The following is a 1,124,464-nucleotide window of genomic DNA, read 5'->3' as shown; positions in this document are numbered from 1 at the left end:
AAATAATTATTTGTTTTTTCTCAGGAAATGCATATCAATATCTTGTTTAAAGAATGATCTCCCCTTCTCCCACCCCACGTTGAATTACAAATGGCCTTTGCTAAATGTCTAATTTAGTTAGAAACATATTTCTTGTGAAATGGCTCAGTGGGAATAGTTGTCTTAATGTATTACTCAATTCCTCACCTGTAGCAGTGTAATGCTAAAGATTACATTAAGATGAAAATGATCAGCAGACCAACTGAACCATAGGCACAATAAGAGCTTTCTCAAGGCCAAAGAAGGCATTACAATCCATTTTTTAATCTTCACTAATCCATTGCTGGACTGATGATACAACAGAAACTATTTTTAACTTATGAAGCATCCTTCTATACTCAGTATTAAGAAAGTTGAAATTAGTCAGTACAACAATGACTATCAATGCTATGTGTTTGGGGGGAAGCGAAAAACATATGGGATTTAGCCTTTCAAGGAAGAACAAAAATTTCCAAACAGTGTCCAACATGGCCAGCCTTGAAGCTGTTTATTCAGTTTGTGCTTCAGGCATGAATAGTACCAGTTGTCAGGGCGAAAAGAGCAGCAGCCAGAGGGGAATCTTATTGGGTCTTGGCAATCCTTTATTGGATGGTTGCTCTTGACACTCAAATTAGGGAAACAAAGGACCAGCTTGATGAACTGGTGCAAGCAGATTATCTGTGTTTCTCCAGGGCTACTTTTGAGATGCTACTAGACATAGCTTCTGCATTTTTCAGAATGATTCCCCTTCCATCTAGTATGTTGCCCAGTGACCAATAAAACACTTCTAATATATTTTGCCATGCCAAACAGAGCCATCATATTTATGATTTAAGCTCATGGCAGCACATTGGACATCTGTTACACAGTATGTCTGACCAAATTCATTAAGCTTGTGCTTTTTTTTCCCCCTCTCCTGGGATAGCAGTTAGCAAGTAGCTCGATCTACTTATGAGATGACCAGGATAAATCTGAAAGATGTAATTCTGAAGTTGATTTGAATAATTTCACTGTCTCTGGCTTTCAAATATTTGATTAGATTGACGCAAAGGTTTTAGGCACTGTGATCCAAGAAACAAATGGACAAGGGGCCTTGGGGAGGGCAGATAAAACAAGTGACAAAAGTGAAAATCCTTGTGCTGTTCAGTGTAATGATCATTTAATGATCATCTCCTATCTGGTGGTTTTATATTAGGAAATTCAGAGAGGAATAAGACAGAGATCCTGTCGTCTAAGAGCTCACAGCCTAGGGGGTGTGTGTGTGTGTATGTGACAAGTTTGCAAGCTGGTAATGAAAGATTGAATTAAACATATATTTGTCAAGTGCCCACCATATTAAGCATCTCCTCTGAGTACCTATTACATGCCAGGCATGGGGATACCTGGATAAATAGATGACATGCTGCCCTGAAGCAACTCACAGCCTATTATCCCCAAATAACTGTCATGAATCTTTATATTACAAAGAATTAGAAAACAATCAAAATGCTTGGCTTGTTTTTCAACTTCTGAGTGCTAGCTTATTATTACCCGAGGGGCTCACTATCTTAAGGGTATCCACCTCTGTTGATGTAACTTTTTGCACACTTTTAAGTTAGTACTTTGAAGAGCCAGAAACAGCAGAAAATAGGCAGCATTCACAGACACTTGATTGACTTGGAGACAAGTAGACAAGTCAATAAAGTTTTTTAGTTCATCTAACTTGTCTTGTTCAATACAAAGTGAGTCGAGGAATCACAATTTGCTTCTCAAAATCCAGCTGAGATGGATTTCTCACCATTTAAAATTTTGCCACAGTTCTGCCTCTGGTGCCATCACATCCAATCAGACAGATTCTTACATTTGAAAGAAAATGAAAGGAAAGACAAAGAAATCGCGTGTTCCACTATGTAGATTATGAGGCAAACTGAAGGTAAGGGTTTATGAAATAAAGCATGTCATAGTTGAGAAGGTGGGATCTAGAGGTTGAAGGGAACGCCTGCCTGTACACAGGGCCACAGAGGCACCAGAAAGCTACCAGGGAGAAGGAAAGACAGATTGCTGGAAACTAGTGAGCCCTGCCCATGACTGCTAAATGACCTCTCAAATCAGAAACAAAGGTTTCAAACATTCCAAAGATGTATGAAAAGCAGAAAGCAACATAGTGTAAACTGCATTAAGGCGTAACTGATTTCTACTTCATGACCTTAAGAAAAAAATGCTCTGATAAATGCTACAAGAGCATAAAGTCTCATAATGGCAGAAAGTCCTAGAACAAAGTGATACTTGTTCCTCAGTTTCCTTAACTCCTTTTACTTCACGTGCATGTGAGCTCAGTTGCTTGGTGTCTGACTCTGGACTGTAGCCTGCCAGGCTTCTGTCTGTGGGACTTCCCCAGCATGAGTGGGTTGCCATTTCCTCCTCCAGGGGATCTTCCCAACCCATAACCTGTGCCTAATGGGCTGCGTGGTTGGGAACAAGTCCATGGAGTTTGGCTGTCAGGACCCAGATTCTGACTTTACACTTCCCAGTGCTGTGACCTTGGGTAAGTTATTTAGCTGTACCTTGATTTATCTGTAAAGTAGCAACTACAAAAGCACCTGCCTCAAAACATTGTTGTGAAAGTTAATTGAGATACTACAAATGAAGTGTCAAGAGGAACACTCAGACCATTGGTTTAGTCTCTAAGTCAAACACGATTCTTTGCAACCCTATGCACTGTAGCCCACCAGGCTCCTCTGTCCATGGGATTCTCCAGGCAAGAATAATGGAGAGAGTTGCCATTTTCTTCTCCAAGGGGTCTTCCCGATTCAGGGATCGAATGTAGGTCTTCTGCTTTTCGGGGAGTCTCCTGCATTGCAGGTGGATTCTTTACTAACCGAGCCACCAGGGAAGCCTAACAGATTGTAAGCTGTTACTAATAATACTTTGATGAATAAATTGATACTTTGATTACCAATACTATGATTAATAGACTGAATTTGAAGAGGAAAAAACAGGGTTTGACCTGTGTGACCAAGACCTGCACGACTGTGACCAAAGAACTTAAAAATATTAAGCAAACTGTAAACTGACCTGTAAAATGAATGTAACTAAGCCCTGCCCCCAAATTGTTGGAGGGGTTATGATGATGTTGTATAACTGACTGCTTTGTAAACTATGAAGCTCTGCATGAGCTAAGATAATAGAAACTCTTCATTCATCCAAGAAATATCAGTTGAGCATCTACTATGTGCCAGGGACATAGTAATGTGACAGACACAACTAGGCCCATGAACCTTATATTTGAGCTGGGGCAATGAACTAATATACTAGAATGTCAAGAACTAGGAACAAATAGCTGGGTAAAGCAGGCTAGAGGTTCGGATGGGATGTAGTACTGTTTTAGTGGGATAGTGATGTTTGAGGAGAGATTTTAATAAAGTGAGTGAGGGAGCCACGAAGCTATCTGGAGGAGGAGCATTTCAGGCAAAGGAAACAACCTATGAAAAGACCACGAAGTAAGAGCTTGGTTGGCATGCTGAAGAGCCAGCAAGGAGGTCGTATAGCTGGAGTTGGAGGGAATGAGAGGAAGAGTTGTGGAGGGGAGCACAGAGCCATAGTTCAGGGCTAGATTGTCTAGCACCTCATAGACCGTGAAAGCACAGAGGAAAGGAAACCCACTGGCGGGTTTGGAGCAGAGGAAGGCCAGAAAGATCACCTGGCTGATGTGCAGAAAAGAGCTTTTAGGGGAGCAAGAAGGAGGGAGACTGCTTAGGAAGCTCTTGCAGTGGTCTAGGTGGAAGAAGGTGGTGGTGCTTTCAGAAGTGACTGGTTTAGGGATTTGCTGGTACTGGGTATGAGACATGAGAAAAAGAAAGTGGGCAAGCAAATGCAAGACTTTAGACCTGGGAAGCTTGGGGAAAGATGTGCGAATTCCAAGATGATGAATGCTCTGGAAAAGCAGGTTTGAGGGGCTGAGAATGGAAATTTGCATGTAGATGTTCTCAATATATGAAATGTCACAGGCGATTGGAATTCAGGCATAATGTTGGGATTAGAGACATGAACAGGGCATCACGGTTCATGAAAGAATGAAATCACCTAGGAATAAGCCAGGACATAGATGAGAGGAGGTCACTAGTCTGAGCCCTGGGAGCTCCAAATTTCAGATGCCGAGAATAGGAGGCATTATTACAGCAATGATGATACTGGAGAAAACAATAAATGACTCTCTAAACTTGATTTGATTTAGGTGGCTGATTATTTTCATTTTGAATGGATTTTCCATTCCAAGATAGTTAGTCATTTATGCCCTCAAAGCACTTTTCAAATTCTGTTTTTGTACCAAACATATTCATTTATGTATTTATTGTTCATCCTTGCTTCTAGATCATAAATTTTCTAGAAAAGGAACTGTGTCCTATTACTGTTTATACCCTGCAAGCCCAGCACATTAAGCGAGGGTAAAAAATATTAAGCACTAACATTTATTCAGCTCCTTACTATGTGCCAGCACTAATCTGAGAGTTTTTTGTATATTCACTCCTTCATTCCTCACAACAACCCCACGAGGTAGGTACTATTATTTTCCCCATTTCACAAGTGAGTGGACTGAGACACTGAAAGTCATTTGTGCAAAGTCAGTCTGACTTTGGTGACTTTGGTGAGTGGTGAGCATTAGGGTTGGTTAGATAGTATCACTGACTCAATGGACATGAAATTGAGTAAATTCTGGAAGATAGTGAAGGACAGGGAAGCCTGGTACGCTGCAGTCCATGGGGTAACAAAAAGTTGGACATGACTTAGCAACTGAACAACAACAGCATTAGGCCAAATAAATATTTGTTAAAACAAACAAATATTAGTTTAAGAATGAATGGTTAGAGGCTTTGTAAGAGTTCCCAGAACCAAGTTCCTCTACTAAACACCAAACTAGTCTGATTTATAAGAATATAATTTACACCAAATATTAAGATAATATGACCCAGAACAGTTCCTTGTTTTGTGATATATTGTTTTGCTACTTTTGTTTTTTCAAGGTATATTTTACAGACAGTAAAATACATAAAACTAGGTGTACAATTTGATGAGTTCTGAAAAAATTACGCATTTGTTGCCACCACTGCTATCAAGTTATAGTTCATTTCCATCATCCCAGAGAATCCCCTCATGCTTCCTTCCAGTTAGACTAACCCTCACCCAGTAAGCAAAGAGGCAAACATGGTCCCGATTTTCATCTAAATTAGCCTTGTAGAACATAATATAGATGAAAACATACAGCATATGCCCTTTAGTCTGACTTCTTTCATATAACTTGCTACTTTGAGGTTTCTCCATGTTGTTGGGTATTTTAAGAGTTTGTTCCTTTTTATTGCTGAGTACTCATATTGTTTGAAAATAACACAACTGTTTTTATCTAATCCCCAGTTAATGAACATTTGGGTTGGTTCCAGTTTGAGCTTTTAGGAATAAAGTTACTAAGTGCATTCTTGCCACTTGGTAGATGCATAACTTCATTTTTCTTGCATAAATGCCTAGGAATGGAATGGTTGGATCGTGTGACAAGTGACTGGTTAACTTTAGAAGAAATTGTTAAACTGTTTTCCAAAGTGGTTGGACCATTTTTTTTTCTCACCAGCAACAAATGAGAGTTTCCATTGTTCCCCATCCTGTCAGCATATGCTGTTGGCAGTCTTTTAAAGGTCTCTTTGCTTTTGCACGGTTTTCCAGATAAAGCTAGAAATCCTTTCTCAGTATCCCAGGTCCTTCCTAACTATGGATCCACCATTCCCTTTGAATCTCATCTTCTGACTCTCTACCTAGGGATGCTTTGAATTAGCCATAAAAACTGTTCTTTGAATTTACAGTATTTGTGGGCCGTCACCTGGGTCTTTCAACAAGTCCCTTTCTGTCCTACTTCACATCTCAGCCTGTACAGCATCCACCAGTATCCCCTCCTTTGTAAACCTGCAGGTGGACAGTGAGGCCCCTCCTTAATTCCACCCCAGCTCATTTAAAAGCATAGGCTTGGCGTCATAGAGACCAGGTTTTGCCCAACCTTTGACACTAACTCTAATGTGACTGAGAACAAGCCATTGACTGCCCTTCTTAGTGTCCTCATTTGTAACAGGCAGACAGTAAAACCTTTCAAGCCCAGTAGCTGTGTAGACAAAACATGCTAACATATGGATAGAGTTCATCACCATACTGACTATACAGATGGATCAAATAAAAGATATGTTTTCTTAAGGAGTTGCCTATTTGGTAAAAAGAGAGAAGAATTCATCCTCAAATATTTACTCAACTTAAAATAATAGTTCATAGGTGTTGTGTGCGTGCTGTCAGGCATTGTGCTAATTGTAGGCTTTTAAAATAGGATATGATGTCATCTCTGCTTTACCAACAAGGAAACTGAAACATTGAGATGTGAGGCCATTTGCTCAAGGTCACATGGCTAGAAAGGGACAGAACCAAGACCTGCCCAGGTCTGTCTGTCTGCAGAGCCTTCCTTCACAAGCTCCACACTCCATACTCCACTCTTTTCTAAATTCTCTGACTCAAGGCCAAGTCCTCCACTAGATGCTGGAGGTGCAAAGAGGAGAAAGACACAGTCTTCTAAAGACAAATCCATGATCAGGTAATATTGCCCCAAAGGGCTTCCCTGGTGGTTCAGATGGTAAAGAATCTGCCTGCATTGTGGGAGACCCAGGTTCAATCATTGGGTTGGAAAGATCCCCTGGAGAAGGTAATGGTTACCCACTCCAGTATTCTTGCCTGAAGGATTCCATGGACAGAGGAGCCTGGTGGGCTATAGTTCATGGTGTTGCAAAGAGTTGGATACAACTGAGCAATTAACTCTTTTTTTTTCAGGCTAACTGTAAAAGTTGAGTTATACACGAAGGATAAAGAGGTCCCAGAAAACGGACATATGGCTGTGTGAGAGTGCTTCAGATATGATTTCTGGCAAAAGAGGAATGTTTAGTTGGTATTAAAGGATCACGAGAAATAGATCAAGAGAAGGCCTGTGTCCCTTGGCAGAAAAGACAACATAACAAAGCAAAGCCCATGGTAGGTGCTGAAAACAGAGAAACCGTGTGGGTAAGAAGTTAGCAGGTTCTGTACATTTGTGCAGGGTGTGTGGTGTGTAAGGATTCACATCTAAGTGGTTGTTGCAGTCATTGATGCTGCAGATTTGTATATTTTCTTTTCATCAATTTCCTTGAAAATGACCAGAAAGCATCTTACTCTACACATAGAATAATATAACAATTTTTGATTAGATGGAAGTAAAGTGTTGTACGTATGAGAAGCTTTTTAGAAAAAAGTATTTATTTATTTGGCTGCCCTGGGTCTTTGTTGCAGCCTGAAGGACCTTTAGTTAGGGTTGTGCGAACTCCTAGTTGTGACATGTGGGATCTAGGGATTGAACTTCAGCCTCCTGCATTGGGAGCATGGAGATGTAGCCATGGGACCACCAGGGAAGTCCTCCGAAGCTTTAAACATTTGCACAGTAGTACCATTTGGACTGGGAATGGTGGGGTCAGAATTATTTTCTGCTGCTGCTGCTACTGCTAAGTCACTTCAGTTGTGTCCAACTCTGTGCGACCCTGTGGACAGGAGCCCACCAGGCTCCTCTGTCCATAGGATTCTCTGGGTAAGAATACTGGAGTGGGTTGCCATTTCCTTCTCCAGAATTACTTTTTAGGTGGGGTCTTTGGAGACAGTGAGAGGGATGGCTTTATAGGGGGAAAGACGGGAGCTAGAGAGAACACCCAGGACACTGTTATGGAAATCCAGGTGAGAGATAAAGTCTTCAGTCAGGGCAATGGTGGTTGGGATAGGATTCAAGAAATTCTTAAGCAGGTATTATGTTATAATGGTTACAGTTAATCAAATCCTAACTATGCAGAAGAGGATTTATAAATATGAAGCAGTGCTTTTTCCGTGCAAAATAGTGCATATAATTCTGGCCACATTTCAAAATGATAAACAATAATAACAGAAAAATTGGCTTACATGATATCTTGGTTTGGGTTCTCACAAGTATACTCTGGGATAAAGATATATGTGCAAACATCTCTTTGGCAGGTGAGAAAACTTTGAGGGGAGTAGGGAAGTGAAATAGGGAGAGAAGACAGCCAATACATAATGCGTTATCAAGCAAGTTACTACTGTAGACAACGGGGGCTCAGTCCTGCTGGAGAGATTCTGGCAGCAATGCAGACGCCAGGCACGGTTATTCCACTGGGGGCTGAGGGAGAGGTGGTCTTTGGGCTGCTCTGAGCGTGGGGCAATGGGTGCTGGCTCTTTGGCTCCTGCTGCCTGCCTCTCGGTGGCAAAGGAGGTGGGCTCCAGGGGCTAGAAAAGTCCCTCTGGCAGAGGCTGGCAGGCACTGGAAGTTTAAGTCCCTGGTTGCACTGAAGTGGCAGAAGCAGGGGATATGGGCAGAGGACCCACAACACCAGCCACATGTGGAAATCGCTCTTTAGAGTTTTTAAAAGATTCAACTCTTTAAGTTGTTTGAACCTCCCAACAACTTTGTGAGTTAGAAAGATGTGTGGTTTCCAGCTGAGGCTGGGAGGCTCCTATTCACAGCCAGTTCCTCCTGCCTCCATAGCTGTGATTCCAAACAAAGACATCTCTTGTCAAGGTCTTTCCCCTTTTCCTCACTACTGACCTGTTTAGATATCTGTCTCCTGATGTAGACTGTGAACTGTTGAATCTAGAAATTTTGTATACCTCACCATTGTTTTATCATAGCCTGGTAAACAGGAGGTGCTTAGTAAATGAGTGGCTGGATGAATGATTATAATCATCGCCTTTTTCACTTTGTTAAAATTGGACTGACAGAGCTAAAGCAACTTAAAGTCACAAAACTAGTGAGACTACAGGACTTGAACCCAACTCCTCCACCTTCCTCTTGAGAAATCTTACTGCCACGACACAGATCCGTGAGGGTGGGCATGGCAACTCTGTTGAGAATTCGTAAATCCCAGAGCCCTGTAACATTTGGAGTATTAATATTTGAAGGCAGGCCAACGCTAGAAAGAAAGACCAGGAAACTTTGGATTAGGGGAGTTTTTCACATTAGGAATTGACTTTTGTCTTGTTGTTATAATATCTCAAAGTAGAATGGGGAAAGACAAAAAGGGACAAACACTGTGACCCTCCATATGTGAAAAAACTCTCTCTCTCCATGTGTGAAAGACAAAGCACCCTCCCTGTAGGACCCAGTGCAAAACCTGAAAGCTGAGTGAGCATGTGTTATACAACTCGCTGTGCCCCTCTGTCACCTGGGAAGTCAAGGGTGATGCGGGGTCTACATCCAGGAAGACCAGCCTTTTTGTTCTTTTTGTGCAGCATTCAACATAAGGGGTAGCAGCTGCAAGAGGGGAAGCCAGCTAAAGAGTTTTCAAAATGAATTTAAAAGTGCATTCTTGAGTGTCCTTGCAATAAATTTCTGCTAATGTAAAAAGCATGATTGATCTATAAGCATCTTTCTGCTTCTCTTCCCATTCTAATTTATATCATTCTTGTGTCTTCCTCCTTTTGTTAGGAAATATTGCATATGCCATTTTAAACAGCTGATTCTATTTAAGTAGCATTGAAACATTACACTTTTTTAAAAAAGTATTTAATTTTAACTGAGAGATAATTGCTTTACAATATTGTGTTGGTTTCTGCCATACAGAAATGTTACACTTTTAACCTGTCAACTTTTTTTTTTTTTTAAGTCAGTGTGGACCTTGCCTTCTCATGAAAAGACCTAAATTTGTGACTTTTGAATTTCTTTTTATCTGTGGAAACTGTACTTCACTTCTGTATTAAGGGCACAGGCTCCACTGTCAACCACATCATGTTGGAATTTCATTTCTACTCTTTATAGACTGTGACCTTGAGCAAGATACCAAATCTCTCTATGCCCCACTTGTCTCATCCATGCAAGGATGATGGTAATAATGCCCTCCTCAGTGGGGCTATTTAAAGGCTTAAAGGAGATAATGATGATAATTTCCAATAGGTCTATAGAATTTTTATGTATTTAATCCTCACAACAACCTTCTCGGTTAGCTACTGTCATAGTGTCCTTTTACAGATAAGGAAATCGAGGCATAAATAGGCAAAATGTCTTGATCAAGCTCACAGAGTTACTGCGTGGTAGTTCACTTTCCTGCACTGGAGAAGGAAATGGCACCCCACTCCAGTGTTCTTGCCTGGAGAATCCCAGGGACGGGGGAGCCTGGAGGGCTGCCGTCTATGGGGTTGCACAAAGTTGGACAAGACTGAAGCGACCTAGCAGCAGCAGCAGCAGTATCAATATTTGAACCCTCACACATAATGAAGTTTATAAAAAAGCACTGTCAGTTATTATTGTTGCCTAAATAAAATCTTTCCTGGAGGTTTGTTTTGTGAGTTAAAATTAGAGCTTTCCCAGTAGCTCAGCTGGTATAGAATCCGCCTGCAATGTGGAAAACCTTGGGAAGATCCCCTGAAGAAGGAAATGGCTACCCACTCCAGTATTCTGGCCTGGAGAATTCCATGGACTATATAGTCTATGGGGTCGCAAAGAGTTGACACGACTGAGCAACTTACGCTTTCACTTTCACTTTGGTTTGAGATAGGAGTGGGAAGTCCAGATTTCTTCCTGCTGCCCAAAGTGGCTGTCACTTGGTTGGAAACCACTGGCCATCCTATTGCTGATAGAGAAAAATCAACATGAATTAAAAACAAAAACAACTGATGGATCCTTACACACGTTCTGTTTGGAATGCCTTCTACGTCCCATTGGATACTTCAGAGGTAACTACCTATCCTGTTGCTCCTCAAATAAGCAGCTGCATCTCCTAAGCTGACAGACAAGGCCAGAGCCATGACAATGGGTTTTGGGGGGCCTGTTTTGTGAAATCCAAATGAGGGTGGGTGAGTGGTGCCACCAGATAATTTTGCATTAAACTTTGTAGTTAACAGCTTAAATTGTTTGAAAAGTATTCACTCATTAATTCATTCAGCAAATAAAGTTATAGAGTACAAAGTATGTATCTGACACAGTTCCAGTATTTGGGGTTTGTTGGATTCAAGATACAGAAGTAGAAACCCAACTATATATGCTTACACCTCCTCCCCCTGAGTCATCTCACTTGGCACCTGCTGGTGCCCCTGCCTGCCCATTCCCCACTGGGTGTGGTCTGGATGACCACTTTCTTATTGTACCATCTCAAACCAGACACTAATTTTTTCCCCATGTGTTCTTACATATTCTGTAATATTTCTATCATCATTTCCATAGAGACTTGCATTGTTTTGTTTTCTATGTTCAGAACCTTCCTTCCATGCTCTGCCAACCAAGGAAAACTTCTCATGTGAATTTATTTACCTTTTCAAGTCAAAAGGCTGGGGTTTTCTTCAGCATGATATCTCTGAAGGGACAGAGCTGCACAGCACCTAACTTGCAAGATGCTCATGAGGCTTGATCTCTGTCATATGGTAGGCCCTCAGTTACATATGGTCTCCTCTCTTCTTTAATAACATGGTAGCCTAAGTTACATACTGTGAGATCATTTACAATATATGCATTGTTATAGATTAAGGGCTTAAAATATGGAGGTTATTTCTTCCTTTTCTAACATCATCAAATAGAATTTGGGCTTCCCTGTAGCTCAGCTGGTAAAGATTGTGCCTCCAATGCAGGAGACCCTGGTTCAACTTCTGGGTCAGGAAGATCCGTTGGAGAAGGAATAGGCTACCCACTTCAGTATTCTTGGGCTTCCCTAGTGGCTCTTCTGGGAAAGAATCTGCATTGTTATACATCAAGGGATTAAAATATGGAGGTCATTTCTTCCTTTTCTAAGTTATCATCAAATAGAATTTATGAACCCTCAGATTCATGGGCTTACAATGAATGTTATAAAATTGAGGCACTAAAGCTCCATTCCATACTTTGGCTCAGAACTTCTTTCACACACATTTTTGGACATAATAATAATATTTTGCAGTTGTAAAACTTCCTTTCAGCTTGGACATTTGTATAATTGTTGGCATTGTTTCATGCTTATGTCAAGCAGTCTTATGTACCAATGAGCTGAGTTTTAGCTTTCCATGTATAAATTTGGTGCTTGCATTTGTATGTGTCAGAAGTGGGAAGGCTAATTGAAAAGTGATGAGATTTGAATTTAAGTGACTTGACATGCAGGAGCTTCTAGGACTAAGTATTAATTAATTGCTTCACCTATCTAACATTTATTGAGAACTTACATGGTGATGTGCAGCATACTAGGTGCTGTTAATATGGAGATGAAAGAGTTTCTCAGGAAGCTCATAGGCGATCAGTAGAGACAGTTCTGTAAAGGCTTGCTGCATGGTGTGCGGAATGTGCAGCCATAGTTGTGTGGTATGGTGGTAACAAAAAAGCAAGAACAATCAATTCACCAATTTTTTCAGTATGCTACGATGAGGCCAACAGATTGTGAGATGATTTCCATTGAAAAATAGTTTATACTCGGTTATATTCAGAGATTCCAAGAGAAGGGGCATGCTGTACCACTTGAGAAAGATCCAGGGTTGGTCAGGATGTAGGGGGAGGATGGGATGTGGGCAGGAGGCTTTCCTGTGGTGAAGCAAGGTAGGGTAAGCAAGTTTAGGACTGGCTTGTTGAATGATTTCAGTGGACTCTGGGGCATAGAGGTTGGCCCTGGTTGCCTGGTATATGGTCCTGGGCAACTAAGGCAGGTGGATGAGACCTGTAAAGAAGGCAGTTGAGGGTGTGGGGTCTGGATCGCTTGGTTTGTATGTAAAGGGCATGCTCCTGGGCTAGTTGTTCATTGTCTTTCTCTAAGAATTAGCTAACCCCTGGAGAAGCAGTCCCTCCAGAAACAGCAAGTCCCCAGATATCAAGGCATCAAAATATACGAAATGGAGAATATGGTTAATCCTCCCATCTGGCCCAGGGCAACCCAGGACTAAATCAAGAGAAAAGAGCTTTCTGAGCAGAGGGTTCCATTTATGCAAATGCCAAGGGCCCTGGAAGAATCTGTTTGTATTTTAATATGCTTGGAGTCCAGAGTTAGTACATGTGAGTAGTAGGGCTGAGGGTGGGGGTGTGGCAGGGTGTACATTTCTGCCTGGTAAAGGAATTTGGACTTCATTTGAAAAGTAGTGAGGGATAACTGAAGGGTTTTACAGAGGAGGGTGACAGTGATTTCAGTTTCCTTCTGTTTGGTGAAAATCTATGCTGTTAAATCTGTGCTACTTAAAAATTAATGAGGTTTCACATTTCATCTTTGCAAGATAAACAACATGATATGTTTAGTACTTTGAATAGTTATGTAAAGCATATTTACTCTTTGTCTCCTACAGATTGTAAATCCTTGATGTTCTCTTTCCAGCATTCCCCAAGCAGGCAGGTAGTACAGCAGAGAGTACAGGGTGATAAGGCAGTGGTTAGAGAACCAAGCCTGCTTATTCCTTTGGTTGAGTCACCTAACTTCTCCAAGGAGAGGCTCAATGGATAAGACCATTCACTGAAGCTGAAGCTGGTCAGTTGGTGTGGATCCTGTCTCTGTCACTTTCATCTGTTTCTTCATATATGAAATGGAAATAAAAAGAACACCTATATCATAGAATTGATAAAAGGATTTGGATTTGGTTTCCCCATCCATCATGCTTCTGCCAGGACCATCTCTTTGCAAACCAATGCCTTACAATGCAGAATTATGAGAGTCTATGTAACATTGGACCAAAGAATATACATCATGGCAGAATAAAAGGCAATGTGATGATACTTATGGAAGTCGCTGGTACTATCACATTCCTCAGTCCCCAGGAGCAGCTAGTCTTCTAAAGTGTAAGAATAGAATATTGAACACTGCTGTTCTTGGCTAAAGCCAGCATCCTGTAAAGTTAGTGTGATATCTTTTAGGTTGCTATAAATCAAGAGATCAGTGTCTGGCATGGTCCTTTTCCTCCTGTTATCTATGACCAAAATACAGACATTGGGGAACCAAAAGCTGAGTGGAGTAGTGCCTTTTGTGATTACATCTAGTGTCTCCTAGCAACTTTGTGCTTCCTGTCCTTATGCCTCTGGGTTCTATTTCTACTTGGAGATACAATAGTTGTTCTCGTGAACTGAAATCAATCAGTGCTACCTTGTGCTTTGAAATTCTTCATGTCCCTAGGATGCTGCCACCAAAGAGACTGTATTTCATCTGGGCTTGATGATTGTGAGTAGCAAAATAGCGCTGAGGCTACATGAATGGTGAGAATAGGGAGAAGTAAGGATGGAAACAGTACATGCTTCACAGAATTTTAATGAAAGACTGTCACAACTCCACATAGGCAGGTCCAGCAAGGACTCAGATTCCTCAAGAATGAAAGTCTGGTCAATGAGCTGGGCAAAGAACTCCAACAAATGAGCTGATAAAGCACAGAGACACGGAATGTGTAGCCTTGAGTTGTCTTTCCTTCCTTGCTCTTCTATAGAGGTGGTGACAGATAGACGATAGGTAGATACTAGTAGCTAGATAGACAGGTAGCTAGCTAGCCAGATAAAAATTTGGCTGGGAGGCTGGATGGCTGGATGGGTGGATGGATGGACACATACATACATATGTGGTGTTTCCATAGTGTAGTGGTTATCACATTCGCCTCACTCATATACATACATACATAGTAAAACCTCACCATAACATAAAAATTGGACCCCAAACTTTTAAACATTCTTATTTTAATAAGGTTCCTGAAAAGTGGTATTTAGAGTTGATCTTTCAGTCACCTTGTAAAAGAAAAGGGAATTTTTCAATTATTTAGTTATGCAGAAAATAGATTAACTTACACACAGAATATATCCTATAAACAAAACTAGGAAAGTCCCAAATGATTATAAGGCAGTCACTTTCTACTTACCCTTTCTCTTAACCCCTTTCAAGAAGATAAGAACTTAAACCAGGCTCAACTTTTTAAAAAAATGTATTTATTTTAATTGGGGGATAATTACTTTATAATATTATGATGGTTTTTGCCATACATCAACATGAATAGGCAACGTGAATAGGTTTAAATGTATCCCCGCCATCCTGAGCTCCCCTCCACCTCCCTTCCCACCCTATCCCTCTGGATCTCAGAGCGCTGGCTTTGGGTGTCCTGTTTCATGCACTGAACTTGCACTGGTCATCTGTTTTACATATGGTAATGCACATGTTTCAATTCTATTTTCTCAAGTCATCCCACCCTTGTCTTCTCCCACTGGGTCCAAAAGTCTGTTCTTCACATCTGTGTCTCCTTTGCTGCCATGCATGTAGGATTGTCGGCACCATCTTTCTAAATTCCATATACGCGTGTTAATATGCAGTATTTGTCTTTCTCTTTCTGACTTACTTCACTCTGTATAATAGACTCCAGGCTTATCTACCTCATTAGAACTGATGCAAACATGCTCCTTTTTATAGCTGAGTAATATTCCATTGTTCAAGCTGCATTTAGAAAAGGCAGAGGAACCAGAGATCAAATTGCCAGCATCCACTGGATCATAGAAAAAGCAAGAGAATTCCAGAAAAACATCTACTTCTGCTTCATTGACTGTGCCAAAGCCTTTGACTGTGTGGATCACAGCAAACTATGGAAAATTCTTAAAGGGATGGGAATACCAAACCACCTTACCTGTCTCTTGAGAAATCTGTATGCAGGTCAAGAAGCAACAGTTAGAACCGACATGGAACAATGGACTTGTTCCAAATTGGGAAAGGAGTACATCAAGTCTGTATATTGTCACCCTGCTTATTTAACTTATATGCAGAGTACATCATGAGAAATGCCAGAGTGGATGAAGCTCAAGATGGAATCAAGATTGCCAGGAGAAATATCAATAACCTCAAATATGCAGATGACACCACCCTGATGGCAGAAAGCAAAGAGGAACTAAACAGCCTCTTGATGAAAGTGAAAGAGGAGAGTGAAAAAGCTGGCTTAAAACTCAACATTCAAAAAACAAAGATCATGGCATCTGGTCCCATCACTTCATGGCAAATATATGGGGAAATGATGGAAACAGTGACAGACTTTATTTTCTTGGGTTCCAAAATCACTGCAGATGGTGACTGCAGGTTTGAAATTGAAAGATACTTGCTCCTTGGAAGAAAAGCTATGAAAAACCTAGACAGCATATTAAAAAGCAGAGACATTGCTTTACCAACAAATGTCTGTATAGTCAAAACTATGGTTTTCCCACTAGTCATGTAGAGTTGGACCATAAAGAAAGCTGAGCACTGAAGAAGACACTTTTGAACTGTGGTTCTGGAGAAGACTCTTGAGAGTCCCTTGGACAGCAAGGAGATCAAACCAGTCAATCCTAAAGGAAATCAGTCTTGAATATTCATTGGAAGGACTGATGTTGTAGTTGAAGCTCCAATACTTTGGTCACCTGATGCAAAGAACTGACTCATTAGAAAAGACCCTGATGCTGGGAAAGATTGAAGGCAGGAGGAGATGGGGATGACAGAGGATTAGATGGTTGGATGGCATCACTGACTCAATGGACATGAGTTTGAGCAAGCTCTGGAAATTGGTGATGGACAGGGAGGCCTGGAGTTCTACAGCCCATGGGATCACAAATAGCCAGACACAACTGAGTAACTGAAATGAACCAAGATTCCATTGTGTATATGCACCACAACTTCCTTATCCATTCATCTGCCCATGGACATCTAGTTTGCTTCCATATTCTGGCTCTTGTAAATAGTCCAGCTCAGCTTTGAATAGGACCTGGGTGAAGGGCAAGAGTCAGTCAAATCACATTACATTGCATTGGCATGGCTTTCCTTTTGTGAGAAAGAGTGTAGGTATGTTTTTGCTTTGGTATGGTTTCCTTCTTTTATTTGATAAATGCATTGCTTGAATTAACTTCTAAAGATTATAGGGGTCAGTTTATTAGTTTTCCTGTCTCCCAGAATCCAGTCTTCCCTGCTTTCTTTTGAGAAATCTCCTTTCCCCAATTTGTGTCATTTAGATGGAACTCTCCATTAAGGGGCCCTGCCTTTGTCTAACTAATGAGTGAATTCATGACTTGGTACACATGTCCTTGGCTAATAGGAATTTATCTCCCAGAAGATGAGAGCTTGAGCAGACTGATACAAAGAAGGAAATGAAATCTGGTTGAAGTGGATGAATCCTCATGGTGGTAGCACCATGTCTGGCTCCTTCCACCAGAATCTCTGGAGCTATCTTGATTCTTGTTCCTCTGAGCCCTATTCCTCTAATATTCTTTCCATCTTGTGAACCATCCTACATCCATCAAACAAATTCATTTTGTCTAATATTAATTGGAGACTAAATTGGATTCCAAGCTTAGATTGGAATCCAATAACCCTAACTAGGTCAGAATAGAAAGCTCTTAAAGCAGGCAGAAAGGGAAAAGATAAATATTCCTGGCATAAGGAAGTCATGAGCCAAATGATGATGGTCTTAAACAGCATGGTGAGTCTGGATAACCTCAAGTAGCTCAGAAAAAAGGGTCAATACAAAATTAATCTTTAAGTGTTTCTTATCCTTGCCTGGTGATTCCCAATATGTTGGCTATGTGTCTCTACAGTTGAAATAAAGTCTTTAAGAACTTCATCTATAAATTGAAGGAAAATCTATGGAATTGTTGTCATGTGGTATGTGGAAAATGTTTAAAACATAAGAAGCTTTACTGCTGAAATGGCAGGGAACAACTGGTCTAAGTCAGCAGTAGTTCTCAGTTGTAAAGTACTTAACACATTTTGTCTATTATGGTGCAATTTGGTACTAAAATTAGTTGAAATGCCAAGGGTTATAGGTGATTGTTTCTTTTATAAATTAGATCAGATTTAAGGCTGTTTTTTTCTGTAAATTCATCTTGTCTACTTGCATTCTGATTTGTTTTCTTGAGTGGGAGAGAACAGAGTGGAATTTTAACTGCTACTCCAAGAATTGTACACAAGTCATTTTCTATTCTATCTCCATCACAGAGAGCATGGTGAGCCTCTGGTGCTGGGCTCTGATGATTATAGAGTTAAGACATTGTCTTAGTGTTTGTGAATTGTAGTTCCATTGTTACTTTCTTTTTATATTTCACTTGACCTATGGGTACACCTATTATTTATGTAGAAAATATCCAAACTTATGCAAAAGTTAACAAAGTAGTGTTAAAAAATTCCTATATTCCTTTTGCTCAGATTTCCTAATTGTCAACATATTACTGCATTTACTGTAGGTCTTCTAATCTCTCACATGTATATATCAGAAAGATAAGAGTAGACAGCATATCTATCTATCTATATCAAGCAAAGACTGAATTCCTGAGTCTAGTCGTGAGGAAACTTGGTGGACCCTAGCTGTGCATTTAGTTGTCCTGTCTCTGTAGCCTCCTTCAGTCTGGAAGAGTTTTTCAATCTTTCTGGTTTTTTTTTTTTTTTTTGCATCTGTGATAGTTTTAAACAGTACAGGGCTTTCATGCATTGTTCAATATATGCAGTAAGTATATACTTTAAAATTTTCTAGTGGAAAAGAGAAATGGAAGTTTTTTCTAGCATTAGGAAAAGGAAGGATGAATTCATTAATAAGATGATCCATTAGTAGGAATTAATAAGAATAATACACTTATTTATGGAGAAGGAAATGGCAACCCTCTCCATATTCTTGCCAGGAGAACCCCACGGACAGTGGAGCCTGACGGACTACCGTCGATGTGGTCACAGAGAATCGGACATGACTTAGCGACTGGACAACAACAACATATACTTATTTAACCCATTGTTTTCAAAATGATATCATTTTTAAAATGTAATCAGTACAAAACTTGTCTATTAATGTTATTTTTTTCATAAATTTGTTGAAACCCAATGTAAATATAGCACATTGCAGTTAAGGCTGGTCTCATCCCAAGCTCCTGAGAGCCGCGTGCAGCCAGAGCCAGCACAATGGGCAGGGCGCCGGCACTGCGAGTCATGCTTCGGGCCTAGCTGCTGCTTCCTCAGGGCCAGACTCGGGCAGGCATGCTTGGCAGAAGCGGAGCTGTGCCCTTTGTGGTTTGTCATATCAGGAGGCACAAGGTGTTGACATCTCTGCCAATGTTAACCTTGGTAGGATAGAATTTAGAAACCAAGATTTTGCTGTGATGCACTGGGTCAGTGGACAGAGCTAAGATGCATACATATACATATATACATACTTTGCTGTACCCCTGGGACCAACATGACAATATAAATCAACCATTTCAATAAAAATTCTTTTAAAAACAACAACAACAAAAACCTAAAACTACATATAAAAATATGTATGAATCTCACAAGGATCATGTATAAAAGAGATCAGACACAAAGATAATATGTTTATTATTCCATTTCAATGAAGTCCAAAAATAGATAAAACTAATCTATGCTGTAAAAGAAAGTCATGATAATGATTATCTATGGTGGGAGTGAATGACAAAAGGAAGATGAGGGAATTTTGGAATAGTTGGTCTTGTTATGTTTTTAGATCTGAGTACTGTTGGTGCCAGTGGTAAAGAACCCACCTGCCAAAGTAGCAGATGTAAGAGACGTGTGTTTGATCCCTGGGCTGGGAAGATCCCCTGGAAGAGGAATCGCAACTCACTCCAGTATTCTTGCTTGGAAAATGCCATAGACAGAGGAGGCTGGTGGGCTATAGTCCATAGGGTTGCAAAGAGTTGGACATGACTGAAGTGGCTTAGCATGCACTATTTACACAAATGTGTTCCATCCATAGAACTCCATATGTTGTATATTTAGGATATGTAAGTATAGTCTTCTGAATGTATATTATACTTTAATAATAAGTTTGAATATAAAAGTAATTCTAGCTTAAGAAACAATGAGCAGTGCCTCCACATTTATTCATTCATTCAAGAAATATATTTATGCACTGTTCTTATAGTTACCAGGAATATAGCAGTAAACTGGAAAGGTCTTTCCCTTAGAGACCTTATAGTCTCCTAATAGAGAGAGAAAATAAGTTAAGAAGTGAATAAGTACACTATAAAAATCTCAGGGAATGATAAATTTAGTGAGGAAGAAATGAAGACAATGCAATGCAGAGTGTAAGGAAATAGATAACATTGACTGGGGTCCATCACAGGAGACCTTCCTAAGGAGGTAGCAACAGAGCAGAAGCTGAAAGAAGGGAGCACCAGCCACATGAACAGGTGAGAGGATGCTAAGGCCCTGAGGTAGGAATAACCTTAGAGTTCTGGGGGAAAAAGTTGAAATTCCTCTTACAGTAAAGATTATATTTGGCTATTTTTTTCCTCACAAAATAAGATATCTTGTTGGGAACATGTACATAAGGCTCCCTTGACAAATATTTGTGATGGTATCTGCTTGAGCCATTGAGAGCCAATAACCTTGGCCCTGAGCAGCCACTGAGGGAAATAAAGTCAGGGAGTGACGTGGTGAGGCACGGGTTTCAGGAGGATTATTCCAGCGATGATAGAAAGGATCCAGAGGGAAGAGACAGGGAAAGAACATGTGACAGACAGAATACAGGATGGAGAACCGTTTTAGAACTGACTGCACAGAGTCAACAAACTAAAAATTGTGAAAATACACTGTGAACATAGCTTATTTCGGATTCTAGTGGCACATGTGATGCCTGTGGAAGGGTTTTGTTGTGAGAGGTGTCTCCCTCAGGCTGAGAGCTGCTAATGAGAGATTGTGCTGATCACACTAGGCTCCCAACTTAGTTTTCATTTAGTGGAGTGTGTTTTCACTTAACTCACATAAATACTGATGGAGGGATTGTTGGTTTGTTGTTTTTTAAACTTGTGTTTGAATCACTCTTGGGACCAAACCAATTTAGCAATTCATTTCCAAATTCTTACAAATATTGAATTAAATGCTGGTTGGCATCTTTTTAACTACATCCTCTACATCAAGCAAGAAAATACATTGCTGAATTATTTCAGATAATCCACTAAGAAAACAGATCCATCCTAACAGACATTGTATCTCTTCTTTATTCTAGGACAATCTGTGTCCAGGCAAGAACGAGTTGCCCTCGCTTTTCTTTTTTCATTGTGTCTTTCCCCAGCACACTCACACAGAGGGAAAGAGACTATTAACCCCACATCCCCATCACCTCCACCACCAGGGACTTTCTCCCCACCCCCATTTCATTGGCATATATTTGATTTAAAATGTGGTATTAATTTCAGGTGTACAACAAAGTAATTCAGTTATATATATATATATATCTATATATATATATATATATACATTAATTCTTTTTCAATTCTTTCCTAATATCAGTTATCACAGAGTATTGAATAGAGTTCCCTGTTCTATATAGTATGTTCTTGTTGATTAACTGTCTTATATATAGTAGTGTGTATATGTTCATCCCAAGATGCTAATTTATCTCTCCCCCTCACATTTCCCCTTTGGTAATAAGAAGTTTGTTTTTAATACCTATAAGGCTATCTCAATTTTGTAAATTAGTTCATTTGTATCATTTAAAACATAGATTCCACATATGAGTGATATCATATGGTAATTTGTCTTTCTCTGTTTGATCTACCCTCACTTAGTATGATAATCTCTAGGTCCATTCATGTTACTGCAAATGGCATTATTTCATTCTTTTTTATGGCTGAGTAATCTGCTGGATCATCGAAAAAGCAAGAGAGTTCCAGAAAAACATTTATTTCTGCTTCATTGACTATGCCAAAGCCTTTGACTGTGAGGATCATAAGAAACTGTGGAAAATTCTGAAAGAGATGGGAATACCAGACCACCTAACCTGCCTCTTGAGAAATCTGTATGCTGGTCAGGAAGCAACGGTTAGAACTGGACATGGAACAACAGACTGGTTCCAAATAGGAAAAGGAGTACATCAAGGCTGTATATTGTCACCCTGCTTATGTAACTTATATGCAGAGTACATCATGAGAAATGCTGGGCTGGAAGAAGCACAAGCTGGAATCAAGATTGCCAGGATAAATATCAATAACCTCAGATATGCAGATGACACCACCCTTATGGCAGAAAGTGAAGAGGAACTAACAAGCCTCTTGATGAAAGTGAAAGAGGAGAGTGGCAAAGTTGGCTTAAAGCTCAGCATTCAGAAAACGAAGATCCTGGCATCTGGTCTCATCACTTTATGGGAAATAGATGGGGAAACAGTGAAAACAGTGTCAGACTTTATATTTTGGGGCTCCAAAATCACTACAGATGTTGACTGCAGCCATGAAATTAGAAGACGCTTACTCCTTGGAAGAAAAGTTATGACCAACCTAGATAGTATATTCAAAAGCAGAGACATTACTTTGCCAACAAAGGTCCGTCTAGTCAAGGCTATGGTTTTTCAGTCATGTATAGATGCAAGAGTTGGACTGTGAAGAAAGCTGAGCACCAAAGAATTGATGCTTTTGAACTGTAGTGTTGGAGAAGACTCTTGAGAGTCCCTTGGACTGCAAGGAGATCCAACCAGTCCATTCTGAAGGAGATCAGCCCTGGGATTTCTTTGGAAGGAATGATGCTAAAGCTGAAACTCCAATACTTTGGCCACCTCATGAGAAGAGTTGACTCATTGGAAAAGACTCTGATTCTGGGAGAGATTAGGGGCAGGAGGAGAAGGGGACAACAGAGGATGAGATAGCTGGATGGCATCACTGACTCTATGGATGTGAGTTTGAGTGAACTCTGGGAGATAGTGATGGACAGGGAGGCCTGGCATGCTGCGATTCATGGGGTTGCAAAGAGTCAGACACGACTGAGTGACTGAACTGAACTGAACTGAATATTCCATTGCATTCCTGTCCCCTGTAATGAAAAGCACATCTTTTTCGGGTGTTAGTTCTAAAAGGTCTTGTAGGTCTTCATAGAACCGCTCGACTTCAGCTTCTTCAGCACTACTGGTTGGGGCATAGACTTGGATTACTGTGATATTGAATGGTTTGCTTTGAAAATGAACAGATCATTTTGTCATTTTTGAGACTGCATCCAAGTACTGCATTTTGGACTCTTTTGTTGACCATGATGGAAGGCTACTCCATTTCTTCTAAGGGATTCCTGCCCGCAGTAATAGATACAATGGTCATCTGAGTTAAATTCACCCATTCCAGTTCATTTTAGTTCACTAATGCCTAGAATGTCGATGTTTACTCTTGTTATCTCTTGTTTGACCACTTCCAATTTGCCTTGATTCATGGACCTAACATTCCAGGTTCCTATGCAATATTGCTCTTTACAGCATTGGACCTTGCTTCTATCACCAGTCACATCCACAACTGGGTATTGTTTTTGCTTTGGCTCCATCCCTTCATTCTTTCTGGAGTTATTTCTCCACTGATCTCCAGTAGAATATTTGGCACCCATTGACCTGGGGAGTTACTCTTTCAGTATCCTATTATTTTCCCTTTTCATACTGTTCGTGGGGTTCTCAAGGCAAGAATACTGAAGTGGTTTGCCATTCCCTTCTCCAGTGGACCACGTTCTGTCAGACCTCTCCACCATGACCCGCCTGTCTTGGGTGGCCCCACAGGGCATGGCTTAGTTTCATTGAGTTAAACAAGGTTGTGGTCTTAGTGTGATTAGACTGACTAGTTTTCTGTGAGTATGGTTTCAGTGTGTCTGCCCTCTGATGCCCTCTTGCAACACCTACCATCTTACTTGGGTTTCTCTTACCTTGGACGTGGGGTATCTCTTTACGTCTGCTCCAGCAAAATGCAGCCACTGCTCCTTACCTTGGATGAGGGGTATCTCCTCACCGCCACCCCTACTGACCTTGAACATGGAGTAGCTCCTCTAGGCCCTCTGCAGCCACTGCTCCTTGGAAGAAAAGTTATGACCAACTTAGATATCATATCGAAAAGCAGAGACATTACTTTGCCAACAAAGGTCCGTCTAGTCAAGGATATGGTTTATTCCAGTGGTCATATATGGATGCGAGAGTTGGACTGTGAAGAAAGCTGAGTGCCGAAGAATTGATGCTTTTGAACTGTGATGTTGGAGAAGACTCTTGACAGTCCTTTGGACTGCAAGGAGATCCAACCAGTCCATTCTAAAGGAGATCGGTCCTGGGTGTTCTTTGGAAGGAATGATGGTAAAGCTGAAATTCCAGTACTTTGGCCACCTCATGCGAAGAGTTGACTCATTGGAAAAGACTCTGATGCTGGGAGGGATTGGGGGCAGGAGGAGAAGGGGACGACAGAGTATGAGATGGCTGGATGGCATCACTGACTCGATGGACGTGAGTTTGAGTGAACTCCGGGAGTTGGTGATGGACAGGGAGGCCTGGCGTGCAGCAATTCGTGGGGTCACAAAGAGTCGGACACGACTGAGCGACTGAACTGAATTGAACTGCATGTTCCATTGTATATATGTACCGCATCTTTATCTATTCTTCTGTCTGTGGACATTTAGGTTGCTTCCATGTCCTGGCAATTGTAAATAATGCTGTAATGAACACTGGGCTGTATGTATCTTTTCAGATTATGGCTTTCTAGAGAACCATGCTCAGGAATGGGATCTCAGCGGCTTTTCATCTATAGTAATGTGGTAACATAGAAGTTTCTACTGCTCGTCAACATAAGGGATGTTGATTTCTCTCCACTGAGTAACTGCAGTTGGCCAGGTACACAAGAGATTTTCATTTCTGTGGGGGCATCAACTCTGGGCCTCGCTCTGGACCTATTACAGACACTCAACAGGTGCTGTTGTAGTCACTCTGCATAAATAAAGGGAAAGCACTTCTTCATCTCACCAGGTTAAATTAGAAACTTTGTTGAAGACCCACACATACACTAGTTGGACATTTTAAGAAACTGACTCATACAGATTACCTTTGATAAGTGGATTTATTGCAAGGATGCACAAGACAGTGAATGATCATATTTTCAGTCTGTGAAAAAGACAGCTATCTCTTTTCCAGTATTGTATCTCCCCTTTCTGTACTCATATAGCCGCTATGCAACCCCACCAGACTTTATCAGGACATACAACTAGAGGCAATGCACCCCAAGGCAACATCTCCCAGCTCCCCTTGCAGCTGAGTGTGGCCATATGAACAAGTTCTCCCAAAGATGATGAGCAGAAGGGAAGTATGCAACTTCCATGCCACTTAGAGACATTTGCTTGAATTCCATATGCTCACTTTCTGCTTTCCCATGGGCTGAAAATGGATCCTGTGCTGCTGAGATAGCTTTGATTATATAACTAGGACCACTTCCCGGGAGATGACAAAGCCTCTATAGTTCAGAAGGAAGGATTTTGACATGTGTGGTTTCACACAAAGTTGATTTAACTTGCTTCCACACTCTAGAACATGACACATTGTACCCATGGATTATAAATCATTTCCAGGCTTCCAAAGAAATTTTTCTTGCAGTACATTGAAAAGTAAGCTTCCCAGGTGGCTCTGTAAAGAATCTACCTGTCAATGCAGGAGACACAGGAGACACAGGTTCAATCCCTGGGTTGGGAATATCCTTTCCATAGAAAATGGCAACCCCCCCCCCACCCCAGCCCCCAGTATTCTTGCCTGGAAAATCCCATGGACAGAAGAGCCTGGCAGGCTATAGTCCATGGAATTGCAAGAGTCAGACATAACTTAGCGACTAAACCATTACCACCACTCCAGTATTCTTGCCTGGAAAACGCTGTGGACAAAGGAACCTGGTGGGTTACAGTCCATGGGGTCCCAAAGAGTCAGACATGACTGAGCACAGCACACACACATATGCACGTATACATTGACAAGCATCTCCTTCTGAAGGCTCCATTCACCTTGACTTTCCACTTCTTCCTTTCAGAGAGTGAGCCAGTTCCAAACCACTCAGGGCTGTCCTAACACACAGCTGGGAATGGTGGTGGCCGTGAGAGGGTTCATTGCTGAAAAAATATTTCTTTATCTGCTGTTAGTGTCTGGCAATTCTTCATTAGAAATTCACCCTCCTAGTTTAAGGAAATGTTTTCTGATCCAAAAAGAAAATATCCCTGTAATGTCAAGAACTATGAGGAGTCTCAGATTTTATTTACTCGAAAGCTAACAAGCTAGCCTGCCACAATTTCACACAAGCTAGTAGGAGACAGGTGTCTTCTGTGTCAGAGACAAATGACTCTGATGCTGATGGCTTTGCAGGCCGCATGAGCTTCATGCTCACGTTGGTTCCCCTTGTGCCCAAGTCTCACTGGGGACCTAGGTGAAGTTGTGAATCACAGTTGAGGAAATCCCTATTTTTGAAAGTGTTATTCTAGTAAACTTGCCCAACCTTGGGATAATCTTTGGAAGCAGACATCTTCATTACCCTGGATCATGAAGTTAAAGCGCTTTCTGTCCTGGAGGGAGATATTATCTCTGTCTTCCAAGGCTGTCTGTTACACAGGCAACCTTGAAAAAACAGTGTGGAACAAAAGCTGATATAAGAAAAACAGAAACGCTATTGAGAATTGTCAACCAACATATGAGAGAAAGACTATTAAGCCCCTAGCGACTTTATACACATGACCAAGTGTGTAAGGACACTCTCTAGCCTGGCCATCTGAAGTGGTTTCCCAACAAAAGAACGGCAAGCACAAGAGGTAATTTCCAGAGTCCCAGTGGCCATGTACTCAACAAAGAGTGATAGAGCTAAAGTACTCAGTTGGAGACCCTGGAACAGGAATAAAGGTGTTGCCTTCACATACTTGACTTGGCTCTTTCTGCCTATAATATTAATACTATTTTTTCCCTTTGCAAAGATGTTTTTTCACTTTTTCCTGTAGAATTCTGATAAAGCATCTCCTTCTCCGCAAAACCTGCCCTAAGCACTTGCCTCCAGCTGAGATAGGTGTTGTGCATCCATGTCCCTGTAGCACTCCATGTAGCACTTTGCTTTGCCGTAGCACCTACTGTACTATATTACAACTTTCTGCATATTTGTAATTTCTCTTAATCAATAGGAACTTTCTTGAGGGCAAAAACTGTCTATCTCTCAGTCTCCCAGGCTGCAGTAAATGTCTGAGCAACTGAACTGAACTGGGGAGAATGTCATTACCTAGATTTGGCCTTGCATCTTCACTGGTCTTTCAATTCAGTGTAAGTCTATTGTTGTTGTTCGGTCATGTCCTACCCTTAGCAACCCCATGGACTTCAGGGATCCAAGCTCCTCTGTCCTCCACTATCTCCTGGAGTTTGCTCTTTTCATGTCCACTGCGCTGACGATGCCATCCAACCACCTCATCCTCTATCACCCCCTTCTGCCCCCAATCTTTCCCAGCATCAGGGTCTTTTCCAGTGAGTTAGCTCTTCACATCAGCTGGCCAAAATACTGGAATTTCAGCTTCAGCAACAGTTCTTCCAATGAATGTTCAGAATTGATTTTCTTTAGGATTGACTGATTTGATCTCCTTGCAGTCCAAGGAAATCTTAAGTTTTCTCTGGTGCCAGATTATAATAACTATAACAGATTATACTGGGCTTCCCTCGTGGCTCAGCAGTAAAGAATCTGCCTGCAATGCAGAGGCTACTGGAGATGTGGGTTTGATCCCTGTGTTGGGAAGATCCCTTGGAGGAGAGCATGGCAACCTACTCCAGTATTCTTGCCTGGAGAATCTCATGGACAGAGGAGGCTGGCAGGCCACAGTCCATGGGGTTGCACAGAGTTGGACACGACTGAAGTGGCTTAGCACACATGTACACATGCACCAGAATGTAATAGTTATACCAGATTGTAATAATTACACCATATTATAATTTCTTGCAGTGCTTTGACTTCTTTGATATTTCCCTAAGAGTGATACTTCATAGTAAGTGGGAAATGAATTAGATGAGATTCTTTCTTTTGGTAATTATAAAGGCTAAATGAACAAGAAGTTACTCAATGTCATGTTAGATGTCACCAGTGCTGGATAATTTTTCTGATCTCCAGGAGGCTATACATTTGAATTTTGGAAGCAATGATAAAGAGACTTTACTGTTGTGGGCTAGGGTACAAGCTAAACTGCTATAACAAAGAATCCCCCAAAACATACTAGCTTAGATAAGATAAAAGTTTATCTTTCACGTATCGGTCCAGAATTAGATGGATAGATGGACCAGGGTAAGTTCTGTTGGAAAAATAAAATTTCCCTTTTTTAGTTTGTCACTTAAAGTTGTTTTGACATCTCATATATCACTGTGGGGTCTGGAACTTAGTTTTTCTGTAACACCCTCCATTTCTAGACTCTCTATTTACTTTGCTACTGATCGAAATTGCTGTTTGTTCCCCCATGTGGTATTATTTGTCTTGTAATATTGCCAAACACAGCCAGTAACAACATACATAAAATTACATTTCCGTTTTCCTATCTCTTCATCTAAAGATGCCTGCTCAGTAGACACACAGTCTGCTTTTCATGTTATCTCGGAAGGTGGTTTTACCAAATATGATACATGGATCTCCATCTCTCTAACTTCAGAAATCAGTCTTCTTAATATCTCACTGCTGGACCAATGCCACATATGATAATTCTGGGGGATTTGTTTTTGATTTGTTATTTGGTGACAGCTCACTGCTTCTGTTCTCAATATGTGTATTAGCCAGGGTAAGGTATTATGGTAAGTTATATTAATATTATTGGTCCGAATTATTTGCTGCTCCTCTCTGTGGAGCGATTATAGTTCTCTGCTCCTTTGTAGTAAGCATGGCCATGTGACTTGGTGTGAGCAATGAAATGGGGACAGAACTATTGCGTGCCCCTTCTGAGCAGAAGCTTTAAAAGCCATCTCATGGGTCCTCCCACTTTCTTGCCTCTGCTACGAGAATAGCAGCACCCCAGCTAGGTCCGCTTCTTCACCCTAAACGCCTGAGTGAAGACACATAAAGCAGATACACAGCCGATCCACAACCACATCTAATGTGAGAATATCTAACAGTGTTCTAAGCTACTGATATTTTGTGGTTGTTTTCACAGCATACCTTCAGTTCAGTTCAGTCGCTCAGTCGTGTCCGACTCTTTGCGACCCCATGAATCGCAGCACGCCAGGCCTCCCTGTCCATCACCAACTCCCGGAGTTCACTCAGACTCATGTCCATCGAGTCAGTGATGCCATCCAGCCATCTCATCCTCTGTCGTCCCCTTCTCCTCCTGCCCCCAATCCCTCCCAGCATCAGAGTCTTTTCCAATGAGTCAACTCTTCGCATGAGGTGGCCAAAGTACTGGAGTTTCAGCTTTAGCATCATTCCTGCCAAAGAAATCCTTAGTGAAAGCTAATATTAAAGCTAGAATGTACTGCAGAAATAAACTCCTGTTTCTTAGTGGCTTAACAAGAGTTTAAAGCTCTCCTTTATGGTCGGGTGAGGGGAGCTCCACTTTCTTTAGGATACAGCCTGCTATTTGGTGTTACTAGGAAAATTGTCATGTGCTATCATTGCTTTGAACTTATCTGACCAATGTCCCTTTGTACTGTGTACAACCAAATCCACTGGGAGAAAGCCTCATGAAGGTCTGAATTTTTATTGTTATTTTCTTGTACTGCAAATCCTCTTAGTTTGTTTCTATAGTTTGTCTCTTGCCATTCTGAAATTCGTTTTGATCATGGATGTACCATGTTTTTCGTCATTAAAAAAGGATTAATTTTGTTGCTCCAAAATGAATTCTATTTTCCAAATCTAATATTCTTTTGAACTTATTCCAGAAACTGAGAAGTAGTGTCAGTCTCCTGATGTATTTGGGACTCTGCAGTCTTGGTGTGGGGAGAAATTTTAGGCTCTGTCTTCCCCTTCCTCACTTCTCAGTCTCAAACCTCACATAGAATTTCTAAATGCGCCAAAGTGACCTGCTTATTTCTCTCTTATCTAAAGACGGTGATTAAAATTAGCTCAGTGCTGAAGCTCTCAAAGCCTTTGAACAGATTTCAGCTGCTCGGTCTATCTTTGATTAGGATATGTTCATTTAGGTGTTCCAACTCCTTTAAAAACTCTTCAGTAAATTTCCAAGCCTCTTGTCTAACACCACTGACCGATTGCCTTTCCAACTCCCAGCCCTAAAGGGCTCTAAAATCATTTCTCCAGCATTCTCATCAACTAATTGGACTTTGATTGGTGTCAGCTGCTGCCAACTGTGATAAAACTGTTTTCAGTAAGCCCTGACATTCTGGAGGTGACATTAGGTCACTTTCTCATAAACAGGACAGCTTTAGAATCAAGAGGGGGAGCTGATACTATGAATCACCTTTCATTCAACAGACAAAAATTAAGATCTGACTTTGTGGGTGGTGGTAGGGAGGTTCAGGAGGGAGGGGACATATATATACCTATGGCTTATTCATGTTCATGTATGGCAGAAACTAACAGTGCTGTAAAGCAATTATCCAATTAAAAATAAATAAAATAAATAAATATAAATAAATTAAAAAGCTCTGACTTTGTGCCAGATATTGTTGGAGTGGGGTAAGAACTTACTCCCTCCTTCAAATTCTCACTGAACACAACAAAATATTGTAATTGGAAAAGATGGTGAGTTCAGACCAAGGGAAGTGCTTTCCAGCTCTGAGATTGCTGTGACGTGAGGAAAAGGCCGGGGCACATGGGGCAGATGTGTGTGTGTGTGCGTGTGAGGTGTCCATCCAATCCTCATATACCACCACGAGGTAAGTATTCAATCCTAGCAACCCCTCTGGTGTGGGAGGAAACCAGCGCCTTCAGAGCACTCACTGAGTCTGTAATTGGCTTGGATGATGAGTTAAGCTGTGTGGGCTCCCAGGGAACGTGGTTGTATCCTTTAGAGAAGGGAAGCCTGGAGCTCCAGATAACTTTCTGGCTGCCAAGTCACCTGTGGAAAATAGCCACTGCATAGGGATGAGGTTACCTGCAGGGACTGACCTGGGCTGCAGACTTCCTCCGAATGCACAGAGGGCTGTGCATGCATACTAAGTCACTTCACTCATGTCTGACTCCTTGTGACCCCCGTGGACTTTAGCCCACCGGACTCCTTTGTCCATGGGATTCTCCAGGCAAAAATGCTGGAGTGGGTTGACATACCCTCCTCCAGGGAATCTTCCCCAGGGATTGAACCTGCGTCTCCTGCACTGCTGGTGATTCTTTACTGCTGAGTCAACAGGAAGGCCCCTCCCAGACAGTAGCCATCCTTCTAATCTCACAAGTAAAACTACAGTATATCTAAATATTCTTATTTTAATATGTGTCCAATATTGTTGGAAATATTTGATCAAAGACCCGCAGTCTTTGTGGCAGAATCTGCCTGATCAATGCTGGGTAAACATAGCTGCTCCTCTTCTGAGTGGGCAAACAGAGAACACTTGCTCACTGGGCATGTGATATGAAACAGCAGCTCTAAAGACAGCAGGCATCCTCATGCCACAGGGCAGGTGTCACCCTGTCAGTCACAGGAAGAAGGAAAACTCTCAGATAACCTCTTATTTGCATTCTCAATAGGAGTAAATTGCATTTATGATGAAAAAGCAGGCAGTCTGGAAAAGGGAGGAGTCTGAAAGTTTTCATCTTTTTTTAAACATTTTATTTTATTTTGGAGTATAGTCGATTAACAATGTTGTGATAGGTTTAGGTGAACAGCAGAGAAACTGGCCTACGTGGGTGTGTGCTCAGTTGCTCAGTAGTGTTCAACTCTTTGCAACCCCATGGACTGTAGCCTGCCAGGCTCCTCTGTCTATGAGATTTTCCAGGCAAGAATACTGGAGTAGGTTGCCATGCCCTCCTTCAGGGGATCTTCCAGACACATGGATTGAAGGTGCATCTCCAGAGTCTCCTGAAATTCAGGTAGATTCTTTACTGTTGAGCCACCAGAGAAGCCCAGCCCTACATATACATGTATCCAAACTTCTCTCCCATCCAGGCTGCCACATAACCTTGAGCAGAGTTCCCTGTGCTACACAGTAGGACTTTATAGGCTATCCATTTTATATCTAGCAGTGTGTACATGTACATCCGAAACTCCCTAACTATCCCTTCACCCCATCCTTCCCCCCAGCAACCATAAGTTCATTCTCTAAGTTTGTGAGTCTATTTCTGTTGAAAGTTTTCATCTCAGAGATGAAGAACATTAACTCTGAATTCATTCAGTGGAAGAAGCAGCTAGTGATTTGAACTCAGGAGAAAATGGAATTAATGCATGAAAAGTAAGGCTGATAAACTCTCCCAAGACAGTAAGGGAAAGAATAAAGGAATAGAAACACTGAGAGCAAAGAAACATGTGACATGATCTATTAATAAGTGAGCTGATATCGCATAGCTGAAATGCTTTCCAGAGAGGACATTATAGGTGCAGGAAATAGTGAAAGAAAAATATTTTTAAGTGGAGGAAAAATTTGACTCTTACAGTTAATTAAAATGTCTAGCTACGTCAGGGCAAAGTTTCTTAATTCAATGATTTTTGAGTGCTTTAAAGCATGCAGATTCAAGGGAAATATTCATTATAATGGAAAATAATCCAACTGACATCAGAACTCTTCTTTAAAAAATAAACACTGGAAGAAAACAATGGAACACTGGCCACATAACAGTACAGATTTCCTTTTTTTTTTGAAGGAATTTTGAGGCACAAACATTGTATTCCTGAGTCTAGCCCCAGACACATTAGCCTTCACATGGGAGGGTAGAAGGAAAACAATCTTCAATGTACAAGGCTTCAAAATGCATTCTGTTAGTGTACCTTTCCTGAAAAAAAGTATTGACTAAGTGCTCCAGTGAACCAAGAAATTAATCATAATTAAGAATTTAGAAATCAAGAGGATTTATAAAAGAAAATGTAGTGAAAGATGAAACCAGTGAAATAGCATTAAATTTAGATTATTATTGCTAATGTAGTTATGGAACTTACTGCAAATGTCAAAAATAAAGGGAAAGAGAAGATACATAATGTCAAAAAAGTACTGAAAAGATTGAAATTTAAAGGCCTAGATCATTTTAACAAAAATGTCACATTCTATAGGAAGAAGTATACTGTTTCATGTTTGATGTTAATAGAAATATATGTTTCCACAAATTTTTTAAAAAGTAGCTAACTTAAAAAAATTATTTTTATTTAATTTTTTTGGCTGCACTGTGTGGCATGTGGGATCTTAGTTCCCCCACCAGGGATCAAACCTGTGCTCCCCTGCATTGGAAGCATGGAATCTTAACCCCTGGACCACCAGGGAAGTCCTTTATATGTGCTTTTTAAAAGTTTCAAAGATGAACACCAATATAGTAGCTTAACACCTTTTTGTTTTTAGTAGTTGAAATTTTCCTCTTTCCCTCTTCACACACCCACGCACCTAAATATAAAAGAGGTCATAGTGATGCCTGCTCTGGTTGAGAGAGAACAGTACACTCAAAACTGTGACCTCTGGGCTTCCCTTGGATCTACCTGAGGACTCAGAGGCCCTGGAACAAAATCTTGGAGCTCATGGAGCAAAATTTGAAAACCATTATCTTAATAGATATTGTCTAATAGATAGAATGAATAAATCTTCCATGTCATCTTCCATGTCACAGCTTTTGCCAAGGTGTTATGAATGGACTCCAGCTTCAAGATAATGATCTCCTCTGACTATGGGGTGGGTGAGCAAGCCTGGGGCTGTTGGATTCCCATAGTTTTTGACATGGAGCTACGTCCAGGGCTTCCTGACGGGTGAAGTGATCTGATGGTGCCTCTTAGCCCCCACAGGCTGGCCATGCCTTTCTACATTTGCCCTCTGCTCTTTGGGGCTGTGCCAGAGCACAGATGAGGAAGCACTTGTGCATCCTGGATCCCCCTCTTTCAGCAGCCAGTGTTCACCAGTTGTAGTGGGAGAACCACACTTAGCTTCCTGTGATGCTCGTCCAGTGTAGGGGTGTCCAGGTGGGCACAGTTCCCTGTTTTTACATACATCTGAAAACATATGCCCATTGGTGGCAGAATGCCTCTTTAGTGGCAACTTAGCCAGCTTCAGGATGCCCTCTTTGAGAGCATATGCTGTTTCTGAAAATTAGAGCATTGTCAGCATAGGAGGGTTTCCTTTCCTCCACACCCTTTCCAGCATTTAATGTTTGTAAAATTTCTGATGACCATTCTGATTGGTGTGAGGTGATACCTAATTGTAATTTTGATTAGTTACTGGAGAAGGCAATGGCACCCCACTCCAGTACTCTTGCCTGGAAAATCCCATGGACGGAGGAGCCTGGTAGGCTGCAGTCCATGGGGTCGCGAAGAGTCGGACACGACTGAGCAACTTCACTTTCACTTTTCACTTTCATGCATTGGAGAAGGAAATGGCAACCCACTCCAGTGTTCTTGCCTGGAGAATCCCAGGGACAGGGAAGCCTGATAGGCTGTCGTCTATGGGGTCGCACAGAGTCGGACACGACTGAAGCGACTTAGCAGCAGTGAGAATTAGTTGAGAATCTTTTTGTGTGCCTCTTGGCCATCTGTATGTCTGCTTTGGAGAATCTCCATTTAGGTCTTCTGCTCATTTTTTGATTGGGTATTATATATATATATTGAACTGCATGAGCTGTTTGTATGTGTTGGAGATTAACCCCTTGTTGGTTGCAAAATATTTTCTCCCATTCTGAGGGCTATCTTCATTTTGTTTATGGTTTCTTTTGCCATGCAAGAGCTTTTAAGTTTAATTAGGCTCCATTTGTTGTTGTTTTTTGTTTGTCTTTATTTTCATTAGGAAGTGGGTCAAAAAAGATTTTGCTGGGATTTATGTCAGAGAGTGTTCTGCCTATGTTTTCCTCTAAGAGCTTTATAGTATCTGGTCTTACATTTAGGTCACTAATCCATTGGGTTTATTTTTGTGTATGGTGTCAGTGTTCTAGTTTTACTCTTTTACATGTAGCTGTCCAGTTTTCCCAGCACCACTTATTGAAGAGACTGTCTTTTAACCATTGTATCTTCTTGCCTCCTTTGTCATAGATTAAGTGACGGTAGGTGTGTGGGTTTGTCTCTGCGCTTTCTATCCTAAATTTTGTATTTTAAATGTTCCTCAGTTTTACTTTTTCATTTTTAATCATAATTTCATAATACAAAGAAAAAATATTTTGCACCAAGCCTTCATATTTCCTCCAGTTTCCTGAGTGTGCAACAGAAGTATTATTTTCCATGCACATATGTCATCATGTAAAAAAGGTTGGAAAGAACTATTTAAGGGAAATGAATATGCAGAGAAAGTCTCATCAATAACAAAAATAAAGGAAGAATAAAGGAAGCCGATTTGAATATTGGTCAACATGTATTAAGTGAGAGGGCAAGTTATAAAACAATACATGTGGTTTACTTTCACCTTTGAAAAGTAACAGCTATTGCTAGTAGATTCTGTGTCTCACAGTGACGCCTCCCTTGTTACTGTCCTTCAACCCAGACCTGCAGTTACAATGGAAGCAGCCGTATTGCTGGGACACAAGCAGGCCCCTTGGATCGTGATGGGCTCTTTAAAGAGTCCTGATGCCCTTCCCTGGGAGCTTTGGGACTGTGACCAAGAATGTCCGGTCTCTGTCTGGCTGCTTGCTTGAATAGAGGAAATTGAAAAATCACAAGATGGTAGTTTGTGTCCTTTTCTGCTATAAGAGGAGGAAACAGTGAGGGATGGAGAGAAGAAACTTTTCCAGTTCCCTGCCATGCTTTAGTCTGTGTCTAAGACCTGGCTGCCTTCCTTCTTTTGAGTTCATGGAGGCATCCTACTATGCTTATTATAAATCCCCTCTTTTGCATTAATTCCTTAAATTAAGTTTCCTTAGCCCACATCCAATAAGTACATAATCTATATGTTAATTCATGGGGAAAGATGAAAGTCAGGGACATCTACATTAAAATATTAGCAGAGCTTAACTCTGGATGGTGGACTCTGGGTGAATTTTATGTTTTATTTTGCTTTTAGAAAAACTTGGGAGACATAAAAAGCACATGCATCACTCTTGTGATAAGAAAAATAATCAAATAATATATTTATTTAGGGGTAAGAAGTTGGGTAATTATGTTTAAGTCTAATTTTTTATTTTTAAACTACTAATTTTGAGCCTTATTATACATGAAATAAAACAGTGGTGGTGGTAATTTAGTCACCAAGTCTTGTCCAGCTCTTGCAAGCTAATGGACTGTAGCCTGTTAGACTCCTCTGTCCATGGGAAATAAAATGAAAGACTCAACAAACAATTCTGAAAAGACTGGTATTAATTATTATGACTAAAACTAAAAAATTTAGCAATATGCTCTTTAAATGCTTATAAAAGTAATTTTATGTTTCATTTACTTGCTAGGAGAAGAATTTACAATTTTTTAAAAAACATTTAGTATATAAATCATGCTCCATTTGAATAAATATTTTGTGAAGGGAAAGATATTTCCCTGAATTTGTTTTTAGATTAAGGCAAAGTGAGCCATAAGAAAAGTTACAGGTTCCCAATCTTGACCCTTGTAGTGGGTCCCTGCAATATCTGTACCATCAACTAAATGAGATTTCAAAGAAGCTTGGTTATTATCTCAGGCAGATGGGAGAACAATGAGGAAGCACATTTGACTTCAGAGCTGCCTAATGGTTGGTGGATTAATAGCAGATACATATTTTTTAATGAAGGACAAGAGGGAAAAAGGATGCAAGTTCTCCAACCACCAACTGCTTTCCAAATATTAGGAAAATCTGAATCGTTGAAACCCAAGATGCCAAGAAGGCATGTTAGAATTTCCTTCCAAACTGTTATTTTCTGAGAGAAAATAAAAACAGTCAACATGTTAATAATTTGACCAAATTGGTCATGTGACTAAAAGCTTAAATGTTGAAATAATTCATCCTGAGAACTGTGTGAGTTTATGCTTAGCACAGATGGGTTCACCTGTGTGAATTTTGGTTCTTGTTTAATGCCGTCGTCCTTAAGATGAGAAATGGAAGGCTGACATTTCCTGATGCATTTTCTCTGGCAAGTGAACAGAAATAATCACGGGCATGATTTGCCTGATGACACTACAGTGGGGTAAAATGAATGATGTCAGCTTGTAGCACCTGCACGGTGGGTTAGAAAAGAAAAGAGTTTGCCCTAGGGGAGAGAAGAAATATTTGATTGAAATGAAAAGCTGTTGGGTAAAAGAGTGTTCAAATGTGTGGCTAACTCCATTTTCCATTTCAGAGGTGACAGTGTATGTGTGTGTGTGTGTGTGTGTGTGTGTGTGTGTGTGTGCTCAGTGGTCTCTGACTCTGCAACCCCCTGGACTGTAGCCCATCAGGCTCCTCTGTCTTTGGGATTTCCCAGGCAAGAATACTGGAATGGGTTGCCATTCTCTTCTCCAGGGGATCTTCCTGACCCATGTCCCTGATGTCTCCTGCCTTGCAGGTGAATTCTATACCACTAGCACCACCTGGGAAACCCATTTCCCATTTTTGTACCTAACCATAAAAGTTGCTTATATCTTATTCTTGAATCCATCATAGACCTTGACCAGTCCCCAGTGTAGGATCCAGTCTTTGAATTTCGGTGTCAGTGCTTTCTGAGCCCCATCAAACATCACTTAAAGCTGACCCTGATTTTTTTCCTCAGGTTGCCTCATCAGGGTGGGTCCAGGCTTTGGATTCAGATGAGCTGTTTGAATCCTGGCTCCTAGAGGTGAGACTTTGAAAAGTACCTTCATCCCACGCAATACTGTTTTTCATAGAACTGATTAATAACACTCATGCCCCATAGTTGTGGCGAATAAACATGGTGAAAATAACTGTCACATTCCCTAACACATACTCCTGTAGAATATACTTTATATTTTATAGAGAGGCTTAATTTTAGTCCTAACCTTGTTCACCTTGAAAAATTTCCACTATACAGCCTCCTTATCTCTTATGAGAATTCTTTTTTCATAACACTCACATTCACATAATTTCAGGATCACTTAAATATTGGTCATTTAAAGCTTTTCCAGAGCATTATTCTAGAAACTTTTCTCTTTTGTTCAAAGACTAAGATGTCATTAGTTGCTAGGACCTGGGGGCCTAGCAAGTCAGTCACTTGGAAATATGATTCACCTTCTAGACTACAGAGGTATCACAAAATAAAGATCCATTGTCCTTGCCTGAGATGGTTATTGTGAGAATGAAGAGAGATAATCTATAAAACCCTTAGCATGATGCATAAAGATGGTTATATGAGTGACAATGTTGATATTGTTAAATGGTCCTGTGTGTGCCAACCAAAACAATAAACTTATAAGGAGTAATTATGTTGCAGAGTCTTTTCCAATCAAAGATTAGACTATAGCTATAGGACAGATTGCAAATAGGGACCGACTCCTCTGCCCACATGCTATCTGGAATGCTGAGTTAGGAAGGAATCTGAAGCTGCACCTTAGCTCAGTGAAAGAAAATGTCATGACTGATAAGAGGTGTCAGATCTGAGAGCAGAGGGCAAGGATTATCCAATGACATTAATTTAGCATTGCTCTTCTAGGTCAGTTTCCCCTGGTGGTGCAGTGATAAAGAATCCACCTGCTAATGCAGGAGATATGAGAGACCAGGGTTTGATCCCTGGGTCAGAAAGATCCCCTGGAGTAGGAAATGGCAACCCACTCCAGTATTCTTGTCTGGGAAATCTCATGGACAGAGGAGCCTGGAGGGCTACAGTCCAGGGGGTTGTAGAGAGTCAGACACAACTGAGAACACACAAACACACATACTTCTAGGTCACTTTTTTCCCTTTTATTTTTTGACTGCCTCCTGCTTATATGGAGCAAAAGAGTCTTTGATTCATCTGTCTTGCGGCTGCTGTACTCCTTCCCATTTCCTAGGATTAAAAAACAACTCTATGGCAGCAAAAAAAAATTGGAGGAAAACAAAATAATAAGCACTACACTCAAACTCTTTCATATTTGTTTCCAAAAAATTATAGGCTCTTCCAAAGACATTATCAACTTTAGAGCTATTAATCCATAAACATTGAATTGGTAAAGACCCTGGACCCATTGGAAAAGACCCTGATGCTGGGAAAGATTGAAGGCGAGAGGAGAAGGAGACCACAGAGGAAGAGATGGCTGGATGGCATCACCAACTTGATGGACATGAGTTTAAGCAAGCTCTGGGAGTTGGTGATGGACAGGGAGGCCTGGCATGGGGTCAGAAAGAGTCGGACACAACTGATCGATTGAACTGAACTGAAACATTGAATTAAAAATAAGGAAACTAAAGTAACAGTAATTAAAAAGCAAGCCTAGCACCTGTTGAAAACCCTGATCAATCAAGAACACACTAATAATGTTCTTTTTTGAGGGATGTTCTCCAAACACTCAATTAAGAACATTTTCAAACTCACAGCAAAACTGACATAATTTCCACCACCTTGATCCTGCCACCAATATTTTATTGAACTCTCCCATTTTATGGCCCTTTGATCAAATTTGATTACTAGAAATGACATGCTTAGTTCTCCACTGAACTGCCTTTCTGAGACACGTCATGTGGATATCTCTGGCTTTTATTAAGGGTAAAAAGACATGGTACCACAAAGAATACTCTCTTGCCTCTTTATAAAACCACTGTTCTCAACATTGCTCCTCACATAAGGGTTAACACAATGTTAGTCCCGGGACAACTGACAAACTTTCCTTTTAGCCAATTTGTTCCTATTTATTGACAGGCCCCTATGTGCTGGCCACTGTTCTAGGTGCTAAGGACACAGCTGTGAACCAAACAAGGGCTTTTCCTTTTCCTGGTGCTTGTATTATGTTGCAGAAGCCATGCAATAATGAAATAAGCAGATGAGTATGTACTATAATATTGTCAGGAGTGGTTGGTGAGCATAATTAGCATTTTCTTTGCACTGCCTTTCAGGACACTAATAATATTCTAATAACAATCTTTCTTCCTCTAAACATTGGGAGTTTTAACTATGTATATTTTCATGTAGAATAAGATTTCCAGTGTTGCCAAACCTTGAAGAGTGGTCAGACTTAATAGAATCCTGATTTTGAGACTTCCCTAAATTTTGCTTACACGTTAATTTTAGTTCAATGTGACAAAGGTTATTAATAGCCCTCAGAATCCCTGGATGGACACCAAGAATAATAATTCTTTGTTTTCATAGGGTTTGTGGAGGTAAAGTGAGATGCTGAATGTAACAGCAAGGACAAAGGCAGACACACAGTGAGAGCCCAGAAAATATTAGTTATTATAAGTTCGTGCAGTTTTAGGAATTCTAGGGAGATGCTGCTAACTCCTTAAATTCTTCTCTGTTTTCTTAAGGGAGCCCCACTGCACCACTTGAGTGACTTCTGCTCACTTGAGGCTTTGATTCATGTTTTTTAAAAAAGCCTGTTGCCTTGGGGGCTTCCCAGGTGGCGCTAGTGGTAAAGAACCTATCTGCCAATGCAGGAGATTTAAGAGACCGCAGTTCAGTCCCTCAGTTGGGAAGACCCACTCCAGTATTCTTGCCTGGAGAATCCCCATGAACAGAGCAGCCTGGCGGCCTAGAGTCCATAAGGGGACAGACATGACTGAAGCAGCTTAGCACGCACATTGCCTTGGACAGACTGATACTTTATTTTCTTATATATTTAGCATATTTGTAAATGTCTTTAATGAGCTAGACACCATGCAATATCCTGTGTGGGAGAGGAGGTCGCTAACATGAATGTTACTGTCCCTGACTCTAAGGAACCATCAGTCTTCCTGGGATGTGTGTGGCAGCCTGAATAATTAATCTTATAACTTCTATGATCTGGCCCAATCTGCATTTCCAAATGAATGTTCTATCACAGTGTCTTATGCTATGTCTACAGTGAACTACCGTATTTCTTAAGCAATACTTATGCTTTCCAAACTCTGTATCTTATCACATTTTATTTCTTCTAACTTTGAATGATTCCCATCCTCACTTTTAGAATAGGTCAACTGTAACCTTCCTTGTGAAATTTTTCTTTATTGTCATAGCCTGCAAGTGGGACTCCTTTGTGTAACTGTAGCAATGTGTATTTTTGGTGAATGAATCACTATGGGAATTATAAATGTTTGTATCTTACTACAGTCATGGGGCACAGGTAAGGCATGCCTTAGTCATGCTGGGTACATATGCAGAAGCTGGTTGCAAGATATTTGGAAGGCAAACATCAGAGATTTGCACTTAATACATACAGAAAACCAGCCTTATTGTATACTGGGTTATTCAAGGGCACCTCCTCTGGCGTCAGATCCCAGCTCTACCACTCCATGTTACAGCCTCAAGAAAGTACTCAGTTTTCTCAACTGTTAAGTGAAGATAACATAGGTACCAACATCACAGGGTAGTGAAGATTAGATGGGATAATAGCTATTAAGCTATTGACATAATAAGATCCCTGCATATGGTAGGAATTTAACAAATATTAATTATTACCATTTGCCATCTTGTGAGCTTCTTATTCTCCATGTACCTGTAAGACTTGACTCAGTGCTCATCTTGAATCCAGCTCTTTAGATCCATCTTTCTTGACAGATAAACATTTTATTTTCTTATGCAAATATAAAATTGGGGACCAGTAGGAGACTACTTGGAGTATCAAGAAATGTGGTTTGTGGAACTTTTTATCTGTCTCAGATAAGCCAGTTCCTCAATTGGAGTGGTTCCTACTCTATTCTCTTTCAGTTAATGTCTAACCACACTTGGTGGTCATCTCCTCTTGTTAGCTGGCAATAGTTGAAACCAATTAAAATGCAATTAATAAATGATAACGCTGGCATAAGATGATGTTGAATTGTGGCAGAAGTGTTCAGAAACGGAGCTGCCCAGGAGGCCTGTCAGGTTGGCAGAGTAAGCCAGAAACCCATTTAAATGTTCTTTGAAAACAGCTGAAATGCCTTCCTCTGAGCATCACCAGGAAAACACAAAAGCATCCCGAAAAGCATCTTGATGCTGTGCTGTTTACAGCAGATTTCCCTGATCAAGGACAAATAGATCATTTATGTTGTATTTTGTGTGTGTGTATATGTGTTAAATAATGCATGTCATCCATTGTACAGGAAATTTGGATAATGTAATTTGGAACGTAAAGTACAGGTGAGAAGATTAGAGCCTTATCTGCAACACTACAAAGGATGTGAAACACAGCATTTGAGGTCAATCAGAGTTTCTTTGAAATCATTTTTCATCAGGTACTTAAACTACACCTCATTTGCGGTTTCACGGTTTACAAGTGGACTGTGTAGGCTGGCTGCTGGTTGGGTGAATCCCTTGCAAAATAGAACTGAGAAACATTTGAATTAGGCATGAGACATGACAGGAAGAAACATCATGGCGAGAGCATCTAGAGAAAGAAAGGGCACTTGTAAAAGTGGCGTAGCTGAAGTGGTTAGATGCCCTGGGTTTTTCAGGAGAGTTGCAGTTTAGACCTCTGCCTAGACATCTAATTTATTTAGCACCCCTTTTCACTGTCAATGTCCCAGTTTATGCTGTAGATTAAATATCCAGCGGAGTTTAAACCGAATGCTCAATTTCACTTTTGTAAACCAGAAAAGAGTAACATGGACCAAAATCTGCCACTGGCTGCTGAAAGTCCAATTCGTCTAATAGGAATTTAGAAGGAAAGGCGAGAGACTGCATGCTGAAAATCCTCAGCACATTCACTTTGTTACTTAGGTAATAAAGATGACACATCTGGGGCTGGCAAGATAATCAAGTGTATTAGTGCCTAATGCAAATTTGGTCCTCTGGAGGATTGATAATGTGTTTGCCTGGGATCTCCTACTGCTCACCTTGTGGCACAAGTGATGCCTCACTTTTTCAAAGTAGTTGAAAACAGAAAAATGTCATGGCTTCTTAGGAGACTTTATTCAAGGAGGTGGGCTAAAGGGAGAGGTGGTTAAAGGTATGATTCTGGTCTAAAGGCTCAAACTTGTTCTGAAAACAGCCTCTTCCTCCTCAGAAAGCAGAGCTCACCTGTGGAGTCATCTCAGGTCCTTGCATGTGCACCCAGGAGGGGCCGACTGCCACCTGAGGCCACAGAGCTCTGTCTCACTTTGGCAGCACCTATACCAACCCTGGAATGAGTTCAGAAATATTAGCATGACTCCCGTGCAAGAAGTTATTGATTTATTTTAATTTTGGAAGACATGTGTTATGACTTTTACTCAGTCATATTGAGTCAAAACCTCCATTATTGGAGGTTTTGGCCACTGGAGTAAGGCAAGAAAATGAAATAAAAGTTGCCATGAGTGGAAAGAAATAAGCAAAACTGAGTATTCAGAGATGACATGAAAATTGTTCAAGTAGAAGGACTACTGTGTTTACATGTACACACACACACACACACAACACATTAGGATAGTTTAGGAAAACTGCTAGATGTAAGATTATTAAAAGCCAATTGCATAGTAATACAATAGCAACCAATAGTTATAAAGGGTTAATTTGTATAAAGTGTTTTAAAATAGCAACAACAATTTATACTGAGGAATAAATTTAACAAAAGATGTCTGTCTTTTGCGTAGAAAGAAGACCTAAATAAATGGAGACATGACATGTTGCTAGGTATGATGATCAGGTCTCCCATAACTGATCTGTTAACATAGCAATTGAGTTGTTGGTAAATCTCAGTTTAGTTCAGTTCAGTGGCTCAGTCATGTCTGACTCTTTGCGACCCCATGAATCGCAGCATGCCAGGCCTCCCTGTCCATCACCAACTCCCAGAGTTCACTCAGACTCACGTCCATCGAGTCGGTGATGCCATTCAGCCATCTCAACCTCTGTCGTCCCCTTCTCCTCCTGCCCCCAATCCTTCCCAGCATCGGAGTCTTTTCCAATGAGTCAACTCTTCTCTCAGTAGATAGCATCTAAAGTGTAAAGGAAAGGGAAAAAGGCAAGTAAACAGCCAAGAACAGCTTGAAAATAAAAATGTGGGGAAACTTGACCTAGAACTGTAAAGACTTATTTTAATGCTTTGTATTAGTTTGATGTGGACTTTCCTGGTGGCTCAGCTGGTAAAGAATCCACTTGCAATGCAGGAAACCTGGATTTGATCCCTGGGTTGGGAAGATCCCTTGGAGAAGGGAACAGCTACCCACTCCAATATTCTGGCTTAGAGAATTCCATGGACTATCCATGGGGTTGCAAAGAGTCGGACACAACTGAGTGACTTTCACTTTCATTAGCTTGGTGTATGGATACATAAAGAGATCACTGAAACAGGAGAGTCAGAAACAGACCCACTCAAACATAGAAACCTGACTTATACAGAGCTCACATTGCAGACCAAGCAGGAAAATGGGCTGTGCTGTTGATTATGTTGGGACTATTGACTCTCTCTGTTCAAATAAGTACAATTGGGCCTAGGCCTTGTATTCCAAAAAAACTCTAGTTCAGGTGACTTAAAACTTTAATAGTGAAAAGAAATCTTTAAACCTTCTGAAATAGAATATAGGATAAAATCTTTACCTCAAGGGGCGAAGTAGCATTTTTTAAACAGTTCACACAAAATAGAAACCACAAAGGAAAAGGGAATGAATTTGATGACATTAGCATAAAATTTTATGTTTATCAGAAGGCAGATAAATAAAAATAAAACTCAAAAGAAAATGAGCAAAAGACATGAAAAAGTCATTCCACAGAACAAAAAACCACAGATATTAAACATATATGAAGAAAGTATTAGACCTAATTAGCAACCAGAGAAATCCAAATTAAAACCACAATGAATTAATGTCTTATATGCATCAGACTAGCAAGGCTGGACAATGCTAGCTGTGATGAGAATGTGAGACCTTGTTAGAGTATAACACTTTGGAAAACTATTTGTCATGATTTTTTAAACTTGAATAAAACATATCCCATTCCTTGGTCATTTCTTTCTTAGGTATATACTGTAAAGAAATTCATGTGTGCAGTGTGCAAAAATATTCTTACTGTGTCTACACAAATGTCTATCCAAATGTCCATTGCCAGGAGAATGGATCAATAATTTGCATAGTATAGCGGTGAAGATGATTGAATACAACTGTATGCTTCAACATGGATGAGAATCAAAGCACAATGCAGAGGAAAGAAAGCAAATCACAGAAGGACACACTGAGTTCACCTGATAAATTTCAAATGTACAAAAATAAGTGGCATATATTTCTAGTTTACGTGCGTATATAATAAATTGTTTTACAGAGACATAATCCTTGGTGGGGAGGAAGGGAAATAAGAAAAACTATTGGGAAAAGGGGCTTTGCCAGAATTAGTCACTTTCTGTTTCTTAAGCTGGCTTGGGCACATGGAGGGTCAGTCAATCATTCTTTATACTTTAGCTATTACCTAGACATAATTTTTTGAATCTATGAAATAGTTCATGAAAAATAAAATTTTAAAAAGGTTTCAGCTGGCCACAGATTTTCATCAACCGATGCAGACAGTCCAATTATTTCCTTATTTACGGCTGGATTTATACTTTTAACTTTGGCTCATCCCTGAACAAATTTGCTGAACATGGTCTAGTGATCAGATTAGCGGCTCTCTATAACATTTTAGCCAATCCCAACCTCAGCATATGCATAATACAGTTTTAATGACCCAGAACAACATATTTAGTCATCTAGTGTAGGCAGTTTCCCCATTAGCAATTGCTTTGGAAATCCCCTAGTATGTAATTTCTATTAGTGACTTTATTATGAAATTCCATTGCTGCATGCTGGGGGCTGTATGAGAAACCAGATTTGGTGATTCCAACAAATGTTACTTTCTCCATGAAGCCTTTCCCAATGCCTGAAGGCAGGCTTTGTTATTTCCTTCTGCTCATCCCAATAGCATTTCTTTTTTGCAAAATGGGGAGTAGTGACTTAGATCTTATAGGCTGCCATGAGGAATAAACAAGATAATGCATTTAGAGTGACAGTAGGCATCAGCAAATATTAGTCATTCTTTTATTTATATTTATATTCTTGTTTTTGTTATTATTAATATTCCTCAGGCTTTATCAGGATACATGGCACAGTGTGACAAACATCAGCTAATTGTGTCTAGCTCTGTCTCTCTCCTTAGTTTGTAAACCTTTTGAGAAGTGTCTTCTCATTTCTTTGTGTCCCTGGTGCCTAATATTGCTCCTGCTGTGTAGTAAGCACTCAGTACCTATTTATTGAATTTAGTTAAAATAGAATTGGTTTATGGCCTAAAATTCTTCTTCTACAGTTTAAGATTTGCAGATCTAGTCCAGGTTCAAGTCCCCCGCTATCCCCTGATATTCTGGGCCTCAACTCTGAGCCTCAGAGATGCCAGTGGTGTTGGGTACTTGTCTCTCGCTGGCTGTAATTCAAGGTTGGTGAGATGCTGGCAGGGCTCTCATAAATACTTCTTGAGGAAAATGAGAAATGCTCCTCCTTGGGCAGTTTGCTATTCTGGTAAAATAATTTAAAAAAAATGCTATTCATTAACCACCCGGCTTGGTAAGAAAATGTAGGACCCAAGAGTGGATAAAACCTTCTTTTCCTAAGTCATACTGGTTTCTTGTAAAGATTTGTTTTGGAAAGAAGACAAAGAATTCAGCATTATTGATCATAATATTGCAATATTGCTTTCATAGGATAACATAATTTGTTGCTGAAAATAATCCAATGGACATTTAGAGTTGAAGCCCCATTCAGCTGGCTCTAGACTTGACTCTCCCATATGGATCAGTCTGAGAAATAAATGAGAGCTGATATGATGTACAGCAAGGTGAGGGCCAGAGAGTATAGACATTTAAGACATATAGTTAGTCCAAATCTCCAAAGACCTTACATTCTAATCTTGATCTGTGACTCATTCTAGTTGTATGCATAGTTACCCAGTTAAGTCTGACTCTTGAGAGGCTATGGACTCTAGCCCTGTCCCTGGGATTATCCTGGCAAGAATACTGGAGTGGGTTGCCATTTCATTCTCCAATTCTAGTTGTATAGTCATATGATAAAGTGCTTTTACGAATTTCTATTAGACAGGAAAATAGTGTGATGTGATGTGTAATATTGATCAGTCTGAAATTTTATTGGGAATTTTGTTAGCGTAATTAATAAACATATAAAATGTATTTTGTTAGAGGGTTTATAACGATATAATTATGTGGTTACATATGCTTGGACGTAATTTGTGTTATATGAAGAATAGAATACACTAAATCAATGGATTGGGGGAACAGATTTTTAGATAGTAAAGTATTTGAAGGTACTATCGAGATGGAGAGGAGGCAGCTGTGAGAATATCTGTTTTTGTGACCACAGCAATGGCGAGAGCCACGAATAGCAATCAGAACCTTATGAAGTGGGGTTCTCTTGGCTGAGAAGGGACTTTTCCAGCACTCTTGGTGGCTCAGGTACTAGTCCCTCCGCATGATAAGATACTAGGTTGAGCAAGATTGCATGCAAAGGAAGTAAGCAGTTATCAAGGCAAAGCAGAACATGGTCTTTTAAGCTGGCTTTTGAGGTGGGAGTGGAAGTGAAGGGATGGAATCGACGATATAGTATGAAAGCAAATGGGGATGGGTTTTTATCATAAGTACAGTAAGTCCCATATACACAAGTTCTGTTCCAAGACTGAGTTTGTAAGTCTAATTTGTTCATAGGTCCATCAAAGTTAGTCTCGGTTCCCAACCAACACAATTGGCTGTATAGTGCTGTATTGTTATAAGTTTATAATACTTTTCACACAAGTAGTACAAAAAAAAGAAAAAATGAAGAAACCCTTTTAAATCTTACAGTACAGTACCTTGAAATGTACAGTAATACAGCACAACAGCCGGCATATAGGGGCTGGCATTGAGTGAACAGGCCGGAAGAGTTACTGACTGAATATAGAGGAGGCAGAAGATGGGAGAGCTGAAGGGTCACCAGCAATAGGAGGCAGAGGGCAAGCTGCAGTTTCACTCAAGCCTGATATTGATGGAATGCATGTTTTGCATCTTTGAAAATTTGAAACTTGAAGGTTCATATGCAGGGACTTATTGTTAAGGAGTTGTACCATGCTTTCGTCCTCAAGAGCTAGGATGCACTGCTCTCATTAGTCATTTTATCCAGTGGTGTATCCATGATACAGATTCGTAAACCAAGGTTCATTAAGTGGCACATTAGTGGTAGGTAAGGAAAGGCTAGAAGCAGCCAGCAGAAGAGCCCACGTAATACAGTGAGTGTGACTTTGGAGTCAGGCAGTGCTTTAAGTCCAATCTCTGCCACCCACAGGGTTTGATCCCTGGGTTGGGAAGATCCCCTGAAGGAGGGAACAGCTATTCCCTCAAGTATTTTGGCCTGGAGAACTCCGTGGACTGGAAAGCCCCATGGGGTGGCAAAGAGTCAGACATGACGGTGAATTTCACTTCACTTCACTGCCACTCACAGGACCTGAGATCTTGTGTGACTTACTTAATATTTCTGAGCCTGTTTCCTATTTTTCATAAAATGGAATAGAAACAGGTTCTTAAATATACCTTTATTGGTTTTTGGTTTTTATTTTAATTAAGAACTAGAGTTCACAGCTTCCAAAAAAAGTGAAAGTGTTAGTCTCCCAGTCATGTCTGACTGTTTGCGACCCCGTGGGCTGGGGCCCACCAGGCTCCTCTGTCCATAGAATTCTCCAGGCAAGAGTACTGGAGTGGGTTGCCATTCCCTTTTCCAGGGGATTTTCCTGACCCAGGGATCAAACCCAGGTCTCCTGCATTGTGAACAAATTCTTTGCCATCTGAACCACTGGGAAAGCCCCTTGTATCTATCAAGCGCCTTCCATTGCAGGGGCTTAAAATTCTCCTTTACTAATAAACATTGAGTATAACTCCAGTCTGCCTTTGTGCTAGAATTTGGGGAAGAAAGATGAATGAGACACTGTTTTGTTTTTTTTTCAAGGAATTTACCATATCATTAAGAAAACAGGTAAACAAATGTGGTAACCATTTTATTTACAAGCAGGAGTGAAGGAAACTGCTAGCTGTCTTCTAGTACCCATCTGTTCCTCTTTCTTGCATATGAGAACCCCAAATTTTGTTGGAACATTGCAGTTCAGTTAAAACACTGTTTTGCGAACTCCATTTGACAATTAAGTAACAGCCTTGCAATTAAGTAACAGCCCATGGGAGATAGGCAGGAGCTCTGTGTGTACCATCTGGGATGTTTCCTGAAGGTTAAGGGACATTCCTTTACTGTTTGCCTTTCTCTTTCTGCTACCTGGAATGTGGTAGCTAGAGTGTGAGCTGCCATCTTATACCCAAGGAGAAGGTCCTGTAGGGAGGGAGTGGGGGCAATAGCAAAGCAAATGTCTTCTTGCCCCACCTCTCCCCAGCCTAGATCCTTGATGCTCCTGAAGCCAGTTTCCAGCCTTGGGGTTCTTACTTTCAAATTTCATGAGAGGAAAAGTAAACATATATATATTTTCAATACTTTTGAGTTCTCTGCAACTTCCAGCCTGCCTTAGCTGAATTATTATTAATGCTATGGAATACAGTGAGGGACACTAACAAGGGATGGATGACTTTATATGAGGGGACCAGACGAGGCTTCTCAGAGAAGGTGATGCTTAAGCAGACTGGAGAAGATGAACAGGGTGTCTGCTACCCAGTGAGGTGCCTAGACATTAGGAGTTTGGTATTTCTAGACACTGTTGGCCTGCCTTAGGCAAACTTACTGGAAGGAGGGTTTGAGAGGCTCTTATAAAAATTGATCTGCCATTTCCCAAAGAAGAGAGAGCTGGAGATTTTCACTGAGAGGCTTAAACAACTTAACAACTGGATTGGTTTTTTTTTTTTCAATTTACTGTGTGTGTATGAAGCTTAGAAATGTTAATAACTGTTTTCCCGTATTTCTTTTTGTATCTTGACCCTTATTCCACATTTTGATCACCTTGGCATCTGGTCCCATCGCTTCATGGGAAATAGATGGGGAAACAGTGAAAACAGTGTCAGACTTTATTTTTTGGGCTCCAAAATCACTGCAGATGTTGATTGCAGCCATGAAATTAAAAGACGCTTACTTCTTGGAGAAAAGTTATGACCAAAATAGTTAGCATATTCAAAAGCAGAGACATTACTTTGCCGACTAAGGTCCGTCTAGTCAAGGCTATGGTTTTCCCTGTGGTCATGTATGGATGTGACAGTTGGACTGTGAAGAAGGCTGAGCACTGAAGAATTGATGCTTTTGAAGTGTGGTGTTGGAGAAGACTCTTGAGAGTCCCTTGGACTGCAAGGAGGTCCAACCAGTCCATTCTTGAAGAAGATCAGCCCTGGGATTTCTTTAGAAGGAATGATGCTAAAGCTGAAACTCCAGTACTTTGGCCACCTCATGCAAAGAGTTGACTCATTGGAAAAGACTCTGATGCTGGGAGGGATTGTGGGCAGGAGGAAAAGGGGACAACAGGGGATCACATGGCTGGATGGGATCACTGACTCGATGGATGTGAGTCTGAGTGAACTCCAGGAGATGGTGATGGAAAGGAGGCCTGGCGTGCTGCGATTCATGGGGTCGCAAAGAGTCGGACACAACTGAGTGACTGAACTGAACTGAAACCAGTCTATGTTCACTGGCACAGAAGAAGCAAGCGGCGCCATAGGCAGAGAAAAGGAAATCTTTTCCTGGCTTTCGAGTTTCCAAAGCACAGATTCTGGTGAGATTTTCAGATTCTCCAACTAAGAATGGAAAAAAAGTAAGTCACTAGAGATGGAAGACAGTCAGACAAGAAGCAGGGGTGAATCCCTAAGAATGAAATTCTAAGTGCTCTGCCCTTTGGACCCAGCCTCTGGCCAAGGTGTGTGAGCCCACTGGAAAACCCAGATTTGAAAACAGAGGGTCTCTTAGCCCTCTCCTAAGTAGAGTCCTGGGTAAGTGACAAGGCTCCAGAAAAGAAGTGATTGTGTTCTGTAGGTGGAATGGATATTAAATACTGAGAATACCCCTGAATTCCAGTAGGGCCTGGGAATTGCCTAATTATGGTCCCAAAAGTGTGCCCAGGAGTGGCCCAGAAGTAGCAGAGAGAGAGAGCAAAAGTGCCACTAAACCCAGAGAAGTGTCGGGGAGGCGGGGGAGTAGCCCAGAGGGAACTAGAGGGCATGTTTCTGTGGGTGTCAACATGGACAGATGACTGGGAGGATGTGTTGCCAACTCTTCAACCCCTTAAAATTATGTAAGGTTCCCCAGATCTTAGGTATGATGGACGACCCCACCACAGAAACATGGAGCTGAATCTTATACTGCTAATCTGGTGAAGAACAGCTAAATTCAGTTATGGAAATATAGAGAAAATAATTGTTCTTGCAGAATTGAGTATAAGGATAGAGATTAAGGTCTGTTGCATATTCTCTCATTCAAGAATAATTTATTAAGTGCCTGTGAAGTGGCTAGCACAGTTTTTAGATGTTTGGGATGCTGCAGTGAACAAAATCAAATAAATTCCTGCTCTGGTACAGTTTGAATACTAATTAGGGAGATACACAATGCATAGAAAGTGCGTAGATATTGTATTATCCAGTCAGGTAGTCATGAGGATCAGGTAGAGAAATAAAGCAGGGCCAGGGATAGCTCACCTATACTGGAGGATGAATATTCGTGCATTAATGATGAGGCTGAATAGAAATTCTTGCTTGTTGCCAATTTTGCTGTGTATCATATTGATATTGTGTAGTTGACAACTTTCAAGGTGGGGGATGCCAGAAATGATGATGAAGTAGGCAAACTATCTGTTAGTACCTTCCAAAGATCAAGGCCAAAGTTAAAGCTAAAGCCATATTTTTTGGCTGAACTGCAAGGATGAAGCTGAATGTCTATGCAAGGCTCACATAGAGTCTCTTTTAACCCTTTATCCACCCCAGTGGGTAAATACCTACACTCAGTTTTCTAGGGTAACACTTGGAGAATTTATTCAGTTGGGCTAAGATTATATCAAGATTCAGGTCCAGCACTGTGAATTCAAGGCCCTCTCTCTATAGTAAATTGGGTAAAACACTCCAGCAGACTCCATGGGCTCTATTTCTGGACTCTCATAGCTTTGCAGCCAATTAGGGGGAGTTTCACACAGAAGGATAAGCCTGAGAAATCCTCTGCCATCCTAGAGAACACTCTCTTGGCCAGGTCAGTCTCAGAAAATCATAGCACTCCCATTTGGGACGGAGGGTAGAGTAGGGGAGGAGGGGGAGAAATATTTTGGAATGAGACTCAGAAGCCTAGATTATTCTGCAGCAAACCACCATGGATTACATTCAGCTGAAATCAGTCTACAGTCTGTAGCAGAGGCATTTGTTGTGGTCCTAAACCGGAGGATTAGAAAGTATGAAAGGATTTGGGGGATCATCTAGTCCTTGAATTTCCTCAATAGGATGTCTGACTTGGAGTCACTTCACCTTTCCACCCCCGCCCCCCATCTCTTGTTTTATTAAAGAGATGCTCTTACCTGACTTAGCAAAATGCCTGTGTTCAAAGAGATAATCCTGTCCTAAGGTGAGCGAAGGATGATGAGACCTTGGGGATGAGTAGCCTTGTGGTGCCTGAAAGGGACATATAAGGACAAAACTCAGGGGCCTCTGTCCATTTCCAAAATACCACTCTGTAATGGGAGAATAAGAAAATTGGAGCCAAATTTATCACGGTGGGGGCTTCCTTAATATAGATCGTAACAATTTGGCAAAGTTATTGGCCAATTGCCTCACAGAATAAGCCTTAATAAAAGAATTCAACCTGAACAGTGTGCTGTTTTATGGCTAGCACACGTTGGCTCACCTGTATGAATTTACTGTGCTTGTTTAATATCCTCTTTAAGAAGAAAAATGATGCCAGCTCAGAGTTAACAGCATCTTTTGACGCTGAGAAAGTGCTCCTGTGGATTGAATGGCAGTCGCGCCTTCCTCAGACAGAGATTGAAAACTTCATCCTGAATGTCTTGCACAGGTGAAGGCATCCTGGACAAACATCAGCGTCAGTGTGCAGGTTGATGGAACATTTCATCATCATAGGTACCCTGACTTAGCAGGCTCACTAATCAAGGGAGTCTTCTTTCAGAGAGCCTTTGTCAGCTTCCGTCAAACGAGTATAAAGGAAACTGCTAACTAACTCGTCTTTCAATTTACAGGTTAGCTCTTAGGATATTCTCCATCAGATGGCATATTTCATGTTTTTGTTATTCTCTATCTTACCGCCCCTTTGAGTCTTAAAATCCTGTCATAGGAAAAAAAAATGATAGATTTATGAAGACACTCTACATGTCAAATTATTCAAAGTTCCCTTAGAGATCCTGAAAGTGATGGAGAAAATGTTATGGAAATACTTCAGGAAACAGGAGAAATAAGATAGTTTGATATTTTTGTGGGACTCAGATCTCCTGCCTATAAACTCAGGGGGAGGCTGAAAGTATCTTTGAGACCTAATATCTTGACAATCTGTATTTTCCCCCAGCTTTTAGGAATAGAGTGTTAGTAGTTTTACTGTTCAGGTACATAACATTTTATTTCTCATTGTTTTCTCTATAATATAGTGAAAGTTAGGTATGGTGTTGGGCTGAATGTAACACCGAATTAGAACTCCATCAGGAGGCTGACTGTAGTTCTAGCCAATGAAAACTGTATGGTGCCAGGTAAATTACTTAGCTTCTCTAAATCTGGGTTCATTCGTTTATAAAATGAAAGTGCTAGATTAAACTCATATTTTTTTCATCCTAAAATATTAGGTTTTGTACACCACTGGGATTTTATAATATCTAATAAATTATAAAAACAAATGACAGAGCTTCCCTGGTAGTCTAGTGGTTAAGAATCCACCTGCCTTTGTAGGGGGCATGGGTTCAATCCCTGGCCCAGGAAGATTCCACATGCCACAGGGCAACTAGACTCATGAGCCACAACTACTGAGCCTGTGTCTTAGAGCCTGTGCTCCACGAGAAAAGAAGCCGCTGCAATGAGGAGCCCAAGCACTGGCCCTGTGTTCAGCAATGAAGACCCAATGCAGCAAAAAATGAATGATGATATATAATTGTTACTTTGACCTCTTTCCAACAAGAACAGATTCCTTTAAACAGAAAATGAGTTAACCCGTTGGGATCTTATATTGAGGGGAGTGGGGGTGAGAATGCTGGACAAACCTGTGCTTTTTACACTAGTGTTTGTGGACTCCTGGAGTCCATAAATGTATTTTCAGAGGTCTGCAAGGTCCTAAGTCTGAGAAACATTGGTATAGAGACATCAAACCAAGTAGTACCTAGAATTGGAAGTAGATATGGGATAGGTACAGGTGGGAGGGAGGTTGGGATCGGTGGGTGTATCCGGCTTGTCAGCAAATAGAAGGACATTTAAGCTGAGTCAGGAGAGTTTACTGAAGAGTATTTCTGAAGGTGCTCAGGGTCCAGGAAAACCATAAACGAAGTACAGTGTCTGGATACCATGAACACCTTAGATTAGCAAGGGTAGAGAAAGGAGTAATTGCCAGAATAGAAACAAAAGAGAGGCCGTGGCCTTCAGCTGGAGCACCCCATAGGAGGAGCTGGGAAAAAGCACAATATCACCCTCCTTCCCACCTTCATTCCTCTGCATGTTCGCTGAACTCCACCAGGCAGTCCACCATGAAGCCAGACAGACCCACCTCCAGAGGGCAGAGACCACGATCCAAAGCAGAGAGATGGGCCTGTGGAAGCAAAATGAAGATTCCAAAGAAGACATGCAAATGGCCAATAAGCACATGAAAAAATGCTCAACATTGCTCATTATTAAAGAAATGCTAATCAAACTACAACGAGGTGTCACCTCACAGCAATCAGAATGGCCATCATCAAAAAAACTACAAACTAAATGCTGGAGAGGATGTGGAGAAAAGGAAACCCTACTGCACTGTTGGTGGGAATGTAAATTGGTACAGCCTTTAAAAAGAACAGTATGGAGATTCCTTAACAAACTAGAAATAAAAATACCATATGCCCCAGCAATACCACTACTGGGCATATACCTTGAGAAAACCACAATTCAAAAATACACATGCATCCCAATGTTAATTGCAGCACTATTTACAATAGCCAGGACATTGAAGCCACCTAAATGTCCACTGACAGATGTGATAGATGAATGGATTAAAAAGTTGTACATATATACAATGGAATATTACTCAGCCATAAGAAGGAACAAATTTGTAGTTTTAGTGAGGTAGATAAGACTAGAGCCTGTTATACAGAGGAAAGTAAGTTAGAAAGAGAAAAACAAATATTGTATATTAACACATATTTATGGAATCTAGAAAAACAGTACTGGTGAACCTGTTTACAGCAAAGAAATGAAGATGCAAACATAGAGAATGGTCTGGTAGACACAGCAGGGGAAGGAGAGGGTAGGACAAATTGAGAAAGTAGCATTGACATATATACAGTATCGTGTGTAAAACAGATAACAAGTGGGAAACTGCTGTATAACACAGGGAGCCCAGTCTGGCAATCTGTGAGGATCTAGAGGTGTGGGACTTTGAGCCTAGGGAGGTTCAACAGGGAGTAGGTATATAATTATTACTGATATATGTTGATGTATGGCAGAGACCACCACAACATTGTAAAGCAATTATCCTCCAACTAAAAAAAAAATTGACATGCCTCCACTCCATTCTTCAAAAAAGAATCCAACATACTGGGTAGAAGAGAAGTACCAATCCTTTTAACAGGATGACTTAAGTATCCAGCACCATTTGCAGTGAAGACAGGTTTTGCTTAATATAAGAATCTTAATATGATTCTATAAGTAGGATTCATTAAGTACCATAAATGAACATGCCTCTGTCTCCTCTGTCCTTACAGTACATAATGCAACGTACTGCACACATGAGAAGCTCAACAAAGATGTGTTGATTTGATTAGATGGTACTTATGCTGTGTGTGCTAAGTCACTTCAGTCATGTCTGAATCTCTACGATCCAATGGACCATTGTAGCCCATCAGACTCCTCTGTCCATGGGATTCTCCCGGCAAGAATACTGGAGTGGATTGCCATTTCCTCCTCCAGGGGATCTTCCTGACCCAGGGATTGAACCTTCATGTCTTACATCTCCTACATTGATAGGAGGGTTCTTTACCACTAGTGCCGCTTGGAAAGCCCTTACTAAGGCTTTAAATTTGGAAGTAAAATTTAGAGGAACATGATGGTTTCTTAAAACTCATACTTTCCCTTACACATTGGGAGAAAGAAGAGAAATAAAAATGTTTTAGAGTTAGAGTTGGCTAGCTTCCCTGGTGGCTCAGAGGTTAAAGCATCTGCCTGGAATGCTGGAGACCCGGGTTCGATCCCTGGGTCGGGAAGATTCCCCTGGAGAAGGAAATGACAGCTCACTCCAGTACTCTTGCCTGGAGAATCCCATGGAGGGAGGAGCGTGGTAGGCTACAGTCCATGGAGTCAAAAGAGTGGGACATGACTGAGCTACTTCATTTCACTTCACTTCATGAAGTGAAATAAGCAAAAAAAAGGATGCCAGAATTTCATTTTGGTTTACCGTGCCATTTCAGAGTTGCTATCTTAATCAAGTCTTCAAAACAAACCTGTGAGTTGTTGCTGCTGTTGTTTTTACCCCTACTTTATAGATGAAGAGAATGAGGCCGGAGGAGGCTGAGCAATTTGCCCAAGATCAGGCTGCTAGTAAATAGTGCTGATTCCCATGCTGATTCTATCACACTGTTCATTACTTTAAAAAGATTAATACAAGACTCCCTGAGGGGGGATGTTAGACTACTAATTTATTCATCTTCTACCTTTTCTTTCTTGTAAGTGGAAAATATGACAATTTTATTTGCAACCTAATGGATTACTTTTTTGTGGGGGGGGGCACTGAATTTAAATGATATCATCAATCATCTAGCCAGATGATATATGGCTTCAGGAAGCAAAATTAAAAGCATTTAAGCAGTAAAACATATATTTTATTTCTCTTTTGCATTTTAACAAAATCAGAATACAGTACATATACCAACACCTGTTTGTTATTTGCAAATGACTATGTATCTTGTTATTTTCTTTAATTGAGTAAGATTTCATATCAGATTCAGAGTCTGCAGATGGATTTTTTGGAAGTAAAACGTCAAATTTCTTGTTCACATACGTAATTTCTCTTTGACCTCAGAGAATTCCCCCAATCTAATGAAACTGCTAGGTAGAGGAATGAGGAGAATCTGGCTGCTCTCAGGCAATTTTGTTCCTCTTTATGTATTTTCATGATATCTGTTTTGCAGCTACTAAATGGTGGTCACAGGGATACCCATCTGTCATGCCTAATTAGGGACTGGAAATAGGTCTTCAGCAAATATTTCATTAAAAATGAGATTTCCAAGTAGTAGAAAAATATTACACCCAAGCTATAATGGCAAGCACCTTATAGAAATATCACAGCAAAATAAGGGGAAATGAATCATATATTATATTATCCAAATTTTAATTAGACTCAGAGAAGAGAGCTCAGAGAGAAAGTGGCTGGGAGGTAGAGAGCTAAACATCCATTTAAATAAATTTTCTTCATTTAATAACCATGACATAATTAGAAAGTTGAACTAGTTATTGTCATATATATCCAAGGAAGCAGAGGCTCAGAGAGGCTTTATAATTTGCCAAATGTCACGCAGCTAGGAAATGGCATAACTAGGATTCAAACCTAAGTTTATCTGCATTGACTGCTCAAACTCATACCAGTGGATCAGTTACATTAATAAGACAAGAACCTGGGTTTTCTGACTCATAGCTAAATGCTCTTCTAACTCACTATGATGCTTCCAAGCAAGGATGAACCCAGAACCTGAGAATGAAGCTTGAGGCTTTGACTGTCCTTTTCCCCTCTTAGTAAATCTCCCATAGCCTCATAACATCACATATATGAGCATTTATTTATTATGTTTGATGTAACCCATTCAACATATATCAAGGAGGAAGAGTTAAAGAGATATCCACATCTATTCTCTCTTCTTTATTATAATCATCTTGTTTCTTATAATATTCAAAGTTTATCAAGAATTGTAGTGGCATAACATCATGCGAAGAGTTGACTCATTGGAAAAGACTCTGACGCTAGGAGGGATTGCGGGCAGGAGGAGAAGGGGACAACAGAGGATGAGATGGCTGGATGGCATCCCTGACGTGATGGATGTGAGTCTGAGTGAACTCCAGGAGTTGGTGATGGACAGGGAGGCCTGGCATGCTGCAATTCATGGGGTCGCAAAGAGTCGGACGTGACTGAGCGACTGAACTGAACTGAATATAATGGTTATATATTGTATAAAGCCATGCTTCTGCATGAGTATCATTGAATTTGGAAGGTAAAAGATTTGCTGGCGATTATATAATATTTCCTTCTATATTACTGTATGGAAGTTAAGTCCCAGAGAACTTCAGTGACTGATCCAGTCATCCATTTACCTCAAATTCTAGAATCCAGGTTTTCTGATCTCCAGACGAGTAATTTATTCCCTCACATAAGTTTGTTCTAGAAACAATAACAACAAAAGGGTATAAAAAAATAAATAATCCCAAGGCATGGAATGCTGAAGTGGCAAAACTCAAGAAAACTAAAAAAAGATCCCTATTGTAATCTAGGTAGAAAAAGCAAAAGGCACTCAGGAAGAAAAAAAATCAGACTGGCCTCAAAGTTTGGAGGTATTGGAGCAATATCTTTAGTGGTCTTAGAAGAGAGAGTAAATGAAGTCAAACTGTTCATTAATAAAAGTAGGAGGAAATAGCTTCTCAAACATTTGAGCTATAGATGATAAAGAAATCAAGGCAATCAGGAGAGTCAGATGAAGAGCTCTGGCATTAGAAAACCACAGTAAGGAAGAATATAGTCATAGACTATGGCAGTCAAGGTTGAGGACCACAATGTAAATGTTACACTTGACAAGGTAGAAGTAATAACACAACTGACAAAACCCGAGATGTGAGATGGTGAGGGCTTGGAGAGAAGTGAGAGATGAATATACTCTACTATCTTCAGCTTTCATACTGGAGTCTCACTGATTCAGTGCAGCAGTGTTAAACCAAGGAGACACACGTACATTTCGTGTAGTTACAGAAGCAATACCCAGAAGAACAAAAAGCAGAGACGAAATGAAAATTTGCAAAACAAAATGTACCCCAAATACAGACCATCTAGTCAAAGATTGAAAAAAGGCACAAAAATCCAGATGACTTTTATGACTCATTTATATAAAAATCAATGCATCTAAAAAGATTTATGTATCTTTACCTTCATACACTACATTACCTGTTCATAAAGATGCCATATGGATTGAAACGGGAAGGGAAGGGGAGAGCTATAACTATAGCATTTATTTTACAGGACATTTATATATGTTTTATAACATGGTGAATATATCTAAACAATTAAACAAATGAATGAAATATGAACCAATAGAGATTACCTTAAAATTTTACCAATGATTTGGACCAAAAATTTTGGGATATGTATACTATGTATACTCTCTCCGGTGCACCTACAATTGACTGTTAAAATGCTGTCACCTAAATGTCCCAGATAACTGTCATACACTAGGATACCAAGCCAGGCTGCCGCTGCTGCCGCCACCACAGGCTTTGGACACTTCAGAAGTCACTTGCAGTTGCCTACACCCAGGCTGGGTCAACACAGTTCTGTTAAACTGTGTGAGAATTTTAACATTCAACCTCTTAACTTCATATTCTTCCAGTTGTTTTGGTTCATCTAAATAGGAAAGTATTTTGATAAAAATAAGAATTTTTATTATCCCACAAATGGTGCAAGCAGAACTTGACAGTTCTTTCTCTTTTCAGAAAGCAGAGTATGAGAGCAAGTTAGAAAAAGAATTTAACAAAGAGTAAGTAAATTCCTCACATTTTAGAAAGGAGGCTATTATGCAGGACATCTGATCTCACCAAGATCATGTTTCAAACTCCTTTCCAATTTTCTCTTTGGAGCATGACCTTGCAACCAATATCACATGTATTTTAACAAAATTTATTTATGTTTCTGTCCTTTTAAAATATGAAAAGATACAGTTTTTACAGTATGAATCACATTTTCAACTTTACTTTTGAGCTGCATTTGAACATCCATGAGAATTTTAAGCAGGAAGACTGAATAACAAGTGACTTACTGTGTAGGTGTGTGAAAAATTCTAATTCTCTACCAAATGCTATTTTTCTGTAAGATAATTTACTGAGAATAGAAGTTTAATAACTGCTGTGTGATAATGATTTGTGATGTTATTGATGGTTTTGAAAATTACTAATATGCAATCTGGGTATCTATAATAAGGTGCAGACAAAAATGTGTGTTTTGTTGTGTCTGTTTGAGCTAAGGGATGTGTGCTTGCAGTCATAACAACTGGGGGATGACAAATCGTAGCAGGAATGATCCTCTTACTCCCACCATTTGTGTCTTCCTCAGGCTACTGAAACCTGTGTTAAAGCCAAGAGGGCCAGAATTTATTATGCATGAGGATACAGACCCCAGAGTGACTTCCATGGTGGCTCAGTGGTAAAGACTCAGCCTGCCTATGCAGGAGACACAGATTTGATCCCTGGGTCAGGAAAATGCTGTGCAGAAGGGATGTAACCCACTCCAGTATTCTTGCCTGGGAAATCTCACAAAGAGAGAACCCTGGCAGGCTACAGTCCGTGAGGTCTCAAAGAGTCGAACAGGACTTAGCAATTAAATAGCAACAACAACACAACTCAGAAGTAGTTCTGTCATGAACTTGCCCAGTTGGCATCCCTCGGATCTAGTCACTTATTCACAAGTATTTATTAAGAATCTAATGCGTCGAAGAGTTGACTCATTGGAAAAGACGCTGATGCTGGGAGGGATTGGGGGCAGGAAGAGAAGGGGACAACAGAGGATGGCTGGATGGCATCACGGACTCGATGGACATGAATCTGAGTGAACTCCGGGAGTTGGTGATGGACAGGGAGACCTGGCGTGCTGCGATTCATGGGGTTGCAAAGAGTTGGATAGGACTGAGCGACTGAACTGAGCTGAACTGAATGTGTCAAGCAGAGCTAGCACTGGGGATAGAGCAGAAAACAAAGTTCTGATTTCAGTGTTTTAGGTAATGTTTACAGGTGGTTTTTAAGGGAGCAGACTCTAAACTGGAGGTTTATTAGATTATATGCATGGATTCAACACATGGGGAAGGGAAAGCAGGAAGAAGGATTGGATGGAGGGACTACAAGCTGCACTATAATCTTAGCAGATTATAAACATTTGGGGCCCACTACCCTGTCCCTCTTCTCCAGAACTCCTTGTTCCTGGGATTCCCATATTGCGCCTTTCAGAGCCTAAGCTAACCAGCCAACCAAGTCACTTGCCACTGCCCATGGCCACATCTTACCTTGGGCCACGTCTCTTTGCACACGTATTGGATGACCCAGTAAACTGCCCAAAACTCTGCCCGTGGATAGGATTTCCTCTCATTGTCCATCAAGGACACCTCTGAGTAAGGTGGAGTTGCTGTGACTGTTGGTGTGTAGCTTTCATTCCTATACCAAATTAACCTCCCCATGACCATGCTTGGGGGTTATTTTCCATTAATGGATCGTGAGAGATCTCCCAGGAGGCTTATGTTGAAGTGCAGGGAGAACTGCTGTTGGGAAACAGTGGTGGCTGACAAGTGGGTCTATCCTAACGCTTCTTGGAGCTTGTCTGTGTGCTCTAGAATCACTCATGCTCAACCCTGGCTGTGTCACTTCCAATTTAAGATGACTTGCTGCTGGCCTCATCCAATTTTATGACTTGATGGGTCTGATGAAACTTAGGTCATGATGGACAGTTCTAGCTGTATGGCCATTTGATGCCCTGTGATCTGTCTTTTTCTCAAAGCCCTGGGGCAAGACTGCAAACATACATGGCTGTCTGTTCAAGTGAGTGCAGCTATTTCTGATCCTCTTATCTGATAGAGATGGAGAATAATTCATCTGCCAGATCAATAGCTTCATAGCATATATCTGAGATTGTGTTAATCCGCTCTGGCATATAATAATTCTAACATAGCAGCTGCAACTGGGGCTCCTACTTTTTGAGTCTGCAATAGAATAGCTGTCATCTTCCAGAATCCATCTGTTTCCGTACAGGGGCCAGACTTATTAAGTAAATGTTGTTATGATGGGAATAATCAACCCTACATCTTTCAGGTGTAATAGTAGCACTAATTTCTGCTATTCTCTCTGAGATGTGACATTATTTTTGATCTCCCATCTTAGCTTGGAGTGTGGAGCAATCTTAGAGTTTTCTTCTTGGCTTTTCTCACTGTGATATCACTTGCCACACAGGCCAAGCCCGATCTGTGTCAGTAGTGTCGACTGCTATATTTTGGGACTTGAGAAGTGAATGCTGATGGGTCCATGGACTCAGCGGACCCACTGTGACCTGAACCTGGTCCAGGGCTCACTTATTTCCTAGCCTTTCTATATGTTCATACTAATGTGGGACCATGATGCCACTTTTGGGTGTCAATGGCAGCTCATACTCTGTGTCCAAGAGCCCTCTCAATGGGTAAACTTCTTTCTGTAATTTTCAGCTAATCAAGTAAATGGCTATAGGTCTTTTTGGGAGAATCACTATTATGTTACTTGCATGGTCTCAGAAGACCCTTCTCCCTGGGGCACACCGTCTCTATCAGTTAAAGGATTCTGTGTCTGAAACCTGGCTCAGGCCTGCAAACAGGGTGAGAAATTGTGGTCTTAATTCTGGGTGACTGCCTTCTTCCTTGGTTTTAATCTTTGTAAAGTATCAGTTCATCTATCCTTAATATCTTTTGATTATGTATATTGACTAGTACCCTTACTGGCTTCTCATTTATTCTTTACCTCCCCATTGAGGGATGCCAAATATAGTTAACCGTCTTCATAGTCCTCTGTGGGCTTCCTAGGTGGCTCAGTGGTAAAGAATCTGCCTGCCAATGCAGGAGATGCAGGTTTAATCCCTGGCTTGGGCGGAGGAAATGGCAAACCACTCCATTATTCTTGCCTGGAGAATCGCATGAACAGAGAAGCATGGTAGGCTACAGTCCATAGGGTGGCAGAGTTGAACACAGCTCAGCAACTGAGCATGCACGTGTAATCCTCTGTAGGTAAGGGCCCTTGCTTGCATTTCTGACTTTGTCACTCACCATAACTGCATCCATTAGGCCTCTGGCATCTGGCCCTATGTTTCAGAGTCTTACCATCCACTTGCTATTTGTGAATCTAGTACTATAATGGAATCTCCAGATCACTCTGGCCTGTAGAAGAGAGGCACCACTGAACTTCTTAGTGATCTTGGCACCCATCTCACATCACTGAACTTCTTAGTGATCTTGGCACCCATCTCACATCACTGAACTTCTTAGTGATCTTGGTACCCATCTCACCAGTACATTCTTTATAACTTTGGTGTTGGTGTATCATTTGGGCTCTCTGGTGGGACATAGTCCTTTAGTTGGCTTTTCAGCCCTGCATTGAATATCCTATAGAACTATGTAGTAAAGCAATGCTCAAAATTCTCCTGCCAGGCTTCAACAATACATGAACAGTGAATTTCCAGATGTTCAAACTGGTTTTAGAAAAGGCAGAGGAACCAGAGATCAAATTGCAAACATCTGCTGGATCATTGGAAAAGCAAGAGAGTTCCAGATAAACATCTATTTCTACTTTATCGACTATGCCAAACCCTTTCACTATGTGGATCACAACAAACTGTGGAAAATTCTGAAAGAGATGGGAAATACCAGACCACCTGACCTGCCTCTTAAGAAATCTGTATGCAGGTCAGGAGGCAACAGTTAGAACTGGACATGAAACAACAGACTGGTTCCAAATAGGAAAAGGAGTACATCAGGGCTGTATATTGTCACCCTGTTTGTTTAACTTATATGCAGAGTACATCATGAGAAACTCTGGGCTGGATGAAGCACAAGCTGGACTCAAGACTGCCGGGAGAAACATAAATAACCTCAGATATGCAGATGACACCATCCTTATGGCAGAAAGTGAAGAAGAACTAAAGAACCTCTTGATGAAAGTGAAAGAGGAGAATGAAAAAGTTGGCTTAAAGCCCAACGTTCAGAAAACTAAGATCATGGCATCCAGTCCCATCACTTCATGGCAAATAGATGGGGAAACAGTGGCTGACTTTGTTTTGGGGGGCTCCAAAATCACTGCAGATGGTGACTGTAGCCATGAAATTAAAAGACGCTTACTCCTTGGAAAGAAAGTTATGACCAACCTAGACAGCATATTAAAAAGCAGAGATATTACATTACCAACAAAGATCCGTCTAGTTAAGGCTATGGTTTTTCCAGTAGTCATGTATCAATGTGAGAGTTAGACTATAAAGAAACCCGAGTGCCGAAGAATTGATGCTTTTGAACTGTGGTGTTGGAGAAGACTCTTGAGAGTTCCTTGGACTGCAAGGAGATCCAACCAGTCCATCCTATAGGAGATCAGACCTGAGTGTTCATTGGAAGAACTGATGTTGAAGCTGAAACTCCAACACTTTGGCCACCTGATTGACCAAGAGCTGACTCATTGGAAAAGACCCTGATGCTGGGAAAGATTGAAGGCAGGAGGAGAAGGGGACGAAAGAGAATGATGTGGTTGGATGGCATCACTGACCCAATGGATATGGGTTTGGGTAAACCCCGGGAGTTGGTGATGGATATGGAGGCCTTGTGTTTTGCAGTGTGTGGGGTCGCATAGAGTCAGACACAACTGAGCGACTGAATTGAACTGAACTGATAGTATATCCACTGTATTATGACTCCCTTCTCTGAGTCTTTTATTCCCCCTCCTTTTTAAAATATCTGTTGTGCATGGATCATCATTTTTACCATGCTTCTGGATATTATTCAGGTAGCATATTCACATTATCTTCCAAAGTCCTTGTCAGGTGTTAAATCTTGTATCCTGGTAGAGTGCTTCCAATTTGACAAGCTTTTCCTTATCAGACATGTTCAAGCCCCTTAATCAAGCACCATCCGAGTCCAATCCTGTGTATATCCTCCTAGCCCCAGCTATCACATTAGGACCTCTTTTGGAGAACTCTATCTGGTTTCCTGTGCTCTTAAATCCCTATTTCCAGCCCGCATTGGTGCCCGAAGCCTCACATGCATCCTCAAAAACTTAAAACTGATACTTAAACTTCAAAACATACAAAGCAGAATTCCTTCTCTTCCTCCTCCATCCCCACAAAATTCTGGCATTTCTTCTGTATTTTCTAACTTTGTCATTGGCACCACCAGCTTTCAGTTGCCCAAATTAGAAAACGTGAACTCAGCTATCACTTCTTATACCCCTAGAATGTGTCTGGCCCCATGCTGATGAAGAGGACATATAAGGTCTTTCTCCTCATTGAGTTTATGATGTAATGAGAGAGGCAAAAACTAGTAAACAAATAGGTAAAACAATGTTTGCTTGAGATTGCTGTTATGAAGAACATTAGCAGGATGATGGGATAGACAGAACCTGGGGAAGGACTTTATTTTTGTTAACGCAGTCAGAGACTGCTTTGAAGAAATGACGTTTTAACTGAGACTTGCGAAAGAGAAAAGACGAAAGTGCAGATGTTTCAAATCTGATGAGTCATTTGTGATGCTTCACTCTCCTGTCTCCCATGCAAGCCAGGTTGGCTTTTATTTCCCAAGCAGTTTGTAAGTCAGCCTGCTTCTTTCCCCTGCCTGCAGGACATTGTATTCAGGAACTTCATGCTTTCTTGCCCCACTTACATCCTAGCCATTGCCGTGTCATTGTCCTGGTCTCATTCCATTCCAGTTTCTGTAAAACAGATACATGGGGGTAAGAGGATGGGAGGAATTGGGAGATTCGGATTGATAAATATACACTAGTGATAACATGTATAAAATAGACAACTAAACCGACCTTACTATAGAGCTCAAGGAATTCTACTGAATGCACCCTGGTCACCTGGATGGGAAGGAAATCCAAAATGGAGGGGATGTATATGGAGATATATATATATCCATATATATATGTGTGTGTATGGCTGATTCATTTTGCTGTACAGTAGAAACTAACACAACCAAAATTGAAAGAGACACATGTACTCTAACGTTCATCGCAGCACTGTTTACAGTAGCCAGGACAGGGAAGCAACCTAGTTGTCCATCAGCAGATGAATGGATAAGAAAGCCATGGTACATATACACAATGGAGTATTACTCAGCCATTGAAAAGAATGCATTTGAATCAGTTCTAATGAAGTGGATGAAACTGGAGCCTATTATACAGAGTGAAGTAAGTCAGAAAGAAAAACACCAATACAGTATACTAACACATGTATATGGAATTTAGAAAGATGGTAACAATGACCCAGTATGCAAGACAGCAAAAGAGACACAGATGGAGAAATGTCTATTTAGTTCTTTGGCCCATTTTTTGATTGGGTCGTGTATTTTTCTGGAATTGAGCTGCATAAGTTGCTTGTATATTTTTGAGATTAGTTGTTTGTCAGTTGCTTCATTTGCTATTATTTTCTCCCATTCAGAAGGCTGTCTTTTCACCTTGCTTATAGTTTCCTTTGTTGTGCAGAAGCTTTTAATTTTAATTAGATCCCATTTGTTTATTTTTGCTTTTATTTCCAGAATTCTGGGAGGTGGATCATAGAGGATCCTGCTGTGATTTATGTCTGAGAGTGTTTTGCCTATGTTCTCCTCTAGGAGTTTTATAGTTTCTGATCTTACATTTAGATCTTTAATCCATTTTGAGTTTATTTTTGTGTATGGTGTTAGAAAGTGATCTAGTTTCATTCTTTTACAAGTGGTTGACCAGTTTTCCCAGCACCACTTGTTAAAGAGATTGTCTTTACTCCATTGTATATTCTTGCCTCCTTTGTCAAAGATAAGGTGTCCATATGTGTGTGGATTTATCTCTGGGCTTTCTATTTTGTTCCATTGATCTATGTGTCTGTCTTTGTGCCAGTACCATACTGTCTTGATGACTGTGGCTTTGTAGTAGAGCCTGAAGTCAGGCAAGTTGATTCCTCCAGTTCCATTCTTCTTTCTCAAGATTGCTTTGGCTATTCGAAGTTTTTTGTATTTCCATACAAATCTTGAAATTATTTGTTCTAGTTCTGTGAAAAATGTGGCTGGTAGCTTGACAGGGATTGCATTGAATTTGTAAATTGCTTTGGGTAGTATATTCATTTTCACTATATTGATTCTTCCGATCCCTGAACATGGCATATTTCTCCATCTATTAGTGTTCTCTTTGATTTCTTTCATCAGTGTTTTATAGTTTTCTATATATAGGTCTTTAGTTTCTTTAGGTAGATATATTCCTAAGTATTTTATGTATACTATCATGTAAGAATTGAATCGCCAGTCCATGTCTGACGTAGGGTGCGGCATGCTTGGGGCTGGTGCATGGGGATGACCCAGAGAGATGTTGTGGGGAGGGAGGTGGGAGGGGGGGTCATGTTTGGGAACGCATGTAAGAATTAAAGATTTTAAAATTAAAAAATAAATAAATAAATAAATTTAAAAAAAAAAGAAAAGAGACATAGATGTAAAGAACAGACTTTTGGACTCTGTGGGAGAAGGAGAGGATGGGATGATTTGAGAGAATAGCATTGAAACATGTATATTACCGTATGTGAAACAGATCGCCAGTCCAGGTTCAATGCATGAGACAGGGTGCTCAGGGTGGGTGCACTGGGATGACCCTGAGGGATAGGATGCGGAGGGAGGTTGGAGGGGGATTCAGGATGGGGAACACATGTACACCCATGGCTGATTCATGTCAATGTATGGCAAAAACCACTACTATACTATAAAGCAATTAGCCTCCAACTAAAATAAATTAATTAATTAAAAAAATGCAATGTGGATCCCCAAGTCTTATCTTCTACCTAGAATTTTAAACCCTCCAAAGGAAAAAATCTAGGGGTTTTGATTGCATCATTGGCTTTGAGGATCTTCTTATGTTCAATGTTTATTCATTCATTCAGATATCATGTGTTGAACACCTTAGTGATTCTGAGTGTAGCTATGAAGTCAAAACATACATTGGCAGATTCATGTTGATGTATGGCAAAACCAATACAATATTTTAAAGTAAAAAAAATAATAAATTTTAAAAAAAGTACATTGGTCCTGTCTTCTTATACCATTAATCTACTCTTGGGCGAGTATTTTAAACTTATTGAATGCCAATGGGAATAAAAAGCATTTTTTCATGACACAGTGGTAGTAATAAAAATGACATTATTCCATTTACTGATTTGTGTTACTCTAAAAGGTGATGTCTTCACTGGTCCTTTTGCAACTGCAAGAGAATTTATCTCCTCACTTTATACACGTACCCATTCTTTGGTATTAGTGGGAATGCTGTTTCTAAATTTTCACTCCAGAGGGAATCTCATATACTTATTATAGCCCTGGTGGTATTATTCCCCCATCTCACTTTTTTTGGAGGGAATGACTTCAGTTCAGTTCAGTTCAGTTCAGTCACTCAGTCATGTTTGACTCTTTGCAACCCCATGGACTGCAGCACACCAGGCCTCCCTGTCCATTGCCAACTCCCAGAGTTTACCCAAACTCATGTCCATTGAGTCAGTGATGACATCCAACCATCTCATCCTCTGTCGTCCCCTTTTCCTCCTGCCTTCACTCTTTCCCAGCATCAGGGTCTTTTCCAATGAGTCAGCTCTTTGCATCAGGTGGCAAAAATATTGGAGTTTCAACTTCAACATCAGTCCTCTCAATGAAAACCCAGGACTGATCTCCTTTAGGATGGACTGGTTGGCTCTCCTTGCAGTCCAAGGGACGCTCAAGAGTCTTCTCCAACACCACAGTTCAAAAGCAATTCTTCAGTGCTAAGCTCTCTTTACAGACCCATCCATACATGACAACTGGAAAAATCATAGCCTTGACTAGACAGATCTTTGTTGGCAATGTAATATCTCTGCTTTTTAAGATGCTATCTAGGTTGGTCATAACTTTCCTTCCAAGGAATAAGCGTCTTTTAATTTCATGGCTGCAATCACCATCTGCAGTGATTTTGGAGCCCCCCCAAAATAAAGTCAGCCACTGCTTCCAGTGTTTCCCCATCTATTTGCCGTGAAGTGATGGGACCGGATACCATGATCTTAGTTTTCTGAATGTTGAGCTTTAAGCCAACTTTTTCACTCTCTTCTTTCACTTTCGTCAAGATGTTCTTTAGTTCTTCTTCACTTTCTACCATAAGGGTGGTGTCATCTGCATATCTGAGGTTATTTATGTTTCTCCTGGCAATCTTGATTCCAGCTTGTGCTTTATCCAGCCCAGCATTTCTCATGATGTACTCTGTGTATAAGTTAAATAAGCAGGGTGACAATATACAGCCTTGACGTACTCCTTTTCCTATTTGGAACCAGTCTGTTGTTCCATGTCCAGTTCCGACTGTTGCTTCCTGACCTACATATAGGTTTCTCAAGAGGCAGGTTAGGTGGTCTGGTATTCCCATCTCTTTCAGAATTTTCCACAGTTTCTTGTGATCCACACAGTCAAAGGCTTTGGCATAGTCAATAAAGCAGAAGTAGATGTTTTTCTGGAACTCTGTTGCTTTTTCCATGATCCAGTGGATGTTGGCAATTTGATCTCTGGTTCCTCTGTCTTTTCTAAAACCAGCTTGAACATCTGGAAGTTCACAGTTCATGTATTGCTTAATCCTGGCTTGGAGAATTTTGAGCATGTGAGATGAGTGCAATTGTGCAGTAGTTTGAGCATTCTTTGGCATTGCCTTTCTTTGGGATTGGAATGAAAACTAACCTTTTCCGGTCCTGTGGCCACTGCTGAATTTTCCAAATTTGCTGGCATATTGAGTGCAGCACTTTCACAGCATCATCTTCCAGGATTTGAAATAGCTCTACTGGAATTCCATCACCTCCACTAGCTTTGTTCACAGTGATGCTTTCTAAGGCCCACTTGACCTCACATTCCAGGATGTCTGGCTTTAGGTGAGTGATCACACCATTGTGATTATCTGGGTCATGAAGATCTTTTTTGTACTGTTCTTCTGTGTATTCTTGCCACCTCTTCTTAATATCTTCTGCTTCTGTTAGGTCCATACCATTTCTGTCCTTTACTGACCCCATCTTTGCATGAAATGTTCCCTTGGTGTCTCTAATTTTCTTGAAGAGATCTCCAGTCTTTTCCATCCTGTTATTTTCCTCTATTTGTTTGCATTGATCGCTGAGGAAGGTTTTCTTATCTCTCCTTGCTATTCTTTGGAACTCTGGATTCACATGCTTATATCTTTTCTTTTCTCCTTTATTTTTGGCTTCTCTTCTTTTCACAGCTATTTATAAGCCCTCCTCAGACAGTCATTTTGCTTTTTTGCATTTCTTTTCCATGGGGATGGTCTTGATCCCTGACTCCTGTACAATGTCATGAACCTCCGCCCATAGTTCATCAGGCACTCTATCAGATCTAGGCCCTTAAACCTATTTCTCACTTCCACCGTATAATCATAAGGGATTTGATTTAGGTCATACCTGAATGGTCTAGTAGTTTCCCCTACTTTCTTCAATTTAAGTCTGAATTTGGCAATAAGGAGTTCATGATCTGAGCCACAGTCAGCTCCCGGTCTTGTTTTTGCTGACTGTATAGAGCTTCTCCATCTTTGGCTGCAAAGAATATAATCAATCTGATTTTGGTGTTGACCATCTGGTGATGTCCATGTGTAGAGTCTTCTCTTGTGTTGTTGGAAGAGGGTGTTTGCTATGACCAGTGTGTTCTCTTGGCAAAAGTCTATAAACCTTTGGCCTGCTTCATTCTGTACTCCAAGGCCAAATTTGCCTGTTACTCCAGGTGTTTCTTGACTTCCTGCTTTTGCATTCCAGTCCCCTATAATGAAAAGGACATCTGTTTTGGGTGTTAGTTCTAAAATATCTTGTAAGCCTTCTTAGAAGACTTCAGCTTCTTCAGCGTTTCTGGTTAGGGCATAGGCTTGGATTACTGCAATATTGAGTGATTTGCCTTGGAAACAAATAGAGATCATTCTGTTGTTTTTGAGATTGCATCTAAGTACTCCATTTTGGACTCTTTCATTGACCGTGTTGGCTACTCCATTTCTTCTGAGGGATTCCTGCCCACAGTAGTGGATATAATGGTCATCTGAGTTAAATACACCCATTCCAGTGCATTTTAGTCAATGATTCCTGGAATGTCAATGTTCTCTCTTGCCATCTCCTGTTTGACCACTTCCAATTTGCCCTGATTCATGGACCTAACATTCCAGATTCCTATGCAATATTGCTGGAGAAGGCAGTGGCACCCCACTCCAGTACTCTTGCCTGGAGAATCCCAGGGACGGGGGACCCTGGTAGGCTGCCCTCTATGGGATCGCACAGAGTCAGACATGACTGAAGCGACAGCAGCAGCAGCATGCAATATTGCTCTTTACAGCATCGGACCTTGCTTCTATCACCAGTCGCATCCACAACTGGGTATTGTTTTTGCTTTGGCTCCATCCCTTCATTCTTTCTGGAGCTATTTCTCCACTGATCTCCAGTAGAATATTGGGCACCTACCCACCTGGGGAGTTCCTCTTTCAGTATCCTATCATTTTGCCTTTTCATACTGTTCATGGGGTTCTCAAGGCAAGAATACTGAAGTGGACTAGTAAAGATTTTAAAATATTGGACTAGTAAAGATTTTTAAAATTGCTAATACTTAAAAGTCATGAAAATATGGTCAAGTGAACTCATGCTTCCTTGATGGCTCAGAGGGTAAAACGTCTGTCTACAATGCGGAGATCTCGGTTCGATCCTTGGGTCGGGAAGAACCCCCTGGATAAGAAAATGGCCATCCACTCCAGCACTAACACCTGGAATATCCTATGGATGGAGGAGCCTGGTAGACTACAGTCCACAGGGTCCCAGAGTTGGACATGACTAAGCGACTTCATTTTTGGAGTTTCCTGGTGGCTCAGACAGTAAAGCGTCTGTCTAGAATGCAGGAGAACTGAGTTAAGTCCCTGGGTCGGGAAGATCCCCTTGAGAAGGAAATGGCAATCCACTCCAGTACTATTGCCTGGAAAATCCCATGGACAGAGGAGCCTGGTAGGCTACAGTTCATGGGGTCGCAAAGAGTCGGACATGACTGAGCGACCTCACTTTCACTTAAAAGTCATGAAAATATGGTCAAATGAACTCATGCTGGCAGTGGAAAGGAATTTGGAAATATTATTGGAAACCTTTTCTTCATATTTTTTAATGTAAAAGTCGCCGCTCTAGAATGTAGTCTGAGATAATGACATATACGTAGAAAAATTTAGTGACACTAATGACATATACATAGGAAAATTTAGTGACATGAATATTTATTATAATGCCATATGATAAAAGAAGAAAGAAGATATCTTCAGTTAAGCCAAGGTTAAGTAAAATATGTACATCTTTATAATGAAATAAATATGTTGACTCTTAAAATTATGTTTTTGAAGAATTTTTAATGACATGGTAAGATTATAGTATAATATCTTATAAAAAGAATATAAAATTATATATTTAGATATTAACAGCTACATGAAAATAGTCATATAAAATACTGGAAGTGAATGTGTCTCATCAAAAATTAACAGAAGTTATTTCTGGATAACACCTTTACTGGCTAATTTTTTATTAATATCTTGCTATTTCTTACATTAACCTTTCTATCAAATCCTCAATAGCAAAATAGTAAAGGTTATAAATGTTATTTTTTTAAAGCAATATACCAGAGCATTATTCATACTATTTATCACCACTTACAAGTTGTTTTGGTTATGTGGAATATATTGAAAAAAAAAACAAAAACAAAAAAAACTCCTGATTTTGTTTCCTTCCTGTCCTCATTTGAAATGAGGACCAGCAGTAGTTGGTGATCAGTAAGCTGTGACATTTATAGCCTTAAGAGTTCCTGCTCCTCTTGCTCTTGAAATGGTCCCTGAGTCCCAGCCTGCTTTCATGATTGCCCTCAGGACTAGGGTCCCCTTGAGATTCTGAGGAACTATGCACCTTCCCTTCTGCTAAGTAGAAGGAGCAGACATGCAGGCTACCAGCTCTCAGCTACAAATCAAAGTAATTGTCTGGAGTTGGTCAGAAATACAGGGAGGGCACATTCCTCAGAGATAAGAAAATGATGAGTAGGTTTCCTTTGTACTCATCTTCCTACCCCTTTGTTCTTGCCTCTAACCTTACATCCTTGATGACTTATGAGTTTCTAAGATAGGGAGAGTTGAATAAAGTCTTAGTTTTATCTGGTTCAGATCAGCACACTATATTTATTATAGAAATATTCAAGAGACATTAATAATCAAGATGAATTGTATTTTTAGTGGTTGCTATCACAAGACATCTAAGCAAAATACTAAATTACTGAGACTGCCAAGCAAACCAAAATGCAAGGATGCTGACAGTGTGACTCTGTGCAAGCAGGGTGTGCTAGAGATTTTTCTTCATCATTTGGTATCTCATATTGATGGTGAGCAGCAATACTGCCCTTTGTTTATTCTCTCAGCCTAGATGATAATGATAAAAACACCCAGCCCTCACTAATATTTTTTGCAAAATGCTCTTACCTTCACTGTCTTGGTTAAAAGAAGAAGTCAGAATGATGAAATGGAAAGAATTCCAGCTTTTTTGATTTAGACAGGCCTGGACTTAGTCCTGCCTCTGCTGCTTACTGTTTGTGGAATATGTCTGTAAATTGAGAGTTTTCTTACTTTGCAGTTTTGATATAAAAATTATTAATTACATATGCAATGTTCTTTTTTGTTCATTCTTTTATTCACGGTTCAAAAGGCACTGTGCTTCTGTTGGTGGGAATGTAAATTGATACAGCCACTAAGGGGAATAGTATGGAGATTCCTTAACAAACTAGGACTAAGACTACTGTATGATCCAGCAATCCCACCATTGGGCATATACTCTGAGAAAACCGTAATTCAAAAAGATACATGTGCCCCAATGTTCATTGCAGCACTATTTACAATAGCTAGGACATGAAAGTAACCTAGATGTCCATTGACATGCCAATGGAAAAAGATGTAGTACACATATATATACAATGAAATATTACTCAGCCTTAAAAGGAGCAAATTTGAGTCAGTTAAACTGAGGTGGGCAAACCTAGAGCCAGTTATACAGAGTGAAGTAAGTCAGAAAGAGAGAAAACAAATATCATATATTAACATATACATACAGAGTTTAGAAAAATGGTACTGATGAGCCTGTTTGCAGGGCAGGAAGAGAGACACAGATGTAGAGAACACACTTGTGGACACAAAGGCAAAGGAGAGGGTGGGACAAACAGAGAGTAGCACTGAAATATGTGCAGAAAACTAAGATCATGGCATCTGGTCCCATCACTTCATGGCAAATAGATGAGGAAACTATGGAAACAGTGAGAGACTTTATTTTCTTGGGCTCCAAAATCATTGCAGATGGTGACTGCAGCCATGAAATTAAAAGACACCTGCTCCTTGGAAGAAAAGGTATGACCAACCTAGATAGCGTACTAAAAACTAGAGACATTGCCAACAAAGGTCCATTTAGTCAAAGCTATGATTTTTCCAGCAGTCATGTATGGATGTGAGAGATGGAATATAAAGAAAGCTGAGCACCAAAGAATTGATGCTTTTGAACTGTGGTGTTGGAGAAGACTCTTGAGAGTCCCTTGGACTGCAAGAAGATCCAACCAGTCCATCCTAAAGGGAATCAGTCCTGAACATTCATTGGAAGGACTGATGCTGAAGCTAAAACTCCAATACTTTGGCCACCTGATGTGAAGAGGTGATTCATTGGAAAAGACCCTGATGCTGGGAAAGATTGAAGGCGGGAGAAGGCGACGACAGAGGATGAGATGGCTGGATGTCATCACCGATTCGATGGACATGAGTTTGAGCAAGCTCCAGGAGTTGGTGATGGACAGGGAAGCCCTGCAGTCCACGGGGTCACAAAAAGTCGGGCACGACTGAGTGACTGAACTGAACTGATGTACATTACCATGTGTAAAACAGATAGCTAGTGGGAAGTTGCTCTGTTATACAGGGAGCTCAGCCTGGTGCTCTGTGACAACCTAGAGGGGTGGGAGGGAGGCTCAAGAGGGAGAGGATATATGTATACTTATGACTGATTCAAGTTGTAAAGCAGAAACCACACTGTAATGCAATAATCCTCTAATTAATAATAATGTTTTTAAAAAGGCACTGTACTTGCTCAACTTCAGCAAAAAGAAATACAAATTAAAACAATATGTAATATATATATTATCAAATAAGACATTGTTCCTTTTTACTTAGAACTGACAGTCTAGTGTGTTTAGATAAGCATAAATCACACAAAACAAATACACTGAAACTTGCCACTGTGATAAATGCTATCCATGATAGCTATCCGTAATAAACTATTAAGGGTAGTTTCATGATCCTACTCAAGTAGAAAGTTGTGCTTAAGCCAAGGTCTAAAGGATGTGTAAACTCTCCCTCTCCCAAGGCAGAGAAGGGAAAAAGGAGCATCTAGGCGAGGAATGAGCATGTGCAGTGGCTGGGAGTGTGGTCAGTGAGACAAAGAACAAGAGTCAAGGGACAGGTATCCCAGAAGAAGTGGGAAAGGGCCAGACTCTGCAGGCCTGTGGGATGATTTAATCATTTTGTCTAAATCTACAATATTCCATGTTGAAAACTGGCAAAATTGTAAAAACTGGGTTAGAGGGGAACCATAGAATATGCAACTAGATCATTTAAGAGGTTAATTTAGTAGTTGAGAAGAGAGATCATGACAGGGTCAACTAGAGGGTGACCGTGGAAATACAGAAAAGTGGATAAAATTCAGAGACACTTAGGAGGCATAATATAACCTGGTTATGCAATGAGTGTATATACTGAGGGGAAAATCTAAATTTCTGGACTATATAACCCAAAGCCATAAGACCAAGGTAGAAAGACAAATATTTTGATAAGGACATTTTGCGTGTTGGGTATATTTGAGATCTCCAAAAGGAGAGTTAAGTGGGCACTTGGTATACAGTCAACCTTTAATAAAATGGTGTGTATTATTCATCATATTATATAAACATTGTATATTCACAAAAGTGTAAGAAACTGTCTATACACTGTCTCATGGGTTACTAGTACTTGTGATACTGATTAGCGTCCTTAGTTGTAAACAACTGAATCCACTCAAACTGCTTGCTGCAAGAGAGTATTTGTTAAAGAAAACCAGTTAACTAAAAAAATCTATCAGCTGGCCAGAAAATTAGCTTTTGATACTGCGTAGCCAGCCAGGAACAACATAGCCAGGACAAAAGACTCAGACCAAATACCCAACCACACCCCTGGCTGTTAGTACCTCTGACTGAACAAGCAGAACAGATATGCTTGCCAGAAAAGCTCATGTCTCTACAAGTGTTGACGTACCACTACATATGATTTGAGTCTGCATCCCAAATTTGGGAGGCTTTTTACGATGGGTGTAAGCTAGAAAATATGGAGCATTCTAGCTGCAAAGGAGCCTAGGAATCTAGTTTAGGAAAGCAAGTTAAAAGAAAGCTGAATGGGTTTTGAGTGAGCCACCTTCCAGTATCTTCCAGGCCTCCTTTTGTGCCCTTTTATATTCAAATTGATCCAATTAATCAAACTAGTCAATCCTAAAGGAAATCATTCCTCAATATTCATTGGAAGGACTGGTGCTGAAACTGAAACTCCAGTACTTTGGCCACCTGATACAAAGATCTGACTCATTGGAAAAGACCCTGATGCTGGGAAAGATTGAAGGCAGGAGGAGAAGGGGATGACAGAGAATGAGATGGTTGGATGGCATCACTGACTCAATGGATATGAGTTTGAGCAAGCTCTGGGAGCTGGTGATGGACAGGGAGGCCTGGCGTGCTGCAGCCATGGGGTTGCAAAGAGTCAGACCGAACTGAGCGACTGAACTGGACATTCAAGCACAGTTGTCATCCCATCATTAAAGATAAACACAGCTTGACTTTTGCCTAATCTAGTATAGCCACCTCTCATACAAATAGATCATGGTCATCCTCCCTTCAAGAGATAGAGAGAGGTGGATAGAGGCAGAGACAGTTTCAGTTCAGTTCAGTTCAGTTCACTCGCTCAGTCGTGTCCAACTCTTTGCCACCCCATGAATCGCAGCACGCCAGGCCTTCCTGTCCATCACCAACTCCCGGAGTTCACTCAGACTCACATCCATCGAGTCGGTGATGCCATCCAGCCATCTCATCCTCTGTCGTCCCCTTTTCCTCCTGCCCCCAATCCCTCCCAGCATCAGAGTCTTTTCCAATGAGTTAACTCTTCGCATCAGGTGGCCAAAGTATTGTAGTTTCAGCTTCAGCATCAGTCCTTCCAAAGAACACCCAGGGCTGATCTCCTTTAGAATGGACTGGTTGGATCTCCTTGCAGTCCAAGGGACTCTCAAGAGTCTTCTCCAACACCGCAGTTCAAAAGCATCAATTCTTCGGTGCTTAGCTTTCTTCACAGTCCAACTCTCACATCCATACATGACCACTGGAAAAACCATAGCCTTGACTAGATGGACCTTTGTTGGCAAAGTAATGTCTCTGCTTTTCAATATGCTATCTAGGTTGGTCATAACTTTCCTTTCTATTGCCTATCAAATACCCATTTCTCTGTTTTTCTAAGGATGGTTTTGTCTAGGCTGACAGCAGACCCTGCTTTATTATTATTTTTTTTAATCAGCATTTCTCAGCTCTCTTGCCAATATATTGGCCATATGACACAGCTGTAAAAGTGAAATATGAGTAACACTATACTTTTTGGGTGGATTCTGGGAAAGTCTTTTAAAAGGGGATGAGGACAGATGCTTGAGTGCATGTCCCACTTTTGCCCTAGAGCTTTTTTCCCCCTTCCTCTCTGAAAGGTGGATATTTGAGTGGCCATCTTATGACCACGCCATGACATAAAAGCCCATATAATCATAGACACCTCTGCCCCAGCCCTAGTTTGCTCTTCCTTTTACAAAGAAGGAGATTCAGATCTAGCCTATAAGCCATTGTTCTCTAGGGATTTCTATTATAAGCAACCAACCAAAAGGTCTTTTAATTGGGCTGTCATATTCCTTCTTGTCCCTTCAATTCTGTATACCAAAGACAAGGGACATTTTAAAATGAAAATGGTTATATAATATCCTTATTCAAAACCCTTCAAATAATTTCTCATTATCTGTAGAAGTAATTCTACAGTCTTTTGCATGATCTGATTTCTGCTTACTTCTCCAACCTTATCTCCAAGAACTTAACAACCACCTTTGCCAGGCTCTGAACATACCAATTTCACTGTCAAAACACATCCTCAAAGGCCTCCTCTTAGAAGGAAATGTCCACTCTCCTCACTTCCTATACACCCATTAGATTTTGGCTTTAAATATTCCTTCACCATGTAGATCTATTCTGACCCCATAATTCAAAGCAACTCTTTCCTTTTAGTCTATCTTGCTATACCATGTTATTTTTCTTCCATAACTTTTACCTCAAATTGTATTTATATACAAGCTTAGTTTTTTTTTCTTTTTTTAAAACTACATTTCCCTTATTAGATCATAAAGTCCATGAAGGTAAACCCTTTGAACTGCATGGTTAGTATTTACATTGAGAAGAGATCCTTGTATGCAGTAAGTGTTTAACAAATATTGGTTGAATGTCAAATGAATTGCATAATCTATCAGACTCTGCTGATAACAGACATGTTTGAGCAATTAGATCTTATGCATATTATACTCATAAACACAGAGTCAAATAGAGTAACAAGATTTTATTGTGATAAAGGACCTTGGTGATCAATAGCCAAAGACAAAGCTGGAGAAGTTCAGAGATATTGGAGTTTTTCAAAGGTCAGAGCAGCCTCTTGCCCCAAATCTTAAAAAGTTCTAACATTAGATAACTCACTTGTTAAGCACCTTTTATTCACTCAGTCATTTAACAAATATTCATTGAGCCTTTGCTACATGCCAAGCAATATACTAGGAGGAAGATGTTAGAGATAAAAGACATATCCTGCCTTGAAAGACAGTGCACACATTGGTAGATTGGAGACAAGTGTTTCTGCAGACGTAAGTGCAATGTCCTCTGGAACTGTAAAACCAGGGCACTTAACCCAATTGAGGAATGTAAAAGAAGCATCAAGGACAAGATGATGTGTATGTGAAGTCCTGAAGATAAATAGGAATTCTACAGGCTGATGGATGTGGAGGGGGGCATTTCAGTTGGAAAGAACAGCATATACAAAGGCACGGACATTGAAACCAAAAGGCCAGAGCTAAGTGGAGCATTTATGAAAGGTGCAATGAGCTCTTGACATTCTCTTAGAACTCAGCTCAGTCATCTCCAAGCTGGGGAACTAACTGAATCTGGTTTGCCAGGTCTCCCTATCTTAGAAGGTACCATGCTGTATTAAGATCACTCATTCACATGCCTGTGTCCCATATCAGACTGCTTGTAGTGGTATGTAATGAATACATGCTAAATAGATATTTGAATATGGGCAGGGAGCAAATCATGAAAAGCATGAGCAGCTCAGTGATGTGACATGCTGATAGATTTTAACTTTGACAGATTACCATAGTCTTGGGAATTGGAGGGAGGGCTGAGTCAGAGGGGCTGGAAATAAAGGCAGGGTGAGCAATAGAAAGGTGTTGAAATAGATAAAGTATTTTGCAGATCACTTAATTTGTTGTTGTTCAGTCGCTAAGTTGTGTCTGACTTTGTGACCCCATGGACTGCAACATGCCAGGCTTCCCTGTCCTTCGTTGTCTCCCAGAGTTTGCTCAAACTTATGTCCATTGAGGAAAATTCTGAAGGACATGGGAATACCAGACCACCTGACCTGTCTCTTGAGAAATCTGTATGCAGGTCAGGAAGCAACAGTTAGAACTGGACATGGAACAACAGACTGGTTCCAAATAGGAAAAAGGAGTACATCAAGGCTGTATATTGTCACCCTGCTTATTTAACTTATATGCAGAGTACATCATGAGAAACGCTAGGCTGGAAGAAGCCCAAGCTGGAATCAAGATTGCCGGGAGAAATATCAATAACCTCAGATATGCAGATGACACCATCCTTTGGCAGAACGTGAAGAGGAGCTAAAGAGCCTCTTGATGAAAGTGAAAGTGGAGAGTGAAAAAGTTGGCTTAAAGCTCAACATTCAGAAAACGAAGATCATGGCATCTGGTCCCATCACTTCATGGGAAATAAAAGGGAAAACAATGGAAACAGTGTCAGACTTTATTTTTTGGGGCTCCAAAATCACTGCAGATGGTGATTGCAGCCATGAAATTAAAAGATGCTTACTCCTTGGAAGGAAAGTTATGACCAACCTAGATTGCATATTGAAAAGAAGAGATATTACTTTGCCAACAAATGTCCATCTAGTCAAGGCTAAGGTTTTTCTAGTGGTCATGTATGGATGTGAGAGTTGGACTGTGAAGAAAGCTGAGCACCGAAGAATTGATAGTTTTGAACTGTGGTGTTGGAGAAGACTCTTGAGAGTCCCTTGGACTGCAAGGAGATCCAACCAGTCCATTCTAAAGGAGATCAGCCCTGGGTGTTCTTTGGAAGGACTGATGCTGAAGCTGTAACTCCAATACTTAGGCCACCTCATGGGAAGAGTTGACTCACTGAAAAAGACTCTGATGCTGGGAGGGATTAGGGGCAGGAGGAGAAGGGGATGACAGAGGATGAAATGGCTGAATGGCATCACCGACTCATTGGATATGAGTTTGATTGAACTCCGGGAGTTGGTGATGGACAGGGAGGCCTGGCTTGCTGTGATTCATGGGTTTGCAGAAATGGACACGACTGAGCGACTGAACTGAACTGAACTGATGTCCATTGAGTTGATGCTGTCTAACCATCTTATCTTCTGCCTCCCACTTCTCTTACCTTCAATCTTTCCCAGCATCAGGGTCTTTTCCGATGAGTCAGTTCTTCACATCAAGTGGCCAAGGTATTGGAGCTTCAGCTTCAGCATCAATCTTTTCAGTGAATATACAGGGTTGATATCCTTTAGGATTGACTGGTTTGATCTGCTCACAGTTAAAGGGATGGACTCTCAAGAGTCTTCTCCAGCACTGCAATTTGAAAGTGTCTGCTCTTCTGTGCTCAGCCAGATCACTTTATACTTAAAGTAAAATCTCTTCTGGCAAATACCTTAAAAATAATTATCATTAAAAAAAAACTTCAGGTAGGCAAATATGATCCAGCTTTATCCCATGCATCTTTTATATTGTCAACCCAAAGCCTTGTAGGTATTTTTAAAAATATATTATAGTAAATATAGGGAATATAGTAAATACAGGGAATATAGTAAATATAGAGAAGCACTGTATTTATATAGTAAGTATAGGGAATATTATAATAATATTATATCATCATAATAATATGATATTATAATAAATAATATCACCCTCTCCTATGGTTTCTCTATGATTCCTAATCCATCTCTCCTCTCCATCGGCAAGCTTGAGAAAAAGAGTCATCTGCTTCCTAAACTCAAGCATTTCTTAAACAATGGCGAAATGTGCTTTCACTTCTTTCCTAAAAATTCTCACATTTTCTGAATGGTTCATTATGTTGATAGCTCTTAGGCTTCTAAAATATGTTTTTTCTTTTCCCACCCTCAGCCTGATCCCCATCTTAGTTTATCCCCACTCAACAATTGATCTACTATTCTGAACTGCCTTTTAAATGTTAAAATTCCCTTCCTCTTTCTTCACAGTCTACATAGAAAGATGTCATTGTCATTCACCTCCGAAGTTTCAGGCATGACTAATGCATCTGACTTTCAAATCTGTGTTCCCTAGCCTCCATTTCTTTCACATGAATGTATCAGAGATACCTCAAACTCAATATATCTACCTGTGAATGCATCCTTTCCCCTACCTAGAAAGACTTTCCTTCTCTTGCATCCTTATCTCCGTCAGTGGAATCATCATATACTCAGTTAACTAAGGTGTAAATGAAAGAGTAATTCTGAACTCCTTTTTCCTGGTCTTACACACTCCTCCAAATCAAATCAATCACCAAGTTTGATATATTCTCTCCATAAAATAACTTTTCATTGTGTTTTATATATAATTGCATTTATTTGTTGACTCTGCTGTGTCTTCGTTGCTTCAAGGGCTCTACTCTAGTTGCAACGAGCAGGGCCTACTCTCTAGTTGCGGTGAAAGAGCTTCTCGTTGCAGGGGCTTCCCTTGTTGCTGAGCATGGGCTTCAGTGGTCACAGCTCTCAGGCTCTAGAGCACAGGCTCCATAGTTGCGGTGCGCAAGCTTAGTTTCTCTGTGGCTAGTGGAATTTTCCTGGATCAGGGACTGAACCAGTATCTTCTGCACTGGCTGGCAGAATCTTTACCACTGAGCCTCCAGGGAAGCCTTATTGTGTTTTGATGAGCAGAATTGTCCAAAGGTGATGCTGGACGCTCGCTCTCATTATTTGAACAGTGAACTAGCTGGAACTAAGGATTTTCTTCTCCCAGATGGAGGAACTGCACCCGAGCTCCACTTTCCATGGGCCAAGAGGTGTGCTCCTTTCAGTAGGGTCAACCTCATCATTTAACGGGTCCAAACTTTCAGGTTTTGAAGACCAGAACTCCAGGTCCATTCTCAGACTGCTAGTACCTCAAATTCTGATAGCTTTATACTAGGCAGCCTATGTATTCCTGAAATGGCTAAGCTGATTTTTCAAGCTTGTCTTATGAAGAGACAGACCTATAGCTAATAGGGGACATCTTTCTCCTGGAACGTAGACCCAAGATGTATGTCCAGCAGGTTTAGACCCCAGCATGCCCTCTGTGAAATAATGCTAAGATCTGGAGAATCTCACCTTCTTCTGGCTCCTTGATCCAGGTTGTTCAGTTCAGTTCAGTGGCTCAGTCATGTCTAACTCTTTGTGACCCCATGGACTGTAGCACGCCAGGCTTCCCTGTCCATCACCAACTCCCGGAGCTTTCTCAAACTCATGTCCATCGAGTTGGTGATGCCATCCAACCATCTTATCCTCTGTCATCCCCTTCTCCTCCTGCCTTCAATTTTCCCCAGCATCAGGGTCTTTTCCATTTAGTCAGTTCTTTGCATCAGGAGGCCCAAGTATTGGAGTTTCAGCTTCAGCATCAGTCCTTCAAATGAATGTTCAGGACTGATTTCCTTTAGGATAGACTGGTTTGATCTCTTTGCAGTCCAAGGGACTCTCAAGAGTCTTCTCCAACACTGCAGTTCAAAAGCATCAATTTTTTGGCACTCAGCTTTCTTTATATTCCAACTCTCATATCCATACATAACCACTGGAAAAACCATAGCCTTGACTAGACAGACATTTGTTGGCAAAGTAATGTCTCTGCTTTTTAATATGCTGTCTAGGTTGGCCATAGCTTTACTTCCAAGGAGCAAGCATCTTTTAATTTCATGGCTGCAGTCACCATCTGCAGTGATTTGGGAACCCAAGAAAATCAAGTCTGTCACTGTTTCCATTGTTTCTCCATCTATTGTAAGTTATCCTTTTTCAGGATCCAGATTGTAAGTTATCCTTTTCCCCCCGAAATGTATATTTTTAAGTCCTTGCCTTGTGACATTGTCAAATATACCCCAAACCATTGTACATAACAGGAGATGAGCCACAAGGGACCCACTTGGCATGCCACAGTTTCTCCTAAAACAACATACTTTGTTAACATTCTCATTACCTCTCAGGTAGACCACTGCTTCCTGACTGAACTGCCTTGGCTCTTGCTCCTTCTCATTCTAATCTTCACACCCCTTCTGAGGGCAGATTCAAAATGAAAATCCGATCACCTATTCACTCTTTTAAATCTTTCTGCAGCTACATGGAGCCTATAACAGTGCTTTTTTTTCCCCCTTGAAGAAAAACTGTTCTTTCAGATTCCTAGTGTTGACTTAAATTGTTTAGTATGATATTAGCTAAATCTATGGACACATAAGACTAGATGTAACAGCTGCTTTTTCTCAGATTATGTTCAAATTTAAATCTCAAAATAAATATACAATTAAATATAAACAAAACTATAAAACCAATATAATTCATAGTAACAACACTAATTAATAATGAAAGATTGATAGTAAAAAGATAAAACTAAATCTTTCTCTATTTTCATGTTCTATCTTTAATCTGTTTCTGTATCTTAAACTTAAAAATACTAAGGAGGACAATATTTTTATTTAAGAATGTTATTGATAGTGGTATTAAGTAACATCACAGGTTTATTTACTACTTTAAGATAGCCAGACCACCTACTTATCCTAATTCTGCCCAGCTTATTCTGTGGAATAATCATCAAATGCCAGTGTTAATGAGCTGTCTCTTGATCCCTAAGAGGCTATCTTGGTAACTTGAAGATAAGGTTGTTATTATGGCATGCTTAAATTTGCATTAAAAGATTACCTAATCCAATTATTACTGGACTCGTGAATAGGAAAATAACATTTGAAGTCATTTTTTGTTTCCTATATTTTTTGAAGAAATTCTCATGGCTGCAACACAGAGCTAGTGAAAAAATGTCAGTAAATAATGGTCTAATTCATTCAGACCATTTTGAAATGATTTGACCATAAATCAAGTTTCCTATCATTGTTTCCATTTTGTCTGAAGTTTGGAAAAAAGTCTATTCAAACTAAAACAAAACCTTCTTTGTATGATGTCCCATGATGTTATTGGGCCTTTATTTGGCATAAACAAAGCATTTACTTAATAAATCTGTCTCTGATCATTTGTCATCAGCCAGAAACACTTGAAGGGGCCACCATTCCACTTGCAATGCTCGTCTTCATGGTCTCACATCAGAGTCTCAATTTATTGTCTAATTTAACAAAAATCATATTCTAGTAAAATGTGTTTTATTTCAATTGTCAATGAGAAATAAACATTTTTTTCATAATAACTGATGAAATAATTCAACATAAATACAATGAATTCAGTGCAGGACAGTTGTCACTTTGCCATTAATATGTGTTGATATAGCCCCATGCAATCAAATACACTTACTAACACATTAAAAGTTGAAAACTGCTACTTTAGGTCAGGGTTGCAAACTGGAAGTACCATGTTTTGTTTGAATGCCACAGTTTTTTTTAAACATCATATTTGAATACTTTTTAAAATGAGGCATGTAATCTATAATATACCATGGACCCTTCAACTCTTGATTGTTGATAGCCAGCATGATCATTTATTTGCAAAATGGAATCTATTAAGTATTCAGCTCCCACAGTGGATCCAGGTGACAGTGTAACCATGGACAACAAGCACACTAGCAATCAAAATGATCCAGAATATATCTGTATTCATTTTAGAGCTTTTGTTTGTCTGCTTTTGTTTTGCTTGGCTCCTTATCAAAATGGGGGAAAAGAAAGCTTTTGCATCTCAAGAGTGTCCACCCCAATTATCCATGTACTCCAGTTTAAGAAATATTGGCCTATAGTTCAGTTCAATTCAGTCACTCAGTTGTGTCCAACTGTGACATCATGGACTACAGCACGCCAGGCTTCCCTGTCCATTACCAACTCCCAGAGCTTGCTCAAACTCATGTCCGTTGAGTCAGTGATGCCATCCAACCATCTCCTCCTCTGTCATTCCCTTCTCCTCCTGCCTTCAATCTTCCTCAGCATCAGGGTCTTTTCCAATGAGGCAGATCTTCGCATCAGGTAGCCAAAGTACTGGAGTTTCAGCTTTAGCATCAGTCCCTCCAATGAATATTCAGGACTGATTTCCTTTAGGATTGACTGGCTGGATCTCCTTGCAGTCTAAGGGACTCTCAAGAGTCTTCTCCAACACCACAGTTCAAAAGCATCAATTCTTCAGCACTCAGCTTTCTTTATGGTCCAAATTTCACATCCACACATAACTACCAGAAAAACCATAGATGACAGCTGGTCTATAGGATGAGACCAAGTTCATTAAGTGGGTGTTCATTCCATTTTAGTGGACTTCTCTGGTGGCTCAGTGTTAAAGAATCTACCTGCCAATGCAGGAGACACAAGTTTGATCCCTGGATCGGGAAGATCCTCTGGAGAAATGAATGGCTACCCACTCCAGTATTTTTGCTTGGGAAATCCCATGGACAGAGGAGCCTGGTGGGCTGCAGTTCATGGAGTCACAAGAGTTGGATACAGCTTAGGTACTAAACAACAAGCAAACAGTTGTTCAGCAGACCTTTCCTCCTCTCCTATCATATACTGTATCTTTCAGCCATATCAATTGTTTCTCTTTTAAACTTTCTATGAATAATCATGTCTTGATGCAAGTACATATTTTCTTCCTTCTGCCTCTAGTGGCCATTCCACCTTGAAAGTGAACGTGAAAGTCACTCAGTCGTGTCTGACTCTTTTCGACCCCATGGGCTCTCCATGGAATTCTCTAGGGCAGAATACTGGAGTGGGTAACCTTTCACTTCTCCAGGGGATCTTCCTAACCCAGAAATCAAACCAGGGTCTCCTACATTGCAGGTGGATTCTTTACCAACTGAGTTATCAGGGAAGCCCTTATTAGATGGCGAACTCCCATGCATCCCTCAAGGCTCTTTGTGATCCAGCTGAAGTGTCATCTCCTTCATGAAGGCTTTTCAAACTCCCCCTGACTGAGTTAGCTGTTTCTTGCACTATGCTCCCCACAGCACTGTTTTAAAAACACATTGCTCCAGCACTGATTATTTGACATTGTGAATGAGCTCTTTTTGAGTCACTCACTTTTTTACTGCATAAAAGATGGAGAACTATATCATCACCACTTTTCTAAGGACCAGATATACTACAGAAGTTTTCCAGAACAAATACAGATGATAAGAGTAAATGAAGGAAAAGGGTAAATATCAAACAATAAAGAAGGCTGGGATGAAGAGTTCCATGACTCTTCCAAACACAAGGAAAGAGCATACAGTTTAAGGTTATGAGTCCCAAATTTAATTCCTCATTTTTGGAAAATTATCTGCCATTGACTTCTCAAATATTGCTCCCTTACTATGCTCTCTCTCCTCTCTTTCTGAAAATCTGGTTTACATGTGTGTTAGACATTCTCACAGTATCTTCTATGTACTTTATTTTCTCTTTTATATTCTTTATTTTTGTGTGTGTGCTATATTCTGTACAATATCTTCTGATCTGTCTTCCAGCTCACCAGTTCTCTCTTTATCTGGATTTAATATAATTTAAATACAACCACTCAGTTTCTAATCTGTTATTGTAATTTGAGTTTTAGAGTTTACTTATTTTTATTTTATTTTTTATTTTTTATTTATTACTTCTTATAGTTTCATAATACTGAAATCAGATTGATATTATTTGCAGCCAAAGATGGACAAGCTCTATACAGTCAGCAAAAAAAAGACTGGGAGCTGACTGTGGCTCAGATAGTGGACTCCTTATTGCAAAATTCAGACTTAAATTGAAGAAAGTAGGGAAAATCAGTAGACCATTCAGGTATGACCTAAATCAAATCCCTTATGATTATACAGTGGAAGTAACAGATAGATTCAAGGGATTAGATATGATTCACAGACTGTCTGAAGAACTATGAATGGAGGTTATTAACACTGTAAAGGAGGCCATGATCAAGATCATCTCCAAGAAAAAGAAATGCAAAAATTCAAAATGGTTTTCTGAGGAGGCCTTACAAACAGCTGAGGAAAGAAGAGAAGTGAAAGACAAAAGAAAAGAGAAAAGATATACCCATTTGAATGCAGAGTTCCAAAGAACGGCAAGGAGAGATAAAACCTTCCTCAGTGATCAGTGCAAACAAATAGAGGAAAACAACAGAATGGGAAAGACTAGAGATCTCTTCAAGAAAATTAGAGATGCCAAGGGAACATTTCATGCAAAGGTGAGCACAATAAAAGGCAGATTGGTATGGACCTAATAGAAGCAGAAGATATTAAGAAGATGTGGCAAGAATACACAAAAGAACTGTACAAGAAAGATTTTCATAACCCAGGTAACCATGATGGTGTGATCCCTCACCTAGAGCCAGACATCCTGAAATGTGAAGTCAAGTGGGCCTTAGGAAGCATCACTATGAACAAAGCTAGTGGAGATGATGGAATTCCAGCTGAGCTGTTTCAAATCCTATAATTCTGTGAAAGTGCTGCACTCAATATTTCAGCACATTTGGAAAACTCAGCAGTGGCCTCAAGACTTGAAAAGACAAGTTTTCATTCCAATCCCAAGAAAGGCACTGCCAAAGAAATGTTCAAACTACTGCACAATTGCACTCATCTCACATACTAGCAAAGTAATGTTCAAAATCCTCCAAGCCAGTCTTCAACAGTACGTGAACCATGAACTTCCAGATGTTCAACCTGGATTCAGAAAAGCAGAGGAACCAGAGATCAAATTCTCAACATCCTCTGGATCATCAAAAAATCCAGAGTTCCAGAAAAACACCTACTTTTGCTTTATTGATTATGCCAAAGCCTTTGACTGTGTGGATCACAACAAACTATGGAAAATTCTTCAAGAGATGGGAATATCAGACCACCTGACCTGCCTGCTGAGAAATCTGTATGCAGGTCAAGAAGCAATAGTTAGAACTGGACATGGAACAACAGACAGGTTCCAAATTGGGAAAGGAGTACATCAAGGCTGTATATTGTCATCTTGCTTATTTAACTTTTATGCAGAGCACATCATGTCAAATGCCAGGCTGGATGAAGCACACACTGGAATCAAGATTTCCAGGAGAAATATCAATAACCTCAAATAGGCACATGACACCACCCTTATGTCAGAAAGTTAAGAACTAAAGAGCCTCTTGATGAAAGTGAAAGAGAAGAGTGAAAAAGTTGGCTTAAAACTCAACATTCAGAAAACTAAGATCACAGCATCTGGTTCCATCACTTTCTGGCAAATAGATGGGGAAACAATGGAAACAGTGAGAGATTTTATTTTTGGGGGTTCCAAAATCACTGCAGATGGTGATTGCAGCCATGAAATTAAAAGATGCTTACTCCTTGGAAGAAAAGCTATGACCAAGCTAGACAACATATTAAAAATCAGAGACATTACTTTTCCAACAAATGTCTGCCTAGTCAAAGCTATGGTTTTTCCTGTAGTCATGTATAGATATGAGAGTTGGAATATAAAGAATACTGAGCACTGAAGAATTGATGCTTTTGAACTGTGGTGTTGGAGAAGACTCTTGAGAGTCCCTTTGTCAGCAAGGAGATCCAACCAGTCCATCCTAGAGGAAATCAGTCCTGAATATTCATTGGAAGGACTGATGCTGAAGCTGAAGCTCCAATACTTTGGCCCCGTGATGTGAAGAACTGACTCATTGGAAAAGACCCTGATGCTGGGAAAGATTGGAGGCAGGAGGACAAGGGGACAACAGAGGATGATATAATTGGATGGCATCTCTGATGCAATGGATATGAGTTTGAGTAGTCTCTGGGAGTTGGTGATAGACAGGGAAGCCTGGTGTGCTGAAGTCCATGGGGTCGCAGAGTCAGACATGACTGAGCAACTGAACTGAGTTTATACCATGCTTTTTATTCCTTTAAATATAGCAAGTAAAGTATTGCTTTATTATTTATATCTATTTCAAGCATAACAATTCTTTATGTATAGAGAAGATACTCTTGTTGACTTATGTCTCCTACTTGTCTAATTATATTTCTGTACTTGACATTATAATTCAAAAAACTGGAGCCTAGGATAATGACACTTTTCTCCAAGAGGATTTTTCCTCTCCTAGGGACTTGAGAAATACTAATCTCAGAAAATGTTAATGTAAGTTCAAGAGTGTGGTTCCTTAGATCTACTAGTTGCCATAAACCTGAGATGCAAGAGTCTGTTTATTTCTGATTTACTCTTGAGTCTGTAGCCCTTTGGGGTCCCACCTTAATGTAGGAGGGTTGTCAGATTCTCCAGATGGGCAGGTCCTGGGGGTTGTTTTCCCACCTCTTTTCAAGGCCATCAGAAGTACGTCTTAGTTTGCCTGCTTTTCCTTCCCACTAGGTAACTGTGCTCAGCACAAAACAACTTTGGATGCTGGACTTGCTTCTCTGGATCCTCAGCAACACCTAGACTGTGGCCCCATTATTCTTGGGGTTGTGTTAGTTCTTATGTGCTTTTAAGAGATACTTTTTACATTTATCTCTCTTTTTTGTTGTGTTCAGTTTGAGGGTTAATTAAAATTACGTAGTTGCCATATAGAAGATGGGAATGGCAGTGGATGAAATAGTTGAATGGCATCACCAACTCAATGGACATGAGTCTGAGCAAACTCTGGGAGATGGTGAAGGACAGGGAAGTTTGGAGTGCTGCAGTCCATGGGGCTGCAAAGAGTCGGACATGGCTGAATGACTAAACAACATCATTAGAAGAAATTTCTAGGCAGTGCCCTTAATATTAAAGGTCTAGGGGCCATACCTTTGATCATCTCCAGCACCTAGAACAGCACAGGTCTCATAGTTTAGTGCTCAACAAGCATTTGCTATTGAACCTGTAAAACAAGCATAGCAACATGTAACATACAAAGCTGAATTAAGGACAAACATGAGATAACACATATAAAAGCACAAATTCAAGGTGCAGCTGGGGAGGTTTAGAGAGGTTTAGTGATCTGTCTATGGTCCCAAAGCCAAGTGTGAGAAGAGACAGAAGTAGAAACCAGAATTCCTCATTCCAAGGTTCTATGAAAAATGATGCTCTAATGAATGGCCGCCTTGTGGTTTTAGAAAAGTAAATCTTTCTGGGAGTGATGAGCTTGTTGTTAATAGCCTCCTGTCAGGACAAAACTGTTTCAGTGCAACATGAGTGCTTCCCCAGATCTCTCTGGTTGCATATAAATTGATCATCTCAACTCACAGTCTGGTGCTACTGGATTGCATGCACAATTCAGTGAAGCAACAAACCAGATAAATGAAACATACATAGCACTGTTACCAAAGGAGAGGAAAAAAAAAAAAAGAGAATCTGGGAGAAAGGCAGTCTCTCTCTGGTCACAGGCTCTGTCTTTAAGTTGAGCCTAGATCTGTGTCGAATCTGTTTGGAACAACACTATGGAATGTGACAATAGGTTTGTTGCTATAGGTTGAAAATAGTTTCTTCATCTTGCACTTCACTCACTAAGCATGGCTTAGTTAAACTCCACTCAGTTCCATTTGCCTCAGAAAGTCTTTATGGGAGACATGCCATGTGTACTGTGCTAGAGGACCAAGGGCTCAGAAAATAAGTAAGGCACACACAACCTTCCTTCAGAGAGACTGGAGTGAGTGTAGACAGACATAAGATCTCAATTATAGTTCAAAGCATTTTCTTATTGGCATCCCTACAAATTTACCTGTTTGGGGTCTGACTGTGTGGGCATTGCTGTGGGTGGGTTTCTCTAGTCGTTTTGGTCATAGATCTGAAAGCTACCACTAGGGTAAACAGTGATCTCTGTATTCAGAGTACATGGCACTCAAACATGCATTGCTGACTGCAGATTCACTTAAGATTTCTAAGAGCATATGTGTTTCCTCCAGCTGTGTGTCTCTCAATTGTGAGTCCACTCTTCTTCCCTGGACCTGAATTTCTTCAACTGCCAGAAGGAAAGAATGTTCTTTGGAAAATTCAGCCCTAAAGAGAAGTTGAAGGCTATGAAAATCTCAGGGATCTGTTTCTCACCAAATTATTCATTCACTTTTACACATTCAAAAGCCAATATGTTTCACGGAAAAAAGGGAAGAAATCTGATAAGATAAGCTTCCATGCTTCCTAGCTTTTGGGCACTAATTCACTCTGGACTGATCCAGCTTTCACCATCTCATATTTCCACACATTTCTAAAGGGTATAAAAGAGTAGACAGTTTCTTGATTTACTGGTCAGGTAATGATTGGGAACGTGTGTGTGAGAGTGTGTATGTCTGTGTTGTGAGGGTTGTGAGAAAGACAGTAAGAATAAAACCTACCTTGAACAAAAATAATGCATATCCAAAGTGGATCTGGCATTTGACACTGAGCAGGAAGAATTTTCTGCACAGTGTTTGATAGAAATGGGAAAAGGGAGGGAGGGGAATGGTGCTGTGTCAGCACATGGATTGCAAATGCAGTAAAAACAGTATCTGAAATGGAGAAGGGAAAATGGGAAACAGTTTAAAACACTCTGCACAGAAAAAGAGAAAGCAAGGACAGTTGTTTAAGTGAACAAAAATAACTGTGAATCAGAAAAGGAAGGAAGGAGAGGGGGACGGAAAGAAAGAGACAGAAGCGGGAGTGGGGGAGGAATTGAGAAAGCACAGAAGCTAGCTTTCAAAGGCCTTGGACCGTTCCTTAAAGCGCTGCAAAAAATATGAAGATGATGTCTATTGAGGGTCCTCCTCTCTGCCTTCTTAAAAGCTTTATCTTCTGTGTCCACACCCTTCATTTTCTTTGTCTCCCAATCTCTTCCAAGATATTTAGTTTTCCTCCTAAGAAGGAAAGTTTTCATATACTCTAGCTGAAGTGTAAATACAGTTTTCTGTTTTATGAAGAACATGGTGAAATAAAGCGCTAATGATAAAAAACATGGATCCCTAGTAGGGACATGTTTCGGAATGTGTGTCTTCCTGGAAAACTTTAGACATATCTCCTAGGTAATCAGCAAGGATCTCACCCCAAGGACAGTTCCAAAAATGACAGGAAAAACCAAGGTTTCAAAGAGCTGAAGAGATATACTAACAGAGAAGCTATGAGAGGTATAAGTAACAGAATATATTCATTCATGGAGGTATGTTTTCAGAAAGTCAAGAGAGTAATCTTCAGCTAGCATTATAATTAGCAGAAGAGTCAAGAGAGGAAATTAGTACTGATTACACACTAGGGGGCGAGTATATTGCCATTTGTTTTTACATGGTCTGTCTCAGTTCTAAAAATAGCTGTATGAGGTACCTCCTACTACACCTATTTTACAGATGAGAAAATTCAGGCCTGGAAAAACTGAGAAAGTTGCTTAAAGTAAAACTGACAACTAATGGCTACCAAGATGAATAAAAACAGCTATCACTTATTGAGAGGTTACTATGTGCCAGGCACTGGGCTAAACACTTTGCAAATATTAGCTAATTTAATCTTTATCATGACATTTTAAAACAAAGATTAATTTCCCCAATTATAGGAGAATGAGAGAACACATAACTAGTTAAGTGGTGAGGATTGGTTTTAACCCAGGTCTGTCTGACTGGGAACCTTACATGTCACTGACCTGGAGGACCCCACACTGAAGTTCTCGCTGAATGCTCCCCTTGCAGGGTGTTTTCTTTATGGTTTCTAATTCTCAGACCCAGCTCTGAACACTGTTCTCTGGCCTCCATTTGTTTGTTTGTTTAATTTATTTTATTTATTTGGCTGCCTCAGGACTTAATTGTGGCACGTGGAATCTTTGTGGTATCATACAGAACCTTCTGTTGGGATGCACAGGCTCAGCAGTTGTGGCTCATGGGCAAGTGGGACCTTAGTCCCTTGAACAGGGATTGAACTAGAGTCCCTTGCATTCTTAAACTCTGGACCACCACAGAAGTCCCTCTTCTGTCCTCCTTTAATTCTCTATCTGATGCTTCTATACTCTGATCTTGATCCCCCTTCTCCCAGGAAAAGACTCACTTTGCTGAAGGCACTGTTCTTTTCTTACAGAATCTTGAAACCAGCTCTGCAAAGCAAATGTTATTATCTCTGTTTACAAATGAGGAAACTGAGGCTTGTGCAGTTCAGCTAACTTGCCCAAGGTCAAACAGGTGTTGGAGTTAGAATTCTAAATTAAATCTCACTGACTCTGAAGTCTGTGTCCTTCCATTTCCCTGCAGGACCCTTCGAACGTGTTCTGGGGAGTAATCCTGTGCTCACAGTGGGGCAGAGGGTTAGAATTCTGAACAAAGTGCTTTCTAATCATTTTACTGTCAGAGGGCCTCCACTTTACTTAGTAGCAAACTCCAATTTTTGTAGTGTGAAAGGAAGCCTTTGCCAAATAGAAAAAGTGCTTTCATTCCAGAGAGAACCCTAGGAATAAAAAAAAAAAAAGAAAAAAAAAAGGAATCGCAAAGAAAAGCAGTGGGGAACACAGCTAATACCACTATTTTCATTCTCATAAAGGTAAAAGAGACATTCAAGAAAAGATCTATTATGTGAACTTGAAAACAAGAAGTAGGGTCAGAAGTGCTATGGTGGCAGGCCTGTGGAGGAAGTAGCCACTGGAATAATAGCCTTGATTGCGAGCCAGTGTTAATTAGGCTTGTGGGCCCTGAGGAGCAGAGAAGATTGAGCTTTCGGCATCAGTTCCCACATGAAGGCTTTGTAATATGAAAAAAATAGTTAATTTTCCTTTCATGTTGTCCTTTTGAAATCTCACATTAATAAAATTATTTTCAGTGGAAATATCAGCTAAACATATAAAATACTAACAGCAAATACTTAAAAAAAAAAAAAAAAAGAAGAAGCTCACAGAAAGGAGCTGGGAAATTGACACTTGATTGCCAGCACAGTTTACAGTCTTGCTCTTTACCGTGGACCGGAGATGATTTTTCTTCTGGAGAATTTACAAGATTCCATACGCATCATGCTGAAGATAGCCAGGATCCAGTGCAAGGCAAGTGGCTGCTCCGTGCTCAGCAAAGAAGACACACAAGCACAGGGCGGGAGTCGGAGAGAGGAGGAGGAACAGAACACTCAGGGAGAGAAAACAGGAAAGGATCACTTCCCCTGGGTTACCCTCAGCAGACCCTGCATTTCCAGTTCAGTATTCTTTTACGTTATTTGCTTAATGTCTGTTTCTCCTTTTCAGTCTGATAAATTGAAAAGCTCCATGGGGGTTTCTCAATCTCTGTGTAAGGCGTAGTGAGTGCTGTTGTTGTTGTTTAATTGCTAAGTCATGTCTGCCTCTTTTGCGACCCCGTGGACTCTAACCCGCTGGGCTCCTCTGCCCGTGGGAATTCCCAGGCAAGAATACTGGCATGGATTGCCATTTCCTTCTCCAGGGGATCTTACCAACCTGGAAATCGAACCTGCGTCTCCTGTATTGACAGGCGGGTTTTCTACCACTGAGCACCATGGAGTTAAGAATTTGGCTTTGGAGCTGGGATTACTGTGTTCACTTTCCAGATTCACTACTGTTAGTTTTGTAACCTTGGGAAAGTCCAGTTTCCTGAGCCGTACAGCAAGGTGACAGTAATACCTACTTCACAGGGCTGTTAGAAAAACTGCATGATTTAATGATTGTTGTAATGGTGCCTGGTGCTTACATAAACCAGACAAAACTATGCTGCTATAATTATTCCTCACAGCCACATCCCCACTACCTAGCTAGTACAGCACTCACATAGAATACTATTTTTTAGAGGAATGAATGGATAAGTACCGCACTTTTTTCCTTTTCCTTTTAGAAGGAAATGATTCTTTTTTTTTTCCTTAAGAGAATGAGAAGTCCAAATTGGCCAAACTACATTTATTTTATTTCAAATATTGGACTAAAGTCAAAATCAGGATAAATGCCCAAACTAGTGCACTGATATTTTTTATGTATTCATACTCCTAAGGATTCTAATAATACACATAACTTCTGTTTCATGATTATTATATTAACAAAGCAATCACGTCTATGAAAAAGGCAATTCACATCCACCCTTGAATTTATTTCAGTTTTTAGTGATCATGGTTTAGCTTTACCTCGAAATGGAATCAACATGGACCCACTGGGAATTTTGTAGAACAAAGAGCTTTCCTGTTTAGAACTTCCTTTGAAGCTAATTTATTATTCTTATTGTGAATTTTAATGTCTGTATCCTTTTTCTCTTTCCTGCTTTCTTTAAAGTTATATTCCAAAACACCTGTTAGGGAGGATATTATCTGACCAACAAATGAATAATTCTTCTCTAATGGTAGTTAGGACAGAAGGCTGATTTGAGACCATCATTTGGCAATTCGTAGCATTTGAGAAGGCAATGGCACCCCACTCCAGTACTCTTGCCTGGAAAATCCTATGGATGGAGGAGCCTGGTGGGCTGCAGTCCATGGGGTCGCTACGAGTTGGATACGACTGAGCGACTTCACTTTCAGTTTTCATTTTCATGCATTGGAGAAGGAAATGGCAACCCACTCCAGTGTTCTTGCCTGGAGAATCCCAGGGACGGGGGAGCCTGGTGGGCTGCCGTCTATGGGGTCGCACAGAGTCGGACACGACTGAAGTGACTTAGCAGCAGCAGCAGCATTTGAGATGAGGCTAAAGAATGTGGAGCACTCTAGTATTTCTTGGTTCTTTTGGATGGGCTCTACCAGCCTCCCATGGCCTCAATAATCTGCTAGGTGATTTTTTATTCAATGGACATTCTTTTAAAGATTTCTCTTCCCCTAACTGAGACATCCTGAAGAGATGAAACAACAACATCTAGAGGTACAACATGATGTTTTTAATCTCTCTGAGTTCTAAACAACATAAATATTTTTTAGCTACCAGTGGTATCAATGTCATCTCCATTGTGTGTATACTGGAACTGTGACTTCTGGCATTTTTCGAAGAGTGGTGTCCAAGAGCCTATGAGAGAAAATCTTTGAAGAGTAAGGCTTGCTAAAATTAAGATAATAATTATGAAAAGACAGGAATAGCATATTCCTGTGATGGCTTGGGTATACCCTCATGTCACTTATGTTAGAGAATAAGGTTCATTTCAATGTTTCAATGATTATCAATTTAGTATTTGATTCCTTTATTATTTAGCTTAAATGATTGAGGTTAAACTTCAAATATCCTCTTTATTTTTTCATTTTTTTAAATTTTTATTTTTACTTTATTTTACTTTACAATACTGTATTGGTTTTGCCATACGTTGACATGAATCCACCATGGGTGTACATGCGATCCCAAACATGAACCCCTTTCCCACCTCCCTCCCCACAACATCCCTCTGGATCATCCCCGTGCACCAGCCCCAAGCATGCTGTATCCTGCATCAGACATAGACTGGTGATTCGATTCTTACATGATAGTATACATGTTTCAATGCCATTCTCCCAAATCATCCCACCCTCTCCCTCTCCCTCTGAGTCCAAAAGTCCGCTATACACATCTGCGTCTTTTTTGCTGTCTTGCACACAGGGTCATCATTGCCATCTTTCTAAATTCCATATATATGTGTTAGTATACTGTATTGGTGTTTTTCTTTCTGGCTTACTTCACTCTGTATAATCAGCTCCAGTTTCATCCATCTCAACAGAACTGATTCAAATGTATTCTTTTTAATGGCTGAGTAATACTCCATTGTGTATATGTACCACGGCTTTCTTATCCATTCATCTGCTGATGGACAAATATCCTCTTTACTTTTTAATTTATTTTGAAAAATAGTTTTCAACTTGTTTTTGGTTGCACTGGGTCTTTGTTGCTACACAGGCTTTGCTGTAGTTGCAGAGAGTGGGGACTACTCTCTAGTCATTACGTGGGGTGGCTCCTCTTGCTGCGGAGCATGGGCTCTAGAGAATGCCGGCTTCAGTAGTCACCAGCAATTGTGGCATGTGGGCTCAGTAATTGCAGCTCCCGGGCTCTAGAGCATGGGCTCAGTAGTTGTGGCTCAGGGGCATGGTTGCCCAACATGTGGGATCTTCCCAGATCAGAGATCAAACCTGCATCTCCCGCACTGGCAGCTGGATTCTTCACCACCGAGCCACTATGGAAGCTCTCTTTATTTTTTAAATGAAAATTTTGCTTTGAAATGATTGTAGGCTGATATGCACTTATAAATTAGAACAAAGAGACCCTGTGTAAATTTTATCCAGTTTCCCCCAAAGAGTTCTTTTTATAACTATGGCACAACATCATTACCGGACCATTAATATTGACACAGTCAAGACAGAGGTCTGACAAGAATTCCAAACTTTCTTGTCAGAGCCACACCCTCTTCCTCCACTCTCCTCTATCTCTCAGTCAGTTCAGTTCAGTTGCTCAGTCGTGTCTGACTCTTTGCGACCCCATGAATCGCAGTACACCAGGCCTCCCTGTCTATCACCAACTCCCGGAGTTTACCCAAACTCATGTCAATCGAGTCAGTGATGCCATCCAGCCAGCTCATCCTCTGTTGTCCCCTTCTCCTCCTGCCCCCAATCCCTCCCAGCATCAGAGTCTTTTCCAGTGAGTCAACTAGTCACATGAGGTGGCCAAAGTATTGGAGTTTCAGCCTCAGCATCAGTCCTTCCAATGAACATCCAGGACTAGCCTCACTTAGGATGGACTGGTTGGAACCCCTTGCAGTTCAAGGGACTTGCAAGAGTCTTCTACAACACCACAGTTCAAAAGCATCAATTATTCGGCGCTCAGCTTTCTTCACAGTCCAACTCTCACATCCACACATGACCACTGGAAAAACCATAGCCTTGACTAGACGGACCTTGGTTGGCAAAGTAATATCTCTGCTTTTGAATATGCTGTGTAGTTTGGTCATAACTTTCCTTCCACGGAGTAAGCGTCTTTTAATTTCATGGCTTCAATCACCATCTGCAGTGATTTTGGAGCTGAAAAAAAAAAGTCTGACACTGTTTCCACTGTTTCCCCATCTATTTCCCATGAAGTGATGGGACCGGATGCCATGATCTTCGTTTTCTGAATGTTGAGCTCTAAGCCAACTTTTTCACTCTCCTCTTTCACTTTCATCAAAAGGCTTTTTAGCTCCTCTTCACTTTCTGCCATAAGGGTGGTGTCATCTGCATATCTGAGGTTATTGATATTTCTCCTGGCAATCTTGATTCCAGCTTGTGCTTCTTCCAGCCCAGCATTTCTCATGATGTACTCTGCATATAAGTTGAATAAGCAGGGTGACAATATACAGCCTCTGCATTCAAACACTGAAATCATAATCACAGAAAACTAGCCTGATCACATGGACCACACCCTTGTCTAACTCAATGAAACTAAGCCATGTCATGTGCATATTCCCATTTGAATGCAGAGTTACAAAGAATAGCGAGCAGAGATAAGAAAGCCGTCCTGAGCAATCAATGCAAAGAAACAGAGGAAAACAACAGAATGGGAAAGACTAGCTATCTCTTCAAGAAAATTAGAGATACCAAGGGAGCATTTCATGCAAAGATGGGCTCGATAAAGTACAGAAATAGTATGGACCTAACAGAAGCAGAAGATATTAAGAAGAGGTGGCAAGATTGCTTTGGCTATTCGAGGTTTTTGTATTTCCATACAAATCTTGAAATTATTTGTTCTAGTTCTGTGAAAAATGTGGCTGGTAGCTTGATAGGGATTGCATTGAATTTGTAAATTGCTTTGGGTAGTATACTCATTTTCACTATATTGATTCTTCCAATCCATGAACATGGTATATTTCTCCATCTATTAGTGTCCTCTTTGATTTCTTTCATCAGTGTTTTATAGTTTTCTATATATAGGTCTTTAGTTTCTTTAGGTAGATATATTCCTAAGTATTTTATTCTTTTTGTTGCAATGGTGAATGGAATTGGAGGAATCAACTTGCCTGACTTCAGGCTCTACTACAAAGCCACAGTCATCAAGACAGTATGGTACTGGCACAAAGACAGACATATAGATCAATGGAACAAAATAGAAAGCCCAGAGATAAATCCACACACATATGGACACCTTATCTTTGACAAAGGAGGCAAGAATATACAATGGAGTAAAGACAATCTCTTTAACAAGTGGTGCTGGGAAAACTGGTCAACCACTTATAAAAGAATGAAACTAGATCACTTTCTAACACCGCACACAAAAATAAACTCAAAATGGATTAAAGATCTAAATGTAAGATCAGAAACTATAAAACTCCTAGAGGAGAACATAGGCAAAACACTCTCAGACATAAATCACAGCAGGATCCTCTATGATCCACCTCCCAGAATCCTGGAAATAAAAGCAAAAATAAACAAATGGGATCTAATTAAAATTAAAAGCTTCTGCACAACAAAGGAAAATATAAGCAAGGTGAAAAGACAGCCTTCTGAATGGGAGAAAATAATAGCTAATGAAGCAACTGACAAACAACTAATCTCAAAAATATACAAGCAACTTCTGCAGCTCAACTCCACAAAAAAAAACGACCCTATCAAAAAATGGGCCAAAGAACTAAATAGACATTTCTCCAAAGAAGACACACGGATGGCTAACAAACACATGAAAAGATGCTCAACATCACTCATTATTAGAGAAATGCAAATCAAAACCACAATGAGGTACCACTTCACACCAGTCAGAATGGCTGCGATCCAAAAATCTGCAAGCAATAAATGCTGGAGAGGGTGTGGAGAAAAGGGAACCCTCCTACACTGTTGGTGGGAATGCAAACTAGTACAGCCACTATGGAGAACAGTGTGGAGATTCCTTAAAAAATTGCAAATAGAACTACCTTATGACCCAGCAATCCCACTTCTGGGCATACACACCGAGGAAACCAGAATTGAAAGAGACACATGTACCCCAATGTTCATCACAGCACTGTTTATAATAGCCAGGACATGGAAACAACCTAGATGTCCATCAGCAGATGAATGGATAAGAAAGCTGTGGTACATATACACAATGGAGTATTACTCAGCCGTTAAAAAGAATTCATTTGAATCAGTTCTGATGAGATGGATGAAACTGGAGCCGATTATACAGAGTGAAGTAAGCCAGAAAGAAAAACACCAATACAGTATACTAACACATATATATGGAATTTAGGAAGATGGCAATGACGACCCTGTATGCAAGACAGGGAAAGAGACACAGATGTGTATAATGGACTTTTGGACTCAGAGGGAGAGGGAGAGGGTGGGATGATTTGGGAGAATGACATTCTAACATGTATACTATCATGTGAATTGAATCGCCAGTCTATGTCTGACGCAGGATGCAGCATGCTTGGGGCTGGTGCATGGGGATGACCCAGAAAGATGTTATGGGGAGGGAGGTGGGAGGGGGGTTCATGTTTGGGAATGCATGTAAGAATTAAAGATTTTAAAATGTAAAAAATAAAAAACTAAAAAAAAAAAAAAAGAAGAGGTGGCAAGAATACACAGAAGAACTGTACAAAAAAGATCTTCACAACCCAGATAATCATGATTGTGTGATCACTCACCTAGAGCCAGACATCCTGGAATGTGAAGTCAAGTGGGCCTTAGAAAGCATCACTATGAACAAAGCTAGTGGAGGTGATGAAATTCCGGTAGAGCTATTTCAAATCCTGAAAGATGATGCTGTGAAAGTGCTGCAATCAATATGCCAGCAAATTTGGAAAACTCAGCAGTGGCCACAGGACTGAAAAAGGTTAGTTTTCATTCCAATCCCAAAGAAAGGCAATGCCAAAGAATGCTCAAACTACCGCACAATTGTACTCATCTCACACGCTAGTAAAGTAATGCTCAAAATTCTCCAAGCCAGGCTTCAGCAATACATGAACCGTGAACTTCCAGATATTCAAGCCAGTTTTAGGAAAGGCAGAGGAACCAGAGATCAAATTGCCAACATCCGCTGGATCATCAAAAAAGCATGAGAGTTCCAGAAAAACATCTATTTCTGCTTTATTGACTATGCCAAAGCCTTTGACTGTGTGGATCACAAGAAACTGCGGAAAATTCTGAAAGAGATGGGAATACCAGACCACCTGACCTGCCTTTTGAGAAACCTATATGCAGGTCAAGAAGCAACAGTTAGAACTGGACATGGAACAACAGACTGGTTCCAAATAGGAAAAGGATTACATCAAGGCTGTATATTGTCACCCTTTATCTCTAACCCCTGGCAATCACTAATCTACTCCCCATTTCTGTAAGTTTGCTATTTAAAAAACATCATGTAACTAGAATCATCAGCATATCCTTTGTTTTTGTCTTTAGGGGAAAGAATGTTGTAGCTGAAGATAGAGAAAAGTTATAAATTAAGATCTGTGGCTGGTCCTCTACTCACTAGTGCTGCGACCTCAGGAAGTCATCTAATCTCATCTGTAAAGTGAGTTGGGCCTGCTGACTTCAAAGTTAGCTTCCAATTCAAAATTGTTGTAATTCCAGGTCTCCAGTGTTATCACATTGGAACTGAAACAACAGGAGCGCAGAACTGGGTCTGTGGGAACAAGGAAGGTCACTGTCCAGGCTTTTCTCTGAGGATGTTTTCAGCAACATTTGCATCTTTTCTGTAGGGGGTCACTACTGGATACTCTCTTGCTGTGTAAAAATCTCCCTTCATTTGCAGTTGCAGGAAGTAGTAGAATACTCAAATTTTTCTTCCTACCCCTTTATTAAGTATGGTTATAGAGGCTTCTTTGAAATGCACCTCTGTAGGAAAGTATAAAATTATTATTTGAAACTCTACCTCCTCTTATGCTTCCAGAGTCCTATAGGAAGGACACTGGGGTGAGCATTATACACAGACACCTCCTTGTAATGGGAAGTCTGCAGGCTAGGCAGACTTCAGGGCTGAAGCTAATGGGAGGGTAGGCTGTTTGACAGCTCTTGCTCCAAATGCAAGTTCTCACGGTGTCAGGGTCAGTTTCATGGCATCTGACCTGTGCAGTCACACAGAGGCCCCTGCCCACAAGGGGTGTGCCTTTTCACTCTTGTAGAGTTCTTAAACATTTTATCCTTTAACTTATATTTTATAGTCCAAAGGGATAATGGAGTAGGTATATGAGTAGTGCAGATACAAGCAATGGGCCTGCTCAATCGCTCAGTCATGTCTGACTCCCTGCGACCCCATGAACTGTACCCACCAGGCTCCTCCGTCCTTGGGATTTGCTAGGCAAGAGCACTGGAGTGGGCTGCCATTTCCTTCTCCAGCAATATGCATGCCCACTACTGTTCTTTGTCACTTCAGTTGCATATAGCCTTTCCAGCGCCCCAAGGGCACAGAATCTGGTGGATTCACAATGTGGAAATTCACTGACTCTACGGAAGGTAGTATCCTGTCATTTTGCCTTTTCATACTGTTCGTGGAGTTCTCAAGGCAAGAATACTGAAGTGGTCTGCCATTCCCTTCTCCAGTGGACCACATTCTGTCAGACCTCTCCATCATGACCTGCCCATCTTGGGTTGTCCGGCGGGCACGGCTTAGTTTCATTGAGTGAGACAAGGCTGTGGTCTTAGTGTGATTAGACTGACTAGTTTTCTGTGAGTATGGTTTCAGTGTGTCTGCCCTCTGATGCCCTCTTGCAACACCTACCATCTTACTTGGGTTTCTCTTACCTTGGGCATGGGGTATTTCTTCACGTCTGCTCCAGCAAAGCACAGCTGCTGCTCCTTACCTTGGATGAGGGGTATCTCCTCACCACCACCGTTCCTGAAGTTCAATGTGGGATAGCTCCTCTAGGCCCTCCTGCACCTGCGCAGCCATGCTCCTTGGGCTTGATAAAGGACAGAAATGGTATGGACCTAACAGAAGCAGAAGATATTAAGAAGAGGTGGCAAGAATACACAGAAGAACTGTACAAAAAAGATCTTCACGACCCGGATAATCACGATGGTGTGATCATTCATCTAGAGCCAGACATCCTGGAATGTGAAGTCAAGTGGGCCTTAGAAAGCATCACTATGTACAAAGCTAGTGGAGGTGATGGAATTTGAGTTGAGCTATTTCAAATCCTGAAAGATGATGCTGTGAAAGTGCTGCATTCAATATGCCAGCACATTTGGAAAACTCAGCAGTGGCCACAGGACTGAAAAAGGTTAGTTTTCATTCCAATCCCAAAGAAAGGCAATGCGAAAGAATGCTCAAACTACCACACAATTGCACTCATCTCACATGCTAGTAAAGTAATGTTCAAAATTCTCCAAGCCAGGCTTCAGCAATATGTGAACCATGAACTGCCTGATGTTCAAGCTGGTTTTAGGAAAGGCAGAGGAACCAGAGATCAAATTGCCAACATCCACTGGATCATGGAAAAAGCAAGAGAGTTCCAGAAAAACATCTATTTCTGCTTTATTGACTATGCCAAAGCCTTTAACTGTGTGGATCACAAGAAACTGCGGAAAATTCTGAAAGAGATGTGAATACCAGACCACCTAACCTGCCTCTTGAGAAATCTGTATGCAGGTCAAGAAGCAACAGTTAGAACTGGACATGGAATAACTGACTGGTTCCAGATAGGAAAAGGAGTATATGTCAAGGCTGTATATTGTCACCCTGCTTATTTAACTTCTATGTAGAATACATCATGAGAAACGCTGGGCTGGAAGAAGCACAAGCTGGAATCAAGATTGCTGGGAGAAATATCAATAACCTCAGATATGCAGATGACACCACCCTTATGGCAGAAAGTGAAGAGGAACTAAAAACCTCTTGATAAAAGTAAAAGAGGAGAGTGATAAAGTTGGCTTAAAGCTCAACATTCAGAAAACGAAGATCATGGCATCTGGTCCCATCACTTCATGGGAAATAGATGGGGAAACAGTGGAAACAGTGTCAGATTTTATTTTTGGGGGGGCTCCAAAATCACTGCAGATGGTGATTGCAGCCATGAAAGTAAAAGACGCTTACTCCTTGGAAGAAAAGTTATGATCAACCTAGATAGCATAATCAAAACCAGAGACATTACTTTGCCGACTAAGGTCCATCTAGTCAAGGCTATGGTTTTTCTAGTAGTCATGTATGGATGTGAGAGTTGGACTGTGAAGAAGGCTGAGCACTGAAGAATTGATGCTTGTGAACTGTGGTGTTGGAGAAGACTCTTGAGAGTCCCATGGACTGCAAGGAGATCCAACAGTCCATTCTGAAGGAGATCAGCCCTGGGATTTCTTTGGAAGGAATGATGCTAAAGCTGAAACTCCAGTACTTTGGCGACCTCATGCAAAGAGTTGACTCACTGGAAAAGACTCTGATGCTGGGAGGGATTGTGGGCAGGAGAAGGGGACGACCGAGGATGAGATGGCTGGATGGCATCACTGACTCGATGGACGTGAGTCTGAGTGAACTCTGGGAGTTGGTGATGGACAGGGAGGCCTGGCGTGCTGTGATTCATGGGGTCACAAAGAGTCGGACATGACTGAGTGACTGAACTGAACTGAATGAAGGTAGTGTCAGGTGGTACCTGTTTAACTCAGTGCTGACAGCCTCCAGGGGGCCATGCTTACCATACTAACCAGAACTTGCTTTGCATACAGGAAGAAGGCAGTGATTTCTAAAAAACATGAAGCACCAAGGAAGATTATCAGATCCTTTCTCCCTTGTGTTGCTTCCTTGAGACATATGTTGAAAATCATTAATAAAAGGACACTCAACCGTAAGTCAAAGGTGGAATGTGTATGTACCAAAAAGTGGCATAAAACCAGTTGGGTTAGTTTTGTACAGTGTTTTCATTCTCCTAGAACAACAAAACACATATGTATGAGCTACAAAATATGAACTGTGTAATTCTGGTGATTTTGTCTATCAGTTAAATGCTTTGTTATTTGCATTTGAAACAAACATTGCACAATGTAAATATAAACAGTAAAATTCATGATAATTTAAAATTTTAATTTCTTTTTTACTTCAGTTCAGTCGCTCAGTTGTATCCGACTGTTTGTGACCCCATGGACTGACTAGACGGACCTTTGTTGGCAAAGTAATGTCTCTGCTTTTTAATATGCTGTCTAGGTTGGTCATAACTTTCCTTCTAGGAGCAAGCGTCTTTTAATTTCATGGCTGCGGTCACAATCTGCAGTGATTTTGGAGCCCCCCAAAATAAAATCTGTCACTGTTTCCATTGTTTCCATATATTGGCCATAAAGTGATGGGACTGGATGCCATGATCTTAGTTTTCTGAATGCTGAGTTTTAAGCCAACTTTTTCCTTCTCCTCTTTCAATTTCATTAAGAGGCTCTTTAGTTCTTATTGATATTTCTCCCGGCAATCTTGATTCCAGCTTGTGCTTCAACAGACCCAACGTTTCTCATGATGTACTCTGCATATAAGTTAAATAAGCAGGGTGACAATATACAGCCTTGATGTACTCCTTTTCCTATTTGGAACCAGTTTGTCATTCCATGTCCAGTTCTAACTGTTGCTTCCTGACCTGCATACATATTTCTCAAGAGAAGGGTCAGGTCATCTGGTATTCCCATCTCTTTCAGAAATTTCCACAGTTTATTGTGATCCACACAGTCAAAGGCTTTGGCATAGTCAATAAAGCAGAAATAGATGTTTTTCTGGAACTCTCTTGCTTTTTCGATGATCCAGCAGATGTTGGCAATTTGATCTCTGATTCCTCTGCCTTTTCTAAAACCAGCTTGAACATCTGAAAGCTCACTTAGAACAACATTAAATTAAAAAAAAAAAAACAAACCTCCATGATGAGTTGACAGACCACAGAAGAAAGGGAAAGCTTATATTTTAATACCTTTAATGACACCTTTCCCTGTTTTGGATAAGAAGCCCCACAATTTCATTTTGTATGGGGCGCACAAGTGATATAGCCAGCCCTGGGTGGTATGATAGTCATGAGTTGCTAAGCACAGGCAAATTGGGAAAAACCTTAGATGCACTGGTTGCTACTTTGGTTTAAAGAAAGCAAAACCAACTTTGCTAACTTAATAAAATCACTTTGTTTTCCTTTGTTTTGTTTGGAAAGGATGCAGGATACTCACAAAACTGTAAGAACAGCTGACAAATTATGTTCAGAACAGGAAGAAATCAGAACTTTCCAGGGGTCTGGGTTCAGGAAACAAGGACAGTCTTGAGGGCATTGCAGCTGGGGTGAATCTGTTGCAGCTGGCTGGCTGCTCCTGCGCTACTGTACTTGGATGTCTCGGTCTGGAGGGGGAGCTGGGCTGGTCCACCTTGACTTGCTGCATGGCTAGAGAAGAACAGGTCTCCTCGACTGACAGTTTTCCAAGAGTGCACACAGTGGGAAGGAGCCATTCCTCCATTTAAAAATTGGGGTGCTGTACCTCAGGATGTTCCCTTGGTATCTCTTTTTTCTTAAAGAGATATGTAGTCTTTCCCATTCTGTTGTTTTCCTCTATTTCTTTGGATTGATCACTGAGGAAGGCTTTCTTATCTCTTCTTGCTATTCTTTGGGACTCTGCATTCGGATGCTTATATCTTTTCTTTTCTCCTTTGCTTTTTGCTTCTCTTCTTTTCACAGCTATTTGTAAGGCCTCCTCAGACAATCATTTTGCTTTTTTGCATTTCTTTTCCATGGGGATGGTATTGATCCCTGTCTCCTGTACAATGTCACGAACCTCCATCCATAGTTCATCAGGCACTCTATCAGATCTAGTCCCTTATATCTATTTCTCACTTCCACTGTATAATCATAAACTGTGGAAAATTCTGAAAGAGATGGGAATACCAGGCCACCTGACCTGCCTCTTGAGAAACCTATATGCAGGTCAGGAAGCAACAGTTAGAACTGGACATGGAACAACAGACTGGTTCCAAATAGGAAAAGGAGTACATCAAGGCTGTATATTGTCACCCTGCTAACTTAACTTATACTCAGAGTACATCATGAGAAACGCTGGGCTGAAAGAAGCACAAGCTGGAATCAAGATTGCCAGGAGAAATATCAATAACATCAGATATGCAGATGACACCACCCTTATGGCAGAAAGTGAAGAGGAACTAAAAAGCCTCTTGATGAAAGTGAAAAAGGAGAGTGGAAAGGTTGGCTTAAAGCTCAACATTCAGAAAACGAAGATCATGGCATCTGGTCCCATCACTTCATGGGAAATAGATGGGGAAATAGTGGAAACAGTGTCAGATTTTATTTTGGGGGGCTCCAAAATTACTGCAGATGGTGATTGCAGCCATGAAATTAAAAGACGCTTACTCCTTGGAAGGAAAGTTATGACCAACCTAGATAGCATATTGAGAAGCAGAGACGTTACTTTGCCAACAAAGGTCCGTGTAGTCAAGGCTATGGTTTTTCCAGTAGTCATGTGTGGATGTGAGAATTGGACTGTGAAGAAAGCTGAGTGCTGAAGAACTGATACTTTTGAACTGTGGTGTTGGAAAAGACTCTTGAGAGTCCCATGGACTGCAAGGAGATCCAACCAGTCCATTCTGAAGGACATCAGCCCTGGGTTTTCTTTGGAAGGAATGATGCTAAAGTTGAAACTCCCGTACTTTGGCCACCTCATGCAAAGAGTTGACTCATTGGAAAAGACTCTGATGCTGGGAGGGATGGGGGCAGGAGGAGAAGGGGACGACAGAGGATGAGATGGCTGGATGGCATCACTGACCTGATGGAGGTGAGTCTGAGTGAACTCCGGGAGTTGGTGATGGACAGGTAGGCCTGGCGTGCTGCAATTCATGGGGGTTACAAAGAGTCGGACATGACTGAGTGACTGAACTGAATTGAACCTCTGGATGACAGAATTCAAGATAAGTGCAAAACCAACAATTGCCTATTACATAGGAGAGACATTCTAAAAAGGGAGTATCTGTATCATCAAAGTATGTGAATAATTCTTTATACTGATTTCAATGATTGTGGAGCTCCCACCAGTCCACATATCTATGTATAAAATACCTTGAAGAGATTATTTTTATTTATTTCTTCATTGTTCAGGCAAATATATATATATCGGGAGACTACTAAAATCTCTGTGTTAAATATTGGTGACACAGTCATTCAAAAGACAAACATGATCCCCTCCTCCGTGGAGCCTTATAACCTGGGAAGATTATGATAACAGCTGAAGGATTATTTGAGATCATGGAATATTACTCAGCCATTAAAAAGAATTCATTTGAATCAGTTCTGATGAGATGGATGAAACTGGAGCCGATTATACAGAGTGAAGTAAGCCAGAAAGAAAAACACCAATACAGTATACTAACACATATATATGGAATTTAGAAAGATGGCAATGACGACCCTGTATGCAAGACAGCAAAAAAGACACAGATGTGTATAATGGACTTTTGGACTCAGAGGGAGAGGGAGAGGGTGGGATGATTTGGGAGAATGGCATTCTAACATGTATACTATCATGTAAGAATTGAATGGCCAGTCTATGTCTGATGCAGGATACAGCATGCTTGGGGCTGGTGCATGGGGATGACCCACAGAGATGTTATGGGGAGGGAGGTGGGAGGGGTGTTCATGTTTGGGAACGCATGTAAGAATTAAAGACTTTAAAATTAAAACAAACAAACAAACAAACAAACATGTATTTTACATTCTACCAACATCTGCAAATATACACACAAATGATGCACAATTAGGTTCTGATACTGCTGCCCCAATTCTTCCCTCTGAGTAGCTGATGGAAAGCTATAGCCAGTGTCTACAAAAGCAAAGTCCTTCTGATTTGTCAAACATTTCTTTATTAGGCTCCATCTGTCTAGGATGGGAAACTCTTCTTTCAGGTTCTATGAAGGAGGAACCTTTTCTATATCCTACATCCTGGTTGAGAGAGTGGACTCTGTGCCCATTCTCTATATCCAAAGTTGTCTCCTTGCCTCATAGCTATGTAAGCTTGAGCATATTTTGTAATCTTCCTGTTCCTTTTGTGAAGTGGGAATAATTCCAATACCCACCTCAGTAGATACTTAATACATGCTATTACCGTGACCACCACCCACTACCTGAGTCCACTTTGTGATGTCACCTTTACTGGTCACACTCACTAAACTCTAAGAGCTCCAACCCCTCCTCCTCTCTCTCCATTGTCTAGATTTCCAGCTGCCTATTTTTGCAATAGTGGAAATGTCTGTGTTTGCACTGTCCAAAGAGTATCCCTTAGTTATACTAAAGTGGCTCTTGATCCTTCAAAATGTGTCTAGTATAACTGAGAAACCAAATCTTTAATTTTATGTCATCCTAGAGGATCCAGAGATCAAATTGCCAACATCCGCTGGATCGTTGAAAAAGCAAGAGAGTTACAGAAAAGCATCTATTTCTGCTTTGTTGACTATGCCAAAGCCTTTAACTGTGTGGATCACAATAAACTGTGGAAAATTCTGAAAGAGATGGGAATACCAGACTACCTGACCTGCCTCTTGAGAAACCTATATGCAGGTCAGGAAGCAACATTTAGAACTGAACATGGAACAACAGACTGGTTCCAAATAGGAAAATGAGTACATCAAGGCTGTATAGTGTCACCCTGATTATTTAATTTATATGCAGAGTACATCATGAGAAATGCTGGGCTGGAAGAAGCAAAAGCTGGAATCAAGATTACCAGGAGAAATATCAATAACCTCAGATATGCAGATGACACCACCCTTATGGCAGAAAGTGAAGAGGAGCTTGAAAATGAAAGAGGAGAGTGAAAAAGTTGGCTTAAAGCTCAACATTCAGAAAATGAAGATCATGGCATCTGGTTCCATCACTTCATGGGAAATAGATAGGAAAACAGTGGAAATAGTGTCAGACTTTATTTCTTTCGGCTCCAAAATCATTGCAGATGGTGACTGCAGCCATGAAATTAAAAGACGCTTACTCCTTGGAAGAAAAGTTATGACCAACCTAGACAGCATATTGAGAAGCAGAGACATTACTATGCCGACTAATGTCCATCTAGTCAAGGCTATGGTTTTCCCAGTGGTCATGTATGGATGTGAGAGTTGGACTGTGAAGAAGGCTGAGCACCGAAGAATTGATGCTTTTGAACTGTGGTGTTGGAAAAGACTCTTGAGAGTCCCTTGGACTGCAAGGAGATCCAACCAGTCCATTCTGAAGAAGTTCAGCCCTGGGATTTCTTTGGAAGGAATGATGCTAATGTTGAAACTCCAGTACTTTGGCCGCCTCATATGAAAAGTTGACTCATTGGAAAAGACTCTGATGCTGGGAGGGATTGTGGGCAGGAGGAGAAGGGGACGACCGAGGATGAGATGGCTGGATGGCATCATTGACTCGATGGACGTGAGTCTGAGTGAACTCCGGGAGTTGGTGATGGACAGGGAGGCCTGGCGTGCTGCGATTCATGGGGTTGCAAAGAGTCGGACATGACTGAGTGACTGAACTGAACTGAATTAGCTAAAATTTAAATATTCACGTGTGACTACCATATTTGGACAGTACAAATCTTGAGAAAGGATAAATGACAACACAGAATCTTTGAGTTACATGCAATGGGATTTCTCTGATAGGAATGTAACTGAATTGGAGGAGAGGAAAGGATAGGGTTAAAGAGTTGTCTTCTCCCATTTTTTCTTGCTTCTCTTCTTCTACTTTACATTCTTCCTTCTATCTCATATAGCATTGACCTCAGGGAACCCCTGAGTTATTAACCTCATCATCATATGAAAAGTCAAAGGTGGGCTCCAAGGGGAAGGTGGGAGGGCAGTCTTTCTGTAGCCCTGATTTTAGCCTTAAAGGTTAAAGCATTCTTGCAAGTCTCACAAATGCCAGCCCAGTTCACCAGGGGAAGACCTGAAAGAAAAGTGGAGCAAAAGCCTAGCTAGTGACGAGTTTACATTTCCTGGGGCCTTTATTGGGCCTCTACCCATTAGAAGCTTAGCTGGGGGTCAGAATCCAGGCACTTCAATTCTTTGCTATAAAACTTGAGAAAGAACTATCAGCTTTTAAATTCCCTATTTAGAACCCTGCTTTTAGCTGGTGTTAGATACAAATTTAGAAATAATATTATCAAGTTTTCTTCCTCCAAAAGACGGCAAAGTGCTGGCCACCTGATTCTTGTTAAGATGATACATGAAAATAATGGCAAGAAATGTGCACTTTTGTCCTCCACACTTCCTTGAAGATGATTGATGTGTTCCTTAGCCTTTTGGAGGCACCCACTCTGCCTTGAAAAGAATGAGAATTGTTGCCACAGAAATGTAAAGAAGAAAAAAGTCAAGTGGAGGTTTTCTGACTTTCATTATAGGCTATTGGAGGCCACAGTAGAAATAAGTTTTGAAAGGTGAAACTTTTAAGTTAGAAGAGGTTCATTATGAAAGGAGAGGCTTTGAAAATCACAAAGGTAGCCCTCAAGCATGCAGGACCTAAAGACTGTGCCAGAATATCACACTGGAAAGGGAAACAAAAAGATCCAGACAAATTGCTTCCAGGGCCTCAAAATGATGCAAATGCTAAGCTAATACATGCAAAGCTTTCAGCATTTGAGACCTGAAAGGAAGTAGGTGGTAGGATGGGGCATGGATTTGGAGAAGGAGCAAGGGTGGGGCCCCTGTCTAAGGGAACCACAGAGAAGGATTCAAAGTCAACAACAGAAGGTTACTGAGCCATGGGAGGGTGGGGCTTGTGCAAGCCAGACCAAACCTGCAGGCCATCCACCAGCATGATGAGGGGCACTACCCACATCTGAGCTAAGAATCCACGCAAACTCTTCATGGCGTCCCTGATGCCTGGTGGAGTGATTTTAGTAATGGCTTTCAGCACACCTGTTAGTGGGTTGTGCACCAGAAGTGAGGCTTTGTAGTTCCATCTACTGCCCAAGTGGACATTCCTCCACTTTTCAACCCCTCTGGGACACTCATGCTGTTGCTGTTTAGTTGCTTCAGTTGTGTCTGGCTCTTTGTGACCCTTTGGTCTATAGCCTGCCAGGCTTCTCTTGTCTGTGGGATTTCCCAGGCAAGAATACTGGAGTGGGTTGCCATTTCCTTCTCCAAGGGATCTTCCTGACCCAGGGATCGAACCCGAGTCTCCTGCATTGGCAGGTAGATTCTTTACCACTGAATCACCTGGGAAGCCTGGGACATTCTTAAGCTCCTTTAGTTAAATGATGAAAATGTTTGATGCTGATAGAGTGTTTGCATTGGGTAAGGGAATGTGGGTGGGTTTCACTGTAGAGAAACCACACTAGCTCTGTGAAGAGTGCTTCACTCTCTTACTTAGCTTAGAGCCAAAGCTCTGTCTTTATAAACTGGATGCTTTAGTCCCTCTTTCTATGCTTTGTCTTTCTGATTATGCTACACTGTAGGAGACCTTGTCTTGAACTTTTTTTGGTAGAAAAGCAGCTTTCTGATTTTCTCCCTTGGCAGAACCGCTGGTTGAATGTGTTGGTATTAGCCTTTCACCTCTGGCTGCACTAACCAAGAGGATATTTCCAACTTGATCAGTCAGAATCAATACTAATAATCTTGAGCACACTCAATACAGTTGAATTAATTTCTCAAGCCTGTTTCAAGAGCCAGCTCTAAATTAGGCACCAGGCTGATTACCAGTGAGACAAAGTTGAATAAGACATGGCTTCTGAGTTCTGCCTACCTCCTTAAAGGTGATGCTGTTCATCTAATATCTGTCTGTTGCCCATGTGGGGCAACTGGTAGACATGGAAACATTCCAATAAATGAGTCTGAATTCTTTTCCTTTACTTTTTGGCTGCAGACTATTCCTGACTCATCTGATAGTGACTCGTGTAGCCCTTAAAGAGCTTAAAGAAGATATTTGGTGGCTCTTTTCTTGCCTCTGTCACTCAAACTTCTCAGCCCTGGAACCCTTTCCTACTCCCAAGCCCACCCCAGTGTCCCTCCTCCTGGAACTGGGATAGGCTCCTCCATGCTCCCAGTGCTGAATTCCTATTGGCTTGGTTGTTTCCATTTAGCTGTTAGAGACAGCTGCTTGAGGGTGGCTGAGTGGGTAGCTGGAGGCTGTCCAGCTCCATTTGGCTTGTGATAATAATTTAGAAGGTTTTGTTTCTTTCATTTGTTTCCCATTATGGTTTCCAAAAAATGGAAATTTGTCTGCTGAGTGGGATGGAAAGGTAGCAGGTGGGCGAGGCTGGGAAAGCGGGACTGGGTGCCTCATGCCTGCCACCTGTTAGGCTGAGAAATTCATTCCTTTCTCTTTTGCGCTTTGTCCCCACCATCTGCCAAGCTGTGTTAGTCAGGTCTCTTTGGTTAGAAGTAGCAGGAACTAACAACCTCACTTAAATAAAACGGACGTTTATTTTAGATCTGTGTACAGGGATCTTGCACAGAAGCCAAGGACAAGTGACCTCAGGAAGGATCTGGAATAAATCTTCGGCTGTCTTCCTTTTTTATCCCTTTCCTCTGTGTCTCATGATTCACTGGCTTTCTCCCTGCCCATCTCCCTGTCTCTGTCTCCCTCTCTGTGTCTTTCTCTGTAGACCCTCTTCTCAGGATTCTGGTCCATCAGGTGGAATGCGGCCACCCCACAGCACCCAAATTCGCATGTTACTATTTTGTTCAGCTTCAGAGACTGACCACTGCCATCCAGGCCTAGTTCAACACCCCATCTAAATGGTGGGCTTTAGTCCAGTGCTTACCCCTGGTCTAATCAACCATAATGAGAGGGGTGGGGACATGTAATGTCAACTTGATGGCAAGATGCGCTTCTGTGGACCAAGAGACAATTCTCAAATAAGGGGAAACAGTCTGGAATATGGGCAGACTTACTAGGTATTTGTATCCTGAGACAAGCTGTATCTTACACATTTTTCCTTCTTGATCCTTTCAGCTCATTATTTATATGCTTTTGCCATAAGGAAGAGATAATCACTGTAATTCTTCAAGGCTATCCACCTACATCCAGGCCAGATTCATATACTGGCAGGCCATGGATCTCACATGTTAACAACTTGGTCTCCAAATCCATTAAAGATGCTGAGGCCCGTTAACATCTGAGTGTCTCTGCCCCCATAGCTGCTGAGCATCCTAAGACAACAGTAAATGAAATGGCTGTTTGAATTTCTGGGGTGTTCAATTCTCCTTCTACTTACCAAGAATAGGTATCCCTTTCTTTGAATTAAAGCCCTGACTTTGCTGAGCATCCACTGATACAGTTATAACCTCAGGTTCCTCCTCTGCACTTCAATTTACTCATCTTCAAGTAGCATAATAATATGCCTCATTAACTAATTCAGGGATTTACTGAATGCCTACTACACACCAAGCATTGTGCTAGGCTTGTGTGTGTGTTCCAAAGTAATTTGAAGACCTACATTAAGAAGAAGAAAAGTATTTCAATTGTCTTGGTATGCATATTTAATGATTATCACAAAGTAGACATCAGAAGAATTACAAAGAATAATAGAACAGTTGTGCATTCATGGTCAATTTAAGGAATAAAATATTCCCTCAGCAGTTGACTTCTCTGTTAACCTCTTCCTGAATACACATTCTGCCTTTTTCCCTCAGGTAACCACTTTTCTTTATTTAGCATTTATCATTACCATGCATTTTTTACATATTTAGGTTATGGGTTACATATGTTCCCCCACCACCAAATATGTTTAAGTTCTAACCCCCAGTTTCTTTGGATGTACCTGTATCTGGAAGTAGACTTTTTGTAAATTATCAAGTTAAGGAGACATATGTATACTTGTGGCTGATCCATGTTGATTTATGTCAGAAACCAACACAATACTGTAAAGCAATTATCCTCCAATAAAATAAAATAAAATAAAATAAAAAAGAAGGGAAGATTAGGGTGTGATCCAATTTGATTGAGTCCTTGTTGTTATTGTTGTTTAGTCACTAAGTCATGTCTGACTCTTTGTAACCCCATGGCCTGTAGCCCATCAGTTTCCCCTGTCCATGGGATTTCCCAGGCAAGAACAATGGAGTGGGTTACCATTTCCTTCTCTGGAGGATCTTCTTGACCCAGCGAGCAAACACACGTCTCCTGCATTGTGGACAGATTATTTACCAGTGAACCACCAGGGAAGCTCCTTGGGTCCTTGTAAAAAGGGCAAATTTAAACACAGAAACAAACACACACACAGCAAGAATGCCATGTGAAGATGAAGGCAGAGATGAGAAGGATTCATCTACAAGCCAAGAACACTGGCTTGGAGGAATAACTGACCATCTGACGAATGCCAGTAAATCGCCAGAGCTGGGCGGAAAGTAGAGAATGGATCTTCTTTCAAAGCCCTCGCAAGCAACCAGCTTTTTCCCAGAGACTCAAGAAATTACAATTCAGTAGAATCTCCTATTCTTCTAAATCCCATCTGCTGCTGCTGCTAAATTGCTTCAGTCATGTTTGACTCTGTGCGACCCCATAGACAGCAGCCCACCAGGCTCCTCTGTCCCTGGGATTCTCCAGGCAAGAACATTGGAGTGGGTTGCCATTTCCTTCTCCAATGCATGAAAGTGAAAAGTGAAAGTGAAGTTGCTCAGTCATGTCCGACTCTTAGTGACCCCATGGACTGCAGCCTACCAGGCTCCTCCGTCCATGGGACTTACCAGCCTAGAAGCTTATATATATATGGTTTTTAAAAATTCCAGTGACATGCTGCACCCCAGCTTAGTTAAAATCTCTGGGGAGGGAGAGTCCAGTAATTAACAGTTTTAAAATTTTCTGAGGTTATACCAACGTTCAACCAAGGTCAAGAACATTGGGTTAGAGGATACCATTCTGAAAGGCATTGCAGGACACACCTTATATTAGTCTCAATGACAATAAAGGGCATTTGAATAGAAAATCACCGTCTCAGGGCTTCTCTACTATTAGAATGATTTATGAGTGGAAACAGCAAATGGGCAGCATTGAGGTGGGAAAGAGAGCAACACTGTTGCAAATTAAATGCTTTGAGTTTTTCTCTTTGCTTGTGAAAACTTTGCAAAATATTATAAGCTTTGCCAAAACAGGGTTGTATTCCCACTCTGTAGCAATCTATCTCTTGTAGCAATTCTAATTCTAGCATCAAAAGGCCCTCCCACAGCACCCTCTGGTTCACAGATCCCAATGAGGTTGCATATTCCATCTCAGAAATTCATTCTTCCTTGAACTTATAACATGTTTGCACTCTGAGGGCATTTAGAAGGAATTGCTTAGAAAAAGGCCTGCAGGGAGCCTGTTGTAACATGCGGTTTTAAAGAACTTCCCAGACCACTTGTGGGGAATCACTAACCACCCACTGTGTTTCGTTTTCTTTCCTGATCTCCAAGCTTTCTGCAGTCCTTCCATTTGGTTTCCAAGGAAGAATTTACAGTGTATTGCTAACTGAAGAACAACTGCATTTTATCCAAAAGTCTTGTTGGGTTTCCATTTCTCACCAGGAGAACCAAGTCATATTTTCCCGCAGTTTTCTCCAATATGTTCACTTTTATTTTGTTCCATGTCCTCCCTTAAGATAGAATGAATGGGGGAGGCTGGTAAACATGTATGCCCTTGGCGAGCAGGCTGCAAATACAGATCTGATCCTAAATGGGGAAGCAGAGATTCCAGCTGTGTGTGTGTGTGTGCATGTGTGTGTATACTTGAGTCTTTGGGGATGTGGAAATAGGGAAGACAATAGATCTTCTTCTACAGCTTCAAATAATGACCAAATAGGAGCTCAGGCTTCTCTCCCTGAACCCACTTGATTGGGTTTCATGATACTAGTGTCGTGTGAGTGTGTCAATCTCTGATCTTCCTGTTCAGCTAATCATTCACCTGACAACCAATTGTTTCATATGGATAAAGGCCCATGTTTGGGATTCAGAGGCCATAACTGAAAGTCCTGGAAGTTTGCTTTTGAAGCCACATTTTTAACCAGAGGATGCCAACTGCCTTTTTATTACCAGATCACATCTCCTTTTATGTCAATTCAGTCGAGTAGGTTTTCTTTAAAAAGTAGACTCCATGTTCTTCCCCATCTGTTTCAAATGTTTATTCAGTATTTGTTTCTCGTCAAAATTCGAGTGTCACTTCCCGCATCTTCACATATCAGAGGCTAGTTTGCTTTCCAATGAAATGCCCCTTGTTGGCTGTCCTCCTCTTCTGTGCATTACAATTGTTCATGTCTCCCCTTTCTAAACCAGGGTGAAAAAGACACCACAGGTGTTGTCATCTTTAGCATATTTTTCTTTCAGCTCCGAATAAAGACAGTGGCTCTGCAGTGTCTGATATGAGTCTATGGGCTAAATCGATAATGAGCCTATTGAGACGAATAGGCCAGCAATTGTTCTAGCCAGGCCAAAGGAGGCAAGCAAAATGCCAGTTGCAGACCCACACTGGTGAGCCAGTTGTGGACAGCAGAGGCAGTACTGGATTAATGAAATCGCAAGGGCTCAGCTTGCACTGGGAACTAAAGCGGCTTTGGGAAAGGCATATGGCAAAAATAAGCCAAAGTTAATCACAAAGTCAGGTGTCCAATAAAGCAGCATCTGCTTGTAAAAGAAGGTACATCAGTTCCTGCCTCGTGACTTTTCTTCTGCTCCTGTCTAGCAGGAGGATGTGCAGGGTGGGATTAGCAGAACAACTAACCACAGCGCTGCAGGGAGGTCAGGGAGCTTGGCCCTCGCGTGCCTGGGGCCCCAGGCCCACTGAACTCCTGCTCCAGGAAGCTGGCTGTGGATCTGATTATGGTCAGAGGAGAGGGCAGTTCTGGCACTAGTCCCCACTGCCTCCCTTTTCCTCCTTGCTCAGAAAACAGTCACTACCTTGCTCTCTAGTTTTTGAAAACAGTCACTACCTTGCTCTCTAGTTTCCTCCCAGCTCTTCCTGTACTGCCGATTATCAGCAATCGCCTGTGCACTCAAGTGCACGGCCTCATTCACAGAACTTTGGCAGAATGTCAGTGTCATGTTTTCCCCTCCACCTTTAATAGTGGCATCCCATTTGGCCACCTGATTCTGAGTCTGTCATAACTGCCACAAAAAGCTTCTATGTCCAGGAGTTTGTAACATTCCCACGCTCCTGCCTAAGAGACAAGAAGAGGCCAGAGGGTTATTGACTGCCCAAGGCTTGCTGCCTTCCCTGGAATTTGTTTCTGTAGTTGTTATAGGTGATGACCCTGGTTTTTGCCTTGGGTGGTTCTGCCTGTAATCCAACTGCGTTTTCTGGGGGATATTAGTGGGACGTATATGAATGTCATTTAAGAAAACAGCTTCCCAAGTCATCAAAACACTGGGTATTACAAAGATTTCTTATTGTACAATTCTTGTTTATTGTACAGAGACACAACACATTTATTTATTTATTTTGGCTTGCTGGGTCTTCATTGCCGCGTGGGTTTTTCTCTGGTTGCTACGAGTGGGATCTACCCTCTAGTTGCGGGGCTTGGGCTTCTCTCGTTGTGAAGCAGGCGTTATAACACAGGTTCAGTAATTGTGGTGCTTGGGCTTCATTGCTCCATGGCAGGTGGGATCTTCCCAGACCAGGGATCGAACTCGTGTCTCCTGCATTGGCAGGCGGATTCTTTATCACTGAACCAGCAGGGAAGCCCATGGCTCAGTATTTTTAAGAGGTTGACATGCCTTGTGATTGTAAACAGTTGATAGAGTCAACAAAATTTCCCAGTTATTTTAGCCTCAGAACCCTACTTGAGGAGAATATTTATGGGTTGAAATGTGTTTACCTAAATTCATATATTGAGGGACTGTTTTAGTTTGGTCTGTGAAAACAAAAATACCATAGATTTGGCGGCATAGCCAAGATTTGTGTCTCGCAGTTCTGCCGTCTGGAGAGTTCAAGATCAAGGTACTGGCAGATTCCGTGTCTGGTGAAGGTGAACTTCCTAGTTTTAGATGGCTATCTTCTCACACTGCTCACATGGTGGAAGAGGCAAAGCAGTTCCCTGGGGGCTCTTTTATAAAATGTCACTAACACTAGCCCACTTCTCAATAGTCTACCCTCATGATCTAATCACCTCCTGAAGCCCCCACCTCCTAAGACCATCATTTTGGGGAAGAGGTTTTGACCTTTGAATTTTGGGGACACAACATTCAGCCTGGAAGCCCTAATTCCAGCACCGTGGAATGTGACTTTATTTGAAAATAGAGTCATTGAAGATGCAATTAGTTTAACATGAGGTTGTACTGGAGTAGGCTGGGCCCCTAATCCAATATGACTACAGTCATTACAAAAGGGGGGAATTTGGACATATCAACAGAGACACACGCATACAGGAAGAACGCCATGTGAATATTGGAGATATACTGCTGCAAGCCAAAAAACTACCAGAAGCTAGGAGAAAGGCCTGCAAGAAATCTTCCTCCAGGCTTCTTCCAGGCCTGAAACTAGTTTTATAATTTGAGCATTTGGTGCTATCAAAGCGCAGTGTACCCCTGAGACGAGTTTTCTTCTTCCAGGCCTGAAGAAATCCCAGCCTTCAGAGGGACTGTAGCCCTGGTGACGCCTCCATCTCACATTTCTAGCCTCGAGAACTATGAGAGAACAAATACTTGTTGCTTAAACCACTCAGCTTGTGGTACTTTGTTATGGCAGCCCCAGGAAAATAATACGGTATTCAAGGGAATCCTGCTTTGAAGAACTTACCTTGAGAAATGCTGCTAAACAAGCTTAACAGAATAACAATTATATCAGTCTAAGAGATTGAGTGCCAAAGAATTGATACTTTCAAATCATGGTGCTGGAGAAGACCCTTGAGAGTTTCTTGGACTGCAAGATCAAACCAGTCAAGCCCAAAGGAAATCAACCCTGAATATTCATTGGAAGGACGGATGCTGAAATGGAAACTCCAATTCTTTGGCCGCCTGATGCAAAGAGCATCATTGGAAAAGACCCTGATGCTGGGAAAGACTGAAGGCAAAAGGAAGAGAGGGCAGCAGAAAATGAGATGGTTGCATAGTACCACTGACTCAGTGGACATGAATTTGAGCAAACTCCGGGAGATGGTGGAGGACAGAGAACCCTGGAGTTCTGTAGTTCATGGGGTTACAGAGGCAGATGTGACTTCATGACTAACAACAGCAACAAAAAACATATTTTTGGAAGTTTAAGATTTTCATAAGTTTAAGGCTCAATTTAAAAATTTCTGTCTATTTGTGAGTAAAGTTAATTTTAGCTACATTGAAGTTATTTCACATTTAAAAGAAAATCTTAGGTCAACCATACCAGATATTTTGTAAAGCAAATGGGCACACTGCCCTCTGATATCCCCAACTGCTCAAATTATAAAACTAGTTTCATTAACTTAAGCTGATGATAATCTTTTGCCTTGCTTCAATAACTGCAGCAGACTTTAATTAGATGGGTTGGCAAAAGGGTCCCAAGAGTTTTGGTAGCTGTCTTTATTGTATTGCTATTTCCCACTGGCTTGAATTAAAATGGAACAGCCTACAGTTTGTGGCTGCACAGGAACTGGTGATGTAGCTATTTTATTGAGGAATTCCTGAGATTGAATAGTGATACCCAAATTTGGAGGTTTCACAGACCAGTAAATTTTTTAAAATTAAAGACTGACATAGATTTATAAATGTTTTCTTTTGTCAAATAAACATCTTAAAACAGCAACAAATGACAAAATGTAAAGGAACAGTCATTGTGGGCTAGCAGCATCATTTAAACTTTTTTTTTTCCAAGTAAGAATATTAAAACAATAACCAAGTACCAAACCAAAATACCCCAAACCAACATCTCTAACAAAGGTGCGCTAGTGATACTGTTTACAAAAGTATGTTTCCCAAACCAAACAGGTAGAAAGGACAAAATATCATGATGATATTGGTGGGTTATGTGTTTTGAGTGCTATGTGCCAGACATATTCTAAATGCTTTATGTGTGTGCACTGAATTAATCCACACAAAAAACTGTAAGGTTGAAAATACTACCTCCATTTTAAAAGGGAATCTGAGGAACCAGATTTAAAAGTTGCCTAGAATCACCCTCTGGAAGGTAGTGAGGCTGGGAGTTGAATTTTTAAGTCTAGCTCCAGAGTATATGATGTGATTTTGAATACGGTGTGATATTATTCCTAACAAAACAGTTCTTCCTGAAAAACCCCCCCCACAAATTGAGTGTGTGTGGATGTTTTTATTCTATTCTCCCCATTATCCTGCATACCTGTGATAACATCATCACAGAACAGTCTGGACTGGCAGTTCGGAAGCCCCAGGCAGCTGCTCTGAAGGCGATATGACAGCAAGGAACCCAGAACTGAAACGCACCGTGCTATTTACAGAGGGAATTCCTAAGGCAGACAGATGAAATGGCTCATTTTTCTTTGATTAGGCATCTCTATTTTGTGGTAGGGCTTGAGCAACCTTAAAAAAGGTGAGCACAACCAATCGTTTCAGCTGACATTTTGAAAATACTTCAGGGTGGCAGCAAGTTAATGTATCAAATATCATTAAAGGTGTAGAACAATAAACCAAGTCTAATATACTTTAAACTTAACCTCACAATCCAGGTTGTGGTTCAGTGCTGAGCTTGGGTGTACATGTGTGTGCATGTAGGTATGTGTGTATGTATGTGTGTGCGTGCCTGTGTGTGTACTTGTGTGTGATTTGAATTCTATAGGCAAGGTGCGTATGAAAACAGCCCACATAAGTCATTCAAAAGGAACAACATTAAGTATATAGATGGCCTTTTGTAACCAGAAATGACCATACTGAGGAAGTGTTTTGCAAGTACAAACTTTTACCGCGTACTGTGATTTAGTGAAAGGAGAACATGCTTCGGGAGCAGATAAACATGAGTTCAAATTCCAGCTCTTTTTCTTCCTTGCTGTGTGATCTTGGGGAGTCATTTACCTTCCTAACTCTATTTCTTCTGTAAAATGGGAACAATGAAACCTGTCTTACAGTCTTTGAAGGACTGGCCTAATTCGTCTTCAATGGTTAACATGATTACTGACCAAAAGATAATTTTATTATTAAAAAAATATTTCTATCGTGTTTATATGGCTATACCCAATCCTAAATGATTTATGAATATTCATAATAATGCTGTGAGGGTAGCTATTATGATTTCCAATGAACAGGGCATAGTAAGGATGAGAAACTTGCCCAAAGTCACGGAGCTGGTGTCAGAGGAGGGGTTCAAACCCAGTCAGTCTGGTGTCAGAGACAATGGTCTTGGCCAGTATTATATAACATCCTGATGATTGACACTGAAATCCTTTCTGTTTTAAGTATTTATCAGTCAACCATACTTGAAAGATGTGTTTTACCATAACTTTAGAAACAAAGGAAATAGTTGGATATGAACAGATTGTGTGCGTGGATTTAACTAGCTGAAAACAAGCACTGCTAAGTGAGGTTGTACAGTGTGGATTTTTCCTGAACTGCCTCTTTCTTTGCACTAGGGGTTGGCACTAGTGTATAGCCATCAGATTCCCAGATGTCTCCTAGTCTGCCTTCACCTCCTCCCTTTTACCCCCTGGGGTCCTTTCTGGCCAGACTGCCCCCTCCAACCCCCAAGGTTCTGCCATGGCCCTCCTTGGATGCGGGGGTTCTCACATCCTCTCGTGGGCTTCCTGCCTCCATCAGTGTCCTCAGTGTGCCCAGTCACTCTCCCAACCCCCTCTCTGATTGCAGGCCTCTTCTTTCACATATCTCCTTTACCCGTCCTGCCCAGGCTCCCACTTGTGCCCAGCTGTCTCAGTGTCAGCAGAGGACTTGACCTTCTCATTCTCAGGAGGAACAGAGGCCAGTGCACGCCAGCTCCCAAGCTCCCCTCACCCCACTGTGTGTGCACAGCAGTGTACGGGCAGAGGTTCTTCCTTGCTCTCCAAAGCTACCCTGCGCTTGTGCTTCTGATCCCATCCCTTATCTACATGGCCTTTTTTTCTTCATGATTTCCCCCTCTTTCTCTCTTGCATCTTCCTTTTCATCAAGTTTTCCCCACATTGCACCAACTCCTGTCTCAAACCTATAACGCCATCAGGTTCCTGCCCTTTCTTCTTTGCTTCATTGACACATATCTTGAAAGAGAGCTGATTCTGCCTGTCACTCCTTTCTCTCATGCAACCAGCATTTCAACTCCTGCCTCTATTTGGCTTCTTTCCACGGCACTTGACTGAATTGCTCTCCTAATGGTCATCAATGGCCCCTTAATCGTTGAATCCAATAGAATCTTCTCAGTCATCGGGCTTGACCTCTCAGCGAGACTCCACATGGTCTGGCCCAAGGCCAGCTCTTTCACCTCATTCCCACTACATCCCCCTTACTCACCCCTCTGCAGCAATATCGGTCCACCTACTGGTCTGCAAACAAGCCAGCACTGCCGTTTCATGGCCTTTGCACGTGCCAATGCCTTTGCCTCCGGAACATTACTCTCCCAGATATTTGCATGGCTCTCTCCTTCTCTTCATTTGCATCTCTATGTAAATGTCGTTTTTCAAAGACAGAGTAGCATCAACATATACACCCTACCATGTGTAAGACAGACAGCTAGTGGGAAGCTGCAGTATAGCACAGAGAGCTCAGTTAGGTCTCTGTGATGACCTAGAGGGATGGGATGGGGGCAGGGGTTAGGAGGGAGGTTCAAGAGGGAGAGGATATATTTATACATATAGCTGATTCATGCTGATGTATGGCAGAAACTAACATGACACTGAAAAGCAATTATATTCCAATAAAAAATAAAATCAATAAAGAGGCCCTCCTGCACACTGGTATCTCCAACAGCACCCTCTTCCCTCATCACTTCCAATTCCCTAACCTGCTTTATATTGTTTCAGGTATGTATCACTGTCTACATGTTCCTGATCTGTTTCTGAATCTGAATATAATTTTTTGAGGGCAGGGACAATGCTGTTTTTGCAGGTGTATTTTTAGTACATACAGTAGCACCTGCCACATAGTAGATGTTCTATAAATGTTGGGTTAAATTAACAACATTGAATGTCCTTCATTGCTTAGCTCCTGTGATGCCACACTCTTTGGCTTTCCTGTGGCCTCCCTGACCCAACCTTCCTTCACTTGCACTTGACCTTCTTCATTTACCTTGGATGTTAGAGTTTTGTTCTTGGGCCTCTTTCTCCCCTGCTCTGTATCTTGCTTTCAGCAACCTCATCTATTTTAGTGATTTTAGCCCTCACTTACATGGTGATGACCCCAGGTCTTTATTTCCTGGAGCTAGAGATGGATCCATATTTCCAAGAGCGTACTACACACCTTCACCTGGAGATAACACCAACATAGCAAGTTGGGCTCATTGTCTTCCCTCAAGTTTCTCTATTTCTGTCTCAACTTATGGTGCCACTATCCGCTCAGTTGTCTAAGCTAAAAACTTCTTATCCCTCCCTTCCACATCAACATTTCAGTATGTCTATTTCAGAAGAAATCCATTTCTTCTGCCATGCTTGGGGCCAGCCCCACATCATCTCTTTCCTGGACTGTTTTAACAATGTCCTATATGGTCTTTCTGCCTCCAACCTTTCCTGCCTCCAATCCAATATAGCTACATAAACTGCTGCCAGAAATCTCTTTCCAGAAAGAAAACTTAATCTCTTGTTTTTCCTTCAAGAATCTCAGAAGATACCCACGGCTTTGGGATTAAAATCCTAACCCCCTGGTATGTCTCATATGATTGGTCAGTTGTGTCTGACTCTTTTACAGCTCCATGGACAGTTGCCCACCAGGCTCCTTTGTCCATGGGAATTTTCAGGCAAGTATACTGGAGTGGGTTGTCATTTCCTTCTCCAGAGGATTTTCCCAACCCAAGGATCAAACTCACATGTTCTGCATTACAGGAGGATTCTTTACCACTGAGCCACCAGGAAAGCCCATGTGATTGGCAGTAAATGTGTCATACCACAACCAAACTCATGTGAGGCAGTAACAGCCAAGGGTTTCTCAGTGTAAGGTGGGGTAGTTAACCTACAGGGTTTTCCTGGTAGCTCAGCTAGTAAAGAATCTACCTGCAATGCTGGAGACCCCAGTTCGATTCCTGGGTTGGGAAGATCTGCTGGAAAAGAGATAGGTCACCCACTCCAGGGCTTCCCAGGTGACGCTAGTGGTAGAGTACCCACCTGCTGATATCGGAGGCATCAGAGACAAGGCTATAAGACAAGCCAACACTGTACCAATTAGCAAAATATCCTCTCATCCAAAGATGTGGACTTTTTCATGAGAAAGCTTAATGAATACCTCTTCAATTGTGCTTGCTTCATTGGTATTAATGGTATTTACCACTTGCTATATAACAGCACTATTTTAATCCCAGGCTTCCCAGGCAGCTCTAATTGTAAAGAACCCACCTGCTAATACAGGAGATGCAGATGACATGGGTTTGATCCCTGAGTGGGGAAGATCCCCTGGAGGAGGGCATGGCAAACCATTCCAGTATTCTTGCCTGGAGAATCCCATGGACAGAAAAGCCTGGCAGGGTACAGTCCATGGGGTCACAGAGTCAGACATAACTGAAGCATCTTAGCACCTGTACACATTCTAAATACTTCATATGTATTAATTAATTTAATCAGGAGACAGCATCAGGTAGATATTACGATTCTTACCATTTTATAGAGTGATTAAGTAAATCTTCAAAAGTCTTGCAGATGGAGTTTGAACTAGGATCCAAATCTGGGTAACATGACTTCAGCATTAGTAAGGAAGTCAGGGGAAACACAGGTCTTATTGAGAAGGAAATGAAATTGCAATTGAGGAAACTATAGTCCTCCTTTCTTTATTTGGGGCCTTCAATGACTGGGCTGAAGAGAATGCCATGAGCAACTGAGGCAGGAATATGCAGAAAGAAATTTGATAGGAAGATTTTAGGTTTCTTGAGCAATACAATTTGGGTGTTTTAACAGAGATATGAAAGAGTGGTATGGAGAAGAAAGGACAGGCAAGAGATAGCGAGAGAGAGTGAGAGATGAGAGAGAGGAAATGGGAGAATCAGAGTTGAATGAGAGTGCTCTCTGACTTCCTTCCCTATAAAGCACTGAGTATGGAAAATCCTTGTTTGGCCAAGGACATGAATCAAGTGATTAAAATGTGGCCTTAGATTACTCTCTTCCTGGCTTCTGTTATCTCTCCAGTAAGACTTAAGCCACTGCATCTTTCAGAGAACCTAATCAGGTGGAAGAAGACAGACAGAGTAGCCAGGAAAGGATTTCACTCCCCTGTGCCTTTTGATGGAGAAGGGGTTGAAGGAGTATTGACCGTTGGATGAATTAAACTTGGATGCAGGAGAGACCAGTGATCAAGGAGGCACCTTAGATGACCCCAGGCTTTAGAGGCAATAGTAGTAAATCTACTATTGTCCCAGGTTGATGGCCCAGGGCCAAGCACGAGCCTGCTACAACCAGATTCACATGCTTCAGCCACATTCAACGACCCATCACGGACTCGTCCTTTGGGATCTCTCCCATGACATGTCCGTCAGTGTGCTGCTCTGGCCTTCTAGTCCCCTCTCATGCCTCTTACCCTTGTCACTCCCTTCAGTTCATCCCTCGTTTAATGGAAGTCTTACAGGTCTCAAGGGACATGGGGTGTATTTCCATTACAAAACACATTAAGTATGTGTGTTAAACTGTGAGCTTCCTTAAGAGCACACACTGAATTCTTTCCTTGGTATTCCCACCAAGAAGTGCAGGGCACATGATAGGTGCTTAATAAATGTTTGATGAATACATGAATGAATGAATACTGGAAAACATTTAACGGTGCTGCCTCTGTTGCTGCTGTCACTCCTCATGCATCTCAGTGGATTTCGTGTTTCTTTTTTTGCATTGGCACACTGCTCCCACTGAGAAGTAAACAACCCCCTTTCCCCTTGGGAGATTCCAAGGGTGTCATTTATTACATGGCACTCCTTATGGCATGCAAATAATCATTTATCCATTGTTATTTCTGCTTCCTTTTTTAAACAACAAGAAAAAAAATCTGATTTGTATTAAAGTCTCCTCTAATGGTGACTCTACACTGACAAGGCTTTCTATTTTAATGACTAATGAAAATTTCATCGAAAGATTTATTTTATCCTGACTACTGGGCAGGACACTTTCAACACATTTTCTTTTTATTAATAATCCTTACTGTAAGGATTATTAATGAAAAAAAGCATTATTTTCATTTTAAAATGAAGATATTGAGGCTTAGAGAGGTTGAGTGACTTGTCTAATCTACCTTACTAATAAGTGAAGAAGTCGGAATTCAAAAGTGTAATAATTGGAATCCAAAAATCCATGCAAGGAGGAGCCATGATGAGATCTGAGTTTCAAAAGGCCTTTGACTGGTGGGTGGAGGACGACTCTGAGGGAGACAGGTCCAGGGTAGGAGAGCAAGCAGGAGCACACGGCCATGTTCCTGTGAAAGCTGACAGGGCCTTCACCTGGGGTGATGGTGATGAGGACTGACAGAAACAGGCAGACTGAAAGCATATTTGGGGCATAACATTTGAGAAATATTATAATTCAATAGATATTGGAGGATAGGTTGGGGAAGATGTTTTGTGAGGTTCTAGCTCCTGATTGGTTGTCCAGGCATATAACAGCTTTATTTGCTGAGGAGGAAATGAAGACTGATGAGATGTTAATATAATTCAGTTGTTGTTGGTGAGGTGTTGAGGGTTATGTATTTGGGAACATTTGTGTCTATGAAATTTAGAGGGAATTCCTTGAATCTTCTAAATAGTCATTTGTGCTGTGTAATCATTTAATTTGCACTTCTTTTTAGTTAGGAAAAGTTTTTTCACTTAAAGGTCAGAGGAATTCAGGGAAGCATCTGTTAGTGAATTAGAGCTTTGCAGGTGGTGCTAGTGGTAGAGAACCTGCCTGCCAACGCAGAAGACATAAGAGATTTGCATTTGATCCTTGGATCAGGAAGATCCCCTGGAGGAGGGCTTGGCAACCCATTCCAGTAGTCTGCATGAAGAATCCCATGGACAGAGGAGCCTGGTGGACTACGGCCCATGGGGTCAAAAAAGTCGGATATGACTGAAGTGGCTTAAGATGCATGCACTGGAAAATCTTTTCCATATTATCCTGTTAAATACTTAAGTGAGATTTTACCTTTATTGTACCTGAAATCATTCTGCAGCCTTAAATGTATTGTAATGAATATTACTCATTATCAGGAAACAAAGAACTGATGGTGTTACTTCTGCTTCTACAGTCTCAAACTTTGCTTGGTTGTCAGATGAACCTTCTACCTCTATGAGTCATTTCCAACTGTCTCTGTGAAAACACGAGTTATAATAGTATCTATTTTTCTTCCACACCATCACTTGATTTAAAATAATTATCATAGTCCCCTTTAATTAAGCATTTGGCCCTTCAATATAACCTTGTTTATAATCCTGAACATAGATGAAAATACCACGATTGAATAAAGCCTAAGAGTCCCAGCTCTGACTGTCTCACCAAGGAGACTGCAAAATGCTCCAAGATAAAAGGGAAGGCAGAATGGTAGCAAGTGATAAAAAGCATTATCTCATTGTAAAAAGGAAGAAGGACATGAAAGCTAAAATGGCCTGCCTACAGATCTCCTCCCCTTAAACTGGGTGTCCAGTATAGCTTGCTTGATGTAGTGGATATTGCAATGCACTTTCATATGTTTACGGACCACTTCCTCCCACATCAGATGATAAGAGCTGGATCCTACCTGAGAAGCTGAAAACATGATTATTCTCCCAGACCCTTGAAATTACGGTGTAGGTACATGACCCAGTCAGTAAGAGATAGGCTTGCAGCTGGAGGCTGGCAGGATGAAGAAGCCAGAATTGCGTGGGCTCTGCTCTCATGAGAGTTTCAGCAGTGTCATGCAGTTTTCTGAGATGACAGAATGCAATTGTGGTTCGATGCCTGTGTCGTGGAATCTGCGCCCAGCTCTTGTGGCAAAGGTGTCTTCATCAAACCTGCTCTGTGATATGTGATTTCGCCATCACATATCTGATATGTGATATACTGCTCTTGCCAGCCAAGCCTCCTTACCTGCCTCTCTTAGAGATTTTGTAAGCTACCCAATGCACCTTTATTCAATTCACTTTGTGTTCATATTAATGGGAGTGTTGTCTGTTGCTTGCAGCTGATTGATGGCTTTGAAATTCCTAGCTCTATACTAAATTTTAAGAATTTGTAATACTCTGTCCTCCTACAGTTTCTTTCTTGGAAGCCTTTTAGAATGAATTTCACTTTGCCTTGTATTATAGTAGTATGTTTTGTTTTTTAATTAATTATTTTTGACTACACAAACCCACATGTTGTATCTTAGTTCCCCAATCAGGGTACAAATCAGCACCCCCTGCTTTGGACTTTGGAGAGCCTTCACCACTGGTCCACCAGGGAAGTCCCTTGCATGATTTTTTAAAATCATGTTTTTGAGAGCAGAGACTATATCTTATTCATCTTTGTATCCTTCTGCTATTGCTGCATCCCAAATGTCTTGCACATTGTGAAGATTATTTATAAAACTGACTTTAGAAGGTTGTAAATAGATTGTACATTCATCGCTGCAAGAAAATAACATGGGATAAGCCCACCTGTAAGAGTAGCCTGTGGAGCCCTGAGAAACACTGGGAGGCAGGAAGAGTTAAAGAATGACTTCCAGGGGTCAAAACTCAGTGAGAAGCTTCCTGTGAGGCTTGGCCTGTTAACAAGTCCAGCCCACTGATCAGTAATAGCTAGGATGATGATAGTAATCCCTCTTCTCAGTATCTCCCATCAGAGTCAATTCACTGAGCAATAACAGTCTGTGTCTCACTGGGTCTTCTAGTGAGTTATGGACCTAATGCTATTCTCCTTTACAGCAGAGTGGAGAGAGGCTTCTTTTCCTGTTAAAGAAAGAAAAGTAGCCCCTAGAGTCAGCAGCATGTGCTCTAAAGAATAGTCTTTATTTCTCAGTATCTCACATTCCTTCTCTGTGTATGAAGGAAAATCATATATGAAGTTTGCATTCATTTCTTATACAGGTGCAACTGTCAGCCTAATTTTATTATGCTTATTGGATTTATGTATAATATGATACCTAAGGTCACATTTCACTGCTATTTGGCCTGAGTCTAGTGAGTAAATCTTAACAAAGTTGTGCCCATCAAACCTGAAATTGACCTAGTTAATCTTAGCATGAACATGAATTGAACTCCTTTCCCTTTTACCTCATATCTGTAAAGCTAATTATCAGAATTGTCACGCATTTGCTTTGTGGGTTTCATTGTGGTCTCGATCCCTCCCCTACACTGTGGTCTTAAAGAGGCATGTGAATTCCATGCCTATGCCTCCTCACACCTATAGGTTATTGTTTAGTCACTAAGTTGTGTCTGATTCTTTTGCGACCCCACGGACTATAGCCCACCAGGGTCCTCTGTTCATGGGATTTCTCAGGCAAGAATACTGGAGTGGGTTGCCATTTCCTTCCTCCAGGGAACTTTCGAGACCCAGGGATCAAACTACATCTCCTGCATCAGCAAGCAGATTCTATACCACTAAGCTACCAGGGGAGCCCATATGACTTGCCAAAGGGCATATGTAACATATTGCCTTATATTCTAAAGTGGATACCATTACTTTAAGTGGAGAGAGGTCCTTCAAAGGATTCTCAGAGTAGAGTAACTTCTAGACCACACTTTGATATTGCATTAACTTAAAGACTGTGAAAACCATTCTGATTCCCTCCCCCCACCCTCATAGCTGTATTGTTAAGTGCAAATTTGCCTTTACCTATCTAAAGTCGTCAATGCAAGGCATAAGAGTATAATATAGCGATTAAAAGTATAGCCTCTGATATATGACTGCTTGGGAACAATTCCCAACTTTTCCATTTAATGGTTTTGGACTATTAAAAGAGCCATACTTTGACTTCTCTTCTGTAAAGAGTATCATAACCTATATCAGTGTTGTTGAAAAGGACAAGTTAATATTTACATGTAAGAGTTAAAGCAGGGTTCTTGATAGTATTGGCTATCATTATCCAATTTTCTTTTTATATATCTTAAAATTGCAAAGACAAAGCCACTTCTTAGACGGTCTACTAAAATTACAAACATTGGAATTCAAAAAGAATTAAAACACTAACATTGGAGCGTTTACAGGTCTTAGCATACATAGTAGATTTAGAAGAAGTTAAACCATAAATTAATTTTTGAAACATGATAATCCATCAATTTTTATTAATTACCTTGTGGCCATTAAAACATTATTTCATAGATTATTAGATTTATGTCAGCCTAGGTACCAGGTTTTGCTAGATCATAAGTATATAACTTGAAATGGAATCATGGCATCTTAGACATTTTAGACTTGGAAGGAGTCTTAGATATTAGATGCTCTCATTTTCTACCTGATATGGAAACTCCATTGCTCAAGGTCTCATAATACTCAGGGCTTTCAAGCCTAATAAGACTCATATTTTAAAAAGTAGCATGACTAACTGGAAGAGAGTTTGTACTTCCTCCAACTGTTAGATTCTATTCACTTAAAAGACACATACAAGTACAAAAGTTTAGTTTACAAGAAGCAATATGTAGAAATAGACAAAGTTAGATTGTTATTCAAAGTAATTTTACAAAGTAAAATTCACATATAAGAGAATGACTAATTCCTATTACTGAATTCCATAGGTAACTAATATTTCAATCTTGTCATTCAGAAATGGTATGGACCTAACAGAAGCAGAAGATATTAAGAAGAGATGGCAAGAATACACAGAAGAACTGTACAAAAAGGATCTTCACGACCGGGTAATCACGATGGTGTGATCACTCATCTAGAGCCAAACATCCTGGAATGTGAAGTCAAGTAGGCCTTAGAAAGCATCACTACGAACAAAGCTAGTGGAGGTGATGGAATTCCAGTAGAGCTATTTCAAATCCTGAAAGATGATGCTGTGAAAGTGCTGCATTCAATATGCCAGCAAATTTGGAAAACTCAGCAGTGGCCAGGACTGGAAAAGGTCAGTTTTCATTCCAATTCCAAAGAAAGGCAATGCCAAAGAATGCTCAAACTACCGCACAATTGCACTCATCTCACAGGCTAGTAAAGTAATGCTCAAAATTCTCCAAGCCAGGCTTCAGCAATACGTGAACTGGGAACTCCCTGATGTTCAAGCTGGTTTTAGAAAAGGAAGAGGAACCAGAGATCAAATTGCCAACATCTGCTGGATCATGGAAAAAGCAAGAGAGTTCCAGAAAAACATCTATTTCTGCTTTATTGACTATGCCAAACCCTTTGACTGTGTGGATCACAATCAACTGTGGGAAATTCTGAAAGAGTTGGGAATACCAGACCACCTAACCTTCCTCTTGAGAAATGTGTATGCAGGTCAGGAAGCAACAGTTAGAACTGGTCATGGAACAACAGACTGATTCCAAATAGGAAAAGGAGTATGTCAAGGCTGTATATTGTCACCCTGCTTATTTAATTTATATGCAGAGTACATCATGAGAAACGCTGGACTGGAAGCAACACAAGCTGGAATCAAGATTGCCAGGAGAAATATCAATAACTTCAGATATGCAGATGACACCACCCTTATGGCAGAAAGTGAAGAAGAGCTAAAAAGCCTCTTGATGAAAGTGAAAGAGGAGAGTGAAAAAGTTGGCTTAAAGCTCAACACTCAGAAAACGAAGATCATGGCATCTGGTCCCATCACTCCATGGGAAATAGATGGAGAAACTGGAAACAGTGTCAGACTTTATATTTTTGGGCTCCAAAATCACTGCAGATGGTGATTGTAGCCATGAAATTAAAAGACGCTTACTCCTTGGAAGAAAAGTTATGACCAACCTAGATAGCGTATTCAAAAGCAGAGGCATTGCTTTGCTGACTAAGGTCCATCTAGTCAAGGCTATGGTTTTTCTAGTAGTCATGTATGGATGTGAGAGTTGGACTGTGAAGAAGGCTGAGCGCTGAAGAATTGCTGCTTTTGAACTGTGGTGTTGGAGAAGACTCTTGAGAGTCCCTTGGACTGCAAGGAGATCCAACCAGTCCATTCTGAAGAAGATCAGCCCTGGGATTTCTTTGGAAGGAATGATACTAAAGCTGAACTCCAGGACTTTGGCCACCTCATGCGAAGAGTTGGCTCATTGGAAAAGACTTAGATGCTAGGAGGGATTGTGGGCAGGAGGAGAAGGGGACGACCAAGGATGAGATGGCTGGATGGCATCACTGACTCGATGGACCCGAGTCTAGGTGAACTCCAGGAGTTGGTGATGGACAGAGAGGCCTGGCGTGCTGTGATTCATAGGGTCGCAAAGAGTCAGACACGAGTGAGCGACTGAACTGAACTGATTCAGGTTTCAGGTCTGTGTCACCCCTCAGAGAGGGTTCCTAACCATCCTAGCTTAAGAGCCCTTTCTCTCTCACTTATCCTTCTTTATTTTCTTCCTAGTTTATATCAAAAATTATATTACCCATTTTTTTTATTATCTCACTGTCTCACACTAGGATGTAAATTCTGTGAGGGTCTTTGATATCTTGTTAAATAATGTATGTATGTGTACTGGAACCATTGCCTAGCACACAGGTTAGCTAAAAACACATTTGCTTGATTGAATGAGTAAATGAAGGCTTTGATAAGGAAGTGTGATTTCATGTTGAGGGCATAATAAGCGCAGTCAAAGAATTTGGTGCAGCAAGGTAAAATGACCAGTTACATGATAATGAGACACTTCGGCAGCATTGTGCACTTACCATTCAGTTCAGTTCAGTTCAGTTCATTTCAGTTCAGTCGCTCAATCGTGTCCGACTCCTTGCGACCCCATGAATTGCAGCACGCCAGGCCTGCCTGTCCATCACCAACTCTTTACCATTAGCAACCAGGAAATTGCATTTACTTTTGAACTTCAGTTGAAAGTACTAGCAAATATCATTTGCAGCAAAGGCAGGCAAATTGAAGAAATGAGAGATTAGAAGAACAAGAAGAAAAAATGAAAAGGAAGAGGTGCAGGAGAAAAAAGAAAAGAAAACATAAAAAGAAAAGTTTTGTGAAAACAAAGGCCTAGGAAAAATAACTGCAGACAACCAAACCTCTCAGTGAGAGGGAGAGCTTGGTGAGGCAGTGAAGCATAAATGGACAAAAGGAATCCCCCGGCAAGAGCTTTGAATTATGAAATTTCTACTTTCAGAGATTAATTTGAGCCCTTACAATGTTATTTTCAGAACTGCTCTACTATCTTTTCACCTAAAGTTTTCATGAAATTTTGTGCTGATACATGGACTCAATGATGCAGGAAGTTGCTAGTGTCTTGGGAACTCTATTTAGCCCTTGTGGGTGGTTTATAAGCACCAGGCAAGATGCTGATGGGATGGGGGTGGAGGGCTTCTGATGCGCAATGCTGTGTATTTTAATACAATAGTGGTGGCTGCTAAGAGAAACAGGGCCTCTTAAAATGCTGGATTCAATTCGGAAATCTCATCTGGTGAAAAGAAGAGGTCACAGAAGAGGTCACATAATTAACTGTGAGTTAATGGAAGGAGAACAGTGTCATGAATCATGCCAAACAGTAGATCATCTTAAAACTGAATATAAAACGGGGCTTTGAAATGCACTGCATGACTTCTTTGGCAGAGGATTTACATCTTATTTGCTTTGCTTAAGCTAATAGTAAAATTAGTTTTTATTCCATCTGCATTGGAAAGATGTTTGGTACCAAGTGAATTGGCTGGAAGGAGAGAAAGAGAAAAGGAAAGGAAGTTCTTGGAGAAGAGAAGTGACCTGGAAGCATACTGGCTGGCTGGGAAGTTCAGGCTATGGTAAAAACTTGCCACAGGGACCGGTCTAGTGCAGAACATTTAGGGGCACAGAGAAGAACGAACCACATAAACAGTTGATGTATTAAGAACACAAGGCTTGATAAAATCAGCATGCAGTACATACTTGTTAAATAAATGAAAACTTTTCTCTGATTTTGGGGAAAGGGCTCCTTCAGTTTGGTTCAGTTCAGTTCATTCCAGTTGCTCTGTGACCCCCTGAATTGCAGCATGCCAGGCCTCCCAGTCCATCACCAGCTCCAGGAGTTCACTCAAACTCATGTCCATCGAGTCCATGATGCCATCCAGCCATCTCATTCTCTGTCGTCCCCTTCTCCTCCTGCCCCCAATCCCTCCCAGCATCAGAGTCTTTTCCAATGAGTCAACTCTTTGCATGAGGTGGCCAAAGTACTGGAGTTTCAGCTTCAACATCAGTCCTTCCAAAGAACACCCAGGACTGATCTCCTTTAGAATGGACTGGCTGGATCTCCTTGCAGTCCAAGGAACTCTCAAGAGTCTTCTCTAACACCACACTTCACAAGCATTGATTCTTTGGCTCTCAGCTTTCTTCACAGTCCAACTCTCACATCCATACATGACCACTGGAAAAACCACAGCCTTGACTAGACAGACCTTTGTTGGCAAAGTAATGTCTCTGCTTTTTAATATGCTATTACAGATAGCTTAATAGATAAGGTATTATGAGTTGGAAGAAAAGATTGAAGACTTTCCTGAAGGGTTTTCAAGAATATAAGGAACCCAAGCACATATAGACGAGAGGAGCTGAAGCACAATAAAATTAGTCTGCTGCTGCTGCTGCTGCTAAGTTGCTTCAGTCATGTCCGACTCTGTGCGACCCCACAGACGGCACTGGGCTCCCCCGTCCCTGGGATTCTCCAGGCAAGAACACTGGAGTGGGTTGCCATTTCCTTCTCCAATGCATGAAAGTGAAAAGTGAAAGTGAAGTCACTCAGTCGTGTCCGACTTTTAGCGACCCCATGGACTGCAGCCTACCAGGCTCTCCGCCCATGGGATTTTCCAGGCAAGAGTACTGGAGTGGGTTGCCATTGTCTAGGTAACGTTAAATAGCAAGAGCTTTAAAATTCTGAAATGGGTTAATAAGGTTACTTTCGCTAGGAGTTAAAAATAAGCTGGTGTCTCATCTGTGAGCAGTGTTTGAAGTGAAACACACCAAGGACAGACCGTGTGGTCAGCTTCCTTAAGTGTGCTTTTGAGCCTTATAATTTCTAAACACTTAGAATTCATTATCACTTCTACTTATTTACTTCAAAATAACAACTGACACTTTGCAATTTACAAAGTGCTTTCACACATAGCCTCTCATTTAATTCTCACAACAACCTCCTACTGTGCTGCAGCTGCTGCTGCTAAGTCGCTTCAGTCGTGTCTGACTCTGTGCGACCCCATAGACGGCAGCCCACCAGGCTCCACCGTCCCTGGAATTCTCCAGGCAAGAACACTGGAGTGGGTTGCCATTTCCTTCTCCAACCTCCTACTATATTGTGCATATTTTCAGGAGTAAATAACAAAACTGAAACTTGAACAAGTTCTTAATCTGAATGTGATGCTCTTTTCCAAACATCTCATCTACCTCCCACTTCCATGCTGTCAGCCAGAGACCTGATGAATTCACCATCTTCTGCTTCAAACCTGCTGCTTCTCCTCCATTCCTTGGTTAATGGAATCCCTTTTTACCCACTTGTCTGAGTCAGAGATGTAGGAGTCACACTAGACCCTTTCTTTCTCCTGCCTCTGATCAATCTCAAGTCTTGTTTATGTTTAGCTCCTAAATATATCTCAAAATATTGCCTTCTCTCTACCTCACCACTACCTTGTTAGTTTTAAGTCTTCACCACCATTTACCTGAATTACAAAAATAATTTTCCACCTAGATTTTATCCTTTCAGCATTACCTCCTGAAGTCTAACCTGGGACCAGAGAGAAGAGTTTAAAAGTAGGAGTGTAAAATAGGGAGATTCCCAAGGAAATCCTTGGTCTCGAGCTGTTCACACTCTTTGTCTCCTACTGCAGTTTTTCCTGGCTTTCAGCATGTTGTTGCCAGAGTCCTACACCATTGAAAGCGATATTTGGTGTACTGTTGAAAGACTACATTGATACCCATGATGTTCTGTACTGGACAGTTCAGAAGACCAACCCATGTCATGTGTTCTTCCAAACCTTCCAAAGAGTTGAGAAGGGAGTTTCAGTTATCCAAGGTCTAAAATGTTCTTGCCGGAACACCAGGCCTGGGACTTCCCTGGTGGTCCAGTGGTTAATAATCTGCCTTCCAAAGCAGGGGACTTGGCTTCAATCCCTGATTGGGGAACTAAGATCCTACATGCCACAAGGCAACTAAGTCTGCGTGCTGCATTCTGCAATGAAGAGCCCGAGTACCACAGTGAAGACCCAGAGCAGCCAGAAAAAAAAAAAAAAAAAAAAAGCACTGGGCTTGAAACTTAGGAGCCCAAGTAATATAAATGATCATCAGAGCAATAACTATTTTAGTCTATCCAAGGCAATAATATTCATGAAATCAGAAGTTTGATGGGCTAGTTATGCTTCTCCCCAATATACATAAAAAACCATATAACTATTAATGATTTTTAAAGTGTGTTTATTATCTAAAATTATCTCCAAATATCAGTAATAAACATACTACACTTTTGGAAATTTCTCAGTGTGAAATAAATGACTGTCTATGCTTAGACCTTTGTGCTCACTTTGTAGCTTCATCTGTAGGGTGATTGTAGGATGTAATATAATTTATCACACAAACCAGCATACTTTTGAGGGTAAAATAATGATCACAAGTTAACTTTCTTGGAACATTGGGTATAAAACTATACCACACAGGGGACTCTAATTCAACACTCTGTAATGGCCTATATGGGAATAGAATCTAAAGAAGAGTGGATAAATGTATTTATATAACGCTTTGGTTTACACCTGAAACTAACACAACATTGTAAATCAGTTATTGCCCCAATAAAAATTACAAAATGAACACAAACAAAACAAAAACCTTTACCATCTCAGGGAAATTTAGGCATATAGTCACCCCATTCTTCTACTCATCCCCTAATTTCTCTTTTATGCTCTCAAATATTTTCAGGTTTTTCTACTAAGCGATTTAAACCCTCTGAATTTTTATGAGTTATGTTCCTTTAGCCTAGAAATCCTTTCTTCCTTTTCTTCTGATACCTAACTCAGGCATCAGCTTCTCCAGGAAGTCTTCCCAGATTTCAGACCAGACCACAAGATTGTTCCTAGTATTTCTGAGAACATACCTTTACCTCATCTTCACATTAAGGCACTCTCTAGAAGAGGTGTCACGTCTTACTGACTTTGTTCCCTGCAGCACATACATACACCTTCAAGGCACACACAGTGACACATATATGACTCACTACTGACAACCCGTGGAGGGACCTTGCTGTCCTCCTGTGGGTAATCTGAAGTTAACCTTAGCCTGTCTGCTGATGCTGGCACTGCATCAGAGTACTGCTCTGAAAACAGGTGCTTGTCTCCCCTCTCTTTTCTATGTTTACCTTCATCTTTGGACTTAGGCCAATATCACAGTGCTTAGGCCATTGCTTACTGATTAGACAGAACTGGCTTAGAATTCTTGCTCTGTATTTACTAGCTTTGTGACTTTAGGCATTCAACTTTCCTAAAACTCAAGTTTTAAAACTCACCTCATGGGAATATTATAGTGATTAAGTGCTTTGGTGCATCTAAAAGGATGACATTACTTTGCCAACAAAGGTCCATCTAGTCAAATCTATGGTTTTTCCAGTAGTCCTGTATGGATGTGAGAGTTGGACTATAAAGAAAGCTGAGTGCTGAAGAATTGATGCTTTTGGACTGTGGTGTTGGAGAAGACTCTTGAGAATCCCTTGGACTGTAAGGAGATCTAACCAGTCAATCCTAAAGGAAATCAGTCCTGAATATTCATTGGAAGGACTGATGCTGAAGCTGAAACTCCAATCCTTTGGCCATCTGATGCGAAGAACTGACTTATTAGAAAAGACCCTAATGCTGGGAAAGATTGAAGGCGCGAGGAGAAGGGGACGACAGAGAATGAGATGGTTGGATGGCATCATGGACTCGATGGACATGAGTTTGGGTAAGCTCTGGGAGGTGGTGATGGACACGGAAGCCTGATATGCTGCAGTCCATGGGGTCGCAGAGTCGGACACGACTGAGCGACTGAACTAAACTGAACTGAACTGAAAAGGATGACTACAGTGCCTGGCATGCAGTATGTGCTGAATAAAATGTTACTAAAAAGAGCCATGGGTGGATGTGATGAGAATGTAGAGAAATTAATATCTTTCTTCTGTTGGCTCATTAAGGAACCTTGGATTTTCAAGTCCAATTGCTTGAATCAAAGTCCATATGCAAAGTACCATCCACAAGCTCTGAAGAAGTATAGAATGAACACAGGGAATTAAGACCTTACTTTAGGGAGCATATGTTTCCTAACATATAAAAATGAAGAGTTTAAAAAGATTAACTTTTTTCTCTCATAGTATAGCACCGAGATCATCAGCTGCTCGAGGTCTATTTGTAGCTCTTGGTGCCACATCTTCTGTGTACTCAAAAACAGATTACTAAGTCCCTAATGCCATCTCCTCCAGCCCATGGACAACCTGAGTAATTAGTCAATCATGCAATAACTAATTAATTGGTTAACCAGAGATCTCTTGTTTTGTTGCTAAGTCATGTCCAACTCTTTTTGACTCTCCAGACTTTAGCCTGCCAGGTTCTTCTGTCCATGGGATTTCTAGGCAAGAATACTGGCATGAGTTGCCATTTCTTTCTCCAGGGGATCTTCCAGATCCAGGGGTCAAACCCACATCTCCTGCATTGGCAGGCAGATTCCTTACCACTGAGCCACCAGGGAAGCCCTAGCCAGAGAATTGTGGTTTTTTCTAAGTCACTAAGTCATCTCCAACTCTCTGTGACCCCATAAACTACAGCATGCCAGGCTCCCCTGTCCTTTGCTATCTCCTGGAGTTTGCTCAGATTTATGTCCATTGAGTCAGAGTTACTGCATGCCTTTACATGACTCCTATGAGGGTCCTATTTTGTGTTAGGCATTATGTAATATGTAATAGGGATAAAATGATGATAATGTAGGTAAGTGGTCTTAGGAGCTCAAGTGAGTCAGACAAAGCTTTAATTATATAAACTCCCTACATGTGGCCGTTAGATTCCCGACAAAGCCGTGCCCAGGAGCTGAAGGTGTGTGGAGGAGCAGTACTTAATCTCCACAGGAGTGGGGATGGTCTATCAATAACAGCTTCTGTTCTGTTTCAGGAAGTTTTTCTTTGGTAGGGCTTACTTGCCATGGATGATCTAATCATCCAATGATGAATTGCACTGGGCAAGAGCAAAGGCCTTTTCCTCTGGGTCCTTTGACCTCCCCATTGTAATGAGGCTAAGAGGGAGTTGACAGTTCCCATGCCTGCCTTCAGGGATTCAGCAAGGCTCCCCGCACCCACTCCCCAGTCCTCAATGCTGGAAACAGAGAGAATTGGGTACAGCAGGCAGGGAGGTAGTTTAATGAGGCGATTTTTTCAATGCTAGATAAAAACACAGATAGGAACCAACGGAGTGGAAGAAATCTGAGCTTAAGAGGCAACAGGAAGGAGAGAATGACAGGTTCTGATGACACCAAGGTTTCAGCCTGGGTGACCTGATGAGGATGAATACTATTAGGAGTAAAGGAATCATAGGATGAACAGGAGAAAGCTCTAGTGGGAGTTTTATCCTATTTTTATAGGATATGATTTTTAACAAGAACTAACCTTTCTGACTATAAACGGCAATTGCCTTCTGCTCAGTATTATTGCATTTTCTTCAGATTCCAAACAAAATGAAACCTGTCACATGTGTCCTGGTACTACCTAAACAAACTCAGGACAGAGTACATTTGAACAATTAGAGACAATACAGAGACTTCCCAGTTAATGCCAGTGGTAAAGAACCTGCATGGAGTCATAAGAGACACAGGGTTTGATCCCTGGGTAGGGAAGATCTCTGGGAGGAGGGCATGGCAACCCATTCCAGTATTTTTGCCTGGAGAATCCCATGGATAGAGGAGCCTGGTGGGCTACAGTCCATAGGGTTACAAAGAGTTGGACACAACTGAAGAGAGTTAGCATGCGCACACACACACACACACACATACACACACAGTACAATTCCAGTCTGTGTGCAGCTCTGGTCAAGCTCTGTCAACTGTTAGCTAAAGATTTCCAGCAATTAATCAGCCATTTTTTATGTCTCTATAGACATGTGTTTTTAAGAACTAATAGTGATGAAGACTGGTGGCTGCTCACAAATACTTGGCTGCCATCCTGGACCAGATTGGTGGGATGCGCATCCTTGCAATGTTCCTTTAACAATCCCACTGCTGACTACTTAAAACCATCCTTGTCACACTGGCATACAGTGCAAAGATCATATCTAATTAAACTGTTCTAGTTTGGCATAATTAGTAAAATGTCTGAACTGTGGGCTCTTCTAAAACAATTATGCACATCATGATGCTTGCTCTGTGTTGTGTTAGAAATTATGCCAACTGACATGTTGCTGGACAGCTGTCCTGCCCTAACACAGAAGTAAAAAAAATATTTATGGCTATTAAGTCAAAGCTGCAGCATGAGTATTTAGCTGATCACAAGGTTAGTATGGAAATGGGTGCCTCTTTAAATGGTTAAGGGGTTTCCCTCATGGCTCAGCAGGAAAGAATCCACCTGCTAATGCAGAACACTTGGGTTCAATCCCTGGGTCTGGAAGATACCCTGGAGGAGGACATGACAACCCACTCCAGGACTCCAGGAAAATCCCATGGGTAGAGGAGCCTGGAGGGCACAGTTCACGGGGTTGCAAGAGAGTGGATATGACTGAGCCACCAAGCAACAAAAAATGGTTCAAGATTTTGTTCTATGTTGTAGTCCAAAATCCTCTTTGAAAACTCCCTTATACATTTCATTGTTCTGAAGCACACTCCTTTCATCTCTATTAGTACAAAATTAAGTTGTAGGCCATCTCTCAATTTAATTTAGGTCTAATCTAGGTCTTGAGAGACATAACCTAAACTATATGTCCCAAGTTCCTGACCTCATACAACTTTCAGTTATTTTGGTGAATGGGATGGTGAGATAGGAGATTTATTCTAACAACACATTTTTATATCACAAAGTGCTATGTGTGCATGCTAAATCACTTCAGTCGTGTCCAACTCTTTGTGACCCTATGGACTATAGCCCACCAGGCTCCTCCGTCTATGGGATTCTCCAGGCAAGAATACTGGAGTGGGTTGCCATGCTCTCCTCCAGGGGATCTCCCCGACCCACGGATTGAACCTGAGTCTCTTGTGTCTCCTGCATTGGCAGGCAGGTTCTTTATCACTAGCGCCATCTGGGAAGCCCATCGCAAAGTGCAATAAACACACTAAATAGGGAGTGAGAATAAAATATTTCTGGGGAGATGGGGGCTACTTTAGAGTATTAGGGGAGCTCTTGAAGTTTATGTTACTTGGTTTAAAATCTTCATGATGACAGAAAGACAGTAAAACTAATTTGTGGGAGGAAGAGGACAACGCAGAGGGGAGAACATGTGCAAAGACCTTCAGACAGGATGGAAAATAATGTGTTCAAGGAACAGAAAGAAGGCTGGTGTAGCTAGAATATATTAAATGGGAGAGAAGGGCGAGGAGATGAGTTCAGCAGGAGAGTAAGCCTTCCCTGATACCTTTGCCATGGAAAGACAGTAGGTGTTGTGTGCCATGGGTGTTATGCTTTCATGTAAGTGTGAGATCACTCTGGCTGCAGTGCAGAGCATTGGATTTGGGAGACAAAAAGGAAATAGGAAATCAAGAGCTAATGCATTAGTCTAAGCAAGAGCTAAGTGAAGCTTTAGAAGTTTGAGCTGGAGAGAAGTGATTAGGTTGGGATAAATGTTGACAGACAGATCTTCCCAGGTGTAGCTAGTGGTAAAGAACCCGCCTGCCAATGCAGAAGATATGAGAGACAAAGGTTTGATCCCTGGGTCAGAAAGATTCCCTGGAGGAAGGCATGGCAGCCCACTCCAATATTCTTGCCTGGGGAATTCCATGGACAGAGGAGCCTGGTGGGCTATAGTCCATAGGAACTCAAAGAGTTGGACACAACTGAGGTGATTTAGCATGTAAATGTTGATAGACAGGCCTACAATATTTGCTGAAGGACTGAATGAAGGTTATATTGAAAACAGTAAAAACATAGATGGCCATTTTAGAGTTTTAGTTTGAACAGCTTCCTGGCTGGTACTGCCATTCACTGAAATGTGAACCACTGGGAAAAGAGCAATTTTGAGAGATAAAATCAAGAGCTTAGTTTCAGTTCAGTTCAGTCGCTCAGTCGTGTCTGACTCTTTGCAACCCCATGAATCTCAGCACGCCAGACCTCCCTGTCCATCATCATCTCCTGGAGTTCACTCAGACTCACGCCCATCGAGTCCGTGATGCCATCTAGCCATCTCATCCTCGGTCGTCCCCTTCTCCTCCTGCCCACAATCCCTCCCAGCATCAGAGTCTTTTCCAATGAGTCAACTCTTCCCATGAGGTGGCCAAAGGACTGGAGCTTCAGCTTTAGCATCATTCCTTCCAAAGAAAACTCAGGACTGATCTCCTTCAGAATGGACTTGTTGGATCTCCTTGCAGTCCAAGGGACTCTTAAGAGTCTTCTCCAACACCACAGTTCAAAAGCAGCAATTCTTCAGTGCTCAGCCTTCTTCACAGTCCAACTCTCACATCCATACATGACCACAGGAAAAACCATAGCCTTGACTAGACAGACCTTAGTCAGCAAAGCAATGTCTCTGCTTTTGAATATACTATCTAGGTTGGTCATAACTTTTCTTCCAAGGAGTGAGCGTCTTTTAATTTCATGGCTGCAGTCACCATCTGCAGTGATTTTGGAGCCCCCAAAAATAAAGTCTGACACTGTTTCTGCTGTTTCTCCATCTATTTCCCATGAAGTGATGGGACCGGATGCCATGATCTTCGTTTTCTGAATGTTGAGCTTTAAGCCAACTTTTTCATTCTCCTCTTTCACATTCATCAAGAGGCTTTTTAGCACCTCTTCACTTTCTGCCATAAGGCTGGTGTCATCTGCATATCTGAGGTGATTGATATTTCTCCTGGCAATCTTGATTCCAGCTTGTGTTTCTTCTAGTCCAGCGTTTCTCATGATGTAATCTGCATATAAGTTAAATAAGCAGGGTGACAATATGCAGCCTTGACATACTCCTTTTCCTATTTGGAATCAGTCTGTTGTTCCATGTCCAGTTCTAACTGTTGCTTCCTGACCTGCATACACATTTCTCTAGAGGAAGGTTAGGTGGTCTGGTATTCCCAACTCTTTCAGAATTTCCCACAGTTGATTGTGATCCACACAGTCAAGGGCTTTGGCATAGTCAATAAAGCAGAAATAGATGTTTTTCTGGAACTCTCTTGCTTTTTCCATGATCCAGCAGATGTTGGCAATTTGATCTCTGGTTCCTCTTCCTTTTCTAAAACCAGCTTGAACATCAGGAAGTTCATGGATCACGTATTGCTGAAGCCTGGCTTGGAGAATTTTGAGCATTACTTTGCTAGCACGTGAGATGAGTGCAATTGTGCGGTAGTTTGAGCATTCTTTGGCATTGCCTTTCTTTGGGATTGGAATGAAAACTGACCTTTTCCTGTCCTGTGGCCACTGCTGAGCTTAAGACATTAAATTTAGAGCATTTTTTTTTAGACATCCAAGTAGATGTATCTCATAGGTAGTCATAAATCTAGGTCCATTATTCATGGCAGGGTCAGGATTGGAAATGTAGACTTGGAAGTCATGAGAATAGTGAGGAGATGAAGGGTCAGTAGACTGACCGCTGGATTGGGAGGAGCAGAATAAGAAAACTGGAATGGTAGAAAGAGTATTCTGAGGGCAGGATAAATTGGAAGTCTGTGTGTGTTATTGGTGGGACTGGGGGCTTCCCTGGTGGTTCAAATGGTAAAGAATCTGCCAGTAATGCAGGAGACCTGGGTTCGATCTCTGGGTCAGGAAGATTCCCTGGAGAAGGGAATGGTTAGCCACTCCAGCAGTCTTGCTTGGAAAATCCCATAGATAGAGGAGTCTGGCGGGCTGGTGGGATTGATGCCTAAATTAGGATCTCAGTAAGGAGGTATAAAAGTAGAAGGTAGTGGATAATATGTCAAGGAATAATGGCTGGTCCTCCCTATGGATGGGAAGTCACTTGCAATGACTGCAAGAACAGAGGTGGAGTTGAAGACAGAGGCTCAGATGCTATAGCTGCCATTCAGTAGAAGGTACTGTGGCGTTCATGGATGGAAACAACCAGGAAAGAGGGCAAGAATCACATTTGAAGATTTGCACTTTAAGGGCTCTTGGAGGAAGGAGAATAATAGCTTTGGGAATAGCAAATTGGAGCAAGCAGGACATACCCTATTCCTATGCCTAAGATAACAGGCCTAGGAGAGATGCAAGTGGGAAACCATCTTTGGGAAAGTTGTGAGAAAAGCAGCATCTTTAAGGGAAATCCTAGTTCCAGGTAGAACATCAGAATCCTCTTGGAGACTTGTTAAAACACAGGTTTCTGGGTGCCATCTCCAGAGCCTCGGATTCTATAAGTCTAGTGTGGGGCCTGAGAGTTTGCATTTATATTACATTTGCAGACAATGCTGATGCTGCTGGTTCACAGACTACCCCCTGAGAACCCACTGACCTAGAGCCAGAAGGTTAGGTCCAGTTTCAGAGAAGACTGGGGAGACTGTTGGTGACAGACTGAACGTCAGAGGGTAACCTAGAAGTTTTGGAAGAACAGAAGGGGTGTGATAATAAATGAAAACCATCAACTTGACTATCTGCTGTGCCTGGGGGAATCAGAGATGTGAGCTTTCCTGGGGTCAGCTCTCATTGTTTATGGAAGGAAGATAGTCAGGGAAAGCTTTATGGTACAGGTCACTGCTATTATTTAGAATGGTGTGTGGACCTGGAGGAGGGCCGGGGGCCTCCTCAGAAGCAGCTCAGCATCCATGGCAGCTCCATGAGTGGGGAGGAGGTGAAGGGGCATCTTACTAGGAATGGGAGAAAATGTGGTCTCTAGACCACTGCTCTCTCCCCTGCACAGAGGGCTTGACTCAGCAGGAGGGCAAGGCTGGTGGAAGAGCACCAGGTGGCTGAGGTCTTCGGGCTCCAGGTACTGGGTCAGTTGGAGCTAGCAGTGATTTAAAGACAAATTAGCTTCAAAGACGCTGAGCACCTGTTTTGCACAGTGAACAGTGGTGGGCATTGTTGTGGAAGGGCAAGACTTGCCCATTAGGATTTCAAAATCCTGGAGGTACAGAAAGGAGAGAAACTTATCTAGGACTCTCTCTCTTGCCAGTCCCTGGATGTGACTGTTTCTAGGCACAACTGGACCCAGGTGCTCAAGCCCTGTCATCTTGGAATCAACCTCTCTCTCTCTCTCTTAAATATTTCACCCATGTTGGCTTCCTTTGCAGAATAGCTATCTCTTTCTGGTGGCTATCAGCAGCCCAAATTTACACCTTCTCACTCAGAAAACCCAGTGGGGACTTCCCTGGTGGTCAAGTGGTTAAGAAACCACCTTGCAGTGCAGGAGACATGGGTTCAGTCCCTGGTTGGGGATCCAGGATCCCACAGGCGCTGGAGTAACTGGGCCTGTGCTCCACAACTATTATACTACTGAGCCTGGATGCCTCAAATAGCAAGGAAAGATTTGCAAGAGGCAACTAAGACCCAATGCAACCAAATAAATAAATAAAGCCATATCTTTAAATCTAGATTCTACAGCAGTGTTATCCAATAGGGATATAGCTTTAAAAATGGTGATAATAGGGATTTCTCTGAAAGCCCAGGGGTTAAGACTCTACACTTTCAATACAGGGAGCATGCGTTTGATCCCTGGGTGGAGAAGCAAGATCCCACATGCCATGTGGCACAGTCAAAAGAAAAAAAAAGAGAGAGAGAGAGAGAGAACCCAGCAGAAAGAAACTTTCTCTTCCCTAATAGTCCCTCGTAAATTGAAGTGACCTACCAATCCTTGTGCTGATCACCGTGGCCAGTGAGACAGATGCTCTGATCTGACCTTATGTCGTGTGCTCACGAATGGAAAAGGAGGGGATGAATGGGGGTTCTCTGTCACCTTCACTTTAGCCACATGCATTGAAAGGGAAGAAATTGATTGCCTAAAAGAAATTAAGATGTGTAAGGATATATATTACCATATATAAAATAGATAAACAACAAGCATTTCCTGTATAGCACAGGGAACTGTATTCAATGTCTTATAATAAACAATAATGGAAAATAATTGAAAAAAGCATATAGATGCATATATGTATGACTGTAACTGAATCACTTGCCTGTACACCTGATATGAACACAATATTGTAAATAAACTATACTGAAATTAACAAAAGGTTATGTTCATATAAAACAGATAGTAACCATGTTTAGTGAATGTTTTCTCTTTGTAAGATATGATGCTGAGAGTGCATGCTTTTATTTGATTTTCACACAGTACTGTTGTCTTCCCCATGTTACTGAAGAGCTGAGAGGTGAAGTCAGTCTGTAGCTGTCTATGGCTTGTGAGGGGTGGGGCGGAACCTGGAGCGAGGAGCAAGGACAAAGGGCAATGTGGATGTGCACGGTGTGTGTCGGGGGAGGGGCATTTCTGATAGAGGATCCCAGAGAGAGCCACGTGGAGGTGAATGAAGGAGTGGGGTCCACAGGTGAGGCAGGACAGTGATAGGTGGCCGTGGGGTGGGGGCACGTTCTCAGTGGAGGAGCGGGCAGCACAAACAGTGATGCGGCCATGCCAGAAAGCAAGGCATTCCAGGATGGGAAGAGACTGTCAAAACCAAGTGCCTTGGAGCACAGAAAACTTCAAATAAGTGACGATGGACTTAATGAGGCTTTACTGCACTAAGCTGTTGCTGTCACGATCACTTACTTCCTCTGCAAACACATTAGAGCTGAGGTGGCACAAATGTTGAAGGAGAGAGAATTGGAGTCACACGGATTATTGGTACCTCGTCGACATGTTTGTGCAAATATTCATACATTTCCCATCTGCTTTTCAATTTCACTCTGTGAATCTGGAGCATTTATTTGCAGATCCGCCCCTCTTTTCCCATAGGCAGAGTTGTGCTTAATTTTTATGAACCTGAGTAGAAAACATGTGATTATGATTCCAGCTTCAGCCATAAGAATTTTCATTTTGCTACCTCACACTAGAGTTTTAAGTAAGATTATGGGAATGAGAAATTTACTAGGCATTTTCAGCAATTGTGAAGCTCACAAAACCGCACACTGTTTCTTTTGCTGGTGTGCTGATGGAAAGCTCTTTGGTGAATCACCAGGATCACAGTGTGCCAGGTGTGATTAGGTCGACGTGATGGATTTCTAGCTGCCCTTGATAGGCACCCCTTCCCTCTTCTGTGTAGAGTTCCCTCTCTTTATTTGTCTTCAATTGATCATAACAGCTACAATAAAACCCACTTTGCCTTAATAAAAATGAATCAGAGAGGCTCATTCTATACATTCCAACCTCACTTGCCAAGTGCTGATTATTGATCTGAAAACACGCTGTGCCTTAGCCTGGTAATGTTTAGCTTTATTTCCACATTCAAGTTTCAGTAACAGCCACCACTGCGGCAGTGGAATTGCCCTAGTAGAGAGAAATGATAGCGGACAGGTCAGAAAATCTATCTTGGGTCAACAATTCTTCATAATGAAAATTGCAGACACCCAACCTTGTTCACCGAGCAGTTAACAGATAGAGCAGTGCTTTCACCTCGATATATCATATGCATAGGACTTGCTGACAATCATCGATAAACTCAGTTTTTTCAGAAGAGCTGATAATTATGGCATTAAAAAATTGATTTCGCATAACCGATAGCCACATAACCAGAGCCCATTTGGCTGTCATTGCTGCAAAAGGGAAAATGACAGTGGCTTGCTGCTGAATGCCACGGGCACCGAAGAAGGGAGGTGAAACCCGAAAGCACCTAATTCCCTCCAGCTGAGCCGTTTTGCCAGCTCCTCCTTGTGAAGTGAGAGGTAGGTGTCTTGGAAGTGACAGCCAAATGACACCAAGGCCATGGCCACCTGTACTTTCATTTTGTGATTTCCATCCTCTTCAAATCACAAAGTATACAGGTTGATGAGGTCATGTTGCCAAGGGCAGGAACCACAGAGCTGCTCCAAGATGGGAACATCCAGCCGTGTGTTCTGCCTCTTATTTTATTGTAAACAATAAACCCTGTAATATTCCAATCTATTCAGTAGAGGCTTATTGAGTGTCCACATGTCTCAAGCTCTCTGCTAGGGGCACAGTTTCATGTGATTTGTACCCGTCTTGCTTCTGTTCGTGTTTGAAAGTGCCGTGGGGGTGTTTCCTGGGATAGGCATTTCACTGTCAGCTCGATTTCTTGCTCCACTCCATGGCTGTCGTGGTGTGTGCTTGTGTCATCTACACGCTCACACAAAGCACACACTGAAAGGGACGACTTACCAGTTGAAATTCCAGGTGCAGTAACCTGCAAGCTCCATGGAGTGGCTAGCTAAGACTCAGCAGAGGGCTGGACAGACTCAGCACAAATGTTGGGAAGGAAGATCTGACCCGGTAATCCTGTGCCAATGCATGATAAGTGAAGAACACAGAAGTTATAGACATTTTACAAAGAGAGACACGAAAACTGTCCATAGTCACCTAGAAACCACCACTATTTCTAATTGTGCTACTTTTCCTTTTTGGCTGCATTGTGTCTTAGTTAGGGGCTTCCCTGGTGGTTCAGTGGTGAAGAACCTGTTTGCTAATTCAGGAGATGCAGAAGATGCAGGTTTGGTACTTGAGTTGGGAAGATCCCCTGGAGAAGGAAATGGCAACCCACACCAGTATTCTTGCCTGGAAAATCCCATGGACAGAGGAGCCTGGTGGGCTATAGAGACCGTGGGATTGCAGAGCTGAACACGACTGAGTGACTGAGCAGAGATGAATGAGTCTTAGATGCAGCAGGCACGATCTTTGTTGATTCATGCAGGATCTTTCATTGAGGCACATGAACTCTCTAGTTGTGCCTCTGGAGCTCCAGAGTTGGTGGGCTCTGTAGTTGTGGAGCATGAGTTGCTCCATGGCATGTGAAATCTTGGTTCCCTGGCCAGGAATCCCTGTATTACAAAGTAGATTCTTTACCACTCGACCACCAGGAAGACCCTATTTATGCTACTTTCTGTACATGCAACACAGAGGCACTTACACACATACTCATATTTACAAAAATGCAGGTGTGCCTATTTTAAGCTTATTTTTCCCATTGAAAATAGACTGCAAATATATATTCATTTATTAAGCATTTGTTATGTGCTAGGCACTCTTCTGGGCATGGAGATTTGTGAAGAAAAGAGGAAATTCCAGACTTCATGGAGGACTTATTCTGGTGGAGATATGAAGAGAAGAGAAAATAAAGACATAAGAAGATACAGTGACCACACAGCAGGCAGACGTGATTGATGGAGCTTGAGGGATGTTTTTGTACGCTAGGCAGAGGGGCCTCTCCTTCAGAAAATGATATTAAGCAGTGAATCAAATGACAAAAGCAACCGGGTGTGAGAAGATCTGAAGAAGAGCATAGAGAGAGCAGCTAGTGCAAGGGCTTAGAGAGAGATGGAGATTGGCAAGCTGTGGGAATAAAGAGAGGGTCCTTGCTGCTGGGGTGGGTCAGGAAGGGAAGGTGAGTAAGAGGTTGAAGTAGAGAGGGAGGCAGGGACCTGCAACTTTCTATGCAATTATTTCTCTGTGTGATCAGGGCCATTGGAGGATTTTAAGCAGTAGAGTAGACAATTGCACCCCTTTCCAGTACTCTTGCCTGGAAAAATCCCATGGACGGAGGAGCCTGGAAGGCTGCAGTCCATGGGGTTGCAAAGAGTCGGACACGACTGAGCGACTTCACTTTCACTTTTCACTTTGATGCATTGGAGAAGGAAATGGCAACCCACTCCAGGGTTCTTGCCTGGAGAACCCCAGGGACTGGGGAGCCTGGTGGGCTGCCGTCTATGAGGTCGCACAGAGTCGGACACGACTGAAGTGACTTAGCAGCAGCAGCAGCAACATGAATGGATTTGTATTAAACTCTCTCTCTCAAACACACACACCCACCCCCAACTCTCCTAGCAGCAGAGTGAGAATGGATTGCAGAGAGGGGTGATAGACTGTAACTAGGGATATGACGTAAAAGAGGTCGTTAAAGTGGTCCTGCAGAATGGTGATGATGAATTGAACCAGGGAGTTCAAGCCATTACCCTACAGGAAGCTTGTTCAGACCAACTAGTAGTATTAAGTTATTCCAAAGTAAGTAATGTGTGGGAAGAATCTCCCAGTAGGCTCTTGGGAAGAGGGAAACACATGTGAATCTTTGGATATTTTAATCAGGAACAAGAAAACTCTTTATCCTTGAGTGCCACTAGCAGGGTTGACATCAGAGAGAGAGAGAGAGATGAATAAGACAACGTGAGCAGGAAAAAAAAAGTGGGGGGGGGGGGAGAGAAAGAAAGGAAAGCACCAAGGGGAGAAATTAGAAAAATAGACATCAAGCAGTTGTGAGTGGTGAAGCCATTAGACATTTCTGCTCCCTGGCACCTGCGAGAAAAATCATCTTCCTCCTTCAACTTTGTGTCATTAGTAAAATTAGCTATTTGTTAGGAATTTGCAAAGAATAATGGAATCCAGGGGCATATTCACAGCTATAAGGGTTCTGTTGTCTGAACTCTGATGGAACCTTATTAAAAGATGAAAATAAGCAGCACAGGGTCTCAGGCAAGAGCAGACGCACAGAGTAACAAGATGTCATCTCAGGATCTCAAAATCATTTTCCTGATAATTATACATAAATGGTTTAATCTAGACTCTCATGCACTTGTGGAGTAGGAAATGTAACCCACTTGAGTATTCTTGCCTGGAAAATTCCATGGACAGAGGAACCTGATGGGCTATAGTCCACGGGATTGCAAAGAATCAGACACGACCGAGCAACTGAGCACACGGGCATACACTCACACACTTAACTCCTAATTGAAGCCAATTGTACGTAGAGAACTGACTTTCATGCTTTGTCCCACTTTGTTCACACATGCTTTCTTCTCATCAGTGCCTTTATCTCTTCTCGTGTGGTTGGTTAGTCGGGTGGAGGCAGGAGAGGAGTGGGGAGAGAGATTTAGGATCTAAATGACTTCATCTTTACTTAAATGAACGTCTTCTAGATGGGCAGTGTGTGTGGAAATCTTATTTTGCCTGAAATATCTGAGCTGCAATTGGGAACATTCTATATTCACAGAATAACTGATTAATGTGAAAACAAAAAATGACGGGAGTTACAGAAAGAGCAAGCACTTGGGTGCCTGGTGATCATGCTTGAAATCCTGGGTCTGCTCTCTCTTCTGTGACCTTGCCAGTTTGTGAAACCTCTCTTGAGCTCTTGGTTTTGTCATCTGGAAAATAGAGATGGGATTACCTGTTTTGTAGAGTTGTTGCAAAGAATAGATATGATCACGGTGAAAAGTGTCACCCACCCAATGAACAGTCCTTATCTCCTCGTCATTGTTTTCCACTGCTTGGGACACACCCAGTCCAGAACTCCTTCCTCTTAGTCTCTTTCGAGGCAGACACATCTACACATATGTAGACAAAACCCTTCTTTGCCTCTCTCTCTGTTGTCACCTGTCCTCTTGTCCACGAAACCCTACTGCTATTCTTTAACAGATGAAGCTGCAGGATTTCAAGTTGTCTGCTCATTGGACCACAGTATGGACCTGTCAGTTTGGTTATGGGCCATGTAATATGTAAATAATGACACCTCTTAAAATATTTTTAATCCTTCATCTTGATGGATGCTTGGGTGTTTCACATTTGTCCTTTGAGTAAGAAGGAAACTAATAGTTCCTCTAGGTGACAGGATAAATGCACATCAAGAGCTATGTTAGCCCCAAGACTGTGCTGAGCTGTACTGCGAAAGGACAGAATTTTTAAAAATCCCACCCCTTTTTCCAATGATGTTAAGAGAAGATAGGTACATTTTTTAAAATTTTATTTATGTTTTGGCCACACCTCGGGGCATGTGGGATCTTAGTTCCCTGAACAAGGATCAAACCCATGCCCTTCCCACCCCCCCACCCTCCGGTACTCCCTGCCACCCCCATTGGAAGCATTCAGTCTTAACCACTGGACTGCCAGGGAAATTCCAGTAGTTGCACTTTTAATTACACTTAAACGCTGAATCATCAGGGAGGTGAAAAGCTGTTTACTGACTGAGCCTGTTTCAAAAATTGCCCAGAAGTGGAAGCCAAAGAAAATGCTTTGGCCTCAGCACCAGGCTAAACAAGGCCATTTGATGGTGTCTAAGGCGATGGCACCCCACTCCAGTCCTCTTGCCTGGAAAACCCCATGGACGGAGGAGCCTGGTAGGCTGCAGTCCATGGGATCACGAAGAGTGACTGAGCGACTTCACTTTCACTTTTCACTTTATGCATTGGAGAAGGAAATGGCAACCCACTCCAGTATTCTTGCCTAGAGAATCCCAGGGACGGGGGAGCCTGGTGGGCTGCCGTCTATGGGGTCCCACAGAGTCGGACACGACTGAAGCGACTTAGCAGCAGCAGCAGCAGCAAAGATGAACATATGCCTCACGTGTCCAGAAAGTCTCACCACTAGAGTAAGAGAGCTGGTTTATAATCATGGTTCAGTTTCCTTGTTCTTAAATCAGCATTAGCTGATTGTAGTAAAACGGTCCTGAGCCTCCCACATACTTACTATGAAGTAGGGTGGCTGTAAAACACCCCACAGAAAGGACTCATCCAGGTAAATCTCATGAAGCCATGTAGTGTAATAATGTGTAATAATAAAAGGTCACGTTTATTGAGTACTTACTACATGCCAAGCACTTTACATGCGTGAATCCTCTCAACAACCTCTCAGCTTCCCCATTTCACAGATGAATAAACTGATGTACCAAATAATTAAATGACTTCTTCAAAGTTATATAGGGGATGACTTGAAACTGACCCTAAGCAGCCTAACTCTAAATCTGTGCCAGGAGCCTCAATGTTGTATTGTCTGGTATAAACGCATGCACACGGTAGAAGCCTGATAGAGTCAAGAGATCTGGGCTTACATGCTGCCACGTGCTTGCTGTGTGCTCACAGACAAATCCCATGCACTCTCGGATGTTTTGTTATAGGAATAGTAATACTGCTTTCCCAATCTCAGAGGACAAATAACTCTATGATTTATTAAGAATATACTATGTTCTCAATATTTTATATACACTTTAAATATTCCTTTAAAGCACATAAAAGGGAAGAACAATGATCTCCCATTTGTGGATTAAATTTTTAAATAACATGCCCGAGACCTGCTGCATGAAAAGCTATCTGGATACAGAGCCTACCCTCTTTCTAGGATGTGTAATTTTTATAATTTAATTTATTTATTTCTGGCTGTGCTGGGTCTTCGTTGCTGGGAGGGCTTTTCTGTAGTGGAGAGCAAGGGTTCCTCTCTAGCTGTGGCGTGCAGTCTTACTGCAGTCATTTCTCTTGCTGTGGAGCAAGGACTGTAGGGCACACAGGCGTCAATATTTGTGGCTCCTGGGCTCTAGAGCTCAGCCTCAGGTGAGGGCATGGGCTTAGCTGCTCTAGCATGTGGGATATTCCTGGACCAGGGATGGAACCCGTGTCTCCTGCATTAGCAGGCAGATTCTTTACCACTGAGTCACCAGGAAAGTTCCTAGGATTTGTCTTGATTCACAAGACTCTGAAACTGAGAGGGGCACACTAGTTTGTACACACTCAAAATATCCCTCTTGACCATCCTACCTGCTGTTCTCTGTCCCCCATCTCACGGTTGTGGCTCCTTCCCCTTGCCTCTTCATCTGTATCATTTGATGATTGCTCACTACATGCCAAGAACTGTACAAGGTGCTTTCTGTCTTTTTAATATTGAAAATAACTCTATAACGTAGGATTTCAGGGCTCTTTGTTAGGTTGTTCACTTGAGAACACACAAAGGAAGAAGGAAAGGGAAAACATGAGCAAGAAGTAACATTTTATTAAAGACTTCCTACATGCCAGGTAGTGTCTTGAGAATTTTATGTAGGTGCTACCATCCTTCTCTTTTTATGAATGAGATAACTGAGGTATAGGGAGATTAATACCAAGCCCACATCAGGCATTCTGGCTCCAGATCCTATGGTCTCAGCCATGTTTCGTTCTCAAGGTGCCTGCTCAGGATGCATAGTTTAACTCTCATTTGCCGAGGAGGAGACTGAGGCTTAGAGATGTTGATGTGTGTCGTGCATCTATGATGAGTCAGAACTGTGACTCAGACCAAGCTTCCCTGACTTTGAAAGACCATCATTTTTGTATCTCACCACGCTGCTTCCCTAACCTGTCCTTCCATCACTGAAGATGCACTGTTTCTAGAACTTCAGTTCAAAAGGCGCTCTGTGACACTTAAAGCTGCATTTAAATAAATCCTCTGAATGTGACCGTAAGACTTAAATGGTGTTTCTTTGTCTTTGGCACCACTGTCAGCTGGAGGCAAAGACAGCTGTGGGATAAAGCGACCCGGTGGGTATCAGACTGAAATTGAGCAGTGTAACGTGGGACCCCTATACCTTCGGTACAAATGGTCCCTCCAGACCTGTGGTTATGCCTTAAATGAGGCACCATCATCAGTAGGTGTTTGAGAGATACTTTCACAGAAGAGTTTTTCCTGCTGCTTAGGGAGAGTGGTCTCATCCAATGACATCTCAAACAAAATACCTTTCTGAATCAGTTATCTACCCCAAAACCTAGGGGTGTAAAACAATAGTTTATTTAGCTCAGAGTTCTGTTGGTAATTTGGACAGGACTCAGCAGTATGGTCTTCTGGTCTGGGTAGGGCTTGCCTATTTTCAGTTGGCCCCTTCAGATGTCTGGGGCCTCATCTGGGAGAGCTGGAACCACTGGAGTCCTCCTTCAAAATGTCTCTTATCCGCCAAGTGGCTGGCTCGGGCTTGTTTGCATGGAGATGGAAATGCTCCTGTCCTGAGAGCAAATCTGCAAGGCCAAGGCTGGACACTTGCACAGTGCCATTTCTGATATTTTCTGCTCATGAAAACAAGTTATAAAGTCAACTAATATTCATGGGGTGAGGAAGAAGACTCCACTTCTTGGTAGGGGCCTCAAGGGCTGTATGGCCATATTTGCAATCTATCACACTCTCCTTACTTGGTTCCTTCTGTATAGAAATTTCCCAATTCTCCTCTACTCATCAATCACCACAAATATGGTTCATTTCAGGGACTCAATCTTACTTGAAGCCTTTCCAGCTACACAGTCCATTTCTATTCCCTTCTGGCTATGGTAAATAATTTAAATCATAATTATATATTATCTTTTATAGTTCTTTATGTTGAATTATTTTGTTCGTAGTGAATATTGCTAGTTCTACTTTGTTCTCGCTGGTGTTTGCCCGATAGAGCTTTGTTCTTCTCTTTATTTTCAATGTTGCTATGTACTTTTATTTGAGGTATGTCTCTTGTAAATAACACCTACCAGAGTTTTGTTATCTCACCTAATCTCAGGATCTTTTAATGGGGATATTTGATGCATTTGAATTCATTATAATTCTTTTTATGTTTATCTAGATTGCTTTTCTTTGTTCTCTTTGCTTTTTCCCTCAGCAGTTTTAAAGTCATGTATCTTATCTCTTTCCTTATAGGGGTTCACTTTATATTTTCTTACATGCATTTAATCTCTATACCTTCTAAGTCTACCCAAGATATTTAGCATTCTTTACAACTCCCCTAGCTTCTCCCATGCCTTATGGAAAAACCTTGGGATTTAGTGCTAGAGAGCTATTTGTCCCCATTGATCTTGCCTTATCTTTGGAAACCAATAAAGTTTATCTTAAGTTTCACCATCACTTATATGCAACATTAAGGAAAACTGACAAATGAAGACAAAAAATTGTATACGTAGTTATTCTACTCAAATTTCAAATTCCTATGTTAGGCAAAGTAGTTGTTTTAATATATTTTTTCTTTCATGTTTATAACTAATTTTGTCAAGATATCGTTCACAATAAAAATCACCAATTTTAAGTACAATACATTTTAAAAAAATATTGAAGTATAGTTGATTTACAAAATTATATTCAGGTGTACAGCATAGGGATTTAGTATTTTTGCAGGCTATATTCCATTATAAGTTATTACAAGATAATGGCTATAATTTCCTGTGCTATCCAATATATCCTTGTTGCTTATTATTTTGTATCTGTTAATTCCATATTCCTAATTTGCAATGCAATAAGTTTTGACAAATATTAATAGTTGTATAACCACAACCAAAATCAAGATATAGGCATATCTACCTCAGAGATATTATGGGTTGGTTCTAGACCACCACAATAAAGTGAATGTTGCAATAAAGGAAATCACACAATTTTTTGGTTTCCCCCTAAAATTAAAAGTTATGTTTACACTATTGTTTCTGTTTCTGTCCGACTCTTTGTGACCCCATGGACTTCAGTATGCTAGGCTGCCCTGTTCTCTGCTATCTCCCAGAGTTTTCTCAGATTCATGTCCATTGAGTCAGTGATGCTATCTAATCATCTCATCCTCTGCTGCCACCCTCTTCTCCTTTTGGCTTCAATCTTTCCCAGCATCAGGGTCTTTTCCAATGAGTTGACTCTCCGTATCAGGTGGCCAAAGTATTGGAGCTTTGGCTTCAGCATCAGACCTTACAATAAATATTCAGGGTTAATTTTCTTTAGGATTGACTGGTTTGATCTCCTTGCAGTCCAAGGGACTCTCAAGAGTCTTCTTCAGCACTACAATTTGAAAACACTTATGCTATCGTCTATTAAGTACATAATAGCTATATGTCTAAAAATACAATGTACAGAAAAACAAAAAGCAACAAAAACCAAAACAATTAGTATATATTAATTTAAAAATCCTTTTTTTTTCTTTTTGCTAAAAAATGCTAACTTATCAAAGCCTTCTGTGAAATGTAATCTTTTTGAGGGTGGAGGGTCTTCTTCCATGTTGATGTTTGTTGACCGGACAGGATGGTGATTGCTGAAGGCTAGGTGGCTGTGGCAATCTCTTAAAATAAGATAACAATGAAGTTTGCTGCATTGGTTGACAATCCCTCTCATGAGTGATTTCCTTGTAGTATAAGATACTGTTTGATAGTATTTTACCCATGGTATAACCTCTTTCAAAATTGGAGTCTAGTCTCTCAAATCCTGCTGCTGCTTTATCAACTAATTTTGTAATATTCTAAATCCTTTGTTATCATTTCAGCAGTCTTCAAAGTGTCTTAACCAGGAGCAGATTTCATCCCAAGAAACTGCCTTCTTTCTTCATCCAGAAACTCCAATACTTTGGCCACCTGATGAGAAGATCTGACTTATTGGAAAAGACCTTGATGCTGGGGCAGGAAGAGAAGGGGATGACAGAGGATAAGATGGTTGGATGGCATCACTGACTCAATGGACATGAGTTTGAGTAAACTCCGGGAGTTGGTGATGGACAGAGAGGCCTGGGGCACTTCAGTCCATGGGGTCGCAAAGAGTTGGACACAACTGAGTGACTGAACTGAAGAAACATCTCCTCATCTGTTGAGATTTTGTCACGACATTGCAGAGATCCAGGTATGTCTTCTGGCTCCACTTCTAATTCCAGTTCTCTTGCTATTTTTATCTTATGTTCGATTACCTCCTCCACTTGAAGTCTTGAACCCTTTAAAGTCATCCATGAGAGTTGGAATCAACTTCTTCCAAATTCCTGTGAATGTTGGTGTTATGATTTCTTCCCATGAATTCCAGAGTAATGATGAATTCTTTCCAGAAGGTTTTCAATTTACTTTGCCTAGGTCCATCAGAGGACCATGGACCATGTCCATGGCAGCTACAGCTTTACCAAGCATGTTTCTCAAATAGCAAGACTTGAAAGTAGAAATTACTCCTTGATCCATGAGCTGTAGAATGGATATGTTAGCAGATGTGTAAATGGCTCAGATGGCAAAGAATCAGCTTGCAATGCAGGAGAACCGGGTTTGATCCCTGGGTCAGGAAGATCCCTTGGAGAAAAGAATGGCTATCCACTCCAGTATTTTTACCTGGACAAGAATTCCATAGATAGAGGAGCCTGACAGGCTACAGTCCATGGGGCCACAAAGAGTTAAGCACAATTAGGCGACTAATATGCACACTCGAACAACATTAATATGGTTGCACATCTCTACTGAAGCTCTTGGATGACCAAGTGCTTTGTCAGTGAGCAGTATTTTGAGAGAATTCTTTTTTCTGAGCAGTAGCTTTCAGCAATGGACTTAAAATATTCAGTGAACCAAGCTGAAAACTAATGTGCTGTTATCCAGGCATTGTTTTTCTATTTATAGAGTGCAGGCAGAGTACAGTTAGCATGATTCTTAAGAGACCTAAAATTTGGGGAAATGGTAAATGAGCTTTGGATTTAACTTAAAGTCACCAGCTGTGTTAGCTCCTAACAAGAGAGTCATTTTGTCAAAGGCATTTGTTAAAGGCATCTGCTTTCAAAACAAGACTGTTTTGTTAAAAAGAGTTTAAAAAATTGTTGTTTAATACAGTCAACTTTATTAATTATTTTAGCTAGATCTGGATAACTTATTTAGCTTCAATATCAGCATTTGCTGCTTCACCTTGCACATCTATATGACGAAGATGGCTTCTTAAACCTCATGAACCAAGCTCTGCAAGCTTCAAACCTTTCTTCTTTGGCTTCATCACCTCTCTCAGCCTTAATCGAATTGAAGAGGGTTGAGGCTTTGTGCTGTAATAGGCTTTGGCTTAAGGAAATGTTATGTCTGATTTCTTCTTCATCCAGACCAATAAAACTTTCTCCATATTAACAATAATGTTGTTTCACTTGCTTGCCATTTGTTTGTTCATTGGAGAAACACTTTTAATTTCCTTCAAGAACTTTTTCTTTACATTCATATCTTAACTAGCTGCTTGGTGCAAGAGGCCTAGCTTTCAGCCTATCTCAGCATTTAATATGCTTTCCTCAGTAAGCCTAATCATTTACAGTTTTTGATTTAAAATAAGATACATGTGATTATTATTTTTACTGCAACACATCGAGGCTGTTGAAAGATTCTTAATTGATCTAATTTCCATATTGTTGTGTCTCAGGGAATAGGGAAGCCCAAAGAGAGGGAGATAGATAAGGAAAGTGTCAGTGGAGCCGTCAGAACACACCCATGTATTGATTCAGTTCACTGTCTTATACAGGCACGGTCCATGGAACCCCAAAACAATTAAAATAGTAACATCAGTGATCACTGATCACAGATCACCATAACAAATATAGTAGTAATGAAAAAGTTTGAAATATTGTGAGAATTACCAAAATGTGCTACAGAGACACAAAGTGAGCAAATGCTATTAGGAAAATGGTACCAATAGATTTGCTTGGTACAAACAGGATTGCCACAAACCTTCAATTTTTTTTCTAATGCATTTAATTTAATTTTTTAAATTTTTAAAATTAAATTTTTTTAAAATTTTGTTGAAATATAGTTGATTTACAATGTTGTGTTAGTTTTGAGTTAAAAACATAATCTCTCTCCATTCATCCATCATCTCTCTATGATAGCTTTATCAGAACAAAGTGACTGGGAATTCCCTGGCAGTTCAGTGGTTAGGACTCCATGCTTCCACTGAAGGGGGCCCAAGTTCATTCCCCAGTTGGAGAACTAAGATCCTGCAACCTGGGCAGCACAACCAATCCCCTTCCCATTAAAAAACAACAACAACAACAACAACAACAAAACACAGACACATATACAAAGAAAACCACATATGCATGGGTCTAATTCAGGACATTGCATTCTGTTCCAATATTATATAATGTTGACTACTGTAGCTTTATAGTAAGTCTTGCAATCAGATGATATAAATCCTCCAACTTTGAATCTGTCTCTAAAAGTCTCTGTTTCTTTAGTTTAATAGTCAACCAGTGATTGGCTAGAGATTTTCTTGAACTCTTGGAACCAGTAAAGACAGCAGACTGTGTTGAAGTTGTGTGCCTGTCTGGATCCTCCTTCAATACTCAGCCAGTAGCTTACAAATCTAATGCAGACTTTATTTCCTGCACTCACAGAGCCTCAAGGTCCTCTGCTCTCCTGACACACAGCCCAGAGCATGCACATGGCCTTTGAGATTCCCAGGAATGTGTTGGAGTTTTTCAAAGCCCAAATAGGCATCTCATTTTCTAGGTTTTCCTTCCAAGTTTTTTCTTTAGTTTATTGTTTGTTCCAACTGTACCTTAGGCAGCAGCAACTAAAACATTAGCCTGAAAAGGCTTTCAATAAATGCCTCATGGGAAGCAGCTTTAGCATTGGACCAGGTGATAAGGACAAAGCCTTTGAGCTTATCTTTCAGGGAGCCACCAAAGTCAGAGCAAATAATTGCAAATCTCTCAAATGAGGGCCCTGTACTCCCTCTGGTATGGGGAATAAGGGCTATTATCTTCATGGCTACTGGCTAAGCTGAGAAGCAGGGGATGGAACTAGGGTAAACTAAAATGCCACAGAGTTCTCTGTTCTTGCTGAGAATCAGCTGCTTTTTTTGAGTAGGTGATATCCAGACTGTTGTAAGGCTTTTGTTAATTTTCAGAGTTCTGAAAAAGTTGATTCTGAAAGTTTTTAACAGTTTTTTTTCATTATCTTTATGGGAAAATGTAATTTGGATCTCCTGACTCCACCATGTTTGCTGATGTCTTTCCTCTAGTGGACTTTTTTCTTGCTGAAGAGTTGTATTTTCTTTAGTCTTCATATGCCTCATAATTTTTTAGTAGAGTTTAGGCACTGTGAGTTTTAGAATATTAGATGCTAGATTTCTTTAAATATTGTTTGGTTTTGTTCTGGGATGTCATTAAATTACTTGAAATAAGTTTCATTCTTTCAAGATTTATTTTTAAGTTTTGTGAAGGTGGATCCAAAGCAGTCTTTAATCAAGGGTTAATTAATTAATTACTAATTAACACTCTCCTCTACTCAATGCTTTACATATTTGGTTGGTCTTCTACCCTTCCTGGTTTGAACCCAGACCCTTCCCATCCCTGTGGGAGCTCCAGAGATTGTTCCCACAATATGTAAACATATTTTCTTTATTATTTGTGTTTGCTTTATGTATTATTTGTGTGAATAGTATTATAAACCTATTACAGTACAGTACTATAGAGCTGATTGTGTTAGTTGGGTATCTAGGCTAACTTTGCTGTACTTAACGAACAAATTGGACTCATGAATATACTCTGGGAATGGAATTCATTCATATGCAGGCGACTTACTGTAGTCCCTTCCAATGCTTCTCTAGATGTGCAGATTTTTTTTTTCTCATGCATGTGCCGATTAAACTAAGATGTAAGGGGATCTCTCTGCAGATCTCTATAGAGTTGTGTCTTAGGGCTGCTCCCTCACCCCAGGTGTTCTGCCCTTTGACATCACTGGTCATTTGCCATCTCGGTAATATGACATAGCTCAGCTCTGCAACTGCTGAGATATCCGGCTTCTCCTTCTCTGCACAGAGGCTTGGAAAATCATCCCAAGCAGTAAACTAAGAAAGTGGCAGGACCAAACTTGTTGCCATTATTCAATGAATGAAAACCAAGGTGTCATCATCTCTTTTGACTGATTTTCCAGTATTTTCAAATAGGACTTCTCATCCAGTCTCTGATACTCTGTCATGACCAGAAAAAGCAGCAGTCATTAACACCTAATTAACGCAGATGTAAATAGTTCTTTGTCTTATTGGTCCTTTTATCACCATTTTCTGCTTACATCCCAAGCTTTGCTCCTGTTTGGATTTTCTTTTGTGCTGCAGAAGTATATTCTGGCAGAAGGAATTATTGTGTGGTGTGCCTTCTGAACCTTTGTGTGTCTAAAACTCTATTCTTTCATTTGTTGGCTTGGCGAATAGATCTATGTTCAAAATTGATATAGCTTAAAGACATTTCTCTATAATTTTCCACAGTCTAGTGTTTTATATGCAGAGAAGGCAATGGCACCCCACTCCAGTACTCTTGCTGGCAAATAGCATGGTCGGAGGAGCCTGGTGGGCTGCAGTCCATGGGGTCACTAGGAGTCGGACACGACTGAGCGACTTCCCTTTCACTTCCCACTTTCATGCACTGGAGAAATGGCAACCCACTCCAGTACTCTTGCCTGGCAAATACCATGGTCGGAGGAGCCTGGTGGGCTGCAGTCCATGGGGTCACTAGGAGTCGGACACGACTGGGCGACTTCCCTTTCACTTTTCACTTTCATGCATTGGAGAAATGGCAACCCACTCCAGTGTCCTTGCCTGGAGAATCCCAAGGATGGGGGAGCCTTGTGGGCTGCCATCTCCGGGGTCTCACAGAGTCGGACATGACTGAAGTGACTTAGCAGCAACAACAGTGTTTTATATGAGGTTTCGAATACTAATTTGTTGATTGTTCTTTTTTCTCTGTAGAAGCATTTCAAATTTGTTGTTTTTCTTAGAATTCAGAATTGTCTGTGTTCCACGATACCTGAGAGGGGAAGATCCCCTGGAGGAGGGCATGGCAACTCACTTCAGTATTCTTGCCTGGAGGATCCCATGGACAGAGGAACCTGGTGGGCTACAATCCATAGGGTTGCAAAGAGTCAGCGCAACTAAATTGACTTAGCACTATGAACAAAAAGCTCAATTGTTTTGATGGTAGGGGGATGTAAAAGGATATTTTAAAAACTCTGGCAAATGGAGAAAAACTGTGAATAAATGAAGCTTTCCCCTACAGATTTTTATGAGCTCCTAGTCACCTATGCACTCTCTCTGATGTGTTAGGCCTGCCTTTTATTCCTGTCTTCCTTATTTCTTTGAACTTCCTCATCCAGTCTGCCAATGACTCTTGCCTGCTTTTGTAGGATATTCTGGGTCCTATAAACAAGGATGTGCTCGTTTAGTTACCAGTCATATGCTTTATATAGAAACATAGTCTGAAAGGTTTTTTTCTCCATATAAAGAATAAAAGCACAGAGAATCATCTGCTAAAACTTAGAGATTTTTACAGTTCAGTATGCAAATGTTCCGAAATTAGATATATCAACTTTGTGGCTAAGGTCCAAAAGAAAAATGTTTCAGGTAAAAACTCAAGTTCCAATATCAGAGTGACACATACTTTCTGGTAAATGTTATAGCCTGTGAAAATTAATTTCAAGTTTAAATGTGCACAAAAGAAAGATATTAGAGGTGATAATGTGTTAAAGGGAGCATTGCAATGCTCATTTTCATTTCATGAATTGTTATTAAATTATGTAATGTTACTAAATTGAAGCCAGCCTATGGAAGACCATGGCTGCTGATTAAAAGCAGGAGGAATAGTTTTGCTTTTGTGTGTGTGTTTTTAACCTAATGCATCTGCTTCACAGGATTTAAAAAAAAAAAAAAAAGGCTATTCCTTTCCTAGACATTTAACAGAGAAGAGGAAAAGAGATAGGATGTAATCTGGAATAGATGCTTTTGTAAGGATATGGTTTCTGATTCAAGTTTCAATATCATTGTACTATAGCATATTCTGACAGAGGTTTGATAGGCACTTGGAAGGCTAGAAGAGGTAAGTTACCTTCTTCTGGGATTTTAACATTGTACACAATGAAGTACCCGTTTAAATGCTTTCATCAACAAGATTTGTCCGTGTTTCTCTCTATGGCTACAGCACAAACTATTTTCAGTGCCGAGTATATAACTTTATGGCTGAAATAGGTTTATGAGGGTTGTCTTTTTTTTTCCCAGCAAGGCTTTATTAGGTCCTCTGCTGCAGCAGGGAGAAAGAGAACAAACCACAGGTTCCCTTGCTTGCCTGCTCTGCAAGGAGCAGGGAGCTTGTACCTTATATGGCGTGAGGATAGAGGTATGTTCAGGGGTCAGGCTAGAGGTGTGGCTCAGGGGTTTTGCCCACCCCTTATGTGGCAATGTATGCAGGGGGCATGTACAGTACCCTGCTTTTGCTCCTAAAAAATGGCAGATGGGTTTTTTGGTCTCTTTGTAGCTTTTGGATCCAGAATTTTCCTCAACTGTGCATCCAGCCAGTTGTTTTTAGTCTCATCCTGTTTCTTTGTCTTCTGTTCTAGGAGAGATGTGTGCAGATGCAAGCATTGCAGCAGAGTCCCAGATTCCAGCCTGTCTCATTTTCACCAAAGAGACTCTACACCTTTATTCTTAAAGGTAAGGGGGTGAAGATCTCTTCTGAAACTTCTTCCTGCTGAACAGGGGCCACAGACCCTGACCTACCCTAGAGGTGTAGAGGTACTTCACTGACTGTTTCAAGGACCTGTAAAGACCTGGGCCATCCTCTACTGGAACGGGCTGAATTTCTTGAGCCATTGTGAGCTTTACTTCAAACAGTTGGAGCCTAAAAGATGCAAACGTAACCAAAAGGTTACTCAAACAAGGGCTAAAAAGGAGAACAACAATAGCCATTAAAGGGAAGGAACCAATCCCAGGGTCAGGAAGATCCCCTGGAAAAGAAATGACAACCCACTCCTGTATTCTTGCCTGGAAAATTCGATGAACAGAGGAGCCTGGTGGGCTATAGTCCATGGGGTCGCAAAGAGTCGGACATGACTGAGTTACAGAGCACACAAGGAATAGAACCAGGATCAATTTTGGCCTCCTTAACTGTTGACCAGACAACGTAGATAACATTGCCCCTGCCAAAATTATGAATGCACTCTGCTTTGTTCTACCAGAAGGCAATCAAGAGCCAGACAGTTGTCAAGAACCATATCAGTCAAGGAAACAAAAGAAACCCCAAGTACCATAAAGGCTCTGAATAGGAGCCTGCCCACTTTATCACTTTCAGTTCAGTTCAGTTCAATTGCTCAGTCATGTCTGACTCTTTGAGACTCCATGGTCTACAGCATGCCAGGATTCCCTGTCCATCACCAACTCCCAGAGCCTACTCAAACTCACGTCCATCGTGTCAGTGATGCCATCCAACCATCTCATCTTCTGTTATCTCCTCCTCCTCCCACCTTCAATCTTTCCCAGCATCAAGGTCTTCTCCATTGAGTTGGCTTTTTGCATCAGAAGGTCAACGTATTGGAGTTTCAGCTTCAACATCAGTCAGGACTGATCTCCTTTAGGATGGACTGGTTGGATCTTGAAGTCCAAGGGACTCTCAAGAGTCTTCTCCAACACCGCAGTTTAAAAGCATCAATTCTTCAGCACCCAGGTTTCTTTATAGTTCAACTCTCACATCCATACTACTGGAAAAACCACAGCTTTGACTAGACGGAATTTTGTCAGCAAAGTAATGTCTGTGTTTTAATATGCTGTCTAGGTTGGTCATAGCTTTTCTTCCAAGTAGCAAGCATCTTTTAATTTCATGGCTGCAGTCACCATCTGCAGTGATTTTGGAGCCCCCCAAAATAAAGTCAGCCACTGTTTCCATTGTTTCCCCATCTATTTGCCATGAACCTTATCTGTCAATGATGCCTGTCTTTTGAATAGATATCTCAGCTCTTCCAATGGCTCACAGATGTATTGTTTTCTGTTGTGACCTGTGAAATTTCTGGAGGTAAAATTTTAGTCTGGACAAATATACCCAGCTAGATATCCATTGCCTGCTTCTCTCATAGCTCAGATGGTAAAGAATCTACCTGCAGTGCAGGAGACTCTGATTCTATCCCTGGGTTGGGAAGATCCCCTGGAGAAGGCCATGGCAACTCACTTGCCTAGAGAATTCCAAGAACAGACCATGAGGTCACAAAAAGTTGGACACGACTGCACAACTAACACTTTCTTTCCAAATATCCATGGAAGTTTGAAAGCAGTGGGGGTGGTTAAAATACTTTATAGGGGCCATTTTTTTGGAAATATTTGGTCTTTGGGGGACCCCTCTTTCCAGGGTTTAAGAAGAACTTGGTCCCTGGGATTCATTTATGAAGGAACTGCTCTTTCCTTTAGGGTCTCTGGATGAGTTACGGGTCCAGCTATATACTCTGGAAGCAGAAACTATGCAAAAAGAGCTTGGAAGAATAAAACAAGAGAATATGGGAGAATATAACTTATGAGTTAACCTTAGAGAAGAGAGTAAAACTGCCTGTGAATATCTGGTGTCAATTTTAGTGTCTTCTCTCTATGTTCTCCTAGCAGGCATGTGGATTCATTGATGGGGTGTTTTGGATAAGCCCTGGAATGGCTTGTTGAGTTCAGCGGAGTGACAGTAGATGGGGCTTCCGCTGGACAGGAGCCTAGGGCTGGGCTTACTTAATGCATCACTGTTCTAGTCTCTAATTCTTGTGTTTTGGAAATGCAGGTGACAGAAAATAACAGTGACAGGACTTTAATTTCAAACAGCTTCTGCCCATGTCGAAAGACCGGTAGGAAAGAACTCTTTTGAAAAGAAATGCTTGATTAAAAACAAAAAAGTAAAGCAGAAATAGGACATGATGAAGGCAGCAGAGATAAGGTAAAGGCCCAAGATTTGGGGAGATATACAAGCATGCTGGGCTTCCCTGGTGACTCAGATGGTGACGAATCTGCTTGCAATGCAGGATACCCAGGTTCGATCCCTGGGTCGGGAAGATCCCCTGGTATAGGGAATAGCTACCCACTACAATATTCTTGCCTGGAGAATTCCATGAACAAGGAGCCTAGTGGCTACAGTGCTTGGGATTGAAAGAGACGGCTGAGCAACTAACACACACACACACACACACACACAAGCAAGCTATCCAGTGTAATAGTCCATTTGGGAATGAAGATCTTAAAAATATCTTCAAGAAACTACTGAGATATACTTGGGTGAAGTGGGAACCTCAGGCAATACAGATTCCTTATGTATTTCTGCCTGGTTTCAGCCAGTATGCATTCCTGTTACAGAAGAAATGGCAATTGGTAGAGAGGGAGAGCCTGCGTGACTATCCATTAAGTTGTGCCAAACTGAAACTTCTATAGCCATCAGTCTAGCTGGTGAAGAAACTTTGGACAAGCCAGAGTTTGGGAAGTTTTGATTTTTTAAAAAGAAAGAAAAGCAAAGAGTCAAACATTTCTATCTTGGGGAAAGAATTTCTGACAGCAGCAATGACTAATCCCACAAATGGCAGCTGCTTTCATTCAAATTGGCACTTTGGTACATTACTGATAACAATTGTAAACTAGTATGATTCTCTTGAAAGCAATATGGAAACACAAAGCAACAACTGTAGAAAGTCATAGCCCTTAACCCAGAATCTCACCCTGGGGAATGTGTCCTAAGAAAATAATTGCGCAGAAGCAAAACATCTACATACAAGAAAATATTCATTGTAGCAGCTTTATAATAATAACTACAAAAGTGTTCTGAGAAACGATATATGTATAAAACAGTTGTGAAATTGTTTAGTAAATTACAGAACATTAAGTCTATGGAATATTATTCAGCCATTAAAATTATAATTATGAAGACCTTGAAAAACAAGGGAAAATGTTTCCACTATGATGTTAAGAGAAAAAAGGCTGAATTAAAACACAGGGTACATTATGATTGCATCTGTTTCAAAATGTGTATGTGAGTAGAAAGAAAATGTGCACAATAGAATTATGTTAGTTTGGTGGACTTATGGTTGATTTATTTTCTTTTTCAAAATTGGCCTTAAACTTTTGGACTCAGAGGGAGAGGGAGAGGGTGGGATGATTTGGGAGAATGACAGTCTAACATGTATACTATCATGTAAGAATTGAATCGCCAGTCTATGTCTGACGCAGGATGCAGCATGCTTGGGGCTGGTGCATGGGGATGACCCAGAGAGATGTTATGGGGAGGGAGGTGGGAGGGGGGTTCATGTTTGGGAACGCATGTAAGAATTAAAGATTTTAAAATTTAAAAAATAAAAAACTAAAAAAACAAAAAACAAAATTGGCCTTAAGAAATGATATATTTTAATGACAATAGACTGACATATTTTAGTGGCAATAGACTGATAAAAATAGTAAATGATGGAGTAAACTGGCAAAGATGGTCTATAACGCAATGCTGACTCATGTGGAAATTTTGTTGCTTTAGTTCAGCAGAGGAAAATTACTGTGAGAATGTGTAATGTAATTTACCTTTCATAATAAAAATGTTCAGGCAGATGAAGTGAGTCCAGTGGAGCTGTTCTGAGCCTTGGCCTTAAGCATATGGGTGTCTTTCCACACTCATCAGTTATAGAGATGGAGTATAAAGTAAAAGTAAGATTTTAAAATGTAAAAAATAAAAAACTAAAAATTTAAAAAAAAAATAAATAAAAATAAAGTAAAAGTAAGTAAAATCGCTCAGTCGTGTCCGACTCTGCGACCTCATGGACTGTAGCCTATCAGGCTCCTCCATCCATGGGATTTTCCAGGCAAGAGTGCTCAAGTGGATTACCATTTCCTTCTCCAGGGGAACTTCCCGACCCAGGAATCGAACCCGGGTCTTCCGCATTGCAGGTAGACGCTTTACTGTCTGAGCCACGAGGGAAGCATTAAGCATATGGGTGTCTTTCCACACTCATCAGTTATAGAGATGGAGTATAAGCAGACCTGCAAAACCATTAACCTATCAGAAACAGATTTGCTGACTCCTGATTCCCATCCCCAGTGACTAGTGCCACTGACCACTCCCACCAAAACTTACCTCCCTGTGTTTAATATATACAAGTGAATATGTAATATGAATGCATCCTTGCGTTTGTTTGTGTGTCTGTGTGTATGTGTTTGCCTTTACCTTTTAAAAATCATGGATTATTTTATACATACAGGGAAATATAAGAAACCTACAAGTGCTATCTACTAAATAATTATGAAGTGAATTGTTGTACAACCACAATCTAAATTGGAAACTGGAATGTTGCCAATACCTTAGAGACTCCCGATTGCGGCCCCTTCTCTCATGAACCATTGGTAGCCAAGGTCAGGAAGTACTACCTTGATTTGTGGGTGATAACCATTCCCTGACTTTGTTGCTTCTTCTCATAAGTCCCAGGTGCACAGAACTGTGTTAGTCACAATTCTTGGTTCATGGCGCACTACTATGATCACTCTGTGCAGAGATAGCTATTTTTATCCCTTTTCATAATGATATGGTAAACCATGAATTAATCACCTAAATCAACACTTATCTCCTAAGTGCTTCTCAACTATCCTATTCCACTGCCTCTTTCCCAAAGGTACACAGAGTTCAGAACTGGGTATTAATCTTTCCTTGCTCTTTTAGAAATAATGTTTGTGTCTTCCTTTCTTCTCTTCCTCATAATGTTTAATTATGTCTGGTTATTTACGTGGATAGAGTTATACCACACATTCTTCAGGATCTTGATTCTTTCACTAAAATTTTATTTATAAGATTCATCCCTGTTAATGTGCTATCTCTTGTTTTTTATCATCTCTAAGTAATATCAGATTGTATGAATAGAGCAAAATTTATTTGTTCAATTTAATAGTGATAGGTGTTTGTGTTTCCAATTTATAAATTATGAATAGAGCTGCAATAACCAATTTTGAACACGTTTCTGGATGCACACATTCAGAAGTTTCTCTAAGCTATATTCTGGAAATATACCAAATGTACATTTTAGTAGGGTTTACAAATCAATATTCAACGTTCCCAGATGGCTCAGCAGGTAAAAACTCTGCCTGCAGTGCAGGAGACACAGGAGACATTGGTTCAATCTCTGGGTTGGAAAGATCCCCTGGAGAAGAAAATGGCAATCCGCTCCAGTATTCCTGCCTGGAAAACCCCATGGACAGAGGAGCCTGAGGGGCTACATACTGTCACAAAGAGTCAGACACAACTAAGCACATAGGCAGCCAAAGTTGAGGCCAAATGTTAACTTCATCCTAGTAGAATGAATTGCTTTATGAGAATAAAATCGAAATTTTATGAAAATGTAATTGTTGCAATTTAAATGTTAAAAATTTTAGTAATTAAATTTTAGATATTTGAAATGACACACTATTTCTCAGTGTTGTTGATTATCAGCAGTGCTGTCAGTAACTATGATCGCCATATTGCACTTTTACAATAGATACTTACTTTTAATTAGAATCAGGGGAGAAACAAGGTGTCATTTCACCCATTCTGCCAGGATAGGATCCTATCTATGAGGAAGATACTGGCATCAATGATTATTATGCATTCTTCTCTTCCTAGTGGTAGCAAGCTAACTTCACTAAGCTAATTAGGTACAAAACATAACTCCACTTCAACTCATGAAACTGAAAATTTGGTCTATTGTGATAATGCAATTTTGCTGAAGCAAACCAAAGCTTTGAGTATTTCTTGAAAAGGATCATATCTATTTTCTGAAGTAGATTTAAGGCTAATACCTTCACTTTTTTAAATTTCTAATACTTTTGCCTTTAATTTTTTTCTTCCACTCAGTCAAATTGAGAAAAAAAAATTGTTTTTAAATCTTGAATTGAGAAATGAGGCCACACAACAATGTGGTTAACTTTCAAGATTAAAAAAAAAAAAAAAAAAAAAAAAAAACCATGAACATTTCCATCTACAATTAAGCTTTTGTTGCATACACAATAATTTCAGACTCTTCTTTAGGGTAGAATGATGGGAGAAATGTTTTTCAGCAGATGTCAGGTAAGAAGTACCTGCATTTCAAGGAACATGAGTGTGGCTGCTTTTCCAGCAGCTTATAGCAAATACATTATTTCAAGTGTGCTAACATATGCTGCTTTACTGATATTGTTCACTACAGTGTATAGTATTAATATCTTTGTTGTTATTTCCTTAAACATATAGAGGCTGATTTTCTAGCTTTTTTTTTTTTTATCATGAATGGATGTTGAATTTTGTCAAATCTTTTCCCTGCATTTATTGAGATGATCATGCGGTTTTTGTTTTCTCTTTTGTTGATGTGGTGTATCACGTTGATTTATTTGTATATATTGACCCATCTTTGTGAACTTGGGATGAATCCCTTGTGGTTGTGGTATATGATCTTTTTATGTGTTGCTGGGTTTAGTTTGCTAATATTTTGTTGAGAATTTTTGCATCTACTTTCATTAAAGTTATTGGCCTGTAATTTTCTTTTTTTGGTGGTATCTTTGTCTGGTTTTGGTATCAGGATGATTGTAGCTTCACTGAATGTCTTTGGGAGTATTCTCTCCTCTTCAGTCTTTTGGAAGAATTTGAGAAGCATTGATAAAATTTCTTTGTGTGTTTAGTAGAATTCACCTGTGAAGTCATCTAGTCTTGCATATTTGTTTGTGGGAAGTTTTATAAATTACATATTCTATTTAACTTCTAGTTATAGGTCTATTTAAATTACTTCTTCTTATTTCAGTTTCGGTGGGCTGTATTTTTCTAGAAAGTTGTCCATTTCCTCTAGGTTGTTGAATTTGTTGGCATGCAGCTGTTCATAGAATTCTCTCTTTTTTTTTTTTGTATTTATATACTGTTGGTTGATATTTCTCCTTTTTCATTTCTTATTTTGCTTATTTGGTTATTTAGGTTCTCTCTATTTTGTTCTTGGTGAACCTGACCAGAGGTTTGTCAGTTTTGTTTACCCTTTCAAAGAAGCAGCCCTTGGTTTGATTGATTATTTTCTATTTTTTAATCTCTATTTTATTTCCTCTCTGGTTGTGATTATTTCCTTTCTTCTGCTGACTATAGGTTTTGTTTCTTCTTTTTCTAGTAATTTAGGTGGTAGTTTAGGTCATTTATTTGGGATTTTTCTTGTTTTTTTGAGGAAGGCTTTCAATGCTACAAACTTCCTTATAATAACCACTTTCGCTACGTCCCATAGATTTGCATGCTTGTGTTTTCTTTTTCCTTTGTCTCATGGTATATTGAAAAAAATTTTAATAGAAGTATAGTTGATATATATATATACACATATATATATATTCTTTTTTATATTCTTTTCCATTATGGTTTATCACAGAATATTCAGTATAGTTCCCTGTGCTATACATTAGGATCTTATTCTTTATCCATTCTAAATGTAATATCTCAAGGTGTTTTTAAATTTCCTTCATAATTTCTTTGTTGACTCATTGGTTTTTTAGTAGCAAGTTGTTTAGACTCCACGTAGTTGTATTTTTCTGAGTTCTTTATCTGTGGTTGATTTCTAGCTTCATGACATTGTGGGCAGGGAAGATATGTGAAATAATTTCTGTATTCTTAAATTTATTTACATTTGTTTTGTACCTTAGTGCATGGTCAATCCTACACAATGTTCCATGTGAACTTGAAAAGAATATGCATTCTCATTTTTTTAGATGTAATGTCCTGAAAATATCTTTTAAGGCTACCTGTTCCATTCTGTCATTTAAGATCTTTGTTGCTTTATTGGTTTTCTGTTTAGAAGATCTGTCCATTAATGTGAATGGGGTATTAAAGTCTACCACTGTTACTGTGTTGCCATCAATTTCTTCTTTTATGTCTCTTAGTATTTGTTTGTATATTTAGATGCTCCTATTTTAGGTGAATACATGTTGGAGAAGACTCTTGAGAGTCCTTTGGACTGCAAGGAGATCCAGCCAGTCCATTCTGAAGGAGATCAATCCTGGAAGGATTGTTCTTTGGAAGGAATGATGCTAAAGCTGAAACTCCAGTACTTTGGCCACCTCATGCGAAGAGTTGACTCATTGGAAAAGACTCTGATGCTGGGAGGGATTGGGGCCAGGAGGAGAAGGGGATGACAGAGGATGAGATGGCTGGATGGCATCACTGACTCGATGGACGTGAGTCTGAGTGAACTCCGGGAGTTGGTGATGGGCTGGGAGGCCTGGCGTGCTGCTATTCATGGGGTCACAAAGAGTCGGACACGACTGAACGACTGAACTGGACTGAACGACTGAACTGACCTGAACTGAACATGTTGATGACTGTAAGAACCTCTTCTTATGTTTATACTTTTATCATTATACAGTGTCTTTCTTTATGAACTTTGTTTTAAAGTCTATTTTGTCTTATAAGAGTATTCCTATCCCTGCTTTTTGTCATTTCCTTTTGTATGATATATCTTTTTCCATCCCTTTTTATCCCTTTTTCCATCCTTACTTTTAATCTATGTATTAATATGTCCATTGCCTTAATGTGGGTCTCTTGTAGACAGAATATTGTGGGCTCCTGTTTTTAATCCAGTTTGCCACTTTATGTCCTTTGATTGAAGTATTTAGTCTATTGACATACAAGGTAATTATTGATAAATATGTTTTTATTGCCATTTTAAATTTTATTTTTCAGTTGATATCGGTGTTTCTTCTACGTCCCCTTCTCTTTCTTTTTGCGGTTTCCATTGCGGATTTCCTTTTACTTTATGTTTGTGTTCTCTTCTTTTTGATTTTTGTGAATCTAATGTATGTGGTTACCCTGTTTTTCAAGTGTGTTAAGCCTTTACTATATCTGTTGGCCTTAGACATAGTCATGTAAGTTCAAACACTTTGTAAAAAAAACAAAACCCTATATTTTCTTGCTACCTACGTTATATTTTATGATTTTGATATCCTCTTTTACATCTTCATCCAACATCATTTTTTTGAACAATAATTCTGTAATATTTATGGCAAAGGCTGAACACATTTAGAGTGTGAACAATGTTATATGTGTGTCATTTCTAAACCACTTTTAGTCCTTGCCATATTGCTTAATTTTTAATGACAATTACATTACACTTGTGATGTTTGGTTTTAGGGGGAGATTAAGTAATATGATTACCAAAATTCATGCAATGGACTCATATAGAACATTATAATCAACAACTACATAGAATATATTTCATTCTATTTAATCACATGGAGAATTTGAACAATTTCTAGTTCACAAAACAAACCTCAACAAACACCTAAATATTGGAATCATATAGATACATACTCTAACCATAATGCAATTAAGTTAGGAATTAAGTTTTTAAAAATTATATTTGGAATATGTATTTTTAAAGTAAACCCATGAATAAGATGGCTTGGATGGATCTGCCTGCAGTGCAAGAGACCTGGGTTTGATCCCTGGGTTGGAATGGGTTGGCAAACCATTACAATATTCTTACCTGGATGATCCCATGGACAGAGGAGCATTGTAGGCTACAGTCCATGGGGTCATAAGAGTGGGACATGACTGAAGTGACTTAGTAGTAGCAGTAGCATGAATAAGAAGTCACATTGGAAATTAAAAAAAAAATTGGAACTGAAATGAATTAAAATGCTACATATAAAATATGGGATTCAACAAAAACTAGAGGTAATTATATAGCTGTATAATGTAAAATGCTGACACTGAAATGTAGGAAAAGTTAAAAAAAGTTGATAAGCTAATTATCCAAACTAAACTTAAAAAATAACCATGAAATAAACTCAAAGAACAAAATAAATAAAAGCTATGAGATGGCTGGACGGCATCATGGACTTGATGGACGTGAGTCTGAGTGAACTCCGGGAGATGGTGATGGACAGGGAGGCCTGGTGTGCTGCGATTTATGGGGTTAGAAAGAGTTGGACATGACTGAGTGACTGAACTGAACTGATAAGTAGCAATTAATTAATACAGTTAAAACATAAAATATAGACAATTTTAGAGACAAACTCTTCTTTAAAAGAACAAATATAATTGACAAACTGATGAGTGAATCTGGAAAACTCAGCAGTGGTCACAGGACCGGAAAATGTCAGTTTTCATTTCAATCCCAAAGAAAGGCAATGCCAAAGAATGTTCAAACTACTGCACAATTGCACTCATCTCACACACTAGCAAAGTAATGCTCAAAATTCTCCAAGGCAGGTTTCAACAGGATGTGAACCACGTATTTCCAGATGTTCAAGCTGGATTTAGAAAAGGCAGAGGAACCAGAGATCAAATTACCAACATCCAGTGGATCATCAAAAAAGCAAGAGAGTTCCAGAAAAAATCTACTTTTGTATTATTGATTATACCTAAGCCTTTGACTGTGTGAATCACAACAGACTGTGGAAAGTTCTTATGGAGATGGGAATACCAGATCATCTTACCTGCCTCCTGAGAAATCTGTATGCAGGTCAAGAAGCAACAGTTATAACTGGACATGGAACAACAAACTGGCTCCAAATTGGGAAAGGAATATATCAAATATATCAAGGCTGTATGTCATCATCCTGCTTATTTAACTTATATACAGAGTACGTCAAGAGAAATGCCGAGATGAATGAAGCACAATCTGGAATCAAGATTGCCGGAGAAATATCAATAACCTCAGATACACAGATGACACCACCCTTATGGCAGAAAGTGAAGAAGCACTAAAGAGCCTCTTGATGAAAGTGAAAGAGGAGGGCGAAAAAACTGGCTTAAAACTCAACTTTCAGAAAACTAAAATTATGGCATCTAGTCCCAACAGCTCATGGCAAATGGGGAAACAATGGAAACTGTGACAGACTTTATTTGGGGGGCTCCAAAATCACTGCAGATGGTGACTGCAGCCATGAAATTGAAAGATGCTTGCTCCTTGGAAGACAAGCTGTGACAAACCTAGACAGCATATTAAAAAGCAGAGACATTATTTTGTCAACAAAGGTCTGTCTAGTCAAAGCTATGGTTTTTCCAGTCGTCATGTATGGATGTGCAAGTTGGACTATAAAGAAAGCCAACCACTGAAGGATTTATACTTCTGAACTGTGGTATTGGAGAAGACTCTTGAGAGACCCCTGGACTGCAAGGAGATTAAACCAGTCAATCATAAATGAAATCAGTCTTGAATACTCGTTGGAAGGACTGATGCTTAAACTCCAATACTTTGGCCACCTGATGTGAAGAACTGACTCATTGGAAAAGACCCTGATGCTGGGAAAAATTAAAGGCAGGAGGAGAAGTGGACGACAGAGATTGAGATGGTTCGATGGCATCACCAACTCGATGGACATGAGTTTGAGCAAGTTCTGGGAGTTGGCGATAGAGAAGGAAGCCTGGTGTGCTGCAGTCCATGGGGTCTCAAAGAGTTGAACTCTACTGAGCAACTGAACTAAACTGATGAGTGAGAGCAGAAAATAAATAAATAAATAAACTGTATTAAGAATGTAAAATGTAGATGCTTCAGAAATTAGATAAAATAAAATATTATTAATGTATAGGCAGTTTCACAGAAATAACTTAGAAATACAGATGAGAGAGGTTATAATCTAATATAATATGAAATATGAATATAATACTGTTCTATAATAGGTTATATTCACCATTTTTGATGTTATTTTTCAGTTGCCAACTCTTTGTGACCCCATGGACTGCAGTGTGCCAGGCTTCCCTGTTGTTCATCATTTCCCAAGGTTGCTCAAACTGTTGTCCTTTGAGTCAGTGATGTCACCCAACCATCTCATCCTCTGTTGCCCCTTCTCCTCCTGCCGTCAATCTTTCCCAGCATCAGTGTTCTTTCCAGTGAGTCAGCTCTTCACATCTGGTAGGCAAAGTATTGGAGCTTTAGCATCAGCCCTTCCAATAGTTGTTCGAAGTTGATTTCCTTTAAGATTAACTGGCCTGATCTCCTTGCTGTCCATGGATGTTCAAGTGTCTTCTCCAGCCACCACAGTTCAATAGCATTGATTCTTTAGTGCTCAGTCTTCTTTATTGCCCAACTCTCACCTCCATATATGGCTACTGGGAAATCCATAGCTTTGACAAGACAGACTTTTGTCAGCAGAGTGACATCTCTGCTTTATAATACACTGTCTAGGTCTGTCATTGCTTTTCTTTTAAGGAGCAAGCATCTTCTAATTTCATGGCTGCAGTCACCATCCACAATGATTTTGGAGCCCAGGTAAATGAAATATGACACTGTTTCCATTTTTTCCCCATCTATCTGTCATGAAGTGATGGGACTGGATTCCATGATCTTCATTTTTTGATTGAGTTTTAAGCCAGCTTTCTCACACTCATCTTTCACTTTCTTCAAGAAACTGTTAGTTTCCTCTTCACTTTCTGCCATTAAAGTGCTATCATCTGCATATCTGAGGTTGTTGCTATTTCTCCTGGTAAACTTGATCCAATTGGTGCTTTACCCAGCCCAGGATTTTGCATGATATACTGCTTCCCTATTGTTCAGGCAGTAAAGAATCTGCCTGTGATAAAGGAGACCCGGGGTCAATTCCTAGGTTAGGAAGATCCCCTGGAAAGGGAATGTCTACCCACTCCAGTATTCTTGTCTGGAAAATCCCATAGACAGAGGATCCTGGCAGTCCATGGAGTCACAAAGAATCTGACATGACTGAGTGCTTAACACTACTACTCTTCTGCATATAAGTTAAATAGGCAGGGTGACAATATACAGCCTTGACACATTCCTTTCCCAATTTGGAACCAATCTGTTGTTTCATGTCCTGTTCTAACTGTTGCTTCTTGACCTGCATACAAGTTTCTCAGTAGGCAGGTAAGGTGATCTGGTATTCCCACCTCTTTAAGAATTTTCCAGTTTGTTGTGATCCACGCAAAGGCTTTAGCATAGTCAATGAGGTAGGTGTTTCTTCCTGGAATTCCCTTGCTTTCTCTATGATCCAACGGATATTGGAAATTTGATCTTGATTCCTCTGCTTTTTCTAAATCCAGCTTGTGCATTTTGGAAAGTTCTTGGTTCATGTACTGTTGAAGTCTAGCTTGAAGGACTTAAAGCATTACCTCACTAGCATGTGAATGGAAGAAACAGGAAAACGATAGAGCTATAAATATTAAAGAAATTATATTAGCAGTCAAAATTCTTCTCATAATGCAAATTCCAGGACCAGATGGCTGCACTGGCACATTTCACTAAGTGTTCAAGAAAAGGTAGTTCAGTGTGTACCTGCTAAGTCACTTCATGCTATGCTGTGCTGTTGCTTCAGTCATGTCCAACTCTTTGGATTCTGCAGACTGTTGCCCACCAGGCTTCTCTGTCCATGGGATTCTCCGAGCAAGAATACTGGAGTGGGATGCCATTTGTATCTAACTCTTTGCAACCCTATGGACTGTTGCCACCACGCTCTTCTGTCCATAGGATTCTCCAGGCAAGAATACTGGAGTGGGTTGTTGTGCCCTCCTCAGGGAATCTTACTGACCCAGAGATCAAACCCGAGTCTCTTATGTCTCCTGTGTTGCAAATGGATTCTTTACTGAGCCACTGAGGATGCCCAAAGCTACTTCTAACCCCCAGCAAATGATTGAAGAAAACATATAAAGAAGAAGGAAAGCTCTCAAACTCACTTTATGAGGCTAGTTTAATCTTGATACTAAGAATTGAAAGGATTATTCAAGAAAGGAAGAATACAGGCCATTTATATATTTAGATGCAAAAAACCCAAACAAAATGTTAAATTAAATCCAGAAAATAAGTGGTGATAATACATATACATTATAAAAAAATTTTGATTTTAACTGAATAATTCAGGATAGATGTGACATTAGCAAAATTAATGAATGTAAGCTATCACATCAACAGGTGGGAAGAAAACAACCCACATAATTATCTCCATAGATTTAGAAAAATTGCTTGAGAAAACTTAACATCTATTTATTATTGCTTGAAGAATATCATGGACAGAGGAACCTGGTGGGCTACAGTCCATGGAGTCACAGGAAGTTGGCACAACTGAGCATGCACATATAACATCTATTTATGGTTGAAACTCTAAGCAAACTAGGAAAGTTTCTTAAGCCATTAAGGTAATTGCAGTGACTTTTTTTAAACCTCATGTTTGAAGCGAAAATTTGAAGGCTTTGTCTTTAGCATCAGTAAAAGACAGAAGGTTTCCATCTTCAATTCTTTTAGTGTTTATTGGAGATTCCAACAAGCACAATAAGACAAGAAAAATAAATAAAAGAGTTATAAAGAAATGTAGCTGTCATTTTATATTATCATCATGAGTATTATTAGAATTCATACTATTTCACATTGAGCCTGTAATTTTTTCTCAGTTGTTAAGACTATCATTATTTTCTCCTAAGAAAGAAAAAAAAAATATGCCAATTAAATTCTGACATTGCCATAGCAATAGTCCTGCACACCACATGAATTAATCTTTATTTGTACAGAAGGATTTGATGATATTTTCAGGGTTTAGGGAGATTCTTCTCTCAATTTTCTTGCTTGATATGTGGCAGAAGATTATTTTTCACTAATTACAGAATGCTCAATCTACCCCACAATTGCACTCATCTCACACACTAGTAAAGTAATGCTCAAAATTCTCCAAGCCATCCTTCAGCAATACATGAACCTATCACACAACTCTATCTGCTTATTGACAGTTTCCTTTATTTTCTTTTATATAGCACTTTGTTTTGCAGGAAAATATAGTATTTTCCTCCCATTAGATATGATTATACCTCTCATAATGAATATTTACTACATTAAAGAAAGGCAATGCCAAAGAATGCTCAAACTACCGCACAATTGCACTCATCTCACACACTAGAAGGTAATGCTCAAAATTCTCCAAGCCAGGCTTCAGCAATATGTGAACCGTGAACTCCCAGATGTTCAAGCTGGTTTTAGAAAAGACAGAGGAGCCAGAGATCAAATTGCCAACATCTGCTGGACCATGGGAAAAGTAAGAGAGTTCCAGAAAAAACATCTATTTCTGCTTTATTGACTATGCCAAAGCCTTTGACTGTGTGGATCACAATAAACTGTGGGAAATTCTGAAAGAGATGGGAATACCAGACCACCTGACTGGCCTCTTGAGAAACCTATATGCAGGTCAGGAGGCAACAGTTAGAACTGGACATGGAACAACAGACTGGTTCCAAATAGGAAAAGGAGTATGTCAAGGCTGTATATTGTCACCCTGCTTATGTAACTTATATGAAGAGTACATCATGAGAAACGCCGGGCTGGAAGAAGCACAAGCTGGAATCAAGATTGCCAGGAGAAATATCAATCACCTCAGATATGCAGATGACACCACCCTTATGGCAAAAAGTGAAGAGGAACTAAAAAGCCTCTTGGTGAAAGTGAAAGAGGAGAGTGAAAAAGTTGGCTTAAAGCTCAACACTCGGAAAATGAAGATCATGGCATCTGGTCCCATCACTTCATGGGAAATAGATGGGGAAACAGTAGAAACAGTGTCAGACTTTATTTTGGGGGGCTCCCAAATCACTGCAGATGGTGATTGCAGCCATGAAATTAAAAGATGCTTACCAGAAAAGTTATGAGCAACTTAGATAGCATATTTAAAAGCAGAGACATTACTGTGCTGACTAAGGTCTGTCTAGTCAAAGCTATGTTTTTTCCAGTAGTCATGTATGGATGTGAGAGTTGGACTGTGAAGAAAGCTGAGTGCTGAAGAATTGATGCTTTTGAACTGTGGTGTTGGAGAAGACCCTTGAGAGTCCCTTGGACTGCAAGGAGATCCAACCAGTCCATTCTGAAGGAGATCAGCCCTGGGATTTCTTTGGAAGGAACGATGCTAAAGCTGAAACTCCAGTACTTTGGCCACCTCATGTGAAGAGTTAACTCATTGGAAAACACTCTGATGCTGGGAGGGATTGGGGGCAGGAGGAGAAGGGGACGACCGAGGATGAGATGGCTGGATGGCATCACTGACTCGATGGACGTGAGTCTGAGTGAACTCTGGGAGTTGGTGATGGACAGAGAGGCTTGGCGTGCTGCAATTCATGGGGTCGCAAAGAGTCTGACATGACTGAGCGACTAAACTGAACTGAATATCTTGTTTATGCCATATTTCTCTGTTTCTGTTCCTTTTTGTGTACTCAATAAGTTTTCTTTCAAAAACTTACTAATAGGGAATCCCCTGGTGGTCTAGTGGTTATGATTTGACAGTTTCAGTGCTATTGTCTGTTTCATTCCCTTGTCAAGATACTGAAATCCCACAAGCTGCATGGCATGACTGAAAAAAACACACCCAACATCCTGATAATAGTGCAATTGTTTTAAAGACATTTCAATTGACAATTACACACACAAAGTAATAACTATATATACCCAAACCAACTGAGAAGATGACAATGGCTATCACCAAGTTCACTATTCAGAGGCAATGATGACTACTATCTAGAAAGCGTAGTAAACAAAATACCTAGTTAGTTGGGTTAAAGTCGCTGAGTTTTTGCTCTACGAAGGGCAATATAATGTCGAGCAAAATGCACTATAAGAAAACTTTCCCCGCCTCCCTGCTCTGTTTCTACTCTAGGCGATTTCCTGCTCCTTTACACCCCTGGAATACTCTGTTTCTCCAGGGGTTTCTTGCACTGCTCTTACAATGTTTTGGCACCATGAATCTTTCTATGACGGCTGGATTGGATTAGATTTAGAGAGTAGAATCACATCTGGGTTAGTTTCCCATCTAATAGAGAGATTCAGTTTACACTTTCTGCTGCTGCTGCTGCTAAGTTGCTTCAGTTGTGTCCGACTCTGTGCGACCCCATAGATGGCAGCCCACCAGGCTACCCCGTCCCTGGGATTCTCCTGGCAAGAACACTGGAGTGTTTGCCATTTCCTTCTCCAAGGCAGGAAAGTGAAAACTGAAAGTGAAGTTGCTCAGTCGTGTCCGACTCTTCGCGACCCCATGGACTGCAGCCCACCAGGCTCCTCCGTTCTAAACCTCTTCAGATATCTCATATTTATGTAACTTTTTTTCTGTTAAGGGGCAGGATATGAGAGGTCTTTAAATCATTCAATGTTTCTGTAAAACAGGGGGGGAAATCACTCTTTGATCTCTTTCTCTGTTTCACCATTTATAATCTTCATACATATATATCTGAAAACAGTAATTTTTACCAAACCCTAACACTTATTAGCACAGGGTTTGTTACTGGAGCAAACTCTCAAGATCTGGCAGACGCTTTTAAATGTATTATACTAGGTAGAGAGATGGATTTTGTATGTATTTTCTTTAGTTATGTCAATTCTTTGTGCATCTCAAATCTAAAGAGAATTTGAGCAGAAAACACACACTTTTTTAAAAAACCACTTTATACTCAATCCTTTCAAAAAATTTCAAGGAGCTGATCAGCCAATTTTATCTTTCACTAAATAAACTCTAATGATAGCCATTTTATGATTGGCAAATCTTTTGTGACTTCTATTTTTTTTTTTTTTTTTTTTTGTAGCTGACCATTTTCTAAAATATGGCACCGTGAAAAGATTACCTGCCTAATGAGACTGGTAAGAAATCTGTTTTCAGACATAGGGATGCTTATCTTTTCACTCCCTCTCCAATTATTCTTGCAGCCATTGTAGTCATTCTTCTCGAGTGATGCCTTTTTCTTCATCAAGTAGTGTGTCTCTTTTTGTTAATCACACTATATGGCTTTCTTATCGACTCCACACTACGCTGTGCTCTTTCTTTTTCCGTCTTGGCCATTGTGTTGTGAATAAATGAGCAAAATAAGGTACATTTACTGTATTGCTTTGGAAGAAAGTGATTGTCCAAATAATACCATCCCACTCCATATATCTCTTCCCTAACTGACAAAACTGACTGCTTTGTTGACAAAAGCAAATGTTCTCTTTCGGGAATGTTGCAAAGCCAATGTAGCCAGGGAAAAGAAAAAGAAGTCTTTTTCAGTTTTATTCATTAGCAATAAAATTATATCTAAAGTCTTACTACAAAATTTATATTAGCGATATGTGAAAGACAGGAATGCCTGGATACTTGGATAGAGTTTTGAGGATGCATGTATCTATGCTAAAGAAGTTGCACCTACTTTTTTCTTTTTTAGGAGCATTGATGGGACTATAAACTATAAGCCACTCTAAGGTCAATTTTAGAGTTGTTTTCTTTAATCTATTTTATGAGCAGTCTACTGTGTAGGAGAACCGAGGGCAGAAAAATTCTGTCTTGGATATCTCTTTTGCCCTGTAACTTTTAGTAAGTTCCCAAACTATCTACCTAGAGTGGTGGCAGAATTCTCAAGAGTTGTTTTCCATTTGCTGCTTCATTAATACCTATAAGTTTCTTTTCACTGGTATGGCAATACTCTCTTAATAATAATATTGAGCAGAAGTAAAACGTGGGGGCTCTGGACTCAGTTACTAGCTATAACTTTGTGCAAGTTGTTTAACCTCTCTAGACTCAATTTCCTCATGTGTAAAATGAGAATAATAAATGTATTTACCTCATAGGTATTAAATGAGAAAATATAAATAATCATATAATACAGAGACAGGATGAGAGTATTATTTTTACTAATATTGAGGCAAGAAGGAAGTAGATATGTGGATAATAGTGTTTGTGGTGTGAAGGGTAAAACCACATCTAATGCCATGAGCAATGTTATTAAAAAGGCTTCTGTTGGTTTACCAAAATCCAAAATGTACTCTAACTCATAGAAGATTCCTGAAAGAATATAGAGCTAAAATGAGTTTGACAAAATTACAATGCTAACCCACTGGCTGTAAAAATTATTTTCAGCTTCTGAAGAAAATAAAAGGTAATGCAATGAATAGAAGTAAAATAAAATTACCTTGAAAAGGATGATTAACTGATGAATAGAAGATTAGAAAAGTCTTTAAAAATGAAGTATGACTTAGATCAAAGTTTGTGGCTAATATTTGAGTACTTGAGAAACACAAGTTGTCTTATGAATAACTTTTAGCCTTATCCTGAAACCCCAAAGCAAATAAAGCAAACAAACAAAGCCAAACAAGTCAGGAGACATTGGACTGTACACAGTGATTAAGTTAAAATATCTTACCATTTCCCTATCCATTTTTCACCAGCATAACTCCCCAAAGTAATGCAGTCCATTGCATCACATGGAATAGGTGAACCTTGACCTGAGGTTGTGGCACATCTGGAAATGTCAAGCAATAAAGGGAAGGCATTTGCTTTATTACCAAGAATGCTGCAGACCAGGTCAACAATCCTATAACCTCCGCCTGATGTGTCTTTCATTTGATGAAAAAGCCCCACAAATTGAACATGATAAAACATAAATCAGAGCTCTTGAAAAAAGCATTGTCATAAGCGTTCGTTTCCGTAGTGAAATCTTTGCTTCTTCACCCTGTTATACATGAATCATGGCATTAGAGTAAACAAATGGTGCCCATAGATATTGAGTGCTTAGCTTTATGTCTCCCAGCCTAGGTCAGGTCCTTAAACTTCAAGTAAAATCTACCAATTTCTAAGAGCCTGTATAGGAGGTCTGCAAAGGGAAAAGAAGGTCATGGAGCAGGGTGAAGGGGGGATATCTGAACAAATGAAAAATGAAGACATATTTCACAGAGATCTCATTGACTTTTAGAAATACTTTGAACAACAGCCATGGTCACTGGGGTGCTGTAATGACATGCCCCATTATAAAATATAACACTAAGTAAATGTAGGAGTGGAAATTTAACAATTGAACACTTAATGGCTGCAATTATGGCAAAAGAATAATGAACCTATTAGATAGGAGAACTGGCAATTACTCTACAGCTTATTGGAATACAGCTGTGAAAAAGTAATACAGCAGCATACTTAAGAATGGTTATTAAAAGAGGATAATGCATTCTGTTTACACTGACAGAAGCAATTTTTCTTTTGAAATGAAATGGGGCTTTTTGGCTATCAGACATATGAACTCAGATATGATGAATCCTACTATCTTAAGGTAATGCATTTTCAAGATATGCCTCTCTAGCTGTAAATGATGCCTCCACTCAGATTGTAGGGCTGAGAATTTTTTTTTTTTTTGGTGGAAGAAATGGAAGAAGATGTCAAAATGGACTTATAAACACAACATACATCACCTGAAGAAAAGTGGAATAATTTTAAATGATCCAAATAACTGTAATAAATGAAACAGCTATAAGTTCAAAAATGAGGGTTGAAAAGAGAGGGTGTTCAGAACAATTACATGATCTATAAAATCACTTTGGTATCCAGGAATGACAGATGTGTCTCATGAAGTTTTTAGAATGTATACACTTCTAAGTACAACTTATATGGCCTTCTCCATTTTCAGATATACCCTTCCAAATGTAGTTACCAGAAACCTAGGAGTCAGCCAAACGTCAGGCTGGCTGAAAACAATGATCTAGACAAAGGGTCAGGCACTGAAATGCAGTTAAAGTATAAGAAAAGTGTTCTATCTAAGTGCATTTGACAGAATGGAGGAAAGGCTCAGCCCTTCAAGACCCAGACACCTGCCTGGAGACAGAGTTTGGATTCTTGTAACAAGGTCTTTTCTGGCTGTTTTCAAGGTAGATTGAAGGAATACAAAATAGAAATCTCTGCTTCATGGAATGCTGGAAACTAAGAGGTCCTTGAGGGGGGTGTCATTTGGTCCCTCTTTCTGCCTACGGGCAGGACCATCGTTAAGTCATTTAAGATGGATAGGGAACATCTTCCATTTTGTCTTTCGTTGGAGAAGACTCAAAGACTTGGTGTTTATGACAAGAAAAAATGCACACCTCCCTCTCTGTGGGGAAAGTCTGCATGAAACTCAATCTTAGATCCCTTTTCCTATTCCTGTCCTATAGTTTTATAGCACAGAATTAAAGCATGTAGTTACCAGAGACATGAGACTGAGCAAACTCCAGGAGACAGTGAAGGACAGGGAAGCCTGGCATGCTGCAGTCCATGGATTACAAAGAGTCAGACACAACTTAATGACTGAACAATAACCAGGACTTGAACCTCAACTTTCCTGGAAAACTGATGTGTACAGAAGCCCCAGCCACTCCAGTCTGTGTTTTCCAACAATCTGGTCTGGTCCCAGCCTGGGGCTGCAAGCCAGCTGTGCTCATTATGCCTTATATAACAAGCTTATGTGGAAGAGACTGTTTTTAATGGTATATTCTTTCTGGTGTAGGACCATTTTGATGTTTGACACATGTAAAATGAACAAAGTAAATTATCTTTTGACCTGGAAGAAGGTTGCTTAGGGCAGGGAATGAATGTGAAGCTATAAAACAACAAAATATTTTTATACTTTTAAGGTCATAGACCTGTTTTGAGGATCTAATGGAATCTGTAGACAATCACCCCAGGAAAATGTACAGACATACCAGTTTTGCATGAAATTTCAGGGATAGAATCCTAGTAGGAAGCTAGCAGTCCTAGACTGAGACTTATACATAAGAAGTGGCTGTTATCGATTTACACAATCCCTTATCCAGGTAAAAAGTATGCAATTGCCAGTTCTCAAACATTTGGCTTAATGAAGCCAGTGATAATGGTGAAATGAAATCAAGGTAAAAAAAAAATGATTATAACTAAATGGTTTTCCTAGCCTTCTTACCAAGCCAAATTCTAACTGGTTTGGATTTTTCCCTCTTTTCTTCCCATGTTTAAGCTGGTGGAGAAGCAATGAGAGCAAATGTCTAGTGTGTGGACGCAGAGAGAATTTTAGATAATCAGCTCTTGAGTATTGAAAGTAGACTGTTAGTTTTGAGATAGAGAAGAAGTAAAAGATTAGAGAATGGCTTTGTCCATATTTTTCTTCCAACTCGGGTCTCACCAGTGAACCAAACTTCTCTGCATTCAGGTTCAACATGATGGAAAAATTGTCATAATGACATTTTAAGTCTGATGCCAGAGGGGCTATAAAAATAGGCAAAGACTTCCCTGGCAGTCCAGTGGTTAAGAATCCACCTTCCAATGCAGGGGATATAGTTCAATCCCAGGTTGGGAAACTAAGATCCTATATGCTGTGGAGCAACTAAGCCCGCATGCTATGATTAGAGAAGCCGGAGCGCCACAACTACTGAGCCGGTGGGCCCCGAGAAAGACCCAGCCTAGCCAAAATTTTAAAGAAAGAAAGAAAAGAAAATGGGCTGAAAAGACAAGTCTCCCTCTGTAGAGTTTGCACAGCAAACTCCAGTGTCTAACGTGCCCTGCTCTAATTTCACTCACTGCCCTGCTCAGCCCACACCTTGGACTGTCATTCAAATTTCAACTTGAGGTTTGGGTCTGGGTTCAAAATAATATCATGCTTATCCCATTTACTCTTTGACTTGATTTGCTATTAGATTTTATTCCCTTGAAATAGTTGTTGGTGTTTCCTTGAGTAAACTCTTTTATTTTGGTATGCAGTCCCCACCTCCCTACCTCTGCAATCTAGAGAGAGGGCCTAAGAGTGGCCTTGAACTGGTGCTTCTTGACAAGGCTCTGCCGTGTGTGGGGACAGACAATAGGAGAAAGGGAAACTGTTAAGTGGTTATTAATTATATGGTGATTATTAAGATGGGAGAGGAGAGGGGGTGAGGGAGGAGGGTACTCAGTTGACGTGTACACAAAAGTCTTCAAATTTAAGCTTCTGTCTCCTCACATAAGACAGGTTCGAAAGAGGTTAGAAACTCAGGTTAGAGAGAGGGCAGCCTTTTAACAATTTGACACTTGTGCATTATTTCAGATCACAGTGCACTGAAATAATTCTTTTAAAATATTATAATTATCTTATGAATAGTGCAATTATATTGCTACATGTGTGTGAAAATTGTCAATTTTTTAAGTGAAAACATTTATGTCTAGATTTGTCACTTTTTAATTTTTATGTACTTAGAGCCTCAAAAAAGAAAGACAAAAAATACCTGAAGCCTGAGAAGCCCTGGAGAAAGAAAGAAAGAAGAGGGGAAGGAAGGGAAGAGAAAACTGGGAATAGAGAAAAAATAAAACAGAAATTGACTTCTAGTTTAGATGTGGAAGAGACCTAGTCTACCTTTTTCCTGCTGTCCTTTCCATTTCTTCTCACAACAATTGAAATACTCCTCTCCCTATTGCCTGATGATGAATATATGCAAATTAAAATATGCAGAGGCCATGGTGTGGCTTCCATGAAAATATCCTCAAGGATTTTATTAGATGCTAAAAAAGGAAGTGCCAAAATTCCCTGTCTCTGTGACTTCACAAATTCTCCATAAGCATTTGTTATATTGAAATTCAAGTGAATAAGTTCTGAGATCAGTATTTTTTCAAGTTCCTTTGCAACGTCTGTTGCAAATCAATGAATAGCTTTGCCTACAGGTATCCCCATGAATCACTTGGCTAGTGAATGAGCCTCCATTCACCCATGACTTGTCTTGTCAACCCTCTGCATTGCACGCGCAAAAGAAATGTTGGACTATTTGAAAGACCTAAATTTCTAGCCCCAGATCTGTCTCTGACTAGCTATGTGATTTTAAATAAATCAATTTACCTTTCTGAGCTCTGTTTCCTTCTCTGAAAATAAAGGTATTGAATGATGACAGTGTAAGAGATGTTTTCCAGATCTAAAGGTTTGTGATTTTATGATTTTAATTATTTTCCAATATGAGGCTATATGACCCAAACACTCCATCCTGCATGTTTTGTTGTCTGAGTACACTGTATCAACATTGCTCAAGCAAACTAATATCTCTTTCCATGTATACAAATTGTGAAGCCTTTGTTTTTCTGAATACAACAGCTTATTTTCATTCGGTGTGTCATTACAGAGGTAATAGAAACTTGGTTTGAGGGACGATTGGAGAAATAAGGCTAGTGATTATTAAGGAAGTTATGCAAATTTCTTCCAGAACCTGGTCCCTTCCTAGATTGCCATGATGAGATTTTTAAGTCTGAAGCCAGCCTTAGCTAACCTCTGGAGATTGTGATTACGTGTTTAAACATGTCTTATCGTATCACAGTGGGAGCTGGTTGAAAGCACCAAGCAACTGTGCTTTCTTGCTACGCAGAAACAGCAACAAGCTATTTTCTTCAGGAAGTGCATTTCACTGATTAGAAAATACAAAAATACAGCCAAAATCTGGCAAACAAGGAGCTCAGAAAGGTGATTAATAAGAAAGAGGAAATTACACTGCAAGAACGTATCTTTATCAATGTGTACTCCCTGTAGCTAATATCAGAAGCAAATATTTAGGATTTTGAATTGGCTCATAAATGCAGCCATCAACAGACTGATAGCAGCAGAATTCTTAGAGAACACATGTATTGCTTAAAGAATAAACATAGTTCTTTCTTAATAAGTAGTGAAGCTTTGCTGATTATTGACAAAAAAAATTGGAAAACAGTAAGGGAAAATTTTCAGAAGAAACCTTTCCAGCTTATGCCACTCTAGGTAAATTGTATTTTACCAAAAAAAAAAAAAAAACACAGAAACTTGTTTATTACTATGTAGTATCATCTTTTCAATATTTTCTTTGGCAGCATTCAGTGTTCATGGTAAAGAAAGCAGTTGTTTGCATCCAATGTACTCTGTTCTTGACTTCATTCTCTTTAGCAGACTTTGAGAAAGGAACCTTTTTCTTTTACAAACACCATACAAAAATTCCTGCACTAGGGAATAGCTCTACCCTCTCAAATCTACAAATTGATGCAAAGCCTTTATTGTTTTCTCATTTATTCTCCCAGTGGCATATCAGTGCATATATCACTACTGATATATTAATAATATTTAATGATAATTACGTTAGCAACATTAATAAAGTATTTTAATTCTCTTTCCCAGTTAAATCAATTCCCTTGCGCTAGAAAGAAATCATTAGTAATTCCACATCGACTCACAAAATTTTCCAATTATGTTAATGTTGGAGTTTCAGACTTCCACTGAGATGTGGTAAATAAATAAGTCCTTTGTAACAGTTCATCTTCCATTTCAGCTTCTACATGTGGCATTTTTTGTTTATTTTAGTTAATTAATTTTTATTGAGGATAATTACTTTACAATATTGTGATGGTTTTTGCCATACATCAGTGTGAATTGGCCATAGGTATACATGTGTTCCCCCATCCTGAAACCCCCCCACCTCCCTCCCAACCCTAGCTCTCCAGGTTGTCACAGAGCTCTGGCCTTGGGTACCCTGTGTCATACATCAGACTCACACTGGTTATCTATATTACATGTGGTAATGTATATGTTTCAATGTTATTGTGATCAGTCATATGGAAAGGAAGAGCAAACCACAGAGGTATTAAGAGGGGACTGGGATCCGCACCTTCATTTGCCAATTTCAACAGAAGGCTTCTTTAGGAATATACAAGTGAGATTGAGATTGTACTTTTTTCCATGTTTTCCCTTCTAATCTTTCAATAAATTGCATTACCTTTTGCTGTTTTCCTTTTTCTGAATACATAGTACAGGGTCTTTTATTTATAAGGAAGAAGTTCTTTAAATAAAGCCCTCAGTTGAGTTCAGTTCAGTCACTCAGTCTTGTCCAACTCTTTGCGACCCCATGGACTGTAGCATGCCAGGCTTCTCTGTCCATCACCAACTCCTGGAGCTTACCCAAACTCATGTCCACTGAGTCGGTGATGCCATCCAGCCATCTCATCCTCTGTCATCCTCTTCTCCTCCCACCTTCAATCATTCCCAGCATCAGGGTCTTTCCAGTGAGTTAGTTCTTCACATCAGGTGGCCAAGGTATTGGAGTTTCAGCTTCAGCATCAGTCCTTCCCGTGATATTCAATACTGATTTCCTCTAGGACGGACTGATTGGATCTCCTTGCAGTCCAAGGGACTCTCAAGAGTCTTCTCCAACACCACAGTTCAAAAGCATTCAGTACTTTGGAGCTCAGATTTCTTTATAGTCCAACTCTCAGATTCATACACGACTACTGGAAAAACCATAGCATTGACTAGACAGACCTTTGTTGGCAAAGTAATGTCTCTGCTTTTCAATATGCTGTCTAGGTTGGTCATAATTTTTCTTCCAAGGAGGAAGCATCTTTTAATTTCACAGCTGCAGTCACCATCTGCAGTGATTTTGGAGCCCGCCCCCACCCCAATAGTTGGACACTGTTTCCATTGTTTCCCCATCTATTTGCCATGAAGTGATGGGACCAGATGCCATGATCTTAGTTTTCTGAATATTGAGTTTTAAGTCAACTTTTTCACTCTCCACTTTCACTTTCATCAAAGGCTCTTTAGTTTTTCTTCACTTTCATCCATAAGGGTGGTGTCATCTGCAGATCTGAAGTTATTGATATTTCTCCTGGCAATCTTGATTCTAGCTTATGCTTCATCCAGTCCAGCATTTTGCATGATGTACTCTGCATATAAGTTAAATAAAGAGGTTGACAATATATAGCCTTGACGTGGTCCTTTCCCGATTTGGAACCAGTCCGTTGTTGTTAAATTAATACAATCAATGTTTATTTCTTACTTATGGCACAGTTCAATGCAGGCCATGTGGCAATCCTGTGTGGCTCTCATCTGAGCTATGACTCAGGGACCGGACTGTTTGCATCTTGCAACTGGGGAATCCCAGAATCTTTTGCTTTGGGCTTCTTTTTTGGAGAGAGAAAGTATGTGGAGAGGGCACATCTGCCCTTCTCTGCCTCAGGTTAGAAAAGAGGTAGACTTCTTTTCATTTTCCACTAGCAGGAACTAGTCACATGCACCCACCTAAATACATGAAGACAGAAAATTACAGTGAAGCTCATTTTGTGAGTGAGGATATTTTTTGATAACAACACTCTCAGCCATATAGTTAAAAAAAATAGAATTATTTTTATTGAGAGGAGGGAAAAGGAAAGTTCAAGGTGAAGAAATTGCCCTTCCTCTCAAGAGTGTGGAGGGTTTAGGGGATTAATGAATTCTAGTTTAGTGTTTAGTCAGTCAGACATGTCTAACTCTGCAACCCCATGGACTGTAGCCCTCCAGGCTCCTCTGTCCATGGGATACTCCAGGCAAGAATACTGGAGTGCTTCAGTTCAGTTCAGTTCAGTTCAGTTCAGTCACTCAGTCATGTCCGACTCTTTGCTACCCCACGAATAGCAGCACGCCAGGCCTCCCTGTCCATCACCAACTCCCGAAGTTCACTCAGATTCACGTCCATCGAGTCAGCGATGCCATCCAGCCATCTCATCCTCTGTCGTCCCCTCCTCCTCCTGCCCCTAATTCCTCCCAAGGTCCAGCATCAGAGTCTTTTCCAATGAGTCAACTCTTCGCAAGAGGTGGCCAAAGTACTGGAGTTTCAGCTTTTGCATCATTCCTTCCAAAGAAATCCCGGGGCTGATCTCCTTCAGAATGGACTGGTTGGATCTCCTTGCAGTCCAAGGGACTCTCAAGGGTCTTCTCCAACACCACAGCTCAAAAGCATCAATTCTTCGGCACTCAGCCTTCTTCACAGTCCAACTCTCACATCCATACATGACCACAGGAAAAACCATAGCCTTGACTAGACGGATCTTAGTTGGCAAAGTAATGTCTCTACTTTTGAATATGTTATCTAGGTTGATCATAGCTTTCCTTCCAAGGAGTAAGCTTAGCCATTCCCTTCTCCAGGGGATCTTGCTGACCCAGAGACTGAACCAGTGTCTCCCGCATTGCAGGCAGATTCTTTACTGTCTGAGCCACCAGGGAAGTCTGTTATTAATTATTGAATTCTAAACATTCACTAATTCCAATATTATAATACTGGACATTTCCACTTTGGAAGGTATTTTATAACACTGTATCCTTAGAACTTTTACAGTTTCCAACACATAGTACATAGTAATTGCTCAATAAATACTTTTGCTGAATCCATGAATTTATGTCAATTCAATTCAAACTCTTCATAACCTTACATCTTCTCCCTGGTCAGCTGTTTAGCCACTGGTGATAATACAACTTTAGTAACAGACAGCTATGCCGCAGTTTATAAAGATCATTGGGCAGCAAATGATCAGAGTTGCCTCTCATTAGACTTTTCCCAGCCACTTGATGTACATGGAACTGCTCTAGATCTGTTCTCTAGAGAGAAGAAAAAGATATCCAACTGCTGCCTTGTCCTTTGTGCTGTGCTGTGCTTAGTCACTCAGTCCTGTCCAACTCTTTGTGACCCCATGGACTGTAGCCCACCAGGCTCCTCTGTCCATAGGGTTCTCCAGGAAAGAACGCTGGAGTGGATTGCCATGCCCTCCTCCAGAAGATCTTCCCAATCCAGGGAACAAATTCAGGTCTCCTGTATTGCAGGCAGATTCTTTACCGGTTGAGCTACCAGGGAAGCTCCTCCTTCTCCTTTTCCCTTAAATAGCTTTCCTAATATTGATTAGGATAAATTCTAACAACTGTTACAGATAAACCCCAACATCTTTGAAGTATTTTATCACTGAACTTATTCTTTACTCATGGCATCCAGGGCAGATGCTCCTTGGTCAGGTAAGCTTGTTTGCAAACTATGTCACAGTGACTAAGTCTGTTTTCATCTTAAAACCCCACTGCCTCCCACCTATGTGTCCAGGTTATACTGAGGGGTCACCTTCATTCAAGTCAGCTGGAAGGGGAGGTTCTTATAGTATTATACCTGGGATACCTGGGAGTATATAAGTAATATTATACCTGGGAGTTTCTTATAGTAAAATTTCCATAGACCTAGAAATTGTGTACATCACTCCCACCTATATTCCACCACCCACTATTCAGTTTTACAACCATATCCAATTTCAAGGGAGGTCAGGAAATGTTTTTGAGCAATTATCCTAGGAGAAGAAAAGCAGGTAGTGTCTGTCACAATAGTCAACATGGATTAAGTAGACATGGTATTTTTAAATTATGAGCATATAATATACTTATGTTAAGATGACTAAAATTTTATTCACACTATACACAGATATATATGTTATCTATTAGCTATTCACTCTCTTTCACAAGCTGCCACCCACTGGTAAAGGAAAAAGAAAAGAAACTAGATTTTAGTTCAAATGAGTGATATAATACCACAGAAGCCTTCTTATCTGATGTTCTCATTATCCATATTTGGTTGGATATTTGAAAAAGCTTAGCAAAGCAGGAAATCACAAAAGTAGAATCATAAATACGTTAAGGATTGCAACTTGAAACATATAAATAGGTGTAGTTTGCCTAGCTTTTGATATAAACTCAAGGACTTTCACTTGTGTGTGGATTATTAATTCGTGAATCTTATCTTTTTTGCATAAAGTATACCCTCTGTGTTTTCTGTGTTTTTGTTTCAATTTTCTTAAAAAGAGCAAATTTCCAACTCCCTTTCATAGTTGTCTCTCCCACATCTAATTTGATAGTCATTTTAAATGTCATTTATCTTTACAAGATTTTCCAAGACATTCATATTCATTTCTTTCTTGTATGGTGAAATGCTTCAAAGAAACTAAAATATTGGGTTGGCCAAAAAGTTTGTTCAGTTTTACCAGAAAACCCAGACGAAGTTTTTGACCAACTCAAAATATATCTACAATTTTAAAATGCACCTACCATTCAGCTTTGGACTATAACATTTGCTGTATCCTAGAAGCCCTACTGATTCTCCTTTCCAACAGGCTACTCACTTTTCTCCTGCTTCTGAGATAAACTTTATCTTGCACACATGCTACTTACTTCAGAGTCTCACTCTTTGCAACCCTGTGGACTGTAGCCCATCAGGCTCCTCTGTCCATGGGATTTCCAAGTAAAGAATACTGGAGTGTGTTTCAATTTCCTTCTCCATATTGCTTGCGCTTTACATACATGTGATAATAAACCCTATCAATGATTTACTTTTTTTCATTCAAACTGTTCTCTTAAAAACCATCCATGTTCATATGTGCTCTGCTGTTCACTCACTTTAACTACTGTATATTGTTTTCTATTTAAAATACAATTATCACAATTTATCCATTCTGCTGTTGATGGAGAGTGAATTGTTTCTAGGTTTTGCTACTATAAATATTCTTGTACCTGTCTCCTCATACACATATACAATATTTCCTTGATTACATGTGGAAAATACATGGTCACAGATAATGGTCATAGATGTTCAAATTCACAGTAAAGTCAAAGAGTTTTACAAAGAGGCTGTACAAATTTATAATCCTACCAGCTCTGTCTGAGAGTTCTTACTTTTGCACATTATCATCTACATTTGATAATTTCCTATTATTTACTTGGGATACTAATCCATTGTTGGATAAATGTAATAACATCTTTTTTTCAGTACTTGGAGTCTCATATCTCTATTCATTGTATCTTTTAGTGAACAGGCACTTAAAAATTCCATTTGATGAATTGTATTACTTTTAGTTTATAAATTGAGTTTTAAGTTTTGTTTAGGAAATCTTTATTGCCCCAAGTCCTAGAGGAATTTTCCTATATTCTGTTTTAAAAGTTTTATAATTTTCCTTTTACATGTAGCTATTTAAATTATTTGAAGTCAATTTTTGTATCTGGCATGAAGTAAGAATCCAATTTCATGTTTTGCTCAGTGAAGAGCCAATTGTCCCAGTGCCTTTTATTAAGTAATCTGTCATTGTCCCCACTAATCTGCAATGCTGGTTTTCTCATATATTGTGTTTCTATATTAAATGAGTTCATTTCTAGACTCTTGCTGTTCTGTTATTTATCTATCGCTAAGCCAAAACATGGAGAAGGCAATGGCAACCCACTCCAGTACTCTTGCCTGGAAAATCCCATGGGCGGAGGAGCCTGGTAGGCTGCAAACAATGGGGTCGCTAAGAGTCGGACACAACTGAGCAACATTACTTTCACTTTTCACTTTCATGCACTGGAGAAGGAAATGGCAACCCACTCCAGTGTTCTTGCCTGGAGAATCCCAGGGACGGGGGAGCCTGGTGGGCTGCCGTCTATGGGGTCGCACAGAGTCGGACACTAATGAAGCGATGCGGCAGCAACAGCAAGCCAAAACAAACCTGATAATTGTTAAAGCTATATAAAACATTTTTAAAATATATTTTAGGAATCTTGCCTTAATTTCCCTTTGTGGAAAAATAGGCAACTGTATGATATTGAATTCTCTTATTCATAATCATGGTAAAGTTCTCCATTTTATTTAATATTTTAATATCTCTCAATAAGAGTTTATAATTTTACCTTTAAAAGTCTTTTGTTTCTTGCTTTATTGAAATGCATCAAAGTAAATTTATTCTGTAGTCATTGAGATGTTCATATCATTTTTTTCTGTTTGTTATTGTAGTCAATCATATTTATCAATTTTCCAAAGTTAAGTCAGTTTTGAATTTCTGAGATAAACACAACGTGGTCAATCATGTTTGAATTTGGTTGGCCAATAATATAGCACTTCTATATTTGTGCTCATAAGAAACGTTGGAATGTAACTTTTCCCTCTTGTGCAATCATCATCAAATTTTGATATCCAAGTTATATGAATCTTAATAAATTAAAAAGATAATGGACTCTTTTTTTTCTTTGCTGGAGATATTTTATGTGAGATTAGAATAATAATTTGTCTCTAATATCTTACAGAAATATCAATAAGACCAGCAAAAACATCTGGTCTTGTTTTACTGATGGTTATGTGACTATTAAAGGAGTATGTCAAGGCTGTATATTGTCACCCTGCTTATTTAACTTATATGCAGAGTACATCATGAGAAATGCTGAACTGGAAGAAACACAAGCTGGAATCAAGATTGCCAAGAGAAATGTCAATAACCTCAGATATGCAGATGACACCACCCTTATGGCAAAAAGTGAAGAGGAACTAAAAAGCCTCTTGATGAAAGTGAACCAGGAGAGTGAAAAAGTTGGCTTAAAGCTCAACATTCAGAAAACAAAGATCATGGCATCCGGTCCCATCACTTCATGGGAAATAGATGGGGAAACAGTGGAAACAGTGTCAGACTTTATTTTGGGGGGCTCCAAAATCACTGCAGATGGTGACTGCAGCCATGAAAATTAAAAGACACTTACTCCTTGGAAGAAAAGTTATGACCAACCTAGATAGTATATTCAAAAGCAGAGACATTACTTTGCCTACTAAGGTCTGTTTAGTCAAGGCTATGGTTTTTCTAGTAGTCATGTATGGATGTGAAAGTTGGACTGTGAAGAAGGCTGAGTACCGAAGAATTGATGCTTTTGAAGTGTAGTGTTGGAGAAGACTCTTGAGAGTCCCTTGGACTGCAAGGAGATCCAACCAGTCCATTCTGAAGGAGATCAGCCCTGGGATTTCTTTGGAAGGAATGATGCTAAAGCTGAAGCTCCAGTACTTTGGCCACCTCATGTGAAGAGTTGACTCATTGGAAAAGACTCTGATGCTGGGAGGAATTGGGGGCAGGAGGAGAAGGGGACGACAGAGGATGAGATGGCTGGATGGCATCACGGACTCGATGGGCATGAGTCTGAGTGAACTCCAGGAGTTGGTGATGGACAGGGAGGCCTGGCGTGCTGTGATTCATGGGGTCGCAAAGAGTCGGACACGACTGAGCGATTGAACTGAACTGAACTGAACTGAACTGATGTGACTATTCAATTTTCTTATTTATTTGTGAGTCAATTTGATAAGTCATAAGTGTTAAGGAATTTGTCTAATTCACCTTAGATTTCCATTTTTTTGGCATGAAGTTAATCTAAATATTTTCATTTCCTAATCTCTCCACGTGTTATTATACCTAATGCCTTCTTAAAGTTATTCGTTATTCAATCTTTTAGTTTATTCTTTCCATATTTTTGCCTCTTTTAAGGAACTTACCTTTCTTAAAGAACAGATATTTGGTTTGTTCACACTGTTTAAAGTACCTTTTCTCTTCTCCATTTCATTGATGCCTACTCTTATCCTTATTATTTCCTTTCTTCTGCTATTTTAATGTTTACTTTGGGTTCTGTTTCTAACCAAATTTATTGATTTTCAGTTGTTCTTATTTTCTCATAAGGCATTTAATGCTGTAAATTCTGTAAGTATAATACATTAGCTGCACACCACAAGTTTTGACAACTATTGTTCCAAAAATATTTAATTATAAATATTTCTTTATTTCCACTGGAATTTTTTTTATTATGAATTCTTTTAATATTTATTTGTTTGCTTGCTTGGCCGCACCGGGTCTTAGTTGTGGCACTTGGGAATTTTAGTCATCACAGGTGAACTCTTAGTTGCAGCATGTGGAATCTTATTTCCCTGACCAGGGATCACACCCAGGACCCCTGCATTGGGAGCCCAAAATCTAAGCCACCAGGGAAGCCTTACTAAGAATTCTCTTGAGATATAATTTCCAGGCATTTAGGCTTTCTTTAAATTTTTGTTTTTATTGTTGTTAATTTCTAACTATGTGCATTGTAATCAGGAAATTGTGTTTGCTACTACTTGAGAAATCTGTATGCAGTCAGGAAACAACAGTTAGAACTGGACATGGAACAACAGACTGGTTCCAAATAGGAAAAGGAGTACATCAAGGCTGTATATTGTCACCCTGCTTATTTAACTTATATTCAGAGTACATCATGAGAAACGCTGGGCTGGAAGAAGCACAAGCTGGAATCAAGATTACCAGGAGAAAAATCAATAACCTCAGATATGCAGATAACACCACCCTTATGGTAGAAAATGAAGAGAAACTAAAGAGCCTCTTGATAAAAGTGAAAGAGGAGAGCGAAAAAGTTGGCTTAAAGCTCAACATTCAGAAAATGAAGATCCTGGCATCTGGTCCCATCACTTCATGGGAAATAGATGGGAAAACAGTGGAAACAGTGGCTGACTTTACTTTTCTGGGCTCCAAAATCACTGCAGATGGTGACTGCAGCCACGAAATTAAAAGACGCTTACTTCTTGGAAGGAAAGTTATGTCCAACCTAGACAGCATATTAAAAAGCAGAGACATACTTTGCCCACAAAGGTCTGTCTAGTCAATGCTATGGTTTTTCCAGTAGTCATGTATGGATGTGAGAGCTGGACTATAAAGAAAGCTGAGCACCGAAGAATTGATGCTTTTGAGCTGTGGTGTTGGAGAAGACTCTTGAGAGTCCCTTGGACTGCAAGGAGATCCAACCAGTCCATCCTAAAGGAGATCAGTCCTGGGTGTTCATTGGAAGGACTGATGTTGAAGCTGAAACTCCAATACTTTGGCCACCTGATGTGAAGAGTTGACTCATTGGAAAAGACCCTGATGCTGGGAAATATTGAGGGCAGGAGGAGAAGGGGACGACGGAGGATGAGATGGTTGGATGGCATCACTGACATGGGTTTGGGTGGACTCCGGGAGTTGGTGATGGACAGGGAGGCCTGTCGTGCTGCAATTCATGGGGTCGCAAAGAGTTGGACACGACTGAGCAACTGAAGTGAACTGAACTGAATCCTTTAAAATGTATTGAGGCTTTCTCTATAGCCCAGAACATCATTAATTTTTATGATTATACGACATGTACCAAAGAAGAATATGTATTCTGGAGTTTGAGGGTACAAAAACATTCAGTGTGCTATTTAAATTTCATCTATGTGTGTATGCATTGTATGTATGTGTGTGTGCTTCAGATCAGTTACAGATCAGTCGTCCCCTTCTCCTCCTGCCCCCAATCCCTCCCAGCATCAGAGTCTTTTCCAATGAGTCAACTCTTCACACGAGGTGGCCAAAGTACTGAAGTTTCAGCTTTAGCATCATTCCTTCCAAAGAAATCCCAGGGCTGATCTCCTTCAGAATGGACTGACTGGATCTCCTTGTAGTCCAAGGGACTCTCAAGAGTCTTCTCCAACACTACAGTTCAAAAGCATCAATTTTTCAGTGCTCAGCCTTCTTCACAGTGCAACTCTCACATCCATACATGACCACAGGAAAAACCATAGCCTTGACTAGACGGACCTTAGTTGTGTTCAATTCTTTGCAACCCTGTAGCCTGTTAGGCTCCTCTCTCCGTGAGATTTCTCTGTCAGAATACTGGGGCGTGTTGTCATTTCCTTCTCCAGGGCATCTTCCCAACACAGGGACCAAACTCAGGTCTCCTGCATTGCAGGCAGATTCTTCACCATCTGAACCACCAGGAAAGACCACTTTACCTTCTAAATTGTCAATATCCAATTTTAGTGTAATGACAGACTTTCAGATAGACTCTCGAGTAAGCAGATGCCTAGACGAGCCTGGAGTTCAGAAGAGAGGTCCAATGTGGAAACGCAAATCTAAGAATCCTTGCATATATGCGATCTTTCAGGCCAAAGCGCTGAATGAGATCACACACAGATTGAAAACAAGAAAGAAGTGTAGACTTCTGAAGACTGAATCAAGGGGAAATCTAATGTTTATGGGATAGGGAGATGGGGAAGAACAAGCAAAAATGACCAAAAAAAAAAGAAAGAAGCTAGTGAGATAGGATATAAAATAAAAAATCACCTGCTGAAAGCTCATGAAAAAGCTTTTCAAGGAGTAAAGGCTTAATTAACGGTGTCAAAAGTTACTAAGTTAGATGAGGACTAAGAATTGAACAACAAACCCAAAGGATCTAGTGATTGTATATTTCAGTTGATGGAGGCAGATGTAAATGAATGAGTGAGACCAAAAGCTGCTACTGCTAGCTTCTAGTATTCAGGGCACTGGGCTCTTGTCCTGCTGTCAAGGAGCCAAGGAGAAAGGGAGTCTGATAAGAACATTCAGGCTTCCCCTTTCTGCTAACCTTAATGGCCATCTATGGTGGGGCCACTGTGGTTAGCACAAGCCTGTGAAGTAGCCTCCTCAACACTACTATAAAGAGAGTGGGATGGCAGTCTTTGTGCCTTCAGAGCTCTGGTCCATAATCCAAAGCCCTTCCCCTTCCTTCCAGGGTGGAGCCCACAGCACAACACTTTCACTGCCAACCCTTCTCCTTGCTCTGCTGGACTCCTGCCCACCTTCCTTTCACACAGGAGAGGCAAGGCTTTTTCTGTGTCTACCTTGTATTCTTTTATTCCCTGTCCAGTCTCAGTGGTGAAAGAAGGTATGGTTCTGTGGACTAGTGGGGAAGCACAGGGTAAACTATGAGCTAAAGAATTTTGGAAAGTGCTTAATGTTTGATAATAATCTATCATAATAATTTAGTTTGGCCTGTAAGAAAGGTGAATCTTCCATTCCACTCTTCTTTCCCACACATACGTGCACAAACTGCCTGTTAACTCTTACTTGGAGGAAGATGGTTGCAATAGATAGGCCTTTGTTGTCACTGCTGTTTAGTTGCTAATTTGAGTCAGACTCTTTTCCAATCCCCTGGACTGTAGCCCTCCAGGCTCCTCTATCCATTGGATTTCCCATGCAAGAATGCTGGAGTGGGTTGCCATTTCCTTCTCTGGGGGATCTTCCTGACTCAGGAATTGAACCCACGTCTCCTGTGTCTCCTGCTTTGGCAGATGGATTCTTTACCCCTGAGTCACCAGGGAAGCCTCAAAGAGACCTTTAGGGAGACATTAAAATGTAACAGTTAAATGAAGGAACCATTTTATTGGAAACTTTAGTAACATCAGCATAGAAAATCTTCAGTTGTCACCATCAGTGCTGTCCTTGGAAAGGTAAAGGACTCAAGATAACTCAACCACTGCAAGGTGGGTTGGGGAAAATACCACCCTTAGAACTGAGAAAGAGATCTCCCTACCCTTTACCCCTATGTCTTGCACTTTAGGGAACCTAACCTTGGCCCTGTGTGTCTTTATTCTTCCCTACCCTGGGAAGAAGTACCAGGGGCAAAGGAACAGGCCCACCAAGAACCTGAATATCCCCAAACATTGACTCCTAGGCTGCATTCTGGGGACTCATCATCCATGTCTCAAAGCCCATTACTAAGCCTTATGCAGAATTCTTCCTTGACATTATGCAGAATGTTCTCCCAAGAGTGGACCAAACCTCAGGTGAAGATCCCTCCAGGCCTTGGTGTGACCAGTGAGTGGTTGGTTTTGGTGGAGGAGGGAGTGTGATGGAGCTTGGCAACTGACAGAAGTATTCAGGTATATTTGACCATCCCACAGTGTGAGATGGAGTCAAGGATGGGAAGAGTGAGCAGTAGGCTATTGATGAGATTTTCCCAACCACCAAATTCCAGCATGGAACTTGGAGAGTACCAAGAACTCTTAAATTCAAAGCTGATCTTTCAGATTATGAAGTTATATTTTTCAAGGTAGAAAGATAGAACAACTTTCATGTGACATTTTGTTACACTGATTTATGAATTATAAATATTTAAACATACTGTATTACTTGGCCTGGGTGCTATACATATTAGGATTGCAGTACAAGGGGTAGAAGGATATTATTAGGGCTGGGGTATATATAAAATCATGTCACAAAACAATGCAAGAATATGTAAAATAAAGGTTATGAAAAATAAATGCTTTAGGTATCTCTTTTAAATATTATTTTAAAAAATTTTATTCATTTACTTATTTATTTTTGGCTGTGCTGAGTCTTTGTTGCTATGCATGGGTTTTGTTCAGTTGCTGTGAGCGGGGTTGTGGTGCACAGGCATCTCAGGAGGTGGCTTCTGTTGTTGCAGAGTATAGACTCGAGGCCTGCAGGATCAGTAATTGTGAAGCACGGGCTTAGTTGCCCCAAATCATGTGGGATCTTCCCAGATTAGGAATGGAACCCGTGTTCCCTGCAATGGCAGCTGGATTCTTAACCAGTGGACCAACAGGAATGTCCCCACTTTGGGTCTCTTTTAGTGAAGCACAACTTCTTGCTACAAGTTTTCCCAACACAAGGTCCTAGGAACACCGTAACTGCTGAATCCCTGAGGTGGGCCTGCGAATCAGGCTGGCTTCTCACTCCTCTGCTATGTAATCCCCCTCTAAATAAAAAGCCACTTCCCTCCCCAGGCTGTGTACCTTACCATCCTCCTATATTTCTCTTTTCCTCCTGCTGAACTGAACTGTACCATCTCACTGGCTCCTTTCTCCTCTGCATCAAATAAAACGCTATCCATCTTTCCAGGCTTAGCAAAAAGCTTGGATTTCTGTTCATGGCATAGTGATTTCTGATCATCTGTTTATGTTTCTCTCTCTCAGGAGCATTCACGTCCCTGAGGTCAGGGAGTGTATCTGATTCATCTTTGTTTCTCCAGGCTTCCTCCAGAATCCTACACATGCAGGCATTCACTGGATGTCTTTAGGATAAATGAATAAATTATGTGATTCATATAGCATATGTATCTAGCATGGTGGGTTCCGTCCCGGAAGATATACTGAATATATCAGTAGGAGGGCTGTTTCCTCTCTGTGTAGTCTGCTTCACCAACTGATTCAAAATTCTGGAAAGAATAGTGTGGCTATCTTTCGATGACTCTTTCAGTGTAACTTGGATAGTTGTAAGATCATAGTTGGTTTCTGATAATACCCTGTAAGGTTGATTAAAGAAGAAAGGATGTGCAAAACATGATTTAAGATGGAAATGGAGCCCAGTACTTCTTGGTAACAAATGTGTCTATAGATATATTTTGGTAAGAGGAAGGGGAAAGAAAAATTGGAGAAGATTAGAAATTATCTCAAGATCCTTCAGTGAGAATTCTATTTTTTCCCTTATCACCGTCCTTATTTTTAGGATTCAAAGTGATCTTTGAGGTGATCTCCACTGTCACTACACCCTTCCCTCTTAGTACAGGCTGTCATACCACTTGACAGTTGCATATTTCTATCTGGTTTATACAACTTGCAAATACCTTGCTAAGCATCAGGCAGTCTTGAAAAAATAATGCTGGCAGTTTTGACTTTGTATCATCCCCTAGACCAATAACAGAGCTTTAAAAACCCTTCTACTTATTCACATTGGCCTTTGGAATAATTTTTTTGAACACTGTTAGTTTGACAGTGAATTAATTTCATTATGGCTTTGATTAAGCTTTTTTAAACCATCATCTCAGATGATACAGTTGAGATGGCTAAAAAGAGTCACTATCACGCCAAAAGCTACACTATTATTAGACAATATATCAGGACAACATCTTTCTTCACAATTCAAGTCAAATAAAAATGAGGAATAGGGAGTGAGGTGGCTGCTGAAACAAGGCAATCCTCTGCAGTCATGCCCTTTTCACATTAGTGTGGAGACCAGGACTTGAGCAGGAGGCAAGTCAGAAACAGCGCAGTGAAAAGCAGATCTGGGAGCAAGAGTGAGCAACCGGAGTGTGCATTTTTTAAATTTAAATTTTATTTTATATTATAGTATAATTTATTTAGAATGTTGTGTTAGTTTCAGGTGTACAGCAAAGTGATTCAATTATGCATACACATATATCCATACTTTTTCAGATTCTTTTCCCATTAGAGCTTATTACAGATTATTGAGTATAGTTCTCTGTGCTATACCATAGGCCCTGGTTGCTTAGTATAGTAGTGTGTATATGTTAATCCTAAACTCCTAATTTATCCCCATTACCACCACCTTTCCCTTTTGGTAACTATAACATTGTTTACTAAGTCTGTGAGTCGGTTTCTGTTTTGTAAATAAGTTCATTTGCATGTGTGTGTGTGTGTGTGTGTGTGTGTGTGTGTGTGTGTGTATATATGTAAGTTACAGAGAAATGAAAATGAAATGAAATGAAAGTTGCTAGTTGAGTCCAACTGACCCCACAGACTATGGAATTCTCCAGGCCAGAATACTGGAGTGGGTAGCCTTTCCCTTCTCCAGGGGATCTTCCCAACCCAGGGATTGAACCCAGGTCCCCCACATTGCAGGCGGATTCTTTACTAGCTGAGCCACCAGGGAAGACTGGGTGCAAATTCCGCTTTCTAAATCCTTGGGCAACTTAATCTCTCTAAGCTTCGATTTCTTCCTGTTTTATTATTTAATAATATGAACCCAGCAGTAGATCTCAATAGGTTGCTGCAAATAGGCTCAATTTTGAAAGAAATTTAACAAGGAAATATAAAATTCTATTCCTATGATTTAAAAAAATTATATCTCCAAACACACAAATACAGTGGTAATTAAACACAGACTTGGAATGAGACCAATAGAACTCACAAAAGAAAAAAAAAAACAAAACAGCTTTTAATTGCAACACACAGAAACTTAATGGAGAACTGACTTAGAGATTAAGTCACAGAGGAGAAATTTGAATTCCCAGGAAAAGATTTTTAACAACAGATAGATTAAGCATTTTTATTACTCCAGAGGACTCAATGGGTAGAAATATTAGAGTCTTTGGAAGACATGTCCAACCACCATAATGGACAAGAATGAAGGAGGTTGTTTCTGGGGCTAGTAAACTCCCCACTTCTGCAAGTGGTCTAGCAAAACCTGCAGGAGAGAGTAATGAGTAAAGACAGATTGCCTGGGTTTAAGTCCCAAACTCTGTCCCTGACAAGCTGTGCCTTTTTGTGCCTCAGATTGCCTGGGTTCAAGTCCCAAACTCTGTCCCTGACAAGCTGTGCCTTTTTGTGCCTCAGTGCAAAATGGAGATAAAAGCAATGCCTGCCTCATATGGTTGTTATGAGGATTAAATAATTAACAAATGTAAAGCACATTAGTGCAATGTAAGCTTTAGACATTATTAGTCTAATATTTTAGACATAATTAGTCTATTAGTAGTAGCATTTCATGGAGAGATTGTTGTAGAAGAAATCCATGCTTTAAATGAGTTTCACTGGACAATCAATAAGGGATCTGCCTCTTCTGAGATTCCAGGATCCCGTGTTTCTATATTCTCTATCTTTAAGAGATTAAAATTGCCAATCAGTTGAGCATAGGCTGAGACACTGTTGAAAAACAAAACAAAAACAACAACAATTCATGATTCTTTAAAACAGCTGGACTACCTGTGTTTGAATATTAATGAATAGTATGTTGGAACAATTGCTCATATAATTATTTTATGACTCTCAAATAAAAAATATAGCTTTCCTCAAACCAGCACTTGGGCACCTAGGAGCATCAGGGCTAGAAATGGAAAGAAGAGGGAAGCGGGTGTCAAAATCAAATTCATTTCAAAAGAAACCAGGTTATGCAATGACTTTACAGTGTGATGGATACAAAATGAAGGATGATTGCCTTGGGCCATGGTGAATACATCCCTTTACTGTGAATACTGAGCTTTGTTGGGGATCAGGATGGCAGCCTTAATGGGAGCCCCTACTTTGAGATAATGTAATAATTCCCTTTGGCATTGCAGCTTCCTCACTGTTCTCACTCTCTTTGACTTCTCTGTTTCCATCCATTTGTGTACTACTGCTTGAATATTCCTTATAAAATGCCAGTTCATCTCTACCTAATGCCTCTTACTGGCTTCCCTCACGTCTAAGGTATGACATATAAATTCTTTGTCTAGTGACTCACCAGCAACCATGGTGAAGTCTCTGCATCTTAATTCCTGTTTTCCAGCTGACCCCCTGTAGTGTCTGTTAATGGTGGCTCTGTGGGCTCCACCCAGATGTACCAAATCAGAATCTCTGCAGAGAAACCCACAGGTTAAACAACTCAAATCAACCATCCATCCATATTTGGTCTGGCTGCCACTGCAGGGCTTGTGTGTGTTGGGGGAGGGGGGTTTCTTTTCCTTGCAGTTTTAATGGAAGGATGGTTGGCCCCAGCCTTCACATCTACCTCTCTTATCAATGGTAGAAACAGCAAGCATTTAACAAACCTGAGATTAAGGCAAATAGCCAAAGACAGCTTAGCCCTTTTTCTCCGGCACTGGGTCTTCCAGCTGCACCAGAGATATAATTTCTGGCAGCAAACCTGCAACTGCAACTCTTGACAGATTAATTCCATAACAGAAATCAATCATGGCACTTGTTGCTGGCATACATAATATTTTGAGCTTCCTGTCTAGCACCACCGAGAAGCAGACCTCCTTGACCTTGACTACATTAAATGAATGCACTGATACATTAATGCAATCAGCTGCTCATGCATGAGCCGTCATCCAGGTCTGCATAATGGTGATCAGCTTTGAGCTCTGTTTCCTATGGCACCTCCTAAACCAACCAAATTGCCATCCTTCCTAGCAGAAAGGATGTCTCTTCTGGCTGAAAATAGGAGTTTTAGCAACATCCTGAAAGGTCTTATTTTTCGACTGGACACCTCAGGCAGTATATGTCAGCTGATTTGCCTGCTAGCTTTTCCCTGAGCAAATATAAGCCAGCCAAGAGGAAAAAAGAGCTCACACTGGAAATTGCAGTTTGACCACAGATAAAATACTTTCTTGTTCAGAAAACACCTTTGTTCCCTCCTAGAGCCAAAGAGGGCTTCCTGGTGGCTCAGCAGTGAAGAATCCGCCTGCCAGTACAGGACACACAGCTTCAATCCCTGGATTGGGAAGATCCCCTGGAGAAGGAAATGGCAACCCACTCCAGTATTCTTGCCTGGGAAATCCCATGGACAGAAGAGCCTTGCAGGCTACAGCCCATGGAGTCGCAAAAGAGTCAGATGCCACTTGGTAACTAAACAACATGGTCAAAGAGGCTGAACAGGAAAGGAAACATGCAGATGGCTGGCTGAGCACATCATTTGTATAAGGAGGAAAACACAGACTGGAGCAGAGGACAGGGGTGACAAGGTGGGCTGAGTGGAGGGAAGTTCTCCTCTTTAACGTTAGAGCAGTCAGTGGATTAAATTAGACCTGACAACATGAACTGCGTTGGGGGGGCAGAAGAACCCTCCAGAAAGAAAAGTTATTGACTCTCCAACTGGATTGCCCACCATGGAGTGGTCAAGGTGGGTGAAGACTTTCACTGTTAATGTCATCTGAGAGACAAATCTAAGTAGCCAAGAGTGAACTTCACTGAAAGTATTTTCCCAGAAACCAGAATGACTCCATGTGATTTGCCTCAGTTGGTCATTTACAGATAAAGTAAGTGATTTTCAGGCTCCTCAGGAAGCAGAGCTGGTGTGGCCACTGTCCCCGCAACCCATGCCTATAGAGAAGCCTGTCTTTCCATGTGGAACAAGAAGCAACCCTGTGTGATTATTTCAACTAGCCAAAGGTAGCTAAAGGACATACCTGGCCTTTGGTACCTTTGTGCCACATAGAAATGTCTCATTTTCAAAGCTCTTAATTTACTGTTTTATAAAATGATCCTGTGGCAAAAGGAAAGAGCTAATTAAGCATTTCATTATCTGACTGATATAACAAAGCACACAGTGACAATGGAAAAAAAAATTCAGCATGAGGAAACATCTGTCCCACTTGAATCCTGAGAATTTCCCTGCCTAGGACAGCATCTACAGATGGAGGTTTTTAAAAATTGAAAGGGAGGAATCTTCAAATAGCATATTATAGAAATACCTACAGGGAATAAACTCCAGGTAAAGTTTGCTCTTCAAGCCTATACATAGAATTTACTGTTTTTAGAAATGATAGCACACCCTCTGTGCTAAGGAAATCACGTTCAAGTTGGCAGTGATTTAATGAATACAAGGAAATTATACTGAAATTTACAGTGTGTTATTTCTCTCATGCTCAATACTTTCCAAAGTGTCTTACTAACAAGCAATTAAAATACGAGAGACCTGGATGGTAGACAATGGGAAAATGTCTGCTCTTATCCCAGGAGCTTACAAATTGCTCAGAATATCTCCTTGGTTGCAGGAGGAATGTTGATTGCTGATGTGATAGCTGTCCTTGCAGCTGTTTGAACAGGCAATGAGATCTGGGATTCTCTCTAGTTAGTGGAATTTAAGAAGAAACTCCATTTGTAGCCTTCCCATGGCTACTATAGTACACCAGTATGCCTACAGTGCATGTACTCTGAAAATGTGCTTTCTAAAAACAGCCACTAAAGCACATCAACAAACAAAAGCCCTCAGTTTATTCTTAATATAAAATTAATAAATGGCTAATGTAGAAATACAGACAAGCAAAAAGAAGAAATAAAATCGGTGTATCATCTCACCCTAGGGAGAGTTAACAGGCACAATGCCTGTCTGGTGCACAGTAGGCATTTCAGAAGTATTGGTTAAATAAATATTTCCTCCCATTCTTCTCTAAAGAAAATATACACATCGCTTAAATAAAAGGTAGATCGTATTGTACCTATTTTCCTGAAGCCTGATCATAAAACTTTTAGTACTAGACCATAAATAGCTTTCCAAGTCATTAAATATTCTAACAGTTTACATGATTGCTTGGTACTACCTTTGGGAACACCTTTAAAGTAAAAATAAGTCAACATGTAGTAGCATCTTCTCTTTCCTTCACCCATTCAATAAATATTTTTTGAACACTAACTGTGTGCAAGATTCTATTCCAAACACTTTGACTTCATTAGGGAAAAGACAAAACTCTTGCCTTCAAGGAACTTACATTGTAGTCGGGGGAGACAGACCACTAACTCAGCACAATAGCTAAATATCTGAAGATGATAAGCACTGTGGAAAAGAATAAAACAAAGTAAAAGGGACAGAGTATATCAGGGAAGCAGGGAAAAAGTATTCATTTAAAAAAATAAAGTTGAAAAAAAGTCTTGAATGGGGAGAGTGAGTTAGTCACATACATGTTTTGGAGAAAGTGTTTCTAACAGAAGAAATGGCCAATGCCAAGGCCCTGAGGTCACAATGTAATTGTCATGTTCAAGGCACAGCAAGGCAGCTGGACAGGAGAAGAGAGTAGGACGTGGTCTGAGAGGCAAAGAGGGAAGATCAAGAGTTTTGACTTTTTCTCTGAGGGAAATGGGGACCCCCCCAGAGTGTTTTGAGCAGGGGAATGACACAGCCTGACTTCTGTTTTCACAGGATCTGTTGAGTGCTAAATCAGAAACAGACTTGTGTTTGCCAAGGGAGAGAAGGGCCATGGGAGGGATGGAGTTGGAGTTTGGGATTAGTAAATGCAAATTATTATATTAATATATAGGATGGATAAACAACAAGATCCTATTGTATAGCATAGGGAGCTACTTTTAATATCCTATAATAAACCATAAGGGAAATTACATGAAAAATAATTTGTAAAAAGAGCAGAGATTGGTACCACATTGTAAATCTACTATACTTCAGAAAAATAAAATACTTAAAAGAAAAAAAAAGAATGTATGGGGACAAGGTGGGAAAGGAAATGAGTTAGGAGGCTAGTGTAAAGCAGGCACAGTGCTGGTGGCTTGTCCAGGGTAGGATGGTGAGAGCTAAGAAATTCCATTCTAGATGGATTTTTGAAGGTGGCATCAGCAGCGTGTGCTGATGGGTGAGATAGGGGTGCAAGAGAAGCAGCTGTGTGAGAGTCACTCGAGGTGCCTGGGTGCAGCACATGGAGGGGTAGAGCTGCCCTGTATGAGGATAGGCAGAGTGGGGGGTGGGCAGACTTCAGGGGGCAGAGGCCAGGATTCAGTGTGGGTCCATGCTAAGTCTGATGTGTTTATAGACATCTAAGTGGAGACTCTGAAGATGCAGTTGGATTTAAGAGCTGGGAATTCAGTGAGAGTGCAGGAAATATGTTTGGATTGGAGTTATAATTTTGGGTATCAAGGACATAAAGATAGCATTAAAGTCAAGTGACTGGTTGAGCTCATTTCAGTGTAAGTGTGCAAAAAAAAAAAGAGAAGAGAATCAAAAATGCTGAGAGGCATTCCCACATTAGCACATCCACCAAGAGAAGGTGAAGAATTAGTAAAAAGAGATGGAGAAGAGCAACTGGTGAGTTGAGAGAAAAACCAAGAATGTGCGGTTCTGGAAGCCATGTGAAGAAAGTGTAAAAAGGAGGAAGGCACAGTTAACTACGTCAACACTGCTGACAGGCCTACTGCTGTTGATCAAGACAGTGCCTTGTACGAGGCTCATCCGGGGAGCCCGGCTCCTACCAACCTGCATCTAAACAGTTGCTGTGTGGATTCAATTTCACCCCTCCATCCATTTTCCAAGCGTCTGCATCGGCACCACCTGCACAGATGTACATGGCCACCCTTGCTTTTGATGGGTAAGATAAGGACCAGGAACTGATCACTAAGTGGAGCAATGGTGTGCCATGAATGACTTTGAGGAGGAGTTTCAGAGGAGTGGTGGTCATAAAAACATGAATGTTAGGAGATGAAGAGACAGTGAGAATAGAGAAAGTGAAGACAGTGAATCTTCTCTGCTTTGGAAGAGATTTGGTGCAAAGAAGAGCAGAGAACTCAGGCAGTGGATGCTGGGGATGTGGAGGTTGGGAGGAATGGAAAGAACAGCAGTGTATTTGTAAGCTACTGGGAGCATCGTCAAAGAAGGCAATGGCACCCCAATCCAGTACTCCTGCCTGGAAAATCCCATGGATGGAGGAGCCTGGTGGGCTGCAGTCCATGGGGTCGTGAAGACTCGGACACGACTGAGCAACTTCACTTTCACTTTTCACTTTCATGCATTGGAGAAGGAAATGGCAACCCACTCCAGTGTTCTTGCCTGGAGAATCCCAGGGACGGGGGAGCCTGGCGAGCTGCTGTCTATAGGGTCACACAGAGTCGGACACGACTGAAGTGACTTAGCAGCAGCAGGGAGCATCGTACAGCTCCATCCTCTCTTGCCTTGACCACTGCTGTGGTTTTCTCTTTGGTTTTCTTACATCTGCAGTCCTACAGTCTTTTCTCCAAATATCCCCTGAGTGTGATCCTCTTATACCATAAACCAAACAATGTCATGCCCTCTTTCCTACCACACTTAAAATAAAATCCAAAGGCCCTTTCACAGTTTGTCCGATCCTGCGCCCTTTTTTCCTACTACTCATCCCTCAAATAAGCAGCTGCAGCCATGCCAGCCTCCTTGTTTTCCTTTGGAGGCACCAAGCATTCTTCCTGTGCAGGGCTTTGCACTTTCTACTCCTTCTTGCTGGAACTCCTCCCCACATTTCTGTAGGACTTGTTTTCGTACCTCACTCAGGTCGCTACCCAATGGTCTTTTCCTCAGTCCTGGTCTGACTCCCTTATGATCTCCCTGTCATTCACTATTTTTTTAATATGCTTTTTGTTTCTTTCATAACGTTTGTCAGTACATGTCTTTCTATAATTTCTTTTTTTAATTTATTTATTTTAATTGGAGACTAATTACTTTACAGTATAATGGTGGGTTTTGCCATACATTGACACGAATCCGCCACAGGTATAATTCTTTATTACCGTGTATCTCCCCTCCAAAATTCAAGTTCCATGAAGATAGGGACTTGATCTCATTTTATTCATGTTTATTCCTAGTTGACACAGTAACAGCTGGTACTTAGCAGGCACTCAGTAAGTCCATTTTAAATATATGAATAATTGGAAGAATACAATGAACACCTTGATTCAATCGGCAGTTTGAGTGTCATTAGTTTTGAGTTCTGGTGGCCTTTGCAGATGAGTAGCGAAAATCCAGTGTGTATTTTATTTGCTGCATACATATGTACCCTAAGGATATTCTGTCCAAAGGCAAAAGACTTTTGATTCAACCTAATCATCTATTTATAGTATTGATTTAAAGGAGAAACTCTGACTGAAAAAAAAAATTAAGAAAAAATTTTAAAATTAGAGATGTCCTAGCACTGGACATACATCAGAAGACCTGGATCCAGATTTCTGCTCTGCTTTTTGCCAATGCTGTGTGACCTTCTGTTAGTCACTGTCTCTCTCTAGTTTTATATTTATATACAAGATAATAACTCTTGTACTTCCATCATCTCTTTGCTTGAGGACCAAATGAAATATCTTGGATAATGCCAAACAAATGTGCATAAATATTTTCTCTGAATAGAAAGGAAGTGTTTGAAGCTAAGCTAAGGGGGTGAGAGAGAGAACACAGACAGTTCTGCTGCAGCATACGTACCATCTGGCTGTTTCAAATGTGTCCCTCAGGAAGAAAAATGAGACTGTTGTCAAGACTGCGGTAAAGAATCATTGCAAAAGGGATGTTTTCCAGCTTTAATAAGTCTATGATCAAGCAATAAGTTTCTGGGTAAAGGCTGCCACTTCCCACCAGCTGACCTGGATGCAGGTAAGAGAGCGCAAGCAAAAGCGCTTCTGCCTGTGAATAGGTGGGGGAAATCATGTCCTATAAGAGTCTGGACACTCCATTTAGCTGAAGATGGAAAGAGAAATGTGCCTTCATGGACCACCCTGACGCAACCCCTGGCAAATGCCAGCCTGTCCCTGGACTGACCAGAGGGGTATTGTAAATTCAGCATTTGTGCGTGTTAGTGGCAAGAAGAGAGGAGTTGCCTGTGAGCACATGCAGGTCAGGAATGGCAGAGGGGAGAATAGCTCAGGGTTCCCTCTGTTTGATCTTTCCCTCCAGGTAGCATTCTGTTTCTGCTCTTAGCTGCTCTGGGCCCCTCTTCCACCATTACCTTCCTTTGCTTACTCGTGGTTCAGTCCCTGTTACCTCAGACTATGTGTATCCCACTAGGCTTGCCCTAAACCTGCGTCATTCTATTTGTGGTGGTCCACATAACAGAATGAGTCTCTCAGCTTTCCAGTTCCAAACATTTATAGAGAAACTTCATTGGCCCACCTCACCTAAACACTTTGATCCTGGTCACAAAAGTCCACTTTGCTTTGGACTGCCCTTGGAAGAGATGTTTACCCCTGGTACCTCGCTGAGGTGGTGCAGAGCCTGGCTGGACCCATAGACAAAGAGTGTGGGGTTGGGCAGATTCCCTGAGAAGGGGATTGGGTGGCACAGGCATTTTAAATGATACCTGGCATAAGCGAGAGCATGTTATGTGTGTGGGTTGCCTCGCAGTCTCTTTTAGAATCATTGTTTATTCAAAGAGCAGAAGGCTGTGACTGAGAGAGACAGGTTGAGTAGGTTACTGAATCTCCCACTTGGAATCTTTCTTTTCATCTTGTCTATCAATCTAAAATATTTTTTGTCACCTTAATTTATTTTTAAGGCTAACAAACTGGTTTCTAATGTGTCAAAAAGAGGTCCAACACTAAACCCCATTAAGTTGTAAGAGCTGTTTCATGGTACACATCTTATCCTGTAGGCTTAGGCTGCCCAGTGTATGAACTCACGCAAGTATAGAACAATGTAGGATTCCCAACTCCATAACTCCCCTCCTTTGGTAACCAGCTACCCAGCTCTGATTCAGTTCTTCTAGGCTTTTCCTGGTTCCTAGTGGTAAGAACTGGACCTCAAACCATGACCTAGTATTCCCAGGAATATCCTTTTGGCTGTGCAAAGCCAAGCAAGCAATCACTGTAACCTAGGAAATGCTATAACCTTTTTCACCAGCCATATTAAATGAGGAGGATTCGTTGGCCAGACGGGGACTGCCAGGACTCCCTGCTCTGACCTTCAATGCCCCTGGTACTATTTTTTTTGGAAAAATTAATTTTTGTGTCATCTCACAGAGATGGGAACTGAAAATGTTCTCCCTCTGGGCACTGAGCTGCCAGCACTGCTTGAGTGTACAGCTGCTCCAGGGCTTGGATAATCACGCGGCCTCCCTCGAGAGGTTCTCAGGATGAGAGTGGGGTTGGGAACTCTGCTATCAGCTTCCTGCCAGAATCTGAAGCACAAGGAAGCACTCATCCTCCCCACCCCCAGACCCCAACAAACTTCTCATCATTACAGCCAGGGGATTGAGCCTTTCAGGACAATCTTGAAGCGGGGGCTCCTATTACTTTGTCAGGGCCAGTGACAAACCCAGTTGGGTTTATTAAAAGGATGAAGATGAAGAGCTCTATGGGTCTATGAGGCTGATTGTGTGTAAGGTTGCCATGGTTCCCTTTCATTCCTAGATGTCTGGATTGGTTGTGGAAGGCAGTCGCATAGACAGATTTCTGATAGGCAGACAGCCTTTCCATTTTTGAGAGATCACAGGTGAAAGATGAAGTTTCTCACCCCATCCAGGCAGTCTGCCTACCCACAAAGGGTGTTGGACAGCCTGAAGGGAGAGTCTCCCAATCATGTTTTTTCTGATAAGGATGAAGAAAACAATGAAGATAATATCAATAAAATCCACAGATACTCAGGGATATTAAATGACTTGGTAGGGTAATGTGGTAAATGGCCCCAGTACTAGAGAGACAGATTTCCTGTTGAGAATAAATGCAGCTGTTCAAGAGTTTCACATATGTAGAGATTGGTTCACTCCCAATTTTTCCTGCCCCATTGCTTTTGTGACTAACTTTTAAAAGAGAGAATATTACATAAATACTGTATCATATCACCTGGATGTGGATTATACAAAGTAATACAAACAGAAACAGACTCACAGATACAGAAAACAAACTTGTGGTTCCCCAAGGGGAAGGAATGGGGGAGGGGACAAATGTGAAGTATGGGATTAAGAGATACAAACTACTATATATAAAACAGATAAGCAACAAGGATATATTGTATAGCATAGGGAATTAGATCTATTACCTTGTAATAACTTATAATGGAATATGATCTACAAAAATACTCAATCACTATGCTGTATATGGAAAACTAATATAATATTGTAAATCAACTATAGACAGTCTGTTAGTGTTAGTCACTCAGTCATGTCTGACTCTTTGCTGCCCCCATGGACTGTAGCCTGCTAGACTCCTCTGTCCATGGAATTCTCCAGACAAGAATACTGGAATGAGGAGCCATTTCCTTCTCCAGGGGATCTTCTCACCCAGGGATTGAACCTGAGTCTCCCACATTGCAGGAAGATTCTTTATTGCCTGAGCCACCAGGGTACTTCAATTAAAAATAAATAAATGAAAGTGGGAACGCTGTCATGGATTCTAGATATTTAGGGGCTCAAAGATTCCACCTTCTTTCCATCTTGAACCACCCTCCATGTGTTTATAGGATGTATTGGGAAGTTTGAAAGAGAGATTTGCCAGCAGGAAATGCCCTTGAGGGCTGTGCCTGTGTTTACTTTTCAGATGTGTGACAATGGCAAAAGAATGCACACATCTTTGCAGAAAGGATGGCATCATAGGTTCTGAGGCTCGGCTGCCATGTACAGGTAGGCAGTTGGGCACTGCAAAAACTAAATGAAGAATGAGCATATTAAATATCATGCCCAGGTCATAAGTGTCAGAATTCCTAGCATGGTGCCTGAAAACTAGTAGACTATCAGTAAATACTTACTGAATGAATGAAAAACAGAGTCCAAATCCAACTTTCCATTCCAAGGACAAAGTTGTTTCCATTTGGATAGTGTCTGGTTCCACCTTTTTTTTTTTTTAATGTTCTTTTTTATATTCTTTTTTTTTTTTTTAGTTTTTTATTTTTTAAATTTTAAAATCTTTAATTCTTACATGCGTTCCCAAACATGAACCCCCCTCCCACCTCCCTCCCCATAACATCTCTCTGGGTCATAAGTCTTTCATTAATATCAGCATTGAGAGAACAAGCATTCTTAATTTTCCATGTTATCTCTGAAACAGAAATGTCATGTTTTGACAGTGAATAATCCCATCAGAATCATGCTAGTATGAAGTTGGTAGGCACTTTGTCAATCTGAGCCCCCTCCCCATCGTGGGTAAACAGCAGGCCACAGTCGGCCTGGCATTTCTTTTACTTGTGTCAATGGACTAACAAGTGACTGTAAAAAGAATTTCAGTGAATATTGGGGGGGAAAAAAAGAATCCCACTTGAAATGACTGTGTTGATGTGAGTATTCTATATGGGCCAAAGTGTCAGTCTTCCATGCTGAGAAGAGCAGTGTGATCAGATAAGGAAACACAACTTATAATTGAGTGGGATCATTCCTGAGATTCATCAGGTAAGTTAATTCAGGATGCTCCATGGTTTAAAAACCACTGATCACCATGCAATATCATTCTAATGCAACCTGCCACAGCTTAGAGTTTAGCATAAAGTTAAATAACCTCTCCAATGATGTTATCTTAAGCAAGTAGCATAAAAGAACTTGTTTACTAGTAAGGCAGGCCCTGAGCAAGCGTGGCGAGAGCACTGGATAAGCACTCTATTTAGTATTTAATAAGGGGAAAATGGCTTAATAAAGTCTCTTTTGCATTTTAATAATCTGAGAAGTTCTCCCTATTTCTCTGTCTTACTCTCCTTTCTGTCTTTCTGCCTCCCACCTTTTATTTCTCTTCCCCCTCCTGTTTTCTTTCTTGAGCTCACTGTGTCACTGGTCTCTCATGCAACTCTTCATGCAAGAAATGGAGCCATTGTGCCCATTGAAAGTTTATAAACTTCTTCCCCTTGGTTTATTTCAGTAGCAGTCACTCTTCTCCTCATCTTTTTGAACAACAGAATAAAATTTGTTTCTTATGAGTGCAGGCAAATGCTTTACTACCTACTTGTCTTCTGACTTGCCTATGGGTTTTGGGAATTGAGGTGGGGAAAACTTTGACATAGAACATATGAATGGGCAGAGGCAGAGGGTGCCAGAAACATGCCCTTTTTTTTAAAAAATTTTTTTTAAATTTTTTATTTTTACTTTATTTTACTTTACAATACTGTATTGGTTTTGCCATACATTGACATGAATCCACCACGGGTATACATGCGATCCCAAACATGAACCCCCCTCCCACCTCCCTCCCCGCAACATCCCTCTGGGTCATCCCCGTGCACCAGCCCCAAGCATGCTGTATCCTGCATCAGACAAATCTATGTTTCTGCTTCCCAGGCCACAACTGATTTATCAAACCATGTAGGTATGCAAGAGGCCATCACAGCTCTAATGTGATATGTTAATTCTGACAGGTGAGAGAAGGGTTCAGTTTCATTCCACGTCTGTTTCCTTCCATCGTCCTTTCATTATGATAGCACATAGCCAACAGCAGGCAGCACATAGATGGGGACCAGCACCAAATGATGCACCATTCTCAGGAGGCCTGTATCCATGAAGGGACTCATCACAGCCAGTGGTCTGGTCCAGATTGGGATTAGATTTTTCAATTTCTCAAGCTTCAGCATCCCTCTTGTTTAAAGTGGAGGAATTGGTCTAAAGTGTTAAAACACCTCCAAGGTCTTTCTAGCTCTTCAAAAACCTATTGAGCCTGAAGTATGATTTTAATTGTTCTGTTCACCTAGCATCCATCACCAACCCAGTGCCTCTGATTTTCCCTTGTATGTATTTATTGTCTTAAAGCTCCTATCCACCCATAAGTGTTAGTAACTTAAAATGGAATAAGTGATGTCAGATATCACATTTGAATGGTGTCTCTGTCATATAAAAGCATACAGTTCTCTCAATGGGGTAGGATGAAAAATAATTCCTTTATTTAGGTTGTAGTTGTATGTGAGGGTTTGTGAAGTGTGTAAAGGAAGATAGGAGTTGATAAGTGTTAAAGAAAATTTGACAGGGACACACTGCTATATTTAAAATGGATAACCAATAAGGACCTACTGTATAGCTCAGGGAATGCTGCTCAATGCTATGTGGCAGCCTAGATGGGAGGGGAGTTTGTGAGAGAATGGGTGTATAGGTATGTATGGCGGAGTCCTTTTGCTATCCACCTGAAACTATCACAACTTTGTTAATTGGCTATACTCCAATATAAAATTTAAAGTTTTTTTTAATTATCAATTTAAGCAAAAAAAGAAGTTTCTGGTAAGGAACTTATTTCTTAAGATTGTCACTTTTTTGAGCAGTTTATTATCAGTTATATACATAGACTTCAAAATGATAATTCAGTAGCCACATTCAGGTAATTTTACTCTGTAAATGAACTTGAGGGCTAGGTGAAAACTAGATCTTCCCTGGAACCAGGCAGAAGTGCCCTCATTAACCCCACAGTCTGTGGGTGATGCATTTTCAACCATGTCCCACATGAACAGGTCACGTGGAGAAAACATCATCTTGTTTAGAGCCATTTTCATAGTTTAAACAACAAATCCTATAGCCCAGAGGTTACAAGGTCAGTGAATAGAATCTAGAGAGACTTACAAATCTGGGGAAAATTACTGTCAACTGCACAAAAAGCATTATGAATTTCGAGAAACACCCTTCTTATTTTTAGAATTCTATGACTAACACTCTACTTAACCTTGAGATGCAGATATTCCAGGAGCTATGGTGTGGTCCAGCATTGGCATATCTAATAATAAAGCTGTTTGTCAGAGACAGATTTATATGAGAGCTATTATGTTATTCTGATATTAAGATTAAGAAAGAGAAATATATGTAGGCGAGAAAGCAAATCAAGCTTTGTATTTTGATCTGAGAGAGATTGAAAGACATTTTCTGAGGCAAAGAATTCCCCTAAGTTCCTTTTGTTTGAATGAATTGTCCTCCTCCTACACTTTTGAAGCCTATTTTGGGTGCCAATTATAAGTTTAGAAAAGCTTTTTAGTGGTATGGTTTTTACTTGATGAGACTGACTTCTGCAACCATCTTTTTTCCCTCTGGTTTTTGCTTCTGACACACATGTATGACCGTTCAGGTTAAGTTTTACAGCCTTGTCTGAGATGTTCAAGAAGGTGCTGCCTCCAGCCGGGAGTGAGCGGGTCTCTGGCCCTGCCCTGAATGACTGAATCACGTTGTTGTTGTTCAGTCACTAAGGCATGTCCAAGTCTTTGTGACCCCATGGACTGCAGCAGGCTAGGCTTCCTTGTCTGTCACCATCTCCTGGAGTTTGCTCAAATTCATGTCAATTGAGTTAGTAATGCCATCCAACCATGTCATCCTCTGTTGTCCTCTTCTCCTCCTGCCCTCAATCTTTCCTAGCATTGAGGTCTTTTCCAATGAGTGAGTTTTTTGCATCAGGTGGCCAAAGTATTGGACCTTCAGCTTCAGCAGCAGTCCTTTCAATGAATATTCAGGGTTGATTTCCTTTAGGATGGACTGGTTTGATCTCCTTGCAGTCCAAGGGACTCCCAAGAGTCTTCTCTCCAGCACCACAATTCTTTGGCACTCGGGCTTCTTTATGGCCCAGCTCTCACATCCATACCTGACTATAGGAAAAACCATAGCTTTGACTATATGGACCTTTGTTAGCAAAGTGATCTCTGCTTTTTAAATATGCTGTCTAGGTTTGTCATAGCTTTTCTTCCAAGGAGCAAGCGTCTTTTAATTTTCACTCTCACCATCCTCTGTGATTTTGGAGCTCAAGAAAATAAAATATGTCACTGTTTCCACTTTTCCCCCATCTAGTTGCTATGAAGTGATGGGACTGGACTTTTGGCTTTTTTATACTTTTCATGGGATTCTCAAGGCAAGAATACTGGAGTGGTATGCCCTTCCCTTCTCAAATGAATAAGATTAGAACTCATATTTGGAGTCAGTTTCAGGAGAGCGCTTGTGTAGTATGGAGAGCATGAGGGAAGGTGTTATAGCTGGAACTTCCTTATCTGATGTGAAGTAACTTGGAGTTGTAGGCTGTTAATATCTCTATGAGCTTATTTTTCCTCTTCACTTCCCTCCCTTTTAAAGGAGGGACATAAAAACCAGCAATGCATCCAGTACCCATGTGAGATCTCCTGGTAATTCCCCCAGGTCCTTTAAGATACCTCCTTTGTTCCATTTTAGCTCTTTCTAGGCCCTCAGTATCAGACTAAGGAAATCAGAAAGACTGAAGGTATTCAGGGTCATTTCCAAGGATAGAAAATATGAATCTCCAACAAGATAAAGAAGATCAGAAGAGAAAGAATGTTGACCCAAGGAGACAGTGGAGAACAACAGAGTTAGATAGAGGCTAGCTGGAGGCATGAGGAAGTAGAACATTTAGACAAGAAAACAGAAAGAAATCTCTAAGAGAATTCTTGTGTTAGAGATGACCTCCCAATATTCTGCCCCCCTGATTAGTACTGCATTTTATCATCATTAATCCCCAAAACTGTTACCAGAAACCTTTGGGGTATTAAACACTGCTTTTATATAATTTCTGTTTACTTAAACTTTTCTGGTATTGGTGGTGGTAAAATGTATATAATATAAAATTTGAAATTTTAATAATTATTGAGGTATAATTCAATTCAGTGGTATTAATTACATTCACAATATTGTGTAACCATCAATTTCTAACGTGTTTCATCTCCCTAAATAGAATATCTAACGATTAAGTAATAACTTACCATCCTTCCTCTTCCCAACCCCAGTCTCTGGTAACCTTTAATCTACTTTCTATCTCTGTGAATTTGCCTATTGAAGACATTTCATGTAAGTGAAACTATACATCTGTCCTTTCGCATATGGCTTATTTCACTAACCAAAATGTTTTCAACTTTCATCCATATGGTAGCATGTATCAGAACTTCATTCTGTTTTATGGATAAATAACATACCATTACATGTGTATACCACGTGGTACTCATCTATTCATCTGTGATGAACATTTGGGTTGTTTCTACATCTTGATGCTTGTGAATCAGGTCAAAATTAACCAAACTTTTAAAACTTATAATAGCCATTTGCTAACAAGTTGTTCTTCCTTGCAAGTTTAATTCTTTAAGGAACAGTTTTATAATACCTTTTCTGGGGAAAAGAATTTCCAGATCATCCTGAATGCTTAGTATGGTGGGAACCACATTCTTGTTTTGAAGTCAGCGAAATCACTTCTGCCCCTGTCCTAGTTGTACCAAGATGTGGGATATCACACCACAAGATCACTGTGCTAGAACCCCGAATGAAACTGGATGATAAACAGTGCTCAGTGTTGAGTCCAAAACAGAAGACAAGTGAGATTCCAAGAAAATAATGATTGGCTGACTTATACCTGAGAGTTAACTGGGTGAACTATGTGGCTTTAGAGCTAATCATGAGTCAGTCAGAGATTCATACAGGAGACAGAACTCTCAAAATACTTAAAGCAAGAAGGAATTTAAGATGGAGAATCAGTTCCTTTCAAAGTTCTCCGAAAGACTTATGGGGCGGGTACTAGAAGGTTCTAAAGTGTTCTCAAACCATTCTCCAGTGATTCCCAGGGTCACTACCATCACTGGAGGAAAGAATTCATGCTTTTGTCTCCTGTGATCCAGGGTTCTAGACCTAGAATCACTGCAGCTGGTGCCGCCCCTGCCTTGACCATCTCTGTGACACCTGTCTGCAAAGTCTACAGAGTTGGAAAAATGGATTCTGGGTAGTATCTGCAGGAATTCTACAGCTTTTTCACATTCTATAACTTTGTTTGCCAGCAGAAGCAGCAAAATGGACCATCTGTCTCACTTTCACCTAAGTTCCTTTACTTGGATCTTGGGAGCATTTGCTCAGACATAGTAGAACAAACTGGGGTAACATTGCACTTTTCTCTCCCCAGATAAGTCTGATGAACACCAAGACAATTTAGGCTGAATCAAAGGTTATTCATTGAGGGATAAATTGGGAGATTGGGATTGACATATATTCATACTACTATATATAAAACAGGTAACTAGTAAGGACCTACTGTATAGCACAGGGAACTCTTCTTCTCAATACTCTATAATGACCTAATGGAAAAGAATCTAAAAATGAGTGAGAAAAAAGCGTGGATATACATAAATAACTGATTCACTTCACTTTATAACAGAAACATACAACATTTTAAATCAATTATACTCCAATAAAAAATATTTTAAAGAAAGGTCATGCATCCCCTGATGTAGTTTTCTTTCTTTTTCAACAGAATAAAAGTAGAAATAGGTTGGGAGTTCCCTGGTGGCCTCGTGGTTAGGATTCCCGGCTTTCACGGCCAGGGCCTGGCTCAGGGAACTGAGATCCACAAGCCACACTGTGTGGTAAAATAAAGTAGAGATAGATTGGATTCTCTAGGGCTGTTCACTGTATTTAACTGTTATTTAAAGTTTGGAAAGGAAATTGAAAGCTTAGAAAGGAATCTCATTACTTTGTAAATAATTTTTTAAATTACAAACTTAGAGATGGTGATGATATATAGTAGTATTTCCACAGTTCAGTTCAGTTCAGTCACTCAGTCGTGTCTGACTCTTTGTGACCCCATGAACCGCAGCATGCCAGGCCTCCCTGTCCATCACCAACTCCCGGAGTTTACCCAAACTCACGTCCATTGAGTCAATGATGCCATCTAACCATCTCATCCTCTGTCATCCCTTTCTCTTCCTGCTTTCAATCTTTCCCAACATCAGGGTCTTTTAAAATGAGTTAGCTCTTTGCATCAGGTGGTCAAAATACTGGAGTTTCAGCTTCAACATCAGTCCTTCCAGTGAACACCCATGACCGATTTCCCTTAGGATGGACTGGTTGGATCTCCTCGCAGTCCAAAGGACTCTCAAGAGTCTTCTCCAACACCACAGTCCAAAAGCATCAATTCTTCTGCACTCAGCCCTCTTTACAGTCCAAGTCTCGCATTGATACATGACCACTGGGAAAACCATAACCTTGACTAGAAGGACCTTTGTTGACAAAGTAATGTCTCTGCTTTTGAATATGCTGTCTAGGTTGGTCATAACTTTCCTTCCAAGGAGTAAATGTGGTAATGAATTTAAAATGAGTATCTGAGTCTGCATAAGCAGATAGGGAACTCTGTGATTTTGGAGAAGAGTTTCTCCTGGGAATACTTGGATGGAGTTTTTCCACAATAGAAGACTTAGCATTTCAGTCAGAGCCCACCAAGCTCTGAAATGAACCTCACAGTTTCTGGGGAAGAGGTTCTAAGTCAAGGGCTCTGAACACAGATAGGCCTCTTTCTAAAAGGATGCAAATTTTCCTTATGTCAAAAGGGCTTGAAAGTACCCCTTCTACCTAACTTTCTCTCAAAAGTTGTTGAAAAGCCCAGGTACAGTAAGTGCTTTGATAGTATTTTATAAAAAAAAAAAAAAAAAACAACAACAAGAAAAAGCTATCCATATAGATGCGAAATTCCACATGAATCATAAACTTATCTTTATTGCCTGCGTATAAAATAGCAGTCTTGCTGCAGTCCTGCTGGGGGTTGGTCTACTGTATGTGTTGTAAGTGTGTCAGAGGGAGGAGTACTTCTTCCTTCCTTGGGGACATCTGCTGGAGTTTCACTGGTTAGTGAGTTTGGAAAGAGCAGGGCAGGCATGACTGAGCACTTCCTCCGTCTCTCAGAGATAGCTTCCCTCAGGAAATACACAATCTGCTTTGTTCCTCCATGTTTATAGTTTTGCAGGGAAGAGGTAAGAGCCTTTAATGTTCAGTTGAAGTCCATCATTCTTTGGGACTTTGTTCTTTGAAGTTCAGTTTCTCCTTGGGAATTCACAAGGGAGATGGCTTAAGTTATAATATGTGGCAGTGTTTTTTACTGGAGAGTCTGTAGGTTGCAGAATCAGTAAAGAGCTAAATTAGCCATGGTGATGGAAATGATTTAGGTTGGGGAACCAAATGACAGAGCAAATCAGCCTTGGGTATAGAATGACCTTGTACTGTCCTCTCCTATTTTGTTCTAGCCAACTTCAGAGTTTTCTGGAACAAAATTGAAACTGCCCACTAGTGGTTGGTAAAGGGTGATTTCTTCCTTCCATGGAATAACCTCAGCCCTGATTGACCCTAGGGTTAGGGAATATCCAGAGAGAAACTAATTTTTCCAGCTTCAGATTTCTGTAGGATGAAACCTCAATTAACCAATACAGCTGGGGGAATTAAGTTCACAACGTTAAGTTCCTTCCTCTCCCTGGAGTCTTTGGAGGCTGTAAGTGACTGAATGTATAAATTATGCTCTGATTGGCTCCTCCCTTCTAGGACAAGCCTGTGGCTATTCATCAATTCCAATGATTGTGTATGGATAAATACGGGAGTGTTAGTCACTCTGTGACCTCATGAACTATAGCCTGCCAGGCTCCTCTGAACATGGGATTTTCCAGGCAAGAATCCTGGAGTGGGTTGCCATTGTGGATGGATAAGTCTGTTTAAATCAGGACAAAGTATGATAAGACTCACTTGGCCAGTAGACCTAAATCCCCAGTCTCTAATATCAGCTTTCATCAATAATCTGCCTGCCTTTTGAGTCTCTCTTATTTTTTTTTTCCTTTACCTACTTATAAGATTCTTTAGAATAAGACCTGAGTGTCCATATGAAAATTTTAATATTCAATGGTGGCTTTTGAGCATAGAAATAAATTGGTTTTATTTTTATTTACCTGAGTTTTAAACTAATTATTAGTTGATTAAAATCAGTCATAATTTTAAAATCTGGTTTTCTTTCAGCCTTTAACTAGCAAGTCTTGTTATTCTAGTTATTAACTTAGTAATTTTGGCATAAAATAGAAACAATTTATCAATGTCCATTAATTCAGGATAACAGACTAAATTTGCTGTGACTGTTGTCAGTTGGACCACTCCATCCATCATTATTTGCTCTACAAAAATCAATCCTAAATGAACTCTTGAAATACTGTGTTTTTTGCCAGTGGCCTGGCATCAGCAGTGGGCTCTGCAGAGACACTGCAGCAGGAAGGGGCTTTTCCTCTTGAAAGGCTCCTGCACAAATGCAGTTTCTCCATGTGCCCATCTACCGTGCTGTGAGTGGCTTCTCCAAAGTCTAGAAATTTCTGTGAAGATTGATTCTCCACATCCAGCTCCTCCTGTGTGGGTGGTTCCTCCAGCGCCCGCTGCCCACTGTGTACACCTGGAAGCCAACATCTCTCCTCAGAGCCCCCTCAGGTTTCCTAGCAGGATGCCTCTGGTACGATATCCCTGTAAACAGCTTTCCCTGGTATCTTAGAGAGTAGATTTCTGGAAAGTTTTACCAGTAGAGCTCCATAGCGACTTCTCTTCCATCCAGTGAGACGTCTTCACCCAGGTCTGGATCTCAATCCAGGGTTGGCCTCTTCCAGGGTGCTCTTACTCATCTTGGTGGCCTATAGTCCATGGGTTGAAAAGAGTCAGACACGACTTAGCGATTAAACAACAACAAAGGATAAGACTGCCTCCTATATGTACTATTCCTTTATTCTTTAGGGTGCTTTTTCCTTCTTACTAGACAATCCCTTCTTCAATCTCCCTTTGTAGATATAACTCTTTTAAACTTTGCCTGCAACAATTTCTGTACGAACTTTTTCTCTTAATTGGACCCTGACCGATACATACCCTTTTAAACAAGGAGTCCTCTTTACAGGCTTAATTAATTAAATATGCTTAGACTTTCCAACTTCATTTGTATACCGAAGACATTTAATTTTCTTTTATAACCTTTAAAATGCCTGATAGGGAAAACTGAAAATCCTAACCAGCAAAATCTTCTCAAATACTTAAGCAATCCTTATAAATTTAATAAGTTAAACTTGTATAGGAAATTTTGAATTCACATAAGCATTCCGATTTGTTGATAGCCAACTTCTTATAGAGATTTCAATTTAAATCATAATTCTAAAATCAATTACTAATTTAATTTTAGCAATAGGAGGCTAATCTTCCAGATATGATATTCCAATTATCTTCAATACTATAATCATTTTTTTCTAGTACACTCTTTTTTTAACCTTTTAATCAAGATATAATTGACATATAACATTATATTAGTCTCAAATATACAGTGTAATGATTCAATATATATATGATCATTTTACATAAAAAATATGGATTATCTTGAACTAGACAGCAGTATTTACACTGCAGTTTTGAGTTGCTTATTCATTCTTTATTTATTTCCAAACCTTCTCAGAGTGGAAAAGATATTTAGTTAGCTATGAGATAATTTAATCTCTAGTTAGCTAAGGTTATTGTGTCAGTAATTCATATTCATGTTATACTCAACATTTTAGACAGGAAAAGCTTTACATTTTTTTTTTTTTAAATAATTTTGGCTGTGCCAGGTCTTAGTTGCAGCTGGTAGGATCTTCCTTTGTGGCATGCAAACTCTTAGTTGCCGCGTGAGAACTCTTAAGATGCCACAGGCATGTGAAATCCAGTTCCCTGACCAGGGATTAAATCCTGGCCCCATGCATTGGGATTGCTGAGTCTTGTTGACTGGACCACCAGGGAAGTCCCCAGTCTTATTTATTGATCAAGATTTTGAGACCACAGGGGAGATATAGGGGCTAAATTCACCCAAATTATTCTTTCTGAAGCATATACAGATACATTTAGTCCTTTAAAAAAATTATTCCCTATGTCAATAAAGAACTTGAAGGTCATACCTCTACCAATTCTTTCATGTGATTTGGGTGGCAGGAATTCTATATTTTCACTCAAATTTAAAAAGTGCGTGTGTGCTAAGTTGTTTCAACTCGTGTCCAACTCTGCCACCCTATGGACTATAGGCCACCAGGCTCCTCTGTCCAAGGGAGTCTCCAGGCAAAAATACTGGAGTGGATTGCCATGCCCTGCTCCAGGAGATCTTCCTGACCTAGGGATCAAACTTGTGAGACGTAAGAGACAAATCCACACTGGCAGGCGGGTTCTTTACCTTCTTTCAATTCTTGATTGAGTTCTGAATGTCTTTAGTAATGAGTCATAATTTTGAAGATATTTTCATGCTATTTGTTTAGATTATGCATTCCCTTTTATAGCTTTTCATTTTTTTTTTCTTTTTCTGGTTTCTTTTTTTTTTTTTTTAATTTTTAGTTTTTTATTTTTTAAATTTTAAAATCTTTAATTCTTACATGCATTCCCTAACATGAACCCCCCTCCCACCTCCCTCCCCAGAACATCTTTCTGGGTCATCCCCATGCACCAGCCCCAAGCATGCTGCATCCTGCGTCAGACATAGACTGGCGATTCAATTCACATGATAGTATACATGTTAGAATGTCATTCTCCCAAATCATCCCACCCTCTCCCTCTCCCTCTGAGTCCAAAAGTCCATTATACACATCTGTGTCTCTTTCCCTGTCTTGCATACAGGGTCATCATTGCCATCTTCCTAAATTCCATATATATGTGTTAGTATACTGTATTGGTGTTTTTCTTTCTGGCTTACTTCACTCTGTATAATCGGCTCCAGTTTCATCCATCTCATCAGAACTGATTCAAATGAATTCTTTTTAACGGCTGAGTAATACTCCATTGTGTATATGTACCACAGCTTTCTTATCCATTCATCTGCTGATGGACATCTAGGTTGTTTCCATGTCCTGGCTATTATAAACAGTGCTGCGATGAACATTGGGGTACATGTGTCTCTTTCAATTCTGGTTTCCTCGGTGTGTATGCCCAGAAGTGGGATTGCTGGGTCATAAGGTAGTTCTATTTGCAATTTTTTAAGGAATCTCCACACTGTTCTCCATAGTGGCTGTACTAGTTTGCATTCCCACCAACAGTGTAGGAGGGTTCCCTTTTCTCCACACCCTCTCCAGCATTTATTGCTTGCAGAATTTTGGATCGCAGCCATTCTGACTGGTGTGAAGTGGTACCTCATTGTGGTTTTGATTTGCATTTCTCTAGTAATGAGTGATGTTGAGCATCTTTTCATGTGTTTGTTAGCCATCCGTATGTCTTCTTTGGAGAAATGTCTATTTAGTTCTTTGGCCCATTTTTTGATAGGGTCGTTTATTTTTCTGGAGTTGAGCTGCAGAAGTTGCTTGTATATTTTTGAGATTAGTTGTTTGTCAGTTGCTTCATTTGCTATTATTTTCTCCCATTCAGATGGCTGTCTTTTCACCTTGCTTATAGTTTCCTTTGTTGTGCAGAAGCTTTTAATTTTAATTAGATCCCATTTGTTTATTTTTGCTTTTATTTCCAGAATTCTGGGAGGTGGATCATAGAGGATCCTGCTGTGATTTATGTCTGAGAGTGTTTTGCCTATGTTCTTAAGGCCTCAGTTCCAAAGTGTTGTTAATGGTACCTTAAAGCTGACACAGAAATCTGGAATCCTGCCGCCTGAATAAAAAGTAGTAGGACTGTGAAGTGAGCTGAAGGAGAGTGTGTAAACATTTTCCTCCATTTCCATTATATCTGTATTTCTGAAATCAGGTGAAACACAGTGAGCATCTGGACAGGCCCCATGAAGACTGAGAGTTCAAATCTCGTCATTATTACTCTTTATGCTATCTAATCTGTTTACATCTCACCCTAAGGTAAGACTGCTTCTCATATCTGCTATTTCTATATTCTTTAGAGTTCTCTTTTCTTGGTTTCCTGGGTCACACTAGTCTTGGGGACCACTGAGAGCTTCTGTATTTGACTTGTAGCCCCTTGGTTTTGTCGTCAGGATCCAAAACCTGGCCTCATCCTTTTCCCAGGGTCTCAGAGCATCTTACATATCTTTACCTTTTTAAATTGCCATTTATTGAATACTTTATCTTCTAGGCTCTGTGATAGTCACATGACATAAATTATCTCATTTAACTCTCACCACGAGGTAGGTATTTTCACCACATTTTTATAGATGAAGAAACTGAGACACACACACACACACACACGACTACATTGTGCCAGTACTCTGCAAGGTGCCAGGAGTGGAGAGCTGAGCACACAGGTGTCTCTGTCCTGTTAGAGTTTATGGCATAGTGGAGGGGGGGAGGGTGATATATATATACACACATATATGTATGTATTATATGCATTATATATATATACAGATGTATATATATATTCTGTAATCAACATAAAATTCAACCAAGGACTGCAGGGTAAAGAAGGCTTCTCTATTTTAACTCAACTCCAGTATGTTTGCTAGTAAAACAAACATAAAGTTCCAATTAGTTGAGAACTGTTAAAAGTATATGAATACGACAGAATTGGATTAAAATCCTAGCTCTGTTTTTCAATATCTGTGTTAAGCTATCTGAGCTTCAATTTCTGCATTTGTAAAGTGGAAGTTATGATGACAGAGATCTCATAAAGGATTAAGCAAGATGATATATATAGATATTTAGTACAGTGTCTGGCATCTAGATTTATTTCCTTTTCTGTTCCACGTACTATTGTCCAATTTTGTCCTTCATCTTTGTTGGGAAGTCTTATCTCTTGATTTCCAGACCCCTTCCTTTTGGAAAGACCTTGGAACCTGCGTGCAAATAAGATTCCTAAAGGTGCATTCTCAAGCCCAGACTCCCTAAATTGGGTATGTAGATTAGACGCCCCCCTCACAAAGGACCCTTATGACAAAAAGTTCCTTACAATGAGACAAAGACTCACAAACGGACAAACAGAAAGGCTTATCTCCCACTGCACCCTTGCCAGGTAGCTGGCTTTTTGCAGCTGGGACTGATTGCTTGGGATTCTACACTTTTAGGAAAGTTTAGAGGTTTCTGCTCATTGCCATTCATCATGCAGCGCCCTCTGCTCACTGTGCAGGTTGGAGCATCCTCGCAGAGCCTGCCAGCCCAGGACGCAATTACTGCCAATTGTACTGGGACATTTTGTGTGAAAGAATACCCTGTTAGAGAACACACAGAGGGAAGCAAAACACTGATTATTTAATTTGCATTGTTTTTCCATGAAACTAAAGAAACTCCCTTCTGCAAGGAACATGGAGACAAAATGATTAATATAGAACAGCCAGAATAGAATGAAATAAACCTAGCTGCTTAAAAGAGTGAGGGAAACTCAGGGAAGCAGAAGCAGTCATAAAAAACCATGTTATTTAAATAATACTATATCTCTCCTGCCTTATCATTCTGATTACATTCAACTAATCTACAAAATTGAAAGGTAATGAGCAGTATTTCCTTAAAGCGCATTAAATAATAGTGCCAAGATGCAAATTTATTCATTAAGTATAGATGAGTGTGTTAAATATTCATGAATTGTTGCTCACAGTATATAATTAATCCCATGGTCTTTGTGTCCAAAGCACTGAGAGAATAAAGGGGTTGTACCACCACTATTATAAAATGATATTGTTCCTCAAAATAACCCTCAGGACAAAGGTCAGACACCTAGCAGATCACAGTCTGGAAGTTCATTTGATCAAAACATTACACTGTGTTTTAATAGAAACACAACTATCTGATGACGTACGATTTATATTTCCAACTCCTGCTGACTGAATATCTAGGTGAAAAATAAATATTTCAGGCTTGAAAAGGCTCTTATTTGGTAAAAATATACTAGATCTGAGATTCTTTTTGTTTTTGACCTTGGGCAAATGGAAACATTTTATGGAAGTCCCCTTCTTAAGGAGAGAATTTTATGCTTCTATCTCTTTTTCTAATCCTTTCTTTCAAAAAAAAAAAGAAAGAAAGAAAGAAAAAAAAGACTAGTCCTTTCATTTGGAATGGAGCACTCTTGGTTTTAGAATCTCTTGAAATTACAGCTCAGTTTTTCTACATGGTCCATCTCATCTAAGGCCCTATGGAGTCTGAAAATCATTTCTCTCCCTAAATGGCTAATATATCTTTGTAGGTTCTGGGAAGTTAATGACACCTGTTCCTTAGTGTTCCTTATTTACTTTCTAAGTTACTTGTATCACTATTTAGATTCATAAATATTGTGGTTGAATTCTGGGGAAACTCACAGGTGCAAAGTAGCAAACAAAAAAAAAAAAAAAAGGAAAAAAATTCAAATTTCTACCAAAAGTCAAAGAAGTTGTAAATATTTCTCTTTTTATGTCTAAGTTTAATAGAAAATTTTGTGGGCTTTGAAAGTTTTAAAACTAGGAACCAGATTATTTCAATTATGTGATTTATTATGAATGAGCTAGATATACAGGATGTCTTTTATGTAAAGATACACAACTATATCTTCATGTCTGAGTGTAGACTGGCTTCTTGTTCTTAAGTCTTTACTTTCACTTTTGGTTATACATCCAGAAGTGAAATTGTTGGATCATCCAGTAATTCTATAACTAATTTTTTTTCCAGTATTCTTATTTTTATTTATTTATTTTTTATTTTTATTTTTACTTTATTTTACTTTACAATACTGTATTGGTTTTGGCATACATTGACATGAATCCACCACGGGTGTACATGAGCTCCCAAACATGAACCCCCCTCCCACCTCCCACCCCACATCATCCCTCAGGATCATCCCTGTGCACCAGCCCCAAGCATCCTGTTAAAATTAATTTATTTTAATTGGAGGCTACTTACTTTACAATATTGTGGTGGTTTTTGTCAGACATTGACATGAATCATTTTTAAGAATTTCCATACTGTTTTCTACAGTTGCTGGGCCATTTTACACTCCCACTGGCAATACACAAGGGTTCCAGTTTTTCTACAACCTCACCAACATTTATTTCCTTTTTCTTTTCTCTTTTTTTATAATAGCTTTCTCTCTGGATATGAAGTGCTACCTCACTGTTGGTTGTGATTTACTTTTCCCTTTTGCATTTCCATAATGACTAGTGATATTGAGCATCATTTCATGTGCTTATTGGTCACATATGTCTTCTTTGGAGGAATGTCTATTCAAGCCTTTTCTTTAATGCAGCACTAGCTGTTTAATACAAGATCTATGAACAACAGAAAAATATGTATTAAAAGGGCATAGTAGTTTTTACTTGTAGATATTCCAGTACATTTTGCTTTCTCTTTAATTCTTTTTGTGCTTTTTGAATATTTGTATATCAGTTGACCATGGACAACAAAATGTGGTTAATGCTTTCAAAGCAATGCTACTTCATAGTAGATAGAAACAGACTCTTGGTATGTAATATAGCATGAGTGAATCCCCCAAATGTATGTTAAATAAAAGAAGACAGACACAAAAGATTACATATCATATGAGAGTCAGTATGTATGAAATATCCAGAAAAAGCAACTCTATAATGACAGAACATAGATCAGTAGTTGTCTGAACTGGTGGCAAGAGAAGATCTTGGAGAAGCTTGTTAGGCTGATGGAAATGTTAAAAAAACTGTACTGTGATGATACAGGACTTGTTAATTTACTGAAAGATTTTGACCTCTACACTTAAAATGGATGAGTTTTCTGCTTCAGTCATGTTTGACTCTTTGCAACCCCATGGTCTATAAGCCCACGAGGCTCCTCTGTGCATGGAATTCTCCAAGAATAATACTGGAGTGGGTTGCCATTTCCTTCTCCAGGGGATCTTCATATCTTGGGGATCGAACCCAAGTCTCTTATGTCTCCTGCACTGGCAGGTGGGTTCTTTACCACTAGCGCCACCTGTGAAGCCTTACAGTATAGAAAGTCAAAGTGGCTCAGTAGTGTCTGATTATTTGTAACCCCATGGACTATACAGTCCATGGAATTCTCTAGGTCAGAATAGTGGAGTGGGTAGCCTTTCTTCCCAACCCAGGGATCAAACCCAAGCCTCCCACATTGCAGGCAGATTCTTTACCAGCTTAGCAACAAGGGAAGCCCAAGAATACTGGAGTGGGTAGGGTATCCTTTCTCTAGCTGATCGTCCTGACCCAGGAATCCAACTGATTGTTTACCAACTGAGCTATAAGGGTAGCCCTACAGTATACAAATTATATCTAAATAAAGCTGTATGAAATAATCAGCAAGAGGTTTGAGGTACAGTAAAACAAATTAGGCAATACATTGGGAATTGATGAACTTGGGTGATAGGTAATAAGGGTTCATTACACAATTCCTTATACTTTGTGTATATTTTAAATTTCTCATAATAAAAACTTTCTTAGAAGATTTTCCTATGTGCTGTGTTGGATAAAAGAAAAGCTACAGAAAATAAGGCTGGTTTATTCTTAGGTAAACGACAATTTTGTAAGAAGGATGAGACAAATGATTCTACTAGAAGGCAGAGAAGCCTAGCAATGATTTTCAAAACAGAATGGGGCATGAAGAAAGGCTTCACAGTGGAGATGACCTTTGAGTTCCATCTTGGGGGACAATGGCTTTGATATTAGCCCAGGGTCAATGTGGAAGTAAGAGTGTGAGAAGTTTCAGGGCATATGTGAGGGCTGCAAGGTAAATTAACTGGATAGTGTGATGCTTAGTGATACTGTGAGAACAATGATTTCATTTACTCACTATGTACTTCTTCCTTTTAATCTAAAATTTTTTCCTAGCTTTATTGATGCATCATTGACAAATAAAAATTACATATATTTAAGAAATACAAGGTGATTATCTGAAACGCCTGTACATTGTGAGATGATAACCACGATCAAGTAATTTAACACATCATCACCTCATTTAGTTTCCATTTGAGTGTGTGTGTGTGCGTGTGTGTGTGTGTGGTGAGAACACTTAGCAAATTTCTTTCATTCAGTATGTATTCTTTTCCCCACCCCCTGGCTTTATTGAGGTATAATTGACAAATAAAAATTATATATATTTAAAATGATCAAAACATCAGGAACATTTGTATACATTGTGATTACTACAATCAAGCTAATTAACGTATTCATCAACTCATATAGTTATTTTAGTGTGTGCAGTAAAAATATTTAAGATCTATTTTCTCAGCAAATTTCAAGAGCAGTCTGTAATACATTTTTACTAACTACAGTCATCATGCTGTACATTAGGTCTCCAGAAAGTTTTCATCTTATAAATGAAAATTTGTACCCTTTGGCCAGCATTCCCCTATTTGCCCCATCCTTGTCCTCTAATAATCACCCTTCAATTCTCTGTTCTTATGAGTTTGACCATTGTAGATCCCACATATAAGTGAGATCATATAGCATTTATCTTTTTGTGTCTGTCTTATTTCACTCAATGTAATACCCTCTACTTTTATTCAAAACCTAGTTAACCACATATATGCATCATTTTTATAATCAGAAAAAACAATATGCTTATCAGTTCAGTTCAGTTGCTCAGTCGTGTCTGACTCTTTGTGACCCCATGAACCACAGCATGCCAGGCCTCCCTGTCCATCACCAACTCTCGGAGTCCACCCAAACCCATGCCCATTGAGTCGGTGATGCCATCCAACCATCTCATCCTCTGTCGTCCCCTTCTCCTTCTGCCCTCAATCTTTCCCAGTATCAGGGTCTTTTCCAATGAGTCAGCTCTTCGCATCAGGTGGCCAAAGTATTGGAGTTTCAGCTTCAACATCAGTCCTCCCAATGAACACCCAGGAAAGATTTCCTTCAGGATGGACTGGTTGGATCTCCTTGGGGTCCAAGGGACTCTCAAGAGTCTTCTCCAATGAGTCTTCACCACAGTTCAAAAGCATCAATTCTTCAGTGCTCAGCTTTCTTCACAGTCCAACTCTCATATCCATACATGACCACTGGAAAAACCATAACCTTGACTAGACGGACCCTTGTTGACAAAGTGATGTCTCTGCTTTTTAATATGCTGTCTAGATTAGTCATAACTTTCCTTCCAAGGAGTAAGTATCTTTTAATTTCATGGCTGCATTCACCATCTGCAGTGATTTTGGAGCCCAGGAAAATAAAGTCAGCCACTGTTTCCACTGTTTCCCCGTCTATTTGCCATGAAGTGATGGGACCAGATGCCAAGATCTTAGTTTTCTGAATGTTGAGCTTTAAGCCAACTTTTTCACTCTCCTCTTTCACTTTCCCAAGAAGCCCTTTAGTTCTTCTTCACTTTCTGCCATAAGGGTGGTGTCATCTGCATATCTGATGTTATTGATATTTCTCCTGGCAACCTTGATTTCAGCTTGTGCTTCCTTCAGTCCAGCATTTCTCATGATGTACTCTACATAGAAGTTAAATAAGCAGGGTGACAATATACAGCCTTGAAGTAATCTTTTTTCCTATTTGCAACCAGTCTGTTGTTCCATGTCCAGTTCTAACTGTTGCGTCCTGACCTGCATACAGGTTTCTCAAGAGGCAAGTCAGATGGTCTGGTATTCCCGTCTCTTTCAGAATTTTCCACAGTTTATCATGATCCACACAGTCAAAGGCTTTGGCATAGTCAATAAAGCAGAAATAGATGTTTTTCTGTAAATCTCTGGCTCTTCTGATGATCCAGCAAATGTTGGCAATTTGATCTCTGGTTCCTCTGTCTTTTCTAAAACCAGCTTGAAAATCTGGAAGTTCATGGTTCATGTAGTGCTGAAGCCTGGCTTGGAGAGTTTTGAGCATTGCTTTACTAGCGTGTGAGATGAGTGCAATTGTGCAGTAGTTTGAGCATTCTTTGGCATTGCCTTTCTTTGGGATTGGAATGAAAACTGACCTTTTCCAAATCTGTGGCCACTACTGAGTTTTCCAAATGTGCTGGCATATTGAGTGCAGCACTTTCACAGCATCATCTTCCAGGATTTGAAATAGCTCAACTGGAATTCCATCACCTCCACTAGCTTTGTTCACAGTGATGCTTTCTAAGGTCCGCTTAATTTCACAGTCCAGGATGTCTGGCTCTAGGTGAGTGATCACACCATCGTGATTATCTTGGTCATGAAGATCTTTTTTGTACAGTTCTTCTGTGTATTCTTGCCACCTCTTCTTAATATCTTCTGCTTCTGTTAGGTCCCTACCTTTTCTGTCCTTTATTGAGCCCATCTTTGCATGAAATGTTCCCTTGGTATCTCTAATTTTATTGAAAAGATCTCTAGTCTTTCCCATTCTATTGTTTTCCTTTATTTCTTTGCATTGATCACTGAGGAAGGCTTTCTTATCTCTTCTTGCTGTTCTTTGAAACTCTGCATTCAAATGGGTATAGATTTCCTTTTCTCCTTTGCTTTTCCCTTCTCTTCTTTCACAGCTATTTGTAAGGCCTCTTCAGACAGCCATTTTGCTTTTTTTGCATTTCTTTTTCTTGGGGATGGTCTTGATTCCTTTTTCCTGTACAATGTCATGAACCTCTGTCCATAGTTCATCAAGCACTCTGTCTATCAGATCTAGTCCCTTAAACCTATTTCTCTCTTCCACTGTATAATCATAAGGGATTTGATTTAGGTCACAGCTGAATGGCCTAGTGGTTTCCCCCATATTTCCAATTTAAGTCTGAATTTGGCAATAAGGAGTTCATGATCTGAGCCACAGTCAGCTCCTGGTCTTGTTTTTGTTGACTGTATAGAGCTTCTCCATCTTTGGCTGCAAAGAATATAATCAGTCTGATTTCAGTGTTGACCATCTGGTGATGTCTATGTGTAGAGTCTTTTCTTGTGTTGTTGGAAGAGGATGTTTGCTATGACCAGTGTGTTCTCTTGGCAGAACTCTATTAGCCTTTGCCCTGCCTCATTACGTATTCCAAGGCCAAATTTTCCTATTACTCCAGGTTTTTCTCGGCTTCCTACTTTTGCATTCCAGTCCCCTATAATTATAAGGATATCTTTTTTGGGAGTTAGTTCTAGAAGGCCTTGTAGTTCTTCATAGAACCACTCAACTTCAGCTTCTTCAGCGTTACTGGTCAGGGCATAGACTTGGATTACTGTGATATTGAATGGTTTGCCTTGGAAACAAACAAAGATCATTCTGTTGTTTTTGAGATTGCATCCAATTACTGCATTTCAGACTCTTTTGTTGACTATGATGGCTACTCCATTTATTCTAAGGGATTCTTGCCCCCAGTAGTAGATATAATGGTCATCTGAGTTAAGTTCACCCATTCTAGTCCATCTTAGTTTGCAGATTCCTAGAATGTCGATGTTCACTCCTGCCATCTCCTGTTTGACCACTTCCAATTTGCCTTGATTCATGGACCTGACATTTCTGGTTCCTATGCAATATTGCTCTATACAGCATTAAACCTTGCTTCTATCACCAGTCCCATCCACAACTGGCTGTTGTTTTTGCTTGGCTCCATTCCTTCATTCTTTCTGGAGTTATTTTTCCACTGATCTCCAGTAGCATATTGGGCACCTACTGACCTGGGGAGCTCATATGTAAGTGTCCTATCTTTTTGCCTTTTCATACTGTTCATGGGGTTCACAAGGCAAGAATATTGAAGTGGTTTGCCATTCCCTTCTCCAGTGGACCACATTCTGTCAGACCTCTGCACCATATAGTTATGTAGATTAATTAATTACCTAGACTAGAACTGGCAAACAAATTGTTCCAAATCTATGTTTAGGATCATAAATCATCTTTTGAATGGCCCATATTTAAAGTTTTAAAATAAAGACATTTTATAAAAACTTTAAAAATTAGAAAATATCATAGATATCTGACTTCTCTTACAAAAAGCCCAGGCAACACTTGTCTACCTTCTGTTTTGTCTGTATTAACTCAGGACTGAATAGTGACTGCTAACTTGCTTTTCCTCCCATACACATCTCTGTCATGGTAGCTCTATTTGAATTTGTATCCCCTGGGCAAGACAAAAATGTGTGAAAATGTGGAACACTTACTTCCCCAAGCTTGCAAATTCTATGTAGAGGAATGGAACATAGATAAGATTTGAAGTTAAAGGAGCCTGAGGTCAAATTATGCTTCTGTCTTAGACTCTTTACCAACTGAGCTATCAGGGAAGCCCCTTGTGGCTCAGCTGGTAAAGAATCTGTCTGCAATGCAGGAGACCTAGGTTTGATCCCTGGGTTGGGAAGATCCCCTAGAGAAGGGAAAGGCTACCCACTCCAGTATTCTTGCCTGGAGATTTCCATGAATTATATAGTCATTGGGGTCACAAAGAGTTGGACACAACTGAGAGACTTTCACTTTCACTTAGACTCTTGGTGACTTTGCAAAAATATCTCAATTCCCCAAAGTATCTGCTTTCTTCTCTATAAAATGGAGTTACCTGTGAAAAGTGAAAGTGTTGATTGCTCAGTTGTGTCCAATTCTTTGTGACACTTGGGCTGTAGCCCACCAAGCTCCTGTGTCCATGGGATTCTCCAGGCAAGAATGCTGGAGTGGGTTGTCATGCCCCCTCCAGGGGATCTGCCCTGCCCCGGGGTCAAACTCAAGTGTCTCACGTCTCTTGTACCAGAAAGCAAGTTCTTTACCACCTGTGAAGTAATATATATATATGGAAACACCTAGATGAATGCCATCAAAAGGAAGCCCCTATATACATGCATTCCCTTCTCAGACTCACAGTGTTTAAAAATGACAATAGTAACATTCAGTCCAGTTCAGTTCAGTCGCTCATCATGTCGAGCTCTTTGTGACCCCATGCACTGTAGCACGCCAGGCTTCCCTGTCCATCACCAACTCCTGGAGCTTACACAAACTCATGTGCATTGAGTTGGTGATGCCATCCAACCATTTCATCCTCTGTTGTCGCCTTCTCCTCCTGCCTTCAATCTTTCCAAGCATCAGGGTCTTTTCAAATGAGTCAGTTCTTCGCATCAGATGGCCAAAGTATTGAGTTTCAGCTTCAGCATCAGTCCTTCCAATGCATATTCAGGACTGATAACATTAGCAATAATAAATTTTAATCTCTTAAATGTTTGTTAAATGCTAAATATTATGTTAAATACTTGATGATTTCTCCCTCTGCAGCCATCGTTTCCAGTAATGCCTGGGCTAGTCTTCCTTTGGATATCATGTTCCTGCCTCCTTCAAATTTTTTGTTTAAAAATCAGTGAGATCCTTTCTGAGCATCCCTTTATTTATTTTTTCTCTCCATGTTTCATTTCAGATGGCTTTTACTGCTATGTCTTCAAGCTGACTAGTTTTATATTTTCTTTCCATAATTATCTACTGTTAATTTCATCCTATGAAAAAGGAATGAAACAGTGGCATTACAGAGACATGGGTAAACCTAGAGACTTTCATAGAGAATGCAGTAAGTTAGAAAAAGAAAAACACCATATAATTTCCCTTATATTTGGGATCTAGAAAAATAATACAGATGAACTTATTTGCAAAGCAGAAATAAAGACATGGGTGTAGAGAATGAACTTACAGTTGCCAAAGGGGAAAGGGGAGTGGGATGAATTGAGAGACTGGGATTGACATATATACATTACTATATTTAAAATAAATGACTAATTATACCTACTGTATAATTCAGGGAAATCTATTCAATGTTCTGTGGTGACCTAAATGGGAAGGAAATCTAAAAAGAGAGGATATATGTGTACATATAACTGACTCACTTTGCTGTACAGTAGGAAATAACTCAACATTGTAAAACAGCTATACTCCAAAAATTTTTTTTAAAAATTTCATCCTGTTGTATTTTTAATCCCATACGCTAAAGTTTTCATGTCTAGAAATGTTAGCACAAGGAAAACAGCTATAATAATTTAAGAAATATCTTTGCTAATTCTAACATCTGTGTCAATTTTGGATTGGTTTTAGTCAATTAATTTTTCTTCATATTTTCCTATTTCTTCGCATTCTTAGTAACTTTTAGTTGAATGCCAGATATTGCAGATTTTACTTTGTTGGGTAATGGACATCTTTGTATTTCTAAAAATAATCTTGACCTTTGTTTTGGGACATAGCTAAGTTACTACTAATAAAGTGAAGTGAAGTGAAATGAAAGCCACTCAGTTATGTCCAACTCTTTGGGACCCCATGGACTATAGCCTGTCAGGCTCCTCTGTACATGGAATTCTCCAGGCAAGAATACTGGAGTGGGTTGGCATTCCCTTCTGCAGAGTATCTTCCCAACTCAGAGATTGAACTGGGGTCTCCTGCATTGCAAGCAGATGCTTTACCAGCTGAGCTACCAGGAAAGCCCTTTAGCTTAATTCATTCAGATCCTGTTCTTAAGATTTGTTAGGTGGGACTAGATCAGGAAATGGCAACCTACTCCAGTACTCTTGCCTGGAAATTCCCATGGATGAAGGAGCCTGGTAGGCTGCAGTCCATGGGGTCACTGGGAGTTGGACACGGCTAAGCGACTTCACTTTCACTTTTCACTTTCATGCATTGGAGAAGGAAATGGCAACCCACTCCAGTGTCCTTGCCTGGAGAATCCCAGGGAAGTGGGAGCCTGGTGGGATGCCGTCTATGGGGTCCCGCAGAGTCGGACATGACTGAAGCGACTTAGCAGCAGCAGCAGAGTGGTGTTAAGGAGAGACCTAATTATTCCCCAAGGGCTTCCCAGGTGACTCAGTGGTAAAGAATCCACCTGCCAATGCAGGAGACACAGATTCAATCCCTGGGTGGGGAAGATCCCCTGGAGAAGGAAATGACAACCCACTCCAGTATTCTTGCTATGGGAATCCATGGACCAGGGAGCCAAGAGGGCTATAATCCGTGGGGTCACAAAGAGTCAGACATGACTTAGTGACAGAACAGCAACAACAACATTTATTCCTCATTATTCAGTCAAGAACTTAAGTCAAATACCATACTCAGAGCTCTATTAACAATGGGATTTTCCAGTTTTGCTAATGAGAGTGGGCAGTATTCATGGCCCTGTGTGAACTTTTACAATTGTTCCCTCTAATACTTTTTTTTTTAATTTTTATTTTTACTTTATTTTACTTTACAATAGTGTATTGGTTTTGCCACACATTGACATGAATCCAGCACGGGTGTATATGCGTTCCCAAACGTGAGCCCCTCTCCCACCTCCCTCCCCATAACATCTCTCTGGGTCATCACCGAGCACCAGCCCCAAGCATGCTGTATCCTGCGTCAGACATAGACTGGCGATTCGATTCTTACATGATAGTATGCATGTTACAATGCCATTCTCCCAAATCATCCCACCCTCTCCCTCTCCCTCTGAGTCCAAAAGTCCGTTATACACATCTGTGTCTTTTTTGCTGTCTTGCATACAAGGTTGTCATTGCCATCTTTCTAAATTCCATATATATGTGTTAGTATACTGTATTGGTGTTTTTCTTTCTGGCTTACTTCACTCTGTATAATCGGTTCCAGTTTCATCCATCTCATCAGAACTGATTCAAATGTATTCTTTTTAATGGCTGAGTAATACTCCATTGTGTATATGTACCACAGCTTTCTTATCCATTCATCTGCTGATGGACATCTAGGTTGTTTCCATGTCCTGGCTATTATAAACAGTGCTGCGATGAACATTGGGGTACATGTGTCTCTTTCAATTCTGGTTTCTTTGGTGTGTATGCCCAGCAGTGGGGTTGCTGGGTCATAAGGTAGTTCTATTTGCAATTTTTTAAGGAATCTCCACACTATTCTCCATAGTGGCTGTACTAGTTTGCATTCCCACCAACAGTGTAGGAGGGTTCCCTTTTCTCCACACCCTCTCCAGCATTTATTGCTTACAGATTTTTGGATCGTAGCCATTCTGACTGGTGTGAAGTGGTACCTCATTGTGGTTTTGATTTGCATTTCTCTAATAATGAGTGATGTTGAGCATCTTTCCATGTGTTTCTTCTTTGGAGAAATGTCTGTTTAGTTCTTTGGCCCATTTTTTGATTGGGTCGTTTATTTTTCTGGAATTGAGCTGCATAAGTTGCTTGTATATTTTTGAGATTAGTTGTTTGTCAGTTGCTTCATTTGCTATTATTTTCTCCCATTCAGAAGGCTGTCTTTTCACCTTGCTTATAGTTTCCTTTGTTGTGCAGAAGCTTTTAATTTTAATTAGATCCCATTTGTTTATTTTTGCTTTTATTTCCAGAATTCTGGGAGGTGGATCATAGAGGATCCTGCTGTGATTTATGTCGGAGAGTGTTTTGCCTATATTCTCCTCTGGGAGTTTTATAGTTTCTGGTCTTACATTTAGATCTTTAATCCACTTTGAGTTTATTTTTGTGTGCGGCGTTAGAAAGTGATCTAGTTTCATTCTTTTACAAGTGGTTGACCAGTTTTCCCAGCACCACTTGTTAAAGAGATTGTCTTTAGTCCATTGTATATTCTTGCCTCCTTTGTCAAAGATAAGGTGTCCATAGGTGTGTGGATTTATCTCTGGGCTTTCTATTTTGTTCCATTGATCTATATTTCTGTTTTTGTGCCAGTACCATCCTGTCTTGATGACTGTGGCTTTGTAGTAGAGCCTGAAGTCAGGCAAGTTGATTCCTCCAGTTCCATTCTTCTTTCTCAAGATTGCTTTAGCTATTCGAGGTTTTTTGTATTTCCATACAAATCTTGAAATTATTTGTTCTAGTTCTGTGAAAAATATGGCAGGTAGCTTGATAGGGATTGCATTGAATTTGTAAATTGCTTTGGGTAGTATTCTCATTTTCACTATATTGATTCTTCCGATCCATGAACATGGTATATTTCTCCATCTATTAGTGTCCTCTTTGATTTCTTTCATCAGTGTTTTATAATTTTCTATATATAGGTCTTTAGTTTCTTTAGGTCATGTTCGACTCTTTTGCGACACCATGGACTGTAGCCCACCAGATTCCTCTGTTCATGGGACTTTTTAGGCAAGAACACTAGAGTGGGTTGCCATTACCTCCTCCAGGAAAGTCTTCCCAACCCAGGTATTGAACCCACATCTTCTGTGTCTCCGGCATTGCAGGCAGAATTTTTACCACTGAGCATTCCTTTCAAAGGTGTGTGTCCATAGCTTTCTGAAGGCTCTAGGGGGCCTTCTGCAAATCCCTGAAGTTCCCTCTCTATGCATCCTTTTCCTTTCTGGTTCTCTGTCCCTCCCCCTCTAGTCACCTTGGTCTCTGTAGAGTCCCAGCTTATTCTCTGTCCATGGCATTCAGCAGATTTTTCTTCAGTCCCCCTCCCTGAGACACAGCCTGGAAACTCTCAAGTAGTAAGCCAGAGCAGTCATAAGACTCATCTCATTTATTTCCCATTTCTCAGAAAGTTACTGTCCTTTGTTGCTTAGTACTCAGTATTTTGAAAACTAAGGTTTTATATATTTGGTTTATCTTTTTGGTTGTTTTCAGGCAAAAAGCTATATTTAGCCTTTTCTTGTCATAGAAGAGAGACTCTTTAAATTTTTTATCAAAGAAAAATATTTGTTAACATATGTCTCACAAGAAAGGTCAGCTGGCTTGAATTTATTTCTGTCATTTATTGATTATGGAAATCCCCTTTTGGCATGTGTGCTGGCCAATACTGTTTTACCTTTTTAATGACAAATTTAAGAATTCAAAACCAAAAATCACATGAGAACATGGAATTAATCATATTTTCTGAAACTACTACACCATTGGGCTTCCCTGGTGGCTCAGAGGGTAAAGCGTCTGCCTGCAATGCAGAAGACCTGGGTTTGATCCCTGGGTCAGGAAGATCCCCTGGAGAAGGAAATGGCAACCCACTCCAGTACTCTTGCCTGGAAAATCTCATGAACAGAAAAACCTGGTAGACTATAGTCCATGGGATCACAAAGAGTCGGACAAGGCTGAGCGACTTCACGACGACACAACTTCAGGACGACTACACCATCAGTAATAAAAAGTAAAATAAAGGATACTTTTATTTTCCTTTGTGTGTGTCTAGAAGTAGACAGGGCAGGAAAACATCTGGACATAATTGGAATCATCAGAGAGCAAGACCACAGACAGGCAAGCTGAATCTCAAGGCATCTTTTATCATCAGTCAAGTTATTAATGAGACAAAAGAATACGTTTTGTAAAGCATTAGAGTAAGATGGTGTCATTGTGAAGGACATCCCTTTGAGGTGTCATGATAGATGGAAATGAACAGTGACTGCATTGATTCTTCCCTTTGGAGTTGTGAGAACTCAGATGCCGGAGTGATAAACGAAGGACTGCGCTAAGCGAGAGCAGCAGCATTTGTGTGGTGCTCGAAGGGGAAGCTGAGCTTGGGTTACTTGGTACGACATAGTATAGGCGATGAAGTGGGTGGAGAACTGAGGCATCTGGAATTTTCTCAACTATGTGAATGTGGAGATGATGAGGAGGCAGGTGGGAAGGGACATCTGTCTGCCTGCTTATCACTAGATGATCCAGGGACCTTTCTGGTATTTTTTAAAGTGGTCCCAGATTATGTGCTTATCTTTAACCTGACACCTAAACTCATATGTTTATATCTTAAATGCTGCTTTCATAATGCAAAATGAAGTGGATAAATCATGAAACTGAAGACTTTGGTTGGAATAATTCAATTTGGTTGCAACTCTTGGAACTAGTTAATATAAGTTTTTGCTTTTTTCATATAGTAGATAAATAATTCTCATAGGGGAGAGTGTAGGGTAACATAATACCAGCAGATAATACTTATTTGGTTCAATCTAGGCCAAGTTCTTTCTATGCATCCCTATTTAATCATGTCAATGACAACAGAAACTAGATACTTTAGCATTTGTATATGAGGTATAGAAAGATTAAGTAACTTGCTCAAAGTCACGCATTTTATGAGTAGTGAATCTGCAAAGCCTCAGATCCTCATCTGACAACGTAGGTACTTACCGAATTTTCTTGAGTTGTTAGTGCTAAGTGAGGTAATGTGGGAAAAGTGCCTAGCTACAGTGCCTAGCAGAGAGTAAGCACCCAACACATGATAGGTAAGCATCGCCTTCATTATCTTCAGTGTTTTGTTCAAGACTACACACTTGAGTAAGTTGGAGGCTGGATTTGAAAACTAAGTCTTTTGATTCCAGAGGTTAAGCTTTTTAATCCAATTCATACAGGCTTTGATGTGGTTAGAGGCATGGCTTCAACCCCTGGCAGGAAGACCTGACAACAGGAAAGTTAAAGGAAGAAAGGCTTGATAGAATTATAGAAGAGGGATCCATGGTTTCCAGAGGAGCTGGTTTCTTCATGAAAATCTCTCTAGAAGCTTTTCCTGTCTACTCAAAACCTAAGGCAAGATAGTGTGCTAAGAACAGACAAGCGGATAACTTGCCAACCAAGGTAGAATGCATGGAATGCCACCAGAAATTCCTGTAAATACCAGTCAGATCGGAAACATGAAAAGATCAGATGAAACTAGTCTACTGAAGGGGAACAGTTCGCCACCCCCAAATCTGCCTTTTTGGCATATGCAAGCAGAAGAATCAGGATTGCTAAAACAAAGAGGGTTGCTCACCACCCAGTTCTACAAGGGTTAAGTTGTTACCTACTGCAGTTGCCAAATAACAGTGCATTCAGTGAAGAAGTTAGATGATATCAAGATATGACACTCTGCACTTTGAACAAGTAGGCCCCTTAAATGGTAAGATGGATATCTCAGGAAGAATTTTAGTGACTCCAGATTCTTGCATCTTCCCATATATAGAAAAGGACTAAAATCATTCCCTTGAGATATCTGTTTTTGTTTTTTTTTTTTTTTTATTAGCAGTAGTCTTTAACCAAGTTATATGCTTGACTGCATGTATTCCTTGCCAAAAATCATATATATACTGGCTTTTCCCCACCTCCTCAAAGCTGAGTGGCTGTCTCCCAGGGTACAGTCCTCAGCAAGACCCTGAATAAAACTTAAAGTCACAACTTATGTTGTGCATCTTTCAAGTTCAACCTGATTCTTCTCTGTCCCTCCAGGTGCTTTCTTAACTCTCCCTCTAGACATTATGCTCCCTGGTAACTTGAGAACAGCTCAAGATTTGCGGTCCATCAGACCTGTAATAAAATTCTGCTCAGTCGCTTATTAAGAAACTTTCTTAACTTCCCTGAATTTCACTTTCTCCATCTATTAATGGGGGAATGATGATAGTACTTAACCTTTGTCAAGGAGCTGCCCAGAATGTGGATCTATCAATCCCAGGATGAAAGAGCTGTAGGAGAGAGGGACCTTGTGGGAACCTTTAAAGAACTCTGGTAGGAGAGTCAGCTGGTTACCATCCCCCAAACCTACATTCTGGAGGCTAGCTAGCCACATAAGAACAGGCTTATTTCTTTACTTCTCTTCTCTTTATATACCCAACTCCAAGACTCCAGCGGGGAGCCAAAACACATAGCAAATGGATGTGGAGACTAACAAGATAAATATAGAGAGTAGAAGCCTCTAACCCAAAGCTCCAAGAGCTGGGGAGAGGAGAAGACATGATTCCTAAATAAATATTCAGAATATTCACTGTTACATGGGACAAAGTATTTTCATTTCTGATTTGAGCCTTGTTTTTAATGACCAGGTGGTGTTATAGTACCTGGAAATGACCAGAAAAATTCAATTCTTCCTCCTATGGAAAAGAAAACTCACCTCCATTCAATAAAATTTAAAGGGACTGTACGAAGTACAAAGTTGTGTGTTACTCATAATCTTAAATTGCTTATTCAATGTACGGTTTACCTCACCATCACAAATCATTATGACCATAGATAGGATAGAAGAAAATAGAAGCATTAATGCTCTGTGAGTGATGAGGGGTTACTAATAGCCAAATAATCCTAATAGCCAAAGGATGACAAAAATTAGAAGAAACAGTCAAAGAGAGAGCCAAATAGCATAGATTTTATAAAAAATGGAATTTTGCTTTACTATTTGTCTCCCTACTGAGGTCTTGGGGGTTAGGTATGTTTCCAATCTTTTGCTTCCCTTTCATTTATTTTTGCTGTTCTTTTCTCACCTTCCTTAAATGGATGCTAAGTTCACAGTTTTTCAGCATCTCTCTTTCTCTCTTTTTTATATACATTTGAAACAACACATTTATCTCTATGGATAGCTTTAGTTGAGTTATATGTATTATTATGTCATATCTTCATTATCATTCAGTTTAAAATATTTTTAAATTTCCACTGCAACTTTCATCTTTGACCCATGGGTTATTTGGAAATGTATATATATTAATTAAGCTCCAAATGCTTGGTAATTCTCTAGGTATCTCTATTTTTTTTAAAGTAGCATTATTCCACTCTGAGAAAACAACACTTGGTACAGTTTCCTGTGAAATACTTAGAGACTTGTGATGTGGTTCATCGTATGCTCAATTCTAGAAAAATTTTCCATGTGAACCCTCTTACACTGTTGGTGGGAATGCAAACTTGTACAGCCACTATGAACAGTGTGGAGATTCCTTAAAAAACTGGAACTAGAACTGCCTTATGACCCAGCAATTCCACTGCTAGGCATACACACCATGGAAACCAGAATTGAAAGAGACATGTGTACCCCAATGTTCATCACAGCACTGTTTATAATAGCTAGGACATGGAAGCAACCTAGATGTCCATCAGCAGAGGAACGGATAAGAAAGCTGTGGTACATATACACAATGGAGTATTACTCAGCCATTAAAAAGAATGCATTTGAATCAGTTCTGATGAGGTGGATGAAACTGGAGCCTATTATACAGAGTGAAGTAAGCCAGAAAGAAAAACACCAATACAGTATACAACACATATATATGGAATTTAGAAAGATGGTGTGGTTAAGATTTTGCCTTCTAAGGCAGGTGCGAGTTCAATCCCTGGCCAGAGAGATAAGATCCCACAGCTTTGTGGCCAAAAAACTCAAATATGAAACAGAAGCAATATTGTAACAAATTCAATAAAGACTTTAAAAATGGTTCATCTCAAAAAACATTTTTAAATATATATTCTGTTATTTTTGAGCACAGTATTCTATATATTTCAGTTATGATAACTTTGTTATTTACATTAATCAAAAGTTCTAAATTCCTACTGTTTATAAATTGTTTTTTTTTTAAAATATCACTTATTGAGCGTAGTTTGTTAAAATTTCCCAATATAGTTGTGTTTTTTTTTTTTTCCCCCACTTCTCAGGTTATTTCAGTCAGATTTTGCTGTGTATACTTTGAGGTTCTATTATTATGTGAACACAAATTTGAAACTTTTATATCTGTCTAGTGAATTGACCATTTTATGATGAAATGTCCTACTTTATCTTTAGTGAAGGTTCTTGCCTTCAAATCTGCTTTGATGTAGGTCCAGATGCGTTAGCTTTCTTTGATTAGTGTTTGTACAGTTTATCTGCTTATATCATTTAATGTTCAGTTATTCTGTATATATTTAAGGTGTGTCAGCTTATTTTACTTGTGTCATTATTTATCAATTCGTACATTTAATTTAGGGCTTCTCTGGTGGCTCAGTGGTGAGAGAATCTGCCCGCAGTTCAGGAGATGCGGGTCTGAAGGTTTGGTCTCTCGGTCAGGAAGATCCCCTGGAGAAAGAAGTGGCAACAGTACAAGAATATTTCAGTATTCTTGCCTGGAAAATCCCATGGACAAAGGAACCTGGTGAGCTACGGTCCATGAGGTCGCAAAGAGTTGGACATGACTTAGTAACTAAATCGCCACCACCACATTTAATTTATTTGCTGATATATTGGACAGTAAGAAAGTAGGTTTTACTATTTGGATTCCATTTGTTTCATATGTTTGATACTTCTTCACTATATTTTATTGCCTACTTTTACATTAATTATTCTTATCATATTTTCTATTTCTAGTACTTGTTAGTGGTATCATCTTTTATTATTTTTTGGTGGTTAGCTCAAGATTTCAATCCATCCTTCCTTTATTAAAGTCTGAAATGAATCTGTGCTTTTACTATTTCCTAATTAATATAAGGGATTTAAAAATTTTTATTTATCCTTTTCATGCCTATTAGTTTTTGTGTCATACATTTCTATTTAACATATTTTAAATTTCACAACTTGATCATATGCTATCAATATGTATTTACGTACACATCAATCTTTCTATTGCTTTGTGTATCTAATACTTCTGATATTTCTTTATTTCCATTTAGGATAGATTTCTATCTTCTGTCATAAGAAATCCTTTCATCTCTTTTTCATCCTAGGTTTACTGGTGAAAAATACATTTTTGTGAAAATGCCTTTGTTTTGATTTCATGCTTATAGGATATTATCACTGGTTAAAAATTTGAAGTTGGCAGTATTGAAGATGGCATTACATTACTCCTGGTTTTATTATTTCTATTGAGAAGCCATCTGTCAGTATTATTGTTGCTCCTTTGAAATGATTGTTTTTTGTTTTAACCTTTTTTAAGAATTTCTCTTCCTTTTTTCCCAGCTGTATTATGAGATGTTTAAGGGTTGGTTTCTTTGTGTTTATCCTTCTTGGAGTTTAAAGTGTTTCTTGAATCCATGGCTTGATATCTTTCTTGTTTTAGAAAACTTTTGACTACATATCTTCAAATATGTACATTCTTTTCTCCTTCTAGGACTTCAATTACATGTAGGTTAAATTTTTCCTATGCAAACTTGGATCTCTAATACTAACCTATCATTCAGGTCACTGGTCTTTCTTCTCTTCAACTATGTCCAGTCTGCTATTGAACTCATTTATTGAGTTTCATTTTCAGTTTTGTAATTTGCTTGTTGTAAAATTTCTACTTGATTTTTTCTGGTGGGGGGAAGAGGGGGTGGTGCTGATCTGTGATCGCATAATTCAGTTTCACTCTTTAGACACAAATAGTTCTTTCTGTACCTCAACTGTTTTTCTTCTTTAAAAAAATTTTTTTATTTAATTTTCACTTGGTTGTGCTGGGTTTTAGTTGCAGCCTGTAGGCATAAGGTATCTCATTTCCTGTCCAGAGAGATTGACCCAGGCCCCCTGTATTGGAAGCATGGAGTCTTAACTGCTAGATCTCCAGGGGAGTCCAAATTTTTTATTTATCTGTTGAACTGTTCATCTTGCCATATTTTTCTTGAGTATATTGGTCATAGATATTTTTGTTTTATATATGATAACCATAATATTTGTATTTTCCATAGGTTCATTTCTGTTATCTACTTTTTTCCCTTATTGGTCTCTTCTATTGATTTGCCTATTAAAATTTTAATAAAAACTTTTTGGATCTTACATATAAAAAATAACTTAGACATAATTTGATTTAGGGTCATATGAAATATTTTCTTTAAGAGGTTTTGTTTTGTTTTCCCTGCTAGAAGGCAGTTAGCCTGGGGATAAATTACTTTAATTCACTTTGAGAAAAGGGATGATTGGAATCTGGTTTCATGTGGGGCTGGCCTATTTCTTGTTAACCTTTTTTCTCCTGAGTGAGCCTTTCAAAGATATCAGCTGGAAACCTTAGATGTTTACCATAGTCTCTTCTCTTTGAGGGCCTCAAACTTGAATTTTTTTACTCCAAGCCCTATTAGTCTAAAATTTTGCTTAGCTTCTCAGCCTCTCAGAGGCTGCCTACAAATCAGCCAATGCTTTGAAGGGAAAAGCAGAGCCAAGTGTCAGGCTTATATCTTTGTACTTCCCTTCTCTAAAAATCTTGCTCCCTTGATGGCTTCCCAGTGTTTTCCAACAGACCCTTTTTTTTTTTTTGGTTCGTATTTTATTCAGCTTTCCCAGTTTTTCTTGACAGTAGAAGTTAGTCCTGTACAAGTTAGTATGCCATCACTAGAATCAGAACCTCTTATCATGCTTTTCAAATTGTAATTTTTGATGTACATATTTTATCTTTACTATTAAGTGATAAACTCCTAGAAGACTGGTTGATCTTTTATTTATAACATCTTTCCCTACATATAGTATGTATATTACTGACTGGGTGAATTAATAAATTTTTATTGACAGTCTCCCAATTAAAAAAATATTAAACTCATTTTCTTTGAGTTAAAATTTTCCATAAAGTTGCTATTGAAGAGTTATCATGATAGGTGAATATAGACGCAGAAAAGTGAGCCAGCTAAACTACATCAAAGTTTTAAAATAATGTCAGAAAAGTCAGACACAGAAATTCTGAACACCTTTAACTCCCCAGGATTTATTCATCCTACACGAAATAGGTGTTCTGCTACTGACACTTTGATCTAGCATCCTCGTGTTGTCAGAGTTCAGAAGCCTTAAGGCCTCAAAGTGCTCCTCTGATTTTGATCCAAAACCATAATCACATTTTGATCCATTGCGGAAAAGAGGTCTAATCTCTAGAGTCCAACAGCAGCTATGGCACCAGAGGAACCATAAATACATAGACCAAAGGCCCAGTGAGGGGAAACAACTGATAAATGTGTTGCTGAAAATGTCTGTCCATTTCCTTCTTTCCCTTTGTTCAATGACTCGCTATAAGAATATTTATTTTTCCTTTTCTAGTCTTTTGAATTATGGTTTTTATTATTGCTACTTTTAAAAGAAGTATTTTAATGTTAGTGAAAGTGAAGTCACTTACTCACGTCGGACTCTTTGCGACTCCATGGACTGTAGCCCATCAGGCTTCTCCATCCATGGAGTTTTCCAGGCAAGAGTACTGAAGCGGGTTGCCATTTCCTTCTCCAGGGGATCGTCCCCACCCAGGGATCAAACCCAAGTCTCCTGCATTGCAGGCAGATGCTTTATCCTCTGAGCCACCAGGGAAGCTGCAAAGGTAGATGCAGACAGGGATATGAAAAGTATTGAAAAGAATACTTATTTCCAAAATAGGAGTGACAGGAGTGTGTGTGTGTGGTGGGGGGGAGAGGGGGGCGGGGTTGTGGGGGTGATATTTATGATGAAGAAGGTTGACAGCCTAGACAGGATGAAACCAGAACATCTTCCAAATTCCAGATTTAATTCTTACTGTGGAAAATGCATAATTATTGAATTAGCAACTGGATTTCAAGAAAATTGTTGAAGTGTTGTTCTCATTGCTACAGGAAATTCTTAAATGTGAGGTGCTTGTTCACAGGATTTAGCAAAGGTTATTTCAAAGTAAAGGCACCTCTGAAGTATTGCCTTTTTTTTTTTAATTAAAAAGGCATTCTAATACTCCAACAGATTGCAGTATTAGAATCTGATATATATGATGGAGCGTTTGGGAATTCAGAGTCTTCAAAACAAAAATTTTAATCTAAATTGAACAGTCCAGGAAAATGTGGACAGGGATAACACCAGTCAGAGTCCTGGAAACCTGAGCCAGGAGAGAGTTTGACAGTTGTGTTTAGATTAAATAGTTTTAAATCAGCTAACTGGATTATTTCATATGGTGGTTCCATAGATACCATGCCTGACTTTATCCAGGACAGACTCAACTAAATCCATCATCTTACCAGGGAAGAATATGATGATAAACACTTCTCTTTCAACTCATTAGTGAAATGGTTTTAGCAATATTTTATTGCTTGCCTAACTGAGGAATATAGTATTTTGATAATTAATTGGTAGCATTTCATTTATTTGTTTTTTTTTAAACATTTCATTTAAAGTAATCTTTATTTGCCCAATAGTTATTTACTGAGTGCACACATTGTTAGACTTGGGGGGATCATTAAATGAAAGATACTGACTATATTAATTAGAATGGTTTTGACTGCTGCTAAAGGAAAATCCCAAAATAATATGCAGTAGAGGTATTGCTTATTTCCAGGTAATTTCCACCATCCATGCTGTCATGGTCCAAACTGGCATTCATGTTCCCAGGACAAAGTAGAAGGGACAAAGTTTGGGTATCAGCTGTCCAGTTTTGAAAGCCTTTTAATTATCATTATTTTAGTTTTCATATTGAAAAATCAACTTTTTGCATGCAGTTTTGAGTTTTAGTACATATGTAGATTTGGGTAGCCACCACTGAAAACTCGGCCTCTGTGCACCGCTGCTGAATCGAATCTCAGAGACAGGTTTTTGGCCGAAGTAGAAAAGAACAGCTATACTGCTTTGCCAGGGAAAGTGGGTTCATGTCCCTCAAAAAGGTGTGTCTCAACTGGGAAGATTTGGTGAGGAGTTTTATAGCAATGGTTGAAGGGTGGAGCTGCTGATAAGAATCAGGGTGTGTGCAGGTAGCCTCAGGTGGTCTCTTGATGAGTTCTCTGGAATGAAGAATGCTAGTGTCTTCCATTCCGTGAGGGTTTTAGTTCTGTGAAAAGCTCAAAGATAAAGTTATGTGTATCCCTTGAGGAGGAAGTAGGACCCTGCCTCTAGGGTGCTTTACTGTTTCTTGACGTTGCTCCCTTTCTAGATTAGATTGTTTGAAAGGCTTCAGGGGGCCCCAAAGGGTCCTGCTCAGTTTCACCATCACAGATAAAATACAGAGTAATTCCATCAGCCCCCAAATTTCTTCATACTACCTCTTTGTAATCAACTTCCTCAACAAACAGCCCCTGGCAACTGCTGGCCTGTTCTCCATTTCTATAGTTTTGCCTTTTACAGAATGTCATATAAACAGAATTATATATCATAAAGGCATTCAAGTTTTTAGCTTTGGCTTCTTATATGTTATATGTTCAGTCACTCAGTCGTGTCTATTTGTGGCCCGATGGACTATAGCCCACCAGGTTCCTCTGTCCCTGAAATCTTCTAGGCAAGAATCCTGGAGTGGGTTACCATTTCCTACTCCAGGGAATCTTCCCAACTCAGGGATTAAACCCACGTCTCTTGCATCTCCTGCATTGGCAGGTGGATTCTTTACCACTTGCACAACCTAGGAAGCTCCTTTTTTGATATAGTATAATGTAACTGAAATCCATCCTATTGTGTGAATAATAGCTTATTCTTTTTATTACAGAGCAATAGCCCACTGTGTGGATATACTGCAATTAATCCTTTCACCCACTGAAGAATATTTTGGCTCTTTCCAGTTGAGGTGATTTTAAATAATATTAATATAAATATTCTCATGCATGTTTTTGTTCTGAATAAGTTTTCTTATTTAAATGCCTAGGTCATAAGGTAGTTACATGCTTAATATTATTAGAAATAGCCCAGGTGTTTCCGGTGTAGCTGTATCATTTTAGCTTTAGTCAGTGGGAGATAGAGTGGAATGTGTTTATGCCTTAAATGATATTAGAAAACTGTTAGCTATTCTTAAAGAAAGTATCAACCTCATGTTTATACACTATCCATGCTTACATGTCACTGACCAGAATTTAATATGCTTATTCCCATCTGCAAATGTATGTGACTATATTCCCAGTCAAAAATTAGAATCTTTGTCATTATGGGAGAATGGAAAAAGCATATATTAGGGGAAAGATAGCAATTTTTGAACCACTATCTATTTCCAAAAATTTGAAGGTCTGATAGGGGATATAGGCAAGGAAATCATGTGTTACACTGTTATATTGTAAATACTATGAGAGATTCATCTTTGTGAGTATAGTTTCCACAGTGGAGTGTCTGGAATCTCAAACACTTTGAGGATAGTCATGTAGATCCCAAAACTTTTGTGGTATTTTGAAAAACTTCACAGTAATGGTATATTTGCCTTTAATTAAACTTGCAAACTAGTGAAGCATTACATTTATTTTCTTTGGTTGGAATTTTGTCAGCTCAATTAGTAATTTTTGTTTTCTTATTCTTATTAAAAGTTTAGAATAGATGTAAAATTTCTCAGTTATTAAAAATGTAAAACAAATTGCTTTTACTTAATAAATGTAATGTAGTAGACAGTATCTTTCAAAACATGGGACCTTCATGTTGTTGGTAGATTTTATTAGTCTACATTGTTTGACAGCAAATAACAAAATAGCAAAAATACAATTTTGTGTTTAGACAATTTCTCAGAAGCTAAATAGAAAAGGGGGCATTTACTGACTCATGTAATCCTGAGAAACATACTGGAATGACATAATTTATGATTTTTTGAGGGTTCAAAAGTAACATCAACCAGAAAACTTTTATCTCTTTTCTTATATGCTGCTGCTGCTGCCAAGTCACTTCAGTCATGTCCGACTCTGTGCGACCCCATCCTTGGGATTCTTCAGGCAAGAACACTGGAGTGGGTTGCCATTTCCTGAAACATGGGCATTTTTTCTCATTAAAGAGGTGATAGCTATTGGCCAGATAGCCTGTTAGCATAACTTTGTAGTAACACCATTGTGAAGAGTTAATTTCATTCTCCCAGAATCTATGCATCAGACATGAGAAAGAGATCTGATGACTTCTTGGGATAGATATCCATACCAAACTAATTATCATGGCCAATGTGATACAGAACAAACTTTGGTCCATCATGGACTACTGACCTATTGTGGACTACAGGTCCATCCTGGACTACCTGTATGATCATGATCTGTTGCTGCTGCTGCTGCTGCTAAGTCACTTCAGTCGTGTCCGACTCTGTGCGACCCCATAGATAGAAGCCCACCAGGCTCCCCCTTCCCTGGGATCCTCCAGGCAAGAACACTGGAGTGGGTTGCCATTTCCTTCTTCAATGCATGAAAGTGAAAAGTGAAAGTGAAGTCGCTAGTCAGTCCTGTCCGACTCCTAGCGACCCTGTGGACTGCAGCCTATCAGGCTCCTCTGTCCATGGGATTTGCCAGGCTAGAGTACTGGAGTGGGGTGCCATCGCCTTCTCTGCATGGTTTGTTACTGGATGAATATACAAGGAAAAGAAAAGAATATGTGTTGGGAAAAGAAAAAGCACAGCTATCTAACCTTAATACAGTGGGCAATAAGAGAACCCAATATTATACCTGATGTAATTTGCTTATCTTTTCTTTTGGTTGAGTATTTTATTTTTTCTTCAGTTTCATTCTATATCATTCACAAGTTTTTCCTTCGAGAAGGATAACAGAGAAGTTCCTGAAATTATTACTTATAGTAAAATATTCTAAAGTTAACTTTCTTCTTTCTGCCAGGAGTTCTGAAATGTCACTTTGTGTTCCCAGATCAGGAATATTTTCTATCATTTGAGCCAGACAAGAAACCTCAACTTTATTTTAGCCATAGGTGGTATAGATCTGAAAGATCTTTACTATTTTTTTTTCTTCCTATCCCTTTGCCACATTCCAGCTGTGATATAGATAACCTAGCACCAGGCTTGAATACTAATTTGAAATATTATAGTTTCCTACCTTAAAAATGCCCCAGACTACTTTTATTTAAACTTCCAACAATTACTTAGTAAAAATTTGTTAAGTAAATGCATTTTAAATGAATAATAAATGTTGTCCATTCAGAACATCAAATATCAAAGACACTTTTGTCTTTTTTGAGATCTTACAATTTTCCTTCTATATATTGACATTCATGATGCATGTTTCATCTTAACTTTTTAAAAATTAATTAATTAATTTATTTTTGGCCATGCTTGGTCATTGTTGCTACACATGGGCTTTCTCTAATCGCAGCGAGAAGAAATTACTCTAATTTTAGTGCACAGGCTTCTCATTGCAGTGGCTTCTCTTGTTACGAAGCATGGACTTTCGGGTCCATAGGTATCAGTAGTTGTGGTGTACAGGCTTAGTTGACCCACGGAATGTGAAATCTTCCTGCATCAGGATTGAATCTGTGTCCCCTACATTGGCAGGTGGATTTTTAACCACTGGACCACAAGAGAAGTTCCATATTACATTATTACTGACTGTATTCCCCATGCTGAACACATTGATTCTGTAGATTGCCTTGGACAATATGGTCATGTAGTAATATTAATTCTTCCAATTCATTCTTCAAGTTAATCCATCAGTGTCTTATAGTTTTCTGAGTACAGGTCTTCTACCTCCTTAGATTTATTCCTGGGTATTTTATTTATTTTTTTTTATGCCATCCTAAGCTGGATGGATTTCATAACGTCTCTTTATGACAGCTTGTTGGTAGTATAAAGAATTGCAACAGATTTCTGTATATTAATTCCATATCCTGAAACTTTGCTGAATTCATTTATTAGCTCTGATTTTTTTGGTGGCAGTTTTAGGATTTTATGTGTGTAGTATTATGTCATCTGCAAATAGTGACAGTTTTACTTCTTTCAAATTTGGATTTATTTTATTTTTTTCTATACATTCCATATGTTGTTTTCATAATAAAGTTAAAATATTTTATGACAAGATATGAAGACTTACGTGGTCTGATATCTGATTGAATTGCTCATTTATCTCTTACTGCCACCTTCCACCTCTCACCCCCGTGGTTTTTCTCCAACCGTCTGTAGTAAACTTCTTTTAGATTCTTGAACTTGTGCCTTCTCTCTTCTCTTGATTTTCTGCATCAGACTGCTTCTTGTCTGCTTGTATTCTTCATACCCCTTTTACTCAGTTTGTTTCTGTTCATCTTATTGATATCAACTTAAATTCACTTTTATCAGAAAGCCTGGTTTGATAATCCCTTTGTCGAATCTGTTGTCTGTGATAAGATCTCCTCTGTCATCTTCTCCAAAGCACCTGTATTTTTTCTGTCTCAGCACTTATCCAATTGTTTGTGAAAGCATATTAACTTGTTTGTCTCTATCATTATACTATAAACTCTATAAAAGCAAAAACTATGTTGAATTTTTTCACCAATATGTCCCTCATCCCTAGTAAAGTGTTCAGTTTTAATTGATATTTCCTGTTCACTGTAATGTTAAACACCTTTTAATGTGTTTATTGGCCATTTTTACATCTTTTCTTGTGAGACACATGTTTAAATCATTTTAAAATCAAATGTTTGTCTTTTTATTATTTAGTTTTAAGAATTCGTATCTATTCAGAATGAGTCATTTGCAAGTATCTTTCCCTCTTTGCGGCTTGTATTTTCATTTTCTTAACAGGGTCTTTCCAAAAAAGTTTAAATTTGTGTCTCATTATTAATATTTTTCTTTTATGATTTTTATATACTAGGAAATCTTTATTAACCAAAAGTCATGATGATTTTATACTTTGTTTTCCTCAAAAATTGTTTGTTTCCTTTATCTTCAAAGCTTAAATCAATCATTCTTTTCAGGTTAATTTTTTTGTATGGTGTGAGGGAATAATTGAGATTTTTTTTTTCCATGTAGATATCCAGTTATTTCAATACCACATGTTGAAAAGACTGTTCTTTTTCCATTAAGTTACTGTGGCATCTCTGAAAATCAATTGATCAAATATATGAAAATCTTTTTTTGTGTTTGGACTCAATGGCCATAACTCATGAGAGCTGGTATGTAACGGAGAAGGAGAACCAACCATTAAAAAAGAATGTAAGATAACCACAGAGACTGAGAAGAGATATGTAAAATTATTAATATCTGATCTTGCAACTACCTCTCTCCTCTCCCTCTGCCCTATTCCCCATTCAAGGTAACTACTACACAGGACAGAAATGTTTCCCAGAGTAAGTAGGTTATTTAGGTCGTGAAACTTACTTAATCAAAGGAAAAATTGTGATTCCTTCATTAGATTTTCTTTGGAAATTGTAGACAACAGCTGACAATCAGGACAGGTACATATTATGATTTCTGCTTTCCCAGTCTGTTTCTTAGCCCTGCATAAGTCTTCAATTAGATGCATATTGCTACATTAGAAAATTTTCATTCAAGCTCAGTAGATAAGTATAGATGAAACCATCATGAGAAAAAGCATAATCAGGGTAATTCACATTCATGGTAACTCCTAAAGCTGAGAGTGAATGCATATGGAGAATAATAACAACAGACTAATTTGATCTACATGGATAAATAGGATAAAATGGATCCATATTTACCTACATTGGTTCCACATCTGATGTTATTTGAATTTACAGCTTACTTTGAAATGTCCTTTAAAGGTGTTATTTGCTCAATGAATACATTTAAAAATAGTACCAAAGCCTTGACTGGAGTCAAAGCTAGCAAATTTCAGACAATACAAGGGAAAAGATATTTTTATTGTACTGTATTGTGGACATATTTGTTTCATTTTCCAAAAATAACCCATACATTTTCAAATAAACATTGCTATTCTATAAGATACTGCTATCAAGAAGCCTCATCTTGTTTTAGATGAAAGCATCTTTATGTCTTGGTGGCTATCTCCTATATTAAAGATTTCCAAAAGGCATTGCTAACAGTGGTTCAAAATGCACTTCTTGAGATCTAACGTGATATAGTCATAACATGTGGTATATTCCTATAGATGTATTTGAACATTACTTGTACATATAATGGGCTTCCCAGGTGGCTCAGAGATTAAAGCATCTGCTTACAATGCGGGAGACCTGGGTTGAATCCCTGGGTTGGGAAGTTCCCCTGGAGAAGGAAATGGCAACCCACTCCAGTATTCTTGCCTGGAGAATCCCATGGATGGAGGAGCCTGGTGGGCTACAGTCCATGGGGTCGCAGAGTTGGACATAATGCAGTGACAGTTTTTATAACTGAATCATCATTTCCTTATACTTCTTATTCTTCTATATAACATATATTTTTGTTTACATTATTCTTTTGTTTATTTTCTTGTTCTGGGCCATCTGGTATTACTGGAAATTTTGATTTATGTTTCTAGTTCTTCAGTAAACTCCATAAAGATAAATACTACAGGCTACCCATTTCTGTATTTTCCAAAGCTCTAATGAAGTACCATGAATTTGGTTATATTCAGTGTATATTTGTTGAAATAATTTTTTATAGATATTAAAGATCAGGACTAATTCCTTAGTTATATACCAATTATATTATAGACGTTTCTCTCTAGTTACATTGCCAGGAACACAATCAAGCTTATGGCCTATCCAAGTCTCAGTAACAAGGAGACAGATTTGATGGTGTTGGATGATTAAAATGCTTAATGTTCAATTAGCCTTTTTGGATTAAGTCTAGTAAAGGAAAAGGCAGGTAATTTAAAGTTGTATTATGGAGAACATTATCTTAAGAGGGCAATTTGAAAAGGGCATTGATGGCTCAAAACTTAAAATATCCAAGGCATCATTTTGAAACTAAAATATCAGACAAAAAGACTATAAATATACTGAAAGTGAGTGGTACAGATTAGAAAACTGAAAAATGAAACTAAATTCAATATGAAGAATTTATTTAATCTAGCAGTAATAGGAAAAGGTGGACAATATAAATGACTCCTAAATCTACAGTAATATCCATTATAATAAGTTACCAACATGAGGAATGCTATGATACTAAATGTAATTTTCTTGAGTCATTACATTTCAAAGACATAGCACAATACCAAGTATATAAAAATGTGGATATATGAAATGTGAGCAAATTTCCCTCACAGGGAAGCAGAGGAAATTATGGCTCCTTGCGAAGTGTTACAAGAATGAAGTCAGTGTTAGGCAGTTGTAAAGCTGGGGGTGGCAGAGATGTAGGGTGTGTCTGTTAGGGTGTGTGTGAGTGAAGAGAGTGAGAGTCACTCAGTCGTGTCCCACTCTTTGCAACCCCATGGACTATAGCCCATCAGGCTCCCCTGTCGATGGAATTCACCAGATCAGAATACTAGCGTGAGATGTCATTCCCTTCTCCAGGGAATCTTCCTAAACCAGAGAATGAACCCAGGTCTCCTGCATTGCAGGCAGATTCTTTACTGTCTGAGCTACCAGAGAAAAATCTGCCCAAAAAGCAGATTTTATTTTTAACTTTTTTTTTTTTTTTTTGGTGAAGAGGCTATGCCATGTGACATGTGGGACCTTAGTTCCCAGACCAGGGATCAAACTTGTGTCCCCTGCAGTGGAAGCACCCCAGAGTCTTAACAATCAGATGATCAGGGAAGTTGTGTGTGTGTACCTAGCAGCAATTGAATGTATCCGCAGAATTCAAGAACCAACTCTGAACATGAATTTGGCGACGTTTGCCATCATCAGAAACAACTTGTTTTAAAAGATGTCTTCTGAATACAGTGCTGGTAAAGCAAGGGCCTCCCAAAATACAGTCACTTTAGGCTAACTTTTACACAGCTTCAGTTTGAAAACTTCCCACTCAGAGTTGCATCCTATCTCATAGAATGTGGGCTTTGAAGGGAGTCTGGGGTAGGGTCAGTAAGTCCAAATTTCTAGTTGGGTGAAACACTGAACAAGGGGATGGTCTGATCTATCTGAAAAGATGTCACACAAATCCACTCATTCTAAAAATCCACACTTTACTTCGGGACTCTTCTGAATATTCTCCTGAGATATAATCTGAAATTTCATTCATTGGTAATAGTTCTGTCCAATGGAGTCATAGAGTTTAACACTAATTTTGCACCTCCATTAACTTCTAAAATGTTTGAATTTAGTTCTCCTTTAAACATTCTATAAATCCAGATAAATGTTTTCAATTCCTGGTATGATATGACTTCCAGTTCCCAAGAGATCCTGGTTCTATCTCTTTCAAACAGATTCTTATTTGTCTGTATCTTCAAAGTGTTGTGACTCTCACTGTGATAGAAAAATAGACAAAATATTGGAATGTCTAATTCATGAAAGAAAAACTATATAAAGTGTCAAAAAATGCACAAAAATATTTACCTTCCATGATAATCAATTAAATGCTAATTAAAGCTTCAGTTCAGTTCAGTTCAGTTGCTCAGTCATGTCGGACTCTTTGAGACCCCATGAATCGCAGCATACCAAGCCTCTCTGTCCATCACCAACTCCCGGAGTTCACTCAAACTCACATCCATCGAGTCAGTGATGCAATCCAGCCATCTCATCTTCCATCATCCCCTTCTCCTCCTGCCCCTAACCCCTCCCAGCATCAGAGCCTTTTCCAATGAGTCAACTCTTCACATGAGGTGGCCAAAGTACTGGAGTTTCAGCTTCAGCATCATTCCTTCCAAAGAAATCCCAGGGCTGATCTCCTTTAGAATGGACTGGTTGGATCTCCTAGCAGTCCAAGTGACTCTCAAGGGTCTTCTCCAACACCACAGTTCAAAAGCATCAATTCTTCAGTGTTCAGCTTTCTTCACAGTCCAACTCTCACATCCATACATGACCACTGGAAAAACCATAGCCTTGACTAGACGGACCTTTGTTGGCAAAGTAATGTCTCTGCTTTTGAATATGCTATCTAGGTTGGTCATAACTCTCCTTCCAAGGTGTAAGCATCTTTTAATTTTATGGCTGCAATCACCATCTGCAGTGATTTTGGAGCCTCAAAAAATAAAGTCTGACACTGTTCCCACTGTTTCCCCATCTATTTAAAGCTAGTCACCCTTTTATGCATGGGTAAATTTGGCAAAGATGAAAAAAATACCAATTTTGACAAGGATGCAGGGAAGCAGACACCACTGTATGCTGGAGCAATAAAAGAAAAAGATCAGAGGAGTGTTCAAAAATTCAAACACAAACTTATTTATCATATAGAAAAAAATGACAATAGAGGAATGGTTAAATAGATTATGGCAAAATGTAGCAACTGAAAATGTTGTAGGATAATTTAGTGACATTGAGAAAATGTGATTTCTTACTAAGGAGCAAAACAGGCTATAAAATAGAACATTTTATATTTATGTAATTTATCTAGTATCTATAGAAAAGTACCAGAGAAATACCAAGCAGTATGATAATGAGTATCATACCTTTCTGTCTTTTCAATGTTTTTGACAGTGGAGATTTACTACTTGTCCAATTAGAAATCAAGTGAAAATGAGTTTTAAAACTATTTCAGAAGTGATCTGATTAATCCTGAACCTTGCTACTTGTTCTTAGACTCTCTTAGCATCTTGGGTCTTAATGACCTTTTAAAATTGCTACATCTTAGATTGTTCTAACGGAGAAGGCAATGGCACCCCACTCCAGTGCTCTTGCCTGGAAAATTCCATGGGCAGAGGAGCCTGGTAGGCTGCAGTCCGTGGGGTCGCTAAGAGTCGGACACGACTGAGCGACTTCACTTTCACTTTTCACTTTCATGCATTGCAGAAGGAAATGGCAACCCACTCCAGTGTTCTTGCCTGGAGAATCCCAGGGACAGGGGAGCCTGGAAGGCTGCCGTCTATGGAGTCGTACAGAGTCGGACACGACTGAAGTGACTTAGCAGCAGATTGTTCTAATGCCTCTAAATATTTTTTTATAAATACTATTGTTAAGTCATGCTCCTTTCTCTTTTGAACCTAAGTGCCTGGTTTTACGTTTGTTCCTTTCAAATGTGATTTGGTTTCATTGAACACATACTTTGGACTGTTAAATATATATATAGTTGTTGTTGTTTCTATTGCCCCATATTGAAGAGCCATCCGCACCTCTGCATGATCCACAGATGCATTTGCATGGTATTAATGTCCTCATCCAACTTTAACACCCTTTTATCCATCAAAGACTGTAGCATTGTATATGCCCTTTTTAACTAGAGATGAGACCTATTATAATCATTGTCACCAAAAGATATGTTGGACAAGTCATTTTAATTTGAAGCAAAACTGCCACCAAAGATGGAAGACCATTCTGAGTTTGTTTCATTGTAGGTGTTATACTTTGGGAGAAATTCAGGAATTTGTAGCAAAAGAATTTGGAGAGATTACAATGATTTCATAAGCATAGAAAATAGTATACTTGAAAAGTTTTACCAATGTTAGGTGCAAGAACTCTTAACAGTGCATGGTATAACATGCTACTGGTGTACACTATATTTGTGTTATTCAAGAATGTTAGCCATGGGATTAGGGTTAGTGAGAATCTTATTTTATCCTTGTCAAACATTTTAAGGTATTCTTATCACCAGTTACAACTGTTAAAAATTCCAACTTTTGTCATTTACCAATTAGGTGCTATAGTTTCTTGTCCTGAAAAGGAATTTCACATTGACCCAGAAGAAGGTAAACACTGGCAGATTCTCTTCTCTAATTATTTTGTTTTTAGAGCCTCAACTAATCTGCCTTGGTAGACAAACTAGGAAAATCTATATGCTTGCAAAGTATTTTTTTTTCTCAAGAAAATAGTTTCCCATTAAATGATAAAGAGTTTTAGAATGTGAAATACAATTGGTATTAGGAGAAAAAGGCTTCTATGTGGCTTATAGAAAGTAACATCAAAGGATAGAAAGTACTGGGAAGGGAATAGAAACACTGGGAATTGAAGAGACAGTTAGAGGGGCTTCTCTCCATGAGAGTATACCTGTGCCATTTTGGTGATGGACAACCCTTTTATGCCATATTTGGACATTTTCCCTTGAACAAGTTCACATGCCAATGTGAACAGAGAATGGGAGGAAGATATGAGAGAGATATTTGTCATTTTAAAACATTAAAACCAGCAGTTTCATTTTTTTTAAATTTTAACATATCATTGCAGCACCGAATAGATCTGAAGACCAAAGGAAAATTGAAAAGAGAGGCTAATCTTTGCAAAGGAAATAGGTGCCCCAAAAGATGAGATGATCAAAGGCAAGGATCAATCCCTATGATTTTAACCACAGATCATTAAGACGTTAAAGGTCATGTTTCTTCTACTGTTGGTAAAGTTACTTAGACATGTTCCTTACTTACTAGTTTCCCTTTTCACTTCCTCTGGAAAAGGAAATCATATCATCTTGTGGCATAATAGAATCTAAAACAACGTTTTGCTCCCTAGTTTATTTTGTCCGAGGTGTGGGTACTGACATCCATGTAAAGAAATTTTATTCTTAAGTGTTCCTGATAAGGATCGTCAACATAAATGAGTCATCCATATATCTGCACCAAATTGAGTGATTTTCTTAAAGGCTATATATCAACATGTCTATGAATATTATGGCAGAGACTGCTGAATGTCCTTTTTGTTCCCCTCTTGGGCACACAGTTAAACAAGTTGCCAGGTCATGTGATTGAGTCAGGCCAATAGAATGTGGATGGAATTATGTACACCACTTCTAGACTTGCCTGTAAAACAAGTTCCCCATACTTTCCCCATTGGCAGGCCCATACAGAGGTCTCTGAGTATGCAGTGGAGGGCATAGCCACATGATTGAAGGAGCCTGTGTGTCTCTCTCTGAGTAATTCTTGGAGACAAGCTTGTTAGAGCAGATCATCTATAAGGGACTCATGTTTTAGAAAGAAAAAAACGTTTTATTGTCACTGAAATTTGAGGGGTTTTGGTTATATTTATTAGCTTGCCCCAATTCGCCTCCCCAAGGCAGGAGGAGAAGGGGAAGACAGAGGATGAGATGGTTGGATGGCATCACTGACTCCGTGGACATGAGTTTGAGTTAGCTCTGGGAGTTGATGATGGACAGGAAAGCCTTGTGTGCTGCAGTCCATGGGGTTGCAAAGAGTCAGACATGACTAAGAAACTGAACTGAACTGATTAGCTTGTCCCAACTAGGTATTGATTCTGGGTCAAATTGCCTAGGTTCAAAATCTCATTCCATTTCTAACGAGGCAACCATGGACATATTAGTTATCTGTTATTCAATTTTCTCATATATGAAATTAAATTAAAGATTTCCTGAGAGCAGCCATGCCCATCAGAACAAGAACCAGCTTCCCCCACAGTCTCTCCTATCAGGATGCTTCCATAAGCTTCATGTCCTTATCCATCAGAGGGCAGACAGGATGAAAACCACAGTCACAAAAAACTAATCAAACTAATCACATGGATCACAGCCTTGTCTAACTCAATGAAACTATGAGCCATGCCATGCAGCACCACCCAAGACGGACGGGTCACGGTGGAGAGTTCTGACAAAATGTGGTCCACTGGAGAAGGGAATGGCAAACCACTTCAGTATTCTTGCCTTGAGAACCCCATAAACAGTATGAAAAGGCAAAAAGATATGACACTAAAAGATGAAATCCCCAGGTCAGTAGGTGCCCAATATGCTACTGGAGAAGAGTGGAGAAAGAAGTCCAGAAAGAATGAAGAGAGAGATCTAAAGCAAAAACAATGCCCAGTTGTGGTTGTGACTGGTGATGGAAGTAAAGTCCGATGCTATAAAGAACAATATTGCATATGAACCTGAACTGTTAGGTCCATGAATCAAAGTAAATTGGAAGTGGTCAAACAGGGGATGGCAAGAGTGAACATCGACATTTTAGGAATCAGTGAACTAAAATGGACTGGAATGGCAGAATTTAACTCAGATAACCATTATATCTACTACTGTGGGCAAGAATCCCTTAGAAGAAATGGAGTAGCTCTCATAGTCAACAAAAAAGAGTCTGAAATGCAGTCCTTAGATGCAATCTCAAAAACAACAGAATGATCTTGTTTGTTTCCAAGGCAAACCATTCAATATCACAGTAATCCAAGTCTATGCCCCAACCAGTAATGCTGAATAAGCTAAAGCTCAAAGGTTCTATGAAGACCTATAAGACCTTGTAGAACTAACAACCAAAAAATATGCCTTTTTCATTATAGGGGACTGGAATGCAAAAGTAGGAAGTCAAGAGATACCTGGAGTAACAGGCAAATTTGGCCTTGGAGTACAAAATGAAACAGGGCAAAGGCTAACAGAGTTTTGCCAAGAGAATGCACTGGTCATAGCAAACCAAACACCCTCTTCCAACAACACAAGAGAAGACTCTACACATGGTCAATACCAAAATCAGATTGATTATATTCTTTGCAGCCAAAGATGGAGAAGCTCTATACAGTCAGCAAAAATAATACCAGGAGCTGACTGTGGCTCAGATCATAAACTCCTTATCGCCAAATTCAGACTTAAATTGGAAATATGGGGGAAACCACTAGGCCATTCAGGTGTGACCTAAATCAAATCCCTTGAAGTCAAGGTTATTATTACTTTTTTCCCTGAAAGATTCTCATTTTAAGATCATATTCAAATATGGATCTCTTATAGCAGGGATTCTCAACCTCTGGGATCTAATGACTGATGATCTATGGTGGAGCTGATGTAAAAATAAAATCAATAAAGTGCATAATAAATGTAATGCACTTGAATCATCCTGAAACCATCCCCCCTCCCTAGTCTTCAAATGATCTTCCATAAATCTGGTCGCCGGTGTCAAAAAGGTTTGGGACTGCTATATAGGTTTGCTAAAGTACTCTAATTTGTAGCATGAGAAAATATCCATATATGATATTCAACTTCAAGACTGCTGAGTTTTGTAGAAAGGAAATAAAGGAGAATGGAAGAAACAAAAGAAAAGGAAGTAATGAAAGAGAGAGGGAAGAGAGAATGCAGCCTTCTCTATTTTAAGCAGCTTGTGTACTAACTCAACTTTGCTAACAGGTCTAACATAGCAAGATAAGCAATATACCTCAGCATCAGATAGTTAATGTTGACAAAGCAAATTTTGGAGGCTGACCAACATCTTTGCTTGCCATTGTCTATAGTAGTATCCCAGAAGTTTTTCTGCCTTGGATATTGAATCTCTCTCCCCCACTGCCACTCAGCATTTTTCCCCTCCTGACATATATTCTCTGGCTTTGTTCACCTCTCCTCATTTGTCTTGTCATAAAAGTAAACCAAACTGAAATATACCAGTAGTCCTCTGCCACTTAGTAAGCTTTATTCTAAGGCATGATGCTTATAAATAAAGCAATATGAAGCCAGTGGAAAATAAATCCTCACCAAATGCACAACTGTGCATTTACAGTTTCTTCTATAAATAGATGAAGATTACAGGTTTTTAAAGTGAATGAAAGACTATGGCAAAAATTGTGTGAACTCAGAAAAATGAGTGAAGCATAAAATATACTGTATGTAATAGAAATGGGTATTTACTCAGTAGCAATGACAACAAAGTCAAACACAGGGAAGTGATTGCTTTGTAGGTTAGATAACAAGAAACCATGAAATGCCCTGCTTTTAGTCCCTTTGGAGTTTCTTAGAAGAAACTGCTCACTAGGTAGGCAAATATTGGCTATTTATTTGTCAAGATGTTCTTCACTTTTATGAAAGTGAGCTTCTATTTTTCTGAAGTCAAGGCAGGAACAAAAGGAAACCTATCCATGGAAAAAGAGGAGCTTTTTACTCCATAAACAAATCTTGCCTATTCTGAAAAAAAAAAAAAAAAGGTAGAGAACAACAAAAATAATAGATGTATTCTGCAGTGTTACGATGCCCAAGGACAGTTCTGATTTGATGCCTTACCAATTTACATGGAATTTTACTCTAGTGGATTCTCTAAGATTCAGCAAAAATAAGCAATAGGACAATATGCTGTCTCTGAGCCATTTCAGAGCCTGGTGCATATATTTCAAAATTCTCCTCTTCTAACAATATCACATGAATGGGCTGTAAAACAAACAAACAAACAAACAAACAAAAAAAAACCTTTCAATCTTCATGGTGATTGAGTCTTGTGGGGCATTTGATTTACCATCCAGAGAGTACATAGACTCAAAGATCATGTATAGTACAGAGATGAGTGTGAAACCAAAGGGTAATATTTCACCTGCCATTGTAGATGTCTTATTTCATTAACCCAGGCAGCTGAACTGCTGCCAGAGATGAGGCTCTGGGGACAATTCAACAATAGGACCTGCCAGTTATACCAGGTAACCTCTGTATTCAACAGCCCTTAAGAGTATTAATGACTTCATCATCCTCAATAACAAAAGATGACACTGACTTTTATCCATCCATTCTTTAATCCTTGAATTTTATGACAATAGGACGTGGCCTATAGTTACCAACAAACATCGATGATAGAAAGTGTTAGTTGCTCAGTTGTGTCCAACTCCTTGTGACCACATGGACCAGGCTTCTCTGTTCATGGGATTTTCCAGGCAAGAATACTGGAATGGATAGCCATTCCCTTCTCCAGAGGATCTTCTGACCAAGGATCAAACCTGGCTCCTGTATTGCAGCAGATTCTTTACCATCTGAGCCTCCAGGGAAGCCCATATAAATAACAGAGTATTAACAATTACTGAGCTATTACTTCAGTTATACAAATATTTCTATAGTTCAGTGGAAGAATTATTTTGATCATGAGTAGAATCAACACTAATTGGAGCCTGTGGCTTCCAGGAATAGTCTTCCAATAAGTCAGTATGCATTTTCCAGCTACTATTCTCTGCTAAAACAAATTCAACATAATGGAGAAAGTACTAAAGAAAGAGACATGAGATTAAGTCTGCTGCTATTAGTCTGGTTTATAGCCACTGGCAAGTCGTTTCACCTCCACCAGTCAATTTCCTCAAATCCAAGATGCAGGAGTTGGATGGTTTGGTCTCTAAAGTCTGTTGCAGTTTTACAAGTCCAGACAATGTACAAAGGCTGGCACAGGCTCCTTCAGTCACAGGATCTATGTATACTATGAAAATGATGAGGTCTTGCCTTTTAAAACTGCAGTCAAGGAAAAAGCATTTTCCTCTCTTGGCCCTGGGACTATAAATTATTTATTGTGCTAAGACATGTAAACAACTGACACTGGGTAACAGAGTTTGTTCTTTGCATTTGACATGCCATATTAAACACTACTTTTTTTTTTTTAAATGAATCATCTGATTATATTTTCTTGCTTATTGAAATTAAACTGAGCTTATAATTAATGTCCAATTAACACCACCAGGTGAAGTACTTTAGTGTTTTTTGTTTTTGTTTTCTAAGGAAGTAATGAGTGATTCTCTTCTAGTGGCTTTATACTTCTGGAAAGGTCAGTGAGGTCCCCAGTTCAGACTCTTGTTCCCACGTGAGCTGATTCATTCCAAATCTTCAAGGAGCAATCTCCTTATACAATTTTCTCTTTTTCACAATGGTCACAGTTCTCTAGCCATATAATAAAAATCATGCAAATCAGAGTTTGCTTATGGTAAAGACAGGCTTATTTGAATAAGGGGACCAGTGTTCATTCACGTCAGTGTGAATGGAGCTTGATGCGATGTTTTTCAATGTGACTTTAGCTGAGCTGCAATCGGCAGAGCCTGTGATACAGATTGCTGTACTTCCAGGTCTGATTTGTGACTGCCGTGGCATATAATTGTGTCCTCAGTTCTGGATGTAGCAGCTTCTCTAGTTTTATTCTTTTGGCCAGCTGCTGATTGTGTTTTACATACTCTTAGCAATCAGTACACTTAATCTGGATCTTCTTTTTTCTTCAAGATTCAAATTGTAACCCAACAAATTTCAGATCAAGTCTAAACTAGATTTTCTGTAATTCATACACATCAGTGAGAAATACAGGTTTGCATGTATACCTTTGTATACACACAAACACACATAAATACACATATATACACAGAGACTCTGTGCATATATACAAAACATCCTTCCAAATTGTTTTTTCTTTGATAAATTTGATAACAATGTAAAATCATATATTTTAAAAGGTTTCTAACATTACTACCATAAAAATATAAGTAAATACTAATCATTAGACTAACTTAGAAAGGATTCAAACATTAATTTTAAAAACTCTTTTAAAATTTTCTTGCTTTTCATCAAGGATTCTGCAGAATTAAAAATAACATTTACTTTATTATTTTTAGTTTGCACATTTTTATGTTCATTTCAGAAAATCATGGCCATTTTCCAGAATCCATTTGCCTAGAGCCTTGGATGATATGGAAATATTTTTACTTTTTACAAATATTAACTAACTTCTGAGATACATACATATCATTAATAAATGAGTTTAGTCAAATTTTTCAATGTTAAGATGCTGGGAAAAACCCCTTTTTAGTTAACTAGAACCTGTGATGTGGACCAGAAATTCGCACAAAAAGTTCTCTCCTTGAATTTTGCTCCTTTAGCATTCGCTTCTCTATCAGTAAACCTTAGGTGGAAAATTTCTCAACATAGGACAAATTAGACTTTGTATTTCCACTAGCAGTAGAAAGCTGAAGGTAGACGGGACTTTCCTGGTAGCCCAGCATTTAAGACTCTATGCTTCCAATGCGAGGCATGCAAGTCTGATCACTGGTTGGGGAACTAAGATCCCACATGTCATGGGGCATAGCCAAAAAGTAGAAATAAATAAAATAACAATAGGAATAATAAAATAATTTTAAAAAGAAGAAGAACAGGAGATGGAAGCAGAGAATGTTAAGACCGCAAAGAAAAATAAGTCACATAATTCTATCAAAATGATGATGGCACTGGAAGTCATTCAATTAGGCCTACACAATGAGAATAATCTGATTTTTGTTTCCCAACCCTAGAGGAAAAAGGAGATAAGAGACAACAACAAAAAGTGTAAAACTGGGGTTTAAGGGAAAAAAAAGGGAAGGGCAGGCCCCCTCTTACCCCTCCAAAGGAAACACTGCCTATTCTACACATATCTACCATCACAGAGTGAGGGATACAGGGCTTTGCAGAAGTCTCCATTAACAGAGCACCACAGTGAGGCAGGAGAACACGGATGTTTTTTGAAGTTTCTCAGTAAAACAAATAGGGTTGGCCTTCCATTTACCAGAAAACTAAATCAATTACATTATGTCATTCCTTGAAACACGCTGATAACCAAGGTTTCCTTTTTATTTAAATGTGGAACTTCTATATCACAACAGGGAGGAAAAACAGTCTGTATTACCACCGTGACATTTTCATCTGTTTATTTTTCTTTGAGTGGGCATTTCTATCCATCATTAGCTTGCAAAAACTAACATATATACAACTGAAAATCACATGAGGAAACAGCAAAAGAAAAACAACAATAACAATTTCGACAATGAAAGTGGCACTTGGTCATTTTTGCTGATGTGAGTACTGAGGTATTGAAATGGCAGAAGAGAACAGGAAAAAGGATTTTGCACAAGAGGAGCCATTTTAAGGACAGCTAATGGTGGGACTTAGCACTGGTGGAGACCTACAGAGAGCTCCTGAGGTGAAGAGTATCATCACTTGCAGCCTCTGGAACAGGCTGTGAGTTGAGCCCAGCTTTGTCCTCTGAATACTGGAAAGGATGTCTTTGGTCTCTGAGCTCCTCTCTCAGTAATTCAACCCTCTAATATTTGACAAGCAACAAGTGTCTGGAGAACAATGTAATCTTAAGATGGAGACAAGAAACTATACTTCTTGACTTCTATTCCTTCCTGTTGTCCCTTTACCTCATCTTTTCCCCAACTAAATGGAGTCATGGGAAAAATATCAAAAATACCCTTTGTTCACAGGGTTCCTAGTCTATGGCCAAGACCATCCTTGGGATACTTTCTGCATAATCTTGATATAATACATTTATTTGGCACTGAAATCAATTGGTTGCTAGTCTACACAAATGCTATTCTATACAAATATTAGCAAGGGGAGCAACCTGGAATATAATAGAGCAATTAACAAATTATAGATCGTCTGCTAATATGTCAGAATGTGTAGGCAATAGCCCAATGGGGTGGTCACGGGAGTCACATGAGACAGCATACGTGAAAGACTCTACATGACAAAGCACTTTGGACATCAAGGTCGTTATTATTGTGTTATTGTGGTATAGCAATTGATACACTCTGGGGAAAATAAACCCCCAAGAAGGCAAAAGCTCCAGTCAAATTAAACACAAGAAATCATTTCCTCTCCATGTCTAACAGTTGGCACTTGGCAATAATGTAATGTGTGGAGAGATACATCTTGGGCCTATAAAATAGAAATTTGAATATACAAATATATATTATGAAGTATGGTAGGATACAAATTGATGTAAAAATATGCTTTGCTTTCCCTGTTTCTTGATTTTAAAAAGCATCAAATTTTGTGTTGTCGGATGTTGTAGTAGAGTTAGTAAACCCTTTTGGTTATGTTTTAAGAATGTTTTCACAGTATATGTTATTACAGTGTTGGTATATTATATGTTAAATAGCTTTCTGAAATATTTAGGACTTGACCAAAAATAACCAAACATTAATACAGGTCATTCTAGTAATGTGTTTAGTTATATTTGGGGGGGGGGGGTAGTAAGAATGGTGATAAGAGTAGAAATTCATCAAGATTTGCTAGTTGGCCCATTCTGAATGAAGTGTTTGAGATAGTCAAGTAATCCTGATGGGTAGGGTATCCATGGTATCTTCCTCGTTAATAAGGAAATGGCCTGAGGCTTTATCTGTTGGAGGTACTGTAGGAAGAGGGGAAGTCAGAAAGAGATTTCTTCCCTGCCCCAAAGCCAAGCTGTCACTGTGGCAAGTTTACCCAGAGAGCATTTCTTGGGTCAGTGTTTGACAATCAACCATTCTTCAAGATGGTGGAGCTGCTCAGGCTCAAGAGACTAGAGTCAGTAACCTTGCCCCATGAGGTCAGATCCCAGGGATTTTGGAAGTTATTCACCATCCAAGAATCCTGGGCAGCTATCTTGAAGGATAATCTTCCAATTTCTTAGGTCACTGTTGTCATTTTACTGGCCTTCATTTCAATTCCAGTTAAATTATAAAGTGCAATATGTAATGTTGAACCTTCAGAAAGAACGTAATGAGCACAACCAGCCTCCACAAAATCCCAAGTTCAAATTACAGGTAGAATCACCATCCATATCTGAGAATGTACAGAAACTTGATCATCGTTGTCTTTATCATCGCCGTCATCAGTATCAGCATTGTTAGCATCACAATCTCAGCATCATGATCATGTCAGGCGGTGTGGCAAGGTCAGAAAAGCCATCATCAAGACACTGTCCAGTTTGGGTGTGTAAATATTATCCTGTGTTTCTTGGCCCATTTAGCAAACACTTTCTTTTCAGTGATAAACCTATGCCCCCCATATGGGGCATGTTCATGAAGAAAATATTCATCACATTCATCTCTTCCTTGTTCATAGTAATGGTAGGGGACTTTTCTATACCCTTCTGTCCTAGAAAAGAAAAAAAGAAAAGAAGAGAAAGACAGAGATGAAAAATGAAGCACTCATTTATTAGAATCCATTATGTGCCCAGTAAATGCATTACTTGCAAACCCATGCCTTATTCTTGTCCATGAACTCAGTTAAAAGCTATTATACACAAAAGCTTTTAGAAAGACACACTAGGTCCTTAGTGCTTTAATAAATCAAATAAAATTTATGCATCACACCAATTATATGCAAACATAGAGCCATTCTTTGAGGGAGGAAATGGTGTATAATGGAAACAAACTTTGGATAACCTGATTGCTTAAGCAGAGCTTGAGGAAGCTTAATGATTTTCAGAATAAGATATTTGGTTCATCTGTGCTCCATTATGCTTATAGTTAAAGTAGAAATATTTGATTATGAAGACTGTGGCTTAGGTACCATTTGACAATACGATTAAAAGACTCTCTGAATGATACTGTGCCAATTGTTGGTAGGGAAATCTATTTCATTACCTTGATGAAGCATGGAAGGTTTGTTTTATTATCTAATTAGAAACTATCCTACCAGCAGGGATATACTGTGGATAAACACACGCATTTTAAATAAGGATCTGACAGATTACTCACTTAGCAGTGAAATATAATTTCCAGGAATTCTTGTTAAGGTATCAGCTTCTCAGAGGCTTCAGGACATTTCGTCCTTCAAGATCAAATATAACCATTGAGTAGATAGCCATTCATCAGCCATTAGAGCAGCAGAAACAACAAACCTGTTCTGCAAATTAAATAACCATTGAACCTGTTCTGTATTTTCAAGCCACAAGTCCCTGACATGCCACAGACGAAGGGAAAAATGTTCCTTCTGACATTTGACATTAGACTGCGGTAAATATTTTCCTTTTTATCATCCCTAAAAGTCACAACTTGATGCACTGACAATAAAATGTCATGTCAGCAAAGAATGCCAGGAAAAAATTTTTGCTTTACCTGTTTCTCAGATTTATGGTATTAGAATGAATTATGATATTTTGACAAGATATCAGAATTGGAGATGCATAAAAATAATTTCCCTTGATCTTACTTGCAGTAGGTGTCATTTATCATCCCGTAGACGTGAATGCCGTAACAGGCATCCATGGCCAGAATGAAGGTGAACCACCCCGTGCTGAGATAAGAGCCAGACTGGACTCTGTGGGGGGAATGAAAACAAACAAACAACAAACAAAACAACACAGAAGACATACACAGAGCAACAGCAAAGTGTGATGAGAAATGAGCAACCTTTTATCAAAAACATAGCACTTGTTATCAAGAAAAAACATAAGGAAACTTGACGATCTGTCAAAGATACACACTTATTTTGAATTATCTCTGAATAGTTTATAGGCATGCTTTCGCTCTCACTACCTTAAGCCTAGAAGCTATGTTGTATGGAAGAGAAGCCATATGGCAAATATCTGGAGTCAAATAATCCTGCTCCCTTCAGGTGAAAAATAATTTATTTGACTTTCCGTAAGACACAAATTAGTGCCGTATATCAGAGGACAGGTTTTCTCAAGTTGCTTGGAGTCCTGATGGGAGCTGAATGGTGTTATCTTACTTACCTGGACATATCACTTTCTTGGAGGCTTGCTGGGCTTCTAAGTGAAAATTGGATGCAGTATAAGTGAATGACTTGGTCTGTGAAAGCATTTGAAAAGTTTTCCTTCACTGTTTTCCTGGCATCATGAGACAAGATTTTTCCTTTATAAGACCTGTGTTACCAATCTCCTGAACATGTTTTAACTGAGCACCTACTATGTGCCCATCACTGCTGTAGATGACACAGATGTATAAACACAGTAAGTATCAAAACAAGGCTTTTTGTCTTCACAGAGCTTAGAGGATTGTATCTGAAGATGGCTATGTTATAAAGGTCAATCAGGGAAGGCCTTTTTGATAATAGACACAAAGATATGGGGAAAAGAGAGGGCAGGAGAGGTGAATGGGAAGAAACCACATGGGCCTACTGGGAGGCAGCCTCATGGGGGCAGTCTTTCAACCCCCTCTTGATCACACAAGAATAGGCCTTGGGCCTGGAACACTTCCTTACCCAGGAGTTTTCACAGCCTGTGCTGGACTTACCACCTTGTGTGAGAGGAGCCTCTTCTGTTCCACACTCAGCGTGTACTCCTTTGCTCTGCTTATGTGACATATAGCACCTGGCCAACCTCACTGCTATAACTGTTCCCTGCAAAAAGGGGATGGGGTTCTTTGTTCTGTGGTACAAGAGGGTTGCACGCAGGCCAGCAGTCCTGTGTCAGCTGCTGGGAGGGACCTGCTGACTGTGCACTGATGTCCACTCTTACGGCCGACCTTGCTCTGTCTCTTTTCTCTATGTAAGGAGAGCACTGTTCCAAGCACCGCTTGACTGTGTTGTGTTTTCTTTGGTAACTCCAATACCAAGACACAGTGGGCAGAAGTGTTTGGACTTCTACTCCTGATGATGAGCAACAGATGCCACTTGCTCAACAGACCATATGATGGAAAAGTGTTCCAGGAAGTGCTCAATAACACAGATAGGATATGTGCTCGTATGTTTAAGGAAGAGATGGGAAGTAGAATAACTGAAGGTGTAGAGAAATTAGATCAGTGCTGATTTGAGGAGTCTGTCAAGTTGCAAATGGTTCAAGGGAATGTTGGGTGAAAAGCTGGATCTCCATATTCGTCTTTGGCCAAGACAACCCAATCCATCCAAAACAGATGACTGCCCATCTCCTTAAAACGTTCCCCATAGGGGCATCTGGGTCACCCCAGGTTGTTTGCCAACTGTGTAGCACCACTTTCTAAAAAAGACTAAATTTCCAATCTTCCACCTAGATGTCTTGGTGAACTGGCGCACTGTCATCTCTCCTCCTCCACATCACCATTGGTACGGCATTCCCGCCGGTAGTGTTTCCCACTGCTGTCCAACATCCTTGCTGCAGTTTTCCAGGACTATAGTTAGCACTATAGTGCTACAGTTAGGACCCTGAATCCTTTTATTCTTTTATAAACAGGCACCACTTAGTATCAAATCTCAACAGGGAAGCATTTCAGGAGCAAGGAACTCACAGCGAGGGTTGATAACTGGATTTTTAGTCTTTATTTTCATCAACTTTGGTTGATTTGCAAAGAGAAACAAACCCAGCGCATCTATATCCACCCCCTCTGCCTATTTGTCACCGAGTCTGAAATGCCAATATGTAAAATGACTTTCTTTGTATCTCCTGGTGTGTCTTCTAAATGGAAAACATTCCAGAAACAGTACCACATTGAGTTACATGCACTTTCCTCTGTGACAGGAACAGTTGCAACAGCATGGGTTAGGAACAAGTGCCAAATGGGTGGGAAGACATACCACAGGGAGGGGAAGATAGAAGAGAGCAACTTCGCCTATAATACAATGCAACCTGCAGTCAATCCTGCAATTCTGGTGTCTGAGGAGAAGCAGCAATAACGAAAGTGCTTAAAGCACCATCTGCTGAAAAAGTCATTTGAAAATTGGGAGAGACCAGAATAGACAAGAGTCTTGACCAAAAGCTCCTAAATCAAATCTAGAAATTTTATCTACATACTGAGTTTTTTTCAGTTATTCTTCCTGTTGAATTGTATTCTTTCCCCTCTTCTTGCCTTTTCCTTCTACTTTTCTACCTTCCAATCCTCCCTATCCATTCTTCATTACTAGGCTGACCAAGCATTAGTAATGATCATAAAAAATTACAGTGTTTATTTGCACATGATGAGAAAAGACAGGTCTCACATATTTACCCACTTATTCACCTTTTTTAACAAACATTCATTGGGATCCTATTATGTGCTACTGACTATACTAAAAGTCGGTGATGAGTATCAAACATTTTCTTAAAGAGCACACAGTCTAGTGGGGGAAGCCACACATGTTAAAGCAATTAATCACAATATGGGGTAACAAAGCAGAACCTGTGTGTTTCAGAGTTAATACCAAGCACAGTAAAGAACTGAGTGAAGGTATCTGGTTTCCCATTCCAGCTGTGATATGACTGGAATGTGAAGCTTTGGACAACTCAGCTTCTTTGGGGCATCTTAGTTTCCTTTTCCCTAGAATGAGATAGTTTAACTAAGGCTTATCTAAGGTTTACTCTCACTTTAAAATCAAATGATTCTGTCACCATTATCCACAATAGTCGATCTGTTTTCATCTTTAGCCATGTGGCAGTTCCATGCTCCATGCATGCAGGGTGTGTAATTAACAAGCATATAACACAATTGGTCAGGTCACAATAAATGCACATTTGCAACATGGGAATGCCTTGGAGTGCCTGAGGTATATACAGAAAGGGTGTACAGTTTTATCTGGCAGTGGTGGTGGCTACCTTCCCTCAACTTTTGGAGAGAGAAGCTCCATATTTTTCTCTTTCATACAACTGCTCATAGAAGGTGCTGGAATGGCTATCTAAAACCAAATACACTACCATTACCATTGAGGATGAAGATTAATTCGAGTGAGAAAAAAAATCTGAATTAAGTCAAGTCGGTTTTCTTTTTAAACAAAATTAAAAACAAGTCGGTGTTTTTCTAGGAACTGTTCCCTCCACATAATTGCTGTCAAGGACCAAGATAGCATCAGAGCCCCGAGACAAAGGGAGGATCGCTCATGAGACATATGGACCCCTACTCGGCAAAATAAGCTCCTCTGGCTCTTTCTGGTCCAACCCACATAGTTGTTTCTGACAGTCCAACAGCCAGGCTTTCCTAGCAGAACCCTCAAAGGATAAATAGGGTACAGTTGTCAAAGTGATTTCTCTATGTGTTTGTCTTCTCTTTACCACAGGAAAAGAGGGTCAAAAATTTCAGGGTTTGGCCTCTGGTCAAAGATCTTTCCATCTCTCCATCTAATAAGGAAAGTTTTACCCCATTTCTGATATCGATGGCTTTTAAGCTTCAACTGATTTATATTGTTTCTGGAGAGACAGCATAATAATTAGCTCAAAAGCTCTTCGAGCAAGCTGTGTTGCATTTGATTCAGACTAGGAGGTTCATACTGCCCAAGTGCCCTGTCCTACAACCATCATTTAATTAAAGAGTTGCATTTTTTTCCCCCTGGTGCCTCTGACATATTTGGGATGTAAAATCATATGAGGTTTCCTACCCATAATACTTGCCTGGGCTAGCAAAGTGGTTTCTTCTCAATACTTCCAGCTAATATCCATATAATGATACTTTCAGTGGAAGAATGGCAACTGCTGGATTAATAGAGGAATTCTTCCAAATAAATAAAGGGGCTTCCCTTGTGACTCAGTTGGTAAAGAATCCGCCTGCAATGAGGGAGACCTGGGTTCAATTCCTGGGTTGGGAAGATCCCCTGGAGAAGGGAAAGGCTACCCACTCCAGTATTTTGGCCCAGAGAATCTCATGGACTATATAGTCCATGGGGTTGCAAAGAGTCGGACACAACTGAGCAACTTTCACTTCACTCCAAATAAATGCCCTGATGATCTGGGTTCCTAAGGGAATTCGTTGGCCTGGATGGCACTGCATCTGGGAATTCTTGTAGCTGCACCATTTCTAAACTCTCCTGCTGTGTGGGTATACTAGAAAGGAGGAAGTATAAATTTTACACCCCAGTTGACCTTTTGAAGGTTCAATAGAATCAGCGACAAAAAGACTTGAGCTGATATATGTGAAATTGTTTATGCATCTTAGCTTGGAGATACCTAGTGATAACTATCAGATGCCTTAAAAAATTCCAAAAGGGTCACCTCTTGGGCCAAATATTGTCTTGTAATTTGTCAGTCATGCACATAGCACTATGTACCAGCTGGCTATCAGCCATGGCACTTTTTATACCTTCCACAATTGGGGATCGATAAAAACAATTATTGTCACCTACAAATAAACAATCAAGATTCCCATAGGGATGATAAGAGAATGTTAGCCCCTAATTCAGTACAATAGGAAAGCTTAAATTAATGCAGCAGAATAATGAGCCATGTAGGGGGAAAAAAAAAAGGCAAGTGTTAAAAGGAAGCTATCAATCATTTGTTTTCACCAGCCAACTTCGCATCCCACTGCTCCTTGGTAATCAAGATACTTACCACTTGGAAACTGCTAAAATTTACTTGCTCATCTCTTGGAAAAATGATGCTGTCAACACCTTGATGTAGCACATGCTTGAAGGCATATCATTTAAAATATGATTTTTCATTTACTTTATTACCAATAAAATATAAGCTACCATGCCCCTCAATGTTTACCCCTGTTCCTCAATGATAAAGGCCATCACATGGCCACAAGTATATGTCGTCTGTCAGCTAGCCTTATTATTATTATTATTATTTTTTTGCCAATCCCAATATCTTCATTCACCTGCCCCCTTGCTTCTGAGCATGTTCCCTCACCTTCTCATTTCTGGAAACATACTGCGAAGCGTTTTTCTCCTAATGCCTGGCAAGCTGGAACTTTCTAGTGAGTGACAAGTCCCTTTGGGATAATTTCGGAGGAGGAACTGAGGAAACAGAAATGGTTACTTTTCAAAAGAAAGCTGACTTACATTGAATTTATCTATTTACAGAATGCTCTCATGACTGAGTGACTAAACATACGCACACACACAGGATGCTCTAATTATTGAGCACCATTAGCTCAGTGACTTGGATTCTGAACTCAAGAAGCTTATACTTTGATGGGCAAAATAATAGCACTTTCCCTATATCAGGGTTTTTTTAAATCTTGGCCTGCTTTAGATGTGATACTTCTCTGTTGCGGTGTATGCCCTGTGTAATAAGTTCTCTTGCACATTTCACCAGATTCCTCTTTGTTCCAAGCTCCTCTGAGCTCTAAGAGGACAGTAGACTTCTCGACTTGCTGGTGCGTGGTCTTTGGCTGAGAGAGATTTGCCATGGGGATGTCTCTGACCCCAATCCAGGCTCTCCAGGCTCTCCTTATGTACAACTCCCATACTTTCTGCTCACTGTCCCACTGGCTTTCCTTACCTAGCCAAGCATCTTGACAAGTCTATCTGAAGCCATTCAGGTTTGGTGTATACTGAAGTATTATCTTACCTTGCAACATAGCCCTAAGAATCAGCGTACTTACTTGGCCTAAACCCAAAGGGAAGTCCCTAGCCTACAACGGGGGCTGTACAATGTGGAAGGGAAACCAGTGTCAGGGAACAAGGATGAGGAGTCCAGTTTCCTCCACCTCTGTGGCTGCCGCCTCTTCACAGAATGGTTCCTTTGGGGCCTTTGTTTCTACTGTTTCTAATCCATTTCTTCTACGATCCAATGCAAACAAGGCCCAGGACATTCCAAGTGAAAATTTCAAAAGCATAATAATCATTTATCAAAGCCCAAAGGGGATCCAAACCCTTCCAACAATGAAGGTTTATTGGATAGCACAACTGTGGCAGCAGTTTCTGCTGAAATCTGCTATACTCAGGAGCAAAAAGGGAATTTTTAAAAAGACTTAATCAATATTTCATATCTTATTTTAACACTATTGGGCCTCAGTTCTCTCATCAATATACTACACTGGCAGGATAAATAAAAATAGTAAAGTAAGTTTCTATATACCTTCCTAGGGAGAAGGAGTATCTGGCAGAATACAGATTATACAATTAAAAACATTCTTCTATTTTTTTCAAAAGCACATGGATAATGAAAGAACATATTTAAACAAAGAGACTGGCCAGGAAAAACAGCTGATGATTATCAGTAGCACCTTGGGATTCAATCTAATATTGTGAACCAGTCTAATGGAAGCAGAGCTCAAAGTGTGGAAACATTTTCAGCTGTCCCCAAGTCATATATTTTTGTATATCATTCGATAGTTGGGAGCTATGGTAATACTCTGGGGCTTGACCATTATATTAACAGTATATATTTGTACTATCTATCAATGGGACGTGCCCAGCAAATCTTTAGGCAGCAACAACTTTCTGCAAATCAGGTGGCAGAATTCTCCATCTGGGCTTGAATCATTTACAGATGGACATAAACTTTTCAAATGGATAAACATGTCACACTGTGGAAGATTCCTAAAAGAATGCACTGGACAAAAGGAGTCCCAGTCTGGAAAATAATGAAATATGGACCATGAGTAAATGGAGAAAGCCATAAGTCTTTTAAGACTGTACTACCATCCTGATCAGCTAATGCAAAAATGTCTGAGCTAATCAGTAGACACTTGGACTGTAAATATAACAAATAGTTTTCCTGCTGTAGAATCAACAGGACTCTGACTAGTGATGAATGCAACAAAATTGTACAAAAGGAGCATAATAAGAAATGACTGTGCTCTCTGCAAAATGCACATTTAAAAGTAAAATGGTTCACCTCCCAAAGGTATGATTTATGGCTGCTGTAGAAATAGAAGATACCACTCACAAAAATTACTTTGTTCATTCATCTCAGAAATTAGAAGGTTATTTTGCTCCTGCCCTTGGGCTTTAAAGCCCCTTCAATTGGAAATGTTGATTTCTGGGATTTCATTCAATTTTTTAAATGAACAATGGAACCTCAGGAATGACAGGGATAGATAATAGAGGTCTCTTTGGACCACTTCATTAAAGCAGGACTGGATCCTAAACCATTCAGTATTGGCTGAATTGTAGCCCTTCCAAATTTTTATGTTTAAGTCTTTACCCTCATGTTGATGGTGTTTGGAGATGGGGTCTTTGGAGGTAATTAGGTTTACATGAGGTCATGAAGTTAAGGTCCTACTGATGGCACCACTGTCCTGATATGAAGAGGAAGAGAGCAGAGCTCCCTTCATGTTACACGAGGACGTAGCAAGAAGGCCACAAGCCAGAAGGAGATTCTCACCAGAAACTGACCATGTTGGCACCTTAATCTCAGGCTGCCAGCTTCCAGCACTATTAGAAAATGAATTCCTATTCTTTAAACCACCCAGAGTATGGTATTCTATTATAGGAGCCCAAGCAGACTAAAACAACAGGTACTTCTTGGGGCTCTTCCCCAACGAACGTAACCCCCCCTACTCTTTCTGAACTCCCAAGTCTAGTCACGTGGGTCCATTTATGGCTCCTTAGTACATCTTGTGCCTATCAGTCTGCCTTTTTTCCTCTTGACTTGTGTACATTTTCCTTCTTCCTGCAATGCTCTCCCCACATCCTCTCCAGTTTCTAATCTTATCAAGAAGCTTTGGTTCTGCTTACCCTCATCCATTCAAGAAAGATTTGGTGAGTGCACTGTAGGTGTGAGGCACTGTGCCAGGCACTGAAAAGACCAAGCTGCCCTTGATCTCAACTCAAGGTCAAGGCGGGGAAACAGACTCAGTGACTGTTTTCAAAAATAGGGCTATCGAGAGAGTAATCCCCTTACAGGTGTTATGAGAATACTGAGGGAAGAGCAACAGATCATGCTGGAGGCAACTGGGGAAGGTAGGAGGTAAGAGCTAAGCTGCAGACTAAGGGTAAAGACCAAGCAGATAAAGGAACAGGAGGACACCTTTCAGGCAGGAGGAACAGGCTATGGGACTGCACTGAGGTATGCGAGTAACCAGAATACAGAATAGTTCTGCTCTGCCTTCTAAACTGGAGCAAACCTCAAAGCATCATCAGTACTTAATTTCCATAATAAATTATTGGTTAGAGACAGGATGCACAACTAACGCTGATTTATTTATCTTCCTTACATTATGTTTTGAAATATTAGAGATACCTTGATGTTTTATATACCTAGTTTTTTCAGCTGAAGGAAATTTATGGATTTGGCAAAAGTATCCAGGGGAAAAATGGCAGAATTATATTTTTACTTCCTCATTAAATTCCTCATTAATTCAGAACTGAGAAAAATGTAAACAATATATGATGAAGAATAAAAACAATTTAAAAATGTGTGAGGCTATTGGAGGTACCCAGTGGTGTTCAGCTGTGTTATAAACTAAGTTACAAGTCATGAGCAAATGGATCTAATCTCCATGTAGTCTCCAAGCAGACTTCTTCAGTAAACACCCAAAGGCTCTCAACTTGCTGCACTTAAAAAGGAAACAGTTTTTACATAAACATTTAACTTACCAAGGGTTTTAAAATTATTATTATTGAACATGAAAATGGATACCATTGCTGCTTTAAAGACATGAACACTTTGCAGTTGCTTTCTGGTCAAGAAATGCTGAACTAAATGTTCTCTACAGCAACATCTCTACTCGGTGAAGCTTCTTGGAGACGGGATTACATCATGTGCCCAATCTCTACTCTGAATAACTGTTGCCTTCCCTGGACCTGTGGTTTTTCTAAATGGCCCATAATTTTGAGGATGTGAGGTGTTATGGATGGTCCATGTGATTTCTAGTTTCAGACTCTTCAAGCTACCATAGAGTCCCTTGTCTCAATGACCATAGTTTTTCTATCAGCTTTCCTGTACTAGATTGTTTTGATTGTTTCTTCCTTGCACATGGCTTGCTCATGCGTCAGTAACTTTCCTGCCTCACTGTTTAAGGCTTGGCCAAATGACTTGCTTTAACTCATAAACTATTAGTAGAAGTGAACAAGGAGACAGTTCTCAGTAGAGATTTTAAATATTACATGCTTCCCATTTCTTACATTTCTTCTCTTCATCATGAGAACAACACATCCTAGATAGAGAGTGCTCATGCAGTTTGGGTCCCAGGCTGCAGATCTGAGCCCTAAACTAGAGTTAAGTTCAGTGAAATCTAGCAGAGTTACAGCTGATCACAGATCTATGAGTGGTAAATAAATGTTCTTGTAAGCCACTGAGTTTCAGGGTTATTTGATAAGCAGCAAAATGCTAAGTATATTTTTTGATAAATAATAATTGCTATTATTTATGGAGAATTTATATGTACTAGACATTGTGCCAAGGGCAATATATAGGTCATTTTGTTTAATTCTCACAACAACCCCATCCTTTGGGGAGAATTAATATTTCCATTATACAAATGAAAGTTCAGGAACATATAAAGGACTTGCCCAAAGACTGTCATGCCAGAGAACTCAGGTTCTTAACTAAGCTCTCTCTTGTTTACCATCATTCTCAGCATTGCCTGAGGCATCACATGTCTGACAGTTCAGTTCAGTTCAGTCGCTCAGTATGTCCGATTCTTTGTGACCCCATGGACTGTAGCACACAAGGCCTCTCTGTCCATCACCAACTTCCAGAGTTTACACAAACTCATGTTCATTGAGTCAGTGATGCCACCCAACCATCTCATCCTCTGTCATCCCCTTCTCCTCCTGCCTTCAATCTTTCCCAGCATCAGGGTCTTTTCAAATGAGTCAGCTCTTTCCATCAGGTGGCCAAGGTATTGGAGTTTCAGCTTCAACATCAGTCCTTCCAATGAACACTCAAGACTGATCTCCTTTAGGATAAACTAGTTGGATGTTCTTGCAGTCCAAGGGACTCTCAAGAGTCTTCTCCAACATTACAGTTCAAAGCATCAGTTCTTCTGTGCTCAGCTTTCTTTACAGTCCAACTCTCACATTCACATATGACTACTGGAAAAACCATAGCCTTGACTAGATGGACTTTTGTTGGCAAAGTAATGTCTCTGCTTTTTAATATGCTGTCTAAATTGGTCATAACTTTCCTTCCAAGGAGTAAACATCTTTTAATTTCATGGCTGCAGTCACCATCTGCAGTGATTTTGGTCTGACAGACCAGCCATCAAAAGACCTCAGTTCTTCTGGTTCTACTGTTAAATATCTAGGAAATCTTGAACATGTTGCTTCTTCTTTGGGGGCCTTATATTTTTTTTTCTTGATGGCAGAATAAGAGGATTGACCTAGGTAGGCTTCAGGTCTTTCATCACTAAAGTTCTGTAATGTAGTTGTATGTAATAACCTAATCCATGTTAGAGAGATTATAGCCATCTAGCTATATTTTTAGCACAAGAATTATTATCACCACTTTATAGATAAGTGTTAATAGCTTTAACATTCAAAACACTTTTTAAAATTTTAGCTGTGGTCATGTTCAAACAATGGCTTTAGGCCATTGACATGGATATGTGCATCAGCTTTAAAAAGAAATAAAGGGGTAAGTCCTGAAAATAAAGATCAAGTTCCTAGGTTTACTTCATTCCCCAGGCATGGCTTCCTTTCAGCCCTAGGATCTTAACATTTTAATAAATTGTCCTCTTCGGCTTGTGTCAGCTGAAGGAGGCATCTGTTCCTTGTGACCAAAGATTTAAAGTTGGATTGGTTGACCTCCAAGATCCTTTCTAACATAATGAGTCTACTTAATACTCTGGGTATAATTAGGGAGTCAGTTCTACCAAATCCTTAATTCTTATTAGCTATCGTTATTTGATCTGATCCTAGTTCTATACTTAAGCTTAGGTAAGTTTCGTCTTTCTAACTTTCCCTTCAACTTATCTTGAAATCGTGCCCTTCCTAAATTGGTGCAGTCTTCAGTATTCTGAATGCTAATCACCTTTCTCTACAGGCATAGGTGCCTGTTCCCTGCTAACCTGATAAAGGTAATTAAAGGAAGGTTTTGACTTTCTCTCCTAGTTCTCTTATCAGGAATTCCTTCTGCATATACTTTCCTTAAGACTAAGGCAGAAAAAAAACATGAAAGGTTATAATCAGGTAGGAGAATATCTAAGTAGATAAGAGATTTTTTTCCTGCCACTTTTAGTTTTTAGAAGAGAAAAGAAAGGTCTCACTTTCCCTTAGTTTTTTAAGTTAATTGGAACTTGTGTTAAACCAAGCTTTTCCTTTAGAAATTGTTCTAGCACAGAATCAGACTCAAACTTGTTTCCGTTTTATCAGCATTTTTATATGCTTTCTGAGCCTTGTTTCACTTTCAAAGTGAAAATTTCTGTTTAAAAATAACTTTTTGAAAAGTTGAGGTATAACTGACATACAGCATTATATTAGTTTCAGTTGTACAACATAATGCTGTGATATTTGTATATACTTTGAAATGGTCACCACAATGTTTAGTTATCATTCATCACCACACATAGTTACAGATTAAAAAAAATAATTTTTAAACAACTAAAAGTTTTAACACGGATTAAGACAGAGACTTGAGATGGTTTCACCCCACTGGAAGAGAACTGGGAATCCAAGCTTATTGCTAAGGTCTCCAGTACCATTGGGATCATTACAAAGCCAGCTCCAGCCACAGCCAAGCAACCAGCTACACATAATAATGAAATTTCAAAAATACAAAGGAGTCGTGAACTTCTGGTTAAAATGATGAACTTTGCTGCAATTTCTTGCCTATCTGAATCTACTTTTTCTGAGTAACATGGCTTAATAAATCCTGAGGTAAATTATTTTGAGGGGAATATTGGACTTTAAAACCTATTTATTTCTGCTTTATTGACTATGCCAAAGACTTTGACTGTGTGGGTCACAATAAACTGTGGAAAATTCTGAAAGAGATGGGAATACCAGACCACCTGACCTGCCTCCTGAGAAACCTGTCTGCAGGTCAGGAAGCAACAGTTAGAACTGGACATGGAACAACAGACTGGTTCCAAATAGGAAAAGGAGTACGTCAAGGCTGTATATTGTCACCCTGCTTATTTAACTTATATGCAGAGTACATCATGAGAAACGCTGGGCTGGTGGAACACAAGCTGGAATCAAGATTGCCGGGAGAAATATCAATCATCTCAGATATGCAGATGACACCACCCTGATGGCAGAAATTGAAGAAGAACTAAAGAGCCTCTTGATGAAAGTGAAAGAGGAGAGTGAAACAGTTAACTTAAAGCTCAACATTCAGTTAACTAAGATCATGGCATCCGGTCCCATCACTTCATGGGAAATATATGGGGAAACAGTGGAAACAGTGGCTGACTTTATTTTGGGGGGCTCCAAAATCACTGCAGATGGTGATTGCAGCCATGAAATTGAAAGACGCTTACTCCTTGGAAGAAAAGTTATGACCAACTTAGATAGGGTATTAAAAAGCAGAGACATTACTTTGCCAAGAAAGGTCCGTCTAGTAAAGGCTATTGTTTTTCCTGTGGTCATGTATGGATGTGAGAGTTGGACTGTGAAGAAGGCTGAGTGCCGAAGAATTGATGCTTTTGAACTGTGGTGTTGGAGAAGACTCTTGAGAGTCCCTTGGACTGCAAGGAGATCCAACCAGTGCATCCTAAAGGAGATCAGTCCTGGATGTTCATTGGTAGGACTGACGTTGAAGCTGAAACTCCAGTACTTTGGCCACCTCACGTGAAGAGTAGACTCACTGGAAAAGACCCTGATGCCAGGAAAGATTGAGGGTTGGAGGAGAAGAGGCCAACAGAGGATGAGATGGCTGAATGGCATCACTGACTCAATGGACATGGGTTGGGAGAACTCTGGAAGTTGATGATGAATAGGGAGGCCTGGCGTGCTGCGGTTCACGGGGTCACAAAGAGTCGGACACGACTGAGTGACTGAACTGAACTAAACAGTTGGTACAGTGGGGTTACCCTGATAACTCAGTTGGTAAAGAATCCACCTACAATGCCGGAGACCCCGCTTGATTCCTAGGTCAGGACGGCCCGCTGGAGAAGGGATAGGCTACCCACTCCAGTATTCTTGGGCCTCCTTTGTGGCTCAGCTGTTACTCTGCCTGCAGAGTGGGAAACCTGGGTTTGATCTCTGGGATGGCAAAATCCCCTGGAGAAGGGAAAGGCTTCCTACTCCAGTATTCTGGTCTGGAGAATTCCATGGACAGTCCATAGGGTCACAAAGAACTGGACACAACTGAGCGACTTTCACTTTAACTCCTTTTAGGTGGCGCAGTGGTAATGAATCGGTCTGCCAATGCAGGATTCTCAAGCTGTCAGCTCTATCCCTGGGTCAGGAAGAGTAGGAAATAGAAACATGCTCCAGTATTTTTGCCTGGAAAATCCCAAGGACAGAGGAGCCTGGTGGGCTACTGTTCATGGGTTGCAAAGAGACATGACTGAACACACATATTTATTTTTTTTATTTTTTTATTTTTTTTTATTATTATTATTATTATTTTTTTAAATTTTAAAATCTTTAATTCTTACATGCATTCCCAAACATGAACCCCCCTCCCACCTCCCTCCCCATAACATCTTTCTGAGTCATCCCCATGCACCAGCCCCAAGCATGCTGCATCCTGCGTCAGACACAGACTGGCGATTCAATTCACATGATAGTATACATGTTAGAATGGCATTCTCCCAAATCATCCCACCCTCTCCCTCTCCCTCTGAGTCCAAAAGTCCGTTATACACATCTGTGTCTCTTTCCCTGTCTTGCATACAGGGTCGTCATTGCCATCTTCCTAAATTCCATATATATGTGTTAGTATACTGTATTGGTGTTTTTCTTTCTGGCTTACTTCACTCTGTATAATCGGCTCCAGTTTCATCCATCTCAACAGAACTGATTCAAATGAATTCTTTTTAACGGCTGAGTAATACTCCATTGTGTATATGTACCACAGCTTTCTTATCCATTCATCTGCTGATGGACATCTAGGTTGTTTCCATGTCCTGGCTATTATAAACAGTGCTGCGATGAACATTGGGGTACATGTGTCTCTTTCAATTCTGGTTTCCTCGGTGTGTATGCCCAGCAGTGGGATTGCTGGGTCATAAGGTAGTTCTATTTGCAATTTTTTAAGGAATGTCCACACTGTTCTCCATAGTGGCTGTACTAGTTTGCATTCCCACCAACAGTGTAGGAGGGTTCCCTTTTCTCCACACCCTCTCCAGCATTTATTGCTTGCAGAATTTTGGATCGCAGCCATTCTGACTGGTGTGAAGTGGTACCTCATTGTGGTTTTGATTTGCATTTCTCTAATAATGAGTGATGTTGAGCATCTTTTCATGTGTTTGTTAGCCATCCGTATGTCTTCTTTGGAGAAATGTCTATTTAGTTCTTTGGCCCATTTTTTGATTGGGTCGTTTATTTTTCTGGAGTTGAGCTGCAGAAGTTGCTTGTATATTTTTGAGATTAGTTGTTTGTCAGTTGCTTCATTTGCTATTATTTTCTCCCATTCAGAAGGCTGTCTTTTCACCTTGCTTATATTTTCCTTTGTTGTGCAGAAGCTTTTAATTTTAATTAGATCCCATTTGTTTATTTTTGCTTTTATTTCCAGAATTCTGGGAGGTGGATCATAGAGGATCCTGCTGTGATTTATGTCTGAGAGTGTTTTGCCTATGTTCTCCTCTAGGAGTTTTATAGTTTCTGATCTTACATTTAGATCTTTAATCCATTTTGAGTTTATTTTTGTGTGCGGTGTTAGAAAGTGATTTATTTTTAATAGGAAAAGTTATGCTGTATCCCTTTATGCTCATTTATTCAACTGCTTTTTTGTAGCTCACTAAAGAAGGACAATTCAATTAGTAAAGGTCAGAAGCAACCACTGACACATAGGTCTTCAGGGACTGAGAATTTAAGTATCTAACTTAGAGAAGGAGGTTTTATTTGTCATTTTTCCAACATGCTGACTTTCATTGACTACCTTACGCACAGTATCTTTGCCAAATTATAGGCTATTGTCAGTATGTCAAAGGGCACACTGATCTAATTCTTCTGCTCCAGCACCCAGGGATTCCTAAGGTGGGGGGGGGGGGGCATCTGTTTGCTCTAGTGAAACACCCGAAGTCAAGTGACTCACTGATGGAATCTTCCTTGAAATAATCAGAGCTAATGGAGTCTCACTTACTAAACAAGATTTTTGTCCACTAAGGTAGAATGCTATTCCAATTTAATTCTGCCCAGGAATTTTAGTCCTGAGAAATCCATTTTCATCTGTATTCTTGAGATGGGATAGGGTTTGAAGTCTATCCAGATTTTTCCAACTGAGCAAGACCCCTTGCTTAGTGAAGAGAAGAATTTCTTTCATGGAGGTGTGTTTTCCCCATAGTGTTGATACACAGGTTGGCTGGCAAACTGCAGAAAGGAGCTGTGTGTTTGTTGTGTTTACTTATAGTAAGTTTGTTCCTGGGAAGAAATCCTTCTATACACAACCTCCCCATACCAAAACGTCTCCTGTACTGGGTCTTTTTATTTAAGGACCAACTTTCTGATCAGAGAAAAGATAATGGTAATAATTTCATTCTTTCCAGCAGAAGAGATGACATTTATGTGTCTCTGGAATTCTTCCAGGCCAGTAATTTTTTTCTTATTGAGGTATAATTGATTTACAATATTGTGTTAGTTTCAGGAGTACAGCATAGTGATTCAGTATTTTTGCTAGTTATTGCAAGATATCGGGTATAATGCCCTGTGCTATACATTTTATCCTTGTTGCTAATTTATTTTACATACAATAGTTCATATCTGTTAATCCCTTATCTATACTTTGTCTCTCCCCTCTTCCCTTTCCCCTTTGTAACCACAAGTTTGTTTTCTATGTCTGCCAGTCTATTTCTCTTTTGTGTATACATTAAGCTCAGTGACTTTGTGACTCCAGAGTAGACAAAATTTCATAAAATGGGAACTAGAACACAGAGCAAAAGGAATATATCTTAGAAAATGCCAAAAGAAATATGAAATAGAACTTAGAAAATGCTTCTCATTTGAGAGCATCTGATTAAAATGTGAGTGTTGTTTTCTCCACAGACTTTCCTACATTGAAACAATCACAGAATGTCAGAAATCTCTACGCCTCGTTATATAAATGAAAAGGACATAGCAAAACAGTTGAGACGGTCCTCCACCTTGCATCTTCGCTTTCACCAGTTGGTGATAACACTTTGTGCCTATGTTTCTAACTAAAGAGGCTGCAAAGAAATGAGAAGAAGAGCTACTGAACTCTGAAGGCTGTTGAACAGCAGCAGGAGATGAACAGAATTGCTCCTATTTTAGGAGCCCCAAAACTGGCTTCCCTTCATTCCTCCTCTCGTCCCCTTCCCTCTGCTTAGTCTTAAGGGTCCATAGTCAAGCCAAGAGGATGAAAAGAATTGCATCGTTGCTTTTTGTAGAGAAGATATGTGAGGCATGAAATTTTGTGAAAGCCTCACTCCAAAATAAGAAAGTAGATAGAAGGGAATTTAGTCTTCCTGCCTCATGAACCAGATAAAGGGAAGTGGTGAGTGATGCCAACTAACTGGCCTCTTACCTGCTCCCTCCCCATCATCACAGCCCCAATCCTTGGGCTGCTAGAGCACAGTGTTCCAGACCCCTCCACCATGTTCTCATTCTGAAAAACTCTTTACTGTCATCAGAGGCCAACATCTCTGATGTGATGATTTTGACTCCACAATCCTATCTCCAGGGCTCCTCTCATAGCTCAATCAGTAAAGAATCTGCCTGCACTGCAGGAGACCTGGGTTCAAATACTGAGTCAGGAAGATCCCCCGGAGAAGGAAATGGCACCCCACTCCAGTATTCTTGCCTGGAGAATCCCATGGACAGAAGAGCCTGGCAGGCTAAGGTCCATGGGGTCTCAAGAGTCAGACATGACTTAGGGATTAAACCCCACAACCCAATCCCTTCCTTCTCCCAGGGATATCCTGTCTTCCTCTTTAGTACTTGGATCCCACTCTCTACCCCCCAGAGCCTTGGCTCCACTTCCCAGACACAGCACTGATCCACTCTCTATAGAAGGCTTGTTTCCATCATCTGCGCCTTTTCCCAAGCTCCATTTACCACCACTGCTACTGATAATGGGTTCTGATTTTATTTTCCTAGGGGTAAAGTCTGGTATTCGTACTTAGGAAAAGTTATTTTGAAAAATAAAAAGCTTTTCTGGGTGATTATAATGTGATGTGTGTAGCCACGGTTGAAAATCACTGCTATAAATGCTTGTTAGGTTTGAGGATTCTATTAGAAGTTGAGTTCCATTTTATTATGAATTAAATTAGCTTTTGAGGATTAGCCTGAGAATCTAACCACCACTTAAAAAATTTGTTTCTTTAGGAAAATGTTTCCCAATTTATATAGCTGACTTGCAAACTGACTGGCTATTTGCCAGTGAAGGGATGATGGTCACCAAAAATATCTTGGCCTTTTTAAAAGTTTGTTTATCTAATTGAAGTAGAGTTAATTTACAATATTAGTTCGTTTCTGATATACAGCATAGTCATTCAATACTTTATAGTTTATATTCCACTTAAAGTTGTACAGCAGTGACATTTTATTTTCTTGGGCTACAAAATCACTGTAGACAGTGAGTGCAGTTAGGAAATTAAAAGACGTTTGCTCCTTGGAAGGAAAGCTGTGGCACTTAAACAACGTATTAAAAAGCAAAAATATCACTTTGCTGACAAGGGTCCATGTAGTCGAAGGTATGGTTTTTCCATGGTCATGTATGGATGTAAGACATGCACCATAAAGAAGGCTGAGGACTGAAGAATTGATGCCTTCACATTGTGGTGCTGGTGAAATCCCTTGGACTGCAAGGAGATCAAACCAGTCAATCCTAAAGGAAATCAACTGTGAATATTCATTGAACTATAGCCATTATTTGTAATAACTTGGTTGTTCAGTCTCTAAGTCGTGTCTGAATTTTTGTAACCCAATGGACTGCAGCACACCAGACTTCTCTGTCCTTCATAATCTACTGGACTTTGCTCAGATTCATGCCAATTGAATCAGTGATGCTATCTAACCATCTCATCCTCTGCTTACTTTTCCTTTTGCCTTCAATCTTTCCCAGCATCAGGGTCTTTTCCAAAGAGTCAGCTCTTCGCAACAGGAGGCCAGAGTATTGGAACTTCAGCATCAGTACTTCCAATGGATATTCAGGATTGATTTCATTTAGGATTGATTGGTTTGATTTCCTTGCAGCCCAAGAAATTCTCAAGAGTCTTCTCCAGCACCACAATGTGAAGGCATGAATTCTTTGGCAGTCAGCCTTCTTTAGGATTGATTGGTTTGATTTCTTTGCAGCCCAAGAAACTCTCAAGAGTCTTCTCCAGCACCACAATGTGAAGGCATGAATTCTTTGGCAGTCAGCCTTCTTTAGGATTGATTGGTTTGATTTCTTTGCAGCCCAAGAAACTCTCAAGAGTCTTCTCCAGCACCACAATGTGAAGGCATGAATTCTTTGGCAGTCAGCCTTCTTTATGGTCCAGTTCTCGCATTTATACATGACTACTGAAAAAACCATAGCTTTGACTATACAGACCTTTGTTGGAAAAGTTATGTCTCTGACCGTAGGCAGGCAATTGGTTCAACTTAGTTGAATAATTTTGGAAAGCAAGCTGTTCCTAAGTAAGAAATTGCTAACATTTTCCCCATGGAACTTTAAATAGTTTATATATATATATATATATATATATATATATATATACACATAAATATATATATAAATGATATAATAGAAATGTGTAGGTGCGCTCAGTCATGTCCAACCATTTGTGAGTCCATGGACTCCTCTGTCAGGCAAAACCCTGTCCCTGGGATTCTCCCAGCAAAAATACTGGAGTGGGTTGCCATTTCCAACTCCAGAGGATCTTCCCAACCCAGGGACTGAACCTGCATCTTTGGCATCTCCTGCATCATCAGGCAGATTCGTTACTACTGAGCCACCTGGGAAGTTCATAATAGAGATACTGATATATCTGAGAATATATTACATGTCAGAGATACAACCCAGATTATCATACAAAATTTGATAAAACCCATACGTACCTCTTGTATCAGTTTACCTCCAGAATCAGATTTCCTCCTAGCTCTATTGAGATACTAATGACAATTAGTTGCTCAGTGGTAAAGAATCCACCTGCCAATGCAGGAGGCATGGGTTTAATCCCTGGGTCAGGAAGATCCCTTAAAGAAGGAAATGGCAACCCACTTCAGTATTGTTGCCTGGGAAACCCCATGGACAGGGGAGGCCAGCAGGCTATGGTCCATGGGGTTACAAAAGAGTCGGACACAACTTAGTGACTAAACCACAACAATGACACATATATATATGAAAGTTTAAGGTGTACAGTGTAATAATTAGATACATAAACACACTGCAAAATGATCACCACAATGTGGTTAGGCAACATTTCCATCCCTTTATATTATTACAGTTTGTGTGTGCTTGACATTTAAGATTTATTCTCTCAAAAATTTTCAGGTATATAATATGGTATTGTTAATTATAGTTACCATACTGCACATTAGATCCCCCCTCTTAGTTATCTTGTAGTTAAGATGGAAAAAAAAATCCTTTTTTTTCGGTCAGTTGAACCATAGTTCAATAAAAAATTCCTGTTTCATCTATCAGGATTAAATTGTGCTCTGTATTTTTTTAAATAAATAACAAATCATAGCACAGGGGTGGCCATATATGGTGCTCCAAAGAAAAGAGAATAAACAAATATGGGGCTCCAGAAGGTGGGAATATATGTTTTTGTAATTGATGGGACCCACAGTGGATTTATCAACATCAAGGGGTATATTCATTGTTAAATTCTGGCAATCATGAGGTAACATATCAAGTTACCTAAGTTAATTTTAATCTCTTGAATTTGTCACTGCAAAGCAAACTCTCAGAAAATTAAGTGTCATCTGTACCTTCCTGAAGTTATAAAGCACATATTTAATAGAATCTCATGGCAATTAATGTCTTAGGTCATTCTGCAGACACAGGGAAGACTCTTCCTCCCTGTGACTGCTGTCCTGTACCCCTCTTGTCACTGCTGCTGCCACCAGTTTTGCAATTAACAAAGTCCAGAAAGTGACATTTGCATACTGGTCTCCCCTTGGCAGGAAAGTTTCAGTCTTCCTGTCAGCACAAAGCTCATTCAACTTTGTTCAGTCTCAGAAGTGCCATTTTATTTATCAGGAGGCCACTTTCTAGTTTTTAAATGGCTTTGGACCTGCCACTTCTTTGAGCAACCCTACTGTAAGAGTATTTGCCATTCACCTCGGGCTGTGCTAGCAATCCTCCATAACTAGCATGCTGCTAATAGGACTAATAATGCATGTAGGATGTGTCCAGCCTTATTGAGACACCTTTCTAAGACCCAAGCTTTCCATGGCCGATTTGCACATTGTAAGAGAGGAAAATCTAAGTGCTCAAACTGTGGTGCTGCGAGTACTGCTTCCTTCCGTTCGTGGTTTGAGAATTAATGGAGATATTAACACAGCCAAGAGAGATGTCAGATGGTAGATGGCTCCAGCTCCCAAATTATCTCATTTAGTTTGTTTGGATGATGGCTCTATGATTCTCCAGGATATGTGCATCACCCTTGACTCTGCCCTCTTCCTCATCTTTCACATTCCGTTAGTTACTGAGTTGTGTTAACTCTTCATGTTCTCTCTCACATCTGTTTCTTTGTATCCCTCTACTACTTTAAAGGACTTCCCTAGTGGCTCAGTGGTAAAAAAAAATCTGCCTGCCAATACAGCTGATGCCGGTTTGATCCGTGATTTGGGAAGACCCCCTGGAGAAGGAAATGGCAACCCACTCCAGTATTCTTGCCAAGGAAATCCCATGGACAGAGGATCCTGGTGGGCTATGACTCATGGGGTCACAAAATAGTTGGGCACAACTTAGCGACTACAACAACACACTACTTTGAAACCCTGGGTAATAAAGCAGCTTAGATGTAGGCTTCAGATTAATACAGTGAGCCACTGCGGTGCATCGCTGAAATCTGTGTATACATTTAACAGAAGGGAATGAGGTAGTGGCTGGGCTAGTGGCAAAACAGTGGATACAAATGCAGCCTCAGGGAGCCACTACCAACAAGCAGGATGTCCCTTCACAATCTTGGCATTTTCTTTATAATCACAAAAAATAATAAGCAGGGACAGTGGCAAAATTTTTTAAAAGGGAAACATTTAAGCACTGCTGTGGAGAAAGATATGTTTTCCTATCTCCTTAGCCAATAATTTTCTCTAGTCACTGGTGACTTTATTGTGGAAACAGCCTCTCTGTATTTCCTGGTGAGGTGTTGAAACTGAAAAAGCACAAGCTGGGCTAGACACAAAATCAATATTCTTTGATTCGGTTTCAGCTCTTCACTGTGGCACTTGCCCTCATCATCTCTTTCAAGAAGGCAATGCAAAGGAAAATCAGATTTTTCTCTAATTAAGGGTAAGGAATGATTGCTAGCTTTGTTTTAATCAAGGCGCATCAAAGAACTCAGAACATCATGACCATTCAAGTCTTGATTTCATATTACAACATACCACCAAAAACATTTTGATTATGATCAGTTTTTCCTTTGTACACTAATACAAAAGTAACTATTTAATAAGCATGTTAGACATAGGCTGAGCACTATTAAGTGGAAGGAAATTTGAGTGTATGAATGGATGAATTAGTTCCTCCCAACAAGTCACCTAGACAAACGTGCTTTTGTGAAAAGTGGGATGGAGCATGGAGAAGGAACCATTTTTCTATTGACAACCATTATTTCCCTCTAACACACATACTTTCTTTCTTGGCATTCATAATATTATGGAGGGCAACTCAGGGATACGTGATCTTAGCAGTTTCTTTTTGTCTTAAAAGAAATACATCCAGGATTTGGTTAGAGAATTACATCTCATGCAATTTGTACTTTAGACAAAGGTACACTAGTTTTATTTTTAGCTATCCAGCATGTAAAAATACAAAGAGAAAAAAAAATGGTAACTTACTAGCTTATTTAGAAAGAATCATTTTTGAATATTAAGTCCATTTGAATATGCTGAAATATCTGAAATGATTATTGCACCTTGAAAGTACTGAGGGAAAGAAAACTGAAATTTAAAGATCCAGTGCTAAGAAAAGCATCAGTTAATGAAGGATTAAAAAACAATATATGTTTAGCAATTAAGGAGTTATTTGATATATGTGTACGTACATTTAAAAAGCCTGGAAAAAAAGATTCAATTTTCTCAATTTATGACCCACATTGTTTCAGGAGCACATCAGTTGCATAAAAACAGGGGAAGACAGCACGAGTGCATTTATTTAACAAGCTCTATGCAGCTATTCCGCAAACACCAAGCACAGCAAGGTGCCTGCCATGAGCATGGCCCTGAACAGCTAAAGTATTTTGCTTTTTGATATTGAGTAATTCTTGTATCAGGAAGGAAAACATATAAACATCTTTGTGTGTTTTCATGCCCAAGCCCTTAGAAGATCGGTGAAGTATTTTTTTCTATGCAAGTATGGCATTTTTCTGAATAAAGGGTTCTGTGGCTGGGTGAGGAACTGATTTCAAAAGGGAACCTAACACCCCGTATCTTCCCTTCCAGACCATGAATGTTCAACACTGTCCCAACAGTGCTTCAGAGGAAGTGTTTTTAAAAACCTGATAGATACTCTTCGATGCTCTTCTAGGGATCCTAGACCCTCACAATTCAGCTCGCTCTGTTTCTTCTCTCCCCCTTGTCAGGGCTTCGTCCTTGTCACCTCACTTTGTTCCTAGCATCAGGGACAAGGTGCTCATGGAGAAGTTTGATCCTCATGGCTGGGGTTCTATCATTTCCTGCTTCTCTGACCTGTCTTTGATGCCCTCCTGTTCTATGGTGAACCGGAGTGACAAGAGCAAGGAGTTATTGCTTCTAAGCAGAGGAGGCTGTCTGAACTGCTAACCCTCTGGAGCAAAGAGCAATCATGTTTACTCTCAGTGAGGAAAAAATGGAGACGCTTGAAGCATCATCAGCAGAGAAAGCAGAGCTAACGCGGCGAGGGCGAGGGTGGATTCTACAAGCTTGCTGACAACCAGTTAGCACAGTGTTTGGCTTCATCTCTCTTTTGGCTATTTCATAGAAAATATTTCAAATGAAGAAAATAAAGCCTATGATAATTCTTATGCTGTATAAATTGTTTTATAAACCTCCCCCCAAAAATATGGAACCGAATTTCCCAGTTTGTATAACCAATTTAACATCACACTGATAATGAAAGCTAGGAAGGAACCAAAAGAGAGTCAGGGCAGAAAATGACAGTACAATCCCATTTATAATTACAGATTCAAAAATCTGCAATTAAAATCTAGACAATATAGGACTTTCCTAATGGTCCAGTGGCTAAGATTCATCGCTCCCAATACCGGGGGCCTGGTTCAATCCCTGCTCAGGGAACTAGATCCCCTGTGCCACAACTGAATGATCCCGTATGCCACAAAGAGATCCCATGTGCCACAACTAAGACCCAGCAGAGCCAAATAAAGAAAGAAATATTAAGACTAACAAACAGATCCAGCCAACTGATCAGAGCACTAAAATAAATAGACATACTCTACAACCAAACAGGTTCTGCTCCAGGAGGGCAGGGACAACTTAATACAAGGAAAACTATTAAAATGACACTTCTCAAATGTGTTATTTTGAACACTAAATCAGTGGTATACTAACCAGTATTTTATGAGGGAAAGAAGGACAGGTAATATTTTGGAATGGTGGGTTTAACAGGTAAAAACTTCTTTTTTTATTATGTTGAGATATAACTGACACACAGCCCTGCCTGTACATAAGATGTTCAGCATAATTATTTGATTTATACCTATTTTGAAGAGATTTCCACAATAAGTTCAATAAACATCCATCATCTCAAATAGATAGAAAAAGCATGTGGTTTTTTTGGTGATAAGAACTTTTAGGATCTACTCTCTCAGCAACTTTCAAATACAGAATTACCCTACAGCATTATGGTGTATCTATATATATGCTGAATTTCTTGACTGCTGGACTTATCATCTTCCATACGATAAGAGTTAATGTCTCTAGTTAGTGAATACATGAGGCAACATTTCCCCAAGCTATTTGACCAGATGACAATTTCCTCCCTTCACATTTTTTTTTTTTTTTTGGATGAACCAGCTTGAGGAAAATGTGTTCTCCGGGAAACATCTTTGGTGGATCCTATATTAATTTAATGCATTGTATCAATCATTCAAGGAGATACTGTATCATTTCTTCAAGAGATTTTAGAAAGAATTTGATACAATCCAACATTCAATCCAATTAAAATTGTTTTAATCTACGACTAAAGGGATATCTCCTTAAGATGAGAAAAAAAAAACAAAACCCTCTCTCTTAGACTAAGGGCTGGAATCATAAGTAATTGTAAAATATTAAAAGGAATGTGCTGCTGAGATCAGGAATAAGAAAAATGTGTATGCTATTATTTTTTTTTCTTTAACATTGTTCTGGAAATTTTAGAGAATGGAATAAGATATGAAATGCTAATGATAAGAAGAAACAGAGCTCTTATACTTACATGAAATAATTGTTTAAAATTTATAGAAGGAAAGGACATCCTGTATAACACAGGGAACTATACTCAATATTCTTAATAACCTATAAAGGAAAAGAATCTGAAAAAGAATATATGTATATACATACACATAGATATCTGAATCAATCTTCTGTACATCTGAATCAATATATATTGTATTTGACCATTTTATCAAACTCTCTTGTTCTAATAGCTTTTAACTTTCTTCTACACTTTTTAAAATTTTTTATTTTCTTTATTGAAGTATAGTTGATTTATAATGCTGTGTTGCTGCTGCTGCTGCTAAGTCGCTTCAGTCATGTCTGACTCTGTTCGACCCCATAGACGGCAGCCCACCAGGTTCCCCCATCCCTGGGATTCTCTAGGCAAGAATATTGGAGTGGGTTGCCGTTTCCTTCTCCAATGCATGAAAGTGAAAAGTCAAAGTGAAGTCACTCAGTCGTGTCCAACTCTTCGAGACCCCTTGGACTGCAGCCCACCAGGCTCCTCCATCCATGGGATTTTCCAGGTAAGAGTACTGGGGTAGGGTGCCATTGCCTTCTCCAATAATGCTGTGTTAGTGTACAGCAAATTGATTAAGGTGTACAGCAAATTGATTCAGGGGTATAGCAAACTGACGTGTGTGTGTGTGTGTATTCTTTAAAATATGGGAAAATAATTTGAAAAAGATGATTATATATCTCTGAATCATATATATGATTCTGAATCACACACACACATATATCTGAACCAATTTGTTGTACACCTGAATCAATTTGCTGTACACTAATACATTATAAGTCAACTATATGTTAATAAAGAAAATAAAATTTAATAAAAGAAGGAAGTTAAAAGCTAATAAAATAAGAGTATTTGATAAAATGATCAAATATAAATGAGGTTTCATCTTCTCATTTTTTACCTTCTCTTTTTTACCTTATAACCAGAACTAATATTTAAAAATAAGAAGTTTCATCTTCTCATTTTTTTACCTTATCTTTTTTCCCTTATAACCAGAACTAATGGGTAGAAAATATAATGTACTAAAATATTCCTAAAATTAATAATAACAGCAAAAATATTTTTAAAATACAAAATAACAATCTTAATTAAAACTTATGGAGTATTCAAGACTGGACTACCAATATCACTCACTGGAAAGACTGAAGGCTGTAAGTATGTCTATTCTGCCCAAATCAACACATTTGAATGCAGTTCTGATCAAAATTCCACTGATATAGTTCATATAGCAATAGCAGCACTATTCACAATGGCCAAGACATGGAAACAACCTAGGTGTCCATCAACAGATGAATGGATAAAGATGTCGTATATTACTAGGCCATAAAAAATAATGAAATAATCTCATTTGCAGCAACATGGATGAAACTAAAGAATATTATACTAAGTGAAGTGAAGTCGCTCAGTCGTGTCTGAATTTTTGCGACCCCATGGACAGTAGCCTACCAGGCTCCTCCGTCCATGGGATTTTCCAGGCAAGAGTACTGGAGTGGGCTGCCAATTCCTTCTCCAGATGTGAAATAAGGCAGAAAGACAAATACCATATATCATTTACATGTGGAAACTAAAATAGGACACAAATGAACTTATCTACCAAAAAATGACTTAGCCATAGAGAACAGATTTGTGGTTGCCTAGGATGGTGTTGGGGGAGGGATAGACTGGAGTTTGAGGATACAAATACTATAGATAGGATGATAAAAAACAAGGTCCTACTGTATAGCAAGGGAACTATATCCAATATCTTGTGACAAACCATGATGGACAATAATATAAAAAAAAGAATGTATGTATATGTATAATTGAACCACTTTACCTTAGAGAAGAAATTAATACCACATTGTAAATCAACTATACTTCAATAAAAAAATTCCTCTTGTGCAAAAATAATCACAAAAGTAAAACACATTGACAAAGTGGAGGAAAAACATTGGTGATACACATGGAACACAGAGGGCTAATGTTTTAAAGACTTCTTTTTAAAATGATTGGAAAAAGGAAAGCACTGAAGAAAATGGGCAGAGTTGCACATGTTCACACATTTCTGGCTAACAAATTTTGGTGTTCTCTCTGACAAATGCTCCTTCTTGGTGTGCTTTCTCCTCACCAACCTGTTATCAATAGCAAATTGACCATTCCTCACCCCTAGTCCCCTCACTCAGCCTCATTCTCCTCCACACCACTCATCACCACCCGGCAAATGCCCATAGAGACTTGTTTACTCTTCTCCTCCCATTTGACTGTAAATTTCATAAATGTCATTTATTTGATTAATTTCTGCTTTTCCCAGGGTCTAGAGTACTTGTCATATAGCAGAGACTCAATAATAGTTTGTTGATTGAATGAATAAATATCATTTAGTCTCTTCTATTTACTTAAGTATTTCCTAAATTCATTGGATGATTTGATTAATTTGTTTTATGTGTGACTGCCTTTTTCTTTCATATCAGTATGTTCATGCCTTAGGTTCATGTACTTAGGGTTACCTCACTGGCTTAAGCTAGACTTGCTATTTTGCAATGAAACTGTACTTTATATGAAGCAGGGAATTAAAGCTTTGGGTACAAACCACATTTCAATTGAAATCTGTCACAGGCCTATGAAAATTCCCATTTGTGTTGGCCGATTGGCTCATATCAGTGTATCAGAAGATTCTTATAAACGAGGTAACTTAAGAGGCCTGTTACCTAGCAGCAGGCTGGCTGCCAGGGTTAATTAGGCAAATGTTATGCTTGGTTAGGGCAGTCGTGGGACCATATAAGGTACAGTGTTGCTGAGTCAGAACCAGAGCTGTAGGTCATGGCTGGACAGTGTGTCCCCTATACAAGGGCACAGGGCCAGGAGAGAGGCTGGGGCATGTGGGGCCTGTAATCAGCCTTTATTCTGCTTGCTAAAACTCATGCTTTGGTTCTGGCTGCATCAGCCCAGAGAAAGAGATGCCCTTCAATATTCCCTCACCTAGAGGGTACAACTTTCTATTCTGTAATGAGGGGATATGGTAGCGTTACCTTCCCTTGTGGCTCAGCTGATAAAGAATCTGTCTGCAATGCAGGAGACCTGGGTTTGATCCCTGGGTTAGAAAGATCCTGTGGAGAAGGAAAAGGCTACCCACTCCAGTATTCTGGCTTGGAGAATCCCGTGGACTGTATAGTCCATGGGGTCCAAAGAGTGGGACATGACTGAACAACTTTCACTCACTCACTCATGATAGCATTGGGTCTAAGCATACTGAAGACTTTCCTTAGTAAATTAAGGACCAGTTCAGAAGGCAGAGAAAAAAGGAACTCACCAGCAAATCCACAGATATATTTGTTGCCAAAAAAAAAAAAAAAAAAAAAAGAGCCCTAGAAAGAGCTTCCACTAATTAGCAGTTAGGAGAGCAAAATGCTTCATTTTAATAAATCCCAATAAGCTTAACTAAAAAAAAAAAAAAAAGTTTTTAAAAACAAAGAGATCTAAATGAATAGGTTCTAAGAATGAATTCCACTAAGAACCTGTTATTCCAAAGCCTGAAGCCAAATAAGAGGCCTAAAGCCCCTCCCTGTCTGTGGAATACTCTTATAAAATCTGATTTAAAAACCTGCTTGGGATTTCCCTGTAGCTCAAAAGGTAGAGAATCTGCCTGCAAGGCAGGAGACCAGTGTTTGATCCCTGAGTCAGGAAGATCCTCTGGAGAAGGGAATGGCAATCCACTCCAGTGTTCTTGCCTGGAGAATCCCATGGACAGAGAAGCCTGGTCCGTGGAGTTGCAAAGAGTCAGACATGACTGAGAGACTAATACAGACATAATTGCATTACAATGTTGTGTTAGTTTCTGCTGTACAACAACAACAACAACAACAAAAACTGCTTAACTTTCTACATCATTAAATCATTGACCAAAAATTTTTAAAAATTAAAAATAAACATAAAAATAAAGAGACCAAAGTGAGAACAATCCTGGAAACATGACCTTGAAAAAGATCCTGAATAAGTTTATACCCCAAATTAAGTTCGGTAAGATTGATAACAAGAAAAATTTAACACACAAGTACCATCTATCCTTCTTTTCATGAATTCATATGTTTAGTGGCATCCCTTCAGGTGCTATGAAAATACAAGGAGGATGGAGGTAGGTGAGGAGGTAGTACAAGGTGTCAGGTGTTACAATGAAGGCACAAATTGAGAATGCTGAAGAAGGTATTCTTAGGAAGGTGATATTTCTGGGTATTAAAGTATGAATAGGAGTTTGTTTGTTGAATAAAAAAGGTGAGAGCATTCCTGACAGAGAGATGGTATATGACAAAAGACAAAGAAGTTAAACTCTGGCACCTTCAGGGGATAAGGAGTTTACTATCACCACACAAGGGAGTATACACAAGAGAGTGGCAGGAAATGAGGTGAAAGAAGCAGATTTTAAATCTGCACTGTAGCAGAGCCTCTTTGCCATGTTTGTGTGTGTACATTGTACATTTTAACCTATAGAGAGCTAACATATGTTTGCTAGGAAATAACTTGGTTAGATTTTTATGATAAATCTGTGTTAACTATGAACTGCATTTGGGAAATAATGGTGATAAAACGACAAGATAGGAAGTCCAGTTAAGACATAATGAAGATGGTGATTAAGGTGTGACAAAGGATTAAAGAGAAGAGAGACTAGAGCTAAAGAACATTCCAGAATAGCAAAATGAATGCACGAGGATGCAGCAAAGAGTGAATTGAAGGTATTTTTAATATGAAGATTAGGTGGGATGTTGATGCCCACCTAGTAGAGAATGGAGAGTGGAAATGAAGAATCCAGAGGCCACAATATTTTAGGCTGTAATTGAACAGGGTTTGGTATAGATGTGTTAACTTTGAGATACCTCTGGGACCTGAGCCTGGGAAGTTCGAAAATGAACTGAGAATGTTTGGACAAGTCAGGTTTAGATAGAGAAGTCTTGACATAACCAGGTAATGGACTGTAGAGGAAGAAAAGAGATTAAGGAGAGAACAGGAACAATAATGAATCTTTAAGGAACTCTAACATTTGAAGTGTTGGCAGAGGGCAAGAGGTTGAAGACAGAGATGGAGAAGACACCACAAGAGGTCATCTGATGCATGATCCTTTTAGACTTGGCTAGAGATTACACTTATATTCTCTCTCCATCTCTCATATTTAAATTGTGCATAGGGCTCTTTTCATTAAAGATTTTAACAGAAAAATTAATATAACAGTCATATTAAGTGTTTACTTCTGAATTTCTAAGAGTGAGTATCAGTTCAGTTCAGTTCAGTTCAGTTCAGTTCAGTCGCTCAGTTGTGTCCGACTCTTTGTGACCCTATGAATTGCAGCACGCCAGGCCTCCCTGTCCATCACCAACCCCCGGAGTTCACTCAGACTCAAGTCCATTGTGTCGGTGATGACATTCAGCCATCTCGCCCTCTGTCATCCCCTTCTCCTCCTGCTCCCAATCCCTCCCAGCATCAGTCTTTTCCAATGAGTCAACTCTTCACATGAGGTGGCCAAAGTACAGGAGTTTCAGCTTTAGCATCATTCTTTCAAAAGAATACCCAGAACTGATCCTTTAGAGTGGACTGGTTGGATCTCCTTGCAGTCCAAGGGACTCTCAAGAGTCTTCTCCAAAACCACAGTTCAAAAGCATCAATTCTTTGGTGCTCAGCTTTCTTCACAGTCCAACTCTCACATCCATACATGACTACTGGAAAAACCATAGCCTTGACTAGACAGACCTTTGTTGGCAAAGTAATGTCTCTGTTTGCTACCTAGATATGCTATCTAGGTTGGTCATAATTTTCCTTTCAAGGAGTAAGTGTCTTTTATGAGTATAGCATCCAGAATTTCCTGAACGCATCTGATTCAGTTCAGTTTAGTCACTCAGTCGTGTCTGACTTTTTGTGACCCCATGGACTGCAGCACGCCAGGCCTCCCTGTCCATCACCAACTCCCGGAGTTTACTCAAGTCCATTGAGTCGGTGATGCCATCAACCATCTCATCCTCTGTTGTCCCATTCTCTTCCCTCCATCAATCTTTCCCAGCATCAAAGTCTTTTCACATGTCAGTTTTTCGCATCAGGTGGTCAAAGTGTTGGAGTTTCTGCTTTAGCATCAGTCTTTTCAACAAATATTCAGGACTGATTTCCCCTAGGATGGATTGGTTGGATTTCCTTGCAGTCCAAAGGATTCTCAAGAGTCTTCTCCAACACCACAGTTCAAAAGCATCAATTTTTCAGTACTCAGCTTTCTTTATAGTACAAGTCTCAAATCCATACATGACTACTGGAAAAACCATAGCATGGACTAGATGGACCTTTGTAGGCAAAGTAAGGTCTCTGCTTTTTAATATGCTCTCTAGGTTGGTGATAACTTTCCTTCCAAGGAGCAAGCATCTTTTAATTTCATCACTGCAGTCATCATCTGCAATGATTTTGCAGCCCCCCAAAATAAAATCTGTCACTGTTTCCATTGTTTCTGCATCTGTTTGCCATGAAGTGATGGGACCCGATGCCATAATCTTAGTTTTCTGAATGTTGAGTTTTAAGCCAACTTTTTCACTCTCCTCTTTCACTTTCGTCAAGAGGCACTTTAGTTCTTCATTGCTTTCTGCCATAAGTGTGGTGTCATCTGCATATCTGATGTTATTGATATTTCTCCCAGCAATCTTGATTCCAGATTGTTTCCTCCAACCCAGCGTTTCTCATGATGTACTCTGCATATAAGTTAAATAAGCAGGGTGACAATATATAGTGTTGATGTATTCCTTTCCCAATTTGGAACCAGTCTGTTATTTCATCTCCAGTTCTAACCGTTGCTTCCTGATATGCATACAGAATTCTGAAGAGGCAGATGGTCTGGTATTCCCATGTCTTTCAGAATTTTCCAGTTTATTGTGATCACCACAGTTAAAGGATTTGGTGTAGTCAATAAAGCAGAAGTAGATGTTTTTCTGGGAATTTCTTGCTTTTTCAATGCTCCAAAGAATGCTGGCAATCTGATCTCTGGTTCCTCTGCCTTTTCTAAATCCAGCTTAGACATCTGAAAGTTCATGGATCATCTAGTGTTGAAGCCTGGTTTGGAGAATTTTGAGCATTATTTTGCTAGTGTGTGAGATGAGTGCAATTGTGCGGTAGTTTTAGCATTCTTTGTCATTGCTTTTCTTTGGGATTGGAATGAAAGCTGACCTTTCCAAAGGCCCACTTGACTTCCCATTCCAGGATATCTGGCTCTAGGTGAGTGATTACACCATCGTGGTTACCTGGGTCATGAAGATCTTTTTTGTATAGTTCTTCCGTTTATTTTTGCAACCTCTTCTTAATATCTTCTGCTTCTGTTAAGTCCATACCATTTCTGTCCTTTATTGTGCTTATATTTGCATGAAATATTTCCTTGATATCTCTAATTTTCTTGAAGAGATCTCTATCTTTGCCATTCTGTTGTTTTCCTCTATTTCTTTGCATTGATCACTGAGGAAGGCTTTCTTATGTCTCCTTGCTATTCGGTCAGGTGGGTATATCTTTCCTGTTTTCCTTCGCCTTTAGTTTCTCTTCTTTTCTCAGCTATTTGTAAGGCCTCATCAGACAACCATTTTGTCTTTTTGAATTTCTTTTTCTTGGGGATGCTTGATCACTGCCTTCTGTACAATGTCACGAATTTCTATCCATATCGTTTCTGTCCTTTATTGTGCCCATTTGCCATGAAATGTTCCCTTGGTATGTCTAATTTTCTTGAAGAGATCTCTAGTCTTTCCCATTTTATTGTTTTCCTCTATTTCTTTGCATTGATCACTGAGGAACATATCTGATTATAGAAACTTTGACCTCTGAGGTTTCATGTAACATATTCTGGAAAAAATATACTATATATTTTTAGTAATCTTGTGTTATGTACAGAAGTTAAATTGATAATATTCATTATAATAAAGTACTTCTTACCTATTAAAAATGAAACACTGAGTTGATCTGTCCTGATCATTCAAATGGTCAACCACTCTTTCAAAGAACTGTGACTTTGCTTGAACCAGTCAATTCTTTATATTGTTCATGGTGAAAGTCACAAAAATTTACACATTAATCCAAACATGTATGCTTATAGACTAGTACCAAATGTTTCCTATATATTTGAATTTTCATTTCTGACTTAACTTTGTCCCCAATCTACATCCACTACTATGAAATAATTCATATAGATGAAAGACTAGAGGTAATGTATTCATCAGTACACAGAATAATAAACTGCCAAGCTTAAAAAAACTCAGCATTAAGAATTCAGACTCTAGTATTCCAGTCTGAGCAGGAGTAACCATTATTTTGGTTTTTGGATTTATTACTCCATTATTTTTAGTATAGTTTTAACCTACAATGGCACCCCACTCCAGTACTCTTGCCTGGAAAATCCCATGGACGGAGGAGCCTGGAAGGCTGCAGTCCATGGGGTCTCCAAGAGTCGGACACGACTGAGCGACTTCACTTTCCCTTTTACTTTCATACATTGGAGAAGGAAATGGCAACCCACTCCAGTGTTCTTGCCTGGAGAATCCAAGGGGCGGAGCCTGGAAGGCTGCCGTCTATGGGGTCGCACACGACTGAAGTGACTTAGCAGCAGCAGCAGTATGTGTCCACAAACAGAATATTATTGTTTTGTGAGTTTTTCAACTTTGCATATTATATATATAATGCATGACATCATTTTGCATGCATTTTTTGTGACTTGTCTTTTTCATTCAACGTTTTGTTTGTGAGACTCATCTCTGCTATGCTTGTGGGTATAATTCATTCATTTTTACTATTATAGTAAAACTCAATTATGAATACATAACAGTTTATTTATCCATTCTTTTGTCAGTGGATATCTGAAATGTTTCCACTTTTCTTTTTTCTTTTGCAAACATTACTACAATGAATATTCACACACCTGTACTAGTGTTTCTCTAGGGAAATATGTAGGGAGTAGAATTGTTAGGTAGAAAGGTAAGCAAATGTTCAACTACAAGGTAATTCCAAATTGTTTTCTAGAGTCTGGGACCAATTTCTATGCCTATCAATAGCATATAATCGTTCCTGCTGCTCTTTGTACATCCTCAATAATACTGTATATTTTTAGACTAAAATGTTGCCAATTTGGTGAGTGTATAATCATATTTATTTTGGGTTTGAGTTTGCATTGCCCTGATTACTAATGAGGTGTAGAATATTTTCACATGTTTATCAGCTATCCATGTTTCCACTTCTGTGAAACTGTTCAGGTTATTGTTTATATTTTCCAGTGGGTTCTTTTTCTTAATGATTTTTAACTAATACTTTATGTTCCTCCTGTCTGTATGAATTACAAGTATCTCCCCTCACCACCGTGGCTTATCTTTATATTTTTTTTTCTTTGGAAACATTTAAACTTAAAATTAATCAGCTAAATTGATGAAGCTTTTACAAATAAAATCAGAATATTAATTAAGTAGTATAATGAATACGAGTAATCAAATGCATCAAACTTTTCCTTTACAGCTTGTGCTTTGGAAGCTGTTTTTAGGAAATCCATTCCTAACTGGATATCAAATTTAAGATTCTTTAAAAAGCACATTTCCTTTGCTTGCCTTACAGTTAAAAAAATCACAAATCTGTTATTATACTTGGACTTATTATACTAACAACTTACAAACAAAATGATTTGGGTGGCCTCAAGTGTAGCTTTGGGTGGCTTCTCCTGCTGATTCCCATCCTCCTCTCTGCTCATGCATCACCTCCCACGTGGACTCACACATGTATGACGCACACGGAGAAATAGTGCACCTGTGCATCTCTTTCTCTCCCCACTCTCAAGTCTAGAATTGCCCTGCCACTGAAGTGGTCCCCAGTCATAATTTGGGTGCACTGCCAGCATGGACAGGGAAGCCTGGCGTGCTGCAATTCATGGGGTTGCAAAGAGTCGGACATGACTGAACAACTGAACTGGACTGAACAACTGAACTTAACTGAACTGCCAGCACCAAACTTTCATACTTAAGCTTGTTTCTATACGTGCTTGCTATGCGCAATTCTTAACCAAGCTGTCAGTAGTCAGGGCTGCCATTCATTTTTTTTGCAATCCTTTTCTCTCATTCTTTCTTTTTTTAACTCAAGAGCATTGACTTTTATTAATTCATATTAAGTCACTTGAAATTATACTTGTTACATTTAAATGCTCATTAATGCAAATGGCTGAACAAACCCATTTCCAAGGCCAGTCAATATAGTTGTCACTTCAACACAGCCTTATGACAACTCCCATATCAACGTAGTACTTTATTTTCTAAATTTTGACCCATTTGAACTATGCTGTATTTTTCTTCAGCAGTCAAATGTACATTTGAAAATGTTTTTTTACTCTTTCGACCTACCTTATTAATGTCCTCAGATGATGTCTTCACCTCTTTTAAAAGCAATTAGAGATGGTTAAGTCTCTGAATATTTCTTTCTCCCTATCTTCCCACTACTGAACTTTCTTCATTTGGTATCTGTTTTCATTCATTTGGATTGAGAGAGCTATCTCCCACTGCATTTGGGACCTGGTGTTTGGATACTGCCCCTGCCAACCTCTAGTTAGACTTCCTCCTATTCCTTCAAAATCTCTCCATTCCTGATGTTTTCTCCTCTGTATACAACTGTACTCTCCTGCCTCCCTCAGTTGGTCATTTTCACTACTGCCTGTGGTAATCCCCTTATTCCCAGCCCATCTTTAAAAAATTATTTATTTTAATTGGAGGTTAATTACAATATTGTAGTGGTTTTTCCCATACACTGACATGAATCAGCCATGGGTGTACATGTGTTCCCCATCCTGAATCCCCCTCCCACCTCCCTCCCCATCCCATCCCTCTGGGTCATCCCAGTGCACCAGCCCTGTGCACCCTGTCTCATGCATCGAACCTGGACTGTTGATCTATTTCACATATGGTAATAAACATGTTTCAATGCTATTCCCTCAAATCATCCCACCCTTGCCTTCTTCCACAGAGTCCAAAAGTCTGTTCTTTATATCTGTGTCTCTTTTGGTGTCTCATATATATGGTCATTGTTACCATTTTTCTAAATTCCATATATGTGTTAATACACTGTATTGATGTTTTTCTTTCTGGCTTACTTCACTCTGTATAATAGGCTACAGTTGCATCCACTTCATTAGAACTGATTCAAATGCATTCTTTTTAATGGCTGAGTAATATTTCATTGTGTATATGTACCACAGCTTTCTTATCCATTCATCTGCTGATGGACATCTAGGTTGCTTCCATGTCCTAGCTATTATAAACAGTGCTGCAATGAACATTGGGGTACATGTGTCTCTTTCAATTCTGGTTGCCTCAGTGTGTATGCCCAGCAGTCGGATTGCTGGGTCATGTGGCAGTTCTATTTCCAGTTTTTTTTTAAGGAATCTCCACACTGTTCTCCATAGTGGCTGTACTAGTTTGCATTCCCACCAACAATGTAAGAGGGTTTCTTTTTCTTCTCATCCTCTCCTGCATTTATTGTCTGTAGACGTTCTGATAGCAGCCATTCTGGGAGATGGCTGAGATGGTACCTCATTGTGGTTTTGATTTGCATTTCTCTGATAATGAGTGATGTTGAGCATTTTTTCATGTGTTTGTTAGCCATCTGTATGTTTTCTTTGGAGAAATGTCTATTTAGTTCTTTGGCCCATTTTTTGATTGGGTCATTTATTTTTCTGGAATTGAGCTGCAAGAGTTGCTTGTATATTTTTGAGATTAGTTGTTTGTCAGTTGCTTCATTTGCTATTATTTTCTCCCATTCTGAAGGCTGTCTTTTCACCTTGCTTATAGTTTCCTTTGTTGTGCAGAAGCTTTTAAGTTTAATTAGGTCCCATTTGTTTATTTTTGCTTTTATTTCCATTACTCGGGAGATGGGTCATAGAGGATCCTGCTGTGATTTATGTCGGAGAGTGTTTTGCCTATGTTTTCCTCTAGGAGTTTTATAGTTTCGGGTCTTACATTTAGATCTTCAATCCATTTTGAGTTTAATTTTGTGTATGGTGTTAGAAAGTGTTCAAGTTTCATTTTTTTACAAGTGGTTGACCAGTTTTCCCAGCACCACTTGTTAAAGAGATTATCTTTTCTCCATTGTATATTCTTGCCTCCTTTGTCAAAGATAAGGTGTCCATAGGTGCATGGTTTTATCTCTGGGCTTTCTATTTTGTTCCACTGATCTATTTTTCTGTCTTTGTGCCAGTACCACATTGTCTTGATGACTGTAGCTTTGTAGTAAAGACTGAAGTCAGGCAGGTTGATTCCTCCAGTTCCATTCTTCTTTCTCAAGATTGCTTTGGCTATTCGAGGTGGGTTTTTTTTTTTTTTTTTTTTTTTGTATTTCCATACAAATTGTGAAATTATTTGTTCTAGTTCTCTGAAAAATACCATTGATAGCTCGATTGGGATTGCACTGAATCTATAGATTGCTTAGGGTAGTACACTTATTTTCAATATATTGATTCCTCCAATCCATGAACATGGTATATTTCTCCATCTATTTGTGTCCTCTTTGATTTCTTTCATCAGTGTTTTACAGATTTCTGTATATAGGTCTTTTGTTTCTTTAGGTAGATTTATTCCTAAGTATTTTATTCTTTTTGTTGCAATGGTGAATGGAATTGTTTCCTTAATTTCTCTTTCTGTTTTCTCATTGCTAATGTATAGGAATGCAAGGGATTTCTTTGTGTTAGTTTTATATCCTGCAACTTTACTATATTCATTGATTAGCTCTAGTAACTTTCTGGTGGAGTCTTTAGGGCTTTCTATGTAGAGGATCATGTCATCTGCAAACAGTGAGAGTTTTACTTCTTCTTTTCCAATCTGGATTCCTTTTATTTCTTTTTCTTCTCTGATTGCTGTGGTTAAAACTTCCAAAACTATGTTGAATAGTAGAGGTGAGAGTGGGCACCCTTATCTTGTTCTTGACTTTAGGGGAAATGATTTCAATTTTTCACCATTGAGGATAATGTTTGCTGTGGGTTTATCATACATGGCTTTTATTATATTGAGGTATGCTCCTTCTATGCCTGCTTTCTGAAGGGTTTTTATCATAAATGGATGTTGAATTTTGTCAAAGGCTTTCTCTGCATCTATTGAGATAATCATATGGTTTTTATCTTTCACTTTTTTAATGTGGTATATCACATTGATTTGCAAATGTTGAAGAATCCTTGCACCCCTGGGATAAAGCCCTCTTGGTCATGATGTATGATCTTTTTAATATGTTGTTGGATTCTGTTTTCTAGAATTTTGTTAAGGATTTTTGCATCTATCTTCATCAGTGATATTGGCCTGTAGTTTTATTTTTTTGTGGCATCTTTGCCTTGTTTTGGTATTAGGTTGATGGTGGCCTCATAGAATGTGTTTGGAAGTTTACCTTCCTCTGCAATTTTCTGGAAGTTTGAGTAGGATAGGTGTTAGCTCTTCTCTAAATTTTTCATAGAATTCAGCTGTGAAGCTGTCTAGTCCTCGGTTTTTGTTTGCTGGAAGATTTCTGATTACAGTTTTAATTTCTGTGCTTGTGATGGCTCTGTTAAGATTTTCTATTTCTTCCTGGTTCAGTTTTGGAAGGTTATACTTTTCTAAGAATTTGACCATTTCTTCCATGTTGTCCATTTTATTGGCATAGTTGCTGATAGTAGTCTCTTATGATCCTTTGTATTTCTGTGTTATCTATTATGATTTCTCCACTTTCATTTCTAATTTTGTTGATTTGATTCTTCTCCCCCGCCCAGCCCCCCCTTTTTTTTTTTGATGAGTCCCAGACCATTTCTTCCTATTCCATTGCAAACTGGCTTCTCCCATTGGTCTCTAAGCCACGGACTCCAAATGATTTTTCTTAGGAGATCTAAGCTTTAATCCTGATTTGGCTACCGACTTCTAAGGTTGGGAAGAAAGACAACGAATTTTTCTCAGCCAGTTGTTCTTGCAAATGGAGTAATTAGCCCTACCTCACTGAATTGCTGTGAGGATTAAATAAAACAGTATTTGAGCTTCATGCTAGCATGTGATAGAAGTTCTGAGTGTAAATTCTTAAAAAAAAAAAAGTTTATTTGCCTCTTCTTTAATCTACTCTTTTAACACTGAAAAATAAATTTCTGTTGCTTCTTGAGCTAGTGATTGAAATTCTTTTACCCCATAATTAACTCTTTTAACCAAGACCCAATGTCCTAATTCCTTTATTTACAAAAAATAATTATACATTTCCCTCAAACTCCATTACACATTTAATTTTTATTAATTATTCAGTTATAAATCAGTGAATATTAGAAAATAAGAAAAGATAACCGAAATTAGTGAACTTTAATGTGTGTTGTTTTCCTGAAAAAAAAAAAAAGAAAAAACAACAACAAACAAACCTGAAGATGGCCTCAATATTTTGCCATTTTGTAGATGACCATTGTCAGGCAATTTTTTAGTGAAATGGAATTGGGAAAAATACATTAGATAAATGGCTTCTAAAGTAGTGCTCTAATCTGATTATTAAAGCTAATACATATTCACAAATTGAAAGCTGGCAAAAAGAATGTTGCTTTGATGCATTTATTTGAGAATAGCCCTGACATGATTTAAAACATATCAAGTAGACTTCTTCAAGACACAGCACAGCACAGTCTCAGCACAGTGAAATACCACAGAAGTGGAAGAGATTTATATTCTGGGTGAGATTATATACTGGATAAGATAGATTTATATGCTGGATGAAATGTATACTCAGTTCCAGGAATTTCTGGTGGGGAAGGGGACACAGAAAAATAAGCAGAAACCCTTATATCCCTATATATCTTGGATACTTATATCCCTAGCTCCCCAAAGAATGTATGTAGTCAGAGTAGGTCCTCAGAGAATGTTGGACCCAATAATAAGAGTAGGTTGAAATAAGACTCTTCATTCGAGAGCAGTGAAGGTGATCCCATTTTCAGATTAGTATACCTTTAAATTAACTTTTGATCAAAAATGGATTTTTAATTCCTACCTAGTTCTCTCTTCCCACAAAATCATTTTTCCAGATGTAGAGAACAGAACACAGCACATAGGCTATCAAATTCTGTGTCCTGAAAAACTGCATAAATGATCATAATTTCATTGACATGCACTACCAAAAATAATAAAATATGATAGAATGGAAGTTTTTTTTTTAAGCAACACTATTTCTATCACACAAACACACTAAGCTAAAAAAAAGTAATACAATAAGGAAATAACCTATTTTATCATAATTTCTTGGATATTCATATGTAGACATAGCACTGAGCTCTTTTTCACTGTGAGATGTTTACTCTACAATTGTTCTTTTACAATAAGTTCATACTTTAAAACCTAAAAAAGAAGAAAGAAATCTTACATAAACAAGTCAATTATCTTATGTACAAAAGAATGATAAAAGATGATTTATTTTAATGCAAATAGATGAGGAAAAATAAATGAGAAGTATTAAAGGTATTTTTAAATCAAATGTATGGCAATAAGCAATTGTAAAAATATATGTAAGAAAAAAGTGATGCAATGAACCTAAAATCATGGGGAAAAAAGCAAGTATACTAATAAAGATGGATTATTTTTGAAAAATAAATATTTTAATATTCAGTTCCATAAAGTATTTTTGCCTTTCATGAAGAATACAAAAGTGCAGTGAGAAACAGATTTACTTAGATTTCACATATTTTTGTCAGAAATTTATTTTTTTATAGATATAGAAAGAAGTATATAGTAGATATTAGTATTATAGAAACATATGCCCTAATTACTCCCCACTTAAATACTTATTAAAAAACAATCCTTCTTTTGGTCTTCCAGAGGTTGCCCATTTATTTTTTATTTTGTGAAGTATTTAAGATAGGAATGAACAGTGAAGCTCAGTGCTTGTCTATAAAAGCACTCCTGAATCAAGGGTATAGTAGGGATCAGAAGGATTAGTGGAGGTTTGAAAAGGTATTTTACTTTTTTCCATCACTGAACACAGTGGAGTTGATACAAAAAGTTTCTAGATACAGAAAGATTGAAATAGGATTAGAATTTATATTTCTTTTCCAAGGCCTCATCATCAGTTTAAATTCTGAATCTGTAAGCAACATTTTGCAAAACAGTTCTACTTGGCAGCTTGAGTCCAGTCATTCCTTTGGTCCCCAGGGACACTCTATCCTTCTGAAAGCCCTGGATACATACCATGGGGTGGGCAGATGTGCAGGGGTACATGGGATCCCTGCCCTTGGGGAGTTTGACTGGCACCCTTAGGGTTTCCCTGGTGGTTCAGATGGTGAAGTGTCTGCTTGGAATGCCAGAGACCCAGGTTCGATCCCTGGGTTAGGATGATCCCCTGGAGAAGGAAAAGACAACCCACTCCAGTACTCTTGCCTGGAAAATCCCATGCACAGAGGAGCCTGGTAGGCTACATTCCATGGAGTTGCAAAGAGTCAGACACAACTAAGCAACTTCACTTTCTTTCACTTTCACATGAAGAGTCTCCCATCCGTTTTGTGAAGGCCTCTGGTTATATGGCATCCAGTCCCATCACTTCATGGGAAATAGATGGGGAAACAGTGGAAACAGTGTCAGACTTTATTTTGGGGGGCTCCAAAATCACTGCAGATGGTGACTGCAGCCATAAAATTAAAAGACGCTTACTCCTTGGAAGAAAAGTTATGACCAACCTAGATAGCATATTCAGAAACAGAGATATTACTTTGCTGACTAAGGTCCGTCTAGTCAAGGCTATGGTTTTTCCTGTGGTCATGTATGGATGTGAGAGTTGGACTGTGAAGAAGGCTGAGTGCTGAAGAATTGATGCGTTCGAACTGTGGTGTTGGAGAAGACTCTTGAGAGTCCCTTTGACTGCAAGGAGATCCAACCAGTCCATTCTGAAGGAGATCAGCCCTGGGATTTCTTTGGAAGGAATGATGCTAAAGCTGAAGCTCCAGTCCTTTGGCCACCTCATGCGAAGAGTTGACTCATTGGAAAAGACTCTGATGCTGGGAGGGATTGGGGGCAGGAGGAGAAGAGGACGACAGAGGATGAGATGGCTGGATGGCATCACTGACTCGATGGATGCGAGTCTGAGTGAACTCCGGGAGTTGGTGATGGACAGGGAGGCCTGGTGTGCTGTGATTCATGGGGTTGCAAAGAGTCGGACACGACTGAGTGACTGAACTGAACTGAACTGAACTGGTTATGTGTTCCTAAACTGAGCCTGGATGACTGCAGTCTGGGCCTGTTGGACAAGAGGTATGCCAGACAGAGCAAAGAGAGAGGGTGAGAGCACAGAGAGCAGAGTTGCATTATGTTAGAAAAAGCACAGAGAGATCCCAGGTTCCCAATTCCAACTCTAACACTGGTTAGTGTGAATATGCATGCATCACTCAATCTCTTTAAGTCTAAGTTTCTTCATTAGTAAAGAGACAATAAAAATACAAAAGCCCTTTACTTACTAATAGTTTAAGTTGTCAACAGCTGTTCAGAGATCCATTTGCTTGTTTGAAAGTGAAAGTGAAGTTGCTCAGTCGTGTCCGACTCTTTGCTACGCCATGGACTGCAGCCTACCAGGCTCCTCAGTCCATGGAATTTTCCAGGCAAGAGTACTGGAGTGGGTTGCCATTTCCTTCTCCAAGGGATCTTTCCAACCCAGGGATTGAACTCAGGTCTCCTGCACTGCAGGTAGATGCTTTTATCATCTGAGCCACCAGGGAAGCTCCAAAGTAGTCAATTTTTAAATTTGCTTCAAAATGGCAGTCTGAGCTGATCCTTTAAAGCTGAAAGCCAGGAATATTTTCTCTACTTCTTATAGTATCAGGGTACCTTTTTGAAAAATAGAATCCTTTTGCCCATTGCAAATCTGGAGAGAAATGCATACAGTTTCCCCATTGCCCTCCCACCAGAAATGATGCCCACAATTGTTAGAGGGAAAACTGCCTTCTCCAGAATCTATACTCAGTGCCAAGTCCACTTCTTCATATGGGCTTCCCAGGTGGCCCTAATAGTGAAGAACCCTCCTGCCGATGCAGGAGACCTAAGAGACACAGGTTTGATCCCTGTGTCAGAAAGATCCCTTGGAGACCTTAGAGAAGGGCTTGGCAACCCACTCCAGTATTCTTGCCTAAAGAATCCCAAGGACAGAGGGGCCTGATGGGCTACTGAATAGTCTACTGACCTTTGGGACCATTCTCAGAACAGGGGAGTAGTTTTATCAGCAACTTCCCCAGCTTTATATGGAAAGTGTGAAGTCAAGTAGGGTGTGTGTGTGTGTGTGTGTGTGTGTGTGTGTGTGTGTGTGTATCTGGTTTGTGTGTATCTATAGGTTTCCATTAGAAAGGGAAGGAAACTCACCACTGCCATGACCAGGACCCTGCAAATGATAAGTAAACAACTTAAATTTATTGAATAAATGAAGAGAAGATGACTTGACTGATTAGTCAAATTGAAATACCCAGACTTTCTGCTGCTATATTAGAGCTTTTCCCGATGCCCTGAAAGTTCTGGGTAGGAGTGTCTTTGGCAGGCCTCCTACACACATCAAATGGGAAAACTAATCAGTAGAAAACTGCCTACTATCTCTTTGCTTTATGCCTCCAGACTCAGACTAAACTATGGATTTTCTTTCTTTATTCTTTCTTTTATTAATGTCCCCAGAAATCTTTTAGACTAGTAAATCTCTCTGAGAACACAGCAGTGGTTAGCAAGAAGGAAGAAACAGAAACCTTTTTAACCATCTCTTAAAATGAACTCAGAGATAATTATAAGCTTACGAGTATAAACATGTTCAATCAAAATTGAATTCAGTTCTAAAGAGACTGACTAATAGCATCCCAAACATCTTGGTGTGTGGAGATCCAGATTGTGGCTGGCCGAGTGTACAATTCATTGAAAGCATCAGTTATAACAAATGTTCTGACATGAAACACAGTGGGGACGTCCTGGGCTGATGTTATTTTGGTTTTGTGTGGCTTAATGGAATTAGTCATTCACTTGTTAGCAATCCCTATGTCACTATATGTTCTTTGTTTTTTAAAATGAGATGCTAGGCTAAACTATTTAAATAAAAGGCTTGATAACTGCCATGTATCTTATAATTATCAACGACAATACAAGTGCAGATTTGTCTATATTGAACTCCTTGGAAATTGAAATCAGTGTTGTCCAAGAAGAATTTTTTCAATTCATAATAAAACAACACTTTATATCTTTTTTTTTCCAGATTTACACCCACCCTCACTTCCTAGGAGCTCCCCAGGTGGCATAGTGGTAAAGAATCCACCTGCCAGTACAAGAGGCACAGGAGATGCAGGTTCAATCCCTGGATTAGGAAAATTCCTGGAGAAGGAAAGAGCAACCCTTTCCAGTATTCTTGATTGGAAAATTCCATAGTCAGAGGAGCCTGGTGGGCTATAGTCCAGGGGATCACAAATAGTTGGACACAACTGAACACACACACACACACACACACACACACACACACACACTTCAATTCCTAAAGCTCTTATTGAGCAACTAGTATGTACCAGGAGCTATGTTAAAAGCTGAGACTATCTCACATAGACTGTAGATGGTCTCTATTTCAGAGACTGACTATTTAACTGGAGAGATAGGCATTAAAATATAACTTCACATGATAAATAAAATAAAAGAGGCATGCATAATTATTAAGGAGGGAATAATTAATTCTTTTTGGGGAGGCAAAGGGGAAACAAAAAGCTAAAGCAGGAAGTCCTTGAAGAGTTTTCCAGAAGTCCTCCAGGCCTCATATTAATAAACAAAGCCCACATTTCATGTGTTTATATAAATTAAAAAGATAAATTTTACATTTTTAAATGCAGTGGTTCTTAGCTTCAGTTGTCTATTAAAATTACCTGGGGAGCACTTAAAAATAGGGATAAGGAGACTACACAAATCATTTAATTCAGAGTCCCTGGGGTAAGCTTCAGTCACCCATCCCATATAAAAATTTCTCCAAGTGATGTAAATTATCACTAGGACTGAGAACTATTTTTCCATAGTAAATAGCTACAGGACAGCTTCTTTGCCCTAAGCCAAGGGGACCATTATTTTTGGAGGAAGGTGGACTACAAATATATATATTTCTATATAAGAAATAAATAGAAAGAAAATACAATAAAAGCCAAAGGTCTTAATTATACAACTTCACTTTTGTATACCTAACTGCACTCAATGTAAAAATCAGGTCTAAAGTGACTTAATACTCATACAACCTAGACAGCCATATCCTTGTGGCTCAGCTGTAAAGAATCCTCCTGCAGTGTGGGAGACCTGAGTTTGATTCCTGTTTTGCAAAGATCCCCTGGAGAAGGGAAAGGCTACCTACTCCAGTATTCTGACCTGGAGAATTCCATGGACTGTATCGTCCATGGGGTCACAAAGAGTCGGGCATGACTGAGCAACTTTCACTTCACTCACATGTTTACTGATAGATACTGGGCCTTGAGAGTTACAGATCAGCGTGTGGACCTGAAGATTCTTACAGACTAAACCCTTTGGGATTATAAGTACTTAGAATGATTTCTGTCTCATTTAACCTATCCTGGGTAGTTTTTGACCATTTTAAGTATGCCGTGGTGATATATTTACTGCACGAGAATTTGAACTTCAGCTAACTTTCCAGTTCTCTGCCCCTGTAGCCTAATAAGGTAGAATATCAGCTATGTTACTAGGCCAACGTCGCTTCTGATAAAAATGTCATCCGGTTGATAAAATGCATCTCAGCTGAGAGAACAATAAACACCTTGTGGGAAGCCACAGCTTTAGGTTTGCTTGAGTGTGTGAGTGTGGGGACCCCTTCTAATTGGCATGACCCTATGGGGGTCCTGGAAGCCACACCTATGACGTTGTTATAGGAGACAGAGGCTCCTGTGAAGCTTGAGGCTTTTAGACCAAGGTACCTCTCACATCTGCCTGGCATGAAGCTTATTTTCGTATACTTCATTGTCACCTGGATGCCAAGAGGATACCTTCTGGATAGCTGTATGGATTCTGCAAGTTGTCCCCTGAGAGGAGAGTCTGATGCTGCCCTTCTGGCAGGCTGCATTTCTTGTCCTATAGTTTTCTAAGCAACTAAATTGTCAAATGTAGCTTCTGGGAGAACCCTGAGTCTGTTAGAAGAACACTGCCTGGTGGAAACTGACTATCTGTATCACTACCTTCTCAGAGAAGCTGTAGATAGATGAGAAATGGTGTTATATTTTCTCTGACACCCAAATCCACTTTCACACTTCTATTAAATGGTTGCACACATCAGTACAAAGATCAGTGGTAGTATATGTAACTGTTCAGGCAAATTATGTGCAATCATAGCTAATTCAAAGATAATCAAAGAAAAAAAAAGGGTACAAAGGGGCATATTCATCTATCTGTCTTTCTGTCCAGCCATCTATTCACCATTCATCCACCCATCCATCCATCTACCCATCCATTCACCCATTCATCTGCCCACATGTGCATCCATCTAACAATTCCATCAACCTATTTACCTAATGTTATTGAGGTTTCCCTTCCTGAGAAGACAATATCAGGACATCGTTAAAGACAATTTATTATAGGGTACAATTTGATAACTCAGGTCTTCTGAAAAACTAGATGCAACAAGAGGGATTACGCATCTTCCGTAATTTTGAAGGTTCCAAAGGTCAAGGATATTAAGGGACAAGTATGTTTTTTGTCCTAAGAGGAGAGTGAAAATTTTAAGAATTGGGTAGGTGTGTTATGTTTTTCTTCTTTTCTGTCTATCCATAAATCATCTTGCAAATGGAAATCATGGGATCTCATGTTTGTAATACTGACTGTTGAGACTACTAGCTTTCTATTTAAAAACAAAATCAGTTCTAGATGTGTTTAAAAAATAGCTGTTAAATAGCTTCATTTGTATGTCAGTACTTTTACATTCTCTATATTTCTTAGAAAAATATATTCATTTCTAAGAATCACAACTAAAATCACATGACGATATAACGACTTCTGCAGCCACTGAAAGTTACCCCCTGCTTTCCAGGTGGTGCTAGTGGTAAACAACCTGCCTGTCAATGGAGGAGATAGATATGGGTTTGGTCCCTGGGTCAGGAAGATCCCCTGGAGAAGGAAATGGCAACCCACTCCAGTGTCCTTGCCTGGAGAATCCCATGGACAGAGGAGCCTGGCGGGCTACAATCCATGGAGTCACAAAGAGTTGGACACAACTGAAGTGACTTATCACACATGCACCAACCCATGTTTAGAGTCATGTCTTAAAGGAATCCAGGAGGCCCTTCTGGATAAAATGCAGGGTGAAGGGGCATCATGAGGGCACCTTCCACTCCATGTTCTTTCTTATGCTGACTGTAATGGGCTTTGTGTGAATCAGGACAAGTCTTAAGAGATTTCTGCAGGTGAGTGGTTGGTGTATTCTATAAGAGTAAGTCCCACCTCTTCGCCATCAAGGCACCAACCCATGACCTATGACATCAGCACACTTATTCCACTGTAATGAAACCATTTATTTAAGGGCTATATTTCCCTTAGACTCCAGATCACCTGACCTGCCTCTTGAGAAATCTGTATGCAGGTCAACAAGTGACAGTTAGAACTGGACATGGAAAAACAAACTGGTTCCAAATCAGGAAAAGAGTATGTCAAGGCTGTATATTGTCACCCTGCTTGTTTAACTTATATGCAGAGTACATCATGAGAAACGCTGGGCTGGATGAAGCACAAGCTGGAATCAAGATTGCTGGGAGAAATGTCAATAACCTCAGATACAGAGATGACACCACCCTATGGCAGAAAGTGAAGAACTAAAGAGCCTCTTGATGAAAGTGAAAGAGGAGAATGAAAAAGCTGGCTTAAAGCTCAACATTCAGAAAACTAAGATCACGGCATCTGGTCCCATCACTTCATGGCAAACAGATGGGGAAACAACGGAAACAGTGACAGTCTTTATTTTGGGGGGCTGCAAAATCACTGCAGATGGTGATTGCAGCCATGAAATTAAAAGACGCTTGCTCCTTGGAAGAAAAGCTATGACCAACCCAGACAGCATATTGAAAAGCAGAGACATTACTTTACCAACAAAGATCTGTCTAGTCAAGGCTATGGTTTTTCCAGTAGTCATATATGGATGTGAGCATTGGACTATAAAGAAAGCTGAGTGCTGAAGAATTGATGCTTTTGAACTGTGGTGTTGGAGAAGACTCTTGAGAGTCCCTTGGACTGCAAGGAGATCCAACCAGTCCATCCTAAAGGAAACCAGTCCTGAATATTCATTGGAAGGACTGATGCTGAAGCTGAAACTCCAATACTTTGGCCAACTAATGCGAAGAACTGACTGTTTGGAAAACACCCTGATGCTGGGAAAGATTGAAGGTGAGAGGAGAAGGAGACGACAGAGGATGAGATGGTTGGATGGCATCACCAAGGCAATGGACAAGAGTTTGAGTAGGCTCTGGGAGTTGGTGATGGACAGGGAAGCCTGGTGTGCTGCAGGCCATGGAGTTGCAAAGAGTCAGACACGACTGAGCAACTGAACTTTCTTTTTCCCGTCAGTTCAATTCAGTTCAGTCGCTCAGTCGTGTCCGACTCTTTGCCACCCCATGAATTGCAGCATGCCAGGCCTCCCTGTTCATCATCAACTCCCGGAGTTCACTCAGACTCATGTCCATCAAGTTGGTGATGCCATCCAGCCATCTCATCCTCTGTTGTCCCCTTCTCCTCCTGCCCCCAGTCCCTCCCAGCATCAGAATCTTTTCCAATGAGTCAACTCTTAACATGAGGTGGCCAAAGTACAGACTCCAGTATAAGTACCTTGAGAGCAGAGGCTGGGTCCCATTTAACTTTGATTCCCCAGTAAGTATCATAACTGGTAGGAATTCAATAATTAATTAATTATTGGAATGAAAATAAACTTTGGGGGAAGTAGAGCAAACAGTCTCAGACAAAGTGTCTTGGAGGTAATTTTGAAACTCTGGACAGTGTTGTTACATTCTTTACCAAAGAAGGAAAACATAAAAGTAGTTTAGAAAGATAGTTTATAAAATATCTCTTTATTCTGCCAAGTTTAATTTATTAACACCATGCCCTGTTAAAGGCCAGCAGAGCTTTGGATCTCTTTTTATTATCTCTTTTTTTTTTTCATCTAAATAAGATGAATAGTTATTTCAAAATGCTCACCATGCCATGATTTTGTTATCTAGTTTGGGCACTAAGAACTCAAGGTAGGAGCTAATAACGTTGTTGCTAGTAAGGAGATCAAATTAAAACTTAACAATGTGATCACATAAAATTCCAGCGATAGCATCACCATTAGCTCTGGAAAACAATACAGTTCTTTACAGAATCTTCCTTTGTTTCTATACTGCATTTTGTCTGATAATCACTTGCCAACAAAGACATCATACTAATTACAATATGTTATACCAGGGACAGGAAAACTGATAAATGATTCATTGATCATTTTCTTTCAAAAATAATTCCTCTATTCTTGTCCTTAAGTTACATATGGATTATAAATGGAGGCTTTAAGTGCTTTCCCAGAGAGTTGTTTAGAAGAAATCATGTTGACAGTTTTAATTCTTAGCAACTTAGCGACTGTGAGTGGATACCCATTGGGGGAAAAAAAAAGAATGAGGTCAACACACAAAATTAGAATCTTTTGCATGTGAGGAAATGAGTAGTTCTTTTCAAAGGAAATCTGCTGTATGAAACATTCTTTGCTTCTCTCTATGATATTTTGAGTCTTCTGAGGTGGCTCAGTGGTAAAGAAGCCACCTGTCAGCGCAGGGGACACAGGAGGTGAGGGTTCGATCCCTGGGTCAGGAAGATTCCCTGGAGTAAGGAAGTTGCAATCCACTCCAGAATTCTTACCTGGAGAAGTCCATGGACAGGGGGGCCTGGCAAGCTACAGTCCATGGGGTCACAAAGAGCAGACAGGAGTGAGCCACTGAGCAGACATGATACTTCAGTCCCCGCCTTGCCAAATCACATCAGGGGCATCTCCGTCTCCTCTATGTCCCCAGATGGATGGCCAGCAGGGCAAGATGTCATCCTGGTTTTCCTGTCTGGAAAAGGTCAGCACATAGTAGCTAATTTGTCTGAGGACAATGGCTGGGCAATAGCAAGAATTTGGCTGAAGAGAGGGTGTAAGCCAGTTCACAAGGTCTTCAGTGACTCAGAAGGAGGGACCAGGAGGTCTGAGATGAAGAAGAGTAGAGAGAGGCTGGATTGAGAGACAGAGGGCTCCAAGGTTCTGTTTGATGCCTTCTCTTCCATAAGTGAGTGAGGGAGTTAATAAGTATGTAAGTTTATAGTCTCTCCTGTGTGTGTATCGTGCTCCTCATCGATAACAGGCCCTGAACTGTTCTTTGTGTATTGTCTCAACTGTTTTTGCATTTCTGTACCCTCATCTCAGTTAAGGTTTGTCAGCAGTCATGTAGCCAGAAACATTTCCTTGTTATCTCCATCTCTTTGTTCTCCTTTAACGCCCATGCTCTTGCTGGATTTTTCTTTGTTTCTCAAATTCATCCTCTTTGTCTTTCACTTAGAACCTCATCATCCCTGTTCTGGACAGCTATCATCACTTCTTGACTAGTCTCTCTGCTTGCAACCTTTTCTCCCACTTATCTATCTACTAAACTGCTGCCGCAGTGATTTTTCTATAATGAAAAGCTTTTATGTCATTATCTTTGTTTACAATACTTCCATTGCTTTCCACCACTAAGACCAGAGAACCAAGACTAGTATTCTTTACCTTGTATTAAGAAAATCACCAATTTACTTTTGTTTACACTTCTGGCTTCGTACACAGAAGTTGACTCTCACATGATATACATGAACCATTTAGAATAACTTATAGAGCTCCGTACTGTGTCATTTGTAAATTAAACAGACATTTATTGTTTAGATGCAAAGCACCAGTCACTTTCTAGGTTCTGGATATACAGATGTGGTATCTTTGTACAACCTGTTCTGGAATACATGTCCTGGGGAGTCTTCACTGACTCTCTCAGGCAGAGGCAGCCAGGATCTTTTTGTGCTACTGAATATATTGCCAAACACAAATAGCTCTGATATGGCATATTATAAATACATATTTTGGAATCTCTTTTCATCACTAAACTCTAGGGTTGAAGTCCTTGAAGACAAGGGCTGTGCGTCCTTCATCTCCATATCCTCAGCATATGGAGTAGAGCTTGGCAGGAGTAGTTGGCTGGAAAATGTTTTCTGAATGAATGACAAATACTGTCCATCATATGTGTCCAGGATATATGGACTTCATGTGCATCAGCCTCACACTCTACAAAGTACAGACCCCTTACAAGAGGACCCACATAAACACTTACAGCCAAAGTGATACCCCAAATTTCCAGATAAAAATAAAACTTGTTTTGGTGAAAAATAAAAATAAACAAATCTAGAAAGAAAACAATAGTTTTCTCAGGGAGGGTGGGTTCCCAGTGGGAACCTGAGCACAGGCTTGAAACATCAATCCCCTACACACACATACAGACACATAGACACAAACACACTCCACCTAGTTAACTCAATAATCTCCATATCTTCACTCATTTGCATTTTTTCAGAAAATCTTCTCGAATCCCCCACCTCTCCCCAGATTAAGCAGTTCCCCTGTCATGTATTCTTATAGCATCAGCTATCCTCTTAGCTGTTCAGTTCAGTTTAGTCACTCAATAGTGTCCAACTCTTTGTGACCCCATGAATCGCAGCACACCAGGCCTCCCTGTCCATCACCAACTCCCAGAGTTCACTCAAACTCACGTCCGTCGAATCGGTGATGCCATCCAGCCATCTCATCCTCTGTCGTCCCCTTCTCCTCCTGCCCCCAATCCCTCCCAGCATCAGAGTCTTTTCCAATGAGTCAACTCTTTGCATGAGGTGGCCAAAGGACTGGAGTTTCAGCTTTAACATCATTCCTTCCAAAGAACACCCAGGGCTGATCTCCTTTAGAATGAACTGGTTGGATCTCCTTGCAGTCCTAGGGACTCTCAAGAGTCTTCTCCAACACCACAGTTCAAAAGCATCAATTCTTTGGTGCTCAGCTTTCTTCACAGTCCAACTCTCACATCCACACATGACCACTGGAAAAACCATAGCCTTGGCTAGATGGACCTTTGTTGGCAAAGTAATGTCTCTGCTCTTCAATATGCTGTCTAGGTTGGTCAGAACTTTCCTTCCAAGGAGTTATACTCTTTCATGTAATCATTTGACTAATTTCTATTTCCTCTTCCAAACCATAAGCTAGACAAGACAGGCTCCATGCCTGTTACGTAGGAGATGTGGAATGACAAACAAAGGATCTGATTTAATCCTCATAATAATTATTCAAGGTAAACACCATTAGCATCTGTGTTTTCCAGAAAAAATATAGACACTGAGAGCAATATCCTGACCAAAGTCACACAATCAGGGATGAAATCCTGGGACAGTTACTGGTTTCCTGTGTCACAGAGAACTAATCTAGAGCTATTTAAAAACGTTAAGTGAATGAGCTCAGCTTTATTATTCAATGTTGAATGCCCAAGAAAATTAGTAATTTTAAACATGAGTTTTTAAAAAATTGAGTGGACCCACAGAGAGTTCATCTTTTTTAATCTTTCAACTCTGATTGGAAATAACTTAGTATTAAGCAAGCTGCTAAAATCTCCACCACGAAGAGCCATGTGGGTGCCTGGAGTCTGACAATCGAAAAGGTAAGCCTATTTTCTCCTCTAATGTATGGTTCTTGTATAATTCCCAGCGTGAGTTTGAAATAATTAAAAAAGTAATCTGATATTTGCAATGTAGTGAAACAGATCTGACTACTGGGTATTGAAAAATTTATTGTTGCATTATTTTAGAGCCTTCCTAAAAATCCTAATCCTATTCCTTTATAAAATGGATAGTTCTTTTGCTAGTAAAGGACACAGGCAGGTGAAAGACGGTCACATTAAGCGGTTGATCAGAACCTCAGTTAAGTGTGGGTCTTGATTACACAGGGTTCCACGAACCCCAGGGAATGGGGAGTGGAAATAGAGGCACCTCTTGAGTATAGATGCACCACATGACATGACTTGATGTGAGAGATGTGAGGCATGCATGCTCAGTCCTGTCTGACTCTGTGACCCCATGGACTGTAGCCCACCAGGCTCCTCTATCCATGGAATTCTCCAGGCAAGAATCCTGGAGTGGGTCGCCACTTCCTCCTCTAGGGGATCTTCCCAGCCCAGGGATCAAACCCGCATCTCTTGCATCTCCTGCATTGCACCACCTTGGAAACCCATAATACAACTTAGCCACACTGAACACATTTTCCAAGGTCCCTTTGCTGATCCTGCTCTTAGCTGCCACTGGATTCAGCCAGAAGTGACTAAAATACATGCCCAGTTTTCAGGGAACTTAGCCCAGTGAAAAGGCAGGTGCCACAATACAAAATGGACTATAAGAATAAAACTAGAATCTACCTGCTACCCCTCAGAGAGAAAGTAAGGAGTATTGTTGCCCCCTGTTTGCCAGACTTGGTGTGGATAAAAAGCTATGTGCCTGCAGGAGTGCTGGTCATCAAGCAAGAACTTGTTTCTAAGCCATTAAATACCTGAATGTCCAGTTTATCTGTTTCAGGTAGAATTTCGCTATCTTCAATAATAATTTAAGCTACCCTTAAGCCAGTCTTTAGTTCCCTTGGCTTCAGGTGGATTCTCTGAATATTATTCAAGCAACTGTGCAGTTAGGACCAGAGCTCTGAAAAGGCAGCCTTAGCCACCTGACATGTTGCTTCATATTAATGCTGAATTTCAGACATGAATTATTTTAATGGCCCATTTTATTAGCTACTGTCTGAATTCTTACAAAAATTACCCAGTTTTATTCTCTAACTACTTAATAAAAATCTCCAATTTTTGTCATTCAGAAGGAGAGAGTGAAAACCAGGTCAGGGCACTTTGTCCTGCCTACCAGGCAAATCCCTTTACACCAGGGCAATGGGCAGGCAGTCTGGTGAGTAGGACTGAACTATATGTTAGAAAGCACAGGGGGAAGGGAAACCTCAGTTCAGGGCTATTTTCCTCACCTGGAAAAATACAGAATTCTTACAGGCTCCTGTAGAAGTGTCTGACTGTCATGTGAAACAGTTTAGCCCTAACGATAAGTCCTCAGAATAACAAATAGTTATTTGCCAATAGCAGGAGATATTGGAGACCAAAGCAGTGCTTTGTTATGAGAGAACATTTCGGTGCATTATTCATGCATTTTTGTTTTTATTCAGAGCTTTGCAGATAGACGTCTACTGCATTAGCTTTCCCATTCTAATGGAATCACTGTGGGCAGAAGAAGGTTCCTATCACCATGTGCAATGTATCAGTCAGGGTCTAGACACAAAAAGAAACCACTCTGTACTTCAAGTAGAGAAAATTTAACACTGGAATTAGTTACACAGAAAGACATGAAAAGCCAATCAAGGGAAGATGAGGCATCACAAATATAGGCAGCAGCAGGAAGCCAATACCCCCAGGAAGTGGTATTTCCAGAAATCAGTATACTCAGGCTGGAACAAGTACCATTAGGGAGGCTGCCGAGCAGAATGCCGAGGCCACGGAGGGAAGGGATGCCCCCTGGGGAGTGGGTAGAGCTAAAGGAGAAACAGCTTCTATTGGAAATACCCCCAAAGGCACTGGGAGAAATACCTTGCTTTCTCAGCCCTCCCATCCTCCAGTCTTCTGCTAATACCTCTTGCTGATGAAAATACCCAGAATTTGGTTGTCAAGGGAACCTGAAAAATGGTGTTTCCTGTGATTAACAGTAAAGCAGGGGAAGGGAGGGAAATGGACCTAAGGACAAACAGGCAAATAGCCAACCAGCACACATGTACTGCCCTCCAGCTTTCCACCCATGGCAAGTATCAAGAGCATTCCTTCTGTGCTATCAGCCTTGCAATTCAGTTAACTTTCTCTTCTCCTTAGATTTCTATTGACTATTATTGACCTATCTCTTGTGTCCTGTATAACACTCAGATGCCGAAGTTTGCTGTGATAGAAAAGCAGAGATCAAGAGGGAGGTACCAAAAGTGGAAGACAGTGGCATTGTACACTTTATTTGAATATAGTTTCATTAAAAAAAAAAATCTAAGGGAATGTTTTATTTTTACTATTTAAATTTGTTTCTTTTGACAGACTTTTTTTTAAAAAAGGTACTAATGACCATTGAGCATTTACCAAGTCCATCCTTCATTTTTAGGATGGGTGTCTAGCAAGGAGCAGAATATCTATAGGTAAAAAAGGAGAGGAGCAAAATGTGTTCGCTGCATCAATCAACCCTGCTCCCTACCTCCATCCCCTTCTGGCATTCCTCAGGCTGGCTGGAGCACAGCACCCCTGGTACCCTTTCCAGGTTCCTGGAGGCCCAGGTAAATCATCCTTGGTAGATGCTCTTGATGAGCTCATGCTGCCACAGCCAGCAATGGGATCTGTCTGTACCTTTTGGTGCTGTAAGCCTGCCTCTTGTTAATCCCAGCCTTCCTTTCCTGCCCACCTGCCATTTCTCTTGTGCCACTGAAACTCAATTAGATTTGAATCTCATTGCCAGAAGGTTGGTGTGTCTTCACAAATTCCATTCATCAAGAGTCCATTATATGACTGGAATTGAACCAGACACTTTTTCTGGATTATTTCATTTAATCCTCATAGGAACTCCCAGTTTAGAGATGAAGAGACTGATTCGGAGATTAAGTTGTTTGCCCAGATTCATCCAACTGGTAAGTCAGAGAAGTGTGATTTGAACTGGCTTTTGTGTCCAAGCACATACTCCATTATACCTTCTGACAGCCCAGGGCCAGTACAGAGCAGCAGTACAGCAGGCTGCTCCTCATTTACACCAGGTGTCAGCATCTAAGGAATGTGGCCTTTTAACCAGACTTCTCAAAGCCAGCCACAGCTCTGTACACAGATAGGAGCTGAGGAGAACTGGATGGGCAGTAAGGCCTTTGTGGACACCTGGCCAGCCAGTGACATGTACAAGTCCACCATGTACTGACTAGGATTCACACAATATGCTCTCCCAGTGCCTGGACTTATAATCAGCCTTCCCTCTCACAGAATGAATTGGCATCAGATAAGCAAATACATTTCTTTCCTTGTCTCTTCTCATTTAGGGGGCTGTATCTACTTCCTACAGCTTATTTTGTACCATGTATCAAGACTAATATAAAATCATTCTAATAATAATCCACCCAAACTGGCCTTCATATCTGGTGCCTGCTGGAATATAACAGAAATCTTTCCATTTTGGTTTAAAGAATTGCTTCATCTAACCAACTGAGAGCAAACTTACACACTTTCTAACATAAAGGCTATGGGCCAGCAGGTAAATGCAAAAATTCTATTAGTTTTCAGACCTAAGGTTTATGATATTCATTTTAAATAAAATAAAAATCCTATACAGGGATAGGAAAAGTCCCAGGGATAGTTTCAGTTTTAAAAGCATCCACTTAGCTATTATATAAGGGCCAAGAAGGTAGTAGTTCCTGAGTTACCATGTAGATACTTTTTTTCCTGCTCATTTACTTTGACAAAGACAGTAAATAGCATACAAAGAATAGATATATTTGAAAGAAATATTAAAACACTGATTCATATAACATTAAGATGTATAAAGTCTCTTGCATAGATTGAGAGAAAAATTAAAATGCTTTTGGTTCCTAATGAGACTGCACCAGGCTCATATAAATCTAAATTCCTTACCTTAACCTGAGCTTAAAATAATGGGCTAACTGACAGAGCTTTACAAATCCTAGCAATGAACATTATCATTTATTACCAGAATGAGTGATAATAGGGGTAGCAAGGAGATATCACATATTGGGAAGTGTCCAAAGAGTTTAGCAAGACAATATTTCTTTTTCACAATACAAAGATAAAAGAGTTGTGAAACTCAGAGCTCATTTCATTCACTTGGAAGAGAAGGGCAGGTGGGTGTTCTCGTTAAACAGATTGCAACCCTTTCCTCCAGGAGCGTAAAGGAGAATGAATAAACACAGGAGGTAATATTCACTCCACAGTGCAAGAAGGTACATGGATTTAAAGTCCATCTCAGTAATTAAATTTCAGTGTTGACACAGTACATCTCAGCATTCAGAGTTCTAAATATAGGTTTTACAGTACCTGTGAGCAAAATGCAACACACATGAATATTTATCTCTGTAGCGATGATTCTTCTGTCACATGCTCAGAAAAAGAAGTGTTGAGATTAGGACAGACCAGAACAGAGTCCACAGAATCTGATGATAATCATTTCACATAGCTGAAATGATCTCATGGCCTTCTCTGAGGCCATGGTTTTCTACACATTTTTGGTTGCAGAACCTTTTGTACAATGAAATTTAATTAGAAGCCAAATATTTGAAGTGGATTGAAGTGGAGTAGGCCAGTAGATTTATGAGGGGCCAAGGGATGCTCCAGAACCTTGACTTCTTAATGCCGCAGCCAAACTTGAGACGCAAAACCTAAATCTATAACCCATAAATAAGTAAAATAAAAATTCGTTTGGTATCTGATTGATTTTAAGGTACTGTGGTGATTTTGAGGTGCTCACAGGTTGTAGAGAGCTATTGTATTTCAAAGGAAGGTCTTATGAAATCAGTTGATTAATACCAGAGAAGCAATATGATTAGGAGAAATAAATGTTATTTACTCTCTGCCACTCCTCAGGAAGATACTAACTCCATTAACAGAACTCCCAGGCCCTCAGCTTTGGGCCTGGTCCCATCTTGGCAGTTCAACTGCTCTGCGTATGCCTTGATCCCCAGTCTGTCCAGTTCTGCCGCAGAGATGGTGTCTGTGCTGGGTTCTTCCTTTGCTGAATGTGGCTGGGACAGCAAGGTGCTGCTCTTCTTTTATGCCTAACATGTTTCTCCAGCATTAGTTCAGATCTCCTTAAGCATAGCCACTCAGTTCAGTTCAGTCGCTCAGTCGTGTCCGACTCTTTGCAGCCCCATGAATCGCAGCACGCCAGGCCTCCCTGTCCATCACCAACTCCCGGAGTCTACTCAGACTCACGTCCATCAAGTCAGTGATGGCATCCAGCCATCTCATCCTCTGTCGTCCCCTTCTCCTCCTGCCCCCAATCCCTCCCAGCATCAAAGTCTTTTCCAGTGAGTCAACTCTTCACATGAGGTAGACAAAGTACTGGAGTTTCAGCTTCAGCATCATTCCTTCCAAAGAAATCCCAGGGTTGATCTCCTTCAAATGGACTGGTTGGATCCCCTTGCAGTCCAAGGGACTCTCAAGAGTCTTCTCCAACACCACAGTTCAAAAGCATCAATTCTTCAGCGCTCAGCCTTCTTCACAGTCCAATTCTCACATCCATACATAACTACTGGAAAAATCATAGCCTTGACTAGATGGACCTTTGTTGGCAAAGTAATGTCTCTGCTTTTGAACATGCTATCTAGGTTGGTCATAACTTTTCTTCCAAGGAGTAAGCGTCTTTTAATTTCATGGCTGCAGTCACCATCTGCAGTGATTTTGGAGCCCCCCAAAAATAAAGTCTGACACTGTTTCCACTGTTTCCCATCTATTTCCAGTATCAATAATCTTAGGTAAAGCATGATGTGGTAACAAACGTAACAAACAGCCTCAAGTACTCAGTGACTTGTAACGACTTAATAACTCTTGCTGGTATTACATGAACATAATGGGTTTGCCTTTCTTTGGGATTGGAATGAAAACTGACTTTTCCAGTCAGTTTCCAGCCGCTGCTGAGTTTTCCAAATTTGCTGGCATATTGAGGGGAGCATTTTCACAGCATCATCTTTCAGGATTTGAAATAGCTCAACTGGAATTCCATCACCTCCACTAGCTTTGTTCATAGTGATGCAAGTCCCTTCGACTGCAAGGAGATCCAACCAGTCCATCCTAAAGGAGATCTGTACTGGGTGTTCATTGGAAGGACTGATGCTGAGGCTGAAACTCCAATACTTTGGCCACCTCATGTGAAGAGCTGACTCACTGGAAAAGACCCTGATGCTGCAAGGGATTGAGGGCAGGAGGAGAAGGGGATGACAGAGGATGAGATGGCTGGATGGCATCACCGACTTGATGCACATGAGTTTGGGTGAACTCCGGGAGTTGGTGATGGACAGGGAGGCCTGGTGTGCTGCGATTCATGGGGTTGCAAAGAGTCAGACATGACTGAGCGACTGAACTGAAATGAACTGAATGGATTTGCTAGACGTGTTCTTTATTCTGGGACTCAAACTAATGGAATCCTCATATTTAGGACATTGCTGACCTTGTCATGGAAAGAAAGGCCACATGGCAGTATGCTCCATAAGGATTCTGAAAACTTTCTGTTGAAAGTGGCACACATCACTTCTGCTCACATGCCACTGGCTCAAAAAAGTCAGCTGTCCAAACTGGATATCAGAGAAGTGAGATGTGGGTTTGGGAGTGTATCATCTTTCCACAGAGAGGTGTCCCATAGGAAGGAGTGGCAATATTTTCAACAATCTACTACAACTAATTATTAAGATTCCCTCCCTTATTCCACCTTTGAGAAAGCTCAATTGCATAATTTAGCTTTGTTTCTTCTGACACATAATTTCAGTGATGGGTATCTTATTTCTCTAAAGTTGGCAGGACCCATGGCGCTTTCCACTGAGAGTCGGAAGTAGGATTTCTTGTATGCTCTGTTTTTCAAGCTTGATTTTCCTTTTAGGGCTGTCCATTAAATAATTTCCTGTCTGAGGTTGCTGCTAGCTTTTAAAATATTTGGAAAGCAGAGACATCTAACATGCCCTGAAAAAGAGGACTTATCTGCCTCAGTGCTGCTGACTCTCCCAGAAGGATGATTTTATGGAATTTTATAATTATGGAAGGGCTTCCCTGCTAGTTCAGCTAGTAAAGAATCCTCCTGCAACGTGGGAGACCTGGGTTCGACCCTTGGGTTGGGAAGATCCCCTGGAGAAGGGAAAGGCTACCCACTCCAGTGTTCTGGCCTAGAGAATTCCATGGACTGTATAGTACAGGGGTCACAAAGATTCAGACACAACCGAGCCACTTTCACTTTCCCAGGTGGCTCAGTGATAAAGAATCTACCTGCCAATGTAGGAAATGTGGGTTCTGTCCTTAGGTTGGGAAGATCCCCTGGAGTAGGAAATGGCAACCCACTCCAGTACTCTTCCCTGGAAAATCCCATGGACAGAGGAGCCTGGCAGGCTATACTCCATAGGATCATAAAAGAGTCTGACGTGACTTGGTGATTAAACTGCAACATAATTATAGAATCATAGATTAAAATAAATAATTTTCATTACACATTAAGAGTGACACACTTGATTTGCATGAAGAGGAACTGGAGTATCATATGCTTTTTAGTGGATTCATGGTTGACTGACTCGTAACATATTCATTCATTCATTGGTTGAGCATTTCTGTCAATCAAGCAAGAAGTGTCCCACATAAAGTCGTGTCCTTCTGGAGTTTATAAATATAACCCAACCTGGGAGGGATAGTTGATGTCATAAATGGCATGTTCAATATCTGATATCACCACAAGTGCTATACTGATCCCAACTCTGCCATTTGCTGACTGTAAGACCTACCTGCCTGGCTTCTATAACTTTCTCCATACCAAGGTGGGGAGAATATAAGTAACTGCCTCATAGATTTGTTGTGAAGATTTCCTGAGATAGTGGAAAGCACTTAAATGTGCCTGGAGCATGATGAATGCCCAGTAAACATTAGTCCTGGGTTTTGTCATCACCACAATCACATAAAATGTTAGAACAGGGCTGAGGAAGAGAATCTGGCTTTGTAAAATTTCATCTGAAAAGGATCAGGAAGTCTTCACTGAAAAAATTCATGATGGGTCAACGGTATAAAGTAGCTATTAAAAAAACCTAAATCCAACTGAAATAATGGATGGAAAATATTAATATTTTAGCAAGTCAATTCTCCTTCAGCCTTCTCTGATCAAAACTCACCTAGAATATTGAAATATGCTTTTTGGTTTGAGGCCTGTATTTCTGAAAATGAATTACCAACTGAATCACACAGGTTCCTAAGAACATAGCCTCTATGAAGATGAGTTCTTGGCATTTTATGCAGGCAAGCAGTCTTCCATTTTTGTTAAATCACTAGGAGTTATTACATGCTCTAGCTTTGGTTTCTTCTAGGAATTTTTCAGACAATTGTTGGTCAATCCTACAGGGAGGCTTTACAGTGCCCTTCAGAATGTCGAAAGGACTTGCGCCAATCCCTAATTTCCTGCTGATCTTTACCATCTGCTACCTTGACCTTTTCATCAAAAGCTCCTCAAGCTGCTAGAAGCCCTGCATGTTAACACCCAGTATGATACTCTTCCTGTGTTTCTTTGCCTCATCTGCAGCAGTCTTGCATACATTTTGTCTGCCATTATGGTTTGAAGCCATTCACCAGAACACAAAAATATATGGCAAAAAGAGAGACTTCTGAGGGGTATATATAATGCACATTGCTAAACACTTTCAACTCAATATGATGCTGTGGCATGTTCACTGGCTGAGATTATTTGCCATATGGGGCACGAATATTTGCTACATGGAAGCATATAGGATAGTCTACCACACCAGCTCTCACTGGCTTAGAGTATGCTGGCATTCTGAGGATCTTAAAATTATGTATTAACAATGTTCTTTAATTAATTCTTCAGTAAATACATATGTTTTCTTCGGGAAAACCAGTTCATAATCAAATAACTTTGTAGCAAGGGGCAAGCTCAGTTGTGTCTGACTCTTTGCGACCCCATGGACTGTAGCCTACCAGGCTCCTCCCTCCATGGGATTCTCCAGGCAAGAGTACTGGAGTGGGTTGCCATTTCCTTCTCTAGGGGATCTTCCTAAGCCAGGGATCAAACCCGGGTGTCCCTCATTCCAGGCAGACTCTTAAACCTGAGCCACCAGGGAAGCCCAATATTAAATGGAACATGTTCACATTTAGAAGCATTTTAAAAAGGGTTAAGAATAAACTATTGTTGATTAAAGGTCATGAGAAATATAGGAAACTTGGCTAGAGCAACTAAGAATGTGAGCATCCAAAGAAAAAGGTTTACTTGAAATCTACTTTCAAACAAAAAAGGAAACTGACATGCTCTGCCCAGTTAAAGCAGGACCAAAAAACTGATACTTATGAAACAGTATATTTTCATTTAACTTGAGAAAAGTTTTTCTAAATTTCATACTATCCAAAAAAGGAATAGTTTGTCTTCTGTAATAATGAGCTTCTTATCACGAGAGGTAGTAAACTTGGATGACTATTTGTTACAGACAAAATATATGGGACTCATTAACTGGATAGCATGGTGGTTTATAAACAGTGGCCACAAATTGTCAATTGGACAAATTGACATTCCTTCCGTAGAAATGTGGGGTCTATGTTTCTCTCCTGAATCTGGGTAGACTTGTCATTGCTTTCATTAATAAAGGATGGTTGCAGTGATACTATAGCACTTCCAGTGCTAGATCATAGTTACACAGCGTCTGTCTTGTGTTCTTGGAATGCTTGATTTTAAGAGTCTCTCTCAGAACCCAGGCACCATGCTGTGAGAAATCCAAGCCATGGGGAAAGATCGCATGTGGGTGGAAAAAATTCTGATTACATTTAACCTTTCATTTATATCTATTTTCTATTTGAAAAATTAGAAATGAAGTTCTACTAAAATGTAACATTCTACATCACAGTGGCAACATCACACATCCATATGTTAGAGAGTCAGCATATTAACATTCAGCATACTGTGACACACTCTGATTTAGGTGGTCTAGTCAAATTGCGTTATACGTTTATTATTATATTTAATTTTGTATTAATTAGCCCTATTAAGTGCACAATGGGCTTAAAGATATACCTGCAAAGAAACCACAGATTGACAAAAATACTACCAATGCAAACACAGGCATGCAGCAGAAACCAGACAGAGCTGACATATCCCCATCCAAGGTCAAGCTTCTTGCTAGTCACAGTGCCAGGATTAAAGCTGTGATGATCTGAGCAGAACTAACTAAACAATTTAGAAACTAGGAGCATATATAAAATACAGATTTATACCCATTATATTATTGGCCCTCACCTTAAGAGTTGTGCCTTGGTATATTAGCATTCACCTTAAGAGTTGTGCCTTGGGATATTAGCATTCATAGCATATATGTGCATATTTGTAAATAATAGATACAAATATATGCTTAGTTGTTCAGCCGTGAATCTGCCAGGCTCTTCTGGCCGTGGGATTCTCCAAGCAAGAATACTGGAGTGGGTTGCCATTTCCTTCTCCAGGGGATCTTCCAGGCCCAAGGATTGAACCTGGGTCTCTTATGTTGCAGACAGATTCTTCACGTTATAAGCCATCAGCCATCCTCTTCTTTAGGTCCTACTTATCTCCAGGGTGACTGAGGGTTCATGAAAGACCACTCAGGTTGAAAAAATAGAAAATTGCCAATGTTCAAATAGCTTGGACCCATAAAATATCCATTTCATATAGATGGCCTAATTTAACTTATTGAGATTAAATGCTCAAAAATCACTTACCTTCAGAGTGAAGGCAATAAAAAACTGTTTGTAAAGTACAGATTTAAGGAATAAGATGTATGATAAGCATGGATTTAGTAAGTACACGGGAAACCATTCAAGATTGCTCTCCAACTTTATATGTAAGCACTGACACATGACATGTTACAAAACTATTGCCATCTTTGTCTGGGGGGATAGATAGCTTTATTATAACACATGGACTCTTTCCAATTAGAGTGGCTCTTAGCACCCGGATATATTGTGAAGCCCTGACTTGAATGACAATGATTATTCTTTGCCCGACTTCACTCTGCAGAGATCTATGTAGAAAATCAACATTCCTTAGAAAGAAACAAGGCTTTAAAAAGAATGATCTTTATGGGAGATGGTGGTTATAGAGAATTTTAGTGCCAATAAAAAGAAGATGAGGATTACTTGTTCCTTTGAGGCCGTGAGGTAATTAAAAAACAATATTTAGTGGCTTTTAGAACACCTATTTCCATGAAATCTCGGCACTGAACAATTCAGGGAAATCAGAATAGATAAATCACCTAAACAGAGCAGAAGAAATGGATAAAACAACCATAATTCTATTCTATCTCCACCCCCTTCAGATTCACTAAATTATTTCAACCTCTTGGCACAAAGTCCCATAACACTCCAAAGCATGTGTCTTGCTTTGGTGCTTGTCAAAATTAGCATCTGAAAGGCTGCACAGGGAATGCTTCTCCTACAAGGGATAGTTTCCTGTTGAAGCCCTCCTGCCAAATGGCTCAGGAAATCCATTCTCATCCTGCTCGTGTAGTATCAACTCTCTCTCATCAGGTAATATTGTGCTGTTTCACAGCACAATATCTAAAGCTGAATTTATTCCTGAAAGTAAAAGGAGATCATGGATCTTTTTCATCTGTTTTTTCATCATTGATTCATTCAACAAGTATTGCAGTGGCTACCAGGTGCCAAGCAGTGATGAAGGAGACACAGAAGACCATAGCAAATTGCAGTCTGGGACTGAGGGATCAACAAAAGGAAAAAAAAAATCAGAATTCTAAACACCAGGTGAATTTGCTTCCCTAAGATAACATGAAAATGTGAGAAGAATAAGACATGTTGTTGAAAACTAATGTGTTCTGGCACTTTTGTGTATCTCAGTCATTTACATTTAAAAACTAGCTCCTTGAAAAGCTATCCCAGAGTTGAAATCATGTGGCAGAACACCTGGAATAAACTGAAAGTGGGATGGGGAGGCTGAATAAAATGGGGAGGGAGCAGCCCACTTGCAGAGTCTCTGAGACACAAAATTGTGAGAGAGTGAATAGTGGCCATAAATGTGTCAAAGGCGCAGAGCCAGTTTTAAGGAGCTCCTACTGGGCAAAGATGGGACAGTTTGAGCATCAATAAGGATAATAACTATAACAGATAGAAACTCTTCAATATATTTTAAATGCTTGTGTTCTTCATGATGCAAAAAAAAATAATGGGCCCTGATCAAGAATGCCAGGGAGCTAAGTCATTATTTTGAAAACTATGAAGGAATGAAAAGTTTATCTTCTCTTTTCAACACTAACTGTACCACTATTAGACAAAGAGTAATTAGGGGGAATTTTTTTGATTGTAGAAATATTACATCTAAAAAATGAAGAATGAATGACAAAATAAGAAAATCACTAATTTGTAATCTCTAATGAATTAGTGGATCTGGACTTTGAGCTCTAACAGCTAATATCTTTCAAAGAAACAACTAGACATTATTTAAGTATGTGAAAGTGAAAGTTGCTCAGTTGTGTCTGACTCGTTGTGACCCCATGGACTATACAGTCCATGGTATTCTCCAGGCCAGAATACTGGAGTGGATGCCCTTTCCCTTCTCCAAGGGATCTTCCAAACCCAGGGATCAAACCCAGGTCTCCCACATTTCAGGTAGATTCTTTATCAGCTGAACCACACAAGGGAAGTCCAAGAATACTAGAGTGTAGCCTATACCTTCTACAGCAGATCTTCCTGACCCAGGAATTGAACTGAGATCTCTTGCATTGCAGGTGAATTGTTTACCAACTGAGCTATCAGGGAAGAGCTATCAGGGAAGCCCTTTAAGTGTCTTAAACAATGTAGTAAGTTACTTTCATTGTAGTAAGTCCCCTACATATGAATGAGTTCCATTCTAAGAGCATGTTCATAAGCCCAACAAAGTTAGCCTAGGTACCCAACTAATGCAGTCGGCTATATAGTACTGTACTGCAATAAGTTTATAATACTTTTCATAGAAAAAATGCATAAAAACAAACACAAAAAATAAAACATTTTAAATCTTAATACAGTATCTTTAAAAGTACAGTAGTACAGTTCAACAGCTGGCATACAGAGGCTGGCATCATGTGAACAGGTAAGAAGAGTTATTGACTGGAGGAGAAAGAGGAGATGGGAGATGGTAGAGCTGAAGGATCATCAGGAATAGGAGATGGAGGGCAAGCTGCAATTTCACTCACATCTGACATTGATGGCACAGGTTCTGGTTACTTGCTGAACTCAGTTCTATCTACCTCTTGAAAAAACTATCCAGTGATGTCTGGGTAGTAACACTTCTCTCATCATAGATGATGACACCGTAGTCCTGGATTGCATTCTGAATGGCTGCTGCAACCTTCATGTGCCATTCTACTTTGGATCCTGTGCCTCAGAAACTAACAGTGGGGCCTCCCTGGGGGTCTAGTGATTAAGAGTATGCCTGCCAATGCAGGGGACACAAGTTCAATTCCTGGTCCAGGAAGATCCCACATCCCACAAAGCAACAAAGCCCGTGCTTCTCAAGAGAAGCCACCACAATGAGAAGCCCGTGGACAGCAAGACCCAGTGCAGCCAAAAATAAATAAATAAATCTTTTTTAAAAAGCACGCACAGAAAAACTAACAATGCCTCCTCAAATAAATAAATTCCCTGCCATTTCCTGCATCATTAATCTCTTTGGCTCTTCAGTTAATTCTTTTTGTCTCTCTTTTTCCTTTCTCTGGACCTCTAATTCTATCAGGTCTTCATTAGTGAGCTCCTTGTGTTGCACAGCAAGAAGCTCAGTGTCATAAGAATGAGAGATGTCTACCATTTTTTTCCACCTCACTCCACTCTTTCAATTATTTTCACTCTATTTCCATTGCTATTTCTTGGTGCTTCTTAGCAGTATCATCTACATCATCAGTGCTTTTACATTTGATTCTGGGCATCTTGGGCTTGAAGGAAAGATACTGTACTACTGTACTCTATATACTACTATAAAGAACACAGAAGCACAATCACAGGTCAAGGATGAACACACATGACAATGTATGCCAGACATGGGAACTAACGTGATTGGACATGAGTGCTCATGTTCACATCTTTGAAAGTTCACAACTTGAAAGTTCATATGTAGGGGACCTATTGTATATGTTTTCTATTAAGTAGACAATATCAGATATGTAGCTATATTACCCAAAAAATCATGGTCAAATCTCTAGATCCAACTACTAATTATAGAAGTAAGAGGATCAAAGGACAGTTTAAACTATACTGTGAAGATGCAATCAGCAAAAGCTAGACTGAGAGAAGGTGTAGGATACCAAGTATCTTTAACAAATGAACTAAAAAGAAAAAAAAAAGGAGAGGAGTATATATCTATTTCTAAGAATCTTAAAGTCATATCAATCAATGTAATAGATAAACTTTATCTGGATCCAGTTTTTTTAAAGGTATAAATATCTACGACACATGAAATAATTGAAGACTTAAACATTGGCTGGATAATAGAAACATGATAATAGAAACATGCATGGTTAATTTTTTACTGTGGTATTAGTATTCCGGCCATATATAAAAACTGAGTTTTTATCTTCTAGAAGTAATACCAAACCATTTGGGGCTTCCCTGGTGGCTCACTGATAAAGAATCCACCTGTGATGCAGGAGACGTGTGTTTGATCCCTGGGTCGGAAGATCCCCTGAGAAGGAAATGGCAACCCACTCCATTTCATGCCTGAGAAATCTTGCCTGGGTATTCTTTCTGGGAAATCCTGCAGACAGAGGAGTATTCTTGCCTGGGAAATCTGATGGGCAGAGGAGACTTGCAGGCCGCAGGCCATAGGGTTGCAAAAGAGTTGGACATGATTTAGCCACTAAGCAACAACAACAACTGAACTATTTAGAAATAAAATAATGAAAGTATACAACCTTGGATTTCCCTCAAAATAATACAAAGTGGGTTTGGGAAATGTGACTAATGGTGAAGATGAGTTAGGATAAATTGATTAGCTGATGTTTTCTGGGGCCAGTGATAGATATGCAGAGGTTCATTATAGTATTCTGTTCATGTTTGTGTATGTTTGGAATTCTCCACAATAAAGAGAAAAAAAAAAGTGGACATAAAACTGCATATACCCAAAAGACCACAAGGAACTGATAATTTGAGCTATTAATAGTTCAAGTTTTTCAGTCAAGTTAGCATACACCTAATGGTCTGGTTTTCTCAGGGCCAAAGCTATACCACATGAAATATATGAATATATGTAAACATGACAGAAAAGAGGAAATTTCTCTCAAAGTGTATTGTGTAGAATATATAAAATATGTATGTCCATGTAAACACAAATATGTGTATGCATAGATATCTCCTGAGATGCATTATTTTGATATATTCTGCTTGACAATGTATTTCACCTTGCTGAAGAAGGCTGAGATCAGGCTGAAAACAAATATACCAATATTCCAATTAGCACAAAGTCACATATCAGATTATGTACTAGACAAATGAGGCATGGGTAGGTAGCATATATGAAGTGTGTTCACATAAATGTGGACAACAGGTCTCAACGATGAAGGGAATTCTACACTACCAAATATTTGTGTCTAGGTCAATTCCAGCCTGGAGAAAAGGCACTAGATTTGGGAATTCACACTGCAGAGCAGCTCCAAGTTTCCTGGGGCTAATCTTTAAAACTGAATACATATACAATCTTCCAACAAATCAAGCAATAAAAAGATGGTTCACCTACTTTTCATATCACAGGTCAAAGCATCTATCTTAATACTGCCCTATGAAATGCTAACACAATAAAATTTTTAAAAGGAAATACAAGCAAGCAAAAACCACCACTCCCTAAACTCCTGAAAAGCCACAAAGCCCAGATTATTATATAATAGCCTCTTGCATCTGATTGCTTACCACAACTAGTTGTTTATGCAACATAGAAACTCTTAGGGGCTTCTGCATTATTAGGGCAAATTAGCATGTGTGCCATATACCTCCTGGAAACACCTCAAGGTGGCTTTCCTAATTTCCACCATTTTGTAAGAACAAAAGGATTTTTATCCAGGCATAGCCAAAGATAATTTTCAAAAAACTGAGTAGTAAACTAGGGCAAATTATTTCTGTAACTTAAATGATTGTCAACTTCCCATCTGCTACAACAAAAAGAAGCGTCTGTCGTTTTTTGAAATGTTGCAAATGTTGACCATCTACTTAATTAGTCTACTGTGCTTACCACTAACCATATTGAAATTTTATAGAAGAGAAACTTGGGGAGAGTAATAAACAGTCTCTTTCTCCATCTGAACGGAATACTGTCATAAAAAATTGAGAAAGCTGCCCTCCTGGAATTGCCTGGCCTATGAATACAGCTCTGTAGGGCTCTATCATTGTGTGGAGGCAGGCTTGCAGGTTAAATCACAGTTTACAGGGAAAGGACAGCACCTTGATGATCTTAGGGTGTTGATACAAAATATCCCCCTCCTTTACCACAGCTTTATTTTTCACAATTACTAGTATGTATGCATTGAACTCTTAAGCAGCAGCTGGAGGAAGGCATGCCTATTTTTCAAGGTCTACAGGAAATGAATGCTTTTATGACATGATTTATAAATGATATTATATCTATGAAATTTTAATGCTTCAATTTTGGCCCACATGGCATGAATTAGTGAGCCAAGATTCTATCAGGCCCCCTTTTCACAAGAGAAATTACCACTAAAAGATTAAGAGGCCACAGCTCTCACTAAAGGTTACCTTCCCAGCTGAAGGAGGCAATGGCTATGGAAACCTAGCATGGCCTTTCTACAAAACAATTCCCTTGGAGGGATCAAAATGCATTCCATGCGACAGTTTTGTCATCAAAATCAAAGTAATGGGAAGATGAACAAATTTTGCTTAGATAAGATTCAAATGAGGACAAATTAAATAAAGCAAAACAGATCAGAAAAGAAAGAAAACCTCTAAAAGTATTTACCTAGGACAATCTTCCCTCCTTTAAAAAAATATTGGCCAGAGAACAAGATAGTGGAAGAGTAGGTGGATGTGGAATACATCTCTCTCCATGGGTACATCAGGAATACACCTTAAGACACAGAAGTGTATGCAGAACACCAGCTGAGAGCAGACAGGGGCACCTGACCAGAGGAAAGAATATATAGAACCATGCAAAACTCGGCAGGATGAGGGAACTCAGGGGAAAACAGGAGTGTTAGTAGGACTGGACATGCCCTCGGTGGGTGGGGGAACTGAAGCAGGGGTCTGAGCCCCATATCGGGGCAATTGTCTGAGTCAGAGGAAAAACGTTTAAGGCTGAGAGTGAAACAGCTGATCTGTGAAAGCCTAAACGGGATGAGAATCAGACAGTCCTTGCGGCATCATACATACACTGGACTGGAACACTGGTCCCCTGGAAAGCACAATGGCTGGGAGCTGGAGTTTAGGGATTGTGGAGCAATCCCAGGGCGAGGGCTGCTGTTGACTGTGGAGACGTGGATCGAGAGGATGTGAGGGAGGAGATCGTGGTGGAAAATGCCAGTGGAGGAAGCCAGGCAGCCATGGAAGCAAGGCGATACTGCTGAGTCACACGTAGAGGGTGGAGCCATCACCACAGCCTCTCTCTCCTCACAAGCCAGCACCTGCAGCTGAATAATAGCGAGGCTGGCCCATCAAACACCTGACACAATGAACTACAGAGTAGGACCCCACCCAGGGTTCTCCTTTAAGTGACTGATGCGCCAGTCTACAGAGTAGGACTGTAGTTAGGGGGGCCCTTCTATGTGCCTGACGCGCTGAACAACAGAGAGGGAGCCCAGGCAAGGGAGCCCTCTATGTGCCTGAACAGGCAGAGCTATGGAGAAAGACTGGCTGAAGAGGCCTTCTGATCGCCAGCTACAAGAGACTCAAAAATAGACTCTCACAGAGCCATGATTCCTGCGGTGGAGGCCGTCTGTGGCCCTGCACACTTGGCACCACCCGGGTCCCCACAAGTCAAGCAGATGTGCCCCCTTCGTGCTCAACTCTCCCTGTGGTAGAGCTGCCACCGGCAAAAGAGCCTTCAGTCCATGCATGCAGGGTAGCTATGCTCACGTCCGACTCTTTGTGACCCTGTAGACTGTGGCCTGCCAGGCTTCTCTGTCAGGGAAGGGGGTTCTCCAGCCAACAAGACCTGAGTGTGTTGCCCAATACTAGCTGCCATACCCTTCTAGAGCACTGTATTTCCTGCTGCCCTAGCCGGCAACCCCCCTGAGTACCTGGTGCTGCCAGAACCCCTGTGACCCAGGCAGCAGCACCATCTCCACACCTGGTCCTCACAGGGGCAAACCCAAGTCCTCCAGGGCAACCTCAGGAGCAAACCCCAGTGGATGACCCACAGGCAGAAGTGGAAATAAAACCACATGTGAAACCCAGGGGCGGTGAGGTTAAGGGAGAAGATCCAAAACCTTCCCACCAGCTGTACAAGCTGCAAATTAAGTCCACACAATCAACTAGGCACACTCTGTGTCTATGGAATATGTAAAAGGCCACTGAGAGCTCCCACAAAAGAAAACACACTAGTTCTAATAGCTGTGGACATTGGACACAAAACACAGTGGAGTAGGACCAGATTAGAATCTGAACTACTCCACAGTAGGTCCAGAGAGCTACCCCACAGTAGGTCCAGAGATCAGCAGTGTTGGAGGACATCCTAGAGAGGTAAGGTGGACTGTGACTCCCAGCAAGAGAAAGGACTGATAGCAGTGACTCGGGAAAAACATTTATTATTCTTATTTTTTCACTTGTTCTGTAGATTCATTTGGACTTTTTTTTCTTTTCTCCCCGCCCCCCAACCCCATTATAGTTGTTGGTTTAATTGGCACTAAGAAATCTAATTAAGTTTTGAACATTTTTTTCCCTCTGTCCCAATTTTTATTGTTCTTATGAACCTCTGCCTCTATGTTGGGCTTTCGCAGTTCTGTGGAGTTTTCCTCTTTTTTTTTGTTAAATTTTAATTAAAAATATTTTAAAACTATTATTTTTTCTACCCTTATTCATTTGTTTGCTTTTCCTACTGTTCTTTTCCCCTTGTAGTTAATCTTTAATGTATTCTTTATCTACCTCTATTTAACTTTGCATATCTATTCATTTTTTTCTTTCTCTCCTTTCCTCTCAACATATTTGTTAGTTTTATTTTCATTGGTTTATTCCCCAATTGGCACCTTGTTTTAGTTTTGTTTTCCAGTTTGTGCTTTAGTTAGTTTTGTTCTGGTAAATATAATTTTTGTTTTCCTTTGTTCTGCAGGTCAATCTATTGTTCTTTATTTCTGTGGGACTGCTTTGGTTTTGCTTATGGGTGTATATGTGCATGCTATATTCAGTCACACCTTTTATTGTTGTTATAAACTTCTGCCTCTACATTGCAGTTTTGCAGTTCTGTTGAGTTTTCCTCTTTTTTCCCCTTTTATCTTTATTCTACCTTTTTCTTCTTTTTCATAATTTTCATTTTTTAAAACCTGTTATACTTTTTCTACATTCATTCATATGTTTCCTACTGTCCTTTTCCCCTTGCTATTAATCTTTAATGTATAGAAATCTTCTTCATCTACGTCTATTTAACTTTGCATTTCTATTCTTTCTTTCCTTTCCTCTCAACATATTTGTTAGTTTTGTTTTCGTTGCTTTATTCCCCGCATGGCACATTGCTTTAGTTTTGTTTTCCAGTTTGTGCTTTAGTTAGTTTTGTTATTAACTGGTAAATAAAACTTTTGATTTTTTTGTTCACTGGGTTAATCTGCTGTACTTTCTTTTTGATGGACCGTTTAGACTTTGTTCATGGCTGTATATGTATATTCCATTATTTTAAATATTATTTGCTTGATTTTGTAACTGCCATTTGTCTGGGGTTCATCTTTGATTTCTCATTTTTGGATATTTGTTTTAATCTCACTTGATTCCATAACAAACCACTTGTGGAATCTTCAGTCCTGACCAGAGATCAAACTCTGAGCCTTTGGAGTGGGAACACTGACTCCAAGATCCTAGACTACTAGAGAACTAACCCTAGGGAGTATCAAATAGTGAGAATTCACACAAAGGAAATCACTTGACTACAAGACCCTGGCATCACCCAAACACCAATAGCACCCTGTGCAGCACTCCTCCTCTAAACAATAAACAAACAAAAAATACAAACCTAATTATCAGCAGACAAGATTACCACCTCACTCAGCCTTATCCATCAGAGGAAAAACAAACAAACAAACAAAAACTCAGCACAAATCTCACATACTGAAGCTTACACAGACCACCAGACCAACCTTAAGAGGGCAGAAACCAAAAAAGAAGAAAGAATTCAACCTTCTTCAAGGAAAGAATTCAACTTTCCTTGAAGCCTCTGACAAGGAGACCTCAAACAAAATTAAAAAAAATAATAATGAAAAGGCAGAGAAACATTATACAAATGCAGGAACAAACTAGAAACACAGAAATCCAAATAAATGAAGAGGAAATAGGCAAACTACCTGAAAAAGAATTCAAAACAATGATAGTAAAGATGATCAGAAACCTTGAAAACAAAATGGAGAAAATGTAAGAATCAATTAACAAAGACCTAGAAGAATTAAAGAATAAACATACAGAGACAAACAATTACTGAAATTAAAAATACTTAGAAGAAATCAATAGCAGAATATCTGAAGTAGAAGAATGAATCAGTGAGCTGGAAGATAATGGTGGAAATAACTTCTGAAGAGCAGAATAAAGTAAAAAGAATGAAAAGAACTGAGGATAGTCTCAGAGACCACTGGGACAATATCAAATGCATCAGCATTCAAATCTTAGGGGTCCCAGAAGAAGAAGAGAAAAAGAAAAGGTATGAGAAAATTTGTGAGGAGATTATATTTGAAAATTTCCCCAACATGGAAAAGGAAAGAGTCAATCAAGTCCAAGAGGTGCAAACAGTCCCATTCAGGATAAACCCAAGAATAAACATTCCAAGACACATACTAATCAAACTAACAAAGACGAAACACAAAGAAAGAATGTTAAAAGTAGCAAGGGAGAAGCAACAAGTAACATACAAGGGAAACTGCATAGGCTTAACAGCTGATCTTTCAGTAGAAAATGCAGGCCAGAAGGGAACTGCAGGATATATTTAAAGTACTGAAAGAGAAAACTCTACAGCCAAGATTACTGTATCCAGCAGATCTCATTCAAAATTGATGGAGACATAAAAAGCTTTTCAAACAAGTAAAATTAAGAGAATTCAGTATCACCAAACCAGCTTTATAGCAAATGTCAAAGAGACTTATATAGCCCAAGAAATAATACTTGAAAAGAAAAAGATCTGCAAGATCAGCCCCAAACAATTAAGAAAACAACAATAGGAACATATATATCAATAATTAGTTTAAATGTAAATAGATTGAATACTCCAACCAAAACACACAGACTGGCTGAATGGATACAAACACAATACCCATGCATATGTTGTCTACAAGAAACCCACTTCGGACCTATAGATACATATAGACTGAAAGTGAGAGAATGGAAAAATATATTCCATGCAAACGGTAAGCAAAAGAAAGCTGGAGTAGCAATCCTCCTAACAGACAAAATAGACCTTAAAATAAAGAAGATTGCAAGAGATAAGGAAGGACACAAACTAATGATCAAGGGATCAATCCAAGAGGAAGACATACAATTGTAAATATCTATGCACCCAACATAGGAGCACCTCAATACCTACAGCAAACACTAAGACATAAAAGGAGAAATCGACAGTAACACAATCATAGTAGGGGTCTTTAACATCCCACTCACACCAATGGACAGATCATCCAAACAGAAAAGTAATAAGGAAACATGTCTTAAATGATAACATTAGATGAGGTGGATCTCATTGATATCCTCAGGACATTCCATCCAAATGCAGAAAGAATACACCTTCTCAAGCGCACGTGGAACATTCTCCAGATAGACCACATCTTGGGTCACAAATCAAACCTCAGCAAATTTAAGAAAATTGAAATTGTATCAAGCTTCTTCTCTAACCACAACACTATGAGACTAGATATCAATTTCAAGAAAAAAACTGCAGGAAACACAAACACAGGGAGATTAAATAACATATTTCTAAATGAGCAACAGGTTACTGAAGAAATCAAAAGGGAAATCAAAAAATTTCTAGAAACAAATGACAACAAACACACAACAACTCAAAATGTATGGGATGCAGCTAAAGCAGTTCTAAGAGGGAAGATAATAGCAGTGTGATCCTGCCTCAAGAAGCAAGAAAAACGAGTAGATAACCTAACTTTACACCTGCAACAACTGAAAAAAAAAAACACCCAAAATTAGTAGAAGGAAGTAAACCCTAAAGATCTGAGCAGAAATAAATGAAAAAGAACTGACAAAAACAACAGTAAAGATTAATAAAACTAAAAGCTAGTTCTTTAAGAAGATAAACAAAATTGACAAGCTGTTAGCCAGACTCATCAAGAAAAAGAGAGTGAAGAATCACATCAACAAAATTAGAACTGAAAAAGGAGAGGTTCCAACAGACAATGCAGAAATACAAAAGATTAGAAGAGACTATTATGAAACACTATACGGCAATAAAATGGATAACCTGGAAGAAATGGACAGATTCTTAGAAAAGTTCAATCTTCCAAGATTGAAAAAGAAAGAAATAGAAATTATGAACAACCCAATTACAAGCACTGAAATTGAAGCTGTGATTAAACATCTCCCAAAAAACAAAAGCCCAGGACCAGATGGCTTCACAAAATTCTATCAAACATTTAGAGAAGAGCTAATGCTTATCCTTGCAAAACTCTTTTTCAAAAAATTGCAGAGAAAGGAACACTTTCAAACTCATTCTATGAGGCCACCATCACCCTGATTAAAAAAAAAAAAAAAAACAGACAAAGACAACACACAAAAAAAAGAAAACTGTAGGCCAATATCACTGATGAACATGGATGCAAAATCCTCAACAAAATTTTAGCAAACAGAATTCAGAAACACATCAAAAATCTCATATACCATATCAAGTTGGGTTTATTCCAGGGATGCAAGGATTCTTCAATATATGCAAATCAATGAACGTGATACACCATATTAACAAATTGAATTATAAAAAGCATATGATCATCTCAGTAGATGCAGAAAAAGCCTTTGACAAAATGCAGCACTCATTTATGATTAAAACTCTTCAAAAAAAAAATGGCCATAGAAAGAACCTACCTCAACAAAGGAAAGACATGTATGATAAGCCTACAGCAAACATTATTCTCAATGGTGAAAAACTGAAAGCATTCCCCCTAAGTTTAGGAACAAGACAAGAGTGTCCACTTTCACCACTGTTATTCAACATAGTTCTGGACTTCCTAGCTACAGCAATCAGAGAAGAAAAAGAAATTAAAGGAATCCAGATCAGAAAAGAAGTAAAGCTCTCACTGTTTGCAGATGACATGATACTGTGCATAGAAAACCCTAAAGATAGTATCAGAAAATTACTAGAGTTAATCAGTGAATTTAGCAAAGTTGCAGGATACGAAATCAATACACAGATCACTTGCAATTCTATATACTAACAATGAAAAATCAGAAATAGAAATTAAGAAATCAATCCCTTTCATCATTGCAACAAAAATAATTAAATATCTAAGAATAAACTTACTTAAGGAGACAAAAGAACTGTACACAGAAAATTGTAAGATGCTAATGAAAGAAATCAAAGATGATATAAACAGATGGAGAGATATTCCATGTTCCTGGGTAGGAAGAATCAACATTGTGAAAATGACTATACTACCAAATGAAATCTACAGATTCAGTGCAATCCCTATCAAATTACCAATGGCATTTTTCACAGAACTAGAACAAAAAATTTCATAATTCATATGGAAACACAAAAGACCCCAAATAACCAAAGCAGTCTTGCAAAAGAAGAATAGAGCTGGAGGAACCAGCTCTCCTGACTTCAAATTATACTACAAAGCCATGGTCATCAAGACAGTAAGGTACTGGCGCAAAAATAGAAAATTAGACCAATGGAACAAGATAGAAAGCCCAGAAACAAACCCATGCATCGATGGATACCTTATTTTTGACAAAGGATGCAAGGATATACAATGAGGAAAAGGCAGCCACTTCAATAAATGGTGCTTGGAAAACTGGACAACTACATGTAAAAGAATGAAATTAGAACACTTACTAACCAAACCCAAAGATTAATTCAAAAGGGATTAAAGACCTAAATGTAAGACTAGAAACCATAAAACTCTTAGAGGAAAACAGGCAGAACACTCGATGACATAAATCAAAACAAGATCCTCTATGACCCATCCCCTCAGTTCAGATCAGTTCAGTTCAGTCACTCAGTCATGTCTGATCTTTGCGACCCTATGAATTGCAGCACGCCAGGCTTCCTTGTCCATTGAGTCAGTGATGCCATCCAGCCATCTCATCCTCTGTCGTCTCCTTCTCCTCCTGCCCCCAATCCCTCCCAGCATCAAAGTCTTTTCCAATGAGTCAACACTTCGCGTGAGATGGCCAAAGTACTGGAGTTTCAGCTTTAGTATCATTCCTTCCAAAGAAATCCCAAGGCTGATCTCCTTCAGAATGGACTGGTTGGATCTCTTTCCAGTCCAAGGGACTCTCAAGAGTCTTCTCCAACACCACAGTTCAAAAGATCAATTCTTCAGCACTCAGCTTTCTTCACAGTCCAACTCTCACATCCATACAGGACCACTGGAAAAACCATAGCCTTGACTAGACGGACCTTAGTCGGCAAAGTAATGTCTCTGCTTTTGAATATGCTATCTAGGTTGCTCATAACTTTTCTTCCAAGGAGTAAGCGTCTTTTAATTTCATGGCTGCAATCACCATCTGCAGTGATTTTGGAGCCCAGGAAAATAAACTCTGACACTGTTTCCACTGTTTCCCCATCTATTTGTCATGAACTGATGGGACCAGATGCCATGATATTAGTTTTCTGAATGTTGAGCTTCAAGCCAACTTTTTTCACTCTTCTTTCACTTTCATCAAGAGGCTTTTTAGTTCCTCTTCACTTTCTGACATAAGGGCGGTATCATCTGCATATCTGAGTTTATTGAAATTTTTCCTGGCAATCTTGATTCCAGCTTGTGCTTCTTCCAGTCCAGCGTTTCTCATGATGTACTCTGCATAGAAGTTAAATAAGCAGGGTGACAATATACAGCCTTGGCATACTCCTTTTCCTATTTGGAACCAGTCTGTTGTTCCATGTCCAGTTCTAACTGTTGCTTCCTGACCTGCATATAAGTTTCTCAAGAGGCAGGTCAGGCGGTCTGGTATTCCCATCTCTTTCAGAATTGTCCACAGTTTCTTGTGATCCCCACAGTCAAAGGCTTTGGCATAGTCAATAAAGCAGAAATAGATGTTTTTCTGGAACTCTTGCTTTTTCCATGATCCAGAGGATGTTGGCAATTTGGTATCTGGTTCCTCTACCTTTTCTAAAACTAGCTTGAACATCTAGAAGTTCACGGTTCACGTATTTCATGCAAAGATGATCTCGATAAAGGACAGAAATGGTATGGACCTAACAGAAGCAGAAGATATTAAAAAGAGGTGGCAAGAATAGACAGAAGAACTGTACAAAAATGATCTTCATGACCAAGATAGTCACAATGATGTGATCACTCACCTAGAGCCAGACATCCTGGAATGTGAAGTCAAGTGGGCTTCAGAAAGCATCACTATGAACAAAGATAGTGGAGGTGATAGAATTCCAGTTGAGCTGTTTCAAATCCTGAAAGATGATGCTGTGAAAGTGCTGCATTCAATATGCCAGCAAATTTGGAAAACTCAGCAGTGGCCACAGGACTGGAAAAGGTCAGTTTTCATTCTAATCCCAAAGAAAGGCAATGCCAAAGAATGCTCAAACTACAGCACAATTGCACTCATCTCACATGCTAGTAAAGCAATGCTCAAAATTCTTCAAGTTAGGCTTCAGCAATACGCGAACCATGAACTTCCAGATGTTCAAGCTGGTTTTAGAAAAAGCAGAGGAACCAGATACCAAATTGCCAACATCTTCTGGGTCATCGAAAAAGCAAGAGTTCCAGAAAAATATCTATTTCTGCTTTATTGACTATGCCAAAGCCTTTGACTGTAGGGATCACAAGAAACTGTGGACAATTCTGAAAGAGATGGGAATACCAGACCACGTGACCTGCCTCTTGAGAAACCTATATGCAGGTCAAGAAGCAACAGTTAGAACTGGACGTGGAACAACAGACTGGTTCCAAATAGGAAAAGGAGTATGCCAAGGCTGTATATTGTCACCCTGCTTATTTAACTTATATGCAGAGTACATCATGAGAAATGCTGGACTGGAAGAAGCACAAGCTGGAATCAAGATTGCCAGGAAAAATTTCAATAACCTCAGATACGCAGATGTAACCACCCTTATGGCAGAAAGTGAAGAAGAACTAAAGAGCCTCTTGATGAAAGTAAAAGAAGAGAGTGAAAAAGTTGGCTTGAAGCTCAACATTCAGAAAACTAAGATCATGGCATCTAGGGCCATCAGTTCATGACAAATAGATGGGGAAACAGTGGAAACAGTGGCAGTATTTATTTTCCTGGGCTCCAAAATCACTGCAGATGGTGACTGCAGCCATGAAATTAAGATGCTTACTCCTTGGAAGAAAAGTTATGAGCAACCTAGATAGCATATTGAAAAGCAGAGACATTACTTCGCCAACAAAGGTCTGTCTAGTCAAGGCTATGGTTTTTCCAGTGGTCATGTATGGATGTGAGAGTTGGACTGTGAAGAAAGCTGAGTGCTGAAGAATTGATCTTTTGAACTGTGGTGTTGGAGAAGACTCTTGAGAGTCCCTTGGACTGGAAAGAGATCCAACCAGTCCATTCTGAAGGAGATCAACCCTGGGATTTCTTTGGAAGGAATGATACTAAAGCTGAAACTCCAGTACTTTGGCCATCTCATGCAAAGAGTTGACTCATTGGAAAAGACTCTGGTGCTGGTAGGGATTGAGGGCAGGAGGAGAAAGGGACCACAGAGGATGAGATGGCTGGATGGCATCACTGACTCGATGGACGTGATTCTGCGTGAACTTCGGGAGTTGGTGATGGACAGGGAGGCCTGGCATGCTGCGATTCATGGGGTCGCAAAATCGGACACGACTGAGCGACTGAACTGAACTGAGGGAGGAGAGAGTAACCATTGAAGTGCAATTTGTCAGAGTGGATGATGACATTGTGTTATGTTACAGACTCTAAATAGCTGGGGGAGAAGAGAATCAAGGACACTGATAGTGATCAGGAATGGGCTCCATGAAGGAGAGATGAGGAGTAGGGGCTTGAATGGGACACAAAAGATGGTAGAATTTTTGTGGTTACAGTGGAAGGGACACTCCTCCTGGGCTAGAGATCCTCCTAGGTCAGTAATGGAGTAATGAAGCACTAGATAAGTAATGGATTTTTTGGTCTTACTTATCCTCCTAGATAAGTAATGGAGCTTCTGGCCTCCAGAAAGATTGTGTATGGTAGATTCAGAAAAATACACATTATATATATAGATATAGGTATACACATATGGAGAAGGAGAGAAATACATCTATTCATGTACAGATTTATCTCTATATTTATGTATCACCAATCTATTTACATGTATCTACCTGTCAATCATCTTTTTATCTCTCTATCAAGAGACTGAAGGGAATTCGTTACACAGGCAAACCTGTTCATCTATGAGAATGCTCTCATTTCCATGACTACCGTGGAAAGGGTTAATCAGGCTCCTCAAGAGCTCATCCTTCTCGTCTTTCTTTAACATGTTATCTGTACATTCCAGAGTTATTAGACAACTTTTATGAAACTAAGTTCTATAAGCCAGGCTCTAAGTTGTGACTTATGTCTCTTTCTTAAGTCAGAGAAATTTGCACAGCCTGTGTCTCAGGAGACTAATATTTCAGCTTTTCTTGGGGGCATTATTACCTGTTTGTGTCTGGCTTCCACAGCACGAGGCTGCCAAGAGTCCTTGGTCCAACTGCAGCAAGGGAAAAGGCTATCATCAATTGTGGATTGGGAGCAAACAATTAACTTTCCAGGAAGCAATTTAAATGAAAGCCAAATTTCTTTTTGGACATTCTGTGACATAACACCTTGGTTTATCAGGAGATACAAATATATTTCATTTTCTATAATGTCTGTTGGTTCCATTAAGTTCTATCCCTTGGCTTTTCCCTGTGTTGCTGTAAGAATAAAAACATCATCATGAAGAAAAATATCCCTTGCCAAATAGCTAATAATCCTGTTCTCCACTGCATCTGACAGTCTCTAGGGGAGAAGGAGAGAAACTCTTTGAGCAGAGTTGCCTAAGGTTTCCCGAGCTGGCCCTGACTATGCTGGCCACCTGTTCCCTGTTTAAAGAAACTGTCCTCCCCCCTCCAACCTTCTGTTCCTTGTCTCAGACTAACGATGATATATGGGGTTCTGTGTTCCTCCTAATTATGAAAATTGCTTTCCATAGGTTCCAAGATTTTTATTTGATATCTTCTCAGAATCTTGGCTAGCCCCTGTGCCTTGGAGTCCTTATGTAAAATTAGATCTTAGAGTCCCCATATGGGATCTGACATACAACTTTTAACCATGAGCTCTTATTTTAAAAATGAAAACTGATGCTTCAAAGAAAAGATACCAGCTATTCATCACATAGTCCACCATACCACTGAGCCTGGGCTTCCATACCTAAAGAAAAGTTACTAGACCCTGGTGCATGAATATTATAATTGGTGAACACTCCTTGGCTCACAGCCTTTTCCCTGTAGGTCTACATCAGTGTGCTGTTGCTTCACGATTCCTCACCTATGCGGTGGGGGCACCATCATCCCCTTAACACTCTGAGTCAGAAACGTGAGTTACTTTTGTAACCTTCCCCACTCCTATATTTTGTTATCATCAAAACTCTCTCCTTGATATCTTCTAACCTAGTCTACCCCCAATCCATCCACATTCTACTACTTCATTTTAGGCTCTCACTGGAATGAAACAGATGGCAATCCACCCTTGGTCCCATGTGCCCTCTTTGTTTTAGCTTTATTCCTGTTTAATTGTTTCTAGCCCCCTGTAGTTGGAATGATTGCTCCCAAATACAAATGTTCTATTATTATTCCCTTCCTCCAAGCCCTTCAGTGGCTCTCCACTACCATCAGATAACACACAAGCCAATGATGCCCAGAATGTCCTACCCTTTCTTTTTCTATTAATAAGTGATTCTGATTTGTCCTCTGGAACATGCCTTGTAGATGTTTTTCATATCCTTGTGCATTTCTCTAAATAACTTATTTGTCTCTCTCCTTGAGCTCCTTTGGGGGATGGGAGAATGCTCTGTTTGATTGGTCTGTGAATCCTCAGCACAGTGATAGTGTCTGACACAATCTAGGTTCTCAATATGTTTGGTGAGTAAATCAATGATGCAATTAATGATTCCCTCCTCCTAATTGGCCACAAAGGACATAAATGGATATGACCATAGTTTTAAAGTGTTATTAAAATCAAAAGATGGAGAAAAAACTCAATTGTTCTATTTTTACCCTGAAACTGTTAGTGTGTATTTCATGGATGTTGAAAAGAAACCTAAGAATGATTATCTTTCCAATGATAATTATAATGGAATTTAATTTCCCCTGCACATCAAGATTAACATTTGTTATGGCTTAAACCAAGATATTTCATCACTGGCTTCTCCATGACATACACTGCATGTTAGAGTCTCTTATCAGCTATAAAAATAGATATTTGGGCTGCTTCAAACTGCAATTCCATGTTCAGAGTTTCCACTAAAATAACTCAGCTATTCAGATACCTTTGACCAAAGAGAAGTCCAGGTAGAGCTTAAAAGATCCACTCTTTTGCCTTGGGATGCAATGTGAGGCAGGCCACACATGGACCAGTGAGGGAGGAGCGTGCCACCTTTCCGACTAATTAGATAAAGTCAGCTCTGCAGACAGAGGAGTGACAGATGCCGAAGCCAGACGACCTCAGTCCTAGAGCTTCCATACCCCACCGGTGTTTCCTTGCTCCCTCCACGATCTTCCTCACTTGTTTTATGGAGAGAATCTAGCACCTGGACACTTTCAGGGCTCTTCCTGGTTGCTTGACCTTTGATGCCTGAGAAAGAAATCTGCTCCTGCCTCAACTTCACTGCCTGAGACAGTTCCTGAGACATGCACATGACTTTCAACAGAAGACACTCTTGGTTGTGGATTTCAGCTTCGTTGAAGGAAGATCATTTTTAAAACTAGAGCTAGTGGCTGGAAGAATGGGTTGCCCCAGGAAGCAGAGAACTTCTTGTGCCTAAAGATTTCAATGAGAAGTGAATAATGGTACCCCATTCCAGTACTCTTGCCTGGAAATTCCCATGGATGGAGGAGCCTGGTAGGCTGCAGTCCATGGGGTCACAAAGAGTAGGACACGAATAAATGACTTGGCTTTGACTTTTCACTTTCATGCATTGGAGAAAGAAATGGCAACCCACTCCAGTGTTTTTGCCTAGAGAATTCCAGGGATGGGGGAGCCTGGTGGGTTGCTGTCTATGGGGTCACGCAGAGTTGGACACGACTGAAGCAACTTAGCAGCAGCAGCAGCAATATGCTGGGGAGAGGATTCAGCCACGCATTGTAGAGCAAGTAAAAACAGAGAGGGTGAACCATAAAACATTCAACTCTTTTCCATCTTTAAGATTCTATGAACTTATCATATCATAATCTATAGATATGGCTCAAGTTATGATAAATTCTATGTGCAGGCTTAAATAACTATCATAAGACTATAAAACACCATCTCGAAATAAGACTGATATGACTAGCTCATTTTTATGTAATCCACTATTTTAGACACAACAAATAACATACAAATTTTCCTGATTATGAATTTAACACGTCATCACTCAAAACATTCCCGATACAAGGTCCTGAACGTATTTATTTAAAACAGTTTGGCTGAAAATTATTTACAGAAGTTTCTAGGTTTGCATTAGTGTTTTCATCCTTTCCTGTTTACTTTCTGAGCATTGTTTTCAGTATCCAAAACAGTCCTTGGTACACGGTAGGCATTCAATTATCACTTATTAAATGATGAAGATTTTATTACCCACGAGATTAGACAAAAAAGACAAAGGTATCAGTTCAGTTCAGTTGCTCAGTCATGTCCAACACTTTGCGACTCCATGGACCACAGCACGCCAGGCCTCCCTGTCCATCACCAACTCCCGGAGTCTACCCAAACCCATGTCCATTGAGTCGGTGATGCCATCCAACCATCTCATCCTCTGTCATCCCCTTCTCCTCCTGCCCTCAATCCCTCCCAGCAACAGGATCTTTTCCAGTGAGTCAGCTCTTTGCATCAGGTGGCCAAAGTATTGGAGTTTCAGCTCAACATCAGTCCTTCCAATGAACACCCAGGACTGATCTCCTTTAGGATGGACTGGTTGGATCTCTTTCCAGTCCAAGGGACTCTTAAGAGTTTTCTCCAACATCACAGTTCAAAAGCATCAATTCTTCAGCACTTAGCTTTCTTTATAGTCCAACTCTCACATCCATATATGACCACTGAAAAAAACAGCCTTGACTAGACAGACCTTTGTTGACAAAGTAATGTCTCTGCTTTTCAATATACTGTCTAGGTTGGTCATAACTTTCCTTCCAAGGGGTAAGCATCTTTTAAATTCATGGCTGCAATAACCACCTGCAGTGATTTTGGAGCCCAGGAAAATAAATTCTGCCACTGTTTCCACTGTTTCCCCATCTACTTGTCATGAAGTGATGGGCCTGGATGCCATGATCTTAGTTTTCTGTATGTTGAGCTTTAAGCCAACTTTTTCACTCTCCACTTTCACTTTCATCAAGAGGCTCTTTAGTTCTTCTTCACTTTCTGCCATAAGGGTAGTGTCATCTGCATATCTGAGGTTATTGATATTTCTCCTGGCAATCTTGATTCCAGCTTGTGCTTCTTCCAGCCCAGCGTTTCTCATGATGTATTCTGCATATAAGTTAAGTGAGCAGGGTGACAATATACAGCCTTGACATACTCCTTTTCCTATTTAGAAACAGTCTATTGTTCCATGTCCAGTTCTAACTGTTGCTTCCTGACCTGCATGCAGATTTCTCAAGAGGCAGGTCAGGTGGTCTGGTATTCCTACCTCTTTCAGAATTTTCCACAGTTTATTGTGATCCACACAGTCAAAAGCTTTGGCATAGTCAATAAAGCAGAAATAGATGCTTTTCTGGAACTCTCTTGCTTTTTCCATGATCCAGCGGATGTTGGCATTTTGAGCTCTGGTTCCTCTGCCTTTTCTAAAACTAGCTTGAACATCTGGAAGTTGACAGTTCACATATTGCTAAAGCCTGGCTTGCAGAATTTTAAGCATCACTTTACTAGCATGTGAGATGAGTGCAATTGTGTGGTAGTTTGAGCATTCTTTGGCATTGCCTTTCTTTGGGATTGGAATGAAAACTGACCTTTTCCAGTCCTGTGGCCACTGCTGAGTTTTCCACATTTGCTGGCATATTGAGTGCAGCACTTTCACAGCATCATCTTTCAGGATTTGAAATAGCTCAATTGGAATTCTATCACCTCCACTAGCTTTGTTTGTAGTGGTGCTTCATAAGGCCCACTTGACTTCACATTTCAGGATGTGTGGCTCTAGGTGAGTGATCACACCATTGTGATTATCTTGGTCATGAAGATCTTTTCTGTACAGTTTTTCTGTGTATTCTTGCCATCTCTTCTTAAAATCTTTTGCTTCTGTTAGGTCCATACCATTTCTGTCCTTTATCGAGCCCATCTTTGCATGAAATGTTCCCTTGGTATCTCTAATTTTCTTGAAGAGATCTATAGTCTTCCCCATTCTGTTCTTTTCCTCTATATCTTTGCATTGATCACTGACAAAGGCTTTCTTATCTTTCCTTGCTATTCTTTGGAACTCTGCATTCATATGGCTATATCTTTCTTTTTTTTTTTTTTTTTTTATTTTTTATTTTATTTTATTTTATTTTATTTTTTTTTAATTTTTAGTTTTTTATTTTTTAAATTTTAAAATCTTTAATTCTTACATGCATTCCCTAACATGAACCCCCCTCCCACCTCCCTCCCCAGAACATCTTTCTGGGTCATCCCCATGCACCAGCCCCAAGCATGCTGCATCCTGCGTCAGACATAGACTGGCGATTCAATTCACATGATAGTATACATGTTAGAATGTCATTCTCCCAAATCATCCCACCCTCTCCCTCTCCCTCTGAGTCCAAAAGTCCGTTATACACATCTGTGTCTCTTTCCCTGTCTTGCATACAGGGTCGTCATTGCCATCTTCCTAAATTCCATATATATGTGTTAGTATATATCTTTCTTTTTCTCCTTTGCTTTTCACTTCCCTTCTTTTCACAGCTATTTGTAAGTCTTCCTCAGATAGCCATTTTGCTTTTTTGTATTTCTCTTTCTTGGGGATGGTCCTAATTCCTGTCTCCGGTACAATGTCATGAACCTCTGTCCATAGTTCATCAGGTACTCTATCTATCAGGTATAGTCCCTTAAATCTATTTCTCACTTCCAGTATATAGTCATAAGAGATTTGATTTAGGTCATACCTGAATGGTCTAGTGGTTTTCTCCACTTTCTTCAATTTTAGTCTGAATTCAGCATTAAGAAGTTCATGATTTGAGCCACAGTCAGCTCTCAGTCTTGTTTCTGCTGATTGTATAGAGTTTCTCCATCTTTGGCTGCCATGAATATAATCAATCTGATTTCGATGTCGCCCATCTGGCTGTGATGGAGCACGAGTGCGGGCGGCTCTGACGGTGCACAAGTGAGGCTGAGAGGAGCCACCCCACGCCCGAGGTAAGGAGCAGCAGCTGCGCTTTGGTGGAGCAGCCATGAAGAGATACCCCACATTCAAGGTAAGAGAAAACCAAGTCAGATGGTAGGCCCTGAGACAGGACCTCAGAGGGCAGACAGACTGAAACCACATTCACAGACAACTAGCCAATTTGATCACATGGACCACAGCCTTGTCTAACTCAATGAAACTAATCCATGCCCGTGGGGCCACCCAAGATGGTCGGTCATGGTGGAGAGGTCTGACAAAACGTGGTCCACTGGAGAAGGGAATGGCAAACCACTTCAGTATTCTTGCCTTGAGAACCCCATGAACAGTATGAAAAGGCAAAAAGAGGACACTGAAAGATGAACTCCCCAGGTCAGTAGGTGCCCAATATGCTACTGGAGATGAGTGAAAAAAATAACTCCAGAAAGAATGAAGGGATGGAACCAAAGCAAAAAGTGTCTGTCTACAGCAGATATTTTCCTTGTATCCTTCTCCACTGCTTCTACTAGCCATTCAGTCCTCTAAATAGTCAGAGAACGTAATTATTGTAACTATTAAATATTCAAAGAACATAGCCAGATCACTCTTTTGTTTCCTAAAAGTATAAAACCAGAGGACAAATACAAAATGGTAACAGTGTGTATATTATGAATATGCTTATTTTTCTTTATGCTTTTTCATTTATAATGGGTTTTCTTAAATTATTACCAATGTGACCCCAAAATAAAAAGAGGTGGAACAGGAAAAAGATCCCACCTTGGCCATGCCTGAGAACAAGTCTGGGCAGCATCTCTTTAAATGTGGAATCAGGAGGATGTTTTCCCTTTTTCTCTGTGTTAGTGAAGCACAGGCAATGCGACCTAATTCACAGTCACACAAAGGTGTTAGCAGAGACAAGCTGTCCAATTGGGTTCCCTGGATCAGGACAGGGTCCAGTCTAGAGTTGCCCCCTATTGTGCAACTTGCATGCAGAGCCCTGCTTCCCTGAAAATAAGAACACTGCCTCTGAGTGTTTGAAATATATGTGATAGATGCTGCTGCCTGTCAATCAACAACAGGATTTGTAATGTCAAAGGAGGAGGCAGGAAAGTCAGAGGGTTCGTATTGCTTTGATGCCTCAACAAGTAACTGGATGCTTGTGAGAGGACCTGAAAGGCAGTTTCACTGAAAAAGACTGGTAATTACTTTTAAAAAGTGCCTGTAGAAATCATTAGATGCCTTGCATGCTCCGTGGATGAGACCTGGCCAAGTGACTTCTAAGGTTTGTTCAGCATTGCTTTCAGCCAGAAGTACAAGTAAAACAATGAAACCTATTTCCCCATAGCTCCCGTGGCAACACAGTTCTACTCTTGCTACATCGATCACTGAGAAAAGATTATCCACTTCTACAAAACTTAGTTAACTTTCCGGGCTATGGTCTGAGATCAGCCAAGCTTCTCTTAACTGATAAGACAAGCAATTTCATTTTCTTCTCTGGTGAGCTGAAGGTACTAAGTCACTACCTAGAATTGTTTAAAATGGTATCTTCTTGTCTCTTTGCCAAGCTATGAGACTAACAATACTTTTGACAAGATGAAAAATTCTTTAGCTGCCTGCTGTCTCTGCAACAAATTTCCTTCATCAACTAATTCACTAATTTGGGCCTTCTTGAGAACTCGGCTAATTTGTAAGAACAGGTGGCTCATTCCATAAGTGTTCAATAAAGATTTGCACATGATTACACACACAGCATTGCCTCAAAAACAAATGAAGAAATGTGTGTATTTATGGAGAAGCTAAAGAGACAGACAAGAGATTCTTCAGTAGCTAAGAGTGCATCTGGTGGTCTGATAAAATTATTTCAAAAACTGGTGGGGGTAGGGGGTAGAGGCAGGTGACATAAGGATATAAACTTCTTGTCACATGGACAATTAACCATTCTTGGGAAACTACCAAGAAGTGTTGGATATGAAAACAAACAAAGAAACTAATCACAGCCTCATTCTGATTTTTGCTTTATTCTTTATCCTGGATTTGAGTGCATTCATTCATATAGCATTTTTGAGCATCTACCCTATGTCAGGCACTGTTTCAGCCACCTCAAAGTCACCTATTTTCTTTTATTATACAGAGAGGAGAAAGTATGTTATAAGGCTAAAAATATCTTAATTTTGTTTAAACTGTAAATTAGATGTCGGGCTATTACTGGAACAGGTTAAAGAAAATAAGTTCATGTCAAAAAACTGTAGAGCCAATCAATCCACTGGTTATTTGGGATAACATTTTTAAAAAGAGGGAGTCTGGATCAGCATGGTAGAGTAAGAAGGTTTTTGCTCACTTTCTTCCATGGACACAACAAAACTACAAATACACAGAACAATTATCTCAGAATGAGCTGAAGACTAGTAGAACAGATATCATTTTTTTACAACTAAGAATATAAAAAAAGTCCACATAGAGACAAGCAGTCAGGGCAGAGGTGCAGTGCAGTCAGAAGCCACAGCCTTAGCGCAGCAACGCACACGTGGGAGGGACATCAGAACTACAGGCGGAGGTCCTCTTCGTGGAGCAGGGATCTGAGTCCCACACTGGGCTTCCCATCTTGCAGGACCTGCACTGGGATGATGAGCCCCCAAAATATCTGGCTTTGAAAACCAGCAGGGCTTATGCCGGGGAGATTCAGAGGATTGTAGGAACCCGAGACTCTGCAAATTGAAGGGCTTGCTCACAAGCTCACTGTCTCCAGTCCTGGCGTATATGCAGTGACTTGCAAAACACCTCAGTCATATGAGATGGAGATTCATTGGTTACTCTTAGGGCACATGCTGGATCTGGTAGATACAGGGATATGATGAAACTTTCTCTGGGGACAGAAGCACTCATGGGTACCTTTCTCCCCCTTTCCTTCCATCTAGCTGGCCTGGAGCTGGTAGGCACCATTTATGTTACTTTCCATTAACCTACTTACCACCATGCACCCTGCCCTGGCATTCTCCTGAGAAGCTACCCCAGCCAGCCCTTTCAAAGAAGCTTCCTTCCACCAACCCACCAAACCTGGGACACAGCCCTGGCTGGCACTGTTGCCCCTATAAAGTGACTTCTATTCTGGAGGGTGAGTCCCAGCCTGCTCAGCAGTTAGCTTCACCAGCACTGGTACTTCTCTAAAGCAGCTCTTGCTCTGGGAGCAGGGGAAGAGGGGCGGGGGTGCGGCGCCTGCTCACAGCAGTTGCATTTGGACCTTGAAGACAGCCAGCCTGGAGGACAACCCTATGCCTCAGCAGGCTCACAGCAATTACAGACTAATCACAACAAAATAATTCACACAGGAGATACCACTGGAGCACCAAGCTCTGGAGACCAGGGGAATTGTGCCATTGGGTCCCTCAGGACTCTTTCTACATAAGGTTTCTCTTTCAGGACTTGTGGGGGACACAGCTAATAAACTTCGTATATGAAAACAGAGAAAGTTAGGCAAAATGAAGAATAGAAGTCCTTGCTGTAGCAGTCAGATAAGAGAGAGATGAAAGCATCAAAATTGAAAAGAAGGAATGAAACTATCACTATTTTCCAAAGACGTGATATAGCAGAAACCCTATGTGGAAGTGAAGTCGCTCAGCCGTAGCCAACTCATTGCGACATCTTGGACTGTAGCCCACCAGGCTCCTCCATCCATGGGTTTCGCCAGGCAAGAATACTGGAGTGGGTTGCCATTTCCTTCTCCAGGGGATCTTCCTGACCCAGGGCTCGAACCCAGGTCTCCCACATTGCAGGCAGATGCTTTAACCTCTGAGCCACCAGAGAGGCCCATATAGAAACCTTATAGACTCCATCAAATACATTATTTAATAAATTATTTAAATTAATACATGAGTCCAGTAAAGTTTCAGGATAAAAAAATCAATGGACAGAAATCTGTTAGTTTTCCATACACTAACAATGCACTATCAGAGAGGGATAATTAAGAGATAAATCCCATTTACAATTGCATCAAAAAGAATAAAATACCTAGGAATACATTTAGTCAAGGAGGTGAATAATCTGTACTTTGAAAACAATGACATTGATGAAAGAAATAAAGATAACACACAAAAATGAAAAGATGGACACTTGATCATTAATTGAAAGAATTATTGTCATTAGAATACCCATTTGAGCCAGACTCTCTGCAACCCCATGGACTGTAGCTCACCAGGCTCCTCTGTCCCTGGGATTCTCCAGGCAAGAATACTGGAGGGGATAGCCACTCCTTTCTCTAGAGGATCTTCCCAACCCAGAAATCGAACTCAGGTTACCCACGTTGCAGGCAGGTTCCTTACTGTCTGAGCTACTAGGGAAGCCCAAAGCAACCTACAGATCAATGCAAGCCCTGTAAGTATACTAATGATAACAGTCAAATAAATCTTAAGGCAAGAGAACAAAGTTGGAGATATCATACTCCCTGATCTTAAACTATACTACAGAACTAGAGTAATCACTAGTACAAAAACATACAGAATAGAAAAGAATAGAGACCACAAAAATGAATCTATATTTATATGGTCAATTCATCTATAACAAACGAGACAAGAATATACAATAGGGAAATGATAGCCTCTTCAACAAATGGTATTGGGAAAACTGGACAGCTATATGCAAAGAATTAAACAGGACTAGTTTCTCATAATATATATAAAAATAAACTGAAAATGGATTAAAGAGCTAAATGTAAGACCTGAAACCAAAAAGTTGCTAGAAGAAAGCATAGGTAGTACACTCTTTGATACCATTCTTAGCAATATTTCTTTGGATATCTCTCCTCAGGCAAGGGAAACAAAAGCAAAAACAAACAATGGGACTTTATCATATAAAAAGTGTTTGCACAGCAAAGGAGACTGTGAATAAAACAAAACGGCTGCTTAACGGCTGCTTACTCAATGGGAGAAGATATTTGCAAATTACATATCTGATAAGGTGTTAGTATACAAAATAGACAAATAACTCATATAACTCAATAGCAAAAAATAAATAACCTGATTTTAAAAATTGGCAGAGTACCCAAATAGACATTTTCCAAAGAAAATACACAAATGGCCAACAGATATATGAATAGATATTCAACATCACTAATTATCAGGAAATGCAAATCAAAACCAAAATAGGTGAAATGGATGTAGAGGATTAAGAAGTACAAATTTCATGTTATAAAATAAATAAGTCATGGGACTTCCCTAGCAGTCCAGTGGTTAAAACTCTGAGCTTCTGATGCAGGGGATGTGGGTTTAATCTCTGGTTGGGGAACTAAGATCCCACATGCTTCATGATGTGGCAAAAAAATAAAATTAAATTGAAATTAATAAATAAAGTAAAGTTATGAGACATTATGTAGAGCATGAAGAATTATTCAATAATATGGTAATAACTGCATGGTGATAGATGGTTACTAAACTTATTGTAGTGATCAATTCATACTATATATAAATGTAAAATTACTGAGTTATATACCTGAAACTAATATAATGTATGTTAACTATACCTCAATTTAAAAATGAAAAAAAAAAAAGAAGAGTAAAGAATTACAGTAAAAATTCTGGCTGATTTCTTTTGTTGAAAATAATCATTTTTCAATGAGAAAAATATAACTTGCTTAGTAAATAATGCCTGCCATGGTGATAAATAATGCCTAACAGGATGAGATGGTTGGTTGGCATCACCAGCTCAATGGGCATGAGTTTGGGTAAACTCCGGAAGTTGGTGATGGACAGGGAGGCTTAGCATGCTGCAGTCCATGGGGTCGCAGAGAATTGGACATGACTGAGCGACTGCACTGAACTGAACTGAATATGATAACAGTAGAAGATACAAAGTGATGTTATCATTATGTATTTTTATTAAAAGGGGAAGAATTTCTTCTAAGAGAGTTACTACAAGAGAACATAGAAGTGTTCCCTCTCCATAATAGAAGAATTAGGAAAACCCATGTGGAATTTGCATAGATCATTACCTTACAAACTAGCAGAACCAAATAGTATAAACTACATAGTGAGAGCCACAACAGTTTTGAATTAAAATGTACATAATAAAAAAAAATAAAATAAAATGTACATAATAGGATGATAATTCAGCCACCCTTTATGTACGGTAAATAAACAGCACCAACTCACTCATGCACAGTGGACCTTTCTTTCCTGTATAAAATTCTAGCTATTCTTTTCTATTCTTCTAGCAAAGAAGAAGAATCTTTTGCATTTCTAAGACAGTAAACACTTCTAGTCCTCTGAAGGTTTAAAACAGAGGTTAATGGAAGTGAAGAATTAAGCACAGTCCTCTAACAAAACACTTTTTTTTTTTTTTAAGAAGAGGATGCAGTTCTATAACCTTGAAAAAATCATGGCTATGAAAATCCTTCAACTGTACAGGATTCAGTTCAGTTCAGTCACTTAGTCATGTCAGACTCTTCGTGACCCCATGGACTGCAGCATGCCAGGGTTCCATGTCCATCACCAACTCCTGGAGCGTACTCAAACTCATGTCCATCAAGTTGGTGATGCCATCCAACCATCTCATCCTCTGTTTTCCCCATCTCCTCCAGCCTTCAATCTTTCTCAGCATCAAGGTCTTTTCATATGAGTCAGTTCTTTGCATCAGGTGGCCAAAGTATTGGAGCTTCAGCTTCAGCATCAGTCCTTCCAATGAATATTTAGGACTGATTTCCTTTAGGATGGACTTGTTGGATCTCCTCACAGTCCAAGGGACTCTCAAGAGTCTTCTCCAACCCCACAGTTCAAAAGCATCAATTCTTTGGCATTCAACTTTCTTCATAGTCCAACTCTCACATCCATACATGACTACTGGAAAAACCATAGTTTTGATTAGAAGACCCTTGTTGGCAAAGTAATGTTGCTGCTTTTAAATTTGCTGTTTAGGTTGGTCATAGCTTTTCTTCCAAGGATCAAGAGTTTTTTAATTTCACGGCTGCAGTCACCATCTGCAGTGATTTTGAAGCCCCTCCAAAATAAAGTCTGTCAGTGTTTCCATTGTTTTCCCATCTATTTACCATGAAGTGATGGGTCTGGATGCCATGATCTTAGTTTTCTGAATGTTGAGTTTTAAGCCAACTTTTTCAGTCTCTTCTTTCACTTTCAACAAGAGGCTCTTTATTTCTTCTTTGCATTCTGCCCTTAGGGTGGCCACCGAAGAATTGATGCTTTTGAACTGTGGTGTTGGAGAAGACTCTTGAGAGTCTCTTGGACTGCAAAGAGGTCCAACCAGTCCATACTAAAGGAGATCAGTCCTGAGTGTTCATTGGAAGGACTGATGTTGAAGCTGAAACTCCAATACTTTGGCCACCTGATGCAAAGAGCTGACTCATTTGAAAAGACCCTGATGCTGGAAAAGATTGAGGGCAGGAGGCGAAGGGGATGACAGAGGATCAGATGGTTGGATGGCATCACTGACTCAGTGGACATGAGTTTGGGTAAACTCCGGGAGTTGGTGATGGACAGGAAGGCCTGGTGTGCTGTGGTCCATGGGGTCGCAAAGTGTCGGACATGACTAAGCAACTGAACTGAACTGAACTGAATAAGGGTAGTGTCATCTGCATATCTGAGGTTATTGATATTTCTCCTGAAACCTTGATTCCAGCTTCATCCAGCCTGGCATTTTGCATCATGTATTCTGCATATAGGTTAAACAAACAGGGTGACACTATGCAGCTTTGATATACTCCTTTCCCTATTTGGAACCAGTCTGTTGTTCCATGTCCAGTTCAAGCTATTGCTTCTTGACCTGTATACAGATTGCTCAAGAAGCAAGACAGGTGGTCTGGTATTCTCATCTCTTTAAGAGTTTTCCACAGTTTATTGTGATCCACACAGCCAAAGGCTTTGGCATAGTCAATAAACCAGAAGTAGATGTTTTTCTGGAACTCTCTTCCTTTTCCATGATCCAGCGGATGCTGGCAATTTAATTTCTGGTTCCTCTGCCTTTCTAAAACCAGCTTGAACATCTGGAAGTTCATGGTTCATGTAGTGCTGAAACCTGGCTTGGAGAATTTTGAGCATTACTTTGCTGGTATGTGAGAAAAGTACAATTGTGTGGTAGTTTGAACATTCTTTGGCATTACCTTTCTTTGGAATTGGAATGAAAACTGACCTTTTCCAGTCCTGTGGCCACTGCTGAGTTTTCCAGATTTACTGGCATATTGAGTGCAGCACTTTCACAGCATCATTTTTCAGAATTTGAAATAGCTCAATTGGAATTCCATCACCTCCACCACCTTTGTTCATAGTGATGCTTCCTAAGGCCCACTTGACTTTGCATTCCAGCATGTCTGGCTCTAGGTGAGTGATCACACGCTTGTAGTTATTTGGGTCATGAAGATCTTTTTTGTATAGTTCTTTTGTATATTGCTGCAGTACAAGGATTACCAGCCTTTATAAATGTGAATGCTACTTCTTTTAAAAGCAGATGGGCTACAGAAGTAGCCCACATTTTCTGATCTAAGGAATCAAGAATGGGTCAGTCATTTATTAACTTTTCACTATCTTTTGTTCATTTTTCTGAAATAATTTATTGAACATCCCACAAGAGGTAGGTAGCATGAGAAGTTCAAGGCTTAGGAAAGCAAACAGAACATTACCATTAATGACTGCAGCAGCATTTAGTAAGTGCTAAGAGAAGGATACATGAACTGGAGAGGGAGTAGATCAGACTTTTAGTGGAAGTGATAATGGGTGCAGAATAAGATAAGGTAATGGTTTGAAGAATAAGTAGGACATAGCTATAAGAGAAAGAGGGTGGGTTACAGGAAGTTTCTCCAGTGCAAAGAGAAGGCACAGACTGATGAAAAAAACAAAAGCAAAAACATAATGTATGTGTGAAAGTAAAAGTTGTTTGTTGTAGTAGCAGAGACAGGAGAGAGCCAGGTAGGTTGGAGATAAGTTCAGGACAAGTTCAAGAAAAGTCTCATCTGCTAACCCAGGGTTTAGAAACAGTGGGTACACAAGAAAAAAGAAAGAAAAAGAGTAAAAATGGCTTAAAGGACTTATGGGATACCATAAACAGATCAGTGTACATATTATGGGTGTATAATGTGTTTATTATTTAGGAGAAGAGCAAGAGTGAAAGAAATCTTATTCTAAAGAATATTGGCTGGAAATTTCCCAAATTTGGGGAAGGAAATAGACACTTAGATCCAGGATTCTCAAAAGATCCCCCACCCCCCCAAAAAAGATGATATCCCCTCCCCACCAAATCCACACAAAAGTACAGTATAATAAAATTGTCAAAGGTCAAAAACAAAGAGATAATCTTAAAACAGCAAGACAAGATTGACTTGTCATATAAAAGGGAACACCCACGGGACTATGAGCAGATTTTTCAGCAGAAAACTTACATGCGAGAAGGGTACAAGATGATATATTAAAAGTGCTGAAAACAAAACAAAACAAAAACAAACAAAAAACACCTGTTGACCAAGAATTACCAGGAAAAATCATTCAAAAATAAAGGAAAGAAAAAGGTTTTCTCAGGCAAACACTAGACTTGCCTAACAAGAAATGCTAAAGGGAGCTCTGCAGACTGGAACAAAAGGACACTAAACAGCAGTAAGATAGTACAAGAAAGTATGTAACTCATTGGTAAAGGTCAACATGTTAAAAAAATACACATTACTGCACTCCCGAAAGAATGGTGGATAAACCGCCTTTAATTCTAGTATAAGAGGAAAAAGCCAAAGTATCAAAAATAACTATAAACAAAATTATGTTAATGAATATACAATAAAAATGGATGCAAATTGTGATATCAGTAACAGATAATGTGGGGGAAGAGGTAAGTGTGTAGTTCTTGTATTCAAGTGAAGTTGTTATCAGCTTAAAGTAGATTTTTACATTTTATGTAGCCCCAGGGTAACTGCAAAGAAAATGCCCATAGAAGTTATACAATAGATATAGTAAGTGTGATGGTTAATTGTATGTGTGAATTTGACTGGACTAAGGGGTGCCCAGATAACTGGATACAGATCATTTCCAGGTATGTCTGTGAGCATGTTTCTGGACACAAAGAAGCAGTGGATAGTCTGGAAAAAGTGGATAAAGTCCTAGAAATATATAACCTTCTTATACTGAGTCAGGAAGAAATAGAAACTCTGAACAGAACAATTACCGGTAATGAGGTAGGACAGATAAGATCTGATGTAACATTGGATGTGGTAAACAAGGAAGAAGGATCTTAAATAACTAAGATTCTGGCTTTAAGCCTGAAAAGAATGGAGTCTTGTTCATCACCAAGGATGTGCCTCATCTTTGCTCTTTTGGAAAAATAAGCCAAGGACATTTTGGGGAGAAAAGAGAATATGTTCAGTTTCAGGAAGTCTGAGTTTTCTTCAAGAATATTGAAACAGAGACATCTAGCAGATAACTGATATTTGGGTCTCAGCAAGCATAGGCTAAAAATACAATATCTAAGTGGTACCCGAGGCCACGAGCATGTCCTTAGTCCCCTAAGGATTACACATAAAATGAGAAGAGAACCGAGGGAAAATAAAGTCCTAGGGAGATTGTTTCTGGATTAAGAAGAAGAAAATCTGTGGAAGGAGATGACAAAAGAACAAAGGAGAAGAAAAGACAGCGGTGTCCTCAAAGGCAAAAGAAGAGAGCCTTTTGATAAAGGGAAATGTGTCAAATGCCCCAAAAGAGAAGTAAAACAAAAGAAAATGTCTGTGCACTTTGGCAACACAGAACATCACTGGTAAATGTATTGGTGTGGCAGTAAGAAAAACCAGTTGAATGGTTTACAGAGTCAATGAAAACTTAGGGAGAGAACGTGGAAAGTACACACCTCTTTGAAGTACTTTAATATGAAATATTTTAGAGGTTTATCGCAGTAAACCCAGGAGAATATGAGAATGAGAAAATAAAAAAGGAAAAATGGATGGAATTAAGCAACTTCATGGGCTGTATGGAGAAAAATCAGGAGTACAGAGAAATAATTGAAGGCATAAAAGGAAGAAAGAGGGATGGGGAAGGAAGGAATGGAAGGAAGGAAGGGAAGGACAGAGGGAGGCAAAATAAGGACCTTTGCTCTGAGGGCAGAGGATCAAAAGCACAGAACTGCCCATTTCTATACATACGTTTTAATGATATTCCATAAAGTTTTATATTTTGTAAAGATAGTCCATAAAGTTTTAAATTTCACATTGATTTAAGATGGACATTATTAACTCAACCAATATAAGTGCACGCTATTCAGAAATGACTGAATTAACTATTAGATCCGTTATTTCCACAGTTCAGAGCATAGCTCAGCCCTTCTTTAAGGGCTGCTTCATTACAGAAAGTGGATTTGGTTTATATTAACCTCAGGCCGAAAATGATCAGTGATTTGAACCACCTAGACATGGCTGAGACAGTAAGTCACTTGATATCTTGAGATGTTAGGAACTGATTTCCCTAACTTTAAGGACATCAAATCCAAGAACACAGAAGTTTCATGACTTAAAAAAACTCTGATGCTAATAGCAGAAGTGATAAAATATGGGTCTAATCAAAATGAGTCAGTACTGAACATTAAGCCCTGCAGCATCCAATTACTCAGCGCTGTTTCTGGTGAGAAATATGATATTTAGGGATATAACCTAACCTGCAGGCATAAATAATATACAGAGTAAAAATAAGCAGGAAGAAGCTCCCTAAATGCTGTCCTACATGATCTTAATTGTAGTCTTATTAGGATAATAATTATTTGTGTTTTTTTTCCCCCAAGCAATCAGGTTTTCACATTCAGACTGCACTTCCTAAGTTGATTTGGTAATAAAGTTGCATTCGCAACCCATATTAACATGATTTTATTTTGAAAGTGTCATTTTGATTTGCCTGGGAGTCTTGTTTTGATTTGCCTGGGCTAATTTTGCAGCAGAACAAACAGAATTTTCTTTAGTTGTCTCAGCTCACATAGGGTTAATTTGGCAGCCCCCTGGCCTGGGTTAAATAACTGACTTGCCATGTTTCCATTCAATCATTTTTGCCAGGCTGAAATCCCTTTTCAGGCTGGAATCCTTCCTCCTCCTTGCAAATACAGAACATGTTTAGTACTGATACAATAGGACTTGGAAGGAAAAGGTAACTTGAAAATAGAGAAACCCATATTTTATTTTTTATTGTCTTGTTTTTGCTGCCTTCACCTCAAACAAGTGTATATCTGGGCAGCAGAGAGAGTAGTATATGCTCTTCATTCATTTCCCTAGAGAATGATTTTTTCAACTGAAAAAAAAGGAGTTATTTTATTCTGTATAATGTGTATCAGATTCTTCGACAAGCAGTACTCATTATGGGCCATTCAGTATACCTGGGATGCGTCTGTGGACAAACTCCCCTGGGGCAATTTAACCTATTTATTCTTCTCAATTTACCTCTAAGTTTCCAGCTACAACAGGAACACAATAAATTAAATTAACAAAATCCATTTGGAAAATGAACCTTTTGTAATGGGTTCCAGGAAATATTTAGGCAGGAATGAACATTACTAACATTTCCACTCACACCCAAGATGACTGCTTTGATACATGAGCAAGAGACTCTTGGCAAACCTGGGATTTGAGGCAGGGCTCATTAATGCACTTGCACACTAAGTAATGTACAGCGTGTCAGTGTTTGCACTGTGCCTTTCCATCGTCTCCTCTCCATATGCAGAACCTCAGTCTGCTATTGTTTGGTTGGGTAAAAACTGCCAGTGTAGGTGGGGAATGGCTGTGTGTGTTGAAGTAGGTGTTAATCCATGCATCAGTTCAAAGTAGTCGGGCTCCTGCAGAGATTCCAAATTACAATGCGACCGCACAGGGTTTATAGACAACTCTCATGCTGGGAATGAGATGGTCTGAGTGAGTGCCAGAAAGAAGGTACACATACAATACGGAAGCAGGCTGGGGCACAAACCTTCCATAACATTTTTGTACACGAGTTTTGGTGTGTTAGAACAAGCTGAAATGCTTAGCATATGAATCAGTTCAATCGCTGGAGAAAGTGCACAGGTACCTTGGAATGTGTACCAGATGATGGTTGGAAGTACAGGGTTCGAATCGTGTCTCTACTTTTTACGTGCCATCTGAGCTCTGGACGAGCGCCAAACCTCTCTGAGCTTCATAGGAGTCGGTGGTAACACCCACTTCACAGGAGGGCTTATCGGATGGAATGACATTACAGATAAGCAGTCTCCTAAAACCCACTGTGAGTTATCCAGGCATTCTGTGAGGCACCCGGGATACGAATGATAAGATGTGATTCCTGTCTTGAGTTTCAAGTGTTCTGTTTTTTTCTTTAATTTCTAAAGCATCTTCTCTCATTGTCATAAGACCTCAAGGGACAATAATCTTATTTTTACCAAACTGATGCAACCACTGAGAGATATATGACTATTTGCTTAAAGTCGAATACAACAAATACTCCATAGAAATCACGTGGTCCTGATACCCAACTGACAGTTCCAAGCTGAGGAAGGCAGGTCCTCCCTTATCACATGCCACAAAACTGATTACAGATTTACACACCCACCTAAGAATGACTGGAAAATTGTCAAGGTAAATAACTAAACCGCACCCAGAAGAGACAGACACACAGTAGGTTCTTAGAGCCACAGCATAAGGATTCATGAGAAATATTTATTTCCATAAGTACCTGTTTAACTTGATTTGGGCAGTTCAAAGGATATCTTTGTAATATCAAAGGAATGTAAACTGTAATATTAACTACCTCACATCTAGATATTATTGTGTCTTATGGAGTGACTGCTTAGTGGTGCAGCTTTAAAATGTTTTATTGTGCAAACAGAAAAAAATGGCATTTTATAATATTGTTTTGTTAGTTTTAATACATCATTGGAAACAATCTTTTATTTTGCTTGAGTTTTTCTAGTAAAATGTCAGAGGTAAATAACAATTGGTACTTCCCCTGTTTCTTTGATTATTGTTCTTTTGTTGGTACCTTACTTTGCCAGTCATATCAAAAGTAAGGTCCTGATTGTGCTCATGAATATGCATAATTATAGAGCCTACACCAGCTTGCATAGTATATTAAACCTGGAATTGAAATTCCAATCAGATGTGTTATGGTACTGTGAAGCATCAAAACCAAGAAAAAAGGGTCTCGAGGCTTTAAAAACATATTTAATTTGATCCAGGCATCTCCTAAAAACTGTGCAAAAACATATTTTACTTTCCACAAAAATAAGTATTAATATCCTTTTCCTCTCTCTTTTTCTCTCTCTCTCCCTCCCTCCATTTCTTCCTAGTTCCCTCTCTTTTTTCCTGTCTTCATTCTTCCCTTTTTTCCCTTTCTTTCATTCAACATTTGTTTTCATTTCCTTTCTTTCAGCTCAACACATTGAGAGTTCGGTGACCAACTGTCTGAGATTTCCTGAGACAGAATGGATTCCGAGGATGTGAAGTTTTCACTGATAACCCTCAGAAATTTCCAAGCAAAGTAGAATGAGGTGGTTTCTTAATTGACCTAGAGTAGCTCCTAGCCTGATCTGTTCAGGTACTACCCCCAGTGCTGGGCATTTAGTAATAAATAAAGCAGATTCCTTCTCACGCTGCATATTTTCCAATGAAGAGAGACCAAAAATTAATTCTGACAAAGCAAGTAAGTGTTAGGAAGAAGAATGAAACAGGATAAGAGAGGAAGTGATGGGTAAGGCAAGGAGAGGACTCGTTTTATTTCTGGTAGTCTAATAAAAACTTTTGGGTTAGGGGACATTTCAACAAGGTGGAAGGAAATAAGGGAGGACTGCAGAGGCAATGAGGACTCCAGAAATAGGAAAGGCCCTGGGGCAGGAGTCTGTGGAAGAGTGGGAGGAACAGAAGGAGACCAGTGTGGCTGGAATGGAGTGAGACAACGCAGGGAGTAAGAGACGGGGGACCGGCTGGGACATCTACAAGAAGGTGAGCTTTTACTCTGAGTCTGGGGAGAAGCTACTGTCATTTACTATTACCTCATTCCTACTCTGTCCATGAGAGAGAGACTATCCAAAGAAGTCATCTTTTCTTTAAAAACAAAGTTATTTACTAGCCAAATATAAACATGACCTCACTTGACTAGTTTCTAAGTATGTCACAATACCAAACTCTCACTTAGAACAATAACTGAAATACAATAAAAATACAACACTGATCAAAATAGAAACACTTTCACAAGAAAATCTTTTTAAAAGGGACTTTTCACAGTCCTTTGGGAGAGATAACAATTATGATTTAATGGGCTCTTTTCCTCTTCATTCCTTTGTGCATACCCACATATTGTTCCAGAGGCATCCATTTGCTCCAGAGAGAATTAAGAGTTTTCTTAGTGCAGGATTGCAAAAATCAGAGGAAAGATGAGATGGATATTCAGATCTTTGGAACAGGTGGCAAAGCAATAATTTTTTTTTTTTTTACTTTATTTTACTTTACAATACTGTATTGGTTTTGCCATACATCAAAATGAATCCGCCACGGGTGTACACGTGTTCCCCATCCTGAACCCCCCTCCCACCTCCCTCCCCATACCGTCTCTCTGGGTCATCCCAGTGCACAAGCCCCAAGCATCCTGTATCCTGCATCAAACCTGAACTGGTGATTTATTTCATATATGATATTATACATGTTTCAATGCCATTCTCCCAAATCATCCCACCCTCTCCCTCTCCCACAGAGTCCAAAACTGTTCTATACTCTGTGTCTCTTTTGCTGTCTCGCATACAAGGTTATTGTTACCATCTTTCTAAATTCCATATATATGTGTTAGTATACTGTATTGGTGGAGAAGACGATGGCACCCCACTCCAGTACTCTTGCCTGGCAAATCCCATGGACAGAGGAGCCTGGTAGGCTGCAGTCCATGGGGTCGCTACTAGTAGGACACGACTGAGTGAATTCACTTTCACTTTTCACTTTCATGCAGTGGAGAAGGAAATGGCAACCCACTCCAGTGTTCTTGCCTGGAGAATCCCAGGGATGGGGGAGCCTGTGGGCTGCCGTCTCTGGGGTCGCACAGAGTCGGACACGACTGAAGCGACTTAGCAGCAGCAGCAGCAACATACTGTATTGGTGTTTTTCTTTCTGACTTACTTCACTCTGTATAATCAGCTCCAGTTTCATCCACCTCATTAGAACTGATTCAAATGTATTCTTTTTAATGGCTGAGTAATACTCTATTGTGTATATGTACCACAGCTTTCTTATCCATTCATCTGGGATGGACATCTAGGTTGCTTCCATGTCCTGGCTGTTATAAACAGTGCTGCGATGAACACTGGGGTACACGTGTCTCTTTCAATTCTGGTTTCCTCGGTGTGTATGCCCCATTGCTGGGTCATAAGGCAGTTCTATTTGCAGTTTTTTAAGGAATCTCCACACTGTTCTCCATAGTGGCTCTACTAGTTTCCATTCCCACCAACAGTGCAAGATGGTTCCCTTTTCTCCACACCGTCTCCAGCATTTATTGCTTGTAGACTTTTGGATCGCAGCCATTCTGACTGGTGTGAAATGGTACCTCATTGTGGTTTTGATTTGCATTTCTCTGATAATGAGTGATGTTGAGCATCTTTTCATGTGTTTGTTAGCCATCTGTATGTCTTCTTTGAAGAAATGTCTGTTTAGTTCTTTGGCCCATTTTTTTGATTGGGTCGTATATTTTTCTGGAATTGAGCTGCAGGAGTTGCTTGTATATTTTTGAGATTTCAGTTGCTTCATTAGCTATTATTTTCTCCCATTTTGAAGGTTGTCTTTTCACCTTGCTTATAGTTTCCTTTGTTGTGCAGAAGCTTTTAATATTAATTAGATCCCATTTGTTTATTTCTGCTTTTATTTCCAGTATTCTGGGAAGTGGGTCATAGAGGATCCTGCTGTGATTTATGTCAGAGTGTTTTGCCTATGTTTTCCTCTAGGAGTTTTATAGTTTCTGGTCTTACGTTTAGATCTTTAATCCATTTTGAGTTTATTTTTGTGTATGGTGTTAGAAAGTGATCTAGTTTCATTCTTTTACAAGTGGTTGACCAGTTTTCCCAGCACCACTTGTTAAACAGATTTTCTTTACTCCATTGTATATTCTTGCCTCCTTTGTCAAAGATAAGGTGTCCATAGGTGTGTGGGTTTATCTCTGGGCTTTCTATTTTGTTTCATTGATCTATATTTCTGTCTTTGTGCCAGTACCATACTGTCTTGATGACTGTGGCTTTGTAGTAGAGCCTGAGGTCAGGCAAGTTGATTCCTCCAGTTCCATTCTTCTTTCTCAAGATTGCCTTGGCTATTCCAGGTTTTTTGTATTTCCATACAAATTGTGAAATTATTTGTTCTAGCTCTATTGACAGTGAGCTTCCCAGGTGGCACTGCTGCTGCTGCTGCTAAGTTGCTTCAGTCGCGTCTGACTCTGTGCAACCCCATAGATGGCAGCCCACCAGGTGCCCCCATCCCTGGGATTCTCCAGGCAAGACCCAGCGGTAAAGAATCCACCTGCGAATGAGACATGGTAACGATCCCTGGGATGGGAAGATCCCTTAGAAAAGGAAATGGCAACCCACTCCAGTATTCTTGCCTTGAGAATCCCATGGACAGAGGAGCCTGGTTGGCTATAGTCCACAGGATCACAAAGAGTTGGACATGACTAAGCACACACTCTGTTGACAATGAGAAGGATTTTCTAAAATCTGTTAGCTTCAGTGAACACATCAAGAACTGGACCTGAGGTACAAAACAGAAATGCTTGTAGTTTTTTTCTGTAATGTAGACAAGATACCCTTTCTGATACCTCAGCTGAACTGTGAAGCTATATGTTCCAGGAAGAAACACATGACTTAGAAGAAGCTAGTTCAAGGGAGGAAGAGAAAATGGAAGGGGCTTCCCTTTCTCTCAGGAATTGGGAAGAAAGAGGAGGAGAGTGCTGGGGAAACTGATGGGAACATATGTGTCTTGGTGTCTCCTGGGAGACTGCTGTGTTCTGGGAGGAGACTGCATGGTGGCCCCGCCAAAGCAAAACAGCTCATTTCAGCTCTCCAGAATCTTCCTCAACTCATGTTGTTGTAGACTCTGTCCAGAAACTTCCTCCTGTACTCTGGAAGATGGCAGAAGGAGCATGTGTGATAAGCTCTGAAGCAGGAATGCTTTCAGTTGGATTTATTTTGTTCACAGTGTGGCAAGTCCTGGTGAAGTTTACCCAGTGTGAGCCCAGAATAAAGTGCTGACATCATCAATGAGATCAGAAGAGCCCTCCGCCCATCCCAAACCAGGAACGGGGGACCCTCCACCCCACCCCCATATACCCAGATCACATCTTTGGGAACAGAATGAGGGAAAGGTAAAATTCTGAAAAAGTCAAGCATTTTCCTGGGGAGAAGTTTTGTTGTTGTTGTTGTTATTGTTGTTTTGGCATTAATGGGATCTTACTTCCCCAATCAGGGATTGAACCTGGGGCCAGGAAGTGAAAGTGCCAAGTCTTAACCACTGACAACTAGGGAACTCCTAGAAAGGAGTATTTTAAATAGAATGAAAAAGAAGAAACAGAACTGTCAAGGTAATGTTTCTCTCCTACCCAGAAGGAAGGTAAAAACTCATGAAGATTAGATCAACTTCAGAAAAATAAACATGACACCTTTACTTTGCATATTTGAATCTGCATGTTACCTTTAGATCTCACCAGTTTGGTATCACCAATGGATCTACCACTAGTTTGGTATTTAACCCACATCTGGCCTGTGAAGTTTGCAGTCATCTGTTGCAGTTTCTGAATAATTATTTTGAATTAAATTCTCTGCAAGAATGGATCCAGGTAATATGAAGCCTAAAGCTGATATGATTGGGGCCAAGAAGGTCTTTACAAAAAAATAAAATTACAAACCCAAATTAGGTATGAAAGGAAATACTTAGAGGGAACAAATAAATCACAGCAACTTACTGAAAACATCAAAGTTTAGTTCCTTTTCTTTACTCCCTGCAAGAAGGGGTCCTGATGCCCAAGCTTCTTTGGCTTCATGCTAAATCTCTGGCTCTCAGTTTATACCAGTATGTTACTCTGTTTTCTCTAAGAACTTATGCTGCAAGTTTAAGTCTATGATCTCTGTGCATGTGTGCTAAGTCATTTCAGTCATGTCCCACTCTTCGTGACCCACTGGACTGCAGCCAGGCTCCTCTGTCCATGTGATTCTCCAGGCAAGAATATTGGAATGGGTTGATGTGCCCTCCTCTGGGGGATCTTTCCAAACTGGGGATTGAACCCAAGTCTCTTCGTCTCCTGCATTGGCAGGCAAATTCTATACCACTTGCACCATCTGGGACTCCCATGTCTGTGGTCTACTTACAGGCAAATCAGCAGACCAGAAGAGGTAGTTACTTCCTTTCTATGAATGGCCTTATTAGAGAAAGGGGAATGTTGTCAAGTTCATTGTATGCTCCCTCCCATACCGTTTATCTACTTCTCCCTGGACATAGGATACATAATGGATCTTTCCTGAACAAAATGGAAGAAATTACTACCTTCTTCTGCTAAAGGTTATTAAGAACATTGACTCTTAACCAAAGACTCTTTCAGTTCAGCTCAGTCACTCAGTTGTGTCTCACTCTTTGTGACCCCATGGACTGCAGCACACCAGGCTTCCCTGTCCATCACCAACTCCCAGAGCTTACTCAAACTCATGCCTATCTAGTCAGTGACACCATCCAACCATCTCATCCTCTGTCATCTCCTTCTCCTGCCTTCAGTCTTTCCCAGCATCAGGGTTTTTTCCAGTGATTCAGTTCTTTGCATCAGGTGGTCAAAGTATTGGAGTTTCAGCTTCAGCATCAGTCCTTCCAATGAATATTCAGGACTTATTTCTTTTAGGTTTGACTGGTTTGATCTCCCTGCAGTCCAAGGGACTCTCAAGAGTCTTCTCCAACACCACGGTTCAAAAGCATCAATTCTTCAGCACTCAGCTTTCTTTATGGTCCAGCTCTCACATCCATACATGACTAGAGGAAAAACCATAGCTTTGACTATATGGCCATTTGTTGGCAAAGTAATATCTCTGCTTTGTAATATGCTGTCTAGATTGCTCATAGCTTTTCTTCCAAAGAGGAAGCATCTTTTAATTTCATGGCTGCAGTTTGCAGGGGCAGAAAGAAGAATGAACATGGCTGAGCACTCTCATGGAAGCTGTGCTAAGATCCTTTCTATGGCTTGTATTTTTCTATGGAGGAAAAATTGTTGCTTCACATTTTTTCACAATAAAATCAATCGAAGCATATATTTCACAGTCAAAACAGTACAGTTTTTCTCCACTGGGTAAATTAAATAAGACAATATATGCAAAGTACTTTTATAACTGCACACTGCTAAATAAATGTAAAATATGCTTATTATTGTTATTACTATTATTTCTACTGCTTTGGGGTATCAGAGTTAAATTGGTTACTAAATATGCCTAACTTTGTCTTCAGGGTGTTGCTGGGACTCTGAAATCCTAAGAACTATCTTCCTTTGAGGAATCCTGGAGCAAATTGCAAGAGTAAAAAGAGAAACATTTTAAATAAAGTACTGGAAACAATAAGCATGACTTCTAGGATACCTCCTGATTCTCCAGACAAGAGAGACATCAGACATCTACCTCTCTCAGTCTGTCCCTTTGTCAGCACTTGGGAATTGATCTGTTGCTGTTCAATTGCTCAGTCGTGTCTGACTAGGCAACCCCATGGACTACAGCATGCCAGGCTTCCCTGTCCTTCACTAACTCCTGGAGTTTGCTTAAACTCATGTCCATTGAATTGATGGAAGTGATGTAGATTTTAAAATAGATGGGCCAACAAGATCTAATTTCATCTCTGGCTCAAGGCCTAAGATCCCTTCTTCCCTTTCCCTGGGTCTCCCACCTGCCTGGTTTATTGAGCAGGTTACCAAACAAGATTGAAAACTGATTGATTTCCCATTTTGATACAGCTAGGTTGCTGGATATATTTTTCTTTAGTGGGGTTAGTTAAATATTTAATGGAATCTTAAGAGAAAAATTCTGTCTGTGTAATGTAAACATATTGTTAGGTTGCCTGAAAGGGTCATCTCTTGATTAAGCTGAATGTCAAGAGTATCGATAGTATCTTCTTAGTATTCCAGAGAGATGCTGTCAGTAAAGTCCCACGTGGCATGGGGGCTGCTGTGCCTATTACGCACAGCCCAGATGTATTCATGGTGAGAGAGCTGGGCAAGCACCACATGGGGGTTTGATCCTGTCATCTGCACATTCGATTAGCAGTTTAGTTTTTTAAAAATAGAATTCTAATTAGAGAATTAATCTCTCTGACCTTTATCGTACAAACATATATACTTTCTATAATCCACAACAGGTCTTGATAGTTGGAAAATAAAGTTTTCTAAAATTATCACAGCAAAATATCTGTTTTTAGGTGGAATTAAAGACAATGGGTAGATGAGGCAGACAAATAAATTTTGCTTCAAAACAGCAAAATGAATTGAAATGATTCTCTAACTAGGTCAGCAGGAGGATAAGAAGTGATGGACAGAGGCTTCAGCTCTGGGTGTTTCAAAATAGAGGGATATTTAACCAAACATCAGGGATGATGATGGGGAGCCTGCCTGGTTACCCCTTTATAATCTCGCATTTGTTCCCACTGTATCATCCCCATTACCACTATGTTATTTTAACCCCTACTTATCATGTCTTAGAATTCTATGTACATTCTTGAGCTTGTTTCTTTATCTACAATACGGTCTCTGACAACCTGTCTTCCACAATGACACTTAAAAATCTTTTTTTTTTTAAACAACTTTGTTGTGATATAACTCATATATCATACTATTCATTCATTTGAAGTATACAGTTCAGTGAGTTTTAGTACATCCACTGAGTTGTGTGCCAATTGTTTGTCTACAACCTAATTTTAGAGCATTTTTGTCGGCCCCATAAGAAATCCCATACCCATTAGCAGTCACTTCTCATACCTACCCCAGCCCTAGGAGACAACTAATCAATCTGCTTTCTGCTTCTATAATCAGCCTATTCTAGCTATTTCACATAAGTGGAATTATATAATGTGGCCTTTTGTAACTTACTTTAGCATAATATTTACAGCGTTCACCCATGTTGTAGCATTGGTCTATACTTTTTATTGAGGAATAATCTATTGTGTGTATAGACCACGTTTTTAAAATCCATTCATTAATCGAGCATTTAAGTTGTTTCCACTTTGGGTCTATTATGAACACTGTTACCATGAACATTCATGTACAAGTTTTTGTTCTAAAGTAAGCTTTCATTGGGCTTCCTTGGTAGCTTACCTGGTAAAGAATCTGCCTGCAATGCAGGAGACCCCAGTGTGATTCCTGGGTCAGGAAGATTCCCCAGAAGAAGGCATAGCCTACGCACTCCAGTATTCATGGGCTTCCCTGGTGGCTCAGACAGTAAAGAGTCCGCCTGCAATGAGGGAGACCTGGGTTCGATTCCTGGGCTGTGAAGATCCCCTGGAGGAGGGCATGGCAACCCATTCCAGTATTCTTGCTTGGAGAATCCCCATGGACAGGAGCCTGGCAGGCTACAATCCATAGGGTTGCAGAGAGTTGGACACAACTTAGTGACTAAGCATAGAACATAAGCTTTTATTATATTAGAGTGAGATTGTTTAGATCATATACAGCTGTATGTTTAGCATTTTGAGAAACTGTCAGATTGTTTTTCAGACCAGCTGTACCATTTCACATCCTCAGGAGCAATGTATGAGAATACCAGTTTCTCCATCTTTGCCAACTCTCATCTACCTTTTGATAATAGTTATCCAAATGGTTATGAAGTGGTATCTTACTGTTGGTTTCATTTGCATTTTCTCTGTTGTCTAATGAAGTTGAACATCTTTTCATGTGCTATTGATCATTCATATAATTTTTGGAGAAATGTTTACTCAAATCTTTTGTCTATTTTTAAATTAAGTAATTTGTCTTTTTGTTATTGAGTTGTAATAATTCTTTTTTTTGTAAATTAATTTATTTATTTTAATTGGAGGCTTATTACTTTACAATATTGTAGTGGTCTATGCCATACATTGATATGAATCAGACATGGGTGTACATGAGTTCCCCATCCTGAAACCCCGTCTCACCTCCCTCCCCATCCCATCCTTTAGGGTCATCCCAGTGCACCAGCCCTGAGCACCCTGTCTCATGCATCAAACCTGGACTGTTGATCTATTTCACATATGGTAATATACATGTTTCAATGCTATTCCCTCAAATCATCCCACCCTCGCCTTCTCCCACAGAGTCCAAAAGTCTGTTCTTTACATTTGCGTCTCTTTTGCTGTCTCACACATGCAGTCATCAGTCATCATTACCATCTTTCTAAATTCCATACATATGCGTTAGTATACTGTATTGGTGTTTTTCTTTCTTATTTACCTCACTCTGTATAATAGGCTCCAGTTGCTTCCACCTCATTAGAACTGATTCAAGTGCATTCTTTCTAATAGCTGAGTAATACTCCATTGTGTATATGTGCCGCAGCTCTCCTATCCATTCATCTGCTGATGGACATCTAAGTTGCTTCCATGTCCTGGCTATTATAAACAGGGCTGTGATGAACATCGGGGTACACGTGTCTCTTTCAATTCTGGTTTCGTCAATGTGTATGCCCAGCAGTGGGATTGCTGGGTCATGTGGCAGTTCTATTTCCAGTTTTTTAAGGAATCTCTACACTGTTCTCCATAGTGGCTGTACTAGTTTGCATTCCCACCAACAGTGTAAGAGGGTTTCCTTTTCTTTGCATCCTCTCCAGCATTTATTGTTTGTAGACATTTTGATAGCAGCCATTCCGACCGGCATGAGATGGTACCTCATTGTGGTTTTGATTTGCATTTATCTGATAATGAGTGATGTTGAGCATCTTTTCATGTGTTTGTTAGCCATCTGTATGTCTTCTTTGAAGAAATGTCTGTTTAGTTCTTTGGCCCATTTTTTGATTGGGTCGTATATTTTTCTGGAATTGAGCTGCAGGAGTTGCCTATATATTTTTGAGATTAATTCTTTGTCAGTTGCTTCATTTGCTATTATTTTCTCTCATTCTGAAGGCTGTCTTTTCACCTTGCTTATAGTTTCCTTTGTTGTGCAAAAGCTTTTAAGTTTAATTAGGTCCCATTTGCTTATTTTTGCTTTTATTTCCATTTCTCTGGGAGGTGGGTCATAGAGGATCCTGCTGTGATTTATGTCAGAGAGTGTTTTGCCTATGTTCTCCTCTAGGAGTTTTATAGTTTCTGGTGTTATGTTTAGATCTTTAATCCATTCTGAGTTTATTTTTGTGTATCCTGTTAGAAATTGTTCGAATTGCATTCTTTTACAAGTGGTTGACCAGTTTTCCCAGCACCACTTGTTAAAGAGATTGTCTTTACTCCATTGTATATTTTTGCCTCCTTTGTCAAAGATAAGGTGTCCATAGGTGCATGGATTTATCTCTGGGCTTTCTATTTTGTTCCATTGATCTATATTTCTGTCTTTGTGCCAGTACCACAAGTACATATGTACTACAAGTCCTTTAATAGATAAGTAATTTGCAAATATTTTATCCCATTCTGTGGATGGTCTTTTCACTTTCTTAACAGTGTCCTTTCAAGCACAAAATTTTTAATTTTGATGAAATCCAGTTTACCTGCTTTGCTATTGTTGTTGCTAATGCTTCTGGTGTCAAGATCATGAAAATTTATTCTTGTGTATTTCTCTAGGAATTTTATAGTTTTATTTCCTGTGTTTAAGTCTATAATCCACTTTGTTAATTTTTGTTTATTGTATGAGGTAGTGTCCAACTTCATTCTTTTATACTTGATATACAGTTGTACTAGCATCCTTTGTTGAAAGGGTGATCTTTATTAAACACAAGTATAATAGTTTCATTTCATTTCACACTTGAAGTTCTTTAGTAGTTAACTGTTGAGTATAGTAGTGATTTCTAGACTTGGACCCCATGAACCAGCAAAGTAAAATAATTTTGGAAGGCTTAGATAAAGTTGCAAGCTTTTTATTATTATTCAAGAGAGCAATAGGTAAATAGTATTTATAATTTCTCTACATAATTTAACAAGAATATATTTTATATAGATGTATAATAATGTCAGAAGTGAAATATTTTAAGTAAATTTAGCTTTATTAAAAATTCAGCAGATTGCCTTTTTTTTTTTCTTGTGTTCCTATGTACTGCTGGAAATATTTACCACAGTCTGTCATTTGTGAAACATCATGAATTTCCCTGCCTGACAAGCTTCATTTCTTGTCATGTTCCTCCTACACATCTTATGATACAACATACTGAACAAACATGACTTAGTTTATCTTCTTTGCTTCTGGCTAGAAATGCCCCCACCCAATCTCATTCTCCAAATGGCAGGAGCATACATACAAACTCGAATACAATTTTAATGGCATAATAGTGATAAAAAGGCCATAGGAGTGCAAGAGTTAGTTTCTAGCTTATATGATCTACATTTCTTGGGAAAGGAGTTAGAATAGCCAATGCAAAAACCTAATGGAATCTCAACATCACTTATTAACTATGGACAAGACTTCACATTTCTTAGATTCAGATTTACTACCTATAATTAAAGATAATACTATCTCTCCTACAGAGTTTCTGTGAGGATCAAATGATTTTAAAAATGTAAGCTACCCAGTTGCAAAGCTAGATGCATGGTAGTTGATTAGTAAATGTCATTTGCCTGCCTCTCAGCCCCAAGTTAGGGCTTCCCGGGTGGTAAAGAATCTGTCTGCCAATGCAGGAGATGCAAAAGGTGCAGCTTCAATCCCTGGGTTGGGAGGATAATATGGAGTAGAAAGTGGCAACCGCCCCGATATTCTTGTCTGAAAAATTCCATGGACAGAGGAGCCTGGTGGGCTACAGTCCACGAAGCTGCAAAGAGTCAAACATGATTGAGCCCTGCACACACACACATACATGGTTCCGTATTGGTAGTTTGGAACCCTGACTATACATAGAATCACTTGGGTAGTTGAAAAAAACCCATGTCCCACTGACATGCTAATCCTAAAATTCACATGAAAATTCAAGGGAAACACTCTTGAAAAAGAAGACAGAAGGTTGGAGAACTCATACTTTTTGGTTTCAAAATTTGTTCCATACAGCTATATCAATTGATTTTTCACAAGACAGCTAACACAATTCAATAGAGGGAAAACAGTTTCTTCTACAAACAGTGCTGGGACAGTTGGATACCTGCATAAAAAAAGAATGAAGTTCTTCACATGATACACAAAAATTAACTAAAAATTCATCAGAAGGGTAAGAGCTAAAACTGTAAAACTCTTAAAAAGACAATACCGAAGTAAATGTTTTTGACCTTGGCTTATGGCAAGGTTTCTTAGATATAATACCAAAAGCACAAATGACAAAAGAAATAATCAGTAAACTGGACTTCATCAAAATTAAAATATTTTGTGCTTGAAAAGGCACTGTTAAGAAAGTAGAAAGACTCCCAACAGAATTTGAGAATATATTTCTAGATTATATATTTGAAAAGGAACTTGTCTGCAGAATATATAAAGAATAATTACAGCTCAGTAATAAAAAGCTGAATTAAAATGAACAAAAGATTTGAATAGGCAGTTCTTTAAAGATGATACACAAATGGCCAATAAACATATGAAAAGTTGCTCAACATTATTAGGCATCAAGGGAGTACAAATCAAACCCACAATGAGACAATGTTTTATAACCATTTGTGTGACTATTACCAAAGGTTCGATAATAATGAAAGTTGACAAAAATGTAGAAACTGGAACTCTCATACATTGCTGCTCGGGATATAAAATGATAGAGCTGCTCCAAAAAACAATCTGGGAGTTTCTCAAAATGTTCAGCATAGAGTTAGCAAGTGACCCAGCAATTCTAGTTCTAGGTATATACCCTAGAGAAACAAAAACATATGTCACACAAAGACTTGTACATGAATGCACATAGCAGCATTATTCCCAAAAGTCAAAAAAGTATCAACAACCCAAATGTCTACTGATTGATAAATGAATAAATAAGATGTATTGGTATATATCCGTATAATGGAATAGTTCTCTGTCACAAAAATTAAAGTACCAATGCATATTATGTTTTGATAAACCTTAAAAACATTAGGCTAAGTGAAAGAAGATAGTCAAAAAGGCCACATATTATATAATTCTACTGATATGAAAGATTCAGAATAATCAAATATATACAGACAGACTGGAGAAGGAAATGGCAAGCCATTCCAGTATTCTTGCCTGGAGAATCCCATGGACAGAAGAGCCTGGTGGGCTACAGTCCATGGGGTCACAAAGAGACACGACTGAGTGACTAACACACATAGAGACAGAAAATAGATTAGTGGTTGCCTAGAACTCAGAGGGATTAAGGGTATTGGGAGTGACTGCTAATGGGTACAGTTTCTTTTGGAGGATGATAAAAAGTGTTCTAAAATTGATTGTGCTGATTGCTGCACAACTCTAAACAGAGGGAAAAGCACTGAATTGTGTGCTTTAAATGGGCAAATTATGGCATGTGAATTACACATGTATGCATGCTAAGTCGCTTCAGTTGTGTCTGACTCTTGGCAACCCTTTGAACTGTATAGCCCACCAAGCTGCTTTGTCCATGCGATTCTCCAGGCAAGAATACTGGAGTGGGTTGCCATGCCACCCTCCAGGGGATCTTCCCGACCCAGGGATGGAATCTATGACTCCTGCACTGGCAGGCAGGTTCTTTACCAGTAGCACCACTGGGGAAGCCCAATGTGAACTATATACCTCCATAAACCCTAACAATAACCCACTCCCAGAGTTTCTGATTCAGTTGTTCTGGCACCTTGGTCTTAAAAATAATAGATCTCTAGTAATTCTCACGTGTACTTTTTCAACTTCTTCCTTTAATTTCCCCGGTCCATCTACTTTAGAAACATTTATTCAGTCTACAGCTTGTGCGCCTTCTGTGTACCTCTTGTCTTCTCACTGTTCCCCCAGTTGTTCAGTGTCTTTCTCCTCCCTAATCCAAATCAGATCAACATGTTTTACCTTCTTTGGATCTGATTCAAATGACATCTATAGGAGACCTTAAATGACTAGCCCCTCTTTGCTTTGCTCAATGGGTCCTTTCTCCACATATGATTTGTTCATATGTGCTCCTTAGAATCACCAACTTAAGTTTGCAAGCAGGAAGAACATTTTAAGAAAAGGGAAGAAGCTGTCTACACCAGCTCCATCATTTCGTTTTACAGCTGATACAAATGAGGTCCTGAGGAAACAATTCAATTCCAAATGAGGGGACAATTCAATTCCAAGTATTTGCCTACTTTACACTGTTGTATTTACTGATATTAAAAAATTATCTCACATAATACATTGTTATATTTATTTATGTTAAAAATCATCTCATATAATACATTGTTGTATTTATTGATATTAAAAAATTATCTTGTAACTTTTAATGTATTTATCTGCTTGATTAGATTACAGTCTTCTTGAAGATATACAGTAATTTCATTTTGCATGAATTTTCTGTGCCTGTTAGCAATAAAATATATGTTTAACCTAATAAGTTGACATTTCCAATGTCTTCCTGAAGTCCCTTCTTATATTATTCAAGGAAGCTTTTACTTTTACAGTCATTAAGGCTATTTTATAAGAGGGAATAATCAAGTAGTCTGTTTCCATTATACAGAAGAGAAAGAATTTAACCTGTCAAAGGGGACATTTAGGCAACCTTGGACAAATCAGTCAACTTTTCTGAACCTCAGTTTCTAACTATAAAATGACAGAATATTAATCATATATGTTTTTTGTGAGTATAAGTTAATGCTTACTAATATTTAGGAAGTACTTAAAAACTCCCAATACTGTGGTATCTGCTCAGGAAATATTAGTTATTTTTATCATCATAGTCTTTATGATTACTGGAAGTATTTCTAGCCTGGAATCAGTTCTTAGCAACTCAAAGATTACTATACTGTTGGAATTTATTTTTGCTTCAGAGCATTAAAACTGCTGTTCACTGGTCTATTTGAATTAATACAATTTCTCAGACAATTTTCATTCAATAAGTATAAATGACTATAAAACTACATGCAACAAATGTTCAAGATGCTAATTTCCACCTGTCCTTGCATCATTTCATATGTCTAAAGGAACTGGTCCGTCTAGTCAAGGCTATGGTTTTTCCAGTAGTCATGTATGCATGTGAGAGTTGGACTGTGAAGAAGGCTGAGTGCCAAAGAATTGATGCTTTTGAACTGTGGTGTTGGAGAAGACTCTTGAGAGTCCCTTGGACTGCAAGGAGATCCAACCAGTCCATTCTGAAGGAGATCAACTCTGGGAATTCTTTGGAAGGAATGATGCTTAAGCTGAAACTCCAGTACTTTGGCCACCTCATGAGAAGAGTTGACTCATTGGAAAAGACTCTGATGCTGGGAGGGATTGAGGGCAGGAGTAGAAGGGGATGACAGAGGATGAATATGGCTGGATGGCATCACTGACTCGATGGACATGACTCTGAGTGAACTCCAGGAGTTGGTGATGGACAGGGAGGCCTGGCGAGCTGCGATTCATGGGGTCGCAAAGAGTTGGACATGACTGAGCGACAGAATTGAACTGAACTGAAAGGAACTGGCTTTATTAACCAAGTAAACATCCTCATTTCAGCAACAGAGAAGGAAGAGCCTCTGTCCCCAGGTAGCATTACCTCCATCAAGCAGTAGCATGCTCTAAGGGGGAGAGGTGTCTTCATTAGTTTTCTTCTACCAATTTTCATGTTGAAATTCTGTCTTGAAGCTGAGTAAAGCTGGATTAATTGGGTTTTCCCCCTTGTAGCAGAAGTTTTGGGGAAGAAGTGTATCTTGAAGTCTAATTACATATCTTCACTGTAACCGGAGAAACTTAACATTCACAGATGCACTTTATCTGTCAAATATAAAGACAATTGCAAATGCTGCCCATAAAGGTGGAGATATAGTATCTACTTTCATAAATTGTTGCTGTTTCTCTGTGTTTATTACTCCATAGCTAAGTAAGGAGATATTATAACTCCCAGGAGTTTGGTATTTTTCTCCCTATGTTCTATATGATGAAGAAGGAGAGAGAGTGATAAGAATATTCTCTTACTAACACATTGCCAATTGGTATACTGTACTTGATTCACAAAACTATGAAACTAACATTAACTATTTTAATCAATTTCTGAAAATTTTTTTAAAGCTAACAGACCAAGACATCATATTATTGTTACTTTTTGTGTACAGTTCTCTTGGTACAGTAACTTTTCCATAATTGTATGAATATGTGCATATAATTAGGATTGATATTCAGAAGCAGGACTCCTCAGCAACCATCACAACCATATTTCTACCCTGACCTGACATTTTACCACCAAGAGCAATTATACTGAAATAATTTTGCAATATAGAAGCTCTAATTATTGAACAGAATATAGTTTCTTTGCTGAGCATCATAACTACAAAAGGTTTTACATGTATATAAGTCTCAAAAAGGATGCAATTACCTAAGATGAATAAAAACAGGAAAAATCAAAAGTGGTGCTAAGGGAATAAGAGAAGTTGCATTCTTCACCACCATCAGCTCTACCCAAGACAGCGTCTAGGAAGACAAGCCCTCCTGGTTCACAAGCAGTACCCAGTTACCTGGAGCAATGAGGGGCCTATTTCCTAAATGACTCTGGATACAGGTCTCACCAAGTTTGTAGGCAAATGGCCAGTATGAGTCACCTCAAAAAAGGTCATGGTACTGGATCAAGTTACCTCAGAAATTGTTGGCTGATTGGAAGTTCTTCTATCCCCTTACTTCATGGTCCAAAATAAGCAGAACTAATACTTGCACCCTCTTCATTTCCCACTATTCATATCTTTTGCTATTATTACACATTTTACATATTTCATTTTAAAAACGTAGAAATATAGAAAAAGTGAAAGAAATAAAGAAATCGTGAACTAAATACACAAAGATCTAAAAAGAAGTGCATGTAAAGTAAAATAAAAATAACAATTCCTCAAAAACCTTAAGGTTTCTTGCAATTTAGGAAGAGACCTAGGTCTCTCTTTGAAATACTCTTGATAACCAGTATATATTATTTTAAGAGGTGAAAGATGTTTTAACATTAGAAAATCTATTAATATATTACATAACATTAATAAAGAATAAATAATCCATGAGAATCTTGACAGATGATAAAAAATATTTAAATTTAATATTCATTTATGTTTAACTCAGTAAATTGGGATACAAGGGAACTTTCTAAACTTGATAACTATTACCTATCAAAAATCTATAGCCAGGATCAAACTTAACAATAAAACTTAACAAAGTTACCGTTAGAGGCAGAGTAAGACAGTGGCTCAGAAGGTAAAGAATCTGCCTGCAATGTAAGAAACCTATATTTGATCCCTGGATTCACAACCCACTCTAGTATTCTTGTCTGGAGAATCTCATACACAGAGGAGCCTGGTGGGCTATAGTCCATGGGATCCAAAAGAGTCAGACAGGACTGAGAAATTTTCACTTTCAAAACAAGGATGCCTGCCATGACTACCTGTTTTTAACACTTTTAGGAGGTCTCAGTCAACATACTTAGAAAATAAAAATAAAATGAGGTACATAATGGAAAGAAACAAAATTATATTTTTGTTTTATAAATGATTAGTTTGTTTGCATAAATAATCCATGAGAATCTACAGACCATTAAAATTAGTCAATGTTCAGCAAGGTAGCTGGATATATGATCAACCTAAAAATAATAATGGGATTTCTACACAGCAATAATAATTCATTTGAGAATAATAATATTTAGAAGTACCTCATTTATAATAACAGGAAACTAAAGTATAGCTAAGAAAAAATATAGCAAATATGTATTGATCTTTATGGAATAAATTATGAAAGTACTTTCTGATTGACTGAAAGAACTGAATAGATAGAGAGGTATACCAAGTTTATGGATAAGAAGACTCAAATTAATCCATGTATAAGGGTAATGACGTTCAAATTTTTGACAGCATTTTTCATGAGACATTATAAGCCAGACTTCAAATTCATTTGAAAGAGCACAAAAAGTCAATAATAGTGAAGATCATTTTCAAGAAGAAAAGGGTCAACGTGTCCCAAACTATGAGATATCACAATTAGTAGTAATAATAGTGATACAACTAAAAATAAAGCAGCTAACTTTCATTGAGCATTTATTAAATGCCAGGCAAAATGTTTTCATGTATTAGGAGTTTGGTACAATTATTGTCACTATTTTAGTTAAGAAATAAATGAGGCCATAAAGAATTAAGGATTTCTCTCAAGGTACCAAGGTGAAGAGTCAATGACAGAGTTAGGATCCAAATCCAAGCAGCTCCTGAGCCCTGCCCCTAACCATAAGCAATAGAGGCCATAAAGCTATGGTGATACACAGGGACATAGGGACGAAAAACAGCCACTGAAACACAGTAGTAAAACCAGAAAGTGACCCATGCATAAATGGAAACTTGGTATCAATCAGTGTCCAAAAAGGAAGCATTCAACTGAGACTGTTGGTTATCCACATGAAAAACATAAAATAAAATTCCTTTAGGCTCCACCTGGACTAATAGGGAAGCAGAAACTTGAGCTTTTTCACAAAAGAAAATATGATGCAATATCTAATATTTTAGAGATAAAAAGAAGGATCTTTTAGCAAGAGCCATAAAAAGCCCAAACCACAAAAGTCACTGTTGGTATATTTTACTATATTACAATGCAATACTTCCATTCATAAAGCTACATTGTAAACAACATAAATAGTCAAGCAACAGTGGGGGGAAGAAATCTGCACTGTGTTTTAACAAGAGCGGACTGTTATCCAGAATATGTAAAGAATTTTACAAATTAATAGGATTGCTATCTGGAATATAAAAAGAAATTTATAAATCAATCAGGAAAAACTCAGCCCCCTGTTCCCCTCAAAAGGGCAATGGGTGTGAAAAGGCAATTTTAATCAAAAGAAAGCTGATTGCACAACAAACCTTTTGAAGGATCCTCAGCCTTCCCCATTGTCAGGGAAATACACCATAAAACAATGAGATAGCATTTCGCACCAACAGACTGACAAAAATCAGGATCTGATACCAAGTGTTGAATACAGACACAATTTCTTTCATCCACTACATTTTATAGAACTTTGTCAAAAACAAAGAAAACAGAAAAAATATACCTCTCTCACCCTGTAATTTTATTTCTGCGTATATACCTTAGAACAAGAAACTCTCACATGTGTGACAAAGAAATACGTAGAAGAATGTTAGTCACAGGTAACATTATTTGGAATAAAAATAGGAAAGGACTGAAACAATCAAAATATTTACTGAGAGAAAAAATAAAACTAAATTGTGGTATATTTATATAGTGAAACACTGCTGCTGCTGCTGCAATGTTGCTTCAGTCATGTCTGACTCTGTGCGACCCATAAACAGCAGCCCACCAGGCTCGTCTGTCCCTGGGATTCTCCAGATAAGAATACTGGAGTGGGTTGCCATTTCCTTCTCCAATGCATGCATGCATCCTCGGTTGCTTCAGTCGTGTCCGACTCTGTGCAACCCTATGGTCAGCAGCCCATTAGGCTCCACTGTCCACAGGATTCTCTAGGCAAGGGTACTGGATGGAGTGGGTTGCCATTTCCCTCTCCAGAGCTACATAAAAAAATATGGTTAAATATCAATAACATGATAGTTCAGAAATACTGACTAATGATACTTTTAATATTCACACAATTCATAACAATGAATTTCACCTTTTTCTCAAGTGCTCATGGAACCTTCTCCAGGATAGATCACATCCTGGACCATAAATCTAACCTTGATAAATTAAAAAAATTCGAAATCATTCCAAGCATCTTTTCTGACCATAATGCATTAAGATTAGATCTCAATTACAGGAGAAAAACTATTAAAAATTCCAACATATGGAGGCTGAACAACACACTTCTGAATAACCAACAAATCACAGAAGAAATCAAAAAAGAAATCAAAATATGCATAGAAACTAATTAAAATGAAAACACAACAACCCAAAACCTGTGGGACACTATAAAAGCAGTGCTAAGAGGAAAGTTCATAGCAATACAGGCATTCCTCAAGAAACAAGAAAAAAGTCAAATAAATAACCTAACTCTACACCTAAAGCAACTAGAAAAGGAAGAAATGGAGAACCCCAGAGTTAGTAGAAGGAAAGACATCTTAAAAATTAGGGCAGAAATAAATGCAAAATAAACAAAAGAGACCATAGCAAAAATCAACAAAGCCAAAAGCTGGTTCTTTGAAAGGATAAATAAACTTGACAAACCATTAGCCAGACTCATCAAGAAACAAAGAGAGAAAAATCAAATCAATAAAATTAGAAATGAAAACAGAGAGATCACAACAGACAACACAGAAATACAAAGGATCTTAAGAGACTACTATCAGCAATTATATGCCAATAAAATGGACAATGTGGAAGAAACAGAAAATCTTAACAGAACCATCACAAGCACGGAAATTAAAACTGTAATCAGAAATCTTCCAGCAAACAAAAGCCCAGGTCCAGACGGCTTCATAGCTGAATTCTACCAAAAATTTCGAGAAGAGCTAACACCTATCCTACTCAAACTCTTCCAGAAAATTGCAGAGGAAGGTAAACTTCCAAACTCATTCTATGAGGCCACCATCACCCTAATACCAAAACCTGACAAAGATGCCACAAAAAAAGAAAACTACAGGCCAATATCACTGATGAACATAGATGCAAAAATCCTCAACAAAATTCTAGCAATCAGAATCCAACAACACATTAAAAAGATCATACACCATGACCAAGTGGGCTTTATCCCAGGGATGCAAGGATTCTTCAATATTTGCAAATCAATTAATGTAACTCACCACATTAACAAATTGAAAAATAAAAGCCATATGATTATCTCAAAAGATGCAAGAAGGCCTTTGACAAAATTCAACATCCATTTATGATAAAAACTCTCCAGAAAGCAGGAATAGAAGGAACATACCTCAACATAATAAAAGCTATATATGACAAACCCACAGCAAACATTATCCTCAATGGTGAAAAATGAAAGCATTTCCCCTAAAGTCAGGAACAAGACAAGGGTGCCCACTTTCACCGCTACTATTCAACATAGTTCTGGAAGTTTTGGCCACAGCAATCAGAGCAGAAAAAGAAATAAAAGGAATCCAAATTGGAAAAGAAGAAGTAAAACTCTCACTGTTTGCAGATGACATGATCCTCTACATAGAAAACCCTAAAGACTCCACCAGAAAATTACTAGAGCTAATCAATGAATATAGTAAAGTTGCACGATATAAAATCAACACACAGAAATCTCTTGCATTCCTATACACTAATAATGAGAAAAGTAGAAAAAGAAATTAAGGAAACAATTCCATTCACTGTTGCAACGAAAAGAATAAAATATCTTTATATTTTATTTAGGAATATATCTACCTAAAGAAACTAAAGACCTATATATAGAAAACTATAAAACACTGATGAAAGAAATCAAAGAGAACACTAATAGATGGAGAAATATACAATGGTCATGGATTGGAAGAATCAATATAGTGCAAATGAGTATACTACCCAAAGCAATCTACAGATTAAGTGCAATCCCTATCAAGCGACCAGTGATATTTTTCACAGAGCTAGAACAAATAATCTCAAGATTTGTATGGAAGTACAAAAAACCTCGAATAGCCAAAGCAATCTTGAGAAAGAAGAATGGAACTGGAGGAATCAATTGCCTGACTTCAGGCTCTACTACAAAGCCACAGTCATCAAGACAGGGTGGTACTGGCACAAAGACAGAAATACAGATCAATGGAACAAAATAGAAAGCCCAGAGATAAATCCACACACCTATGGACACCTTATCTTTGAAAAAGGAGGCAAGAATATACAATGGAGAAAAGACAATCTCTTTAACAAGTGGTGCTGCGAAAACTGGTCAACCACTTGTAAAAGAATGAAAGTAGATCACTTTCTAACACCACACACAAAAATAAACTCAAAATGGATTAAAGATCTAAATGTAAGACCAGGAACTATAAAACTCCTAGAGGAAAACATAGGCATAACACTCTCAGACATAAATCACAGCAGGATCCTCTATGATCTACCTCCTGGAATTCTGGAAATAAAAGCAAAAATAAACAAATGGGATCTAATTAAAATTAAAAGCTTCTGCACAACAAAGGAAAATATAAGCAAGGTGAAAAGACAGCCTTCAGAATGGGAGAAAATAATAGCAAATGAAGCAACTGACAAACAACTAATCTCAAAAATATACAAGCAACACCTGCAGCTCAATTCCAGAAAAGTAAACGACCCAATCAAAAAATGGGCCAAAGAACTAAATAGACATTTCTTCAAAGAAGACATACGGATGGCTAACAAACACATGAAAAGATGCTCAACATCACTCATTATTAGAGAAATGCAAGTCAAGACCACAATGAGGTACCACTTCACACCAGTCAGAATGGCTCCAATCCAAAAGTCTGCAAGCAATAAATGCTGGAGAAGGTGTGGAGAAAAGGGAACCCTCTTGCACTGTTGGTGGGAATGCAAACTAGTACAGCCACTATGGAGAAGAGTGTGGAGATTCCTTAAAAAATTGCAAATAGAACTGCCTTATGACCCAGCAATCCCACTGCTGGGCATACACACTGAGGAAACCAGAACTGAAAGAGACACATGTACCCCAATGTTCATCACAGCACTGTTTATAATAGCCAGGACATGGAAGCAACCTAGATGTCCATCAGCAGATGAATGGATAAGAAAGCTGTGGTACATATACACAATGGAGTATTACTCAGCCATTAAAAAGAACACATTTGAATCGGTTCTAATGAGGTGGATGAAACTGGAGCTGATTATACAGAGTGAAGTAAGCCAGAAAGAAAAACACCAATACAGTATACTAACACATATATATGGAATTTAGGAAGATGGTAATGATGACCCTGTATGTGAGACAGCAAAAGAGACACAGATGTGTACAGCGAACTTTGGACTCTGAGGGAGAGGGAGAGGGTGGGATGATTTGGGAGAACGGCATTGAAACATGTATACTATCATGTAAGAAATGAATCGCCAGTCTATGTTTGATGCAGGATTCAGGATGCTTTGGGCTGGTGCATGGGGATGATCCAGAGAGATGGTATGGGGAGGGAGGTGGGAGGGGGATTCATGTTTGGGAACTCATGTACACCCATGGTGGATTCATGTCAATGTATGGCAAAACCAATACAGTAAAGTAAAATAAAGTAAAAATAAAAATTAAGAAACTATATATATATAATAATATTAAAATATACTATGATATGGTCCTCTGTCCAAGGGATTCTCCAGGCAAGAATACTGGAGTGGATTGCCATGCCCTTCTCCAGGGTATTCTTTTTTCCCTGACACAGGGATTGAAGCTGCGTCTCTTTATCTCTCCTGAATTGACATGCAGGTTCTTTAACACTAGCGCACCTGGGAGGCCCATAATAAAATATTTATATACAGTTAGAAAACATATAAAATAATAGTGCTTATGGATATGTAAATAGTCATAGTAGCAGGTTGACCAAAATGAGATCGTATGGAAAAACTTGAACTTTTTGGCCAACGCAATATATTAAACAATATATTCTCCAGGCAAGAATACTGGAGTGGATTCCCATTCCCTTCTCCAGAGGATCTTCCTGACTCAGGGATCAAACCTGCATCTCCTGCATTGTGGGTGGATTCTTTACCACTGAGCCATTGTGGAAGCCCTGGATATATGTTTAGTCATAGTATAAAAACATACTAGACGGGTAAACCCAAATTCAGGATACTAGTTTACTCCAGTGAGAGAAAGGAAGGAGCACATACTAGGGAAGGGGACACAGGGACTTCAATTATATCTGAGATGTTTCGTTTGTCAAAATGCAATAATCTCCACAGACCACAAGGGTGGATGGCAAAGTCTGTGAATCTGACAGAGTTGGGTAGTGAGTATTTGAATAATCAGTATTTTATTTCAATCATACTTCTTTTTATATTTGAAATATTTTTAATAAATAAAAAGGAGTTATTATAAATATACAATTTTAATTATCAGAGTCCTATTTTCCCAGGAGGTTGTGATTATATGATTTCAGAGCTAGCTTCTCTCTTCGTTGAGAAGCCAACCAGATCACGAGTGAGGCAATATTTATTTTATGCCTGCCATTTATCTCCAACAACTGCGATGCTGAAGAAAACTCTTGAGAGTCCCTTGGATTGCAAGCTTCAATACTTTGGCCACCTGATGCAAAGAACTGACTCATTAGACAAGACCCTGATGCTGGGAAAGATTGAAAGCAGGAGGAGAAGGGGACGACAGAGGATGAGATGCTTGGATGGCATCACCGACTCAATGGACATGAAGCTCTGGGAGTTGGTGATGGATAGGGAAGCCTGGCATGCTGTGGTTCATGGGGTCACAAAGAGTCGGACACAACTGTGTGACTGAACTGAACTGCCATTTATCAGGCACAGAGCGAGGTCCTGGCAATACAGTGTGAGAGACCCAACCAAAGAGAGTGTTTGTATATATATATATATATATATATATATATATATATTCCAGGGGGATTAAAAATGTACATCTGCTAATCATGATAAATGCCCAGGAGGGAAGAGCAGAGAACTCTGACTGAATAACTGTGGGGAGGGCACATGCTGTGGCAGGTTTGGCTGCCAGAAATTATTCACATACCCTTTTCTTCCTTGCTTTCCTCCACGATAGAGGTGGAGAAGCTAATCATGATTTTCCAGACTCTCTTGCATGCAGCACAGTTCTAACCAATTAGACATAGTTAGGCGACTCTGGGAATAGGGGCGTCTCCCAAAGAAGAAAGCCCTTCTGCTCCCTTAGCTCCTTGCATGCCACTCTGCCTGCAGCACAGATGTGATGCTGGGCATGGAACAGACATCTTGACATGACGAAGATGGAAGCCATATGTTCTGGGGGTGGAGCAGAGGGGCAGGTTCCTGGGCTCTTGATGCTGTGGCTGAGTCATGGTATGGGCCGTGAGCTGTTTACTCTGAACTTCATTTTAGCAAGTTATAAAGATCTACTGGCTTGAGCCATTTTTAATAAGATTTCTTTCTGCAGCCCAAATCATTCCAAATACTTAACTTCTAGAAGATGTGACTTTTACTTTGAGAGGAGGGGTGTGAGAGGTAGCAAACCCTGCAGAAAGGAGTGTGGGACAGGGGAGGGGGAGGATGACAAGGCCAGCAGAGGAGGGGGCAAGTTTGAGGCCTGTATGAGGAACTCAGGAAAGACCCGTGACACTGGAGCTTGATAAATGGATCAATTTGCAACTGGCTGGGAATCTGAATATTTGACTCTCAGGTGCCAGGCTAAAAACTCTCAGGTGCCAGTTGATCTAGAAAGAAAGATGAAGGTTGTTGCTATTTTCAGAGACTCCCCTCTAGAAAACAAAGAATTAACATCTAACCATTTTGCTTGAATTTTTATGCTTGAATTTTTAAAAGTGAACTCTACCTAGTCCACCTTAAATCCAGAGATACAGCTTCCTCTACCCCTTCCTCCACCGCCAAGGGGAAAAAAAAATTAGCATCTCCCAATCCCCTTGACATAAAGTAAATTGCAATGATAGGATTTAACCAGAGCCTAGCCAACCGTGTCTCAGGCATTCCCTGTGTTACAAAGGTTTCCATTTTGTTCTGTATTTGTCTGAATGGAAAGAGGCAACTTCATTGTCGACAAGAGTCTGACTTGAACTACACAACAAAATTCTAGTTGCTTTAATCCTGTCCTCACTGGGCATTAAGGAAAGGGTTGGCTTACTTTCTAATGTGCTTCCTACTGGTCGATTTCCAGAATCTTATACTTTTATAGCAAACGAAGGTTATTTTATAAGACAGCATTTACTGCGCACCTGGGTAGGCAGAGTGCCGATTCAGGCAAGAAGCCCATTGCTTGGAAGAAAATGTGCATTTTCATCTGAAAAGTCTTAATTTGACAGGTATTCTGCCAGTTTCCACTTGGCTATTTTCGAATAGACCTGTATATTTATTATTAGTTTCTGGATCTCTCCCTCCTCTTTCAGCTTTCTGCAACTAAACTCTAGCTATCTAATCTTTTTGCTCTTTCATCCGAGTCCTCTCCTCAGGCGCCTGGATTCATTCACCCTTGTTATTCTCCGCACTTCTTCCAAACTGCCTGTGCTTCCCTAGGAACCAAGGTGGCGGGAACACAGCCTGAGGGGCCAGGTGCTACTCAGCAAGAACTGGCCACAGAGGAACTGTTACTCCGCGCCCTTCTGCACAGGCAGCCTCAGCCTGGACTTCCCTTTCATCCTGCCAGACTGCCTGGCTGCCCTGAATTTAATTTGCGACCGCTGTGCCCCCTGGGCCTACTTTGGCATCACCGCGTTCTGGTGTCGCCTTCCCCGAAAACAGCTCTATGTTTGGATTCTCTTCCCCCAGGTGTACTCACTGCCTTGCCTTTTTCAAATGCTCACAAAGTTATTATTCCCAGCCTACATCCCTCAAGTCTCAAAGGTTGTTTGCATTTTATTTCTGTTGCCTGAGCTGCTCACAATACTTTCCAAATTGGAACCATTAGTGAATTCCAAAAACATGCAGCCTCTTCCCTTTTTCCATCCAGGTCCTGAATAAGAATGTGTAAGTAAGAATCAGACCCACAGTTGTGCCAACAGTGGATCAGGCCACACTTATTAATCCTTCAGTGGTTACCCTGCCCGCTACCAGCAGCACTCAGAACATTCTCAGTTTAAAGGAGTTTTTCTGCTAATTTTAAACCCACATACTCAACCTTCCAAATATTTATTGGGAATTATGCTAGGTTGCTGTGAGAGATTCCAAATCATGTAAAAAACAATCATCACCCTTCTCTTTCAGAGGCTCCTAGAATCACAGAGTACACGTATACCGTGGAGATATTGCAGGTTTAATTTCAGACCACTACAGCAAAGCGAATATCACAATGCAGCAAGTCACACAGATTGTTTAGTTTCCCAATTCATATAAAAGTTATGCTTACACTGTGCTGTCATTGATGTGCAACAGCATTATGTCTAAAAAAACGATGTGCATAATACATGGTTAAAACATACTTTATTGCTGAAAAATGCTAACTATCTTTAGTGAGCTGTAATCTTTCTTGCTGGTGGAGGATCTTGCCTTCATGTTGATGATTGTTGGTTGATCAAAGTGGTGGCTGCTGAAAGCTGGGGTTCTTGTTGTTCAGTTGCTCAGTCATGTCTGACTCTTTGCAACCCAATGGATTGTAGCATGCCAGGCTTCCCTCTCCCAGAGCGTGCTCAAACTCATGTCCATTGAGTTGGTGATGCCATCCAACCATCTTGTCCTCTGTCGTCCCCTTCTCCTCCCACCCTCAATCTTTCTTAGCATCAGGGTCTTTTCAAATGAGTCAGCTCTTCAAATCAGGTGGTCAAAGTACTGGAGTTTCAGCTTCAGCTTAAGTCCTTCCAATGAATGTTCAGGGTTGATTTCCTTTAGAATTGGCTGGTTTGATCTCCTTGCAGTCCAAGGGACTTTCAAGAGTCTTCTCCAGCACCACAGTTCAAAAGCATCAATTTTTCGGCACTCAGCCTTCTTCACAGTCCAACTCTCACATCCATACATGACTACTGGAAAAACCGTAGCATTGACTAGACGGACCTTTGTTGGCAAAGTAAGTCTCCGTTTTTTTTAGTACACTGTCTAGGTTTGCATAGATTTTCTTCCAGGGAGCAAGCATTTTTTTAATTTCACAGCTGCAGTCACAATACGCAGTGATTTTGGAGCCAAAGAAAATAAAGTCTATCACTATTTCCATTGTTTCCCCATCTTTTTAGCATGAAGTGATGGGATCGGATGCCATGAACTTTTGTAATTGGAGTCAACCCTCTCAAACTCTACTTTATCAACTAAGTTTATGTAATATTCTAAATCCTATGTCATTATTTCAATATCAAGTTCACCTTCTTATATGGGTGTGGTTCATGGTGTTCCCAAATAATTATAATAGCAACATCAAAGGTCACTGATCATAGACCACCATAACAAATAAAATAATGAAAAAGTTTGAAATATTGTGAGAATTACCAAAAGGTGACAGAAAGACAAATTGAGAAAATGACTTTTGGAAAAATGGCACTGATAGATGTGTTTGAGGCAAGTTTGCCACAAAACTTCAATTTGTAAAATACATATATGTGTGTGTGTGTATATATATATATATATATATATAATAAAGCGAAAAACAATAAAATGAATGTGTGCATGCTAAGTCACCTCAGTTGTGTCTGACTCTGTGCGATGGTATGGACTGTAGCCCACCAGGCTCCTCTGTCCATGGGATTCTCCAGGCAAGAATGCTGGAGTGGGTTGCTGTGCCCTCCTCCCAGGGATCTTCCTGAAAGAGGGATTGAACCTGTGTCTCTTAGGTCTCCTGCAATGGCAGGTGAGTTCTTTACTAGTGCCACCTGGAAAGCCCAGTCATCTATCAATATATTTCAGCAATTGTAGTTTCAAAATATTCTTCAAACGCAACTATTCACCATCATCATAGCTGTCACCCTAGTCGTATCTATTTCCACTAAAATTTCACCCCAACTGATCTTACTCTTTCCACTCCCATTTCCCTCCAGTCCATTCTCAAATAGTATCCAGAGGAATCTTTTAAAAATATAAATCCTGCTTTAAAATCTTTAATTGTTTTATATTACTCTCAGCATAAAGTTCAAATTCCTTATCATGGCCCACAAGGCCGTGTACAGTCTGAGACCTATTAAGTCCACACATCAATTTTAAAGAAGAGTGCCCTGACCCTTGCTGTCCTTATAAAATTAATGTGTAAGATGCTGTCAGAGGGCCACACTTATTTCCTTAATAGCACCTTCCTCACTGTGAATTTCATATATTTTAATGTAATTGATTAATAACTAACTACCTCTCACACCAGATTATATGACACTTGAGGGCATAGATTATGTCAATCACTGATCACTGAATTCCCAGGGCATACTCTAATACCTGCAAGTAGAATGTGCTCAATAAATGTTCACAAATGAGTGAAAAGGAAGAAAAAATGTGAATTTTTGGCAAAGTTAAAAAGCGACCACCCTTCATAGGATTCCAATTAAGTAGATCCTCCCTGCACCCTCCTCCTTCTCCCAGTCTTTGAAATTCAAAGATCTGAGAATTACTGGTCTGTGGTTAAAAAGATAACTCAGCTTGGGGCTCTGGATATAATGGCCTACATGAACAGCCTTTAAAAGCTTGTGGGAGGTGATAGTAGGGTGAAGCCAGAGTGGGGCTGGTCCTCTGCTCTTTGAGATGGCAATTTCTTTGATCTAATTCTAGTTCTGGAGTTCTGAAAGTCTGGGCTTAGGCTCTTGAAGCCTTAAGTAAATGTCAGAAAAGGAGCAAAGAAACATGGTACCCATCTCAAGGTTAAGCTCTGCATTTTAGAAAAGTTTATTTGTAAATCTTACCCAATGTGCTGACAAAGTCTAAAGATAGAAAAGTTTATTTACGGTATAATCTTATCCATACACCAATTAGCTATACAGCATCTCAAATCATATCCTATGGACTATAAATTAGAAAAGCAAGATTCTAAGCCAACCAATCAGATTTACATTCCCTGTGGCAGGTTGTGTTACAGCACTTGGATTTTTCTATCAGATAATTTATTGAGATCCAGATGCTCCAATTTCTGATCTTCCCTGAGTAATTGTCAGGTACTGTTGTCCAAAAATAAGGCAGTTTGTACTTAACTGTAGGCTCCCACACTTGTCAAATGATCTCCAAAGAATATGAAATTGCTTGTCATCTCTGTTAAAATTTCACATGAGTAAGATATTGGCTATCTGTGTTGTAATTAAAAGCTCAATTAAAAGAAATTCTGAAATCATTATCAACTTTTTCAGGCATGAATCATCCTACCGAAAAGCAAGCTGTTTATAGCTTAGGATTTTCCTAGCATTCAAAAGGTGGTTGAATAGGCCGAAGGAAAGGATAAGGTGAGACTAATGTGGAAGCATCCTAAAGGAAGGCAAAAGCAAGAGGCAGACAGTGATATTACCTTCCAGGTAGCAATTCCTCTTGCTGACACTAGTGTGCATAACTGCAAATTCTCTAATTAGATCATGTCATTTCATTAACATTGAGGACCACTGTCCCTAATGAGTCTCTTCAAAATGAGCAAACGGGAGGTAGCTTATCATTATGCTTCTCATTTATACTATGCCTATCTACTAGAAGAATATTATTGGAAAAATTAATAGGATTACAGTGGGTGCCACTCAGTGTAAGCACATTTGGTTCTTAGGAAATGATTAGCCTAAGTGGTTGATCATATTCATTGACTATACAGAGTAGGCGTCAGTGATGAGAGTGAAATGAATATGTGTGCACATCTGAAGAGGAAACTCACCATTTTATAGCCATAACTGAGGCAGGATAAGAAAGCAGCCTCTGCCTGGAGATAGTTAAACCAGGCAATTTCTTAAGTCAAAACATGAATTATTAATAGTAATAATTCAATAGCAATCTCCATTTGTTGAGAACTTACTATGTACTAGCAATGAGGCTAAGCCCTTTAAATTCATGATCATACTTAATCCCCACAACTCCATGAGAATTGGGTCATAGCTTGTAAGTGGTTAATCAGGAAGCAAACCAGTTTGACTCTAAAACCAGTACCAATAACCATAAAGCTGTACATGTTAGATACAGATTCCACAGAGATTAGAGCTTCTGGGCTGTTTTTATTATTATCCCAGCCATGCTATCATCCTGGATTTAGCCAGTACATCTGGGATTAAGGTATCTAGGCATGATACTGAACTGAAGGAGCACTTGTGGGTATTTTTTCCTTCCATTCATTTGGAAATTGTTTGGACATAATGGAAAACACTATTTTCAAGAAGAAAATGACTTAACCTTTTCTTTTGTGATTGTAACACTAACTAGCAGATAGCAGTAAAGCCAGATTTTTTAAAGTAGCACCAATTCAAATTTTCCTAACTTTCTATTAAACAGAAGGGGTAAATAGTACTCCTAGTGTGTAGTTTAAAACTTCTAATGAATGGGAGTAACATATATTGGAAGATGCCAAGAAGCAGCAGCAACCTTGTTTTACAGAACTGCCCATGGCATACCTGATAATAGGGACACCTCAGAAATTCTTCACTGTCTTGACTATGATTCTAACCATGTGACCTTCCTACCATGTGCTTCACTATCTGGAAAAGGGAAGACTTATGTGTGACTAGAGCAGAGGGTACATATTGATGGAGCATGGGAAGAAATGCTGAAGATTGGGTTGTGCTTAATATGGCAAGGCTCCTGAAAGTCTGAGTGTCTGTCTTCAGGGTGAATGCCTCTGGGAAGTCAGGTATAGTTGACTGCATATTAGATCTTTATATCTTTGAATGAAATAGTTTCTAATATACTCAAAGGCAGATAAACAAGGGATATTTTAAGGGGAAGACAATGCGTATGTGTGCGTGGGTGTGGCTAACACAGCATTGCTGGAGAAAAGCTTATGCATAGAGGTGGGAGCAGCAAAAGAGCCAAGGGTGCAGAGGGGGAGAGCTTTAATGGCTGGTGTGAGAGCAACCCTGAGATGGATAATGAAGGGCTTCTGAAGATGATTTCACCTGCTAAGTCAGTGGGTTTGGTCCTCAGGGGAATGAGTAAATACTAATGACCTTGTCCTGAAGCCACGAAGCAAGATCTTCCTTCACTTCCTCATCACCCACTGTCTTCCTTCCACCCTCGGAGGTATAAGAGTCCTTCCTGCACAAAGCCAACCTTTCCTGTGGATACCATCCCCTCCACCCCTTCCACTTCATTTGGGAACATTCTCTGTTTTCTTATTTATTTCTACTTTTCCTGTTATTGCTTCCTCCCATTCATCCTCCTGTGAATGCATGCTAAGTTGCTTCAGTCATGTCCAGCTCTGTGTGACACTACGTATCATAGTCCACCAGGCTATTCTGTCCACAGGATTCTCCAGACAAGAATACAGGAGTGGGTTGCCATGCCCTTCTCCAGAGGATCTTCCCGACCCAGGGATCAAATCCACGTCTCTATGTCTCCTATGTCAACTGCATTTGCAGGTGGTTCTTCACCACTAGAGGCACCTGGGGAGCCCCTTCATCCTCCTACCTTAATTTAATTTCTCTCCTCCTGAAATAACCTGCTCCTGCCCCTGCATTCCCTCTCCTCCCTCTCATCCAAAATTCTCTGCAAAGAAAGACCTGCACTCACTCTCCCCACATTTATTCTTCAGTTGATTGTAGTTGATTGCTACCTCTGCAGAGAGTTCGCTTTGATTCAGTCACCTGGAGTCACAGTTAAGAGTCTTCTTGAGTCCTTATACTAAATGTTATTGCTTTGGTTCTCCTTTGCATCCCACCACTTTCCCGATACTCTGTCCCTCTGGCCTCTGCACCATGACACTTTATCGAGTCCCTTCACCCCATCTCATTGTCCCCTCTAGGGTTTCAGCTTTCTCTTTGGCCTACTCTCTAAACTCTGCCCTTCCGAAGTTTCTGTCCTTGCTTCTCTTCTCTGAGGGTTTTAATCACCACTAAAATGCTCATGACTTACAAATCTGAATTTCTTTCTCAGATCTGCTGTTCACAATTCAGGACCATATATCCAGTTGCCTCCTGGACACCTTCACTCCAATGTCTTACAAAAACCTTGAGAAAAACATGATAAAAAAATGAACATGTCTCATAGGTCATATATCCGAGTCTCCCTCAGTGTTCTGTACATAAACGACTAGATCCAGTTAGTCAGCTATAAGCTTGAGGATCATCCTCACCAGCTCATAAAATTAATCACTGTTTGTTACCTTGCTTCACTATTTTTCATATTGCCCTCTTTGTTCTATCTGACTGTCCCTGCCTAAGTTCCCACTCTCACTGTCTTTCACCTGGAGTACAGCAATACCCTCCTCTCTGCTCTCCCTGACCCTCGAACCCACATTTCATCCCCCAGAGTGACCACCTTATATCCTGGCTTTATTGGGTTTCCATCAACAATGGGGTAAAATCTGAATCCTTAACATAGTATTCAGCCCTGCTGTAAATCTGACCTCTCAAAGACACATCTTCAGTACCATTTTTCAACTCAAACAGGGGCTCTGTATCAATTTAGAGGGGTGGGGTGGGAAGAGAGATGGGAGGGAGGTTCAAAAGAGAGGGGAGATATGTATACCTATGGCTGATTCATGTTGAGGTTTAACAGAAAACAGCAAAATTCTGTAAAGCAATTATCCCTCAATAAAAAATAAATTAATTTTAAAAAGACACATCTTTTGCTATTCTCTGCTTGATATTTTAAGCTCTAGTCATATTGATCCCTTTACTGACTCAGAATATACCACACTCTTTCTTCTTACCTCAAAGCTATATTCATGCCATCTTCGTCTCCTGGAACTCCCTTCCTCTCCTCTCCTTAACTTTCTCTGAACTCCCTGACTCTAAAAACTTAGTCAGAGATCCGTTTCTATGCTCCCAAGTACATGGTATGCATCCGTTACTACTATAATACTTTTACATTCTCTGTTTATAATGCCTGTTTCTCCAACCTAATTACAAATCCTTGAGGGCAAACCAGTACTATTATTTCTCTGAATCCTCAATGCCTAAAGTATTCTTGGTACAAAGTAGGCACTCTTCCGATTTTTATTGAATGCCCAAAAAACAGAAACAAATATGTGTATAGGACTTTAGTATTTCCGAGCACCTTCCAACATATTATACCTCCTTTAATTTTCATGGCAATCTTTCTTGGCTAATCAAAATGTATATTTTAAAAATCTCCACTTATACTATATGGGAATAAATGGCAGCTTATCTGAAAGCTACCTGAGAAAGATGTTAAGAGAACACAGCCTATCTTTATTTCAATAGGAAACTATAGTACTCCTTCAATAAAGCTCCTGAGTAAAAGAAAAAAACAAACATACAAACAAAAGAAAAATCCAGAAACAGAAACAAAAGCACAGGTTTAAAAAAATAATCCCCGTTCACCTTTTGCATGTATGTAACTCTTGCAGTCTGCTCCAGTGTTTCTGTTCTCTAAAATAAATGATTCAAAGCCATTTTCCTGTGCTGTTGTTGGTAACTGAACATTTTACCTACCTACTTACTCCTCCAACTTTTCAATTAGAGGTTGTACCCATTTTTGGTTCAAAAATTTCATAGGGAGTCCTCAGTTCTTATTTTGTATTTTTAGCTGATTTTTTTAAAAAAGTTTTTTTTTTCTTTCTTTCTTTATTTTTTTAATTTTAAAATCTTTAATTCTTACATGCATTCCCAAACATGAACCCCCCTCCCACCTCCCTCCCCATAACATCTCTCTGGGTCATCCCCACGCACCAGCCCCAAGCATGCTGTATCCTTTAGGCAAATTCACAAATCAGATTTTATATGTAAGAGCATTAAACTGAGGCAGTGTTTAAGATTTCATTTGCCCAGTAGAATAAAATAGATATCAAATGCTACTTTTGCTCATGAAGCTAATATACCTGTGGCCCATTACTAACACCATTTAGTGCTTTTTTTTTTTTTCTTTAAGACAAATAGCTTTACCTCTTGACGTGGAGAAAAAGAAGCCATCTAATGACAAAGCTCATGATTTGAATGATGTTCAGAATTTTAATAATGGTTTGCTGAATATTTGAAGTCACTTTTTTAAAGATAAAGGGAAGTAAATTACATTATTTAGTTACTTCTTCCCCACTAAAGGGAAAAATATCATCTGCATAAAATATTAATACATTCATATTCTGTTCCATTTCTAACTGCTCTATAAAGGAAACTGTTGTTTTTGATAGATACCAAATATAGGACTCAAGATTCTTGTCCCAACATCTTCATTAGCTGCTGCATGATCCTAAAGGATGATATTCTTTTGCTTTACTTTTAAAAACCCATGAAAACTAGAACTTGCCCATTAACAGAAAGATAATAGAACAAGCCTAAAAGAAATCAGACTGTTGTCTGATGATTATTGTCCTATAAAAGAAAGCTATTAATTTCAGCAATGATATTGGAATTCCTGGAGCCATTTTCTGGGCACATGGAAACATAAGCTAGAAGGCTAGATTTCTATATGTCAGAAAAGAGATTGTTGCAAATGCGAATAGATTTCCTTAAATTTACAAAAAATAAGAGTGAATACTTATACTCCACTTTAGACACTCTTCTAAGAACTTTACAGGTAGTCCTCATTTTGCCTTTCCTATCATTCTGGGAGTCTACAGTCAGAAGCCGTAGGACGTGCTCTCACCTCTAGCCAACACCTCAACCCAGGAGAGCCTTGCATATGATTACTGTACTCCATGAGATGATTTCCTATTAAAGACTCTCTTCATGTTGAAAAATTTTATTGAAGTTACAGAAAATTAGCAACTTAGAGTGAACAAAGACTCAAGAAATCATTCAGTTTAACCAAGACCTAAATGATGTGCTGGAGAAGGCGATGGCACCCCACTCCAGCACTCTTGCCTGGAAAATCCCATGGACAGAGGAGCCTCGTAGCCTACAGTCCATGTGGTTGCCAAGAGTCGGACACGACTGAGTGACTTCACTTTCAGTTTTCACTTTCATGCATTGGAGAAGGAAATGGCAACCCACTCCAGTGTTCTTGCCTGGAGAATCCCAGGGACGGGGGAGCCTGGTGGGCTGCCATCTATGGGGTCGCACAGAGTCGGACACAACTGAAGTGACTTAGCAGCAGCAGCAAATGATGTGCTAAGTGTTGAACACTTAGTTGGTGGCAGATTAGAAACTAGAGCACTGCATCCTGACCCTTATTTATCCTATTTCATACCCCTTTTCTTATGTGAAAAGTGAGATACTCATTTGTATCAAACATATACCTACACCATATACCAGGCACCAATTTAGACCCTGGAGATATGGTTAGGGACAGAGAAAATGTCTGTTCTCATAGAGTCATGCTCTTCAGTTCACTACATAAACAAGGATTTACAGAGCACCAATTATGCACCAGGCTCCAAAGTTCTGCAGAGGTGGATGGGGAGGGGAGGGGTAGAGTGAGGGAGGGAAGAGTACAAGAAATATTCCCTGATGTCTAGGGAGTTACACAAAAGAAAGGGAAAAAAAATGAAATACTAGTAGGAAAATACAATAGAGAGCCCAGTTGTAGGGTAAATGTAGCCCAAGGAATTTCAGAGAAGGGGATATCCAGAGAGTGGGAGGGATGTGGGTGTGTACACTGTGGAGAAAACAGAGCTGAAGGTGATGGTTGCCTACCATGAAGTAAGCAACAGTCAGATTTAGTGACACGGAGCGACTTTAAAGGTATAAGCCTGAGTAAAAAACTAGGAGACACATGAAATTTAATATTTGTGTTATGTAAAATAAATGTACATGTAACAGAAAAAATTTTTTTGGTAAAGGTGTATGCAATAAAGAATGATGCATGTAAAATGTAATAGAATGCTAGTCTATACAGAGAGAGGGAAGGGAATAGGAATAAACAAAACCATTAATTCACTGATTAAATAATAAATAAGATCAGGTCCCTCACAAACCCATGATGAAATTGTATCATGATCTGGTTAAGTCAACCCTCTACCATCAAGCCCAAGAAAAAACTCAAGGTGGACTGGGAGAGATACAATGGAACTTTGTAGGCTGAATAGACCTTGTTTAGGCTGAGAGAGGAATGGAAAAATGTGATCTAGGTGGGGACACTAGGAAAGACCTTTATGCCTGAAAGGAAAGGTACATGAGAAGGGAGTGGGGGAAATATGGGCATATAAATGGTTTGGATCTCTTAAGAGACCCTCAGAAGTCAGGCAGAAGCCTCGGAGCTGATGGTAGAAAACATGAGCGGTGAGGGATGCAGAGAAAGAGGAGATGAAGGAAGCAGAGCCTACCAGCATCTTCAGAAAGGACCCCAATGGTGAAGCACCTAGGAATTCAAACTGTGGAACATTCAGATGTAAGTGGATGAGGGCTGAAGTCGTGGTGCTCATACAGAAGAAAGAGGGGCTTCGCAGGTGGCGCTAGTGGTAAAGAACCCGCCTGCCAAAGCAGGAGATGCAAGAGATGTGTGTTTGATCCCTGGGTCGAGAAGACCCCCTGGAGAAAGGCAGGGAAACCCAGTCCATGCAAGGTACAGGCTGTGTATCCCTTCTTCATCTACCTTTCTTCTCCATACACACCCTATGAGAAGACCACAGAAATGCTACAGAGATGTATTAGCTTGGTTCCTTGTGCAGGACAGTTTTTGAAAGTTTGCTTCAGTGTAGCCACAGCTCCTGAAAACAGTTAAGTGGGTCACTTGCTTAGCTTTCCTTAGTGGTAGATTAATTAGCCAGCTGTAACTCCCGGATCTCTATTTTTAAATAACGACTTGCATAAATCTCTGAAGACAAGAACTCACCACTAGTATACAGCATATTCCGGCAGCTGCAAGTTATTATGCCCAGTGGAAATTAAATATCTTTTAGGGAAATCATGCAAGATCTCGTGACGAATATGAAATTAACCCCTGCCACCTCTGTACCCAACTCATTTCTTCGCTTGCCTGCCATCCTATTAAGCAGAGTCTCTGGGGTTCTGAAATGACACTGGAATTGGCAATATTTTACAAAGGTATTATTCATCTACGAGCATTAGTGAAAGCTAGAGCCTTTGTCTCACACTGAATTAGAAGCTCTGGAAATCAAACACTGATAAAACACACAATAGACTCCTACTAAAAAACTATTAACCTATGGTCAGAAAGAGAAACTTATAACTCCAGGAATGTAAACAAACAATTCATTTTACTTATCATTTTAAGCATCTTGTTTCCTCTGCTTAACACCTTCAAGCTCCCATTCTTTTTCCTCTGACCAAATGCATTCTCATCTGGTTGTTACTTCTTTCCTTGTTTACAAGCTTCAGGTTGCAGATAACATGTGCTTTTTCACTTTCTCTTTTCATTGCCTATTTTTCACGTAAGAGTTCTTGTAATTTGTAGGAGATATGAAACACTGCATTCTCCATCAGAGTGAAAATAGAAGAAAGAGAAAGAACAGCAAGGGTCCTGAGGTCTGGAGCATTATTGAACATTCTGGTGCCATTTGTAAATGTGTGTTTAATTAACTGGCAGTCAATACTGCCATAATCACCAAGCGAAAGACTTAATTTGTTTGGCCATTTTCAATAAAAGACAGGAGTCAGGCATGGTTTTGGCAGGAAACAAACACATTCCTGGGTGAGTGAAAATGGATTCCTCAGATTTCCCAAGTTATTGAAAAGACTCCACAAGAAATCCCTGATTTCCCATGTAAACACCAACAGTCTAGAATAAAAAATGGATGGAAGCAATCGCATTGTCCATTGGATAGAAGAATGGATAAAGAAGATGTGGAGGATATATCCAATGGAATATTACACAGCCATAAACAGAATGAAATAATTCCGTGTGCAGCAACATGGATGGACCTTGGAATTATCACACTAAGTGAAGTAAGCCAGACAAAGGCAAACACCAAGTGATATCACTTATATGTGGACTCTAAAATATGACACAAATGAGCTTACTTTCAAAACAGACTTCCAGATATTGAGAACTAACCTGCTGTTGCCAAGGGTGGGGTGGGAGAGTGATGGAGGAGGAGTCTGTGGTTAGGAGAGGCTATATAGAGAATGGATAAACAATATCCTACTATATAGCACAGAAAACTATATTCAATATTCTACAATAAGCCATAATGGAAAAGAATATGAAAAAACTATATATATATATATATATGTATGTATAACTGATTCGCTTTGTTGTACATCAGAAACTAACACAATATTTTGAATCAACTATACATCAACTAAAAAAATCTTTATATAGATGGCATACTTTAGGGTCAGAGGTGAAGCAGAGGTTATGGGTAAAGATTTGAAAAGAGAACGGACACGATAGCTACCACAGCACTCCTGCTTGGAAAGGCCCATCACTCAAGGCCATCGCTGTGGAGTGCAATCTGCTGCCCTTTTATCAGTTCCCACCTTGGTTCCCCAGGCCTCCCCTTAGCTCATCACATGCTAAGGGGAGTGGCCTCCCCTTAGCTTACTACACACTGAGTGTCTCAGAGGGAAGATTTCAAACCCCAATGATGCCAGGCAGCACTGTTTTCCTTTCATTTGAGTCCAAATGTGGGCTTTCACCTTGACCCTTTGATCTCCTGTGCCAAGAAGTTAACACGGTTCCTGCCCCAGCTAATGGTTTTCAGCCCTGCTGAATAAGAGTCTATCTAATCAATTATGTGAACTTCAGACTCTGGCATAAAGGTCATTATTGTGTTATGCACCTGGAATCACATTGTAATGAAGCAAATCACATTCTCTTACAGTCAATGAGGGGGAAAAAAAGCACACAAAATGGAAATCACTCCTAGAATGACCTTGCTCAATTTCTACATCTGGCTAGCAGAGCCTGTTTCTATACATCAAGGAACTGACGTTGCAGCTCTGTCATACGACCAGGCAGCCCAATCCCATGTTAGCAAACATACTATTATGGAACATATGGCATAAGCCCATTAATTTTGTGCACAGTTGATGAATTCCCAGCGTAGAACCCATGATGTTTACTGATTTTCTGCCACCTTGCCCCAGGCTGCTTCCAAACATGTCAGAAAAATAAAATGTCATCCATATTTGCATTTAGAAATTATTCAATATTTACACATGCTAATAAAAACAAAAGCTTGCTTTTTAAGGAAGGGGCAAGCTTCGTAATCAATTTTCTGAGAGGTTCCAGTGGTTGACATGTTCTGCATACATTTCATTCACTGGAATAGCAGCTTGAAAAACTCATGTAGGTTGTCTCTGCAGCATCTCAGAGCTTCTTGTGCTGATAGCAGCTGAGAACAGACAACCAGCCAGGAGAGCTGAAGGTACCTGCGGACCACTCACTTCCTCTACCTAAACAACTTGCCTTAGATTGTTTCTAGTGACTGAACAAATATTTAATGAACCAGTGAATGAATTAACTAGATGAATTGCTGTGACCTGAGAGTGCCCTAAAAATTCTCTGCTCCTTTCATTAATAACCAGCTCCCTCTCCAATTCTTCAGCTTTGCTCTCTTCCCTGGAATATAGTATTTGGGTTTATTAAATAGGGCATGAAATCCTGAAAATCACTGGCAATGTTATTTTCAAGAAACAAATCACTAAACTTCTTGGAGCCTTGATTTATTTATGCATAAAATGGGTGAATTACAGTATTTGTCTTGTAAGGATTAAGTTGCAAGTGACAGAAACCTAATTCAAATCACTTTTAATCACTTTTATGGCAGAAAGTGAAGAAGAACAAAAGAGCCTCTTGCTGAAAGTGAAAGAAGAGAGTGAAAAAGTTGGCTTAAAGCTCAATATTCAGAAAACTAAGATCATGGCATCCGGTCCCATCATTTCATGGCAAATAGATGGGGAAACAGTGGAAACAGTGGCTGACTTTATTTTTCTGGGCTCCAAAATCACTGCAGATGGTGATTGCAGCCATGAAATTAAAAGATGCTTGCTCACTTCCTGGAAGGAAAGTTATGACCAACCTAGACAGCATATTAAAAAGCAGAGATATTACTTTGTCAACAAAGGTCCATGTAGTCAAGGCTATGGTTTTTCCAGTAGTCATGTATGGATGTGAGCATTGGAGCACAAAGAAAGCTGAGCACCGAAGAATTGATGCTTTTGTACTGCGGTGTTGGAGAAGACTCTTGAGAGTCCATTGGACTGCAAGAAGATACAACCAGTCCATCCTAAAGGAGATCAGTCCTGGGTGTTCACTGGGAAGACTGATGTTGAAGGTGAAACTCCAATACTTTGGCCACCTGATGCGAAGAGCTGACTCATTTGAAAAGACCCTAATGCTGGAAAAGACTGAGGGCAGGAGGAGAAGGGGACTACACAGTATGTGATGGTTGGATGGCATCACCCACTCAATGGACATGAGCTTGAGTAAGCTCTGGGAGTTGGTGATGGACAGGGAGGCCTGGCACACTGTGGTTCATGGGGTTGCAAAGAGTCGGACACGACTGAGTGACTTAACTGAACTGAAGAGAAACAGAATAAGTCTGCCGGCTCATAAGGCTGGGAAGGATTTTGGGCTATCTGACCCAGTCAGGGGATGGGAACTTGGTCCTCAAATGCCATGATTAGAATTCAAAACCATCAGACTCACTCCCTTCATCATCTCTTGACTCAGCTCTGCTTGACTTCATTCTTTCCCATTTTAGCCATGCCTCCTCAACTTGAAATGAACCTGGTCACTTTTAATACTAACTTCACATTCTTTCAGCATCATGAATCCAGAGGCATAACTGTTTAAATTTTTCACTTTCAAACTGAATCCTTCTGTGGTATGTCAGAGGAGGCCTGAAATAAGCCCTCCTGGTTCCCATATTAACCTTAGGACAAGAGGCCTGATTAACTGGCATGGTGTTGTGCCTGCTCCTACACCTAGGGTGAAAGAATGTAGCTAGAGTGAATTACCAGAAGAAGGGGGATCAAAACCTTGCTGAGTAAATAAAGGAATAGAGTTGACCTTATCCTAAACCCATCTCACCAGGTTGTTATGAGCACCTACAAAAGTGCTGAAAAATCATGGGTTAATATTATGTAGATATAGGCTTTGTAAATTGCCAAATGTCATATGTGAGTCTTAGCAAATTAACTACCAATCTGATTTGTTACTGCTCTCTCTGAGTGTGGAACTGGCTTAAGTGAGTATTAACAAAACTTATAATAGCTGACATTTAAGGAGCAGTTACTGAAAACCAGGAACTGCTTTTCTGAGCACCTTATACATATCAACTACGAAGTAGATTCTATCATTACCCTCAGTTTTTACACAAATAAACTACTACAAAGAGAGGTAAAGCTAGTTGCCCAAACTTAGTTAACCAGCAGTGGAGTGAAGGTTTGGCTACCGGAAATTTGGGGCTAGAGTTCACGCTCCTAACCAGCAGGCCTCAATATTTCTTGCACTAGAAGTATGGGGTATAGGTTGAAAAGCAACTAATATTTTGTGTTGTGCTTTGTCCTGATGTGCTGAAAACTCTATGAGATTGGTAACTATATCTATCCTACTCACAGTTGCATAAATATGTCACCTAAGATCTACATGACTGGTATGAGACGAGTAGAGATAATTAGGATTGGGCTAGACTTTTGAGTGTCTGAATATCATTCAAATAATCATCCTTTTGAAAATGAATATGTATATCCATTTTTCTGAAATTAGGAAAAGATGCATAATATTCAGGTGCCTAATAACTTGGCTGCTAGTTAATCATGCATGACACTCATATAGCACTTCACCTTTTAAAATCATTCTAGAATATGTTAGTTTGTTAATCCTTACAATATCCATGTGAGACAGGGAAGGCTCCTGACCTGCTTTTAATCTTCCTACTAGCTGGTATCTAAATACTCGGTGGATAAATGAAGGAAGAAAAAAATTCAGATCAACCAAGTAAGGAAAGAAACACATACAACCAAGAATGACAGAGACATGTGGGCAATAAACGCAAAAAGAATATCCTCTGACTTAAGAGGTTTGCCCTTGACACATAAACTTTGATTTCCTGGTGGCTCAGACAGTAAAGCATCTGCCCACAATGCGGAAGACCCGGGTTCAATCCCAGGTTGGGAAGATCCCCTGGAGAAGGAAACGGCAACCCACTCCAGTACTCTTGCCTAGAAAATTCCATGGATGGAGGAGCCTAGTGGGCTACAGTCCATGGGGTCGCAAAGAGTCAGACAGGACTAAGCGACTTCACTTTCATTTTCATCCATATAATAATTATTATTCACCTCTGATTGGTTAAAATGTAAGAAAACAGTAATCAACTCACTTCAAATGTCTGTACATCAATCACTTAATCTTATTGTTGACTCACTTCCATTGATTAAACTTGCTTTTTCTGTGAATTTTCATGTTTTTATGTGTACATTCTATATCCTGTTTCTCACCCCAATTCAATTTTTCTCAAAAAGGATCTGCCTGATGTTAACATCTGGTATGGTTTTTGCTATGTTCAGTAGAGATGCTTTCATTTCTCTTGTCACCTGGTTAAGGGTTACTTGTAGACAGCATGAGATGCCGAGGCAATCCTGCCAGTCCCCTGAACAAAGATGTCTCTGGCCATTGCTTCTTCGCTTGTATACTGTGACTACTGTACATCTCCTCAGTTATGGAGGCTGATCACACTGACAACCCAAAAAAGTGGAGATAGAAAGGTACCTGAGGATTTGCAGCCATAAGCAATACTTTAAAAAATATTGAGAAGGCAATCCCTTAATAGAATGGCATAAAAATCAGACTGAATGCAGGTGAGCATACAATCTTGGTTAGTAAACAATCATTTTCTAGCATGAGCTCATCCTGACCTGGCTTCAAATTGATTAAACTAATTACTTAACTGTGTGATCTCAGGCAGGTTGCTCAATCTCTTGGAGCATCACTTTCCCCAGGGTAATACCCACCTGGTAAAATTACTATGGGATTAAATAAGATAGTTCACTCACAGGCTCAGCCCAGTGCCAGGGATTTACCGAATATTCAGGAATAAAGATTATTAACTGTCTCCAGAGTTCTTTGATGTTTTCACATTCAATTCTGAGGTATGATATTGAGACTTCTTTAAAATGATAAATCCAGGAATTCTAGATAACTACTGCCTGTGTAAAAGGAATATGCTGTGGTTTCTGTTATCACATGGTCATTTTTATCTACCCAGACTAGAAACAAAAATGCTCTAAATCACCCCAAAGGTCAGATCCTTGCCAGCAGTTAGCAAACTAATATGCAATGTTGACCCTGGGCAAAGTCAGGGAATAGATGATGTGTCTGTGATGAGCCTGTATTTTTCTGCTTGTTCCCTCTTCTGGAGATGTTATCCTCACCCTATTTTATCTGGAGCAATTGAAGCCCTCCCAGATGCCTTAGAAGTTCTAATAACTAAATGACCACTTTACCTACTCATGAGTGCTATCCCAGCAGGGCAGCCTAGGACTCTCAAGGTTACTGATGGTAGCTTTTGTTCATTTCCTATTACCACATTATTAACCTGAAGATTTTTCAACTCCTTTCCCTCCCTTCAAACAGTTACAAAGATAATGCATGATAAAGGAACTTGATGGTGCCTCTGATTGGCAAAGGAGATGTTATCAAGTTCATGGGTTAATTTGCATTGGTACAGGGAAATCTGGGCAGATCTTTTAAGACTCAATCCACTAGGGGGACATAGACAAGGAAGCATTCAAACCACGTTGCTCAAGCGGAATGAACATTTATTTCACAGACACAATTACAACCACCAGGGGAAAAAATTTTTCTGAAACTATTTAATCTCTGAAATGGGCAATAAGCTTGTCAGCCTCTTGGGCATTTCAACCCTGCTGCAATTGGTTCATGGCAAATCTTTCTATGACCAAAACCATTGGATTCATCAAATGTCTCCATTCTCTCACAATAAAAGCCTTTTAAGGCTCTGAGAGTGAGGTAAGCTCTGTGTGGGCAATATATGCTCCTCTCTGTTACCAGTGCAAAACCTGGAGATACGATGGAGAAAGGAGCCTTGAAAAATGAGGATATTCATCCTGCAAGTGTTTGAGATGCTATTTCTAAAGTAATTTCCCCTATGAATCAAAAAGTCCGATTCAATTTAAGTCCAATTCAAGATTGTGTTCCAGAATATCTAGTTAATCTTCAAAAACAAGTGCGTACTTGCTTTTGTCTCACTTTCTACCCATCCTCCTCTGTGCCCTGTGAATTCCTTATGGCTAAGAAAAGTATTAAGGCTAGAATTAGCAGAGAATTTGCTAGAACTAGCTGTTTTTTTTCCCCCTATCATGTCTATTAATGACTGCAACATTATAAACAATAAAGTTTAATTAGGAACTAAAGTGTCTACAGCAATTAAATATGAAGGAAGTATTAAAAAACACAGTAGGAAAGATCATATTTTTAAGTCATTTAAATTGTAAATGATGCTATTGATAGAACTTTTACAAGAAATTTTGTGTTGGGAAAAAAAAGAAAACTCTAAAGTGAAGTGTTGACTCCATGACATTTACAGACAAATAAATATTTAGGATGGATCAATTTACAACCATGAGCAAATGTTTCCAGACATATAGAGAGCTAATAGGAGCCGTCCTTAATTTCTACTTCACTGAGTCAGTGAAGAAAAAAAAATCAACTTAAAAGATTTCAGAGTAATGACATGACTCATTAGTGTTATGGCCACTTCAAATTAAAGGATTCATCTTCAGTTACTGAAAGAAGAAAATTATTAATGAACTTCATGCATGAACATTTGGAAAGGGCTACAGCTCACTCTCTGGGCATGAACCTATCTGAAGTTATAATCACAGGATTTGTAATCACAGGTTTCTGGGACCAGAGTCTAAAAACAAATTTTCCTCATTTTGGTCCTATAGCTCACTGCTTGACAAACAGAGCTGGAAATGGAAGTTGTGTGTCCAGTAAGCCACTGAGAAGAGCTGGAGGGTTGCAAACTACAGGGACAGGGTACATGCTGGAGAGAAAGGAAAGTTCTAGCTTCCTGGAAAGATATGCAAAAGAAGGGGGCAGATGAGCCTTCATTCCTCTAAGTTTATGCTATTCCAAATACAGTGGCAGCAACTTGAGGACAAAATGGAAAGACGATGAAAGGTCAGGCATCTTTCTGAATGCTCTACCATACTGCACAGCTTCTGCATTTGTCATTGTTTTTGGCATTTGTTCTTGAGATTGAATCTGGACAGTCTGCTTCCATTTTTTAATTCACACATTTGACCCACTCCAGAGAGATGTCCATTTGAAGCTTCTAGTAATGAAAGTTTGCTGTTTGAAGGAACTCTGTTGAATGAATTGTCTTATTCCTTGCAAACAAGTTATATAAACAGTAGTCTCATGGAAAATGAAATATTCAGGTGTAAAGTCAAAGGAGAAGTCCAGAATGTGATGACTACAAGTTTGTAGCTAGCGGTGCTGCCTCCTGTACCATTTATGAAAAAGGTGTTAGATTAATGTACTCTCTACGTGAATATTTGAACATTAATATTCAGTCTTAATATTCAATCAGGTTTAAATATTGCCAAAACAACTGGGTGTTTGTTCACTGGCTCATAGGATGACCTATACCCATATCTATTTCTAAATTAGAGATTAAAGGAACAGAGGCTTATCTTTAAGGAATTCCTTTCTAATGGCCAGGAATCATGACAATTTTATCTACTCGCACAATTGTATTTCTTTCTTCTCTGTGTTTGAATTGAAGAAGAACAAAGCATGGCGTTCCCAGTTGAAGTCTTCAGGTTGACAGCTTGATACTCTGATCTATTTTCATTTACTTTAAATTTAAATTCAAAGCCAGTGTTCATAGGTGTCTTCATAACAAGCTGCAGGCCTCTGGGAAATACTCCCTGGCTCATCTGTTTATCTGGAGTTTGGCCTCCTCATTATGATCAATTAATATTTCAGAAAGTTAATCTTTTTCTGAGATTGGAATATATGTCACTTTCTGGAAAGCCATTTACATTGCTATTCATTTTCTTTTCAGTGCCTGTTTATGACTAAAACAAATGCACTGATGATTTCATAATGAGAGCATATTATGTAGAAATGAAAATATAATCTTTGAAAAGTATGACTTTTTATGTGTTAGGTAACATTTCTTTTCAATTTTCTTTTTCATGAGATTTTTTTTCTTTTCTAAAGGGAAATACGTGTTAGAAGAGAAATTAAATATATATCAGGATTTTTTTTTCTATATTTTTTGAACTACTATAAATTCTATAGGGATAAGATGATTAAAGTCCTTCATTTTTAAGGAATTCTCTTTGAGAAGCTAGAGACAAATTGTTTTTAATTATTGTTTAAATTTTGTTTAAGGGCATCGACTATACCACATTATTTAAAGAAACAAAATATTTGCATCTATTTCTCTAATATTCATACAATATGTTGGATTTTTAAAAGCAATACTATTCAAAATGTGAAAGATATAAATAAAGTCACTGACCATGAGTTCCTCAGGGCTATTTATTCATTTACTTCATGATTTAGTTAACATGTAAATGATGAGCACCTACTACACGTGATTACATATGCCAAGTGTTATAGCAAGCACGGGGGCTTCCCTGGGGGCTCAGCTGGTGAAGAATCCGCCTGCAGTGCAGGAGATCTGGGTTTGATCCCAGGTCAGGAAGACCCCCTGGAGAAGGGAATGGCTACCCACTCCAGTGTTCATGCCTGGAGAATCTCATGGACAGAGGATCCTGGGTGGCTAAAGTCTACTGGGTCACAAGACTGAGTGACTAACACTTTCACTTTCATAGCAAGTACGAACATGAATGAAGTATAGTTCTTACCTTTAAGAAATGCATAATATAGTCATAGGGACAGATATAATGAAGTAACAATAATATAGGGCAGAAGGTTCAAAATGTTATGGGATTTCTAGCTCAAATGACTTACTGCAGGTACTGCCTTTCTTCTCAAGTTACTTCTGATGTGACTTTATAGCAAACCATTATAAAAGCATGGCATGGGACTTCCCTGGGGGTCCAATGGTTAAGACACCACGCTTCCACTGCAGAGGGCATGGGTTTGATCTCTGGTTGGGGAATTAAGATCCTGCATGCTGTGTGGCACAGACAGAAAATACAAAAATGATAAAAAGCATGGAAAGACTGGAAAACTGGCCATCCTAACAGCAGAGCAGTACACTGACAGGAATTTGGGAAGAAATAAATAAGAATAGATTGACGGATCTTTCTGCCCCATGTATTAATTGATTAATGTAGTTTTTGGTAGACCAATTCACTCACTGAGAATTTTTTTCAAAAAGCAGAAAAACACAAAAGTCCTCTCTTTAAATATTTATACACATAGCTTCAGAAATAATAAGGATTAGAGAGGCTAAAATTGTGGAAAGAGGACTCTTGGAAGGATGTAATAATCATCTTCAGTGACATTTTCCCTGGAAGCATGCAAGGGGAGCCTGGAAACCAGGGGCCTCACTGGGCAGAGGACCACTACTAAAGACAAAGAAACCAGCAAATACTTGGTATTTAGTTGAAATGAACTCACAATTGGATACCTGGGGAGCTTCAAGTGAGAAGTGATTCCTCCCTCAAGATATATACTCTTGAAAGTATGCAAGATAGAAGACTAAAGAGATAAACTACAAACTCTGAGACGTACAGTGGAAAAACCTGTCATCTCCTATGCTGAGAAGACAGACTTGCTATGGCTAATGGGCCTAGTAAATAGGGCAGGCTCTTAACTGAAAGTATAGAGGTCTCTGGATGAGAGGCAGGAGAAAACAGCAATAGACTGAGTTTTTATTTCAGTTTAATAAAAACTTCAATAAAGCCCTCAAACTGGTTGATTCCTAAATGAATTAAAATAGTCCCTCACTTGGCACTTCCCTGGTGACTCAAATGGTAAAGAATTTGCCTGCAATGCAGGAGAGATGGGTTTGATCCCTGGTTGGGGAAGATCCCCTAGGGAAGGGAATGGGAACCCACTCCAGTTATCTTGCCTGGAGAATCCCATGGACAGAGGAGCCTGGTGGGCTACAGTTCCTGGGGTCGTGAAGAGTCAGACACGACTGAGAGACTAACAATTTCACTCTACCTCGCAGGAGAAAAAACAATCCTTGTCTGATGCAAGATCATAATATCTGGGACCTCTTCAATATTTATACTCAGTATTTATACTTCAGTGGCAACTGCCATGCAGAAAAATTTCTTACCCTTCATCACACAGTTGAACACACACTTGGCTAAGAATTTAGAGAACTAAAAGAGGAGTAGTGGCTGAACACCTGACTGCCACCCAACCTCAGTGAGGTGAACAGATCAGTGATGACATGGGTGAGATGTCACGGCATCTGATGTCACTGCGTGACCTTCTCAGTGTAAATCTATATGGCTACTGCTCCAATTCAACCTCAGATCCCATACACAATGTCTACTGTGGTCCATATGAGCTAAAAACATGCAACCAAGAGAATTCTCGGGAGTGTTGTTCAGCTGAGCGTAAGTGACACAATGAAAAACCACCAAGGAAACTGTACAAAGAATTAGATGGAGATTGCAGAAGTAAAACAGTCTCTTATATTACAATAAGAACTAAATTAATGCATAGAACACCAAACTGGACAGAGTTGAGGGAAAAAAAAATAGTGAACTTGGAGAGAGTCACGGGAAAAGATCCAAGTGGAAGTACAGAGAGATAAATCAAAGAATCCGTGCAGAGAAAAACAGAGTAAAAGAGAAATATTATGACATGGATGTAATTGGTAAATCACAAGAAGGGATAACCAAAAAGGAACAACATTTAAAGAGATGAGAGAACAAAATTTTTCCAACTGAGGAAAAACATTAATTTACAAATTCAAAATGCTCAGCAAAGTACAAGCAGAATAAGTAATTTTAAAAATCATTAAGGTACATCATTAAGAAACTGAGTTTAAAAAGAGAAATAAAAATAATGAATCTTAAATGAACTCAGGGGAAGAAAGAGACACTATCTTCAAAGGAATACCAGTAAGAAAACAGCTGACCTCTCAATAAAAATGAAGTAGGTCAGAAGACAATGGAATAATGCCTTAGAAGTGTTCAAAATAATTGTTAATATGGCATACTACACCCAGTGAAAATGTACCTCAAAAATTAAAAAAATATATATTATTATAAAAAGCAATTAACTTATTGTCATTAAGATGGTACTAAAGGGAATATTAAAGAAAGTTTTGGGGCCAAACGGGTGTGATCATAGAGGAAAATATAGAAATGGAGGAAGAAATTAGGAGCAAAATAGGATATGTGGGTAAATATAGCTGAATATAAATGGCACAGAATTCATGTTGAGCTTTGACAGAAAACAGCAAAATTCTGTAAAGCAATTATCCTTCAATAAAAAGTAAATTAATTTAAAAAATGTTTGAGGAATTTAAAATATATGTAGAATTAAAATGTGTAACAACAGTAATACAAAGGGGATAAATTCTATTATTATAGAAGAGGTAAAAATAATCATATGTATTAGGCTGTAATGAGTCATGGACAAATGTTTTAATCTCAACCATTGAAATTATTATTTCAAATGTAAAGCTGAGAATATATTCAATAGAAAAAACTGAATGACAAAAATAACTCAATTAATCCCAAAGAAGACAAGTAAAAGGCATTTAAAAAAGCATTCAGATGGGCCAAATTTTAAAAGATAAGAAAGTGATTGTAAACCCAAATATGTAAGCACATTAACTATAAATGGACAAAACAGTTTAAGTAAAATATTAATACTTTCAAAGGCTGGGTCTTAAAAAGTTACATGTGCTTACAACAATAAGGAGGTACTATGTAAAAAGCCTCTTGATTACAGTGAAAGAGGAGAATGAAAAAGTTGGCTTAAAGCTCAACATTCAGAAAATGAAGATCATGGCATCCGGTCCCATCACATATGGGAAATAGATGGGGAAACAGTGGAAACAGTGTCAGACTTTATTTTTTTTGGGCTCCAAAATCACTGCAGATGGTGACTGAAGCCATGAAATTAAAATACACTTACTCCTTGGAAGGAAAGTTATGACCAACCTAGATAGCATATTCAAAAGCAGAGACATTACTTTGCTGACTAAGGTCCGTCTAGTCAAGTCTATGATTTTTCCAGTAGTCATGTATGGATGTGAGAGTTGGACTGTGAAGAAGGCTGAGCACCTAAGAATTGATGCTTTTGAACTGTGGTGTTGGAGAAGACTCTTGAGAGTCCCTTGGACTGCAAGGAGATCCAACCAATCCATTCTGAAGGAGATCAGCCCTGGGATTTCTTTGGAAGGAATGATGCTAATGTTGAAACTCCAGTACTTTGGCCACCTCATGAGAAGAGTTGACTCGTTGGAAAAGACTCTGATGCTGGGAGAGATTGGGGGCAGGAGGAGAAGGGGATGACAGAGGATGAGATGGCTGGATGGCATCACTGACTCGATGGACGTGAGTCTGGGTGAACTCTGGGAGTTGGTGACGGACAGGGAGGACTGGCATGCTGCGATTCATGGAGTCACGAAGAGTTGGACACGACTGAGCGACTGAACTGAACTGAACTGATGTACCAGGTAAATACTACTCAAAGAAATCTGGTATAGCTATACCAATATCAGCCCCAAAATTATAAGGCCAAAAGGATTACTAGGACTAAACAAGGTCATATAATAAAGCGCCAGCCCACCAGGAAGATAAAATAATTTCAAATCTAAATGTATCTGATATAAAAAAAACTTAGAACTGGTAAGCCATACAGATAAAAGTGAGGGCCTCCAAAATGAGTGAAAATTTCCAGAAGAACCTCAACTAGCCAAAAGATTAGAAGTAATGATGAAGGCTAGAAGTAATAAGCTGGGTGATTGGTCAGGTACTTTTGTTCTATGTGTGTGTGTATGAAATCTACTATGGCAACCCCTGGCTCTTACAGCAGCCAACTACGATTGCCCTTAGAATTAAGGTCTAAGTATAGCTATATAAGGAGCTTCTCAGGTGGCTCAGTGGGTAAAGAGTCTGCCTTATGGTGAGAGACCTGAGTTGGATCCCTGGGTCAGGAAGATTCCCTGCCAAGCTAAGAGGCTACAATAAGATAGAGTGCCAAGATAAGAGGCTGTGAACTATCTCTAAAGAGGGGCCTGTCTAGTTAGTCTCTCTTCCCTTGCTTAGTCCCGGGAACCTATTATCAGAGCCTGTATTTGCTGCTAGGTCAATAGAGAGATTCTCGTCTGTGCTGACTAAATAAATGTCACTATCAATACTTTTCAGTCAAGATCCTCAGATACAAACATGAGCAAACATGTACAAATTGCTAAACATTTGATGGAAACAACAGCATGAGGAATCACTGACTCAACAAACAGAAAGTAACCAGCAAGAAAACAGAAATTAACAAAGGAAACAAGGAAAAAAAACATGTATATTAGAGATATACACTTTTTAAATTTCATAAATATTTTAAAAATATGTTATTTGTGATAAAAGCAACTGGCTGCTATGAAAAATAAATTAGCAGAGTTCTTGGAAATTAAAAACAGAATTATGATAAACATCAGCAGGATAGTTGAAAACTGAATAATAAACTAGAAGATCAAAATGAGAGATTCTCCTACAAAACAGTACAAATGACAGAGTTGAGTATGAAAGAAAAAAACACTCTTGGAGAATGGAAGGCCATACTGAGTATTAATCAAGATTAATGAAACAACTAGCTCTATCTGCATGAGTGTAAAGCTGTATTAGTACAATAATCAGTAGCTATACATGGGTTTCTAAATTTACATTTAATTTAGTTAAAATGTAATAAAATTAAAAATTCATCTTATTTACCTACTACCCACATTTCAAAGGCTCAATATCATAAGTGATGTAGGCAGCTACTAATTTGGACAGTACAATGAATAAAGATTACTTACAGAGAAACAAGGAACTGACTGATGTCAGTCTCTTCAGAAAATTTGGATGCCCAAAGCTTGTAGAACCAACTATGTCTTCAAAGTTTTAAGGAAACATGAGTTTCAACCTAGAATTTTACATTTAAATTATTTTGCAAATGTGAAAATGAAATTGACATTTTAAGACACATCCTCAGGATGTATTATCCCATAGGTTCTTTTTGAAGGGAGCACTTGAGGGTATGCTCCAGAAAACAATTGGCAATAAGGCTGTGACACTTAAGGCAGTTTCCATGGATAATTACTAAGAAAGCTCTTTTAAAAAAATGAATAAACTGAATATATAATTGCTGATCACTTCAATAAAATACAGGAAGGGGCAGGAAGGTGAAGAGAAACTGAAAAAATACTAAGAATCTAGTTCAGGAGGTTAATTTGAAAAGTACTTAATGTAAACACAGAATTTGAAATTGTAGGTTTTCATAGTGTATTTGAACATATAAATTATGAAAAAAATGAAATGTATAATTACTAAAGAAGGAATGAAGAAAAACTCAATAAAATCAACTAAATATAGAAAAGGAGAAATAAGAACATCAACACAGAATACATATTTCAGTTATTATAATAAATGTGAATTAATTAAAATACTTTATTTAAAATAGATGCTGTATAGGACATGTAAATAGTTTCAGCTATATGATCTTTAAAGTAGTCAAACCTATATTACAATGGCACAGAAAAGTTGAACATAAAATTTTACCAGTAAAGCAAGACTAACCCTAGCAATAATAAATGTGCTTGAGTTTAAATGAAAAGAACTAAAATGATTATGTACTTACAATATAAAATAAACAACATAAGGTAAACATTAGAATTATATAAGGTGAAATAAATTTACAAATATATTCAGATGCTGCAATTATATCTCTCTGAAAAATCAGCAGACTGAAGTAGTCATAAGTAAATAAGAATTCAGATTTTTTTATATTAAAAGTTATCATGTATTTTAAAATATATACAGCTAAAACTTCATATCAAGTAATGACTCAGTTTTAATACCCATAGAACATTTGTAAAAACTGGCTACATAAAGCTACAAAAAATTCATGCATTTTGGAAAGGAGAAATTACAGTCTCCATTGTCTGACTAGATAGAGTGAAAAACAAGCCATCCCTTCCTACAAAACAAAGAAAACTGATAACAAGATAAGTCTCCAATTATAAATGCAAAAAATCTTGTACTTTTAATAAATCTTGACTTTAAGAAGAAATCAAAGTTAAAATCAAAATCTGCTTAGAAGTGAATAACAGTGATTACATATCAAAATGGCTAACCTAAAGGTAAAATAAATTTTTTAAAGTGTGGCCTTTAAATACACCAATTAAAAACAAAAAGAATATAGGAAATAATTAAATTATCAACTTAATAATGTTAAAAACAACAAAGCAAATAAAAGAATATTAAAGGAAGGCATTAATAAAAGTAGAAACTAAACACCATAGCAGTAATTGAAGGTAAGCTTTAAAAAAGATTGATTAATCACAGTTAAACCTGATTCTTTCCAAGAGTAAAGAAGATCTACAAAAAATTGACAAGTCTAATAAAAAACCATATGAGATAAGTTAGGTAAAAATAAGAAGTAATTAACTTTTTTATATGCCTAAAATAAAACATTAAGATCATACTTAAAAATTATATTCACTAGAACAATAAAACTAAAGCACAAGGGCATAAATCTACACAAAATATGTAAGATCTATATAAAGAAAATGATGAAAATTTAATATAAGACATATGGAGACCTGAATTAATGAAGCAATATATCATATTTTGGGGTGAGAAAAGTTCATAATTTAATTGTTGATTTTCTCAATATAAAGCTACAAAGTTAATAAAATTTCAATCACAATCCCATGGTTATTTATAAATTTAAACAGATAATTACTTAGTTCAGGCAGAACAATAAGATGTTCAAGAATATCAAAGAAAACTTTGAAATTAGATCATAATTAATTTGGATTTATCTCATCCAATTCCAAATTTGTGAATGAAATGATAAATTGGTTTAGCAAAAATAAAGGAAAAGACTAAATGCTTTTATTAAAAATATGTTTTTAAACTTCTATATTAAAAAAGTTACAATAAGCAAAGTTAAAATATAACTAGGAGGAAATGCCTATAACATGTATAATATACAATGGTTTATTATTAATTTTGTGCAAAATTCTTTGAAAAATTTATGAAGACAAAATATTAGAAATCTCAGCAAAGGACAGCTAACAGGAAAAGAAGTGTATGTGGCTAAGGAATTTAGGCAAAATTCATCAATCTCACTAACACAGAATAAAAATCAAAATAAGGTACTATATATTAGACTTCAAATGTAGAAAAAATTGATAGTATTTTTGACAATGTAGTGAAAAGAGCAAGTTCAGATACTATTCAGGCATATACTCTTTTTGAAGAAATCTGTCAGTGTGTAGCTATCAAAATATAAAATGCACATAGACCCTGGCCTTGCAACCTCACTTCTAGGAATCTCTTCTATCAAAAATCTTGCATTTATCCAAAAACCATATATACTCAGTTATAGCAGAAGAAAAAAAGTAGAGAGGAGTCTTTTCAGTTCCCATTTATAGAAGCCCAACTCAACTAGTTTGAGCAAAAAGTAATCAAAACAAAAAGGAAAAATCATATATCCATTAAAAGCAAACAACAGGAGGAAGAAAATTTATATATATGTATATGATTATTTATAGTTGTAAATATATATGCACAAATCTGTATATATTTACATATATATTTATATGCAAATATGTATGTATATATATCTATATAGAAATATTCTCAAGACATATTGTGAAACAACATTTATAAAAGAACTCAAGTGGCTGGATAATGCTAATATAAATCTATCTAATAATAAAAAAGCAGCAAAAAGAACAAATACCACATAAGTGCAAGGTGTGTGAGAGTATATGTATACACATAGAAAAAGAGCTAGTCTTTTACTAGAGGTTACTTTAGAGGAGAAATGGAGGCAATCTTTCACATTTTTGAATTCTATTTTACATATTATTAAACTCCTCCCCTACAAAAATCATAATATTCCAATATGAAGTTTTCTCATGTAAGAAGAACCATTTAAGGAAGAAATGATGTTATGGCTGCACAGAAAAAGAAGAAACTAACACCGGAAAATAACTCTGAATCTGGAGCCTAAGATACAGTCCCTGCCCTTTGGAAGGTTAAGGGAGATAAATATTTCTCAGGTGGGCATGACAGAAGTAGAGAGGTCTGTAAGCGGAGTGAAAACAAACTGTAGGAGAAGTCAGGAGAGAACTATTACTTCAAATATGTTACCTAATAATTCGTGCTGTTCCACCACTTAATGTTGAGAGGAAAATTCAATTCATTTGAAATCATTTATTCATATCCCTAAACTGAATGGCATATTGATTTTGATATTCATTTTCATTACCGTCAATAGGCCTTCTTTTGAAGCCCTTTCCATTTGTAAGTGTGCTTGAGTCACCCACGATTGTACTGCTACTCTCTGAATACAATAAGGCATAGTCATAGTAGAGGGGGAAGGTTTTTGCTCAGTTTAGTTGACTACAACAAAGGTTTGTATACCAAGTATTGTGCAAGGGCTGGAGAGGGGAGGTCTTGGTCTAAAGACACCTCAGATCTACAGCAAAGAACAGAGGTGTAAGCTGGGGCTGTGCTCAAGGTGTTGTAGGGGGAAGGAGGGTAAGCAGCACCACACTCAGATAGAGGAGGAGGGGACTGGCAAATACTTCTGAGGAGAAGCCAGCATTTCAGGGGAGAACAAGTACAGGATTTACTGCGGTGTTGGAGAAGAACTCTTGAGAGTCCCCTGGACTGCAAGGAGATCAAATCAGTCAATCCTGAAGGAAATTAGTACTGATGCTGAAGCTGAAACTCCAATACTTTGGTCACCTGATGCAAAGAACTGACTCATTTGAAAAGACTCTGATGCTGGGAAAGATTGAAGGTGGGAGGAGAAGGGCATGACAGAGGATGAGAAGGCTGGATGGCATCACTAACACGATGGACATGAGTCTGAGTAAGCTCCCGGAGTTGCTGATGGACAGGGAAGCCTGGTGTGCTGCAGTCCATGGGGGTTGCAAAGAGGCAGACGCGACTGAGTGACTGAACTGAACTGACCTGGGGGAAGGAGGTGTAAATGTAAAAAGGCAGGCCCAAGGGTGTGAACACACAACTGTCTATGGGGAGATAGAATCCACTGTATCTGGACTGTAAATAGTAAGAGTGAATGGGGAAAGAGAAGGGTGAAGGTGAGGTCAAAGAGGTGGACCCAAGTCAGACTCTTTAGGCCTTTGAATGGAGAATTAAAAAATTTATGTCTTATACTGAACAGGATATGAAGGGTTTTAAAGCACAGTTAGATTTACCTTATAAATAGATCTCTATGGCATAGGATAAGAGAGGGAAGCTTGGCTAAGTCACTTCTGTTGTGTCAGACTCTTTGTGACCCCATTGACTGTGGCCCACTAGGCTCCTCTGTCCATGGAATTTCCCAGGCAAGAATACTGGAGTGAGTTGCCATTTCCTTCTCCAGGGGATCTTTCCGACCCAGAGATGGAACCTGTGTCTCTTCTGTCTCCTGCACTGGCGGTGTGTTCTTTACCACTGGTGCCACTTGGGAAGCCCATTAGGAAACATGGGCAAAATATCCTGATGTCCCGAATTAAAGTGGTATCAGCAGGTAGGGGAAATGGACATGCCCGAGAAACTCTGTCTAGAGGTTAATTTACTAGCCTTGACTTGTGAGGATTACATGAATTTATACATACAAGGTCTGAGACCAGTGAACGGCATAGAGTAAACTATTTGGTATTATTAATGTTATTCTTCAATCTCCTAGGTTCTCTGCTCTGTAGTACCTTCTGCTCTGAATTGCTGGGCCATCTAGTGGCCCTCCCATCTGGTTCCATAGCTTACTCTGTTGCTCCTATCATGACACATTCATGTGCTGTCTCTGGCTGAGGGCTGCTAGACTGATATCTATATATCTCATTTGTATTGCCTTCCCCAGCACCCACATACTGCCTTACTCAAGGTCCTCAAGATATTTTTGGTGAAGGGTAGGAACCAAAGCCCAAAACATCTTATGATATTAGCTCAAAATCATGCCTCCAAATGTAAATAAATTCAGTATGGACACCATACTGAATACTAAAGTTCCTGTCTACAGCTCCTAGTACGATGTGGGTTAAATCATCCCATGTATTTGTGCCATGATCTGTTATTCTAATGTGGGAAATCTATGTCATTCAAGCCTTTGATTTCATCATTAGCAAATGACACACTTCAGAACAATCCACCATGTTTTAATGGTGCTCTAAAGAGCTGGGCTCAGCCCTCACAAAAAAAAAACAAAAAAAAAAAAAACAAAAAAAAACAACAACAACAGAAATAAAAACAAACCCATTTTCTCCACCACCTTAAGGCTGATATTCAAATAATTGAGACAATGCCTTCTTCCCCATTAGAATGGCCCCTTAAAGATGTCTACATTCTAATCCCTGAAACTGTGAATTCTCATCTTATATAGCAAAAGGGACTTGGCAATTGTAATTAAAGATCTTGAGATGGAGAAATTATCATGACAATCATTGTCACTGTACTTTTTCAAGGAAAAATAATGGTGGGGAAGACAGGAAAGACAGAAGAGGAGATACGACAATAGAACAGAAGTCAAAATGATATAGGTCCATAAGCCAAGGAATGAGGAGGACCTTGCATTTCTTGCTGGAAAAGTCAAGAAAGCACAATTTTCTCTTCAAGCGTCTAGAAGGACCAGTCACAAAGGACCTTGCCAATCCATTTTCAACTTGTAACTCCAGAACTATAAGAAAATAAATTTGTGTTGTTTTAAACCAGTAATTCTGTGGTAATTTGTCACAGCTGCAATATATTCCCTTAACTAGAATCTTACTGGTACAAACAATATCCAGTTTATGTCTTCCCTTTGATGTAGTTCCAATATCTCAAGAACTGCTCTTACATTTAAGTGTCAGAGTAAGCATGGCTCTTCATTCTCTTTATGATTCTAACCAAAATATTGCTGTTGAATCAGTTCAAACAGTCCCAATATCATAAATTTCCATCTATTCTTAATATGTAAGTCAATTTTATGCAAGCCAGCATTCTTGAATTTTTGCTAATATTTTTGAAATCATTCTTTGAATGAAACTTCGATAGCAGCTATAGTGAGCACACACCTTTTCTTTAACTTCCAGCTTCCATTTAATGTTAGCTTATTTGTTTACTTATTTTTTTTTCTTAGATTGAACTGAGTAATAAAAGATACTTCCCTAGACCACCAGCTTTTAAATCATTTCATAATATACCAATAATTGAAGACTAACTCTATTGGTCTTTCCAGAATAAATAATCCCATTTCCATTTTTTGATGCGTTTAAAAGTAACAATCTGTTCAAGTCATGGGTTTTTACATTAGAAGCTGTTGGGACCTAGAAAATTCTGTCCTACTTGGTAATATATTTATTCTAAATGTAATTTATTCTTACTAAGTTGTCACTGTATGCTCACGAACTCTTTTTTTCTAGCAATTTTGGTATATCTTCATGTGACAATAAAAACCTTTCCTGCTGCTGCTATTGCTGCTGCTGCTGCTGCTCAGTTGCTTCAGTCGTGTTTGACTCTGTGAGACCCCATACACGGTATCCCACCAGGCTCCCCCGTCCCTGGGATTCTCCAGGCAAGAACACTGGAGTGGGTTGCCATTTCCTTCTCCAATGCATGAAAGTGAAAAGTGAAAATGAAGTTGCTTAGTCATGTCTGACTCTTAGTGACCCCATGGACTGCAGCCTACCAGGCTCCTCTGCCCATGGGATTTTGAGTACTGGAGTGGGATGCCATTGCCTTCTCCAAAAAACCTTTCTTACTGGCTCTTAAATGAGAAATATGCTCAATGTCTCAGACTCAACATCAATTGTCAACTTTTCATTAATGCAAAAGTGACTCTGTTTTCCAAAATCTTTACAATTTTAGAGTGTAAAGTGAAGAGAATGAGAGGAGGCCATGGGGTATGCTCACCTAGAAGCCTGGGGTCCAGCTCAGCCCCTGACTGGTGCCTGCTGTGAAACCCTTCTCCCTCCCTTTTTAGGGCCTCCTCTACATGCCTTGCTCAGCAACACTTGCTTTAGTGGCAGATTTCTGGATATCATGCTTCAGCATACTGGGACTCAAGCGACAAACTTCAAGTGGGTTGCAGCTTTTCTGAGTCTTTCTACAGACAGTCAAGGGGCTGTTTGGTCCACAGACATCAGAGGTGAAACTCTTCTACAGTACAAATCTGTCTAAGGCATGTATACTCATCAATCAAAGTGAAAGGAGTCAACAAGGGCATGAAAAGATGCTCAACATTATTAGCCACCAGGAAAATCCAAATCAAAACCATAATGGCATACCACTTCCCAACCATTGGGTAGATATATTTTTTAAAATACCAGTAGATGATAGCAAGTAATTGGTAAGGATGCTAAGAAATTGGACCTTTATACACTACTGGCTTGGAGAAGGCAATGGCACCCCATTCCAGTACTCTTGCCTGGAAAATCCCATGGACAGAGGAGCCTGGTGGGCTGCAGTCCATGGGGTCGCAAAGAGTCAGACATGACTAAACGACTTCACTTTCACTTTTCACTTTCATGCATTGGAGAAGGAAATGGCACTCCAGTGTTCCTGCCTGGGGAATCCCAGGGACGGGGGAGCCTGGTGGGCTGCCGTCTATGGGGTCGCGCAGAGCCGGACACGCCTGAAGTGACTCAGCAGCAGCAGCAGCACACTACTAGCTAGGAAGTAAAATGATGCAACTACTTTAACAGTCCAGCACTTCCGCAGGGCTTCCCAGGTGGCTCAGAGGTAAAGAATCTGCCTGCCAATGCAGGAGATGTAGGTTCTATCCCTGGGTTGGGAAGATCCCTTGGAGAGGGAAATGGCAGCCCACTCCAGTATTCTCGCCTGGAAAATCCCATGGACAGAGCAACCTGGTGGGCTACAGTCCACGGGGTCACAACGAAGTACTGATCCATGCGACAGCACGGATGAACTTTGAAAACATCATGCTGAAAGAAGCCGGTCACAAAGGACCACACATTGTATGATTCCATTTATATGGAACACTCAAAGAAAGCAAATTCATAGAGGTTGAAAATGGATTAGTTGTTTCCTAGGGCTAGAGGGGGTTGAGGACCTGAGAGATGACAGCTAAGGGGTGTAGGTTTCATTTTGGGGTGATTAAAGTGTGCTAAAATTGATTATGGTGATGCTTGTGTTACTCCCACTGTACTAAAAGCCACTGCATTATACAGTTTGAATGAGTCAATTATATGGCATGTCAATTATATCTTAATAAACTTGTTTTATAAAAAAAGAAGTGGAACAAATGAATATTTCCCACCCAATTATATCCTGAGCTGCATCAGTTGCATAACCCATGAAATAATGAATGGCAGGGGGGCATTTGCTTAATCCTGCTGGTTTCTTCCTGAAAACTCCTGCCACAGCCCAACTGCATGGGATTCTTCATTATTTCCAAAGGGATATTCACCTTAAGTATTTATTTTAGTTACCTTCCATGTATGCTCCAAGGCTCCACTCCACTATGTCAACATTCATGTGTATTTATATCTGCTGATTTCTAATTATTTCTTCAGGGCCTGACCTCCAAAGAGAGGTGGTGGCTGATCGCCTTTACAACATGATCCGAGTGTTGTCATCTGATCCAAGCCTCCTGAACCAAATTGTCTCCAGTCTCCCCTTTTCACTAGCTAGCTAATCCTCATGTCTTGAACGTAAAACCCCCCATTATTATCTCTCCTTTGGAATAAGGCACAGAAGTCCTCCTTGAACCATAAATGTGCCTTGGAAAGGAAAGCATAATGATATACCCCCACATATTTACCCCAGTACCGAGTCAGTTGTTCAGTAATGTTTCTAAAGAATAGGTTGGGAAGGTATGGAGCAAGCAGCACAGTCTGAGGAGGGTTTTGATAACCTCAGCCCTGCGAAGATGCACAGAGCCAGGGAAAGCCTCAGGGCAATGAACATCTGCTTATGCGGGTCACTGAAAGAGAGAAAGGGACCGTTAAAGGAAAGATGAGGTTTTAGTGTAAGAGATTTTTCACTTAATTCACTTTTGCCTGGGATGGGCCTAGACTCCTTTTTGTCTTGAAACAAGAGTCTTCTTTCTTTATTCCACATCAGGGCAGTATCATTCTACTACTATAGAACTTCTGTAATATTTCAGTGATAGTAGAAGTAGCTTTTCTCTCCCTTTGGATATACATCAGCTAATAAAGATTTGCAAGAGCCCCAAGATTCAATAGGGTGCAGAGGACTACCTAATGAAAGCAGAAAACTATCCGCATCTCACAGACCCCATTTCCATGGGACTCAGCAACATTCTGAAGTTTACTGGCATATGATGTGTCAAATAAAACTCACGTTTCATATACAGCACATTATTAAATAATGATTCCGTCTCAAGGTAGGAGCTGAACATATTTCATTTTTCCCTCTGCTGTTAACTAAGAAGGTTGCTTTCAGCGGCTTTCTTGACAAGTACAGTCAAATCAACACTGAGCCTGGCACTGAAATTAAGTGGTACTTCTTCCTCCCATGTGTCCATTTTAAAATTATTTCTGATTGTTATGATCAGCAAAGGTGAAAGATTCATGATAGTGCAGCCGCAGGCCCTCCATTCTGAGCTTTATTTCTGATGTTTTTAATACATAATGCTGCATTTCTGGTAGGCTGCAGTCCATGGGGTCACTAAGAGTTGGACACGACTGAGCTACTTCACTTTCACTCTTCACTTTCATGTATTGGAGAAGGAAATGGCAACCCACTCCAGTGTTCCTGCCTGGAGAATCCCAGGGACAGGGGAGCCTGATGGGCTGCCATCTATGGGGTCACACAGTCGGACACGACTGAAGCGACTTAGCAACAGCAGCAGCAGCTGCATTTCAAGCCATGTACAATCAGAGGGACTAGCTCTGCCTCTCAGAGGATGTAGAAGTGATTCCCCATCCAAACCTACTGAAGTCTTTCCCTCTTTGGAAATGAAATGAAATTCTCAAATTAGACCAATTGAGCCTTGCCAGGTTTTCTTTCTACCCCCAATTTCTTGAATTCTTTTGCTGGCTTCATTTATTTTAGTGTATGGAGCTTAAACATACCAAACTTTTCGGTTCTGTTTCATGATTTCTAGCCAGTAAGTATTCTTGCCTGGAGAATCCCCATGGATAGAGGAGCCTGGCAGGCTACATACTGTCCATGGGGTCACAAGGAGTTCGACATGACTGAGCGACTAAGCACAGCACACATGATCAGATATAGATTCAAGTGTTTATTTTACTAACATAAGCATATAATATTCCTACATTCTGTCATATACATTACATTAGAAATATCATAGTATTACTCATTTACTCTTTTCATTCATTAACTTTTGCTTTCTTATGACAGTTTTATTACTAAAAAAAGACAGGTTTGGAGCTGCTGTTGTCTTGGGCAAGTTATCTAATCTTTACTGGCCTCTGTTCAGTGGTGTTATAGATCGAATTGTGCCTTCCTAAAATTTATATGCTGAAGTCCCAATCTCAAGTACCTCAGAATGTTAACTTATTTGGATATAAAGTCAGGGTAATCAAACTAAAATAGGTGCATTAAGGTGGGCCCTGTGTTGTGTTGCTGTGTTGTGTCGCTTCAGTACAATATAACTGATATCCTTATAAAAAGGAAAAACATGGATACACAGGCTTGCATAAAAGGTGGGTGATGTGAAGAAACCTAGGGAAAATAAACAGCCAAGGAGAAAGATCTGGAAGAGATCCTTCCCTCAGAGTCCTCCATCACTAATTTTGGGCTTGTAACCTCCATAACCATAAAACAAAAAATTTCTGTTGTTTAAGCCACCTACATTGTGGTACTTTGGTATGACGGCCCTAGAAAACGAATACTGATAACAATAATACTACTTAAGGTCATTTAAGAACATTAATGTGTCAGACATTGCTGGTCACTTGCCTAAAGACCAGCACCTTTTGTTACTTGCTACCAGAGCTCCAACTTTTCTTTAGGTATTGGGAAAAGATCCCTCGATCTCAGAAATGTGGGTGCAATCCTTGGGACAGGGTGACACAGCAGCGGCTAAGGAGATGTGAGGGGAAACTGCCTGGGGGGAGGGGTTTTGAGAAGGGTATTGTTCCTGGACAAGAGAGTCACAGGTGGAGAAGCACTGCCTTTTGCCACCCTTTGTCTCAGGCTTGGAAGTGGACTGTGGGAGGATGTGATGCTTGACACTGAAGTCTCAGAATGCGGGAACGCTGTGGAGGCCAAAAGTATCACAGAGACGCTGAGCTGATCAGGAGCTCTGATTTCACTGATTGGCTGTATCAACTCCAGCAACTCCCTGGATCCAGACTGCTTGTTATGAAAGAAGAAACTTCTACTGTTTGGGCATCTCAGCCAGGGATTTTCAAACTGAAGAAACAAGGCTGCTATTGCATAATGTGCACTCATCATACATGGGTTCCCTTTCCCCTTGTTCGCCTGTCTAAGCTTCTGTGGCTTTCCTTCCGACTCCGCCTCTTAAGCCTCACTCTTTTAGGCTGCCTGCATATCCTGCTTCTCAATCTCTGAGATCATTAATTTGGAAAAACTGTATTTGGCTTGTTCATAAGCATATTTTATTCTTTTCTATTCCTTTTCTCGCCTCAGTCAATTTTTTCCCCTAAACTGACCTCCTCTCCTGCTGTTTTAGCGCAACAAAACGGTTTAGTCTCCCCGGTGTTTGTTTTGTGTGAGTTAGACTATAATCTCCTGGGATAAGGACCTTGCCTTTTGAAAGGTTTGCCTTATAAAGCATCATGTATACATCTGGGGATTTACAGATTATAGATAGAGCAGGCCCAGAGCTGTGGGGACTGTCTGCAGTAGAGAATGGATGGGAAAAAGACTGGAATCATCGAACAGGCTCTGGCCTTTTCCAGGAGGAGGTCAATGGTTTAATTTGGCCCAAGGTAATAGCAAGCAGAAATCCAGATGAGAAATGGCCTGGATGAGGAGGCAGAGAGGATAAGGAAAGGAGCACATTTTAAACTAATTTCCATTTAATACCGTACTGCCGATTCTGCAACAAGGGAAAAAGAGAAAAATATGTCTTCCTCCTCCTCCAGGAGTCCTCCCCCCACTACCCTAGAAGTAATCACTATGCATTAATCCAGAAAAGGTTTATGAATACATAGTCACATATAATTAGAGATAATGTTTACTACTATTGCCTTTTTATTTTGTATAAATGGGTTCACAGTAAACACTATTCTGTAACCTGTTCTTTTACTTCAAAATACATCTTGGATATTTTCCCATATCCATATGCATTCCATAAATGCCTGAGTAAATGGTGAAATTGCTTTCCCAGAATTATCCTTCAAGAAGGAAGGATAATTATTTTGAGGTCCTTGCAATATCTCTCAGATTATGGAGAGCTTTCCTCATCGCTTGTGTTTTAATTTAATTTTTATTTTACATTGGAGTACAGTTGATTTACAATGTTATGTTAGTTGCAGGTGTACAGCAAAATGATTCAGTTATAAATATACCCATTCTTTTTCAGATTCTTTTCCCATGTGGGTTATTACAGAGTATTGAGCAGAGTTCCCTATGCTATAGAGTAGATCCTTGCTGATTATCTATTTTACATATAGTAGTGTGTATATGTTAATCCCAAACTCCTAATTTATCCCTCCCCCCACATTTCCCCTTTGGTAAACCTAAGGGTTCTTTTTTTTTCTCATTATTTAATTCTGAACAAAAGATTGCTATTTGAGAAAGATGCATCAGCTTACAACAACCTCATTCAACAATAATTTTGAACGCTTATTGAGATTTCCTGGTGGAATTGATTAAAATGGGGGCAATGAAATCAATCAATTGATCTGATTAGTTTTTACTCTTAGGGCAAGAACTCAAAATTTCAAGCTTGACATTGTGTAAATAAGTCTTTCAAAGATCATTTAATAGGTAACAGAATAAGTAGCTGTGATGTGAAATACCACATACACATCTACAGAATGAATGATAAAACTATTTTCCTGATGTTATGTGAACAGGCACCTGTGGTCTCAGATAAAATTTCTAGTGACTGTGTCTGATGATGGCCAACATATGTTGTCTCTCAAGTAATAGATGGAAATAAGTGAAATGTACTCTGGAAATTAGGGGCTTCCCTATTGATTGAGCAGTAAAAAATCTGCCTGCAATCCAGGAGCTGCAGGAGACGGTTTGATCCCTGGGTTGGGAAGATTCTCTGGAGAAAGGCATGGCCATCTACTCCAGTATTGTTGCCTGGAGAAGCTGGACAGAGAAGCCTGGTGGGCTACAGCCCATAGGGTCACAGAGTCGGACAAGACTGAAGCGACTTAGCATGCATGTACTCTGGAAATTATAGGTTAGATGGTGCAGAAAAGAAATCCAGTTTATTTAATATTTAAATAATATAAATAATAATGATTTAAGAAATGCAAAGAAGTAGAGACATTTCCAAATTAACTAATATGTTACATGATATGTGATCTTCAATGCAACCATATAACTAGATTAATAAATTAAACATAAATAGACATTTGACTATTCCATTTATAATACTAAAAGCATATACACTTAAGTTAGCCAAAGCCTTTAAAAAAGAATTTTCATGTTGGAGAGTATGAGATTGTTTTACATTTTAGGCAACTTTCTATGAGAGTTGTAATGGAAGATCTATCCCATTTTTCTTTTCTTTTTTTAATTGAAGGATAATTGCTTTACATAATTTTGTTTTCTATGAAACCTCAGCATGAATCAGCCACAGGTATACATATATCCCCTCCGTTTTGAACCTCCCTCCCATCTCCCATTCTTTAGGGCTGCCTGAGCGCATTGCTGTGTGGACTCTTTTCAAGCCCACAGACTATAGCCCACAAGGCTCCTCTGTCCATGGGACTTCCCAGGCAGGAATACTGAAGTGAGTTGTCATTTCCTCCTCCCGGGGGATCTTCCCAACCCAGGGATTGAACCCACGTCTTCTATAGCCCCTGCATTGGCAGGCGACTTCTTTACCCCTGAGCCACCTGGGAAGTCCAAGGGCTTCCTGGTACTCTCTAATAGAGAAGCACAATGGTTTATTTTGCTATTTGTCTATGACAGCCATTTCTATTTTATGTTCTTCAATTACAAACAAGATTGCAATAAATTTCCTCAAATCTCCATGTACTCTTGCACATACATCTATGGCATAAATTCCTCCAAGTGTAATTTCTGGTCAATGTATATTATAGTTGAATAGAATGTCCTTCTCTATTTTCTCTCTTCCTTACAAGGAAGAGTTCTATTAGTACAGTGCATTTGAGTTATACTGTTTGTGGCAATCAAAATCAGCAAGGGAAATGCTCTCCTACCTTATATATTTTCACAGTGAAGTCCATAGGGCCCCTTCCCTTCTACTAAGCCCAGGACACAGGAGGATCCCAACCAGGGAGGACCTAATAGGACTGAGAATCTGGTAACTGTAAATCTGAAGGATGACTCAAAAATTTAAAAAACCCTGTGAGGAGGGACAGAATTATGAAAAGAGGAGGTGAGAAAGGACATAGGAAAAAAGATTAGAGCAGAGGCTCCCTGATTTTCATCTGAGTTGGACTCTTTGTGGTCTGATAAGGGAGTTAAGAGGACTAGCAAACAAAACTTCTGAGTTTTTTTTTAATACTTCAATTCCAATAACGGGACTCTACCTTCACACTCTGACAGATGATGAACATGGCTAAGATGTGATAATAAATATTGCCAAATTGCCCTCCAGAAAAGCTGTTTCAAATTCTACTCCCACCTAGAGATTTTCCCCATACCCTCACCAATATTTTGTATTATCAAACTTTTAAATTATTGCCAGTTAGTGAAAAATAATATCACAGTAATATTTCTTTATATAGTGGGTTGACCAAAAATTTTGAGTTTTTTCTTAACATCTTACTGAAAAACCCAAGCAAACTTTTTGGGCAACCAATATAAGTTTAAGCATCTTTTCTTGGTCATGAACCAATTCTTTGTCTTCTTCTGTGTCTATTTTTTTTCCTTTGATTCTCATTGTTTATATTTTTCTTCTTAATATGTAAAGAGTTTATTGCATATTTAGGAGATTAATCCTTTATCCATCAAGTGGGGCAAGTTATTATGTGTGTTTTTATGTTGTTAATTCACTAATATTTCTATGCAGAAGATTTATTTTCTTAAGTAATCAAATCTACCAACTGTTTTCCTTACAGCTTCCATTGTGAAGTGCTGATATATTTTAATGCTAACTGGTTAATGTATGACACAGGAAAGCAGTCAGAATTTCATTCTAGCCACTTACCAGGCAAGTAATTTTGGATAAGTCACATAAACTTCAGTAATTTTCTACCTCTACAGAGGGAAACTTTGTCATCTGTCTCCCTTTGTTTCTCTCTGCTGTTCTAAGAATTGAATGAGGCCAAGTTTATCAGAGGTTTTTCACCCTTCACAGTCTACAAGAGTGGTAAAGTAGTTTAGGCCTGCAAATTAAGGATGTCAAAATGTGACCTAGTTTTAGAAATTGAATTTTTCAAAAAAAAAAAAAAAAAACCCTTGATTTAGGAAAATGTAATTCAGATTTGTGTGATCAACTATATAAAATTCAAGCAAGACAAAGAGAGGATTTTATGAAGGCTTCTTTCTCTTATTGATCAAAGCTCCTCCAACCATCTCAGATGAGTGCACAGAACATGAGAGAGCTCAGCCAAAGTGCTGATGTTGTCCTGCCTGTGACCCAGCCTGGTCAAAGACACTCAGGCGTTCTGCATTCTTGCCTTGTCCTGCATTCTCCTCTTTCAGACAAGGCCCTCCCTTGGGGAGAGTGAGGACACTGAGAGAGAGGAGAATATTGCTCATGTTGAGAAGGTGCTGAATGGAACTTGCTTGTCTTCTATCATAAACATGAAGAAGGAGAGAGAGAAAAATCAGTATTTACCCCTTAAGATCATGGCCTTTGAGGCGGACAGTTTTGGCTTTGAATCTACCAATGCTAGCTGTGTACCGTTAGGCAAGTTACTTAACCTCTCTGAGCCCTAGCTGCCTCCTGTCTAAAATGGGATGTGAATGCCTACCTGCCAGGAGAGGGGAGAGAATTCAAGAGAGAATACGTGTAAGGTACTTAGCAGAGTAATTGGAGCAGAATGTAAACCCAGTAAATGTTAGTTTTCCTTCTGTATCCTCTACATCTTTTATAAGGATCAGGCTTAGTTTTGTTCATTCACCTTAGTGATTCACAGATTAATCTCCCATCCACGGTTTAGCTTCATGCTTTTGAAGCTAATATTGAAGCTAAACAATATTTATTTTATCCTCTTTCACCTAGACTCAAATTTTCCAGACTTGGACATTATCATGGCCCCCTACAGAACTCTCATCTAATCCTCTTCATTTCTCTTAATTTGTGGATCAACAGTTTGGGAAATGGATTTGCTCCCAAAGACCAAGAAGATCCAACAGGCACAGATAAAACAGACTTTCTTTCCCTGGCCCCTCCAAAGCCACCCACAGTTACACCTCACTCCCAGACAGAAAATGGAGAGTCCCTTTCTTTGAATTCATGTGATATCAATGACTCCTCATTTCCTGCCATTCCAATATTATAGCTTCCCCCTCCCTTCCTGAGAGAATCCTGAATTAGGGTTATTAATACTCCTGACTAGGTCCCCTGAGGGCTTCCCCAGGGCTCAGTGGGTAAAGAATCTCCCGGCAATGCAAGAGATGTTGGCAGATACCAGTTTGATCCCCAGATCAGGAAGATTCCCTGGAGGAGGGCATGGTAGCCCACTCCAGTATTATTGCCTGGAGAATCCCATGGACAGAGGACCCTGGCAAGCTATGGTCCATGGTGCCACAAAGAGTCGAACACAACTGAAGCATGCACGCACAGATATCCTGTAGAAAGCAGACCATCTGGTACCTTGGTAAGTTTCCAAATGGTAAGCATTAAAAACGAATCCCCCAAATAAGTTAAAAATAAAGAACTAATAACTAAACTTTTCAGTTTCTTCACCCATGTGAAGGAGGCAGATGGCAGAATGGCCTGCATTGGAGAAAGCTCCCACCTGAGGCCACAGAGCAGTCAGCCTTCAAGGCCAGTGACTTTAGGATGCAGACATATGGAGAGGTCATTTGTTTCTCATTTACCCAACAGAAAAGAATATGGAAATGGTCTCAGTCCATTTGTTTGATGGGCCTCCTAAGTCGGTAATAAACAAATCAATACAATTAGTTTTGGCCCATTGTCATTAAGGAACCTTCACTGCTGGGACACAATCTAATTATTCCTCTTGCTTCACAGGAAAGGAAACCTCTCAAGATGGGTGGTTTCTCTTGAGGTTGAAGCAGTGTGGTTGTGGGTGGGGTGGCTCAGAGGCAGTGTCTGTGTGACTCTTTGAGAATGGAGTGCATGCATCAGGCACAGCTGGGGCCTGCCCAGGATGGTTCTAAGTGCTCCTGCTACAAGCTCTTGGGAATTTGTCTGAGCAAATCGGCCTTCTGGGTGAAGCTCAGATATAACAATGCTAACAAATTGAAATAATGAACAAAGATTAAAATGAGGATGTCTAATCCAGAAATATCAAACCAAGAAGCCAGAATGCCTGGTATGGGTCCTCTGCATCCCTCTGTAGTCGTGACAGATCTACAGAGCTGCCTCTGCCTCAGCTTTTCCAGCTAAGTCTCTGGCACATTGTGACTAACAAGCAGCTAATATTCTGTAAATAAGATCTGTGAACTCAGTCTTGCTTGCACAAAGCACGCTTTGGACCACAGCTGATGCTCCATGGACTTAAGGCTTTGAATACCACCTATCTGCATCTCAGAAGGATTATTTCATATGAACAGGGGAACCATTTCACATCTTTTCACTCCCTGCCCTCACTTCTAAGTAGAACTCATCCTTAAACCTAAAGGGATGGTTGTCCAATTAACATAGTTGAAATTTTGATTTGGAAGTGATCTTAGAAACATATGTGAGGCCAACATCCAAAGTTTTAAAAGTAGGAAACTAAAGCACAGAGTTAACATATTTGCCTAGGTTACCTAGCTTGATGTGGATGGTTTGGTACTTGTATCTACAACTCAATTGGTGGGTTCCCTCAGCTACATCCTAACAAGTCCTTATTTCTAAAATTCCCTGCAAAGGAAGACTCTCAAATAATAAAACTTTTGGAAAGCTTGATTTACTACCTCAGTGTGTAGTCTTTTCCTACTGGGTTCCACAGAGATCATCAATGGAGAAAAGTTACCTATCTAAGATTATGCAACTTCTAAGCCAGTAATCAATTACATGTATATGTTTGGGGTTGATTTTATATCTCTTTCCCTTTCAAAGTACAGTAAGATACATATTGCTTTAAAAATCTATATTTAAACATATGGATATGCTTCATATGCCTCAGGTAATATGAGAGTCGCTCAGTCATCTCCGACTCTTTGTGACCCCATCCAGGCCAGAACACTGGAGTGGGTAATCTTTCCCTTCTCCAGGGGATCTTCCCAACCCAGGGATTGAACCCAGGTCTCCCGCATTACAGGCGAATTCTTTACCAGCTAAGCCACCAGGGAAGCCCAAACCACCACAAACATATGGAAGGATTCTACAACTGGAAATTACAACCTGGAGGTGAATGACCTAGGAAAGCCTCCTGACCTTTATCAGACTATGATGTAAGTGAGAAATAACTGTTTTTATTAAGCTAGCACAATACCAGGCCAGACTGTTATAGGACACTAAGGTAACATTACTTACCTTGACAAATACTTTATCAAACAAATGAGACTTTACACACCATTATTTGGGATTACAAAGTCAACCATAGGATAGCAAGTCAAGCAGAGCAAGAAATTCCCCCCTTCAGCATCTGACAAGTTATCTGCAACAAGATTATGACAAGGATACTGTAATTTTCAGCACTTTTTCCTAATAATAGTAAAACTTACCCTTTCAATTATTCTCTCCATTTTCTAATACCAGTAAAAATGTCTATTAAGTGAGTACCTAGAATACACACAATGAGCACTCTGTGAAGGTTAATCTTCAGTGTCAACTTGACTGAGTCACAGGGTACCCCAGTGTGGCTGACTATGACTCAATCAGTAGGCTGAGTAAAGCAGATTGCCCATTCTAACATGGGTGGGCCCCATCTTATCAGTAGAAGACCAGGAGAGAAATAAAAGATTGATCTTCTGGTAAGTAAGAAGAAACTCCCCCTGCCTGACTGCGTTGGCTGGGACGCTGGGTTTTTTTCCTGCCTTTGAACTCAATATTGGCTCTTCTTAGGCCTTCAGCCTGTAAGCCCTTGGACTGGAACTAGATCACTGGCTACCATGGGTCCATTTCCCAACTGCGAATCTTGGGACTTGTCAGCCTCCATACCACAAGAGCTAATTCCTTAAAGTAAGTCATATATGTGTGTATCTATACACACACATATGTATGTATATATTCCATCTTTTTTTATTCTGTTTCTCGGAAGAACTCTAATACACACCAATGATTGTTTGTAAATGAATAAACGGATTAGAAAACTTAATTCAAGAGACTTAATAAGGCCAAAATTTCTTCCAAAAAAAGAAACTTTACTTAAAACCAGGATTCTCTAGTAGAACATCAGAAATACGATTGCTAAATATTTAAGGTGGTATGGATCCTAAGAAACATAGGATGTGGTTAAGATATCATTTAGGCCTCAAAATGGACAGGGGATGTATTAGGAAAGTGGAACCAGAAATATATTCAGATATGCTACGACCAAGATTGAGTCAATGTTGTGATAAATCCCAAGACATTTTGACAGATATTCTATTTGAAGAACATCATAGAATTGTGGAGCTTTATAGAGATATGAACTAGACCTTACTAGGAGCCTGAGCAGAGATGAGAAAGGTGCTCAGATGAGAAAGGGGAACAAATTTGGAGATATGAGATATCTCCATGAACTTGCTTGTGTCCAGGAGGAAATGCCTGTGTACAGACTTTTTTCGGGGGGGGGGGGGCTCCAAAATCACTGCAGATGGTGACTACAGCCATGAAATTAAAAGACACTTAGTCCTTGGAAGAAAAGTTATGACCAACCTAGACAGCATATTGAAAAGCAGAGACATTACTTAGCCAACAAAGGTCCGACTAGTCAAGGCTATGGTTTTTCCTGCGGTCATGTATGGATGTGAGAGTTGGGCTGTGAAGAAAGCTGAGCGCCGAAGAATTGATGCTTTTGAACTGTGGTGTTGGAGAAGACTCTTGAGAGTCCCTTGGACTGCAAGGAGATCCAACCAGTCCATTCTGAAGATCAGCCCTGGGATTTCTTTCGAAGGAATGATGCTAAAGCTGAAACTCCAGTACTTTGGCCACCTCATGCGAAGAGTTGAAAAGAGTCATTGGGAAAGACTCTGATGCTGGGAGGGATTGGGGGCAGGAGGAGAAGGGGATGACAGAGGATGAGATGGCTGGATGGCAATACTGACTTGATAGATGTGAGTCTGAGTGAACTCCGGGAGTTGGTGATGGACAGGGAGGCCTGGCGTACTGTGATTCATGGGGTTGCAAAGAGTCGGACACAACTGAGTGACTAAACTGAACTGAACTGAATGGAACATTTTTAGATTAAGGAGATTCCTGATAAGCTTGTTGATATCAATTTGAAACAGTTCTGAATGACCAAATTCAATCCCTCTTCTTATTTAATGAACATGCTGAAAGGACAGTGTGGACCAAACAAATAAATCAATACACGTTGTTCATATTTTGAAATCAGAATGCTGCTGCTGCTGCTAAGTCGCTTCAGTCTGTCTGACTCTGTGCAACCCCATAGATGGCAGCCCACCAGGCTCCACCGTCCCTGGGATTTTCCAGGCAAGGACACTGGAGTGGGTTGCCATTTCCTTCTCCAATGCATGAAAGTGAAAAGTGAAAGTGAAGTCAGTCAGTTATGTCCAACTCTTTGTGACCCCATGGACTGCAGCCTACCAGGCTCCTCTGCCTGTGGGATTTTCCAGGCAAGAGTAGTGGAGTGGGGTGCCATTGCCTTATAAACTGTAATAAAAAGACAAATAGCATACCAAATTCCTGCACTGTCTTTTATTCTAAAGAGCTGAAAACATGCCTATAACATGTTATCTTATTCAAAGCTGGGAGACAGGTATTCCTTTTGGATAGTTCAAGAAGGCTCACATTTTAGAAAACTAGATGATTTCAAGATAACAGGGAACATTTGAGAAATAATTGATGTCAGGAGTCAATTAAGTACATAGAGATCTTAATGCAAGATCAGGAGCAAAGGGTAAGGTTCAGCAGACACCAGAGCTGAAGAGATGACAGCAGTAGTTTCTAGGTCTTTCTTTTCAAACTAAGATCACCTTTCTACTTCTGGTGTCCCCTAAATTCCCTTGTTGTCCAAGTCCTACTCCAAAGGCGTAAGACTGGGTTGTCTCCCTGTCAGTTTCTCTCAGCTTCTTTAGGTGGGCCCCAAGGCCATGACTTCTGGACTCTGCCAACTCTACCCAGCAGTATCTACCTCTTCAGCCACTTGAAAAACGTCTGGCACAAATTGTTTTATAATAGATATTCTTTACTTCCAAAGACAGCATTCAGTTTTGAAAGGTTACTGAATGATATAAGCAATTGAAGAAAAAAGAATATAAAATTAAACTCAACAGGGAGTAAAATGATATATAAAAGTAGGTCTTGTTGTTTTTCAGTCTCTAAGTCGTGTCTGACTTTTTTGTAACCCCATGGACTGCAGCCCACTAATCTCCTCTGTCCACGGGATTTTCCAGGCAAGAATAGTGGGGTGGGTTACCATTTCCTTCTCTGGGGGATCTTCCCAACCAAGTGATTGATCCCAGGCCTCTTGCATTGGCAGGTGGATTCTTTACCTACTGTGCCACCTGGGAAGCCCAAAAGTAGGTCTAGTGGTACTTTAAAAATAAGTCAACAAACGTAAGAAGATGTCAACTATATTACCCACTCATCCTTTCACAGGCCCAGCCCTTAGGGTGAAGTAAGGGTGCAAGGTTAAAAGCAATTCAATCTCAGGGCCCCAGGAGAGAACAGAAATTCAGCTAGTTAGTAGAACAGGAGATGAAATATGGTTTATGAATGACATTACTGTGCAACAGATCTGCAGTACCCCAAACTTCCAAATCCAGCTGCTTATTGTTGTTGCTCAGTTGCTAAGTCATGTCCGACTATTTGTGACCCCATGGACTATGTGACCCCATGGACTGCAACACCCCAGGTTTCCCTGTCCTTCACTGTCTCCTGGAATTTGTTCAAACTCACATCCATTGAGTCGGTGATGCCATCCAACCATCTCATCCTCTGTCATCGCCTTCTCCTGCCCTCAATCTTTCCCAGAATCAGAGTCTTTTCCAATGAGTTGGCTCTTTGCATCAGGTGGCCAAAGTATTGGAGCTTGAGCTTTAGCATCAGACCTCCCAGTGAACTGGGTAGGTTTCCTTTAGGATTCAGGGCAGATTTCCTTTAGGATTAACTGGTTTGATCTCTTTGCTGTCTAAGAGTCTTTCTCCATCACCACAATTCAAAAGCATCCATTCTTGGCACTCAGACTTCTTTATGATTCAACTCTCATGTCCATACTTTTTTCCAAAGCTGGAAAACCATAGCTTTGACTAATATGGACCTTTGTCAGCAAAGTAATGTTTCTGCTTTTTAATACACTGTCTAGCTTTGTCATACTGTTTCTTTCAAGGAGCAAGTGTGTTTTAATTTCATGGCTGCAGTCACCATCTGTAGGGATTTTGGAGCCCAAGAAAATAAAATCTGCTTATTAATGTTACGTATTTATTTAATCCCCAAATTATCCCTGTATGCATTGTTTTATTTTGAATTTACCTAGATTGTGGCTCAGTACTTCCCTCAGGGTGGCTTATACTGTACTCTAGGTAGCCCTATACCACAGCTTACTTCCATTCCCAAGTTAGGTTTGCATATATACTTTATATTACCATGGTGTTACACAAGGATAGCTTGGTTTCCTAAGACACCTTGTATGGAATGGGTGGGGTTCAATGTTGGTGATAAGCTACTGCTAATCCGTTTTCTTTCAAACTACATTAAACTTTATCATCAAATAATCATATAGCTAGTTTGCAATATAGATTGCTTTTTCTTTTTAATTTTTAATAAGCTCATATATTTTGGATTTTGTTTCTTTTTGATGTAAGTCATTTTTCTCATATAAGATTACTTACACGAAAGCATCATCAAATCTATTTTGTTTTACTTCTCATTAATTATGTTTTATTTATCCAGTGTAAGGCTCTCTTGATAATTTTGTAGGCTTAAAGAACACCAATAAAATTATTCCTATTCATTAACTCACTGGGCCTCCAGTCCGTTTTTAGAAGGGCAATGAGTTAATTCACTGGCGGGGAAAGAGCAAAGATTATGGAGTGAGAAAATCTAACTAGCCACAGTGTGGGCTGCTAACTTCTCTGAAACTTAGTTTACTCATCTGTCAAACAGGAATAATAATATATGCTGCAAATGCCTTGGGACAGTGTACATTAAATTGCATATTCATATCAGGATGTTAAATTGGAAGTTTTGGCTGAAAATTCAGCTTTCATAGACAATAGACACCAAAATGATTTATGAGACAGACCAACCTGCAGGATTTGAAAAGGAGACAACTAAAACCAATTTCATAATCTTAAGCAAGTCAGCCACAGAGAATACGAGAAGCTTGAGACAGGAAAGAATATGTGCCGGAACTTCAGTGTGAGCTACGCTGTGAGGTCCCTTCCCCAAAGGGGTGTTCATCCCTTTACATCCAATCAAGTGAAAGAGACTTTGACATAGCCACTTGGAAATGTGGTATCTATTCCCTACAGCAGAGTAGATGTAGTGAAAATGGCATCTAACATTCAGTGGCAACAATGATTTGAGAAGTGTCTCCCAGAATTTCTTGGGACAAAAATTGTATGAGCGTGTATCTTAGATTAAACACAGCCCATGTAAACAAGGGGACCAGAATGAGGTGTTAAGTTCTATTCTGTTTAATAGGGCCATTGAGATGGGAAAACTCATCAAATAGAAGCTGAGCCTCATCCTCCCAGCCCTATTTCCTTGGGGCTATGGAAGGAGTAAGGAACTAGAAGAAAATGAATCATAGCCTGCATCAAGAGAATTGTGTTGCTGGGAGATTCCCAATACTGAGGGTGGGAGGCGAATTCCAAATGTTCAATGGGAAAAAGTGCTTTAATATAATAGGTCAGGCCCACAGGGCCTGAGGCCAACATCCAGCAGAACTGGCCATGCAAGAGCTTGCCTCTCCTCCTCACCTCTTGCTCCAATTCCAAATGGTCTATAAATAGCAGCTAGCTAGTGCAGACAGAAGCCAGAGCATAAAAGAAACCAAATACATTACATTTCCAGGCTGTGGGCCCACTGGGAAGAGAGAGAAGAGCTGTAACTTTGAATGAAGTTAGAAGGTTTGAGTGTTATACGGGACTGGACATTTCAAGTACCAAATTGTGACAGTATTTTGTTACTTAAAGTGATCAGAATATTTTTATTTCCTAAGAGGTATCAGAAAAAGACATGGGTATATTCAAGCTGAGGTTTCATCCACAGCAGAGGAAAAACTGAAAATACTTTAAAGAGAGAGGTGACAAAATGATTTTGTCATTATATTTCACAAACTGTTTTCAATGTACTTGAGATATACATACATACTATATATATGTATACATATGTACCATAAAATATGTAACATATATGCTATATTATATATACTATATATAGTGCTTCCCTAGTGGCTCAGACAGTCAAGAATCTGCCTGCAATGCAGGAGACCCAGGTTCAATCCCTAGGTAGGGAAGATTCCTGGAGGAGGAAATGGCAATCCGCTCCAGTACTCTTGCTTGGAGAATTCCATGGACAGAGGGGCCTGACAGGCTATAGTCAGACAAAGCTGAGCAACTAACTCTATCACTTTCACTTTCATGTATACTACACATACTATATATATATGTTTAGCATTATATTTGGAGAAGGAAATGGCAACCCACTCCAGTGTTCTTGCCTGGAGAATCCCAGGGATAGGGGAGCCTGGTGGGCTGTCGTCTTTGGGGTCGCACAGAGTCGGACACGACTGAAGTGACTTAGCAGCAGCAGCAGCATAATATTATGGTAAAAACTGAAGTATGTGCAGAGACTGCAATATAAAATATATAGGAATTTTTAAGATCAACCCATCATATGACGATTTTCAAAAAACTGTTCCTGGATTCTAGAATTTAATCCCCACTTTGAAAATCCAGGAGAGTCTAGAGTGTGGTGCAAGAAGAGAAATGGTGAAGGAATTTCATGAGAAAACTCTTGCTTTGTTGAATCTCCACCTCCTCACCTCTACCCCAAGTCTGGTGAGGGGATCAGGAGGAAGATCACTGGGAGATCTGTGGGCTGTGTTTCCTGGTCAGGAGCTAGAGAAGACTGATGCCTATCCAATTCTTGACTAACCAGCTTACCTTCCCAGAGTCATTCATGGGAGGGAGGATATGCATGTTTCCATGGGGCAGATTTGGGTCATATAGGAGACAGAGCAAGTGTTGGATTTTCCTGCATCATCCCTAAGAAGTCTGCCTAGAACGCTCACACCCAGGATATGTACCATCCAGCTTCTAAGGGCTGAGAAGAAAAAGTCATAGGAGAGCATCTAGACTAGAATATGCTCAGGAACCTGCTTAGGATGAGAATCGTCAGAAGGGGCCCAAGTAGGGAAACTCTGAAGGGCCCACGAAAGCTTCATCAACCAGGCAGATCACTTTGAACCATTTGCAGACTCAGAGAGCTAACAGTCAAGTAAGAACTAGTAAGGCTGAGGTACTATCCCTTAACCGTCCTCCCACCTCTTGTTCAACCCTGTGTTGGGGTGATCTGAAATGCCCATGGTCCCCTGTTTGATTGCAGAGCTCCACGTGGGGAAGGGAGAAGATCAAATGCAAACTCATGTTCAGAGTTTTGGTTATTCCTTAGAACCAGAAATCACAGTTACTGAATTAAGACTGTATTTGTGACTTCAAGACATTTTAGGGCCATTTTACCCGTGAGTAGGCAGAGGAATTATGAAGTGTACTAGAATTTTCATCCAAACTCAAGGAAAGAGAATCCTTCTCAAAAAAAAAAAAAAAAAAAAGTAAAGAGATGGTAGCAACCAAGGTTGTATTTTGATTGTATACACTTAGTCACTCAGTTGTGTCTGACTCTTTGTGACCCCATGGACTATAGCCTGCCAGGTTCCTCTGTCCATGGGGTTTCTCCAGGCTAGAATACTGGAGTGGTTTGCCATGCCCTTCTCCAGGTTTGATTGTATATTAATCAACAATATACCCTAATGCTAGAAAAGCCTTGGCTCATAGTAGCTATTCAATAGTTATTGGTTGAATAAATGAATAGCAAGCTAGTTTCACATATATATGCAACTCTGAAAACTAAAGCTTCCTATAGTAATACTTCTAAGTAAGTACAATGTTACAATAATTATTAACGGTGGTAGTACCCAATTCCCTGCAATCTTGATAAACAGGGTTTGCAGTGGAAAGCATTCATCCATTCATTCACTAATTGAGATAACAAATGTTGACTAAACAACTTCTTTATTTCAGGTACCATGATGGGCAGTGGAGATACTATGATGATGCAGCTCTTGTCTTTATAAGTCTCACTGTTCAAAGAGAGAAGACAGACAAGCGAAGAAACAGTGGTTTGAAGAAACCTTGAAATTTTGACTGAGGAAGAAGAGAAAGGAGAAGAAAGATGATCACAGAAATTCCATGAGTGGGATTTTCCCTGGGCTTACTGAGTTTGGGGCAGCAAGCAGCAAGCATAGAGGACAACATGGGCTGGGGCAATAATAGTACCAGCAAAGAATAAGAAAGAGCAGAGGCTGCCAAACAGGCATTTTGCTCTCTTCACACATTTGTGTAGCACTGATTCTAGAAGCAGAAGCAGATTGATAGGCAATCTTAGACAAATGACAGATGTCAGAATGAGCTAGAATGGATGACTGGGGAAGTTTAGTGGGGGTCAAAGGCCAGAATGCTTGCATTGTCTTACATTGCTTTTCATTCATTCATTTAGTCACTCATTCCATAAATATTTATTAAGTGTTGGTTCTGAGCCAGCCTGTATGTTCTGGGATGTGGGCTCTTGAAAATGGTCCATTGGAAGCTCATCCTGGTCTTCTTATTCCTTAGTTCCCTCTTTTTGCCAGGGCTTCTTATTATACTCCTTTCTTAGAGAAGACAGTTCATAGTTGAGCAGTTAAGAACACAGACTTGGAAAGACCCTGAATTTGGTCTAGGTGACTGCAGTCAAGTTATTTAATTTCTCTGAATCTCAGTTTCCTCATGGGTGAAAATGCTATAGTAAAAGTACCTCCTTGGAGAGCTATTGAGTAGATTCAATGGAACAATGCATGTGAAGGAATTGGCACAGTTCCTTGCACACTGGAAGCCCTGGATAAAGGTTAATCATTTATCATGATTGTTCTCTTTGTTTCTTTTCTGCTCTGCTCCCTGGGAAAATGGGCACTTTATTCTACTCACTGCAGATGCTGTGGTGTTTAAAATATTCCTATTTCGTGAAGCCATTTAATATTGGTGTGTGGGCTATTTTCTCTTTTTTCCCTCTTAATCAGTGTTATTGTTAACAACTCAGAAGCAACACAGTGATTATGGCTCCAAGAGGATTGAAATCTCAGTGGCTCATAACCTTTCAGAAAATGAAAGCTCTTTTAGGTTAAAATTCCAAAGGCTGGCTCCTACTGCAAAGATGAGGGGTGTGTGTATGTCTGTGTGTGAAGAAAATTTGATAAAATTCTTTCTGACAAATTTCTGAGTCATTAGAGCATGAAAAAGGGTGTTTCTCATCCCTTGAAAGAAATTCTGGGTGCCTTTTTCAGTGAATGAATATCTCAATAAGCAGCTTCATTTTTAAATGTCAAACTTGCCACTAAACTTGGTTCTTGGGTAGGACAAATGCCTTTGATTTGTTTGAAGAAATTTGATTTAGAAATGGCCAAGTGATTAGTTGTCGAGACTAAGGCTTTGAAGTCAAAGAGTATGGATTTCTATTATAGGCCCTTGCAAAGCCCCAGACATTTGCATGTAAAATATTTCTAAAACTTTTACATATGCTTAGATATTAAAATAAGCATGCTTAATGCATTTATAAGATCCCATCTGTCACATACACAATGCACTTTAAAATGCTACCCAATGAGGAAATATCATCATGTTGTTTAACCGTAATCAAATAGGAGAACGAAGAGACAGTGCTGATGAACTATGATTGCTGAAGTCCTAAATGCAGAGTTGTATATAATTCTGTACATTGTGCATTTAGAATCCTGTTAAATAATAACTTTTATGAGATCTCCATTTGAAAGAGACTCAAGAAAGGGAACTGAACCAAAGAGAGGCAAGAATCATTCAAGTATAAAAATAGAAGTCTAAAAAGGACCTTGCAAGGTTGAAACACCCAATCCTTACTTGAAGTTACAGACTTGCAGGATGTTAGGACTGGGGACCCAAGGGAGATCACCTATTCTGAATGGTTCATTGCCAAAATCAGGAAACTGGGGTCCAAATCAGAGTTTCTAAAAATCTTATCTATGCTTTTCTTTCATATTTTCAGAAGAGAAAATTCTACAACTTCCTCTAGCAACAAATTCTTAATTATCAGGAAGCTGTAACTACCTTCCTAATGTGTGTGGATTTAAAATAACAGCACTCCATACATCTCTGTTAGTGACTAATGGTAGGACATGACACTATGACAAACTGTTAGAAATGGGGTATAATTAATTCAGAAATGGGGGAACTCACCAGAGGGGACCTAATCAGAGTTTTTCAGCAGATTCACAGTTACTCTATGATGAAGCAGGATCCATATGGGCAAAAGGGAGGGTTTGGAGGAGATGATCTAAGTTCAAGCTCTGTTCCTTACAAACTGGAAATGGGCAAATTACTTACCTTCTCTTCTCTAAGTCTCTATTCCTTTAGAGAAGTAGCAATGGATAGGATTGGAATGATGCTTAAAAGGACTCAGAAGAGTATCTAGTCTGTTGAAATATCCACTACACCTCTATGTGATATTTTGATTGTGGTTGATATTACAGCTATATCCCATATTTGCAGGGTAATAAAACAGGACAGTGATTACTGCTCATCATTACATATATCATCTCTAACAAATATGCCATTTTAAACTATACACATACATAAGAACTGCTATAAAAAAGATTTCAAGGACTAGTATTTGGGTCAAGAGTAAAGGGACTCTTAAATAGATGATTGCTGAAGGATCTTTTTCCTCTTTCTTCCTGGAGATCAATTAAGTATAAGAGTTGCTAGAGGTACTATGGGGAGAAGGCAATGGCACCCCACTCCAGTACTCTTGCCTGGAAAATCCCATGGACGGAGGAGCCTGGTGGGCTGCAGTCCATGAGGTCGCTAAGAGTCGGACACGACTGAGTGACTTCATTTTCACTTTTCACTTTCATGCATTGGAGAAGGAAATGGCAACCCACTCCAGTGTTCTTGCCTGGAGAATCCCAGGGACAGAGGAACCTGGTACGAGGCCGTCTATGGGGTCACACAGAGTCGGACACAACTGAAGGGACTTAGTAGCAGCAGCAGCAGAGGTCCTATGTATCCCATACAGGGGAATGGAGTAGGTGACATTTTGGTATTATTCTACCTATGACTTCCTGACTTTTTTCTGTCCAACATTATCTTTGAATTCCATCTTATTCTTTTAGTTTTATGAAGCATTAATTCATGTTTGGAGTCAAAAGAAACCTAAGAACCGATAGAGAAAGCCACATATACAAGACTTGTGTCCAACCTCAAGGTCCAGTTATAAGGAAAAGCTATTATTTTAATCTTCATTCAGCGGTGCAAAGGAGAAGTCTTGCATGTTATGACTGGAGATTCTGATTTATCTGCATAAAATGAATTCTAAATGATTATTGATAGTGGTAACTCATGCAAATCTATTTCAGATCAGTAGTTGAAAGTTAATTTTGCACCATAATGAAAAGCAAATCCTCCAAGTTCCCACTCTCATTGTTTAATACAAATTGATGTCACAACATGACCAGTAAACAAAAAAAAATATCTTTCTCTATTATTTCCATTTGTTAGTTTCACACATTTAATTATAGACATGAGAGTTGTCAGTTTTGTTTCTTTTATTAACCAACAACTATAGACAATTTCACTACTTTCTGGTCAGTATGCTATATTAAAAAAATGTGATTTTTTTTTTGTATAGGTGGATTGACCAGTAAAAGAATAAAAAATTTGGATAATAAGGGTTTGACACTCATGTACTCAGGGAAGTCCTTACAGGCTATATATCAGGTTCTTGTTTGACTGTATGACGTTAAGTGAGGTTTGGGGGAAAAATAAGATTGTTGACTTTGTAAATTCCAATGACTGTCCCCCCCCAATCCACTTCCTGGAGTAGCCTCTTCTAAGATGTGAAGATGTATGTAGACTAGACAGTATTTCAGTTGTGCTATATGTCTCCAGAATAGCATTTTAAGCATGTTGATACTGTGTTGGCTGGAAAGAGTATTGTCAATTAGTGAATAGAGGAAGAGCTACAGCCACAAACGGGAAGAAGGTCAACCAGATTATAAAAAATCTAGAACCAAAATGACTATAATATATGTATATATATGTCTGTGTGTATATATATATATATATGTATATATATATATATACACACATATATATATGGTACTGGGAGTATCTTGATTTGAGAACAGAAAAAATTCACTTTGTCTTCTGGGAATTAAAAGCCCAATCTCTATCCACATAGGAGTTAGAGATACTGGGCCTGATGTCAAGGAACCCAACTCCACGGAGGAATTGAAATCTCTCTAAAATTACCAACCATACAGCAGTCAGAACAGAAAAGCCTGGATACATCAAAGAAAGAACAAACATTGGTTCAACCTGGGCTTCAACAAAATTTTCTCAGAAAATAAACCAAAAGGGCTACCACAAAACAGAAAAGGATATGTTTGCAAAAGCTCAGGACAGGGGGCCTACATCCAGTGGAAAAACATCCTTACCCCAAACAAAACAACCTTTGACTGCAGGGTATGGCAGGGATGACATCCGCAAGGGGAGTGTGACAGCCACGGGCCTACATAGACTAGACTTAAAGACCATAAAGTTAAAGACCATAAAGTCACGTAAAGGGAAATTAGCCCAGACCAAGCAAATACAATAGGCTCAGATGAAATTAAGAGATGAAACTCACATGACTGCACCCATTCTTGAGACCTGGTGGGCAGGGAGAATGAAAGATCACCATTCACAGTTTAAAAAAAAAAACAACATAAAAAACATGACCTGTAGGCAGGAGAGACTCACAACCCCCTTTTCATCACTTCTCCCTACCAACCCTTCCAAAAAGGACCATGCTATGGATTAGTCCAGTTCAAGGACATTTTCTTTGGCCTACAAGTGTCACAGTGCTGAACATAATTGATCAAAGATAGACCCAAGGAAAAATGGTATCTTCAGAACAAGGTATGGAGTAAAATGATGAGATACCTTGTTTCACGCTCACTGCTTCATTGCCAGGACTTAGAAGAGTGTCTGGCTTATGAAGCTGCTCAATAAATCTGTGTTGGGTGGATTAGTGATTGAATGAAGCAGTGACTGGAGGTTGGAGGCTCTCTTTCTCTTGGTGCAGCTCTTGTTCTGAGAACACCTGGAGCAGAGGGCCCCAAGAAGTCTGGAAGAGGCAGCCCAGGCCAGCTCTGACGTGGACCCTGGACAAACATGCTCAGGCTCATTCTTGAGCTGCTTCTCTTCCCTGACAAATGTGTTCTTCCCGATCCAGCCTTCATTCCCTGTTAGATGGATGAGATGCCAAAGGCCAGGCTCTGGAGTAGGCTTAGGGTAAAAGGAAGAAAGGAAGCTGTTTGCCCTAATTTGCTCCAGGGTCTTTGTTATATACCAAGACCAAGCCACCCAAAAGGAACTCTGCTGGTCCGGCTTGGCTCACAGTGGACCAGACCTCAGCTGAGGTGCTACTTGTAGCTAGTGGGTCGTGATTCCATCTGCCTCTTTAACATATCATATAGGATTCATCAAAACATGCTTGATTAAAACACAGCAATGGGGTCTGCTCTCAGCATGGCCAGTGCTAAATATTTGGGAATATTTTTTGTGTTTAAAACATATTTCTCCTTTTTCTCTTTTTAGTCAATAGAAGTGGAAAAATAGGTACAATAACAGGGTAAAGAGAAGGGGAAAGACATTACTGGTGTCTCCAAGGAAGCATCTTGGGATGTAAGCCAGAAAAGAAAAGATCAAGACAATCCTAGATTATGCCTTCCAGGAGAGTATTTCTCTCCTGGGTCCACAGAGAGGCAGGAGCCAAGGCAGGTGCAATGACTGAAAAAGATATTATCCACCAATGAGGATTTCCCTCCCACTGGCTGATTGAAACATGTCCTAAAAACCCCTCATCATGAAGGGATATTCAAGCTACTTGTACACAACACAAATAGATGTGTTGGCAGCCAATGGTCTGGGCCAGCTGTTCATTTTCATAAAGGGCAACAAGATTTTCAGTTTAGGGTTTTAATGGCAGCTTGTGCCTGATGCCATAAAACCCTGTGTCTAAACTTCTCCTCTGAGGAAAAAAAAGAAATCTGTGCAAAGCACAAGGATATTGTTCAGAACTGATGTGCTGAATGGTTTCCAGTCCCAAAAATCATACCTAAGCTCACTGCTTCTCAATAAAAATGGCCCTGTTCCATCAAGGAACATAATCAGTGGTCTTATTTAAGCCAGCATGTGTGTGAATCAGAATCAGAATTGCTTACATGTTATTTACTTAATGTGTTTTCTCACTCTTTTCTTCCAGTACTCATTGGCATAAATACCCTAGCAATAAATAATACAAATTAACACTAGAGTTGTGGTCTGCAAACTATAGCCTATGGGTTAAATTCAACCAGTAACCTGTTTTCATATGAGCAAACAATGGTTTGTACACTTTTAAAAGGTTGTAAAAAATAACAAAGAAGAATAAGAGATAGAGATCATAAGAGATCCACAAGATGAAAATATTTCCTGTCTAGTCTTTCACAAAAAATTTTTGCTGAATCCTGCATTAGAACATTGTTTGCTTCCTTACATCCAAAACTGTGAAAAATGAAATAATGAGGAAGCAGCATGACAGTTCTGGTTTGCCTAAAGATTTACAAAGATTCTGTAAAATAATAGAAACTGTCCCCCAAGAGAGAAATCATAAAGACACATAAATTATAAACTGATCTGTTATTAAATAATATTATATTAAACAAGTGTTACATTTAAATAATTGGCTAAATGCACTCAGACTTCATTTCCTTATGTTGTAAACATTTCTGAAAAATCATCTCAATAGGCCGAAAATGAAAAAGCCCCAGATTTGCACCGTCTAATGACCATAGGCACCACTTGCTGTGTCCTTATCAGATTAAGTGCTTCACTTACAATGTTGCATTGACTCTTCAAAACAACTCCATGAGGTAGACAGCATTCTCCTCTTTTTACAGCTGCGGTGACTGAGGCTCAGAGGGGCTAATAGTGCGTCCAAGCCTCAAGGTTAGTAAGCAATGAGACAAGGACTTGAACTCCGTTCTAGCTGATTGTGGAGCAAAGGCACATAATCTTTATACTACAGAATCTTAACATAATACTGACTCCCTTAGAAGAGATGCAGTATGCTTTAGTTTTTTGCCTTTTTTCCCCCCACAAATACTGCACAGCCTGGCAAATGGGAATTCATGACATTGCCTGCTAGGTGAAACCTTAGGCCTCAGGGTCTCAGCCTCCTTCCTATGCATGCACACACACACACACACCACAGACATTCTGCTTAAGACACAAAGGCACCGTTTCTGAAGGTTTAAGAATTCATAAAAGGAAAACATCTCTTGTCATTTCATTGTGATTTAAAAAGCTAAGGTTAGAGTTTCTTATTTTCATTTGAGGTTATTTAAAGGGAGAATCTGTGAATATGATAATTTTAGTTGAGTGTGTATGTTGTGATTCTTACTTTTATTTAAGCAGTATAGCCTTCCAGGAGGTGTAACTAAAATAAGGTACAATCCCACAGGATAAGACGCTGCTTGTTTTCTCTCATGTGTGTGTCCTCTCCCTCTCCTTTCTTTCTGCCTTCTGCTTAATGTTTCTGCTTTTGCAACTAAACACAGGAAAAAGGAGTTAGAAAACACCCTTTAGGCTGGAACAAAAGGGAAGGAGAGCTAGTTGCATCTTTTTGTTGAAACCTCTAATGATTCTAGTCCTGACTCAGCCCTCAGCTCCAGCCTGTGAGTCTAGCTGCTATGGGAGCAGTTTTAAAGGGAAGCTGTGCTGTCATATCAAAATTAACTATAAACTTGACTTACATTTCTCAAGAATACAGTTCTTTATCTAGACAGATTTCTGTCCACAACCCAGACATAGAGTTTCATAATAATTTTATTTTCCCTTCTCCTTTGCTCCCCATCCAATCATCAGGTCATACTGAACCTGGCCTCCTACTGTTCTCCCACATTTTCCCCTACTTCTCTTTCTGTACTTGGCAGCTCATCACCTGACACCTGGATTATGTCCGAGGGCTTTTAATTTGACCTCCTGTCTTAAGATCTTTCCCTTCATGTTCCTTTGCAGCATAATAAAGCTTTCAAAATCTGGAGGCTTAAAGTGGAAACCACCATTTAGCTGCTCATGTTTCTGTAAGGTGGGCAGAGCTCAGCGGCAATGGCTTGTTTCTGCTCCACATGTATTGGTTGGAGCAACTTGACTTAAGGCTGCAGGAATCAAGCTGGCAATACTAACACGTCTGGTGACACTGTTGGGGTGGTTGAGCTAGCTGGGGCTACGTGGGCCTGTCTCTTCCCATGCTTTTTCATCCCCTAGGGCCTCTATCTACTTGCCTCTTTCTCCAGCAGGCCAGGGTTGTTGGACTTTTTTATATGGTAGCTGAGGAATTCTGGAGGGTAGAAAAGGAAACTGCAATGTCTCCCAGGGCATAGGCACAGAAGTCACACTAGTCACGTTTACTTCATTCAGTTCATAAGTCTAGCCCAGAGTCAAGGGGACAGCCCAGATTTAAGGGATAAACTCCACTTCTTGTTGGGAAAAGTGACAAAATAACATTGTGAAAGGGCATGTAGGGTAGGAAGGCTTTTTGTGTGACCATCACAAGAAGAAAAAAATCTGTATTTTAGCACTTATGTTTCTACATTAATGGATTCCAGTCTACTCAAAAATACAATGGTCAGCCCTATAAAAAATTTCCCATGTATAAGTATATTCAAAAACATGTTGGGTAGCACAGGGGCAAGATCTAATCCAACTCTAAAATTTACTTTTCTAGTAGTGTTGCAAATCTGTAAGGAGAAAGATGTCTCAATGAATCAAGAAAAGTATGGTATAATCAATCATTTATTTGTGGTGAAGAGTAATTTTTTTCTGGTGGAGAATCATTATAAATTCTAACTTCACACTATGGACCACAATCATTTTCAAATGCTCACCTTAGCCTTGTCATCACCTAGAAATATCCCACCAGTGGAAGCAAACACCACTGTCACTTTGTGAGCACAATTTCTTATCAGGCCAGAATTCTCACTCCTTTGTCAAACTATACATTCTGGATAGTGTCATCTTGTCTCTGGAAGTTACTGCTGTGTAACTGCTTCATTTATCAGTCCTACTCCATTCCTCACTCTTGCCACTTGTTTTCTCCCTCTAGATGAGCTTATTCCTGTTTCACAAAGACAACCAGCTGTTAGTCTTGAAGGCTTTCAGCTTTCTGCTCCACACCCACAAAAAGATCGTTCTTAGTTTTGCCCCTTTTTACTACCCCCAACCTAGCCCTAGCCTTAGAAAACAAGAAACCCCTCTATCCAAGGTTCATCCATCCATCCACCTCTTCTCTAAATTCCATCTTCATTCATCTTCTCAGCAGTACTATTCCATCAACTAATCCCTAATTTTTCTACATCTTCAATCCTCACTCTTAGAGAACTGCTTCTTTCCCTCCAGCATAAAAAATATCCATCTTTCACTTATCTGGAATAAAATTCCTAATCTCTGCCCCTTACCAAACTATACCCTCATTTTCTGTCCAGTTCTCATTGTCAACCTTCAAAAGCAATCTTAAATTGTCTTTGCAGACACTTCAAAAACCACAGTTAATATTTACTGAGGACTTATAAGGAAATAAATAATGTTCTAACCATTTTGTCCACTTTACTCCTCATTACAACTTTGAGATAGTTCTATTTTTATTATCATTTTGTAGAAGAGGAGATTGAGGCAGAGAAATATTTGGTAACCTGTCCATAGTCAAAAGCTAGCGAATGGAAGAATTTGGGTTTGAACTTGGACAGTCCAGTTTCAGAGTCTGTGGACTCACTCATTAGACTTTATTGACTCTACCCTTCATTGCTTTAGTCCACTGCAATCTGCCTGTGCCTTCTCTGCTTCCCTGAAACTGCTCTTATGAAATCACCAAAGCCATGCTAATTTCCAGTTTCATTGGACACTTGTTGATACTCACCTAAAGTGAAAGTGAAACCTGCTTAGTTGTGTCCAACTCTATGTGACTCCGTGGACTATAAGTTCATGGAATTCTCCAGGCCAGAATACTGGAGTGGGTAGCCGTTCCCTTCTCCAGGTAGCTGACAAATTACTCATGAAGAGAAATGAGGAGGAATGAAATGAAAAGAAAAGAAAAGGAAGAAAGCAGAGACTTTCCATCTCCTGTTCAGGTGGGAGGGCAGAGTATGGGAAACCAGGTCTTTGTCCAGCATGGCTGAGACCAAGAAAATGAATCTTTTCTCCCACCCATCTATGGCTTATGTATTTTAGAACACATTTCTACAGAGAAACACCTGAAATGTTAGTTCAAATCACAAACTCACAAATGGAGGCAAGTGCTCATTATACTTTTAAGCGACCCCACGAATCGAGTGTTTGCCTCCTTAAACACCAATTTTGCTAGGGCTGTTGAATAACCTTACTCACGAACACCTGCGCAGAGCATGGGCCTGCAAAGTCCTACAGCTCTTAGAAATTCATAAAACCCCATCTTTTGACAATTGGTCAACAATGTCAGTATGTGCCATACTGAAAAAAGTCCCCATTGTTTGAAAAATAACCTGCATCCTGGTTCAAGTTCGAAAAAAGAACTTAAGACATTCTTCTTTCTTTCTCTTTTGGCCGCACTGCATGGTTTATGGGATCCTAGTTACCCAACCAAGGATTGAACCTGGACCCTCAGCAATGAAAGTATGAAGTCCCAATCACTGGACTGCAGGGAAGTCCTTAGACACTCTTATAAGCACTATTTGGAAAAATAAATAACAACAAAAACTTTTCAAGAATGATGCCAAAAGACTGAAGAATGTAAAGCAAAGTTCATTCTCAGATGTTTGAATATGTTTCATTTCTAGCTCATTTAGTCAACAAATGTTTATTGAATCCTAAGTACATGCATGTTGCCATACTCTATTCAGAGAGGGGGAAAAAAACCAAACAAACAGGCCCTACTCTCTTTGGCTTTAAATGCTAGTGCTCACTGTATGTGCAAACTGGTGAACATTTATTCATTCAGGAGGCATATGCTGAGTGCCTGTGATGGGTAATCTTTGATGAGTTTATGAATCACTAGGGGAAAAAAAACAAGAATATTATGAACAATAATACAAAGTAGGAAAAATAAACACTTGGAACAGCTATAAGCATATAGTAAGCATATAACAAATATTTGTTAAATAAACAGTAATTGTTATAAGTTCATGTTATGTACTATAAACACTAAAATAAGGAACTCGGTAGGTATTTTATGAAGATAGTATTTGAACTGGGACCCGAAAGAGATTCAGACTACCATAGATAGGCAGGGAGATAAATGTTTCAGGGTAAAGCCATAGAGACCAGAAAACCCAAAAGATATATAACCAAACACTTTCGCCAGAATTGGGAGATTAACCAAGGAATTAGTATTTTAATCAATAGGACCTCATGGACTGTAGCCCACCAGGCTCCTCTGTCCATGGAATTCTCCAGGCAAGAACACAGGAGTGGGTAGCCATTCTCTTCTCCAGGGGCTCTCCCTGATCTAAAGGTCAAACCTAGGTCTACCTGCATTGCAGGTAGATTCTTTATTATCGGAGCTACCAGGGAAGCCCAATAAAGAATCAGCAACATTACTGAGGAGTGATAGAAAGGGATTAGAACTTTGAGTTAAGGAGCTCAATTGGCAATGTGGTATTAACATGGATAGGAGGGATGAGATTCTCTCTTGGAAAGAAAAAAAACCAAGTCATGCTTGTATTTCTATCAACAACTAGCTATCAATCAGTGGAGTAGACATCTGCCATCTGTTACAGTATCCAGTTCCTGTTTCTGGTAAAACCACTTGAGTAAATCATTCCTGTCCCACATTCAGCCTAGTTGGAGCTGATCCTAGCTCCAGGGGAGAACAGTCCACCCAGGCAAAACCTTGGCCTCAGTGATGAGTTCTTGAGATGGACATGTGATCTAATTCGGACTAACAAAATCAGAGCTTAACTTTTTGTCCGAACTCTTGGGGAAGAAAGCACTTGATTTTTTCCCCATTATATTTGGGTATATATGAGGGAAAAACCTGTTGAAAATAGAGACAATTTAAGAAAGAGTATATTTTATGCTTGTGATATAATAATTCCTAAGCTGCCTAAGCCGTTTTAAACTGGAATTTTCATCTAACTTTCAAATAAAAAGAATCCTGACTGGAGCAATAAAAGCTTCATTTAATGAATAAACTTAAGAAAAGGCTGATTGGTTTCATATGCAGAAATAGAAAAGATCTAGTGGAAGAGGAAACCAGTCTTTGGTTAGACTATCTAAAACATCATGTTGGAATGTCTTTCACCCACGAGCTATAATTTGTTTCCAACAATACTGTTCCCAACAATATTATGATGTTTCTAAGTCAGTCACAGAGAATCACAGTACTAGGTACACAGTAGCAATGCAATAAATCTTTTGATGGATTTGTTGCAGAACCTAAGCTTTAGGGAGAAAACAAGTCATGAAAGATCCTGTTTTCAAAAAAAAAGTATAGAGTCGTAGCAAGTACAAAGAGATTAATATTGGAAATGCCCCTCAGCTGGCCTGAAAAATGACCACTGGGCAAATGCTAGAGGAAACAAGTGGGGCAATTTTCTTTTTTTATTATTTTTATTAAAAGTTTAATTGACAATGTTGTGTTGGTTTTTGCCATACAACATGAGTCAGTCATAATTATACATATATGTATGTATGTGTGTATATATATATCTTCTCCCAGGCTTCCCTTGTGGCTCAGCTGGCAAGGAATCTGCCTGCAATGGTCCCTGGGTTGAGAAGATCCCCTGGAGAAGGGAAAGGCTACCCCCACTCCAGTATTCTGGTCTAAAGAATTCCATGGACCGTATAGTCCATGGGGTCACAAAAAGGACACGACTGAGCAACTTTCACTTTCACATCTTCTCCCTCTTCAGTCTCCCTCCCCTCCCCTCCATCCTACCCCTCTAGGAACACTGAGCACCAGGCTGGACTCCCTGTTATATAGCAATTTCAACATGGGTCATGTTCATTCCTGATCACCTGAAGCAGTGGCTCCTTTAATACAGAAAAATAAGTCAAATACCCATCTGAACATTTCAAACTTTTTTCATTCTGGGCAGTTACTACAAGTTGGTCACAGCTACTCGGTATTCCCATGATAGCAATACTTTGCCAAGGCTGGCTTTGGCTGTTCTGAAATAAAGTAACTGCTCTCCTCTGCCTCACCTGTCATTAAATTGGCGGGCTTTATACATCATTCATAAGCCTCCTAGTGTTATTTATTGTGAATCTCTCTGGCTTAAGTCATATTTGATCAACATACTGAGAAACAAGTGTTCCAGCCACTAAACAAAACTTTTATGAGAAGAGAAATGATTTGAAACATGTTCTGGATTCAGCTTCCCTTAATACAGATAACTGGATTAGCTGCCAGGTATATGTCTCTTTGTGAATTATTTGATAAATTTGTGACTCTTTCCCCCAAGGTTCTGAATTGAATTTATTCAATATTTACTCAGTGCCTACACTATGCAAGACACTGTGCTGGATCCTGGGGCAATCTGATGTTTTGTACTATTAGGTATCATCCCTCAAATTCATAAGAAAGTGACAAAAATGTAAATGATGAGGACATGTAGGAGGAAACAGGAGGAGGTGTGCGGAGTTACAGTAGCAATAAACAGTCAGGAAAAAAGTCTTTTGTTAGGGAGAGATAAAAGCCAACATTTTAGCTAACCCCCAGGCTAAATCATTGCAACACATAACCAGAGGAATTTATAAGAAATGGACACAGTAATTGTCTCCTACATAAATAATACTTTATTACCTAGTTAATAACACTGCCTTTTGTTTTGGGGGGGTGTTGGGGGAGGTTCCCTTGGTTGTACCATGCAGCATATGGGATCTTAGTTCTCCAACCAGGGATAGAACCTGGGCCTCTTGCATTGGGAGCATAGAGTTTTAACCACTGGACCACCAGGGAAATCCCAATAATATTATGATAATCAATAACTCATCCCTTGTGAGACATTCTTTTTTATATACTGAGGCAGAAAAAGCAATGATTCCCCATCTGCAAGGTGTCTCAGGTGTCACTAGTGGTAAACAGCCTGCACCTGCCAATGCAGGAGACATAAGAGATGTGGGCTTGATCGGGAGATCTCCCGAAGAAGGAAATGGCAACCCCCTCCAGTATTCTTGCCTGGAGAATCCCATGGACAGAGGAGCCTGGTGGGCTACAGTCCACTGGGTCACAAAGAGTCAGACACAACTGAAGCAGAAAACACCCCATCTGCAAATACAGTAATCAAGTAAAGACTTAATTTTTTCATAGGTGATGCCAGAGCATCTCTCTACCTTCCTTTTTCCTCTGTTGCTTCCTTCCTTCTGTTCTTGCCTCCTCTTTTTTTCTACTTCAAAAATATTTACACAAAATCAATAAAAAGTTAAGCAGAAATTTCTATAGTTTTTGCTATTGATTAGAAGTGCAGGGGAGAACAAGATAGCAGAAGAGTAGGTGGACGTGGAGTACATCTCTCTCCACGGATATATCAAGAATATACCTTAAGACACAGAAGTGCATGCAGAACACCAGCTGAGAGTGGCCAGGAGTGCCTGACCAGAGGAAAGAATATAGAGAACCACACAAAAGTTGATAGGATGACAGAACTAGGGGGAAAAACAGGAGTGTTAGTAGGATTGGACCTGCCCTTGGCAGGTTGGGGAACTGAAGCAGGGGTCCAATCCCCACATCTGGGCAACTGTCTGAGTCAGTGGAAAAACATTTAAGGCTGAGAGTGAGACAGCTGATCTGTGGCAGCCTAAATGGAATGGGAATCAGACAGTCCTTGCCACGGCTGTACACACCCTGGACAGGGACCAGGTCCCCTGGAAGGCTCAGTGGCTGGGAGCTGGAGTTTAGGGATTGTGGAGCAAACCCAGGGCGAGGGCTGCTGTTGACTGTGGGGAGATGGATCGAGGGGATGTGAGGAAGGAGACTGTGGTGGGAAATGCCAGTGGAGGAAACCCAGGTAGCCATGGAAGCAAGACAACACTGCTGAGTCAAGCAAACGGGATGGAGCCATCACCAGTTCTCTCCTCACACACCAGCATTAGCAGCTGAACAACAGAGAGGCTGGTTCATCAAATGCCTGGCGCACTGAACTACAGAGCAGGACCCCAGCCAGAGTGGCCCTTTAAGTGCCTGACGTGCCAACCTACAGAGTAGGACCCCAGCCAGGGGAGGCCCTCTATGTGCCTGATGCGCTGAACAACAGAGGACCCCAGGCAAGGGAGCTCTCTAAGTGCCTGAATGGACAGAGCTATGCACAAAGACTGGCCAAAGAAGCCTTCTGATTGCCAGCTACGAAAGGCTAGGAAAAAAGACTCTGAGAGAGCCATAACTCCTACAGTGGAGACAGTCCATGGCCCTGCACACTTGGCACTGCCAGGGTCCCTGCAAGCCAAGCAGCTGCGCCACCTTCATGCTCAACTCTCACTGGGGCAGAGCTGCCACAGGTAAAAAAAAAAGTCTTGCATCTATGTTCACAGGGTCGCTTCAGTAGTGTCTGACTCTGTGACCCTGTAGACCGTGGCCTGCCAGCCTTCTCTGTCAGGGAGGGGGTTCTCCAGCCAAGAAGACTTGAGTGTGTTGGCCAGTACTGGTTGCCATACCCTTCTAGAGCACTGTACTTCCTGCTGCCCTAGCCACCAAGTCCCTTGAGTACCTGGTGCTGCAAGAACCCCTGTGACTGAAGCAGCTGCACTACCTCCACACTTGGTCCTCACAGGAACAAACCCAAGTCCTACAGGACAGCCTCAGGAGCAAACCCCAGTGGACTACCCACATGCAGAGGTGGAAATAAAACCACAAGTGAAACCCAGGGGCAGTGTGGCTAAGGAAGAAGACCCAAAACCTTCCCACCAGTTGTACAAGCTGTAAATTAAGTCCACACGATCAACTAGGCAGACTCTGTGTCTATGGAATATATAGAAGATCATTGAGAGCTCCCACAAAAGAAAATGTACTCGTTCTGATACCTGTGGACATTGGAGGTAAGAGTAGGACCAGATTAGAATCTGAGCTGGCACCACAGCAGGTCCAGAGATCCCTGGATATGTTGGGCAGCATCCTAGGGAGGTGAGAGGGACTGTGACTCCTAGCAAGCAAAAAGACTGTGATAGCAGTGACTTAAGAAAAACATTTATTATTCTTATTTTTTGACTTGTTCTGTAGATTCTTTTGAATTTTCTTTCTCTTTTTTCTTTTCCCTTTTCCCCTCTCTGTTGTAGTTGTCGATTTTATTGGCACTATGAAATCTAATTAAGCTTTTGAGCTTTTTTTGTTTCCTCCATCACATTTTTTATTGTTGTTATAACCCTCTGCCTCTACGTCATGCTTTTGCAGTTCTGTGGAGTTTTCCTTTTCTTTTTTATTTTTTCTTTTCTCTTTTTTAAATTTAAATTTTTAATTTTTAAACCTATTATTATTTTTTCTACATTTATTCCTTTGCTTTTCCTACTGTTCTTTTCCCTTTGCAGTTAATCCTTAATATATATAAATCTTCTTCATCTACTTCTCTCTAAGCTTGCATATCTATTCTTTCTGTCTTTACTTTCTTTCTTTCCTCTCAACATATTTGTTAGTTTTATTTTCATTGCTTTATTCCCCAATTGGCACCTTACTTTAGATTTGCTTCCAGTTTGTGTTTTAGTTAGTTTTGGTCTGGCAGATATGATTTTTGTTTTCCTTTGTTCACTGGGTCAAGCATTTATAATTTATATTTTTGTTGGACTGTTTTGATTTTGGTAATGGGTGTATATGTATATGTATATATTCAGTGACACCTTTTGTTGTTCTTATAAAACTCTGCCTCTGCATTGGTCTTTGCAGTTCTGTGGAGTTTCCCTTTTTTCTATTTTCTTTCTTCTTCCATTTTTTTCTTTTCTCTTTCTTTTAATTTTAATTTTTAATGTTTTAAAGCTATTATATTTTTCTACATTTATTCCTTTATTTGCCTTTCTTACTGTTCTTTTCCCCTTGCAGTTAATCTTTAATGTATATAAATCTTCTTCATCTACCTCTATTTAACTTTGCATATCTATTCTTTCTTTCCTTTCCTCTCAACATGGTTTCCTTTTTTCACCAAGTCAGTCTGCTGTACTTTATTTTTGATGGACTGTTTTGACTTTGTTCATGGGTGTATATGGATATGTGTATATTCCATTATTTTATTTATTATTTGCCTGACTTTGTAACTGCTATTTGTCTGGGGTTGATCTTTGGTTTCTCAATTTTGGATATTTGTTTGAATCTCACTTAAAGCCATAACAAACCACTTGTGGAATATTTGTTCCTGACCAGAGATCAAGCCCTGAGCCATTGGAGTGGGAGCACTGGCTCCAAGACCCTAGACTCCAGAGAACTAACCGTAGGGAGTATTAAACAGTGAAAACTCACACAAAGAAAATGACCTGAATATAGGACCTGGCATTACCCAACCACTAGTAATACCCTGTGCAGGATGCCTCATCTAAACAACAAACAAAACAAAAATACAAACCCAGTCATCAGCAGACAGGATTACCACCTCACTCAGCCTTGCCCACTAGAGAAAAAAACGAACAAAAACTCAGCACAAATCTCATCCTATAGGAACCTTATACAAAGCACTGGATCAACCTTAGAAGGGCAGAAACCAAAGGGAAGAAAAATTCAACCTTGAAGCCAGGGGAAAGGAGACCTCAAACACAATAAGTTTTAAAAAATAATAATGAAAATGCAGAAACATACTACACAAATGAAGGAACAAACTAGAAACACAGAAGTCTAAATAAATGAAGAGAAAATAGGCAAACTACCTGAAAAAGAATTCAGAATAATGATAGTAAAGATGATCAAAAACCTTGAAAGCAAAATAGAGAAAATGCAAGAATCAATTAGCAAAGACCTAGAAAAATTAAATAATAAACATACAGTGACAAACAACACACTTACTGAAATTAAAAATACTCTGGAAGGAATCAATAGCAGAATATCTGAAGCAGAAGAATGAATCAATGAGCTGGGAGATAAAATGATGGAAATAACTTCTGAAGAGCAGAATAAAGTAAAAAGAATGAAAAGAGCTGAAGATAGTCTCAGAGACCTCTGGGACAATGTCAGATGCACCAACATTCAAATTATAGGGGTCCCAGAAGAAGAAGAGAAAAAGAAAGGTTATGAGAAAATTTTTGAAGAGATTGTGCTGCAAGATGAAAATTTCCCCAACATGGAAAAGGAAATAGTCAATCAAGTCCAAGAGGCACAAAGAGTTCCATACAGAATAAACCCAAGGAGAAACATGCCAAGACATACTAATCAAACTAACAAAGACTAAACACAAAGAACGAATATTAAAAGCAGCAAGGGAGAAGCAACAAGAAAAACACAAGGGAAACCTCATATGCTTAACAGCTGATCTTTCAGCAGAAACTCTGCAGGCCAGAAGGGAATGGAAAGATATGTTTAAAGTACTGAAAGGGAAAAATCTACAACCAAGATTACTGTATCTGGCAAGGATCTCATCCAACATTAACGGAGAAATCAAAAGCTTTTCAGCCAAGCAAAAGTCAAGAGAATTCAGTACCACCAAACCAGCTTTACAACAAATGTTAAATGGACTTATATACTCCAAGAAATACAAAAGAAGAAAAAAAAAAACTACAAAATCAACCCCAATTAAGAAAATGGCAATAGGAACATATATATGAATAATTACTTTAAATGTAAGTGGATTAAATGCTCCAATCAAAAGACACAGACTGGCTGAATGGATACAAAAACAAGACCCATATATACTCTGTCTACAAGAAACCCACTTCAGACCTAAAGACACATATAGACTGAAAGTGAGAGGATAGAAAAATATATTCCATGCAAACGGGAAGCAAAAGAAAGCTGGAGTAGCAATCCTCCTATCAGACAAAATAGACCTTAAAATAAAGAAGATTGCAAGAGATAAGGAAGGACATTACATAATGATAGAGGGATCAATCCAAGAGGAAGACATACAATTGTAAGTATCTATGCACCCAACACAGGAGCACCTCAATACATATGACAAACACTAACAGACATAAAAGGAGAAATTGAGAGTAACACAATAATGGTAGGAGACTTTAACACCCCACTCACACCAATGGACAAAGCATCAAAAAAGAAAATTAATAAGGAAACACAAGTCTTAAATTGTACATTAGATGAGAAGGATCTCATTGATATATTTGGAACATTCCATCCAAATTCAGAAGAATATACCTTCCTCTCAAATGCACATGGAACATTCTCCAGGATAGATCACATCTTGGGTCACGAATCAAACCTCAGTAAATTAAAGAAAATTGAAATCATATCAGGCATCTTCTCCGACCACAATGCTATAAGAGTAGACATCAATTATAGTAAAAAAAAAAAAAACTTTAAGAAACACAAACACATGGAGATTAAACAACACATTTCTAGATAACCAACAGGTTACTGAAGAAATCAAGAGGGAAATCACATATCTCTAGAAACAAATGACAATGAAGACACGACAATTCAAAACCTATGGGATGCACCAAAACAGTTCTAAGAGGGAAGTTTATAGCAATACAATCCTACCTCAAGAAGCAAGGAAACCATTGAATAGACAACCTAACTTTACACCTAAAACAACTGGGAAAAGAAGAACAAAACCCTTTAAAATTAGTAGAAGGAAAGAAATCACAAAAATCTAAGCAGAAATAAATAAAAAAGAAATGAAAGAAACAATAGTAAAGATTAATAAAACTAAAAGCTGGTTCTTTGAGAGGATAAACAAAATTGACAAAACTTTAGCCAGACTTATCAAGAAAAAAATGAGAGAAGAATCACATCAACAAAATCAGAAATGAAAAAGGAGAGGTTACAACAGACAAAGCAGAAATACAAAGGATTAGAAGAGACTATTAAGAACAACTATAAGGCATTAAAATGGATAACCTGGAAGAAATGGACAGATTCTTAGAAAAGTTCAATCTTCCAAGACTGAACAAGGAAGAAATAGAAATTATGAACGACCCAATTATCAACACTGAAATTGAAGCCGTGATCAAAAATCTCCCCCAAAAACAAAAGCCCAGAACAAGATGGCTTCATAGGAGAATTCTATTAAAAATGTATACAATAGCTAATGCCTGTCCTTCTAAAACTCTTTCAAAAAATTGCAGAGGAAGGAAAACTTCCCAACTCATTCTATGAGGCCATCAACACCCTCACACCAAAACCAGACAAAGAAAACACTCAAAAAAGAAAACCACAGGGCAATATCACTGATGAATATAGATGCAAAAATCCTCAACAAAATTTTAGCAAACAGGATTCAGAAACACATCAAAAAGCTCATACACCATGATCAAGTTGGGTTTATTCCAGGAATGCAAGGATTCTTCAATATATGGCAAATCAATCAATGTGATACACCATATTAACAAACTGAATTATAAAAAACATATAATAATCTCAAAAGATGTAGAAAAGCCTTTGACAAATTCAGCACCCATTTATGATTAAAATGCTTCAAAAAATGGCCATAGAAGAAACCTGCCTCAACATAGGAAAGGCCGTGTATAAGCCTACACAGCAAACATTATTCTCAATGGTGAAAAACTGAAAGCATTGCCCCTAAGATCAGGAAAAAGACAAGGTGTCCATTTTTACCACTATTATTCAACATAACTCTGGACGTCCTAGCTATAGCAATCAGAGAAGAAAAAGAAATAAAAGAAATCCAGATCGGAAAAGAAGTAAAGCTCTCACTGTTTGCAGATGACATGATACTGTACATAGAAAACCCTAAAAATATTATCAGAAAATTACTAGAGTGAATCTAGCAAAGTTTCAGGATACAAAATCAATACACAAAAATCACTTGCATTTCTATATACTAACAATGAAAAATCAAAAAGAGAAATTAAGGAATCAATCTCATTCACCACTGCAACAAAAAGAATTAAATATCTAGGAATAAACTTACTTAAGGAGACAAAAAAAATTGTACACAGAAAATTATAAGACACTAATGAAAGAAATCAAAGATGACATAAACAGATGGAGAGATATTCAATCCTGGGTAAGAAGAATCAATATTGTGAAAATGACTCTACTACCAAACACAATCTACAGGTTCAATGCGATCCCTATCAAATTACCAATGGCATTTTTCACAGAACTAGAACAAAAAATTTCACAGTTCATGTGGAAACACAGAAGACCCCGAATAGCCAAAGCAGTCTTGAGAAAGAAGAATGGAGCTGGAGGAATCAACTTTCCTGACTTCAGATTATACTACAAAGCCACAATCATCAAGACAGTATGGTAATGGCACGAAAACAGAAATATAGACCAATGGAACAAGATAGAAAGTCCATAAATAAACTCATGCACCTATGGGTATCATATTTTTGCCAAAGGAGGCAGGAATATACAATGGAGCAAAGACAGCCTCTTCAATAAATGGTGTCTGAAAAACTGGACAGCTACATGTAAAAGAATGATATTAGAACACTTCCTAACACTATACACAAAGATAAACTCAAAATGGATTAAAAACATAAATCTGAGTCCAGAAACTATAAAACTCTTACAGGAAAACATAAGCAGAACACTCGATGACATAAATCAAAGCAAGATCCTCTGTGACCCATCTCCTAGAGTAATGGAAATAAAAACAAAAGTAAGCAAGCGGGACCTGATTAAACTTAAAAGCTTTTGCACAGCAAAGGAAACTATAAGCAAGGTGAAAAGACAACCATCAGAATGGGAGAAAATAATAGCAAATGAAATAACTGACAAAGGATTAATTTCCAAAATATACAAGTAGCTCATACAATTTAATACCAGAAAAACAAACAACCCAATCAAAAAGTGGGAAAAAGACCTAAACAGACACTTCTTCAAAGAAGACATACAAATGGCTAACAAACACATGAAAAGATGCTCAACATTGCTCATTATTAAAGAAATACAAATCAAAACCACAATGAGATATCACCTCACACCAGTCAGAATGGCCATCATCAAAAAGTCTACAAACAATAAATGCTGGAAAGGATGTGGAGAAAAGGGAATGCTCTTGCACTGTTGGTGGGAATGTAAACTGATACAGCCAATATGAAAGAAAATATGGAGATTCCTTAAAAAACTAGGACTAAAAGCACCATATGACCCAGTGATCCCACTCCAAGGCATAAACCCTGAGGAAATTAAAATTGAAAAGGACACATGTATCCCATTGTTCACTGGAGCACTATTTACAATGGAAGATGGATCAACCTAGATGTCCATTGACAGATGAATGGTTAAAGAAGTTTTGCTACATATACACAATGGAATATTACTCAGCTCTAAAAAGGAACACATTTGAGTCAGTTCTGAAGGTGGATGAACTTAGAACCTATTATACAGAGTGAAGTGAGTCAGAAAAAGAAAGATACATATCATATTCTATCGTATATATACAGAATCTAGAAAAATGGTACTGAAGAATTTATTTACAGGGCAACAATGGAGAAACAGACATAGAGAATAGACTTATGGACATGAGGGGAGGGGAGGAGTGGGTGAGAGGTATGGAAAGAGTAACATGGAAACTTACATAACCATACGTAAAATAGATAGCCAATGGGAATTTGCTGTATGCCTCAGGAAATTCAAACAGGGGCGCTGTATCAATCTAGAGGGGTGGGATGGGGTGAGAGATTGGAGGGAGTTTCAAACGGGAGAGGATATATGCATACCTATGGCTGATTCATGTTGAGGTTTGAAGTGAAATGAACTCTTAGTCTCTCAGTCCTGTCAGACTCTTTGCCACCCCATGGACTGTCGCCCACCTACCCTGGCACATTGTACACTGGACTTGAATTCTACAGTCCCTCAATCTCAAATGATAGGGGTTAGATCTCAAGTATTACAAGCAACGACAAAATATTTTGGTATTTCTACGGGTTGCTCTCTCTAGAACCCCCAGGGAACTATGTGTAGGTTTCTTACTTGGTGAAGTGGTAGTCGGAATAAGCAGATACATAAATAAAATGGGTCACTCCAGAGCAATTTCAGCTCATTGTGACATCCCTTCTAAATAAAAGATCATCTCTGGAGTTGATACAGGTTTATATCTCCTTATATCTGAGTCAGTGTCATCATCACAATGATTTAACCCAACTATATGAAACTGAAGGTCAATTTTTCTGGAGACTAACAATATTCAACTTAGATTTATTTGATATTAGGGCTATTACAAACCATGACAGGGAAAAATGTTTTTTACAACACAATTTATGTTATATGAGCATCCTTTATGCCAAGAGTCATAATACATTTTACAGTGATACATAAGCTAATGGTCCTTGTACAATGCTGATTTTTCTACGTTTATTTCACATGGGATAAAAAATCAGTTGTTTTATTTTCTGGCAGGTAACAGCTGACTTTTCAACAACTGTGTTAAAGAAAATAATCCCAGAGGTTAAGAAAAGACCAGAAAGACCACAGACCTGGAACATCATGATTTACCCTCTCCCAGTGCCTCATATGGAGCTGAGGAAACAGAGCATTGTGATGAAAACAAAGGAGAGAGAAAAGAATAGGAAACAATAGCATTCCTCACTAACAGGGAAAATCTGTCAACCAAGGAATATTTGTTTCTAAAAGAAGTGAAAAACACTCCCTTGTATTTTTCCAGTAAGTGTGCAGCTCCTCAGCTGCTTTCAGGGTATGGCTGTTCTAACATTTAAATGATAAAGTAAGACAATTTGAAGTTCACCATATCAAATATAGCAACAGCTCCCCAAGGAACAAGAAAGAAGAATCAATGGCTGTACTGTTGAATGCTTTAGGCCTGTGGTAGTATTTTCATAAATTAAATTTATGACCAACTGGTTTGCTTTCTTTTGCTCTTTCATTGAAGTCAAAACATCATAACTCCCCATCAAGAGAGATGATACTGACAGTTTTCAGACAGATTTTTTGACTTTCTCTTTTCTTTTAGCCCCAGTCCCTCATCTTAGCATAGAAACTCTGGGAAATTCTTGCTTCCAAGGGAATAGAGGGTATGTAGAGTTCTTCTAAAACCACATAGAAGTGACCCAGCTGGTCAATGATAAAGCCTTTTATCCCCCAAGGAAACAAATTCAGGAGAAAGTCTCACTGGATTTTAGGGCAAATGACTCAATATCTAAAGTGCAAAAAATCCAATGCTTAATTTCTATTCCTTGAGGATTTCCAAAATCTCTTGCTAATATATACTTCATTTATTCCTCCTTCTTCTCCTTCAAATTCCATGCTCTTTAGTCTTTTATCACTCAAAGGGAAGATATAGATCCAATCAGATTTATTATTTTTTCAATTTATAAAATGCCTACTTGTTAAAACACGTTTGAATCTTTAAGAATATCAGATATGATGGCAAATGAGATTTTTGGCAAAGTTAATGGCAAAAACAAAGAGGCTTTTGGGAGACAGAGTAGTGAAAGAATGCTTCTGAATTAGATGAGGCTAGAGTTTGACCCTTAGTCCTGAAACTAGCTGTGTAATCCTGGACAAGTCACTTACCGTCTTTAACTCCCAGATTCTCCATCTATAGAATGGAGTTAAGAGACATCTTGTAGAGTGATTGCAATGACTAAATGCAATGATAATATAAAGATTCTAGTATGATGCCTGTCATATAGAAAGCCTGGCATACAGCAGGCAATGAATAGATGGCCACGGGCTTTGTCATTGCTGCTGCCAGAGGTTTAAGTTATCACCCCATACTTTTGCATTCTTCCTTGAGAACAGATGACGGACAATACCCAACTTGGACTCACAAAGTGGGGGATAGTTGTTAGCAAGGTGGTCAGTTCTCTCATTCTTCCACAAGACTCCTCCTCCCAAGATACTTACTACAAAGCCTAGTGAACTGGGTAATTAACAAGGAAGGCTATGATCACTTCATGGGTCATGATCAACATCACCCACAATGACAAATTTATTGAGCTTTTCAAGTATTTGTTAGATAGAGATAAAGTATTGTGTAGGAACCAGAGGTTGTTGTTTTAAGCAATTTTTCATATTGATTAATAAAATAGCTTCCTGGAAACATAATAAAAATAAATAACTCTTTTGAAATTGTTTCAAATGTGTCTGTCATAAAATTAGCTGAAGCATAAGTCAGGAGAGCTGGAAGGTCTTACAGAGAAATATTAGAGTAAAAGTATAGCTCTGTCAAGGCATACAATGCCGAAGGGGTGATCTAGAAAGATGTTATCAGGGTAGAGAAACCATAGTGATACACTGTACCCCAGGTCTAGCAAAAGAGGGGCTTTGGAGGAACAAGAGGAGGGGGAATGGTTACTGGAATGCAGAGACAGAAACAACTATGTGGAGAGAAAGCCTGAAAGGATCTCTGATTTTCGATATTGTAATAGAGCCTACCTGGCATGACCTTGCAAGGAAGGAGAATAAATATTCCTTCTTCATTGTCCTTCCTCCCTCTGATCTTCTGCTAGGGCATCCATTGGCTAAACCCAACCAGATGGCAGAGAGCAAGAGAGTTCTTGCAATCCATGTGGACCAGTCTCCCAGGGCAGAGAGCAAGGTGAAGGTCATAGAGTGGGCCTGGAGAGCAGATGGAGGACCTGCGGTCTACCCATAAGCCCAGGCAAGTCTTAAAACCTTGAAACCAAGGTGAAAACATGAAACCAAGTCTTAAAGTGGGAAAACTCGTAGACCAGATGGTCCTTGATAGAAAGAATCGCATCTGGCTCACTTTGTAATCTTATTGTCCAACAATTACCTCACTCAGAGTAAGCTCTCAAAAATATTTGTTATAGGTACAGTGGTGTCACTTGGGTATTCTTCACTTCAGTATTGGATTTTTTTAAAGAAGAATATTTTCAATTTGCTACTAAACTGATCAAAAGCTTGTCTCTGTGGAGTCATGGAGAAATAGGAAAATAGACAAAGTGACAAAAGTTTGGCATGTGAAGTCAAAACTGTCTTATCTCCAATGAGCTGTGCAAGGCAGCTCTGCACATGAATGCATTCCACAGCAAAGTCTGGCTCCTTCCCAGCAAGTTGAAGTTTAAATCCTATATTAATGCTATTGACTGATGTAAATGGATCCCCACAATTTAACTAAAGCAGCAGTACTTTTAGGTTAACATTTGGAGAAGCAAATTTAAAGAAGAGCAAAAAATGAAATAATTCTGTGAATTTCAAAGTTAAGCTTCCACCATTACATTTTAAAAAACTTTCTATATTTTTCCTATTAAAATTCTCTGTGGTATTTTTATTTTTGATCATGTAGCATGCTAAGTCACTACAGCTGTGTCCAACTTTTTGCGACTCTACAGACCATAGCTCACCAGGATCCTTTGTCCATGGGATTCTCCAGGTAAGAAAATTGGAGTGGGTTGCCACGCCCTCCTCCCGGGGATCTTCCTGACTAGGGATCGAACCCATGTCTCTTATATCTTCTGCATTGGTGGGTTCTTTACCTCTAGTGCCATCTGGGAAACCAGTGTTAAAATAATTGTACTAGGGTGAAACTTCCTAAGCCTTGACCATAGGTTTTACGAAAGGTGACTAAATATAAAACTTTAGGAACTGTTTAAGCAGGACAGGTGATTCTGGGTCAACTGTCACACAGTGGGATGTCATTTAGGACAGTGTATTTCAAACAGTATGCAATAGACTTCACATAGCAATCTAATACACACTCAGATATATACTGAATCACAACACAAAATGTTTTTCTTAGTGTAGACAGTGGTCAAACGTTTTGATATGCATTTTCCTAAATGTTAGTGTGGCATTTGCTCTGCTTAAAACATGCTTTAATGTATGATATTTAAAAAGTACTACTGATATACATGAAATCTTCTATTTATCCATCCATCTGAAACAAATACTGTGTCTTTCTATTTGCCATGCATGCTGATAAGCTGTATTCTTTTCTGGTCTATTTATTTCTTTAAAAACTGCTGACTACTACCCTCTAAATTAATTTCAAGACTCACTAATGGATAGAGACCCACAATGTTAAAAGCCTTGATTTGGCTTAGCTTATATATAAATTCCAATTGTGAAAAATAAGAAAGTACAAGGAAGCCTTAAAAAAAAATGATGGGGACTGGAGAAACTAAAGAGAAAAACAACAGGGTCATTTATTCAGGGACCTATGGAGATGGCGGGGCCCGTTTTACATTAAGAGTTGGGACAGAACTCAGGAAATAACCTATTAGTTCATTCACACACATTTTTCTTCCATTAGTTCAACCACTCATTCCACAGACTTTGAGTTCCTGCTGTGTGTTATTCTCTCTATATAGAGAGATAAAGACTCAGTACCAGTACTCTCCAGAAGTTCACAATCTGGGAAGATGGAGACAAGTATGGAAATACTTGTACAGATGACATCAGCTGCTGTAGACATACAGGATGTCAAGTAAACAGGAGGTTGTGTGGTCAGCAAGACTGGAAAGTCAGGTACACTGTCCACAGGAGGCCATGCTAAAGACATGCTAGGTAGCCTCAAGAACCTGCCCAAGTTGCTTTTTCAGGGCTTCAGTTAAGGTAACCAAGGTCTCAATCCTTATTCTGTCTTTTATTACCTGACTGACCTTGAACAATCTTTTGAGCCTCAGTCTTTCCATCTATAAAATGAAAGTTAGTAATGCCCACCTAGAGGAGTTGTGATGAAGATTAAGGAGGACAATGTACAATAAAGACCTTAGCATTGCACCAGGAATCCAACATATGCACTGCCACTATCACTACCACTGTCGACATCAAGCTCATCCTTCTGCTTTCTCCCTCCAAGATAAAAGCTCCCTTGCAAAATGGTATCCCGAATGATTGGACTTTCTGAGGCTGTGTCCTCCTGAACTTGTACAAACATGGCAGTTGTCCATGCTGAGACAGAGACCATGGCCTGAAGTCTTTAGAGAAGGATGTGGACTAAAGGCTCCAACATTAAGCGTCATTGGTCTGGAGTATCTTTTCCTGAAGTTTTAATACTGTTGTTTGAATAGTTTAATTGTGTGATTTTAAATATTCTGATGCTTTTGGGGCTAAACAGCACATGGTATAATTACTTAGAGATGAAATGTAAAATAAGGAGTGAATAGCTATCAAACTTCAAAGTCTGCCATGAGCAACCACCAGGGAAGAGACAACTTAAATATAAAGCCCAACTCATTAAATTGAACTGAGATGCAAATGATAACTGATCGTTGATCACTATGTGCTTAGCATAGTTAGAGGAGTCTTGGATAATATGAATTACCAGTAGATAGAGGATATTACAAAGAACAATTTTATAGGTGAGAAGAAAGAAGAAGAGGCAGATTAAAGAAGACAATGACCAATCTTGACTGCTAAGATTTAATTCCCACTTCCATGTTTCCTAAGTTATATTTTTTATGCTCTGATCTTACTTCAATAAATGAGACATTCAAATAAAACGATCACAAACATTACTAGTATACATCTCACTACAGAACTCTGACCCAACCATGGTAAAAATCTGCTACCATTCCTTCTTCTACCCACTTACCCAAAATACTTCAACAGAAACAGAAATTCTGAGTCACCAACATAGTCACTGGATCTAAAAAGGAATAGATCCCCATTATCAGGCTAAATGTTTCCATTGAGAATGATTTTGGTGATGTGAAGAAGTTAAGTGCTCTTTAAAAGACTCCATCTCTATGTGTTAAATCAAATAAATGAACGATAACAGGATGCTGGTTTGGGTTATAATCTTGTTCCAGCTTACAGCAGTTGCTAATGCAAATGAAAAAGAATAAAGTCAGGCCCTCTTAACAATTGTCTTTGAAGGCAATGCCAGCTCCTGGAAACCCATAGTGATGAAACCAGGTGCAAAGTGAGACTTGGTTTTGTAGTGCATCATTTATTTGCTGGAATCAAATGTTGCCTTGTTTCTTGACAGATGGAGCCAGGGGACTAGTGATCAAAGGGAAAGAAATAAGAAAGGCACTTCTTAGTGAATGGTGGACAAATAACTTATCAATATTTATCCTTGAGACTTTTCCAAATTGTTTACTTCTTAATAAAATAGCCAAGAAACTTTAATTTTTGTCTTGAGTTTTATGCTTAAAATATTATAGCACAAAGGCAAGTGAATTTTAAAATGGGCAAAAGACTTGATATGTCTCCAAAGATATGTAAATGGCCAAGAAGCACATAAAAATATGTTCAATCTCATTAGTCATTATGGAAATGCAAACCAAAGCCACAACGAATGCCAATTCACAAGGATTAGGATAGCTATTAAAAAAAGAAAGAAAAAATAATGTGTTGGCAAGGATATAAAGAAGTTGGAACCCTCATACATTGCTGGAAGAAATGAAAATAGTGCAGTTATGTGTGTGTGTGTGTCAGTCACTCAGTCATGTCCAACTCTTTGCAATGCCATGAACTAGTTTGGCAGTTCCTCAATAAGTTAAACATAGGATCATCATAAGATGAATTCAACTCCTAAGTTTATACCTAAAGAACTGAAAAATAGTGTTCCAACAAGTACTTTTTCAAAAATATTCATAGCACAACTATTCACAATAGCCAAAAGGTAGAAACAATTCAAATATTTATCAGTTGATGAATGGATAAACAAACAAAAAAAATGTAGTATATCCAGACATAAAAATGAATAAAGTACTGACACACACTAAAACATGGACAAATCTTGAACATATGCTAAGTGAAAGAAGCCAAATACAAAGACCACATGTTGCATGATCCCATTTATACAAAATACTCAGAATTAGCAAATTCATAGAAACAGAAAGCAGATTAATGAGCAAATGTCAGGGTCTGGAGAAGGGATAGTAGGGAGTAACTGCTTTATTAAAATATATTACAAAATTAATTTTAAAAAAGGGCAGAAGACCTAAATAGACATTTCTCCAAAGAAAGCATACAGATGGATAACAGGCACATAAAAAGATGCTCAACATCACTAATTATCAGAGAAGTGCAAATTAAATCCACAATGAGGTATGACCTCATATTGATCAGAATGGCCATCATCAGAAAGTCTACCAATAATACATACTGGAAAGGATATAAAGAAAAGAGAACCCTCCAAAACTGTTGGTGAGAATGTAAATTGGTAAATCATGATGGAGAACATGGAGCTTCCTTTAAAAAAAACTATAAATAGAGCTACTGTATGATCTAGCAATCCCTCTCCTGGGCATATATACAAAAGAGATGAAAACTTTAATTTGAAAAGATGCATGTGACCCAATGTTCATAGAACTATTATTTATAATACTCAAGGCATGGAAACAACCCAAATGCCCCTCAAAAGATGATTGGTTAAAGAAGTTGTCATATATATATATACACACATGTATATATATACACACACATACATATATACTATATATCTAATAGAATATTATAGTCACATACATAATGGAATACTATATATATATATATATATATAGTATATATATATATATACTTTATATATATATATATATAAAGAAATATTACTCAGCCATAAACAAGAATGAAGCTGCCATTTGTAGCCTCATGGATGACCTAGAGAATATCATACTAAGTGAAGTAAGGCTTCCCAAGTAGAGTAGTGGTAGAGAATCTACCTGTCAATACAGGAGACACAGGTTCAGTCCCTGGGTTGGAAGATCCCCTGAAAGATAAAATGGCATTCCAGTATTCTTGTCTGGAGAATGTCATGGACAGGGGAGCCGGGGGGCTATGGTCCACATGGTCACAGGGTTGATATCACTGAGCACCATGTACATGCACACACATGAAGTAAGTCAAACAGAGAAAGACAAACACGCTAACACTTATACGTAGAACCTATAAAATAATACAATGAATTTACATACAAAACAGAAACAGACTTAGAGACATAGAGAAAAAACCTCTGGTTACCAAGGGGGAAAGGAAGATAGTAAGAGGGATAAATTAGGAGTATCAGATTAACAGATACAAACTACTATACATATAAAGGGGCTTACCTGGTGGTTCAGACCGTAAAGAATCTGTGTGCAATGCAGGAGACTTAGGTTCAGTCTCCAGGTTGGGAAGATCCCCTGGAGAAGGAAATGGCAACCCACTCCAGTATTCTTGCCTGGGAAATCCCATGGCCAGCGGATTCTGGAAGGTTATATTCCATGGGGTCACAAGAGTCAGACACAACTTACTAAACCCAACCATACGTAAAATAGATAACAAGCATTTATGCATAACACAGGAATATATTCAATATCAACTTTTAATAACCCATAATTAAAATAATTTGAAAAAATACATATAACTGAATAACCTTATTGTACACCTGAAACTAACACATTATTATAAATCAACTATACTTTGATAAAAGAATCAAAAAACTGTGTTTACTAAGCATGAACACAGTTTTCTCTTAAAAAGGATATTTATTTAGGCTTAAAGTAAATCCTAATTACCGGCTGGAAGTAAGAGGATGATGGAGATTTAGGAAGGAAGAAACATATGAGAAGTATTCCACAGCACTACCCATGTTAAAACATCTTATAGAAGTAGCCAGTTTTTCCACTTTTAAATAGTCAAATATGAGATGCTATTTTTTGCTGTGGATGCACAGAAAGTAAAATAGATGTGCATTCAACCAAGTTCATATTTTGTTACCTGTATTTATTTAAATGAGCATAGCCTATAATTTCTGTTCTCAGCATCACCACTTTTCTCCTCAGTAATACGGAAATGCTGAGAATTTTCTTCTCGACTCCCCTTGCAATTGGTATAGTGACAAGGAGCAAGCATGTTTACATATCTGTAATAAGCTACTCCCCTCAGCAGCTCACCATCAATTGCATTCTATCCTCATATTTCTCTCTATTAAATAGTGACACGTTATTGTCTAAGGACACTATTTTGATTCTTCAGGCCATCTTGAATCTGAGTTAAAGAACAAGGAAAGGAAGGAACCCAATTTCTTAGAACTGATAGTTGAGAAGTTGTTTCTGTACAACTTAAGCAGAAGTATGTTCAGTCCTTGGAATATTTATTGACATGCTGGGACTATATAAACACCAGAAATAATACAGTACATCTTCCTGAATTGTCAATTTTTTTCCATGATAAGTGATCTAAGAACATTATTTTTATATGAAAACAGAGATTTTATGGAGCAAGATGCAAGAAGTACAATCTTAAAAATGTGTATTTTTAACATTATAAAGACTTAAATTTCCCACCAGTTTTCTGTCACTGAAGGAGCAAGTTCATTCTCTGCCTTCAGAAATAAATAAAAGCACTGTATAAACTCCAGCAAACCAAACAAACTTTTGGCAACATAGCATGGGGTATGCTGGTACAGAAGTATGAGGATCTCAGCTAATGCCACACAGGAAAGTGACAAACTTATTTCAAAACACATATTGGGGTGGCCAAAAATTTCACTTGGGTTTATATCTGAATGAACATTTTGGCCAACTCAAAATTATTACAGTTAGTTCACAAAGTGTTTTACATATGCAATTCACTCAGTCCTTACAATGCTCTTGTGAGGTTGGCATTTTATACAGAAGGGTAAGGAAGCTCTGAAAATTTAAGCAACATTCATCAGTAGGGGTAGTAATAGTTAGACTAAGAATTCGAGGTACACTGAGGCAAAGCAAAACACCAGGATGAAGATGGATGGAGAACTGATTCAAAGTCAGTAGTCAGATGACAGTGATGCAACTGCATTTATCCCTCAGAGGGGAGGCAGAGTTCTCATCTAGAGTAGCTGAAATAGAGAGAGCAGTGGTGCAACGGAAAGTGGGGGCAAAACCTTGTAACTAAAAACCGCCAAACATGCACACTAAGAGAAAAGATCCTCAGCATCCCAGAAACCAAGGTTATATCCCAATTCCCTGAAGAAATCATGTCTCCTGAGAGTAAAACCAACATATAGGGCTTTCCTGGGTGCTCAGTGGTTTGATCCCTGATCCAGGAAGATCCCACATGCCGTGGAGCAACTAAGCCCATGAGCCACAACCATTGAGCCTGTGCTCTAGAGCCTGAGGCTGCAACTATTGAGCCCACATGCCCCAACTACTGAAGCCTGAGCACCCTAGAGTCCACACTCTGCAACAAAAGAAGCCACCTCAATGAGAAGACCATGCACCTCAACTAGAGAGTAGCCCCCACTTGCCACAAATAGAGAAAAGCCCATGCAGCCAAAAAACCCAGCACAGCCAAGATAAATAAATAAATAAAATTATTTTTAAAAACCCTACACATACAAAATTAAGAGTTCTCAAAAAGCTGGATTAGCAAGACCAAGTTACAATGAATGCAAACTCCACCCAACATGCAACTTTCAATCAGCTTTTATTCTTTGCTTTATTCTTAAATACAAATCAGCAGCAGAAGATGCCATAAATTGAGGAACGCTTCCAAACTGAAAGTCAAAAATCAAAACAAACAGAATAAAGGAAATGGTAAAAAGTAATATGCATACATAATATGTGCAGGAAACATAAAAATGTAATGACATGATATAAATAAAAAAGATACTGCATCCATAAAATAAGAACAGATTGTTATGGGACAGAAAGAATCTAAGGATGCAAAAGAACTCTTGAAAAGGAAAAATTTAATAGCAGAATATTAAAAACCTATTCACTGGAATATACATATAAGTCAATCTGCTCTAAAGCAGAATAAAAAGGTGAAAAGAAAAGAGACCCAGAGAATAAAGCCATATCTGTAATCTGAGATTAACAGGAAGAGATCTAAAAAAACAGGTAGGATGAATTTATCAAAGAAATAATCCAAGAAAATTTCCCAGAGTATAAGATCAAACTGGAATCTCCACGCTCAATCTGTTTACTGAAGTCGAGCACAATTCTTTTAAGAGGATATATATTTTAGCCTACTACATTTAAATATCATAACTCCAGAGGTGAACAAAATTTCTTAAGGTTCCTAATGAGAAAAAAAATCAGGCACAAAGGAGCGAAAAATCAAGATAGAATCAGATCCCCAACTATAAAATGATAGAACAATTCCTCCAAAATTTTTAAGGAAAAGATTTCCTAGCTAAATGCTATTCTTAACAAATATCAATCTAGTAGGAGGTTAGAATAAAGACTCAGTCAGGGAGAAAAAATGCAAAAAAAAACCCCCTATCTTTCTTGTCACTTTTTCTTAGGAAGTTCCTGGAAGAGGTCATAGAGAAAAATAAGAGATTTACCAACAAAGAGAAAGAGTAGGAACCACATTTTTTGTGCAACAACAACAAATGCAGTCCTATAAAGTCTAACCTGTGATTGGCCTGGAGGACATATGTTTGAATGTTCAGGTAAAAACACTGATGTGCATATGGCAGTGTTGATCGACTGTTTAGAAAACTATACAAGTAAACATACAAGGCAGTTAATATCACTGGAAAAAAATTTCAAGAACATAATCATAGCATATTTCTTTGTTTTGCAATAAAGATAAAGTTATACAGTTTTAAACACTAAACTTTTGCTTTAACTAAAAATTATCTTAAAGCTCTACTGGGAAAATCGGTGCAGAATGTGTGTGAGGACATGAGAGAGAAAAATTCTCAGCTGCCATCACAGGAATTGAATAGGACATGTCTAAAGTTGAGACAACAGAGACATATATGTATGTTATTTAGAAACATGGATATAAATAGCATCATCCACAGTGGAGATGTAAACGCCACTAGAGGTAAGAATAAGAAGTGGGGAGAAGTGGATGGGCTGATGTTTTTAAACAGAGTTTTAAACATGCATATATTATTTTCATTAATTTAAAAAAATAACTTCATGTTGTCCTATAATACAGAATTAAAGATTTTGATATAACCAATATAGTAAAGTGTTATACAGGCATCAAATACCATATCACAAAACATTTGCATCCAAAAGAAAGAATGTTCATGATATATTGTTGAGAAGAAAATAAGAGTAAGATACAACAGTCGATTTTGTATAATTCCAATTTTGTAAAACATGGGTATGCACAGACACACACAGTGAATACATGCTGTAGATATAAAAGCAAATAGGCCCTATCCTCAAACAACTTCCAGTCCAAAATGGAGGCACACATGTAAGAGGACAGCTTTGATATGATGTGCTTTCCAATAGGATGCAGGGGTTCTCAGACTTGAGCATGCATCAGAATAACCTGGAAGGCTTGGTTCAACAGACTTCAGCGTTCCACTAGGTGTTTCTGATGAACAGATCTGTGGCGGGGACCAAGAATTTGCTTTTCTAACACATTTCCAGGAGATGCTGATGCCACTGGCCTTGGACCACATTTTGAACACTAGCTGGTTTTAGAAAAGGCAGAGGAACCAGGGATCAAATTGCCAACATCTGCTGGATCATCGAAAAAGCAACAGAGTTCCAGAAAAACATCTATTTCTGTTTTATTGACTATGCCAAAGCCTTTGACTGTGGGGATCACAATAAACTGTGGAAAATTCTGAGAGAGATGGGAATACCACACCACCTGACCCGCCTCTTGAGAAATCTGTATGCAGCTCAGGAAACAACAGTTAGAACTGGACATGGAACAACAGACTGGTTCCAAATAGGAAAAGGAGTACATCAAGGCTGTATATTGTCACCCTGCTTATTTAACTTCTATGCAGAGTACATCATGAGAAACGCTGGACTGGAGGAAGCATAAGCTGGAATCAAGATTGCCACAAGAAATATCAATCACCTCAGATATGCAGATGACACCACCCTTATGGCAGAAAGTGAAGAAGAACCAAAAAGCCTCTTGATGAAAGTGAAAGAGGAGAGTGAAAAAGTTGGCTTAAAGCTCAACATTCAGAAAATGAAGTTCATGGCATCTGGTCCCATCACTTCCTGGGAAATAGATGGGGAAACAGTGGAAACAGTGTCAGATTTTATTTTGGGGGGCTCCAAAATCACTGCAGATGGTGACTGCAGCCATGAAATTAAAAGACGCTTACTCCTTGGAAGGAAAGCTATGACCAACCTAGACAGCATATTCAAAAGCAGAGACATTACTTTGCCGACTAAGGTCCATCTAGTCAAGGCTATGGTTTTTCCAGTAGTCATGTATGGATGTGAGAGTCGGACTGTGAAGAAGGCTGAGCGCCGAAGAATTGATGCTTTTGAACTGTGGTGTTGGAGAAGACTCTTGAGAGTCCCTTGGACTGCAAGGAGATCCAACCAGTCCATTCTGAAGGAGATCAGCCCTGGGATTTCTTTGGAAGGAATGATGCTAAAACTGAAATTCCAACACTCTGACCACCTCATGCAAAGAGTTGACTCATTGGAAAAGACTTTGATGCTGAGAGGGATTAGGGGCAGGAGGAGAAGGGGACGACAGAGGATGAGATGGCTGGATGGCATCACTGACTTGATGGACATGAATCTGAGTGAACTCCAGGAGTTGGTGATGGACAGGGAGGCCTGGCGTGCTGCGATTCATGGGGTCGCAGAGTTGGACACGACTGAGCAACTGAACTGAGCTGAAGTGATGTTATGTGTAGGGTTCTCTGATACACTGAGACCAGCACAGGCATCACAGGCTTCCTGGAGATCCTCCCAAGTCACATTGTGAATGGTTCCAACTAGTTTCTGAAGTTCTCACCAGGTTGAAAAATCATTTTCAACTGCTCACAAAACTTACCATAAATTCTGGATTTACCAATGACAGGACTGTACATACTAACTACTAGCATCATGTCTTCCTGCTTGGGGCTAGAATTCTCTAGTCAATAGTGGTCATTTCAGATAAATCAGCATCTGTGCTTAGCATTTTCTATGTCTTTGATACACAAAAAAAGTATTGCTTAAGAATTATAGTTTGATGACCAAAATCTTCTGAACTAGGGATGACTGGAAGGGGCCTGAGTAAGTTTGGGGTCCCTAAAAATAAGAGGAAGGAAGTCCTAATTCAGTCTAATAAGTTCAGGACTCAAGACACACCAACTGGTCGAGTCAGGACTACTCCCTGCTGTTGCTCTGCTCACTGTTGGATGCTGTTCCTCTGATCATTATTTCAGTGCAGAGGGAACAGTGGAGAACTGGAGAAGGACCAACACTGGCGCCTCCTACCAGAGCTCAGACATGATCCTATGCCCTTGATAGTCCCTGCAACAGAAAGGGCATCCCCAGGTGCTTAGAATGATAAGAATGCATCAAAAAAGAAACCAGTCTCTGCTCACATGTTGGCCAGCTAGTTTCTCCTCATTAATTTTTTCACATTTATATTATTTCCTAAGGACGAAAATAAAGGGGACTTATGATGTGAAACTCAGACTGTGTATAATACATCACACAGAAAGTCATTTACTGAGCATCGACTAGGTTCAAGGCATTGTGGTGAGCACTGCCAAGGAGACAGAGATGATCCAGTTATCTTTCAGATAGCATCAGCACTTGCCCATGAACAAACAGGTAATTAGTGGGAATACCACTCCCTCCCCTCCAAGTGCTTAAGCAGAGGTTGACGGATGAAATGCCTCTGATCTGGGAATCCACAGCCTGTTTCCTCACGGCTGCCTTGTCTCTCACCAGCTGAGTGATCCTGGATAAGTCTCCTTTTTCTTATCTGTAATCAGGAGACAGAAACATCCCCTCTCTTTACTTCACAGGGTGGACATAGATTTCCAATGACATCAAAAGTAAGAAACTAACTTAGAAAATAAAGGTTCTCTGTAAATGTATTGTGACTTTATGGTCATGTTCATCTGCCAGGAATTTTCAACATTATTTTCAAGATGAGAATAGGAGTCTCTTCATGAGCTGATTTCAGAAAACTTCTCCACACTTCACTACACTTCACTACAGTGTTTCGTGAATTTGCCTGCCTCTCACTGGACTGTGTGCCTAGCACAGAGTATAGCCTTGAACTGGTACTGAGTAAAAATTGTCAAATAAATGGCAAGCAAATATTGTAGTTGTATGAGAGAATTGGGGAGTACATTTAGAGCATCCAGCCCCAGGAAATTGGATGGATTGAAAAAAATACCTTCTAATATCCCTTTAATTAACTCAAAGGATCAATCATCAGACTAATTTTTAGATAAATAAATGCTAAAGATTGGATGTCATGCTAGTAGCTATCAGCTGACTCACTGGAAAAGGAAGAACTCTGGATATGATGATGCCTGTAGTTGGCCATGTCTAGCATTTCCTTCTTATGGAGAAGGAAATGGCAACCCACTCCAATGTTCTTGCCTGGACAATCCCAGGGACGGTGGATTGCTGGTGGGCTGCTGTTTATGGGGTCACACAGAGTTGGCCACGACTGAAGCGACTTAGCAGCAGCAAGCAGCAGCAGCATAAATTAAGAGCAACCTCCTTCTCTAGAAAGAAGCCAACTTCTTCGCTTCTGATTCTGTGAAGAGTAGAAAGTCAATTCCAGTTACCTGAAACACTGGTCTGAACTACTCCAGTAAACTACCCTAATGAAAATTTCTCTTAAGAAATGACTGGAAACACTATTTCCAATAGTTGTCAAGATGCCAAATTGTACCCATTACAAAGTCTCACTCTCTAGAGTGAGAGTAAACAGCGTTTATGTGAAATATAAATTGTCTTGCCATCTCTAGAGTGAGAGCCTGACGTCTTTGTTATGCAGAAGTCAAGATCGGAAGGCTGCAGTCTTCATTCATTTTATGTCTGAATAATATTCCAATGTATATACGTACCACATTTTCTTTATCCACTCCTCTGTCAACAGACATTTAGGTTGCTTCCATGTCCTGGCTATTGCAAATAGTGCTGAAATGAACATGAGAGTGCATTCATCTTTTGGAATTATGGTTTTCTCTGGGTATATGCCCAGGGTCATATGGTAGCACTATTTTTAGTTTTTTAAGGAACCTCTGAACTGTTCTCTGTAGTGACTATACTTAGAGATTGTCACACTGAGTAAAATAAACCAGAAAGAGAAGGACAAATATCACATGATATCACTAATATATGGAATCAAAAAATGGTACTGATGAACTTATTTACAAAGCACAAATAGAGTTACAGATGTAGAAAGCAATCTTATGATTACTGGGGGGAAATGTTGCTGTTCAGTCACTCAGTTGTGTCTAACTCTTTGCAGCCCCAGGGACTGCAGCATGCCAGGCTTCCCTGTCTTTCACTATCTCCCAGACCTTGCTCAAACTCATGTCCATCGAGCTGGTGATGCCATGCAACCATCTCATCCTCTGTTGTCCCCTTCTCCTCCTGCCTTCAATCTTTCCTAGCATCAGAGTCCTATTTTCTAATGAGTCAGCTCTTCACATCAGGTGGCCAAAGTGTTGGAGCTTCAGGTGTAGCATCAGTCCTTCCAGTGAATATTCAGGACTGATTTCTTTTAGGACTGACTGGTTTGAGCTCCTTGCAGTGCAAGGGACTCTCAAGAGTCTTCTCTAACACCACAGTTCAAAAGCATCAATTCTTTGGTACTCAGCCTTTATGGTCCAACTCTCACATCTATCCATGACTACTGGAAAAACCATAGCTTTGACTAGATGGCAAACTAACGTCTCTGCTTTTTAATATGCTGTCTAGCTGGAATTGGACATGGAACAAAAGACTGGTTCCAAATAGGAAAAGGAGTACGTCAAGGTTGCATGTTGTCACTTTGTTTATTTAACTTATGTGCAGAGTACATCATGTGAAATGCCAGGCTGAATGAAGCATACACTGGAATCAAGATTGCTGGGAGAAACATCAATATCCTCAGATATGCAGATTACACTGCCCTTATGGCAGAATCTGAAGAAGAACTAAAGATGATGAAAGTGAAAGAGAGTGAAAAGTTGGCTTAAAGCTCAACATTCAGAAAACTAAGCTCATGGCATCCAGTCCCATCACTTCATGGCAAATAGATGAGGAAACAATGGAAACAGTGACAGACTTTATTTTCTTGGGCTCCAAAATCACTGCAGATAGTGACTGCAGCCATGAAATTAAAAGACGCTTGCTCCTTGGGAAAAAAGCTATGACCAACATAGAGACAGCATATTAGACAGCAGAGACATTACTTTCCCAACAGAGGTCCATCTAGTCAAAGCTATGGTTTTTCCAGTGGTCATGTATGGACGTCAGAGTCGGACTGTAAAGAAAGCTGAGTGCCAAAGAATCAATGCTTTTGAACTGTGGTGTTGGAGAAGACTCTTGAGAGTCCCTTGGACTGCAAGGAGATCCAACCAGTCAGTCCTAAAGGAAATCAATACTGAATATTCATTGGAAGGACTGATGCTGAAGCGGAAACTCCAAAACTTTGGCCACCTGATGAGAAGAACTGACTCACTAGAAAAGACCCTGATGCTGGCAAAGATTGAAGGCAGGAGAAGGGGATGACAGATGATTAGATGGTTAGATGGCATCACTAATTCGATGGACATGAATTTGAGCAAGCTTTGGGCGTTGGTGATGGATGGGGAAGCCTGGTGTGCTGTAGTCCATGGGGTTGCAAAAAGTCAAACATGACTGAGTGACTGAACTGAACTGAGGTTTGTTATAGCTTTCCTTTCAAGGAGTAAGTGTCTTTTAATTTCATGGCTACAGTCACCATCTGCAGTGATTTTGGAGCCCAAGGAAATAAAGTCTGTCACTGTTTCCATGGGAGATGGATAAATTGGGAGATTGGTATTGACATATATACACCACTCTATATAAAATAGATAACTAATAAGAACCTTCTGTATAGCTCCAGAAACTACTCAGTTCTCTGCAATGGTCCATATGGAAAAAGACTCTAAAAAAGAATGGATTTATGTATATGTATAACTGAGTCATTTTGCCATGCAGCAGAAAGTAATACAACATTATAAATCAACTATATCCCAATAAAATTTTTTAAAAGATCAGGAGGATACTTTCTACCATAATATCTTTATTTCAAATCATTTTGTTCAAACTTCATAAAATAATTTTCATAGAGCATCAGACTGTGCTTAAAAACTTGACAAAGCCAGGAAAGCTAAACTACAGTCTCCTTCACACTTTAGCCAAAGCTATTGAAAACAGGAAGTAAGATACTTTTGGTGTAGAAATTCTTGATGTGTAAATATTACGGAAGGGGGGGAATGCTTAGGAATTACAAAAGGCCATGAGTTCCCATCCATGATCAAGACTTCTAAGACGTCCTGCCTTGTACTCTGCAACATATTCTAGCAGACGGGAGGCAGGGCCCTCCCAATTCCAGGCTAAATGAACTGATAGAGCCATCACTCTTTAAGGCCAAGTTGAATAGCACTGCTTTAACTTGTCCCAGAAACTGTTTTAATTAACAATAGTAGCTCTGTTTTTGGCTTTGGTCTGGCCAAGACACTTGGATCTTATAATTCAAAAGTATATCAGTAAATGTGCTGGAATAAAACCAAGCTGGTGCTCTCAAGACTTTAGAAATTGAGACTTCAAGGAAGAGAAATCTTGAGCAATCATAATTGTGATACTATAGATGTCAGAGATCACAGAAGGAAGCTATAGAAAGTCAGTAATTTAAAGAGAGAGAGAAAAAAGAGAAAGATCTAAAACACGGTAGGAGACCATTTTGACTTTCCTTATCTGTCCTATGTGTGAAGAAATGAGGGCTGCATTCCCCAGGAGTCTGATGAAAGAGGAAGAACCAAGTTGTTTCCGCTCAGATTTCAGAGTCTTTAATTCCATAAAGGTACATTTTTGGTTTGGCAGTCACATTCTCCTGGTGAAAGTCAAAAGAGGGATCCTATAAAGAGTAGTGTCAAAATGCCCACTGAGTTTTGTCCCTTGCTGGGGTGTTAGAATAATGCCAGGCTGAGTACAAACTGGAAATTCCTGTCACATAACAGATCTAGTCTGTGAACGGATGGGGAAAAAGTAGGCAAGTGTTCTTGGTAGACTGAGCAAAAAGAAAAAGAAAAAAGAAAGCACTTAATACATTATTCCCTAGTCCACATCATTGCTCAATAAATCCTGAGATGAATTATCTCACAACACAGATAGATTAGCTCTTGGACGTGCATGGAGTAAAACCAATCTAGTCAACTCTGAACTCTGTGATGCTAATGAAACAAAACAGTAACATGGATAACACAACAGAGTATAAAATCAGAAGGTCCCTTTCTTGGGTTTATAGAAAATATTGTATTATTTGAGAGGCATCATGTTTATCTTTGTGTTTGTGTTTTACTTGTGGAAATGTGAAAATTAGTGGCTAGCCTCTAAGTATACATCAACTGGCCGCGGAGACAACTGATGTGGGAGGAATAAATCAGCATGGAATGGAGTGTTTCTGTAGATAAATTCCAGGTGGCAAATTTAGAGCTAATGGATCATTCTATTATAAATGGGAATGGACAGCAACTCATTATCTGAAAGGGGAAACTACAGCTGAGGTTACTTCACCTGACCCAGATCAGAAAATTAGAAGTCCCTTACCTCTGACTCTAGTATCCTTCCCACTCAGTCCTACTACGTATTCCATGCATCTGCACATTAATACTTAGAGTGGACTGGAAGAGTATAAATGCACTAACAAAAAAACTCTTCTAAACTGATGAATGAGAGATCATCAAAGGGCTGTTTAGAGAGATTAAAATGCTTTATGACTGAGACGGGCATCGGGGGAAACTTACCCTGCCAAAGTACATCTTCAGAGATCTTGGCCAGAGAAAGAGCCTATTTGACGAAGGATAATGACATTTGTCTCAATTTAAAATTGCTTAGTGCTTCACACAGGGTTTCCTGCAATGTTTCTTGGGGTCCTCTTAGTATAGGACCTGTACATGTGTGGGTTCTAGGATTAAATCTGGGTTGGAACCCTGCCTTGAGCACGTTTTCTCCACTATGGTTCCTCCTCCTGCTGACTTAGGTGAGTAACATAGTCTTCTGAGGCTTACTTTCATTACCTGTAAAATGAAGTTAACACTTGTATCTGTCTCATAGGGCTATTGAGACTATCAGATGAAATGATGTATGTATACACAGCCCAGGGTCTGGCATATAGTTAAGTATTCAGTGGTGCTGGTGGTAAAGAATCCTCCTGCTAATGCAGGAGACCTAAGCATATAGTTAAGTATTCAGTGGTGCTGGTGGTAAAGAATCCTCCTGCTAATGCAGGAGACCTAAAAGATGCAGGTTCGATCCCTGGATTAGGAAGATCTCCTGGAGGAGGGCGGGGCAACCCACTCCAGTATTCTTGCCTGGAGAATCCCAAGGACAGAGGAGCCTGGCAGGCTACAGTCCATAGAGTCGCAAGGAGTCAGTTATGACTAAAGCGACTTAGCATGCATGCATGCAAGTGTTCAACAAATTATATTTATTATCATTAAAAATCATAGGTCCACACACCTTTATTCATCCTCCTGATTTCAGCAAGCTCACGGTGCTCTCATAATACCTCAAGATTTGGTGTCCACATTGCATTTTGCTCCCTTTCTATTCAGTAGCTCTTGGAAAAAAGTACATTTTTTATCTTACTTCCTCTGTGTAGTTACTGCCAGACAAGGACTCTCACGAGAAAAAACAAGTTTAAAATTTCCATTTACTTTAAACAGAGAGTCATAAGATTAATCAATTATAGTTTATGAGGCTATAATGTTCCTGAGTGATTTGAAGGCAAAAATTTGAAACAGAATTTCATAAGGAACAATAAGATTTTATCAAACACAAATCTATTTTCTGGAAAAGCGAAAGGATATACCTGTAGTGGGTATTTTTCCCTTGATATAATCTCTGTTTTCAGATCCTGGCGTTTATTGCCTTTCCATAGACAGCCTGGCCCCACCACCTCTAATTTGGGCTGTTGTAATAATCAGTTATGGACCTTACTGGGATCCTTGGTTGTATCTTTTTATAATATGTCATTCTCTGACACAACACTCATTTTTTGAAAATATAAACATCAAGCTCAGAAATTCTTGGTCTAGCATATGATGCTGTTTTTCATCTGGCACCTAACTTCACTCCCAGGACATCTTCTCAATATTTTTTGTGAAAAGAAAGATCTACCAACACTGAACTTCTCTTCAGCATACTTCCTAACTTCATGCCTTTGTGATTTTACTCAAGCTATTACCTCTGCCTGGGAAGTCCTTTCTCATCTTCCCTTCTAAAAAGTCCAAAATATCCTTTGTGAAACCACTCATATTTATCATCTATTGAGCACATACTGGGTGTCAGGGACTGTTCTAAGCACTTACAACATAAATGTTAATTCAATCTCTATTAAATTGGATGAGTTGGCACTAATATCATCTCTATTTACAGAAAAGTGAGGTACACAGAGTTTAAATAACATGTCCAAAGTCACACTACTGGTAAGAAGGAGCTAATTCCAATCAGTTAGATATATGTTTTAATATTTTTATTTTTTTTCAATCAGTTAGATTTAATTCTGCCTTCTTTTCTAGTGTAGGATATTGTTTATACTGCCACTTCTGTCCTTTTTACAGTTTGATGTGTTACAAGCTCCTTTTCTTGTTTACCTTCAGATTCTCAGTGTCCAGTGCTGAATCTTAGACATGTAGTCAGTGCTTGTCTAATGGTTATCAACTGCATGAATCCAAATAAGAAAACTATAGTTATACTCTCTACAGATCTCCTTAACATCATGTATGCTATTGCATCTTTAGTGGGTTGCAAAAATGGGTTTAGTGGCAACTGAATATAAGTGAGAGTGTGTAGATGAGAGGAAATAACGAGTTTCAGAGATGGCATACTTTTGTAAAAGTACACGCTTCAGCCTACAGCAATAACCCAATGCCTTGCACACTACTAAATCCTGAAGAGTTTCTGAAACATATAAGGAGAAATTGAAAACATAAAGCATAGCTTTTCAAAGCCCAAACCTTTTTAAATAAATGTCCTTTTTTCATTTCTATCCATTAGATTTTATATTAAGCTATACATATTAGACAGAGTTAAGAGCCTCTTGAAATAGCTTAGTTTAGTTTTGACAGTAACTCTTTGGCAAAGATTTTTACTACATCATTTCTCCAGGACTCACTTCTACTAAATGTCACAAGAAAACAGATAATATATGATATTTCATGCCCTCCATGGACATCACTTACCTTGACCAAAGTTTAGCTGAAGAATTATTATGGAAGAGTTTTACTGCATTATTATAGAAACCTTTCAGATATTTCTAAAGGTATCTCAGTATCCACTCAGCCTTTAAGAAACGTGGGTGGCAAAGAGCAACTGTGTCCTTATTTCAAAGAAGAAAAATAAACCACGGGACACTTAGCTTATGGAATCACTGCTTTTCTCATTTCCAAGTTAATGTTTATTGAGCACAATGTTATAGATACCAAAAAAAAAAAAAAGCATAAAACTGCCCTTTGCTCTCAAGAAAGCTCACTTCTAACTGACCAGGAAGACGTCTACCCAAATAGCTACTCCATTCTATAATCTGGCCTCTATTTAAGAAGTATCAGAGCTCAGATGAAAGAAGGAATCACCCTGCCTAGGTGTGGGCTAGAGCAGGGAGGGTTCCTCAAAGAGGTGCCACTTCTGACCCTCAGGGAAGCACCCTACTTGACCTGGTAGGAAGGTATGGAGGACGCCAGTTGGGACCACAATTACAGGTAGGATGAAAACCATTTAAAAACCTAAAGGCAAAAAGAGAATCTTTAAAATATTGTTTTGTTGGAGCATAGGGTGTCTAAAACTATAAAAGGAGGAGAGAGGTGGGAGAGGATCATAAAAAAGATTTTTCCTGCTACATAAAAGGAAGGCAGAGGCTATAGCCATGAATCTTATGTGTGAAGGAAGAAGTCAGAGGTCTGCAGGAATCAATACAATTAAATGATTTATTACAAAGTCAGAATATGTTGTTTGATAGCATATCATGTAATGATGATTAGAACTGATAATTTAAGGAAAATCTTAAGGTTATTTAAATGATCCAAAAGTCATCAGTATTTGAAAAATCAGTATCCAGGTTTGGTTCAAAACTTTGGAAAATGAATTATTTTAGGCAAAAATAAGCTTACATAAGCTTTGATCACACTTAGAATACTCAGTTCTTTATATTTTGGCATTGATTTTTAAAATAAATGCTATCAAGAGCCTATTATTAGCCAAGAAAATTCTTAAAAATGATTTTAAGAAATTAAGAAAATACAAAAATGGAAAAAGTTCCAAAGGAAACTAAATAATCAATCATTATTAACACAAAATTACATGTAACCTTCCTGTAATAAGAAATTTAGCAAGTTAAAAAAAAAAGGCATCATTGGAAACTAAAAGTAAACCAAGGATATGTTTATCAGAAAACAATTCATTTTAGAAATCAAAAGAGTAATCTGTGAAAATAATCAGGCAATAGAAAATCCTACTGAACAGATTGCCAAAAGGCAATGATTGAAACCTAACCCAGGGTTAGGAAGCGTCTTCCTTGTTTTGTGTATTACACTTTCTGTTGTGTGTGGGGACAGAGACCTGGGTTCGATTCCTGGGCTGGGAAGATCCCCTGGAGAAGGGAAAGGCTACCCACTCCAGTATTCTGGCCTGGAGAATTCCACTGACTGTTTAGTCCATGGGGTTGCAAAGAGTTGGACACGACTGAGCGAGTTTCATTTCACTTCATTGGTAAAAAGAGTTTTCAGAACCCTGTGTTGATAATAGTAAGACTAGGTCAGCCAAATGCATAGCAAAGCTCATCCATGCTAAAACCTCTGGTCACAGCAAGGGTTCACTTTCCATTATGTCACCTGGATTGAGGATTGGAGATAAAATTCTTAGAATATGCAATGGTTCATTTCCTAAAATTGGCAATGCTATAATTAACAGTTGGGTTAATTTTCAAAATAGGGACAAGTTTTTAAATTAAAAAATCTTCAAATATGTTATAAATCATTTTAAGCAAAAATAAATTTGGATTATTATGTAAGGTCCTAATGTTTCCATTCTCTTATCTGCGTGTGTGTGTGTGTGCAGGTATGCAGGTGTGTGTGTGGAAGGAGAGGTGTATTTTTCCTTATGAAACTACTATAAGAATTAAATGAGATAACATGAAAAAAAAAAAACAATTGGCACAGTGTCCAGTACAAAACTAAGGATTTGTTAAATAAATTTTAAAAATGAAGCCCTAACATTAAAATATCCACTGTACATTTGGTTAAGAGCTTAGTTCCAATATTTAATTTAATAAGTAACGGCTGAAATACCACAAACAAGTAAAACAGAAATGTTGACCCTGATTCCTGAGATTCCTCATTAAATGAAAATATTGTGATTCAGGATCACTCAATAGTAACACTGATTAATTCAATTCTAAAAGAAAGCCACATCCCTTTAGGCTTAAATTTATAACCTGATAGCCTTAATGACCAACAGTTCTCAAAAGTGATATTCTGATGGGCTTCCAGGTCCTTGGGGAATTATTACCATTATCAGTCATCTGTCCTTTAATCTAGCTTAAACTCTGTCTCATTTGATTATTAAAAGTCTGAGCTTCAGGGAATTTAGAAAATTATATATTGACACACAGAAAATTTATAGCTTTTTTTCAGTCAAATGTTTTAATGCAAAAGAGATTGGATTATAGATATCATTCAAAGGAGTTTTAAAAACAAAGAATGTGATTTTGGTTTTCACTCCAATTTGAGGAATTTTGGAAAAAGGTGAAGCATAAGATACTAGGTATGTTATCATTTGATATTCTCTGAATCACTGACATTTAATCATCAGTGGAAAATAGTTTGCCAAAACAATCACAAACATGACAAAACAAATATTATTTTAAAGTTATACTGAAACATTAACCATAATCCTATGTAAACTATTTCATAAAGGAAAAGAATTCATTTTAGGAGATTTATAGTTAAGTCTTTTTTGGTGGTGGTGGTGGTGGTTTAGTTGCTAAGTCATGTCTGACTCTTGCAACCCCATGGACAGAGGAGCCTGGCTGTCCATGGGATTCTCCAGGCAAGAATACTGGAGTGAGTTGCCATTTCCTTCTCCAGGGGATCTTCCCAACCCAGGAATTGAACCCAGGGCTTCCCTGGTGGCTCAGAGGGTAAAGCATCTGCCTACAATGCGGGAGAAGGAACTTTGCTCTAGCAACTAAATAAGAATGTCCCTTATTTCTGAAAAAGGAGATACGAGATTTTTCTCACTGTTTGCTACAGTCATACTTTTCATAAATTAGTCTTCCATAAATAAGTATATATTTATTTAATTACTTATTTTTCCCATATATAGCCTAATAATAACAGCTACATTATCTTTTATCTTATGTGTGTATGTATATATATATATATGTATGTTTTAAATTGCTTTTAGATTCAGAGACTTGATATTTTCAATCAACTCTTTGATATATATTTTTAATATCCTTAATCTATATACTTTTGCACATTGAATACATGAATTATTAACTCTACTTTATAAGTAAAGACAACTAGATACTGAGAAAATAAGAGTACTAAATGTGAACTACCAAAACATGTATGCCTGTGTGCTTAGTTGCCACCCAGTCTTATCTGACTCTGTGCAACCCCAAGGACTGTAGATTGTCAGGCTCCTCTGTCAATGGGATTCTTCAAGGAAGAATACTGGAATGGGTAGTCATTCCCTTCTCCAGGGGATCTTCCCAATCCAGTGATGGAATCCAGGTCTCTGGCATTGCAGGCAGATTCTTTGCCAACTGAGCCACTAGGGAAGCCCAACCAAAATATAAAATAGCAATAAAAAGTCATCTTCCAGTGACAGCTCCTTGTGTGCAGTTGTACACATGTATTTGTCAATTGCAGTTAATTCAATACAAAGACATATTTGTTCACATGATGATAAAAAATAGTTTACTATGTTTTAATTTTTCTCTCTACTGTGTTCTGTAAATAGCTACCTCTTCTAAAATACTTTTTACAATCTTGCTTTGCATTCATTTGTTAAAATGTCTGCATCCCTCACTAGAAGAAGTGCTTTAAAAAAATGTCTATGTTATTCATTATTGCAGGGTTTTTAGCCCATAGTAGATGTTCAATAAATCTTGTGGCATAAATAGAGAAAATGCTTACTTGTCATACTATGTGAGCTGATTCCTTAGGATAAGCTTCTATTTAGTTAACAGCCTGATAGACCAAAGTGTTTAGACTATGCCAGTTTATAGTCATGAAACACCATGTCTATGTTCACATGTACACAATGAGAGGTGGCAATTTTACAGGTGTGTAAAAATGGGCTTGCTCTCTGGCCAAAAATAATATCTGCCTATGACTCTTCCCACCTAAGAGAAGTTCTAACCCATGTTAATGATCACATCAGTTGGAAGGAAATCTGGGAGCCCAGATTTTATCCAGAGCCCTACCATCTTGGTTCCTAGGGGGCCTGCCCTGGTTTGCTTTCTGAGGTTGTTATCTGTGAGAAGTGAGCAAGCAGTAGCACTGGTCATGCAGCTTAAATGAGCACCCAGCAATCAATAAGAGCAATCAATAAGAAAGCTAACATAAATAAATGAATGAATGAATGAATGAATGAATAGATAAAAGGTTTTTTTTTAAAACCTCTGCAATCACAGTGTGATACTATTATAATGAATGTCTTGCTACATGTCATCTCTATGTGTTATCACCAGCAGCTTTTAAAAATAATTGTCATATTTAACAAAGGGTGCTGGATTTCTTAAGGTAGTCAGTGCTATTTCTTTCCATTTCCTCCATTCAAGAACAGTTGGCAGCAAGAGTCTAGCCTTGGGGAATTCAGTGGAAGTGACCCATGACTCACAGTTTTGTAGGCATCTGTTAACCATTGGATCACTTCCATAATTCCTGGGGACTGCTGTCCATCTCCAGCTCAGCCAGCCATTGCAGTCACGCTTGGTGGTGATGACAGACAGAAAAAAGGAGATTTGATGGAACACTAGAAGCAAGACCCAAAGCCAGGCACTCATTACAATATTTTTCCATGCCAAAATTAAAATTGCTTCATTACCTTTTCTTTCTAACCGTAAGTATTTGTACACATGTACCATGAAACAATTTCAGAAAATATATAATACTATAATGAAGAAAGTAGAAATCATGCATAAGCCCACCACCTACTCTGCCATTTCTCAGACTTTAAGGCATAATGCATCTCCAAAGTACAAAATGTACCAGAAAAGAAAACCTGGAATAGAGGAGGAGTAAAATCTTTCTTTTATAGAGTTAAGAAAAACTTCACTGAACTTCAAATCAAAACAAGAATAAAATCCTACAAGAATGGTAAGTATTACTAGAAATATGGATGATACATAGGACAGAAAAAATTTTTAAAGGGAAGGGAAAAAGACAGTGATCAGATCAGCTTGTCTTATAAAACCACGGCACCAAAAAGCACTGAGTAGCAGAGTCAACAACTCTGAGGAAGAACATAGAGAGATAGATCCAGAGGGAATAGAGTAAGCAGGTACCCAGAGGAGAGGGTGGGCGTGAGAGGCAGAAAGAAGCAGGGAAGGCAGAAAGGCGTCACCACAAGAAGAAAAGCATCACTAGACTAAAGATGCCAAACCACCCCCACCACACACACACATTTCACCTTCGAAGACCACCTGTGCAAGTTTGTGAGCTACCCAGTTATTTTGGCTTTTTGTTAAACCATAAAAATGTTTTTAGGTGATACAAATGAAAGAAAATGACTTGTACTTATAGTCAATATTTCTAACAAAACAAAATCACTCAGCACTATAAAAGAGAAAAAAGAAAAACTGATGAAGGCAACTTAGCTTCCTTTAGCTGGGATTTTTCAGTGTATGAAATAAAACCTGCTAAAAGGAAATCACTTTCTTATCCCATTTCCATATCTTATTTAATTGCCAGCTTTTCCTACATGGAAGAGAACTTAGGGTGCAAGACATACCTGAGAAAAAACTGACTTGGTAGAGAAGTGGTGTGTGTGTGTGTGTGTGTGTGTGTGTGTGTGTGTGAGAGAGAGAGAGAGAGAGACAGACAGACAGACAGACAGAGAGGCAGAAAATGACACAGAAGAGAGAAGCTGAGATAGATTTGCCACTATGAAATGAAGAGCTACAAAAAATCAGGTGGTTTTGTCTTGAATTTTACTTTTTTTTTTAACCAAAATGTGATTTCATTTTATTTGGATCTATCTAGCTACTGATTAAACATTAAAAAGTCATCAAATTTTAATGTTTGAGCTCTTTACCCATTTTAGAATGAAGGAAATAGAGGCTAGAGACTATGGGAAGTGACTTGTCCAGGTTCACCCAGTTAGTTAGTGACAAAGTTGAGGCAAGCACACTCGGCATTCACCTGCTTTTGTTTCTGGGGTTTGCTAAGTGGCCTCAGCTACAGATGATCCAGCCCCTGCTCTTTCAGAAATGAAGTTAAGGGCCCCACTAAGATGGGAGATTAAGAAAGCTGCCCTCAGGTGGAGAGGGGTTACCAGAACTGTGATGCTGATCTGTGTGTTTCTGTCCGTTTTCACAAACTCTCAGCTAAATGGATACTTCCCCAAGGAGAAGGTTTTTGAATTCAGGGCAGAGGGGATTGTGCTTAATTCTGCCAAGAGGTTTCACAAGACTCCTATAAGAAGGAGGCTCAGAAAACATTCCTTCTAAGTAATGAAATCGGCTCCAGGCAGATTCCAGTAGTTGCAAAAAGGCTTTTGAGTGCTGTCCCCAAGTGCTTACAAAATTGACATTCTCATCAACAAATGTTTGTTGAGGATCTAATATACCTAGTACTCTGCACAGAGAGATGGAAGACAGCCTTGGGGTGGGGGTGGGGGACTTCCAATCTGGCCAATCATGTTGGTCAGCCAGAATCATACATAAAGGATAAGAAAAAGTCAAAGCAACCTGAGCAAAGTGTAAGATATATGGCAGGAAAAATAAATGCCTGAAAATTCATAGGAGGGCGAGACAAACATGGCTGTTAAAAACAGCTGCATGAAAGAGTTGTCTCTTAAGCTGTGACTGAACAAATTTATATGACAAGGATACAGAAGGAAGGGCATTTCAGCTGGGGAAACAGTATCAGCAAAGATACAAAGCTCAGAGCATGCAGGTAATGAGCAGACTCATTTGGTTGGGCTAGAGAATATTGGTAAAGACGCTGGTGACAAACTTGGACAGAAGACAGGGCAAAACTCTTAGGACAATGATCCAAATGAAAGATACTATTGGCATGAGGAACCATCAAAAATTTGTGAGTAGGTGAATGAAATGTAGACGTGATTTAAGATGACAAACGTGGTAGATGTATAAAATGTGGATTCAAGGACAAATGATGGGAAGGAGAGAACAGATGGAGAAAATTCTAGTAGTCTCAACATGAGATGATGGGAACCTTGAAATAGAAGTAAAGCATATAATCAGTGGGCTTCCCTGGTGGTTCGGATGGTAAAGAAACTGCCTGAAACATGGAAGACCTGGGTTTGATCCCTGGGTTAGGAAGGTCCCCTGGAGGAGGGCACGGCAACTCACTCCAGTATTTTTGCCTGGAGAATCCCCATGGACAGGGGAGCCTAGCAGGCTACAGTCCATGGGTTTGCAGAGTCGGACACAACTGAGTGACTAAGCAGAGCATAGCACATATAATCAGCACTATGAAATAATATATGGTAGACTTGGTAATTAAATCAAAGCTTGGTTTGGAAAGATAAGCCAAGTTTTAGACATATTAAGTTTCACCTAGAAATTGCATAACTGATATAATTTAAGACACCAATGTTCAGAAGTGATGTCAGAGTAGAGATAACATATAATACTGATGGTCAACACTATGAAATTGAATGAGTTCTCTCAGGGAGAGAATGTTTCATTTGTGCTTAACATATCAAGGGATCAGAAGAAAAATAAAGACCAGTGTTACAGCTTCTTGGATGTATAGTAACAACTGATCAATGTACCAACTTCTACCCGGACTGCCTTGAGTAGCCTCTGCTTCCTAATGACCAAAGACAGTGGTCAAGGGTCCATCACTCTGAAAGTGAAACCCGAATAGCTATAAACACTGGTGACCTGACTGACGTCTACCAGGGCTCAAGTGTCTTAAAACTCCATTCTGGAGAACATGTTGATTGCATATCATGGGCTATTATGCGCTTTTCATTATGATACATGTAAGGTCTTTCTTATACTTTATATATAAAAAAATGTTGGAGGAAAAGTGATACTAGCTTGGAATTATTCTCTTGATATTGTAACATGGATGTAAAATAACTCATAATAATAACAAATCTTTATTAATGTTTACCATGTGCCAGGCTCTAGCTATGACATTTATAAATATTACTTTGATTCTAACAAAAGTACAAAGGGCAGATATTATTATTCCAACCTTACTTTACATGTAGGAAACAGTGTTACTCTTGGCCTTAGTCACACGGGTTAGATGTTGGGGACAATCATGTGCTATAATCTAAAGCAAAGAACCAACACTACCCCTATTTCAGCAAACCTCTTCTAGCTTGAAAATTTAGTAAAGCTAGTCTATCATTAGAGATAAAACACAGATCTGAGTCAAACACACATACACACATTTGCAGGAGGGGAAGGGCTAGTGGGTATTTTAACTATTATCAATCACATAATCCAAGAAATTTTTTTTATAAAGCTACCCTTAGTAAGAGCTCACATTTGCAGTTCATTTAACAAAATGGCATTAAGTTATGGTCTCTGCTTGAACTGATGGTTGCATTTCAAAGCTCATAATAGAGATGGACCTTGGTTTCGCTAATGTCTCCATATACACTGTTTTAAGCAAACTGTAGTCCGTTTACAAGAAGTGCGGAAACGTTGTTAAACTTAATTAGATGCAGTTGTCACACTTTCATTAGCTATTAACATTATGTAAAGATAAACTAATGCATAATGAGTTCTTTCATTGTCACATAATTATGATTTAAATGATTACATTATGACCACTATAGTACAGTGCATATTTTCAATTTTCCCATTAGTGGGCAATTATTTATAAGATTTCCTATTACAATCTGTCCATGGAGACCAAGTTATTAATGCCTTCATTTTCCTATAATGATGACCACAGTGTTGAAATCAATATGATGGCCACAGGGAGAATTGCAAAGTAACATAGAAAGAACAACAAAACTACAACTATGAAGTCAGCTCATTCAATACATGCCTGAGGAAATTTCAAGATGGAGAAAAATAATATATTAATAGTCTTATAAGAAGTTCTAGTTTATAAGATTTCTTCAAGTGTGTTTCCTTCCATTTTTGTGGCCTTAATTCTCCAACTCTCTCCCAGACAGTCTCCATGGTATGAAATATTCAATAGCCTAACCTCTAAAAAATGTCTTACACAGTTTTCGCCCTTCAGGGAATTAAATTAACATCTCACAGAGCCATTTTGAGAAATTTTTTTGAATTGTTCAGTCGCAGGGTTGTATGTCAAGAAGTAAAATGCTGATGAACTGTGTGATACATCCCCAGAGATGATGAAGAGTGGAAGACATTTATGAGAACAAAGCCCAAGGGCAATGTGACTGGGCAGTTGATTATGGCAGCAGTAATCATGGGTCCTGAAGCTAACAATAACAAAAATAATATTAATAACCTAATAGAGATTTTGCTTCTATCCCTTACTTCTGAGAACTCACTCATTATTCTTTCTGTGAAGACTGACACTGTCTAGGGGACCTGGAGGGATACCCAGTGGTTTACAAAGAGATTTACAAATGAAGTCTGCTAACCCCTCAGCCTTAGCTGGTATAGGACTTGAGGCCTCTAGAATCCCAGGGATGGGGGAGCCTGGTGGGCTGCTGTCTATGGGGTCACACAGAGTTGGACACGACTGAAGCAACTTAGCAGTAGCAGCAGCAGCAGCAGCAGCAGCAGCATGGAGACATCACATTCTTCAGGGCTTCCCTGTAGCCCCTGAAACCATGTATGTCTCCCCTAACTACACTGGGCCTGTCTCAATTATTTGTGACTCCCTTGGACTCTACATGTTGTGGAGGAAATTATTGAACTAGTTAGATTTAAACCCCAAATTTCAAAGTAACTTGTAGCTCATATTATCTAACTTGATGATTAAAAGAAACAGATTTTAACATGCCCCAGCATCCCTCTCTGAGAAAAAATGTTGGTTAAAGTGTTCAATAAATATGTATCCATAGAGTTTGGCAAATAAGACTTGAATGGTTTATTTTTTTCTGTTCAGATGAAGGAGAGTCAAGAATCCTGGCATATAATAGATTACTGGTTCTTAAACACTGCTATATATAAGACACACCTGGGGACCTGATTAAAATTCAGGGCTCCCAGTTCTATTCCCAGAGATTATGAATCTACAGGGCTAACAGGCTATGTTTTTGTTAGCACCCTCCAGGAGATTCTGAAACAGGTGGTCCACAGGATATATATGTGAACTGGTAAACATGACACTTTTTTAGGATTCAGAAGACTCTGTGATCAAAGCTTCACACAATAAGTGATGCAACCTTGAGAAAGTCACTAAACCTATCCTGGTCTCAGATTTCCTCACCCGTGAGATGTATGTGTTGGGCTCATTTTGGAGATTCCTTACTGAAATCTCTGGATAAGGATACAAGAAACTGGCAAGAGAAATTCTTAAACTATGTATAAAGTTTCAAAAGGTCAATAGGAGACATTTATTTATCCAACACAAAGTTTTATTGACACATCCACTTTTTCAGTTTCCAGCTGGAACTATATCACCTCTGGCCATCAGAATTTTTAATGGCAGTTTTATTAGTCTCAGATTTATAAAAATGGAGAAGGGAACACTATTGTACTGTGTGTTTTTTGTATATCACATATTTCAAAGCATAAAGCCCACAGGGGTAAAACTGCATAAATGTTGGGACACAGTGGGATAGACATTTCTAAGTTACAGTCAGACCCTAAGAGTTCTTATCCGATGTTGCTTCTTAAATGAAGGAGATAACAATTCCAAACAGACACTTTATCCACTCAATAACTGCATAATGAGCATCACCTGTGTGCCAAGTGCTATGTGAGGGGGCAGAGATAGAGCACCGGGTAAAACACAGGCCTACTCTCATGTTACTTACAGTCTAGATGTGGGGATGGGGAAAACAAGAACAAAACCATAATGTCTCCATAACCAAACAAGAACAAAACTCTCATGTTACTTACAGTCTGGATGCGGGGATAGGGAAAACAAGAACAAAGCATAAGAGTGACGTGAAGGCCAATAGAGTTTGGTAAGCAGGTTGTGGTGGGGGATCAGAGGGAGGGTGTTGTCTAAGAAGGGCTCTCTGATAAGGCAACATTTAAATCAAGACCTAAAGTAACTAAAGGTGAAAAATGATACAGATCCTTGGAGATCTCCAGATTTATTCAGTTATAGAATATATGCTTTTCAAAATAGGAAGATGATTCATCTTTTATATTATCATAAGCCTTACTTTAACATATTTATAAGCTCATGTTTTGGGCAGACTCCAAGCTTCTAGAAAAGAACATGATCATGTCTTCTTAACAGGGCTTATAGATAGCATAGGTAAAATCTCTAGGCCACCAATTTTCCAACAATAAGGTAAAGCCTGGACTTGGGCACAGTGCTTATTTTTGCTGCTTCAAGAACACATGTTGGTTTGCTGCACATCCTTGTGGTCAACATACTTTTAGTTCACTCTGGGATTTGTTCTATCTTGGCAAGTTTTCTCAGTTGCTTTCATTTCCTGTCTACTGACAACCTGATGAGAATGATTTATAAATATTAAAAATAAGGAGGTGAGATCAGATGCAAAGAACGTGCCAACACATGTCAGAATCTCTGATGAGTTCCCAGTAAAACTAGAGAACACATTTCAAATGCCAGAGGATCCCCCACATGGAGGACACTGTCTGGCACCTAGTTAACACCCAGGGAATATGTGCTACAAGAATGAATGAAACATTTGTAAGAGACTTGAATAATGCTCTACTCTAACTGCCTATCTCAAACCAAAATAAAAGTTCTGCTTAAATAGCAGAGCTTGGTGTGAGTGTATGTGGGTGGGTATGTTAGTAAACAGGATGTTTTCTATCCTTTATGAGAAAGCATGGCAGCTGCTCACTGAGCTCCTAATAGAGGAAGCTGTGAGTTTTACATCCTTGAAAGTCCCCATTTGCATAGACACCATATAGAAGGCAGAAGTTAGAAACGGAAACAGTATGTGATTACTAAATCTCACTTTTGCTAGAAAGTTCTGCCTGTGGTTTGTGATTTTTCGAAATGTGGCTGTGCTGACAACAAAATTAACTCCTCCAAAGAACTGAGAATTGCCTCCTCTCATCATCCCTCTCACTGTAATTTATATGACTTGACAAAATTAGACTATTATTTTCATTGGGGTGATCTGCAAAATCATAAAATGATGTGTATTTTGGGAATGCTTAATTAACTCTCGTTAGTTCCACTGAGGTCTTAGCTACTAATATAAGCATTGCAAATATCACAGAGGTGTTCACATCCAGTGTTAGTAACCCAGAGATACTGAAAGGACTTAAGAAAAATTTCTTTAGAAATCAGGCAATAATGAGGATTTTAATCATTTGGCCAGCCTACAGGATAAATTCAGATCAACCCTGATTTGCCAAGACTTGCCTTGCAGCAAACAGCAAGAAACATTTTATAGTTGAAGCCAATAGTAATAATCAAAGCAGCCAAATTACAGACCCATACACACAAATTCCATCCCTATTGACAGTTCTTATCACAAACATTAACTAATATCGATCAAGCTGTTTGTCACAAAAGTTTGCTTTAACATCTAATCAGCATACGAGGTGAGAGCCACCTTTCCTGACAATTGCCAGCACCTTGTGTCATACTTGTAAATAATGGGCTACTCCTATTGAGCACCATCTGCTTAATAGAGGAAAATGTTCATCTTAATTAGGAAATTCTTCTTATTATTTAATATTTATTGAACACCCACAATGTGCTTGGCAAGTAAAAGCACCAGAAACACACACTCTACCCACTAAGAATCCACCTGCTAAAGAGAATATGATGAACCAGTTAGGCAGTCATTTCTGCTTTTAACATATTTTATGTAATTCTTTCCAGGTGACAGACTTGCCAATGCTTCACTCTCTGGAAGGATCTTGTCTCCTAATTAAGGTAGGATGGTAAACTATGAATTATGGGCAAAGTGGACGATAAAGAATGAATTGATTAGGTTGCCATGAAAAATAAGTGAAATTTGCTCCATTGATGGAAGAAAATTTAATGAACTACTAAGTAAACCCAACTGTGCTTGTTATGGACTGACAGATTAGGACTGCATAACATTAACAGAAATGCCGAAAGCATCGTGGAAAAGTCACCTTGAAAAAGCAAGCATGCCTTGTTTTCATTTACCTTCAGTGCTTCAGCACCTCTACAATGATACAACTACGCTGCGTAGTAGGAACCTCTTAGTTAATAAAGATCTAATAGTCAAAGATCTACTCTCAACTAGACGAATTCAGACAAACTGACAACCTCTCCCAGAAGCCTTCAACTATATCCCCTTATCTTTTTCCTATATCCGAATCAACAAAAGTTCAAGAAAACTTAACATGTTCAATATTGCAACTGGGTGGAGAAGCATTCTTGGAGAGAAAAAATGACCTATTCACATCAAGAGACTGTTACATGGTAATAGTGCCTGGGCTTCCCTAGTAGCCCAGTTGGTAAAGAATCCACCTGCAATGCCGGAGACCCCAGTTCAATTCCTGGGTAGGGAAGATCCCCTGGAGAAGGGATAGGCTACCCACTCCAGTATTCTTGGGCTTCCCTCATGACTCAGCTGGTAAAGAATCCGCCTGCAATGTGGGAGACCTGGGTTTGATCCCTAGGTTGGAAAGATCCCCTGGAGAAGGGAACATCTACCCATTTCAGTATTCTGGCCTAGAGAATTCCAGGGACCAGAGTAGGACACGGCTGAGCGACTTTCACTTTCACTTTTCATGCATTATTTAGCAGTAACTTGAATTATCCTTTTAGAGAAAATTACCAATTTTTAAAAATGTGGTTTTGTTCCAGTAATTGAATAGCACAAGTATGTTATTTTTTTTCCATATCTGGAGTTTTAACTAGTTCTTCACATCACATGAGAAAAGCTTCTCCATCCACATTGCCAGTCTCACTAAATGTTTCTAGTTTCGTTTCTTTACTGTTGTTGTTCAAGCACTAACTAAGTCATGTCCAACTTTTTGTGATCCCATGGAGTGCAGCACGCCAGGCTCCTCTGTCTCCACTGTCTCCTGAAGTTTGCTCAAATTCCTGCCCATTTAAGTCAGTGATGCTATCTAACCATCTCATCCTTTATGCATGGGTGTGTGCTAAGTTGCTGCAGTCGTGTCTGACTCTGCAACCCTATGGACTACAGCCTGCCAGGCTCCTCTGTCCATGGGATTCTCCAGGCAAGAATACTGAAGTGGGTTGCCCTGCCCTCCTCCAAGGGATCTTCCTGACCCAGGGATTGAACCTGCGTATCCTATGTCTGCATTGGCAGGTGGATTCTTTACTACTAGCACCACCTGGGAAGTTCCTCATCCTTTATTCTTCTCATTAAATCATATAGGCTCCTCCTGCTGATTTCTTCTAAGAAAAACATACAATGAATGAAAAAGAAGGTGATGACATTGGTCATAATATAACTTATTGTCCTTAGGTTTTATGGTTTTCCACAAATCAGCAACAGCAATTGCCCCCCACTTATCCCTTTAGAATATTGAGTCAGAGAATGGAATATTATCCACTAGGTTAATTTTATGGATATACTCTCCAGATAACCACCTGACCCAGACAATTTGGGCAAAAGAGAAATTACATGTTAGTAGAGATAATGCTATGATGATGGTTGTTGTCAAACAGCACTGATATGAACTTTAAATGAATATAATTTAAGAAAAATACATGACAGAGGGATAACGACTAGCTCATATACTGTCAGGGTAATAAATACCTAATGAACAAAATTGTAAAGCAAATAGTAGGTTGAACATACACCCAGATGTTGATTCTTGACTCAGAATCAGAGAACAGAATGATTTGTCTCTCTGTCTAGAATGATAAAGCATCACTTCTTCATAAGCTAATGAGTAGCACCATCTGGCATGATTACAGAGGAGCAAGATTGTGGGAAAGGGAAGAGTAAAATGGCAGAGCTGCAGTAGGAGTTTCACAGGAGGCTAAAATATTCCTCACCATTAAAAATAATCATAATAAAAACAACTTTGGATACTGACAGAACACTCTGCCAACAGAATAAAGATTATAGGACCAAATGTATTCAAAACAATTGAATATGATTCCATTTCAGAATTTTTCTCTATCCAGTGGCTCTCAAAGTGTGGTCCCAGGGCCACCAATGACAACATTATCTGGGAACTTGTCAGAACTTCAAACTCCAGAATCTTGTCCAAGAACCATCAACTCAGAAACAATCGAGGTAGGACTAGCAATTTGTGTCTTACCTAGCCCTCCAGAAGATTCAGGTGTAGGCTCATGTTTGAGAGCTATTGCTTTACAAGCCCAAAAAAGAGTGAGATTTTTGGTAGATACCAAAAAAATTAGCTAATTTGGTCTATTCTGTTTAAACAACTGGTCTATATGCTAAACAATAAAAATGAGTCAAACTGGTTCCTTGAGTAACATGAGGATCTCTTCAAATAAGAGAGTTGCCATCCTAGTATCCTTTAGTAGAACAAAAGTAGACGAATTTGCCTTAAACCTGTACCTTGATATAGGAAACAACTCACGGTTACTAAGGGGGAAAGGACGGAGGAATAAATTAGAAGATTGGGATTGACTTATACACACTCTCTACTGTATAGCACAGGAGACTCTGTTTAATACTCTGTTATGACCTATATGGGAATAGAATCTGAAAAAGAGTGGAGATATATATATATATATAAATATATATATATATATATATATATATATATATATATATATAACTGATTCATTTTGTTATATAGCAGAAACTGACACATCGTAAATCAACTATGTGTGTGTTAGTCGCTCAGTCATGTCCAACTCTTTGCAACCCCATGGATTGTAGCCCGCCAGGCTCCTCTGTCCATGGGATTCTCCAGGCAAGAGTACTGGAGTGGGTTGCCATTTCCTTCTCCAAAATCAACTATACTGCAATTTAAAAAATTAATTTAAAAATCTGTACCTTAACTGTATGGTTTCTGAACACATGTATTTTCTTCCTTTCAAGCTAAGTTTTTAAGCTTCTTTGGCAGACCCCATGAGACAAGTTTTGCAACTTTGCCAGAATCCTTTATTGACTTAATTGGTTTTCCATCCCTTGTTCATTCATTCAGCAAATATTAAGTATCTACTATATGCCATGCACTATTCTAGGTGCTGGGATATATAAGTCACAAAAACAGACAATGATTCCTGCTCTGAAGGAGCTTACATCTTGGTAGGGGAGAATGACAAAAATAATAAATGATAAAATCCGTAAGTATATAAAATGTTAGAAGGTAAACAATGCTACTGGGGAAAGAAAGGAAAAATTAAACAAAGTAAAGTGAACTGGGAATACTGCTTATGAGGTGTGGGAATTTCAATTTTAAATAGCATCATGGTAGACTCACTGAGTCGGTGACAGGAGCAAAAGCTTGAAGGAGTTGATGGAGTTGATTATGCAATATATGAAGAGAAAGATGATCCAGCAAAGAGCTGAGATGTAGGCCTGCAGGAGGGAGCTTGCCCAGTGTTTGGTTCACAGAAGTCAGAGAGGAAACAAGAGGTCAGATCACCCTGGAAGGCACTGTAAGTCATTATAAAAACTCGTGCTTTTACTGTACGAGAAACAGGGGACTAAACAGCAGAGCGACACGATCTGAATTCTGCCAAAGCACTTATTAGTTTTCCTCTATGTATAATTTCATCAACCATTTATGACTCAGGTTAAAAGACACCGCTACTATTTTTTTTTAATGTTCTTCCTGCAGTTATTCAAAAGTATTTTCACTAAGGCAATTCACTTTCTTTGTTGTCAGTGAAGAAAATGTTATCTAGAAAATAATTAGAAGATAAATTGGGCAGTGATCAGTTCTCCGTTCCTTGGGTTTTCTCTTTTCTGCCTTCTGTGGTGGTTGTTGTGTTTGCTGCCCAAGGTCCAAGAGTACAACCTTGGGTCCTAGGAATGGTTTTTTCATTGGGCAACTGACAGCTAACAACTGTGAGTGAAGTCTTGGAAACTGCTTTGTCACTGAAGTGAAACTAAAATGGAAACCTGTATTTGAAGAATGGCTCTGTCACTGACTTATTAAAAAACCAGTGCCCAGCTACAAAATTTCTGGAAAAGGTAATAGTCTTGTCAACCTTTGGGTAAGACAGAGCAAGGGGTGGTCTGTCTGAGTAGAATTGTGGAAACTTTTCTATCAAAAGCCAATTCTATAACTTGCCTCACTTGGTATTACTGTGACCCCTATATACTGAAGGAAAGTGTTTGGAAGTTCACAAGTGTTTCAACAAGTGGCAAAGGGACTTGTAAACTTAAAGACTATTGGTATTATTTCTTTCACTCTTTACTCACTCATTAATTCATTCATCTATTAAACATTATACCAAATACCTAGGAGAGTCAAACATAGTATCAGGTGGTGGGGAAACAAATATATAAGAGCTGATATTACCTTAAAGAGTGTATGGACTACCTGGAAGATTAGACATAAATGACAATAATGCATGGTAGAGAGTGATGACTTTTATTTTTAAAAAGTCCAAAGTCTATGGACTTTCAGAGTAGGAAATGAGTTCTAATTAGAGGTATTTCAAAAGGCTTCATGGAAGAGGTAATATTTAATTTAGTCATAAAGAATGCATTTGTGTGCATGGTGATGGGAGGAAGTAAAATTTAGACAGAGGAGCAATTTCTACAGAAACATAAAGGCAAGGCTGTATTCATGGTCACCCATGTGAGAAGCAAAGAAGAGTTCAACTAGAGCAGTACTTGTGGTAATGATAGAAGAAAGAACATGAGTAATTGGCTGAGGTCATTTCAAGGAATCCTGAAATATCTGTGGGCCATTTAGCTGAAAGAACTAGAGTGAAAACACATTTCTACGCTATTTGATGGTAACCCAACACTGTACTAGGTCTGAAAATAAAATGCTAGGTCTGGAAATAAAATGGAGATAAGCAACATCCCTATTCTTATGAATTGTGTTGTCTAATGAGAGAAATGGACAAATAAACACAGTAAGGTCAGATAAATAAGACCCTTATTGATTCTTAAGGACTTCAGGGCACTACGTTTAAATGGCCGGGAACAGGTCATAGTCACAAAATTGGAATCCAATTGCAAACAAGTTACCAAGGTTATTTGAGAAATAGCTAGTCTTCCATTATATATTTCTCTGATTCAAGGAACAGTGAAATATCCTGTCTCTTCATTCAAAGCAGTCTCAAATAGTACAATTCAAAGTATCATCTGGAGATTAACAGCACTGGCCTGGCGTGGGAGCTTATTCAAAATGCAAACTCTCAGGATCCACTTCAAATCACCTGAATCAGCAGGTGACTGAAAGCACACTCAAGTTTGAAAAGTACTGTACTAAACAGAAAGAAGGGCAGGGAGGGAGGGAAGGTGAGAGAAAGCAAGGAAGAGAGGGAGGGAAGAAGAAGGAAAGAAAGAAAAGTACTGTACAAAGAAGACTCGTTTCTTAGAACAAAAAGCTAAGAAGGTAAGTCCATCAACAATACCACGTCTAATAAAATCTCTCATGTTTCCAGAGAAGTAAAAATTCAATTCAATAAACATTTGTAGAGCTCCTAAAACATCTCAGACACTGTGCAAGGTACTCTGAAATGGTACCAAACAGTTAAAAAAAACTAGTAGTACAGATAGACATGGTATAGACTGAAAAGTTTCAAGGAAACCAACTCTGTCTTAAGTCCAGGCATGTAAGAATTGAAGAAAAAAGAAACTGCCCCTGGTTCATATGTCTTATGGACAAATATATAATCTTTCTTAATTTTTTTGGTTTTATCTAAACTTGAAGAGAGATGATTTTTTTTTAAAGGAGAGGAGAAATCCAAATTATAGTAGGAAGTAAAACAACTGAAGAGATAAACCTTATGACTTAAATAAAAGTCTGATGGCTTTAAATTAATAAATAAACAGGAAAAGAAAATGAAAAACAAAAACCTTAATGCCTTTATAAAGGTAAAAGTGTAGATATACTTTAATGAATCTTCTGATTGAAGGCCTATTTGTCTTTGAGTTTCAGACCCTTTGTAGTGTTCAAAAGCCTTTATATTGAGGGAGTGTTCAGCATAATTGTCTATTGGGATGTCTTTCTATACAGCATAGTCTCACTATGTATGGAGCTATTCAGTCAAGTCATATCCTAAGGCCCAGAAGAAGATCAGTCTCCAAAGTAGACTGGTTGCAAGTTTTGATTTCTACAACTACCAGTAGTCTGATACACTTCCTTTTAAAAATACGGTCACTGAATTAAAGATGTTTCTCTTGTTTTAATCCTAGACTAAGCTGTCATGTCAAATATAGTTTTACCTAGCATGTACCTGCGTGCACCCTTGCCCAAATGTGTATATTTTTAAACATGCAACAGTTCAGTACTGATATCTTGATAAATTACAAACATCCCTTCCATCTTCCCATTAATACAATAGATTCTTCCCTCTTTTTATTGAAATTTTAATTTCCAGTCCATGTGTATTATAGAGGAGGCTTAATGTAGGTCACTAGATGCCATCATGAATAATGGGAAAAAGGAAGTCTCCTGTTTCCTAATGCCTGTTAGCATGAAAACACAGCCCTGGATGCCTTATTATGCTTTTTGACTCAGGAGTCCTATGGGTCTGCCATGACTGCTGTGTGAACTCACTGTTTCTGCCAAATACATCAGCTGGGGTGAGAACATTAATTCATGTTAAGAGAGATGTGTCAACGTTGCTCCTGAAAAAAGTGCTGAGATGTTATATTTGCAAAGATCGTCTTTAAAGGAAAAATAGTGTTTTTAATATTCTGTCTCTCAATCCAAGAATTTTTCTACTTTGCCTATTTTCTTTTGGGCCAGGTTTTCCTAGGTTAGTACCCATTTATCCTGAGTTAGAAATAATTAGGCATCTTTGTTTTTGGAGTCCAGATAGAGTAACAGTACCTTTTTGGGCAACTAAGCATGGGTCTGTGCCTTGCGGCTGGCTCTCTGGCCAACACAGCTTCTGAGTTTTGTTTCTGCCAACACCCCCACCTTGCTGTACTGCATTTGTTGAGACAGTTTGCCTGTTTTGTGTCCCAACAAAGGGGGACATTCAGGGAGTTCCCAAATTCTCAAAAGAGAGGCTTGAAACCTCTTTCCACTCTAGGAACTACTAAGGTTTGCAAACCTAAGGGATGTGAGCCAATTTAATCCCTAAAATCGATCACACAGTGGCACAAAAGACTTTCAAAATGGTCAAAGCTATGCCAACTATAAATTGGCTCTTGACAAGAGCATTTGCTAGTGAGTGAACAACCACAACAAGGGCATTTCCCATCTGCCTCTGTGGAGGTTGAACCCTGTGCTGCTACAGCTGCTGACCTTCAACACCCCTTTAGGGAATTTAGGGTGAAGTGAAGCGCTCTGCTCCAGGGATTCTGTTGGAACAGGTCTTTAGGTAGTTAAATATTTTCAGAAACTGATTTCATGATCCCAATCCTTGCATCTCTTCATATCTAGAAAAGCACTAGATTTTTCATACCCAGAAAAATCCTTCTTACTGACATTAGCTTCTCGTGGCTAGTAGAAAACCTTTTGTAAGTAAAGACTTGACTGCATTGAACTCCTCCTTCACCAAAACCTTATATATTGACCTTCCCCAACTGCCTCTTTGGAGCAGTCTCTCAGAGCTATCTGAGGTGCTGTCTCCCTGGCTGCAGTCCTCATTTTGCCCCAAATAAAACTTAACTCACCACTTTTAAGTTGTACATCTATTTAGTCGACAGCTAAAACAGCGAAGCTGCACTTAAAACCCACACCGGATGACAAATCCATCTCCAATATCAGACGGTGAGAAACAACACATTGCTGATTTCTTTTTCTCTCTGCAAGATTGAATGGGAATGGATGGAGCACACAGACAAAGCCTAGCCATGCATGGCTGATACTTACCAATCCGTTTCTCACTTTGACAGTGTCTTCTGAAAGTGACTTTTGTATATCCTGTTTTCTAAATGCTTTAAAAGTAACTCCTTCCCTTCGCATCCTTTGAAGCTAAAGCAGTAACATCTCGAAACACTGATCTATTTGCTGCTAGCTTTCATTTATTTCATCCATTCCTGAAGGCAGAGCCACATTGGTGTCCACTTAATGAAGACCTATTTAGGGCAGCTCAGGCCCCTTTATCAGGCCTGAATTAGCTTTGCAGTTTTAATAAAAACTATAGCTTTCTCAATTATTATTTAATTCAATAATGTGTCCGCATTTGCTAATGTATTTCTAAAGTGGGAGGCAAGCTGCAACTGCCTATCTGTCCATAGGTAAGCAGAACGTCTCACACAGGCTCTGCCACTTCTCCAGGAGAGTTAACATTCATTTTGCAAATGTACATGGCCAGGCGCATAATCCCATTCTTCAAATGCTGAAAGTAGCACCAGGAGCCAGTGTTAGCCCCACAGCACCTCTAGGGTATTTCAGTCTCAAGATGTATTAATGCAAATGTGTAAATGTCAGCAAGCTATTATTATGTATGCACACCCATCATACAAAGGGGGAAAAGAGATCCATTTTGGTTCAGATTATTTTCATTACAAGACCTCTAATTCCAGTTTCCTGGTTTGTTGAAGGTGTTTGTTTTACAGAAAAAAAATATTTGGTAAGTGAAGATATAACGATGACCATCACCCAAAGGGCCTAGAATTCCAAAGAAACCTGAGCCCCAGAAGATGAACAGAGAAAGAGCAAGCAGCCTCTCTTTTTGTTCTCTCAGTCCTTCCCACAAGGTCACCCTTTCTAATTGACAAGCCAAATAATTTTATTCAGTAACTGATAAGAAAGCAAATTAAATTTCATTCGGTTTGAAAAAGTATTCCAACATGTGTATGAGTTGGTCTAAATTCATTCTAAGAAATTTAACAGGATACGTATTTCTTTCATTACTTCATGTTTTCTCAATAACGAATTCCTTGAGATAAAAATTAAAACAGCTAGAAAAATGAAAAGATGCCCACTGTAAATGGAGGAGGGGACTTATATATTATTTTAAAGGATTTTGATAATTTGAAGAAACAAGTTGAGAGGCAAATAGGTCTTTGAAGAACTCCATTTAATCATTTTCTTATCATGAATCATGTTAATGACTAGGGACACATTTTTTTTAAATTCTATAAATTATACACTATAACGGTGACATAATGTCACCACTAAAAACCTGATGATGAAAATTAACACTTACCTCCAGAAAGGGCAGGCAAATCAACCAAATAGTTTACACAAAAGTCAAATTATATGGACATTCCTTTTTCCTCACCCCTTCATACCTGCAATGATGTATTCACTTAATTCTATTTACTTCGGAGAAAAATTTTAAAACTTTTGTTAGGATATAAGCAATACACTCTTTGTGAGCATAGACTCACACAAATGCTTGCATTAAAACATCTTCTTTGATGCAGAATAATCTTAAAATGTTTACAGTAATCATATTTCTGGTTGCAGTGTTACTCTTAATTCTAAGTGTTGTGTGTATACTGTGGGATAAAGCAGGTGAGTATTTACATTGGTGTTTCTAGAACCTGTGATTGCCAGCAAGGCAGAAAGAAGACAAATGTAAGATCGATGAGATAAAATAAAAACCTGATAGTCCTGAATTTGAATTGGAAGTTTCGATTTAAACTCATAATCATTTTATCTGTAAACAGTATATATAGCATATGTTGTTTATATACTAGTTCAGTCTAATGGAAAGACCAAGAAACAAAGACCAATCCAGTAGTTATGAGTACCTGTAGAGCCAAGACTATGTTCTCTTCAATACTATCAATAAAAGGACCCAAGTTATTTGGGAAAAATATTTGGATATGGCATGCATCAGGATATGTACAAGAAAAGCCTTAAACATCATATAATATTAGGAAATAAAAAATTATTTACAAGACTTTGCTTTATAAGACTACTAAAGACATGCCCAAAGTATGCAAAAACCAATTTAAAGAGGTTCCTATAGCTCAAAATAGGACGATTTAAGCATAAGAACATAATTTTAATGAATTAAAGTATTTCAAATAGGTTTAAGTACCTAAGTCGGTAAGTAACTGAAAACAATAAATTTACTGGTCCTTTTCTGGAGGATGACGGTGTCAATGCCTTAAAACTAATAAACGAAGAGAAAGAACTTGTACTCTCTTCTATCTCACAGTAACCAAATGGTTAATGACAGCAAGTTTATAATGCATATCACCTAATAACTGAAAAAGATATGAAATATCACCATTTTGCACCATAATTCTAATGAATTATTGGATCTGAACAATGATCATAAATGACTGCTAACATAAAAAGAGAGAAAACAGTCTTCATTCTGAAAGAAGTATTACCTAGTAATCTTGATATAAAAAAAAATTTAAATTAGACCCAGATCCAATAAATCCTCAATATCAGTAAGTCCCCTACATAGAAACCTTCAAGTTGCAAACTTTCAAAGATGTGAACATGTGTTTGAATGTCCAATTAAGTAAGTTATTCACATGTCTGGCATACGCTGTCATATGTGTGTGTATCCTCTAAAAGTGGTTGTACAGTACTGTGTAGAGTACTGTAGTACAGTATCTTTATTTCAAGCCCCGGATGTCCAGAAGCAAGGGTGAAAGCAACGGTGATGTGGCTGGCACTGCTAAGAAGTGCCAACTGTTGTACTGCAATACTGTACTTTTCAAGGTACTCTAAGATTAAAACCATTTTCTTTATTTCTTGTGTTTGTTTTTTATGTATTATTTCTGTGAAAAGTATTATAAAACTATTACAGTACAATACTATATAACCAATGGTGTTAGTTGGCTACCTAGGTTAACTTTGTTGGACTTAAACGAACAAAAATTAGACTTACAAATTCACTCTTGGAATGGAACTCATTCATATGTAGGGGACTTACTGTACAAAGGTATCAAAGCAGAAGTAATATAGGGGTGCAGTCAGCAAAATATAGATTGTGGACAAATGACTAGATTTTTTTCAATAATAAAGGGAGAGAGTGAGAGAAAAGAAGCCATGCTGCTGCTGCTGCTAAGTCACTTCAGTCGTGTCCAACTCTGTGTGACCCCATAGACGAAAGCCCACCAGGCTCCCCCGTCCCTGGGATTCTCCAGGCAAGAACACGAAAGTGGGTTGCCATTTCCTTCTCCAGTGCCTGAAGGTGAAAAGTGAAAGGGAAGTCGCTCAGTCGTGTTTGACTCTTAGCGACCCCATGGACTGCAGCCTACCAGGCTCCTCCATCCATGGGATTTTCCAGGCAAGAGTACTGGAGTGGGGTGCCATTGCCTTCTCCGAAAGAAGCCATAGATTAGGAGAAATATAGGAGACATATCAATTATTTATAATGTATAGACTAATGCTAATCCTTATTTGAACATGTATAGACCTTAACACTAATCCTGAGTCAATTAACTGTTAAAAATATTAATGAGATCACTGGAGAAATTTGAAAGCAGACTAAATATATATTGTTATTAAGAGAGTATACTGATTTTTATGTGGGGCAATGGCATAGTGTTTATTTTTAAGAGTCTATCTTTTAGAGATAAATGCTGAAATATTTATGAATGAAAATAATATGATGCCTGCCATTTGCTTCAAAACAAACCCTGGGAAAAGAGAAAGCAAATAGAGGTATAGATGGAACAAGACTGTCTATGACTTAATAATATTCAATCTGAACTGTGGGTACACAGGAGTTCATTACAGGATTAGTCTCTCTATAAGTGTGACATTTCCCTTCATAAAAAGTTTAAAAATGTCTCTGTTTGAAATGTGGCAATGTACATCAGGTCACCATGGGAAATCTTTAACAATCAAATCAACACAGCTATATTTAGGACACAGATTAAAATCACAGTGGAGATAGCAGCACTTGAGATCATTTTGGTCAGCCTTTTGTCATTCAAATGGATTTTACCAAACTATCCATTCTGCTCATTTCTATTACTTGGTTGTCTTCTTTGGTCTGGTTGCAGTATTCAGTGAAACACAGGATTAGATTTGGGGGAGAAAACAGCTACAAATTATCATAAAATCATTTTGGCTTGATTTTTATACTTCTATTTTGGTAACTCTATGAAATGAATTATACCTGCAAAATTAATTTTAACAACTGAGTTTTTTCCTACTATATAAACAGCTTTCCTCCTTAGAGACAATAGGAAAATGAACCTCCCAAAGCTACTCTTTCCCAGCACTTGTTGCCCAGTCCACAGATCTGTGACAGTGCTGTCTCTGAAAGCTCACAGCAAAACCAACATGATACAAGCAAAACACACGGGAACAAACAGCATGCTGAGTTCTTCTCTGATATCCCTAAATTATTCAAGGGCCTATAGTTTCGACTAGGTGATAGCCCAAGGGCAAACTATTACTAATGAAAAACCAACTATACTTAATTAACTGCATTGCTCTGGGCTAGAGAAAAATCAGAAATTTCTAAAGCCACTTGAGAAGGATCATATTTATACAGAATGATGATACAGGTGACCATATTTCTTTGAAGCACATAATTCCTTCTTTTATCCCTACTGCCTATCCCTTTGGACCACTTACACTACACTGATTCAAATTTAAACACTGGGACTCTTCTCACTAACTCTAAAGTGGAAGGGGCTACTATCAACGGCTATTTATCTTGCGTTTCATTAGGAGCTATGTATTTTTGGTGCTCGGAAGCAGAAAACACTAAATTTGACCCACATTATCAATAAGAGAGTTGGTCCACATAAGATTTTTAAAATAATTACCAGCATTAAAACTCTATCCAGAGATGTTAGAAACTCCCTTTCTCAAACACATAATACAGTTAAAGGTTTAAATTTGATAATAATAAATGATAAAAGATATACAGCTTGAGGAAATCAGAATGTTAATATTGGAATTATAGTCAATGCTCAATTTATCCATGATATTGCAACCAGTCCATTCTAAAGGAGATCAGTCCTGGGTGTTCTTTGGAAGGACTGATGCTAAAGCTGAGTCTCCAATAGTTTGGTCACCTCATGCAAAGAGTTGACTCATTGGAAAAGACTCTGATGCTGGGAGGGATTGAGGACAGGAGGAGAAGGGGACGACAGAGGATGAGATGGCTGGATGGCATCACCGACTCGATGGACATGAGTTTGAGTGAACTCCGGGAGTTGGTGATGGACAAGGAGGCCTGGCATGCTGCAATTCATGGGGTCGCAAAGAATCAGACACGACTGAGCAACTGAACTGAACTGAACTGATTGCACAAGTAAGCAATATTCAGTGGTAATTCAAAATTTTAGCAATCAGTTTCAAAATTTTTCCTTCAGCAGTTCTTTATCAGTACTAGACATATGAACTAAAATAAAAGATAGACTGATTTACAACTCTGCTTCTCTGTCATATGCTGGTTACCTTTCTAAAGAAGAAGAAAAAAGTAAGTTATATGAAGAAGAGGAGAAGGAAGAGGGAGCAGGGAGAAAGCAGGAAAAGTAAGGAGCAGGAGAAAAGTAAGACAAGCAGACCTCGGGAAAGGTAGTTTACGGAATGCTGCAGAAAACCATATGTAATAAAAATATGCAAATTGGTTTTTAGCTAATTAAGTGAATGGTATATATCTATATATATATATATCTCATTTCTCATCAAGAACCCACTGTTAATGATTTTAAGTAATGCTTAATTTCAACATAATATTCTGCTTAACATGTTAAATGCTAAGTTATGGTGATCACAAGTTCACAAACGTAGGGCCTATTTACAGGCAAGAAACTCTGCAACCTTATTACAGAATCAATAGCCTGTTCTGTTTTGCAGTCTCAGTAAATTTTTGCCACAACTTTCAAAGGAGTTTAGTTCCTAAAGTTAACATTTCTATTTTGAGACAAAAACGTGTAGACTTCTTTCAGCTTATATCCAATTTAATCAATAGCAAATTGAACTAAACAAGAACAAACCTAAAGATATCTTGGGGAAGCAGTCAGTGTTTGTTTGTTTGTTTGTTTTTGCAGTGGAGGGGGGGCGTTCAATCCAATCAAAATGAAGAGAGAGAAGTTGGCGTAGGTGGACTAAATGGGGCCTCACTGCTGGCTCATCAAGTAATCATAATAGTCAAAAACATATAACAACCAGTTTGAAAAATAACTGTTCATTTAATAGCTGGCAAAAGAATTCTGCAAAGACAGCATGAAAGACAAAAAGGCCACTTCTCAGGGGACTCACCTGTCTTTCCCAGTTTCCTTCTTAAACACTCCATCACAGTAACTCATGCGCTTCTCTGTGGTCACATAAATTTGGGCATTGGGATAGATGTCAACAGTCTTTTTCAACATGTTGTACACAATGCCATTGCCATCTTTCCTCATATTGCGGAAAGGGCCCCAAATAACATAAATAGTAGCGTTTGCTTCCTTGAAAAAATAATCAGGGTTTTTCAGCAAAAGAGGAACGCTGGTATGGGATACGACGCGAATCATTGTCATGCGGCCAACATCCTCTTCATAGCCCTTGGTGGGTGCATTGTTCATTCTCCAAATGCAGGATGACTGATCTATCTCATTCCCCACCTTCTGGCCGACCATCTGACCTGAGTTTGACACGATGGCACAAAGATTACAGTCCAGTTGCAAAGGCTGAAAAACAGAAAGAGAAACAGGGCAAGTGGAGGAGAAATGTGTAAATTAGAAAGTTCCTCATATCCCAACAAGTTTTTCTGGGAAAACAGAAATTCCAGATATTGTGCATAATTGTGGAGTGTGGGAATATCACTGAAATATATTTATACTAATCCAACACTAGCTCCACAGGATATCAAGCTTGGGGCATGCCTCCATTTAAAAAGTGAATATGGATTGCTAAGAAATAATTTTCATTTCTCTTTCTTGTGTTGCTTTGAAATTCAGTGAAAAAGCAGTCATTTGTTTCCCACTTTATATGATGTCTTCATTCAAAACTGTTATTTCAAATGAAATAAGGAAATACAGAAAGATTTGCTCTCTTTAATAAGGATGATGGCTAAAAAAAGAAATGCAAAAGAAGTATATATAGGCATCAATTCTGAAGTTTACATATATGTATGAATGATTATGTAGTGGTTGATAAAAATATAAAAAATTCAGCAAATGATGAGATTCTGAATTTTCAAAACCCAGAACTACTGAAGATAAATTTCAGGCTAGCAAAAATATAATAGAGATTCTTAAAAAATTCCCTTGCATCACCATGGTTAAACAACCGCTGTGCTCTTGTTTATTCTAGTTGGATAGGAAAGGCTTCTTTTTAAGAACTCAGAGAAGGCACGTACACAGACAGTCTCCACCATCCTTTTCTTTCTTTATTGGAGTTTAATTGCTTCACAATGCTGCGATAATTTCTGCTGTACAATGAAGTGAATCAGCTATACCTATACTTATATCCCCTTCCTACTGGACCTCCCTCCCCCTATTCTCCCCACTGTCTCACCCATCTAGGCCATCACAGAACACTGAGCTGGGTTTCCTGAGCTATACCGGAGGTTCCCACTAGCTATCTACTTTACAGATGGTAGCGTCTATACGGCAATCCTAATCTCCCAATTTGTCTCACTCTCCCCTCCCCCTGACTCCGCCCAGTGTCCACACGTCCATTCTCATCTCTATTTCTGCCCGGCAAATAGGTTCATTTATATCATTTTTCTAGATTCCACTTACTTTAACCAATGAGGTAACAGAGACTCAGAGAGACTAAGCATCAACTTTCAGGGCTGGCAGGTGATACAGTTGCATTGGTAGATTCAACTCTAGATCCAACTCTAAACCCACCGCTCTCTCTCTTATTCTCTGCTTGTTTTTTCCCTCCCCAGGTGGCGCTAGTGGTGAAGAACCACCCAGCCAGTGCAGGAGACAGAAGAGACACGGATTCGATCCCTGGGTTGGGAAAATCCCCTGGAGGAGGAGAAGGCACCCCACTCCATTCTTGCCTGGAGAATCCCATGGATTCTCAGAGGAGCCTGGCCGGCTATACACTCCATGGGGTTGCCAAGAGTTGGACGCGACTGAAATAACTTAGCATACTCGCAAGCAAACCAAATACTGTCGACGCTCTGCGGATAGAAAATACCACACCATCCGGGTTGCTTGGATCTGTGGATGCAGAATTGGAGCATATGGAAAGCCCATGGCATGGGAATTGAGCATCTGCCGGTTCTGGCATCCACTGGGGTCCTGGAATCGACCCCCCTCGGGTATGGAGGAATGACTGTAAATTCCTGTTACAATTCCCCCACAAGTAAAGAAAAGCGAACTTTTAAACAGTGAGTGACAAGGGGACAATGCACTTTGCTGATACATGCCTTTCTTCTTTTCTTTCTGTGAGATTCTACATTTATATCTGATGTGTGATCCCAGATTTCTTGGTGCCTATTGGTCAGTGGCCTCTTCCACACTGTGTATTAGTTCTGTTACAATTTATTATTTAATTATGTCTGTCCACTAGAAAGCAAACTCCTTAAGAGTAGGCTCAATGTCTGTCTTCACTTAACCCCACTCCTCAGAAATCTCTGGAATACTATAGTATTTCAAATACACAATGGTCAAGTTAGGAAATGAAAGCAATTTAATGAAAAGAATTTATTAGGACTCTAAACATAATATTAGGAAAGAAGTAGACTTTTTCAATTCATCTAGAATTGCTGATTTAGTTAAAAAGAGAAAAGCAATTCAGAAGAAACACATCAACATACCCACAGGTTCAATCTAGGCAAGTGAATCTATTTATCTGAGATGTCAAAATTAAGAATTTTTAAAAACCTTACTTATACAGCCCACAAAGGTCCATTTTGAAGTACCTTAAAAGTCTGCTATTAGATGGACTGACTGTCCCTCACTCCTGCTCCAGTAAGATTTCTAAACCTAGGTGGGCAGCAGGTGGTCCAGGCACCAGGTCAGAATAGCTCCTCTCAAGGTGGATGACTGTATTAGGGCACTTGGCAATGGGATTTTCTAGGTTGGTGCCATAGTGAAGACTTCACCAAAGGGCAAATGGAGGCACAAGAGGATGCCTCGTAGAATAGGCATTGATTTAAGCCTCTTCCTCATGCATTTAAGCCCCTTCCCCGTGCATTTAAGCCCCTTCCCTACAATCTTTGGGAAGATTGTAAGGAAGAATACAATGCTCTTCCTGACATCCATTAGACTTAGCTGAGTCCTTCAAACTCAGTCACATAAATCAATGCCTTATTTGTGTATCACATGACACATTCCAATTTATCACCAAAATGCATATGGTGCCAGGAGGTTAGGTTCCATTTAGTGTTCCAAGAAGTTGCTTCCCTGTATACTAAAAACATTTTAGGGTACCACCCCCACACATTAAAAAAAAAATCAAAAAGAAAGATATAAAGAAAAAGCCTTGGAGGTATTCTAATAACCAAAATGCAGCAATTTGCACTGGATTTCCAAGTCATTAAAGTGAATTAGCTGATTCTGCTACAACAAGGCTTCATTTAACTAATAAGAATCAGCATACTGGTTTCACCTGACAATTGTAACCTCTGAGAGTGATCACTTAAGACATCACAGTCTGTTTCATGACAACATATCAGCTGTGCAACTATGAGGTCAGCAGCTGACTGATAACTTGAGGGCAAATATGGGGAACAATGCCCTCTTGTTTATATGACAAATACATAATTGGGCAGGGTGCTATGAATATAATACCTTTGGGGGTAGGTGGTGATCTTTAAATTGCCCCTTTCTTTTATACTATTCACTTGGCCATATTGCCACCAAGGCCAGGGTTGTATGAGACTTCCTCATGTTATACTGCTTGGTCTCAGAACTGCCTAGCTGTCTGGCTTCCTGAATGGGGTACCAGGAGTCATGGCTGCAGGTGTGACTATTCTATTTACCACATGGTTGCAGGAACCATCTTTGCAGTATGATAGGAGTGCAGGGCTAGATGAATGAAACATTCCTAATCATAATCAGAAGCTTCAGGTAACACGAAGAGCTTGTTAAAGCACAAGGGACTCATCTATATATTTTAAGGCACTTTCAAACTACAGTAAGCCATGATAAAAAGAAAGACACACCTGGGCACGAACGGATGTTTGACCCAAGGGCTGCTCTTATCTGGTTATCTCAGTTCCTTTTATTAGCTTTATCACTGCATCTTGTGATCTCAACGTTCTTTGTTAAAATGTCCTGCTGTTTCTTGAGCTCATTTATGTTGTTTGATTTGGGGCTTTTGCTTGAAAATTTATTCCATGTGTGTCCACTCGCTCAGTTCTGCCTCAGTAAGCAGTTTCTTTCTAAATACAGGCCCTGGATTTTCCGAGACCTTTGGAAAGATTTATCTGGCTCCACTTTATCAAGCCCTATCATAATTTTGAACTCTCTTTTTCAGTTGACTTGTCTCTATTTTTTGTTTCTTTTCATTAAAAACAAATTTGACCTCTTTGTCTTTCCCTCTCATACACTCAAAACATCATCAAGCCAAATGCTTGAGCTTTGGCTGTGTCTATAAACTGAGATTACCACAAATATTCAGCCAACCATCTGGGCAGCTGTGTTCCTAAGAGAAATCTCACAAATGTCAAATGCTTCCTTTCATCTGAAGTCTAAGATACTGAATTTTTTTGGGGGGGTGGGTAATATCATTATATAGGCATAACTTACTTTACTGCATTTCATTTTATTGAGCATCATAGATACTGTGTTTTATTTTTTCTTTCTTTTTTTTAAAAAACAAATTGAAGGTTTGTTCAGTTCAGTTTGGTCACTCAGTTATGTCCAACTCTTTGCAACCCAATGAACCTCAGCTCACCAGGCCTCCCTGTCCATCACCAACTCCCGGAGGTTACTGAAACTCATGTCCATTGAGTCGGTGATGCCATCCAGCCATCTCATCCTCTATCGTCCCCTTCTCCTCCTGCCCTCAATCCCTCCCAGCATCAGAGTCTTTTCCAATGAGTCAACTCTGCACATGAGGTGGCCAAAGTACTGGAGTTTCAGCTTTAGCATCATTCCTTCCAATGAACACCCAGGACTGATCTCCTTTAGGATGGACTGGTTGGATCTCCTTGCAGTCCAAGGGACTCTCAAGAGTCTTCTCCAACACCACAGTTCAAAAGTATCAATTCTTTGGCACTCAGCTTTCTTTATAGTCTAACTCTCATATCCATACATGACTACTGGAAAAACCATAGCCTTGACTAGACAGACCTTTGTTGACAAAGTAATGTCTCTGCTTTTGAATATGCTATCTAGGTTGGTCATAACTTTCCTTCCAAAGAGTAAGCCAGCGTCTTTTAATTTCATGGCTGCAATCACCATCTGCAGTGATTTTGAAGCCCAAAACAATAAAGTCAGCCACTGTTTCCCCATCTATTTCCCAAGAAGTGATGGGACCGGATGCCATGATCTTAGTTTTCTGAATGTTGAGCTTTAAGCCAACTTTTTCACTCTCCTCTTTTACTTTCATCAAGAGGCTCTTTAGTTCTTCTTCACTTTCTGCCATAAGGGTGGTGTCATCTGTATATGGCTGGGCCATGGCTCAGGAGCAGCCAAGGGGAGCTACCCCATGTCCAAGGTCAGGGGCAGTGGCCAAGAGGAGTTACCCCACGTCCAAGGTAAGAAGCAGTGGCTGCAGTTTGCTGGAGCAGCCGTGAAGAGATACCCCACGTCCAAGGTAAGAGAAACCCAAGTAAGACAGTAGGTGCTGAGAGAGGGCCTCAGAGGGCAGACAGACTGAAACCACAATCACAGACAACTAGCCAATCGGATCACACAGACCACAGCTTGTCTGACTCAATGAAAGTTTGTAGCAACCCTGTTTTGTCAAATGAATGATGTACTTTTTAAAGACATAGGCTATTGCACGCCTAACAGACTACAGTATAGTGTAAGCATAACTTTTATATACCCTGGGAAACCAGAAAATTCATGTGACTTTATTGTAATATTCACTTTATTGCAGTGGTCTGGAACTGAATGTGCAATATTTCCAAGGTTTGCCTTATTTGATTTGGGTATCTTCTCCCTTTACAAGATATACTACTGCTATACTATATATCTGGTAATAAATACTCAACTTGGGGAAAGTTAATTCAATGATATCTAGTAAACAACTGTCAACTACAAATTGGCACTTACCAAGAGCGTCGCCAACGACTGAACAACACAGCCATTTGCCCTGCCTCTACGGAGACTGAATCCCATGCTGCTATAGCTGTTGACCTTCAACACCCCCTGAGGGAGTTCAGGGTCCAGTGAGGCCCTCTTTACCCCAGGGAATCTGGTGGGACAGGTCCTTAGAGAGTTGGATGTTTTTAGGAAAAGATTTTATGATCTCAATCCTTGCATCTCCTCATATCTAGAGAAGCACTAAATTCCTTCACGGTGACATCAGATCCTCATGACAAACAAAAACTTTTTATAAAATGAGTGCTTCATGGCACTGAACTCTCCCTTCACCAAAACCTTATACATTGACTTTCCCCCATTGCCGCTTTGGAGCAGTCTCTCAGAGCTATGTGAGGTGCTGCCTCCCGGGCTATAGTCCTCATTTTGCCCCAAATAAAACAATTCACAACTCTCAAGCTGTACATTTTTTTTTTAGTCGACACAACCAAGTAATTTTTACCATGCACTTGCTCCGTGCAAGGCTATGTTAAGGGTAAAATAATTTTAGGATTTTAATTACTGTGAATTTTAACCTCAGCATACAGCTCTGTGGTAGGTGGGGATGTTTTATGACCAGAGTTGGACACGACTGAGCGACTTCATTTTCACTTTTCACTTTCATGCATTGGAGAAGGAAATGGCAATCCACTCCAGTGTTCTTGTCTGGAGAATCCCAGGGATGGGGGAGCCTGGTGGGCTGCTGTCTATGGGGTCGCACAGAGTCAGACACAACTGAAGCGACTTAGCAGCAGCAACAGCAGCAGCAGCAGGGTCAATTCATATAATATTGGTTGGCTGAAAAGTTGGTTTGGGTTTTTCCATAACATCTTATGAAAACCTGAATGAACCTTTTAGCCAACCCAATGTTTTAAAGGTCTAATGTACTGCCTTGAAAAACTCCTTTCTCTGCTAAAACAAATCTTGACATTTGCCTCCTTTTTGAAAAAGAATTTGATTCCTATCTGACATGCAGGCAGAGGATGAGAGAGGTAAAAAGCAGTGTGATGGAGACATATGAATACTATTATATTTATTGACATTAACATGATTAAATACCTAATATGGGCCAGTCATCCTGCTAGTACTTCATTACATTATTCCATTCAGTAAATTCTTCTAAAGTTAGTTTTTACTTCATATTACTGAACTGAAATTGAAATGAACATGATGTCCAGTGAGTACTAGATATCTTTCAGGTTAAAAAGACAGCACATATTATCTTTTGTGAAACGCATTCATAGCACTAATAAGAAGTTGTAGTAAAGAAATATTTATTATAAATTTGCACCACCCCTAATAAACATGTAGGCAAACACCTCAACTTTCACCCAGTATTATACTAAAACTATTATAAATCAATGCTTTTAAATATGCTGATGGCCAAAAATTTCACCAAAAGGGGACAAAGTTTCCTAACTGATGAAAGTCTCCTCAGGAGTGTTAGGGTTTTGTATGGGGATAGACATAATCTCTCCTTTCTGGCAATGACATTATGATGGCATAAGAAATTATGTGGATATTTTTTCTTAATCTTTAAGTGTAAAATATGGCTGAAATTTCAGTCTAAGATAAACTAATAATGACTGATTTTATTAGCTTTAAAATTGTCCTCCACATTTTTCACTCAATTTGCTTTTCAAACTCTTTTTTTGTAACAGGAGTGAGTTGTGTTTCTTTCTGAAGCATTAAATTATTACAGTCCACGTCTGAGAAAACACAAAGCCATGGCAGATGCTTTTATAAGCTGGGCTCCATGGCTAAAGGAATACCTCTCCCCAGTGCAAAGTCTCTTGGAGGCAAATTCACTTTAGAAGCTTACAGTGGCTACTGTCAACTCCTTGGATAGCAAAGATAGCTGAGATGCCAAGCCCTCCTCTAACTCTTTGAATCTCTCCCCTCTCCATACATATGAAGATTCTAGGACACTGAGTGCCTAGGTACTGTGTTCATCCTTAGGTCATTTTACAGTCATGTGGATTTTTATTTTTAACTTATCATAAGCATGGGCATTCAGTACAGAAATGAATTCTTGTTTGCAGAAATGCGTAAGAATACAAGTGCAAGAGAATCCTTAATACTATGGCGGTAAGAGAGGAAGATGAGGCTATTCTAATCTCTTTTGAAGAGTCTGTGGTATTTTAATAATTAGCTTTATTTTCCTGTGACTAAATATTATTGAGGCAGACTCTAGAAACCAATTAACTATGACATGCCCAATTGATCCTTGTCTGGTTAAAAAAAAAATGACCGAAACTAATAGGTCATTCACTCTGATCAGGAAGTCTCACCTTTTATTGAGTCACAATCACTTTTCTCTTCAAATTAGGACACATATAGTTAAAGACTTCTTTCTGTTTCTCTGCTTTAAATTTACACACACACAAACGCACACACACACACACACACACACACACACACAGAGTCACCCTCATCCTGCAAATGAGACAGCTCATTCTCCTAACCACTTTTTCCATCCTGCTCCTTACCAACCAAACCACTCTGGAAAATGTCCCTTCTCTGTTCTTTGGGTAAGAAACTGACAAATTGCCCTATCCTTTTTGAATGATATATTGGGACAACTGCCAAGCGCTTTACATTTTAATCAGTAAGAAGAATGAAATATTTAACCTTTACTTTTTTCTCCATGAATAGGCTTATAGACAATAGAATAGATAATTAAAATCTGTGAATTAAAACTTGCAAAACAGTGTGGTTTCCCCAGCAAAGAGAAATGGCCATGTACGAAAGGTCACCTGTCAACTAGTTCTAGTTATTAAATCTCTGCATTTATCACTGTGGTGACTCCATGGAAAACGAAGGTCAAGACATTAAATTATGAAATAGTCAGGATTAGAAAAGGTCACTAAAAACTCAACTAAAATTTAACCAAACCTGCTAATTCCACATCCTTTGAAGCGAGCAGACACAGCCAGGGATGAAACACACACTGGATGGAACTGATCTCTCTCCCTATTTTATCCTTATATTCAAAACGAATTTCCATTTGATGTCTTAAAGTCTAAAATGAAACTTGCTCATCTCAAATAAAAACAGGAGCTTCAATAAATATTTCAGAACAAAATCATGTTTGAATCGAACCAGCTTAAATTATTAAAAATGTTGTTTTACACCACTCTAAAGGTTGCTTTCACTTCAATCATGAGAATGCAATTTAAAATATTAGCAATGGGGCACTCCTGGCATCTTAAATGCTTTACAGGACAATTAGCAAATTCACCACTCACTAATTTCCTACTTTAATGTTGAAACAAATGAGATCTTTGCTTTTCATCATGCAATTTGAATGAATTTGAACAAAGCAGGTTGAACAAAGCTCCAGAGACACACTCTTCAGTTTGCTGTCATTTATTTCTCTACTCTTCCTGAATGTCTTTAGAGTTTTAGTTTTAGAGGCTTCAACATGTATAATGATGCCATTGGGGAATAGATTTTGCCTTTATTCTCCTTGATGTTCTTTTGAGGTCTTTCAAGTGAAAGGTACAAAAAAGGCATTAACAATCTGGCATTGTTTTTATTGCTTGACAAAGAAAAAAATGTATTTTAATTTTTCCCATGTTTCAGGAATGATTAAGCAAGCTGTTTTCATCCACACTGAGTCACTTTCAGCAGACCTCTAACTGTGAGCAAAGACTTGTAAAGATGGTTCTAAAGAGAATTCAACACAGTTCAACCAAGCCAGCCCATATATGTACTTCTTTGCCCCTCCACAAACCTGCTTCTTTCAGTTAATGCAGCTTTCAAAAGCAGTGTGTATAAATCATACAGTATGAGTAACTGCACATAAAAAGACTGATTTGCCAACCCACGGTTTGACTCTGGCTCTCTGTGGATTTGGGATATGGCATTTACCTTGATTCCTACATGGTGGCATTATATCCAAGCATAAAACTTAACAGGGGGGTGCATAAAAATGTTAATGTCAAGAGATAATTCTAAAACCAGCAACATAAAACTCAGTTTCTCAGTCACCATAGATGATGTGTTCTCTTCATTTGGAAGTTCCTGTGAAAACTGGATCTGTATAATCATGCAGGTATGCCAAATGAAAGCAGTTTGCTTTCTCTGGTGCCTGTGTGCTAAGTCACATCTGTCATGTCCAACTATTTGCGACCCTATGGACTGTAGCCTACCACGCTCCTCTGTCCATGGGATCCTCCAGGCAAGAATACTGGAGTGGGTTGCCATGCCCTCCTCCTAGAGACCTCCCAGACCCAGAAATCAAACCTATGCCTCCTCCAGCTCCTGAACTGAAGACGGATTATTTACCGCTGAGCCACTGGGGAAGCCCCTTGCATTCTCTGGACTAGAAGACAAATGAATCTTTTCAAACCAAAAGAGAATTTTTATCTATAGACTGAGAAAATGGGAGTAATTTTCATTGTCAGGTCATGAAAAAAATTTGACTAATTTTGAGGCCAGTTTCGTTTCAGTTCAGTTCATTTCAGTCGCTCAGTCGCGTCTGACTTTGCAACCCCATGAACCACAGCCTCCCTGTCCATCACCAACTCCCGCAGTTTACCCAAACTCATGTCCATTGAGTCAGTGATGCCATCCAACCATCTCATCCTCTGTCGTCCCCTTCTCCTCCTGCCCTCAATCTTTCACAGCATTAGAGTCTTTTCAAATGAGTCAGCTCTTAGCATCAGGTGGCCTCAATATGGAAGGCCAGTTTACCTCTGGATTTTATTTCTATATAGCTATTGTTCTGGCTAGAATTTGCTTTGGAACCTAGGAAACTAATGTTACCTCATAAATGTTTTTAATTGTCATGCAGAATTTTTGCCAGATATATAAAGCTAGCGATAAACTGAACATGTGTTGACGAATATTCAACACAGGGTTTTTTTAATCTTGTTCTATTTTCTAAGCTGAAGGATGCTTTAGTGGGTTCATAGTTTGAGAGAAAGGGCTGGTGAAGATGAGAAATTGCAAATACATGACAAAGGCCCACTAAAGGAGTGAGAACCTAGAAAAGAGAGGAGTTGATAACTTAAGGAATATTACCAATGTTGTTTAGTTGCTAAGCCATGTCTGACTCTTTTGTGACCCCATGGACTGTATCCCACTACACTCTTCTGTCCATGGGATTTCCTAAGCAAGAATTTTGGAGTGGGTTAGCATTTCCTTGTCCAGGGGATCTTCCAGACCCAGGGATAGAACCCAAATCTCCTTCATTTGGCAGGTGATTCTTTACCACTGGGCCATCAGGGAAACTCTTGAGGAATATTACCTGGTCATAAAATGAATGAAATATTGCCATTTGCCACAACATGGATGGGCCTAGGGATTTATCACACTAAATCAAATAGTTAGACAGTGAAAGACAAGTATTATGACATCACTTATATGTAGAATCTAAAAAACAATATAAATAAACTTATTTTTAAAACAGAAACAGACTCACAGTCAGAGAAAACAAACTTATGGTTATCAAAGGGGGAATGGGTGGGGTGGGGATAAATTAGGAGCATGGGAATAACAAATACATATTACTTTATATGAAATGGGTTTCTCACGTGCAAAAGATGCAGGAGAGGTGGGTTTGATCCCTAGGTTGGGAAGATCCCCTGGAGTAGGAAAAGGCAACCCACTCTACTATTCTTGCCTAGAAAAGTCAATGGACAGAGAAGCCTGTCAGGCTACAGTCCATGGAGTTGCAAAGAGTCAGACACAACTGACTGACTGAGCATGCATGTAGTATATATGAACTAGATAAACAACAAGGATTTACTGTATAGCACAGGGAACTATATTCAACATCTTTTAATAACCTATAATGAAAAAGAATAAATATATATATGGTATATAACACAATAGTGAAGTGAAGTTGCTTAGTTGTATCCTACTCTTTGCGACCCCATGGACTGTAGCCTACAAGGCTCCTCTGTCCATGATATTTTCCAGGCAAGAATAGTGGAATGGGTTGCCATTTCCTTTTCCAGGGAATCTTCCCCACCCAGGGATCGCACCCAGGTCTCCCGCATTACAGGCAGACGATACTTTAAATCAACTAGTTCAACAATAAATAAAATTTATTTTATCTATACAGTTGGATGGACAGCCTTTGCAAAAATAGACACTTCTTCCCCTAAGACAGGAAAAAAGAATTAAGAATGACAAGAAACTGTGACCTTACAAGAGTGAAATACAACCAGAGTTTACCTCAGATTCCCTTATATTTCTATAAAGCAAGTAAGGGTTAATTGAGAGACTTAGAGGTAAAGTTAACAGGATTAAGGAGAGATACGGACTTTTGAGAAATAGAGCATTTTGGGCAAGAATCAAAAGGATTGCCAATTGTGCCACAGTTAAAATTTAGAAATTGCATATTTTTGATGATGATACTGTAAGATTCTGTATTCTTTCTAAGTACTGTTTAGGGGCACAGAGGCAAGGATGAAGAGAGCTTATCCAGCTTGATCCAGGGCTGAAGCTTGGGGCAAGTGGTATACTGAAAGCTTGACACTGAAAAATAATTATGGGCACTAATAATATAAATTTCAAGCTGATAGTGGAAGGAAATAAATGGTAGGAAAATGAGCAAATGGAAGAGATAAGGAAACAAGAATGTCTTAGTGGGGTTATGTTCATTCAGTGGAGATAGGGAGAGAGATGCTTGTATCGTATACCCTAAGATTATGCTTATTTGGAAAATAAGGAGAAAAATGTGGCTAATTTAGGCTTTAAATTAAAGGCCTATGATTTCAATTGAGAAAAATTTCAGGAAAGAAGCTGTAGTGTAAGTCATTCCTTCCAGTTTGGAAATGCAAAAACCAAAGAATAGAGAATATTCAAATTCATTGATAGTTAAAAAGTACCGTGTACTTGCATTGAAAGAATTAATATTGTTAGATGACCATGCAACCTAAGGAAGTCTACAGATTCAATGGAATCTCTATAAAAATATTAGCATCATTTTTTTTTTCACAGAACAAAATCAAGTAATTTAAAAATCTGTATGGAAACACAAAGACCCTGAATAGCCACAACAATTTTGAGAAAGAAGAACAGAGTTGAAGGAATCATGCTCCTGACTTCAAAATATACTACAAAGCTACAGGAATCCAAACAATATGGTACTGGCACAAAAACAGACACATGGGTCAATAGAACAGAATAGAGAGCCCAGAAATTAACCCACACACTTATGGTCAATTTATGGTAAGGAGATAAAAATATTCAATATTCAAAGGGAAGACAGTCTCTTCAATAAGTAGCACTGGGAAAACTGGACAGCTATATGCAAAAGTATGAAATTAGAACATTCTCTAAAACCATATACAAAAATAAATTCAAAATGGATTAAAGACCTAAATGTGAGACAAGAAACCATAAAATTTCTAGAGCAAATCATAGGCAGAACACTCTTTGACATAAATTGTAGCAGTATTTTTTGGACTTCTATCCTAAAGCAAAGGAAATAAAAACAATAATAAACAAATAGGGCCTAATTAAACTTAAAAGCTTTTGGATAGTGAAGGAAACTATTGACAAAACAAAAAAAACAACCTACTGAATGGGGAAAAAATATCTGTGAATAATATGGCAAACAAGGGGCTAACATCATACATATATATACATTATATATATATATATATATATATATACACACACATATATATATATATATAAACATCTCACACAATTCAATATATTAAAAAATCTGATTAAAAAATAGGAAGAAGACCTGAATAGATACTTTTCCAAAAAGGAATGCAGATGACTGACAGGCATGTGAAAAGATACTCAATATTGTTTATTATCAGGGAAAAGCCAATCAAAACCACACAATAAGATATCACCTCACATCTGTCAGAATGGCTATCATCAAATTACAAATAACAAATGTTGATGATAATGTGGAGAAAAGGGAACTCTTGTACATTATTGGTGGAATATAAATTGGTACAGCCACTATGGAGAATAGTATGGAGGTTTCTCAAAAAACTAATAATAGAACTACCATGAAAAGGTGAAAAGTGTTAGTCACTCAGTTGTGTCCACATGGAGCATAGCCTGCCAGGCTCCTTTGTCCGTGGAATTCTCCAGGCAAGAATATTGGACTGAGTAGTTATTTCCTTCTCTAGGGGATCTTCCCAAACCAGAGATTGAACCCAGGTCTCCTGCATTGCAGGTGGATTTGTTACCATCTGAGCCACCAGGGAAGCTCATTGGTGGGAATGCAAATTGGTGCAGCCACTGTGGAAAGCAATATGGAGGTTTCTAAAAAAAAAAAAAACAAAAAATATAACTATCATATGATCCAGCCATTCCACTTCTGGGTACATATCTGAAAAATAACCAAAACACTGATTTGAAAAGATACATGCATCCCAATGTTCATAGCAGCACTATTTCCAATTGTCAAGATATGGAAGCAACCTAAATGTCTATCAACAGATGAGTGGATGAAGAAAATATGGTATATGTATCTAACAGAATATCATTCAGCCATAAAATAGAATGAAATTTTGCCATTTGTAGCAATGTGGATGGACTTGGAGGGCATTATGTTAAGTGAAATAAGCCAGACAGAGAAAGACCAATACTGCATGATATCATTCATGTGAAGAATCTAAAAAAATACAAAAAACTAGTAAAATTTAAAAAAAAGGAGAGAACAAACTAGTGGTTACCAGTAAGGAGTGGGAGAGGGAGGGCAATATAGGGATGGGGAATAAAGGATTATTATGAAATTATATGAAATCATGTGTGTGAAACTTTTGAAAATTGCAAAGCACTATGGAATTTAAATAACCTTTTATTCAATAGAAATAAAGAAAGAACTAGAATGAGAACCGATTCTGCTTCATTATGTTAACCTGCAGAATTCAGACCACCCTTTCCATGGCAGATAGCTAAAATAACTAGCAAAAAAAAAAAATCATCTCTTGAAGACTATCCAAAAACTAACAAGATAGTGGAGAATTGCCAGCTTGGAGAAGTCTTGAATTCTAGGAGGTACATCAACACTAAGGACTATTTTTGCCCTGGAGGTATTTGTGGCTCTGGAATAATTAGCAGGATTCTGCTTCTGTCAGCCTCTTCGGTCTAAGTAGACACAGATCACAATCCAGAGCCCAAAAAGAGTAAATCAACATCCACTTTGAATGAGGACTCCTAAGATGTATTCTAAGAATAAATTTTGAAAAAAAAAACAGTCTTGTAAAATCTGTCATCTTCTTTAATGTCAATTGGTTGATACTGAAAACCTGTTTTGGAAATTGTATAGATAGAGTGCCTGATGAACTATGGACGGAGGTTCATAACATTGTACAAGAGACAGGGATCAAGACCATCCCCATGGAAAAGAAATGCAAAAAAGCAAAATGGCTGTCTGAGGAGGCCTTACAAATAGCTGTGAAAAGAAGAGAAGTGAAAAGCAAAGGAGAAAAGGAAAGATGTAAGCATCTGAATGCAGAGTTCCTGAGAATAGCAAAAAGAGATAAGAAAGCCTTCTTCAGGGACCAATGCAAAGAAATAGAGGAAAACAACAGAATGGGAAAGACTAGAGATCTCTTCAAGAAAATTAGAGATACCAAGGGAACATTTCATGCAAAGATGGGCTCGATAAAGGACAGAAATGGTATGAACCTAACGGAAGCAGAAGATATTAAAAAGAGGTGGCAAGAATACACAGAACTGTACAAAAAAAGATCATGACCAGGATAATCATGAAGGTGTGATTACTCACCTAGAGCCAGACATCCTGGAATGTGAAGTCAAGCGGGCCTTAGAAAGCATCACTATGAACAAAGCTAGTGGAGGTGATGGAATTCCCGTTGAGCTGTTTCAAATCCTGGAAGATGATGCTGTGAAAGTGCTGCACTCAATATGCCAGCAAATTTGGAAAACTCAGCAGTGGCCACAGGAGTGAAAAAGGTCAGTTTCCATTTCAATCCCAAAGAAAGGCAATGCCAAAGAATGCTCAAACTGCCACACAATTGCACTCATCTCACATGCTAGTAAAGTAATGCTCAAAATTCTCCAAGCCAGGCTTCAGCAATACGTGAACCATGAAATTCCAGATGTTCAAGCTCGTTTTAAAAAAGGCAGAGGAACCAGAGATCAAATTGCCAACATCTGCTGGATCATAGAAAAAGCAAGAGAGTTCCAGAAAAACATCTATTTCTGCTTTATTGACTATGCCAAAGCCTTTGACTGTGTGGATCAAAATAAACTGTGGAAAATTCTGAGAGAGATGGGAATACCAGACCACCTGACCTGCCTCTTGAGAAATCTGTATGCAGGTCAGGAAGCAACAGTTAGAACTGGACACGGAACAACAGACTGGTTCCAAATAGGAAAAGGAGTACATCAAGGCTGTATGTTGTCACCCTGCTTATTTAACTTCTATGCAGAGTACATCGTGAGAAACGCTGGGCTGGAAGAAGCACAAGCTGGAATCAAGATTGCCAGGAGAAATATCAATAACCTCAGATATGCAGATGACACCACCCTTATGGCAGAAAGTGAACTAAAAAGCCTCTTGATGAAAGTGAAAAAGTTGGCTTAAAGCTCAACATTCAGAAAACAAAGATCATGGCATCTGATCCCATAACTTTATAGGAAATAGTTGGGGAAACAGTGGAAAGTGTCAGACTTTATTTTGGGGGACTCCAAAATCACTTCAGATGGTGATTGTAGTCATGAAATTAAAAGACGCTTACTCCTTGGAAGGAAAGTTATTACCAACCTAGATGGCATATTCAAAAGCAGAGACATTACTTTGCCAGCAAAGGTCCATCTAGTCAAGACTATGGTTTTTCCAGTAGTCATGTATGGATGTGAGAGTTGGACTGTGAAGAAAGCTGAGCACCGAAGAATTGATGCTTTTGAACTGTGGTGTTGGAGAAGACTCTTGAGAGTCCCTTGGACTGCAAGGAGATCCAACCAGTCCATTCTGAAGGAGATCAGTCCTGGGTGTTCTTTGGAAGGAATGATACTGAAGCTGAAACTCCAGTACTTTGGCCACCTCATGCAAAGAGTTGACTCACTGGAAAAGATTCTGATGCTGCGAGGGATTGAGGGCAGGAGGAGAGTGGGACGATAGAGGATGAGATGGCTAGACAGCATCACCGACTAGATGGACATGAGTCTGAGTGAATTCTGGGAGTTGGTGATGGACAGAGAGGCCTGGGGTGCTGCAATTCATGGCGTCTCAAAGAGTTGGACACGACTGAGCAGCAGAAATGAACTGGACTGAAACTCTAAATGACCTTAGATACCTGGAAAAATTGAAGGAATTCTTCCCCCGGGGGGGGGGGGGGAATAAAGCACCCCTAGACCTCGAATTATTGCTACAAATAAAATTTCAAATACATTTCCCAACACACAATCTAAAAAACCCAGACATCTGAAAAGACAAAACAATATTAGAAGAAACCAACAGAGGTAGTCCCATGGGAGCTCCACATTTGAAATTACATGGCACAGACTAAAACAACGATGTTCACTGTGTTCGAGGAGATAAAAGCCTGGTGAAAATGTTGGCAGAGAAATGAAAACTATGCAAAGTGATGGACCATATGTGAAAAAGAACCACTTAGAAGTTCTAGAACTGATAAATATGGTGCATGACATAAATGATTCAATGAATGTATTTAACACAAAATTAGCTAGACAAACTTGCCAGAAAAGTTAAAGAGAATTAGTGAACTAGAAGACAGAAGCAACTGTTCAGAAAGAAACACGAGATTAAAAAACGAGAGAGAGAGAGAGAGAGAGAGACAGAAATGCAGAGAATATAATATAAAGGCCTAACACAACTTTACTGAAATACCAAAGAAGGAAAGAGATAGAATGGACAGAGGTCAGTAGCTGAGAATTCCCTAAAACTTATAAGACTCTCCAAATTCAAAAGGCTCAGCTGATACTTGCCAGGAGAAATAAATAAAAATAAATTCACATCTAAACATATTACAGTGATGCTTCATAAAAACAAAAACAAAGAGAAAATTTCAGAATTAAAACTACCATAAAAGAGCATATAATTCAAGATGGGGGTAAATGGGCTTCCCTGGTGGCTCAGAGGATAAAGCGTCTGCCTGCAATGCAGTAGACCCAGGTTCAATCCCTGGGTTGGGAAGATCCCCTGGAGAAGGAAATGGCAATCCACTCCAGTATTCTTGCCTGGAGTATCCCATGGACAGAGGAGCCTGAGTGGGCTACAGTCCACGGGGTCACAAAGAGTTGGACAATTCACTTCAAAGAGTGACTTCAATTCACTTCAAATGGAGCAAAAATATCTTAAAGTGCTTATATTGTCATGGGAAGAGGATAACATTATAATTTTCTAAACTTAAGACGTCTGGTTGGTATTCCTAGGGCAGTAGTTCTCACACTTTTTGGTCTCATGTACCATAGACAGTCTTGATAATTATTGAGTATTCTAAGGATCTACTGTTTATGTGAGCTGAATATACATCAATACTTACCATATTCAAAATTGAAAATGAAAAGACTTTGAATATCCATCTATTAAAAAACCCAATAATATGACCATTTCATATTAACTTACATTTTTATGAAAATTAATCATATTTTCCACAAAAATAGTGAAAATAATACTATTATTTATATTATAGTTTTATAAATTTCTTTAATGTCTAGCTTAATTGAAAATAGCTAGATTCTCACAAATCTCCCTGCTTTCAATCCATTAAAATATGCTGTTTTGGTTGAAGTAGATGAAGAAAATCCAGTTTCACAATGATATATACATCTATAGTAGGAAAAGGGAGATAATTGTGGATATTTTTATTTGAATTTATACCAAATTTGATCAGGCAATTTCTTAAAGTTTATTTGCAATATGAAATCTAAAACCATATCAATAAAATTGTCTCCTGTTATGTTAGAATTCATTTGTTTAGCATCCTGCATAGACCTTTAACTCATGCATGATTTTATAGCATCATACACTGCTAATGTGAAGAAATATGAGTCCAATAAGTTATGCAGTGGAGAAGCCGATGGGACCCCACTCCAGTACTCTTGCCTGGAAAATCCCATGGATGGAGGAGCCTGGTAGGTTGTAGTCCATGGGGTTGCAAAGAGTTGGACACGACTGAGCGACTCCACTTTTCTGCATTGGAGAAGGAAATGGCAACCCACTTCAGTGTTCTTGCCTGGAGAATCCCACAGACGGGGGAGCCTGGTGGGCTGTCATCTATGGGGTCGCACAGAGTCAGACACGACTGAAGCAACTTAGCAGCAAGCTATGCAGATATTTGAAACACTGATATTTTCCAATGTATATTTTAAACACATTAATTGATATTACCAGTGAATTCATCAGAAAAGCCTTTAAGTTTTGGAAAACCAGAAAGCTGAAGGTGAAAAATGGAAATTTTCCAAAATGCTAATTTTGACTTGAAATTTCAATCCTTGTCATTAGCTAAATATGCTGCCTGTTATTTTCTTGAAGTGACAAGCTCATTTCATTCATATGAGAAAATGTCTGCCAAATACCTAAATCTGAATATTCATAATCTGGCTGTTATGAATCTTGGCTGTTATTTCAAGTAAAAATGATGTTCAGTGAAACTTGCAACTCATATGAAATTTTTCATAATAAAAGTATTAGGAAGAAAAATCAATATAACTTGAAACATTAATAATAAAATCATATGACCACCTCAAAAGAAAAATCATATGATCATGTGGTCATCTCAGTAGATGCAGATAAAGAATTTGATAAAATTCAACACCAACTAATGATTAAAAACTCTCAGTAAAGGGAAAGTTACAGGGAGTTTCCTTAACCTAATGAAATGTTTCTACAAAACAAAAATTCTATAGCAAACACTGCACTTCACATTTAATGGTAAAATGCTGGAATCTGACTCTTTGAAATTGGGATTTCCACTATCAACATTGCTATGCAATATTATACTGACGTCCTAGCCATTGAAGCAAAACAGTGAAAACCATATAAGGATTGAGAAAGAAGAAACAAAAATATAATTATTCACAGATGACAATGGTGATGTGTTTAGGGCAAATCACCCCAAAATATGTCACTTGGCATTCTGATTATTTTGAATTAAAGCTACTTAAGAAATTCATTGCTATTTTTTCTAAAAGGTATAAAAGCTGACTCTTTTGGTCATTTCTTTGACTCCCATATTTTTATGAACTGCTATGTGTACAAAATTAAGTTTGTTTTTCTCCTGTTAATCTGTTTTATATCAGTTTAATTATTAGTCTGGCCAAAGAACCTAGAAAGAAGGGAAAAATTTTCCTCCCTTAAAATGGTATCCACCTATAGTTTGTTATCATTTTTATTAGAGTTGGAATTGTTAGATACAAATTAGAATGCAAATCAATTGTATTTCAATACAACAGCAACAATAAAAAAATTTAAATAAAGCATTTACAATGACATCAAAATATAAAATACCTAGGAATAACCCTCATAAAATATGGGCAAGACCTCTGTGGAGAAAATGACCAAAATTTATCAACAAACATTTTTAAAACTCTACATAAATGGAGGGTTATAACATGGGCATAGAATCGAAAACTTAGTAAGTAAAGATGTACATTCACCTCATATGGGTCTACAGATTGAAGGTTGTTGTTACTGGCACAAGGATAAACAAAAATACCCAAGGAACACAGTATAGGGCCCACAAAATTGTGATGAAAGCACCAAGCGGAGTAATGGAGAAAAAAGTCAGGCTTTAAAAAAAGTGGAGTTGGAAAGACTGGATAATTTTATAGAAAAAAAGTACATCTAGACTCTTAATTATATTTAAAAAAATCTGTTTCTGGTGAACTGGAAACCTATATCTGAAAGACAAAACAGTAAGCTTTAAGAAAAAAAAGAAATGAGGAAAACTTTTATAATATCAGAATAGGAAATTTTTTCCTAAGACATAAAAGCTCTAACAAGAAAGAGATTGATGAACTGTGTTAAACCTAAGAACAGCTGTTCATCAAAAGATGGCACTAAAGAGTGAAAAGGCAGGCCACAGAGAAATTTATACAGTTGACCCTTGAACAACACAGGTTTGAACTGCGAGGGTCTACTTACACAGGGATTATTTTTTCAACAGCAAATAATACAGTACTATATGGTCTACTCTTGGTGGCATCCACAGACGTGAATCCAGGAATATGGAGGAACCATGTCCTTGGAGAACAGAGTATAAATTAAGCCTGAATTTTCAACTGCATGGAGGGTTGGTACCTCTAAGCTTCTTGTTGTATATGCTTTCCACTGTATATACTTTCTCCCTCTCTTGAGGTGCACGCATGCTCGTGTGAGTGTGTGTGTATGTGTGTGTGTATCCTGAAAGAGTTAATATACAAAATATATAATGAATTCATCCAAATTAATAATAAAAGACAGTAAGTAGACAGCCAAAGCAACTGGAAGACTACAAAAATTCAGTCATTACATAAAAGAGGAAATTCAAACAACAAATATAAGAAAAGGTGCCTATCGTAAGTAATCAGAAAAATGAAAATTAAAACAATGAGAGGTACTTGTTCATCTACCAGGTTGCCTGTAATTAAAATGTCTGACAATATCAAGTGTTAAAAAGGATGTATAAGTTCAGTTCAGTTCAGTTCTGTTGCTCAGTCGTGTCCGACTCTGCGACTCCATGAATTGCAGCACACCAGGCTTCCCTGTCCATCACCAACTCCCGGAGTTCACTCAAACTCACGTCCATCGAATCGGGGATGCCATCCAGCCATCTCATCCTCTGTCGTCCCCTTCTCCTCATGCCCCCCGTCCCCATGTATAGTAACAGGTAATCTAAAGCAATAACTGATAAGAGTGTGAAACTGTAGCTTGATCCTATATACTTGAATATATGTATATACCCTAATCCAGAAATACTACTTCCTGCTAGGTATATCCTATGAAAATGCATTCTTTTGTGTACCAGGATTCATTTACAAGACTATTCAGAGAAGCAATTTTATAGAACCTTTAAATGCAAATAACACAAATTTTCATCAACAAACTTGTACAAGGGAATACCATCTAATATCGAAAACAAATGAACATGAATGAATCTTAAAAACATTATGTAGAGCAAAAGCCAGCTACAAAGGAACACATAGTAAAAGATTCTATTTATACAACACTCTTAGTAAACTAGAAATAGGATTTTTTTTTTTAAGGACTTCCCCGGTAGCTCAGATGGTAAAGAATCTACCTGCAATTTAGGAGACCAGGGTTCCATCCCTGGGTCAGGAGGATCCCCTGGAAAAGGGATTGGCAGCCCACTCCAGTATTCTTGCCTGGAGAATTCTATGAACAGAGGAGCCTGGCGGGCTATAGCCTATGGGGTCACAAAGAGTTAGACACAACTGGACTGAGTAACTAGCACATCTGCACAGGATGCTTTTTAATGTGATAAGGACCATCATTCTGAAAACAAAACCAAAAGCATAGTGGACAGTGCCATATCAGAATAGCAGTCACATGTTGTAGGACAGTAGTTAGTTCAGTTCAGTTCAGTCGCCCAGTCATGTCTGACTGTTTGCGAACCCATGGACTGCAGCATGCCAGGCCTCCTTGTCCATCACCAACTCCCAGAGTATACTCAAACTCATGTTCATTGAGTCGGTCATGCCATCCAACTATCTCATCCTCTGTAATCCCCTTCTCCTCCTGCCTTCAATCTTTCCCAGCAATTGGGTCTTTTCAAATGAGTCAGCTCTTCGCATCAGGTGGCCAAAGTATTGGAGTTTCAGCTTCAACATCAGTCCTTCCAATGAACACTCAGGACTGATCTCCTTTAGGATAGACTGGTTGGATCTTCTTGCAGCCCAAGGGGACTCTCAAGAGTCTTCACCAACACCACAGTTCAAAAGCATCAGTTCTTCGGCGCTCAGCTTTCTTTACAATCTAGCTCTCACATCCATACATGACTACTGGAAAAACCATAGCCTTGACTAGACAGACCTTTGTTGGCAAAGTAATGTCTCTGCCTTTTAATCTGCTGTCTAGGTTGGTCATAACTTTCCTTCCAAAGAGTAAGCATCTTTTAATTTCATGGCTGCAATCACCATCTGTAGTGATTTTGGAGCCCAGAAAGATAAAGTCTGACACTGTTTCCACTGCTTCCCCATCTATTTCCCATGAAGTGATGGGACTGGATGCCATGATCTTCATTTTCTGAATGTTAAGCTTTAAGCCAACTTTTTCACTCTCCACTTTCACTTTCATCAAGAGGCTTTTTAGTTCCTCTTCACTTTCTGCCATAAGGGTGGTGTCATCTGCATATCTGAGGTATTGATATTTCTCCGGGCAATCTTGATTCCAGCTTGTGCTTCATCCAGCCCAGCATTTCTCATGATGTAATCTGCATATAAGTTAAATAAGTAAGGTGACAATATATAGCCTTGACATACTCCTTTTCCTATTTGGAACCAGTCCGTTGTTCCATGTCCAGTTCTAACTGTTGCTGCCTGATCTGCATACAGATTTCTCAAGAGGCAGGTCAGGTGGTGTGGTATTCCCATCTCTTTCAGAATTTTCCACAGTTTATTGTGATCCACATAGTCAAAGGCTTTGGCATAGTAAATAAAGCAGAAGTTGGTGTTTTTCTGGAACTCTCTTGCTTTCTTGATGATCCAACAGATGTCAGCAATTTGATCTCTGGTTCCTCTGTCATTTCTACAATCAGCTTGAACATCTGGAAGTTCATGGTTTACATATTAGCTAAGCCTGGCTTGGAGAATTTTGACTATTAAATTACTGGTGTGTGAGATGAGTGCAGTTGTGCAGTAGGTTGAGCATTCTTTGGCATTGCCTTTCTTTGAGACTGGAATGTACAGTGACCTTTCCCAGTCTTGTGGCCACTGCTGAGTTTTCCAAATTTGCTGGCATATTGAATGTAACACTTTCATAGCATCATCTTTTAGAATTTGAAATAGCTCAACTGGAATTCCATCACCTCCACTAGCTTTGTTCATAGTGATGCTTTCTAAGTCCCACTTGACTTCACATTTCAGGATGTCTGGCTCTAGGTGAGTGATTGAAGTGATTGACACTATCGTGATTGAAGGGTGGTGAAGATCTTTTTTGTACAGTTCTTGTGTATTCTTGCCACCTCTTCTTTATATCTTCTGCTTCTGTTAGGTCCATACCGTTTCTGTCCTTTATTGTGCCCATCTTTTCATGAAATGTTCCTTTCAGTTCAGTTCAGTTCAGTTCAGTCGCTCAGTCGTGTCCGACTCTTTGCGACCCCATGAATCACAGCACACCAGGCCTCCCTATTCATCACCAACTCCCGGAGTTCATTCAGACTCACGTCCATCGAGTCAGTGGTGCCATCCAGCCATCTCATCCTCTGTCGTCCCCTTCTCCTCCTGCCCCCAATCTTAATTTTCTTGAAGAGAGCTCTAGTTTTTCCCATTCTATTGTTTTCCTGTATTTCTTTGCGCTGATCACTGAGGAAGGCCTTCTTATCTCTCTTTGCTATTCTTTGGAACTCTGCATTCAAATGGGTATATCTTTCCTCTTCTCCTTTCCTTTCACTTTCCTTCTTTTCAGAGTTATTTGTAAAGCCTCCTCAGACAGCCATTTAGTTTTTTGCATTTCTTTTTCTTCGGGATGGTCTTGATCCCTGTCTCCTGTACAATGTCATGAACCTCTGTCCTGATTTTTACAGACATCAGGCACTCTGTCTATCAGATATAGTCCCTTAAATCTATTTTTTCACTTCCACTGTATAATCATAAGGGATTTGATATAGGTCATACCTGAATGGTCCAGTGGTTTTCCCTACTTTCTTCAATTTAAGTCTGACTTTGCAATAAGGAGTTCATGATCTGATCCAATGATCTTCCAAAACAGTGCTTTGGTAGCTCATCTGGTGAAGAATCCACCTGCAATGAAGGAGACCCCTAGTGGATTCCTGGGTTGGGAAGATCCTCTGGAGGAGGGCATGGTAACCCACTCCAGTAACTTGCCTGGAGAATCCCCATGGACAGAGCAGCATGGCCAGGCTATAGTCCAGGGAGTCGCAAAGAGTCAGACATGACTGAAAGATGAAACACAGCACAGGACATGCTGAGAAATGTCACTACATTCTCCACCTCTTGAAGACTGCCAATGCATTTTAAATACTAAAGTTTATATAAAGTCATTCACTAGGAAAACCTGTCTCATTTTGTTTAATTCAGTTTCAGAAATTTATTTGGAAACCTCATCTCATTTTTTTCTGGTAGGAAACTTTTACGTTTTATGGGGTAAGAATTTGGAAAATAGTATGGAAACTCTGCACAAGATATGTTTTTTGTTAGGGCTGCGAACAAGATGTGAATGCCCACTGATACCATAATTATTTCACATTGTTCTGGAATTCAGCAAAGTAACTGGAGATCACTGAAATAACTGAAGCCCAGAGGCAGGGTTGGGGAGGTATAATACTGGAACAGAAGAGAAAAATCATCATTATTTGTAGATGATATGATAATCTTTCTTGCAAGCACAATTAATCAGAGAAAAACAATTAGAACTAATGGCAGAATTTAAAAAAGCTTGTAGCCACAAATGTACAAAATGACCAACAGCGCCATCAGGAAAAACAAAATTAGAATTAAAAAAAGCTCTAATGTACAGTAGCAACCAACATGAAAAATACCTAAGGAAAAAACAATATGAAATTTATGAATGCCCTAAGAAAAATAAGCACCTTATATAAGAATAAATAAGCTGTCTGGATACAGAATTCTAAGTAGTTTTAAGAAAAATAAGCATTTGAATTTCTATATCCATGTTAGATGCTTGCAGAAGTTTGCTTCAGATCTAAGGTCTTGTAAACTACTATTGGACAAGCTAAACCCTTTGAGTTAAAGAATCTGATATTATATTAAATATAACATTTATGCTTGCTTTGGAGTCTCTTTTTCCTTTATTGCTGTGGTAATTATAATTTGAAATCCCTTTCTTGTTTGAATAATTATTTTTAAACTATTTTAGATCTTCTTTTAGATATCATGGGTTATTGACCCAATAAATGAAATTACTGAGCCCACAGTATTTTAATGCATTAATGAAGTGGTTTTCTAAAATGCACAACCATGTACAGCATAGCAATTAGCTAAAAGTGAAAATTACCACTCTTCTAGGACCCAAGATTGTAGAAACCAGACAAACTAAAGACTCCACTCAGGCCTCAAAAGATCAAATGACAACAATAAACAAACAATTACTAGAAGGATGAGTAAACCAGAATACTTTGTTGAAAACTATGGTACATCTTGGCCACAGTTTTAAGAGCAGATTTCAGACTTTCTTAGTGTCTTTCCTAAAATCTATACAACCAGATTTTAGAACTAACTCTCCATGAGATCATTTTGATAAAAAGCAATTTGGGCATCTCCTGCTTGTGCAGACATATTAAGTCGCTTCAGCCATGTTCCACTCTTTGCAACCCCATGGACTGTAGCCTGCCAGGTTCCTCTATTCATGGGATTCTCCAGGTGAAAATACTGGAGTGGGTTGCTATTTCCTCCTGCAGGGGATCTCCCCAACCCAGAGATCAAACTGGCTTCTCTTACTTCTGCACTGGCAGGCGGATTCTTTACCACTAGCGCCATCTGAAAATCCCCATCTGAGCATCTCATAGGCATCAAATATTGTAGCAACCTTACATATTTTAAAGCTGAAAAAAAAGAGCTCTCAAGTGAAACCAGATCAATTGCCATACAATGCAAATAGCCAATGCAAAATGGAAACAGATTTTTAACTTTTGTTTCACTTACAATATAAGTTTATTGACAGGCCACGAAGAGAATGGGTTTCCTTTTTACCTTAAAAGAAGGAAATCTGAACCTTGCAAGAGTCGTGGCCACATGCTGTAAGTAACATTCAAATCCCCGTTCCAACATCCCTGCCTCGGACCTGGGCTCAAGTCTGTAGCTGCATGTCTGAGACACAGGGCCTAATTAGCAATCTAATGAATTAGATAGAAATGTATTACCATAGGGCTTCCTAGGTAAAGGGCTAATAGGTAAAGGGCTCTAATGGTAAAGAACCAACCTTCCTGTGCAGGAGACATAAGAGGTTTGAATTTGATCCCTGGGTTGGGAAATCCCCTGGAGGAGGGCATGGCAACCCACTCCAGTATTCTTGCCTGGAGAATCCCACAGAGGAGCCTGGCAGGCTACAGTCCATGGATCCTAAAGAGTTGGACTTAACTGAAGCAACTCAGCACACTGGCATGCAGATTATCATAAAAATAGATAACCTTTCAGTATCATATAATTCATTTGGTGGGGACTAGAAGGTTGGGGAAATGAGGTGGGTGAAGCAGAGAGGGAGGGTGCAAAGAGTCAAATTATTTTTCTAATTCTAATTTTTATGAAAATGTTTTGTGTATGTGTAAACAAACAAGTGCTAATTTTATAATAGGCAAAGTGTAGGTGACACTTCAAAATATGGGATTTGCTCCAACTAAATGTTTATTTCTTGTTACAGGAGACAAAAAGTTTATGATACCATGGCCATATCATTTCTATGCCTTTTTGGTTCCAAAAGCATACATTTGCCCATAAACCATTTTTCCAAAATGGGTTAAACAATGAAGACATAATTTAAAACAAAAGCCATTAATATCAGGACTTTGAAAGTTTAATATACAAACATTTATATATAAATGTATATAATTTTATAGAGTTACTTCAATATCATCAACCTTTAATCATATTCTGCTTCTAGCTCAACTTAAAGAATTTAAGCTGTTTTAGGAAAATTGTCATGGAACCAGTTCCTAGTGGCATAATAGAATAAAATTAATCACTGGCTTTTCATCAGACTTGCATTCAACTCCCTCTCTGATCCTTTCTATCTGTGTACTTTAGCAAAGATTTTTCAACTCTTGATTCTGTTTCTTAACTTGTGCAACTGATTTATTAGTTATCCATGAGCAACCTCTGTATTTGCCCTATGGCAAACCTGAGTAAAAGTCAATATAACTAGTCATCGAAAGTAAAAAAAAAAAACAACACAGAGTTCATCTGGAGAATGGAAATTTAGTTGAAAATGGTTTGGGAATATGGAAAAGGTTCTCCCCTTCCAGATCTTCATTTCTTCCAAACAATATACCCTAGACTCTATCTCTCTCTACTTTTTACAAAAATTATTTATTTTTTTATTAGTTGCACTGAGTCTTCATTGCTGTATGTGGGCTTTCTCTTATTGCAGTAAGTAGAAGGGGCTACTGCCTATTTGCAGTGCATGGGCTTCTCATTGTGGCAGCTTCTCTTGTTGTAGAGCACAAGCTCTAGGCATGTGGGCTTCAGTAGTCGTGGCACACAGGCTGCGTTGCCCTCTGGCACGTGTAAGTTTCCCTGACCGGGGACTGAATCCATATCTCCTGCACTGGCAGGCAGACTCTTAACCACTGGGCCACCAAGGAAGTCCAATATATCTCCTTTTTTTTCTTTTTTTTTTTAACAAAGCCGTGTATTTCTCTGGGTTCCTTCAAGCTCGAATGCTCACATCTTCCACTCCCCAGTCCCCTAAATACTGTCTAGTTATCAGGATCCACCCTTCTTAGGGGGCTTCCGTGATTCAGATGGTAAAGAATCTGCCTGCAATGCAGGAGCCCTGAATTCAACCCCTGCATCAAGATCTTTTGGAGAAGGGAATGGCAACCCACTCCAGTATTCTTGCCTGGAGAATTCCATGGACAGGGGAGCCTGGTAGGCTACAGTTCATGGGGTCACAAAGAGTCAGACACGACTGAGCAACTAACAATTGCACTTTCACTTTTTCACCTTTCTTAAGTGAAAGAAGTTTCTCACCTAAGAGATGCATCGATAACAAATCTTGTGATTAATAAATAAAAGTACACACACACACATTTTCAAGGGGAAATAAGGGCTTTTTATATCCTGCATTATATCACGTGAGGATTCCCTTCAGAACTTATAAAATACTTCTGTTTGGGCTTTGTGCTTTACTATTTTTCTGAGAAGATGTTAGGAATAAATATAAATGTGATTCAGAAGCATCATACACTGTTACCTTCATTTTCTTTTCACACAAGTCTGCTTGGTACAAAAATGCTACTTAGTTTTCATCAGGAGGTAAAATGTCAAATGCAACTTAAGGACACACAGAGCGAAGGCTTCTGTGTGAGTTGGATCATGTATGTGGAGTATGAATGGTGAATAAAATCATTCTCCATTCATGATGAGAATAATTTCTCAGACCCGAGTTCTCCCACTGTCCCACAGAGGAAATCTAAGTAACAATTGTGACCCATTCTTAAGACTGCACTGCAAGCTTCAAAAGATGACCAAGGCCAGGAAAATTCCATTAATGGTTGTCTGTCTCCTCTGAGTGACAATCAGATAGTCCTAAATCAAACAGCTCAGGCTTTGTTTCTTTAATAAAAGGATAAGTTAAACTATTTTTAAATTAATTTCAAAATAGATTCCTGGCTGGATGTTAGGAAGACTGTTCTCAAAAAAATAAAGTGTTATTTGTAGTCTTTTTGGAAAACTAGTTAGGTTTTCTGTGTAGTATGAATAACCACAGATGGCAGTAAAGTGTATAATGTATGCAAAGGGGAATGGTTCCAGGTTGATTTTTTTTTCCCTGAAAAACTTTCTAATATTCCCACATCAATAATGAACCATTATTTCGAAATTGAAGGTGCTAAGTCCAAACACCACAGGACTTGTAGTTATGCTTTGAATGTGTTCTTGCAATTATCCAGCTGCAAGTTAAATGCAGTGTAGCCTATGGCTTCCCAAGCTAAATTCTGACTCTTATTTCTAGCCAGTTGACCTGTGCTCTTGTTTTTGACTGCAACATGAGTTCAATCCACAAAAATATCCTGGATGAATGAGATGACATTGCCACCAAACTCTGAGTTCCAACTCTCAAGCTGGAAGTCTAACCTCTAATTTACTCTAGTCCCAGAATGATTAGACCTATTATTTAATGAAGCCTCTCTTGGTTGCCTGTCTATCAAATTATTTGTATTCATGGAGACAAAGTGATAAGCCAAAATGCTAATTATCCAGTTTTCTAAAATAAAATATCCATGCTAAGAATAACAATCAGTTATTAAAATAGCACTTTCATCTGACATAATATATCTTAACAAGTTCTTTATATGCAGGGATTTTCATTGCTGGACATCTTATCTAATAAAAAGGAAGATGCTTACTTTCTATCTCTTCAGGCTTTGTTAGCATTGGGCACAAGCTTTTGAATTTGAAATACTGTTGGAAATAATGAGATAAGTTGGGGAAATCTAGTCTTTAAAAACAGACAATTTTTTCTTTTTATTTTTTTGTTAAAGGATAATTGCTTTGCACAGTTTTGTTTTCTGTCAAACCTCAACATGAATCAGCCATAGGTATATATATATCCCCTCCCTTTCGAAGCTCCCTTCCATCTCCCTCCTCATCCCACCCCTCTAGGTTGATACAGAGCCCTTGTTTGGGTTTCCTGAGCCATACAGCAAATTCCTGTTGGCTATCTATTTTACATATGGCAATGTAAGTTTCCATGTTACTCTTTCCATACATCTCACCTTCTCCTTCTCTCTCTCCATGTCTATAAGTCTATTCTCTATGTCCTGTTTCTTCATTGCTGCCCTGTAAATAAATTCTTCAGTACCATTTTTCTAGATTCCATATATGTGCGTTAGAATATGATATATATCTTTCTCTTTCTGACTCACTTCACTCTGTATAATAAGTTCTAGGTTCATCCATCTCATCAGGACTGACTCAAATGCTTTCCTTTTTATGGCTGAGTAATATTCCATTGTGAATATGTACCACAACTTCTTTATCCATTCATCTGTCGATGGACATCTAGGTTGCTTCCATGTCCTAGCTATTGTAAATAGTGTTGCAGTGAAAAATGGGATGCACGTGTCTTTTTCAGTTTTGGTTTCCTCAGGGTATATGCCTAGAAGTGGGATTGCTGGGTCATATGATGGTTTTATTCCTAGTGTTTTAAGGCATCTCTATACTGTCTTCCATACTGGCTGTATCAATTTACATTCCCACCAACAGTGCAAGAGCATTCCCTTTTCTCCACATCCTCTCCAGCATTTATTGTTTGTAGACTTTTTGACGATGACCATTCTGACTGGTGTGAGGTGATATATCTCTTTGTAGTTTTGATTTGCAGTTCTCTAATAATGAGCGATGTTGAGCATCTTTTCACATGTTTGTTAGCCATCTGTATGTCTTTGAAGAAATGTTTGTTTAGGTCTTTTCCCCACATTTTGATTGGGTTGTTTGTTTTTCTGGAATTGAGTTGTATGAGCTGCTTGTATAGTTTAGAAGCTAATCCTTTTTCATTGCTGGACATCTGATCTAATAAAAAGGAAGATGTTTACTTTCTATCTATTCAGGCTTTGTTAACATTGGACATAAGCTTTTGAATTTGAAATGCTGTTAGAAATAATGAGATAAGTGGGGGAAATACAGTTTTTAAAAACAGATTTAAAAAATAAACTACACTTAATGTGCTTCCCAGGTGACTCAGTGGTAAAGAATCTGCCTGCCAATGCAGAAGGCATGGGTTTGATCCCTGGGCCAGAAGACCCTCTGGGGAAGAAAATGGCAACCCACCCCAGTATTCTTGCCAGGGATCAAACCCAGGTCTCCCACATTTCAGACAGACTCTTTACCAGCTGAGGCACAAGGGAAGCCATATAGCAAGCCCAATAGTAAGGCTTCCCTGATAGCTCAGTTGGTAAAGAATCCGCCTCCAATGCAGGAGACTCTGGTTCGATTCCTGGGTTGAGAAGATCCCCTGGAGAAGGGATAGGATACCCACTCCAGTATCTTGGCCTTCCCTTGTATCTTAGCTGGTGGAGAATCTGCCTGCAATGCGGGAGACCTGAGTTGGATCTCTGTGTTGGGAAGATCTCCTGGAGAAGGGAAAGGCTACCCACTCCAGTATTCTGGCCTGGAGAATTCCAGGGACTGTATAGTCCATGGGGTTGCAAAGGGTTGGACATGACTGAGTGACTTTCACTTTCAACTTTCTTTTGAAATGTCAATACTGCTGAGGATGAAAATCTCAGGTCTAAAAAAATCAAGGAATTCTAATAACTGCTTATCAATAAGTCTAATAAAATTAAGCCATACAAGTGCTATGAATTTAATCTTTTCTGTGCTCCAAGTTTCACCAATTTTTCACAAGACTACCCTCTTAGAACAATATTAGTTGTACTTAATGTAGCTCAAGCCCTAACATCATAGTATCCCACATTTACATCTCAGTCTTGTGCTAGATTAAGTAGAAAACTTTCCTTCTGATGAAAACTGGATGGAGAAGAGTATGTACTGAAGGAGAAATACGAAATAATAGAAAGTGAGGAAATAAGAAGAGACAGGGACAGTTGACTAAAAGTGAGTAAAGTCAATTCCAATGTTATTGGTCAAACATGTATATTCCAAACAGCTTTGTGATTTATTTCTAAAGAATATACAATCCTGCAAAAGGTTTTGTTAGCTAGTGAATTTACATGCTATCAATATCATAAGCATTACCTGCCCATATAACCCATATTAACCCCGCTGGAATAATTTCCACCCAGTCACAGGCTCACATCACCATTTACACTTCAGGCCTTTCACACACAGGGACTGCCTTAGTACAAGAGCTGAAATAACTGTTACCACCACCACCATTTTATTAATCACTTAAAAAGTTAACAGACATTTTGATAATTGGGAATAAAATAATTTGGGGGAGCATAAATAATGCACCATTTTGTTTCTGTATGAAATTGTAGTATTAAACTTCCAAGGTAAAGCCTTAAGTTCTTTTTTAATCTAAAGGAACTTATAGGTTCAGCCTCTCCTAGTCTTCCTAAAGGAAAAGTCAAGAGAAAACAGTTTATTTTCTAGACAGGTTTCTATTTCCTTGGCACACAGATTCCTGGCACTAGAGAGCTGTGAAGAACACAGTGGTTTGGGGCTGGCAAGCTCTGAGCATTTCAGTTCCCAGCAGCCGGGCTCCTCTGATGGCTGCCAAAGCCACAAAGCAACACTTCGTCACTGGAGCCAGAACCCCTTGGGAGGGAACCATCCTTCTCTGTGCAAAAGCCCAGTATATGCTCCATTAGCTAAAACGTTGATTACCAGTAGCAGAATCTTTAATAAATCATAGCTAAGTTTTGAAATTTAATGGGTGCTAGTGTTATAGAAGTTCAGTAGTCAATAAATTATCGATAATGTAGATGCCAGAGAGGAGCAGCCATCTCTATTAGTTAACACCAACGTCCTTCTCATCGAATTCAATAAATTCCTTTAAAAATTTTTTAAATATGGAGATTAAAGATAATAAGAGCTGCAGATACAGGCAGAAAGAATAATCAGTATTTATATGGAACAACTTTTCTAAAATTCATGTATACCCAACACACAATTGTTTGTTAGAATATAAGGCGGTTCCTTCAAAACAAAATGAAACAGAAACAAAAGTACCATGAAAACAGTATAAATAATAAATCATTTCTAGAAATAAATGAGCACAGGGAAATCTATCAAAACCCATTAAAATAAGAGTCATACATAAAACTGATTTTGTGTGTAAAGGCTGGATTAAAGGTCAGTATGATATAATGATAGGAAGTGGAAGCAGACGAGTGATAGGAGAGAAAGCAAATATCCAGCTGTATTAAATCATTGGCTATTACAAAAAATTAAATTACATACATTCTTAATAAACAGTGCCAAAAAGTTAAGCTGAATGTACAAACAGTATTATGCAAAAACAGAATGGTTCCCTGGTGGCTCAGATGGTAAAGAATCCACCTGCAATGTGGGAGGCCTGGGTTCAACCTCTAGGTTAGGAAGATCCCCTGGAGGAGGGCATGGCAACCCACTCCAATATTCTTGCCTGGAGAATCCCCACAGACAGAGGAGCCTGGCGGGCTACAGTCCATAGAGTCGCAAAGAGATTGAGAGACTAGGCACACACATTACACATGTAAAAACAATACTAAATCATCGAGTAAATAAATGCATTGGGATGTTTGGCACTTGATCTTATTTTCATTATTTTCTCAAAGTATGATCATTTTTTTTCATTTCCTCTTTGACAGATAAATCCTGTCCAAGACAAATGTCTTCCAGAAAAAAAGTAATTAAGATGTGGTTGATGTGTGCCATTCTTTCTTAATAGAAAACACTTTTTAACAGGGTGAATTAAAAGTGATCTAAAAGGTTAAGTGTAATGAAGTGTGCTAAGATATAGTTACCAATTAAAAACATATTTGTGGTAATTAGCATTCAAAATAAACATGGAGATCCTGAGCTTGAGAATCCATATTTCACACTCTCAAAAGATACACGGGTCCAGGAAAGTAACTGAATCCAAACACAAACTACGTAAAGCAAGACACCGTCAGCTGGCATTATTTGAATTGTCTCCTTAAGGAGACTTATTTCATTTTCTATGCTTTCTTATTTCATTTAACCCTCAGATCAACAAAGTTCCTACTGCATGTAGAATAAACTCCAAACTATTCACATGGCTTTCGGCTCCAGTCATAATCAGCCAGCAAGCTTAATTTCTGTCAGTTTCTTGACCAGGTCATATTCTCGTCTCAGTCTCAAAGTTTGGACTATTCTGCTTCTTTTTGTCCTAGAATATTTGCCCTCCATGTCCCTTGCTTTTTTTGCAGGTACCTTCTCATCAAGCAGGACTTAGCTTAAATGTTAGCTTCTCAAAGAAGTCTTGTCCTGACCAGCCATCCAGCTCAAAGTAAATCCTCTCCATTAGAGCTTTTCATCGCTCACAGTATTGCACCCTCAGAGACACTACCATAAGTTTACTTATGTGCTTATGAATCCATTTACTCGTTTATTGTCAGTCTCTCCTATTTGACCCTAAATTTCTTGGAGAAACAGAACAATCTATTTGCCACTGCATCAACAACACAAACAAGCTACCTGCCCAGAGCAGGTGTTAATAAATATTTGAATTCATGAAAACAGACTCAGATGTACTATAAATATCACACTGGTTATCTGTGATGTTTACTGATAGGGTGGTTTTAACACCATTACCCAACATCAATGTTAAATAGGGTTTTGCTTTATTTAGATTTGTTAGAAAGTAAGTCTTCAATTTTTTTTTTTAAGTGCAGTGAATTCTAAGGATTCTCCAACAATGTGGAGATCTCTGGTACTATGGGGATATACAGTTCACGAACTACTTATTGAACTGGGAAACAATACAAAATGCACTCCGTGTCTAAATCACACAAATAAATGCCCTTATGTACATAAGCATGTGTGCACATATATCAAAACATACCTATAAACAGATGCCCACTCAGCTCTGTGGGACACTGTCTTTATAAAGATATGTAAGGATTTAGCTCCTGAGTTCTCTCCTCTCCTTCACATTTCAAAACTTGCTTTTTTTAACCTTCATTTTACTATAACATCCAAGAGGTCTAATGTGAAATTTCAGATAAAGTACCATAGTGAGTTAGAGGGATTAAATCTAAAATAGACTTGAATCTGTAATAAAAGGGTTGTAATAGCTAGAGAATCCAGAATCACAGGATTTTTTTTTCTTGGTTGAACAGATCAGTTCAGATGGATAAAACATGAAAATAGAAGAGGGGTTTGAAAGCAAGACCAATAAAAACTAACAATACTGTAGGATTATTAATCTATACATAAGACTATAAAACAATTTTAACCTTCACATTTAATAAAAGAAAAAGGCAGATTTTAAGTGTTATTTGAAAAGGGTATAAAGTATAATATTCAATTGCAGTTTTAATGATTATTAATCAGTGAGTTTTACAAAAGCAAGGTAATTGTTTTGTTCTTTGTATAACTCCAGCATCTGAAATAGTGTCTGACATCTAGTAGCAATCAGCAAATATTTGTTAAATGAATAATAACAATAATAGCAACTCTTATTAACACTGTCAAATATTGTGCTAAACAGCTCATAAATAATATACCAATTAACTATCCCATCAACCTTAGGAGGAAGGTGTATCATTACCATTGTATAAATGAATTAAAATAATTCAAATACTTTTTTTCCTGAATCTGAGAGAAAAGCTAGCATTCATATCCAGGACTAGTTGGCTCAGAGTCTTCTCTCCTACCCACCATACTAAACAGGTTTTTGTGACTTTCAGAAATGTATGGAGGAGAAATGCAACCACATTTAAAAGGATTTGCAGAAAAAAAAATCAGAATGTAAGATGAACTACAGAGCTGGAGAGCGGGGCCTATTTCTGTGCAATCAGTTCACTGAAGCTGCAAGTACAGTGCTATAGGATATTACAGAGGGGGCTAAAGACAGGATTGGGGTGGGAAACGGAGCCCAGAAAAAATAGATAGCAAATAAATAAAAAGCTTATTCCTTTCCATGGTAACACTATACTTCAAGCCGCAACACTGTCAGTGTTGTCGGAAGAACCTTATAGAAATGAGGCAGAGCCTGTTTGTCAAAAGAGTAATAATGAAAAAATAAAGTCCTGTGGTGCCTTTTCTCTATCGGCCCTGCTTATAAATTCATAGCACAGCATGGAGGTTATTAAAATCCCATATGTGAGAACCACACACAGCACAAAGAGATATGAATTGGCGTTCCATGGAGATAATGCTATCTAATGGGCAAAACAAGTAGTAGGGTTTCATTTTTATTCTGAGTACATTTGAAAAGGGCTCAGCATCCAACTACTGCACATGGATAGCTGACCATCCAAAGACCATTTCTCCCCTTCTTTCCTATGGATTAATAAGTGGGACATAAAGAGCAGGGTTGTTATCTGCCCGAGTCTGGATATTCCCATGACATTTTTTCTTTGCTTGCAACTGTTTGAAATACAGTGGATTAAAAGTGTCTCCAGTTGTCTTAGCACAAAAGGGAAGCCGAACAACCTTCCCCTGCTCCCTGTATAGCATTAGGCAGGCCCAGGAGTCTGAAGGAACTCATCATTTCTGGTCCAGAGAGCACCAGAGACTCCTCTGGAGACCCAGCACGGGCTAGCTTACATGAGGTTATTTGGTGCTCATTTGTTCACAGGTTTATTTGTTTGGTCAGAAAAGGCTATTAAAAGTCTTATTAGGGGAAATAAAATATGGCTCATAGAGGCAAAATGCTATTCTGTGTGCTCTGGCAATGAAAGTGGAAAGTAGCATCTTACAAAAAGCCAATTTTGAGAATATCCTATGACCTTAATCATCAGAAAACTTATATCTGAAGTTTTCCAAGTATTAATAACTTAATAACAGTGCTAGAATTTAATTAAGACAAACTAATAGCTTCATTTTTAATTCATTTACTAAGAAATCTAATATTCAAGAGCAGGTAACTTCATGGCCATAAACACTTGGACCAGGGTATGGGTAGAAGACAATACTTTATGGAGCCAGGAAGTTTGAAATTAAATTAGAATATAAAGCAATTCTACATACTTTCCAAATAACTGGAAGGAACTCTTTTGCCCCTTTCCTGTTTACCCATTTCTATTTCACTCTAACCTTAAAAACCTAACTATAGGGATAAGATCACTAATCAGTTGAAACTAACTCCTGACTTATGCTTTCCTGAATGAACACCACGCCTTGCCTAACCTGTCAGTTCTTTTCCTAGATAAAAAGAATGAAGAATTAAGTAGTGAAACAATGATTGGCTCTCTGCTCTGAATGGGCTTCCCTGGTGGCTCAGATGGTAAAGAATCTGCCTGCAATGCAGGAGATCTGGGTTCGATCCCAGGGTTGGGAAGATCCCCTGGAGAATGGAATGGCTACCCACTCCAGGATTTTTGCCTGGAGATTTCCACGAACTGCCGGACTACAGTCCATGGAGTTGCAGAGTCAGACACCACTGAGTGACTCATACTTTACTTTCATTACTCCCACCAGTCCCCTAAAGAATCCTGCAGGTAGAACACCTGGGCAAGATAACACCTGAAAAGTGAGTCAACCAGTCTGTATGCAATGGAGAATGATGCAGAACCCAGCCTTCTGTCTCAATGATTCACTGAGATTCTTCCCCCCATTTTCCCCTTTGAAAAATGTAATGGCTAAGCAGAATCTTTGGAGCTGCTCCCTGGACACAAGTCCACCTCCTCCTCAGACTACCAGCTTTTCTGAGTAGAACACCTTTCCTTTCTGCTGATATTTGCCTCTAAAATTATTGGCTTTTGTACATTGAGCAGCTAGACCTGAGTTCATTAACATAATCAAAATTCCAAAAGCATCCAAACAGAATCTAAACCAAAAATTTGAAAAGTATGGATAAGGGGATACGAACGATAGGAAATCAACTAAAATGTGAAGGGTTTCTGAGTCAGAACATCATTCATTCACTGAGGAACTACTTAATGAGTCTTTGTAATGTTCCATGCCCTGGGGGATTCTGTCAGGAAGCTCACAGTTACTGCTAAGAGGGAAGGTAGAATTCTAGAATGCTTCCTGCAGCCTTAGAAATACGTTAGTTTTTTAAAAATACTTAAATAGCTTGCCTGTTGACCTAAATTTTCTTCAAGGAAACCCCGAGCTCCAATGCAAAAACTCATTGCTGAGTTGATGGTTTTAAATGAGGAGCAACAAATGTAGGAGCCACAGTGTGATAATCATCTCCAGCCTGGGAAGCAGAAGAATAGAAAAATCTCACCTGAGAACAACAAGAATTCAGGAAGATGAAAGGCCATTCTAGAGAGAGGTTGAGGCTAAAATGAACTATAGTGTGGGAGAGTGAAAATGTTGGGTCCTAAAAGCGGGAGCATCCCTAAATGAAGCTTCTGTATCAAACCTCTTAAATTTCCTAAAAACCTCTACTGACTTATGTCAATCATCTAACTACTACATCTGAAAAGATGGGATATTCTTGTACTGATAATTTAGGAAAATAATCCCTCTCTTTCAAGAAGCCTTTACATAGGTGCTATTCTCTCACTGGATATCTGGAGATAAGAATGTAGAAAAACAGGAAGGAATAAAAATCTCATTGCTAGCATTGAGGACGCCTGGTTTCTAAGTTCATCTCTAACAGCAATAGTTATGAAATTGTTAGGAAAATCACTTTCTCTCTGTTATCTCCTATGCCAATTGCAGATAATAGCCCCTCCCTATCCATATTAAGGGTTACCAGGAGAATAAAATGGACTTTAAGAAAGAGGGAAATGAAATATTTGGAAAGCTCACCGCTCATTTCATAAATCAGGTCAGCTTGGTTTTAGACTCTTGGCTAAGAGTAATTAAGAAAATAACATCTACAATAATGATAACTACTGTTTACTGAGTATTTAATATATATTCCAGATACATATCTCATTTAATCCCTACAACAACCCTGTGGTGTTCCTATAATCACTGCCCACATATTACAAATGAGGAAGCTGAGGCCCTGAGAAATTAAATGCTTTATGAAAATTCACATATCTGATAAATTCAAATCTATCTGACTCCAAAGTCTATGAGTTAAACCACTCAACTAGTTCTTACTATCTCTGAATAGTCAATTTAGTTCAAATTAATATAATTTAATTAAATTAAAAATCACAAACTTTTTTTTTTTTTTCAAATACATAGGTTCTCAGCATTCAGGACTCTGACACATTTGCAGAAACTGATATATGCATGCCATTGCTGTAAGTTTCCAACTTACTTAGCCATGAGTTCTTAGCAGTGGATGCAAGGTAAGTGCTTCAGGAAGGGACTGATGTTACATGTCTTTGCACTTACTGTTTGGGTCCCTAACACAGTGCCAAGCTGCTCTTGACACTCTCCTGGGTTATAGAGTCCTGCCAGGATTAAGAAAACAAATTCTTCTCATCTTATTCTTAACACTTAGACTAATTTATGCTGCTCTATTTAAGCTTCTGGTTCATGAGCCAACCTTGTCATCAGTATAAGTTCATCCTCATCCATAGACAGAAAACAGAGTCAGTTCCCAAAATAACTATGCCTCTAGCTTTCTGGAAATCCCAGCTTCCTGACTGCTGAGTACAGTTCTAGGTATTAGATGGATTTAAAACAAATATAAAGAACAGTCAAATCCCCCAAGGTAATAATATTGACAATCACAAACTTTTATAGAGTGCTTACTCTTGTGCCAGACACTGTTTGAAATAATTATTGACTCATTTAATTCTCAAAACAGCACTATGACATAGGTATTACTGCTACCATGATTTTACAGTAAAGAAACTAAGACACAGAGAGTTCAAGTGATTTGTCCAAGTACTAAACTGAGATTTAAACCAAATAGTCTGTCTCCAGGGCTTTCTCTTTAACCACTACATCATGCTGCCCCAAGGATCTGAGACAAATAATACCATTAGCTGGTATGTTTATTTCCATAATAAATAATAAATGAAAATGCTAATGGGGTTTAAAAAAAGTAAGACATTTTATTAGGTAGAGGAGGATTCATGAAAAATACAGAACTGGAACCCAAGAAATTTCCTGTTTGTAATGTTTGCCCACCATTTTCAAGGAGAAGGCACTTCATTTTCTTATCTTGAGGTTTTTTTTTGTTTGGGGGGAGTTTTATTAAAAGACACATTTACTGAAGTACTATATATATATAGTAAGAAAATAAAACACTATTCTGACATATCATTATAGCTTAATTTTACCTGATTTGGATTTTATAGACTCTCCTAATAGCTCAATTGGTAAAGAATCTGCCTGTAATGAGGGAGACCTAGATTCAATCCCTGGGTTGGGAAGATCCCCTGGAAACAGGAAAGGCTACCCACTCCAGTATGCTGGCCTAGAGAATTCCATGGACTGTATAGTCCATGGCGTTGCAGAGTCAGACATGACTGAGTGACTTTCACTTGGAATTTATAAATGGAATCACATGTGATATGTTTTATTGTGTCTGACTTGGTTTGCTCATCATTGCATCTACAAGACTCATTTTGTGTACATATAGCAGTGTTTCATTCATTATTCCATTGTATAAATATATGACATAATTTTTTCATTTTACTGTTGATAGACAAAGGGTTATTTTATGCTTCATGAACATTATTGCTCATTTCCCTTCCTACCAAAAGTACACATTTGTGTTATATATCCAGGAATGGAATTACTGGGTCATAGGATATCTGTGGGCTTCACTGGTAGCTCAGCTGGTAAAGAATCCACCTGCAATGCAGGAGACCCTGGTTCAATTCCTGGTTTGAGAATATCCACGACAGAAGGGATAGGCCACCCACTCCTGTATTCTTAGGTTTCCCTGATTGCTCAGATGGTAAAGAATCCTCCTGCAATGCAGGAGACCTGAGTTCGATCCCTGAGTTGGGAAGATCCCCCTGAAGGAGAGCATGACAAACCACTCCAGTATTCTTACCTGGAGAATTCCCATGAGAGAGGTGCCTGATAGGCTACAGTCCATGGGGTAGAAAAGAGCTGGACTCAACTGAGCAACTGAGCACAACACAAGACATATGTATGTTCTTGGTATCTTTTTGCTATGATTTGTAGTCTAATTCTACTGTGATAAGAGGAAATACTACATGTAACGTCAATCTACTGAATTTTTTGAAGATTTACTTTATTAATTGGTGTATAATCAATTTTATCACCCATGTCATATTTATCTGAAAATGTGTATTTTGCAGCTTTGGGATGTAGAGTTCTATATATGTTATTTAAGTTAAATCTGTTAACTGTGTTCTCAAATATAATATATTCTTAGTCATATTTTTGTCTGCTAATGCCAACAATTAAAGACAGGGTAAGATTTATTAAAATCTTCAACTATGATTGTCAGATTATTGTTCCTTCAGTTTTTGCTTCAAATATTTTGTGTTATTATATACATATCTTTTAAGATTATTGAAATTCCTTTCAAATTCCATTTCGTTTCGAATTCTTGGAATTCCATTTCATCACCATAAAATGGCTTCTTTCATTTTCAGTATGATTTAATTTCCTTAAGATCGACAGCATCTATTATCGGTATACTTAGACCAGCTTCCTTTTGATAAGTGTTTGCATGGTTTATCTTTTGCAATCTTGATTCCAACTTGTGCTTCATCCAACCCAGCATTTCGCATGATGTACTCTGGATAGAAGCTAAATAAGCAGGGTGACAATATACAGCCTTGACATACTCCATTCCCAATTTTGAACCAGTCCGTTGTTCCATGTCCAATTCTAATTGTTGCTTCTTGCTGCAGTTTCTCCTTTGCCCTTAGACATGGGGTATCTTTTTTTGGTTGGTTCCAACATTCTCCTGTCTTTGGTTGTTCAGCAACTAGCTGAATTTTGGTGTTCTCATAGGAGAAGATGAGTACACATCCTTCTATTGTACCATCAGCCAAGTCAGTAACCTGTAGTATATCACTGTCTTTGAAATTCAGTTATTTGGTCTTATTTCCTGACATACCTGGACACGTCCATTGACTATTATACATTTAAGGATGTTAAAGCTTTGGATGATATCTTCCTACACAGAGGACTTCACTTTCTTCTGTAAGACAGTATAGAAATATTATCTTGATCCTGTAGAAAATGGTCTATTTCCAGTTTTTCTTTTCTTTTAGAATCTAGCTCTTCCAAGTCTCAACTGAGAGTTTTCCATTTTTACCAGGGCCCTTCTTCTTTGGGGATTTTGTTCCGAACTCTAATTTCTGCCCTTAAATTCTATGGAATGCTTAAATCCCTGTTTGTACTTTTGGTCTCTTAACTGTAGTATTCTTCTTGGCTTCTCAATTTTTCACTCTGCATGTGCATAGTTCAGAAGTCCACAAATTCCTAGGGAAAGTTGCATGCAGAATGCTGGCTCAGCTGTCTCTGAGTTCCTTTTTCTGTGGTGTCTTGGTCCTGCATATTATGGCTATTTTAGTATTCCTGAATATGAATTTTTCTCTCCTAGTTCCACTGAAATTCCTGTGAGATCTAGGGCACTACTTTTTCTTCAGTTCTATGTCCCTTTTATGTATTGCAAGTGCATCAAAAGGGGGGAACAAAGCCACAGAAAAGATCCTGCTCACATTCCCTTCTTTTATTTGTCTTGACCCCTCAAATTCTGGCCCCTTTAGGTGTGCTCTGAAGCCTTCAAACAATAATTGACCCAGATTCTTAGTGGAAGAATAAGTCTGATACCAGCTACTCCTGTAAGCAGTCTGCTTATAGGATTAAATATTGTAGAAAATAGTTAACATCACTAAATAATCATAAATATTTAATCAATATTACTGTTATTATTATCCCTTTGTTGTTGTTCAGTTGGTAAATCTTCCTGGACTCTTTGCAACCCCATGGATTATTATAGCATGCCATGCTCCTCTTTCCTCCACTGTCTTATGGAGTTTGTTCAAATTTATGTCCATTGAGTCAGTGATGCCATCTAATTACCTCCTCCTCTGCCATCCTCTTCTCCTTTTCCCTTCAATCTTTCCCAGCATCAGGATCTTTTCCAGTGAGGCAGCTCTTCACCTCAGCTACCAAAGTACTGGAGCTTCAGCATCAGCAACAGAGCTTCCAATGAATATTCAGGACTGATTTCCTTTAGGATGGACTGGTTTGATCTCGTTGCTGTCCAAGAGACTCTCAAGAGTCCTCTCCAGTACCATAATTCAAAAGCATCAATTCTTCAGTGCTCAGACTTCTTCATGGCCCAGCTCTCACATCTGTACATGACTACTAGAAAAACTGTATCTCTGCCTATATGGATATTGTCAGCAAAGTGATGTCTCTGCTTTTTAACACACAGTCTAGGTTTGCCATAGCTTTCCTTTCAAGGAGTAGGCATTTTTTAATTTCATGGCTTGCAGTCTCTATCTGCAGTGATTTTGGAGCCCCAGAAAATAAAAGCTGTCACTGCTTCCACTTTTTCCCTATTTGTCATGAAGTGGTGGGACCAGATGCCATGGTCTGTATTTTGAATGTTGTTTCAAGCCAGTTATCTTCTTCTGCCCTCATCAAAAGGCTTTTTAGTTCCTCTTCAGTTTCTGCCATTAGAGTGGTATCATCCGCATATATGAAATTGTTGATATTTCTCCCAGCAATCTTGACTCCAGCTTGGGATTCATCCAGTTCACCATTTCACATGATGTACTCTACATAGAAGTGAAATAAGCAGGGTGACAATATATAGCCCTGTCATACTCATTTACCAATTTGGAACCAGTCTGTTGTTCCATGTCTGATTCTAACTGTTGCTTCCTGACCCACATACAGGTTTTTCAGAAGACAGGTACGATGGTCTGGTACTCCCATCTCTTTAAGAATTTTCCACAGTTTGTTGTGATTCACACTGTCAAGAGCTCTACATATTAGCTATTGTTTAGTTCAGGAGCATCTTTTAGTTAATGTTCCTGGGAACTCTTACGCCAAACTTACAATTCCATGTGCTTTTATTCCAACACTTGTCCCTGGCATTGCAAGTGCATGTATATTGCCTTTAGGTTACATAATATCAGATTTTCCTGGTGCCTGGTAATCTTGTATCACCATAAAATGTCCTATGAAGTCCTTTAAAATTTGATAAAGGGGTGTATGTTTGTGTGTTGTTTGGTTTTATTTTTGGTTTTAGTAGCCCAAACTATTTTCAAATAAATTTTACATAGATTCCCAATAAACGCATCTATACCTGCCTATTCTGATTACTTTTATCTCAACCTTCCTTTTGACAGATAGATAAACAATCTTGAGTTGTATACTCTTAGAGCCCTAAAACTCTGAGGAACCCAGTTTAAAAACTGCTACCATAGTGACAATTTCTTTGACACTGTAGTTCTTCCAACAAAATAATCCTTAAATATTAATGCCATAATTTTGAAAACATTGCCAAGTGTTTTATCTTCCTTAAGTCCTACTATAGAAAGGCCCTTCATGGCTCAACCAAAATTTCTAGTGAATTTTATCCCTCACTCTGCTTTGCTTGCCTTTTCAGTTAATTTTAGGCTTCCTTGGTAGCTCTGTTGGTAAAGAATCTGCCCTCAGTGCAGGAGACCTGGTTTCAATCCCTGGGTTGGGAAGATCCCCTGGAGAAGGAAATGGCAAACCGCTCCAATATCCTTGCCCAGAAAATCCCAGGGACAGAGGAGCCTGGCGGACTACAGTCCATGGGGTTGCAAGAGTCAGACACGACTTAGAGCATAACCATCACCTCTTTAGTACTCATAAGAACTCAAGTTCTTATGTATTTCTTCCATAATACGCTAAATATACATCATGGCCTAAGTATTCTGTCTGTTTACATCTGAATAAACAAGTATTAGATGAGGCAGTGGAGTTATCACATACAATCAAAAGTAACTCTGACTCAGAAAGGTTTAAATGTCAATACTAGACTCTCCATTGCTAGAAGAGAACCACACAGAAGGAAAGTACGTAGTATGAAAGGGCTAGGAAGGAAAAAGTAAAAAGAGGAATAACCGAACACATTATACAGAAGGGTAGATAGTCTAGGTCCCATGTGATATTGTTTGGGCACAATGGCACAGTTAAAAGAATAGAGTTGAAAAAATATAATCATTTAAAAACAAAAATAAATTTAAAAATAAATAATAGCTAAATAAGGAAATGAGATGTAAGACATAATCCAATACTCCTCCTCCTCTTCTTTAATAAAACTTTTTAAAGTACAGAATAAGAAAAAGGCAAAAATCATAAATGTATAAGCTACTGAATTATTTCAAATTGCTCATGATTATGTAACCACCACCAAAAGCCATGAAATGGAAGGTTACAAGGACCTCAGAAAGCCCTCTGTCCTTTCTCAATTACTGTCCTGTCTGGTCTCAAAAGACAACCACAAAACCAAACACATTTAAATTTTATATAAATGAAACACACAGTATGTAGCTTTCAACATCTGATTTCTTTTTTTATCATCTATGTGACCCCATGGACTGTAGCCTGCCAGGTTTCTCTGTTCATGGGATTGTCCAGGCAAGAATACTGGAGTGGGTTGCCATGCCATCCTCCAGGGGATCTTTCCAACCCAGGGATCGACCCTGATTCCTAAATTGCAAGCAGATTCTTTACCAACTGAGCCACCTGGGAAGCCCATCTATGTGAGACTAACCCATATTTCACCCTTTTTCAGTACCATATAGTGTTTCATGATATAAATATACAATTTGCATATTCACTCTACTGTTGATGGACCTTTTTATCATTCTCAAATGTAGCTGTTATGAATAAAGTGGCTATAAACATTTATATGCATGATGTTCAATGCTCACATGTACTCAGTTTGTTTGAGTAGATATCTAGAAGTAGAATTGTTAGCTTATAGGATATAGGCATACCTTAGAGCTATCGGGAGTTTAGTTCCAGACAGCTGCAATAAAGTAATACTGCAATAAATCAAGTCACACAAATCTCTTGGTTTCTCAGTACATATAAAAGTTATATTTACACTCTACTGTGGTCTATTGTGTGCACAGCATTGTCTACAAAAGCAATGCACATGTCTTAACTTAAAAACACTTTATTGTTAAAAAAATTGCTAATCATTATCTGAAGCTTCAGTGAGTCATGATTGTAACATCAAAGATCACTGAACACAGATCACCATAACAAACAGAATGGCGATAAAGAAAAGGTTTGAAATACTGTGAGAATTACCAAAATGTGGCACAGAGAAAAGAAGAGAACAAATGCTGTTGGAAAAATGGTGCTGATAGACTTCTTTTTCATCAAGTTGCCACAAACTTTCAATTTGTAAAATAAGCAATACCTCCAATGTGTAATAAAGAGAAGCATAGTAAAGCAAGGATTGCCTGTATGCATATGTTCAATTTAATAGTGATGACTGAGCAACTTCACTTTCACTTTTCACTTTCATGGATTGGAGAAGGAAATGGCAACCTACTCCTTGCCTGGAGAATCCCAGGGACAGGGGAGCTTGGTGGGCTGCCGTCTATGGGGTCGCACAGAGTCGAACACGACTGAAGTGACTTAGCAAACAGTTTACCAAGGGGGTTGTGTTAATTATTTCACACCAGTAGCATAACAAAGTTCAAATTCCTGCATATCCTTGCTAACACTTGGATTTGTCAGTCATTTCGGTTTGGTCATTCTGATAATATTTTTATCTCATTGTGGTTTTAATCGGGGCTTCCCTGGCAGCTTAGCAGTAAAGAATCTGCCTGCAATGAAGGAGACCCAGATTCAATTCCTGGGTCGAGAAGATCTCCTTGAGGAGGGCATGGTAACCCACTGTGGTATTCTTGCCTGGAGAGTCCCATGGACAGAGCAGCCTGAGGCTACAATTCATAGAGTCACAGAGTCGAACTTGACTGAAGCAACTGAGCACGCACACATGCGGTTTCAATTTGCATTATCCTGATGAGTAATGAGGTTGAGTATCCTTCCACTCATTCATTATCCATTTCACTATCCTTCACTCTTTCATGAAGTGCCGGTTCTGTTTCTTACCCAGTTTAAGAACAATTCTCAAAAGTCTTCTTTCCTTCTCAGGTGGTTAATTCAACACCCTCCTTGCCCCATCACCTTCTTCCATTTATTTTCTTCACCAGGATGATGTGGTCATACTTTGTGGCTGCCATACTCTCCTGCTTACTTCTTCACTCCATCCAAGACTCAGACTCTCCCCAGAGGACAGCCTGGGATGCTGCCAGAAGGAATCCTCCCGCTTCCTCCCCTGTCGCCACTCTATACCATCCTCCTGCTCCTGCATCACCAGAAGCCTGGAAAACGTTTGTTTAAAAGTTCTTTGTTAGTTCTATGAGGTTTGTTTTTTTTATTTCCTCTCATGACTCTACTACTTTCCCATGCCATGTTGGGCACCTGGCACTAACTGAATTCTGCAGATGGACTACAAAAGGAATACACACAGGAGGCCACTCTACAGTCTCGGAAGTCAAATTTGACCATTTGCCAGGAGAAGCCTGTTTTTCTGGGAGATGAGCCACACATTGCAAAGAGAACGAGCAGCCTACCAGCTCTCCTAATCTTCCTCCAGGGTAGTATTCCTCATTTCTCAGTAACCTCAAACCAAAAGCCATTATCAGATTCTCCGTCTTTCTCCACCATGGAAAACTATTTGGCCACAGTTTGACAAGCACAGATGGTACCACCAGCTGCAACTTTTTTTTCAGTTCTTGTTGACTCTAAACTGCCCTTAGTCTTAATCTCTTTTCAGTTTTGCTCAGTCGAATGGGAGATGTGGCCAAACTTCTAATCTGGGAATAAAATTCATGATGGGAGATTTAGTAGGATCTAGTGAAGGGTGAAATGGGATTAGGGACACTGGCAAGATATATGAGATAAAAGCCCTAGGGAAAAAATGTACAGATAGTCAAAATGAATCAGAAATTGTTTAAATAAAGGATAAGAATCCATAAAGGAAAGAGCCACAAGAGGAGGAAAATATTTTTAGGTCTCATAAATATTCTGCTGGTTTGAAAATGTATGTATCAAGTTAGGAATAAGGAAGATAAAAATCATTTCAGGGAAGTGTGCTCTGTATGGTTCAGCTCAGTTCAGTTCAGTTGTTCAGTCGTGTCCAACTCTTTGCGACCCCATGAATCGCAGCACAACAGGCCTCCCTGTCCATCACCAACTCCCGGAGTTTACTCAATCTCATGTCCATCGAGTCGGTGATGCCATCCAGCCATCTCATCCTCTGTCGTCCCCTTCTCCTCCTGCCCCCAATCCCTCCCAGCATCAGAGTCTTTTCCAATGAGTCAACTCTTCGCATGAGGTGGCCAAAGTACTGGAGTTTCAGCTTTAGCATCAGTCCTTCCAATGAACACCCAGGACTGACCTCCTTTAGAAGGGACTGGTTGGTTAGAATAACTTAAACTCACACATTCTGATTGTGTGGCGTGTTATCTAACAGACCTGGATGATCTTCTATACAACAGAAAACACACAAAAAAAGCAGCTCTAAGAGTCATTTACATATACTCTGGGTCCTGTATAAAGTAACTAAGCATCACTGATGCCCTGCAAGAGATTCTACCCAAAGATCTGTCAACAAAGATGCGTGGAAAGTTGGAAAAGACTGATTATGTATCTTATTGCTAGGGACAGTGCCACCAGTTCTGAGATCTTTTCATCCTCCCAAGTATGAGCCTATGAGTCCATATCTATCTTTTTGTTACCCTTTGCTTTTATCAATACAAGACCATCAGTCTAAGCATAGGAAATGAGCCATGAGGACTGGAGGAAGCCCTTTTCACTCCCAGACATATAAACATATGGTAAAATCTGGCCTTGTTGGCAAAGTGGAAAGATGGTGCCATCTATGCCATCAGAGGAATTAAGAGAACAAAAAGGCATGTCTGGGGGCACTAGCTTCTCGCCTGAAGAATGGCACCATGTCATTCTACAACTGCAAACTCTGAGTCAAAGTAGGCACTGGGGGGATGAGTTACATAATAGCAATGCTTTATTTGAGTTTTTGTCATGTGCAAGATATGATACAAAGAACTTTACATACATTTTCCCAGCAAATCCTCATAGCCATTCTATGAGTTTGGTCCCATTACTAACTTCCAAAAGTTAATAAAGGAAAGTAATACTAACAGATTTTGCAAATTTATACATGTATGTGGTAATACCCAGGACAAACACTAAGAATACTATATGAAGTGATACAATCAAAAATACTATAAATCAATATATATGGAATCCTAAAAATGTTCAAGTAACCCTCAGGATGAGAAATGGGATGAGAAATGGAGGAAATAAACAGAAAACAAATAATAAAATGGTAAACTTAAGCCCTAACATATCAATAAATACCTTCCATGTAAATGGTCTAAAAACACCAATTAAAGTCAGAGTTTTTTGCAAAGTGAATAAAAATAACAATCCAACAATATGCTGTATATAATAATAGACACATGCAATGACTTGGATAGGTCTCAAGGGAATTATATTGCTTTAAAAGCCAATTTCAAAAGTGATTTACATACCATGTAATTCCACTTATGTAACAGTCTTAAAATGGTAATATCATAGACATAGAAAATAGATTAGTTGTTGCCAGGAGTAAGGAAGAGGAGAAAAGGAGGGAGGTGGCTATGGCTAAGAAAGGGCGGTGGAAGCACAAGAGATCCTTGTGATGTAACCATTCTCCATCATGACTGTGGTATTGGTTATGTAAACTTACACCTGGGATAAAATTGCATAGACATAAACACATACACATACACCTGTGCATGTAAACCCAATAAAATCTGAATAAGCTTGATGATCTGCATCAACTGTCAAATTTCTGGTTGTGATATTATACATTTGCAAAATGTTACCATTGGATGTAGCTGGGTGAGGATATACAGAATCTCTCTGTATTATTTCTTACAACTGCTGTGAATCAACAATCATCTCAAAATAAAAAATTATTTTTCTCTTTTAATATATACACTGAAAAGGAAAGCTCTCATTTGCTTCTCTCTCCCAATCCCACCATTCTCTTCCCCAGCAGTAATTACTGTGGCTATTTTTTTACCTATCCTTCCAGAGATAGTCTGCAGTCTCTCCATATAGAAATCTGTGTGAATGAACACACAGACTTTTACACAGTTTTATCACAGGCTTTAATATCATATATACTTTCCCTCACCACCCACATGGCTTTATCAGTTTATCTTTGAGCTTTTAGTAGATAGAGCACCTTGTTTTAACAGGTGAACAGTATTCCTCCTACAGATAAATCCTGATTTACTTCGTCAATTCTTTCTTCATTGAAAAACATGATCCAACAAAAAAGAGTATTTAGTTTATTTCTAATTAGTTCCTATTATAACTAATGCTTCAGGGTGAGCCAGTGAGCACTGAATTTTTTTCTAACCACATCAGTCCTACCCTGTACATGCACACACAACCCTTCGGTCTGCAGTCTCGGAAGTCAGCTCTAGATCTTTTAATCTCTTCACAGTGTGTTATGCGCTGAACTTAACAAACACCAAGCAGATGCTTATTTATCTTTGTTGCCATGTCCCTGGCTTTGCACCACTCAGCTTCCCATTTTTACTCTATTTTTAGGCTTACAACTTTTTTCCTGATAAAAGTGAACCTATTTATAATTTCCTGTAGAAAATTTTCTCCATTTTAAGAACATTTTTCTCCACTTTCCTCTAGACTGCCTCCCCAAACGTAGAGCACTCTCCTTTATTCACCTCCCTGCCATCTCTGCCACAACTTGTCCCCCTTGAATGAGCAACTACTTTTTCCTACAACCCCTATCTGACAAGCAGCTCAATCAAAAGTATAACTGCCCTTTCTCCTTGAGGACAAGGGAGGTAAGATGTTCTAATGTGCTTTACAGACACATGAAAAGTGAGTGTTAGTCACTAAGTCATGTCCAACTCTTTGTGACCCCATGGACTGTAGCCTGCCAGGCTCCTCTGTCCATGGAATTCTCCAGGCAAGATTACTGGAGTGGGATGTCATTTCCTTCTCCAGGAGATCTTCTGACCCAGGGATCAAACCCATGTCTCCAGCATTGCAGGCAGATGCTTACTGTCTGAGCCACCAGGGAAGTCAGGTATAAATAGCAGACTATGCACACAAATGTGGAGCAAACACTCATAGTTTGACATCATATGATCTCTCTCCCTTTCCTCTTCATGTATCACTTCACCTCACCTTTACAGAATTTCAAATCTTTCAAATAGACCCTTTAAAAAGTTAGCAGTTATAAATTCCTATGTATATTAATTATATAACAGTATAACATATATGTAATATATAATAACAACAAACACAATATTCTAGTAAAAATAAATTTTTTGCTGTAATAAAACTTGGAAGAAAAAAAGAAAATGTGGCCATTTCCCAACTCCAAGTGTGGAAAACCACAACCAAAAGCATTTTTTAGTAGTTTGTTTCTTTTGTTTTCATAACCAAAGTCAGAGCTCAGCTCATGCACTGGTATGTTAGCTCATTTCTGCCAGTGAATCAACAAAGGAAAATGTGGATAGAACTGAATATGTTTGTGTGCATGCAAGCATGTGTTGACATTAATGTAAAATTAAGGCACAATAGATAAGTGACATACCAAGATGGAATCATAGTTGTTTTAAAATTGTTCCCATGCAATTTTTAAACATACATCTCCAATGTCTGGTAATTGCTCAATGCATATTTGTTGAGTGAATTTAAATGAATGAGAATACCTGTTTATACCAGTGATTTTTCTTAGTGCATCTTACCTATTTGTCAGATGTCTGTTTCATTAGTGTTGCATATGCCTGAGATTATGCAAGCTTAATGAGCAGTGATGAAGCTTTTCTTTGACTTTTCCTCTCCAGCTAAATATTCTGTAACCTTTGCAAGATTCCAGCGTGTGCACGCTCTGCCTTATCCCTAACCATTATTGCTTCGGGGCAGGACTATGTCAACATCTGATCTATTCCACCAGGTGAAGCAAACAAGTAAGACAGAGCACCACAGCTGCTTGATATAGGATGTCCTCATGTTTTTGCTCCCGTTTTTAATATACCCAAGCATCACATTTATTTTTTCAACAGCTGCTGCACATTGAGCAGACTTCTTAATTAGCTAATGTTTAGAAAGCCCTTTGAAGATAAAAAGTCCTATATACTTGCTAAGTGTTATTATTACCTTGACAAAAGAGTTCTCTTTTACCTTGGCTCATTGCAAAATGTATGAGGTTTCCTTTTCTCTAGTAGTCGAACCACAGGCTACATAAATCTGAGAAATGCAACTGTGGCCCTTGAACATGGGCAGCTGGGTACCTTGAAGTGTTCCTTCACATCTTAATGTAATCTTGACCAGGTACCAGAAGAAAAGAATGCTGGGGATAGGAAGGGTGAGGCTATGGAATGCTTTGGCGAAATGCAAACCTTTGAATACAGGTTTGCCTGGCCACACACCTGAGGTCTTTCCTCAAGTGATAACGCTTCAATGTCATAATCATTAGAGCCTCAAGAGGATGTAAAATAAGTATGATGTCATTACAAATACAATCTTTTGTCATTATAGAAAGGGAGAGGAGGCCAGGAGTATGTCTGGCTGGTCTGATCGGGGAAATCACTGGGAAAATGACCTTGATTGCTTTCTTGAGGAGACAGCTATGCTATATCCCACAGAGTAGGAAAACTGGCACACTCAGATGGATTAGCACTTGATATCATTTTCTTTTCAGAATGCATTCAAGAGATAGGTGGTGAAAATAGTGGGAGAAGATCAATTGAAATAACAAATACCCATACCACAGAAATCAGCTCAGGTCTTCACTGTTCATTTAAATAAATTGTTCTCATCTGTGTTTTAAAATAAATAAAGTATTTAAATTTATTTCAATAAATTATGTTATTACCAGTTTTTCCTAAAACTAAAGTTTCAAATCTGAGTACCTAGAAAGATAGGACACTCATGGCATTCATTGAGAGGGAAGGAATTTAGAAGTAAAGAAACTGGGAAGGAGAAAATAATAAATTCTACTCAAAAGATTCAAAATTGGAAAAATTTCCATTAAAACCACCAACTGTTAGGCAAGGACTCTGCAAGCAGCTTTAGTACCGTCTGGCCATGCAGAGCTCTTAATCAGCCTGCTTCTCCTATCACTTGAAAGCTGCTGCCTCCGCTTCCTGGTGCCAGAGTACACTTATGGAGCAAGGACACACTCGAGAAGCTCACATGCCAAGAGAAAAACACTTTTTGGTGTCCTCCCTAAATGCTACTGGAAGTAGAAAATACTTTCCATAATTCACAGCTCTAGGGCTGAAAGACTGATGAACATAGAAATCCATACTCCAGATCAACTTTGAAGTAATCTCTTGTAATGGAGTGAGGATGGACAACACATAGCTCCCTCCTGCAAGACAAGAACAAGGATAGTGAGCTACTTAGTGGTGAAAGCTTGTTTGTAGCTAATATATTAGATAAATTATTCAGGAACAACATCCTTGTGAGCCCTGTAATCACTGCCAAGTGAGTGAGCTTGTTGACCTACAAAACGTAGATCAAAGACCAAATCTGCATTTCACACAAGATTCCTCCCAGGCTCTAGGAACTGGGTTGGCCAAGCTGCTGATCTGAAACCCAAAACCTGGAACATAGAATATAGTCACTCAGAAGCTATAATGTAGATGAAATAGAGAGGTTCAGAAAACAGAGAAAGAGAAGCTTGGACTCACCACTGCCGCCAAGTGATGTCAAAATTCTCCATAATTTGATCCAATCACTCTTTCCAAATAGGTCTTCCATTGCTGCTATTCAGGTCTCCAAGTTTCCTCTGATTGGAATCACTTGCTTTTCCATCTCTTATATATCCTGTATTTCCCACCTCTACTTGTTGATCCTTACTATCTGGGTTTTTTTAAGAATGTGGTTCCACTACAACTCCCCATTTCCAAATCCCTGTCCCCCATTCCAATTCAACGGTTCTCTCACATGTCACTTCCTCAGGGAAGTCTTTCTTTCAGCAAGAAGCACTTCTGCTTTACTTCTCATATGGTAACAACTACTTTCCCTGTAAAGTGATGCTATTAACAGAATACACTGTGATGATGACTTATTCATCTAGAATCTCCTTAAGAGTGAGATCCATATCTGTTTCACCTTGGATCTTTTTAGACTGTCAGTCCAGTACTTGGAACAGTAGAAGATGGTAAATAAATATTTATTTAATAAAAAGCCACTCAACAGACCTCACATTTATCATCACTTACCACCAGGTACTATTCTAAGTACTGGGAATATGCTATGAACAAAGGGGACTAGCATTCTGACCTAATAGAATTTACATTCTAAAGTGTGAGGCAGAGAATAAACAAAATAAATCAGTTGTGGATGAGTGGGTAGGTGGATAGATTACAAAGTGGAAAACTGTCTTTATCAGTGGGAAAATAAACTTTCCCAGAACATTTTCTATTCTCTATATAAATCAGTTTCTCAGGCCAAAAAAAAAAACAAAACAAAACAGTGATGGTTCATCTCATCCACAATAATTTTAGAAAAACAGAGGACAGAGAATCTGATTTCTCAATTTATTGCTAAACTGACTTCAAAAGCCCCTGCACAGGTTACTTCTGGTGACCTTGTAAAAAACATTTTAATGCCCATGAGTTTATGAAGAAACAGTTTCTTTGGGTCAGAAAGAACATCTTTTAGCCTGTGGATTTTCCTATAAAAGTAATGTTTTGTTTTGTTTTGTTTTCAAGTGAGAACTAACCATTGAAGATGAAAATATGAGATGGCAAAAGTTTGGAAGAAAAAGGGAAGATTTTTACATCAAAAAATGGATATCTGTTTATGCTAATTTAACCATCTATCATGAAGATAGTTTTCACAAAGCAATTGAGATCTGAGATCTTCAGATCCTTAGTGATCAGTTTCTGCATCACATGTGAGTTTGTTAAGCTTATTATTATTGTTCACTAATTTTTCTTTGCAACATGGAATGGTGAGAATCATTTCATGCATCTCCATTCCATAGACAGAGTTAGTACCTGGTCCAATAAGGCGGCTACATTTCTCATGCTTGGTCTCTGTTGCATTGTCACTAGGAAAAATAGCATTATATTCTCTACATTATTTCATAAGTTGATTTCAATTTTAGAGAAAACATCTATTTGTGGTTAAAACTCTACTTCAAACTTTGTGAAAAACAGTGAATAAGAACATCTTTTCAGTGTTCCAAGCAAGCTCTTTGAAAGGAGAAAGCAGCCTAGCCATTCAAGGGCATTTTCATTTCCTTCCTGATTTTCAAGGCTCACAATATCCTGATTTGGAATTTTCTGCCTATTGTAGAGCCATTGTTGCCTGATTTCTAATGTGATCTCTGAACATTTCTACTTGTCTCAGCTTCTAGATTAAATCATGGACACTTATTTGTTTCCTGCCCCTTCTTTATCATTATTTTCTGAAAATTTAAAAGAACAGTAGAATAGAGACTATAGATGCCATGGGAAGGAGTAAGGCTAAAAGGTGAATGACCGTAGCATCAGTGAAATGACTGAATGCACCAACTCAGAAACAGCTTATCCAAGTTCAACTTGTAGTTCCACGATTGCCAGCTGGGTGACTTTGGGTGATGCAGCTAATTTCTCTGTGCTATAATTTTTTTAGCAAAATAAAGATACTGCAATCAAATTTTCATGAGTGTTAAATAAGTTACTATGTGTAGATAGTGAATGCCTGCTGCCTAGTGAGCTCCATTAAGTATCTGTTAGTTGTTCTTCCTGCAAGTGGAAGAACTGAAAAAACAAAAAAAAAAAAGAGAGAGAGAGAGAGATTCTCTGTGGCCAAGGTCTCAGCTTGCTCTGGCTAGGATTCAAAGTGATGTCTGGGCATGTTGACAAATTGGGGGTGGACTTTTTGAAGTGTGTGCCTGTAAGGGCTAGAGGAGTTTCCTGGCAAAGAATTCTTCCCAAGGGCTAAGCTTCATGATTTAGATCCAGTAACAAAGTCTCGATCTTCGTGGAGGACAGAATTATTCTGATTACATCTGATCTGACTCCAGGCTTGTCTCATAAGTCAAAGAGACTTATTCGGTTCTACAGAGATAATGAGCTATATTAAAAAGGGAAGAGACATTTTACTAAAATCCTATTAAACACTGGAGCACAGACAGCACGTTCCTGGGACCCCCTCTAAGTAGTGTAAGACACTATTGGAGACAGAGAGGCGCTCTTCTCCACTTCAGGAGAGCAGTGGTCTAGATGGGGGAAGGGGAGGAGGACAAATTGTCAGTGGTCACAGACTCTCCAAATGGCACTCAGCTAACAAAGGGCTACAAATATTGATGTCCACAGCCCTCTGAATGCCATAGGAATCAAGATACAGGTAAACTGTAGCTTTGTTACAATACAGAGAATAAAATATGACATGGCTCATAAACTATAAAACCAGAAAGAAATTTCACCTGCTAGATGTACAGTCCTAACAGAGTCAGGGAAGGCATAAATACTTTCATTCCTCAAGCATTAAACACACATTAATACTGATTCGTCCCCTTGTATGTCCCAGGCACTGTGTGTTCGGTGCTGGGGATACAAGGAGCACAAAGCAGACAGGTTTCCGCCCTCGTGGAGTTCACAGTCTGGAGTGGATGGAGTGGAGAGACCAGTCCCAGGATGACTAGAATCAGTCAGTCCTCTGGAGGGAAAGCTACACAGGGCTGAGGGAGCTCGTGAAGGCCACAGCCTGGATTTGGGGCACTGGTGAGGGCTTCTTCATTGAAGGAATGACTTCTATGCCAAAGAGTTGAAGGATAACCACAATCCAGCTGGGCAAAGAGAGGGAGGAGCAGCATTCTAAGCCTTGGCAATCGCATGGGCCGGGGTCCAGATGCCATGCATTACAGAACCATTAAGTGTGGCCCACCGAACACTGACTGCTCTTGTAAATCAACTTTTATTGGAACAGTCGTTTACATACTGTCTATATCTGGTTTCATGCTACAAATGGTAGAGTTGAGTAGTTGTGACAGAGACTGTATAGTCTACAAAGACTAATATTTACTATGTAACATTTATGGAAAAAAAAATTCTGGAGCATAACAGGGCAAGTGGCAAAGTGGTGAGCTCTCTCTCCCAGTGAATTTCCTTCAGCATTTTTCTGATGCCGGATTGGACAGTAGTATAAAGCAAAATGGAATATGTCGACAGGTTCACTTTCCTGTGCAGGCTACAAGTCAAACTTGAAGCAATGCTCTTGTGGCACTCTGAAAGAAAGAGGTGCTTTTGTGGTATGTTTTTACATTTGCGCTTTGTGTAGATTTTTCATAGGACATACTTTTCTCCAAGTTACTGGCAGGCACTAACTCATTACACGCTGCTGAGACCAAAAACTGTGTTTCTAAACTATAGCCTCAAATTGCCAGCAACATGCAGAATAAACATACTATCTGACAAACTATGTGACATGTCCCCTTAAGATGAAATGCTGGAGGCAGGTGGCATACCCAGTGTGGTCACATCGTCAGTTCTTTTCTAAAATCACAGTTGACAGTCATCCAGTTCAGAGAGCTATCAATAATATATGAGCAGAAAACCTTTCCTTTAGAATTTTAGGAAGACAGCAAAAGCTTCAGTGAACTCTAGCACACTCAATATTTAGTGTCTGCTTCTGCCTGGAACCATCTCCCTTACTCTCCTGCAACCCTACCATCTTTTGCTCTTAAGTTACATTTATTTTCATTGCCTAGAAGGATTCAGATAAACATCCCCACTTCCTGTTCCCATCATGCACTGTGCTCACACACAGTAACAGTTCTTTCTTGCCACCACCCCATTCCTGTAAGATCCCTGAGGGCAATGCTGTATCTTTCTCACCACTGTAAGTCCGTGCCTGAAACATTGGTGGGTGCTCAATATGTATTTATTTAATGTATAAATGAAAAAGGAAAGACCAATATTGATTGAATTAATGCTCTGAAATGAGTTTTACATATAGTTCACTCTTTAGGTAACAAGTATAATTGCATGAATAATGAGCCATATGGTTCCGATATCAACCACCATTTCCCTCACACTGAGGAATTACCCAGGTGTTGCTCAGAGAATATTCTGCTTTCTGGTGTCATTTATAACTTGTTCTACTTTATTTTGTCTAGATTTTGCAGTCCCACTGATTCTCTGCCCCAGGGTCCAACACTGCCATTTTCTAATACTCATCTGCTAGAACAGATATTTCTTTATGTCAGAATTTTTAATATCTACTCTGAAGACTTCTAAATCTCTTTTGTATAACAAAGATTTAATGAGCTGCTTTTCTATAGAGTTTTGTTTATTCCCATTGTTCCTGCAAAGTGCTAGCTTCCAAATCTCATGCCTAGCAATGGTACTATTTATCTCCTATAGTTTTCTGTTTTCAGCACTTGAGCCTTCTGCCAGACCAGGGAGATGAGAATTAGTTATTACCCAGAATAAAAAGTGATTTTCTGACTGATTTGAAGTTATGATATCAGGGGGACCTTGATATTTGCTGGATGAGAAGTTCCTGTTTAATCATTTTATATCCAGGATCACACAGAAGAAATCAAACCAAGAGGGAAAGCCCTAGAGCTTCTCAATGAAGTAAGATATTCAAAGTGGGAGAAAGATCATGGTACAAGGCAGTCATTTTGAAACCGGTGTCCTTATATTCGTTTTTATTATTTACTTCTTTTGGGAAGTAGATAATGTGTGGAGGGAAAAAAACCTCACAGGTGATGTTTCAACAAACTCAGGAATCAAGTAAAATTGACTGTGCACATTGTTTGCACTTAATATCTACTTTCAAATGTCTTAAGCAGTAGATACTTCATTTTAGAAGCTAAATTAAAAGTCAGGGAAAAGAATTTGGAGGGGCTAATCAGGTTAGATTTTTGAAAGAAGATCCATGGACTTGAATTCACAGATTTCTTTCCAGCTTTGAAAGCAAAAAAAAAAAAAAAAAAAAAAAAGTGCACTGAAAAAAATTAAGCTGGGTTAAAAACTGAATATTTCATGCACAGATTGATTTCTAAAGAAGACAATGCATTTTGAATGCCTTGAAAGGAATTTTATACAGAGTGAAGTAAGCCAGAAAGAAAAACACCAATACAGTATACTAACACATATATATGGAATTTAGGAAGATGGCAATGACGACCCTGTATGCAAGACAGGGAAAGAGACACAGATGTGTATAACGGACTTTTGGACTCAGAGGGAGAGGGAGAGGGTGCGATGATTTGGGAGAATGACATTCTAACATGTATATTATCATGTGAATTGAATCGCCAGTCTATGTCTGACGCAGGATGCAGCATGCTTGGGGCTGGTGCATGGGGATGACCCAGAGAGATGTTTTGGGGAGGGAGGTGGGAGGGGGGTTCATGTTTGGGAATGCATGTAAGAATTAAAGATTTTAAAATTAAAAAAAAAAGAATCAGCATAGAGAAAAAGAAATTCAAGATGTTAAATCTGAAAATAAAGAAACCATCAAATGTGAACCGAGACACAGGAGGGACTCAGTTTGAAGTAGTAAGTAGTAAGTAGTAAGTCAATAACTTTTTCTGATGCTGGCAATTTTTCAATTTCACACCTAATGCATGTTTTACTGGGAGCTGTGGATAATATAATGATTTGAAGGAAAGAGTAAAGAAGAGAGAAAAAAGCAAACAAAAGTGGAAAATTATATTTATAGATATATATATATTCTTGCAGTTGACACAAGAAAAATGAATTAAAATAATGAACATAATCTTCAGAAAATAGAGACAGTGCATATGATCTGTTACTTTATCAATTTTAAGAACATAAAAAATGGAAAGATTATGTTTGTCATTATTTTGAAAGAATTCTATGGCTTACTTTTACATATATCCTCAAAGTTCTTGTGAATTCTTTGAAAACATCTTAACTATGTGGATGACACATTGGTTTTCACTACAAATCTCAGAGCTTCAGACGCTACACTCTGAAATTATTTAAAATATCACATAAAAATCTACTCAGTACCCTTTTAAAACAAAAACAATAGCTTTGTCTTCAGTAACGGTGGAAAAGAATTTAATTTTTAAAGAGTTTTTAAAAGGGACAGATTTTTCTTAATAACTCTGTCCAGTCTCCTTGATCCTTCACAAGGTCATGAGTCATTCATTTCCAGAGTCTATTCACTTATCTGTCAAAACATCCAATATCTCTTTCTAGAATTTTAAATGTTCCTTGCACTGAGTTTTACAATGTTTTCCTGATTAAAGAAATATTTGGTACCACTATGGTCAAAGAGTAACAATCTAGAATAAGCAGACTTGAATGACAAAGACTTCTGATAATTTTTTAAGTGTATTAAATAAAATATTCTTAATTTTTACAAAGGGAAAATTGAACACAAATCTTATCTAAGTACTTTATATTTTAAAATACACTTAGTTTTAAAATATCACAATAGCCAAGAGGTAGATGTAATGTCCATCAACAGATAAATGGATAAAAAAATGTGGTATATGCATTAGCTGGAATATTATTCAGCTTTAAAAAAGGAGGAAATTCTGTCACACTCTACACCGTGGATGGACATGGAAAACATTATATTAAGCCAGTCACAAAAACCAAATATTGCATGATTCTACTTACAGAGCTATCTAAAGTAGCTCAATTCATAGAATAAAGCAGAGTGGTGGCTATCACGAGATGGGGGCAGGAACAGGAGAAAGGGAGTTGTTTGATTGGTATATAGTTCCAGTTTTACAAGATGAAAAAGTTCTGGAGAACTATTCAAAAATTAATGTGAAGGTATTTAATGCTACTGAAACCATACACTTAAAAATGATTAAAGTGGTAAATTTTATGTTACATATTTTTTTACCATAAAAGGCTATGGTTTTTCCAGTAGTCATGTATGGATGTGAGAGTTGGACTATAAAGAAAGGTGAGCCCTGAAGAACTGATGCTTTTGTGTTTTTTTTTTTTTTTTAGTTTTTTATTTTTTAAATTTTAAAATCTTTAATTCTTACATGCATTCCCAAACATGAACCCCCCTCCCACCTCCCTCCCCAGAACATCTTTCTGGGTCATCCCCATGCACCAGCCCCAAGCATGCTGCATCCTGCGTCAGACATAGACTGGCGATTCAATTCACATGATAGTATACATGTTAGAATGTCATTCTCCCAAATCATCGCACCCTCTCCCTCTCCCTCTGAGTCCAAAAGTCCGTTATACACATCTGTGTCTCTTTCCCTGTCTTGCATACAGGGTCGTCATTGCCATCTTCCTAAATTCCATATATATGTGTTAGTATACTGTATTGGTGTTTTTCTTTCTGGCTTACTTCACTCTGTATAATCGGCTCCAGTTTCATCCATCTCATCAGAACTGATTCAAATGAATTCTTTTTAACGGCTGAGTAATACTCCATTGTGTATATGTACCACAGCTTTCTTATCCATTCATCTGCTGATGGACATCTAGGTTGTTTCCATGTCCTGGCTATTATAAACAGTGCTGCGATGAACATTGGGGTACATGTGTCTCTTTCAATTCTGGTTTCCTCGGTGTGTATGCCCAGAAGTGGGATTGCTGGGTCATAAGGTAGTTCTATTTGCAATTTTTTAAGGAATCTCCACACTGTTCTCCATAGTGGCTGTACTAGTTTGCATTCCCACCAACAGTGTAGGAGGGTTCCCTTTTCTCCACACCCTCTCCAGCATTTATTGCTTGCAGATTTTTGGATCGCAGCCATTCTGACTGGTGTGAAGTGGTACCTCATTGTGGTTTTGATTTGCATTTCTCTAATAATGAGTGATGTTGAGCATCTTTTCATGTGTTTGTTAGCCATCCGTATGTCTTCTTTGGAGAAATGTCTATTTAGTTCTTTGGCCACACACATACGGACACCTTATCTTTGACAAAGGAGGCAAGAATATACAATGGAGTAAAGACAATCTCTTTAACAAGTGGTGCTGGGAAAACTGGTCAACCACTTGTAAAAGAATGAAACTAGATCACTTTCTAACACCGCACACAAAAATAAACTCAAAATGGATTAAAGATCTAAATGTAAGATCAGAAACTATAAAACTCCTAGAGGAGAACATAGGCAAAACACTCTCAGACATAAATCACAGCAGGATCCTCTATGATCCACCTCCCAGAATGCTGGAAATAAAAGCAAAAATAAACAAATGGGATCTAATTAAAATTAAAAGCTTCTGCACAACAAAGGAAAATATAAGCAAGGTGAAAAGACAGCCTTCTGAATGGGAGAAAATAATAGCAAATGAAGCAACTGACAAACAACTAATCTCAAAAATATACAAGCAACTTCTGCAGCTCAACTCCAGAAAAGAACTGATGCTTTTGAACTGTGGTGTTGGAGAAGACTCTTGAGAGTCCCTAGGACTGCAAGGAGATCCAACCAGTCCATCCTAAAGGACATCAATCCTGGGTATTCAGATCTTCGCTCTGTTACTGGCTAGTTGTGTGACTTTGGGGTATGTAACTTATTTGGCCTCTCCCTTTTTATCTATAAAACTGATAAAAATGGTATCTGCCCCATGGGATTATTAAGGTTATATAAGTTGCTGATTATGAAGTGCTTACAGAAGTCCCTGGTCCTTAGTGAATATTATAAAGTGTTTGTTAAATAAATAAAATAAGGACATCTTAAAAACAAACAAACAAACAAACAAACCCCTAAGGTATGTTTCTGACTTATTTACAATTAATTCATCACTCATTTGCAGAGAAATCAGAAGCCTCTGAAACCCTTGCCATCAGTCCTTTAATTAGCCTATAGTTCTTTCTCCTAACACACAAAATCTCCTATTTTGACAGGATTTAATGAACATGCATACATGAAAGGAAAAGTTTAAATTTTCCTTGAAATTGAGACGCTGACACAGAAGGCCAATGAATTTCTAAACTTGAAATGTACACTTGAAATGTACACTTGATGATCACTATTAACAATTAAGATATACCGTCAGGCAAATTCCCCAACCTACTTATTATGTATGAACACAAGCAATTATGCTTTTGCACAATACACATACCACAGACTGCAGAGCACAGAATCAAATTAATGCATAATATATTCTACATAGATAATTGATAACAGGAATATTGATTAGCCACCAGAAATATTTCATCTCAACACTTTGCATTTTCATTATTAAGTAAGGAAATAGACAAGTATATTTATTATTAAGCTATTGAAAGAACTAGCTGGGATAGAGAATATTTGAAATTAGGGCTCAAACATGTTCCTTCTCCACAGAGCAGCAGTTTTTAAGCAATACTGCTTAGTGCTTGGTACAGTTATTGGCAAAATAAACCATAGTCCTTGCTTTTAGAGTTTTTATAACAAAGTGAGGAATTTAGCTAGGCCTCTATGTAATTAAAATGTAACGAGAACAATATAAAAACAATAAACAAAGGACTACAGGAGTTCAGAAGAGAGAAAAATAGACTGAAGTCATAGACATTGTCACTTAGACTTTGATCAAAGATATTAGAGATAAAAATCTATCTCCCAAGAGCATTCATTCCATTTTGGGAAGTTCTGTTTGATTAAAAATTTTTTCTTAGGTAAAATGATGTATATCTTCCTTCAGTATACAATTATTTGGAAGGATGGATTATTTATCTATATGTAACCCTTATTAATTATTAGTAATTAATTTATCTAATCAAATATCATCAAAGTGGATGTGGAAAATCCAGGTGGAACTCACCTGGCATTGAGTATTAGAATCTGGAAGACTGGAAAGAGGTCTTAACTAAAGGTATACATTTGGGAGTCATCAACTAATAAATAGAACTTAAAATCCTTTATCATTTCTCAAGGTTTTCTTCTCCTCTCTCAACAAACCAAGACCAATCACTCATGTGTCCTAGTTGACTTTACTTTAAAAATGAACTCTCTAATCTTTCCCCAAATCAGCATCACCTTTTATTTTACTTCTCTCCCTGTAATCTAGTTTTGCAAACTTCCAAACCATTCTCCATACTGCATCTGGGTTTATACTCACTCCATCAGATTGTTAGTCATATTGGCACAAAGTTCTACAAACTGAGTGACAAGACAACAGAAATTTATTGTCTTTTAGAGTTGTGCAGTTAGAAGTCTGAGTTCAAGGCTCTGATTTCAAGATACAATCAAGCCACACCCTTTTTTAAAGTCACCAGGCAAGAGTCTTTTCCAGGCTTCTCTCCTAGCTTCTACTTTCTTAGCTTGTGGCATTCTCTTTGTGTGCATATCTAGTCATTCACATGACATTTTAAAAAATAAAGACACTAGTCATATCGGAATAGTGCCCATCCTACTCCAATCTGACTTTTAACTAATTACATCTGCAGTGACCTTATTTTCAAATAAAGTCTCATTCTGAAGTTCTGGGGCTAGGACTTCAATATATGAATGGCAGGGGTGGGATGGAGAGGACACAATTCAACTCAATACACTTACAAAATATAAATATGATACTGTCACTTTCTCTTCAAATAATCGAATGTCTCCTCACTACTTCTAGGATAAAATCCCCGTTTTACTAAATTCTTCATAATCCAGCCCCTAGAATTCTCTTGTTTTACTTCTTGTAACTCTCTTTCTCCCTGTGTATTTTTTCTCCCAGATACCATCAACGATAAATATAAAATTACAATAGCAATATGTGCTTTCTAATAGTAGATTTGAACTAATCAGATAGGTGAGAAAAGGCTTCCTCGAGGATGTTATGATTGATCTGAGAAGTGAAGTACCTGAAAGGTAGGTAGTTGAAGAAGGAAGAGAAAAGCATCCTGGATAGAGGCAGCAGCTCGTCTTCCATGCTTAAAGGAGGGACTCAAGGAGGTGAGGGGAACATGACATGAGATGAGGCTGGAGTGGAGGGAAGAATAAAACAGAGTCCCGCAGGCCAGACCCACAGGATTGTGGGGAAGCATAGCTAAACACTGAGAGTCTCACTCAGGGAAATGAATCAATAAAATCTACATTTTAAAAAATCACCCTGGTCAAAAGAGAAAAACAAACTGTATAATATCACATATATGTGGAATCTAGAAAAATGATACAGATGAACTTATTTGCAAAGCAGAAATAGAGACACAAACATAGCGAACAAATGTATGGATACCAGGGGGGAAGGGAAGTTGGGATGAATTGGGAAATTGGGATTGACATATATACACTTGTTCTTTAGTCACTAAGTCTGACTCTTTTGAAACCCCATGGATTGCAGCCCATCAGGCTCCTCTGTCCATGGGATTTTCCAGGCAAGAATACTGGAATGGGTTGACATATCCGTCTCCAAGGGATCTTCCCGAAGCAGGGATGGAACCCGGCTTTCCCGCTTGGCAGGTGGATTCTTTACCACTGAGCTCCCATTACCATGTATAAAATAGATTCCTGTTACAAACCTACGGTACAGCACAGGGAACTCTAGTCAGTGCTCTGCAGTAACCTAAATGGGAAAGAAATACAAAACAGACGGGATATATGTACACATATAGCTAATTCACTTACTGTAGAGCAAAAATAGAATATTGTAAAGCAATTATACTCTAATAAAAATTAATTTAAAAATTACAAATCACCCTCATTACTGTAAATGACTGTAAAGAACAAAGGGTGAGAGGCAAATGTGAATCAGAAAAGCCCAGTTTGAGGCTATGTGTGTGGTCCAGGCAAGAGATGATGGTGTTCTCTTGCTTAGAAATGATTAGTCTCTAAGTGAGTTCTAGATGTGTCAGGAGGCAAATCTGAGCTTGGAAGTGGATTGTTTATAAGGAGTTAAGAGAAGGGAATGTCAGAGATGACTTTTAGAATTCTGGCTTGGGTACATGGAAAGCCAACAGTGCCATTCATTAAAATTGGAAAGAGCAGAAAAGGCTCATGAATTCTGCTTGCACATGTTGGGTCTAAGAATCCCTTGAAGGGAATTTTCAGTTGGCAGATGGAGGTTCAGAGCCTTGTCCACAATGGAAAAATAAGAGATCTCCACCATATATATTGCAATTGCATAAGCAAGTCAAAAATGAGGAGAATAAAGTACCTAAGATACTAAGCTTGAAAGTGAAATTTAGTTGCACAGCTGTGTCCGATTCTTTGCAATCCCCTGGACTATAGCCTGCCAGGCTCCTCTGTCCATGGAATTCTCCAGGCAAGAGTACGGGAGTGGATTGCCATTTCCTTCTGCAGGGGCTCTTCCTGACCCAGGGGTGGAATCTTGGCCTCCTAAATTGCAGGCAGATTCTTAACCAACTGAGCTACTAGTTTAAGCTTAAACTGCAACATTTAAACACCAGCTAAGAGAAGAAAAGCCAGCAAAAAAGAGGAAAAGGATCAGTTAATATCTTGGATATGGAAGGAAGAAAATGTTTCAAAAACTAGGAGTGGTAAACACCTAAAAATATTGCCAGAATTTTAGCTAAGAAAAAGAAGGAAGAAAAGAAAGAAAAAGAAAAGGGAAGGTGGAGGAGAAGAAGAAGGAAGGAAATAATTTAAAAACTTATCTGTCATTACCCTTCTCTTCTCAAACCTAAACATCTCCTGTCTTTCATCTATCAAGCATATCACAACATTCTTCCAGTTCCAGTGTCTTCATAAGAAGGCACTCTGTTATGGCAATATTTTGCTTGAATATGCCCAAGAGCACTGTTTTTAATCATTCCCTCATCCCTGCTGCACACTTGCTGGGGGTGAGGGATGATACAAGATCAGTCAGGGCAGACACTTACTCTCAAAGAGCTTTCAGTTCAACAGAAGTGTTAAGGCACACTGATGTATAAGTAAACTCAATGCAAAGTGCCCGCAAAGAATTTATTATTACCATTCAGAAGAGGTGGTCATTGTTTTCATTTTTATAGGAAAAAAAAAAAATTCAGCAGAGTCCAGTAGGGTGAGTAAACTGAAGAGATGGTTGAAAAAAAATAAAAGGCCTTCCAGCCAGGGTAAAAAAAAGAAGACAGCAAGGAAGGAAATCAGAAGATTGGCATTAAGGAGTGTGAACAGAAGCACTAGGGGAAAAAGTTGGAAAACTAGTTGATGGAGGACTATGCATATTAGGCTAAGCATTTTAAAGTGTTTCCTATTGGCAGTCTGAGTTCACCAAATGTTATTCTTGATTTCCATCTGTGTCTATAACCTTTTGCTGTATTCTTTTTTCCATGACATCCCTTTAAGTTTTAATTAAATGGCATTATCATCTCCATTACCTGCTTTATATCTAATACCTTCTTTGTCCACCCCAGCTCTCCTTATGTCCCTTCATTGGTTTACAGTTCTTCATAGCACTTAACAACCTCCAACATATTACATTTTACATACTTATGTGATATTCTTGGTCTCTCTCCCCGGTCCCCACTAGAATGTAAGCTTCATGAGGTAAAAAAAAAGTTTTTTACTCTATCGTTCATTGCCATTTCTCCAGAGCTTAGAAAAGAGTTTGGCACCCATAGGCATGCTGTGTTACTGAATGGGTGAACTCAACAAATATCCAGGAGGTAGAAAATCTAAGGGATTTGATAATTCAATAAACATTGGGAAAAGGTGAGAGAAAGAAATCAAAGGTAATTCAAGTTTTCAGAGTGAGTAAGTAGAAAAAGTAGGGTCTCCTGGCAAAAATGGAACCAGTAATACTAGCAAAGAAGCTGGGTTGGAGACTGATATTCTAGAAACTGATTAACAGTATTATTGTTTCCTATAAAATATCACTTTGCATCATAATATATTATTTTGAAAAAGCAGAGAAACATGGTAAACCCTTGCATTCCAAATAACCTTCTTTAAGCCAACAGTATACATTTACAGTACCATATGGGAAACCAAGACAGAAGAGCAGAAAAGAGAAATTCTGACTTTGATAGATTAAACCCTTGTCTTGATAAATGGTTCATGCAGATCAGGAAGGGGAGTCCTGCATGCCAACACAAAGAGCCAAAAATAATTTTGCAGTTTAAAAGAGTGAATGAATGATACGACAACTCTGAGCCTGGAAAAGCCTCAGCTGTGATCATGAAATATGTATCAAAAGCACTGGCTCTCCGGGTGATACGTAAAATTTCCTCTCGGCCTGTGATGGAAGCTATTTTTTCTGATACAGAATGGGCCAAATTCAGATTACAGATTCTACATTTTATAATTCTTCTAGCATAAATTGCTGCAAACCAAGCGGAATCCAGAATACACTTTTTCTTCGTTGGTGGAGAAAGTGGCAGTCTATAAAAGGAAACGAGCCAGCAGATTTATCCTCTTTATCACAAAGTGAAATCACAATGCATAGCTCAAAGTGAAAGAGAAAAAGATCATATATCAGAAAAAAGGACTGAAAGGAAATACACTCAAATGGAAAATTTCTTTGCTGGGAATATACATATTTTCTATTTTATTTCTTTAAAATAAATACATACTACTCAGCAATTTGAAAAAAAAAATAAAAATAGGCTGATTTAAAAGACAGATCACTGGCTTGAAACTATTTGACAATAAGCTCATGGGTCATTTTAAAGTTCTGTCAGCTTGCCATCTCCACCAGAAGAAGAAATTAATTGGGGAGGGAAGAGGATTTTTTAATATCAATTCAAGTCATTTTGAATTTAAACAAAAAAGAATCCACTTGATTGTTTTCAGATGACTAAACCACAGGCAATTCTAATCACCCTGCTGAGATGCTAAATATACTAAATTATACTGAATTCATAGATACCTCTTAAACGCTGTTTTAGTCCATGAAATCAGTCTCTGCATCCAAAGATTATTTCAAACAATTTATATTGTTTAACCTCACAATTTCCCTTCTTAGTTCAATAAAAAGTCTACAAAAATGTTTTGTTTTGCTTTGCTTTGTTTTAAAGGACCATAATGAAAAAAGAAACACAAACCATAAATAACTAACCAGATAGCTAAATATAGATAAACATAGAACTCAGTACTGGTTACATTCCCCAAACCAACATTCATAGAACTTCTGAAGCAATACTGGCAAAGCATTACTAATCATTTGGAAGGAAATAAAAAGGAAACCTCTCCTCTATATACCCAGCCACATAGATACACATTTCACATAAATAAAAACTGATTTGATTTTCAAACTGACAGATCAATCATCCTTTTAATACAGCACAGCCTTGGCATTTAATAAATTAAATTTCATTATTTGGATCTATGAGAATTAAGCCAAAAGTTCATTATATAAAATATGAGATAAATATTGATACCTACTGAGGGGCTGGTGCTGTTCTAGCTATTGAGGGTGCATTTTACCTGGAGCAACAAGATCCCCTCTTCTATGGGGGTGATAAGATGGAAGTGAAAGACCAACAGGAAAAAAGGAGCCATGCCCCAAACTAAGATAAACTCCAGGACTACTCTACAGGATACATGGTGGCCCAGCGGGTAGGCAGGGCTGCCAAGACCAGGCAGCCTAGGACAGGATGTCAAGCTGATTTGTTCTCAGTGGGGCAGCCACTGGGCGTCTGTAGTCATGACAACAGTAGGAGCAGGACAGCCACCAGAAGGAGGCAGGACCCACAGTTTCAGGAGCACCTCTACACCCTCAAGGTGGGAGATGTCACCCTGGCCTTGGTATGGCTTGAAGAGAGCCTGGACACCAGGTGAACCTGGCAGAGCTGTACACGGGCAAGAAGGGCATCTTGAGCCTGGGATTTCCCAAGATCCACTTGCTGGCGTTTGTGGAAAAGAATGAGGCTGGAAAGGCCAAGGGGGCCCATTTGAGGGTCAATACCTCTGTGACTGGAAAGTAGGGATGAGCCCACAAGATGGAAGGCAATGTTCAGCTCCTAGCTGACCCCATATGGCCTATGGAAAAAGGACAGATTGATCCATTACTCAATAATTCTCTGTTGCCACTCTTTGAGATAGATGACACAAGAGATTCTCCACAGCAATAGATGACAACATTGTGAAGACCATGAACCTGGAGCCCAGGAGTAAAGTCCTCACCTACAACCTGGCTCCCAAAACCTTCCTGCAGCTCTAAGGCTCTCATCCAGCTGCCCTCTTTCTAACCTTTTCTGTCCCACCGGCCCAGCCCTGGCAGGGGCCCCAATCCAAACCATATGGAGCCACCCAACTAAAACTATGGTCAAATTTCTGAAATAATCACTCTTGTTCAAAACACACACACACACACACACACACACACACACACACACACAAACTGGACAAGGCTACCCACTCCAGTATTCTGGCCTGAAGAATTCCTTAAAGAGTCGAACACGACTGAGCGACTTTCACTTTTCTGATACATTTTTGAAAGGAAAGGGTGTTACTGCTAACTGTATTGGGACAGTAGGCAAACACCAAAATGTCCCAAGCAAACTAGTATGTGTGATCCAGAGATCATCATGAACTCTGAAATAGACTGTAAAGATAAAATTGGCAATACATGAGTTCTAAAATGGACAAATCAATAAATCTAAGAGCTGGCTTGTCAGAAAAATGAAAAAAATAAGCAAATATGGAAAAATCTAAGACAAGACAAAAAGAGAAAACATAAAATAACACAAAATATAGAAATAACAGATTTAAATGTCATAGAAAAGTATATACATTCTATACTAAGAAATTTGAAAGTCTAGATAAAAGGGGGGATGTATAAATTTTTTAAATGAACTCAAGAATGACTTAAAAACTGTATGGGAAATCATGAAAGAAATTAAAATGGTCATCAATGAAATATTTTCAAAAACAAATTTAAGCCATACATTTCTTTGGAAAAATATCTTTTGAAAACTTCAAAACACACATAATAATATGCTACATAATATATTTCCAAGCTGAAAAAAAAGATAGAAAGTTATCCAATTCATTTTGTAAAGCTAGCATAAGCCTAATGCCAAAACTTGACAGTTAATACACAAAGAAGTAGTCTCTCATACGAACATAGACATGCACATCCAAAGAAATTCTAGCAAATTAATCCACCATCACTGATTAATGGTCAAGCTGATTAATATGCATGATTCAGGACAAAAATCTGTCTTACTTCTCAGCACTAGGTTACACCCTAAACTTTTGTACTTAGTTTAACACTTTTCCTAGTCACAGGAGCAAGAAGTTAGAGAAGAATGTGATGCTGCAAATCCTTAGAACTATAAAAGTGAAAAATGTGTCAGAAAATTGAGATGTGGTGTTTAAAATAGTATGATCATATATCAGAATAATAATGCTTAGGAAAGCTCTAGTAACGCTATGTTTGCTTCACAACTGTCGGTCCCCATATTAGTGTAAGCACTAAAAGATTTTATGATACTAATATTTCATGCTTTAGATGAGATAAAACAATACACTTAATCCATTATCATAATTTTAATCCATGTCACAGAGTTGGTATAATAGAAAGCTTATCTGAGAAGCTGGAAAATGTGTTTATTTTCAACCTGTCTTGTTTTAAAAATCTAAGACATGGTTCACACATTTACCTATTTCATTGATGATACTTTTAGTAGACTATTAATTGCACTTGAGCTGAAGAATCTGACTCTAATGAATGCTTTTAAAATGTGTCACTCAAAGGACATTTTCATAGTTTTTCTCTTAGTCTTATTAATTCTCTTACATCTTAAAAAACTTAAGCTTAAAATCTCTCTTTTTTAATTTAGTACTTGGTAAATCTTGTGAAGGAGATATGAACATTTAATACATTCATCTTTTTAAACTTGTTCAAATTTCTGGACTTTGAAATAGACTGGTTTGTTTCTTTCAAGTTTTTATTTTGAAAAACTTAATCAACATCAAAATTACATGAGTAAGAGAATGAATATGTTTATCTTCTGTACCTAGAATCACCAGTTGTTAACATCTTGCCACATTTACTTTATCTCTTTATCCATCTAGGAATCTTTCCATATTTCCCTATATACATATTCTTATTAAAGTATTTGAAAACACAGTGCATGCCTCTGGACCCTTCATCATATATACTGCAAGTATGCAAGTAAAATGATGGTTCCTTTCTATGGTTCATATTTAGCAAATGAGGAAATTTAATAGGTAAATAGTAATTTTTCTAATATACAGTCCATTTTCCTTTTGCTAATCATGCCTTATTATAAATCCTGTTTATTAGTTTACAACTTTTATAATCAAATTATATATAAAACCTGGAAACTTCAAGTATGATTACAGAACAGAACACTAGCAACCTTGCCAATGTAAAAAGGGAGAAAAGAGCAGGGGAGACAACATGCTCATCTTGGTGGAGAGACAAGACAGGCTGCCTAGTGGTGATGGAACAAAGATCAAAATCTAAGTTTATTATTTAAAATTAAAAAGAAAACAGGGTTCCCCAGATGGCTCAGTGGCAAAGAACCTGCCTGCGTTATAGGAGATGTGCAGGAGACGTGGGTTCAATCCCTGAGTCAGGAAGATCCCTTGGAGAAGGAAATGGCAACCCACTCCAGTATTCTTGTCTGGAAAATCCCATGAACAGAGGAGCCTTGTGGGCTCAGTCCATGGGATCATAAACAGTCAGACACGATTTAGCAACTAAACAAAAAGAACTAAAAGAGAACTAGCAGAAGAAATGAAATATGAACATAGCCATCAAACTTTGGAAAGGGAAGGAGAAGAAAGGTAGGGAGAAAGGATGAGTGAAATCCCACCTGTGCATAGAGGGAAATCAATAAATAATGCCTCAAGTTGAAAAGCCAAGCAAGGGCAAATAAAAAAATAAGGCAGGATGGTCCTATCTCAGAGTACTAATTTAGTTGTTCCCTGTGCATTTCTCTCCCCATCTTTTCTCTTATTTGTTCCCCAAGTGTTACTTTCCTCATTCCATACTTACCCTCAGACTATACCAAAGGGGAAAACAAAGATTCAAAGAGCCAGACTCAGATTTGCAGGGCTTTTCTTCTAGGAGAGGCTGAGTAGGGCTGGATGCAGAGAAAAGTATGAGAGAAGGTGAGGGGTGACACAGAGAAAGGAAGGGGAAGATACCCTGGAGGGACAGAAAAGGATCAGCTCCCACGAGGTCTGGAAAGCAGTGCAGAAAGGATTCAGATGAGCTGTCCTCAACTGTGGACTACTTCACACCAACCCATCCACCTGGACAACAGGTCTCAGTTCAGTAGAGTTCAGTCGCTCAGTTGTGTCCGACTCTTTAGCACCCCAGGCTTCCCTGTCCATCACCATCTCCCGGACTTCACTCAAACTCACGTCCATCGAGTCGGTCATGCCATCCAGCCATCTCATCCTCTGTCGTCCCCTTCTCCTTCTGCCTTCGATCCCTCCCAGCATCAAAGTCTTTTCCAATGAGTCAACTCTTCGCCTGAGATGGCCAAAGTATTGGAGTTTGAGCTTTAGCATCATTCCTTCCAAAGAGATCCCAGGGCTGATCTCCTTCAGAATGGACTGGTTGGATCTCCTTGCAGTCCAAGGGACTCTCAAGAGTCTTCTCCAACACCACAGTTCAAAAGCATCAATTCTTCGGCACTCAGCTTTCTTCACAATCCAACTCTCACATCCATACATGACCACTGGAAAAACCATAGCCTTGACTAGACGGTTTGTTGGCAAAGTAATGTCTCTGCTTTTTAATATGCTGTCTAGGTTGGTCATAACTTTCCTTCCAAGGGATAAGCGTCTTGTAATTTCATGGCTGCGATCACCCATCTGCAGTGATTTTGGAGCCCCCAAAATAAAATCTGACATGGTTTCCACTGTTTCCCCATCTATTTCCCATGAAGTGATGGGACCAGATGCCATGATCTTCGTTTTCTGAATGTTGAGCTTTAAGCCAACTTTTTCGCTCTCCTCTTTCACTTTCACCAAGAGGCTTTTTAGCTCCTCTTCACTTCCTGACATAAGGGTGGTGTCATCTGCATATCTGAGGTGATTGATATTTCTCCCACCAATCTTGATTCCAGCTTGTGCTTCTTCCAGTGTTTCTCATGATGTACTTTGCATAGAAGTTAAATAAGCAGGGTGACAATATACAGCCTTGATGTACTCCTTTTCCTATTTGGAACCAGTCTGTTGTTCCATGTCCAGTTCTAACTGTTGCTTCCTGACCTGAGTATAGGTTTCTCAAGAGGCAGGTCAGGTGGTCTGGTATTCCCATCTCTTTCATAATTTTCTGCTGTTTCTTGTGATCCATAGAGTCCAAGGCTTTGGCATAGTCAATAAGGCAGAAATAGATGTTTTTCTGGAACTCTCTTGCTTTTTCGATGATCCAGCGGATGTTGGCAATTTGATCTCTGGTTCCTCTGCCTTTTCTAAAACCAGCTTGAATAATTGGAACTTCACGGTTCACATATTGCTGAAATCTGGCTTGGAGAATTTTGAGCATTACTTTATTAGCGTGTGAGATGAGTGCAAGGTCTAGTTCCACAATCATGAACCCTTGTAAGGCCCCCACCTGAAAAAGGGTAAGCAGGAAATTTGCATCTGACCCAGGTGAATCTAGATTGACCCAGCAGGGAATTTATCCATGGGAGCTCAGTGGAAAATGTATAACCACTGGTACCTGTATCATTTAATGCTCTATAGGCAACTATCTGCAAGGAGATCCAACCAGTCCATCCTAAAGGAGATCAGTCGTGGGTGTTCATTGGAAGAACTGATGCTGTAGCTGAAACTCCAATACTTTGGCCACCTCATGCAAAGAGTTGACTCATTGAAAAAGACCCTGATGCTGGGAGGGATTGGGGGCAGGAGGAGAAGGGGACGACAGAGGATGAGATGGCTGGATGGCATCATGGACTCAATGGACGTGAGTCTGAGTGAACTCTGGGAGATGGTGATGGACAGGGAGGCCTGGCGTGCTGCGATTCATGGGGTCGCAAAGAGTCGGACATGACTGAGCGACCAAACTGAACGGAGGCAACTATCCGAAGAACTTTTTTTTTTTTTTTTAAACTAAGACTCAAAAAAAAAAAAGAAGAAGATTGGGAAAGAACTGAAGCAACACAGGGTATTTTTGCCTTTTTATTTCAGTTCTTGTGTACTATTACATTCTTTACATTTACGTTTATTACCTTTGTACAATTTTAAAAAGTTTTAAACTCTTGACTTTTACCACTGAATGCCTACTATAAGCTAGGCACTATGGTAGGTGCTTTAGATACATTATATTCCTTATTTTAAAAAAAAATTAAGTATTGCATATATAAGGGTAAGGGCCCAATATTAATTTAATGCTCAGTACATGAACACAGATATGCAACATAAATAACAAATGTGAGAAAAACTTTAAAAATTCCAAAACTACAATCTTGTCTCAGCAACCACCTCATCTATGATCAACTTGCTTCAGTAGTATAAAAATTGGCATCATTTTTTTCAAAGTTCTTGTTATTTGGAAAAAAAAAAAGGAAAAATCTATCATTCATTGATAATTTCAATTTATGCCTCACTTTGTCTTGGAACTTCATGGTCTCCAATGGTTTAGAGGAGAGGAGGTTCTTTCTGGCACAGAAAACCTTAAATTAGAGTGAATAAATGGAGACTTGGCATTGCATTTCTGAAAGGTTGCCAACCTCTGCTCAGCTGCCTTTTCCACATCAACTCTCATGTGCAAAGAAAATAAGAATGCACAGGTTGCTGGAAAGAATACTTCCACATTCTGAAACATACAAAAATCACAGGTGGTCTCTCACACTAAATTAGAGTTTCAGGGTAAATCAATAGGGTCAAAAAGTGCACAAGACAATAGAACTACAGACTAGACAGTCAGTGCTAAATAATAAGTTGACTCTGTAACACAGTATATATAGAAAGTTAGAAAATAAATAACAGAAGCTACTTTTCAAGTGCATTCAGCATGGGTGATTTTGTTTTGAGGGGTCCTCTAAAAATAGAACATCCCTTACTATAAAAACTTTTCTCAGAGCTACTGGTTCATAGGCTTCTGGAAAACCAGGAGAAAGTTGTCTCATTACACAATTACTGCCACGTTTGCAGAGAGAGTATTAAAATTAAATGCTATCATTAGCATGTAAAGTTCCATCTTCTTTAAGTTTCTAAGATGAACATCAGGCACATTTCATAATAACTATTAGATGTTAAACCACGTACCAGACACCATGCTGAAGAGTTTATAAACACTACTTAAAATGTACTTCTAAAAATGCTTTCTGAGATAAGACATACAAATAAAGCCTTACAGATAAGCAAATTGAACTTGTCCCAACTGTATTAGTATGGGTTTTCCAGAGAAACACAGCTAATAAGATGGATGAATGGATAGATGGATAAATAGATAAATAGACAGATATAGATAGATGATAGATTAAATGGATTAATGGATAGATTGATAGATACATCTAGAGATGTAGAGATAGATATACAAAAAGATTCTTTAAAATCAGGAATTGACTAACATGATTATGGAGAATGAGAAGTCCAAGATCTACAGTTAGCAAGCTAGAGACCCAGGAGAGCTGCTGGTATTGTTCCAGCTCCAGTCCAAGTCCAAAGGCAGGAGAGGATTAATAATCCAGCTTGAAGACAGGTGGAGAGAAAGAATTATTGGGTGAGGTTCACCACTATTGGAGAGGGTAATCTCCTTTACTCAGGCTACTGATTTAAATGTTAATCTCACCCCAAAATACCCTACAGGCACACCCAGAAACAACACTTAACCAATCAAGTTGGCCTAATCAAGTTGACACACAAGATTAACCATCACAATCACAAAAGCTAATAAATACCAAAGCAAGAACTTGAATGCCAGCAATCTGGCACCAAAACCCTGGTTCCTAACCACTCTGATCTACCTTTCTCATACCTAGTAAACAAAGGTAGAGTAAACCCTGCTATAAGCAGTCAACTTTATCAGGGGGTAGCACCATGAGAACTAGACAGTTGTTAGGGTTCACCAGGATTTAAATCGCTCAGATACCACCAATTCCTTGCTAGGAGACCATATTATATTATAGTATCATTCCATCTCAATTCTATTCTATTCTATTGAATACATCACAAAGTTAAAAACATAATTAATCTCATACAAATACAGACTAGGCCTGTGTCAAAGATATGTTAAAACCATTAATGAAGGAACCAGAAAGCAATAAAGCTAATTCAAAAGAGAATATAAGAAACTGACAGGAAGGTAGGTAGGTAGGGGGACAGGCAGGTAGATGGATGGAGAGATAGACGGGAAAAAAGACTGCTGAAATGACATTTCTAAGATATATATCCAAAAGTGTTTATGGTCTAGAGAGCAAGAAAACCCAAACATTTGGGGTTAGCTTCTCTATAATTAGAAATAATTTGCTTTTCTATTGGATGGTAGTGATTTGCATCTCATACTTTTCTATTCATTAACTTCAACTTTATAGAATTTTGACTATAATTAATGGTAAAGAATAAGCCGAAGAAAGTTTTATTGTCCAAGAAAAGTCTACTATGAATTAAGAAGAAAGCTGACATAGTCCTGGTATTCACAGTCTAGAGTCAAAAGACAAACAATTGATATAAAATAATTTGTGCCAGGTGATAATAAGTAGTACAGAGAAAACTAAAGCAAGGTGAGGAAAATGGGTTGCAAGAGGATGTGATGGCAATGGGGAACTAACATTTTACAAGGAAGAAGGAAGCAAAGGAAGAAGAGTCCCAAAGGAATCAAGGGAGAAAGTTATAAGGACATTTGGGAAAATATTGTTTGGGGAAAAATAAGAACCTGTGCATAGTTCTTGAGGCAGGACAAGACCAAGAATTGCAAAGAGGCCAATGTGGATGGAATGAGGTGAGCAAGGGAGGGAATGAGAAGAAATACTGACATGGGGGTGAGAAGCTGATGCTACTGAGAGGTGGGGATGAGGAGTGGATACCATAAGTATATTGGGGTTTACTCTAAGATGGAACATGGTTGAAGAATATTGAGCATAGGAATGACAAGAATTTACCTTCAACTGAAAGAAACATGTAGAAGAGATAATGTATATAAAACTCTTAGCACTGTGATTAATGAACATTATTGTATTATTACTTTTAGCTATAGAAATAATATTCCAAGTTGGAGATACTACCCTGATAGGGTTATCATGGAACTCGCTGTCAGCATCTTCTCCGTGGGTATGAGATATGCTTATATGCACACAGCAGGCTTGTTTGCCCACTGCCTCTATTCTCCTTCACTCTTTGATTCATTCTCTGATCTCCCTTCTCCTCTCATCCCTCGCCTCTCTGCCTCTGCTCTCCAACCTTGTTTTCTCATTCTTCCATACTGCCTCATTCCCCTGCTTTTCTCTAAGGAAAAGGAGTGCAAAAAGGGATTAAAAAAATTAGCAACAAGGAAGCGGGATAGGTAGAAGCTCAGAGGTGCAGTGTCTGTTCCTCACTGCCAGGGGAGAGGGAAGCAGAGCCCACAAGCAGGTTGATGGTGTCTGCTTGCTTTGCCCATGCTTACACAGAATAGGTAAAGAGGGCTGGCATGCTCCTGGGAGAGCAGTCATAAGCGTGGGGTTCAGCAGGAATCGGTTTCAGATTAACCAGCTGTTCCCTTGAAAACCAGAGCCAATGGTCCTGAGGGCCTAGGAGTACAGACACGTGTGATGTGTGATGGAGGAGAAGGCTAGAGGAAAGCACTCAAAAATACTAGGGTAGCCAAACCAGAGAATGGAGAGATTTTCAATACTTTGATTCCTTCTTCTACCTCACAATGTTTACAGCTCTCACCCCCAGAAGAGAGATGGGGAACCATTGGAGAATGACGACTACTCAGGCCTTACAATATACCAGCATGGGACTCATTTTTACATATATTTTCTTCATTCAAATCTCACAGTAACCCTTAAGTATAGCATGTTTTTCCAGATCTGGCAGTTCTCAAAATTGTTGATCTTTCTTACAAACCGTACACCTCTCTAGGGGCAAAAGAACTAGCTTAGTATAGCAGAAACGGTTTTCATCCAGCTATTCTTCTAGGAATCAGAGACAATCATTGTGAAAAAGTGGACAGAATGCAGGTCCTTGTAGACTCACATTCTACTGGGGTATATAGGCAATAAATTAGATAAATGAGCAAATTAGAAAGCATGTCAGATATTAGTAATAGTTAAGGAGAAAAAATGCTGAAGAAAGGGAATAGTACTTCCAAAAAAGACAAGGGGTAGGTGGGGAGGGGACCAGATAAAGTCTCCTTAGAGGCATAAGAGGACAAGCTTTTCTTAGATCAGGTGACTCTGTCAATCAAAATCTCCTTTTGACAGACTTTCCTGTCTTTCAAAGTAGTTAGAGAAAAATTGTTTCCATCCCTAGTCTGTTACTATATACCTTGTTCTTCCTCATCATTCAGGTCTCAGATAGGCCAGTCCTGGCTACACAAAGCTAGTTGCCTCATCATTTACCAGGCAGTCATCACTCTCTAGCATATATCACATCTAACACTTTCTACAACTTATGATTTAATTGCATGTTTATTTATTTGCATGTTTGTCTCCCCACCATTTATATTGATGAGCAGGAGGCCCAGGATAAGGTCTTGCCACACCTGCCCACATCCAATGCTCAGCTCAGTGCCTGACGACTCTGTGAAGATGAATGAATATACCCTTCTAGCAATCATCATGGATAGCCTTAATTCCTCTGTGAAAAACCTGTTGTTTTACAATTACTTTTCACCAGCACATTTATCATATAATGTAAAGGAATCCTGCTATTCCGTGACAGTAACACACAATCAAGGCTTTAAGAAAATAAAAGGCAAAGAATATCAAAGCACTTCAAAGTCAGAAGGAGGCTTTTGGTTCTCTCTCCTCCTCTGTAGTCTGTAGGGTTTGCTATAGATGTCAAAGAGAAGAAAGAAGTGAAGTAGGCATCTGTTCTGACCTTGAGGACAGGGGACGCCGCCTTCATACCAGTCGTTGACAGGCCGTGGTGCCTCAGAGTTTTTCTAGCTGCTCATCCTGGCTGCTTGCCTGGTTTCTGTCTGGTCTGGACTACTTTCCCAAGCCTTCTAGGATGTTGACTCAGTTCCCATAGAACTCAGAGAACATAATGATCTCACATTTTTTATATTCATTTATCCTGGTTTGGAGTTGTCTTTATGCTTAGCCTCCTGTTCCCCCGCTTTTTTCCTTAACAATCCCTCCAGACTGCAGAATAAACTGATATTAAAGCATAAGTTTTATAAAACAGACCCTGTCACTGAAAAGTGGTAAAGCTAAAGATGTCCATTTTAACTTTTGTTACTGTGTGTCTGAAAGGAGAAAGTTTTAGAACTCAGATGATAAAGCACAAGCATTAATCTTTCAGTTCTGAAGATACTTCATTTATCTATCAAAGAGTGGGGAAAGGCAGCTTAGTGAAACTCATTGAGGGAAAAAATCTAACAGGATAATCAAATTAATGACTGAAATGCCTTTCAGCTACAAGTGGCTTATTCAGCTAAGGAGGATGGAAGACACACACATCATCTATGACCTTGACATCGTCATTACGAGATTAGAGATGCAAAGTACATTGACAAAGCCCCCTTAAACCTAAGATGTTAATGAGTAGGCAGACAGGCCAGGTCTAGACTCCCAGGGCCTTTGGGGTGCCATCTCCCATCGCTGCCCCCAGCTGTCAAGTCTTACTCCCAAACACACAGCCTTTCAGCATTTTAATTTTCTCAGCCTTTTATAAAAAATAGACCATTTCATCACCTGCCTTGGGAAAAAAAAAAAAAAAAAAACGTGTGCAGATTATATTTCAAATATTTCAATTTTATCCTTTGGGAGAGCTTGATTCCTCCTGGGGATTAGTTGTTGGCAAGCCTGGGCTGTGAGAGGCTGCCCTAACTGCTTCTCCCTGGTCCCTGGCCATGCAGGGACCAGGTCTTTAAATTCCTCAGTGATTTCTGTCCCAGTATAGCTGGGTACCTTTGTGAGAGACTAGTTGTTCGCCTGAAGCCTCAGCTGGCTTGTGGTGAGCACTCTGCTGAACCAGAGAGGTGTACGCGGTGAGACTGGTCACGGCAACAGTGATCTTCCATCCACCGACTCTGTCCTCACCAACCTAAAAGATTTGTCAATCTGAAGGGCACACATAGACTCACCATCAGCTCCATGTTGGGAAAATACTCCTATTTCTGGGCCTCTGTGCACAATTACCAGAGTCTGGGGCCAACAGCTAGTCCCTCTTTGCTTTTGTAGAGACCGAAAATGAAGCTTAACCTCCAAGTCACTTGGCAACCCCACTATTACACTCTGAGGGACCACAGCAATGAAAATAATGAGTATTTGCAAGGTGCTTTTAAATTTACCCAGGGTTTGCATGTTTGCTGCCCAGAATTCTCGTGGCAGCTCTGTGAGGTAATATTATCATTATATACCCTGACCCCTCCCTGTACTTTAAATCCCTGAAACAAGCTCCCAGCTCAGGCCATGTGTTCTCACCTTTTCTTCTGCTGAGAACAGTCTTCCTCCAGGTATTCACATGACTTTCTCCCTCACTTTCTTGAGGTTTCTGCTACATGTCACCTTTTCACAAAATCCTTCCCTAAACACCTCCTATGAATAGACCGGACTCCAACTCCCTTTCCTGCTTCAGTTTTCCTTCATACCACTTATCACTTATGTATCACTTATACATTTATATATTTTTTGTATTTTATTGGATCCCGTCACTAGATTAGAGCTAGAGGTAGTCTGTGTTGTTCACTGCTCTCTCCCAGGGGTTTAGAATAGATCCTGATACATAATAGGTAATCAGGATAACTGTTAATAACTGAAGGAATGAATGAATGATCGAGGTCCATTTTACAGTGGATCATACCCTGTGAATGGAGTAGGACATCAAGAGGGGTGGGATGGGGTGGGAGGGAAGTTCAAGAGGGAGGGGACATATATACACACCTATGGCTGATTAATGTTGATATATGGCAGAAACCAACACATTATTGTAAAGCAAGTATTCTTCAATTAAAAATAGTTTTAAAAAAAGAAGTAAAATAAATAAATAAGAACCACTGCTATAGAGGAAACACATCTAAATGCCACAGCCCAGGTGCGAGGGAGCAGGGACATCAAGCCTCCGGCCGCATCAAGTGTCCAGGGACCTGAAATTGTAGGTGTCATTTTCTTTATCTACATTTAGTCCCATCACTTACAATACAGAATTCTGGCCGAAATGCTTTTGGCTGCACCAAGCATAAAGTGCTTCCCCAATACTGCTGGCAAAACACAATTAACCAAATGACAATGGCTTTCACATACACATTGATTCCTGTAATTTCAAGTCTCCATTACTAGATAAATCAGCAGCAGAATTATATTTATCAGCAAAAGCTTCCTCTCCTGCAGCCTTTTTGTCAAAAATATTAATCCTAGAAGAGTAATACTTTCCCTCTGCTTTGCAAAGCAGTCCAGCCATAAAAATGTTAATAGCCGCATCATTTTCAGTATGCTTTTCCTCCATTAGCTGTGGAGCTGCCCCCACCAGGGCTGTTGTGGGTTTTTCTGACTATAAGGTGTGATGTTGGAAGTGGCTGGTCCACGGAGGGCCATGGCCTCATGGACAGCCAGGAGAAAGCCATGCAGTCCTTATGCAATTACTAATTCCTTGTCTCAACATCACCACTTCACACAGTCCTCTGGAAATGTCACACTGGGCCAGAAAGCACAGAAGGGTTAATATCACCCCACGCTCCAGTAATGGAGGTTAAACCCCATTCGATGTGACCAAGTTATGCTAGGAAAGGACACAGAAAATGTCACAGCCAAGTGCTGAGCAAGCCCCTAAGATTCTCTCCAGGCTCCTGAGTGTTGTTTAGGTTAGGGCTTCTCAAACATGCTAGCAAACCTTCTGTAGATCTTGTTAAAATGTAGCTTTTGATTCATTAGGTAGGTGTGGAGTGGGCCCCGGAATTTCACATATCATCTAACCAGCACCTACAAGGAATGGTAACCTACAGGACACACTTCCGGTATCAAATACTAAACAACCTGCTTTTAAACCCCTTACCCTGAAAAGGACCTCATTCTGAGAAGACATCCTTGAACAGATACAACCACTGGCACACTAGTTTCACCTCAGTTACTCTGCATTCCAAGCCTAGTGGGGAAAGAATTTCCCAGATCATTTCTGTATCACTGTAATTGCACAGTCACTTCTGCCATTTGGTTGCAAGCACATCTGGCAGCCCTCTTGCCTCCGGGCCAACAGGCTCCAGACTCCAGAGTCCTGCAGAGCCCAGGCAAGCATTCAACTGCTGACAGAGCAGCCAGAGGGGTCTTGGAGACTGCGGGAATGACTGTGCTCCTCGTCCAAGGGGGTACAGCCTGGCCCCTGCTTAAGCAGCAGGAGGGGACAAAGCTGGTAAAGGAGAGTCGAAGAACAGAGGCTGGCCTCTGCTTGAACCAACCAGCATCTCCGCATCTCAGAGGTGTGAGCAGATTTGAATAATTGGGGCTGCAAGGCAAATGCAGATTTCTTTCTTGGTCTGCGAGGGGAGCCCTGCTAGTCTGCACTCTGGCGGCACAGTAGCTCATCTGGAGGGAGCCCTGGATACTTGCTAGAGCAGCTGCTGTTCACAAACCTGCAGCAGCCCAGACTAAGAGGGGAGGAAAGGGATATAAACTAAGGAATCCCTTTGACATGGCAGGGTGGAATGCGTTTCTACTTAGATTCAGGAGATGCACTTCCCCAGTGAATCAGCTTTCACCCCTGTTCACACCACCCCATCAGCCTTGCCCTTTGGCCCTGATCTTGCCCCTGCCTCATATTTTTCTTCATCAGAGAAATGGGAATAAAAGAAGCTATGCTTTACTGAGGTGTGGGGCAGTACATTATCTGGAATCTGACATTGAGCAAGGGGTAAATAAATCTTATTTACCATTGATAGTTGTTTATTTTGGACAAATCACTTAAACTTGTAGTGACTTAGTCTCCATACCTATATAATGTGGCTAAAATCCCAAGGATTATCTCATTAATTTCTAATGGAGATCAAATCTGTGTATGATTGCTGTAAGCTGCCCCAAATGCTAAGATTCTAGCATTGATGCCAAGCAAGACACAATAGCCTTATTTATGCAATAGAGATACACTACTGTTAGAATTGGAGATCTCTGTACTTAAGTGTCTTGGGATTCACTTATATGGTCAATGTAAGGGCATCTATGACAATCATTAGAGGAAAACAGAAAATATTCTGTGCTTTGCCAGGCTAAGAAATACGATACTAGAAAACATGTTTTAGATCAAATTCCTATTATTCTAACAAATAATTGAAATGATGCCAAAAGAATATTAAGGTAACTCAGCTCCACATTGCTTCTTTTATGTAAATGTAATCTAGCTCCAGTTCTTCTTGGTAAGCTAATGGCACTCTGAGGAAATCCACAGTGAGAAATTGCACCTTCTTCTCAGCCTTCTCAGCCTGCCCTAGCATTTTAATCTTTGCCTTTGAAAGAGTGACCCTGCCCTCCAGACTCACTTATTATCCTTCCTCGAAATAGGAGTCCTTATTAAAATCTATGCAACCCATTCAGCTGTGGCACTGCTGGCTGAGCCCAGATTGAAAACATTGAAACAAGTAAGAAGAGAAAAATAATTTTACATGGCTCTTTTGGATCAATAAAATTAATGATTTTTTTAATCAGAAATAAGTTATCCCTACTCCAGCATGGTTAGAGATATGTGGTAAGTCAGTCTAGCCTGGCGGAATAAGGTTTCCCCATAAGAGATACTCATTCACTTAACAAACATTCTTTGAGCATCTGCTATATACGTTGTATGAAAACTGCAAAATATAATTTGGAAAAGGAGGTATTAACAGTCTCAGTTATTTGCTTGGTCTTTTCCTATGTAGGCATCAAGCAGATTTCTACTCCCAAATGACTTTTTTGACCAAGTAGATGCAGGGATGTTATCAAATAGTGAAAAGTGTAGTGTTCTGGGCCAAACTAAGAGAGTCAGTAGAGGACTGAATGGCATCAACTCAAAAATTGTGAAAGAGTTGGGATAATACTGTGAATGTGTGTAACTCCTGGGTGTGCTTTAGAAGTGTTCTAAAAACATGCATGATATCCGTGAAACACCTAACCTCTAAAAAGCCTAGCCTCTCAAAGTATGGTTCCAGGACCAGAAGTATCAGCATTATCTGGGAATATGCTACACATGGAAACGCTTGAAACTGGCCCCAGATCAACTGACTCTGAAACCCTGAATTAGGGCCCCGAAATGAGTAGTTGATCCAGTCCTTCAGGTGAGTCTGATGTATGTTAAAGCTTGAAAATTGCTTCTCTAAATCTTTCCAGGGACTTGGGTGGGCTTATGAAGTGCAGTGAAGTCGCTCAGTTGTGTCCGACTCTTTGCGACCCCATGAACTACATGTAGCCTACCAGGCTCCTCGGTCCGTGGGATTTTCCAGGCAATAAATAGTACTGGAGTGGATTGCCATTTCCTTCTCCAGAGGATCTTCCCAACCCAGGGATTGAACCTGGGTTTCCTGCATTGTAGACAGACGCTTAACCGTCTGAGTCACCAGGAAGTCCAAGTCCAAGGGTGGGCTTATAGAAAAAGTCAACTTGTCTTTGAATTATTTGATACTATTTTGGTTTCCAAAGAAACAAAAATATAAATGGAGAAGTCTCACAGAGGATAATTAACATAATCCTGAAAATAGAATCACATCCTGTGAGTCCAAACTAAAGATTTGAAAAGATACGTGCACCCCAATGTTCACTGCAGGACTATTTATAATAATCAGGACACGGAAGCAACCTAAATGTCTATCAGAGGAATGAATAAAGAAGATGTGGTGCATATATACAATGGAGTATTACTCATCCATAAAAGAATGAAATAACACCATTTGCAGCAAAGCGGATGGACCAAGATTGTCATACTGAGTGAAGTAAATCAGACAGGGAAAGGCAGAGTCGTATGATATCACTTTATATGTGGAATCTAAAAAATGAATACAAATGAACTTATATACAAAACAGAAATAGAATTACAGATGTAGAAAACAAACATGGTTATCAGGGGTTAAGTGGGGGGATGGGATGAATTAGGAGATTGGGATGGACATATCCACACTACTATATATAAAAGAGATAACTGATAAGGACCTACTGTACAACACAGGGAACTCTACTCAATACCGTGTAGTGGCATATATGGGAAAAGAATCTAGTGGGTAGATTTATATGTATAACTGATTCACTTTGCTGTACACCAAAAACTAACATAACATTGCAAATCAACTACACTCCAATAAAATTTTAAAAATAAAGTTTTAAAATAAAGACATGTAGTTAGATAGCAAATTTAGAAAATCATAAATGGTATAGTTAGCCAATGTCAGTATAACAACAATATAAAGAAACAAAAGCAACAACAATAAAGAGAAGTTTCAAAGAAGAAATCTTTAGCAAAGACTGCCTTATCCAGTGTATAATAAACACAGGTAACTCTACTAGATGAAATAATCTTTGAAGTAAGAGATATTGTCTTATTAAATTTATTGACCAAAGGTCAACAATGCTTACTGGTTATAGGTTAGATTTCAGATCAGATTGCTTGGGTTCTTCCACCTAGCAACCTTATGATCTTGGGCAAATTAGTAAATCTCTCTGTGCCACAGTAATCTAATTCATAAAATGGGAAGAAATATAGTACCAACTACATAGGAATGTTCTGACAAATGTGTTCATATGTGTAAAACACCAGTAAACACTTGATAAATGTTAGCTACCATAATCATTATCATATGTTCTTTTTATCTCCTGCTGTACTTGGCCCATTCAGGTATTTGCTTTCTTAAATTGAAAGATATCAGAAAAATTTGGGGAATTTTATAATATACATAGAAAAGGAGTAAAAACACACACAAACAAGGACAGCTGGATTCATTGGAAAATGAGGTAGAAGATAATTTTTTCATTGACTTTGATTAATTAAAAATTTTAAATGAAGACTGAGATAAATTGATGGATGTCAAATCCATAATTAGCAATTATGAGAACTTAATGGTGTTTGAACTAAATTACAGATAAAAATAGAATCTTAAAATTAGAAAAGAACTTGGCAATGCATGTATTCCACATCAATAGGAGAATATATATTTGGTAGCATATCTGTGAGTCTTGGTACAAATACTTTCAGTCATTGAGACCTGATTATTTGACAACATAGCACATTTCAAATTCTGAAGAGTTCTAATGCCCAGAAAGTTAATACTTATATTGAGTTCAAATGTGCCTTCACAACTCCCAATCACTGTCCTCCTTCCTGTGATTCTTATGAAATACAAGAGAATTCACACCCACTGAACATATTACAACTGAGGAGAGCCACATCTTCTGATAAAACTAATTTGTTTCTCTGTTAGGGTTGAAATAAATATTGCCTCTAAACTCAAAATTAAAAAATATTTTTTGGATGTGCTTCTCTCTGTCTGGAGGCATCACTACAGACAGGAAGGGAATAGAGGGGATTTGAGACAAGAGGATCCTACCTTTAAGGAGATTATGGGTATATAGAGGAAGTCAGCTCTGCACACAAGAAAGGGTAATAAATGGTTATAAGTGCTCTAACAGAAATAGGTAGAAGCTACATTAGGAACCCAAGCACTCCAAGGAGAAGAAGGTAATCAGAAAAGTCCTGGAGGGTGAGTAGTTCACCAGGTAAGTGAGGGGAGGTGTAGACATTTAAAGTCAGAAAGATTTGAATATATAGGGTATTTTGGAATTCAAAGTGATTCATCATAGTCAAAGCATCGAGCACCATTCGGAAGAAGTGCATGAAATGAATGATTAGCTGAGAGGCAGGAAGACGTCAGAGTCTATAGACCGAATGTGTTTGTGTGTGTGTGTGCATGTGTGTGTGTGTGTATAATAGTTCCCTGAACAAGGATCGAACCCATGTTCTTCTGCAGTGGAAGCATGGATTCCTAACCAACGGACTGCCAGAGAAGTCCCTCGAATGGTCTTAAGGACTAATAGATTGGTTCACAGCACAGGCTCTACATTGTGGCCACCCTATCCGCTACCTCAAGTGATGCCATTAGCCCTGAGACTCTTAGTGCAGACTACATGGTAAAAATCTGACTCATCACAGCCTTATTACTTTCCAAGGAAGTGGTATTGACTCTGTTCTATAGAAGGTAACTTAGAGTTCAGTGACGTGAAGTACCTCATCTCAATCTGAACACTATGGGAACAACATAGGAAAATCAATCTCACAATTTGCTGAGTCCCAAGTTTTCCAAATGTTTCCAGATCTCTTTCATGAGTTCAGTTCAGTTCAGTTCAGTCGCTCAGTCGTGTCTGACTCTTTGCAACCCCATGAATCACAGCATGCCAGGCCTCCCTGTCCATCACCAGCTCCCAGAGTTCACTCAGACTCACGTCCATCGAGTCAGTGATGCCATCCAGCCATCTCATCCTCTGTCCTCCCCTTCTCCTCCTGCCCCCAATCCCTCCCAGCATCAGTGTCTTTTCCAATGAGTCAACTCTTCGCACGAGGTGGCCAAAGTACTGGAGTTTCAGCTTTAGCATCATTCCTTCCAAAGAAATCCCAGGGCTGATCTTCAGAATGGACTGGTTGGATCTCCTTGCAGTCCAAGGGACTCTCAAGAGTCTTCTCCAACACCACAGTTCAAAAGCATCAATTCTTTGGCGCTCAGCCTTCTTCACAGTCTAACTCTCACATCTATACATGACTACTGGAAAAACCATAGCCTTGACTAGATGGACCTTAGTCAGCAAAGTAATGTCTCTGCTTTTTAATATACTATCTAGGTTGGTCATAACTTTCCTTCCAAGGAATAAGCGTCTTTTAATTTCTTGGCTGCAGTCACCATCTGCAGTGATTTTGGAGCCCCCAAAATAAAATCAGCCACTGTTTCCACTGTTTCCCCATCTATTTCCCATGAAGTGATGGGACCAGATGCCATGATCTTCGTTTTCTGAATGTTGAGCTTTAGGCCAACTTTTTCACTCTCCTCTTTCACTTTCATCAAGAGGCTTTTTAGTTCCTCTTCACTTCCAAATGTTTCCAGATCTCTTTCATGAGTTAGAAAATGAGAAGAAGGAAATCGCTGGATAAAGAAACTGCACCACATCCCACAGCTTCAGTGAAGGGGAATGAGGTGCAGGCTCCTGTTGTTGGCCAATTAGTGATGAGATCCCTATAAGAGCATTCTAGTAGGTTCAGATCCCACAAGACATCTGAACTAAATGCCTTGTTTTCCCTCTGGGGACCTCCATTGTCATTAACCTGGGAAGATCTATTAAAAACACTCAGTTGGTGAAAGAAATGCTGTCCACATTAATACACTGTCACAGAATTAACTCCAGGTTAGAAAATCATGAAAGTGAGCACAAGAGAAGTTATAGCACTAGTGACTAACAAATCTGAGCTGAGTAACAGGATGCCATGCACTGAAATCCTTGTTCCAATCAATCTTCCAGGAAACTTCATTGAACGTACACTTGAGGGAGAAAATCCATGAGATATTGTAGGCAGGTTTCTTTATGAAAAGAGAGGAATAATCAGAAAAGACCTAAGACAATGACAAGTGGGGTGATTATTAGCTAGTAATTCCTAAGTCCAGACTCTTTGGTAAATAAATGTCTACATTTACATTAATTCCCCATAAAAGTAGTGACACTTTTTCAAACAAAGACCCACTTGAGACACTTACTCATCAGAGCCAACTTTGCCCTAATCAGTTGGAAGTCACTGGGAAAAGACAGTCATGAGACGTTTTCATGGTAAGACCATTACCAGAATAGGAGTTCACAAGTAATTGGTGAAATGAGTGGCTGGTCAGATGAGGAATTGATAGCAATTTATCCAATATTTAAATCAGTAAGTTGCAGAATATTTAGAAAATAATTGGTTATGGGCAAAAAGTAATGCTAATGACATAGCATTTGAACAGAAAAGGGGAACAGAGTTTCTACTCAATCACTACTTAGAAAGTTGAAGGATTAAAGAAGCATTGAGTTAGTCACATATTCACTGAAAGATTGCAAAAGTATATATCTAGATATAGCCTTCTGAGCATTTGCTTCTGTTATTATAAGTTTCTCTTCATGAGCTATAGGAAACATCCACTCCTTTCTCAGTCCTGTATTATACTACTTGTTAAAAAAACAACTGTTCCTTACATCAAACTATGCAGTGATTCATCTCTTTCTTTTGGTTGAGTGAAACCATTGCAAATTTGACGTACTAAATATTCAATGAACATTTTAACAGCATCTTATTCAAAAGGAATAGCCAGTAGCTACACGAAATTATCACAGCTGTGCTAGCTACTGTCTTTTGGTCTTTTACCTCCTGCTATGCTCTCCCCCCATCCTACATAGCAAAAGCTGGAAAACTAACAACTACATTTCCCAGATTTCCTGGCCACTAGGGTCCTGGATGCCATGCAGATTCTGGTAATGGAATGCACTCCTGCAAGTTTTGAATTGGGACTCAATCTTCCTGTAGCATTGGTGACTAAAGGGTAGCTCTGGCAGTTGTGACCTGTAGCATTTTCATTAATTAGATACCACATTTGTGATGTGGAATACTGACACTCCCAGTAGTTTCTCAAAGTTACCTGACCTTGAATAAGTTGTGTATCACTGTCCTTTGGGTTGGTGGTGGTGGTGGTTTTGTCATTAAGTCGTATCGACTCTTGCAACCGCATAGACTGTAGCCCGCCAGGCTCCTCTGTCCATGAGATTTTCCAGGCAAGAATACTGGAGTGGGTTGCCATTTCCCTTTCCACGGGATCTTCCCAATCCAGGAATTGATTTCAAGTCTTCTGCATTGCAGGCAGATTCTTTGCTGACTGAGCTACCAGGAAAACCCCTGCCCTTTGGTTTCAGTTCAGTTCAGTGGCTGAGTCCTGTCCACCTCTGTGAGACCCCATGGACTGCAGTACACCAGGCTTCCCTGTCCATCACTAAATCCCAGAGCTTGCTCAAACTCATGTCCATTGAGTCCGTGATGCCATCCAACCATCTCAACCTCTTTCATCCCCTTCTCCTCCCACCTTCAATCTTTCCCAGCATTAGGGGTCTTTTTAAATGAGTCAGTTCTTCACATAGGTGGCCAAAGTATTGGAGCTTCAGCTTCAACATCAGTCCTTCCAATGAATATTCAGGATTGATTTCCTTTAGGATTGACTGGTTTGATCTCCTTGCAGTCCAAGGCACTCAAGAGTTTTCTCCAACACCACAGTTAAAAAGCATCAATTCTTCAGAGCTCAGCTTTCTTTATGGTCCAAGTCTCACATCCATGCATTGACTACTGGCAAAAGCATAGCACTGACTATACGGACCTTTGTCAGTAAGTAATATCTGTGCTTTTAATATGCTGTCTAGGTTTGTTGGAATCAAGATTGTTAGGAGAAATATCAGTAACCTCAGATATGCAGATGACACCACCCTTATGGCAGAAAGTGAAGAGGAACTAAAAAGCCTCTTGATGAAAGTGAAAGAGGAGAGTGAAAAAGTTGGCTTAAAGCTCAACATTCAGAAAATGAAGATCATGGCATCTGGTCCCATCACTTCATGGGAAATAGATGGGGAAACAGTGTCAGACTTTATTTTTGGGGGCTCCAAAATCACTGCAGATGGTGATTACAGCCATGAAATTAAAAGACACTTACTCCTTGGAAGGAAAGTTATGACCAACCTAGATAGCATTTTAAAAAGCAGAGATATTACACTGCCAACAAAGGTCCATCTAGTCAAGGCTATGGTTTTTCCAGTGGTCATGTATGGATGTGAAAGCTGGACTGTGAAGAAAGCTGAGAGCCGAAGAATTGATGCTTTTGAACTGTGTTGTTAGAGAAGACTCTTGAAAGTCCCTAGGACTGCAAGGAGATCCAACCAGTCCATCCTAAAGGAGATCAGTCTTGGGTGTTCATTGGAAGGACTGATGCTAAAGCTGAAACTCCAATACTTTGGCCACCTCATGCGAAGAGTTGACTCACTCGAAAAGATCCTGATGCTAGGAGAATTGGGGGCAGGAGAAGGGGACAACAGAAGATGAGATGGCTGGATGGCATCACTGACTCAATGCACATGAGTTTGGGTGGACTTCGGGAGTTGGTGATGGACAGGCAGGCCTAGCGGGCTGTGATTCATGGGGTTACAAAGAGTCGGATACGACTGAGCGACTGAACTAACTTAGGTTTGTCATAGTGTTTCTCCCAAGAAGCAAGTATCTTTTAATTTTGTGGCTGCAGTCACCATCTGCAGTGATTTTGGAGCCCAGGAAAATAAAATCTGTCACTGTTTCCATTGTTTCCCCATCTATTTGCCATGAAGTGATGGGACTGGATGCCATGATCTTCGGTTTCTGAATGTTGAGCTTTAAGCCAACTTTTTCACTCTCCTCTTTCACTTCCATCAAGAGGCTCTTTAGTTCTTCTTCACTTTCTGCCATAAGAGTGGTGTCATCTGCATATCTGAGGTTATTGATATTTCTCCCTGCAATCTTGGTTCTAGCTTGTGCTTCATCCAGTCCAATATTTCACATGATGTACTCTTCACAGAAGTTAAATAAGCAAGGTAACAATATGCAGCCTTGATGTCCTCGTTTCCCAATTTGGAACCAGTCAATTTTTTCATGTCCAGTTCTAACTGTTGCTTCTTGACCTGCATATATATTTCTCAGGAGGCAAGTAAGGTGGTCTGGTATTCCTATTTCTTTAAGAATTCTCCACAGTTTGTTGTGATCTCCACAGTCAAAGGCTTTAGCATAGTCAATGAAACAGAAGATGTTTTTCTAGAATTCTCTTGCTTTTTCTATGATCCAAAAGATGTTGGCAATTTGATCTCTGGTTCCTCTGCCTTTTCTAAATCCAGCTTGAACATCTATGAGGCTCTCAGTTCACGATTATTGAAGACTAGCTTGGAGAATTCTGAGCATTGCTTTTCTATCGTGTGAGATGAACCCAATTGTGCAGTATTTTGAACATTCTTTGGATTACCATTTGTAAATAGAAGGATAATAATATTGCATAGAGTTCCTTTGAAGACTGTGAGAATCTGAAAAGGAGGCGTTAGGTATTACTTTTGCTGCATTTACCCACCTAGAGGAATGCCTGGTGAAAAGAAGTGCTCGGTAAGGGCTAGCTAAGGTGATGGTGATTTGAGAGCAATTGAATATAGCTGACAAAGGAAGAAATTTGATGTCAGAATACAGAGGACAGTTGTGCGGCACTTAACAAATTACTTAACCTCTTTGTGCTTCTTTGGTTTAGTGTTTTCAATTCAAAGTGGAGAATATCTCAAGTTCACAAACTTATTAAATGGGATAATATGTCTATAAGCTTTGTAAAGCTTAAAGAACTATGCAAGTGTTTATCACTATTAGTTACAACAAAAAGTGCTGAAGAGGGTCACAGGAAGGAGCCATGGCTTCTATGGAGAATCAGGCAAACCACCATGGAGGAATAGCTTTTGGACTGAGCTCTGAGGAATGGGTAGATTTTTCTACATGTGAAGATAGCACAGAGAACCTTGCCAATCTGAGCTAAGGTATGAAGGTGAGAAATGGAAGGGCCAATATAGAATACATTATTTTTCTTTTAACATCATTTTTTTCTAGTAGTTAGGCCAATAAGCGTTGAGAAATGAGTAGGAGAAGAAATCCTAAGTGCAATCTCTTAATTGGCTTTCTTCACACTTAACATCACTTATGGAAAAACAAGTCATGGGGGCAGGATGCATTGAAAAGAGAAAGCTCATGGGCATGATTATGTAGCCTATAGAATTTGAGGCATTCTTCTATCTTAAAAGTAAAAAAGAAAAAAGAAAGCTTCCTGCTAGCAGGAATATGTCAAGGTAGTTCAGATGGTGAATATCATTCTGTTGCCATGATTCCCATGTTTTTGTCAGCATAAGTGTTTCTAACACAGGCACACCACTCACTGAAGAGATGAATAACCTCATGTTAGATAACCCCATTTGCAGCTTCTAAGTGGGGATAAAAACAACAGGCCGAGAGTGGGTTATTTAATGAAAAGGAGAGTTATAATGATCATGCTGGTTTTGAGAAGCAAGTAAGCAAATTAACCACAGACCCATGCACTAAAAATAAATAAATAAATTCTGGAGATGATGAGGGTAATTGGAGTTAGTTCATATTTGTGTAGTTCCCAGGGATATCAAAGACAAATCTGCCTCTTTGAAGTAGATATTTGAGGAAGAAACACAAGGGCTATTTGGCACATAGCTCAGCACCTAAAACTTTGCCTCATTTTCATCCTCAGTGGATCCTGACAGACAATATCAATTTCCACCTAATTTAAAATCAAGAGACTCTATTACCATATTCCCGCAGTTCTTTAATTTGAGAAAGTCAACATATTCACTCTGAAAGGCTGTTCTGAACACATCCTGTCTGAAAGCTTATATTGTTTCAAAATTACAGGGTTAAGAGGCTCAGGGCATCCAGAGATGAAATACAGTTATCAGCCATACTGTTTTTGAAATAGAGCTTAAGTAACTCACAAAACAGCAGTTTCTTTTAAAAAATGCAAGGAGATAAACAGGAGGTCAATTCATCACAAGACAGCAAGAATGGTGGTCTTGTGGTTGTTATGCCTAGCAGTACAATACAGTAAAAAGTCAAGAGGTGGGCTTCACTTTTGTACTCAGTCCAGATGCGGACTTCACCAAGATAATCGACTTATATCAGCTTATACCAGTAAGTACAATTCACAACTCTTACACTCATCATCTGGCTCAACAAAAGCAATTAAGTCACATATGAAAGACCTAGGCAGTTGACCCCTGAGCAAATGAAGTAGGGTCAATATAAAGAATAAGGTTCCAGTACACTGGATGCTCTGGAGTCTGGATTTTAAGACTCAGTCCCACCATTCTGAGCAAGTATGACCTGGAGCAAGCTGTATAATCTGTTCTTATCTCAGTTTCCTTATCTACAATATAGGAGAATGATTTTACATAACTCATAACTATTCATGGGAAATTTTCAAATTCAATGATTCATTAAGAGAGTTACACACTGTTATGGTTAATTGCAAACGTCAACTTGCCTAGACCATGATATCCAAGTATTTGGTAAAACATTATCCTGGATGTTTCTGTGAGGTTGATTTTTGGATGCAAGTATCACTTGCACTGAGTGAAGCAGATTACCCTCCATAACATGATGGACTTTATCCAAACAGTTGAAATCCTAATTAAACAAAGACTGACCGACTGCCTCTGGACTCAAACTGCAACTCTTCCTTGAGTCTCAAGCACACTGAACTATTTCATCTCACCAGGCCTCCACAACTGCAGGAGCCAACCCTTTAAAAGAAACCACTTTCTATATATACACACATCCTGTTGGCTCTGTTTCTTTAGAGAACCTTGACTAATACATACATCATGAAAAACACACAATTGACTGGCAAAGATGGTTCAAAGCAAGAAAGTACTATCTTGATACATTTCAAAAGAAAAATCATAGTCATAACAATATAAGCCCCAAAGCCATTTGATAAAATTCAACATGTATAATTTTAGAAAAAATAGTTCTAAAAGCAATTGAGTTCTTCCTTAATATGGTAAAGAGTCAGGTCAACATTATGTTGAGTCATCAAACATTAGAAGCATTCTTTTAAAAAAATTCTCTTCAGAAACTGTTATTCGTAATTTTTGATAAGCTTTGGTCAATGCGATAAACAATGAAAAAAAGTGAGAAAAATCATTTAAAAACATTGAGAGTGCAGACTGGAACAGGCCAAAGGAAACGTCTACACCTTAACTAGAGTTTTTCAGTATAGCAAACAAATGCAAGACAAGTATGTAAAATTAATATCATTTCTGCATACAAAAATTAAATGGCTATAAATATGATTTTAAACTTGTACTAAAGATAAGAAAAGTGAAATGGTTCAGCAAACATTTATTGGACTTCTATTAGATTCCATAAGAACTTTGATTAAAAGGTACATACATGCTCTTTTTCAGAAAATTACTTGTATAGATAATATATTCTTAATAGAGCAACTGTTATTAAAATGTCTGTTTTTATTAAGTTAACATATAATGCGATTCTAATCAACATGTCACTAGCGTGGGTTGATAAAGTTATTTGGAGCAAATATTCATTCTCTCTACTCTCACCTCCATAGGAGGAGTACAATTTCCATTCCACTGATGTTGGCTTTGGCCATGTAATTTGCCTTGGCCTCATGGTGGGTGAAGTGTCCTCTCTTGCCTCTTCTTTTAGGCTTGGCTCTGTGACTTACTTTTGATCAATGAGATGTCAGCAGATGTGAAGTCAGTAGAAGCTGGCAGTGTGCCTCCAAAGTTGGGCTTAATCTCTTGTGCTTTTGCCTTCCTCATGAGAATATACTCCAGTTGGCTCAGAGTTCGTCAGTGAAGAGTGATGCAGAAAGCAGACCTGAACCCAACTTGCAGACTTGAGACTAAGCCCAGGTGATCCCTACTGACCCACAGAAGAGGGAGCAAGAATAAATGACTATTCTTTAAGCCACTGAGTTTGGGGGTGATTTGTTACAAACACTGTTATGCACATAGTTGTGTGATACAACCAAGAGTTTCTATTTTGTTCAAGAAAATGATGTAGAGGTGAATTTATATAGATTCATGCTCAGTTGCTTCAGTCATGTCCAACTCTTTGCAACCCTATGGATTGTAGCCCCCAAGCTTCTCTGTCCACAGGATTTTCCTAGCAAGAATACTGGAGTGAGCTGCCATGCCCTCCTCCACAGGATCTTCCCAGCCCAGGGATGGGACCTACATATCCTGCATCTCTGGCAATGCAGGCAGGTTCTTTATCTGCTGAGTCATTTGAGAAGCCCATATATACATATATGTGTGGAGTATTAATTAGCCATTAAAAAATAGACTAATACTTAGCCATACACACAATGGAGTATTATGTGTATGGCTATGGACACACAATGGACTACTAGCCATAAAAAATAATGAAATACTGCTATTTGCAGCAACATGGATGGACCTAGAGAATACTAAGTGAAGTAAGTCAGATAAGAAAAGACAGATATTATATAATATCACTTATATGAGGAATCTAAAAATAATACAAATGAATCTATATACAAAACAGAAAGAGACATATAGACATAGAAAACAAACATGGTAACCAAATGGAGGAGAGGGTATAACTAGGATTATGAGACTAACAGATTCAAACTACTATACATAAAACACAGAAATAACAAGGAATAACACAGCAAACAATATTCAATTTTGTAATAATCTGTAATGGAAAATATATATAACTGAATCACTTTGCTGTATGCCTGGAACTAACACAATATTGTAAATTGACTCTACTTTAATTAAAAAATGGAAAAAAAATTATGGGCACAACAGACACTTTTCAGAAAAGTGTTTAAAATTAGTATAATCCTTTTCCTCTTCTTTTTTTTCTTTTTTTATTGTATCTATATGAGAAGATGGATATTAACTGAACCTACATTGGTAATCATTTCACCATTCATGAAGATCAAATGATAAAAATATCCCAAAACAAAGGGATAGAGAAGATTGTAGAATAATATAATGATAATTAGTTTAGTATTGTAAAAAGAAATATGCAAACTTTCACATACACCACAATTACAATTTCATAAATGTGTATACATAAAGATAAAGAATATATAGAGAATGATTGCACGACAGCATATTTAAATAAAAATACATTTGTCTCAACTGTTTTGGGGAGAAATAATAGAGACCCAGAAAAATATAACATTTGTGCACAGCATTTCCATGTACTAAAACTACAGTCAAGATAACCTATATAGGATATTTTTAAATTATCAAAATGCTTCTGTGAGCATTTGCCTATCTCTGGCATATATAAGAAATGGAGAAGAGGCAATTTTTGAGGGAAAAAATAATCCCTCTCTTTATCCTCAACTATAATTCCATCACCTCCACTAGCTTTGTTCGTAGTGATGCTTTCTAAGGCCCACTTGACTTCACATTCCAGGATGTCTAGCTCTAGGTGAGTGATCACACCATCCTGATTATCTTGGTTATGAAGATCTTTTTTGTACAGTTCTTCTGTGTATTCTTGCCACCTCTTTTTAATATCTTCTGCTTCTGTTAGGTCCATACCACTTCTGTCCTTTATTGAGCCAATCTTTGCATGAAATGTTCCCTTGGTATCTCTAATTTTCTTGAAGAGATCTCTAGTCTTTCCCACTCTATTGTTTTCCTCTATTTCTTTGCATTGATCACTGAGGAAGGCCTTCTTATCTCTCCTTGCTAGTCTTTGGAATTCTGAATTCAAAAGGGAACATCTTTCCTTTTCGCTTCTTTTTTTTTCACAGCTATTTGTAAGGCTTCCTCAGACAGCCATTTTGCTTTTTTGCATTTCTTTTCCATGGGGATGGTAGAGAAACACCATCCCCATTGAAATACTGTGCACAAATGTTACAGATGGAATTCCAGTTGAACTATTTAAAATCCTGAAAGATGATACCGTGAAAGTGCTGTAGTCAATATGCCGGCAAATTTGGAAAACTCAGCAGTGGCCACAGGACTGGAAAAGGTCAGTTGTCATTTCAATCCCAAAGAAAGGAAATTCCAAAGAATGCTCAAACTACTGCACAATTGCACTCATCTCACACGCTAGTAAAGTAATGCTCAAAATTCTCCAAGCCAGGCTTCAGCAATATGTGAACCATGAACTTCCAGATGTTCAAGCCAGTTTTAGAAAAGGCAGAGGAACCAGAGATCAAATTGCCAACATCTGCTGGATCATCGAAAAAGCTAAAGAGTTCCAGAAAAACATCTATTTCTGCTTTATTGACTATGCCAAAGCCTTTGACTGTGTGGATCACAAGAAAATGTGGAAAATTCTCAAAGAGATAGGAATACCAGACCACCTGACCTGCCTCTTGAGAAACCTATATACAGGTCAGGAGGCAACAGTAAGGACTGGACATGGAACAACAGACTGGTTCCAAACAGGAAAAGGAGTATGTCAAGGCTGTTTATTGTCACCCTGCTTATTTAACGTATACACAGAGTACAGCATGAGAAATGCTGGACTGGAAGAAGCACAAGCTGGAATCAAGATTGCCACAAGAAATATCAATCACCTCAGATATGCAGATGACACCACCCTTATGGCAGAAAGTGAAGAGGAACTAAAAAGCCTCTTGATGAAAGTGAAAGAGGAGAGTGAAAAAATTGGCTTAAAACTCAACATTCAGAAAACTAAGATCATGGCATCTGGTCCCATCACTTCATGGGAAATAGATGGAGAAACAGTGGAAACAGTGGTTGACTTTATGGGCTTTTTTGGGGGGCTCCAAAATCACTGCAGATGATGTTTGCAGCCATGAAATTAAAAGACGCTTACTCCTTGGCAGGAAAGTTATGTCCACTCTAGACAGCATATTCAAAAGCAGAGATATTACTTTGCCAACAAAGGTCTGTCTAGTCAAGGCCCTGGTTTTTCCAGTGGTCATGTATGGATGTGAGAGTTGGACTGTGAAGAAAGCTGAGCACCAAAGAATTGATGCTTTTGAACTGTGGTGTTGGAGAAGACTCTTGAGAGTCCCTTGGACTGCAAGGAGATCCAACCAGTCCATCCTAAAGGAGACCAGTCCTGGGTGTTAATTGGAAGGACTGATGCCGAGGCTGAAACTCCAATACTTTGGCCACCTCATGCAAAGAGTTGATTCATTGGAAAAGACCCTGATGTTGGGAGGGATTGGGGGCAGGAGGAGAAGGGGAGGACAGAGGATGAGATGGCTGGATGGCATCACCTACTCGTTGCACATGAGTTTGGGTGAACTCCGGGAGTTGATGGACAGGGAGGCCTGGCATGCTGCGATTCATGGGGTCGCAAAGAGTCGGACACGACTGAGTGAGTGAACTGAACTGAACTCTTTATCCTCAAGTTTTACAAGCCCTTCCACACCTGAAATGTGATTACTCTATATAAATGTTAGCTATTATTACAAGAAGTGGTATATGTGGTGGTCAAGAGCAGGAACTCTGGAGCCATGGTATAACTTTCAGCAATGCCACTTAAAGACAATGTAACCTCTGGCATGTCTTTTTTAACCTTTCTTTTCTCATTTTCTCATTGAAAAATGGGATGATAATAATCGCTTCTAATAAGCATTGTTATGAGGCTTAAATAAATTAGTATACGTAAAGCATTTAAGAGGAGAGTGAAAAAGTTGGCTTAAAGCTCAACATTCAGAAAACGAAGATCATGGCATCCAGTCCCATCACTTCATGGGAAATAGATGGGGAAACAATGGAAACACTGTCAGACTTTATTTTGAGGGGCTCCAAAATCACTGCAGATGGTGACTACAGCCATGAAATTAAAAGATGCTTACTCCTTGGAAGAAAACCTATGACCAACCTAGATAGCATATTCAAAAGCAGACATTACTTTGCCGACTAAGGTCCATCTAGTCAAGGCTATGGTTTTTCCAGTAGTCATGTTTGGATGTGAGAGTTGGACTGTGAAGAAAGCTGAGCACTGAAGAACTGATGCTTTTGAACTGTGGTATTGGAGAAGACTCTTGATAGCCCCTTGGACTGCGAGGAGATCCAACCAGTCCATTCTGAAGGAGATCAGCCCTGGGATTTCTTTCGAAGGAATGATGCTAAAGCTGAAACTCCAGTACTTTGGCCACCTCATGTGAAGAGTTGACTCACTGGAAAAGACTTTGATACTGGGAGGAACTGGGAGCAGGAGGAGAAGGAGAGGACAGAGGATGAGATGGCTGGATGGCATCACTGACTCGATGGACATGAATCTGAGTGAACTCCGGGAGTTAGTGATGGACAGGGAGGCCTGGCGTGCTGCAATTCATGGGGTCGCAAAGAGTCGGACACGACTGAGCGACTGAACTGAACTGAACTGAACTGAACTGAAAGCATTTAGAACAATGTCTGATACCTAGTAAGCGCCATGTGTGTTGGTTTATTATCACTTGTAACATCTCTATTATTACTGTTGTTATGTTACTGTTACCATCCTTTGGGGACATGCTGAAAACATTGTCCCATGAGCTTTGGGAAAAGTAAGTAAATGATAGCTAAGTGTTCTCAATCTAGCAAATATTACTAAACTTTATTAGAAAGAATTATTGGCAAAATATAATACCATATGGATCCACCAAAAAGTTGTTTACTTTGTACCTTTTCTTCCCAGGAATTCCATAAATAATTTACATTGCCAAAAAGTGGTTTGCTGTATAATAAACTGCTCAAGTGTATGAGTACAGCTAGAAGGAATTTAAAAGCTCACACTGACCTCCACATGTACTCTTGGGGGAATACTTGAAGAACTTATATTTCATAAACTTTTTGAGAAGGCAGGAATTATTTCTATTAATATAATACTAATTTTTTTCTGAAAGTATGTTGTGTTCAGTATGCAAAATTAAAACAATGATGTATTTGCAATGCATTTGTCTTATGCAGCCCTTCTCTATGGAGCTGGACTAGTTTATATTTTAAACTATTTTCAACCGTTCTTTCTGTGGGCTTCCTCTATCTCAGTTAATGACAATTCTGACCTTCCAGACACACACGTCAAAAACCTAAATCCACTTTTTAAAATAATTATCTTATCTTAGAACAGTTTTAGATTTATAGAAAATGAGAGGGCAATGTAGAATTCCCATACACCCCACATCCAGATTCCCCTATTATCAAAATGATATTTTGGTATGATACATTTGTTACAGTGAATGAAACAATATTGGTAAATTACCACTAACTAAAGTCCACACTTGATTGATATCTCCTTAGTTTTGACGTAATGCACTTTTTCTGTTTCAAGAGCCCATCCAGGGTACCACATTACAGTTAGTAGACATATCTTCTTAGAATCCTCTTGGCTTTGGTAGTTTTTCAGATTTTCCTTCTGTTTCCCCCCCCCTCCCTAGATTTTTCTCATTAGCTAGGGTTTACAGGTTTGGAGATAGAAGACCACAGAGGCAAAGTGCCATTTTCATCATATCCTCCTAAGGGAACATGCTACCAACATGATTTATCACTACTGACCGTGATCACCTGGCTGAGGTAGTGTTTGTGAGGTTTCTCCACTATAAAATTACTTTTTTCTCCCTTTCCATGTTTTTGGAAGCAAGTCACTATAAGCTACCCACAAAGGAGTAAACGAATATTCACTTCTAAAATTGCTCTAAGTAATATATTTATCTAGACATTTAAACTCTATTTCTTGATAGACACAGAGTGTTTCATGGAAAGATACTGCTTAAAAAATAAACTGCTTAATTCTAATAATTTGTTGTAGCAAGTATGCTGCTGCTGCTGCTAAGTCGCTTCAGTCGTGTCCGACTCTGTGTGATCCCACAGACGGCAGCTCACCAGGCTGCCCTAACACATGCTTATTGTATAAAAACTAGAAAATGCGTTTAAGTAAAAGGTCACCTAAAATGTAACACTTCAGACAGTGCTGCAGTCCTCAGTTGCTCAGTCGTGTCTGACTCTTTGTGACCCCATGAACTAAAGCCCACCAGGTTCATCTGTCCCTGGAATTTCCCAGGCAGGAATACTGGAGTGGATTTTCATGTCCTTCTCTGGGGGATCATCCCCATCCAGTGATTGAAGTGTGTCTCTTGCAGGCAGATTCCATAGACCACTAAAGTTAATATTTTGAGGTACTATCTTCAAACCGTTTTTCTATGTCTACATTTAGAGTTAAAATAATCCTCGGCATATACTACTCTATCTGGCTTATTACCATTTCACATTAACAAAAATTAGTCTGTATTTTTTTTAGACTAAGTGTTTTCTTCTCTACAATTCCAGAGCCTAGCATAGTGCCTAGCATATAGTGGCTTCAGCAAGTGTGATCCAATGAGTTTTCTGACTTGAGCAGAGGAAGCCTCCATGAAACAATTTAATGGAATTTGCTGACAAAATCAATCTTCTTCTCTTCCTTTGCCCTCACAGGATAACCAAAGTCACAGGCATAGCATCACCAATTTGGGGCCTTGGACAATGAGTTAAATCAATGAAATAGTGTGTAGTTTGTAAGGGCTAAAAGATAATGGTACGCGAAGTATTTAAGTACACAGGCCCATGATTCCTTACCCCAAACCCTTTTGACTAGGTATATTTTGGAATTCAGAATTCTTCAGTTGAGGAGGACGATAGAGCAAATGTGCAATATATTATGAAACACGACTGGGCACAGGGAAACACACTGTAGTCAAGCAGTCATGTTTTCTAAAGCCAAGCAAGTGAATCATCACAATAAATAGACCAATTCCTCATAATCTTTTTAAGTAGATTCTAAAAATCCCTTGTGGCTGGACTCTAGAGGAGTCCCAGTTCCTTCAGCCTCAATTTATTACCATCTAGGGACCAACTTGTAAAATTAAAAGACCCACTAGCATTCAGGACTGGCATTTCGCATTTCCAGGAATAACTTTTTGTTATCTAAAGGCCAAAGATATAAATAAGCTTCCTTATCTGTTACCTGTGCCAGTTTTCAAGATTTCCTTACTAGCCCACCCTTTCACTTAGGGAAAGCTTGTTAAGGGCCCAGCTTCAGGTTGGAAGGGAGGAAGGGATTCTCACTCTCTGCCTTTGCTGGACCCAGGCCCTGCCCTCCAACCTATAGGGTGGATATTACCCATCCCCTCAGTCACTGATGCTGATAAACTCCCAGGAAACAATACCATCAGTTTTCCTGCTTATATCTCTCTTTCCATTACTTCTCAGTTTCTGGTGCCAGACGATTTCCCTTCTTTCTAGCAAAGCCAGCTGAGCATTAAATACTAATTTATATTTTATCCAACACGTCCTTGTGTTATAGCAGAGTTGTCAGGTTTTCTTAGTCTACCATATTGCCAGACCAGAACCTTTAATTTCATTTTTCTTTTAAATAAACAATCTATTTATTAAATACTTAAAATATTCTATTAGCCAGATTTTTCATTAACCAGGTATACCACTTCCCAAGCCTTGTGGAATAATATTTGATATAGGCATTATATAGTTACTTTTGAAATAAAAATTATTTAATGAACATTTTTCTTTTGTAAATAAGTCTCTGGAAAATGAGAAATCACAATTTGATGCCATCTACTTAGTGACAAATTATCTTCCAAACATTGAATACAATTGCTTAGTTGAAATGACTCGAATGCTATCTATTCTTAACAGCAACAGAATAAATTTGTTATGCTGAAATGTCAGTGCTATCTAGGTAGTGTTGTTCCAAGGTACTTATGATCATCTCAAACCTATTTGGTTCTCTTCCTTGTGTGTGCATGCATGCTAAGTCATTCAGTTGTGTCTGACTCTTTGCAACCCTATGGACCATAGCCCACCCGGCTTCTTTGTCCATGGGATTCTCCAGGCAAGAATACTGGAGTGGGTTGCCATGCCCTCCTCCAGCTTCTTCCTTAGTGAACTCCAATCTTAATTCCTTTTTTAAATAGAGTTCATTGTTGATCCTTAGCGCATTGTCTGGAACTGAACAAGGACGTACTCAATATTCGGTGACTCAACTTCCACTTGATGAATAGTTTTGTGCTGGTCACTCCCTCAGGCAATTAGCTGGAGAAAAGATGAACAAAAATTCTTACCATTGGAGCCCCAGTTCTATGATCTTTTTCAACTTTAAATTCAGAGTGGTCTTTGTGGCTACCCTCCTATGTTCTTCTTTGCTTGTCATGAATGAGGCAATTTGATATTTGAATTCCTGATAAGCCTGTTTCAAGACTGTTAACATGACAATTGGCAAATGGCATTTTTCTATTTGAGATAGGATAATGAATAAAATTCCCTTTTATCTTCCTGGGGAATCAATGACTACATTGAAAACTATAACACTAGATCTTTCCTCAATAGCAGATATGATTTGTAAAGTGAAAATCAATGTTTAGACTGATGATGTCTCTTAGAATAAGGAAGATTTCATATGAATAATTATAATAAAAATATATGATTAATCAGTTGAGTAAGACTAGAAATTCAGTAAATAATGAGCCTTATTGGGCCATTTTTTGGCTTTACAATCTGGGGAAATTGTGAGCTTCACACTTCTCCCTCAAAAGCACAAGCTAATTTCCTAAACACATGTCCCTGATCAGGGAGACATACAGTGTGCATCTCTGTGGACACCTGAACCGACTGATGGACTGACAGATATTTCTTCTTATGCTCAGCCTCCCAGCAAGCTTGGAGTATGGGCTTGCAAGGATAGATCCTCACATTCTCCAGGCAACCCCTTCTTGAAAGGTGAGTTTCACAATGTTTGGTTTCTGTTGCTGTAAAACAATTATCACATAAAATGTATGTACCAGCTAGACTCTTTTGGTTGTGGATGACCAAAACATAACCTACACCTGCAGACGTGAAAGGCAGGAATTTACTGGCTTCACACTCAAACCACAAAAGAGGGTAGGCTGGCTTCAAGAACGGCTGGTCTCGGTACTAGAGTTCTGTCCAGGCCCTTGCTTGAGCTCTGCTTCTCTCAATGTCTTGGTCTCATTCACTCCAGGGAACACAGCCACTGACAGCCAGAGCATCTTATCTCAGCATCTCTTTTCCTAAAAGAAAAGAGCGTCTTTCTCACAGCATTACACAGAAGAACAATAAGCTTTTGGAAGGGTTAAGAATGGCTCATCTGGGACCATGTGTCCACCCCTTAAACCCGCACAGCATCCGTCCAACACTGGTCTGAATTTTCTGCTCACCACTGTAGTCAGAAGTGAAGGGATTGTTTCTGTAACGAAGGGACAGTGGCAAACATAAAAGGCACTATATACACTTAATCGGGGAATTATATACATTAATCATTTTATTATGTAATATAGTTATATGCATATAGTCTATGTATGTTTGTCTTTAAGAAAGTCTTGTGACTTATCCTGTCCTTATATATGTGAATATATATTTTTTGTATATCTGTATATACTAGTTCATGAATATAGATGAATGCATAAACTGTACACACGTATTACTGTTTTGCAAGTAAGAGTATAGTTTTTCCTTTTCTGGGGATTCCATTTACATGCCCAGATCATAATTACCCAGTGAATGTAACCTCTATCTTCTATCCCCAACAGTAAAATGCATTCCAGGCAGATTGGCCTACTTACTGCCCCTACATGTGTCTGATTTCCTTTTTTGGAAAGTCAGAGAATCATGCAGACCTATAGTAGCATCTCAGGGGCCCCATGGGCATGGGGTGCCATATCCAAGTCAGGGGTACACAGAATGAAGAATTATTAAAAGTGACCTTATATGTACTTTTTGTGGCATCAGGACCAAGATATGAATACTCCAAGACTGCATAACCAACCAAAAAATATGGGGAGCTGGAAGGTAAGAACTAAGGGTAAGGGAACCAGAGGGAAGTAAGAAAGGAATGCACAGAGTGTGAGGTGGTGGGGATTCCTAGTGCAAACATGAGCTCACTGTGGCTTCTGCGTAGAGCTCTTGGCCTGTTGGGAGTGGTGGGAGCTGAAGGAACATGGACGATTTATCGTCAGACCTTCTGCTTTAGCTCTGCTTTCTCTTCTCTGTCCCATCCAAATCCTTAGCCTATGCATGTGTCTCAGCTCCCCAACAATGCCTCCTAGAATTATAACCCACAGCAAGGTCTGTCCCTCTCCTTTGGCAGTGGTGCCCTTGAGATTGCCTTGAGATCAGCCACTGTTTGGGAGCTGCTATTTCACAACCAGAGTAGGAAACATAATCTTTCCACTCAATAAATATATGTCCTCGTACTTAGGAAAAAGATAAATTATCTTCCAAACGACAAATTCAATATGCACATGCCAAAGAAGTCATCTTTGCTGTATGTTAATTTAGTTGTTTCCTTTTCTATAACAATCTAATAGTTGAAAGTTATTTTACTTTACGGTTATACAAATGGAATGTTCAGATTTTAATTAACAATTAAATTGATGAGTTTTAAACTTCTGGAACATATATTTGCATATAATTGCTCTCAGTATACTTATGTAAAATCCAAAGCTCATATTCCCAAAAACAGAAAGCCTATTCGTGTCAGCTTTAGTTACATGTGTACATTTATTTGAATGTGTAGAGTGTGTGCTTTTATTGCCAAGAAAGTCAGCTCTGTTTCTTAATTGTCACTATAACCACAATTTGGGAAATTCTATTACAACATCAATATGGTATGCACATCTTTAATTAGGCTAGTACGGCCTGTCATAGCAACTGATCCTATGTATTCTTATTTAGTCTAGCTGAGGTTTTAAAATGTCCTCCTTTTTTAAAGAGACATATTTCGGCCTCATTAAATTGTTAAATCAATATACAGCCCTACAACTTGATTGCTATGTTCTAGAAATCCTGTGCCTCTTCACTTAGTGCATCTTTAGCACCATCTGAATGGGCATTCTTCCCCAAACACTCGAAATCCTCTGCAGTTCTAGTGTGTTAGGACTCTCTTATCAGATCTAAAGGAGACACCTGTCACCCTCCTCCCCATTACCAGGAAGATCTGGCTGTGGCATCCTATTGATCCCCAGAGCTTGTCTCTCTTATTTAGTAGTTAATGCAAATACGTTGCAGGTTGTTTGCTCTGAGCAATGTCTTCACATCAGGTCACCAACCAAAAAGACAACAGATTCCATGCTCTGGAGATTGCAAACAGAATCTAGCCTAGAGCTCATTTTCCTCTCTTTCCTCCAGATCTGCCATGATCTCAACAGGGAGAAACAATGATTACTTGTAACCAAGCCCTGCAGTCCCTTAGTCTTTTATATCTTTTATTCTGCCACAAAACAAATCATTAAAATCTGCATTAAGGAGAAAGGAGAATTCACATGATACTGACAAGCATAGATGTGTCTTTTTGAAACACATATGGGTGTTTTATGCTTTTTGCTATGTCCAAGGTCAAATGATAATTCAGGAACTGCCATAAAGCTATAGGTGGAGTTTCTCAAATTCGGTCCTATTAAAATAGAAGGTTGCATTATTCATCAGTAGTGACATGAGAGGGCCAGTGTGAGCAGCTTGGGGGTCAGGGACTAAAGTGGGGGTGGGACACACGGGAGCTATAGGACCTATTGAAAATCTAAATCTTTCACAGTCTCAGCTTCAGGATGGCACTGCCTCTTGCTGGTTGTCAGCTCAAACAAGTATTGATGAGGAATTCTGGGTTCTCTGGCCAGCAGGGACTTCCTGAATTTCATCACTCACCAGGTTAGTTGACACTCATTTTGTTACCCTGCTTCTCAAGATTTCTCATTCCCCAAATAGAAGAACTTTAGCCTATATTAAGAAAGGGAAGGGAGACAGGGCAAAAGATGGGAGCCGATATTTAGACTGTCATTATTATGATGGGATGTGTATTTTAATTCTTTCAATTTATCTCCTCTAGACTGGCCCTCATAATTTTCACTACATATTCCTTTTTATGGATCTAGACCAGGAAAAGAAAATACTCCAACCATATGAAATGTGATGGTTGGATAACATCAGTGACTCAATGGAGTTTGAGCAAACTCTGAGAGATAGTGAAGGACAGGGAAGGCTGGCATGCTGCAGTCCATGGGTCACAACAAGTCAGACAAAACTTAGCAACTGAGCAACAACATATGAAATATAAGCAAGTCCATCTATTTTTCTCTCGTGTTCTTTGTACTGTTACTTCTTGTACTTCCTTGGGGAATAGATTGTTCAAAAACTATTTGAGTTGATCAAATGAAGCCAAGCTCCAACTGGGTATAATTTACCATATGAGGGTTCTTCATGACAGATTGTCACAGATTCATGAGACAACTTATTCTTCTACTTGTGCCAAGCCTAAAGGACCAGAACTCAGCTCACTTTTAAAGATAACAAAAGAATCACAGCTTGCTCCCAAGCAACTCAGCTCTCTGGTGTCCACAAAATCTTCAACCTAATTCTGCCACTCCCATCCCACATCTTTATTTAGACAGTAGTGGAGAGACATCCTTTCTTGTAAACATTTCTGCTCGTAAAATCTTAGTCTAGTGGCAGTAATGTCTGATTCAACTGAAACACTGGGCAATAAAACCATCATTGACAATGTGATGTTTGCAGCTGCTCTGAGTCTGGAAATCATTGCTGGCAAGTCTACATGTTCAAAAAAATTCTTGGACATCTGGTGGTGTCTAGAATGCATGTGCTTTCTTCTGAGAAACTTCTGAGAAAACCTCAAGGACCAAGACCTTGAAATAAATAGATCATCTTGTTGACCACTCAGCTCAGCCATAGCCATTGACTCTTTTTCCAGACTAGAACTGAGTGAATAGGAACACAGGAGTGTGTGGTTACCTTTGAAACAAAATTCAAGGGCTACTAATATAGCTATTTGCCCCAGAACATCAAATCTACCACTTACCATTTTTACTGTATTACTTAGACTCCTGAAGAATTTTCTTTCTGAGTCTAATAGTCTAATGTAACTATCTCTGGGAAGACCTGCACTTAAAGCCATTATTTGGTAAGGACCCAGGCACAGAGCATTCGGGAGTAAGAGAATGCAGACATGCAGTGGGAAGAGGAGAATTTTGAGAAAGATGAAATAACAAGGATGGAGGTAAAGAACCACCAAATTTTGTTTTCCTCCCAATTTAGCCTTACAACTATCAGAATTCAGAGGTAAATCTGTCATTCTTTTGGGGTGTTATACATTGTTGTTCAGCTTCCATGCAAAATTTTCTGCTTATTACTTGCACTGATGTTTCAGCATTCTGAAACATCTCCCTTAAAGTCTTCCTGTGATCTATAAATTGAATCACACTGTTTGTGTTCTTTTATTTTTGCATCTTTTGCTCAAAATTATGCTTTTCTAAATCCATACATGTTGTCATGTGCATCCATGCTAAGTCACTTCAGTTGTGTCTGACTTTGCGACTTTATGAACTGTAGCCTGCCAGGCTCCTCTGTCCATGGGATTCTCCAGGAGAGGATACTGGAGTGGATTCTCATGCCCTCCTCCAGGGAACCTTCATGACCCAGGGATCAAACCTTCATCTCTTAGGTTTCCTGCGGTTGCAGGCAGGTTCTTAACCACTAGCGCCACCTGGGTAGCCCACATGTTGTCACATATAGCTGCAATTTCCTCATTTCCATTGATGTGTGGTACTCCATTGGATGGAATACCACGCATTTAACCATTTTCCTACTAAGAGACATGTCCAGGTTCTAGAATATTGCTGTTATACATGTCATCTATGCCTCCCACTATATGTGTTCATGCATGTCTCAAGTGAATACATGGATGATTAGAAATGCTGGGATGTGACACCACCCTTATGGCAGAAAGTGAAGAAGAACTAAAAAGCCTCTTGATGAAAGTGAAAGAGGAGAGTGAAAAAGTTGACTTAAAGCTCAACATTCAGAAAATGAAGATCATGACTTCTGGTCCCATCACTTCGTGGCAAATAGATGGGGAAACAGTGGAAACAGTGGCTGATTTTATTTTGGGGGCTCCAAAATCACTGCAGATGGTGACTGCAGCCATGAAATTAAAAGACGCTTACTCCTTGTAAGGAAAGTTATGACCAACCTAGACAGCATATTCAAAAGCAGAGACATTACTTTGCTAACAAAGATCGTCCAGTCAAGGCTATGGTTTTTCCAGTGGTCATGTATGGATGTGAGAGTTGGACTGTGAAGAAAGCTGAGCGCTGAAGAATTGATGCTTTTGAACTGTGGTATTGGAGAAGCCTCTTGAGAGTCCCTTGGACTGCAAGGAGATCCAACCAGTCCATTCTGAAGATCAGTCCTGGGTGTTCTTTGGAAGGAATGATGCTAAAGCTGAAACTCCAGTACTTTGGCCACCTCATGCGAAGAGTTGACTCATTGGAAAAGACTCTGATGCTGGGAGGGATTGGGGGCAGGAGGAGAAGGGGAGGAAATGATGAAAGAGGATAAGATGGCTGGATGGCATCACTGACTCGATGGACGTGAGTTTGGGTGAACTCCAGGAGTTGGTGATGGACAGGGAGGCCTGGTGTGCTGCAGTTCACGGGGTTGCAAGAGTCGGACATGACTGAGCGACTGAACTGAACTGAGAATATCCATATATTTGCCTTTACTAGAAAATAGGAAGCTGTTTTTGCCAAAGCAATTATTCCCTCTACTAGTATATGAGTTTCTATTGTTCCACATCATCATCACCAACACTTGGTATTGTCAGATTCTTGATCTTTTTGTCAATGTGATTTTTAGTGAGCGTTCACTTCCTTGTGCTTTTTTCTTCCTTCTCATTGTGGCTTTAAATTTGCAAAACTTTGATTTCTAATGAGACTAGGAACTCTTTCATTTATTTGCTGCCCTGAATCCAGATTCCTTAAAATTTTACATTTCATACTCTAAATTTTAGTATTTTGGTGTTGTTCATACTAGGCATTTTGTGACATAACTGATAAGTACAAAGCAAGCAAAAGAAATTCATTCATTGAACATCACTTTAGAACTGGGCACTTCATGTACTTTGTCTTATTTAATCCTCATAATAATTTGCTGTGGTGGTTTAGTCACTAAGTCGTGTCCGCCTCTTGCAACCCCATGGACTGTAGCCCTCCAGGCTCTTCTGTAGATGGGATTTTCCAGGAGAGAATATTGGAGTGGGTTGCCATTTCCATAACTTGCTAGTTGATCTTGTTTTTCTAAGTGTGAGAACTAGTACTCAAATCATGCCTGTGTGCATCTGTAGTCTAAAAACTCTTTCCAGTAATCATGTTCCCTATCAAGAAATTACCTTCACAGGATCAAAATAATGATCAATATCTTGTAGCAAAGTCATTGTATTACAAATCACACCAAAAGAATTTCAAAAGTGGCTAGTTAATATGAGTAATTAAATAATTGCAGCCCTAGGTCAGTTTTCTTCTTAACATTCCAAAATCCAATCTATTATTATATAAACAAATGAAAGGTTCTTTGATATTTGATGAGATTTCTCTTATGAGAGTAATTCATGAGACAGTTCAGTCACATGTTTCATTTTCTACCCATGAGAGGCACTTGTGAAATGATTAACATAATCCAGTAGAGTTACAGAATATTAAATGACAGTCTGAAATAAAGTAACAAAAGACAAAAGTGAAACAAACTATTCTCTAAGAGATACATTTTTATATAAGTAATCAATTTATTAGGACATTCAACAAATTCAAGCAATAGACACTTTAAAAAATTAATTCAAAGCCAATTAAAGGATAAACACAAGCAAGGCTCCTAAGAATTTATATGTTATTAATGGTGCCTTTTTCTTTTTAACTATAAAAGTCTAATAAAAGCCTATAAATCATGCACATATACAAACAATTTTCAAAGAATCAAATTAACCAGAAGCAATGAATCATTCATGATATTGCCTACAAAACGGGATGGACAAAGCCAGTTTTCAACATCCCTCAGTGACGCTAAGAATAATTCTTGGGATGGGATTTGCATTATGTAGGTAACTCTCTTCTCTAGTATTTTTGCAAAAATGCCCTTTCAGTGGGATCTGATCCAAAATTCTTTCCAGTGATGTAGACACGCTCGTGATTTGTACCTTTGTCACCAACAAATTCCAAAGGCTTGGACTTGGCAGCAATGAATATTAATCTCACACTCATCGCACTCCATGGAAACAAATAGTGAAAACAATTATATTATCAGTTCTATACACTGCATATATTTTGTGAAGTTTTTTATTTTTACTTCACTCCATGACACAAATCGTTGCTTGCAAAAATGCTAGCACAGGGTGCACTTTCTACTTGTCAATATACCTCCATCCTCTTCTGTACCATCAATGGGCTACAAAGATTTAGAGGTTCAGTGATTATAGGATTTGAATGATTTTAACCCCTTTAAATTTGGAAATTCTTTAAATCCCATTATCTCTGCAGCCACTGAGAATTTTTAAATCAGCTTGGCCTTTTCTAGCTCCAGGTCTAAGGATTACAGAGTTTTAAAGAGTATAAATGCCTCTTTGCAGTTCTACAAAGAGCTGTCCCCAACCAGCTGACCTCCAGGAAATAAAGCCAGCCATTTCTCCAGCTGGCGACTGCTGATCAGAGTTTCTAAATGGAAAGATATGTATGTTCTGCCACAAACCACCAGGAAAACAAGTAATTGCTTCCTCAACTCCACATGAAGCCAGTGAATCAGAAGATCTGATGCAGGAGGGGGCAACAGACTTTAGATATGTGTCAGAAAGTGTCTAAGAATCAGAAACCAGGAAATGTCAGGGACCCAAAGAAGCTCACTGGGCCATAGAGGAAGTTCAGTGATGGGAAGCCACCTTGCACCCAAAGAAAAGTGGTTACCATGGACACCTTCAAACCCTATGTGACCCTCTGAGGTCTTACCTCTTGTGTCCTCACATTTATGTATCCATAGTGAGTTCGAAGGGGCCGCCTGTATGTATAGGAGAATGGTATCCATTTCGCACCAGGTTGTCCAAAGCAGTTTAGTAGCAATGGGAAATTCACTTCATTTACAAGGCGCACCACCAGCAGGAAGAGAAATGCTGCTATGAAGCTCACTGCAATCACAGACTTTCTCTACAAAACATTAAAAAAAGAAGAAGAATGAATGACTTTCAATCAAAAACAGTCTCAGAAAAAGGATATTTCAGTTGGAGACAGGAAACAATTATTTGATGCCCAGATTGCCCTAATGTGCTGAGCCTCTGAAAACAAACCGAGTATGGATTATATTTCCACCCCATTCCTATTTCTCCTTACCTTCCTATCATCCTCGGTGATTCCTATGCAGCTTTCAAAACCCAAGTCAGACTTTCCCATCCATAGGAAGCCTTTCCTACCTGTTCATTTTCCTCCCCAGTATCGTCCCCTCACTCCTAACCTATCTACCCTAATAGAGGTAAGAAGTCCCACCCCTCCAGTACTTTGAAGGCCCTTCTCCTGTTGTACATTTTTTATGGCATAATTCCTTACATAACTTTTCTTTGACGTAATTTTGAGTTTCTGGAGAACTGAGCTGCACTCTGCCATATTGCTCTGTATCCTAGGTCCTTAACACAGTACATACTGTAGGCACTCACAAACATTTGTGTGAATGAATAAATGGATTTTGCACATTCTGGTAGATCCAGTCTCATTTTAAATCATTATTCTGTATCTTTATCTAGCACCATTTACAGGCAAGAAACTTTGTGCTATAGGATATGCAAAAGTAAGATTCAAAAAAGCTAACACTAACAGTAGGGAAAAAAACACATTAAGCAGCGTAAGAACATCCCCTAAATGTGTTTGTCATCAAAGCAGAGTAGGAGCAACTGCATCAGACTGCCATGGGGAAAAGAGAGCTGTATTTGTGCTTGAACTTGATAAAATGCATGCATTTTTCACTAGACATGTGTGAGCAGAGTTCTCTAGGAAGAGGGAACAGAGTAAGGAGGCAAGAAAACATGAGGTTATTCATAGCTACATAGCATTTTGTTTTACTGTGACACAGAGAAGAAGAAAAAGCTGAAAATAAAGATGATAACTTTATAGACTGTCTCAGATACCAAGCTAAGTCTCTACTGAGTGTGTTAGATGATGGAAAACTTGAGGAGATTTTTTTGTTTAATTATTTAATTTTTGAAATGTGACTGTTATGTCATAATCAGACGCCAGTGTTTGAGGCACTTTGGAGCAGAGTAAAACCAAACACAGGCAGCAACTAGTTAGCAGACTATTTCAATTGTCTAGGACAGAAGTAATGAGGAATGGAAGTGAGAACAGTGGCGGGGGAGCGGGGCGGGGGGGGGGGGTAGTAAAAAGGTGAGAAAAGACATGAGAAAAACTCAATTTAGGTGGAAGACAGAAACCTTGGCTTCTGACTGAATAGAAGTGGCAGACAGAAAATTCAGAGATGCCTCAGATGTTGAGTTCAGGTAGTTGCAATAACACTAATCATATCAGGAGAAATCAGGGTGGTCAGGGCAGGAAATGATTTAAGAGAGTAAGTGGACAAAGAGTTTGACTTTCTAAGTCCTAGTTCTCAAGGGCAAATGGGTCATCAAGGGGTCAGACAGAAAGTCAAGTCTAGAGTAAGAAGAAAGAAGAGAGCTGAGGACAGATGTTAGGAACAATACTGCCTTCTCTCCAGGGTGAAGACACAATGAAATATTCCTTCCTGAAGGAAGGGCTTTGCCCTTGACTCTTCTTCAAACTTAAGGGAAACCAAATCACTTTCTGGGGAAGACTGAATGCTTGTTGTTGGTGCTGTTGTGTTTTTAGCTTGCCACTTTCTGGTAGAGTCAGCTTCCTTTTACTTCTCACAGAATGTCCCAAAGGAGAAAAGAAGCCCAAAGCTGGCCCCTGAATCCTCCCTGGGACCATGGTCACAGTCTCTGAAAGGGCAACAGAATAAAGCCTCAAAGTCAGACACCCAAAGGAAGTCTTCTCTCTTGCCCAGCTCCCAGAATTTGTAAAAGCCCCATCCATCCCCCTGTCTAGCCAGCCTAATTTTCCAATCACCTGAAAGTCCCTTGAGTTCTGCTTCCTTAGAACCCCTTATCTCACTACTTACTACCACAGCCTTACCTCATTTAACCTTCTAATCATGAAAAACTCTTTTAATTTGTTCCTCTGTGGGAACATTATGTCCACAACATTGCAATGTGTCAAGGTAACAGCTTAAATGAGGTGATGGATCTCACAAGTTTAAAGGGACATAGACCAGAACAGATGGCTAAATAAAAGCAAAGGGGCCAGTCACCCATTAAGTAAACAGGTAAGAACCTTTTTTATCGCCATCCGGTAGTTTGTTGCAAACCAGTAGCTTGTTTTGAAGGAAACCAGGTGGGATTTGTGCCCAGCGTGGCTCTCTGCTCTTCTTAGCTGCTGCATTGCACAGCATGGCTGGGGTTGGGGGACAAAAGCGTGGAAGGCCTGTGTGAATTCACTGATCTCACAAAACAACACATACATAATGCACCCATGGGAGGAAAATAAATCAGCCATTTTGAGAGAAACTGCAAAATGGAATGAAATCATTGTTGTAAAAGCCTGCTACCTAGCAATCCATGTCTGCCTCCCATGTTCTGTCAAAGGGAACCAAGTAATGAGCACAGAGAGGATGAGGGGGGCAAATGAGGAGTGAAAGCCAGATGCCCACTCCTCTGCACTGGACCTACACCACAGTCTACAGTGGCCAGACAGGATTCTTCCATGGCTCCGGCTTCCAGCCTCGATTCTACTGCATTGTCTGACCCTCATTCTTTGCCTTCCTTCATATTTCCATATTCTTGTTTAACACAAACTCATTCCCATAGTCCTAATATGAAGCACCCTGATGTTTCACTAGGAAAGGTCTACAAGCATATTCTGGACTCAAGGACAGCAGGACTTAATGTGGAGTGCATTCTTCTCATAGTCCCATCTGCCAGATCATGACCTTGAGTTTCAACAGCTAAAACAAAACCACAATGAGGCTACTCGAAGTTTCCACACACCAGAGTGCAGTGAGAATATTATGTATGCGTGTCTATATAGGAACATAGGAACTGGGGAAGTTACAAAATACCAACATGATATGTTGTCATTTAGTTGCTAAGTCATGTCCAGCTCTTTGCAACCCCATGGACTGTAGCCTCCTCTCTCCTCTGTCCATGGGATTTTCCAGGCAAAATACTGGAGTGGGTTGCCATTTCCTTCTCCAGGGGATCTTCCTGGACTAGGGATTGAACCCATATCTCCTGCATTGACAGGCACTGGCAGGAGGATTCTTTACTGCTGAGCCACCAGAGATGTACCTTCATGATATATGTGAATATATTTACTCCAAGTCATAACTGCACACTGAGTCCACACTCTGTATAGACTTGGCGAGGTGCTGAAAAACAGAAATAAAACTACAGAAGATAGACCATGCTTGCAAAGAGTCACAGCTTAGTGCACCTGGCAAGTGAACAGAAAATTAGAATACCACATATCAAATCGGGTGACAGAGGTATGCACAGGGCGGTGTGGTACCCCAGAGGAAAGAGGGGAGAGCCATGCATGAAACAATCTAAAGAATGCTTGTCTGAAGAGGTGATGTTGAAATGGAGTCCTGAAGAATGAGGAGATAGACAAGTGGAGACGAGAAGGGCATTCCAGGCAGAGGGAACAGTTTAGACAAAGGCACAGAAGTTTTTTAAAGGCCTGAATTTGGTCAGAAACATGCAAGTCATTTGATAAGACAAATACATTTGATATGTAGTGGGAGATATGCTGGGAAGTGGACAAGGTTCAAATCATAACAAAAAATAATAAACCAAATGCATTGTCAGATGCATTTATTTTTCCCACTTTCCATACATTAGGATAATGAAATGATAAATGCATAAAGTGCTGTTTTATAACTCTAAAGTATACTTCACTTTCCAATCTAGTGAAAATATGTCCATCACTTTATATTACAAATTGCCAGTTAACACACCACAACTTGTTTCCAGTTGTTTGACTTTAGTGTATCCAGTCATTTGTTTCTTCTTTTAACTGTTTTAAGTCCATCAACAGTCAGCAAATGACTCTACTTATTTACACGTGTGTTCTACATCTAACAATTTGTTTATGGAATTGATCACTGCTGTTTTTATTGAAGTAATCAGAGCATTCCCCAGATTCAACAACCAACAATTAGGTAAGAGAAGGCAATAGTAAATACTTGTCAAGTTAATAATGGATAAGATTCAGTTTAACAAACTTTTCACACTGTAGAAAACAGATATAAATTTAATAAGTCATTCCCCTAAGCTCACACAGTGAACACTAAATGATATAATAGGTGGAAAAAGCAAAGCACAGGTCAGGGAACCTAGTGAACACAAAATGGAAGATGTCACTATTACAATATGACCACTAACTGTGAAATCCTTGGAGGACATGAGCCAGTGATAAGCACAGGCTAGCCCATGGGAACACATGATAAGAACTGAGAGATACCTTTTTCTTAAATATCCCAAGGAGCTGCAGAGACATGAACATTCAGCACAACTCATCCACACGAGTTCTGAGAGAATGTCACCATGCCCAAATAGATCTGATGAACTGCTTTACGAAAAGCTTTCTCCTTCTTTTGGGCGAGTCTGAAGGGACCTTTAACAGCTGAGATATTTAGAATTTAATCCCCTCTGTGCTGCAAAAATATGCATCAAAAATGTGGCATTCCAGTTGCTTGCTCTTTAGGGTAGAAATATCATTTATCAGACTTTATAGCAGAAATACCTATTTCAAAATAAAACCCACAGAGAATTCATGATTTAGGAAGAAAACAATTGCAGATATGTGGACCTAGCAATTTTGCAACCCATATTAACATTTTTATGTTTTCATTCTTTTATCACAGACTTTAACCACAGAATATGTTCTTTAACTTTTAGGTTAGTTGGTTGCTAGATTTTTTTTTGGTTTATTTTCTGTAAATGATAGACAACAGTATAAAGGTATATTTTTCTATTTAAATTGTATTATTTAATGACTGAATTAGCTGTTTATGCAGTAAAATGGAACACTTTTGTCCATATGCTATCACTTACTCAATAATAAATATGAAACACAGTGTCAATTGTATTATTTATAACATTACTTAGTAACCTCACACAGCGATGGGAACCTCAGTTCAGTTCAGTTCAGTTCAGTCGCTCAGTCATGTCCGACTGTTTGCGACCCCATGAATTGCAACAAGCCAGGCCTCCCTGTCCATCACCAACTCCAGGAATTCACTCAAACTCATGTCCATCGAGTCAGTGATGCCATCCAGCCATCTCATCCTCTGTCGTCCCCTTTTCCTCCTGCCCCCAATCCCTCCCAGCATCAGAGTCTTTTCCAAGGAGTCCACTCTTTGCATGAGGTGGCCAAAGTTTTGGAGTTTCAGCTTTAGCATCAGTCCTTCCAATGAACACCCAGGGCTGATCTCCTTTAGAATGGACTGGTTGTATCTCCTTGCAGTCCAAGGGACTCTCAAGAGTCTTCTCTAACACCACAGTTCAAAAGCATTAATTCTTCGGTACTCAGCTTTCTACTCATTGCTTATTTGTGACTTATCAGATACAATTTCTTTTCCTGTATAAAAAGCTATATCTTCAATGTAATTCTACCTTGTGCCATTGGCCACGCTCCAAATCTGGTCTCCCTGAATGCAACAAAGCTTCATCCCTTTTGTATAAGGATGAATTAGCAAAGCTCAGGGTATATAAATAAAACCTTCATTTGTTTCATTTTATTTATTGAATCAACAAACTGGATCCTGACTGCTAAACTATGGTAAACTCTGGGGAAAATCTCAATCATGTGTTGGGGGGGATAAGAAAGAGGGTTAAAAAAAAAAAAGTGGACAATCCTAGACTGGTGGAGTCCACACAAGAGCTTATCAAGGGCAGCCTTAGGCAGCTAGCTGGTAATAGAATCACTGTGACCATCAAGAAGAGAGACGTGAATGTCAAACAAGGTCAACAGGGGAGAATCAGCAGCACTTCAGAATCCAGGAGGCTAATGAATAAAATGTGATAGGAAAAAGCAATACATTTTGGGAGCAAGCTTTGAAGAGGGCAGAAGAGTGAAGTTAAAAAAGTAGGAAGGAATGTGGTTACAGGAAGCTATACATCATGCCAAAGAGTCTGCACTTTCACTATAGACTCTGAAGAAGGGGTCTAAGTGTGGGATAGAGAGGTCAGACTTGATCATGGAAAGCTCACTCTGGAGGTAGTGTAGTAAGTAAATGGAGAGGCTGGAAAGGTCCTTCAGGAAAGACAATGAAAAAAGGCAACAATGGACTACTTCTTCAGATATCACTAATGGACACTAAAAATTCTCAATATGAAAACTGCAATTAGTACATTCAACGCCTGGCTTTTCTTTTCCTAGAAAAGCCAATGGGAATAAAGTCCAGATATAGCAGACATGGGTGAATAACCATCATAAACTTAACAGAAGATAGCATTTAATGAGTGATATTAGTTGGAGAAATATATCTGTAATCCCTAACTTCTAGATTAAGAAATAGAGATATAGAGAGGTTGAGTAACGTGTCTAAGGTCACAGAGCAATAAAATAGTAAAGACAGCTATGGAACTCAGATATTCTGACTCTAGAGTCTGTCTTTTAGTGTATGAATTAACTAAGTTGTTAATTGTTACTCATACCAAGAGGAACACTCTTATAGGATTGGTTCAGAAATTTTAAAAACTGGTACTAGCCATAGGCAGATTTTTAAATACATTTTGTCAATAAGCAAAATACCTAATTCATATGGAAAATTAAGGGGCTGTTCTGAAATGTGGTAATTATATTTATTTCAAAATCAGTAATTTGTAGACAGATTTAATTCTGGCTCTATTCCCAGTATTAAAAATACAACTACAGGGTACCATTCATTAGCTCTAAGGGAAAATAAAGCAATTATCCTTCCACTTGTGATAGAGAATATTAGATACCCTCAGTCAATCAATAGTATGAAGTCTTAATTCAGGAAGTCTACAGGAACCAACATGACTGAATGGGTATGTCTTCCCTTCTCAGCTCCACAATTGCATAATCTTTTTATTCAATGAAGATGCAGCCAAACAGCAAAATATTGATGGTTTCTTTAAATAACTGTACACATAAACACATAAATAAATAAAGTCAAACCATTAAAGTGAATTTTTTTAAGTTGTAGAACATCTTCAATATGGTGATCTATTTTAAGAATGTGGAGCCACATCAACATGTCACTTTAAGACATGGGTACAGTCCAATAAGAAATACAAATCCAATCAACAAAACCCAAAGCAGTAGAGGTCTCATGGGCATCCCCACTGTAATAATCTATTCTATACAAAATGCTAGGAAAATTACATGTGGCCATAATTGTATTTCTGCTTTATTGACTATGCCAAAGCCTTTGACTGTGTGGATCACAAGAAACTGTGGAAAATTCCTGAAGAGATGGGAATATCAGACCACCTGACCTGCCTCTTGAGAAATCTGTATGCAGGTTAGGAAGCAACAGTTAGAACTGGACATGGAACAGCAGACTGGTTCCAAATAGGAAAAGGAGTACATCAAGGCTGTATATTGTCACCCTGCTTATATAACTTATATGCAGAGTATATCATGAGAAACGCTGGGCTGGAAGAAGCACAAGCTGGAATCAAGATTGCCGGGAGAAATATCGATAACCTCAGATATGCAGATGACACCACTCTTATGGCAGAAAGTGAAGAAGAACTAAAGAGCCTCTTGATGAAAGTGAAAGAGGAGAGTGAAAAAGTTTGCTGAAAGCTCAACATTCAGAAAACTAAGATCATGGCATCCAGTCCCATCATTTCATGGGAAATAGAAATGGGGAAACAGTGGAAACAGTGGCTGACTTTATTTTTCTGGGCTCCAAAATCACTGCAGATGGTGACTGTAGCCATGAAATTAAAAGACGCTTACTCCTTGGAAGGAAAGTTATGAGCAACCTAGACAGCATATTAAAAAGCAGAGACGTTACTTTGTCAACAAAGGTCTGTCTAGTCAAGGCTATGGTTTTTCCAGTAGTCATGTATGGATGTAAGAGTTGGACTATAAAGAAAGCTGAGTGCAGAAGAATTGATGCTTTTGAATTGTGGTGTTGGAAAAGATGCTTGAGAGTCCCTTGGACTGCAAGGAGATCCAACCAACCCATTCTAAAGGAGATCAGTCCTGGGTGTTCATTGGAAGGGTTGATGTTGAAGCTGAAACTCTAATATTTTGGCCACCTGATGTGAAAAGCTGACTTATTTGAAAAGACCCTTGTGTTGGGAAAGATTGAGAGCAGGAGGAGAAGGGGATGACAGAGGATGAAATGGTTGGATGGCATTACCTACTCAATGGACATGAGTTTGGGTAAACTCCGGGAGTTGATGATGGACAGGGAGGCCTGGTGTGCTGTGGTTCATGGGGTTGCAAAGAGTCAGACACAACTGAGCAACTGAATGGAACTGACTGAAAATCTCTTCGGGGATTTTTTTTTTCTCCAAAGGAAACTTCCTGTGGCTACAAACACTACGTGCTGTGCTTAGTTGCTTAGCTGTGTCTGACTCTTTGTGACCCCATTGACTGTAGCCAGGTAGGCTCCTCTGTCCATGGGGATTCTTCAGGTAAAAATAATTGAGTGGGCTGCCATTCCCTTCTCCAGGGTATCTTTCCAACCCAGAGATCAAACCCAGGTCTCCTCCATTGCAGGCAGATCTTTACTCTCTGAGCCAACAGGGAATCCCAAGAATACTGGAGTGGGTAGCCTATTCCTTCTCCAGTGTATCTTCTCAACCCAGGAATCGAACTGGGAGCTTCTGCATTGCAGGCGGATTCTTTCAGCTGAGCTACCAAGGAAGCCTATAGAGAAGTTCAAGTTAACATGAGCATTATGAGTATCAGATGGCATGTTAAGAGGTCACACTGAACTTTCTAACACTTATTTTAAAACCTAATGAAAAATGTCAATGAGTTTTCAATATGCCTGCACATTTTTCTTATTTTATTTGAGGAGGATGTTTAGGTTTCCTGGCCTAATTTGATTTTCAAACTGCTACAATATCAAATGAAAACAATCATGGCTTCATTCACTGAGTTTATTTTGTAAAAGTATATAAAACCAGTTTTATATCATTTTGCTTCTTCATCTTAAACATATTGCTTCAGCATATATCCTTTCATATAGAGAAAGAAATCAAAGTTCTTCAGAAACACAAGATAGAACTGAAGATGGATATTGAATATGTAAAATGAAAGACCCAGCAAGCAAAATCTCTCAGTGTGGCTGTACAGATAGACATAGAGAGATTTAATCCAAAAGGCCAGTTCTCATGGTGAGAGCATCAGAGATTGGGGCAAATGAACCTAAAGTTATGTTTTTGTCCTTAAATCTTTGTACTTATAGGAAGAAATATGTTCCAGTCTACCTGCTGTTCTCTCCCTATCCCCTGGGATTCTGTTGAGGGAAGAGAGGTGCTAACTAACCAGGGGTGATGAAGACAATCAGGTCAGCAGACCAAAGTTTTTGTTTTATTCTCAGCCAACACATAGTCTTCACTGGCCTTACTAGGCTTCTACAAACATCAGCTTGGCATCGTTCACTCTTAAACCACTGAGTTTGTCTTTTAGAATCCAATTCTTACTTTCTGTTTAGGACACAGAAGTGGAGCATGAGGATAAATTCTGGTGGTCCTGATGTCATGAGGGCAGGGCTCCTGCCCAGAAGCATCATGATAATGATTAGAATGACAAGGATGAATCTATACAGCATTACAGTATACAGCACTTGCCTTTAAGCACTTTCAGACTTACCACCTCACATGATTTTCCACATAGCCAGTGAAACAAGAAGGGATGGCCAGATGCTTAAAAGTTTCACCTCCCCTCTGTCCTTTCATTCCCTTCCTGTTTGCAGCTGGACTTCTCACTCTGCCCCAAAACCCCTTGGCTCCCAGTTCCTGTGACTGTCTGGGCTGCTCCCCACTATCGCCCTGCTGTGTTCTACCACCCCCATCTCTATAAGTTCAAGTATAACTCAGCCTAAATCATGTAATCTTCCCAAAGCTCTCTATTTCTCCCTGACTCCCAGCTCATAAATAATGGTGGGGTGGGTAATGAAAGAAGATAGAAGAAAGAGATTAGCAGAAATGCAGAGTGAGGAAGGGAGGGGGAATGATTCTCCTATAATTCTGTTCATAAAAATTCCTCGAGGATGTGAACAAAGTCTGAGAAACATCTCTCATACAGGCAGCACGAAACACAATGTCTTGAATTTAAAAGAATGAATATCAAATATTTGTTGAAGAATAAGAGAGAAAGAAAGGATGGATGGATTCAAAGTTATTCTCTTCTAAATATAGGCAGTAAATCATCCAAAAAGTTGTAGTTTAGGGTCATTAGGAAAAAAAATGTTTTCTTATGAGCGGAAAACCTACAATTTTTTCCTTTCTTTCTTCTTTATAATTCACTTTACTTAAAACTATCTGTGCAGATTTGATGTGAGCGTGGAGAGGAGACAAGGGAGGAACAGAGGAACACTACGATGGGGGAACTTAAAGTGGGAAGAATTCTAGTCCTTGTTAAACTGGACTTTTCAATGAGCATTGCTTTGAAGTTCTGATAGAACTCACAGATCTGATTAGAGCAACATCCTTTTTACAGCACATAAAGAAAAGACTTACAATAATTCACATTTTTAAGAAAACTGGCTCTTGTCTGAGGAAAACTCTTAAAGCTAGAATCCCACATCATGGAATAAGAAGTGGATAACAAAAGGGTAGCCTGTCCTTCTAATAAGGACAATGGCCCATTTTCTGAGAGTAGGAACCTGCAACTGTTAGCTGTGTGCTCAGCAAGTATCAGGTACTGTGCCAGGAATCTTATAGGGATGAAATTAGATTCTCACCAGCAGCCTATCTGTAGACCCAGGGTGGTCAAGTTACACTAAATGAGCCAATATAGGTAACCTTGGGCACACTGTATAACTTGTTTGTGCTTCTGTTTTCTTACATGAAATTGGCAGGGGCGGGGGTGGATAGCACCTGCCTAATATGATTGTAAAAGGTTTAAATGAGTTACTACTTATGAAGGGCATTATAGCACTGCCTGGCAAAAGGAAAGTACTTAACACATGCAGCTTTTATTGTTAGAGTATCTCATCAGATCTAAGACACCATCCATTGTTCATCACAATATTACTCTAAATATGTTAAGAAAGGAAACCAAGGTGGGGAGCCGACACCAAAATGCTGTTCCTTTCAAGTGACAATATTCTAGAAATAAAGGTGCCATCCAAAAAGGCACAGCAAGAAGACAGAAAGGAAAAATAATCTCCTCCAAGAACCTGAACTACAGTCAGGTACTCAAGCAGCCTTCTGATACAAGTTCACATTACCACTGTGATTCAAGGAAAAAGTCAGTAAATAATTCAACTTACAGTGGTCTCCGGATGGTAGTATCCCCAGATGACCATCTGAAACAACATACAAATCCCATCTGGATGAATTAAACTTTATTGTAGGGAAATAGCAAATGCTAGGTACTGTGTATAAAACTGTTCATTTTCAGAGAGGCAAAAAAATAGAAAGGTATTTTTAAATAAATGAAATATGATGGTATTCCCTGGAGAAGGAAAGGGAAACCCACTCCAATATTCTTGCCAGGATAACCCCCTGGACAGAGCAGCCTGACAGGCTCCAGTCCATGGGGTCACAAAATATCAGACATAACTGAGCAACTGAGCAATGGCAGTATTGCTGATATAGGTGTCAGTGTTATCATCATCGTCATCCTAGGGAACAGAGAACCAAGAATGGAGCTTGGACTATTTTAAACACCTGTCCCTCACCCTAAACTCTAAAGGAAGCATAACCACAAATCCGCAGAGTCTGACAGAGCCCTGGAACTTCTCAGGACAATGGAATTCACAAATGTAAAAATGCTCAAGGGCTTTTTTTCCCTCTTGTCCAGACTGCACAAGTTCAAAAAATAAAAAGTCACCTTCTTTTTTGGAAAATGTTTATAAAAAGTCACCCTCTTTTTTTGGAAAATGTTTAGACTACCCTGCACACACACGCATATGGGCCCCATCTCCATGCACTGATATCAACTGTTGCACCTCCTAGTATCTCTTTAAAGAATGCTCTTGGAGGTCAAAGTTGAACCTTGGCAGAGGAATGCATACATATTAAACAGTCTTTTTATGAACAGAAATAGAGTTTTGCCAGAGCATAAGTTTCATGATGATAATAAATAGTGCTGTGTCATGAACATTTGAATTTCTAAGTGAGACAGGTTTCCTATCAATTCTTGGCAGTAATTTGAATTGCTCATGAAACATAAAGTCTATTAGTTTATTACTTATAGTTTCCTGTGCTAAAATAGCAAAGGCAGAAAGATCTCCATTGTTATGCACAAGGTCTGTCATCAGTGAGTTCCTGATATATTTTTTATCGTAACCAGATCAGTCAGCGCTGTATTTCCTATAGCCTACTAGCCATCTCTATTTGGACGTCTGAGGTAACTCGAATGCAATAGCAGTAGTCCAAATCCAAACTAATGATACCTTCTCTTCCTTACCTAGTGTGCTTCTGGGTAGCTGCCATTAAAGTCTCTTTGGAGTGCCAATACTTAAAATCTCACCTCTGCTTAGTAGCTATACAACATGGGACATCTTAATTTTCTTTGTCCTTCTTCTTCATCTATAAAATCATAGAATCATAATGAAAATTAAATAATGAGAAAACACATAAAGGACCAAGCTTAGGACTAAGCATAGCAGGCAATAAATGATCATTAATTTCCTTCTGTTCTCCACATACTAGTCCCCTACACAAGTTGTCATTTTTTCATGGAATGTCTTCTTCTTTCCTTTCTCTGTCAGAAAAGTGAAAGTGAAAGAAAGTAAAAGTCACTCAGTCATGTCTGAGTAGCCTGCCAGGCTCCTCTCTCCATGGAGTTCTTCAGGCCAGAACACTGGAGTGAGTAGCCATTCCCTTCTCCAGGGGATCTTCCCCATCTAGGGATTGAACCCAGGTCTCCCCCATTGCAGGTGGATTCTTTACTGTCTGAGCCACCAAGCAAGCCTCTGTCAGAAAACTGCTACTTATTCTTTGAGACCAAAGCCAAAAGGTCATCTCTTCCAAAATGATCCTGATCACCCTTGAAGATTTCAGAACACTTTTTTTTTGAGGCATAATTCATGAAGATAATTCATCTAGTAATTATTTAATTAACAGGCAACCTTCATCATTCAACCAAATTCTGCAAACACATAGCATACCATGCCTCCACATTCTTTTTCCCCAGACAGACATTACTAATCAACCATAGTATCATTTCTCCTTGAGTAAGGATGCAAGTTCAAAACCCTTTCAACACAATGTTCCAGGCAGTAGCAATGCTAATATATCAGCCTGGTATATTTACCTCTGTGGCATAAAACAGGTAGCAACTTAAGATCAGAGGCTATGTCTTGATAAGTCTATAACCCATGTGACCACAGATATGATTGTTATCCTCTCTAGGTCTTGATTTCCTCACCTGTTTGACAGACTATTTTTAGGAAACTAGCTGGTGGTCAAGTCTAATGACACTGTAATGATGACCAGGGACCCTGATTGGTCAAAACTGATGTCAGTTCAAGAAAGGTTTGCAGCATAGCTCTGCACAAGGCCCCCATTCTGGGTCCAGGCCCATTTCTTATCACAGAGTTAGGCATGCCTTCAGACACTTGAAAATTGAACCTGGTGTCTATGTAATTGAAATAGAAATGGGTTGAGAATTTGTGATCTTTCAGCTTGGTAGATAGCAGCTGCCACTTACCAAAGCCTACCTGATTGCAGCTATTTTGTACCTGCTGAGAAAAAGTTTGCAGCAAAAGAGATTATTTCCTTTTTATACCCTGTCCGAAAAGAAGTTTCCATGTAATTTGACCCAGTTGTATAGAACAGGATCAGGTTCAGTCTTTCACATGTATATGGACACTAGCGGGTTAACACCCCTGGCCAAACCACTTCCACTGAGCCCTGACCCTCCCAATAGGAATTTTAAATGTCCACTGAGTTATTTTGTTGAAAACTTGATATCAAAGCAAAGAGAGTCTGAACATTTTCAATTCTATGTATATTTATTAAAATAAGAAAAAAAATCTGTTTTTGTATCTTATGTGTATGTACGTGTTAGTTGCTTAGTCATGTCTGACTCTTTGCAACCCCATAGACTGCAGCCCACCAGGCCCCTCCATCCTTGGGATTCTCCAGGCAAGATCACTGGAATGGGTTGCCATTTCCCTCTCCAAAAGGAACTATAGAAAGAAAGAAAGTGAAGTCGCTCAGTCGTATTTGATTCTTTGCGACTCCATGAATGGTAGCCTACCAGGCTCCTCCATCCACGGAATTTTCCAGGCAAGAGTACAGGAGTGGGTTGCCATTTCCTTCTCCATTGTATCTTATAAGTGACTGCATTAAAGATGAAGTTTCTCTGGAGATTAGTTCCATGAGCCAAATATTCAGATTTATTCAGTAAACATTATCATAAAAATATATACCATGATAGCTCCAGGAAAAGAATTACCAATAAATATTTGTGAAGAAACAAAGGCCATTTCCCCAGACTTAGAAACAGATTCAGTGGATGAGAGGTAAGCTTGTGCTAGATCTTAATATTTAAACTAAAATTTCAGCTCTGGTGCCCAAGACCCTGTCTAGGTGGGTATTCTTTTACAGAATTAGGTCCCAATGATTAAATTTTCACAACCCCTAAAGGGTTTACCACCATCCCTAACACCGAACTTCCTATTTACTAAATGTCTCTGTTCACTGTTGGAATGACTAACTTAACATCTCTCTTTCTGCAGGACTATGAACTCTTGAAAAACCAAAGCTCTACCTCTCATGTTCCAGTGCTTCACCACCCACAAAAGCAGCCAAGCCAGCAGCCTTCTGTAAACAGACCTCCAAAACACATGAGGAATCTGGAAACAGTTTTGGAGGCCTGCCTGAGTGTGGCACAGATCATCTTCTCAAACTACGTGTCTACTGGTCTCAGTCAGCTACAGGACTTCCCTGGTGGCTGAGATAGTTAAGAATCCACCTTCCAATGCAGAAGACTCGGGTTCCATCCTTGGGTCAGGAAGATACCCTGGAGAAAACGACAACCCACTCTAATAATCTTGCCTGGGAAATTCCATGGACCAAGGAGCCGGTCAGGCTACAGTTCATGGGGTCACAAAAAGTTGGACATGACTTAGCGAGTAAACAACAAACAGTCAGTTAGAAAGGTGAGGCCACCTCCACACCCTTGTTTGCTCTCTAACCATCTAACCACCAATGACCAGGATGGTGCTTAGAAAACACATCATTTCTGTTCACTTTAAAAAAAAACAGTATTTGCTGATTTTGTTCAATAATTTCCCAAAGCATGAAGTTGGACCATAGTCAGCATATTTTGACATTTTTCTGTGATTTGTTATTTTTAGGTGATATTTTGCAAATCAGACTTTGCTCCTGATTTTAACAAAGCCTTTTCTTCCTGAGCAAAACAGATGAGCAGTTCAGCAAGACAGGGCGGCTTTTATCTGCAAAAAAATCTGCCTTTCAGCAGAGCAGACAATACAAGCAAAACGGAGGCAAACACATGCAATATTTCCTGTATGTGAATTGTGAGTCTTTTCTCCTGTGGGATGAGCAAGTGGCAAGATAGTTTATTCCCGTGTGGCACTGATAGCAGGTCCTGAATACTTCTGAATATATCACTTTTATTGCCTTTTATATTGAATTACTGTGAAGGAAAAAATACTTTTGTGAGAATTCAAAATCAAAATACTTTAGGAGCTTTTAGAATCCACCTCTGGGACATAAAGAAAACCTTAAGAAAACAAATAAATCTGCTCTGCTGAGGGAAACCACATACCACTCCCACTGAGAGAGGGCCCCTTTACAGAAAAGGAGACGTTATCAAATATTTATGTTGACTTTCAGGGAAAAAGGTAGTGTTCTATTTGGGGTCCAGAAACTCTGAACCTGTCTCTGCTGCTTTAGAACTTGCTGTGTAAGGGATGAAATTTGCCCCAGGGTGCTTTAGCCTGCGGCATTTCAACACCACATGCTTCTTCTGGTACTTGATTTAAGATGCTTCCTAATGGTATATTTCACTAGAACTCTCACCTCTCCATTATCCACTGATTATAAAAATTCTTAGTCAATATACATCAGTTTTTGGGTTTTCAAATGCATTTTCAATACATTTCCTCTCCTTTCTATGCAACCAAGAACTCCACAAACCAAGGTAAGTTGTTTCAACCATTTTAGTTCTAGCCTGGTCCTTTTCTCTTCAGGTGAGAAGTTGCTTATATGGTAAGTAAAGTCCAGGTGGCTTAACATGACATACAAGCCCCTCTATGATCTGACCTGTGACTGTGTGTCTAGCCTAGCTCTCAGTATTCCCAAAGCCCATTCTTCATACTTTGGCTACAGTAAGCATCCTGTGCTTCTTGAAAGGCTCTATGCTTTCTGATAGCTCCATACATTAGCATAATTCCTTCCATTCAAAAGTTCAGTTCAGGGGTAAAAAAAAAAAAAAAAAAAAAAAACACAACACAACAAAACAAACAAAAAAAAAAAATCTGTCTTCACACTCTAAAAAACTTTACCTCCTTTTGGACAGTTCCCCTAGCCTTTCTACTACCTCATCAGGAAATCCATCCCTAGATCTTGGGGAGTTCCTGGCCAGATGAGAGGAAAGGAAAGAGAGATAAAGAACAAATAGAGACATAAAAACAAACTATATATACATATATATGCATAATTTTCCCTGGTTCAGTCATCTTGTAATGGTAGTAGCACTAATTGAGCATCTATTACTTGTGTGGAATTGTGCTAGACCCTTTACATACATTTCCTCTAATATTTACAACTGAAATACACAGAAATACTTTTATCCCCCACTTTACAGTTGAGGAAACTGCTGGTCAAAGGGGAAAAGTGATTGTCTCAAGATAAGAACTAATAAGTAGTGATGTCAAGATTCAAACCAGACTATCCAAGGATCTAGTAATCTTTCCATTATACCTCAAGGATATCTTATCTCATAGCTCTGTATTTATTAAGTTATATCTTTGTCTACTTCAATTAACTATAATACTTTGAAGGAAAAGACTGCATTTTGGACACCTAGTTTTGGAAACTCATTCTTTGGCATATACAAGGTGCTCAAGAAATGTTGGTGAAGAAAAAGAAAGAAATGTCGATGAATCAATAAATTAAATGAATGCCTCTGTGCTTTTCAAATGAAAAAAAAAAAACAGTTATTATGAGTGGAAACTGAGATGCTTGTACATATCCTGATGCTTTGTTTTAATCATTTTCAAGAGGCAGTGTAGTCAAAAGATGATTTGGAGACAAGAGACTATAATCTTAGCTCCAGAGTGGACAAATTAGTTCCTATCTACAGATTCCTAAAGTGTAAAATGGAGATTGTAAGAGCCCTTTCCTCAAAAATTTATGAGGTTTAACTCTTATGAAAGTGAAAAATGAAAGTGTTAGTTGCTCAGTAGTGTCTGATTCTTTGTGACTCCATGGACCGTATCCCACCAGGCTCCTTTGTCCATGGAATTTTCCAGGTAAGAATACTAGAGTGAGTAGCTATGACCTTTTCCAGGGGATCAAAGCCTATCAAAAGCCCTTTCTTCATAAACACCTAATTTCCATACAAATGTTGACTGATTTTGACAGTCAACTACACAGGATGATTTTCCTTAAGGACTATTTATTTTTAAAATAATACTTTTGTAAGCAGAATGATGAGAGCTAAAGAATTTAATATTTTCTATAAATCAATGCACACTTATTGAGCACCTACACCATGTCTAACATTTTTGAAGCTTCCCTGGTGGTTCTGCAGTAAAGAATCTGCCTGCAATGCAAGAAATGCGGGAGACACCAGTTTGATCCCTGGGTCAGGAAGATCCCCTGGAGGAGGAAATGGCAACCAATCCAGTATTCTTACTGGGAAAATTCCATGGGCAGAGGAGCCTGGCAGGCTACAATCCATAGGGTTGCAAAGAGTCAGATACAACTAGGTGACTAAACACATATATACATACACCATGTCTATACACGGTCTGAGTTCAGTCGGTTTTCCTAAAATAAGAAAGCTGGTGATAGCAGAAAAGTATGAAGAAGAAAAACTAAAGTATTTCTTATAAAATAATTTAATGTCATTTTTTCTTATTAGGTTGAAATTCTATAAGGGGTGGGAACTATTTCTCTTTTTGTTGGTACTACATCATCCTCATATAGTACCTGGTATAAAGATGGTGCTCAAGATATATTTATTGAATACACATTCATAGCGCATTGTTTAGTAAAATACTATCATGGACACTTGGGGTTTCTAAGATAAGACATGGTCTGGAAATGGAGGGCAAAAGTTAATAGAGAAGTGAATTTTCCACTTAGGAAAAGCAATAGAAGCTTGCCAGTTGAAAAGATGTCCAGGAAAGTAGGAGAAAGCCAGGATCTAACTGGAGTGACCAAAAGACATTTTCTTAGGAAAGAATGAATTTTCACCATCTACTGATATTACAGTTCTCAAGGTATTTGTTTTATCCCATGAAAATGTATTTCCTCCTTTCAGCTAACATATAAACACAGACACACACACACAGAGACACATACACAGAGACACACACACACTCAGAGACACACACACACACAGAGACACACACACACACAGAGACACACACACACGCTTTGGTTTTGATCTCCAGGATTTATTCTTCCCTATGTATAATTCTTCCTCTCTGAAGCCTACCCAAGTGGAGACTCCAAAGACCCTAACTATGGACATTAAAGAAACCTAAGTTTGCTTCCAGACAAGTGCACTTTACCACTCTGAATTTGTAATCTGGAAAATGAGGATAGTAACCTACCACTTCTCATAGTAACACTGAGGATTGAAAAAGTAATAAGTAATATATATTACATAACTGGCACACAGTGAGTATTCAGTAAATGTCTCTTCCATCTCCTACTCCCTAACCTCTCTATTCACACTACATCATGAGAGAAACAATTTGTAACTGCTAAGTCTCAGTTCAGCAGAGGTGGGAAAACACATACACACACAGAGAGAGATTCAAATACCTTACCTTTACCAAACGCAAGAGTACTACAACACCTCCAAAGAATAATACACTTGGTAGAACATTCCGAGTTTTAAACTACAAAGGCCCATGCTAGTAACACCTTGAAATACAACCTTTGGGTCTCCTTAGTTGGAAAAATCTTCAAGAAGCTCTTTGATATCAAAGAACATACCTATTTTCGGTAGCTTTAAACTATAATTGCTCAGGCTCCCTGGTGGGTAAAAAAAAATAAAGTCTCATACAGAGAAAGAAAACATCTCAATAAAGTCTTCAGGAGGAAAAAAAATCTCTCACTGGTTTGTAAAAATTCTTGACAGAGCTTTTCTCATAGCATGGAGTGGAGAAGCTGCCAGGAAGAAGAATCAGATTGTAATGGGAAGCACAAGTAAAGAATTACAGTGCTCCAAATCCTGATTACTTTTTACAAACTGAACATCTTTCCTTCCTCATCCCAAATTATGGAAATTTGGTTTATTGTACCTTCTAACAGGGAATGAAATGTATACAACAAATAGAATCTTCCCAGGATATTTCCCTTTCTTTAAACAATAGACACATACATTAATTTCACATAAATTATATGCCTAAATACATCAACTAACAACATGCTGTACACATCCATCACCCTGCTTCCCTTAAGTGGGTTGAACTTGACTTTCAAAGCCCTTGAAATGCAAAAAAATTTACTCTTTTCTGACATTTATGAGTGTCTTTTCTGCTTGACTGCCTTTTACCACTTGGAAATAATAGTGAAAGCATTGTAGACAAAACCTGCTATAAACACTAACGAATAACAGGAAAGGCAGACAGTTTTATTCCAGGCAGGTTAAAGCTAATCTAATCAAATCTAATTCTCTCTTTCTGTAAGCCTACCACTATGTTCAATTTATTTTTTGATTAGAAGTGCAATAGGATAGTCCTCTGTTGGACCACAGTTAAACAATACTGAGTTTACATTTTCCTTACAAACAATTCTGATGAAACAACAGATTTTAAAGGTGCTTTTTTAAAAATAACATTGTCTAATACTAAAGCTAAGTTCCAAGAAGATTTTAAGGGGAACTTCTTCTTACCGTTTTTTCACTTTGAAAATTTATGGATGGTTCTATTGTAACCCGTAATAAAATACACCTAAGAGAAACGTGTTCTTTGGTCCTGGATTTCGGAGATTTCAGAAAAAGAGCTCTTTGCAAACACTGACTAATGGTACTAAAGACATTATGTGTATTTAAATACTGAATAATGGGAACAATGAGACCTGAAGAATAGTTAGGAATTCAGCCAGCAAGGTACAAAGAGCTATTTTCTTTCCATTGAACAAATGCACAGTCTCATCAAAGAGAGAGCTCCCTTAGTGAGCATGAAGCAAGGCTACATTCACCCCAAATGGCTGTGCATAAATGACCAGTTTGCCTTTACACGAAAAGTTTTCACTGACCAGTAAATCATCCTGTTTCTCCTAGTCTTTAATTGTGGTGTTGAGCTATGCACACACACACACACACATACACACACGCACACACACTTCTACCTATAATGTACCAGTTGTTAGAAATGGAAGGAATTGTACTGATGGTCTTAGAAAAAGAAAGGGGGAAAGACTACCACCTTATCTCCAAATTAACATTAGTATATGACTTTCACCTAATAGACTAGGAAATTTCAAGAAGACATTTAAACATTAAATGTCTATCTAGCGTTAAACTTGAGAATGATATGAAGAACAACAGTTGTGAAAGATAGTGGTTTCTTACAAAACTAAATATATTATTACCATATGATCCAGCAATCATGCTCCAAAGGAGATAAGAACCATATCCACATAAAACCTGCACATGGATGTTTATGGCAGGTTTATTCATACTTGCCAAAACTTGAAAGCAACCAAATGTCCTTCAGTATGTGAATAGATAAATAAACTGAGGTACATTCAGAAAATGGAATGCATGTATCTATGTGTACTTGATCACTTCAATTGTGTCTGACTCTGGAACTCAATGGACTGTAATCGACTAGGCTACTCTGTCCATAGGATTCTCCAGGCAAGAATACTGGCGTCTGTTGCCATGCCTTCTTCTAGGGGATCTTTCCAACCCAGGGACTGAACCTACATCTCCTGTATTGCAGGCAGATTCTTCATCACTGAGCTACCAGGAAGCCAGACAAAGGAATATTCAGCACTAAAAAGATGCATTCCAAACCATGAAAAGACATGCAGGAACTTTAAATGCATATTACTAAATAAAAGAAGCTAACTAGAAAAGGCTACTTACTAGGATTCCAACTATATGACACTTTGAAAAGGCAAAACTATCATGATAGTTTAAAAAAAAAAAGAAAGTTCAGTGGTTGCCAGGAGTTAGGAGACAGGGAGAGAAGAACAGGTGAAGAACAGAGGATATTTAGGGAAGTTAACTACCCCATATGTTACTACAATGATGGATACAAGTCATTATAAATTTTTCCAAACCCACAGAATGTGGAATACCAGTAATGAAGCCTAAACTATGGACTGTATTGATAATGATGAGTTGATAATAATAGGTTCATCAGTTGTAATCATTCTGGTGAGGGATGTAGATAGCGGGGGAGGTTATTCATGAATGGGGACAGAGAGTACGTGGAAAAATTTTGTATGTTCAACTTGATTTTGTTGTGAACTTAAAACTGCTCTTAAAAAGTCTATTTTACAAAGTGATAGCTGTAATAAAAAGGAAACAGCACCTGCACTTGGCCCTGGTTCAAATCTAGGTGCTTCTGCTAACCAGCTATGTAACTTTGGACTTGTTGGGATTCAGTATCCTGATACACAGAACTGGAGAAGAAAATCAATATATTTTATATTTTAAAAAGTCCCTTCTAGCACAGTATGGAAATTTAGTAGGCCTAATGATCAAATAAGAAAGGTAAATGATGAATTAGTGCCACCATAAAGGGAAAAAAGACCCTAATGGCATATACCAAGGTACAAATACCCACAGTTATCTGTTACCAACTATACTGATCAAATCTTAAAAATTTTAACATAACAACACAATGATGTTGTCAAAATAAGCAATTAAAAATTCTCAATAAGGTAGAAAGATGGGGAAAAACCAATATGATTAAATTGTACAATGATAAATGGGATAGATAACAAATTGGGGTGGGGGAGGAAGCATTGCTCCAATAAAAGATGGCAGGGAAATGTTTCCTTGATATTACTAGAAGGGGAAAATAGGCCTAAGGTTTTAGTTGATGAGAAAGTTCAAAATGATTGACACAGCAGCTCAAGAAAATAATTAATTGAGGGAAATAAGGATTAATCTAGAGCAGGGAAAACTTGATGAGTGATTAAACATCAAAACACTCTCACTCAGAGGAAGAAGCTGACACATTCTGTTCTGAGTAGCGTATAGACCTAAGGGGAGCTTCCCTGGTGGCTCAGTGATGAACAATCCACCTGCAATGCAGGAGACACAGAAAACGCAGGTTCAATCCCTGGGTTGGGAAGATCCCTGGAGAATGGCATGGCAACCCACTCTAGTATTCTTGCTTGGAGAAACCCATGGACAGAGGACCCTAGTGGGCTATAGTCCATAGGGCTGCAAGTTGTTGGGCACAACTGAAGCCACTGAAAACTCTGAGAACTAGGTCTACCAAGAGGAATTTCAGGGAGGTAGATTTTGACTTCATACAAATAATAACTTTTGTTTCATATATTAGAAACTGTTTCTACAGTATTTACTATTTCCCAGGCATAATCAAGATATGGAGCTACAGAGATAGGCTGAGACTCATGCTCAAGTCCAGAACCGGATTCCTCTCAAAGTATTGATGAAGTGAAAACTCCAAAGGAAGAAGCCTTCATGCAAAGGGTTACTGGTGAGTTGTTTTTTTGTTTGTTTGTTTCCTAACTTCTTATTTTGTATTGGGGTATAGCCAAAATGGCTGTCTGAGGAGGCCTTACAAATAGCTATGATAAGAAGAGAAGCAAAAAGCAAAGGAGAAAAGGAAAGATATAAGCATCTGAATGCAGAGTTCCAAAGAACAGCAAGGAGAGATAAGAAAGCCTTCCTCAGTGATCAATGCAAAGAAATAGAGGCAAACAACAGAATGGAAAAGACTAGAGATCTCTTCAAGAAAACTAGAGATACCAAGGGAACATTTCATGCAAAGATGGGCTCAATAAAGGACAGAAATGGTATGGACCTAACAGAAGAAGAATATATTAAGAAGAGATGGCAAGAATACACAGAAAAACTGTATAAAAAAGATCTTCACGACCCAGATAATCATGATGGTGTGATCACTCACCTAGACCCAGACATCCTGGAATGTGAAGTCAAGAGGGCCTTAGAAAGCATCACTATGAACAAAGCTAGTGGAGGTGATGGAATTCCAGTTGAGCTATTTACTAGAAAGTGCTACACTCAATATGCTGTAAAGTGCTGCACTCAATATGCCAGCAAATTTGGAAAACTCAGCAGTGGCTACAGGACTAGAAAAGGTCAGGGTTCATTCCAATCCCAAAGAAAGGCAATGCCAAAGAAGGCTCAAACTACTGCACAATTGCACTCATCTCACACACTAGTAAAGTAATGCTCAAAATACTGCAAGTCAGGCTTCATTAGTACGTGAACCGTGAACTTCCTGATGTTCAAGCTGGTTTTCGAAAAGGCAGAGGAACCAGAGATCAAATTGCCAACATCCACTGGATCATTGAAAAAGCAAAAGAGTTCCAGAACAATATCTATTTCTGCTTTATTGACTATGCCAAAGCCTTTGACTGTGTGGATCACAATAAACTGTGGAAAATTCTGAAAGAGATAGGAATACCAGACCACCTGACCTGCCTCTTGAGAAACCTATGTGTAGGTCTGGAGGCAACAGTTGGAACTGGACATGGAACAACAGACTGGTTCCAAATAGGAAAAGGAGTACGTCAAGGCTGTATATTGTCACTCTCCTTATTTAACTTATACGCAGAGTACATCATGGGAAACACTGGGCTGGAAGAAGCACAAGCTGGAATCAAGATTGCCGGGAGAAATATCAATAACCTCAGACATGCAGATGACACCACCCTTATGGCAGAAAGTGAAGAGGAACTAAAAAGCCTCTTGATGAAAGTGAAAAAGGAAAGTGAAAATGTTGGCTTAAAGCTCAACATTCAAAAAACGAAGATCATAGCTTCGGGTCCCATCACTTCATGGGAAATAGATGGGGAAACAGTGGAAACAATGTCAGACTTTATTTTGGGGGGCTCCAAAATCACTGCAGATGGTGAATGCAGCCATGAAATTAAAACACGTTTACTCCTTGGAGGGAACCTAGACAGCATATTCAAAAGCAGAGATATTACTTTGCCGAATAAGGTCCGTCTAGTCAAGGCTATGGTTTTTCCAGTGGTCATGTATGGGTGTGAGAGTTGGACTGTGAAGAAAGCTGAGCACTGAAGAATTGATGCTTTTGAACTGTGGTGTTGGAGAAGACTCTTGAGAGTCCCTTGGACTGCAAGGAGATCCAACCAGTCCATTCTAAAGGAGATCAGTCCTGGGTGTTCATTTTAAGGACTGATGCTGAAGCTGAAACTCCAATACTTTGGCCACCTCAAGCAAAGAGTTGACTCATTGGAAAGGACCCTGATTCTGCGAGGGATTGGGGGCAGGAGGAGAAGGAGATGACAGAGGATGAGATGCCTGGATGGCATAGCCGACTCGATGGACGTGAGTTTGAGTTAACTCCGTGAGTTGGTGATGGACAGGGAGGCCTGGCATGCTGTGATTCATGGGGTCTCAACAAGTTGGACACAACTCAGTGACTGAACTGATAGCCAATTAAGAGTGTTGTGATAGTTTCAAGTGAACAGCAAAGGGACTCAACTATCCATGTACACGTATCCATTCTCCCCCAAATTCCCCTCCCATCCAGGCTGCCACATAATATTGAGCAGAGTTCCATGTGCTATAGGGGATTCCCTGGTGGCTCAGATGGTAAAGAGTCTACCTGCAATATGGTCGATCCACGTTCAATCCCTAAGTTGGGAAGACCCCCAGAGAAGGAAATGGCAACCCACTGCAGTATTCTTGCCCTGAGAATCTCATGCACAGAGAAGTCTGGCAGGCTACAGTCCATGAAGTCGCAGAGTCAGACACGACTGAGTGACTTCATTTTCTTTATTTCTTTTCTCTCAATGTGCTATATAGTCAGTCAGTCAGTCAGTTCAGCCACTCAGTCATGTCTGATTCTTTGCTACCCCATGAACTGTAGCACGCCAGGCCTCTCTGTCCATCACCAACTCCCGGAGTTCACTCAAACTCGTGTCCATTGAGTCAGTGATGCCATCAACAATCTCATCCTCTGTCATCCCCTTCTCCTCCTGCCCTCAATCATTCCCAGCATCAGGGTCTTTTCAAATGAGTCAGCTCTTCACATCAGGTGGCCAAATTATTAGAGTTTCAGCTTCAACATCAGTCCTTCCAATGAACATCCAGGACTGGTCTCCTTTAGGATGGACTGGTTGGATCTGCTTACAGTCCAAGAGACTCTCAAGAGTCTTCTCCAACACCACAGTTCAAAAGCATCAATTCTTTGGTGCTCAGCCTTCTTCACAGTCCAGCTCTCACATCCATACATGACCACAGGAAAAACCTAGCCTTGACTAGACGGACCTTAGTTGGCAAAGTAATGTCTCTGCTTTTGAATATGCTGTCTAGATTGGTCATAACTTTCCTTCCAAGGAATAAGCGTCTTTTAATTTCATGGCTGCAATCACCATCCACAGTGATTCTGGAGCCTAAAAAAATAAAGTCTGCCACTGTTTCCACTGTTTCCCAATCTATTTGCCATGAAGTGATGGGACCCGATGCTATGATCTTAGTTTTCTGATGGTTGAGCTTTAAGCCAATTTTTTTCACTCTCCTCTTTCACTTTCATCAAGAGGCTCTTTAATTCTTCTTCACTTTCTGCCATAAGGGTGGTGTCATCTGCCTATCTGAGGTTATTGATATTTCTCTCAGCAATCTTGATTCCAGCTTGTTCTTCCTCCAGCCCAGCATTTCTCATGATGTACTCTGCATATAAGTTAAATAAGCAGGGTGACAATATACAGCTTTGACGTACTCCTTTTCCTACTTGGAACTAGTCTGTTGTTCCATGTCTAGTTCTTACTGTTGCTTCCTGACTGGCACACAGATTTCTAAAGAGGCAGATCAGGTGGACTCGTATTCTCATCTCTTTCAGAATTTTCCACAGTTTATTGTGATCCACACAGTCAAAGGCTTTGGCACAGTCAATAAAGCAGAAAAAGATGTTTTTCTGGAACTCTCTTGCTTTTTCGATGATCCAGTGGATGCTGGCAATTTGATCTCTGGTTCCTCTGCCTTTTCTAAAACCAGCTTGAACATCTGGAAGTTCATGGTTCACATATTACTGAAGCCTGGCTTGGAGAATTTTGAGCATTACTTTACTAGCATGTGAGATGAGTGCAATTGTGTGGTAGTTTGAGTATTCTTTGGCATTGCCTTTCTTTGAGATTGCAATGAAAACTCACCTTTTCCAGTGTTGTGGCCACTGCTGAGTTTTCCAAATTTGCTGGCATATTGAGTGCAGCACTTTCACAGCATCATCTTTTAGGATTTGAAATAGCTCAGCTGGAACTCCATCATTATCTTTGTTCATAGTGATGCTTCCTAAGGCCCACTTGACTTCACATTCCAGGATAGCTGGCTCTAGGTAAGTGATCATACCATTGTGATTTTCTGGGTCATGAAGATAAGGCCCTTATTGGTTATGCACTTTAAATATAGTTGTGCATAGGGAAATCTTGTATTGGGTGATTTGTTAAGTTAAACTGCCTTTTCAAGTGTCCATCAATGGATGTACAGATAAAAATGTAATATGTGTGTGTGTGTTATATGGCTATGAGAAAGAAAGAACTTCAAGTTCAAATCCTGCTATTTGCAACATTGATGAACCTAGAGCGTATCATGTTAGTAAAATAAGCCAGACAAAGAAAGATAATTACTCTGTCATCTCATGTAAATGTAGTATATAAAAAAAAAAATGAAGTCAGAAACAGAAAGTAGAATGGTAGTTACCAGAAGCTGAGGAAGGGGCAGAATGAGAAGATACTGGTCGAAGAGTACAAACCTTCAGTTATAAGATTAAAAAGTTCTGGAAATCTAACATACAACATGATGACTATAGTAAATAATACTGTAATATATATCTAAAATTTGCTTTGAGAATAGATCTTAATCATTATCACACACACACACACACACACACACACACACACACACACAGAGTAACTGTGTGAGGCCATTGATGTGCTATTTAACTTGATTACACTAATTGTTTCACAATGTATCAAATCATTACTCTGTATACTTTAAATATATACAACTTTATTTGTAAATTATACCTCAATAAAACTGAGTGGAAAATGAAATTTCTTTTTAATTTTAATTCCATGTTACTGGTCCATGATGTGGCAAGGTATTTCCTTTAAAACTTAGATTTAGTAAGCTGATTTTACTTAATCCAATTAATATTCCAAATGTCAGAACTTCAGTCACAGCAAGTACTCAAATGAAAAGAGGAGGACTCATGGTAACCAGTTGATTAATTCTTTCAACAAACATTTCGTAAAATCTCCTTACACCTGCTCTATGGGAACCTACCCTTATGATGCTGAAAACTCACTGGTTTTTCATGGGCATTTCTCAGCACCCAGGTACATCATTGCATAGTCTCCCACTAGACTGAAGTCACCTTTTCTAACAAAATAAATAGGGATCAAGAATGTTTTAACTTCCTATGACATGGGGTGCCAACTGTCCATTTCCAGTGTTGCTGTCAGAATATCAGAATATTAACTTCCCGAGAAGTTTCACTCCTTATTACTGGTTCAGCCAATATTTTATGACAGGCTACAATGAATATAAATCCCTACAATTGTCTTGGAGAGCTCTCAAAATAGGACTGTAAGATTTCCTTGGTGAGACTGCTAAGCCTTCGGGCTATAAATCTCCCCCCAATAACACTGCTTATTCAATTTAAGGCTGCAAGCCTAGAGAGATTAATGAGATGAGTTGTCCACTAGTGAAGGGAAGAACACAAGATCTAGCCTATCATATTTCATCTTCTGGTTTAATCATTATAAGTGTTATGTAATGTGACATTCACACATTATTGAAGATATTCAAGGAACAAATTGCTATCACTAATCAGCAGATCATTTTTTATTTTCATTTCTTGCAGACTCTAAAATTAATGATGCCCTCCCTTTTCTATTAAATATTTTTTTCCAAGAAAAGTTATATTACGTAAGAAATTGAACATGGGAACCATAAGTATTCCTTTTTTTCTTTTGCAACTTCGGTGCTTTTCCCCAAGCTAATGAACCCCAGCGGTGTTAGAAAAAAGGTTTAAGGAGCAGCAACTTATTTTGTCTTGGTTCGTTAAATCTCTGACAAGCAATGTGCTCCTTCAGGATCCAAAATGTTCTTTTCCCACTTGATTCTTTCATGTCTGCTATTCCTCTTTAACTTAGTGGATGCAACACACTTGGATGGTATTTCTAATCTGCTAATTGGGTCCAGCGGAGTGTCCGGATGGACTGGGCCAGCAAGGCCACAATGAACTCTCGGGGCTCCATGCTCTCTGCCAGAATCTGCTCCACTTGGAATCCTCTCTGCCAGGGCTGCAGGCCTGCCCAGGGCTGGGGCAGCTGATGGAAGGGAACACCCTAGCCTGGGGCACCGCAGGCTAGAGAAAAGAGGGCTGATATCAACCATCCTGACCTGCACCCTCTCCAACCACATCCTGGGGGACTTTAATTAAGCAAGAAACTCTTTCAACAATATTATAAAATATTGAAGAAGGCTCATCAAAAAGAAGGTCTGAAATTTAAACTTTTTTAGTAGGCTCTAGGAACCCTTTTTATTTTAAAGTAAAACAGTCAATTAGAACATCCATCTCCTCCTTTCCAGTTCAAAATAAGCCAGTCTCCATAGGTTATTATCCTTCACCCTCTTTGGTATTCTCTTCCTTAATAATTTATGTATTATTTCATTCTGACATTTCTCGGTTGGAGCTTTCAAATTCAGCCACGGATGGATAACTCCGTGCCTGCTTTGGCACCACAGCTTGGTAACTAGGTTGGGTTCTACAGTCTGCGCAGTCTCCTCCACCCCTTTTTATTCACACAGAGCTGTCCGTCTCCTGAAAGCCGCCTTCCTTCAGGGAACTTGCAGTAGCTGGTCTATCACTGAGTGAGAAAATGAAGCAGCAATGTTTGGGGATACCCCTAAAATGTCACTACTATGAAGAAATAATATCTCCAAGGGCCCAGTCTTGGGAGAATGTTAGATGGCTTTGGAAGTGGAGGGGAAGAACAGCCACCAAACTTGAATTTGGAACAAAAAGTCTTGGATTCCCATCCTGTGTCACCCCTTGGGACTCGGTTTCCGCTGCTGTAGGACAACATCTGCTTCAAAGACCAGCTATAGAAATACATCAATCAAAGAGGCTGTAGTCTTTGCTGCAGTTAAAGGAAAAACCAGAAATAACATAAATATCTCCCAGAAGGAGAAGTGGACAAGTAAATAATGAAATATTCATTCCATGGGCAAGCAGCAGTTCAAAAGAATGAGACAAATCAGTGTGTTTTATAATGGAATCATCTCCAAGACATACTCATGAGTTTAAAAAATAAAAGTGCTAGTAGTAGAAATTATGTATGGTATGCTATCATTAATGTAAAAAGAATTAATGTGCAAAGTTAACATTGTACATTTTTTATACTTTGCATGCAAATGAATAGAACTGTATTGGGTATAACACAATATTAATGGTGACCAACCCTGTGAAGGGAGCAGGAAACTGAGACTGGAAGTGCTGCTCCAAGGGAATATTTACTCTTATGTATAATATGTTAATTTTCCTATTAGAGATTGTGTTTCTTTATTGAGTGTGCAATTAATTAAAAGATATTTTTAAAGGAAAAGAGTGCTTGTGAGATACGTGTATGAAACTACTCTGGAAAAAAAAAAAAATGCTTGGTAGACATGAACTTTTCCTATTTAATCTGCCCAGGCCAAACCCCACATGTCCTGGCCACTTTCCTCTTGGACAAGATGGGCAAAGCAACTCACTCTCTCCTCAGTTCAGCGCTTCTACCACCTCTGACTCCAAGGAAGGACTCAACTGAAGGAGGGTTACTCCCCTTGGTTATTTCACTTTGCAAATGACCAAAAAGTGAACAGGTAGATCCCAGACTGAGCTTCCAACAGGCCCTCATTAGATGCCTATTAACTAAAGACTCTGTTGATTATTAGGCCTCAAAGTATATCTAGATTACTTTTTTGATTTTTCTGGTCAATGCTTCATTGGGTCTAATTTAATGGAGTTGATTTAAATCAGAGTTTCCTAGTACTTTTTTTTGTGCGCACATATATCCCAGCCCCTGCCAAAGGGCACTTTTTTCCCCCAATCACATCATTCATGAATTTTTGCCCTTGTGGGAGTGCTTTCATGCCTGTTGAGGATGCATGACTTCAGCTATTCATTCTTTACTCGGTACCAGGTACTGCTTAAAGCACTGCACCTGATTGGACATACTTATTCATCCACAGGAGCTGAGAAGTCCGAGGTACAGAGAAGTTAAGTGCTTATCATAGGTTCCACCGTCGTTTGTCAGACCTGGGTCCAAACTCAGTCTGACTGAGGAAGACAGTCTGACTTGCTTCTGTGTTCATGCTGCTTCTCAGAAAAAATGTGCCCTCACATGCCTCATAGACAGAGATCAATGGAGTTTATTCCAAATAAAAGTGTCACTTTTCCGTCGTGTTTACAGCACACAGAGGTTGAGATTAAAGGTAACAGATCGGAGTGTAAGTAACGTAAGGTCCTGTAAGCACAGGTTTCAAGAACACAAGTGGAAAGACAAAACAAACCTGTTTTTACCTGAGTTCGTGGCACCTAAAAATAAAGCTTCTTGAACAAGAAGAGAACACACACACCTTCACTTCGGAGGGTGAAGACTGGTTCCACTCAAAAATCAGATTTTTGAGCTTCACGCCTTCATCCCCCAGTGAGCAAAGTATATGTTTTCCTTCTCCCTGTGGGAGAGCCTGGGTCACTAGGTATCTTTTCAACCTCATCTCCTAGGACTTCTAAAACAATTCTCCCTCCCTGGCTCTGGCCATGCCTGTTTCTCACATTTCCAGAGGCTCTGCACAAGCAATGTCATTCTCTCCAGTCATCCAAGTCCAACCTGCTTCTGAGGGTCTACCTCAAATCCAATCTCCTTCCCATCTAAAACAAGCCCACACCCTGTTGCCTCCTTGGAGAATCCTGCCTACCCAGCAAGATTTGATCTGTCACTTGTTTGAGCTTCCTGGCACATAATGAGTACACTGTTCATCTGAAGCTCTTTGCTGTAAGGGTTGACTTGGTTCTGCATGCCATTCTTTCTGAGACCATCATTAACTGGCAGAAAAGCCTGGCTAGCACTGACACTTCTAGGTACTTGCCACAGAGCCCAGCAAATAGTGACTGATGGGTTGGCATGTTTGGGGAACTGGGGTCTGATGTGGTTTATTGCTTACAATGTGCATACCAAAATATCTGTTTAGAGGGGTATGGAAAGACATTGCTTTGGTCACTCTGAAAGCAGACACTGGACCACAGGACTTGAAAAAACATTTACACTGGATGGGAATTCCCTGATAATCCAGCGGTCAGGGCTCTGCACTTCTACTCCAGGGAACATAGGTTCAATCCCTGGTTGGGGAGCTAAGAGGCTTCATGATACACAGTGCAGCCAAAAACAAACAAACAAACAAAAATCATTAACATTAGATATAAGGCTGAGGAGGATAAAATAAGCACCATTTCACTTCCAGCTTCCACAGTGATTTTATCTCCTTTAACCCAAAACTTCTAGACAATAGTCACAGAGTTGGCCCACAAGCTAAAAAGGTAGCAGATAAAAATCCTAGTGAGCAGAAGGGCTTGCTCTCTCAGTCAAATATTGCTACCTCTGAGAAAGGCAGTGGAGTGTAACCAATAATAGCGCTAGTTCCTAAGGCAGTCTGTGTTATTCCCAGCTCTTCTGCCCACAAGCTGTGCAGCCTTAGAAAACTTACTGAACAACTCTGTGCCTCAGCTTCTTCACTTGAAAGTAGAGCTAATAAAGTATTCTCACCTCAAAGACTGTGGTAACAAATATGCTACACTTAGAAGAGTGTTGTTAGCTGCACTACTGTTTGCACAAGTGCAAACACTATTGTTTGCACTTTTATATAATAAAAAGTGCATATAATCAGGAAAGAAGAAACTAGCAGATGCTCTTTATGTCTGTATAATATGGAAGAAAAACAAACTCATCTAAGGGACTAACTCTTAACAATGCTTGAACTCTTTGGGCATCATTGTGTACATTTCTTGCAGGAGAGTATAAAGCAAGCTGGCTTTTATAGCACCCACAATCTGGGCTAGAGATGACAGAGTCACTCTAATTAACCTGCTGCTACCAGATATCCTAGATAAACTATTTATCTTCTAAACAGATGAGCTTTTCACACCTACCAAAATGAATCCAAAATAATAGCTATTGGCTTGAGAAGGGGGAGGGAGGCTTCAGTGTGATCCTATAACTCCATTTCTGATGGGATTTATGCCCCATCCCACACTCCACTGGTGTCAGCAAATGGCAGAAAAATAACCTTCAATGGATAGAAGGCAAACTTATAACTTCAACTGTCCTTATTCTCTTAACTAAGCAAATTATCTTCATAATGATGCTGGACAGTGGCTATGAATGAATTTACAAATAGACACATACTATGATCATTTGTGCAAAATAAGCAATTACTTCACTCCAAAACACTTTTCACAACCAAGCACATGTGAACAGTTCTGCCTCAAGACTGGCACTGTATCACTGCCTATCACTTCCTCTCTGGCCCTGTAAGGTACAAAGGCCAAGCTTGTCCTGGTTTAATAACTTCTCTCTCTCTCTCTCTCTTTTTTTTTTTTTTACTTTATTGATTTCTTCCTACAACCATCTCCTGGCAAGATCAGAAGACCAGAATTCAGAGAAAATTGAAGTAGATACACTTTTTAGTGTAAATTATTTCATTTCACTGGAGTTTCTTATAGGACACTTCAAATGGTGTATATCTCCCTGGATCTTTTATAAGCAACCTCCAACCCTATTTTCCAGAGACAATATAAGTGAAAAAGAACTGTGTGACTTTCAATTAGTGACAAGGTCTTCATGTTCCAATCGTCCCACTCTCCTGGTACATTCACAATCAAGGCAGCCGTCCTAGGGTTCAGGCTGTGGAAAGACAGTCCCCAGACCAACCTGAATTTTGCAATTCCCATCTGCTTTGGCAGAAGCACAGCCATGAGCTTGGTGGCTTTGGAGCATCAACCATGGCGCTTTTGGGAGGAAGGGCCAGGCCACTGAATCTCATTCCACCCACAAAGAGGAGTACAGCCCAAGGTCAAAGCCAAGAACTGGCATAAGCCTTCCTCTCAGGACTGCTATGTACCCAGGAGCACAGGAACAAAGAAGGTCTGGCCCTCCCTTTGCTCTCACTTGATCCCCTGTGAGTACAGACAAGCGAGTGGTCAGAGAGGCCTGTGACTCTTCAGACACATTTGCTCCCAGGATGTTGGAAGCACCACACTAAGGTGATGCTGCCCCTTTTCAGCAGAATGCTTCCTGTGATACCTTTGTCTGTCTGTCTGTCTAGTTCAATGATGTCTGTCCTGGGTCTCCGTCTATTTCACTCTCCCCGCCTCTCTGCATCTGTCAGATGATTTCTGAGTATGTGTGTGTGTGCACGCGTGCATGTGTACATGTATCCGCCTGTCTCTCCCTCCAAGTGTGTGTCCTTCTTTCTCTCCTTCTATCTGTCTCCCTCTTTTTCAGTCTGTGTGTTCTTCTTGTCTCTTTCTCCCTCTGTCCTGTCTCTGTCTCCCTCTTCGACAGTCTGTCTGTGCACGTCCATCTATGACTATCACGATTGTCCAGTCAACCAGGGCTGCATTTTGACTTTCATGGGCCCAGCACTTTTGCCTTCATGGGCTCCTTCATGTATGAAAAAATAATTACAACACATTTTATGATTGCACTGGCATAGAGGCAAATATAATCCAGGATGTTCTCATAACTGTACACTCATTATTATTATATTTAGCTTTTCTCCTGATTAAGAAAATTTAATATTTTATAGATTTCCTAAAATTATTTTGAGGCTGCAGTCAGAGTCTTTATTTATACACACACCTCTGCACACATATACCACACCCTTCCAATAGGTGGTTGAGGGGGGACCTGCATTTCCAGCCTAGAAAATTCTAAGCAAGACCATCTAGTTTACTTCTCCTCTAAGCTTTGAGGCTAAAGTTATTTTGTTCCTGTACATTCTTTTACTCCTCACAGATAGGGTGGTAACACTTGTCTTGTCCTTATCCAGGAAGGTTAAGATTGAAGCTTCTGGCGAGAGGTTCGGGATAGAAACAAAATGGGTGTTCCTGCACGCTTAGTTCTAGGTTAGCTACAAGGAGTTCTCCATGCAGCCAGGTCCACTCCACTAGACATCTGCCTTGGGAATGCAGCTGAAGCTCCAGCAGGATCAGATGCTCCTTTCCTCACCTCATTTCCTGCCTCTCCTGCTGGGAGACCTGGCTGGATGAAGGCAGAAGGGTGTGCAGCCATGCATTTTCCTATCCACAACCATGTACTGGTGCCCCATGGTGACGCAACTCACACCACCATCATCTGAGGATGCCTCGGCACCTCAAACATAATAAAGCTTCTTTGGTTTTCTCAGAGAACTAGCAGGGCAGCGACATATGGCGTGCCTAACAGCAGGCAAATTTGATCACCTTGGCTCATGAAGACGGAGAATAATCATTTGCCTCCAAACCTAACCATCATCCACACGCTATCCCCAGAGATAGTTTTCAGGTGTATTATTTGGTTCTTTAACTCGTTTCTATAATAGTCATAATTAAAAAGTCCTCCCCAAATCCCTAAGCTTTTTGCTATTTTCTTGGGAAATAGAATAAAATGAAATTGATTTTCTTCTTTATCAGTAAAGCTTATAAATTGAAGGCACAAATCCCAGGAAGCCAGCACTTTAAATTTATCTTAATGCTACTAATTGGACCAAAAAGATGTCCTCTTTTGCTTGTTAAAGATTTGAAAAAACAACTAAATCCCACCTGTTTCAATTGTACTTTCCTATTTCCATTGTCCCCAGTAAAAAAAAAAAAAAAAAAGGTCCAATGTGGTCTTTTAGATGAGATTTCTTGCTTTTCAAAGGATCACTTGGCCCTGAACCTTTTTTACCTGTTTTGTTTACAATAATGCCCTCTTCCTCTTCGCTTGTATTTGCTAATGGGTTTCTCTCTCTGATTTCAGTGTTACCTACACACATTTACCTTCTAATTTCCTTCTGGTCTCGGAGACCTGTCAACAATTCACCTTATCAAAGATGAGAGGAAAAATTAAAATTATAAATCTAATAATGGTAATACCTTAAGGCATAAATTTCTGTCCTTTCAATACCCTATGCATATCTAACTCAGTTCTCTGATATTTCCATTGGTTTAAACCAATCACAAAATTCTCATCTTTCAACAAGCAAGGACACAAAAAGGATGAATGACAAAGAGATCACATTCCTAATAACATATTCATAACGGTTCCCTTTTGCATGGTCACATGAAGTCTGTAAGTTAGGCTCAACACGTGATTTTCTAAGAAATTCAAACCTCATCATCTGAAGAAGGAATGACACCTTTTTATTTATTAGCTAACTGTGATCACACTCGGATTCACCTTGGAAGAAACATACAAAAGAAATGCAATGAAAACACAAAAGTGGATGCCTGTATTATATTTCCCGACTCCTTCCCATCTCAGCGGCATCAAAGAAACATAGAAATCATAGAGAAAATGGACCTTGTTGCAAAGGAAAATAATCTATTTAAAGTATGACAAGATGTGTAGGGTTAACATTTCAAACCCAAACTTAAGATCAAAAAGGGCAAGCCATGGAGAAGTAGGCTTCCCTGATGGCTCAGAGGTAAAAAATCTGCCTGCCAATGCAGGAGACATGGGTTCAATCCCTGACGGAGGATAATCCCACATGCCTCGGAGCAACTAAGTCTACAGGCCACAACTATTGAAACTATCCTCTAAAGCCTAGGGGCTGTAACTATTGAAGCCTGAAAGACCAAGATGTGCTCCGCAACAAGAGAAGCCCCTGCAATGAGAAGCTCGTTCACCACAACTAGAGTATAGTCCCCACTCACAGCAACTAGAAAAAAGCCCACACAACAATGAAGACTCAGCACAGCCAAAGATAAATAGATACATAAAATTATTTAAAAAAAAAATCCTTGGAGAAGGCTAGTTGTACCAGCCAAGCCAGATTTTCTTTACATTGTTGGTTTCAGGAGACACATAGGCCCTGATCCCTCGGGCCCTCTGCTAAATTGATGGGACAAAGGAAAGTGAATGGGCTTCCTGTTCTGCTCATACATATCAATCCTTCAGGGAGCTCTACCCCAGACTGCCTGAACATGTCTGAATTTGTTTAAATATAAAGGCTCTATTATAATATATAAAAATGAACATTATTATCAATGTGTTTCATTAAGTAGTACCTCAAAACTCAACCTGTTCCAAGTGGGGATTTTCTGTGTGACACAGGGAGCTCAACCCAGTGCTCTGTGACAAGTGGGGTCGGGGGTGGAGAGGGAGACGGGAAGGGGGTTGGAGGGACGGGACATATGTATACTGTGGCTGATTCATGTTGATATATGGCAGAAACCAACACAATACTGTAAGGCAATTATCCTCCAATTAAAAAATATATATATATTTTTTTAAATTTATTTATTGTAATTGGAGGCTAATTACTTTACAATATTGTAGTGGTTTTTGCCATACATTGACATGAATCAGCCACAGGTGTACATGCGTTCCCCATCATGAACCCCCCTCCTACCTCCCTCCCTATCCCATCCCTCAGGGTCATCCCAGTGTGAAGGGACTTCCCTGGTGGTCCAGTGGCTAAGACTCCACGCTCCCAATAGAAGGGGCTCGGGGTTCAATCCCTGGTCAGAGAACTAGATCCCACATGCCACAGCTAAGAATTCCTAAGAGTTTGCATGCCACAAATAAAGATCCCACATGCTGCAACTTAGACCTGGTGAAGTCCGATAGATAAATAAATAAAAATAAACATTAAAAAAAAAACCAATGTGAGTTAGAAAAAGAAAACAGACTTTCTTCTTTGCAAGCAAAAAACAAATTTTCAGTCGTGTGTAACATAAGCAAATACTAACATCACAGAAAACAAAGTTAATACCTAGCTCAGAGTCCTGGAGCATTCTGAGGTACTGTGGAGGCTCAGGGGTCACTGCAGGGCAGAGGAAAATCCATGGAAGCAAGTGCCATTTCTATGATTTCAACACAGTGGTTCTTCCATAAAACACTGTTGCAAGAATGATTCTAGTACTTAAAAAAAAAAATTAGCTTGAAAATAGAGATAATGCCTCTGACTTAAAATTAAGAAAAAAAACAACAATAAAACTTTTCCCTGAAAAAGAGGAATTTGTGCCACTTAAAACAAATTTTTTCTCCAAATTTTTCTTGCAACAGTGTTAATAAAGCTAAAAACTGGAAATGACCTAAATATCCAATAATCAAGTTTTAGCATATGGTTAGTATAGAGTTTTAAGCAATATTAATAACGATAGTATAGTTTTAAACATTTTGACATGGCAAGATGTTCATAATAAACTTGAAAGTTCAAACAGATTTTTAAAAAGATTAAATATGGCATAATCTCATTTTATATTGTCTATGTATATATAATGTATGAAATTATATAATTATGTTATATAAAATATAAATGCAACATGAATATGTATTTGTGTCCATTAACCTCTTACTGTCTCTCTCTACCCTAAAATCCATACAAAAGCTTAATAACACCAGTATCTCAAGGCAAGACAAAAAGAAGGAAAGGAATTGAATTGAACAAATAAAGCTGTACTCCTTCAGCAAGCAGAAAGAGAGGGAAAAAAAATGAGAAATACACATAATATGATTCTTGTCTTCTCACACAAGGTGGTTATATATTGTTTCTAATCACTTCAGATGACTTAAGCACGTGAATTTTGGAATCAAAAAGGTTTCAAGGCATTCTACTTTTTCCATTTCCACTTCCCGTGCATCCTACCCTCTCCATTAACCTTTTCCTTCCTTTTCCATTACTGCTGAAGGTATTTCTGCTTCTCTCCTGTCATCAATTCAGCGAACACAAGTAGAAATGCTGTCAAGGAATCTGGCACCTGCTGTGTGCTCAATATACAGTCTCTTCCTCCCTCTTCTTACTGTCAATTGTGCCTAAAAACATGTTAATGATCTTCAAGAATAATGAATGCAGGCCATTTTCTTTGAAAGCTCCTAAATGGGCAGTATAATCGTGTGGCAAAGTGAGGCTTGGGGCCTTCCCAAGCACCAAACATTTGAAAATGAGAACAAGATGCTGAATAAACCCAAACCACAGCCAGTTTGTAGTCATTATCCTCTGGACCTGGCTCCCGAGTTCTGGTTAAACAGAAGGGTGCTGTCTGTTGGCTTGGCTTCACTCTCCAGTGGTTTTCCCAGTGATCCTGGCCCCACTTGAATTCCCATCTGTGTGCCTTTGAACACTGCGCTCACTCTGTGCAGAAGAGAAGCGCAGGCAAATGACCGCAGCAGCTGGCGCCGGCTCTGCCCCACAGGCTGCAGGCGTCACTGTCTGGCCAGCCTCAGCACTGACAAGCGGCCGGGGCTGCAATCCGCTGCCTCTCTCAGACTGGAACGAAACAAAGTCCACTCACCCGTCTACTCCATGAATACAGAAAATAAACTCATAATTAAGTGCAGTTTTGTTTCATGTTGTTTTATTCCTAGGAAAATTTGCAGACTCAAGAGAAAAATCCCAACTGATTCTAGGCAATGTCTCAGGGTAATAACATCTTCAATTTAAAGGATGAAAGCTCACAATCAGGTACCTTTACACAAGTCACAGTGGCTCTGCCAGTTACTATCCTTGTGGCTCTGGGCAAGTTATTAAACCTCTCTGTGCTTTAGCGTCCCTATCTGTAAAATGGGGCTGTTGTTGTTTAGTAGCTGAGTCATGTCTGACTCTTTTGCAACCCAATGGACTATAGCCTGCCAGGCTCCTGTGTCAATGGGATTCTCCAGTCAAGTATACTAGAGTGGGTTGCCATTTCCTCCTCCAGGAGATCTTCCTGACCCAGGGATCGAACTTGTATCTCCTGCATTGGGTCCTTTACTACTGAGCCACCTGGGAAGCCCAGAAAATGGGGTAAAAACATAATAATAGTAAAGGGTTATTATGATATTAAAGAGTCAAATCTACAAAACACATCATCTTAGGTGGGGAGAAGAAAGGCAATTTCAGTGAGCATTTTCTTTGTATTAGATGATTTCATATATGATCTCATTCATCTCTATGAGCAAACTATAAATGTGTGCTCTTGATCTCAATTTACAAAAAAGAAAACAGTCTCAAATAGAATAAAGTGACTTGCTAGCATGTGACTGAGTTGGAATTTGAACAAGAGGTTGATCTGAATCCAAATTTTGTAGCACACCATGCATATAACATTAATAATGGTGATAACAGCTACCATTTACTTCATTCTCAATTCTGTGCCCATTATTTCACTTCATTCTTACAAGAATCCTTAGTAATAGTACAAAAGACCAGCCCCTGCCACTGCCAATGGTGCCGCCAACTCAATCTTCTGTCACTGGTGGCATCATTGACAGACATGCCAACCAAAGATCACAGTCCTCACCCTTGTTCGAAATGATTATGAATTTAGCTCCCACAATAGCACACTAGGTATTCATTTGCTAAAAATAGTAAGTGCTGAAAGAATCATACAAAAAACGTAATTCATGTGCCCAAACTGGAAAGGACTCCGTAGTTCTCAAATGAAAACAGAGACATTTGTGAGCAGCAGTCTCCAGTATATCTTTATTAGCAACATATTTTTAAGAACATATTCTTGGTTTACTCACACCAAAGACTTAAACACCCGATGAAATATATAGGAAAAGGACTTCTGGTATTGTTCCCAAATTTCTACTTTGGCATTGTTGACTCAGAACAGAACAAGTGGTAGAGGGGAGAAAAGAGGAGACAGAGGCAAGAAAAGGAAAGAGAAAGAGAAATGCGTGGGAGGGAAGGAATGATTTCTAACCATCTGTTTTCTCAAAAGCTTTTATGGTAGGAAAGTATTTAGAACTCTTCTGGCTAAATAACGTATATCTACCATGTTTCTGAAATCACCTCTATGTTTGGAAACTTTCAACCTAATTCTTCCTATTTCATTTTTGGATTCTGAGGCAACACAGGTGAGGAGACCCAGGTGAGGCCCCTGAGGTCAGCATGGCTGGTACAGGAATCACAGTTGTGCTCTGGCTCCAAAAAGTAGGGAGACTGACTGAGGCCATGGCCCCCACGTGGACAGCTGGCAGACATTACCCCGGGCGCCACAGCTGAAGCCAGCACTTTCATATGCTGCACTCACTCGATAATGGCTGCTACCTGTCTCTAACAAGCCATCAAGATCACTAGTCATCTCTTCCCCACAAAGGCTCCTCCTGTATCTTCTGTAACAACATCCCACCAAAGCTCCCGAGGCCTGCTGAATAGTACAGGTTGATTGATAACAACTGTGTCTTCCAGCGGACGATTTCACCCATGAGGATCACAGATGGCCAGATGACTCGAGGTAATTTTCTCACCAAAGAGCATTGGGCTCAGGCATGCAGGCCATATTCAGCAGAGAATCCTTCCCAGTCAAATCCGCAGAGGAGATTTTTCACAGCCGTAAGCTTTTACTTGAGTTGTTATCAGAGTCTTCCATCACTGACTGTTTAAGAAAATATTAAAAGACTCCACACAGACTTCCGCATTACTATTTCAGTTCCCCAGACTGGCTGTGCACACCGACAAGCAGCCTAAGGGAATCATGCCAGTGGCGTCTGCTATCTGCTTCCTCAGGTGTGTAAAAACTCTCCCCTGGGGGCCAGGTGGTCTCCTCAGCCAGCAACAGTGACAAGAGGAATGGGACACAGTGCAATCAAACCTCTGCTGACTTTGGGGAGGGGGCGGAATGTCACACAATTGGGCTACAGAATGAATTATTCATTCCAGTCATTGTATTCAGCACTTAGAAAATTCTGAACATACTTTTTGCCTGAGGGAAAGCACAATATGATGAGTAAAACCATTTTGGAGTGAAATTCACTTACTTTTAAATCCTGGCTTTGCCATAAACACATTAACTTCAAGCAAGTTACTTGGCTTCTCTAAACCTTGGATTCCTTGTCATTCAAACAGGAATAACATCTACCTTGAGAGGTGAGGGTGGGTTTCCCTGGTGGCTCAGACAGTAAAGAATCCGCTTGCAAGGCAGGAGATCTGAGTTTGATCCCTGAGTCCAGAAGATCCCCTGGAGAAGGGAATGGCTATCCACTCCAGCACTCTTGCCTGAAGAATTCTATGAACAGAGGAGCCTGTTGGACTAAGTCCATGAGGTTGCAAAGAGTCAAACATGACTGAGCAAACTAACACTTTCACTGAGAGGTGAGGGTAAGATCATATAGGTGTGGCAGACAAATTAATTTAAATTACTTCTAAATTGTATTGTTCTCCATTTCTAAAAATTTTTGTACCTTCTCCTTTCTGACAAGTAAGTAAACTCTAACATTCTTTGACACATGGATTTGTGCTCATCAAAAAGTGGAGGTAAGAAGATATCAAAGGCTGTTCTTGTCTTATGTAAACACTAAAGTTTAGTGAGAAAAATGCCTAGCAATAATTAGAAACTGTGATGTTGAAAGATATCATTTCTAATAGCAACTAAGGACACAAAGACCTAAACTGGTCAAAGATATGAGTAGATAAAGCTACAGATAGACAGAGTCAATATGTAAAATTATAAAGATTCCAGTTCTCCCTCAAATCTATAATTTTAATGAAATTCAATAAAAATACTGGAAACTTCCACGGCAATAATAAAACTTATGCAAAAGAGCAAAAAGCCAAGAATGGCCAAGGCACTCCTGAAGAAAAATGTATAGAAGGTGGAAAGGTGGTGCCTAATCAGACGCACTGGTCATAGCAAACACCCTCTTCCAACAACACAAGAGAAGACTCTACCCATGGACATCACCAGATGGTCAACACCAAAATCAGATTGATTATATTCTCAGCAGCCAAAGATGGAGAAGCTCTATACAGTCAGCAAAAACAAGACCAGGAGCTGACTGTGGCTCAGATCATGAACACCTTATTACCAAATTCAGACTTAAATTGAAGAAAGTAGGGAAAATCGCTAGACCATTCAGGTATGACCTAAATCAAATCCCTTATGATTATACAGTGGAAGTGAGAAATAGATTTAAGGGCCTAGATCTGATTGATAGAGTGCTTGATGAACTATGGAATGAGGTTCGTAACATTGTACAGGAGACAGGGATCAAGACAATCCTCATGGAAAAGAAATGCAAAAAAGCAAAATCCTGTCTGGGGAGGGCTTACAAATAGCTGTAAAAAGAAAAGAGGCGAAAAGCAAAGGAGAAAAGGAAAGATATAAGCATCTGAATGCAGAGTTCCAGAGAATAGCAAGAAGAGATAAGAAAGCCTTCTTCAGCAATCAATGCAAAGAAATAGAGGAAAACAACAGAATGGGAAAGACTAGAGAACTCTTTAAGAAAATTAGAGATACCAAGGGAACATTTCATGCAAAGATGGGCTCAATAAAGGACAGAAATGGTCTAGACCTAACAAAAGCAGAAGATATCAAGAGGTGGCAAGAATACATGGAAGAACTGTACAAAAAAGATCTTCATGGCCCAGATAATCATGATGATGGGATCACTCATCTAGAGCCAGACATCTTGGAATGTGAAGTCAAGTGGGCCTTAGAAAGCATCACTACAAACAAAGCTAGTGGAGAGGACGGAATCCAGTTGAGCTGTTTCAAATCCTGAAAGATGATGCTGTGAAAGTGCTGTACTCAATATGCCAGCATATTTGGAAAACCCAGCAGTGGCCACAGGACTGGAAAAGGTCAGTTTTCATTCCAATCCCAAAGAAAGACAATGCCAAAGAATGCTCCAACTACCGCACAATTGCACTCATTTCACATGCTAGTAAAGTAATGCTCAAAATTCTCCAAGCCAGACTTCAGCAACACATGAACCGTGAACTCCCTGATGTTCAAGCTGGTTTCAGAAAAGGCAGAGGAACCAGAGATCCAATTGCCAACATCCGCTGGATCATCGAAAAAGCAAGAGAGTTCCAGAAAAACATCTATTTCTGCTTTATTGACTGTACCAAAGCCTTTGACTGTGTGAATCACAATTAACTGTGGAAAATTCTGAAAGAGATGGGAATACCAGACCACCTAACCTGCCTCTTGAGAAGTCTGTATGCAGGTCAGGAAGCAGCAGTTAGAACTGGACATGGAACAACAGACTGGTTCCAAATAGGAAAAGGAATACGTCAAGGCTGTATATTGTCACCCTGCTTATTTAACTTCTATGCAGAGTACATCATGAGAAATGCTGGACTGGAAGAAACACAAGCTGGAATCAAGATTGCTGGGAGAAATATCAATAACCTCAGATATGCAGATGACACCACCCTTATGGCAGAAAGTGAAGAGGAGCTAAAAAGCCTCTTGATGAAAGTGAAAAAGTTGGCTTAAAGCTCAACATTCAGAAAACTAAGATCATGGCATCTGGTCCCATCACTTCATGGGAAATAGATGTGGAAACAGTGTCAGACTTTAATTTTGGGGGCTCCAAAATCACTGCAGATGGTGAGTGCAGCCATGAAATTAAAAGACGCTACTCCTTGGAAGAAAAGTTATGACCAACCTAGATAGTATATTCAAAAGCAGAGACATTACTTTGCCGACTAAGGTCTGTCTAGTCAAGGCTATGGTTTTTCCTGTGGTCATGTATGGATGTGAGAGTTGGATTGTGAAGAAGGCTGAGCGCTGAAGAATTGATGCTTTTGAACTGTGGTGTTGGAGAAGACTCTTGAGAGTCCCTTGGATGGCAAGGAGATCCAACCAGTCCATTCTGAAGGAGATCAGCCCTGGGATTTCTTTGGAAGGAATGATGCTAAAGCTGAAACTCCAGTACTTTGGCCACCTCATGCGAAGAGTTGACTCATTGGAAAAGACTCTGATGCTGGGAGGGATTGGGGGCAGGAGGAGAAGGGGACGACAGAGGATGAGATGGCTGGATGGCATCATGGATTCAATGGAGGTGAGTCTGAGTGAACTCCGGGAGATGGTGATGGACAGGGAGGCCTGGCATGCTGTGATTCATGGGGTTGCAAAGAGTCGGACACGACTGAGTGACTGAACTGAACTGAACTGAACTGGTAATGGCATAAAAGCCAATGACATTATGATATTGACACAGACACACAGATAATGGCACACAAGAGTCCAGAAAGGAATCCACACACACATGGAAACTTGGTAGATAACAGTGAAGTCATTGCAGATCACTGGAGAAAATAAGTGGTGCTGAGACCATATAACAATCATATTCAAAAAATAAATGGAATGGTGCTCCTTTTTCATGCAAAATTAATTAAAACTGCAGTATTTATGAGTATGTATGTGCGTGTGTATGATGAAGTTGGATTAGGAAGTAATTTGGGAGAAAATAATTTTAATAATAAGGCACTAATCTATAAACCATAAGGAACAGTTTGATATATTTAATCATCTTAATTTTTTAAATTTATTAACAGACATTACTTTAAAAAATGCAAAACGTGAAACTATAAATCACAAAATAAGGGCAGAAACTGCAACATAAATAACTGACACTTGATTTATAAGCAGAATATATAAGAACTTGTACAAATCAATTTATAAGAATAAAACAACACCATAGCAAAATAGGTAAGATGTTAAAAGATATTTCAGAAAAGAGGAAATAAAACTACCAATAAACAAATGAAAATCTTCTCAAAGTATATTAATTTGTCAAAAAAGTACACTGAACCACAAAATATAATCTTCACAGGCCAATTTGGTAACTACTCAAAATTCTGACAAAACCAAGTATGGAAAAAAATATGTGAAACAACAGGATTTCTGCTACTTTATGCATATTGAAAATTATTTTAATCCTTTTTGGAAAATAATTTTGCATCATCTAGTAACATTAAAAATTGTGCCTGATCTCATTCAGCAATGTCATTCTTAACTATACATATGTATATTTGGGGAAAACCTTCCATGCAGGCACCAGAATGTACAAGAGAGCTGCTTGGAAGCATTATTCATGATAGGCTTCACCTGAAACCAAAAAACAAGGTTCCTCAAGGGTAGACAGATGAATAAACTGTGGCTTAATTACACAATGAAATGCTAAGTCACACCAAAAATGTCCATCAACAAAGGCAAACCTCACAAACCATGCAGAATGAAAAAAGCAAGTTGCAGAAGAATATACATAAAATATATCATTAACAAAAAACTCAAAACTATACATTAAACAACATATTATTTAGGGATATGTATCTATGGACTAGAGTTATGTTAAAAAGCATGATATTAATAAACACAAAGAAACCTTAGCTCAGTCAGTGAATGTTGGAGGCACAACTAGGGAGGTTTAGAAGGGGCCTCCAACAGAACTGGTAATACTATATTTTTTAAACTAGATGAGAGTTTCCATTATATTATTTTCCATAGAGATAGAAAGGTCAACCCACTCCAGTATTCCTGCTTTCAGAATCCCATAGAAGAGCCTGATAGGTTACAGTCCAAGAAATGGCAAAGAGTTGGACACGACCTAGCAACTAAACCACCATTCTCCATGTATCCTATATGGTATATATATTTTAAAGTTATAAAATGATGTTAATGGACTTATGGTATCCAACAAAGACCAATATGATGTTTTGAGAGGTTTGATGGGCATTATTACAGGAGAGTTTTGTCTTGTGCTAGGCTGCGTCCAACTCTTAGCAACTCCATACCTGTAGCCTGCGAGGCTCCTCTGTCCATGAGATTTTTCAGGTAAGAATACTGGAGTGGGTTGCCATTTCTTCCTCCAGAGGATATTCTTGACCCAAGGATGGAACCCATGTCTTTTGTGTCCCCCTGTGTTGGCAGGCAGATTCTTTACCACTGCACCACCAGGGAAACCACTTACTGTGAGAGAAGGATTTTTTATATTCTCAGAAGCTACCCAAAGTCAACAGTCTCTACTTCTGGAAGATACGGTATGCAAACATAAAGCCTGGAATCACTTTAGCCATTTTCCTCCTGACAAAGAAATACATGTTAGCCTCAAAAGGAAGAATGAAATTGGTGCCATGATGATACTATTAAACTGCTGAATCAAACCAATCCTGGTCCATTATCAGTGAACCATGCAGGAGTATAAGTCAACATACCCCCCTGGTTTTTTTTTTTAATATGTAAGTGTTAGAGGGATAACTTTATTAAATACTAAGAAACCATCAATTAAGGAAAAAATAAAATGGGAGAAATTAATGGAAGATACACAAAAACAGACTTACAGACATAGAAAACAAATTTATGGTTATCAAAGGGGAAAGGCAAGGAGGGGAAACATGAATCGGAAGTATGGGATTAACATATGCAAACAACTATATATAAAATAAGAAAGCAACAAGGATTTACTGTATAATACAGGAAACTATATCCAATATCTTGTACTAACCTATAATGGAAAATAATATGAAGAAATATATAAATGTATAATGGATTCACTTTGCTATACACCTGAAACTAACACAATATTGTAAATCAATCATGTTTAAATAAATAAAAGAAAAGAATAAGGAGGAAAACACATTTGGAGTAAAGAGAGAGAGCTGAAGAGGAGAAAGATTTATATCCCTATTTAAAACTAAACTATTGTCCAGGAAACACCTCGAGATGGTTATTAGGCACTGCCTCAGTTCAGTTCAGTTGCTTAGTCGTGCCCAGCTTTTGCAACCCCATGAACTGCAGCACTCCAGGCCTCCCTCTCCATCACCAACTCCCAGAGTTCAGCCAAACCCATGTTCATCAAGTCAGTGATGTCATCCCACCATCTCATCCTCTGTTGTCCCCTTCTCCTCCTGCCCTCAATCTTTCCCAGCTTCAGGGTCTTTTCAAGTGAGTCAGCTCTTCGCATCAGGTGGCCAAAGTATTGCAGCTTCAGCTTCAACATTAGTCCTCCCAATGAACACCCAGGACTGATCTCCTTTAGGATGGACTGGTGGATCTCTTTGCAGTCCAGGTGACTCTCAAGACTCTTCTCCAACACCACAGTTTAAAAGCATCAATTCTTCGGCACTCAGCTTTCTTTATAGTCCAACTCTCACATCCATACATGACCACTGGAAAAACCATAGCCTTGACTAGATGGACCTTTGTTGGCAAAGTAATGTCTCTGCTTTTGAATATGCTATCTAGGTTGGTCATAACTTTTCTTCCAAGGAGTAAGTGTCTTTTAATTTCATGGCTGCAGTCACCATCTTCAGTGATTTTGGAGCCCCCAAAATAAAATCAGCCACTGTTTCCACTGTTTCTCCATCTATTTGCCACGAAGAAATGGGACCATATGCCATGATCTTCGTTATCTGAATGTTGAGCTTCAAGTCAACTTTTTCACTCTCCACTTTCACCTTCATCAAGAAGCTCTTTAGTTCTCCTTCACTTTCTGCCATAAGGGTGGTGTCATCTGCATATCTGAGGTTATTGATATTTCTCCTAGCAATCTTGATTCCAGCTTGTGCTTCTTCCAGCCCAGCGTTTCTCATGATGTACTCTGCATAGAAGTTAAATAAGCAGGGTGACAATATATAGCCTTGACGTACTCCTTTTCCTATTCGGAACCAGTTTGTTGTTCCATGTCCAGGAACTGTTGTCTAACTGTTGCTTCCTGACCTGCAAATAGGTTTTCCCAAGAGGCAGATCAGATGGTCTGGTATTCCCATCTCTTTCAGAATTTTCCACAGTTTATTATGATCCACACGGTCAAAGCTTTGACATAGTCAATAAAGCAGAAATAGATGTTTTTCTGGAACTCTCTTGCTTTTTCCATGATCCAGCAGATGTTGGCAATTTGATTTCTGGTTCCTCTACCTTTTCTAAAACCAGCTTGAACATCAGGGAGTTCATGGTTCACGTATTGCTGAAGCCTGGCTTGGAGAATTTTAAGTATTACTTTACTAGCATGTGAGATGAGTGCAATTGTGTGGTAGTTGGGATTGGAATGAAAACTGACCTTTTCCAGTCCTTCGGCCACTGCTGAGTTTTCCAAATTTGCTGGTGTATTGAGTGCAGCACTTTCACAGCATCATCTTTCAGGATTTGAAATAGCTCTACTGGAATTCCATCACCTCCACTAGCTTTGTTCGTAGTAATGCTTCCTAAGGCCCACTTGACTTCACATTCCAGGATGTCTAGCTCTAGGTGAGTGATCACATCATCATGATTATCTGGGTCGTGAAGATCTTTTTTGTACAGTTCTTCTGTGTATTCTTGCCACCTCTTCTTAATATCTTCTGCTTCTGTTAGGTCCCTACAATTTCTGTCCTTTATTGAGCCCATCTTTGCATGAAATGTTCCCTTGGTATCTCTAATTATCTGTAAGAGATCTCTAGTCTTTCCCATTATATTGTTTTCTACTATTTCTTTGCTTTGATCGCTGAGGAAGGCTTTCTTATCTCTCCTTGCTATTTTTTTTTTTAATTTTTAGTTTTTTATTTTTTAAATTTTAAAATCTTTAATTCTTACATGCATTCCCAAACATGAACCCCCCTCCCACCTCCCTCCCCAGAACATCTTTCTGGGTCATCCCCATGCACCAGCCCCAAGCATGCTGCATCCTGCATCAGACATAGACTGGCGATTCAATTCACATGATAGTATACATGTTAGAATGTCATTCTCCCAAATCATCCCACCCTCTCCCTCTCCCTCTGAGTCCAAAAGTCCGTTATACACATCTGTGTCTCTTTCCCTGTCTTGCATACAGGGTCGTCATTGCCATCTTCCTAAATTCCATATATATGTGTTAGTATACTGTATTGGTGTTTTTCTTTCTGGCTTACTTCACTCTGTATAATCGGCTCCAGTTTCATCCATCTCATCAGAACTGATTCAAATGAATTCTTTTTAACGGCTGAGTAATACTCCATTGTGTATATGTACCACAGCTTTCTTATCCATTCATCTGCTGATGGACATCTAGGTTGTTTCCATGTCCTGGCTATTATAAACAGTGCTGCGATGAACATTGGGGTACATGTGTCTCTTTCAATTCTGGTTTCCTCGGTGTGTATGCCCAGAAGTGGGATTGCTGGGTCATAAGGTAGTTCTATTTGCAATTTTTTAAGGAATCTCCACACTGTTCTCCATAGTGGCTGTACTAGTTTGCATTCCCACCAACAGTGTAGGAGGGTCCTTGCTATTTTTTGAAACTTTGCATTCAAATGGGTATATCTTTCCTTTTCTCCTTTGCTTTTTGCTTCCCTTCTTTTCACAGCTATTTGTAAGGCCTCCTCATACAGCTGCCTAGGACAAGAGAAAACTGCTCAAGTGTAGACAAATGAGCAAGAACTTTGGCATAGCACTAATAGCTAGGGGGACAAATTTTTAAAATTAAAATTCTGATTTTAAAGGTAGTGGGCTTTAAAATTAGAAATTAATATTTCTAAAAATAAAAATGCTAATCCTTACATGTCTGAGTTTGTAGACCAAGATTCAAATCTGCTGCACCTGCAAGGCCCTGAGATAGAATTTCCCAAAGCAAGCTTTCGAAAACACTACTCTCTCTCATGAACAAAGAGTTTATGTTCATATAGGTTTAGGAAATGCTATATGTTGCCACCTGTTCATATTGATTCACAATGCTCCCTAGAATTTTAAAGCCCTGCAATGAATCTTTCTCTAAACTCATTTGAGCAATGAACTTTCCAGAGGGACATCTACCACAAGCTGAGAAACTATAACTGCACCAAACAGATTTTGGAAAAACCCTGTCTCTATATGGGCAGGAGGTCAGTCTGTCTACCAGGATGCTATGCCATCATTCTCTCACTCAGTACATAAAGCAGAACTCTAGACCACACTTAATGCAGTCTTAAAGAGTGACATTTTTCCATCTCCTAGTGAAGCGATGGCTTTTAATCAGATTTGCATTCACCACAAGGTGAAGCTCAACATCCACTGGATTTGAGTGCCTCTGCTGTCATAGTAACAAACTGTTGATGAAAGTTTCTACCAGTAACTGTTGAATCACACAACTTTGCCAAGAAAGCAGTACGAGAGCATCCTGCAATAGCATCCCAATTTCATGCCTGTCCCCTTAAACTAAGGGGCTTCCCAGGTGGCTCCAGTGGTAAAGAAGCTACCTGCCAATGCAGTACACATAAAAGACGCAGGCTCGATTCCTGGGTCGGGAACATCCCCTGGAGGAGGGCATGGCAACCTGCTCCAGTATTCTTGCCTGGAGAATCCCATGGACCGAGGAGCCTGGTGGGCTACAGTCCCTAAGGTTGCAAAGAGTTGGACACGACTGAAGCGACTTATCATGCAAGCACTCCTTAAACTGCTTATGTTTGCATTTACTGTTTGCTTCATAGATTAGAAATCAGACAAGGAGGACTGAGACTAGCATTTTAAAAATAATATCAGAATAAAATTAGAATTTATTAAGTTCTGACTATAGAACTGCTGGCAATCTTTTATTGATTGAAGAAATATGGGCCAAGGAAATAGCTTTAACTCATGCTCCACTCAAGGTCCTTGAATTGCTTGCTTGGAGATTCCTGACATGAAGTAATGAGTAATGGGAGAAGAGGCTGATCAGAGATCAGGCTGTATTACTGGAGGTTGGGAGAGCTGAGGGCAAACTCATGAAAGCTCGCCACATGCTTGCTTCAGGCCACCGAGTGGTTAAAAGACTTACAGAGACAGATTTCACAGCTGGGTCCTCCAACTTCACTTTGCACAGCAGGTTGTGTTTTTAAAAGGCTGCGGGTAAATTATAATCTTTATAAAAACTTTAAAAAATTAATATAAATTGGAATAGGTTCAGAGTCTATATTAAGTTAGAGAATTAGAATGAAACTTGCTCACATATATACATAAATATATCTGTAACCAACAAGTACACACATATATAATCTATGCATAGTTTAAAAGAGTTGTTCATTATTGACAGATGACAGTTAAGTAAAATTCCCTCTAACTATGAATACATTTTACAAAGATTAAAAAAAGAAAAATATCAAAATATGTCTGACTTTGGAAGTCATGATTATGACTGGTCTTTTTCTTTCCTTTAGTTTTATGTTCCAAAGTTTCTGTGATAAATGAGACTCTCATCTCTGAGCCATATAACATGTTCCCACTGAATCAAGCAGTGAGGTGCCACTGGCTTTGGAAATGGTCAGAGACACTTAATAGACCTCCATAGGATATAAAGCACAAGAGTGGCATAAGGACTGTATGTGGTGAGGAAACTTCCAGAAATAGCATTCTACCATCCCAGGCAAAGTGGTAAAGAATCCACCTGCCAATGCAGGATATACAGGAAACGCAGGTTTGATTCTTGGGTCAAGGAAGATCCCCTGGAGGAGGGAAGGCTACCCATTCCCATATTCTTGCCTGGAGAATTCCATGGACAGAGGAACCTGGCAGGCTACAGTCCACAGGGTCTCAAAGCATCGGACATGACTTAGCGACAGAGCATGTGTGGTATAGTAAAAACACACCTTGAGCAGATATTTAGATTGTTTCCAACTGTTCCCTATTATAAATATGGTTGTGATGTAAACCTTTTGCTCAAATTTTAGCTTTTTCTTTTTAAGAATAAAAGTAATATTAATGAGTCAATGAATATTAATATCTTAAGCCTTTCAATGAATGTTGCCTATTGCTTTCCAGACTGATATAGCAGGAAATATTTCTATCAGGAATATACAAATGGGTCTATACTAGCTTTAAGCATTCAAACTTGTATTTTACCTTTACCAACTTGACAAACAGAAAATGACATCAGAGGAGTTTTCATCTTCTTTGAATACTAGGAAGGTGAAAGCTTTTCCTGTAAATTCATTTGCCATTTAGATTTCCTCTTTAGTGAATTTTGAGTTCTTCCTCTCAATTATCTATTAATGTTTGGGTTTTCTCCTTCAAGATACAGATAAACTTTGGCTTAGCCATTGAAGAATTCTCCTGCAATGCAGGAGACACAGGAGAAGTGGGTTCAATCCCTGGGTCGGGAAGATCCCCTCGAGGAGGAGATGGCAACCCACCTCAGTATTCTTGGCTGGAAAATCCCATAGATAGAGGAGCCTCACGGGCTACAATACATAGGATCACAAAGAGCTGGACATGACTAAAGCAACTTAGCACATAAACTTTTTACATTAAGGTTATTAACTTTTATTTAAATATGTATTATGAATATTTTTCTGGTTGTGTTTTAATTTTTATGTAATAAATGCTATGTTTTTTCTACTTTTCCTGGTAGTCAAAATCCTTCTACATTCTGAGATCAAATAAAAACCCATTAAATTTCCTTAGAGTTTTTTATGATTTTTTTTCATTTATATTCTAATCCTTGGAGGTTTTTATTTCTGTCTACAATATGAGATGAAAATATAACTTGATGCTTCCCCAGATATCTAATTTTCTCAACATTTTTCCCTAACAATGCCTATTTTATGAAATACATTAAATTATTCCATATACCAGGATATATTTCTTTTATAAGAGAAAAGACTATAATTTTTTAAGTTTATAAATGCAACAAACCTCACATCACTGAAAGGACTATAAGTAAACCTTTGAACACTTTTATGAATGGACTCTCTTCTCCCCCACAATAATCTCTGTGATCTGTTTTGTAAACATTGATACATCCACCAAGCTGCTCAAAACAAACTACAGCCCTCTGTCCCATTCTGTATAGATTCTCTCTGTTACTCTTTACCTCACTGCAGTGTCCACCAATCTAGTGAGCATCTTAGTTACCCTTGTACTCTCAATATTCACAACCCTTAGGGCATGCACAGTCGGTCCCAAGGGAGTTCTGTAGGGGGCTGGGACAGGAGAGGGTTTGCAGGTTTAAGAAGATGACACTTGATGATAGAGATGAAAGGAACGGTAAAATAAACACATCATGCTGCCTCAGTGGGGGAAAAAAAGCATTCTACTCCATTGGCGCTTACTCAGAGAGTGACATGAAGGTGGAAAAGCTATTCACGGTTCAAGTACAGATGTAATGAAAGAACATTAGACTAGAAACAAAGAAGCCTGAGGTTCCAATCCTGATTCTGCCTCTAATGACCTTGGACAAGTCAATGGAGTTCCTGGGACCTTGAATCACTCATCTGTAAAATGAAGGGCTTGACTATTACAGGATGCAGTTTGGAAGTTCACAGCCCAATTATGCAAATATATTTAGTTCGGTTCACATGATGTTTTAAATTTTAATGTAATAGGGTGTAGCACTCTGTTTCTAAAAAGCTCTTTTTGTCACGCAGCTAGTTTCAGTCACTTCTGTTCCCTATTTGGCTTCAGATGAGGTCTAAACGATCCTTAAAGTCCCTCCATATTTCATAAATGTATCCAATCATATAAATGTATGAATCTGCTTCTTACCCCTCCATTGCTGCCACCTGCTCCAAGTCACCAGCCTCTCTCACCAGGATTATTGCATTGACCTCCTAATGGGTCCCCCATGCGTCCATCCTAGCTTTTCTGCAGTCTGCTCTCACTGGAAGCAGTTTTATTAAAGCATAAATAAAATTGCCACTCCATGTCTCCTAGTCAGGTGCATATGCTCTGACCACTCTGTTTTAAGTAGCATTCTCTTTTCCCATGCTTCTAATCACCCTGAACTGGCTCTGCTTTCCACATAGAATTGTCTCCTCTTTACATACTATGTAATAGTACTCCTGTGTTGTAGATTTGATTTTGTTTTGATTTTGTCTGTTTTGTCCCACTGGAGCATAAAATCACTGAGGATAGGCCTTTGGATCTGTTTTATCTAGTGATTGCTTATAGCTCCAGTGCCTGGAATAGATCCTGGGATAAAAGGGGTCCTCAATAAATTACTGTGACTAATTTTGAATTTATGAATAATTTCTCTCAGTCCAAGAATAAGTTCTTCTGGTTCTAAGAAGTGACATTACTTTAAGTATCACTTCAAAATGGAGATAAGGAAGTCCAGTGGTGAAGACTCTGTGCTCTCAATGCAGAGGTCCAAGGTTCAATCCCCAGTCAGGGAACTATATCCCACGTGCTGCAGCTAAGTGTTTACACGGTGCAACTGAAGATCCCACATGCCTCAACTAAGACCTGGTGCAGACAAATGAGTAATGTTTTTAAAAATGGACATAGGATCCTCTTTTCTAACCTTTCCCATTATAGCAAACCACTTTACACCCACTCTACAGCTTGCAAAATTCTCAGCAAGAAAGTAACTTGCCAAGTCATCAAGGACTAGGGATATGCTTATTTAATAAGCAGGCCGATCCTTATGTCCCCACGGAGACATGAGTATAAACAAGAGGGAGACTTCTCTTCCACAGCCATCAATTAAAGAATCAATATGAGGATCAATTTATAAAACAAACATGGCAGCCAATTCCCAAAAGCAGGCTCAGCAACTCTCACATGAAATAGGTCAACATCACATGGTATCATCCATGTTCTTTGAGTCCATCATCCCTGGATGGGGCCATTCCAGGTGTGTGTGCTGAATTCAAACATGCTGACAATAAGATCTTTTGTTTCTCAAGAGTCATACATTCTCCTTCCAAAACTGGAAAATGTCAATATCACCAGTAGCCCCCCTCCCCGCCCCTGCCAACAAGAAAACAAAACCTTGACCTGCTTGCAATAGCTTTCAGGTAAATTTCTTCCAAGCATGGACTGAATGAGAACAGGCCCCCCTCACAAATGTGATCACTTTCACTAAGAATGGATATTGTCTTCCTGCACTGGAGTTCCCTGCCCCTCTGTCCTCCTCTCTGCACCTTCCATCAACTAAAGGCTTTGCTCAAGTCTGGTCAAACACTTCCATTTCAAAGACCAGCACAATCTAGAAAAAAAGAGGGGAGGGAGGAACCGTTCTAAGGTTGTCAATTTTTCATTATGTTGAGCAAAGGCACTCTTCAGGGTGTTTTGGCACATTCTGGGGAAATAACAAGTATATAATATCAAAGTAAGTTTAATAATTTTAAATTCATGCAATACTTGGTTTTTCTGACACCTATAGTGTCAGCTATAGGTCAGAGAAATTTTCTCAGGAGCCAGCATTTGGAGAGCACTGCTGTAAATGCCCCCTTATCTAGATAAATCCCTTATCTAAAATGATAAAGCCTCAGAGGGATTCCGACACTGGCAAGATGGCTACGATTCTAACTGAATGCCTCACTGGGCTTCAGACACACATACATTCTAGAGCAGTTAGAGTCTGGGAGAGAAGACAGCACTCGTTAGCAAGGTCCAGGATTTTGTGTCAGGTATATTCATAGTGAATGTGACAGTCCATGGTCTTTATGGAACTAAGCAATTAGCTTTCTTTTTTTCTATTCTTTCAGAATCCTTCAACAGCTTTTGCTGATCAGCAAATAGCACTTGGCAAGTGACCAGATACGCATGGCTTTCTACGCAGAAAGCCACAGTAGGACAGTCAATCCTATTACAACCGGGTAGCTACCAAATAAAATTCTAACACAGATAGTGCAAACCAGTGGTGCACTGTGACAGCTAAATACTGGGGTTGGGGGGGATTGGGGGTGCACCTAGGAATATATATATATATATATATATATATATATATAAAACATACATACACACACATGAATTGCTATGTTTAAAAAACTGTAGAGTTTACTTAAGATTCTATCTGACTTGTTTTGAAAAATCTAAAAACTTGGCAATAACCAGCCCTCCTTCCAGTGCGGCCACTGCTGCCCGGTGCTGTGAGGAGACAGGCCATGCCCTTTTCCCTGGGCTGAGTCATTTCATTACCTATCTGGAGGCTGCAAGCACCTGTGTTGACCTCTGGCTTAGCGTATAGAAGGTTATTTATACTCGGCCTAATCCCTAAAAGGATTGAAAGAGATTTAGAAGAGACAGATAACAAGGAGAAAGGAGAGGAAGAAAAAGAAAGCACACTATAAAGCCAGGAATAGGGCCATGACCCAGTGTCTACCACACGATTCTATCCACTTAGCTGGAGGTGGGCTGCAAATTTGGTTCCAAACTTCTTCACAGCTGACTGCAGCTTATAGTCTAAAACCAAAGTCATATAATCTCCCGTTAGTAGAATACAGTCTTTCTATAGTAAAAAACATTAAATCCTGTGAAGGTATTAAACATGAAACAGCAATACAAGGCCACACAAAGTGCCAAAATGTGTAGTATTGGTGACAAAGTGATCTTACAAAGGAGCCCTTGGTTGGGCCAGGGAAAGACAGGAACATCACAGTTAGGCAGAGCGTACCCGCAGCTGCATAAAGTGAAATGCAATCCTGTCAAAACAATGGGAACAAAGCTGTGTCAAGCTCATTCAGTCGACAGGTACTGCCCATAATTTCCAGCAGCTCTGCTTTCTTCCTGAAGTATTTTCTTTGAGTTGTTGTGAAACCAAGGGAGACATGAAGCTAGTTAAAAATGAAATGCCTTTTACAGTTTACTGCATAAGTACCTCAGCTCTGAGACTTCAAGACCCAATTTCTTTTTCTCTTCAAATCAAGATCACCCATGTATGGTTTTGCTGACGAGTTGGGTGTGGGAACTGAAGGGGAAGTTGAGGGTCAGCTGGCTGGGCTCAGGGAGGAAAGGGTCAGCTCAGAGCACCCTTCCCCGCCAATGGCTCTGGCGCCCCAGCACAATGTATTGCTTTTGCTTTCTCTCTCTCTTATATCTGCCTCAAGTAGCATCACGACAAACTCTGGCAACCACTCGACAATCTTACCTCTATTTCTGCATGTTGCTGATGGAGAGTTTTGCATGGCCTGAGTGAAATTAATGGCAAATCCATTTGGCAAAGCAAAACAAATCTTGAATTAACAAACATCACCACTACCACTTCTCGGTTATTAGTGGAGAAAGATATATTTCGTACATTTTCCTCAGTCAATATCTTCTCTGTGTCAAAATGGGGAACAAAGAGCTCATCACATCAATAATGGAATTTCAAGCAGCCATGGGGATATGACTACAATTTTCTCTCCTATGTAAATGGAGATCTATGAGTTCTACAGGGAACGGACTCTATCCAGACGAATCAATTAAAAAATTATAAAGCATTTTGGTCGCTGAGTCAGACGGACATGAGAACATCAAGTACTTCCTCCCCTCCTCTCTATACTGCTGAAGGTAGAAAGTTGAAGTCTTTTTTCTGAGATATTGACTACATCCTCATATCAAAGCAGCCACAGTCATTACAGAGTCTGCCAGTATTTCTGTAAGAAACCCTATCTGGGGAGGATTTACAGAATATTGGCTGCTTTTGATTCACAAAGAGCTGATTTTAAAGCCGGGGTCTCAGTAGCCATGAATTCACTACATTTGCATATCACATATAGTCAGAGCAAAGTCATTTCCTGGGCCTCTGACCTCTAGCAATTTTACAGAGGTGATAATTAAGATAATGGTCTACTTTCTTCAGAAAATACATACTATTTTCAGATCTGAGAATTATGAAGATCAGATTCATATTCAGCCTCAATGCTGACACATTTTCCTTCAGAATCTTTATCTGATTCTCAGTGGGGCCCTGAAGAAAAGGTGGTAAAGCACTTTGGTGGGGGGGGGGGGTGGTGGATGCAGGTGCTCTTCTCTGGAACAAAGGAAGAGAGAGGCAGAGGGGGAGACAGTGAGAGGAATGCAGTTCTGCCTTGTCTGACTTTGGACCCCAGTGGGACAGAGCTTGGGTGGGATGGGAAGGCAGGCAACAGAGCAGATGATCTATCAAGACACTAAACAGCCCAGTGACTACGTCCAAGAGAAGAGAGGTCAGTGCAAGCTGGAAGAAGGAGGCAGATAGTTCCATAGGTTCATCAAGCAAAGGGTCATGATCAAGAGGACAGACCTTGAGGATCCATATCTGGGGACAAGGGCTCAGGAACCTGAGTCAAAGTGTGTTGGAAAAGATCTCAATGCAGACACTGTCTGCTCCTGCCCCACAGCAGTCCTAGAGTGGAAGAAGAGTTGGAATTCTCCAGAAGGACGGGGGACTTGGCCAAGGGGGGGGCAGCTGCCTGGTGCAGAGGGGCTTTCACTAGCACTACTGACCCCTAGCCCAGTTCTCTCACCATTTACCATGGTATCTCTCAAGGACGCCTGAGCACAGCTCTCCATGGGGCACAACCCAATGATAACACAACCCTGGGCCACTTGTGACTGTTTCCCCCAGAGCAGCTGAGCCTCAGACCGTATGTGGTCACCAAACTTAAAACATGGCTGGAGAGTCAAATAAGGCCAAAATTGATAGTTTCCAACTTGCCAACATGCCAGACTATCCCTGCCTCAAGTGGAAGAAAAGAGAGTGTGGTTAGTGACTGTTAACACTCACAGGGAAGGTGGCAACGCGAAACTCACATGGATGGCTCGAATCAAGATAGAATAGGGAGATGAGACCTGGAGATAGCACCCACTGAGCCAGTTGTGAAACATGCCCTCAGAAGCTCTTGTTTTGTTTCTGGAGACCTGACCTTGCCTCTAGGCATTAAAAGGCTTCACCTCTAAAGGTGCAGCCTCGAAAGTGAGAGGTTACACCTGTTGCCCCACATTGGATGATAAGAACAAGTAAATTCCTGGTCCTAGCCAAGAATGTGGAGTCTGGTCCCAACAAAGTGGAGACTTCCAGCTCTTCTTCCTCTGAAACAGTTTCTCTCATGACCCAGCATATTTGTGAAGCAAGAGTAGAAATCCTAGAAAGTGGGGACTTGAAAGAATCTATAGACCTGCTTGATAGAGTCACCCTGATGCTGAAAAAGAACTGTCCTGGGAAGTGGAGCCCAGGGTGCCCAGGAAAGGCAGGTGGTCACTGAGTGCTCCACCTTCATGCCTGCCTTGTCTCCCTCTGATTTGCCTGCAGCTGGGGGAGGGTTTGCCAGAGAGAAGGTGACCAATAACATTTGGTAAGTGACTCCATTCCCCAACACCCAATTTTCTACTACTAGCTATTTGCAGTCGGTGAAGTGACCCCTGAAAGTTATAATTTCTGCCTCTGAAAAATGGAGGGAATTTGACCATAACCCAGAAAAGTTTGAAGAACTCATTATACAGCCCACTTGCTTAGAACCTGAAGCATGATTTTCCTAACTATGATCCTCAGATCATCTATCTGTAAAACTGTAGGTTTCTAGGCTTTAATCAGATTTACTGCTCCCAAACCCTTGGAGGGGGATGGCTGTGAGTATAAGAATCTGAAGCTTTCATACATACTGCAGGTGATATTCAGGCATACAATGATTTGAAACACACAGAAAGATGTATTTACTGAAAAACCCTCTATCCTAGGTCCTAAGCTTGAGACTTCATACACACTTTTCTTTAATCCTTATAATTAGGCTATGAGGCAAGTATTATCCTCCTTATTTTATAGATAAGGAAACTGACCTGAACAAGGTCATGCAACCAGTAAGTAGCTGAGCTGGGATTCATCCCAGTTCTGCCAAAATCCCAAACCCTTGCTCTTATGCATAGGAATGAGTTCAATGAACACTGGACACAGATCCAATAGTAAGTAGAATGTCCTATGCCTCATTTTCAGTCTGCCTTCACTTTAATTTTGATGGAAGTATATGCTTATAGTAAAGACCTGAGAGGAAATGTAGTTGCATTTGTGGGCACTGTTGTTTTCACAACCTAGGAACATGAGGAGCAGTAGAGGCAGAAAAAACACAGGGAGGAAAGAAAATAGCAATACAGATGAGCACTGTGATGTTTGTGCACTGAAGTGAAATGTTACAGTTGAATTTCATGGCCTTGATTTAAGATGGTTAGCAATGCTGGGTTACTAGCCTGTAACATTCCTAGATCGTGACATCGTATTAGTATTGCCACTCCACATAACTATAGTGACCTGCCTACAGGTAACCTTCATGTTCGGGGTAACCATAATTGGTTTCAAAAGGTTGAATTATGCCCCCAAAACATGACACCCTGAAAGATGATGTGTCAATTTTTAATTGTCCTTCCTCTAGCCAAAATGTCTTTTCTTCTTTCTTCAAAGCAGTTGCCAGAGTCAAATATTACCTATATAAACATTCCTGGAGCAAAATGGCATTGAGTGCTATCTTTTACAAGCTGTGTAAATGGTCTCTTGATATTCCTGAAAGAGCTAACTTGCTTCATATAATGAGGTGTAGGTAATTTATTTTTTGTAATCTAGAGGTGTAAAGGCCACTTCTTAAAAGTGGAAAACATTTCTCTAAGTAATATAATCCAGCAGACAAAGCCTTAGATTTATAGTCAAGAGTCATGGGGTATGGTTTTATCAATAATCAGATTAGGGCCAAATAAGTCTTCCCTATCTTGGACTGCCCCAGTGGCTCAGAGGTAAACAATCTGCCTGCAATGTAGGAGACGAAGGAGACACAGGTTTGATCCCTGGGTTGGGAAGATTTCCTGGAGGAAGGCATGGCAACTCACTCCAGTATTCTTACTGAAAAGATCTCATGGACAGAGGAGTCTGGTGGGCTACCGTCCATGGGGTCTCAAAGAGTCTGAAGCAACTGAGCACAATCTTGTTTTAATCACCTAACACAATATCTACTGCTATTATTTCAGAGGCATTTAATGAGAATCTATTAATTCAGCAAATGTGAAATAGTCTTGGACACCTAAGTTCTTATTCTAATGTGATTAAGAAGGATGTCATCTGAAGAAGACCGGGTTTTGATCCAGATTATAGGAGCTCCTGAGACTCTTCTCCACCTCCTTCTGAGCTACTCACAGTAAGCTATTCCACACTCCATCTCAAAGGATGGATATAAGTAAAGGATTCCTGCAAAGTACTTGGAGCAACTCAGAGAAAGAGACATTTGAAGCACAAATTATTATTTTTATAGAAGATATTACAAGAGTAGGGCAGCAGTTGCTACAATTACCATTCAGTGAAGAATCTCCTTAAGTGCATATGGCAGACGTGCTCAGTGAACCAAAATATTTTCACGGGTCTTAAACGTTTAAACTAATAACACCTATCTAGTTACTGAAGATAATTTGATGGCTATAATATATATAGATAGATAGGTTCATTATAACTAATGAATCCACTGCAGTATGAAGAAAAATTGAAGTAACTACTATTATGCTGAAGCGACTGCCTTGAGCTAACCCCAACTCCCTTCAGACACATTCTCTGCTGGTTCTAATAGAATTTCAGGCTATTACTTAAGGAAGGTTCCTCATCTGTAAAATGAGGGGGATGGAGGTAATCTGTGTGGTTCCTTCCAGCTCCACGAGTATGCAAAGGTTTCTGCATGTTGTACAAAGTCACAATGGTATTATAATGCTATGTCATTGCAAGATACCATTCAGGCACGAAAGATCATCAACAGACAAAGGAAAGAAAAAGAACACTCACCAGGCCCACAAGAAGGATGACCCTGACTTTGGTTTAATGAATAACACTAACACATCGACAGAAAGAATACATCAACTGCCAGGGATTAGCATTAGAGGAACATGATGTTTAGAGGGGCAAATATCTTTACGTAGCAGTGTCCAAAAGAATGAGACATTGGAGCTGAGAAAACTAAGACAGTTCCATTACCAGACAGATAACCACCATTCAGAGGTTTGGCTATTTTGTCACTTTTCCAGAGCTTTAGTATTATATGCCTAAATTACCTCTTTTCTTTGTTGACTCCATGTTCCTTGAGCTACCATCTGATTAATGATATAGTTCCCAGTAACCTTAATAAGAGAATGGGGGTGGAAGACAGAAGTGACAAGGAGTGGGGCACAGACAGTCCTTGACATACGAATTTATATATAAAGGATACTGTATAATAGAGGACGATCCCCTGGAGGAGGTCATGGCAACCCACTTCAGTATTCTTTCCTGGAGAATCCCATGGACAGAGAAGCCTGGTGGGCTACAGTCCATAGGGACATACAGAGTCAGCTACAACTGAAGCAACTTAGCACACAAGAAAGCAAGCACAAATGATAAGTTAATTCTGACTTACAGATCAGTCATGATAATACCAGTATGTAGTGTTTATCAAGAACTTGCTATGCTGCTACCACTACTATAAGTGCTTTACACACATGAGCCCATTTAATCAGCATAGCATCTTACAAGGAAGATACCATGCTAGTGTGAGGAAACTGAAGCTAAGAGACATTAAGGAACTTACCCACGGTTACACAGTTAAATGGTATGGACCCAACAGAAGCAGAAGATATTAAGAAGAGGTGGCAAGAATACACAGAAGAACTGTACAAAAAAGATCTTCATGACCCAGATAATCACAATGGTGTGATCATTCATCTAGAGCAGACATTCTGGAATGCAAAATCAAGTGGGCCTTAGAAAGCATCACTACGAACAAAGCTAGTGGAGGTGATAGAATTCAAGTTGAGCAATTTCAAATCCTATAAGATGATGCTGTGAAAGTGCTGCACTCAATACACCAGCAAACTTGGAAAACTCAGCAGTGGCCACAGGACTGGAAAAAAAGGTCAGTTTTCATTCCAATCCCTAAGAAAGGCAATGCCAAAGAATGCTCAAACTACCGCACAGTTGCACTCATCTCACACACTTGCAAAATACTGCTCAAAATTATCCAAGCCAGGCTTCAACAGTACATGAACTTCCTGATGTTCAAGCTGATTTTAGAAAAGGTGGAGGAACCAGAGATCAAATTATCAATATCCACTGGATTATCGAAAAAGCAAGAGAGTTCCAGAAAAATATCTATTTCTGCTTTATTGACTATGCCAAAGCCTTTGACTGTGTGAATCATCACAACCTGTAGAAAATTCTGAAAGAGATTGGAATACCACACCACCTAACATGCCTCTTGAGAAATCTGTGTGCAGGTCAGGAAGCAACAATTAGAACTGGACATGGAACAACAGACTGGTTCCAAATAGGGAAAGGAGTACGTCAAGGCTATATATTGTCATCCTGCTTATTTAACTTATATGCAGAGTACATCATGAGAAACATTGGGCTGGATGAAGCACAAGGTGGAATCAAGATTGCTGAGAAAAATATCAATATCCTCAAATATGCAGATGACACCACCATTATGGCAGAAAGCGAAGAACTAAACAGCCTCTTGATGAAAGTGAATGGAGACTGAAAAAGTTGGCTTAAAGCTCAACATTCAGAAAACGAAGATCATGGCATCTGGTCCCATCACTTCATGAGAAATAGATGAGGAAACAGTGGAAACAGTGGCAGACTTTATTTTGGGGGGCTCCAAAATCACTGCAGATGGTGACTGCAGCCATGAAATTAAAAGACCCTTGCTCTTTGGAAGGAAAGTTATGACCAACCTAGATAGCATATTGAAAAGCAGAGACATTACTTTGCCAACAAAGGTCCGTCTAGTCAAGGCTATGGTTTTTCCAGTAGTCATGTATGGATGTGAGAGTTGGACTATAAAGAAAGCTGAGCGCCAAAGAACTGATGCTTTTGAACTGTGGTGTTGGAGAAGACTCTTGAGAGACGCCTGGATTGCAAGGAGATCCAACCAGTCCATCCTAAAGGAAATCAGTCCTGAATATTCACTGGAAGGACTGATGTTGAAGCTGAAACTGCTAATACTTTGGCCACCTGATGCAAAAAGCTGACTTATTTGAAAAGACCCTGATGCTGGAAAAAAATTGAAAGTGGGAGGAGAAGGGGACAACAGAGGATGAGATGGTTGGATGGCATCACCAACTCAGTGGACATGGGTTTGAGTAAACTCCAGGAGTTGACAATGGACAGGGAGGCCTGGCGTGCTGCAGTCCATGGGGTCGCAAAGAGTCAGACATGACTGATCAACTGAACTGAACTGAACACAGTTAAAAGTGGCAAGAACATGATCCATAACCTTTATATTGTTTTTCTAATTTAGCTTTCATGAGGCAGAGACTGAACTGGGTGACCTAAAGATAACCATTTTTTCTATACCCATTAGACAGAAGGTCAGGTCTGAACCATGTTGGCTCAGCTAAGATACTGTTGTTGAGAACACTTGGCTGAGGTACCCTTAGACAAGATCCTCACCCAAATGGCCTTCAGATCACCACATAACCCTGGACCCAATGATCCCCAGATAAAAGGAACTATTGATACTTCCTCATCAAGGACATGATGGTCACCACTCTGAGAGCCTGGAAAATACCACCTGTGAATATTCCCTAAAGTTTTAAAATGGGAAGTAGGAAATACTCAGGCACACCTTTCCAAACTCCAGGGACAGATGACATCCTGAAGAATGACGAACTATGTCCCGCCACCCAATCCACTCCAGAATGAAGATCTAATTACCACTGTTAAATCCTACTACAAACATTTTTCACATTTGCTGATTTGCTTCTATTTCCATTAACATTTCTCACCCCAGATTTCCTTGCCTCATGTCTAATAATGCAACAGTCTCTTAGCTGCTTTCCTCATTTCCAGCATTTATCACCTCTACCTCAATCTACACAAAGCAGCCAGACCAGGCTCTTGAATATTGTATTCATCTTATCCCAACTTTGTTGACAAACTGATTATAAGTTGATTGCTTAGACAACCCATCTCTTAACATCAAAGAAGAGGCATCAAATTTGACAAAGCAATACTCTCTTATATTAGCCCTTGTATATCCCTCTTTTAATACATATGTATTTTATTAAATATTTCCATATCTTTACCAATACAGATTCCCATAAAAACTAAGCCAGTAATTCACAGTTACAGCTGCATGGCATGGGATTGGCATGGTGGGCTCTGGTGTTGGGCAGAGCTGAGTTAGGGTTCTGGCCCCACCAACCTGGGCAAATTCGATATATCTCAACGAGTCTCCATCTCCATAAGTATAAAATGGGCATGCATGCATGCTTTAATCATCTCCAATTCTGTGGGACCCTATGGACTGTAGCCCACCAGGTTCCTCAGTCTAGGGGATTTTCAGGCAAAAGTACCAAAGTGAGTTGCCACGCCCTCGTCCAGGGGATCTTCCCAACCCAGGGATTGAAACTGTGTCTCCTGCATCGCCTGCCCTGCAGGCATATTCTCTACTGCTGAGCCACCAGAGAAGCCCATAAGCTATGCACCATGAGGGTATATTCTTCACAGGATTGTTGTGCTGATAGGAGATAGTTTGGAGAGAGTGCTGGGCACAGTTTGCGGCACATGACAACTGTTCAGTAAGTGTTGGCTATCAGCATATCATGATTATCACCACACTGTGGTTTAGTGGTTAAGAGTTCAGGCATAGGAGCCATAAACACATGGTTTGGGCACATAAAAACTGTGAGTCAAGGTCTCTAAAAATTTCACCCTGTCTTCTTTCCATGTGAAAAATATTTTCTTGGTAAAACTATTGAAACTGCTAACTTCTCCATCCCGGACACTCTTGAACTGTGGTCCAGCAATAGTTAGAATAAAGATCAAAGGAAGAAAACACAAATATTGCCCAGAACAGTAGTGTTTTCGGACCTCTCTGATCAACAAATATTTACTGAGTCTCTGTTATGCAGCCAGCCTAAAGATGAATGGCGTGGTTCTGCGCTCAGAGACTCATGTTCTAGTTCAAATCAGAGAACATTTGGTTGGGTCCTGGTGATATGATCGCCCCCGTTGGATAGCAGCTACTCCATGCCCGGCTCTGTGCTAAGCCGTATTCATTGGTCCTCTGGGTTATCCTTTGAGAGCAACAATATTTCTCTAATTTTTCATGAAGAAATTGAGACTTAAAGAGACTGGATGTCTTGGCCAAGGTCACACAGCAGGTAGCCAGGATCTAGCTGAGTTGGCCATCTAGGTGCTCCCTGCGGGACTTGTGTCTCCTGCTTGCCCAAGCATCGCCAATACTCCCTTTTTATCATAGAGCAACGGAGAAACAGACAGCAGCAGCTTTCAAGTGGAAAATTTACCTAATTGGCAAAATCTGGAATACTGTGAATGCCCATCAACAAAAGAATGATTAAATAAATTATGGTGTATACAATCAATAAAAGAATAATTGAATAAATTATGGTATATCCAAACCATATCATGCAGCCATTAAAACTCAAACAGATATGTATTAACCTCGATGGATGTTCATGGTATTTTTTTAACTTTTGTTTGCTTTTTTTTAAAGAATCCCTTAAAAAAATGTTAAGTGAAAAAAAATGAGCCCAAGGGAAATAAGACAGAGCTGGACACACTGAATTTAACCTGAGTCTGTACCTAATTTTCTTTAGACCTAGTTTCTTTGATTTACCTGCAAACCAAAATACTCTTTTAGTAGAAACTGTACCCCTTGAAATAGACATGAAGAAACATAGGAAAGTGGTTATGAGCACAGGCTTTGCAATCAGACAAATGCAGGTTCATATTTCATCTCTGCAACTAACTACCTGTGACCTTGGGCACATTATTTATTTCTAAACTTCAGCTGCCTCAACCAAAAATGATGCTAATAATATCCCACTTTCTAGGACTATTGTCCTGATTGAATGAGATAATGCAAAGAAAGTGCTGAACACAGTAGCTGGCACATAGCAAGTGCTCAATAACTGGTGGCTCTTACTTTAACTATCATCTAATTGCCTTCAAAATCAGCCTTTGCTAAAAACAGAAATCCTTCTGCAGATTGACATTTAAAAGGCCACCACCACAAAGAATATGCTAAGGTTTCCAGGAAGGTACTTGTGAAAGCGTGGGCCGATGAATAAATGACATTTGATTTTCTATTCCAACATCTTTCCATTTCAACTTCTGATTAGGCAGCTACATGCCACTCTAGCTGCTCAGCTTTCCTCCCACATTTTCAAACCAGAATGATTTCAAATGTGCAGCATGGCCCCCAAAACTTCCTGTTTGCCATGATCACAGATCATCCACAGGTCTTTGGGTTATAAGGCCCTGAAGCAGGTGAGGTTAATTAGCTCAATGGATCAGCCCAGTTATTTCATGCTTCAGTTGCAAAAAGAAAGAAAAAAGAAAAATGAGGGCAAGAGAATGAGAAAGGACAGATGAGCCAGTCTTCTGGTTCACCGTCTGGAGTGCTGCTGTAGGTTCTAGAGCAACTGTAGGAAGGAAGGAGAAGATTTTAAATTTGGAAAGAGATTCTTAAATTTCTGGACACCCCCAGCTACCTTGTAAAGCAGAGCAAATAAAGACAAGCTTATCGATAGTAAAAAATGCCACTGCCCAAGTTTAATTAAATTCAGCTTCAGACTGTGTATACTCAGCTCTGTAGTATGTATATGCTGATAGAGAAAGAGGCATCGTTGCCAATACCATGTAGGTCATAGCACCACTTCAGTTCCAATTTCCCCACAGCAATCTATGGAGTACCGGATGCTTTAAAACTATTTAAGGGGAGGTGCTAGTATTAGATTATGGACTTATTCAAGAAAGAAGAGAAGGACGATAGTAGTGATGGTGGTGGTCGTGGTGGTATTAGCAGCTCACATTTATTGAGCACTGACCAGGTGCCAGGCACTATGCTGAATGCTTTACCCAGCAATTCATGGAATAGATACTATCACATGAAATAGACTAGAAGAGGTTAGGTAACCACTCCTGCTCAGTGATGACCCACAGTTTAGACCTAGGCAGTCACTCTTCTGAGCGCAAGCTCTTACGCTATGTCATCTTCCATTTAGGTATCTACATTCCTTAGTCCCTCCAATGTCTGGCATTTGATTTTTTCTGCCATTTGAAGTTTCCATTGTTGCTTCTAATTTCTTGTAAGCAAATAGTAACCTAGAGTATTTCATTCTAATGCTTCTCACCTACATATTTAATTTTTTTCATTTCCTAAAAGAAATCATGGCCATTTGAGCTGAGTGTCATAATACTATATTTTTTAGAGCATGCATTCATCTTCTATTTTCTTGAACAAGATTTTGTTTATAGCATATAAGATAGAAAAACAGCATTGAAAAGGCAGGAAAACTATAAATCTTCTCATACAAACAAGACACCCCAATCACACTGGAGAGTTTGGAGTTCTTTGATGCCCTGGCTTCACTAGAAAATTTTTGAGGAAGTAAAATTTGAGGATCACAAGTATGTCTAAAACAACTTATCAGCTTTTCTAGGTCTGAAGTGTAACCTGGTGATTTCTATTTCTTCCACCACGTTATGCATCATGCAGTATGCAGAGTGTAAACCCTTTATTTGGATTCATTGTGTTTTCTTTCTGCCAGATATTTATTTTCAGCTAGACTGCAAGCCCCTTGTGAGCTGAGCCACATCTTACAAGGCCATGTACACCCAGCCCTCCCAAAGAATCTTATATATATAGCCAGCACTCAAAAGAAGTTTAAGTCCAAGATCACTTATCTTTTAAGCAAACCCCAAACCCCTGAAAAGTCGACACTCTAGACTGCATCGCTTCCTCCAATATTTCTCCATCCCAGGGGAGCCTTCATGTGAACAATAAATTGATATCCTTCCACAGCAACCCAAAGCCCTGATGGCTCTGGAGTTATCATCCAGATATAAACCCATCTGTGCTAAAGGTGCTGACTTCTTTAAAAAGCTAAGAAAGTGAAGACCTCAAGAAGCAATTTTAAATGATAATATCTGGCCTGCCAATTTAAAGATCATGCAATTTTATAAGGAAGTACAATAGCACTTTTTAAACTGACTTGTGTCATACTTTCAAAGTGCTTAAAAATATTTATTGAAAGAATGTCTTCTTCCAAAAAAATTAAACTTTACACTGCATCCTACTTTACAATCGAATCTCATGCTAAAAGCTGGAGATAGGTTTATGATAAAAAGGCATTTTAAATTCTATACAAATCATTTTAATCAAGGACAAATTCTACTTTGAGAACATACCAGTTATACCGGACAATTTAAACATGATAAAGCCATGGCAGTATACTTTATTGCCTTTAGATGGAACACAAAAGGTTAAAGGTCACAGCAGTTTTCAGGTTCGTGAGAGGCATCTGAACACCAGTGTCTGAGTCAGAGGGAGGCCCAATGAGCAGGGCTGCCAGCCAAAGAGCTCCACATTCATCTGCTCTCTAGAGGAAGATTCTGCGTGAGAGTCAATCTAATGAAAGGAAAAGTACCTAAAAGTGCAAAGATACTGAATAGAAAATAAAATAACATCCTTAGGCTTCTTTCACACTCCTTTTCCCCAATTTCATTCAACAGAATTATCTGTCATTCTTTCTAGGCTGATTATCAACTGTGAGTTAACCCATTTCAGAAGCTACTGGTTTTCATTAGTAAACAGTGGATTTAGGGACAGAGCATAAGCAGAGACTCAAGTAAGGTAATTAACAAGCAAATGGGGAAGATTTACTGGAACCTACACTCAGTAGGAGTCTTACCGGGGATAGATGTTATAAATGTACAGAATGTGGCAAGGCCTTTATTAAGGGTTCTAATCTTAATGCTTTTGAACTGTGGTGTTGGAGAAGACTCTTGAGAGTCCCTTGGACTGCAAGGAGATCCAACCAGTCCATTCTGAAGGAGATCAGCCCTGGGATTTCTTTGGAAGGAATGATGCTGAAGCTGAAACTCCAGTACTTTGGCCACCTCATGCAGAGTTGACTCATTGGAAAAGACTCTGATGCTGGGAGGGATTGGGGGCAGGAGGAGAAGGGGATGACAGAGGATGAGATGGCTGGATGGCATCACGGACTCGATGGACGTGAGTCTGAGTGAACTCCGGGAGATGGTGATGGACAGGGAGGCTTGGCGTGCTGCGATTCATGGGGTCGCAAAGAGTTGGACACGACTGAGCAACTGAACTGAACTGAACTGAACTGAGTCTTGATGGCAACCCACTCTAGTACTCTTGCCTGGAAAATCCCACAGGTGGAGGAGCCTGGTAGGCTGCAGTCCATGGGATCTCGAAGAGTCGGACACGATTGAGTGACTTCAGTTTCACTTTTCACTTTCATGCATTGGAGAAGGAAATGGCAACCCACTCCAGTGTTCTTGTGCGGAGAATCCCAGGGATGGCAGAGCCTGGTGGACTGCCATCTATGGGGTCGCACAGAGTCGGACACGACTGAAGCGACTTAGCAGCACACTCAGTAGGAGGAGCTAATGCTGCTGATTTGTTGTTGCTTAGTGGCTAAGTCTTTTGCAACCCCATGGACTATAGCCCACCAGGCTCCTCTGTCCATAGGATTGCCCAGCATAGCTAAAGACACTTGAAAATTCTTTGAGCTAAATCAGGTGCTACCCAAACAAGTGCTTTTCAAACCTCACTGTGGTTCAGAATTGCCCATGGGGCTTGCTGAAAATATAGATGACTAAATTCCACCTAGATTTACTAAATCAGAATCCCCAAGAGTAGGGAGGGACCCAAGCAATATTTCACAAACACCTCCAAATTATTCTCATGCATACACAGCCTTCAGAACCACTATTAAAAGCCACATCAGCATCACAATGTAAATTCTTGGCAACATAAAATGAATTTCTTTAAGTTAAGAAATATGAAGGCACCTTGATTGGTGATAATAAAACCACAATCGTGTGTGTGTGTGTGTGTGTGTGTGTGTGAGTCACTTAGTCATATCCAACTCTTTGTGACCCCATGGACTGTAGCCTGCCAGGCCTCTCTGTCCATGGGATTCTCCAGGCAAGAATACTACTGGAGTGGATTGCCATTTCCTTCTCTACCTTCATGTAGCATAGGTATTAAAATACTTCCCAACATCCCACACAATTAATTGTCACTTCTTAAAATTCGAGGTTTAAACTATATGCTCCAAAATCTTCTTTATAAACTCAACATTATAATGCAAAGTCTCCCATAATAGTTCCAAACTTGCGGATAAGAAAATTTCCTCTCTCACTCATAATAACTAGCTGCTTTTGACAACTGTCAAATTTTCTCACTGCTAAGACTTGGAGATTCATCAAAACCAATTGCCAGACAGACATCTGGTTTTGTAAGTTTCTTTAGAAATATAATCAGTAGCCCTGGATATGGACAGGATATTCAAAGCATTGTGAATGCCTCAGATTACTCTAATTTTAACTTTTGTGGCTGAGGTATTTTTTCTCATTCTTGTGAAATCACTATTCAGGGTGTCCTGTTTATAACTTACACAGCACTTGTTCAAGTTTCCTAAAGACTAAAAAAAAATAATCCCAAGCAATTTTGTTTTCAGAACTTTATGAAACACTCCAAACCATTCCACTGGAGATATCTACAGTCATCCTATAAACCCATAATAAATACCAGAAGGAGATATTTTTAAATCTTACTTACGAAAACACAGACCCAGTTCTAACCTATACACACGTATCTTCCAAATTCTAATTTTTTTAATTGTCTTTTATTTTTGGTTGATACAATTTAAACTCATGGAAGCAACAGAATGCCACTTATGATACCACTTTAATATACAACAATCTGGCTGGAAAAGAGCTTGTTCAGGAGCCTTCTTTCCTTTCCATTGCTACGCTTTGCACACATAATGGTCATCTCTTGCTGCCTCTGAGTTTCAGTGTCTTTTTGTTATGTTTAGCGAATATTCCAAGTAGTTGCCCTTCTCTAACATGAAAATTGTCTTTAAAAATCACTACAATCTCAAACAGTGAGTGGATTTGCAATGTATTCAACAATGGCTGTTTCAAAGAAATAGATTTGAAGAGAGAGAAGGAAGACTATTACCTTTTTTCTTTCCCTTTTTAAATTACAAAGGTAATTTAACACTTGTTATAACAAGTGAAATGTACATGAAGTAGAAATATATTTTTAAACTATTTTAAAGTACTTTAATTTTTACCTTTAAAATTAGATAGTTTCAATTTTGCCAAGTTTTTACATTATAAGTACCTATATTTTTCCACACTAGTTAAGTAAGTTAGATTTGGGGGCCCTTCATAGCTTTCCTTAATTATATCTTACCATGTGTGTATGTGTGTTTTACCATTAAAATTCTTTTCACTTTTTTAATTCTATTTTTACCCTTTATCATTTTATTTTGTTTTTTCCTTTTCCTTTATAGGAGTTCTCATGGAAAAAAAGACAACTGACTTTTATTTTATTTTCCTTATATTATTATTTTACTGATATTTATATATTGCCTTTTGCTTTTTTTTTCTATTACTGTGGTAAGAACACTTAACATGAGCTCCACCCTCTTAACAGTGTTCTAAGTATACAATACAGTATTGTCAACTATAGACACATGCAATGTTGTTCAAGAAAATCTCTTGTACTTAATTATTTTGCATAACTGAAACATCATACCTACTGAATAGCAACACTCCATTTCTCTCTCCCCTCTGTCACCTTTTGCTTTTGTCTTTGCTTTCTTTCTACCCTTTCAGTTTCCAATTATTGCTCTGGCATACATAGATATGAACTTCCCTGGTGGCTCAGTGGTAAAGAATCCACCTGCCAATGCAAGAAATGAAGGTTCAATCCCTGGGGTGGGAAGATCCCCTGGAGAAAGAAATGACAACCCACTTCAGTATTCTTGCCTGGGAAATCCCATGGACAGAGGAGTCTATAGTCCATGGGGTCGCAAAGAATCAGACACGACTTAGTGACTAAACAATAACAATACATAAATATCCTTTCCTGCCATACAGATCAATGGCACAGCTTCTTAGTAGGAATGAGTCTTTCAACAGGGACTGCAAACTCATTCAGGGAGCAGGAGGCAATCAAGGTGGTGAGACAAGAGTATAAGACATTAAGGAGCAATGGGGACTATAGCAAACTACACTGGAAAGTCACTTAAATGCAGTTGTATTTAAGTTTATAACATCTGAACAGAATACTTACAGGGGCTGGATTCAGCTTTACAGGGCCAGTTTGCACCCTTGGCAAGACTGCATTACCCACCTTGTTTTATCTCCCTCCAAACAGGAAGTTCAATTGGTCCTTTCTTATTGGCATCAATACAAAAGTACTATAGAATATATAAAACAAAAGAGCAGATAATCCAAAATCTGCATACACACATCCTCAATGTGAACTTCTCTTCCTGAAAATTTTATCATTTAACTATAATTTGTTCAAGTTAACCCTGCATTAAGAACAGTTTGGTATTCCTCCCAAGCCCAAACAATTCAGTGGTATAAGGGAGGAGGTCGATGAAACTGAAACAGGTAATGAAATCAACACTGAAATGTAGTCAGCATCACAGGACAAAACAGTGTAATGCAAAATTCAGTACATCTTTAAGGCTAGACATTCACAGGCAGATCGTGGCAATAACTATGCGACAGTCATTGAATTTAGCCTTTGGAGATGACTGAACCTGGTGAAATAAAAGCCAACTCTAGTCTCTCCCCTACCATTTTGTCAGTGTCAAGAAGAATGATTTTTCACAAAAAATAGCCTTTTAAATTCTATCCAGTGGAAATTCTGCCGACTGCTTACCCAAAATGGAAACAACAAGAGAGGAAGATAATTGTCCTTTTCTCCTATCACAAAAGAGAAACTTCTAACAAATTGAATAGGGGAGAAAAATAAAAAACCCAGCATGAGACAGCTTTGCCATTCTGATGAAGGGTGAGTCAGTCCCTAAAGCCACAGCAGCTTATTTAATTGTAGCTAACCACACCAGTACCTAGCTTAACACCTGTTTCCTTCTTAAAGCATCAGAATACTATTCTTTGATCCACTTGAGCCTAGAAATAGTAACTGCTCTAAGAGCAGAGGAAAATCACACTTTCAGTTCAGTTCAGTTCAGTCCCTCAGTCGTGTCCGACTTTGCAACCCCATGAATCGCAGCACACCAAGCCTCCCTGTCCATCACCAACTCCCAGAGTTCACTCAGACTCACGTCCATCGAGTCAGTGATGCCATCTAGCTATCTCATCCTCTGTCATCCCCTTCTCCTCCTGCCCTCAATCCCTCCCAGCATCAGAGTCTTTTCCAATGAGTCAACCCTTCGCATGAGGTGGCCAAAGTACTGGAGTTTCAGCTTTAGCATCATTCCTTCCAAAGAAATCCCAGGGCTGATCTCCTTCAGAATGGACTGGTTGGATCTCCTTGCAGTCCAAGGGACTCTCAAGAGTCTTCGCCAACACCACAGTTCAAAAGCATCAACTCTGGTGCTCAGCCTTCTTCACAGTCCAACTCTCACATCCATACCTGACCGCAGGAAAAACCATAGCCTTGACTAGACGGACCTTAGTCAGCAAAGTAATGTCTCTGCTTTTGAATATGCCTTATATGGTGTAAATCTAGCATTTCTATAGCATTTTGTGGTTTCAAGGTTGTGGATGACCATTTGCATGATTCCTTTCTACAAAAGTAGAGAAGTTTTCTCTGCAAAGGCAGAGAAAAAGTCATTGGCAAGGTCACAGAGAAAATTAACAGAATGAGAATCCAAACTTATAGGCCCTTCCAGATCATTATCTCATCCACAGAAGGCTTCTACCTCATTTACCACCATTTCCCCCTTAACTACTGATTGGCAACTGAGGGCTGTGAGAGTCCTTTGAAGAATCCCAAGATCTGTGCTTCACACACCATCTTTCCATAGAATCCCACTGAAAGATGTGCGTCAGTGCACAGAGAACTGATTGTACTCCAAGAACCTAGGCCATCTGCTAGGATATTGGAAACTAAAAAAAAGTCAGGATGTTCTGCAAAGAGAGGTTCCCCTGTGCTAAGAGTAAATGATGCCCAGTATGCCTGCCTTACGGTATTGTCAACCAGGCTTATCAGTATATGTCACCATGGTGACCAGGGTTAATGTAATTGCACCCATAATTTTCCATGGAAGTATGCTCCAATTAAGCCCATCTTAAAAAAGAAACAGAAAACAATTCGGTAATTTGACCAAATTTGAGATGCATCCTAGCAGGATCATGATATATACCAGGGAAGTTCAATGCTTTGCAAACATTTCCAAGACATGGGGTGCTGACATAATCAATCTCTTTCTGTCATGCTCTCAGAAAAGCTTTGCTTCTGCATCACTTCAGCTTCATGTGAAGTTTTCATACTGAAAGGCTTCATTTTTTAAATGAGCTCCTCCATCTTCATCCAAGCCCAAAGACATCAATGACAGTATTTTTTAATCCAGGATTTCAGGAAACTCAGAGAACACTTATCTCTCCTTTTAAAGGAAGGGAATCTGTAGTCAATTTACTAATAGATGGACAATGCAGAAGAAAGTTCAGAATTGAAAATAATTCTAAACACAGAAACCCAAGGCTCATTGTAGAACAAAATTATGCTTTTCTCTATATTCTATTTTCTTCAGATTTCCAGCCTTGGGATGTGTGCCTGTGTCTGTGTCTATAAGTGTGTTTCTGAGTATGTATTGCATCATATGAAAATGATGACTGATAATGCCCCAGTACAGTAAGACAGAGCCTATCCAATCTATAAAGTGAGCAGAACAATACAGAAGTCGTAAAATTCTATTTTGTATCCTCACTTTGTCTACTCCTCCCGCCCCCACTAGCATTCTACCATCAAAAAGAGAATCTGATCGATCTGTTCATGACAGTAGACAGTGATTTAATTTCTGACACATGGCAATAAGGTAGACTTCATCAGCAGTCTTTGATCCATGAAAGATTGCCTTATGATCTCCCACTCCACAAACCTCATTTAAATTGAATGCTATCACAGAGCAGCTTACCAATTAAATCAAGATGTCTTAATATTACAGAAAAGAGATTCTTAAATGCAATAACAGCATTTCTCAGCTGTGTTTACAGCCTTGGACATTGCTATTTAAATATCCCCAAGGATATAAATTCTAGGAAGAATTCCACTTTGCACAATTTCAGTTCACTGGCTTTAACTGCACATCTCTCTCAGGACCAGTAGTAGCATTCAGGAATCTGAGCCTAGTCCCTGGTTGAAAAAATTATGAAAAGAGACAGTGCTTAAGGAAACTAGGTCAGATGTATTAGAAATTATCATTTATACATTTTCCAGACTAGTTAAATAATACATACATACCTTTTCAAAGATACGTATGAAATAGCTCCCATTTGACAACCACACACAAGGACTTGGCACGCATATTATCCTAGTTATTCCCACAAAAACTTTGAGAGGATTGCTTGTTTCATATCGGTGTTAGATACCAAAGTGCAGAGAAGTTGGGCAGATGACTTAAAATGAGACCTATAAGCCTGGATTCCAATCCCAGTGTCCACACAACTGCTACACTACAATGCCACCCATCCACTAAGCCAGCTCTAGGGGACTGGGTGCCACAGTTATAGAAGCTGCTGAATCAAGTGCAGGACCAGATGAGCCACTCCAGGCTTGGCCCCTGGCCCTCCATGACCAATTCAGCATCACTAAATTTCTCCCACTGGTTTTCCTGGGTTTTGTCATGCATGTGCACGAAGTCCCTTCAGTATGTGCACTAAGTTGCTTCAGTCCTGTCTGACTCTTTGCAACTCTATGGACTGTAGCCAGTTAACTCCTCTGTTCATGGGATTTTTCAGGCAAGAATACTGGAGTGGGTTGCCATGCCCTCCTCCAGGGGATGTTCCTGACCCAGGGATCAAACCCATGTCATTTAGGCCCTCCTGCATTGGCAGGCAAGTTCTTTACCACTAATATCACCTGGGAAGCTGGGTTTTCTTACACTTACATAATAACTCTTCCCACCATCCAAAAGACCCAAACAAAGCCGATTGATACATGAAAAAATATACTGTGGACTAATTCAAAATTTGGACATATTTGCCTTTAGGTGGGTGAGGAGTAATCATATTTGAGCTGGCAAACTCATTCATGAGAACCTTTACCTAACATCTTTTCTGAGTGAGGCACTTGGCTAGGTGCTGTAGCAAGGTAGTCTCTGCTTTTCCAGGAGCTGATAGGTTTGTAAGTGGAGTCTGGGGACTCAGAAAGATTGAGAGAGAAAGGAAAGCAAAGGATTAAAGAATGCACTGGTCAAAGTCAGAGAGAGGGACTGGGACAAGAGAGAAACTTGTGACCAATGACAGAAGTATGACAAGAACTATAACTCCAATTAAAATAAATTTATATTAAAAAAAAAAAACTGTAACAGAAGCCAATGCAAGATGACATGAGCGTCAAGGAAGGCTTTCCGGGGTTTATTTTGGGTCTCAGAACTTAAAGGTGAGTAAGAGTTCATGGGATTCTCTGGAATAAAGAATCTGCCCGCCAATGCAAGATTCAGTCCCCGGGTGGGGAAGATCCCCTGGAGAAGGAAATGGCAACCCACTCCAGTACTCTTGCCTGGGAAATTCAATGGACAGAAGAGCATGGCAGGCTACACTCCTTAACAGCTAAACAAAAACAAAGAGTTCATGGAGCAGAAAGGCAAGAGAAAGGTTACTCCAGGCAGACGAAAGAGAGTGGACAAAGGCATGGATGTATAGCAACCCATAGTGTGACTGGATAACAGAGAGGAAGTTAGAGCTATGTGAGAACAAGGTGATTTAGAAAGGGAGGTAGAAGGAAGAATTAACAGGTCTGCATAAGCTACTTAACAGACAGTTGAGACGTCAGGCTGTGGTGTCACTGGAGATGCAAACAAAGCATTGGCAGAATAGAGCTCAGGGCTTTGAAAAACAGTTTTGGTAGAATGTCGACAAATGATTAGAGAGTGTATTAGTGAAGAGCAGCTCTATACTGTAAATTCAGGAAAGAGACAATCAAAACCTGAACTAAGACAATAGGGCTGGAAAGGAGGAAACAGTAATAGACTAATAACTAGGGACACTGAGGGGCTTCGCAGGTGGCTCAGTGGTAAAGAATCTGTCTATCAGTACAGGAGTCTCAAGAGACTCAGGTTTGATGCCCGGGTAGGGAAGATCCCCTGGAGTAGGAAATGGCACCCTGCTCAGTATTCTTGCCTGGGAAATCCCTTGGACAGAGGAGCCTGGCAGACTACAGTCCAGGGGGTCCCAAAGAGTCATCAGACACAACCGAAGTGACTTAGCACGCACAGGGACACTGGGGTAAAAATAGTAGAAATTGGTAATTTACAAGGTAGGTGATTTCGCTATGATCAAGAGTAGAGTAGATGGGTGAAGATAGAAGGAGTGAGAAAGAAGGGAGAAAAGAAGTTCAATTTTAGTTGTTTGAAACTTGTACTGCCAAGACTTGCAGGTAAAGATCTGTGATAGACAAGTGGAAATCCAGGGTGGAGCCCAGAAGAATGGTCAAGGCTGTAGACACCAGTTTGGAATTTATCAAGTTTGGCAACAAGTAGATTACATGCCGAGTTTATCACACAGAATGGTGGCTGGATGAATCACTAGCTAAAATCAAGATTGCTGGGAGAAATGTCAACAACCTTGGATATGCAGATGACACCACTCTAATGGCAGAAAGTAAATAGGAAATAAAGAGCCTAATGATGAGGGTGAAAGAGGAGAGTGAAAGGCTGGCTTGAAATTCAACTTTCAATAAACTAAGATTATGGCATCCAGTCCCATCACTTCATGGCAGATAGAAGAGGAAAAGGTGGAAGCAGTGACAGATTTTATTTTCTTGGGTTCCAAAATCATTGCAGATGGTGACTGCAACCATGAAATTAAAAGATTCTTGCTCTTTTAATTGCTCTTCAGAGGACAAACCTAGATAGTGTATTAAAAAGCAGAGACATCACTTTGCCAACAAAGTCACTATAGTCAAAGCTATAGTTTTTCCAATAGTCATGTACAGATGTGAGAGTTGGACCATAAAGAAGGCCGACTGCCAAAGAATTGATGCTTTTTAGTTGCGGTGCTAAAGAAGACTCTCGAGAATCCCTTGGACTGCAAGGAGATGAAACCAGTCAATCCTAAAGGAAATCAACCCTGAACACTCATTGGAAGGGCTAATGCAGAAGCTAAAGCTCCAATACTTTGGCACCTGATGCGAAGAGCCCACTCATTGGAAAAGGCCCTGATGCTGGGAAAGACTGAATGCAAAAGGAGAAGGGGTGGCAGAAGACAAGATGGCTAGACAGCATCATCAACTCAAAGGACATGAATTTGAGCAAACTCTGAGAGATAGCAGAGTACAGAGGAACTAGCTGTGCTGCAGTCCACAGGGCTGCAGAGTTCAGCTTGACTGAGCAACTTAATAACAACAGGCTATTGGTGACTTTCCTTGTTCTCTGAGAAAAGAAATTTGTGTACAGTGTTGACTGAGGCCAGAATACACAAAGTTGAGAGAATGGAAAGTATCTTACATTATTAGAGAATTCCTTCTCACCATTGCATGTGTGTATTTTCTATTCCTTCCAGTGAGTAGAAGCCCTCTAGGGCAGACATCATGACACACCTTCCTTGCATGCCTCATGGCCATGTTACAGGTACTAATAAGCATTTGCTGAATTAAGGAAGAGTGGTGGAGAGAGAGTAGTTAGGGAAGACGATCTTTTTCCCAGACAGCCCTTGGAAGTGAACTTGGAAGCTTCTGAGATTGCACACAACAGCTCTTTCTCTTTCACCTCTGCAATGTGATTCAGGTTTCCTCCTGGCTGAAGGCCTCTGCTTATTTTCCATGGATTAACGCTTCCAAGTGAGCAAGAATTGACTTGCCAAATAGTCTAATTCATTTGGCTGGTGCGTCTCACTTAAAAAGCCATTAACAAGCCAGACTGGAGAGGTGAGGAATGCCCGATTAAGGCAATTGCTTCAGTGTCCAAATGCCTAGCAGCTGTGCCCTCCTCGCACCGCTGACCTGCTATGACAATAAGATTTTAACAATTCTTTGATAGCACAGCCAAAACTTTGTCTGGAAGCCAGTGAGACCTGACAAGGGCAGGTTAGAAATTATAAACTAGACTAGCTTCTTCATTATGTCTCTGTTTTTAAACCCTGAAAGAAACTTTTATGAATTAAGTCATGATTCCTTAGACATGACACTCAAAGCACAAGCAACAACAGTAAATAGATTAAGTGGACTTCATCAAAATTAAAATTTTGTGTTTCAAGGAATACCATCAGAAAGCGAAAAGATGATCCACAGAATCAGAGAAAATACTTGCAAATCATACATCTGGTAAGGGACTTGTATGCAGAATATATAAAGCACTCTTACAATTCAACAATAAGAAGATAACTCAATTTTTTAAATGGGCAAAGCATTCAAAAACTGTTTTCTCCAAAGAACACATACAAATGGCTCTTAAACACTCAAAAAGTAATCAACATTATTAATTACCAGAGAAATGCAATTCAAAAGTCACAAGATTTCTTCACCTTCACTAGGATGGCTAAAATCAGAAAGACAGAAAATAACAAGAGATAGCAAGGATGTAAAGAAATTCTACCCCTCTAACATTTCTGGTAGGTTTGCAAAATGATACAGCCACTTTTAGTTTGGTGGTTAGACACATGGTTACCTCATGATCAGCTCTCCCACTCATAAGTATATACCCAAGAGAATTAAAAACACGTTCATACAAAAGCCTATACACAAATGTTTATAGCAATACTATTCATAATAGCCCGAAAGTGAATACACTTGATGAATGGATAAACAGTAGGTGGTAAATTCAGAGAAGGCAATAATATTCGGCAATAAAAACAATGACGTATTGACGCAAGTTTAAATACAAATGAACCCCAAAAAGATTATGCTAGGAAGCAAGTCACAGGAAGCCACATACTGTATGATTCCATTTACAGAAAATGTCCAGAGCAGGAAATCAATAGAGATAAAAACAGAGATTTTAGGGAGTATTTATTAGTACTGCTAATACATACTTCTTTGGGGGTGATCAAAGAAATGAAGAAATTAGGAAATGATTGTACAATTCTTTGAGAATACTAAAAGCCATTGAATTGTATACTTTAAAAGGATAAATTTTACAGTAAGTGAATTACGTCTCAATTAAGTGAAAAAGTGAAAGTTGCACAATTGTGTCTGACTCTTTGCGACTTCATGAACTGTACAGCTTGCCAGGCTCCTCTCTCTATGGAATTCTTCAGGCAAGAATACTGGAGTGGGTAGCCATTCCCTTCTCCAGAGGATCTTCCCAATCCAGGGTTCAAACCCAGGTCTCCCGAATTGCAGGCAGATTCTTTACTGTCTGAGTCATCTGGGAAGCCCAGGAATACGGAATGGGTAGTCTATGCCTTCCTCAGGAAATCTTCCTGATCCAGGAATCTAACTGGGGTCTTCTGCATTGCAGGTGGATTCTTTTCAGCAGAGCTACTAGGGAAGCTCTATATCACAAGAAGTAAATATATCACTATTATTTTAAAAAGGAAGAAAGAAAATTTACAAACACGTACATCAGATAGATGGTCCAAGTTATGGATCATCAACCAAAATCAAGGAAAAATAAAACATTTCTGGGCTTAGAATATCTGAGGTTATTGATATTTCTCCCTGCAATCTTGATTCCAGCTTGTGCTTCTTCCAGTCCAGCGTTTCTCATGATGTACTCTGCATAGAAGTTAAATAAGCAGGGTGACATATACAGCCTGGACATACTCCTTTTTCCTATTTGGAATCAGTCTGTTGTTCCATGTCCAGTTCTAACTGTTGCTTCCTGACCTGCATACAGATTTCTCAAGAGGCAGGTCAGGTGGTCTGGTATTCCCATCTTTTTCAGAATTTACCAGTTTATTGTGATTCACACAGTCAAAGGCTTTGGCACAGTCAATAAAGCAGAAATAGATGTTTTTCTGGAACTCTCTTGCTTTTTCGATGATCCAGCAGATGTTGGCAATTGGATCTCTGGTTCCTCTGCCTTTTCTAAAACCAGCTTGAACATCAGGAAGTTCATGGTTCACATATTGCTGAAGCCTGGCTTGGAGAATTTTGAGCATTACTTTACATGTGAGATGAGTAAAACTGTGCAGTAGTTTGAGCATTCTTTGGCATTGCCTTTCTTTGGGATTGGAATGAAAACTGACCTTTTCCAGTCCTTCGGCCACTGCTGAGTTTTCCAAATTTGCTGACATATTGAATGCAGCACTTTCACAGCATCATCTTTCAGGATTTGAAATAGCTCAAATGGAATTCCATCACCTCCACTAGCTTTGTTCGTAGTGATGCTTTCTAAGGCCCACTTGACTTCACATTCCAGGATGTCTGGCTCTAGGTGAGTGATCACACCATCATGATTATCTGGGTCATGAAGATCTTTTCTGTACAGTTCTTCTTTGGCCACCTCATGCGAAGAGTTGACTCATTGGAAAAGATTCTGATGCTGGGAGGGATTGGGGACAGGATGAGAAGGGGACGACAGAGGATGAGATGGCTGTATGGCATCACTGACTCGATGGACTGAGTCTGAGTGAACTCCAGGAGTTGGTGATGGACAGGGAGGCCTGGCATGCTGCGATTCATGGGGTCGCAAAGAGTTGGACATGACTGAGCGACTGAACTGAACTGGGCTTAGAATAATAGCCTTTTAGTTCCACCCCCTTCTTTTAAAAGTTAGGTGGTGATTTGATTAAAGAAAAACATTAGCTAAGCATGGGGCTTTAAATAGGAATTGCTAGACTTGAAAAACATTTCCGTAATTCCAAGGAAGCTAATTGCTCTCAGTTTCCTTCGATTAGATCCAGAGAGAGGTTAGCTGTTATAACTATACTTAGGGAGATGGTGACATTAAAAAGAAGCTGTAAAGGAGAACAAAAGCAGTCTCAGCTTTGATAATGCAAATACATTTTAGAAGCATTTTTAAAAGAGGAAACAAAAGAATGTTTTCCTTAATGAGAAAATGCAAAGCCCGTCACTGATGAGCGTGTAAGCTGCTTTTGGGTGAAACAAAAAGGTAGGAGAACAACAGCTGTCATTTGCTGAACATCGTTTACACACCAGGCACTGTACATATACAATCTTCAACCCCAATAACAGCCCAGCAAGTTAAGAACGATACTCTTCATTTAATGAAAACTTGCTTTCCATTTCCCACTACTCAGGGCCCATGTTCAGAGATACTAAAGGATATCGAGTATGCTAAATATATATCTGATAACTTTAACGTTCAGAGCAGCACTGTCCAATAATGTGAGTTGTGTCTATCATCTTAAATTTTCTAGTGAAAGTGGGCTTCCACATTCAAAAAAGAGAATTCATTTCAATAATGCATTTTATTTAAACTAATGTATCTAAAACATCATCACTTCAATGAGCAATCAACAAATAAAATATTTGAGCCACTGACCTTTATTTTTTTTCAAAATTCCTGTACCAAGCCTGTAAAATCCAGCATGTTTTATACTTATAAATTATCTCAATTCAGATTAGCTGCATTTCAAGTATTCAATATCAATGCATGGCTAGTGGCTACCTTTTTGAATGATAATGTTCAATTTGTGTTGCTATTCGGTCACTAAGTAATGTCCAAATCATTGCAACCCCCTGGACTGTAGCCTGCCAGGCTGCTCTGTCCATGGGATTTCTCAGGCAAGAATGCTGTGACCTAAGATCACATAGCTGTTAGGTGCAAATCAAGTCTCAAACTCAGTTCTACTTTTAGGTCAGTGCTCTTTCAAAAGTGCTTACAATGTGACATTTTCCAGCTTTGTCACTTAAACTTGGGAGATCGAATTTTAAAAATATTATCAAGTTAAGCTAAACTGCCAGAAGAAAAATGTTCCAATTCTTTCTTTCTGTGTGTGTGTGTGTGTGTGTGTGTGTGTGTGTCAGTGGTAGTGGTGGAGAGTTTACTCTGATCAGCAGTTATTCAGGGACTCAAGTTGAGGGCAACTTAGCTTCCAAGATCACTCTGGCCTTGGAAGGTCACTCTGGCCTTGGATAGTCACGCACCTCAGTGGTCTGGGAGGGAGGGAACAGCACAGAGGATACTTGTGGGAAATTGATGGTCAAGCCTGGAAGTGGCACACATCACCTGCACTCACATTCTGCTGGTAAACACTTGTCAAATGGCCACGCTTAACTACAAAGAGGGCTGGGAGATGGAGATGGTCAAACTAAAAAAGAATAAGAGAATTGATTGGGGTGATCAGTCAGAAGTTACTGCTCAGCATGGCTAACTAGATATAATTCTGCAAGGAATTGAGGAAGAATACTATCAAAGATTAAACTGAGTTAATCTATAAATTAAATATAGACTTGAAAGAGGAGGAAAGGCTTGCATTTTAAGCTCCTTTTATGTAAAACACCATGCTAAGTATTTAATGTAGGTCTTCCCAAATAACCTGCACAAAAATTCAATGAGTGAGTGAGTAAAAGTCACTAAATTGTGTCCGACTCTTTTCGATCCCTATACAGTCCATGGAATCCTACAGGCCAGAATACCGGAGTAGGTAGCCTTTTCCTTCTCCAGGGGATCTTCCCAATCCAGGCATCGAACCCAGGTCTCCTGCATTGCAGGTGGAGGTGGACTCTTTATAGGCTGAGCCACATGGGAAGCCCAAAATTCAATGAGATGGGTACCATTTTCTTCTTTGGTAGTGGTTTGATAGACTGGAAAGAACTTGAGACCATAAGAGTGTTCTCTCTAACAATTATTATCTGTTTGTCCATGGGAAACTTATTTAACCTTGACTAATTTCAGTTTTCAGATAATAATTGTTGGAGAGAGTGCTCTTACAGACTGAAGTTCTTTCCAGTATATCACACCACTACTAAAGAAGAACTACAATGAAAAAAACATTGTTAGTGTCCATCCTGGGGTTTGCTCAAATTTGTGTCCACTGAGTTGATGATGCCATCCAACTATCTCGTCCTCTGTTGTCCCCTTCTCCTCCTGCCTTCAATCTTTCCCAGCATCAGGGTCTTTTCCAGTGAGTTGGCGCCTTGCATCAGGTAGCCAAAGTATTGGAGCTTCAGCATCAGTCCTTTCAATGAATACTCAGGGTTGATTTCCTTTAGGATTGACTGGTTTGATCTCCTTGCAGTGCAAGGGATTCTCAAGAGTCTTCTCCAACACCACAGTTCAAAAGCATCAATGCTTCAGCTCTCAGCCTTCTTTATGGTTCAACACTCACGTCTGAACATTACTACTAGACAAACCATAGCTTTGACCATACGAGCAAATCTAGAGATACAGATTTATTTCCCAATTGACATTTAAGGAAACTAAGACCCAGAGAGAATAATTAACTTTCCCAAAATGACAGTGCTAATCTAGTAATAGTTCATAGATTTCAAAGTGTATATACTTTTCCCCATTAATTTATCAGTGGCTATTTTAATAGGGAAAAGCTGAAATGATGCAGAGGATAAAATGTTGTAACTGAGAGGCGGAAATGAAGAGTAGGAAGATTTTTTAAAATGGAGAAGAATCCAGAAGAAAAAGGTTAAGGTGCTAATAGCAGAACCTTCTACTGGCACAGGGCTTTCTTAACATTTCACCTCAGCCTTGCATCAGATTTCATAACAAAATTGTTTCCTTCTAGGAGAAATCAAGCCTCCTATTTCCAAATTCTCCTCTTCTCTGCCATGGAAGAAGATTAGGGTTACTGACAGATCAAGTTCACGGATGACGATTCGGGCCACATATTAGGAAACTGGAAAGTTAGAAAGAGCATCACTGAGGCAAAACACCCCTTCTTCCATCTGTTCTCTCCATGTGACCAGGGTGGTAATAAGGCTGAACCATTTCCTTCAGATTCTGCCCTCTCTTGGGCCAACCTGAGAACCACAGGAAACAGCTCGTGGCCCACAGCAGCTCTGCTAACATGCTAGAGGCTGAGCATCCTTGCTCTTGTGCTTACTTCTTGCTCACTGGGCCTTATATTTTCTTAAACAGTAAAAATCCAAAATACTGGAGCAAGCTGAGTAAAAAAGATAGGCTGGTTATCTGCATCATCCCAGACTGAGAAAGACTTTAAATGTTTTGATAAAAAGTCTGGACCCCCCAAAAAAAAATTCCCTAGACATGTCAGTATATGTTCAACCCAGCATTTGTGCACATGCTGTTTCCTGCTCATAGCAAATATTCTCACTCATTTATTTCAACTCTTCCACCAGAAAAAAAAAAATCCCTATCCATACTTTATGGTTGAAATCCAATGTCATCACTTTTATGAAAGCCTGTCCTCTGCATAGTCGGTTTCTTCCTCCTCTGAGCTCTCCAGGTATCTTTGTTTATTGTCTACAGAGGCAATGTCATTGCATTACAATCAGCCATGGCTGCATCATCCATCTCTTTGGCTAAATTGTTGAGCTCCTGGATACAGAATGCTTCTGCACATCTAATTTCCAGCACCCAGTCTGGCAGGACACAGATCTTCAACAAACTTCTGTGGATGAACTAAGAAAGGAGAAACACTTCAAAATGCCCCCAAGACACCTATGCCTTTGGTGTTTCAAGAGGATCAGCGTCTCCTGGCTGAAAGTTGACTCATGCTGTGGGCACCCTCTAGTGCATTTTTTTCACTTGCCATAATGGCCTCTTCTTATCATGCATTTTATTGATCTGCCTGAGCACTGAAATTTATTATTTATTAGATTTCTATAATAGTTTTGCTCCAAAGAGCACAGTGTGATATGTAGAAAACTCCAAGGCAACAGCAAGGAAGACAGAACAGTGACAGCACAGTGTGGGAAATGAAGAGGAAGAGCAGAAGCCAAAATCTAAGAATGGCAAGGAAGGGAAGGCCATTCCCCTCACAAGAGTGGCAGCGAGGCTGCTGAGAGTCCCAAAATACCAGTTCTGGTCTTAGCCCAGACCCTATTCATCTGCGCTTTTGTATGAGAGTCTGGCAGGAAAAATAGTATGGGAAAGCACTTTGAAAAGTTAAAAGCATCCTACAAATGCAAAATAATATTATTCCATTATCATTCATCAACATAATTCATTCAAGAGCAGGAAGTGTTTCATATTCAAACCAATGAGGAGGAAAGTTTGGAGTAACTCTGTTCTCCAACTAGGCCATACACTCTTCTAAAGCAAGGACCATGCCATATGCATTTTTGCATAAGGCACCAAACAGCATTGCCATATACAGAAACATATTCATTTTGTCAGGAGTCCTGGTGAGTAATTGAGTGTTAAACGCTCTCTAAGTAACTTTCTTTCATTCTCATCTGAATTTCCATGGGAGATGGCCCTAAGACAAAAAAAAAACAACAACTACTTTCCTGTTTTCACTTACACTGATTACCTCATAAATTCTGAGCTAAAAACCATTTAACTTCTACTGCATTTCTGGGAAATCAGGGTTGATGTAAGTAAGCCTATAGAAGACCTTTTAGCTTTGCTGACTGGCTCCTTCAGTGAGGCTAAATATGCAACTGAAGTGGGTCCCCATCTCTCTACTTATTGAAAATAAGTATCAGAGTGCCTGAAGGGATGCATGGGTTCCATGTGACCTTCTACATCCCTCCCCCAGATACCATCACTCTGACTCTTCCTCACCATGACCCTCACCATGCACTCAGCTCGGCCAATCCCAAGTCTGGCCAATGACTCATCCCCTTCAGCACACTCAGGAACCCAACATAAGTTCCCTGAAGGCAAGAGACACGTTTTATTGGTCTACTGATTCCTAATATGGTATCAGGCACCCTGTTCACTGAGTGTTAACTAAATCAGGAAACCATCAATATTTTAAAGAAATTACTGACAAAATCAAAATGACTATTTTATGTTTGTCTAAATAACAGTTTGTATGCGGCAGCTGATCTTTCTACATAGAAAATTGCGGCAGAACCTTGATCATGAAAACTCAATACATTACATGGAAAATTGCATTTACATTCAAAGGAACTAAGAAGTTATAAATTTTTAAGAATTCCATTATTTCCATTATTCAAAGTATTGCACAATCGGGTTGAGATGACAGTCTTATTTACAATGATAAACTAGTTGGGAGGCTCCAACCACATTAAAATCATTTCACCTCTATAAGCTTCAGTTTTGTTGTCATTGTGCAGTTGCTCAGTCATGTCTGCCTCTTTGTGACCCAAGGACTACAGCATGCCAGGCTTCCCTGTCCTTCATCATCTCCTGGAGTTTGCACCAACTCATGTCCATTGAGTCAGTGATGCCATCCAGCCGTCTCATGCTCTGTTGCCCCCTTCTCCTCCTGCCTTCAATCTTTCCCAGTATCAGAGTCTTTTCCAGTGAGTCGGCTCTTCGCATTTGGTGGCCAGAGTATTGGAGCTTCAGCTTCAGTATCAGTCCTTCCAACGAATATTCAGGTTTGGTTTCCTTTAGGATGGACTGGTTTGATCTCCTTTCAGTCCAAGGTCTTCTCCAATACCACAGTTTGAAAGCATCAGTTCTTCAGTGCTCAGCCTTCTTTATGGTCCAAATCTCACATCCATAAATGACTACTGGAAAAACCATAGTTTTGACTATACTTCATTCATTTACAGAGCTTCAGTTTATTCATTTGTAAACTGGGGATCCTGAAGATAACGTACTTTGAAGATTACTGTGAGGATTAGAAGGAAGCATAACAATATAGTCCCTGACACATAGTAGGGCCTCAAATAGTAATAATAATTATTTATATTGCAATTCTGTCCTATATCTGCTTGCCAGTAATAATCAGAGTAAATTCTCACACAGTACTTTACCTGTGCATGTGCTAAGTCGCTTTTGTTGTGTCCAGCTTGGTGCGACACTATGGATTATAGCCCGCCAGGCTCCTCTGTCCATGGATTCTCCAGGCAAGAATACGGGACTGGTTTGCCATGCCCTCCTCCAGGGTATTTTCCTGACTCAAGGATTAAACCTGCCTCTCCTGTGGTTACGGCATTAGCAGGCCGAACCTTTACTGCTGAGTCACAGGGGAAGGCTAGTGCTTTATCTGCTGCTGCTGCTGCTAAGTCGCTTCAGTCGTGTCCGACTCTGTGCGACCCCATAGACGGCAGCCCACCAGGCTCCCCCGTCCCTGGGATTCTCCAGGCGAGAACACTGGAGTGGGTTGCCATTTCCTTCTCCAATGCATGAAAGTGAAAAGTGAAAGTGAAATCGCTCAGTCGTGTCGGACTCTTCGTGACCCCATGGACTGCAGCCTACCAGGCCCCTCCGTCCATGGGGTTTTCCAGGCAAGAGGACTGGAGTGGGGTGCCATTGCCTTCTCCAGCACTTTATCTACTACTCCTTTTAATCCACGCGATAACCCTATGAGGTGGTGTTGCTGGTTAAATTGTGTCCCTCTCCAAATGTATACGGTAAAATTCTAAATCCCAGTAACTAAGAATATGACTTTGTTTGGAAATAGGGTCCCTGCTGATATATTGGGCTTCCCCAGTGGCTCAGTGGTCAAGAATCCACCTGCAGTGCAGGAAACCCAGGTTCAGTCCCTGGGTTGGGAAGATCCCCTGGAGAAGGAGATGGCAACCCACTCCAGTATTTTCAGTATACTTAGCAGATGTATTAGTTAAGAGGAGGCTATACTGGAGTAGGATGGGCCCCTATTTCAATATGATCAGTGTCCTTATAAAAAGCAGAAATTTGGATATAGACTTGCACATAGGGCTAAAACCATGTGAAGATAAAGGCAGAGATCAGAAATGCCGAAGATTGCCACCAAGACATCAAAATACCTCAGAAGGAACCACCTTACCAACACCTTGATCTAAGATTTCTAGTCTCCAGAGTTGTGACTCAATAAATTCCTGTTGTTTAAGCCCCTGTTTGTGGTATTTGTTATAGCAGCCCTTGAAATCTAATATATGTGGGTGTTCTTATGATCCCCATTTTAAAGATGGAGAACTGAGGCACAAGAGACTATTATTCTATCAAGTAAGGGACACTTATTTATTTATTATTCCAAGAAAATAATCCTGGCTTTGATAGACCTCCCAGGTAGGTAAGGAATTTACTCACATGTGTGAGTCTGGGTACTAAATACATGGGAAGTAGCCATTTTTCTCTTTTGAACAAGGGCTCTGAACAGTTCTTGCTTTTCCCTTGAGAGCCAGAGACCATCAGCTGAGGGGCTGCCTCTTGGCGCCCCCTACAGAGGGTACCCACACTGCGGCTCCAATCCCTCAGGTTTAAACACTGGAATCTCTGGAGAAGCTGAAGCCCATCCTTCCTGATTCTGACCAGAGGTGGGCTGTATTGGATGGAGGAAAGGGTAGGCTATTGGTATTTGATTATCTAAGTAGGGCCCTCTGGGGTGCTCTTGTGAAGGAAGCGTTTAAAGGTAAATTTGATAGATTTGCTATTATTGCTTAAATTCCTCATCATCCATGGACCCTCTGGGAAGAAGAAAAAGAAATCTTATTCCTGATAAACTGATCCTAGAAACCCTGGTTAAAAAGCTGAGACTGTCTATTCAATTTTTCCAAAGCAACAACCTTTCACAGCGACTACAAAGTGTTTCTCATGGCTGCCTCTGTTAACGATGAAATGTGGTTGAAGATTGAATGTTCTTGGAATTGCTATACAGAGAAACTCAGGTGTAGAGCCTAGTTTATAAAACAGCAGCAGGAGATTCTAGTCAAGAGGGTCAGATGAAGGTATGTGGCTGACAAGGCGCCGTTCAGAGACAAGCATCTGCTTTCTGTTATGATTTACGTGGGTCCACAAAGCACTGGTGGCTCAGACAGTAAAGAATCTGCCTGCAGTGCAATAGACCGGGGTTTGATCCCTGGGTTGGAAACATCCCCTGGCGAAAGGAATGGCAACTCACTCCAGTAGTCTTGCCTGGAGAATCCCATGGACAGAGATTGGCAGGCTACAGTCCATTGGGTTGCAAAGAGTCAGACATGACTGAGACTAGCACTTTCACTTTTAACACAAAGCACACAGTTTCAAATCGCTAACTCTGGGCAATTCTTCAGCATAATATTAAAATGCAAATATCCATTCCTCCAACCCAGCAGCCAAAATTTGTCCTGGAGCACTTCCTGGCTAACAATGATACCAAGGAGGTGGGATCTCAGATCCTACCAGGGGAAAGCAGTAACAGGTCCTAGGCCAGCACAGAGGGATTTGGGAGGAAGGGAAGCAGGAAAATACCTGGAGAAAGGTAGGTCAGAAAGTTCTTTCCCCACCCTGAGAGCAAGCCGCCAGGAGGCAGTGTGGGGTAGTGAATAAAAGCACAGGCTCTGGCACCACAGATGTGGGTCTGAGTCATAGCTCCCAAAACCTAATCATTTTGTGTTCATGGGCAAAGTATTTAACCTTCCTCTCCACCTACATTTTCACATCTATTTAATAAAAAAAAAAATAATAGCAGGTGGCTGTACTTCTTATATTTTTAAAAATTTACCAACACCTTAAGGAGCCTCTTTGGACTTCCCTGATGCTTGAGTGGTAAAGAATCCGCCTGCCATGTAAAAGATATAGGTTCGATCCCTGGGTCAGGAAGATCCCCTGGGGAAGGAAATGGTAACCCACTCTAGTAATTCTTGCCTGGGAAATCCCAAGGACAGAGGAGCCTGGCGGACTACAGTCCAGAGGGTCGCTAAAGAGTCAGCCATAACTTAGCAACTAAACAACAACAAAGGAACCTCTTTAGACTTATCATTTAATTGCCCATCCGTTAAATTTTAAAATTAAAGGTATACTCCATATCTGTTCATCTGTGTTTGAGCTGGGACATCAGTCTTCTCCTGCCTTTGAAATCAGACTCAGACTAGACCTATACCATCAGCTCCCCTGGGCCTCCAGTTTTTGGATTTGCCAACTGCAAATCCTAGGACTTCTTAGCCTCCATAACTGCCTAAGACAAATCCTTATAATAAATATCTTTATAAGTCTAGATCTAGATATCTCCTACTGGTTCTATTTTTCTAGAGAACCCAGTCTACTATAGCCTCACTGAAATATCAAGAGGCTAGTGCTAGCTCTCGGCTGGACCTCCCAAACTATGTGGGCTTTCATCCTAGTCCTGTGTTCCCAGGGTGAGACAAGAAGTGGGACCTCTCAAGACTCTGACTTGCAATTGCAAACGTCACTTCCACCATAGTCGGTCAAAGAAAATCACAAAGTTATCCTAGATTCCAAGAGTGGAAAAACAGATTCCCTTCAGGAGTGGGGAAGGGTACACATCAAATCTAGACTGCAAATGGGCATGCATAAGCAGTGAAGAAATTATAAAGATCTTCTCAAAGAAATTACCACTTAAGGTGACGGGAGTAAAATGCTAAGGACAGTGACCAGCAGTACAGTATTATACCAGTACAAGTATTCAATACTGGGTTCTTATGTTTTGTTGTTAGGCTTGTTATTGTCATAATTCTTCAAATTCCAAAAATGTTTGCCAATTGACAAATCAGTTGATGCTGGTATCTTTCCAATGTATTTCTCCTGATCACAGAGATGAGGAAGTCATCAACTGCTAATAGGCATATATATCTCAGTCTTTATATATATATCTAAATATACAAGCTATATATCATTTATAGAGATATATGACTTTCTATATCTAAAGTCTTTTTTAAAAAGGCAAACCAAAGCTAAAATATGAAATTTAATAAAGCTAATGTCGCAGTTCTTCTATAAACTGATACAATCACTACATTTACCTGCTAATAATTGAAGAAAATTATTTTGAAAGAACACTTAGACTCTAGTATATATTCATAGGAGCCTACAAGCTCGAGTAACAAAAGATAATGTGAAAATAATGTATATCTTTCATCATGAACAATGTTTAAGTATCTATGTACCTTTCTTTTGTTTTATCAAAGCTCCATAATTGCAATTTTTAAATATAGTAATAACGGAATGAACACAGATAATGAACTCAATGCTGAAAGAACTAAATACAATAACAAAATAAGGTGTGATATGGTTTCAAATGGCCCTTAGGCCATTGTTCCAACTCTTATCTTAACATTCATATGTACTCCAGGTTTGAGGAGAGGTCACTGTTGAAATGTCACTGAATTTTCATTAGGAAAAGAAAAAGTAATAACTTGGCTTTTGTTTCTCAGTCCTGTCATACTGAGTCCTATTATGAGTCAAAACAAGAGTATGAGGAAGTTGGAGCTTCTAAGCCAACTCATCTATAAGCCAAGTATTAGCCTTTTGGTGACCTGCTAAACTCAGATCTCCTATTTCCAAATCTTTTGAGGATAATATTTGAAAAGGTTTTCCTTTATATTTTAACATTAAAAAAAAAAGGCATTGGCCATTGATCTCTGTCACAAAGAAGCCCTCTGCACCTCCCCACTCAGTGCCATGAGAATGTGGTCCTCCGCTGAATAGTAATACCTAATGCTTGCCTTGACATTTAGTAATGTGCTTTACTGCTCTGCCCTTTCCACACGTAGAAAGGCAACGGGTGGGGTGGGGAGGGGGAGGCATGGTGTATCTCTCTCAGGCCAGCCACAGCCTCCTCTAGAGCCAGGAAATGCTAATGTATCCTAAAAGCAACATCCACATAGATTCACCCACTTACAGAGATTAAAAAAGTCCTCCTGGATAATATCATTCCTTATCCAACTAGGCCCTGTGGAAATAAGCAAAGACCAACCAAATGAGCACAAGCACAGGCTATTTATTCAGCACTTACTACATACAGAGAGGGATAGCCAGCCACAGTTGCTTGTGTTTTGGCAGAGATTTAAAGGCAGGCAGAGGAGTGGGAAGCGTCATAGGGAGGAAAAGGGAAGACTTCGGGTGTGCTCTGATTGTTGCAGGAGGTCAGCACCAGCACCAGGAAGCTAACTAGAAATGGGACATCCTATGTGACTGGTTAGATGAACTTATTTAGCTTTCTCTGGCTGCTCCTTAGCCAGAAGTGGGAAGAAGAAGTAGGGAAATTGTCAATCATCAATAAAGTCCTGGCCTGGCCTGATTGTCATAGAAGTTATCATTTAGCTTCTTGGGTTGTTACTAGAGATAGTAGAATGATTTACAAATGTCTAATTTACAGCAGTAAGATAGCCTGAGCTATTTATTGTAGATAAGTGGTTGGTTTCCTGGGCAGGTTGCTGCAGGTCAAAGGTCAAATCTCTATTTTCATATGTGGGCTGGCACACTGTCTGTTTGCATATTCAGTCTCTCGGTGCAAAATGGAACCTAAGCAGGTACAGTGAGAACTGGCCTGGTGGATCCAACTTGAATCGGATAAAGCCAATCTGAAGGGCAGCTCCCTTCCCCAAGCTGTTTTATTCTCTGTTCAGACACCCATCAAGATTTATCATCTAAGAATGACCATCCACACACAGGGCTCTGTCTCTAACTAGCATGAACTTTTCCAGGCAGAAACAACTGTTAATGTTGCTTCATTTTAACCTTATAAACTGATATACACTAAACAATTTGGATCTAAATTTACTCACAGCTAAAAATAAAAGGGTGACACATTTTGTTTTCTTACAATAGGGAGCATGTCTCATTTACAGAGATAACGTTTTTCCAGAAGTAAACCAAGTGGGACACCGAGGAATGGGTAATTAAAAAATAATTTGCAAGACTAACATAATAGTTCGTCAGCATTCTGAGACCCACTTCCTACAGGGTTTTTAAATGTGCAGCAAGACTGACCCAGAGCACAGCGTAGACATAGAAATTTGGTGGATTAAGTCAGACGTAAAATAGAGCCAAAATGAATTAGAAAGAACTTCGTATGCACTGGTTCCAAACTGACCTCTCTTTCTCGGGTTACCAGATCACCTCTGAATTAACCTGGTTAGCACAAGTGTTTAAGGAAAAGAATTGAACCTGTGCCATAAATTTCTCAGTTTAATGCAAGATAGAGAAGAAAGCTCAACCTTGGTCAGAGAGCTTATTTTCACAGCAGTCATGATTTGATTCACAGTATTACTGAAATCTCAAGGCTTTGCTTAAAATTTGGCACTCTTGAACTATAATGTTCTTGAAAATTCCTAAGTGGTAGACAAACCTCTATGACATGGTTTATTTCCAACATTTCAATAGGAAAATCCATCCTCATCTAGAGCAAATGTATTTTGCTACAATACGCATCTTTCTGCCATGACATCCTAACCTCAATTCTCTTGAGCCTGAAGCATAATTGTGTCTGATTGGTGTTTACCTCCAGGAACACACTTTGTTAACAAAGTAATGAAATTAAATGTTCCACAATTGAGTACTTGCAGGTTTTAGATATTTTTCCCCAAACAGAAATTCTGGAAACCAATCCCTTACAAAAAGTTTAGCATAGTATTTTCCAAGGTTTAGTGTAGTTCAGCTGCAAATCTCTTGCAGCACTCTAATCATATGCTATATGGTCACATGAGAGCAAACAATACCAGACATACCCTCATACTCAGTAGATACTGATTATTAATATAATAGAACTTTTAAAAAGAGTACTAAGGAAGTTTTGGCATCTTCTTCCCTAAATATTTTTTTTAAATATAGGTCAGAAATTCACCCAGTTAATATCAGGCTGACAACCTAAATTGCTGCTAAAATGTACTCCAATAAGTGGGATCTAAATCCTGAAATGTGCGCAAGACAAAGACACATTTGCATTTGTTTAGATTAAAGTTTCTATTTTTAAAATATTTTTGGGAGTATAGTTGATTTACAGTGTTGTGTTAGTTTCGGGTATATAGCAAAGTAAATTAGTTATACATACACATATATCCACTCTTTTTTCTTTAGATTCTTTTCCTATATAGGTCATTACAAAGTACTGAGTTGAGTTCCCAGCAGGTTCTTATTAGTTATCTATTTTATATATATTGGGTTGTGGATCTTGGGCTTCCTTGATGACTCAGATAGTAAAGAATCCACCAACCAATGTAGGAGAGGGGGGTTGGATCCCTGGGTTGGGAAAATCCCCTAGAGAAGGGAATGGCTACCTACTCCAGTATTCTTACCTAGAGAAGAATTCCATAAACAGAGGAGCCTGGCAGGCTATAGTCCATGAGGTCACAAAGAGTCAGATAGGACCCAGTGATTAACACATGTACTACTCAGGTGGCATTAGTGGTAAAGAACCTGCCTGTCAATGTAGGAGACATACAAGATAAAGGTTTGATTCCTGGGTCAGGAAGTTCCCCTGAAAGAGGGCATGGCAACCCACTCCAGTAATTCTTGTCTTGAGAATTCCATGGATGGAGGAGCCTGGCAGGCTACAGTCCACAGGGTCCCAAAGAGTTGGACACGACTAAAGCAATTTAGCATGCATATGTCAACCCCAGTCTCCCAATGTGTCTCTCCTCTCCCAGTCCCCTGGTGACTGTAAGTTTATTTTCCACCTCTGTGACTGCTTCTGTTATATTCTAAACATCCTCTATAATTGTAATGCATTTTTCAGATATTTACTAAAAGCTGTCTCTGTGTTATGCCATCAAATTGGTGATGAAGATACAAAGATATATAAATACAACCCTTGCCCTCAGGACTTCACTGTCTAGTGATAAACTCAGATGGAAAAACAAACAAACAAATAGTTTTAATACTATGTGATAAATGCCACAAGAGATTGATCTTGAAGTTCTCAGGCATATAAAATGAGAAGGCAACAACTTCTTCCAGGAAGGACCTGGAAAGGCTGCCATTCAGCCTAGACCGCCAACACCACACTGGATATTTATGGCCAGAGTCAACTTTGATTGATCAGAGCCACAGTACTACTGAATATAGGAGAGGGAGGAATTACAGGGTTCAAAACAAAAAGAAAATAGGGATAACGCTTCTTGAATTTACCTGTCAGTTTGCACATCAGCTGACATTTCCAGTTGCATCTGGTTTTAACTCCATTGTAAACTCAAATTACTTTCAAGAAAACAAAAACAAACAAAAAGCAAACTTGTATTTCCTCATGATAAATGAGTATTTCTCTTTTTATACCGAACCCAGAAACTGGAATAACTCCCTGGTATGTTTGAGCAAGCTCTGGGAGACGGTAGAGGACAGAGAAGCCTAGCATGCTGCAGTCCATGGGGTTGCAAAGAGTCAGACATGACTAGGCAACTGAAAAACAACAATTTCCACTTATGGGGATTCTAGTAAAACTCTATTTGCTATCTCTAACAAGATTCTTAATATTCATATTTGTAACTATTTTTCATTGAATGCAACCCTTTGGTAGCAAAAAGAGGTCATTCCAGCTAGGCTCCTTTGAGAGCAAAGAGGCCTCAGCATTAGAGACACCCGCCCCTATGTTGGTACTAAACACCAGGCCAAACACTAATCCCAGATGTGCTTTAGGGTACAAAACAAAGTGAATTCTCTCTTTCAGAAAAAACATGCAGTATTAAGTCAAATTTCAATATTTCTCACCCTCCACTATCTGCCAGACAGGAAGAAAATCCACAGTGCGGTATTTTATACCCATAGTCTGGGTGCAATTGATTTACTATCATTGGAATCATTCATCTATCAGGGCTGAAAACATAAATGTCAAAGCAGCCATAATATATTTGTACCAATAAAGTCATCGGTTATGCTTTCATACCACATAGAGAGAGAAGACTTTATTAACCTTCATGAGGATTAAACACAAAAATAACATTAAAAGAAAACGCTTGGGGATATTTTGGGTTACTGATGTGTGGGTGTGTGGTGGAGTGGGGTAGGATGAAGCAAACAAGTATTAATTGGTGTTCTAAGATAAGTAGAGAAAGAGAAAATGACTTAAAATAGCTCCTTTCAACACTTAAATCTTTGATTTCCATATAACATTCATAGCCCTCTCATCCCAATTTGTCATTATTTTCTCTCCACTGTGTAATTGTATGCAACTTCTTAGTAAACACTTTTCCCACTTTTCTGTGAGCAGTTATCTAAGTAATACTGAAGTGAAGGGAAGTAACTCAGTGGTGTCTGACTCCTTGCGACCCCGTGGACTGTAGCCTACCAGGCTCCTCCCTCCATGGGATTCTCTAGGCAAGAATACTGGAGTGGGTTGCCATTTCCTTCTCCAGGGATCTTCCCGACCCAGGTATCGAACTAGGGTCTCCCACACTGTGGGCAGACACTTTAACCTCTGAGCTACCAGGGAAGCCCCTAAGTAATACTATTCCCTTACAAAACAAGAGGGCATTTAACTAAGCCACCCAAATCCAGTGAAGCTAATGTTAGGTTAGAAACGGCCTCCAGGATAAATAGTGACATCGGCCACACTATCTCTGATGGCCTTAAATGCAGTTGTTGGCTGGGGAGGAGGAGGGGTTCTTTTCTTTCTTTAATGGGTCTGGTTTTCCCCTCATGTTTATAATAGTTCCTTTTCTCACCTCCATCAGTGTCTAATCTCAGGAAAAGGAGATTCTGATAAACTCATCAAACCAACACACATTACATAAAAAGCATAATGCGTTCTTCACAGGGGACCAAACTTTAAGCTAAAGTAACAAGTTTATAATTATGAAATTTGTAGCATCCACACACAGGTATGGGGGTTGAGGAAGGGTTATTCTTTGGACAGAAGGCACGAAATTCAATATCAGATTAAATCTCATTTCAGGAAAGTTAGAGTCTCTTTTAAGTCTTTTCAAATAGCGGGTTTTGATTATATTGAACATACTTTGAAATAAGGAAGGTTTTGTCTCATAGATACACAGGTAGGTGCTCAGTTTCTCAGTAGAAAAAAATAAAAGATGGCTTCAGAAGAGCATCACAAGAATCACTGCACTGACCGCTGCTCAGTCCCTGTTCTGGATCCCACAAGTCAGGAAGTGGCCATATGTTTAGGTAACTACCCATACTATAATGCCAGGTTGGCATCCATGAATTCAGAAGTAAATCAAACTGACCCTTCAGGGTTCTCTGTTGTCATCAGATGCCCACAGTATAAATCTCCAGGGGACCATGACTCCAGATCAGATCTCTCTTTTCATAAGAGATTCACGTACCGTCCAAAGCCACTTGGTGAGAAAACAGTGTATTTCAATACATGACAAAGGCTATCCTGTGATGCAGAACTTTTTAATCAGGCTGATTTAGGGGAAATCTTTCTATCTGTCTAGGCCTTCTGCCCCCTTCAAGATTTACTGAGAAGCTTATAAGTACTGAAATCAATGTCCAACACCAGAAATCTTTTGTTTCATGAAACTTAGATGAATCAATTATAACCTGTTTGTGTCGAACAGAGAATCAATGTACAATTATTTAACATGAGAGACCATGATACTTCTTCCAGAGGACAGGCAACTTGATTTTAGATTATATAAACCATTTACCAGCAAGATGGCAATGTTGATTCCAGCACTGTAGCTCTGTAAGGCAGTCTCAACTCCATCTAATTAAAGAAGGTGCTTTCCAACCAACCATTTGCCTATTTGTTAAACAAATATTTAATGAGCATTTACTTTGGGCTGGGCTTTCCTGGTGGCTCAGACAGCAAAGAATCTGCCTGTGATGCAGGAGACTTGGGTTCGATTCCTGGGTCAGGAAGATCCCCTGGAGAAGAAAATGGCAACCCACTCTAGTATTCTTGCTTGGAGAATCCCATGGACAGAGGAGCCTGATGGGCTACAGTCCATGGGATTGGAAAGAGTCAGACATGACTAAGCAACTAACACTTTCACTTTACTTTGTGCCAGCACCATCTTCTAGGCTGGACGTACACAGATGAACAGAATACATTTCTTATCCTCAAACTTAGGGGGCAAATGTGATGAGTATTATAAGAGAGGCAAACAAATGAAAGAATAACATTTTATTCCTGACAAAGGACATAAAATCTCTCCAGAGAAGGTGGCCTTTGAATAAAATCTTGAAAGTAAAATAGAAGTTCACCAGACAAATCCCAGGATGAAGAAAAGGCATTACAACAGAATGATCATCAACGCCCAAAGCAGTAATGTATGGAAGCAAAAAAGGCCCAGAACTATTGAACAGGTCAATGTGAAGCGATCATCACATGATGGCTGGAGATTGCATGTGAAGTTGGACAGGTGTGTTTCTTATTAAAGAGTTACAATATTCTAGAGTAGATCAAGAATGCCTTTCTGTAAAGCAATTATTCTTCAATTAAATACAAATAAAATGGCAAAAGAAGAATGCCTTTGAGACTTAGACTAAATCTCTGGATCCTTTACACATAAAATTTTGCATACATATTCTGAGAGTTCACCAGTTTCCTGACTGTAATTTGTAGACCCAGGTTTAAGAATCCCTAAAGCTAGAGAGGGCTGCCATCTATGGGGTCGCACACAGTTGGACACAACTGAAGCGACTTAGCAGCAGCAGCAGCAGCAGCAAAGCTAGAGAGGTTTTAGCCAGAAAGTTTACTTAACTGAGTTTTTTATTATTATTACTATTTTGGTTGGGGAGCTGGAGGGGTAATCATTCTGGCATCAAAAAGGAGAACAGAAAAGTGAATTACTAGAGTCTGGACAATGGAAAAAAGTGTTGAAATAGTGCAGAAAACACCACTGCACAGGTTCTTAATTGTACTGGCCAACATCAAGACAGTAACATGGATTTTTATAAGCTCTGGCCTGTCATACTTCCAAAAGTACATTTCAAATATTTAAGTTTTAACTCTTAAGAGATAGAGCTTTCAATGAGGCCAAAAATCAGGGAAATAAAAGCGATGAAAAGAGAATTTCAGAATTATCTTCTTCATGAGGGTGGCCACCCAGCAACAGAGCAATCATTCTCCTATTCATCACTCACATTACAGTCAGAAACACAAGTTGATTCTTTCAACACAAAGTTCATGCCAAGAGCTGGATAACAAAATTGCATGGAGTGTGAATTGGCAGAGATATTCCTTGAGTCAAAGTGTTTTTATCTCAATAATCTTTATACCAATAATCTGCTCACTTCAGTTAAATTACGTGAAGAATCCATCATTTGTTACAAGGAACAAGCAGCCTATTCCAAAGATTGCATTCAAATCCAATGAGAAATGCATATCATACTGTTTTCCTCTTTTGTTTTGAATAGTTGAGCACATATTTCATGTGCTTCTTTCATTTTGAAAGAGGGAAGGCAAGAAAAAATAGGGTAGTCAGTAGGTTCTCATTGTTGATCACTTAGTCAAGAATCTAGGACTTGGGATGATGGATGGAAGACGATCTGAACAACATACAACAAAATATATTCCAGGAAGCACTGGGAGACAGATGCTATGAAGACCAGAAAATGCTACAGCTGGGTGAGAGCCATAGTTGATCCTATAGTAATTTAGGGCCCCTTACAGCCAAATCTATGCTGTGGCAGTAAAAAGTGAAAGTGTTAGTCGCTCAGTTGCATATGACTCTTCCTGACTCTATGGACTGTAGCCCGCCAGGCTCCTCTGTCCATGGAATTCTCCAGGCAAGAATACTGGAGTGGGTAGCCTTTCCTTTCTCCAGGGAGGATGTTCCCGATTGTGGCAGTAGCACGTAACAATAACAGCTGTGCTGCTGGTTATTAAATAATTGGCCCCAAAACACATGGCTGGAACTAGAACCCAGACCTTTTGGACTCTTCCCAAATTCAGAGCTCTATGCATCATAAAACAGGATCTGGTTTCTTGGGAGATTAATCAAATTATACTCAAGAACTAAGGATCCATAAGCCTCTAAAATTTATTTTCATTAGGGGTTCCAGAACACAAAAAGTTTCTTGATATTTACTCTTACATCTCACACCAATCAATTCTATCTTCCCAACAGAAGCAGTCCTGTAATCTTGGATTTACAAGGGATTCCCACCTCATCCCCAGGAGGACCCATATACCAGCTGCATCAGTCTGCACTAATCAATTCAAAGCCAACCTGACCACTGGGTGAGAATAAACTGCTAAAAGCTAAAGCTCGTGCCCCAACTAAGGGCAGGGCATCAGCCGGTTTTATCTTTGGACATATCGGACTATGCACCTGTCAAGACTGAGATGGTATTCACCAAGTTTTTGCAATACTTTCGAAACTGTAAATGTCACAATCAGGAACAATTTGAAGTTCTTGCTCTCATAAATATCTCTGATAAAGACTCCAATAACACCATGTTATGTTCCCAGTTCCAAGCATATGAATAAGCTATTTCCTCAGTCCAAACCCTTCTCCCATCCCAACAGCTTAACCAGGTTAATTTTCACTGCTCCTTCAATTTTTTTTTTTTTTAACTCTAATTTTTTCAGGAGGAAGCCCTTGCCAACTTCCCCATGTCAGAATTAGGTCACCTCTATCTATTATGTGTTTCCATGGTGCTTTCCCCTAAATTGCAATGATCTGATTACTTATTTATGTCTGTCAATAGATTACAGGATCTGTGAAAGCTTAAGTAGCCCCCCTACCTGGCATATGAAGTGAAGTTGAAGTGAAGTTGCTCAGTCGTGTCCGACTCTTTGCAAATCCATGAACTGTAGCCTACCAGGCTCCTCAGTCCATGGAATTTTCCAGGCAAGAATACTGGAGTGGATCGCCATTTCCTTCTCCAGGGGATCTTCCCAACCCAGGGATCGAACCATGGTCTTCCACATTGTAGCCAGACGCTTTACCATCTGAGCCACCAGGGAAGCCCACCTGGCATATAGTAGACACTAAAGTATTAAATAAATGGAATGAATAAGACAATTAATCAGGCATACAGATAGGAGATACCTTAAAAAGTGAACCAAACTACTAAAATATTTTTAGTTTGTGTAAAATACATGCATTTAAAGAATAACTATAAAAATTGAGAATTTACTTGTGTTATATGTATACTTTCAACACTTAATTTTTTCTCTTTACTGTCTGCCCCAAAATACATAACTATTGATAGTATAGGTAGGCCTTTAAGAAATTATTTATAATCATACTCCAAAGTTTCAGGGCAAACAGTTAAGAAGTTTTACCCTCTGCGCACACTTTTGACAAAATTTACTAGATCATTAAGTAAGTTCTTTGAAATGTGAGAACCTTCAAAAAAATTGAGAAAATTACAGTAAAAAGAAATTAATTGGGGGAAAAAAGCTTCTACTTCAGTAGAGTTTGCCGTTATAGATGTTCAAGCAAAACAGTGTTCACAAATAATAATAAGCTTCTTCTTCATTCATTGATAAGCACTTTCTCTTTAAGAACCATCACGAGTCACAGGAATGATGCAGGGCTATGACAGGCTACAGCTCAGGAGCCCAGAGCAAGATCTAGAACCATTCCATAGGCCTCTAGAGATCCAATTCTTCAACCCCAACTGGCTTACCACAAGAACTAAAACAGAATTAGAGGATGCAAAATCTATACATCAAATGGGTCATTTCTACCACAGAATTCTGTTCAGTTACAGAGAGAAAAGTTCAGACTATCAAATAATGCCATTTCATACATCATATGACATGTTCACCATATCCTATCCTACCACTGCCTCATGCCACTCACAACATGCACTTAATAACATATGGCCAAAACCCAACCTCCCATTCAGTCTTCAGGGCCCTTGTCACCGGGAAAACCCCCATGCGGCGCCTCTAGGGAGGGCTCACTTCTGTGCAGGAAGAAGAAGACCCACTTGCCCCCAGCACCTGCTTGGCTGAAGAGACAGGCCAGGAGAAAGCACCGGCAGAGGTGTCACACCTACGAGCCCGGAGGCTTACATTTGCGCCCATTCTGCATTAATCATAGGATCACATGGGACCTCAAAACCATTTCGTGAGTTCTCAATACTTCAGGCATCACAAGTGATCTAGGAGGATGACAAGAACAAAGTCCAAACTTAAGTAAGAAGACAGAAGAAAGGAAGCAGATTATTCAGTCTTCAAAACAGACCACTGAAGGCAGACCATATCAGCCATATGCCTTGTGAGTACTTCTGTTATCATGTGCCAAGAACCAAACTGCAAATGTGAAACCATTCATCTCACTGAATCATCCAAGCAGTTTCCATGGCAGGAATGAGCACCTTTGCTTTACGAAGGGGAAACCAAATATCAGAAAGTTCAAATCACAAAGCTAGGCTGTTTCTTACTTAACAATCATGTGACCTTGAGCAACATATTATAGAAAATCTCAAGGCATAATTTCCTTAGCTATAAAATAGGGACCATAGCATTACCTACATCACAGGACTGTTGAAAGAATTAAATACAAAATGCATGCAAATCCCTTGGGGTCTCTGATACAGTTAAGTGGCAAATACAAGCAGCAGAAGTAATTGTTATCCGTGAAAGTGAAAGTGAAAGTCACTCAGTCATGTCCAACTCTTTGGGACCCCATCGGCTATATAGTCCATGGAATTCTCCAGGCCAAAATACTGGAGTGGGTAGACTTTCCCTTCTCCAGGGGATCTTCCCAACCCAGGGATCGAACCCAAGTCTCCCGTACTGCAGGCAGATGCTTTACCAGCTGTGCCACAAGGGAAACCCAATTGTTATCTATACTAAAAATAATAACAACAAGGATAACAGCAGTAGTGATAACAAATACAACAATATTACTATGAAGTGCCAGAGCTAGAATTCACATATAGGTCATTCTGATTCTGAAGGCTTTGCTCTTAATTCTTATATCTGCAATATAGTACTTAGGTAATAAAAATCAAGATGCATGAATAGATGAATGGAGGGTAGAGTGAGAGGGAAGGAGAGAGGAAAGAGGAGAAAAGAGGGAAGGGAGAAAGAAGGAAGAGGAAAGAGGAAAGAGTGGGGAAAGAAAAAGCAAATTAATATTTGATAAATATTGATACATATGAATATACTGTGTATATATATATATATATATAACCTTTTCTGCAGAAAATAAACATTTTTTTTCAGCTTTTCTTTATTTCCAACAGGCAATATGCACATGTTGCATTCATTCTTTAGGCTGAGGAAATTCCTCACCACTGTACCTCTAGCCCCAAGCAGACTTCGACAGGCACAAGTTCTCAATAACAATAAATACTTGTTGACAGAGTTTCCTCTCAAAGGAGCTTCTGATGAGAAAAGAGGTACTCATCAGAATGAGTTCAAGCCTCGAAGGTCTCTAAGCTGGACAGGAGGCCGCAACCTTCTGGAAAGGCTATGGTGCTGCTCTGTCCAAAGACAGCCTCCTGGGCCAGGTCAGGCAGTGAGAACTTGCCCTGACCTTTGGTCTTCTCAAATTTATGTTTGCAAAACACCTTTAAGTTACAAAAGAGCTAAGAAGCAGTCACAATGAGCGGCAGTGAGGAGGCACTATTTATGCTAACAATGAGAAATTCAGAAGTTCCACTGGATGTAGGAATAAAGATTTTGCTGGATCTAAGACAATAATTCAGACCATCTCATCATGAGAGAGATAAAATACTTGATTCACAGAGCTTTTTCAACCTCCTTCTGGACTATGATTAAAAGAAAAATCTGCTTCAAAAAATGAAAGGGATTTAGGATCACAATTTAATTTCCTCTTCTCCTTGAGAAAAACACACAAAAACACAAAACAAAGTAACTGAGGATTTCTGAGAATTCTCTGTCAATAAAGGAAAGTTATTAAAGAAGCCGAGAGAGGTTTAAGTTTTTCCACAGGGAGTTAAAGAGTACTATTATGATTTCAAAACTTATATGTTAAAAGACTTCTGAATTGATAGATTTAATCGTGTATGAAATTAAAATGAGGTGTTATCTTAAAAGGCTGAATTTATTTTAGGAGAATTCAAGCATTTTAATATATGCCCAAGGCTGACTGTTTATCAGAGCTGGCATTTTTAAAATAACAAGGGATGTTTCTAATACTTTCTTCCTAACAAGATTTGTAATTTATGTAGCAGGAACAACTTAATGTGCCAGTGATTTGTCCTCCTGCATCTGCAATTGATGACAAAGCACTAATTTTTACACATCAAAGACATTAAACCCAGATTTTCTGTGCATTATTGACCTTTACTGTACCCAAAGTGGTACAGAAGAAACAAATTACACTGCAGTAAAGTTTCACATTTCCTTTTCACATTGAATTTCATTCACTGGTTGTCTCAAAACTACTAATCATAAATAAAGTTTTGTCTTTAGAAGATGCTATTCCCATATGACATAGGGGAAGAAAGGAAAAAAAAAGGAAAACAGTTTGAAAGTGGTTATTCTGCCTGTATATTACTAAATTTATCTCTCAAAGATATAAATTAGGTGACCTCCTTCCAGGAAATTTATCCAGGCCAGAACAGAAAATATGAAACATAAGTGGTGCAACAGCAGATGTTTCTTGAGCAGTATGAAAGCCCAGCACTTCTCTGGCCCTGGGAATTTATCAGTGCACACTGCAGACAAAAGTCCTGGACCATTTGAGGCTTACAGTCTATTGAAGGAATGGTTTCTGTTGTTTAGTCGCTCAGTAGTGTCCAACTCTTTTCGATCCCATGGTCTGTAGCCCATCAGGCTCACCTTCCATGGAATACTCCAGGCAAGAATGCTGGCTGCTGCTGCTGCTGCTGGAGTGGGTTGCTACTTCCTTCTCGAGGGGATCTTCCCAACCTAAGATTGAACTCGCATCTCCTGCATTGCGGGTGGATTCTTTACCACTGAGCCAACAGGGAAGCCCTATAGATATAGATAGACACATCAGTATCTGTGTGTGTGTGTGTGTGTGTGTGTGTGTGTGTGAGTTCAGATGATGACAGAAAAATTGAGATAAACAGTAGAAGGACAAACTGTAATGTGAGCAAAATCCTAAAGAAAGTGAGAGTAATTGTGCACATATCTGGAGAATAAATATTACAAGAGGAAGAAACAGCAACTTCAGAGACCATGAGATGGAAAAGGTGCTTGGAAAGCATGGGGGCAGAGCTCAAAGAACAGCAATGAGACCAGTGTGCCTGAGGCAGGGGATGAAAGAAAACTTGGAGGTGGTTGAACCTATCACCCAGCCTGTTTAAATGCCTTTAAATTCACCATAAAATCTGTGAGGTCTCTGTAAATTTCCAGAGCCTGGCAATCCTGGCCACCTCCACGATGCACTACTGTCGGCAAAGCACTTTCCTAGTCCTTTCCTGGGGCTTCCATTCAGAAGATCTCTTTCTACTCTCTGAAATGCCAGAGAGGAACTAAGCTTAGCTTCCTATGACAGGACAAGCAAGCAATGTCCAAGACTGTTACCTCTTCCAACTCCTCTCCACACAAAGGGCTTTGTTTCCTCCAACTTGCCCTCAGAATGTTAGAACTGGCAGTCCACCCATTGTCCTGACATCTTCCCTGAAGACACTGCAAGCCTAAGAAGGACATTCGGAACTTCCTGCAGCAGGCACTTTTCCATGCAAGTAATATTTAAAGACTGTAAACATGGAGTGAACAGACGGAGAGACTCCCTCAGCTAAGACCTGTGGTTCCCAAACTTAGCTGCACATTAGAAGCACCGGGGGTAAGGGAAAGGGGGTTAAAAATCCCAGTGCTAACACTGAGTCCCACACCAATTAAATGAGAAACTGTGCCAATGGCTCAGTCATCAGCATGCTTAACTTCCCAGGAGTTCCAATGTGCAACCCTGGATGTCTTATCCTATTGCTAAAACTAACTTCTGGCAGCCACAGCACTGTAAGCCGCAAATTCTGTCCATGATCATTGCAACATTTCTTTAAATCAAGTGTAAATCATCATATTTCTCCTGATTTCACCTTAAAGGATTAGATTTAAACTATCTTTTCAGTCTATTAAAGTCTCTTTGAATTCTGATTTTTAGTTCAGCTTAGGTCATCCACAAATCCAATCAATATATCCCTACGGATATAAGAGATATGAACATTAGCTAGATTGAAGTGAAGACTCACCCTTTAAAATTCCACTAGAAACCTCCTCTCATGCTGTGTTCACACTAGCCTTTTATATCACCATATCTGACACCCACAACAACCTCATAATGTTGAAATTATTATGCACAATCTGAAGATGGATGAGAAACCAGTGATTCAGAGAGGTGAAATGACTGCCAAGGATCACACAGATTAAGTGAAAGAGCCAACAACTGAAGCTAACTCTAAATCCAACTGCAACTTGAAAGCTCTTTTCATTAGCTGCTTCTCGCGGTTACCTAGTTCAGTTCAGTACAGTTCAGTCACTCAGTCGTGTCCGACTCTTTGCGACCCCATGAATCGCAGCACGCCAGGCCTCCCTGTCCATCACCAACTCCTGGAGTTCAGGCAGACTCAAGTTCATCGAGTCAGTGATGCCATCCAGCCATCTCATCCTCTGTCATCCCCTTCTCCTCCTGCCCCCAATCCCTCCCAGCATCAGAGTCTTTTCCAATGAGTCAAATCTTCACATGAGGTGGCCAAAGTATTGGAGTTTCAGCTTTAGCATCATTCCTTCCAAAGAAATCCCAGGGCTGATCTTCAGAATGGACTGGTTGGATCTCCTTGCAGTCCAAGGGACTCTCAAGAGTCTTCTCCAACACCACAGTTAAAAAACATCAATTCTTCGGCACTCAGCTTTCTTCACAGTCCTACTCACACATCCATACATGACCACTGGAAAAACCATAGCCTTGACTAGACGGACCTTAGTCAGCAAAGTAATGTCTCTGCTTTTGAATATGCTATCTAGGTTGGTCATAACTTTTCTTTCAAGGAGTAAGCGTCTTTTAATTTCATGGCTGCACTCACCATCTGCAGTGATTTTGGAGCCCAAAAAATTAAAGTCTGACACTGTTTCCACTGTTTCCCCATCTATTTCCCATGGAGTGATGGGACCGGATGCCATGATCTTCGTTTTCTGAATGTTGAGCTTTAAGCCAACTTTTCCACTCTCCTCTTTCACTTTCATCAAGAGGCTTTTTAGTTCCTCTTCACTTTCTGCTATAAGGGTGGTGTCATCTGCATATCTGAGGTTATTGATATTTCTCCCAGCAATCTTGATTCCAGCTTGTGCTTCTTCCAGTCCAGCGTTTCTCATGATGTACTCTGCATAGAAGTTAAATAAGCAGGGTGACAATATACAGCCTTGACGAACTCCTTTTCCTATTTGGAATCAGTCTGTTGTTCCATGTCCAGTTCTAACTGTTACCTCCTGACCTGCATACAGATTTCTCAAGAGGCAGGTCAGGTGGTCTGGTATTCCCATCTCTTTCAGAATTTTCCACAGTTTATTTACTAGTTAGCAACTCACCCAATTGTTTTATTACCCAGCAATGACTGCTTCATAGATAGCAAAAGAACTGTTTCCTTTGTCTTGATAAACTAAAACTAACTGCATCCACCTTATTCTTCTAATAGTGTTTCAACACATATTTATTGAATACCTTCTACGGTATAAGCAATGAAAATATGAGAACTCAGCAATGAAAAATAGATTTAAAAATTTCTTCTTTCATGAAGTTTATATTGTTATGCCAATCACAGAGGAAAATGAAAGGAATCTATCATAATTTCACTTGTGAATCCTTGATGGCTTCTAATTGTCAAACTTTCTTTTATGAGTACTCGGAAATCATCCTTTTGTGACTTGTTCTAGAACCTTTTCCAGAATTTATATTACAACAATCTTAAAAACATTTCATGTGTTTAAAAAAAAATAGCATAGTGCTGTTAAAAAAGCAAAATTCAACCGAGTAAATTTTAAGATCTTACTGGCTTTATTCAGTGATTCATGAAACAGGCAGCATTCCAACTAGCAGACAGAAAGGAGCTTCAAAGAGCTATAAAAGGCAAGAGATTTTATAGAAAGAAGGGAGCGGGAATGAGTAAGTTGCAGTGAACAAAAAAAGCAGATTGGTTCTTGCAAGTTTACTTCCTTTAAGGATAGCAAGGGTTTATTAAACAGATTGGGCTTCCCAGGTGTCTCAGTGGAAAAGAACCAACTTGCCAATTCAGGAAATGCAGGTTCGATCCCTGGGTCGGGAAGATCCCCTGGAGGAGGAAACAGCAACCCCACACCAGTATTCTTGCCTGGGAGATCCCATGAACAGAGCAGCCTGGTGGGCTGCAGTCAGTGGGGTGGCAAAGAGTCGGACATGACTTAGCAACTGAACAAAACAACAGCAATCAATTCTATTACCTGACTAATGCTGATCAAATGATTCCTGATTGACTGGTTTAGTATTCCACTTCTGAAAGAGGCAAAAGTGTAATTAAGTCTCAGTTTGGTGACACTGGGCTTACCATAAATGACTCCATTTGGGGCCTGTTTTTTTTAATAGTGCTTTTTAAATAAAGGAGAAGTGAGAAAATCTGGAAATTTAGTTGCAGCATGAAAGAATGAAAATACAAAAGCTACCTCTCTGTACCAGTCCTGGCTAATAGAACTCTAAGGACTGATGGAAACATTCTACATCTGAGCTGTCCAAATAAGACAAATAGGGTAGCCACTAGCCTCACATGGCTGCTGCTGCTGCTGCTGCAAAGTTGCTTCAGTCATGCTACTGCACACTTAAAATGTGGCTAATGTGACTAAGGGAATAAACTGTTTAGTTCAGTTCAGTCGCTAAGTCCTGTCCAACTCTTTGCGACCCCATGAATCGCAGCACGCCAGGCCTCCCTGTCCATCACCAACTCCCGGAGTTCACTCAGACTCACGTCCATCGAGTCAGTGATGCCATCCAGCCATCTCATCCTCTTTCATCATTTCCTCCCCTTCTCCTCCTGCCCCCAATCCCTCCCAGCATCAGAGTCTTTTCCAATGAGTCAACTCTTCTCATCAGGGGCCAAAGTATTGGAGTTTCAGCTTTAGCATCATTCCGTCCAAAGAAATCCCAGGGCTGATCTTCAGAATGGACTGGTTGGATCTCCTTGCAGTCCAAGGGACTCTCAAGAGTCTTCTCCAACACCACAGTTCAAAAGCGTCAATTCTTCAGCGCTCAGCTTTCTTCACAGTCCAACTCGCACATCCATACATGACTACTGGAAAAACCATAGCCTTGACTAAACGGACCTTAGTCGGCAAAGTTATATCTCTGCTTTTCAATATGCTATCTAGGTCATAACTTTTCTTCCAAGCAGTAAGCGTCTTTTAATTTCATGGCTGCAGTCACCATCTGCAGTGATTCTGGAGCCCCCCAAAATAAAGGAAGACACTGTTTCCACTGTTTCCCCATCTATTTCCCATGAAGTGATGGGATTGGATGCCATGATCTTCGTTTTCTGAATGTTGAGCTTTAAGCCAACTTTTTCACTCTCCTCTTTCACTTTCATCAAGAGGCTTTTTAGTTCCTCTTCACTTTCTGCCATAAGAGTGGTGTCATCTGCATATCTGAGGTTATTGATATTTCTCCTGGCAATCTTGATTCCAGCTTGTGTTTCTTCCAGTCCAGCATTTCTCATGATGTACTCTGCATAGAAGTTAAATAAGCAGGGTGACAATATACAGCCTTGACCTACTCCTTTTCCTATTTGGAACTAGTCTGTTGATCCATGTCCAGTTCTAACTGTTACCTCCTGACCTGCATACAGATTTCTCAAGAGGCAGGTCAGGTGGTCTGGTATTCCCATCTCTTTTTCATTTAATTTTAATTAATTTTTACTTAAATTTAAGTAGTCCTATATGACTAACAGCTGCCATATTGGATCACACAGCTATAAAAAGGAAGGTAGGATATGAAATGACTACCTCTCAAGTGGAGAGGGGGACAAAAAAATTTCTAAACTCAATCTTCATGGCCCTTGGTTATTTCTTTTTCCTGGGTTTCTTCCAATGACATTTAGTCGTTTTCTCCTAAAACAATTCTGAGGGGCAAGAAGTCCATTATTGCATTCAAAAAAAAGTAAGCATTCACTTCTGACCTAAAATAAATTAGGTAATGATCATACCTAATCGGGGCTTCCCTTCAGCAGTAAAGAAACCCCCTGCCAGTTTAGGAGATACAGGTTCTATCCCTGGGTCGGGAAAATCCCCTGGGGAAGGAAATGGCAACCCCCTCCAGTATTCTTGCCTGGGAAATCCCATTGACAGAGAAGCCTGATGAGTTATAGCCCATGGTGTCACAAAAGAGTTGGACACAAATGAACGGCTAAACAACAAATCTTTACACATGGAACTCATGTGCTGTGTCTCTGCAAATGCACCTCTTTTGTGGAATTTTCACAATGGAGAACACGTGCCTGAATTGGTGCCTGCCTTCCCTTAATCAGATGGTGGTGGCCACCAGAGGTAGATAACCTCACTTGCTGGCTTATGTCTAGAAAAGGCAGATTCCTCAACAGATTTTAGAGGAAGAATAACACCTGATACTATTCCCCTCTCTAAAAGTTTGTTTTAATGTGCATGTAACTTCACAGGACCTCTGATAAGTATTCAATAGGCTTCTAAATTAGTACATCCCTGTGGTTCTACTTGGAATAAGTACAACAAAAAAATATGGTCTTAATAGGTCAGAAACTGACATAGGTACATTTTGTTGTGGTGGTTGCTTTCAGGTCAAATATTTTTCAGCATAAATAATGAAACAGAGCAGGATACTATGATCCTTACCTCCCATGTCCTCAGCCCGTCTTTTGTTTGCAGAAAAATTTTAGCCAAATAATGAGTTTAATCAGACAAGTGAGAAACTGTGGAATCAAAGGAGAACAGTCAAAGGAGACCAAATAATAATAGTTTAGTCATTAAGCAAGGGCTCCCTGGTGACTCAGGGGGTAAGGAATCTGCCTACAGCATAGGAGATCCAGGTTCAATCTCTGGGTTGGGAGGATCCCCTGAAGAAGGAATTGGCAACCCACTCCAGTATTCTGGCTTGGAAAATGCCATGGACAGAAGATCCTGGTGGGCTACAGTCCATGGGGTCAAAAAGAGTCGGACATGACTGAGAGACTCTCTCTCTCTTTCTAGTTCTCTAAGCAAAGTCGAGGACCTTCAGTTCCCCCTCAAGGGCTATAGATAATATTCTGAGCCATATCCTGTGAGCTGTCTTATAGATACTGAAACCCTTACCAGGCGGAAGAAGTTAACTACATGATGACCAGACTACAGCCATGATTTAAGCTGCCACAATTCCAAGAATTAGGGACTTCCCTGATGGCTCAGACGGTAAAGCGTCTGTCTACAATGCGGGAGACCCGGGTTCGATCCCTGGGTCGGGAAGATCCACTGGAGAAGGAAATGGCAAACCACTCGAGTACTATTGCCTGGAAAATCCCATGGACAGAGGAGCCTGGTAGGCTACAGTCCATGGGATTGCAAAGAGTCGGACACGACTGAGCGACGTTCCAAGAATTAGCCTGAAGGAAATGGAAACAAACTGACCCTGGAACTGAAGATTAATTGTACTTAATCAAGATGATGCTGGTCAGATCACCAATGACCAATTCCAAGATGACTGTCAGAGCTGACTATACTGTTCCTGCTTGTAGCCGCCCCCTCCCCCACCTGTAAAAGCCCTTGCCCTCTGAATGTTAGTGGGGAGGAGTCGACCTTCAGACAGGCATCCCTCCACCCCTACAGTTGCCGGCATTCAAGATAAAGCAAATTTTCTTTCCACCGAACTTGTCTCTTTATTGGTTTGAGTGGCAAGCTGATGGACCCCACTTTTGATTACAATATTACTGGGAAACAAAACCAAGATGAAACTTTAATATAATTATTGTAATACAAGCTACTGTAACATAACCCTAAAATCAAATTAAAGTGGCTTACAACACAATAAAGACCTATTTCTTGTTCAAATCACATCACAGCTTCATGTGAGTTGATGGGGGACTCTTTCCATGCAGTGTTTCAGGGACCAGACTGCTTCCGTCTCTGGCTCCACTATCCCTGAGCTTTTCCACCGTACCCTCTGAATAGAATCACTGGACAAGGTAAGAGACAGTATGTGCAGGATCACAGAAGAGGACTTTTAGGAAACAGGTTTTGAGGTGCCAAATGTCATTCCCACCAAACTTCATTGGCTAGAATTCAATCCCATGGCCCTATCCAACAACAGGAAAGAGTGAGAAATGCAATTTTAGCCATGTGGCCAGGAGGAACAGGCTTGATGAACACATCGCATTGTCTTTGCTTATCACTAAGTTGGGTTATTTAAGAAACAGTCCATCCTGAATTAATGAAGGCATTCATTTATCCATCGAGTTATTCATTTTAAGCATATGAAACAGATATAGCTATTTACTAAATGTTTCCAGCACAGAACAGATCAGGTTTTACCATATAAACCTCAGATGCTCTCTTTTTCTCTTCCCGTGTCTTAGACCCATCAGTGGTATACACAGATACTATCCAGCCCGGAAAGTAACTGATCACATAGTGCAAATGAAAATTCAGTACCAAGAAAGTGGTCTTAATTTCACCAGACTGATGAGCTTCCTTGTAACAACCCTGAAACATTTCATGATTAATCCCCAAAGAATTTGCACTTTTTAATCATGCACCTGCATTTCAAAATGGTCTTAAAAAAAAAAAAAAAAAAAAAAGAAACCTCTTCTCATGGAAATCACTCTCATGCCCAGAAAAAAAATAGAAAAAAATCAAATTGTGGAATTCTTCAATATTGCATGACAGACATGAAATAAATTGTAATGTTCCATAAATTTTTAAAGATCCTTGGTGGATGATCAAATCCTCCCCATTACTATCATTAGCAAAATTGACCATTAATACTATATATACTAGGGACTTCCCAGGTGGCACAGTGGTAAAGAATCCACCTGCCAATACCGGAGAAGCAAGAGACGCAGGTTTGATTCCTGGGTAGGGAAGATTCCCTGGAGAAGGAAAATGGCAACCTGCTCCAGTATTCTTGCCTAGAAAACTTCATAGACAGAGGATCCTGGTGGGCTACAGTCCATGGGGTCACAAAGAATCAGACACGACTGAGCAGGCATACATGCATGCCTGCACTATACAGTGCTGCTGCAGCTGCTGCTGCTAAGTCACTTCAGTCGTGTCCGACTCTGTGCGACCCCATAGACGGCAGCCCACCAGGCTCCCCCATCCCTGGGGTTCTCCAGGCAAGAACACTCGAGTGGGTTGCCATTTCCTTCTCCAATGCACTATACATTAGGCAGGTGTTTTTTCCCAGGAAAAATTGCTCTCTGTGATCCAGCACCTCTTTAAGTTCAGGGAATTTAAACTGTAAACCATCAAGAAGCATTTTTCAAATGATCAAAAAAGAGAACCTGCCAAAATAAGGCTCTTGATTAAAAATCAATATGATTACTACAAGCATAGTCTGGAGGCCCCAGCCTGCTGAGCCCTTTGAAAATGCTGCTTATGGGACAAATATGGTCCAGAGAACACCAATTTAATTTTAACAAAATGAGATTGTCTGGAAGCATTTCACTATATTTAACGTAGGAGAGCAGTTTCCAAAAATGAGGCTTAGATTTTTGGAAACAACAATTAGGACGCCATCTAAGGGGCAAGGTCTGAAGTGTAATTACTGTGATAAGGAGCATTTTTCTGACGGTGGAAATGAAATCTTTAATATGGCTACATGAGGCCAAATGGACCCAAAAAAGTTATCAATGAAATATTGTTAATGTCTACTTGATATGTTTAAATGAGAAAGGCTTGCAAGTGTGGGCTGTTATGGAGTGAATTGTGTCCACTCGCAATTCATGTTGAAATCCTAACCCCAATGTGACTGTATTTGAAGATGAGGCATTTAATTAAAGTTAAAAGAGGTCATAGAGGTGAGACCCTAATCCAATTGGACTGATGTCCTTATAAGAAAAGAAAGAGACACCACAAATACACACACAAGGAAAAGGTTCTCACCAGAAACCAGCATTTCTGGGCTCTTGATCTTAGATTTCCAGCCTCCAGAACTGTGAGAAATAAGCTTCTGTTGTTCACTCCACACAGTCTGCGGCATTTTGTTATGGAGTCCTAGTGTACTAAATAGAAGGATGAATACAGAGAGCCTCAGGCCATGTTAGAACAGGTGTCCAGAAAAGATAACAAATTCAGTTCACTATAGATAAGGTCTGAGTCACAGATCTCAGAACAAAGGGCAACATCAAGAAATATTTGCTAAGGACGTGTACTATCCCTTCAGCATACAAGTCGGAGAACGGGTAGTTATGGTTCATATGAGGGCGGAAAAATGAAATTCCTAAGCTATATGCAGCCCTCAGATGCAATTACAGTGTGGCAAAGGTGCCAAGTTACTGAGTTACTGACTTCTAGAAAACGCAGTGGGGCTGCTCCAGGAATTAACCCAAGTAGGTGGGAAATGGAAGACCCTGGGGACAAGCGTATCTTAAAAGAGCTAAGCTGCTTGAATACAATTTGGGGGCAGCAACTCTCTAGGGAGAGTAGGACATAGCAGGCAAGGGTGACCAAAGGGCTACACGGGCTGAAATCAGATGGTGGCTCTCACTGCAGGACCTCCACTGAGTATTAAATAACTGATGGAACATAAAAATCATCCTCGGCATGAAAAGCATGAGCACGTGCTATGTGGTTCTTTACCAACTTTTATATAGCTTGCTTTGGCCTTTAACAACTTCTCTTATTTGGGGTACTTCAAGATTGGAGAAGGAAATGGCAACCCACTCCAGTGTTCTTGCCAGGAGAATCCCAGGAACGAGGGAGCCTCGTGGGCTGCCATCTATGGGCTCACACAGAGTCGGACACGACTGAAGCGACTTAGCAGCAGCAGCAGTAAGATTCCGGGTGAGTAAGCAGATCTTTGTTCCCCACAAGAAATACCACTACCTCTTCTTCCAGCTTCTCCCCTGAAGATAAGTTAAACCAGACAGGATACCAGCCCACATGACACCTTCTCCAGTATTAGAAAAAGGGTCCTCCTTGAGGGTGCAGCCCTGAACCAGGTGCAAAGCTTGGTAAGGGAAACAAAGGTTGGCAGTCAGCCCCTATTTGTGCCCTTGGGCCAGCATGTTTGAGCAGGAAGCAATTTTCATGACTATGAGAAGCTCTGATGTAAAAGATAAGAGTTTTTAAAGCCTCCTGAGCCATTATGGTTAACAAAAGAGTCCGAAATGCAGTACTTGGATGCAATCTCAAAAATGATAGAATGATCTCGGTTAGTTTCCAAGACAAACCATTCAGTATCACAGTAATCCAAGTCTATGCCCCAATCAGTAATGCTGAAGAAGGTGAACGGTTCTATGAAGACCTACAAGACCTTTTTGAACTAACACCCAAAAAAGATGTCCTTTTCATTATAGGGGACTGGAATGCAAAAGTAGGACGTCAAGAAACACCTGGAGTAACAGGCAAATTTGGCCCTGGAATACAGAACGAAGCAGAGCAAAGGCTAATAGAGTTTTGCCAAGAAAATGCACTGGTCATAGCAAACACCCTCTTCCAACAACACAAAAGACTCTACACATGGACATCACCAGATGGTCAACACCGAAATCAGACTGATTATATTCTTTGCAGCCAAAGATGGAGAAGCTCTATACAGTCAACAAAAACAAGACCAGGAGCTGACTGTGGCTCAGATCATGACCTCCTTATTACCAAATTCAGACTTAAATTGAAGAAAGTAGGGAAATCCACTAGACCATTCAGGTATGAGCTAAATCAAATCCCTTATGATTATCCGGTGGAAGTGAGAAATAGATTTAAGGGCCTAGATCTGATGGATAGAGTGCCTGATGAACTATGGAATGAGGTTCGTGACATTGTACAGGAGACAGGGATCAAGACCATCCCCATGGAAAAGAAATGCAAAAAAGCAAAATGGCTGTCTGGGGAGGCCTTACAAATATCTGTGAAAAGAAGAGAGGTGAAAAACAAAGGAGAAAAGGAAAGATATAAGCATCTGAATGCAGAGTTCCAAAGAATAGCAAGGAGAGATAAGAAAGCCTTCTTCAGTGATCAATGCAAAGAAATAGAGGAAAAGAACAGAATGGGAAAGACTAGAGATGTCTTCAAGAAAATGAGAGATACCAAGGGAACATTTCATGCAAAGATGGGCTCGATAAAAGACAGAAATAGTCTGGACCTAACAGAAGCAGAAGGTATTAAGAAGAGATGGCAAGAATACGCAGAAGAACTGTACAAAAAAGATCATCATGACCCAGATAATCACGATGATGTGATCACTCATCTAGAACCAGACATCCTGGAAGGTAAAGTTAAGTGGGCCTTAGAAAGCATCACTATGAACAAAGCTAGTGGAGGTGATGGAATTCCAGTTGAGCTGTTTCAAATCCTGAAAGATGATGCTGTGAAACTGTTGCACTCAATATGCCAGCAAATTTGGAAACCTCAGCAGTGGCCACAGGACTGGAAAAGTCAGTTTTCATACCAATCCCAAAGAAAGGCAATGCCAAAGAATGCTCAAACTACTGCACAATTGCACTCATCTCACATGCTAGTAAAGTTATGCTCAAAATTCTCCAAGCCAGACTTCAGCAATATGTGAACCGTGAACTTCCTGATGTTCAAGCTGCTTTTAGAAAAGGCAGAGGAACCAGAGATCAAATTGCCAACATCCACTGGATAATGGAAAAAGCAAGAGAGTTCCAGAAAAACATCTATTTCTGCTTTATTGACTATGCCAAAGCCTTTGACTGTGTGGATCACAATAAACTGTGGAAAATTCTGAAAGAGATGGGATGCCAGACCACCTGACCTGCCTCTTGACAAATCTGTATGCAGGTCAGGAAGCAACAGTTAGAACTGGACATGGAACAACAGACTGATTCCAAATAGGAAAAGGAGTATGTCAAGGCTGTATATTGTCACCCTGCTTATTTAACCTCTATGCAGAGTACATCATGAGAAACGCTGGACTGGAAGAAACACAAGCTGGAATCAAGATTGCTGGGAGAAATATCAATCACCTCAGATATGCAGATGACACCACCCTTATGGCAGAAAGTGAAGAGGAACTAAAAAGCCTCTTGATGAAAATGAAAAAGGAGAGTGGAAAAGTTGGCTTAAAGCTCAACATTCAGAAAACTAAGATCATGGCATCCGATCCCATCACTTCATGAGAAATTAATGGGGAAACAGTGGAAACAGGCAGACTTTATTTTGGGGGGCTCCAAAATCACTGCAGATGGTGACTGCAGCCATGAAATTAAAAGATGCTTACTGCTTGGAAGAAAAGTTATGACCAACCTAGATAGCATATTCAAAAGCAGAGACATTACTTTGCCAACTAAGGTCCGTCTAGTCAAGGCTAGGTTTTTCCTGTGGTCATGTATGGATGTGAGAGCTGGACTGTGAAGAAGGCTGAGCACCAAAGAATTGATGCTTTTGAACTGTGGTGTTGGAGAAGACTCTTGAGAGTCCCTTGGACTGCAAGGAGATCCAACCAGTCCATTCTGAAGGAGATCAGCCCTGGGATTTCTTTGGAAGGAATGATGCTAAAGCTGAAACTCCAGTACTTTGGCCACCTCATGCGAAGAGCTGACTCATTGGAAAAGACTCTGATGCTGGGAGGGATTGGGGGCAGGAGGAGAAGGGGACGACAGAGGATGAGACGGCTGGATGGCATCACTGACTCCATGGATGTGAGTCTGAGTGTCTGGTGTGCTGTGATCCATGGGGTCCCAAAGAGTCAGACACGACTGAGTGACTGAACTGAGCCACTGCACTCACAAAAGTAAAAAGTCCATGCTTTTATCCAAGCACAAGCTCAATAGTTACAAGAAGCACCTCAAGTGCAATGGACACAAGGTAGAAGCAGCCATCATGATGGGCACAACATCACCCACCTACTCTCAAGAAAGTGCAATTTAGAATTCACCAAGTCAATTGTATCAGCCCTGCAAATTCTAAGACATCTTTGAAAAACGGAGAATCACGTAATAAAAGACCCAAGAAAGCACTAACATATGTGCAGAATAAGCCACTAAACACAAAAGCTTTTAGAAGTACAAAAGATAAATTCATCTCTAAAGATGAAGCATGGAAGATTTCTGGAGACCAAAGAAATTTGAAACTGGGCCAAGAGAAGGAAAGAAAACACCAAAGAGAGAGTTAAAGAGGCAAATAAAATCCTTACCAACATTCATCATCCAGAGAAATGTGAAAAAAGAAAAAAAAGCCTACAAAATATAGACAACCCAGTGCAAGAGAACATTTAATGTGAAAAAGATTTATGATGTGTACTACTCTAGGTACAATGTGACTGGAAAATGGTAGAGGCAGATATATTAAAAAAAAAAAAAAAAAACCACGGTAGGTGGGGAATCAACAATTATTCAGAAACACCATCATCAAAACGGAAAGAGAATCCTGCTAACAGGGCACTCAGATCCTAGTCGCACATGAGTCAGCAATGGGTATGGCAACCCACCCTACCTTTTCCAAGCCCATCCTCGGCCTTTGAGGTTTGACTCAATGGCTTGGCACTAACTGCTTCCCTCAGAAAGTTTTAGACTCAGAGTCCTTGGATTTCATCCACAGAAGCAATTCCAAGGTTCTGGAAGACAGAGGCACATGGTTTGAGTCTCTGTTCTCCTTCCAGTAGATTTTGTTGCTAATCCTTTCACAGACTAATTCTCCAATCAAATGTTGGGTTGTAATCCTGAGCTTTTTCTGCTCAAGCAGGTATAAGATTATGATGGCTAAACTTGTATAACACCTGCTATGATCTGAGAGTGTGTGTCCCCACCAAAATTCATATGTTGAAATTCTACCCCACAAAAGGTGATGGTATTAGCAAATGGGACCTTTGGGAAGTGCTTGTATCATGAGGCTGGAGCCTTCACAAGGGGGATTAATGCCCTTATAAAAGAGAGTCCAGAAAGATCCTTTCCCCTTCCACCATGTAAAAAGACAGTGAGAAGTCTGCCACCCCGAAGAGGGCCCTCATCTAACCATACCAGCACCCTGATCTTGGACTTCTAGCCTCCCAAACTATGAGAAATATAATTTTGTTTTTTGATAAGCCACCAAGTCTGTATGACATTTTGTTATAAAAGACCAAACAGATTAAGATAATATCTTATCATCTGTAGAACACTTTGATACAGAAAACTTGGTGTCTTAGTGATTGTCAGGACATCCTGTAAGATGCAGCACCATCCCAAGAGCTGCCCCAGAGAAAAGGACCCAGCAGGTCCTGAGATGGGGTGGAGAGTTCTGGGGTCCTGGGTCCCTGTGTTGCAGAAGGGGTGGTATAGTTTCCAGGCAGTTCATCACTTTGCCTGTGAGGACTCCTCACTCCATGGGTGGGAGCAGCCACAAAGGAACACTAAGGTGTGTTCCTCTGAAGCACAGGGACAGTGCAAAGGGTCCAGTTCCTCTTGCACAGGTCTAAGGACAGTACAGCTTCCTCATGAAGGAGGTTCCAAGGTGAACTTATATGATAGGCACACTGGAGCATCCAAGGTGAAAACTGAACAGCTAGTAAAGAACATGGACTGTGCAGAATCAACACCAGAGAGGAGATTAATTTAATATCTATCCTTTAGCATCAGTTTGAAATGGCGGGGGGGGGGGGTGCAGATAACTACCCTTACTGTGTAGTTTCCTAAAAGGTGCTAAACCCATAAGTGCAAAGAGCAGAGGGAGCAGCCAGCCAGGCACCATGGGGGAGAAGCACAGGCTCTAGAGCAGAACTACCAGAATTCAAATCCCACCGTATCACTCTCTGGCCAGCTGTGGATCTGGCTTCATAATTTATAAAACAGGGCTAACAACCACCTCACAGGACTGTTAGGAGAATTAAACGAGATTAATCATGTAAAACATTCAACACAGTGACAAATATAAAGAGGAAAAAACTTATTGTTATAAAAAGACAGAAAGATAGAAGAACCAGAAGTCAAAAATATTAGATTTACAACCCTCTCTTAACATGGGGTAGAAACTAACTGAGGCCTCCTTCTTTGGGAATTCTTAAGAAATGTCAATAAAATAAAAAATGGAAAAAGAAACATATTGTTTCCTCAAGGAAAGCAAGCACTACTCCATGATATATTGTCTAATGCTGCTAATTTAGGGGAATGAAAAGTACTAAATCTGTCATATAAAGAAAGACAGGTTAACCTGAGCAAGGTGAATGGAATTGTTTTGCAGGAAGGAATCATTTATGTGTGAGTTTAGTGGCCCAGTAGAAATACTTTTACTGCTACAATTGTTGTTACTAACTATCACCACCTACTGAATGCCTTCTAAGTGCCAGTATTTTACTAACTGTGAGCATTAGTGCTGCTCTTTACATATCTCTGAAAGTTACAGATGTATTTAGTTTTGCTCAGAAATATTAAGTAACTTGTCTGTGTGCAAGCATGCTAAGTCGCTTCAGTCATGTCCAACTCTTTGCAACCTATGGACTGTAGCCCACCAGGCTCCTCCATCCATGGGATTTTCTAGGCAAGAATACTAGAGTGGGTTGTCATGCCCTCCTCGAAGGGATCTTCCTGACCCAGGGGCTGAACCCACATTTCTTGGGTTTCCTGCATCGGCAGGCAGTTTAGATACAACTAGCGCCACCTGGGAAGCCCAGGCAACCTGTTGAAAGCCCTACAGTGGAAGACTGGCAGGGCCAGTCCATTTGGATTCAAATCCAAAAATAGGTCAAAAATAGGTCAAATGACCTACTCCTAATTCTACCATGCCACCATCTTCCACACCCTAAAGGGAAATTAAAAGCCACCAGCCCTCAGCTATCTCAGGCTGACAACAGATGAGGAAAGATTATATTCATGCCCGAAGGTGGTATTATTTTCTGTGCTGTTCTCTCTTCACCTGAAAAGATTCCTTCCACATGGCTTCATAAACCTTCATCATGTAAGATTTCATGGATTATCTTATGGTCTTGTTTTTCTTTACGACCTCCTTTTTCTATCTCCTGACTTATAAGCTTCTAGAATCTAAAGACCAGTCCTCACGTTTTGTTATATCTTCTCAGTAGCTAGAACCAAGCCATTACACGAAAGGAGTTCAAGAAACCACTATTTGAATAAATGAATGAGGTTCTAAAGAGAGAAATAATGTAAGAACCAAATTGGGAGGATGTAATGGCACTGGCTACAGTGAGAAACATAAAGGCAACTTCATTCAATTCCAAGATGGAAAGTAATACTGACATTTGTTGTTTGGGGAATCCATGGTCTAATCTCCTTTAACGTCCCCAGTGCTTAATCTGTCAGTCACCACACACAGATTTAGTACTTGCTGCCAGGTATTCATTCTCCATTCTTTGAAGCATAAAATCAGCAGCATCGGATAATACAGCTGTGGAAATGCTTTTGGTTTCTTTGGGAGGAAAAAATATATATATATTCATTATTTCTCAATCCTATTGTAGATTCCCCTCCTCCTTGACAACATTAAAGTAGTAGCAGCAAGGGTCCCATTCCCAAACACACACTTATTTCCCTCAGAGAATGCCAGTTGGGACCACACAAGATGCTCTTTTGTATGGGGCTCAGATGTCCAGTAGGCACATCACCAGCATCTCGCCCTCCCCACAACTTCCTCTGCCACGCTTCTGGCCCTGAAGTCAGTCTTCCAGAAGGCATGATGACCTGGGGATTGACCTGTGATCGGGGGACGCAGGGAGGCGTAGTGGAGTCTCCACATTAAGTAGGCAAAGGGAGACCGTAAATCAGTGAGTAGACAGCAAGAAACCGCCCTTTCTTCTAAAGCAGTTGTTCCCCACAGTGCTAGCATGACACAGCATGAGCTCTTCACACAGGTCGAACCGAGATGCTGACATACTACGCTTAGAAAAATTGCACAAGTCTTTTTGGCCAATCAGATCTAAGCTGGCCCATCTTTCACTCACCACACATTTAGTGAGTCATGATTCTGAGCCAAGCACTGTGGTATGGGACTGGGAAATGAAAGACAAGGGAGAGATCTAGCCTGCCCTCAAGGTCCCCACAGCCCAGGAAACAAATGATGGGAGCAACTCTAGTAGTGAGGAAATTATAGAATTGCTAACATTTACTGCAAATAGATGGGGAAACGGTGGAAACAAAGACAGATTTTATTTTGGGGGGCTCCAAAATCACTGCAGATGGTGATTGCAGCCATGAAATTAAAAGACACTTTCTCCTTTGAAGAAAATTTATGACCAACCTGGAGAGCATATTAAAAAGCAGAGACATTACTTTCCCAAAAAACGTACGTCTAGTCAAGGCTATGGTTTTTCCAGTAGTCATGTATGGATGTGAGAGTTGGACAATAAAAAAAGCTGAGTGCCAAAGAATTTATGCCTTTCAACTGTGGTGTTGGAAAAAGCTCTTGAGAGTCCCTTGGACTGCAAGGAGATTCAACCAGTCCATCCTAAAGGAAATCAGTCCTGAATGTTCATTGGAAGGACTGATGCTGAAGCTGAAACTCCAATACTTTGGCCACCTCATGCAAATAACTGGGCTCATTTGAAAATACCCTGATGCTGGGAAAGATTGAAGGCAGGAGAAGGGGATGATAGAGGATGACATGGTTAGATGGCATCACCGACTCAATGGACATGAGTTTGAGTAAACTCTGGGAGTTGGTGACGGACAGGGAGGCCTGGCATGCTGTAGTCCATGGGGTCACAAACAGTCAGACACGACAGTGACTGAACTGAACTGTACTGAACATTTACTGAGTGCTTGGCAGGAGCCCAGCATTGTCATAAGTGCATTCACATATACCAATTCACTTAAGTCTCGATGCTGCTAAGTCACTTCAGTCGTGTCTGACCCTGTGTGACCCCATAGATGGCAGCCCACTAGGCTCCTCTGTCCCTGGGATTCTCCAGGCAAGAACACTGGAGTGGGTTGCCATTTCCTTCTCCAATGCATGAAAGTGAAAAGTGAAAGTGAAGTCGCTCAGTCATGCCCGACTCATAGCAACCCCATGGAATGCAGCCCACCAGGCTCCTCCATCCATGGGACTTTCCAGGCAAAAGTACCAGAGTGGGGTGCCATTGCCTTTTGACCCCTATAAAGTAAGGTACAATATTATACAAGATTCCAAGGCTACTGGCATTCTGATGGAGTGCTATGGAAATCCAAAGAAATCTCCTGTGTCATCCCTCAGTTCAGTTCAGTCACTCAGTCGAGTTTTCTTAAGAAACTATAAGAAGCAGTTACCAAAGTGCTAAAAACTTACGGCAGTAAAATTTATTTATTTACTTGTTTTAGGAGTATAATTGTTTTACGGTGTTATATTAGTTTCTGCTGTACAGCAAAACCAATCAGCCACACATATACATATATCCCCTCTTCCTTGGAGTTCCTTCCCATTTAGGTCACCACACAGCATTGAGTTCTCTGTGCTATACAGTAGATTCACATTAGTGATTCACATTAGTTATCTGTTTTTACACCGCTATGTATAAAATCTGTTGCTATTCAGTCACTAAGGCATGTTCAACTCTTAGCAACCCAAAGGACTGCAGTATGCCAGGCTCCTCTTTCCTCTAGAGCTTATTCAAATTCATGTCCGTTGAGTCAGTAAAGCTATGCAAACATCTCATCCTCTGCCACCCCCATGGCAATAAAATTTAACTTGAGAAAATTCTATCAAATCTCCCTACACCTGATAGAAAAACACTGCTATTACCTGGTCTTAGTATTAAAACACACATCCTGCAATATGGAGTATTCTGAACAGTGCACGTTTGTTCACTGGATACCTAGGAGAAACATGCTCCTAGGGATCCAGGCCAACAACTACGCCCCCCGACACACCCCATCTCCCACCTCCACAGTGGGAGAAAAAGAACTCCTTCTACCTTCATGGCTCTCCCAGGGCACCCAGCTCCACCCTTCTCTTCTCCACAGACACTAGGCTTTGTTCAGAGACCAGATTAAAGGGGCAGTGTCAATTCCAGCTCTTTCACTCTAGAATTTAGAGTAATTCGGGAAGGTGAGAGGATTAAGATTTTATCCATAATGTAGAATAAATGGTGAAAATGTATGATGGAAAAAAGGATTTCCAAGAATTCCTACACGTTGAAAACACAATTTCCATCCAAACAATATGCTAAGTATAAATCATTTAATTATCAAACATTACTGCCTATGTTTTCTTGTGACTCCTTGGCTTTTATTCAAAATTTTCAGTATTTGAACATAGACTTTCTTGTGCTTTTGTACAGGAAACTGTTAAGGAACAGGTTCACACGTAAATTACCTTCTTCTCTCTCGTAACTGTATCCTCTGGAGGGCAAGGGTCCATTCCATGGATTCTCAACCCTCGACGTGTATCAGAATCACCTGGGGAGCCTGTAAAACTTACCAATGACTACTCTAATCCCCAGAGGTTTTATTTAATTAATACTGGGTCGTTTTAACTCTCCAGAGCTTTGACTGAGGTCTCACACATGGCTGCACAGTGAAATCACCTGGGGAGTTTTATTAAACTAGTGATATCTAGGTACATATCCACAGACTCTGATTTAATTGATGTGAGTTCTACCTTCATTGACTTGAGTGCAGCTTCCATTGATCTAGAGTGTGTCCTTCATTGATCTAAGTGTCCCCTTTATTGATCTGAGCACTACTTTCACTGATCTGTGTCCTTCATTGACCTGAGTGTTTCATTCATTTATCTGAGTGCTGCTTCCATTGACCAGAGTGAAGCTTTCCTTGATCTGAGTTTCACATGGGTCTCCCAAATTTTCTTAATAGACTTTAAGCTCCAGGTGACTCTACTTTGAAGCTGAGACTGAGAACAAACAATTTCTTTGACACATATCCTAACACCAAGCACAGTACTTGCATTTGGCTGACAGCCATTAAGTTTTCTTCCAAATATAATGAAATTTCATTTAAAACTTTCTAAACCCTGATTCAACAACTTCCCAAAAATTAATCAGAAACAATAGTCTAATTATACATTAAAAGTGACCATACTTGAATCCTATAAAACCATAGACCTGATTATCTGAGGAAGTATTTCCTTCCTTGACAGAAAATTTCTTCACAATTAAGATGAACTGATGAACTTTCAGATCTCCCTTTTTAACACCAACAGCCTAGAGGCCACATTGATATACACCTAACAAAACAGCACTTTGAAAATGCAATGCACTAAGGCCACATATGGATGACAGGCTTAAATTTTTAAAGGCTCTAGGCAGATTTTCCACTGGGGGAAAAAAATGTATCTCAACATCTAAGACTAACTGGTCTCATCAGCATAAAATAGGCAGTCTCTGATTACAGACTCTTCACCTCTTCATCTGATGTTGTCTAAGAATCACCTCTACTTCCCTTTCCAATAACTCACTGTGCATATTCATCAGGTCCCATGCAGAGTTTCAACAGAGCCAGGACTAGCAGAGGATGAGGCAGGAGGACTTTGGGTAGATGTGGGGGCACTCTTCACCTTCCTCTAATGCTCAGCTTTCTGAAAGCAGAGTTTAGGGTTCCATCCATGTATGTATTACCTCCACAACCTTTCAGAGGCCTTACACAAAGGTTCATAATAAATACTTCTGTTGAGTTTCTTTAAAACCTTGGAGCTAATTGAATATATATATACACACATACAATCTACCCATACATCCTTAAAGAACCCCTTTCACTTCAGTTCAGTCACTCAGCTGTGTTCGACTCTCTGCGATCCCACAGACTGCAGCACGCCAGGCCTCCCTGTCCATCACCAACTCCCAGAGTTTACTCAAACTCATGTCCCTTCAGTCGGTGATGCCATCTAACCATCTCATGCTCAGTCATCCCCTTCTCCTGCCATCAATCTTTCCCAGCATCAGGATCTTTTCCAGTGAGTCAGCTCTTCCCATCAGGTGGCCAAAGTATTGGAGTTTCAGCTTCAGCATCAGTCCTTCCAATGAATATTCAGGACTGATTTCCTTTAGGATGGACTGGTTGGATCTCCTTGCAGTCCAAGTCACTCTCAAGAGTCTTCTCCAACACCACAGCTCAAAAGCATCAATTCTTCTGTGCTCAGCTTTCTTTATAGTCCAAATCTCACATCCATACATGACTACTGGAAAAACCATAGCCTTGACTAGACGGACCTTTGCTGGTAAAGTAATGTCTCTGCTATTTAATATGCTGCCTAGGTTGTTCATAACTTTTCTTCCAAGGAGCAAGCGTCTTTTAATTTCATGGCTGAAGTCATCATTTGCAGTGATTTTGGAGCTCCAAAAATAACATCTGTCACTGTTTCCACTGTTTCCCCATCTATTTGCCATGAAGTTATGGGACCAGATGCCATGACATCAATTAACAGTTTCCCCCTGCTTTCTGGATGAGGAACAGTGCTTCTCAGTTAAAGTCAAAGGTGTGTGCAATGGCTCTGTCTCTCTATGAATCATCCTTGTATTGTAGTCAGAAAATTCCCCTGATTTGCCCTCTGTGTCCTTCACAGTCATCCCTGACTTCTTGCCACTTTACCCAGAAAGAGTGCTGAGTCAGTTAATTACTTTTGCTTTAATGGATTCTGTTATTTTACCAAGTCAATGCTCCCAGAGCTTTGGATAGTTATATTTTACTAATGCATTTGCCAATACATTTTGCACATGCCAAACACTATGTACATTGGGTTATGAGTAATTATAAACTAGAAACTGACACTCTGCAACCAAGAGCAGATTCATGCCCTGTTGCAAGTCTTCCTGTTAGAATGCCAAATGACTCTATCCAAGGCCCTTCTTTATCTCCTTCATGCTGAGGCCTCTGATTCTCCCATGCTTTTTTGCTAAAATACATATATATACATATGTACACACATATATATATACACACATATATACATATATGTATATGTATATACATACATATATATGTGTAAAGAAGCTTTTCTACTATGCTTGATAAAGGTTTGAGAAAGAACAACAACAAAACAAAATGAGATGGTGAAATTGGAATACATGAAATGAGAGCACTGAATATGAAATAGAAAAAGTGAAACAAACTAGATAAAAGTAAAAGATCATCATATAGTCCAGTTGTTTTTAATCATGGCTGCTCATTAGAAACACACCTGGAGCTTTGGAGAAAAAAGCAATACCTGGGCATTTGTACTTTTCAAAAAATTCCAAGATAATTCTGTTATGCATCTGAATTTAAAACGTGATTACAAGTTTTTTCTATTAAATGCTAGTTTTTGTGATATAGAATTCTATTATTTTCTGTTGACCAATCATGATACAATGGTGTTAAACTAATAATAGTTACATAATCACAATAGTAATGGATGTTTATCACTTTTCACAATCAGTAGCCAGACAAAAAATAGAAGATAATTACAATTGCAAGCCATAACAGAAACATGATTAACCTAACAATATAAACTAACTACATACAATTTGAGGGGTTAAGTAGAGTGATGTGGTAAGGGGAAGTTCATACATGCATATGTTCTCATCCACCTAGCCAGTCTGTGTCTTTTGGTTGGAGCATTTAATCCATTTACAGTTAAGGTAATTATCAATATGTATAATCCTATTACCATTTTCTTAATTGTTTTGGGTTTATTTTGTGTAAGTCTTTTGCTTCTCTTGTGGTTCCTGCCTAGAATAGTTTCCTTAGTATTTGTAGTAAAACTGGTTTGGTAGTGATGAATTCTCTTAAATTTTGCTTCTCTGAAAAGCTTTCGATTTCTCTATCAAACCTGAATGAGAGTCTTGCTGGGTAGAATACTGCTGGTTATAGTTTCTTTCCTTTCATCATTTTAAATATATCATGCCATTCCCAACCGGCTTGAAGAGTTTCTGTTTAGAAATCAGCTGATAACCTTATGGGAGTTACCCTTTCATGTTATTTTGTCATTTTTGCTTTTAATCTCCCTGGCTTTTTATCTTTTTTCCCCCTTATTTTTTTCAATTTGGCAGCTCCACTGAAATATACTTTATTCATTGTAGTCTTCCTTTTTTGAACAGACATTTTCTCCCTACCGCCTACTTCCTGAGAAGCCATTATTTTTTCCTATACACAAGGGAACTACAAACAATTAACATCAGTGCCAACTAGCCATACAGCCACTTATCAGTTCTGTTTCCTCCCAGGGATAAATTCTCTTTCCCTTTCAGATTCTCAGTCTCAACATAAGGATTCAATAATCTGGGTAACTTTTCCTTTTTTTTTTTCTTTTTTGCTCACTATCATATTTTCAAAGGTAACTCTTCCTGGGGTAGAGTAGGAGAAGCCTGAAAGTTCAAATATGGATGACATTTTAATGGCAATTTCCATGGCCCTGAGACCATCTGGGCCTCAAGATATTTTTTTATTAATTATAATAGCAAATAGTATTGTCTAAGTACTTACTCTATGCCAGCACTGAGCATTTTATGTGTATCATTACTTCATCTTTACAACCTTATGTATTAGTAACCCTATTTTAAAAGGCGCCATCAGTTTTCACCAGGAGGTTGACATTATCTTCTTTCTTGTTTGCCCACATTCATGTTCTCAACCCTGCAGTCAATGGTAAAGAGACCTGTCTTGAAACATGTAATAGATCACATCATTGCCTCCCATTCCATTCTATCACTTTCTGTTTCTCTCCTTAGGAAAATTAAGTGCTCTCCCACTACCCTTTGAGTAAAGGACAAAATCCTTAGCATGGCTCTGTACTGGCCCTACCTGTCTATCCAGTTTCATTTCATAACCCCCAACTCCCTAGTTCTCAGCATAACCACTAAACCATGACCAGCATGTTCCAGGCTCCCTTCTCAGAACCTCTACTCAGCCTCACTGCTCATTCACCCACCCATTCATTCTCTTCCTTCGGCTCAAGAATCGCATAGTCAGGAAAACCTTACCTGAACTCTCAAAGTTCATATGCCCATTTGTAGCACCAGGTCCTTCTTCTTCACACTATTTAGAAGTTATATGGAAAGTTTGAATTTGACAAGTTTGATTAATGCCGGCAAGCTCTAGAGTGGTGGCCCTCAGAGTGTGGTTCTGGAACAAGTAGCATCAGTTTCGCCTGGGAACTGGTTAAAAATGGAAATTATGGACTCACACCTGAGACGGCCTAAATCAGAAATCTGGAAGCATAATGCAGTTATCTGTGTTGAACTCCACAGGTGATTCTGATGCTTGCTAAAATTTTAGGAGCAATGTAGATGGTAAGTTCCAAGAGGAATTTTTGAATTATCATGGTATTGTACCATATTTAATGAATGAATAAATGAAGATGAAAAGCCTAAGACTCTGCAAGGTTAAATAACTTGTCCAAATTCAAAGATCCAGCAAGTAATAGAATCAAGAAGTATGATTCTTTATCATCACGTTTGCGACAATTTTTTTTTCATTCCAAGAAAAACCAAGAAATATTGCTCATTCACATTTATCCTGAATAATACTTGGACAAGTTCCTCAAATTCCCCTTTCCCTTAAACATTTTTCCATACACCCTCACTTACATAAACACTGATGACAGGATGCTAACTTATAAATACTCAGTAAAAGTACCTAGAAGTTTCTAAGAAATTTACTTTGGGATTCTGAAGTCCACAATCAGGATGAGATGAAGTGAAATTATAAAAGTGACTGTGAAAAGGTTTCTTTAAATTAATATAACTGGCATTTCTAAAATAGCAACATGCTACATAAAGACCAATTGATATCAATAAATAATTTGGAAATTAAATAATAATGAAAGTGGGTATTCACAACTTTCACTTATCTAAAAAATTTTTAAGTGAAATCAGAATTTTCCAATCTATTACAGTTAGAAGTCAATCATCAATTTTCCTTATAACTTTACACACACATACACATGCACACACACACACACCCCACACATAGATCTAACAACCTAATTAGTACACACTTATATTTAGGTTGGAGAAGGCGATGGCACCCCACTCCAGTACTCTTGCCTGGAAAATCCCATGGACGGAGGAGCCTGGTAGGCTGCAGTCCATGGGGTCGCTAAGAGTTGGACATGACTGAGCAACTTCACTTTCACTTTTCACTTTCATGCATTGGAGAAGGAAATGGCAACCCACTCCAGTGTTCTTGCCTAGAGAATCCCAGGGACGGGGGAGCCTGGTGGGCTGCCGTCTATGGGGTCGCACAGAGTCGGAGACGACTGAAGTGACTTAGCAGCAGCAGCAGCAGCATATTTAGGTAAGCACAACCATTGGCTTTTCATCTTGCATTATGATTGCAAATCACAAAGTAACTTTAAAATTGTGTTTTTATAGTAATAAAAACGCATATAAAGTTGAACAGTCTCAATGACACTGCTTTAAAAAATTTAAGGTAAAATAAGTGAAAGTTTCTTTTCCTGCTCTGTCAACCCCACTTTCCCAGAAGTAATCATTTGTAACTCTTTGGGGGCTATCTACCACAGTATCTTTCTAAACATACTGAGACATATCTAGCTTTACATTCAACTACATATGTCTGCATACAAATATATGTTTATATTCATATATACAGTATATAAACCCACATTTACTCACAGTTTTGGGTAATAAAAAAGGAACACAGACATAGAGAACAAATGTATGGATATGGAAGGGGAAGGGAGGGTGGGAGGAACTGGGAGGCTGGGATTGACAGGTATACACTACTGATACTATGTATAAAATAGGCAACTAATGAGTACATACTGTGTAGCACAGGGAACTCTACTCAGTGCTCTGAGGTCACTTAAATGGGAAGCAAATTCAAAAGAGAGGAAATACATTTATATGTATGGCTGGTTGATTTTTCTGTGCAGTAGAAACATAACACTGTAAAGCAACTATACTCCAATAAAAATTAATTTTTTTAAAAAAAAGGGACATACTAGATACACTGGGATGCAATTCATTTTTGCATTACTATCCTATGGTCAGAGGAACTCTGGGAGGCTATTTATTATTATTAACCTTCAAAAGTCAAAGATGCAACAGCGGTTTTCTTCCCAATCATTAACACTGGGCAATCAGAGGCCCCGGTTAGGCTGGGATCTCAAAGTATGTATTTCAGGCAGTTCACTTCACTTCAATCGCTCTGTCATGTCTGATCATTGCGACCCCATGAACCACAGCATGCCAGGCCTCCCTGTCCATCACCAACTCCCGGAGATTACCCAATCCCATGTCCATCAAGTTGGTGATGCCATCCAACCATCTCATCCTTGTTGTCCCCTTCTCCTCCTGCCCTCAATCTTTCCCAGCATCAGGGTCTTTTCAAATGAGTCAGCTCTTTGCATCAGGTGGCCAAAGTATTGGAGTTTCAGCTTCAACATGAGTCCTTCCAATGAACACCCAGAACTGATCTCCTTTAGGATGGACTGGTTGGCTCAGAGGAATAAGACCAAAAAATGAGTAACAAAATCTCCTGGGAACACCTCTTCACCCCAAGGTCACCTCTGGCCACCACAGTACCACTCCTAACCTCAACTGAGACAATGCATTCTATTCCCTGTCTGAACATCAAACTTCAAAAGGCTTTGACCTCTAGACCTGGAACCAACCATGGCTTATACACACATCTTCCTTTGTTTTAAGAATCTGGTTTCAAATCAGTTCAGTTCAGTTCAGTTGCTCAGTCGTGTCCGACTCTTTGCGACCCCATGAATCGCAGCACGCCAGGCCTCCCTGTCCATCACCAACTCCTGGAGTTCACTCAGACTCACGTCCATCGAGGCAGTGATGCCATCCAGCCATCTCATCCTCGGTCATCCCCTTCTCCTCCTGCCCCCAATCCCTCCCAGCATCAGAGTCTTTTCCAATGAGTCAAATCTTCACATGAGGTGGCCAAAGTACTGGAGTTTCAGCTTTAGCATCATTCCTTCCAAAGAAATCCCAGGGCTGATCTCCTTCAGAATGGACTGGTTGGATCTCCTTGCAGTCCAAGGGACTCTCAAGAGTCTTCTCCAACACCACAGTTCAAAAGCATCAATACTTCGGCACTCAGCCTTCCTCACAGTCCAAATCTCACATCCATACATGACCACAGGAAAAACCATAGCCTTGACTAGACGGACCTTAGTAGGCAAAGTAATGTCTCTGTTTTTGAATATACTACTTAGGTTGGTCATAACTTTTCTTCCAAGGAGTAAGCGTCTTTTAATTTCATGGCTGCAGTCACCATCTGCAGTGATTTTGGAGCCCAAATAAATAAAGTCTGACACTGTTTCCACTGTTTCCCCATCTATTTCCCATGAAGTGATGGGACCGGATGCCATGATCTTAGTTTTCTGAATGTTGAGCTTTAAGCCAACTTTTTCGCTCTCCTCTTTCACTTTTATCAAGAGGCTTTTTAGCTTTCTGCCATAAGGCTGGTGTCATCTGCATATCTGAGGTTATTGATATTTCTCCTGGCAATCTTGATTCCAGCTTGTGTTTCTTCCAGTCCAGCATTTCTCATGATGTACTCTTCATAGAAGTTAAATAAGCAGGGTGACAATATACAGCCTTGACATACTCCTTTTCCTATTTGGAACCAGTCTGTTGTTCCATGTCCAGTTCTAACTGTTGCTTCATGACCTGCATACAGATTTCTCAAGAGGCAGGTCAGGTGGTCTGGTATTCCCATCTCTTTCAGAATTTTCCACAGTTTATTGTGATCCACACAGTCAAAGGCTTTCGCATAGTCAATAAAGCAGAAATAGATGTTTTTCTGGAACTCTCTTGCTTTTTCCATGATCCAGCGGATGTTGGCAATTGGATCTCTGGTTCCTCTGCCTTTTCTAAAAGCAGCTTGAACATCAGGAAGTTCATGGTTCACATATTGCTGAAGCCTGGCTTGGAGAATTTTGAGCATTACTTTACTAGCATGTGGGATGAGTGCAATTGTGTGGTAGTTGGAGCATTCTTTGGCATTGCCTTTCTTTGGGATTGGAATGAAAACTGACCTTCTCCAGTCCTGTGGCCACTGCTGAGTTTTCCAAATTTGCTGGCATATTGAGTGCAGCACTTTCACAGCATCATCTTTCAGGATTTGAAACAGCTCAACGGGAATTCCAACACCTCCACTAGCTTTGTTCGTAGTGATGCTTTCTAAGGCCCACTTAACTTCACATTCCAAGATGTCTGGCTCTAGATTAGTGATCACATCATCATGATTATCTGGGTAGTGAAGATCTTTTTTGTACAGTTCTTCTGCGTATTCTTGCCATCTCTTCTTAATATCTTCTGCTTCTGTTAGGTCCAGACCATTTCTGTCCTTTATCGAGCCCATCTTTGCATGAAATGTTCCCTTGGTATCTCATTTTCTTGAAGACATCTCTAGTTTTTCCCATTCTGTTGTTTTCCTCTATTTCTTTGCATTGATCACTGAAGAAGGCTTTCTTATCTCTCCTTGCTATTCTTTGGAACTCTGCATTCAGATGCTTATATCTTTCCTTTTCTCCTTTGTTTTTCACCTCTCTTCTTTTCACAGCTATTTGTAAGGCCTCCCCAGACAGCCATTTTGCTTTTTTGCATTTCTTTTCCATGGGGATGGTCTTGATCCCTGTCTCCTGTACAATGTCACGAACCTCATTCCATAGTTCATTAGGCACTCTTATCTGTGTGTGTTATTACATTTCCTATACTCACTCTTACATTTTTCAGAAAATATCAATAGCATTTAAACCGAAGACTAGCTCAACTTAAAGCCATAAAACGATGCTCAGTTCATGAGAAAGCCAGTTTTAGGATACAAACAAAGCATAATAACAAGCATCCAGTTGGAACACAGAAATCTAGGCAATGTAGCCCATTTCACTGCTCCTGTGCACAGGAAACCGTGAGCTGGTTTAGGATTATTTATTCAAAGGATTCAGGGATCTATGAGGGATCCCCAAAGGCATGAATGACTGGATCTTGAGAATTTTCTGGAACTGGGGACTGAGATGCTCCAGAGAAGTCTAGGAATTCTTTCTCTCTGTTGCTTGTCTTTGCTCCTCATCCTTCATCCTGTGTCTGTAGATCTGATTTCTCAGTTTCACTATTTACACAGCAGAAAATGGCCACACCCAAAGATAGGAGATGGGAATCTGGTAGAACCCACTGCAAAATCCCAGAGGCAGGGGCTGGTTAGCATAGCTTAGTATTGAAATTCAATTTTGATCCAATCAGTTACTACTAAAATGTGGTATATACAAAAATGATTTCTCCTATAAAGCAATGGCGACCCACTCCAATACTCTTGCCTGGAAAATCCAGGGTATGGGGGAGCCTGGTAGGCTGCAGTCCATGGGGTCACTAAGAGTCAGACACGACTGAGCAACTTCACTTTCACTTTTCACTTTCATGCATTGGAGAAGGAAATGGCAACCCACTCCAGTGTTCTTGCCTGGAGAATCCCAGGGACAGGGGAGCCTGGTGGGCTGCCGTCTGTGGGGTCGTATAGTGTCAGACACGACTGACGCAACTTAGCATAGTCACCACACAGAGTTGGGTAGGTGGAACACTCCACTAAGGAGATGGGACACTCCACTAAGTTTGGGAGATAATTCACTAGAAATTTACTGCAAATTTTATTTTGCCCAACCACAGTTTTCCATTTGAATACACAAACAAGATCTCATTTAATCAAGAGTCTTAATTCTCCCAGTTGGGATGGCTGTAAAGTTCAACTTCCCAACTCCTTCTGGACAAATGGGACACATAAATTAGAAAAACAAAGACTGCCAGACCAGAAAATGTAAAGCGTCTAAGGGTTTTAATTCAAATATGAGCTACCCAGTGCATTCCGTATTATGTGGGAAAAAGTTTTGAAGCATCTTATTTTAATTAATAGAGTCTTGAAACTATTGATGAAAAATTTAAGCATGAAATCCAAGTACACAGCACAGAATTTCCTTCAAGTCAAATTAGCATATGACCACAGGATCCAGCTCTGAAACAGTCATGATAAACCATAGCCATTTAGAATGTACCGGCTCTTACTTTCATGTAAATAATACATTGTACCTTCAAAGGTCAGGCAGGTATCTGGAGGACCTACCACTCAGGAATAAAAATCATATAACACCATACACCAATGACCCTGGAGACTTGGTTATATGTCATCATAACCCTTCAGTGATAGCTACCTAATCTCTAAATTAAAGTTATTACTTTTTCACCAAAAGTGGCTTTTATGAAACAGAAACACAGTTCTGGTACTCATCAACCCCAAAGAGATTTCTCTTTTTGGAAGTGGCAAGCAACCTCAGGATGGGGAGATTTGTCTACATTACAAAAGCCCACTATATAATTCAGCAGTGGAGGCCAGCATCAGGCCTGGAGAGGCACAGCATCTGTCTTCAATTCTGGATTTACTGATTCACAGTATCTATTTGGGGCATACCAGGAGTAAATGTGGCAGTCTCCACAACCAGTCATACCCTTCTGTATCTAGGAGTTTCCAGTCACTGTAGAATGACCCTAATGAGCATCTGGAACCACATGAAACTTAAATTCACTGAAGGAAAGACACACGTGGACACACAGTCAGCTCCTTTTCACAGAACCAAGCTCCTCTAAACCTCACTGGCACTGCCACATCCTACTTTTCCTTCTCCATATCAGCCCCTCCTACTCTTGCCAGGATCTGCCCTGAGTATCCTGCTCTTCACACTCAATGCATTCTCCCTCAGTCTCACTTAGAGTTTCAACTTCCACAAAATTATTGGCTCTGATCTTTCTCCCAAGTTCTGAAACCAAAACTTCACTTACAGATGAAAATTTCCTCTTGGCTGTCATAAATTATCTCCATTTTGACATATCCAAAATCCCCAACATCTTCTCCTGATCCTCCCCAATAAATCTGTTCTTCCTAGTATTGTTAGTTTTTGAGGCATAGGACCCAAACGAAGAATGATACAGGAAGGTTGCAGCAGCCATTCGGAATGCAATTCAGGGCTACTGTGTCATTTATGATGAGAAAAAAAAAGAGCTAATACCCAGATATCTAGGGACTTTCCTGGTAGCTCCATTGGTACAGAATCCACCTGCAATGTAGGAGACCTGGGTTCGATCACTGGGTTGGGAAGATCCCCTGGAGGAGGGCATGGCAACCCACTCCAGGATTTTTGCCTGGAGAACCCCTATGGACAGAGGAGACTGGCAGGCTACAGTCCATGGGTCACAAAAAGTCAGACATGACTGAGTAACTAAGTACAGCATATACCTAGACATCTTCCCGAGTGACACAGTGGTAAAGAATCCACCTGCCAAGCAGCAGACACAGGTTTGATCCCTGGGTCAGGAAGAGCCATTGGAGAAAAAAAAAAAAAGATGACCCATTCCAATATTCTTACTTGAGAAATCCCATGGACAGAGAAGCCTGGTGGGTTACTGTCAATCAAGTTGCAAAAGAGCCAGACACAACTTAGTGACTAAATAACAACCCAGACATCACTGGATTGTTTTGTCAAGAGGGTAAATAGAATTTAATCCAGCATCAGAACCAGAACCTGTGCCATCAATGTCAGACATGAGTGAAATTGCAGCTTGCCCTCTGACTCCATTGCTGATGATCCTTCAGCTCTACCATCTCCCACCTCCTCTGCCTCCTTCAGTCAGTAACTCGTGTTGCCTTTTCACTCAATACCAGCCCCTGTGTGCCAGCTGTTGTACTGTACTACTGTCCTTTTCAAGGTACTGTACTGTAATATTAAAAATGTTTTGTTTAAAAATGAAATCTGTTCTTCCTCCTATGCTCCCTTCATCAGGGAAGAGCATCACCATCTTTTTCAGGGCGCAAGAAGAATCCTTGAGAACACCTTTGATTCCTCCCTTTCCTTCACTATTATGTATAATTAGTCACCTGTCAATGCTATCACCTAAATATATCTCACATCTACATACTTCTCACCATCCCTATAGCCCCTACCTTAGATCGAATGGTTGGTATTTTCCACCCAAACTCCTACAGCAATGTATTTCCATGTCTCCAGTCTTGCCAACTCCCAACCAGTCTCCACATTGCTATCACAGTGTCTGGCCAAAGGTGTAAATTGACTCACATCACTCACCGGATTAAAATATGACAACTGCCCTCCAATACTCTTGAAGGCAAAACTTTAAAAGTCTCAATCAGTGGCAATTTTACTGCCCACTCTCAGGGGATACTGGGAATGTCTGGAGGGGAGGGTGTTGGCAGACACCTGAAATATGGATGAATATCCTATAATGTATAGGACAGTCCCCAGCCCCACCCCAACAAAGAAATATCTGGCACAAAATTCAAGAGAGCTGAGACTGGGAAACCCAAAAGGCATAGAGAGCTTTGTCTAGCCTTCCTGTCTTTTTGTGATTTTCTACCTTCTACACCATCCCCCTGACCCCAGCCAAATTAAACTTATTCCCAAAGATACTGTAATCTCACGCTCCTTGAGGTCTTCCTGCACACTATTTATGCAGCCTGGAATACTGTCTATGTGGTTTGCTTGCTTTCTTTACCTAATTCATAGTCTCCCTAAGGTTTCAGCTCTGATATCACTTATACTGGGAACACATCTAGCCCCATGAATTAGGTTCCCCTTCAGCCCAATCAGTTCCAGTCTTTCCATGTTTCATAGCTGTTGGTTGGCTTATCAGTGACCCAGACTTGTCCATGCCTATCTTGCCTTTTGTTTAGTTCTTGGCTTCTAGCACAAATCCTTTCACACAACTGGCACTTGCCTACTATTAAATGAATATACAATTTGAAATAAATGAATATACAGTTTGAAATTAACATCACTGGTAATCATCAAACTACCAACACTCCTCATGTAAGACATCTTCATCAGCAGTCTTAAATCAGAAGCCTTGTCTTTACTTCTAAGTCCTGAAAAAAAGTAAGTTTTGGTAAGCTCAGAAAAGTGACAAAGATACCCGTGACATTATACAAGGTATTTAGAAGCTGTTGAAAACCATGGAGGTGAGTAAAACTGTTATTATCAGTTAGGCAAATTTTTAGAGACTAACCATCTGATCTGGCTTTAATAAAAATGAGGGATGGCTTTACAGGTGGCATTAGTGGTAAAGAACTCACCTGCCAATGCAGGAGATATGAGACGTGGGTCCAATCCCTGGGTTGGGAAGATCCCCTGGAGAAGGGCACAGCAGCCTTTCCAGCTCTCTTCCCTGGAGAATCCGATGGACAGAGAAGCCAGCCAGGCTACAGTCCATCGAGTCACAAAGAGTTGGACATGACTGAAGTGACTTTACACATGGTGAAACAGCACGTATGGGAGAAAATAATAGCAAATGAAGCAACTGACAAACAACTAATCTCAAAAATATACAAGCAACTTATGCAGCTCAACTCCAGAAAAATAAACGACCCAATCAAAAAATGGGCCAAAGAACTAAATAGACATTTCTCCAAAGAAGACATACGGATGGCTAACAAACACATGAAAAGATGCTCAACATCACTCATTATTAGAGAAATGCAAATCAAAACCACAATGAGGTACCACTTCACACCAGTCAGAATGGCTGCGATCCAAAAATCTGCAAGCAATAAATGCTGGAGAGGGTGTGGAGAAAAGGGAACCCTCCTACACTGTTGGTGGGAATGCAAACTAGTACAGCCACTATGGAGAACAGTGTGGAGATTCCTTAAAAAATTGCAAATAGAACTACCTTATGACCCAGCAATCCCACTTCTGGGCATACACACCGAGGAAACCAGAATTGAAAGAGACACATGTACCCCAATGTTCATCGCAGCACTGTTTATAATAGCCAGGACATGGAAACAACCTAGATGTCCATCAGCAGATGAATGGATAAGAAAGCTGTGGTACATATACACAATGGAGTATTACTCAGCCGTTAAAAAGAATTCATTTGAATCAGTTCTGATGAGATGGATGAAACTGGAGCCGATTATACAGAGTGAAGTAAGCCAGAAAGAAAAACACCAATACAGTATACTAACACATATATATGGAATTTAGGAAGATGGCAATGACGACCCTGTATGCAAGACAGGGAAAGAGACACAGAAGTGTATAACGGACTTTTGGACTCAGAGGGAGAGGGAGAGGGTGGGATGATTTGGGAGAATGACATTCTAACATGTATACTATCATGTGAATTGAATCGCCAGTCTATGTCTGACGCAGGATGCAGCATGCTTGGGGCTGGTGCATGGGGATGACCCAGAAAGATGTTCTGGGGAGGGAGGTGGGAGGGGGGTTCATGTTTGGGAATGCATGTAAGAATTAAAGATTTTAAAATTTAAAAAATAAAAAACTAAAACTAAAAAAAAAAAAAAGAAAGAAAAAAAAATAAATACAGTTTTTATCACCCTTAAAAAAATAAATAAATAAATAAAAAGTAAATACTTAATCAGTACTGTCCCCAAGGAAAAACCACACATACACACATGGAAATTTCAGCTCCTGGACAAAATTAAATGAAAAAAGAAACCAACAAGTGAAACAGGAAGAATAAGAAGATACTACCTTTCATCCAAGGATATCAGCTAAAAGGCAATGGCTTGCTGAGTAACCAGGAAAGAAAAGGACACTGAGTGGACTCGTCTGACTCAGGGCTTCAGGGACTGTGTTGCACAGAATAGCAGACCTCCACCTCAGAAATCCCTAATCAGTAACTCCAGAGGTGGGGACTAGCGATGGGTGTTTTAAGTTCTCCAAGGCATTCTGCTGCCCACTGAAGTTCGAGAACAGCTCCCTGATTCATCCTGTAACTAGTTCCAAACTCCATTTTCACCATAACTACGTTATATAGGCCTTACTATGTACCAGACTCTGTTCTTAGCTGTTTCTACATTAATTCACACAATACTACTACTACATTCCCATTTTGCAGATGAAGAAAGAAATGCACAGTAGCATTCTGTTCCTATGAATTATAGAAACTTCTAATATTCTTTGAAGAGCAAATACCACAGAATCTGAGCTTCTGAGCTTTAGGACTCTGCTGAAATCTTTCTCCCTCCTATCAACCTCATTCAAGGGTTGCCCAGTCTGCCCAGTCACCCATACCAGCAGTCACCCATACCACACTCCTTTCAGAGTTGCTAATCCTTGATCCTTATGAGGTAATTTAATGGATAGGGCAGAATCTCACCTAGCAACTACAAAGATACACCCGCTAATCCTTGAAATTTATACTCAAACCAAGTGCTTCCTGCCTTCCCTTGGGGAACCCATTCTCACAAGACCATTCCTCTAGCCCAGCTGTTCTCAAAGTGAGATCCTGGGGGTGGGAAGGTCCCTGAGACCCCAGTAGTGGACTACATGCTTTCATAACAATACAATTAAAGGTGTACTTGCCCTCGCTGCTTTGTCAGCACTGGCACCACAGATACAAAAGCAACAGTAGTAGGTTAAAGTGTTAGTGCCTTAGTGTGGATTAAGGAAGTGGCACCAAACTGCCCTGGTAGTCATTGTGTTCCTCAAGGCCATGCAATAAAATAAATAGTGATTTCAATCAAGAGTGTTCTTAATGGACCAGTAAGAGTTATCAATCTTACTAAACCTCGAATACACTTCCTTTAAATATTCTATGTGGTGAAATGGGGGAAATACCAAAAGTACTTCCGTATAGATAAATATAACTGTTACAAGGAAAAGCATGTGTCCAACTATTTGGTTCAAGAGCTCAGCTAGTGCCTTTTTTCCTTAAACACAAGTTTTATTTGAAAGGAAAACTAACAAAGTATGATTATTTAAACTTGGTCATTTGGCAGATTCTTTTCTGAAAAATGAAGGCAGTGATCCTACCACTTCAAGAAAAGCAACTAACAGTACTTGATGCCTGTGATAAATATTTAGTTTTTCAAATGAAATTTAAGATTTTATAAAACTTATATCTGCCAACACATGCTTGACAGCTTTCCAGTACTTAAAAGATTTTTCTGATGAGATATTTGAAGTGATATTAAGGAATGTAATATTTGGCTATTGTGTAATAAAATGTGTCATTATTTGAATGATCTTCATTAACTCAGTGAACCAATATTTTCAAATGACCAATGCAAGATGTGACAAAATCATGAATGGGTAAAAGTTTCACTCAGAGTACAAGCTAGACAGGGAATTTTAACATAAGAGAATATGAAAAGTTCATTGATTCACTTTCAGATTTCACACTGCAACTAATCTTTAAAAAATTACCACTTGGAGTTTTGCTATAGTACCAAAGCAAAATGTCCCTAATTATCAGAAAAGGGCATTTAAATATTCTTCCCTTTTCCAATATCCATGTAAAATTGCATTTTCTTCATCTACTTCAACCAGTACAACATGTTGCAACAAACTGAATGCAGAAGATATGAGAATCCAGCTGTCTTCTATTAAGGCAGACATTAGAGAGATTTGCAAAAGGAAAAGTTTTAATGCTAACATTCTCACTAATTTTTTTGGAAAATATAATCACTTCTTGTCTGTGTGCATGCTCAGTCACTCAGTCATGCCCAGCTCTTTGTGACCCTATGGACTGTAGCCTGCCAGGCTTCTCTATCCATGGGATTTTCCCACCAAGAACACTGGAATAGTTTACCATCTACTTCTCATAAATATATATTATTTGTGTTAACATTCATGAGTTTATCATTATTACTTTTAATAGATTAATAAATGGTTTTAATCTTCCCAGTTTTTATTTCTAATACTGTAAGTATTAGGGCTTCCCTGGTGGCTCTGTGATAAAGAATCCTCCTGCCAGTGCAAGAGACTTAGGTTCGATCCCTGGGTCAGGAAGATCCTCTGGAGAAGGAAATGGCAACACACTCCAGTATTCTTGCCTGGGAAATCCCCTGGAGAGAGGAGCCTGGCAGACTACAGGGGGTTGCCACGGGGTCACAGAAGAGCCAAACATAACCTAATGACTAAATAACAACAATAACAGCAACTATAAAGATAAATTGATGAAACATACAAACAAGAAGTTTTTAAAATTCTCAATGTTTTTAAGAGTATAGGAGGCCCTAAGACACAAAATTTGAGAACATGGCTTTAGTCTATAAACCCTCCTCCTTGTATATAGTTCCTTAAAATCCTACTAAGTATCTCAGATTATTTCTCTTTCAAAAATCTTCCTTGGTTTATACCTAACCAACTATAATCACACCTCTACTTAAACCTAAATTGTATATGTAACATAGTTCAGATCTTTATACCTATATGAGCCCAGTCTGAGTACACCATAACTTTGACTTAAACCTACCTAGTCCATTTACTAGTGTAACCTTGAAAAAGCTCCTTGCTCTAAGCCTCAGTATCTTCATTTATAAGGCAAAAGTAATCATAGTGCCCGCTTCATTAAAGATTGTATTTTGAGTAAGGAAGCCATTAAAGTTAAATGAAATCATAAATGTGAGTCCCTAATCTGATGAGATTAGGGTTCATAGAGGAAGAGACAGCAGAGAGCTAGTTCTTTCTCTATTCTGCGAGAATACAGCAAGAAGGTGGCTGTCTGCAAGCCAGGAAGAGGATTCCAACTAGAAACCAAATCAGCCAGACCTTATCTTGAACATTTAATCTCAAAAATGATGAGAAAATACATTTCTGTTGTTTAAGCCACCTAACCTATGGTATATTGGCAGCTGAGCCGGTCAAATTGTAGCTCAGTTGGTAAAGACATTGCCTGCAATGCAGGAGACCCAGGTCTGATCCCTGAGTCAGGAAGATCCCCTGGAGAAGGAAATGGTAATCCACTCCAGTATTCTTGCCTGGAGAATCCAATGGACAGAGGAGCCCAGCAGGCTACAGTCCTTGGGGTTGCAAGAGTCAGACAGGACTGTGCAACAAAACCACCACCCTGGCAGCTGAGCAGACAAACGATTAATAAGATAAGTAAAGCATAGCATTTAGCACAGTTCCTGGTGAACAGTAAGCTCAATAAATATTCTTTGTTATTTCTATTATTATTCATTCAATGAATATTTATTTAGTACCTACTAAAGTTTCCCAGTTTCCTGCCATCATGGAACTTAAAGTCTGGGAAGCAGGTGAAATGTGAGGGGAGACCACATTTAAACAAATAATTATTTGGAAAAGGGGTACGTCAAGGCTGCATATTGTCACCTTGCTTAGTTAACTTATATGCAGAATATATCATGACAAATGCTGGGCTGGAGGAAGCACCAGCTGGAATCAAGATTGCCAGGAAAAAATATCAATAACCACAGATATGCAGATGACACCACCCTTGTGGCAGAAAGTGAAGAAGAACTAAGGAGCCTCTTGATGAAAGTGAAAGAGGAGAGTGAAAAAGTTGGCTTAAAGCTCAACATTCAGAAAATGAAGATCATGGCATCTGGTCCCATCACTTCATGGCAAATAGACAGGAAAACAGTGGAAACAGTGTCAGACTTTATTTTGGGGGGCTCCAAAATCACTGCAGATGGTGACTGCAGCCATGAAATTAAAAGACACTTACTCCTTGGAAGAAAAGTTATGACCAACCTAGACATCATATTAAAAAGCAGAGACATTACTTTGCCACCAAAGGTCCACCTAGTTAAGGCTATGGTTTTTGTAGTAGTCATGTATGGATGTGAGTTGAACTATATAGAAGGCCTAGTGCGGAAGAATTGATGCTTTTGAACTGTGGTGTTAGAGAAGACTCTTGAGAGATCCTTGGACTGCAGGGAGATCCAACCTGTCCATCCTAAATGAAATCAGTCCTGAGTGTTCAATGGAAGGACTGATGTTGAAGCTGAAACTCCAATACTTTGGCCACCTGATGTGAAGAGCTGACTCATTGGAAAAGACCCTGATGCTGGGAAAGACTGAGGGCAGGAGAAGAAGGGGACAACAGAGGATGAGATAGTTGGATGGCAACATCGATTCAATGGACATGAGTTTGGGTAAACTCCGGGAGTTGGTGATGGACAGGGAGGCCTGCCGTGATGCAGTCCATGGGGTCTCAAAGAGTCGGACACGACTAGTGACTGAACTGAACTGAACTGAACTGATAGTTGTGTTAAAAGCTATGGAGTAAGTCAAAGACATTAAGAGAAGATATAAAAGGCACAACTGATGTAGACTGGAAGGAAAGTAGGCATTTAGGAAGGCATCTCTTCAGTTCAGTTCAGGTCAGTCACTCAGTCACGTCTGACTCTTTGACAGAAAACAGTCTGTCACAGTTTCCATTGTTCCCCATCTATTTGCCATGAATTGATGGGACCGGATGCCATGATCTTCATCTTTTTAATGCTGAGATTTAAGCCAGCTTTTTCACTCTGCTCTTTCATCAAGACTTTGTTCAGTTTCTCTTCACTGTCTCCATTAGGGTGGTATCATCTGCATATCTGAGGTTATTGATATTTCTCCAGGAAATCTTGATTCCATCTTGTGCTTCATCCAAACCGGCATTTCACATGATGTACTCTGCATATAAGTTAAATGATCAGGGTGATGATTACAGCCTTGATGTACTGCTTTCCCAGCTTTGTTCTCAGCCTGCTATTCCATGTTCAGTCCTAACTGTTGCTTCTTGACCTGCATACAGATTTCTGGGGGCAGGGCTTCCCATCTCTTCAAGAATTTCCCACAGTTTGTTGTAATACACACAGTCAAAGGGTTTAACATAATCAATGAAGCAGAAGATTTTCTGGAATTCTCTTCCTTTTTCTATGATCCAATGGATGTTGACAATCTGATCTTTGGTTCCTCTGCCTTTTCTAAACCCAGATTGAACATCTAGATGTTCTTGGTTCACATACTGTTGAAGCCTCGCTTGGAGAATTTTCAGCATTACTTTGCTAGTGTGTCAGATGAGTGCAACTGTGCTGTAGTTTGAACATTCTTTGGCATTGCCTTTCTTCAGGATTGGAGTGAAAATTGACATTTTCCAGTCCTGTAGCCACTGCTGAGTTTTCCAAATTTGCTGACATATTAAGTGTAGCCCTTTCACAGCATTATCTTTTAGGATTTGAAACAGCTCAACTGGAATTCCATCACCTCCACTAGCTTTGTTTGTAGCAATGCTTTCTAAGATCCACTTGACTCCGCACACCAGGATGTCTGACTCTAGGTGAGTGATCATACCTTGTGGTTATCTGGGTCATGAAGATCTTTTTTGTATAGTTCTTCTGTGTATTCTTGCCACCTCTTCTTAGTATCTTCTGCTTCTGTTAGATACATACCATTTCTGTCCTTTATTGAGCCCATCTTTGCATGAAATGTTTCCTTGGTATCTCTAATTTTCTTGAAAAGATCTCTACTCTTTTCCATTCTATTGTTTTCCTCTATTTGCACTGACCACTTAAGAAGGCTTTCATATCCCTCCTGCTATTCTTTGGAACTCTGCATTCAGATGGGCTTCCCTTGTGATTTAAAATCTGCCTGTGATACAGAGGACCTGGATTCTATCCTTGGGTTGGGAAGATCCCCTGGAGAAAGGAAAGCCTACCCACTCCAGTATTCTAGCCTGGAGAGTTCCATGGACTATGTAGTCCACGAAGTCGCGAAAGTCAGACACAACTGAGTGACTTTCACATCTGCATTCAAATGGGTACATCTTTTCTTTTCTCCTCTGCCTTTTGCCTCTCTTTTTTTTCTCAGCTCTTTGTAAGGCCTCCTCAGACAACCATTTTGCCTTTTTGCATTTCTTTTTCTTGAGCATGATTTTGATCATGGTCTCCTGTACAGTGTCATGAACCTCCATCCATAGTTCTTCAGGCACTCTATCAGATCTAATCCCTTGAATCTATTGTCACTTACACTGTATAATCATAAGGGATTTGATTTAGGTCCTACCTGAATGGTATAGTGGTTTTCCCTACTTTCTTCAATTTAAGTCTGAATTTGGCAATAAAGAGTTCATGATCTGAGCCACAGTCAGCTCCTGGTCTTATTTTGCTGACTGTATAGAGCCTCACCTCTGGCTGCAAAGAATATAATCAGTCTGACTTCTGCATTAACCATGTGGTGATTTCCATGTGTAGAGTCATCTTGTGCTGTTGGAAAAGGGTGTTTGCTATGACCAGGGCATTCTCTTGGCAAAACTCTGTTAGCCTTTGCCCTGTTGCGTTTTGTACTCTAAAACCAAACTTGCCTGTTACTCCAGGTATCTCTTGCCTTCCTGCTTTTATATTCCACTCCCTTATGATGGAAAAGACATCTTGTTTTGCTACTAGTTATAGAAGGTCTTGTAGGTCTTCACAGAACCGTTCCATTTCTTCAGCATTAGTGGTTGGGGCATAGACTTGGATTACTGTGCTATTGAATGGTTTGCCTTGGAAATGAACAGAGATCATTCTGTCATTTTTGAGACTGTACTCAAGTACTGCATTTCAGACTCTCTTGTTGACTATGATGGCGACTCCATTTCTAAGGGATTCTTGCCCATAGTAGGAAATATAACGGTCATCTGAATTAAATTTGCCCATTCCATTTTAGTTCACTGATTCCTAAAATGTCGATGTTCACTCTTGCCATCTCCTGTTTGATCACTTCAATTTGCCTTGATTCATGGACCTAACATTCCCCCTCCTATACAATATTGTTCTTTACAGCATCTAACTTTACTTCAATCATAAGTCACATCCACAACTGGGTGTTATTTGTGCTTTGGTTCAGCCTCTTCATTCTTTCTGGAGCTATTTTCTCTACTCTTCTCCAGTAGCATGTTGGGCACCTGCCCACGTGGGAGTTCATGTTTCAGTCTCATATCTTTTTTTGCCTTCTCATACTGTTCATGGGGTTCTCAAGACAAGAATACTGAAGTGGTTTGCCATTCCCTTATCCAGTAGACCACGTTTTGTCAGAACTCCCCACTATGACCCATCCATCTTGGGTGGCCCTTCATGGCATGGCTCATAGTTTCATTGAGTTAGACAAGGCTGTGATCCATGCGATCAGTTTGGTTAATTTCCTGTAATCTTTTAGAAAATTACATTTATGATTTCACTGGATGAAGAGAAGTCTTCACATCTAGATTCCTAAAGAGAAGGGGCCTCTGTGAACCTTGCACAGCATGGAAGAATTTACCTTGATTATTAGAGTTTTTTCTACCTAATTTAAGCTACATTCAGAAGCACAAATGCTTATTTCTAGGATTTTTTTAATGACACTTCTAAACTTAATGTTTATTCTGGCTTTTATTTTAATATCCTAAGCTTACTGTTCATTGAGAATTACTAGCAGAAATAGAATTACCTTCTGGGGAAATTGAAAAATGACCTTTACAGGCAAAAACAGAGGAGATGAAAGGATCAATAAACAAAAGTCCCCAGTTACTCAATTCACCTGACTAATGTTACAATCAGAAAGAACTTAATTCATAAGGTCAAACTCTTCAAGCAAAGACCAGCAGATGAAAACAAGGACACATGGGAGTCTATGAAAGGAGATTCCAGTCTCACTGTTAAGTGATTTTTCCTGATCAAAGAGCAAAAGCAGTGAAAAGATTTGAAAAATGATCCATTGTGCTAAGTACATAGTCATGAATATTCCTGTTAAGCCAGTCTATTTTAACTACCTGGCCTCAGAAACAAAGCATCTTCTGACCAAAATACAGGCCCCAGCAATAAGCAGACAGCAGAAGAATGAAAAACAGCTATGACTTCCTGTTGGCAGAAGAGGCCTCTGAGGCTGTGTCAAGACAATAAATTATTAATGTTAAAGTGTGTCTCAATTTAACTTTTCCTTCAGTATTCCCACAGATGTTCTGTGAGAGCAGAACTCTTCAAAAACTCTTTTTCCAGCTCAAATAGAGTGCAGGCTTTTGATAAATCATGAGCTGTAAATAGCCTCATGGAAGGAGCTTCAACCTAGGAGCCAGTAGATTCTGGTACCAACCCCACTTTGTGACTATGGAAAAAGCTTGTCCTCTATCTTTGCCCAAGAATCTCCATCTTTCATGTGAGGATAATGGCCTTTGAGGAAAATCAGATCATATGTAAAGATGCTCTGGCTTTATAGAAGTAAACATTAATACAGTCAACACAGGACTACATTTTAGACCAGCACTATATTAAGTATACTGGAGAAGGCGATGGCCCCCCACTCCAGTACTCTTGCCCGGAAAATCCTTTGGTTGGAGGAGCCTGGTGGGCTACAGTCCGTGGGGTCGTGAAGAGTCGGACACGACTGAGAGACTTTACTTTCATTTTTCACTTTTATGCATTGGAGAAGGAAATAGCAACCCACTCCAGTGTTCTTGCATGGAGAATCCCAGGGACAGGGGAGCTTGGTGGGCTGCTGTCATGGGGTCACACAGAATCAGACACGACTGCAGTGACTTAGCAGCAGCAGCATATTAAGTATACACACAGTTCCTGACTTATGATGGTTGGATTTAATGATTTTTCTACTTTACAATAGTTTGAAAGGGATACACATTCAATATAAACTCTACTTCAAGTTGTGGATTTTGACTTTTTTCCTAGCTAGTGATAGGCAGTACAATGTTATTTTATGATGTTAGGCAGAAGCAGCAGCTTTCACTCAGCCATGCAATCTTGAGGGTAAGCAACAGATATTCAACACTTTGCTGTAAAATAGACTTTGTGAGAGGCAATGGCAACCCACTCCGGTACTCTTGCCTGAAAAATCCCATAGACGGAGGAGCCTGGTGGGCTGCAGTCCATGGTGTCACTAAGAGTCGGGCATGACGGAGTGACTTCACTTTCCCCTTTTCCCTTTAATGCATTGGAGAAGGAAATGGCAACCCACTCCAGTGTTCTTGCCTGGAGAATCCCAGAGACGGGGGAGCCTAGTGGGCTGCTGTCTATGGGGTCACACAGAGTCGGACACGACTGAAGTGACTTAGCAGCAGCAGACTTTGTGAGATATCATTTTGCCCAGCTCTAGGCTAATGTGAGTGTTCTGAGCATGTGTAAGGTAGGCTAGGCTAATATTCAGTAGATTATGTATATTAAGTGCATTTTCAACATGCATTTTCTCTTATGGTGGATTTATGGGGACTGTAACCATCCTAGGGCTTCCCAGGTGGCACTAGTGGTAAAGAACCCACCTGTCAATATATGAGACAGATGCAGGTTCGATCCCTGGGTTCAAAGATCCCCGGAGTAGGAAATGGCAACCCTATAGAAGATCCCCGGTAGGAGGACATGGCAACCCACTCCAATATTCTTGCCTGGAAAGTCCCATGGATACAGGAGCCTGGCAGGCTACAGTCCATGGGGTCACAAAGAGTCAGACATGACTGAAGTGACTTCCCACTTAACCATCCTAAGTTGAGGAAGATCTGTATGTTTGTTGTATAGTCACTAAGTAGTCTCCAACTCTTTTGTGACTCCATGGACTGTAGCCTGCTAGGCTCCTCTCATGGGATTTCCCAGGCAAGAATACAGGAGTGGGTTGCTATTTCCTTCGCCAAGGGATCTTCCTGACCCAGGGATCAAACCTGTGTCTCCTGCTTGGCAGGCAGATTCTTTACCACTGGCCACCAGGGAAGCCCGTATGATATTTAGTGCTGGAATTTAATATATTTAGATCTAGAATAACTGTTCTATTACAGACATCTGGAAGGTGTTTTAAATTGTCAGAGCAATGGCCAAAGTAAGCTATTTCCTCTTTAATCTCAGTTATGGTTTTTTCCCCCCTACAGTGGATTTTCCAAGTGTCCCTGGGACTTTCTTAAGTCCCATGGCCATGTCTGCCCTCTCAGAAAATGACCTTATCTAAACTGTCAATGAAAGCAAGCTGTCACTTTTTGTTATTCTCAACTTTCCAACTTCTTTCCTTAATTCTTCCTCAACATAGAAGCTAATTCATACACACCTCCACCCTTTTCTCTCTCCCTCCCACCTCAAAAGAAAAAGTGTCAATCACCTAGGTCAACCTAGCTCCCAACCTGGACATCAGAGTCTCTGTTCCTCCAAATCCTCAAGAACCTCAGCCACTTCTCTCCTTTCACTTAAAACTCTCATTCCCAGACAACGCCTTTTGTACAAGGACATACATACTCAGTTCAGTTCAGTTGCTCAGTCGTGTCCAACTCTTTGCAACCCCACGAATTGCAGCACGCCAGGCCTCCCTGTCCATCACCATCTCCCAGAGTTCACTCAGACTCACATCCATTGAGTCCGTGATGCCATCCAGCCATCTCATCCTCAGTCATCCCCTTCTCCTCCTGCCCCCAATCCCTCCCAGCATCAGAGTCTTTTCCAATGAGTCAACTCTTCGCATGAGGTGGCCAAAGTACTGGAGTTTCAGCTTTAGCATCATTCCTTCCAAAGAAATCCCAGGGCTGATCTCCTTTAGAATGGATTGGTTGGATCTCCTTGCAGTCCAAGGGACTCTCAAGAGTCTTCTCCAACACCACAGTTCAAAAGCATCAATTTTTCAGCACTCAGCTTTCTTCACAGTCCAACTCACATCCGTACATGACCACTGGAAAAATCATAGCCTTGACTAGACGGATCTTTGTTGGCAAAGTAATGTCTCTGCTTTTGAATATGCTATCTAGGTTGGTCATAACTTTTCTTCCAACGAGTAAGCATCTTTTAATTTCATGGCTGCAGTCACCATCTGCAGTGATTTTGGAGCCCCCCAAAATAAAGTCTGACACTGTTTCCACTGTTTCCCCATCTATTTCCCATGAAGTGATGGGACCAGATGCCATGATCTTCATTTTCTGAATGTTGAGCTTTAAGCCAACTTTTTCACTCTCCTCTTTCACTCAAGGTTTCTCCAAATTTTTAAAAATGAGAACCTTCTTCCTCCACATCTATTCTACTTTCTGAAGGGTTAATGCAGCCACAATAGGGTAGCAGAGATGTTCCTGCAAACGGGTCTCTCTGCTCGGGCTGAACGTGCTTGCAAACGAGGCGTTCTGCCAAGGAGTCTGGACACAGCCTTGAGTTTAATGGTCCCTTGCAAACGAGGGAACATTCCCTTCTTGTGATAAGAAGAAAAAAAAGGCTCTGGACAGACTCTGCAATAGACAGGGATTTCACTCCCCTTGCTGTACGATAACATGTATGCACCTGCGCTGTACTGAAAAGGCTTATTCATGCAGTCTGGAATTCTGCCTAGGGGGCTTTATAAAAATAAACCGCAATTAGTTTTGCGCAGTTTTTTCCCTCCGGCCGGAGTGGTGTATTGTCTGTCTCTTGTGTGTTTCATGTGTTTTGTCTTTGTGTCATTTCGCTTGCAACAACTTTCTGCACAATCAGCCTTCCTGAAAGAGTAGTCCACACTAGGTGTTCTCAAACTTTAATATGCAATCAACCGACGAGTAAGACTGCAGAAGCACCAGAGATTCTAAATCCTTCACAAGCTCCCAGGTGATGCTGATGCTTCTGGTAGTAGGACACACTCAAGAAGTTTCTACACTCCAGTTTCACTGCTGCTAGCTATGCTACTGGAACCAACATCCATTTTTTTTCATGGGATTCTGGGGATTAAAAACTGCCTGATTCTACTCACATGTCCTTTGAATAGAGCATTTTTCTCCTGAGGGCCTCAAATAAATATAGTGCAATCTTATTTATCACATATATGTGTGTGTGTGCTTAGCCACTCAGTCATGTCCAAGTCTTTGCAACCCCATGGACTGCAGTCCACCAGGCTCCTCTGTCCATGGGTATTCCCCAGGAAAGAATACTGGAGTGGGTTGCCATGTTCTCCTACAGGACATCTTCCCAACCCAGGGATCAAACCCAGGTCTCCTGCATTGCAGGCTGACTCTTTACCTGAATCTTTGCCCAGAATCCCCATGGAGAGAGGAGCCTGGCAGGCTGCAGTACACGGGGTCATAAAAGAGTCAGACACGACTGACTAACACTAACTAACACTAATTCACAAACACACACATACACAATACATATATATGTATAAGGACAATGGCAAATAGCATGTCAATGCCAGGGTTTAGACTAGATTACCAGCAACCTTTATCTCAAGAAGAGGTCAACTCTGTGTATTACAAATATTCTGAATAGCAAATAAAGTTTTTCAGCAAGTGACGGAACCATTATTTTACATATCTGATCAGCCAGAGCGGGTTAAATTCCAAAAGCCCTTGTGAACCCAAAGCAAGAACTACTTCTGTACATCAAGCTGATTTTTTTTTTTAATTACCTCACCAAATAACCTAAATTGTATTTACCAGTGGGAGTGGAGGGGATGCTGTTTTGTTTGCTTGGCTTGCTTTATTTTTCAATATAAGGTAAGCTAAACCCTTCCAACAGTTGGTCGTATGTCCCAAAGCTTACAAAGAAGGAAACGGCAACCATTTCTGAGCAGCAAGAAGTGACCAGGCTTAAAGTTTCTTTTACTGTGTTCTTTTCTTTAAGGTGACAACATTCTTCCTCAACTGGCCATGCCTCACTAGGGATTCACTTTCCCTGGAGATTAAATTCAAGGGATTAGATCTGATAGACACAGAGCCTGAAGAACTATGGATGGAAGTACATAACACTGTACAGGAGGCCGTGATCAAAATCCTCAAGAAAAAGAAATGCAAAAAGCCAAAATGGTTGTCTGAGGAGGCCTTACAAATAGCTGAGGAAAGAAGAGAAGCGAAAGGCAAAGGAGAAAGGAAAAAGCTGGCTTAAAACTCAACATTCAGAAAATGAAGATCATGGCATCTGGTCCCATCACTTCATGGCAAATAGATGGGGAAATAATGGAAACACTGACAGACTTTACTTTCCTGGGCTCCAAAATCACTGCAGATGGTGACTGCAGCCATGAAATTAAAAGGCGCTTGCTCCTTGGAAGAAACGCTATGACCAACCTAGGCAGCATATTAAAAAGCAGAGACATTACTTTGCCAACAAAGGTCCGTCTAGTCAAAGCTATGGTTTTTCCAGTGGTCATGTATGGATGTGAGAGTTGGGCTATAAAGAAAGCTGAGTGCCGAAGAATTGATGCTTTTGAACTGTGGTGTTGGAAAAGACTCTTGAGAGTCCCTTGGACTGCAAGGAGATCCAACCAGTCCATTCTGAAGGAGATCAGTCCTGGGTGTTCTTTGGAAGGACTGATGCTAAAGCTGAAACTCCAATACTTTGGCCACCTCATGCGAAGAGTTGACTCCTTGGAAAAGACCCTGATGCTGGGAGGGATTGGGGGCAGGAGGAGAAGGGGATGACAGAGGATGAGATGGTTGGATGGCATCACCGACTGGATGTACATGAGTTTGAGCGAGCTCTGGGAGTTGGTGATGGACAGGGAAGACTGCCATGCTACAGTCCATGGGGTCTCAAAGAGTCAGACACGACTGAGCAACTGAACTGAAGTGAACTTCCCTGTAGAAAGGTGCTACTGTATACTTTTCTAACAATTTTACACTGCTACCCAAAAATTTTTCCTTCCTGTCTTTTATCCTTATTCTCACACTATAATCTATTAGCACAGACACAGACAATACAATCCTTGGGTCTTATCACTACCACAGAACACTCCAGGACAAACAAGCAGAAAAGACTACTGGAGAATATCATGAACAACTACAATACTTTTGTTGTATTAATTACCAGTTAGATACAAGTTGTCTTAAAGCAAGGATTATTGAGCTTTATCCCAAAGTCAGAAGGTTCTCATAAGGAAAAGAGCATCTATCAGATAAATTTTCCTTTATATGCTACAACAGAACTCTCAGAATTCACATTCTGTAATCCAATGACTTAGATACTCATGCCTCCAGCCAGGCATGGAAGGTTCTTGAAATGTCAGCCCCTACCTGACAGCCCTCAAGGATCCCTTCAAGCCTCCAAGGTGATGGTCCAACTCCTTATCCTGGACCAGAAGACCCTTTACCAGCTATAGCTAGCCTTGTCCTCTACCTGTTTCTGTTCTTTAACTCTCCATTTGTGCTGGAGAGTTCTTACTTCCCCCAAGAGCCGGTCTCTCTCCACTTCCACATGGGGTGAGAAGACAAATCTAATTGCAAATTAGGCCAGCATTTCCATTTAAACTTAGGGCATTTCCAATCTAGACTATTTTTTGTTGGTAGTGGTTTTACTTTTTGCAAACTTCTGTTTTCTGATTAGTCGTTCTAGTCACTGTTCATCATAAAATGTATTCATCTCAGATTTGAAAATTCTAAACTCACTAATCACAATGATCAAAGTGAACTGAGTCTGTCCATGTTTCACTCCATTGTGTACTGACCTGTAGACTTCAGCTCAGAAGAAAAGGGGGACACCAAGAAGTCCAGGGTGACTGCATACAGAAATGGACACAAGAGAGCCAGAGAGGTCCTATGCACCCATGGTTGATCTCTGGGTTTCTGGACATTATAGAATCAACACAGGGGTTGTTGTGACAGACACAGGCAAAAAAAAAAAAAAAGCTGCTTTACTGTAAGAAAACAATTTAAGAACTTACCTGTATAAAGGTGGGCACACAAAGTGCATTCTTCCAGTAGAAGAACAAATTCTTCTATCAGATAATACAGCCTGGCAAAGCCAGAATCCCTTAAAGAAATTCGCTTTCCCATTATCCTTTGAGGCTTACATCCTCTTGGCCCCACCCAACTCTTCTAGAGAGACTGGTCTGGACCTACTGCCTACCAGAAACTAGTACCTAGTAAGAACCCTAGGCACTTCCAAGTGCTTAAAAGACTAGATAAATGGAAGATCCATTTTCCATGTACAACAATCCCTTAGCTGACTTCACAATCTAACCCTATATAAACTAATTCCTTCCAAATCCCCAAAGCACTGTAAGTCATATTTGCCCTTACCTACAAAATACATACAATTACCGATTCCACTATTATCCACTCATAAGCTGTTAATTACCACTCATTTATTTGAAGACAGATCAGATCCCAAATTCCAAATTCTCCAAGAGCTAAGTCTCAGAGCAATTTTCAGAAAAACAAACAAACAAACAAACGCTCCAAAGGTGTAGGTCTCTATATGAAAAACTCAGAGAATTCAGGAAAGCATGAAGGATAGGGAAAGGACATTAGCTGCTATACACATGTACACACAGCCACAAGTGGGTCTCTGTAAACACAGGGCTGTTCTCTGCTGTTTTCTACAAGGAGATGAGTGTGTGTGTGTGTGTGTGTGTGTGTGTGTGTGTGTGTGTGTGTGCAGCATAGGATAGGGTAGGGAAACTGAGAGACAGGAGAGAAATATTTCAATCAACATAGCTCAAATGCCTAAGCAGTGGATCTGCATGCCTGCATCCTATGGCACTGTGTGGCTACCCTCTGCCTTCCCATAGGATTACAAAGTAAGTACATACTTCTTTGCCTTTCATAGTAACATATCCAGTGGTTTATGGAATGTCCGAGTATATTTTTTATTCACTACTAGCATAATTGATGAAAAAGTGATGCTTAGATGCAGTAATTAATTCATCTGGAGGTTGAAAATTTATTGAATATATACAGTCAGTTAGCCAGAATATATCATAGATATGCACTGAGAGTAAAATATATATCATAGCCTAACCTTTCTTTTATTTCCCAGCCTCACAATGGAATATCAAGTAAGCAATTATAGAACTACAGTATGTTAAACAACCAGGGTATTTTGCCTAAAGAAGCTGTGACTCTGAAATGTGATGCATTCATCTATTGTAAGTCATAATGAAGGCAGTAATTTGTTTCAGTGCCATTTAGAATGCATGGCTATTCTGCAGAGATGCATCCAAAACATTAAGAAGACCAGAAATAAAACTGTAATTTCTTAGGAACTGGTGCCAGAACCAAAACTTTAACAATAGCAGGAGGCTACAATGGCACATTTTGAGTTTAAAATAAAAAAAATTCAGGCTTGAGAAAGTGGGAGGGAAGGGATGGAGAGAAGGAATGGATATGCAGTTTCCTTGGAAACTAAATGTGATATTATTGCAGCAATAAGCCTTAGGAATCATTGTTGAGAGGGTGAAAATACTGCTCATCTGCTTAAAACTGGACAAGGGTAATTTAGAACCTAAATAATTGTGATCTCTATGTGAATCTTCGGGGAACTCTTAAAGACTGCTGTAGAGTGGAAGTACCATATACAAGCTCATTAATCTATAGAGGAACATGAGAAATGCCCCCCATGAGGCTACAGAAAACAGACGATGGCAGCAACGAGTTACAGGTACAATTTTCAGGGCACTGGTATAAGCAGGCACCACAAGGCCACTCACTCTCCAGCCCTCTTGGATCCTTTCTCATGGCCTTGGGAATACACCACGGTCCCAGACAAGCAGGTTGGCAGGGAGACTGAGCTTCGTTCCTCATCCCCACTTGATCACTCCTTTGCTCCTCTGAGTCTGGACACCCTGCTAAGCTAACTGGGCCTTGTCTGGAAAAACAGAGAAAATATCACTTTATTCTCAAGGTGACTTTGTAAATTAAATGAAGGAGGAAATGCCCAGAATATTGCCTGGCACATAGTAGAGACTCATACCTGTTAACAATCTTCTCAATGGTCAATGAGTTTATTTTGATCTACTTCTTTCCTCCGTGGATAATGAGATGAATAAAGAAGTAGACTTCATGTGAGAATCTGTGGCAGCAGGTCTTTACAGAGAAAGTCACTGGGTACAGCATCTGACCAAGTCAGACTTGTGCCATGTAGGTCTTCTCTGCCATGAGACTCAGTCCTGCTAATGACACAGCGATGGGGGCGGGGGAGGGGGGTGGCGGTTGGCAGAGGATCATGTGTGAGGGAGGAGCTGAGATGAATTCGGATTGTCTGAGTATGAGTATTCCTCCATAAGGACAGAACCTGTGCCTAGCCTGTCCATCTTTATGTCCCTAATGCCAAAGCCATACCTGGAACACTGCATGTGTTCCATAAAGCATTTGTGCAACGGAAGGGCAGTAGAGTGTGCCAGAAGCTGGTGGGCAAGGCTATCCAGGGATCAGGGATCAGGAGTAGGGTTCAGAGTGAGAGCACAACTGAAAACCACAGACAAGGCAAAAAGCGTCTCCCTCCATGATATGTCCATACATGCATTTGAGTCCCTACTATGTTCCAAGTGCTATTTTAAGTGCTTTGGAATGAAACAGACAAAAGAAAAGGCCTCTTCTCCTGGAGCTTACATCCTAGCACGACATAGTTACGTTACAGTAAAATGATTTACATGTCTACCTCCTCTATTTGTCTGTAAGTTTCTCCATGCAAAGCCCATGTCTTGGTCATCTCTGATTCTGCAGTGCTGGCAACAGTCCCTGTAGACCCACAGGAAGGGCACAGCGAGTAGCTTTTGAACTGAACTCAAAGTCAGGCATCAAGAGAAGCAGAAGCACAGAATGACATTGGCTTGGGTTCAGAAGAACTGAAGCCCTAGATTCGAGTCTCGGCTCCACCCCTCACTAGCCTGGTGGCCACCTGCAAGTGACTTTACCTCTCTGATCCTGTTTGCCCACTTGTAAAGTGGAGATATGGTTATCCATAGCTCATGGGGCTGTGGGTTGTGACAAGGGTTAAGAGACAGGCTGCTTAAAGAAGTTAGTGCAGGGGAGAGCACCTAGTGTTCATCAAGTGGTCCCTGTTGCTCTCAGATCACACTCAGGATCATTATCATTATCATTCCTCACCAGGGACAAGAGCATGGCTGTGCTCAACTGGGAAGTGTGGGAAGAAAAATGGAGTAAATCCTCACTGGCAAAGCTTTTAACTCAAAATAAGACAGTTGGATACATACGAACTCTCCCTCATGGATAAACAGGTCTAAATAAGACCCCACCCCAGCCAACACAATGCACCGTGTGTGACAGAGCATCTTCTGATCAGTCACAATGACCTCCCTAGAGCGAGCATGATTTCCAGCCCAAGCCCAAACAGCATCACCTCCCACTGATGGGTCTCATTAGTTGGTTTGGTCCATGTGACCTTGCTCAAAGTGTCAATGGTCAATTCTGTATTCCGAGTTTTAGTCCTGGGCAAACCTGGGAAGAGCTAGAACTCTCTGAACTTTGTGACCTGGATAAGCTAGCTTATCTATAATGAAGCAGAAACAGTTTTCTCAGAGAAATGCTCCCATGGAGATGCATTTTGCTCACATAAGGATGATCACATAACACAGTTAACAATTGGAAACGAGGGAAGAAAATGATGAAGGATTATAAAAATAGTTATTAAAATGGGTTACTTGGATAGACTCAGAGTAAAGAAGGAGAGGAGAAGTGGCACAGAGAAACAAGAGAAACCAAACACTAAATGACATCCACAGTTATAATTCTATATGGATGCATACACTGGACCGTGTCTCAACGTACATGTAGTACATGACAATGAGCTGAGGTTTCAGTAACACATACAGCACACTCAATAACTTGTATATGCATATATAAACATCACTTGTCTCCACCCTTCCAAAACATATATGTGATACATATCAATAACATATATGAATACATATATAACAATACATATATAACATATATGTACATATAGTTATTCCACTCCCCTAAAAAGGCCATTATTGAAATGTATTGTAGACAAGAGCAACAACAAAAAGGACACTAAGACTGGAAATCTTGTGCTGACCTGTTTTGTAGGTAAATAATAATGTGATAATATATCAATGAATAAATGAACTGAAGAAATAACCTTATAATAAATCATACAAAATGTCCTCCAGACAAGTCTAAAATAGTAGAGCTAAATTGGTGTATAGAAAAGCCTCCTAAATTCTCATTATATCACCAAAAGACTGACAGTAACCACTACTTCATTGTCATTCTTTTCTATTCTTCTCCATAATCCTATATTGAACAGAGCCCCAAATAGACAGCATTAGAACACATGCCAGCATCTGCAAACTCTGTAATATTCCTCACGTATAGCCTTAGACACCAATGCCATAAATATAGGCTCTATTTCTCAAATGACAGTTTCGCTCACAGGAAAATAAGTGGCAAGTCAAAACTCAAATGACTGAAGTTGTTTTAGGTAATTCATAGGTTGTAAAAACTAATGAGAAGTAAAAAAAAATTATGAGGGTATTACAACTCTCCCATTAAAATGAAAATCTCTGTTATAACTTTATGCTCTTAACTACCATACCAGACAGAAGCATCAAGCAATATATAAAGTGTTCTGTTTCTAAAAATTACTTTGTTTATGTGGAGAAATAACCTTACTTATTGATTTTAAGAAATACTTGTCCAGCTATCTTTTTAAAGCAGAATCATCTTCAATATTTAAAAATAAACATGACCATCAAAGTTTATTTTAATCAGCAATTCATTAGAATAATTAAAATGAGAATCATTGCTAAAAAAGCTAGAGGACGTTACACATACACACACACACACTCCCAGTGCAACAGAGTAAACTAAAAGCAGATAGATAATCACGCCTCAGAAAAGAAAAGAATCTCCTATGAAGTCATCATTTTGAGGTTTTATGAATATCAGTAAAGGATGTAACATTTATGAGAAATGATCTGCAACAAGACCCAATCAGCCATGCTATCGAAAAGAGAATGTCCAGACTCACTGGCAAAAAATGGCATTGTTGTTACTCTTTTCTTCTGTCTTAAGGGTGGCTGTGCAGTACACAGAGGGCATTCTGAATTAGGGTGCTGAGTGGACAAATGATTTCCAATAATCAAATGGCATGATTTATCTCTTGAAAAACCCTGGAGTGATTCTAAGGAACACCAGTGTGAATGCTAAGCACTGCTTACTATGGTGAAAATGCTTATTCCATTTCAATCTGCAAACCCAGCCTACAAAGAAAACATATAAACAGAGTGGACTTGATGGTGGACTCTCAAATTTTTATCAGTAGGATCTGCTAATCACACAGGCTGGATCATAAGAGATATTCAACAACCCTTGCAGGTATAAGAAATGGCATTCTGATTCAAATTTCTGAGTGTTCGTGTCCTGTCATAACATTAAAATAATCATGCAAATCTCCCTCCAGCTGGTCTCTGATTTGCATTCATTTTTTTTCATTTGAAATGATTTATACATACTTGTACTAAATTCCAATCTTAACATTCAGTCTTGAAAGAACAGACATTTACAGTATTTGAACTAAATTTACAATATTAATAGCTAGCAATTATTAACAGTATAAGTGTGTGAATGACACCAAACCTAGTTAATGAGCAAACTATCTGGATGCACGCTTCTCACAGAATTGAGCACTAACCATATTTTTTTTGGCTAATGTGAAAAAGGGTTGGTTACCATGGATATTATCTCCTTAACATATGAATGATACAGGCACTTAAAATATTGCATATTGATTAAGTATAAAAAGATACAGAATGAACTCTATACAATTGAAAAACCTTCATAAACCCGATGTAACTGAAAAAAATTGAATAGTCTCCATTCTATAGTTGTATTTAATTTTAAAGATTTGCTTAACAATAGGAAAATTTACACCATGGAAGTTCTCACTTATGCAAAGATCCTTCAAGCAAAAACCCTAGAACCATTAGCAGGTAGCCCACACTCTTTTAGGAGAAGTGGAATAGAAGCAACCAAAACTGTCCTATGGGGTTGCAGTCACTTCCTGGATCCCACTTTCATTGAAATCCAATCCATGCCTGAATAAATTCAGTTTTTTAAATCAAACCTCAGTAAATACTAACAACAACAACAGCAACAATAATGAGAGCTATTATATGTTTAGTGCAAACTTGATCTAACACTTTTGTTGGAAACTTACACGTTAGTTCTATTCTGCAAAAGTACCCCATGAAACAAAAGTTACAGTTGATCTTTGAACAACATAGGTTTGAACTGCAAGGGTCCACTTATAAATGGATTTTTTCGATAGTAAATGTTACAGAACTACTCCAGCCACAGCTGGTTGAGTCCACAGCTGCGGGGCTCAGGATACCGAGATACAATTGATATGGAAAGAAAGAAAGAAAGTCGCTCAGTCATGTCCGACTCTTTGCAACCCCCCGGACTATACAGTCCATGGAATTCTCCAGGCCAGCATACTGGAGTGGGTAGCTTTCTCTTCTCCAGGGGATCTTCCCAACCTAGGGATTGAACCCAGGTCTTGCACATTGCGGGTGGATTCTTTACCAGCTGAGCCACAAGGGAAGCCCAATTGATACGGAGGCCAACTATAAATTATATGCAGATTTTAGCCACCTGAAAGATTGGTGCTCCTAACCTCCATGCTGTTCAACGGTCATTCTTTTAATGAGAAAACCTGGACTCTGAAGAATAACACACTGAATATTACACAGATAACAAGTGATAAAGCTAATAATAAGTGATAAAACTGAAAATCCAGATCTACTCATAATACATTTGTTCAACAAATTCTTTCTCAACACCTACCACGTGTTGGGTACTTTTCTAGACCTGGGGATCTGCAGTAAAAAAATACAAAGGCCTTACCCTCACAGAGCTTGTATGACAAACACAACAAAACAAACAATGTCAGGTGATGAAATGTGCTGTGAAGAAAAACGAAGCAGAAATGTGAAATGAATCGCAGGAGTGCTCAGCTGTGTCCGACTCTTTGCGACCCCTTGGACTACAGCACGCCAGGCTTCTCCGTCCATGGTATTTCCTGGCCAAGAACAATGGAGAGGGTTCCTTCTCCAGGGGATCTTTCAAACCTAGTGATCAAACCCATGTCTCTTGTGTCTCCTGCATTGAAGGGTTCCATTTCTATATAAGCTGTCCAAGATTGACATAAAGCAAAAAATCAGTAGATGTGAAGGAAAATGAGAGAATCATATAAGTATATCATTTTAAAATGCTTCAGGCAGAGGAAACAAGGAAGGTGACCCAGAGAGAGGAATTTGCTTGGCCAAATGAGAAATGGCAAGTAGGAAACTATGGCTAGAGCAGTGAGATCAAGAGAGAAGTAAGTCAGAGATGAGGTAAGAGAAACTGAGATGGAGAAACCACATCATGGGGTGTCTTGTGGGACACTGTAAAGTCTCTGTTCTGACACTGAGAGGGAAGACTTCTGAGCAAAGAAAGGAGAGCCTACGTGATATTTGAAAGGATCACTATGATTGCTGTGCTGAGAAAAGACTGGAGGAACAAGGGCAGAAGAAGTGAGACCAGTTAGAAGACTGTGGCAATAATCCAGACAAGCAATGATGGTTTGGACCACGTGTTAAGAATAGATATAGTGAGTTTACAATAGCCAAGACATGGAAGCAACCTAATGTCCATTGACAGATGGATGGATAAAGAAGATGTAGTACTTACATATGATGGAATATTACTCAGCTATAAAAAGAATGAAATAATACCATCTGCAGCAACATGAACGGACATAGAGATACTAAGTGAGGGTAAGTCAGAGAGAGAAAGACAAATATCACAGATGTTGCTTATAAGTGCAATCTTTAAAAATTATACAAATAAACTTACCTATAACACAGAATAGACTCACAGACTTAGAAAACAATCTTATGACTTCCAAAGGGGAAAGATGTGGGGGAGGGATAAATTAGGAGGTTGAGATTGACATATACACACTTTTATATATATAAAAAAGATAATCAACAAGGATGTACCATAGAGAACAGGGAACTCTACTCAATACTCTGTAATAACCTAAATAACAGAAGAATCTGAAAAACAATAGATATGTGTATATGTATAACTGAATCAATTTGCTATATACCTGAAATTAACACAACACTGTAAATCAACTATTCGCCAACATAAAATAAAATTTAAAAAATAATAAAGACGGTGAGAATAAATGGACTCTGGATATATCTCTATTTAAGTGTGGGGTATAGAAGACAGAAGGTCATTAGGATGACTCAAAGGATTTTGTCCTTAGCAAATAGAAAGACACTGGGCCGTTTACTGAGGAGAAGCCTACAGAAAATCTACCAGCCTTTAAAGTCCATGCTCTCTTGAAATCACCGTGCTGTTTTACGCAGTGCACTTTCTGTCAGAATTAGTCTGAAATCTAATTCAGACCCATCTTGAGTGTCCAGTCATGTCCACCAGGCTGGGCTCCCCCACCCCATGGAAAGTGAAGGTTCTAGTACTATGGGGAAGCAGACCTGTGTCATGCTGAATTCGAGCCTCACTTGTGAGCCCACTGAGCCAAAGCAGAAGACAGACAGGAAGCAGGAGAGATGGCTGCAGGTGCAGATCAAGTGCGTGAAGTGTTGATACACAGGGAAGAGGCAGTGGAGAGAGGCTGAAGGTGGAGCAGCAGATGGGGAAGAAGGGAATGCCGTTACACCGGCCAGTGCATGAGGAGTGAATCTGCCTTGCTCAGACCTTGGAAACTCAGAAAGGTGTCCTGCCTCCAGTTCAGCAAGCAGAGCTCTGCTGTGGATGGAGGTACATAGTCCTCTTCCTCAGATATTTGGACAAAGGGTTCCAAAACTCTTTCTCCCTCTTTCCTTTTGTCAATTTCCCTCTGTACTACTACCCTCTCTGTCATTTTCATGAAAACTATTGACCTTGACTGGTAGTTTTCAAACCATGCTGCACACCAGGAATCTTTGGGAAATACAGACTCCTAGGTCTACATCCAAAATACTGGACTGGAATCTCCAGGAAGGAAAGGCATCCAGTCAGGCTTGGGAACCCTGTCTCCCATCCCCTCTGTGGTTTCTCAATAAACATCAAGTACAGTTACAACTTGAACATGGTCTTGTTTCCTTTCTCTCCATACCATTAGGGCCCCTGAGATGATCCAAAATCTGCTGAGCTTTTCCAATTTTCTTTTAAAGAATCAGAGGCAGAATACTCTCCCGAGAAATTACTCATGCCTTTGGGTTTAGTGAAGTCCTATTACATTCATTTCTAAAGTACAATATGAGACCTTCCTTTTAAAAATGGCCTTCCCTAATGGGGAGGCCAGTTATTTTTCTGCTTCTTACACTTTTTGTTCTATGCAGTTGCTTTGGATACTTTAATTAATGTTTAATCTTCCTAAGCTTCTGCCTTCAGGCAGAGCCCATGTAGAGCATAGAGTTCAGAATCATGGCCCCATAACATGCTATTAAATAATCATGACAATTTAAACCAAAGACCAAAACCTCACTCAAACTGCCAGGAACACAAGGTCAGTATGCAGGCCTTCTCTGCCAAATCTGTGATTTTGTTTCTATTTTCCTCCTGTTATACTGGTAGATGACTATCTCTCCTTCCCAGGGAGGGGCTGTCTTCTGTGAGAAAATTGCTCCGTCACTCAAGACTGATGACATCAATGGAGCAAGACTGGGATAGAAATGATTACTGAAGGCCCGTTATGAGACACCAACAGAGACTCCATATTAACCATCATTCCCCTGTACATAGTGATCGGAAAGAAGGTTTTCAGCTGCTACGGTATCTTAGGGAATCATCTGACAGCTTATCTATTAAATGCATTTTAATGTTAATTCTCCTCTGCACCACAGCTGACCTTCAAAATATTCACTGGATCTCAAGAATGCAAAGCACAATGGCTGAGGGAAAGCACGAATGTGAAGAAAGCTGCACCTAAACTTTTCCTTCCTGTGCAGTTACATACAAAATCATTATGATTCAATACCTTAGGTGGCTGATCTTTTAATATTCAGCCTAAAACAAAGATCAATTAGAGCCCAATTAATTGGGATCCAAATTATTTTTCTCTCTGCACATTTAGGAGAAGAATGCAAATTACAGGAATGCACAGCAATATAAGAAAATTTTAAACTCCTTCTCAAAAATGTCCTGGATCCAAACATATTCTGCCTCTCCAGTCCTGTAAAATGAGGATTGCATGCAGAAGGATGACTCTCAAACAGCCAGGAGACACACAAAGCTATATTTAACCTCCCATATTTACTAAGTCAAAACGTGGATCAAAAAGGTCTCCAAAAGGAATCTCATATTATTCTTTTTCAACTGTGGCGAAAAACAAATAACATAAAATTTACCCCATTAACCATTGTTTGGTGATATTAAATATATTCACATTGTTGTACAAACACCACCACCATCTATCCCTTTTCACCTTGCAAAACTGAACCTCTGTATTCATTAAGCAATAACTTTCCACTTCCCTCTATTTAACTCAATCAAAAATTTTATTGAACAGGATTCTCCCTTCTTTAAATATTTTGAATGACATGTCATATAGGATAAAATTAGGAGCAACTTTTTTATGATTTAACTCATCTTTTAACCCCAGTTTATACATTATGCTCAGGAAAGAACTGTTATTTTGTTCTAGAAAGTCATAGTTAATTTTCAATTATCTACATACCGGGGCTTTACCGATGGCTCAAGCAGTAATGAGTCCACGTGCAATGCAGAAGACTAGAGTTCAGTCTCTGGGTCAGGAAAATCCCCTGGAGGAGGAAATGGCAACTCACTCCAGTATGCTTGCCTGGAAAATCTCATGAACAGAGGAGCCCAGTGGACCATAGTCCATAGGGTCAAAAAAAGGGTCAGTCACAACTGAGTACATGAGCATGATTCTTCTTATCTGCCGACCAATGCTGGTGAGCGTTGTGAATGCTTAAGTTCTTCAGAAATACATGTGTTAAAACCTAACCTAATCCCTAATATAATGGCTCATCAACTGGATTAGTATCCTTGTAAAAAGAGGCTAAAAAAAAAAGGGCTTCTTCTCATTCTGCCATGTGCGGATGCAACGATAAGTCAGCAGTCTGTAAACTGGAAAAGGGCTCTTAGCAGAACCTGACATCAGAACCCTGACCTCAGACTTCCAGTGTCCAGAGCTGTGAGAAATAGATTTCTGTTGTTTGTAAGTCATACAGTCTATGGTATTCTGCTATAGGAGCCTGAACAGACTAAGACAATGACCAATCAATACAGATAGCCTAATTTAAATCAGAAGCCACAGACATCTTTCTTTACTCTCTCTGAATCTGTTGATACCATTAATTAGGATCAGAGACATTTTCACAAAACTCTGGGAGATGATTATCCATAAAACCACATTTTAATCTTTTTAAAGCAATAGGGGAAATGACTACCTAGGACTCCAGTGAAGAAATAGTGCTTATGACGTCCCAGAAATGAGCATCACGTGAGCCGAGCCAAGCCTTCTGGGTACATTGCACAGCAGGAGCCATACTGAGACCAGCTTGGTGGGGGGCATTATCCACCATGGAGCAGCAAGGCTATAAGAGGGCGTGGGCACTCTCTGGAGCATTAGCAGCCCCGGCCTAATATGAAGATCTGTGTCAGTCTTTCTTGGTTCTGAGTCATTAGTTTCAGGGTGGGAAGGCATCAGAAAGCCTTTCAAGCCACAAACCACATATTGTAGGGAAAAGGCTAATTAGAATTCACCCTAAACTGCCATAGAATTAACAGACATTAAATAATCATTATTCATAATTGGAGAATCAAGTTACCCAAGAGAAAAAAAAAAGGCAAAGCTCAGATTGCCTTGGTTAATGTTTAAATTTGAAAAATAAAAGGATAAGTAGTTCCCCAAATGACCAATAACTTACATTCCCAATGTTAGTAATGTAGAAAGTATTTTTTCTGGAGATGCAATATTAAAGATGTGATTGAGATCACCAGTCTTAAAAGATCACAAAAAAAATCATTCCACCCACATTAGTCAAAGTATAGGCAAACAGTCTGTCTCAAGCTCTGGAACAGTGACCAAGGGGTAAGGTAACTAACAGGGAGAAAGAAATTTTCTTTTCATAGAACAGACCCAAGAAGAATCTTGGTGGGTTTTTTTTTTTTTTTTTAATGTCTTTGATTTCCCTGTTTAGTTTCTCTGTAATTCTTTTTCAGGTTTTGGTACTTCTCTTAGAGGGAAGTGATAGTCTCAAACTACCTTTATTTCACTCCTTTCCCCACAGGTTCACCATCCTGGCCAGGCCTACCCCAAAAGCCTATGCCTGGGAGCAGCTGACTCCAAGGGATTCAAAGCAAAGGAATCAAACCAAGACTTCATGATTTCAGTTTTGCTCTAAAGTAATAGCTTAGCAGTATTTAACATCAAAAAATCAAAAAAATGCAAATAAAAAATGAAAACACAGATGACACTTGAATAACATGGGTTTAAGCTGCATGGGTTCAGTTATATGTGAACTGTTTCTCAACAGTAAATACTGTAATACTACATGACCTATGTTTGGCTCAATCTCTTGACGTGGAACTGAAGATACAAAGGGCCGACTATAGATTATACACGGAGGGTCAGTGCCCCTAACCCCCATGATGTTCAAGGGTCAACTGTATATTCTGGCCTGACACTAAAAATAATGAGATTCTCTGGCATGAGAAGGTATGGAAAAATAAGCACATTCAAGAAACTCCAAGGTGGTGTAAACTTAAATTTCAGCCTTTCTGGAGGATGCTTTGGTTTTACACGTCCAAAGTCTTTCATTTTAAGAATAATGTTGATCCAGCAAAAACACCACTAAAAAATACACAAAGGAAGAAATCAACAATGTGCACAAAAAAGAATGTGGAAAGATATTTACGATGCCACTTACACAACAGAGAAAAATCAGAAACCTAAATGTCCATCAAAGGCAGATTGGTAAGTAAATAATCAGTTTTCATACAATGGAATACACGGATACCATTAAGGATTACATTATAGAAATGTTTATTGATTAAAAAAAAGTCTTCATGATTTATTACTAAATAAAAGAGAAATGTATGTGTGTTAGTTGCTCAGTTATGTCCGACTCTTTGCAATCCCATGGACTGCAGCCCCCCAGGCTTCTATGTCCATGGGATTCCCCAGGAAAGAATACTGGAGTGGATTGCCATTCCCTTCTCCAAAAGAGAAATGGGCAGACTACAAACATACAAATGTGTTTTATAAGATATATATAACTATATATATTAAAATATATGTAAATATGATCTAAGTTTGTATATTAACATTGTCAATTAAACTGTCTTATATATATACATATATAATAAAATATATAACAATATATGATCTTACTTACATAAAATTTTTCATACCCTTTATACACATAAAATGTATATATGCTCAGTTGCTGAGTCACGTCCGACTCTTTGTCACCCCATGAACTGTAGTCCCCCAGGCTCCTCTGTCCATGGGATTTCCCAAGCAAGAATACTGGAGTGGGTTGCCATTTCCTCCTCCATGAGATATTCATGGCATAGGGATTAAACCCACATCTCCTGCATTGGCAAGCAGGTTCTTTACCACGGAGCCACCTGGGGATGCCAAAATTTATATATACGATACCTAAAATTACATAATTATAAAAATTTTAATGTAGTTGTGTGTATATTAGAAAGACATTCATAAAAATGAAAACAGTGGTTAGACAACATCCATAGCTCTACTAGAGAAATGCCAAGATAGGATAAGAGGTAGAATCTATCAGAAAGTTTCTTGAGTAGGAGATTATAGAGTATATCTGTATTTTATTATTTAGGATAACATTCTCCCCAAAACACATACACAATAGCCTCAGTGAATTAAGAACAAACAGAAGAAAGATTTAGTCCTTAAAAACACACAGTTCTACCTTTGTACTTTTCTCAAAATAGTTGGCTATTTCTTCCACTGTAAGAAATACTGTACATCATAATGCTTTAGAATACTTGAGATCATGTTAATTATTCTTGGCGAGTATTTAAAAATTAATATTATTTACTTCTGAGAGAACATGACAACTTCCTTCCAGATTGCACCAGACTATTCTTATGTGAATCAAGGTTTTTAGCATCTAAGATGCAACAGCGATGCTTTGGGCTAGGATCAATGAAAGGAAATGAGCTACTGTGGTTTGTCTGCCTTTCACCAAACTAACCCCTACCCACCCAACAGTTATTCAGAGTCCTGAGTGTATCAAAACTCCACTTGTAAATTAAACCAGCTTGTCTGACACAAAAACAAAGCTAAACCATATGCGGTGCAAAACACACTCGTGGCTTTTTCTTAGCACCATGGATCTCTCTTCCATGTCAACTCCCTGGTGGGTGAAGAGATGAACAGTTCACTAATGAACCAGGCTTGACAAAATCCAATATAAACCTTTGAAATAATTTCCTTCTTAAATATTTTTATCCCCTCTCTTCTGCAATGCAACTTACTACTACTTTCTGCATTTTTTAAAGCCTTGGACATTTTTTAAACGCCTACTTTTTTTCAATCAAGTATACTTTTTCATTCTGACTCCACAACATCAGCCTTGTCATTGACTAACATCATCCTTTCTTTTCTATTTCCTAATTTTTTGATTTCTGCCTACTCAAGTCTCCTTTCCTTGGCGGGGTCCCTGCTGGAGTTCCTCTCTTGGGCTTGGGAGTGACTGATCTTATCTGTGAGCCTCCTGTGCCATCTGCTCCTTCCTCCTCCCTTCTCTTCTGGGAAAGAGCACAGAGCACCCAGGTCTCCTTGGTTCCTCCACACCTTCCCTGCTGGTGCACCGTGACGCACAGGTTAGTTCCAGGTGCAGTACCAGGGAGCCTAGTTACCCACAGATATAAGCTACATACTCTAACCTAGAACTAGTGACATTCTGGTTTTCCCTCTGCTGGTTCTTTCATCTTATTCCACAGTAAGTTCAAACCTGGGCAGGAGAGAGAGCTTCTCAAAGACCCCAGCATCTGGAGCATTTTGCTATGAACCTTAATGATATTAAAACTGGCAAAATACATCTGGAGGCATGAAGACTAAGGGTAGGTGGCTCTGAACTTTGGAATGCTTCACTAAGCATGGGCCATCAGTTTTTTAACTTTGACAGTTTGCAAAGCTTGTACTGAGTCTTGGATCTGATTTTATAGTCTTCAATCTGTAGTGGAAGCATCAGGTAAATATCAGATGAATTGTGTACCTCATCTCGAATTTTCAGAACAATCTTAGAAAAAGTAAAAGTTACTGTACTTCATCAAACCTTAAAATGTCACTGAATGTTAAGACACACCATTATTTTATGCACCAACAAGGAAGAAAAGAATACTGCCAATTATAATATATCATTCATGTAAGACACATGTAAGTTCTAAATACATTAAAATGTGAAGGAAAAAAAATGAGTCTTAAAAATCAATGAACTGTATAATATCATCCTCATTTTTTTTTTTCAAGGAAACTGAGGCTCAAAAAGAGTGATTCGTCTAAGATCACACATATGCAAAATCACAAAGTCAGGGTTCAAATTAACTTATTCAGATCCCAAATGCATGCACTCCCAAGTTTATCATGTGGCACTGTACCCTACATAACAGGGTATATTATAAATTTTTTGGTGGACTATTTCCAACATCAAGCATTATGTATTTGTTGATCACTGTAGACTCAGCATTATGCTCAGCCCTCGGGAGACCCAGACAATACAAAATCAAGGCTCTCTCCTCAAGGGACTTTCCATCAATCTGATTCAAGAAAGATACATAAACTTTAAGAACATGTTTTAAAGAACATAAATATTGAAATATATAGTACAGACTATGCTATGAGTTTTTAGAATAAAAAGAATCAGTTCTAAGGTAGCCAAAGATAACTTCATGAAAGAAAAGGGTAAAATGAGACTTAAGACAAACCCTCAACTTATGAGCTAGGATTCAGTAGCCGTAGAGAGAATTTAGGATAATAGCAATGGCAATTTAATTACACTTTACATCTTACATCTTACACTTACATATCATACTTTTCTCACGCCTTCAAAACCTACCACATGCTCTCCTGCCTCTGAGCTTAAACACATGCTATTCCCTCTCCTGGAACCATCTTTCTCTGCCTCTGGACCCAGTTATCTGGCCTTTAATCTTCACACCAACCTTCAACATCACATTATCAGTGAAATCTTATGTGATTCCCAGACTTGGCTGGGTCCCCCTCTAAGTGCTCCCAGCACTTTTTGTCTTTTAAAGACTTTGAACCCCTGTAATTACTTGTAATTGTTTACTTCCACATTTATAACTGTATATAGTAACATATTCATTAGACCTGGCCATTCCATGATGGCAGGTACTGTCCAGTTTGCCTACCACTCTGTCTCCAGTTCAGTTCAGTTTAGTCACTCAGTCGAGTCTGACTCTTTGTGACCCCATGAATCGCAGCACGCCAGGCCTCCCTGTCCATCACCAACTCCTGGAGTTCACTCAGACTCACATCCATCAAGTCAGTGATGCCATCCAGCCATCTCATCCTCGGTCGTCCCCTTCTCCTCCTGCCCCCAATCTCTCCCAGCATCAGAGTCTTTTCCAATGAGTCAACTCTTCGCATGAGGTGGCCAAAGTACTGGAGTTTCAGCTTTAGCATCATTCCTTCCAAAGAAATCCCAGGGCTGATCTCCTTCAGAATAGACTGGTTGGATCTCCTTGCAGTCCAAGGGACTCTCAAGGGTCTTCTCCAACACCACAGTTCAAAAGCATCAATTCTTTGGCGCTCAGCTTTCTTTATAGCCCAACTCTCACATCCATACATGACGACAGGAAAAACCATAGCCTTGACTAGATGGGCCTTAGTTGGCAAAGTAATGTCCAGGAGTAACACAAAACAGGAGCTCTGTAAGTGGACTCATGGTTATCTTGACAAAGCATTCATAAGCCTCACCTCAGTTAATCCTGACCACGTTACAGGAAGGTGGGTGCAATTACTTCTGCCACTTTATCAACAGGGGAAACTAAGGCTTGAAGAGGTCAGTTAATTCACCATGTCTCACAAACAGAGTATTGAAACACTAGCCGGATTGCCTGACATCAAAACCAGATCATTGAACATTAGGCCATATCCAACTCCGGCTCAAAGCAAAACCATGGAGGCAGAAATAAAACGGCATCACACGGTCCACAGAGACATCCAGGTACATGCGCCACAGACTCAGGTTAAACTCTTCCTGGCAACCTCCAACTGCCTGAATGTGGACTAAACACCTCTGACATGAGGTGCTTATTCTCACAATCATACCATGGATTTGGATTTATCTCTACTTTATAATAAAGAAACAGACTCAGAGAAGCTGAGAAACATGCCCACCCACACAGCTGGTGAGCAGCAAAGCTAAAGTGATGAGCTGTAAGTCTGGACAATGGTGAACTCACAGTGGATTTCAGAGAATTTTGACACACACTTTTTGAAGTTCTTTTTTTTTCCCCTGGTCCTACACCCCAAACTAAGTGCTAAGCCTTTGACAAACTGACACTGACAAATATCTGTTTCCAAAAACTTTCTGACCAACTCTGATCTTCAGTTAAGGGTTTATGATGAAAGTTCAATAATATTTAATTGAAACAACAATGGGAACCACTATAATTAAATAGAATTTAGAAAAGGTAAACCAATAAAAATGCAGAGAATCAATATTAGGTACTACGTTAAACTGCCATCTGTACAGACTGTGTTCAAATCAAGGGTTGGCAAATTATGTGGCTCATTGCTGGGGCAAACCAGAGTTGGAAGAGCCAAATTATAGATAAGCTCATCAGTAAAATTGATTCTGACACCTCTTTCCTCAGGAGACTGGGAATTATCTTCCCAATGTGTACTTTAGAACATCAATGTCAGCCCATCTGCTACCTAAATTTAGATCTCAATACAGTATGTAACAGAGAAGGCAATGGCACCCCACTCCAGTACTCTTGCCTGGAAAATCCCATGGATGCAGGAGCCTGGTAGGCTACAGTCCATGGGGTCGCAAAGAGTCGGACACAACTGAGCAACTTCACTTTACTCACTTCACTCACTTCATACTTTCTCACTGGAGAAGGAAATGGCAACCCACTCCAGTATTCTTGCCTGGAGAATCCCATGGACAGAGGAGCCTGGCGGGCCATGGTCCATGGGGTCTCAGAGTCGGGCACGACTGGAGTGACTAGCACACATGCACACACAGTATGCAAACCCTGGAGGAGGGCATGGAAACCCACTCCAGTATTCTTGCCCGGAGAATCCCATGGAGAGAGCAGCCCAGTGGACTAGGGTGGCAGAGTCCATAGGGTCACAAAGAGCTGGACACAACTGAAGCGACTTAGCACGCACGCAAAGTATGTAAATCATTTTGCCATGCTTATTAGCAGAAAGAAAGCCTCCAAAGCTCCCATGGTTAAGTGAAGACCCTCGGCATCTGTTTCATCCTCTGAGAAGCCTGTCATTTCTTCTCTTGCTCTTGGTAAAGGGCTGAGGGGAGGAGACTTGGAATCAAGCAGGGAAGCAGTGTCACAGAGGCTCGGGAGATCCAGAGGCCAGTCCTCATTCTGCTGTAAGTTCTGTGACCTTAGTCAAATCAAAAAATCTCAGGGTCACAAAGAATCTTCAAGGTCTGTTAGTTTAGACACTTTACTGATGTTTGAATCCCTTTAATAACATCACTGCTAAGTGTTGATTCAGTTTACGCTTTACACTCAAGTGATAGAGGGATCATCACTCCCATCCCCTCTCTAGGGCTCTGTCATATCTGAAAACCCTGGAGAGGAATCATAATCCAAGTCTTGAAGATTGGAGAGAACCTGAGGTCTAAACAGCAACTAGCTCTTAACAGTACTGGAGAGCAGGACGAGGTCATGAGCCCATCTCTACATAGAGAGTTATTAATTATCAATCGAGGTTAAGTGATCATGTAAGGTTCCAAAAAAAGAGGAGTCCTTGACATAAGTGGCTTGCCTGTAAAATAAAAGGAAAACTTTTAGAATGTTGAAACCATGATTTCTACATGTAAGTTTTGACCATAGAGAAAAAGAGACTTAAAGTATAATACCTACATATAAGAACTATAATAAATTGATTATATAACAAATAACTCTAATTACAGTTGTGGTCTAGTGAAGGTCTATAAATTGTTACCAGGCTACTAGGAGATAGAAGCTTGCTCTAGAATGTAAACCAACTTTGTCATGAAGCTTACCGTGTGTGTGTGTGAGTGCGTGCACACACATGTGCACCAAGACTTTCTCAATGAAGGAAGCAATGCATTGATTTACATCTTGGTGCAAGTCCCCTATCTTGGTCTGAACAGTAATAAACAGTCCCTGATGGACTACTTCAAGGAGCACGTAGGTGGTATTTCTCAGAGGGACTCAAATGAACCTGTAACATCTCTTCTTTCACTTGGTGAAGTATAACTTCTCAAAACCACCAGATGCAGGCACATCTTATTCAGGAGCTGATGCATTGTTATATCTAGACTATTGAAAGCCTTCCAGCAAGTGCCCCTGTCTACAAAATGTTTTGACACACATTCAAGCCAGCCTCCATACTGCCGCTAAAGGAATCTTTCTGAAACATATTTAGGTAACTACTCCCCTGCTTAAATTCTACTGAGAGTACCCCAATGCTTGCTGCATTAGCTTTAATCCTTTGAGTTTAATCTCCAACTATTCCCTGCCACCCCTTGACCCTTGAGATTACTAAGCATTCCCTGAACACATTACATACTTTCATCCCTCTGTGCTTTAACTCCCATGTCTCTTCTACTTGAAACACTCTTTCCCTAATTCATCTATAAACTCCAATTCATCCTTTAATAGTTCATTCAAATAATGCCTCCTCTGACGGTCTCAACAACTATCCCAGAAAGAACTATATATTCAGACGTTCTGTGGGAGCAGTTCAGTGCCATAAATAACAGAGCAGGCTCTGGAACTTGACTTCACAATTCCTATCTGTATAACCCTGGGCAAGTTATTTAACATCTCCTGCCTCAGTTTCCCCATCTGTCAAACAGGAACAATGACTACTTCCTTCACAGGGTTGATGTGAAGACTAAGTTAACTAACGCATTTAGCACAATGCCTCCCATATACTAACAGCAAGTATTCCATAAATTGTTCTTCCCAGGTGGCGCTAGTGGTGAAGAACCAACCTGTCAATCCAGGAGATATAAGAGACATGGGTTCGATCCCTGGGTTGGGAAGAAGCCCTGGAGGAGGGCGTGGCAACCCACTCCAGTGTTCTTGCCCAGATAATCCCATGGACAGAGGAGTCTGTGGGCGACAGTCCATAGGGTCACAAAGAGTCAGACACAACTGAAGCAACTTAGAATGCATGCACATTCCTAAATTACCACACACCTAAATTACTGTGTTGCCAGACACTTGTTTTCATCTCTCTGATTCTATAATGTATTATGCTTAACTGTTTTCATGTCTGATTTCTTTAATATTTTGTAACTTAAAAGATAGAAGTTTTAATGAGCATCATTTATCTTTTCATCTCTGTCCTTACTGCATGTGTCTGGCACAGGAAAGGCACTAAATAAAATGATTGTTCAATGAATACAGCAGGATATAGATGGATGAAGCTAGAAACAGGCCGACTCCAGGCACTGACCATGGCTCAGAAGGCAGTTCAGAAAAGGACTCCAGGCCTAAATTCCCCAGCGCAACTCACCATGACCACAGAAGGAGACACCATCTTCAATTAGACTGTTCTGCCCTGTCTGCTAGAAAGTGTCTGGGCTTTCCCATTGAAAGTGGGTAAGGAAACTGCCTCTCCACTCCATCATCACTCATCCCTGCTTAAATCACAGAGGAGCCTGAAACAGTGGTGAGACCCCTGCACTTGCCAGCAAAGGGCCTTGGTAGGGTTCCCAGCTCAGCCACTTGCCAGCCTCAAGATCCTGAGAATGCTCCTCAATATCACCGTTTTCTCATCCATCAAATGTGGATGTCATTTCCACCCAGTTGTTAAAGAGAATAAGCAAGCAAGGAAAGAGTATGCAGTCCACATTATAATGTGAAAGTGAAGTCTCTCAGTTGCGTCCGACTCTTTGCAACCCCATGGACACCAGGCTCCTCTGTCCACGGGATTTTCTAGGGAAGAGTACTGGATTGGGTTGCCATTTCCTTCTCCAGGGAACTTCCCGACCCAGGGATCGAACCCAGGTCTCCCACATTGTAGACAGATGCTTTACCGTCTGAGCCACCAGGGAGCACTAGGTATCAAGAAATATTATTAAATAATAGAAAAGTTGCTAGTTACCAGGTATTTACTGATAAGCACTTTTCCAAGTACTTTGTAAGTTATCTTCTTGAATAAGCAAGCAACAAAAGAGTATGCAGTTTACATTATAAAGCACTAGGTAAATATCAAGAGCTATTATTAAATAATAGAAAAGTTGCTAGTTACCAGGTTATTTACTGACAGGCACTTTTCTAAGTATTTTGTGAGTTATCTTATTTAATCCTTTGAAGTAATATGATAGCAACCACTATTCCTGTACTAACTACAGTACTTGTAAGCAATAGGAGACGATTCTGCTGGACTTAAGTTTTAAAAACCTAAAAGAAAGAAGAGGAAGAAGGAGAAAGATGAGAATACTTAAAAAAAAATTTTTTTAAGGTACTGGAGTTCCTAAAATAATGAATCAAACACAAAGCAATCAGCCCAGGCCGGGCAGAGACCAGGGGCAACCCCAGAAACTGCAACAGTGAATGCTGACAGACCTGCGCTCTAGACTGCATAAAGGCGCCTGAACACCAAAAATCCCCATTACTGGGTTTCAGACTCCTAAGCTAGAGAAGTTAATTGGCCTGACTCAACCAGCTGCTGTGACCAGGGATCAGAACCACACTGCACAGACACCCCGCTGCTGCTGAGAAAGAGAACTGTTTAGTCAGCCAGCAGGGTACCATTAAAAGGGTCCACTATGTTCTCATTTTACAGGAAAAGACTCCAACCTTCGAGCCTTGTTTGCTCAAGGTCCAGCTGGGGCTTATAACTGGTGGAGTCAGGTGTCAACCTAAGTTTCTGATATTAAAGCAAGAACTCTGAAACTCCCCACTACGCTAGCTATTTTCCAACAAAATGGGTCTAGGAAACTGCTTCGTATGTATCATAACTAAGTTGTTAAAAATAAACAAGGATTCCTTCTTCATTACCTTTAGAGGCCATCTGCTGGGTGGTTATGAGTCAGCCTCTGCAGCCATACCACCCAGACTTGCATCCTCCACTTATCAGCTCTGTGATTCTTAACAGGGCTCTCAACTTCTCTGGGCCACTTAGTGAGTTACTATGAGGACTGTGAGTTAATATATGTAAAGGACTTAAAACCATGCATAGAACAAAAGACCTAAACTAGCAAACGCAATACTGAAGAATAAAAAAAATTAAAAGAATCATACTAAACGATTTCAAAACTTATAGTAAAGCTACAGTAATCAAAATAGCATAGCAATGGCACCCCAGTCCAGTACTCTTGCCTGGAAAATCCCATGGATGGAGGAGCCTGGAAGGCTGCAGTCCATGGGGTCGCTGAGGGTCAGACATGACCGAGCAACTTCACTTTCACTTTTCAATTTCATGCATTGGAGAAGGGAATGGCAACCCACTTCAGTGTTCTTGCCTGGAGAATCCTAGGGACAGGGGTGCCTAGTGGGCTGCCGTCTATGGGGTCACACAGAGTCGGACACGACTGAAGTGACTTAGCAGCAGCAGCAATGAAAGAATATACACATATATCAATGAAATAGAATACAGAGAGTTCAGAAGCAGATCCACACAAATAGTCGCGTGACCACTGACAAATGAGTAAAAGCAATTCAGTGGAGAAAGGATAGTCTTTCCAACTAACAGTGCTGAACAACTATGTATCCAGATGCAAACAACAACAACAACAACGACAACAAGCTAAACACAGACCTTATATCTCTCATTGAAATTGACTCAAAATTATCACAGACCTAAATGTAAAAGTAAAACTGTAAAACTTTTAGAACAAAGAAAAAAAATCCAGTTTACCATAAGTTTAGAGATGAGTTTTTAGAAGGATGATCTATATTGAACATTATTAAAATTAAAAATATCTGCTTTGCAAAAGACACTGTTATGATGAGCCACAGAAATTTGTAGACATTTGTAAACACATATCTAACAAAGGACTTCGTATCCAAAGAATTCATAAAACTCAACAATAAGAAAGCCTAATAAAAATTATTTAACTTATATGCAGAGTACATCATGAGAAACGCTGGGCTGGAGGAAGCACAATCTGGAATCAAGATTACCAGGAGAAATATCAATAACCTCAGATATGCAGATGACAACACCCTTATGGCAGAAAGTGAAGAAGAACTAAAGAGCCTCTTGATGAAAGTGAAAGAGGAGAGTGAAAAAGTTGGCTTAAAGCTCAACATTCAGAAAACAAAGATCATGGCATACGGTCCCATCACTTCATGGCAAACAGATGGGGAAACAGTGGCTGACTTTATTTTTCTGGGCTCCAAAACCACTGCAGATCGTGATTGTAGCCATGAAATTAAAAGATGCTCTCCTTGGAAGGAAAGTTATGACCAACCTAGGCAGCATATTAAAAAGCAGAGACATTACTTTGTCAACAAAGGCCCATCTAGTCAAGGCTATGGTTTTTCCAGTGGTCATGTATGGATGTGAGAGTTGGACTATAAAGAAAGCTGAGCATGGAAGAACTGATGCTTTTGAACTGTGGTGTTGGAGAAGATGCCTGAGAGTCTCTTGGACTACAACAGGATCCAACCAGTCTATCCTAAAGATCAGTCCTGGGTGTTCATTGGTGGGACTAATGTTGAAGCTGAAACTCTAATACTTTGGCCACCTCATGCGAAGAGCTGACTCATTTGAAAAGACCCTGATGCTGGGAAAGATTGAGGGCAGGAGGAGAAGGGGACGATAGAGGATGAGATGGTTGGATGGCATCATCAAGTCAATGGACATGGGTTTGGGTGGACTGGGGAGTTGGTGATAGACAGGGAGACCTGGCATGCTGCAGTTCATGGGGTTACAAAGAGTCAGACACAACTGAGTGACTGAACTGAACTGAACTGAATAAAAATGGACAAAAGATCTGAGCAGAGATTTCACCAAAGAAGGCATATAGATGGCAAATAAGCAGATGAAAAAAAGTTTTAAATCATTACTGCATGCGTGCTCAGTCACTCAGTCATGTCCAACTCTATGACCCATGGACTGCAGCCCGCCAGGCTTCTCTGTCCATGGGATTTTTCCAGGCAAGAATACTGAAACAGTTTGCCATTTCCTTCTGCAGGCAATCTTCCTGACTCAGGGATCATACCCATATCTCCTGCATGTCTTCTGCATTAGCAGGTGGATTCTTTACCACTGAGCCACCTAAGAAGCCTTAAATCACTATTAGGAAGTTACAAAATAAAACAACGAGATATCACAGCATACCTCATAGCCATATTATTAGCATGGTTAAATTATTTTTAAAAAATTGACAATACCAATTGCTAGCAAGGAAAAAGAGCAACAGGAACTTGAATCCTTTGCTGGTAGGAATAAAATATGGCAGAATCAATTTGGAAGACAGTTTGACAATTTCTTACAAAGCTAAATATAGTCCTAGCATGTAACCCAGCAATCACCCTCCTAGGTATTTACCCAACTGACTTCAGAACTATGTCCACATAAAACCCTGCAGGCAAATGAATAGCAGCTTTATTCATAGCCACCAAAAATTGGAAGCAAGGAAGATGTCCTTAAATAAGTGAATGGATAAACAAATTGGAGTATATCCATGGAATGAAACATTGTAAAAAGAAATGAGCTATCAAGTCACGAAAAGACATGAAATCTTAAATGCATTTTGCTAAATGAAAGAAGCTAATCTGAAAAGGCCACGTTCTGTATTATTACAAGTAGATGATATGACATTATGGAAAAAGCAAAGCTACAGAGACAATTAAAAATCAGTGGATTAAACCAATTAAACAATTAGACAATTAAAAATCAGGGGAGGGTCAACTAGGGCGAATTGGTGAAGAACAGAAAATTCATAGGGTGATGAAGCTACTCTCTATAACACTGTAATGGTGGATACCTGGATTTGTCAAAACCCACTAAAATATACAGCACAAAGCGTTAACTTTTAGATATGCAACTTTTAAAATCATGCAAAGATTAGGGGAATCTCAAGATGAAATGCAGACTGTGACAAAAGAATCTGTGTTTAAATATATGAAACAACCTCACTGAAAGCAGTGGGGGAAAAAGGGTGCTCACTAAGTAACTTTGAAAATGAGGAGTCTGTAAAACTAAAGGCCAAAGAAATTGTACATAAGAAACAGTACTCTAGTGGACAAAGTTATTTTCCATGGGGGTCTGGTTCAAAATTCTGACACTGCTATACACATGTACTGGAACTGAATGATTAGGTAAATACATGGCATGTGGTGGGAGCCAAGTTTACCCCATTGTTGGAGTAGGCAATCACAGATCCTGAAGGGGAGGAGGAGCAAATGACACATGTGGATATCAATTTGATTGGGAGACATCTGTATGCTTATGTGAAGCTTAATACAGATACAGATGGTTAAATACACATAAATTTACAAATTAATACATACACATATATTTCCCGGCTCTGTCCTGTGAGAGGGCCTATATGCAATAGCAACCCTGTAGCAACAAGGACACTTAGTGTCCAGATCTTGCTTCTAATACCATCTTTGGAGAAATGACTGATTCTAGGACTAGAGCATATTTAAAAGCATATTAAAAAGCAGAGACATTACTTTGCCAACAAAGGTCCATCTAGTCAAAGCTATGGTTTTTCCAGCAGTCATGTATGGATGTGAGAGTTGGACTGTGAAGAGAGCTGAGCGCCGAAGAACTGATGCTTTTGAACTGTGGTATTGGAGAAGACTCTTGAGAGGCCCTTGGACTGCAAGGAGATCCAACCAGTCCATCCTAAAGGAAATCAGTCCTGAATATTCACTGGCAGGACTGCTGCTGAAGCTGAAGCTCCAATACTATGGCCACCTGATGCAAAGTACTGACTCATTGGAAAAGACCCTGATGCTGGGAAAGATTGAAGGCAGGAGAAGAAGGGGATGACAGAGGATGAGATGGTTGGATGGCATCACTGGCTCGATGGATATGAGGTTTGAGCAAGCTCCAAGAGTTGGTGAAGGACAGGGAAGCCTGGAGTGCTGCAGTCCATGGGGTTGCAAAGAGTCGAACATGACTGAGCGACTGAACTGAACTGAGGACTAGGGCAGAAAATGCACAAGATTAGCCTAGAGTATCCTGTGCCGGAAAATAAGACAGTACTCAAAACCACCACCACCACCATCTCACAATGAGAGAAGCAGGTCAAAGGGACACAGAGCAATGGATAGAGCTCCCATGGCCAAAGCTGGGATAATCGGAGCAACAAAGTAAAGTAGTCTTTTATTATAACCCAAAGTATAAAACTGGACATGGAACAACAGACTGGTTCCAAGCAGGAAAAGGAGTATGTCAAGGCTGTATATTGTCACCCCGCATATTTAACTTCTATGCAGAGTACATCATGAGAAACGCTGGACTGGAAGAAACACAAGCTGGAATCAAGATTTCCGGGAGAAATATCAATCACCTCAGATATGCAGATGACACCACCCTTATGGCAGAAAGTGAAGAGGAACTAAAAAGCCTCTTGATGAAAGTGAAAGTAGAGAGTGAAAAAGTTGGCTTAAAGCTCAACATTCAGAAAACGAAGATCATGGCATCCGGTCCCATCACTCCATGGGAAATAGATGGGGAAACAGTGGAAACAGTGTCAGACTTTATTTTGGGGGGCTCCAAAATCACTGCAGATGGTGACTGCAGCCATGAAATTAAAAGATGCTTACTCCTTGGAAGAAAACTTATGACCAACCTAGATAGCATATTGAAAAGCAGAGACATTACTTTGCTGACTAAGGTCCGTCTAGTCAAGGCTATGGTTTTTCCAGTGGTCATGTATGGATGTGAGAGTTGGACTGTGAAGAAGGCTGAGCACCAAAGAATTGATGCGTTTGAACTGTGGTGTTGGAGAAGTGCGGGGGACTGCCCGTGAAGGGTCAAGTCTTGGGAGCTGCTCGGCAGGTTATGCAGAGCCTTAGGCATGTTCCTAAGCTCCCTGTCCCGCCACCCTCAAGAATTTTTATAGCCCTTAAGGCTCCAAGATGTTTGGTTTTGGCAATACTTCATAGAAGATAGATTATCTGATTGTGTTCTGTATACATTGGTAAGGGTCTGGTGATTGTATCTTGAGATTAAAAACAACCTTGTGAATGTCATAAGTCACGTACTTTACCCTATATATACTGCAGCACAATAAAGAAAGGCATCAGCCATTTTGGGCTGATCCTCTCAACCCCATCTTTTGTCTCTCTCTTATCTTCTTAGCGGGGACGCTCCGTTCTCTCCCTGTGCAGGTGCGACTCTTGCTTGTGCTGGCCGCGGCAGAGAAGACTCTTGAGAGTCCCTTGGACTGCAAGGAGATCCAACCAGTCCTTTCTGAAGGAGATCAGCCCTGGGATTTCTTTGGAAGGAATGATGCTAAAGCTGAAACTCCAGTACCTTGGCCACCTCATGCGAAGAGTTGACTCATTGGAAAAGACTCTGATGCTGGGAGGGATTGGGGGCAGGAGGAGAAGGGGATGACTGAGGATGAGATGGCTGGATGGCATCACTGACTCGATGGATGTGAATCTGAGTGAACTCCGGGAGTTGGTGATGGACAGGGAGGCCTGACGTGCTGCGATTCATGGGGTCGCAAAGAGTCGGACACGACTGAGCGACTGAACTGAACTGAACTGAAAGTATAAAATGAATCATGAATCCATATAATGTAAATAAACAACTGAATAAATAAATACAAAGGTGAGAAGGGACAAATTTCCCGGGCAGGAAATTTCAAAGAATTTGTGTAGCTACTCTGCCCTCAAGAAAGTGAAGTATAACTCCCCTCTCCTCCAGGTAGACTCCACACAATGACTGTCTTCTAAGAGCACAGTATGGATGGGGGTAGTAACTTCACAGGAAAGAAACCTGCCAAACACTGCTTCAGCTAGGTGACAAAGGTCAACACCAACCATGACAAACCATGTGAGTGATACGTGTCCTTGATAGGATGCGAAGAGAATGGCACTCCATCTCTGTGGTCTTCCTCTCAAAAGTCCATAACCCCACTTTCATCATAGGAAAACCTCAGACACGTTCTAATAGAGGGACATTCTACAAAATACCTGGCTAGCATTCTTAAAATGCCAAGGTCATCAGAAGCAAATCAAATCTGAGAAACTGTCAGAGCCAAGAGGATCTTAAGGAGACATGACAATTAATATGATGTGGTCCTGGAACAAAAAAGGGACACTGGGTCAAAACCAAAGAAATCTGAAGTATGGTGTTTAGTTAATAACAATGTATCAACACTGGACGAAGTACAAGCTGGAATCAAGATTGCCGGGAGAAATATCAATAACCTCAGATCTGCAGATGACATCGCCTTTATGGCAGAAAGTGAAGAACTAAAGAGTCTTTTGATCAAAGTGAAAGAGGAGAGTGAATAAGTTGGCTTAAAACTCAACATTCAAAAAACTAAGATCATGGTATCTGGTCCCATCACTTCATGGCAAGTAAATGAGGAAACAATGGAAACATAACAGACTTCATTTTCTTGGGCTCCAAAATCACTGCAGATGGTGACTGCAGCCATGAAATTATAAGATGCTTGCTCCTTGGAAGGAAAGCTATGAGAAACAGACAGCATATTAAAAAGTAGAGACATTACCTTGCCAACAAAGGTCCGTCTAGTCAAAAATATGCTTTTTCCAGTAGTCATGTATGAATGTGAGAGTTGGACAACAGAGAAAGTTGAGCGCCGAAGAATTGATGCTTTTGAACTGTGGTGTTGGAGAAGACTCTTGAGAGGCCCTTGAACTGCAAGGAAATCCAACCAGTCCATCCTAAAGGAAATCAGTCCTGAATATTCATTGGAAGGACTGATGCTGAAGCTGAAACTCCAATACTTTGGCCACCTGATTCGAAGAACTGACTTATTATAAAAAACCCTGATGTTGGGAAAGATTGAGGACAGGAGAAGAAGTGGATGACTGAGGATGAGATGGTTGGGTGGCATCACCAATTCAACGCACATGAGTTTGAGCAAGCTCGGGGAGTTGGTGATGGACAGGGAAGCCTGGCATGCTGCAGTCCATGGGGTCACACAGAGTCAGACACAACTGATCGGCTGAACTGGTCTGAACACCGGTTTTATTAATTGTGATATATGTGCCATGTTGTGCCATGTTAATTTAAATAAAAAGGGGGGAGCTGAGTATAGGATGCTAGGGTACTCTCTGTACTGTCTTCGCAGTTTTTCTGTAAATCTAAACCTGTTCTAAAACATAAAGTTTATTAAAATAAACAAAAATAAATCATGCCTGGGGCATAGTAATGTGATGTAATTACTAGCTGGTAACAATGCTGATGAGGCTTCCCCAAAGGCCCAGTCAGTAAAGAATCCGCCTACAGCACAGGAGACCGGAGTTTGATCCCTGGGTGGGGAAGATCCCCTGCAGAAAGAAATGACAATCCACTCCGTTATTCTTGCCTGGAGAATCCCGTAGACAGAGGAGCCTGGTGGGCTACAGTTCATGGGGTCACAAAAGAGGCGGACATGATTTAGCGACTAAAGCACCAGAATGATGCTGGGAGTAGCAGTGGGTAGAGAGGAGGAATGCTTGCTATGTTAGTCCTTTATGCTCTTCCTGTAGAAATTTAGGTTAAAGGAATCCAGAAAATAAGCTGTCACTAAGCTAGTCACCAAGGAACAACCCCTCCCAAAACCTACACCCCCATCAGGAATAGCACTGCCTGCAGCTCTAGGGATTAACACTGGTGGCTTTCTAGGGAGGAGTCACCACTACCCTCCCAATTCTTTCAAATAAAGGGCAGATCACCTCACAGGTCCTCCAAGGCTGACAAATTAAAAAAAAAAAAAAAGACTGGTGGAAATACAAAGATGTCAATAAAGAAATGCCTTGTAATCCAGAAGAACTTCAGACCAAAGATCAAGGAACCAATTCCACACAGCAGCTGCCAGATGACCTAGAAACCCCAGAAGTCAGAACGGTGGTTTTGTTAAATGGTAGCACTCCGTGATGCATTGAGTGAGTGAAATATGACTTGAATTTCCCTTGCTTGAAATTCTAAATCCTCTCTAAATGGAAAATCTCCTGTCAGGCTGACACACACCAACCATGGGCACTCTCCAGCTCTCCCAAAATAAACAGGATCAACGCAGAGGACCAAGACCTCATCTTCCACCAACCTCCATACAAACCTGCTACAGTCACATTTATACCAAGTAGGTGGACAAGGAGAAGAGCAGACTGGATGTATAGCACTTCAAATGTGCATGCTGCTTCTGCAAGTGTCAAAAAGCCCCAGGGTTGCAATCACATTTCATTAATGAAACACAAATAAGTAGGGACCGTGCTTAATTTATCACAGAATTTTCCAGACACTAATCTTGCCACCCCTGTCTGGGCTGGAGAGTGTTATATTCATAACACACCTTGAGAATGGAAGCTGCAACACAGAGGAGCATCTTAAATGCAATGTGTTTCTGGGGACTTCTTAACTGAAAAACAACCAGAGTTTTTCCCAGGTACTATCGCTTTAAGAGCGACAAGAGTGCCCTCTAGTGGGATAGAAAGAGTCCTGCATGCAGGGTATAAGCCTGTGTCAGACATCTCGATAAACCGGTCACTACAGGTTGCCGTTCATGCTGCCGGTTGCTGCTCTTTGCTTTCTCCTTTTCATTATCGTGGATTTCCCTGGTGGCTCAGATGGTAAAGCATCTGCCTACAATCGTGGTGGTGTTCCAAGAGAATAGGTCATCCCCATACACAAGAAAATTCCTGGGGGAAATAAATATACCTGTTTTCATGTGGATGGGGCCAGGTTCAGCTTCAATTCTCTCCTGACGAAAGCCAGCAGCATCTACCTGGCTTACAGCGCATCTTCAACACTGACTACCGATGGCTGACATCTCATCACCACTAACAATGACCGAGCCAACTCATTAAACCAGTAGGAAAGGTCTTAAAGAAACACCCAAATGAGAAAAGTTGACCATTCCCAAGGGTCCCAACTCTGGGCAAACACCAAAAGGGTGATAATCAAGGGTGTTCTTGATTTTAACAGACTTTCTCTCAAAAACAGCATCCCAGAGATTATCCCAGATAGAGGAAAATGAGAAGTGAAAGTCCTTACAGAGAATATGGTTGTTCCCTCCAATCACTTCACTAGAAGGTGAGAACAAGGTGCTCAAAGAAAGCCGTGTTCATTGTTTTAAAGAAAACACAGTTTGTGGTCAGACGTTGGCAACATGGGACAAGCTACACCAACAACAAAATACAGAAAGGTCTGACTTTAGAGACTAAAAAACGGACTTCCTTACCTGGACTCATTCTGTGCATTATTGTCGTGAATGAGGATGATCCTGCGACTGAAAGCCCTTCCGCCAAACAGGTTTGTCAGCCAGATGCTACCATTTGGTCTAATTTTCACACACAAGCAGGCGATGCCCTGCACTGGAAGCAGCTCCAGTGGGTGGCCCATCTCCCCAGGGGCTCACAGTTGCCCTCTAGCCTATAGCTTATAGGGACCCAGGGGAAGTAGCAATGGAATGCCTGGCTTAGCTGAAGTTATCCTTACATCAGAAAAGGGTAGAGCAGCGGAGGAGAGCATTATCAGTGTCCTTCAACAACAGGCAACTTCCTATGAAATGCAAATAGGCAATAGTCATAAGAAAAAAATGTCACAATAATACTCAAAGGAATGCAAATTAAAGCAATGACGTTCTATCATTTTCTTCTTCTCAGGTTTGCAAAATTAAAAAGAATGACACATCCGTTACCGAAGAAGATCTAAGGAAAGAGACACCACAAAAAGAAAAAGAAAAAAAAAACACTAGAAAGGAGAGGATAAAATGGGCTCCTCGTTTCTGGAGACTAGATGCGCCCAAATGCCTTAAAAAATGTGCTGACCTTAAGACCTAGCAATTTCCTTCTGGGAATTCTAAAGGAAGTCTTGGACAAGCTTTTCAAATATGAAAGATCCCTTTTCTAAAAGTTTATAAATGACCACATAATGGGCATTAAACTTTTGGCTTCAGATAAATAAGAAAACGGAGAAATAACTCAACAACCAAAATGCATCCAAGAATTAGACATAAGTATAGATAGAATCTCCAAGCCTTTTCTCCACTTTACCACCATCATTTGCTAACCCCACGAGCAGCCCAAAGCTCACCTGTCATGCTTCTAGCTAGTCCCATGGGTTCAGAGTTATACCCAGGCATTTTACTTACAATTTAAACACTTCCAGGCTGCTGGGGGTGTTGTTGCTGTCAGAGGTCATGCCCAGCATGCTCAGCATGTGTGCTCCCCCTGGTGGAGACTGGTTACGGTGCAGGCTAGTTAAAGCCTCTGGTTTAGCCCTGGGAAATCGATAGATGCTTCACTCTGTCAGCATTACCAAAGGCTTATGGGTATTTCAGACTCAAAAAGTGAGCTGATTCTCACCTAGCACGATGCTTTATAAACAATCCCGACCCTTTCATCCAGACCAGAGGAGATCCACAGTGCATGATACGCACAAGTCACCTTTGTCATCGCACCTGGCGGGACATATTTAGAAGCTGCTCTTCTGTGATAAATATTTCTTCTGCATCTTAAATAACCTGGATATTAATAAGCCATTGTTAAGGTGATGGCTTTTGGGCTCTTCTAGAATGGATCATCCGTGTCCTTGGAAAAGCAAAAAGCTCGAAGCCCAAGTAAACACTTAAGATATGACAGTGACAGAAAGACATGAATAATAAATACCTTGGAGAAGGAAATGGCAACCCACTCCAGTTCTCTTGCCTGGAGAATCCCATGGACGGAGGAGCCTGGTGGGCTACAGTCCACGGGGTCGCACAGAGTCGGACACGACTGAGCGACTTCACTTTCAAAAATATAACCTTCCTGGGAGACTTTATTTACACATTCAGCCTTTTTTTTCATTTTTGCTCTTTTTCTGGCTCTCAGGATCGAATCCCTTTGACAATTTTTCACTTAGAAAAAGACTAACAAATCCACAACGAAAAGGGAATATTGTTCCATTAATCATATACCATACACCTCATCAATCATTACAAATTTAGATTTCTACCTTGAGTAGTCAAGCGGAGAGAGCTCTAGAGCCCGTGTCAGGAAACCTGGATTCTTGTGACCTTGAATCTCAAGAACTAGCTCTGTGACCTTGGGGCTCAGTCACTTTTCTGAGTTTTGGATTCATTCTCTGTGAAGATAATGACTGAGGGACTTCACAGACACTCCAGTGGTTAAGACTCTGTGCTCCCAACGCAGGAGCCACGGGTTTGATCCCTGGCTGGGGATCAAAGATCCCACGTGCCGCACAGTGAGGCCAAAAAACAAGAAAATGACTAAGCTCCTGTTTATGATCCTTTGGAAGGTGAATGTGGGATAACAGCTGGAACAGAGCTGCCGCGGCCTCTGTCACATCCCCCCTTTCATCTCTTTCCCCAAAGCTCTCTGGCAAGCAGACCCTTCACAGCTCGGGTACGATAGCCCAAAGTCGTCTGTGCTACACTGTATCCCCACTTTCCCTGTGGGATCCGGTGCCAGTTGTCCACAAGGACGGCTTGCCTGCTAACACATCCTTTCTCCTGCCTCACTCCGCATGTCCCCAGCACTGTTTTCTGGCGTGATCCCCCGATAACTAAGGTACCTGGAATTCTTGTCTCAAGTCCTGCTTCTGCGGAAACTCAAACTAGAGCAGGGGGTTATGTATCTTTCTATCAGTGTCTCAGTCTTTGCAAATGGTCTGTTCTTAAATGATTACTCTCTCCTTGTGATGTAGGAGGTAGTAAATTTTCTCCAGAGCAAACAGGAATACAAAATTTGAAAGTGACACAGCTTAGCTGTGTATCTCCCCTTTAACAGCTCAGGGCAGTTCTGATGGCTCCTCCCAATACTGAGGGGTCCTAACCCAGGAATCCCCAACAAAGATAGAGCAATGATCTAAAGGCATCAAAACATATCTACCCCACTTCCCACCCTCCCTGCTCCCTCTCTGATAGGGACCGCCGATGTGTTATTATGCATTTAGAAAGGGGCCCAAATGCCAGAAATGTCAGGTCACAGAGCAAGCTGAACGAGAGTTGTGGCTGAAGACTCAAGGCACAACCACTCTTCAGTGTCCAAGAGGTTGAAACATCAGGATCACAGCCCTGGCTATAACAATGCTACAAAAGTCCCAGGTCCACTGAAACCAAGACAGCCCCTGGCTTGGCAGAAACAGGCTCAGCTGCAGCCATGGTCTGCTGAAATAGTCCCTCTGGGTCCCAACCTGCTGGATATTCAGGCCACCATTGGACTATCATTGGAGAAATCTTTGCACCCCATCTGAGGTGTTGTCATCATCCAGATAAAACAGATGGAAACCAAGCGGTGAGTGATCACTGCTCGCCCATCTCCATCCTCACGCCTCTGCTGATGCTTCAGAGCATCCCACCATCACCTCCCACCATCACCATCACCACCGTACCAGCCACACTCCCCCAGGGATCTGCTCAAACCTGTGAATTCAAGCAGAGTTGCTTTCCACGGCAGGTTGCAAGAAAATGGCACTACCTATGGAAAACCTTAGATGATGAAGAGAAAGACATGATGAAGAGAGACTATGCTAAACTCCAAGGAAATTTCAGAAAGGGACACATGGGCCATCTAAAGGCAACATGGCCGTGAGAATGGAACGGAGTCCACCCACACTGAGACGGGACGAAACCTCTCCGCTCACCGATTCTACGTCACCAAAAGAAGAGGAAATCTGATTCATCACTGTCGGCTTGACTTGACACCTTGAAAGAAGAGGGGAAGCAGGAACAGAAAAGGTGAAAGACGAAAGCTTGAGGTCAACTTGAGAGTTGGATGCCTTTCACACCAGGGTGCTCAACGTGAAAGCCAGCCCCCCAGGGGGTGACTGGTGAAGATGCCCTCAGAAAATATAAAGAAGCTCTTTACCGGGGCCTGAAACATGTCATCTTCAGTGCTAGAAGATCCTAGAGCTAATCTAGCCAAGTCTCCTCATCCTTCGGAGGAGGAAGTGCAATCCAGAAGCCGGCAGGACTGTGTGCAGGAATGGGAAGAAAACCCCATTCTCCCAAGCAGAGCTCTTCCTGGCAGCTCTGCCAGGCCACCGCCATGCTCCAGGGAAGGACATCAAGCTTTCATCTCAAAGGCACAAGTGAGACACTTGGAGAGCACTGATGCCATCGGCGCTGTGCAGCCAGTGACACAATTGGGGCTTGCTTTACTGGACCCCAGGGTTTGTTCCATTCACTTATCCGTGAACAAAACAAGATTCCTACTCAAGAATCTCACCATATCATCCAGGAAATGTCACCCAAAATACTAAACAGCTCATAAAGGCCCTCCTTTGCTTACAGGTCTGCTTACAGACTAATAGGGAAGCCAGACTCCCAGGAAATATACACCTTTCCACTGAGCTTCATGTACGAGCCTCCTCTTTTAAATGCCTGGACGCAACAGGCTGAGCCACCCATAACCTGTTCCTCACTTTACTTAGTTGAATGGCTTGTGAAGGTAAAATCTTGGGTGTTTTTCTTTGAAACAAAAACGCTTTGACTATTATGTGTCATGCATAGAGGTTGAAAAGGGTTTGGGTCCTAAGACCCCAGATGCCAGAAAGGTTGAGAGCATTATATGCACTGTCTTGGCCATTTAATTTGTTTTTGTTTATTTATTTATTTTGACTGCACTGTACAGCATGTGGGATCTTAGTTACCCGACCAGGGATAAAACTCTTGCCCCCTGCAGTATAAGCACAAAGTGTTAGCCACTGGACTGTGAGGGAAGTCCCCTATGCTGGCCATTTAGAGAGTGACTACCAGGAGCCACACACTGTGCTCCAAATTTCATGTGAATTATCTGATCTGATTCTCGCCACAACATTTATGAAGCAGGCATGCTAGCCCCATTTCACAGATGAAGAAACTGAGGCTTAGAAAGGGAAGACAATTATGATTATACAACTAGTCCATGAGAATCTGAGGATGAAAGTCTGCCTGGTTTCAAGCCTTTGCTATTCTATGTCCCAAACAAATACATATATTCATTCATTTGGTTAACCCCCACTTTGGAACAGAACAAATTAAAGCCAGTGATAATGAATAAATGGAAAAGCCATATGAGAAAAGGCCTGCGGGATTAGAGAGGGTTGATGAGCCAGAGGACAAGTTATGGGTTGGCCGCCACTGAGTGCCTTGGGGGATAGAAGTCACTCTGTGGAAGAGAAAGAATGGCACACTTTCTTGTGGCTCAGTGGAAATCCCGTGTCAGCAGCCTTAGAACACACTCGGGGCCGAGCACTGGCTATGGAAATGTACTTTGCGAAAAAGAGCATTGCAATTTCCCAGCATTTGTTTATACATTGTGGGAGCGTCTGAATTCTCTCTGAGGGAAGAGAGGGGAAGGAAATAACAGAGAAAGAAACAAAGATACAGAGAAATAAAGATAAAAATAAAAACATTTAAACAGTTTTGCTCTGAAGTGGGAAACCTGTTTGCCTCAAAGAGGGAAAAATGAATGAAATCGGCAAATGAAACCTGAAAGGAAAATAAACTCCAGCCGCTCGCCACCCTCCCATCTCTCAGTTCTTAGACCGTTCTCTCCTAATGTGATGAGCAATTGAAATTTTTGCCATGCAAGCTCTGTAACGTACCAAAGAAACATCTTTTAGGAAAAAAAAAAAAAAACTTTGGGGAAGCAAAAATTCCCATTAACCGACTGTTGAGGATGTCAAGCATTCACGTGGAAGGCTCAAGTGAGAATGCAGGCGTGCGGGCACTGCCACACCCACCCCGTGCAGCCCAGACACGAGCAGGGCTCACCTTACAAGAAGCACAAGCTTGGGTCTGTTCCCTCCATTTATACACTTACTGAGCATATTCTACAGTGCTGTAAAAGGAAAACATGAATACCCCACGATCGTGTTTCAGTTTGAAAGTAACTTTACTGAAAAGTTGACTACATTTACTGACAAGACAGGCATAAACAACAGCATTCCATAGAGAAGGATCCTTACAATGAGAGAAGGGTCATGATTAGAGAAGACTTTTTGGAAGAAACAGTACTTAGAGAGGTAGGTTTTGAAGGGGGATAGAGAGATGATGTCAGATGAAGACGATGGGCTAAAAGAAGGGAACAAGAATGAGGAAAGAGCAGAGAATCAACACTGAGCATAGGCAGGAGATGAATGCTTCATCATTCATTCAGTTTGAAACATTTACCAAGCACCTACCACTTGCTAGACACTGTTGTGGATGCTTGGGGTAGATATGAACCAAACAAATATCCTAGTCTCATGGAGCATATGTTCTAGTTGAGGAAGACAGGCAATAACCTAAATAAATGAAAGGTACAGTCTATTAGGGGGCTTCCCCAGTGACTCAGCAGTTAAAGAGGAGACATGCAGAAGATCTGGGTTCGATCCCTGGGTGGGGAAGATCCCCTGGAGAAGGAAATGGCAACTCAGTCTAGTATTCTCACCTGGGAAATCTTATGGACAGAACAGTCTGGCAGGCTTAGTCCATGGGATGACAGAGGAGTCAGACACGACCTAGCGACTAAACAACAATGACAACAAAGGCCTAAAAAGAAAACCTAAGCATGGAGGATACTGAATGCTAGGGAAAGGAGAAGTGTGGTTGCCAGTTGGTTGGTTCAAGAGCAGAGAGGGTCTTGAATTTCAGGTTAAGGTATTCAAATTTAATTTCACAGACACTGAAGAGGCAAAGGAGCTTTTCTGAGAAAATGCTTGTAAACGTCTTGGCAGTGAAATCAATGATCAGTAGAGGTTAGCTATTGAGATAAATTCGAGAATACTAAATTTGCAGCAGCACATGCAATCATTAGACATAGCATAGGCTAGAGAGAGGTACGTGGGAGAAATACCAAAGAAGAGGTCCCAAAGTACATTTCACTGAATACTGGTCTTGCTAAATATTTCCTAAGAGGGTGCTACCAGGAAAGAAATTTCCGACTAAGACACCCAGCAACTTAACCCCCACCTGGAAGCATATTAAAGGTTCTGAGTTGTCCTGTGGTTCAACCAACAAACAGAACCCCGTGTTTAAAAGGACGGATTTGCGAAGGGAGAAAAGGAGTTGAATGACAGGCCTAGGCAAACATCTGCTTGGACGCAGCCTGGAGAGCAGGGAGGAGGGGGAGGGAGGAGCCGTCAAAGTCAAAGAGGACAGGAGGATGCCAAGACGCCACTAATACGGAATCCTCAGGAACATCTCAATCAAAAGTTGAACCACCTTCTGGGAAGCTGCCATGAATGCTAACTGACTTTTTCTGAAAGCTCTTCATCTGACAGCAATGAAAACAAGAAATTAAGAAAGGGATAATCTTCCTTTTATAAAAAGTCAAAGTTACTGCTTTAGACAGGCAACATCCTAGATCACCCCAGCAATCAATCCTGAAGGGATGGAGAAGGACAGTGCATTTTGAAAAAGCAAGAAAAGAAGAAAGTGTCGTTTAGAATTAAACCTTGTTTAATCAGGCTACGGATGTAAAGAGCATCTTAAATCATCAGTCTTGAAAAGCACATCTTGTCCACTCGCACAGACACGTATAATTTAAGCATCTCTTTTTCCTCGGCAGCTTAGCAGGTTGTCTGTATTTATTAAATTGCCTTTACACCTTTAGGATGGCAATAAGTCTTAAACAGCAAAGACCTGGGAAGCCATCTCTGTTTATGTACCTGTTTATGTACTGGTTGTCTTAGGAAACCAGTACAGATCTAGATTATCAGTGTCACCACCTAATAAGAGAACAAATTTGTAAATTAATCATTTAATCACTTATAAGTCTACATTGGGAAAAAAAAAAGCCTCAGAATAATGCAAATTTCTTTTCTGATACCACTATTCAGGAAAGCCATTGAGAAAGCAGAAGCTGATTTATACATGTTAAAATTTTAAAGCCCCTATTATACTGTCATATGAAATTCAAATTCATCTAATTTTTCAGCACATATAGAATTTACTCTCTAGCTCATAAAAGCCCAGCAATTCTGTGATGTCATTGCAACAGCATTTATAAAGATATATCTATTCAAAGAGCCATGCAGGACTTCCCTGGTGATCCAGTGGTTAGGAATCTGCCTGCCAACAGAGGGGACACTGGTTCAATCCCCAGTCCAGGAAGATCCCACATGCCACAGAGCAACTCAGCCTGTGTGCCACAACTACTGAGCCTGTGCTGTGGGGCCCACCAGTTGCAACTACTGAAGTCCGCGTGCTCTCGAGTCTGAGCTCCACAACGAGAGAAGCCGTCATCATGAGAAGACCTCGTACCACAACTGGAGAAATTCCATGTGCAGCAACAAAGACTCAGTACAGTCATGTATAAATAAATAAGCAAATTTTTTAAAATAAATGTTCCAAATAAAAATAAAGAACCACGCAATCCTACATCAGTAATGAATTTCAAGTCACTAACTATTACCATCATTTAAAAAGAACAGTATACCTGAATAGTAGTTTGACCTAGAGGTATTCAATGGACTGGTGCCTCTCAAACAGTAATGTGAAAAGCTTATTACAGGGCAGATTCTGATGCAGTAGATCTGAGGTGGGGTCTGAGATTCCACAGTTCTAACTCCCCAGAAATGTCTCTAATGCTGTACATCCAGGACTCTTTGAGAAATGAGTGAATGGACCATCTTCCAGGGCTGAGACTGAAGGGAAGGCAGTGTGGTTAGACGAATTAAGCTGGGTAAAAGCAACTGAACTGTTCTCTTAGTTTGCCTGCGGATTTCTGTTGAACCTTCTATAAAAGTACTGGCTCCCCTTCTGTTTGGTTAGACTCAGAAAACTCTGGTTAGAGAATCATATGTGCAAAATTTGGAAGAATAAACGCAAAGGAGAAACGAAATACTAGTGTAGTGTAATAATTATAGTGTAGTGTTGGTGCAAGGCTCTGTACTCTGAGCTGCTGAGAATAATAAAGAGGGGTATTCTTAAGTTAGTCTGGGTTAATGTATGGGATTCAGATTTTTATAGATTCTCAGCTGATTCTTAGGACCAAGTAAGTTCTAGATAAGTTACTGAGAAACAAGCATTCTTCTGGTGGCTCAGATGGTAAAGAATCTGCCTTCAATGCAGGAGACCTGGGCTCAGTTCCTGGGCTGGGAAGGTCCCCTGGAAAAGGGATAGGCTAACCACTCCAGTATTCTTGGGCTTCCCTTGTGGCTCAGCTGGTAAAGAATCCACTAGCAATGCAGGAGACCCAGGTTCAACCCCTGGGTCAGGAAGATTCCCCTGGAGGAGGGAACAGCTACCCACTCCAGTATTCTTGCCTGAAGAACTCCATGGACAGAGGAGCCTGGCAGGCCACAGTCCAGGGCGTCACAAAGAGTCAGACACAGCTGAGCAACTAACACAAACAGCACACTTTTCATTTTGCAATAAAGAAACTGGAAACACGGAAGATATGCAAGTCCACCCAACTCATAACTGAGCTAAAATCCAACTCCAGGAGGTCTCCTGACACCAAGAAAGAAGCCAAGGGGAGCCCCAAACCATCATTGGTAACCAACATTTGAGAAAACCACTGATGTCAAACTTTCAAGAAATAAAAATATCAGGAACTGGAGACTAGTTTGCTTAACAAAACTGGGTGGGGGAGGGAAAGTGGACTATTGAACTTACTTAAAGAAGAGATGAACATACGAGCCAACACAGGCTCACTGTCCAGCTGGAAGGAAGGCTCCACTGGGGCAGAGGGATGGGACCCTGTCTATTTTCCTTACTGCTGATCACCAAGATCCTTAAGCAATGCCTAGTCCATAATAAATACTTAAATATTTACCTACTGACTGAATAAATGAATGATCCAGAAAGAGGCCAACACATTCCATCATTTATTGAGCTCCTAGTAGGGGCCAAGCACTACAGATGTAAAAATATCAATAAATAAGATACAGTCCCTGACTACAAGCAGTTAAGATCCGTTTTCTTAATAGTACTTTGGAAAGAAAGCTATAGTTTCCTACTTACTGACATTTGCTATTCTGATTTCTCCTTTCCCCTCCCCTTTTCTTGCTCTCTGAGCAAACATTAGTGACCCTTCTCCATCCATTGGGCTGAGCAGGATGCTTCCTCATCCTCTCATTCTGTGCCCAAGAGCCTGCTATATCCCCAAGCCCCTGTTTCTTGGGAGGTGTTGTGGTAAAGTAAGAAAAACATGGGCTCTGGAGTTGTAAAAACCTGGTTCTTTTATTGAGTGCTTCCATGTGCTGGACACTTCTCTGAGCATTACTGGTGTTCATCATTTAGTCCTCTTAGCATCTGTGCAAGGGGACATCACATCATTTCACAGATGAGGAGCCTGAGGCCCAGAAAGGCTAGGGACTTGCCCAAGGTCAGCCAGCTAGGAAGTGGCCAAGTGAGTTTAAAACCTCGGCAATCTGGCTATAGAAGCCATTCTCCTAACCATACTCCCAAACCAAAACTATACTGCACCTGTCAATGTGCAGGCCCTGGACATTACTCTTTCAGATTCACAGTCTTCATCTCAAGTACGTCCTGGTACCTGAGATGAGGGGCAATGATCCCATCAGGAGGAAAGACTGTTTCTTTTCAAATGAAGCCTCAGTATTGCTATTAGATACCAGCTTCTCTCCCCCACAGTTCTTATCTCAACTTGGGAGCAAGCTGAAGAGTAATTTATTGAATTGTTTGAAAACTGTTATGAATTCTCCAACATGAAGAGGCTAGGAGAAAAAAGCCATAGTGTTTGGTATTATATTCTAACAAAACCATTCAATCTACTTTTTCTTTCACATGTTTTAAGTCTTCTTCTGGATACAGCCTTTTATCAGAGGGACTACTTGGCAAAAAAATGGATACTGTACATCTGTCTTATCACCATGTCCTAAACACCCCATTTCAAATATGCACAGGGACAGATGGACACACACACACACACACACACACACACACATACTTAGACATAGACATACATATAACTACAAATAAACAGACACACACACATGCACATAGATACACACACACACGGCTTGGTTAAAAGTCCACATCGATTGGGTCCTAGGCTAGCATTTTCGTTATCACTTAACAAGGCTTTGACAGATGAGTTTGCTAATGAGACTGTCATACAACTGGAGAGGAACTGCATCTTCTTTAAGCACTAAAAACATTCTTCTCTCTTTAAGAACAGAAGACAAGTTAGTGGTAAGAAGATTACTTTTTAAATAAACCCAATGTTAGTTTTAAACCTTTTACTGCCAAGATCCATTTCATGAAATAAAAATAGGTTCCTCCCCACCACCCAGAAAGCCTATCATAAGGGTAAACAGAGTAAGTTCAATTTTCCTGAGAACTGGTTTTTTAAAAATCACTGTATCACAAGTTTAGGCATCTGATTTCCTTGTGTTAGGAAAGTAATCTCTCCCACATCCTCTCCCTGCTCTGGCTACAGGCCAACATATTCAAACAGAACAAAGCTGAAGAAATAAAAGACATGGTGTACTCATGTCTAATCCTCCTGTGAATTGACTCGATGTGGCTTGCAGTAATGTAGTCCAGAAGTAGATGCGAAATTTTTTTTAAAAAATCAGGTTTTCGAGACAGTGACACATGGCCACTACCAGCAAGTTCTGCTCTTCTGCCCTCACCAGATGGCTTAAAGCCAAAGCTGGCCGCTCCTTCACCGGCTAAAAAGGTTCAAAACATGATTCTTCAGTATCTTTAGAATGACTACAAGTTCTCTGCTAAGGCATTTAAAGTCTTTCACAGTTTTTATTCACATATTACTTATTGCACAGTGGCCGAGATGACTGTCTCCCTTCCTCTCTTAGCAACAGATTCTGTACCTCTACCCTATTAGAAGCTACATTATCATCCCTCTTGCAGGTAGGCACAGCCAGACAGCTTAATTCTGTGCTTCAGAATGCCGTGTAACTTCATGTCTCTTCTTGAAAAGGATGAAAAGACTTTCTTCCTCTTCCCAATGGCTATGCAAATGCATTCAGTCATGTCAAACTCTTCAGCCCCACGGACTATAGCCCACCAGGCTCCTCCTCTGTCCATGGGATTCTCCAGGCAAGAATACTGGAGTGGGTTGCCATGCCCTCCTCCAGGAGATCTTCTCAACCCAGGGATTGAACCTGCGTCCCTTGTGTCTCCTGCATTGGCACACAGGTTCTTTACCACTAGTGCCACCTGGGAAGCCCTGGCAAAACAGACGTGACCACATGCACACAGACAAGACTCTAAGAGATGGTGGGGCACCGAAATAAATGAAACCTGTGTCTGGAAGACATATTGCACAAAGCCAACTAACCTTTCTAGACACCCAGCTACACGTACACTGTCTCATGAAAGAGAAACAAACTTCAATTGAAGTCCCTAACTTTTTAAATCTCTGTTCCAATAGCTTGGCCTCTTTCTTAATGAATTCACTCATCTGGAACTTCTTTCTCAAGCAAGATAGAATTTTTCCAGCCTTCCCGACATGCCCTCCCATCTCCATGTCTTTGGTCTCGGGGATACCTGCCCCTGATTGAGGTCCTCTTTCTGACCAAACGTATTCACCCTGCAAGGTCTATGTCCTCTCCTGTCTCCCCGCTACAGATTCCTCCATTAACAGCTCCCTCTTTCTTAGAGATTCTGTTGCCCTTGGAATCTGAAGCTTCGGCACTTGATCAGGTACTAACTGGAACGGGACCTGATTGTTTCACGGCTATATCCCTTCATCTCTCCCTGGGAGGGGCAATGCAGTGTATCGTTATTGCTGTTCAGTCACTAAAGTGAAAGTGAAAGCATTAGCCACTCAGTCATGTCCGACTCTTTGCGACCCCATGGACTGTAAGCTGCCAGGCTCCTCTGTCCATGGGATTCTCCAGGCAAGAATACTGGCATGGGTTGTCATTTCCTTCTCCAGGGGATCTTCCTAACCCAGGGATTGAACCTGGGTCTCCTGCATTGCAAGGAGACTCTTTTCCATTTGAGTCAGTTCAGTCACTAAGTTGTGTCCAGCTCTTTGCAACCCCATGGACGGCAACATGCCAGGCTTCTATCCACTACCTCCCGGAGTTTGCTCAAATTCATGTCCATTGAGTCAGTGATACTATTTAACCACCTCATCCTCTGCTGCCCTCTTCTCCTTTTGCCTTCAATCTTGGCTCTTTGCATCAGGTGGCCAAAGTATTGGAGCTTCAGCTTCAGCATCAGTCCTTCCAATTAATAGGCAAGGTTGAATGCCTTTAGGATTGACTGGTTTGATCTCTGTAGTCCAAAGAACTCTCAAGAGTCTTCTCCTACACCACAATTCGAAAGCATAAATTCTTCGACACTCATTAGAAAAGCCTAAAATACCACATTTCCCCTCCCATGAAGACATGAAGGAATAGATCCTTCCGACAAGAATGAAGCACCCTAAAATACCTATTATAATGAAAATGCCCAAAGAATTTTACTTCATTTCCAGACAAGAGGAGCTATACATGTTATTTTTCCCCAAACATGGTTATAGAACTGGCATACAATAGCAATTTTAATAAATGTTTTAAGCTGCAAATATCCCCAAATATTTTCTAGGCTTTTTCTGCCATGAGCAAACATGATGCTGACCATCTGCATAAAAGATAAGCTTCAGTCTTTCATGCTTAAAAAAAAATAGAAAAGAATGCTATCTTTTGTCAAATCTTGACTCCCCAGATTTGACCTGGATTCTCTGGCTCTTCAAGCGGCTTGAACATGGGCCAAGGGGGACAAAGGAGGAACTATTTGCTTCAGAGTCTGGCTGGAATATTAGACTCTTTCAGTCTGGCATTCAAGTAGTTGCGGTCACCTCTCAGGCTATCCAGAGGTAGACAGACATGCAGACTCATTTCTTCCCTGTGCTACAGACAAGAGGACTCTCTCTCCCAGCCAGGAATGGGACAGCTCTCAAAACCCGTCTCCACTATGCAGGGTGTTTCAATTCAACATTATAAAATATGCCAGGCTGGCCAAAAAAAAACATGCTTTAGGCCTGCCACAAAGGAGCCTGGCTGGTGCCAGCTCAGTAGATGGAGCTGCTAGGGACATCCCAGCATGGGGTACTAAAAAGAAGTCTCCAGGCCACCCCCTCCTCTATTCACTTCCACTTTCATCCAGATTAACTTGTCATTAACAATTTCAAGAAATATTTATTGAGCTGAGTACCTACTATAGGCAAGTCATTTGAGTATACAATAAGAAATAAGACAGAGCCTCAAGGTTGTCACAGTCCTGAAAGAGGCAGAAATAAACAGATCTCTGAGAAGCACTATGCTAAAGGAAGTGCAAGAACCTGTAGGAGTGGCTAGAGATGAGGACAGGCAGGTAAGCTGGGAGCCATCTGACTACCAGGGGCCCTGAGATGGACCTAATGCCCATCAGGCTCCAGGTAGGTGTTACAGCCACCCCTTTTTTGTTCCTTACCTAGCAAGAAGAAGGCCTTCCCAACCTCACCAGTACTGCAAGGGCGGCCAAAAGTAAAAGGGACATGAATTGACCGCAGCATGAATGAAATACCTTGTAAATATCAAACAGGCAGAAGGCAAAACTCTCTGCTCAAAGGATTTTTTTTTCTAACTTTAAACTGTTTATTTTGTAATGGGGTATAGCTAATTAACAATGTCACTGTAGTTTCAAGTGAACAGCAAAGGGACTCAGCCATACATATACATGTATCCATTCTCCCCCCAAACTCCCCTCCCATCCTGGCTGGCATATAACATTGAGTAGAATTCCATGTGTTATCCGTTGTCCTTGTTAGTTATCCATTTGAATATATCTGCTCAAAGAATCTTGATATCTGCTTCACAGAGCATCAGATGAATCCCTTTCACCACAAAATCAATAAGAGCTGAGACAAGGGACAGGCAGGGGAAGCATTTACTTCTGCATCAGAAAACCAAAATTAGATCAATTACATTGTTCAAGAGCCTAGTTTTCATGGTACGAGGTACCACCTGTATAAATCAGTGATTGACAGAGACATCTAACATGCATTGAGCACAGCAGTCAGGGGGTACAGAGGATCTCTCATTTTGGGATGAGGACTGATCTTATTCCTCCTCAAGACTTGTGGGGATTCAGATCTTCAGATCTTAGTCACACACGATTTCCATCCTATTCTGCTTTTTACTTCCTCTGTCATTGGGAAAGAGATAAGCATGGGATTTCAGAGATAAAATCTTAGAGATCATCTGGCCAGTCCCTCATCTACAAGTGAAGAATCTGGAGTCAGAGAAGGGAAGTGCCTGCCCTGCTGGTTAGCGGCAAAGCCGGAATTAGAACTCAGGCCCTGAACACTCTCTCAAGAGCTTGTCCCACTAATCCTCCTTGAGCCCAGAAGCCTGGCACTAGACAAGTACTTATTCGGGAAAGATTATGTTTTGCTTAGAGACATTTTTCCTTTAATACCCATCTCTCTTGAGAATCTATGTCATGAAGACACAGCTATGAGGACAAAAGCTGTCCTTGTTTAAAAGCTTTCAGCCTGGCTTCCTACAGGGATGAAGGCTAAGGGGTGGATCTGCAAACACTAAAGAAAAGAACACACTGCCACCAAATACATGTTTCCTCCCAGGAAGCAGGAAACGTTCATGAGACTGTACGTGTGTGTGTGTAGATGTGTACATACATGCATATGTTTTTAAGTGTATTTGTATCTGTGTGTGAACGCAACAGGGCTGTATATGTGCATATGTGTGTCTAAGAGTTGTGAACGTGTGTGTGTGTGTCTGTGTGTTTGTGAAGGTCACATTGGTGAATTTGCATGTATTTGTCCATTTAGGTTACTCTGTGTGTGTGTGTGTGTGTGTGTGTGAAGGTCACATTGGTGAATCTGCATGTATTTGTCCATTTAGGTTACTGTAACTACCATAGACTGGGTGACTTATAAACAACAAAAATTTATTTTTCACAATTCTGGAGGCTAGAAGTACAAGCTCAAGGTGCCGGTAGATTCACTGTCTGCTGTCAGCCTGTTTTCTGGTTCATAAATGACTGTCTTCTGGCTGTGTCCTCACATGGTAGCAGGGACAGGGACCTTTGGGTCTTTTTTACAAGGGTACTAATCACCTCTCAAAGGCTCCATTTCCAAACAATACCACTGTGAGTAACAGGACTTAACATAAGAATCTGAGGGGCACCAAAAGCATTTAGTCTATAGCAGTGTGCATATATTGGAGAAGGCAGTGGCACCCCACTCCAGTCCTCTTGCCTGGAAAATCCTATGGACGGAGGAGCCTGGTGGGCTGTAGTCCAAGGGGTCGCTAAGAGTCGGACACGACTAAGTGACTTCACTTTCACTTTTCACTTTCATACATTGGAGAAGGAAATGGCAACCCACTCCAGTGTTCTTGCCTGGAGGATCCCAGGGATGGAGGAGCCTGGTAGGCTGCCGTCTATGGGGCCGCACAGAGTCGGACACGAACGAAGCAAATTAGCAGCAGCAGCAGCAGCAGTGTTCATATATATATGATTACATGTTTGATTGTGTGTATATGTAATTGTGGGAAACCAGGGTTCAATCAATGGGTCAGGAAGATCCCCTGGAGGAGGAAATGGCAATCCATTCTGGTATTCTTGCCTGGAAAATTCCATGGACAGAGAAGCCTGGCGGGCTACAGTCCATGGGCTCGCAAAGAGTCGGACACAGCTGAGCAACTAAGCATGCATGCATATTAAATATGTATATATTTATGTATATATTCTTAACTCTACCATATAATCATGGAGGGCAGGAGAAGGAAATGGAAATAGGAATCTTTATTCTGCTGGTTTGGGCTGCGTTTACAAAACTATAAATCTGTCTCACTGGATACTTAACTGGGGGATCACCTGCCTAGTAGCCCTTTTTAGTATTTGGTAAATGGAAAAAGTTACTGTACTAAAGTTCTAAAAAGTAAACAAAATCCTGAAGAAACGCACACACACACGCACACACACACACACACACACACACATATAGATATATGTGAAGCTATGATTAGGATGGCTTTTATTTAAAGAAATAACAAATGTTGGTGAGAGTGTGGAGAAAGAGAACCCATGTACACTGTTGGTGGGAAGGTTAATTGTTACAGTCAATATGAGAAACAGCATGACAGTTCCTCAGAAAACCTTGAGGTACGATATGATCCAGCAATCCCACTCCTAGGTTATATATGAGAAGGAACTGAAATCAGTATCTTGAAGAGACAGCTGCACCCCATGTTCATTGAAGCATTATTCATAATAGCTAAGACATGCAAACAGCCTAAGCATCCACTGATGGGTGAGTGGATAAAGATGTGAAACAGACAGATAGAAGGGAGTATCCATCCTTCGGCCAAGAGAAAGAAAGAATTGCTGTCATTCACGAAAACATGAATCGACTTTGAGGATGATATGCTAACATAAGTCAAACAAAGGAAGACAAATACTAGTGTATGGTATTATTCACATGTGGAATCTAAAAAAAGGCTGAACTCGTGATGTTATAGCCACGTGTTCCGGGAAACAAACGCTCTCAGAAGGACAATGCAGATAGTGGGGTGCCGTTTATTATACCGGCGGGCCCAAGGCAGAGTCTCCTTTCAGCCAAGGACCCCAACCAGCATTTGTGAAAATCTTTTATACCCCATGTGTACATGTCCAAACCCACCACCCCAAATTCCTTGAGACTTACATAAACAAAGGAAGGGTAAATACAATCACAATAACCCCATCATTCATGTGTTATGTGTCTAACAGCTAATAATCAATAAGCCCACAATTACCTTCCAAACAGTTAATAATCAATAAGCCTGTGGTTACACTCCGATAGATACAGAACGAATTTATGACCTGTCTGGAGGCAGGGGTGATTAGAGTATGTTTTCTCTTAGGCGATGAGTAACCTGGATATGATCGTCAAGATTCCCCTGTCTAGAGGGGGTCTTATCCTTCGCTGTGGTTTCCATAGACACTAAGCACAGAGTTCAGAGTCCATTGGAGAGGTGGCCGAGCATGAACAGCATGAATAGGCCTAACGTGGAGTCCAGCTCTGTCTGTTTTCTCCTTCAATGAAAATAGAGAGTAGAATGTTGGTTACCAGAGGCTGGGGGATGGGGAAGTTGGAAAGATTTGTTTTAGGGTACAAACTTGAAACAAACAGGTTAAAAAGCTCTGGAGATCTAATGCACAGCATTGTGACTACAGTCAACAATACTGTAATATATGAAACTTCAAAGTTGCTAAGAGACTAGATTTTAGTAGGTCTCAACACAAAAAAAGAAACAATAATTATATGACTTCATAAAAGCATCAGCTAACGCTACTGCAGTAATTGTATTGCAATATATAATGTACCAAACCAATACACTGTATTCCTCAAACTTATACAATGTTATATGCCAATTATAACTCAATGTGTTAAAATGTTGAATTATGAAAAGCAGAAGCAGCAGCAGCAAAGGTACACCAAGTGAATAAATACTAGGTTTCACTTCTCTCCATTTTAGAAAGAAATAACACAAAAAAATCATTGAGTTGAACAGTGGTATTTTACTTGTAAGGCTGTTTGTATCTATTCATGATGACCAATTTAGGGAGGTGCCCACAAAGAGCAAGAGAGCTCATGTGATGTGAGCTACAAAGATTCAAGCAATAAACTCTGGCCCAGGGCTAATGCACTTGTTGAAACTTCCTAACTGGTCTCCACATGACCAGGCTGGCAATACCAATATTGCCCTCAGGAGGCACCCTACACTATCCCCTCACGAGGAAGCCTGAAAGGACACATCACCCCAGGACCTTCTGCTTTGGGCTCTCTCTAAAGCAGCAGTCCCTAGCCTTTTTGGCACTAGGGATCATTTCTGTGGAAGACAAATTTTCTATGGACTGGGGTGGAGTGGATGATTTTGGGATGATTCAAGTGCATTATATTCATTGTGCCATTTATTTCTATTATCATCATGTTAGCTCTATCTTAAATCATCAGGCATTAGATCCCAGAGGTTGGGGACCATTGCTCTAAAGCATTAATGGGTTGTCCTCCTAAAGCACCAGAAAATCCCCCTCCGCAAGCCCTTCTAAGAATGATCTTAGCTTTTCTTATGTTTAATAAAAAGTGACAACTTTTCAATTAACACTTTTTTACATTCTGACACTGCATTCTTCTTCGATAGACTGCAGTCTTTTAGAGCAAAGACCATGTATTTCTTCCTCCATATCCCTAAAACCTATCATGGTGCACAGCATACGTTTACCTGAGCCAAGATACTACCTAATATATGTACCACATATATAATACCACAGAAACAAGTTTTACCATAAAAGCATGACGATTTGTTCTTGAGGTGATGCAACAATATTTAGAGCATGACTCTGAAATCATTTAAGCCATGTCAGTGGCTTACCAATGAGTATTGGTCAAAGATTTGGGGAAGACTTCCCCAGGGCACCAGTGAATTCAGTCACAAACAGTTGAAAGCAAGAGAAGCATGTTCAAGTAGTCATTTTCTGCTGAACCAGACAAGCAGTTTGGCCCTAGGTAAGGGACTGTATCCTTTAGAAGGATCTCTAGCCTAGACAATCACCATCCTGAAGCCCATAGTAACCCACAATTTCCCTTGTGGGGACATGACCTTAACTGGATGAGAAAGGAAGCCAGTGATGTCTTTTGTTCAAAGACACTAGTGGTAAAGAATCCATCTGCCAACACAGGAGACGCAAGAGATGTGGATTTGATCCCTGGGCTGGGAAGATACCCTGGAGAAGGAAATGACAACCCACTCCAGTATTCTTGCCTGGAAAATCCCATGGACAGAGGAGCCTGGCAGGCTACAATTCATGGGGCCTCAAAGAGTCATGCACGACTGAGCTCACACGCTGAAGATGACACATAAAGAATTATTAAGTCAAAATTTTCTGCGCTGATGGAGGTGGAGGGCAGGGCCATTCTCCACTGGAAGTTTCTACTTTGAACAAAATAACATGAACTTTCATTGCATTTGTTTGGGTCTTATCTCTGTCTAGCTTGTGCTTCTTTACCATTATCACTTGGATCACCTGCCTCCCAGAAACATGTTTCTACCAAAACACTTCAACTGTGGAGCATGTTTATTTGGAGCAAGTTTTTAAAAGTCATCTTATTCTCACATAACTGATCATTAGTTCCCCAAAACTCTGGCAAACATTAGATCTACACAACAGCTAGTAGCTGAGGATGCCTAAAAAAATGTTGAGAATACAGTAAATCCTCAGGCTTCCCCAGACAGAGATAATATAATAGAAAGAACCAGCTTCACAGAGTTTTCTTCCAGGTAGTCATTTAGCCTTGCACTAACCTCTTCCCTGCTTAAACAGACAGGGTAGCAGAGGAGATGGCAATAGAGTGGACAGAAAACAGATTCCTAAGCAGGCAAACCTCACTTTGAATCCTTCCTCTGTCATTTTCCTGCTGTATAATTCTGACCAACTTACTAAACAAATCTGAGTTTTGGCTTTCCAACCAAAAAAGTAAGTTAAAAATATCAACTTCATAAGCTATTATAAAGCTAGATAGGATGTTACTTTTCAAGCATTTAGAGCTGACACTGGATAAACAATGGTTAACATCAGTACCAGGATATGTATGAAAATAGCCATTTCTAAGACCTATAGATTTCAGCAGACTTTGGGGGAACTATCTCATCAAAGGGTTAGTGACAAAGATTATGATTCCAAGTCATCCTAACCATGGAATTGTAAAGAAAGACATGCTGCTACTGCTGCTAAGTCACTTCAGTTGTGTCCGACTCTGTGTGACCCCATAGACGGCAGCCCACCAGGCTTCCCCATCCCTGGGATTCTCCAGGCAAGAATACGGGAGTGGGTTGCCACTTCCTTCTCCAATGCATGAAAGTAAAAAGTGAAAGTGAAGTCGCTCAGTCGTGTCTGACTCTTAGTGACCTCATGGACTGCAGCCTGGTCAGGCTCCTCCGTCCATGGGACTTTTCAGGCAAGAGTACTGGAGTGGGGTACCACTGTCTTCTCTGAAAGACATAGCTTCTCAAATGTTCCAAATTTTCCTAAACAACAAGGTTCCTGAAATAGGCGTGCACAAAAGATGTCATATAATTCAGGGGTCACAGGCCTTCCCACCTCTGATGCTTACCCAACTGTGAAAGCTATTTAGTACCAAGCATCTTCTGGGGCTTGCTCATCTAAAAGGAGTATTTTACACAAACACACACACACATACACACACTTTAGTAGACAGTCCTCTTGGGGATTTTTTCCCTGTGAAAATCAAGTAGAATAGAATTAGCTTTAAGATCTCTACAGAGAATCAGAGAAGACACCACTCAAAATTGATTCTACATCCTATTGCATAGCACATGGAAACAAACAAAAATGTAGTACCTATGAACAAAAAATAAAATAAAACTGAGTCTATCAAAGATGACTAGATGATACATTATAGACTGCAACTTTACCACTAATTTCAAAACCCTCACACATTAGCAAATTCTGTAAATGAATGAATGTATCTGTTAGGCACACATCAAGGTACGAAGAGTCTACTGACAATAAAGCTATTTTGGAGAAAGGCTGCCTCCCAACAGAAGTAAATGCATTTAAAACAGCTGTTGACCAGGCTCCTGCCTTTTAATAAACCCTCTGAATTTTGTTTCTAGCAGTGCATCTATAAATGGCCTATAGCTGTCTCGTTTTATTAGCTCTTTACAATGCAAGATATAAATTTCTCAAATAAAGCACCTGTAATGAAATTCCATTGTGAGCCTGTTTGTGGTAGGCAGCGCTGCTTCCCAGACCTGTACAGCGGATTCCAGAAGACTGCAGACAAGCTACCGCCAGAGGCCCGACCCCACAAGAGTCCACTCCACGCACAGGGCTCCGATGGAACCAGAGCAGAAAACTCTGGGGTGTGCAACCAAGTCACAGATTCAGGGCTACAACTCTAGGATGGTGTAGAGCCTTCCAAGAGCATTGCTGTGGGGGCCCCTTTGCCACAACACAATTAGGGACAAGTGTGACACCTGGAACCAATCAGATGTGCCCAAGAACACAGTAGAGCCCTGTGGACAGAAATCTACACCAAGAAGGAAAGCAGTCACCTTTCTACCACATGCCCATGTGCTGGGTTGGGCCTGGAAGACAAGACTGTCCCTGAAAAGAGGAGGGATGTCTCAGGTGGCAGGTAGCCTTACCACGGTTCTCACTGGCTCAGTTTCACAACACAGTATAATTAGATAGCATACTTAATAGCCATTAAAGCACACAGGCTCTTTTTTATAATATTTTTATTTGCACCAGGTCTTAGTTGAGGCCCAAGGGATCTTTAGTTGCAGCAGGTGAACTCTTAGTAGCAGCATGTGGGATCTAGTTCCCCAACCAGGGATCAAACCTGGGCCCCCTGTATTGGAAGCACTGAGTCTTTGCCACTGGACCACCAGGGACGTCTCAAAAGAACACAGGTTCTTGAAGTTGGTCCCACGTCCAATGAATTTTGATGCTGGCCCTTGTTAGCTCTACAATTTGGGCGAGTGATGGAAACATTCTGAGCCTTCATTTCCTCAACTGCAAAATAAGGATAGTGATATCCACCTCACTAGATGCTGTAGTAAAGGAGCTAAGTTATGTAGAAACTCCCATTTTGTCTCTGTCGTGTCAGTAGATACTCAATACTCGGTCCATTTTTAAAGTGGGTCATGTGACAACATGGCAAATATATTATTTGAAAAAGCAAAGCATTAATATAAACACAGCTTTGTGCCATGCAGCAAACAAATATACAAACAGAATAGGAGGAAACGTACTAGAACTGTAACTGTTCTATATTTGCACTGGAGGGACTATGAGTTAAGTTTTCTCTCTTTTCCCAAATTTTCTTTGAAGAAGAAAATGTTACTTTTATAATGGCAAAATTTTACTGTTTTAGTAAAAGGGTTAGTTGTTCAGCCATGTCTGACTCTTAGCAACCCTGTGGATTGTAGCCCACCAGGGTCCTCCATCCATGGAATTCTCCAGGCAAGAATACTGGAGTAGGTTGCCATTCCCTTCTCCAGGGGGATCTTCCTGACCCAGGAACTGAACTCGGGTCTTCTGCATTAAAGGCAGATTCTTTACTATTTGAGCCACCAGTAAAAGTTATTTATTAAGACTCAGAGTTTCTTTAAAGAGACAGTGTTTCTGAAGCAGGGTGGTTTTTATGACATGAACCCAGACCAGTATTTTCTCAAGGCAGCCAGTAGAATACTAATCACAGCCAGAGTTCAGTTGCCACACCTCAACGTCAGGAGCACACCAACAAGAATCAGGCGAGTATTCCTGAGAAGGCTGAAGAGGTCACGGTCGCTGGCTGCACCCACTAACAAAGGGGAAGCTCAGGGCCTCTCCAGATACTGGGGACAGCACAAACCCCCTCTGGGTGTCCTTCTGGAAGCCGCCTTAGGATAGGACTCCTCCCAACAACAAGCACTGGAAGCTGCTCAACAAGCTGAGGCCAGGGGCTGGCCTTGTGACCACAGTGCTTGCTAGGTTTGTGGAACTGAGGTGGCCTCAATGCCCACATATCCACACATCTGCTGACTGCAGCCTGTGGCAGCCGGAGGCCACACTGGGGTGCCAGTCTCTGGGATTCTTGACCTGCAAGCTGCCTGAAGCCACTGCCTAATGTAGACATTTTGGATGGAAGCCTCTCACTGCTGTTGGACTCTAGTGGAAATGAAATCTCTCACCATCGAAGGGCCTTATGTGACCCTGAGCCCAGATGTGACTCTCCTTACTTGGATTTCTACCAATTTGTCATTCCCAAACCAAGCCAAGCCAGGACCTCAAGGGATTCATGGACTCCATGAGCAGGTAGCCACCATGAGAGCGTGAACAGAGTGGCCTACAGGGATGCCCTGGCCGCTCCCCTAGCCACCCAGGGACCACCTCCAAAGTCATGGACTGACTGAACAATGGTTCTGCCAAACTGAAAGCTGATGGAGTCTCCTGGGCTGTTAAGGGGGCAAGTCACAGAATACCACAGTACTGGGATTCCCTGGCAGCATCAGGAACTCCCAACCCCTCTCCACAGGTGATGCTATAGGACATGCCAAGCTTGTACAGGAAATAACTTCACTGCCTGGACTGAATGATGGGTTGAAAGGACTGAAGGGAACAGCAAGAGCGATGGGTTCCTGAGGAAGTGCTGGCCCCTGGGTTAGGACAGACAGCCCGGGTGGCCATCCCCAGACACTCCATGCTTCAAGCAACAAAAGGAGCATCTCCTGCCTTGGGAGGTATGGGGATTGGGGCACTGACCTCTCTCTTCCTTCCCAAGACCCATGGTGATGCCTAAATTGACAACACCCTCATCAAAGTCAGCACTGCCATGGCCAAGCAAGATGCCCTGAAACAAAGCTGCATCTGCCACCCAAGACTGAGGGCTCTATTGCCTCAGTTTCCCACCTTGGTGGCCTGGCAAATACTTAAGACTTGGGCCATCAATGGATCTGTCCACTGAGTGACTCTACTGTTACAAGTTCAGATGCAGGATCGCTCCACTGTCCTCTGTTAATGGCACCTGTAACACAATTGGAAAAGACTCTGCAGGGAGTCAGGTGCTGCTGACTCATACAGGCAATCTGGGCAGAGGGATAAGTTGTCTCTTCAAGCCACAAGTTGGCAACAGCAGGCAGAGATAAAGTATAACTGCATTAGTCAATGACATATAACAACCACTCCCTAGTGTGAGTCACAGGCTCTCACTCAAGATATGCTTCTTTGTGGTCCTTGATGGGCTGTGGCCTTTCCCCTGGAGAAGTCTTTTTGCCTCAGGGTTTTAGACCTACCATCTGGGTGCGTAACTGCATATGGGTTAGAGGGTCCCCACTCTGCTGGCCCATCGAAGGGTGGCAGGTGACATCATTCTCAAGAGGAAGACTGACAGTTGGTTCCACTCAACTGTCTGAAATTAAATACCAGGATAGCACATGGGCCCTAGAAATGATGATACCCACCCTCTCCTTGACCATGGCAGAAATGGCTAACTCCACCATCCAGGCCATTTAGGACCAACAGGGCTCACTGAACTCATGAGCCAAGCTGCTGATGAGTAACCAGATCACTGTGGGGTTACCTGCTGGCAGAACAGGGTGTTCTAGCTAACACCTCTTGCTGCATGTATATCAACAATTTGGGGAAAGTAAAGAATGAGGTGGAGAAAAATCATGCCAAGGCAGAATGGTTATCATCAGTAAATCCAGTTTCCTTTACATTCACTTTGACCTTTCCAGCTGGCTAAACTCTGACATCTGGGGCTCTTGGCTGAGTGTCATATTCCTAGGAAAGTCGGACCTCTTCATAAGGTCCTGTTAGTGGCCCTGACCACCTGCTGTTTCCACTGGGCGGGGACTGTGGGGCTCTGTGGGGCATGAACCACACAGAACATCTCTCTGCCTCATGTACAAGGTGGCCAATGGTCCCACTGAGTGTGACAAGCTTTGCTTTTCCTAGTATCACGCTGAGGGCAGGGGGTGGACTGTTGGGGTAGCAGCCACTGCATGACCTGCATCTTCTACCCAGGATTGCCAGTGGGTGCTCTGGGCCTGGAACATTCCCTATGGAGGCCAGGTGCCAAGCTGCTACTTGGCCTGACACTCTTCCTCATTAGGAGAAATCGCCCCCTGTTCCAGGAGGCAGTGAACTTCCTTGTATTGCCTAAGCATGTGTTTTATTCAGCACCTGGCAAGCCCCACCAGCATGTTTGCCCTCTGCCCTTTCCACAGGAAGAGAAGGGGGTCTTCAGCTTCAGCTTCAGCAGGGTATATGCAGTCCATCCCGTGTGTCAGTTATCAGGAGTGACTCGCTGGCTGTGAGAGACAGGACACACCACAGATGCCGATCCTGCTGCATCACTTCTTTCTAAGCAAAGCACTGTTCCAACCAGCACTTTGTGTGTTAAGTCCTCCTTGGAGACTTGGAGCGCGAAGGTGCTGCAGTGAGCTAAGCTCTGTGGGTTGGCACTGTCATGCTCTTTGCCATCATCCACGTGGTAAGACTCCTCACCTGGTGCTTGTAGCTCGATCTTCCTGTTCTACACATAGCAATGTCAAGTAGCAACACCTGCTATGTGGAAACAAAGCAGGATAAGGAAAAAGATAGATATGGGGTGAGTTACAAAAGATGAAGTTGAATCATATAGGGCCTTAAAGATGTGATCGAGACTGTGGATGTTCTAAGGTAATGGGAACAGCTGGAAGGTGTGCACATGGTCACCTACCTTGTGTGGAGAAACCCAGGCACACAATCCATGGCTCATAACACTAACAGGAGGCTGCCTCCCTGAACGAGCAGACGGCCCTTTCATCACTGAAATCTCAGAAGACAGAGACCACTAACACATTACCAAGTGCCCTTGTGGAATCTTTATTCTAACCTCTTGATGCTACTGAAAATATTAATACCTTCCTCAACACCATGGTGAAGAATAAATAAGATAATCCACATAAAATGGTGAAAACACTACAAGCCATAAGAATATCATAAATGTTTATTATTTTAACACATAGTAAAATATGAGAACAGAAAAGCCCACTTAACACACAAAGTTTATTATAAATAAATACAGACTCTTGACTTTATTTCCATTTCTGATTTGCATTAAAGTCTACATACTTTATTTGAATAACATACTACTTGCCACAGCCCCTTTCCCTGCTGTCTTAGTCGGTTTGGGCTGCTAAAAAAAATAATATAGACTGGTGGTTTAAATAAACATTTATTTCTCACAGTTCGGGAGGTTGGAAAATCCAAGATCAAGGTACTGCAGATCCATTGTCTGGTATATAGAGAGCCACTTTCTGGATGGATCCTCACATGGCCAAGAGAAAAAGGAGAGAGACAGACAGAAACAGGGATGAGGACAGAGACAAAGGACAGAGAGATAAAGACAGAAAGAGAGACAGACAGAGGGGAAGCACGCTCTCCCCATCTCTTCTTATGAGGGTACTAGTCTAATCACGAAGGTTCTACCCTCATGATCTCATTACTTCCCAAAGGCTCCATGCCCACATACCATCAGACTGAAGACTAGGGTTTCAGCATATGAACTTTGGAGGGCATACAAACATGCAGCTCATAACAGATACTATGTACCCCTTCACCACCATCTGTTATTAAGAGACCAGAAAATTCATATTTTTTAGCCAAGCAGATACAGTATCACTCTGCCGCCAATAGAAATATTACTAATGGCCTGGGGCACACATGATGGCTTCTCATGTTGATTAAAGCCCAACTCCCAAGGACATTCTTCCTCAGACGGAGTTGTTTGGGCCTTCCATGATGCATGGGTTCCTGTAACACCAGCTTCCTTGTTTACACATCCACCCACATCTTTGAGGACATGCATTTTATGAAGCTAATTACCATGAGCACACAAAAATCTTAAAGATGATTCCAAAAATCTTATTTCCTGCCTCAAAACTTTCCTTTTAAAAACATCACTGAAGACCTGGGAGACTCTGGATTTTGTTTTAACCAGAGTTTCAGTCTTTGAGTTTTTGAAACACAAGATATAGCTTACTGAAGGCATGAAGGTTACAAAGGCTCCTGGACTCAAGAAGTCTGAAAGAAGACATTTATCAAAGATCCTGGCTGGAGTTGTATACAACTACCATTTGAATGTCCACTATATGCCAGGTACTTATTATAGTGTGCATACTGTTCCTAACTGTGAACACGGCATAGTAGATATTATTATCCCTGTATTACAGACAAATTAATGGACATGCAGAGCAGTGATATAATGTGCTCAAAATAAAGATGGAGCAGGGTTTCTAACATGGTTCTGACTCCAAGGCTAACATTCTTTCTTCTGTTAGATGTTGCTTCTCAGAGCAACAGAACTGTACCCTTTATATGAGCAAGGAGATGCTCACTTGATTAGGAAAAAACATACTTTATCATGAAACGTATTCACTTATGTCTGTAAGAGACATTCCCTGCTCGCCAAAGTCAGGGAAAATGAAAGAAGAAAGACTTTTCCCCTAAGGGCATCATTACCAAGTTTCATGGTTAGTAATTAAGTCCATTTGAAACACGGGCCTAAGGTTAAAGAGTGAGTGAGAGAAAGAGGGAAAGAAATGTAGAGGAAAAGCATAAAAATGATGTTAAAGAGATATAAGGGCATGGAGAGGCAAAGCACTAAGAAAATAGAAGGCTTTGTGTGTTCTGTTTTTCTTGAAATATTAGAAGTAACTTCCTTATCAGCAAGACTCTTGAGACAGACTCTGAAAACATCTTCCAAGGCAAAGAAATGAGGCCCTTTACTATTTGAGGAGGGTTTCTATATTATCTTAAGTCTTGCAAATCCAATAAGATTTCCCAACAAAATCCCAGGAGACCTCACTGTCTGCAACACCAGGAGGAAGATTTACAGTAACTGAATATGGCTCTTCAGCAGGGCCCACTCAATTGGTTCCATCTATCTAAATAAGACTCTAACACAGAAACTGGGAATTAAAGTAAGAGACTGGGGTGCTGGGCATCAGTGAACACCTTAGCAAGGGAACAAGTCACACCCTGACTGGTACTTAAAAATATATCAGGATGAAGCAGATCTTGCTGTTAAGGAGAAGGCATAGAAGTGAAAAGGAGTCACCACCAGACCTGCAAAAGCTGAGATAATGCCAGGAGCAGTCCACAACAAAGATTCTGAATCCAGCTACAAAGGAGTCTGCTGTCTGCTGATGGGAAACACATGCTTTTTTGTACAGAGAAACCCACTTCTGATCTTCTGAATTTATTCTAGGTACTGAAACAAGATGACAAAAGATGCTTTATGGTTCCTTCCAGATGGACCACAGAGCCTTGCACTGCAAGTTGAAAGGGGTTCAGTGTGAAGCTGAGTCCCAAACCACCACTCATATTCTGATCACCAGCACTCACTGTTTCATCATTCTGCTGTATCCAGACCTAAACGTTGTCAGATCCTCAGACCTTGTCAAAGTTGTGAGCAACTTGGTGGGATTCAGTGCAGACGCAGTGCAAACACAGTCCAGAAGCACAGTGAGAGGCCACCTGTGTCTTCCTGCAGAGGAACGAAGTGAGAACGAATTGGACACTAAATGTTTATTTAACTTAGAGAACACCTCTAAACCACATCTTCAAGTAGACATGAAACGCACTGTTGGGTGAGAAACAAAGCCCATCTTACATGTTTCATGTTGTGTAACTATCTCCATCTCACACTTGGCCATTGTTGCTTGCAACTGTCTGGAAGTTAAATACACCTCCCCAGGAGTGCCAGGTAAATGCTCCACAGACAGAAGAGAAGAGCTCCCACGGGGGTCTTGTCTCATGTACATTTCAATCATAAAGTGTTCCAAGTTTGCCAATGTGTCTTAGAAAGCTTAGGTAAGAGCAAAACAGGTAAATGAAGGTCCCAGATACACACAGACACAAATAAAAACTGTTCTGAGTCATTAAATGTGAACTCTTTCCCCCACCAGATCTTTCACCAGTATGCGCCAGTTTCCTGGTGACTCAGAAAGTAAAGAATCTTCCTGCAATGCAGGAGACCTGAGTTCAGTCCTTGGGTCAGGAAGATGCCCTGGAGAAGGGAATGGCAACCCACTCTGACTGAGCGACTTAACTTTCACTTTACTTCACAAATGATTGCTAGGATTCTGTGCCTCCCCGTGATCCAGTCACTAATCGGTGAACAGCTAGCTGGTGGAGCAGAAGCCAGTCCGGCGTGTGGCCAGCTAGCACTGTTCTGAGTGGCTGTGCTCATACTCCACCCACAGGCAAGGAGCCAAGGGATGTGAGTCCGACTTCCACTTCCTGTCCAATGTTATGCATGCGTGCATGCTCAGTCACTTCAGTCATGTCTGACCCTTTGCGACCCCATGGACTGTAGCTCACCAGGCTCCTATCTATGCGGTTCATCAGGCAAGAATACTAGAGTGGGTTACCATGCCTTCCTCCAGGGGATCTTTCCAACCCAGGGATCAAACCTGCATCTCCTGTACTACAGGCAGATTCTTTACCACTGATCCACTTGGGAAGTTCATCCCATGTTATAACCACCTCCAACAGTTGAATTAGCTATTCATTTACTCCACAAAGATTTACTGAAGTTCTCAGCATGAGTTAGACACTGCACAGGCCCTTGTGATACAGATAAACAAGAAAGACAGACTCCCTGATCTCCTGGATTCATAGATTAAAGGGCACAGAAAGACAATTGAACCAACAGTTATGGCCCAGCAGCAGCATCAGAACAGTGGTAGAGGAAGCCTGGAGCACAGTGGGAATGTTTAACCTAAACTGAGAAAGCCAGCAAGGGAAGAGAGGAAGCCCTGTGAGGCATAAAGTCTGGTTTGGCTAGTGGATAGGGAACTGGGGTTGAGGGGAGAAAACTAAGAGATAAGGCTGGAAAGGCTAGCAGAATCCAGAAAACACAGGTCCCTGTAGGCCACATAAAGGAATATGGGCTTGATCCTAAAAGCAAGGCCTTTTATGTCCTACAAAGATCATATTGGTTGTACTGAAGAGAAGGACCTGGAGGGAAGCAAGACTAGAGGCAAAGAGGAAGGAAGTGGGGAAATGAAGGCACACGGAGATAGAAAGAAAACAGTGTCCTGAGCTATGAAAGTAGCAGAGAATGTGGTGAGAAGAGCGTGGGCTCAAAAAGATTTAGCAGAACTGATGGAGCCTGGGTATTGACTAGACGTAGAGATGTAAGAGACAGGCATCAAGGATGTGATTGCTTGGGTACCTGCCTTGGAGAAATGGATGGATGTTACCATGACTCCTAAGACTTGAAGACAAAATGGGACAGAAACAAACATGGGACAGAGAGTCAGAGTCCCACTGAGGACATGCTGCGCTTTGAGGGACCTGCAGGGCAACTCACTGCAGTCATCCATCCAGCAGCTGAATCAGTGATGTCAGGAGAGGAGTTGGGGCAGAAGATACAAATTTGTATATCATCAGTCTGAAGATGGTAAATGAAGCCATGAACATGGACAGAATCACCCAAGGGAAGTATAAAGTGAGAAGCAGAGGAAAGTGAAAGAAGGCTGAGATCAGAACGTCGAAATGGCTCACAGTTAGGGCTGGCAGATTGAGAACAGTCTGCTGAGGAGCCCAGAGAAAGGCCTAAGGATGGTAAAAACCTGGCGATCAAAAGTCCCAGTACCTAATACCTGAACAGGATTTAATCAGTGGGTCCAGGACCACAAAGGCAAAGGGCGAGGAGAGGATAGATATTTTTAATTCACTTGATCTTCTGCCTCCATTACAGCAGGCAGAAATCTCATTAGGCTGAGAGGGGCTGTCCCACAAAAGCATACTGCAAACCAAAATGTAGGCCACACTTCTCATTTTTAATTTTCTCAGAGTTACATTTAACAAGTAAAAAATAAATAGGGAAATAAACTTTAGTTTCATCTGCAGGCTAAGTCACTTCAGTCATGTCTGACTTTTCGACCCTATGGACTGTAGCCCATCAGGCTCCTCTGTCCATGGGATTCTCTGGGCAAGAATATTGGAATGGGTTGCCATGCCCTCCTTCAGGGGATCTTTCCAACGCAGGGATCAAACCTGCATCTTATATCTCCTGTATTGGCAGGCAAGTTCTTTACCATTAGCACTACCTGGGAAACCCTTTAGTATCAGACTTTAATATAATAAAGCAAAATATTATCATCCACTAAGTAATCAATATAAAAATTCTTAATGAGGTATTTTACATTCTTTCTTTTTTGTGGCATGGAGCCTTTGTAATCTCCTGTGTATCTTACCCTTAGAGGAGATCTTACTTGGACTAGCCACATTCCAAGTGCTGCTTAGGAGCCACATGTAGCTAGCAGCTGCCATACTGGACAACGCAGATTTGCAGTTTACACACAAACACTTTACCTTTCTCCACATTTTATTTAAACAAAACCTGAAGAAGGGTATGATCAACAGGAGCTCTCTGAAAGGCCTAGGTGGCAAGCAGGACATCAAATACAGATGAGGGAGAACAGGAACAATTAAGGAGCATTTTCTTTTATAACACTGTCACAAAAGGAAAAGACGCTGGGGACAGGCTGACCTCATGCTTGATGCTGAACAGTGCAGCAGACAGCTGCTGTAAAATGCAGGTCAGAGCTGGTTCCCTGTTAAGAATAAGCCAATACAGCTTTTTAATACACAGTACATGGAGTACTGCATGTCACATTCCGGGGACATGCTACATTATGCAAGGTCAGGTGTGGGGGACTGCACCCAATCCCTCCCTGGGCCAGTCAATGTCATCTAACCAGATTTCTAGCTGGAGCTTCTCAAAATTGTTTAGTCGCCTCTTCACATCACCTTGAAAGGGTGCACGTGATTTCTTCATCACAGGGACACCAACAGGACTCGGCTCGGGCTCTCCTCCCACCGCGAGCTCATCATCAGTGAGACGGGCCCCCCAAAAGGAAGGGCAGATGGAGGTGAATCGAATTGCGCAGCTTTCTCCTGGCGCTCCAGCAATCACAGTCAGGAGCCCAGCTCAATTTGCTGGCCTCACTTCTCCAGCTTTTGAGGCCTCACAGCTGCACCTGAGACTAAGAGCATTCTTTTTCTCTTTGGATAACTCCAAAAGTTGTTGCTTAGAAATCTTACCCCTGGGGGGTGAGGAAAGAGGAAAGAGGAAAAGCCTGATACTTAAACCTAGGAAATGGAAGCAGAACCATGCCTGTTCTGCCAGCCGTGTGTCTCATATGTCCTTATTTTCCCCACCTCCTATTGTATACTTTAATAATAACACACAGTTGGTGGGCCCCCTCCCTCTCACTCACATACATGCACCTCCCCCCAACCACACACACACACACACACACACACCCTTAAGAGGAGAGGCAGAATAGTGTTTGTGTAGTTAATAGATTAGGCTTTGAAGAAAAATCCAAATTCCACTGCTGACATTTGCTAGCTGTGTCGCCTTTGGCAAATGACCTCTACAACTGAGTTTTCCTATCTGAAAAATGGGGAGAATAACCATACCAATCTCACAGAGATGTGTGAGGATTCACATGAGGTAATGTGCTGAATGGTGGCTTCCCTGGTGGCTCAGAGGATAAAGCGTCTGCCTGCAAAGCAGGAGACCCTGGTTCGATCCCTGGGTTGGGAAGATCCCCTGGAGAAGGAAATGGCAACCCACTCCAGTATTCTTGCCTGGAGAATCCCATTGACAGAGCAGCCTGGCGGGCTACAGTCCACAGGGTTGCAAAGAGTGGGACACGACTGAGCGACTTCACACACACACACAATGTGCTGAATAAGTGTAATAGAAAATAAAATGAGTTGCACTGGCCCTGAAACACGCTAAGAAGAATAAGTGATCACTATTGCTTATTAACCACTAAGTAAATAAGTAAGTAAATGTTAGTTGCTCAGTCATTCCCGACTCTTTGTGATTAACCACTACAGGTGTGTAACACTGCCATACTACCATAAGTGGTAGCTATGATTATTGGTCTTAAAATCCCTGCACCTTTCCTCAAAGCTTACCTCAGCTATTACGTCTTTCTGCTGGCTTTTTCTGTCAATGCCACTCTACCAAACCTTTTAGTGCCACAAGTAAACACACACTCACAGGACTTCTCTGGTGGCACACTGGATAAGACTCCATCTGCCAATGCAAGGGACATGGGTTCTATCCTTAGTCCAGGAAGACTGCACATGTCATGGAGCAACTAAGCCCAAGAGCCACAACTTCTGAGCCTGTGTGCCGAAACTACTGAAGCCCATACACCTAGGGCCTGTGCTGCACAAGAGAAGCCACCGCAACGAGAAGCCCAAGCAACAAAGAGCTAGGCCCCACTCGCCGCAACTAGAGAAAACCCACACAAAGCAGCGAAGACCCAGCACGGCCAAAACTAAATAAATACATATGTAACCTAGACAGCATATTAAAAAGCAGAGACATTACTTTGTCAACAAAGGTCCATCTAGTCAAAGCTATGCTTTTTCCAGTAGTCATGTATGGATGTGAGAGTTGGACTATAAAGAAAGCTGAGCGCTGAAGAATTGATGCTTTTGAACTGTGGTGTTGCAGAAGACTCTAGAGAGTCCCTTGGACTGCAAGGAGATCCAACCAGTCCATTCTGAAGGAGATCAGTCCTGGGTGTTCATTGGAAGGACTGATGCTGAAGCTGACACTCCAATACTTTGGCCACCTGATGCAAAGAACTGACTCATTTGAAAAGACTCTGATGCTGGGAAAGGGCAGGAGAAGGGGATGACCGAGGATGAGATGGTTGGATGGCATCACTGACTCAATGGACATGAGTTTCGGTAGACTCTGGAAGTTGGTGATAGACAGGGAGGCCTGGTGTGCTGAGGTTCATGGGGTCGCAAAGAGTCGGACACAACTGAGCAACTGAACTGAACTGAAGCACACTCACACACTCACTCAGATTTGATACCCTTCCCTGGGCAGCTGGTACTTCCCACTGCCCATTCTTAACTCAACAGTGCTATTTAACTCTCTGCTTATGGTCTTTGTTACTTTGTTACTTACTTTGTTACTTTGAGGAGGTAAAATGCAAGCAGAGACATGAAAGAAGGGAGGAAAGGAGCCAGGTAGATATCTGGGGGAAGAATGTCCCAAGCAAACTTAAAAACAGCAAAGACCTGGTGTGGCTGGAGCAGAGAGCGAGGCAGAGAGAGGAGAGGAGGTAAGAAATGCACGGCTGAGTGGGCCAAAGGGTAAGGCCCATAACCCATGGAAAGGGATGTGGATGTATTTTTCTGAGTAAGATATAAACTTTCTGGAGGGCTTGTGCAGAGGAGTGGTATGACCTGACCCATATATTTAAAAGCCATTCTGGCTTCTGTGAGGAGAACAAACAGGAGAGAGGCAAGGGCAGACACAGGACAACCAAATGAAAAGGCTTGGGCATCAGCGGTACACGTGAGAAAATGTGGCAGGTGAGGTGGTAATGGTAGAGACCCCAACAGGACTTGATGGACTGGATGAAAGAAAAACAGGGCAACACCTTAGTTATGGCCCTAGAACTTGGTGTGAAAGCGTTAGTCGCTCAGTCATGTCTGACTCTTTGTGACCCATAGACCACAGCCCACCAGGCTCCTCTGTCCATGGGATTCTCCAGGCAAGAATACTAGAGTGGGTTGTCATTCCCTTCTCCAGGGGATCTTCCTGACCCAGGGACTGAAGCTGGTTTCCAGCACTGTAGGCAGATTTTTTTTTTTTTTACCATCTGAGCCACCAGGAAAGATGTAGTAAGCCAAATAATGGCTTCCAAAATTACCTGCATTCTAATCTCCAATTCCATGTTAAAAGAAACTGGCTGATGTGTTTAAATTAAGGATGTTGAGAGGGAGATTATCCTGGGTTATCTGGGTGGGCCCAATGTATCTGAAGGGTCCTCAGAAAGAAAATATGAGGACAGGAGGGTCAGAGCCAGAAAAGGAGATGTGACAATGAAAGCAGAGGTCAGAGTGACGCAGGGCCAGCAGCCGAGGAGTACAAGCAGCCTCCAGAAGCTGAAGAAGGCAATGAGACGAAGGCTCCAGGAGGAACGTGGCCCTGCCACCCCATTTGAGAACTCTGGCCTCCAGAACTGGGACATAGATTTAGTGTTGCTTTAAGTTCGTAGTAATTTGTTCCACCAGCAATAGGAAACTCATATACCTGAGTTGACTATGATGCCATTTATTGAGACAGAGAACAGTGGGGAAGGAACAGGAATCAGGAGCTCTGTTAGGACAAAAAATCTGAACAGACATTTCTCCAAAGAAGACATACAGATGGCCCACAAACACATGACACAGCGTTCAACGTCACTAATTATCAGAGAAATCTAAATCAAAACTATACGGAGGTATCCCTTCACACTGTCAGAAATGGCCATCATTAAACAAGCTACAAACAATAAATGCTAGAGAGGGTGTGGAGAAAAGGGAACCCTTTTGCACTGTTGGTGGGACCATAAACTGATATAGCCACTATCAGTTCAGTTCAGTTCAGTCGCTCAGTCGTGTCCGACTCTTTGCGACCCCATGAATCGCAGCACGCCAGGCCTCCCTGTCCATCACCATCTCCCGGAGTTCACTCTATGAACAGTATTGCATTCCTTAAAAAACGACTAAAAATAAAACTACCATATGACCTAGCAATCCCACTCCTGGGCATATATGCAAGAAAACAAAAATTCAAAAGGATACAACCACCCCCAATGTTCACTGCAGTGTTCATTTACAATAGCCAGGACATAGAAGCAATGTAAATATCCATCAACAGAGGAATGGATAAAGAAGATGTGGGACACATATACAGTGGAATACTACCTCACCATTAAAAAGAATGAAATAAGGCCATTCTAGCAACACAGGTGGACCCAGAGATTGTCGTACTGTAAGTAAGTCAGACAGAGAACGAGAAACATCATACAGCATCCCTTATATACGGAATCTGGAAAGAAGTGATGCAGATGAACTTACTTGAAGGCAGATTTCCTACCCCTCCTCACCTCTCTTCCAGGTCAAATAAACCCCATTCATTTACCCTCCTTCACAGAACTCAACTCCTAGAACTCCTCCCATCCTCTTTGCTTGCTCCTATGTGTACTATGTTTGGCTATCATCCTCTTAAAATATAGCCTTCCATGCAACTCGGTAGTCTGACCAATGTCAAGTATAACGGAACCATCATAGAGTAAATGTCTGGAATTAAAGGACTTAACAATCATTGCTTCAATTATTCATGAGCAATCCCAAAGATCCATGACATGTTCCAGTGTACGATTTCATTGAAGTACAAACAGCTCATCAGATAATGTAAGAAGTGTTTGGGACAATCATCTAGAATCCAGGTGCCCAGAATCTTTCTGGCAATAAAACTTGGAGATTCATTCCCTCCCTGTTCTTGGGTGCAATAATACCTGTGAAATGATTACAAACTCAGAATTCTTAGGAAAATTTGCCACCAACCAAAGGAAGATACTTTAGTAAATAAGGCTCTGCACAGGAAACACATGGTCTCTAACAGAAATATGATTTGGGACAAACAAGGATCTATATTAACACTTCCATATTCACAAGTCTGAAGGTTTGGGATGGCCTCAAACAGTATCTTTCACAAACGTCATGTGCCCTCCATATACATATCAATGAAGCCAAAGAATGTGCTGTCGTCTATATATGAAATAGGTGGCATTGTGTGTACAAAACTGAATTAAGAACGAGGTCCCTGAGTTCCACAACCAGCTCTGCCAGGCACTGCTTGACCTTAAGAAACTGCCGCTCTTCTGGGTTTCAGTCTCTGCCTATAAAATGAGATGTTGGAATGAGTCAGGGATTCTTCACCTGCTGTGCAGGGACAGAAAGGACAGGTGAGAACTTTTAAAGATATGGATATGTACATTTTAAGAATAAAAGAGTTACAACATTTATCAAATTCTAGGCATTGTGGTAACTGCTTTACATAATAACAGTCATAATATAATGAGCAATACTAGTAATTAAATGGAGAAGGAAATGGCAACCCACTCCAGTATTCTTCCTGGAGAATCCCGTGGACAGAGGAGCCTGGTGGGCTGCTGTCCATAGGGTCACACAGAGTCAGACACGACTGAAGGGACTTAGCATGCATGCATGTATTGGAGAAGGAAATGGCAACCCACTCCAGTATTCTTGCCTGGAGAATCCCAGGGACAGAGGAGCCTGGTGGGCTGCCGTCGATGGGGTCGCACAGAGTCGGACACAACTGAAGCGACTTAGCAGCAGCAGCAGCAGTACTTAAAAGCTTATTATGGCTTCATAAGTATTATTTTACTGAAGCATACGATTCTGATGCAGTAAGTACTATTAGTAAACCATTTTATTGATAAGCAAGTTGAGATTTAGAAAGATCCGGTAACTTGCTGGAAATCACTCAGTGTGGGAAAAGCAGAGACGGGGTTTCCACACAGACCTGAATCCACAGATCCTGTTCTTCTCTACTGTTCTGTACAGTTTCGCAGTGAGCTCGGTAACTAGGTAAGAGGAGCAGCTGGTAATCACACCATGGCAGAATTGTCTTTAATTTGCCTATTTTCAGAGTAGCATTTTCTCAAATCTCAGCAGTGGCTGGCAGAGGCTGTTCATTCAAACTAGCAGACCCAGAAGCCAGACCGGTGCAAGTGACCCTCTGTTAGCAAAGCTGCTCACTCCAAGAGCTGAGAGTGCAGCAAAGACAGAAACCAGAAAATGCAGTTGGTCATGCTTATAAATAAACCACATTTTTAATTTATGCTAATAGTACTGCTATTTACACCACCTTCAAAACGAAATAAGACCTGAGTGAGCTGTAAAGACACAGATGAGAGAGAATACTACAGGTAAAATATCATTTCTCATTAAGGTTTTACACTCAGATCCATAAATTATCCTGTTAAAGTGTTTCTGCTTAAGCAGCAGAGTTTCCTTGGAACACATTTTCCTTCTTGGGAAATGTTAGATGAACTGAACTTCTCCTGTTCTCTTGTATCCTCAAACTAAACGAGAGGATAATTGACTTTCCATGACTTAACAAGCTTTGAGGCTCACTTACAATCAGAAGATGGGCCTAAAGCAAAATTGTAATACATGTCTATAAATATCTTCATACACAGAAAAAAAATAATTTTACATTAGTCACTGAAACTAACTCTGGCTAGCTTTAACACAAAGCGGGGTGAGAAGACTTTTTAGAGGAATACTATTATGTTATGGAATCCAAGGCTAAAGGACCTGACAAATGAAATTTTTATCTTCAAATAGTATGCACTATCTAATCCCAAATAGATAAAATGCATGTATATTTACCAGTTTCCCTGAAAAAGTATAGGAAGACTTGGCATCAAGATATTAACTAGAGTAAGGAGTTCCATTCTAGTTTTCATAGCATCCTGTCCTATATTTTTTCTTTGTAGCATTTATCAGAATTGTAATTCATTACTTGTGTAATGGTTGGTTATCAATTCCTTTCCTCAAACGAAGACTCTTATTAAACTTCGGAGTGATGGAATGAGAGATGCATATTTTCTTGTTTCTGCTTTTCTCTAGAAATGTCTAGAATCAAGGCCTGGAGCATGTGGAGGAGTCAGGAATGGATTCCACCTCTGATTTCACCTTCAGTTCTTCATTCCTCCATTCTGGTCTCAGGCCACCCAACAGAACAGAGCCTCTTAAGAGCTCTTCACTTTGGTCCACTGTTTTAGCCATCACGAAAGAAACTAACTTCTCGTTCTCAGAGTCAATTCCAACACCCCAGGGAATTAAATAAGAAAACCCCCTGGATAAATCCACTGTGGTTGAGACACAGAATGGCCTAATGCAACACCACTGTCTCCATGATAATCATGGGGATAGAACGACAGGCAAGCGAATTCCAAAACAGCGAGGGGGCTAATGGAGGGGTGGCCAAACTGCATGCAAATGAAATGTGTTCCCTACACATTCTTCCTAAAGGAGACATTTAAATCAGCTGAAAGTGCGGAGCTCAGAGTCCGAAGTTCTCACCATGGCTAGGAGCCTTACAATCTAACCCCTGACCCCTGCTCTATCTTCTCCGCGGGCATACTCACCCTCCCGCACTGAGCGGCAGTCACATCTCTGTGACGACAGAAGCTCCTTCTTACTTCAAGGCCTTCACATAAAGTCATGGCCTTCTGCATACCTCCCATCTAGTGTATCTTCCCCCTAGTGTATCTTCCACTTAGACTTCCTCATAATACCTACAGCAGACCAGATCACAGCTGCAATTAAAAGGCTGTGTAGCCACTGCTCTATTCAAAACAGATAAACAAGGACCTAAGGACCTAAGGTCCATCCCTGTAGGGTGCAGGGAACTCTGCTCAACACTCTGTAATAGCCTAAATGGGAAAAGAATTGGAAAAAGAATAGCTAACATGTGTATGTATAACTGAATCACTCTGCTGTACACCTGACACGACCACAACATTGTTAATTAACAATACTCCAATAAATAATTTAAAAAAAATTTTAAAGGCTGAGTAGCTTTTCATTTGATGTTTTTCTTGTCTCTAATTCTGTAAACTTAATAAGAACACAGCCTGTCTCTCCTCTCTGAATCTAATTCCACAGTGCCTAGCACAGTACCCTGATAGCAAATTTAAAAATTAGTTAACAAATTAGCAAAGATAAGTTAATGCACATTTTCAAGTGAAAAAATGAACAAGTGAACCAGCCAAATCCCAAACTTTCAAATGTAATGGTATCCAAAAGGTAGGAGTAGCCTAGAATTAAATAAAGTATTTCTCACCTCATTTTCCAACTCAGAACACTTCCATAGACAAGAACCAATTGGCAGGTGATGGCTGGCAAGGAAAACTGCAAAGGCATAAAGGGCACTTTGTTATATCACAGCAGCTCTCCAAACAAAGTCAAACTGTGGTCCACCAAGAAGCAGAGTTTCTGCACTCAACGAAGCCAAGAACATGTTCCTGTCCCCAGTGCTTTTCTGAAAATAGGCTATGAGCCACTCATCTGAAAATCAGAAACCCCCAAACATCAAGGTTCTTTTCAACCTAAAATCAAAAGATACATTACCAAACGACCATTACTGAAGATCTACTGCCCTTGTTCTGTGTAAGTAACTTCTCCTGTGGTTCTAATATACTAAATGCGACTGTGGAATATGACTGTCATGTAGTAAATTTAAATTCTTCTGACAGTAAAAATAGTTGTAGTTATTCCGATCAGTCATAAATTATTGGGGGTGAGAGTTTGCTACCCAGTTTACTCAAAGACATACTAAAATATACTGACACAGGAAATAAATGAAAACCAAGGCTAAGCTCTGAGGGCCAAATTTCCACCATGAAGTGCCTAGAAACATATCCTGAAACATAATACAGCTAACAAGTGATTCTGTAGTAAGTCTCACATATTTTTTTTTCCTTGAAAAAGCAAGCCCAATGCTAAAGGGTAAAGAATAAATATGAATTGTGTCATTATTTTAAGTGAAGACAAAGCCACCAGGTCAATTATCTGCTACTGTGGGGATGGACTTCTCTTGATCTTGGCACATTCTGTGCTTTCTTTAGGATATCTCCTCTACTTAACAAGCGCTCAGATCCAAGAGAGGAAACCTACCATTTCCACACACTCCTCAATGTGCCCCTTTCTTTGCTAGTCCTTTCCATGTAGGTTTCTTCTTCAGCTGCAGAAATATCTTCTCTTAAAAGTAATAGCGAATACTTAATTATGTACCCTTCATTTTAGTAAGACTTGCATTTTGTAATGAGGAACACAGTATGCTCACAGTAGAAGCTGTAAAACTAGAGAAAAGCAGAAACAAGAAAATAAGCACCTCTTATTGCATCAGTCACAAGTTTAGCTAACACTACTCTGAGCCTGGTATGGGACAGATTCCTTGTTTGAGGAAAGGAATTGATAACCAACCATTACACAAGTAATGAACTGCAATTTTGATAAATGCTACAAGGCAAAAATACAGGATAGTATGCTATGCAAACTGCCGTAGGACTCCTTACTCTAGTTACCATCTTGATGCCAAGGCTTCCTATACTTTTTCAGGGAAACTGGTAAATATACATACATTTTTATCCAGCTGGGATTAAATAGTGTGTACTATTTGAAGATAAAAATTTCGTTTGTCATTTCCAGAGCTAACTTCTACAGACAAATAAATTGTCTGTCTCAGAATTTCCCTAAGAATACCCAGGAAACAACAGTAGGCAAGACAGCCATCAGTGAGTCACAAATGGTCATAGAAGAAACCAAGGAATTGTTTTCTAGGTCTCTCTCAAACAGTCAAATAACCTCTGGCCAAAAGGAAACCATTGTTGACTGCTGGATGAGGTCATCACATAATACAAAAGGTATAATCAGAAGCAAAAAGGAACACATTTCAGATTCTTCTTCTTCCTTCTACTGTCTTATAAACTTGCTCACCCACCATGACTTTATCAGAGTTTTAGGTTTGCAGATAAGATCTTGTAACAATGTCATTTGGGAACTGCTTCACCTGATCTGTCCTTTAAGATCTAGACAGATCTTCAAGAGTGGCTAGAAACCCCCTCTACTCCATGCCCACTAGAAACACAAGTCTCTCACTTAGATTCTGCAAATTTCTATATGTGACTATGTTTTGTTGGTCAAACTCCGCCTACAGAATTTTATTTCTACATCTGGTGTCTCTGTTACACTCAGCATTAATTTAGACAAATTATGCAACTGTGTTTTCCACAACTGGGAGAAACTGTACAGCTCAGCACATCCAAATGTAATGGATGAGCCTCCCCATGGGAAAACTACCTTTGTGACCATGGTACCTCCCCTGCCTGGTAAATATTCAAGTTTATTTTTTAAATGTATTTAGGTACTGGTCTCTGTCTCCTTCATGAAAGAAGTAAGTCTTCTATTTCACAGTAAGTGACATCATTCTAATTCCCCCAGGAGTATCAGTATCCATGTTTGCATTCACATTAAAGCTTATAAGGTATAGATAACTGAGATCAGATTATTTCCTGAGAGTGAGATTCCAGGGGAGAAAGGATGTGGAGAGCAGAAAATGAAGGAACTAAAAGGATAAAAAGGAATTACAATGAGGCCCTTTGGGAATAAGGTAGAGAAAGAAGAAATGAGCATGGCCAGCCCCATTGATTTCCATCCAGATACCCATAAGCAAAGAGACAAATTAAACTTCAATGATAATTCTGAGTGCACTGCCTGATCTTCTCATACATAGTGTGCCTTACAGTTTTAAAAATGAATGTTTAATTTAGTACATTCTCAAGTACTTTCAAATGGCCATTTTTTTTTACAGTGGAAATTCATCTTAATAATTTCTTAGTAGAGGAAACCATAGACGTAAGAGTAATGTGATCCCTTTCTAAACTTGAAAGAACACCCTCCTCAGCCTGATTCTCAGCTAGGCTCTTCTTAACCTTCTCAGTCAATTCCAATATGTCAGAAGAAATTTCCCGGCTCGGTTTTCAGGGAAGAATGACTTCACCCAGGCTCTCCGTGGTGCCCTGGCAGAAAGCCAGGAGCAAGCAATGCAGATATGGCTGCAGCCTCTCTGCGCTCAGCCTAAGATAGGATCTGCCAGGCCAGAGAGGAATCCGGGTTCTCCAAAAATGCTACAGCAAGTTACTCTGGCACTGAGCAGAACACACTACCCATTGACCAAACAGTGAAGATGGGACTTGTGCTTCTTCTCCTTTGAGTGGAACATTCCAGAATAATGTATGGGAAGTTCTAGATAATGAGCCCCTTTGATCAATTATACCATAGTATATGATATGTGGTATAATGTGGAAATGTGGAAAACCTAATAATGAAAGACAAATATCTCATGGCCTTTGCATCTCATCTCAATTTATACAAGGTTTTGGTTTTCTGTATGGAAACACAATACCGCTCCAGCTTGAGAATTCTCCTGTTTCTCTTACTGGAGAGGGAGCAGTAAGTGTGTAACCAGAAAGTCCGCAAAAAATTCTATTTGTTTTTTTGTAATCAGTCAACTTCTGTTTGTGATGGAAGTCAATGTAAACCACAGCAGCAATGAAGCGCAGGCACAGTTGTTCTCTTCCTATGTTCTAGGACTCTGAGTGATATATGATTTCTCCTAGGAACTGAAAGGCTGCAGCAGACCCGTCAGAGAAACTATAAATCATCCAACAAAATAATATGAAAACATAGTCAGTGAAACCCCTCACAGAGTAGCAGCTTTCTGATTAGCTGTCATACTACTGTGGACTAAGGAATCCCAAAGGAAGACACTCTTTTCTTTTTGGTATGAAAATTATCATTTTCTTCAGACATTACACACACACAGACACACACACAGACACACACACACACACATCTACAGATTTGAGAACTCATTGCATTTGGTATTACTTTTTCAAAATGACTGAGACTTACCTAACCCACTATGCCTAACCATAACTGAGATTTTCTTTTTCCTCTCTCCTAGGATCTTTATTTCAATCAAAGTGTTTAACTTCTCCATAAAACATTTTAGAGACCCTACATACCAAGTTTTAGAAGGCTGACTAGATGAAGATGATGCCTTTGCTAAGGACATCTCTTTGATTATGAGTAATTCTGCACAGTTACTTCCTTTCTTTTTTAACAGCCTTGTAAAGTTTCAGTGATGAACAAACAGGACTTGCGTGAGTACAGTGCCATCTAAGAATCTGGGTTGAATATCTCTATATATTCATATATGAAGAAGGACTTGATGTGGAGATTAGAATGTGATTAAACCAGAAAGGTGGTACCTCACAAAGCTGGGGTTCCTAGCTGGGAGTCTTCAGATGGAATTTAAAGGTCCATCACTTCAAGTCCTACATGCAAAGCTGTGGATTTTTAGGGGAAAAGAATCCATAGCTTTCGCTAAAAGGGTTATTGAGGCAATGAAATTTAGGAACCTTAAAGAGAACAGACAATAACTCATTGTTGCATAAATGAACTCAGGGAGAACCAGCTTACTACTGGTTATAACATTTCCATGATCAAATCTTCTTTGGAAGCACTTGAAGATGGTGGAAAGAAAATTGGCAATATTGAGCTATTATCACATATGTAAGAGCCAGGCTCTGATAGAGTTGCTGCTCCGTCCCTCAGTTCTTTTACCAAACACTACTTTACTCTTTATAACTTAGTGGGTTAGGTAAGTCCAAATATATAGCTAAAAATAATAGCTCTTTTCCCCACTTTCGAAAATTGCTCCAAGTATTAGGGATTTGTAGCCTAGATCCAGGAGATCTGAATGTTCCCTGAGAGAATGTCAGAGTGTGGGAGCTCCAAGGATAATGGAAAAGAATATGGGAGCAAAAGGGCAAAGACAGTAAATACACTGGGGTGCAGAAGGAAGGAATAGGTAGGAAAAAGAACCTAGACCTGCCACTGGAGCTTCCATTACTCTCCGCAGTGCATCATCCGAAAAGCCTGTGTACATGGGCTACCCACTCTTGTCCACCCATAGGACTATGTAAACATGAGGTGGGCTAGAGAGTAGGGTAAGAGGAAAAAGAGGCTCAGTCACAAAGATGTGCATACTGATTAAACAGGAAGGAACTGGGAGCAGGAGCAAGCATAAAGGCGCCTCTACATATCAAGAATAGTAAGAATACAAGCATAACACTACATGCAAGAATATTTACAATGCAAGGAAATCATCATGGTATCACAGAAGAGTAGAATAGTTGTTAAGAACACATTCTCTAGTGTCAGACCAATCTGGAGTTGGGCAGAGGGCTGCACTTCTTAAGATTGTGTCCTGGGCAAGTTATTGAACCCTCCAAGCCTCTGTTTAAACCCTCCTCAGTGAAAGGAGGATAAAAACAGGACAGGTATTTATCCTGTCCTGTTATTAACCCAGTATAATTGGGTTCTTAATGTTATTAACCCAATAACCACACTGGATTATTAATTATTATGGGACAGAATGAGAATGTTTTTAAAGATAATATATTAGGTGAATACTTAATTAGCAATAGTTGTTTTCATTCTCATTAGCCATTGCATTCATGAGATTAGTCAGGGAAGAAGTTAGTCAGCAGAGGGGCCAACTCCACTCAGATGGGAAACGCGTGTGCATGACAGCAGTGAAAATTCCCTCCATGACCATGAAATGCTTGCCAGTTGGTGAAGACTCTGAATGAGGCCTGTGTTTCTTTCCATAAAGTCATGAGTAGCATGTGACGACTATTCTTTTGGCTCACAGGAAGGGACAGACAGAAGTTAACTTCTCAGGAAGACAACAAAAAATCATCTTTAGGCTCTTTAAAATGTACAAACCTCGGACAAAGGGAAATATACATATATCTGTGTTCCCAATTCAGAGTGAATGTTGCCACACACGTCTTTCCCATGATAGCAGCTGTGAGCCTGTGGGAAGAAAGATGCTCAGGAAGTGCCACTGTCTGATTTATTTATGTACTCCGGCCTTCTGATTTCAGTCATCATTCTCTGTCCCAGACTGCTGTTGTTATTATAAGTCTACTCTCGACCATCTAAATATTAACATTTCTCATATCTGAATAATGGATTTTTCTGTTTGCTTAATTCAAAAAGGCAAAAAAAAAAAAAGTATTTTGTTGCTACTGTTCTGCCTCATCTCACCAAGTAACAGGGCTAGTCAGCTTATGAAGAACTTGGTGGCACTGTCCCATGATCCCTGCACGGAGCCCTGCAGGCCATCAACAGAATCCCATGGAGGACACAGCATCCCAAGGACAAGCCATACCACTGAGGTCAAAGCACAGGCCAGGACTCACTCACAGAGCCCCCAAGTCTCAGAAGCATAGCATAGGAAGACAAATCACAATTTTCAAGGTCATTTTATAGACTTTGCAAAATGGTTCTGTCTGCCTCTCTGCTCGAATCAACACTGTTCAGTTCAATTTTTTAGGGCTTAGGCCTACAGAGGAAACAAAGATTGCTCTGGAAGAGAGTGTTAAGAAAACTCATAACAACAACAATAATACCAATATTAGAAACAACACACTGATTAAGTATTCACTACCTGACAGACCCTATGCTAGACAAATCAGCTTACTTAGGCCTTACAGCCCCCAAGTAAACTAGGTACTATTACTATCCTGAATTTACAAATGTGGAAAGTGAGGGTTAGAGATATCACGTAACTGGGTAAAGGAGAAATTGACCCATAGTAGACAGGCTTACGGAGAAGATCTATAATATAACACATCTAAAATCCTGCCAAGGAATCTCAAGAAGTTACATGGCTCTTGAGAACATGGACAACATTGCTTTCTGCCAGGGAGTTTTGCCTGAATAGTTAAACTTTGTTTACCCCAATCAGTGATAGGGAGATTCAATCTCTATTACCATAAAAACCCAAATCATAGGAAATGTATATATACAATGCAGTGGAAGGACTGAGGCTGAAGCTGAAGCTCCAACACTTTGGCCACCTGATGCGAAGAGCCAACTCTCTGGAAAAGACCCTGATACTGGGAAAGAGTGAAGGCAGGAGGAGAAGGTGATGACAGAGGATGAGATGGTTGGATAGCATCACCAACTCAGTGGACATGAATTGGAGCAAACTCCAGGAGATAGTGAAGGACAGAGGAGCCTGGCATGCTGCAGTTAATGGGGTTGCAAGGAGTTGGACATGACTTAGCAACTGAACAACAACAACATATACAATGCAATAAAATGTCAAGTGCATAAAACAGGAAACTCAAACTAGCTTGGACAACAAAAGAAACTTATTAAATCATGTAACAAAAAAGTCCTGCAGCAGGAAAAACCTTAGAGATGGTTTGATCATTGCTCCAGCTGAGCTTCTCTGCAATTCTTTCACCTTTTCCCTACTCCTTGTGTCTGTGTCATCCTTAGGCTGCTTTTCCTCATGGAAGCAAAATAGCTGCAGCAGCTCCAGACCTCACACGGCAACCCAGACCATCCTGAGAAACAACAATTTTCTCTTTCTCAAACAAAAGTTCAGTGCATCACACTAACTTATCCAATTCAGATCACATGCCTAGTGCTGAACTCATCAACACAGACAGGGAAAATGTTATGCACTGACTGAGTAAAGCCTGACCAGTACTCCTCAAGAGGATGGTATTTGAAACATGGTCTTGCCAATCAGGATCCATTCTTCCCAAATTAAGTGACTACTACTGAATGAGGTATAAAATGGTTCCCAAAAGAATTATCTACGTGCTGTGAGAAAAAGAAGGTGGATACTGAAAAAAAGTAACCAACAAATGTCCAAAAGTGTACCAAGCAGAGAAGAAATGAAGGATTCACAATCATAAGCACATTAGGACACACTGCATTTAATGTTGTATGTGTAGGGGTGGTAAAATGCTTGGGAAACATCTATTTACTTAAATAGGAACATTTCTTTTGTTCATCTGATTCATTTATTTAACCATGACTACCTTCAAAATTAGTACCAGTGTAGACTTTGATCCAAGACATACATCAGCCTCCAAATTAGCAAATTGTTGTTGTTCAGTCACTAAGCTGTGTTCGACCCCATGGATTGCAGCATGTCACGTTTCCCTGTTCTTCACTCACTCTTGCAGTTGCTCAAATTCATGTCCATTGAATTAACCATAGCTGTTCGCATTAGCAACATTTTCCTGATCCAGTTCTCCCCACTCAATTTGCACTTTTTTCAGACAGGTTTTCTTTTCAATGAACTCCCCAGAATCACTGTGAGCTTAGGATGTCCTGGAGGGAGGCAGTGCAGCCAAATAGTTAAGTTCACAAGCAAGGAGAATACCAGGCTTAGCATGAGCTCTGTCTCTTAACAGCTTGAAAATCCCAGACAAATCATTTAACTTCTAAATTTCTTCACCTGTAAGTGAATATAATAACAGCATCTATCTCATAAAGCCAGGATTAAATTAAACAGTGTACATAGGCACTTGGTACACATTCTGGAACAGAGCAAATGTTCAACTCATATTAGCTCTTTTATTGATAAGAAATTAAAATAAAGTTAATGTTAGCGCTCTGAGACACTTTTTAATCTTACAAATAAATTGACTAATCAAAGGGAAAAACTCTCTTTTACATTCATCATCACATCATATGATCAAACATCATAATAATAATGACAATAATATGACATAATAATAATGACAATATATGACTTATTGACTTCTTACTATGTTCAAAAAACTATGTTAGGTGTTTTGCACATATGAATTCAAAGATAGGTTGTTATTTGACAGGAGAGAAAACTAAGGCTCAAAGAGGTTAGAAACATTGCCTAAATGTTGCAGACCCAGTAAATAAGAAGGCAGTATATGCACACAAATGAGTCTGACTCCAAAGCTCATACTCAGAAATTCCCAAGTTAACTGACAATTCTAGTTTCTTTAACCAATAAAGAATTGTCCCTCATAAAAGAAGGCTAACCTTCCCAGTTAAAAAGAAAAAAAAAAGAAAATTCTTTAAAGCGGTATTTGTACAATAACTTTAGGAAATATAATAGCCAGATGATAATAGCACTAGCAATCCAGGATGTATTTTATGGAGCTATTAATATATGCCTTGAGTGGTCAAAGGCTTCGCCACTCACTTGAGGCATGTAGTAATGGCCAATAAAACTTGCCTTGTCGTGTCTTAATGCCATATTATATCATCATACTTATAATGAAATGCCCTTAAACTTCAGTGTTATCAGAAGAGAAGATAAAGTGGTGGTTAAACAAGCTAGCAAAGTAAGGAAGAAGTACAGAATTTGTAAAGAGCCCTGAGCTATAGGACCTCGGCCTAACTCTACTATGCATCTGCATGACCTTCAACACATCTTCAGATCTCAGGATCTCGGCATCTCCTTCTATACACCAAGGTTCATTATGGAAAGTGAAGGCTTCTTCCAGCTTCTACAGCCTGTGGTATTACAGAATATTTCATTCATTCAACAGGAGCTCACAAATTGCAACATATACACCAGGTATACCCTGTGCTAGGAGCTGAGAACAGCAGTAACCAGGGCAGAAGTCCTGTCTCTGATGCTGGACTTAAATGGCTTCCCTGGTAGTTCAGACGGTAAACAATCATATGCAATCCAGGAGACTAGGGGTCGCAAAGAGTCGGACACAGTGAGCGACCAATGCAACAAAGAGGTAAAGGGATGACTCAGGGTTTAAATACTGCCTTGCTTTCTAATTTTCTCTTGTTATACATCATGAACATGTCCAAGCAAACATAAAAAACCTTGATAATAGTTGAACTGGGGTGGTGGTATAGACCCTGTTTTTTTGTACTTTTCTCTCTACCTTTGTGATGTCAGAAATTTTTCATCACAAAAATTTAAGATAGATGAGAAAAGCTTCAGGGAGACTTTTGCTTCTGAGAATAACCCATTAGATATGCCAGATAAACCTTTCCAGCAAAGACAAGAAGGGAAGATAGACAAAATATTTATGAAACACTTAAAAATATCCCAAAGTCAACAAGATGGGGGGGGGCATTAAATAAGAATCAAGGGAAGAAAGGAAGTCCAGAGAAAAGGGATGGTATTTTGCACCTGTTTTCCCTCTACAGATGCTTGAAGAGCCAGGAGAATAGAGATTTATGTTCACAGCAGGCTGGAAACAGGGTAAAAATATCTGAGCATATCATTTGCTTTGCGTTAGGATCTCCAAAGAGATACGCTCTAGCAGGAAGGAAGAACAGAAAGCTAACAGGTCCCTACAGGACTGCAGCTTATCTTCAAACCACCTCAGTCTCTGAAACGGAAATAAGCTGTTTCTGGAGTACTAAGCTCCAAGTACTTACAGAAGTAAATGTAATCCCATCTAGAGCTGGATAACACTGACCTCAAATCATATCTGCAAACAATTGTGCAAATATAGTATCTCACACACAATTAAAAATAACCAGCAATTGAGAAGATAAGAAGATATAAACACAAACTAGCAGAAACAACAGAAATAGAAATAGATCTACAGGGCTTCATATTTGGAATGACTTGAAACTTTTTGTTAAAAGTTTACTTGAAAATTTCAGCATGGAATGGTACAGTAGGGTAAATGGTGGCTCCCCCCAAAAGATACATTCATGTTCTAATTCTTGAGACTTGTGGATATTATTTCATATGGCAAAGGAGTGAACATTACCTTATATGGTAAAAGATATGATTAAATTACAGGTGCTGCAAGAAGTTTATCCTAGATTTTCCAGGTGTGCCCAAGTGACGAAAGAACCTAATTGCTAGCCCAGAAATCTATGCCCAGAGGAAATACCCTTAAGAATGGTGGTGAAATAAAGACATTTAAGATAAACAAAAAACTGAAAGAATTTGTCACCAGTAGACCTACAATAAAGGAAATACTAAAGGACATTTCTTCTTAAGTAAGTGATCCCAAATGGAAGATCAATGATACAAGAATAAATGGAGAGCAAAGAGAAAAATAAATACATGAGTAAATCGGAATTAATACTTGTGTAGAACAATAGTAGTATCTTGGGCATTTGAAATATATAGAAAGAAAATATAGCACAATAATAAGAAACAAGAGAGATCTGAATTATATTAAAGAGTTCTAAGGCCTGAATCAAGAATACATACTAAAATGTCTAATGTAATCATTAGAGTAATAATAAAAGAATGTGAAACTTTCAAGCTAACAGAGGAAAAAAAGTGGAATGGTAGACAAACTCAATCCAAAAGAAGAAAAGAAAAATAGGAACACGAAACAAGCAGGACTAAAAGAAATCCACTTAATACAATAGTAATTTCAACCCAACTTTGTGTGTAATTATATTAAAAGTGAGTGAACCAAATGCTCCAATTTAAAGAAAAAGCAGTCAAATCCAATAATATACTGTATGTATTAATATAAGAAACACATTTAAACATATGGATACAGAAATGTGGGAACTAAAAGGATTTTTAAAAAAAGATATGCTAGGCAAATATTAGCCAAAAGAAAGCTTGTGTGTTTTTATTAATATCAAACAAAGTAGAATGTATGGCAAAAACTCATTTTTGGTGTATGAGGAGTCCATTTGTAGTGTCAAAAAGTTCAATTCATCAGGAAGATATAGCAACTCCAAATTTCAAATTTATCTAACACAGTTCCAAAATATACAACAGCAAAATTAATGAAAGTACAAGAAGAAAAATGATAAATCTACAATCAAAGTATGAGATTTGAACACATTTTTCTCAGAAACCTATGGGACAAATAAGAAAAATAAAAACGAGTGATGACAGAGAAAATTTGAAGAACATAAATGGTAAAGTTGGCCAAATGAATATACAGAACATTGTATCTATCAACTAAAGAATACACATTTAAAGACCACAGCAAACAGGTACAAAAATGGGCCATATGCTGTGAAACCAAACAAGCCTCAACACATTTTAAAGTACTAAAATCAGAGTATGTTCTTTGCTCACAATGCAATGCAGCTAAAAATCAATAACAAAATAATAGCTAGAAGACAGTAGAAATTAGAAATTATGTTAGAAATTAGAAATTATCTGATGATAATAAAGTGATTTCATATAAAACTTTGCAATACAAATAATGTTTAAAGTGAAATTTATTATTTAAATATATATAATAGGATTAAAGCTGAGAATCAGTGAATAAAGCACCTCATTTGAAGAAATCATTTTTTAAAATCAGTAAACTTAAACTAAATAAAAACAACAATATAATACAGCGAATCAACCAAGGGAAATGTTAAAAAGATTAATAAAATTGATAAACCTTTGGAATGACTAATTAGGAAAAACCAATGTCAGAAATTTTAAAGGGGCATCTTTAGAGTCAGCACCCATATGACTTGTACAGCTCATTCCCCTCACCAGTCTCCTCCATTCTCCACTCCAGTCAAACACTGATTTCATATCTATCACTACAGAGTAGTTGTGGTTGTTATAAGTGAAAGTCCCTCAGTTGTGTCTGATTCTCTGGGACCCCATGGACTATAGACTGCCAGTCTCCTCTGTCCATGGAATTCTCCAGGCAAGAATACTGGAGTGGGTTGCTGTTCCCTTCTCCAGGGGATCTTCCCAACCCAGGGATCAAACCCAGGTCTCCTGCATTGCAGGTAGATTATTTACCATATGAGCCACCAGGGAAGCTCTTCTCATAAAGGTAGTTACACAATATGTACTCTTGGGTCTGGTTTCTGCTCAAAACACTATTTTTGAGACCTACCCATGTTGTTGGGTGTATCAGAAGCTCCCTCCTTTTCATTGCTGGTAGTTTTATAATATACAAACACATTGGTCCTTTCTAGTCTTGAGCAATTCTGAATAAAATGCTATAAATATTCATGCACAACTCTTTCATAGACATATGTTTTCATTTCTCTAGTATAAACACCTAGGAGTAAAATTTCTGGGGATTCAATGCAGTCTGAAAAACCACAAATAAAATTCCACAGTTTTTGTGGAATTTGATGAACTACTTCTAAAATTCAAAAGGATATATAAGGGTTAGAATTAGCCTTAAAGAAGAACAACATGGAAAAAAAAAAAAAGAACAACAACATGTAGAAAGGCTGGCTCTATTAGAAAAAAAAATACATTATAAAACTTACTATGAAAACACTACAGTGTGGTGTCAGTGTAAAAACAGTCAAGCAAATCTATGGGATTTAAAAAAAGACCCAGAAATAGGCCCAAACTTATATGAATATTTGGTATATGACCAAGATGCCTCTGCTGGGTGGGAATGGAAGAACACTCTTTTTTTTTTTTTTTTGGTTTTAACAGTATCTTTAAGGAACACTCTTTTTAAGGAGTGGTGCCAGGAAAATTGGGTATCAAACTGGGGGAAGGGCAATTGATACTTTATTTCAAATTGATTTGATATTGATTTCAAATTGATTCAAATTGATAAATTTGAAAAGGTTCTTTAATCTAAATTTGAAGAGTAAAATAACATAGTTTCTAAAAGTTAATACACTAAAATATTTTTAAGAAATCTAGGTAATCAAAAACTTCCTAAGAAGAGATTTTTAAAAAATCATTAATCATAAATAGAAGTAATAAACTGGGTTGTATTAGAATTACTTTGTTCATCAAAACATGCAGTAAAAGAAGGAAAAGGCAAGCAAAAAAGTGGTAGAAGATCTCTGCAACACATATAATTAGAAATATATAATATATTAATGTACAGACTATATACAAAGAATTCTTACCAAATAAAAAAGGAAAAAGACAGGTATAACTCATTTTTTTAAATGGGGGAAAAAAGAGACTGGAATAGGCTGTTCACATATGGGATAGTCAAATAGTTAATAAAGAGGTGAAAAATACTTAATCTTATTCTTTCAGGGAAATACAAATTATGATTACAAAGAGATACCATTAAACACCTACAAAACAGCAAAAGTTTAAAATCTGACAATATCAACTGCTGTCAAGACAATGGAGCAATAGGAACTCTGGTACACTTCTAGTGAGAGAGTAATTTGAAACAATTACTTTGGAAAACAATTTGGTATTATCTATTGCTAGGAAAAATTGTGAAAGACTTTGAATAGGGGAAAAAATATACTGAGGGTCCAGACTAGTGCCCCTTTCATGGTATCCTGCCTTTCATGGACTTTGAGCTATTCTACAACTACTTAAGTTATAGAAAACTACTAATAACACAAATGCTTCTTATGTATATAAATGCAAATGAACTGTGTCTGGTAGACGTCAATGGATGATAATACTGTGTACAGACTCATTTTTCATCTATTCAATTCATTTCAGCATCCTTTGTTGCCGGTATATGCACGGGTCTTTCAATTCTCCTTTGAACCAGTTGTAACATCTTATTGGTTCTATCATTAATTGATGTGTCAAAAGAAATCTTTGACACATGTTCATTTTATATTTGTATCAGAGTAATGATTTTACTTAAAAAAAAAAACTATCCTTTAATGCCACTAAGGCCAAATATACATATATTCTATGCTCCAACAATCCCAACCAACAGAAACATGTTCATCTGTGCTCCAAGAGACATGTGCAAGAATGCTCACAACATCATTACTTACAACAGCTAAAAACTAGAAGCATTCCAAACATCCATCAATGGCCAAATGGATAAAGAAATTGTATATTCAGATAATAAAATCCAGCAAGTGAATAACAGCTACATAGCACAAGGGGGAAGAAACTCAGATACATAATGCTGGGGAAAAAAGAAGCCAGACATAAACCAATATTTTACTGTATGACTCCATGTCATACAGTAAATAAACACAAAACTAAACCACAGTGTTTAGAAATATATGCATAGGGGACAAAACTTTTAGTAATAATTTCTTAGCTTTTCTTTACAAAGTTAAGACAGTCATCTCCTTGGGAGTGAGAGAAGGTAATAGGAAGAGTGCTTCTAGAACACCTCGGTATCAGTGATAATCATAAACGTGTCGACTGAAAAAAAAAATGCACAGACTCTAAGTTGAGAGTTTTGTTTTATTTGGTGGACTTTCTGAGGAATTCACGCCCAGGAAACAGCTCTCAGATAGTTCTAAGGGACGCTCTGAAGAGGGAAGCAAGGAGCCAGTATAATAGGAGTTTTGTAGCCAAAACAAACAAACAACAACAATTAAAAAAAAAAAAAAACCAGGTAGTCAGAATACCAAAAGATTACTGTTAATTAAAGAAAACCGGACATTTCAAGTTAGTGAATTTAGCACTTTTCCATATTTTTGTTGCTGTCGTTTAGTCACTAAGTCATGCCCAACTCTTTTGTGACCCCATGGATTGTAGCCCACCAGGCCCTTCTGTCCATGGGGATTCTCTAGGCAAGAATACTGGACTGAGTTGCTATTTCCTTCTCCAGGGGATCTTGTCCACTCAAGAATCAAACCACATCTCCTACCTTGGCAGGCAGATTCTTCATCACTGAAACACCAGGGAAGTACTTTCTATGTATGCTGCTGCTGCTGCTAAGTCACTTCAGATGTGTCTGACTCTGCACGACCCCATAGACGGCAGCCCACCAGGCTCCCCTGTCCCTGGGATTCTCAAGGCAAGAACACTGGAGTGGGTTGCCATTTCCTTCTCCAATGCATGAAAGTGAAAAGTGAAAGTGAAGTCGCTCAGTCATTTCCAACTCTTAACGACCTCATGGACTTCAGCCTATCAGGCTCCTCCATACATGGGATTTTCCAGGCAAGAGTACCTGAGTGGGGTGCCATTGCTTTCTCCACTTTCTATGTATAGAAAGATGCAAAAGGCTGGGCTCATGGAAATCATTCCTTTCATTTGCAGCCTCAGTTATCTGGGGCCAGCTTGCTGTGTTTTCCTGCCCTGAGTTTCCTCAGGCTGCCCTGCTGGGGAATGGCTGCAGTTGTTGATGGCCTGATGGTAGACATCCTGTTTCCATCCTCAAGTTCCTTCTGGGTACACCTTCAGGGGTGGCTGTAATGTGATGGCTTGATGATTGTGACATCCTTTGTTTACTGATATGGCAGGTAACATTTTTAATTAACAAAGATATTCGTGTGGGCATACTTAGTTGCTCAGTCATGTCCAACTCTTTGCAACCCCCTGGACTGTAGCCAACCAGGCTCCTCTGTCCATGGGATTCTCCAGGCAAGAATACTGGAGTGGGTTGCCATGCCCTCTTCCAGGGAATCTTCCCAACCCAAGGATCGAACCCACATCTCTTATTTCTCCTGCATTGGCAGGTCGGTTCTTTACCACTAGTGCCACCTGAGAAGCCCCACAAAGATATTCACTTTGTGATAAGTCATTAGCTTAGTTTATTGTTTTGTGTACTTTTCATAGTGTGCACTATCTTTCACAGTAAAGAAAACATTAAACAAGAAAAAAAAAGATTTTGGGGAGTGAAAGACCCAATAGCCAATTAGAGGCAAAAACTATAGCATTCACTGTATTATCCAACAGGCGGATTTTCCACATTAATATTCCAAGTCATTAAAGAAATGGCCTTTGGAGACTATTTTCTAATCCCCCAAAGCAGTAAAATAAATGCAATAAGCTGCTGAAAGACAGGAAGCCTAACAATCCAGTGCCAGGACTGTTTTTTTCTTTTCCCTTAAGAGGCCTTGCCAGGTTCACAAGCTGAGTATTTTTAGCCAGAAGTTAAAGTTTAAGCTTTATCCTGCTTCTCTAAAAACAAAATATTAGCTGCCATTCAAAAGAAATTAATGCTTGCATCCACCTCATTTCAAGAGAAAATTGTTTCTTTCCATCTCCGCATAACTTGATACACGTCTGCACGAGTCAGGTGGTGGGGAGGGCCCCTCTGTTATCAGCACAGGTAAATGTTTCCTAGGTAACCGAGCCCTCTCCCAGCAGTGCCAGCTCCTTCAATCTGTCTGGGCTGAGTTCACCAGGCAGTGTTGGCACTAACCCAGCTCGCTCATGACGGGATGAACAGTTAGAAAATTCAACCCAATCTCCCTTGGCTGTTCATGTTTTGATTCATTTGTCCAAATGTTAGAAGGGCATGTCTGAGGGCACTCTAACAAAGGCTGCACCATATTTATGAGACATCCAATTTCATTCCACCTTGAGGGGAGAAAAAGATTGGAGATGCGGGGAGGAGGGACAACCAAGAGAAGAGGAAGGAAAGTATATCAATACCTCTTACACTCTGTGTCCTACTCTTCTAACACTCAACACTGAATCACTAACTCCTGTTTTTTCAGGGATAAAAAATAATAATATTTACCATTTAACACCTGCTGTGTGTCAAGCACTTCATGTCCAATATCTCACTTATTCTTCACAATAGTCCTTATAAGTAGGCAGCTTTGTCTTCATTTTCCAAAAGGAAACTGCAGCTCAGAGAGGTTAAGTGACATGCCCAAGGTCACACCTAGTGAGAAGTCTGACCCACTGCCTGAAGGAAACTGTTATCAATGACTCACTCAGTCTTTGTGAAAAGCAACTAATTAACCACAGTCCACTTCTAGAACCCAGAACTCACCAGCTTTGAAATGTACATAAAGTTGCCATGAATGATACTCCTCCCAAAAGTAAAGTACCAGTAGTAAATAAAATTTCTTACACTAGAGACAATTTACACAATAAACTGTGTCTATCCAAAGTATGAGGTCTTACTTCATGTTGTTCCTGCCAACAATTATTAGTAAACCAGATATGATTTAGAGATCGAAACAAAGGTTCAGGAACATTTGCTGCCTGCTCCCAGATCCAAGGGCTGTAAATAGTAAAGTGAGGACCTAACAGACCTGAGTGCCCAGTCATCTCATGCACTAAAAATGACCAGGGAGTGTGCACACACATCACTCAAACAGGCACACACGTTACCAGCAACCACATGCTAAGTCGCTTCAGTTGTGTCCGACTCTGTGAGACCCTGTAGACGGCAGCAAACCACACCCCGTCGTCCCTGGGATTCTCCAGGCAAGAACACTGGAGTGGGTTGCTATTTCCTTCTCCAATGCAGGAAACTGAAAAGTGAAAGTGAAGTCGCTCAGTCGTGTCCGACTCTTTGCGACCCCGTGGACTGCAGCCTACCAGGCTCCTCTGTCCATGGGATTTTTCCAGGCAAGAGTACTAGAGTGGGTTGCCATTGCCTTCTCCAAGCAACCACATGGAGAGTTATAATTTATGAAGAAGCCCTCAGTCCTTGTTGGCTATTGGCATTATCATCCCTAATAGTTGGGCTATAAATCCACACTCCTTAACTTACCATACAAACTTCATCAATATTTGGTCTTCACCTGCGTGTCCAAAATCACCTCTAACACTCCAGCCAGGACCAAATACTTGCAGTTCACCCTATTTTCTCCTTCATCTCCATGATTTTGTTGTTACTGTTGCCTCCGTCTAGAACACTCTCTCACTTCTCCACCAGGATAGTTCCCCTGAGCTTCCTATACTTTTAACTTTGTCAACTGCTTTCCTGGGACTCCTGTGGCTGATGCCTGCTTCTGTTGTAGCCCCAGGTACCCTAAGGTAACTATGCAAAGTCACTCTTTTTTCCATCTTCAAACCCTGGTGTCTCATTGGCCTCTACTTCTTCACAGAAAGTTTTCAAGAAATGTTGAGAGGGGAATTCAGGTAGTCTCAGGGTCTAGGCATAGATCATGGAGGCACAATTTTTACCAAACTGATAGACATCCTCTTCTGTCTTTCTCTATTTCCCTTTAAAGCAGTCCACGAAAGGCTAAAAAGTAGCTTCTCATAAAACAGTCCATAAAACTATATGGGGTAATTAAGTGTTGCCAGTCCACAGAGCACCGCATGCAGATAAGCATTGCTGAGGGATGGCTTGCCTTTCATATACACCAGGGCTTTCTTTTTCTTTTCTTTTCTGCTGTCCAAGGAAAACTATTAATACAAAACAAATATGTCACAGTAATTCCACGCTACTCCTATTTATTTTTAGTCTATGATTTTTTCACTATGGCAAGGATGTACAATTCTTGCCATATCTTCAGATCTTCCTTACTGCTCTTCTACAAACCTAACTGGGAAATTGTATGTATCAGACACTCAGCCCAACAAAGTTTAATTCCAAAGAATTCAACAACGATGAATCAAACCACCCTTCTCTGAAGACAGTCCCAAAGAAAAAGCTGGTTGAGGGGGGACCTTGCTTTACAAATATGAGATATGGGAAACTAGACAATGTAAATGGAATCATGTCAGCTTAAGGCCAGGCAGTCTGGGTTTGAATGCCAACTCTGCCACTGACCTTGGACAGTGACCTTGGACAGCTCACCTAGGCAGAAGCAACAGTATAATTTGAAGGACCCTGTGCAAAATTAAAATGTGAAGCCCTTTGTTCAAAATTATGAAGAATTTTTAGACAGCAATTAAAGAGCATTAAATCAAGTGTGGGCCCTTCTAGCATGAGGCTTTGTGATCATACATGTCACATGCCATGAAGCTGTTCCTTCATCTAGCTTCCATGTGTCTCAGTTTCCTCTTCTGGAAAATTGACACAATAATAGCACCCACCTCACAGAGTTGTTGTGAGGATCAAATTAGAAAATCCCATAGAAGAAAAAAGTGCTTATAAGACAACCTAATGTATCAAAAAATATCAGCTTTTGCCATTGTTACTTTTTTCAGTCAAGTTATAAACCATAATAACTAAGGTATTAATATTCAGTACATTGAATATTATTTGAAATTAATATGAATAGTGAATTCAATATTAATATTCTTTACCAAGGGATTAACTAATCCTTGAAATAGCAGATTTCTTTATTTAACTCTGATTGAGTTTACAAGACTGATGCCTCCAATATTTATTAGGCAAAACAAAGAACCTCTAATCAGAGAAATGAACCCAAGACAGAAAGATCGGCTTTAGACAAAATGGCTTGAAAGACATTTTTATTTACAATCTATAGTAAAGGAGATCTCCCTATGTTCCTCCCTACATCCTGATCTGTCTAAAGGACAACCTTACATCTTGGACAGGGCTGGGGTTAAGAGCATGGATTTTGGAGTTAGAAGTGTTGGAGTCCCTGGTCCTAGATCCACTAACTCTTCGACCTCAAGCAATTTCTCTAAATCCACATTTCCTCATCATCAGCACAAATTCACATGGAGACTACAAAACAGAATCACAGACATACTGAAGCTTTCACTGACACATATACATATGTGGAGCTTATTTTGATGTCTGGAGCTCAGTGTGGGTGTGTCATTCACTCAGTTCAGTCAGTTCAGTTCAGTCACTCAGTTCAGTTCAGTTCAGTTGCTCAGTTGTGTCCAGCTCGTTGCGACCCCATGAATCGCAGCATACCAGGCCTCCCTGTCCATCACCAACACCCGGAGTTCACTCAGATTCATGTCCACCGAGTCAGTGATGCCAGCCAGCCATCTCATCCTCGGTCGTCCCCTTCTCCTCCTGCCCCCAATCCCTCCCAGCATTAGAGTCTTTTCCAATGAGTCAACCCTTCCCATGAGGTGGCCAAAGTACTGGAGTTTCAGCTTTAACATCATTCCTTCCAAAGAAATCCCAGGGCTGATCTCCTTCAGAATGGACTGGTTGGATCTCCTTGCAGTCCAAGGGACTCTCAAGAGTCTTCTCCAACTCCACAGGTCAAAAGCATCAATTCTTCAGTGCTCAGCCTTCTTCACAGTCCAACTCTCACATCCATACATGACTACTGGAAAAACCATAGCCTTGACTAGACAGATCTTAGTCAGCAAAGTAATGCCCCTGCTTTTGAATATGCTATCTAGGTTGGTCATAACTTTTCTTCCAAGGAGTAAGCATCTTTTAATTTCATGGCTGCAATCACCATCTGCAGTGATTTTGGAGCCCAAAAAAAGAAAGTCTGACACTGTTTCCCCATCTATTTCCCATGAAGTGATGGGACCGAATGCCATGATCTTCGTTTTCTGAATGCTGAGCTTTAAGCCAACTTTTTCACTCTCCTCTTTCACTTTCATTAAGAGGCTTTTTAGTTCTTCCTCACTTTCTGCCATAAGGGTGGTGTCATCTGCATATCTGAGGTGATTGATACTTCTCCCGGCAACTCAGTTGTATCCAAATCTTTGTGAAGCCATGGACCATCAGGTTCCTCTGTCCATGGAATTCTCCAGGCAAGAAGACTGGAGTGGGTTGCCATTTCCTTCTCTAGGGGTCCTTCCAACCCAGGGATGAAACCTGGGTTTCCTGCATTGCAGGAAAATTCTTTACCATCTAAGCCACCAGGGAAGACCCTGGAGCTCAGTATTACTATATAAACAAGGTGCTTCAAAGGCAGTAATATGAAACCACATTCTAAGGCAGGTTCAGGAAACAGCAGACATTTAATGGGCAATGGGCCAGAAGTACCTCACTCATCCAAAATTACAGTTTAAGATTACAAGCACTCATTGTTCACCAGTATCAGAAAGAAGCTGAACTGTACATCAACGCCCTAAGCGCTCAAAAGAATCAATGCTCTAATCAATCTATCTAATGCTCTAATCTAATCAATGTTCAGTTCAGTTTAGTTCAGTTTATCAGTCGTCTCCGACTCTTTGCAACTCCATGGACTGCAGCACGTCAGGCTTCCCTGTCCATCACCAACTCCTGGAGTTTACTCAAAATCATATCCACTGAGTTGGCAATGCCATCCAACCATCACATCCTCTGTCGTCCCCTTATCCTCGCACCTTCAATCTTTCCCAACATCAGGGTCTTTACAAATGAGTCAGTTCTTCACATCAGGTGGCCAAAGTATTAGACTTTCAGCTTTAGCATCAGTCCTTCCATGAATATTGAGGACTGATTTCCTTTAGGATTGACTGGTTGGATCTCCTTGCAGTCCAAGGGACTCTCAGGAGTCTTCTCCAACACCTCAGTTCAATACCATTAATTCTTCAGCGCTCAGCTTTCGTTATAGTCGAACTCAAACATCTATACATGACCACTGGAAAAACCATAGCTTTGACTAGACGGAGCTTTGTTGGCAAAGTAATGTCTCTGCTTTTTAATATGTTGTCTAGGTTGGTCATAAGTTTTCTTCCAAGGAGTAAGCATCTTTTAATTTCATGGCTGCAGTCACCATCTGCAGTGATTTTGCGGCCCAAAAAAATAATGTCCACCACTGTTTCCACTGTTTCCCCATCTATTTGTCATGAAGTGATGGGACCAGATGCCATGATCTTAGTTTTCTGAATATTGAGCTTTAAGCCAACTTTTTCACTCTTCTTTTTCACTTTCATCAAGAGGCTCTTAAGTTCTTCTTCACTTTCTGCCATAAGGGTGGTGTCATCTGCATATCTGAGGCGATTGATATTTCTCCAGCAATCTTTATTCCAGTTTGTGCTTCATCTAGCCCAGCGTTTCTCATGATGTACTCTGCATAGAAGTTAAATAAGCAGGGTGACAATATACAGCCTTGATATACTCCTTTTTGGAATCAGTTTGTTGTTCCATGTCCAGCTCTAATTGTTGTTTCCTGACCCGTACACAGATTTCTCAAGAGGCAGGTTAGGTGGTCTGCTATTCCCATCTCTTTCAGAATTTTCCAAAGTTTGTGGTGATCCACACAGTCAAAGGCTTTGGCATAGTCAATAAAGCAGAAATAAATGTTTTTCTGGAACTCTCTTGCTTTTTTGATGATCCAACAGATGTTGGCATTTGATCTCTGGTTCCTCTGCCTTTTCTAAAACCAGCTTGAACATCTGGAAGTTCACAGTTCACGTACTGCTGAAGCCTGGCTTGGAGAATTTTGAGCATTACTTTACTAGCATGTGAGATGAGTGCAATTGTGCAGAGTTTGAGCATTCTTTGGCATTGCCTTTCTTTGGGATTAGAACGAAAACGGACCTTTTCCAGTTCTGTGGCCACTGCTGAGTTTTCCAAATTCGCTGGCATATTGAGTGCAGCATTTTCACAGCATCATCTTTTAGGATTTGAAATAGCTCAACTGGATTTCTATCACATCCACTAGCTTTGTTCATAGTGATGCTTTCTAAGGCCCACTTGACTTCACATTCCAGGATGTCTGGCTCCAGGTGAGTGATCACACCATTGTGATTCTCTGGGTCATGAAGATCTTTTTTGTATAGTTCTTCTGTGTATTCTTGCCACCTCTTCTTAATATCTTCTGTTTCTAAAGGTTCTAAAGGCTCTGCTTGTTTAACTTATATGCAGAGTACATCATGTGAAATGCCAGGCTGGATGAAGCATAGCTGGAATCAAAATTCACAGGAGAAATATCAATAACCTCAGATATGCAGATGATATCACTCTTATGGCAGAAAGCGATGAAAAACTAAAGAGCATCTTGATGAAAGTGAAAGAAGAAAGTGAAAAAGCTGGCTTAAAACTCAATGTTGAAAAAACTATTATCATGGCATCTGGTCCCATCACTTCATGGAAAATAGATGGGGAAACAGTGGAAACAGTGACAGACTTTATTTTGGGGGCTCCAAAATCACTGTAGATGGTGATTGCAGCCATGAAATTGAAAGGTTATTCCAAGGTTTTCTCCTTGGAATAAAAGATATGACCAACCTAGACAGCATATTAAAAGGCAGAGACATTACTTTGCCAACAAAGGTCTGTCTAATCAAAGCTATGGTTTTTCCAGTAGTCATGTATAGATGTGAGAGTTGGACGATAAAGAAAGTTGAGCACCGAAGAACTAATGGTATTGAACTGAGGTGTTGGAGAAGACTCTTGAGAGTCCCTTGGACTGCAAGGAGATCCAACCAGTCAATCCTAAAGGAAATCAGTCCTGAATCTTCATTGGAAGGACTGATGCTAAAGCTGAAGCTCCAATACTTTGGCCATCTGATGTGAAAAACTGACTCGTTGGAAAAGACCCTGATGCTGGGAAATGTTGAAGGCAGGAGGATAAGCAGATGACAGAGGATGAGATGGTTGGATGGCATCACTGACTCAATGAACATGAATCTGAGCAAGCTCTAGAAGTTGGAGATGGACAGGGAAGCCTGCAGTGCCACAGTCCATGGGGTCGCAAAGAGTTGAACACAACTGAGCAACTGAACTGAACTGAAAACTTATGACTGCCCAGGCTAAATAAAGATTTCAGCAGCTTCATTTGCCAACAATATTTTAGTTTTATTAGCACTTTAAAATGGACTGGTGTATTTGCTTATCCTAAGTTTAAAGATTGTCCAGATGCCACACTCTCTTTAAAGCATGAACACACAGAATGGATCCTGGTCTAGCTCCTTGACTTTAGGGAACATGTATCTTAAATGTAACTGATTGTAAAAAATATGTAACTGATTGTACCACACCCAGGGACAAAAATGACACTGCCAAATTTTATCTTACACCCTTCTAGTAGAAAATTCTGGCTGTGTAATCATTAAGACTACCATATTTGGAACAAACAGTGTCAAATGTCAATAATGCTTCAATGGACACAGAGGTCTGCACCTCTTTTCAAATTAGTATTTTCATTTCCTATGGATAAATACCCAGACATGGATCACTGGATCATACGATACTTTTTTAAATTTTTTGAGGAAGAACCATACTATGTTTCACAGTGGCTGCAGTGCATAAGGGTTTTTTCCCCCTGTCCTTGCCAACATTTGTGATTTCTTATCTCTTTGATAAGAGCCATTCTAATAGGTATGAGGTGATACCTTATGACTGTTTTGATTTCCCTCATGATTAGTGATGTTGAGCACATTTCCATGTACCTGTTGGCTGTTTACACATCTATTTTGGAAAAATATTCAGATCCTCTGCCCATGTTTTAATTGGATTGTTTGTTTTTGTTTGCTGTGCTATTGAGTTGAATGAGTTCTTTACACATTTTGGGTACTAACCAATCAGACAGATGATTTGTAAATATTTTCTCCCAGAATATGACCAGTCAGGCAAGGAAATAAAATCATCTTATGTGCATTTTTTAAAGTTCCTTCTAGCTGCTATGCAAAGCCCTGATTCCAGAGTGATAAGTGAAGAAGAGGAGACAGCTGGTGGGATGCCCAGATGAGTACAATGTAGCCATCCCAGCTAGTTTGCCTGATAATACTCACGCTTATTCATCAAGATTCTGTTCAAATATCTGCTCAGCTTAGGGCTCAACTGAGCTAAGAGTTTTAAATAAATGTCTGCCAAAGTGTAAACTAGTTTAAAAGTTCTTCCAATCAAAAAATTATTTTGGAATTCCTTGACTTTTTCTATTCAGTTTAACTCAGATCAAAATTATTTTCAAAAGCTCCTTCAAAGTGTGGTTATGTTTCGTCAAAAGTCCTATATGATTCTCTCCTCTAGAGGTAGGAAAGCCAAGAGTTAAAAGCAGAGCATTCTGAGTCACACAAATCTGAATTTAATCCCTTCACTTCACTACTTGGGAGATTTACTCAGCTTTCCTGGGCCTGTTTCTCCATCTGTAAAATGGGAATACAAAACACCTCAAACAGATGCTGGGAAGTTTCCCCCCACATAATGTAAGGTGATTAGCTCAGTGCCTGTCATGCGGCAGGTGCTCTGTAAATAACAACTGCTGCCAGGGCAATATTACTGTCCTTCCAAGGCAGGGCTGGAAGACTGTTGCTACATAATGACCCACAGGGCAGAATGACCCAACATCCTCCTTAACAGCAATAGTGTCAACTGAACATGAGTCAGCTCTACCACACAGAGTTTAAACAACCCAAGATAATGTCCAAATCTAAGACATTATCCTTCATTAAACAGCAAGTTCAACAACCTGAACAACCGATAATTTATTTGTATAAAATGTTTAGTTTAATTCTGTTATTGGCTTTTTCTTATTTCATGGATAAAACTCCAGGCTCTGCTGTAAACAAGCACACTTACATCTTTGGCACATTTTTATTTCCAGCATTCTATTTGAAATTCTGCCTGTGCAAACATGGTAGCAAAATCATAACTGGGACAAGTAATTTCCAAATATGAAGAACAATGACCAGAGTCATTTCAAGGACTTGAAGTATTCTAAAATAAGACAATAAAATATTCTCTCTGACTCAATATCTCTACCACATTTAATGATCTATTTAAATCCCATTAGTTTCCCCATTTCTAAAGGATAAAAGTCCACACTACTTGATAGGACCAACATGACCACTCATGATCTGATCAACTATATCATTTCCTCCGGCTCCCAAAACCAACTTAGTGACAGTCATCCACAACTTTTCACTCTTCCCCAAAATGACCTATTCCTTCATGCCACCATATCTTTGCACCTACAATTCTTTTTTGCCTGATAGTAATTCTTTAAATCATTCATTTCTTTTCTTGATTATACTATGCTAGATGCTAGGCATACAGTGATAAAATAACCATGATTTCTGTCCTTTCAGTCTTTCAACTGACAGGTAAACAAACAAATATGCATGCATTCATATATTAAGAAAATGTTAAACACACAATAAATAGGGAAGCATAACAGGGAATATCATGAAGTTATATTTCATTGTTATAAATCAGCAAAGGCCTGTCCAAAGCAGTAAACTTTAACTAAGGGCATGAAAGGTAGGAAGAAATAGCCTCAAGGAGAACCTGGACCCAAAGAATGGCAGGCAGGGGGATAACAGCTCAAAGGTTCTGAAGCAGAGGAACTTGGCATGGTCCAAGAACTGGATGGAATGAAAATAATCAGGGGTCCAAGATGCAGATGATTTCTCAAAAATACGCAGGAGCAAGGTCATGCACACTTGTGAGCCTTGGAAAGGAGTTGTTATCCAAAGTGAAATGGAAAGCCACCAAGAAGTTTAGATAAGGAAACTGACATGACCTGATTTACTTTTTAAAAACCACTTTGGTTTCCCTGTGGAGTTATTCCAGGAAACAGGTGAAGAAGGGAAGGACAGGGAGACCAGTCAAGAGGAAAAATTGCCTGGCATCCCTCGTCTAGTCAGAATGACAGTCTGTCTCATGCTCACTTAGAAATTCCACCTCCGCTTGGAAACTAATGCCACCAGGTCTGACTTGATCGAGTGGCTCTTCTAAATGTATCTGAATCAAAATTCTTCAAAGGCATAAAATAAAACACCTCAAGAATTTATTTTTTAGTTTAGTTTATCCAATCAATAATCAAGAAAGTCTTTAAAAATCTCCACAAGCTCCTTTGAAGTGGGTTGATTTTATATTGGAATGGATTTCAATAGTCCTAAGTGATTCTCTGCATTAGGAGGTAGAACATCAAAGTGCAGGGCGGGGGTCGAGGGGTGGGAGGCGGAGAGATCTATAGTCTTGTGCACGCTTGGTACATATACAGACACCAGAGACAAACTGCCTGGGTTCAGTTCTCACTACTGCCGAAAGTAGTTTGGTGACCTTACCTAACCACTCTGTGCCTTGGTTTCCTTATCTGAAAAATAGGAATTAAATGACTCAATAAGTGTAAAGTGCTGAGAACAGTGCCTGGCCCTTACTGCATATAGCAAATGCTAATTAATACAAATGATTATAAAATAATATGCTCACACAAATTTTACACCCACTAGCCAAAGAACCTGGGGCAAAGAACTAAAGTTTTCTGCAAGCATCAGTGTTTCCTCCCAGGTAAAACAGATATGATAATAATAGTATTTTTCTAATAGGACTTCTGAATATTAAAGGAAACCATATATATGCCTTAAACACAGTGTCTACCATAAAGTGCCCAGAAAATGCATACTGATGTTATCTTATTCATTAGGTTACTAAATCATTGTGGGCAAGTTTCAAATAGGTTTGCCCATATATGACTATCGGAATATTATCTTTGACCGAACTCCTGAATTCAAATTCTACCTTCTCCTTTAATAAGGGTACAATCTTGGGGAGGTCACTTAGCTTAAGCAAACCTCTCCAACCTTCAGTTTCCTCATCTATATGGGAAATGTACAATAGTAGCAATCTTATGAGCTTGAAAGGATTAAATGAGACGATACAAAGCTATAAAGCCCCAACATAGTAACTGTAAGCACTCAGTAAAGCTGACTCATTGGAAAAGACCCTGATGCAGGGAAAGACAAGGCAGAAGGAAAAGGGGATGACAGAAGATAAGACGGTTGGATGGCATCACCAACTCAATGGAGTTTGAGTGAACTGCAGGAGATGGTGAAGGACAGGGAAGCCTGGCATGCTGCAGTCCATGGGGTCACAAAGAGTCGGACATGACTTAGTAACTGAAGAACAACAATGGTAGATTATTGTTATTACTATTATTCATACAGGCCATAATTTCGAAAGAAATTAACATCTTCAGCTTCTGTTTTATCTTCATTCCCTTTGCCCCTCCTCTTACCCATAGTACTTGACTTCTCTCTAACTGCTTGGTAATCAACTTCCTCTTCATGGAAGAAAAGAGGGGTGGGGAAAGGTCAAACACAGACCCCCTTAACCTATACAAATCTGGAAAAATATACAGTGAATTACAATTGTTCCAACACAGAACTCTAGAGTGGTATTTGGTTCAGACGTCATTTCTTTAAGTAAAATTTGCATATCAAGGTACAAAATGGATGAGAAGAAAACAAACCCCAATTTACCAATAAGTTAGAAGTCACGTGTAGAAATCTTGGCTCAGCTCAAGTCATCAACCAGGTTGCTATGGTTAAACAGCAAGCAGAATTAAATAAATATTAAACCTGCCAAGGAGCAAATAATTAAGTGACATAAATCAGGGTATGAGAGAAAGAGATTTTCTAACTCCCAACTGAAAGAGTGTAAAGAATAAATAAGAAAACATCGTAAGGTGTCGTTGGTTCAGGTACCTGTTACTGCTGGAGAATGAATTTTCTTCAAGAACTAGGGAGAAAGAAAGGAGGACAAGGTGGAGAAAGTCAGCAATAAAAGAGCAAAGTAGTAGTAAAGTCAGCCTCTAGGCCATGGCAAAGGTGTGTGGGATGGCATCCATCGGCTGTCATCAATGCCACACCACTGATTCTACACCAGGAGCCCCAGGGGCTCAGTGGTAAAGGATCTGACAGCAATACAGGAGATGCAGGAGGTGAGGGTTTGATCCCTTGGAGGGGAAGATCCCCTGGAGGAGGAAATGGCAACCCACTTCCATATTCTTGCCTGGAAAATGCCATGGACAGAGGAGCCTGGTGGACTATGGTCCATGAGATCACAAAGAGTTGGACACGACAGCAATTGAGCACACACAGAAAAGACTTAGGTTTCCCGGAGAAGAATTCCTATTGGAATGGGTTTTACCTTGGGAACTTACTCTGCAAGATATTTCATTTGCTTGGCAACAGAGTTCCATAAGGCTTCCCTTGTAGAGCAAAGATTTACAAGGCTAAGATAATGGTTCTTTAGACATAGCCAGCTGAACTCAGGTTCTGCCATCCACAAGTTCCTGCATCCCCAAGTTTGGCCATTTCCAGTTTCTGCCATCTGTGGCTTCTGCTCATCCCAGTTCTGCTCTCCACCAAATTACAGAAAGTTTCCAAAAGCAAAACCTTGGATCTGCCTTGTGCTGACAACTATTTCCATTGTATTTACAACTTTTTACATAAAATGTACATTGTATTAGTGTAAGTATTCAAAGATTGGGCTTCCCCGGTGCCTCAGATGGTAAAGAATCTGCCAGCAATGCAGGAGACCTGGGTTCAATCCCTGGGTAGGGAAGATCCCCTGGAGAAGGGAACGGCTACCCACTCCAGTATGCTTGCCTGGAGAATTCCACTGACAGAGGACCCTGGCAGGCTATAGTCCCAAAGAGTCAGACAAGACTGAGCGACTAACACACAATGAAAGATGACTTAAAGCATGTGGATGGACATGCCTAGGTCATATACAAATACGATGCTATTTTATATAAGGGACTTGAGCATCCTCAGATTTTGGTATCACCATGGGTGTTGGAACCAATTCCCAGGAGACAGATGGATACCTGGATACAGATGGATACCTGGATACGAGCTGTACTTGATAATGATCTCTTTAACACCTGTACTGGGGACAGGCTAGGAGGCCAAAGATGAAAGTGGAAAAATCAGAAAAATGGGCTCCACAATAAATAAAGGCACATAAGTGGAGATCCAGGAGAAAGCAAACATTTAGAGATTTATTTTATTTTTTATGCCAATATAAGCCTATAAGAGATTAACTCAGCAGTTTCCAATGCTTTTTGTTACTTATTAAAGTCCCAAACAAGGCTATGAATCATGAACATGGAAAAAAACAAAAGCTATCATCTTTCACCAGGCTTCATTTTTCCCATTCCTAATTCTAAAATAATGACTTTTTAAATATGAGACTAAGTCAATAATTAAGAAAGTGAACTCCAGCACTAACCCATTAACTTCCACTACCAAAGCCAGGACAATCTGACTACAGAAGCTGTTTCCTACACCCCCAGGTCTTCTTGTTAGCCGCAGAGAAACGAGGGTCACAATGTGAGAAAGGGCTTGACATACAATCAGCAGGAACCAAATTCCTGGTTTCTAAATCTTCATAAACTGATTTTGAAACTGATTTGAAAGAAACAGAGTTTCTAGAAATGCAAGAGGCATGGCACCAGTGACAGATTCATTTCGGACCCAGTCCCTTGCTACGAGACACAGAGGCACAAGCATTTCAACATTCATGGTGGCCTGAGTCCCACAGCATCAGAAAGCCTGGAGTTTAATGAGAACAATGTAGGCAGAAATCAAACAATTGCAATGACTGAAAAGGCCATTAGAATATACTTGACTTAAATTTGTAGTTGAGGGCTTCCCTGGTGGCTCAGATGGTAAAGAATCTGCCTGCCAAAGCAGGAGACCCAGGTTCAAACCTTGGGACAGGAAGATCCTCTAAAAAAGGGAATGGCAACCCACTCCAGTTTTCTCGCCTGGAGAATTCCATGGACAGTGGATCCTGGTGAGCTACAGTCCATAGGGTTACAGAGTCAGACACAACTAAGTGACTAACATACACACAGCTTTGAAGCCATTCATAACTCAGTAGCAATTTATTGAGCAGGATGTAGTATGATAGGGCTAACTGAAGTATGATTGGCATCAAGCAGCAGCACCTGGAAGCTTGTTAGAAATGCAGATTCTTAGATGCCAGTCCAGAACTACGGAATCATAGACTCTGGGGGTGGGGCTTAGAAACCTCTGGTGTAAAAAGCTCTTCATGAGGTCCTGTAGTTCAAGCTGAGCAGCAGTGGTCAGCTTATCTGTGAGAAGCAATGGACTTAGGGATCAAGCTTTGGAGTCTGAATCAAAGTCCCACTATGTGACTTTGGGGAGTTACTTATCCTCTCTGGGTTTTAGTTTCCTCTTTCACATGGAGTTCTTGGCTTCATAGTCACTAAATAACCCTGATATTCATGATGTGAGGCCCAGGTGTGAGTTCCCTGATTGCCCCTGACCCTGGCTCTTACAGTAAGAACTCAACAGTTCAGCGTAGGCACATATTACCTGTAAAGAGAAGGACAGTGAATATTTAAGGCTTTGCAAGCCACAGAGCCTACATGTCAGCTTTCTCAAGTCTGCCATTACAGCATAAAAGCACACTAAGACACTAAGACATGAATAAATATGGCTATATTCCAGTAAAACTTTATTCTGGGACATCGATATTGGAATTTCTTAACATTTTCACATCATTAAATCTTCTTCTTTTGATTGTTTTCAACCATTTTAGAACACAAAACCCATTCTGAACTTGCATACTACATATAAACAGGCACCAGGCTGGATCTGACCCAAGGACTATTAGTTTGCGGACCTTGGTCTAGGGTTCTTGCATTAACAAAGTTGTTACGCGATACGAACTAGAGTTTCGTCATCTGTTGGATGAAAGAAATAATACCCATCCTGTAATCTTGCTGAGGGATAATAAATATCTGTAAAATATCTGGCGGGCTGTCTGCCAGAGAGAAGGTACTCAACAAATGGCACCTGCTGTCTTTATGACAATGAAACGTTCTCCGCATGAAAAAATGCTAACACTCTATGATTCAGGAAATCTAGGCAGAGCCGGGCAGGAATACAACTCAGTGCAGGCAAGCAAAACTGCGCTGCAGGTTTACAAAGTGATTTATTCTAAGTACCACCAGACATACACCATTAGCATATTGCTGAATTTATAGACACAAATAAACAGTCAAAAAATAAGCAAATTGTACAAAGGAACTCCAATCACCTTACTCTCTTGACTTAAAAGAAGACTTGTGGTTTACTCTGTAGGTCTAAATTGCTGCCATATGTGTACCGCCCTCCTGGAGCAAAGGAACTATTCAAATAAAAGTGCATGAAGTCTGTCCCTGACCTCAAAGCCTTCAGGAGTTCACCCTACCTCACTAAGACCAAAGCAGCACTCTCCTGGGAGAATTCACAGCTGCTCAACATCTGGGGGGCCAATCAGGCTCAGGATATGAAAAAGCTTAGGACTCCATTTCAGATGAAATTTTAAGGGCTCATCAAAGGCTTAAATGCATCTTTGGAGCAACTTAGACATGTGAATCTACTTTTTCAACTGAACATTTTATAAAATCTAAATAGAGTCAAGTATTGAAGACGGAATTCATAGGGCCTGGACTCCATCTTAGGCCTGTTCATGCTGATCATGCTCGGCCACCTTTCCAATGGACTCTGAACTCTGTGTTTAGTGCCTATGAAAACAACAGAAGGATAAGACCCCCTCCAGACAGGGGAACCTCCAAGATCGTATGTTGGTTACTCATCGCCTGAGAGAAAACATACCCTAATCACCCCTTCCTCCAGACAGGCCATAAATTTTTCTGTATCAATCAGAGTGTAACCTCAGGTTTATTGATTATTGGCTAATTGTTTGACTGTTTGAGCACATGAGCACACAGCACGTGAATGATGGGGTTATCGGGATTGTATTTTCCTTGGTTTATGTAAGTCTCAAGGAATTTGGAGTGGTGGGTTCAGACACATACACATGGGGTATAAAAGATTTTCACAAATGCTGGTCGGGGTCCTTGGCTAAGAGGAGACTCTGCCCTGGGCCCGCCAGTGTAATAAACTGCACTCTACTATCTGCATTGTCCTGAGTGAGTTTGTTTCCCAGAACTCGTGAAACTTTGTCATCCAAATTGAAATATGCTGCAATGACAAAATATACACAGACATGAAGACTTATAAAACAAGTTAAATAGCTTATTTATAAATTGATATTGACTCCAAATTAACATTAACATGTTTTGAATATTTGGGGTTAAACAAAACATATTATTAAATAAATTCTGCCTACTTCTTTTCACTTTCTTTTTAATGTGGCTCTTACAAATAAAAAATTACCTAAGTGGCCTGCATTATATTTTTACTGGACAGTACTGCTGCAAAATATTAAATAAAGGTATTATTGTCATTACTCAAACTCATCACAAAACTGGAATCAGACTTGGAGTCTGTGTTAGCATGGTCTTTTTCCTGTCCACACCCTAGAGAACAGCTCTTCTTTCTTGGTTACCCTTTTCCCTGATTGATAAGGCAAACCTTCACAGAGAGAGACTTTCTCATCTATTTCTTCAAAGTCAGGCACACCGTTGGGGCCAAGAGCACCAAACAACTATACCGGGAATCGCAGCCCTGCTCTCTGCAGATGTGCACTCCTATTGTCCGAAGGAGGGGAAGTGTCTAAGGACAGTCATTTGCTCGTTCCGATCCTTAAAATCTAAGATGAGCACCACATGCACAGTATAAGCCCACATTACAACCCACTCCCAATGCAGGACACATACATTTTACTTCCAGTTTCCTTGTGATCGTGATCTTTCAAAGCAAGATGCAAATAGAGTTTTCAAAACTGACCGAACCTTTTATTTTGTGTCTGGTAAACACACAGGTAATAAATTCCCTAGGAAACAGATCTGAACGTTAGACAGAAGTCCCTTCCAGAAAAGGATCTTACATACAAGGGTTTTCAAACCTCAATACATATTAAGATATGATTGAATAAATGTGAGTGCCCATTTACTATGTGTATGTAGAGACACGTATTTTTTACACAAACACTAGAATGACTTAGGACAAGGACTCTCTTTTCCTGGCCCCTGAGCGATCTCTTTAGGAGTTAACTGTTTCCAGTCTCCCGAATACCAGAAGTTGTGAGCCCCCACCCCTCCACATCTCACAGGAAATGAGACAGAGGCCTGGAGATGTGGGATGTGGACAAAGGGCTCTCTGAAAATATTACCTACCCTGAGGCTGCTGTTTATTGAAGTCTCTGGATGCCCTAGGCCAAGATCTCTGATTTAGTGACTTTAAATCAAGTTAAAATCAGAACCAGAGAGTACTTTTAATTCTCCAGCTGAGGAAGAAAGAAAACAATAGTGAAATCACAGATAATCTCTTCACCACATTTGAGTCCTTTTCTCTACCCTCCTGCTGACAAACCTTGACAAAGCTGCTAACAGGGAAAGGAATGAACCAACTTGAGGCTTAGCTCCTCTGACTTTTCCAGGCTCTGGTGGGAGTGCTAATTGGCATTGAAACGCATAAAAGGTGTAGACCAGAGTGGCCAGGGACCAACAGGATCTGGCTAATCCATAAACTGAATAATGAGCCTTTTAATAACCAGGAGCTAAACTGCAGCTTTCTGTAATGGGATCCTGATAACACTTGTTTAAATCTACTCTGTTCAATTAGAAAAATGCCTTCCTCCACTTTTTGCTGAATCCAGAAAACAGAGGACTCATCCCATCTCCAACCCTCGGGGATAAGTATGTGTTAAATTTTTACAAACAGATAAAAATTTTTCTCCTGGGGAGGAGATACCATAGCTTTTCCCAGACCTCTGACGGAAAGCTTAATGCATTCCCTCTGCTTTCCTCAAATCTAAACTCTTCTTTCCCCTACTAGTCCCCAAGATAGGTTTCCTTGATTCAAGCTGTTATCTAATTATTAATAATCTAATAATCATTTGCCTATGTGTACAGCACATTCTACTTTTCAAAGTACATTCACGAGCTTTATCTCTTTTAGATTCCAACACCACCCCAGGGGGGATCTTGGTTGGGAAGCCTGAAGCTTATACAATCTGTGGTTCTCTTCAAGAAAATGAATATAATATTATAAATACAAAAATGCCAGAACTTCTTCAGAGCCTTGGGTGGGGTCAGGGGGGTGGGGTGGGGTGCAGATCCTGAAGCTTGGCCAGCACTAAATCCAACTCGATTACTCCTCTGCTCACTCCCACCTTCAAAGGGACATAGGAGTTTCTCAGGAAAGTGGGGGTGTGTGATCATGCAACTTGCTCAGGGTCAAAAGGCTATTAATCTTTTAGAGGCAGTGTTAGAACCTTATTTCCACACCTCTCTGTGGCCCCTCTATATCCTCTAGTTCCTCTGTCACAAAGGAAACTCTGAGGAAGGGATAACTAAAAATAACACAGCTAAAAATGAGTCCCATCAGGAGTATGTTAGGAGGCTGTGTAGATTCAGAGGATGGTGAAATAAACTCAAAGCCCCTGTGAACATTCACCAAATTGGCCCTGAAGGTAAAATACACATTACATCACCAACCAGAGCCAGGTTCAACCCCACCTTCACCACTTACTAACCACAGGACCTGGGGCAAGCTAATTAGCTTCTCTGAACTTCAGTATCCCAGGTATTAAACCGCATCTCCTGTGTCTCCTGCATTGGCAGGCGGATTCTCTACTACTGAGCCACCTGGAAAGCCCAGTAAAAGTTTACGTGAGATGATATATGAAAAGCAGGCAGCCCAGGACCCAGCCTGAACACACTCTAGGTGTTCAGTAAAGAACAACTGTTATTGCTGCTGTTGTTCTCAATTCATCCAAAGAGCAAAGTTTTACATAAGCAACTCATTCCCCAAAGTAAGCTGATGGAAGTTGCAAAAGCACCTGCTCAGACACCATAAGCCTAAAAATGAGGCTGGGCAACTACGGAGACTTCAGCATCCCTTGGGCAGCAGAAAGAAATGTCATAAAGCAGATTTATTAAACAAAGTGCCTTGTCTATTCTATGTGCTGGGGTTATCCTAGAGTTTCAGGATTACAACCTGTGTACCTGTGACATTTCTGTGGCTGTCCAGTCTCAGTGAAGCCATATTATTTTCTTTTGATATCTCATAGTTTGAGAAACACAAATTACGGTTGCGAATGCTGGAGTTTGTTTTTTGTTTTTTGCTTTTGCTTTTATCGTTTCTTTTAACCCAGAGAACCAAAATGATCGTAACACTACATAAGTCACTCCTATACTTTCCTCTTTCTCCTTCCAAGTCCAGTTCTCTGTTCTCCCTCCTCCAGATTTCAGACTGGCTCCAGACTTTTATATGAGAAGCAGTCACAGATCTAAAAGAAACAGAACTGAGAAGCAACTTAAGAAGAAAACTAATTGATAAACTACTTGCTTATATTAGAGTGAAAAATCCACGCTATATCTAAAAAGAATTCAGCTATTCCTAAAAGAGGCCAAGTTAGACTGTTGTCTATAATTAGCATGTCAAAAAAATTATATCGTTTACACAGTCACTATCTTGTTACTGCTGTTGTTCTGTCACTAAGTCGTGTCCAACTCTTTCACGACCCCATGGACTGTAGCCCACCAGGCTCTTCTGTCCATGGAATTTCCCAGGCAAAAATACCAGAGGGGGTTGTCATTTCCTTCTGCAGGAGATCTTCCCAACCCAGGGACAGAATCTGTGTCTCCTGCATTGGCACGTGGATTATTTACCACTGAGCACCTGGGAAGCCCATTCAACATTCAGGAATCTCTTTACTAAGAGTCAGACTAGTTGTTATGGATATCAAGTTGAATAAGACAAGACCTTTCTTGCCTCCAAGATTCAATTACATAACTACCAACACCACCACCCATATACCCTAGGTATTCCTTTCTTTTCACTGAGTCTATAGTCTTACTTACAGCAAGAACAGTATTCATTTACTATACAGTCCATGGAACTCTTCAGGCCAGAATACTGGAGTGGGTAGCCTTTCCCTTCTCCAGGGGATCTTCCCAACCCAGGGATCGAACCCAGCGATCTCCCACATTGCAGGCGGATTCTTTACCAGTTGAGCCACAAAGGTAGCCTAAGAATACTGGGGTGGGTAGCCTATCCCTTCTCCAGCGGATCTTCCTGACCAGGAACCAAACTAGGGTCTCCTGCATTGCAGACAGATTATTTACCAACTGAGCTATCAGGGAAGCCCTCAATATGCTTAGGAAACACTAGCTGATCAACCTACTAAAGTCCCTGGGCTTTATGAATTCATAGTAAAACAAAAGAGTTGAGCATATAAACAGCTAATTTACACTACAGGGTAATACTTGTCCACTACAGAGACAAAAACCAAGCCGTGGGGCCACAAAGGAAGTCTGCTGAGCCAGAGGAAGGAGGGCTTGACTGCAAATGTGATGCTGAAATAGGAGTTGAAAGATAAGTTGAACTCTGTCAGAGCAGGAAAAGTGATAGCAGAGAGAATTTCCTGCAGAGAAAACAGCCTGTACGATAACAACTAATAGCAAATACTTATCAAGGACTTATTATGTGTCAGGTTATATGCTATAGAAGTTAGCTCATTTATTCCTCATAACCTTAAGAAGTAGGCACTATTTCTGCTCCCATTTCACAGATGAGGAAACTGAGGCTTAGAGATTTCACTGCTGGAATAGGTTGGTCTGACATCAGAGACCAGGCTTTTGCCATTTCCTTCTCCAGGGGCTTTTCCCAACCCAGGGATCAAACCCCAGGTCTCCCACATTGCGGGCAGACGCTTGACCATCTGAGCCACCAAGGAAGCCCCTTCAATCCCTATACTATACTACAAAGGCACAGAACCATGAAAGGAGGTATATCTGAAGATTTGGAATTCATCTAGATAAGTATCTAGATCATGGGTAAGGGAGTAGTAGGCAGTGAGGCCATATATGCGGGCAGGGGCCAGATTCAGAAGGAACCTGAATGTCAAGCTAAATAGCTGGGCTTATCTTGCAGGGGCTGGGGAGCCAAGACAAGCATTTAAGCCTACAAATGGCTTGATGAGCACTGTGCTTCAGCACAGTACTCTGAGAGTGATGTGGAAGATGGGAGAGTTTATAAGGAGCCCGAAGGAAAGGAGGCTATTTCAAAACACAGACCAAATATGAGGCTCTGGACAAGACGGAGGTGACAGGGATGGAGAATAATCTGCAGAGTTGAGAGATCTTCCTGAGATAGAATTGATGCTGCATGGTGAAGGATTAGGTCTCGAGCAGCGGGGGAAGAGTAAATGAGAAGACACCAAGCCCATACATAACTGGATATCAACACGCATCAAATTTGCCATCAATCAAGATCAAGGTAGGGACTTCCCTGGTGGTACAGTGGTTAAGACTCTGAGCTTCCATTCCACTGCAGGAGGTATGTGTTCAACCCCTGGTCAGGGAATTAAGATCCTGCATGCCTCACAGCAGGGCCCTCCAAAAACAGATCAAGGTCATACAAGGATAGGTGACAGGTAAAGAAGGTAACAGCAGCTTAGTCATATACCTATTGTGCTATTGTCTAACTGCTTCAAGTTCCTAAGTCTCAGCAACCTGGCAAAACCATAAGCTTTCCCAAGGCAGAAAGAAGTGTCCTGTGTCCACATGTCCACTCAGTGTACATTTCAGCACAGAATCCAAAAGAAGACATTTAATACAACTCACTAAATATATGTTAAACATCAAAGGTATACATGATACTGTTCTCAAAAAGTAACTGCTGGCCAAAGACAGAAATCATTAAAGAAAATATGAATAGGTTTTCATTATAGCAAATACTAATCTGTAATTTATAATATATTAATACTTATACTAATCTTATAATTTATAAGTCGCTCAGTCGTGTCTGACTCTTTGCGACCCCATGGACTGTAGCCTACCAGGCTCCTCTGTCCATGGGATTTTCCAGGCAATAGTCCTGGAGTAGATTGCCATTTCCTTCTCCAGGGGATCTTCCCAACCCAGGGATCGAACCCAGGTCTCCCACATTGTAGACAGACGCTTTACCATCTGAGCCACCAGGGAAGTCTAATTTATAAGAGAAGAAAATCAAATGACTTTTATAAATTTAAAAGTTTTACTTTACTAATAACCAAATAAATACTAAGTAAATATCTTTCTTGTCTACCAAATTTCAAAGACTTTTAAAACACCCTATGGAAAGAGAGTGGCCCTTTATTTGCTTGTTCACAATGGCCTAGCTCCCCAGAAGAGCTGCCTAACCAGGAGCATGGCAAGAAATGAACCTACTAAGACTTGAGGCTGTTTTTTACTACAGTAAACTAGCATATTCTAACTAATGTGAAGATATTCCCATTTAACCTGCAGAATAACCCATTGAGGAATGCAAGATCATCTCCATTTCAGAAACTGAGGCAATGAAATCAAGAAACTTATTAGCGGTTGCACAAATAATAAGTGGTGGAGCCATAAACAAAACCCACATATTTCTTTAAAGTCCATGCAGTGTGGAGTAAGTATATATTCCACAATTAAATGATTATTGAGGTAGGTAATTATTCCATTATGAGAACCAGCTTTACACATGGGCAGAATGGGCCCTTACTATGCATAAAACCTAATCTGTATGGGATAATCTGTATGGCACCCAAAGACCACCATTTACTGCCACAGTATAGGCTCCTCCTCTTAGCTAGTCAAGGATTCCTATTTAGGGTCACTATTTAGGCAATAGTGAAGTCGCTCAGTCGTGTCCGACTCTTTGCGACCTGTGGACTGTAGCCCACCAAACTCCTCCGTCCATGGGATTCTCCAGGCAAGAATACTGGAGTGGGTTGCCATTTTCCTTCTCCAGGGGATCTTCCTGACCCAGGGATCGAACCCAGGTCTCCCACATTGTAGGCAGACGCTTTAACCTCTGAGCCACCAGGGAAGTCCTATTTAGGCAATAATGATAGGTTAATCAACCTCTTTGTATCTCAGTTTTCTCATATGTAAAAATGGAAAAGAAGATCTACCTCTAAACTCTGTTGAGAACTATGTTTTGCCCATGGAATAAAGTTGACCCTGCCTCAAAAGTTATCCTTCTAAAACACAAGCTTCATCACACTACATCATATTCAATCTTCAAATTACAGTTCAAATCATATATGAGTGAGAAGTCCATCCTGACTGTCCAATTAGAGGGTTCATTGCTTTCTCTCTTCATGCTTCTGTTATGCCTTCCACAGACCTATTACTCTTCACATTGTAACATAAACATTCATTTACTTCTCTATCCCCCTTACTATACTGGAAACCAATTGAGAATGGAGTCAATGGCTTATACATTTTGTGATACCAACAGCAAGCCTAGGGCCAGTATATGGCAGAAAATATTTCATCAAAAGCAACAAAAACAGTATATCATCTTACCCTCACAAAACCCTGTCAGGTATTCTACAACTTGGGCAAATTGATGTTCCAAGTTGCAGTGACTGTTTAATATATGCAGGAGATCAAGCTTGCATGGAATCTAGGTGTATGGACTGTCCACTGCACCACACATGGCCCTTCAAAGACAAGGAGAAAAGGTCAACCATAGGCCATCAAGACCATCGTTGCACAATGGTACTTTGTTTCTCAAAGGTGGTAAGGATTCTGAATGGTTTTAGAGCAACTTAGAAAGTCATCACATGGGAACACAGTTAAAATATAAAGAAGGCTGGCAGATCTGAATCTAAGTCCAGGCTCACCCTGCCCTTAACCCTGTTCCCCTGGGTAAATCTCTTAAACTCAGGAGCCTCAGCTTCCTCATCTGTAAAATGAGGTTTTAAACAATGATACATACTCACCTTGCAGGGCTTGACATAAAAATAAGTTATATGAAATGAGCTGAGGATATAGTAAAGGTTAATTAAATTGTAGTTATTATTATTTATAAGGGAAACTAGCACATACTGAATGCCCGTTCCACAAAGTATTTTTCACGTCTTATATTATTTCATCCCCACAGCAACCCTGTGGAATATTACAACCTTGTGGTGCTGTTACTTTAATCTTATATTGTGGAAATTGAGACTCAGAGATGTTTTAAGTGACTTGTCCAAGGTCACACAGGTAGCATCTGGCAGAGCCTGAGTTCAGACCAAGGTCTTTCTGAGTCCAAAGCCTTTGCTCTTTGCAGTTTACCTGTCTGCACTCCAGCTTGGTTCAGTGGAGAAAAAAACAAGGAGCAATCAGATATGTCCCAAGGTCTGAGCAATCAGATATGTCCCAAATGTCTGAGGTCAATGTGAGGGGTTGGAAAGGCAAAGTTGGATCAGATTCATCTGTAGCTTGAGATGTTTTAAAAATGTTTGGAACATATGCAAGATGAGATAGGGGAGAAATCAAAAGGGAAAAAGACAGCCAACAATAAATGTCACACTCAGCTTCCCTTTAGGCTAATAACCCAATAAATAGTAGAGATGACTCATATTCATATTTCAGTCCTTGTGCTAGAAGTCTCCAAGGTAAAAATCCCACATTGCAGTACAAATGTAAATAATAAAAATGTATTATTTGATCTTGCTACCACTACGTCCCAGATAATGTTCCGAAATCAAACAAAGGAAGTTCAGAGAAATCACAGGAAATATCTCATCTCCTTTACAATAAGAAATGGAAACAAACTCTACTAGGTTAGTCTCTTATTTGCATCATTAACACCAAGGCATGTTGGAAGAGGATTCAGGTAACTAATATAGCAGTAGATGGCTTCAAATCACCCCTCAGAAAAACAAACGCTCCTACACACACACACACATTGATTTCTGGTGTTTTTCCTCTGTCACACACAGCTTCCCCAAACTTGGAACGAGTAGGCCTTTACACTCTCTAGTCAAGGCCCAGGAAACTTTCATGCTGTGAATGTTTTTGACTCATATACAGTCAGGAGTCAGGTTAGGCACCAATAGAAACAATAGTGCAGAACAATGAACAAACAAACAAATTGAATGAAAAAATAAACAAAATTCCCTGTGGCATAAAAAGTTCTCAAGTGAGGCACTCAAACCAAGCCCTCCCACCTGATGCTACAAGGCTGTGAACCTGGAAAGATGTTCACTGCAGGCAAAGAACACACGTGGAGAAAGAAAACTCAACAAAGAAGGGGCGCCTGAGCAGACTCTGAGAGGGAGTGAAAGCATTTTATCTGTTTGTGAGCAAAAGAAAGGTTCAACTGTTTAAATTTTTTAGCCAAAGTTAGGCTTGAAATTCTCTACTAATAAATACATCCTCTTGTGAACTTTTCCAAAGTGGAACTTTGGGCCCAGAGTTAGCTGATCTCACAGAAAACTCATTCCTAAGGGACTACCTGTAAACTCAGAAGTTTCTGTCTTCATATGATCAAATGTGAGGCAGAACTCCCTCTGCTCACTCTCATCCCATTCAAAAGCGCTCTACTCCTCAGCACCAATAATCCGTGGCCAGCCTTTGCTCTACTGTGCGTGGCTTCAGAAAGGCCTCAGGCATCGGGGCCGCGGGATTCGCTGAAGCACCCCTCCCCTCCCTGCCATCCCTATTATTCGGCACACAGCCCTTCTCTCCCCTGGAGCCAACCGTCTGCAGTTCCTTCAATGCAGGCGCGAGCAGGCAGGAATGGTGGGAAGAGAAACCGTGCCAGCTACATGTTTCTGAATCTCCCTCCATATGCATTTGCCAAAGGAACAAAAAGAAAATCAACGCCAGGAAAAGACAACTGAGATGAGGATGCGGTGGGACCGCGGTTGACTCCGCGCCTCTGAGCAGCAAGAGGCTGGCCAACCACGCGTCCGAGCCATAGATGCGATTCGTTACCTTCAGGATGCAGGCCATGGCGCTCCGCCGGCCCTCCTGCCACCGAGCAGCGGGCGCGCCTGGGTCAGGGGCAGTCCCGGCGACAGGCTGGAGGCTGGTACCGCTGCAGGACCGCTCCAGCCCACATTCCCGCAGATCCAAATAAGGGGACCGCGGTGAGAGCTGCGCGGGCACAGGCCCCGCCCCTTGGGTCGTGGGCCCGCCCCCGGTCCCGTCCACTGGCTAGCGGCCTGCGAGGCCCCGCCCCCAGATCACGTGCCATCCCTGGCGCCTGCGGCTGCCTCTTGGTACTTGCTACTTTTTCTTTTCTGTTTTTTTTTCTGTAAACTTCTGTCTGTTCATCGTATATAATGTCGCTCAGCAGCAGGCTGGGAGCTCAGATGGGTCCCGCTGGGGAGAGAAAGTGGCCTTTTCTTCTCGATTCGGTCTTCGCTAACAGATCAGAGAACTCATAGCAGACCCTTCGCACTTTTAAAGAAGTTTAGTGGGTTTGGAATCATCTCTCTCCAGGTTTGGGTACATCAAAGGATTCTTCAAAAGTAGCAAATTTCTCCCTAAACTGGTCAAGGAAAGAGCCTTCATTCTACTTTAAAACCCTGTGATGGCCTTATCTAAATTTGCCATTAAAAGGGAACACAGATATCAATCAAGGAAAGATACAACCAACTGGAGCCTATGTAGGACATATTTCTTTTCTAAGTACACAATGTCTCCTTTCGTGGCTCAGGAGGTAAAGAATCCGCCTGCAATGCGGGAGACCTGGGTTCGATGATCTTTCATTGCCTGAAGAATCTCATGGACAGAGGAGCCTGGCAGGCTGCAGTTCACCGGGTCGCAAAGAGTCGGACACGACTGAGCGACTGAACAGATAACGCATTGCTCTTTCCTGCTTTAAGCTTACGTTTTTAGGGAAGACTACTGGAATTGATTGCCTGCGGTTCTTCAGGGAATCTTCCCAACCCAGGGATTAAAACTGTGTCTCTTACATCTCCTGCAATGGCCGGCAGGTTCTTTACCACTAGCACCACCTGGGAAGCCCATGAAAAATGTGTGTATACATAAATAAACTAAATAGAATATATGTATGTATGAAAATATATTCTCGTATAAATACATTAACTGTATATATATATAAAGTGTGTGTGTGTGTGCGCGCACGTGTGTGCACGCGCGCACGTGGATGCACATGCACAGGACTTTGCCCTTTCCTTCAACAAGTTTAGAATTTGACAATTTTGTTGCAGTTTCAGTAACAAGGTTAGATCTAAACTTTCCTATTAGCACTGGAAATTCAGAGAGGCGATTTTTCACCATCCAACCTGAATGCTGCTGCTAAATCACTTCAGTCGTGTCCGACTCTGTGCGACCCCGTAGACAGCTGCCCACCAGGCTTCCTCGTCCCTGGGATTCTCCAGGCAAGAACACTGGAGTGGGTTGCCATTTCCTTCTCCAATGCATGAAAGTGAAAAGTGAAGTCACTCAGTCGTGTCTGACTCGTAGCGACCCCATGGACTGCACCTACCAGGCTCCTCCATCCATGGGATTTTCTAGGCAAGTGTACTGGAGTAGGGTGCCACTGCCTTCTCCGATCCAACCTGAATACTCTGATGCTAAAACACAGTGAGGTATAGCAGCTCCACCTGAGAAGCAGGTGATCTGGGAGAAGACATGTCCTGGGCCCTCTCCACCTCTCTTCGGCAAGCCCCCTTTCCTTGTTGAGTGAAAAGCAACGAGGAAAGCCCAATTCCCCATCCAGAACTGACTAAGAGAAACAGTTATTTCTACGTGGAAAGTAACATCACACACATAGCAGAAAAAGGGAGAGACTGACCTGTGTGTATACAGATCTCCACCACTTGGTCTGTCAGAGAAATATTAAAACTAGGCCCAAAATATTTACCCAAAAAAAGTTTCATTTGCTGGAAGCCCAGTTTAGTTTGCCTACATGGCGTCAGGAAAAGCACTATAGGCTGCCAGTCTATAGTGACTGGCACAGTCTAGGGTGACTGTGACATCTGAGATTGGCTCACAAACCATAGAACAGAAACCCCGCTGTCAAGGAAGGCATTTGATGTTTTCTTGATGAGAACATGCAAAATCCCGGGAGAGCCGGAAGAACCTCAGAGAGGGGTTGCAGAGGCTGAGACTGTGGAGGAACTGGCCTGCTCCCAAGGGAAACTCCTCTTTTTAGTCTCCCTGAAGGAGACTCTGCTCTCCCACTCCTTCCTCTAACCCCTCCGTCTGTTTCAGAGATCTGCTGTATTTTCAAGGAAGAACTCCTTGATCCTGACTGCTTGTTTTAAACCATCACTTTCTATCATGGTCTTCAGTGAGTCAGGAATACTCAGTATTTCATCTGTTTATGAATTCAACAAACTTTTATTGAGCTGCTACTAGAAGATTAAAATTTTTTTGAGCTAACATTAACTGGAGGAGAAAACTTTTATTGAAGTACTACAGGACCTATCAGAGATGAGAGAATGATTTCTGTGGTCTCTAACATTATCTCAGGTCCTGTCAAGTGGGAAAGATAAGACATATATGATAATACAATGTGATAAGGTCCTTAACCAGGGTTCCCTAATGGCTCAGATGGTAAAGAATCTGCCTGCAATGCAGGAGACCCAGGTTCAATCCCTGGATCGGGAAGATCCCCTAGAGAAGGGAATGGCAACTCACTCTAGTGTTCTTGCCTGAAGAATCCTATAGACAGAAGAGCCCGGTGGCTACAGTCCAAGGGTCACAAAGAGCTGGACATGGCTGAGTGACTAACACAACAAGGTCCTTATCCAAAGTGGAAGCAAAGCTAGAAGGAAAGAGGGACTGAGTCTGACAGGGTGTCAGGTGGGAAGGGTAAGAGCAGATAGAGCTCTCTTTTTCCATCCAGAAAGTTTTCCATTCTGGGAGACAACACAGTGGACTCCAGCAAGCAACCCCATTGAGCCCTTCCTTGCTGGAAGACCTGGATCAAGTTTCTTAACCTCTCTTTAATCCTCAGTTTATTTAATAATATGTAATTCCTTGTGAAAAATAAGATAATGCTTGTAGATCCACTCACCTCAATCTTCGGCACTATGAACAGTCTCAAAATGGTAGCTCTTTTTCTAAAGCAAAAAAAAAAAAAAGTTGACTAAAGAGACGATGATTTCCATTCTTCTTGGCTGTCTCAGAAAAATAAACACTGAGCAAACAACTAGCATCCTGTGGCTTGGGTACATCGCCAAGAGGGTTTCTCTAGCTCCCTCAGTCTTGTGTATGGATCTCTCAAACTCCCACCCACCCATGTCCACATTTCCCAAAATGTTATTCTTTTGTTAGCATCCATAAATTATAACTAAATAGGGGCAGGAATTATTATATTTTATAACAACCTAAAAACAAACTCAAACAATTCTAAAGTAAGTCTGGACCAAAAGTTTTACAGAACAATATTAACAGTCACTCTTTGAGCTGGACAGAAGTTGGGTGAGAAAAAAAGCAGTTGGATGGTAATAAAAGCATATTCTGATCTTATTAGGGAACGAAGACACAGCCAGATGTGCAGGGGTACTGGTTGTCTGTTTTAAAACTAGCCAGACTGTAGGAATAGCTTAGTTTAGCCCATAGATATAGCATAATTTTCTAAGTCTCAAGTTACATGACTTAAAGCCAAAAACCTGTTTCCAAAAATAATAATAACCAACCATAGGCACCCTGCAACAATACACAATATCCCATTTGATCCTCATGACATCCATATGAATGTTGTCATTCTCAGCTGGTAAGCAGGGCAACAGAGATTTGAACTGAGGTAGTTGGACTTCTGTGTCTGCCCTCATAACTGCTACATTCAGCTCCCAGGTAGATTAGGAGCCCAATCTCTATCATTTGACACCATTCACGTTTAATCTAATTGTCTTAGATTTGATGGTCAGAAAACCAAGGGTAAGACTATATCCTCTCTAGAATACATACTGGGACCTACCCAGGAGGCACTAATGGTAAAGAACCTACCTACCAATGCAGGAAGATGTAAGAGATAGGGGTTCTATCCCTGGGTTGGGAAGACTCCCTGGAGGAGGGCATGGCAACCCACTCTAGTATTCTTGCCTGGAGAATCCCATGGGCAGAGGAGCCTGGTGGGCTGTGGTCCATAGAGTTGTAAAGAGCTGGACACAACTGAAGCAACTTAGCATGCACATGTGCCACGTGCAGGATACAGACTAGGATACAAAACCTAGAGCAAATATGTAAGTATGTGGGGAATAAATACATTCTGTCTTCCCAAGTGTACAGGATAGGTATACTCACTTGTATCTATCAACCCCTAGCTCCTGGGTCCTACTTTAACAAAGACATTGCATATCCCATCCAGGTTTCCCATAAAGCCAGCTATTACCACCTTCTGTTCATGAGAATTTCATCTGACCAAAGACTCTTCCTGCTGTATCTCTCATTGTTGTATGATGTGGGTGGGGCCTGCCAGCCTTTGCTTTCCTCCATGGTAAGATCCTTGGGCCCTGTTGTTACATCAGCCTCCTGTGGGTTCTTCTGGGCTCTAATGGTCCATCTTCCTTTTCCTCACCAGCCTTTCACCTTAATTTTAATATGCCTTAAGGCTGAGATTTTGTAAGTTATGACAAGTCATGGGCTAAAATGTCCTATTTAAATTCAGTTTTGCTTTCATTGTAAACAGTTCCATTACCATATAATTCTCTGAGTTATAATGTTTCCTGATAGAAATAGAGTTAAAATTCAGACTCCCATAACTTTTCCAATTTCATCTTGCACACATATTAATTTAATATATTTGTATTCAACGCAGAGTCATTTATTAAAGTTTTAATTGGATCTCAGTTTTTCCCATCTAAAATTTTTAAATGAATTCCAGATATCATAAAACTCTTCTTGTCATCCACTACATAAATTATGCTTCTATAGGAGACTGTGGCTAGAAGATTCATTATACAATGTTGTGGGGAAGTCATTTTTTTACATTCTCAGCCAGGATAGGAAATGATTTTTTTTCTAGAATGCATTGCACTGTTTCGATTTTGTCCTAGGAACTTTTTCATACCCTAAAGCATGTCTATTTGTCCATGTCCATATGTGTGTCTGCATCTGTATCTATATCCAAGTATTCTGTGGTTGTGTTCTTCTAGGTGAGTATGAAACTATATTGACATGTGAGTTAAGCTTTATTGCCCTCCATTTAGGGTAGAAGATCATTCCAAAATTTCATCCATTTTACATTCCCAACACTTGAGCTTACTGCTTTTTCAAAGCTTTACACAGTTCTAATCCAGATTTCATCATTATCCCTCACTATAGTCATACTTTTCTGGGATTAGCTCCAAAACAAGTTATACATTTTTATTTTAAATTGCATTTTTAAAATATTATAAATTTTCTCAGTCTCAATGTTCTCCCTTAACTTTATCTCTGCCCTACTCTACTGAATGATCTACTGAGAAATGATTGTCCCATCATTTCTCAAAAAAAATTTTTTAAATGAGACAAAAAATTTTAAAAGATATCTGTTTTTTAAGTAAAAGAGAAAAATGTGAAATTGGTATTTTACTTAACTTTTATTACCTAGAAGAATGTAGGTTTTAACCAGGTTTGGTTTCCTTAAAGAATTCCACCTAAGATTTTTCAGAAACATAGTCAACTGAAAGCAAACATGGCTAGAAACACTGGCGTGTCATTTGAATTTGGTTTGTATTGGATTTCTCTAAAGTTATTGAAGGCTCCACTATTAACTGAGTCTGATATTTCTTAACCACATTTCCCAGAGTTTGTTTTCTTTTTATGGTGAGGTTCTTCCCATGTGTTTCTCTACACTCTTCTTATATTTCACCCCTTAGAGAGGCTAGGTGACACGCTGCCTTAGAATATTAGAAGAAACTTGGTATTTGAAACGACTCCATGGTGGATCTGATATGAACACCCACAGGAGGGGTCTAACATTTGGCCTCCTTCTGCAGTGTGTCTTCACCTGAACCACTTTTTCTCTAATCATCTGGCTCTCACAAACCCTCTAGAGAGAGTTAGCTTTCTCGGTCAATTCTTCGTGTCAGTTCAAAGTCTCACTTTTTGTAGCTCTATCTGAGCTATATAGGAAAAGTAGAAGACAAACAATGTCATACAATCCAGAGAAGAAAGGTCCAGGGAGGAGCCATCTAAATACACTCTTAGAGAAGACCCAATACACAAGGTACTGTTTCACGTCCAACAATGTCAAAATCTGTGAGAGCTGCTCACAGCACACTTGTGGGAGATTAGGATGGACAACCTCAGAGAGTCACGGTACATGGCCTTTGCTGAAATGGCATTCATTCTTTTGAAGAGCAACAATTCTAAAGCAACAGTGGGGTTAAGAATCTGAAACACTGTTGTTCATTTTTTATGATTTAACAGATATTTGTAGGCACAGGTGATGTGTTTAGGAAGCAAAGGCATTTTGGCTTCCTCCTATTTTCAAAACCTGCAAGGGTTCCCTTTCATCTTAAGCTGGGTATATTATAAGCATGCCAACATTCCTTTCCATTATCATTGCCCATTATTCTCTTACACCAGGAGTCAGCAAGCTTTGTTAGTAATGATCTATACAGTAAAATTTTAGACTTTTTAAACCATTTATTCTCTGTCACAACTACTCAGTTCTGCCACCGTACCACATTGTACCTGTGGTACACAGGTACATTGTAGTCTGCATTGTACCACAAAAGCAGCCATAGATGTAAACAAATGGATAATGGCTGTGTACCAATAAAACCTTATTGGTGGACACTGAAGTTTAAATTTCATATAAAATTTTAGTGTTATGAAGATTCTTTTTTTTCAAACATAAGAAAAGGTGGCAAGTGCCGGGAGCCAGCGTGAGGAATCCCTCCCATGGCAAAGGTCATGAGGAAGGAAGCCTGACAAAATGCAAGGGCGTGATCAGGCTTCAGGGTTCCCCCTGGAATTTCCTGAGCATCCACCCCCAAAAACCAGAGTCTGCCTGCTTTACTGTGTTATGCTTTCCACCTACTCTTCTGACATTAACAGGGGGCTGTCCCCCCACCACCTTTTTCTCAAAAAAGTTAATTAAGAGCTTTTAGATAATAAATCTCCTGGGCATAATAAGATTGTTTCAATCCAAAAACCCCTCTGATGGCTTTCTAGCCTGCCTGCTGGACTCTTACAGGTGCACATGTGATTGTTCGCGGCCTCCCGACCGTGAGAGGCACAGGAAGCTTAAAACATCCTAGGAATGTAGGGGCTTCCAAGGAGTCAAAATCATTAGAATAGGACTGATTAAAGGTTTCATTTGTTAAGCCAATACTTGCTGCCAAATTGTCATATCTTTTGTTTGTAGATATAGTTGGTATGTAGAAAAACAGGTAGTAGACCTGGTATTAGCGACATCAGGTCTTTGAGTTAAGTACTTTCTTTGTTATAACCCACTACACCATTGTTCCACAGGAATGTAACTTTATAAGTACTTTGAGGGTGATGCAGAGTAAAGAAAAAACACTTCTAGGGAAAAGTTTTCTGGTTGATAGATGTTTATCTAGGAAGAGAGCCATAAAAATGTTAACAGGCCTCTTGGCCAGAAGATAATGTAAACCACCTGAGATCTTTTGTATACGGGAAGGTATGCAAAAAGAAATCCTGGTCTCAATGAGGGTCAGGACTGCTGCCCCTGCATAACTCTGCATATTCCATTATTTCCTTATGTACAACTTGGGGTATATAAGCTGATTTTGAAAATAAAGTCTTGAGTCTTGCACCGATGCTGGGCTCCCCCATGTCGTTCTTTTCTCCCCTTTTCTGGCTAAATTACTATCTGGAGCACAGAGGCTCGCCAAGTCTACTTACTTGCCCTGGCTTCTAAGATCCACACAAGAGGGAGCCCAAGGCAGGGCACCCTCCGCTATTCAAGTGGGCACCAGTGGTCTAACGTAGATAGTTCAAACCTTGTCTCGAGGTTTTATTAGTTTTCTGTGTAAACCAAGTTATTCAGCCTCTTTTCTCCACTAATTTTCCTACTACACTATTCTTTCCTAATCTCTTTATATTTCTAATTAAATAGTCCTTTCCCAGACTCCAACTCTGTCCCCGCTTCGAATTCCCTGGATCCACTGGGGCTGGACCCTGGCAGGCAAGAATACACAGAACTATACAAAAAAGATCTTCATGACCCAGGTAACCACGATGGTGTGATCACTCATCTAGAGCCAGACATCCTGGAATGCAAAGTCAAGTGGGCCTTAGGAAACATCACTATGAACAAAGCTAGTGGAGGTGATGGAATTTCAGTTAAGCTATTTCAAATCCTAAAATATGATGCTGTGAAAGTGCTACACTCAATATGCCAGCAAATTTGGAAACTCAGCAGTGGCCACAAGACTGGAAAAGGTCAGTTTTTATTTCAATCCCCAAAAAAAGCAATGTTCAAACTACCGCCCAATTGCACTCATCTCACACACTAGCAAAGTAATGCTCAAAATTCTCCAAGCTAGGGTTCAACAGTACATGAACCATGAACTTCCAGATGTTCAAGCTGGATTTAGAAAAGGCAGAGGAACATCCACTGGATTATCAAAAAAGCAAGAGAGTTCCAGAAAAACATCTATTTCTGCTTTACTGACTACGCCAAAGCTTTGACTGTGTGGATAACAACAAACTGTGGAAAATTCTGAAAGAGATGGGAATACCAGACCACCTGACCTGCCTCCTGAGAAATACGTATGTAATACATATTTGTATGAAATATGTATGCAGGTTAAGAAACAAAAGTAATAACTGGACAGGGAACAACAGATTGGTTCCAAATTGGGAAAGGAGTACATCAAGGCTGCATATTGTCACCCTGCTTATTTACCTCATATGCAGAGTACATCATGTGAAATGCTGGGCTGAATGAAGCCCAAGCTGGAATCAAGATTGCCGGGAGAAATATCAATAACCTCAGATATGCAGATGACACCACCCTTATGGCTAAGCAAAGAAGAACTAAAGAGCCTCTTGATGAAAGTGAAAGAGGAGAGTGAAAAAGTTGGCTTAAAGTTCAACATTCAGAAAACTAAGATCATGGCATTTGGTCCCATCACTTCATGGCAGATAGATGGGGAAACAGTGGAAACAGTGGCTGACTTTAGTTTTCTGGGCTCCAAAATCACTGCAGATGATGACTACAGCCATGAAATTAAAAGACACTTGCTCCTTGGAAGGAAAGCTATGATCAACCTAGACAGCATATTAAAAAGCAGAGCTATTATTACTTTGCCAACAAAGGTCTGTCTAGTCACGGCTATGGTTTTTCCAGTGGTCATGTATGGATGTGAGAGTAGGACTATAAAGAAAGCTGAGCACAGAAGAATTGATGAGGAGACCCAACTAGTCTATACTAAAGGAAATCAGTCCTGAATATTGATTGGAAGGACTGATGTTGAAGCTGAAACTCCAATAATTTGGCCACCTGATGCGAAGAACCAACTCACTAGAAAAGACCCTGATGCTGGGAAAGATTGCAGGCAGGAGGAGAAGTGGATGACAGAGGATGAGATGGTTGGATGGCATCACTGACTCAATGGACTGAGTTTGAGTAAGCTCTGGGAGTCGGTGGTGAACAGGGAAGCCTGGCATGCTGCAGTCCGTGGGGTTGCAGAGTCGGACACAACTGAGCAACTGAACTGAACTGGAAAATGTTCTTGGTTCTGCAGGTTGTATAAAGTAGTCTCCAGGCCAGATTTAGCCCAAAACTGGTTTGTCAACCCCATCTTAATCTTTGTACTCTTCATGCAGACAATTTTCACTGTCCTTCATGGCTAAATCAAATTGGTGACTTTTTGGACACCCTAGTCTACCAAAGATTCCTATATGTGAATTCTAGCAATTAGTTTGCAAAAATCTTTGTTGGTTAATCACATCCTATCACATGGCATTTCTTCTAACATTAATTTGTCCTATTATCTGAATCTTTATTTTGACTTTTATTTTTGGCCTTACTTCCCAATTAGATCACAAGCTTCCTGACTTATTTCTTTCTTCTTTGCATCTTTCACTTCTCTGTGCCGCAAACACAGCAACTATGAAGAAATAATGAAGAATGCCAAGTGAGAAAGTGTTAGCAGCCCCAAATTTATAAGCCTGAAAAACCAGGCTGTCCTACCATTTTCAACACTACTCAAAGATTTTGAGAAAAGAATTTTGCCTGTATTAGTAATCCTTCCACCACGTATGATACTCTCAGATCATCTTATATTTCTCTTTAAGGCATATATCATCTTAGTCCTTTTCATTTTTTAATCAACAGACTGATTACTTGATTTAGATGGATTTTGCAGCCCATGTTTAACGACAAGAGTGGACTGTAATTACCCCTGTGGGTGTTCTCAGTTGATTAAGAAATCAGTGATGCTTTTCTTCTAAATGAAACCTGCCTTATTTCCATCATGACACTTTTTTAAAAATCACTATGTACAGTATTTTTGAATCAGTCACAATGCATTCTGTTTATCCAATATTTACTCTCATTAAAAATTACTTTCTGACTTGTACTATTATTTTTCCAGTTCATTTCACTTTATTTTATTTTTATTTTTATTAAAATGAAATGAATCAGATCTTATAAATAAATTCATTTTGTCTAATAGATGAAGAGATGTGGATTTTCAAAGGTATCGAATATTTAAATAACTGAGTTTGCAGTTTTTACTGACACTTGTAATTAAGAAATAGTGAGAAGTCATATTCTAAATTATGACATAGTCCTAGTAAGATTAGTCTTCCCTTCCAAGTGGTGAATTCAGCAGTATTCAGGACAAGCATGGCATGATTAGAACATTAGAAAACTATCATTTCCTTTAACTCTTATCAGTTTACATTTTAAATGAGTTACCATTTTCTCCATTTTTTAATTGCAATTAAAATTTGCCATTTAAAAATAGGTGAAAATTATTAAACCACCTCTCTCCTGATAAATTAGCCTCTCTGTATTTTCAACAAAAGTATGGGCTGCCGTCTATGGGGTTGCACAGAGTCGGACACGACTGAAGCGACTTAGCAGCAGCAGCAACATGGCTATTAGTACAGCCATTGGATGAATTTAAATTTAAAAAAAAACTACATTTCTCTAAACATACAAAAATGTTTCACACCTATGCCCTGCTCTTTTCTTTGACTTGTTTTTTTCCACTATTTTTGATATTCCCATCACCCCATTTTACCTCTTTCTTCATTTACAACAACCTTTACCCTTTTTCCCCTGAGAATGTTTTTCAATTTAAATTTAACAAGAAAATTAAAAACCGAGGAAGATATTTCACCTTAAGAAAGGACTAGTTTGGCTCCAGTGTTTGAATAAAGTGCAAATACTTAATGTAGTTGATAAGATTTGTGAACGGCCTGAGGTTTTACCCTACATGCAAACTAAGGAAGTATCTGTACATAGTTATGGCTCTTGACTAAAGCCCAAGATCCTGAGACCAGAGATACAAGACTGTAATTTATAGGAAGAGAACTATTTAGCACTCTCAACAATTACTCCAGGCAGAGTATCAGTGTTTGCACCCAATCCCCAAGCCCCAATTCTTACAACATAACTTAAAAACCACAAACCTGCACCCACTGTGGGTTACCTTTATTAATAGTAGAAGAATCCTGAGTTTAGAGAACTCAGATCTTTATAATAGCCAGTAAGCATGCTGGCCTTTTGCTCCTGAAGGAAATTCTTTCTCTTGCAAGACTGGTAGCTGTACAAACATTCTTGAAAAGCTAATTCAGAACAAAGGCAAGGTATGCTGTTGTTGCTGCTTAGTCATTAAGTCGTGTCTGACTCTTTTGTGACCCCATGGACTGTAACACACCAGGCTCCTCTGTCTGTGAAATTTTCCAGGTAAAAATACTGGAGTGGGTTTTCTTCTCCAGAAGACATTCTCAACCCAGGCATTGAACTCATATCTCTTGTGTCTCCTGAATTGGTTCTTTATCACAATTATGAGGGAAACCCTAAGGCAAGATATACATAAACTTACAAGGCCAAATTGAGAATTGTCTCCTATTAGTAATCACATTCACTGTACATGGCATTATGAAGTTTGTCTGATTTGACACTCCTTACCTATTTTCAACAAATATAGACAATTATGAGGCATTCAGTGATGTTTGTTGAATGAATGTGAGCTACCTCAAATAACTTTTTAGGAAGCAAAGTTTGTAAAAACATAATGATATTAACTAATTCTAGAGTATACACAGATTCAAAATATTTATTCTTCCTCCAACCCCAAATATTATTTCTATCAGCATCCTATCACTGTATGCTTTAAAATGAAATATTTACCCACTGACTTAAAAAATATCTTTTATTTTATTGTCTTTCTGTTTTTTTCTGCTACACACACACACACACACACACACGCACACACACACACACTTTCTATTTTTCTTGTAAACAGAGATTACATAAAATGTCATTAAAGTTTTAGCTATGCAGAGAATGGTGATTGAATTACTGATGAGTAATGGATGCTCTGTTAAACATTCAAGGTGTTCATATTACTAAATAGAGTCCCTCTGCCCCAAACCACATTTCTTCTTTTCTTTTTTTCTAATATTCAGCAAACCCAAATATTGCTAACCCCAGGAAGGAATTAGAGGACGTAAGTATAGGAGGACGCTTATATTTGCAGAGTCATTGTATTTTTGAATGACATGAAGCAGTCACACAGACTTGGCTGATGCACAAATGCCTTAAGCGAGCTTCTGAATTAACCCTTTGTTTTATGGCAAGACTGTGCTATTTAATCCATCTCAGAAATGAGAGAATCTGTCATATTTGAAAAGGAAATTTTACAACAGTCTTTAGGGATATTTAGCTCCAGGACTTCTAATCTTTCCAAAATCTTCCTTCATGTGAAAACTGACATTTTCCTTGCAACAAATTAAAGTCATTACACACCACTCTGACCTCCCCATGTCTTTTTGGTCTTGCACTCCACTTGTATTCTCCACACTCCAGTGTCCACGTGCATCTGCAGGTCCAGAACACTGGGCCCTGAAATGTGTGTCTGGCAGCGAGCCTCTGATGAGACATAAAATAAACATTTTCCACTTCCCTTCGATGGTAAACTTTCCCCTTCTCAGATGTCTCTTGTCTGCAGCCAGGGAATGGGCGTGACATCACTGAACATGTAATGTGTGATGCGCTGTGGTGTCAGCTGAAGGGTAATTTCTAGGAAGCACGCCTACTCAGAGGACAAACCAGAACTGGCATTGAGCAGAGGCACTCAGCAAAATGATGCATTTGAGATGGCATTTCCGCAGGGTACACAGTGCCAAAGGCCTCATGCACCAACTCAGCCATGCTAACAATCAACACACTAGTGTCCTTCAGGGACACTTCAAGTGGCTTCTTTATGGATTCAGGAATAGCAAAATAATGAGATTTAGCCAAGAGTTCATCTTGAAGGAAAGTGAAGACATGCTGTCAAATGAAATACTTCTGGAATCTCGCAAAACTTTCTTTTAGCTCTGCACCTCGGGGTGCAGACATGCCCAGTTAACAATTTTGTTTAGGGTGTTTCAAAGCTAACACTCAAGCTGACCCTAGCAATAGGCAATGATCCTTCTTCTAATTTAAAATGTGTGTGTAGGGGAGAGGAGGAGCAGGTAAGAATGATGTATAGAAGAATAAAACTACACACACATAAAATGGTACCTCTCTAAAGCCACTACCAAGGCTAAGCATTAGATGAGACAGAATTAATATTTCTTTAAGGCTGATATTGTGCCCTGAATAATCTCCTAAATGACTTTTTCTAACTCAGTGAAGTTTCTAATCCCACTCCCCACTCCCCACTTTTCTTTCCACTCTGCATTTTTTTCACCACTCATTCTTCCCCCAGAAGGTCTTTCCTTCTCTTCTTCAGCAGCATCTCTGTATGACCAATTCAAAAGCTACAATCTAGATTATGACCATTCTAATAGGAAATACTTAATTCAACTAATTCACTTGCATTAGACATGGAGCCCTGAACAAGGCAAACACAGTTCTTGGCCCTACAGTACCTGCAGCAATCAACTCCTCTCCTAAACTATGGACTTTCCAGTAACTCTGACTCATGAGGTAATTGGGATACTCTTCATTACGTTGTGAGCTTAGTTGATGGATCTTTTTAGTAGATCTGATTAGCGATGTTGCCATCCTTAGAGACCCTTAGAAGGGTGTCAGGCCACAGAACACGTTTCCAGACACATAAAACTTAGTTACCTCAATGGTAGAATACAGCCAAGTAAGTAAAACTGTGATTTCAGTAAAAATGAACTAAGGGTTATACAGAGAACTCTTTTGTCACAATTCTTATGGTTAAAAAAATGCTTCTGAATATGCTTGTCCACTTTATAAGGGCAATACTGCAAACAGAATTATTATTCCTTTGAAAGCTGATGTTTTTCAAGGCCACTCTTAGCAATAATTGCTTTCACTAAGCAGAACTACACATGGAGATGGGCTAGGAAATTGGGCTTTACATATAGTGATTCAAAACCATGCTCAGGAACTCAATGAAAAAATTTCTCTCATTGGTTACTGTCCTAGCATTGCTTCTTTTTCATCAAACCTAAGTGCAAGGGGGAAAATCCAATTATTTGAAAGTTCCAGTTAGCTGGATTCCCATGAAGCTTATTCCCATACTTTTTAGTCTACTAGGCCACAGCTGGGCAAACTTCAACTGTGGAGAGATGCTCTCTGATTATCTACCTGTGATGTGATGGAATATCTCTCTTGGTATTTAATCAGTAACTGCAAATTACCCAGATTTTGGACATATGGTATTTAACAGTTTAATAAGGGACTCTATCAATATGATAGTTAACAACATAATCAAATGAAATAAATGTCAAACAAATATAATTATAACTAGAACTCTAATTGTTTCCTGGGTATATTTCATGCTTGTATAAGTAACAAGCTCCTTGTAGAAAAGGGTTGTATCTTTAATTTCCTCTAAAAGGCCCAGTATGATGCAAGACATGTAATCATGTCCTGATTGAAAATATTATGGTATCCCTTCCCTCAACATATAATTCAGCATAGAAACCCTACGAAAACACAAATTAGCTGAAAGTCCAACAAAGCTCTTGTTTATTTTTATGGAAATTACTTTGATGCTGTATATACATATGCATATATATATGTGCTAAGTCACTTAAAATTGCTAAGTGTGACCCTGAAAAATATCAGCTTTCAAAGAAATGTCAATTCTGTTTGCAGTATTGCTCTTATAAAGTGTACAAGCATATTCAGAAACATTTTTAACCATGCAAATTGAGGAAAAAGAGTTCTCTGTATAACTCTTAGTTCATTTTTGCTGCTGTTTTATATATACATATATATATGAAGAATAATATATATTCCAGTACTTTGGAAAAACTGACTCACTGGAAAAGACCTTGATGCTGGGAAAGATTGAAGGCAGGAGGAGAAGGGGACAACAGAGGATGAAATGGTTAGATGGCATCACTGGCTCAATGGACATGAGTTTTAGCAAGCTCCAGGAGTTGGTGATGGACAGGGAAGCCCTGCATGCTATAGTCCACAGGGTCACAGTCAGACACGACTAAGTGACTGAACTGAACTGATGAAGAATAAATGCACACACACACATCCACACACAGTATCAATTTTTGTCCACCTCAAATTGCTTCTTTTTTAATGTCCCTACTTTGCTGCTGCTTTTTATACTCTGGGTAATCTAGCATTGCATATAATAAAAGCACATTGGGGAAAATAAACACTACAAATGCATTTTATATGCACAGAGACCTGGGCAGAATCTCAATAACTGGTCCCGATCCCCAGGGCACTTCTCTTAAAGGAAAAGCCTCGTTAAGGTATAAATACACTATTAAGTAGCCAGCCATATTAGACTATTTGTCATAGAGATAAAATTCCTTGGACAATTTGGTATCACATACTTGGAACATACTTGGAACTAACATACTTGGAAACAATAAACCCTCTTGATTTCCTTGTCTGAGTCAAATGTTTCTAGATGTTTTAAAGTTTTCACTATTTATATCATTTTACTACTGTATGAAGGTATGTAAAATTGAAGCCCAAGAAAGAAAAAACAAAGGTAACTAGAATCCACTGTCATAAAATTTACTTTTACTGCCGAAAGAGAATAGTTTTGATTCCATTTTCATATCCAAAGTATCCATGTGTATTATAGTCCCCCTTAAGCTGATATAACTCATTTACCAGAAAATTTCAAAGTTTGAGTGAACTTTTTATAGCACTCTTTCATTGCAACTCCTGGTTTTCAAGGCCTGTATCATTATTTGTTACAGTTTTTAAGGCAAACATCTCTTATTCATATTCTTCTGCAGCATCTAAACTGTTTCTCATCATGGTTGTATGCAAATCCACTGAGTTTAAAAACAAATATGATTTTGAAAGACACTGTGTTGCTCTAACAAAGGGGACATTGTCCATCTTCCCTGACAGCCTCTCTCTTAATTAAAGAGGCCCCGATGCTCTGCAGAATGCCAGGCTCCTTAAACACTCCCTCCCACTTGCTATTTTCACTGCACTAATAGTGAAGAAAACAATTTATAGTTTACTGGGGTCTCCTTCCTAGAAAAAAAAACTTAATATTTTTTTTCAGAAGGGATAAGAAAGCAAAATTTCCTAATGGAACGTAATTCCTTCTTTTAAAATACCACTGGCTAAGAGATTTTTCTTTAAAATACAGCTCCCTTTACCATCATCATGGTGCTATCCATTTTTTGGTTATTTTTTTGACAGTGACCTTTCACTTATTTTATTCATTCTGATAAACCATCTTTGACATTCTATTTTCCAAAATCTGGCTCTGCAAAAACACAAAGCTGAGGGATCCTTTCAACTTCCTTACTCTCTAAATATCATCTTGAGATGGACATTTTACACAAACAACCAAAGATGTGCTGGTCTACTTTGCAGTCATAGCATACCTCATTAGAGCTTACAAAGGAAAACTTTTCCTCTTTTTCTAAGCTTGCTGCTAAGTCGTTTCAGTCGTGTCTGATTCTGTGCAACCCCATAGACAGCAGCCCACCAGGCTCCCCCATCCCTGGGATTCTCCAGGCAAGAACACTGGAGTGGGTTGCCATTTCCTTCTCCAATGCATGAAAATGAAAAGTGAAAGTGAAGTCACTCAGTCGTGTCCAACTCTTAGCGACCCCATGGACTGCAGCCCACCGGGCTCCTCCGTCCATGGGATTTGCCAGGCAAGAGTACTGGAGTGGGGTGACATCGCCTTCTCCGTTTCTAAGCTTAATCTAGTTATTTGCTTAGTGAAGCTCCTATCTAGAGCACCTCATATGTGTGTGTGCATATGTCTATATATATATATATATATATATAGTATGAAAAGAATGTAATAATGTCATAACACCATGATCTTTCTATTTTCTTTTCATTTCTTTATGAGAAGGATTTATTCCCTATAATATGATCTAAGTTAAGGCAAAAGTAACAGCAATAGAAATACTCTATATTCATGTTGTAAAGGTTCCAAAATAGTTCATTCCCCTTTTATCATTTGACTTCCAGTGCAAGCCTGTGGATCAAATAGTTGATAAATGTTAAAAAATGATACGAAGTCTTGTTCTCATGCTTTAAACCAGAGATGGCAAAATCTTTCTGTAAAGGGCCAGATAGAAAATATTTTAGACTTTTTGAGTTTAACGGTCTCTGTTCCAACTAGTCAACTCTACCATTGCAGTGCCAAAGTAACGATACATGGTATATTAATGAATGAGTGTGACTGTGTTCCAATAAAACTTTATTTGCAAAAACCAGCAGTTTACTGGATGTGTGTGAGCTGTACTTCACCAACTTCTGTTTTAAACCACTACGCTTTAAAGTCCTGAGAACGTAGAAATTAGAAGACAATTACAGACCAATTGAGGAGAGATTACAGCTTGAACTATCAAAAAAATTCTTTATGGAAGAGAAAGCACTTCAGCAGGGCCTGAAAGATTGGTTAGATCTATTTATGGCCACCAGATGGTTGGGTATTTCATGCAAAGAGAACAACATGAGCAACTCCACAAACAGGATGCAGAATGGGGTATGTATAGGAAGAGTAGGTAGTTCAATTTGACTGAGACATACCTAAGTGAAAAGGCCAGTGAGACAGAAAAGATGGCATTTTCCTCAATAAAAATATCTTGAACTAAAAAATAAACTCTCCTTCTAAAAAAAAAAAATTAGAAACTACTATATGTTGTGGGTAGAACAGAGCATGAGAGAGGAAATATTCATTTTCCTTATGATGATCAGAGTAAATCATCCCAAAGGGGTTGAGAATTGTCCTAGTGAGCTAGGATGCATTTCCAGTCATTTTGGGGAACATAGAAATACCTCAGTGAAAGATGGACTTGAAAGGCTGCATCCACTAGATTAAGGCAGCGGTAAGATTGCTTGCCGTTTACCTATACCATGCTTGCCTGGTGACTCATATGGTGAAAAATCCGCCCGCAATGCAAGAGACCTGGGTTCAATCCCTGGGTCAGGAAGATCCTTTGGAGAAGGGAATGGCTACCCACTTCTGTATTCTTGCCTGGAGAATTCCATGGACAGAGGAGCACAGTGGCTACAGTCCATGGGGTCACAAAGAGTCAGACAAGACTGAGCGGCTAACACTTAATGTGTGGAAAAGCATCAATTAAGAATCAGAAACCTGCAGATATATGGTGTATTAAAATTATTTGTTTATGCAGAGCTCAAGTTTGGAGGGAAAAAAATACAGCCAGGGACCTCCTATTTTGAAACTTGAAACAAGAAGAAAAATTTTACTGTCCTTAGGTTAGTTTTTCCTACAAATCTTAATGTTTAATGCAACTTAAAAACAAAATAAAAAGCAAATATGCTTTAAAATAGAATTGCGAAATATAAAAGCCACAGAAAATTAGAGTTTCGGTCATTTCTATGTGACTATGTAAATGAAGCTTTTTGATAGTTTCAGATTATTTCAAATATCAAAATTCAATATAAAAGAAATTATTTGCTTATGATCTTGTAGTCAGGGATTCAGGTAGAACTTGGCTAGATGCTTCTTCTGTTCTACTTGAGGCTGGGTTATTTACTTGCCTGCATCTATCTGTTGACTCAGCTAGAGTGAGGCAAAGTTTCAAGAAATCTTCACTCATATGGTTGATTGCTTTGGTGCCCTTTCTCTCAGCCTCTGCCTCTGTATGTGGACAGCATAGATTTCTTCACAGCATGGTAGTCTCAAGGTAGTTAGGCATCTAACATGATGACTGGCCTCCAAGAGGGAGCAAGTTAAGTGGTGATAATACAAGTTGGGGAAATTTTAAAATTCAGTCTTGGAAGTTACAAAATATCATTTCCACCACATTCTATTAGTTAAAGCCAGTCACAGAGCAGCCTGGAATCAGGGCAAGGGGAATTAAATAAAGTGACAAGAGCACTTTATAAAAGAGCCTGTGAGAGGGAAGATACTGTCATGATGCTCTATGGAAACACAATCTAGCAAAGACGTTAAACATAAAAATTAGGCCAGGACCAGGGAAATCTCTAGGGACCTCAACCTCACAGAGGCAAACTCGAAACCACTCCAGATCCTATGGGATTCACACATTAAACAAACCCTTCTGAAAATCAATTTATGATAAAAAAAAAATCACAGACCATATAAAGAAATAGGATGTAGACAAAGCAGAAAGTGGAAATGGCACACTGTGACCTGGGATAATAAAGGAAAATGAACAGACTTAGAAATAAACACATTTAAAATGTGCAAAGAGATAAAGGTAGAAACAGAAAACACAGAGCAAGAACTGGACAGTAGAAAAACAAACAGATGTGTTTGAAAAGTATTAAAAATTAACATTTTAAGAGTAAAATAAAAATCCTTCATTGAAATAAAAATCTTTAACAGGTGAAAAGAGAATTAGTGACGTGGAAGACAGGCCTAAGGGGACCATTCTGGGATAATGTAGCACAAAGAGATATAAGCACTCAAAATGTGGAATGTGAAAAGGGTGCTCAGAAATTAGAAACTTAACATAAGAAATCTAATGTATATCTGACAAGAATTATAGAAGGAAATAATGGAGAAGATTAAAAAACACCAATATGCAAAGAAGGAATGTCCAGGGACTTTCCAGAATTGAAGAAAGAAGTAAGTCATTATGGATCACACTTAATTTCAAATACAGTAATTAAAAAACAAATCCTCAACTATATATATCTTAGTGAAAATGTACAACTTCTGGAACAAAACATCAATCTTCAAAGCTATTGGAAGAAGGAAAAGAAGACATAAGCAACTGGACTAAGTTCTCCTGAACAATGATATGCAGATAATAGAATAACGCATCTGAAGTTTGAGGGAAAATGACTATCCACCCAGAAACTTGTGTGGTGCTAAACCATCATTCATAATGAGAGCAAAAAAGCTCATATTTTAAAGAACAGAAACCATCAAATCAGATCTTTTTATAGTATTTAACTTTATTAAAACATACTTTATATACCATAAAAGCCATCCCAGTCAATCCTAAAGGAAAACAATCCTGAATATTCATTGGAAGAACTGATGCTGAAGCTGAAGCTCCAACACTTTGGCCACCTGACGTGAAGAGGGACTCATTGGAAAAGACCCTGATGCTGGAAAAGATTGAGGGCAGAAGAGGGTGACAGAGGATGAGATGGTTGGATGGCATCATTAACTCAATGGACATCAGTTTTAACACATGCCGGGAGACAGCAAAGGACAGGGAAGCCTGGCATGCAGAAGTCCATGGGATCACAAAGAGGCAGACATGAGTGAGCGACTAAACAGCAACATTTTAAGGGTATAATTTGATGACCTTTGACAAATAAATATAAACTTGTAACTACTACTACAAATCAAGGTACAGAACATTTCCCTCACTGTGAAAGGTTTCCTTATGTCTCTTCCCAATCAATTCCTCCAACCAGCTTATCCCCTAGTAATCACTGACCTGATTTCTATGTCTATAAATTAGAATTTTTCTAATTTTCTATAAATTATAACTTTCTATAAGTTTTCTATAAATTCTACTACAGTTAATCTTTCTATCTGGCTTCTTTCATTCAGCTTAATGTTTTTGAGATTCATCCCTATCAGATGTATCACTAATTTTTTTCTCTTTTAGTGCTGAATAATGTTCCATTTACAGAAAGGAAAATCGGTGCTTTAATATTAGTTTCATGCAAAAGAACATTTAAATCAGAAAGTACTATTAGGGTAAAGAGAGACTTTACATGATGACAAGAAGCACGTTATACCAAGAAAGTAATATAAGTATTAATTTCCATGCTTCTAGCAATATAAACACAAAGCATCTAATGTAAAAAATGGATGTAATTATCAGGAGCAACTTTAAAATGCACCATCATGGTATAATTTTTAAAAGACACGTCTCTCAGAAAATGGACAGATCATCAGTCAAAAGTAGGGAAGGATATGGAAGATGGGAAAAGAGGAAGGGTCGAAATTTACAATAAGATGCCAAAGGAGGATTTCCTGAAAAAGTCATTCATTAATTGAAGGGCCTTTTACAGTCTTAGATACTTATATGGCAAAGCATAGTCAACTAGTTCAATGGGAACAGGATTGTTGTGAAGGGGTCAACATTATTAGCCATTTTGTAGGACACAGGTAGGTGACCATGCTTCTGGGGAAGATTTGAAAACAGAGGTTGGATGTTTTTCCCTTCTCCATGAAATAAAAACCAAAACAACAACACTAATAAATGACGTTAATTGAGCACTCAACATGTATCAGGCCATATGTTAAACACGGTGTAAGCATCATCTCTTTTACTTCTTGGACTAACTTTTGAGCTCATGGAAGAAGAAACTGAGACTCAGAGGTGGCAAATAAACAGCAGTATAGGGTCTTGAATTCTTGAACTTATGTCTAAATCAATATTTGGAGCTCAAAACCAAGAGTTCACAAACTCCCATCATTAACTGCCTTTTCTTCTGACGGCATAGCTCATTCCTGACCCAAATCCCTACTAAACCACAGGCTAGCTCATTCTTGTTCAAACTGTGGAGAAAAGAATCAGCTGGATTATTTCTCATGTAAAATATCCCATCTGCAGAGAAGCAAGACAGGCTATTGTTTTAAACAGTCTGCCTGGGGCTGGCCTTGGGATGGAAGTGAGAAGCAGCAGGGTACATATCCATGGCTGACAATGAAATGCTGGAGATCAGAGCTGGGAGTGATATGCTGATACAGCACATCAAAGGATGAAGAATGGCCAAAGAAGAGGCAGCCCTAGGTCAACCTGGCTCCCTGCTGCCAGAGGTGGCTACAATGATCCTCCTGTGTGTGTTTGGGGGGGGGGGGGGCTTGTATATTTGTGTTTGTTGCTCAATCATGTTCAACTCTTTGCAACCCCACAGACCTAATGTCCATGGAATTCTCCAGACAAGAATACTAGAATGGGTAGCCATTCCCTTCTCTAGGAGATCTTCCTGACTCAGGGATCGAAACCAGGTCTCCTGCATTGCAGGTGGATTCTTCACCATCTGAGCCATGTCCTTTCTTAACCACTATTTGATTGCCCACAACCAAATAGCCTATGTCTTGCATTACCTTTGCATGGATCTTTGCTTCCTGTTTCTTGATTCTTAGTCAACTCTAGAACTGTGGTGTTAGAGAAGACTTTTGAGAGTCCCTTGGACTGCAAGGAGATCCAACCAGTCCATTCTAAAGGAGATCGGTCCTGGGTGTTCTTTGGAAGGAATGATGCTAAAGCTGAAACTCCAGTACTTTGGCCACCTGATGAGAAGAGTTGACTCATTGGAAAAGACTCTGATGCTGGGAGAGATTGGGGGCAGGAGGAGAAGGGGACGACAGAGGATGAGATGGCTGGATGGCATCACCGACTCAATGGACATGAGTTTGAGTGAACTCTGGGAGATGGTGATGGACAGGGAGGCCTGGAGTGCTGCGATTCATGGGGCCGCAAAGAGTCGGACACAGCTGAGCGACTGAACTGAACTGAGATCATCTCGCAAGACAAAATACTAAAAAAAATTTAAAGCAAGACACACTCCAGTTCTTATTGATTTTAGATAGCTATAAAAATGAGAACCTGAATGAATCCCACATGCTTGTGCTAACTGACCTAAACTTTGTCAAATTTTCCATAATTTGAATAATGTGTTACACAGAATAAAAAGAAATAACTCGTTAGTATTCTGTAGAAAGCTTGTCATTTTCTGCAGAAAGAATATGAAGAGATACAACATTGAGAGGACACAAATAAAAAACTTGGAAGAAAAATATATCACCTTAGCTTTTACCAAACACTGTATATATATGTTGACCACCAAGCATGAGATTGTTGCTAAATAAATGGTGATGACTATGAATAATTATGATACTGTAGAGGGCTTAAAGCAAAACTATTAGTTGAATTAAATGAAATGAATGAGATACTGTGTTTCCATGACCAAAATAAAGGGATAGATGATAAATTGTTAAGTGAATTTAACTAATCTGGATCATCAACTGCCTAGTGAAATTCCCATTCTTCTGTGTGACCTTGGCCATATTGAGACTTCTCTGTGCTCCAGCCTTCTCCTCTGTGAAATGGGGGCTATAAGGTTATCTCCTAGAGTCACTGTGAGGATCACATTAAATTCTCTGTGTAAGCACTTGACACTGTACCCAGCATACATGCAGTGAATACTCATCAAATGTTGGCTTTTTATTACTATTTCTTTAGGTCACTTCCTTTACTCTTTCCCCTTTGTGAATAAAATGTAATCATAACAACTAGGAGAGAGTTTTTAACTAAACACTGAAAACTGAGAACGCCACACCAAAGCTGACTTCCATCCTGCATTTTTGTGATGGTTAGTGTGGCCCAGTGTTCCATAAACACTGAACTTCTATTTTTTCCTCTCTTTACAAAAGTCAATTGTCCTTCATATAAACAGAAAACTAATCTCCTAATTAACAGTTTCAGAAATGTGGCCCTATTTTATGCACCATTTCAGTCAAAACAGATAAGCATATAAGAAATGTTCTCACAGACAGTGGGCTAAAAACAACTTTGGCTTCCATACGAGAAGGACTAGAGAGAAGGTTTTTATGAGTGTCCACAGTCATTGCAGCGCTGGCACAATGAGCATTTAATGAGAGAGCACGACTCGGCTGTGAAAGAGAATGAAATAATGCCATTTGCAGCTACATGAATGGATCTGAAGATTCTCAAACTGAGTGAAGTAAGTCAAACAAGAAAAATAAACATCATGTCATATCACTTACATGTGGAACCGAAAAAAGGTACAACTGAACTTACCTACAAAACAGAAATAGAGTTACAGATGTAGAAAATAAACATGATTACCAGGAAGTAAGGAGCAAGGGGTAAATCAGGAGATTGGGGTTGACATATATACATTACTATATATATAATTGATAACTAAAAAGGGCCTGCTGTGTATAGCACAGGGAACTTGATGCAGTACTCTGAAATGGCCTATATAGGAAGAGAATGTTAAGAAAGAGTGGATATATGTGTATGTATAACTGATCGACTTAGCTGTACACTTGAAAATAACACAACACTGTTAATCAACTATATTCCAATAAAAATTAAAAAAAAAACACAGAGTAAAAAATAAAAGAGAGAAAAAATGTCTGAGATACTTAGTTGATCCTTCTGGCTTCATTCTCCAAACATCATGTGGTGTAGCAGAAAGAACATAAATCAAATTAACCTGGATTCAAATCTCCAATCTGTTACTAAACTGTAATTTTCATCAAGATAATCTTTCTAAATTAGACCACAGTTTTCCATCCGTAAAGGGGGCAACCTTTGTAGAACTGCTATAAAAATAGGAGGCAAATGTGAAAGTTTCCTGAACCTAACAGCACTCAATGTTCTTGTTCAGATGTTCAGTCACGTCTGACTCTTTGTAACCCCATGGACTACAGCATGCCAGGCTTCCCTGTCCTTCCCATCTCCTGGAGCTTGCTCAAACTCATGTCCATTGAGTCGATGACACTATCCAACCATCTCATCCTCTGTCATCCCCTTCTCCTTCTGTCTTCAATCTTTCCCAGCATCAGGGTCCTTTCTAAGGAGTCGGCTCTTCGCATCAGGTTGCCAAAGTATGGAGCTTCAGCTTCAGCATCAGTCCTTCCAATGAATATTCAGGACTGATTTTCTTTAGAATGGACTGGTTTGATCTCCTTGCAGTCCAAGGGACTCTCAAGAGTCTTCTCCAACACCACAGTTCAAAAGCATCAGTTCTTCGGTGCTCAGCCTTCTTCACAGTCCAACTCTCACATCCATACATGACTACTGGGAAAACCATAGCTTTGACTAGACAGACCTTTGTTGGCAAAGTAATGTCTCTACTTTTTAATACGCTGTCTAGGTTTGTCGTAGCTTTTCTTCCAAGGAGCAGATGTCTTTTAATTTTATGGCTTCAGTCACCATCTGTAGTGATTTTGCAGCCCAAGAAAATAAAGGACAGAATAAATAAAGGACAAAAATGGTATGGACCAAACAGAAGAAGATATTAAGAAGAGGTGGCAAGAATACACAGAACTATACGAAAGAGATCTTAATGACCCAGATAACCACAATGGTATGATTACTCACCTAGGGCCAGACATCTTGGAGTGCAAAGTCACGTGGGCCTTAGGAAGCATCACTACAAATAAAGCTAGTATAGGTGATGGAATTCCAACTGAGCTATTTCAAGTCCTAAAAGATATGTTGTTCAAGTGCTGCACTCAATATGCCAGCAAATTTGGAAAACTCAGCAGTGGCCACAGGACTGGAAAAGGTCAGTTTTCACTCCAATCTCAAAGAAAGGCAATGACAAAGAATGTTCAAACTACCACACAACTGCACTCATCTCACACACTTGCAAAGTAATGCTCAAAATTCTCCAAGTTAGGCTTCAACAGCACATGAGCCAAGAACTCCCAGATATTCAAGCTGGATTTAGAAAAGGCAGAGGAACCAAAGATTAAATAGCCACATCCGCTGGATCATCGAAAAAGAAAGAGAGTTCCATAAAAACATCTATTTTTGCTTCATTGAGTACACTAAAGCCTTTGACTGTGTGGATCACAACAAACTGTGGGAAATTCTTAAAGACATGGAAATAACAATCACTTTACTGCCTCCTGCGAAACCTGTATGCAGGTCAAGAAGCAACAGTTAGAACTGAACGTGGAAGAGACTGGTCCAAAATTAGGAAAGGACTATGTCAAGGGTGTATATTATCACCTTGCTTATTTAACTTATATGTAGAGTACATTCTACTTAATGCCAGACTGGATGAAGCACAAGCTATAATCAAGATTGCTGGGAGAAATATCAATAACCTCAGATATGAAGATGACAGCACCCTTATGGCAGAAAGTGAAGAGGAACTGAAAAGCCTCTTGATGAATGTGAAAGAGGAGAGTGAAAAACCTGGCTTAAAACTCAACATTCAAAAAACTAAGATCATGGCATCCGGTCCCATCACTTCACGGCATTTCCCGATGGGGAAATAACGGAAACAGCAACAGCACTCAAATGGTAGTTATTCTTATTTCCCAAAGTTTTTGCCATCATAGATTCATCTGAAGTTTAGCTGATTCTGTTTAAAGCCACCAACACTTTCTCTTTCACACATTTTTTCTGTCTTTATGTCTGAATGCAGAATAGTGTAGCATAATGAGCTTTCATTCTGGAAAATGACAGATCTGGGTAGACTCATCTCTGATATATTGGGAGAAGGTTTACTGCAAAGTGGGAAAAGACAGAAGAAAAAACCCTGACCTTTTATTTATTAGCTCAATAACCTTAGGCAAAAGGACTTAATATCTCCAAGCTTCAATTTCTTCAAAGTAGTCAAGAATAATAATAACCTTAAACATAGGGTTTTTAGAGGGATTAAATAAAGGCTCAGTTGAGGCTTTGTTCTATTTGATCACTTTCCACAAAGAACTAAATGTAATGAATATCTAGAAGGCAATCAATAATGAAGGGTGAATAAATGATTGAACACAAAGATGAAGGAGAAGGAAGAAGAACAGAAGGAAAGAAGGGAGGGTCGCCTGAAGAATAAGGCACAACCTAAAGTTTAAGTTTTACTTGAGGATCTTATTGAAAAGTATAGTTTGGGAGATAGCTTCTCAGATAGTTCTGAGGAACTGCTCCAAAGAGATAAGGGAGGATCGGGATGATATATAAGTGTTTTTATTGAAAAATACAAAAAACATGTAGTTGAAAAAAACATGTAGTTGGACATTAAAAGATTACTGCTAACCATAAAGAATAGACATCTCCATTTAGTGATTTTCATGCTTTTCTATGTATGGGAAGGTGCAAGAGTCTGGGTTCACTGAAATTATTCCTTAGATATCCATCTTAACTATCTAGGGCCAGTATCCAGAGCACCAAATGTTTCCTGGTTTTCTTCATGCTGAATTCCCCTCAGGGCATACATTTGGTCACTGCAGGGGCTCATGGCTTGATGGCAGACAACACTCCCTTTCCATGAAAGGAAGGAAGAACAGAAGGGAGGAAAGAGAAAAGAGGAAGGCAGACAGGCAAGGGGGGTGGAGGAAAAAATATGTACCCCACAAATCTTTCAGACTTAGGTAACTTACATCAAGATTTTACTTTGAAAACATAGGGTAGTGAAATCCGGAGGGCAGATCCTGAAGGAAGCCATTTGTAAAAATTACCGCTTCCAATAAGCCTGTCATCTCATTCTTCCCAGACCTCATGAAGTATCTAGAATACCTTGGAAGAACACCAAATACCAAATCATGACCAAGGCAAAGGGATTGCTTTACATCTTCCCCAGCATCTGTTCCTTCATATTGAAATATCTCATGCAAAATATACTTCATGTAATTATAATATTAACAAATAACAGAGAATAGCAAATAGCAAACCTCTTCTGACTTCATTCTCATTATCCTAAGCTTTCAATAAGATATAAATATTCTTGTACTCAAATTGCCAACAAAATTAAGAATGCATTGCCAATTTTATTGGAAAGAATTATTTGGAAGAAAGCATTATTTGAGATTTTCTTTAAATCATAGAAAAACAAAACATGTCGTTAACATTGTTCTTTAAGAGAAAAAAGCTATTAAATCAATTAAACATTTTTCTTTTGTATGAAGGAAACATTCAAAATGTACTGAAAGAAGTCAGTTTTGAGCAGCCATAGCTTTCATTTTTTCTAAAATGTATCAGACATAGATTTCACAGTTTATAATTAATTCCCATTGCTCACATCACCATTAATTTTTAATCAAGGTAGAGTTGTTGTGAGTGCTACTGCTATTTCACCAAGGTTAGTAGGGGGCTGTTTCCAGGCTCAGAAACCTTATTTGTTCTGCATAACAGAGACTGATTTCTAAAAGGATGGCCAGATATGCCCTGTAATCCCAACTAATTACCTACAGGTGATGGCAAAAAAACTATTTTGACTCAAAAAAAAAAATCTAGTTTCACAGATAATTACACATTTACACAGGCTAGGGATTTAGAGTTTCATATTCTTGGCAGTGTTAGACTTAGGAGTTATATATTGTTAAAAAAGATTCAATTTACCATTCTCCCCAGGTAACATGGTAACATTGTGCCAAGGAGCAAATGTTATACAAGTTCACAGAACTTTTCTGACATAAAATCGCCAGATGAAGAAATGGTTTCAATGTGAGTTTAGGAAAGCTCCAGGCAAGCTATTCTCCAAGTCAACATCAAATGACTCAAGGCAAAACCAGAGAACAAACGTTCAATTTCAAATCAGATAAGTCTTCTTAAAAAATGAGTGCTATCAACTTCACAGAAACCCTACTGCAAGGAAATTTGTGTTTTTTTAGGTTTAATACCTGTAGGTAAAAGACATAACTTGGTCATTTAAACAAAGATGTTATATATAATGTATAATATGTATATATAGTTCACATTAATTTCTTTTTGGAAAACAATGTCATGTTTATAGAAATCTGATATAATGTCCAATAAGGCAAGATTGTCTGACTAACCTAACCAAATGTAAATAAAAGTCAAACTGCTTTAGTATATTTTCAGTTCAGTTCAGTTCAGTTCAGTCGCTCAGTCATGTCCGACTCTTTGCAACCCCATGAACCACAGCGTGCCAGGCCTCCCTGTCCATCACCAACTCCTGGAGTTCACCCAAACCCATGTCCATTGAGTTGATGATGCAATTCAACCATCTCATCTTTTGTTATTCCTTTCTCCTCCTGCCCTTAATCTTTCCCAGCATCAGGGTCTTTTCCAATGAGTCAGCTCTTCGCATCAGGTGGCCAAAGTTTTGGAGTTTCAGCTTCAACATCAGTCGTTCCAATGAACACCCAGGACTGATCTCCTTTAGGATGGACTGGTTGGATCTCCTTGTGGTCCAAGGGACTCTCAAGAGTCTTCTCCAACACCACAGTTCAAAAGCATCAATTCTTAGACATACATACAGATACATCTTAAAGATGAACGTATATGTATAAAGATATATATGTTAAAGATATGTATACCTTATATATCATAAATATTAAAATTAACAATTCAAATAGCTTAAAACAATTTTAAACATCTTAGCTTTTATATTCGTACATACAGGGATATTTTCTAAGATAAAAATATTAGTGGTATTAGTAATAATTTCAACTTTTAACTTATTATTCTCTGTAATTTCCAGATTCTTAAGATGAATGTATTATTTTTATAAGAAAAATGTTTTAATATTTTTAGCCTTAAGAATTTTAAGCTAACTCTCTTATATGCCAAAGCTGTAAAATAATGAAATATAGTTCTCAATAAGCTACATAAATAAAATTAGTTTCCTCGCTTAATCACACCTCCCACTATCACACCTTCCATTACACAGCTGTAAATACTAAATAAATGACTTATAAGTGCGTATATAGTGGACACACCTTTCCAAGGACTACAGGAACAGATCTAGTAGAGCAACTTACTTCAATAAAAACAACATGCATGAGATTTAATGTGGACTGCTCCACAGAATTGTGTGGTTCTAAATTAATATTATCATTCAGTGTAACACCAATACAACTGAAAATTCAAATAATATTGATTGCAAATCCATGTAAATCCAGGGTTCATTAAATAAAACACCTGGTTCTAACCCATCCCTCTCAACCCTCCCTCCAATGCCATTAGCTCACCACCGTTTCAGATAGCTGGGTTACTCTCTGCATGGACATGTAAGACTTTAGATATGAATGGCACTGACATTTTTTCCAGCTTAAATTATCATCTCTACTATCCTGTCAGAAGACCTGAATTTCCTACTATCCAAGACTTTGACCTCATGGACTGTAGCTCACCAGGCTCCTCTGTCTGTGGGATTCTCCAGGCAAGAATGCTGGAATGGGTTGCCATTTCCTTCTCCAGGGGATCTTCTCAATCTAGGGATCAAACCTAGGTCTCCTGCATTGCCAGCAGATTCTTTACCATTTGAAGCACCAGGGATAATGAAAAAGCAAAGAACCAAGATTTCTCTATTTTTTTTTAAACCAGTTGGGAAAAAAAGCAGGTGAATCACCATGGGTAGTCCAGTAGCTAAGACTCCATGCTCCCAGTGGAGGGGGACAGGGTAAAATCCCTGGTCAGGGACCTCGATCTCACAATCCAAGGCCGTGGAAGAGGCAAGAGTAAAACATCTGGCTGCTGACTCTATAATCTAAATCTCAACCTCTATGCCACATCATGTCCCCAGAACTATATGAGCAATGAAATGGCTCACTGACTTGACTGGCTTAATTTCCAGTATCTCTCCCAATTCTCCTGTGCAGTTTATAGCAAGAAATGAGGACTAGCCAGTCAGTTTCAGGTATAAATTTCCAGGCTCCTTCTCCTCAGGTCCAGATATCGCTCCAATCTCCCTCCCTGGCTTTTCTTCTTTGCTGCCTCACTCTTCCCACGTCTTTCCTATGTTTCCTGGTATCATCTGCACCCAAGTCAGGCTTTAGCTTGGGAAAACCTAAAATAAAACAGTCAAGTAATGATATAAAGTACTTAAAAAAAATAAAGTGGAGGGATTTGGTGAAAAAGAAGATAGTAAACCATTTTCTCATATCACTTGGGAAAAATTTGAGAAGGTCTTAATGTTAGTAGGCTACAGTGAGAAAGAAAAAGTGATGTAATTCTATTTTGTTCAATCCATTCAACCAGTTTTATTGGACACTTATTCTGTGCCAGACACTTTACTAAGCTCTGGGAATATAATAGTGAGCAAAACTGATAATCACTGACTGTTTGGATATTGCAATCCTATCTGGAAAACAGACCTTGACAAAATAATCACACAAATAAATATAACTGCTGTGGAAGAGAGGTGTGCAGTGTACAGTCTGAAGGAGAAGTTATTGCAAGGTGCAGTGGGATGATGCACTTATAGTAACAAAAGATAAAGACGATTTTAATTATCTTGCCAGGAGACGAGTATTCAAATTGTATCACCTATCCCGCTACAATAGGGTTTAGTGATCAGATATGTATTAAAAGAAAAATAATCATTATGATATATCAGTCAGATAATCTAATTAAATTTGCATGTTTGTCTACTTCTCTTATATAGATACTAAGAAGCTTCCATCCCTATTTAGTTAGAAAACATTACAGTGAATGGGAAAGCTAGAATCTTCTAGACAGAAAGAGAGAATCCTATCCTCACAAAGCTGGGAAATTTGTTAGCACTCTCATTGTGCAGAAAACTGAGATTTTTATTTTTTTTAATATATTGTACATTTCAGACAAAATATTTTTAAAAAATTATAGAGTGAAGACTCATGAATTCATTATTCAACTTAAAAAATAAAATATTTCCAATATAATTTAAAGCTTGAAGTACCAAATGCCTCTCCTTCCAATCGCATTCCCTTTCCTAATACACAGAGGAAGCAATTATCCTAAACGATATGATTATCATCAATATGAGAGTTTTTTAATACTTACTGTATAAATGTTGTTGTTTAGTCACTAAGCCGTATCCAACTCTTTTGTGACCCCATGGATTGTAGCTCATCAGTCGAGAATATTGGAGTGTGTTGCCATTTCCTCCTCCAAGGGATCTTTTCAATTCATGGATTGAACCCATGTCTCCTGCATTGTAGGTAGATTCTTTACCACTGAGCCACCAGGAAAGCCCAATATATAAATGTATGTATCCCTGAAGAATAGTTTCATTTTATATGGCTCTATATTTTGTATTAATACAATCATATTGTATATATTCTGCAACCTGATTTTTCTGTTCATGGTTATATATGTATATCTATGTATATATAGAGAGAGTCTCTTTATGTGAATGTATGTAAATATCTGTTAATTTTGCCTGCTATATAACATTCCAACATATTCATTCATTCTTCTGCTCATAAAATTTAGCATGTTTCAATTTGAATCCTTCTATCCATATGCATGGGCTTCCCTGGTGGCTCAGTGGTAAAGAATCCACCTGCCAAAACAGGAGATGGGGGTTTGATCCCTGGATTAGGAAGATTCCCTAGAGAAGGAAATGGCAACCCACTCCAGTATTCTTGCCTGGAAAATGGCATGGACAGAGGAGCCTGGTGGGCTATAGTCCATGGCGTCAAAAAGAGTAGGACACGATTTAGCAACTAAACAATTCATAAGCATGTCATGTTTTGCCTCTTAAAAATAATTGAACTTTAACTTCTTCAAACTTGCTTCAGAAATATTCTATGGATTTTCATATGATATCAAAGAATGAATATTCAATAGTGTGTCAGAATTCTAACACTGAAATTCTATATACTTAATTTGTTATGTGGGGCTTCCCTGGTGGATCAGACAATAAGGAATCTGCGTGCAATGGGGGAGACCCAGGTTTCATCCTCAGGTCAGGAAGATCCCCTGGAGAAAAGCATGGCAACCCACTTTTTACTACTAATGTGTTACATATGTGTGGATATTTGGATTTGGGGAGTTTGTCTCTAAAAACATTTTTTGTAGAACATCCTTAGTCTTTTTTTCACTGTTACCACTGAAATTACAATAGCATGCAAATATGATTACCCTGTAGGCTCAGGAGAGGAAATGCTATAAGCCTTCATTCCTATGTAGATATAAAGACATGTGGAAAAGGGCTATCATTATTTGAATTCATGATGTATCTTTCTTCTAAAGGCACTTTTAAACTATATAATTTAATTTATCTTGAAAATACTCCTGAGAAATAGAGGTGCTTTTAGCCCTATTTAATTGACAATGAAGTTTTTTGGATCACCTCGGATCACAGAGACTAGCTTTGATTCTTACTCAAAATGGCAAATACTCCAACTAAGCTGTCTTATACAACTTTCATCTTTGATAGAATAGTTACAGCCTATGTTATGTTAAGTTCTGGCACTAGAAAAGCTATTTCAGCAACTGAATCAGCCAAGACTCCAACCAAGGCTCCCCTTGGATGGTTTTATCAGTCATGGTCTGTTCATTTCAGTTCAGTTCAGTCGCTCAGTCATGTCCGACTCTTTGCGACCCCATGAATCGCAGCACGCCAGGCCTCCCTGTCCATCACCAACTCCCAGAGTTCACTCAGATTCATGTCCACCGAGTCAGTGATGCCATCCAGCCATCTCATCCTCGGTCATCCCCTTCTCCTCCTGCCCCCAATCCCTCCCAGCATCAAAGTCTTTTCCAATGAGTCAACTCTTTGCATGAGGTGACCAAAGTACTGGAGTTTCAGCTTCAGCATCATTCCTTCCAAAGAAATCCCAGGGCTGATCTCCTTTAGAATGGACTGGTTGGATCTCCTTGCAGTCCAAGGGACTCTCAAGAGTCTTCTCCAACACCACAGGTCAAAAGCATCAATTCTTCGGTGCTCAGCCTTCTTCACAGTCCAACTCTCACATCCATACATGACCACTGGAAAAACCATAGCCTTGACTAGACGGACCTTAGTCGGCAAAGTAATGTCTCTGCTTTTGAATATGCTATCTACGTTGGTCATAACTTTTCTTCCAAGGAGTAAGTGTCTTTTAATTTCATGGCTGCAATCACCATCTGCAGTGATTTTGGAGCCCAAAAAATTAAGTCTGACACTGTTTCCACTGTTTCCCCATCTATTTCCCATGGAGTGATGGGACTGGATGCCATGATCTTCGTTTTCTGAATGTTGAGATTTAAGCCAATTTCTTCACTCTCCTCTTTTACTTTCATTAAGAGGTTTTTAGCTCCTCTTCACTTTCTGCCATAAGGTTGATGTCATCTACATATCTGAGGTTATTGATATTTCTCCCGGCAGTCTTGATTCCAGCTTGTGCTTCTTCCAGCTCAGCGTTTCTCATGATGTACTCTGCATAGAAGTTAAATAATCAGGGTGACAATATACAGCCTTGATGTACTCCTTTTCCTATTTGGAACCAGTCTGTTGTTCCATGTCCAGTTCTAACTGTTGCTTCCTGGCCTGCATACAGATTTCTCAAGAGGCAGGTTAGGTAGTCTGGTATTCCCATCTCTTTCAGAATTTTCCACAGTTTATTGTGATCCACACAGTCAAAGGCTTTGGCATAGTCAATAAAGCAGAAATAGATGTTTTTCTGGAACTCTCTTGCTTTTTCCATGATCCAGCGGATGTTGGCAATTTGATCTCTGGTTCCTCTGCCTTTTAGGCTGGTGGTAAAAGAAATCCAATGGCATAACAATAGGAAAGTTTATCGTCTCACAAAGGAAGAAGTCTAGAGGTAGTTAGTTGATTCAGTGGCTTATCAATGTCATCAAAGACCCAAGTTCTTTCCAATTCCTCTGTTTCTCTCAGTATTGCATTATCCTCAGGATGGTTGTAAAATGGCTGCAGCTGTTCCAGGCATCACATACAGATACAATAACATTCAGAGAAATTGAGGAACATTTTTTTATGACTCTTTCTTAGGAATGCTCCTCAGAACTCCTCTCCTACCCTCATCAGCAGACTTTGTGTCTGGTTTCATTGTCCACAGCCGAGCCACATGTCTGTCACTGAACCAGATTATTAACAAAGGGTGGGAGGCTGATATGTCAGCCAGTCAGGCCCATCCCTAGAGCCAGGATTGGGGTCAGCTACTCTCGAAACACATGACTATATGGGGAAGGAAGAAATACTCAAACAAAATCAAAGTTCTGATTTAAAAAAGGGAGAAAAAAATATCCAGGTTAGGCAATCAACATTGTCCATTAGAGTCAGTTGTCCTAAATCCCCATGTATACACTGAGGATAAATTTCAAGCACCAAGAATGTGAATTCCAGCTCTGCTTTAATCCCATGAAAGATTTTTACAAGCTCCCCCAAAACTACCCTTCCTCAAAACCCCTAAATTCTGTTGACTTCTGATCCACAGTTGTTATGGTCTAATGTTTATGTCTCCCCAAAATTCATATGTTGAAAACTGAATGCCCAATGTGGTGGTATTAGGAGGTGGGGGTCTTTGGGAGGTGATTGGTGTCCTAATCAAAGAAATGCTAGAGAGCTCCTAGCTCCTTCCATCATGTGAGGGCACCAAGAGAAGCCACCATGTACAAACCAGAGCAGGCCCTCACCAGACATCTAGCCTGCTGCCACCTCCATCTTGGACCTCCTCATCTCAAGAACTGTAAGAAATAAATTTCTGTTGTTTATAAGCCACCCAGTCTCTGGTATTTTGTTATAACAGAATAAGATAACCACTTCAATCAGCACAGGTGGTCATCAGCATTTGATTATTCACGGTCAAAATAAAGATGAATTTGGGCCTGAGTTGATTACCACTAAGAATGACTGTTGTCCTTTTCAGCATCAATCTGATTAGGGGACATTAAATGTAATGTTAAATGGCAGACTGACATTCAACATTTGTTTGAAGAACTCTCTAATGTTCACTGTGAATGTTTAAACATATGAAATTAAATTAAATGACTGGAAACACTTCCTTCATTCCACTCCCTCCCATCACATCAATACAATCTATTTAGTTATCAGAGCAACTTGGGAAAAAATGAATCAGACTTCAGGTAGGTATTTTAGATTAGCCTGAACATTAGCTTTTTTTTTTTTTTTTGAGTGACAGCTAGATATCTGCCAAATGCTATATATAGAACATATCCAAACACTCTGATCCAAGAGTTTGTATATACCATGCTTTTTTTTTCAAATTCACATATTCTTTTAAATAAGTTGCTTTTAAAATGCTGCCAATATATCTGAAGATGCCAGTGCAATTTAGGCAGAAATTTAAAAGACTGCACCGGTTTGAGTAAGGCAACTGTCAAAAATATAATAACAAGGTATCCAGAAATTCTAGTGATGAGGGTATGGCAGGGATATTGTAAAATCTCACCTACTTCTAGTGCCAGATTTAAATGCCTATTAACTAAACTACAACTCAGGTCTTTAAATGATAAGAGACTTCCCAAACTGCAAAAAGTTTCCCAATAAAGGGAAACTTCTGATGTTCATGTGAGTTTACATCAATTTCTTCTAAACCTGTGATAAGCTTTTGTGACGCTCATCTATAGGCATATATTTGAAAATATGCATGGTCTCCTCACAGTGCTTCAGCAGCAGCTCACAGACAGTTCTGTTTTAACTCTGAAACAAGTTAAACATGTATTTCTTTCAAATACAAGCTTACTCCATTTAAGAATTCAAACGTATTTTTGATATATATAGAAAGAAATACCCTTGGACTTCAAGAAGTGAAGCCTATAGATTCCATCAGTGTACATGAAAGTTGATCATTTGAAAGTTGTCAATTTGCTTTCTTCTGGTATATTTGGAGAAGAGATACCTGGTTGGAAAAGCCAAACAAAGTTACCAGATTAGGTTCCTATAGATTAGAGAAGAATATCAACGACCTCAAAGCATGGAATATTATTTTAAGACATTCTCCTGGTTAACTCCTATGATTCCTTTTGCATTCAACCATTTTTCTTCATTTGTTCTCCCACTCTTCTGCTGCTGCAGCTGCTAAGTCGCTTCAGTCATGTCTGACTCTGTGCGACCCCATAGACGGCAGCCCACCAGGCTCCCCCGTCCCTGGGATTCTCCAGGCAAGAACACTGGAGTGGGTTACCGTTACCTTCTCCAATGCAGGAAAGTGAAAAGTGAAAGTGAAGTCGCTCAGTCCTGTCTGACTCTTTAGCGACCCCATGGACTGCAGCCCACCAGGCTCTCCCGTCCACGGGATTTCCCAGGCAAGAGTACTAGTGGGGTGCCATTGCCTTCTCCGACTCTACACCTTTCCAAAACTAAATTCTGTGCTGTCAACAGCAGACAGGAGTAAGAGAAAAGGGGGGTGAGGGGAGCAGCTGAGAGCAGTTCCCTGTGGAAGAGGAAGGCTGGCAAACACGGCGCTTGGGGAGCTGAAGGAGAGGGCAGGAGGCAGACAGGTTACCTGGAATCTCTTCACTCTCTCATTTCCTCAGCTGCCAACCATTCTTTTATTGTCTGTGATCCTTTCCTCTTCCTTCCCCCAACTGATGTTTCCCTTTCTTCACTCTCTATAGAAAAATACTTTTTGAAATGCCATGCAGTAAACAGGAAAGATAATGAAATTTATTACACTTTTTGCAGCCTGCTCCATGTACTAAGGAAAAGCCACCCTTTGCAGATCAGTTCTTTCTCCCTGCCCATCTTCATCCCCACCAAGTCCCAGAGATGATAAGAGCTGCCTGTAAGTCATTAGATTTCACATGTAAAGATCAAGATACTTGTTGGAGACAAAAAAAAAAAAAACTTTTTAAAAAAGCACAGAATTAAAGAAGACCTTGGAAGGGAAGAGGAGGTCATAGAAGTCAAGAGTCCCATCTGGCTGCACTGGACAGGCAGTTTAAGGTTGAGAGTTGAGTACAAGGGGAGGCAAGGAAGATATACAAGCTCTTACAGGCACTGGAACTTTGTCCACTCTGGAAGCATGTGTGGCACATAGGGGACATTCAGTAGTACAGTTCAATAATTAAGAACAACAGGAATGAAGAAAGTATATATGGTTAGAATTACAAATTAGACCTGCTTACATATTTTCTAAGAATCTCCAATAAAGATTTGAATTGCTTTTAATTACTTTTGTTTGATGGATTAAAGTTCTTTCTATGAGACTCCTTGCTCTGGCTTTTATTCCTGTTACATACACATCTTGTCATCCAGTGTCAGGAGGTTGAAGTCATTTAGTAAGCTGCAGAGCTGGGGTTAGAACGAGATTTACAACTGTTATTTTCTTGGGGAAAAAACACAGAATTCTTACCACTTAAACATATTATTTTAGAGGGATGTGCTCAGTCACTCAGTCATGTCTGATTCTTTATGATCCTGTGGACTGTAGCCAGGCAGCCGCCTCTGTCCATGCCACTTCCCAGGCAAGAATGCTGGAGTGGTTGCCATTTCCTACTCCAGGGGATCTTCCCAACCCAGGGATTGAACATGCATCTCCTGTATTGCAGGCAGATTCTTTACCACTGTGCCACCTGGGAAGTTCCCTTTTAGAGGGGTAATAGTATCAAATACATTATTTTGCAAGTGAAGCAGTGGAATGAAGGTAAAGTGGGTGAAGTGCATTTATACTTTCAAGAATACTGTTTGAACATCCCCTGGGTGCTAGGCATCATGCTAGGTGAGATATAGCATAAGGAAGTGTGGTTAGGACATAAGAAAATCAAAAATTATAATTTAAATTAGAGGCATGGTAAATGCATTCTATCCTTATGAAGATGCAAGTCAAAATTATATGAAGAGATCCCCTTATTAAAAAGGAACAAGGTGGCTGAAGCTTCGTACTTGGTAATCTCACTTAAGACTCCCAGCACAGGAGCCATGCCACCCTCCTTCTGGGAATGCTAACTTCCTTCTTTTGGGGAACTTCTTTCTCCGTGACTTCACACATGTAGAGGTTCTAATGAGGGCTGCATGTGGTAGGACCCCATTCTTTTGGCCACAGTTGACCAAGTCCAAAGATGAGTATGTGACCCAAACCTGGCAAGGATACTGCTGGAGGCTTTGTTTCCGACCAAGAGGAGGAAGTCATTTTGCGTTTGTTTAACACATCCATTACCTCACATATTTATTCTTTTTGGTGAGAACATTTAAGTTCTACTCTCTCAGCAAATTTCATTTATACAATACAGTGTTTTCATTTATAGTTGGTATGTTATATATTAGACCCCCAGATCTTATTCAACTTAGAATGCTCTTAACTTTTCACCAACCTCTACCTGTTTCCCTCATCCTGCAGCTTCTGATAATGGTCTTATACTCTCTGAGCTTGACTTCCTTTTTTTCTTTTTTGTTTCAGGTTCCACATGTAAGTGATACCATGCAGTATTTGTCTTTCTTTGTTGGCTTATTTTACTTAGGCATAATGCCCTCTGGGTTCAAGCAAGTTATTACAAATTACAGGATATCTTTTTTTAATGCTGAATATTACATATACATATACTTGTGCATGCATGCTCAGTCCCTCAGTTATGTCCAACTCTTTGTGACCCCATGGACTGGAGCCTACCAGGCTCCTCTGTTCATGGGGTTTTCCAGGCCAGGATACTGGAATGGGTTGCCATTTCCAACTCCAGGGAATCTTCCTGACTCCGGGATCAAACCTAAGTCTCCTGTGTCTCCTGCATTGGTGGTGGATTCTTTTCCACTGAGCCATCTGGGAAGGCCCATATGTATACATGTAAATTTACATATATACACTATATTTTATTGATTCATTTATTCTTTGATGGACACTTAGGTTGTTTGTATACCTTGGTTACTGTAAATAATGCTGCAATAAACACGGGAGTGGAGATATCCCTTTAAGATAATGTTCTCATTCCCTATGGATATAAACCTGATAGTTGGATTGCTGGATCATATAGTGAAAAGTGAGAGTGAAGTTGCTCAGTTGTGTCCGACTGTTTGCGACCCCATGGACTGTAGCCTACCAGGCTCCTCCATCCATGGAATTTTCCAGGCAAGAATACTGGAGTGGGTTGCCATTTCCTTATCCAGGGGATCTTCCCGACCTGGGGATCGAACCCAAGTCTCCTGCATTGCGGGCAGACACTTTATCATCTGAGCCACTTGGGAAGCCTGGATCATATAGTACTATTTTTAATTTCTTGAGGAAACATCTTACTACCTTCCATTATGACTTTACCAGTTTACATTCACACTAACAGTGTACAAGGGGTTCCTTGTCTCCATATTCTTCAGTTCAGTTCAGTTGCTCAGTCGTGTTCGACTCTTTGTGACCCCACGGACTGCAGCATGCCAGGCCTCCCTGTCCATCACCAACTCCCGGAGTTTGCTCAAACTCATGTCCATTGAGTCGGTGATGCCATCCAACCATCTCATTCTCTGTCATCCCCTTCTCCTCCCGCCTTCAATCTTTCCCAGCATTAGGGTCTTTTCAAATAAGTCAGCTTTTTGCATCAGATGGCCAGAGTATTGGAGTTTCAGCTTCAACATGAGTACTTCCAATGAATATTCGGGACTGACTTCCTTTAGGATGGACTGGTTGGATCTCCTTGCAGTCCAAGTGACTCTCAAGAGTCTTTTCCAACACCACAGGTCAAAAGCATCAATTCTTTGGCACTCAGCTTTCTTGATGGTCCAACTCTCACATCCATACCTGACTATTGGAAAAACCATAGCTTTGACTAAATGGACCTTTGTTGGCAAAGTAATGTCTCTGCTTTTTAATATGCTGTCTAGGTTGGTCATAGCTTTCCTTCCAAGAAGTAAGCATCTTTTAATTTCATGGCTGCAGTGATTTTGGAGCCCCCCAAAATGAAGTTTGCAACTGTTTCCACTGTTTCCCCATCTATTTGTCATGAAGTGATGGGACTGGATGCCATGATCTTGGTTTTCTGAATGTTGAGCTTTAAGCCAACTTTTTCACTCTCCTCTTTTACTTTCATCAAAAGGCTCTTTAGTTCTTCACTTTCTGCCATAAGGGTGGTGTCATCTGCATATCTGAGGTGATTGATATTTCTCCTGGCAATCTTGACTCCAGCTTGTGCTTCATCTAGCCCAGCGTTTCTCATGATGTACTCTGCATATACATTAAACAAGCAGGGTGACAATATACAGTTGGGTAGGAAGACTGGTATTTTAACTAGTTTTTGGTTTCCAAAACCTATTTTGATAAAACTCATAAAATAATTCTTTGGTTTCACTAAGTCCCTTACCTATTTATATTGACCACTTTAAATTAATTAAGTTTATTAGTTAAACTTTTGTGATGGCCAGTGATAAAAAAAAAAAAAAAAAACAACAACCAACTCAAATCAGTGTAGTCAAAAATGGGAACCACTTGGGGTTCAGTTGCCTATGGGAGGAAGCAAGGTGACTCTTTTTGACCCCATGAACTATACAGCACATGGAATCCTCCAGGCCAGAATACTGGAGTGGGTTGCTGCTGCTGCTGCTAAGTCGCTTCAGCCATGTCCAACTCTGTGCAGCCCCATAGAGGGCAGCCCACCAGGCTCTTCTGTCCCTGGGATTCTCCAGGCAAGAACACTGAAGTGGGTTGCCATTTCCTCCTCCAATGCATGCATGGATGCTAAGTCACTTCAGTTGTGTCCAACTCTGTATGAGCCTATGGACAGCAGCCCACCAGGCTCCTCTGTCCACAGGATTCCATTGGCAAGAATACTGGAGTGGGTTGCCATTTCCTTCACCAGGGGATCTTCCCAACCCAGGGATTGAATCCAGCCAGGTCTCCTGCATTGCAAGCAGATTATTTGCCAGCTGAGCCATCAGGGAAGCTCTCTCCATATTCTTACAAGCATTTTTTTATGTCATGTGCAGGAAAAAAGGGATGGAGAGAAAGGGAGGCAATGCAGAGCAGGAATCCCTGACTCCAGGATGTCTGGGCTCAGAAGCAACACTGCTTCCTCTCACAGGCAACTGAACCCCAAGAGGTTCCCATTTTTGACTACACTAGTTTGAGTTGGATTTTTATCACTAGCCATCACAAAAGTTTAACTAATAAACTTAATTAATTTAAAGTGGTCAATATAAATAGGTAAGGGACTTAGTGAAACCAAAGAACTATTTTATGAGTTTTATCAAAATAGTTTTCAGAAACCAAAGGCTAGTTAAAATCCCAATCTTCCTGCCCACTTGGTTGGTAACCTTGGGCTACTGCCCTTGCACTGCGGTTTCAATACCATCCGTGAAGAGCAAGATTAAAGTAAATGGCATACATTAAACACAGTAATTGCAGGCCACTCCATGAAAGGTGGTTATTGCTGCATACCCACTGTGATAAACCAGAATTCATGAAGGCAATGGTTACGTATACACTGGTGCTGTCCTAAAAGTAATAGCAGCCTAGAGTGATTAAGAAAGTTTTAGGGCATTTCTCAGTCCGAGGGGGAAAGAATTATGTCTGTGTTAAGCGAGCTCACAGAAAATGATTCAGAGCAAAACCAGTAGAATTATTTTGTTAGATAAAAGACCTGATAAAGCACATAGATTACCTCCTTCTAGAGTTCATAAGGAATTATTTGGTGACATGAGAAAGAAAGTGAAAGAAATAACCCTTCTCTGAAATTTTCTGGGTTTCTCTAGGGGTCTCAGCATGTAAACTGGACAAATTAATTAGACTCTGTGTAGATTACCAATGTCTATGTATAATCAATAACAGGAAAAGTGTCATCATTAAATCACTGGGGAACTTTAAAAATAATCTTAACTATTGATTTATGCAAAGGGTCTGGCAAAATGCTTAGATGAAGAAGCTGGTGCTGAAATTGCATTTGCAATTTTTGGTTGTATATAAATTCAATGTCATTCCCTTTGGATTGATGGCCTGCTTTTCAAAATTTGGCAAGTGGTTTAGCCATTTTATAGTAGCTATCGAATTATCATGTAACCAAAGTGTAAAAGAGATCATTTGACATCTCAAATCACTGTCAAATGAAAACCATATGACTAATCTTAAATGTCACTTCAGAAATGCCAACTTTTAACTCCCAGAAGTCAAATACTCCACCAAAGATGGAAAATGAACAGGTAGACCTCTCTCCCTACCACACCTTCCCCCTCACCCCACAATATGAAACAAAAAAGGTGCTTTCAATCACCAAATGCAGCTGTCATCCCCTGCATTACATTTGCTCTGAGCCTCTACCTCATTCTCACCTCCCAGGCAGACTAACCATTTCCTGCATGTGGCTCCCCTGACTCCTGGTTCAACACCTACTAGGAGGACCCTTATTGTGTTATATTACAGCCACTAAAACAAGAGTTATCTGCAACTCATGACTTCAAGCAAAGTCCTAGGCCTTATTCATTCTTGTTCCCTGAGATCTAGGACTCTAACTCAGTGAACATTTGCTGAATATTGACATTCCTACTTATAAGAAGGACACCTATCCTTGCTGAGAAGTTGAGTCTTGAGCTCTAGGTGATTCAAAAAGAGATCTACCTTCTTGAGGCCCTTCAGAGAAGTATTCTTTATCCTAATGTAAGTCATTGCTGAAAATACTCAATAAGAAGCCAGTGAAGTTTTTAAGATAATTGAACCCCTTCCAGTTACAGAGAAGCCAAATCGTTTAACTTAAAAAATAAGTGAACCAATTGAGGTGATAGCCAAAGAGGATGGCTTCCTCCATCAGATGGGAAAAGATGACTTTACTGAGGAAAAGTAGAATATGCCTCTACAAAGCTCTGGTTTTGAAAATGAGACAGGGCATAAATTACTTATCTGGATTAGTGCATTAGAGTTATCAGGTTTAACTCAGCCTAGAGAAAAGGATATGTTTATCCAGATCGTAGAGTATTAAGAAACTTTTGCAAAATGGAAATTTCTAGATTGTTCTTGAAAGTTCCAAATGTTTCATTATTGTTCAGAGTGCTAAGTACTCTACTCCATCAGATAAAAGCTTGAGATGTGTCTTATGGTCACAGTAGGATAAAACTTACTGTAATCTATTTTTGAAAAAAGGAATTAACAAAAGAAAGATATTTGCCTTATAGTCAGAAGGACTAGTTAACAATCACAAAAACTTTGATCCAATCAGAATTTCCAAAACAGTGGTTCCTAGAGAAACATCAGAATGATCTAAACCTTATTCCATATATTCAATTCCACTTTGAAAGCAGAAGCAGGTGGGGCCTGGAGTTTGAATTCACTGTTCTAGCTTAACATTGTGCGTGCTATGCTAAGTCACTTCTGTCATGTCCAACTCTTTGTGACTCTATGGATTGTAGTCCACCAGGCTCCTCTGTAGTGATTACCAAAAAAAAAAAAAAGAGAGAAAGAAAGAAAATTCAAGAGGGAGGCTTGAAATGCCAACCTCTGTATGTTTTAGGGCAAAAATTCTCTAACTTTGGCATTACTTGGAACCTTCATGTTGCATATTCCCAGGACCAGCCCTGCCTCAAAAATCTGCATTTTAACAACCATGTGTGATTCTGGTCTTAGACCACCATTTTAAAGGCATTTCTTGTAGACTCATTTAATAAAAAGGATACAGATTTTGTTAAATAAAACGCTTTGTGTTTTGAGAAGAGGATGAGACTTGAAACAACAATATTGAATATACACAGTATGGTTTCATGTCCTACTTATTGATTTATTGATGGTGACAAAAAATGGGTCAGTCAAGTTAGTCGAATTTATGACAGCTATTATCATTGTTTCAAAGTTCCAAGATCTAAGGGACCCTTTTGGCTCAGGAGCTAATTTGAGGATGAAAGATTAGAGAGTGGTACCATGACAACAGAATTTCTGTGGATAAGTAGCGCCATTTTTTTATCATCACTCTTCTATCAAACAAAGTAGGTAATTTAATTTGTATGGATATATATTCTTTCCAGAGGACTGAAATATATTTTAAGTTTGCATTTTTAAAGTGGCTCATAAATATTCAATACGTCCTAAATTGGTCTCTGCACCAAAAGATCGCCCACCTCTGGTGAATCCATGCTGGACACAGACACTGAGGGGTTCAGTTCAGTTGCTCAGTCATGTCCGACTCTTTGTGACCCCATGGACTGCAGTATGCCAGCTATCCTTTTTCATCACCAACTTCTGGAGCTTGCTCAAACTCATGTCCATTGAGTTGGTGATGCCATCCAACCATCTCATCCTCTGTTATCCCCTTCTCCTCCTGCCTTCAATCTTTCCCAACATCAGGGTCTTTTCAAATGAGTCAGTACTTCACATCAGGTGGCCAAAGTATTGGAGCTTCAGCATCAACATCAGCCCATCCAATGAACACCTAGAACTTATCTCCTTTAGGATGGACTGGTTGGATCTCCTTGCAGTCCAAGTGACTCTCAAGAGTCTTCTCCAAACACCGCAGTTCAAAAGCATCAATTCTTTGGTGTTTGGCTTTCTTCATGGTCCAACTCTCACATCCATACATGACTACTGGAAAAACCAAAGCTTTGACTTGATGAACTTTTGTTGGCAAAGTAATGTCTCTGCTTTTTAATATGCAATCTGGGTTGGTCATACTGAGGGGTTGATGAAACACAACTATTGAGTGCTTCTATACTACAAGGCCCAGTAAAAACCTCTGCCCATCCACCATCTCACTTAACTCTCATATCAATCCTATAAAGTAGCCATATAATATTTCTATTTTATATTAAAGGAAAATGAGACTTGGAGACATGAAGAAACTTGAATATTGTCATTTGGCCAGTGAGTGCTTTAATCAAGATTTGAACTCAGGTTCATCAAACTCCAGACTCATGTGTCTCAAGGACTAAAGGTACATGCAGGCCTGGCTGTTTCTCCTAAATGGACTAAGTATGAAGAACTAGTCATATTTTACTGTATAGTTAAGTCTAACCTAAGAAGCAAGAAAGGAGAAGGCAACGGCATCCCACTCCAGTACTCTTGCCTGGAAAATCCCATGGATGGAGGGGCCTGGTGGGCTGCAGTCCATGGGGTCACCAAGAGTCAGGCACGACTGAGCGACTTCACTTTCACTTTTCACTTTTCATGCATTGGAGAAGGAAATGGCAACCCACTCCAGTATTCTTGCCTGGAGAATCCCAGGGACAGAGGAGCCTAGTGGGCTGCCGTCTATGGGGTCGCACAGAGTCAGACACGACTGAAGCGACTTAGCAGCAGCAGCAGCAACAAGAAGCAAAAAAGATCTGCTCCCTTCCTATACTAGGAGAGAGTATTAAAGAGCAATTTTTCTTTTTCTTGTTTTAATCTGTGATAGTGATAATGCTTGGTGGGCAGCAGGTCAGAGGAGCTCTCAAAGTCTAGCCATCAGCCTGAGCACTACCCACAGTGAGCCTTTCCAGAGAACATCACATGCATGTCTAGTGGAAAGCTTTTACCTAAGTAAAGGGGCTCCTTGTTTCATTTTTAATATACTGCTCTAACTAGTTTTCTGTAACAACTCTTACATCGCCTGGGAATAATAAGGAATTTAGAGGTTGAGAAGAGGTGGACTTTTTGAAATTCTCACTGGCAAGCACTGGGAAGCCCATAACTAAGCTCTCAAGCAAAGCAGTGTTAGCTCCTGGCAAAGCCATTAATGTTAGACTGAAATCATAGAGGCAGATGATCATTTATGAATATAAAATGCTAACTGGAAATTACTTCTCTAGCAACCCCAACTACCAGAACATAGCCAGAAACTAGACAACAAATTTAAAGCACTTCTGAAAAGGTAAAAGGAAGATCAAAGCCTGGGTGCTTTCCTCATACAAAAAGGCTCAGCTCTTGTTTAGCTCTTACTAACTCCTATTTTATAAACAATGTTAACAGAGCTGGTAATCAGCCATCAGTGGAGCAGATACTAGTGATGAGCACAAAAACTGTTCCAATCACTGCTGGTAAACAGTCAAAGAAATTGTTTCTCAATCTTTCCTAAAAAATAAAAAAATATTGAAAGTTACCACAAGGTGAGGATAAAAGAAGTGTTCAAAGCCCTGTATAACTTGTGATGTCATAAGAACATCACTACCCACAATCCATTAGTGCCCACTGCATTACTAATAGACCCATTAGTCATGAGTCAGTAAGGAAATTGTTCAGTAATATTCTTCCTGCTGTTTTAAAGACAGGGAAGGGTATTTGGGGAAGAGGCAAGAGTAGGAGGAAGACTTTTCATTTCACCTTTTAATCTTTGAACCGTATTGTAGTAGTCTCTTTGGGCTGCCATGCAGAATACTACAGACTGGGTGGCTTAAACAACAGAAATTTATTTCCTTACAGTTCTAGACAGTGGAGGTCCAATATCAAAGTGCTTGCAGGATTGGTTTCTGGTGATATCCCTTTTCCTGCCTTGCAGACAGCTGCCTTCTAGCTGTGTCGTCCTGCGACCTTTTCTCGGTCTTAATGCACTTCTCTACCTCTTTTGCTTCTTACATCAGTCCTAATGGATTAGGGCCCCAGCTTAATAACCTTAACTATTTCCTTAAAGGCCTTATCTATAGTCACATTTGAAGGTGTAATTCAATGTTGAATATGGATTTGGTGGGGGGTGGGGGATACAATTTATTCTGTAATAAAATATTTATTCAAAAATAGAACAAAATAAGTTTTAAAATAAATAAGTAAATATTAACCTGCCACCCCCTCCCCCTTTCACAATTAATTGAACAGCCACTATGTGCTAGGTGTGTGATAATACTCTGAAAGAAAATAAATCACAATAGAGGAGTTTACAATAAAGTAGAAATGGAAAAACCAAATGTTTTGATATTTGATTTAACTTCCTGGAAAAAAAAAAAACAGTCATTTCCTAGTGGTGTTTCTAAGATGTTGCCATACCCAGCACATCAAATACTCTCCTCTCTATCCATTCTCTTTCTCTCTTTCTCCTTTTTTCTCCTCTCAATTCTTCCTCTTCTCTTATTTCTTGCTTATATTTTCAGTTACTTTTTGTAAAGTCATTCTTTTGACTGCTCCTCTTTAGAGTCTATCCTTCAAGAAGTAGTCTAGGGAATTTCCTGGTAGTCCAATAGATAGGACTTGCCACTTTCACTACAGTGGCCCCAGTTCAATCCCTGGTCAGGGAAGTAAGATCCTGCAAGACCCTCTTCATGGCCAGAGAAATGAAGAAGTAGCCTAGATAATCTAAATGTCCATAAACAGATGAATGGGTAAAGAAGATGTGGTATATATACCCAATGGAATATTACTCAGCCATAAAAGGTGAGATAATGCAATTTGCAGCAACAGGCTGGACCTAGAGATTATCATATTAAAGTGAAGTAAGTTAGAGAAAGACCAATATCATATGATGTAACTTATTCGTGAAATCTAAAAATATGATACATAAAAGAGTCTATAGAATCTTTTATATTTTTCTGATTAATTCATTTTTTCTATCTATTCCTCACACTTTGTAGTTTTGAAATGAGATGCTCTTATATTTTTCAAATTATTATTGTTTAATAATAAAGTTAAATATTTTAAAAAATTTAAAAAATGATACAAAAGAGCTTATTGAAAAAAACAAGCAGACTCACATACAGAAAACACATTTATGCTTAACAAAGGGAATAGTAGGAGCAGAGGTGGAGAGATAAATTAGGAGTTTGGGATTAACATATACACACTACTATATAGAAAACAGGTAAACAACAAGGACCTACTGTATAGCAAAGGGAACTATACTCAATATCTTGTAATAATTTATAATGGAAAAGAATCTGAAAAAATATGTATACATACATATATATATAATTGAATCACTTTGTTGTACACTTGAAACTAAGGCAAAATTGTAAATTAACTATACTTCAATTAAAAAAATAAATAAGGACTTCCTTGGTGGTGGTGTAGTGGTTAAGAATCCACCTGCCAATGCAGGCAACACAGGTTCAGTCCCTGGTCCAAGAAGATACCCAGGCTGCAGAGCAGCTAAGCTCGTGCACTACAATTACTGAAACTCATGCACCCTGGAGCCCAGGCTCTGCAACAAGAGAAGGGACCACAGTGAGAAGCCCTGGACTGCAACTAGAGAAGGCCTGAGTGCAGCAATGAAGCCTCAACATAGCCAAAAATAATAACCAAATAAAAAGTTTAAAAAATAAAATATATTGAAAAAATTTTACAGTAACCTGGAGACTATTAAAAGTTTTGATTCAGTCTTGCTCATTTAAGAGAATTTGGGACTCTGTAAAAAATTTTGCTTTTACTTCATGTTCTTGCTTAGGGTGGAGGGTGGCAGGGATTCCGGTTTCTACTGGGGGCTTGTTTCACTCCTTTCTTCTTATTACCATTATTTTGAATTAGCTGGCTACATCTTTAGCCCTCTGACCTGTACGGTATGATTTTGTACACACATTGTTCTAGAACAAGACTGAAGAAAGGCTGTTCTGGTTTGACTGCTGTAAAGACAAGCACAAGAAACCAGGGCAAGTAGTGACGACTCCGAGGCCCACAGCTGCAAGGTGTAGGTTCCTGACCGCAAAATGTGTCCCTTGCCATTCTAAAATGATTCTGCTTCAATAGCTGTGGAGCACAGTTGCTGAATGGGCTTAGTCATTTCAAGAAAACGAAGTGTTTTTTTAAATGAATTCTTTTCCACCTTTGATTTGTGAGTGAAGTTTCTTGCTTTAAATCTGTTTTGCCAAACAGCTGACATACACAAGGGAGGGTGCAGTCTCTGTACTGCCATAATACGCCCGCTTGCACTTCAGACAACTCAGATGGGTTATAAATATCCCATAATTTGCTAGGGTACTGAAGCACAGCTTTGTATCAGGTTTTTCTTATTCCTCTTCTTCAAGCCTCTGGCATCTCTCTTATCAAGATTCGACAGCAAAGGGCTCATAGTTCAGCTGTTTATATATGCTTAATCCAAGACTGAGAAAACATCTTACCATGAGATAACTTTCTAGAAAGTTAGATCCCTATTTGATATGTAAAGTTCAAGATTTGCCTGTTTAAAACTGTTAAGCAGTCACCATGGAATTATATTGATGGAGGGGGAGAGACAATCTCAAAATGGGGAGCAGATGCCATACATATGGCCTTTGAAGTACATTTTATAATTGCAATATTGAGATTAGTGGCCATAAAATTGATTTGAACAACTCCCAAGTGAATGACCAGCTGCACAGCTAGCAAACCTCCATGCTTACCTGCTCCACCCTTCCTGTTCTAATAACACCTCTCACAAGTGAAAATGTTCATTTACGTCAAAATGTCCCGTCAATGGGGAATTCACTGGGATGACAATGGTCATAAATTGACGTCCAATTCCCAACTTGCTTTCTGATCTCCTAATGGTGCTAATCTGTTCAAACTCCTGACTGCCTGGCTGAAAGCACCTTCAAAATAACCTAATAAACACAATCTTCTTGAGAGCTGAACTTTAGTGGTATGAAAAATGTTGTGATTTGAAGGCTATTTCAACCAGAGATGCTTATCTTGCAAAATTCCCATGGTTCTAACATACACACTGTACAGGACACCTGAAGTTCACTGCCATGCTGGCAGATGTCCGTGTCCACATTGAAATGTTTATTTTGCTACTTCACTATTTCAAGGATAGCATTTGTCTCGTCTTAATAGATGGCAGGGAAGGTGGGGGTGAGGGCAGAATTACAGAGCTAAGAGTTATCTGTCTAGTGATTACAAACCAAAGCTTCTTATCTGGTTCCACGCTTACTGCAATGAACTTGTTAAAAACACAATATTGCAGGTTCTGCCCCTAGGAGATCTTGAGGTAGGCCCAATGAATTTAGGTAGGCCCTAGTTGATTAGGAAGACTTTCCAAGTGGCTCAGCAGTAGAGAATCTGCCTGCCAATGCAGGAGACAAGGGTTCAATACCTGGGTAGCAAAGATCCCTGGAGAAGGATATGGCAATCCACTGCAGTATTCTTGCCTGGGAAATTCCATGGACAGAGGAACCTGGTGGGGAGTCTATGGGGTCGCAAAGAGTCAGACATGACTGAGCAATTGACCACAAGCACGAGTTGACACGTACAGTCAGGATTGAGAACAATTGCTGTAAATCCTAACTCAAAAGAAACAATTCTGTCCTATTGCCATTTATTCTTCCAAATAACACCCTAAAAATTCCAGAGTTTATGGGCAAAATAGATAAAGAGGCAGATTGCAGAAAACACCTGCAACTTGATAACCAGGGTATTAACAAAAGTAGTAACAATAGAAAAGTAACAGAAAAACACTAGCATGGCTTTTAAAATGCTACGTCTTCAGAAAAGATATGTGTAGTATACAGTCAGTTCAGTTCAGTCTCTCAGTCGTGTCCGACTCTTTGTGATCCCATGAACCGCAGCATGCCAGGCCTCCCTGTCCATCACCAACTCCCAGAGTCCACCCAAATCTATGTACATTGAGTTGGTGATGCCATCCAACCATTTCATCCTCTGTCATCCCCTTCTCCTCCTGCCCTCAATCTTTCCCAGCATCAGGATCTTTTCAAATGAGTCAGCTCTTCGCATCAGGTGGCCAAAGTATTGGAGTTTCAGCTTCATCATCAGTCCTTCCAATGAACACCCAGGACTGATTTCCTTTAGGATGGACTGTTTGGATCTCCTTGCAGTCCAAGGGACTCTCAAAAGTCTTCCCCAACACCACATTTCGAAAGCATCAATTCTTCTGCACTCAGCTCTCTTTATAGTCCAACTCTCACATCCATACATGGCCACTGGAAAAACCACAGCCTTGACTAGATGGACTTTTGTTGGCAAAGTAATATCTCTGCTTTTTAATATGCTGTCTAGGTTGATCATAACTTTCCTTACTCCTATTGCAAAGAGTAAGCAATACTTAACCTTAAAAGAGATGATATTTGATGGAGAAAATCACAAAGACTGGGGAGAGTACACAGGTATTCCTAAACTGGAATACACAGTGTGGAGTGTGGTCGCATTGGATACTGCACTGCACCCCTCCATGGCTGAAACACCATGGTCAGCAGTGGGAGGGCACTTTGGCACCAATGCTTGATGGTGCAAAGCATCAAAGGGCTGATGAGAATCATTAACAATCCAATACAACATCCCACTTCATCCTGATAGCATTATGCTGGTGGCCAACAGAATACGAACTAAGTCACACTTAGAAACACAACTGTCATAGCAAAATAGACAGTCTTCTAGACAACATTTCTACCAAGTGTTTATTTTGCTTCTACTTAAATATTTCTGCCTGAGGTAGCTTACTCCCTTTTTAGAGAGCACTCCATCACTTCATGGGAAATAGATGGGGGAACAGTGGAAACAGTGTCAGACTTTATTTTGGGGGGCTCCAAAATCACTGCAGATGGTGATTGCAGCCATGAAATTAAAAGACGCTTACTCCTTGGATGAAAAGTTATGACCAACCTAGATGGCATATTCAAAAGCAGAGACATTACTTTGCCAACAAAAGTCCGTCTAGTCAATGCTGTGGTTTTTCCAGTGGTCATGTATGGATGTGAGAGTTGGACTGTGAAGAAGGCTGAGTGCCGAAGAATTGATGCTTTTGAGCTGTGGTGTTGGAGAAGACTCTTGAGAGTCCCTTGGACTGCAAGGTGATCTAACCAGTCCATTCTAAAGGAGATCGGTCCTGGGTGTTCATTGGAAGGACTGATGCTGAAACTGAAACTCCAGTACTTTGGCCACCTCATGCGGAGAGTTGACTCATTGGAAAAGACCCTGATGCTGGGAGGGATTAGGGGCAGGAGGAGAAGGGGACAACAGAGGATGAGATGGCTGGATGGCATCACCAACTCGATGGACATGAGTTTGGGTAAACTCCGGGAGTTGGTGATGGACAGGGAGGCCTGGCGTGCTGCAGTTCATGGGGTCGCAAAGAGTCGGGCATGACTGAGCGACTGAACTGAACTAATAATTAAAAGCTCCTCTGTTTGTTGAGTTAAAATTTGTCCTTCTCTTGTGTGCAACCATTTGTCCAAGTCTAATTGTGCTTCTGCATGAGAGAGCTTTTCAAATATTGGGAAACAGTAATCTTCACTCTCCTACATCTTCTCTTCAGCAGGCTAAGCATGCCCCAGTTTCTCTCATGTTCCTTCTATGGCATTGGTTAGCATTCTCTGACCACTCTGGCTACCTTCCTTTAAAATACTCGGAGTTCTGATGTCCAGAACTGACCATAATACTCCTGATTTGACTGAACAGCGTAAACATGAGTGAGTCTATTAGCTCATTTGAGCTAGACACTGTAGTTCCACAGATGCAGAGCACGAGAATAAGCCCTGGCAATCAAATCACAGTGCTGGCTCACCACTTGCAGTCACTCATGCTCTTACCGAGAGACTACATTTTAAGCCTGAGGGCACAGCCTCGCCATTGGCCATGGGAACCTTATGCAAGGCCTCTTTGGCTACATGATCATGAGCTGAGGCAGTTCTGCTTGTCCTCACCTTTCCAGGTCCCTTTTCACACTGCCTTCACTGGGCAGAGGCTCTTTGTGATTCTGGACACTCTCCCTTGAAAATTACATCACACTTATCATGGCACATTTGAGACAAATTATGTGATTTTTGGATGGACATGTCCCTGAAAATATTCACATTTTCCTCACATTCAGGAGAGATCCTGCCCCTGAAATGAAGCCAAGCCTCCCTTCCTGCTGGGCCCTGGGGCTCCCACTCTGTCCACAAAGCCCAAGCCCTAAGCACGTGTTTAGCGTGAACTTCTGTTAAATCATGTCTCCCTCGGCACATTTACTGAAGTGGCTTTGGTACATGAATGTTGGTTACATTTATGTTATAAAATACACTTATCTATAAAATTTTATGCTGTTAAATTTGTCTATTATGTTATAATCTCTGTGGTTCTATACTATAATCCAACATACTTATTGCATTCCCACATCTGTATCACATGCCAATATGATTTGCATGGTAGATTCTTTACTGATTGAGCCACCAGGGAAGTCATTACTTGCATGGCAGCAACAGTTGTTTCCAAGGCATCATTAAGACTGTTGAAGAGCAAAGACCAATGACAAATCCTTGTGGTTATGTCCCTAGAAACCTCTGTTCACATGACATTGATCCATTAAACCACACTCTTTAGTATTGTGCGCCAATAAGTTACGAGCGTATGAGTAACTGACTCAAAAATTAACTGACAATTAAGTAAATTATATTGAAATTGTCGTAGAACAAACAAGGAAAGCCTGAGAAACTGTGATAGACCAGGGGAAACTAAGGAAACATGACAAATAAATGCAGCACAGTACCTTGAATGGGATCCTGGACAGAAAAAGAACATTAGTGGGAAAACTGGTGAAAACCAAATAAAGCCTGAGTTTTATCAACATTCATTTCTTAGTTTTGATAAATGTACAATGGTTCTAAAACATGTTAAAACATTGGGAGATGAGTGAAGGGTATGTAGGGGACTTTCTATACTATCTTACAACTCTTCTATCAATCTAAAATTATTTCAAAATGAAAAGTTTTTAAAGTTTCAAAAAAAAGTTTTTGGAAAAGGCAATAAATGCCTAAAATGTCACTTCCCAGTTTTATTACATTTTACTATAACTATAAAAGTGGTTATTTATTAGTGACCACAACAGCAACCTTGTGGTTATTTACTTCTGTGGTATCTATAATGCATACATTGTTAAACACTCACCAGCACACCACTCTTAAAGATCTTCCTTGCTAATTAGAAAAACGTTAATAGTGTGCTCACACCCTTGACCATGGTAATTATTTTTTTTAACAATTGATTCCCATGAGAGAATCTGATCCTCTGCTTTCTCTGGAAACGGTTGTATGACGACATAGCTCTGGAATTCTTTTTGTCTACACGGTATGTGTGCATTGTTTCTGAAACAACCAGGGTTTTCTGAAACCTGTTATAATTTGAGGAGCATTTTAAATATTAATATCAGAAGAATCACTTTCTTCTTATAGTCCAAACTAAAAATGAATTCCCTTATTGTCCAAAAATGTTACATCATTAACCATCTCCCTCTGAACAATCACTCAAGGCATTACTGCCTAATCACTCCCTGTCCTGTATACACTGGGTTACAATCCTACATACCTAACCACTATGTGGTCAGGACCATACATTCCATGTTGGCTAATGAGTTGTCACAATATACCCTGCAAATGTGTTTTGGAAATCAGATACATTGTATCTAAGGCAGTCCCTTGACTAACTGGTCTCAGTTCAGTCACTCAGTCATGTCCGACTCTTTGCAACCCCATGAATCACAGCATGCCAGGCCTCCCTGTCCATCACCAACTCCCGGAGTTCACTCAGACTCACGTCCATCGAGTCAGTGATGCCATCCAGCCATCTCATCCTCTGTCGTCCCCTTCTCCTCCTGCCCCCAATCCCTCCCAGCATCAGAGTCTTTTCCAATGAGTCAGCTCTTCGCATGAGGTGGCCAAAGTACTGGAGTTTCAGCTTTAGCATCATTCCTTCCAGGAATGATCCTGGAAATCCCAGGGTTGATCTTCAGAATGGATTGGTTGGATTGGTTGGATCTCCTTGCAGTCCAAGGGACTCTCAAAAGTCTTCTCCAACACCGCAGTTCAAAAGCATCAATTCCTCGGTGCTCAGCCTTCTTCACAGTCCAACTCTCGCATCCATACATGACCACTGGAAAAACCATAGCCTTGACCAGACGGACCTTAGTCGGCAAAGTAATGTCTCTGCTTTTGAATATGCTATCTAGGTTGGTCAAAACTTTTCTTCCAAGGAGTAAGCTGGTCTAGTTTCTCCTTTAAAAGAATTAGGCTGATCTGATGCAAATTTTTTCTTGGTAAACTCCTTACTTTCATATCACCCTCTTCCAAAAAGTATGTGAGGTGACTCTCCTATTTATTTGTTTGATTGCAAACTGTCTGAGACTCAGACAAATGTAACAGAACTTCAGGAAATTGCTTCCTAATTGTCAGACTTCCACACTATGTTCAGGAAAACAGGATCACAAGGTTAACTTCAGAATTGCTTCTGTTTACCTTCATTTTAATCGAAAGCAAGTAATTAAGAAATTTTCTCTCCAGAAGACTTCTAATAAGCAAATTTCCATTATCCTTAACCACATAGTGTGAGCTGACTTTTCTTTTCTTAATGAATCTTGTAATGTGGACGTGGACATGCATTAATCCAGTTATGGCTGAGCAGAGCTGAGCCCAGGAAGACGAGAATCAAGGGCTCTTGCATAAATTAATAAGTGCAGGGTGTACACTTTACGGTCTGAGCTGAAAAGGACAAGAAAACCTTCATCTCTCTCTAGCCCAAGGGAGTAAACATTATTTATGTTTTTAATGTAACCATGTTCCATTAACACATGTAAAAATGTGACAAATAAGATGACAACTTGAATAAAGGATTTTACAAGTGATAATAGGTACTATCTATTGTGCCAAGCAATCTACTAGGCACTTTAAACAAATTACCTCATTTAAAATAATGGGAGCTATTATCCTTTTTTTACAGATGAGGAAATTCATGTTCGGAGATGTAATCTTGTCCTAGATGACCACAGCGGTAAGTGATCAGTTGAGATTTGAACTTAGGACCTCTTGGTAGCAAAATCTTCATTCTGTCTCCTATACCCCTCTCTTTGGATCTGTATTCATTTGAACTATTGAAAAAATAAAATGATGAACTAACTTTTTTGCTGTAAAAGACATAGGAAGTAGTTCTCACATCCTATTAGCAAAATCTTTCTAGAACACACTTCAATACCTAAACATGTATAGATTCATAAATTATGTACTTGTAGAGTCATATAATGCACACACATTTTTATAATGTGTGTGCATTATAAAAAATATAAAGTAGGAAAATGGTAAAATGATATAAAATTTAAATATTTTCTAATATTTTCTTCTCACACTCAATGTGTTTTCTTTTCCTCCCCTGCAACTTATGCACAGCCTCTGACTGAGGCTGCCCTTTGGCAAATTTAATTAATTTTACACTGTCTTGGTAAATTCTTATGAGTACTTTGCACTAGTATTTTTACAAGTGGGTTTATTATTCCAAATATAATTAACCTCAGGCAACACTGGCTACTTTTCAATTGTAGGTGACATGAAAGGAGCCCAACTCTTAGAGAGGATCAAAGGGTAAGAGCCAAGCCTGACTCCAAGCCTATCCCTTGCCTGGGATGTGACCTGTCCCCTCATGGCAGCCTGCATAGCTACCCTGTACCATCTGCGCAGGAGTGGGAGTAGCATCACTAATGAACAGGGGTTCTGAATGTTAGTGAAAGGTTATATACCATCGAGAACCCAGTGACCATCAAAATACCATGTTAATATTTCACAACTCAGATCCACCATCTATTTTGTGGATTGACTGAAATTTTACTAAGTGACTGAAATGTGGAGAATTCACGCAAAATCTAAAGAATTTTTCAAGATTCTTTTCTCATAATAATCATTTATACTGTTGTAACAGTGCTCTGTGTTTAGTTAGAACATAATGCAGGCTGTACTTTACCAGCTTAAATTCCCAGCACATGCCTGAAAAACCCCATGGACAGAGGAGCCTGACAGGTTACAATCCAAAGGGTCACAAAGAGCCTGATTTGACTGAGCGAATAAGCACGAGTGAGGAAGAGCTTTCCAGAAGAATAAGAACACTTGGTGGCATAATTCATCAGGGAATATGGGTAAATCACGGCCACTATAATACAGAGGGGCTCTTGATTAATGACTGTTCTTACAGCAGTCCAGCTAAATATTCTTAGGGATCACTTTGATACAGTGCTTATAAAACTGTGTTCGATGGAGTTCACGAATGGTGCCTGCCATGCCTCCTGGAGAAGGAAACGGCAACCCACTTCAGTATTCTTGCCTGGAGAATTCCATGGACAAAGGAACCTGGTGGGCCACAGTCCATGGGGTCGCAAGAGTCGGACAAGACTTGGGAGACTAAACCACCACCGTGCAGGTGAGGGTGGAGAGGCAGAAAAACATGTAACCAGGAGGGGGCGCTCTGGGCCTCGTTCCCTAATCAGAGCTACTCTCCTCTTTTATACCTTAGAGATACTTTGAGGATTTAACAAAAGGCTCTGTTAAAGAAAAGTTAACCAAAGACCTAATGATGGAAATTTAGTTTTTTATCTCCATAAGTAAAATATAGACTTTTCCTGCCGTTCATTTTTAAAACTTGAGGAAGAATATGAGGCAAAAATCAAATTTGATAAAACTCCAAGGGCCAAAAAATGAAAAAAACTCAGGAAATTAATAAATTTTGGTTTCTAGATAACATTCTATATTGAAATCCAGTTTACTTGGATTACCCAAAGTTAGAATTTCCAAACTTATCTCCACTGAGGATGACCTCAATGACAAAGTCACTCAGCTTGGCACACTTCTCAGAGTCTTCATTCAGATGTATCTGGAGGATTGATAAGGGATGTGCTGGGGTTTTGAACTCTGAATCGCTGATTATCAATCTTTGTGGGTGCTTCCAGAGCAAAATCAAGATAGATGAATCTTCCAGCACATGGGTGGGGATAGGGGGAATTATAGGAATTAAAACATACTGGAAAAGCCAGTATCCTTGCTCCGAAGGATTTTTCTGCAAAATATGTTGGTAGAGAGCTGTCATTTTCAGTGGAGTGTAACACTTGAGGCTGTCAGTGCTGACAGCCCGCTCAACACGGGTCTTGTTAGTGTTTGCTATAAGCAAGAAGACAATGCTCATGGGGTCCCATATAGTTGAAGCGAACCAGTAATTACAAGCACAGACTGCCACAAACTTAGAAAAACAGAAATTGCTTCGACACAAGTGATCGGCATCTCAAAGAGTTCTAGTGCCTATGCTCCAGAAGAAATTCTTTACGTATTGGTCAACGCGACCCCAATCCATTTTATGGAGGAATAATTCACAATAGGAAACATACTCTCCAGCCAGGCAAATCTATCGCAAGTTTATTATCACTTCCAAACCTTTACCCTCAAATCTTGTTCTTGAAATGCCTCTCAGCTGCTATGCACATTGTCTTCATCCTTTAAAAATTATATCAAACTTCATTCTTCAGTCAACTCTGCTTATAGCAATTTCTTTATTCTCCAAATTAATTCATTCAGCAAATATTTATGGAGTATCTACTATAGGTCAGGTACTGTTATAGGTACTGTTGATACAATGGTGAGGGAGACACACAAGTTCCTACTCTTATTGAGCTTAAAATCCTAGTGGAGAAGACCAGGGTTAACAACAACAAATTATATATATAATTTTTGTCTGTGTGTGTGTGTGTGTGTATATATATATATATATATATATACTCCAATACTTTGGACACCTGATGCAAAGAGCTGACTCATTGGAAAAGACCCTGATGCTGGGGAAGACTGAGGAAACAGGAGAAGGGGGCAACAGAGGATGAAATGGTTGGATGGCATCATAGACTCAGTGAAAGTGAGTTTGAGCAAACTCCAGGATATAGTGAAGGACAGGGAAGCCTGGAGTGCTGCAGTTCATGGGGTAGCAAAGAGTTGAACATGACTTAGTTACTAAACAACAAGTATATATACATATATATATACACACATTTATATATTCACACACATATTTATACTTAATATCTTTTAATTCCAGGAAATAGTGCAATGAAGAAAATATAAAGCAGGATGAGGGAGTCTCTAATATCCATTGTCTGTGACACTCATTTTTAATACAATACCTTGTATTCTGATTTAACTTTTAATCTGAGATGATTTTGTTAAGAGTCTTAAGGGAGAGATGTACTATCTTTGTATCCTACACAATGCCTGACTCAGATTATGCAGCAGATGTTCAATAGATATTTGTCGAATTTTCTCGATTTATTGAAATCCACTTGCTGACATCATGGAGAAAGATTTTGACTTGATGCTGACTAATAGGCTGGCTTAGTCCCCACATAAAGACAAGAAGCTTTGGGAATCATTTGCAGCTGTCACAACAACAGATGCTAATCTAAGTCACAGATATTTGGTTTTCAAATATGCATAGATGCCATCTATGCTATACTTATTGTCACTACACTGGGATGGTTCATAAAATATAGTGCTCATATTTTCTATTTTCTGTACAGTCTTTAGTCCATATATTTTTTTTTTCAAAATGAAGTTTGTAATTAATTACATTGGTAACTTTATTTTATATGCCTTTAAGATTTTTTTCATACAAATCATGAAAAAAATAACACTGAGTCAAACAGCATCTGTGGGTGCTGTATTTCTGTAAAGGCTTCAATTTCTTTACATAACAAAAACCTGAAAGGCATATTCTTTATGTCATTCTTTGCTCTATAAGTTATTTTATTTTAGTAAATCGCTCTGTAAAATATTTTTGAGTGTCCTCAGCTATAAGAATGACCTGGGTAAAGAAAGTGAAAATGCAGGCATGAGGAAATTCTGTATTTGCCTGGGGTGAGGGGCCCAGCCAGATACTTAATATACTAACTTTCTTATCAGTGGCTTTCATTCTTTTTCAGCTCATTATGATTCAGAGAATAGAGCACCCTTCCGGGATGACCTTCATCTTGTGGTTGTTGTAAACAGAATGTGTATTCTGGAGTCAGACAAACAGATTCGCATTGTAATTCTGCTACTCACTTGCCAAGTCACCATCTTTCTGAATCTCAGTTTCCTCACTGTAAAATAGACTTCACAATAACCGCCGCTTAGAGTTGTGGTGAGGAGTAAATAAGATGTGTTAGCGGCTTAGTTGTGTCTGATCCTTTGCCTCCCCATGGACTGTAGCCTGCCAGGCTCCTCAATGAGAAAAGATGTATATTAAATGCCTTGAACATAAGGGACTGTTAGTGTATTACCCCTATTTTCATCATTATGTCTCACTTCGTGCAAAGCATTGAAACAGAAATATGAATAAGCACTTTCTAGGACTTCAAGAACGGAGAAGACAATGGCACCCCACTCCAGTACTCTTGCCTGGAAGATCCCATGGATGGAGGAGCCTGGTAGGCTGCAGTCCATGGGGTCGCTAAGAGTCAGACATGACTGAGCGACTTCACTTTCACTTTTCACTTTTCATGCATTGGAGAAGGAAATGGCAACTCACTCCAGTGTTCTTGCCTGGAGAATCCCAGGGATGGGGGAGCCTGTGGGCTGCCGTCACACAGAGTCGGACACGACTGAAGTGACTTAGCAGCAGCAGCAGGACTTCAAGAGACTCAGTACGGATGGGGCTAGAGAAACATAAGCAGACAATTCCAACTGGTGAATGAGTGCAATGATAGAGAAATGCCCAGGAAAGTGTGAGAGCCTGGAGGAAGAGTATCTAACTCATAAAGTGGGAGAAGGCTACCTAATGAGTATCACACGGGAGGTCTCAAAGGATAAATGGAAGTTCAGCAAGATGGAGAATGAAGAGTAGTCCAGGTACAAGGAACAGCATCAGTAAAAGCACGGGAGCAAGTGCACACAGGGAGCTACAAACTATTCAGTGTTGCGGCCCACAGGCCTAAGGCAGAGAACAGTCAGCATGAAGAGAGGAGACTAGAGATAAGCAGGAAGCGGCTCATGAAGGTATGTCACCATAAGGGTTTTCAGTTTCATCCTGTAGAAAACTGATAGAAAATGCAACTGGAGCATTTAAATAGATAATTGATACAGTTATATTTCGGCTTCCCTGGTGGTTCAGATGGTAAAGAATTTGCCTGCAGTGTGAGAGACCCGGGTTTGATCCCTAGGTTGGGAGGATCCACTGGAGAAGGGAATGGCAACCCACTTTAGTATTCTTTCCCAGCAAATTCCATGGACAGAGGAGCCTGGAGGGCTACAGTCCATGGGGTCGCAAAGAGTCAGACATGACTGAGAGACTAACACGTTTACTTGCACTTTCATAGCTATATTTGAATAAAATATGTCACACTGCTAACTGTAGAAAAGGGGTTGGATGAAGATATTAGGAAGTGGAGAAACACTTCAGACTCTAAAGTAGGGCATGGTTGTAAGGATGGATTTAATAATCAAGAGGTAATTAAGCAAAGCTTGATATAGGGAGGAAAGAATCAAGGAGAGCGCACAGGTTTCCACCTAGGTGGCTGAAGTGGAATGAGTTTAGAAAGTTCTGGGAAATTGTGAGGGTCTAATGGGGGCTGATTCCCCCATCCTCCAGGGCCCTGAAACACCCTACAATTACGGCAGGGTTGGCATGGAGAATAATAGAGAAAGCTAAAGACATCTGTGAATTACGCAGAATGACATTCTGGCTCCATCAGTAGTGGTCACTAATACACTGGTGTGAACCTGCCCAGAGTGTGCGTTTCATGTCAGAGTAGATGCATGTTCGTGTGAAGTGGTAGTGGGGTGCATCAGTCAGTTCAGTTCAGTCAGTTCAGTCGCTCAGTCGTGTCCGACTCTTTGTGACCCCGTGAACCATAGCACTCCAGGCCTCCCTGTCCATCACCAACTCCCGGAATCCACCCAAACCCATGTCCATCTAGTCAGTGATGCCATCCAGCCATCTCATCCTCTGTTGTCTCCTTCTCCTCCTGCCCTCAATCTTTCCCAGCATCAGGGTCTTTTCAAGTGAGTCAGCTCTTCATATCAGGTGACCAAAGTATTGGAGTTTCAGCCTCAGCGTCAGTCCTTCCAATGAACACCCAGGATTGGTCTCATTTAGGATGGACTGGTTGGATCTCCTTGCAGTCCAAGGGACTCTCAAGAGTCTTCTCCAACACCACAGTTCAAAAGCATCAATTCTTCTGCGCTCAGCTTTCTTCACAGTCCAACTCTCACATCCATACATGACCACAGGAAAAACCATAGCCTTGACTAGACGGACCTTTATTAGCATGGGAACATTAATATACATCCCAACCCTCCCTGTGCATACTGAACAGGGCTCAAGGGACAGTCTTGTACTGGGAAGTGAACCAGGGTCCAGCCAACACATAAAGGAACACAGCATTCTGTGACAAGAGCTTAAAGATTAAGGGGTTTGTTAGTAGTGGCACAAGACTTTCCCTTCCCTGGGACCTGTCAATTCCCATGCCACCTCCAGTGGTGCCAATATTAAGTGCTCTCTAGCTTATTATCCCTTCCCCTCTTAACAGAGCAGACTGTTAACTCTTCTGACCTCCACAACCACATGCTCCTCTTCACTAGTACAGTGATCAATGCCCATAATATATCTTTGTCCAGAGAAGTTTCAAGCACTCAGAACTCATCACAGTGGATGAGCAGCTTTAACTATTAGCTCCTAGAGCCTTGATGTGATGAAACAGCAAATGTTAAGGGCCTGCAGTCTTGATTGATTCTCCTGGTGGCCTCATACGCAATGAAGGGACCCTCAGAGATACATCTTACCACTATTTAACAGTCATCTGAAGAGGGGGTCATTCAGTGCAACTGACCTCCTCACCAAACAAGACCAAACAGGCTGAGTGTTTCTAAGGATTTCCATTACCTTCAAACAGACTCATTAACAGTTGTGAACTTCTGACTGACTTTAAAATCCATTTTTACTGAGCGTGTATGTGAATGCTCTAATTCAGCTAATAAAATATTTAGAGGGAGATACACTTGTAGAATTCACCTGCCAAATGCGGGAGGTTTGATCCCAGTTGGGAAGATCCTCTGGAGGAGGAAATGGCAACCCTCTCCAGTATTCTTGCCTGGGAAATTCCATGGACAGAGGAGCTTGGCAGGCTACAGTCCATGGGGTCACAAAAGAGACACGATTAAGCACACAAGTTATTAAGTCGCTCAGTCTTGTCCGACTTTTGCAACCCCATGGACTGTAGCCTACCAAGCTCCTCTGTCCATGGGATTTTCCAAGCAATAGTACGGGAGTGGATTGCCATTTCCTTCTCCAGGGGATCTTCCCTACCCAAGGATTGAACTCGGGTCTCCCACCTTCTAGACAGATGCTTTACCATCTGAGCCACCAGGGAAGTGCTGCTGCTGTTGCTGCTAAGTTGCTTCAGTCGTGTCCGACTCTGTGCGACCCCATAGACGGAAGCCCACCAGGCACCCCCATCCCTGGGATTCTCCAGGCAAGAACACTGGAGTGGGTTGCCATTTCCTTCTCCAATGAGCCACCAGGGAAACCACCAAGTTATTATGTATACCTGTAGATGCCTTCAAGAGGTTATGTAAATTAAAGGAAGAATTCTTTTAATTCAAAATCATTCATTTATGTCTGTAAAAACACTGAGTTCTCTTCCTTCTTAAGGCTACAAATTCTGCCCCTTTTTGGTCTTCTAACAATGCTAACATGTCTACTGAAGCATGTTACTCAAATATAGAGATTACTGAATTCGCCAGTGGTACAGGATTCAGGCTATTTATTAAACCCTACCTTCAACTGTACTGGGAAGTGGATGTGTTCACAAAGATGCTTTTGAGAGAACTCTTTCCAGACAACACATAAAAAGACAGAGACAAATCCAAAGTTTCGACTGTGTCTCATTCTCACAAAATAACTCGGTATTCACTTTTCGTACTATACCTTGTGACTCCCTTCTTGGCTGTGTTAGTTAAATAAAGAATTAGCTCTAGGACTTCCCTGGTGGTATAGAGGATAAGAATTCACTTGCTAATGCAGGTGACACAGGTTCTATCTCTGGTGTGGGAAGATTTCACCTGCCACGGAGCAACTAAGCCTGTATGCCACAACTATTGATCCTGTGCTCCAGAGCCCAGAAGCTACAACTACTGACCCACATGCTGCAGCTACTGAAGCTCATGGGCCTAGAGCCTGTGCTCCGCAATAGGAGAAGCCACCACAGTGAGAAGCCCGAGCACCACAACAAGGAGTAGCCTCTGTTCACTGCAACTAGAGAAAGCCCATGCATAGCATTATGAATCCAGTGCAACCACAAATAAAAATAAGAATTAACTACAGATACAAAACTAAGAGACACCTTGACATGTATTCAGGAAACTGACCTGCCCAGCCCCATCCCTCTAGTTTGCGAAATTATTTTGACAAAGAGCAGCTTCACCAACCTTGTAAAAGTGCAAATGAAAAGCACACTAGCATCAGCAGCAGGTTATTTATGGTATGGCTATACAAATTGCAGGAGCACAGAGATTGCTTGCTTTTAGGAAGGCTGGATTGGCACAGAATACACTTTTCCTGGGTATGTTTTCTGGCTACTGTTTGGAATCAATTTTAGGGCAAAAGTGCATGAGGCTGGAGGTAGGAAATGGAAAAAAATCTTGTATAACAGCAGTTTCAAGGATACAGCCACTTCTTGGTAGAAAATTAGGACACTGACAGTTTATTTATACAGAATGACTCAAGTTGGGTTCTCAGAGCAAGGATTTGATAGAACTTGTGCTAAACACACTTGTAAACAGAGGAAGAAATGGCTTACATTTTTGCTTTTGCTTTTTAGAGTAAGGATTTTGCTTTTCAAATGTTCCAGACACCCCCAGTGCTTGAACATAAGTTTGTGAATGTTTATAACCAATTGAGGATAAGTTGACATTTACATTTCAATACTTTGCAAGATTAATTTTGGTTGTTCCACTTCCTTGTGCATTTCAAAGAGCTTCATATCATCTCAAAATAATCACAGGTCTTACAATCTGTAGTTATGTCTAGAGGCTACACATTTGGTATGAACTTGAGCAACCTACAAACCCTGTAGACTTGAAAAGTCTTATTTAGAACCAAGCATCCAAGTCTTTCCAATCAGGGCATGGAAAAGTGATAGGTAACCAGTTTTTCCACCTTGACCAGCCAAATATAGCCAGATTGGAGAAGTGCTGTAAACTGTTGAAACAAAGTTCACCTAAAACCTGCTTACCAAGTTTATGATTAATCTCTCTATCCACAATTTTATTCCATTTCTTGTTCTCTCTGACCTCAATCCTTTTCTTATCTCCTGAATCCTGAATCCTCAATCCTATGTGACTGAATACCAGTCAACCAGAGTCAGCAACTAAAATTGTTGCTGTAGATAACATCATTAACATACTAAAATCACTGCTCTTGATATTATTGTTAATGTACCAAGATTGCTATTAAAGATATCATTGTTAATGTACAAAGTCAGATTATTTCTACAGGGCAAGATGACCTAACAGACCTCCCAGCCATGGACCACCTGGTCAGAGAATTATAAACCTGAGACATCTTGATTCCCAAAACGAAGGTTAAGAAATGTCATAGAAATGTCACAGTTCAGTTCAGTTCAGTTCAGTCGCTCAGTCGTGTCCGACTCTTTGCTACCCCATGAATCGCAGCACGCCAGGCCTCCCTGCTCATCATCAACTCGCAGAGTTCACTCAAACTCACGTCCATCGAGTCGGTGATGCCATCCAACCATCTCATCCTCTGTCATCCCCTTCTCCTCCTTCCCCCAATCCCTCCCAGCATCAAAGTCTTTTCCAGTGAGTCAACTCCTCACATGAGGTGGCCAAAGTACTGGAGTTTCAGCTTTAGCATCATTTCTTTCAAAGAAATCCCAAAGCTGATTTCCTTCAGAATGGATTGGTTGGATCTCCTTGCAGTCCAAGGGACTCTCAAGAGTCCTCTCCAACACCACAGTTCAAATGCATCAATTCTTCAGCGCTCAGCTTTCTTCACAGTCCAACTCTCACATCCATACATGACTACTGGAAAAACCATAGCCTTGACCAGACGGACCTTAGTGGGTAAAGTAATGTCTCTGCTTTTGAATATGCTATCTAGGTTGGTCATAACTTTCTTCCAAGGAGTAAGTGTCTCTTAATTTCACGGCTGCAGTAACCATCTGCAGTGATTTTTGGAGCCCAAAAAAATAGAGTCTGACACTGTTTCCACTGTTTCCCCATCTATTTTCCATGAAGTGATGGGACCGGATGCCATGATCTTTGTTTTCTGAATGTTGAGCTTTAAGCCAACTTTTTCACTCTCCTCTTTCACTTTCATCAAGAGGCTTTTTAGTTCCTCTTCACTTTCTGCCATAAGGGTGGTGTCATCTGCATATCTGAGGTTATTGATATTTCTCCCAGCAATCTTGATTCCAGCTTGGGTTTCTTCCAGTCCAGCGTTTCTCATGATGTACTCTGCATAGAAGTTATATAAGCAGGGTGACAATATACAGCCTTGACGTACTCTTTTTCCTATTTGGAACCAGTCTGTTGTTCCATGTCCAGTTCTAGCTGTTGCTTCCTGACCTGCATACAGGTTTCTCAAGAGGCAGGTCAGGTGGTCTGGTATTCCCATCTCTCTCAGAATTTTCCACAGTTTATTGTGATCCACACAGTCAAAGGCTTTGGCATAGTCAATAAAGCAGAAATAGATGTTTTTCTGGAGCTCTCTTGCTTTTTCCATGATCCAGCGAAGATGATGGTTAATCTTAGCTCTTTTTTTGTTGTTCCCCTTTAAAACCTACAAACTCAAAGACTAAGACAGAGTGGATCTGAGACTTGTCTCCTTCTCTCTTGCTCTGCTGCTGCTGTTAAGTCACTTCAGTTGTGTCCGACTCTGTGCGATCCCATAGACGGCAGCCCACCAGGCTCCCCCGTCCCTGGGATTCTCCAGGCAAGAACACTGGAGTGGGTTGCCATTTCCTTCTCCAATGCATGAAAGTGAAAAGTGAAAGTCAAGTCACTCAGTTGTGTCCAACCCTCAGTGACTCCATGGACTGCAGCCTACCAGGCTCTCCGTCCATGGGATTTTCCAGGCAAGAGTACTAGAATGGGGTTCCATTGCCTTCTTCGCTCTCTTGCTCACCACCCTGTAATAAACCCTTTGTTGTTGTTTAGTGGCTAGGTCATGCCCAACTTTTTTGTGACCCCATGGACTGTAGCCTGCCAGGTTCCCTTTGTCCTTGGGATTTCCCAGGCAAGAACACTGAGGTGGGTAGCCATTCCCTTCTCTGGGAGATCTTCTTGACCCAGGGATTAAACTCGCATCTCCTGTATTGCAGGCAGATTCTTTACCACTGAGCTACCTGGGAAGCTTTCTTTGTTGCAGATATCCACTGGTAGAATTTGACTTTCTGTGCTATGGGCACACTGCCTCTTCTTTCATTATTACACTGTGGTAGTTATGGAATGACACACCAGTTTTCTCTATGTCTTTGGAATTAAATTTATTTATTGGTGTTAAAGGTTCACCTTTTTAAATAATAAAGGATTGATTGGCCTTTATTTTATTTAATTTTAATTAAACAACATTTATTGGCTATCTTCTGCATGCCAAGCAAAGAACAAAGTACACACCAATGAGTTGGACTAAAATAGTACACCAAGATGATGATCCTTGGAACACTAGTAGTGCAAGGGGAAAAAAAATGTAGAATATTAAAAATAGAATGCCAAATAATATTTTAGTTCTGAAAAAATGTAATGCATGTGAAAGAAAAATGCTAAATGTAATTTTATACTTGTTTTCATAATTATGCAGTGGTCCACCTTTGAAAAATGGTATCCTGTACCCTAAACCAGCAGGGAATCTTGTAAGAGATGCCCCCTGCAGCTAGATGCGGTATCAAAATCACTGAATGCTCTGCTCTGAACTGGCTACTTTCTAGTCTTTTTATGCCAGTAGTCTTTCTTCATATTTTCTTGCTCATATGTCCCCTAACCTAAAGTATGAAAAAAATAACTACCCCTTTACATATTCTTGACCATTATCTTAAATGTTTAAATATTAGTTTAAATAGTTGCAAAGACATAGTCTCCAGCATATTGCAAATATTTGCATTTATTAATATCATTTCATTAATTTTTAAATAAATAAAATGGAATCTAAATACCAAAGTGCTTGATACCCACTATCATCTATTTAAAAGGTACATGAACACACTCTGACAGTTGGACATTTTCACAACATTTTCCTTCCTTGTGAAGTTTTTCATTCTACTTTCCTCACAGAATTTTACCCTCATATAATATTATGCTATGCTGGAAAATATTTTATTGATTAACAAAGAACCTATTTCTTTTACAAATATGAAGCTCTAAGTGTTAAATTACTTTTTCATAGTGTTATTCTTAAAATCATTAGTTGTAGATGGTTGATTAAAGCAATATAGCCATGTTTTCGATTTTGAAAAGTAATTATTGGACAAAACAAGTAAAATGTTACTGGGAATATACCTCAACACAATAGATTTTTTTCTCAATTAATTTATGTAAGCTTGGATGAAAATTGTTTAGTGTTGAAATGAAACATGATTCAGCATCAGTTCAATCCTATTAATCCTTAAACTTTAGCATTTATGTGCTGAGGAATCATTCAGTGGAAATGGACAGAGTTCCTTTAGAGTTCAGTTCAGTTCAGTTCAGTTCAGTCGCTCAGTCATGTCCGACTCTTTGCAACCCCATGAATCGCAGCACACCAGGCCTCCCTGTCCATCACCAACTCCCGGAGTTCACTCAGACTCACATCCATCGAGTCCATGATGCCATCCAGCCATCTCATCCTCTGTCATCCCCTTCTCCTCCTGCCCTCAATCCCTCCCAGCACCAAAGTCTTCTCCAATGAGTCAACTCTTCACATGAGGTGGCCAAAGTACTGGAGTTTCAGCTTTAGCATCATTTCTTCTAAAGAAATCCCAGGGCTGATCTCCTTCACAATGGACTTGTTGGATCTCCTTGCAGTCCAAGGGACACTTAAGAGTCTTCTCCAACACCACAGTTCAAAAGCATCAATTCTTCAGCGCTCAGCCTTCTTCACAGTCCAACTCTCACATCCATACATGACCACTGGGAAAACCATAGCCTTGACTAGACGGACCTTAGTTGGCAAAGTAATGTCTCTGCTTTTGAATATACTATCTAGGTTGGTCATAACTTTTCTTTCAAGGAGTAAGTGTCAGATCATGAACTCCTTATTACCAAATTCAGACTCAAATTGAAGAAAGTAGGGAAAACAGCTAGACCATTCAGGTATGACCTAAGTCAAGTCCCTTATGATTATACAGTGGAAGTGAGAAATAGATTTAAGGGCCTAGAACTGATAGAAAGAATGTCTGATGAACTATGGAATGAGGTTCATGCCATTGTACAGGAGACAGGGATCAAGATCATCCCCATGGAAAAGAAATGCAAAAAAGCAAAATGGCTGTCTGGGGAGGCCTTACAAATAGCTGTGAATAGAAGAGAGGCGAAAAGCAAAGGAGAAAAGGAAAGATATAAGCATCTGAATGAAGAGTTCCAAAGAATAGCAAGGAGAGATAAGAAAGACTTCTTCAGCGATCAATGCAAAGAAATAGAGGAAAAGAACAGAATAGGAAAGACTAGAGATCTCTTCAAGAAAATTAGAGATACCAAGGGAACATTTCATGCAAAGATGGGCTCGATAAAGGACAGAAATGGTCTGGACCTAACAGAAGCAGAAGATATTAAGAAGAGGTGGCAAGAATACACAGAAGAACTGTACAAAAAAGATCTTCACGACCCAGATAATCATGATGGTGTGATCACTAATCTAGAGCCAGACATCCTGGAATGTGAAGTCAAGTGGGCCTTGGAAAGCATCCTTTAGAGTAGTGTTACTCAATTTTTGGATCTCCTAAGTTAAATGCTGAAAATCACACAGTGATGTATCATCAAAAATTATTTTTTCATGATCTTTCATCTGACAATTCAAAGGTAAAGTAATTCAAAGGAGTCCTCTTCAATTTTGTTGATAACAAGAAATTGAAAACAATCTGCCTTGTGAAAGGGTATGTTATTGAGGGATTAAAGCCATTCACTTTTCAGCTCCTGGGAACTCTAGCTAAACAGAGTTGCTTTACAGAAACCTATCAAGTGATCATTTTTTATTATTAACTCAACTCATTATATTCTTTCACTTTCACAAGAGGCACCTTATTTGTAAATTTAAAATTAGGTGAAACTGGAACCTGTGCACTTTAGGCTTTCTGTTTTATCATGGCCTGTGAAAAAATCTATAGTTTCTTGCCAAATGTTCATTTATAGAATATATCAGAGCAACTGTAAAAGAGTATAGCAAATACTGGGTTGACCAAAAAGTTCATTTGGATTTTTCTATAGCATCTTACAGAAAAACCTAAATAAATCTTGGCCAGCCCAATAGAGAACAAATACTTGATGCTGATTTATAAAAATAAATTATATTATCTTCATTTCATAGTTCAAGATTCTTAAGTTGACAGAAATATGACAGAACTGGAATAAGCATATCAATATCTGAAAAGGAGACACCGATCCTATTAAATGAAGAAGTTGGTTTTCTAAAGTCTAATACACCCTGAGGGATGGGATGAGGAGGGAGGGGGGAGAGGGGTTCAGGATGGAGAACACATGTATACCCGTGGCTGATTCATGTCAATGTATGGCAAAAACCACTACAATATTATAAAGTAATTAGCCTCCAATTAAAATAAATAAATTAAAAAAATTAAGTCTAATATATTACATACTAGATTGCATCTGAAGAATATTTCATTTTATACTTAGCAATTAACATGAAGAAGTAGTAATGGCTTGGCTTAAAAGTGAGTATTGTTGTCGTTCCGTCACTGAGTCATGTCCGACTTTTTGCAATCCCATGGACTGTAGCCCATCGGGCTCCTCTGTCCTTGGGATTCCCCAGGCAAGAATACTGGGGTAGGTTGCCATGCCCTACTCCAGAGGATTTTCCCAACCTAGGGATTGAATTCACATATCTTGCGTCTCTTGCATCTCTGTCTCTTGCCTTGACAGGCAAATTCTTTACCACAGTGCAACCTAGGAAGCCCTGTACACATATATGTATTTACAATACCAATTATTTTTTGGTAAAAAGTAACAAAATTATTTCTCCTCTAGCCCTAAAAAAGACTCAATGTTGGTCTGTTGAAAGTAAATGTTGACATTTATACTTCTTCCTCTTTGGAACCACGCAAAATATTCAACAAATAAAAGCACTCGCTCTTCTTTCATTAGTGACTATGGTGACTATGCCAGGATGATGTGTTTCATAATCAATAAATTAGTATTCTTCAGTACCCTTGTAACAAATGTTAAGATGAACTGGTATGGTATATATGTCAGGATCCAGAAAAGAAAACAAAAACCACAGGAGGAATTTTTAACATGAAATTACTTCAGGGAATTGGTTTTCCAGATGGTAGAAGACTGAATGGGCCAACAGGGTCACTGCAGTAACCCTGATATACAACAGCAAGAGCAGCTGCTATCCAGGAAAGAGGTTGGAATCATCAGAGCTCAGAAGCTCAGAGAGAGCCCCACAGAGATAGGGCTCAGATCTCTGAGGAGGGGATGACCCCACTGCTGCTAACATTCTGAGAACATGCCCAAGGGCTGGTTTCAATAGCGCCAAGTGAGACTGCAGACCAGAACTAACTGCTGCTGTCAGACAAAGGCCATTGCTGGAGTGATACTGCGAGGAACAACAGGAAAACAGGGAGGAGAAAGTCCTTTCCGCCATCCTTGCAGTCTCTCTGCTGTCCCTGTTTGCAGACCCTAACCCAGGTGGTGCGGTGAGAAGGCAATGGCAACCCACTCCAGTACTCTTGCCTGGAAAATCCCATGGATGGAGGAGCCTGGTAGGCTGCAGTCCATGGGGTCGCTAGGAGTCAGACACGACTGAGCGACTTCACTTTCACTTTTCACTTTCATGCATTGAAGAAGGAAATGGCAACCCACTCCAGTGTTCTTGCCTGGAGAATCCCAGGGATGGGGGAGCCTGGTAGACTGCCGTCTCTGTGGTCGCATAGAGTTGGACACGACTGAAGTGACTTAGCAACAGCAGCAGCAGCAGCAGCAGCAACCCAGGTGGTTCTAATAGTAAAGACTCTGCCTGCCAATGCAGGAGACATAAGAGATGGAGTTGGATCCCTGGGTCAGGACGACCCCCTGGAGGAGGGCATGGCAATCTACTCCAATATTCTCGTCTGAAGAATCTTATGGACAAAGGAGCCTGGCGGACTACAGTCCATGGGGTCGCAAAGAGTCAGACACAACTGAAGCGACTTAGCCTGCACACAACAGGAAGCCAGCTGGCAAAGGAGAAATGCACAGAATCCCAGCCCGCTCCACAGAGTAATGTGTGAAAGAAGGCATTGGTGACACCTGCCCCACCATCTCAGCACATGGCTGAGTCAACCTTGAGTTTGTCACCTACATGAAAGAGGCTGCCTCTCCCACCAGAAAGGCACTGTGTTTTGCTTTTTCCTCACTCTTGCATCCTAATGCCTGAAACAGAATCTAGCACTTAGTAGGTACCCAACAAACATTTGTTGAATGAAGAAATTTAAGCAGATCTCTCTAATTGCAAAGCCCATGACATTAACTCTTCTTGCTATCACTACAACATCATCCACTGTCTTTAAGGAAGAATAATTCAAAGAGAATCTCTTTTCCACTTTATAAATTTGCCTACAAGGGGTTTTATTTAGCAGCCTATTTTATTGTCTCTAATGCTACTAGAGTGAATTAGAAAAAAACAACAACAACTGATAAAACATCAGCAGTGACTAATGACTCTCAACCTGCCTCTTTTCACAACAAAGGTAGAACAAAATTTTACCTGATGAAGCAGTTGACATAAAATCTTCACACAGAGAGACAGTCCAAATTTTATTTTGTGCTAAACTGGGACTACAAATAAGATGAAGTAATAACTGCTACAAGAACCTCAGGAATGCTTCAGACATGCTTTTTTCCGAAAGAAACCAATCTATGTACATCATTCTCTATTCAAACTTATACAAACTTAAATGACCCCAGTGTCAAAAAACAAGTTGTTAGAAATGAGTGGTGATTATCTTATGGCTTTGGAGTCATGAATTCACAGATTTACACCTTGTTCTTGGCAAAACATCCCTCTTGACACCACAACTCCCCATTCAACCCCTGGTTGCCCTAAGTCATGCCTTACAGCACAATAGACAGCCTCTGTTCCTCAAAGCCCAGAGACATCATTGCTATTCTCATTTGCATTTTTGAAAAGAAAAAGAAGAGGAAGCTTTTAAGATTAAAAAAAATATAATTAATTCCATATAACCCTATGATAATCCAATGAGGTTTACCCATTCTAACCACAAGCAGGTAAGAATTTAGACTTTTTTCCCAGCGTTCCTGATGGGCTTAAATAACCTTTCTCAATGGTGTCACACATATGGCAGAATACCAAGCCCCGTGCCCTCAACAGGAGTAAGCAGGTCGCTAAAACCTTGGGTTACCTTTCACCTAGCACAGAAGTTCGGAGCTACCTTGCTTTTAACATTAGTAGGGTTTATGTTCTATGAGGCTGAGTGGGACTCAGGAGCTTTTCTTTGTAAACCTGTGCCTGGCCTTCAAACTTGTTCTGTCTCTCACATCATCTTGAAGTTCAAGGCCTTGTAATGATGTGGATTCCTGTGGCTCCTGTGGAGAAATGTTGAGTGTTAATGTAGTTTTGGTTTTGAATGCTGTTACTGATTCATTGTATTTTCTGGAAGGAGAAGCTGAGATTTTTGCCGGATGCCCAGTTTGGAGGTAAGTTTTTCCTGTTCCTTTCACTCGTGGTATTGTCTGATCGTATCCTTTTCTGATTTAGGCAAATGAGCCGCTGAGTTGTTTTACACTGAGTCACACTTACCTACAGCGGATTATATGGCAGTTATGGTGTTTCAAGCCAGTCTCACTGGGAGAAATGGAGTGTTGGCATCTGAGTTGGAGAAGCTTAAGCAGAGGTTGTTTTTGTGCACTATGGAGTAATGTTAGACCAATATATGGCTTGAGACATGTGGTGTCTCCACTTTTGGGCCCATCTGTGGGGAAGGTTGCAGACACACCATTTGGAACTGATGGCTGAAACAAAGTCGGCTTGTTAGATCAGAATGGCTACTGGGTATCTGGAGCCACTGAGCAGGCAATTTTATCATAAGTCTCCTGCTCCTGAAACATATACCATTTCTATGTAATCAGTTCTTTCTTCTCATTGGTCTACCACTATTTCTTCTTCTTTTCCCTTGCCTTTTTGTGCTCTCTCTAAATCTTTATTGTTTCACACTTAACCCTATTAATGTTATCAGGACTTAAAAGGCTGTGGACCCCCAATTCAAAGCAGTTTTTAAACTGTGGTCTGGTTTTCTACATACCTTCAAAGCCAGTAATTACAGGTGATAAAGGGAGTCTATAATGGCTTCATCATCTAACTCAATGAGATTAATGCTAATATCTCTTTTAAACAGAGGTGTAGTCCAAGATTGTTCACCTTTAGATTAGCAGTTCTCAAAGTGAGGTCTAAGGAACTCTGGGGATCACTGAAATACTTTCAGGGAGTCAGTGAGGTCAGCATTTAAAAAATAATGATACTAAGATGTTACTGGCCTGGCATGGTATACTGTTGATCCTTCTCAGTTAATGTCTTGATATGACCACTATCAACTTCACCTGGTCTACTCAGCCATGGAGTATCATCCAGCGAAAAATCTCCAGCATGAAACATCACACACCATTTTTGACACGTTCAATACGTCACAGTACCTTCTCCACACGCTACACAAATCTTTGTTTTTCATTTTAGTTGCATTTTTGCCTTTCTGGAAATCCTAAAGCATAATATGCTGAAAATGTTGCCTTTTTCTTCCATCTTCAGTGTTATTAATAAAATGGTTATACCAAAAAGAAAAGATATTACTGGTCATATAATTCTATCCTTTTACAAGAGTACAGTGGAGTTCTCCAGAGGCTACATGATGTGTAATATCACAATAGATTGAATGAAGAAGTAGATATGAGAATCCAGTTATCTATCTTTTGTTGAAAGTGAAAAGAAAGTGAAAGTGAAAGTCACTCAGTCATGCTCAACTCTTTGCGACCCCATGAACTATACAGTCCATGGAATTTTTCAGGCCAGAATACTGGAGTAGGTAGCCTTTCCCTTCTCTAGGAGATCTTCCCAAGCCAGGGATTGAACCCAGGTCTCCCACATTGCAGGCAAATTCTTTACCAGCTGAGCCTCAAGGGAAGCCCTATCTTCTGTTATATGACTTTAAAGAAATTATTTTTTTGGCTGCCCCACACAATATGTAGGATCTTAGTTCCCTGACCAGGGATCCAACTTGTGACCCCTGCAGTGCAAGCACAGGGTCTTAACCACTGGACCACAGGAAAGTCCCCCCCAGATTTTTTAAATGTAGAGCAGTGGCATTATTCTCACTAATATTTTTCATCATGGAGAATATAGTTGGCTTTCACCAAAAAATGGGTTATTTCTGTTAACGTATAATGGGTTTATTCGTTTTAGGTTTATTATTATTGTTTTAAAATTAATCAACGGACTGCAAGGAGATCCAACCAGTCCATTCTGAAGGAGATCAGCCCTGGGATTTCTTTGGAAGGAATGATGCTAAAGCTGAAACTCCAATACTTTGGCCACCTCATATGAAGAGTTGACTCATTGGAAAAGACTGATGCTGGGAGGGATTGGGAGCAGGAGGAGAAGGGGAGGACAGAGGATGAGATGGCTGGATGGCATCACTGACTCGATGGACGTGAATCTGAGTGGACTCCAGGAGTTGGTGATGGACAGGGAGGCCTGGTGTGCTGTGATTCATGGGGTCGCAAAGAGTCGGAAACGATTGAGTGACCGAACTAACTAAAATTAATCAACAGATGCATATTCTAAAACAGTTATCAATAGATCTAATCCATATTAACAAACTCTTTGAGGTCCTCAATAATTTTTAAGAGTATAAGGAACTTTCAGATCAAAAAGTTCAAGAAACATTATGTTAGAGTATAGCCTGGGCAGTCAAATATCAGTCTTCATTTTAGAGTCACTTCCATAAAGTACAGACTTCATGGGAGAGTTGTTTGTTGTTTTTTTTTTTTAAATTAATTTATTTTTTAATTTAAGGTTGCTTTACAGACTTTTATTGTTTTCTGTCAAACCTCAACATGAATCAGCCATAGGTATATACATATCCCCTCCCTTTTGAAGCTCCCTCCCATCTCCCTCTCCATCCCACTCCTCTAGTTTGATGTAGAGCCCCTGTTTGAGTTTCCTGAGCCATACTCATGGGAGAGTGTCAATATGTCAAAATAAATCCTGATAGCCTGAACTGCAAAGTGTATGAAGAATCTAACCACAGCTCAGTCCCCTCATCACCTATACTCTAATCGACATCTACTGGAGATATTTTCTCCAGGTCTGTTTCATTGCATCCACTTGTACCACATGTAATCCATCTTGGATATCGCATCCAGGGCGATCTTTTAAAAATGCATATCTGATCATATCTCCTTCTTGCCCAACTTTTCACTGGCTTCTCATCACACAGAATATAAGCTTTTGCAGGCCTGCAAGACCCCACGTGATCTGGTCTTGCCAATTCCAATCTTTGCTCCAACCATTTCTTGCTTGTCACATTGGCCTTGCAGTTCCTGGGCTAAGCCTAATTTGTTCTTATCACAGGGTCTTTGCCCATGTTGCTCACTCTGCTTGGAGTGTTATTACATCAAATATCTGTCATCTCCTCTAAGTTCTCTTAAAACTTGTGCCCCACCCCCCTCTCACTCCATCCTCTTTATCACCATGTCATGTCATTCTGTATTTCTTTGTTAACACTTCACGGCTTGACATTATATTATATACTCTCTGCATACTGTCATCTCTCCCACTAGAGTGAAACCTCCAGGAAGGCAGAAACTTTGACTATCTTATCTTACTTATCATGATATATTCAATGCCTAGAACAATACTTAGTATTGAGTAAATTCTCAATAAATATTTGTTGGATGAGTGAGGTCTAAATGTCCCATTTCCTTATAGTTATGTATTAACTCAACATGTACTATGTATTTGGCTCTAAACCAAGTGCTAGCATATGGAGATAAATGAAATATGGCCCAAAGCCTATATTATAAATTGTAATTACATAGATCTTTGATGAGAGATTCTGGTAAGGTGTATGAGAGAGAAGTACCAAGGAGAAAATGATTAATTACCACTGGGAGATTCAAGGGAAGCTTCAAGATGGACAGAATAACTGAAAATGTCCAGCAATGTTAATTTCAAATGTATTTGAGCTTTGCAAAATAATCTCTTTGCTTTGTTGTAATCCTAGTAGCAAACATCCAAGGCTTTTGTCTTAAAACATCCAGAAGATCTGTTGATTCATCCTGCTACCAAGAGTCAGTTGTTTCAGTAGGCAACAGAAGCAAAGTAAAGGAGCTAATTTTTACAAAAAAAAAAAAAGAAGGAAAGAACCCAAGAGAACTGACTACTCTGGGCCCTTGCTATTGAGAAGATTTCTAGGAGTTTGGCCCTATGCACTTCGTCCAGGTGATTTTCACCTAGGAAACAAACCAAAAAAAATGACTAAATTTAACAAGGTTTGATTTAGAGTCAGGAAAATCCACAAGATTTAATCAATGTTTTATAAGAGTCTTACAAAAAGCATCAGATGAGTATGTTATGAAAATTCCATGAGCATAAAAAGAAATGAAAATTAAATGCAATATGGATTGCTCACTTCCACATTATTACTAGAATGAGAACTAGGGAAAGATTAACAAAGAGAGGCACCTGAAATCAGAGAGAGAGGAATGGAGGGAGACAAAATGTAAAAGAGTGAGATTGGGGAAAAGGGAAGAGAAAGAGAGTGAGCCAGCAAAGGGTATAACCTTTTTTGAGGCTTACTACTTTGTATGGATGTGAGAGTTGGACTGTGAAGAAAGCTGAGTGCTGAAGAATTGATGCTTTTGAACTGTGGTGTTGGAGAAGACTCTTGAGAGTCCCTTGGACTGCAAGGAGATCCAACCAGTCCATTCTAAAGGAGATCAGTCCTGGGTATTCTTTGGAAGGACTGATGCCAAAGCTGAAACTCCAGTACTTTGGCCACCTCATGCAAGGAGCTGACTCATTGGAAAAGTCTCTAATGCTGGGAGGGATTGGGGGCAGGAGGAGAAGGGGATGACAGGTATGAGATGGCTGGATGGCATCACCAACTCAATGAACATGAATTTGAGTGAACTTCGGAGTTGGTGATGAACAGGGAGGCCTGGCCGTGCTGCAATTCATGAGGTTGCAAAGAGTCAGACATGATTGAGTGACTGAACTGAACTTTTGAAAAGAAGTTTTTGTAATAAATAGCCTCAAATATCACATATATCCATGTCACTCCTAAAATATTAGATCATTGTTTGGTGTCATTCATTCCAGAACAGATGTGAAACAAGCCTAGTGACTAAATGTTATTCATATGGAGAACTTTCAGTGACTCCCTCTTTCCCCAGTTTGTACAGATTTTCCAGACCACATGCAAATCTCCCCAAGTCAGTCACAACCTTGATCTTTATTCCCAAGTCCTGTTGAATAGGATATTTTAAACTAGTGATATCTCACCAGACCTCCTACACTACTCTCTCTGTCATCAGTTGCATTCAGTAGGGTCTGGTTCCTAGACTACAAGTCCTACCACATCAGAAATTAATTGTAACCAAACACCTCTTCTGAGCAAAGACTAGGTCATGTTTAAACACTAGGTGACTCATTCATGTTCTCTGTGAAATCTCACATATTGCAGTTTAAAAAATTTACCCACCCTTGATTGATGGCTTAGGCAGGAAGATCCATAATTTCTCTCAATCCCTGTCCAAAGCATTGATTCATCCAGGCATCACAATGATGTCATCAAAGACCCAAGTTGCTGCCCCCTGTCTCCATTCTTCTGTCCATAAAGTTGGCTTCTTCCTAAGGCTTCCTAAGGTAGCAATGCTACCATGCTGTTTCTTCACATCCAGCAGGAGAGAGAGCCATTTCCAGAAATGTCTCAATATTCTTTCCCAGAAGCCTGGATGATTCTTTATCAAGCCTCATTGCCCTGAATTGGCTTCAGACCTACCTAACCCTGAACCCATAACTATGGAAAGGAGGAATGGGATCACCTTAGCTAAGGATCCCTCATGGTTGGAGTACAAGGAGGAAAGTGAAAAGGGGGTGACAACCAGGGTATTCACAACAGTTCAGGACCATACAGGAATTACTTTTTAGTCCTGGTTATCTAACTGCAATTCTCTCTGCCATCCAAGTACTAACCAGGCCCAAACCAGCTTAACTTCCAAGAGGAGGTGAGATTGGGTGTATTCAGGATGGTAAGGCCCTAGACTGTAATTCTCTCGTTTCAATTGATGAGCATCCATACTGTGGACCTGTAACCCCAAGCTCATCTAATTGTTTTATTTGTAGATATTTGTCTAGATTCACCATTTGTTTCCATCAAAACCATATCTAAGAAGATATTCTTTGAGTCTGTCTCTGAAAAGAGAGGCCATGTCTTCTTTCAGCCCTAAGGCTAGGTGAAGAAAGGCATTAATTAATACACTGAAGTTGGCCAGCGCCTGAAGTGACCCTGACAGGTGAGAGTGCTGATTTCTCACCCTGCTGGTTGAGGCATCTTCCTTAAGCACAGAGCATCTGGAGGGGTCATGGCATGATGCGAAGGGTTAAACACTTTAAAGCCCCTGAGGATGCTAAGGGAGTACTGGATCCAAAAGCATCTCCTGTGAGGCCTGAGATGGCCTGAAATATCCCAGGAGAAATCCTCTGATGAGCTGAGATTTTGTTTAGGAGTCTTTTACTCCAAGCACACTCGAACATTGGCTGGACGTACAGAGATGATTCCAAAGAAATAAACAAATCCAACCCAATTCTCTATGGGCTTCAAGCCAAGATAAGACTTTCTCCATGGCTACTTGAACGTTCCACTTATGCCTTCATCATTTTCTCCTTTTGTAAAAGGATGATCAGTTCTTTCTGATCAAAATCAACAATCCTCACTGCCATATGGACAGGGAATTCTATATAAGCTAGTTATTCTCCTGCTGCCCTTTTCCTAATGCTAAGGATAACTAGTTAAAAATTCAGTAAAAATTCTCTGTTAGCTTGCATATTATCAGCATCCTATTATACCCAGTATAGGGGAAATTTTTACTTATATTCTTGGCCGTGGCTTCATCATGAAAAAAAAAAAAAAAAGCTCTTCTTTATAGGCATTTTATTCTCACAGGTCTTCACAATACAGATTTTAGAGGATTGCTTTTTGGACATTTTTTGATCCAAATATTTGTTTAAGACACTGTGAAGGTCTCATGTGACCAAGCACCAGACTATGTTATTAAATATCAACTGAATTGGTGATGTGAACATCTCTGTAAGAACTCATGGATAGTGACTGGAAAGTATAGATCCTGGGTGAGCCATGATGCAACCCCAGGGAAGATCCTAAATGACAGCTTTGCACTACACACAGACACAAACCGAAAGAAGTCAAGAAACCATGTCATCTAGACCTCCTTTAAAATTTAACAGGCCAAATTCCATCCAGTGCAGCTGCTTGCCTATTTCAAGTTCAAAGCTCATTAATAAAAACAGAAATTAAAAGGCTTTCTCAGAACCTACTCTGGGGCTGCTGACAATTTTTTAAAGCCACTGCCACTATCCAAAATCATGGCAGTCACTCAGGATCATTCTGTTTACTGGCAAATCAGTTAAGGATGAGATAACTGGAATTTCTGCATCAGCTGAAGTTACCACTCGCAAAACTGAGCCAAATGGAGGATTAAAAGACATATGCATAAGAACAAGGGACATTTTCCAAGAAGAGACAGTCACTTCCAAAGTCAGAAGCATCACTCAGCATCATCGCACAGCATCAGTTTTATCTATTGGTGACAGATGTCTGAGCTGGCTTCAAATTGGACAAGTCAATAGTTTTCGAAGCTTAGAAAATAGACTCCAAAATGGATATATCTTGTTACTAAGCACAACCTACCTTCTACCATTCTCTGTCAATCTGAAATATCCCTCAATGGTAAAAATTTCAAGATTTGAAGTTTGCCTCTAAGTTTGCCACTGGAGCCCACTCACCATTTTCTCATTCGTTTAACATCAAAAGAGAGAATCTCATTATGACCTTATTGTATCTGCTCCTCTGGCCTCAACACAGACTCTGAAGCCACAGAAGGATCCAGGCCCTGATGATTTGGAGTGTAGGGGAGCAAAACTTGCCGCCCTCAGAATGTCTCTTTGGCATGCATATGATTTTGAGCTGAAAACAATCAAGGCCCAAAAGACTCAGGAAGAAACTGACCTTCCCCCACAGCTGCCTAAATAAAGTAGAGGACCTGTTCCAGGAAGGGAGCCTTCAGCATGGATGACTATGGTATGAACTAGGTTTGTGAATAGGGAGAAGCTGGAATAACAAGAAGTCTACTCGTTAAAATTTCTCTCTGTCCCCTCATCTCTTCACAGTGCAACAAATATTTATTTACCAAACATCTGCTTTTCTGTCTCTGTGTGAATTGCCTTCCTGCCTTTGAAGCTCCAAACCACCACACCAACATCCTCTTTTGTCTTTAGCTGAAGATGGCATTTAAAGTGAGGGTTTCAACCATTTGGGGGAGTTACTCAGTTCTCCTGGGTCTTTCCGATGTTTGGGTGTGTGTGCATGCTCAACTGCTCAATCGTGTCCAGCTTTTTTGCAACTCCATGGACTATTGCCTGCCAGGCTCCTCTGCCCATGAGATTTCCCTGGCAAGAATACTGAAAGCAGGTTGCTATTTCCTTCTCTGGGGGATCTTCCTGACCCAGGGATCAACTCATGTCTCATGCATTGGCAGGTGGATTCTTTATCACTGCACCACCTCCCATGTTTACATGTTATTAAACTGTTGATTGATTTTCTCCTGTAACCCTGTTTCCTGTCAATTTAATTCTCAGACCAGCCTAGAAGAGTAGAGGATGAAAAGGAAAATGACAATGATTTATTGCTGACATCTGCCTGATTTGATTAGAAAGGTCCTCCCTGGAAGACTTTATTATTTTTCTTCTTCAATTTCATCATTTTTATTCAATATTGTCTTGGAATCAAACCAGTATAACAATAACTTATATATATATATATATGTATATGCATGTTAAAATGGTCTTTATTGACATTCAACAAATTCTATTACATAGAAAAGCTAATGGAATTTACAAAAATCTACTGAAATTTATGAGTGAGTTTATCAGGGCTTCAAAATGCTTTCGATCAATATAAAAATCAACTGTATTTCAATATATTAAAACCCAGTAATTGGAAAGTGAAAATATTTTAATATCATCATTTATAAGAGAATAAAAAGTGTGAGGTACTTTTTAGGAATAAATCTGTTAAATTGTGTGAAGAACCTCTGTTCTGAAAATTATAAAACATTGCTGAGAGAAATTAAAGAATATCTAAATAAATGTCAACTTTTTCTGTATTCCTGGGTTATAAAACTGAAAGCTGTTCTGATATCAACTCTCCCCAAACTGACTTTTATGTTATTTATTTATTTAAATTGGAGTACAATTGCTTTACAATGTTGTGTTAGTTTCTGTTGTACTACAAGATGAATCAGCTGTAAGTACACATATATTCCCTCCTTCTTGAGCCTCCCTCCCCGCCATCTCGCCCCCTAGGTCATCACAGAACACCAAGCTAGGCTCCCTGTGTTATATAGCAACTTCCCAGTAGCCATTTTACGCATTGTAGTGAATGTATGTATGTTAATGTTATTCTCAGTTGTCCCAGCCTCTCCTTCCCCTCTCCCCTACTCCCCATATGTACAGGTCCATTCTCTACATCCATGCCTCTATTGCTGCCCTGCAAAGAGGTTCATCAGCACCATTTTTATAGATTCCCTATATCTATTCCTGCCCTGCAAATAGGTTCATCAGTACTATTTTTATAGATTCCCTATATATGTGTTAGTATACAATATTTGCTTTTCTCTTTCTAAGATTTTCTTTTTATTCCTTTATTGAGCCTCTTTGGAACAGCTACCAGCAGTTTGTGATGGAAACAAAAGTAGAAGAAACCCACCTGGAATAAGGGCTGTTGTTAACTTCCATTCTGAAGATCTGAGAGGAAAAAAAGGATCAGTTCAGTTCAGTTCAGTTGCTCAGTCATGTCCGACTCTTTGCGACCCCATGAATTGCAGCACGCCAGTCCTCCCTGTCCATCACCATCTCCCGGGGTTCACTCAGACTCACGTCCATCGAGTCTGTGATGCCATCCAGCCATCTCATCCTAAGTCGTCCCCTTCTCCTCCTGCCCCCAATCTCTCCCAGCATCAGAGTCTTTTCCAATGAGTCAACTCTTCGCATGAGGTGGCCAAAGTACTGGAGCTTCAGCTTTAGTATCATTCCTTCCAAAGAAATCCCAGGGCTGATCTCTTTCAGAATGGACTGGTTGGATCTCCTTGCAGTCCAAGGGACTCTCAAGAGTCTTCTCCAACACCACAGTTCAAACACATCAATACTTCTGCGCTCAGCGTTCTTCACAGTCCAACTCTCACATCCATACATGACCATAGGAAAAACCATAGCCTTGACTAGATGGACCTTAGTCAGCAAAGTAATGTCTCTGCTTTTGAATATACTATCTAGGTTGGTCATGACTTTTCTTCCAAGGAGTAAGCGTCTTTTAATTTCATGGCTGCAGTCACCATCTGCAGTGATTTTGGAGTCAAAAAAATAAAGTCTGACACTGTTTCTACTGTTTCCCCATCTATTTTCCATGAAGTGATGGGACCGGATGCCATGATCTTCATTTTCTGAATGTTGAACTTTAAGCCAACTTTTTCACTCTCCTCTTTCACTTTCATCAGGAGGCTTTTTAGCTCCTCTTCACTTTCTGCCATAAGGGTGGTGTCATCTGCATATCTGAGGTTACTTGCTTCCAAATAGAAATCTAAGAGAATTTCTGGGTATTCAGTCACACCTCCCTCTGTAACCCAGGGAATTCTGTAACTTTGGGAGTGAAATCCTCAGGCAGTTTACATACTGGTTAGAGACACAGCCTAAAGCCAGCTGTAAAGCCTGGGCAGGTCCTCCATTCAGTAGCTGTGGGAGCTGGACAAGTGAGTTAACCTCTCTGTATCTCAAATTCCTCATCTGTGAAATAAGAATACTACTACAACCAACCTAAGATTGCCATTGTGAGGATATGTAAAGTCCTCTCCATGGCTCAGAGGTAAAAAATCCACCTGAGATGCAGGAGCCACAGGAGATACGGATTCAGAAATGGCAACCCACTCCAATATTTTTGCCTGAAAAATTCCATGGACAGAGGACCCAAAGGGTCTCAGAGAGTCAGACACAACTGAGTGACTGAGTACATCAAGTGCCTAGGATAATACTTGGCATTTAAAATCAACATATACAATAATGTTAACAGTAATAATATATTTACAACAATTCATATACATGAAATATGTTTCAAGACTATAAAAGTTAAATAAAATAAATAAATTTATAGTAAACCATATATGTACTATATATGATAAAAATACATATAAGAAACTAAATAAAATTATCTTACTCTTAAAAATCACTTGAATAAATGAAGGTATGATTCAAGGCCTAGAAAATGAATAGAAAACTAACATACACATGAATTTTAAAAGGAATCCAAATGTAGAAAATGCATAACACTTCATAAAAAGTCTTATCTAGAGCTGATATGTTAGTAACAGTAAAGTGACAAAGGATATATGAGAAAAAATAGATTATGTGAATAATAGGTTTTTTTAATGTTCCAAATCTATCCAATGTAGGGTGAGATGATACTTTTCCTTTAATTCATTCAGTATTGAGTAGAGTTATTCAAATAATTTTATTAATCTTATAGTTTAATATAATAGGTATTCTGCAGTCCATGGGGTCGCTAAGAGTCAGACACAACTGAGCAACCTCACTTTCACTTTTTACTTTCATGCATTGGAGAAGGAAATGGCCACCCACTCCAGAGTTCTTGCCTGGAGAATCCCAGGGACGGGGGAGCCTGACGGGCTGCTGTCTATGGGGTTGCACAGAGTTGGACATGACTGAAGTGTCTTAGCAATGGACATGAATTTGGGCAAACTCCAGAAGATAGTGACAGACAAGGGAAGCCTGGCATGCTGCAGTCCATGGAGTCACAAAGAATCGGACACGACTTAGTGACTGATCAATAAACAGCAAACATTTATCATTGTTAATAATTATGATAGTGTTAGCTTTCTAGTGATCAAAATAATAAAATTTCATGACTAACCACTAACATTTGATCTTATTTTTACAAAGCACTTCCTATGGATTATTTTGATAGAGCTCCACAGCTTCCCTATGAGATCAGTAAGTTTTCTTTTTCTTAGATGGAAAACCTAACTCAGGCTGACTGAATGACTAGCTGGAGGTTACATAGTTTGTAAGTAATAGAGATGACCCTTAAATTTAAATTCACTTTTTCCTACACTCTTGAGAGGGAGAACTTTTTCTATGCACTGTAGAATGTTCCCAGTCAACAAAAGTCAGATTGTTAGAACTGTTCAATAACTATTGGTGATGTTGATGAGGATGGAGCTGGGGCTTCCCTTTCAAAGACACTCACCAATACATGTTTTCTTTTCTTTTTATTCCTGCCTCTATGTTTCTTCAAAGTAACTAGTGCAGCTGTCTCAATAGCAGATCAAAGCAATGCTCATAGGAAGTAAACCTAAGTGGGCTAAGCCATTCTTTTTTACAGTTCTTTCTGGCAGCTACTACCTTGTCTTGCCTGAGTCTGTGGTTATTTAAAGCAACAGCAACCAGCATGGTTACAATTTTATTTACCGAACTTAATTCAAAATTACTTTGAACTATTTTTAAAAAATAAATTCCCTTTCAAAGAGTAGAAATTTGCTACAAAGCAGGGATATTTGACACAGAGGGAAATTCTCAAAAAAAATTCCAAAGCTTCCTTGATGGCTCAATGGTGAATAATCCACCGGCCAGCGCAGGAGATTTGGGTTTGATCCCTAATCCAGGAAGATCCCACATGCCACAGAGTAACTAAACCCATGTGTCACAGCCTGTGCTCCAGAACCCAGAAGCCACAACTACTGAACCTTTTTCATCAATGTCAAGCGTGACTGAAATTGCAGCTTGCCCTCCCTCTCCTGTTACTGACAATCCTTCAGCTCTACCATCTCCCACCTCATCTCCCTCCTCCAGTCAGTAACTTCTCTTGCCTGTTCACTTGATGCCAGCTCCTGTATGCCTGTCATTGTACTGTACTATTGTACTTTTCAAGATATTGAACTATAAAATTAAAAATGTTTTCTTTATTTTCTGCATTTGTTTTTTATGTATTATTTGTGTGAAAAGTATTATAAATCTATTGCAATACAGTACTATGTAGTCGACTGTGTTCATTGTGTATCTAGGCTGATTTGTTGGATTTACGAATAAATTGGACTTACAAATGTGTTCTCAGAATGGAACTCATTCGTATGTAGGGGACTTGCTGTACTGGAAACAGAGAAACCAGTTAGGATGTTATTGCTGTAATCCAGGGAAGAGACAATGAAGGTGGCTTGAAGCAGGATTGTAGTAGAGGCAGATATAAGAAATTGGTAGGTTTTGGACCAATTCTGAAGGTATAACTTGTATTTCTTGATGACTTAGATGTAGGGTAGAAGCAAGGTGTCACAGATTTGCTTTGCCTTGGAAAATCCCACTTCTAACCCTGTTGTCTGGAGAAGGAAACAGCAACCCACTCCAGTATTTTTGCCTGGAGAGTCCCATGCACAGAAGAGCCTGGTGGGCTACAATCCATGGGGTCACAAAGGGTCAAACACAACTGAGCCACTGACACACAACACACACAACACTGTTGTCTGGGACAAATCAGTAATAGTGTTTCTTTCTATTCTGAAAGTATCCTGGTTTGCACAAAAAATTATATAGACTCTCTTAAGTTTAAAAGACAGAGAGAAGGAAGTGACCAAGTGTTTGGAAAGAGCAACTGAAAGCATGAAGTTCCCTTGGTGTGGGGAATCTTCAAGTGGTACAGGTTTGGAAAGTATGGTCAGAATCTCAGTTTAGGAAGCATTAAATTTAAGATGTCCATGAAACTTTCAAGTGGAGATAAGTAGGCAATTTGCTGTCCAAGTCTGTAGTTTGGGAGGAAGAACTGGGTTGGAGATATAAATTTAGGAGTCATCAGCATACAGATGGTACTTAAAGCAATTAGACTGAATGAGATCACCATGGGAGTGAATGCACATAGAGAAGAAAATAGGATCATAGGCTGAGCCTTGGACTACAGCAACTCAGCAAAGACTGAAAAGGCTCAACCTCTAAGGTAGGGGGTAAACACTGAGAAAGTCATTCCCTGAAAACCAAGTGAAGAAAGTCAAAGTCCATTTTTTTTAATGTCATACTTCTAATTTTATAGTAGGTCATATTACCCTTGGGGTGTCACAGGTAGCTCAGTGGTAAAGAATCTGTCTGCCAATGCAGGAGCCATAGGAGACATGGGTTCGATTCTTGGGTCAGTAAGACACCCTGGAATAGGAAATGGCAACCCACTCCAGTATTCTTGCTTGGATAATCCAGGACATAGGATAATGGACACAGAAGCCTGGTGGGCTACAGTCTATGGGATTGCCAAGGGCTGGACATAACTGAGCAACACACACACACACACACACACACACACACACACACACACACATATTGACCTTCCTCCAAATGAAGCTGTTAGTGAGCTTTAAAAAAATTCACAAGTATCTGGAAGAAGTGGCCACTTTATTTATGTAAGGTTAGAGATGCACTAAGAGACAAAATGATATGTTTATAGGAAGAAGATTTGGGGTTTAGTTCAAATTCTAATGTTAACTTGCTCTGCAATGTTAAGTCAGCCATAGTCTAGTTATGTTTCAGTTCTCTCATCTGCTAAATTTTTTAGCTCTCCACTCATTCAGCAAGTATTCATTGCCTGTTATATGCAATGCCTAAGTAGGATCAATTCCACACTGCCTAATCATTAGAAGTGATAATGTAAGTGCTTTGGAAAGTTCACTGTGTAAATATGCCACATGCTACATATGTTTCTGCAGACAGCTCTTTTCCAAAGACTTAAACTCTAAGATATACTATAATCATGTCCCTTAGATGCTTGGATGCAGTCCTGTTCAGAATTAGAGGAATGATCCAGGACTTCTTTCAACATTCACTCATTCTTTATCCTGTGCTGAGTGTCCAGTAGATACTAAAAACTATACTAGCTCTGGGAATATAAATATGAATAAAACACAATTCTTGCCTTCAAGTGGCTATAATCTGGTAGAAACACATTTAAGTGAACAACTGTATACAATGCAATGGGCTAAGACTTTTCTCAGTACTCTCTCTTATCTAAACAGTGGTCAGATCCAGTTAAAAAACCACAGAGGGCAAACCTTTTATTTTTACTGACAATTTTCAGTTCAGTTCAGTTACTCAGTCATGTCTGACTCTTTGCGACCCCATGGACTGCAGCACTCCAGGCCTTCCTGTCCATCACCAACTCCTGGAGTTTACTCAAACTCGTGCCCATTGAGTCAGTGATACCATTCAACCATCTCATCCTCTCATCTGCTTCTCCTCCTGCCTTCAATCTTTCCTAGCATCAGGGTCTTTTCAAATGAGTCAGTTCTTCGCATCATGTGGCCAAAGTATTTTTTTAATCATTTTTATTTCTTTAACTATTTTCAACTGATGGAAAGTGAATTTGCATACTGTTCACTTCCCATCAGTTGAAAATAGTTAAAGAAATCAAAATGACTAGAAAGAAAAAAAACTCTGGAAACAAGTTGATTCCCTGACAAAAACTATTATCTTAATTGTTTCTTGACTGAAGGGTGAATCACCATGTCTGGGCAAAATAATGCCCAGAAGGAAGTTAGCAATACAGTGACAACAAAATTAAGGTATTAGAGTTCTAAAGATCAACATCCTAACTGCTGTTTCCAGGAGCATGCACCCCTCTAAGATAGATAGAGCCAAAAATACTACCTTAGAATTATCTTAGGGGTTATCAGAAATTCTTCAGACGAGCACTTTCTATAGTTTGGCCCTCCCTGATAACAAACCAAGTAGTTTGCTGATTTGCAGTAAGATTTCATCAGAACTTTCAACATTAAGGTTGGGAAAGGAAGTGATTGAAATTACTGAGGGGGAAAAATTGTATCTTTCCATTGTCTTACTCATAAGCAACTATTTTTTTAATTAAGAAAGCAAGATTCCATTAAAATTAGAAACAAACGTTTGCCTTTCCACAAGCAGGGCAGGAGGGGATGAAGTAAAATTGAGGGAGGGGAGAATTAAAAATGAAAGTCCAAAATGTAAGGGGAAAACGACTTCAAAAAGTATTTAGCGGAATTAATAACCACAGCATTTTTATAAAAACCAAAGGGCTTACATAGAGAGTTTTCCTTTATAGATAACGGCACTCAAAAAGAACAAAATTGTTATTTCTTCAGAACACTACACAGTCTCAGTTTCCAACAACCATAGAAGGGTTAGTTATGTCTGTGACTGTGGCCTTTAAGGCAAACTACTTAATTGTCTTATTTAAATTGTTAACTAAAAAATAAATGATGCAGGGAGTTATAAATAAGAAAAGTATATTTGTGGTCTTAAGAATTGCAACATGGAAGACATGGATTTGGGTAACCCTGATAAAGAGTTCCCAGGAAGAAAAAGAGTCAGGGGCTTATAAAAACAAAAAAAGCCACAAGGTTGGTAAAATTTGCCTGGTGAACACTGTGATTGACTCTGACACAAGACAGCAAATACCTGTCTTTAAACAGTCACAAGTTGCTTTATGGTAGGGATCCAACAAGTAGATGGGTTGTCATAAGTTATTCTAGGATAAGGTTCCTATAAGAATCTTGAATTTCTGGAAGGTGTCCTGGATGTCTTCATCTGACCTCCCAAGATCACATTCCACGCAGTCTGAGACTTGCATAAATCATACTTCCTTAATGGCCTCCCAGTTTCATTGTAGAGAGCTCTCTTAGCAGTACTCATTCCATTCTGATTTTCCTTTCACAAAATAAACATCTCTTTAGAAAAAAATTCTTCTGCATCTACATTTCTCACCTCCTTTCTCACCATTACAGTTTGTTAAATTGCTTGTTTGTTTTCACCCAGTTTCTGTCATCTGTCACATGAAGGTATTGACTTAATATGAGCTTAAGAAGAAAGATTGTATATTTCCTTTGAAAAATCCAATACATGACATACCCAATTGATTTATCAGGCTCACCTATATAGTTTTCAAATACGTGAATAGACTTCAAGGAATTAGATGATTTTTGCCTGATAGACATGATTGCAGATGAGGTCTCCATTAAGACCACTTTAGAAAATTTTAAATGACACCCTAATAATAGTTAGCTTCCAAACATAAAACATTAGTGCCACATTAGTCAAATAAAATGTATAGTTATTGAATCACAGGAAATGCTAACATCATGTGCCTCCAAGGCCCTCTTTATTCAAACAATAAAAAGTTACAAAAAATTACAAAAGTAGGCAACATTTATCTCTCATATCTAGCAGTATTTCTATAATAGTCAATGTGATGAAAGATGCTGTATTTGACTTGATAGCATTTTGCGAGGGTTCAGGACCCTGTGAAGTCATCCAGGAAATATGCACCCATGTCATGGCCAAGATGACAGGGAGGAGGATGAGGTTTCAGAAAAGCCAGAGTGTCCCTCTGCTGTGTCTCCTCACTAACCTCTCAAAATACCCAAGAGTCCTCCCCACAGCAGCACTGTTTGAAAGTAAAATATGAATCCAGACAGGAATAAAATCCAGAGGTTATTAGCACTAGCTAGTAAATGGCAACCCACTCCAGTGTTCTTGCCTGGAGAATCCCAGGGACGGCGGAGCCTGATGGGCTGCTGTCTATGGGGTCGCACAGAGTCGGACATGACTGAAGAGACGCAGCAGCAGCAGCAGCAGCAGCAGCATATGTGACTAGTGGTGAAGGTGCCACTAGTGGTAAAGAATCCGCCTGCTGATGTCGGATACACAAGAGACACGGGTTCAATCCCTGGGTCAGGAATATCCCCTGGAGGACATGGCAACCCACTTCAGTATTCTTGCCTAGAAAATCCCATGGACAGAGACGCCTGGCAGGCTATAGTCCAAAGGGTCACAAAGAGTCAGACACAACTGAACGACTGAGCACACACAATATGTGACTAGGTGTTAGAGTCTGTCTTTCTGGAAGGAAAAGAACATATATACCTCATACTGTTATTGTGAGGGTTAAAAGGGTCAACACATACAAAAATATTTAGAACAGTGCTGGCAGATTCTACAAAATCAATAAATTATATACATAAATATTGTGTAGTAATAGTTATGTGTTTTGATAGAAAGTTCTTTTATGGTTTATGGAATATAAATAAAGAAGAAACTCATGGTACTATGAAGCTCTCTTTCCTCCAAGTGATATTAGGGAAAAAGTTTAAATGTGCTGGTAGGTCATGGATAGTTTGTAAAAGAATAAGCCATAATCTCATATTCTAAGTTGACAATCATGGCCACAATTATACTTCTATCCCTGTCTTCTACAGCTGTTAACATTTGCAGGTGTCACCAGAAGCATTTGGATGCCAATTTCAGTAAAAATGTCTTATCTAAAAAGTGTCATATCCATTAGAATAGTATTTCTTTTCATAATTCATGAAGGATACTCTAAGGGGCAACCCCAACTACCTCTTTACTTTCCAACATCCACTCCCAGGGGCTGCAGTCACAAGTACCATGCAGACAGAAGGCACAAGGTACAGAATCCATGTGCAATTAGAAAACCAAAGCCATCCAAGGTTTTCCCAGGTTAAAAATGACGGATCAGCATCTGGACCCCCCCCCCAAAAAAAATAGGCATTTCAAATTTATTTTGTAAAAATTAAAATATTCTGAATGCATAAGTGTGTGGAATCTTTTATCTAGTGAGCCAGGGCTAAATCTTCTGGATGAACATTAAAAACATATAAAAGAAAATGCTTCACTGAATAATCAGTTCCAGACAGCTCTGTACAAAGAACATTTTTAATACAAGTCAAACACAAGACAAAATATTCAGCATTAATTTCTTTCAGGAAACTCTTTTGGGTGGCTATAAGACATGAAATCTGACTCTGGTGAAGTTTGGTATCCAAATATGAATTAGCTGAAGGCAAATGAAAAGAACAATGCATACAAGATTTCATGACTTCATTTATGGCTAGTGTCAATTCATTGTGGGTCTTCCCATGGAAGCTGGCTGAAAATGATATTTTGCCATCTTAGTGCAGCAGATAACAAGGATTTGAAGCAGGCTGCATCTTTTTTCACATTGGTATATAAGTGAGATATAACATTCCATTAGTTTCAAGTGTGCAACATAATGATTCACTATTTGTATACACTGGGAAGTAATCACCAACAGTAAGTCTAGTTAATGTCCATCAGCATACATAGTTAAATTTTTTTTCTTGTGATGAGAACTTCTGAGCTCTACTCTCTTAGCAACTTTCAAATATGCAGTACATATGGTAGCCATAGTTGTCATGCTGCATATTGCATCCTCAGGATCTGTATATTTTATAAGTGGAAGTTTCAATCTTTTTACCCTTTTCACCCACCCAACCCCCCACCTCCCATCTCTGCTAACTACGAAACTATTCTCTGTTATCCATGAGACTGTTTTTTGAGGTTTTTCTTTTTTAGATTCTACATATAAGTATAATCATATGGTATCTGTGCTTTTCTGCCTGACTTATTTAGCATAATGCCCTCAGGTTCATCCATGCTGCAACAAATAGCAAGATTTCATTCTTCTCATCCAGGTTGCATCTTGATTACATTGCCATATTGAAAATCCAAGAAAGGCCAAAGATTTGACAGCCCTTGAAATAATTCATTTCATCACATTCCCCAAAGCATTAGAAGACTAGGTGATACTCTGCTTCTTACCAAGGAATCCTCTTTGGTTTGAAGATTGCCGTAGCCTGACTCTTCACGATTTCCTAGCCTCTTTTTATCTACTAACATAAGACTGCAATAAATGACCTTGCTTAACACCAGTTCATTAAAAGAAGGATAAAAACAAGCTTAAGAAAAGCATCCTTATTGATATAAATGACAAAACATCATTTTGAAAGTTGCCTGACAAAATTGCATGTTTTAATGTAACTATACTGACATCTTTTATAGATATGTCCCACCCTCCAAACATAAATTTCAGAGACCACTAAGAACATTACCATCTGAGCTAAAGCCTCAAGAAACCAAGCTTATGGACAGTAAGATCCTAATTGATAATTAACAAAAGTGAATTCACAGAGGTCCCTGAATGTACAACTTACCTTGCTCCAAACAGAGACATAGTTTTATGAGAAACTAGAACAGAGAATTACTGAAAGAAATTAAATGAGTCTGGTCAGTTTGTCAAGTCAAATTACATAAACTGTGATGTAAACTATTACATCCTTAGCTGCTTATCTAATTATGTAAAAAGGATAAATGGGGAGGGCTGGGAGGGTAGAGTGCCCTTCCCATTTTCCTTTATTCTACTTTGAATCCAATTCCTAACTCTTGAACACATGCTGATAACAATGGATTCTGTTGCATTGCTTAATCTACTCTTTCAACCCCTCTCTCTATATATCTACCTGTACATGTATCTCTGTCCTTCTCTCCTCTCCCACTATCAATCTCTCTCTCACTCCTTTTTCAAACACGATCTGCAATAGTCAAAATTAACTTGTCTAGTGATTCCTGGGCAGTCTATCAGATATGGGTTCCACTAAGGAAATCAAAGCACTGGTCATAGCAAACAACCTCTTCCAACAACACAAGAGAAAACTCTACACATGGACATCACCAGATGGTCAACACTGAAATCAGACTGATTACATAATTTGCAAACAAAGATGGAGAAGCTCTACACAGTTGGGAGCTGACTCAGATCATGTCTCAGATCATGAACTCTTTATTGCCAAATTCAGACTTAAATTGAAGAAAGCAGGGAAAACCACTAGGCCATTCAAGTATTACCTAAATCACATCCCTTATGATTATACAGTGGAAGTGAGAAATAGATTTAAAGGACTAGAGCTGATAGACAGAGTGCCTGATGAACTATGGACGGAGGTTCATGACATTGTACAGGAGACAGGAAGCAAGACCATCCTCAAGAAAAAGAAATGCAAAAAAAGCAAAATGGCTGTCTGAGAAGGCCTTACAAATAGCTGTGAAAAGAAGAGAAGCGAAAAGCAAAGGAGAAAAGGAAAGATATACCCAATTGAATGCAGAGTCCCAAAGAATAGCAAGGAGAGATAAGAAAGCCTTCCTCAGTAATCAGTGCAAAGAAATAGAGGAAAATAATAGAATGGGAAAGACTAGAGATCTCTACAAGAAAATAAGAGATACCAAGGGAACATTTCATGCCAAGATGAGCTCAATAAAGGACAGAAATGGTACGGATCTGACAGAAGCAGAAGATATTAAGAAGAGGTGGCAAGAATACACAGGACTGTACAAAAAGATCTTCATGACCCAGATAATCATGATGGTGTGATCACTCACCTAGAGCCAGACATCCTGGAATGTGAAGTCAAGTGGGCCTTTGGAAGCATTATTACGAATAAAACTAGTGGAGGTGATGGAAATCCAGTTGAGCTATTTCAAATCCTGAAAGATGATGCTGTGAAAGTGCTGCACACCAATATGCCAGCAAATTTGGAAACTCAGCGGTGGCCACAGGACTAGAAAAGGTCTGTTTTCTTTCCAATCCCAAAGAAAGGCAATGCCAAAGAATGCTCAAACTACCACACAATTGCACTTATCTCATATGCTCGCAAAGTAATGCTCAAAATTCTCCAAGCCAGGCTTCAGCAATACGGGAACTGTGAACTTCCAGATGTTCAAGCTGGATTTAGAAAAGGCAGAAGAATCAGAGATCAAATTGCCAACATCCATTGGATCATCAAAAAAGCAAGGGAGTTCTAGAAAACATCTATTTCTGCTTTATTGACTATGCCAAAGCCTTTGACTGTGTGGATCACAATAAACTGGAAAATTCTTCAAGGGATGGCAATACCAGACCAAATGACCTGCCTCTTGAGAAATGTGTATGCAGGTCAGGAAGTAACAGTTAGAATTGGACATGGAACAACAGACTGGTTTCAAATAGGAAAAGTAGTATGTCAAGGCTATATATTGTCACCCTGCTTACTTAACTTATATGCAGAGTACATCATGAGAAACACTGGGCTGGATGAAGCACAAGCTGGAATCAAGGTTGCTGGGAGAAATATCAATAACCTCAGATCTGCAGATGACACCACCTTTATTGCAGAAAAAGAAGAGGAATTAGAGAGTGTCTTGATGAAAGTGAAAGAAGAGAGTGAAAAAGTTGGCTTAACGCTCAACATTCAGAAAACGAAGATCATGGCATCCGGTCCTATCAATTCATGGCAAATAGATGGGGAAACAGTGGAAACAGTGGCTGCCTTTATTTTTCTGGGCTCCAAAATCACTGCAGATGGTGATTGCAGCCATGAAATTAAAAGACACTTACTCATTGGAAGGAAAGTTATGGCCAACCTAGACAGCATATTAAAAAGTAAAGACATTACTTTGCCAGCAAAGGTCCATCTAGTCAAGGCTATGGTTTTTCCAGTGGTCATGTATGGATGTGAGAGTTGGACTATAAAGAAAGCTGAGCACCAAAAAATTGATGCTTTTGAACTGTGGTGTTGGAGAAGGCTCTTGAGAGTCCCTTGGACTGCCAGGAGATCCAACTAGTCAATTCTAAAGGAAATTAGTCCTGAATATTTATTGGAAGGATGGATTTTGAAGCTAAAACTCCAGTACTTTGGCCACCTGATGTGAAGAACTGACTTATTTGAAAAGACCCTGATGCCAGGAAAGATTGAAGGTGGGAGGAGAAGGGGATGACAGAGGATGAGATGATTGGATGGCATCACTGACTCAATGGACATAAGTTTGAGTAAACTCCAGGAGTTGGTGATGGACAAGGAGGCCTGGTGTGCTGCAGTCCATGGGCTCTCAAAGAGTTGGACATGACTGAGCAACCGAACTGAACTCAAGGAAATCAGCTATAAATCAGATTTGGAGAATTGGGAATTTAAAATGATCATGACTGGACTCCCCTGTAGTCCAGTGGTTAAGAATCCACCTGTCAATGAAAGGTACATGGGTTTGATCCCTGGTTCAGATAGATTCCACATGCCAAGGGGCAACTAAGCTCATGCACCACAGCCACTGAGCCCGTGCTCTAGGGCGCACCCACCACAACTGCTGAAGCCCTTGAGCCTAGAGTCTATGCTTTGCAACAAAGCTACCACAATGAGAAGCCTGCACACCACAACTAAGAGGAGCCCCCACTTGCTGCAAATATAGAAAGTCCACATGCAGCAACCGTGGCCCAATGAAGCCAAAATTAAAATTAAAATTAAAAGATAAAATTTATTTAAAAAAATGATCAAGACCATTAATTCTGAAGCAGTATAATTTTTCACTATCTTTCAAATATTCAATGTAGTATATGAGTACATGAAGTGTGATCATAAAAATATCAGAATAAACTTTTTATCAAAAATATGTCTTGTGCATGCTCCAGAGTTTTTAGAGGGTGTCTCCTTTCAATCATATTGGGAGATTGCAGTTGTGCCACTGCTCCAGATATTTCTGAAATTCCTTCACAATTCTCTTTGTTGATAGCAGCATATCAGTATCTTTATTTTGTAGTGAATCAACAAACTTTGAGGGTATATATTATTTTTGAAATGTGTTCTAAGTCATTTAGAGTTAAATTCTGTGATTAAAATTGGGTAAATATTATTTGAGGTCGAACTGAACTATGACTATAAATTTCTAGCCAGAATATGTTATTCATCTTTTACTCCTTTCAGAGTCTAATGCTAGCATACTCTCAAGAAATGCTAGTCAGAATGGATAATAGATTTCATTGCATGGGTCATAAACTAGTTCTGAAGAGCATTCTGAGAATTTCAGAATAATCACAGTCTCTTTTAGGTGTCTACTTTGAGTGAAATATTTCTGATATTATATGTGTAAATTCCAGTGGTTTTAAAATCTCCTTACTTTATTGCCACATTCTTAATATGTATCAGTTGACTGGGTTTGGCCATTTGCAGCAAGTTGACTTATACAGTCATGTATGGATATGAGAGTAGGACTCTAAAGAAAGCTGAGCACCAAAGAATTGATGCTTTTGAACTGTGGTGTTGGACTGCAAGGAGATTCAACCAGTCTATCCCAAAGGAATCAGTCCTGCATATTCATTGGAAGGGCTGATGTTGAAGCTGAAACTCCAATACTTTGGCCCTTGATGTGAAGAACTGACTCATTGGAAAAGACCAGGATGCTGGGAAATATTGAAGGTGGGAGGAGAAGGGGACGACAGAGGATGAGATGATTGGATGGCATCACCGACTCGATGAACATGAGTTTGAGTAAGCTCCGGGAGCTGGTGATGGACAGGGAAGCCTGGCATACTGCAGTCCATGAGGGTCACAAAGAGTTGGACATGGCTGAGTGACTGAATTGATTAACTTATACAGTCTGACTTCTCTTCAGATATCCTGGCACTTCTGTTAATGATAAGCTATGATTTCCATTTTGATCTAGAAAAGGGGTCCACAAACTTTTTTTGGTAAAGGACCAGATAGCAAATATTTTAGACCTTGAGCATCAAGCTACAAAATTAAGGATATTACTTAGCATTGATGAAATTCAAAATATAATAATAATAATTGAATATAATTTTTTATAATATCAAGCTACTAGTAACAAAGATGAAATTCTTATTTGGAGGGTAATATTTCACTTAATTGGGGTCATAATCAATGCTTTCTATCATCAAACTGATAGCAAATGTTCACACATTAAGAACAATTTTTACAAAACAGGCAGTTGGCCAGATTTGTCCAACAGCCAGTTTAACAACACTTGGTCTAGTGACTACAGTGAATTACCACTAACTCTACAGGTTGGTTTATCTCTCCAAGGAGAATCAGAAAGAACCTGTTATGATCTGAATATTTTTGTCCTTCCAAATTCTTTGTGTTGAAATCCTAACTCCCCAAAAATTGTATTAGTAGGTGGGATCCTTGGGGGTGATTTAGTCATGCAGATAGAGACCTTAAGAATGAGATTAATGGAAACAACCTAAATGTCCATCAACAGAGAAATGAGAAGATGTGGTACATATATACAATGTAATATTACTTAGGCATAAAAAAGAAGGAAACTGCCATTTGCAGCCACATGGATGGACCTAGAGATTGTTATGCTGAGTGAAGTAAGTCAGAGAAGGAGAGATATCATATGACATCCCTTATATGGAAAATCTAAAAAGAAATGATACAAATGAACTTATTTATGGGAAAAAAACAGACTCACAGACTCAGAGAACATACTTATGGTTGCCAGGGGAAGAATGGTGGGAACAGACAGAGAACTTGGAATTCATATGTACACACTGCCATATTTAAAATGGATAACCAGTAAGGTCCTACTGTATACAACAGGGAACTTTGCTCAGTGTTATGTGGCAGCCTGAATGGAAGGGGAGTTTGATAAGAAGGGATACATGGATATATATCATTGAGTCCCTTTGCTGTCCACCTGAGATCATCACAATATTGTTAACCGGCTGTATTCCAATATAAAATAAAAAAATTTAAAAACGAATGAGATTAGTGTCTTTATAAAAGAGACCCTATAAAGCTCCCTAGTCCCTTTAGCCATGTGAGGGTTCAAGGAGAATGACCTGAAAAAGGAGCCTCACCCAACCATGCTGGCATGTGATCTCAGACTTCCAGCCTCCAGAACTGTGAGAAATCATTTTGTTGTTTATAAGCCACCCAGCCTTTGGTTATAGCATACCAAATAAACTATGACAAATCAGCCTACATTTAATTTCATTAAAGCCAAGAACCATTTTCCTGGCAGCCTGGTACCATTCATTGTTTTCAAGTCCATTTCCTTGGTGCTGTAGGCTAGAGAAGGCTAAGACATCTATCAGGCAACTGGTTCTGAATACTGTTCTCAGATTTACTGTATTTCATTGATTCAAAGACGTGAAGTTTTTCACATTTTAATATCTCTAAAATTAGGTTGGGCCTTACTATCAATGATTTAATTGAATTGACGAGATTTATTTCTTTCTTAGTGCAAATAAAATGGCGAGGAGACTTATAACTGATGCTATCTTAGCTTCTATGAAATATGGTACTATTTCTCATTCAAAGCTGCAGTTCAGCTCCCTTTGGAGTCTCTTCACCTTCAAATAACTGCTTTTCTTATTAGAGCGTATGTTCTGCTTCCTCCTATTGCCACAGAAATGGGCCCTTTTGGAAATGCCATTCCCAGGGAAGGCCTTGGATGCACATCAAGAGGCTATCAATTTTGGATTACTTGGCAGCTGGGTGTCATATGACTCTATTTAGGAGTAAACTTTCTTATAAATTTAGACTTTATCTTCTGAAAAAATTAAAATTCCCTTCCTTTCCAAATGACAGGAATGGGAGAGTTCTTGATAGTTTATCCAGCATACAACCACCTCTCCCTTCTGGACTAACTTTCCAGGAGGGGAAAAGCCAGCCCACCTCCTAAGTTGGCACAGGGTGGGTTCCCTTGACAACAGCCTCTCCAGATCTGATGTCAGGCACCACCTGGTGTCTGCATCAAGAAGGCACAACCAATTGTCTTACTGTAGGAAGTCTGAAGGATAGGCAAAAAGTTGGAATGCAATAAATAGAACCAGAAGTCAGGCTCAGACAACACGAGGCATTACAACCCATGTATCTGCTTTACCACATGGAATATGAAAGCTGTATATGAGTAAACATAGTGTAACATAACTAATTGGTTAAAAAACCAAAACAGCTACTGTGGAAAGGGCATGAGATAGACATCAGATGTCCTTGGCATTAATTTTGGGTTTGCCATTAATCTGTAGATGGCCTGTTACCTCAGTTCAGTCACTCATGGACTGCAGCATGCCAGGCTTCCCTGTCCATCACCAACACTTGGAGCTTGTTCAAACTCATGTTCCTTGAGTCAGTGATGCCATCCAACCATCTCATTCTCTGTCCTCCTCTTCTCCTCCTGCCTTCCACCTTTCCCAGCATCAGGGTCTTTTCAAACGAATCACCTCTTCACATCAAGTGGCCAAAGTATTGGAGCTTCAGCTTCAGCATTAGTCCTTCCAATGAATATTCAGGACTAATTTCCTTTAGGATGGACTGGTTGGATCTCCTTGCAGTCCAAGGGACTCACAAGAGTCTTCTTCAACACCATAGTTCAAAAGCATTGATTCTTCAGTGCTTAGCTTTCTTTATAGTCCAACTCTCACATCCATACATGACTACTGGAAAAACCATAGCTTTGACTAGACTGACCTTTGTTGGTAAAGTAATGTCTCTGCTTTTTAATATGCTGTCTAGGTTGGTCATAGCTTTTCTTCCGAGGAATAAGTGTCTTTTAACTTCATGCAGTCACCATCTGCAGTGATTTTGAAGCCCCCCCCCCAAATAGAATCTCTCACTGTTTCCATTGTTTCCCTATCTATTTGCCATGAAGTGATGGGACCAGATGGCAAGATCTTAGTTTTCTGAATGTTGAGTTTTACTCCAGCTTTTTCACTCTCCTCCTTCACTTTCATCAAGAAGCTCTTCAGTTCTTCTCTTTCTGCCATAAGGGTGGTGTCATCTGTATATCTGAGGTTATTGATATTTCTCCCAGCAATCTTGATTCCAGCTTGTGCTTCATCCAGCCCAGCATTTCACATGATGTACTCTGCATATAAGTTAAATAAGCAGGATTAGAATATATAGCCTTGATGTACTCACATCCCTATTTGAAACCAGTCTGTTGTTCGATGTCCAGTTCTAACTGTTGCTTCCTGACCTGCATATGGATTTCTCAGGAGGCAGGTCAGGTGGTCTGGTATTCCCATCTCTTTCAGAATTTTCCATGATTTATTGTGATCCACACAGTCAAAGGATTTGACATAGTCAATAAAGCAGAAGTAAATGTTTGTCTGGAACACTCTTGCTTTTTTGAGGATCCAATGGATGTTGGCAATTTGAGATTTGGTTCCTTTGCCTTTTCTAAATCCAGCTCACACATCTGGAAGTTCACAGTTCATGTACTGTTGAAGTCTAGCTTGGAGAATTTTGAACATTACTTTGCTAGTGTGTGAAATGAGTGCAATTGTGCAGTAGTTTGGACACCCTTTGGCATTGCCTTTCTTTGGTATTGGAGTGAAAACTGACCTTTTCCAGTCTTGTGGCCACTGCTGCGTTTTCCAAATTTGCTGGTGTATTGATGGAAGCAATCACCAGTTAATCATTGAACAACAGTTCAAGCAGTGTTTGCATACTTGTGTGAAAACCTTGTGCGCATCAGGACCCAGGAGAAAGGAGCAATGACCCCACAAAAGACTGATCCAGACTTGCCTGTGAGTGTCCAGGAGTCTCTGTCAGAGGCATTGGTTGGCGGTGGCCTGCTCCAGGGTCAGGGACACTGAGTGCGGCAGTGAGTGCATGGGACCTTTTGAAGAAAGTCGCCATTACTTTCATTACCTCCATCATAGTTTGGTCTCAGGTCAAACAACAGAGAGTGAACACAGCCCTGCCCATCAACAGAAAATTGGATTAAAGATTCACTGAGCATGGCCCCGCCCATCAGAACAAGACCCAGTGTCTCCCACAGTCAGTCTCTCCCACCTGGAAGCTTCCATAAGCCTGTTATCCTAATCCATCAGAGGGCTGACAGAATAAAAACCACAATCACAGAAAACTAACCAAACTGATCACATGGACCACAGCCTTGTCTACCTCAGTGAAACTATGAGCCATGCCGTTTAGGGCTACCCAAGTAAAACAATAATTAAGATGGTGGAGTAGAAGGATGTGCACTCATCTTCCCCTGTGAGAACTCCAAAATTACATCTCCCTGCTAAACAACCATTGACAGGAGAAAGTTGTGTCCCACCAAAAAAAGATGCCCCATGTCCAGGGGCAAGGAAGAAGCCCAAGTAAGATGGTATGAGGGGCAAAATCATATTTAGAATCAAACCCCATACCCACCAGAGACACTCAGAGGGTTCAAACAAAACCTTTTGCACAAAAGGACATAGAGACCCCACAGAGACTGAGCCAGACCTGTGTTTGAGTCTCCTATGGAGGTACAAGTCAGGAGTGGCCTGCCACAGGGGCAGGGACTCTGGGTGCAGCTACCTGTTCACACAGCCTGTGGCATAAGCCCTCTTGGAGGAGGTCGCCATTAACTCCACCAGAGAGCCGCCGAGCAGATGACTCATAAACTGTAGAACAATCATACCAAAGAATTTCTCGTACTGTTAAGAAAGCTTTAGGACTCACAACAGATTTCCCAACCTGGGGATCTGGCAAACGGACTGAGAACTCCTAGAGAATTTGACTTTGGAGGCCAGTGGGATTTGATTACAGAACTTACACAGGAGTGGGGAAACAGACTCTTGAAGGGCACAAACAAAACCTTGTGCTCACCAGGGCCTGTTACATGGCAGGCACTTTATTAGGTACTTGAGCCTAGCATTGTGCTGAATGCACTACATAGATTATTTCATTCAAACCTTATATAAACTTACAGTGTCTGCCTCTCCTTTCTGTTATCTGTGGGATGTAGCTTTTGAGAAAGAACTCAGGAGGTTTAATACCATGAAAGACCTAATCCTTTTAATCAAGAGGTTTTGAAAGCAGAGGACAAAGGAGCAGGAGAGAGCTTCATCACTGGCCTGACCAAGGGCTAAAATCCGCGCTGTTACTAGTGAAAGTGTTTCCTCACATACAAGGCTATCCCCAAGTCATTATAAAAGTTTGCTACCAATTTTCTTTTTGTGATCCCTGAGTCACACCAAAAATCAGATGACTTCTCAGTAAAAGTCAGGGTTCCCAGAGCTATTTCCACTACTCCGTGGTTGTCTGAACTCTCCATCATTGTGCAAATGCCAAGAATTGCATCACATAACTGTAGCAACAGTCTCACCATTCCTGCAGCCCTCCCAGTCATCAATCTCCCCAGCACCACTCATAGATGGGGCTAGGGCCAGAGATGAATCACAAACATAAGGAAAGAAAATGTATAAACATATGGAGGAAATAAAACTCTCCTGGAAAGTGGCAGAATTTATTTTCACTCTCCAGGAGATGTCCTCCAGACTTGCAAACCTCCACCTTCTTAAAAAAGCATCTGGAAGTTCAGAATTACTTTCATCTGGCAAATTTGTGAACTGTAACTCCAATATTTTGCATCTGTTTTCTTGCTTAAGACTTCTGAGAGCACTACAGGAAGAGCACTTTCTCTCATCTCTTACTATCTTCACTCCTGAGAGGTTTAGGATTAGTTTAGGTAGGCTCATAAAAAAATAATAATAATTTGAATCTCAGGAAAGCTTTTAGGTAAATTAGATCGTGCCTATGAAAATTATGTGTCACCTGAAAAGTTTGTGAATATGTCAGGGTTTGGTTCAAAAAGCAAATTTGTGAATATTATGGGATAAACAATTTAGTTCAGCACTTAAACTTTGGACAGAATAGGGGAGGAGCTGCAGAAGTATAGATCTGCAAGAGTATATAAGACAGTTAGAAAAAAAAAAAAGAGTATATAAGACAGTTAGAGAAAGAGTCAGTAACCAGACTTCCCTGGTAGTCTAGTGGTTAAGAATTCGCCTGCCAGTGCAAGGGATACAGGTTCGATCGCTGGTTCAGGTAGATCCCACATGCTGGTGGAGGGGAGAAACTAAGCTCATGCACCACAACTATTGAGCTTGTGCTCTATAGTCCAGGAACCACAACTACTGAAGCCTAAGCACTCTAGAGCCTGTGCTCCAAAATCAGAGAAGCCATTACAATGAGAAGGCTGCACACCATAACTAGAGAGTAGCCCCTGCTTGCCCCAACTACAGAAAGCCCACACACAGCAAAAAAGACCCAGCATAGCCAAAAATAAATAAAATAATAAAAAAATTTAAGTGTCATTAACCAATGCACCTAAAGCTCTGGCACAGATGGACAAGTTATTCTCTCTCTCCTCGCCTAGGTCTCCTCAGCTGTAATGGTAAGGGAGGGAGTCTCTAGAAGCTGACCACCTGTGTTCAAATCCTATATCTGCCACTTCTTAGCTGTGCAGCCCTGGGCGAGTTAATTTATCTCTCTGTATCTCATATCCTCATTTGTAAAATAGAGGTAATAACAGCACCTATCTGATAGGGTTGTTGTGAGGATTAAACAAAATGACAATTAGAATGGTGCCTGGAATATGTAAGCGTTCAGTAAATGTAGTTATCTTTATGATCAAAGAAGTACTGTGATTGTGATATTGCTCCATCATGTCTGACTCTTTGTGACCCTGTGGACCCCTGCAGGCTCCTCTCTGTCCATGGGTTTCCCAAGGCAAGAATACTGGTGTGGGTAGCCATTCCCTTCTCCAGGGGATCTGCCCGACCCAGGGATTCAACCTGGGTCTCCCGCATTGCACTCAGATCCTTTACCATCTGAGCCACCAGGGAAGTGACGCACTGGTCAAAGCAAACACCCTCTTCCAACAACACAAGAGAAGACTCTACACATGGACATCACCAGATGGTCAACACCAAAATCAGATTGATTATATTCTTTGCAGCCAAAGATGGAGATGCTCTATACAGTCAACAAAAATGAGACCAGGAGCTGACTGTGGCTCAGATCATGAACTCCTTATTACCAAATTCAGACTCAAATTGAAGAAAGTAGGGAAAACCACTAGACCATTCAGGTATGACCTCAATCAAATCCCTTACAACTATACAGTGGAAGTGAGAAATAGATTTAAGGGACAAGATCTGATAGATAGAGTGCCTGATGAACTATGGAATGAGGTTCGTGACATTGTACAAGAGACAGGTATCAAGACCATCCCCATGGAAAAGAAATGCAAAAAAAGCAAAATGGCTGTCTGGGGAGGCCTTACAAATAGCGGTGAAAACAAGAGAAGCAGAAAGCAAAGGAGAAAAGGAAAGATATAAGCATCTGAATGCAGAGTTCCAAAGAATAGCAACAAGAGATAAGAAAGCCTTCTTCAACTATCAGTGCAAAGAAATAGAGGAAAACAACAGAATGGGAAAGACTAGAGATCTCTTCAAGAAAATTAGAGATACCACGGGAACATTTCATGCAAAGATGGGCTCGATAAAGGACAGAAATTGTATGGACCTAACAGAAGCAGAAGATATTAAGAAAAGGTGGAAAGAACACACAGAATTGTACAAAAATGATCTTCACAACCAAAATAATCACGACGGTGTAATCACTCACCTAGAGCCAGACATCCTGGATTGTGAAGTCAAGTGGGCCTTAGAAAGCATCACTATGAACAAAGCTAGTGGAGGTGATGGAATTCCAGTTGAGCTCTTTCAAATCCTGAAAGATGATGCTGTGAAAGTGCTGCACTCAATATGCCAGCAAATTTGGAAAACTCAGCAGTGGCCACAGGACTGGAAAAAGTCAGTTTTCATTCCAATCCCAAAGAAAGCCAATGCCAAAGAATGTACGCTAGTACAGTAATGCTCAAAATTCTCCAAGCCAGGCTTCAGCAATATGTGAACCGTGAACTTCCAGATGTTCAAGCTGGTTTTAGAAAAGGCAGAGGAACCAGAGATCAAATTGCCAGCATCCGCTGGATCATGGAAAAAGCAAGAGAGTTCCAGAAAAACATCTATTTCTGCTTTATTGACTATGCCAAAGCCTTTGACTGTGTGGATCATAATAAACTGGAAAATTCTGAAAGAGATGGGAATACCAGACCACCTGACCTGCCTCTTGAGAAATCTGTATGCAGGTCAGAAGCAACAGTTAGAATTGGACATGGAACAACAGACTGGTTCTAAATAGGAAAAGGAGTACGTCAAGGCTGTATATTGTCATCCTGCTTATTTAACTTCTATGCAGAGTACATCATGAGAAATGCTGGGCTGGAAGAAGCACAAGCTGGAATCAAGATTGCTGGGAGAAATATCAATAACTTCAGATTGCAGATGACACCACCCTTATGGCAGAAAGTGAAGAAGAACTAAAGAGCCTCTTGATGAAAGTGAAAGTGGAGAGTGAAAAAGTTGGCTTAAAGCTCAACATTCAGAAAATGAAGATCATGGCATCCGGTCCCATCACTTCATGGGAAATAGATGGGGAAACAGTGGAAACAGTGTCAGACTTTATTTGGGGGGGCTCCAAAATCACTGCAGATGGTGACTGTAGCCATGAAATTAAAAGACGCTTACTCCTTGGAAGAAAAGTCATGACCAACCTAGATAGCATATTCAAAAGCAGAGACATTACTTTGCCGACTAAGGTCCGTCTAGTCAAGGCTATGGTTGTTCCTGTGGTCATGTATGGATGTGAGAGTTGGACTGTGAAGAAAGCTGAGTGCCGAAGAATTGATGCTTTTGAACTGTGGTGTTGGAGAAGACTCTTGAGAGTCCCTTGGACTGCAAGGAGATCCAACCAGTCCATTCTGAAGGAGATCAGCCCTGGGTGTTCTTTGGAAGGAATGATGCTAAAGCTGAAACTCCAGTACTTTGGCCACCTCATGGGAAGGGTTGACTCATTGGAAAAGACTCTGATGCTGGGAGGGATTGGAGGTAGGAAGCAAAGGGGATGACAGAAGATGAGATGCCTGGATGTCATCACCGACTCAATGGATGTGAGTTTGAGTGAACTCCGGGAGTTGGTGATGGACAGGGAGGCCTAGCGTGCTGTGATTATGGGGTCACAAAGAGTGGGACATGACTGACAGATTGAACTGAATTGAACTGATACTATATTGATGTTTTTCTTTTTCTTACTTCACTGTATAATAGCTCTAGGTTCATCCACCTCATTAGAACTGACTCAAATGTATTCTTTTTAATGGCTGAGTAATATTCCATGGTGTATATATAATGGACAGCTTTCTTATCCATTCATCTGCTGATGGACGTCTAGTTTGCTTCCATGTTCTGGCTATTATAAACAGTGCTGTGATGAACATTGGGGTACATGTGTCTCTTTCAATTCTGGTTTCCTTGTTGTGTATGCCCAGCCAGTAAGATTGGTGGGAATGCAAACTTGTACAGCCACTATGGAGAACAGTGTGGAGATTCCTTAAAAAATTGCAAATAGAACTACCTTATGACCCAGCAGTCCCACTGCTGGGCATACACACCGAGGAAACCAGAATTGAAAGAGATACATGTACCCCAATGTTCATTGCAGCACTGTTTATAATAGCCAGGACATGGAAACAACCTAGATGTCCATCAGCAGATGAATGGATAAGAAAGCTGTGGTACATATACACAATGGAGTATTACTCAGCCGTTAAAAAGAATTCATTTGAATCAGTTCTGATGAGATGGATGAAACTGGAGCCAATTATAGAGAGTGAAGTAAGCCAGAAAGAAAAACACCAATACAGTATACTAACACATGTATATGGAATTTAGAAAGATGGCAATGACGACCCTGTATGCAAGACAGGAAAAAAGACACAGATGTGTATAACGGACTTTTGGACTCAGAGGGAGAGGGAGAGCGTGGGATGATTTGGGAGTATGGCATTCTAACATGTATACTATCATGTAAGAATTGAACCGCCAGTCTATGTCTGACGCAGGATACAGCATACTTGGGGCTGGTGCATGGGGATGACCCACAGAGATGTTATGGGGAGGGAAGTGGGAGGGGGGTTCATGTTTGGGAACGCATGTAAGAATTAAAGATTTTAAAATTAAAAAAATAAAAAACTAAAAAAAAATAATAGAATAAAATAAAATAAAGATTGCTGGGTTATAAGGCAGTTCTATTTCCAGTTTTTTAAGGAATCGCCACACTGTTCTCCATAGTGGCTGTACTAGTTTGCATTCCCACCAACAGTGTGAGAGGGTTTTTCTCCACACCCTCTCCAGCATTTATTGTTTGTAGACTTTTGGATAGCAGCCATTCTGACCGCCGTGAGATGGTACCTCATTGTGGTTTTGATTTGCATTTCTCTGATAATGAGTGATGTTGAGCATCTTTTCATGTGTTTGTTTATCTGTATGTCTTCTTTGAAGAGATGTCTGTTTAGTTCTTTGGTCCATTTTCTGATTGGGTCTTTAATTTTTCTGGAATTGAGCTTCAGGCGTTGCTTGTATATTTTTGAGATTAATTCTTTGTCAGTTGCTTCATTTGCTATTATTCTCTCCCATCCTGAAGGCTGTCTTTTCACCTTGCTTACAGTTTCCTTCGTTGCGCAAAACATTTAAGTTTAATTAAGTCCTATTTGTTTATTTTTGCTTTTATTTTCATTACTCTGGGAGGTGGGTCATAGAGGATCCTGCTGTGATTTATGTTGGAAACTGTTTTGCCTATGTTTTCCTGTAGGAGTTTTATAGTTTTTTATCTTACATTTAGATCTTTAATCCATTTTGAGTTTGTTTTTTGTGTGTGGTATTAGAAAGTGATCTACTTTCATTCTTTTACAAGTGGTTGACCAGTTTTCCCAGCACCACTTGTTAAAGAGATTTTCTTTTCTCCATTGTATGTTCTTGCCTCCTTTATCAAAGATAAGGTGTCCATAGGTGCATGGGTTTATCTCTGGGCTTTCTATTTTGTTCCATTGATCTATATTTCTGTCTTTGTGCCAGTACCATACTGTCTTGATAACTGTAGCTTTGTAGTAGAGACTGAAGTCAGGTAGTTTGATTTCTCCAGTTCCATCTTCTTTCTCAAGACTGCTTTGGCTATTTGAGGTTTTTTTTTTTTTTTTTTTTTTGTATTTCCATACAAATCTTGAAATTATTTGTTCTAGCTCTGTGAAAAAAATACCATTGGTAGCTTGATAGGGATTGCATTGAATCTATAGATTGCTTTGGGTAGTATACTCATTTTCACTATATTGATTTTTCAGATCCACGAACATGGTATATTTTTCCGTCTATTAGTGTCCTCTTTGATTTATTTCACCAGTGTTTTATAGTTTTCTCTATATAGGTCTTCTGTTTCTTTACGTAGATATATTCTTTAGTATTTTATTCTTTTTGTTGCAATGGTGAATGGAATTGTTTCCTTAATTTCTCTTTCTATTTTCTTATTATTAGTGTATAGGAATGCAAGGGCTTTTTGTGTGCTGATTTTATATCCTGCAACTTTACTATATTCATTGATTAGCTCTAGTAATTTTCTGGTGGAGTCTTTAGGGTTTTCTATGTAGAGGATCATGTCATCTGCAAACAGTGAGTATTTTACTTCTTCTTTTCCAATTTAGATTCCTCTTATTTCTTTTTCTGCTCTGATGGCTGTGGCCAAAACTTCCAAAACTATATTGAATAGTAGTGGTGAAAGTAGGCACCCTTGTCTTGTTCCTGACTTTAGGAGAAATGCTTTCAATTTTTCACCATTGAGGATAATGTTTGCTGTGGGTTTGTCATTTATAGCTTTTATTATGTTGAGGTATGTTCCCTCTATTCCTGCTTTCTGGAGGGTTTTTATCATAAATGGATGTTGAATTTTGTCAAAGGCTTTCTCTGCATCTATTGAGATAATCGTATGGTTTTTAAATTCTAATTTGTTAATGTGGTGTATTACACTGATTGATTTGTGGATATTGAAGAATCTTGCATCCCTTGGATAAAGCCCACATGGACACGATGTATGATCTTTTTAATGTGTTGTTGTATTCTGTTTGCTAGTATTTTCTTAAGGATTATTGCATCTATGTTCATCAGTGATATTGGCCTGTAGTTTTCTTTTTTTGTGTGGCATCTTTGTCTGGTCTTAGGGTGATGGTGGCCTCATAGAATGAATTTGGATGTTCACCTTCCTCTGCAATTTTTGGAAGAGTTTGAGTAGGATAGGTGTTAGCTCTTCTCTAAATTTTCATAGAATTCAGCTCTGAAGCCTTCTTGTCCTGGTCTTTTGTTTGCTAGAAGATTTATGATTACAGTTTCAATTTCAATGCTTGTGTTGCATCTGTTAAGATTTTCTATTTCTTCCTGGTTCAGTTTTGGAAAGTTATACTTTTCTAAGAATTTGTCCATTTCTTCCAAGTTGTCCATTTTATTGCCATATAGTTGCTGATAGTAGTCTCTTATGATTCTTTGTATTTCTGTGTTGTCTGTTGTGATTTCTCCATTTTCATTTATAATTTTGTTGATTTGATTCTTCTCCCTTTGTTTCTTGATGAGTCTGGCTAATGGTTTGTCAATTTTATTTATCTTCTCAAAGTACCAGCTTTTAGCTTTGTTGATTTCCGCTATGGTCTCTTTTGTTTGTTTGTTTGTTTTTTTGCATTTATTTCTGTCCTAATTTTTAAGGTTTCTTTCCTTCTACTAACCCTGGAGTTCTTCATTTCTTCCTTTTCTAATTGCTTTAGGTGTAGAGTTAGGTTATTTATTTGACTTTTTTCTTGTTTCTTGAGGTAAGCCTGTATTGCTATGAACCTTCCCCTTAGCACTGCTTTTACAGTGTCCCATAGGTTTGGGGTTGTTGTGTTTTCATTTTCATTCTTGCGTCTTTTGATTTCTTTTTTTATTTTTTCTGTGATTTGTTGGTTATTCAGAAGCGTGTTGTTCAGCATCCATATGTTGGAATTTTAAATAGTTTTTCTCCTGTAATTGACATCCAATCTTACTGCATTGCAGTCAGAAAAGATGCTTGGAATGATTTCATTTTTTTTAAATTTACCAAGGCTAGATTTATGGCTCAGGATGTTATCTATCCTGGAGAAGTTTCCATGTGCACTTGAGAAAAAGGTGAAATTCATTGTTTGGGGGTGAAATGTCCTATAGATATCAATTAGGTTGAATTGGTCCATTGTGTCATTTAAAGTTTGTGTTTCCTTGTTAATTTTCTGTTTAGTTGATCTATCCATAGGTGTGAGTGGGGTATTAACGTTTCCCACTATTATTGTGTTATTGTTAATTTCCCCTTTCATACTTGTTAGCATTGGCCTTACAGATTGCAGTGCTCCTATGTTGGGTGCATATATATGTATAATTATATCTTATAATTAATATCTTATAATAGGAATAATTAGAAGAGAGAGATATATATATAATATATATCTTAGCATTTGCCTTACATATTATGGTGCTCGTATGTTGGGTGCCTATACATTTATAATTATGTCTTATAATTATATCTTCTAATAAGAATAATTAGAAGATACAATATATAATATATATATAATTAATATCTTCTAATACTAACTAATAATTTGTATCTTCTTCTTGGATTGATCCTTTGATCATTATGTAGTGTCCTTCTTTGTCTCTTTTCACAGCCTTTATTTTAAAGTCTATTTTATCTGATATGAGTATTGCTACTCCTGCTTTCTTTTGGTCTGTATTTGCATGGAATATCTTTTTCCAGCCCTTCACTTTCAGTCTGTAAGTGTCCCTTGTTTTGAGGTGGGTCTCCTGTAGACAATATATATAGGAGTCTTGTTTTTGTATCCATTCAGCCATCTTTGTCTTTTGATTGGGGGCATTCAACCCATTTACATTTAAGGTAATTATTGATAAGTATGATCTTGTTATTATTGATAAATATGGTCAGGGGCAGCAGCCAGGAGGAGATACCACGTCCAAGGTAAAGAGCAGCAGCTGCACTTTGCTGGAGCAGCCTTGAAGAGATACCCCACATCCAAGGTAAGAGAAAACCAAATTAGATGGTAGGCACTGAGAGAGGGCATCAGAGGGAAGACAGATTGAAACCACAATCATAGACAACTTGCCAGTCTGATCACATGGACCACAGCCTTGTCTAACTCAATGAAACTAAGCCATGCCCTGTGGGGCCACCCAAGACAGATGGGTCATGGTGGAGAGGTCTGAAAGAATGTGGTCCACTGGAGAACAGAATGGCAAACCACTTCAATATTCCTGCCTTGAGAACCCCATGAACAGTATGGAAAGGCAAAAAGATAGGACACTGAAAGATGAACTCCCCAGGTCGGTAGGTGCCCAATATGCTACTGGAGATCAGTGGAGAAATAACTCCAGAAAGAATGAAGGGATGGAGCCAAAGAAAAAACAACATCCATTTGTGGACAGGACTAGTGATAGAAGCAAGGTTTGATGCTGTAAAGAGCAATATTGCATAGGAAACTGGAATGTCAGGTCCATGAATCAAGGCAAATCGGAAGTGGTCAAACAGGAGATGACAAGAGTGAACATTGACAGTCGAGGAATCAGTGAACTAAGATGGACTGGAATGGGTGAATTTAACTTAGATGACCATTATATCTACTATTGTGTGCAAGAATCCCTTAGAAGAAATGGAGTAGCCCTCATAGTCAACCAAAGAGTCCAAAATGCAGTACTTGGATGCAATTCAAAAACAACAGAATGATCTCTATTCGTTTCCAAGCCAAACCATCCAATATCACAGAAATCCAAGTCTAGGCCCTGACCAGTAATGCTGAAGAAGCTGAAGTCAAACGGTTCTATGAAGACCTACAAGACCTTCTAGAACTAACATCCAAAAAAGATGTCCTTTTCATTATAGGGGACTGGAATGCAAAAGTAAAAAGTCAAGAAACACCTGAAGTAACAGGTAAATTTGGCCTTGGAATATAGAATGAAACAGGGCAAAAGCTAATAGAGTTCTGCCGAGAGAACGCACTGGTCATAGCAAACACCCTCTTCCAACACAAGAGAAGACTACCCATGGACATCACCAGATGGTTGCCACCGAAATCAGATTGATTATATTCTCTGCAGCCAAAATGGAGAAGCTCTGTACAGTCAGCAAGAACAAGACCGCGAAGTTGACTGGCTCAGATAATTAACTCCTTATTGACAAAAAGGAGCCTTGTCTCCAGGTTATTTATCTGTAACTTCATTTTGTTTTCAAGATTTTAGATCATTTTTACTATCATTATTCTGAATTCTTTTTGAGGTAGACTCCCTATATCCTCCTCTTTTGTTTGGTTTGGTGGGCATTTATCATGTTCCTTTGTCTCCTGAGTATTTGTCGGCCTTTTCATCTTGTTTAGATTGCTGTGTTTTAGATGGCCTTTCTGTATTCTGGCAGTTTGTGGTTCCTCTTTATTGTGGAGGTTCCTCACTGTGGGTGGGGTTGGACAGGTGGCTTGTCAAGGTTTCCTGGTTAGGAAGCTTGTATCAGTGTTCTGGTGGATGGAGCTGGATTTATTCTCTCTGGAGTGCAATGAGTGTCCAGTAGTGAGTTTTGAGATGTCTATGTGTTTGGTGTGACTTTGGGCAGACTGTATATTGAAGCTCAGGGTATGTTCCTGTGTTGCCGGAGAATTTGCATGGTATGTCTTGCTCTGGAACTTGTTGGCTCTTGGGTGGTGCTTGGTTTCAGTATAGATATGGAAGCTTTTGGATGAGCTGTTATTGATTAATGTTCCCTGGAGTCAGGAGTTCTCTGGTGTTCTCAGGTTTTGTACTTAAGCCTCCTGCTTCTGGTTTACAGTCTTATTCTTACAGTAGCCTCAAGACTTCTCCATCCATACAGCACCAATGATAAAACATCTAGATTAATGATGAAAGATTCTCCATAGTGAGAGACACCCAGACAGTTTCACAGAGTTACATGGAGAAGAGAAGAGGGAGGAGGGAAGTAGAGGTGACCAGGAGGAGAAGAGGGGGAATCAAAAGGGGAGAGCATAAGCTAGCCACTAATCAATTCCTTATGTGCTTTCCACAGTCTGGACCTCTCAGAGAGTTTCACAGAGTTACAAAGAGAAGAGAAGAGGGAGGAAAGAAATAGAGGTGACCAGGAGGAGAAAAGGGGAAATCAAAAGGAGAGAGACAGATCTAGCCAGTAATCAGTTTCCTGGAAAAGGTCAGTTTTCATTCCAATTCCAAAGAAAGGCAATGCCAAAGAATGCTCCAACTACTGCACAATTGCACTCATCTCACGTGATAGTAAAGTAATGCTCAAAATTCTCCAAGCCAGGCTTCAGCAATACGTGAACTGTGAACTCCCTGATGTATCAAATTGCCAACATCTGCTGGATCATGGAAAAAGCAAGAGAGTTCCAGAAAAACATCTATTTCTGCTTTATTTACTATGCCAAAACCTTTGACTGTGTGGATCACAATAAACTGTGGAAAATTCTGAAAGATATGGGAATACCAGACCACCTAACGTGCCTCTTGAGAAATCTGTATGCAGGTCAGGAAGCAACAGTTAGAACTGGACATGGAAAAATAGACTGGTTCCAAATAGGAAAAGGAGTATGTCAAGGCTGTTTATTGTCACCCTGCTATTTAACTTCTATGCAGAGTACATCATGAGAAACGCTGGACTGGAAGAAACACAAGCTGGAATCAAGATTGCTGGGAGAAATATCAATCACCTCAGATATGCAGATGACACCACCCTTATGGCAGAAAGTGAAGAGGAACTAAAAAGCCTCTTGATGAAAGTGAAAGAGGAGAGTGAAAAAGTTGGCTTAAAGCTCAACATTCAGAAAACGAAGATCATGGCATCCAGTCCCATCACTCCATGGGAAATAGATGGGGAAATAGTGGAAACAGTGTCAGACTTCAAATTTTCAGGCTCCATAATCACTGCAGATGGTGACTGTAGCCATGAAATTAAAAGACACTTACTCCTTGGAAAAAAAGTTATGACCAACCTAAATAGTATATTCAAAAGCAGAGACATTACTTTGCCGACTAAGGTCCATCTAGTCAAGGCTATGGTTGTTCCTGTGGTCATGTATGGATGTGAGAGTTGGACTGTGAAGAAGGCTGAGCACCGAATAATTGATGCTTTTGAACTGTGGCATTGGAGAAGACTCTTGAGAGTCCCTTGGACTGCAAGGAGATCCAACCAGTCCATTCTGAAGGAGATCAGCCCTGGGATTTCTTTGGAAGGAATGATGCTAAAGCTGAAGCTCCAGTACTTTGGACACCTCATGCGAAGAGTTGACTCATTGGAAAAGACTCTGATGCTGGGAGGGATTGGGGGCATGAGGAGAAGGGGATGACAGAGGATGAGATGGCTGGATGGCATCATGGACTCGATGGACGTGAGTCTGAGTGAACTCTAGGAGATGGTGATGGACAGGGAGGCCTGGCTGCGATTCATGGGGTCGCAAAGATTCGGACATGACTGAGCGACTGAACTGAACTGAACTGAAGTGTTCTCCACAGCCCAGGACACATAAAGAGATTCACAGAGTTGGATAGAGAAGAGAAGGGGGAGGGAGGAGACAGAGGTGACCTGGGGGAGAAAAAGGAGAGTCAAAAGAAGGAGAGAGTAATCAAGCCAGTAACCACACTCCTAAGTAAAAATGGGTACTGAAGATTGGATTCTTAAAGGTACAAAATTGTTTTTAAAAATATATAAATATATACGAAAAAGCAAAGATTAAAAATCTAGAGTAGAGGTTAGACTCTCAAAAAAACAATCTTAAAAAAATCAGAGTCACAAAAATTATGAAATATATATATGAAGTTTGCTTTAAAAATAGGGTCTTTTGGCAACGTAATAACAGGTTACAAAAATGAAAATTAAAGGAGTAATGGAGGACTTAAAATTTTTAAAAAATTTAATTAAAAAAATAATAATAGTAAAAATATACCTAGGAATTTTTCTGGAGCTGTTGCGGGCAGTGTGGGGTCAATTCAGTTTCATATAGTTCCTTGTTCCAGCTTATACTTCTTAAAATCTATAGGTCCCTTCCAATGTAGTTGGTGCTAACTACAGGGAATTTAATCTGTTGCACCTGTCACTTCCAAAGTGGTCCCCTCTGTTTTAGCTTCTGTTTGTTGGTCTCTTCAGTGTCTAATTTCCACCTGGACACAAGGGGGCGAAGGTGGTCACTTCTTTAGCTTCACTTGTTCAGTTGTGCTGTGGGGAGAGAGGAACATCGCAAACAAGTACCACTGGCATGTGTGGGGAGTGCTCGCAGTGTCTTGGCTGCACTGGGTTTGCCCCACTCACAGTGTGTGTGCTTTCCCAGTCTACACTTCTCAGGTCTAAGCTGCTCAGGTTCAGGTTCTCGAGTACTCCACAAAGGCACAGACTCAGTTGAGCCTGCGTTTTGTGCCCTTCCCAGGTCTGAGCAGCTCAGGCAACCGGGTGCTTGGCGAGTGTAGTCTTACCAGGTAGGGGGTGCATCTTATCACCTCCCCGGTCCCAGCCGCTTGGTTTCCTGGGTGGGCAGTGGCAGTGCCGTGTATCTCTTCTGGGGACCTGGTCTCTGGCTGCAACCCTCTGGGTGGATGTCAACTGTCTAGAATCCCAAGAAGTCTTGGTTAGCAACTGGGAGCCTGCTTGCAGTTTGGTAGAGGATGCCTCTCTGGAGCCGAGATTGCCCCTTTCCAGCTCTGGCTCCCCGCTGCCTGCCTCCCTGCCTCCAGTGGGGGATGGGCCAGTCTGCAGCCAGCTAGCTCTCCTCTGGTATTCGCTCAATCCTTTGTTCTGTGAGCAGGCCCGGCAGTGCCTTAGGTTAGGGCTTTTCACAGGATAGTTCTCTCTCTCTTTCTCTTTTCCCTCTCTCTCTGGCTATCACACAGTTTGGATCGCTATCTCATGGTAGTTCCCTCAGATTGCCCTCAGGGCATTCAGACCTGGTCCTTACCCTAAGCAATGCAGCCAGTTCCTCCCTGTTCAGCCTCCACTTGCTGGTGGTGGATGCAAGCATCTGGGCTACTTCTCTGCTGGGAGTTGCCATTAGGCATGTAATCTGTGGGTTTTATTTATTTATTTTTCCTCACAGTTATGTTGCCCTCTGAGATTCCAAAACTCCCCACAGACCCTCTGGTGAGAGGGTTTCCTGGTGTTTGGAAACTTCTCTTTTAAGACTCCCTTCCCAGGATGGGTCTCCATCCCTAACTCTTCTATCTCTCTTTTTATCTTTTATATTTTGCCCTATCTCCTTTTGAAAACAATGGGCTGCCTTTCTGGGTGCCTGATGTCCTCTGCCAGCATTCAGAAGTTGTTTTGTGGAATTTGCTCAGCGTTCAAATGTTCTTTCGATGAATTTGTGGGGGAGAAAGTGGTCTCCCCGTCCTACCTATTCCTCTACCATCTTAGGACCCCCCCCTCAATACTGATGAACTTATTTGTAGGGCAGGAATAGAGACACAGGGTATAACAAATGGACTTGTGGACTCAGTGCAGGAAGAGGGAGGAGAGAGTATTGAGAGTAGCATGATGTATATACCCTACCATGTGTAAAATAGATAGCTAGTGGGAGGCAGCTGCATAGCACAGGGACCTCAGGTTGGTGCTCTGTCACCTTGAGGGGTGGGATGAGGAAGGGGTGGGAGGGAGGCTCAAGAGGGAGGAGATATATGTATACACATAGCTGATTCACACTGTTGTACAGCAGAAACTAACACAACACTGTAAAGCAATCAACCCTCCAATTTAAAAATAATAATAAAAATCAGTGGCAGTGAAAAAAAGAAACATGCCTTATGAAATTAGAAACTAGACAAAAATAGCCTCTATTGACATTTCTCTTCAACATTTTCCTAGAGGTCTAATCCTGTGTAGCAAGACAAGAAAGAGAAATAAAAGGATTATAAAGTAAGAATAAAATGTATTATACCCAAACAATGTGAAATATAGCAAAATTGTTTAAAATTCACAGGTCACTAATGACTTAACAATAAAAATTCCCACATATTTGTAAAATAAAAGATAAATAAATATATAAAAGTGAATTACATTTCTAACATAAAAATTGAGTTACATTTCAACATAAAAATGTATTTTAAAATGTATAATTTACAATAGCACAAATATACATATATCATGTAGACATCATACACATATGTCTCATACCATGTATATGTATGTGATAATGAGGAATAAATCCAAACTAAAGGTACAGAGACCTTTAGAAAGAAAAATATTTTAATATTAAAGATTTTATAGATATCTCAAATAAATGGAGAGATACATAATGTTTGTGAATAAGAAGACTAATTATTAAGATGTCAATTTTCCTGAAATTAATTAATCTAATGTTATGACAACTAAGTCTTGATTTTAAAATGTATAGGGAAGCAACCAAAAGTGAGCATAAAAAGTTTGAAGAAGAAAACTAAGTTTAACAGATTTGTCCTCCCTAACATTAACAGTTATTATCCATCTGTGGTAATAAAGACAATGTCATATTAGCAGACATTTTTTAAAAAGTTCAATGGAACAAAATAAAGAAACTGAAACTGACTTGTGAATATACAGAAGCCTAATCTAGAACATATGTAGCATCATAAATCATTAGATAAAGGGTAAATTTTTAAGCAAATCATGCTAAAAGAACAGACTTTTTCCATGTACAGAAAAACAGACGTATACCTCTCTGTCACATTATAAACAAAACTAAATTCTAAATGATTAAAAAGCAATTAAAAAAACAAAGCTTTCAAGAAAATTACAATATATTGGCCGCAGGCACTTGTGATTCTCATACAAAACATAAAAATTACAAACCCCAAATGAAAATACAGATTATACAAATGTATTTGCAATGCCTAGAATCACAAAAGTGTGGTTTCCATAATACTCTAATAGTAAAAGACTCACACAAATTGATAAAGGAGAGAGAGAAACAACTGAGATGAAAAATAAGGCAAAAATATGAACAAATAATTCTTAGAAAAGGAAACCCAGTGGACAATCCAATAACATATGAAGAGCAGCTCACGAATGTATAGATATTGAGCAACTGGAGGGTAAATCCACCTCCAGGACCGCTTGAAGAGCCATTACTTTTCCTAGTGGACTTGAAGGGGAGTTCATGTTTCACTTGGCAATTTCATTCCTAAGTGTGGACTTCAACGGGTCCAGGATTGTTCCCTGGGGGGCATTCAGAAATTTGTCAGCTGTCACCTGACTCCAAATTATAAATCCTACTTCTAGCTTCCCCGGTGGCTCAGAGGATAAAGCGTCTGCCTGGAATGTGGGAGACCGGGGTTCAATCCCTGGGTTGGGAAGATTCCCTGGAGAAGGAAATGGCAACCCACTCCAGTACTCTTGCCTGGAGAATCCCATGGAGGGAGGAGCCTGGTAGGCTACTAGTCCATGGGGTCAGGGTCGCAAAGAGTCAGACACGACTGGGCGATTTCACTTTTACTTTCACTTTCAACTCCAATCATAAAGATCTGGAAAAATGAGCGATTAAATATTGAAAATATGAATGTAATGGGTTGTATCCACTTAGCTATATAAAATGGTGAGATTTCCTCTTGTCTTTGCAATCTCTTAGCAGAGTGCTTGTGATGTACATCACATTCTGGTTTAACACTTCTTCAATAACAAAATTATCTTCTTTCTCTTAAAAACTCACTGGTAATCAGAGAAATGCAAATTGAAACCAAAAGATACCATTACATACCCATCAAAAAAATCCAACAATAGCAAATATAGTGACCTCATAGAGCACCTGTAACTTTCATATACAGTTGGTGGAGGTATAAATTGGTATCCACTTAGGAAAACAGTTTGGCATTGTCTAATAAATTTGAAGAAGCCCATATCCATGCTTCATCAATCCCCTCCTTAGTTATGTATGCATACCCAAAAGAAACTCTTGCATATGTGTACCAGGATCAGTTCAGTTCAGTCGCTCAGTCGTGTCCCGACTCTTTGCGACCCCATGAATCACAGCACGCCAAGCCTCCCTGTCCATCACCAACTCCCAGAGTTCACTCAGACTCACATCCATCGAGTCAGCGATGCCATCCAGCCATCTCATCCTCTGTCGTCCCCTTCTCCTCCTGCCCCCAATCCCTCCCAGATTCAGGGTCTTTTCCAATGAGTCAACTCTTCACATGAGGTGGCCAAAGTACTATACCAGGATACACATATACAAATATTCATGACAAGTGAAAGTGAAATTCACTCAGTTGTGTCCAACTCTTTGCAACCCCGTGGACTATACAGTCTATGGAATTCTGGAGTGAGTAGCCTTTCCCTTCTCCAAAGAATCTTCCCAACCCAGGGATGGAACCCACTTCTCCTGCATTGCAGGCAGATTCTTTACCAACTGAGCCACAAATATTTATAGGAGCACTGTTTTTAACAGCTCAAACCTAGAAACTATCCAAACGTGTTTCAAGAGGAAAAGGGGCAAATTTCTGCTTTTTGGAACAATATCAATAAATCCCCCAAGCATAAATGAGTAATGAATAATTAACTTTACTCAAGGACACCCCTGTCCTTTGCCCTTGGCTAGTGGAGTTGATCTCCAGGCTTTGGAATGTCATACCTGATTCAAGTGTCTTTCTTTGCCTAGAAGTCTAGGTCACCAAACAATTTGACAGTATGATTTATGGACTTGCCTGGTGGTCCAGTTAAGAATCTGCTTGCCAGTGCAGGGGACATGGGTTCAACCTCTGGTCTGGGAAGATAACACATGCCTTGGGGCAATGCTAAGCCTGTGCACCACAACTACTGAGCCCACACTCTGGTGCCTGGAGAGCTGCAACTACTGAAGCCCACCTGCCCTAGAGACTGTGCTGTGCAACAAGAGAAGCCACTGTGATGAGAAGACCGTTTCACTGCAACTAGAGAGTAGCCCCTGCTCACCACAACTAAAGTCCATCACAAAAATGAAGATCCAGTACAGGCAAAAATTAATTAATTAATTAAAAATTAAAAAACCAAACAGTTTATTTTTTAAAAAGTGGTATTTGTGGTGGGGTTTGGGCCACTCAGTATCCACTTTACCTCTAGAGGGGCTGCAGACTAGAAGCTAGCCACCTGGGCAGTCAACCGTGAAGCCCCAATAAAAACTCTGGACATGAAGGCTTGAGTAATGTTTTCAGGCTGCCAATACCACATACATGTCACACATTTTTGCTGGTAAAGTAATTCCACCCATCATTCCATAGGGAGAAGAAGACTAGAAGATCTGGGCCCTGCATTCATCCCTTGGCTGATTGTAACCTGCATGCTTTCCCTATACTAAGCCATAAATGGGATTATAACAACTTTCAATGTGCTCAGTCAACCTTTCTGTGAATTATGAAGTATGAAGGTGGTTTGAGGATTCCTTGAATTTGCAGTTGGTATCAGAAATGAAGGTATACTTTCCTCCAATTTTGCAACGATGTTCAGGGAAAGTAGCAGGTTACATATAACACATTCAATACAGTACTATTTATTAAAAAAAAAAAACTCTCAAATAGGCAAAACAATGAATACCCTGTATCTCCCTTTGTGCACCCTGTCTACTGCACAGTTTTAGGAAATACTGTCCCTACTTTAACTTTTGTAAACAGTGGCCTCCCTAGACTCATGCAAACACACACTGCTCAAGTGGACAAGGAAGTATCATAGCAAACATTTTTAGTAACAGTAAACAGCATGCATGAGAAAGATAACCACAGTCTAGGACAGTGGTTATCTTTTGATGGGGAAATAGGGGGAAATAATCAAGAAGGCATATACAGGGGACTTCAGCTACAGCTGTAACATTTTATTTCTTTGGCTGGATGGTGGGTGCTGGGTGTTCTTTATATTTATTATTCCCTATCCATATGTATGACATATTTCATTTTTAAAAAACCTGTATTTAAGGGACAAAATAACCCAGAGAAGGAAAAAAGGTCAGAGATAAAGATAAAAGGGGAAAACCAGCAGAGCACAACAGCAGGGAAATCAAAAGAGGGAATTTAAATAGGACAAATTAGGAACACTGTGTCTTCAATGCTTCAAGGAGCTGAGGATGATAAGAAGTGATTTGTGGATTTGGCAATTAGGTCATTTTGATCTTTCAAAGAGCAGTTTCAACAGACCAGTGAGAGTGAAATCAGATTGCAAGAAGTTGAGGAGAGAGCAAGAAGTGATGAAGTGGAAACAATGCATGTTGATGCCACTGTCTGGAAGTTCAGCAGCAAAAGATAGGAGATATAATAAGAATTTATACTGCAAAGAATCACAGAGTCTGCTATAGACTCTAATGTCTGTGTCCCCTAAAATCCATGTGTTGAAACCTAACCACCAATGTGACAGTTTTGGGAGAGAGACCTTTTGGAGGAGATCAGCTCATGAGGGTGAGGCTTCATGAATGACATTAGTGCCCCTATTAAAGGAACCCCAGAAAGCCCCCTCTCCCCCTTTACCATATGGGGATACACAACTAGAAAACTCCATCTATGAACCAGGAAGCAGTCTCATGAGACACCAAACCTGCCAGCTCTTTGGTCTTGCACATTCCAACTTCCAGAACTGTAAGAAATAAATTTATGTCATTTATAAGCTACCTTGTCTATGATGTTCTGTTATAACAGCCAGAATGGACTAAGACAGAGCCTTTTTTGTTTTGTTTTGTTCTTAAGGAAAGAGGAGACTGGTAAACTGATGGAAGAGAGGAGGAAATTAAAGAGTGGATAGAAAAAAATTCCACTGTCATTCTTTGGGAATACTTTCTCTCCTCACATACATTCTAGAAGACATTGTTGCATTTAATTTAAAAGGTTTCTTACCAAGGTCTTAAATTACCAAAAACTAAGTCATTTGTAAGTTTGGAAATTTGAGAGCACTTTTCTGACACATATTACAAAGGATGACTGGTTTCCATGCAAATATTTTAAACCCAAACAGAGTAAGCAATAGGCTAAAATCTGTGAATCTACCTTATTTCATGAAGATATTACTTTATTCTGCTCAGCTGACAAAATAAGACATAAATTAGGAAAAATAAGACATAAATTAGGAAAGATTTTAAAATCTTTCTCTGGAATTATGGTGCTTGAGTGAAAACACGGATTCAGTGGTGGGAACTAGATGGATACTTTTTGTCAAGAATCTTTTGAAGGAGCCTCAAGTTGCTCTTCAAGTCTGTTAAATACGATGGCCACTGGCCCTTTTCTTTAAGGCCAGGACTTAGAAAAGAACTAGATATGTCAGGAAATCCTCCCAGTTTATGTTTGTACCCATCGTATTTCATAGAGGCTGAGCATCTTCAGTTAAAAACACTTGGAGGGGCGGTCCTAAGATGGCAGAGGAATAGGACGGGGAGACCACTTTCTCCCTCACAAATTCATCAAAAGAACATTTCAACACTGAGCAAACTCCACAAAACAACTTCTGAATACTGGCAGAGGACATCAGGCACCCAGAAAAGCAGATCATTGTCTTCAAAAACAGCGAACCTCCCTGGGTATCCCTCAATGTGGAGAAACTTTTCATCTTTAACCTAGATGTTTTATCATTGGTGCTGTTTTGATGGAGAAGTCTTGAGGCTACTTTAAAAATAAAACTGAAAGCCAGAAGCAGGAGGCTTAAGTCCAAATCCTGAAAACATCAGAGAACTCCTGAATCCAGGGAACATTAATCAATAGGGGCTCATCAAATGCCTCCATACATACACTGAAACCAAGCACCACCCAAGGGCCAACAAGTTCCAGAGCAAGACATACCATGCAAATTCTCCAGCAACACAGGAACACACCCCTGAGCTTCAATATACAGGCAGCTCAAAGTTACTCCAAAACCACTGACATCTCATAACCCATTACTGGTCACTCCATTGCACTCCAGAGAGAAGAAATCCAGCTCCACCCACCAGAACTCCAACACAAGCCTCCTTAACCAAGAAACCTTGACAAGCCACTGATACAATGCCACCCACAGTGAGGAAGCTTCATAATATAGAGAACTCCACAAATTCCCAAAATATAGAAAGGCCACCCCAAACGCAGCAATATAACCAAGATGAAGAGACAGAGGAATACTCAGCAGGTAAAGGAACAGGAGAAATGCCCACCAAACCAAACAAAAGAGGAAGAGATAGGGAATCGACCTGAGAAAGAATTCCGAATATTGATAGTGAAAATGATCCAAAATCTTGAAATAAAAATGGAATCACAGATAAATAGCTTGGAGACAAGGATTGAGAAGAGGCAAGAAAGGTTTAACAAGGACCTAGAAGAAATAAAAAAGAGTCAATATATAATGAATAATGCAATAAATGAGATCAGAAACACTCTGGAGGCAACAAATAGTAGAATAACGGAGGCAGAAGATAGGATAAGTGAAATAGAAGATAGAATGGTAGAAATAAATGAATCAGAGAGGAAACAAGAAAAACGAATTAAAAGAAATGAGGACAATCTCAGAGACCTACAGGACAATATGAAACGTTACAACATTCGAATTATAGGGGTCCCAGAAGAAGAAGACAAAAAGAAAGACCATGAGAAAATCCTTGAGGAGATAATAGTTGAAAACTTCCCTAAAATGGGGAAGGAAATAATCATCCAAGTCCAAGAAACACAGAGAGTTCCAAATAGGATAAACCCAAGGCAAAACACCCAAGACACATATTAATCAAATTAACAAAAATTAGACACAAAGAACAAATATTAAAAGCAGCAAGGGAAAAACAACAAATAACACAACAAGGGGATTCCCATAAGGATAACAGCTGATCTTACAATAGAAACTCTTCAGGCCAGGAGGGAATGGCAAGACATACTTAAAGTGATGAAAGAAAATAACCTACAGCCCAGATTACTGTACCCAGCAAGGATCTCATTCAAATACGAAGGAGAAATCAAAAGCTTTACAGACAAGCAAAAGCTGAGAGAATTCAGCACCACCAAACCAGCTCTCCAACAAATGCTAAAGGATCTTCTCTAGACAGGAAACACAAAAAGGGCGTATAAACCCGAGCCCAAAACAATAAAGTAAATGGCAATGGGATCATACTTATCAATAATTACCTTAAACATAAATGGGTTGAATGCCCCAACCAAAAGGCAAAGACTGGCTGAATGGATACAAAAACAAGACCCCTATATATGCTGCTTACAAGAGACCCACCTCAAAACAAGGGACACACACAGACTGAAAGTGAAGGGCTGGAAAAAGATATATCACGCAAATAGAGACCAAAAGAAAGCAGGAGTAGCAATATTCATATCTGATAAAAATAGACTTTAAAACAAAGGTTGTGAAAAGAGACAAAGAAGGCCACTACATAGTGATCAAAGGATCAATCCAAGAAGAAGATATAACAATTATAAATATATATGCACCTAACATAGGAGCACCACAATATGTAGGCTAATGCTAACAAATATGAAAGGGGAAATTAACAATAACACAATAATAGTGGGAGACTTTAATACCTCACTCAAGCCTATGGATAGATCAACTAAACAGAAAATTAACAAGGAAACACAAACTTTAAATGATACAGTAGACCAGTTGGACTTAATTGATATCTATAGGACATTTCAAAAATCCTCAACAAAATTCTAGCAATCAGAATCCAACAACACATTAAAAAAATCATACACCATTACTAAGTGGGCTTTATCCCAGGGATGCAAGGATTCTTCAATATCCGCAAATCAATCAATGTAATTCACCACATTAACAAATTGAAAAATAAAAGCCATATGATTATCTCAATAGATGCAGAGAAGGCCTTTGACAAAATTCAACATCCGTTTATGATAAAAACTCTCCAGAAAGCAGAAATAGAAGGAATATACCTCAACATAATAAAAGCTATATATGACAAACCCACAACAAACATTATCCTCAATGGTGAAAAATTGAAAGCATTTCCCCTAAAGTCAGGAACAAGACAAGGGTGCCCACTTTCACCACTACTATTCAATATAGTTTTGGAAGTTTTGGCCACAGCAATCAGAGCAGAAAAAGAAATAAAAGGAATCCAAATTGGAAAAGAAGTAAAAATCTCACTGTTTGCAGATGACATGATCCTCTACATAGAAAACCCTAAAGACTCCACCAGAAAATTACTAGAGCTAATCACTGAATATAGTAAAGTTTCAGGATATAAAATTAACACACAGAAATCCCTTGCATTCCTATGCACTAATAATGAGAAAACAGAAAAAGAAATTAAGGAAACAATTCCACTCACCATTGCAACGAAAAGAATAAAATACTTAGGAATATATCTATCTAAAGAAACAGAAGACCTATATAGAGAAAACTATAAAACCCTGCTGAAAGAAATCAAAGAGGACACTAATAGACGGAGAAATATACCATGTTCATGGATCGGAAGAATCAATATAGTGAAAATGAGTATACTACCCACAGTAATCTATAGATTCAATGCAATCTCTATCAAGCTACCAGCGGTATTTTTCACAGAACTAGAACAAATAATTTCAAGATTTGTATGGAAATACAAAACACCTCGAATAACCAAAGCAATCTTGAGAAAGAAGAATGGAACTGGAGGAATCAACTTGCCTGACTTCAGGCTCTACTACAAAGCCACAGTCATCAAGACAGTATGGTACTGGCACAAAGACAGAAATATAGATCAATGGAACAAAACAGAAAGCCCAGAGACAAATCCACATGCATATGGACACCTTATCTTTGACAAAGGAGGCAAGAATATACAATGGAGAAAAGAAAATCTCTTTAACAAGTGGTGCTGGGAAAACTGGTCAACCACTTGTAAAAGAATGAAACTAGATCACTTTCTAACACCACACACAAAAATAAACTCAAAATGGATTAAAGATCTAAATGTAAGACCAGAAACTATAAAACTCCTAGAGGAGAACATAGGCAAAACACTCTCCAACATACATCACAGCAGGATCCTCTTTGATCTACCTCCCTGAACACTGGAAATAAAAGCAAAAATAAACAAATCGGATCTAATTAAAATTAAAAGCTTCTGCACAACAAAGGAAACTATAAGCAAGGTGAAAAGACAGCCTTCAGAATGGGAGAAAATAATAGCAAATGAAGCAACTGACAAACAACTAATCTCAAAAATATACAAGCAACTTATGCAGCTCAATTCCAGAAAAATAAACAACTCAATCAAAAAATGGGCCAAGGAACTAAATAGACATTTCTCCAAAGAAGACATACGGATGGCTAACAAACACATGAAAAGATGCTCAACATCACTCATTATTAGAGAAATGCAAATCAAGACCACAATGAGGTACCACTTCACGCCAGTCAGAATGTCTGCGATCCAAAAGTCTGCAAGCAATAAATGCTGGAGAAGGTGTGGAGAAAAGGGAACCCTCTTACCCTGTTGGTGGGAATGCAAACTAGTACAGCCACTATGGAGAACAGTGTGGAGATTCCTTAAAAAATTGCAAATAGAACTACCTTATGACCCAGCAATCCCACTGCTGGGCATACACACCGAGGAAACCAGAATTGAAAGAGACACATGTACCCCAATGTTCATCGCAGCACTGTTTATAATAGTCAGGACATGGAAACAACCTAGATGTCCATCAGCAGATGAATGGATAAGAAAGCTGTGGTACATATACACAATAGAGTATTACTCAGCCATTAAAAAGAATACATTTGAATCAGTTCTGATGAGATGGATGAAACTGGAGCCGATTATACAGAGTGAAGTAAGCCAGAAAGAAAAACACCAATACAGTATACTAACACATGTATATGGAATTTAGAAAGATGGTAATGATGACCCTGTATGTGAGACAGCAAAAGAGATATAGATGTGTAGAGTGGACTTTTGGACTCTGAGGGAGAGGGAGAGGGTGGGATGATTTGGGAGAATGGCATTGAAACATGTATACTATCTTGTAAGAAATGAATCGCCAATCTATGTTCGATGCAGGATACATGATGCTTGGGGCTGGTGCACGGGGATGACCCAGAGAGATGGTATAGGGAGGGAGGTGGGGAGGGGGGTTCACGTTTGGGAACTCATGTACACCCATGGTGGATTCTTGTCAATGTATGGCAAAACCAATATAGTATTGTAAAGTAAAATAAAGTAAAAATAAACATTAAAACAAAACAAAACACTTGAACCCTGTCTACCCACAGAGGGTAGCAAGCACTAGGCATGTACACGGCTGGGGTTAGAGGTGAGGAGGAGAGCAAAAGAACTAAGACCCTCTAGGGCCTTCCTGGGGGCAGGAGTCTGGCTTGGCCTGCCATGAAGCAATTGGACGTATGAATGCAGTGTGGTCCTTGGCAGCCCCACCATCCAAGTGCGGAGATGATTTGTGTATAAGCTCTTTCATGAAACCTGGTAATTTTCCTAGATCCAAGTGACTCTGTTTTGTGAGGCCCCAACACACACACACACACACACACACACACACACACACACACACTCACACACAGTCATATCACAGAGGACAGGAGCTGCAGCCTGCTTTCCTAAATTAAGTCTGAGCATTGTCGGGTGGATCTGCCCTCCATGTCAGCACTGGTGTTGCTCCCAGAGACACAGTGGTTCACAAAGATATCCCAGGAACCTGGAAGTGGCTCAGTCAGTAAGGCCATTGAATAGCCAGCAGCTGCCAGGGCTGATAGCTGTCCTGGTCCCATGGAAGACTTGGGGGCTCCTGTATATACTGGGTGGAATGGGTGAGTGGGTGGAGCAGGACTTTGCACATGGGATACCAGGCATGAAACCAAAGAGATATGGGAATTCATACTAATACAAGCTCATTGACACACATAGGCAGCTAAGCTTAGAATCATTTGAGATATACATCTACACTTGGTGCAATCATAGCTTCTTTTTTCTTTATTCCTGTGAATCAAGAGTTTTTCTTAGTTATTATCATTAAGGTCATTTTTAGCTGAAAAATAGAAGGAACATCAGGAACTACTTTTGCTCAGATGTCCACACAATTTTTTTCAAATAGAAGTTCTCATTCTGTATAGAGTCTTGCTTTATCACATAACCTCACAGTTATGCCTAGTTTCTCTCAAGTTGTTTTTACCTTGTTTTTGTTGATTCTTATACAAACAAAAATGTTGGCTCAGTGGAATGGAATCATCCTTCAAATGCCCACAGACTCTCTCTGGCCTCGTGGCTTCTACCCTTGGCAGGGCACTGTGACTTGTGACCCAAGCTTCTGGGCCATACTTTCCCTGAGAATGGTGAGTCTAAATGGCTCAAAACATAACTGATTTGGATTTAGCCTAATCTTACAAAACTCTAGCAACAGGTCCCCAGTACTTAGGTGGGGTGAGGAGACCACAGAAAAGATGGAGTTCCTTATCCCCAAAGAGCGGCGAGAAGAGGACTCCAGCGTCTGCCCCACCAACTCCTCAGAGACTTAAAGAGCTGCCTTTTCCATCCAAGGAATACAACAGAGAGAGGGAGTCACAAGATAGCAGGGAATCTTCAAGTCCAGAAAATAAACAATAACTAGCCAGCCAGTCAGTCAAAGGTATGGGCAGCAAAGGAAGGAAAAGTGAAAGGGGAGGATTCCCTTTGGCAGTGCTGAGAAAGATAGAGAAGGTGAACACTAGCAGGAGAAGAAAGTAGGGAGGGGAGTTAATGAGGGGAGAGCAAGAGGGAAAAGAAGACTGAAAACAAGGAGGGGAGAGAGAGCTCAGCAGCGCTACCATATTTATACAAAGGGCCTTCAGAAAACTGACATGAAGGACAAAACTATCTGTAAGAGTTTTGTCAAGGAACCAACATAGGGAACCCACTTCTGTACAGAGTCATCTTGATTCAATGGCAGACTTGTGTAAAAAGCAGAACTATCCAACTTTATGAATTTCACAGGTTCCCACCTAATGTGTGACTTAATGCTCCTATGTTCATGGAAGACACAGAGTCATACAGAAAGAAAAATAGGGCAGCAAACATCCTATAGAGTCTGATGGGATTTGTGTTGAAAATGGGTTGATTTGATGCATTCTCCTACTCATAGCTGTTCTAAAATGGTTATCCAATCACACATATGACCTATTAAAAAAAATTAAAGTATCCCTGTGTTTATACTAGTTACAGGTATAACAGCTTGCTTTGGTCATTAAAAGTCAGGAAATAAGTTTTCTGAACTGGGAAGGAACAAAATACTGTCTGGAACAAATATGTTTGTTTTCAAATGGTTTTTGTTTGCCAGCTGTATAACTCCCTTGTGGTGCTGGAAGCTAAATCCATGTTCTCTTAAAAACCATGAGTAGGGACTTCCCTGGTGGTCCAGTGGAAAAGACTCCAAGCTCCCAACCCAGGGGGCCTGGGTTTGATCCCTGGGGAACCAAGATCCCACATACCACAACCAAACCTGCATACTACATCTAGAGACACCCATGCCACCGCAAAGATCCAGCATGGCCAAAATAAATAACAAATTTAAAAAAAAACCCACCAAAAACCCATGGGCAGAGTCTGCCGTAGAAGGGAAACAGGACTGTTGTTTGGGAGGCCCTGGCCATCAGGGGCAAACAGTATCTTTCGAGTTCTACTCGCTTGTTCTTGGTTCCTAGAACCCAGATTCAACTCATCTCCTGATGAGTTTTCAGAAGCTGCCTGTCCTTCTCCTGCTTCTGACTGTGGGTCTCAACTGCTGACTGTCACTAGAGGGTGACATCCTTTCCAAAGCCATCTTCCTTTAGCAGCTGCCACTTGGTTGTCTTCTTCCTTTGTGTGCACAACACCTATAGGTCCCCATGGCCAGAGCTGTGCTCTACACTAGCTGATCAACAAAAGTTATACCTGAAATTATAATACCTATCTTGGCCCCCAAACTAATATTGACCATTCTTCTTCGTGCCCTTTATGAATTCCAAGAGGTGCCTTAAAATTATACAAATCAAGTATCAAACTCTTATGCCTAGAAGATCCAGTAGGAACCATAAATAATTAAAAAAATGAATAGAGAGATATTAGGACATGGTGAGGACTGAGGTAAACTAGAGAGCACATTCTCCTGTTCAAGGAGGAATAGTCAAAACTCAGCTGGACTTGGCAACCAATTGTTGCCATGTGGGAACAAACAAGGACACAGTCATTGCAAATTCTTTGACTTTTTCAAAAATCTCCCATTTTTTTTTTTTATGCTGGCAAGTAATTTAACATCATATTCAGTTCAGTGCAGTTCAGTCACTCAGTCGTGTTTGACTCTTAGAGATCCCATGGACTGCAGCACGCCAGGCCTCCCTGTCCATCACCAACACCCAGAGCTTGCTCAAATTCATATCCATCATGTCGGTGATGCCATCCAACCATCTCATCCTCTGTCGTCCCCTTCTCCTCCTGCCTTCAATCTTTCCCAGCATCAGGGTCTTTCCTAATGAGTCAGTTCTTTGCATCAGGTGGCCAAACTATTGGAGTTTCAGCTTCAGCATCAGTCCTTCCAATGAATGTTCAGGACTGATTTCCTTTAGGATGGACTTGTTGGATCTCCTTGCAGTTCAAGGGACTCTCAAACACTACAGTTCAAAAGCATCAATTCTTCAGTGCTCAGCTTTTTTTATATTCCAGCTCTGACATCTATACATGGCTACTGGAAAAACCATAGCCTTGACTAGATGGAACTTTGATGGCAAAAGTAATGTCTCTGTTTTTTAATGTGCTGTCTAGGTTGGTCATAACTTTTCTTCCAAGGAGTGTCTTTTAATTTCATGGATGTAGTCAACATCTGCAGTGATTTTGGAGCCCCCCAAAATAAAGTCTCTCACTGTTTTTATTGTTTCCCCACCTATTTGCCATGAAGTGATGGGACCAGATGCCATGATCTTCGTTTTCTGAATGTTGAGTTTTAAGCCAGCTTTTTTCACTCTCCTCCTTCACTTTCATCAAGAAGCTCCTCAGTTCTCCTCTTTCTGCCATAAAGGTGGTGTCATCTGCATATCTGAGGTTATTGATATTTCTCCTGGCAATCTTGATTCCAGCTTGTGCTTTATCCAGCCTGGAATTTCACATGATATACTCTGCATATAAGTTAAATAAGCAGGGTGACAATATACAAACTTGAGTACTCCTTTCCATATTTGGAACCAGTCTGTTCCATGTCCAGTTCTAACTGTTGCTTCTTGACCTGCATACAGATTTTTCAGGAGGCAGGTCAGGTGGTCTGGTAATCCCATCTGTTTCAGAATTTCCCACAGTTTGTTTTGATCCACACAGTCCAAAGCTTTGCCATAGTCAATAAAGCAGAAGTATATGGTTTTCTGGAATTCTCTTGCTATTTTGATGATCCAGCAGATGTTGGCAATTTGATCTCTGATTCCTCTGCCTTTTCTAAATCCCGTTTGAACATCTGGAAGTACTCAGTTCATAAACTGTTGAAGCCTGGCTTGGAGAATTTTGAGCATTGCTTTACTAGCATGTGATATTAGTGCAATTGTGTAGTAGTTTGAACATTCTTTAGCATTGCCTTTCTTTGGGATTGGAATGAAAACTGACCTTTTCCAGTCCTGTGGCCACTGCTGAGTTTTCCAAATTTACTGGCATATCGAGTACAGCTCTTTCACAGCATCATCTTTTAGGACTTGAAACAGCTCAGCTAGAATTCCATCACCTCCACTAACTTGTTCACAGTGATGTTTCCTAAGGCCCACGTGACTTTGCTCTCCAGGATGTCTGGCGAGTAGGTGAGTGATCACAGCATCATGAGTATCTGGGTCATTAGGATCTTTTTTGTATAATTCTTCTGTGTATTCTTGTCACTTCTTGTTAATATCTTCTGCTTCTGTTAGGGCCATACAGTTTCTGTCCTTTCTTGTGCCCTTCTTTGCATGAAATGTTCCCTTGATATCTCTACTTTCCCATTCTATTATTTTCCTCTATTTCTTTGCATTGTTCACTGAGGAAGGCTTTCTTTTACCTCTTCTTGCTATTCTCTGGAACTTTGTATTCAGATGGGTATATCCATATATATGAATATAATCACATGTTTTATACATATATGATAAATATATATACACTATATGAACTAACACTACAGGGGACAAAGAAACACATCTGAACCCCAGTTTGTGATGTGTGCCATGTTGGTTAAGAACATAAGTGTGAACAGGGCACTGATATGTGAATCTGTGATGTGCAGCTGCTGTCAGATAATAACCGTGGTTCACATTACGACCCTCTGGCTTCCATCATATTATAGTGAGCAGCACAGAGAAATGAATCCTAAATGGAAGCTACCTGAGATTACTTGTTTCTCTCTTGCTGGCTAGGTAGAAAAGGAAAGAGAAGCAGAATCAATAATGTATATTAGGGGCACCTCAATCAGGCTATGGGCTTCCCTGGTGGCTCAGACAGTAAACAATCTGCCTGCAATGCAGAGACCTGTGTTCCATCCCTAGGTCGGGAAGATTCCCTGGCAAAGGGAAAGGCTACTCACTCCAGTATTCTTGCTTGCAGAATTCCATGGACAGAGGAGCTATATAACTATGAGGTGTTCCGTTCCCAAAGTAACAGGCTCTGGACCTGGGCAAATTCCATAGGTTTCAAAACCCTTTGGGAGAGGGAGGGTTCAAAGTGGAGGCACTAAGAGCTCAAGCCTAGCTTTTGGTTTTCTAACAATTAAGGTACTCAAAGAGTGAGACATACAAATGTGGCAGGAAGAATTATGCTTTACTTCTTATGTGGACCAGTGATGATGTGACTTTTCTACCAGCTTTGCACCCACCAAAACCTTCCCTTATGATTTTAATTCAGCACCTCCCAAGCAGTGTGCTTAGGCTCAGGTTTATTAATAAGCTTGCTAAAACCCTAATTCCCTGAGCCTCAGGCTGTCAGGTGAGCATATGGCAGCTGGAGTCCCTGAGCCTGTCACCTCTGGCCACAAGCAGCCAAATCTATTTATCCCAATGCAATATAAAATAGTATTTTTGATTCTGCAATTAGAATGCACAGCTAACCCATCTGTTTGCAGGTTTCTTTATGGATGGGTCTGTCTTGGAGGTGGCCTGAGTTTGTCGTGGACATCCTGCTCAGATCTCCCCTCCAGGACAGAAAAACTTGTCTCTAGAGCTGCTGGAGGTGTTGACAGCTGACAGCTCTTAGCTGCATCCCTCAATGGGGCTCTTGCCCTCTGCTAAACAGAACCACCTGACTCAAGGTCACTGCTCTCCCCAAGGACAAGCAATTACTGTTCAATGATAGGGAATGGGAATGAAGTCCTGGCTCCCTCTTCCCTATTCTAGTCAAGTCTGAAGGGCCACCCCAGATCCACAACTTCTCTAAGTTCAACTGAAACCTCTGTTTCAACCACAGTTTAGTTTTCCTCTCTGCCCAATCCTGCTATCTTTTCTTCCTTCAGGTACCCATCCTGGGAGTACACACAGCAAGCCTCCTGAATACAAAGTTCCATCTCAAAGTCAGTATCCCAGAACCAGAAATGACCTGTGACCACCTCTGATTCCATTTCTTTCTCACGTAAAATTCATCCAGTCTGGAAGCATATAAAAACATAATTAAGCATGACCTTGCCATCTCAGATGAATCTCACTTCAATTGCCATTTCCCACATAGGCTATTTTAATCTTAATTCTTTCTAAGTTCTTTTTCTTACGTAGCTCTTGAGGTCTGTCTGTTTTCACTATACTGGACTTATTCAGTGGGATTAGGAAAACAAGTTTTACACAGTGGGGAAGAGAAGTAAATTCACAAGAAGTGAGACTTCTCATTCTGACACCGTCACTCCATCTCAGGCCAACCACAAGCATCAGATGTTGCTGTCCAGGGGTAGATGAAGGGTTGGATTGTCCCCGCTATTATCCATACTTAGATAATAATTACAATAATAATAATAACTGACATTACCATCAGTCATACACTTGCTATGTCATAAGTTCCACACTAAAATTTTTTCTTGATATAATATCTTTAACTTTTCCAACAAATCCAGTGAGGAAAATATTATTTTCTGTAGACCACTAATGTGAGGTGAGTCAAGCTGCCCGAGGCCACACCATTGTTGTTGTTCTGTCATTAAATCATGTTTGATTCTTTGTGACCCCATGGACTGCAGCATACCAGGCTCCTTTGTCCACTATCTCCCAGAGTTTGCTCAGATTCATGTCCACTGAGTTGGCGATGTTATCTAACCATCTCATTTTCTGCTGCCTCCTTCTCCTTTTGCCTTCAATCTTTCCCAGCATCAGGGTCTTTTCCAGTGAGTCAGCTCTTTGCACCAGGTGACCAGCTTTAACATCAGTTCTTTCAACGAATATTCAGGGTTGATTTTCTTTAGGATTGACTGGTTTGATCTCCTCGCGTCCAAGGACTCTTAAGAGTCTTCTCCAGCACCACAATTCAAAGGCTTCACTTATTCAGTGCTCAGCTTTCTTTATGGTCCAACTCTCACATTTGTACATGATTACTGAAAACACCATAGATTTGACTATACACATCTTTGTCGGTAAAGTGACATCTCTGCTTTTTAATACGTTGTCTAGGTTTGTCACAGCTTCACACCATTCTGGAGCTGGGACTAAATGCTGGATATTTTCCCCTTTAAAGCTATATCATGTTTCTCTGCACCAAATTTCCCTCACCTATATTCTTCCCAACTCCCTAGTTCATAATGCACTTTGGAGGGAATGCTCTGTGTGGGCAGGGGATTTTTCTCCATTGCAACTCACTGCCTACAGCAGTGGCTGCCATGTGACAGATGTCCAATTAACTGTTTGCTCGTCTGAATGAATACATGGATGAGATCCAGTGGCACTATCCTCGAGTCAGAGTGGACTCAAGCATTAAAGAGTACTGAGGAATGTGTCTGAACTCACTTGTTTCTGAGCAAGCAGTAGCTGCTGCCAATACAGTGTGTCCAAATTTGAAAAGGATCCCCTTTTTAAAACAGCTATATACATCTATCAGAAAATTGTCCTCCTACGTGTAGAATAAGATACTTTACTGCCATCTGCCCCAAAATAACAACTGCACCAATCTACCATATTTTTGAGGTGGACAGTGTCCTCTGTGATGTGATGCTTTGTGTGTTAGACAACCTGGACAGCCATGTGTGGTCCCACTGCCTGGACTGGCCAGGTGTAGTTTATACTTTTGTCTAACTAGATACCAGGCTTATATTTGTCTTATTTTCTAACAGGTGGACTCTAACCTAGATTTGTTTCTAATTCTACACTCAAGCTACTTTTGTCAACTTTGAGATAATGACCAAAGTCTCAGAAAGTTCGCTGGATGATAGTCTTGGTATTACCAAGGCTCTCCACTCCATAAGGTTCATGCTTTCAGAGCACTCTCTTATCGCCTATTGATGGAGAGCTATTTTCAAGAGCTATACAATTTCCTGACATTCTTTGTTGCTTGTTGAAGATGGATTCTCTTGAGAGAGTACAATATCTTAAGTACCTTAAAAACACTGTGAATGTCATCACCTCCCTTCTGAATCAGGCTTTCTTTCTCATCAGTAATCTTCCTCTCTGACCTCCTTTTAGACCCTTTTGTACTTCCTTTGTCCCAGACAGAGAAAATAACTGGTCTGGAAAAGGTCAAATTCAGCATGTCAAAATGATATATATTTCTATATTTCTAATGAAAGAAAGGAAGACTGAAAGATAACATCAACCAATCCATCTCTGGGGTTCTTGAGAGAGACACTAAAAATGTGAAATCATAAGCAGTCTTTGATCAGAGATGCCCAGGTGCCAGTATAAAAACCAACCGAGTATTTTATATTATATACAGTTCTTTACACAGAGCCAGGAGAGAAAACAAAGCAAAAGGAATAACAGGCCACCCTACTGTTATAAAAGGTAATAAAACAAAGGCAAATCTGACAGGAACCAAAAATCTGGTTGGCTTAATTCCCAAGGTGCTGAAGCGAACATGATTTGGGTGTATAAGTAGGTCACAGTAAACAAATAACAGCTTTACTTTGATGATCAGTTCAGCCCACTCACCATGGCAACTAAACGAGATCTTAACGCCCCAGGCAGATCTAAGTTGTTCCCACATTTGAGAACCCATTGCATTTTGTTTGTTCTTCTAGGGGAGTATGTAATACCTTGTATGGAATTTCCAGCTCACCCAACCCAGTGGGGATTACTTGAGGCAACAACTACATCTTATGCACTCAGTAATGAGTATAATGTCTGGCATCACATGGATATCCACAATGCTTTGTGGGAATATTTTGGATGTAGCTATGGACTGAATGCATGCCCCCCAAATCCACATTGTGAAGCCTCAGTCCCCAGTGTGTTTACAGTTGAGGTCTTTAGGAGGTAATTAGGTTTACATGAAGTCATGAAAGCAAAACCCCTATGATGAAACTGGCCCTTATACGAGAATATAGAGATTAGAACTCTCTTTCTCTAACTTGTGAGGATATGGCAGGAAGGCAGCCATCTGCAAACCAGGAAGAGGACCCTCACCCAATCATTCTGGCACCCTCACATTGGACTTCCAGCCTCCAGAACTGTGAGAAATAAATATTTGTTGCTTAAATCACATCTGTGGTATTTTTCTATAGCAGTCTAAGTTAAAACAGATGTTTTTCCATCAGTGCAAAGGAATTAAACACCATTCTTTATTATGAAATCTTCCTTCTGGATAGTACAGCAAGAGGTGTCATTAGCAGCATTCAGACTGCTCAAAGGACAATGTCCACAAGACCGAGATTTTCCCTCACGATGTTATTAATACATTGCTTTCATTTCTCCCAATTTACTGAAATTCACCCATTTTCTCAGAAATCTTTGTGTGTTGTCCTACTGTGTACAATGACTCAAGCAATGAAGTGCAGGTGCCTAGAAGGAATCTGTGACCTTCGTGATACAGGGCATGAATCAAATGGACAGAATTCCCCTAACTACTACACTGCTGCTGCTGCTGCTGCTGCTAAGTCGCTTCAGTCGTGTCCGACTCTGTGCGACTCCATAGATGGCAGCCCCCCAGGCTTCCCTACTACACTAGGAAGAAGTTTAATGATGATGCACAGCAAGTGCCAAACAGTTAGGGCTCTCAGAAAGACTCTGCTCACCAAAGGACTTCTATAATCTTTATCTGTCATTCTGCCACATTCAAGGATATTCCAGCAGAGGGGTTATAGTCCCCACTGCAGAGAATCCATATTCTTCAAAAAAGAATGCAGTTTCCAGAACATTTCCAGTACAGAACATTGTGGCTCCAAAGATAGCAAACATCACAGCTAACACTGGAAAGCAGTTACTATATGCCAAGCATTTGGCTAGGGACTTGACAAGCATTCACCCTTGGAGTTACCCAAGGAAGAAGGTGCTCTTATAATCTCCAACTTATAGATAAGAAAACTGAAGATTATTAAACAGGTTAGTATTACCTAAGGTCTCATGAAAAGTAAAGCCAGCCTTGAACCCAATTTGGAACTTGGTACTTTGAACGAGTACTTAAACAGAAATGAAGTGTGATAAACACTACCAAAGGCTTCCCTGGTGGCTCAGATGGTAAAGAATCCACCTGCAATGTGGGAGACCTGGGTCCAGTCCCTGGGTTAGTAAGATCTCCTGGAGGAGGGCATGGCAACCCACTCCAGTATTCTTGCCTGGAGAATCCCCATGGACAGAGGAGCCTGGCAGGCTACAGTCCATGGGGTCACAGAGTTGGACATGACTGGGCAACTGAGCACAGCACAGCACAGCACAAACACTACCAAAGTTTACCAGTGCATTTGGGTTCTTCTTTCCTTCCAAACAGACAGTTGGATTACATGACCCTACCCATTTAAGTTAGTCTTGATTCACTTAAGCCAATGAAATGACATAATATACTTCATAGCAGAAGCATTTAAGATTCAAAGTGCAACTCTCCACTTTTGCCATAGCAAAGCTTGACATCCTATGCTGAGATGGAAGTATCACCCAAATGCCAACTTCAGGTATGAGACCAAAGATGATAATAGAGAAGGAAGGACCTCATGGAAGGCCATGCAAAGGAGATTGACAGGCTTGAAGGTTTTCCTAAGGTTCAGAAAAGAGCCCCATCTAGGAATATTCTCCTTTCCCAAGGAAGGGAACTATCACATACCATAAGTTTGTAGAACTGCTGCGTCTCCCGTTCTTCCTTTTACAGAACATGAATGTTTAATGCAGCTATCCTGCCCCCATTATAGGGAGAGCAAGATGGAGGGACAGAGGATTTGTTTTTTTAGTTCGCAGTGTTTCATGAGGCTTTGGGGCTCACTGTTTTGCAAGATGCTATGGTACAAATGTTTGTGTCCCCTCAAAGAGAATAGCAACTCACTCCCGTATTCTTGCCTGGAGAATCCCATGGATAGAGAAGCCTGGTTGGCTACAGTCCATGAGGTTACAGAGATTTGGACATGACTGAAAGACTAACAAAACAAGAATAAAGTTCATATGCTGAAATCCTAACCCCTGAGATGATGATATTAGGGGGTGGGGTCTTTGGAAATGATTAGTTGAAGAGGGCAGAACCCTCATGAAAGGAATTAGTGCCCTTATAAAAGAGACTAAAGAAAGCTCTCTTTTTTATCATGTGAGAACACAGCAAAAATATGTCATACATGAACCAGAAAATGGGCTCTCAGCAGACATCAAATCTGCCAGCATCTTTATCTTGGATTTTCCAAGATAATGGTCATTCAGGGCCTCAGACTGATAGAAGCTTTATCATCTTCAGTTCAGTTCAGTTCAGTTCAGTTGAACTGAACAATGAGTGATAAGTATCTGTTGTTTTATATACTACTCAGTTGCTGGTGTTTTATTTCCGCAGCCCAAATGGACTAAGACACAGGGGATAGGGACCATATTCTGTGTTTAGGGAAAAAAAATTGACCTAACATTTTGTTACCAGATTATGGTAGGCATTACAAGTTACTCCCAAATATTTCTCTACCCCTCTTTTTCTTGAGATACTAGAATTCTGTACTGCCCTGTCTCTTGAAGTCAGGCATAGCCAATGGGTAGCATTGGGCAATAGAATATGAACAAAATTCATGTGTCACTTCTGGGCAGACACATTTAAGAGCCAGTGCGTGATCATCCATGCTTATTTCCTCAGTCACAGCAAACCCTGAAAACTTATGTTAAAATAGCAATGCTGTAAGATGATAAATTGATGCTTTTGAACTGTGGTGTTGGAGAAGACTCTTGAGAGTCTCTTGGACTGTAAGGAGATCCAACTGGTCCATCCTAAAGGAGATCAGTCCTGAGTGTTCATTGGAAGAACTGATGTTGAAGCTGAAACTCCAGTACTTTGGCCACCTGATGTGAAGAGCTGACTCATTTGAAAAGACCCTGATGCTGGGAAAGATTGAAGGCAGGAGGAGAAGGGGATGACAGAGGATGAGATGGTTGGATGGCATCATTGACTCAATGGACATGAATTTGGGTGAACTCTGGGCATTGGTGATGGACAGGGAGGCCTGGCGTGCTGCAGTTCATGGGGTCGCAAAGAGTTGGACATGACTGAGCAACTGAACTGAACTGAACTGAACTGAAGATGATAAAGCTTCTATCAGTCTGAGGCCCTGAATGACCATTGTTGAACACCGTCCCCTACTAATACAAGTTAGATGTGTAGTATTAGAAAAAATAAACCTTTGTCATTTTAAACAGAGAGAGTTTGACAGTTTGTTACAATAGCATAACCTAGCCTATCCTGATCATACCCTAAAACTCTGCATTATGAGAGCCCTGACATTCGAAGCTCACTTAGACTTTAAGGGTTAGAAGGACAATGGGAAACACCTTAAAAAGAACTTGAACCTGAACTCATCATTAGCCAAACTGATCAGCACCTACTCCTTAATGAAGAAGAGATAAAATAGACACAATAGAGTTTATTATAAATGTACATATATAGTAAAACATATATAGCTTATGGAGTCACTCATTTGTCAAAGAAATACTTTATTCATCTTCAAAAAACTGAGTTAACGATCCCCTTAGGGATCCTCAGAAAGGATAACCAGATGAGGAACACCTGGAATATCAGTATTTCTCATAATGTGGTTTGTGAACACATTACATCAGAATCACTAGCATCCTCATTAAAAACCCAAATCCTGAGGCCATACCACTGGAACTCATGGCTTTAGCAAAATTCCATCTAAAGGAGCCTTATTTGTGTCTGGGTGTGCTACATCATACGGTTCGACTTCTCCTAGAGTTACATAACTCCCAACACAGTAATCCCACTATCCCCTTAACTCAATAAATGTTTAAGACCATTAACAATTCCTTAGGAGTTAATGCCTGGGCTAATACTAAAAAGTGAATTATAATCATCTGGCCTTTAAGCAGGTATCCTTGGTGAACTTGGAATAAGGAAGAATACATAATGATCAAAGAAATCAGTATTTGAAATATCCTTTGCTGTTTTTTATGTCAAAAATATGAAACATTCACAATGTTCTAATTTTAACCATTATTCCAGGTGTTAGATATACAATGTTGATAGTTCCATGTCCCAAGAAATTCCTTGAGGAAGGAACTATATAGTCATTGCTCACAATTCACCATTGTTATGTTCTATTAAATCATGACAAGAGCTAAATTAGCAAATACTGAACCACTGCTCTAGAAAATATAGGATTAGGTTCCTGCGAGCCTCCAGTCATAACATTTTTGTTATCCAATAAATACATAACCCTATTTTATGTGTGTTTCTGTTCAAAACTATCTATTTATTATGCTGCTGCTGCTTCTGCTAAGTCACTTCAGTCATGTCCAACCTTGTGCGACCCCATAGACGACAGCCCACCAGGCTCCCCCGTCCCTGGGATTCTCCAGGCAAGAACACTGGAGTGGGTTGCCATTTCCTTTTCCAATGCATGAAAGTGAAAAGTGAAAGTGAAGTCACTCGGTCGTGTCCAACTCTTAGCGACCCCATGGACTGCAGCCCACCAGGCTCCTCCGTCCATGGGATTTTCCAGGCAAGAGTACCGGAGTGGGGTGCCATTGCCTTCTCGGCTATTTACTATATATTGCTGATAAATTAAGATCTAACTCACAGCCCACAGTACTGTGATTCATGTCTGAGTAAAGCTTATGTAATACATGTATTTTCTCTGTAAGGTCCATCACAGCCTTCTTGTACTTAGGAACACTACATGACACTTCAGCACTATGCTTAGGGGTGGACATCTCACACAGCAAAATCACCAACAAAAAGAACAAAAATGTGAAAACCGTAGCCTGAAACAGGCCACAAAAAAGGACACCTGTTCACAGTGTGAGAGCTCACACAAGAAGCCTGCCTGTTTGACCTCAGCTGGGAACATACATGACAGGTGGCCCAAATCTTTTTCAGTGTTGTATCCATAAGTGACCATGAAAATGTCATGTGTTGACTGGGGGATCACAGATACAGCTTAGCAAGTAGAGAAATGTACAAATATGGAATTGTGAATTACAAAGGTCAACTGTGTATACATGGATAATGTGCGAATGCTGTGATGGAATCACAGACAAGGTCCAAGGCAAGCGTAGAGGAAGGAAATAAGAATTTTATGGGCAATGTTGGTGGGAATGTAAACTGGTGCAGCCACTATGGAGAAGAGTATAGAGTTTCCTTAAAAAAACTAAAAATAGAATTACCATATGATCTAGCAATCCCATTCCTGAACATATATCTGGAGAAAACCATAATTCAAAAATATACATGCATCTCAGTGTTCATTGCAGCACTATTTACAATAGCTAGGACATGGAAGCAATCTAAATGTCCATCCACAGATGAATGGATAAAGAAGGCACATAAACACAGTGGAATATTACTCAGCTATAGAAAATAAAGAAATAATGCCATTTGCAGCAACATGGATGGACCTAGAGAATATCATACTAAATGAAGTACGTCCGAGAGAGAGAGAGAGAGAGAGAGAAATATCATATGACTTCTTGTATATGGGGAATCTAAAAAGAAATGATACAAATAAATAGAAATAGACTCACAGACTTAGAGAACTTACTTATGGTTGCTGCGGGGGAGAGATGGGGGTTCAGGATTGACATGTACCCAGTGCTTTATTTAAATAAACAATGTCCTACTGTGTAGCACAGAGAACTCTGCTCAATGTTATGTGGCAGCCTGGATGGGAGAGGAGTTTGGGGGAGAATGGATAGATGTATATGTATGGCTGAGTCCCTTTGCTGTCCACCTGAAACTATCACAACATTGTTAATTGGCTATACTCCAATATATCATATCATTTATTTATGGAATCTAAAAAATAATACAAATGAACTTATTTACAAAACAAATAGTGTCATAGAAAACAAACAAGGTTACCAAAGTGGGGAGAGGGATAAATTAGGAGTTTGGGATTAAAATATACAAACCATTATATATATAATAGATAACCAACAAGGACCTACTATATAGCACAGAGGAATATACTCAATATCTTGTAACAACCTATAATGGAAGTGAATGTAAAAAATATATATACATCTATATACATACATATGTATAAATGAATCACTTTAACCTGATACTAATACAACATTGTAAATCAATTATATTTCAATAAAAATTAAAAAAATAAATGACATACGGATGGCTAACAAACACATGAAAAGATGCTCAACATCACTCATTATTAGAGAAATGCAAATTAAAACCACAATGAGGTACCACTTCACACCAGTCAGAATGGCTCCGATCCAAAAATCTGCAAGCAATAAATGCTGGAGAGGGTGTGGAGAAAAGGGAACCCTCCTACACTGTTGGTGGGAATGCAAACTAGTACAGCCACTACGGAGAACAGTGTGGAGATTCCTTAAAAAATTGCAAATAGAACTACCTTATGACCCAGCAATCCCACTGCTGGGCATACACACCGAGGAAACCAGAATTGAAAGAGACACATGTACCCCAATGTTCATCGCAGCACTGTTTATAATAGTCAGGACATGGAAACAACCTAGATGTCCATCAGCAGATGAATGGATAAGAAAGCTGTGGTACATATACACAATGGAGTATTACTCAGCCGTAAAAAAGAATTCATTTGAATCAGTTCTGATGAGATGGATGAAACTGGAGCCGATTATACAGAGTGAAGTAAGCCAGAAAGAAAAACACCAATACAGTATACTAACACATATATATGGAATTTAGAAAGATGGTAATGATGACCCTGTATGCAAGACAGGAAAAAGGACACAGATGTGTATAATGGACTTTTGGACTCAGAGGGAGAGGGAGAGGGTGGGATGATTTGGGAGAATGGCATTCTAACATGTATACTATCATGTAAGAATTGAATCGCCAGTCTATGTCTGATGCAGGGTGCAGCATGCTTGGGGCTGGTGCATGGGGATGACCCAGAGAGATGTTGTGGGGAGGGAGGTGGGAGGGGGGTTCATGTTTGGGAATGCATGTAAGAATTAACGATTTTAAAATTTAAAAAATGAAAAAATAAAAATAAAATAAAATAAAAAATAAAAAAAATAAAAAAATAAAAAATAAATGATCACATACAAAAGTTTCTAGGCAAGAGTTTGGTGAAAAAGGATGGAGGGAGGCAAAAAAGCAGTCAAAGAGGAAGTGGTGCCTAAGCAGAGACATAAAGGGAACAGGAATTTGACCCATAGGTAAAGAAGGGAACATTCCAGGAAGAGGGAAATGTGTGTGGGAAGAAAAGGAGCCTGAACAGACTGGCAGGAGATGATCCTGAAAGGCCATGCATGCCATGCTGAGGAGGTTAGACCTCATCCAGTATAAATATCAACGAATGATACCCTGGTTAAATGAACAGACTCTCAATTTTAATTTCCCTTCTATTTGCTACGTTGCTATCTCACATCAAATGCCAGGAGGGTATAAACGATTATCTTAGAATAACAGTCGTTTGCCCTATCCCTTCTGTAATTTCTCCTACTTAAATTTCATTTCCTAAGTATGGCTTACCTGAGTTTCACATTATGATTTATTCACTGAGTAATTTCACTTTAGGAGACAATGTTTTGGCAATGTTTTTATTAGATAAGAATCCAAGACATGGAACATGACATAAATCAACATCTGTCTAATCCCCAGATAACTACAAGCCAATCAAATAAAACCAGTCAGAGTAGCTCAGTCAAGTAAAACCAGTCAATAGTCCTGATATGTCCACAACATATCAGTAAAATGCTTTTGACCAAGCAGAGGGAAATACCATGAAGAAGTGAGCCTGTATTTGGAGGAGGTAAAGCAATTCAAAGACTGGACAAATTAACCAGCCTGCCAATTGGCTACATGGGGTCCTATGATGGTTATTGTCACTGTTTATAAGTGTTGGAGTCCTTTTATTGCTTTACTAGCCTTTCAGCCAGGCCTGCCTTTCATTTAACAAATGGGATTGCCACAGTCACCCATGTGACAAGATGTGGTCACCAGGCAACAGTTCAGATCACTATTATCCATTACCTTTTATATTACTATCATTCCTATCTGCCCTTCTTTATAATCCCTTAATTATTCTTCCTTATGTTAGTTTCACTTTTTCCTCTCATCAGTTCTCCACACTTCTTCAAGGGTAACCTTTTTAAAGTGGTAAAGCCCACACATTGCTTCCCAGTTTGGAAATCTTCAGTCTCCTTAACATGGATTCAAGACCCAGCTTGCTTAGGTTTTCCTTAACTCTTTCATGATTCTCATGTTTACATTCAGTGTTTGAGCTGCTGCTGCTGCTGCTAAGTCGCTTCAGTCGTGTCCAACTCTGTGCGACCCCATAGACAGCAGCCAACCAGGCTCCTCCGTCCCTGGGATGCTCCAAGCAAGAACGCTGGAGTGGGTTGCCATTTCCTTCTCCAATGCATGAAAGTGAAAATTGAAAGTGAAGTCGCTCAGTCATGTCCAACTCTTAGCAACCTCATGGACTGCAGCCTACGCCACTATTTAACACTCTTCTTCCAAACCATGATTTGCCCTGCCTCATGACCTTTGCACATGCTGCTCCTCCAGTCAAAAACATTATTCCCTTGTCCCCACCCACAAATTTCTATTTATTTATTCAGTCTCATCTTAGACAGCTTCCCTGATATCTCAGTTGGTAAATAATCTGCCTGCAATACAGGAGACCCAGGTTCGATTCCTGGGTCAGGAAGATCCGCTGGAGAAGGGATAGGCTACCCACTCCAGTTTTATTGGGTTTCCCTAGTGGCTCACCTGTAAAGAATCCACCTGCAATGTGAGAGACCTGGGTTTGATCCCTGGGTTGGAAAGATCCCCTGGAGAAGGGAACAGCTGCCCACTCCAGTATTCTGGCCTAGAGAATTCCATAGACTGTATAGTCCATGGGGACACAAAGAGTCAGACATAACTGAGCAACTTTCACTTCATTTCCAGAAAGTTTTCCCTAACCACCCCGTCATTCTCCCTGTCCTAATGGGATTCCCATCATTCCCTACATTTTCCCTAACAAAGTACAGGTCATCCTGTATCATTCCTTCCTATTTACTTAGCTATCCTGCCCCATTAGACCGTAGGCTTCATCAGAGCAGAGACTGTGTTCTATTTTCCCCTGCATTCCAAGAGCCAACACACTGCCAACACTGTGTTCATAAATGTCTGTAGAATGTGTGAATAAATGAACAAGTGACTCAATACTGGACACTTCATCCGAGGAGACAAGACAGCATTTAGAATCTGAAAAAAGGACAGATGTGATTCCAGTTCTGCCAGTTACTGGTATGTATTGTGGGTGAGTCACTTATTCATTCTGAGACCCAAATCTTACCTTCAAAATAAAGAAGACAGTAACACCTATTTCACAGAATTGTAGTGATGGTTGTTTAAAATGTACACAGATAGGTCCTATAAACTTTAATTTATTAAATATATGTTAGCTGTTACATACATAGAAAATACACATTTCATTGTTCAGAGGGTTAATGTTTTCAATCACTAATTTCATCTGGAAAGAGTTTAATTTGGTGCTGTGGGTGCAATTTTATCCTGTAAATGAAAATCATTGTACTATGAATAGATTAGGATATTAGGACTCTCATGAAATGCAGCAGGAAATTGGAAATTTTCTAAAAGAAGAGGCTGAGTAGAAGCAGGCTGCTGTAATTCTAAGCTTCCAGCATCTATTGAAAAAAGAAAATGAAGAAATACACCATGCAAAGAATTTTTAAAATTCTCTATCCAATATAAAAGAAATATGGCCCATGATAACTTTATTTGCTGACACTAAAACAATAATTTATAGCCAACCCATTTTCTGTGTGGTCAAGTGGAAAACTGGACATTGCAGATTATACTGGGACATGGAGATGATGGCAATTCTACTCTTCGGTTCATTCAGCCATATAGAACTTCAGCTTGCTTCTCTATAGACCCCGTAGGGAATGCTTCATGGGCAATAGCTTAGCTTCACTAAATGACCAGGGGAGCTAATGGGCAGTCATGCTGATCTCTTCATGCAGCAAAAAGAGTATTTTTCATTGCTGGCTTTCAGACCACTTCTAAATCTACCCCTTTGTAAAGATCAGCTATCATTGCTTCTATTTCTAGATCAGCAATCATTTTTTAAAGTTTAGGAAACTGGTTGGTTTATCTGCATATGTCCTACCAATGAACTCCAATATGGAATAGCCAACTTGTTCAAATAAAACAAGAGCCTAGTCAGATCAATTCCTGGCCCCAGACCTCAGCTGTAAGTGAAAGTCATGTCAGCAGGTAGAGTTTTCAGTTGCTGTTTTCCTAAATACAAAGATACAGTTTAACAGTCTAGAAAATATTTCCCCAATTATTTCCCCTGAGTTCAGATAATAAGGTAGGCAGGCCCTCAGCTCCCCTGTCTTTTAGTTTATCTCTGCATATCCACACTTCTTCATCTCTATTTCCCACTGTTCTCTTAGGGAAGAAAATATTCATCTTTTTTGGGAGTTTATTCTTTCCTATCTATGAGCTCTGTACCTCTTGTTTTCTCTCTATGTATGTTAGACAGGAAAAAGGAGTCAATAAACTTGCTGATTAATTGACCTTGAATCCACACTAATACTTCCCTCCACATTACATCTTCAATAAGTACACTGACCCTATTTGACACCTTGAAACATGCCCCAAGCTTTCCCTCCCTCCCTTCAAACAAACAAAAAGTGTCACTCAGCCAATTCATTCCAACAAACACTTACCTAGTATTTAAATATGTTCAAAGAACTATGATGGCACCATCAGGGACAAGAGAAATAAGATCATCTCTTCCCCAAAGGACCTTCCAGTCTGGCCCCAGAAATGAGACACACAATGAGATGCTGGTTTGAAGAGCCTGGCTCTTCTGCAGGCCTGGTGAGTTGCTCATCCCTTCTAAACCTCAGTAAAACAGAAGTTCGTCTGTAAAACAGAGTGATAACAGGGCAAACCTTAATGAACTACTGTGGGGCTGAATGCATTAATTTATAAATGTTAAGTACTCAACACAATGTGGCCCAGTTCAGTTCAGTTGCTCAGTTGTGTCCGACTCTTTGCGACCCCATAAATCACAGCATGCCAGGCCTCCCTGTCCATCACCAGCTCCCAGAGTTCACTCAGATTCATGTCCATCGAGTCAGTGATGCCATCCAGCCATCTCATCCTCTGTCGTCCCCTTCTTCTCCTGCCCTCAATCCTCCCAGCATCAGAGTCTTTTCCAATGAGTCAACCCTTCGCATGAGGTGGCCAAAGTACTGGAGTTTCAGCTTTAGCATCCTTCCTTCCAAAGAAATCCCAGGGTTGATCTCCTTCAGAATGGACTGGTTGGATCTCCTTGCAGTCCAAGGGACTCTCAAGAGTCTTCTCCAACACCACAGCTCAAAAGCATCAACTCTTTGGTGCTCAGCCTTCTTCACAGTCCAACTCTCACATCCGTACATGACTACTGGAGAAACCATAGCCTTGACTAGACGGAACTTAGTCGTCAAAGTAATGTCTCTGCTTTTGAATATGCTATCTAGGTTGGTCGTAACTTTTCTTCCAAGGAGTAAGCGTCTTTTAATTTCATGGCTGCAGTCACCATCTGCAGTGATTTTGGAGCCCCCCCAAATAAAGTCTGACACTGTTTCCCCATCTATTCCCATGAAGTGATGGGACCAGATGTGGCCCAAAGTCAGTGAAAGATAAGTGTTTTTTTAAAAAATAAATTGAATATATATAATAAAATGACTTGCCAAGTTAAGTAAATGTTCTGTGATCCTTTCATAAAATATACTAAAGGAGGAGCCATGAGGCTTATCATGAGGAGCCGTTGATGAGTTTTAAGCAGGAATCTAACATGATAAAATTTATATTAAAAATAAAAGCTTACAAGTTTAGTAGTGAAAACATAAAATCTAATTATCCATCTATCTTTCATTTCTGCTTGTATCATTTATGCTTTATGTTACTAGAAGTTGGGCAGGGAAAAAGACAAACCAGGCTGATAACAGATTATTCAGCAGGTGTGGGTAACAGGAAATGAACAGATTTGTCTTTATGCACATCTGCACAGTATTGTTTCATGTGATAAAATTACTAAGCTGAAAAATAGCAAATGGAAAAAATTAATTTTAAAAAGATCACTTAGTCTACATTTGGAGAAGAGAATGCCAGGTGCTGAGGGTGGGAACTGGAAGGCCAGGTAGGGAATTTTGGTAACAAAGCAAGAGTTGATGTGGCCTAGACATGGAAGTAGAGCTAATGTACTGAATGGCAGAGGGCGAGGGAATCATGAAAGCAAGAGTGGAATCAAAAATTACTCCTAGGTCTTTGGTTTGAACACTTGGGCAGGTGATGGTATCATTTGTGAAAGGTAAGAGTGGGGAAGGGACAGGTTTAGAGAGGTGGTGCCAATAGATTAAAGTGTTCTGGTCTATAAATGTTAAGTTTGAAATACCTTTTGATATCCATATGGAAGCGGATTTCCCTCTGGACTGTGTTATTTAGGATGTGAATCTGGAGCATTATATGAACATTAGCATTACAAAGGAACAGCATGGGAGGGGAAGGCATTCTTCCTGCTACTTTTAAGATACTGCTTTCCTACAGACAAAGAGTTGTTCTTGCCCAAAGAAACATAGCACAGAGGTGGCTAGTTCTCTGTTCCAAGATCTGTCCTCTCCTTCTTCTTATGTAATTGAACCTCTGATTTTTAATTGGGCACAGGGCCAACTGCAGCTGAACTCATAGCAGTGAGCAACAAAAACCACTGTCTGCCAATTTCAGAAAAACCACATTAAAATATAGTTGGTGAGACTTCCCTGGTGATCCAGTAGTTAAGAATCTGCCTTCCCATGCAGGTGACATGGTTTCAATCTCTGGTTGGGGATCAAAGACCCCACATGCCATGGGGCAACTAAGCCTGCACTCCACAACGAGAGAGCCCACCTACTCTAGAGCCTGTGCTCTGCAACAAGGGAAGCCAGGACATTGCAGCCAGAGCAGCCTGAGCACCAAAACAAAGAACCTGGCACACGGCAACAAAGACCTATTTCAGCCAAAAGAAAAAGTTATGAAATATACTTGACTTGTTCCTTATGTACCTTCTTTCTATATCTCTTTCTCTATCCCGTTATTAGAGATAGATATGAGTGCTGGAGCTTCAGCAGCTATACTATGAGGATGAGGTCCGTACCAAAGGATAATGAAGAAAACTAAAAGAAGCTCAAGTCCCTGATGACTCAAAAAATTCATCATACCAACCCCAGCCAACCTTCTTGTTGACTTCTTTTAGAAAAAGAAAAGTTAAAATTTTATCATGTTTAAGCCATTTTTATTTTGACTATTCTTTCATTTACTGTCATCAAATCTATCCTATCTGACAAAGAACAAAAAGAAGGTACTATTCGTTATAGGATCAGATACTCTCAGAGTTCCTTATCCTTCTCTTTCTGACCCTTCAATCAACAACCTCTATATTCATTATTGGAATTTGCTATAATTTTCTCCTTTTGCTTTTTTTTTCAGGTTTGAAACCTTTTCTGAACACATAAAATGAACTGGGTTTATAAAATAAATCTGGACACTTTTTTTTTCTTTGTCCAGGATTATTTAAGAACACTGAAATTGTCTGTTCTTTAAAAGTTAGACAAGATTTAGCTGAGAAACTTACTGATTCTGTTGTCCCTTTTAAACAGTTGATCTTTGGTTATATTCCCAACGTATGCTATAAGCATTGGTCTGTTCAGGTTTTATACTTCTTCCTATGCCAACTTAGATCATTTGTACTTTACTAGGAAAACATCTGTCCTCTAGATTTTCAAATTTATCACCAAACTGTTACATTCTGTTTTACCTAAACTCTTTTTGTATCATCAGTTAAACTTCCTTCCCTATTTCTAAACACTTTTCTCTTTTCTTCACCTTTCCTTATATTGAAGTCTCTGTCCCAGTTCCTTTGCTTGTTTTGTGCCCTTTCTTATGTATTTTCTTTAGGCTGGGCACAGCCTCAAATATCTCTCTTTAACCCTGACCCATGAAGTCCATGGGGTCACTAGGAGCCAGACACGACTGAGCGACTTCACTTTCGCTTTTCACTTTCATGCACTGGAGAAGGAAATGGCAACCCACTCCAGTGTTCTTACCTGGAGAATCCCAGGGACCGGGGAGCCTGGTGGGCTGCCGTCTCTGGGGTCGCACTGTTGGACATGACTGAACCAACTTAGCAGCAGCAGCAGCAGCGGCATGAATTTATGTATATTGGCTCTGCTTGGACCCTTAGGTTTTAGTCCTTTTCTCTAAGTAATTTACCATTTCAGATACTGCTGAAATTTAAAGCCAGTCTGATCACTTTGCCCTTGTAACCACCTTTTTCTTTCCGCCTGAAATTATGAGATTCTCTCTATCTTGCAATTCAGCAATTTTACCAGGATATGCCCAGATAAGTCTTTTCAGTCTTTCCTGGGACACTTCTTCAGCATTCTCATCCCTCTTTTTTTTTTTTTTCCTTTAGCTGGAAAAGTTCCTGTAATTCTCAGGTTTTTCATAGATCTTTCCTCCACGTCTGTTCTCTTTTCCATCATGAGTTCCATCTCTTTGAAAGTTTGCTCTGTGTCTTAATAAATTTTATCTTTCAGACCAACACACAGCTCTTGACTAGGAAGGACAATGCTCTTCTCCCTCCATCTACTGAATGTTTCCATTTATAAATCATAATTTAATTTCAGATAGTCTGTTTCATGCTCTCTTTATATCCTTAATTGCTCTTTTCACTGTTTTATTTATATTACTTTTTATCTTCTCCAGCAACTATATTTAAATAGGAGTTCATTTCAAGAGTCATACTCAGCCTTCTGTCTCTACCTGGTCCATTGGTGGACCTTATCATTTTCCTTTACCAAAATACTGAAGCTCAGATACAGCTGCTGGATACCTTAAATGGACAAAGATTGAAAATTAAGACATACTGTTCTCTGTTCTTTGGGGCAGGTGCTACAGCAACAGGCAAGCTGTCATCCTATCAGCTCTGCACCCAATTTCCTCCCATTTGCTCATTCTCTCGAGTAGAGAGGATTCAGCTACACCTCAGTTGCTCAGGGTCCAAGAAAGCTGTATTCTGAGAGCAGCTCTCTGCTGGAACTGCCTAAAATGCAGCTCTCTCTTCACCAGTAATATCCAACAACCTCCAGCCCACACTCAGAGCCTTCTGCAAAGTCCCAACTACTCTGTTCTGAAATGGACAGATGAGAGTTGGGAATAGAGAGGAATAAAATCATTTTGAAGCCACCATCTTCCCAGAATGCCTTCTGTGTAGAGGAGTTAAGGATGTGTTTAATGTTTTGTGTTTGTGTGTATGGATGGTAAAATGGGTGAGTGTATTTTGTGTGTGTGTGTATATGTGCATGTGTGTGTTAGACACTCAGTCGTCTCTGATTCTTTGCAACACCACAGACTGTAGCCTTCCAGGCTTCCCTGTCTATGGGATTTTCCAGGAAAGAATACGGGAGTGGGTATCCATTCCCTTCACCAGGAGATCTTCCCGACCCAGGGAGCAAACCTGAGTCTCCTGAACTGCAGGCAGATTCTTTACCATCTGAGCCATCAAGGAAGCCCCCAGTGTGTTTTAACTAACACCTACTGCATGCTTACTAAGTATTCTTGGCTGAAGAGTGTTCTTCCAAAATTAATGTTCACCTGGAACCTATGAACATGACCTTATAGGGGCTTTGCGTATGTAATTAGCTAAAATAAGATGAGGTCATATCAGATGAAGGTTGGCCTTAAATCCAACTAATAGTATCTTTATAGAAGGCCATGTAAAGACAAAAAGAGACAGATAAGGAGAATCATGTGTAATAAGAGAGAGAAATTGGAGCGATGTGTCTATAAGCTAAGGATCAACAGAGACGGCCAGCAACAACCAGATGCTGAGGCAAAATAGTGCTCTCCTCTAGAGCTTTCAGAAGGAGCAGGGCCTTGATGACATCTTAATTTCTGATTTATAATCTCCAGAACTGTAAAAAAATTAATTTATATCATTCTAAGCCACCCAGTTTGTAGTAATTTGTTACAGTAAGCCTAGGAAACTAATATAAAAGGTTTCAGGTACAGTGTGAAGAACTTTAATTTTATTATTTCATCAATTCTCACATCAATTCTATGAGGTAAAGCTAATCCCATTGTATGGACCAGGAAACTGAGGCATGAACAATTGAAGCCTCTTTCCCATTGTCAAAGCATACCATTAGTAAGTGATGGAGCCTGGACTAAAACCTCAGCAGGCTGGTTCTTAACCACTGCTTTCCAATAATCTCTCAATGACTTAGGAATTTCAACACCCTTCATATGGTTGCTATTACAGACAAACACATACCAAATACAGAAGGAGTTGACTTGCTAGCAAGAAAGAATCTTCTGTAAGCGCCTTTCCAAACCAGGAGGAGGGAAGCCAGGATGCAGGTAACCAGGAAAGTGATACAGCAGCCCCTTCATCACTGAGCCTGAGATACTGAAGGGGAAAGTGGACGGCATCTAACAGTGCTCATGGTCTGCCTACTGCCCTTTGTAAGAACCTTTGCCTCTGATGGGTGTTTTCATTGGTTCTCTTAGACTAAAAGTTTTCTTCTGTAACTGTGATGCAATGGTTACTACGCAAAGTTAGAGAAAGTAAATTGTGTGGCATGACTCCTGAAGGAATGCAGTTTCTAAGGGCTGTCCAGGTGACAACAGGCACCCTCACACAGGGTGCCTTCCTTTTTCTGTCCCCTCACATCCTGTGACTGTTGCTGCTCTTGCAGCCTCTTCATGATATCATACTTTTCTGCTTGCGTCCGTTACAGGAAGGTAAGTTCCTCATGGATCCGGATCGTGTTTTACTCATGAATCTTTCAGAAGCCCAAACACAAATTGCTATTGGTTGTATATTTTCTCATATGCTTTCAGTTGCTTCTTTGGAGGATGATTTCTTCCTTTCAATTATTTATACCTTGAATGGAGGAAAATTTTGATTAAGCTGGGCTCATTTAAAGTAAGGAACATGGATTGCCTGAGAGGGGAGTGGAAGGCATTCTACGCGGAGACAATAGCACTGATGCACTGCACAGAAACAGGATAAAGGGCTTCAGTGGTGGCTCAGAGGTAAAAACACAGATTCAATCCATGATCCGGGAAGATCCCACCTGCCATGGAGCAATTAAGCCTGTGCGCCACAGCTACTGAACCTGTGCTCTAAAGCCCAGGAACTACAACCTCTGAGCCCAAGTGCCACAACTACAGAAACACACATAAACCTAGAGCCTGTGCTCCACAGCAAGAGAAGCCCCTGCAAGGAATACCCACGCCCTGCAGCTAGAGGAAAGCCCATGCAGCAAAGAAGGCTTATGACAGCCAAAATAAATAAATAAATAAATAAAAGAGAGAAATAGGGCTGAGAAAGCACTAGTATGAATCAGGTGAAGGTGATTAGCACTGTTTAGCGTGGCTGGAATTAGGCCCATATTACCTAGAAAATGAGAAAAAAGACAACACTGCCCTCAATGTCTAAGAAAGCAGGGAGAGCCTGTTTTCCACATGTTGTGATTTTACCAACTCCAGCAAGGGCCCTCTTATTGTAGTAAATGCCTCCTCAATTCCACTGATACCTAAAATGAAAAGTTGTTAAATTATAGAGATTAGTCAAAAGAGCACAAAAATTTATATAAATCCCTGTATCTTAATGGTATGCATTTACCACATCCTTTGCTGGGCACACAAAATGTGGAAATAAAAGAACATGAGGCTTTTGGATGGAAGATAGGAAACAATGACAGAAGAGGAAGAATAAAAAAATGCATACAACGAATTTCACAATTCTGCCTGGAGTCTTGCTCTATAAATGAGGCTAGGTATTCTGTGGGACAGTCTTTAAAGACTATTTATTCCCTAGAAGGATGTAGTTTATTTGCACAAGGGAAAATCTAGCATATTAACTCATTAGAGCTTCCTTTACCAACACCCTCTTAGCCTAGGAAAAGGAGACAAATATACCAGCGCCTGAACCATTGAAAGTAAGTATTTTATCCCTATCACATAGAATAGAGTAAGAAAGCATATACGTAAGTGATTTCTTTTTCCCAATTGTTTTTGATCCTGCATTAGATTTGCAAGGAGGGCTTCTAAAAAAGTCACTTCAAAGACAAGTTCAAATCAGATGTTTGTTTCTTTTGACAATACTTATTAAGAACTGGAAAGACAGTTCAGTTCAGTTTAGTCACTCAGTCGTGTCTGACTCTTTGCGACCCCGTGGACTGCAGCACACCAGGCCTCCCTGTCCATCACCAACTCCCAGAGTTTACTCAAACTCATGTCCATCGAGTCGGTGATGCCATCCAGCCGTCTTATCCTGTGTCGTCCCCTTCTCCTCCTGCCCCCAATCCCTCCCAGCATCAGGGTCTTTTCCAATGAGTCAACTATTTGCATGAGGTGGCCAAAGTACTGGAGTTTCAGCTTTAGCATCAGTCCTTCCAATGAATATTCAGGACTGGTTTCCTTTAGGATAGACTGGTTGGATCTCCTTGCAGTCCAAGGGATTCTCAAGAGTCTTCTCCAACACCACAGTTCAAAAGTATCAATTCTTCAGTGCTCAGCTTTCTTTATAGCCCAACTCTCCATCTATACATGAATACTGGAAAAACCATAGCCTTGACTAGACCTTTGTTGGCAAAAGTAATGTCTCTGCTTTTTATTATGCTGCCTAGGTTGGTCATAACTTTTCTTCCAAGGAGTAAGCGTCTTTTAATTTCATGGCTGCAATCACAATCTGCAGTGATTTTGGAGCCCTCCCAAAATAAAGTCAGAGATGCTGACTTTCATCATCTTAGTCTTTCATAGGAAAGACAGAGATGCTGTCAATTTCTCACTTTGGTTGACCTTGCCATTTTCTAATGACATCAGCAGGAATAGTTACATCTCTCCCAAAGGAAATGCAATTTTTGTAAGAGGATTTGTTGAGAAATTAACTATCTAGCAACTTAATACTTTTGTATCTTTATATCACAAAACCAAAGAGAAGATGGAAAATAATATTAGTTAAATTTCCCTAATTTAAAGTCCATTCTTGTGGATTTCCCTGGTGGTCCAGTGGTTAAGAATCAGCCTGCCAATACAAGTGACACAAGTTTGATCCCTGCTCGAGGAAGAGTCTACATGCTGCAGAGCAACTAAGCCCATGCGCCACAACTCCTGAGCCAGCATACCCAAGAGCCTGTGCTCTGCAACAAGAGAAGCCACCACAGTAAGAAGCCCATGTCCTGCAGCTAGAGAGTAGCCCCTGCTCACCCAAACTAGAGAAAGCCCAGTGCAGCCAAAAGATAAATAAACAAAAGTCACCTTATTAACATAACAAAAGACACCTTTGTCTCTTCTTTAAAAAAGAGTCCATTCTGGCATTCTCACTGCCAAGTATTCTAGAGGACAAACACTCATGTCAACAAGTTAATAATAATCCTCTTAATGCTAGCACCACTACTAATAGCAATAATGTAATAAGTCTATATGCCAGTGATATGTGCTTTTACATTCATTTTTTTAGAAATATAATTCTCGCAAAAACCCAGGTCTATCTATCTGCATTCCAACACTTGTTAAACACTGGGTCAGACCTGGTTGAAGCAATTATTTACCAGTTGCATGTGATAAGACAGTTACATCACTTCTCTCTTTTGCCTCACCTGGAAAACAGGATAGTCACAGAACCCACTATACTTAGATAGTTAGCTTTGGGGGTCAACCTGACTGGACCACAAGGTGCTCAGACATTTGGTCAAACACGAGCCTGCCTAGGTGTTTCTGTGAGGGTGTTTTTGGATGATATTAACATTGAAATCAGTAGACTGAGTAAAGCAGATTCCCCTCCCTAAGGTAGGTAGACTTCATCCAACTAGCTGAAGGCCTGAATAGAACAAAAGCTGACTCTCCCCAAAGTGAGAGGGAATTCCTCCTGCCTGACTGCCTTTGGACACAGGCTTCTTTCCTGCCTTCAGACTCAAACTAAAATATCAGCTCTCCTGTGTCTTGAGCCTCTGCCATATATCTTTGCAGATCTTGGGACCTGCCAGCCTTCATAATCCTATGTGCTACTTCCTTACAATAAATCTCTCTGTGTTTATATATCTGATAGGTTCTGTCTCTCTGGAGAGCTCTGATTAATACAATAGAGTAGTAAGATATAATTAGTACAATGAAATAAAGTATTTACTGAGTACTGTGCTCAGTATAGGGTAGCACAAACCACTGTGCAACTACCTCTCTAATAATTGTCATAACAATTTTTTTTAGCCCATTTATGAAAGCGAACACATCCCAGGGTTGTTCTCTTGGACTCAAAACCCAGAATAAACACAACAATATTGATCATCCTTTCTTATCATTCATTTTATATACATTTGTTGGTTGAATTATTTGTTTTAAACGAACCCCAGACTGGTTGATTTTAAGATCTATTTTGGGTTAGTTATTAAATCAATGCTATCAAAGTTGGCTTATTACAGCATCAGGAATTTAGAGGCCACCTACTTCTTTTTCCTTGACTTTTCTCCTATATGGATATTTTAGATCCTTCATCTTTTAAAGTGTATTTTTTTCTGAAAGAAAGAGAATCTTTGAGAAAAATAGTTCAATAAATAAATGACTCAATCAATACAATAATATGAACCTATATTATAAGAGGGACAGGATAATTACTGTCTATAAAATATTCTTGTGAAAGATAGGCAATCAGAGCATATAGAGAGAACACGATGGAAGGTGTTTTAAATGACCTGTTCCCAAAATGAATCTTCCAAGTAAAAATAGAATTGTAGATATAGGTGTCTTCACAAGAGCAATGAACAATGTGGTAAATTGCCTTCAGAACCTCAATTCAGTTTACTATGTATTCCACATTTATGTTGAGCCAGGCACTGTAGACCTGTTCTCTGCCCTCAAGGAGATCACAGTCTAGGTTCCATTCAATGCAGAGGATTAAAGGAAAAAAGTATTCAGCTCAAGGTAGAAGATAAGGATAGCATAAACAACAACATGGTCATGGTGATGGACAGAAAGGAGAAAGGGAAAGAGGAGTCTTGGAGAGAGTGAGAACATATTGAAGACACCAAAGTACAGAAACAGCACAATGTGTAGGGAGCAGACAGAAACTTCTTATGACTCAAATAGGGGATGAGTGGAGTGGGGAGCACAGAAGCAGTAGGTGGTGCTCTGGTTGCGGAGGGTCTTCCGTATAATACACAGGAATTTAGACAGGTAACATAAAGCATTTATATTAATCCAACATGATGATGCAAAGTGCTTTGATACCACCTCATTGCTTAGAACAAAAGACACGCCTTCACCTTTCAAGTGCACTTGTCTATTACTGTGGACTCTTCACCATGTGATTTGCTGTATTGTGGTCTTCTAACAGAATCTATTTGATAAACAGTCCTTCCTTTATCATCTGAATAGAGAGCTAGAAATGGGGAGAGGGAAAAAGAGAGTTGGGAAAGAAATCAATTTGATACTTGGTCTTTCTCCATTTTGCCACTGAGCCAGTGGTAGAGGGGATTGTGGAAAAGTGAAGATCACCCACCTACCTCTCTGCTCACTGTGGGAAAAACTGGAAGCCCCAGAACCATCTGTTAGGGTTTGAGGATCACTGTTCCTTGTCTGGAGTTGTCTCAACTTGCTGCTGAGCGCTGATTCATTATAGAGCTGATGGAAAGCATATAGAGTATGCTGTGGCTACAAGAAGGAAGAATAGAGGGGTTTCCATGATACTGGATGCTGAGGATTTGGAGATGAGTTAAGAGAGATATCTAGCTACCTTGAGACACCTGCCCACCTAACAAGAAACCACAACCTGAAAAGGTATGTGGTACTCTCTCCTGAAGGGAGGTTGAAGTGAGGGGGCAGCATCCTCCTCTGGGGGCTTCCCTGGCCTGAAGCTAAATCAGAGGAGCCCAGTTGAGAGTACACTTCACCTATACAAAGGTCAATCAGATGATGGGGAGCCTACTTCCCACTGCATCCAGATGGAGATATGATCTGCAGATATGAGCAACTCTATATGTCACCAGCATCTGACAGAGAAGCAAAACTACCCAACAAAAAAAGTAATTCATCTCCTTATCGTTAAGGTGTGGGCAGCAACCCAAGCAGACTGCTCTCTCTCCCGAACCCATCCCTTGGAGGGACATACACACAAGAGACAGGGAGGAGAGAGATGGAGGGGCAGGTGGCCACATCCTATTGTGCCCTTTATTGACCCTACTCAGAGGGTAAGGATAGAAAATTTACCTGAGATGAAAGTAAGATATTAAAGCAATATTAGACTCCCAATCACTGGATTAGGACTGGATTCAGGTATAATTAACTAGCAACTCTGTTTTCTTTCCCTTTTCTTATTCCGCCAGTGACTTGGGTTCTGAATTGCAATCAAGAGTCATGGTTAGTATGGAAATAGGTAACTCATGTTAAACATGACATATCCTAACCTGTGGGACTGGGGCTTTCCAGGTGGCACAGTGGTAAAGAACCTGCCTGACAATGCAGGAGATGTAAGAGACACAGGTTTGATCCCTGGGTTGGGAAGAGTCCCTGGAGGAGAGCATGGCAATCCACTCCAGTATTCTTGCCTGGAAAATCTCATGGACAGAGGAGCCTGGTGGGCTATGGTCCATAGGGTCACAAAGAGTTGGACTCAACTGAAGTGACTAAGCATGCTCATATATGCGTGATGTGTGGGACTGGCTCAGTCAAGGAGAGGTGTGGGCAATGAGTTTCCCCTTGACCTCAGCTGGGAAGCTGGCATACTGTGTAATGCAGTAGGAAAGTTGCTGATTAAACCTGCTGATTAAACTGTCACTTACTATATCTTACGATCTCAAACTTGAGGCTCGTTTGACCACTGCGACTAGCTAGTGAACATCTGGGGTTAGGCTTCTGTGGGTCAGCGCAAATGCCCCCTCAAAACTGGCCATATGCAACAAAATAATTAATAAGTGATTGTGAGAAGAGATTTTTTAAATTTAATATGAAGGCAATAAATATGGAGAATTTTTGTACTGTGTAACTGTGTTTGGGACTGTTTTTACATGGTGCTCATTTTAACAACCCTGTTTCATTTGAGACAGCAGGAGTGAATGAAGAATTTCACTGAGGAATGAAATTTCAGCCTTGTGTACATGGTGGCAATGGGATAAACTGCATCTCCAGGCTTTATCCATCTTGGAAACTTCTAGGAGCAACTTTGAGAGACATTACAACATTCATAAAGAAACTTGGGGCTAACCACCCTTATATTAGATCTCAACTGTTGCAGCAGTAAAGATTGCTTTCAAAGTCCCACAAAAAGAAAAAACAGCAGATGTAACATGTCGCTAATCTTTCCCCCAAGAGAGCCACCATCACACTCTAGATTGGCTGTTAGTATGCTTTCAAATCAATTAGACTAAGAGGATAAAATTTAAAAAAAATTAAGAAATGTTAATCTTATGCCCCTAGATTGCTACACTTTGAAAGGGGGAAATGATCTGGTCAGTTTTAAAGGCAATCAACTGACCATTGTATTTTTGGGTAGAGTCACTTTGCTAATTAAACATCACAAGGTAAATATGTGCAGCCATTCCTTCTATTTCTTTCACGAGTCTGGAGTAATAAGGATAGTATAGGTGGGAGAGAGGCTCAAAAGGGAGAGGATATATGTGTTCTTATAGCTGATTCCCATGAAGGAGAGCATGGGAATATAAATAAATAAATAACTCACACCTATATTCTTGATTGGAGAATCCCATGGACAGAGGAGCCTGGCAGGCTACAGTCCACTGGGTCACAAAGAGTCAGACACAACTGAAGTGATTTAGCAACACAGGCACACATAGTTGATTCACGTTGCTGTACATGCATGCGTATGCAGTCAGTCATGTCTGACTCTCTGCAAGGAGCCTGCCAGGCTCCTCTGTCCATGGGAGCCTGTCCATGGGATTATCCCAGCAAGAATACTGGACTGGGTGGCCCTTTCTTCTTCCAGGGGACCTTTCCAACCCAGGGATTGAACCCGTGGCTTCTGCCCTGGCAGGCGGGTTCTTTACTACTGAGCCTCCTGGGAAGCCTTCATATTGTTGTACAGGAGAAACTAATGCAACATTGTAAAGCAGTTATCCTACAATTAAAGTTTAAACAAAGAATATTACAGCTGCCCTAAGAAGCGTCCATAATTTCTCCTTCCATTTTTTCAGATTTTTTCTCCAAAACATAAAAAACTCTGGAGCTACTACCATGTTTAGAACACCCTGATGCAAGCAACTCTAAGCACTAAAGGAAATCTGCCTTGTCTCTCTGCTCTTCCTGCTTTTCTCTTTCTTTTCATAGGCGCTCCTTCCACTTTTCTCTCACTGGAGTGGGTTAATTAGTCTTGGAGTGGCAGCATACCCAAGAGTCTTCTGGCCTACTTTTTTATTATGTCATTCAGATCCATCCAACTTCAGCTAAAAACTTCTCACAGACCTGGGGTTATATACTGAGGTTTGGGATCAAACTCAGCTTTGCCTTGTATCTTCATTTGTGTGTGTGTGGAGCAGGGTGGGAGGGGGGTGGAGGGGATGATGAGTGTGTGTGTGTGTGTGTGTGTGTGTGAGAGAGAGAGAGAGTGTGTGTGTGTGTGTGTGTGTGTGTGTGTGTGTGTGTATTTTCCCTCGGAGATCCTTTGGGAGGAGTTATTGGTCAAGAGAAGGATTCTGATTGTGGTGGTTTCAAAGTATATATACAAATTCTTTTGACACTCTCCCTTCAAAAGGTGGAGCCTAATTCTCTTCCCTTTGAATTTGTATCAGACGGAGTGACTTGATTCTAATTAATAGAATGTGGCAGAAATGATGGTTTGTGATTTCCAGTCCTGAGTCTTAAAAGGCATTTTTACTTCCACCTTGTTTTCTTGAATTGCTTGTTCTGGAGGAGGTCAGCCATCATGTCAGGAGGACACTCAAGCAACCTATGGACAGGCTCACATTGGAAGCACATGAAGCCTCATACCAACAACCAGTCTCAACTCATAAATGGATTCCCCAGCCCCAGTCAAGCCTTCACATGGATGTAACTTTGGCCAGCATCTTGACTGCAACTTCATAAGAGACTCTGAGACAGGATTACCTACTCCTGAATTCCTGACCCACAGAAAGTGTGAAAATAATAAATAAATGCTTACTCTTGTTTTAAATTACTTCACATTTGGGATATCGTTATACTGCAGTAGATAACTAATGATGATTTTAGTACTGGAAATGGTATGATGCTATAATATCAACCTAAACTATGGGAGAGGCTTTAGAACTGAGAAGTGAGAGGAAGCTAAAAGGACTTCAAGGAAAGTGTTAGCAGAATCTTGATAGCCTTTGAGGAGGCTACTGGTGTGATCTCAAAGGAAAGTAAAAAAGATGTTACTGGAAACTGGAGGACAGAAAATCCCTGTTATGCAGTGGCAGAAAGCTTAGTGCCACTGTTACCTGCAGCTACATGGAAAGTTGAAAATGTACTACTGAATTGGTTTATCTAGTTGAGGTAATTTCCAGGAATTCTGCTGATGGTGTCACCTCTTTTCTTCAGACTGATTATAATCAAATAAGAGAAGATAAATAAGCTAAAGAAAGGATTATTTTACATAAAAGAGTCAGAACTTGCTGGTTTGGAAAATTCCCATCCCCTCCAGATGTCAAACTATGCTAAAATTAAGAAATGTCCCCAGGTAGAGACCTCAGTTGGAGAAGGCAATGGCACCCCACTCCAGTACTCTTGCCTGGAAAATCCCATGGATGGAGAAGCCTGGTAGGCTGCAGTCTATGGGGTCACTGAGGGTCAGACATAACTGAGCGACTTCATTTTGACTTTTCACTTTTGTGCATTGGAGAAGGAAATGGCAACCCACTCCAGTGTTCTTGCCTGGAGAATCCCAGGGATGGGGGAGCCTGGTGGGCTGCCGTCTATGGGGTCACACAGAGCCGGACACGACTGAAGTGACTTAGCAGTAGCAGCAGAGACCCCAGTAAATCCAGAACACTATCAGAAAAAATGTGTAAAGATGAAGCTGATGTGTGCTCAGTTGCTCAGTCTTGTCTAACTCTTGCAGCCCCGTGGATTGTAGCCCACCAGGCTCCTCTGTCCATGAGCTTCTCCAGGCAAGAATATTGGAGTGGGTTGCCATTCCCTTCTCCAGGGGATCTTCCCAACCCAGGGATTGAATGTCTCCTGCATTGGCAGGAGGATTCTTTAGCACTGAAGGAGTAGCTATAAAATCCTTTGATTAGATCTCAGAAAGATGAAGGAAGGTGTCTCAGAAAAGCTTTTAGTTAGAAAATAAGACTTCCAAAAAGTGTATGGTTTCTTCTCTCAGCAGTCTCAGCAGAAGCCTGAGTAGAGAAGGGTAGACCTCAAAAATATTCATGGATGTGGCTTAATGACATGAACTCTCAATAAGAGTCAGGAGACCCACAAGTTTTCAAAAGAACTGCATGGTAGGAACACAATCAAGTTGGACTGAAAGGAATAATATAGTACAAAATGAAGAGAGATCTTTGGGCTTCCAAACTTCTACAGGCAGTAAGCAGACTTACAAGACTACTCAACTATAAGCCTTGGCTACCTTTCATGAAAAATGAAGGATAACTCAGAAGGTGCAACCAAGAGACCAGGGTGCAGAGTTGAGAGGTACAGAGACTTATTCCCAAGCATTGAGTCCCAATCAAGGCACTGCCAACTAATGCTCTGCTATACTAATTTCTACAGACCTAAGGCTCTTGGATGCCTCCTGTTTTTACCCTTTTTGAATGGGAGTGTCTTTGGCACTTATGTTATGCCTATCCCACCATTGCATATTGTGCAGAGTATTTGTGGGTGAGATGACTTGCCTCTTTGTTTCATATGTCTTCAGGTCAAGAGCAACTACATTTGAAGAACTGTATGTGAGGAACTACACCAGAGGAGCCTCACCTACACCTGAATCTAATGCAGATGATGTGATGCTAGAGTTTAAGCCAATGATGTAAAGTATGAGACTGTGGGGAGTTTCTTGGGAGCGACTAAGTATATTTTGCATGTGAGAAGAAAGTATATAATTTTTGGCTGGAGAGCAGATTATGGTGGTTTTAAAACAGGTCTATAAATTCTTTCATACTCCTATCTTCAAAACTTAGAGCTGGGTCACTTTGCTGTGTACCTGAAACAATCACAGTATTGTTAATTAGCTAACAGTTCAGTTCAGTCACTCAGTCATATCCAACTCTTTGCGACCCTGTGGACTGAAGCACACCAGTCTTCCCTGTACATCACCAACTCCCAGAGCTTACTCAAATTCATGTCGATCAAGTCGGTAATGCCATCAAACCATCTCATCCTCTGTCATCCCCTTCTCCTCCTGCCATCAGTCTTTTCCAGCATCAGGGTATTTTCCAGTGAGTCAGTTCTTCACATCAGCTGGCCAGTGTATTGGAGTTTCAGCTTCAGCATCAGTCCTTCCAATGAATATTCATGACTGATTTCCTTTAGGATTGACAGTTATATAATTGGCTATACTCCAATACAAAACAAAATTTAAATTAAAAAAAGAAACATAGAGCCCAGTTCTCCTCCCTTTGTCTGTGGGTTGGACTTAGCTACTCCCATCTAATCAATAGAACATAGCATAAGAGATAAAGCGTGACATCTACTACATATTGAGGTAATTTGTTACACAGAAATAGATGACAAATCTCTATTCCAAGCAGTGCCACAGAACTGTTTCTAATGCTCTCTGAATAAAAGTCAGGTTCTGCTGTAACTGAAAGTACCACACAGTAGAATATATAGTCTCCCTTCATTTGCGACATCATAAATAACCCCTTCTCTGTAAATTCTTCATCTCTCCTCTCCATACCCACAGTTTTATTGCTGAGGTTGTTTCTCTGTGTGTCTCCCAGAATAATATGAAGACATCTGGAGAATAGGAGTCATTAATATATGACTATAAAATACCTTGAATATAGTAGCTAATTATATAGTAGATAAAAGTGTTTATTATCCAAAAGAATGAAAACCAGGAGAGGTATTATGCATTTAAATCTTTAAGTTACTAACAAAAATGTCTTTTCCATAGCAGGTATGTCATAAATACTGGTGCATGAATGACTGATCAATTGAGTTTAACAGCAAAAATGTCAAAAAGAAAAAAGAATGTAAGGATAGAAAGGTTTGTTCAACCAGGTAAAGCTATTCTTGAAGTCAGGATCAATGTAAAAACAAATTAGCAAGATATTACTGAACATTTCCAAAATGACACGATACCATATTATAGAAGGAATGGACATAACAGAGAAAACAATTGAAATATATGGTTAGAAAGGAATCCAAAGAAAATACTTCTCCTCTTCCTTTCCAATCTTAATGCTTTTAAAAATACATCTTTCTTTTCTAGTAAAACAAAAAGAAAAAATATTACATAATTTTGAGACAGAAGACCCTTTTCCCTATAAGAGGGTATTCATATCTTAATAAGTTGAAAAATATAAATAATAATCAATTACAATTGAATGCTGCTTCAGAAGTTACCAGGAATTTTTCACATTACCTAATTTACCTTTTGCAACAACCCTGTGAAGTAAGCATAATAGGATTTTTGTTCATTTGCAGATAAGATAATTAAAGTTCAAAGGATTTAAAAGGTTTGTTCAAAATCACACAGGAAGTAGGAGAACCAATACTTAAACTTGGTCTTTTGACTCGAAATCCAGCTATATCTCCAGCAATGAAACACTGAGTTAAGTACATGGGAAAGTCAATTCAGTTTATCAGTGAATGAATGATCAGCAGGCAAGGCAGTGTTTCCTAGTAAGCCATAAAAACTCCATCTGGAACAAACTGCCCAATTTCAGAAATATAGGCCACATAAAAATCATACCTTACCTGAAATTAGATGGGAAAACTCAACAACATTGTTGAATGATAGCCCAGTTTCACAGGGTAGCTTCCTTGACTTTATAATAAGCAGTATTTTCAACCATCGTTATTATGCTGATTCATTTTCTCATCTAATAGATGATGGCTGTAGGCATAAAAAGAAAAATGTTATTCTTTGAACAAGTTTACCACATGATATAAGCTTTTTCCAACTTTTTCAATGACTATAACTTTAAATCAACATAATACCTGTACTGGAAAACTATTCCTTTCAGTTGAAAAAAATTGTACCGAAGATTTCAAAAGTATATACATAAATTTAATATGTGATCACTAAGAAAAGCTGAATAAGAAAATGATTACAGTGACATGGGGTAAACCATAAAGGGTGATAAACATAAGCTGAGTGCAAACCACAAGGAGGATTCCAGAGTAAGGCTATAGGATACTGAAGGAAAGGATGAGAATGACAAGGCCATATACAGAAGAAAAACCAAATGAATTAGGTTGGAGCAGAAGGGAGGTTGCTGGGAGACGGCAAAATAAAAGGTGTTTGGGGACCATCAGGTTAAAGACTTTAGATACTATAATGAAACTGGGAGTACTTGATCCAAGGAGATATTGAAAGTGATTAGAACATCTATTTGACAACTATGGATATAGTGCATGTACATTTAGGAAATCCAATAGTATAGTAATAAAAAGTCCTAGTAAAGACATTGAAAGTCAAAGAAATATAAATTTAAGAGATAGAGTGGAAAAAAATGGAGTGATCTTATCAGTTCAGTTCCGTTGCTCGGTCGTGTCCGACTCTGTGCGACCCCATGAATTGCAGCACGCCAGGCTTCCCTGTCCATCACCATCTTATAATACCATCATAATCGAGGATCAAACTTTGCATCAATAATGGTGGGACAATCTGATAATAAGGTTCCTTCTGTTTTGATGCAAAACATACTTTAGTATCACTTAAGAGAAAATCTTGTCAAAAATGGTTATACTGAATATAATGAAGTTAGATTATAGAAAATATTAAAAAATAAGGAAGTTAAATCTCAGTAGGAGCAATTACACAAACCCAGAATGCAGGATAGTCTATAATTATCATGGAAATAACATGAAGGAAGGAAGTTTGGGAACTGCTCCAAAGTGAAAAAAAAAACAAAAACAAAAAATTAAATGCAAGGTATAAATTTCTGATGGACTCATATTTTAGAAAAAGCTCTGAGAACATAGTTTACAACTTGGACTTGGGGAAATCTGTGTGTGGACTAGGCATCAGATGATTTGGAGACAAGCTTGAGAGGAACCTAGAAATTATGTGGATAACATTCATTTTACAGATATCATGCTTATTATGTGAGAAAACAAAAAATAACTAACCCTACAGGGAGTAAGGAAAGGATGTTTCTTGGATATCTTTTACCAACGAAGTTTATTAATTTGCTGGATGTGTGAGGACTGACTAGTTCTTCCCTCAGTGGGAAGCATTTCCAGCCCCAATCTTTTCATCCATGTATTGCTCATTGTCTTTTCAATCCTTTAGAATTAAATTAAAAGCCTTCTTTTTCCCTACCAATGTAACAATTAAAACCACAACTGAAAAACCACAGTAGAAAGCACAAAGGATTCTATTTTGTCCCTCCTAAATATAAAAATGTATGCTGCCTCCCCGAGAAATACAAATATGATGAAATGCTGGAACAAGAACAAAGATGGACAATAATCCGCAGCCTAAAACTCCTGTGGTTTAGGTCCATTATTGTCTGTTTATCTCCCTTCACAGTTGATATTCTCTTCAATACTGAGAGAATGGTCACTTTTACGTGAACACATACCCACAGCACACCAGACTTCCTCAAACATAGATAGAGGGGGAAAAAAGGCCACTACAATTAACAAAATTCTAATTCTTCCCTCGTTTTATTAGGGGACTGACTAGAATTGTAGATATGCTTGTTTACTAAGTACTGACTTGTATTTTTATTTTCTCAGTTGCTTGTTCTGAAAGAGAAAGAAAGCTCTACTTGTTTATAATTCTTAGAAATATATACGATCAATTCTCATTTATGTGCTGAAATGACAAAAATTGACAAAATGCAGTGATATTCCACAACAAAAACTTTTCATTTCATTATACTTTCTGACCAAATATTTTATTTTTAAAGCAAAATTAGCTTTAAGAAAGAATACAAAATATTGATTTTAGTTTATGTTCTCCACTAGATACTCAATGAAGTTCTAAAGGTGCCCTGGAGAAACAGGAAAAGAGAAAACAAGAAGTCTAAACAATATATAGGCTTTATAACCAGTTCTCAGAGTATTAGTCATAGATCCACAAAAATTTTAATTTTTCATTTATCTCATAAAGCTGTCTTTTATTTAGCCTCTCATATCGTGACTGATTCCCAGGTATTTGATATGATTGATATGCCATATCAATCATACACCATATGCCATTGATATGCCATATCTAATTGAGAGGCCATATCAAGTCATAGTTGTTCTCACTTTTGTTAGTGAGATGAAAATATCAATTATCCAATCCACTAAGAAAGAACACCGGGCTGGGTAATAGAACTAAAATATGGGAAAGTCTCATTATTTTGGGATAAGAGAGCGTTTAGGCATAAAGTTTAAAGTTGCTGCTGCTGCTGCTAAATCGCTTCAGTCGTGTCCGACTCTGCGACCCCATAGACGGCAGCCCACCAGGCTCCCCCGTCCCTGGGATTCTCTAGGCAAGAACCCTGGAGTGGGTTGCCGTTTCCTTCTCCAATGCATGAAGGTGAAAAGAGAAAAGTGAAGTTGCTCAGTCGTGTCTGACTCTTAGCGACCCCATGGACTGTAGCCCACCAGGCTCCTCCGTCCATGAGATTTTCCAGGCAAGAGCACTGGAGTGGGGTGCCACTAACCTAGAAGTAACTGATTTGCCCCAAACCAATTTTCATGAAGCAACAATGAAGACAGTGATGCTCTGTGGTCTGCTGAAACCCAGGAAGAATTTCCAGAAATCAAAACGTGGATGCGTTCCTGGCAGAACAAATGAATGAGCAGAAGAACTGTAAGATAATCAGACCCAATTCTACTTTCATGTCTCCAAAGGACATGGCATCTTTAAGATGCAGGAGAACTATTTCTGTGCATCTCTACACTTCCCCTCCCCAGAGTGAAGACCTGGAAAGAGGCACCATATCGATTTTACTCATTCTATTTTTAAAGCCTAGTACATTGAGGAATAGTTGGCACTCAATAAGTATTGATTTCAACAAAAAATGAAGCGAAGGGCACACATAAGAAGATTCTTAAAATCTAGAAAAAAGGAAAATTGTAGGGGAAAAAGTGAGATATATAATAAAGACTTCATTAAGAGACCACAAACACATTCACAGAGAAGTAATAACAGAAGCATGTTTTTAATTGATGTGTTCCTTCAGATCTAAAGAGCTTACCAGATATCAGGTAAAATAGAAAAAAAAAAAGAACCATCTAGATATAATTCAATGATACTTTAAAATTTCAAGGACAAAGGAGAAATCCTACAAATGTTTAGAAAACTAAAATAGAAAAATAAATAAAAACTTGATCTAAAATATTTCTGCAGGAGTAATACCATAGGACAACCTGTTTAGCACTCACCAAACTTTGAAAGATTATGTAATACACAACCAAATTGTTGTTTGTGTAATAAGAGAAAGAAATTTTTAGTTATAGAAAGATACAGAATATATAACCCTATAGTTACCTTCCTAAAAAAAATGTTTACTTGAAAGTTTATTTAAGGGGTTGGGGGGAATTAAAAATTGAGAAAATATAAAGAGACTTGTGGAAAGCACCAAAACCAACTAAATACGTATTGTCTAAACTTGTTGAAAATATGATAGGAAAGCATTAAAAACTTGAAAGAAATGAACTAATCCTTTAGAGAACCATTTAAAAATAAAACTGTTATATAACATTGATAATACTGCAAAGAAATAACAACAATGTAAATCTGAAACAGTACATTATATCACCAAAGCAAGGAAGTGACTCAATAGAATATCGTTTAGCCAATAAAAGATATAAAGATATTTCAGAAGGCAGAAACTGAATGAATCATGTGCTCAGACAAATATACAATAAATCCAGAAATAATTTTTAATTCCAAAACTCAGAACACTTAGAAATATTAAAATACCATCACAAAGCAAAGATAATCCAGTCATTAGAAATTTACTCAAATATTTTCCATAATAATAAGTCAAAAAAGAAAAATCATATATTTGAGGATGGTTCTCAGACACTTTCCTCCTGTAGCATACCTTCAACTCTGATCCAAAAGAGGTCAGCCATGAGGTCTTATGAAGTTACTTCACAAAGCAGGAGTCAACTTCCACATGCCAGACCTGCTTCTTGATTCTCTGTCCTTGAAATTATTAGTAAAGCCTGACATTGGGCAAGATCTCTGATTCATCTGAGTATGATTTGATGATCTGATCCTTTGTGGTATATCAGGTTATAGATTAGGATTTGATGCAAGGATGGCTGCCCATCTGTGTTAAGTGGTGAAAGTGTTGAAGCAAATTACAGATAACAAATCTTATCAATAAAATTGGAGGAATTCAGAATTTGTAGAAAAGACTTAGTCCTAAAGGAAATGGCAAGCAAATTGTCACAGAGTGGCAGGCAGGAAGTGACAAGTAGCCACCAGAACCAGTTTAAACAGTTTCAGTGGATCAATGGTAATATGCATTGCAAACCATTCTGAAAGTCATCTACTTCAGAAGAGATTCCAAGAAGCCTTCTTTGAATGCCAAGCAATTATTATCAAAACAGGCTTGTTTGCCCTTCACACAGTAAACCAAATACTGAGACATGGAGGTTTGCAGCTGAGAAAGAGTTCATTCAGAAGGCAGCCAAGCGAGGAGATGGGAGAATAGCCTCAGATCTGCCTCCCCAAAGACAAGGGGCTTGAGATATTTATGGGATAAAGAAGCAGGGTGGTCTCAGGCTTGGGGAAAGGGGTTTGGAGGAAGGGAAAAGGTAACATAATCCGTGTTTTATTCAGGTGTATCTGGGTTACACACTTCTTTGTGGGATAAATGTTCAAGACTGGCACTTATCATGATCTGAGGGTGGAGTTTTTGGCTCTCTAACATCAAAAGGTCTCTCATAGGACACCAGGATAGGCCCAGTTTGGGGATGGTCTCAGTCAGTCTTGACCAGCTTGAACTGAGCAGAAGCCAACTCCAGGTTCCTTGAAAACAACATAATCCCCCCTCCATTATTATAATAACTCATAAGATAGAGGCATTATCTATAGAGGTTGTTAAGAAGTCTAGTGATATGTGTTACCTAGGCTATGTGAGCCTCAGAGGGTATACAATTAAGAAATAAAAAAACAACTAAAGTAGGCTTAATTAGCAAAGGCAATTTACAAGCAGAGGGGTTTATAACAAGCTGTTCCCTTATCTGCTGTTCTGTAAGATACATTTCCACAAACTCATCAATGTTTTCATTGGATTCTCTCCAAAACTTGTCTTCTTCATTTGTGAAAGATCACTTTGTTTAGTCCATATTCTGGAGTCAACAGTAGTCAGGTTGTTGATAGTTTGACCCTTTCTAGCCTCTCCTTGGTTGAGGAATCTATGACAGTGTCCAAAAGTATACTATTTGTTCAGTTAAAGTGGCTTTCTTGTTTCTAAAATGTTTGTCTGTGTCAGTAACTCTCAACTGGGGTGAGTTTGTCCCCCATGGGACATCTAGCAATGTCTGGAGACTTTTTTAAAAATTTTATTAAAGTATAATTGATTTATAATAGCAAAGTAATTCAGATATATATATATATATATATATATATACATTTTTTTCATGTATTTTCCATTGTGATTTACCATAGGATATTGCATATTGTTCTCTATGCTATACAGCAGGAACTTGTGGTTTATCCATTCAATATTAGAGACACTTCTATTGTCACAACTGCAGACATTTTAAGTCGAGGCTAGAGATATTGTGAAATATTCTACAATGCAGGACAGTCCCACATGACAAAAAATTATCTAGAGAACCAACAACAGTGTATCAAACTCCAGACAATCCTCATTGGTCTCTCCTGCAGCTTTATTGAATGAGGACCACAAAGGGCAACAGGAAATAAAAAGGTTCTCATGCTCTTAGAAAAAAAACTGACTGTTCTGTAGACATAGTGGCATATAGTCAATCACGGAAAGCCCCTTGCTTCTGGAATTCAGCCAATCAGGGATAGACTGACTCCAATAAACTCACCTATAAGTGCCAATTATTCAACAACAATCTCATTGAAGTAACTAAGCTCTACTCAGAGAGACTGACCAGCAAACTCTCTGAAGTAAGCCATCAATTCAGCTTTGTCTTTTTATTCCACACATTGAATAATGCTCTCATCATCCTTTAACAACATATATGTCTTCATGGTATGTTCCTTATGACTACTTGGCTAGGAGGGAAAAGAACCTCAAGTCTGATTTATAGATGATTCTACATAATATGCCAGCACAGACAAAACGTGGGCCTTCACAGTGGTACAAGCCCATTTGGGAGTGTTCTGGAACAGTGAGGAAAGAATATTCTCCCAGTGAGCTAAAACTTTGAATACTGTTCCATCCACTTGATCCAGATTAAAAAATTGTCATATATACAGATCTGTCTACTATTCACAGATAATGGCTAATTGTTTGATTTTATTGTCAGGGAATTGAAAGAAATAGGATTAGAAGATTAATCCATAAGGAAGCTTGGGAAAGAAGTAAATGAACAGACCTTTAGCAATAGGAACACTGTGAGGGTGTATCCTATGTGAATGTACACCAAAGGACATACACTATAGAGAAGTTGCCCAATAATCGGGTTGACAAAATGACATTCTGCGTATGCCACTCTTTTCCCCCAACCACTTCTATGCCTGCTCAAGGGACCCAGGAGCAAGTGACTGTGGTGAAAGAGAAGGAGCTAAAAATATACATATTTCCCCTCATTGAGGCTGACTTGGTGTGGCAAATTTTATTTTCCTAAAGATGGTCACAACACTATAGATATAAATCATCCCCCACATGCTCCTCTTACAATGTGACCTTGACACTTTTACCCTCAAGTAATGGGTCAATGTCCCCTCTCCTAGAACTTAAGAAGATCTTTACTATGGCTTTGATCAGCTAAATACAACAAAAGTGATACGATTTGACTTCACAAAATAAATCATAAAAATGGCACTCACTTCCAACTTGTCTTTTTAAGACACTCACCTTTGGAGGTCTAGGCCACCATCTAAGACAGCTGAGGCTATCATGCTGTGAGAAAGTCCAGGCTACAGGGAGAGACCCTTTGTAGGTTTGCTAGCCAACAGCCAGCATCAAGTGCCAGACATGTAAGTTAAGACACTTTCAGACGATTTCAGTCTTCAATCATCAAGATACTCTCAGTCTTCTCAGACAAGGCCTCAGACAATGAGGAGCAGAGAAAGGCCACATCTACTATCTAAATAGCAGTGATCTATCTCAATTAGTGATTTATTTATCTAAAAAAAATTGTGATCTATCTAAATTCCTGATCCATAGGATCCATGAGTATAACAAAGTGGTTGTCTTATATCATTAAAGCTTCTTGTTTTTTGAGGGGGGGGGGGGTTATGCAGAAATAGATAACTAGAACAAAATTTAAAGCCTGTAAGTGGAGATGTTCATACCAAACACATAAACTATGTGGTGCTGACTTTGGGACCAAGCAAAGCTGGATGGATTTGAGGACAGTTAGTCTAGAGTGCTTCAAAGAGGCTTTTAATGAGTGCTCAAAAGATACTAAGGAAAATGTTATTGCAGTCTGGAGGAGAGGGAAATCTTTCTATGTATTATTGAAAAGTTTGGCAGCATAGCGTCTTGTTGTTCACAGTGTTCGCTGAACCCAGGATAGGCAAGGTGTGAGCAGGGAAGCTGGAAGGAAACTCAAGGAGCCATAGGAACTGAAGACGTGTTTATTCTTTTCTGGCTGGCACGGCAGCCATAACAGCAGACATGGTGTATTCTCTCCTCTCGTGATTGACCCAGCAGACACAGCCATAATGTAGCCATAATGCACCCTCAAGGCCGTCTCTGATGGCACTTATATAGGTCACCACACAAAATAGCCTGTGACCAAGTGAGTATCTTGTGGTGTGTAGGCGCAGTGTTATAAATGATCTCAGCTGTTACATAATCATTATTTACAAAACGTGGGGCAAGAGAGCCTGATTACACCACACCATCTTGGCTAATTTGCTCCTCCGCTACACAAAGACAATAGAAATGTATATAAGGAATTTAATAAATAAAACTAAGAAGATTTCTAGGCAGAATATTAAAAGTACTACCTGACTTCTCACTATGATAAAATATGAAAGTAAAGAAATTAATTAAATAATAAATATAAAGGATCTAGCATTCACTAGGTTCAAAAATAAAGCTGTTTCTAATCCTAGTGGCTTCCAGGTTAAAGTCAAAAGTGCTTTCCCCATAACAATCTCACATGAGCCCAAAGTAAAGAAAAGATTATCTTAAAATAATTTGTGGCTTTTATCTAAATAGTGAAAGTCACTCAGTCATGTCCGACTCTTTGCAACCCCATGGACTGTACAATCCATGGAATTCTCCAGGCAAGAATACTGGAGTGGGTAGCCTTTCCCTTCTCCAGGGGATCTTCTCAACCCAGGGATCAAACCTAGGTCTTCTGCATTGCAGGTGGATGCCTTACCAGCTGAGCCATGAGGGAAGCCCAAGCCCAAGGATACTGGAGTGGGTAGCCTATCCCTTCTCCAACGGATCTTCCCAACCAGGAATCTAACCAGGGTCTCCTGCATTGCAGGCAGATTCTTTACCAACTGAGTTATCAGGGAAGCCCTCTTTTCCAAATAAGTGTATTATAAATTGATGCATTAAAAAGTCTGTAAAATTTTTCAAAGGATTTACCAGCTTTGATTGAAAGGGAAAGAGACAGAAATAAAGAAGAGGTGTTTAGAGTACCAGCACCTACTTGTACAGATGATGTCACAGATGTCATTTACACCTGTGAAAGTTCACCAATCCCTGAATTCAAGCTTCAAAACACCCTATTATAAGATTAGTGGGACTTCCCTGGTGGCACATACAGTCCACCTGCCAGCACAGGAAACAAGGGTTCACTTCCTGGTCTGGGAAGATTCCATGTGTAATGGAGCAGCTGGGCCCATGTGCCATAACTACTGAGCCTGCATGGTACTGAAACCCACATGCCTAGAGTCTATGTTCCACAGTAAGAGAAGCCTCTGCAATAAGAGGCCAAAGCACTGCAAGAAAGAGTAGTGCCCACTTACTGCAACTAGAAAATCCCTGTGCAAATCAGTGAAGACCCAGAGTAGCAAAAAAAAAAAAAAAATTAGTGGATGCAGGCGAAGTTTACTCTGTTGCAAACACAGATAACTTTTTATGGAAAAGGAAGGATGATTTAAAAGGCAGAGGGAGTGGAGCCATGACTCCAGGAGCACAGCCAAGAGTCATGGAAAACAATTTCTAGGAAGCAGGACTGAGGCTTATTCAAGGAATTGGCCACATGTGCCTGCTGGGTTTTGGAACTGCTATAGACCAGTGACTATTTTCCTCCTTTATCTATAAGGGGTTCCCCTATGTATATCCCACAGTTTCATGTTGAGCATGAGTGGGATATAAATAATTTTGTTTACAAGTCTTCAGAGGGAACCACACCCAAGGAGCCTTATCTGAACCTGGATCTGATTAGGTAGCAAGATGCATTGAGTTTAAGCTGATGCTATGCTGAAATAACACTCGAGGGATCCTAAGAGAGGAGGTGAGTCAATGTTGCACATGAGAGGGATGTGAATTACGACTAGAAGATGGCCAGAGTGTGGATCTAGTGGTTCTCATAGATAAAATCACACACAAGTAAATCTGAAATTCATAATCCACAGTAATTCAGTTTGCTACTTAGTGTATCAACTGTGTAGGAATCAGCTGACATTTTCAAACCAGGTGTTGTATCAGAATTGGTTACTTGAAAGGAGAATTTGTAGTTTGAAAATTGATTGCTTAGCACAGAATTAGAGCAAAGAAAGGATTTATGCAAGGAATGTGATGATGAAATCTGATGAAAAGTTCCTGTCCTTTAGAAAAGACCCTAGAGATCTTGACGCTCATGTAATTCAGATTTTAAAACACTCTAGAAAATGCTCGATGCTCATTGCTATGTGTTTCTGTAAAGTGTGCTTTTTCAGATGCTGGCTATATGCTTTTAGTAAGAGTTTTTAAATACATATTAATATCACTGATTAAGCAACAATCAAGTAATTTTTTTCTATGGACCTAAGAGATATTTTGTAGTACTCATGTTGGTTTGATTAATTTAGATTTCAAAATAGTAAGCTTTATTTTCCTTAAGCTTTTTTACCAAGCACAATTTATATAGACACTTTATATTTTACAAATTGGTTTGTAAATAAAACAATAAAATGAGATTTATTTACATATGTTATTATTATAATATAAACATAATTTTTATAATTATACATAATAATAAATACATATTATATATATATATATCATGACAAATCAACTCATCTAAAACTTAAGCCACTCTACTACAAAGCTTTTTAGCACTTTTCATTGCTATCATCTGTAGACTTGCCACCACCTCCTTAATCAATGAAGTGTATGGGATTTTATTCACATTTTTATCTGCCCTAACTTTTCCAATCTTCCTACATCTACAGAAGCAATTCATATAATGACTTTGTCATAAAATTGCTGGACTCTTAAACTGCTATAAGTCTAACTCTCCTCCCAGGCTCTAATGTGGATCTTGTCTTCAAAAGAACTTCAGATAAATTAAATGTTAATGCTGTACTCTCTGACCCGCCAGATCCCTTCTTCACTGTTGCTTCACCCAATCTTTGGCCATGTAGCAATACAGTCCCCATTATCTACCAGCCCAATTTTCCTTTTCTGACTTCTTTTTCTTCCCACCTTCACCTAGACACTACTGCTGATCATTTTAACCTCAGTTCTATTTGTTTATAAACCACAATATGACCAAAAAATTACAATTCTGATTTCAAAAGTAAAGTTAATTTGGCTTTTCTGGCCTGATTACAAAAGAAACACACAGGCATTGGGCAAATATTTAGGAAGCAAAGAAACCAATAAAGAAAATTAAAATCACCATAAACCACATTAAAAACAAATATCCAGTATTAACATTTTGCTACATATACCTTCTAGTTATTTTTATTCACGTATATATGCTGCATGTATTTTTTTAAAAATATAGACTGAATTGTATATGCTGGTTTTTTAAGCTGTGTGACTTTTTTATTCAAATGTTACTTTATAAATAATCAAGATTAAAGTTTTTTACAAGATAACAGCATTTTTGAAAATATATTACAAATGCCTTTAATTTAATATAGAGATTTAAGTTATAACAACCCTGATGCTGGGAGGAATTGGGGGCAGGAGGAGAAGGGGATGACAGAGGATGAGATGGCTGGATGGCATCACTGACTCGATGGTGTGAGTCTGAGTGAACTCTGGGAGTTGGTGATGGACAGGGAGGCCTGGCGTGCTGCCATTCATGGGGTTGCAAAGAGTCGGACACAACTGAGCAACTGAACTGAACTGAACTGAATGATATAATTTATGTAGCAGAGATCTTTTATGAAAGTTATGACCAAAATTATTACAATCTCACATTATTTCCTGTCATCCTTTAAAATTCTAACTGTGATTATATTTCTCTCTTGGCTAAAATGCTCTGCATATAGAGGTCATTTCTTATTCTAAACACTTTGGAAATTAGAATTTGACAAAATTTTGAAACGTAATGGCCTGTTTTCTTTTTAGTATTGCCATTTTCTTCAAGTAGAATGTATCAATAATATTACCATAAGTCTCTGTATGCTAATTTTCAAGAGTACATATTTTCTTTTCAGTATACCTATGTTCCTATTTTAAAATACTCATTATTTTAAAAAGAAAAGTCTCCACCCTAATAAAGCCATTTTAAAGCCCTCTTCCTGCACTTTAAGTAGGTACAAAAAACAAAACTAATTCAGAAAAAGAAGAGGAAAGAAGAATCCCCAAAAACAGCCTATTTATGAGTTGAAAATAAAAGTGGTAGAATATTTTCAGACATTGTTCTCACTTTAAAGAAAGAGAACACTAGGCCAGTAGTTTTCAAATATTTTTAGCAGCGTTTATTTTACAAAAGGAAATATTGTAAGAGAACAGTACATAAAACACATGAAATGGGCTACTCCAGTTCAAGCACAAGGGAGCAGGTCCCAGACACATCCAGTTAGATCTGTCTCACCCTATGCTAACCCTTGAACCACAACTACAGCCCTCAGGGTTCTGGGTAGCAGCTATGAACAAATAGTTATCATTAAACACCTATCAGCGACATGGTATTATCAACAGACAAGTCTCAGAAACTACTGAAGAATGTGACTATATATCAAGTATAATTTTTCTGCCTTTTTTATATTCAAAAACCACTATATGGAGTTCTATTTTTAATTACTTGAGGAACCTCCATACTGTTTTCAATCATGTCAGAACCATTCTATATTACCACCAACAGTGTATAAGGGTTCCAATTTCTCCATATCCTAGCCAATCAACAGTTTAAAAAATTTTTATAAAAGCCATCCTAATAGGTGTGCTAAGGAGTGTCCGCCTCTTTGTGGCCCCATGGACTGTAGCTAGCCAGGTTCCTCTATCTGTGGAATTTTCCAGGCAAGAATACTGGAGTGGGTTGCCATTTCTTACTCCAGGGGATCTTACTGATCCAGGGATTGAACCCACATCTTTTGCATCTCCTGCATTGGCAGGTGGATTCTTTACTACTAGCACTACCTGGGAAGCATCCTAATAGGCATGAGGTTATAAATCACTATGGTTTTAATTGAGAAATTTCATTTTGGGTATATATCCAATAGACTTGAAGTCAGGATCTAGAAGAGGTAACTACAATCCCACATTCATATCCAAGTAGGACAATGAATCCAGGAAAACAACCTAAATATCCATCAACAATGAATGAATAAAATGTAGTCAGTTCAGTTCGGTTCAGTTCAGTTACTCAATCGTGTCCAACTCTGCAACCCCATGGACCGCAGCATACCAGGTCTCCCTGTCCATCACCAACTCCTGGAGTTCACCCAAACTCATGTCCATTGAGTTGGTGATGCCATCCAACAATCTCATCCTCTGTTATCACCTTCTCCTCCTGCCTTCAATCTTTCCCAGTATCAGGGTCTTTTCAAATGAGTCAGCTTTTCGCATCAGGTGGCCAAAGTATTGGAGTTTTAGCTTCAACATCAGTCCTTCCAGTGAACACTCAGGACTGATCTCCTTTAGAATGGACTGTTTGGATCTCTGTGCAGTCCAAGGGACTCTCAAGAGTCTTCTCCAACACCACCGTTCAAAAGCATCAATTCTTCAGCGCTCAGCGTTCTTTATAGTCCAACTCTCACATCCATACATGACTACTGGAAAAACCATAGATGGAGCTTTGTTGACAAACTAATGTCTCTGCTTTTTAATATGCTGTCTAGGTTGGCATTAACTTTCCTTCCAAGGAGTAAGCGTCTTTTAATTTCATGGCTGCAATCACCATCTGCAGTGATTTTGGAGCCCCCCCAAAACAGTCTCTCACTATTTCCACTGTTTCTCCAACTATTTGCCATGAAGTGAGGGAACTGGATACCATGATCTTAGTTTTCTGAATATTGAGCTTGAAGCCAATTTTTTCACTCTCCTCTTTCACTTTCATCAAGATTCTCTTCAGTTCTTCTTCACTGTCTGCCATAAGGGTGGTGTCCTCTGCATGTCTGAGGTGATTGATATTTCTCCCAGCAATCTTGATTCCAGCTTGTGCTTCCTCCAGCCCGGCGTTTCTCATGATGTACTCTGCATAGAAGTTAAATAAGCAGGGTGACAATATACAACCTTGATGTACTCCTTTTCCATTTTAGAACCAGTTATCTGTTCCATGTCCAGTTCTAATTGTTGCTTCCTGACCTGCATACAGCTTTCTCAAGAGGCAGGTCAGGTGGTCTGGTATTCTCATCTCTTTCAGAATTTCCCACAGTTTATTGTGATCCACACAGTCAAAGGCTTTGGCATAGTCAATAAAGCAGAAATAGATGTTTTTCTGGAATTGTCTTGCTTTTTCTATGATCCAGCAGATGTTGGCAATTTGATCTCTGCCTTTTCTAAATCCAGGTTGAACATCTGAAAGTTCACAGTCCATGTATTGCTGAAGCCCGGCTTGGAGAATTTTGAGGATTACTTTACTAGCATGAGATGAATGCAATTGTGTGGTAGTTTAAACATTCTTTGGCATTGCCTTCTTTGGGATTGGAATGAAAACTGACCTTTTCCAGTCCTGCGGCCACTGCTGAGTTTTCCAGATTTGCTGACATATTGAGTGCAGCACTTTCACAGAATCATCTTTCAGGATTTGAAATAGCTCAACTGGAATTCCATCACCTCCACTAGCTTTGTTCGTAGTGATGCTTCCTAAGGCCCACTTGACCTCACATTCCAGGATGTCTGATTCTAGGTGAGTGATCATACCATCATGATTATCTGGGTCGTGAAGATCTTTTTTGTACAATTCTTCCGTGTATTCTTGCCACCTCTTCTTAATATCTTCTGCTTCTGTCAGGTCCATACCGTTTCTGTCCTTTATTGAGCCCATTTTTGCATGAAATGTTCCCTTGGTATCTCTAATTTTCTTGAAGAGATCTCGAGTCTTTCCCATTCTATTATTTTCCTCTATTTCTTTGCATTGATCATTGAGGAAGGCTTCTTATCTCTCCTTGCTATTGTTTGGAACTCTGCATTCAAATGGGTATATCTCTCCTTTTCTCCTTTTTGCTTCTCTTCTTTTCACAGCTACTTGTAAGACCTCCTAGGCAGCCATTTTGCTGTTTTGCATTTCTTTTTCTTGGGTATGTAGTCTATATGTGCAATAAAGTATTATTCAGCCTTAAAGAAGAGGAAATCCTACCACTTATGACAACATGGATGAATCTACAAGATATTGTATTATGTGAAATAAGCCAGTCACTTATGCCAGTCATGACAAATGCCACATGGTTCACTTATATCCATCCAAAATAGTCAAAGAAAATAGAATGGTGGTTTCTATTTTGGGGGAAGAGGAAATGCGAAATTGTTTTTCAATGGATATAAAGTTTCTGGTATGCAAAATGAGTAAGTTCTAGAAATTTGCTGTACAACATAGTACCTGTAGTTAACAGTATGATATTATGCATTGTAAAATATAACAAGAGGAGAGATCTCATGTAAGTGTTCTTACCAAAAAAAAAAAAAGGAAATTTTTGGAGGAGATAGATATGCATAGTACCTTGGTTTTTTTTGATGGTATCATGGGTGTATGTATATGTGTGAACACATCAGAATAGATACATTACATTAAATGTGTGAAATATTTTTCATATCATTCATACCACAATAAAGGTTAAAATTCAACATAAAGGCCTTTCACGACATAATTCTGCTTTCATGTAAACAATATGTCTATTTCTATATTTTTTGGAAAGAATTTAACTTATAAATAAAAATTTTGGATAGAACTCTGTTCATTTACAAATAAAAAGCTCAAAATTTATATAAATCTTAGCATTTCCTTTCATTGTCAAATGTCTCCTAATCTGGGTAAAAATTAGCATTTTATGTTAAGAAATTTCTAATGTTGACACCTTCGGTTGACTTTTTATAGAAAAAGTCAAAAGAAAAGCGAACATAACATCAGTTGGAAAATTACTCTAAGGATGCTGAAGTACCTGATAAGCTCAGAGGAAAAGCAAATTATACTAAGCGAAGGATATTTTCATTTCTATTTTTTAAAATAAAATGTCATGTATATACACTGCTGCTGCTGCTGCTGCTAAGTCCCTTCAGTCCGGCTCTGTGCGACCCCATAGATGGCAACCCACTAGGCTCCCCTGTCCCTGGGATTCTCCAGGCAAGAACACTGGAGGGGGTTGTCATTTCCTTCTCCAATGCATGAAAGTGAAAAGTGAAGGTGAAGTCGCTCAGTCATTTCTGACTCTTAGTGACCCCCAAGGACTGCAGCCCACCAGGCTCCTCCATCCATGGGATTTTCCGAAAACAGATAACGAATGAGAACCTACTGTATAGCATAGGGAACTGTACTCAGTGCTCTGTGGTAACCTAATGGGAAGTAAATTCAAAAAAGAGGGGATGTATGTATACATATAGCTGATTCATTTTACTGTACAGTAGAAAATAACACAGTATTGTGAAGCAATTATACTACAATAAAAATTAACTTAAAAATATAAATTTTTCAAAAATGTCATGTGATAGTCCTAGTTTTCTGAGATGCAGACACCAACATAGGATTAAATGTGGGCGGAATTTTTTAAGGAAATACTATGAGTGGGAGAGTTAGTCAGATTGCAATGGTAGTCTAATGCTGAGGGACGGAGGAAGGATGGTTGGGTGGAAGAGACATAAGCTGAGGTTGGTGTGCTGCCAGACATATCTCATGGCCACCACCAACATGTGAGTGTTTCAGCCCAAACTTTTCCACAAATACTCTTTTTGGCTAACATTTAGAGACCTTTCTACAACCTTCAAATAAGTCACCTATTATTCCTTTCAATGTTTCTCCAAATTTAGATGCTGTAAAACTGTCCGCTAAATTTTATTCATTCCAGACATAACTTAAGTTTACCCACTTAAAATTTCTTTCAAGTTGAATTTTACAAGGTAGACTTAGAGAATTTGCAAACCAATGTTCATATGATGGCCTGTCCTTATTTAATTTATTCAGTACTTCCCTTGCTTGTGAGGATAAAGTTCAGCATCTTCCATTGTGCAATTTTTTATTTAATAATTACAATTTTCTAAAAGTTTTAAAAACTGGAGGTGTTGATTGCTCCATTCATTGAATATTTTCATTAAAAATCTCAAGCTGATTTCGAATAAATTCAACAAATATTTGGAGTACCCATTTCCAAAAATACCATTATGGTAGGTTAAGTTGACTTACAAAATAGTTCTTCAAAGGCTCAAGTATTTCTAAAGTCTGACTGGTTATGGATAAAGGGAGAAAGTATATATTTTCTGAAGTATGGTTTATAGTTCAACATAGCCTTCTTTGTTGAATTAACTTTGCAGTTAACTTTGTAAGTCAATTGTCCATATATGTTTACAAATTGACAACCAAAGCTTCTATTTAGACTGGCTTCTATTTAAAATATCAGAGCTCTGTTTGGATTCAATTGAACATCATATGTATTCTAGAAAGAATTCTTTAGTACATTTCTGTATCATAGGTCTAAATTTACTAAGAACATTGTTTTGTCACAGAGCTGTTTCTTCATAAAATCTGTTTCACATTATCATTGTTAAACCCAATAGTTTTCTTTTTAGTGAGAAAATTTATTCTTGACTTATAATTACATTCAAAATATTAGCTAATTCACCTTTGACGTAATGAATTCCCCAAAGTTTTACTTTGATTCCATATATTGAATGAAAACTTGAGCCATCAATAGAATGAACTGATTTTTATATTTGAATCATTTGATGACACAAATATAAAATTGGTAACACTTGACTATCTGTGATGTTCTGCTGATGAAGCCAACGTGTTCACATTCTTCAACTGTTTCTTGTTTGCATGAGTGCATGCTAAGTCACTTCAGTCATGTCTGACTCTTTATGACCCAGTGGACCATAGCCTGCCAGGATCCTCTGTCCATAGCATTCTCCAGGCAAGAATACTGCAGTGGGTTGCCATCCCCTCCTCCAGAGGTTCTTCCTGACCCAGGGATCAAACCAACTTCTCTTACATCTCCTGCATTGGCAGGCAGGTTCTTTACCACTAGTGCCACCTGGGAAGACACTTTCTTACTTATTTGTCTCTATTCATGATCAAGTGAACTAACACTTCACTTTTCATGTCTACACATGAAAAGCTTGAATAAAAAAATGAGCAAGCAATTATTTTTTTATCTAGATGAAAAAATCATGCCCTCCACAGTGATGTACAATATATTCTGAAAGTTCATTTGTAAAATCATGAACTTTGGACACAGCTTTCTTCAAAAAACTACTAATTTGAAACAAACAGTACTGTTTCTTCAGTAGATTTGTCTCTTGGCTTTCAAGTGATCAGATATGGTCCCCATGTGGGTCACAATACTGACCCAAGTGTTTTAAGCAAAATACTTCTGCTCATCAATTGCTTTGAGAAATGTAAATTCTGAGTGAAATTTTTTACTAAGTAAAGCATGCACTTTATTTAAATCATTAATGCTGAAAAAGGGTATTAGAAAACACAATACAATCAAATTATACAGTAGTTTCATTGTACGATCAATGACAAAATAATTAAAATAAGAGCTTTTAATATATCCTATGTACCCTAGGACAGGAATATTCAGCTTCTATTTTCATATTCTACATATTTCATGTACAGCTTTTACATATTTCATGCATACCGAACCAATAATTTTCCTTGTTTCCCACTGACTCTGCCTACTATTGTCCAGGTAGACTTGAGTATCTTGAATGTTGTAGCACAAACCATATCACAAATGATTGTAATGACAGGCATTGTTAGGGACATCACCACTGAATATTCTACCACCACCTGCCTCCAGAGTTAGCTGTTTCTCAGCTGCTGTTGTTGCTGTTTAGTTACTCAGTTGTGTCAGACTCTTTTGTGACCCCATGGACTGTAGGCCACCAGGCTCCTCTGTGCAGGGGATTTTCCAGGCACGAATACTGGAGTGAGTGGCCATTTCCTTCTACAGCAGGTCTTCCCTACCCAGAGTTTGAACCCAAGTGTCTTCTGCATTGGCAGGTAGGTTCTTTACCACTCAGCCACCTGGGAAATAAATTTAACCTCTTATTGGGAGCTCTGGAGCTGGGATGGATCTTATGAGTGTCCAAAATTGGAAGCGGATAGGACTTTCACTCCTTGCATTTACCAGGCATTAAATGAGATAATATGTCTCTGAGGACAAGTCTTGGAATTAAATGACTAGATCACAAATTTTAAGCATTTAGAGAGGAATCCAGTTGAGACCTGTCTGCTGCCAATCACTACCAGCAGCTGGAGAGATGAGTGCTTTGGTCTGGAAGAATCAGGGTGCATAACTTGGCACCAGAAACTTCTAAAAATACACCTGAGTTTATCTCAATGAAAATACTCATAACATCTCATTAAACATGAAAAACCTGGAATAAAATTAAACTGGACAGGAGTCAGTATAGCAGGTATAATTTGGTGCTATCCTAGACAAACCAGTATATATGACCAAGTACTACCACTCTCTTCTGGTTCTCTCTTTGGGGAATCTTTGACCACGTTTCGGTTTCTATTGCCCAGTTTCTTCCCCTGCTTCCTTCTTAAATATTCCCTGAAGATCCAATCTTTGCCACTTTATCTTATTACTCTGTATTAATCTTGTACATACTGATGACTTGTTATTTTTGAATGGATTTTATGTGCCACTGTGCCAGTGTCTAGGGGTTAAAGAGAGATTTCATCTATGTTGTGTAGAGGTAAACACATAATCTAGGGGAGCACAAAAAAGATTCATCAAGGGGCACCAAATCCGAATCATATGAAGGATTTAGTGTCAGGGAAAATTGCTTGCCTTAAGAGATATAAAAGAAGAATTCCTATCAATGTGGGAGGATTTGGAGATTTTTCATGTAGAAAAAACAACATGGCACATTCAAGCAGGTACAAATATTCCAGCATGGATGAGATTCACAGAGTGAAGTCTCTCAGTAGCGTCCAAATCTTTGCGACCCCATGGACTGTAACCTGCCAGGATCCTCTGTGCATGGGATTCTACAGGCAAGAATATTGGAGTGGGTTGCCATTTCCATCTCCAGGGGACCTTCCCAACCCAGGGATCGAACTTGGATGTCCTGCATTGCAGGCAGACTCCTTACTGTCTGAGCCACCAGGGAATCCTTGTTGACTACATGGTGGAGTAGAAGGACATGTGCTCATCTCCTCCTGCAAGAACTCCAAAACTACAACTTGATGCTGAACAACTGTCAACAGGAGAATGTTGGATCACACCAAAAAAAGGTACCCCACATCCAAGAGCAAATGAGAAGCTCCAGTAAGACAGTAGGAGGGGAAAAATCATGTTTAGAATCAAACCCCATACCTGCCAGAGACATTTAGAAGGCTCGAACAAACCTTGTGTGCACCAGGACCCAGAGACTCCACAGAGACTGAACCAGAACTGCGTTTGAGTGTTTCCTGTGGAGGTACAGGTCAGCAGTGGCCTGTCGCAGGGGCAGGGCTTTGGGTACAGCAGACCTGAGTATGGCATAAGCCCTCTTGGAGGAGGTTGCCATTAACCCCACCAGAGAACCACCAGAACTCAAGGACTGGGGAAACAGACTTTTACAGGGCACAAACAGAAACTTGTATGCACCAGGACCCAGGATAAAGGAGCAATGACCCTGCAAGAGACTGACCCAACTTGCCTGTGAGTGTCCAGGAGTCCCTGGTGGAGGTGTGGGTTGGTGGTGGCCTGCTGCAGGGTCGGGGGCACTGAGTACAGCAGTGTATGCATGGGATCTTTTGAAGGAGGTCACTATTATCTTCATTACCTCCACCATAGTTTGGCCTCCAGGTCAAACCACAGGGAGGGAACACAGCACTGCCCATCAACAGAAAATTGGATTAAAGATTTACTGAGCATAGCCTCACCATCAAAACAAGACCCAATTTCTCTCTCAGTCAGTCTCTTCCATCAGGAAGCTTACATAAGCCTCTTATCCTTATCCATTACAGGGAAGACAGAATGAAAACCACAATTACAGAAAACTAACCAAACTGATCATATGGACCACAGCCTTGTCTATCTCAATGAAACTATGAGCAGTGCCATGTAGGGCAACCTAAGATGGACGGGTAATGGTGGAGAGTTCTGATAAAATGCGGTCCATTGGAGAAAGATATAGTAAACCACTTCAGCATTCCTGCCTTGAGAACCCCATGAACAGTATGAGAAGGCAAAAAGATACAGCATTGAAAGATTAACTCCCCAAATTGGTAGGTGCCCAATATGCTACTGGAGATCAGTAGAGAAATAACTCTAGAAAGAATGAAGAGACAGGCCCAAAGCAAAAACAATACCGAGCTGTGGGTGTGACTGTGTGGTGTAAGTAAAGTCTGACACTGTAAAGAGCAATATTGTATAGGAAACTGGAATGTTAGATCCATGAATAAAGGTAAATTGGAAGTGGTCAAACTGGAGATGGCAAGAGTGAACATCGAGATTTTAGGAATCAGTGAACTAAAATGGACTGGAATGGGTGAATTTAACTCAGATGAACATTATATCTACTACTGTGGGCAACAATCCCTTAGAAGAAATGGAGTAGCCATTATAGTCAACAAAAGAGTCCAAAATGCAGTACTTGGATGTAATCTCAAAAATGACAGAATGATCTCTGTTCGTTTCCAAGGCAAACCATTCAACATTATGGTAATCCAAGCCTATGCCCTGACCAGTAATGCTGAAGAAGCTGAAGTTGAATGGTTCTATGAAGACCTACAAGACCTTCTAGAACTAACACCCAAAAAAGATACCTTTTTCATAATAGGGGACTGGAATGCAAAGGTAGGAAGTCAAGAGATACCTCGAGTAAAAGTCAAATTTGACCTTGGAGTACAAACTGAAGCAGGGAAAAAGCTAAAAGAGTTTTGCCAAGAGAACACACTGGTCACAGCAAACACCCTCTTCCAACACACAAGAGGACTCTACACATGGACATCATCAGATGATTAATACCGAAATCAGATTGATTATATTCTTTGCAGCCAAAGATGGAGAAGCTCTATACAGTCAACAAAAACAAGACTGGGAGCTGACTATGGCTCAGATCATGAACTCCTTACTGCCAAATTCAGACTTAAATTGAAGAAAGTAGGAAAAACCACTAGACCATTCATGTAGGACCTCAATTAAATTATATAGTGGAAGTGACAAATGGATCAAAGAGATTAGATCTGACAGACAGAGTGCCTGAAGAAATATGGACAGAGGTTTGTGACACTGTACAGGAGGCAGTGATCAAGCCCATCCCCAAGAAAAAGAAATGTAAAAAGGCAAAATGGTTGTCAGAGGAAGCCTTACAAATAGCTGAGAAAAGAAGAGAAGTTAAAGGTAAAACAGAAAAGGACAGATAGACCCATTTGAATGCAGAGTTCCAAAGAATAGCAAGGAGAGACAAGAAAGCCTTCCTCAGTGATCAATGCAAAAAAATAGAGGAAAACAACAGAATGGCAAAGACTAGAGATCTCTTTAAGAAAGTGAGAGATACCAAGGGTGCATTTTGTGCAAAGATAGGCACAACAAAGGACAGAAATGGTATGGACCTGACAGAAGCAGAAGATATTAAGATGAGCTGGCAAGAATACACAGAAGAACTATACAAAAAAAGATCTTCGTGACCCAGATAACAATGACAGTGTGATCAGTCACCTAGGGCCAGACATCCTGGAATGCGAAGTCAAGTGGGCCTTTAGGAAATATCACTATGAACAAAGCTAGTATAGATGATGGAATTCCAGTTGAGCTATTTCAAATCCTAAAAGATGATGCTGTGAAAGTGCTGCACTCAATATGCCAGCAAATTTGGAAAACTCAGCAGTGGCCACAGCACTGGAAAAGGTCAGTTTTTTGTTCCAATCCCAAAGAAAAGCAACGTCAAAGGATGCTCAAACTACTGCACCATTGCACTCATCTCACACACTAGTAAAGTAATGCTCAAAATTCTCCAAGTCAGGCTTCAACAGTACGTGAACCATAATCTTCGAGATGTTCAAGCTGGATTTTAAAAAGGCAGAAGAACCAGAGATCAAATTGCCAACATCTGTTGGATCATTGAAAAATCAAAAGAGTTCCAGAAAAACATCTACTTCTGCTTTACTGACTATGCCAAAGTCTTTGACTGTGTGGATCACAATAAACTGTGGAAAATTCTTCAAGAGATGGGAAAACAGACCACCTGACTTGTCTCCTCAAAAATCTGTATGCAGGTCAGGAAGCAACAATTAGAACTGGACACTGAACAACAGAATGGTTCCAAATAGGGAAAGGAGTACATTAAGTCTACATATTGTCACCCTGAGTATTTAACTTATATGCAGAGTACATCAAGTGACATGCTGAGCTGGATGAAGCACAAGCTGGAATCAAGGTTGCCAGGAGAAATATCAATCACCTCAGATATGCAGATGACACCACCCTTATGGTAGAAAGTGAAGAAGAACTAAAGAGCTTTTTGATGAAAGTGAAAGAGGAGAGTGAAAAAGTTGGCTTAAAACTCAACATTCAAAAAACTAAGATCATGGCATCTGGTCCCATCACTTCATGGGAAATAGAGAAACAATGGAAACAGTGACAGACTCTTTTTTTTTTGGGGGGGGGGGAGGGGCTCCATAATCACTGCAGATGGTGATTGTAGCCATGAAATTAAAAGATGCTTACTCCTTGGAAGAAAAGCTAAGACCAACCTAGATAGCATATTCAAAAGCAGAGACATTACTTTGCCAACAAATGTCCATCTAGTCAAGGTTACTGTTTTTCCAGAAGTCATGTATGGTTGTGAGAGTTGGACTATAAAGAAAGCTGAGCACCAAAGAATCAATGCTTTTAATTGTGGTGTTGGAGAAGACTCTTAAGAGTGCCTTGGCCTGTGGGGAAATCCAACCAGTCCATTCTAAAGGAAATCGGTCCTGAATGTTCATTAGAAGGATTGATGCTGATGCTGAAACTCCAATACTTTTGGCCACCAGATGCGAAGAACTGACTCATTGGAAAAGTCCCTGATGCTGGGAAAGATTGGAGACAGGAGGAGAAGGGGACGACAGAGGATGAGATGGTTGGATGGCCTCACTGACTCTATGGACATGTGTTTGAGTAAGCTCTGGGTGTTTGTGATGGACAGGGAGGCCTGGAGTGCTGCAGTCCATGGGTGCACAGAGTCAGACACGACTGAGTGACTGAACTGATACTGACTGACACTCACAGGAATGACATACTGAGAAATATTACTAAAGAATAGACATATAGGAGTTTGTTAATTTATTTTGAAAGCTACAATGAGGCTCAAAAATATTCTTTAATGGAATATTAGTATCATCAGATTGAGTTTTGGAAAATCAAGCTGGTAATAATATGGAAAATGGTTTGGACTGGGCAAAACATAACAATTAAAGAATCCAGGAAGAAATCATGGGGTCTAACCTAAATCAGTTCAAGTGATGTTGGAGAAAAGAAGAATGCTTTGGAAGACATTACAAAGAGATATAATATATACGAAAACTGGTGTGGTGGTGGTGATTGTTGGTCAGTCACTAAGTCATGTCTGATTCTTTGAGACCCCATGGACTGCCGCACAGCAGGCCCCCCTGTCCTTCACTATGTCCTGGAGTTTGCTCAGATTTCTGTCCATTGTGTCAGTTATGCTGTCTAATCTTCTCATCCTCTGCTGCTTCCTTCTCCTTTTGTCTTCAGTATTTCTCAGCATTAGGGTCTTTTCAAACGGAAAAAAAATATATATGTATATATAAATATACTGGTGTGAAGGTGAGAAAATGGAATACTATGACTTTAAGGCTTCTCACTATGGAAACTGGTTATGTAGTAGTACCACTCACTAAGAAAGAAAATGTAAAAGGAGTAATTTTAACTTGTTGTATTTGAAGTGTCTGTGAGTTATTAAAGAGATGATGTGTAACAGGCAGTTGCATATATACAATTAGAGTTCAGAAAAGAAATATGGGCTGAAGACATACATTTTGGGAGGTCAGTATCATATAGTTGATGCAGAAGACATGCAAGGAGTAAGACTAACCAAGAAAAGACTATACAGTGAGAGAAGAAAGATAAATTAATTCTAGGAGGACATCACAATCCTGGAATATGAGGTCAGTGGGCCTTAAGAAGAATCACTATGAACAAAGCTAGTGGAGGTGATGGAATTCCAGTGGAGCTATTTCAAATCCTGAAAGATGATGCTGTGAAAGTGCTGCACTCAATATGCCAGCAAATTGGGAAAACTCAGCAGTGGCCACAGGACTGGAAAAGGTCACTTTTCATTCCAATTCCAAAGAAAGGCAATGCCAAAGAATGCTCAAACTACCGCACAATTGCACTCATCTCACACGCTAGTAAAGTAAGGCTCAAAATTCTCCAAGCCAGGCTTCAACAATATGTGGACTGTAAACTTCCAGATGTTCAAGCTGGTTTTCGAAAATGCAGAGGAACCAGAGATCAAATTGCTAGCATCGCTGGATCAGAAAAACATCTATTTCTGCAAAGCCTTTGACTGTGTGGATCACAATAAACTGTGGAAAATTCTGAAAGAGAGGGGAATACCAGACCACCTGACCTGCCTCTTGAGAAATTGATATGCAGGTCAGGAAGCAACAGAACTGGACATGGAACAACAGACTGGTTCCAAATAGGAGAAGGAGTATGTCAAGGCTGTATGTTGTCACCCTGCTTATTTAACTTCTATGCAGAGTACATCATGAGAAACGCTGGACTGGAGGAAACACAAGCTGAAATCAAGATTGCAGGGAGAAATATCAATAACTTCAGATATGCAGATGACACCACCCTTATGGCAGAAAGTGAAGAGGAACTAAAAAGCCTCTTGATGAAAGTGAAAGAGGAGAGGGAAAAAGTTGGCTTAAAGCTCGACATTCAGAAAACGAAGATCATGGCATCCAGTCCCATCACTTCATGGGAAATAGATGGGGAAACAGTGGAATCAGTGTCAGACTTTATTTTTTTGGGCTCCAAAATCACTGCAGATGGTGACTGCAGCCATGAAATTAAAAGACGCTTACTCCTTGGAAGAAAAGTTATGACCAACCTAGATAGCATATTCAAAAGCAGAGACATTACTTTGCCAACAAAGGTCCGTCTAGTCAAGCTATGGTTTTTCCTGTGGTCATGTATGCATGTGAGAGTTGGACTGAGAAGAAGGCTGAGCGCCGAAGAATTGATGCTTTTGAACTGTGGTGTTGGAGAAGACTCTTGAGAGTCCCTTGGACTGCAAGGAGATCCAACCAGTCCATTCTGAAGGAGATCAGCCCTGGGATTTCTTTGGAAGGAATGATGCTGAAGCTGAAACTCCAGTACTCTGGCCACCTCATGGGAAGGGTTGACTCCTTGGAAAAGACTCTGATGCTGGGAGGGATTGTGGGCAGGAGGAGAAGGGGATGATAGAGGATGAGATGGCTGGATGGCATCACTGACTTGATGGACGTGAATCTGAGTGAACTCCGGGAGTTGGTGATGGACAGGGAGGCCTGGCGTGCTGCAATTCATGGAGTCACAAAGAGTCGGAAACGACTGAGCGACTGAACTGAACCGAACTGAACTGAACTGAGAAGAAGAAAAGCCTTCCAAAAAACACTAAGCATTCATAGCAAGAGGAACCATATGGAAAGTGAAATACCATGGAACTCAAGGGATTTGATTTGCATAGTCTAGTTTGAAGAGGTTGGGAGTGCTGAAAAAAAATCCAATGATGCACTGAGTTTTATAATAGAAGAATTACGATTTGCCCATTGATTTAACATCAAAAAGAACATTAAAAATCTTGACAAGAGTGAGCAGTATCAGTGGTGGGGCAGAAGCCTGACTTCAATTGCTTGAAGAAAAAGCTGAAGAGGAAACATAGTAAATATAAATATAAGATGCTTGTTCAGGGCTATGGGAAGAAGAGGCAGGGTACAAGAAATATAGGGTTGAGGTAGGTAGGATTTGTAGCTTCTTTTAGAATGAACATGAATTAGATAAGTTTATATGATGAGAAACTGCCAGAAAAGAAATGATGTTACAAGACACATGAGAGGAAAATGATACTTGGGACAAGGTCACTAAGAAGAAAGACCAAGACACATTTGAGTGGAATATACTTAAACAGGAAGGATACTGGGATGTCGAAGAAATGAAAGGTAAGGGTGGGTGCTATTGCAGGCTGAGCTGTATCCCTAAAAATATGTATATGTGTGTCCAAGTCCTAAACTCTGATACCTGTGAAAATGACCTTATTTGGAAATAGAGTCTTTATCTATGTAATCAAGTTAAATGAGATCATATTGGACTAAAGGTAATCCAATGACTGATAACGCGCTAAGATGAAAATTTGAACACAAACATACAGACACAGAGGTGAGAAGGTTGTGTGGATACAAAGATTATTTTAACAAAATATAACATTTCTGTTTGGAACTAGGTTTAGCTAATGAAATTCAACAGTTGGTTGAAGTGGGAGTAATATGCAATATCTGGTTTCAAGTTTCTACTAGACCAGTGATGCTGACCATCAGAACAACTGTTTGAGACCAAATAACCAATACTCACTTTTATTCCCTGGCATGGAAAACAAGGCAGGGTTGTAAGTCACAAAATTATTTGAGCATCATGTAACTGGTACTTACTTCTCAGGTACTGATACTGATTAGAAAGTTTGTTCTAATGACTAATTTAATCTTTCCTGTAAAAGTCTCAAACCAGTCAATCCTAAAGGAAATAAACTCTGAATGTTTACTAGAAGGACTAATGCTGAAGCTGAAGCTCCAATACTTTGGCCACCTGATGTGAAGAGTCAACTCTTTGGAAAAGATCCTGATGCTGGAAAAGATTAAAGGCAGGAGAAGAGGCTGACAGAGAATGAGATGGTTGGATGGCATCACTGACTCAGTGGACGTGAATTTGAGCAAATTCTGGGAGACAGTGAAGGACAAAGGAGCCTGGTATGCTGTAGTCCCTGGGATCGCAAAGAGTCGGACATAACAGCAACTGAGCAACAACAACAAAATCTCATTGATTTCCATTGTAAACTATTTTTCCAGGTGTCTTTTTTTCTTTCTGCCTAGATGATCAGATAGGTACACTCATGGCTGATTCATGTCAATGTATGGCAAAACCAATACAGTATTGTAAAGCAAAATAAAGTAAAAATAAAAATTAAAAAAAAATTAAAAAACAAACTTCTATTGAATGAATGAAAAAAAAACTGAGAGAATTCAAACTAATGTTTTACTCTAGTCTTTCTTCAGTATTTTTTAGTTAATCACTTCATTCCCTTCAAATGATTTTTAATGCAAATGAAAGAATCTAAGAAGTCACAGTTGGATTCTGACCTCTCAAGTTAATTTCATTTAAATAGCTCCAACTACAGGAAAGAGCAGAACTTCTTGCTTTGGGGGTGAAAAGAATCACAATTTGAAATGTCAGTTGCCTCAGGCAGGCACATCACATTGAGTTGTATTTAAACATAGCTTAAAGACAGCTTCACACTGAATTATAATAGAAAAGTTACTGAAGACATCTCTTCATCTATAATAGAAAAAGGAAAAGAATTTTAGTATTATTTAACAAAGGAAAAATGGTTTATATAACAGTCCATTATATTTACCTTAACAATAATTTTTCTCTGAAAAAAATCTAAAAACTTGCAAAGTCATCCAATAATTGATATAATTTGGTATAATATGAGCATATATATGAATTAGTATGATAAAAATAATTTTCACTGGCACTAATGAAGATTCCCAGTTAATGATTACCTAAGGTAGATGTGTGTGTGTGTGTGTGTGTGTGTGTGTGTGTGTGTTCAGTCCTGGTAGTCTTGAGTGTCTTGAATGTTGTAGCACAAACAATATCACAAATGTCTGGAACAACAGGTGTTGTCAGGGACATCGCCACTGAACATTCTACCACCACCTGCAGCCAGAGTTATCTGTTTCTCAACTGCCATTGTTGATGTTTAGTCGCTCAGTTGTGTCACTCTTTTGCGACCCCATTGACTGTAGCTCACCATACTTCTCTGTCCCTGGGATGTTCTAGGCAAGAATACTGGAGTGGGCTGCCATTTCCTTCTCCAGGGGATCTTCCCAATCCAGCAATTAAACCTGAATGTCCCCTGCATTGACAGGCAGATTCTTTACTGCTGAGCCACTTGGGAAGCCACTATAATACATATATTACCTTATATTACTTACTAAATCTTTCCTAATCCAAAAAGGAAGTCAAGACTACAAATAGAAACAATTTCAGAAATAACAAAAATGCATAAAATTAAAAATTACTATAGCTTAAAACTAAGATCCATCTAGTCAAGGCTATGGTTTTTCCTGTGGTCATGTATGCATGTGAGAGTTGGACTATGAAGAAGGCTGAGCACTGAAGAATTGATGCTTTTGAACTGTGGTGTTGGAGAAGACTCTTGAGAGTTCCTTGGACTGCAAGGAGATCCAACCAGTCCATTCTGAAGGAGATCAGCCCTGGGATTTCTTTGGAAGGAATGATGCTAAAGCTGAAACTCCAGTACTTTGGCCACCTCATGCAAAGAGTTGACCCATTGGAAAAGACTTTGATGCTGGGAGGGATTGGGGGCAGGAGGAGAAGGGGACGACCCAGGATAAGATGGCTTGATGGCATCACTGACTCGATGGACATGAATCTGAGTGAACTCCGGGTGTTGGTGATGGACAGGGAGGCCTGGCGTGCTGCGATTCATGGGGCTGCAAAGAGTCTTACACAACTGAGCAACTGAACTGAACTGAACTGAACTGAACTGAAGGATGAAGCACAAGCTGGAATCAAGATTGCCGGGAGAAATATCAATAACCTCAGATATGCAGATGACACCACCCTTACGGCAGAAAGTGAAGAAGAACTAAAGAGCATCTTGATAAAAGTGAAAGAGGAGAGTGAAAAGGTTGGGTTTGAGCTCAACATTCAGAAAACTAGGATCATGGCATCTGCTCCCATCACTTCATGGCAAATACATGGAGAAACAGTGGAAACAGTGGCTGACTTTATTTTTGGGGGCTCCAAAATCACTGCAGATGGTGATTGCAGCCATGAAATTAAAAGACGCTTACTCCTTGGAAGGAAAGTTTTGGCCAACCTAGACAGCATATTAAAAGGCAGAGACATTACTTTGTCAACAAAGGTTCATCTAGTCAAGGCTATGGTTTTTCCAGTAGTCATGTATGGAGTGAGAGTTGGACTATAAAGAAAGCTGAATGCAGAAGAATTGATGCTTTTAAACTGTGGTGTTGAAGAAGATGCTTGAGAGTCCTTTGGACTGTAAGGAGATCCAATCAGTCCATCCTAAAGGGAATCAGTCCTGGGTGTTCATTGGAAGAACTGATGTTGATTGAAGCTGAAACTCCAATATTTTGGCCACCTGATGCAAAGAGCTGACTCATTTGAAAAGACCCTGATGCTGGGAAGGATTGAGGGCAGGAGGAGAAGGGGACAACAGAGGATGAGATTGTTGGATGGCATCACCAACTCAATGGACATGGGTTTGGGTGAATTCCGGAAGTTGGCGATGGACAGGGAGGCCTGGCATGCTGCGGTTCATGGGATCACAAAGAGTCGAACACTACTGAGCGACTGAACTAACTAAAGTGATACCTCATAAAAAGTATAACTTTGAAAATTTCAGGAAAATGAACTAAAGAGATTACAAAGAAGATAAAAATTAACAGGAAGCTCTTTAAAAATGAAAAAAGGAATGATATTAATAAATACAAAAATTAAAAGATTAGTGAAGGAAAACATTAGGACTTTGTCTACGCATCATCCATACTGGTGGTTTTTTAGTTTCCTTTTTCTGCCTCTGGGCATTTTCATACGTTATTTCCTCAAACTGCAATACAACTTGTCTCTTCTTTTCACCTAAATAACACTTATTAAATCTTTAGAGATCTCAGTTTATTTCTTCAGAGAGGTCTCTTTGACACTTATGTGGGTTAAATCCTTCTTGTACATGCATCCATGGCTCAGACAGTAAAGAATCTGCTTGCAATGCAGCAGGCCTGGGTTAGATCCCTGGGTGTGGGAAGATCCCGTGGAGAAGGAAATGGCAACTCGCTCCAGTATTCTTGCCTGGAGAATTCCATGGACAGAGAAGCCTGGCCGGCTATAGTCCATGGAGTCACAAAGAGTCGCACATGACTGAGTGACTGATACTTTCACTATCATATGCATCCACACTCCCTGATTTCTTATTACACACTATTTGTTCATTGCTAGATTATAAGCCTCACAAAGGCATGGACCATATCTAACCATCTCAACACTGAATCTCTAGTGCCCTATATAGTGATCTTCATATAATGAGAGCTTGAACATTTGTGTTAAATGAATGCATAAGTAAATAAATGAATAAAAGGAGTCTTGGGAGAAAATACAATCAAATATACAATTTTCCAAAAATTGTAATTCATGAATAAAAAAGAACCACAAATACACAAAATTAAGAATGAGGAAAGGAAAGAACAGATATTAAAGAGATTTTAAAGAGCCATACAGGCATCAAGGAAACCTCTCTGAAGAAATTTTCTAACTGAGACCTCTAAAGATTTGGTAAGTGTTATTTAGGTGAAAAGAAGAGGCGGTTTGAGGAAACTGTTTATGATAGTGCCCTGAGGCAGAAAAAGGAACAAAAGAAAACCAGATTACTGTGGATAAAAAAGTCCTATTTGGTGCACTACAGACATTTCCTTTAAACTCAATAGCAAAGCAAGAAAGCCCATTAGCAACAGTTATTAAAAACTGACTAAAAATGCCCACCTAGTACAATAAATAAGAAACCAAAATATGATATATAGCTATTGTACACAAAGGATCAAAATTATTTTTATTTTCAAATGATACTCTTATCCAATTAAAAAATAGAAGAGAAGAAATGTAAAAAGAAAAGATTAAAACTAATAAGAAAGTTTGTAACACATCTGGTTTCAAAAATATGCACATGGTTTCATGTTAGTCTCATCTTACTGACAGTGATGCTATTAGCCAGGATTGCTTGGGGCATGGTAGTACTTCCAGCAGCCTCCCCCCGCCCCCGCAACACTTTTCCCCCACCAGAGCCAATGCTGTGCCTAGACCTGCCTTGTGGTTCTTATTATAACTGTAAGATACACCTCAGCAACAGAAATCAGGGAATTTTGAAAAGACAAGCTTTATTACTCACAGTTCTTAGAGAGTACACGGCACACACGTGAGGAGCCACACAAGGAAGCTGTGGGTAGAAAGAGAGGGAGAAAGTGTCCATCTGGATTCTGCCTTTATTGGGGTTGAGGATGAGTTCTCTAGTGGTTTATGTGTTGACTCTTCATAAGATTTATAACATAAGAGCAAGAATTAGGGTGCAGAAAGGGAAAGTGGTGACATTGTTTTGCTAGTAGCTGTGTCATACAGCTGACAGTAAGTTGATTCGAGATGGCTATCTTTGAAATGGATGCCGCAACAATAAAAAGTTTAATGTCAGGCGGTTACATTAAAAAAAAAAAAACTTATTGTCAGGAACTTGTACTATACATATATCAGTTCAGTTCAGTCGCTCAGTCATGTCCGACTCTTTGTGACCCCATGAATGGCAGCACGCCAGGCCTCCCTGTCCATCACCAACACCCAGAGTTCACTCAGATTCATGTCCATCAAGTCAGTGATTGCCATCCAGCCATCTCATCCTCTGTCATCCCCTTCTCCTCCTGCCCCCAATGCCTCCCAGCATCAGAGTCTTTTCCAATGAGTCAACTCTTCGCATGAGGTGGCCAAAGTACTGGAGCTTCACCCTCAGCATCATTCCTTCCAAAGAAATCCCAGGGTTGATCTCCTTCAGAACGGACTGGTTGGATCTTCTTGCAGTCCAAGGGACTCTCAAGAGTCTTCTCCAATACCATAGTTCAAAAGCATCAATTCTTCGTGTTTTGCCCAAGGTCCCAATCCCCAGAACTGAGAGAACAAGACATCCACAGCAATGCAAACGCAAAAAGGGAATTTATTGCTAGCTCGAGCCAGGACCCAAGTTTCATCCAATGCAATGGAGTGGAACAAGGGCCCCGAGCCCTGAATTACAGCAGTATTTATAGGGTTAAGACAAAGACGGAGTTGGCAGGGGTGGATTGGTTACAAGGGCTCCTTAGCATCTGCTAATTGGCTAGATTTTCGCGTGCGCAGGCTTTCTCGGGGGGTTTTCGTCCTTGTCCTGATAAGCTTGAACCAGGCTACAGGGAGTATACTGATTGGTTGAGTCCTGGCACCTGCAGAGGATGATCTCAGCTCCTCCTTGGCAATAACTCAGCCCCTCTGTAAAGGAGACTTAGGCTTACCTTGGCCCCCTGAAGCCTGCCATGGCGCCTGTTTGGTCCTAACACTTTGGTGCTCAGCCTTCTTCATAGTCCAACTCTCACATCCATACATGACCACAGGAAAAACCATAGCCTTGACTAGACGGACCTTAGTCGGCAAAGTAATGCCTCTGCTTTTGAATATGCTATCTAGGTTGGTTATAACTTTTCTTCCAAGGAGTAAGCATCTTTTAATTTCATGGCTGCAGTCACCATCTGCAGTGATTTTGGAGCCCAAAAAAATAAAGTCTGACACTGATTCCACTGTTTCCCCATCTATTTCCCATGAGGTGATGTGACCGGATGCCATGATCTTCGTTTTCTGAATGTTGAGCTTTAAGCCAACTTTTTCACTCTCCACTTTCACTTTCATCAAGAGGCTTTTTAGCTCCTCTTCACTTTCTGCCATAAGGGTGGTGTCATCTGCATATCTGAAGTTATTGATATTTCTCCCAACAATCTTGATTCCAGCTTGTGTTTCTTCCAGTCCAGTATTTCTCATGATGTACTCTGCATAGAAGTTAAATAAGCAGGGTGACAGTATACAGCCTTGACGTACTTTTCCTATTTGGAACCAGTCTGTTGTTCCATGTCCAGTTCTAACTGTTGCTTCCTGACCTGCATACAGATTTCTCAAGAGGCAGGTCAGGTGGTCTGGGATTCCCATCTCTTTCAGAATTTTCCACAGTTTATTGTGATCCACACAGTCAAAGGCTTTGGCATAGTCACTAAAGCAGAAATAGATGTTTTTCTGGAACTCTCTTGCTTTTTCCATGATCCATTGGATGTTGGCAATTTGATCTCTGGTTCCTCTGCCTTTTCGAAAACCAGCTTGAACATCAGGAAGTTCACGGTTCATGTATAGTGAAATACTAATATTTAAGAAGATATATATCTGGGGACTTCCCTGGTGGTAGAGTGGATAAGGGTTCACCTGCCAAGGCAGGGGATGTGGGTTTGATCCCTGATGTGGGAAGATTCCACATCCTGCAAAGCAGCTAAGCCCATGCACCCTAACAACTGAGCCCTAGAGCCTGCGAGCTGCAACTGCTGAAGCCAGCGCACTTAGAGCCTGTGCTCTGCAACGAAAGAAGCCATCGCAATGGGAACATCACCACATTACAATGAAGAGTAGCCGCTACTCATGGCAACTAGAGAAAGTCTGCAAGCAGTGAGACTCAGTCCACGAGACTCAGAGCAACCAAAAATAACGAATAATTTTTCAAAAAAAGGTACGTAAATGCCCATGAGTATCTCTGAGTGGTAAAATTACAGATGATTTTCCTTTCCTTTATACCTTTCCTTTGATAGAAACTAATATAATCAAGTTATAAATGTATAAAATAATTATAAATGTACCTACTTGCCAAAAAGAGCCTATATAATTATATTGATAAATGTCAGTTATTATACAGTATAAAATAGCCTCAAGTTTCAATATAATTGTGTTTTCCCCCAAAATGAACAATCCCTCTCTCCAATAATTGGAAACATACTTACTTCATCTCTACCTATATAAGCAGAACCTTCCAGTGGCACTTGCCTGGCTTCACCTTCTATCCCTTAATTTAATTTTCAATTTGGAGAAACACGTCAGTCATGAGAGTTACCTGAGAAAAAAGCAAATAACCAAGTTTAAGTCAATAGCCTTAGCACCATGTATAATAAGTTAGGAGTCTTCCACTATTTTAAAGTACTTCAGCTTTGCAACTGGCTCTCTTTTCCTTCTTTGATACTCAAAGACCTTTTTTCACTTCATATTTGTATTTTGCATTGATCAGACTATCAAAAGTCAACAAGAAAGAAAGAAAAGAAAGAGAGACAGAGGAATAAAAGAAGGAAGAAAAAAAGATATTTATGAACTTAATATCAAAAAATGATACCTTAAAGAATGAAAATTTAAACTACACATTTCCTTTGACTTACTGAAGTTCAAATTCTTCTATATGATGCATGCTCATACTGAAGATTCATATATTAAGATAGAACAGAGAGGCAAAATAATAATTCAAATAGAGGGATAACAGTCTTAAAGACATTTTAACACTTAAAATCAATTGTTACTAACACAGGAACCCAGAGGCTATAAAAAAATGTTCTGATCCCCAAAGTAATTCTTAGCAACTGCCAATATTTTTCAAGTTATTCAGCTTTATTGCAAAAAAACTGTACTTGGATATTGTCTAAGCTTGTTACAGACAGACCTTTATTAAATTATTAAGAAGTATCATATCTTTTTCTTTTTAGAGAATTGAAGGGAAAAGGACAATATAAGAAATATCCACTGAAAAGTCTGGGGATTTTTACAAAACTCTAGCAAAAAATATTGTTTATTATATTTTAAAAGAATATTATGACAATGAATTATATCTCAATTAAAAAAACCCATAATGTTTTTAAGCATTATGCTCATTATGCTACTTAGTGTCCATTAACAAAAGGAGCCACATAACAGTGACTTAACAAAAGATCTGGAAACTTTAATTCCTAATAATCTAAGACTTAGAAATAACATTAATATAACCTAGAGAATGGATCATTAATTTGTCCCTTAGATTTTTCTCTTTTAAACATCAGCTCTCAACTGACAACTGGTTAAATGCTAGATCCCAACAATCTCATGTTTGAATTCTCTAAAATGCTAATTTATTAGTAAATGCTTGATATAAATCACAGAAATAGGGGGTGACTTGAGCAAGATGGTAGACTGGGAAGCTTCAAGACTTTCCTTCCCACACTGACAAAGAATTAACAGTACATGGATCAATTCCTTTTATGAGAAAAAAAAAAAAAAAAAACAGTTAAGAGGCTCCTGCACCACAGGAAAGCTTGAAAACAGTTGTATAAAATCCAGTAAGAAAATTCATGGCGCCCACTCTCCAGAGCCCCTCTGCCCCAGTCACAGCAAGATAAGGAGGAAATTCCCAACCACCAGCTTTTCTAGGGAAGGGGAAAAGTTGGAGGCTGTGTCCAGCATTCTGACTTTTCAGGGGCTGCCCAAAAGATGGGCTGTCTGGTCTGTCTCAGAGGGCACACTTCCAATCTCATTCTATGAGGTCTACATTACCCTGACACCAGAGCCAAACAAAGACAAGAATTAAGACTACAGGCCAATAACTCTGATGAATGTAGATGTAAAAATCCTCAACAAAACATTATCAAACTGAGTCCACAGCACACTGAAAGGATTATACACCATGACCAAGTGGGACTTATCCCTAGGATAGAAGGATGTTTCAACATTAAAAATATATATATACATATGATTTACCACATAAATAGAACAAAGTACAAAAAGTCACATGGTCATATTTGACAAAATTTAACACCTTTCATGATAAAAACATTCAACAGACTGGAAATGATCATAGTCAATGGTACAAAACTGAAAGATTTTCCTCTAAAATCAGGAACACGGCAAAAATGCTTGTTTACAACTACTATTCAACATAGTGCTATATGGTCCTAGCTAGAGCAATTAGGAAAGGAAAAGAAAAGGCATCACAATTATAAAAGAAGAAGTAAAATTATCTCTGCTCTCAGATAACATAATCTTATATATAGAAAACCCTAAAAGATTCCATTAAAAAAAAGTGATAAAAAATGAAGTCAGTAAAGCTGATGGATAGAAAATCAATATACAAAAATCAACAGTATTTTCATATATTAACAGTAAAAAATCTGAAAAGGAAATTAAGAGAACAATCTCATTTAAATATATCATTAAAAAGAATAAAATACTTAGGAATTAATTTAATCAAGAAGGTGAAAGACTTGTATACTGAAAACTATAAAACCCTGCTGAAAGAAATTTAAAATGACACAAATAAATGAAAAGACATCTTATGTTCATGGACTGGAAGACCTAATATTGTGAAAATGTCTATACCAACAGAAGCAACCTACTGCTCCAATGCAATCCCTTATCAACAGCCAGTTCTGGACTTCTTTAGTGGTCCAGTGGTTAAGAATCTACCTGCTAATGTGGGGGACATGGGTTCAATCCCTGGTTTAGGAAGATCCCACATGCCACAGGGCAATCAAGCCCATGCACCACAACTACTGAGCCTGAGTACCACAGCTACGGAAGCCCACTTGCCCTAGAGTCTGTGCTCCACAACAAGAAAAGCCACCACGATGAGAAGCCCACACTGCAACTAGAAAGTAGCCCCCACTCAGCGCAGCATGCAGCAATGAAGACATAGCACAGCCAAAAAACTAAATAAAACAAGAGGTACTATCTGAATATATCAAAATAAAAATATAATATATGTATATAACAAACTAAAATGAAGACATAGCACAGTCAAAAATAATAAAAGAGTTAATATCTTTATATATATGTATATGTATGTGTGTATATACATACATACATATATATATATATATATATATATATATATATATATATATATATAAAATGGGCTTCCTTGGTGACTCAGACAGTAAAGAATCTGCCTGTTTTGATTCCTGGGTCAGGAAGAGCCCCTGGAGAAGGAAAAGGCTACCCACTCCAGTACTCTTGCCCGGAGAATTCCATGGACAGAGGACCCAGGTGGGCTACAGTCGTTGGGATCACAAAGAGTTGGACATGACTGAGCACTCATACATGCACGTACTATACATTATACACATGATGGAATATTATTCAGTCATAAAAAGAATGAAATGTTTCCATTTGCCACAGTGTGGATGAACTTAGAGGGTATTAGTCTAACTGAAATAAGTCAGGAAGAAAAAGACATATGGTATGATTTCACTTACATGTGGATTATTAAAAAAAAACACAAATGAACAAACATAACAAAACAGAAAGAGTTACAGATACAGAACAAACAGGTTGTTGCCATCAGGAGAGAAGGAAAGAAATAGGAAAGGGAGATTAAGAGGTACAAACTTCTAGTTGTAAAATAAATGAGTCATGGATATGAAATATACAGTATGAGGAATATAACCAATAACTATGTTGTATGTGTTAATGGTAACAAATCAAAACTAGATTTATTGTGGTGATCATTTTGAAACATATTGAAATAGTGAATCACTATTCTTTGTACCATGAGCTAGCATAATGTTGTGGGTCAATTATACTTCAAAAACCAACTAGAAAAAAAGACCAGATTTGTAGTTGCTAGAGGCAGCAGGCAGGAGAAGAAAGAACCGGTGAAGGCAGTCAAAAGGTACAAACATTCAGTTATAAGGTAAATAAGTAAGAACAAATTTTCAATTGTAAGATAAATCAGTTCAGTTCAGTTCAGTCGCTGGTCCTGTCCAACTCTTTGCGACCCCATGAATCACAGCACATCAGGCCTCCCTGTCCATCACCAACTCCCGAAGTTCACTCAGATTCACGTCCATCGAGTCCGCGATGCCATCCAGCCATCTCATCCTCTGTTGTCCCCTTCTCCTCCTGCCCCCAATCCCTCCCAGCATCAGAGTCTTTTCCAATGAGTCAACTCTTCGCATGAGGTGGCCAAAGGACTGGAGTTTCAGCTTTAGCATCATTCCTTACAAAGAAATCCCAGAGTTGATCTCCTTCAGAATGGACTGGCTGGATCTCCTTGCAGTCCAAGGAACTCTCAAGAGTCTTCTCCAACACCACAGTTCAAAAGCATCAATTCTTTGGCGCCCAGCCTTCTTCACAGTCCAACTCTCACATCCATACATGACCACAGGAAAAACCATAGCCTTGACCAGATGGATCTTTGTTGGCAAAGTAATGTCTCTGCTTTTCTGTATGCTATCCAGGTTGGTCATTACTTTTCTGCCAAGGAGTAAGCGTCTTTTAATTTCATGGCTGCAATCACCATCTGCAGTGATTTTGGAGCCCCAAAAAATAAAGTCTGACACTGTTTCCCCATCTATTTCCCAAGAAGTGATGGGACTGGATGTCATGATCTTCGTTTTCTGAATGTTGAGCTTTAAGCCAACTTTTTCCCTCTCCTCTTTCACTTTCATCAAGAGGCTTTTTAGTTCCTCTTCACTTTCTGCCATAAGGGTGGTGTCATCTGCATATCTGAGGTGTCTGATATTTCTCCCAACAATCTTGATTCCAGCTTGTGCTTCTTCCAGTCCAGCGTTTCTCATGATGTACTCTGCATAGAAGTTAAATAAGCAGGGTGATAATATACAGCCTTGATGTACTCCTTTTCCTATTTGGAACCAGTCTGTTGTTCCATGTCCAGTTCTAACTGTTGCTTCTTGACCTGCATATAGGTTTCTCAAAAGGCAGGTCATGTGGTCTGGTATTCCCATCTCTTGAAGAATTTCCCACAGTTTATTGTGATCCACATAGTCAAAGGCTTTGGCATAGTCAATAAAGCAGAAATAGATGTTTTTCTGGAACTCTTTTGCTTTTTTGATGATCCAGTGGATGTTGGCAATTTGATCTCTGGTTCCTCTGCCTTTTCGAAAACCAGCTTGAACATCTGGAAGTTCACAGTTCATGTATTGCTGAATCCTGGCTTGGAGAATTTTGAGCATTACTTTACTACCGTGTGAGATGAGTGCAATTGTGTGATAGCTGGAGCATTCTCTGGCATTGCCTTTCTTTGGGATTGGAATGAAAACTGACCTTTTCCAGTCCTGTGGCCACTGCTGAGTTTTCCCAATTTGCTGGCATATTGAGTGTAGCACTTTCACAGCATCATCTTTCAGGATTTGAATGAGCTCAACTGAAATTCCATCACCTCCACTAGCTTTGTTAGTAGTGATGCTTTCTAAGGCCCACTTGACTTCACATTCGAGGATGACTGGCTCTAGGTGAGTGATCATATTATTGTGATTATCTTGGTCATGAAGATCTTTTTTGTATAGTTCTGTGCTCAGTCATGTCCAACTCTTTGCAACCCCATAAACAACTGCAGCACTCCAGGCCTCCCTGTCCATCACCAATTCCTGGAGTCCATCCAAACCTATGTCCACTGTGTTGGTGATGCCATCCAACTATCTCATCCTCTGTCGTCCCCTTCTTCTCCTGCCCTCAATCTTTCCCAGCATCAGGGTCTTTTCCAATGAGTCAGCTCTTTGCATCAAGTGGCAAAAAGTATTGGCCTTTCAGCTTCAACATCAGTTCTTCCAATGAACACCCAGGATTGATCTCCTTTAGGATTAACTGATTGAATCTCCTTACAGTCCAAGTGACTCTCAAGTGACGCATAACATATGAAAAACAGTAAGATATTTATTTGAAACTCACAATTTTTCAATCATCAGTGCATAACATATGGAACATTTTCCTTTAAATTGATGCGTTTGAACACTTGGACAGTTCAAAAGCATCAATTCTTGGTGCTCAGCTTTCTTACAGTCCAACTCTCATGTCCATACATGACCATTGACTCATGTCCTTGACTAGATGGACCTTTGTTGACAAAGTAATGTCTCTGCTTTTTAATATGCTGTCTAGGTTGGCCATAACTTTCCTTCCAAGGAGTAAGCATCTTTTAATTTCATGGCTGCAATCACCATCTGCAGTGATTTTGGAGCCCAAAAAAATAAAGTCTGACACTGTTTCCCCATCTATTTGCCATGAGGTGATGGGACTGGATGCCATGATCTTAGTTTTCTGAATGTTGAACTTTAAGTCAACTTTTTCCACTCTCCTCTTTCACTTTCATCAAGAGGCTCTTTTGTTCTTCACTTTCTGCCATAAGGGTGGTGTCATCTGCATATCTGAGGTGTCTGATATTTCTCCCGGCAATTTTTATTTCAGCTTGTGCTTCTTCCAGTCCAGCGTTTCTCATGATGTACTCTGCATAGAAGTTAAATAAGCAGGGTGACAGTATACAGCCTTGATGTACTCCTTTTCCCATCTGGAACCAGTCTGTTGTTCCATGTCCAGTTCTAACTGTTGATTCCTGACCTACATACAGGTTTCTCAAGAGGTAGGTCAGGTAGTCTAGTATTCCCATCTGTTTCAGAATTTTCCACAGTTTATTGTGATCTACACAGTCAAAGGCTTTGGCATAGTAAGATAAATAAGTTCTAGGAAAACAAACAAACTTAAAAAGACACAGAAGTGGCAGAGATGACATTCCATTGCAGAAGAGAAAGTTAAGACCCTTACTTATATTCTTAGGAATATAAGCTCATGTGATTTCCACCCCAAAATGTAAAGTCTGGAGTTTAGTATACTTTTGATTTTAATGTACTATTTTTTTTTCCTTTTTTTAAATTATTTTTATTATTATTATTTTTTTAATGTACTATTAAATGTGTTAATTAGATTGGATATGTTCATCTGAAAGAGCCTTGCATAGCTGAACAGAATGACAGAGAAGAATCTGGTGGTAGGACACTGGCTTGATCCCTGGTTTGGGGCTCAGACAGTGAAGAATCTGCCTACAAAGCAGACCTGATTCAAGCCCTTCAACTGCAGGGGGCACCTATGACTTACCAGTAGAACTTATTTCTGGTGAAACTGATTAGCCGGCCAAGTCCGTCCTTGGCACTTCTCCTTAGCCACCTCTCGGCTATCCAGTACTGTTGTGTTACATTCTCTGTACTTTGCCAATTCTTAATCTATAGCTCTAAAATTTTCTAGATAAGCTTCCCAAGTAACAAAATATAGCTGCCTTCAGCCCAGCCGGATTAAAGGTGTGGCCTCTAATAAAAATGAGTTTATTTAAAGGATTAATGAGTGATAACAGTTTCAAGTCCAAGCCTTCTAGATAACATCTAGCCCAGAAGTGTACAAATCGAAAGGAAAAACAGAGTAGGAGTTTTAGGTAGCATGTGAAAAGAAGAGAAATGAAAAACAAGGAGAAAAGGAAAGATATAAGCATCTGAATGCAGAGTTCCAGAGAATAGCAAGAAGAGATAAGAAAGCCTTCTTCAACTATCAGTGCAAAGAAATAGAGGAAAAGAACAGAATGGGAAAAACTAGAGCTCTCTTCAAGAAAATTAGAGATACCAAGGGAACATTTCATGCAAAGATGGGCTCAATAAAGGACAGAAATGGCATGGATCTAAAAGAAGCAGAAGATATTAAGAAGAGGTGGTAACAATACACAGAACTGTATAAAAAAGATCTTCTTGACCAAGATAATCACGATGGTGTGATCACTCATCTAGAACCAGCCATCCTGGAATATGAAGACAAGTGGGCCTTAGAAAGCATCACTACTAACAAAGCTAGTGGAGGTGATGGAATTCCAGTTGAGCTCTTTCAAATCCTGAAAGATGATGCTGTGAAAGTGCTACACTCAATATGCCAGCAAATTTGGAAAACTCAGCAGTGGCAACAGGACTGGAAAAGGTCAGTTTTCATTCCAATTCCAAAGAAAGGCAATGCCAAAGAATGCTCCAGCTATCACACAATTGCACTCATCTCACACAGTAGTAAAGTAATGCTCAAAATTCTCCAAGCCAGGATTCAGCAATACGTAAACCATGAACGTCCAGATGTTCAAGCTGGTTTTCGAAAATGCAGAGGAACCAGAGATCAAATTGCCAACATCCGCTGGATCATGGAAAAAACAAGAGAGTTCCAGAAAAACATCTATTTCTGCTTTAGTGACTATGCCAAAGCCTTCGACTGTGTGGATTACAATAAACTGTGGAGAATTCTTCAAGAGATGGGAATATCACACCACCTGACCTGCCTCTTGAGAAACCTGTATGCAGGTCAGGAAGCAACAGTTAGAACTGGACATGGAACAATAGACTGGTTCCAAATAGGAAAAGGAGTACGTCAAGGCTGTATATTATCACCCTGCTTATTTAACTTCTATGCAGAGTACATCATGAGAAACTCTGGACTGGAAGAAGCACAAGCTAGAATCAAGATTGCCAGGAGAAATATCAATAACCTCAGATATTCAGATGACACCACCCTTATGGCAGACAGTGAAGAGGAGCTATAAAGCCTCTTGATGAAAGTGAAAGAGGAGAGTGAAAAAGTTGGCCTAAAGCTCAACATTCAGAAAACGAAGATCATGGCATCTGGTCCCATCACTTCATGGAAAATAGATGAGGAAACAGTGGAAACAGTGTCAGACTTTATTTTCTTGGGCTCCAAAATCACTGCAGATGGTGATTGCAGCCATGAAATTAAAAGACGCTTACTCCTTGGCAGAAATATTATGACCAACCTGGATAGTATATTCAAAAGCAAAGACATTACTTTGCCAACTAATGTCCATCTAGTAAAGGCTATGGTTTTTCCTGTGGTCATGTATGGATGTGAGAGTTAGACTGTGAAGAAGGCAGAGTGCTGAAGAATTGATGCTTTTGAACTGTGGTGTTGGAGAAGACTCTTGAGAGTCCCTTGGACTGCAAGGAGATCCAACCAGTCCATTCTGAAGGAGATCAGCCCTGGGATTTCTTTGGAAGGAGTGATGCTAAAGCTGAAACTCCAGTACTTTGGCCACCTCATGCAAAGAGTTGACTCATTGGAAAAGACTCTGATGCCAGAAGGGATTGGGGGTAGGAGGAGAAGGCGATGACAGAGGATGAGATGGCTGGATGGCAACACTGACTCGATGGACATGAGTCTTAGTGAACTCTGGGAGTTGGTGATGGACAGGGAGGCCTGATGTGCTGCGATTCATGGGGTCGCAAAGAGTCAGACACGACTGAGTGCCTGAACTGAACTGAACTGAGACCTATGAGCTTTTGGCCTACTCACTACACAGAGGGGTCAATTTACAGTCTAAGTCTAGGGTACTATGAAAAACAGTAAGATATTTATTTGAAACTCACAATTTTTCAATCATTAGTGCATAACATATGGAACTTTTTCCTTTAAATTGGGACATTTATAAAAGCTGTTGAACATATTTTCAGTGTCATTGACTTCTAATGATTCTATTGAGGGATTTTCCACGAAAATGAGAACATATAAGCTATACTCTGGCACAGATGTTATACTAAAGTCTGAAGGCAGCTGAGCACAGAGACAAAGGATATGGACTGTAGACTCAGTTTTGGTTCAAATCATTGCTGCTCAGTAACTACATGACTCTGGCAAGTAGCTTAACCAATCTAAATCAAAGGTTTTTCTACCATAAAATAGATATTAAATAATAGAGAACTAGGAAGATTAAATGGAAAATGCATGTAAAGCACTTGTAGAGTCTAAGTACATAAGAACTCAATAAATACTATTTATTAATATTACTATTAATCAGTAGATTGTGCACTGAACCTGTTTTTGATGTTTACCATTAATAGTGGCTATAATTAAACATCTTTTTAAATTAATGCAACATCAATTTTGACTTAATATGTCTGGATATTATAATTCAAAATGAAAATGATTTTACTACTTTTTTATTATAATAACATAATCAGACATTCAAGCCATAAACAAAATTATAAAGGAAAGAATCACTCAAAATTTATACATGCAGAGATATACATTATTCCTTCCTTAGTCACTAAGTTGTGCCCAACTCTTTTGTGACCCCATAGAGTGTAGCTCGCCAGATTCCTCTGTTCATGGAATTCTCCAGGCAAGAATCCTGGAATGGGTAGCCATTCCCTTCTCCAAGGAATCTTCCTGACCCATTACTCCTTTAATAATAACACTTTTTACCTAGCAGGATTAATCTACCAACTATTTATTGATATTTTTTGAGATATAACTGCAGAGCTCTTGTTTATTGACTTCTGTTCATGAATCAGCCATGAAAACGGAAAGGAAATTCTCTTTTTTGGAGAAGCAGGAGAAAGAAGAAGTTAAGCCTCTATTCCCATCCTGAAAGTGAAAAATTACTAGTGGCTCAGTCATGTCTGACTCTTTGCCACCCCATGGTCTGTAACCCGCCAGGCTCCTCTGTCCTAGGGATTTTCCAGGTAAGAATACTGGAATAGGAGGCCATTCACTTCTTCAGGGGATCTTCCTGACCCGGGGATCGAATCCATGTCTCCTGCATTGCAGGCAGATTCTTTACCATCTGAGTCACCAGGGAAGCCCATTCCCATCCTGCCTGGGCTCAAATTCCAGATTTATTATGTACTAGACATAACATCATAGGTAAGTCACTTAAGCGGTATATCTCAGCTTCCTTATCTGTGAAATGCAGTTACTGGAAGGATTAAAGGAGTTAATATAGACAGTATTTAAAATAGTACCTAATACATAGTAAGAAGAACATAAAAGTTAACTATTATATATGGTCCTACAAAGGTACCTGAGATATATTGTCATATAAATAAAAATCAGCTCATAGAACCAGTTATATATAATATTTCCCATATAAAAAGAACAAAGTATATAATAATACATCTATTTATATACATAAGCATAAAAATATTTAAACAGCTCCATATAAAACTGCTAATATGTTTATCTTGAGGGACTTTCACTGGCTCTATAATGTTTTAATTTTTAGTTACTACAATCTTTGTCTGTAGTATTACTAAGAAATCAAAATAGTTCAGTTTAAAATGTATTTTTTGAAATAGGAAAAAGAAGAAAAAAAAGTAGAGGAAAACAACAAAACTCTTGGTTTTTAGAAAGATGATAATAATTATCAGGTTTTTATTCTAAAGAGTTTGGATTTTACAAAATACAACATTAGTGGAAGTATATTATAATAGTAAGCCTAACGTTATAATTTCCTTCACTAAAGAGACATCATTCATCTTATGTAAAGAAAAATATGCAAAACACTTAAGTATCCTTAAAATTGTTAAAAATACGTCCAAGGTTGTTAAATTTAACAGAAAGTTGGCTGAAGCATTAACTACTGAATAATGACAAAACAATCTTAACATATTTCTGCTTTACTGAGACAAGGATGCCAAAATAAGCCTGAAGTACTTTTAATGCCCCCCACTGTATATATTCTACATAATATATAGAGGAATGATCTCTATAAAACATAATTTTAACAGAGTTTCAAAATTTTGTTTAATATTGTATGACATATTTTCGCTCTGAGAATACAGTACCTATAGGCAGATCTCTTAACCTATCTTAGCCTTCAGTTCAGTTCAGTCACTCAGTAGTGTCCAACTCTTTGCAACCCCATGAATTGCAGCATGCCAGGCCTCCCTGTCCATCACCAGCTCCCGGAGTTCACTCAGACTCACGTCCATCGAGTCAGTGATGCCATCCAGGCATCTCATCCTCTGTTGTCCCCTTCTCCTCCTGCCCCCAACCTCTCCCAGCATCAGAGTCTTTTCCAATGAGTCAACTCTTCACATGAGGTGGCCAAAGTACTAGAGTTTCAGCTTTAGCATCCTTCCTTCCAAAGAACACCCAGGACCGATCTCCTTCAGAATGGACTGGTTGGATCTCCTTGCAGTCCAAGGGACTCTCAAGAGTCTTCTCCAACACCACAGTTCAAAAGCATCAATTCTTCAGTGCTCAGCTTTCTTCACAGTCCAACTGTCATATCCATACATGACGACTACTGGAAAAACCATAGCCTTGACGAGATGGACCTTTGTTGGCAAAGTAATGTCTCTGCTTTACAATATGCTATCTAGGTTGGTCATAACTTTCCTTCCAAGGAGTAAGTGTCTTTTAATTTCATGGCTGCAATCACCATCTGCAGTGATTTTGGAGCCCCAAAAAATAAAGTCTGACACTGTTTCCCATCTATTTCCCATGAAGTGATGGGACCAGATGCCATGATCTTAGTTTTCTGAATGTTGAGCTTTAAACCAACTTTTTCACTCTCCTCTTTCAACCTTCATCAAGAGGCTTTTTAGTTCCTCTTCACTTTCTGCCATAAGGGTGGTGTCATCTGCATATCTGAGGTGATTGATATTTCTCCTGGCAATTTTAATTCCAGTTTGTGTTTCTTCCAGTGCAGCATTTCTCATGATGTACTCTGCATATAAGTTAAATAAGCAGGG

At 39.8% G+C, this 1,124,464-nt stretch overlaps 1 protein-coding gene and 1 long non-coding RNA gene across 7 annotated transcripts; both read right to left on the bottom strand.

Annotated features, from left to right (window-relative positions):
* Window positions 1–271,645: 271,645 nt before the first annotated feature.
* Window positions 271,646–910,987, bottom strand: ST6GALNAC3 (ST6 N-acetylgalactosaminide alpha-2,6-sialyltransferase 3). Of its 6 annotated transcripts, XM_069594964.1 has the most exons (7): window positions 910,731–910,987; window positions 640,816–641,010; window positions 527,272–527,681; window positions 485,976–486,114; window positions 485,592–485,638; window positions 318,266–318,284; window positions 314,473–316,914 (listed from the first exon to the last, which is right to left on the bottom strand). In XM_069594964.1, exons 1-5 carry the CDS (start codon window positions 910,746–910,748, stop codon window positions 485,615–485,617), a joined length of 786 nt encoding a protein of 261 aa, XP_069451065.1. In that variant the 5' UTR covers window positions 910,749–910,987; the 3' UTR covers window positions 314,473–316,914; window positions 318,266–318,284; window positions 485,592–485,614. The 6 variants fall into 6 exon arrangements, with proteins under 6 accessions (XP_069451036.1, XP_069451027.1, XP_069451075.1 ...); XM_069594935.1 differs by lacking the exons at window positions 314,473–316,914; window positions 318,266–318,284; window positions 485,592–485,638 and adding exons at window positions 271,646–273,880; window positions 274,940–275,047; XM_069594944.1 differs by lacking the exons at window positions 314,473–316,914; window positions 318,266–318,284 and adding an exon at window positions 483,329–483,924.
* Window positions 866,285–869,317, bottom strand: LOC138442811 (uncharacterized). Its single transcript, XR_011257919.1, has 3 exons — window positions 869,256–869,317; window positions 868,423–868,490; window positions 866,285–866,335 (listed from the first exon to the last, which is right to left on the bottom strand). It is a non-coding gene; the product is annotated as an uncharacterized lncRNA (long non-coding RNA).
* Window positions 910,988–1,124,464: the final 213,477 nt, after the last annotated feature.

The sequence above is a fragment of the Ovis canadensis genome, chromosome 1 (genome assembly GCF_042477335.2).
Source record: "Ovis canadensis isolate MfBH-ARS-UI-01 breed Bighorn chromosome 1, ARS-UI_OviCan_v2, whole genome shotgun sequence".
NCBI lineage: Eukaryota > Metazoa > Chordata > Mammalia > Artiodactyla > Bovidae > Ovis > Ovis canadensis.
Note: the sequence above shows the minus strand (reverse complement) of the source record. Positions and strands in the feature narration are given on the sequence as shown.

Bases quoted from the DNA above. Each gene is read 5' to 3' on its own strand.
- ST6GALNAC3 (XM_069594926.1), bottom strand. The intron at 527,682-640,815 runs GTAAGACCTCAG...TCTGTTTTTCAG, and splicing joins TAAATGTGAGGACACAAGAG to CCTTTGCAACTGGACTGTAA. The intron at 275,048-527,271 runs GTGAGTCCCCTG...TTCCCCCCACAG, and splicing joins AAGGAAACTGGGAAAGACAG to AGTCCAGTCTGGCTCTTATC.